The sequence below is a fragment of the Bos taurus genome, chromosome 9, assembly GCF_002263795.3.
Source record: "Bos taurus isolate L1 Dominette 01449 registration number 42190680 breed Hereford chromosome 9, ARS-UCD2.0, whole genome shotgun sequence".
NCBI lineage: Eukaryota > Metazoa > Chordata > Mammalia > Artiodactyla > Bovidae > Bos > Bos taurus.
Genome location: NC_037336.1, coordinates 88,655,638 through 89,809,070, shown reverse-complemented (window position 1 = coordinate 89,809,070; position 1,153,433 = coordinate 88,655,638). Strand labels below are relative to the sequence as shown.

At 40.1% G+C, this 1,153,433-nt stretch overlaps 4 protein-coding genes, 2 long non-coding RNA genes, 1 other non-coding gene and 2 pseudogenes across 29 annotated transcripts; 1 reads left to right on the top strand and 8 right to left on the bottom strand.

The window, feature by feature from the left end:
- Positions 1-87,462: 87,462 nt before the first annotated feature.
- On the bottom strand, positions 87,463-96,020 carry VIP (vasoactive intestinal peptide). Its single transcript, NM_173970.3, has 7 exons — positions 95,854-96,020; positions 94,529-94,643; positions 92,633-92,755; positions 91,604-91,708; positions 90,724-90,855; positions 89,815-89,903; positions 87,463-88,313 (listed from the first exon to the last, which is right to left on the bottom strand). The coding sequence occupies exons 2-6, from the start codon at positions 94,633-94,635 to the stop codon at positions 89,858-89,860; spliced, it is 513 nt and encodes a 170-aa protein (NP_776395.1). The 5' UTR covers positions 94,636-94,643; positions 95,854-96,020; the 3' UTR covers positions 87,463-88,313; positions 89,815-89,857.
- A 13,093-nt stretch (positions 96,021-109,113) lies between these two features.
- On the bottom strand, positions 109,114-123,059 carry LOC112448107 (mitotic checkpoint protein BUB3-like; annotated as a pseudogene).
- A 6,501-nt stretch (positions 123,060-129,560) lies between these two features.
- MYCT1 (MYC target 1) lies at positions 129,561-147,635 on the bottom strand. The gene is made up of 2 exons (XM_005228550.5): positions 147,450-147,635; positions 129,561-132,179 (listed from the first exon to the last, which is right to left on the bottom strand). The coding sequence occupies exons 1-2, from the start codon at positions 147,610-147,612 to the stop codon at positions 131,668-131,670; spliced, it is 675 nt and encodes a 224-aa protein (XP_005228607.4). The 5' UTR covers positions 147,613-147,635; the 3' UTR covers positions 129,561-131,667.
- Positions 147,636-190,365: 42,730 nt separating this feature from the next.
- SYNE1 (spectrin repeat containing nuclear envelope protein 1) lies at positions 190,366-693,671 on the top strand. 22 transcript variants are annotated; one of them, XM_024997066.2, is made up of 146 exons: positions 190,366-190,539; positions 200,534-200,823; positions 285,679-285,740; positions 307,276-307,371; positions 312,551-312,634; positions 319,029-319,121; positions 320,218-320,396; positions 323,736-323,932; positions 326,956-327,065; positions 330,640-330,690; positions 333,911-334,018; positions 337,083-337,220; positions 338,220-338,384; positions 353,285-353,397; positions 353,943-354,111; positions 360,315-360,411; positions 361,115-361,317; positions 363,170-363,334; positions 363,802-363,954; positions 364,983-365,126; positions 367,472-367,645; positions 370,552-370,710; positions 371,004-371,168; positions 372,855-372,989; positions 377,684-377,842; positions 378,023-378,231; positions 379,224-379,332; positions 381,408-381,572; positions 383,135-383,302; positions 384,741-384,911; positions 385,723-385,863; positions 389,652-389,812; positions 391,740-391,890; positions 395,012-395,239; positions 395,624-395,722; positions 397,556-397,743; positions 398,139-398,262; positions 400,468-400,634; positions 403,124-403,277; positions 405,442-406,070; positions 409,023-409,202; positions 411,231-411,381; positions 411,696-411,854; positions 413,179-413,361; positions 417,412-417,513; positions 419,768-419,971; positions 420,825-421,032; positions 421,842-421,954; positions 423,461-423,666; positions 424,661-424,816; positions 428,658-428,949; positions 429,982-430,154; positions 432,424-432,733; positions 435,124-435,288; positions 437,790-438,146; positions 442,963-443,099; positions 443,317-443,494; positions 444,324-444,506; positions 447,297-447,440; positions 447,741-447,896; positions 449,407-449,571; positions 451,186-451,358; positions 452,311-452,464; positions 454,916-455,059; positions 456,067-456,231; positions 460,333-460,650; positions 461,569-461,724; positions 461,879-462,049; positions 462,732-463,058; positions 464,484-464,636; positions 464,939-465,106; positions 469,065-469,241; positions 471,210-471,356; positions 475,647-475,772; positions 477,136-477,312; positions 478,349-478,614; positions 480,893-483,053; positions 484,435-484,772; positions 485,416-485,560; positions 486,228-486,446; positions 487,226-487,485; positions 488,917-489,082; positions 489,423-489,578; positions 493,962-494,114; positions 494,993-495,175; positions 495,913-496,050; positions 499,965-500,150; positions 501,712-501,834; positions 502,425-502,607; positions 505,007-505,150; positions 509,966-510,160; positions 511,240-511,380; positions 518,473-518,640; positions 518,921-519,082; positions 527,640-527,846; positions 529,364-529,537; positions 533,651-533,842; positions 540,920-541,054; positions 542,032-542,141; positions 547,772-547,928; positions 551,790-551,921; positions 552,099-552,254; positions 552,987-553,196; positions 559,280-559,405; positions 563,988-564,107; positions 565,644-565,844; positions 568,166-568,339; positions 569,206-569,337; positions 569,925-570,121; positions 570,811-570,943; positions 571,324-571,506; positions 573,086-573,235; positions 574,404-574,580; positions 575,027-575,182; positions 580,157-580,312; positions 583,589-583,759; positions 585,733-585,866; positions 586,488-586,692; positions 588,357-588,539; positions 589,087-589,233; positions 591,347-591,501; positions 592,235-592,382; positions 593,599-593,693; positions 597,491-597,725; positions 599,829-600,023; positions 604,288-604,413; positions 607,812-607,967; positions 619,959-620,117; positions 623,111-623,277; positions 642,609-642,771; positions 653,516-653,703; positions 654,604-654,754; positions 658,362-658,544; positions 658,802-658,939; positions 663,933-664,124; positions 665,047-665,380; positions 667,809-667,877; positions 669,632-669,774; positions 671,881-672,007; positions 672,754-672,965; positions 676,233-676,433; positions 677,858-677,986; positions 679,856-680,068; positions 682,714-682,806; positions 684,222-684,280; positions 692,691-693,671. In XM_024997066.2, the coding sequence occupies exons 2-146, from the start codon at positions 200,757-200,759 to the stop codon at positions 692,929-692,931; spliced, it is 26,505 nt and encodes an 8,834-aa protein (XP_024852834.1). In that variant the 5' UTR covers positions 190,366-190,539; positions 200,534-200,756; the 3' UTR covers positions 692,932-693,671. The 22 variants fall into 22 exon arrangements, with proteins under 22 accessions (XP_024852834.1, XP_024852835.1, XP_059745933.1 ...); XM_024997067.2 differs by lacking the exon at positions 190,366-190,539 and adding an exon at positions 190,793-191,047; XM_059889940.1 differs by lacking the exons at positions 190,366-190,539; positions 200,534-200,823 and adding an exon at positions 211,493-211,797 and having other exon boundaries at positions 527,652-527,846; positions 540,923-541,054.
- Positions 238,648-238,719, bottom strand: TRNAS-GGA (transfer RNA serine (anticodon GGA)). Its single transcript has one exon. It is a non-coding gene; the product is annotated as a tRNA-Ser (tRNA).
- Positions 522,047-522,638, bottom strand: LOC112448081 (ferritin light chain-like; annotated as a pseudogene).
- On the bottom strand, positions 652,295-669,571 carry LOC132346138 (uncharacterized). The gene is made up of 2 exons (XR_009495876.1): positions 669,144-669,571; positions 652,295-653,725 (listed from the first exon to the last, which is right to left on the bottom strand). It is a non-coding gene; the product is annotated as an uncharacterized lncRNA (long non-coding RNA).
- On the bottom strand, positions 679,911-685,162 carry LOC112448082 (uncharacterized). Its single transcript, XR_003036451.2, has 2 exons — positions 684,871-685,162; positions 679,911-680,103 (listed from the first exon to the last, which is right to left on the bottom strand). It is a non-coding gene; the product is annotated as an uncharacterized lncRNA (long non-coding RNA).
- A 16,435-nt stretch (positions 693,672-710,106) lies between the features above and the next one.
- Positions 710,107-1,126,006, bottom strand: ESR1 (estrogen receptor 1). 2 transcript variants are annotated; one of them, XM_024996420.2, is made up of 9 exons: positions 1,125,881-1,126,006; positions 1,003,706-1,004,230; positions 962,028-962,218; positions 924,351-924,467; positions 871,750-872,085; positions 786,346-786,484; positions 749,681-749,814; positions 719,573-719,756; positions 710,107-714,714 (listed from the first exon to the last, which is right to left on the bottom strand). In XM_024996420.2, the coding sequence occupies exons 2-9, from the start codon at positions 1,004,158-1,004,160 to the stop codon at positions 714,480-714,482; spliced, it is 1,791 nt and encodes a 596-aa protein (XP_024852188.1). In that variant the 5' UTR covers positions 1,004,161-1,004,230; positions 1,125,881-1,126,006; the 3' UTR covers positions 710,107-714,479.
- Between the last annotated feature and the right edge of the window lie 27,427 nt (positions 1,126,007-1,153,433).

The following is a 1,153,433-nucleotide window of genomic DNA, read 5'->3' as shown; positions in this document are numbered from 1 at the left end:
CCACTAATTATTTCATTTGTATGTTAAGGAAAAAAACAAGCATATCTCAGAATCTATTTACTAACTGACTTTTTGGTAGTTCTTATTAATTTCCTTATTTCCCCCATAAACTTTTGCATTAAATAATCTTTTTGATTCCCAGAATTTATCTTTTTTTAGTTATATTTGCCAGCCTTGAGGCACTCTCACTGACTCTCTTGTTCTTTCTCTGTCTCCTCTTTTAAATTTAATGAAATTGGAAGATATTTAATTACAGATATGTACTAGTCAACTTATACAGAGTTTTACTTATTCTATTATTGGTGGCAAGTAGGAGGCAATCATATACAGAGCACTTTCCACATGGGAAGACTAGACTTCAAGTTCCAAAATTTTCATGAGGATTAATTTGGTTACTCCGGAAAAAAAAAAAGTATAAATAGAATGGAACAGAAGTTAAAAGTGGGAGAGAGGAAGAAAGGAAGGAAACTTACGCTTCTGCATTAAGAAAAAGGCTGGACAGAAATATAACGCATGACTAATAAGGAGAGTAACAGAGGAATCCTGAGCTAATGAGAGCGATACGGAGGGGAAGGAGAGGTAAATTCTTTTGGGGAGCTTGACAACTAAATGAAAAGAATCTCAGCCACTATGGCCACTTTTGAACACACTTGATTTAGAAATGGTAATAGCTGTAATGACCCTTTAATTCTATCAGAGATATTTTGGGAGATTGTGAATTCTGTTTCTGCTAACATAGTAACCTATGCTAGGTAGGGTAGAAATACTTTAGACCCAAGAAGAGTCCCAGTGGAAGGTTGGTGTTTGTGCAACATGATGTGCAATAAGGATTAGATGTATTATGAGATTTCCCAAGAAAAAATACTGAACTGTGTAGCCATTTCCTTCTCCAGGGGATCTTCCCAACCCAGGGATCGAACCTGTATCTCCTGCATGTCCTGCATTGGTATGGAGATATTTTACCACTAGAGCCACCTGGGAAGCCATAAAAAAACTTAGGAATAAAGATAAGTCACCTAAGAAAGTTTCCGTGTACTGGATTTCCAAGTAAATTTTAACTTCGACTAGATTCAGAACTGTTCCTTGGATCTTTGGACGTTTACAAGGCATACCCATTATGCCTTCAAACCCAGCACTTTTTTATCCCCTCAAATGAAGGTTTATATATTGGTGATCTTTCATTATGAAATAGGAGTTAGAGTTCTTAGCCTGAGTCATCCTTCTAAAGAGGCAGCTGGTCTCTTTTACCAGCTGATATTACATATTAAATTGTCCCCCAAATATTTCATCAAAATGGCTTGCGGCACACACCCTACATTTACCTCATGTCCCTTTTGTGGCTCATTGTCAATTCACACAATGGGGAAGTCTGGGTGGCAGCTGCAAATTTTCTGGTTTTCAATACACACAGCATGTTTGTCAGCAATTACATCTTAGCCTCTTATTCTGCATTTGTATTCTCAGTACAGAGTACTGATGACAAATTCATTATTCCAATGATCTGGACTGGGTACTCCCTTCCCTATAATGCACACTGAAGTCCTTCCAATTCACAGATCATTCTAACCATCAGGAAGCAGAGATAAAGAAACTATAGCCTCCATACGTTTTGAAATTCTTTGTGGCTTCCCAAATCTTCTTCCTAAACAGAGCATTTTTTACCTTTAATTTCCAGATAAATTTACTACCTATATTCATTGCCTTCAAAGAGCACTTTTAACATGTTTCTATAGATACATTTAATGGTAGAAGAAAGTAAATACTCATCTATGGGAGACAGAACACAACATAAGATCATGGGAAGGTTGAAAACAATTTAATCCCAAATTTTAGCTTAAAACTATACTAACTTTATGTTCCAACAACAAAAAAAATAATTTTCCATGTCTTCACAATACTCAAATTACTGCCTAGAGGGTAAAATGATGGTACAAATCTTGTGGGAAATTTATGCCATGAATTTGAGGAGACCTTGGCACATCCTCTCATATGCCTGATCCCTGTGCATTCCAGATTTCTAAAGCAAGGGGAAAGATCCCTCACAAGGAATCAGGACTTATGTTTCTGACTCTTGTGACTCTATGGACTGTAGCCCGCCAGGCTCCTCTGTCCATGGGATTCTCCAGGCAAGAATGTTGGAGTGGGTTGCCATTTCCTTCTCCAGGGGATCTTCCCGACCCAGGAATCAAACCTGAGTCTCCTGCATTGCAGAAAGCAAGGGGAAAGATCCCTTACAAGGAGTCATGACTCATGTTGCCTCTCTATATACCCAATAAAATTCCTTTCCTTTTCTATTACCTTCTTGAAAAGCTGCTGCTGCTGCTGTCGCTTCAGTTGTGTCCGACTCTGTGCGACCCCATAGATGGCAGCCCACCAGGCTCCCCTGTCCCTGGGATTCTCCAGGCAAGAACACTGGAGTGGGTTGCCATTTCCTTCTCCAATGCGTGAAAGTGAAAAGTGAAAGTGAAGTCTCTCAGTCATGTCCGCCTCTTAGCGACCCCATGGACTGCAGCCCACCAGGCTCCTCCATCCATGGGATTTTCCAGGCAAGAGTACTGGAGTGGGGTGCCATTGCCTTCTCCTCTTGAAAAGCTAGCCTTTCTCAATTTGGAGGATATTTGCGACAACCTTGTAAGTTGTTTCTGGTGACCATCTATAGTCTTGTCCCCTAATGACCTTTTAAATTTCAAAATTCCAAATTAATAAAGTATGTAAATATATATTTAACATAGTTCCTAGGTATGGAGGCTTGAAAGTCAGATGATCCAGATTTGAAACATAGCTCCTTCATTTTCCTGATACATGAATTTGAGTTTCCTAATTAATCTTCAGTTTTCTCACCTATAAAATGGAGGAGAATATCACACCTACCTTTTAGGGTTATTGAAAAATTAAATGAAATCCTATATGCAAAATGCTTAGAATAGTGCCCGGAAATAGTACACAGGATCATTATTATTCCTAGATGAAAAAAAATTGGAAGAAGTTCTAACTACAAGAAACTTTTTAGTCATTTCCAAAAATTGCAACCACACATACTTGTTTTTAGAACTTTTCCATTAATAAATAGTCACTATGTCTTTCCAGATGTCCATCAATTCTGCAAAATGTTGGCACATCTTTCTATATAGCCATTTTCAAAAAAAAACCCAAAGCAACATGGTATTGTTGCCATACTCATAGTGAATTCCAAGACAGAAAGCAACATATGCAATGCATAAATTTATTCATTTCTTTCTTCATTCACTCATTCCATACCCATGACCAAGTACCCACAGCAGGTTGCTACATAAGTTGAGTACCACTGAAAGTCTATGTATGTGTCCATTTTATTACAACCAACATGGTAATCCCTGGTCTTGGGTTAGAACCTCCGTTTCTACTTTTGGGTACATTTATAAGAGCTAAGCGTTCAAGTCACAACACTGTACTGAATATTTAAGTCATGCTTTGCAAACTTGTCAGCCCTTGTGGCTCAGATGGTAAAGAATATGCCTGCAATGTAGGAAACAAATGTTGGACCCTGCATATGGAAGATCCTCTGGAGAAGGAAATGGCAACCCACTCCAGTATTCTTGCCTGGAGAATTCCATGGACACAGGAGCCTGGTGGGCTATAGTCCATGGGATCACAAAGAGTCAGACACAACTGAGTGACATTAACACTTGCACACTTAGCTGGACCTTTAGTATGCTGAACATTTTTTTCTCTAAGAGTCTGTCTGTTGACTTACCTCCACCGCTCTTCCTAACCTTCCTCTTTTTTAAGCCCTTCAACTCTACTATTATCCCTTTATTCCTTGCCAGTGATTTATCGAGATTTTATGAAGTTCAAGGTTATTTACAGTAAACAGTCTCAACAACCTCAAGCCTCTCCTCTCCTTCTCCAAACTGAGTGTATCTGAGTCCATCTTCTCCTCTCAGAGAAGCAGAGGACCCTGTTTGCAAAGGTTAATCCCTTTGCCTAAATTCTTGACCTATTCAAGTTCTTTGTTTCACCAGTTCCTGTGCTTTCTCCCTCTTACCTGGCTTCCTTCCTGGCAAAATCGAACCTTCTTCCCAAATCCTACTGGTCACTAAACCCGATTGCTGTTAGTATCTCAGTAGAAATTTCCTCTTCCAACATCAGTTCAGTTCAGTTCAGTCACTCAGTTGTGTCTGACTCTTTGCAACCCAACGAACCACAGCATGCCAGGCTTCCCTGCTCGTCACCAACTCCTGGAGTCTACCCAAACCCATGTCCATTGAGTCGGTGATGCCATCCAACCATCTCATCTTCTGTCATCTCCTTCTCCTCCTTCCCTCAATCTTTCCCAGAATCAGGGTCTTTTCAAATGAATCAGCTCTTCGCATCAGGTTGCCAAAGTATTGGAGTTTCAGCTTCAACATCAGTCCTTCCAATGAACACCTAGGACTGACCTCCTTTAGGATGGACTGGTTGGATTTCCTTGCAGTCCAAGGGACTCTCAAGAGTCTTCTCCAACACCACAGTTCAAAAGCATCAGTTCTTCTGCACTCAGCTCTCTTCACAGTCCAACTCTCACATCTATACATGACCACTGGAAAAACCATAGCCTTGACTAGACAGACCTTTGTTGGCAAAGTAAATGTCTCTGCTTTTTAATATGCTGTCTAGGTTGGTCATAACTTTCCTTCCAAGGAGTAAGCATATTTTTATTTCATGGCTGCAATCACCATCTGCAGTGATTTTGGAGCCCCCCAAAATAGAGTCTGACACTGTTTCCACTGTTTCCCCATCTATTTCCCACTAAGTGATGGGACCAGATGCCATGATCTTAGTTTTCTGAATGTTGAGCTTTAAGCCACATTTTTCACTCTCCTCTTTCACCATATGTTCCTCTTCCAATATAGCCATGTGTTTTCCACCAAAATGATCTAAATATGCAAGTAAAAGAAATTAGAATTATTTTCAAAACACATTTAGCTAGTAATTTCATTACTTAAGTCAATAATTTAGATTATTTTATAATAATTAGATTTAGTTACATGTAGATTTAGCTATACATCATGGGTAAAATGGCTTTCCTGGTGGCTCAGGTGGTAAAGAATCTGCCTATAATGCAGGAGACCCAGGTTCAATCCTCGGGTTAGGAAGATACACTGAGAAGGAAATGGCAACCCAATCCAATATTCTTGCCTGGAGAATCCCATGGACACAGGAGCCTAGCAGGCTACAGCCTATGGGATTGCAAATAGTCAGACATGACTGAATGACTAACATATGAGTAAAAATAAAATATTCTGGCTATAAATAATTTCAAAAATCATACAATATTTTCATAACAGTGGTCTGCATAGAAAATAAGGACCAGCTTATTAAGAAGTTTTCATGTTAATCTATTTACTGTGTACTTTCCTGGGATTTGCATGTGCTAGATATTGTAAAGGATTTATTTTTGTCCTTTAAGAGTTTACCTTTGAAAAATGCTATAAGCTCCTCAGTAGGCCAATGAACTACCATGGAGGAAGTACAAGAAATGGAATTACTTTATAGAGTTATAATTTTCCAGTACTTTAGGCAAGAAAAGAATTGATATTCGATTCTCCCAGGACTCCAGGGAGCAAAAAAAAAAAAAAAAAAGAGTGTAGAGATGCTGAGGCTACTTGCTTTTAAATATTTAAGTACTATAATCTCCAGGGGATACGAAATGACTCATTAAGTTGGATTTGTTTCAGTTAAATTGTGGTGATTAGATTTCTGAGTCTGTGAATAGCAACTACAGATCCATATATCTCTCTTTCTATTTCATTACTCATTGATAACTTTATTTGATGTTGCTTTGGAATTTATCTCATAAAATGCTATATGTTCTCACGTTGTGTTTTGCTCCTACCACTTGATTCGTGATAACATAGAAAAATGAAGAATCATAGAAAAAATTGTTCTCTCTTTAGGAACATTTCAAATCTACGGACTTTTGAGAGAGAGAAAATGATCATGTTTTAATAAAAACTCTGGTCTCCCATCCAGAATATGCAAAATATTTCTGGTTTCAAAAACATATCTCTAATCTGACAAAGCATAAAATGATAATTTTAGAAAATTAAATTAATAATATGTTAAAGGAATTCTGCTTGTCAGAATACCTGAAGAAAAAAGAAGAACTTTGAATATAAGATGTTTGAGATATAAAGTGACCTGGCAAATAAAGATATAACATGTAATATAAATTTATAAACCAAATAGGAAACCACTGAGTTGAATAATCTTTCTCAACTGTTAAAAGTATTACTTAATAGAGAAACGAGAACAAGTAGATAATGCCAAAAAAGAAAAAAAACCCAGAGGTTATGGAATAAAGGCATGTATACCATGGCAATATTTGTCTTTGCTTTTTATACAGAATGATCTAGAGTTTGAGAAGTGTTGCAAATCAAATATGATCGTGAACTAGAGAGAAAATCTTCAAGATTGACATAAAAAGATCTGCTGAACTCAAGGCCTTAGACATGGAGTTATTTTCTAAAACCACAAAAGCTGAGAGGGTGAAGAGTTTTGCAGGAAAGGCTGAGGGAAGGCTGACTGGTTTCCTTCATGTATTCTACCCTCTGTTTAAAAACAACTGGAAGAAAAATATATTTTCTATCTCTAAAAGAAAGATATTATAGTCTTTTATTTTTCTACCTTCAGAAGTTTTCATTTGCTAAGCATTGTAGTTTTCCCTATTGCAAACTGATTGACATTGGGATCACATGATTAAAATGGCACTGCAGAGAAGGCCATGGCACCCCACTCCAGTACTCTTGCCTGGAAAATCCCATGGACGGAGGAGCCTGATGGGCTGCAGTCCATGGGGTCGCACAGAGTTGGACACGACTGAGTGACTTCACTTTCACTTTTCACTTTCATGCACTGGAGAAGGAAATGGCAACCCACTCCAGTATTCTTGCCTGGACAATCCCAGGGACGGGGAAGCCTGGTGGGCAGCCTTCTAGGGGATTGCACAGAGTCGGACACAACAGAAGCGACTTAGCAGCAGCAGCAGCTTTTATAACCCAGACGTCAGCTGGTGCCCTCTTGTTGCTCTCAAAGTCAGGCATCTTCAGATTGTCTTTAGAAGTTCAAAGCCATTCTCTTATTAGCCTCAATTTCTCAGAGTTAGCCCTCTCTTCTGCACCAGACTCCCTCATGCACGTGGCTTGCCTTGTTTTGTTCATGTCAGCCCAGACATAGATCTTAATCTTTTTACATTTTTTCATAGGAAATCAATACATGTAAGGCCTTTTGTGAGGTTAACAGTCCTAACTGAAGATTTAATGATGACAGGAAGACATCGTGTCTGAGGGTGTGAAGTTTATCTCGAGTCTCTTTCCCATTTTGCCTTTTCTTCTTTTTTAAAAAATTTTATCAAAGTATGGTTTGTTTACAATAAAAGTTACAGGTGTACAATACAGTCATTCAAATTTTTAAAGGTTGTACTCCACTTATAGTTATTATATAATACTATCTATATTCCCTGTTTTATATATCTTTGTAGCTTATTTTATACATAGTAGTTTGTGCCTCTTAATAACCTACCTCTATGGCCCTTTATCCTTCCCTCTTTTGACTTGTAATCACCAGTTTGTTCTCTACATATGTGTATCTGGGTTTTTTTTTTTTTTTTATTCACTAATTTTGGGGTAATTCACATGTTTGGAGGTAATTAACTAGCCTCTATGTTTTTTCTCTAAGAACTCTATACTCTCCTCCCATAAGAAGGTGTAACAGGAACTGTACATAAACCCCAAGTCAAACTCAGGTTTATATCTCTTAACATTTATCTCCTACCACCAGGTGTAATTCTGACCTATGTTCCCAATTTGTTTGGGAATTAAACATGTCTAGTGACCAGTGATAAATAATCTGCTTGCAATGCAGGAGACTGGGCTCGATCCCTGGGCTGGAAAGATCCCCTGGAGAAGGAAATGGCTACCCACTCCAGTATTCTTGCCTGGAGAATTTTATGAACAGAGGAGCCTGACAGGCTACAGTACATAGAGTCTCAGAGTCAAACATGACTGAGAACTAACACTTTCACTTTCACTTAGACATATATAGTGGAAAGAGCGTAAGGATGTCCTTTCTGAAATATTTCTTTAATAGGTTATATCATAGACTCATCTTAGTTCTTGAATCAGGAACTTCTAGTTCTTTCTGCTTGTCTTAAATATTTTGTGTTTGTATGTCACAATTTATATCTTTCTCTTGCAATAAGTGCATCTCTGTTAAAATGAACAAGTGAGACCTGTCTAAACATTAAGAAGATCTCCACTTTATAATTGAGCAATCCAAGAAAAGTTGACAAAAAATCCAACTTTAGGTTTAGTTGCCATGGTCCAGAATTTACCTGAGGTTTACCATGCTTAATTCAGAAATGCTGACACTAACATTTTAGAATTTATGATAACCTTGCCTTCACTCAATAGTTAATTGACTATTTTGCCACTGAAATAGATTCTCAATCTAGGATTTTAAGGCTTTATATCTGTCACAGTGTCAACTCTCTTTCCCAGATATAATCATTTTTGTAATAAGGTGTTTTTTTCTTTTAAAATAAATTTTCTTTCGTCCTCCTAGGTACTTCATGACTAAGTCCCAACCTCCTCTACTAGAATAGATTTTAGACATTGAAGCATATAACTCAATTGTGCAATTTAGCATTGATCTCTGGGTTTTGTATGTCTCCAGTAGAATTGCTTAAACTACTTGACATTAAACTATGAAGCCATTCTGTCATTTTTTAGCAATTTCCTGAATAATTTCCAATTTCCAAGCCATTTATACACAGGAAACTGCTGATTAACAAAGGTTGTACCCAATGACGTCAGTAGCTTTTTATCTAATTATGAGCATCCCTTATTATCTTCAATTAAGTATACTGTGACCCTGAAACAACTTTGCATATTTGAAACTAAACTATGGAAAGATGCTAATAGGTATCAGAAGCATGACTCACCTGCCCAACAACTAAGAGTTAAGATTCTGTCAAAATCTCTGCTGCAGAGACATCTGTGGTTAGCAGTGGTTTCTATTTAATAAGAACTGAGGGAGGCTAATACTTTGGCCACATGATGCAAAGAATTGACTCCTTGGAAAAGACCCTGATGCTAGGAAAGATTCAAGGTAGGAGGTAAAGGGGATGACAGAAGATGAGATGGTTGGATGGCATCGCCAACTTGATAGACATGAGTTTGAGCAAGCTCCAGGAATTGGTGATGGACAGGGAGGCATGGCGTGCTGCAGTCCATGGGGTCACAAACAGTCGGACATGACTGAGTGACTGAACTGAATATATGTTGAAGGAAACATAAATGCAAGAGCGATTATTTGGCAACCACCATGATGGTAACTGTTTCAGGCAAGAAACTTCAGTGGAATCCCAAGCTGGAAGATATAAATTTGATAAGAAACAGGATACTTACATGGTCTTAAAGTGTCTCTTCCCTATGATACTTCTTAATTACGAAGTAAAAATAGTGACTTTACAGTGAAAAAACCTAACAGATGCCACCATAACCAGGAGATCAAGAGGAACAGTAATGTGGAAAACAGATAAAACTTCCACCCTGATGTGATGCACTAAATATACAATCTCACTTTTGTGGTATTGCTTCTCAAAAACACATAAATCTAATCATAAGGAAACATTAGAAAATCACGAAGTGGGCAAAATGCTTGATAATAAATGGCCTGTGTTATTAAGACAGAATGGTCATGAAAGACTAAGGAAAAGATCCCAGATCAAAGGAGACTGAAAATGCATGACAATTAAATTTTTTTATGACAATTAAATTTAAAGGTGAATCTTGGATTAGATTTTGCACACATGCAAAAATACATTTTATCTTTTTTATAAAGAACATTAATAAGAAAATTAGTGAAATTTGAATAAACCCTGTACATGATATCATAGTATTATATCCAAAATTAATTTCCTGATTTTTATCATTGTTAGGCAGTTATATAAGATAGTGTTTTTGCTTTAAGAGAAAACAAATTGAAGAACTGAAGTGTAAAGGGAAATCTCTCCACTCTTAAAAGGTTCTGAACAAATTTATATATGTACATTTTACATAAAATATAGAACATATATACAGAGAGAGCCTAAAGAAAACATGGTAAAATGCTAATTTTTGGAAATTTTAGTGAAGATATTATAGAAATCATTTTATGATTTTTTTCAACTTTTTAATAACTGTGAATGTTTTTTGAGTTTGTAAGAATTTCAAGCCTTACATAATCCAGTAAATTTTGCTTTTATTTCTAAGATTTATTAATCAACAGATTTTAGAGAAAAGTTAAGGAATTGAAATGGACAAAACTATGTTTCCAATTCTAGCTGAGCATGGACTAGTAATCTCCTTGTGTTTCAAATATATATAACTGGATTTTTAATATACACGCACTCATTTGTTTCATCGTACTTAATAACTTCACATAGCAAGCATAAGCTGAATCCTGCCTTGTTTTTAAAAGAAAATTGATGGCAAGAAACTGAATAGAGAATGAGTATAATCTCAAACAGCAATTCTTAATCTCAGTTTGGTAACGTACTAATACGGTGCGCTGCAAGTAGTTTATTTCCACAAATATATAGATGCTTACTCCTTGGAGGAAAGTTATGACCAACCTAGACAGCATATTAAAAAGCAGAGACATTACTTTGCCAACAAAGGTCCGTCTAGTCAAGGCTATGGTTTTTCCAGTGGTCATGTATGGATGTGAGAGTTGGACTATAAAGAAAGCTGAGCGCAGAAGTATTGATGCCTTTGAACTGTGGTGTTGGAGAAGACTCTTGAGAGTCCCTTGGACTGCAAGGAGATCCAACCAGTCCATCCTAAAGGAGATCAGTCCTGGGTGTTCATTGAAAGGACTGATGTTGAAGCTGAAACTCCAATACTTTGGCCACCTGATGCGAAGAGCTGACTCATTGGAAAAGACCCTGATGTTGGGAAAGATTGAGGGCAGGAGGAGAATGGGACAACAGAGGATGAGATGGTTGGATGGCATCACCAACTCAATGGACATGGGTTTGGGTGGACTCCGGGAGTTGGTGATGGACAGGGAGGCCTGGCAGGCTGTGGTTCATGGGGTAGCAGAGTTGGACACGACTGAATGACTGAACTGAACTGATAAGGTAAAACTTAATTTGATTATTTTTCTCTGTAGATTAGAGCACAGTTACCAGGGAGTGCTTCCCTGATAGCTCAGGCGGTAAAGAATCCGTCTACAATGCAGGAGACCTGGGTTCCATTCCTGGGTAGAGAAGGCCCCCTGGAGAAGGGAATGGCAACCCACTCCAGTATTCTTGCCTAGAGAATCCCACAGACAGAGGAGCCTGGTGGGCTAAGAGTGGGATGTGACTTAGTAACTGAGCATGAGTGCATGCGCCACTCTAGTGATAACACTGATATTTCTGTAAATGTTCCTGAGAGGCCAAGACACTGGAAATTGCATACAATCAGCAGCTGGTCCTCCAATCTGTGATTGATCTATAATTTATAAATCAATAAATATGGCATGTGTGAATCATTGTAGTACTTCATATCTGTGAGAATACTGGTTTTCATAAAAACTTAATAGCATGCATCGGACGGAGGAAGTGTGTCCCATATGTGAACATGGTTTGTCATGTATTTATGAAAAAGATATTTTAAAAATTTCTTGGTTAAAAATACAAATGATTTTTAAAACTATAACTTTGGTTTATAAATATGTCCATAATTTGAATAAGGTTTATGAGGGACATTTCAGTGTTTATAACTTATGTTATTATAAAGTGAGAAATTTATTTTTTATTTACAGATAAAATAATTTTCAGAATGAAAACATTTTAAAGATAATTTGACTACAACATTAACTAGAAGAGATTCTGGGTCATCTCAGTTAATATTCCTGTAATAATTGCAAACAAACTTTGATTTGATGAATACATTATTGCTGCAAAGCTCACACTTAGCTATTTTAAATTAAATGCCTTTGTTTGAATAGAATTGGCTTGGTCAATGGCTACATTACAATGAACTAGATTTCACATTCAAAAGTTAGGATAATCCCTTCAGAACCACAGAGATGATAAAAAAGTTGATTCGTCATCATCAATTATAAATATTGTTGTATAGATACATTTATGTATCAGTCCACTATTTTCCTACTATTTTGTTAGTCATGTTAGCAAACTAAGGTTTGGTTGCTTGCTGCTCACTGGTTGCAAAGGAAAGACGACTTTATTTGGGAAATGGGCAACCTGGAGAGATGACATTCTTATGTCCAAAAACCAACTCCGAAGATTCTGCTCCACTGTGAAAGTTTTAAAAGGGCGTATCAGTTGGGGAGGGGAGTCAGAGTTCTCGGTGGGCTTCCGGATGACTCAGCAGATAAATAATCTGCTTGCAATGCAGGAGACACAGGAGACTTGGGTTTGATCCCTGAGTCAGAAAGATCCCCTGGAGGAGGAAAATGGCAACCCACTCAGCGGAGTCCGATTCTTAGTGAGGCTAGGGACTCTAGCCAACCAAGCTCCTCCATCCATGGGGATTTTCTGGAGTGTGTTGCCATTTTCTTCTGTAGGGAATCTTCCCCACCCAGGGACCCATGTATCTTATGTTTCCTTCATTGCAGGTGGATTCTTTACCACTGGTGCTCCCGGGAAACCAAAGCAATCAGAGTCTTAATTATCTTCCACTGTGTGCTGACTTCCTCCTGATTGTTTGGTGGTGAGGTAATAGAGTGGTGCTCCAGGAATCCTGTGCTCAGCTCAAAATGACCATCCTCCACCTTGGTGAGGACCTCAGTCTCCGCAGGAGAACTCAAAGATGTTTGTATCTTCCTGGAGGAAGAACTGGGATCCTGTCCCAAGACTACACTATTATTTCTTAAGTGCTTCTCCTCTGAAGCATTCCCTCCCTTCCTGGATAAGCAATTGCTTGAATATGCCCTTTGGAGCTCTGGGAAGGTCAAGGAAGTTGAATGAAACTTATTTCCTACAAATAATAAATGGGAGAAGGTAAGGGAATGTGGGTCCTGAGGGCCCCAGAGGGTCCTGCTCGGTTTTATGACTGTGACTCTAGCTTCCTTGCATCTTTGCCTCAACCTTGTGCCCCTCTTCTCTCCTTGGGAACATTCTGCAGTTGCCTGCTGCTCCCTCATTTGCATTGCTGTCATTTTAAGTTCTCGTGCTTGAGTGCTGTGAAATTGATGTTGGTTAATGTTATAAACCTTTTACACAAATTTAATCCAAATAGTAGTCTGTTTTGAAAAGTGGTCCAGATTGGCTACTCACTTTCCGATTTTCTAAAATAATTGGAGGGGAGGGATGATTAGGGTCAAGTTTAAAACCTGGAGTTGGGGGTAGGGTGGGGATGGTTATCTAGTAGGAGTAGAGAATTATATACAAGTGGCTATTTCTAAACACCATTGTTTCTCTTGAATCAAATGAGCTTGTAGAAATCAGAGACTCTTAAAGCCAGAATTTCCCCTGATTCTATAAAGGGGAAGATTGAGTACTCTCACAACATCCTAATCACATACACCCTAAACATTGTTTATTGTAAATATATTTAGCTTCCTTCCATCACTTTAATACATATATTATGTGTTATTTATTTAACCTTTTAAATTTCTTATAATTTTTAAAGCATTTTATTTTACAGCATACTTGCTATCATGAATTATTATCACGACATTTGAAAGTACATTGTGCAATTAAAAAATGTTAACAACTCAGGGTGATAGGCAAAATATTTCCACTAATGTCATCTCTTTCAATATATTGTCTGTATTACTCACCAGCTGGGCAAATCTGAGTAAACAACTGAAATTTCTATTTCTTAGTTTTCTCACTATAAAATGAGGACATGATTAGTATCCACTTCTAGGGACCCACTGAGTGGACATGTGCAAAGTGCCCAGAACACTGCCTATTGTATAGCAAGTGCCCAAACCAGCAAGTGTTAACCATCATGCTTATCATTATTAATATGCATGGGGTTCTCCACTTGCAAGTACATTCGTCTTCTTTTGTCTAAATTGTTTCTCACGTTGAATAAATTGGGTCATTCTGAATTCAAAACAGAGCTCAATTACTGTATTAATCTTTTCACTTTGTGAAATGAATTAATGAAAGGGGTATCACAACTTACCAAAGAAATTTTTCTCTTTGTTATTGAAGACCAGTAAATTGGGGCTTCCCTGGTGGCTCAAACAGTAAAGAATCCACCTGCAATGCAGGAGACCAGGTTTAATCCCTGGGTGGGGAAGATCCCCTGGAGAAGGGGATGGCAACTCACTCCAATCTTCTTGCTTGGAGAATACCATGGACAGAGGAATATGGCAAGCAGAGTTGAGCATGACTAAGTGACTAACAACACACACATTTTCTAGAGTAGTAGGGTCCTACATATGACAAAAGATTTGTCTTATTAGGAAGTAAAAATAAGGAATATAGAGAGTCAAGATGTTCTTTTTGTATATTTTCCAGACAGGAATAGATAGGAAAGGCTAATTAAGTGATACTGAAAATACTCATTTAGATAGAGCAGGGACACAAAATCCTAGAGTTCTAAGTGGGTCTTCTCTGACTGGGAAAAAACATTTTATAGTTCTTCAGATTTGGAGATTGGATGAGATGATCTTGTCTTTAGGAAAATGATGGACAAAAATGAAACTTAAATTTGGAACAGCAGAATTCCACTCACTTAGTCATAGAAATTTGACTACCCTGAAAGGATCCTAGAAAATATATAGTTTTATACCCACATCATGTTTTGAGGTGTAATGCCAATCCACATAAGCCCATACCGCTTAGGGTAGACCTTGGTCTTAAAGCTGTGAGTTTTAGCATATCTAAGACTTGTCTTCCATATCAATACCTTTGGGACTGAAATTGTATCAAACTCATCAGCAGTGAACTTTGTTCCTGAATCTCACCTGAAAGACTATACATCTGTTATATAAAGCAAATGACTTAATGGACCATACCATTTCAGACTTATTGTTGTTGTTGTTTCAGAGACATTTTGTATATTTATCTTATCCTGATATCTCTTTGGATGAAGCAAATAGATAGCTAGTGGAAGGCTGCTGTGTAGCACAGGAAGCTCAGCTCTTTGCTCTGTGATGACCTAGATGGGTGGGAGGGAGGTCCAAGACGGAGGGGATATATGTATACATATAGCTGATTCACTTCATCATACAGGAGAAACTGGCACAATATTGTAAAGCAACCGTACCCCAATTAAAAAAATATTGAATATGTATATATCCTTCAACCCAGCAGTTTCACTCCTGGGATTCTGTACTAAATAAATAAAATCAGTAGTCCTTAAAAGAAAAGTTATGAATTTGAAGCAAAGGAATTATCTTATCTTTCTCAAAAAGAAATATCTGCATTTGGAAGAGTTATTAGAAGATCTTCTCTCTATCCTTGTGTTATTCTGCCTTTTCACAAACCAAGCATAGAAGGTAAGTTTTTCACCATAATAACAAAGGTAACTACTGTTATTAAGAGCTTCTTACACGTCTATGCACATTGTCTGCTTCGGTTCCTATAATAATCATACAAGTTAGAGATTGTTGTGCCCATTTTATAGAGGAAACAGCTTAGGAAAGTGGCATGACGTGCTCAAGGACACAGTTAGTAAACTGGACCCAGATACTTCTGACTCAAATTTCCATACATTTAATAACTATGCCATAATGCAAAATTTTTCCTTTTTCTAAAAGGCATTTAGAACTAATTTGTACACACAACTTTTTAAACTATTTTCTTCACTATTTCTACATGTAAAAAATCTTAATGACTTTTAGTCAGATTGTAAACTTCAAAATAGGAATTCACTCTGATATCTAAAGCCAAGAATTCCTTGTTATAATAATTTTTCTCATTGCTACAAGTAGATTATTGCTTGTCTTTTTAAATTATAGCTTTATTATTTAATATAGATTTAGAGTAAAAATATATGGAGATAGGTAAAAGGAATCTATTCAGTTCTAAGAACAGTATCTGTAAAGTGCAAAAATCAGAAAAAGTTTCTTTTAGCTTTTTCATGATTATCTATGAGGACTTGCAAAAACAAGACTTCCAGGAGAAAGATTAACTCTCCCTTTAGGAATGCTGACTCCAGGAAAGCGGGGAAGGTGGGGGGAGCCTACTACCTGTTTTTGGAGCTTGTGGGTAAGAATGAAGGAGACACAGGTGTTTGATTTTCATTTAAAGATTTCTGAGAATAGCACTTACCTGAAGGATTCATAAGAAGATGGCAAGAAGAGCCCCGCTCTATTGTGCCAGGGGAGAAGATGGAGGCAACCCCATCACTCCCTTGCAGGTCTCCACTGTCCTCAGACATGTGAAAGAGAACTTCAGGATTCCTGTATTCTTATATAGGAACATGAATTTAGGGGAGAAGACAGAACATGTCCCACCTTGGACATTTATGCACTAAGCAAGATAGAGGCTCAATGTGAGTGGGCCTAGCCATTGGTGGTGCTATAAGAAGAGTTTGTGTCTCACTGGGAAGTTTCTATAGATCCTCTAAGAATACCATCCATATGAGTAGTAGGGATGCTCCAAGGTGTGGATACCACCAGCAGCCAAAAAAATAGTTTGCACCAGAAGGAAACCCGGGTAACTTGATCGAGCCAACATGGTAACTTGATGGAGCCAACATGGGGCCAGAGTTGCCTCTTCATCACCAATACATGGCCAGGTTAGACAAATGTGAAGATTCTTTGGTTACCCCATTCTCCTTTCTACCATGGCCCCAGAAGAGTTAGATCCCCAAGAGAAAGAAGAAGGTGTGTAACTAATGGAAGTGCGAGTACCTCCACCCTCGTCCACCCCTATGCTATCCACTTCAAGGCCCTGGTAAAGAAGGATGGGAAGAAAGATCAGACTTTGTGTCATCCTCACACCTGTTTTCTCCTTGATCGGAAAGGGGAGTAACCTTCAATTGTTTGAAACTGAAACCTTAGACATGCCATGATGTCATGGAAAAAGGCTATTACACAGGATTTTGTTAAAGGCAGTGAATGGTGAAAAAGAAAATGTTCATGTTTATATCCTACTGAGCTATTGCCTCAGTAAACCAGGTACAGTCACATGAAATGCAAGTAGCATGGTGTGAATGATTTTACACTGCATTTAGATATTACTAGTAATCTTAGTTAATGATGTATATGCTAAATATTAAATTTAGCAAATTTAATTGATTCAGCCAATGCAATACAATTCAAAGTGTTAAGTAAGATGGAAGGCACAAGTTATATAAGATAAGGCATATCGCTTTCTTTTCAACCTGCTAGTTTTACAATCTGCTGGGAAAGATTGAGGGCAAGAGGAGAAGGGGGTGATAGAGAATGAGATGGTTGGTTGGCATCACCAATTCAGTGGACACAATGAGCACACTCAGGCAGATAGTGAAGGACAGGGAAGACTGGCCTACTGGAGCCCATGGGATCGCAAAGAGTCAGACGCGACTTAGTTACTAAACAACAACAACAAGGTAATATATAAGCACTTTTTGAGTTATACAACCAGACAGAAGTCAGTTAACAATACAAATTCAGCCAATATTCATATGAAACAATTTTTCAAATATTACATTTGTGTCACCTTAGGAAAAATTCAATGAATTTCTCATATTTTTTTCAGCTACCTCTTATAATTCTCTTTTGAGTCCATTTTTTGTGTGTTAGATCTGGTGATACCCTTCTGCTAAATCACTTCAGTCGTGTCCAACTCTGTGCGACCCCATAGATGGCAAACCACCTGGCTCCCCTGTCCCTGGGATTCTCCAGGCAAGAACACTGGAGTGGCTTGCCATTTCCTTCTCCAATGCATGAAAGTGAAAAATGAAAGTGAAGTCACTCAGTCATGTCTGACCCTCAGCGACGCCATGGACTGCAGCCTACCAGGCTCCTCCGTCCATGGGACTTTCCAGGCAAGAGTACTGGAGTGGGGTGCCATTGCCTTCTCCTGATACCCTTCTAGTTATCCCTATTAATAACGTGAGAGTGAACAGAATACCAGTGAAAACAATCAGTATTTGACAGCCTCTTCAAATAGAAAATTTTTCCATCAAGAGCCAAACTGAAAAGGTCAAAATCCTCCTGTTTATTGTTTCTAGAATTTAAACTTGAGACAAAAACTACTCTGATCAATCCTTGCTGATGTGACTATCTGCTTTCGTTGTCTTTTTCTCCAGAAGATGCCCTATTAGCCTTGTCCTGGATTTCCTTGATTCTGATGCTTTACCCAGACAACCTCTTACCACCTTTCACATGTCTTTCTAGTTACTACCCTCTCTCCCAATCAACCTAGACATCTTGTCTTGTTTGAAGCCAGAAATAGTGTCTACTCAGCCTTACTTGATTAAGTTTCTAGGCTTCACTCCTTCTTGGCGGGGACCATGTATAAGAACTTATTGATTTTTTAACAACCTTATAAAGGTATAATTGATATACAAAGAATCTTTATTGTTGTTCAGTTGCTAAGTCATGTCCGATTCTTTGCAACGCCATGAACTGCAGCACACCAGGCTTCCCTGAACTCCATTGTCTCCGGGAGTTTGCTCAAACTCATGTCCATTGAGTCGATGATGCCTTCCAACCATCTCATCCTTGTCGCCTGCTTCTGCCCTCAATCTTTCTAAGCATCAGGGTCTTTCCCAAAGAGTTGGTCTTTCACATCAGATGGCCAAAGTATTGGAGCATTAGCTTCAACGTTAGTCCTTCCAATGAATATTCACTGTTGATTTCCTTTAGGGTTGACTGATTTGATCTCTTGTCTGGAGAATCCCATGGACAGGGAAGCCTGGCAGGCTGTAGTCTGTGGGGTTGCAAAGAGTCAGACATGACTGAGCGACTAACACACACACACACACACACACACACAGGGTGAGAAGACAACAAGAGATCTCCTCTCTTAAATTTTGAAGCACACAATACTATATTGTTCTCTATAGGCTCTATGCTGTGAAGCAGATTTCTAGACGTTACTTACCTAGCATAACTGAAACTTCATACCTATTGAACAATTCTGTAATACTCTCAGTCCACAGACCCTGGCAGCCACTATTGTTTTCTGCTTCTATGCATTTGACTGTTTGAGTTATATAAGTGGAAAGCATGCAGCTTGTTCTTTCATGACTGGCTTGTTTCACTTAACACCCTCAACATCCATCCATGTTGCCACAGATGGCAGGATTTCCTTCCTTTTTAAGGCTGTGTGTGTGTATACAACATTTTATTTGTATATACATAAACCATTTTCTTTATCCATTCTGCCAACAGATACTTGGGTTGTTTCTATATTTTGGCTATTGTGAATATCACTGTAATGCATGCATACAACTCTTACAGATCCTGACTTCTGGAGACACAACCAGAAACAGGATTACTGGGTCACATGGTAGTTCTGCTTTTAATTTTTGATGAATCTCTGCACTGTTTCCCTTAAGTGTTATACCAGAGAGTGAAGGACAGGGAAGCCAGGCACACCACAGGCCACGGGGTCGTAAAGAGTCAGACACGATTCAGTGACTGAACAACAACAGTGTAAGAATCTCTTAACAATCTTACCAACACTTGTTATTTTGTCTATCGTTTGCTTTGTTTTGTTTTCCTAAGAATGGCTGTCCTATAAGTGTGATGTAATATTGTACTGTGGTTTTGATTGACATTTTCCTGGTAATGAATGACACTGAGTATTTTTCATATACTCTTGTACCATGTATATGTCTTCTTTGGAGACATGTCATTCAAGTTTAACTAGCAAAAATCCTACCCAGTTTTCCATCTGTGTAGGGCAAAAATCCAGTTCTTCCCTTCTGTGTCTTTCTTTCCTGTGCATCTCTATTTTTACTTACTGACACACTCACACAGGACACTTCACTTCTGACACTTCTAGTTATCAAATCTGAGGTGGTTTTCCCCCCACTCCAGGCAACTCTGTGGCACCCGCCTGGTGTCCTACAATTTGACTCAATTTCAATACTATAGACTTGGAGATAGTGTTAGATTCCACAGGTTAAGTTCTTAGTCCCACAAAACTGCTCCCACTCCATTTAAATGCATTTGTACGTAATAGAGTTCCAAGGTTACCCACAGCTTTTGTCTGATTTGGCTACAAATCAGAGCTTCCCATAACGCCCTCTTCTGGTTCAATTAATTTGCTAGAGCAACTCACAGAACTCACAGAAACTTACCTACATTTACTGATTTACTAGTTTATTATAAAGGATATGACAAAGGATATAGATGAAAAATATCACAACATCCTTTGTTTATTTTAAAAACTGAATTATTTGCTTTTCTGCTACTGAGTTGTAGAAGTTCAGTATTTTACATGAATAGAAAAAGAAGTCCACAATACATATAGAAACTCAAAAGACCCACAATAGCCAAAGTGATCTGCTGAAAGAACCTAACTAGAGGCATCATACTTCCTGACTTCAAATAAATTACAAAGCTGCAGTATGATACCAGCATGCTGCTGCTGCTAAGTCACTTCAGTCATGTGCGACTCTGTGTGACCCCATAGACGGCAGCCCACCAGGCTCCCCCATCCCTGGGATTCTCCAGGCAAGAACACTGGAGTGGGTTGCCATTTCCTTCTCCAATGCATGAAAGTGAAAAGTGAAAGTGAAGTCGCTCAAGTCATGTCTGACCCTCAGCGACCCCATGGACTGCAGCCTACCAGGTCTCTCCATCCATGGGGTTTTCCAGGCAGGAGTACTGGAGTGGGGTGCCATTGCCTTCTCCGTGATACCAGCATAAAGATAGATTATATGCGCCAATGGAATGCAATAACGATCCTAGATATAAACCCACAAACACAGTTAACTAATCATTGACAAAGGAGAAAAGAACACACACACAGGGCAGTCTCTTCAACAACCAGTGTTGGTTGAATATCCACCTGCAAAAAGGGGAAGGAAAGAGGAAAGGGAGGAAGGAAGAAAGACGGACCCCTTTTTTTCGTGTGTGTACATCATACACATAAGAACCCCATGAAAGTATGAAAGGGCAAAAAGATAGGACACTGAATGAAAGATGAACTCCTTAAGTCAATAGGTGCCCAATATGCTACTAGAGATCAGTGGAGAAATAACTCCAGAAAGAATGAAGAGATGGAACCAAACAACACACAGTTGTGGATGTGACTGGTGGTGGAAGTAAAGTCTGATGCTGTAAAGAGCAATATTGCATAGGAACCTGGAATGTTAGGTCCACGAATCAAGGCAAATTGGAAGTGGTCAAACAGGAGATGGCAAGAGTGAACGTTGACATTTTAGGAATCAGCAAACTAAAATGGACTGGAATGGGTGAATTTAACTCAGATGCATTATATCTACTACCGTGGGCAAGAATCCCTTAGAAGAAATGGAGTAGCCATCATAGTCAACAAAAAAGTCTGAAATGCAGTACTTGGATGCAATCTCAAAAACAACAGAATGATCTCCATTCGTTTCCAAGGCAAACCATTCAATATCACAGTAATCCAAGACTATGCCTTGACCAGTAATGCTGAATAAGCTGACGTTGAATGGTTCTATGAAGACCTACAAGACCTTCTAGAACTAACACCCAAAAGAGATGTCCTTTTCATAATAGGGGACTGGAATCAAAAGTAGGGAGTCAAGAGATACCTGGAGTAACAGGCAAATTTAGCCTTGGGGTACAGAATGAAGCAGGGCAAAGGCTAATAGAGTCCTGCCAAGAGAATGCACTGGTCATAGCAAACACCCTCTTCTCCAACAACACAAGAGAAGACTCTACACATGGACATCACCAGATGGTCAATACCAGAATCAGATTGATTATATTCTTTGCAGCCGAAGATGGAGAAGCTCTATACAGTCAGCAAAAAAGAAAAGACCAGGAGCTGACTGTGGCTCAGACCATGACCTCCTTATTGCCAAATTCAGACTTAAATTGAAGAAAGTAGGGAAAACCACTAGACCATTTAGGTATGACCTAAATCAAATCCCTTACAAATATACAGTGGAAGTGAGAAATAGATTCAAGAGATTAGATCTGATAGACAGACTGCCTGAAGAGCTATGGAATGAGGTGCGTGACATTGTATAGGAGACAGGGATCAGGACCATCCCCAAAGAAAAGAAATGCAAAAAGGCAAAATGGTTGTCTGAGGAGGACTTACAAATAGCTGTAAATAGAAGAGAAGTGAAGGGCAAAGGAGAAAAGGAAAGATATACCCATTTGAATGCAGAGTTCCAAAGAATAGCAAGGAGAGATAAGCAAGCCTTCCTCAGGGATCAATGCAAAGAAATAGAGGAAAGCAATAGAATGGGAACTGGAGAAGGAAATGGCAACCCACTCCAGTATTCTTGCCTGGAGAATCCCATGGACAGAGGAGCCTGGAGGGCTATAGTCCATGGGATTGCAAGAGTCGGACACGACTTAGTGACTAAACCAAACCAATAGAATGGGAAAGACTAGAGATCTCTTCAAGAAAATTAAAGATACCAAGGGAACATTTCATGCAAAGATGGCCACAAGGAAGGACAGGAATGGGATGCACCTAATGGAAGCAGAAGATATTAAGAAGAGGTGGCAGGAATACACAGAAGAACTGTAAAAAAAAGATCTTCATGACCCAGATAATCACAATGGTGTGATCACTCTCCTAGAGCCAGACATCCTGGAATGTGAAGTCAACTGGGCCTTACGAAGCATCACTATAAACAAAGCTAGTGGAGGTGATGGAATTCCAGTTGAGCTATTTCAAATCCTAAAAGATGATGCTGTGAAAGTGCTGCACACAATATGCCAGCAAACTTAGAAAACTCAGCAGTGGCCACAGGACTGGAAAAGGTCAGTTTTCATTCCAATCCCAAAGAAAGGCAATGCCAAAGAATGCTCAAACTACCGCACAATTGCACTCATCTTACACGCTAGTAAAGTAACGTGCAAAATTCTCCAAGCCAGGCTTCAACAATACATGAATTGTGAACTTCCAGATGTTCAAGCTGGATTTAGAAAAGGCAAAGGAACCAGATATCAAATTGCCAACATCTGCTGGATCATCAAAAAAAGCAAGAGAGTTCCAGAAAAACATCTATTTCTGCTTTATTGACTATGCCAAAGCCTTTGACTGTGTGGACCACAACAAACTGGCAAATTCTGAAAGAGATGGGAATACCAGACCACCTGACCTGCCTGTTGAGAAATCTATATGCAGGTCAGGAAGCAACAGTTAGAACTGTACAGGGAACAACAGACTGGTTCCAAATTGGGAAAGGAGTACGTCAAGCTGTATATTGTCACCCTGTTTATTTAACTTATATGCAGAGTACATCATGAGAAATGCTGGGCTGGATGAAGCACAAGCTGGAATCAAGATTGCCAGGAGAAATATCAATAACCTCAGATATGCAGATGACACCATCCTTATGGCAGAAAGTGAAGAGGAACTGAAGAGCCTCTTGATGAAAGTGAAAGAGGAGAGTGAAAAAGTTGGCTTAAAGCTCAACATTCAAAAAACTAAGATCATGGCATCCAATCCCATCACTTCATGGCAAATAGATGGGGAAACAGTGGAAACAGTGGGAGACTTTATATTTTGAGGTTCCAAAATCACTGCAGATGGTGACTGCAGCCATGAAATTAAAAGACACTTGCTCCTTGGAAGAAAAGTTTTGACCAACCTCAGTCACTCAGTTGGGTCCGACTCTTTGCAACCCCATGGACTGCAGCACGCCAGGCCCCCTGTCCATCACCAACTCCCAGAGTTTACTCAAACTCAAGTCCACTGAGTCAGTGATGCCATCCAACCATCTGTTGTCCCTTTTCCTCCTGCCTTCAACCTAGACAGCATATTAAAAAGCAGAAACATTACTTTGCCAACAAAAGTCCATCTAGTCAAAGCTATGGTTTTTCCAGTAGTCATGTATGGAGTTGGACTATAAAGAAAGCTGGGCACTGAAGAATTGATGCCTTTGAACTGTGGTGTTGGAGAAGACTCTTAGAGTTCCTTGGACTGCAAGGAGATTCAAGTAGTCCATCCTACAGGAAATCAGTCCTGAATATTCCTTGGAAGGGCAGATGCTGAAGCTGAAACCCCAATACTTTGGCCACCTGATGGGAAGAGCTGACTCATTTGAAAAGACCCTGATGCTGGGAAAGATTGAGGGCAGGAGGAGAAGGGGATGACAGAGGGTGAGATGGTTGGATGGCATCACCAACTCAGTGGACATGAGTTTGAGTGAACTCTGGGAGTTGGTGATGGATAGGGAGGCCTGTGCTGCTGCTGTCCATGAGGTCGCAGTGTCAGATAGGACTGAGCAATTGAACTGAACTGAACTGATATATCTGATAAAAGCTTAATTTCTAAAGTATAACCGCTCATTCTGAAACATCTCTCACACATACATATATACATATACACACCACAGAAAAACCTACAAAGTATTTCGAAATCATAGTCATCAATACAGTCTCATATTCACTTGATATAAACAACACTGTAGATTAGAAAATCATATCCAAAATGAAGGTATTATTATGTCCAGAAATTGTTATTTAACTCATTTGAGAACATTTTTAAGCTGACGTCAAGCACTGTAATATGATTTTCTTGATGGGAAGGTATAATATGGCAAGCAAAACACTTGAGAATGTTTAGGTATTTTCTCAAATATATTAACATGATGAGATAAAATTTAGTCCTCAAACTGGAAGAGAGCAGTTAAGGTAGCAGGCACTGGCCCGTAATCAAACTAAGGCTTGCTCATTAAATTGTGCTACAGATAACAATGCAAGTTGATGATGCCCAGCGATCCATGATTGTCCCAAATTGCTGTTACTTATGAAACAGAGCAGTAGCTTGAATATTTTCCAGACCAAAGAGAACTGCTTGCATAAGCACATATGCTTACAGGTGTTTGGTGGCTGTTTCTAACTATTTTTAAATGGATATTTTAATACACAGAGCAAACTTTGGATATTTTTTTCCTGCGAATTGACATTGTCAAGTACACCATCACTGACAAGATGGAAACCTGGACTATCATATACATGTGTATGCATGTATTTTGCATCACATTTCCATTGTGGTCATGTATCTCAGTGTAGTAGAATAGGTGTTAGTCACTCAGTCATGTTCGACTCTCTGCGAACCCATGCACTACAGCCCCCCAGGCTTCTCTGACCATGGGATTCTCCAGGCAAGAATACTGGAGTGGGTATTCAATACCAATTAGCAAATGGTACCGAGTTTTAATTCTCAGGATGTAGGTATACCTTAAACCAGTATTCTCCCCACCCTAGTAAAAAATCTTTACCATTCTAAAGAACTCACTAAACATGGGACATGCTGCCTTAAGAGGGATCTTCTCAGCACTTGAAATATTCCTGTATACCCTAAAAATCCACGTAGCTATGATGTTCAATTGCAATTTCAAGCACCAGGTGACGGTTAAGCATGTTTTGGCTGACTCTGAAGTCCCAGTGTTAAAAGCTTAGTCACAGAACACAGCAGCTAGGGGTCTGATTAACTAACCTGTGCCATGCTGGCAAAATTCAGTGTAAATGACAGCTTCTACAGGTTTGCTTGGAACTGGTTTCAAGAGTGCAGAAAAGCAGTCATATGAAACCATGGCTAGAGTGACAACTGGCCTCAGTCTTCAGATTTATATACAGCTGATATTTTCAACACTAGATCACCTGGACAGCAGATCAATCAACTGGTTAGGAGAAATTTCTCTAGCACATACAATATAGTGGACAATCTAGGGAATGGTTCTATGAAGTAGATTTGTGCTATGATTGATGCTCTAACTGATGATAGAGCCTATGAAATGATCATTGCCCTGGTTATATCTTTTTATATAAACTTACACCTCTCCTCAGGCTTCCCTGATAGCTCAGTTGGTAAAGACTCTGCCTGCAGTGCAGGAGACCCCAGTTTGATTCAGATTGGGAAGATCCACAGGAGAAGAGATAGGCTACCCACTCTAGTATTCTTGGGCTTCCCTTGTGGCTCAGCTGGTAAAGAATCCACCTGCAATGTGGGAGACCTGGGTTTGATCCTTGGGTTGGGAAGATCCTTTGGAGAAGGGAAAGGCTACCCACTCCAGTATTCTGGGCTGGAGAATTCCACAGAGTATATAGTCCATGGGGTTACAAAGAGTTGGACATGACTGAGCAACAGTCACACTTTCACACACCTCTCCTCAGGAGGCTTATTGTATCTATAAATTTCAGTTTTTTATGTAAACTTTTTATTTTATATTGAAATATAGCCAATTAACAATGTTATGATAGTTTCAGGTACATAGCAAAGCAACCCAGCCATTCATATACATGTATCCATTCTCCCCCATAGATTTCACCTTTTAAGTCATCATTTGATGAGTGGCTGAATCCCTCCACTTGACTGAAGCCATGGCAACAGGACTGCTGTTAGTTATCACTCTGCATTGTATATCTAGCACTTAGCAAAGTGTCAGGCACAGCACGAATGCTCAAACATTTACTGAATAAGTAAACTGAATGAATTTAAGTTTTCTGGGCTCCAGTTTCTTTGTATGTATAATAAAGAGAAAGGATTGTGGATTATTCCTTCATGATTCTTACCCTTCAGATGCTTAGCAACTATTTAGAGATAGAAGACATGTGAATGAAACTACTAGAGAAAAAAAAGATACAGTCAAAAGTCAAGTGATTTGGGAGAATAGCACTGAAACATGTACATTACCATATGTAAAACAGATGACCAATGCAAGTTGTATGAAGTGGGGCACCCAAAGCCAATGCTCTGGAACAACCCAGAGGGATAGGGTGGAGACAGAAGTGGGAGGGGCAATTCAGGATTGGGAAGACACATGTCTACCTATGCGGATTCATGTTGATGTATGGCAAAAAACATAACAATATTGTAAACTAATTATCTTCCAATTAAGATAAATTAAAAATTTTTTTAAAAGTCAAGTGTCTCAGGTTACTGACTTCAGAAAATTTTTTTAAATTATGTTAGAAAATAAGATTTTGTAATTTGTATAATGGAACAGATATGGGAAAATATTTCCAGGCTATCAGTAGAGAAATGACAAAAGCAAAGACAGAGGCAAAAATAAAGATGGAGCATGCTGGGGAATGTGAGGAATGTTTTCCATATTTGCATATTTGTTTGATTAAAATCTTAACTTCTTCTATTAATGTTTCTTTCTGTATGTAATTAAATGATGAAGTAAATGTCATAGCCCAGATCTCTGTGATTGGTTTCACCAGAATTACTTAATTGTATTTGCTGGCTCCTGGAAGTTCAGATTACAAACACCACATCTCAAACCTTGGGCAGATCAAATGACAATGCAGTACTCTCAGAAGAAAAAAGTGGCCACCTCCATCACTCTGTGTGGAGCAGATTGTGACAACAGAGGTGTTTGCCTCCTTTCAAAGATAAAGGGGAGAGCTATAAGTGCTTGAGAGTCCAAAAGGCCTGCAGATAGTAACAGTTTATAATAGTCTCTGAAATGCCCAGAAGGAGAATTCCAATTGCCTTAAATGATTAGAAGGGAGACTTGAAGCTGGGAAATTCAAAGGCTCTTTATAAAGCCATGGCCCTCAGATTTATTTAAGGATGTATGTGACCCCAGGCACACAATTGTACAAGTAGAGCATCCTTTTTGCTGGTCCACGAGAATATACAGCCACCTGCACAATGCTTTTGACTAACGCTACTGAAAGTAGAAAGGAGGAATCCAAGCGGGAATCAAAGCCAACTAAATACACACACAATAGCGAAGAAGGCTCCATTTGTGTAACATGGAGAGTGAAGTGAGGACTACTCCTTATTTTTAGTGTTTTTTTTTTTTTAAAAAGGAAAGTCAACAAAGTATTTTTCAACAAGTGAAAGCCCTTGTGTATGTTCCTTAGTTTTGACCAGAGGACTCAACAACAACAACAGGGTACACTTCAGAACAAATTTTAAACTAGAAATGATTAGAAAAGAAAGTACTTTTAGTGAACTTCACACTAATACATGAACACATTGAACAAGGGCTATAGCAGCTGAGAGCAGAAGGGTGACTGGCATCCCACCCTGAGTGACTGTGGCTTAACGTGGGCTTCGTAGAGTTACTGACATTTTGATGGTTGGAGACATGGGAGATGGAAAATGGAAAAGACACTGTGAACAAAGATGTGGATGCTGGATGTGGTGGTTTGTTTGGACTACAGAGAGTAGGACAACCTTTTGGGAATGGAAGATGCTTGAGAAAGGTGGAGGGAAAGAAAGATTGATTTAAAAAAAATAAAGATCATGAACAAAATGAGTAAATACCATAATTTAAAGTCTTCTTCAATATCTGTAGATGTTCTCATTTTTCCTAAATGCTAAGTTTTCCCATCATCTCTAATATCTTGGGGCCCAGTGATTTTCAATCTTGGATTACCTTAAGTTCAGTAATATATCTGACTGGCAAAAGCAGACTAATCATGGAGGCTGGCCTAGAGGATCAGAATCAGAAGAGGATTCTGAAAGCAATGCTCTTATTTTACCATCAAGCCCTCCTTCTCCAGTGGGAAAATCATGTTTGTTTTTAAGTATCATTTTTAGTATCTGCAAATGTCACATACAGACCTTTTGTTTTTACTTCTACAAACCGCACATAGTGTATATTGAGTTAGAAGCCCTTCCAGATTTAAGAGATCTATTTACCCTCCTGCAAAAATATCCTTCATGGATATATGGTATACACTCACCAAACGTCTATCTTCTAATGTAAATATATAAGACAGTGAGTTATTCTCTACATGCTTTTAATATTGATAAAGAAGGCAATTTTTTTCCCTGTAGCCACTTCTCTTAGAAGTGGCAATATGCACTGTGTCTTCAAACTGAATTTTGACAAATTTAAAAATTTAAATCACACTTTGATATAACATGACAATAACATTGAGTGTTGTTTTTAAGTTCTTTTAATTTTATTTAAGTTTCATGGATAAGTAAAGCATATACCTGTAATTTCACATTATGATGTGCCTTTTTCTATTTATATTTGTTTCTGTGCTGGTTTGTCTATATGCAGTTATAACCCACATACAATTTACCAACTTGCTCTTTCATTTAATGCTGTATTACAAATATTTTTCCATGTTTCTATGGTTTAAAAAATATCTATATTAATGTCAGTAATTAAACTTACTTCATGCACTTTCTAAATGCTTATTTTAAATCTTCCTCTTAGTCATCTTTAAGAATTGACTTTATTCAGTTCAGTTCAGTTCAGTCGCTCAGTCATGTCCGACTCTTTGTGACCCCATGAATCGCAGCACGCCAGGCCTCCCTGTCCATCACCAACTCCCGGAGTCCACCCAAACCCATGTCCATCAAGTCGGTGATGCCATCCAATCATCTCATCCTCTGTCATCCCCTTCTCCTCCTGCCTTCAATCTCTCCCAGCATCAGAGTCTTTTCAAATGAGTCAGCTCTTCGCATCAGGTGGCCAAAGTATTGAAGTTTCAGCTTCAACATCAGTCCTTCCAAGGAACACCCAAGACTGATCTCCTTTAAGATGGACTAGTTGGATATCCTTGCAGTCCAAGGGACTCTCAAGAGTCTTCTCCAACACCACAGTTCAAAAGCATCAATTCTTCAGTGCTCAGCTTTCTTTATAGTCCAACTCTCACATTCATACACGACCACTAGAAAAACCATAGCCTTGACTAGACGGACCTTTGTTGGCAAAGTAATGTCTCTGCTTTTGAATATGCTGTCTAGATTGGTCATAACTTTCCTTCCAAGGAGTAAGCATCTTTTAATTTCATGGCTACAGTCACCATCTGCAGTGATTTTGGAGCCCAGAAAAATAAAGTCAGCCACTGTTTCCACTGTTTCCCCATCTATTTGCCATGAAGTCATGGGACCAGATGCTATGATGTTAGTTTTCTGAATGTTGAGCTTTAAGCCAACTTTTTCACTCTCCTCTTTTACTTTCATCAAGAGGCTCTTTAGTTTTTCTTCACTTTCTGCCATAAGGGTGGTGTCGTCTGCATATCTGAGGTTATTGATATTTCTCCCAGCAATCTTGATTCCAGCTTGTGCTTCCTCCAGCACAGCATTTCTCATGATGTACTCTGCATATAATTTTTATTTATTTTTGTCTTCATAATGATTAAGTCAAATTCCATTTATTTTTCCAATGACATAATTGTATGTTTATATTTTATCTTTACATTGCTTTCTAATCTCTTCTAAAAAAGATAAGGTGTAAACTCAAAGTCATATGTCTGCTTTTAGTAGAGAAGTTAGTGTTGTCACTCAGTCATATCTGACTCTTTGAGACCTCATGGACTGTAGCCCACCAGGCTCCTCTGTCCATGGAATTCTCTAGGCAAGAATTCTGGAGTGGGTTGCCATTTCCTTCTCCTTGTCTTCTCTTAGGTTATTAGTTAAATTTCAGAATCTGAAACCCTAATTATTTTTATGTTTAAGAAAATTTTGTTTTATTATTTAAACATTTTATTCCAAAATTTTCTCTAGTTATTCAGTAATACATTTTCTGCTTCTAAGATCATTATTTTACTATTTGAAGCAATAACTATGCACTTTAGTGATTTTGTTCAATAATGAGGACATAATTTCAGTGGTTATCAAAGGCATCCATTTGTTTGTTTGTTTTTAACCTTGGTCCATATCATTTAGGTTTGGAATTTTGGATTAAATGTCTATGTATTTTAGAGAAGGAATTCTTGGGTTCCTATTGCTTTTCCATACCCAGAATACATTGCTGAGTCTCTTGGTTAAGATCTTTTTCCTTTTAGATACCAGACTGTGAACTAACATTGACATTTGCAATGAAGTCCAACAGGGTCATAATTTTAATGACCTTGAAAGTAAATTTCCTTTGCATGAAAGCTTGAAAAAAGTTTTTTTTAATCTTTAAAGTTTAAAAATTTCACCAGACTGTAAGTGCTGACTTCTTATGATTGATTTTTCTACAAAGTCAAAAGCACTTTGAATGTTCAATGTTGCTATTTTTTAGTTCACATTGTGACCTTGACTATAAAATCTTTTTCATATTCTGTTTTCTTTCTTGGTAATATTTCCCATTAGTTGCATTTTGGCAAAATTAATTGTGATCCCCTGTCACAGCTGTGATACTGTGCTTTATTTCCCTGTAAATGGATAACATTTTTGCTCTGGAATATTGCATTGTGTATACTGGACTTATTTCCAGGGCAAATATTAGTACTGTGGTTTTTCATCCTTCTTTCTTTCCTTTTCCCCCAGAATTGTTATATTATTGTAGACAATTTATTTCTCCTTGTTCATGTTTTATTGAAAAATATGACTTCTTCTTAGAGAAAAGGGCAGCGTGGGGCCTTTCTTCAAAATTCTCTTCTTTTGGTCAATTAATAACAGAATGTCCTTCCTTCCTATCCCCAAGTTCCTTCTCAGTGTCAGATTCTTTAGTGGTTCTTCTGGAGCATAAATTAATAAAATGATTCTAATGAAGAAAGAAGTTGAAAAGTATATCCCTTGAAATCAAGATTGAGAAACACACTTATTTACCTTCTACTGTTACTTATCACAAAGTACTTCTCCATGGTCTTACAGGTTGTTGTTGTTTGGTTACTAAGTCATGTCTGACTTTTTCCGACCCCTTGGACGGCAGCACACCTTGTTCTTCACTATCTCCCGGAGCTTGCTCAAGCTCACGTCCTTTGAGTTGGTGATGCTATCCGACCATCTCATCCTCTGCCACCCTCTTCTCTTTGGTAGAGGTCTTCCATGTGAACAGAGTAAATAGAGGAGTTGATTTTGACCAGCTAAATCACATAGCACTTCCAAATTCAGACACTGGAGATAATTTTGTATTAGAGGGTGCCTTCTAATTAAATTTTTTACTGCATACACTTGCATGTAACTTTATATAAATGGGCCTATACACCTGGTAGAAATGACTGTTGAGTTCAGTTCAGTTCAGTCGCTCAGTCGTGTGTGACTCTTTGCAACCCCATGGACTACAGCATGCCAGGCCTCCCTGCCCATCACCAACTCCTGGAGTTTACTCAAACTCATGTCCATTGAGTCAGTGATGTCATCCAACCGTCTCATCCTCTGTTGTCCCCTTCTCCTCCTGCCTTCAATCCCTCCCAGCATCAGGGTCTTTTCAAATGAGTCAGCTCTTCATATAAGGTGGCCAAAGTGTTGGAGTTTCAGCTTCAACATCAGTCCTACCAATGAACACTCAGGAGATAGCTAGGATGGACTGGTTGGATCTCCTTGCAGTCCAAGGGACTCTCAAGAGTCTTCTCCAACACCACAGTTCAAAAGCATCAACTCGTCAGTGCTCAGCTTTCTTCACAGGCCAACTCTCACATTCATGCATGACCACTGCAAAAACCATAGCCTTGACTAGACGGACCTTTGTCAACAAAGTAACATCTCTGCTTTTTAATATGCCGTCTAGGTTAGTCATAACTTTCCTTCCAAGGAGTAAGCGTCTTTTAATTTCATGGCTGCAATCACCATCTGCAGTGATTTTTGAGCCCAAGAAAATAAAGTCTGTCACCATTTCCACTGTTTCCCCATCTATTCGCCATGAAGTGATGGGACCAGACGCCATGATCTTAGTTTTCTGAATATTGAACTTTAAGCCAACGTTTTCAATAAGAGGCACATTAGTTCTTCTTTGCTTTCTGCCATAAGGGTGGTGTCATCAGCATATCTGAGGTTATTGATATTTCTCCCGGCAATCTTGACTCCAGCTTGTGCTTCTTGACTGTAGGTGGTCATAAATTTCTCCGTTTTCATTTGGCTCCCTCTTCCTTTTCTCCTTTCTGTGTCCCACCAACTTTATACTTCCCTGTACAAGTTTTCACTTTTCAATTTCATGCATTGGAGAAGGACATGGCAACCCACTCCAGTGTTCTTGCCTGGAGAATCCCAAGGATGGAGGAGCCTGGTGGGCTGCCGTCTATGGGGTCGCACAGAGTCGGACATGACTGAAGCGACTTAGCAGCAGTACAAGTTTTCATGGTGAAAACCTAGGACACATCCTTCTTTTAAAAAACAGGATGATGTTTTACACACTTATCTGCATCTTTATGCACTCAACACCTCCCAGTGGCAACCTAACCAAGTGGCATGATTTGTTCTTTTTTTGGCTACAAATATTCTACTACTGAGGGCAGGAATCCCTCAGAAGAAATGGAGTGGCCATCATGGTCAATAAGAGTCCGAAATGCAGTACTTGGATGCAATCTCAAAAACGACAGAATGATCTCTGTTCGTTTCTAAGGCAAACCATTCAGTATCACAGTAATCCAAATCTATGCCCCAACCAGTAATGCTGAAGAAGCTGAAGTTGAACAGTTCTATGAAGACCTACAAGACCTTTTAGAACTAACACCCAAAAAGGATGTCCTTTTCATTATAGGGGACTGGAATGCAAAAGTAGGAAGTCAAGAAACACCTGGAGTAACAGGCAAATTTGGCCTTGGAATACGGAATGAAGCAGGGCAAAGACTAATAGAGTTTTGCCAAGAAAATGCACTGGTCATAACAAACACCCTCATCCAACAACACAAGAGAAGACTCTATACATGGACATCACTAGATGGTCAACACTGAAATCAGATTGATTATATTCTTTGCAGCCAAAGATGGAGAAGCTGTATACAGTCAGCAAAAACAAGACCAGGAGCTGACTGTGGCTCAGACCATGAACTCCTTATTGCCAAATTCAGACTTAAATTGAAGAAAGTAGGGAAAACCACTAGACCATTCAGGTATGACGTAAATCAAATCCCTTATGATTATACAGTAGAAGTGAGAAATAGATTTAAAGGCCTAGATCTGATAGATAGAGTGCCTGATGAACTATGGAATGAGGTTCGTGACATTGTACAGGAGACAGGGATCAAGACCATTCCCATAGAAAAGAAATGCAAAAAAGCAAAATGGCTGTCTGGGGAGGCCTTACAAATAGCTGTGAAAAGAAGAGAAGCGAAAAGCAAAGGAGAAGAAGAAAGATACAAACATCTTTGGAATGCAGAGTTCCAAAGAATAGCAAGAAGAGATAAGAAAGCCTTCTTCAGCGATCAATGCAAAGAAATAGAGGAAAACAACAGAATGGGAAAGACTAGGGATCTCTTCAAGAAAATCAGAGATACCAAAGGAACATTTCATGCAAAGATGAGCTCGATAAAGGACAGAAATGGTATGGACCTAACAGAAGCAGAAGATATTAAGAAGAGGTGGCAAGAATACACAGAAGAAGTGTACAGAAAAGATCTTCACGACCCAGATAATCACGATGGTGTGACCACTGACCTAGAGCCAGACATCTTGGAATGTGAAGTCAAGTGGGCCTTAGAAAGCATCACTATGAACAAAGCTAGTGGAGGTGATGGAATTCCAGTTGAGCTATTCCAAATCCTGAAAGATGATGCTGTGAAAGTGCTGCACTCAATATGCCAGCAAATTTGGAAAACTCAGCAGTGGCCACAGGACTGGAAAAGGTCAGTTTTCATTCCAATCCCAAAGAAAGGCAATGCCAAAGAATGCTCAAACTACCGCACAATTGCACTCATCTCACATGCTAGTAAAGTAATGCTCAAAATTCTCCAAGCCAGGCGTCAGCAATATGTGAACCGTGAACTTCTTGATGTTCAAGCTGGTTTTAGAAAAGGCAGAGGAACCAGAGATTAAATTGCCAACATCTGCTGGATCATGGAAAAAGCAAGAGAGTTCCAGAAAAGCATCTATTTCTGCTTTATTGACTGGGCCAAAGCCTTTGACTGTGTGGATCACAATAAACTGGAAAATTCTGAAAGAGATGGGAATACCAGACCACCTGACCTGCCTCTTGAGAAATCTGTATGCAGGTCAGGAAGCAACAGTTAGAACTGGACATGGAACAACAGACTGGTTCCAAATAGGAAAAGGAGTTCATCAAGGCTGTATATTGTCACCCTGTTTATTTAACTTATATGCAGAGTACGTCATGAGAAACGCTGGACTGGAAGAAACACAAGCTGGAATCAAGATTGCCAGGAGAAATATCAATCACCTCAGATATGCAGATGACACCACCCTTATGGCAGAAAGTGAAGAGGAACTAAAAAGCCTCTTGATGAAGGTGAAAGTGGAGAGTGAAAAAGTTGGCTTAAAGCTCAACATTCAGAAAACGAAGATCATGGCATCTGGTCCCACCACTTCATGGGAAATAGATGGGGAAATAGTGGAAACAGTGTCAGACTTTATTTTTCTGGGCTCCAAAATCACTACAGATGGTGACTGCAGCCATGAAATTAAAAGACGCTTCCTCCTTGGAAGGAAAGTTATGACCAACCTAGATAGCATATTCAAAAGCAGAGACATTACTTTGCCAACAAAGGTCCGTCTAGTCAAGGCTATGGTTTTTCCTGTGGTCATGTATGGATGTGAGAGTTGGACTGTGAAGAAGGCTGAGCGCCGAAGAATTGATGCTTTTGAACTGTGGTGTTGGAGAAGACTTTTGAGAGTCCCTTGGACTGCAAGGAGATCCAGCCAGGCCATTCTGAAGGAGATCAGTCCCTGGGATTTCTTTGGAAGGAATGATGCTAAAGCTGAAACTCCAGGGCTTTGGCCACCTCATGCGAAGAGTTGACTCATTGGAAAAGACTCTGATGCTGGGAGGGATTGGGGGCAGGAGGAGAAGGGGACAACAGAGGATGAGATGGCTGGATGGCATCACTGGCTGGATGGCATCACTGACTCGATGGACGTGAGTCTCAGGGAACTCCGGGAGTTGGTGATGGACAGGGAGGCCTGGTGTGCTGCGATTCATGGGGTGGCAAAGAGTCAGACACAACTGAGCGACTGATCTAATCTGATCTGATTCTTGCCTGGGAAATCCCATAGACAGAGGAGCCTGGCATGCTACAGTCCATGGGGTTGCAAATGAGTCAGACACTATTTAACGACTAAACAACAGCAAACAAAACTCGTATAAATGGATTCCTTATATTTTTTTTGATCGGCATTTTATCTTGTTTTATAAATTTCTCCAACATTTGCGAGTGTATATAACATACATGTAATAATTTAAATAGCAACAGTAATAAAGACAAAATCTTTGTGTACCCATTAGCACCTTCAAAGCCCTCTCTGGCACCAACACTTCCTGATCACAGCATCCTCTCCCTCTGACCCCATCCAATCTCCAAGGTAACAACTATATTGGGGTTTTGTGTTAAGCACTCCCTTGTTTTTTTATTATTGTATCATACATATATGAATCCCTAAGCAATAGTTTAGTTTTGCTTACCTTTAAGTTTTCTATAAATAGAATTGCATGTATGCTTCTATGAGTTGCTTTTTCCGCCTCACCATTCTATTCGTGAGATTCATCCATTTTCATGCATGTGGCTTTGTTTATTTGTACTTGAATGATTTAATCCTCTGGCAATTATTTTCCTTTATGGTATGAGGTAGCGACAGAAGAGTAATTGCTTCCCACATTTATTAAATACTCCACCTACCGTTTTGACATTCTACCTTCATTATATATTTAGTTTGTGTATATTTGTCTTACTTTCTCAACTTTATTTCATCAATCCTTCTATTCTGTTATCAGTATTTCACCATTTTAAGTATGCTGCTCTGTGGTAAATTTCCATTATTCTCTTGAAAAATCTTAGATATGTAGGAATTTTAACCAAAAATAATAGTATTTTGAAATATCATTTTTGTTCTGTGTGGGGGAGCACATTTCTTTTATTTGGGAATCCATTTGTAAAATCAGTGTACAATTTACCTTGAAAACAAGAGTCAAATATGAATATTTGTTTTGAAAGTGAATCTCATATAAAAGTTAAATTTTCATTTAAAAGACTTTTATGGGCTTCTGTGGCATTTGTTTATGTGAAGTGTTACTCAACAAATAATGTACCCTTGTAATTAAATAATAACAAGGAGAGATCATGAATCTAAATGTGATTGAAGTGAACTATTGATAATAATGTCATGAAAAGGTTGAACATGATCTTTGTTGAGAGGTCTGCTTAGTGTCTATGTCTGGCTAACATCCAGTTCTTGCCAGTCATTGGCAATGTTTTTTTATCTGAGCTCATTTAAAAGCACTTCCAAGAGTCCAGACAATAAAGGCTAGATTGCTTAGATGCTATCTCTGTGGTACACAAAAATGAGTCACATTGGATGGTTTCACTCTAGAAAGGCAAGGGTATGTGTGTGCGTGTGCACACGTGTGTGTTTGTGCACACGTGTGTGTGTGTATGTGTTTGGTCATGTCTGAGTCTGCTACCCCATAGATTATAGTCCACCAGGCTTCTCTGTCCATGATATTCTCCAGGCAAGAATACTGGAGTGAGTATCATTCTCCTCTCCAGGGGATGTTCCTGAACCAGGGATCAAACCCAGGTCTCCTGCATTGTAGGCAGATTCTTTACCATCTGAACAACTCACTTACAACCCCAAATATTCAGCATTTTTATTTATTCATAGAAATCCATTTATTCTTCATCTTTCTTCTGGATACGTAGGGTATGTCGTTGGCTTTGACGTGAACATAAAATATACAGGTGAAAATGCATAGCAGGACATTAAATATGTGGGTCAGAAGATCCACAGAGATGTGTAGACCAGGGAATTAAACTGGGGAGTCATTGATTTACTAAAATTTAGTTTACAATAAGGCAGTTGATAACATCAACCAGAGAGAGGCTATAGAATTAAAATAGAAGAGTACAGCATGAAACTCTTCAAGAATATCAAGTTTAGGGTGTGGGTAGTAAAATAGAAACCAATAAAGGAAGCTAAGGAAAAGTTTTCAGAGAAAGAAATATGTGATGAAACCAAGATACAAGAATGCCAAATCTTCAAAATATAAAAATAATTGACTAAAAAAACAGCAGTTAGATTTGAAAATTAGTCAGTCATCTGCTAACTTATCACAAGGCATAGCAGTATGAGGATGTGAAGATAGCAGCTTGAACAGCATAGATGAATGAGTAGAAAGTAAGACATGAAAATATTGCTTTGCTTTCATGGAGGGGACTGGGGGAAGAAGAATGTGACATATAGTAATGTGTGAGGGAGATATGGAGGCAAGAAACACATTTTAAAGGAGTAGAATCTTGAGGAAACATGTAAACGGAATCAGACGGCATAGAGAGAGAGTGTTAACGACTAGTAGAAAAATACAGGACCACTGCTGGAGAAATGGAAGGCACAGTGTTCCATAGCACAGATAGTGAGATTTAAATATGAACAGGAGGAAACATATCTTCACTGTTGAGAATGATTGTGGCTTTAAAAAACATACAATGAGAAGAGCTGGAAGTTGACTACATTTCCCTGTAAAATTCAAAATAAAGTTCTCTGCTGAGACATATAAGGGTGGAGGTAAAATGGACCGCTTCACAATGGTGGTGTAGGTATTATCAGTCACTGAGGACTCTGTGAAAGGAGTTGGGAAGTAACTCAATTTGAGCCAATGATTGTAAATTATGAGATTCCACTTGCACAATCTCAGTGTGTTCTCCAATCATTTTTCATTCATATGAGTGTGGAAGCAGAACCGGTGGAGAGCAGGACTGGCCCAGAGATTGAAATTTGTAGACTAGACAAAGACGGATATCACAGAGATGAACGCATTGCTCAGAGGATGTCCAAGTGCCTGGACATAGGTTAAGTCTGGGGAGGAAGGTATGAAATGGGAAAGATAAGTTGCAGGAACACAGAGAACTGAACGGATAGTAAGGGTCCAGGCAACTGAAGAAGAGGAGAAATAAGAGGATAGGAAGTTTTCACTAAGAGAATGGAATATTGGAATTTAAATTTTCAGATGGTGATAACATGATGGTCATGTAAGAGACTGAGTTTATTAACCATAAGGTTGTTTGTAGTTAAAGAGATCAAGAAACTTAAACCATGTCTGTTTCTAGCAGGTTAGCATACTACATATTTCACTAACTCTCCTGCTGAAAGAAATAAACCAGAAAACTCAAATTACTGGATAAAGTATTTTTAAAAAATCATTTGAATACATAAATGAGCTGAAAAACAGTGGTAAATCTCCAAAGGTCAAAAACTAAGTGAAAAGGAAAGTCTGAGAGGTAAAATAAAATGGGGCAGTGAAGTAAGCTTTCCTGGAGGCCACATGCCAACATGGGTTAACGTGAATTTTGGATTCCATGAGTTATGAGACACAGAAATCTGGAGATTAAGCCCAAGAGCAATGAAAATTTATGAAATTCTAAGGAGAATCAGAAGAAGTTATATGTATTACATGTCACTATTATTGTTTTAGTCTGTAAGTCATGTTTGACTCTTTGCAACACCATGGGCTGTGACCCACCAGGCTCCTCTATCCATGGGATTTCCCAGGCAAGAATACTGGAGTGGGTTACCATTTCCTTCCCAACACAGGGATGGAACTCATGTATCCCCTGCATTGGCAGACAGATTCTTTATCATGAAGCCACCAGGGAAACCCCATATATACATGTATATGTGTGTGTATGTGTGTGTGTGTGTGTGTGTGTATTCTTACAAATAGCTGAGAAAAGAGAAGTGAAAGGCAAAGGAGAAAAGGAAAGATATACCCATTTGAATGTAGAGTTCCAAAGAGTAGCAAGGACAGATAAGAAAGCCATGTTTAGGGATCAATGCAAAGAAATGGAGGAAAACATTAGAATAGGAAAGACTAGAGATCTCTTCAAGAAAATTAGAGATACCAAGGGAAAATTTCATGCAAAGATGGGCACAAGGAAGGACAGAAATGGGATAGACCTAATGGAAGCAGAAGACATTAAGAAGAGGTGGCAAGAATAGTCAGAAGAACTATACAAAAAAGATCTTCACGACTCAGATAATCATGATGGTGTTATTACTTACCTAGAGCCAGACATCCTGGAATGTGATGTCAAGTGGGCCTTACAAAGCCTCACTACAAACAAAGCTAGTGGAGGTGATGGAATTCCAGTTGAGCTATTTCAAATCCTAAAATATGATGCTGTGAAAGTGTTGCACTCAATATGCCAGCAAATTTGGAAAACTCAGCAGTGGCCACAGGACTGGAAAAGGTCAGTTTTCATTCTAATCCCAAATAAAGGCAATGCCAAAGAATGCTCAAACTACCACACAATTGCACTCATCTCACACACTAGCAAAGTAATGCTTAAAATTCTCCAAGCTAGGCTTCAACAGTGTACTTCCAGATGTTCAAGCTGGATTTAGAAAAGTCAAAGGAACCAGAGATCAAATTGCCAACATCCACTGGGTCATAGAAAAAGCAAGAGAATTCCAGAAAAGCATCTACCTCTGCTTCATTGACTACACTAAAGCCTTTGACTGTGTGGATCACAACAAACTGTGGAAAGTTCTTCAAGAGATGGGAATACCAAACCACATTACCTGCCTCCTGAGAAACCTGTGTGCAGGTCAGGAAGCAACAGTTAGAACTGGACATGGAAAAACAGACTGGTTCCAAATTGGGAAAGGAGTACGTCAAAGCTATATATTGTCACCCTGCTTATTTAACTTATATGCAGAGTACATCATGCAAAATGCCAGGCTGGATGAAGCACAAGCTGGAATCAAGATTGCTGGGGAAAATATCAACAACCTCAGATACTCAGATGACACCACCTTATGGCAGAAAGCAAAGAAGAACTTAAGAGCCTCTTGATGAAAGTGAAAGAGGAGAGTGAAAAAATTGGCTTAAAGCTCAACATTCAGAAAACTGACATCATGGCATCTGGTCCCATCACTTCATGGGAAATAGATGGGGAAACAGTGGAAACAGTGACAGACTTTATTTTGGGGGCTCCAAAATCACCATAGATGGTGACTGCAGCCATGAAATTAAAAGACACTTGCTCCTTGGAAGGAAAGTTATGACCAACCTAGACAGCATATTAAAAAACAGAGACATTACTTTGCCAACAAAGGTCCATCTAGTCAAAGCTATGGTTTTTCCAGTAGTCACGTATGGATGTAAGAACTGGATCATAAGAAATCTGAGTGCTGAAGAACTGATGCTTTTGAACTGTGGTGTTGGAGAAGACTCTTGAGAGTCCCTTGGTCTGCAAGGAGGTCTAACCAGTCAGTCCTGAAGGAAATCAGTCCTGAATATTCATTGGAAGGACTGATGTTGAAGCTGTGACTCCAATACTTTGGCCACCTGATACGAAGAACTGACTCATTTGAAAAGACCCTGATGCTGGGAAAGATTGAAAGCAGGAGGAGAAGGGGTCAACAGAGGATGAGATGATTGGATAGCATCACCGAGTCGATGGATATGAGTTTCAGTAAGCTCTGGGAACTGGTGATGGACAAGGAAGCCTGGCATGCTGCAGTCCATAGGATCACAAAGACCTGGACACGACTGAGTGATTGAACTGAATTGATATATATATATATATATTTTATATAAGGACTATTCCAAGGACTGAACAGAAGATTTCTGTATTTTAAACAAGAAAACAAAAGAAAAACTCAGAAGCAAGAGACGGCAATAAATTTTCTACAAAGGGAAAGAATAAATTATCTTCAAAGGAATAACGACAAAACAATGGATAATTTCTTAACAGAAGAGTGTAAATCAGATGACAGTGAAGGAAATGCCAAACTCAGAAAAGTTAATTCTTCAGTAACTACTTCCAGATTTCACATAAGACAATTTTCTGTCTTTAAAATGCTTTTAAAGTACCATGTATAATGTTTTGGTTCAGTACTCATGATCATGATTTAAGTTTTATCAATAAGAAAGTTAAAAATGAAAGAAAAGACTTCTATCATCAATTTCATAGATCTAATTCACTGGCAGTAGCTCATAGGGCAATCAGAACTCAGTTTTCTCTTGGCTGTAATGAAATTTTAAATCTGCATATCAAGTCAATGTATAGCATTTTCCTCTAATGAATTAAAATTTTGCTTTTTCCATTGTGGTCTGTTGCAAGGGTCAAGTTGGCCTCTAATTAAGACTATTTTCCTTAGTGTTTTTTTTTTTTTTAATTTTATTTTTAAACTTTACATAATTGTGTTAGTTTTGCCAAATATCAAAATGAATCCGCCACAGGTATACATGTGTTCCCCATCCTGAACCCTCCTCCCTCCTCCCTCCCCATACCATCCCTCTGGGTCGTCCCAGTGCACTAGTGTTTTCTTATATTTATAATTGATGAACTAATTCAGTGTTGAAAGTGTTAGTCACATCAGTTGTGTCCAACTCTTTGTGACTCCATGGACTGTAGCCTGCCAGGCTTCTTTGTCTATGGAATTCTCTAGGCAAGATTACTAGAGTGAGTAGCCATACTAACTCAGGGATGGTATCAATTCCTTTGTTTTGGTCATCTGATGCACAGAGACAACTCACTGGACTAGTCCCTGATACTGGGAAAGATTGAGGGCAGAAGGAAAAGAGGGCATCAGAGAATGAGATGGCTGGACGGCATCACTGATTCAATGGACATGAACTTGGGCAAACTTCGGGAGATGGTGAGGGACAGGGAGGCTTGCTGTGCTGCAGTCCATGGGCTTGCAAAGAGTTGGACACGACTGGGCGACTGAAAAACAACAGAGCATTAAAAAGTGTTCAGACTTGGTGAATACACTTATTTAGAAAATAATCTCATGATTCTGCTATCAAATTAAGAGGTATTTTGTAAACTCTAAAAATTGAATAATTTCCATTGTAAATATTTTCAATTTAACCTAAAGAGATTAGAAAATAGTAGAAATCAAATTCTTTTTTCAAACTCTGCTGTAGCTTTAGATGTTTTTGTGTTATGATTGAATGGAAAAAATTAAAAGTGGTAATCCTCAGGTTAATGAGAAATAATGAATTAATTTATAAATAAGATGGAGAGAAAAATATTACCTATCCTACCTCATTAGAATTAAATCTTTGGTATCTACAATTCACTAAATAGTGCTCTTATTGTTGAAGTTACATCTTGATTTTCTGAGCCCCCCAAAGGATCGCTTATTCAAAATATTTCCTTCATAAACTTTAATGAAAATAAGCCAAGCAATAGAAAAATTTGTTTTTTTTTTAATTTTTGCTTTTCCATTTCATGTAAATTGAAGTTAAAATAGAAATAAATGAACTGAAAAGAAAATATTGACATAACCCTATCTATGACCCAGCTGTTCTTCTTTCCAGGTATTTCCTCCAAACATTTATTGATGTGTAACTGTGGTTTTTAGACAGTTGAAATAAGTGCATTTTTTGGTGTGTTTGTGTTGTGATATTATTACTCTGACACACAAACATTCATTATTATGCAAATAAATTAGTGTTTTTCTTTTTTTTCTACTGACTTTCAGAAATGTTAAGCTCATATATCAGTGTAAACAGCAGAGGTTGCATGGAACTGGTGGTTAAAAACATGGCTTCTGGAGACAGACTGCCTGAATTAAATCCTAGATCAGCCACTTGGGCAAGTTATTTAACTTTTGTGTCTGATTTAATTTATTGGTAAGATGGGTATGTTATGTCACCTTCTTCATAGGGTTATTATGAAAATTAAATGAGATGTAAAGTTTAAATTCCTGTAAATTTCTTAGATTAAAACTCATGTAAGTCTTCCCTGGTGTAAAGTAAGTAAAAGTATTAGACACTAATATTAATCAGCAGAGAAATGGACCTTTAAATAAAAAGCTGTAAAACATCTGTTGAAATTTTATTAAGGTGCTTGTTCTGACACTGTTTTCTTTCTACAAAAGAGATTGGAAAATAGTAGAAATCAAATTCTTTTATAAAACCATACTATATCTTAGAAAATAATTTCAAGTGTTATTGTTGAATTAAAAAAAACCTAATAATATGTGGTGATGTATTCTCTGTCTGACATCTGGAGAAGAAACAGTATGTATGTGATATTAAATTCACCACCGTCTCCTCCTGCTGAGAGAGACAAGAATAAATGAAACAGAACTTCAGGACTATGTTATTACAGAGTAAATGATCATCAATCAGGAAAGAATTGCTGCTTTAGGGAAAGTTCAGAGATGACCTATCTGGTCCCTTTCAGTCAGAAGATTCTAGGATTCTAATATTCCTTAAGACATGATCCTAGAGTGACTCAATGGCTTTAGGGACAAACATCATTCTCTGATTCACTGTAACCCTTTTGCTGTTTGCCAAACTGGCTGAGCAATTTGTGACTTATTTGTCAAATGAGAGCAGTAAGATTAGCAAAACAGATTCAGTTTGGAAATTATTCAAGCAAAAGAACAAAAAGGCATTCGGAGGAATAATTAAAAAGACAATTCACAGTGGCAGTATAAACTAGGCATTTTAGTGGTATGCTATTTGCGTATTTATATGAAAAAGGAATGATGTGGGTAGTAGAGCTCCTTTAAGTTCTTTCCATTCCTAAATGTCTATAGGTTTTTAGATAAACTGGCCGGGACTTGAACTGTATAGACTATGGACTCTTGCTAGGGAAGAAATACTCAGCATATGGTATAAATAAGAGAATGCAGGATTTACATTATTTCTTATTCCACTTTTGCCATTGATTGACTCTGTGACCAGGTACAAGTCACTGAACTTTCATTGATCTGTTTTCATAACTCAAGAATGGGCTACATAATGCTAATTTTCTTTCATTTCTAATTTAATCAATTTTTTAAAATCCATTCCTTTAAAGAATATTAGACACCTATGTTGCTAGCTAGCAACATACCAGACATGATGAATTACGTTGTGATTTATAAGGTATTGTTTCTACCTCAGTTAGGTTAAATTCAAGAGCAAGGCTTCCCTGGTGGCTCATTTGGTAAAGAATCCGCCTGCAGTGCAGGAGACCTGGATTCGATCCCTGAAGGGAACGGCTACCCACTCCAGTATGCTGGCCTGGAGAATTCCATGGACTGTAAAATCCATGGGGTCGCAAAGAGTCAGACACAACTGAGTGACTTTCACTTCCACTTTCAAGAGCAAAGACTGTCCAGAGAGACTAAGAACTAGTAATTTTAGAAATACGAAGACATGAGAGAATGGTGTCTTAGATTCCAAGGAAGTAGGAGATTTGAGAGAATATAGATTATTCAGTGTCATAAGCTGAAGAGTGGCTTGGAAGGTGAGGACGGATCTCCACTAAGAGGTTTGGACTGGATTTCACTTTGGGGCTGTTACTGGGAAATTAGCATAAGAATGATTGTAGTTAGTAAGAAGGGGCAAAACAATACTGGAAAGAGTTAAAGAATAAATGTTCTCAAAGAAAAAGAGAAGCTAGAGATGACTCTTCATAAAAATTAGCCATGTGGGGAGGGAGGAAGGTAAGGTTATTTAAGGAGGAGTTGGGGCTTCTTTGGAGCTTCTTTGGGGCTTCTTTAGGGCTTCCCTGGTGGCTCAGAGGTTAAAGCATCTGCCTGGAATGTGGGACACCCAGGTTCGATCCCTGGGTCAGGAAGATCCCCTGGGGAAGGAAATGGCAACCCACTCCAGTACTCTTGCCTGGAGAATCCCATAAAGGGAGAAGCCTGGTAGGCTATAGTCCATGGCGTTGCAAAGAGTCGGACACGACTGAGCGACTTCACTCACTCACTCTGGGGCTTCTTTGAAAGCCCTCATTCATAAAATGAATGATTCTATCATTTTACTTAATATTTCCAATTGTCAGTCAGTGATTGCTTCCCTCTTTGAGATTTTTACTACCTTTTTTTTTTTTTTTAACCAACAACTTAATGAAACAGAGGCATTTTTGTTTTTATATTGAACAATGTTAAAGAATTGTGTCATTGTTACACAATGAGACACACAGAGAAGTGTGACCATTTTCAAATGACTCTTCAGTAAAAGCATTCTAACAAATGGGACAATATTTGAGGGACCCCTACTTCACCAACTCACAAACGTGCTGAGACTCACAATTATCTACCCTCTGAATTTTCTTATTTTCATTCCCACAATTTTATTTCTCAAATTACACATTAATATATTAACAGATTTATATTGAGAATTTATTTGCTGACTACCAAGTGGGGAGGAAGTAAGTAGGTGAAATTATGAAAGTTCAAGGTGCTCATGTCTACCTCAGAAAATACATCTAAAAAGTCTGCAAGGGCTTCGGAATTTAAAGTATGTAAAACCACCATGTTCAAAAGTAGTATTTGTGTATGCGCAGTTGCCCAGTCATGTCTGACTCTTTGCAAACCATGGACTGCAACCTGCCAGGCTCCTCTGTTCATGAAATTTTCCAGGCAAAACACTGGAGTGGATTCAACCCAGGGATTGAATCTCTTGCATCTCTTGCATTGGCAGGCAGATTCTTTACCACTAGCTCCACCTGGAAAGCCCATGTTCAAAAAAAAGCATTATATTATTTAGCGATAGATTAAACGTCCACAAGCATTTAGGAAAAACAACCAGGAATAAAGATTGCAGCAAATATACGACTAAGAGAATAAATACAGCAGCTTTCAGAAAAAGAACCTCATTTCAGAAACAATGTCAGAGAAATGGAAGTGAAAGGCCCAACACATAATATCAAATTAGTATTCCATGGATGCTGTCCCTAGGGCTTCCCTGGTAGCTCAGTTGGTAAAGAATCCACCTGCAATGTAGGAGACCCCTGTTCATTTCCTGGGTCAGGAATATCCCCTGGGAGAAGGGATAGGCTACTCACTCCAGTATTCATGGACTTCCCTGGTGGCTCAGTTGGCAAAGAATCCCCCTGCAATGCGGGAGACCTGGTTCAGTCCCTGGGTTGGGAAGATCCCCTGGAGGAGGGCATGGAAACTTACTCTAGTATTCTTGTCTGGAGAATCCCCATTGACAGAGGAGCCTGGTGGGCTACAGTCCATGGGGTCGCAAAGAATTGGACACGACTGAGCGACTAAGCACACAGTACATGTGATGTCCCTGAGGGTGTTTAAGTGACAAGAGGCACATTCTGTATGGAAATGCAGCTGTTTGATATATGTTAATAATATCAAATATAATATGTTGTTGATTTTCTAAGATAATTGTGTGACAATTTGACCAGAGGGACAGTGGGATGATGAGCTGGTTTTCTCTGAGGATTAAATAGAAGTGGAATCAACACAGAGTAATAATAATTAACAAAAGCATCCTTCATGTACAAATGACAAGGGTTCCTCTTGGCACAGGGTATGTGGTGCAGGTTATAGACTCGCCGGCTCTCTCTCATTAAATTTAAGTGTCGCAGGCAGCACCTCTTGGGGAAAATGTTCCTCGGGGCTGTGGATAAGGAATCTTTCCTTCCTTGCAGAGCAGGGCAAATCCACGTACATATCTTCTGCATACAAGGGAGCATTTGTCTGGGTAAGTGGGCAAAGATGAACACTTTCATAAAATGATCATGTTCTCCAAATGATTTATTTCACATCTCCTCTTGAATTCTTAAGAAAGAAGAATATATATACTGTGTGTTTTTTAAACCAATTTCCCAATGTCATTTGCCAAGTTACCCTAGCAAACAAGTGACACACAACACAGTTGCTTGTGTCCTATTCTGATTTTTGACATTTAGATTTTTAAATCCAAGCTGCTGGTCTTAGACGGTGGCCTGGGTGGGCAACAGGTTAGCTATGTGCAGGCTCAATGAACAACATGCAAGAAAGTAAGCTCCCTAAGACCCTGTAAGTCCAGAGTGAATGCTCAATATAAATGCTTATCCTTTTTGAATCCTGTAGAGAATTGAAGGAATACAATAAGAATTTTCTGTCATTTCTGAATCATTTAAGCCTGAACCCAAATAATACCCCTTAGCTTGAGAATTCTTTTGAATAGGGATCCATCTAACATCTACAAAGGCATCATACTTTTGAGACAAGGGAAAGAATTCTTAGTTTGGGGGACAATATATTTTCTTGCCCCTGAAACATATTCTTGTTAGAGGAGACTAGAACTCACATCTGGATTCCTCTTTGATCAAATAGACACTACTGCTGAGCAGGATCCAGGCTCAAATCCCTGAGGAAATCTCAGAGGGGAGATTCTCTGGGCCAGTGGATGGTGGGTGGAGTGACACTCCTGTTTTCAGCACAAGGCAAACACAAGCCATTTCCCACAATAAGACATAACAAACATAACTGGCAGTCACATGACCACAGATCCTATCACAGAGTCACATGACCACAGATCATCTCAGAAAGTTCCCAGGAAATACTGTGGTCTCTCTGAAAGTGTCTAATTCTGCAGAGAAATCTTAAGAAACGTAGGCCTTTCAAGGCTAGCTGCTTATTAAGCAGGACTGAGAGTCTGCACCAAGCATTGGGTTCTTCCAGAGGTTAACAGCCATCTTATAAAAAAAATCCACTGAGAAACAAAAGCTCAAAAACTGTCCTTCAACCCCCACATCCACCTCCAGCTCCCATTTTCCAACTGTGATTCCAACATTCACATCCAAGCATCTTGAAGTTACAACTTGCTTTCACAAGTGCTGAGTATGTGGCCCTATTAGCAACTCTGAGTAAAACAGGCATGTCACTCTCATTGCCTAGCTTTATGCTAGACTTTTAAATCTACTACAAATCCTTTAAAATATATATATATTTTTTGGTGAAAACAGCATATGTTAAAATTTATTAACACAAATAGTTATGATAGGGTAAGAAAAAATTTGCATTTTTAAGGTCAAAGACCAAGAAGTATTATGAATTAAAACTTTGTTTATAAATAAATAAATAAATATTTTTTAATGAAAAAGATTAAAAAAAAAACTTTGTTGGAAATTCCCTGGCGGTCCAAGAGTTAGTGGTAAAGAACCTGTCTGCAATGTAAGAGATGAGAGTTCGATCCCTGGGCCAGGAAGATCCCCCAAAGAAAGGCACGGCAACCCACTCCAGTATTCTTGCCTGGAGAATCCCATGGCAGAGGAGCCTGGTGGGCTACAGTCTGTGGAGTCAGGGTTGCAAAGAATCAGGCATTACTGAAGCAACTTAGCACACACCAACAGTTAGGACTTTCACTGCTGAGGGCCCAGGTTAGGGGAACTAAGACCTTGCAAAACCAAAAACAGAACAGTTTGTTCCTTTAGAACCTAAATTCCTCTATTTTGAGACTCAATTTTTTTACCCTTATTTTTCACTTTGAACTGGGGAAGAAGAACCTCATAAAGGGTCATGCTTACATCTCTGTATTTCTGACTTAGCTGGAGCCTGAAAACTAGCACTCATCTATGAGGGAAGTCAGTTACTGCCAGATTAGTTCACTGACATTTGGGACAGGGATGGAGAATTTAAAATGGTTAACCTAACACATTATGAACAGAATCCTTGGAATGAGTCTTAAAGAGCAGAAATGTTATGGTGTTGAGTCAGAGTTTGGAGAAGAATAAAATTTCATAGTAACAGGTTATGGAATCACTTTTTTCATACAATTTTTCAAAGGTAATTGTGTCTAAAAGCTCCTCCCCACCCCCAACCCAGCCCACTTCATTACATTTCTATAAAAGTATTGATTGTGAAAATCACTCCTTGTACTTTTCTTTCAAACTTGTTCATTCCAGGATACTTTTATCAGAAAAAAAGCATATCTTCAATGATTTTTAAAATATGCATACATAGAGCTTTACAGTATGGTTTACACAAATTCAATTATATATATTATCTCTTTTTTCCAATTTAAAATATTGCCCAATATATTTAACATAGGTTCTCTATGTTGTAGTATACTGTATATGGATAAATTAATATTTAGATTTGGTTTGTGTGGGGCTTCCCAGGTAGCTCAATAGTAAAGAATCCTCCTGCCAATATGGGGGATGCAAGAGGCACGGGTTTGATTTCTGGGTTGGGAAGATCCTTGGAGGGGTAAACGGCAGCCCACTCCAGGATTCTCGCCTGGAAAATCCCACAGACAGAAGAGCCTGGTGGGCTACAGTTCATAGGGTTCCAAAGACCCTAAATAACTGGATGACTGAGTACACACACATAGGTTTGTGTATAAATATATAAATATAATGAACAATGTATAATGCACATTATGAGCAGTTTCAGGTATTTCTTTTTTTGAAGAGGAATTTTGACTTAATACTATTTTGACCTTACTTGCTAATTTGAAAAATAATCCTTAAGTAAGATAAGACGCTATTACGAATGTATCCTTGCAATTGGTTTATATACAGTGTCGGTATCAGTGCTACTTTCATAGGAGAGCTTACTCTCTGCTTCTATGCATTTCATTTTTTTATGTTCCAAGTACAAGTGAGATCAAGCAGGTTTTTTCTTTCTGTGTCTGGTTTATTTCACTTAACATAATGTGCTCCAATTCCATTCATATTTTTGCTACAGGCAGAATATTTGTCCTTGTTAAGGCTGAATAATATATCATTGAATATAAATATATATACTTCAATTTCTTTATCTATGTATCCATTGACAGACACTTAGGTGGAATGTCTCCCTTTGAGAAGTCAGGATCTTTGGAAAGAAGATGCTCTTCATTTTACAGCATAACAATGTTCATGTTGAGAGCCTTGAGGGGGCTATAAGGGTGGTAGAATCTATTAAAAAGGATTCACTAGGAGAAGAATTTCAACTCTATTCTATACTTATTTTAGTTATTAGTTAAGGCCTTCCCTGGTGGCTCAGACAATAAAGAATCTGCCTGTGATGCAGGAGACCCAGATTCCATCCCTGGGGCTGGGAAGACCCCTGGAGAAGGGAATGGTTACCCACTCCAGTATTCTTCCCTGGAAAAATGCCATGGACAGAGAAGCCTGGCGGGCTACAGTCCATGGGATTGCAAAGAGTCAGTTTTAAGTGACTGAAAATGAGATAGTCACATGCAGCACATTGACTAAGTATTTGGATTTGTTATTCTTTTCCAATTAAACACTATTCTCCACCCCCCTCCCATTTTATCCACCTTAAGTGTTCATTTAACAAGATGACAGTTGAAGACTCCCCAGTCTTTGAAATGTAGGTAAAGTTGCCTTGTCTTCTCTTCCGATTGCAATGTATTTCCTTTCAAAGTCCCAATTTCCCCTAAAATTTCTCCTAATTCTGCTGGAGTGTAAGTTGGTAACAGGTAAAATGTGCAGTGAACCAGGGCTTCACTCTCCCGCGCTGCTCAAATCAGTTTCAATTATGAGTCATCTCACCATCTCAGAAGTTCTGACCCTGTTGGGGCAATACATTGAATCAATTATGAAATTTGTCTTAATAATGCTACATATGACCCCTCCCTCCAAACTGTCCCCTGGACCATAAGAGATTGAACAGACATTCTAATAATCCAGTACAAGGTGGGGGGTAGTCAACATGCCAATACAACTTCAACACAGCCATTCAAGTTCCTAAAAGTCCTCTATTTGACCAACTCAAATTTCTGTTCTGCCTGCTGCTCTCTGAGTACTGCCCAGATTCATTAATTCTTTCTCTCGCTTACATTGCTTCTCTCTTTTTCTCTCTCTCCCAAGCTATCAACTAAAATCAAATCACTCTGTTACAAAACAGTTTGATCATTTTTCCCTTGACTCCTGGCAATGCCCGTGCCCTGGAGGTTTCATCTTTTCCCAAAACTGTTTAAAGCATTCTCCTCCACAAAGAAAAAAAAAATTCTTAGGCTAAACATTGAAGTTATAAAATTTTCACCAGCAAATCCTCTTTTCTCCTCTCTTTTCTTATTTAAAGATCAACTCTCTGGATAACATTCAAATTTTCCAAAATAAAATGGTGAGCATACAATTTCACATATCTTTGACTTTGTGAGTTGAATGGACTCTTGTGAGTAGTGAATGGATTGTTAGAAACAGCCAGTTCTAAACATTACCTTGTGAGATGCATGGCTGTTCGTTTCATTTGGATTTAGCAATATATATAGAATGGTAATTATATATGAAGAATTGGCTGAAACAATCTCACTATACATTCCTCATAAACTGCATATACACAGGATTTATTCCTTACTCAATATAGATGCAATGTTCTTGCCTGGAGAATCCCAGAGATAGGGGAGCTTGGTGGGCTGCCATCTATGGGGTCGCACAGTTGGACACGACTGAAATGACTTAGCAGCAGCAGCAATATAGATAGATGATATTTACCAAGCCTATTTTCAATTATGACTCTGCCTCATGGAAAGAGACAATTCTTCATACTCATATTATTTCCCCCAGTCTATGACTATTTTTTAAAATGAACTTCAGCTCATTGCTGCTTTGCAGTTCAAATTAGAACATTCATACAGACAAACCTATGAGAACTTTTCTTACCTTTATACATACAAAATGGCATTTTAATGTGAGTGTTTTGTTACCATTGATAAGCACTCAAGAAATATCCACTTGTGTTTTTCTGTTCAGTTATAATAAACTTCACTAGTGATTAAAAAGCTATGCAAGAAAGGACAGAGTATGAAAGCCAGAACACGGATAAAAGGGAGGAAGGGATAGTTGGGGAGTTTGGGAGCAACATGTACACATTGCTATATTTAGAATGGATAACCAACAAAGACCCACTGTATAGAAGGGTGAACTCTGCTCAATGCTGTGCAGCAGCCTGGATGGGAGGGCAGTTTGGGGTAGAGTGGATCCATGTATATGTATGGCTTAGTCCGTTTGCTATTCAAATGAAACTATCACAACATTGTTAATCAGCTGTACTCCATATAAAATAAAAAGGCTTTTTTAAAAAGCGCCAATAAAAAAGAGGGTGTGGCTATGAAAGATGACACAAAAGAAATGACTGAAATTATAGGAACAACTGGAGAAGAAAATGGCAACCTACTCCAGTATTCTTGCCTGGAGAATCCCATGGACAGAGAAGCCTGGTGGGCTACAATCCATGGGGTCACAAAAGAGTGGGACATGACTCAGTGGCTAAACAACAGCAACAGAGGCACAATGAAACAACTTGACCAAAGTAAATTTAAAAGCACAACTTGGAGAGGGTGGGAAGATTCGAGAGAATGGCATTGAGGCACGTATAATATCATGTGTGAAACGAGTCGCCAGTCCAGGTTCGATGCACGATACTGGATGCTTGGGGCTGGTGCACTGCGACGACCCAGAGGGATGGTATGGGGAGGGAGGAGGGAGGAGGGTTCAGGATGGGGAACACATGTATACCTGTGGCGGATTCATTTCGATATTTGGCAAAACTAATACAATTATGTAAAGTTTAAAAATAAAATAAAATTTAAATGTCAAAAAAAAATAAATAAAAGCACAACTTGGGGGAGGGCTGCTTGGGTTTGCCCTCTGACCAAAAGGTACTAAGCAGGGTTATTTGGGGCAGTTTAACTTATCCCTCAGTGGTTCAGTTCCTTCACCTCTAAAATAGGCACAAAAATAAGACCTTCCTTATAGATGAAGTAACACAAAATGTTAAGCACGGATTTGGAACAAAAAAGAGCTCAAAAATACTATTCTTCTGGTGCCAATAATAAAAATGTAGCTAGATTATATAAGTATGCAAGTTATGAAGTATAGTTTTGTTTTTTATTAAGAAGAATGCAATTAGCCACAGAATAACCCATGGTTTCACATAGCTGTCTCAGAAACCATAAAGTAAACACTATCATTGTTCAGATACCAAAGCCTTTGACTGTGTGGATTACAACAAACTGTGGAAAATTTCAAGAGATGGAAACACCAGACCACCTGACCTGCCTCCTGAGAAATCTGTATGCAGGTCAAGAAGCAACAGTTAGAACTGGGCATGGAGCAACAGACTGGTTCCAAATCAAAAAAGGAGTATGTCAAGGCTGTATATTGTCACCCTGCTTATTAAACTTATATGCAGAATACATCATGCAAAATGCCAGGCTGGATGAAGCACAAGCTGGAATCAAGATTGCTGGGAGAAATATCAATAACCTCAGATATGCAGATGACACTACCCTTATGGCAGAAAGCAAAGAACTAAAGAGTTTCTTGATAAAAGTGAAAGAGGAGAGTGAAGAAGTTGAGTTAAAGCTCAACACTCAGAAAACTAAGATCATGGCATCTGGTTCCATCACTCCATGATAAATAGATGGGGAAACAGTGGAAATGGTGACAGACTTTATTTTCTTGGGCTCCAAAATCACCATAGATGGTGATTGCAGCCATGAAATTCAAAGACACTTGCTCAATGGGAGAAAAGCTATGACCAACTTAGGCAGCATATTAAAAAGCAGAGACATTGCTTTGCCAATAAAGATCCATCTAGTCAAAGCCATGGTTTTTCCAGTAGTCATGTATGGATGTGAGAGTTGGACTATAAAGAAAGCTGAGTGCCAAAGAATTGATGCTTTTGAACTGTGGTGTTGGAGAAGACTCTTGAGAGTCCCTTGGACTGCAAGGAGATCAAACCAGTCTGTCTTAAAGGAAATCAGTCCTGAATATTCATTGGAAGGACTGATGCTGAAGCTGCAACTCCAATCCTTTGGCCACCTGATTCGAAGAACTGACTCATTTGAAAAGACCCTGATGCTGGGAAAGATTGAAGGCAGGAGGAGAAGGGGATGACAGAGGATGAGATGGTTGGATGGCATCACCAACTCAATGGCCCTGAGTTTGATTAAGCTCCATGAGTTGGTGATGGACAGGGAGGCCTGGTTGCAGTCCATGGGTTGCAGTCCATGGGGTTGCAAAGGGTCAGACATGACTGAGTGACTGAACTGAACTGATCATTGTTCAAATGAAGTAGCTGTTAACGGGAAACATTTTTAAAGTGTAGAAAAACATATAAGCCACAGAACATTGTACCAGAATAGAGCTCATATGCAATCTAACAGAGACATTAATTTCCCTGTGAAATTTAGCTTCCTTTATTGGTTAATTTGCTTCCTTGGCTGCCTTAGAAGAGAATCTCTCTCGGGAAAGACTGCTCTTATGGTTCCTGTCAACATGTGCAGGTGAGGTTCTGTGTCTTCTTTTGCAAGCCCATCACTGCCCAGTAGGGGCAGGTGGATATTCTACCAACCCTGGTTTCTTACCTGGTGCGCGTGGAAGGGCAGATCCACAGTAAGACAACCATTGATTATCCTGTGCAGTGTTTTCTTTAAGATCTCTGCGTTGTTTTCAATAAAAGGCTCAAGAGGAAACAGGAAAGTCAAGATCCTTAAGAGTAACCTCATCACAAGCCTCAAATCTCTGTTCTTCTCTGTTAGAGTGGAGCTTTGGTTTGGAAAAACAGTCTAGGTTCAGAATTAGGTCTTGGAAAATGTGTCTTTCTTCCAATGAAATCAAGTATCTGGTATCCAGCTCTGTGTGCTGCCTGTCTACAGGAGATGAGAGTTTCCATCATTGCATCTCAAGATGCTCCCAATGCTCATGTTTTTTTCTGTATTGATGCCCTCTTCAATGCATCAGTGGCATTTATTAAGAGCCATCCAGTTCTACAGCCTTGAGTTACTTCTCTCTTGAAGTTCTGAAATGCTAGAGACATTTGACCAACTAGTGTACAGCCTTCCATCTACTTCCTACCCCATTTAACCACTGGTGGAAGTGTTAGCAATCCCTCTGCTATAGCATGCTAGCACTCTCAAAGTCTGCCTTCCACCAGGAACAATGCCCTGACTGCCTTCTGGCCAGGAATTGGTCGGCCTCCAGATTTCATTCTTAGAGCTTGCTTCCCAGGTTCGCTTCTGATACCAGTTATCTTTGGTAGAGTTTCTTCAAATCAAACCTCGTGAGAGGGATTCCTATAAGGGTGATGTGCCAAGAGAGCTCTAGGGGAAGGTGGTGAGGAAAGCAGAATGGGAAGAAAGCTAAACAAGGTGGTCAGCTTGGCTGGAAATGGGCCTCATTCTACCTGCTCTCATGAGGGGCTCTAACACAGAAATGATAACCCAGCATTTGTTGCTCCTTAAGACAAAGAAGGTGGCTTTTTGTCTTCTTGGATCAATCAGTCATTAACCTCTGACCTCTATCAGAAGTCATTAACCTCTATCTCAGAGGTTAACCAGTCATTAACATCTGAAATACCAAAGGAACATTTCATGCAAAGATGGGCTGGACAAAGGACAGAAATGGTATGGACCTAACAGAAGCAGAAGATATTAAGAAGAGGTGGCAAGAATACACAGAAGAACTGTACAAAAAAGATCTTCATGACCAAGATAACCACGATGGTGTGATCACTCAGCGAGAGCCAGACATCCTGGATGTGAAGTCAAGTGGGCCTTAGGAAGCATCACTATGAACAAAGCTAGTTGGAGGTGATGGAATTCCAGTTGTGCTATCTCAAATCCTAAAAGATGATGCTGTGAAAGTGCTGCACTCAATATGCCAGCAAATTTGGAAAACTCAGCAGTGGCCACAGGACTGGAAAAGGTCAGTTTTCATACCAATCACAAAGAAAGGCAGTGATCAAACTACTGCATGATTGCCCTCATCTCACACGCTAGCAAAGTAATGCTCAAAATTCTCCAAGCCAGGCTTCAGCAGTACATGAACTGTGAACTTCCAGATGTTCAAGCTGGATTTAAAAAAGGCAAAGGAACCAGAGATCAAATTGCCAGCATCCGTTGGATCAGTGAGAAAACAAAAGATTTCCAGAAAAACATCTATATCTGCTTTATTGATTACACCAAAGCCTTAGACTGTATATCACAACAAACTTTGGAAAATTCTTCAAGAGATGAGAATACCAGGACACCTTACTTGCCTCCTGAGAAATCTTTATGCAGGTCAAAAAGCAACAGTTAGAATTGGATATGGAACAACAGACTGGTTCCAAATAGGGAAAGGAGTATGTCAAGGCTGTATATTGTCACCCTGCTTATTTAACTTTTATGCAGAGTACATCATGTGAAATGCTGGGATGGAAGCAAAAACTGGAATCAAGATTGCCAAGAGAAATATCAATAACCTTAGATACACAGATGACACCACCCTTATGGCAGAAAGTGAAGAGGAACTGAAGAGCCTCTTGATGAAAGTGCAAGAGGAGAGTGAAAAAGTTGGTTTAAAACTTAACATTTAGAAAACTAAGATCATAGCATCTGGTCCCATCACTTCATGGGAAATAGATGGGGAAGCAATGGAAACAGTGAGAGACTTTATTTTCTTGGGCTCCAAAATCGCTGTAGATGGTTACTGCAGCCATGAAATAAAAAGAGGCTTGCCCCTTGGGAGAAAAGCTATGACCAACCTAGACAGCATATTAGAAAGCAGAGACATTACTTTGCCAACAAAGGCCTATGTAGTAAAAGCTATGGTTTTTCCAGTAGTCATGTATGGATGTGAGGGTTGGACTATACAGAAAGCTGATTGCCTAAAATTTATGCTTTTGAACTGGGGTGTTGGAGAAGACTCTTAAAAGTCCCTTGGACTGCAAGGAAATCAAACCAGTCAGTGCTAAAAGAAATCAGTCCTGAATATTCATTGGAAGGACTGATGCTGAAACTGAAGCTCCAATACTTTGGCCACTTGATGCAAAGAAGTGGTTCATTGGAAAAGACCCTGATGCTGGGAAAGATTGAAGGCAGGAGGAGAAGGGGATGACAGAGGATGAGATGGTTGGATGGTATCACTGACTCGATGGGACATGAGTTTTAGCAAGCTCGGGGAGTTGGTGATGGACAGGGAAGCCTGCTGTGCTGCAGTCCATGGGGTCGCAAAGAGTTGGACATGACTGGACTGAACCTCTGACTTTCCTTTAAGAACTGGACTTTAAGAGGCAGCACCCATTCAACCAAGGGCAACTATCAGACAAAAGGTACAACTGTAAGGTCAGAAGTCAACCCTCACAGTGACTGGGCAGTGGGTGACTGTGGTGATCAGGGTGGGTCCTCGTAACATTGGTACCAATTCCGCATTGCCAACACCAGGCTACTTCAATCTTCGTTGGTTTCCCCCAGCTCATAATTCCCTCACACCTACAGTTTGTTCTTCGCAGGGGATTGAATTGGGGCATTTCAATATGCTTATCAATAATTTTATATACGATAATTTGTCTGCTCAACTCTGTCTTGGCACTTGAAAGGTAGGAGTTGATTTTTCTCATGCTTTAAGTCATGGTGTTGGACTCTTGCCTGAAAATAATGAGCACGAGGTGATTAATGGAGTTGCAGTTTATGGAGTATTCAGTTCAGTTCAGTTGCTCAGTCATGTCTGACTTTGCGACCCCATGAATCGCAGCACACCAGGCCTCCCTGTCCATCACCAGCTCACAGATTTCACTCAAACTCATGTCCATCGAGTCGGTGATGCCATCCAGCCATCTCATCCTCTGTCATCCCCTTCTCTTCCTGCCCTCAATCTCTCCCAGCATCAGGTCTTTTCCAATGAGTCAACTCTTCGCATCTATGGAGTATTACTTACTATTAATACTATACTTCTAAGTTTATAATAAATACTTTACTGGTCAAAGACCAACAGAAACTGAATGAAATTGAAAAAATTGAAAATTAAAAATCAATAGGAAAATAAGAATGAATAATGGAAATTCTCTACTGATGGTGAAAGTGAAAGTTGCTCAGTCATGTCCAACTCTGTGCAACCCCATGCATGGACTATACAGTCTATGGAATTCTCTAGGCCAGAATACTGGAGTGCATAGCCGTTCCCTTCTCCAGGGGATCTACCCAACCCCTGGAATGAACCCAGATCTCCCGCATTGCAGGCAGATTCTTTACCAGTTGAGCCACAAAGAACAATCAATAATTTCAGGCAGAAGTTAAAACGTTTGAACAAGTGACACAGAAAACCATCTGACGTTCTCCACTAGGCAAACTGTGAGAGATAAAGAATATGAGATTTTGTATTTTAAAAAAATCTAAAAGTATCATAAAGACTTCCCTGGTGGTCCAGTGGTTAAGAATTGGCTTTGCAAGGTGAGACACGGGTTGGATCTCTGATAGGTCCCACATGCCACTGCATAGATCCTTACAGCCACAGCTAAGACCTGACACAGCCAACTAGATAAAGAAACAAATATTAAACAAAAATAAACACACTGTACATTTAACAATTGCTTAAATTTGTGTAGTACAACAACCATAAAATGGATTGTTTTTCTTGCATGGAACAAAAGATAGGAAAGTAATCAGAAGTGATTAATTATACTTTTATAGAAAGCAAATAAACTGGATGATGATCTAGAATATACGAGGCAATTGGGATAGAGAATGCAATGTTCCAGACGACTCCGATTGACACACCTGGAAACTAAAAGGAGTGACTATTATTCAGTATCATAGAAGAGGAAAGATTCCAAATACAATCACGTAATTCATGAGTGTTTCCCTCCTGACCTTTTAAACAGCTAAATATTTCAGACAGTGACGCAAATATTCAGTGAGACTCAAATGCATTATTTAGGTGAGCAGGTGTTTGTTTCTGTAATCATTTCAAAACCTCTCAGTGTACGATCAAAGAAAACAAGTTTAGTTCACAAAGAACAGTTTTAATTACCGGGACCACAGTGTAATGACATAAACTTTTATTTAATTATTGTTTCTCCAAGGCCCAGCTCCCATGGATTCCTGTCTCAGTCCTCTAGACAAGAAATTTAAGTGAAAATAGCAAGTGTTATTTTCTTTAAGTATCTCTAAGATACTGGGCAAAGAAGCAGCACCCCTCTTAAATCCACATAGCAAACAGCACTGTCAGTAAAATTACACCCCTGTTGGCAAAGAACACAGCATAGCTTCAATAATGAAGGTCACAGGAGATCAGAGGAGCCATCTTTGACACATAAAGAGCTTAGCTGAGCAGTAGAGGTCAGCTTTAGGAGGCAGTGGGACCCATCACCCCCAAGGTACCACCTTCGAGGTACTTTGAAAGCATTGAGTGGTGAGCACATAGGAGATACTTCCCAGGGTTTCCACGAAAATGCTGGAGGCAAGATGCTGCACACAATCCTTAGAGACCCAGAGATCTCACAGGCAGAGGGCACACCATTTAGGGTTTTCTGCCTGGGAACTACACACAGCAGCTCATGTGATTCAACAGAAAAGAAACTCACTGGAGCAATCAGCACAGGGGTAGGGAGGGAGTGAGGGCCCCCATATTCAAGAGGGAAACAGGAGATCTGGGCAAGAACCAGGGTAGCTGTGGGCACCTGTAGATAGTCTGGTCTCAGACTTGCTGCCTGTATACTTTTCAGCTCTACCTTCAATCCTCTTCTCAATCTGTTAGTGATACAAATTCCAGGAAGCACAACTAATCAGTCTAACTTCAGTCACTTGCTCACTCTTTGGCTAAGGAACAGCCAAGTACCTTGACTGACAGACTGCATTTAGTAAGACAAAAAATAGACTGTATTCAATGGAGTAAAGATACTTCTCCCAAAGGGAAATCAGAGTGTTGTTCTAATATCAGGCATATTTCGGTATGTGGGAGAGGAAAGGTGTTAGAACCACTGACGTTTAGTTGATTATTAGTACACATAAATTGGCGTGGGAGACCAAAGGGGAAAATGATAGACTAGAGTCCTCAGTGACCAGTGTGGGAAAGGAGGTCAAGGTCAAAGAAAGAGGAGAGGGAGGGCAAAACAAATTGTGAGTGGAAGAAAAAGATGAACTAGAAACCAATTTTTGTAAGTTCCTGAACGCAAATGTGATATGTTTCAGGACAGAGACTATGTTTTATTTATATTTATTTTCACAGTTTACCACCCACCCCGCCAATTATATGGTAGATAGATGTTCCAAAAAGGTTTGCTGAATTAATGGTGAACAAGTGAGTAAGTGATTAAATATATGAGCAAATGGATAGACAGATGGATAAATTGAAGATTGGTGGAATAATAATGCTAATTTAGAGAAATTAAAGAATCTACCAATAGACACAGACAGGTATTAAGCTAGGTTGCTCCTGCTAGAACAGAGATTCAATACCTAAGGTAAGACCATTAGGTGAGTTTCAAGGCTTCTTATGACCCACAACTAAATTCCTAAAAATTCTGTAGGTTCAATTCTCTTCAATTCTGTGCATTCAGGGAGCACAGTTGGTCAGTCTCAAGCAACCTGTGTTGCAGAAGATTCGTGATTTTCATGCCACAACTTTGGGAAATGGCCCAAAACACACTTGAATCCTTTCATTTTCTAAAATCATCTATACTTAGTATCTAGCTACTCTGTTTGCTGTTTTCCCCAGGAGGTTTTCTAGAATGAGAGCTAGAATGACCATAGCAGTTCAGTTAAGTCCCTCGCTCGTGTCCCACTCTTTGCGACCCTATGGACTGCAGCACACCAGGCCTCCCTGTCCATCACCAAACTCATGTCCATTGAGTTGGTAATGCCATCCAACCATCTCATCTTCTGTAATCCTCTTCTCCTCCTGCCCCTAATCCCTCCCAGCATCAGAGTCTTTTCCAATGAGTCAACTCTTTGCATGAGGTGGCCCAAGTACTGGAGTTTCAGCTTTAGCATCATTCCTTCCAAAGGAATCCCAGGACTGATCTCCTTTAGAATGGACTGATTGGATCTCCTTGCAGTCCAAGGGACTCTCAAGAGTCTTCTCCAACACCACAGTTCAAAAGCATCAATTCTTCTGCACTCAGCTTTCTTTATAGTCCAACTCTCATATCCATACATGACCACTGGAAAAACCATAGCTTTGACTAGGCAGAACTTTGTTGGCAAAGTAATGTCTCTGCTTTTTAATATGCTGTCTATGATCAACCTAGCTTTTCTTCCAAGGAGCAAGTATCTTTTAATTTCATAGCTGCAGTTATCATCTGCAGTGATTTTAGAGTCCAAGTAAATAAAGTCTGTCACTGTTTCCACTTTTTCCCCATCTATTTGCCATGAAGTGATGGGACAGGATGCCATGATCTTAGTATTCTGAATGTTGAGTTTTAAACCAACTTTTCACCCTCCTCTTTCACTTTTATCAAGAGGCTGTAGTTCTTCTTTGCTTTCTGCCATAAGGGTGGTATCATCTGAATATCTGAGGTTATTGATATTTCTCCTGGCAATCTTGATTCCAGCTTGTGCTTCATCCAGCCCAGCATTTTGCATGATGTGCTCTGCATAGAAGTTAAATAAGCAGGGTGACAATATACAGCCTTGACTGATACTCCTTTCCCAATTTGAAACCAGTCTATGTTCCATGTCCAGTTCTAACTGTTGCTTCTTGACCTGCATACAGATTTCTCAGGAGGCAGGTGAGGTGGTTTGGTATTCCCACCTCTTGAAGAATTTTCCACAGATCACTGTTGTGGTTGATCCACACAGTCAAAGGCTTTGGCATAGTCAATAAAGCAGAAGCATTTGTTTTTCTGGAGCTCTCTTGCTTTTTCGATGAATGTTTTCAAATTGTACCTGAATCTTGATTGAAAGTGGGAAATAATAAGTTGATCCAACTCCACAGAAATCTTGGTAAAATTGCCACAACTCAGCAAGGATCATGATTATATATTAAAGGTTCTAGACTTCCTATTTCAGGAAAGGAAAAGGGAAAGACTGTGTTTCTCTGATGGCTTAGATGGTAAAGAATCTGCCTACAATTCAGGAGACCTGGGTTCAAACCCTGTATTGGGAAGATCCCCTGGAGGAGATCATGGCAACCCACTCCAGTATTCTTGCCTGGAAAATCCCATGGACAGAAGAGCCTGGTGGGCTACAGTGCATGGAGTCACAAAGAGTAAGCCAGCGCTGAGCTACTTTTCTCAGTAACCTAATCCCATGTAATCAAAACCTGGGGAGTGAGTTTATATGAGTTTTAGTCTTGGAGCAAAGTTTTGCTTGTTACCCTATGGACATTTTTATCTCCTCAGCTTGTGGTGCTTACTTAATATGATATTTTCAGACAGACCAGCTAGAAGTTTGGTATGTTTTCAACAGAATGTACATCTTTCACTTGTCTTCAGAAAATTTTTACATCTGACTTTTAAGTAAGGTTAAGGGGAATACTGTGAGCATTAAGATCACAGTTAACAAAAACGATAATGATAAAAAAGCTACCATTATTGCATGCCCATTATATATTAGGAGCTGTGTTAAGTGCTCTACATAAAGACTGAGGCTCAGCAAAACTCTTTCAGTTCTTGAGGCTCCTATGTTCCAAGCATCAGTCTGTAATCTAGAAAAGGTGACTGAATAATTGCTCGAAATATTTGTATTTCTTTGTATTATTGCATGCTTTGGTTCAGCACATGATATGGGTCACATGTATACCATTACAAGAACCTCACCATGCTTTTGAAAAATATAACTTGAAATCATCTTCTTGACATGAAGTAATGGACTAGGCTTAACATTTCAGTATTGGTAATCTGCCTTTTAGGAGTGTCAGAAAGCCAGATCATGTAGATGCAACAGGATGGAAGAGATGCCTCAGAGCCAAAGCAGAAAATGGAAACTAGAGGAGAATGTCTGACTGTGATTTATGCAAAAGTGCACATCCCCGGTTAGGAACTTAACTTTGCCACGTGTGTGATAATAATTTAGCCTTTTAAGGCTGACATTACTCTCTCTCTGATTATTTTTGTTGTTGTATGCTGTAGCATACAGGGAACTGTATGTATGTATAAGATTTGCATATTTGTGTGTATACAATCTGTGTCCCCTGCAGTGGAAGTTTTAACCACTGGACTGCCATGGAAGTCCCTCTATCTATTAGTGAGACATTTTGGAGAGGTTTTATAAGAGAGCAAAGCAAGTTGAATGGCATCCTGTTGCTAGAGAGACAGAGAAGTTGGTTCTAGGTGTGGATGCTCTGAACTGCACCTCTGGATAACAGATGAAGCCGCAGAACACGGGAGATCCTTTGTTATTGGGTCTTGGCATTCTTTGACCACAGTAAATCCTTAACAAATGGAGCGACAGCTATTAGTGCTGCTCACAGGCCTCTGTCTCATTTCCTCTTGGGCTGTGTTTGCTGACAATGTCTTCTGCAGCCACCTTGGACTTGTTTTCTTCTCCTTTTATTCCTCTTTCCCAGCCCTCCTCCAGCTCTGTTCTCAGAGCCTTTCCAGTGGTCCATGATTCGTCCTGGATTTCTGTCCTTTCTCACTGAGTCTTACTTGTCCTTCTGGTCTCAGCTCAAATATCACACACTGAGGGAATTCTTCTTTGCCACCGAGACTACGTGCAATCCCCCTGTTACAGATTCCCAGAGCACAATATGTCTTTATGGATGGAAATTGCCTTACTTATAACTTACATTTATATGCATGATTATCTCTTGTCTGTTTTCTCCCTGTACCTCAAGCCCATGTTCCCCATTCTCTACACAGGCTCAAGGCATAGGATAGGTATTTGAGGAAAAATTGTTCAGTGAATGAATGATCAATCACACATCTCTCAGAAGGGTGATTTCTTGGCTTCCCTTGTGGCTCAGATGGTAAAGAATCTGCCTGCAATGAGGGAGACCTGGATTTGATCCCTGGGTTGGGAAGATCCCCCGGAGAAGGGCATGACAACCCACTCCAATATTCTTACCTGGATAATTCCTACGGACAGAGGTGCCTGGTGGGCTACGGTCCATTGTGTCTCAAAGAATCGGACATGAATGAATGACTAAGCACAAGCACAGCACACAGAACAGTGAAGAGAAATGAAGAGACAGGAGGGCTTTATATAAGTTATTTGTGATTACTAACTGACTGAGACAACCTTAATGTTTTTTCAGTATGACTAAATTTCAGACAGATTTCTTCCTGACTGTGCACTCTAAAAGTCCCTTTCCTCAGTTTTCATTTCAAATTATCTGTGTTGCCTTCTGCCTCCACCACTTTAAAATGTAGACAGATCTTTTAGCCTCTGACCAGTTTTACAACCCAGGGATGGGTTTAAACCTAAAGCTTAATAAGGACCTGGGAGTCATTCCTTTGCAATGCCATCATGGAAGGACACAGTGCCTCCGTTTCCCAGTCTCAGTGGAAAAGTAGGAGCCGAACTTCGATGAGCATCTATTAGCAAACATAGATGGCCTACTCACATTGATCAATCTCCTGAAGTCCTGCAGTCTTTTTCCACCAGCTCACTTCAGTGCTCAAGAACTCTCTCACTTTATGTTTCAGCAGAGTTCAGTCTCTCTCCCCTATTGCCACGGTCTTAAATAAAGTCTCCCAGGCCTGTTTAATTCTATTTTGTGCAGTTTTTCTTTGACATGATACAATTGAGCATCAGTTTGGCAGTATCCGCGGCAGAAGATAATATTCTGTTTTGCACGCCAAAAGAATGAATGTGTGCCATTAGCTTTGTAGACTTTCTATGACCAAAGCTGAGAAGTTGGCCAAACTACCTTCCATCCACCCCTTAAACATGAAAGATCTTCAAATGCTAGGGTTGTTTAAAGGATGGCTCTGCTTATAAAAAGACAAACAAAAGACTAATTCACTAAATTTACATCTAAAAATACAATTTTCTGATTTTTAAAAGTGTTTTACTCTCTTAAATATTTTTGGGTTTAGCTATGTCCTACTACCTATGGCCTTTCCTTGTTCTCCAAATGCTCTTAGATTGCTTGGAATTTTAACATCTATAACTAATTTCACCGAAATGTTTAACTAAATGGGTCAATCACTTAGTCCATCTTAATGAAATGTTAAATTGCTTGTCTTCACTGGAGCATATTTTTCAAAATGGCTTGGTTAGCAGGACAAATCTAATGCTTGACTCATCCTTGTTAGATAACTGGATACTGGAAGTGCTTTTTAAAAATGGGAAGCCAGATCTTCCAAGAGAAGGACAAGTCATTTGGGAAAGTTTTACCTGTAGAAATTACGAAGTTTGGGCAGAGAACTGAAGCACTGGAGGTGGGCAACCAGACAGATCAGTGGAAGGGCTAAGTAGGTGGGTGGTTTGCATTAAAGAAATTTATTAATATGTGTATTTTGCTCCTTTCGTCCCTTCCCTTCCTTTCTTCCCTTCCTTTCTTCTTTCTTTTCTCTCACAAGAGTATTTACTGAACAACTATGCCAGATACTTTTCTAGGCCCTGGGGATACAAAGTGAGCAAAACAGATTAAACAAGAAACTCTACTATCATAAAGCTTACATTTTAATGTAACAATCCTTCTTTCTTTTCTAGAATCTGATTTCAGAGACAGAATCAAAGCTTTTCGTGGGTCTGACAATTCAATTTTCAGGAATGAGTTTAAACCCAGGATTTAATAAGGACCTGGGAACCCTTCCTTTGAAATGTAATCATGGAGGGAAACAGTGCCTCAATTTCCCAATCTCTGTAGAAAGGTAGGGGTCAAAAACACCAATATAGTATACTACGCATATATATGGAATTTAGAAAGATGGTAACAATAACCCTGTATCAGATCAGATCAGATCAGTCGCTCAGTCGTGTCCGACTCTTTGCGACCCCATGAATCTCAGCACGCCAGGCCTCCCTGTCCATCACCAACTCCTGGAGTTCACCGAGACTCACGTACATCAAGTCAGTGATGCCATCCAGCCATCTATCCTCTGTCATCCCCTTCTCCTCCTGCCCCCAATCCCTCCCAGCATCAGAGTCTTTTCCAATGAGTCAACTCTTCACATGAGGTGGCCAAAGTACTGGAGTTTCAGCTTTAGCATCATTCCTTCCAAAGAAATCCCAGGGCTGATCTCCTTCAGAATGGACTGGTTGAAAGCATCAATTCTTCGGTGCTCAGCCTTCTTCACAGTCCAACTCTCACATCCATATATGACCACAGGAAAAACCATAGCCTTGACTAGACGAACCTTTGTTGGCAAAGTAATGTCTCTGCTTTTGAATATGTTATCTAGGTTGGTCATAACTTTCCTTCCAAGGAGTAAGCATCTTTTAATTTCATGGCTGCAGTCACCATCTGCAGTGATTTTGAAGCCCCCCAAAATAAAGTCTGACACTTTTTCCACTGTTTCCCCATCTATTTCCCATGAAGTGATGGGACTGGATGCCATGATCTTCGTTTTCTGAATGTTGAGCTTTAAGCCAACTTTTTCACTCTCCACTTTCACTTTCATCAAGAGGCTTTTTAGTTCCTCTTTGCTTTCTGCCATAAGGGTGGTGTCATCTGCATATATGAGGTGATTGATATTTCTTCCGGCAATCTTGATTCCAGCTTGTGTTTCTTCCAGTCCAGCATTTCTCATGATGTACTCTGCATATAAGTTAAATAATCAGGGTGACAATATACAGCCTTGACGTACTCCTTTTCCTATTTTGAGGAGACAGGGATCAAGACCATCCCCATGGAAAAGAAATGCAAAAAAGCAAAATGGCTGTCTGGGGAGGCCTTACAAATAGCTGTGAAAAGAAGAGAAGCAAAAAGCAAAGGAGAAAAGGAAAGATATAAACATCTGAATGCAGAGTTTCGAAGAATAGCAAGAAGAGATAAGAAAGCCTTCTTCAGCAATCAGTGCAAAGAAATAGAAGAAAACAACAGAATGGGAAAGACTAGAGATCTCTTCAAGAAAATCAGAGATACCAAAGGAACATTTCATGCAAAGATGGACTTGATAAAGGACATAAATGGTATGGACCTAACAGAAGCAGAAGATATTAAGAAGACATGGCAAGAATACACAGAAGAACTGTACAAAAAAGATCTTCACGACCCAGATAATCACGATGGTGTGATCACTGACCTAGAGCCATACATCCTGGAATATGAAGTCAGGTGGGCCTTAGAAAGCATCACTACGAACAAAGCTAGTGGAGGTGATGGAATTCCAGTTGAGCTATTCCAAATCCTGAAAGATGATGCTGCAAAAGTGCTGCACTCAATATGCCAACAAATTTGGAAAACTCAGCAGTGGCCACAGGCCTGGAAAAGGTCAGTTTTCATTCCAATCCCAAAGAAAGGCAATGCCAAAGAATGCTCAAACTACCACACAATTGCACTCATCTCACACACTAGTAAAGTAATGCTCAAAATTCTCCAAGCCAGGCTTCAGCAATATGTAAACCGTGAACTTCCTGATGTTCAAGCTGGTTTTAGAAAAGGCAGAGGAACCAGAGATCAAATTGCCAACATCTGCTGGATCATGGAAAAAGCAAGAGAAAAACATCTATTTCTGCTTTATTGACTATACCAAAGCCTTTGACTGTGTGGATCACAATCAACTGTGGAAAATTCTGAAAGAGATGGGAATACCAGACCACCTGATCTGCCTCTTGAGAAATTTGTATGCAAGTCAGGAAGCAACAGTTAGAACTGGACATGGAACAACAGACTGGTTCGAAATAGGAAAAGGAGTACGTCAAGGCTGTATAACCCTGTATACGAGACAGCAAAAGAGACACCGATATATAGAACAGTCTTTTGGACTCTGTGGGAGAGGGAGAGGGTGGGATGATTTGGGAAAACGGCATTGAAACATGTATAATATCATGTGTGGGGCAAGTCGCCGGTCCAGGTTCGATGCATGGTGCTGGATGCTTGGGGCTGGTGCACTGGGACGACCTGGAGGGATGGTATGGGGCGGGGCGGGGAGGAGGGTTCAGGATGGGGAGCACATGTGTACCCGTGGCAGGTTCATTTTGATGTGTGGTGGAACCGGTACAATGTTGTAAAGTTGAAAAATAAAATAAAATTAAAAAAAAAAAGAAAGGTAGGAGTCTAGTGGATCTTCCCAACTCTAGGATTGAACCTGTGTCTCCTGTGTTTCCTGCACTGCAGGCAGATTCTTTCCTGCTGAGCCACTGGGAAGATTTAATTTAGTTCCAGACCAAATAAAAAACAAATGACATCAGTGTATCAGCTCAGTGCTGGGCCTGAAGACTTCCATTAAATTTCCGCAGATTTTATGTAAGCATTCATTATCACTCATGAAGACATAGCTCTAACTCCTAGGGATGAATTAAGAGATTATATTTAAAAATATGATAGTGTTTCAGATCATGGGATTTTAAGTAGAGTTCAAAATTATCCCTATTACATTCTGCCCTGTGACCCAGAAGAGAAAGATTGCCCCTACTAGGGCAACTCTACGAAGAACCTAACATTCAATTGCTTCACAATTTAAATTGTGGTTTCAGCTTGGCTTGTGCTACCCACTGAAAATCAAAACCATCCCAAGAGCATTCTATTTTCTTATCTTCTTGGACTCTGTACCATATCTCAATTGTACATGAATTACATGAAGCCTTCCTACAGTAAGTCAACTAAAATCACATAAGTTCCTAACATTAAATTTTTATGTTGGAAACATTATAATTGTTTGCTGGCATGGAGGGTGTATTGGAAATTTTAGTGAGTGCATTGCTAGGCATGAATGTGATAAACCAATTCCATGAGCATTTGAGAGTATAATTACTTATGATCTGCAATATTTATTCTCCTCGTAGGGATCATTATGTTTTCCTTTGTGAGCAACTTTATAAATTGTGTATCTGTAAAGGACCAAAGATATTCAAGTAAGTTTATACTTAATTCCATTCAAAATATCTATATCATATTCATTCTCAACTTTACAAAGATACAGATGAGGATTATGTGAAACTAATCACCAGCACAAAAAAAACATTAAGTATAAACATTTAAAAATAAGTTTGACTTCAAATGATACATGATAGTTTTCCAAGCATAAACTATAAAATATATATGTTACATAAAATGTGAAAATACTAACTTTTCTATAGGTAATTATTACTGCTATTCACTCACTAATTTGCTATTTATTTTTTTAAAATATTTTAGAATGTATTGATTTTGGGGCTAAGCACTGTGCATTCCCAAAAGAAATAATCTCTCCTTTTCAAACAAGGAAGATAACATAATTTGTACGCAGCCAGAAGAGTAGATTAATGAGTATATGTGGAATCTAGGAAAAAGGCACAGACGAACCTATTTGTAGGGCAGGAATTGAGATGCAAACATAGAGAATGGATGTGTGGACACATTGTGGGGGGAGAAGGGGCAAGATAATTTAGGAGATTGGCATTGATTCACGTGCACTCATATATAACATCGATGGCTCACGGGAACCTGCCGTATGGTGCAGGGAGCTGGCTTGGTGCTCCGTGATGACCTAGAGAGGTAGAAAAGGCGCAAGGGGAAGGGAGGCTCGGAGGGAGGGGATATATGTATGCATATAGCAGATTCACGTCATTGTACAGCAGAAACTAAAACATTGTAAAGCAACTGTACCCCGATTTTTTTAAGTAGATTTAAATATACAAGGATTCTAAGGAAGTAAAGTTAAAGAGTATCTGAACTTAATGTGTATCATTATTAGTTCTTTCCAGCTGAAACTATTACAAACAGTGCTGCTCTACATTCATGTACAAATGTGTAGCTGGACATGTATAAGAGTTTATTTTTATTGTCTTTTTTGTTCTAAGGCCTACAATATGAAGTTGAATAAAAACAATGATTTTGAACATCTCTAATATGTTCCTAATTTAAAAAGAGGTTATTCTAATGCTTTGCCATTGAGAATGATGTAGTGTAGGCTTGGGGTATATAACCTTCATCAAGTTATATGTTTCTATTTTGCTAAATTAAAAAAAATCATAAATAGGTACTGGAACTTATCAAATGTTTATAGTTGCCGCTTATATGGTTTTAGCTGCTTTAACTTGTCAATGTGGTGAATAGCATCCCTTAGGTTAATATTAAAACATTCTTACATTTCTGGGATAAACCCAGCTTAATTGATTTGTGTTATCTTCTTAAACACAAATAAATGTGTTTTGCTAGTATTTGGTTTGGGATTTTTCATCTGTATTCATGAATGACATGGCCTGTAGTGTTCCCTTTTCCGTGTGTGTTGTTTTTGTTTTTGCTTTTTTTTAAATCTAGTTTTGTTATCAAAAGCTATGACTTCACAGAATAAGTTTAATAGTGGATCATTTTTAAATTTTCTGGAAATTGGTTTAAGATTGGACTGATCTGTCTCTTGAAACTTTGATTGAATTCAAATATGTAAGACACTGGGTCTGGGGTTTCCTTTATGAAGTTATGTTTGTCTAACTCATCTGGGCCTGCCACAACAAATACCAGAGAACAGGTGGCTTAAACAACAGGAACGTATTTCATTACAGCTCTCTAGACTAGAAATCCAAATCAACTAGCCCACACGTCCAGCGAGCACCTGGCTTGACGTGACCTTCTTGCTGGGTCCTCACATGGCAGGGAAAGAGAGAGAGCAATCTTTCTGTATTTCTTCTTAAAAGGTCACTAATCCCATCATGAAGCCACCAAACCTCACAACCCCATGTAACCCCAGTTTCCTATGAAGGATCCCATCTCCAAATATCACCACACTGGGAACTAGGGCTTCAACATGAATTTGAATGTGACACACTCAGTCCACAGCAATGTTAACTTTTAAAAAAGTTATTTAATAGTTGCAAAGGTTATTTATTCTTCTAATCTTACCTAAGTATATTTTGATAAAATCATACTTTTGTAGAAGTGTGTCCATTGCACTTATAATTTCAAATTTATTGACATAGAAGTTGCTCTCCCTATTTTATTCTTTTATTTTTAATCACTTTTCTATACACAATTTCCCCTTTTCATGCCTAATATTTTGTATGTGACTTTGATCTTATTTCTTCTTTTCTGGATTAGCACAACTAGAGGTTTCTTAAAATTTCATTAATATTTTCAAATAACAAGAAAGATTACACAGCTCTTATAGTCCTTTATTATTTTCTTATTTTCTACTTTATTGACTTCTGCTACTGCCTTTATTTTTTTCCAATATAGTTTATTCTAAGGATATTTTTCAAACATTATGAATAAAACATAAAAGATTCATTGAAAGAGACATTAAGTAAATTTTCCTATCATTTTTATTGGTTTTCTTACTTTCACATGAATTTAGAAGAGAATAGAAAGATGATGACTCTCTCCTGGGTGAATACCTGTACTAGTTGTGAATTTCTTGCCTTTCAATTCCAAAAGCAGTGTGTATTGCTCTGCTTGAGATACTGGAGTTGGAGGGCACTGGAAGGAACACTGCAGAAGGAAGGTATTTTTTCCCTGGATGGGGTGTGGTTTCTTTCCTTTGGTCATTGCAGTGTTAGGCTAAGCCAGTATGATACCCAGTGGAGTTCACCCCCAGCCAGTTTCAGCAACATCCCCTGTGGGCATTTCCCAGCATTCCCAGTAGGTTACTTCCCAGGATTTCTTGTGGGCATTTCTCAGTGTCCCTGTGAATGACTTCTCAGTGAGTCCTGCATGTACTCCAGCCTGACTTCCAAGAAAGTGAACTTCCAAGTCAGAGGTTCATAAGCTTCACTTACAGCCGGCTAATCTGAGGTAACAAGTCAAACGTCTTGTATGTGAGAAGGTAGCCATTCCATTCAAACTGTTGAGATCACTCTAGGAACAGTGGGATCAGTTGATCTATGTCAGGGTACAGTAAGAATCTAGGCAGTAAGCTGTGATCCCCACAACTTTCCCATTCCCACAAACCCCTGCCCATCTGAGCCATGCCCAATTCCACCTCTTCTTGGCTATGAAGACCCAGAAATTTGGCTATAGTTTGTAGACTATGACCTTTTGAGTCAACAGATGTGGGAAATAGTTTACATAATCCAATACTCTCGAGAAGTGTCTCAGAGTATTAAGGACATGTAGAGAGACTAGCAGTGGCTCCGAGAATCCAATTATCACCACAATTTTCCCAAGCCCTTTAAATTTTCTAATTTCCCTTCTTGTTGGACCACAAGTTTTACGATTTTGTTGTTTTGTTTTGTTTTTTTAAGACTGTCATTAAATGTCTGAGAAGATCAACAAAGGAAAAGTTTTTATAGTAGCAATAGAAATAGAAACGCAGTTCTAAACATATAAAGTTAACTAATTTCTACTTTATTTCTTTGGAGTAGGGAATTTGGAATTTGTTTTGCCTCTGGTATGCTATGCTACTACTGAGAACACCGGGTTTTGACTATAATAAAGCATATATTTAGAACATTTAATATTCTATTCATTACATATATCTAATAACATTTCTTTATTTTAATTTTGGCTCTAGTAATAATTTATGAATTAAAATAATCTCATTAAAATGATTTAGAGCAGGATTAGCTCATATTGAATAATCTCAAATTCTGAAACTATTTTCTGTGCTCTGACTCACAGTTAGAATTGGGATTGGATTTCTTTTATCTGAAATGAATTATGTTTCACACATGAATCACTTTCACTAATAATTTTATTTTCCCTAAATCCTATTCTATGAAATCTTCACCAGCATTTTGAGCATAAGTGAGGAATAGCTAAAGAAATATGGGAAATGGAAGCACGGAATAGAGATCTATTTGTGCGGACTCTTGTAGCTGTGTTTCAGAAAAAAATAAACACTGAGAGTCAATATTCCCTGTGTTTTAGTTAAACTGAAACAGGAAGAGCTATTTCTGGTTCTGTTGGCCTGTGGGTAGAAATAGTTAGCAAAGAATCTTTGCAAGTTGTCGTGGGAGCAGGAGTAAATTGTTGACCAGAGTTGAAGGTCGGCTCTTGGGGCCATTCAACCTTCTTCTGAGCAGAAGTGCCAGCCTCGTGCTGGCAAATGGACCAGAGAAAGGTCACTGGGCCAAGAGAGACCAAATACAAGCCCTGAGCCAGGGAGCTCTTGAGCTTCAGAGCAGCCCTTGGGAAGAAGCCCTATGCAAACAGTCTCCCACCTTAGACCCCTCAGTGCTTGATTCCTGGAAAAGTTTATCTTGCTTCTCAGCTTGCCTGCAGAGGTAGATGTGCATGACAGTTCCTGAGCATTCATTTCAATATCCTGAAGCTAAAATTATTTTTAGGAATCCAGATGATATCCTCAGGACTCCTTGAGTCTGTGAGGTAAGCTGGACTCTGATCTTTCTTATAGGAACTCAAAACTTTAAAGTGGATATAGTGAAGTGTGCTTCATTGCTCAGTTGTGTCTGACTCTTTGCGACCTCACAGAGTGTAGCCCACCAGGCTACATTCCATGGGGACTCTCCAGGCAAGAACAGTGGCGTGGGTTGTCATGCCCTCCTCTTGGGGATCTTCCCAACCCAGAGATCAAACTCAGGTCTCCAGCATTGCAGGTGGATTCTTTACTGTCTGAGCCACAGGGAAGCCCAAATAATAAAGTAGGCAGTTTATTATTATTTATGCAGCAACCCCTGATTCACATGCTCAGTTTCAGTGTGGGCACTTAGGTTGCTCTGGTGTGAAGTTCACTATGATTCTATAACAGGCTCTGGCTCTTAGTTACATTCTGATACTCTTCTTTTTCATAGTCATAGACCAACGCTTCATTGTCAGACCCAAGAATGAGTTCCTGGGTGCCAATGAGGATGTATAGTGATATCAGAAGTTATAGAGAAGAGAGGTCCCTAAAACAGCCACCCAAACATGTGGACTAGTATTTACCCTGCTGGAAAACCAGGACATGTTATTTGCTAGTCACCCATCTCTTCAGAGTCATGTTTTCTTTCTCATAATATGGACTCAAGAAGTGGCATTAATCAGCAATTTTGCTAATCACAAACACATGAGTGATGACACTGACTTCCTGGTTTATTCAAGCTAATGTGTGGAAAGTGTTGGTCACCTGTCTTGATGAACATTATCCATTAAGACAAGTCTCTCTTATTTAGCCTCTGTCATGAGTACCCCACTGAGAGCCATGGGATGCTGCACAAATATGCTGCTTCTGCTCTACTGTTTGTTCAAATACATCTATTACCATCGATATGTGTGCATTACTCCCCAAAAGAAAGTGGGAAGCATGACATAAACGCGAATTTACCTTTTCACCTACGATTCATTAAATGAATATGATCCATGTAAAATTTGGGAAATAAGATACTCATATTTCACTTTAAAAAAACATTATGTAGTAGCATCATAATGCTTTAAAATAAGATTACTATAGTAACCCCTTCATGGAAGCCAACTTTTGCTATTACCTTTTATTTACCATTTTTCTTCTACTTTGCACGTATATATATATTTAATTTATCTATTTTAACTGGAGGATAATTTCTTTACAATGTTGTGTTGATACAGGTATATTTTCTTACCAGCTGCTTAACAGGAACTGAGATCTTAAAACAGGAATTTTCTCAGTTGTATTCATTGCCCTTATTTTCACTACCTGCACACAATTTCAAACTTACTCATCTCTGATAAATTCTCTTTTTTGAGAATATGTTTGCTCCTCCAAACCTCTATCCCATTCTCTACTCATCTATAAAGACACAGCTGAGGTTCTTCATCTATGTAAAGTGTCAAGGTAAGAAGGAAATGTCTTCCAGGTATAAATAAAAACTAAGAATAATGACATAGTTATTTCCCCAGGAGTAAATTATAACCTTATATGCAAATGCAACTTCTACCTTGAAGATGCTATGTTTTTTAACTGGAAAGATAAATAGAATATAAATTAGGAAATCTATTTTAATAAGTGTCACCTGTGTGTAAGGTCCAATGGAAAGAAAAACTAAGAGACAAAACGAAATCTTGGGAGAGCTTTGTTAATATTCTGTTACTGGAACAAATGAGATTAATGTGTAGGTAAGGCAAGCAGGAGGAGCTTCCCTGGTGCCTCAGCAGTAAAGAATCTGCAGGCAATCCAGAAGACGCAGGTTTGATCCCTGGGTGAGGAAGATCCCCTGGAGGAGGGCATGGCAACCCACTGCAATATTCTTGCCTGGAGAATACCATGGACAGAGAAAACTGGTGGGCCACACTCCATAGGGTCGCAAAGAGTCAGACACAACTGAAGCAATTGAGCACACACGCATGCTCGCAAGGCAAGCAGGAGAGCAAGATGCCCAAGTAAATGAATCCACAAGTCTATAGAGAACAGAAGGGCAAAGCGAAAAGGAACAAAATTATGAAACCAGGGCGAATTTCCAAGAAAGAAGAAAAAAAGAAAAAGCACAATTGTGTGGCAGAAAAATGAAAAATGTTAAAGTATAAAAGGAGATGAATCTTGCAAGCGACTTGCAATTACAGAAGGCAAAAGAGAAACACACAGGAAATGTTTTCTCTCTCACAGACAGGGAGAGAAAGCTGTTAACAAAGGACAGTCAAAAGGCAGATGCTTTTTATGTGTCTTTCCCTCTCTCTCCTTTTAAACAATTGCAGCTGCTATCGGTTAACCCGAGGGGGTACCATCTGAGTGTGGAGCATCAGACAAGAATAGGCAAATAAATAATTGGAGTGTCTTTTTCTAAAAGTTTAGTTCTACTAAAATTTGCAGCTCCAAATGTTCTCAGGAATTCATAGATATTATTATAGACATTTTAGTCCTTATGTCCTTGAGATATCCTGTTAGCATAGTTTCTAAAACCCAGAAACAGAATGTGCATGTTTGTGCTATTATTATTACTATAGAGTATTTTACATACAATAGTATGTAGTAATGTAACAGTAATTAATGTTATACTGTTTTAATATTGATAGTATAGTATATACTATGGTATATAGTAATATAAGGGCATCCCTGGTGGCTCAGCTGGTAAAGAATCTGCCTGCAATGCAGAAGACCTGGGTTTGATACCTGGGTTGGGAAGATACCCTGGAGAAGGGAAAGGCTACCCACTCTAGTATTCTGGCTTGGAGAATTCCATGGGCTTAATAGTCAATGGGGTTACAAAGAGTCAGACATGACTGAGTGGCTTTTGCTTTCACTTTCATAGTAATATAATAGTAATGTATACTTTTTTACATAAAAATTTATGGAAGAAAATAAGTAACCTTGCTTACTGCTGCTGCTACTGCTAAGTCACTTCAGTAGTGTCCAACTCTGTGCGACCCCATGAACTGCAGCACACCAGCCCTCCCTGTCCATCACCAACTCCCGGAGTCCACCCAAACCCATGTCCATTGAGTCTGTGATGCTATCCAACCATCTCATCCTCTGTCGTCCCTTTCTCCTCCTGCCCTCAATCTTTCCCAGCATCAGGGTCTTTTCAAATGAGTCAACCCTTCACATCAGATGGCCAAAGTATTAGAGTTTCAGCTTCAACATCAGTCCTTCCAATGAACACTCAGGACTGATCTCCTTTAGGATGGACTGGTTGGATCTAGACTATAGAGTCACTTTAACTCTTAAAGGGTTTTAGAAAACTAGATATTTGAAATTTATCATACCCAGAAATTATAATATAATATATATAAATGTATATATATGTTATAAACGTATGTCTGAATTGAGTTGCTGTGAGTGGATGAAGCTCTTTGAAGGCAGGTTTCTTTCCAGGCTGAGCTGAGCAGGATGCAACTCTGAGTGGCCCAGAAGAAACAAGACTTAATTCTGGGGCATCATCTCCCACATTAACCATCCTAGTTCTCCCCAGAAAGTTTTTATTTTCCATTTTTTTAAAGCGAAAAACCCACAAATTTTCTTCCTTCAAGGCATCTAGGTGTTTCAGTGTTCTGTAGCAAGTATACGTTGGAGTAGGAAATGGCATCCCACTCCAGTATTTTTGCCTGGGAAATTCCATGGACAGAGGAGCCTGGCGGGCTACTATCCATGGGGTTGCAAAGAGTCAGACATGACTGAGAATGCATGCATGCATGCATGCAGCAAGCGTGGGTGGTCAGCAATCCTGTGTATAAACCTCCTATATATGTGCATTGGTGCCAGTCCATGCACAATTTTGCCCTCAGTTGTAATGTTTCCAAATTTCTGAAGATATTAATCTTTCATGTGCAGGAAAGATCAACTAGAATTGGACAGGAATTCTTTAAGAAATTCCCAAATTGTAAGTTGTTTCTTATTTTTCAAAATATTTAGATATTTCTAAAATAATAATAAATAATCATAATAACAAAAGTGAAGATTTTTCTAGGATAAGATCACACTAAAAGTTTCAGAGGTTTTCTATAACAAAGACAGCATAATAATAAAGACACAGTTTGTTATTATTATATGCTGATACATTGTGACAAACTGATATGTTTCAATCATATTGAAGATTGGTTTTTTTCCTAATACAGACATTTGGTTATAGAAAACATTATAAGAAAGGCACTCCACAGTGTTTCCTGCTCTTGCTTTCAACTTGCCAATAATGGTGTTATGGACTCAATTATGTTCCCTAACCAGTCCTGGGTGTTCATTGGAAGGACTGATGCTGAGGCTGAAACTCCAATACTTTGGCCACCTCATGTTTTTAATTGTGCATTAGCAACATTAATTTATAAATGTAAGCCAGGACAAAAGTGAAAGTTTCTCTGCTCCCCAAGTCAGTCACCAGCTTCAAAGCCATGTTAAGGATTCCATGCAAAGACCAAGCACTGAATTCAGTGTTGTTTAATATACTGAAAGTCCTTTTTAAGTCAAGAGATAACTTCTTTAAAGATTGTCTTCTTAGAAACTTTTGCAATAAAAACTATTTGTATCATTTCAAGAGCAATAAACTGGTATGTTCAATGATAGGCATTTTCCACCCTGGCCTATCTTTTGAAACACAGCATAACCCAGAACCCCCAGAGATTTCAACTATATGTGACTACTCAGGAAAGTATTAGTTTGCAATAGTAAAGAACATGCAGGGAACAGAGAGAGAAGGAAGGGAAGGAACAATTGGAAAGTGAGAATTGAATAGAGAAATAAAATAACATAAGCTGCTTGGAATGGGACTAGTGATCGCTGATGAAATCCTTGTGACCTGTAGCAAGTTCTGTCCAAGTCCAGAAAGAGATCAAGTACCAAAGAGAGAGCTGGAATACCAAAGGGAAAAGGAAGGCAAAGGTGATGTGCTCAGATAAGGCCCATCTGAGACATTATCATATCATCCACGTGTTGAAGATGAGATAAGCAAGAGTACAGGGCAGTTCCAGGAACGTTTCAGCAAAGAACTAGCTGAGGCTGGATTGCAGGGCCAGGCTTCTGAAAGGCTAGAGATGAGGAAAATCTGAGTATGCACGAGGCACCAGCAGGGTGGGACCATAAAGGCAGACAGTGCTCCACCCTCGCGGAAAAGCTGCAGTTCAGCACGGCTGCTAAAACATAGAGGGGTCGGGTATCCTCCATGCTTCTTGAGCAAAAGAGAAGCAGAATATACCATGTCTGGAAAAGCCTCACTGGTGAGGTGAGCTCTCTGGCCTCTTACCTGTCTGGCCTCTGAGATCCTTTAGGAGGGCAGGGCAGCCTCTACAGAGATGGGACTGAGACTGCAGGGGCCTTTAAGGGAATCCATGTACTATGCATTGAATTTTGCCAATTTCAGTACTGGGTGCGAAAGAGTAAAATGAAGAAAGCATCTGAGGTCTAGTCCCTGCTCTGCCACTAAATAATTATGGTATATTGGAAAAGTCATTTAGTCTTTCTGGGGTCTTAAATAAGACCCATTAGAGGGTCAGTGTTTCAGAGGGTTTCTATAACAAAAAAACAACATAATAGTAATGACCCATTAGGGGACTGCATGGAATACTTCCACATGAGCTTCCAGGGCTAAGAGTCTGCTTCTCCTTTGTGTTTTAGCTCCCTTATCTAAAAAAAATGGGTTGAAGATACATGCCTTCTAGACTTGATATGATTTAACAATGTGAAGTCCTTAGAAAAGGCCCTGCTGTTAGCTATCTCTACCATTTCCTTTTGTTTCTCATTACTACCAGTCTAGCTCAAATCCTTATCATCTCTCTGTCGGATAACTTTAATGGGGCCTCCCCGATGGCGCTAGTGGTAACGAATCCACCTGCCAATGCAAGAGATGCAAGAGGCAAGAGTTCAATCACTGGGTCAGAAAGATCCCCTGGAGTAGGGAGTGGCAACCCACTCCAGTATTCTTGCCTGGAAAATTGCATGCAGAGAGGAACACGGAGAGTTACAGTCTATGGGGTTGCAAAGAGTCAGACATGACTGAGCACAATAACGATTATCTCCATACCATTTCCCCATTTGCAATGACTCCAACCAGGACTCAACAACTAGAGTGGAGCTTCTTAAAGACCAATCAAGGAGCCTCCTAAAATTCCATGCGTGGACCTGTAACACTCAGGGAATTCTCTGAATGCACACAAAGAGTGTGTATTTCTGAGAAAAGCTCTTTAACTTTTATTAAACTTTCAAAATAATTTCAAAACAAGAGAAGTTACCGCAATGACAAACCTACACACTGCAACTAGAGTATAGCCCTGGCTCATTGCAACCAGCAATGAGGACCCAATGCAACCGAAATAAATATAAAAATTTTTAAAGAAAATTATTTGACCTCTTTTTTTCCCCCACCAAGTTTCTCCTCTTTTCTTTGCTCCTCTATGCAGGAAAACAACTCTAGGAGTTATAGATATTCACGGTAGAGACCCTTCCTCCATATTCTCTTGGGCCCTTTCTGACCTGACTTTCACCTTCATCAGTGGACCAGGACTATTGTTGTGAAGGTCACTGGTGACAGTTCTCTAATAGCTTCTCATCTCATCCAAAATAAAAGCCAAAGTTTTGCAATGACCTATAGTGTCCTCTGTGGCCTGGTTCCTCGTAATGACTCTGTTTCTTCCATCCTCTCTTAACCATTCTGTCCACTTCTGCCAAATTGGCCTCCTGTCTGTTCCTCACTGTATTAGGATTGCTCTTCATGCCAGGGCTTTTGCACCTGGAATTCCCTCCTCTAGGAATCCTCAAACTACCACACAATTGCACTCATCTCACATGCTAGCAAAATAACGCTCAAAATTCTCCAAGCCAGACTTCAGCAATATGTGAACCGTGAACTTCCAGATGTTCAGGCTGGTTTTAGAAAAGGCAGAGGTACCAGAGAAATTGCCAACATCCGATGGATCATTGGAAAAGCAAGAGAGTTCCAGAAAAACATCTATTTCTGCTTTATTGACTATGCCAAAGCCTTTGACTGTATGGACCACAGCAAACTGTGGAAAAGTCTTAAAGATATGGGGATACCAGACCACCTGACTTGCCTCTTGAGAAATCTGTCTGCAGGTCAGGAAGCAACAGTTAGAACTGGACATGGAACAACAGACTGGTTCCAAATGGAAAAAGGAGTACGTCAAGGCTGTATATTGTCACCCTGCCTATTTAACTTATATGTGGAGTACAGCATGAGACACACTGGGCTGGAAGAAGCACAAGCTGGAATTAAGATTGCCGGGAGAAATATCAATCACCTCAGATATGCAGATGACACCACCCTTATGGCAGAAAATGAAGAAGAACTAAAGAGCCTCTTGATGAAAGTGAAAGAGGAGAGTGAAAAAGTTGGCTTAAAACTCAACATTCAGAAAACTAAGATCATAGCATCTGGTCCCATCAGTTCATGGGAAATAGATGGGGAAACAATGACAGACTTTATTTTGGGGGGCTCCAAAATCACAGCAGATGTTGATTGCAGCCATGAAATTAAAAGACCCTTACTCCTTGGAAGGAAAGTTATGACCAACCTAGACAGCGTATTAAAAAGCAGAGACATCACTTTGCCAACAAAGGTCTGTCTCGTCAATGCTATGGTTTTTCCAGTAGTCATATATGGATGTGAGAGATGGACTATAAAGAAAGCTGAGTGCCGAAGAATTGATGCTTTTGAACTGTGGTGTTGGAGAAGACTCTTGAGAGTCCCTTGGACTGCAAGGAGATCCAACCAGTCCATCCTAAAGGAGATCAGTCCTGAGTGTTCATTGGAAGGACTGATGTTGAAGCTGAAACTCCAATACTTTGGCCACCTGATGAAAATAACTGACTCATTTGAAAAGACCCTGATTCTGGGAAAGATTGAAGGCAGGAGGAGAAGGGGATGACAGAGGATGAAATGGTTGGATGGCATCACCGACTCAATGGACATGAGTTTGAGTAAGCTCCAGGAGTTGGTAATGGACAGGGAGACCTGGCGTGCTGTGGTCCATGGGGTCACTAAGAGTCGGACACGACTGAGCAACTGAACTGAACTGAACTGAGGATGATCTTCTCATAGAAACTCACAGCTGATTTCCTCACTTCTCTAAGTGTATCTCAAATTTACCTTTCTGTAAGAATTTCTCTGGGAATCTCAAGGGAAATTTTAAACTTCTTCTTGAACACTTCATATTCTCTTTCCTTGCATTACTTTTTTCTCCTCAGCATATATCATTTTCTAGCATAACATGTATTTTACTTATCTATTTGATTTATCAGATCTTTTGCTTAATAGAATGTAAGCTCCATGGGGGCAAGAATTTATGTCTGTTTTTTTCGCTGATAAATCATCAGAATCAAGAACAGTGGTGGGCACATAGCAGATTCCTTAGATATACTTGCTTAAGAAATCAATAAATGAATCTTATTTTACATAATAACGGCATTTAAATCTGTTAAGGGTGCTTTCTTCCTTGAACCATTTTCTTCACTTCTTTTCCAGAATTACTCTATTCTTTTTCCTATTTTACTAGTGTTACCGAAAGGTATGTGTGGATCCAGTTACTCCCCGCTCAAAAGCCAATAAATATGCCAGTTGGAGGGAAGGAAAGTTTGCTTATTTCAGATGCTGGCAATTGGTGGGGGAGGGTGGCAGATATCTGTTCAAAGGCTGACTCCCCCACAATGACAAGCAGGGAGTGAGAGCTTTAACAGACAGACTGGGGGAGAGGTTCTACATGCAGAAACAGCACAAGCATCTCTAAGTCATCTTTGAATTGATCATCAGTGGTCTTACCAGCATCAGCATGGCTGTTTTAGGTACAGCTAATCTTCACTGCGATTCATGGGGTTGCAAAGAGCTGGACATGACTGAGAGACTGAGCTGAACTGAACTGAATCTTCCCTCCCAGGATCCATTTGTTCCCATTTCTTTGCAGCCAGTTCTCGGAATGGTGGCAGCTCATGTCCTGGTATAGTCTGATCATCATGTAGTTAACTTCTCCACCTGGTGTATTAGTATCTATAAGACAGCTCTCAGGATATGGCTCAGAATATTATCCACAGCTCTCAAGAAAGGACTAAAGGTCCTTGACTATGCTTCATGACTACATTATTATTAATTACTCTCCTTTGACTGTTTTCCTTTGTTTCCACATTTCTCACTTCTCTGATTAAACTTATTCTTTGACTAAAGTTTTCCACAAACAAAAGACAGACAGGAGACATGGTCTGTGTGTGGTGGGGGCAAGAACCATATGGTCCGTTTCACTAGCTTTTCTTTTTAGCCCTTTTTACCCCATTTATTTCAAATCCTGAAAGATGATGCTGTGAAAGTGCTGCACTCAATATGCCAGCAAATTTGGAAAACTCAGCAGTGGCCACAGGACTGGAAAAGGTCAGTTTTCATTCCAATCCCAAAGAAAGGCAATGCCAAAGAATGCTCAAACTACCACACAATTGCACTCATCTCACACGCTAGTAAAGTAATGCTCAAAATTCTCCAAGCCAGGCTTCAACAATACGTGAACTGTGAACTTCCAGTTGTTCAAGCTGGTTTTAGAAAAGGCAGAGGAACCAGAGATCAAATTGCCAACATTTACTGGATCATCAAAAAAGCAAGAGAGTTCCAGAAAAACATCTATTTCTGCTTTATTGATTATGCCAAAGCCTTTGACTGTGTGGATCACAATAAACCGTGGAAAATTCTGAAAGAGATGGGAATACCAGACCACCTGACCTGCCTTTTGAGAAATTTGTATGTAGGTCAGTAAGCAACAGTTAGAACTGGACATGGAACAACAGACTGGTTCCAAATAGGAAAAGGAGTATGTCAAGCTGTATGTTGTCACCCTGCTTATTTAACTTATATGCAGAGTACATCATGAGAAATGCTGGGCTGGAAAAAGCACAAGCTGGAATCAAGATTGCCGGAAGAAATATCAATCACCTCATATATGCAGATGACACCACCCTTATGGCAGAAACTGAAGAGGAACTAAAAAGCTTCTTGATGAAAGTGAAAGAGGAGAGTGAAAAAGTTGGCTTAAAGCTCAACATTCAAAAAATGAAGATCATGGCATCTGGTCTCATCACTTCATGGGAAACAGATGGGGAAACAGTGGAAACAGCGTCAGACTTTGTTTTTCTGGGCTCCAAAATCACGCAGATGGTGATTTCAGCCATGAAATTAAAAGATGCTTACTCCTTGGAAGAAAAGTTATGACCAACCTAGATAGCATATTGAAAAGCAGAGACATTACTTTGCCAGCAAAGGTCCATCTAGTCAAGGCTATGGTTTTTCCAGTGGTCATGTATGGATATGAGAGTTGGACTGTGAAGAAAGCTGAGCGCTGAAGAATTGATGCTTTTGAACTGTGGTGTTGGAGAAGACTCTTGAGAGTCCCTTGGACTGCAAGGAGATCCAACCAGTCCATTCTGAAGGAGATCAGCCCTGGGATTTCTTTGGAAGGAATGATGCTAAAGCTCAAACTTCAGTACTTTGGCCACCTCATGTGAAGAGTTGACTCATTGGAAAAGACTCTGATGCTGGGAGGGATTGGGGGCAGGAGGAGAAGGGGACAACAGAGGATGAGATGGCTGGATGGCATCACTGACTCAGTGGACGTGAGTCTGAGTGAACTCCGAGAGTTGGTGATGGACAGGCAGGCCTGGCATGCTGCGATTCATGGGGTCGCAAAGAGTCAGACACGACTGAGAGACTGAACTGAACTGAACCCCATTTATTCCTCAATAACCCAAACTATTAATGTTGGCAAGTCTCAGTGCTATGGTTCAATTGTTGTGTGTTCAGTCATGTCTGACTGTGACCCCATGGACTGTAGCCTGCCAGGCTCCTCTGTCTATGAAATTCTCCAGGCAAGAATACTGGAGCTGGTTGCCATTTCCTACTCCAGGGGATCTTCCCAACCCAGGGATCGAACCCGCATATCCCACAGCTCCTGCAGTGGCAGGCAGAATCTTCACCACTGAGCCACCTGGGAAGCCCATGGGTTCAACTGTGTCCCCCAGATCCATATGTTGCAGTCCTAATCACCAGAGCCTCAGAAAGTGAACTTCCTCAGAGACTGGTTTTTATAGAAGTAGCCAAATTAAAGTGAGTTCATTGGGAAGGATTCTGATCCCATATGACTGGTGTCCTCATTAAAAAAAAAAAAAAAGGGGGGGAAATTTGAAGACACACAACACACAGGGAGAACCCCATGAGAAGATTAAGCCAGAGATTGAGGTAACACTTCCACAAGCAGAGACTGCCAGGAAACCACCAGAAGCCAGGAAAGAGGATTCAGTTCTCCATCACCGTGCTTAGAAGGAACCAACTCCACTAACAGCTTGACCCCTGACTTCTAACCTCCGGAAACAATACACTTCTGCTGCTTGAGGCTCCGTATGGGGTGCTTTGTGATGCCAGCCCCAGTGAATGAATACACTCAGGGGTTTCAGGTGTCGAGATTCTTCTCTAGCCACATTCAGTCCCTGGGTGATCTCACTTTTTGTGTCTTTAAATCCCATCTACACACTGAAGACTCTCAGTAATTTATCTCCAACCCAGTGTCTCCTCAACTCCTCACAGTTCTCCCCAACTCTACACAACATCAGATTTAACCCATCAAAACAGACCTCATCTTCCCCAGGAACCCCCTTACCCACAGTGTTCTTCATCTCACTTAATGAAAACCTCATCCTTCAAGTTGCTCAAGTCGTTTATCTTGGAATCATTCTGGACTTTTCTCTTTCATATCTTCCATTTATCAGCGAAAAGCTTGATTCTCCTTTTGAAATGTGTTCAGACCACTTCTCACCACCTGCACTACTGGTGCCCTGGTAGCCATATTGTCTCTCCCACGATTCATAGCAGCAGTCTCCTCATGTGTCTCCATCTTCCATCCTTAGCCCCCTTTCTCCCGCTTCCCAGTACAGCAGTCAGATTGATCGTGACAACATGCATTTCAGAAAATCCGAAATTCTGCATTGTCTCTTCCTCTCACTCCTCAAGCCCTTAACAGTGGCCTGTGAGGCCTCACAAGTTCTGTGCTGTGTGCTTAGTCGCTCAGTCATGTCCGACTCTTTCCCACCCCATGGACTGTACTCTCGCAGGCTCCTCTGTCCTTGGGGATTCTCCAGGCAAGAGTACTGGCGTAGGTTGCCATTCTCTCCTCCAGGAGATCTTCCCAACTCAGGGATCGAATCCAGGTCTCCCACATTGCAGGCAGATTCTTTACCGACTGAGCCACCAAGGAAGCATCACAAGTTCTAGTCCTTGGTAAAATCTTTGACCTTGTCTCCTCCTCAGTCCTTGTCCAGCTCATATTGTTTGGGGCATCCTGCCTTCCTTGCTGTTCAGATGTGCCAGACTATTCCCTCACTTGCTCTTGATCTTGCTTCTGCCTAGAACACTCATTTCCCAGATATCCTCCTGGTACACCACAGTCATTGATGTCTCTTGAAGGAATAGGGAGTCAATTGAGAAGGAATGGGGGTGTCTCTTGAAGGAATAGGGAGTCAATTGAGAATATTCATATTAATGAGGTAAAATCAAAACTCTTTAGGGAATTCCCTGGCAGCCCAGTGTTTAGGACTCCACGTTTTCACTGCCAAGGGCCTGGGTTTGATTCCTGGTCAGTGAACTAAGATCCCACATGCTGTGTGGCATGGCCAAGAAAATACATAAATAAAATAAAACTCTAGATTCACATTCAAACTGCACTTTAATGATGCCCAACTTTGATCTTTATAAGCTTCTTGTGTGCAAATAGTATCTAGAAGTTTTCTGTTTTCACTGCAGTGAGCGTTTTGCATAGATAAGTCACTTAACAAAGATCTATAATTTGTGAAATCAGATATGAAGGAAAGATACAGTTAGTCCAATTCATTTCAATTTGTATAAACTATTTTCCAATTACTAGTAATTCTAGACTAGTCTCTCCTCATGTAGCCATTTGTTCTAATTGTAGCAAATGAAACTGAGCAAGGTTTTGCCTGTAATGATGATGATTCTTCATTAATAGTTAGGAGCTACCTGATTCTACTTAACCTGATTTTCCTTGTCATTTCTTTAAGTCTTTTTGGTGAGAATTTAAGATGCGTAGCCTGGGATTTTAAAAAATCCCTGCATGGACCTATTCATTTTTTTAAATCATTTTTTTGGGTTTTTATAGTTATTGTTGTTGTTGCTGTTTAGTAGCTCAGTCATGTCTGACTCTTTGCAACCCCATGGACTATAACCCACCAGCTTCCCTGTCCACGGAATTCTCCAGGCAAGAATACTGGAGTGGATTGCCATGCCCTCCTCCAGGGAGGAGGACTTATAGTTTTAGAGTTTATAGAGTTATAGAGGAGGGATTTATAGTTATAGAACCTTGGTTTTTTCACTGAGCACATGATCTTCCAGAAAAAAAAAAAATTCCCAGCCTCTTTTGCAAATGACTCTGACTATAACACTGTGTTCTACTCAGGGAATGTTAATGTAAGATATCGGTTTAAGAGAGAATCAGCATGCACTCTTTTTTCCCTTTTCTTCAATGCCTCTTCATCCGTCCTGCTGCCTAAAATGCAAGTGTGATGGCTGGAACCCTAGCTGCAATTTTGGATAATGAGGAAAAGGGCTATGTCCTAGAAAATGAGGGGTGAGCTAGAAGGGGTTTAGCTTACTGAGGGACTCATGGAGCAGAACCATCATGCTAACCCTTGACATTTTACTTCTGGCCTTGTATTAGAAAGAAATTTCTCTCTTACTTAAGTCATAGTTATTTTAGAACACACTCAAAGTCAAATATAATTCTACCCTAAACATCACAAGAACTATTTAGTTCCTGGAACTTTGGAGCTACAACAAATTGCTGCAAAGAATCAAAACAGTATAAAGAATCAAAACAACAGAAAGTGCCTGCAATGATAATCAAAGGTCTTTATTTTCTATATTTAATTTCTTACAATCATTTTGGAAAAATAGTTGTTTCTCCAAATGTACTTTCACTGAATAAAGCTGATATGACCTAAGCATTATCTGAGAGACAATGGAAAAAATATTTATCACTGAAAAACAAGTGTTCTGTTCAGTTTACACATTACACATACTTAACACAAGCATAAAGGAAAAGTTCAGTGTCAGAAATAGAGGCCATTCTCCTTAACTGAAGCATTCAATCAGAAGAGTATTTGGCAATTAGACATTCAAATTTGAAAGATTTAAAAATCTCATTCAAAATGAATGCTGCCTAAGAACATGGAAACACACAACATTTTCTGAAAATCTTTTTTTAAAATAATTTTTTTATCTTTGCTTTTGGCATTCTCTTAAATACTCTGAAGTTTATTTAACACAGCATTCTATCTGCTCAACATTCAAATTTAGATGTGCTAATTATCAACTCCACTCTTCTGCATAGTTAAGTATGTCCTATAAATAAACACATCAATTTTGCTCGATTACTATCCTTCCAAAAAGCCTCATATAATTGGAATTAACCTAGTATTTACTTATCATTAAATATATTTTTATTAGAAAGGATACACAGCACATGAAATCACAGAATTCTCATGAGTTAAAGACAAATTTCAGAACTCACAAATAATATTTACAATGTAAACATCACAGTTATTACATCAGAGTAAAATAAATCACAACATTCACAACACAATGTATTTTATTTGGTTTTGATATTGAAGTAGTTTTCTTGAATTACTTATGTAGAACTCAAAATAAGATTACTTCACTTATTGTTTTCCTTCAAGAATTCTGAAAAAGAAAGAATTGGTGTTTTAAGCATAAAATCATTTTTATTTACAGCCTCTGACTTTCATTTACTGATCCACTCATTTAATAAATATTTATCTTTGCACTTGATCAGCAGCTTTTGAGAGGGGATCACATTTTGGAATATCAAGAGGAACTCTTCCAGAAGAACTTATTGTTGGGAAGGGAGCCGGAATGTGAAGGGGTTCTTTAACTAGTCATAAATAATTACTTATTTGTAATTTTCACAATTGGCTGACCAGCAAAACTTCCTGTTAAAAGAATTTGTCCAATGTCACCCATTCAAAATAGCAAAAAATGGAGGATGGAATCTCTTAAAGGGACAGAGTAATGAATCCTCTGTTATATTTCAGTGCCTATTGTATTTCTTAATTTAATGGAAAAGTCTTATTTGATAAACTTCTTTGAGAATCTGTATGTTACTCTCTTTTTTGAGCATTCGAGGAGTTTGTTTCTCTGAAATGTCTGTGCATGATGAGGAAAGGGTACCTGCAGCACCCTTGACCACATATCTCTCTTACAGGGATTTTTCATGCTACAGTAGCAGAGTTGAACAGATGTTACAGAAACTGTAGAATACACAAAACCAGAAGTTTGCCCTCAGAGTCCTTTAGAGAAAAATTGTGACAACTTGATATAGTGATGCTACGAAATTTCTTCAAAGATTTGCCAAGCATTATAAAAATATTTTATGAGCTACTGTAAACATTAATGTCACTCAGGAAAGAAATATGCCTTGTGTCCATGTTCACACAAAAACAATTTTGATGACAACCTTGTCAACTTAGCAAAGGGAAAAAAAAAATCTATTTGTGTTTTCTCTACTCCAAAAAGGTTTTACAGTGGATATTACTAGAGTCGTAGTATCTGCACTCACTTTATAGATAAAATAAGCTAAATTTGACTTTTACTCCATGAAGTTTATTATGTTTCAAGAACTACAATATCTGCTGTTCACCTGAAGCTATCACAACTTTGTTAATTGGCTATACCCCAATGTAAAATAAAAAGTTTTAAAAAAAAGAAATATAATGAGACCCAGGGTGTCTTGTTATTTTCACAGTAACAAGCCACACTTTAATTTGGTAGTATTTCCTTATACTTAAATGAGATGCTAACAGTCAATTGTGAGACTGGACTTTAATAACAGCAACATGGCTTTACTATCAAAGATAAAGCCAGTTTTTCTCAGTAGTATGATTCAGTCTCTTTTTTCAATATTTCTTCAAAATGACAGGAATGAGTCTGAGCAAGTAGGAGGTACTGAACTGTTTACTCATTGTGAACTGTCTCTTTCACGCTATCAGAACACTGTATGAATGGTTTCAAGCTCTACTAAGCTGTGATCCACTTAGGTAGAAGCGTCCTTCTTAGATAAGGTCTCACTGGAAGAACATTATGATGTTTTTTACCAAGTGAGTCCTACCTACTTAAATACTGAGATGATTCCTACTAGCATATAAGAACACACAGATATACTCACCACTGGGAAGTTGTCAGCAGCTTTGCTCCAAAGAGCTTTCTCATCATTTTTCTAACTCTTCAAGAAAGTCAGGAGACTCTCCTTCACTGCTGCAGACCAGAAAGAGAGAATTGTGCTTGTGAAGGCTCTTGGATGAGAAAGCTTCTAAAGAAAAGGTGAGGAATGGCCTAGACTGTACAAGGTACTCAGTTAAGTGCTCTGGGGGCTAAACACTTCTGTTTCAGGTGAGTCATTACCTTTGACTGGCTCTTCAGTCTTAAATTGTCTAAAAGCTTTCCTAAAGAATTATAATCTGGTGGGCAAAGAGATCCATCTTGCTTGATCTCACCCAAACAGAATTGTCTTGCATACTCCCCATCTAAATAAAAATTACTGGAATAAAAGAGAGAAAGGATCGTATTTCCTATAAATTGTGTTCCAATATTTACATACCATGGAAAGACAGGTTTTACTGAATCCGAGAAGACAAAATAATTCATGGTTTAATTTGGTAAAATACAGATAATTGAATTTTCAGGTAAAAAGGGAATTCCATGTGGTAACAAATTGCCAGTTAACTGTCCTTCACATGTTTTAAAAAGCAGCACTTTTGATAAAACCTTTTCTTAGACCCAGACTAGATGTCTCTACAGTCATCATTTTTAACCCTGGAGGCACATTAGCATCAACTGGGGAACTCAAAAAATACCAGTGTCCACAGCCACATGCCTAGGGACACTAATTTCCTGGCAATTGGTTTTGGGTTAGGGTCAGACATCAGTATTTTTTATATTCTCCAGGGTAATCTAATGTTAGCTAAGGTTGAGAATTACTGCTTCAAAGGTAGAGAGGGAGATATGTCTCCATATGCAACTACTATTTGGAAAGTCCGTTGTAATTTCCCATGTTAGCAAGTTCTCATTTCTTTACCTTCGCTTTCCATTTAGAATTGAGTTCAGGTATTTCTTCACAGCCATTTGTTTTCGAAGGCGTGTGTAGTTGTCAGTGAAGACAGCATCTGAGTGGCGTTTGATTGGTCCCTGGTCTTCTGAGATGCTATTGCTAAGAAACATGAGGATAAGGAAGTCAAACAATAATTTCTTGGAGTCAGATAAAAAGGAATTCCAACACCCAGCTCATTTTCTATCACCAAAAAACTGAAAGAAAAAAGCCTCTAAGCCTAAGGATGGGGGAGCATGGAATAATCCAATGTACTTTGACCTTCACTAGGGTGCCTTTAGACGTTCTGTCCTAACTGAGCAAATAATTTATAAAAAAAAATGAGGGACTAATTGAAATTGTGTTCTTCCATTGGAAGAAAGAGTTCTTTAAAAGTAAACACTTCTTAAAGACATGAATGAATTCTTCTTCATGAAGAGATGCCAATTTAAGTAATGCCATATAAAATTCAGTTATTAACCATTTAAAGACAAAATCTTCCAATGCTTAGCTTGAGCAGGAAGTAAAATACAAACGCTATAGCTAGTCTTACAATTTGCTTCAGTTTAGAATACATCTTATTTTGTTTTTACTGTGTCTAGTTCAGTTTGTTTGCCAATTTATAAATGATTATTATTTAAGAAAAATAAGTGTGTCTGGAGCCTATGAATATGATATTACTAGGAAACCTTATTTTCTTAATCTATGGGTCTAGTATATTTTATTGAAGCATATAAATTATTTTATAATGAAATTAAACATTATTGAGTTATCAGTTTTGAATAAAATAAATAAGTTGCTTACAGTGAAGATATAATTGTCTAATTTAATAACCATAACATGCTTTTTAATAGTAATAAATTCTCTTTACCTAACTCGTTTTCCAATAAGGGACTCAAGGTACTTTTTGGCAGAAAGTTGACCCAAGAGTCTACTATAGTCACTGGTAAAAACTCCATCAGCATGTCTGACATTTCTGAAACAAGGAAAAAATGATAGTCATTATTTTGTAAATAGTTAACTAAAAGATTATTTTGGCTCATTAAATAAAAAGGAAACATCAACTTATTTGATAGCTTCTCATTCACACTTAAGTCCAAAAGGAAGTTTCTAAACAACTGAATAAATAATATATTCTAGTGACTTATTTCCAGCCCCAAATTTTGAAAAATTGAAGAAGTTAGCTTTTTAAGGAACATATCTCAATATTAATGCTTCCTGATAGAATCTGTAAAACTAATTCTTTTCTAAAAAATATTGGTGGGAAGATATATTTATTTTCTATTTATTCATGGTGATTTATTTCTTCTACTCTGAATAAAGATATATGCAAGGGGAAATTATTTTGATTTTAGCAAACCTTATTATCCCTTTTGTTATTTCTTCTGCCAAAAGGTTGTAAACAAAATCTCTTAAGATAGACTCTAAAAATCTATAAACCAAATTTTCCATCCAAATGAATTATACTTCATGCTTTGCCTTCTGGATAGAGTTACTCTGTCTATACTGGAATGTTGCTCTGGACAATATTCTATGAAATGAATAGCTTTTATTATTAGACACCCTTTCTTTGCATAGAAGTGAAACTCTAGCCTTAGAACTTTTTCCATCATGGAATCTCAAATGTTGTAGTTTTACTACTGTTGACATAATTTCTGATGTTAAAAATGTATGCAACAGAATATAGGTGGATGACTTGCTTAGCTTGGCCTGTTACAATCTCTACAAGTACAAATCATGCAAGCATTAAGAGTTTCAATAAATCAGGCTGCATGAAGCCACGACATATGGAAACTCATAGAGCAATGCTATGAGAATAGCTTCATGGTGACACAAAAATAAAATGTTTAGGTTTCAAAAAAGTATTTGCTAAAATAAAACTCAGTAAAAATGAACTCACCTGGATACATCATAATAAGGTGTGTCATTTTCAGCCAGCGCATCTTGTAAAATGTCAGTGTCTGCTTTTAACGAAACTTGATCAGGTTCATTCGCTCCTTCAAATGGTATTCTGTCCCCCATCCTGGTAGGAAAGGGAACAGTAAAGTAAAATACAATCTTTTCTCAGAAGCTGGTGCTTACAGTTTTATAGTCATTTGAGATAAGATACTCAAAATCTTAGGAAATATCACCCACTCATAATATGTGGATGGCAAAATTGAATTAATGACTTCTATAGTTTATGAAAGTGTAAATAGGAAAATTCTTGTTTATTCTATAAAACAGATGCCATACAACTTTTACAAGCTGTATATAACAGAAGTTAGAGCTACTTAGTTCAGAATTTCAGAACATTAAGCAAAGTACACTTCCTTGGCAATAAGTAGCTTCACTTTGCAAAGTACACAGGTAGAAAGATCTTACACAAAATAGAAACTTTGGAAATTTCTTTATATTCAATATGAAAATTGCAAGCAATTCACATATTTCTTGACGGCCAATATCATGTGTCTCAACATTTCTCAAGATCTGAGTATTAACTATTTTTCTTTCTCTGAGTCCATAAATTTTATTTCAAAGATTCACTTTGGTGTGGTGCATTTCTATATATTGACCAAGTCCAAAGACTCTCTCTGTCTCTGAATAGTCATTCAAACTCAGTGAATTTTGTTTTCAATGTTATGTAATAGCACAATTTTAATGAAGGCTATCCAATGCTTTACTGGAAGGCCGAGAATAGTCCTGCCTATGCATGGACTATGTGGGTGCATGCACATTTTGAACACCAGCACACTGTTAAAATCATGCGTGTGCATGTTTTCACTGTTACCCTATTAAGACTGTGTTGGCTGCTGGGCACTTGTGTATCTTTGGGTGAGGCAGTTCTTGGTAGTCAGGAGCAAGCAGCCCTCTTTAAGAATGAAGTTTAGCAATTAATGTAAGCTTCAGCATTCTTGAGATTATTCATCTCATAACTATTCCGACAGACTAGTTCTATTTAATTATCAAAGCAACATACAATCTGACTTTAAGCAAATTTCACAGAAAACCACTAACAGCTAAGAGATTATTCATTCTATTGAGCATATGCCTACATTGAACAAAGAATTGGAAATGAGAAAATAAGCAAAGACATGTAAACTGGAAAGAAAAATAAAGCTAATGTAGTTTCCTTTTACTGTTTCCTTCTTTAGCATAAATTTATTTCAAATAAAGCTTTAGAGGTGAGTTGTATTATATGAATTTGAAATATGAAATGCAATGTAGAGAGCAGTAAAACGAAGAATTTGTGGTAAAAACTAAGTACCTTAAAATTCACTCATTGGGGAAGGGTAACTCAGTAGATTAATTATCTCACAATTTTTAACATTGACAAATTGATTCTGCCTAGATAGTCTGTCCAACATGATTTTATACATATTCCACTAATCAACTGTTCATGATTATTTGCTGATTGATCTTGAAAAATGAACTCAAATGAAGTGGGCAGCTAGACACATATTTTTCTATCAGAAACTGAACTGAACTGAGGTGACAGTGAGAACAGCTAATTACTCAACTGAAACTGGTTTGAATGAAAGGAAATCCAAGTCCTCTTTCTGCCTTGCTTGGAAATGTGATCCCTCTTACCTATAAAACTAGTCATCGACACTGTCTTTCTGGCCCTGAGAGTGAATTCCAAAACTCAGAACAATCATGTTGCCCTGAAGTTGAAAAAACTTGCTTAACAAGTCAACCAACAGATTTTAATAAAAATACATAGTTTACAAAATTGAGCTGTCTGAAATAACATATCAGAAATTCCCATTTACATGGAGGAAGAATGTTCAACTGTCTGAATTGAAAGAAAGCCTACCTCAGAGCCGAAGGTGCTCCAAAAAGAGGCCACGCCAAGGTCTGGGAGAAGAGCACGCTGAACAGCGTCAGGAACACAAGAAGCTGGGGCTTACTTCTTGTTTCCATTGCAGGACCTGGAAGGGGAGACAATCACAGCTCTAAGTTTTTCCAACCACAGCTCTGCCTGAAAGCTAACTCTGTGTGTCTAGCAGTAATTCCTGAGGACTCATGAAGAGTTTAGAAAAAGCAATTTACATCTTACAGGAAGTGTTTAACTGCAGTATGATTACTTTTTAAATTAAGAAGGTTTTTGGGTGTGTGAACAGTGCTTAGATAAAGATTAGGATCCTTTCAACTTCTGCCTCTCTCTCACTAGGCACAAGATTGAATGCAATACTTTTATAGTACTGGAAACAACCATAATGGCAATTTTCTTATAACAGAGTTGTAACATCCATGTTTAATATATTTTCTAACTATGAAGCAGCTTCAAGAAACTGACATTTCTTCTTCTACTCTAAGTTTTTAGTACCTGAGTAATGGAAAAGTGGAGTGTCACCTATTTAATAATTTGTGTATATAGGTACATGTATACCAATACATAGATACAGATCAGTAAAATTATTTTGTGTATACATTTTTCCTCTTTTAATTATAAATTTTACTGGGAGCTTAATCTCCTTAAGGAGTTTGGGTCTGAACAAACTAATTCAATTAATAGTGTAAATTAATACCAAAAAATCACTGAGGTTCATATTACCAGCAAAATAATTTCTGCCATAGGAGGAAAAATATAACAAATGCAAAGCTTGTATATTTTTACATCTAATTGACTTACACATTTCATTTGTAAATAGGGTGCAGATAGAAACTTCAGAGTTTGATGCCTGTTTCTTGTGCTGTTTGTAAGACTCACAGCATTTAAACGCAGAAGAAAATAAATGTTTTGTAAGTTCACATAATTAACAAATGAAATGGAAAGAACAGCATTAAGTAACAAGTTGAAACTTTCAATACATATGTACCCACTGAACTTTCAGTTAAAAATTTATAAACAAGCCAAAAAAAAAAACCCCTACTTGAAGGCATTATTTTAAAGTTGGCATTGAGTAAAAAAACAGAGTAAAGCATTTCCAACTAAAGAATTCAGAAAACCCATTCATATGTGAGAAGTTGAGGCATTTCTATACTTAACCAGATGACTTGAGAAACTTGCATTTTTATTGTTGTAAAGAAGGAACACTGTAAAGTTATTTTTCAAGAGAAATAAAAACTCAATATATCCCGAGAAAAGTTCCAGAGTAAGGGGGAGAAAAAAAGAAGAAAAGTAAAGTTTTCACTTACTTTGCCGAATAGTGTTCTTTGAGAGCTTTCTGTTGAGATTATGAGAGCTGTCTCAGGTGTTGAAGTCCTGGGAGTCGACAGTCTTCACGAGTTCTCTTGCCCTTACAGCTGAACCAGAACTTGGTGCTGGCTGAGGTTGGCTACTATTGCCAGCAACTGCTTCTCACTCTACCCTGACCAGCATTTCAAGCCCATCATTTTATAGGGCTTATGCGTTGGGCTGAGCAATCACACAGCTCTCGGAAAGACGTCACAGTAGTACTCTCATGGGATGAATAGGACTTGAAATTCTTATTAAATTGTCATTATGCTTGATTTATATAAATTTAGAGTGAGTAACTTCAAGATGTAAGATATAAAGAGGAAATTTACTTTTCTTTAAACAGAAAAGGGTACTGAGCTTCATGTGAAATATTTTAATCTCTAATTAGTAGTAATGAAATAAAAGACTGATTAGTATTATGCCCAGGGCCACTGGGAATGCCTTTAGAAAATAAGAATTTTATGTGTAGGAACAGATGCAGAAAGCAACAAATACTTAGGCTCATGGGCTTACCAATGTATAATTCTCCTTTATTACAAGTCATCAATTGCCCTAAAGCCTTTTTATTTTTATACTATTCATATAGACTCTGACTTAATCTTTTCTGAGATCTATCTTAATTGTAAAAGCACCAGAAATAGATTTCCATATTCTTTCTATTATTACATTTTCCTTATGTTGAGACTAATCCCTGGGTAAATTTTCAAAAAGCCTCTAAGACAGTGTGATATGGACACTATTGCATAGAATAGTAGCAGTACTGCTGTTTCATATTGGTAGAAAATGTCATCATTCCTAATGTATTTTCACATACATGATCTCAAATGATCCAAAAAAACTTAATAAATTATCATATTAGATAGCCTCAAAGGGTCATTTTTTTTCTTTCTTTTTAAAAGTCATGCTCATCAATTTTTTAAGTTCTTGCCCCATGTGGAATTTTATGTATCCCTGAACATATACCAACATCCATAGAGTTTATAACATTTCCAACTTATCACTTGACAGGTGATTTCAAAGAACTGGTTGGAAAGCCTTTATGGAGTACTTTGACAGATACTTAATTTCTATTTGTGGGTTTCTAATTCAAAGTAGCCTAGCATACATTCAATCAGAGTTTAAGGTAAAAAATACAGAAGCCTGAACAACTTCATGGACAACAAAGTAAAATGCTATCCTTCCTTTTACTTAAAAAAATGGCCGGGATATGTATTTTTACATTTTTCTTTGTAAGTTCCTGAGGGAAAGGGTAACAGCTCTTAAGCCCCCTTTCCTTCTACTTTATGATTTCAGTATCTATTTGCTTCATTCAAATCCAGTAAAAGAATATCCTGCTATGCTTCATCATATTTTCTAACCCAGTTACAAGAAAAATTAAATGAATTAAATTTCAAAATGTCTGGAAATTTGTTTCCCAGTTGACAGCTCTGACTTAAGCCAGAGTTCCTGTGGCTTAATTCCAGGAAATCTTTTTTTACCTGATGGTTACAAGCTAGAGGTTGACATTATTCTCATATGGAATCTTTTTATCTTTAGCTTTTCATCACCTAATTCCCAGGGAAGCAATTTTATTTAAGAACAGCAACAGCAAAATATGTTTATTGAGAGTCACAGGAAATCCAATGCTGAAGGTAAGCAGAAAAAAACTAAAAGTAAGACATAAAAGTTTGTTTATTACTTGGTCTAAGCGAGCACTTAGCATTCACACAGAGTACCCACAGTGGTTTTCCAATGGTGAAGACAGTCTCTCCAATTATAACAATAAATTATAATAATAAAACACAAAATAAAATTAATTCAACCTTAATACCTCTGAATAAAAGTAAACTAAATCAAAGAATTGCATTTTCTCCTATGAATTCAAACTAATAGAAAGCAGAACTGAATTTCAAAATGGGATCATAGCACCATCTGCAGGTTCATAAGTCTTAAATCACAGATTAGATTTTTTTTAAATGTGTGGTGTTTTTTTTTTTTTTTCCTCTCTCTTTTCTTGAAGGAAATAGATGTAAACCAGAGGTCTTTTATCCAGCTAAATTATGGAATTTTCCAGAAAAATAACCATGTGAAAAAATACTGTAGCTGAGTTTATCCTGAACACTTTGTTACTATAAAATTCAGTAAACACAAAACTATAAATACGAATTTACTGTTTAAGTCTGCTTTCCCCCCTCCTTTGGCATATCTTTCCACAATGTTCCCACATCTCTAGCAGAACTTATTTCCTACCTAAGACTTTTCATGAAAATGATATTATGAAAAGAACAACAGGCACACACAGACTCATTTCAGTGCCTGAAAGTACATTTTTAAAAGGCTGAAAAATATTCAAAGAAGAAAAATGCTTTGTTACATTTGAAAATTATATGAAACAAAATTTCAGTGCTCATCAATGAAGTTTTATTGGAACACGGAAATGCTTGTCAAATATGTATTATCTGAGGCTGCTTTTGTGGTACAGTGGCCAAGCTGCATAGTTGTGACAGAGACCGTATAGCCTGCAAGACCTAAAATGTTTACTATTTGACCCTTCACAAACAAGCTTTGTGGACATCTGGCCTAGAGCCTCCTGTTAAGGAAGATATTTAAGAAGTTGTGTTAAACTTAGCATTCTTAAATCCTTTACATTTCAGTAATTTTACTGGGAAATATATGCATGTGTATATATGTGTGTGTATATACATATATATATATATATATATATACTTTTAATATACATTATGGATAATATGGCTTCCCTGGTGGCTCAGATGGTAAAGAATCTGCCTGTAATGCAGGAGACCTGGGTTTGATCCCTGGATTGGAAAGATCCCCCGAGAAGGGAATAGTTATCCACTCCAGTATTTTGGCCTGGAGAATTCCATGGACAGAGGAGCCTGGCAGGCTACGGTCCATGGGTTGCAAAGAGTCACACACAACTGAGTGACTTTCACTTTCACTTTCTTGGATAATATGTTTGTATGTAAATGCATATGTGTTATATGCATAATATATGCATATATCGAATGCCTCCCTCTACTGAATACTCTCCAGTTGCCCCTTTGCATCTGTTCTCTGCTCTACTATCCTCTGTGGTCCTCTGGCTTCTGGTTGGACTTAGCCAAAGGGAGGCACTAGTAGAAAACTAAGGGACTGAAGATTAGAGAAAGAAATGTTCTGAATATTTATTCTCCATAAGCCATGGTTTGGAAGAGACTACATTCCTCTCTCAAGACCCAGAATCTGCACAGTGGCCCCTCTCCTGCAGCCCTACAGGTGCCAAAAGTTCAGGGGCTGAGGCTATTCCATGGGTCCTTTGCCACCTCATTAGTTCTCAACGTATTTACTAAATTCTCCTCAATCCTTATTAAACTCTAATATCTTCATGAAACTCTGTTCATCTAACCTTTGGAGAGAGCCATGTGTGTCCTGCTCAGACCGTATCTCAACATCACGCTTCAAAGAGTAACTGGAGACATTGAAATTTAGGATTCAATAGCTGCAGGAAATAAGATCTGTCACTGTTTCCACTTTTTCAGTGACATATTTTATTTCCTTGGACTCCAAAATCACTGCAGATGGTGAGTGCAGCCCCAAAGCTAAAAGATGCTTGCTCCTTGGAAAAAAAGCTATGACAAATCTAGACAGCATATTAAAAAGCAGAGACTTTTACTTGGTCAAAAAGGTCTGTATAGTCAAAGCTATGGTTTTTCCAGTAGTCATGTACAGATGTGAGAGTTGGACTATAAAGAAGACTGAGTGTCAAAGAATAGAGACTTTCAAACTGTGGTGCTAGAGAAGACTCTTGAGAGTCCCTGGATAGCAAGGAGATCAAACCAGTCAATCCGAAAAGAAATCAATCCTGACTATTCATCGGAAAGACTGACGCTGAAGCTGAAGCTCCAATACTTTGGCCACATGATGGAAAAGCTAACTCATTGGAAAAGACCCTGATGCTGGGTAAGATGGAGGGTCAGAGGATAAGTGGGCAACAGAGGATGAGATGGTTGGATGGGATCACTGACTCAATGGACATGAGTTTAAGCAAACTCCAGGAGATAGTGAAAGACACGGAAGCCTGGTGTGCTGCAGTCCATGGGGTCACAAAGAGTTGGATTATAACTGAGCAACTGAACAACAACAACAACAAAACTTTAGAAAGCTTTCTTGTTTTTAAAGTTCTAATATATTAAATTTAAGTTGAGAGAATCCTTGGAATAATCATTGTGGAAGCTCATAGAAAGGTCACTCTAGCCCTGAGCATGTCTGCCGGACTGGTGAACAATTAGTTTTTGAAGGTTGTGAAACAGAGATAAACAAGAAGCCCTTTCAGACCCTTGCTGTTACTCAGGTCCCTCCAGGAAAAGAGGCTGGATCTATTGTGACACGTATCAGGAAGAAAGGTCATTGTACTGCCAGAAGCCAAACACCAAACCCTGGTGGGGTCTCTGTGGTGAGCAGCGCAGTGGTCCTGGGAAGGACATCTGAGGCCATCACAGCCTCCACCTCCCAGGGCTCCTGGCGCCTGGTCCTCAGGAAATAGACTCTCACTGTCTAGGAAGCAGGAGATGTGGCTATTTGATAAACTTTATTTTTTAGTTAATCATCATTCTAATATCCTGTATCTGTAGTCATTTCTCTGTACTTCCCAGGCTGAGAGACTGATGTTCTAATTTCTGACTCATAAAACCATAATTTTTAGGTAAAAAGAATGTAAGATAGTGCTTTATCTTATCTGCCAGTTTGTTGTGAGAGATTGTCGGGCTTCGATATCCAAAAGAGGCATCAGTTTCTATTTCATTTAGGGACACAGAGTTGAAAAGCCAAACTCTGTTTCCTATCTTAGCTCTCAAGGGGAGCAAAGATCAGTGGAAAATAGAGACACTGAGTACATAATTATAAGGTTTATGAAAGGCAGAGCAGGTATTTCTGAGAGCATGATATCAAAGCATAGATTTATTGAGGGCATGTGCTTTGGCTTAAAAACTAATGGAGAAAAAGAGGGATAAATATTCCATGTATAAAAATAAAACAATAATACATTTTAGAAGAGCTGGAGGTAGGACATACATGAGAAATTGGTATGGAACTTCATCTTATGGAAAAGGAGCACCAGTAGGTAGGGGGATGATATGAGCTTCTATTTGCTTTGTCTGCTATAACAGATAACTTACTGGGTATAGAAAGACCAGAATGTCAGTCTGCTGAAACTAGTGTTCTAGTTCCAGAGGATACTAAAGCAGATTTCCTGTCCAAAGAAGAAAGGAAAAAAACAGAGTCCTTGGGATCTAATAAGGAGAGAAACTGCTCTAATCGTTTATAAAAATAAGAGTTAGAAATTGGATGCTGTCATCAGTTGTAGCTTCTTCTAAGAGATAGTAGGTTTCAAATGCATAAGGACTTCTGTCTTTACAAAGAGTCCCCCAAAGTCAATTCATCCAGAAATTGTAATTTAGAGTATAAAAAATGGCCAGGGTCTCTCAAAAATCTCCCTCTCAACATTGTTATGTGACATAATAGACATGAGTTTGCGCAAACACCAGGAGATAGCGAAGGACAGAGAAACCTGTCATGCTGCAGTCCATGGGGTCGGAAAGAGTTGGACACGACTTACTAACTGAACAACAAACAACTTTTGTTAATCCAAGTGGCATCAGTCAAATAGCTGGCTTAAGTTACTAAACTAATATGGATATGGAGAAGCTAAATGCTTTATAAAGCCAAATTGAGAAAAATACATCTTCAGATCAGATCAGTCCCTCAGTCATGTCCAACTCTTTGCAACCCCATGAATTGCAGCACGCCAGGCCTCCCTGTCCATCACCAACTCCCGGAGATCACTCAGACAAACGTCCATCGAGTCAGTGATGCCATCCAGCCATCTCATCCTCTGTCGTCCCCTTCTCCTCTTGCCCCCAATCCCTCCCAGCATCAGTCTTTTCCAATGAGTCAACTCTTCGCATGAGGTGGCCAAAGTACTGGAGTTTCAGCTTCAGCATCATTCCTTCCAAAGAAATCCCAGGACTGATCTCCTTCAGAATGGACTGGTTGGATCTCCTTGCAGTCCAAGGGACTCTCAAGAGTCTTCTCCATCACCACAGTTCAAAAGCATCAATTCTTCGGCGCTCAGCCTTCTTCACAGTCCAACTCTCATATCCATACATGACCACAGGAAAAACCATAGCCTTGACTAGACGAACATTTGTTGGCAGAGTAATATCTCTGCTTTTGAATATGCTATCTAGGTTGGTCATAACTTTCCTTCCAAGGAGGAAGCGTCTTTTAATTTCATGGCTGCAATCACCATCTGCAGTGATTTTGGAGCCCAGAAAAATAAAGTCTGACACTGTTTCCACTGTTTCCCCATCTATTTCCCATGAAGTGATGGGACTGGATGCCGTGATCTTCGTTTTCTGAATGTTGAGTTTTAAGCCAATTTTTTCACTCTCCACTTTCACTTTCATCAAGAGGCTTTTTAGTTCCTCTTCACTTTCTGCCATAAGGGTGGTGTCATCTGCATATCTGAGGTGATTGATATTTCTCCCTGCAATCTTGATTCCAGCTTGTGTTTCTTCCAGTCCAGCGTTTCCCATGATGTACTCTGCATATAAGTTAAATAAACAGGGTGACAATATACAGCCTTGACGTAGTCCTTTTCCTATTTAGAACCAGTCTGTTGGTTGGTTTCCTATTTGGAACCATGTCCAGTTCTAACTGTTGCTTCCTGACCTGCATACAAAGTTCTCAAGAGGCAGATCAGGTGGTCTGGTATTCCCATGTCTTTCAGAATTTTCCACAGTTTTTTGTGATCCACACAGTTAAAAGCTTTGGCATAGTCCATAAAGCAGAAATAGATGTTTTTCTGGAACTCTTTTGCTTTTCCCATGATCCAGCGGATGTTGGCAATGTGATTTCTGGTTCCTCTGCCTCTTCTAAAACCAGCTTGAACATCAGGAAGTTCACGGTTCACATTTTGCTGAAGCCTGGCTTGGAGAATTTTGAGCATTACTTTACTAGCGTGTGAGATGAGTGCAATTGTGCGGTAGTTTGAGCATTCTTTGGCATTGCCTTTCTTTGGGATTGGAATGAAAACTGACCTTTTCCAGTCCTGTGGCCACTGGTGAGTTTTCCAAATTTGCTGGCATATTGAGTGCAGCACTTTCACAGCATCATCTTTCAGGATTTGGAATAGCTCAGCTGGAATTCTATCACCTCCACTAGCTTTGTTCATAGTGATGCTTTCTAAGGCCCACTTGACTTCACATTCCAGGATGTCTGGCTCTATCTTAGCTTTGCCTAAATAGCTTTAATATTGCATATTTCCCTCATTCTTAGAAACCAATTTGGAGGACCTAGAAAATGTCAGTAGTTTGTAAAATAGTAATTAAATAAACAGCAAGATAAATAATTGGAATAAATTAAACAAGACAGTCACTAAATGTGGAGAATCTTAAACTAGAGAAATATCAAGTGTATCACAAAAACTATACAATATTAGATAGTCTAAAGGTAGTGCCTCTGAGTTGGAGGATAATTGCCTGCTTGCTTGTCTCCTTTTCTGGGGTAAGAGAGGTGAAAGTGAAGATGGTGGGTGGCTTATTAGAAAAGAAAGATATAGGAAATAGAAAATCTTTAAAAAACAATTTTTTTTAAGTCTCCTGACAGCCTTAACCTATAAAGAGCTTTTCAAAATTAACCTTGCATCCCTAAAACTTTTCTTCTAAAAAAGGTGTTTATGGCTAATGGAAAAATATATCTGTAAATCAAATATGACTAAATATGCTTTCATTTTTATATAAAGTACTAGCTTTTCAAAGATGAAGAATATTTGTCATTTTGTTCTTCCTTCCCAATAAGACACCTCACTCTGAAAATGATTTCCTCTGAGAGAAGCCCACTTGTTTAAAATGACTAAACTTCAGCTTCTTTTGAAGCAGAGTAGTTTACTTAAATGTCTCACACATTAGTGCAAAATGCTAAACACTTCATAAAATGGTAACTGAATTTGCCTCTTTCTTTCTTTCTTTCTCTCTTTTGTTTGTTTTTGGTTGCTCTGGGTCTTCATTATGGCGTGGGAGACTTTCTAGCTGTGGCATGCTATGGGACATGTAGAATCTTAGTTCCCTGACCAGGGATCAAACCAACATCCCCTGCATTGGAAGGTGGTGGATTCTCAGTCACTGGACCACCAGGGAAGTCCCTGCTTATTAGTTTCTTTTTGTTTTGTTTTGTTTTTTAAACATATACTGTGTAGTGGGCTTCCCTGGCATCTCAGACAGTAAAGAATCTGCCTGCAATGCGGGAGACCTGGGTTTGACCCCTGGGTTGGGAAGATTCCCCTGGAGGAGGGCATGGCAACCTATGCCAGTATTCTTGCCTGGAGAATCCCCATGGACAGAGGAGCCTGGCAGGCAACAGTCCATGAGGTCACAAAGAGTTGGACATGACTGAGCAATTAAGCACAACACAGCACATACAGTCTAATAGGAGACATTGTATTAAGTACAGTATCATTTGATCCAAACAATACTATGAGCTAAGTGTTATTTTCTCCATTTTCAGCAGGGAAAAGAAAATGCCATCTAGAGGAATTAATTGGCACAATATTGTCCTACTAATGAGTGGAGGACCTAGTATTTAAAAGATAGGAAGTCCATTAGTGACTAATGAAATCCTCAAAAACTCTAATGAAAACCCTGGAATTTGTCAAGGAATTTTCAAATATTTATGAAATAAAAATCACAAGATTAAGGAAAGAATGAAAAATATTTATAATCCCATTACACAATGACTATTTCCATTTCTTTCACGTTTTTATACATATATGTTTTTAGTTGTTGAATGTATAACAGTTGTTAAGTATATGTCTATATCTTAGTATTTTGCTATCCTTTCTTGATGCTTAGTCAGATGTTTTCATGATTTTACAAATTTTTATAACTTCATCATATTTTTATAATATTGCACTTTGTGGATATGGTGGCACTAGTGGTAAAGAATCCACCTGCCAATGCAGGAGATGCAAGAGATGCAGGTTTGATCCCTGAGTTGGGAAGATCTCCTGGAGGAGGAAATGGCAGCCACCTCCAGTATTCTTGTCTGGAAAATTCCATGGACGGGGCTATAGTCCATGGGGTCTCAGAGTCAGACACAACTAAGCAACTGGGCGTACACAGACATCCCCCTTAATACAGCATCTCTGGGAGGTGGGAGAGGTGGGTTCTTCCCAATATTTTCTTATATTCTCTTATAAAGAAAGACATGCTGGATATCTTCATGAACGTACATAGCTCTTTTGCTTTCCTTAAATAGCTTCCCTGGGATAAAACCCTGGAGTAGAATTGCTGTGTCAACTCTGGTGTAAACAGTCATACAGCTGGCTGGAGAAATTTGAAAGGATGAAGAATAAAACATTTACGTGGATGCTCTTAATTACATACAAATGCAACAATACTTAAACAGTAGCTGACTAACAGGAGATGTCCAGCTATTCTGCTAGCAGCTCTCAACTTCTCTCAGCTGTGCAACCGTAAATAGAATGATCACCATACAAATGCTCTTGAAGAACATGCTTGTGTGCTCAGTCGTGTCCAACTCTTCGTGACCCCATGGACTGTGGCTTGCCAGGCCCCTCTGTCCATGGAATTTTCCACACAAGAATACTGGAGTGGGTTGCTATTTGCTGCTCCAGGGGATTTTCCCTATTATCTTGTTCTTTAATAGTTGAATAGCATTTTGAGTGCAATAGATATGTTGCCCCTCATCTAGACACACACAGTGGAAAGGCATATTCTTTTAAAGTATTTGTCTCTTGTATCACGTCTCTCGTGTCTCCTGTATTGACAGGAGGGTTATTTTACCACTAGTGCCACCTGAGAAGTCCCATATATTTTGTATATTTTATGTATTAAGAAAAATATATTAGAATATGAAAGTGAAAGTGAAGTCATTTCCGACTCTTTGCAACCCCATGGACTGTAGCCTACCAGGCTCCTCTGTCCATAGGATTTTCCAGGCAATAGTATTGGAATGGATTGCCATTTCCTTCTCCAGGGGATCTTCCCAACCCAGGGATCGAACCCAGGTCTCCCACATTATAGACAGATGCTTTACCGTCTGAGCCACCAGGGAAGTCCATATTAGAATATACACACATATATTTATATACTTTCATACTATGCTTATATAATATATAAATTATATAAACATAATATATATTATTTATATTAAATATATATGAATTATATTTTATATTAAGAAAAATATTAAGACTATATTTATATAGCTTTAATATATATACAGTCTTAAGGTCTTGGCTAGATTACAAATATAAAAATTTATTATGCATCTTTTGTGTGTGAGTACAGCTTAAGATTTAATATATATTTTATATATAAATATACATAAATGAAAATATGTATTGACTATATATCTTTTATCAGGGTTCCCTGGTGGCTCAGAGAGTAAAAAGTCTGTCTGCAATGTGGGAGACCCAGATTCTGTCCCTGGGTTGGGAAGATCCCCTGGAGAAGGAAATGGCAACCCACTCCAGTATTCTTGCCTGGAAAATCCCATGGATGGAGGAGCCTAGCAGTCTATAGTTCATGGGGTTGAAAAGAGTCAGACATGACTGAGCGACTTCACTATCACTATATATCTTTACAACATACTTAATATATAAAATATATATGAAAATTTAAGTTGTATCCACACACAAAATACACAATAAATATTTATACTTATGATTGAAACAAGATCTTAGGAAACTTCTGGCCTGACTGGCTATTGCTAGAAACAAAACTTTTAATTTCTTTAAAGCTAACAATACCGTTCGGCAAGGTATCTCATTCATTTGCAGAAGAATACATTTTGCAAGCAATTTCCGTTAGTATATTGTTCCAGGAAACTGCATCACTCAAAGCCAGACTGCCTATGGGTGATTTATTCAACATTTCTTTTGTAATGTTCAAGATAAGCTCCTGATTACACTGGCTTTGAAAATATTCATGTTATGCTTATCAACACACTGACTGAACTTTTTTTCATTTCATTTGGACTATACGCAAAATTATTTTCTATAAAAATCTTTATCTTTCTTGAAAATACACTTGGCCTTACCTCTGAGCATATATGAAGCGGATTTCTCTTCCAATCAGTTCTAAATCAGCGCCTCAGATTTTATAAGGGGTCCAGTCAGTGGTGCTAGTGGCAAAGAATTCACTTGCCAATACAGGAGACATAAGAGGCATGAGTTCGATCCCTGGGTCAGGAAGATTCCCCTGAAGGAAAGACTGGCAATCCACTCCAGTATTCTTGCCTGGAGAATCCCATGGGCAGAGAACCCTGGCAGACTACAGTCTATATGGTTGCAAAGAGTCGGACACGACTGAAGCGACTTAGCATGCACGCACAAGTCTGCTCTATTGAACTGACTCATGGGACATATGTTTTCTTTTTTTAGGGGACATGCTGAATTTTTTTCATTCTGAGAAGTAGAGAGCACAATCTCCAAACCCATTATCATATATATTTTTGAAAAGCTTATTAATAAAAAGGTATCCATGGACTTCTTTGGTGGTCGAGTGGCTAAGAGTCTGCCTTCTAATGCAGGAAACATGGGTTTAATCCCTGGTCAGAGAACTAAGATCCCATATACTTCTGGGCAACTAAGCCCACACATCACAGCTACTGAGCCTGCATGCCTCAAGTTAGATTCAACCTATTCAAAAATAAGAAAATAAATAAATTTTTTTTTAAAGAAAAAGATATCCATAATGGATTTGCAGTTTCTTTACTTCTGTAAATCAGTGGTTCTCAGTCTTTCCTGGAGCAAAGATCCTTCTGATAAAAGTTACAAATCCTGTCCTCAGAAAAATGCATTAATGCCCACTCACACCTGCTTATGTACACAACTTACAGGATCCCTACAACTTTTCTTTTAATGTTTATTGATCAACTCCCTTTGGGCTTTTGAAACTGTTTAAAAAGATTTGTTCCAGATACTCCAACATCTCTCAAGATCTCTAAAGTGAAGTGAGTGAAGTCGCTCAGTCGTGTCCGACCCTCAGCGACGCCATGGACTGCAGCCTTCCAGGCTCCTCCATCCATGGGATTTTCCAGGCAAGAGTACTGGAGTGGGGTGCCATTGCCTTCCAAGATCTCTAAGATGCCATTTATCTGGATGATACTATGGCATTTCCCCTATGGTTTTATTTTAAGTGATTATTTTTTGTTATAAGGACAATTGCCTAAATTAAGATACATTCTCATAAAACTCTGCAGTAGCTATCCTAAGCATATTGCTTAAGGCTTTGTTCATTTCATCACATAGATCCTGTTTAGGATAAACTTCAAATCAGAAATTACTGTGCCTCTTCTTTGTGAATAATTTGCCTTTATTTTATGAGCACTCTGAATGATATGACTACTTATGTTTCTGTTTTTAAATGTTCATCTATAAAGCTAAAAACCAAATCCATGGCCCTTTGCTGATAAGTGTTTAGGATGTAAGGCTTTCTCATTTGAGCACTAATCTCATTACTGGCTCTATTTTACTTCTTTTTAGCCCTAACATTGTCATATACTTCTTATCTATGTTACCTTGTTTAAAACCTTTTATAAAAATTTTATGACAGTAGAAAGAAGGAAGAAAAAAGACAGAACAAAGGAAAATGTAGAAAAGTTTTCTTAAATTAACTGTTATGTCCCTTTATTTGCAATTTCCTTCAAAACATGCAATTAATCAAATATTTAATTCTGATTTATATTTTAGTTTTAAAAGGCTTTAGAAAATTTAGGGAAAAAACAAAAAAATGGTAATAAGATGTTGATTTACATGTTGCAAAATCTCAATTGCTAAAACATTTTTTAGTTAAGGAACATGTTTTAAATTTTTATTATTGAAACAATCAAATGTATAGATGAGTAGAGAAAATAGTATCATGAACACTCCTTTATATATCCATTGCCTAGATTTTAAAATTTTGTCATATTTGCTTCTTTAGTTTTCTTCTATTAAAAGTATTTTAGAGTCATTAACATACAAAGCACATAAAGACTTCATTCTACACAAAGTCAGTATGAAAAGACATACAGACAAGCTTTATGTCAGACAGAAAACAGAGAAATTCATACTAAATAATGTATCAAAAACAATGGCTCTAACACACCCAGGAGATACACATGTATCTGTAGGAAGCAGAAGAGTTTTCTGTAGAGAAACCAGTTTCAGGAGATGATTAGGTAGACTTAGGTTTTGTTCTTATATCTGTCACTTGGCAAATGAGAGACCATCTTCAGGACATCTTATGTCATCCATCTTATATATTGGAGATGATGCGATTGCAAATATAGTCTCGTCATTACTGAAGACAACTGATTCATGCTGAAGGGGTATCTATGGACCCGATGTATTTACAAATCCATCAGAACCACCCATGGCAAGTACATTGTTGATGTTGTTAAAACGAATGGCATTGACTGGATAAATCTGCTCGGTATTCTTTTCTTTCAGCCTTGGATACTTGAAAACAAGCTTCAACTGTACCTCAGGGCTCAGCAGGAGGTATTCAACAGCCACTCTTCAAAAGAGCTAAATACATAATTCTGCTTATTTGAAAATGCTCAAAGCAGTGAGCCTGGTACTTCGGGTTGGACATCTAGCACTGTCACATGGAATCCATGTTCTGGGAGCCCACGTTAATACTTTACTGCCCATCTTGCTCACAGTCAGCCATCTTCAGACAGAGAGAAGGTTCTAGCACTGCAAGGAGTTCTGGGGTTCCACAGATTAACTGTCTGATCCCAATGCCCAGTGACCACCACCGTCATTTCTGGACAGAATTCACTGCATCTGATGGGGAATCATGTGTTCCAACAAGATTTTCTTGATCAGTGTTGGAATCATGCATTTTCAGTCGAGGGTTTAGTCCTCCACTCAAAGTGTGTTTTGGATCGTTGAATGCGGGGAGCGAGCTCCGCCCGTGGCAAAGGTCATGAGGAAGGAGGCTTGGCATATGCAAAGGCGGGTTCGAGCCTCAGGAGTCCCCTTGGAAATTCTCGAGCATCTACCCCCAAAACCAGAGTCTGCCTACTTTCTGCTTTGTGCTCTCACCTACACCTCTGACTTTACGGGGGGCTGTCCCCCACTACCTCTCTCTGAAAAAAGAGTTAGCTTACAGCTCCAGTTAACAATTCCTGGGTGTGACAGTGTTTCAACCTACAAACTCCTTTGGAAGTCCTCTAGCCTGCCTGAATAGGTTTTTCCGGCCACATGTGATTGTTCAGAGCCTCCCAACTGTGAGAGGCAGGAGATGTTCTAAACTGTCTAAACACAGATTCCTTTGAGTAGTTAAAAGATTGATTAGAAATTGTATTGGTGGAGGGTTTTTCACTTATTGGGCCAATGTTTGCTGCTAAGTCTCCATACCCCTTACCTACTGTGTCCTTGGCAGTGTATTGATTGATATAATGGGTGTATAGAAATGGAAGTAGTAGCCTCAATGTTTGTAACCTTGGACCCTTGAGTTAATTCTTTTCTTGATTGAGCCCACCTCACCTTTGCCCTATAGGAATGCAACTCTATCCAATGCTTTTTGGAGGCTGGCGCCTGACTTTAGAATAATCACCTTTACAGAAAAATAAGTTGCTTAAAATGTTAACAGGCCTCCGGGCCAGAAGGTGATGTAAATCACCTAAACTTTTGCATATGATAAGTTTGCAGGAAGAAAGCCTGGCTTACTGCATGACTCTACCCCTTCCCCCTTTATCCTCTATGCATAACTTAAGGTATAAAAACTACTTTGGAAAATAAAGTGTGGGCCTTGTTCACCGAAACTTGGTCTCCTCATGTCGTTCTTTCTCTTACCTTCTGGCTGAATTATTCAGCCTCTTTTCTTCACTGAATTTTCCTACTGAGCTATCCTTATTTCAGCCTCTTTTCTCCACTGAATTTCCTCACTGAGCTATCCTCATTCTATTACTTTTTATATCCTTAATTAACGTTTAATTAAGCAGTTGTTTCCTGATCCTCGCCATCTCTCCTTCGAATACCCTGGATCAGCTGGGGCTGGACCCCAGCAGGTGGCGCCCGAGACAGGCTATTCGAAGGTAAGCTCCCAGCAATTAGGGTCATCAGCCCTATTGCCCCCCTTATCGGAACAGTCTGGGTTATCAGCCCTCTTGTTCCCCCTCGGAACAGTTTGGGTCATCAGCCCTACTGCTCCTCCCTCGGAACAGTTTGGGTCATCAGCCCTACTGCTCCTCCCTTGGAACAATCTGGATCATCAGCCCTATTGTTCTTCCAGTGTTCGGGACGGCTAGGACCCCACTCAGGGTGCCACGAACCCCCCTGTAGAATAGACAGGGCAAGAGGAGTGGGAAGTGTTGAAAGTGTTAAAGAGTTAGACTTAGAGAGAGAAAACGGTTTCTGAAGTTAAAAGGCCAAAGGAAAACCTGATCTTTTAAAAGCTAAAAGCTTTATCTTCTATTATACTTAATTTTCTGACATGGGTAACACTGAATCTAAGAATGGCAACTCTTTATACAAGTAATCTTGAAACTGTTAAAGAGCCTACTGTTAATTTAGATACTTGGGTGAAGGTAAAAAACAACTAAAAACTTATCCTATAAATATGATTAAAAATGTTCTGGACCCTCATCATGAGGCTGTGGGATAGCCTATGGGAGAGGCTATAGCAGTGGATGGTAGTGGGTCTCCACCTTCTGCGCAGATCATATTTTCTGCCCTTGACGAAGGAAAGGAGGGAGACTGTGCTCTACCTCCCGAGGAAGGAGAGGGCTTACAGGACGCAGCGGCCAGGCGCCCTGACGAGCCTCCTCCCCCTCTACACAAACCTTTAAAAATTTATCCAACAATTTCTGATTTAAGGCAACTACCCCACCTCCACTTGCATCTCCCAGGGCCTAGGAATCCCCCAGTTTACATCCAAAGCCTCCCAGAGCATTGCCTAAGGCTGGAAAAGATTTTTTTTAAAAATTCTTTTAAACAAAGGGGCTTTTAAAGAATACACAATATACAGAGCCCGCTCCTTGCAGAAAAACCCCTCAGGGGGGCCTCACCCAAGCAAAAAAAAAAAAAAAAGAGAGAGAGAAAAATAAAAAGAAAAAAGTGAAAAAGAAAAAATGAAAGAAAAATAATCGTAATAGAAAAGGATTCTACAAGTAAGAAGTGTTTCTCTTATGACCAAACAGAACGGTAAGGGGATTTAGCAACAGTATTAACCCCTGACGTGCTGGTTGCTCCGATTCCAATGGGAGTGGCTGGCCCCCTACCTGAAGGCATTGTAGGACTTGTGCTAGGGCGTAGCTCGCTTTCTTTTCAAGAAACTTCGGTGGTGTATGATGTAGTAGATTCTGATTATATTGGAGAAATTAAAGTTTTGATCTCGCCGCCTACCAAAACTGTGCAAATTAATAAAGGTCAAAGAATAACACAGTTTTTGCTTTTACCTTATCAGAAAGGAAAAACCTTGACTTCTCAAGCTAAGAGCCACAGAACGTTTAGATCTAGTGATCTAGCCTTTTGGGTACAGGACATTACAGCTTCTAGGCCTTTAAATTTTTTTTTTTTAATTCAAGAAAATAAAATGTCAGGGCTATTAGACACAGGAACAGACGTCTCTTAACATTTCCGGGAAAGACTGACCCAGCTCCTGGCCAACACATACTACTGAAAATGAGTTGGTGGGATTAGAGAAAGTGGTATGCAGGGTGGGAATGCTGTAGAGGAAAAGGTGAGGGAGAGTTTAAAACCTTGAAGAATAGTGAGTTCCCCATTGCTGGAAGTATTCAAGCAAAGATTAGATGGTTGCTTGTCATCTAAAAAGCTATAGACCAGATTTAGGTTACAAAACAATAACTGGAGAAGCTTATAAAGATGTTGTGTGACACCTCTTTACTTGCTTCTCATATTTAGGTCTGCCAAAAGTTTTAAAAACTGATAATGCCCCTTTGAAGCTGCGGAGAGATTGTTTACTAACTTTAAATGATTTCCAAAAATTATTAGGGGACATTAATTGGATACGCCACATTTAAAACTGACTACTGCAGATTTAAAGCCTTTATTTGATTGCTTTAAAAGCGATCCTAATTCCAGTTCTAAGAGATAGTTGACTAATGAGACAGAGTTGGCTCTTGTTAAAGTAGATGAGACTTTAAATGATCAGTTAATTAGGATTAATATTACCAAAAGATGAGATTAAATTATTCTTGCCATAAAACATACACCTACAGGGTGCTTGTGACAAAAAGGCCCATTGGTTCCATCTACCAGTGACCCCAAGAAAAATAGTTTTATCTTATCCCAGCTTGGTGGCACAATTAATTATAAAAGGAGGAAAAAAGAAGTGTGGAACTTTTTAGAAAAGAAGTAGCAAATATAATAATTTCACTCAATAAGGATCAACTGCAAGTCTTTTACAAAATAGTGATAATTGGCAAGTTGCCCTGATAGATTTCAGGGGTCAAATTTTGTTTCATTTGCCCTCAAGCCCCCACAGTAGTTAAAAGTTCAAAAATGTTAGATTGGCAGTTTGAGGATACCTGTGGAACTTTCCAACCCTATGTAGTTCCTACCCTCCCCTTTACCCTATGGGGGAGGGACGTGCTGTCTCAAATAGGAGATACTCAGAGAAGGGTTTTCTCAATTTCTTAGTTATCAACAGGAGGTACAATTAACAATACTTTATATATTGTTATAAATACATAATATAAATATATTTGCCTAATTAGAGTTTGCCTAATTAGGTATGGGTATAAATAAAGCATAACAAAGGTATACCTAATTCTATTTATAGATCTATACTTAATTAATTTGTATACAAATTAATATGTATACTATATATGCATATTATATATATACTCTATAATTAAATATATATTGCAGTAATATAATGTGTGTGTGGCTGATATTAATTGGCATGGATTGATGTGCTGTGATGATATATGTTCTATATACTGTATGATTATATTATATATGAGTGACATGTATTATTACAGTACCTTGGTTTGTGTTGGTTGGTATTAGCTGTGTACATGTTGTATTGCTGTAATATATATTAATTAATGTATTAATTGTAAAGATTAATTCAAGTATATTGATTATGTCAATAAGTTTATACTTGTTGCCATATATAAATACATATATAAATACATTTTGCATTTAGGTATATCTGTATATCAAAATGAGATAAGAAGGTTATACATTTATTATTTAAATTTATACAGAGACCTAAACTAAACATTAGATCTAAATTAACATATCTCTAAATTTATGTTGTTAAAATGTAAATTTAAAAATATTTTAAAAAATTAATTTGACAACTGCTTGACAATTCCTTTGCCATAAAACCCCCATAGGTGTAATTGGGGTGGCCAGACAAAAAATTGGTTTTATGGCAAAATGGCCCCCTAGAGTGGGTCCATCTTCCTGCTCAAACTAAAAAAGTAGTGGCTTCTTATCCAGGATTGACAGCTACTTTGATATTAAAGGAAAAAAGCGGAGCATTGAATTATTTGGTAAAGAGACATCAGAAATTGTAATTCCATATAATAAGGAACAACTTGATGCTCTTCTAGTGTTTGAAAATTGGCAGATTGCTACAGGAAACTATTCTGGTCAAATTTTTGCATCATTTACCTTCACATGTTTTGCTGAATTTTATATCCAGACATCCAGTTATTTTTCCTGTCACATGTAAACAATCTCCTATTCCAAATGCTCATATGGTTTTTACTGACGGGTCAGCAAACGGTAAAGCCTCCATAGTTACTAAAAATCACCAAAAGGTTTTAGAAACACAGGAAACTTCAGCTCAAAGAGCTGAAATAACAGCAGTCATAGAGGCTTTTGCTATGTTTGCAGATGAGGAATTTAACCTTTATTTGGATTCTCAGTATATTGTCAGGTTGTTTCCACATATTGAAACTGTGGTTTTGCCTGAAAATAAAACTACCATATTTCATTTGTTAACTAAATTACAGCAACAAATTTGGAAAAGAAATAAATATTTTTAATTGGACACATTTGGGCTCATTCCAGATTGCCCGGCCCTTAAAATGCCTTTAATGATTTGGCTGACTTGTTAACCAGAAATACAGTGGTACTGTGATTGAGGAGGCCAAAGCCTCTCACTTACTTCATCATCAATATGCTACTGCTTTAAGATATCAATTCCACATTCCCAGAGAGACTGCCCAAGAGATAGTGTATTCTTGCCTACACTGCCCCACTGTTTATGATAGTCTACCTATAGGAGTTAATCCTCACGGTCTCAAACCTAATGTACTCTGGCAAATGGATGTAACTCATGTCTCTTCATTTGGAAAACGGTCCTTTGTTCATGTAACTGTAGATACCTTTTCTCACGTTATTATTGCAAGTGCTCGTACAGGAGAGGCGGTTAAAGATGTGATACAACATCTCTTTACTTGTTTTTCATATTTGGGCCTGCCAAAAGCTTTGAAAACTGACAATGCTCCTGCTTAAACTTCTAAGTCTTTTCAGGAATTTTGTATTAAGTTTCAAATTAAACATAATACTGTCATCCCTTATAATCCCTAGGGACAGGCCATTGTTGAAAGAGCACATCAAACATTAAAAATCCAAATTCAAAAACTAAAAGAAGGGGAGTTTAAGTATAGTTCTCCCCATCAAATCTTTCAACATGGTCTTTTCATAATAAATATTTTAAATACAGATTTCAGCTGGAACTACTGCAATGCTTCGCCATTGGTGCCCAGAGCAATTGAATGCAAAACCATTAGTCAAATGGAAGGACCTCCTCTCAGGACAATGGAAGGGTCCTGACCCATTATTAACTAGCGGTGGAGGATGTGCTTGTATTTTTCCACAGGATGCAGATTCTCCAATTTAGATCCGGGACAGGCTGATTCGCCATGTTGCAGACCCCCAGACATCCAGTTCCCCCATTGCTTCGATCACAAAAGAGGAGCCTGCAGGAAGGGGAGGCAAGATAAACATCGAGATCCCAGTGAGACTGATGAGGCTGTTGCAGCGCGAACTCCAACCAGAAAATAATTCTACTTATTCTGTTTTGGCTTGTCTACCCTCTCCTTAAGTTTTTCTCTTTACCAAAGATTCTGGAAAACTTAATGTACATATGACTTTCACTGGTGGACCTAATATAGTAACTTGTGAACAATGTGTGCTTTCATCTTGTTTGACCCCTCAATATAATGTTTGCTCTTTTGTGGTGTTACAACGCCCACCCTATCTCATGATACCTGTGACAGTGACTAGCCACTGGTATGACAATTACGGCCTTGCCGTGTTACAACTACAAGATTTAATGCAACAATGGCGATTTGTGGGCTTACTTATTTTAGGAATATCAGCTTTGATAGCAGCAATTACTTCTGTTATTGCAGCAGCAATATCATTGACTCAACAAGTGCATACTGCCCAATATGTTGATACCATGTCTAAAAATGTTTCTCTAACTCTAGCAACACAGGAATCTATAGATAGGAAATTAGAGATGAGACTAGATGCCTTGGAAGAGGCAATAATGCATATTGGGACAGAGTTACAGGCTTTAAAAGTGAAAATGACTCTGTCATGCCACGCTGATTACCGATGGATATGCGTGACATCTTTAAAGGTAAACGAGACAGATGATGAATGGGAAAAAATCAAAAATCATATCTCAGGTGTTTGGAACAGCTCTGACATTGGCCTGGACTTAGGGAAACTTCATAATCAAATACAGACCCTGGAACACTCTCGACTGGATTTTACCACCACTGGAGCAGCTAATGACTTTTTTCACACTTTCTCTAACTTCATTTCAGGAAAAAACATTCTGTCTAATATCCTTGGATACATCGCTGCTGGTGCTTTAATTTTGCTTCTCATAATCATTCTTCCTTGTATTGTCAGGATTCTTCGGCAGAACATTCAGAAGCTCACGACTGAGCTGCATCTGGCTGTTTTAAGAAATAAAAAAGGGGGAGATGCAGGGAGCTAGCTCCACCCGTGGCAAAGGTCATGAGGAAGGAGGCTTGGCATACGCAAAGGCGGGTTCGAGCCTCAGGAGTCCCCTTGGAAATTCTCGAGCATCTACCCCCAAAACCAGAGTCTGCCTACTTTCTGCTTTGTGCTCTCACCTACACCTCTGACTTTATGGGGGGCTGTCCCCCACTACCTCTCTCTGAAAAAAGAGTTAGCTTACAGCTCCAGTTAACAATTCCTGGGTGTGACAGTGTTTCAACCTACAAACTCCTTTGGAAGTCCTCTAGCCTGCCTGAATAGGTTTTTCCGGCCACATGTGATTGTTCAGAGCCTCCCAACTGTGAGAGGCAAGAGATGTTCTAAACTGTCTAAACACAGATTCCTTTGAGTAGTTAAAAGATTGATTAGAAATTGTATTGGTGGAGGGTTTTTCACTTATTGGGCCAATGCTTGCTGCTAAGTCTCCATACCCCTTACCTACTGTGTCCTTGGCAGTGTATTGATTGATATAATGGGTGTATAGAAATGGAAGTAGTAGCCTCAATGTTTGTAACCTTGGACCCTTGAGTTAATTCTTTTCTTGATTGAGCCCACCTCATCTTTGCCCTATAGGAATGCAACTCTATCCAATGCTTTTTGGAGGCTGGCGCCTGACTTTAGAATAATCACCTTTACAGAAAAATAAGTTGCTTAAAATGTTAACAGGCCTCCGGGCCAGAAGGTGATGTAAATCACCTAAACTTTTGCATATGATAAGTTTGCAGGAAGAAAGCCTGGCTTACTGCATGACTCTACCCCTTCCCCCTTTATCCTCTATGCATAACTTAAGGTATAAAAACTACTTTGGAAAATAAAGTGTGGGCCTTGTTCACCGAAACTTGGTCTCCTCATGTCGTTCTTTCTCTTACCTTCTGGCTGAATTATTCAGCCTCTTTTCTTCACTGAATTTTCCTACTGAGCTATCCTTATTTCAGCCTCTTTTCTCCACTGAATTTCCTCACTGAGCTATCCTCATTCTATTACTTTTTATATCCTTAATTAACATTTAATTAAGCAGTTGTTTCCTGATCCTCGCCGATGCTGTGTCTCCTTCGAATACCCTGGATCAGCTGGGGCTGGACCCCGGCAGTTGAACACACATCCCAGACAGCCCTGGATGCTGGTACTTGAGCCGAACAACCGGAACATCGCAGAGATGCATCGTTGAATTCCGGGAGGAGATGAGCAGAAGCTGGTCCAGGGACTGAACTTCACCAAGGAGACATCATCCTTAGCGGGTGGTTCAGACTGAACTCATGGGCTTCTCTCAGAAGTGACTTCACCGCCATCTCCTCCCCACTTCCCTCAGACGTTACAGTTTTCACCTTTTAGCGTGCATCTCTGAAATGCAAACATCCGTTTCTACAAAATCACGATAACATTTTCACACCTATTAAAATTTACAATAATCTCCTAGTGTCACACTAAAACTAATGTCACCAAACGTGTGTGTGTGTATCCATGTGTTAGTCGCTCAGTCATGTCTGACTCTTTCTGACCCCATGGACTGTAGCCTGCCAGACTCCTGTGTCCATGGAATGCTCCAGACAAGAATACTGGAGTAGGTTGCCATTCCCTTCTCCAGGGGATCTTCCTGACCCAGGGATCGAACCCAGGTCTCCTGCATTGCAGACAGTTTCTTTATCTTCTGAGCCACCAGGGACATCCATATAGACTCTATATTCAAATTACCGAGTTATCCAAATACCTTTTATAACTGCCCCAAATTCTTAATATTAGTCTATATGAGGTAAGCTACTCAAAGTTCCTCTTCACTTCCATTTAACCATTTTGTTCTCCTCTAAATGCCAATATATCTGGGTATCTCTAAATGGTTAAGAAAAACAAAATGATGAAATTGATTGTATTGTGGTCCCATTCAACAATAAGAATTAGCTCAAGACTCTTTAAGTCATTAATAAAAATTATCCTCTAGGAAAATTTCAATTTTCAATATTACTACAAAATAAGATGTCATTTATTACGAATTTTCCAAAGGTTCTAAATATTAATTAAAATCGATTTGCATTGGCTTTTAAATATAGGCTAAATGTACCAAAAACCTTACTTATGTATAGCATTTTTAACTTTGGAAATAAAGAGAAACTTCTCTGTCAGTTTTTTTAACACTGCTAAATATTGTCAGCCCTTTAACATTTGATAATGCTCTCTGACTCCCTTTTAAAAAACCAGATTCGATGATAATAACTCATACTGTTCCTTGTATATTTTCTGTTCCTATTGAACATAGTCATACTCTTCATGCATTTTTAAAATGTTAGATATAAATTTTGTTTTAAAAATTTCTTTGAGGAACATTATCTCATAAGCGTTGCCTAATTTTATAAAGCAGCTGTAGATCAGGGATCTGGCCTGTGTTGTTTTATTTTTAAAAGCAAATTTCCAGTAAATGCAGTTTTCAGTTTACACTTATGAAGTAAAAATGTCAAGATGACTCAAAAACAATACGTTAAATTGCAAGTGAACTTTACAGATTTGATTTGGTAAAGATAGCACGAGATTCAGTGAGGCCAGACCCTGCATCTACAATACAACAGGCCTGAGTGAGCAGTCAGAGATCATTCAGGAAGATAACGTCAAAAGGCCAGACCCACACCGCTTATGCAAATACCTTCGGGGCGAATTAACCTAATAGGATGAAACATTTGCCTCAAAAAAAAAAAGATGTCAAAGCATGTGGGGAATGTTACTAAAGTGTCTCATCTAATGAGAAATTCAGAGAGGAAAAAAACAATGGAAAAGCACACACTTCAAGGTAGAACTCAGAATAAAAAAAAAAATCCCTGCACACAAGTCTCATCACCTACTTCCGCCACTGGATGGCTGTGCTTCCTTCCAGTGAGGTGAACAGAAGTATCTAAACATAAAGACTGAAATTATCTCAAGCAGCACCTTTGATCTTGATGTTGATTGCACAAGAACATCTCCTCATTCAAAGACCTTTGGGGAAAGGGATTGAACTATAGAATTCTATAGTTGTCCAGAAGAAATAGGTTAAATGAAATTGTGGATTTAGCAGGCAAGTTGGAGGACTGAAAGAGAACCTTGGGAAAATGGTCCAGATTTTGAAACTGCAATACAATGTGATGGTCTTTTAGCCAACAATTGGAATTGCATATTCTTTTTTTTTAATTTATTTTTTATTGTGGTGAAAGTTTCATAATGTTTTATACTAAAGAATCTGCCTGCAATGCAGAAGTCCCCAGTTTGATTCCTGGGAAAATCCTCTGGAGAAGGAATAGGCTGTCCACTCCAGTATTCTTGGACTTTCCTGATGACTCAGCTGGTAAAGAATCTGCCTGCAATGTGTGAGACCTGGGTTTGATCCCTGGGTTGGGAAGATCCCCTACAGGTGGGAAAGGCTACCCATTCCATTAGTCTGGCCTGGAGAATCCCATGGACTGTATAGTCAATGGGGTTGCAAAGAGTCAGACACGATTGAGTGACTTTCACTCACTCACTCCCTCAACTGTATTTAACTGCACAGTTCAGTGGAACTGCGTATATCCACACTGTGGTGCAGCTCTCACCATCATTCATCTCCTGAATTTTTCATTTCCTAAACTGAAACTCTGTTCCCATTCAACATTAACTCCCCATTCTGTTTTTTTTTTTTAATTTATTGATTTTAATTGAAGGCTAATTACTTCACAATCTTGTGGTGGTTTTTGCCATACGTTGACATGAATCATATGTCCCCCTGTCCTGAACCCCTCTCCCACCTCCCTCCCCATCCCATCCCTCTGGGTTGTCCCAGTGCACTGGCTTTGAGTGCCCTGCATCATGCATCGATCTTGGACTCGTCATCAGTTTCACACATGGTAACATACAGGTTTCAATGCTATTCTCTCAAATCATCCCACCCTTGCCTTCTCCCACAGAGTCCGAAAGTTTGTTCTTTAAATCTGTGTCTCTTTTGCTGTCTTGCATATAGGATCGTGGCTACCATCTTTCTAAATTCCATATATACATGACAATACACAGTATTGGTGTTTTTCTTTCTAACTTACTTCATTAGAAACAAACGCCACTCTGTTTCAACTCACAAGAGATTCATGGCTGAGAAAGGGTTGCCATTAAAATCAGCCAACTACTCCCAAAGGATGGTTAACTCTCACCTATCCTTTCATATCATAAGAAAAGCAGAGGCAGGGACATCACTACAGAATTTGGGTGAAGAAATGATAGGCTGTTTCTAATTTTTAGAACCTATGACCTTAGATTTTTACAGCACTATTGTCTAAATTCCAAGATAAGCAGAAGCATTTTTGAAGTGAATGGAATGAAGACCTCTGAAAATTTTCTCCTTCATAAAAACGAAGAGGACACTGATCAAAATTACGAACTTTTTCAATGCTCTGGAAATTGGGCTAAATACTTGCAACAACTCAAGGAGTATTTATTCAGGAAAAACAGCACAATCTTGGTAAGAACACTGAACTGTGTGGCATTTTTAACTTACCTACTCCCGTCTCCTTCTTGCCAGTTCTGTCGTAGCTTGAACATCAGCAGCCTCTGCAATCACACTAGCAATGAAGATCAATAGCCTAACAAGTCCCTGGAGAAGTCAAAGTGGGTTTTGTCAAAGAGTAATGGACATGAGTCTCAGTGAACTCCGGGAGTTGGTGATGGACAGGGAGGCCTGGTGTGCTGCGATTCATGGGGTCACAAGGAGTTGGACACGACTGAGCGACTGATCTGATCTGAAACAGAGCTAGACAGTAAAGTGGTAAAAGAAAATTTTATTCAGAAAAGCTATTAGCATAGGGGAGAAGAGACCTCACTGGAGAACTAGGCTCAACGCTGAATATAATAACGAATACTCACAATTTATAGTCAAGGAACAGTGTAGGATTCAGTGGGTGGAAAATTACTAAGAGGAAACATCACAGTTATGAGGGGAAACTGGCTAGATTGACCTATTGAGATTCTTAGTTAAGACAGGCCAGAAGACCAAACATTACCTGGGGGATGGTGGAGGAGGAGGAACCTGATTAGATACCAACAGTGATCGAATATCAAGAGTGGAGGAATATGGGTAAACTGCCTTAGCAGAAGTCTTGCTAAATTTGGACTATGCAGAGACAAAAACGGAAGCCCAAAAGTCAAAGTCTATTTGAGAAGAGCAGTGGGTGAAGCCTGAGTAGAATTTAGGCAAGGAGAGAATCTTTGTCCATTTAGAGTTCGACAAAACCCAATTTGACCTGACTGGCAGCTAACTCCCTGCCAGGGAAAAAGCCCATCTACAAGGCATACCTTTATATTGCCTCATTCAGAGCACACTTTACTCTAACCCTAGTGTTAGTGGCTCAGTCGTGTCTGACTCTCAGTGACCATATAGACAATAGACCACCAGGCTTCTCTGTTCATGTAATTCTCCAGGCAAGAATACTGGAGTGGATTGCCATTCCGTTCTCCAGGGGATCTTCCTGACCCAGGGATCGAACCCGGGTCTCCTGCATTGCAGGCAGATTCGTTACCAACTGAGCCACTAGGGAAGCTCAACCCTAACCCTAGCCCTAACCCTAACCACTGTCTAACCCTTTGCTTCAATTAGGGACCCCACTGAAGGACCATGCTAGTTCTGTCCATAAGACTAGCTGAGATTTGTATTGGAAAACCCACTCCTTTTCTTTCTACCGTCTCCTGCTTCCCTGGCTCATTTATATGTTTCCTGAGATCTCCCATTCCAAATTTTTCATACAGATCAGTATTTGAGTCTAATTTCCAATGATCTCAATTTAATTTGGAAGTATTAATGCCAGAAAGACAAGGAGTACTTGAAACAGTGAAATTATTAAGAAGGAAAGAGGGAATTAAACTAAAAGCACTAGTCAAATATTGATTTAAAGAGGGACATTTTCTCCACTTTTTTTTTTATAAGATCTATTTGATGTGGACCATTTTTTAAAGGTCCTTGCTGAATTTTTATAGTACTGCTTCTGTATTATGTTTTGTTTTTTTGGCCATGAAGCATATGAGATCTTAGCTTCCTGACCAGGGGTGGAACCTGCAACCTCTGCCTTGAGAGATGAAATCTTAACCACTGGACCACCATGGAAGTACCTTCATTTTGGTAAGCAGGGTGGAGGGCATAGGGACAGGTGGGATATGATAACTGCGAGTTATCATAAGGCCATGTAAAATGAAGAATGGTTCCTCTAAGAAAATTAGGTAAGCAAAAAGGGACACATATGTTAGCCAAGCAAGTGAAACACTTGTCCAGTACAGGTGGAACTCAAGACCACAAAATAAATCTCAGAAAGAGCTGGAAACCAGAGGACTAGAGAGCTGTGGGGAAAACAGGAAGGATTCCCGTTTTCTGTTGTCTTCCCACTTCAGTCATGTTTCTCTGGTAGTCTGCTTTCCTTTTTCTCCTTCCACTTTGTTTATTCACCCTGGTCAGATTTACACAGGCTTCCCAGGTGGCGCTAGTGGTAAAGAACCCGTCTGCCAATGCAAGAGACACAGGAGATGTGGGTTCAATCTCTGGGTTAGGAAGATCCCCTGGAGAAGGTAATGGCAACCCACTCTAGTGTTCTTGCCTGAAGAATCCCATGGACAGAGGAGCCTGGCAGGCTATAGTCCTTGGGGTCACATAGAATCAGACACGACTGAATAACCAACACTAACAGATTTATACTATCCGCTTCATCTTTTACTTCTCCATGACCTCTGATTCTAGGTCCTGCAATTTATTTTTAACCCCTAATACCTATTTTGCTGTAGGACACCAGGCTTTTCTGCTTGAGCATTTGCAGAACGTGACCTGTATCTGAGTTCAGAGATTTGGGTTTATTTTCCCAGTACAGTATACATAGTACAGTGTGCAGTGAGAATTTTAACTTTCACTCACTTCCTCTCTGACTGTAAATTCAAATCCCAGCTCATCTCCCTAGTTAAATGATGACTGAGGAACCTCTAGGTCAAGAGCACATTTTTAGTTCAGTGGAGATGTAAGTGGGCTTGGATTTGGGAAAGGGGCTTGTTTTTATGGACTTCCCTGATGGCTCAGAGAGTAAAGTGTCTGGTCTGCAATGCAGGATACCCGAGTTCGATCCCTGGGTCCGGAAGATCCCCTGGAGAAGGAAATGGCCACCCACTCCAGTACTATTGCCTGGAAAATCCCAGGGATGGAGGAGCCTGGTAGGCTACAGTCCATGGTGTCACAAAGAGTCAGACACAACTGAGCGACTTCACTTTCACTTTCTTGTTTTTATGCTGTCTAGTCAGTGGAGGCTTTGTTTTAATAATCATCAGGTCTTTGAGGAAGTAAATTACAACATAAAATTTTATAATAGCTAGGATTACTTTTCTAGGGCAAATGATTGTCTAATCCTCAAAGAGTATTTATATGGCCAAAGTCCACTCCAGAAAAGTAAATTTCAAGGCCATTTTAGCCATTTTTATATCTTTATTTTGCAAAAGACCTGATCCATTGTGCATTTTTTACTAAGGTATTATTTTTCTAAATTAAACAGTAGAACATTCAATCCATACTAAAGCTCTTACTCACAGTTCATAATTTGTCTTTTAATAGGGTTTAAGAGCATCCTCTACTCAGGTAATGTTTAATCTTTTTTTAATTTTCTTAAAAAAAAAGGTTTTCAGAGATTTCCACCTCCAGTCAAAATAGATAAAAGGCATAAGATTAATCTTCTGACAACAAACAAGCTATAAAATTGAGCATACTTGGCTACAGGCAGTTTTTAAATATATGAGGGAAGCCTGACAATCACTTCTATTTTTTTTGGAAGATGTATTGCAGAGCAGGAAGAAGGAATGCTAAGCACAGCACACTGGTCTCACTAAGTTGAGGACAGAGTTCATGGTTCAGGGGTGTCAAGGCAACTACAAGGCTCAGCACAGTTATTACACAGTAGGAACAAACTAGGTCAGAGATCTTTCTGACTTCAGGGTGGATGTGTGTGAGCTCAGTTGCTCAGTCTTGGCCAGCTCTTTGTGATCCCATGGACTATAGCCCACCACGTTCCTCTGTCCATGGGGCTTTCCAGGCAAGAATACTGGAGTGGGTTGCCGTTTCCTCTTCCAGGGGATCTTCTCGACACAGAGATTAAACCCCCATCTCCTGCAGCTCCTGCATTGTCAGGAGGATTCTTTAGTGCTGCACCACCGGGGAAGCCATAAATGCTGACTAGGCTAGCAAATAAACAAGTCATAGTATATGCATTCAATGGAATATTATTCATCTATTAAATAACGAATCCCTAAAAAAAGTAAAAAAAAATTAAAAATGAATCTTTGAAATATACAACAACATGGATAAATTTCAAATACTTACCTTGAAAGAAAGAAACCAGAGGCAAAATAGCACCTATTGTCTGATTTCATTTGTAGAGAACTTGGAGACAAATAAACCTAATCTATAATGATAGGAAGTACATCTAAGTATGTTTAAGTGTTGGTTGCTCAGTCATGTCTGACTCTTTATGATCCCATAGACTGTAGCCCACCAGGCTTTTCTGTTCATGGGATTTCCCAGGCAAGAATACTGGAGTGGGTTGCCATTCCCTTCTCCAGGGGATCTTCCCAACACAGGGATAGAATCCAGGTCTCCTGCATTGCAGGCTGATGCTTTACCATCTGAGCCACCAGGGAAGCCGACGTATGTTAAAAGGTGGTATTAGAAAATGAAGATTGATTGGGAAGGAGTATAAGAGAACATTTTGTGATGATGGAACTGTTATCTCTCTCTCTTTTTTTTTCTTCCTTTTGGCCAAGCCATGCATCATGTGGAACTTGAGCTTTCCGACAGACCAGGGATCAATCTGGTGCCCGCTACAGTGGAAACACAGAGCCCTAACCACTGACCTCCAGAGAATTCCCAGTGTTACGTATCCTGAATATTGTGACGATGATATGAGTGCCTGTGTTGTGTGTCTGCTTAGTTGCTCAGTTGTGTCCAGCTCTTTGTGACCCCATGGACTGTAGCCCACCAGGCTCCTCTGTCCATGGGGATTCTCCAGGCAAGAATACTGGAGTGGGTTGTCATGCCCTCCTCCAGGGAATCTTCCCAACCCAGGGAATCAAACTCAGGTCTCACACATTGCACGAAGAGTCTTTACCACCTGAGCCACCAGGGAAGCCTAAGAATGCTGGAGTGGGTAGCCTATCTCTTCTCCATCGGATCTTCCTGACCCAGGAATTGAACAGGGGTCTCTTGCATTACAGGCAGACTCTTTACCAGCTGAACTACCAGGTAAGCCCTTAACATGGGTATCTACCTATTTCAAAATGGATCAGATTCAGCACTTAAAATGCAATGAATCTAACTATATATGAATTAAATCTCATAAAGTTGACTCCAAGTATAAATTGTAAATAGCAAGATTTATTTTAAAAAATTTAACTTCAAAATCTAAAATAAATCTGATTACCCACTATCCAAACTCACTCAGAAAAATTATTTCCATGTAAATATTTTTTAAAATATTTTTCTATTTTTATTATACACCTTTATTTTAATGGTTACATTTATTATTCATTTTAAACTTATTTTAAGATACACGAGAGAGATGTTTTTCCCTTTCACCATCTAGTTTTCCCCAAAACATTTGTGAATCAGTTTTTTCATTTATTAGAAATTCTACCCTCAACTTAAGTAATTTTCCATACCTACTTTGTTCTATTTCTGTATCGTTTATTGTATTAAGTTGATTTGTACATTAATTTTCTTCCAAATTTTTTGTTGAATGATTACTTAAGCTTTAAGAGTATTTTAATATCTAACAGCCCAAATTCTTTCTCATTACTCTTCTTTGTCAGAGTCTTGATGACTTTGTCTCAAGTTTTATTTCCAACATGACTTCCATCTTCATCTAAGTTAAAATACAAACAAAAGCAGATACAAAAAGCAAAGCATAAACCCTTACAGAAGGATTCTGACTGAAATAGGTTGAATGTATAAATTAATTTAGGTATAAAATATCTTAAAATATTGAGGCTTCCTAGCTATAATTAAGGCATGTCCCTCACATATATTCAAATACTTCTTTATATCCCTCAGTGTGTTTTTAGTTTGCTTTATGAAGACATTTCTGGTAGTTTGCTATTAATACTTGCTACCTAAGTTTCAAGATAATTTATATCCTCATTGGGATTATAGTTTTTAATGTTATGAAGTGATACTCTTTATTCTATTCACATAACTTTTTCTGATGTTGATAATAGGTATACTGTATTATATTTTTGCCTTTACCTTTTGTGTATGTGTGTGTGCTGGGTCTTCATTTCAGCACCCTCTTCATTGTGGCATCCGTGGGCTCTCTCTAGCCTTGTGGCCGCAAAACTCTAAGCGTGGACTCAGTAGTTGAGCCACGTGGGCTTAGCTGCCCCAGAGCATGTGGGATCTCAGTTCCCCCATCAGGGACAGAAGCTGTGTCCCCTGCATTGGAAGGTAAATTCTTAACCACTGGACCACCAGGGAAGTCCCTGTCTTTACTTTCAGTTTTTCTGAATCACTTCATTTTAGGCAAGATTTACAATTGGCTTACAGATGGAATTTTTTGATCCAATTGAAGCTATTATTTTGTGTATTTATCTCATTTGTGTTAATTTTGAAAAGAATAGATTTTAATAATATTTATGTCGATTTATTAAATTCATTTTGTTGATATTTTATTTTAAATCTGATATCTGACACTTTCACTTTTCATTATTTCCTTTGTTTTCTATCATTTATCTGTTCTTTGCCTATTTTTCTAAAATAGATACTCTAATTTTACCAGCAGCTGCTAATAAAATTTCTCATAATACACTTATGCCCATATTTCTTAATTTATCAGCTTCAGAAATAAAGCAGTATATATTAAATTTCTGTTTTGTTAGAAACCTTTTCAGCGAGTGATTGTAGCCTAACTCAATTTGATCTATAGAAAAATGAGAATTTGCTAGAAAGCTATTATAGTATTCAGTTAAATCCAGGAAAGACTTCATTACTCTTGCCTTATGAAGGCAAGGAATGTGTCCAGCCTTCAGGAGCTACAAAAACTAAAGATTTCAGATCCGTTGACTATGCCATTTTTTAATTTCTCTCTGTGGATCAGTTTAATTTCTTTCCTATCACATGATAGGAAAAAAGCTTTTACATCTTACTTCTTACAATGTTAACCATCTAAGAGATACTGATCTCTCTCAGGACCCCTACCACAAAATCTTTTGCAAAGGACCACAGGATTGGTTTGATCAGATGCCTTCAAGACCAGTCAATGAGGTTACATTGGATGTGGTGATAGTTCCTGCTATAATCACATGGGTAGGTAGTCAGGGAAAGGAATTTGGTTTTCAGACTAGTAGAGAATTTGCCAGCCAAAAGAGCATGTCCTGCACTCTCACTATGAAAGATAGGCAATCTATCCCTTCTTTTGTTCCCGACACCCAGTAGCTAGTTAATTTTGGTAATTTCTAACTTGATTTTTTTTCTTTCTTATGTGTAAATCAGATACTATCTGCACTAAAATTAGACACTTTTGTAGCTCTGCAGTTGTTTCTTTTTCTTGTGATTTTCATGCATTACTAGGGTTCTTTTTCTTAATTTCAGAAAGTTTATTTCTAGTTGTTTCAAGACTAGGCAATATATACATTAGGCAAAATTCCAAATAAACCAATAAGACTGTCTACTGGTATCAGAGAACAGAGAGCCAGACATGGTGGGGAGGGAAGTGGAGATCAAAAGGGTGAAGCTTGTCAAAAAAGGCATAAACATCTAGTTGTGAAATAAACAAACCCTGGATATGTAATGTACCACATTGTGACTATAGTTAATTGTACCGTATTGTATATTTGAAAGTTGCTGAAAATAGATCATACACATTATAAAGATGGATATACCCAACCAGTCAATCCTAAAGGAAGTCAGTCCTGAATATTCATTGGAAGGACTGATGCTGAAGCTGAAACTCCAATACTTTGGCCACCTGATACGAAGAACCAACTCATTGGAAAAGACCCTGATGCTGGGAAAGTTAGAAGGGGAGTGGAGAAGGGGATGACAGAGATTGAGATGGTTGGATGACATTACTGACAGAATGGACAGGAGTTTGAGTAAGCTCCGGGAGTTGGTGATGGACAGGGAGGCCTGGTGTGCTGCTGTCCATGGGGTCACAAAGAGTCAGACACGACTGAGCGACTGAACTGAACTGAACTGAGAGTAGATCCTCAAAGTTCTCATCACAAGTAACTAAATGCGGCTGCAGATGTTAATTAGAGTGGACTATGGTGATCGTTTTGCAGTACATACATATATAAAATCCTTATGTTGTACACTTAAAACTAACATAATGTTAAAAGTAAATTATATCTCAAAAAGTTTATTCTCTAAAAAAATTAATTAAACAATTCTGGAATTGTTTATCTAGTAAGATAAGAATTTAAATTCATGTTTTTAACAACTTATTGTTCATCTATATTAATTCATTAAAAATTCTGTTTTTTTCTTTGTGATCATACCCCTTTTGTGTTACACATTATTAGATAAAACAAGGTTGTGTCTCTAAAATAGTTTATAAAGAATGATTTTTTTTCCCATTTTTTAAAGAATGATCTTGATTGAGTTAAAATACCAAATAAATAGGAAACAGTCACAGGCTATTCAATAAATAAACTGAATCAAAATTGACATCAGTTTAATTTTATTTCATAATCAACTAAATATTTCAAATAAAATAATTACATTAAGAAAAAGCCTCCAGTTTTTGTTTTAATTTCATGTTTTATACATTGTACATTTACAACATACTCATTTTGATTATTTCATAACTTGGTGAGGGAAGAGGTAATAATTCTTTCAGATGGTTAAATACACCAGAGGATTTCTGCTCTCATTTTCGTTATTTGAGAGAGATGAAGCAGTTTTTAGTCTCAACAAATTCTACACAAAAACCATATACTTTGCTTACCTCGCATATTAGACATTAAAAATGGCATACAAGCAAAGATAGAATTGAATGGCATCACTGACTCTATGGACATGATTTCCAGCAAACTCCAGGAGATAGTGAGGGACAGGGAGGCCTGGTATGCTGTAGTCCATGGGGTCCCACAGACTTGGACACAACTTAGCGACTGAACAGCAACAAGCACAGATCTCTTAAAATTTTATGTGGCTATAACTAAGTTTTTATAAAAAAAAAAAAACTTACAACAAATTTGCTATCTTTTGAGCTTTTTTTCTCTTTCCTTCCTTCCTTCCTCTATCCCTCCCTTCCCTCCTCCTTCCTCCTTTCAGGTATATTGCATTAGAAAGCATCTATTTATAGACATTTACTATAGACATCATTAAGTATAACTGTCCTTGAGGAACAGTGCAAAATGTAAGCTAAAAAAAAAAAATAAAGAAAATACTATACAGAATCTTTTATTGTGTAAATATCTATTACAGTATTGAGTCATATTCAGACACCATTAGCTGGGACTGCTGCATTGCAGAAACTATCATGAGATCATTTTTCTTCACAGAAAATCCCAGTGTTCAGAGAAGAAATAGCAACATAAGCTAAATATTCACTATATCAGAAACAAACTCCAGGTCTTTTGAGTAATAATTCTGGGAACTCATGTCCTTAAATGAAAAAGACCAGCCAGTCATCTCTGGCCACTGAAGCTCTCCCTTTAAAAGGGTGGCTTCTTGTGGAGATGGACTCCTTAAATAATTGTCTGCACCAAAGACCGGTTGGCACAGTTTCATCTGTACAAAGACTCTTCACAGAAGCTGAGGTTCCATAGAGAAGTAAATAAAAGATGATGACTGATGGGTCCATCCAGGAAGGAAGATTCTTCGTGGCTGTAACATCTAATTTGGATAAACAGACTTTCTCTCTACTAGCCCTCCTTTATTTGTCTTTGAAGTTACAGAAAATCCTTAGGTAACAAGCTTTCCCCATTGCTAGATTTAAATGTAAGAAATAAAGTTTATCCCTTAAGAAAAATGTAAACTCGGTACTAGAGTTTGTTTTTAGATCAAATGAATTGGATTTGCTATTGTTTTTATAACAATACAATGAAAACAGTAAAGAAAGGTCAAATCATCAAGTGAGTAAATCCAAGGATTTTGCCTCAGTGAAGAGGATAACTATTCTTGGGAAAAGAACAAAAGGAGTTGGGGGAAAAATAAGTGTCAGAATTGCACTATTCTGTAACACTCACTGAGTTCAGCTTCCTTTGCTTGATTTCCTCACTTGTCACAAATGAGTGAAATCAAGGAACTTTAGAATCTCCTATGTTCCATCATTTTATGTCCATAAAATCACTAAAAATCCAAGATTGTCAAATGATTCACTTGTCTTTCTAAAGAAAGTTAAATTAAAATCCCTTAAGACAGGAATTTTTTTAAGTTACACAGTCATTTTTCCCACCTTTATAGTCACATTGGACATTGAGTGAAGATTGTAAACCACAAAAATCCAAAGTTTTTGTTTTAGTCTAAAAGACATATATACTGTATCAGTTGATTCTTAGCCAAGAATCACTATCTTTCAAAATTCCCATGTTGAATACAAAATACATAAATATATAACTATTTGGAAAAATATTATTTTTTCGTGTGAGACAAAAAAAAAAAAGGAAATCTGTTTTACATTGTGATGTCCAAATTGTGTGTGCATATTTCAGCTTGGAAACTCATTAGGCATTTGGGCCATGTCCTCAAAATTCTGTTTTGCCTATTTGTAATTTCCCTTCAATACAAAACAAGAAAAGAAAAACAAAAACAGAAGCACCCTACTCAGGAGTCCGAGAAAGCCTTTATGATGGACTCATAGGCAGGTGGGGGTGGTGTTGAAACGCCAAGCCGAAGACTGTTACTGGACCAGTGGAAATCCGGACGGCCCAGGCTGTGGGAAGTGTTGATGCTGGAGGAGGTAGTGGATGAAGGGAAAGTCACCAGCTGACTCTCAGTTTCCACAGGAAGTGGTGGGCATTGCAGAAAGGGGTGGAAAGTTGAGCCCCTGAAGCTTGATTTTCTTGGAAAGGAATTGGCTTGTTCCAGGGAAGCTTGTCGCTGGAAAGTGAGGCTTGCCAAGCTGAGGTTGCTTCGACGTTCACAGCCACTGTGGCGGTAAAATCCATTTCTGTTGAGGCCGTGGGTATATGAAGATCTGGATCGCCGGCTTGAACTCCACTGCGAGATGGGGGCGCTGGCCCTTCTTCGAGACAGACAGACAGACAAAGCCCAAATAAATCCTCCGATTACAAGTACCGTTGCCACGGATACCGTGAAGGACATTATCACATCCTCTAAAACAAAGAAAACAAATAGGTAATATGATTTACAGATAGGTGTTCAACTAAATATACAGGCAAAATGCAAATGAGGACTATGGAATATTTGATTAACTTAGATTTTGCATTTGGGAGATAGAAGATGGTGTTGGGTGGGTATAAATAAATGAAGCCGATAGGCTTCCATTTATCAAAGAAAAACAATAAAGGATGTAAAATGACATCTTTTTAGCTGTAGCATTCCACATTGCTTACAATATTTTATTATCTTTAAGAAATTAGTAATTAAAAAGTCTCATATTTTGAAAAAAGTCTCTTCTTTATTTAGCTCATAAATTTTTATAGTTGCAAATATAATCCAAAGATTACTTCCTTTTGAATTACAGTAGTAACCAATGTGCCAAAAATCGATAAAGAATTTCATAGTCACATTGACTTTGTCTTTTCCTCTGTCTGCTTTCAAATCCCCCACCAGTGTATCCCACCCTGAAGGCTGCATGATGCCTCACATCCGTTCTCATTCTGAGACAGGAAGTGCTGGGCTAGAACCATCTGGGGGGCTGACTGATTTATGTCTTATTTCCAGAACTCCTGGACTGTCACCTTTATCTTTGACTCATTGATGACATGAGCTATACAGACTGCTGAGCTCTTTCTTGGTCCCCAAGCAGGTTCATGCTCTTATCGTGCCCTTGTGATCACGAAATTCCTATCCCCTGAACCTCCATAGAATCTCTGCTATATACCAGTATCCTCCAATTCACAGAACTTGTCCAGATTTCCTGTTGTAAGGAGGGAAAAATGCCTTTCCCAGATACCTTATTGCTTCTTTTTGTGAACTAAAAACATATTCTTGAATAAAACTGGGTAGCAGAGCCCTGCATTAACTGGAAAGACATGCTGAATATTAGAAGACCCCTCCACCCTTATCATCCACCACACACAGACACACACACCCATGATCTAACCCACAACCCATATTGATTTTCACACTATCCTAAAATCTGTTGTTCTCACGCAAATTCCATACATTTCAGTATATTTTCCCCTGATACCTGGATATAATTTTAGAATTTTCTATTTGGAAAACTCAGTATGTGCTGAATTTTAAATACAGTCAACCTACCAACTGAGTATGGTTCATGAAAAAAGACCAGCAGAAAATCCATCAAGCTGACCCCAGCCCAAGTTGCCCACCCACAGAATTGTGAGCTAAGTAAATGGGGTGGATTGTTACACAGAAAAAGCTAATTGATTCAGGGTTCCAAACTCAGCTCTATTCCTAACATTCTGTGTGATTTTTATAAAAATTTATTTAGACTCACTTATTTTATTACTTTCTTCAAATGAAGGAGTTAGATTTTATGATAACTAAAGTTCTCTCCAGTTTGTTAAGATAGTCTATGACAGTATGCACCAAATCTATAATATAGAAATAACAAAACAAGCCCATATTAATAATTAAAAAAGGATATTCATTGTTCCTTAATTTTTGGATCTATTTTAGCATCTTTCTATCTTATATTGTCATGTTTTTCTCCTGTAGAAAGACCATATTTGTTATGTCCAATGTTTACAGTTATCACAAATGCTTGTATCAAAATCTCTAAAGCAACTCTTTATGTCAAATCTAGGCAATGAATTCTTTATAACAGGAAGATGACTTCTGAAATACAAGATGATTTATGACAGATCTTCTAGACTCAGGATTGTTCTTCAAAATTGTCTCTCGTCTAATATTGAGTCATGGCCTTAAAGTGAAATCTCTTGAGAATGGAGTTTTATAGAGTTAGGCTTTATCTGGAAAAAGCAATAAGCACAGTCAGAACCTAAAATTAGCCTTATTAATAATACAGTGAAATTCCAAATTAACTTGTAACTATCAGTGCCCCCAAATATTTGGAACTCAAAAAGGGAATTATAGAAAATCTGGGCTGCCAACACAAAAAGGCCATGTAAATCAGGATTTTCCAAAGTTTCTTCTGAAAAACAATAGAGGACAACAAGATGACCAAATAAAAATATACAAAACCATGCCTTCAGCATAATTAGAAGACAACAAATATCCAAACTTCAATTTATCTAAAAAATAAATGATGGAAACTAGAAATCAATAAATTATCTCCTATACTTCCACCACGTTGTCATGGAGAAGAAGGGCAATTCTGGAAATACTATAAAAATAAAATGAAAAGGTATTTTGGTCCATGAGCATGCTGACCAGGAAAGGGACTTATAGGAATGGGAAGAGGCAGTCTTGGAAAGTAATCCTTGCCGTGAGGAAGAGTCCTATCACAAAAGGATCACGCATTTTATGATTCTACTCACAGGAAATGTCCAGAAGACACAAACTACATAGAAAGAAAGTAGATTGGTGATGGTCTAAGGCGAGGGGGTAAGTGGAAGGGAATAGGAGGGACCTCTAAGTAGGGACAGGGTTTCTTTTTGAAGGACAGAAGTGAAGGTGAAAGTTGCTCAGCTGTGTCCAACTCTTTGAGACCCCATGGACTATACAGTCCATGGAATTCTCCAGGTCAGAATTCTGGAGTGGGTAGCCTTTTGCTTCTCCAAGGGATCTTCCCAACCCAGGGATCGAACCCAGGTCTCCTGCATTGTAGGCAGATTCTTTACCAACTGAGCCACAGAGGAAGCCTAAGAATACTGGAGTGGGCAGCCTAGCCCTTCTCCATCAGGGAAGCGCTTTTTTGAAGGACAAAATCTTCTTAAATCTGATGCTGTGGTGGTCACACAACTCCTATAACAAAACCATTTAATTGTATGCTCTAATTGACTATATCTCAATAAAGTTGTTTAAAAAAAAGAAAGAAAAAGGTGCTTTTTGGAAACCACACAATGAAGGAGGAAGGAGGCAAGACTGAAGGGAAACTGGAGGATCCTTCAAAACAAAAGAAAATTTAAAACAAAGGACATGCAATTCCTCCCAACTCCACTCTCTAAAAATTAAAGTCAACCAGCAAAAAGCAACCAACCAAACACACACACACATGCACACATGCACACACAGTCAACCAGTAAAAACACCACATTTTGCTACCCTGAGGGAAGGATGAACCTAGAATGACTCTCAGGCTCTGGTGTGGGCAAATGGGGGTGGACAGGTGCTTACTAGTACCATTTGTCCAAATAGGGAAGTAATGTGAGACTGCAGAACTGGGGCTGGAACTGATAGTAGGAAGATGTTGAGTTTGCATGTCCCTGGAGTGTGTATTAGGGAATTCAGTGTTAAATAAATATGGAGTTTAAAAGGATGCAAAATTCGGAATCTTCATGCTGCAAGAGAGTTCAACTATCCAAGGAACGCACTTCTACTAAAAGAAACAAATGTGTTTATAGAAGAGAGTTGAGAACAAACTTCCAGGAAAACCAGAATTTAACAGGTGGCGGAGGTCAACACCGGGGAAACACAGAAGGGCTAATTAGGATGGCCCACAGAGATAAGAAAGGTTACTAGCACTGAATCAAAGTGAGAAGAGACTTTTAGGGAGAAGTGATTAGCAACCAGGAGCCCCAGAGAAATTTATCAATTCATTTGTTCACGTATAAAGCACCCACTAGATACCAAGTACTGCTAAGTACAGAGAGAGCTGGGAAGAAAATAGTCTGTAGCAGAGTTAACATTCTAGAAGACTTAAAGTAATAAAAAGGCCCTTTAGATGGGACAGTGAGTGGGTCATTGGCCACTTTACGCACAGTAGGTTGGGGGTCAGATGATGGAAGGCCCTGAGTACTTCTCCAAGAAATTCAACCTCTTCCCTGTGGGCAAAGAAGAGGCTTGAGCAGTTACCCATAGGAAGGATAAAGATGGAGCTGGTGTTGATATCTGCGGTAGACTGAAAACAAATAAGCAGGGAGGAGAGGGAAACAGTGATTCGAACATACAACAACAATGGCTTAATCTGGGAAGCTATAGTAAGAATAAGAAAGAATCTGATCGTGGGAGTCTCAAAGTGAAAAGAATATAAAAATTATTCCATAGTATCATACCATCTAATGTCCTAGAGATAAGACATTGAGCAGCATAATGGTGATAAACTGAGGCTTAGAAGCTCTTGCTCCTAAAATCTAAATAATAATGTTATTTTATAGTAGTAATTTGATAATCAGATCAAATTTTAATGTTTTAGAAATTCTATCATCTGCTTACTTTATATTTACTTGCCTTTGCCATTTTATGCAACAGTAGTTTATCAGAGAATAGATTTACTAGATAAAATTTTAATTTGTATTATAATCATTACATCTTTCCTTGAAGTTTTGTGTTGTTTATAATAGCTATCTAAATTCTGGATTTCACTGAAAAATGTTTTAATTGTTCTTGTAAGAGTACTAAGTAAAAATCATAAACTACTCAAATACTTCATAAAACCCAGTCCTTTGTCTTCTTCCAAATAAGTATGTGAATCCAGAAATTTTACTAAATTCGGTTCTTTTGTTAAGAAAAATACCTAATTTTACTATATTTCAGTGAGGTTTAGCAATCTTTGTTTTTGTGAGGTGTATTGCACATCATTTGAATAATTTATTGTGCATTATTAAGTGGTCAGTTGTCTCTGGAAGAGTTTATGCATTAAGTAGTTTATGCTCCAGAGGATCCATAAGTGGATTACCATGATAAACACTTTAATCAAAGACTATGAATAAAGTCACTCAGAAATTCTGTCCTTCTATTTAGAATAGATGAATGAGAGATATACTATGATTCATTTTAATGTTATTGTGTCTTTGAGTAGAAAAATAATGCATTAAGTTGAGACTTAGTTGGTAAACTGTAAGCTCCTTCTAAATATGAACTTCTATCATTCTAAGTTAGAAAGGTTTCACTAAAACTAAGATTAAGAAAATTTTGATGTTGGAATGAATACAGTTTACAAAATGCAACCCTATTTTTATTTCATTATTTTGGTAAACAGTAATATGCATTTCTAATTTGATTAATTTAATATAGGGTCTTGGACACTATTAAGTCTATTACATCCCTTAATTGTCAAACAACCTCAATTAGGGAAAAGCTCTTTATCTTTGGTGTGTTGTAAGAAAATATTAATCTGAAATGAAAAATTTGAAATGCATAAGATTGTATTGATTTAATGCCAGATTTGGTAGCCAGTTACAGATAAAAATACTTGGAGGAAATGTGGTAAAGCAGTATTATGTATTCTGCAATTACATTTCTGAATCAACAACCTCCACTGGAGAATTTTAAATATCAACAACTTCAGATATAGAATCAGAGATATAATGTTTCAACTAAAACGAACTCTTGCCTCAGCTCAAACTCTTAGTTTTTTTATATTGAAACAGAGTCGTGCTTTCGAATTGTGGTGCTGAAGAAGACTCTTGAGAGTCCCTTGGACAGCAAGGAGATCAAACCACTCAATCCTAAAGGAAATCAACCCTGAATATTCATTGGAAGGACTGATGCTTAAGCTGAAGCTCCAATAAATACTTTGGCCACCTGACATGAACAGCCAACTCACTGGAAAAGACCCTGATGCTGGGAAAGACTGAGGACAGGAGAAGGGAGTGACAAAGGATGAGATGGTTGGATGGCTTCACCAACTAAATGGACACGAGTTTGAGCAGATCTTGGGAGATGGTGAAGGACAGGGAAATCTGGTGTGCTGCAGTTCATGGGGTCACAAAGAGTCAGACATGACTTAGCAACTGAACAAGAAGATTTATGCTATAGATGTGTGTGTCTGTTAGTCGCTCAGCCGTGTCCGATTTTGTGATACCATGGACTATAGCCCACCAGACTCCTCTGTCCATGGGCTTCTCCAGGCAAGAATACTGGAGTGACTTCACATATCCTCCTCCAGGGGATCTTCCCAACCCAGGGATTAAACCCAGGTCTCCCACATTGCAAGCAAATTCTTTACCATCTGAGCCACCCACTGCACATAAATAAAATATTTATTTTATTTTAATAATTGAATATTGACAACCGACACCAGTCAGGGGACTGTTGCAGTCACTTAGGTATGACATAAAGTGAGAAAATAAATATTAAAGTCTGCAAAGTATTGGGTTGGCCAAAAAGTTCATTTGAGTTTTTCCATAAGATATTACAGAAAACCCAAGCAAACTTTTTGACCAAGCATGCTCTTGCTTTAGGGTCTAAACCTGTGTAACCACTAGAGTCTGACGGAGGATTCTGAATATCTCAGTATATAAGCATGTATAATAGATGAGATTAGACATACTTACTTTATTTCCACTAAATGAAGCTAAAATCTTAAAATCCCATAAAAGCATTTAAAGTTTACAAGAGTTCCTTTACATCGTCTCCGTGCATATGCCCTGTGAGCCCTTCCACCACAGCCTCTTCAGACAACGTGTTCTAAAAGATTAATCTATAGCCAAAATTAGCATAAACTTCATTTCAAGAAGAAATTAGAAACTTTGAAAATGTAAAATCAAGGGGAAACAATTTTACATCAAGTAACAACAATTATAATGCAACTAAAAAGAACAAATGATTGCTTTAAAAATGACAGATCTCCCTTTAAAGGAAAAAAGGAACAAACTCTAACATCAGTAAAGCATGGCATATAACTTAAGTGTTATCCTATTTTATAACTTATGTCTATATACCTACTAAGGGGCTGGCACATTGGTCCTCAAAGAACGACAGCTATTATTACTAATGGATGTATAGCTTTCCTGTGTCATTTGACTCTTCCTAGCCTAATAATAATGGTCACGATAGTGCCTTTCAATTCTAAGATTCTAATATTGAATCTGGTTTTCGATAAATCTAATCCGTACCTAAAATTCGGGCCACTACTATCAAAATTTACTAAACGTCACCACCTAGTGGCCTTGAGTTGAATTGTTCTAATATCTGAAAAGTGATTTTATCTTTGACAATAAAACATTGATCAATTCACAAAATCCTTTGCAATCTTAAGAATCATTAAGCTTAGCTATTAGACTGCTAGTAGACTGTGCTGTTCTTGGTACCCTAGAGAATATAGCAGGATTGTTCAGACAATAAGATTTTGGCAAAAATTGTTAATTTAAACAACAGCAAGCATTTCCTATGTGTATCTCATCTCCCAGAAAATCCTATTGGGTCTATTGTCAGAACATATCCAGAATTCAGCTTCTCATTATCTGCTCTGCTACCTTCCTGATCCAAGTCACCATCATCTGTGACTTGGACCATTACTATAGCCTTCTCTCTGGTTCCTGCTTCTCTCCTTGCTCAGTTCTCAGTACAGTAGCCAGAGTGAGCCTTCTAAAGTGTTAGTCAAATCACATCACTCTTTTGCTCTAAACCATTCACTTCTCCCAGAGTATAATAAAATGTAAACTCTCCCAAATCACCTTGAAGTTCCACCTTGATCTGTTCCCTGTCATCTGTCCTCCTTCCTATTCTTCCACTGGCTCATTCATCTCCATCCACACTGCCCTCTTCGCCATTCCTTAAACACATCATCTGTGCTCCTGATTTAGAGCCTTGTGCAAATTGTAACCTATTCCTGAAACTCTACTCAGCTGTTTACACGGGTGACTTCAGGTCTTCACCCACATGTCACCTTCTCATTGAGAGCTACCCTAACCACCCTATTTAAGGGTCATCCTGTCCCACCTCTGATGTCTAACTGCCCCCGTTGGTTTTCTTTTTTTCTTTCTAAGTTACTAGAAACTAGACTAACGGGATTGTGAGACAAATGAAAAATCTGGGAGATTTGGAAATAGATTTGGTCAAAAGAATAAAGCATAAGTCATACTATGAATATAATTATTCAACAGTACTGTTAGAGTAGTAGGTAAGTTAAACTATGTTCAAAAGGAACAGGGTAGACCAACAGTTAACCCTTGAATAACACAGGTTTGAACTGCACAGGTCCACTTATACATGGATATTTTTTCAATGAATACATACTAGTGATTTCCTCTGGGGATGATGTAAACAGGGTTGACTAAGAAGTGTCATTATCATTAGGGAACTTTTCAGGTTGGAGATAATGTTCTATATCTTTACTGGGCTTTGGGTTACTCAGGTGTGTATGTCTTTATCAAAATTCAGCAAATATTCAGTTATGATCCATGCACTTCATTTTTTGATCATTTACACATTTTATTGATGTACATTTGACTTTCAAAGAAAAAAAATAAAAATATTAAATTCTTGTTAATACTATAAATGCTAAATTAACCAGGGGGAAGCATACTGATATCTTCAATTTTCTTGGAAATATAAACTAAGATTGGTTGATAAAATGAATATTATAAAAATGTTAATAGTATAATCTAGGAGTAGGTATATGGATATTCACTGCAAAATTCTTCAATTTTTTTCTGTATATTTCTTTCATAATAAATATTAGAAAAGTATATGAGAGAAGGTCATAAACAACTTTAAGGCAACACATTTAGAAATTTAATTCAAATGGGAAAATTCCTACAAGACACAAACTGCCCTAAAGTAATCAAATGATCAGTAGGAAATCTGAATTATCCAATATTGTTAAACACACTGACTTTTCACTTAAAACCTTCTTATTAAAAATACTACAGATAATTACACTGGTGAATTCTTTCAAACATTTAAACAATAAACAATGCCACACTTACACAACTTTTTCCAAATAATAGAACCTTTTCACTTCCTAACCTGTTTTAGGAAACCTGCCTAACATTGATACCAGAATCTGACAAGGCTATTGTAAGAAAAGACTACTATAAGCAAATTTCTATCATTAACATAAATGCAGAAGTTCTAAAGTCAGGAACCTATTAAAAAATTACATTCTTCTAGGCTCTGCCTCATCCTACTGAGCCAATCTCTGAGCATGGAGTTCAGTGAGAGATGAATCATGAAACTTCTGTCTGTGGAACTGAGATACAGCAGTTTTAAAGACAAGAATTTATAAACCCTTGTCAATCAAACTTCCTAGGTAACTGATATAAAGCAAGTAATTATCAGGCTGTTAATATGAAATGTTGCATAGATGTCCAAGAGTTTTTAAAATACAAATTAAAAATACACATTTGAAACATAGTATTTGTTTACTATTTGGGAAGAGGGAATATAAAGAACATTGTTGGGGAGCATGCCCAGCCCATAAGCTTTCTCCCTCCTCAACCTCTCTGGAAACAACCTTTTTCCATCTTCTGGGGTAGATCCCTAAGTGACATATTTTTCTCAGGTTATGAAATAAAGTTTTCAGGTATTAACCAAGGTTTGCTGCCCTTGACAGCACTTGATTGCCCAAGAAATCAATTAACAATCCTCCATCTCTTCAGTTATCTTGGAGAGGATTAGGGCTGTTATCAAAGATGCACAGAAAAAAAAGAAAAAAACTGGTGCTCAGAATTACTAACAGGATTATTAAATACTTAGAATAGAAGATAGCCTTGAAAACAAATTGTTTTGCTCCAATCAGTAGACATTGTAAAAGACACAGGAGTGTTTTGGGTTTTCTGTTTGTTTGTTGCAATTTCAAAATACTGAGCGCCTAAAAGACTGAAGAACATACCTTTCATCTATTTCTGCTTTATTGACTATGCCAAAGCCTTTGACTGTGTGGATCACAATAAACTGTGGACAATTCTTCAAGAGATGGGAATACCAGGCCACCTGACCTGCCTCTTGAGAAATTTGCATGCAGGTCAGGAAGCAACAGTTAGAACTGGACATGGAACAACAGACTGGTTCCAAATAGGAAAAGGAGTTCGTCAAGGCTGTATATTGTCACCCTGCTTATTTAACTTGTATGCAGAGTACATCATGAAATACGCTGGACTGGAAGAAACACAAGCTGGAATCAAGATTGCTGGGAGAAATGTCAATCACCTCAGATATGCAGATGACACCACCCTTATGGCAGAAAGTGAAGAGGAACTAAAAAGCCTCTTGATGAAAGTGAAAGTGGAGAGTGAAAAAGTGGGCTTAAAGCGCAACATTCAGAAAACGAAGATCATGGCATCCGATCCCACCACTTCATGGGAAATAGATGGGGAAACGGTGGAAACAGTATCAGACTTTATTTTTCTGGGCTCCAAAATCACTGCAGATGGTGACTGCAGCCATGAAATTAAAAGACGCTTACTCCTTGGAAGGAAAGTTATGACCAACCTAGATAGTATATTCAAAAGCAGAGACATTACTTTGCCAACAAAGGTCCGTCTAGTCAAGGCTATGGTTTTTCCTGTGGTCATGTATGGATGTGAGAGTTGGACTGTGAAGAAGGCTGAGAGTCAAAGAATTGATGCTTTTGAAGTGTGGTGTTGGAGAAGACTCTTGAGAGTCCCTTGGACTGCAAGGAGATCCAACCAGTCCATTCTGAAGGAGATCAGCCCTGGGATTTCTTTGGAAGGAATGATGCTAAAGCTGAAACTCCAGTCCTTTGGCCACCTCATGCGAAGAGTTGACTCATTGGAAAAGACTCTGATGCTGGGAGGAACTGGGGGCAAGAGGAGAAGGGGACGACAGAGGATGAGATGGCTGGATGGCATCACTGACTGGATGGATGTGAGTCTCAGTGAACTCCAGGAGTTGGTGATGGACAGGGAGGCCTGGCGTGCTGCGATTCATGGGGTCGCAAAGAGTCGGACACGACTGATCTGACCTGATAATGAACAGTGCTGGAAAAATAAACTGTGGTCCATGAGTCATGCCCAGGTCAACTTGGGCTGCTGTTTAAATACCACAGACTGGGTGGCTTCAACAACAGACATTTATTTCTCACAGTTCTGGGAACCAGGATGCCCAGCATCCAGGTGCCAGCATGACCAGGTTCTGGTGAGAGCCCACACCCTCATCTCAGTGCTAGCACACAGATGGGAAAGAACAGTTATCTCTTTCTCCTCTTATAAAGCCATTAACCCCATCATGGGGGACCCACCTTCTAATTTGATCCCAATTACGCCTCAAAGGCCTTATCTCCAAATAACATTGCATTAGGGGGTTAAGGATTCAACACTGAATGGGGGAGGGGACTTAAATATTCAACCCCAACAAGTAAATTTTCAGAAGCAGTGTGAAGAGAAGTTTTGGAGACCGAAAAAGGGCTATGCATACATGTGACCAGTGAGAGTCCTGAATAAGGGGCCATTACTCCATTTCTGCCTGTGAATGAGCTACAGATTCATTTAGGGAATCCCAGAGAAATTGGTATCCATTTTCAACTTCTTGGGATCCAGATCGGAAAGATGATAAACCCCTCTGAGAAACTCTCGGTCCCTGAAAAGCAGAGTAGGGATGAGGAAGTATTGACTTAGTATATCCAGATCTAAGGGTCTTATATACAGCCCAAATGCCCTCAGGTCCAAGGTTACGGGAGAGCATTCAACATTGTTCTATGCCAGCTGAGACAGATGGAAAAGAGCCAATAGACCAGAAAGGAAAAATCGTGCCATTAGCAAATGTTGCACAGATCATCAGATTTTATGGTAATAATCTTCAGCAGTAAAGGCAAGAAAAAAGGGCAATGCCCCTAAAGCAGATGAGAAATATACATCAGTAGAGTCAACAGAGACCAGAACTTGACCAAGAACCAATAGCCCTCTCGTTCCAACACACTCGGTAGTGTAGAGTTCCCAGTCCTGTCTCATCCCCTTTCCATCTGTAGAGGAAAGTAAAGGGGGAAGTGGGGAAGCTTGAAGTAGCTAAATTAAAAATAATTAGGTTAAATCAGATCTCCTGCATTACAGAAAGATTCTTTACTTCTGAGCCACTAGGGAAGGTCAAGGTTAATCAGGTCTCTGTACATGGAATTCTCCAGGCAAACTTTTACAGTATACTATAATACTGGAGTGGGTAGCCATTCCCTTCTCCCGGCTAAACTTTTACAGTAACAGCCAAAACTACACAAATCTCTTTCAAGTCATTCAGTTCTCTGCAAACTCGGCTTGCGTATTTTTAACTTCTGTATATTTGCTGATAAGATTTTTTCCTGAATTTCCTGAAATTCTCCAACCATGCCATATTTATCTCACAAACACTAGGCACATTGTCTAATATATAAAGAGTGGTCAGTCAGTGCTTCTGAGTAAACTAATGAACTGGATAGATAAACAGATGAAAGAATGATTTAATAAGATACTGTAAGAAATATGAATGACTACAATGTTCTTCCTAGAATTGTCTCCCTATGTGAACCTTGTCTGATTTATAGAAACAGGTAAGGCCTCACTTTTTTTTTCTAAAAAGGATTTAGGGATCAGGTGGTTCAGACAGCAAAGAATCTGCCTGCAATGCAGAAGACCTGGATTCAATCCCTGGGTCAGGAAGATCCCCTGGAGAAGGGAATGGCTACCCACTCTAGTATTCTTGCCATGGTAAGAGGAGTCTGGCAGACTATAGTCCATGGCATCACAAAGAGTTGGACACAACTTAGGGACTAACACTTTCATTTTTCTAACTCATTCATTGCCATTTTACTGAATATCATCTTGTGTTATTCCATAGCAATATAGACATATGTTGTATACATATGTTTGCATATGTATGAGCACATAATCTCCTCCAAAAGTGTAATCTTCTTTAGGACAGATATAGATTTGATAAAGATTAAATCAGGTGAATAAAGGCAAATTCCTAAACCCATAAATTCTCTAATTTTTCACAATCCTAGCCAAAACCACACATGGTAAGGCAAGAAGTATAACCAAATAGTCTTATTTAGAACTATAAATACGAAAAAACTAACCAAGTTTAATGACACTTGTCTACAATTTCATTAAAGCAGAGTGCAGCAAACTTTAACAGGTTATGTTGCCTGTTGCTTTCATTGGTACTGTTTATAGGGAAGGGAAATGCATCAAAGAAGGCAAAAGTGGGAAATGCAAGTCTTCAGCTGTGTTGTCAGGCCAATTTTATCAATCGCCTTTGCATTAATTACTGTCATGTTTGTACAACATTTAGTAAATTTTATAGGTGATTATCAATAAAATGTAAACTATCATTATTGGTAATAACCTGGTATCTTTATCGAATTTTTCAATATTCTTTAAAGTAAACCAGGGAAATTACATTTGGAAAGCAATTTTTTATGCAGCCTTAGCATAAGTCTGGGAAATTTGTATGGTTTGATGTATAAGTTTTGCTTTTCTAAACTGTTCTTTCCCTATCTTCTGAATTCAAAATGCCAAAAAGCATTTTGGAAGCAATAGACAATGCATTGCACTGCACTTTACAGGATTTTCAAATAACATTTTTTGTGGAGACAGTGGACACGATAGATATCAATTTAGACAGAAAAGGGAGATAAAAATTTTAAAGGTCAACATTTATATTTTAGAAAATGTTTACATTTCATAGATCCACATTTTTGCATTTTACACTTAATATATATATATATATATATATTTTTTTTTTACCCCAGAAGAAATAATGGGATCTTCTATATATTTTCCCCACATCATCAAACATTATAATATTATATCTGCATAACATATCTGTTTAGCTTGGTTAATGCTTATCAATGTAACACTCCCTTTCCTGGTTTTCATTATATCCATCTATTTTCCATTGTATTCACCAAGTAAGATAAAGAAACACTCAGAACTATCTTTGGAACAATAAGTTTGAATTCTTTCTCAAGCATAGATTTCTATACTAAAAAAGTATTATCGTAAGATTGGCAAATTGCCTCTAAATATTTTGTTTTTCACTGGGGTCATTTTATGATTATGCTCCACATTTTAATCAGTGGATAATTATTTTTTCCCTTAAACATTTACATAGTCTTGAAAATTTGACTTTGATCTGAAAAAAACATTGATTTGGTAATTTTGCAGGAAGAATTACTTTTCAATAATTTATATATCATTTTTGCAATGATGAATTTAGTGTAAACACATTCTCACTATTTTTTAGCATCTGTTTGGTACATTCACTTTCTCTATAAAGGAGGACAGCAAACTGTATTGTAAGAAACCCATATTACTAACACTCTCACAATTCAGACTTGTCTTTTGGTGTAAAGTACAATAACATTACCAAAAGCCATTCTTTACAATATGCAAGTATAATTTACTTTCTTTTTCTTAATTCTTTGAGAATTACAATAGGATATCTACTAATATCTCTCATTTTCAGACATGAAATGAACATAAATGTTGATGGTAAAAAGAGAATTCATTCCCTCCATGAAAGTTTCTGTGATGGTGGAAAACCAGGTAGGTGGTTAGGGGCAGGCAGCACCCCTGCCCATCTTTCACCTGAGAGCTCCCCAAACATACTTTGGAATCACAGCAGAAAGTGTTAAATAGTTCCCGTGGGGAAGTGATCTCTTCACGAACTCCATTATCTCCTTTAAAATTTTTTTTCTGGATTTAACCCGACTTCTCCCTTTATTTTTTAAATTTCCCTAAACCCAAGTACCTGCAACAATTTCATGTCTCAGCCCTTCTTCCCTGAGTCTGCAGCCTTGGAAGTCTGCAGCCTTTTACATGCCTTGGAAGACATGGATTTTACCTCAGCTCCGTTCTGTTGCTGCTGATTGACTAGAAGTTGTGTCTGAACCCAGCCAAAAACTACTTTTGTACTGTTCCCTTTTTCCCTGTGATAAGCTTTCTTTATGGCTGGATGGCATCACTGACTCGATGAACATGAGTCTGAGTGAACTCCAGGAGTTGGTGATGGACAGGGAGGCCTCGCGTGCTGCGATTCATGGGGTCGCAAAGAGTTGGACACGACTGAGCGACTGAACTGAAGCTTTCTTTATAATGTTATTTGTGATGTTATTTCCACTTAACTTGTTCTGTTACAGTTTTTCCCTCTAATTTCATAATATGATTTTTTTTTATTTGATCATGTCATCACATTCCTTCAGTACATTTATTATTTAGATTCACTTTGGAAATTAAAGAGTATAACACTGACAAGGTAAGTTAAAATTAATCTCTGTAGAAATTCTTAGTTTCATTAAATAAGATACATAATCTGTATAACCATAAGACAAAACAATTTTCCAACAAAATCCACATTAGTATTTTCCAAACAGCAATGACTTTCATTTTTTTTCATTTTTATTCTTATTTTCTAATTATCATTTCCTATTATTTTTATTATTATTTTGTAAAACCAGCCAAAATCTTGTTGCCCAGATTCTACTTGAATGATTTCACAGCCCACATTACAGACATTTTACATGAACAAATCTTTTTGTACTAAATCTATGAAAACATTAGGTTGTCAATTTAGAGTAAGCAAAATGGCTCAGGGATTTCCAAGGTTTTAATCACCTCTAGGCAGTACATTTCTCCACATTCTAATTTTAAATTAAAAACAGCTAAAGAAAATCTTACCCCAAAAGTTTTCTGGCCATGGGCTCCCTAAACTTGTTGTGTTATTAGCCATAATATCCACAAAGAAGAGAAGAGAGAAGAAAAGCCAGTGTGTCCAGAAGAACTTTGAATCTGTGTCTTTGTAGTTCGGCAGGAGAAAAATAATTTTCACACAACCTCTCATATACTTGTGTTTGCATGAAAGGAAATAAATGTTTCATGTTTCCTGCTTTTATACTCAAATTAGCAACTGTTTTTCTTATCTTGGAATTCCACACAGTTCCTGAGACACAAAACAATTTCCTTCTCGTCATTTCCTCAGCTCAGTTGCTAAGTACCCACCTTTCCCCCCACCTCCAAACTGCTTTGGGGACATGAGACTCCTTTTCTGTCCTTTCCTCATCTCCTACTGACATGTGGAGGATGATTTTAAACTCTCAGCTACAACACTTTGGGTTAAATTTGTGTTGAATAAAGAAATAGACTGAAAAAAAATAAGACTGCCTTCCAATGTTTAAACACTATAATATAGTTTAAAAACTATATTTATATAGTAAGTTGGGAGTGGGGGGAACTCTTCAGAAATCCATAGTCTGTTCCAAAGCAATTAATTTTATCCAATACCTATTTTTTATAATTCTCACTTACTAAAATTCCAATTCTTTGGCTCTATTTTGCATATTGATTTTGAAAAGAGAATTCTTTTTTTCATAAATACCTCTAAAATGTAATCTATATTTAATTTTTTAATTTAAAGTGGCGTGTAAGTATGAGAAAAAAAAAACCTTTCTATATTGATGGGCCCTATTTAAAACCAATTAGGGGAAACCTAAATGTAAACATTTAATTACAACGGAATGTTAAGCATTACTTTGTGAGGAGTACGAGGATAACTATGTTTTTCTTCATGATGAAGTGATGACTTTGGTACTGTGTATGACGGTATGAAAATAATTGTACCAATTGGAGAAAGAATAAGACAGAAAGCAACATCAACAAAGAGAGGAGTTATGACAACACTGTGGCTATTCTGGATATCACTATCCAGAAAGTGGGTAAGTGGGCTTTGAGAAAGAATTACATGAGACATCTCAGGAAACATAAGTTAGTTAAAATTTCAAGAGTCTTCGCAAGTTTTACTACTTAGACTGGGTTCTCTGAGCATTGGGAAGGCATTGGAAGAAGGAATAACAGAGCCATACCACTTATAACCACTAAACTGTTAAGAATCTGGTTTCCTCCATCTTTGATCAACTCTAGCATTAACTCTTGTATAATTCTCATTCATCCCAATTGTCATCACAATATGATTTAGTGTGAAGCAATAATCATCTTCATGAAAACTGTCATATATTCCTAAGTAGCTCTAGGAAAATCTGAAAAACCATAATATGAAGTTGATCCCGTATAAATTTTTACAGTCCTGATTCTCTAAAATTAGGTTGTTTCTGCTCATCAAAACCAGTACAATATTGTAAAGTAATTAACCTCTGATTAAAATAAATAAATTTATATTTTAAAAAAAAAGTAACTGGAAAAAAAAATTTTATATATTTGCATCAGTTTTAAATGCATTTGAAATTAAAATATAGCCTAAAGGAGAATAATGGAATGTTATAGAAAATTTAGAGACTCCACTGTGCAAATATGAAAAGTCATCATCTCTATAATATTCTTGCTAAGGTTTATTTCCATATAATTGAATAAGTAAGATACTCATCTTTTTGCTTAGGAAAAACAAAAGAAAAGGGACTCACATTTTAATAGTTACCTTTACTTTTCAATATTTTTGACAGAATTTATAAAAACATAAAATTAAAAAATTATTTCTGGAAAAACATAATCAGGATGAAAATATGTTGAAATACTTCTGAATTCTAAATTCTTATGGGATTTGTCAATCGTTAGTTTTTTAAAGTATTTATTTATTTGATCTCTAGTTACAGCATGCAAACTCTTAATTGTGACATGTGTGATCTACTTCCCTGACCAGGGATTGAACCCAGGTCCCCCTGCATTGGGAGCATGTAGGCTTAGCCTTAGCCACTGGACCAGCAGGGAAGTCCCTTCATTATTTTTAAGTGCACATGTTGTATTATAGGCTACCTGATTCAATACACACTAATTACAAACATGGATATATTTTTGTAAAGAGTTATATAGACTGCATTTGATCTAAAACAACAAACCAGATGAGTGGAGTAGATGAGTCTGGTTTGGTGGAAATGCCTTCTGTGCGGAAGCTGGGCTCACTCCATCTCAAGGCTGGGATACAGTTTGAGACTTCCTTTCATTGTTTCATGTTTAATTATCTAGATTTTCTCCCAGTTTTCACTTTTGCAGATGTTCAGAAGCCAGTCAAAACTCTGAAGGAAAAAAAAAAAACTCTGAAGAAATTTATTTTCTAGCACTTTATGACCTAGGAATATTTTTCTTTTCTGTAAACAGATGTGTGTAACTTTTGCTCTTATCTGTGCATATAATTTGCCTCGTAAAAGATTCATATTTTTCTTGGCAGAGATCTACAGAAGTGAGTATTTATGTCTATGCCATTTTCAAATATCATGGCTTGTAATGACAAAACAGGAAATTGTTTTTTATCTATAAAAAAAATTGTTAAGTCTTTTCTTCTACTGTTCGTTATTTCAGAAGATCGGTCTTTAGATCTGGATTCCCCAGTAGTCATACAACACATTTGGAAGCCTGTTCTTCCTTACAGAGGTGGCTGAGACTGTAAAGAATGTGCCTGTAATGCAAGAAACACAGGAGTCACAGATTTGATCCCTGGGTGAGGACGATCCTCTGGAGAAGGAAATGGCACCCCACTCCAGTATTCTTGCCTGGAGAATTCCTTGGACAGAGGAGCCTGGTGGGCTACAGTCCATGGGGTTGCAAAGAGTCAGACATGACTGAGTATACACACTTATTATGCTGTATATGTATACACACATACAATGTTATTAAGAGCACAACAGGCTTAATAACAGGCTCATATTAAATATTTGTTTAATAAGGGAATGAAATAATTTCAAGGAATCCGAAGATGAAAGTGTTACTAAACCAGGCTTGTCTGATGTGCAGCAAGCCAAATGCACAGCAAAGGTTTTTTCAAGAGGCAGCCAAGCAAGTAGATGGGAAAACAAACTTCAAATCCACCTCCCCAAAGGTGAGGGGCTCGGGATATTTACAGGCAGAGTACAGAGTAGTCAGAGGTTCAGGGGAAGGTGACTGAAGGCAGGAAAAAGTGAAGTAATTGCTGCTCTCTACAAGTCTATCTACATTACCTAGGATGCAACATGTTCAGAAAATAGCAGCATTAATAACCCGAGGGTGGAGTTTTTGGCCCTCTGACGTTATCCATTGGACATTTACATAGGTCCAGTTGAATGGTGAGTGGTCTAGATTAACTTGAGCTGGGCTAGAACTAGTTCCAAGTTGCTGAAAAACAACTTAGGCAATCAGTATTCTGGCCCACACATTAGAGGTGTTACCCATCTGGGACGGTTAAAGGACTCTTGTGACATACTCTCTAAGAAGCTGTGTGAAGCTGGACGGTATACAGTTTGCAAGAACAATTAAGGTGAGGTTGGTTAGTGAAGGTAGGTTATAATTTACTGTTTATTAGACAAGCAAGTTACAGTTTAATGAATCTAATCCTCAGTTTCAAAAGTATTTTGGACATCCCAGTGGAAACCAGAAACAATGAAATAATATCTTCAAGAGATATTTCAAGAGAAAAAATAACCTGTGTACCCAAGCAACTGATATACTGTGAACCCATTTTTCAAAGATAGAATTAAACTACAGATAGTTTAAAACAGAAATTGAGTGGTTTTATTATTCTAAGAATTACCAAAGAATAAAGATCAGAAAGAAAGAAAATCATTCTAGAGAGCAAATTTGATATAAAAACTGGCAAATATGTGGGTCAACCCAAATGTTTATATTATGAAAATAATAACAATAAGTTCTAAATTATTGAATTATTGGGATAAAAATCAAGACAGAACTAAAAGTCTGTAGGAAAACATAGTCTCTAAGTAAAAGGTACAAAATGAGCTAAAATATTCAGATGACTCACTTGTCCAAAAAAGGCATAAAGATATTGATGACATAGTCTAAAGAAAAGAAAGAAACTCATTTTAACTTTAAATGTAGTATGAACTAAGAAAAATTCAGTTAGAATTATGAAGAAATACTAAAGCACACCCTTTATAATTCCTTTAAAACATTCCCTTTAGAAACAAGACGAATCTGATCACTATCAATATTTGCATTCAACATTGGACTGCACAGACTTGCCAATACCATAAGAAAAAGAAATATATGATGTAAGAGAACTGGAAAGATAGAAATGAAACTATATTTTTATATAGATTGTATGATTGTCTACATTACCACAAACTAAAAAACTAAAACTACAAAAGACAAGTTATTAATAGCAACAAAATGCAGAAAAGAAAAACAATTGTGAAAAATTTATATGAAAAATGATAGCATTTATTGAAGGATGTGAAGGAAAACTTTTAAAATGTGGTGATACAACATATTCATAGATGGAGTAATCAATACGGAAACGATGTTAATTTTCAACATACATGTATTTTTCAGACATGTTTTTTAATTCCTTAAAAATTCCTAAGGGCATTCTTTAATAAATATGGCAAATTTATTCTAAAATATATATGAAGGACCAAAGGGCTAAAAACAGCCAAGACACTTAAGAAGAAAAATTAGCTTAGGGGACATATAAAGATATTATGATAGACTTCCTCTGTGGTCCAGTGCTTAAGATTACCTTCCTCCTCCTTCTGCATTACAGGAGTTGTGGGTTTGATCTCTGGTCAGGGAAATCAGATCCCACATGCCATGGGGTGTGACCAGAATTTTAAATAAATAAATAATAGCTAATATTTTTTTAAAAGATACTGTGGCTCATTATAATGTGCTGTATTCAGTACAGTAAAATTTTGATTTGAGGGTAGAATGTTGTTGTGGTTGTTAGTAGCTCAGTCGTGTCAGGGTCTTTTCTAATGAGTCAGTTCTTCACATCAGGTGGCCTAAGTACTGGAGCTTCAGCTTCAGCATCAGTCCTTCCAATGAATATTCAGGACTGATTTCCTTCAGGATGGACTGGTTGGATCTCCTTGTAGCCCAAGGAACTCTCAAGAGTCTTCTCCAACACCACAGTTGAAAAGCATCAGTTCTTCAGTGTTCAGCCTTTCTTATGGTCCAACTGTCACATCCGTGCAGGAGTAGAATAGCCAACCAATTATGCAGAATAGAGAATTCAGAAATGGATCCTTGATGGATGACAGATCTTGGATCGATATAATCATTGTTAATATTGAAGGTCTTACAACCTAGACATATTTTAATAATAAAACTAATTTAACATGGCATGACTTGCTTTTATTGCAATAATACAGACTCCTGCAATTATCAGTGTTCATTCTTGAGCAATGCCCTCATTCAAAAACTCATTCTAAAACTTTTAGGATTGATGGCAAAAATTTACCTTAAATTTTAGAAACCAATTTCTTTCTTATTAAAACTAAAAATTTTCCTATTCTCCATGGCTCTCTAAACTTACATTTAATAAGTTGATATTCAAATTCCCAGTATGTTAGAAACCAGCAAAGAGGGGGAACAAATCATTGCAACATGCAAGTTGGATGAATCTTGAAGGAATCGCAAAGGAATAAGCACACACACACTCACACTCACACTCACACTCACACATACACACACTCACATACACATGAATGCATGTAAAACTGGGAACATCTAAATAAGATCAATGGATTGTATTAATGTTAATATCCTGATTATAATGCTCTACCATTGGGAAATACTTGGTAAAGTGTACATGGGATCCTTCTTTATGATTTCTTACAACTGCGTTTGAGTCTACAACGATCCAAAAAGAAGGGAAAAGAATTTCCAAACTTTGTGAAAGATTGAAATGAACTATGAAGTGGTTGCTAATGAAATAGGACAGAAATACTAGATGAGGCCTCCAGGAATCAAGTTTCTGTCTCATCAAACCTCAGAGAATCTTGGGATGCAAAAATGCTTGGTTTGAGTAAAAATACAAGAGATGTGGGAATCAAAATAAGTTGATTGACTGTAAATACATTTTTGCAGTTCAATACCAATTTCCCAACAAGTCCCCCAACCTAAGAATACCTGAAAACCAGATAAGCAGGTTCTACCACCTCCCAACTCCTACTCCACCACTACTCCCCTACTCCTCCATCCTGCAAAAAGGGCTGTTCTTTTCTAAAGTGATTCTATATAGTTTCTGGGGAAAACTAGAGCACCTAGTCTGGGAGTCTGTGTTCCAGAGCAAAGCTGATGAATTCTAGCATTTACAGGATTTCACAGAGCTACAGCCGTCTTGTCACCTAAAAACTGGGTTTACCCCTTGGTCAGGCCACAAGATATAACCAAGCCAAAGAGCAGGAAAAGGAAGGATTTATTACTTCCAGCAACTAAGGAGAACACAGGGGATCTTCCCTAAAGCAGTGTCTCCCTGAACAGCAAAACTGGGGAAATTTTGTGCTAATGGTACATGCATATTCATGAACAGGCTTGGACACTGAAGTTAGGAGGGCTAAAGCCAACATCATCCTCCCTTAGATGACAGCTGTTCTGGTGATTGAGTGCTTCAGATAAATCTTTATCATTGAGACATCTCTGGGAGCCTTTACAACTGATTCATTATCTTTGCTTTAGTTACTTCTCTTGTATGCTGCTGCTAAGCTGCTTAAGTCATGTCCGACTCTTTGCGACCCTATTGACTGTTGCCCGCCAGGCTCCTCTGTCCATGGGATTCTCCAGGCAAGAATACTGGAGTGGGTTGCCATTTCCTCCTCCAGGGGATCTCTCTGACCCAGGAATTAGGATGGAACCAGATCTCCTGTGTCTCCTGCATTGCAGGTGGATTCTTTACCTGCTGAGCCATTAAATAAGAGAATGGATATGAATGTAACTTCAAGAAATGTTGACAGGCTATGCAAAATTTGGTTAGTAAAAGAAAAACCTATAACTTTACAAAGTATGATATGCCATGTGCATTTGGCAAATAAAAATGCAAGATTTTATTAATAATAATATTGTTAAATCTGTTAATGTAACAAGGAAAAATCCCCTCTATTATACTGAGAGGATTTTAATGCCATAGTAATTTTTACAAAAAGGCTGACCACTAAAGAATTGATGCTTTCATACTGTGGTGCTGGAGACTCTTGAGAGTCCCTTGGACTGCAAGGAGATCAAGCCAGTCAATCCTAAAGGAAATCAACCCTGAATATTCACTGGAAGGACTGATGCTGGAGCTCCAAAATTTTGGCCACCGGATGCAAAGAGCTAACTCATTGGAAAAGACTCTGATCCTGGGAAAGATTGAAAGTAAAAGGGAACAGCAGAGAATGAAATGGTTAGATAGTGTCACCAACTCAATGGGCACGAATCTGAGCAGACTCTGTGAGATAACGGAGAACAGAGGAGCTGCGTGCTGCAGTCCATGGGGTCCCAAGTGGACATGATTTAGTGACCGAACAACCACCACATACTTAAACTTTGTTTGCTCTACACATTTATTTTACATGAAAATCAGTTGTCTGAGACCAAAAAGGTTTTATAATGGAATACTCAGAAAGCAAGAGAGCTTCAATTTTATCTTTCAAATCATTTTTAATCATAATTAGAAATTTAATTTCTTCTTGCTTATCATGCATAACAGATGTTTACCTCTCTTGTTTTTGCCTATTGATTTCTTTCTTTCATTTTTTTCCATTCTTTCCTAGGTCTCTGAAGTTGAATTTCCTTGTATATTAATTGAGGTGATTATAATATTCATCCTAGAACTGACAAGTGATTTAATGAAAGGCCTTGTTTAAAACGTTCAGATCCCAAGGTCAATATATGGTAACTATAATTAGTGCCTGACCTATACAAATTCTATTCTTAATGTCTTATAAAATGACTTGTATTAGAAAATCTCTAAGAACTATTCTAGTTCTTATTTTAGCTAATTTTATGGTGATAATTTCCTAATTATAGTGACTTATTATACTGAGTTCTCTGTCAGGCTATTTATCAAGGAGATAAAAAAGTTAAAATGAAACAGTAGTAGTGGACTTCAAGAGTACCAAAATAGGTCTTTGTGACCCCCATGGGATATAGCCCACCAGGCACCAGGCAAGAATACTGGAGTGGGTAGGCATTTCCTTCTCAAGGGGATTTCTAACGACTCAGTGATCGAACCCAGGTCTCCTGCATTACAGGCAGATTCTTTATCATCTGAGCCACCAGGGAAGCCTCAAATGGGTCTCCTCAATATCTAAATACACATTTTAGTAGAAATTATTTTATATACAGTGACAAAAAAATACATGTCTTGTAGAAATGGAAAACAATGGTAGTATTTTTTGGTGAATATTAAATCTTGAACATAATTTGCTGTTGTTTCTTACATGTGACAGTAGCATGATTTTATAATTTTGAATAATTTAAAATAAATTTTACTTGAAGATAATGTACTTACGCAAAAAAGGAGAAAGATAGTTGGTGTTATCCCACATGTGGGTAAAATACCTCTATCACATTTACCTGTTCCAGGAGAATTCATGACACATAGAAGCTTATGGCTAACCAGCTTGAATGAATTGTCCAGCAGAAAGTATTCTCAGCAGCATTCTCTACAAAATGTACTTTTTGGTTATAAATAAAGTGTGTCTAAGCTTTGAAATGGTGCTATTAAATTAAGAGAAATATAATACTCTAAATAACTATTATTTTTCCTCTGACATTTGCTTCCACCACCTCTTCCCCCTATCTTTTATAGGTCATGAAATTTTTGAAAACAAAAAGCGAGCTGGAACTGGAGTAGTTGTTTTTAAGTTTTATTAAAGGCTCATTTCCTCTTACTTGGTTCACACCCTAAGGGAAGAATTCCAGGGGAGGAAACAGTGGAGAAATGTCCTTGAAAAATCTATGTGTAATCAGTAGAATTGTATGTCCCTGAAAGTGATTTTTTTTAAATTATGCACAGCTTACATTAGTGGACAACAAATGCCTATACATTCAAAGTTCTCAATGCCCAGAGACTTTCATTTTGTAGCTGAGATTGTGTTATACACTCCCAAGTATAAACTTTTCCTTGAAACAACTCTGGTTTGCTCGTTACTATATCCCAAATTGGCCCTTATCAAAATAATTTCAGATGTATTATATGTAGGCAATGGATATACTCCACAAATATTATATAATCTCTTTTTAATAAAACATGGGAGTTCATTATTAAAGGAGCCTTTAGAGGATTACTTTTGGTGAGATAATGATTTATAATACAAAAAAATCAAACAATAAATGTTATTGTAAAAATAAGATGGATACATACTATATGGGTCCACATTACATCTTTACATAATTTTGTTTTTATGTACTACAAACAGATTTCCTTGTGTGTTTTGGTTTGTTAGGCAGATATATATATATATGTATATATATACATATATATATACGTACCCACACACATGCACAGATACATGTGTCAGGGAAGTCCCCAAGCAGATATGTTTTGTGAACAGCATCTCTTAAAAAATGTGTGTGAATAACATCTTACTCCCAATTCATTTTGAGATTTTCTTTAATGTTTTGATATATAAATTGCATGGCATAGAGATGATATCCACTGTGTAGGGTACATAACCTCAGCCTTTTTCAGCTTTAAATACTAAATGCATGAGTACAAAGCATAAAGAGAGCAAGAGATGATGCCATGGAGTAAAAAAAAGAGAAAAAAACCTGCCATGAATTAGTAGTGTTAAAGAAAACCTTTACATTACACATTGAAGTTAATTAAGTCTCAGTTAAAGACAAAAGTGTTAAGTTATTAACATTCATTGTAAAGAAGCTAGGCAAGAGCAAAGATGTATTGTGATGACATAGTATTGTTCTTAGGAATTAAAATTTAAACATAATTTCCACTAATACCCATGACCATGATTATAATCAAAGACTCTAATAATTTATTTTGCCCTTCTACAGTGATTTCAAAGTGGCTAAAAGGAACAGGAAGATCTAAAAGGGGGAAAACAATGCTGTAAAACTACTACAATAGGAAACAACTGTAGGAAAGCTTGTATATCCTATAGCTACCCTATCTAATGTGGTAGTCACATTTGGCTCTTTAAAACACATGAGAAATAAAGGAATAAAAAATTAAAAAAATAAATAAATAAAAATAAATAAAAACTAAAAAAAAAATAAAAGCAATCAAGAGCTCTGAAAAAATAAAAAAAAATAAAACTAAATATAAATGATTTAAGATTAAGTTATAAATTCGGCTTATCAGTTATACAAGCCACATTTCTTTGTTTAATTTTAATTTTTATATTGGATTATAATTGATTAACAGTGTTGAATGAGGTTCAGGTATACAGCAAAGTGATTCAGTTATAACATATGTGTATCCATTCTTTTTCAAACTACATTCCCATTTAGGTCATTACAGAACATTGAGCAGAGTTCTCTGTGTTATACAATAAGCCTTTGTTGGTTATCTCTTTTCAATATAGCAGTGTGTGTATGTTAACCCCAAACTCCTAGTCTATCTCCCCTCCAGTCACCCACCCCCGCTCTTAACCATAAATTCGTTACCTAAGTCCATGACTTAGTTAGTCTGTTAGTCTGTTTCTGTTTTGTAAATAAGTTCATTTGTATTCTTTTTTTTTTAATTTCACATATAAGCATATGATATTTGTCTTTCTCTGTCTATCTCACTTAGTATGATAATCTCCAGGTCCATCCATGTTGCTGGAAACGCCATTATTTCATTCTTTTCAGTGGCTGATATATACCAGTGGCTGGTATAGATATGTACCACATCTTCTTTATCCATTCATCTGTCAGTGGACATTTAGGTTGCTTCCATGTCTTGGCTATTGTAAACGGCTCTGTAATTAACAATGAGGTACATGTATCCTTTTGAACCATATTTTTCTCTGGATGTCTACCCAGATATTACTGGATCATAGGATAGGTTTATTTTTAATTTTTAAAGGAACCTCCATACTGTTCTCCATAGTGGCCACACCAGTTTACATTTCCACCAACAATGTTAGGAAGGTTCCCTTTTCTCGACAAACTCTCCAGCATTAATTGTTTGTAGACTTCTTGATGGTGGCTATTCTGACTGATGTTTTTTTAACACTGAGCTGCACGATTAATCCCTTGTCAGTTGCATCAGCATACTAGTCACATTTCACGTGCTCAAGCTACATGTGGCTAGCAGCTGCCATATTGGACACCATGGATATAGATGTCCATCATCACAGAAGGCTTTATTGGAGTGTGTTGGCCTACAGTTCAGAAGAAAGTTTCCATGAAACTTGTACTATTTTTAAATGTCTTTGAGGTTATTCAAGTTTTATAAAGAAGTGATGAGATAGAAATATGCTTCTACCATTTAGGTTCCTAAAAACCTAGTTTTAAAGATTATATAATCTCATGAGAAGAACACAAAACTTGGTGTCAGATAATTCTGAGTTCTAATATTACCTCTGCTGAGTGATCTTGGATATATTATTGTTACTGTTTGAACCTTTCATCCTTTATGTGCACAACATAACCTTATCGAGTAAAAAGTTTGAAAATATTAGAAATAATGTATGGAAAGTGATTAAACAGTACCTGACATATCAGTTCAGTTCAGTCGCTAAGTCGTGTCCAACTCTTTGCGACCCCATGTATTGAGTCGTCAGGCTTCCCCATCCATCACCAACTCCCAGAGTTTACTCAAACTCAAGTCCATTGAGTCAGTGATGCCATCCAGCCATCTCATCCTCTGTTGTCCCCTTCTTCCTCCTGCCCCCAATCCTTCCCAGCATCAGGGTCTTTTCTAATGAGTCAGTTCTTTGCATCAGGTGGTCAAAGCATTGGACTTTCAGCTTCAGCATCAGTCCTTCCAATGAATATCCAGTGAAGAGAAAAAGTTAAATTTTACATAACCTTCTCCTTCTGTCTCTGTAACTCAGCTTGCCCCTTGCAAAGTCTAGATCACTTAGGTCACATAATCTCAGAAAGTGGGGACTTGGAATACTAGGAACTGGAGTTTATCTCACTCACTCTTGTCCTGCTCTTTGCAATCATCTGGCCCCTGTGAACTTGCTTAATCATGGCTGTCTGTATAAAGGCCAGGCATCTCTCTCCCCATCTTGACTGCTGTTCCTGAGCACGCAAAAACCCTTAGTTTAAACCAGCCTATTAACACCTAGTGTTGCCCACTACAGTCTGTCTATAAAAACCCTGTAATACCTTTGTTCCAGGCTCAGAGCTTGGAGTGTTAACTCCTCTGGGCCCACCGGCATAATAAATCTGAGATCTCCAACTCTCTGAGTGTGTGCTTGGTGTCTAGAGTACTGGTTTCTGCAACATCAGGACTGATTTCCTTTAGGATGGACTGGTTGGATCTCCTTGCAGTCCAAAGGACTCTCAAGAGTCTTCTCCAACACCACAGTTCAAAAGCATCAATTCTTCTGTGCTCAGCTTTCTTTATAGTCCAATTCTCAAATCCATACATGACTACCGGAAAAACCATAGCTTTGATTAGATGGACCTTTGTTGGCAAAGTAATGTCTCTGCTTTTTAATAGGTTGTCTAAGTTGGTCATAACTTTTCTTCCAAGGAGTAAGCATCTTTTAATTTCATGGCTGAAGTCACTATCTGCAGTGATTTTGGAGCCCCCCAAAAAAGTCTCTCACTGTTTCCACTTTTCCCCATCTATTTGCTATGAAGTGATGAGGAGCAATGGCTGTGCTTTGCTGGAGCAGCCATGAAGAGATACCCTACGCCCAAGGTAAGAGAAACCCAAGTAAGATGGTAGGTATTGCAAGAGGGCATCAGAGGGCAAACACACTGAAATCATACTCACAGAAAACTAGTCAATCTAATCACAATAAGACCACAGCCTTGTCTAACTCAGTGAAACTAAGCCATGCCCATGGGGCAACCCACGGGCGGGTCATAGTGGAGAGATCTGACAGAATGTGGTCCACTGGAGAAGGGAATGGAAAACCACTTCAGTATTCTTGCCTTGAGAACCCCATGAACAGTATGAAAAGGCAAAATGATAGAGTACTGAAAGAGAAACCCCAGGTCAGTAGGTGCCCAATATGCTACTGGAGATCAGTGCAGAAATAACCCCAGAAAGAATGAAGGGATGGAGTCAAAGCAAAAAGAATACCCAGCTGTGGATGTGACTGGTGATAGAAGCAAGGTCCAATGCTGTAAAGAGCAATATTGCATAGGAACCTGGAATGTCAGGTCCATGAATCAAGGCAAATTGGGAGTGGTTAAACAAGAGATGGCAAGAGTCAACGTCAACATTCTAGGAATCGGTGAACTGAAATAGACTGAAATGGGTGAATTTAACTCAGATGACCATTATATCTACTACTGCGGGCAGGAATCCCTCAGAAGAAATGGAGTGGCCATCATGGTCAACAAAAGAGTCTGAAATGCAGTACTTGGATGCAATCTCAAAAACGACAGAATGATCTCTGTTCATTTCCAAGGCAAACCATTCAATATCACAGTAATCCAAGTCTATGCCCCAACCAGTAACGCTGAAGAAGCTGAAGTTGAACGGTTCTATGAAGACCTACAAGACCTTTTAGAACTAACACCCAAAAAGGATGTCCTTTTCATTATAGGGGACTGGAATGCAAAAGTAGGAAGTCAAGAAACACCTGGAGTAACAGGCAAATTTGGCCTTGGAATACGGAATGAAGCAGGGTAAAGACTAATAGAGTTTTGCCAAGAAAATGTACTGGTCATAACAAACACCCTCATCCAACAACACAAGAGAAGACTCTACACATGGACATCACCAGATGGTCATCACCGAAATCAGATTGATTATATTCTTTGCAGCCAAAGATGGAGAAGCTCTATACAGTCAGCAAAAACAAGACCAGGAGCTGACTGTGGCTCAGACCATGAACTCCTTATTGCCAAATTCAGACTTAAAGTGAAGAAAGTAGGGAAAACCACTAGACCATTCAGGTATGACCTAAATCAAATCCCTTATGATTATACAGTAGAAGTGAGAAATAGACTTAAGGGCCTAGATCTGATAGATAGAGTGCCTGATGAACTATGGAATGAGGTTCGTGACATTGTACAGGAGACAGGGATCAAGAACATCCCCATGGAAAAGAAATGCAAAAAAGCAAAATGGCTGTCTGGGGAGGCCTTACAAATAGCTGTGAAAAGAAGACAAGCAAAAAGCAAAGGAGAAAAGGAAAGATATAAACATCTGAATGCAGAGTTCCAAAGAATAGCAAGAAGAGATAAGAAAGCCTTCTTCAATGATCAATGCAAAGAAATAGAGGAAAACAGCAGAATGGGAAAGATTAAGGATCTCTTCAAGAAAATCAGAGATACCAAAGGAACATTTCATGCAAAGATGGGCTCGATAAAGGACATAAATGGTATGGACCTAACAAAAGCAGAAGATATTAAGAAGAGGTGGCAAGAATTCACAGAAGAACTGTACAAAAAAGATCTTCACGACCCAGATAATCACGATGGTGTGATCGCTGACCTAGAGCCAGACATTCTGGAATGTGAAGTCAAGTGGGCCTTAGAAAGCATCACTACAAACAAAGCTAGTGGAGGTGACGGAATTCCAGTTGAGCTATTCCAAATCCTGAAAGATGATGCTGTGAAAGTGCTGCACTCAATATGCCAGCAAATTTGGAAAACTCAGCGGTGGCCACAGGACTGGAAAAGGTCAGTTTTCATTCCAATCCCAAAGAAAGGCAATGCCAAATAATGCTCAAACTACCGCACAATTGCACTCATTTCACACGCTAGTAAAGTAATGCTCAAAATTCTCCAAGCCAGGCTTCAGCAATATGTGAACCGTGAACTTCCAGATGTTCAAGCTGGTTTTAGAAAAGGCAGAGGAACCAGAGATCAGATTGCCAACATCCACTGGATCATGGAAAAAGCAAAAGAGTTCCAGAAAAACATCTATTTCTGCTTTATTGACTATGCCAAAGCCTTTGACTGTGTGGATCACAATCAACTGTGGACAATTCTGAAAGAGATGGGAATACCAGACCACCTGATCTGCCTCTTGAGAAATTTGTATGCAGGTCAGGAAGCAACAGTTAGAACTGGACATAGAACAATAGACTGATTCCAAATAGGAAAAGGAGTTCGTCAAGGCTGTATATTGTCACCCTGCTTATTTAACTTATATGCGGAGTACATCATGAGAAACGCTGGGCTGGAAGAAACACAAGCTGGAATCAAGATTGCCGGGAGAAATATCAATAACCTCAGATATGCAGATGACACCACCCTTATGGCAGAAAGTGAAGAGGAACTAAAAAGCCTCTTGATGAAAGTGAAAGTGGAGAGTGAAAAAGTGGGCTTAAAACTCAGCATTCAGAAAACGAAGATCATGGCATCGGTCCCATCACTTCATGGGAAATAGATGGGGAAACAGTGGAAACAGTGTCAGACTTTATTTTTCTGGGCTCCAAAATCACTGCAGATGGTGACTGCAGCCATGAAATTAAAAGACGCTTACTCCTTGGAAGGAAAGTTATGACCAACCTAGATAGCATATTCAAAAGCAGAGACATTACTTTGCCAACAAAGGTTCGTCTAGTCAAGGCTATGGTTTTTCCTGTGGTCATGTATGGATGTGAGAGCTGGACTGTGAAGAAGGCTGAGCACTGAAGATGCTTTTGAACTGCGGTGTTGGAGAAGACTCTTGAGAGTCCCTTGGACTGCAAGGAGATCCAACCAGTCCATTCTGAAGGAGATCAGCCCTGGGATTTCTTTGGAAGGAATGATGCTAAAGCTGAAACTCCAGTACTTTGGCCACCTCATGCCAAGAGTTGACTCATTGGAAAAGACTCTGATGCTGGGAGGGATTGGGGGCAAGAGGAGAAGGGGACGACAGAGGATGAGATGGCTGGATGGCATCACTGACTGGATGGACGTGAGTCTGGGTGAACTCTGGGAGCTGGTGATGGACAGGGAGGCCTGGCGTGCTGCCATTCACGGGGTCGCAAAGAGTCGGACATGACTGAGCGACTGAACTGAACTGAACTGATGTACTCCTTTTCCTATTTGGAACCAGTCTGTTGTTCCATGTCCATTTCTAACTGTTGCTTCCTTACCTGCTTACAGATTTCTCAGAAGCAGTTCAGGTGGAATGGTATTCCCATCTTGTGAAGAATTTTCCACAGTTGTTGTGATCCACACAGTCAAAGGCTTTGGCATAGTCAATAAAACAGAAATAGATGTTTTTATGGAACTCTCTTGCCTATTCAATGATCCAGCAGATGCTGGCAATTTGATCTCTGGTTCTTCTGCCTTGTCTAAAACCAGCTTGAACATCTGGAAGTTCATGGTTCACATATTGTTGAAACCTGGCTTGGAGAATTTTGAGCATTACTTTACTAGCATGTGAGCTGAGTACAATTGCGTGGTAGTTTGAACATTCTTTGACATTGCTTTTCTTAGCGATTGGAATGAAAACTGACCTTTTCCAGTCCTGTGGCCACTGCTGAGTTTTCCAAATTTGCTGGCATATTGAGTTCAGCACTTTCAGCATCATCTTTTAGGATGTGAAATAGCTCAACTGGAATTCCATCACCTACACTAGCTTTGTTCATAACGATGCTTCCTAAGGCCCACTTGACTTCACATTCCAGGATGTCTGGCTCTAGGTGAGTGATCACACCATGATGATTATCTTGGTCATGAAGATCTTTTTTGTACAGTTCTTCTGTGTATTCTTGCCACCTCTTCTAATATCTTCTGCTTCTGTTAGGTCCATACCATTTCTGTCCTTTATCGAGCCCATCTGTGCTTGAAATGTTTCCTTGGTATCTCTAATTTTCTTGAAGAGATATCTAGTCTTTCCCATTCTATTGTTTTCCTCCATTTCTTTGCATTGATCACTGAGGAAGGCTTAGGGACTTAATTATGGTAGTTATCATTGTTTTCAATTAAGAATTGGGAAGAGAGCAAAGTTGTTAATAGTTATACACAAAAATCACACCTTTGAATAAAGTGTGAGGTTTTATTTGCTAGAAAAAGTGTCTTAAAAGGCCTCAGTTCATATCAAAATCTTCATACCAAAAATGTTTAGGTTCGTGGTAATCACAGGATAGGAGGGAAATGACCAAGCTAGGACAGGAAAATATATAAGCACAAAAGAATCAGTGAGTCAGGAAGAGGATAATGAGAATACGAACTGGTATGAAATGGAAAAAGGAGAGAGGGTAAACGAGAAAGGATACAGATATACCGGGTAGAAAAGGGAAAAATAGTTCCTCTTGGAAATGTACCAGAAAGGAGTGTGAAGCATGATGACATAATCATATAAGGAAGGAAAAATCATCTCTCACTACATGACTGGGAGGAAACAGCTTTTCTATAAAATTATTTTTCTTGTGCTAGAGAAGCCCATATATCTAAAAGATTCAAGAGAAAAAAAGTGGCAAAATTGGTGAAGAATATCTTCTCCTGGTGTCCTTTCAGCCTTAAACAAATCACTCTACACTGATGTGCTGCTGTTTTGTGAAAAACAAAATGCATTCGGTAAACTGATACTTAATCCCTCCAGATTCACTATGTAGTACATATGGAGAGTAGTTTAGCTCTGACAACCAAAATGTGCATCCTCTGAGATCCTTCATCAGAAAGAGGCAACCCAGAAAAGACACAAGTTCCAACTGCAAGAGGAGCATGCATGAAGACTAACACAGTAATGGAGAACAGAACTGTCACAGGTCACTATGGTCAAATGTTTTAAATAGAAAACAAACAAATCAAAAAGATAAAATATCACCACGAGGGAAAGATCTCAGGCATTGTCCATGTATTATTCCATGGGGATAACATTAAGTGCTTGAAATTAAGCAGGATTTTGGAAGAGGAAGCAAGTCACCTCTTTCATAGCATACTGGGGCTTAACAGCCAGAAGTAATAGAAATCAGATCAGATCAGATCAGTCGCTTAGTCATGTCCGACTCTTTGCGACCCTATGAATCGCAGAACGCCAGGCCTCCCTGTCCATCACCAACTCCCGGAGTTCACTGAGTAATAGAAATATGTTGGATAAAAAAAGAAACAAGGTGAGGAGCTTAGAAAATTGTGAGATAGCCCAGAGGCTTCAGACTCAGGAATCAATTTCCATTTGATTCTAAAAAGCCTAAAGTCAGACTATATAAGGCAATAATAAAACCTATTATTATTGTGTATATATACTGAATACCCAGATTGTACCATAAACAGTGCTAGGTATTGAAGATGCAGTGATGAACAAAACAATCACAACCCCAGGCCTTTGACACTTAAAAGCAGTCTGTGTCTAAAAGTAGGTAATTCTATTGGAATTCCTTGGTGGTCCAGTGGTCAGGACTTTGGGCTTCCACTGCTGGTGACCCAGGTTTGATCCTTGGTTAGGGAACTAAGATCCCATAAGTGGAGTTAAGATCCAAGCCAAGTGGCATGGTCAAAAAAAAAAAAAAAACTAAAAATAAATAATTGTCTTTCAGGTATATTTTACTTTGTTAGCTTAATAAATTCATATATTCATATTGATAAGGACATTAATTAGGAAAGTCAGCCATGTTAAGGTTCTATTGTGAAATCTATCCACCATCCGATTAAGTACTACAAATATGATATGAAAGTGAAGTTGCTCAGTTGTGTCCAACTCTTTGCGACCCCATGGACTGTCGCCTACCAGGCTCCTCAGTCCATGGAATTTTCCAGGCAACAGTACTGGAGTGGGTTGCCATTTCCTTCTCCAGGGGATCTTCCCATCCCAGGGATCAAATCCCAGTCTCCCACATTGCAGGCAGATGCTTTACTGTCTGAGCCATATACCTACAAAAATATACCTATGATGAAAAAATTTTCCTGTTCTTAAGTATTTACCCAAGAGTAAAGCAAAAAGCAAGGGAGAAAGGGAAAGATATAACCAACTGAATGCAGAATTCCAGAAAATAGCAGGGAGAGATAAGAAGGCCTTCTTTAGTGAAGAATGCCAAGAATTAGAAGAAAGCAATTGAAAGACTAGAGATCTCTTAAAGAAAACAAGCAGAAGAGATTAAGAAGAGGTGGCAAGAATACACGGAAATACTATACAAAAAAGGTCTTAATGACCCAGATAAGATTCTCCAGGCAAGAACACTGGAGTGGGTATCCAGGGCATCTTCCCAACACAGGGATCGAACCCAGGTCTCCTGCACTGCAGGCAGATTCTTTAATGTCTTAGCCACCAGGGAAGCAACATATTCATATACTAGCATGATAATTAGAAATATAAAGTAATAAATTATTGATAAAAGCAACAATATGAATGAATTGTAGAATCACTATGCTTTGTTTGCTTTGTAAAAGAAGCCAGGCACTAAAGGATGCATATCATATGATTTCATTTCTACAAAATTCTACAAGATGCCAACAAATTTGTAATAACTGAAAGTAAAACAGTGGTTGCCTGGGGAGGGAAAGATGGATTACCAAGGGACACAGGAGTTTGTAGGGCATAATTAAACTATTTTTTAACTTGATCATAAAAAATGTCTTTACATAGGCATTTGTCAAAAGCGATAAAAATGAACAGTTTAAATGTTTATCATATTTGGACAAAGTGTTAAAAAAATAAAAAATAAAACTAGAAATAAACAACACACAAGATATCAAAGTACCTGTCCATGTGACACTTTGAATACTCTCTCAAACAATGATTCTTTCAGAGAAAAAATCTTCGTGACAATTACAGAAATTGAGAAAAAAATAGTTTTTACAGAAACAAGTTGATAACGACCACTGGAGGTTAATCAGAGCATGAAGATTTTTCTCTGAAAATTGGAAACTCAGAGAAAATAACTATTTGTTTTGTGTTTCCTGAATGAACTATATATCTGGGTAACTCCAATTGAGCAAGCAAAGGCTTTCTTAAAGAAGAACCCCAGCTATGAAATGTAAAAGAAATGATCAAGTGTTTTTTTTTTTTAAAGCACCATTTTGCAATGCTTAGTGAAAAAATAAATGTCATCATTGAGTAAACCCATCAAAAGAGAGATTAAAATGAAATATTACTGTAAAAGTATCAGGTTTTGTCATCTGAGCCCACCAATCATTTTTCCCCCCAGGTTATTAGAATTAGGTTTTATTGGTAAAAGCAGAGAATTATCAAACCTTAAATACACGAGTGTAATTTTCCATCAAATAAAATGCAGCAGAGGCAGGTTGCCAGAGGTGATAGGATGGGCTTACAGCATCTGGTGTTTCCAACTTTTCTATTTTATTATTGTCAGTGCCAGCTTTCTGCCTGAAACCCCCACCAGTCATTTTTAACTTCACAAAAAGGACAGCCAGACATCATGTGTCTCCATACAGGAGGGGATGTCAAGCACACAACAGCACTAATGAAAAATTTGTAACCTGAAAGTGTTCCTGAACTTAATCAAAACTTTGGACCCAATTTCCACTTGCATGAACTACAACACTACAAAGAAGTAAAGAGATAAATCCAGGATGCCAGGCATGATGCAAGACAGTTGACCTAGTTTCGGTAAGAAATAATGGCAGGAGAAATCAAGAGGGAGGAGCAGGGCAGTTGCTCCAGATAGAAATCGACTTAAGCAATTCAATAATTAAATACATTGTGTAGATCGTGTTTGAATCCTGAGTCTAAAAAAGAGAAAAGGAAATCAGCGCAAGGGGCCCAGATTGGATCCTTGTGTGGGAAACGGTATCCCTCATGCAGAACTAATGATCCCACATGGAGGAACGAAGGTCCCACGTGCCACAGCTAAGACCCGCTGCAGCCAAGTAAATAAATAAAATATTTTTTAAAAATTTAAGAGATGGATACTGAAGTATGGAAGGATGAAACAATTCAATACCTAAGATTTGCTTTAAAATACTTTATCAAAGTCTTTTTAGACATGTTAAAAGTTTGGATAAAGCAAAATCTTAAAGATTCTTAAAATCAGGTGGTGGGTATATTGGGAGTTCCTTGCTTTTATATTTGTTTGAAATGTTTTCATAACAAAATGTATCAAACCACACATAGAATCTTGTTAATATAACATGAAAAGAAGCGTCTGGTTCAAGACAGCAAGTAGCGCACTTATTTGCCTCTCATCCATTTGGCACTCCAATGAAATTAAAAAATAAAGCATGAAAAAGGAATAACTACAAAATGAGACAGATAATAAGGGAGAGTATCTTTAGTATAAGAGAGATTCCAACACATTTCTGGAAGACTGAAGGGTGATGGATGGACTCAAACTGACTCAGGTTTTATCAGATTTCTCTTTTATGACCTCAGAGTCTACAAGAAACCAGTTTCAAAATTCTTTGGGAAAATGACATACAGAATGAACAAGTTTCTATAGGAAGAAAAATTTAGGTGTAATTTGGCAGAAACAGAATTCAAATGGCCAATGTGGATATTCAAAGCCTCTTAATTAATTTTCACACCCAAACCACTTTGCAAAGAGTTTAGACTGAAGGGGTTTCTTTGAGAAAGGGTCATATAAATTGACCACAGATGAAAACTGTGACTCTTTGCCTGAGGTTTCTTCAGAGACTCAAGGCTGTTTAGCAGGATTACTGGAGACAGGGGAATAGCCAGACCTTCCAGAAGCAATCGGATTCTGTCCTGATTCTGGGTGACCGCCAAATACCTAGTCCATTTTCAGATACGGGACTTGCGGAGTCTGTAATGGTCTTGTCCATGTCTGTCTTCTAGACTTGGGACAGGCATATGGTACTTCTCTCTCCTGTATATGTTCAAGACATTTCCTAATGACATATTTAAACCTACAAATATTATCTCATAGTTATTTTCTTAGTCCTAAAATGTCCAGTGGAAACAGATAAATTAATACCAGATAGATATTTTAACTCCCTGATGCATGGATAAAAGTTCATTCTGGAAGAAAAGGCAGACTGAAAACCCCTAGAACTGAATTGCTTCCCCTTCTCCTCCACCTTCCTCCAAGAGAGTGAACAATAGGCAATGTCACATACCTGAGGGATTGTCGAGGCAAGTGTCTCCATCAGAGACTTGAGAGATGAAAGGCTAGTGATTCTTCCATATCCTCATTTAACATATGAGCAAAAGCCAGATGGGTTACAGAGAATAACAGTAGATTACAGCAACTTTAATCAAACAGTGAAACCAATTACAGCTGCATTTCCAGATGTGGTATCTCTGCTGGAGCTGATAAAAAAGCCTTTTGGTACTTATGAAGTTACTGACCTGGCAATCATTCTTGTTTTCAAGGGAAATTGAAAGCAATTTGCATTTATATGCCAGAGGCCAAAGTATACTTTTTATTACTATTATTTCTTTGTTTTCCACATATAGGATCTTTAGTTGCAGCTTGTAAACTTAGTTGCCACATGTGGGATCTAGTTCCCTGACCAGGGATCAAACATGGGCCCCCCTGCATTGGGAGTGTGGAGTCTTAGCCTCTGGATTACCAGGGAAGTTCCCCAAAGTATACTTTTAATGGATTATATCCATTGTCCAGCTATCATAATGTAGTCCAGGGGAGCATCAATCATTTCAACATTCCACAGAATATCAGGAAGACCCATTACTCCCCTAATATTATTCTAATCTGCCTTGGTGAGCAGGAAGCTATAAGTAATCTAAATTCCCAAGTAATATGCACTAATTACGCACACAAGGCAGATAAATGTTCTAGATGTTCAAGAACTTGCCTCACTGGTAAAGTGTCTAGAAGCCCAGTGATAGGAGGCATATCAAAACATCTCTTCCAGAGAGAGATGCTGCTGCTTCTAGCCCAGCCTACCATGGGGCAGGTTGTACTATAGTGAGTCTCCTCGGTTATTTTGTTAAGCTAATGAATGAATTTAACGAGGGTGATGGGAATCTTGTTTCCTGTTGCTGGAGAGAGGATTTACATACCTGGGGAGACAGGACACGGAAATGAATGTGAGAGTGTTATCAGTGGGTAAGTGGCCTGGGGCAGCTATAACAAAATATCCCAAACTGGGGGTTTAAACAACAGACATTCATCCTCCCCCAGTTGAGAGGATCCCCTGGAGTAGGAAATAGCAATCCCCTCCAGTACTCTTGCCTGGAAAATTCCATGGACAGAGGAGCCTGGCAGGCTACAGTCCATGGGGTTGCAAAGGGTTGGACACAAAACTGAGTGGCTGAGCACTAGTACTAGTTCTGGAGAACAGAAGTCTGAGCTCAAGGTCAGTGTCCTGCTTCCTCAAGAGGCTCCAGGGGAGAATCCTTCCTGCCTCTTCTAGCTTCTGGGGGCTCCCAGTATCCCTAGGCTTGTGGCCACATCCCTCCAATCTCTGCCTCCATCTTCATGTGGCTTCTTTTCTGTGCCTGTGTCTCTCCTCTTCTGAGTGCAGGCTGAGGTTTTTGCATCTCCTGTAAGTGGGGGTGGAGATGCCATTCTCTGAGCCTCCCCCAAAGAAAACACTTGTTTCTGTGCTCAGAGCACCTCTGAGGGGTTGTAGTTTCCACATGGTGAGTTTCTCCAGTTCTGTGTGGACAGCAGAGGTGTCCCAGCATATAATGAAGTCCTCCATGAAGATAATGCCTAGTATGTCAAAATCAAGAATCGGCATTATAAACACATCATTTAAAGATACGGAGCTAAATACAAATTAAGTATGGCTGTAAGTGTTTCAACTTGATGGTTCTGGGGAGGGAAAAATAAAAGGAAGTAATACTTCAGAGGATTTGAATTTCTTTCTGTTTTGCTTTAAATAACAAGGGAGGAGATGTGCACCTTCAGATTGTAGGGTGATTTGGGAGGTTACCTTCAATGGAATCAGATATCCTGGCTAAATCATGTGCAGTATAAGAGTAATTATTTGGATTACTTTTTATAGATGCTTGACACAGCAAATTTTCTTTTAATAACTCAATATTCATTTACACATTTAGTTTTTAATTTGCTAAGTGTTAATAGGTTGGCGTATATTTTTGTGCAATTAGGAAAGTTAAAATTATTTGTAAGATTTATTATCAACGAAAGTGAAAATTAGTCTCACAGTCATGTCCTATTCTTTGCGATCCTAAGGACTGTAGTCTGCCAGGCTCCTCTGTCCATGGAATTCTCCAGGTAAGAATACTGGAGTGGATAGCCTTTCCCTTCTCCAGGGGATCTTCCCAACCCAGAGATCAAACCCAGGTATCCTGCATTGCAGGCAGATTCTTTACCAACTGAGCCACTAGGGAAGCCTGCTAAGTGAAAGTGAAAGTCGCTCAATCGCGTCAAACTCTTTGCAACCCCCTGGGCTATACAGTCCATGAAATTCTCCAGGCTAGAATACTGGAGTGGGTAGCCTTTCCCTTCTCCGGGGCATCTTCCCAACCCAAGGATTAAACCCAGATCTCCCGTATTGCAGGCGGATTTGTTGCCAGCTGAGCCACTGGGGAAGCCCAAGAATACTAGAGTGGGTAGCCTATGCCTTCTCCAGAGGATCTTCCCAACCCAGGTATCAAACCCAGGTCTCCTACACTGCAGGCAGATTCTTTACCAGCTGAGCTACCAGGGAAGCCTTATTATTAACAATAATTTCTAATTTAAATTCCTATATAATAGAGGTAGAAGTGGTTTGATTGCCTTAGAGATGAAGTTGAAGCTTATTTATTGATTTATTTTATCTTCAGCACCTGAAAAACAGTATATAAGCTAAGAAGTAGTTCCATCTGTCTACTGTGATCAGTGTTTTCTAAATATAACGAGAAGGTATTTTTACCCAGATGCAGCAGCTTTTTAGGTTTTGTTGTCTTGTTTCCATTTAGGGGCAGGGATTTCATCTTTCACTGTATTATCATGACATTTCTTTCCTAGAATTGCCTGTAGATTGTTCCATTTTGTGGACTTCAAATAGCAAAGTCAACAGAATATCTTATCAGCCATTTTTTGTAAGAAGAAATTACAGTAGTTTCTAAACTTGTCATATCAAAGCCAGCATTGATGTACCTGAACCAGTATTCAGGTCTTATGTCAGACACCAGAGGATAGTCGTTCTTCTCTCACATTGGCTCTGAACCTGGCTATGCGTCCAGACTTGCTGAATTTATGTAAAGCATTAATTTTCATGCCTTATCTTAGATCTAGAAAATCAAAATGTAGGAGGCTGGGAGTCCAATAAAACCCCATACTTTTAGTAAGATCCTAAGATTATTCAGATATAATAATATTTGGAAAACATTACTATTATATACATCTCAAAAACTTAGAAAAATACCTTCAAGGAAAATAATTTCCATTGTAATCTATTTTCTAACAACTTTTCACAAATTTTTCTAAGCTTTCATTCTTATAATATCCTGTCTGAGTTTCCTCATTTCTGACTTTGTACTAACCTATTCATATTTTGCCTGGAGAGTCCCATGGATGGAGGAGCCTGGTGGGCTGCAGTCCATGGGGTCGCTGAGAGTCGGACACAACTGAGCGACTTCACTTTCACTTTTCACTTTCGTGCATTGGAGAAGGAAATGGCAACCCACTCCACTGTTCTTGCCTGGAGAATCCCAGGGACGGCGGAGCCTGGTGGGCTGCCGTCTATGGGGTCGCACAGAGTCAGACACGACTGAAGTGACTTAGCAGCATTCATATTTCAGTCAGCATCACTTTGGAAAATTTAGCTCCAAAAGTACAATTTATACTTTATAAAAGAATGCTTCTTTATTTGCATTATGTTTCTCTCCTTTCAAATGATTTCTTTACATGGACACTATGATCACTTTACAAGCAATAGCTTGGACAGAATGATTCTCGAGGGCAGTAACTGAAAGCTAATAAGAAATGACAGCAGAGATGGAAGGGAAGAAGATTAACCAAGAAAAAGAGATGAACTTGTAAACAAGCAAAGCAATCAAGAAACAACTGCAATGCCTGAAAATGTAGGAAGAGGGGCAGGAAAGAGACAGGTAGAAGCGACATGAAGGATTTGTTTCCTGGCATTGTCAAGGAAGATTAACCTCATAGGGAATGTCAGAATTTCTGCTGCTGTAGTCAATTTGAGGAGATGGGAAGCAGAGAAAGATAATGGGGTGGAGGTGGTTTCTAGAGAAAATAACAGAAGGACAAAGTGAAAGAGGAAAATACACGTTTTAATATAAAGAGGCTGTGTTTTTGCTTAAGGACATTATCATTCTCCTTGTCACAGAGCCTCAACACTTGTGATTTATCATTGATTCCCCTCTCTTGGTCTCTATAGCCAATCAATTGCTTAGTCATTGTAGCCTTTATCTATGAAATGACTTTCCTATCCATCTTCTTTTCCTTTCCACTATGATTATTTTGGTTCAGATCCCAATTTCCTCCCACTTTTGAACTTCGGTGCTGGAGACGACTCTTGAGAGTCCTTTGGACAGCAAAGAAGTCAAGCTAGTCAATCTTAAAGGAAATCAATCTTGAATACTCATTGAAAGGACTGATGCTGAAGCATCAATATTTTGGGCACCTGATGCAAACAGCTGACTCACTGGAAAAAACCCTGATGCTGGGAAAGATTGAAGGCAGAAGTAACAGAGGATGAGATAGTTGGATGGCATCATTGATGTACTGGACATGAACTTGGGCAACTTTGGGAGATGGTGAGGGACAGGGAAGTCTGACATGCTGCAGTTTATGGGGTCATGAAGAGTTGGACACTACTTGAAGACTGAACAAACAGCAAGAAACTTACAACACTATTCTTCTCTCTGGAGAAGGAAGTGGCAACCCACTCCAGTGTTCTTGCCTGGAGAATCCCAGGGACGGGGGAGCCTGATGGGCCGCCATCTATGGGGTCGCACAGAGTCGGACACGACTGAAGTGACTTAGCATAGCATAGCATGGAAACCAGCCCTGCGGGCACATTAATCTTGGAAATGCGCTTCTGCTGTTTAAGCCATGCAGTCTGTGGTGTTTGGTTAATGCGTTTTAAACTGCAGCACTCATACTGTTACTCTCTTCCTCGCAAAGCGCTAATGACACCCCATAGGGATTTCTCACCTTGGTTTTCAAAGGCATTCTTCCTGGATTCACCTTTCACCGTCCCCTTGTTTCAATGAAGTATCATTCCTCACCATTTCTTCACAGGTCAAATAAGTTTTTACTTCCACAGCTTTCACAGTCTGTGCTCCTCTATGAGGAAATGTACCTCTTTTCTCCAATCTCAGTAACAGTCAGGGGTAGGAGGAACCCTACCCAGAGAAGTCCCAGGGAGCCACTTCCATGATATACATGATGACCAGACTGAGTGCACCAGCAGAAAGTCATGGGAACAGCAGCCAAAGCAGCAGAAGGACAAAAATCCTGTAGTTTATCCCTGACCTTCCAGTCCTGCTAACACTTGAGTCTTTGAGAGCGATAAGCCTCTGGTTTTTAACTTGCTTGGCTTCCAGTCATGACATCTGCTTTACTCTCCAGTTGGATTTATCCCAACATCAGCCCTGGCTCAGCAGAGACAATACAAAGAGCATTAGGACAAGAGCTCAATATCTAAGCATCACATTGGGTATAATGTTGCTCCAGCTCCAGCCTGGGTTGTCCTCGTGATGTGTTTGATTCTCTGTACCTAGATCTCTTTCAGAACCAATGAATTGCTTCCTTGTTTATGATGATCAAGTTACTGCCCAATACTCAGAGTCCTGTTGTTGTTTAGGTGCCCAGTCATGTCCGACTCTTTGCGACCCATGGACTGTAGCCCACCAGGCTCCTCTGTCCATGGGATTTTCCAGGCAAGAATCCTGGAGTGGGTTGCCATTTCCTTCTCCATCTCAGTCTATTGAAGCCAAAATGACCACAGTTCACATTTCTAGGCATCTCTCAAGCCTCTCTGCCTAAGCCTGTGTTGGTCACCTGGTGTAGACCTGCCAATTGCTTTTTCCCAGACATTCCGGCCTCACCTTAATTCACTTTCAATCTCATCCTGGATTAAGAAATTTTGCTATTCCATCCATCCCAATTGGCCCAGAGTTTTGCTTGTTTATTGTTCCAGGAGAATGGCCCGCTTTCAATTTCAGGCCTGTAAGAATTCATGTTTTTTACAGAATCCTTTGGAAACACTCTGCTGGTCTTTTTTTTTTTTTTTTTTTAATAATTTAATTTATTTTTGGCCGTGCTGGGTCTTTGTTGCTCTATGCAGGGCTTCTCTAGTTGCAGTAAGCGGGGCTGGGGGCTACTCTTTATAGCAGGGGGCTACTCTGCATTGTGGAGCACAGGCTCTAGGCACGTGGGCTTCCGTAGTTGCAGCACACAGGCTTGGTAGTTACAGCTCACAGACTCTAAAGTTAGGGCTCAGTAGTTGTGGGGCATGGGCTTATTTCCTCCACCACATGTGGAATCTTCCTGGACCAAGGATGGGCCCCATGTCCCCTTTGCTGGCAGGCAGATTCTCATCCACTGCACCACCAGGGAAGTCCCACACTCTGCTACTTTTAATGTCTTAATGACTTTTCTCTCATGAGCTATAGCCAGTCTGTGAATAAATTTCAAAATCTTTCCCTTCAAAATACATTCAGAATCTAATCACTTCTCACCACTCACACTGTCACCATGCTGATGCAGGCAACAACATCTCTCACTTCTTCTAATTCAATGGCCTCCTGATTGGTTTTTCTACTTTTGCCTTTGATAACACAGTAGCCAGAGTTTTCCTAAAATACAAGTTATATCATGCTATTCTTATACTCTGGTGGTTCGGACAGTAAAGAATCTGTCTGTAGTGCAAGAGACTTGGGTTCAATCCCTGGGTCAAGAAGATCCCCTGGAGAAGGGAATGGCAACCCACTCCAGCATTCTTGCTGGGAGAATTCCATGGACAGAGGAGGGCGGGGGGCTACAGTCCATGTGGTCCCAAAGAGTCAGACACGACTGAGCGACTAACACTTTCACTTTCATTCTTATGCTCAAACTCTCCAGTGAATTTCCACATTGCTCAGAGTAACAGCAAAATCCCTGAAATGACTAACCAGGACTAAAGGATCCTCCACTAAATGGAGGCTCGATCCTCCACCACAGCTCACTGTTTCTCTGGCCTCCTCTCCCATGGCTCTCCCTTTCATTCTCAGCACTCTGAAAACTCCAGCTTCCTACCTATCCCTGGAACAGAACAACAAGTTTTAACCTCGGGGCCTTTGCACTTGCTCTCTGCTCTCCTTGGCATGCTTTTCCCAGTTATGCAATCACTTCTTGATTCGCTTCTTTCAGGACTTTTCTCACAAGTTACACTTTTAGAGCTCTCTTTCTTGACCACCCTAACTAAAATTTCAGCCATTTTACTGAGTACAATTTTTATCTTTTCTATTTCATATTTTTCTCCATCATATTTATCATTATACAATACTGCATATATTTTTGTGCATATTTTTTGTCTCCTTCCCCATCTAGAAGATAACTGTTGTATGAAAGAAAAAACGCTTTCTGTTTTGTTCACTGCTCTAATCAGCACAAGGAACATTGCCTGGCCTGTACATAGTAGGCACTTAGTAAATATTAAAAGAAGGAATGTTCTGGGCCCTAACTGCTTATCTTCCCACATTTTGAGCCCTGCCTTTTCTGATCTTGCCTCTCATTCTATGCTCGTGTCCCTGTCACGCCACGTGAAGGCTGGAAAGAAATCTGACGGCCCTGCTATGCATTGCAATGCCTTGGCCACCTGAATTTCTTATGGCCAGTCTAGACAGAGATGGAAATATAATCCACTGGTCCAACAACCGTCACAGTAATAGTCACCCTGGGACACCTTGTAGCTCTGCCTGGAAAGGAAAATTAAATTTATATCCATTTGTAGGCCCTGTTGGTTGCCAGATTTATCTTAAACCGTAGGCAGAGGAATCACAAAACTGTGCTCAAAAAAAAATTCAGGGGCAAAAACTTCAGGATTTAACAGATCCTACTGTCAAAAGTTCTTCCTCTGTTTAATCTAAATATTTCATGCTAAAAGTAAATTCATTTCCTCTTATTTTATGTTCACAAAAGATAGGTAATAGAAGGTCTCTCTCATCCACATGATAATCTTTCATGTGCCAAATACTTTTGTCTAGAAAACCTTCCTAGAAGTCATGCAATATGTCTCAGTTCAGTTCAGTTCAGTCACTCAGGCGTGTTTGACTCTTTGCGACCCCATGAACCGCAGCACTAGAGGCCTCCCTGTCCATCATCAACTCCTGGAGCTTAGGCAAACTCATGTCCATCGAGTTGGTGATGCCATCCAACCATCTCATCCTCTGTCATCCCCTTTTCCTCCTACCTTAAATCCTTCCGAGCATCAGGGTCTTTTCCATTGAGTCAGTTCTTTGCATCGGATGGCCAAAGTATTGGAGTTTCAGCTTCAACATCAATCTTTCCAATGAACACTCAGGACTGATCTCCTTTAGGATGGACTGGTTGGATCTCCTCACAGTCCAAGGGACTCTCAAGAGCCTTCTCCTATACTACAGTTCAAAAGCATCAATTCTTCAGCTCTCAGCTTTCTTTATAGTCCAACTCTCACACCCATACATGACTACTGGAAAAAACATAGCCTTGACTAGATGGACCTTTGTTGACAAAGTAATGTCTCTGCTTTTTAATATGCTGTTTAGGTTGGTCATAACTTTCCTTCCAAGGAGTAAGCGTCTTTTAATTTCATGGCTGCAATCACCATCTACAGTGATTTTGAAGCCCAAAGAAATAAAGTCTCTCACTGTTTCCACTGTTTCCCCATCTATCTGCCATGAAGTAATGGGACCAGATGCCATGATCTTAGTTTTTTGGATGTTGAGCTTTAAGCTAACATTTCACTCTCCTCTTTCACTTTCATCAAGAGGCTCTTTAGTTCTGCTTCACTTTCTGCCATAGGGGTGGTGTCATCTGCATATCTGAGGTGATTGATATTTCTCCCAGCAATCTTGATTCCAGCTTGTGCTTCTTCCAGCCCAGCATTTCTCATGACGTACTCTGCATATAAGTTAAATAAGCAGGGTAACAATATACAGCCTTGACGTACTCCTTTTCCTATTTGGAACCAGTCTGTTGTTCCATGTCCAGTTCTAACTGTTGCTTCTTGGCGTGCATACAGGTTTCTCAAGAGGCATGTCAGGTGGTCTGGTATTCCCATCTCTTTCAGAATTTTCCACAGTTTATTGTGATCCACACAGTCAAAGGCTTTGGCATAATCAATAAAGCAGAAATAGATGTTTTTCTGGAACTCACTTGCTTTTTCCATGATACAGCAGATGCTGGCAATTTGATCTCTGGTTCTTCTGCCTTTTCTAAAACCAGCTTGAACATCTGGAAGTTCACGGTTCATGTATTGCTGAAGCCTGGCTTGGAGAATTTTGAGCATTACTTTACTAGCATGTGAGATGAGTGCAATTGTGCAGTAGTTTGAGCATTCTTTGGCATTGCCTGTCTTTGTGATTGGAATGAAAACTGACCTTTTCCAGTCCTGTGGCCACTGCTGAGTTTTCCAAATTTGCTGGCATATTGAGTGCAGCACTTTCACAGCATCATCTTTCAGGACTTGAAATAGCTCAACTGGAATTCCATCACCTGCACTAGCTTTCTTCTTAGTGATGCTTCCTAAGGCCAACTTGACTTTGCATTCCAGGATGTCTGGCTCTAGGTGAGTGATCACACCATTGTGATTATCTAGGTCGTGAAGATCTTTTTTGTACAGTTCTTCTGTGTATTCTTGCCACCTCTTCTTAATATCTTCTGCTTCTGTTAGGTCCATACCATTTCTGTCCTTTATTGTGCCCATCTTTGCATGAAATGTTCCCTTGGAATCTCTAATTTTCCTGAAGAGATCTCTAGTCTTTCCCATTCTATTGTTTTCCTCTATTTCTTTGCACTGATCACTGAGGAACGCTTTCTTATTTCTTCTTGCTATTCTTTGGAACTCTGCATTCAAATAAGTATATGTTTCCTTGTCTCCTTTGCTTTTGGCTTCTCTTCTTTCACAGCTATTTGTAAGGCCTCCTCTGATAGCCATTTTGCTTTTTTGCATTTCTTTTCCATGGGGATGGTCTTGATCTTTGTCTTCTGCACAGTGTCACGAACCTCCATCCACAGTTCATCAGGCACTCTATCTATCAGATCTAGTCCCTTAAATCTATTTCTCACTTCCACTGTATAATCATAAGGGGTTTGATTTAGGTCATACCTGAATGGTCTAGTGGTTTTCCCCACTTTCTTCAATTTAAGTCTGAATTTGGCAACAAGGAGTTCATGATCTGAGCCACAGTCAGCTCCTGGTCTTGTTTTTGCTGACTGCATAGAGCTTCTCCATCTTTGGCTGCAAAGAATATAATCAATCTGATTTCAATGTTGACCTTCTGGTGATATCCATGTGTAGAGTCTTCTCTTGTATATCTCATCAATTAGCTAATATTCTTTCTGTAGTTGTTGATACTATGATGACAATATGGGGGGGGGCGGGAAGTAGCTCAGTTGTGTCCAACTCTTTGTGACCCATGGACTATACAGTCCATGGAATTCTCCAGGCCTGGAGTGGGTAGACTTTTCCTCTCCAGGGTATCTTCCCAACCCAGGGATCAAACCTGGGTCTCCCTCATTGCGGGTGGATTCTTTACCAGCTGAACCACAAGGGAAGACCATGATGACAATAAATGCGATTAATTAGGAAAAGTAGTTGGTCCACCGGAGAAGGCAATGGCACCCCACTCCAGTACTCTTGCTTGGAAAATCCCACAGATGGAGGAGCCTGGAAGGCTGCAGTCTATGGGGTTGCTAAGAGACACGACTGAGCAACTTCACTTTCACTTTTCACTTTCATGCATTGGAGAAGGAAATGGCAACCCACTCCGGTGTTCTTGCCTGGAGAATCCCAGGGACGGCAGAGCTGGTCTGGTTTGGACAATGGGAAGCCCCAGCAGAAACAGGAAAACACAAGAATACTGGAGCCTTAGTTCCCCTTACTCCCTCTCCACTTCCTCTGAAGTTATGTGTGCTCCTAACCCCTCACTATTCCTTTCAACACACTGTCTTCCACAAGATCCTCCTTCCACGTTCCCTCCCCTCTTTCTTTGGCTTCAGGATCAGTAATGGCTCTGCGGTTGCTCTCCCCAAATTTCTGTGCGAGGCCTTACAGTTCTACTGCACAGCTTCATTATCTAGCCTTTTGAATTGAAAACAAAAACCAATATATCTCACCTCAAATTATCCTAATCTAATGTGTGACTTCTGATCCTCGTACGGACTCTGACAAATGCAGATATCTACAGTTTGTTCATGTAGACCACTGGCTTTGGGAAAATATTTTGTCATGTTTAATACCCAGTATGGGTCCTCATTGGTGAAATGAGAACATTTTATTCTTCTTGGCCACAGAAGTTGGTTGGGATGAGAATGTTAGGCATATAACCTAAGCCAGCCCATTTGGAGAAGGAAATGGCAACCCACTCCAGTGTTCTTGCCTGGAGAATCCCATGGACGGAGAAGCCTGGTAGGCTTCAGTCCATGGGGCCGCACAGAGTCGGACACGACTGAAGCGACTTAGCAGCAGCAGCAGCAGCCCATTTGGGGTGGGTTTTAGAAACTTGGCCTCAAACGTTTAGACAGACATAAGTGTGTTATTTTCTAATGGATGAACCAAGATGTATGTAGTCCAATATTTTGTTAGAGTTAGTCTACAACCCTCCGGGGGATCAGCCTTAGGGTGAAGACAACATGTGGGCAGCAGAAGAGAGGAAAAGAAACCAAATCCTTGATGGAAACTTTGGGTGAATCCTGAAACCCATTTTTCAGACTTTCAGGAGCTAGTAAATCTTCTTTATGGGTTTTGTCAGTTTCAGTTTGGTTTTCTGCTGCTTGCATCATAATGTGAAACATGATCACATGGAGACTTGATTTTGATGATTTCTCACAAATTTTTCAGTTGTAAATGGGCATGGATAGTGAAATAAACCAGGAAGAAGAAATTCACAAGTAATTCTCTCTGTTCCTTTCTCCAAGGCTCCTTGAAGTATTTCCAAGAAGCCAATAAAACTGTGTGTAACAGTGAGCTCATTCAGCCATTCTGGAACACTCTTTGTAGGAATCCAATTAAGAAGTTCTTCAATCCACATAATCTTTCCCCACTGCAAACCCATCTACAACCTGATGTCATTCCCGGCACAGTTATCTTGTAAACAAAAGCTCCATTCAAAACAGTGCTTAGGAAAGTCACTATCAACAGTGAGAAAGAATGGGGGCCGCCTATGAAATTATTTTTTAACGTATCCAGAAAATGTTAATACTTTTTTGAAAAAGAAGGGAATAAGGACAAAAATAGATGATCTTAATATAAGACATGGGGGTTTCCCTCATAACTCAGTTGGTAAAGAATCTGCCTGCAATGCAGATCTGGGTTCAATTCCTGGGTTGGGAAGATCCCCTGGAGAAGGAAACGGCAACCCACTCCAGTATTCTTGCCTGGAAAATCCCATGGACAGAGGAGCCTGGCGGGCTACAGTCCATGGGGTCACAAGAGTCAGACACGACTTAGCGATTAAACCATCACAGTATAAGACAAAGAAAAGACTCCAATATGACTAGACCTTGACAGAAACCCAAGGGAAATATGAAAAAAAAGCACAAAGTTGAAGTGAATTTATCAGGGGATTTCAGAGATGTCTACTTATCAGGAGCCATGGCAGGCATAAAACTATATATCCAAACAGAGCCAAACGTACAGTGACCAGAGTGCTTTGGAGTCGCACTTTTTGTTCTACTTCAAAAAAGAAAAGAAAAGATGGAATGGAGGGTTGAAAAGAAAGAAAATCAACATTTGAAACATGAGGTTATTCTGTGCTGATGGCCCACTGAAGACCTAGATACCCTGGAGGTTTGGGTAACAATTTTCCAAATGTAAACTGATAATATTGTAACAGTATAGTTGATGATTTGTAGAATTTCATAATGTATAGTGAGATTGATATATTATTCATTTATTTATTCTGCAAATACTTACTGAGCTACCTTTTATTCATCTGTTTTAAAAGCTAGGAATATAAGAGTTAATAGACAAAATTTATGCCTTTGTAGCAGTTAGACAGAAAATAAACTAGATAAGTAAGGGAATATACACACAATGTTGGTGTTAAGTGTTGGAAGAAAAAAATAAAGTGGAAAGAAGGATAGAAAGTTCAAGGTAGAGTGATAAATGTTTAAAATCTTACATGGAAAAGAAGTGACTAGTAAACCAGATAAGTTAGGTAACTCACAACAAGTTGGGGGAGAGAATTGGCCAACAGTGAGCACAGCCAACTCTTGAAAATAAAGAAAGAAATGGATAGTATTTAGAGTTCAAATGGTAATCAAGAGGGGTTTTTTTGTCTTTGTTTTTTTAGTATGAGATAAATAGCAGCATGTTTCCATATTGATGAGAAAGAACAAGTAAAGAAAAAAAAATGATTCTGGGAAGAGAGGAAAGTATTGTTGGCAATTGGATGGATTGAGTATGTAAGTGGAGGAAATGCATTATTGAGGAGCTTGAAGAACTCTTGTGTAACAATAGCAGAGAACTTTGAATATTATGTAAGTCACTGATGCAAATAGTGCAGATGTCAGTGGAAGCTATGGAAATTCTCTGGATTGCTTAAGATGTTCAAGAGAAAGAAGAAGAAATGTTGACAGTTGAAAACTTAGATGTGGGGAAGACTGTTGGAAGTCTGTGGAAATGGGAAATGCATGAAATTTGTATAGGGAAGTGGGAGAATGTGTTGATCAGAGAAGCAGAGTAGTCAGGGGTATGTGGTTCTGTGATCATAAATGCATAGAACAGTTAGTATGACTGGATTTTTCTCCAGCCATACTCAGCATTCTGAGTGCTGGCACCAAACAGGCAGAGGTGCATGGTTCAGCCAAGTGAGTAGGAGAAAATGAGAGGAAAGGCAGTTAAGGATAAATGGAAGGAAAATAAGAAATTGAAATTATTTTAAGAGGGATAAACATAAAAGGGGTGGACAACAAAAAAAAATGGTAGGATCAATAGTCACAAGCTACCACATACGACTAACTGGATGCTATTCATATTTGAAATATTATTTGTATATTTATTATAATAATTATCTGGCAGATGGTACTCAAATGTCTTGCTTTGTTTAAAAAGTGTCTTTTATGACATTTGTCATTTTCTTTCTAGTTTTTCAAGCAATATATGCTCATTTCTGATAACTGCATGCTAAGTTGCTTCACATCAACACTTTGTGACCCTATGGACTGTATTCCACCAGACTCCTCTGTCCATGGGATCCTCTGGGCAAGAATACTGGAGTGGGTTGCCATGTCCTCCTCCAGGAGATCTTCCTGACCCAGGGATCAAACCCATGTCTCTTACATCTCTGGCATTGACACGCAGGTTCTTTACCACTACTGCCACCTGGGAAGCCCTTCTGATAACAAAAACACATACAAAATAAAGTGAAAACAACAACAACAACAGTCACCCATAATCCCTACTCCTCACGTATAACCATAATTGGCATTTTGATTCATTGCTTCCCAGTGTTTACGTATTTATTTATTTATTTTTACTGTTTTAGATTTATTTTTATTTTTGGCTGCACTGGGTCGTTTTTCTACGTGTGCGCTTTCTCTAGCTGCGGTGAGTAGGGGCTACTCTCTGGTCGCGGTGCTTGGCTTCTCATTATGGTGCTTCTTTTGTTGCAGATCACAGGCTCTCGTGTGGACGGACTCAGCAGTTGTGGTGCATGGACTTACTTGCCCTGTGGCACGTGGAATCTTCCTAGAACAGGGATCAAACCCATGTCCCCTGCATCGGCAGGCTGATTCCTAGCCACTGAACCAGCAGGGAAGCCCTATATACTTTAAAAAAATTGAAATAAAATTATCTACAGCACTATGTAAGTTTCAGGTACACAGCATAATGATTCGATATTTCTATGCATTACAAAATGATCACTTCGATATGTTTAGTTACCCTATGCTGCTGCTGCTAAGTCGCTTCAGTCGTGTCCGACTCTGTGTGACCCCATAGACGGCAGCCCACCAGACTCCCCCGTCCCTGGGATTCTCCAGGCAAGAACACTGAAGTGGGTTGCCATTTCCTTCTCCAAGTTACCCTATTTGCTAAGTTTTGCTACCCCCCACAAAGATATTACAATAAAATTGACTATATGCCTCCAGCCGTACCTCTCATCCTTGTGACGCATTCATTTTGTAGCTGGAAGTCTGTACTTCTTAATCTCCTTCCCCTATTTTCGCTCATCCTCTAACCTCCCTTTCCTCTAGCAACCATTTGTTTGTTCTCTGTTGAGTCTACTCTGCTTTGCTATGTTTATTCCTTTGTTTCGGTATTTTAGGTTCTGCATACAAGTGAAATCATACAGCATTTGTTTTTCTTCGTCTGACTTATTTCACTTAGGTTAATACCTTCTAGGTCCATTCATGCTGTTTCTAATGGCAGGATTTCTTTCTTTTCTATGACTGAATAATCGTGTGTGTATGTATTTTATATTTACAAATATATATTTATATATTTATCTATCCACAGACACTTAGGTTGCTTCCATATCTTGGTTACTGTAAATCACGCTGCAAGTATCTTCTCTCATCCGGTAGACAAGCTTTTTGCTTTGTTGACAGTTTCCTTCCCTGTGCAAATGCTTTTTAGTTAAATGCAGCCCCATTTATTTTTGCTTTTGTTCCTCTTGCCTGAGGAGAGGTATCTTCAAAAATACGACGAAGGGAAATGTCAAAGAGCTTACTGCTTCTTTTTCTTTTAGAAGTTTTATGGTTTCGGGTCTTACATTTAGGTCTTCAACCCATTTTGAGTTTATTTTTGTATAGGATGTGCAAATGGCATTCCAGTTTGATTCTTTGGCATGTAACTGGCTCTAATAGTGTTTTGGTGGTCTCTTTAGGATTTTCTATCTATCGTATCATGTCATCTGCAGACAGTAATGGTATTACTTCTTACCAAATGGCCTATTATAACAGTCTACAAAAGAATGACCTGAAACATCTTGAGGAAGGCTCCCTCTCTAACACAAAGTCATCATAAGGACTGGCAGTGGCCTTATCAGGGGCAATAAGTCCTATTTAGCTGAGAAACTCCTGGAATTGAAGCAGAAAAATAAATGGGCTGAAAACAAAAGAGGAAGCAGTGAGAGAGTGGAGTGTTAACATTGAGATTATCAGTATCAAATGATTGTTATTATTGATAGTGACAAAATCAAGGCCATGATCATGGGAGTTAAAGCAGGGGAAAGACAACACTGGTTTAAGAAGAACAGCTCTTGAAGGAACAATGGGGAGAAAGTGACAAGCTTACACTGGGTAGATGTCATCTTAAAATTCATCAGATATGCTATTTTTTGTGTTCTTTTAAAAGAACAGTCTTAAAATTGTAGCTCTTGAAATTCTAAAATACTATCAATATGAGAGTTAACAGATTTAAAAGACTCAGTGTTTTAAACTGGAGTTCCTATGAGTTATAATTTAAATATAAGTTTGCTTTTCTTTCCGAGTCTGTGTTTGTACTGAATATTGTTTGTTGGAAAACAATCTTTGCTGTCCATTCTATGCACTCGCCCTGCATCTCAGAGGTTGCAAGTATGGGGATTACATTTCCCAGGCTCTTTCCTGGGGAAGGGTGGGGTGGATGAAACATACATTCTGCCCATGCTCTCACATGAGACTTGGAAGGCAAATGGAACGTGGAGAAATTGGCCCTCCAGCAGCTATGACAGTAGTTCTACAGTGACTGACACCAAGCTCCACCACCAGGAGTCAGAGCAGAGGCAGTTGTGATGCCGCTAGCCATTTGCTGCAGCACCTTGACCTCTAGGTGGCAGCAGTGAGTCACCGAGGTCTTTCATGGCAGGTGCAATGAAAGACAAAGCAAGAAGGAAATGGCAAGCCACTCTGGTACTCTTGCCTGGAAAATTCTATGGACAGAGGAGCCTGGTAGGCTACAGTCCATGGGATCACCAAGAGTCAGACATGACTGAGCAACTTCACCTCACCCAGCCTTAGCAAAAATTTTGAACAACTAAATCCCTTTTTCAAAACCTCAAGCTGCTTTGACTTTACTTTAATGAATCCTGGCTGACATACTATTTCATGCCATGCCATGGTCCAGACCTTCAAAGATGAGAATCTCAGACTGATTAGTTGACCTGCCTGGGTTCACATACAGGGATGAAGGATGATATGATTCCACTGCACAAAAGAATTCTAAAGAGACATCACAAGGAGGGGGGAAGAAGTTTACATTTGAAATTAAGGGCCTACTGAAGATAAGAATTTGGAGACCAATATGGCTACTGTTGTGGAATATTATAGTAGGAAAGAGAATTAGGAGAACTATGGGATGGGTCAGTTACTTCTGACAATGAAGACCATAAAGAAAAGAAAAAGATAAGTTTAGAAACTTTACAATCTTAGATCAAGGCATGGTCAGAGGCCAGGTAGCTTCTAGAACTCTTACCCTTGCAGTTATTACAATGCTGGAAGAGCAAAAAATCAGACAGACTTAAATTTGCTGCAGCTTGCAAATTTATAATGTAAAGTGAGTTCAAAACCTTGCTAGGCCTCTCAAGTGAAAGTGAAGGCCCTGTTGAGAACTGCAGAAGGGACATTTTGGCGGATTTGGTTGAATCCTAGTTCTTTGAACCCCACATCCTTCTGAGCTTTCCTTCAGGTAAACCCCTTCCTCCTTCCCTGTCTGACCTTCCCCTCTCCTTAGCAGACTCCACAGAGTCTAACTCTTAGACTAACTCCACAGAGGCAATTACCACTGAGGAGCTCCCTAAGCCAAGCAGACCATTACTGACGGCGTCAAGACAAGGCAAAGCCCCTTTACCTCTAAGAAGCAAGAGCCATTTTGTTTAGTGTTTCCCTGCACTGTGCATAGAAGTTTGTTTTGAAGGGACTTGAGACTAATGGAAGCAGGTGGAAGAAGAGGCCCGCTTACTGAATTTCACTTGTGCAGATCTCTGAAAGATGCACCTCTGGTAAGACCCTGGGTTGCTGCTTTCAATAAATTGACAACACATTTAATTGTGGTAAATCTTTGCCATGGTATTAACACAATTACATAAAAGGGAAAGGATAGCCATATAAAGGATTCACTGTTTATTTCATATGGCCATTGGGGTTTATTTTACAAATACAGGGAACACAGTGATGCGCCCATTGGGATAATGCTGAACTGAAACCAGTTGGCACTTTTTTGCTGTTCTTTTCCACCTCCTATTAATGCAGAGAAGAGATATAGTTGGTCCTGTTGCCATGATGCTTAGGAGTAAGATTCTGTGTAAACTTGGAGGGTCTGAAGAATAGACAGATGAAGAGGACAGACCTTGAGCTCCATGGAGGAGGAAATCAGGTTGCTATTCAGACTGCTGTCTCTCAGCCTGTGATGGCCCCATGGGTTCTATTTTGCTGCTCTCAGAAACTGGTGTTCTATTTGCAATCAGTTCAATCAGCCTGTTGTAAAGCAGAGTCGGTATTTTCTTTATTTGCCAACTTTAGAAACATCTAAATGTTTAGAATCATGGCAATAATAACTATAACTATAAAAATGACATTAGCTATACTGTACTTTCTGATCGCACCAGGCTCTGAACTATGAAATCTTGCCAATATTAGCTCATTTACTCCCCACAACAGCCCTATGAATGAGATACGCTGTTATAATCCTGATTATGAGTTTGTAAAATCTGAGCTTGTGAGAGCTTAAATTACTAGCTAAAATTCACACAGGTAGTTAATGACGGAGTTGAGACTTAAGCTTAGGCCTTTCTTGTTTCAAAATCCAAGACTTTATACTATTATGATTTCCTTCTGCCACAGACGACCTTATGTCTCACACTCTTTTTATCCATTAAACATCCCTTGAACCCATGCACTTTCACCACCACCATCACCGTAATGATGAGGGCTATGATCTTTTTAAAAGATTACTATACAACTTCCTAACTGGTCCACCTTTACGCATTTTGGCCCCACTTCTAATCTTTTCCATATTGTAGCCAAAGGAAAAGCTTCAAGACTTAAGTGTTATCACATTGCACCACTTTGAGCACTGTAAAGACTTCCCCTAATGATCCATCTCTTTGGGCTGGTTTTTAAGACGTCCACAATCTGCCCTTCGCTTTGTTTTGAGTCTCAGGGGGCCCATTTTCCACTGAAGCTCCTGTTCCCTCCCTTGCTTTCTCTTCTGCAGTCCCATGGGTTTTCACTTCTTCAAAAGCACCATGTGCTTTTCTTCCATGGATCCTTTGCCCTGGAGTGTTACTCTAGACCCCAGTCTATCTGCCTTCCTCTTAGTCCAAGTTTCTTTTCCTGCAGCTCACAGTTCAAAAGTCACTTCCTTAGCAAAGTCTTCCTGATCTTTAAACTAAATTGATTCCTTTCATTGGAGGCTCTCAAAGTATTTGCCTTCTTTTGGAAGCTGGGGTTTTATAATTATTTGCATGTTTTTTTGATCAATGTCTCTCTTCCTGATTATACTGGAAGCTCAGTGAAGGCAGGAGCCAGGTTTGGTTTTGTTCACCATTGTGGCTCCAACAGTTAGGACAATATTCAGGATATGGTAGGTGTTTGAACAATACAGTCGAATAATGAAGCTACAACACACTTCCCTGGGGTTTATGAAAAAAGACAAGCCTTTCCCAAAAGTCGATGATGTGCTTAAGTCCTTCGGTGGAGGATAAAAATGAGCTGAGAGTGGACATTCAGTTCATCAGGCGACCAATGCCAGCCAGAAAGCCCTAGGCTCCTGCCTGTCTGCTCCTGGGAGAAGAGCAGCTAAGTCTAGGGAAGGAGTTTCAGTTGGTGAGTGAGTTGGTTAGATGAAAGCACAGACTGCAAGGAAGAGCTCAGCTGCCCTCTCACCCTCTCCTCCTGAGTCACAGGTCTGCAGCTTGGATCTCAGTCCAGTCATATGCAGGCAGAGGGTGGTAACTGTATGACTAGGCTATGGTGGGTCACCTCGACAAGGTGTTCTAGGCAGCCATGTGGAGTGTCACCCTGAGGCAGAGGATATGTTCAGAGTGACCCCCAACACCACCCTCTCCAGGCCCAACTCCCTGACACAACCAGTTTCTGCAATTAGAGATTCATTCCTTGGTCTCTAAAATATGTAAACACAAGGAAACACATCAGATTAACTCACTAGATTCATTTCAGATATTATTATTTTGTTAGAATCCAGAAAGAAAGGCCTTTGAAGAAAATGCAAAGCTAAAGAGTGGCGTGTTGGCAGTGAGCTAGGGAAAGGCAGACGGCAGAGAAAAACTTTGTCCACTGAAAAGCTCCAGCCTCCCATTCTGCACACGTAGCTAATGGAAAAAACGATTTGTTCAGATTGAAAATTTGAGAGTAATTATTATTTTTAAGATTCTTGCAACATAGCTGTAATTATTTGTTGCCTGCAGTCCTCTTGGACCTGGGCTTCCTTGTTGGTAAAGAGAGGCTGTGTTTGACTTTGCTTGGAGACCATAAAACCACAACAAAATACATTCTTCAGGAGGCTACCCGGCAACCCCAGATCTCCTCGACACCTTGAGAAGGACTTGTGATGACAGACTCGCCGAGAGCGCGAGGGAAGAACCTGAAGGCAGTTCTCCAGCGTCATCTTGACGAATAACCAAGAAGAAATATCAAGAGGTCGGATGTCTCCTCCGGAAATCGAAGCTTTATAAACCACAAGAACAAAAGCCTATATACTCTGACCCGTCTCCTTAAATTGCATGCTGCGGAAGAGGTCAGCCGTTAGGATCTTTTTCGAAAGTTGATTGAAAAGGAGCCAGAGAAATGTCCCCAGTGAACCGCATCACTTCCTTCCTGGGACCATCAGCGAACCTCCCCAGCCTTTCAAGATAGGTTCTGCCCTGAAAGGTCAGCCGGGCGGTGGAAATCCCAGGCAAAAGTTAGCAGCTGGGGCAGAGCATCTCCTTCCCGGCGCTCTCGGCCATTTCTTTCCTCCTCGACCCCCCGGGAGGTGGACCTAGTGGAAAGGCTCCCCGAGGAAGAGAGCCGCGGAAAGCCTTTGCCGCTGCAGCAAGACGCTGGAGGCGGCCGAGCATCTCCAGGAGGTAGGGGAAGCCGGGGAGAGAGCCTGGGCGCCTGCCCCCAGCGGTGCCGGGGACCAGCGCATCCCGGGCGCCGGGCGCCGGGCGCGGGGAGGGGCGTGGCGGCGCACGGGCCGCGTCGGGAACCTCCCCGACCTTCCCTAGCCGAACCCCAGTGCGGGGGGGCGGTGTTGGGGGGTGGCGGGTCTTGGGGAGAGGCCTGAACCCCCCCTCCTCGGGTGCACCCGGAAGGAGGACCCGCTCGCCGAGGGAGGGCAGTCTCCGAGCGGCTGGGCGCAGGAGTGAGTGAGCGTGCGAGCGGCCCGGGAGCGCGGCGGCGGGCGATCCGCCACCGGCCCGGGAGCTGGCCCCCGGCGTGCTGTCCTCGGTCACCGGGGCCGCCCGGCGCCCCGCAAAGCCCCGCAGCCTCGCGCTCCGGCTCCCGCCACCGCCGCCGGCCCCCAGCGCGCCCGGCCGCCGCGGGTTCGCTCGCTGCGCTGCCCGGCACCTGGACGAGCCCGAGAGAGAGAAGGTAAGAGAGAGGCTTTGGGTGCCAGCCGAACAAATTGCAGACAGATTGTAAGCAAGTTTTCACTTGCAGGTTCGGGTCGTGCGTGCTTAACGGGAGGGAGAAGGTGGTGATGGTGGCGGTGGTGTGTGTACGTGTGTGGTACTCAGGGAGATACGGAGGTGGGGGGCGTACTGCCAGCATCTCCTACGTACATATCCCTATTAATATCCGCCCCCCAACCCCGACTTGACATTTCCGCTTGTGGCACTTCTCCCGGGGTCCAGAGACGCAGAAGCAAAAGGCAGCCGCCCTCTTGTTGCGATGGTCGGGGCTGCTGCTACTATCAGATGGGAGATGTAGGGCGTTGAACAAATTCCAGGAGCCTCCCTTCCTCCACTGACTATTTTAGGAAGGGCTGGGGGAGGGGACATGGGTAGTGCAGCCCCGGGGGCTTGAAGAACCAAGGAGGCCGGGGCTTCAGACTACTCCAGCTGTCGCCTTCGATGGCAGGCAGGCGGAGCCTACGCTAGAGGGCAAGATAACTTTCATCTCCTTTCCAGAAAGACACGTTTCAGACAGATTTTTTGCATCACTGCCAGAGGGAGTTCTGTGAAATGGTGGTTCGCCGAGTGGCAGGTGTATGGCAAAGGGCACGAAAATAATGTAAAATAAAGCAGCTAGTAGCCATCAGGGAAAGAAAGCCGGTTGAGAAACGGGGTTTGGAGGGCTGTCTGGGATAACAGATCTGAAGGGCTTCAAGTTCAGGCCCTTTTTCATAAATAGAGTCAGGTTCAGCAGGGGTGCCGGCTGAGGGGGGTGGACTGGAGGGGTGAGGGCGTTCGGGGCAGTGGGGAGACACCAGCTGTGAGGTTTAGCATCCCAGAATGTTCATTTCTGAGCTTTTCGGTTGGGGGTAGAAAACCTGTATGCATCTGAAATTTTTCTGTGCATGTTAAGAAAGTTCAAAATGAATGATTTTTTTTCCCTCCCTCTTCCTTAATGCTTGTCTATTTTTGTCTTCATCTGAGATCCACTTTTCCAAAGAAAGCATTTGTATGCAAGAGCCAGACTTGTGCAAGAGAAAGTATGATAATTTTCGACTAAGCAAAGGTTGTTAATATGACCCCCATCTGTATAAAATGCTGACTTAACCATGAGTCATGAGGATTCTTCTTGGAGAGGCTTGCTGTTCTCCATGAGGAAAAAGATTAATAGGATGGATAAAAAGTTCCTGACATCACCAGAAAGATGTCATAAAACAACATTGCTATTTTGTCTTGCATTTTTGAGTCTGTTTATTACTTTGTGGCAAATTGAGAACAAAAGTGCCCAATCAATGCTAACTGAATATATTTATTTCACACAGAAGATAAAAGCCACAGTCTCAGACTGACTCAGATAATAATATTGCTAGCCTTTGGAAATACTTGCTCAGTTATTACATTAGAGCTTCACTTTTATCTGTCTTAACTAATGATTTCTTCATAAAATGGTTTATTTCTTTTTTGTTGTAAGATTTTTTTTCCCCCACTTGATTCTTCTCTGCAAAGGAGTAAGGATTGGGAAAAGGTAGTTTGCTGTTTAAAAATGTTCAAGCATTGCTGTGTTTAGTGGGGAGGGTGCTGCTGTAGGACCTGATTTCTGATAATTATGCAGCTCACACAGCTACTTGGAGGTGAAGGGAGGTGTCACTGAAACCGGATGTGAGAAGCCCATGACTGGGCAAGGTTGGTGACAACTTCTCCTGCAGGGCAGGCGGCCCCAGCCTAGAGACTGCAGCCGCACCCTGTGGTCTGAACCCAAGACGCCTCTTTGAGGAAATCTGCTTATCTTCTCTTAAGTGAAGTGAGTGAAATCGCTCAGTCGTGTCCGACTCTTTGCAACCTCATGGACAGTAGCCTGCACCAGGCTCCTCGGTCCATGGGATTTTCTAGGCAAGAGTACTGGAGTGGGTTGCCATTTCCTTCTCCAGGGAATCTTCCTGACCCAGGGATTGAACCCAGGTCTCCCCCATTGTTAGACAGATGCTTTACCATCTGAGCCACCAGGGAAGTCCATATCTTCTCTTAAAAGTGTTAAATGTGTCCTTCCTTGTGGTCTAAACCAGTGAGAACTTTTGTTTGGCACAGAGTGCAGTCTAGACTCTAGCCAAGCTGGGGAGGAAGGGGAGCAGATATCTCTGGGCAGGATTTACACTCCAGGCGAACCGAAGAAAGTTCAATTACGATACAGTATCTGTCATGCACATTTGTTCTTCCAAGGACAGGACCAATTTTTGTTTGTTACCCTGTAACATTCATGAATTGTGGGTGCTTGGTCACGTCTGATTCTTTGCAACTTAATGGACTCCTCTGTCCATGGGATTCTCCAGGCAAGAATAGTGGAGTGGGTTGCCATTTCCTTCTCCAGAGATCTTCCCAACCCAGGGATCAAACCCACCTCTCCTGATATTGGCAGGTGGATTCTTTTGGGGGGAGGTGTAATGTTCATAACAGTGAATAATTACCAGCACTACACACTGATAGCCAGTACACAGATGTTGTAATATATTTGTAGTGACTACAGGATATCCCTCTTTTCCCCAGCCATTTAGCTGTCTTGGTATTCATTAATTAGTACCATAACTAAAGGATGCATAGAGAAAAACAATAATTAAATGTAAAATTAGACACTATGTGACTCACTCCGGCTAAGGACTGATAGAAGGGGGTGTTGAAATGTATTTATTAGGTTTCAAAATTTTTTAATAGTGGATTTTAACAGGAATGAAAGTGAAGTTGCTCAGTCGTGTGCAACTCTCTGCAACCCCATGGACTGTAGCCTACCAGGCTCCTCAGTCCATGGAATTTTCCAGGCAATAGTACTGAAGTGGACTGCCATTTCCTTCTCCAGGGGATCTTCCCAACCCAGGGATCGAACCCGGGTCTCCTGCGTTGTAGACAGACGCTTTACCGTCTGAGCCACCAGGGAAGTATTAACAGGAGTGCTGTTGTACATATTGAGACAGCTAATGAAGTGCTACATACAGATGTGAATCTGTGTATGTTTTATGGTCTCAGTTCATCTTCTTTGCCTAGAAATGAGCCATATCATTTCTGGTTGTTTCAGAGGTTGTAACTTTCTGCTGTAGTTTCCTAATACTTAAAAACTTGTTACATTTTCTAAAGATATAGTCTTGTGGCTTAGCAGTGTTTCTTCTAGTGTTGTTGTTCAGTCACCGTCGTGCTCGACTCTTTGGGACGCCATGAATTTCAGCAGGCCAGGCTCCCCTGTCCTTGTCTGTCTCCCCGAGTTTGATCAAATTCACATCCACTGAGTTGGTGATGCTATCTAGCCATCTCATCCTCTGCATACCCCCTTCTCTTTTTGCCTTTAATCTTTCCCAGCATCAGGGTCTTTTCTAATGAGCTGGCTTGTCTTATCAGATGGCCAAAGTATTGGAACTTCAGCTTCAGCATCAGTCCTTCCAGTGGATATTCAGGGATGATACGGAATTCTTTTTTAAGAGCACCAACAGGAGACTGCTTTAGCAGTCAGTTGTCCATTCTGCTTAGAATGGACAGAAAAGTCCATTCCACTCTGTTTGACTGGAAAAGTCAGGTTGTGATGATTCACTCCTGTGCTTTTCATAGGTCTCAGGGTTAAGAAGAGCCCATTGTTCAGACAGGAGGATCCCAGACAGTAGATCGTCTAAATTCCCTCTGCAGCCCACACGATAAATGCAGCAGATGGTATTGATTGGATGTTCTCTTTGCTCCCACAGTACCCTGCATTTTTCCATTACAATACATGACCTACTTTGTTATAATGCTGTTTATATCATCTTTCCCTCTGGTACACAAACTCTAAGGGGGCTTATCTATCTTGTTTACTGATGTTTACCCAGTAGCAGTGTGTCCTTTACATGTGAATTCTCAATGCATTTCTGTATGAAATAATCAATACAGGAATCTCACCTCTCTGCTAGGTGTAGTGGATGTTGCTTGCCACTTTGTAATCTTAGTTCCTTCTCTGGAGAGGATTTGGAGACGGTCTCAGGACTATTAATTGGTCCATGACCCATCAATGTCTCTCTAATTCTCTCTTCCAGTCCCTTTCCACCTCTTCCTCCTCTACCCGCTACAGTATATTGCACCCAATTAAAAACTGTTAATTACCCTGGGGGTAGTGAGCTCACTGATGGTGCCGGACCTTCCTCTAATGTTCTGGTTCTGTAGGTCATGCCCACATGGGCAGGAAGAGGCAGAATTAAGAGTCACTTCCATGTCTTTTTAGTCCAGAGTCTGTGCCTTTCTGCGGACCATCCTCCACATGTCAGGGGGTTGTTGAGGACATTGCTGAGAACCTCCCCACACAGAACCGGCTCAGAATCATCCTGATTGTCAGAACAAAGTGTTAGTCACTCAATTGTTCCCGACTCTATGCGATCCCATGGATTGTTTCCTCTGTCCCAGAAATTCTCCAGGCAAGAATACTGGATAGGTTGCCATTCTCTTCTCCAGGGGATCTTCCCAACCCAGAGACAGAACCCAGGTCTGCTGCCTTGCAGGCAGACTCTTTACAGTCAGCCACCAGGGAAGCCCAATCAGAGCAAAGCTAAGTTTAAACTCACATCTTCTAACCTCCCGAGCACATATCTTGTAAAACCTCCTTTTATGATCATTGTTTGATTCATTTGAAATTTCTTATCAAATTAAAGGGGCATATTTTCCTCTTTAAATTTAAGTATCAGTAAAAAGCAAGAATATCAGAATTTCACAAAGTAGGAAATAATGTGTGTACATGAATGATGAAAGCAAAATATTTAATCTCATGCCTAAAAAGGGAAGGATGTTGCATCAACATCTTTTACTGTAGGGAGGAACGAGTTTTCTGGGGGTTGCCCTGCAGAGGTAAAGTAATGTGAACATTGTTCAATAAAACAGAAATATGTTTTAGGGGCTAGGATGTGTTCAGGGATGTAGTTGATATCAATGGTTAGGATGTCAAAGCAATAATAGTTGTGATCTCTGTGCCTGCAAAAGGTTCACAGCCTGGTTAGAGGGAGATGAGACTCATTGGTGAGGGATATAAGATGAATCGCTCTTATCAGAGTGTGGATTGTTGATGCAGAAGAAATGGAGTTGCTGAAAGTGTGCTGCGTCTAGGTGTGGCTTCACACGCAGTGTGGGTCCTGGGTCCAGGAAGCCTTTGGGTTACATTAGCTGAGAGTGTGAAGGAGTCATCAAGAAACTGCTTAGCAAGAATGTGAGGGTATGAAAGGCAGAGTTTGGGGAAATAATAACTTGCACAGCCACTCTAGTGCTGAACTCAGCCCATGGCCCACACAGAATCTCAAGTCAGAACCCTGAGAGTCCTCAAGATCCCCTGAGGACCCCACTTCCCACTTCCCGTCTCCCCTCCCCCACCAATCAGCAAGTCCTGCATATCCTGCCTTCTTAAGATGTTTTGGATTTTACTCTCCATTCATTCACTATCCTGTACAGTCTCTCATATGTTTCAGCTGGGTCCCTAAGATGCTTTCCTAACTGATCTTCCTGGAGCTTTGTGTTGTTAACCTCAAATACACCCTTTAAAAATGTAGCTAGAATAATCTAAATTGCACATGATCACTTCCAGCTTAAAATCCCTCGGCGTTTCCTGTTGCCTCCTGGGGACTCAGAACCTACTTCTGAGCAGAACACTCAGCCATCTGGCTGCTCCCTCCTTCTCCAGCTTCAGCCCCAGAATGTCACCTGGTCGAGTCCCTCACTATCTGTCTGTTGGTCAAGCTGTTTCATGTGTCCATGCCTTTGCTCAAGTTATTCATTCTGCCTGGAATGCATCCCATGTTTTTCACCTGATTAACTCTAACACCTTTACCAGGCTCAGGGCAGAAGCTGTTCCCTCCCAGGACACTCTCAGAACCTGCAAATTGGTATACTGCCTATGCTTTATATCCCTTATTTCTGTATTTGCACTTAGCCATGATTTTTTGTTGAATTATCTTTTCTATATTCTAAGCTTCTCAAACAATAGGTTATGTGTTGTATTCATCCTGTTTATCTAGCACTGAACTCTGGCACTCAGAATGTATTAGTTATACTGTGGAAATAACACCAGGTACATGAACTAAAGATGGACTCAAACAGAGAAATTCTGAGCTTAATGTTGTTGTTCAGTTGCTAAGTCATGTCCAACTCTTTGTGACCCTACGAACTGCAGCATGCCAGGCTTCCTTGTCTTTCCCTATCTCCTGGAGTTTGCTCAAAGTAATGTCCATTGAATCAGTGATGCCATCCAACCATCTCATCCTCTGTCATCCCCTTCTCCTCTTGCTCTCAGTCTTTCCCAGCATCAGGGTCTTTTCCATTGAGTCAGTTCTTTGCATCAGGTGGCCAAAGTATTGGAGCTTCAACTTTAGCATCAGTCTTTCCAATGAATATTCAGAGTCGATTTCCTTTAGGATGGACTGGTTGGATCTCCTTGCAGTCCAAGGGACTCCCAAGAGTCTTCTCCAACACCACAGTTCAAAAGCATCAATTCTTCATCACTCAGCCTTCTTTATGGTCCAACTCTCACATGCCTACATGACTACCAGAGAAACCATAGCTTTGACTATATGGACCTTTGTTGGCAAAGTGATGTCTCTGCTTTTTAATACACTGTCTAGGTTTGTCATAGCTTTTCTTCCAAGGAGCAAGCGTCTTTTAATTTCATGGCTGCAGTCATGGTCCACTGTGATTTTGGAGCCCAGGAAAAGAAAGTCTGTCACTGTTTCCACTTTTTCCCCTTCTGTTTGTCAAGAAGTGATGGGACTGGATGCCATGATCTTAGTTTTTTGAATGTTGAGTTTTAAGCCAGCTTTTTCACTCTCCTCTTTCACCTCATCAAGAGGCTCTTTAGTTCCTCTTTGCTTTAAACTTTGCTTTGAGTTCAATGTGGTATCAAAATAAAGACAGAGACAGAAAGAGGGAGGGAGGGAGAGAGGGAACTATTTCAGTATTACTCCACTGAGAAGATGAACATGATTTAGAAGAGCTAGGAGCATGGTGATCTGTAAGGCAATGGCATGAAGAAATCCCTTTTAATTCTCTAATTCTTGATTGATGGTAGGGGCCTTGTCTTAATCATCTGTGAAATCCAGTGCTGAGCAGGGTCTGGCATTGGGTAGCTAAATTAAAATGAATTTCTTCCCTCATTTCTACCTAGTATATCTGTAGCTAGCTAGCTAGACTTCAGAAAGTTATGATCTTGTATTTGGAGAACCTTAATTTGTAACAGTTTAGGAAAGCCATTTGTAAGATCCTTCAGGCATTGCTCACTGTCCATCAGTCTTCAAATTAAGGTAGCTTTGGTATGTGGGCTTGTGGAATGCTTTTCCCTAGGACATGGAGGCTACTAATGGGCACACAGCTCCAGCAGGACTAAGATCTTGATGGATGAGGGCTGGCTGGTAGTAATTATTTCTTCTCTAAGAATCCCTGGGGGAGCTGCCCACACACAGGTACCTCTCTAGCTCAGAAGCTGTCAAATATTGGGTCCTACTTCCAGTATCTTTGCAAGTAGCCAAGAGAAATCTGTCTTTACCTTCTTACGAGGTAATGCTGTTCACTGCATCGCAGCCCCCGAACTTGTTAAGGGGCCAGTACACTCTTTCTGGCCCCAGAAATGTGCAAGGTAGCAGCAGGGTAGGGTGTTTTATATCCTTTTTAAGGTGGTAGTCTAAAAACGATGCTCTCAGCTTATTCATACAATTCAGCCAGGTACCAGTATATGCTAGTATTAATGCTATTTTAAAAATCTGTTGTAATCTGTAATTACAGTGTATTACTTAACCAATTCTTCATAAATATTGCTGGTTTTATGACCACACATTCATGTTATGATGTTTGATTGCCCTCATAGACTCTTCCTATTTTCTTGCTAAAAGTGGACTGCCCCACACAGAGGAACTGTTTTCTTTACAGTTTTGCTATTGCCCTTCTCCCCTGACTCACCCTATTTCCTTTCTTCACCTTCATCATCACAGCCCAGAGATGAGTATGAATTGTAAAAGTGTCATGCTCACATCGGCCCCCTTGGTTTGGCGTCTTGGTTAAATTTCTTTCTCTGTGTACATTTTTCACGCTCCTTCTCTTTCTGTCATTAATTGTCCTATTCATGGCAAGACCTCTTCTTCTGTCAACCCTAGGGTTAGGAAGGGAGTAGGAAATGGCAACCCACTCCAGTATTCTTACCTGGAAAATCCTGTGGACAGAGGAGCCTGGTGGGCTGCTGTCCATAGGGTCGCACGGAGTCAGACACGACTGAAGCGACTTAGCATGCATGCATGCGTTGGAGAAGGAAATGGCAACTTGCTCCAGTATTCTTGACTGGAAAATCCCAGGGACAAGGGAGCCTGGTGGGCTGCTGTCTCTGGGATCTCACAGAGTCGGACACGACTGACGCAACTTAGCAGCAGCAGCAACAGGGTGAGGAAATCCTTGTTCAAAGCACGTGTCTCAATGTCAAGATTTCATCAGCTGCTCTCCTACTTCTGTTTTGCTTCCCCAGTCCAACATGATGAATTAGACTTGACCAAAGCAGAGAATTCAGGAAGAGGTTAGAAGAAAAATGTCCTCTCTTGCTTAGCCCTCAACCCTACCACGGCCTTACAGTTTACTTTAGAATCTTTCTATGGGGAGGAAAAAACGAAATCAAACCCGTTTGTCTCTTTAAATGACAGAGTCTCAAACTCAACAGGGAGGCCTGGAGTGCTGCAGTTCACAGGGTCACAAAGAATCAGACAGGACTTAGCAATTGAACAGGAAATTTTATATTTATCCTGTTTCAGTTCATCAAATTTTAGGAGCTAAGATCTGATCTCATTCCTGAAAAGTGTACAGACAAAACAGAGCAGAGTAGGCGTGCAAAACCGGCTAAAACAACCCAGATAAGAGAACTTGTGAATATTGAGAAATGCTTGGTGTTTTGGGTAAAAGTACTTTTATTTTCATAGATTGGTGAAAAAAAGACTAGTTTAAAAAGAAAACATAGAAAAACGTGAACACTTCTCCTTTTAGCAGACAAATTTATTGTGTATGTTTCAAGTGTTTGTTTATTTTATCAAGCATCATGGGAATTTCTCACATTTGGCCTGTGCTATGCTGTGCTCAGTAGGGTTCAACTCTTTGAGACCCCATGGACTGTAGCTTGCCAGACTCCTCTGTTTGTGAAATTTTCCTGGCAAGAATACTGGAGTGGCTTGCCATTTCCTACTCCAGGGGATCGTCCCAACTCAGGGATTGAACCTGCGCCTCTTGCATCTCCTGCATTGGCAAGATTCTTTAGCCCCGAGCCACCTGGGAAGCCCTCATATTTGCCTACCACTTTATAGATTTTTAAGTATTTTTACATTAGTCATTTCACTTGGTAATGAATCATCTCTTCAAATTAAATAAGCATAGTTCTACTTTTTGCACTTGTGTGACCTATATTGATATTTTGAAAAATATTGAACCTTTTTTTTTTCTATTTGGTTTTCAGAATCCTGAGTTCATCCTGAGAAGACAGTCTTAAAGCAAGAGAAGAAAAAGAAGTGGTTGGATCTCTGGGAGATTTCCTCCCGGACTGCTGTGAGTGCCTGGGACTTGGCAATCGTCTGTCACTTGAAAGAACCGGAGAACTTCAAGTATGTTTTCTGGAGTGGTCTAGACACACCCGGCCAGACACAGAGTCTCCCGTGGTGGTTCCGCCCTCAGGGGCAGCCATGGCCGCCTCCAGGGCAGCCTCGCGGGCCCCTCGGGACATCGCCAACGTGATGCAGAGGCTGCAAGGTAAAAAAACCGCTTCGAGGGTTTTTTGTTTTATTTTATTAGAGGCTCTAAATTTGCAATACTGACTTATCTCAGATTCTTTCCAAATCTGCTTGCCTTTTTATTCAGTTTTATGAAACTACAGCAAGGGGATAACAATGATGGCTTTTATCCTAATGTTTTCAAACTAGTATCCACGCTATTTTAAGATGCCGTCTTCTTTAAGTAGAAAAAAAGACAAAGCTCCTGTTTTGGTTTTGTGTCTGGTTGAGCGTGACCTTAATGGCTCTTAATCCAGTGTCCATATGGGAATTCTGAGTTATAGGCAACCTATCCTTCAATAAGAGATGAAGACGCATCGACATGACAAGGCCCTGATAAGGATATCATGACAGTGGTGAGCAGATAACTGTGTGCCGTAGTCAAGTGGTTCCCTTATCCCAGGGAGAAAGCTCTTAGATATTTAGAAAGTCTGTCAGTAAAAAGAGACAAAGAGATCCAGAGGGGTCGTGTGATGAGATGAGGTCAGTGACTAGTAGCCTGGATGGACTGGAACCATGTCCCTTACCTGTGTTCTTCTCGGACAGCGAACTGTTTTATAGAAGAGAGTTAGCAGTGAAATGTTATGGAAGCTGATAGATGAATTTCTAATTCTGAATTTTCTTTAATACGTGTATTCCTGGAATCACAAAAAAAAATCATGGACGCATATATAAAAATATTGCTTCTTTGTCACAGTCATCTCTTCTCTCAGGCTTCACGTGGCTATTTTCAGGATATAAAAATATCCATACTTAGCACTGTTTTGCTCTAATCTTTGTCAAGGGAGCTTGAACATAATGCAGTAGCTTGGCTTTTAGGTTTCCTAGTGTCTCCAGCCAGTGAGCATGTGGCTTGGCACCATAGCCATCACATGAAGTGGGAAAGCCCGACTTTCCTTGCTTATAATGCATTTAATGTGCATTGTGGTTATTTCCAGTTGGGCACTTTTGACTTTCAAATACAGACTGAACTACTACATCTGGGTGTTCGTGACCTGGTACACGCTTCCAGTTATAGAAAATCAGGTGATCAGTGGAGCTGAATGTTCTTCTTGCCTGAACAGAGATCAGCAATCTGACTGAAGCAGTCAGATGCAGTTGTGTGGCCCCCACCCGCATTTGTCTGCCTGGGCTGATTTGTGCTGCGTCAGTGCAGGTGGTACTTGTTTCACATTGATTATTGAAAAATCCCACTTGTCCTGCTGGAAAGAACCTGGGTGCATGAAGGACTGATCATTGCTTAGTATGTGCAGAAACCTCCTCCACAGGCTTAAAAAACCTCCGATTGGGTCTGTCCAGTGCCAAGGATCTGCAGTTTAAGTTGTGTATCTTTTCTTGGGCGGATGGAACACTGAACTTGGAGTTCCAGTCCACTGTCTATGTTCGCCTGTGTGCAAAGGACTGAACCATTTTGTGCCTCAGTAACCTCAGCTTCAAAATGATGGATTGATAAGCAAAAGTGTGAGGAAGATAATTAGGTAATAAAGCAGATTATCCTTTGAGTGATTAAATGTGAAATTTCTCTGGATAAGATACATACTGACAACAGTGGAAAGTTGTAGACAGTAAATTTCAAAACACTTAATTCAGAATTAGATCATGGTCCTATGAACACGCTTCTCTTTATACTTACTTTGGTTTGAATGAAAGTTCTTTTATTAAGGTAGTGGTTGGGGATGAGAGGAGAGAAAAATACATGCCTCAGTGTTTTATTTTATTTACTTTTTGTAGTACAGCAACAAGAATGAACTTAGAGGGCATTATGCTAAGTGAAATAAATCACACAGAGAAAGACAAATGCTATAGGATATTACTTACATGTGGGATCTAAAAAAACTACAACAGACTATGAATATAACAAAAAAAAAGCAGACTCATAGATATAGAGAGCAAACTAGTGGATACCAGTGGGGAGAAGGCAGCGGGGAGGGGCAGTATAGGGCCAGGAGAGTAAAAGGTACAAACTTATGTATAAAATAAGTAATCTACAAGGATGTATTGTAGCCCACCTGGAAATTAGCCAGTGTTTTATGATAGCTATCGATGGAGTCGACAGTTGGCTGCCACGGGGGTCAGGGGCATGGCAGCAGTGGTCTTGGGAGGCGTGGTGTGTTGGCATAAGTCCTCTTGAAGGAGATCACCATTAGCCCTACCATAGAGTCTGCAGGGATTTCCCTGGTAGCTCAGATGGTAAAGCATCTGCCTGCAATGCAGGAGACCTGGGTTCGATCCCTGGGTCGGGAAGATCCCCTGGAAAAGGAAATGGCAACCCACTCCAGTATTCTTGCCTGGAGAATTGCATGGACAGGAGGGAGGAGCCAAGATGGCGGAGGAGTAGGACGGGGAGAACACTTTCTCCCCCACAAATTCATCAAAAGAGCATTTAAACGTTGAGTAAATTCCACAAAACAACTTCTGAATGCCGGCAGAGGACATCAGGCACCCAGAAAAGCAACCCAACTCTTCAAAAGGAGGTAGGAAAAAATATTAAAAACAAAAAAAAAGAGACAAAAGAGGGAGGGACGGAGTTCCGTCCCGGGAAGGGAATCTTAAAAAGAGAGAAGTTTCCAAACATCAGGAAACCTTCTCACTGCCGAATCTGTGCCGAGCTTTGGAAGCACAGAGGGCAACATAACAGGGAGAAAAAATAAATAAACAATTTAAAACTCGCAGATTGCGAGCCCTACGGTAACTCCCCCAGCAGAGAAGCAGCGCAGACGCCTGCATCCGCCATTAGCAAACCGGGGCTGCGCAGGGAGGCGCGGCGTGGGCTGCATCGCTGAGAGTAAGAATCTGGCCTGAATACCCTGAGCGCTATCTGAGCGAAATAATTTGGGCTAGCAAACCAGACTGTGGGATACCTATCACGCGAAAAGCCAGCCCTAACCTAAGACCGCCAGGCCTGCGCACGGAACAAAGGACTGAACAGAGATAGCCGGCTGCAGACCTTCCCCCTCCGGTGACAGGCAGCCAGAGCCGGAAGGGGGCAATCGCAGCCCCAGAGAGACATTATCTATAAAACTGTAAGCAGGCTTCTTTGCTAACTAAAACTTCTTGGGGGTCTGGACGGTCAATATCTGCCTGAGAAGGTGCGCCGGTTTTACATCCAGATAACCGAGTGGCGGGGAGGCGATAAGTCGCAGCATTGGCGCTCGCCTGGGAAGAGCAAATTGGCGCTCAGACCTGGGAAGAGCACAAAACGCAGGCCCAACTGAGTCTGCGCCTCTGAGGACTACCCGAGTGCCTGAACCTGAGCGGCTTGGACCTGGGAGGTGCATGCAGCCCAGGGCCAGCCTCGGATTGTTCCCGGCGGAACAACCTAGAGTCCGAGCAGTGTGGACAGGGAGGCTACACGCGCCGTGAGCAGGGGCAGACCCAGGGTGGCTGAGGCATTGCGAGCCCACGCCAGTGTTATTTGTTTGCAGCATCCTCCCTCCCCCCACAGCGCGACTGAACAATTAAGCCTAAAAAAAAAAAAAAAAAAAGTGTCCGCCACCGTGCCCTTTGAGTCAGGGCGGAAACCAGATACTGAAGAGACTAGCAAACAGAAGAAGATATAACAGAGGGAAACGCCTTGGAAGCTATAGGCAATAGATCAAAACCCTGTGGTTACTACGGACTACATAGGAAGGGGCCTATAGATCTTGAGAAATATAAATCTGACCAAGGAACTAGCCAAAAATGAACTGAACCCACAACACCCACAAAAAAAAAAAAAAAAAGTCCTAGATATATTTTTTATTATTTTTACGATCATTCTTTCTTTTTTTTTTTTTTTAATTAAAAAAAAATTTTTTTAAGTCCTCTATTGTTCCTTTAATTTTCACTTTTATAACCTATTACTTTGCAAAAAAAAAAAAAAAAAAGACCCTATTTTTTTCTTCTTCAGCAAACTTCATATATATATATTTTATAATTTTTTGACCTTGTTTTTTTTGTTTGTTTGTTTTTGTTTTTTTCTTCTTTTCTTTAACATTGTATTTTTGAAATTCCAAACTCTACTCTAGATTTTTAATTTTCGCTTTTTGGTATATGTTATCAATTTTGTACCTATAGTTTTTTTTATATAATTTCTGTGACTTTTTTTTTTTTTTTTCTTCTTCTCTGTTTCTTTCTCTTCTTCTTTTATATAACATTGTATATCTGAAATTCCAAACTTTACTCTAGATTTTTAATTTATGCTTTTTGGTATTTGATATCAATTTTGTACCTGTATTTTCCGTATAATTTTTGTGACATTGTTCGTATTTGTTTGTTTGTTTTCTCTCTTTATTTTTCTTCTTCTTTTTTTTTTTTTTAACATTGTATTTTTGAAATTCCAAACTCTACTCTAGATTTTTAATTTTCGCTTTCTGGTATTAGTTATCAATTTTGTACCTGTACTTTCTTTATAATTTTCGCGACCTTCTTTGTTTTTGTTTGTTCGTTCTTTCTCTCTTTCTTTTCCTTCTTCTGTTCTTTAACATCGTATTTTTGAAATTCCAAAATCTACTCTAGATTTTTAATTTTTGCTTTTATGTATTTGTTACCAATTTTGTACCTTTAAGGACCCAATCTTCAGGACCCATTTTTCACTAGGGAGTGAGATTACTGGCTTGACTACTCTCTCTCCCTTTGGACCCTCCTTTTTCTCCACCAGGTCGCCTGTGTCTCCTCCCTAACCCCTCTCTACTCTACCCAACTCTGTGAATTTCTGTGTGTTCCAGACGGTGGAGAACACTTAGGGAACTGATTACTGGCTGGATCTGTCTCCCTCCTTTTCATTCCCCCCTTTTATCCTTCTGGCCACCTCTGTTACCTTCCTCCTTCTTCTCTTCTCTGTATAACCCCGTGAACATCTCTGAGTGGTCCAGTTGTGGAGTGCACATAAGGAAGTGACTACTGGCTAGCCCACTCTCTCCACTATTGATTCACCTCATCTCATTTGGGTCACCTCTAACTCCCTCCTCCCTCTTCTCTTCTCCATGTAACCCTGTGAACCTCTCTGAGTGACCCTCACTGTAGAGAAACTTATCATCTTTAATGTAGATGTTTTATCAATGGTGCTGTATAGAAGGAGAAGTTTTGAAACTACTGTAAAAAATAAGACCGATAATCGGAAGCAGGAGACTTAAGTCCAAACCCTGACTCCAGGGAACTCCTGACTCCAAGGAACATTCATTCACAGGAGCTCATCAAATGCCTCCATACCGACACTGAAACCAAGCACCACACAAGGGCCAATAAGTTCCAGGGCAAGACATACCAAGCAAATTCTCCAGCAACAAAGGAACACAGCCCTGAGCTTCAAGATACAGGCTGCCCAAAGTCACCCCAAAACTATAGACATCTCATAACTCATTACTGGACATTTCATTGCACTCCAGAGAGAAGAAATACAGCTCCACCCACCAGAACACCGACACAAGCTTCCCTAACCAGGAAACCTTGACAAGCCACCTGTACAAACCCACACACAGCGAGGAAACACCACAATAAAGAGAACTCCACAAACTGCCAGAATACAGAAAGGACACCCCAAACTCAGCAATTTAAACAAGATGAAGAGACAGAGGAATACTCAGCAGATAAAGGAACAGGATAAATGCCCACCAAACCAAACAAGAGAGGAAGAGATAGGGAATCTACCTGATAAAGAATTCCGAATAATGATAGTGAAATTGATCCAAAATCTTGAAACTAAAATGGAATCACAGATAAATAGCCTGGAGACAAGGATTGAGAAGATGCAAGAAAGGTTTAACAAGGACCTAGAAGAAATAAAAAAGAGTCAATATATAATGAGTAATGCAATAAGTGAAATTAAAAACACTCTGGAGGCAACAAATAGTAGAATAACAGAGGCAGAAGACAGGATTAGTGAATTAGAAGATAGAATGGTAGAAATAAATGAATCAGAGAGGATAAAAGAAAAACGAATTAAATGAGGACAATCTCAGAGACCTCCAGGACAATATTAAACGCTACAACATTCGAATCATAGGGGTTCCAGAAGAAGAAGACAAAAAGAAAGACCATGAGAAAATACTTGAGGAGATAATAGTGGAAAACTTCCCTAAAATGGGGAAGGAAATAATCACCCAAGTCCAAGAAACCCAGAGAGTACCAAACAGGATAAACCCAAGGAGAAACACCCCAAGACACATATTAATCAAATTAACAAAGATCAAACACAAAGAACAAATATTAAAAGCAGCAAGGGAAAAACAACAAATAACACACAAGGGAATTCCCATAAGGATAACAGCTGATCTTTCAATAGAAACTCTTCAAGCCAGGAGGGAATGGCAAGACATACTTAAAATGATGAAAGAAAATAACCTACAGCCCAGATTATTGTACCCAGCAAGGATCTCATTCAAGTATGAAGGAGAAATCAAAAGCTTTTCAGACAAGCAAAAGCTGAGAGAATTCTGCACCACCAAACCAGCTCTCCAACAAATACTAAAGGATATTCTCTAGACAGGAAACACAAAAACGGTGTATAAACTCGAACCCAAAACAATAAAGTACATGGCAACGGGAACATACTTATCAGTAATTACCTTAAACGTAAATGGGTTGAATGCCCCAACCAAAAGACAAAGACTGGCTGAATGGATACAAAAACAAGACCCCTACATATGTTGTCTACAAGAGACCCACCTCAAAACAGGGGACACATACAGACTGAAAGTGAAGGGCTGGAAAAAGATTTTCCATGCAAATAGGGACCAAAAGAAAGCAGGAGTAGCAATACTCATATCAGATAAAATAGACTTTAAAACAAAGGCTGTGCAAAGAGACAAAGAAGGTCACTACATAATGATCAAAGGATCAATCCAAGAAGAAGATATAACAATTATAAATATATATGCACCCAACACGGGAGCACCACAGTACGTAAGACAAATGCTAACAAGTTTGAAAGGAGAAATTAACAATAACACAATAATAGTGGGAGACTTTAATACCCCACTTACACCTATGGATAGATCAACTAAACAGAAAATTAACAAGGAAACACAAACTTTAAACGATACAATAGACCAGTTAGACCTAATTGATATCTATAGGTCATTTCATCCCAAAACAATGAATTTCACCTTTTTCTCAAGCGCGCATGGAACCTTCTCCAGGATAGATCACATCCTGGGCCATAAAGCTAGCCTTGGTAAATTCAAAAAGATAGAAATCATTCCAAGCATTTTTTCTGACCACAATGCAGTAAGATTAGATCTCAATTACAGGAGAAAAACTATTAAAAATTCCAACATATGGAGGTTGAACAACACGCTGCTGAATAACCAACAAATCACAGAAGAAATCAAAAAAGAAATCAAAATTTGCATAGAAACGAATGAAAATGAAAACACAACAACCCAAAACCTGTGGGACACGGTAAAAGCAGTCCTAAGGGGAAAGTTCATAGCAATACAGGCACACCTCAAGAAACAAGAAAAAAGTCAAATAAATAACCTAACTCTACACCTAAAGCAACTAGAAAAGGAAGAAATGAAGAACCCCAGGGTTAGTAGAAGGAAAGAAATCTTAAAAATTAGAGCAGAAATAAATGCAAAAGAAACAAAAGAGACCATAGCAAAAATCAACAAAACCAAAAGCTGGTTCTTTGAAAGGATAAATAAAATTGACAAACCATTAGCCAGACTCATCAAGAAACAAAGGGAGAAAAATCAAATCAACAAAATTAGAAACGAAAATGGAGAGATCACAACAGACAACACAGAAATACAAAGGGTCATAAGAGACTACTATCAACAATTATATGCCAATAAAATGGACAACGTGGAAGAAATGGACAAATTCTTAGAAAAGTACAACTTTCCAAAACTGGACCAGGAAGAAATAGAAAATCTTAACAGACCCATCACAAGCACGGAAATTGAAACTGTAATCAAAAATCTTCCAGCAAACAAAAGCCCCGGTCCAGACGGCTTCACAGCTGAATTCTACCAAAAATTTAGAGAAGAGCTAACACCTCTCCTGCTCAAACTCTTCCAGAAGATTGCAGAGGAAGGTAAACTTCCAAACTCATTCTATGAGGCCACCATCACCCTAATACCAAAACCTGACAAAGATCCCACAAAAAAAGAAAACTACAGGCCAATATCACTGATGAACATAGATGCAAAAATCCTTAACAAAATTCTAGCAATCAGAATCCAACAACACATTAAAAAGATCATACACCATGATCAAGTGGGCTTTATCCCAGGGATGCAAGGATTCTTCAATATCCGCAAATCAATCAATGTAATACACCACATTAACAAATTGAAAAATAAAAACCATATGATTATCTCAATAGATGCAGAGAAAGCCTTTGACAAAATTCAACATCCATTTATGATAAAAACTCTCCAGAAAGCAGGAATAGAAGGAACATACCTCAACATAATAAAAGCTATATATGACAAACCCACTGCAAACATTATCCTCAATGGTGAAAAATTGAAAGCATTTCCTCTAAAGTCAGGAACAAGACAAGGGTGCCCACTTTCACCATTACTATTCAACATAGTTTTGGAAGTTTTGGCCACAGCAATCAGAGCAGAAAAAGAAATAAAAGGAATCCAAATTGGAAAAGAAGAAGTAAAACTCTCACTATTTGCAGATGACATGATCCTCTACATAGAAAACCCTAAAGAGTCCACCAGAAAATTACTAGAAATAATCAATGACTACAGTAAAGTTGCAGGATATAAAATCAACACACAGAAATCCCTTGCATTCCTATACACTAATAATGAGAAAACAGAGAGAGAAATTAAGGAAACAATTCCATTCACCATTGCAACAGAAAGAATAAAATACTTAGGAATATATCTACCTAAAGAAACTAAAGACCTATATATAGAAAACTATAAAACACTTTTGAAAGAAATCAAAGAGGACACTAATAGATGGAGAAATATACCATGTTCATGGATTGGAAGAATCAATATAGTGAAAATGAGTATACTACCCAAAGCAATTTATAGATTCAATGCAATCCCTATCAAGCTACCAACAGTATTCTTCACAGAGCTAGAAAAAATAATTTCACAATTTGTATGGAAATACAAAAAACCTCGAATAGCCAAAGCGATCTTGAGAAAGAAGAATGGAACTGGAGGAATCAACCTACCTGACTTCAGGCTCTACTACAAAGCCACAGTTATCAAGACAGTATGGTACTGGCACAAAGACAGAAATATTGATCAATGGAATAAAATAGAAAGCCCAGAGATAAATCCACGCACAAAAAATCTTCGACAAAGGAGGCAAGAATATACAATGGATTAAAGACAATCTCTTTAACAAGTGGTGCTGGGAAATCTGGTCAACCACTTGTAAAAGAATGAAACTGGACCACTTTCTAACACCATACACAAAAATAAACTCAAAATGGATTAAAGATCTAAACGTAAGACCAGAAACTATAAAACTCCTAGAGGAGAACATAGGCAAAACACTCTCCGACATACATCACAGCAGGATCCTCTATGACCCACCTCCCAGAATATTGGAAATAAAAGCAAAAATAAACAAATGGGACCTAATTAACCTTAAAAGCTTCTGCACATCAAAGGAAACTATTAGCAAGGTGAAAAGACAGCCTTCAGAATGGGAGAAAATAATAGCAAATGAAGCAACCGACAAACAACTAATCTCAAAAATATACAAGCAACTCCTACAGCTCAACTCCAGAAAAATAAACGACCCAATCAAAAAATGGGCCAAAGAACTAAATAGACATTTCTCCAAAGAAGACATACAGATGGCTAACAAACACATGAAAAGATGCTCAACATCACTCATTATCAGAGAAATGCAAATCAAAACCACTATGAGGTACCATTTCACACCAGTCAGAATGGCTGCGATCCAAAAGTCTACAAATAATAAATGCTGGAGAGGGTGTGGAGAAAAGGGAACCCTCTTACACTGTTGGTGGGAATGCAAACTAGTACAGCCACTATGGAGAACAGTGTGGAGATTCCTTAAAAAACTGGAAATAGAACTGCCTTATGATCCAGCAACCCCACTGCTGGGCATACACACTGAGGAAACCAGAAGGGAAAGAGACACGTGTACCCCAATGTTCATCGCAGCACTGTTTATAATAGCCAAGACATGGAAGCAACCTAGATGTCCATCAGCAGATGAATGGATAAGAAAGCTGTGGTACATATACACAATGGAGTATTACTCAGCCATTAAAAAGAATACATTTGAATCAGTTCTAATGAGGTGGATGAAACTGGAGCCTATTATACAGAGTGAAGTAAGCCAGAAGGAAAAACATAAATACAGTATTCTAACGCATATATATGGAATTTAGAAAGATGGTAACAATAACCCTGTGTATGAGACAGCAAAAGAGACACTGATGTATAGAACAGTCTTATGGACTCTGTGGGAGAGGGAGAGGGTGGGAAGATTTGGGAGAATGACATTGTAACATGTAAAATATCATGTAAGAAACGAGTTGCCAGTCCAGGTTCAATGCACGATACTGGATGCTTGGGGCTGGTGCACTGGGACGACCCAGAGGGATGGTATGGGGAGGGAGGAGGGAGGAGGGTTCAGGATGGGGAACACATGTATACCTGTGGTGGATTCATTTTGATGTTTGGCAAAACTAATACAATTATGTAAAGTTTAAAAATAAAATAAAATTAAAACCAAAAAAAAATAAAATAATAAAAAAAAAAAAGAATTGCATGGACAGAGGAGCCTGGTAGGCTATAGTCCATGGGATCGCAGAGTCGGACACTGAGCGACTTCACTTCAGAGTCTGCAGATTGCAGAACTGGACTGCCTCAGGCCAAACTACAGGGAGAGAGCACAGCCCCACCCAGCAGCAGAAAATTGGATTTATGGAGCATGGCCCTGCCCACCGGAGCAAGACCCAGTTTTCCCCACAGCCAGTCCCTCCCATCTGGAAGATGGAGTATCACCTTTAAAAATTGTGAGTCACTATATTATATACGTATAATATATAATATTGTATAGTGACTGTGCTTCACTAAAAATATTTAATTAAGGTAATGTTTAGGGGTGAGAGGAGAGAGAAGGGTACTGATGCCTCAGTGTTTTGTTTGTTCTTGTGGGTGGGGACCTAAGTGGTTTTTCTTGAGAGGTGAGTGAAGTATGGGAAAGTCCTGGAGCCCCACCCTCACCCCACCTTAGGCCTGTGATGATAAATGTCCTAATTCACATCTGAGTTTAGGGACCCCCACTTGCAAAAGGTGGACTGTTTTTACCTTGCTTAGCTCTCTCAAGATTGTTGTCAAGCTCAGTGAGATAACAGACAAAAAGTGCTTTTAAAACTGCGAACACTGTCACGTGACAAATTGTCCCAGTAGTCAGAAGAAAATTGGATGAGAAGATTGAGCCTAACGGTTTGTCACACATTGGGCTCATCATGCAAATTTGGGGAGGAATGTTAACTTTTTAATATATTCTATACTGTATAAAGCTAGTCATTTTATTACATAATGGACTGTACTTGCTGTATAATTTTTTTTCTTTGTAGTATAAGAGTTATAACATGTCTTAAGGGTACCTGACACATTTAGCACAGTAAATCTTACAATTCAGGAGAGAAAATTCCTTTGCACTAGGTATCATTAACTGTTAGCATCAAGTGCTTCATAAAATAGGTTAATTGGCGACAGGGAAATGTAAGGTCTGCTCAGCTACAAGATGCTACCCATCGAACCTGCATTAGTGGAAGCCAAATGGCAGAGGTGGAAAGAAAGTTGATCAGGAGGACTTCTCTGCTAACCTACGGATCTCCTGGGTTAATTCTGCTGATTCAGCCAGGGAGGTTTCCTCCTCAGCTTAGCTCTCACTATTTCCTACTGTTGCTCTGAGCCCAGAGAAGAGTCCGCCTCCTCTGATGGAGGAGACCCATCTTCTGCCAAGGGTATTGAGTAACTGTTCTTGCCTGTTAGAATCTCCAGACCAATGACCAAGATCCTAATAAACAAGGGGCCGCCATTATTGCCCAGATAATTAAGACAAATGAGTGAAATTTCTTTGAGGAAAAGTAAATTTCTATTGGGCTTCTCTGGTGTCTCAGATGGTAAAGCATCTGCCTGCAGTGTGGGGGGCCCTGGTTCAATCCCTGGGTTAGGAAGATCCCCTGGAGAAGAGAATGGCTACCCACTTCAATATTCTTGCCTGGAGAATCCCATGGGCAGAAGAGCCTGGCGGGCTGCAGTTCATGGGATTGCAAAGAGTGCGACACGACTCTTTTATTTCTATTAACTTAAATAGAATCAGAGTTACTATTAATATTTTCAAAGTTCAGTTCCATAAGAACATTCTTCTAGAATCCTCATTACTTTGCCTGGATAGATAATCCACATAACTAAGGGTTTTTTTTCCCCCCTTCTTGGATTTTATTGTCATATCAGCTCCATAAATAACGAATAAAAAGTGTGGAGATTTGAATAATGACACCTTGGCTTTTCTCTCTTACTTATTTAGTTTACATTTATAATTGTTGTCTGTTTTTTTTTGTCTTAGTTTTTGTTTCCAGTGCTAGGAAATTAAAGCACATGCACAGATTGTGACATAATAATTTATGCTCCTACTGTAGCAGTTCAATATTTCACCTTTGCCAATATTTGTGCTTGTTTGGGCTTAATGTTTTAGGCTGGGATCCTGAATTATGGATAAGCAGACAGACTGCAATGCAGAGTTTCATTTGCTGTTAAGAAAAATGAATGTTTATGTAACTTTCATCAATTTAAATATAAGCATTTTAATATTTAAATAAAAGAAAATAGTAGACACTGGCATAGTATAGGGCATTAAATTTTAATTGCGCATAATATGTACATACATTTTCTGCTCTTAAAAGACTTACTGTGTTGTTTAGTTGCTAAGTCATGTCTGACTCTTTGCAATCCCATGGACTGTGGCATGCCAGGTTCCTCTGTCCGTGGGATTTCCCAGGCAAGAATACTGGAGTGGGTTGCCATTTAGTTCTCCAGGGGATCTTCCTGACCCAGGGATTGAACCCATGTCTCCTGCATTGACAGGAGGATTCTTTACCACTGAACCTCCCGGGAAGCCTAAAGGCTGACCAAGGGAATCTGTTTAACAGGTGGCTCATGGAGTCACTTTAGTTTGTGGTGGTGGGTTAGTTGCTAAGTCATTTCTGACTCTTGTGACTGCATAGACTGTAGCCTGCCAGACTCCTCTGTCCATTGGATTCTCCAGGCAAGAATACTGGAGTTTTTTGCCATTTCCTTCTCCAGAGGATCTTCCCAATGCAGGAATCAAACCCGGGTCTCCTGCATCGCAGGCAGATTCTTTACCGACTGAGCTACAAGGGAAGCCCGATCTTCCCAACTCAGGGATTGAACCTGCGTCTCTTACATCTCTTGCATTGGCAGGAAGCTACTTTAGTTTATAATCACATCTGAAAAAGTAAATGTTGAACTGTTCAGATCATAAATTTCTTTAAGAGAGTGACAAGAGGTTAAGGCTTTTGTCATTTTCTCTAGGGCTTCTGCATAATGTTCGCTTTAAAAGGGTTTGTTGACTGACTTTTATCAATTACATAGTTTTCATTTGAAGATCATCTAGAAAGATTTTTATATAAAGTATCAGTGTTGATTATTTCAAGGCAGGATAGCATTCATGCAACTTGGAAGAGCAAGAGGTAAATGCCAGAGAAGACCAGATGGGCATGCTAGAGTGTCACATGGAGATCTATTAAAAAGAAGGATTCTTGATTGTAAGGTTAAACTTTGATTTTTTTTGGCCTATGCTGGGTCTTTTTTGTTGCGAGGGCTTTTCTCTAGTTTTGGAGAATGGGTGCTGCTCTCTTGTAAAGCACGGGGTTCTCATCGCAGTGGCCTCTCTTGTTGTACAGCACGGGCTCTAGTGTGCGTGGGTTTCAGTAGCTGCTGCCCACGGACTCAGTCGTTGCACTTCCTGGGGTCTGGAACACAAGCTCGATGGTTGTGGTGCACAGGCTTATTAGGTGCTCCACGAAATGTGGGATCTTTCCAGACCAGAGATCAAACCTCAAACCCATGTCTCCTGCATTGGCAGGTGGACTCCACCGCTGAGCCACAGGGAAGACCCTAAGCTTTGATTTTTAAACATTGTGAATAAATTCAAAGAGAAACAAATAAGAAAGGGAGTAAACACATACTCTTGGAGATGTAGCTCTGAAATTCACTAACTGTTCAAAAAACATAATCATGACCTTCCCCTAAAATTGTTTTTAGGAGCAATGTTAAACTTTTTTGGCTACATATAGTATTTCCTACAGATACTGTTTTTGTTCATTTTACTGTTAAAAATAAAAGACCTCAGACTTAAAAAAAGAAGATGACTGAAAAGTAGAATAACTTATTTTCTTTTGACAACATTAAACATTGGGTAGAGTGTAAAAGTTTGTCATCTTGTAACGATTCTGATTTTTTATAGTGCCTTGAAGATTAAGTTTTATACTTTGTTACTCTGACTTAATGACTCTTCTTATTAAAGTACAAAGTAGTGTCAAAGATCCATTTATCACATCTAGGTTGAACTTCTCCTTTTAATCTTTTTCTTCCTATAATATGGTAGCATCTCAAATTTAAATATAACGCAAAACTTGTCACAAAACAGGGATATATCGGAACATATTAGTTCAATAACTATTTGATGAATGAATAGATAAATCATGATCTCTAAATTAAAGAACTGAAAATGAAATTAGTCAAAACATATGTTAAAACAAAGGAAGAAACCATTTAAATTGGATCCTACTTTATTTGCCTCCTTTTAAAAAATCTTTTTTCTGAGTTTTAATCAGAATTGGGTTTTGACCATAAAATCATTTTAAGGACACATGTCCAGCCTGAGTGGGTGACTATATTGACTCCTCAGATATGTACATGGTTTTTGTAACTATAGTGCTTTAAACACATTTCTCCTTCCTAAAGGTATATTACACCCTCCTATTACTTTTAAATGTATCAAAGTGTTTACATTTGTATAATGCCCTGTCCTGAAAGCCTTTCCTTTTGCAGAGCCTTTTTATCCACTATGTATTATGGTGAAAGTGCCTGGGGCCTTCAGGATTTTTAAAGGCTTGTAAAAATATTGACTCTCAAATAGCAAAAGTAAACTGCTAAGTCAAAATTAGCAAGGATTTCAGTTCAGTTCAGTTCAGTCGCTGTCGTGTCCGACTCTTTGCAACTCATTGCAGCATGCCAGGCCTCCCTGTCCATCACCAACTCCCAGAGTTCACCTAAACTCATGTGCATCAAGTCAGTGATACCATCCAGCCATCTCATCCTCTGTCATCCCCTTCTCCTGCCCCCAATCCCTCCCAGCATCAGGGTCTTTTCCAATGAGTCAACTCTTCGTATGAGGTGGCCAAAGTATTGGAGTTCCAGCCTCAGCATCAGTCCTTCCAATGAACACGCAGGACTGATCTCCTTTAGAATGGACTGGTTGGATTTCCTTGCAGTCCAAGGGACTCGCAACACAGTCTTCTCCAACACCACAGTTCAAAAGCATCAATTCTTCGGCGCTCAGCTTTCTTCACAGTCCAACTCTCACATCCATACATGACCACTGGAAATGCTAAAATTATGTGAACTAGTCAAATGTAAATCCAGCCAATTCAAACATTATTTATGTATAAAGTGTATTTGACATGGGGTATGGGTGCACTTTCTTGCTATTGATACAGTGTGTGGCAGGCCTTTAAACATAAGGGTTTCTAAGGCTTACCAATAAAACATAAAATATTCCTACACTTTGCCTCCAAATTAATTCTCGTTAACATACTACTAATTTCGTTACATTCATGATGAAATTCTTCCTAGACTCTTGGTCTCCCTATCAAATCCCAACTTCTTGGCTTGGCATCCTATTCTAATTCCATCTTAACTGTCTGGCATTTGTCCCCTCTGAATCCCTACCTGGCCCCAGATGTCTGTCAGATGACACTAGCAGTGCTCTCAAGATGTATGATTTTTCTGTCTCCAGCTGGGACAGCGTTGGAAAAGACTACACTGAAAACTCCACTTATCTTCAAGGCCCAATCTAAATACAGTGTCCGCAATGAAGACCTTACTGCCAATACAATTGGAAACTCTCTCCCCTCTTTCTAAATACCTTGTTGCACTCTTATGTCCATTGTTGGTACTGCTTTGCATTATGGCACGTGTCGTGTCTAATCCACCCACTCAGAGGATAAATACCTTGAAGGCAGAAATTAGGTCAAATTCCTGCCAGTGCCTGATACGTTGATTAGCACAGAGCACTTCATAATATGGATGCTTCGTAAGTATTGTTTGAGAGCATATAATACGAATACTTAACATCATACTGATTTTCAATAGTGGAAGCAGGGCGACCTGGAGGGTCAACTCTCGTAAGTCAGAAGAGATAAGAATGGTTTCGCCTAGATATTAAACAGTGGATAGAGAAGTGGTGAAAATCTAGATATAGTTTGAAAGTAAAGCAGAAAGATTTTGCTGATGGATTGGAGGTAGTCTGTGAGAGAGAAGAGTGCAGGGTAGCCCCTTTGTTTTTCATTTGGAAATGAGGAAAGGCATAAGACTGTTGGGAAGAAGGCTGAGAAAGAACATCAAGAAAGTCACATGTAGTGTCTAATCCACCCACTCAGAGGACAAACCACCTTGAAGGCAGAAATTAGGTCAAATTCATGCCAGTGAATCAATCTAAAATAAAACATTTTAGATGGCTGGTGGACATTCAGGACAGTAATTGAATGTTGATGACTGTAGAGATCAAGAGTGAAGACACAGCTGGGAAAAAAACATTTGGAAATCATAGGCACCCATAGGTTTTAAAGCTGTGAGATGGGCTGATACCACCCAGGGAGCAAGAACAGATAGAAAAGAGGTTAGAGAAATAGAACATCCAGCATTGGGGGTTGAGGAAAGACCCACATATGAGACGGAGAGCTGCAGCCTACGTGATCAGAAGAAAGAAGACAGAAGCCTAAAGGAGAGAGTTCAAGGAGGGAGTGATCAACCGTGTTCTCACCATTAAAGTTCTTAGCATGTGCAGGATTCATTGTTTATAGAATATAAAAAGATTGTGTGTTTTTTATACATAAATATCGAGCCCGAGGTGGTGCAAGGACATATGCATACAGTTTCAAAATCTGTTCTGGAAGAATAAGAGAATGGTCCTGTGTGTTGCCCATAGTTGCTGCTGCTGCTGCTGCTAAGTTGCTTCAGTCGTGTCTGACTCTGTGCGACCCTATAAACGGCAGCCCACCAGGCTCTGCCGTCCCTGGGATTGTCCAGGCAAGAACACTGGAGTGGGTTGCCATTTCTTTTTCCAATGCATGAAAGTGAAAAGTGAAAGTGAAGTCAGGATACGAGCAATTCCTTAAGTATTAAGGAAATCTAATTCTGTATTGATGTTGAGCCCAATTAAAATTGCATCCTAAGGATAAAATAGCTCTCACTCAGACTCTAATCAGCTCTCCATCCTCGTGGAGTTGGCGGCCCTGCTGTAAACTGAAGGATTGTCCTCGTGAGAATGGTGCACCCACTGATGCCGTTTTGGATGCCTGTGTGTGACTCTTATGTCTCAGCACACCTCCTCCACTTCTAATCTCCACTTGCCTCCCTTGGCATTATCTTTCTAGATTCATTCCACATAACAAAACTAATAGCATTCCCCTCATGTTTTGGAGAAAGTCTTTATGGATTTGGTGTCATCTCTTTTCATTGCTTTGGTCATGGTTGAGTTAGCTCCTCTAGGACTTAATGAAAATATGATTTTAGGGGTGTTTGCATTATTTGAAACACTGTGATGGTTCTGGGATTTTCCACCAAGACTGAGGTGGTAGGTTGTTGTTATTTAGTTGCTAAGTCTTGCGGTCTTGCCCCACTTCCCCAAGGCAAAGGCAAAGAGAACTTGCATAGCTGTTTCATTCAATAGTGGTCTGTTGTTGTTATTTGATCACTAAGTCATGTCTAACTCTCTGCGACTCCGTGGACTGTAGCTCACCAGGCTCCTCTGTCCACGGGATTTTCCAGGCAAGAATACTGGAGTGGGTTGCCATTTCCTTCTCGAGGGGATCTTCCTGACTCAGGGATTGAACCGTTGTCTCCTGCTTGGCAGGCAACTTCTTTACCACTGAGCCACTTGGGAAGCCTTCCCCCAAACGCTGTAACTGAATTTGGGAAACCCATGTTTGCATTTAGAGAAATTCTTTCAGCACTGTGCTGGTAGCTATTTAACCCTTCCTGTGTCGAGTCAGACCTGGGGTCGTGTGTTGCCCTCTGTAAGAAAAGTTCAGATGTCCTTGAACTGAAAACTTTTATGAATGTATAATTTAGGTAATAGATACTGATAAAGGGAAAAATGCTAGACTTTAAATGTCATGTGATAAGTTCCTCGTATATCCTAAGAGCCTTACAAAAATAATTCACACACCCTAGGTTATTATTTTTCTCTTATATTTTCCTTCTAATTGGAGCTAATGGAAATGTTGACATATTTTTTTATGTTATTCACACCTAAATACATATTTCCTGATCTTTGCATGGCATTTTGTAATTTAATTAAGCAACTGTTAATCATAGGATTCAGTTAATCAAGCATTTATTTAGTTTAGAAGTTATATGTAAGAATCTATTTAGTTTTGCCGTGATTCTAAGGAAAGGCAAATAGTAATTTTCTGTTTGTCTTACTCAAATCAATGAATGTAAATAACAGGGAAATGAAGGAATTGACATCTGCCTCAAGCAGGGTCAAAGACAAATGTTTTATGCAATGTTTTTAATTCCTTGGATGTAGTGAAGTCTGCTTTAGTATTTTTTAAATGGTTTCTAGGGTAACCTGTGTTCTTTTTTCCCCCCATTGTTTGTAATGACCTCTTGGAGTAAAAACAACTTCCTTCCTCTACTGATATTAATCTCTCATGTTTAGTAAACATTGGTCTCCACCCATGTTTTTAAAAAATCATTCAGCTTCAACTATACAGTTGTTCTCCATTCTTTTGCTTCCCTTCTCCTCACATGTGTCACCAACATTGTTCACATGACATTTTGAATCTCTTTTATCTGTTTATTCTTTATTATACTGATGACTTGTTTTCAGGACTTATCTTGTGAGTTTTTTGTTGTTGTTACTGATGTTATTACTTTATGAGCCATGGTGTTCATGTTGCCAAGAATTACACTAATTACATACTCATGGTCAGATTTTCATCTTCTTTACTTCTTTGAGAGTTCTCAAAAATTATCTCATTTTATCCCATTGTGGTTGATATGAGCATTCATTGCTCTAGTATTGAACAGAATAATATAGAATTCTTACCCAGAAATCTGGGAGCTAAACTCCACTGTACCCTAGATATTTTGATGACAGACATCATTCAAAGTACAACTCCAAGTGGGTCTTTTGCCCTGTTTAAAAGCCTACAGTGACTTTGGACTTCCCTGGTGGTCCAGTGGTTAAGACTTTGCTTTCCAGTGCAGGGGCTGTGAGTTTGATCTTTGGTTAGGGAGCGAAGATCCCACGTGCCTCTGGGGCCAAAAAACCAGAACATAAACAGCGGAGGCAATGTTATAACAAATTCAGCAACGACTTAAAGAAATACTTGGTAAAAAAATACAGGTAAAAGCCTACACTTTATTATTCAAAATGGATCTCCATATGTGGCTCCTTTTCACTTCTCTTTGTTTCCACTCGCCATTGATGATGTCGTTTCCATCGCCCTGAACCACTTCTAGTTCTCCTCATGTACCTTCCATCTCACTTCCCTGTCTTTGCATGTTCTCTTTCTTTGTCTCTCTCTTCCCTTTTTCTTTTTTATTTATCTAGACTCTGCTCAGGCTCCATGATTCAGCTCACATGCTGTCTCCTCTGTGACACCTCTTCCAGTACCACCAGCCAAAGTGAAAGGACTCCTCCTTGTCCTCTACTTTCAATATGTTTCTGTTAAATTATCGATTATATCAGGCTGTCATGGTTTGTTTCTTTCTCTCTGTGTCCCATTAGAATAGTCCTGAGATTAGGGATCTTGTCTTAGTCAATTTTGGATCTCCAGCACTGACCATAAAACTTGACATGTAGTAAATCCTCAGTTGTTCATGCCTGCATTTAACAAATAGTTTTTGAGCATCTGCTATGTCCAAGTCCTCTGACAACAGATGTGAATATGATAACATGGGGGTCCTATCTTCATGGGGCTAGAGTCTACTGAAGTGACATGATAATTAACAAGGAATTTATAAACTGGGTGATAGATATGATGGGTGAGTATATGTTTGATAAAATAATGAATGACTAAATTAAATTTCCACAAAACGCTCAGATGTAATTAAGTATGTTGACCAGACTAGCAGACCATTTAACGGTCTGAATTATTTTCATGTAATCTTTTGCTCTGCATGTTGACAACACCTTATCCTTGCAAGCTCAGGTCCTTAGATTTATATAGAACTGGTGTGGTTGTTTCGAGAAGGGACCTAGCATTTATAGTTTGATGTACTTATTCTACAGATGAAATAACAGAGTTTTTTAAGCATGGACTGTGCTGTTGGAGAAGACTCTTGCGAGTCCCTTGGACTGCAAAGAGATCCAACCAGTCCATTCTAAAGGAGATCAGTCCTGGGTGTTCTTTGGAAGGAATGATGCTAAAGCTGAAACTCCAGTACTTTGGCCACCTCATGCGAAGAGTTAACTCATTGGAAAAGACCCTGATGCTGTGAGGGATTGGGGGCAGGAGGAGAAGGGGACGACAGAGGATGAGATGGCTGGATGGGATCACCGACTCAATGGACGTGAGTTTGAGTGAACTCTGGGAGTTGGTGATGGACAGGGAGGCCTGGCGTGGTGCAATTCATGGGGTCGCAAAGAATCGAACACGACTGAGTGACTGAACTGAACTGAACTGAAGCATGGAAAGGGTAAGCTAAGGTCATAAGTAGATATTTGAGCAACTCCAGTGTCTGAGAAAATTGAGGGGTAACCTGCTTTTCATACATTAGTGCATATTCCTTCAAGATTATTCTTTTGCATAGTTGCTAATGATCACTGCATCCTTATGGATAGGAGACAAGACTGGCTACTTAATTTTTGGTTTTGTTTTGGTCTATTATAAATAAAAATGTGGGACCCTCATTCAACAGTTATTAAGAATAGCTAATATGCAGCAGAGCTTTAAGCCACGTGTGGGGCCGTCTGAGTGCAGGACCCCAAAGAGTACTCAGTCCACCCCCATGAGGCCAGCACTGGTAGAAGACCGGACGTGGGACCCTGAGGATATTAGGGCCATTGCGAAGTAAAATTAAGAGGTGGAAGAGGGTCAAGAGAAGAGGAAAGAAAAAGTCAAAGACATCCTTTAGCTATCTCAAAATTGTATTTGGAACAGCCTATAAAAGGAGGACTCTTTCTCTCATCCTCATCTCAACTCTCCCTTGACCAGAACACCAAGCTGGTCCTTGAGCACGAGAGACAGTCAGTCAACTGATCTGTGAGTTAAACATACCGGGGTTAAACATAACTCACAGTTAAACATCTGTGAGTTAAACATACTTCCCATCACTTACAATCTTATCTTTCTGGGTTCAAAATAACTTATCAAAAAGATGATTCATGACCACTTAGTGAATTGATGCTTGCTGATATATTTCCTCAAAAGGAAAGATCGTTTTGGTTATTAATTATTTTAATATCCAGTTTTCTACCAGAAACATTTGGGTTGTACTGAATAACGATGAGAAACTAGCAATAAATTTCTTGTTTCTAGATATTTTCGTGCTAATTATATCCCTTTAATTTCTCTGTTCTACAGTTAGTAGCACTACAGTGAGATTTGTAAGAAATGGGATATAGAGTGTATAGAAAGATTTGGTGAAAATTTCTTGTCTCTTGACTTCATCTTATTCAGTAAAGTTGTGAAAATTCCCTAACGAGTGCATGGCTCTTGTGTTCACAAGTCAAAAGGCGTGAAAACATGTTGTTTGAAAGCATTGCCAAATTCATAGATCTCATGCAGTGAGAGTAAGATATTCTGAGATAATTTCATGTTCTGATGTTGTGATACTTCTTTATTTTCATAATTGTGGTGGGAAAATACCTATGTATAACTAGTGAATTTAATGAATTGGTGTAAAACATATCTAAATCAGACTGGAGACACATTGTAAACAAATAACACTCTTTTTTAAAAAATTATTTTCCATATTCTTTTCCATTATGGTTTATTGCAGGATACTGAATATAGTTCCTTGTGCTATACAGTAGGGCCTTGTCATTTATTCATTCTGTATACAATAGTTTGCATCTGCTAATCCCAAACTCCCAATCCATCCCTCCCCGACTCCCCTGGGAAACCATAAGTCTATTCTTTATATCTGTGAGTCTGTTTTTGTGTCATTAGGTACATTCATTTGTATCATAGTTTAGATTCCACACATAAGTGATATCATATGGTGCTTATCTTTCTCTTTGGGACTTAGTTCACTTAGAATGATGATCTCTAGGTCCATCCACGTTGCTGCAAATGGCATTATTTCATTCTTTTTTTATGGCTGAGTTTATTCCACTGTGTATTAATAATCCAAATGATGTTTCCTTTTGAGGAAATGTGTCAGCAAGCTTTAATTCACTAAGTGGCCATGAATCATTTTTTGATAAGCTGTTTTGAACCCAGAAAGATAAGATTGTAAGTGATGGGAAGGCTCCCAGGTCCCCAGTGTATTTAACCCTTACACCCATTATTTCTCCATTCATCTGTTGAGGGACATTTAGGTTGCTCCCATGTTTTGGCTGTTGTAAATAGTGCTGCTATGAATATAGGTGCGCATGTAATTTTTTTTCAAATTGTAGTTTTATCTAGATACATGCCCAGGAATGGGACTGCTGGATCATACGAGAGCTCTGTTTTTAGTTTTTTGAGGAAGCTCCATTTCCATAGTGGCTACACCAATTTACATTCCCACCAACAGTGTAGGAGGGTTCCTTTATCTCTACACCCTCCTCAGCATTTGTTATTTGTAGACTTTTTAATGATGGCTCTGCTGACCAGTGTGAATTGGTACCTCACTGTAGTTTTGATTTGTAATTCTCTAATAATAGTTAACGATGGACATCTTTTCATGTGCCAGGTGGCCATCTGTATGTCTTCTTTGGAGAAATGTCTATTTAGATCTTTTGCCCATTTACATATAGCACTTGTTAAGATTTTCTATTTGGTTTTATAATGTCTATTTTCTATGAAATACACGTGTCTCATCTTTGTGATAAAATGGCTCCTTTTCAAAATAATAGCTCACCACCTCAACAATAATCAGACAGACAAAAAAAGAATGGTATTTCTGATAAATTTTAAATCTTGTATATTTTCTTCTTTTGAAACTTTATAATTTTAGAAAGAATAGTTTCATGACAGCATTCAGTCTTGGTGATACTTTCTGAGTTTAACATGATGATAGCAATGACCACATAAGTATCTATAAATATTTGGAAGATGACCAGTTATATTAAAAATATCACTTTGTTTATTTAACATTGCCTATAAAAAAATCTTCATTTTTTAAAGATTTTCTAGGTGACACTCAAGATTGAAAGCTAAATATCCTGAAAGGGTTATAAAATTTTTGAGGGAAAAATCTTAAAAGATCTTGTCTACCTCTAATTTTTAAAGATAAGTAACTGAGATTCCTAAAGATTAAGTGATTTGTACAAAATCATGCATTTAGTTAAGACAAAATAGGACTTGAACCTTAGATTATCTGACTGTCTCCAGAATTATGAAATTTTATGAATTTTCTTCTCATGATAAAATCATATGACCCATTAATAAGCATTGTCTCTTTAGCTTTGTTCTGAGTTGAAAAGCAAAGCTGATATTTAGTGTGTGTTTACTTCACATAAAACCATGCACTTTATATTTACCTCTAATTAGAGCACTTTTTACAAATACTTGGTGCTGTTGGGGGCATAACTAATGTCTTTCTCAGCTTTGCAAAATATAGTAAATGTTCACCAAGCATCTGCTGAATGGATGTTACATTAGTAAATTCACCTCCTCTCCAGTGAGCCTTTGAAGAGAGAGACATAGAGTCAGAGGGACAGAAAGAGAGGTCTTTAGCTCATCACTTGATTTTAAACTATTGTTTCTATAAGGCTGTTGCAATAGATTCCTCTGTGGGTACTACTGACTTGAACTAGCAAATATTAACTATGGGCTGTAGTTTTGAAAGTAATGTTACTCTCAAGAATGCTTTTTCTTCTGAAAGCTTTGTCATACTAGTTGCTTTGCATTTGTGTGATCTTTTGTTTGTAAAATGCAGTAAAGGATGGCCATTCAGCAGATATTCCATTCCTATGGCAAACATAATTCAGTACTTCCTGTGTTCCAGATCCTGTGTTAAGCGTAGAGGATCTTACTGTGAAACTGACATCCGTATCCTGGCCCTTCCAGGATGCAAAGCTAGTGACCTGCTTGTAATCACAACTGGCACAAGTCACTCTGGACAGGGGGCAGAGCACCCCTTGGAGGTTGGTTGAGGTTCCTCCTGGGCTGATGCCAGGCATGGCCCCAGGAATCTCCCTAGCTACCGCGGTTCTTGTGCTCCGTCTTGGGTACTGGTCCTTCCTCATGTTAATTCTCATGCCAGGTTTTGGGAACTAGGCCACAGTCTGACAGAACTGCCAATGAGTGCCCCGTCTTGCCACGCTCCAGATGGAATGTTGGTTTGTGGAAAACAAACTGTGGCTCCTTCCCTCCAGGAACTGCCAAGTCACAGATGGGGAGGACGGAGGGGTGAAGGATGCTCGCTTCCTTCCCCACATGCATCTGCAGTGCATTTATGCCACAGACTTGTAACCTTGCCTTAGTCCTCATTCTACCAGGGAAAGCTGGCTGTGGTTCCATGTCCAAGACTTATAGGAATAGTAATTGTTAATCATTACTTTCCCGAACTTATGGGGAAGGTATGGACTAGTTGAATGGCATACTCTGCCCATTTTATTTAAAAAACCAAGCATTACTCTAAAGAATTCGTATAGCTCCAATAATGATCTAAGCTGCTGTTAAGTCACTTCAGTCGTGTCCGACTCTGTGCGACCCCTAAGACGGCAGCCCACCAGACTCCCCTGTCCCTGGGATTCTCCAGGCAAGAACACTGGAGTGGGTTGCCATTTCCTTCTCCAGTGCATGAAAGTGAAAAGTGAAAGTGAAGTCGCTCAGTCGTGTCCGACTCTGAGCGACCCCATAGACTGCAACCTACCAGGCCCTTCTGTCCATGGGATTTTCCAGGCAAGAGTACTGGAGTGGGGTGCCATTGCCTTCTCCAAGAATGATCTAAAATACTTTTTAAATAAGTAAAAAGCAAAAAAAAAAAAATAAGTAAAAAGCTCCAAGCCTTAATCGTAACTATAAAAATGTCTTTAAACATCTGCATTTAGAAAAGCAAAATTGTTCCTATGCTCCAAAGTATAAAGAAAGCCTTTCTACCCGTAAAGCTATGTGTGGTTCCAACCTGATGTTGGTTTTAATTGGCTTAGTTATTGATGCCTAAGAAAGGGAGTTTTACAAGGGAAAAATCCAATCAGCCTTAAGTTCAAACCACTGCATTCGCGTGTTGTAATGCAGTTCTTCTTGGCACTATTGTTTCATAACCAGCTACACATTAATGAGGGCTTTTATGTGTTTGTTAAAGATAAATATTTCCCGTTATCTCAAATGGCTTCTATGTGGGTCACATTATCAATGCCTTTACATTTCAAGAGCAATTAGTGCTTTGAAAATAGCCAGTGGCTTTTGTTTCTGGTTTGAGAGAGGAAACATGAGTCTATTTTTCAAAAACATCTTCACTGCTGGTTGGCTACTTAATAACTTATCATAGAAAAATGTGATGTCTAGAAAATACAGAGATCTTATCACTACTTTTTTAGCCACGTGAGCTGAAAGAAATAAGTCCAAGTGGAAAGCTAGTAAGATTGCTGTACTCTAAAAAAAAAATTCTTCATCAACTACAGTGATTGTTTTCAGCATTTTATCAGTGAGATTAAAACAAAAATTAGATAGGCCTATAATATTTTTCCAAAATTTAGATAGCTTAACTTTCTCAGATTATACAAATAATATGTTTGTTAAGATTCAACCAGCATAGAAAAATATAAATAACAAAGTGATAATATCTCCAATACACCCAGGTAGATGAGTAGATGCCTGATAGAAGATGACAGCTAGATGTGTCCAAGTGTTCTGGTAGGTCTCCTTCTAAATGTTTTTCAGTGCACACACCCTATAAATAACGACAAATGGCTAAACGCTATGAATACTCTTTATTCTTTGTAGTTTTTTTTTTTAATGGAGCAATATATTGTATATTTCTCCACACATCAATAAGTATATATCTACATTGACACTGAATAGCTAAATAATATTCCATTTTATTTTTTAATTTAAATTTATTTTTAATGGGAAGATGATTGCTCTACAAGACTGTGTTGGATCCTGCCGTACATCAGCATGCACCAACCATAGGTATACATCTGTCCCCTCCCTCTTGAACCTCTCTCCCACCTCCCACCAATATTCCATTTTAGATGTGTGCCATTGCTGGTTCAACTCATCCTCTGTTGGTGTCTCGCTTTTCACTATTGTAGGTAAGAATAATAATCCTTTAACATACGACGCTATTCTTTCTGTATTGGATTTTACTTTACAAAACATAGACTAGAGGCTTCCCTGGCGGTCCAATGGTTAAAACTCCACGCTTCCAATGCAGGAGACGTGGGTTTGATTCCTGGTCGGGGAGCTGAGATCCCGTATACCTGGCAGAACGAAAAAGAAGCATGGACTAAATGTGAGACAGTTTTATGCCTTTTAAGAATCAGTTGTATAATTATTTTAGTGAACAAGTTTTCCAAAGAATAAGATGGTAAAAATCTAATGATCATTATCAGTGAATTAAAGTTTGAATATAAGTTGGTGTAATACCCCATTACTGTGAAATATTTTCACATGATGTTCCCAAACATTTTTCTTCAGATATAATCAAACTGCCTAACCCAGAAGAAGAGTTTTGCTCTTCTGGTATCCGCATCTAACTTAAATGGGTGCTTCTGAAAGGAGATTTATGTCAGGAGCTGATGTATCCTTTCCTTTGATCAGACTGATTCCCATAAGGTGAAGGTCAGTGCCATCAGCAGCATTTTATTCAAAATAATACAAACGTGTGCAAAACAGCACTACCTGTCTTATAATAACACTGAACTTAGTCCCGATATTGCAGAATATAACCTTGAAACTAAGGATGCAGGGCAAAAAAAAAAAAAAAAAATCTCCAACTGAGGTAGTGGAGTTTTATTTTCCTTTTCCTTAAATCACCCAGACAACTGCTCAGCTCTCAGTTTTATGCTGTGAGTGGGAAGAAGAAGCTGTGAGAAGTCAGGAAAACGATCAGGGCCGAGATGCTTCAGTCTTGCCTTGTATTCCTTCCAGGGCTCATTTCACCTGCAGCGCAGTTCCTTTAGTCTGACACACACAGATCATCGTCCCCGGCTGGCCCCGGCCACTGCTTCTCCGTTCTGTCCTGTCTCACAATTGCTCCTGTTTTGTTCTTCAGCTCATGGTTAGTGGCCCCAAAAAGGGGTGCCTCTCTCTCCAAGTTAGCTCCTATGGTAGGACTCATTAAGCCTCTTCCTGGCCTCCCTCACTTCTCTATATCTATCTCTGAATAGTAGCTACTTAAAACTTGATAGATATTAACCAAAAAAAGGAAGCACCTCTGAATCTGGTTTCAGATTCAGAAACAAAATAAAGAAACAAAAAAAAATTTGTTTATTTATATTCTGTTTGTCCCAGAAAGAACTGAAAATAACAGAAGTGCGCACAACCAGTTGCAGTCTGTTTTTAAAGGAGGAAGCAAGTCACTGAGAGCCATGGAAAGTACTAATTAACATTGCCTTCCTTCTTCACTTCATGCAGAGCGTCCAAGTTTTTCTCCCGCTGAGGGTTGAAGGAGTCAGGCTGGTGGGAGTGGAGGGTGGAGATGATGCACTGAGTGTCTTATTTCCTGGTTGCTGAGCACCAGACTTTGGCATCAACTGAAGGAACATAATATGAGTGGACAATTGGGGGTCAGGACAACCCAGGACAAAGAACATCTGGATAAACAGAGTGGCTGGGGAACCCTGGGGGTGAATTTACAAAGCCTCTGTAGCCTTTTGCATACACCCTGTGACTGATTGTCAGGATGGAATCAGTAAGGAATATGTACCCCACCCACCTCCCTACCAGCCTCACTCTTTGTTTAGATATTCTCAATTGCCCAGAGCTTAGACCTCATCATATGAGCCGTTTCTCTCAGTGCTGTTTCATTTTTATCCCTACCGGAACTGTTGCTAAATCTAGTGACTTTAGGAGAAGGCAGTGGCAACCCACTCCAGTACTTTTGCCTGGCAAATCCCACGGACGGAGGAGCCTGGTAGGCTGCAGTCCATGGGGTCACGAAGAGTCGGACACGACTGAGAGACTTCACTTTCACTTTTCACTTTCACGCATTGGAGAAGGAAATGGCAACACACTCCAGTGTTCTTGCCTGGAGAATCCCAGGGATGGGGGAGCCTGGTGGGCTGCCGTCTATGGGGTCGTACAGAGTCAGACATGACTGAAGCGACTTAACAACAGCAGCAGCAGTGACTTTCAAATCATTTCAGATCATGACTTGTCATCTTGTCCACAGGGGTTCAGGGTGCCCTCAGCCTGTGGCCTGAAGGTCATTGTTACTCTTTAGGTATTCAGCAGAGCCAGATCCTACCAGGATCCTCTGTTCTTAGGAAAAGAAAAGCATCTGCATCCTTATCAAGCTGTGGTTTCTCATCTGCCTTAGGCTGATGTCTTTCATCTGCTTCACTTGCTCCTACCATTTGCTTCTCAGTGGCATTGCTTGTTGAAAGTTGACCTTAACATGTTGCTTCTTCTTTGGTTTACCTCAAATGTATTGATCAGCCCAAGGTTAAGGATGAATGCCCAATTTAGGTGAGCCTCGGTTTCTTCAATTAAGTTAATCCTGTACCCAGCTAGGTCTACTATTGTTCAAGGTTCTGACAACTAGCACTATCATCCATAAATTCTCTCAACTGTTAGCAGAGGCTTCTCTTCTTCCTATTTTTAAGCATATAACTGCCTGTTGAACTTCTACCAATGTTCCCACTTTTGGTATGAGTAAGTGCTTCCTTACTTGGTTCTAAATCATTAGAATATACCCTGTACTCAGTTGAATGAACGAAGCTTCCTCATGTCAGAATAACAGTGTTTTTCTCATTCTTAGGTTCTCTTTGGTGCCTCCTTAGATTTGGAAGGTGACCTTCCCCAAATATCTAATTTTAGGTTTGCAACTTGAAGGCAGTATAATTACAGTGTAAAGTGAAAGCATAGTTTCCATCAAGAAAAGAAGAAAATTATTTGTTCCTGCCCTCACTGGACATTTAGTTATGGATTGAAATCTCATTTTTAGCATAGCTACCTTTAAGTAAGAGCTTTTTAATTTCATGGTGCATAGATTCATACTCAGACTATCTGAGAACTTCACGATTACTTTTTTCCCTCATGAAATAAAGAGCTATCTAGAGAAAAACTTTTCTCCAGTGATTCCAATTCCATCCCATCTCTCAATTTCTTTGAGAAATTGAGAATTTAGACTGCCCGAGGTCAAGGCCAAGAAAAAAGGAAAAAACCGATCATGGTAGATAGAGTGTCATTAGTCAGCAGGAAAATGCAGAGACAGATTTTCAGCACATCTATTTGCTGCTTTAAAAAAATAAATAAATAAATAAAACCCAAAAAAACTATTGCCAGCACATAAACACTTCCACTACAAGGGAGAAAAGTCCACAGTTTCACTAATCCTAAAATTTTGCCTCTTATTTTTCAGAGAAGATAGAGGACACTGAAAAAAGGTTTCTGTTTGGGGGGTTTTTTGTTTTTGTTTTTAACTAGGAAACTAAAAGAAAAAAACAACAAAAAAAACCCACACAATTATTGCCATTTACTAGCCACTTGCATACAAATTTTTATTTGGATAGTACACTTTATTGTCCTGTGTCTAAAAGAAAACTATGCAAAGGTGAGATTTGTTTGGATGATCAGTCCCTTGTCACTGCAGTGGTGGCAGCTGCTCCTTGTAGCCTCTCGCCATCTGTTGTCTTGCTTTGTCATCTTTTCAAAGGTTTTTTTTTGCCACATCAGAGCTGTCCTTTTATGGTTCAACTCTTCACCTCTGTTCCTATATGCCAATTTCAGGGCTTGTCAACTGCTACTACACTTAATATAATGATCAGTCCCAACGTGACTGAGCTTTGCTGGCTCTTGCTGCTACTAAGACATTTCAAATAGTTGACTGAATCTTTTCAAGTCCCACATTATTTTGAGGTTCAATTCAAGTAGCGTTCTTCATTATCGCAGTAGTTCTTATGTGTCCACTTATGTTATCTTTTACTTTTAACCTACCAGATATCATTCCAGGTATTTAATACTCATCTGTTGACTTCTAGCATCTGACTAGAGTACCTGTGACTAACCTTCAAGGCTATAGAACAAATAGACAAGTTAATGCTTGTCATTGCTTTCTTAGGATGAGTAAGCAATAGAAGACCTATTGGTATGAATAAAATAATATCTGTGAATACACTTGACTCAAGTGAACCCGACAAATGGATTTTAATTCTTGCCCTAGACCAGCAGTAGAAACTCAGCTGTATAAATGATCAGTTTTATAATCAATAGTTTGAAGATTTTTACCGAAGGAATTAACCAAGCTTTTAGGCAATGTTTTTGCAGTTTATTCATCTTTATCTGCAAAGTAAGAGGGAAAACACTGATGTATCTGGCCACGGTAGATAATGTCTACAGCCCTGATTCCAAGATGCATATCTATTTTATGTTTAAAAATAAATTTACCTCTATATTCTTAATGGGAAAGCGTGTTCAATTCTAATGTCTGTTGGCTTACTAACATATCTAGAGCCTCCCAGAGAGGTGCATTTCAATGAGATCCACCATTTCATATTGACATTAAGAACATTAAGAACAAAGTTATTTTTAGTTCTTTGATCTGAAAGTGTTACCCATGTAGGATTGCTCAGTATGTCAAGAGAGGGAAGTGGGAGGCGTTCTGGAAAGGTGTGGATGTGCGATAACCTAATGCCATCAGATAAGAAGATCCAAATAGGATTTTAGAACAAATCCTTCCTCTGTGTTTCAAGCACTTATTAGAACAAGTCACAATGATGTTTTCTTTGGCAGGCTTGTAGAGCATTTATCAGCCAGTGGGTTCTCCACTCTAAAATTTATGATGCTTTGAGAGACTCACAAAAGCCTGTACTTAGAGCTTTAAATAAAGTCAAAATGATAGTTTTCCTGCCCTATGAATTTTCATTATTGAAATTATTAAAGGAGCAGTAAACTTTCCTGCTTTTTCCCACAGTTTCCAGCAAACTGTGTTGGTTCTTTATCTCATGTGATGGTTGAAAATCAAATCCCCTGTTTGTTCTCAGTTTGTTTTCTGAATAATGTGGACAACATAGATGAGGCCTCTGACCTCTTACAAAAGAGAATGACATCACTTAAAGTTACTAACTATTCTGCTTCTCTCTGGGACAACACATGTGAACAGCAACAAAACATCTGGGTTAGCAAGGAAGAGCAGCTAGATGAAGAACAGTACCATTACTTATGTCATAAAATATGTCAAAAACTGACCCTTGTTGGTCAGTGGAGCAGGACAAGCGATTCTGGACCAAAAAGTGTTGGTGCCTGGAAGCTGCTCTGGCCTAGGCGGATGTCGTGGAGTAAAGGAGGGGCATCTGTCTTTAAATAATGCGTTCACGAAAAAAAAAAAAAAACATGTTATGAGTATATGTGTACATATTATTGATGCTCTGTCTACCTGATTCTTTTTCTGCATAAAAATAATAGATTCATCTAGACTCTTACAGGCTGTTATTAGCTGTCAATAGTCATAAGTAATTGCTACATTGCCCCTTCCTCTTGTATTCTACAAGTAGTAAGCTTTCTTTTAACCTTGAAAATTAGGAGTATACCATGATGTTATTTTGAAAATCCTGAAGCTGAAACCGTATTTATTTCAGGAGATATTGCTAAGAGACCATGGGGCTTGTGGGGGGAAAAAAAAAAGGCAAATGTGAGTTAATTAATGTAATTATTTTAAAAAGAATGATTTTAATATTCTAATGTATGTATTCAGTTTCTGAGTTTGAGTTTCCAAACCTCAGCTTTTTATTCCCTAAGCCCCTGGAAACACTCTCTCTCTTACCTTGTTTAAGTACAATAAAAAGGAAGTGTATTTGCTACCACTTCATTAGCTCAGTGACTCTGCTACCAAATTAGTGGGAATTCATGGATCAATTCCTAGTCTCAAAGAAAAATGAATTAATATATATATGAAAGAATTGGGCTTCGCTGGTGACTCAAATGGTAAAGAACTCACCTGCCAATGCAGGAGACATAAGAGATGTGGGTTAGATCCCTGGGTCGGTCGGGAAGATCCCCTGGAGAAGGAAATGCAGCCCACTCCAGTATTCTTGCCTGGAGAATCCCATGGACAGCAGAGCCTGGCGGGCTACAGTCCACGGGGTTGCAGAGAGCTGAAACACAATGGGGCGGCTAACACACACAAAAGAACTGGGGCTTCTCAGGTGGTGCTAGTGATGAAGTATCTGCCTGCCAGTGCAGGAGGCCGCAAGAGATCTCCGGGTTTTATCCTTGGGTCAGGAAGGTCCCCTGGAGTAGGAAACGGCAACCTTCTCCAGTACTGCCTGCAAAAGTTACATGGACAGAAGAACCTTGTGGGCTACAGATCACAGGGTCCCAAAGAGTTGGACACGACTGAGCAACTGAGCACACACACAAACGTAAAAGAATCTTTATCATCTTCAAAGTAAATGATCCTCAATACCATAGTTGTCACAGGGACTATGAAAGAAAAAGGGAGTTTTTCTAAAGGAGGAAAAAACCTTCCATTTGACTGCGATGTGTACTACGTATTCAAGCATGTATTTTGATCTTTTTCTTATGAATATATTCATAATATTTACAGTGAAAGAAAGAATTCCTCACCTGTGGCTATTTTCTCATTAGACATACGCTCTACAATTGGATGATAGTCAATAATATGGTCTTTAGAGCTTATACTCACTCAGTCCTAGCATCACAGGTATCTGGACTGGGCAATCAGATCCAATTCAGCGAGTATTTATCTTGCACTTGCTAAAACACATTTCATAAGGTGTAAAGTTTGAGGCAAAAAGGAAAAGGCTTTACAGAGTTTTAGTTACTGTTAAGATACACATCTATTTGACATTTAAAGGTAAATTTGCCTACCTATGCTTGGTGGAAAAACATCATTTTGCAAAAAATTTAAATGTCTGTTGGTTTACTAAAAGATCATCCAGATTAGTGTATGAAAACAAAAATCCACCATTCCACATTCAATTTAAGAAAAGGCATCTAGGGGATTCCCTATCAGTCCAGTGGTTGGGACTCCACACTTTCACTGCAGAGGGCCTGGGTTCAATGCCTGGTTAGAGAACTAAGACCCCACAAGCTAGGCAGCATGACCAAAAAAGGAAAAAATTCCATATTATTAAATAAATATCTGTGATTTAGGAATATGGTAAGAATAGTTTTATTGAACTTTATTTCATCTACCAGTTTGACATCCACATTTCCTTGGGCATATGAAGCAGTCATGTTCCTGGCATAGATTTTGAGCAGTCTTTGCCTGTTCCTTTGTCTGCACCTTTATAGAGAACCAGTTTGTTATGAAATAAAGCAGTATTCCTGTATATTAGAAAGTCTGTAATGCCAACTTTACTTAAGGTTGTTAAATTCAACAGGAAGGGAAGATAATAAGAAGGAATATCTCTTTTCCAATTAATTTTTGAAAACTTTGTTTTATACATCCCATAGTTAAGATGATGTCCATGAAACAATCCTATAAAAAGCATGCTTCCTGTAGCCTTTCCTTTCACTCTGCTTACATTTGCCTTGAGTATAGTGGTGGTTTAATCATTAAGTCTTGTCTGACTCTTTGGGGTCTGGACTGTAGCCAGTCAGGCTCCTTTGTCCATGGGATTTTCCAGGCAGAATACTGGAGTGGGTTGACATTTCCTACTCCAGGGGATCTTCCTGACCCAGGAATCAAACCTACGGCTCATCTGTCTTGTGCTTTGTAGGTGGATTCTTTTCTCACTGAGCCACCGGGGAAACCCTTTGAGTATAAGTCAACAGTATTAACTTGCAGTATTAATACTTGCAGTTACCATATGTATTCTAGTTTAAATAATTAGAATTCTAGAAAGAGAATCAAGTTAAAACAATACTATAAGATTTTTAAAATGAGAAAACAATTGAAAAATATCCCATCATGCCAAGTTGGCCTTAGACAATTCATTCTTCTCTAGGGAAGTTCTAGCCAAAGAAGCACAGATCGAAGGGGGCCATCTTTTTTTTATTTTCTGGTTTTGATTGTCATTTGCTCCAGGTACACCTTTCACACCTTTTTGAGAGAGAAGTGCAAGGAATAGTGAAGAAGATCAACTTCAGCCTTCTCCCTGTGATGGTCTTGATTAGAGCACTGGGCTCAGCCTTCATCTCATTCCCATGTACAAATGTGTGTCAGGCCAACATCCCCGATTACTTACTTAGGACACAGGGTATTTGAAACGTGAAAGCATAGAATTTTAGAACTGGATGGGGCTGTAAAGAGCGTAGACCCAACAGCGGCATCTTTATAGATGAGGCAGCTGTGGCCTTGAAGTCTCAGGCTTGGTTGAAACCTCGACTCTGGGTTAGCAGCTGCCGTCACACCCTCTTTATTGAGTTTCCAGAGTTCCCTGTAGGGGCAGATAAAGAGCCAAGTAGATTTTCCCACAACAGCTCTGTTAACAGATTTCTGTTCCTGTGTTTCCAAATTCGAGAAAGAATATATAGTTTCTGGCAAGGCATTTTGGAATAGCTAGTGGCAGCATTTTTAAGTATTATGATAAAAAGAGATCAGTGATTGCTCATTTATTCATTCACTAACCATTTAATAAACTTATGCAACACTTTTTCAACTAGGGTTGCCAGCAAAGCCATGTGTAAGGGATAACATTTGATCAGAGACCCAAACAAGAGGGATGGAGTCTTGGAATGAGGACGGCATTCCAGGTCATATAAGCCCAAATATAAAGCACCATGGAACAAATGTGTTCAGTGTGTCTGGGATTTAGAAGATGAGGCATGAGGAATTCCCTTGCAGTTTAGTGGTCAAGACTCAGCACTTTCACTGCCATGGGCCTGGATTCGATCCCTGTTTAAGGAAATAAGTTCCTGCAAGCCATGTGGTGTGGCAAAAAATAAGAAAAAGAATTATGTCTAAAAAAAGAAAAAACTGAAAATTATATCCCACTATAAACATCTCCCATTGTGAAGATGGGGAGTAGGGGCAGATCATGGACAAAAGTCATCTCTATAGTCTTGAGTGGACGGTATTGATCTGGCAGAGCCAGGAGCATGGCAATGGCATATGAACTGGATTTGCACACAGGTGATAGTATTTTCAATAGGAATAAATAATAATTAAAAAAAGAAGAAGAGGTATGGAATCAAGTGCTGTGCCTTAGAACTGTTCACCGTGAGATGTTGGGAGATCCAGTGGAGAAGTCTATAAAGCAGTTTTACCAAACAGGCTGGAACTCGGGGGAGAATTCAAGGCTGGGGATGGATGTTGATGATTCAGGAGCATATGGATGATGTCTTGCTGGATGAGAGCTACTGAAAGAAGAATGTCAGGGGAGAATGAAGTGATCACTGCTCAGTTGGTCCTCTCCAATATTTGAAGTTCAGCCCCCTGCAGTGGGTGCACAGAGTCATGACCCCTGGACCACCAGGGAATTCCCATGTTTGCTAGGTTATATGTTGTGTGGCATCAGATGAAAAGAAGTTCCCTAAATGTTTCATAAATTTTATAAATTTTCAGGAGGAGACAGCGGTGGAAACTGGAAAGGCAAGTAAGGGGGGAAAAAACAACTAAACAATCAAGAGAAGAGGATGACTTGGAATTTAAGCCTGATAGAGTTTTAAGACTAGGAGGGTACCTAGCAATGCCTGTGTGCTGAGACATCATGTAATCTGAATGAATTGCTGGGCTTGGTAAGGTGTAGATGTGGCTCTGACAAGAGTGTTTTCATTGAATAAAAGTTTGACTGGATTAGGCTTGAGAGAGACTGAGAAGGAAGTGGAGGTTGATGTATTAAAAATTCCTTGGAAGAGTTTTGTTTTTTTTTTTAAGCACAAGACACTATGGAATTGATGGTAATAGATGGAGACATGACATCTAAAGGGGTATTTATGTAGTGACTCTTTTTTAGAGGATTTTCAGTAAATTTGCTATGGAATTCAGTAATGTAAAATAATAACTGTTTCTGCTCTCTATGTGTGTGTGTGTGTGTGTGTGTGTGTGTGTGTGTGTGTAGGCCATGCCAGGCAGCATGCAGGATCTTAGTTCTCTGACCAGGGATTGAACTCATGCCCTCTGCAGTGGATGCACAGAGTCCTAATCCCTGGACCACCAGGGAATTCCCGTGTTTGCTATGTTATATATTGTGTGGCATCAGACGAAAAGAAGTTCCCTAAATGTTTCATAGATTTATTTAATATCAGTGTTAAAATAAATTCTAAAGATAGAATAATCTAACCTCTTCCCAGACCAATATCCCTTCCTATAAGGCAACACATTGCATCTTTGTACAGACCAAAGAGTCCAAAACAAGTTCTTTATGTGTACCAAACAGAAATCTATTTTGTAACCTTTTGGATGTCCTAGTTTTATCCTTTTGGGCCACACCTTGTCCAGCTGCACCTGCTGAACCTGAGGTGACCCTGGTGTCCTTGGCATCTCTTTTACAGCCCCGCACTCCCATCCCCCATCCACTCTTTGCATAATATCATTTTAAATCCCTTCACCAGCCTGACAGCCAATCCTTTCTAATGGCCCAGGTCCCACATACAACGGGCATAACCATCAGATCTCCTCTATGGATCTTTGGCTCTTCTGAAAAATCCCTGTATTCAGTCACATAAGTCTCTCTGGAATCCAAATAAATAGGAATTGAACAGAATGGGAATGGGGGGAGGAAATGCGTGTGTTTCTGATCTGAAATGTTGGTTAAAAAAAAGTGAATGACAAGGTGAGTGGGTGCTTCTTGATGGGGAGTTTGGCTTATGGACCCAGCGCAGTTGCCTTCTGACCTTCGTGTTTGAGGAACCCTATGTTATATGTGCCGTGAACACATCCAGGTGCTCACAGAGCGATCAAATATAAGTTTCGCCACTCCAGAAGCAGGCGTTTCTAATCCCTGCTTAATAAAGAAGAAAATAAAGGCCCAGAAACTCTAGATAGATTGTTCAAAATCACGTGTTTTGCAAGTGGCAGCATTGACATTTAAATCAAAGTCTGTCCGGCTTCAGAGACTCTCTTAGACTTGACCTGAGTTCTTGGCAACGTGCTTGGATCATAGGCTTGGGGCACCTTGGATGTTTTCCTTTCTCTGTGGGTCTTCAAAGTGTATAATTTTTTTTTAATTTTTTAAAAAATTGAAGTATAGTTGATATACTATATGTGTTTCGTGTGTACAGGAAAGTGACTCAGATTCTTTTCCATTATACGTTGTTGAAGTAGAAGTGAAGTGAAGTCTCTCAGTCGTGTTGACTCTTTGCGATCGCTACCAGGCTCCTCCAGGCAAGAGTACTGGAGTGGGTTGCCATTTCCTTCTCCAGGGGATCTTCCCTACCCAGGGATCGAACCCAGGTCTCCTGCATTCCAGGCAGACGCTTTAACCTCTAAGCCACCAGGGAAGCCCCATTATACGTTATTACAAGATATTATATATAGTTCCCTGGGCTAAGCAGTAGATCTTGTTGCTTATCTGTTTTGTGTATAATAGTGTGTGTTTGTGAATCCCAGATTTCAAATTTATCCCACTCCCTTTCCTCTTGGTAACCATAAGTTTGTTTTCTGTCTGTGAGTCTATTTCTGTTTTGTAAATAAGTTTGTTTGTATCTTTTTTTTGATTCCACATATAAGTGATTAAGATGTGTCATTTCTTAGCATGTTTCATTATATTATACTTTTTATTATGGTATGCTCTTCATGATACTATTTTAATCAGATGTTTTATTTTCTAAGATATTACATTATATTATTCTGTTGACACCTTCTCTGGGTCCAACTCTATTCAAGGTAGAAGATGCTAAGACAGGGAAAACTCAGTCCCTGACCCTCAGAGGTTGATGAGTCTGTAGAAAAGATAACCCAAATACTTATATAAAGCAAAGCAGGGTGGATGATCGTGAAGAGAGGCACAAATGAGTGCTCTCGCCTCTAGAACTGTATGGGGGTGGGGCGGCCGTGATCAAGTGGGAGACCTTAACATTCTTCATGAAAAAGTTAGAATGTGAGCTGAGTTTGAAAGGATGAAGGAATGCGATTGTTCAGGGGGAGGTGGGGCGTAGCCACAGCTCGAGAACAGCGTGGACAGTGGGAAACCTTAAGATAAGCTAGGAGGCGTCTAGTGATTGAGCTGGAGGAAAAGACGCACATTAGAGATAAATGATAGACAGCTCATCAGCAGGAAAGACAGGACCATACTGGCAAAGGTATGACTGTTATGCACCTGGTAACAGGAAACCTTACAGGATTTATTTTTAAAAAAAGTTGTGACTGTAGTATGTATAGGAGGCTCATGACTTTTTGGATTTAGGACTTTTTTGTGTTGTGAAGAGAAGTTACATCTCTAATTATAGTGAAAGTGAAAGTGTTAGTTGCTCAGTCATGTCTGACTCTTAGTGGCCCTGTGGACTCCCACCAGGCTTCTCTGTCCATGGGATTCTCCAGACAAGAATTCTGGGGGTGGGTTGCCATTTCCTCCTCCAGGGGATTTTCCCGACCCAGGGATTGAACCCAGGTCTCCCACGTTGCAGGCAGATCCTTTACCGTTTGAGCCGCCATTTAACATGTCAGAATAGGTCATGTGCTATGACCTGTTTGGAACTGATGGATTTGCCCCATCAGTTTCTTGAGTTTTCTTGCAATCTTACATCTTGCTTGTTATATCTTCAGGTGACTATTTTAAAATGAACACAATTTGCAAATTTATTGGTGATAAAAAATAAAATTTATTAGTTCTCATTCCCACGTTAAGTGAAATATACTTTTGTATATAAAGACTGTAGGTTCAAACTAGCAAGCAAACTGTTTAAATATGAAAGTTGTGCAAGGGAAAAAATAATGGATTCAATTAAGATTTGCTAAGCCCTTTATTCTATTTTGAGTTAATGTTCCAGGTGAATAACTGTACTTCATGTTTAGTTAGGAAAACCACACTGGATTGTCACACTGGCCCTTTGCTGTCCCCCTGACATCCCTTAGGGTTGGGAACATGATTCTTGTTTGACTCAAAGCTGTCAAAAATTAATAGCAATCTGAATTGGTGGATAAAATGTTGACTGCAGACTTCTCCGACAAAAAGTCCCCCTTCAGTTCTATTTTTGCACCTTTCAAATTATAATTTATATCATGCACCTCTGTCTGTTTAGATCCATTTGATACCCAAATTCATTTCTGTGATTGATTTTCTAGTAAGAGGATGAAAAGTTTTCATATTAATGGGTTTTTATTTAAAGCCCGTAAAAGCTAAGAATTTGAAATCAGCTAGATTTATATTAAATTTCCTGATAGGAAATGGTTTTCTGAGATTACTAGTTGCCTTTTTTTAGAATACTAAAGCTATTAATAAACCATCTCTTTATTACATCTTCCTTCAATAACACCACAGAATGGCTATAAAATATTCCAAATATCTCTTAAAAAGGACTGAAATTGAAACATTTAAAAACTCTGGGCTTTCCCAGTTTTGCTTTCGCTGTCTATTAGAATAGCTGAGTAACTCTGTTTACTATGTGGCTGTAGAAGGATGTCGGCCGTCTCAGATGTTCTTAAAGGTGGCCACCCTTCCAGGGGCCCAGCTGGAGGAATCTTTCCAGGACAATGCCCCCCACCCTGCCCCAGGCCTATGTGGATGCAGAGTAGGGAGGGAGCTTGTTTAAAACTTGCCTGCGTATCTCCCCTGACCCCCCTAAAATTTACCAGAACTGCAGCAGGAGAAAGCCAAGGCCCGCATGTTGTCCAGGAGCTCGGCTGATACTCTGGTCTGTCTGCTATAACCCACTCTCCCCATCATCTGTAATGACCCCCTGAGAGGATGCTTTTTCCTTCCTCAAGTCTCATCTTGACCTTGCTTGCCCTCCAACCCTGTCAACCACTGGTCAGGATTCTTATTGGCGGTCCAATTTGTATCAACTCAGAGAATGAAGCCATAAAGCAATTCAAACAAGAGAACCTATAGAATAACTCCCGGTTTTCTGTGTGATACTATGCCATAGATAATTTCAATTTTAGAATATTTTATGTATTGTAAATAGTCATCATATATGGAAGTGATCTATTTAATCTGGTACAGTGGTGCTTATGCTAAGTCCCTTCAGTCGTGTCTGACTCTGCCACGCTATGGACTGTAGCCCGCCAGGCTTCTCTGTCCGTGGGCTTCTTCAGGTAAGACTACTTGAGTGGGCTGCCGTCTCCTCCTGCAGGGGATCTTCCCAACCCAGGGATCGAACCTGCATCTCTTATGTCTCTTGCATTGTCAGGCAGGTTCTTTACCACTAGCGCCACCAGTGGAAGACTCTTCAAGGAACAGATCATATGATACATTTCTTTGCTTTTATTTCTCAGTGCAGAGTCTCAACATAGCAGTTATTGAAAAGTTCCTGTGATTTGTATTGCTGAAACTGATGTTTTCTTCTCTGCTCTCTGCCTTTAGCACTCAATCTGGCTCGAAGCATCTGTATCTAGAGCAGTGGGTGGATAGTTGGAGTCACAGAGTCTTGACAGCCAACTAGACTGTTGTCTGTAGGTCGTTAAAGGATTAAAGTGAAGCATTTAAAAATTGTTGTGGCATTTGCATTTCCAGCCCATCCTAAAGGAGATCAGTCCTAAGTGTTCATTGGAAAGACTGATGTTGAAGCTGAAACTCCAATACTTTGGCCACCTGATGCAAAGAGCTGACTCATTTGAAAAGACCCTGATGCTGGGAAAGATTAAAGGCAGGAGGAGAAGGGGATGACAGAGGATGAGATGGTTGGATGGCATCACTGACTCAATGGACACGAGTTTGGGTAAACTCTGGGAGTTGGTGATGGACAGGGAAGCCTGGCGTGCTGTGGTCCATGGGGTCGCAAAGAGTCAGACACAACTGAGCGACTGAACTGAACTGAACTTGCATTTAAGATAGGCGACCAGTAAAATGTTGCTATCGTTGTTGTTGTTCAGTCACCCAGGCGTGTCCGACCCTTTGCAACCCCATGGACTGCAGCACACCATGCCTCTCTGTCTCTTGCCATCTCGCGAGGTTAGCCCAAGTTTACATCCATTGCATTGGTGATGCCATCCAGCCATCTCGTCCTCTGATGCCCTCTTTCCTTCTGCCTTCAATCTTTCCCAGCATCAGGGACTTTTCCAATGAGTCAGCTGTTCACACCAGATGACCAAAACACTGGAGCTTCAGCTTCAGCATCAGTCCTTCCAATGAGTATTCAGGGTTGATTTCCCTTAAGACTGACTGGTTGCTATCATTAGTCCTAAACAAAACAACACAGGCAAACCCAAATTAGTTTGCTTCTTTTATTCAGGGTAACTCTAAATTGCTGCAGTGTCCCCATAATCATAATTTATGGGAGCTGAGCTCCATGTGGCATAAAAGGAATTTCTTCCAGATGGTAAATCTAACCTAAAAAACATTTCTGTAATTGCTAATGGAGCCCTGGTAACTTAGCATCTTACACGTTGATTGAGAGAGGCGTTCTAATCTCTCACAGCAATATTGCCACAGCAGATCTTGTATGAGAGAGGATGTGGGGAGGAAAAAAGAAGAAGATATTAAACAAGAGGAACTTGCCCAAGGGATAAAGTTCCCTTTATGCTCCTTTCTGCCTGAATAGCTTACCCCTTAAAAGTAGCACCAGTTAGTACCTTTTGCATTATTTTTCAGGCATCCTCTGCTTTTCTGCCAGTCTTTATTTGGTGTAACTGAATTGGATCTTCTCTCATCCTGGTCTTTTGAAATGCTCCTTCTTTTCAATGATATCTATCACCATGAAAATTTGAAACAACCTAAATATCTTATAAAATATAGCCATTCAATGCAACATTGGGCAGCCTTGAGAATAATAGTGTAGGTGTTCTGGTAAAAGACTGTGAAGAAGGATTCTTTTTTATATCTCTCCCTGAGACTTATCAAAGGCAATAAAAAAGAATGTAAAACCGATGGGAAAAATGTTAACTTTAATAACCTTGAAAATACTAGTCATAATCCAACCCTACCCCCCACCCTCCAAAAATATCCACCAGAATAGTGACATTTGGATCATTGAGAAGGACTTTGAGAACCAACACACACTTATGCAGAGCTCAAGCAAGGCATGGGCCTCTTAAGAAGTAGGCATCGGGCTCCCTGGTGGTCTACTGGTTAAGAATCCACTTGCCAATGCAAAGGATAGGGGTTCAATCCCTGGTCCAGGAAGATTCTACCTACTGTGGAGCAACTAAGCCTGTCGGATGCAGCTGCTGAGCCCGGGTGCCTCGAGTTTATGCTCCACAACAAGAGAAGCCACTGCAATGAGAAGTCCAGGCACCACAACTGGAGAGTAATCCCCACTGAGAGAGCCAGAGAAAGCCTGTGCATAGCAAGAAGAAGCAGCACAGGCAAAAATGAATAAATCTTAAAAGTTTTTTTTAAAAGTAAGCATCTTTTATAAAAGTAAGTGATGAGGCCTTCCTGCTGGCTCAGTGGTGAATAATCCACTTGCCAGTGCAGGAGTCACAGATTCAATCCCAGGTCTGGGAAGATCCCACGTGCCGAGGAACAGCTACACCTGTGTGCTGCAACTACTGAGCTTGTGCTCTCGAGTCTGGGAGCTGCAACTCTTGAGCCCAGGTGTCGCAACTACTGAAGCTTGCACGACCCAGAGCCTGTGCTCTGCAACATGAGAAGCCTCCGCAATGAGAAGCCCACATACCGCAACTAAACAGTAGCCCCTGCTTGCTGCATTAGAGAGAAGACTGCGCGACAACGAAGACCCAGCGCAGCCATAAATAAATAAAATTGTCAATTAAAAACAGAAAAGAAATATCCGCACTTAGGCAACACACCTCCAAGTAAAGATGTGTTAAAACATCTAATCAGCAATTTTGCTTCTAGGATTTCATCCCCTGGATCTACACATACTTGTATGCAAAGCTATATTACAGAACTGATGATTATGGAATTTTTGCTATATATATATATCCTAATATATCCTAATATATACATTTATACATCCTAATTTCTCCCATAGGGAGCTCCTAATAAATAGTAAAATGTATCCATACCATGAAATATCATGAATCTATTTTAAAAATGAGGAAGATTTGTTTTGATGTAATGTGAAGTTGTGAAAGTGTATGTACTTTTATCCCCAAATTAATCTCTACATATGTTAAGAGTGTGTGAGCATATATAAATATTGAAAGAAAGTAAAAGTGTTAGTTGCTCAGTCGTGTCTTTTTACAGTCCCGTGGGCTATAGCCCTCTAGACTCCTCTGCTTATGGGATTCTTCAGGCAAGAATACTGGAGTGGGTAGCCATTCTCTTCTCCAGGGGATATTCCCAACCCAGGGACTGAACCTAGGTTTCCTGCATTGCAGGCAGATTCTTTACCATCTGAGCCACCAGGGAAGCCCATATAAATATTACATTGTGGTGGCACTAGTGGTAAAGAACCCACCTACCAATGTAAGAGACACAAGAGATGTGGGTTCAATACCTGGGTTGGGAAGATCCCCTTGAAGAGGGCATGGCAACCCATTCCAGTATTCTTGCCTGGAGAATCCCATGGACAGAGGAGCCTGGTGGGCTACAGTCCATTGGATCACAAAGAGTTGGATACAACTGAAGCAACTTAGCACCCATATTTAACAGTTTATTAAAATTGTGAGGCTAACCAAGAAGCTGTTAATATTCATTGGCATCAAGATAAATTAAGTAGAAAATGTTAGGTCAAGTATAATATGATTTTATCCATGGTCTCATTTTCCTTCCTCTCTCTCACTGCCTTTATTGAAACTTCGTACCAAGCACTGTTGTAAGTGCCTCATATGGGTAATCTTATTTAAATCTCACAACAACCTTAAAACCACCCAAAGAAAACTTTTATTAACACATTCCCAGTTTAGCCATGAGGATATTGAGGTATAATAGAATTTAATAATTTGCCCAAAATCTGAAAACTAGTGAATGCCAGAGCCAGAATTTGAAACCAGGCAGTCTGGCTTTAGAGCTTATGTTCATAACTCTTAGGCAGTCATGCTGTCCTATACACATGTACATCCATCACACAGCTTCACACAGAAAAAGCGGTTGGCAGAATGTAGCTTTAGGGCATTTTAATAGAGTGCTTTTATTTGTACTTCTGTATGTCAATTACACAGTCTGTGGCCATTATACGATTGTACTGTATTACTCCTGTTTGTTTGTTTGTTTGAATCAGGCCTAGTTCCCTATTATGTACTACAAAAAATCTAAAGCACACGGGCCTGCCTTGTCCTCTGGTGGAGAAATCTAGCGTGTTATCTGTGGGATTTTAAATTTATACTTTCACTGAGAAAATGGCTCTGTGGGCCTCCTGCTGGAACGTGATTCTCTCCTCTGCATCCTAGCTGTGCAACCTTGTACCAGTTACGTAACTTCTCTCTATCTTTGTTTGCTCCTGTATAATATGTGTATCATGAAAAGGATAGACTTCTTGATTTATTGTAAGGATTAAATGTTTATCAAGTGTCAACTGCCCAGAATAGCAATCAGCATGTTCAGTAAACATCAGCTATTGCATTAGATGGGCACTTATAGCAGTTAGGGAATTTCCTCAAGGTCATTCAACTAGTAATGGTAGAAAGTCCCTTGGACAGCAAGGAGATCAAACCAGTCGATCTTAAAGGAAATCAACCCTGAATATTTATTGGGAGGACTGATGCTGAAGCTGAAGCTCCAATACTTTGGCCACTGATGCAAAGAGACCACTCATTGGAAAAGACCCTGATGCTGGGAAAGATTGAGGGCGGGAGGAGAAGGGGGTGACAGAGGATGAGATGGTTGTATGGCATCATTGACTCAATGGACATGAGTTTGAGCAAACTCCAGGAGATGGTGAAGGACAGGGAAGCCTGGTGTGCTGCAGTCCATGGAGTCCCAAAGAGTCAGACACAGCTTAGCAACTGAACAACAAAGAAATGTCACAAGTCTCTATCTATGGCTTGGGGCCATGAGAAATAATGTCAGTTGTGATGGTCCTACAGACTCGTCCCCTCTAAACTTCCTTGATTCTAGGATATGACCATGAGACCATGATGTACTGGAAGCCCTGGCTCATTCTGGTTCTCTACTGAGGACCACTATTTAGAATTTAAGTACAGATAATTCATAATAAATGTTAATATATTCCTTTTTAGTGAAAAATAACTTTTAGATTGGTAAATGCGTTACTAGCATTCATGTGTAGTCACTCAGTCATGTCTGACTCTTTGTGACTCCTTGGATTGTAGCCCACCAAGCTCCTCAGTCCATGGGATTTCCCAGGCAAGAATACACGAGTAGCTTATCATTTCTTCATCTGGCAAGTCTTCCCAACCAGAGATCCAACCCACGTCTCCTGCATTGCAGACGGAGTCTTTATCCACTGAGCCACTGGGGCACGACTTATTTATTGTTATCAATAAAATAGTTATAAAATGTATGATAAGATTTGTAACACTTCAAAAGTCTTCTACTCTAATGAAAGTACTAATTAAATTTTTATAGCCCTCCATGATTTTGTCCATATTTATAGCAAAACAAATCTAGATACAATGATCTGGTTAAAAACATTTAAAATATTGAATGATTCCACCTCCCACAAAGTGTTTGGAAATAATGAAATACATTTGCACTGCAGAATTATGACTGTCAGCAAATGTTGAAAAGGCAGCAATATAAGTGGCCAGTCGTGTTTGAAGTGCAAAGAACCGATGTAGGCATACTTGTGCAGAAAGGAAAGTATAACCTTTGTATTTGGGGTTATTAAGTATTTATATGATGAGTCATAGTTTGTCAAGAAAAGAAGTATAATTTTCTAGCAATTAATAAATAAAAGTATCTTTTTAGACTGATTCCAACTTTAAATTACATTTTGTGCTATATGATTTATATTATTTATGAGTCAAGATAGCCATTTACATTTCAAAAGCCCTTTGAAGCTAGACATTAATAGAATAAATCATCGCAAGGTGATATAACATGATTTCCTTTTGAATTTCCTGCTGAGATAACTTCATATTTGCAGCTGTCAGGACCATCATAAATTATAAATTTGATCTTTCTTTTTAAATTTAGCAGTCTCTGTGTGTGTGTCTGTACACACACACACATATACACACGCAAAGATCTTTAAACACTTCTATGGAGTGAGCAGGGCTAGCTAATGTGGAAGAATAAGTTAGTGTTGATGTTATTAATACAAAGAAGGATGTGAGACCTACTATGAAAGTATTTAAGACAAGGGGCTACAGATTTTGAGAGAAAGGAAAGAGAATGCCCAGGTGTGGTATCATGGGAGAGCTTGCCTTTGAACTTGGAGCTGAAGAAGAGGAGTTTTACCAGGTGCAACAGAGAAGCTGGAGGTGTCCAAAGTGGCAGAGCCAACTTGAAAAAGATAGAGTCAGCAGGCAGCCAGAAAGACAAGCCCAGTCTGTATTCAGAAAGTGTGGAGCGGGTACAGATTGGCAGAAGGAAGCCGCAGTGCAGTGCAACCAGCTCTATGTGGGTTATTGGTGACCTGACCAGAAAGTAGGTTGAGGCCAGGTTGGAAAAAGCTTTGAGTCCTGGGATATGAAGTACGAACCCTGCTAAGCAGTGGTAACCCATTTTAAGGTGGCAGGGGAATGATGTTGTCAAGAGATATGCTCTGAAAAATTAATCTTGTGTTAGTGAGTAGTGTGACGCAGACAGCAAAGAGGGGGAATCAGGGAAGACTGGAAGAGATACATGAGAATCAGCTGCAGCATCTGTGCACATCTACACCCAGGCAGGGATTCTGATTCGGTGAGTCTGAAGTGGCCCTGTGGTCTTGATATCCACAGGGACCCCAAATGAGGCTTAGGCTGGTGGACACTGTGCCCTGTTAAGAAACATCGAGAGAAAGTGAGGAGGTGTTTGAACTACAAATGAAATAGGAGTGGCCTGCAGACAGAAGGAATGAAAGCTGTCAAAGGTGACTGAATTTGAGAACTGGGGCCGGGAGAGAGGCTTAGTTTTGGGACTCATCACGCCGTACCCGTTTACACGATCATCTCCTGCCCTGAAGTTGCCCTAGCTCCTCTTAAGACGCAGTGAGCACTCAGAAGTGTTTGTGGAATGGCACGATCCCTTGTAGGCTCAGAGATGCCTGCAGCGATCTAGCCTCTCTCGTGGAGGACCGACTGGGAATTCAGTCAGCTGGAGGCACTGGTTGAACATGGTCGCTCATGGAAGAGCCCTCTCAGACTCTCCCCGCCCTGTCCCTGTGTGCCCAAAAGTGCTACATCACTAGGCCCATCGGCAGCTAGCCAGGAATTCAATTCATCACGAGCGCCACTTGCGGGACAGTCTCAGGCAGGCAATTCTTTGCACCCTTGGGTTCACCCATCAGTGGCTCCTGAGGCCTCCTGGGACAGCTTTTCAAACACTTACTTTGTGACTGGCTTTGCAAGGGTAGATTTTAGTCAAGTTTACCAAGTGAAGAGAAACTGGTCAGTGAAGAAAGTGACACATTGTTTAAACAGCTAAGAGAAAAGTGACATAGATGTTAATGCATGCCCTGAGTTAGGTGCCAAATAGCCTTTCGCACATTCTGAATGCTACACACACGGACATCCTAGTTATCCGTGGCTCTGTAACAGGCTACAGAAGCTTCGTAGCAGAGAACATTATGCCCAGGCACTTGGTCGATTAGGAATTTGGACAGGCCTTGGGAGGGATGGCCAGTCTCTCCTTCACCATGTCTGGGTCTTCAGCCAGAAGACTTGAAACCTGGAGGTTGGACCCATCATGAAGCTCTCTGAGCACATCTGGCAGCTGGTTGGCTCTTGGCTGAGACTTTAGCTGGAGCACCTGCCTGTGGCTTCTGCATGTGGCCTGATCAACCTCTGAATATAGGGCCCGGGTTCCAAGGGCAGGAGAGAGAGAGAGAGCCAGGGAAAAACCTTTTTGCCTCTAAGACCCAGACTCAGAAGTCACAGGGCATCACTCCAGATACATCCTGTTTGTCACTGGATGTTTGTCCCTCCTCCAGGGGATCTTCCTGACCCAGGGATCGAACCCAGGTCTCCTGTATTTCAGGCAGATTCTTCACTGTCTAAGCCACCAGGGAAGCCCTCCTCTTTGTCAGAGCAGGTCCTATAGGCCCACCCACTGTCCCGGGGAGGAAAAGTACTCTTTATCTCCTCATGGAGTAGTAGTAGCAAGGTTCTGCAAGAGCATGGAGGATTAGAAATACTGTTGTCTTATTCAGAAGATGCAATCTTCCTCAAAATGGTGAAAAAAGGGAATATTCTTATGTTTCTAAATTTCAACTGATGGAGCCTATTTAGTGAGAAGCGGCCGTGAAGCATCGTTATATTTGTAGATTTACATTTCTCAGTTTTAGGTGTGTGCAGTCAAATGTCTTCTGAAACAAATCAGAATATTAAATAATACCCATTTCTAAAGACTTCAGAGGTTTTTAAGTGGATAACCTAGAAATAAAATGTGCCTCTTACTGTTTAAAAATGTTCGTGCAATTAGTAGTGACAGTGACATAAAATATTGTTTTATGAATAATACATACATTTTATAGAAGAGATCTATTCATACTGCTTAGAGGTCAAAATTATTCATTTTGAAAATTAGTCGGAAAGCAAGGCTATAGACTTCTCAGGGCTGAGCAGCCTCAAACCTTCAAAGTAGGTAACCATGAAATCAAAGTCAGAATATTGGAAGTGAAGACTAAAAACCTCTGGGACTTCCCTAACCATCCAGTGGTTAAGACACTGCCCTTCCACTGCAGAGGACATGGGTTCAATCCCTGGTTGGGAACCTAAAATTCCACATGCTGTGCACCATGGCCAGAGAAGGGAAATATGATAAAATAAGTATTAATAAAATGTTTGCTATGGTTTTGCTGCTGATGATAGCAAATAACTGTTTCTGCTGTCTATGTGTAATAGAAAGGATGACACTTTACAAATACACAGGCATACACAGACACACACATGTGTACCCACAGCCACACCAACCCTGTTTAACATTATAGTTAGTATATTCAGGGAAGGAAAATGCAAGAAGTAAAAGAAAAAGTGGGGCTTATTCCAAGAACTGTTTGTTTCAGTCGTTTGCTGTCTATGTGAGGCCTTCTAGTCTTCTTGTAAGTGGATACTGTACAGTGTTAAAAAATAAATAAGTTTTATATATATATATTGCCCTATTGCTTTGTAAAGCCAAAAAAAAAAAAAGCCACTCACATCTGTAAGAATGAGATGTGATACCAGTGACTGGAGTTCTTCACTCTAAAGCTGGTCTGAAAAATTGTCATAATGAAACATTTCAGTGTTAGAAAATGATTGTGATCTAAAATATCACAACCATATCATTTTTAGACTCAGCCATTTTCATGGATCTTAATGAATTTTCTTTACCAGCAGCAGCATACACCGCCTTTCTCAAAATGTGTGTGGCTGTGCCCATGTTTCTGCCTGCAGACATGGCATTCTAGCTTAGCTGTGTGACTTTTCTAACATTCTTTACAGCTCCCAAGAAAATCCTTCCTATTATTGAACATATACATTACCATATGTAAAATAGATAGCCAGTGGATATTTGATGTATGACTCAGGGAGCTCAAACCAGTACTTTGTGACAACCTAGAGAGGTGGGATGGGGTGGGAGGTGGGAAGGAGGTCCAAGAGGGAGGGGACATATGTATGGCTGATTCATGTTGATGAATGGCAGAAACCAACACAAATTGCAAAGCTGTTATCTTCCAATTAAAAATAAATACATGAAAGAAAAAATCCTTCCTATTGTTGAACCACTTGCAACAGGTTTTATTCTCAAAAAAAAAAAAAAAAAAAGAAAGCATTTCATTATCCCCTGTGATTGTGAATAGCCATCTTAGTCAAGTGAAAGTGAAAGTGAAGTCACTCAGTCTTGCCCGACTCTTTGTGACCCCGTGGACAGCAGCCTGCACCAAGCTCCTCCGTCCATGGGATTTCCTAGGCAAGAGTACTGGAGTGGGTTGCTGTTTTCTTCTCCAATCTTAGTCAATGCTTGATTTACTTTAAAGACAAGAGAATACTTTTTTAATGTATGGAAAGTGATGATTGACAGTTTAAAGCTGGCATTTTATGTATCCTCAATTTGTTTTTAAAAGCCCTTCTTGTATGAAAATGATTAGTATAAAACATATTTGCATTGCTCACAATCTGTTTGCCATAGATCTTTTGTTAATGCTCAATTATTAAGTTAAATTGTGTCTCCATTTCCTCTGCTTGCTTTGAGTGTTATCCATTAGTCTTTAATATAATTGGACTAAATAGGAATTAGATTTGGGGAATCCCAGAGACAAACCCAGATTTTCTCACTGATTATTTGACGGTCAGCTTTGGAAGACAATAAGATAATTTCTGCAGTTCCTCTAGTTCATTTCGATAGGAAGGTCAAGAATCTGACTATCTATTTTTATACCTGTTATGATCCAAAGTATCCAATCAAAGTTTTTTTTAGACATTTATTTAATTTTATTTATTCATTTGGCTGCACCAGAGCTTAGGTATGGCATGTGAGATCTAGTTCCCTGACTAGGGATTGAACCTGGGCCCCTCCGCATTGGAAACTTGGAGTTTTAGCCACTGGACCACCAGGGAGGTCCCTCTATTTGAAGTTTTGAAAGCCCTTTGGTCTGTTTGTCACTGTGTACTTGGAAATACCTGTGTTTTTTGGGGATAACCTCCATTTTGTAGTAATGATTCTTTAGTTAGCTCTGACAAATTTAAATACCTTTGAAGTTATTTTTATGGAGAAATGACTAGGTGTAGAAGCATGAGCATACTAAGTTACAAAGGATTAGTCATCAAGAACTTAGCATATAATGAACTCTTGGAAATTAATTGATTGAAACGAACAAAAATAACATAATCTATAGAAAAGTGTTGTCCTCTGCCTAACAGAACTCAAAAATCAAGACTAGTGTATGTGCTAATATTTCTGCCATTCAGTTCAGTTCAGTCGCTCAGTCGTGTCCGACTCTTTGTGACCCCATGAATCACAGCACGCCAGGCCTCCCTGTCCATCGCCAACTCCTGGAGTTCACCCAAACTCATGTCCATCAAGTCAGTGATGCTATCCAGCCATCTCATCCTCTGTCATCCCCTTCTCCTGCCCCCAATCCCTCCCAGCATCAGGGTCTTTTCCAATGAGTCAACTCTTCACATGAGGTGGCCAAAGTATTGGAGTTTCAGTTTCAGCATCAGTCCTTCCAAAGAACACCCAGGACTGATCTCCTTTAGAATGGACTGGTTGGATCTCCTTGCAGTCCAAGGGACTCTCAAGAGTCTTCTCCAACACCACAGTTCAAAAGCATCAATTCTTCAGTGCTCAGCTTTCTTCACAGTCCAGCTCTTACATCTATACATGACCACTGGCAAAACCATAGCCTTGACTAGACGGACATTTGTTGGCAAAGTAATGTCTCTGCTTTTTAATATGCTGTCTAGATTGGTCATAACTTTCCTTCCAAGGAGTAAGCGTGTTTTAATTTCATGGCTGCAGTCACCATCTGCAGTGATTTTGGAGCCCCAAAAAACAAAGTCTGACACTGTTTCCACTGTTTCCCCATCTATTTCTCATGAAGTGATGGGACCAGATGCCATGATCTTCATTTTCTGAATGTTGAGCCAACTTTTTCACTCTCCCCTTTCACTTTCATCAAGAGGCTTTTGAGTTCCTCTTCACTTTCTGCCATAAGGGTGGTGTCATCTGCATATCTGAGGTTATTGATATTTCTCCCGGCAATCTTGATTCCAGCTTGTGCTTCTTCCAGCCCAGCGTTTCTCATGATGTACTCTGCATATAAGTTAAATAAGCAGGGTGACAATATACAGCCTTGACGTACTCCTTTTCCTATTTGGAACCAGTCTGTTGTTCCATGTCCAGTTCTAACTGTTCCTTCCTGACCTGCATGTAGGTTTCTCTTAAATGCCTCCTAATCAGTTATTCTGTGTCTGTGGTGTGTGTGAGCTGGGGCACCCTAACTTGTGGCCTGATGTGGACCACCTGAGAATCCTCATATGCATAACAATTTTTATTTATTTTGGGTATTTCCTAAAGCTATAGAATAGAAATACATACTGCAAACTGCACACAGCAAGCAGACTAGATTTAACATTAGTGAAGAAAGATGGGTTGGTACACATTTAAAAAAGAAAGGAAAAAGAAATCACAGAAGGAACAATTACATAGCTGACTGACTGGCTACCAGAAAGGCATGCACAGGCATGTTTGTGGATTAGTCAAGGTCCACTTTGTTCTTATTTGGTGGATTATGCAAAAGTTGTTTCTCAGAACACTGCTGATAGTGCTGCAGGACTTATAAGAGAAATTTTGTCTAAACTGGGTATTTTTAAAGAGATTAAACTAACATCAGGTTGCTCACATTTAGGGTAATAATAATAATAATATTTACCATAGATTAAGTACTCATTGTATTCCAGGCACTTTGCTGTTTGATTTACTCACATGTTGCTCTCAGCCACCCTGTGAGGTAGTTGTTGCTACTTCCTCCATTTTAAAGCTAAGGAAACTGATGCCCAAATAGGTTAAGAAACTTGCTCTGGTCACACAGCTCATAAATGGTGGGAAACCTACGTGGTTCTGATTCGAAAGATCATGCTTGTTCCCATGACATTGGACTCTAAAAATGGAGAGACATTTTAGATCATGACTAATCTATGTGTGGTTATGTGCTCAGTCCTGGCCGACTCTGCAACCCCATGGACTGTAGCCTGCCAGGCTCCTCTGTCCGTGGGATTTCCCAGGCAAGAGTACTGGAGTGGGTTGCCATTTTCTCCTCCAGGGAATTCTGAACCTGTGTCTCCTGAGTCTCCTACATTGGCAGGCAGATTCTTTACCACTGAGCCACTTGGCATAAAATATCACTGCTCTCTTGACTATTACCGGCAATTAACATAATGACATAATTATACAGATATTTTAAGAATCTAATGCACTGGATTTTAAACTTCATTTGGATAAGAGTCACATGAGGAGTGTGGCTAAGCCTCACCTAAGCTGTTCTCAAGCAAGACTGAGAGCTTGGGGACACCACACATTTTTTTTGACACTCTCCAATATCATCAACAATTATACATATATATATATATGTGTGTATATATATATATGTATAATATATATATACATATATATATATGATATAGAAGATGTATGCAACTATGACATATATAAAACATAGTAGATTTGTCCCTCTTTTTCATTCTTCCCCTGTTTTGTGGCTCAGGTTGTAGTTATAAACTGGTATCCATGTCCACTTTCGCAGGTCATAATCAGGAGATTCTTGCATGCCTGGACCTTCTTGTCATTTGTTACTGAGAAGCTGTAACTGGTAAAGAGATGACTCAGAGCTTGAATAAATATTGTTAAAGTTTTACCTTGGTGTATGTGTGTAAATTTAAAATATATTCTGTGGTTCCGTTACAGGAAACAGAGCTTCAGTGCTAGTCTGAAAACGTGTTTGAAAATGAACCCATTCTGTTTCTTAGTAATAGAAGTTAGCCTTCTGGGATAAATATTATTTTAGGATAAGCGGGTACTATTATCACAATTAGTTTCCTAATCTTAATCAGTTTTTTTTTTTTTTTAATGATTGACCTGACTTTCAAACACATGTATTAGAGCACTAGGATAATGAGTTTTTATAGGTAAATCCTCAGCAAATTCATAAAGAGAAATTATTATTTGTGAAAATCCCAAGATTACATGCTTAACATTTTTTGAGAATGAGCTTTCTAAAAACTTCCCAAACATTTATTTTCATGTTCAAAATTGGACAATGATAGTTCAGGCCTATGCAAGGGAAGGGGAACTGTGAGAAATGGATTCCCACCTTTTTCATCCTCTCTCTCTAGTTTAGGTACCTAAAGCACCTCTAAGTGCCTCACCCTTAGAAAACTATTCCTGTCTTTTTCCCCATCCCTTATTTCTCATTGCCAGAGGCTACTGAGCAAGGTGTTGTCTAATTAGAGCAATTGACAGTGAGGTGTGAATGACAAAATGCCTACCCTTCCCAGGAGGTGTTTTCATCCCTGAAGTGTTTATTAGACCAAAGACATCCTCCTGCTTCAGAATCTGTGGCTGAGATAGGTTTCACTGGTGTACTTCCTGCCTACCCTAGGAAGCCAGGTGACCTGGAAGACATACAGAATCCAGTTAACACAAAACACCAATGAGCAAATATCATAGAATCAGTTTTAGTTTATAATTTTGGGCGTTTCATTACTTGATTCTCTTTACCTCTGCTCTGCTCCTTTTTTAAGTGAACTCCTCTACGCCTGACAGAAAGCGAGCTGTCCTTCAGTTTTCAGTTCAGTTGCTCAGTCGTGTCCGATTCTTTGTGACCCCATGGACTGCAGCATGCCAGGCTTCCCTGTCCATCACCAACTCCTGGATCTTGCTTAAGCTCATCTCCATCGAGTTGGTGGTGCCATCCAACCATCTCATCCTCTGTCATCCCCTTCTCCTCCCGCCTTCAATCTTTCCCAGCATCAGGGTCTTTTCCAGCGAGTCAGTTCTTTGCAACAGGTGGCCAAAGTATTGGAGTTTCAGCTTCAACGTCAGATCAGATCAGATCAGATCAGTTGCTCAGTCGTGTCCGACTCTTTGCGACCCCATGCATCGCAGCACGCCAGGCCTCCCTGTCCATCACCAACTCCCGGAGTTCACTGAGACTCACGTCCATCGAGTTAGTGATGCCATCCATCCATCTCATCCTCTGTCGTCCCCTTCTCCTCCTGCAGCCAATCCCTCCCAGCATCAGAGTCTTTTCCAATGAGTCAACTCTTCACATGAGGTGGCCAAAGTACTGGAGTTTCAGCTTTAGCATCATTCCTTCCAAAGAAATCCCAGGGCTGATCTCCTTCAGAATGGACTGGTTGGATCTCCCTGCAGTCCAAGGGACTCTCAAAAGTCTTCTACAACACCACAGTTCCAAAACATCAGTTCTTCAGCGCTCAGCTTTCTTTATAGTCCAACTCTCACATCCATACATGACTACCAGGTAAACCATAGCTTTGACTAGACGGACCTTTGTTGGCAAAGTAATGTCTCTGCTTTTTAATATGTTTAATATGCTTTGTAATAAGCTGTTCTTAGGGAAAGACTTTTCCTTCAGCTCATGTTTCTGACTGTAGAGGAAAGAGCTCTGGGGTATCAGTCAGTGAAGAGCATCATCTCTGACTCTCTGTGGCTAACTGGTTCTGTGACTCTGGGCAGGTCGCAGACATGAGCTAACTCATACACAGTGCTCGATTCGAGAATTCTTTTATTCTAGCAGTTCTCTCATTCTGTTTATTTGTTTTTAAGCCATTCCGGTCTGAGCAATTCCTCTTACAAAGGCATATGAAATAAATTGTTTTACAAGAAACAAGTCATCTGCAACTGAACTGAATTGTTCTAACAGCTAGGTAGATCACTGTGTGTTGTGGATATGTATAATTAATGGACCTCACCTTTAACCGGGAAATGAGAAGAAGGGATCATCAATTGACAAAATTGGCAAAAATATGAACAAACACTGGCTTGTAGAAATTTCATTTTATGTTAGTAAGTGTTAGTTGCTAATTCGTGTCTGACTCTTTGTGACCCCATGGACTATAGCCTGCCAGGCTCCTCTGTCCATAGAATTCTCCAGAGAATACTGGAGTGGGTAGCCATTCCCTTCTCCAGGGATTGAACCTGGGTCTCCTGTGTTGCAGGAAGATTCTTTACCATCTGAGCCACCAGGGAAGCCCCTTATGTTAGTAAAAATAGACCTTAATTGTTATATCTATTACAGTAAAATCCTAAGTATTGTAATGACAATGGAAATATCACTCAGACACTTTTAAAGAATGTTACTTAGGATGTAGACATTTTATTTTTAAAAATATCGATTTCTGTTTGCCTTCTCAGATGCTTAAAGCAAAAAGCCAGTCCGAGATTGTGATTTTGAAGGTACCCTCCGTCCCCATCCTGCCTTATTCAGGAAGTTACTGAGGAGAGTTTTGTGATTGTACCTACAAATATGATAGCCTTTCCCAAGGGCATTGTGAAAAATCTGTTATGAAGAAAAGCCTAGCATTGAATATTTTTTTCAAAAATCCATTAAAAATAACAAGTCAGTTGCACCTAGCAAGTAAGGAGGAAACAAATTTAAAAGTGAGTAGGATCACAGGTTATGTTTTCCTTTTTACATTATTTAAGAAAATAAAGCACTGATATTCTCTCTAGCAGAGAAAATACCCTTCTGTCATAGTAATTGGTCCAAGACAGATACGGATATAATCAGACAGTTGTGTGTCCAAGAACTGTTTCCCTTCTTCCCTCCTGTGGACACATCACAGTCCCAAATTTTGCAAATAAGTTAGATCACACTGTTTTTCATAAGAAGGGAACACACATGCTTCGTTCTTTTGTTAGAGTAAAAAAGTATATACATATGAAAATTAAATACATATTCTTCCCTTATACTGCAGCTCTTATGAAATGCCTCCAAAGGACTTTATGTGTACAGCGTTTAACCTCTGAGATGCTGCACACACACGTGTATATGATCCGTTCTTTAAGAAATCTCGGGCCTTTTTTGTTTCTTCATGATGTGTTTTTCTTTCTTCTTTTGGTTTGCTTTTCTAAAATGCCATTTCTAACCTGGAGTTTATTGCCCAGGCTATTAAAAAAGCAAAAATAGTAATGACTACTTTGTTTCCCATTCTTAAAGCAATCTCAGAAGACAAGAAAACACATTTCCATTAGTATCTTGGGTTAAGAGGAACCCCCAAACTGAAGACATTATAAGGTAACACTTGCTGGCTAAATTTACTGCAACTAGGTAGCTGAGATAAGGGCTTCCCAGGTGGCACTAGTGGTAAAGAACCCATCTGCCAGTGCAGAAGATGTAAGAGACACGGGTTTGAGTTTGATCCCTGGCTCAGGAAAATCCCCATTCCTGTATTCTTGCCTGGGAAATCCCATGATCAGAGGAGCCTGGTGGGCTACAGTCCATGTGTCACAAAGACTCAGACATGACTGAGCTTCTGAGCACATAGTTGAGATAAATTGTCAGTTGAAAAAAAGAAAAAACAAAAAAACTCTGTATTCCTACATGGGTCCAAAAAGTCCAGATTAAGAAGCAGATTAAAGAAACAATTTGATTTCTGAGTGAGACCCTTCGCGTCTCCTAGTTTACAAACCAAAGGGACGAAAATCCCCTTGTTCATCCCTTCCTGAGACTGGGCAGAGAGATCACACTCAAATCCCTCCAGATCCGGGCCTGATTGTGGGGAGGATCCTGGGAGGCTCTTATACTGCTGTGGGGAGGGAGTTGGTTTGTTTTCCTTTTTAGGGATGTGGGCACCACTGGCAAGGTTTCTTTCCTTGCTACTAGGGACTGAAATATCCTAGACAGTTCTTGATAAATGTGTAGTGTTACCAGATAGGGGGAGTCGAAGAGGGCCCTTCCTCGTGGGCCTTGGTTCTTGGTAAGGACATAAAAATGAATCTGAGGTCTTACCTGTAGCAAATCAAGTTTATTGAAGAAAGAACAGAAAGAACACCTCAAGGGAGTGGTGGGCCACGCCAAGAGAAGCGCTGGGCCCAGAATGTTTAGTACACAGGGCTTCAAGACAGGGCTTTTACATATTTGTCTACGTGAGTGTGGACTGAGGGTTTTCACGGACAGTTCCCAGTTATGTAACAATAGGCCCTATTGCGCATGTCTTTCCCATAATTCAGTCTGTTATAATCAGATGCATGCAGGTATAGAATATTTATGAACCCTTAATAGGCTCCTGGCTGCCTAAGGTCACTGAGGACACAGCTGTGCGTCACCAGCACATATGCAGGAGCTGGAGAAGTCCCTCTGGCTAGTTTGTATCCACTGTGCCTAGGACGCAGAATCTCTGTGGTTATTTTGTAATGTAGCTCTCATGAGCCACATTGGGGCATGTTTGGTATGGGGTTTAAGAGATCAGTTTGAATCTTTTTCCGGTAGGCCGCGCCTCTTTGCTGATGCCTAACTTCCTACCTAACAGCAGGAGGAAATGAATTCCATCTTTTTCAGTTGTCTCTGACTGAAGGAACAATTATAGTCTGCGAGTCTGACTTTCTGGTGGGAGCAGATGGAACACACCTGCCCATCCCGAACATGTTAGCCTTGAAGGAAGAAAAGGACCCGGGGCTATTTCTTTTACTGTGAGGAAACACTCAAGATTCAATATGGTGTCAATCCATTTCCTAGTGATGCTAAGGTTGGTTTCCCCAAGAGGTTCAAATTGACAACTTCATTCTTCCACAGTCTTGTTTTTCGTGGGCCCTCATGACTCCCTCATCTACTTGACCCCAAATGCACAGGTAACTAGCTCCCTGGTTAATCTGTTCTTATGAAAGGAGCTAAAAAAAAAATTATACACAGAGATGGAAGAGCAGACATTTGAAATCTGAGAGAGTCAACATTTTATAGGCAAGTATTCAAAAGATTTTTGAAAGCATAACAAAAAATATTTTAACATTTTAAAAAATCAAATACCTGCACAATACAGAGAAAGTAATAAATAATACTTGAATTTTTATTTCATTTAGTCTTGAGCAAGAGTGGCTAAAACTAGAAACTGCAAGACTGTATTTTCCACTTGCTGTGACTTCATGAAAATTTATTTAGTTATTGTTAACAACAAAATAATTGAAGAATTTAGTGGAGTTGTCAGACAGGGTCTAGACAACACTGAAGCAATTACTAGACTTACACTTTTTGTTTTTAAATTATTTCAGTAACAAAATGGTAAATCAGAAGAGTGAAAATTAATAGACTGAACTCACTAAAAACACATTTTGATGACAGGCTCAGATCACATTTGCCTCACTTATAAATTAATAAAGGGTTATTTATCTTTCAAAGTAGGGCTTCAAGCCATGTCTCCAATGGCTGCTTTATTAGCATAGAAAACAAAGTGAGCACAATCTTTGCTATCATCATAATGAGTTTTCTATTCCCAAATTGTTGAGCATAAGAATTTGCACTGCTAGGCTTACCTCTAAGAAGTTCCTTGAATTACGTGTGGCTCAAATACTGTCAGAGTATATGAGAATATTCTGGATGCAGCCTGTGTATATTCTTTCTTGTCTCCTATTATCATTCCTGACTTCTCTTACTAACCTACATTTCTATTATAGATATACAATTTAGTGTCATTTTTGATAGTGTAATTATTATTTTAAAAAACCTTGAATGTGATCTTTTCCCTTTTAGAAGTTATTTGTTTTTAAATTTTTATTTGACAATATGGCTATACTATGCCAAGCACTGTTTTGTATCCTTTGGGTACTGTGCTGGGGGCTTCCCAGGTGGTGCTAGTGGTAAAGAACCTGCCTGCCAATGCGGGAGAGATATGAGAGATCTGGTTCAATCCCTGCGTCGGGAAGTTCCCTGGAAGAGGACATGGCAACCAACCAGGTTGCTGATCTGATTCTATAGGTCTGGGTTACAGCTGGACTGTGTGTATTTCTAACAAGTTCCTAGGTGATGCTGCCTGGGAAAATCCCATGGATGGAGGAGCCTGGTACGGTGCAGTCCATGGGGTCGCTAAGAGTCAGACACGACTGAGTGACTTCACTTTGACTTTTCACTTTCATGCATTGGAGAAGGAAATGGCAACCCACTCCAGTGTTCTTGCCTGGAGAATCCCAGGGACGGGGGAGCCTGGTGGGGTGCCGTCTATGGGGTCGCACAGAGTTGAACACGACTGAAGCGACTTAGCATCAGCAGCAGCAGGTGATGCTGTGAAGGCACTTTGAGAACCACTGATCTCCCATAATACTGAGACTATGGGAAATAAATAGCTAATTTATTAATGTTGCTTAAGCTTTATTATAATAATTGAAAATATTAGCTTTCAAAAATAGGAGCTCTTTACAACTCAAGATCTTCCTGTTTAAAAATTACCCCTGGAATTCATGCTTATCTCACTGTTGTAATCTCCACTTTTCAAGTAATCGCAAACCTTATTTCACATAGTTTAAAAGCCACTTTGTGAATTGCTGGTTTATGTGAAGTCAAAGTTGCTCAGTTGTGTCGGACTCTTTGTGACCCCATGGACTATACAGTCCATAGAATTTCCAGGTCAGAATACTGGAGTGGGTAGCCTTTCCCTTCTCCAGGGGATCTTCCCAACATAGGGATTGAATCCAGGTCTCCTGCATTGCAGGCAGATTCTTTACCACCTGAGCCACAAGGGAAGCCCAAGAATAGCTGGTTCATATTTTTGCTTAACAGCGTAATAGGATTTAAAGTTTTTTTCCATTGATTTTATTTAAAATTTTTGCTATTATATTTTTGGCAAATATTTCCGCATATACTCTTTACTTTTAATTATGGTTATGCTTTCTCGAGTATCTAATTTTTGTTTTTATGCAATGAAATCTCTCCCTCTTCTTTTAGTCCTAGAATATCTTTACTTTTTTTAGATATTTAGACCTAGAATATCATTACTTTTGGGCCTAGAATATGTTTCTTCATTTGGTAAACATAGATATTGATAGGTAATTGTTATAGTTATTTTATTTTCTTTAATTCCCTAACCCATTTGTAAATTTCTGGGGGCAAAGTGAGGCTGTAAGTGGATTTTTCTGTTTAATTTGCCCTCGACTTTTCCCTTAACCTAAGTAATCATTCCTGAAGGCTAGGTCATTATTCTCATTTTCAAATGAGCCTAGAGTGTCTTTCAGGATTATGTATTCCATTCCATTCTGTGGTTTGTTCCTTATCTGGTATCACAATATTTTAATTAATTTAGCTATTTATTTTATTTTAATAATTGGTAAGATGAATCTTTTGGTTTCCTCATCAGTATGTTTCTTTTCTATAACCAAGGTTATCTTTGTAAAGGAGTCAGATCTCCCTCCTTTTTTTTTTGTTCCCAGAAAGCAGGAAGGAAGCTATTTCTTGACCATTCAGTAAAGACATCTAAAGTCTTGGATTTTGCAGAAATATCTATATATTCAAGGCGACTGTTATAATAACTGTTTGACACTGGGATAACAGGAGATTTCAGACTAAAGATCATGACCAATGAAAAAATATTCTTTTATTCTTCTCTGTTGCTTCTGCTTCGAGGAATGGTAAAAAGGGAGACAAAGAATTCAACAGAAGCATTCAAAGTACCTGTTGTATATACTTCACTAAGGCTTGTAGAACAATCCACTGATAAAGGTCCTCGGTATTAAAGAAAACCATGAGTTTCAGGACAACAAAAGAATGTACACTTTTATCTTATTATAAAAGAAAGGGAAAATCTGTTCCATTGATGAAGAGTTAACATTTTTGTTCCGTCGCTCAGTCGTGTCCGACTCTTTGCAGTCCCTTGAACTGCAGCACGCCAGGCTTCCCTGTCCTTCACTATCTCCCGGAGTTTGCTCAGATTCGTGTCCATGAACACGATGAACACAATGAAAAGGCAAAAAGAATTAGCATGGTTTGGTTAATATTTAAAATAATGTGTAGTAAACCACAGGTTACTTTACAGTGCCACAAAAATCCAAGAGATTGGTTTTCTACCACTGAGATTATAACCTTAGATGACGAAGAGTCTCTCTTATAGCTGCATTTGTTTGTGAAATTAATATTTGAGTCAGGCCAAGCTCTACGTGATGCAATGCTGTAAGGACACCTTGCTGAAAATGAGCCTGTGGTTTCTCTTCCTGCCTGATGTCCATTTGGCATCCACACTCTTGATAATTCCACTAAGCCTTATCCTAGAGTGTCATGAATTGGAAATGTACTGCCAAAAATGCTGTTTCAACCATGTTTTTAATATAATTTGAAAGGTGGTGGATTGGACTCAAATTACCTCTGAATCTATATTTTCCTGCTCTGTGTTCCTCTGACCCTTTCTCACCTCCTTCCTATCACAACTTCTTTATTGTTGCTATTTTTTAATGTGGATATTTTTTTTTTCTCCATGTTGATATTGTTTCTTCCTGAAAAGAAGTAAAATTGCCCTTGACAGTGCGAACTTACAATAGAAAGGAAGGTCATGCTCCTTGCTTGCTCCAGAGTGAGCAGAGGGAACACATTATTCTCAAACAAACCAGCATCTTTATCTTGCCCACAGCTTTGACTGTTGCTTTTTCCCTCTGTTAAATAATTTTTTAGAAATCTAAGCATAGTTGATATACAATATCATATAAGTTACAGGTGTACAATATAGTGATTCATAATTTTAAAGGTTGCACTACATTTATAGTTATTCTATAATATTGGCTATAATCCCTGTGTGGTACAATGTATCTTTGTAGCTCACTTTCTACCTAATAGTTTGTTCCTTTTACTCCCCTACTCCTATACTGACCCTCCCTCCTTCCCTCTCCCCTGTGTGTGTGTGTGTGCTGAGTTGCTTCAGTTGTGTCCAGCTCTTTGAGACCCCATGGACTGTAACCTGCTAGTCTCCTACTCTTTATCCATTTATTTTCAGATGGACCCTTAGGTTGTAGCAACTGAAGTGCCTTTTAGCTCTTATCTCAGTGGGCTTAGTGGTTAACTGTCTTTCCACCTGCACCGCAGATTCAAGCTTTTCGAGCAATAAACTAAATGGAGGTTACTATGTATGCATAATGTTCTTCCCCTTACATACATGCCCATGCACACAGACACAGCCATGCTGTTGGGAGGGGGAAATACTTTTACGGGATATGAAGGGGCTAAGTTTACAAGTTCTCCTTGGCTACCTTTGCCTCACCTTCACCTCCCAAATCACTAATATACCTAGTCATTGCCTTGCACGTAATTTGTGTACAATAAATCATGTGTGCAGTTAAATCATTACAGTGATTCTGTGGGGTTTGTGTTACTCTTTTTATCCCCATTTTACGTATGAGTCAGGACTTCCCTGGTGGCTCAGACAGTAAAGAATCTGCCTGCCATGCGAGAGGCCAGGATTCATTCCCTGGGTTGGGAAGATCCCCTGGAGAAGGGAATGGTCACCCATTCCAGTATTCTTGCCTGGAGAATTCCATGGATAGGGGAGCCTGGCAAGTTACAGTCCATGGGGTCACAAAGAGTCAGACACAACTGAGCAACTAACACACATAAGTCAACTGAGGCATAAATTGGCCGAGTCACCTTTTTAAGGTCTCACAGTAAATGTGGATGTTAGGATTCCAAATCAAGTCTGTTTCACTTCCAGAGTCCAAAGTTGACTTCTGGGGAAAATAATTAATCCATTTTGCCACTACTGAACTGCAAGGATTTTTTTTCTATAAGTCATGGAAATAGTCAGCATTCTATATAAACAAATTTTGGGGATTAAGTTTTATCTCACAGTAAACATTGCTTACTCTAAACAAGACAGAAACATGAAGACAGTGTTATTATTAATAATTTTGTAGTGTTGTTTAATGGGCATGAGTATGGCTGCAGCTGATTCTATTTTGCCTTGAAATCCTTGGCCAAAGAATTATTTTAATTTAGCCTGTAAAGCATATGTAGGAAGCATAACATGGAATTTTAAAAATACTCTTTGTGGATTCTTGCACTTATATATTGTATAGTTTTTTTTTTCTGGATTGGCTTTTTCTTTAACTGACATTTATGTAAGATAATGTAAAATCTCTCCAATATTATTTGCATATATATTTTTTTAAAAAACAGTGTGATTCCCTTGGTAATTGGCTATAAAGTATATTTATAATATAGTAATTATAACTTTTAATATGTGTCCCACAATGGCACTTGGGAAAAATCCAGCAAATTCAAAGAACAAATTAGAAATAAACCAGATTATATGCTGTGTAAATATGAATATGAGAAATTAAATGCCAGTGTATTATTGGTCTACAAATTTCTTTCTCTCAAATTCTGAAATTAAAACTTTACATATATATCTAAGGTTAAAACTGGGGACTTTGAATGCATTGAATGATTTTTTTTTTCAACATAAGAATGCCTGAATTCTAAACACAGGCTGAAAAAGGTGTCATTTTTTTCCTCTTGAAAATGCATCTGAAGCACTTTTTATTAATCAATGTGAAAACTGTCTTTGTTGAAATGTTGGCATTAGGGAGCGGTGCATTTGGTCAGTAAGCAGGGGGTGAGGCTAAAGAATGAGAGGAGAATAATATGCTTTTATAGAGGGGTTGCTATAGGGATACTTGAGGGGAGAGGTTCTGGGGGAGCTGGAAGTTCCCTTGGTGAAAGCTGTGTTTAGTTTAGATACTGATTGAATTAGGACAACTCCCAAAAGCCACCATAAAAGGTGGAATATGATAAAAACAACCTTCAAGACTCCTGGTGTGATAAAAGGTACTTTTTGTTGTTGTTGTCTTTCTGTGTGTGTGTGTGTGTATGTGTGTGCACGCTATCTTCTAATAATATTTCAGTCTGAATCCTTGGTAGAGAATATTGGGGTTATGTAAAGTAGATTTTAAAGCAACTCTAAATTAAGCATTGTTTTCTTCCTATCTTATCTGAACCTGAAAATCAAAGAAGTAAAATGAATACTACTGACTTATGCTCATGATTTTGGAAAACCTAAAACCATTATTTATAGTGAAAGCCTGAACTGTGCAATTTTTCTAGGAGTACTAAGATACAAGCCAAATTTTAAAATAGAAATATAGATGATTCATAGGTAAGTATTTTTATGCTTCTTGAAAGTTAAGACATCAGTGTCATAAGTGCCATTTATGACAGAGCTAAATATCTTTCTCAAATTCATGAACAAAAGTTATTCTTGAAGCCTTAATTTCAGGTCAAAAATTTGTCATAGTCTGTTATGACTTAATTTTTTTTTAACTTCCAGTTATTGTCTTTTAATTCTAAGTTTTAAAGTCCCTGACATTTCATGTTTTTATGTGAACCTAATGGAGTTTTTTCATCTTATTTTTAATTTTATTGTTTTCAGACTCCTTATAAAATATGAGGATGACTCAAAATTTCACCTCCTTTCCATTGTGTATAGATACTCGAGGATGATAACCAAATATGCGTCCAACTTTGCTTCTGGACTCCCAACAACTGTTCCTACGTGGTGACCCTCAAAAACACTCTTAGATAGCTGAGCCATTTTCCTTACTAGGAAACAAATGTAGATACAATGTCAAGTCTTATGCTAATACTTGGCTACATGAAATATACCAATTAATTGCTGTTTATAAGTGCTTTGGTGATTTCCAAACTTTTATATAAAACGTACCAGGATGTTTTATAGCTGATTGAAACTTGGGATCTGGTGCTTGGCTATATATAAAAACACCAAAATCTTAGACTTTATATACAGTTATCAAAACATACATTTCCTGTATTTATATCTTTACATTTCTAACAAATAACTTTTATTTAGTTCTGATTGCTCTGAGTTTCCTTGAAATAGTTCAGTTGAAATAGTAAACTTATTTAAATTTATACTAATTTAAAATACTGGATGGTGGGGTAGAAAAAGTGAACCGAAATCTCTTCTACTTTCCCCAAGAATATAATTAAAATAACCATATCAGAACATTGCAATAGCCTCTTTTTAAATTGGGAGAGTCTTTGTTCTGCTTATTGCCTCTTCCTGTGATTTCTCATCGGGTTCCCTCCTTACCTCCCTTCCCATCTGTGAATATATGGAAGTCAAGTCTTTCTCTTTTCTACATGTTTTAAACTCATTTACCTTCAGGTGATTTGAGATGTGGCTGGTTTAAGGAAATCTAGAGTAATGGATCTATGGGAAACTAGGAAATGTGAAGTCACACCTAAAAAATATTCAAATTAAAATGTTTTCTTAGAATGTTGCTGGTGAAAGAAAGCCCATTTTCAGCCCAGATTCTTGCCCACATGCCACTATTTGGCAACTTCTTTTTTTAAGAACTTGAAATATAATAAACTTACAATGTGTTAGTTTCAGGTATACAGAAAAGTGATTAAGATATATATACATATATGTATATTCTTTTTCAGATTCTTTTCCCCTATAGCTTATTATAAAATATTGATTATAGTTCCCTGTGCTATATAGCAAGTCCTTTTTGGTCATCTATATATAGTAGTCTATATATTTTAATCCCAAACTACTAATTTATCCCCCACCCCCACCTTTCCCCTTTGGTAACCATAAGTTTGTTTTCTATGTCTGTGAGTCTGTTTCTATTTTGTATACAAGTTCATTTGTATCACTTATTTTTTTAGATTCCACATATAAGTGACATCATATCACACTTGTCTTTATCTGGCTTACTTCACTGAGTGTGACAGGGAATCTTTAGGTTCATCCCTGCTGCTGCAAATGGCATTATTTCATTCTTCTTTATGGCTGAATAATATTCCATTATATGTATGTACCACATCTTCTTTACCCAGTCACGTGGTTCCTGGTCAGTGCTGGGTTTAAGAGCTGGGAGAGAGATTATCTGTGGAAGAAGAAATCAGACAGTTGGACAGTGATATGGAGCCAGACAGAGGGCAGGGCTAGTTGTTGGAGTTGTCTGGTCGGAGAAGTAGTAAAGGTACCTAGGCAGGCAGGCAGACTTAGAGGGGAGAAAGGCGGATCCAGCCTTGATTGGTTGGCTAGAGAAACCATTGGGATCACTGAGCAACCATTCAAACTGTTAGAAAAACAGACATCTGAGATGGTTTGGAGACCTCCATGTAATTGGCTGTCTCATGAGAGGTGTGGCCCTTTGCCAGTCTTTGCACGGTTCTCATTGCTGCCACACTGCTAATTCAGTCCTTAGAAAGGTTCGACAGTGGGACTTGGAAATGATGTTCATTTAGAGACAAATAGAGAAAGCAGCATCCCATAGCGATAAAGGGTTTGACTCTGGTGTCAAACAGATATGAAAGCAAATGCTGCCTCCCTCTGTATTCATTGTGTCTGCCATGAAACACAACTGACAGGAGCTTTATTCTCTTTGTTGTTTGAAAGCAGAGGTTCTGCAAACTTAGTAGCTAACAGTGTAGCTGATACATTAATAGCACAAGCTGGCAGGAGCAGCCCGGGCGCTGCTCTTCAGTTCTGGGGCCCTGATTCCCCCAGCTGCCCAGAGTGCTACCCACTGAAGGCTCAGTCCTCAGGAAGGATGTGTCCTCAGTCCCAGGGATTTGCCTCAACTGAGTTGTGCCCCTGCGCAGGGCAGCTCACACCCAGCCAACGGGTACAGGGTCGCGGCCCTTGCCTCCATGTAGGGCACCCCTGAAGCACTACCTCAGCTCTCTGCATCTCAGGTCAGCATCTCTCACTGCCCAATCCTGCTTCCCCCACACCTTCAAAATGTTGTTTTTGAGAGCACATCCCCCAAAGCACTTTCTACTGACAAAAATCCTTCTAGAGTCTGTTTTCCCTGTTATCCAGACCCTGATAAATGATGATATTGCAGCAGATACAAATATACAGATAGGGAAGGGAAATCATTTGTAGGATCAGGGTCTTTTCTAGTAAGCTGGCTCTTTGCATCAAGTGGTCAAAGTATTGGAACTTCAGCTTCAGTATCAGTCCTTCCAATGAATATTCACGGTTGATTTCCTTTAAGGTTGACTGGTTTGATCTCCTTGCAGTCCAAGGGACTCTCAAGAGTCTTTTCTAGCACCACAGTTCGAAAGCATCAATTCTTCCATGCTCAGCCTTCTTTATGGCCCATCTCTCACATGTGTACATGACTAAAGCCATAGCTTGCTATAAAAATAAACTTGAGGTTTTTTTTATATAGTGAGGTTGGGCTGACACCCAGAACCCGCTTGTGACACTCACCAGCTGCTGTCTCACGTAGACGCCCCTGCTGCTGGCAGGGTGGTCACAGGTTCCGTGATGGGGAATCTTCCTTTACGGTGAAGGTCACTGGTGTCACCCTGGTCCAGAAGCAACAGAAAGTTCCAGCACCATCTGGTGTTCTGTGTGTGACTTGAACACTGAATGCACGTCTTCCCAAGGGCTCATTGAATGTTATGTGGGGGCTGAATTTCTAGCATCTGCTCCTCAAACTCTGTGCTTTGATCTTCTTTTTCAATTTTACTCTTTTCAGCTCCTATTTTAAATCATTTCATCTCCTTTTCATATTTAGGGATTTTCACATTAAAATTGTGGGAGAAGGCAATGGCACCCCACTCCAGTACTGTTGCCTGGAAAATCCCTACAGAGGAGCCTGGTAGGCTGCACGGCTTCTTAAGAAGACGTGCAGTATAAAGTAGAAGATAAACACAGTTGTGTCAAATGTTTGTATCTGTGCTTGGCTTGAAAATAAAAGAAAAGGACAATTTAGATCACAGGATGAAAAGAGAATAAAGTTAGTAGTGTTTAAAATAAAAGTCCCAAAGTATGTGATTGTAACCCTAAACCCGTTTAAAATGAAGAGTAGTAATTTAATGGAAAACAAACAAGCAGACTTTGAAGGCACTATCTTGGGGAAAAGTCATATATATTTGGGAGAGCGATATGTTTTTTAAAAGCCTAGACTAAGTATTAGATGTAAAATATATGAACACTTCGGTCAACTACTACTATTCCCTACTCAGAATTAAAAACTGTGGTTTTTTTGAAACAGTAGTAGATATTTAATGTTAAAGTAAAGTGGAGAATCACAGGGACAGAGGAGCCTGGTGGGCTGCCGTCTATGGAGTCGCACAGAGTCAGACATGACTGATGCAACTTAGCCGCAGCAGCAGCAAAGTGTTTGTCTGAAGATAATACTTCAGGACATTTTTTAATATTCACTTTTCTCCTACTGTGCTGGTGTTGCTAAGTGCTCACAACAGGATACAATTTCAAAGTTATGGTAACGTTCTCCCAAAACCAGGAGACAGGCCCCTTTTTACAATGGGGAGTTCATCCAGGGCCAACTTGAAGGTCTTTTCACAGGTCCTGTGCTAATTGGAAATAAGGCTTCATTGTGATCACTTGTCCTTACTTTGCTTTGTCACTTTCCTTTATATTTCACTTATCAGGAAACATCTTAGATATAGAAGCAGAATTTTCCCATTAGTTGCAAACTGTAAGGACTGGCTTTTATTTTTTTCCACATTCATGTTGCCTTTAATTTCCTTCACTGTGGTCTTTTTTTATCCACTCGCATATTCCATGTCCCTGTTCTTACTTTGCGCTGCATGTACAGAACTTGGGCTATGATGTATTTCCTTTTGAATCTTGTCCTCCTTACTGGACCGTAAGGAACCACAGCGACATCCATCCTCTCTGATTGAACCCATAGTTGGTCAGAGGTGGATGCTGGTACACAAGAGGGGCATACTGACATTTATTAAATACATGAACCAAACAATCAGTGAATGGATCGAAATTAGGAGTCAGTCTTCCTAAACTCTGGCCATGCTTCTATAACTTTCTTACCCACATTCTAGGTTCTAGATTTCCGGCATATTTCTTAACCCCACCATGCTTCAATGCCTTAATTCCATCTGGACTAATGATACCTCCTCTGTCTGCATGGCCAGGCTACTTGTGTGAATTTAAATGAGAAGTATACGTGAAGACAAAAGTAAATTCAGGTTGTAAAAATATAAGGTATGTTTATTAATTTGCCATGTGATTATCTTCTTTTGCAATGTTTATACCCACAAACAGAGGAAAAATGGTAGAGAAAGGCACCAAATTTCTGCCAGAACTATTCACATTTATTGTCTTTGTTTGGAACTAGAAGATATTGAAAGAAGCCCCAGGACGGATGGCCATATGAACTTTGTTGTTTTCGATCTCTTATTATATCTACTGCTTATGTTCTCTTTAGTACTATCATTACTCCTCTGTAGGACACATCTCTATCATGGTACAGTCCTTTGTGCAGAAGTCTAAGCTTCGTTGTTTTCAAATTCAGAATCTTTTGGGGTTTAGAAATACAATCTGGTAGGCATGCTACTCGGTGTGTATCATCCCCAATCAGGGACAGTGACAGCACTTTGTAATCAGAGACATTAATATTTATGCAAAGAAAAGTATGAATTTTAACATTAAGTAGGATAAAGAAAGATTATAAACAGCCTTTCTCGATGGGTTTTTCTTCCCCACCAAGTGATTTTTACTAAAAAATATTTGAAACGGAGGCCTCTTTAAGGTTCAGAGCTGATGTATCTGTTACCTTCTCTCCATCACACCCCCATACATACCTAATTAAAATTCCTCATGATAAGAATGCATTTCCTTTCCCCATTGCTTGTCCTTAGAGACTAACCCACAGCCTTGGGCTACTTCCTGGCATACTGTCTGATCTAGGGGTCCTTAGAAAACTTATTTAACTGCCTCTCAAACAAATATATGAAAATTCTCTAAATATTTAAACGTTTTTCTAATTGCTGACTGACATATGCTATGAGTTTCCTTGCCTGACAGTGATAAAATTAAAATGTTATAATGAATGTTTCAGACTATATTTTTAACTAACAAAAACCAACTGAAGCTGAAAAATTACCTTCCTTTTTGTGTTATTTTCTACAATTCTGAAAAAAAAAAAACTTAAAAAGGTTTAGAAAAGTTAAATAAATCAAACACAATATCAGGATATATACACACCCACTCCCATCACGTATGACCAGATTTTCCAGATTTGAATGATAGTACTGCAGACATAGTAGGATATTGTATTCATATTGGAAAAATCATGTAATCCTTTTAGCAAATATGCTAGATTTACTGCATTCTGCCATTTCTTAAATATATCTCAGGCTTAATTTTTGTCTAAATAAATGTATAAACTGTGGGAATAACCCAATATGATCCTGACTTTTGGGTGTAGTTAATTAGACTATAATAATTCAATTGAAACCAATATAAAATTTTCAAATGTTCATATCACTTCATACACATAAATGCAAAGGACACAGCTTAGGCCAGTGATTCTCTGGGGTAATTTTTCCCCAGTAGAGTTTTGACAATGTGAAGATGTTTTTTATTGTCACAACTTGTTGGGTGGAGAGAGAGAGGAGTGCTCTTGGCAGCTAATGAGTAGAGCCAAAGGATGCTGCTAAACATCCTATAATACATGGGACAGCCTCTCAGAACAAGTACTTATCCTGCCCCAACTGTCAATAGTGAAGAGGCTGAGGAATTTCTAATTTGGGAACCAAGATAATTATATTTTTCTCATCCCTTGTGCCTTAGATTTAAACTCAGATGATACTAAATTTTGCAAATGTAACTTTAATAAAACTGGGCTCTTTTAATCTAGTCACTGCTTTTACATATATGTGACATACAGCTCCACTTCCAGAAATCTTCAGAGCAGTTTATCTTTACCAACATGTGCTCGAAAAAAATTGAAGCAGTGATTAGAGCACTCAGTATAAGCAAAGATCCTTAAAAATTCCCAGTACTCATCTTTTTCCTCAATCTCACTCTCTCATTAGCTCTCTTCTCCTCTCCTTCTCTGTCCCCTTTTGTCTATGCTGAACTTGTGTAGAGTAACTTTGGATGCCCTTGTTCCTTGCCACTTTTCTCTGCATGGCTCATCTGATCAGAAAACCAAAGACCCAGCAGATGGAGCCAATGAAGCAAGTCTAGAAGACAGAAGGGTCTTTTATTACAGAAGACAGAAGGGTCTTCTGAAGGAGGTGTGTGTGTGTGTGTGTGTATCTGTCACACAAGTAAATGCTTTTGCTATGTTAGAAACCACTCCAAAACTTTGAGGCTTGAACAGTCATAATTCATCATTTCTCATGATCTGTGGGTTGGCTGGTTAGTTTATAGTTTAAAAATGAATGGTTTTCTGAGGAGTGCATACATGAGACAATGTGCCAGGCAGTGGGTTACTTTCTAGGGATATAGTGATGGGGGAAATGCTTTCGTCCCAGGATGAATTTGTAAGCAGGTTTATTTGGGGGTGTGGGAAGGAGGAGTTAACAGATGCATCAACTCTGAAGCCTTAGATAGGTCTCAGTTTGCTGGTTTTACCTGGCCTGTGTTCATCTGCAGGGTTGGCCAAACTAGGAGGTCCAAGACGGCTTCACCCCACGTCTGGCAGTTGGTTCTGCTATTGGATAGGGCATTTCAGTTGTTCTCCACCTGGACTCTCATCCTGCCATATAGACCACTTGCTTTGCTTGGTGACTTTAGGACAGAGACACAAGACAGCTAAAATAAAACTATAAGACTTCTTAAGCCCTAGAATCATATGACATAAAGTCATTTATGCTGCATTAGTGATCAAAGTCAATACAATGCAAGATCAGATTCAAGGAGAGAGGAAATCAATTCTGCCCTTGAAGGGAGGAAGGACAAAGTCACATTGCAAAAGAGGATGTATTTTGGAACTGGAGACGTTTGTGTCCATAATTTAAAATCTGTGCTCTAGTCACTATGATTTATATTCTTTCTACATCAGAATGCACTCACCCCCTCTCAAGAAATAAAAAATGTCATCCAATTGTGTCAGTAAGCTCCAACTCCAGTGTCATGTGATCTTCATCTGGTCCAGACACAGGTGAGCCTCCTCAGATGCAATTCCTCTCAATCCCTAGGCCTGGAAACTAAAAAGAGAGGTTGCTGCTGCTGCTAAGTCACTTCAGTCATGTCCGACTCTGTGCGACCCCATAGATGGCAGCCCATCAGGCTCCCCCATCCCTGGGATTCTCCAGGCAAGAACATTGGAATGGGTTGCCATTTCCTTCTCCAATGCATGAAAGTGAAAAGTGAAAGTGAAGTTGCTCAGTCGTGTCTCTTAGCAACCCCATAGACTGCAGCCTTCCAGGCTCCTCCATCCGTGGGATTTTCCAGGCAAGAGTACCCGAGTGGGGTGCCATTTCCTTCTCTGAAAAGAGAGGTTACTGCTTCCCATTCATCCGACATGCAGTCTTGAGACAGGGAGGGACCATTGCAACAGATGCTTCTGTTCAGAAAAGGGAAGAATGGAAAGGAGATGGTAGTCATGCTCTGAAGTTGTCCTGAAATCCAGCCAGACACAGGTGGCCCGGTCCCTTTCATTCAAGAACAAGGGTCATTCCCTGTCTTTTTGATAAGAAGTGGCTTATGTTTGTGGCTGATAGTCTTCTCAGCTTCTTCTTAGCCATATAAATTTGTGGTTCCAAAATCTTCTCTTCATTTTGAATTAGCCGGTCCCTTTAGTTCCAACGGGTGGCATTTTTGCTTAACAGATTTGTTGGCTTTCCCTAAATCTGCTTGGAGTTTATCCTGTGCCCTCCAAACCCAAAGTCTGAATTAAACTTTGCATCACGGGCCACTGCAGTTGGCAGTGCCCTTAAGTTTCTCAGAAGCTGGTTTGTCTGGTTGGGATCATCAACCAAGCACTGCCTTAAATCTTTCCAAGTTCTTCACAATGGTCTTACAGTCACATTCTTGATTTACTGTTATCCTGAAGCTATTTTTTGCTTTGCAAATCTTTTTCCATGAGAGACTGACAATGACAGAACAATAATTTTTTCCACTGCACCATATCAAAGGCTTTCTATGTTTCCTCTAAATTCTGTTTGCAAACTTAATAATTTCTTCTTTGGTTCATCTCCCTTTCTTCCAGGACCTTATCGGTTCAGTTCAGTTGCTCAGTCACGTCTGATTCTTTGCGACCCCAGGACCTTATAATGTGCAGTTAAAAAAAGCCAGTTAACAGCTTTCTATAGGAAAATCCCCCTAGCCAGTTGCAAAAGTTCAAGTTACTTCCAATGACAGAATATAAATGCATAAAATATGTGTAGTTCTCCTTCCAGTCCCAGTTGGCAGTTTCCTCACTGTTCTTTCAGCCTTGACCAAGAGTCTCTTTGTGACCTTCAGCCTCCTTCCCCACCTCATCCCAAGGCCAAGGCCACATGTTTTAGATTTCTTTTAAAGCACCACTGACCTCCAGCAACAATTTCTGTTTCAATTAGCCTTTGCTAAACCACCATCGGGATTTAGAGAGTTAACGCAATAATACATATGGTTTCCGCTGGTCCCGTGGGTGGGCTAGGCATTTCCTCTGTTGACTGTGCCTGGAAACATTCACTTGGCTACGTTTAGCGGGAAAATCAGCAGGGGTGGCAAGTCCCCTTGTTCACGTGTCTGGCAGTTGGTTCTGGCTGTCACCCTGGGTGCTTTAGGTGTCCTCCAAGTGTCTTTGTTCCTCTAGGTTGCTGTATCACCACCAGGACAGAGTTCATAGAGAGCCATGATGGAGCTTCAAGACCTTTTAAAGCCCAGCCTCTGAAGTTGAATGAAATCACTTTAGCCATGTTATTGATCAAAGCAAGTCTGAAGGCCCAGCCTAGACTCTGTTGTTGTTGTTGAGTTGCTCGTGTCTGACTCTTTTGTGACACCGTGGACTGTAGCCCACCAGACTTCTCTGTTCATGGGATTTCCCAGGCAAGAATACTGGAATGCGTTGCCATTTCCTTCTCCAGGGGATCTTCTTGACCTAGGGATCAGTCCCACATCTCCTCATTGGTAGGTGGGTTCTTTACCACTGAGCCACCAGGGAAGCCCAGCCAGACTCGCTCAGGGTAGGGAAGCTTTCTCTCTATACTGATAGGAGGAACAGCAAAACCACGTTGCAAAGGGTGTGCTGACCAGAGTGGCAGGAATTTGTGGACATATTTGGTAATCAGCTATAGCCTGGTCATAGCAAACACCTTCGTCCAACAACACAAGAGAAGACTCTACACATGGACATCACCAGATGGTCAACACCATAATCAGATTGATTATATTCTTTGCAGCCAAAGATGGAGAAGCTCTATACAGTCAGCAAAAACAAGACCGGGAGCAGACTGTGGCTCAGATCATAAACTCCTTAATGCCAAATTCAGACTTAAATTGAAGAAAGTAGGGAAAACCACTAGACCATTCAGGTATGACCTAAATCAAATCCCTTATGATTATACAGTGGAAGTGAGAAATAGATTTAAAGGCCTAGATCTGATAGAAAGAGTGCCTGATGAACTATGGACAGAGGTTCGTGACATTGTACAGGAGACAGGGATCAAGACCATTCCCATGGAAAAGAAATGCAAAAAAGCAAAATGGCTGTCTGAGGAGGCCTTACAAGTAGCTGTGAAAAGAAGAGAAGCAAAAAGCAAAGGAGAAAAGGAAAGATATAAGCATTTGAATGCAGAGTTCAAAAAAATAGCAAGGAGAGATAGCAAAGCCTTCCTCAGCGATCAATGCAAAAAAACACAGGAGAATAGAATGGGAAAGACTAGAGATCTCTTCAAGAAAATTAGACACCAAGGGAACATTTCATGCAAAGATGGGCACAAGGAAGGACAGAAATGGGATGCACCTAATGGAAGCAGAAGATATTAAGAAGAGGTGGCAAGAATACACAGAAGAACTGTACAAAAAAGATCTTCCTGACCAAGATAATCACGATGGTGTGATCACTCACTTAGAGCCAGACATCCTGGAATGTAAAGTCAAGTGGGCCTTAGAACTACTAAGAACAAACTACAAACAAAGCTAGCGGAGGTGATGGAATTCCAGTTGAGCTATTTCAAATCCTGAAAGATGATGCTGTGAAAGTGCTGCACTCAATATGCCAGCAAATTTGGAAAACTCAGCAGTGGCCACAGGACTGGAAAAGGTCAGTTTTCATTCCAATCCCAAAGAAAGGCAATGCCAAAGAATGCTCAAACTACCGCACAATTGCACTCATCTCACACACTAGTAAAGTAATGCTCAAAATTCTTCAAGCCAGGCTTCAGCAATATGTGAACCATGAACTTCCTGATGTTCAAGCTGGTTTTAGGAAAGGCAGAAGAACCAGAGATCAAATTGCCAACATCTGCTGGATCATCAAAAAAGCAAGAGAGCTCCAGAAATACATCTATTTCTGCTTTATTGACTATGCCAAAGCCTTTGACTGTGTGGATCACAATAAACTGTGGAAAATTCTGAAAGAGATGGGAATACCAGACCACCTGACCTGCCTCTTGAGAAACCTGTATGCAGGTCAGGAAGCAACAGTTAGAACTGGACATGGAACAACAGACTGGTTCCAAATAGGAAAAGGAGTACATCAAGGCTGTATATTGTCACCCTGCTTATTTAACTTAATGCAGAGTACATCATGAGAAATGCTGGACTGGAAGAAGCACAAGCTGGAATCAAGATTGCCGGAAGAAATATCAATCACCTCAGATATGCAGATGACACCACCCTTATGGCAGAAAGTGAAGAGGAACTAAAGAGCCTCTTGATGAAAGTGAAAGAGGAGAGTGAAAAAGTTGGCTTAAAGCTCAACATTCAGAAAACGAAGATCATGGCATCCGGTCCTATTACTTCATGGGAAATAGATGGGGAAACAGTGGAAACAGTGTCAGACTTTATTTTTTGGGGCTCCAAAATCACTGCAGGTGGTGATTTCAGCCATGAGATTAAAAGACGCTTACTCCTTGGAAGGAAAGTTATGACCAGCCTAGACAGCATATTGAAAAGCAGAGACATTACTTTGTCAACAAAGGTCTGTCTAGTCAAGGCTATTGTTTTTCCTGTGGTCATGTATGGATGTGAGATTTGGACTGTGAAGAAAGCTGAGTGCCAAAGAATTGATGCTTTTGAACTGTGGTGTTGGAGAAGACTCTTGAAAGTCCCTTGGACTGCAAGGAGATCCAACCAGTCCATCCTAAAGGAAATCAGTCCTGAATATTCACTGGAAGGACTGATGCTGAAGCTGAAACTCTAATACTTTGGCCATCTCATGTGAAGAGTTGACTCATTGGGAAAGACCTTAATGTTGGGAGGGATTGGGGGCAGGAGGAGAAGGGGACAACAGAGGATGAGATGGCTGGATAGCATCAACGACTTGATGGACATGAGTTTGGGTGAACTCCGGGAGTTGGTGATGGACAGGGAGGCCTGGCATGCTGTGATTCATGGGGTCGCAAAGAGTTGGACACGACTGAGCAACTGAACTGAACTGATAGCGTGGTCCTGTAATTTTTTTCATGTGTAAGTGAAAGTGAAGTGAAAGTCACTCAGTCATGTCCAACTCTTTACGACCCATGGAGTATACAGTCTATGAAATTTTCCAGGTTAGAATACTGGAGTGTGTAGCCATTCCCGTCTCCAGTGGATCTTCCCAGGCAGGAATCGAACTGGGGTCTCCTGTATTTCAGGCAGATTCTTTCCCAGCTGAGCTACCAGGGAAGCCCCTTTTCATGTGTATGTTTAATTTAAAATCTAAACATTGGGTAATTTTAAACTTTTTCATTCTGTTGAAATATTGGATATAACTTAGACCCTACCCATATTATATAACAAAACTAGTGATAATTTTATTAACTATAAATCAATACTTTGGATCATGTAATTTTGATCCCAAAACAACTAAAATTTTAATTTAGATCACTGAATTGAGGCTTTTATTAAATGATTAATGGTTATGTTGCCATCATATCTTTTTGTTGTTTTTTCCTTTGTAGCCATATTGATTGTGTTGAGAAATTCAACCTGCTTATTTCTATTTATAAATTGCTTTCCAGCTTTGTTGAGGTGAATATATCTGCATCAGAAATGATGAAAAAACTTTATTAGTTGCGATTAGGAACAATATTATTTTAAATATTTGGTTTGTTTTAAATTAACATCTTTACTCTTAGGAGACTTAGACATCATTGTCCTTAAAGCATCCAAAGAGTATAATTAGAGTCTGCAAAAACTAAGCAAGTTAATCATAACTTATTACAAACTGTGAATGTATTAATATACGATACCCTAATGTTTTTGTCAGAGATGGCAGTGTCAGACTTAACAACTGTATCTATTCAAACAGTCTTTCTTCTTGGTATTTCTATATTAAAGATGACATTGATTAAGAATGGATATACCTAGAAATCCAGTATTTTGCTGTTTATGATTGTTCATAACTGTGATAAAAATGTTCATCTTTATGTGCATACCCATGAATGCAATGCTGTATATCTCAGAAATAAATTCTGATGGACAAATTTGTTATATATATTGAAATATGCTAATTTTAATTACTGTTAACATTTTAAAAGATACCATCTGTTAAGAGGATATTGGCATTTATGTTAATTTTTTTAAAATTTGGTAATGCTAGTTAACAGCTGCTGATGGTTGGGTTCTGTGTCACAGTTTTACATAACATATTTATATAGAATAAATTTATTAATATGGTAAAATGAAAATACAGTTAACATACTTCTAGGCAGCAAATTTTTCGTGATTGATTGCAAAGTCTCTCAGTAACCCAGGTCACCTTTTTCTGTGGTCTCTGAGCTTCCAGCTTCATGTGTAAGTCACTTAGGACAAACCATGGTTGTGAGAAATCAGCCAGTCTTTGTTACTATGACTCATCAGGAAAAAAGCTATTGACTATAGTCAGGTGACAGTTTCTGAATAGTCAGATGTAATCACCTTTGCTGCATTAGGCCCATGTCTGCATGTGTCATGATCTTGCCCTGAAACAGCCTAGTACTGAGGAAATATATAGATGGGGCCAAGAAATACAGAAATTGAATATCAGAGCTAGCTCTCTTTATTTTTCACTCATTTTTTAGAGAGGGATATTGCCGTGGGATTTGGGGATTATCACACATAACAACATTACCCAGGGCCGTGTGCAGCCAGCAGGTGTCCTAGGTAGACATCTCTCTAACTCCTGAGGACCAGCTGTTATTGAAACAGAGGCAGTGATGGAAGCCACAGGGTTGAAGGACCTAGAGAATTTTCATAACTAGTTTTGTGGGTTTTTTTTTAATCCTCACCGTGTGGCTTTTAGAAAGGAATCAAGTTCAAGCCCTAGGAGAGGGGATTTGGAGCTGCATCTGCTCAGTAACACTCACCTAGACCAAAAGTTGGTCCTGAATCAGAGCGCAGTGCATGTTCCTATCGGGGGGCACCCACCTCCTAACCTGGCTTCTCATCTCATCTCTCCTCTGTGCTGATGCTGCTATTCCATCCAGATATTTCATGATGCATTTGCAGTGGGCGTGAATTCTCATAATCTTCCCTCTCAAACCTGCTACTTTTATCTTCCCTCCTTCCTCCCTTCCCTCCCTCCCTTCTTTTTTCTTCTTATTTCAGAAACTTGTGGCGTCTGAAACTTGGCATTGCCACTGAGTGACCTTGCTGAAAATGCTTAACCTCTGTGTACTTTGGTTTTCTTTCTTTTTGGTTTTTGGTCACGTCAGCGGCTTGCAGACCTGTGCTCCCTGTCGTGGAAGTGTGGATTTTTAACCACTGGAGCATCAGGGAATTCCCCCAGTTTTCTTATTTGTAAAATGGACATTAAAGTAGTTCCTCTTGTAGATTTGTTATAAGAATTCAAAGAGTTAATAAATATTTATTACACAAGACATAATAATTAATTTAAATATAATATGATCTATAAATAGATAGGGAAACAAGTGCCTGATACATAGGAAGACTTAACCATTATTATTATTTGGGTTTGTTTCCGGTAGGTACTTGAAAGTTAAAAGTGCATGTTTAATGTGATTACAAATAGTGGTTTCTTTAAATTTTATGAATATATCCATATTTTCTCTAAATTTAAAGACTGCTTTGTATTTTCTTTATTCATTCAGTAGGATTTATATGTCACATTTGTGGGCATTGGGAACAAAGTTAATGTCCTCAGGGGTTTATATTCTACCAGGCAGTCCAGGATTCTGACCTGAAGCCCAGGAGAGGTCAGCTCCAGAGATGAAATCTACCTTTCTAGCTAGTTGAAATTACATTTCTTTGAGCATCACCTTTAAAAGGTAAGGAATTGAGGTGATATCTTTTTCATCTGTTTTCCTTACAACAATCAGTTTATAGCAAACAGTTGACACTCAATAGATATTGGTGTAGAGAATAGAATTCACCTTTTCCTTGAAAGCGGTTATGCCATTTCAATCATTTAAAAACTATTTTATCTATTTTATTTAGTATTTGGGGCTGCTTCAGGTCTTAGCTGCGGCATCTCTCATTGCAGCCCAAGGCCTCCAGAGCATGTGGGCTCTGTGATTGAGGTGCACGGGTTCAGTTGCCACTGGCATGGGGGATCCTAGTTCCCCAAGCAGGAAATGAACCCATGCCTCCTATATTGGAATGCAGACTCCCAACCAGTGGACCACCAGGGAAGTCCCCTGGCACTCATCTCCATATATCTCTAATTAAAAAGCCTTCTTGAAGCAGACCTGTTTTTATTTGTATATTATTTTCCCTTATTGCATAACAAGTTACCAAACTCAGCAGTTTAAAACGATGTTCATTTATTATCTCCAGATTCTTATGGGTCAGGAGTCTGTGCAGATAGCTGTGCCATCTGCTTATGGTCTCATGAGTCCGCAGTCAGGGTGCTAGGTGGGCCGCACTCTCGTCCGGAGCCTGAATAAGGAAGAATCCACTTTCAAACCCATCCAGAATTCATTTCCTTGTGTGTGATGGAGCTTCTTCTGGGCTCTTGGCTGGAGGCTGCCGCCCTCACCCACTACTTCCAGAGGCAGCCTGCAGTTCTCTGCTCCAGGACCCTCTCCAGGGATTGGTCACATCTTGGCTGTTTGGTTGTTTATGCCAAAAGGAGAGTCTCTCGCTCCAGTCAGCTCAGAAGGAGTCTTACATGAAGTAACACGTTCATGGGTGTGGCATGCCATCCCCTTTGCTGTCTTCTGTTGATTAGAAGCACTTCACAGGTTCTGGCTGCAGTTGTTCACACAAAGGTTATGGACTCTAGGATGTGGGAGTTCTTGGAGGTTACCCTATAGTATGTTCACCACACTCCCCATGGGATGGAGTCCCCGAAATGCTTCTATCTTGGTACATTACTGTACCCTTCACTATATACTTTCCTTTTCTTGTTTCTCTCCACCTCTAAATATTTACTTTTATTATAATTTTTTTTTCTATTTTGACTTGCCTACCTTTTTCTTCCAGTTTTATTGAGATATAATGGACATGAAGCGCCATACGAGTTTAAGGTGTAGAGTGTAATGATTTGACTTACACACACCATGAAATGATTATCACAGTAAGTTTAGTGAATATCCCTCATGTCATATAGATACAAAGTTAAAGAAATTGAAAAAAAATTTATTTTCCTTGTGATGAGAACTCTTAGGATTTATGGTCTTTAAACCACTTTCATATATAACATATAGCAGTGTCAATTGTATTTATCATGTTGTATATTACTGTAGTGCATTGTTCATTGCATTGTAGCAACAATAAAGTACTTAATTTATCTTTTAACTGGAAGTCACACCTTTTGACCACCTTCATACAGTTCCCCTCCTCCACCACCACTTCTGCTAACCACAAATCTGATTTCTTTGTCTATGACTTTGTAGTCATCTCACATGCTAGTAAAGTAATGCTTAAAATTCTCCAAGCCAGGCTTCAGCAATATGTGAACCATGAACTTCCTGATGTTCAAGCTGGTTTCAGAAAAGGCAGAGGAACCAGAGATCAAATTGCCAACATCCGCTGGATCATCAAAAAAGCAAGAGAGTTCCAGAAAAACATCTATTTCTGCTTTATTGACTATGCCAAAGCCTTTGACTGTGTGGATCACAATCAACTGTGGAAAATTCTGAAAGAGATGGGAATACCAGATCACCTGACCTGCCTCTTGAGAAATCTGTATGCAGATCAGGAAGCAACAGTTAGAACTGGACATGGAACAACAGACTGGTTCCAAATAGGAAAAGGAGTACATCAAGGCTGTATATTGTCACCCTGTTTATTTAACTTATATGCAGAGTACATCATGAGAAACGCTGGACTGGAAGAAATACAAGCTGGAATCAAGATTGCCGGGAGAAATATCAATCACCTCAGATATGCAGATGACACCACCCTTCTGGCAGAAAGTGAAGAGGAACTAAAAAGCCTCTTGATGAAGGTGAAAGTGGAGAGTGAAAAAGTTGGCTTAAAGCTCAACATTCAGAAAACAAAGATCATGGCATCCGGTCCCATCACTTCATGGGAAATAGATGGGGAAACAGTGGAAACAGTATCAGACTTGATTTTTCTGGGCTCCAGAATCACTGCAGATGGTGATTGCAGCCATGAAATTAAAAGACGCTTACTCCTTGGAAGGAAAGTTATGACCAACCTAGATAGCATGTTCAAAAGCAGAGACATTACTTTGCCAACAAAGGTCCGGCTAGTCAAGGCTATGGTTTTTCCTGTGGTCATGTATGGATGTGAGAGTTGGACTGTGAAGAAGGCTGAGCGCCAAAGAATTGATGCTTTTGAACTGTGGTGTTGGAGAAGACTCTTGAGAGTCCCCTGGACTGCAAGGAGATCCAACCAGTCCATTGTGAAGGAGATCAGCCCTGGGATTTCTTTGGAAGGAATGATGCTAAAGCTGAAACTCCAGTCCTTTGGCCACCTCATGCGAAGAGTTGACTCATTGGAAAAGACTCTGATGCAGGGAGGGATTGGGGGCAGGAGGAGAAGGAGACAACAGAGGATGAGATGGCTGGATGGCATCATCGACTCGATGGACGTGAGTTTGAGTGAACTCTGGGAGTTGGTGATGGACAGGGAGGCCTGGCGTGCTGAGATTCATGGGGTCGCAAAGAGTCGGACACGACTGATCGACTGATCTGATCTGATCTGATGGCTTTGTTTGTTTTTGAAGTATAGTTGAAAAGTATAAGTACTATGCTAGTTCCTGTTACACAACACAGTGATTCACTATTTTCATACATTTCGAAGTGATCACCACGATAAGTCTAGTTACCAACTGTCACCATACAAACATATTACATAGTAATTAACTATATTCCCCACCCTGTACATTTCATACCTGTGACTCATAATTTTGCAGCTGAAAGTTTGTACCTCTTAATCTCACTCTCCTGTTTCTTTCCTCCCCTCAATGCCTCTAAGCAATCACCTGTTTGTTCTCTGTCTCTATGATTTGTTTTTAATTCTTAGATTTCACATATAAGTAAATCATACACTATTTATCTTTTTCTTTCTCACTTATTTCATTTAGCATAATACCTTCTAGATTCATCCACATTGTTGCAAATGGCAAGAAATCATTCTTTTTAATGGCTGACTAATAAATATGGGTTTATACCACATCATGTTCTTTGTTTTTTATCCATTCATCTATTGATGAGCACTTAGCTTGTTTCCATAGCTTGGGTATTGTAAATGATGCTACAGTGAATATAAGGGTGCATATATCTTTTCCAAATAGTGATATTTTCTAAATATCCAGGAGCAGAATTGCTGGATTGTATGGTAGTTCTGTTTTTAAATTCTTTGAGGAATTTCTATATTGTTTTCCATAGTAGCTGCACTAATTTATATTCCTTCCAATAGTGCGTAGGGTTTCGTTTTCTCTACATCCTTGTTATTTTCTCCAATGCTTCTTATTTGTTGTTTTTTTGTAATAATAGGTGTGAGATAATATCTCATTGTGGTTTGATTTGCATTTCCCTGATAATTAGTGATGTTGAGCATCTTGTCACATACCTGTTGGCCATGCATATGTCTTCCTTGGAAAAAGATGTATTCAGATCCTCGGCCCACTTTTCAGCTGGATTTTTTTTTTTTGATGTTGAGTGATATGAGTTCTTTGTATATTTTGGATATTAACATCTTACGGGATACATCATTTGCAAATATCTTCTCCCATTCTGTAGGCAGCCTTTCTGTTTTGTTGATAGTTTCCTTCACTGTGTAAAAACTCTGCAGTTTGATATAGTCCCATTTGTTCGCTTTTGCTTTTGTTTCCCTTGCCTGAGAATGAGTATTAAAAATATGTTACTAAGACCAGTGCCAAAGAGCATACTGCCCATGTTGTCTTCTGGATATTTACCTTTAGAGTCATTGTGGTAGAGACCATGTCCTGTTTATCTGTCTGCATCCCATAGAAGTTAATTGGTCTCTGTGAATTTTTTTTTAACAGCTTATTGAGTTTAATTATTCAATGAGTTTTCAGTAAGTAAATGAAAATAAAGTGAGTGAAAAGTGAAGTCGCTCAGTCGTGTCCGACTCATTGTGACCCCGTGGACTATAGCCCACTAGGCTCCTCCATCCATGAGATTCTCCAGGCAAGAATACTGGAGTGGGTTGCCATTTCCTTCTCCAGGGGATCTTCCCGACCCAGGGACTGAACCCAGGTCTCCCGCATTGCAGGCAGACACTTTAACATCTGAGTAAACATATGGCTAAAATTTCACAAATTTTAAAGCATTTGCTGATGATTTTTTTTTAAAATAGTCAGATTCCTTAATATATTTGGAGCCTTATTGATTTTTCCTTCAAGATAATAATTGGCAAGATGAATTACAAGATAAAATAATCTATATATATTATTACAGATGATTAGGGCTTCCCTGATAGCTCAGTTGATAAAGAATCTGCCTTATATATAGCATATATATTATATATAATAATCATTTCTAGAATTGCGTGACTATGAATTTTTTCATGATACAACTTTCTGACTTGTTATCTAACCAGATAAATTCTTTTTCTTCTAGATGAGCAAGAGATAGTACAAAAACGTACTTTCACAAAATGGATCAACTCTCATCTGGCCAAGGTAAATAAAACTCCCCAGAGTTCTATGTTTATTTAGTTTGAGCCAATAAATCATTAAATTCACAGCATAAAATAGCACTACCACGATCATTGTCACTCTTAACTAGTCAGTGTTGGCAGTCCTATGAATTTGATTGTCACCTACATGTGGCATTTGCTAACCTTGCCTTTAGATAATCAACAGATAACCAGAGTAAAGAGCAGTTACTTCATGTCATTTCCATGAATCCTGATGGAATATTTCATCCACTTCTTTCTTCTGTACTAACCTGTGTGCCATACCAGAAGGAGAATTCATGCTAGATTTTTGTTTGTATTTGTTTCTATTTGGAACAGAAAGAAACAATGAGTGGTCTACCCTGAGCAGAGAATTTTATCTGAAGAGATTGTAATAGACTCCCGTCTCAAGTGCTTTTATAGAAAAGTAATTATGGGGTCAGGACACTACAAAGACTAATCATTCTGAGATTATGCCTACTGATGTTGGATGGTGTCAGGAGACTATGTATTCATTCATTGTGATTATTTTGAACATAAATACTAATGTAAAAGAAATTCGCAGGTAGGTACATTACAATAAAATTAATCTCTTATAATGTTGATGAACAACTGTGTGAACCAAAAAACATTGCATTTGTAAAAATAATGTCAATGATTTTCTGTGTTCAGTTAGAGGATCTTTGCTGAGGTGCTACCTGTAGTGTTCAAGGTATAATCCTATTAATATGAGCAATTTTTGACTGGGGACTTCCCCCAAAGCTTCTTTTATCGTTCAGAAGCAAAACACAACTAATTTCAGTGGTATGGTACACATTTACTGCTTACTGTATGTCTTTGCTAGGCTTTGGAGACAGGAAAGAAAATTGCAAAACACTTTCCCAGGCCTTGGGAATCTCACAGTCCAGCAAAAACTGGAGACTAGCATAACATGTCTAGATACAGGATTCAATAGGCTTGTCTTTTCTAGGATCTCTCTCCAAAAACCTCTTGGTAAGATGGGAATTCTCTGGCCCAGTGGCTGCACCCAGAACCTGCCCTGTGACAAGGCACTGAAGAACTTTGGGGCCCTTTTTCTCAGGCTTAGGAGGGTGCCATCTCTCCATGGCCATTACTTACACTAGAGACTGGTCATCTTTTGCAAAATTCTTGCTTTTCCAAACTAAAAATAGAGTTATTGTTTTTTCATATTGTGAAATGGTTATGTGCTCGTTGTAAATCATTTTGATAATAGTCCTTAGAAAAAAATGAAAGTAAGTGTTAGTCGTTCAGTCATGTCTGACTCTTTGCGACCCCATGGACTCCTGTCAGGCTTTTCTTTCCATGGATCCATGGACCCTTGTCAGGCTCTTCTATCCATGGAATTCTCCAGGTAAGAATACTGGAATGGGTAGCCATTCCCTTCTCCAGGGGACCTTCCCAACCCAGTGATCAAACCCGAGTCTCCTGCACTGCCAGTGAACTCTTTACCATCTGAGCTACCAGGGAAGCCCAATGAAAGTAAAAATCACCTTAAATCCCACAGTCCTGATGCAACCATTACTGAAGTATTGATCACTGTTTCCCTTCACATGGACATGCATAATTTCATGTAAATGCCTCTAGAGGATACTGTTCTGGATGCCTGACTTCACTCAGCACATCCTCCCATGTCAATAGATACAGAGTCATAGATACATTTTAATGGTTGAATAACATTTTTATTATAAATATAATAAAAGTATAATGGTTTTTATTATAGTATTTATATATATAGTATTTATATATATATAAATAAATATAATAAATAAATATAATAAAAGTATAATTACAAACTAGCTATAATAGTTGCCTATTAATGATCACTTAGGTTGTTGCCAATTGGTTAATATTATATAAAGTACCACACTAAAAGTCCTTGGCCATGTATATATCTGTACACTTGTGTTATTTTTTTCTACTTTCTAGAATAAATTTCTAGAAATAGGTGGATAGTCCACAAGTATACACATTTATGGGCTTCCCTGGTAGCTCAGCTGGTGGAGAATCTGCCTGCCATGCAGGAGACCCTTATTCAATTCCTGGATTGGGAAGATCCCCTGGAGAAGGGATGAGCTCCCCACTCTAGTAATCATGGGCATCCCTCATGGCTCAGACAGTAAAGAATCCGCCTGCAGTGTGGGAGAACTGGGTTTGATAACTGGGTTGGGAAGGTCCCTTGGAGAAGGGATGGGCTCCCCACTGCAGTATTCATGGGCATCCCTCGTGGCTCAGGTGGTAAAGAATCTGCCTGCAGTGTGGGAGAACTGGGTTCGATACCTGGGTTGGGAAGATCCCTCAGAGGAGGGCATGGCAACCCACTCCAATATTCTTACCTGGAGAATCTCCATGGACAGAGGAGCCTGGAGGGCCACAGTCCACGGTGTTGCAAAGAATCTGACATGACTGAGTAGAGCACAGCACATGCACATTTATAAATTTAATAAATAACCAAGAACTTATGAGAATGCCTCTTTCCTCACACTATTAGTCATCTTTAAGATTAGCAGTATTTTTAAATCTGAGTGGTGAAAAAGTTTTTAATTATTTTCATACTTATTTTTTAATGGAGTTGAATATCTTTGTGGGAGATTTTAAAGCAGAATTCCTGGGATATACTTATTTACATACTGAATTCTTAAAAAGAAGTTAAAATGAGAATGTGTGCCATGGCACACAGTATACAAAGGGCCTTTGCAGAGAGATAGTAGGCCAGGAGCTCATTTTCTACTTTACTTTTATCACCATTTTTTCATGGTTTCAAATTGCTTTGCATATTTTTGTGCTAAATGGGTATTGGAATACCAGTGTGTATCCTTTTCCATTCTTTTTCTTAGTCCTGCTAGGAGATCTTGCTCCCACTATTTCCTGTCTAAATATCTAAGTCCTGCCTTTAATGTTTAGTGCAAAGCTTTCTCATTCGTGAAGTCATTTCTGACCACGTGTGAAACAGTGAGGTGGGCCTCAGCAAATGCTCCAGAATATAAGTAGTTTCCCTGGCAACCATCTCCCAGCACCATCCCTGTGTCCTCTCTGCTATACCTGCCTCTGGTTTGGTAGAATCTGAAATCTCAGCACTCCTCCAGAACCTGCAGCAGGTGGAGAAGTTCAGTGTGTCTTAAGTGATTTAATACTATTTCATATCTCACCTTCCCAGCAATGCTGTGAAATCTCTAAGATGTGCTAATTATTGGAATTCACAGTGGAATATTACTTAGCCATAAAAAGAAACACATTTAGGTCATTGGTAGAGGGGTGGATGGACCTAGAGTATACAGGTTATACAGAATAAGTCAGAAAGAGAAAAATAAATATTATATATTAATGCGTGTATGTGGAATCTAGAAAAATGGTGCAGATGAACCCATTTGCAGGGCAGGAATAGAAATGCTGACAGAGGAGCCTGGTGGGCTGCAGTCCACGGGGTCACTAGGATTGGACACGGCTGAGCGACTTCACTTTCACTTTCATGCATTGGAGAAGGAGATGGCAACCCACTCCAGTATTCTTGCCTGGAGAATCCCAGGGATGGGGGAGCGTGGTGGGCTGCCATCTGTGGGGTCACACAGACTCGGACACGACTGAAGCGACTTAGTAGTAGTATAGAAAACAGACATGTGGACACGGGGAAGGGGCGGAGGGGTGGGGTGAACTGGGAGGTTGGAATTCGCACATATACACTATCACGTGTAAGTAAATAGCTGGTGGGAAGCCGCTGTAAAGCCCAGGGAGCTCAACTCGGTGCTCAGTGGTGACCTAGAGGGATGACGTGAGGGTGAGGTGGGAGGGAGGTTCAAGAAGGAGGGGACATATGTATACACATAGCTGATACACTTCGTTGTACAGCAGAAGCTAACACAACATTGTAAAGCAACTTACTCAAATTAAAAAAAGAAACCGCAATAGCTCTGGGCACAACACTAAGCACCGTTTGCTTAATAAAACAGCAACAGCAAAGAGTCATTATCTTTCCTTACTTTATGAGACTAGTAAAGACATCAATCACATGAGGAAAAATAACAATTAATTTCTGGCACTGTGCTAGGTGCTTAACCCAGGTTATTTTATAGTGAACTTCATCATACACCTGGTCGTTGGTGCTGCTGAGGTTTTAATGCAGATGTAAGCCTGAAATCCACTTGGTTTCCCTACTTTACACCATTTTATGTTGATGGTATCATTTGGAAATTGCTATCTCCACAACTGCTCCATTAGAAACTTACTGCCATAGAAATTTTGTTGTTGTTTTCTCCTCTGTACTTGTTATTTGTTTTCCTGTCTCTTGACAACTGAAACAGTGATGCCCATACTTGTTATCCAGAACTTATCTATAGTGACAGCATAGTATCTTGCCAAAACCACAACTTCTTTGGAAAATATTTTCCTTTTTCTGATTCACTCATAGTCGGAAAACATTTTGAAAATCAAATCTGACCCCATGACCCTGCTTTGACACTTCAGAGTTTTAGGAGGGCTGCAGAGTGCATGTTTACGTCTGTGACTGTCTTGGCAGCTGATCCCATGGTTGCTTGTTCACCCCTCTCTGTTGTCCCCACCCTCTGCTCACCTTTATCCCTATCTGAGTTTCCTCCTATCTGAGTTTCCTGTTCCAGGCTTGTTTCTTGCTCATTCTCCCTCCCACCCTGCTCCCATTCCTGTGTCACCTCCATCTCTCCCACCCTATCTCCTCCTCCATCGCACCTCCACCCAACTCCCTTCCATCTGTATCTCAATCCCCGGTCCCTGTTTTATCCCCATTTCCATCTCTATTTCTCTCTGTATCCCTTCTCTGTAAGAAAAATTATGCAACCTAGGCTTTACAGTATGGTTGAAATCACATTTACATATCCACCCAAATTTAAATGGAAGCACATTCTTCCCTCCCCAATGCCATGTGCTCACTTGCTTCTGAGACTAATGCCTTTCTTGCAACAGAAGCAAGATCAGGTTCATATCTTTGATCTGGCCTCTGGACATTGTAGGGCTTCCCTGGTGGCTCAGCCAGTAAAGAATCTGCCTGCAATGTGGGAGACCTGGGTTTGATCCTTGGGTTGGGAAGATCCCCTGGAGAAGAGAAAGGCTACCCACTCCAGTATTCTGGCCTGGAGAATTCCATGGACTGTATAGTCCTTGGGGTCGCAAAGAGTCGGACATGACTGAGCGACTTTCACTTTCACTTTCTTGACACTGTGTCACTTTGCCTGTTGTCTCTGTGACATTGTGTGATGCTGGAGTGTGTCTATCAGTCTGTCACCCCAGATGTGGACAACACGCACCTGTACAGACACACAGACACACACACCTTAGTTACCTGGGTTCCACAGAAGCATGTATTATGCCCAGAGTCTTATTAAGTCTCTTGGGAAAGCAGCTTCTTAGATTTTTGGTCCTCAGCTCCTACTTACCCTTTTGTTTCCCCCCTTATTTTATTTTTTAAAATTAGGGTATAGTTGCTTTACAGTGTTGTGCTAATTTCTGCTATACAATGAAGTGAATCAACCATATGTTTACATAGACCCTCCTCCCTTTGACTCTCCTCCCCCACTCCTCACAGCCCATCCGCCTAGGTCACAGAGCACTGGGCTGATCTCCCTTTGCTATATGGCAGGTTCCCATAGCTATCTGTTTTACCTTTTAATGATACACAGATATCTTCCCTAGCCTCTGGTTTTCAGTCATAGAGCAGGCCCCAAACCATACTTAGAATAAAAATGCTTCTCATTAGAGAAGGCACCACAGAGAGGCAATTTGATCTGCCTCGAGGTCTTTTCTTATCCTCTAGAGATTCAGGAGCCAACTTTTCTTCTTCCTTCTTGCTTATTAAATACCAAAGGCCAGTGGTTTGTCCTGTAACTGACAGTCTGCTCCAAGGATGGAGCCCTAATCGCTGTCAGCCTTGAAACGACCTGGTGTTTTGTAATTTGCTGGGTCAGATTGAGTCCGGTTTGGTGTACTGTTTGTGTTCATTTACTTTGTCCAGTAAATATGCAGACGGCTTAGACCCGCTGTTAGTCAACTGTGGCCATAGACTATGTGGCTTAAACCAGGAAAATGTATTTCTTGAAATTCTGGAGACTGGGAAGTTCAAGATCAGTGTGTTGACTGATTCAGTTCCCAGTTCTCTAAAAAATGAGAAAGGACAAAGATGCTAAATTGGCAGGAAAAAGAAAAGTTTCAACTTTTTTCTAGAATGCAAGTTGTAAATATTTTGCAGGATCTTTATTGCCTGAGAGATTGTATATAAGTCATGAGGATTTTTATGGATTTAAACTAGGATGGTAAACCATCTCACCCTAAAATCTGTGATAATGTCTTACTACTATAGTTCCTTCTTTAAAAGGCAAAGTTTCATAGTTTGTTTAAGCAAACTAAACAAAAATAAATAAAGCTTTTATTTTAAAGAACAATTTACAAGACTTCTTATTTAGAAAGCAAGCTTTGTGTGTCAATTATATTTCAGTAAATTGGAAAAAAACGATTGTATCTGTTTTCTCAAAATCTTTTTTGGAAATTGACCTTTTCCTAAAACAGGTGGTGACAGGTTTAAGAGCTGTAATGTTGAATTGAGAAGCAAGAAAATTTCCTCTTCTGTCCTATGGTCATTTAGTCTTGGCTACATGGGAGATGTTCAAAAGATGCTTCATGGACATGAATTTGAGGAGGCTTTTTATTTCAGTTTTGTTCTGGGCTGCTTTTCTCAGTTGCAAATAAGTAAAGTAATTACTGCTAATTAAATAAAAGAATAAACTCTTTCATGGATGACATTTTATTCGATTGCAACAATTCTTTATAAATATTTTGACAAGAGTATAAAGTGATAGGGTACAAATGAGAGAGCAATCTGTTTTCAAAAAACATGCTTTTCTCAAAACAAAACTTTTATTAAAAGTAAGAAAAAAAACCTGATAATTTTCAGTAGATTGTTCAAACTTGTGGATACAGTTATCAGTTTTTTAAAAATATTCGCTGTTTTCAAATTGAACACTTTATGCTTCTGTGATTATGCTAAGCATTGTGAGTCACAAATTGTCGATACAGTGTGATATAACATTAGCAAATGTTAGTGAATTCTGTTTATTTCATATACCTGGTAATTCCTTTCAGGAAGGGAGTTTCACATTTAAACATGGACCCTATAATTTTCTTCCTTTTTAAGAAGAAACCTGACTCTTTCTGTTCTGTCTGCTCTGTCAGTGAAAGAAGGTAGGGTATTTGTTTTTTAATTAGCCCAATATCAATCCATGTAATAGTTTTTCAAAGTTAGATCTTGATTCGGTGCTAGCTATCACCACTCATTGCTAAATATCTTTCTAAATTCCAGGGCCGCTGTTCATTGAAGTCTTATCCATGTGCCAGTTACTGTGCCTTTGCTACTTTATCTTTTATTTAAATCTCACATCAATAATCAAATATAAGTATTATTTTCACCACGTTATAGATTGTGAACCCAAAACTTAGAGTTAGTTAATAAGCTCAAGGTCATATAACAAGTAGGTGGAAAACTAGATTTCAGTCCCAGGACTACAAGGTTTGGGCACTAATCACTGTGTTATATGCCCATGCTTCATTTGATGAACAATTCATGTAGCAAATACTTTTCAAGCACCGCTTATGTGCTACAGATTGTGGGTACTATGGTAAACAAAGGCAATGGCACCCCACTCCAGTACTCTTGCCTGGAAAATCCCATGGATGGAGGAGCCTGGTAGGCTGCAGTCCACGGGGTCGCTAGGAGTTGGACACGACTGAGTGACTTCACTTTCACTTTTCAGTTTCATGCATTGGAGAAGGAAATGGCAACCCACTCCAGTGTTCTTGCCTGGAGAATCCCAGGGACAGGGGAGCCTGGTGGGCTGCTGTCTCTGGGGTCGCAGAGTCGGACACGACTGAAGCAACTTAGCAGCAGCAGCATGGTGAACAAAAACAGCTATAATCCATGCTATCATGGAACTGATGTGTAGCAGAAGAGACAGCAATTACAGATGTGTGTGTGTGTGTGTGTGTGTGTGTGTGTATGAGTGAAATCCCACGAGTGGGGAAGTCAAGGGTGTTAGGGAGCACAGGGCAATTGCAACCAACCACTCAAGTAACCTGATGGAGGGCCTTAGGTTTTCAGAGGAAGAAACATCTGGAACCTGAGAATTGTCTTGAGATTGGATAGGTAAAGGAGCTAATGTTTTCAAAAGTTTAGAGTAAGAAAGAGCTTGGTACAGTAAAGGAAATGGAGGAAGCTCAGAATACCTGCAAATACAGGTTTCAGAGATGGGCTGGCGACAGAGAGAACTGAAACTCAATCGAAGGTCAATCGTTAAACGGGTTCGGATGCTGTGTTATGGGCACTGGGACACATTAAAGAATCTTAGGAAAAAGAAATGATCACTCTGGGCTAAACCCCTCTCTCAGTCTCGTTCTCTCTGTCTTTCTCCCTCCCTCCCTCCTTTCTTCTCCCGCTCATCTCTCTCTCCCGCCCCCTCTCTCATTTCCCCACACCCTCTCATATAAACAAGTAAAAGTGAAGTTGGAGTGAACTTGCAGTAAGTCAGATGAGAGGTGAAGATAGGCTGGACTGAAACAGTGCTGGGGGGATGGAGAAAAGTAGATACATTGAAAAGTGTTATCCAGGGGTGGATTTGATACAATCGAGTCATTCCTGGGAAGGTTGGGGGAGAAGGAGTCAAGAATGACTTCTAAATTTCTGTCTTGAACAAATGATTAGGATCATTTACAAAGACAGAGAATATAAGAGACTTTGGGGAAAAGCTAATGGGTTCAACTACAGATGGAGAAATTAACTTGGTAGAGATGGACCCATTTGATTTGGCAATTTGGAAGTCATTAGCCATCACTGGGAGTGACCAAGTCATGGCATAAACCCAACTCTAGCAAATTGATGAGTAAACGAGAGGGGAAGATGTTAGGATCTGAGTGTGTATTACATGTTCAGGAGTATTAGCTAAAGTAGAACATAGGATCGGGTAAGAGCTGTTTCGATAAAGAGTGGTCCTAAGCGTGTGTTTATGGAAGGGAAAGCTCAAGAACTGGTGGAGAGGGATAGGCTGATAAAGAAAGAAGACAAGATTATTTTAAGACACAAGTGTCCTGAGGAGGCATGGTGGGGACAAAATCTGGAGCACAGGTAGAGGGTGGATATTTCCACAGAGATAAAGAATACTTCCACCAAAGTCCCCATCTCTGAGGCCAGAGTGGTGATGGGAAGGAGGGTGTGGATGTGCCCAAGTTTGAGATGGGGGAGAAAGAAGCACAGAGTGGGGTGGACTTGAATTTGAGGGGATTCCCACCTGAAGACTGCATGCAGGTTTTTTAGGTCTAACACAATAGTCTACCTTTCTGAGCAGATGAATTTATGAAAAACATTTTTTAAACTGACAGTTAAAATGTGCTATACAGAGTGAAGTAAGTCAGATAAAGAAAAACAGATACCGTGTATTAACGCATGTATACGGAATCTACAAAAATTGTACTGATGAACCTATTTGCGGAAGGGGAATAGAGACACAGATGCAGAGAACAGACTTTGGACACAGCGGGGGAAGGAGAGGATGGGAAGAATTGAGAGAGTAGCACTGAAGCATATACATTGTCATATACATATGCATTACCTTACATTACATGTACCTTATCGTATGAATTGGGAAGTTGCTGTATAGCAGGGAACTCGACTTGGTGGTCTGTGACAGCCTGGAAGGGCGGAATGGGATAGGGAGGAGGGGGAGGTTTAAAAGGGAAGGGGCGCATGTAAACTTACGGCTGATTCATGTTAATGTATGGCAGGAGCCAGCACAATATTGTAAAGCAGTTATCCTCCAATGAAAAAGAAATTTAAAAAAAGAACTAAATAAGTGTGTTCTTTCACATTTTAAAATGTATCTATCATGGTGAATTTCTAAATTTTAAGCAAGATTCAAAAGCTATTGTATAGTGTCACATTGGCCCCCAAAGATGCCAGTTTAAAGATGTGTTTTCCAAAAATATCTCCCCCGAAGTTTTACTTTTAATTAGAAAAAGATAGTATAAATAATCTTAAAATTAACATTGGCTACACTCTGTCATCAAATGGTTATAGTTTCACTTTTCTGTAAATTAGTCAAATGGAATAGAATATCTATATTTAAATACCTTGGATTCATTCTTTATAATATATGGCTTTGAAATAAATATATGGTTTGACACTAAGTCCTTTGGGAAAAAAGATAGGTCTGAAACAGCCATTGTTTCGTGTTTCTATAAAAGGAGCATCTCTTTCAGGATGCAGTAAACAACCCACTCCACGTCTGCCAGCCTTAGATCTAAGGGGCTGTGAAGGATAAGAACTGAACACTCTAAGTACCAACTCTCGGATGACCTCAGTCACGAGCATCTCCTTGCTTTTTAGATGAGCTGGGAAAAAAGCACCATTAACATTATTTACATTCTGTGTGAGTTTGCCATAACAAAGTGCAACCTACTGGGTACCTTCAAATGAGAAATTTATTATCTCACCGCCCTCAAGGTTAGGCAGCCATGCCACCCTCTGAGACTCTGGGCAGAATTCTTTGACTCTTCCTGGCCTCAGGTGGTGGCCTGGAGTATGCGGGATTCCTTAGTTTGCAGCTGCATTAGTCCAATCTTTGCCCCTGTGCCTGTGTGACTGTCCAAATTTCCCCTTTATATAAGGACATTGGTCATATCGGATTAGGACCCCTACCCGCCATGACCTCATTTTATCTTGATCACTTCTCTGAAGATCCCACTTCCAAGTAAAACCACATCCCCAGGTACCTGGGGTTTAGACTTCCATGTATCATGGAGGGAGCACACAGTTCAACCCATAATAGGTTCAATTAAGAGCACATTTTGAGACCAAGTCAAATACATGGACTCCTTTTAAAGGAACACTTTTGACATGCTTTCCATGCTTTTCAATAATCCATACTAGTAATGACTTTGATTGACATCCTCACAGACATAAAATATCACCTCAGTGGCTGCTTTTGTTCTTCTTCAGTTGTCTTTCCACCACTGGTATTAAAAGATAATATGGAAATGTTCAAAATTGAAATTTGATCCTTCGGTTTCTTGTACTCACTTTGGTGGGACTATTAATGAACTAAGATGAGATTAAAAAGACAAAGAGGAAAAAGTAAATGTAATAATACACCCCAGAAACAATTCTTTAGTTGATTTTGTAAAACTAGTTTGGTAATCCTAAACATACTAATGAATTGTTTCCAAATATGCAACTAAAAGATTAAAAAGAAAATTGTCATTTCAAAATAAATGGCATTTATTAAGAGTTGGATATGACTGAGCAACCAATGTTTTGGGCTTCCCTGGTGGCTCAGACAGTAAAGAATGTGTCCGCAATGTGGAAGCCCAGGGTTCTGTCCCTGGGTTGGGAAGATCCCCTGAAGAAGGGAATGGCAACCCACTCCAATATTCTTGCTTGGAGAATTCCATGGACAGAGGAGCCTGGAGGGCTACAGTCCATGGGATTGCAAAGCATCGGACATGACCGAGAAACTAACATTAACATTAATTTGTTAATAACAGAGATGTAGACATAGCAAAGTTTATGCAGATTGCCAAACGTTTTGATAATGTTTATCAAAGTTCCCTCTTTTAGAAATATTTTTTCTTAATACATTTATTCGATAAATATTTTAAAATGTTATTTGATATGCTTAGCGAGATTCTAGATACTGAGACTGCAACAGCGAACAAAACAAGAGGAGTAACCCTTTCACTGTGATGCTTTTATCACATTTGGGGAGAAGGACGGGAGAGAAAGAAAATAGGTCTTCTGTTGAGAATAGACTGAAGAAGACACAGGATGAAGGAAGGAGATAAGATAGGAGATTGTTCGGTCATTCGGGTGAGAGAGGACTGGCTTGGACCAAGGTCATTGCTGTGGAGGTGGTAAGAAATGGCTGGATTCTGGGTGAATTTTGAAAATAAAGTCAACAATTTGTTGATGAATCAGCTATGGAGTATGAACAGAGATGGGTAAAGGGTAAATCCAGCTTCATCCTGAATAAAACAAATAACTTGAGGAGTATGCTTCTTTTAAACTATATAATGAAAAAGAAAGATTACACATGAAAGTTGTTAAGAGCAGTTTTTCAAGCAGATTTAAAGTTGAGCCGGAGGGCAAAGTTACTGCCTTTGGGATATTTATTCCAAATCGAATTAAATAATTAAGGAAATGGAAATATTTATGCTATCTGTCATAGGAAGCAGTAAAGAATGGGAACCATCTTCTCATTTTTGCCAAACAGAGGTGGAAAATAATCACAATAGTACTGTTATAAAGGGAGAGAAGGATAAACAGATTATGCATAACTTTTTTTTAATTACTTCACTTTGTTTCTGGAGATATTGGTAATGTCTAATTAGATTTTCTGAATAAGATGACAGAACCTTTTAGATGTTGAATGAATTTTCTCTGGCTCTTGTCAGTGGTTATAATCACAGTTTTACTCATCTAGTCCAGCTGTTTCTGCATTTTTAGACAGTTTTGTGTGGTGGGCTTCTTGCCAACCATTGGGGGGTAACTTGCTCCGTATCTGCAGGTCAACCTCACTTCCCTTCCCACTCTCCTCTCTGTTCCTGTTGTTGAGTTTATTGTCCCTGCCCATCAGATAACCGGCAGAGCATGTGAACATGCTCAACTGGTCCTGGGATGGGATGTCTCCCCATGCCCTGTTTCTCAGCCTGTCATATAGCTCCCACCTGGAACTCATGTAAACCAGAGGCAGGAGTGATTCATCTCACTCGCTGTAGAAGTGAGAAGCCTTTGTGTAAACAGAAGTGTCGAGGTACACAGAATGCACCTTGAGATCCAGCCTTTGCTTGCAGACGTCTTTATATACTGCACAGAAGGCCATCTGGGGAATATCTCAGGCCATCATTACACATCATGGTCAGCAAGCCTGATCGTGCCCGGCAGCATGTGTGTTTCAACTGGAGCGAAGCATTATCTGTGCTCCAGACTTTTCGTTTAGGTCTTTTCCAGTTCAGTTTTATTGGTATCGCTAGATATGTAGAAATCACAAATTTTAAAGCCTGAGATATGTATTTAGGAGTTTAAAGTAAAATGCTATAAGTTTTATATTATTAAATGCACAGACATGGCCACAGGGGGACATGGTGTGAGTGGGGCTGATTTGTGTCTATTCCAATGTATATGTATACACATATGCCTCAGTATTTCTATACATTTCAAAATGGTCACTGCAATAATCTAGTTATTGTTACCATAAAAAGACATTATACAGTTATCGACTGTTTTCCTCACACTGTACATTTCACACCTATGACTCATTTATTTTGTAAATAGAAGTTTGTACCTCTTATGCTCCCTCACCTATTTTTCTCCTTCCAAAAACCCCCTTCCCTCTTACAGCCACCTGTTTGTTCTGTATATCTATGAATCTGTTTCTGTTTTGTTATGTTTGCTCATTTGTTTTTGTTTTTTTTTTAGATTTCACTTATAAATGAAATCATACAGTATCTGTCTTTCTCTGTCTGATTTATTTCACTCAACATAATACTCTCTGGATCCATCCATGTTGTCCTAATGGAAAAAAAAAATCATTATTTTTTATGGCTGAGTAATATTCCATTGTATATTTACCATATCTTAATTCATCTCTTGATGGGCACAAACTAGAATAAATAATTCTAAGATGTATATTGAAAGACAAAAGACTCTGAATAGTCCAAATAATCCTGAGAAAGAACAAAACTGGAGGCATCATGCTCTCTGATTTCAAACTATACTGCAAAGCTGCTGCTGCTGCTGCTGCTAAGCCGCTTCAGTCGTGTCTGACTCTGTGCGACCCCATAGACGGCAGCCCACCAGGCTCCGCTGTCCCTGGGATTCTCCAGGCAAGAACACTGGAGCAGGTTGCCATTGCCTTCTCCAATGCATGACAGTGAAAAGTGAAAGTGAAGTCGCTCAGTCGTGTCCGACTCTTAGCGACCCCATGGACTGCAGCCTACCAGGCTCCTCCGTCCATGGGATTTTCCAGGCAAGAGTACTGGAGTGGGGTGCCATTGCCTTCTACAGTAATCAAAACAGTATGGTACTGGCACAAAAACACACACATAGATTAATAGAACATAATAGACAGCCCATGAATTTGAGCAAACTCTGGGACACAGTGAAGGACAGGGGAGGCTGGCATGCTGCAAGAGTTGGACATGACCTAGCAATTGACACATACACACACACAGAGCCCATAAATGAATGCACATTTCTATAGGAAATTAAACTATGATAAAGGAGGTAAGGATATACAATGGAAGCATGACAGCTACTTCAATAAATAGTTTTGAGAAAACTGGACAGCTACATGCAACAAAATCAAATTGGACTACTTTCTCATGTCATACATGAAAATAAATCCAAAATGGATTAAAAGCCTAAATGTAAAACTTGAAATCATAAGATTTCTAGAAGAAAACATAGGCAATCCACTCACTGACATCATTCTTAGTAGGTTTTTTTTTTTTTTTTTTTTGCTATGTCTCCTTGGACAAGGGAGACAAAAGCAAAAATAAACAAATTGGACTATCAGTTCAGTTCAGTTCAGTCGCTCAGTCGTGTCCGACTCTGCGACCCCATGAATCTCAGCACGCCAGGCCTCCCTGTCCATCACCAACTCCCGGAGTTCACTCAGACTCAATGTCCGTCGAGTCAGTGATGCCATCCAGCCATCTCATCCTCTGTCGTCCCCTTCTCCTCCTGCCCCTAATTCCTCCCAGCATCAGAGTCTTTTCCAATGAGTCAACTCTTTGCATGATGTGGCCAAGGTACTGGAGTTTCAGCTTTAGCATCATTCCTTCCAAAGAAATCCCAGGGCTGATCTCCTTCAGAATGGACTGGTTGGATCTCCTTGCAGTCCAAGGGACTCTCAAGAGTCTTCTCCAACACCACAGTTCAAAAGCATCAATTCTTCGGCGCTCAGCCTTCTTCACAGTCCAACTCTCACATCCATACATGACCACAGGAAAAACCATAGCCTTGACTAGACGAACCTTTGTTGGCAAAGTAATGTCTCTGCTTTTGAATATGCTGTCTAGGTTGGTCATAACTTTCCTTCCAAGGAGTAAGTGTCTTAATTTCATGGCTGCAGTCACCATCTGCAGTGATTTTGGAGCCCAAAAAAATGAAGTCTGACACTGTTTCCACTGTTTCCCCATCTATTTCCCATGAAGTGATGGGACCGGATGCCATGATCTTCGTTTTCTGAATGTTGAGCTTTAAGCCAACTTTTTCACTCTCCTCTTTCACTTTCATCAAGAGGCTTTTGAGTTCCTCTTCACTTTCTGCCATAAGGGTGGTGTCATCTGCATATCTGAGGTTATTGATATTTCTCCTGGCAATCTTGATTCCAGCTTGTGTTACTTCCAGTCCAGCGTTTCTCATGATGTACTCTGCTTATAAGTTAAATATCAAACTAAAAATCTTTTGTATAGTGAAGGAAATGATCAACAAAGTGAAAAGATCAACTACTGAGTGGGAGAAGATACTTGCAAATGACATTTCTGAGACGGGATTAATATCCAAAATATACAAAGAACTCATACAACTCAATATCCAAAAAACAACATGATTGAAAAATGGGCAGAGGATCTGAATAGATGTTTCCCAAAGAAGACATGCACATTGCCAGCAAGCATGTGACAAAATGCTCAAGATTGCTAATCAAGGAAATGCAAATCAAAATCATGATGAAATATCACCTCATACCTGTCACGATGGCAATTATGATTTTTATATAGTTTTAAAAATGTGAGAATTCCTTAAATTTTCATTTCATAACAAGTAGTTATGCCTTTTTTCCTCAAAATTATTCTCATATTCCTTTTTCTCTTCAGTATTGCAACTTTCTGAAAGTGAAAGTCACTGAGTCATGTCTGACTCTGCAACCCCACGGACTATGCCATACATGGAATTCTCCAGGCCAGAATACTGGAATGGGTAGCCTTTCCCTTCTCCAGAGGATCTTCCCAACCCAGGGATTGAACCCAAGGCAATTTTCTAGGGACATAAAATCAACATGTGGCATAGCAAATATGATCTTCCTATATGAGTGAAAATATGAAAGTAATGGTCGATAAGGATTAAACATGTACTAGAAGGCAATGGCACCCCACTCCAGTACTCTTGCCTGGAGAGTCCCATGGATGGAGAAGCCTGGTAGGCTGCGGTCCATGGGGTCGCTATGAGTTGGACACGACTGAGCGACTTCACTTTCACTTTCCATTTTCATGCATTGGAGAAGGCAATGGCAACCCACTCCAGTGTTCTTGCCTGGAGAATCCCAGGGACAGCGGAGCCTGGTGGGCTGCCGGCTATGGGGTCGCACAGAGTCGGACACGACTGACGGGACAGCAGCAGCAGCAGCAGCACTTATAGGCTAGTAAACGATCACAAGTCATTCTCATATACACAGTGACAGAGAGTCGATTATTTTTCCCCAATATAGGAATGCTCAGTAAAAGTTATGCCAAAGATCCCTGTGTTCTCTCAGATCTCATAAAGTTGAAGGAGAAATATTTGGTTTCCTTTCTTTAAGTTCTAAGAGTAAAGGAATAGATCTCATTGTATGCATTAAAGGGGCCACAAAAATAAAGGAGGAGGAGGAAAAAATTAGAGAAAAATACTCTGTGAGGTCTGTTCCACTCATGAGTTAGCTACTGAGGGCACAGCCAGGATGTGCCTTTTCCCTGAGTTTCAGACACTTTAGGCAATCCTCTGACAGCCAAAACTTAGGGCTTAAGCCTAGTTTGAGGAGAGCTTCTAGAAGGGAGTAGCCACAGAAGCCAAGTACCTCTTTCTCTTTTTTTGTTTTCTCCATCTCCCTCTCCCCTCAGTCAGTACATTCCATTCTTTGAGATTCATCATGAATCTCAGATTCATCATGAGTATCTGTAGAGTATCTAAATGTGATTTCCAGAGCAAAGTGTATAGTATTTCCAATCACTATACAAAACTAAGAGCTTATTGTAATTTTATCTTAATAAAAAATAGATAGCTATGGTCTTAAAATGTGCCTGGTAGATTTCTGTCTAGTGCTTGAAACTGTACATTGTCAAGCCGTCGGAACAAACCACATTATCTCTATTTTCCATTAAGTCAGGCTCCAGTGAATTACCCTCATTTCTATCTCTTCTTTTTGGCCTCTAGCACCATGACCTGAATCCTACAAAGAAATCAGATTGATGCTGTTAATACTTATATATATGACAAGAGAGGCATTTTAGGTGAGAGGTTTCCTATTAAAAGATTGTTTCAAAAAGTAAATGCACTGTTGTCATGATAGTGAAGGTCCCCATTCACTATAGATAAATGGTACTTCATACAAAATGGGCGAGCAAAATTTTTCCAATAATTGCTAGGACTTCTTATTCTAGTATAATCTTTGGTAACGTCTTTTGATAAATAAAGTGATCTTACACAGCATGTACATTATGTAAAATTGGATAGAACTTGTAGAAATATGGAGATCATTTTCTGGGATTCATTTTTGTCAGCTCTTTGCAGTCAAAGGTTTGTTTGTTTCCTCTTTTACTGGTTGAGGTATTAAGTCAAGAATTTATTACATACTAGGTTCTATAATTCTGTGTATTGAAAATATAATAGTTGAATATTATGAATAACATAAACATTTTTATTTTAAAGAAAAATATTTTGTCCAGTTTCTAATTAGTCTGCTAGTAGTCATCAGACTGCATCTCTTTACTTTGTGTAAGAAGATACTGGTGAAAAAATTTTCAGAAGCGACTCATATTCCTATAGAAAAAGAACATTTTGCTTCATGTCCTTATTTTGCTTCATATTGTTCTCTCTCCAAGATTCCAAAAGGTAACTTGCAGATAAGCATCACATATCTCTGTTGAGATATCTATCTATCTATCTAACAAGAGGCACTGTTCTTGTTATTATGTATATAAACATATATTCAACTTCCTTGTCCTCCAGAAGTCCATGATCTGAATTCCTGAGGACACAGACTTGTGAATAACTAACTGTAATGTAGTTCGATTATTATAATCTGAACCATTCACTAACACAAAAGAAGTGATTTAATCCCAGTTGGAAAACTGGAAAAGATAATGTAAGACTGACTGTGTCATATAACTGACCAGGAATTTGCTAAATGGGAAAGTAGGAAAGTGAGAGTATTCTAGGTATCTATGTTCTTGAGATAAAAACCACCTGCCGTTTTTCTTTTTTTTTTTCCCCCATGTACAGGCTAGAAACTTCATTCATTTCTTCAACAAGTTTTTAATGAGTTCCTACTGTGAATAAAACACTCAGAAACAAGATGCTTCTATGCATTGCATTGTAGTCTTGGATTGCCAAGAACCTGGAGATAATTTTTCTTTACTCATCATATATGCACCTCATTTTGAGAACCATTAGTATGGACATAGGGCAAAGATCATTTTTTTAAGAAAACTTTGTTCATTCATTCATTCAGTCAGCCAGCAATATTTGTTTTGTGCCTGCCTTGTGCTCGACAGTGTTTAGTAGAGAACACTTACCTGGAAAGAAGGATTCAAGAATCATGTCTGTCCAGAAAATTTTTTAAACAACAGAGGAGTTGGGATTGGGTTTGGTGAATGGCCACAGTCAGGAAGAAAGGAGAGCGAGAGAGAAGTAGAAGAGGCCTGTGAACCAGGCAGGCTGATCAAAAGGGCTTGGGGAGAAGCAGCTCAAGGAGAGGCCAACAAGGCCTCAACCACCACCACTGCTGGTGCCAACAAGGCCCAGTGCGGTGGGATGAGGGGTCACTGATTGTTCAGAGGTCAGTGCTGGTCTGGAGGCTGCTTCTAGGAGTGGCAAAAGGGGCAGGGAGCATGTGGAGGACAGGTAGGGATGCAGGAGAACACAAATGAGGGGCAGAGGTGGGGTGAAGACAAAGTGTTCTTCAGGGACTTCCCTGGGGGTTCAGTGGTTAGGACTCCGCACATCTACTACAGAGGCCCGAGTTCAAATCCTGGTTGGGGAACTAAGATGTTACATGTCTCGTGACATGGCAAAAAAAGGAAATGTTCTTCAAAGTAACAGAAAGTGAAGTCGCTCAGTCGTGTCCGACTCTTTGCGACCCAATGGACTGTAGCCCACCAGGCTCCTCTATCCATGTAATTTTCTAGGCAAGAGTACTGGAGTGGGTTGCCATTGCCTTCTCCAGGGGATCTTCCCAATCCAGGGATTGAACCCAGGTCTCCCGCATTGCAGGTAGATGCATTACCGCCTGAGCCACCGCCTGTGTATGTTTAAAGGCATAATGGATGGATGCAATTTATCTTTTATTTTTGGTGTCCAACTTCTTGGAATCTTTATTATTTCATGAAAATTCCCTGCCTTGTTTAATTTTTAAAGTATGTTTGCAGTTAACACAATATATGAAAATCCCCATTTGTATTTGCTTGCAGAATGTATCATGTGTTTATTAACTTTTCCCCTCGTTATTTCACTGTTATTATTAGGATACAGATGGACATTTTAAAAGACAAATACATATTTTTAATGATGATATATTAGTTCAGTTCAGTTCAGTCACTCAGTCGTGTCCAACTCTTTGTGACCCCATGAACCGCAGCACGCCAGGCTTCCCTGTCCATCACCAACTCCACAATTTTGACTGTTATCATATTGAATATTTTTCATTAAGAAAGGCTCATTTTATTCCTAATAATTTTATTTAAGTGCTTAGCATATAAAGTCACTATTACGTTTTTGCTGTATAAATAGTAAGCAGTGTGAATAGTGGAACTTAAAAGACAAAGATTGACAATGAAAACTCTGTTATTTTTGAACATGTATTTCACAGCATGAGAACATAATGTATTCAGCTATTCATTTTATAAGAGAAAAATGCATTTAAAATTAGAATTGTACCATTCAGAGCCAGTAATTCATGCAGTCATAAGAGAAATATAAATGTGCCATTATCAGTGGGTAGAGAAAAAATCATGTTTCAATAAAACATTTGGTGATTAAATATCTCTGAAAAGATCTTTCCAGAAAAGAAAGAAAGACAGTTGACAGTCAGGTATACAGCATTAGGCTTTTAACATGATCAGGGAGAATTAGAAAATTACAGAGCATGAATCAGCTATAGACTTCTTTGAAATTCATCTTCTGTGAGAAATCTGAGGTCACCTAACTTCTGTTGACCATCAACCTTAAGCATCACTTTTTTGCTTCCTTCTGAGCCAAAAGATACCTTAATCCAAGATTTCATAAACTCTAGTATATGTGTATGTGCTAAATCACTTCAGTTGTGTCCAACTCTTTGCGACCCTGTGGACTGAAGCCCTCCAGACTCCTCTGTCCGTGAGATTCTCCAGGCAAGAATACTGGAATGAGTTGCCATGCCCTCCTTCAGGAGATCTTCTTGACTCGGGGATCAAACCTAGGTCTCCTGCATTGCAGGCAGATTCTTTACCATCTGAGCCATCAGGGAAGCCCAGGTATTATAACCTTTGTAAAATAATAAAAATTCCCTGTGAATTAAGTATGGGCTTATTTTTCCAGTAGTGGTGTAGATTTGCCCTGATCAGCCTGTACTCTTGAGCTTACAATCCTTTGGGTTCAGTGCCACACAGTGAGAGAGGATTTGCAGGATTTGCCAGCTTGTGAAACAGAACGGTTGTGTCCAGCTAACCCACAGGAGAGTCAATCTGCCACTCTGGCTGAGCTAACAGTGTCCCCCCAGCAGGTCCCTGAGCTAACGAGGTTACCTTGGAGAGAATGTTCGTAGAAACTTGGCACCTGCCTCAGTCCAGCAGTGTTCTCACTCAGGCAAGGAGGCTGCTCCAGTTTATCTGGGGTACCTCCTGTTCCCTGCTTACATCCTGTTTTAACCCCTCTCTTATCTTTTATGTTAATAGCACCCTCTTTTCCTCCTGTATCCCACACCATCTCTCTCTTGTCAACACTCCCTCTCTATGGACTTCCCATGGTGGTCCAGTGGTTAAGAATCCACCTGCCAATGCAGGGGAGACAGGTCTGATCCCTGGTGTTGGAAGATTCCATGTGGTGCAGAGCAGCTAAGCCCATGGGCCACAACTGCTGAAGCCCGAGCACCCTAGAGCCCTGCTCTACAACAAGAGAAGCCATCACAGTTAGAAGCCCAGCACCAGAACTAGAGAGTAGCCCCTGCTCGCCATAACTAGAAAAAGCCCATGGAGTAGCAACCAAGCTCTGGAGCAGCCAAAAATAAATAAAGAATGAAAGGAAGAAAATTTTAAAAAACACTCCCTTTCTAAACAACATTGGTATGTATATAAAAACCCAAACAGGAGGCTTTTTTAATGTTAAGTTTATCTCCAAAGGTCATTTTTCTCTTTGCTTCTATCAAAATTGTTTGCCAATCACATCCTTAATAAAGGACTTGGACATTTAGACACTTTTCACCAGATTTCACCGCAGTGAGTACCAAATGTCTGCCAAAAAGTGAGAGAAGCATTTTTTGCATTAACTCATTTTTTAAATTTTATAGCGGAAACCCCCAATGGTGGTAGATGATCTTTTTGAAGACATGAAAGATGGTGTGAAGCTACTTGCTCTGCTGGAAGTCCTGTCTGGGCAGAAACTGGTAAGGATGTTTTCTGTGACCAGATTTGTCAAATTATTCCCATTTGGAATTTGGGGAGTGTAGATTGGGGAGCGTAAAGGATGTTACCCATGTAAAAGTTTTTCTCTTTTGTAGTTGGTAATACATAGGAAACATTAGTCTATCGGTCACTTATGGGAGCAAGGAATAAATTTTCTTTCTTGTTCCCGGACACCTGTAGTGGCTTTAAAACATTATGTATAGTAGTAGCAACTTACAAGTAAAGGTAAAGAGCTTCATCAATAATCAGTTCCGGTTAACTGCGGCATCTGTACGGTATCCAGGAAGATAAGTTGGAAATTAATATCTAACACATTTTAAGTGCTTACTTTCCATTTGGAAAGGATTGTTGGTCCAGTTGTTTCCATAGTATTGAAAATTAAGCTTGAAAGCAACATGGCATTTTTCATCCATTGGTGGCCATTCTCCATCATCAGTCGTTTGTAATGGGAACAGCGTGTTCAGAACCATTTGATTTTATGTTCAGCAGAACTAGCAGAGTGAAAAACAAATTGCCACTGACCTATAAAATGTCTTTTTCTGCATTACTAAAATAATAAAATATTTAGTTCTTTCTGGCTTATGTTTTTTTTTTTTTTTTTCATTTTGGAATAGTAGAGAAGTAGTTTGCAAACATAAATTATTTATGTGACATTTCCCATAATTTTTAAAAGGAGCTCAGGAAATAATCTTCAGAATATTGTATAACACACTAGACATAGTGTCCAAAATTAGAGGTACTCATTTTTTCTTAATCTGTTGCATCTTTACAAAGAGCTGCTCGATCATCGTTTCTTGGATAATTGAGGTTTTTAAAGTGTTTTTGCCTGGTCATAAATTTCCAGTTAATTTCATGTAGGAGTCTTCAACATAGCTTTTATAAATGTAAGATAGTTGTTTGTTGAAAAATACAAACTGATGATTTTTGTGTAAGTCATTATCTACTTGCATTCATATTACAGCAGAGGCTTCTGGTGAGCCATCTCAGCTCACCTCTGATTTAGCCCCGGCAGACCCACACCCTCCATCAGCATCTCAGCTCAAGCTCTGGCAACACCTGTCTGAATTTCTGCCCCCAGGGCTTTTATCAAAGCCACAGATTGCACAAGGCAACCCCGAAGTGTGGGAAAGTTAATGGTTTCAAAGGGGATGGGAGTCTGTGAATAAAAACTCCAGCCTGCCATTTGTAGGAGGGACAATTTCAAGGCTTATTTCACACATCAGGGAGTGCTCCATTGGATCCTCAGCAGAGCTGAGCCCCAGTTGCCCACTGAGGAGACCCTCAACAGCACACCGAACTATTATAGATTATTGTTAATTAATTTTTCCTCCTTCCTTCTCTCACTCTCCATGCATCCTCACTCTTGCTACCTGGGATCATCTCAAACAAGACACATGTGACAATCCAATTTGGAATCAACAGATGTAATGCATGAGCTAAATAAGCTGGATTAGCATTAGGATGTGAGAGTCATTGAACTGAAACATTTACCTCTTGATGGTCAGGTGTAACTAGCCATCTTTATGTGTCCTCCTGAATTAAGCTATTTACTTATATGAAGGAAACTTCATTATAATTCAAACAAGATTTAAGAAGTGTCTCATTCAAAGTATCATTATAATTGTGCCACTCTACTTGGCCAACAGTATACAGAAACCTTGATGGGCATTAACTGCCAAGCTAAATGAATCTAGAGAAAGTATACATTTTGACATAATAATTCTACTTCTGTTTAAGTGCCCTGGTAAGTGCCATGGTAAGAATTTTAGAATCTTGAAGCTAGAAGCAATTTCAGAAAGAATCTCAGCGTTCTTATTTAACATAGAGGAAACTGGGACATAGAAATACAGTTTCTGGTTTAAATTTCAACATTCAAAAAAAGATCATAGCATCCAGTCTTATCACTTTATGGCAGATAGATGGGGAAAATGTGGAAACAGTGTCACATTTCCTTTTCCTGGACTCTAAAATCACTGCAGGCAGTGACTGCAGCCATGAAATTAAAAAGTCACTTGTTCCTTGGAACAATAGCTGTGACAAACCTTGACAGTGTATTAAAAAGCAGACACATCACTTTGACGACAAAGGTCCATCTAGTCAAAGCTATAGTTTTTCATGTATGGGTATGAGAGTTGGACAGTAAAGAAGGCTGAGTGCCGAACAATTGATGCTTTCAAACTGTGCTGCTAGAGAAGACTCTTGAGAGTCCCTTGGACTGCAAGGAGATCAAACCAGTCAATCCTAAAGGAAATCAACCCTGAATTTTCATTGGAAGGACTGTTGCAGAAGCTGAAGCTCCAATGCTTTGGCCACCTGATGCAAAGAGCCAAATTATTGGAAAAGACCCTGTTGTTGGGAAAGATTGAGAGCAAGAGGAGAAGGGGACAACAGAGGATGAGATGGTTGGATGGCACCCCTGACTCTATGGACATGAGTCTGAGCAAACTCTAGGAGATGATAGTGAGGGACAGGGAAGCCTGGCATGCTGCAGGTCATGGGGTTGCAAAGAGTCGGACATGACTTAGTGACTGAACAAAAACAAAATTAATTTATTTATTTATTTGGCTGTGCCATGCAGCATGCAGGATTTTAGATCCCAGACTAGGGATCAAATCCATGTCCCTGGCAGTAGAAGCGTGGTGTCTTAACCACTGGACTTCCAGGGAAGTCCCTTTCATTATTTATTTTTATTAAGCCCTTCAAAATTCTGAATTGCATAAAAGGAAATTACTCTGAAATTATAAATAAATCTTGGTGATCATTATTTAAATTTTGTACAGGTGGGCATTTTGATCCAAGACCACATTAAGATGAAAAGCATCATTTAAGGGGCTGAGTATCTGAGGCATTCTTGTAGAGCTTTCAAAAGGAGAATGTGAACAAAAGCATTTCCCTCCGGAGTGTTAGCAGAATTCAGGAACTCTATAATTATCTCATACGAAGAACTCTATTAAGAACTCTATACTTAACATCATGATTCAGATAGCCTAGGACTCTGGCTTTGACCATGATCTTCTGGGAAATGCAGCCAAATACTTTAATATTCTCTTATCATCAGCATCTCAATGTAAGAGAAAAATCTCAATATCTTAGTTTCTTTTAATAACCTACTGTGACTCTCTTATCTGTGATTTTATTTCAGGTACTAGGGAATTTAAGTTTTTTGGAATTATTATCCTTGGATTTCTCTACATCACTTAATTATTATTTTAGAACATTTACTCTTTGAATGGATCCATGATTATATATCTTTAATCACACATAAAGATAGGAATACTAAATTTAATTTTATACTCAGGTTTTTTTAAAGAATGTGAAGAATTGCCATTGAAAAATTTTAAATAGTAAAAGCAATATGAATAAAGCTTAAGGACTGCAGAGAAATTTATTTCTTATCTATTTTGTTAATCTTCTGTATAGTGCTTTTAAAGACTCCTTAACAGTCTGCATTCAAGAAGAGTCTAAAAAGCCACTTAAAAGTACACAGTGGGCATTCTTAGGAAATTGGGATCATCACCTGTGTCCATCAGATGACTTTGTTAAGCATCAATCGTATATTTATAGTAGAACTTGTGTAACTGGGTTTAGCATTATCTATTGACTGTCCAGCTAACATATCTGGAGTCGCTATTATGGATAAAGCACTGCCTTTTGCCCTCTAAGGAGAACAAAGATAAATGAGGTATGGTTGGTGCCCTCAAAGAGCTTGTAGCCTGGTAGGGAGGATCATTGTGTTAGTTAATGGCAGGTCAATTGTGTTAAAATTGATGCAAATATGAGATAGTTGCCATGGTGTAGGAAGGCAGGAGGATGAGATGAAGGGTTATGTTGAGGGATCTGGCATTCGTTCTTAATTTCTGGGTCCTGACTTGGCTTTAGTTGTAGGTTCCTAGATGCTTTTTATATTTTAAAAGATAATTAATTAAATAACTAAGTGGGCCATGCAAGAAAAGACTAAATTTTTTTTAAAAGTTAAGTATATTTTCTATTTAAATATTTGTTTAAAATCATATCATAGAAATCACCTGTTATGTTACTAACTGGAAATGAAAAGATACTTGGTTTTGAGCTCTAACTGGAAATTGTTTATAGAGTTTTGGTGTCACGGAGAAGAGACCAGTCTATCAGCTCTGCAATCATGGACTTTGTTATCTTCTCAGGCCCTGTAAATGTAATGCTACTAACTTCAATGAAATTATTTTGAGTTTTAAAATGAACAGTGTGGCACATAGAAGTCACTTATTATTTTATCATATTTATTAAACTATGTATTAATTTATTACATTTCGCTAAGTTAAATGCAAGTAACTTCGTATCCTTGTACCAGATCATACTGTTTTGTGCAGAACGTTTTCTTTCTCGCATCCCTTCTTTTTAACCTTGGCTCATATAAGGCATGTGGGCTTCCCAGGTGGCACTAGTGGTAAAGAGCCCGCCTGCCAGTGCAGGAGACACAAGAGACGTGGGCTCGATTCCTGGGTTGCGAAGATCCCCTAGAGTAGGAAATGGCAACTCAGTCCAGTATTCTTTCATGCAGAATCCCATGGACAGAGGAGCCTGGCAAGCTATAGTCCGCAGGGTTGCAAAGAGTCAGGCCTGACTGAGGTGACTTGGCATGCATGCATATGCACCAGGCATTTGGTTGTTCAAACCGAGAAACATCACTGTCAGTGACTTTCATGTTGATATAACTGAAAAAAAAAAATGTGAGTGACCAACAGTACTTTTCTCAAGACTTTATTTTTCAGAGCAGTTTTAGGTTTATGACAAAATTGAGAAGAAAGGAGAGAGATTTCCCATGTTTCTCCTGCCCCCTTACATGCACCAAGAGGACTTTTCATAAAAATGCTTCCTAACTTATAGGGGGAACAGTCTCAATAGACAGCATAGGAATTTTGTGAATTTCTAACCTTAGGCATACAGAAACCTTAAGGGTAAGTGCATTCATAAGCTGAGAATGAATGTTTTTTAATTATACACCTTCTAAGTGCTATGGGGATAATGCTCCTGTAGGTATTGGCTAACCTTTATAGAAATTGAGTAATGTTGGCTGTTCTCAAATATTCTTCAAGTATGTTTTGAATCCACTTAAATAGCTTTTTATAACCATCATTTGAATGTGTGCATTTTTATTTATTCTTGTCTTTCTCCCTTTCATAGCCATGTGAACAAGGGCGCCGGATGAAGAGAATTCATGCCGTGGCAAACATTGGCACAGCACTGAAGTTCCTTGAAGGAAGGAAGGTAAGAGAAACAGAGACAAAAGAAGAAGGCGTGGGCATACTAATATTTTCAATGTTGATTTTGGGGGTAGAAATACTGCATGCAATCTATATAACATAAAAGTGCGGTATTATTGTAAAATCATTTTAGACTTGCAGAAGTAGCAAAAAAAGGCACCGAGATGTCATGTCTGTACTTTGGTCAGCTTTCTCTGATGTGAAAAACTTATTTATATACATGGTATATATATATGTAGGGCTTCCCAGGTGTTGCATGAGTAAAGAATTGGCCTGCCAGTGCAAGAGAATCAAGAGATTCGGGTTCAATCCCTGGGTCAGGAAGATCCCCTGGAGGAGGAAATGGCAACCCACTCCAGTATTCTTGCCTGGAAAAATTCCATGGACAAGAAGAGCCTAGCAGGGACATGAAGAGTTCTTGGAGTCTCAAAGAGCCAAACGTGACTGAGCACACACACACGCAGCACATAGGAAACACTAGTCTATTGGTCACGTCTGCATTTGTATAATATGCATAACATATATGTAGCATATACGTGACAGTAAAGCTATCAAATAAGAAAATTAAAATTGATGTGATACTGTCAAGTAAAGCATACAAACTAATCTCACTTCATCATTTTTTCCTCCAGTGTCTTATTTCTATTCCGGGTACAATCCAGTAACACAGCTTGTGTTCAGCTCTGGCTCCTTTGTCTTTTCCATTCTACCACTTGTGTTTCTGTGTCTCTCATGATCTTGATGATAACTGCAAGGCAGTTATTTTTCAGAATGTCTCTCAGTTTGGTTTGTATGATATTTTCTCATGATTAGATTGAGATTATTCACTTTTGACAAGAATTCCAAGGAAATGATATATTCTTCTCAGTATATCATATTAGAAGGGACAGGATTCTATCATGGCTTATTGCTGGTGATCCTACCCTCAACTACTTGATAAAGTCACAGACTGAGTTTTTTTTATGGTAAACCCACTACTTTTCCATTTATAATTGAGAAATAACTTAGGGAAGATAATTGAGATTATGCTAATATTCTGCTTCTCCTCAAACTTTTGCTCACTGATTTTAGTATCAGCTGCCTTCAATAATACTTCCGTGCTGTTCACCTGATGATGATTTTGTTTTTCCCTCATTTCTTTTATACTTATTAATTGGAATTGTTAGGTAAGAAAAAGACAACCTTTCTTCTTCCCCATTTATTTATTCAATTGCTTATTTACTTCATTGTGGACTCATATATATTTATTTTATTCTATAGTTTTAATCCAATATGAGTACTATTATTGTTGTTGTTATTATTATTTTTTGCTCAAATTTTTCTACCTTTGGCCATTAGGAGTTCCTTCATGCTGACTCCTGTACTCTTTTGACATGGGCCCATTCTTTTATAAGCATTTCCTTATTTTCTAGAACTAAAGCTTTTCCAGGTTTATCTTATATTTCCCCTACCCCCGTCCTGGAATCAACCACTTCCTAATGCGGCTTTGTTCCTTTCGTTAATGAATAGCATTTAGAAATCAAGATTTAGGTGCCGTGTGTGCTCATTGCTACTGAGGTTTCATTGCCCCAGGCCCACATACAGATCTAGAGATATGTATGTTTACTGATCTGGGTATACACAGATATCTATGTTTCTCTTTCTGTCTCTCTCTGTTTAGTTTGTCCTGTTATAGGTGTGTGTAAACCATTACTTCAAACTGACACTTCTGATTTCAGTCCAACACCTCAAGATCCATTTCATGCTGATTCTTTTCTGTTTTCTCTTACAACGAGAAACCTGGCTCTCATCTACAATATATTCTTTTCTTTTTCACCCCTAATATATATACACAAAGTAGATTCAGAGCTACTTTTATTAACCCAAATTGTATAAATAACAGATCTGTATAATAACTAACTGGGTACTAACTGAAGAACAGTATTTGTGTACAGTTCTTTCCATCTTCGGCATTACAATATCCAGTCAAAAGACTGTTGTCCAAATTTCCTTAGATTACTTCTGTTCTCCACATCCCTTTCAGTGTGATTATGTTATTAATTTGTAATAGAATTATGTAATAGAGTTATGCTTCCCTAGTGGCTCGGCTGGTAAAGAATCCGCCTGCAATGTGGGAGACCTGGGTTCAATTCCTGGATTGGGAAAATCCCCTGGAGAAGGGAACAGCAATCCACTCCAGTATTCTGGCCTGGAGAATTCCATGGACTATATAGTCCACGGGGACACAAAGAGTCGGACATGACTGAGCAACTTCCACTTCACTAATAGAGTTATATTCCACTTTGGGTAACCACCACGCACATGCCATAGTTGACTTTTTTATTTTAGAGAATGAGACATTACTATGATTCAAGGTAAAAGTTATACTTAGAGAAGTGGCATTTCGTCCTCATCCCTACTTCTCCATACCCACTCCCCTTCCTTTCGCTTCTTTTCTCATCTCTTGTTCACCAGTCTCTCTAGTTTCTGATTTATCTTTTCTATATTTCTTTTGCGAGAATGAGCAGGTGTATTTTCATATACCACCTTCTTCCTTACATGAGGGTAGCATTCTAGAGATAAACCAATTGTACTTTACCATTTTCGTTTTCCATTATGCCGTGGAAATCGCTCAAATCAATTCATAGAGATCGTCCTCATTCATTTTCACAGCTACATACTATTCCATTGTCTGGATATGGCAGAGTTCATTCAACCACTCTTTTATGAATGAGCATTTAGCTTGTTTCTAGCATTTTTCAAACAGAATCAATGATGCTGTTAATAACTGTGCATAAGTACTTTCATATTATTGGAAGTGCATCTTCTGGGTAAATTTTTAGAAATATGATTGCTGGATCAAAACATAAGTGTATCCTTTGTTTTGTTAGGTGTTGACATATTTCCCTCCAAAAGGGTTGCACTACTCCTTTTAGATTTAGTCTTTTCTAACTTGTGGAAATTCAAGAAGTCTGTGTTTGGCAGTACCAAAATCAGCTTTATGAATGATATCCAGATACTTCTGGAAAAAAGAATAATTCAATTATTTACTTCTTTATGCACTAAATTAATTCATTTACTCCACAAGTGCATAACTGAATACTTTTGTAAAATAGGAACTCTGGAAAAATAAAAAATTAAAGAAAACTATATTCTGGCTCTTAAACAATCTGCATTTTGATGAGTCGATAGTGCAGTGAGTCAGGATAAAGCTCAGTCAGGTGTGCTGACTTCACGCCAAACAGAGAGTCTAGGCACTGCGATGTGATGTGCAAAAAAACAATCTTAGTTTCTTGTTGGAAACTTGCTGGAAACATTGTTTCCAGGTCACTCTAACATCATCCTAATGGAGTGTTTCTCTTCTTCCTTCTCTTGCTCAACGAGTTTTTCATGGAAAACTGGACGAAGCCTCAGTTAACGGAATAGTTAGAGTTTTCCAAATCATTCTGACGTCTATTTTACTGATATAACAATAGTGTCCTTCTTTGTTCTGGTGTATATTCATCGACAGGGCAAGCATGTCCGCTCTTCTCGTTCTGATGTATATTCTTTGACTAGAATGCGGAACAAAATTCTTTTTACTAATTAATGGCTTGGAGAAAAATGCAGTAGACCCTGGTTCGATTCCTGGGTCAGTGAAGATCCATTGGAGAAGGGATAGGCCACCCACTCCAGTATTCTTGGGCTCCCCTTGTGGCTCAGCAGACTAAAGAATCTGCCTACAATGTGGGAGACCTGGGTTCGATCCCTGGGTTGGGAAGATCCCCTGGAGAAAGGAAAGGCTACCTACTCCAATATTCTGGCCTGGAGAATTCCATGGACTACAGTCCATGGGGCTGCAGAGTCCAACGTGACTGAGCGACTTTCCCTTTCAATATGAAAGGCATAATTTATAAAGAAAACCAAAAAGTCTTATTTTCACAGAAAACTTCTTTGTACTATCTCCATTTTCACAGAACAAACCTAAGTAAATTTTAGAAAGTAGAGAATTCAGATTTTGAATATTATATTTGTTAAGGGCAAAAAGTAATACATTTGAGTATTAGGACAAAAATCCCAAGTATTTTTTGTCTCCACAAATCTCAAAACCTGTTTTAATTTTTATTTTTATTTATTTTTTTGTTTTAATTTTTAAAAATCTTCCTGAAATACATGGTTTGGGCTTCTTTTTCTTGTATTTATTTACCCCATTGGCTCACAAAATAATTGACTATGGGATAGAAGGAGTTTTTGAAAATTATTTGGTTCCCTCCCTCTTACTGTTTATTTTTGTTCTTTATAATTTAAGAACTTATATCTCAAACATATTTTCAAGAATTTTTCTTTAATGTTTATATTTGCTTTGTTCCCCATTTAGATTTTTTCTTTACATGATAAATTTTTTTAGTACTTGGGTTCTAGCTTGATTTACAGAATAACAAAGACACTCTTCAAGTTTTTTTTGAAGAAAACCCTACCGTTCTGTTTATTTTCCACTAGTTTACATAAAAAGGGATATGTTAGTATTTAATAAGACTTGTATGACTGAGGAATAGATTCATCACTACTTTCCATGAGTTTTTCTCCATTGAGGGGTCATTTGTGTGATTCATCCTTTCTGGTCTCTGGAATTCTTTAGTCTCTTTGGATGTCTCTCTGTTGCCTGTCCTACAATCTTAGATTATTAAGTTTATTGTACATTTCGTAGGATTTTTCAAGGTAGAGGAGGTAAAACAAACATAAAACCTGTGCTCCTCAAACCCATTATGGAACAGTTTTTAAGAGAAAAAAAATAATTTTGAAAAACATTCTTTCTTCACAAGTTGAGCAAAAGATCTTTAGATTCTATAGTAAGCTGAATATGTAAACGTCATAGTATAATTGGAACTGGGTTGAGGTAGGAAATACAACTTATATATTCAATTGCATTTTAAAAAGAATAATATGTAAGGAAAAAGAAAAAATTTGTCTTCTGTTAAATGCATTAATCTTGTGGTTATTAGCATATATTATAAATTTGTGGCCCACAGATACTAAAATGGATGTGGAGAAAATTCTGGAGAGGGTGTAAAACAAAACAATTAAAATGAATATAAGAGATTGCAATAGGTTCTGCCATAAAAGATTAAAGAAATATTATTTATAGTTTAATCTTTTATTATTATTAATACAATAAAAAAGTGTTACATATCTTATGTGCTAGGTTTTAAAGAAATAAACACCTACGCTTGTAATCTATGGGAATTCTCCTTTTTCTTTATTTTCTTTCTGAACTTGATGAATAAACTTCACTAGTGAAGCAAAATCCCATGGGTATGTCTCAAATTATTTACAGTGACTTTTGTGCTAGCCTTTACCTTACTCTTCTTATACCTAACTAATAACTTTAATTAGTCAAGAGTAAAATATTTGTGGGATATTTTTGCTTCTGATAATTTAAGAAGATAAACCATTTACAAACTCCTGAATTTTATCATTAATAGCACACCTTATGAAATCCTGCTGAGAATTATTGAACTGGAATCTAAGGAGTACTTTATTTTTTTCTAATTTGTTCAGTGGTTGTGAAGAGGACGAGGAGCAGTTGTCAGTTCTATTCTGTAGACTGACTAAGCTGGGCCTACCATACGAGTCCATTTTCCCGAGACTTAGGAAGTCACATTTCTCATAGTTGGGAAGTCATTAAAATGAATAAGTGAGGACAACTGTAAGCAGATTAATCCTAAATGCTTTTCGGTTGTCAGTGCCCCAAAGCAGGGAACTGAGCCCCACAATCACTTTCTGCTTTACTCTTTCTTGGCTTTCCTTTGTCTTTAAAATGTATTCTGCAAATTATGCTCTGCCTTCACCACCTACATTTTTTACCCACTCTGAACAAATAACGTGGATTTTGAAAGACTATTTATGTATATGTATCATCTTCTCCCTTTGTTTTTCATGTCAGTCCATGTACAGAGGATCACCGGTTAGTACAAATTTTAGAATTTTTAACTCCTGACTTTTATAGGTAAAAGAGAACATAAGTTTCATGCAATTTGGTAACAAACTTCAAAGTAAGTGCATCTTCTTAAAATACCCCTCACAGTTTCTTTTATATTCCAGTCAACCTCTGAATGTAAAGAATAACCCTTTTTTTTTTCCCTGTCTGGTATTTTGTTAGTAATTCCTTGCATGATGTCATATTTTTTTTTCAACTTCAAACTAGTTTTTGAAATTCATTCTGTAGTTGTGTTGATTGTGTGCACCTAATGAATGCTTGTGGAATTTCCACTGAAACCATATGCTTGTTTGATTTTTATGTCTCACCTTACTTACTCTTGTGTACCACTGCACAGGCATGACCAGATGTTGTTGATGCCTAATAAAGTGCTCCTTATTGCATAATGAAATGGTCTGTAATCTTCTAGTACATTACTAGTACACTTTTTCTTTTTGAACAGATTAAATTAGTCAACATTAACTCCACTGATATAGCTGATGGTCGACCCTCCATTGTTCTCGGATTGATGTGGACCATTATCCTGTATTTCCAGGTACTCTGCTTCATCTCCCTTTTCAGTTGATAGAATGTCATGGATGGAGATAGTGGTGCATTTCCGTAATGAAGATGCCCTCATTTTCCATACTTCTGTGGTTAATCCTCAAGTTACCAGAAATGTGACCTTCACATGTATATTATTTTTTTTGCGAGCAGGAAAAGGTCCTTTATCCTCTGTTAAAGTGTTATAGATGGAAGTCCCCGAAGAACTCTGGCCTAGATACCCAATCTGAAAAGTGGTCAGGACATGATGGAGATGAAATATTGGTGTAGAAAGACTTCAGGAAATTTTACTTTGTCCTCTGGAAGGAAGAGGTTCTATACTCCTTTTAAATATTGAAGGGAGAAATTAACGTGCTAATCTATCCAGGATAATTCTTTTAGCCAATAGGTTAGTTTTTAAAGAAAAATACTTTATTTTTTAGAGCAGTTTTAGGTTCACAGAAAAATTGAGCAAAGAGGACAGAGATTTCCCTTGTACCCCCTACACCCACAACATGCATAAATAGCCTCCGCCTTAACAAGCACCCCTCTTCAGAGTGGTGTAATACTTTTATACCACTATACAGAGGTTATACAACTCTACAGAGAATAGTTGCTTTATAATGTTGTGTTAGTTTTGCTGCACAATGAAGTGGATCAGCCATATGTATACATATGTCCCCTCCCTTTTGGGCTTTCCTCTCAGTCCCATATCCCGCCCATTCAGGTCATCACAGGACACCGAACTGAGCTCCCTGCACTACACAGCAGCCTCCCACTAGCTAGCTATTTTGCACTTAACATTGCATATACTTCAATCTAAAACAACAGAGTTCACTCTTGATGTGTACATTCTATGAGTCTGGAAAACCATTAGGTTTTGTTTTTATTCATTCATGCATGTATTTGACAACTGTTCATTACTGGGTCCAAGGTCCCATTTTAGATGTGGTAGGAAGTGGACAGAGGAGTAAGGCATCAGTCGTGTCCTTTAAGAGCCTACATGGTCAGGGGGTGTTAAGGATGTTAAGACCCATCAAGCTGGAAAAGTAAAACATCCGATGAGAGAACCGGGATAATGCTGATGTTTTGCTGACTTGCACACGCAGATCGAGGAGTTGACCAGCAACCTGCCTCAGCTGCAGGCTCTGTCCAGCAGCACGTCCTCCGTGGACAGCATGGTCAGCTCTGAGACCGCCAGCCCCCCGAGCAAACGGAAGGTGGCCACCAAGATCCAAGGAAACGCTAAGAAGGCGCTATTGAACTGGGTCCAGTACATAGTCACCAAGTAAGTTCCTAGCAGGGGTTTGTTTAAAGAAACCCTTGAAAAACTGAAGTTAGTTTATGACTGAGTACTCATTGCAGTGGTTGCAAAATTTGTGGAGACATATGAATGACTGGCTTGGCTTCAGGTCTCCTTTCATTCTCGTCTTGAGTTAAAATGTAGACAGAAAGCACCCCTGATACTCTAGAAAAATGCTCTAATAAAGCTAATTCCTTCTTCACTCGTGTGATGGGACCCGATTAAGTTGTTTAATCCCTACACTCTGATTAGCATGAGGACTAATTCTATTTAGGTCATTGTTTGGATTTTCTGCTGCTATTGAATAATCTTTCCACAAATAAATTAGAGGTTTAAACGTGATTATCTCTTCATGAGACTACTACATGCTATTCAGTAATATTATGAACTAAAGTCCACATTCTGAAATAATTATAATTTGTTTTTATGTCCTGAAACTTGCCAGCAATTTTATTTTTCAATGTTTCCTTTGATCTCATCTTTTGTCTGGAATGTAGATTTTTGTCAACTCCAGCTTATGGACTGGGAATTTGCTTCTAGTTTTGTTTGCCTCAGAGCATAATAAATTTACATGTGTGTGCATATATGTGATAATGTTGTTATTGTTTAGTCACTAAGTTATGTCCAGTTCTTTGGTGACCCTGTGGACTGTAGCCCGCCAGCCTCCTCTGTCCATGGGATTTCACAGTCAAGAATACTGGCATGAGTAGCTATTTCCTTCTCCAGGGATCAAACCTGCATCATCTGCATTGCAGGAAGATTCTTTTCTACTGAGCTACCAGGAAGGCCATATGCATTAATACTGGATATAAAATTCCTACTCTCACAAAGTACCTTCTGATAGCAGTTTCAGTAGAGTTTTTTCAATTGATCATACCAACATTTTGCAGTCAGATGTGGTCAGTAATAAGATCTATTCACATAGAAGTTGTGTTTTTGTAAGATTTTCCTAATGAAATATAAAGTTGACTCACTTTCTATTTTGCTTTTCATGCCTAAATCTAATCTGAATTTTATGCTCTACTTCTGGAAAATAGTTGTAAACAAGTACTTATCATTATGAAACACTGAGGCACTAAACATAGGGAGTTCTATTTTTAAAGCGTTTGAAAGCAAAAATAAGGAGCGAAAAAAATAAACATAGAGAAGATATAATTAGTGTTACTAGTTTATATAGTTTTGTTTAACTTTTCAAGTGTGTTGGTTGTTTTCTAATTGGGGGTATATTTTGATGATTCAAGTTGCAATCAAAAATATTTCTGAAAGCAAAGCTTTGGCTCTTGGGACTGTAGTAGGGATGAAATGGAAAGCCCTTCCTACATTGCTGGCGTGCTCTTTACATTCCATCCACAGTGGGCATCACTGATCTATTTTAAGCTTAATGGAGTAGGGAGAAGAGATGTCCTGAGTAGGAGAGGATGGTGATCACGTATATGATGTGACATATATCACGATGCTATCATGATAAAACTTTGCAGTAATGTCAGTATGATAGTCTGTTGTCTGTTGATCCACATGGCATTTAATTATGCAAGCTGAGTGTGTGCTGGCAAAACAAGATTTTAAGCGAACTCTTAAGTTTGCAGAGAAAAAAATTTAAGGGCATTTACCAACTTTTTAGGCTTCCCTGGTGGCTCAGAGTTTAAAGCGTCTGCCTGCAATGCAGGAGACCCGGGTTCGATCCCTGGGTCGGGAAGATCCCCTGGAGAAGGAAATGGCAACCCACTCCAGTATTCTTGTTTTGAGAATCCCATGGATGGAGGAGCCTGATGGGCTGCAGTCCACGGGGTCGCAAAGAGTCGAACACGACTGAGCGACTTCACTTTCACTTTCACTTTACCAACTTTTTATATTAATCAATGTTTCAGTAAGATATATGGTATTTTATAGTTTGTGGAAATTTTAAGAATATAGTAAATAAAAAGAATTGAGTGGTATTATTTCTGCTTTATTTTAGAAACAACTCTAATGAGGCTAATTTTCTAAAAAGAAATTACCAGAGTATTTATCTATTGAATGTTACCTAATTCACCGATCACCTTTAAACGCTCTGCTGCTAAGCTGTTAAGTCACTTCAGTCGTGTCCGACTCTGTGCGACCCCATAGACGGCAGCTCACCAGGCTCCCCCATCCCTGGGCTTCTCCAGGCAAGAACACTGGAGTGGGTTGCCATTTCCTTCTCCAATGCATGAAAGTGAAAAGTGAAAGTGAAGTTGCTCAGTCGTGTCCGACTCTTAGCAACTCCATGGACTGCAGCCTACCAGGCTCCTCCGCCCTCGGGATTTTCCAGGCAAGAGTACTGGAGTGGGGTGCCATTAAACGCTCTAGACTTAATCAAAAATGTTGTTCAAAGACATATGTGCAACACTTTTGAAACTGCCTTTATAGTTGATAAGTTACATGAAGAAAAAAAATTATTCATTGTGAACTTGCCTCGCTTCTGTTTTCAACAACAAAATATTACCACCAACTTGAATCTCTTCTTAATTATAGTAATTGGCTTTGAATTAAACCCACTATGAAAGAGCAAAGATTTGTCACCAGTGCTTTGCCCTCAAGGCAATTCTAAAAAGAAGAATTTAAAACACAGTTTGATCAAACAGTTTGACTGGTAGGGTAAATTAATCTTGCTGGTACTTGTGTGGAGTGTAGGCTTTTTTGTGGCTAATTTAGAGAGATGACCACATCCCTCTGCATTTTGTTCATTCTACCACATTTAATGTGGTTCAACCACATTATATTTGTCTGATATGATCTGTGCATTTAAACACAAGCTGCTTGTCATTGTCATTAGAAATGTGTTAGAGGCTTCTTAAAAAAATACACAGAGGTGAATTATTATCATTTGGGGTATTTTTAAAATGTTCCTTTTTTTTCCTTTGTTAGGTATTTTTTCTCTCAGTTGAAAAATGTGCTTTACATTGAGGCTTTCAAACGCCTGAAAGCTCTAATCCAGAAAAGTCTTAAGTATGGGACCAGAATTTCTACTTCTTAACTTGTTTCCGGTGAAGCAGTCCATGGGGTTGCAAAGAGTTGGACACGTTAGCGACTGAACACACACACATCTTGTTATCCGCTAAAAATTTTGATTATTTTTTTCAAAACCAGTTAACTGATATAGAGCTATATCAGAAATCAGAAAACTCTTAAATATGGAACCAGAATTTTCCACTAAAATTTTTGTTTTGCTTATTTTTCCTGAAGACCAGGTAACTGCTATCGCTGATCGTACATCACCCATTGTGGAGGAGGTTGGATTGAGTCTTTGAGGAAGCGTGCATTACCTGTTTAGAAAGTGACGTTATCATTTTTTTTTTTTTAAAGGCAGAGTGGAATAGAAGTAAAAGACTTCGGCCGGAGTTGGAGAAGTGGAGTGGCCTTTCATTCTGTCATCCACGCTATTCGGCCGGAGCTAGTGGACCTGGAGAAGGTGAAAGGAAGGCCTAACCGAGAAAACCTGGAGGAGGCTTTCACCATTGCTGAAACGGAGCTGGGGATCCCACGGCTCCTGGACCCTGAAGGCATGTAGAGGGATTCTGGCATTTGTGTCCCTCAACTCAGGAGGGCTGCATCCTAAACCCAGAAATGATAGATGCGTCCGAGAGCTCAGAAAACCTTGGAAAGTGAGAAGGAACGGTATCTTTCTGCACAGATTTTCTTTTGGAGAAATATGTGCCGCTGTTCTGGGGTCCAGCCCTGGTGGATCCAGGGAATTCAAAGGGGAGATGGCATCGGCGATCAGGAAACAACAGCTTATTTAAATGTTAATTAAAGATATAAAGAGTGGTTAAATAAGGATAGTTCAGTGAGAAAATTTAGTGGAGAAAAGAGGCTGAATAATTCAGCCAGAAGGTGAGAGAAAGAACGACATGGGGAGACCAAGCTTCGGTGAACAAGGCCCGCACTTTATTTTCCAAAGTAGTTTTTATACCTTAAGTTATGCGTAGAGGATAATGGGGGAAGGGGTAGAGTCATGCAGTAAGCCAGGCTTTCTTCCTGCAAACTTATCATATGCAAAAGTTTAGGTGATTTGCATCATCTTCTGGCCCGGAGGCCTGTTAACATTTTAAGACCCTTTCTTCAGAAAACTTATTTTTCTCTAAAGGTGAATAGTCAGGCGCCACCCTCCAAAAGCATTAGATAAAGTTGCATTTCTACAGAGCAAAGGTGTGGTGGGCTATAACAAGAAAGAGAATTAACTCAAGGGTCCAAGGTTACAAACGTTAAAGCTACTACTTACACCAATTATATTAATCAATACACTGCCAGGGACACAGCAGGTAAGGGATATGGAGACTTAGCAGCAAACATTGGCCCAACAAGTGAAAAACCCTTCACCAATACAATTTCTAATCAATCTTTTAACTACTCAAAGGAATCTGTGTTTAGAACATCTCATGCCTCTCACAGTTGGGAGGCTCTGAGCAATCACATGTGGCCGGAAAAACTTATTCAGGCAGGCTAGAGGACTTCCAAAGGAGTTTGTAGGTTGAAACACTGTCACACCAGGAATTAACTGGAGCTGTAAGTTAACTCTTTTTTCAGAGAGAGGTAGTTGGGGGCAGCCCCCTGTAAAGTCAGAGGTGTAGGTGAGAGCACAAAGCAGAAAGTAGGCAGACTCTGGTTTTAGGGGTAGGTGCTCGAGGATTTCCAGGGGGACTCCTGAGGCTCGATCCCGCCTTTGCGTGTGCCGAGCCTCCTTCCTCATGACCTTTGCCACGGGCGGAGCTCCTGCTCCCAGCACCGCTGCGTCCTTGTGTCCAGCTCTTTACGACCCTGTAGACTACAGCCCACCAGGCTCCTCTGTCCTTGGGACTTCCTGGGCATTCATACTGGAGTGGGTTGCCTTTCCCTTCTCCAGGGGATCTTCCTGACCCAGGGATCGAACTGAGGCCTCCTGCATTGGCAGGCGGATTCTTGATTTCAGAATGAATATTTCTGGCTCTCAAAACACCGTCTGCCTTCTTGGCTTCCATGTGATGATGGCCAGCATGGAGATCCCTTGTCATTTTCGTGACCCTGTTTCCCCTTCTTGCCTGCTCCCCTACCCAGTTTCACTAGGGTTGCCAAGGGCTTTCCACCTTGTTTCTGTACACACACACACACACACACACACACATGTGCCAAGCCACTAGTATCCAGGACACACCTCAGTTCAAGGGGAAAGACCACAAACATCCTAACCCTCAGCTTCAGAGAATACATCAGAGCTGAACTTTTTCCTATAGTGGAATAGGAGAAGGATATAAATGGTTCTTTCAGATTCACTAGACCAGAGGATCTTAATGTTTTCTTTGATGATCAGAAATTGAGTTTGCCCAAATGCAAGCCTAACCCAGATATAAAGTAATTATTTTCCTAATGAGAACTCCCCCCTCCCAAATTTTTAGCCAATTTGAATGTATAAACTTGTAGGAATATAGATTAAATAGACCAAATATCAATATCAATCAATAACGATTGTTTTATGATTTAGTCCCATGTATACTAAAAGCAGGTACTGTAGTAAATCATGTATTAAATGTTATTTTCTTTCCACTTTTACACTTTATGAAAGTTTTACTCTTCACATGCATTCTCCACATCAGTGATCTTATTATTTCTAAAATCCCCTTTGAATCATCTCATGAATTCCAGAATACATTATCTTTGTTTATTTTTAAGTCTTTTGAGTTGTACCACTTCTTAAATCCTACAATGATAATCCCTATAAATTATATTTCAAATCACAAGAAAGAATACAAAATATTAGGGAAGTTTTATATTTTGATTTTCATGGTTTCTGGTTGTTCAGTTTTTTTTTTGTTGTTATTGCTCTATAAGTGTATATATCGTATTTGAAATCTCCAAATGTATCCAATCTTACCCTGATTTTGTAATTATTAAATCTGTATAAATATCCTTGTTTGATTTTTACTGATATTTTAGATAAACATCTATATACTTAAAAATGACAGTGACTGAGATCTTTTCAGCTCTCAAATTAAGTACTTAAAGAGTACTTAATTGTTCAATGTACAGTGGCTTAGACAGAAGGCTTCACAATGGAGAAGCTGTGTAAGGACTTGGACATAAGGCATCTCCCTCTTTTCTGAAATAAATTAATGCGTGATCATGTATAGTATACAAACTATATAGTCATTTATTGTTCAGTGCTGTGCCTGTAACTTGTTTTACTACCCATTTAGTCTGATTCTGTAATGTACATATTATTGGTATTTTAGTAACTAGACAAAATCTATGCATAATTATATATATATATATCTCATATTTCTGATGAGTGTTGAAATGATTTAAACAAAACACATACTACTTTCCCAACAGCTCTTGGCTAAAATGTGTCAGCTTTCTGAGTCATAAAATTTCCACTGTATATTATCCAGACTAAACTGGTTTTCCCTCTCTCCATCTCTAAATAGTATTCTGTCTTTCTTCTGCATTTAGAACACTGTATTTTGGTATATTAGCTAGATTTCAAAGTTTATATTCTTAATATCTTTTAAAATGTTTATTAATTTCTCATATTTGGGTTTGATTTTTTTAGATGTTGACGTGGATAAACCAGATGAGAAGTCTATTATGACCTATGTGGCCCAGTTTCTGAAGCAGTATCCTGACATCCACAGTACAGGCTCTGATGGGCAAGAGAATGATGTAAGTATTTGGTTTTCTGTGAGCATTGATAACACACTAGATTGATATCACCCACACTTGGGAGGAAATTAGAGGGAAAAATTTATCTGATGTGTTGGCTGAATCAGAGAAAGCATTATTAATAATAACTGCTGGATGTATAATACATATAATATGAATTGAAATCTATGAAAGATAAGAGTGTTGAAAAACTTTATTTTAGCAATTTGACCACTGAATTATTTTTGTATCATCATATTATCTATGCATTTACATCCTGAGTTTCCTTCTTCTGTTCAATCTGATAAAACCCAATTTTGACTTTTAGATTTATTATGTAAGTTGCTTGGAGAAGGGAATGGCAACCCACTCCAGTATTCTTGCCTGGAGAGTTCCATGGGCAGAGGAGCCTGGTGGGCTACAGTCCATGGGATCGCAAAGAGTGGGACATGACTTAGTGACTAAACCACCACCACCATGTAAGTTGCTACTCATTGTAAACATATGGAAGTCAAGCAGACTTATGAAAGTTCTAATTATTCACTGTGCTTAGATTTTTCAGCCACTCAGTAGTTTGAATAACATATTTTTCATAGTACTCAAATGACATATATTTGTTGTCGTAAATAAAGAAAAACAAAAATTGGGGGGAAAAGGAAAAGAAAATTATTTGTACTTAACCTTCTGTAGAGAATCTATTCTTAAAAAAATTAATACTTTGGTGTGAGTGCCCTGTATATGTAGACATATAATATATTTAACAAAAATAGAATCCTGGGGCTTTCCTGGTAGCTCAGTGATAAAGAATCTGCCAGCCAATGCAAGGGACCAGGTTCAATCCCTGGTCTGAGGAGATCCCACATGTGACTTCCGTATGTTCACAATGAGTAGCAGCTTACCAGGTGGTGGTAAGCCCATGCGCCACCACTATCGAGTCTGCGCTGTAGAGTCTGGGAAACCGAAACTTCTGAGCCCTCACGCCACAACTACCGAAGCCGGGCTTCCCTAGAGCCTGTGCTCCGCAGCAAGAGACGTCACCACGATGAGAAGCCCACACACCGCCACCAGAGAGGAGTCCTACTCTCCACAGCTAAAGAAAAGCCCGCACGGCAGTGAAGACCCATTACAGTCAAAAACAAGTAAATAAATAAAATTTTAGAACATAGAATCATAGTACACATATAATTTTATTTCCTCAGTGATACAACACCTTTCTCATGCCATTCTCTCTAGAACTTCATAAAGGTGGACGGTAATTTATTCAATATTGATTGTTGAAAATTTCTGATTTTTTGCTATTATATAAATACTTCCATAAGAACTGTTCTACAACTCTTTCTTAAAGAGGAATTCCTAGACTAAAGAGCATGCAGAGTTTTGTCAAATCCTCTCAGGAGGATGTCTCATTTTACACTCTAGCCAGCACACCAGAATGCCTATATTCTGTCCTTAACAACAATGCATGTTACATTCTCCTATTTTTTAAAAGTACTCTATTAGGTTTTGGGGGTTTTTTTTGTTTTTAGAGAGAGAGGTGGATTTACTACTGAATTTAAAACTATTTATTAGGCAAAATGACATCAGGGAAAGTAATAAATGAACTTTCAAGACACGTTAAAAACAATCTCTCATCTTTACCATTCAGGTCTCAACTAGGATTTACTGTTCAAGTCTTAGCTAGGGTTTTCAGAGAGGTTTAAGATTATAATGAACAGAAACAAGGAAAACAAACAAACGAAAAAATGCACTGTGTTTCTTAGAAACAGATCTAAGGAAGGAAAAGATCAGAGGAACATACCCCAAAGTTTTCAAGTAGGAAAAGGTTTTGCAGTAATAGAAATCTTTGTAAAAGAATTAAATGAAACAGCAGTAACTGGTATTTCCTAGGTAACTTGGGTGAAGTTAATCTGGTATTTGATAGAACTATGTTAGTTATTTTAAAAACTGTGGTTTCAAGAAACTGTTTTCTTTGTTCCTTGCCAAGCTTGGAAGGAACAAATATTGATCACCAGAGTAACTTATTCTACAATAGGCAAAATAATGTTCCTAAGAAGCACCTCTAAACACGAAAGGCTCTCCTTGCAAACTCCAGTGTGGACTGAGTCGTGTGCGTGGTATTCATTTGGTGTTTTCTGAGTTTTGAGAATGTGATTGGGTATGGATGGTGCTCTGTGAATAAGAAGCTGTACGGAGGTCTATTAGAACTCCCTCACAGGGCCCAGAGAAAATCAGTTTTCCATCTGATTGTCATATCTAAAGTTCTTATATTGGCCAGTTGGATTTATTTCTGACCAGATGTCTAAGCTTGTACTGTTTTAATTTCTCTAACATTAATCATCTCTCCAGATCAGTAAACACAGTGGCTGGTAATGTCTGAGAAATAAAGGGAGATACTTATGTTAATGCTCATGAGCAAGGATTTAATGTAAAAATCCTCAGAGATTTGTAATACACTCCTGCTTTAAACTTGTTAATATACTTGACTAAAGAGCTTTATTGTTAAGCAATTAATCTCATTCTCTAGAAGAAAAATTCTGATTTTTCTTTTAAAAACTTCCATCTCTTTCCTAAAACAGAGATGCTTCAAGAGAGTTTCAAAAAATAATTTTGAGGAAAGCGTGTTATAAGTGTTACCCTTTTTAAAATGATGGGTAATGTAGAGTATGAACATCTAAATATGAATATTTTAAATAGAAAATCATTATTTTTTATGATGTATGACTTACTTTTGTTTAATGCAACTTAGTGGCCCTCTCATTCTGTCTAATGAACCTTGAAGATTTTATAGACTATACACATTAGGGTTGGTGTCACCCCTTGAAGTCCACATTACTTTTGTACTCAAGTTTTAGTAAATCGTTTTTAAAATTCATTTTAAAAAATACTGGCATCAACATATCTATCAGGCTTTCATTTTCCCTTCCTTTTGATTCTTATATCCCCTTTATGAATGTATTTAAATTAGTTATTTTATAGATACTATTTTAAATCTGATTTTCTGATTGGAAATAGTGCCATGTTTTTCTTACTTCAGTCAGTAAAATTGATAAAGAACTTTTTCCTTAAAAGTATTCCTTGGATAATTAGTGCTAAATTATTAATAAATGCAATAGACCCACTGGTTTATCGCTCTCATTTCTCAAACTTTCAATTATTTATTCACTCATTCCTTCCCCAATTTCAACAAATGTCACTGACTGTTTTCAGAATCACAGCTCAGTCTTAGTTGTGTAGGAATACACAGACGTATATCATGACAATACAGAGAAAAATGTGAATCCATATACCTTTTCTTTACATTGTTCTCCCTTCAAAATATTTACCATTTTAAGACATATGTATAATATATATATAGTCACATATGACTATTAAAAATTAAAGCAAAACCACCAAATGCCAGAATTCTTCATTGCCTCATTTGATTCAAACAGTTTGATACTATCAAAAGTTGTGAAAATGTCTTAAAATAACTATACCCTTCAAATTGTTGCCTATTTATTTATAGACAGATGCCTCTTCATTTTTTGTGTTTCCTATATAATTTTTGTCCATGATTTATGTTATTTTTCTATATGTTATCTTTTCATGTTGTTAGGAAATACTTCCAAGTTTCCCATCTTTTACAAATTCTATCCAAATTCTTAAGGTAAGATTTAAGTCATCTTGAATTAGTGACTTCTTTCAAACATTCTGCATTCTATATAGCTTGTTAGCCATCCCTTTGCATGTATTTATCTTTTTATATACATTTATTTTAATACCTTAATTCTGTTATTTTCTTTTCCTTTCTAGTAGAAAAATAATATGTGTATTCTTAAATATTAGTTACAATCTAAGCTACTCCCATGGACTTTCCCACTAATCTCTAATTATAAGATGGCATTAATTTCTTTTTAATAATAATAGCACTAACAAAAGGAAAAATTAAAATAACTATTATTTATTTATGTGTGACATGGAAAATAAAAATTAAGTTAAAGCTTTATTTTTTTCATTTTAAAGTATTAATAGGAAATAATTAATTGAAAAAGGTAAGTGTTCAATTAGCTTGTGACCCTGAGTTTCACCACAACCCTTCTGCTCAATATTGAGTAACATGGTGTAGTAAAGTTCATGGAACACGGTGAGTGCTCAAAAAATATTTGTGGAATTCATGATTAAGAATTCTTTCCCATATCCAAGTTACTTCCATTTTTTTACCTACGCCTGAAGTTAAAGATTTATCAACACAATAGACTTTGTGCCAACACTGGGATAAAAAAATTAGAAGTAAAAATTTTTATTTCCTGCTTCATGAAGCATGATTTTAAGTATATATAAGTACACTACCAAACATATAATGCATGCATCTGAGTGAGTGAGTGAGAGAGAAAAGCAAAAGTAGTGAGAATGCTAACAGTTTGGTTATTTGGCGCTTAGATGGTCTCTAGACAGATAGACCTCCATGTCTTTGAATGTGTGTGGGAGTTACCAATTGAAGAAAACCCACTAAACCAAATGAGTTTTGAAATCTAAATCTAAATGTTTCATTTTCCTTTAAAAGGAGAATGCTAAGTGTATACAGAGCTGCATCCTTTTTACCTTATTGCAATTTGCACTTCCACACCAGAAGAAAAAGTCATTTGTTGAACATACTCTAGTAAAGTTATTTTAAGAACATATTTTTTTTCTCTCAGATGATTTTGTGAAATAATTTCAATTGGTGAGGAAAAGCTTATGATGAGCCTGTCTTTGGAGAGTCAAAGTCCCATGCTCACTTTGGTGAGCTCCACCAGTGGTCATATTGGGCTCAGGTTCCTTGAAGGTAGAACAAGAGCTTTGTGTTCCTCTGAGCTCAGAAAATATGTCATTAGTGCTGTTGTGGGCATGAAAGTCAACCAATAACAGAACATGCGCCTTGATACCATTCCCTTGTTCATTCAGAAGAGCCATCATGGGAAGTGCGGAGACTTTGGAGTCCTCCTATTCCATTTTGTCCTCTAACTATGTTACCAATCAGTCATTTATTCCACAATTATCTATCAAGTGACACCAGGTGCCAGACTGCTATGTTAGTCTGGAGAAAAAAAGATACATATGTGGTTTGAAATGCTGGATGGAGGAGGGAGGTGAGACAATGAAATATAATGTATTTTGGGTGAATATTTGAGCTCAGGTTGTTGCAAGATCATAGAAAAATGTTCTCAACATGTGGTCCCTAAGCCAGTAGCATCAGGTTCACCTGGGAACTTGTAATAAATATACATTCTCAAGATACACTAAGCCAGAAAACCTGATGCTGTGCCCAGGCATCTCCTTCACAAGCTCTCCAGGTGATTCTGCTGCTGCTGCTAAGTCGCTTCAGTTGTGTCTGACTCTGTGTGACCCCATAGACGGCAGCCCACCAGGCTCCCCTGTCCCTGGGATTCTCCAGGCAAGAACACTGGAGTGGGTTGCCATTGCCTTCTCCAATACATGAAAGTAAAAAGTGAAAGTGAAGTTGCTCAGTTGTGTCTGACTCTTCGCAACCCCATGGACTGCAGCCCACCAGGCTCCTCCGCCCATGGGATTTTCCAGGCAAGAGTACTGGAGTGGGGTGCCATTGCCTTCTCCAGGTGATTCTAGTGTTCACTAAAGTTTGAGCACCACTGGCAAAAGAGAAACTCATAACTCAGACCCATGGATCAGAAAAAAGGTTCTTAGAGAAGGGTGCACCTGAGCTGAGCTCTGAGGAAGTCATCACCCAGGGGAAACTCTTCCAGGCAGAAGACGGTTGTCTTTGTAACGCCAGAAGAGAAAGAGGACACAGACCACGATAGTACTTGTGGCGACCTCTGCTCTGGAGGTGCTGACAAAGAATCTCTGATTCTCCTCAAAACCATGTAAAGGGGGTGCCATGACCACCCAGATGATGGTGCAACAGAAGAGAGGATTTTAAAGCATTGCATCTGAATTCACAGAGCTAATACACGTCAGGACCAGAGTCTGAAACCAGTTTCACCTGCCTCCGTAGCCAGCACTTTCTCCTCTGCCATTTCACCTGTCTGCAGACAGCCATTTCAACCTGTTATAGGGCTGTGATCATCAGATGAGATGTTGTAATGGAAAGTTAAGTGCCAAAAAGTCATGTTAAATGTGTCTGTGATTATTCTGGCATTCTTACCTGATAAGAAGTCTTAATGACAGTTTAGGATGTTTTCACTACATCAGTGCTAGAATAGCTCTTACTATTTGTGGAAACAAGTATGTAACTCTCCAGTTCTTTTTCATTTTTGAGATGTGAATGAATGAATTCATTCAGCAGATGATCTGGTACATATCATATAGGTTTCATGTTGCCAGGGTTTGGCAATGCCATATTGAGCAAGATAAATGTGCTTTCTGCCCTCATGGGGCTTATGGTATATTATCGCATAATGTTTTTAAACATAATGTACACAAGTAATCCAATGTTACTCTGACTGTAGTTCCTTTAATTCAGTCAAAATTAATCTTATCTTGATCAGTCCTCAGGGTTATCAGTGACCTTGGGTTAAGACGCAACCACAGATTTATTTCCACTCCCATTCCAAGCCACTGCTTTTTCTGAGTATTTTTGTGCTTAGCACATTTCCTCGGGAGCATATTTTCTTAATTAAATTAATGTTTCTTGAGAAGAACAACGGAGGTAGATAATTTCGGTATTCAGTATGATAATTAAGATTTTTTATAGAATTAATTTTTGCTTCTTATTCTCTGGAAAAGGTGAGGGCAGGGAAGGAGAAAGTTTTTCAGAGACATTTGGAGCTTATTAAATATTCAGTGTATCCTAGGATCAGTCAGGCATTAATCAGCAATTAAGTAAATGCACAGTTACTAATAAAATTGTAATGTCTTGTGGTTTCTAGAGAGAAGACAGGCTAATTTTGAAGGAGATGAAAGTTTGGATAGAACAATTTGAAAGAGATTTGACAAGGGCACAGATGACAGACTCAAGTTTGCAGGATAAATATCAGGTAATGTATGGAAGAGATATTTCACTTTTCTTAAAAGCCTTTCATGAGTAAGAGCCACATATGTCATTTAATCTATGTTTAATCTTTCAAGTGATGTTAATGAGAAATATCTTTTAAAAATAATATGCATTATCTTAAGTTTACATATAATTTTTTAATCATGTTTCTATGTAAATAGGTAGTTTTTAAAATTTAATGCATTTATATATTGTAATATGTTTGCCATTGTAACAATAATTAGCACCTCTAACATGTGACATTATTATCATTTACTTTTAGTGGGTGAGATGTTTAAGTTCCAGTCTCTTAGCAATTTTGATGATTGTAATGCAATACTATTGTCCATATTCACTTTACTGTGCATTTGGAACTAGGAATTATGTACCCTAAACTTTTCCAGTTTGTGTACTTAAATATCCACCCTGTCCCCTCCACCCTCTACCCCCTGGTAACCATCCTTTTGCTCTCTGTTTTTAGGAGTTTGACTTTTTAGATTCCATATATAAATGATATTATACAGTCTTTGTTTTTCTCTACCTTATCTTGCTTAGTGCAGCATCTTTAAGTTTCACCCATGTTGTCCCTTATGGCAGGCTGTCCGTTTTTCTCAGGGCTGAATAATATGCCATTATATATATACACCGCATCTTCTTTGCCAATTCTTCCGTCAATGGGCACTTAAATTGTTTCTATCAATTGACTGTGGTGACAATGCTGCAATAAACATGAGGGTGCGTGTCTATCTCTTTGATACGTTGTTTTCATTTGCTTCGGATATACACCCAGAGCTGGAGTTGGTAGTTTTAAATTGTATGTGTCACGTTATATAGAGTTGTGAGGCTTCATCACTTTCCCAGAACTCAGTCTTGTAGACGATCCAAAACACAAAAATCTGGCCATTGTTTTTATGTAACACATGACCTTACAGATGTTACCTCACAAGAAATTCCACCAAAATATGACTTCAGTGGCAAATTGAAATTTTCTGTAGGATAAGCTGAATTAAATAAAAATTGCAGCATGAAGAGTTGGCGTAGGTCCCTTAGTAAGATCAGTTTCTCCTGCTACCTGCCTCACTCAGCACTGCTGCGTTCAGGTTGAGTTCAGTGTTGCTGCTGTTGCGGTTGCTCTTTCTCCCAGTTTCATCACACTGTCATCAATTAGATTTCAGCTTCCAATTTCCACTTCCAAAATCCTTTAACAAGTTTTTTTTTTTTTTTTTCATTGAATTGTGACTTACTCTGCGTAGCACTGACATTTTCTCCTGCTTAAAATATCATTGCATTTCGGTGGCAGAACTATGGTATATTCTAATCTACAATGTATTTTGACAATTTTTGCTACAAAAAAAAAGGTGAATGATGTAAGAGATGTGAAACGGCAGATGATAAAAGATTTAGCTGTTGGAATTAGTGTGTGACTTTATATAATCATATCTATAAAGTGTGCCTGAATTTAGATGGATGGTTTCATCAATATTATATTTGATGGACTTGGAAATGCAATAAATACATTCTTATATATGTGTTCCTTTTGCTGAAGCTCATTATAATTTTTTTCCCTCAAAAGATAATTTTCTGGGAACATTAAAATGATTAAATCAGTAAATTGAGGCTATAAATACAAGAACAGAATGAATGTCCTTATTTAGTCCATTAGTGAGCTTCAGTTTTAGCATAAATTATCAAAAAATAAATTCCAAGTTATAAAGTTACCATGGTACAGAAGTTAATTTATAAGAGGAAATCTAAGTATCAGAAAAGTACAAAACAGAAGCATCCCTTTCAGATCAGTCTCTTAAATAGGGTTAGACCACATAGGGAACGTTTTCTTTCATTTGTATGTTTATTATGTAATCAGAATCTAATGTTTGTACTTATCAATTAATAGTGCATTTTCCAGTTTTTCTGTATGTAGAATTCTGTAGAATAAAATTTAAGACTGATTATATGTTTTGGTACTTTAAAATTGCCTTAAGTTATAGTGAATGGTAGGTAAAGTTTGTGGTAAATATGTATTCACCATCTCCCCCAAGTGTTCTTCATGTGAATTTACATGTTTGTGTACTTAGTGACTTAGAAGTTCTTTCAAATGTGCTATCTGTTAGATTCTATGGGGGCTATCCTCATGTTCCTTATTATTTTTAATGTTAAAGACATTAAATGCACATTCAGTGACATTTTCAATTCATATGTAGACTTTGAAACATATTTTAGAGTGGGTTAATGTAATGTACAGAGAAGGCGATGGCACCCCACTCCAGTACTCTTGCCTGGAAAATCCCATGGACGGAGGAGCCTGGTGGGCTGCAGTCCATGGGGTCGCGAAGAGTTGGACACAACTGAAGTGACTTAGCAGCAGCAGCAGTGTAATGTAAAATGTAGGGCTTTCATTAAAATCACTAACCTTTCTTAGGTTATATTAATATTAGACTTACAGTTAAGTCTACCTGTTACAAATTTATGTTAACCATACTGTGACAAAAGAAAGATACAATATTTAGTGTTTTAACATCATAAAATTAAAGCAAAAGGTTATTACATAAAGTAAACCTCTTTATACAAATTTACTTAAACATAAATTAGGATACCACTAATTCTGGTTTTTGTTGTTGTTGTTGTTGGATGTATACAATTTCTACTTGTAAACTGGTACTTTAAAGTAAAACAACAATTTTGATTATGAACATAGATTTATACTCTTGCAGGGACTGGCTTGTAGATTATTTACCTAGGAATGAGAAATCCTGGCCTTGAGTGCTGTCTCCACTACTTGTGTCTGCCAAGTCACCTCTGGGCTTATTGTGGTAGTAATAACAGGCTTGTCTAAGTTGTAGCATGATGGGAAGCCAGAGACGCTAATGTGCAGAAGGCACTGAGCAAGGGGCCAGGGTCATCATCAGGGCTAGATGAATGCTGGCTGTATCACGATTGTCATTATTATTATCAGCAACATTTACTGAACGTTATCCAAATATAAAGGATTGTTATTTAGGAAACATGGTTTCCTTTGCTTTTGCTTTTTTTGACTGACTGCCCTATTCTTGCTATTTTTCCTCTCTTAGTCATTTAAGCATTTCAGAGTTCAATATGAAATGAAGAGGAAACAGATTGAACACTTATTGCAACCGTTACATAGAGATGGTAAATTGTCACTTGACCAAGCATTGGTAAAACAGGCCTGGGATAGAGTGTCCTCCAGGGTAAGTCCTCTGAGAATTCATTTCATCAGGACTTAAGTTAGTTGGGAATACTTTCTATCATCTCTTTCTTCACAATGATGTTACACCAGGTCCTCATGCCTCTGTCTGTGGTTGGAGGTTTTACCAGTGGGATGGTCTTTGTCCTCTTGTCAAGTTTTCCTCTAAGTTAGTGGAAGTGCCTGTTTAACAACTCTTTCCCTGCTTAGCCTGTCTTATTGTAATATCACCATAGACAAGACAACCCACTGAAATCCTGAAAGACCACCTGGGTTACTTCTCCTTTTTTACAATTTAATCCTGGGTTTTTAGAAGTAACTCCCCAAGAATGAGGCCTCAACTTCTCCAAATTCCATAACCAGATTTCATCAACAGTCAATTATCTTCCTGTATTCACGTTTATTTTTATATTCTTTAATTTAAGCTTATCTGCTTACCTGGTCTTGAACTTGAAGGAACATCGCTCTGTAGCTTTCATTTTAATCTTTTGCAAACATTAAGTCCGAGATTTCAAAACCTCTGAAACTTCTATCCCTCATGGGAATATTTGCCTTATACTTATTCCATTTTCACTTTTATAATCCAACTTTTCCCATTAAGCTCTATGAAAGAATAAGTTAGATCCCAACCCATCCCCCCACCATTCCAATAAGCTGTGAAGCAGTACCTGAGAATCGGATAAGTGGGAGAAATGATGAAATCATTAGAGAATTACATTATTGTAGAAAGAATCCTAATTCTCATTTTCCTCCCGAGATGTCTAGATGACCCTGATTTTTCTGGACCTGTTCTCATTATGTGGGAGATTTTGAAGGAAAGTAGCTGTGTTCTGAACTTTTCAAAACATTAGATTAGGACACAGATATTTTCTTACTTGATATGTATTAAATTAACCCAAAATTAATAACTTACAGCATTTTGTAGGCTTTAAAATCATTTGGGGGAGTTTTAGGAATTGTCTTTTTCTGTGTTGAGACACTGTCCTTCTACTTTGTATTTCAGCTCTTCGATTGGCATATGCAACTTGACAAGTCTCTTCCTGCACCTCTGGGTACCATAGGGGCCTGGTTATACAGAGCAGAGGTGGCCCTAAGAGAGGAAATAACCATTCAGCAGGTTCATGAGGAAACAGCCAACACAATACAACGGAAACGTGAGCAACACAAGGTAAATACTCTGGCTGGAAAACCTTCCAGCGTAACGGTCCTAGTGTTACCAAATCAGGTTTGTTTGCCCATTACTCAGCGAGCCAAAGGCTGAGACACTAAGATTTGCAGCAGAGAAAGGGTTTATTCTCAAGGCAGCCAATTGAGGAGAGAGAGAACAAATTTCAGTCCATCTCCCTGAAGGTGAGGGGTTCTGAGTATTTATGGGATAAAGCTGAACATGGGAAAGGTCACTGGAGATAAGAAACGGGTGAGGTGATCCTAATTCTGTGCAGATGTAACTAAGCCACAGACCTCTTCATGGGCTCCATGTTCCGAAAATGTGGCATCAGTGTGATCAGAGGGTGGAGTTTAGGGCCCTCTGACATCAAAAGGTCACTATGCGGACACTCACCCATGGTCAGATGGAGGGTCAGTGGACCTAACCAGTCTTAACCAGCTGGAGCTCAAACTGGACACAGCTGACTCCAAGTTCCTAAATTCAGCTTGGCCAACATCTTTTTGTTAAGGTTGTGGGATAGTTGGAGGACCTACAAATATTATTAAAGCAAACCTGATCAGTGAAGGTAGCTTGCTGTTGATCAGTTGCTAAGTCGTGTCTGACTCTTTGTGACTCCACTGTCTACAGCACGCCAGGCTTCCCTGTCCTTCACCATTTCCTGGAGCTTGCTCAAACTCATGTCCATTGAATCAATGATGCCATCCAATCATCTTATCCTCTGTCACCCCCTTCTCTTACCCTCAATCTTTCCCAGTATCAGGATCTTTTCCAGTGAGTCAGCTCTTTGCATCAGGTGGTCAAGGTATTGGAGCTTCAGCAGGTTACAATTTATTATTTATTAACAGCTAACTGATAATACCCTTGTTTCACCAGTATAGTCTGGGACTTGTGCTGACTCAGGTCTCCCAGGCACCCATTCATTCTGGTTTGGAGATGTCCCCATTTTCCTAGAAATTCTTTGATTTGCATTTCCCTCTTCTGTACTTGTTATGACAATCCCAGTACATTCATTTCCCGAGTTGTTTTCCAGTAGCTCTGTGTTATTTTTTCATCTGCATTTACTTTTGTTATTTCTCATGCTGTATTGTTGTCTCTGAAAATATAAGGCCATAGACCGTGTGTATTTACATAATAGTGTAATTGGCCGTTGGCTCCAGACCTCGTTTCCTCCTCCATTCTCACAGGAAGGCAAACCAAGTCACCAAGTTCTTACGTCCTGGTGCTTAAGAAGTAAGGAGAGGGAGAGGGTGGGATGATTTGAGAGAATGGCATTGAAACATGTATAATATCATATATGAAATGAGTCACCAGTCCAGGTTTGATGCACGATACTGGATGCTTGGGGCTGGTGCACTGGGACGACCCAGAGGGATGGTATGGGGAGGGAGGAGGGAGAACAGGATACACGTGTTCAGGTTGGGGAACACATGTATACCTGTGGCGGATTCATGTTGATATATGGCAAAACCAATACAATATTGTAAGGTTAAAAAATAAAATAAAATTAAATTAAAAAAAAAGTGAGGATCAGGGTGGGGGGAGGGGTTACTAGTGGTCTTAGAAAGTGGTGGGATTAGGCCTTGATCTCTCAGCCATTTGCGACTATATTTTCTCATTGCATGTTTTGTGCTTTGCGTAAGTTCTAATACTCTTCCTCTGTGTCTTGTAATAGTACAGTCCTAACTTAAAATGCTGTGTTTTTCACTAACATCTCATTAATGCAACCCTGCATTTTGTGCAATTGAATTTGTGTATCTCATTTACTGAGTCATGGTGGGGGTTAACTGTATATGTGGAAGATAAACCAACAACCAGGTCTCACTTTGTTCTTCTCTCCTGGTTAAACAAGAAAAAGTGAAAGTGTTAGTTGCTCAGTCATGTCCAACTCTTTGCAACCCCATGGACTATAGCCCATCAGGCTCCTCTGTCCATGGAATTCTCTGGGCAGGAATATTGGAGTGGGTTTTCATTCCCTTCTCCAGGGGATTTCCTGAGCCAGTGATTGAACCCAGGTTTCCTGCATTGCAAGCAGATTCTTTACCATCTGATCCACCAGGTGACTTTTTGGTTAAAGCCAGCTCTCAGCCCAGCTCCTGCCTACGTTCATGCAGTTGACTGTGGTTGGAGATAAACACACCCCCAGGCACGCTGACTAACCCAAGTGGGCCTTTAATGCTCCCCGGCACTCCAAAGGCATTTTTGGACTCTCTTCCCTCTGCATTTCTGGGACAACTATTTTATACCTTTTCTCCTCAAACCTTCCACACCTCCTCCTTCATCCTTACTCTTAGCTGATGACACCACTTCCTATTTCTCTGAGAAAATAGAAGCAGTCAAAAAAGAATTTCCGCAAGCTCCCACGACCACATCAACCCACCTACACGCATCTGTGACCGAATACTCTGTCTCCTCTCCTGTTACTATGGATGAACCATCTGTGCTCTGAGCTAAGGCCAGCCCCTCCACGTGTACAGTGGATCCCATCCTCCCAGCTCTGTTCCGGAAGATAATTCCTGTAGTACTTTGCTTCTTTATTTTTTCTCTCTCTTTCTCTGCTGGATTTTTCCCACCCACATGAAATATAGTGTCATTATTCTTAATACCCTCTTTCTTAACTGTACCCTTCCTTTCAGCTATTGTCCATTAAAAAAAAAATTATTAGGGTATAGTTGCTTTACAATGTTGTGTTAGTTTCTGTACAGCAAAGTGGATCTGCTATACATATGCATGTATCCCCTCTTCTTTAGATTTCCTTCCCACTCGGGTCATCACAGACCAATGGATACAGTTCCCTGTGCTATACAGTAGGTTCTCATTAGCTATCAATCTTATGCAGAGACTCAATAGTGTATGTATGTCAATCACAATCTCCCAATTCATCCCATTCCTTCCCTTCCCCCTTGGTATCTATATGTTTGCTCTTTACATCTGTATCTCTATTTTCTGCTTTGTAGATAAGATCATCTATCCCAATTTTTTCAGATTCTACATATATGCATGAATATACGGTATTTGTTTTTCTCTTTTTGGCTTTCTTCACTCTGTATGGCAGTCTTTAGGTCCCTCTACATCTCTACAAATGACCCAGTTTTGTTCCTTTTCACAGCAGAGGCAGAGAGTAAATCCCATCGTATATATGCACTGCATCTTTATCGATTCCTCTGTTGATGAACATTCAGGTTGCTCCCATATCCTGGATAATGTATATAGTGAACTACTGTCCATTGTTTTCTTTCTTTTACAAAGTGAAGTTCTTTGAAAGTACTATCTGAAATCTCATCCTTTCTAGAACCCATTCCAATCGTGTTTTCCCTTGCCCATCTAGCCATGGCAGGTTCATGAGGGTGCTTTTTGTTCCTCACTCAGTGGTCAGTTTTCAGTCCTCATTTTACCTTTACTGGAAGCATTTTAGACTCTGAACTACTTTATCCATTTGGTTTCTTAATTTTTTTTTCCTGTTCTTTCCAGTGTTTTCAGTTAGCCCACATTTGGTCCAAAATGTCCATGAGTGTATTTGGTTCATGGAACAAATAGTTTAGGACAGGGCCAAATATCAAGGACCTTTTGATGTGGACCAAATGTCTCTATGGACATTTTGGATAGGACCAGATATGACCAATTATCAAGGACCTTTTGGCATAAACCAGATATTTTATGGTAATTTTGAACAGGACCATATGGTCCTAAAATGGTCTTTCCTTCTCTTTCAACAAATATTTATTGAACTCTTTCTATGTGTAAAGTAGTGTTCTAGGCATTTGTGATATACCCATAAGTAAAACAGACAAAACTTCTACCCTAATATAACTTGCCTTTTCATAGGAGGAGGCAATTAAGAAATAATAAATATGATAAATAAAGGCATTTTATATTAGAATAAAAGATAGAAGGACAAGGAAGGTAAGGTGGTGTTGCAATTTTAAGCAGGGGAGTCTGTGAAACCACACTGAAAAGAGAACCTCGAACATGCAAGTGTGTTCCTACTCAAAGGCCTTTGCCCTTGCCAACATTTCTGGAATGTTCTTGTCTCTTTGCCTGATATTTTCCAGGCATTCTTCCTCATCTCCTTGGGCCTTTACTGAAAGGTCACCTTTTAGTCAATCCTTTCTTGGCCACCTCTTTGAAAGGACAACATCCTTTTCCCATTCCCTATTCAGTTTTTCTCTTTAGCATTATCTTCATCTCAAATGCTAATTTCATTATTTATCTTATTTATTGCTTGATCTCCTACAGTGTAATCTCAACTCTGTAAGAGCAATGATTATTGTTTGTTTTTTACTCTTGTTAAAAAAAAAAGCCTCTAAAAATGGTTTTATAAATATTCAGTCTTTCAAAATTGTAATTGGGTCAATAATGCTAATCATACTTTCTGAGAATTTGTTCCTTGGACTAAGTTTTCAAAATTATTGACACAAAATTATTCAAAATATCCTTGTGCCTGTAGTGAAGCCTCCATTTTCCCCCAGTTTTATTTCTATGCACTTTGTCACATTCCTTAAATGCACTTTGAGCAGCCTTAATTTTCTCTGTTATATCCTAATGATCTTTTCCCATCTACTTTCTTACCAGAGAAATGACAGAATCACTCTTTTAACAGCAGCATTCTGGTGCTGTGTGAGGATATGGCTAGTCAAAGAGGGGAGAAGTGACAGAAACAATTTCAATGATCCAGGTAGAGTGGCTTGAACAAAGGTCATAGCTATATAGATGGTAAGAAATAGATTCTGAGTATATTTCAAGGGCAGAACAAAGAGAACTTTTAGCATTAGATATTGATTATGAAGGAAGGGGAGTCATAAATGACACTATGATTTTTCAACCAAGCAGTTGGAAAGGTGGAGTTTCCATCAGTTGAGATGGAAAGGCAATGAAGCAGGTTTGGGAGGAAAGATGGAGTTCAGTCTGGGGGAAGGTAAGTGTGAGACTGTTTCACGCCCCAGTAAATATGCGGAGTGGGTAGCGGGAGATAAGAGACAGGAGGGGGCCAAATAGTCAGAGTCCTTGATATATAAAGGGATGTTAAAAGCTTGGAGACTTAGATTAAATAAATAAGTACAGACAGAAAATTAGTCAAGAGCTGAGCCCTGAGGGAACCCAGTATTAAGTAAGCTTCAGTGCTTATACTTACTGTTGTTCAGTCACCAAGTCATGTCCGACTCTCTGTGACCACATAAACTGCAGCACGGCAGGCTTCCCTGTCCTTCACTATCTCCCAGAGTTTGCTCAAGCTCGTGTCCATTGGGTCAGTGATGCTATCCAACTGTCTTATCCTCTGTTGCCCCTATCTCCCCTTGCCCTCTATCTTTCCTAGCATCAGGGTCTTTTCCAGTAAATCAACTCTTCACATAAAGTGGCCAAAGTATGGGAGCTTCACTTACAGCATCAGTCCTTCCAATGAATATTCAGCATTGATATCCTTTAAGATTGACTACTTTGATTTCCTTGCAATCCAAGAGACTCTCAAAATTATTATCCAGCAACACAGATGGAAAGCATCAGTTCTTTGTTTCTCGGCCTTCTTGATGTTTCAGGTCTCACATCCACACATGAGTACTGAAAAACCCATAGATTTGACTATATGGACCTTTGTCAGTAAAGTGATATCTCTGCTTTTTAATACACTGTTTAGGTTTGTCATAGCTTTTCTTCCAACAAGCAAACATCTTTTAATTTCATGGCTGCAGTCACCATCTGCAGAAAAGAAAAGAAAGAAAACCTGTCGGTTTCCACTTTTCCCCATCTATTTGCTATGAAGTGATGGGAACTTAACAGTATCTAGATTAGCAATATAAAGAAGCATAGTGGGATGCTCTTCTGTGGGAATGATCTCTGTTCATTTCTAAGGCAAACCATTCAATATCAGTAATCCAAGTCTATGCCCTGACTGATAATGCTGAAGATGCTGAAGTTGAATGGTTCTGTGAAGACCTACAAGACCTTCTAGAACTAACACCCAAAAAGATGTCCTTTTCATTATAGGGGACTGGAATGCAAAAGTAGTAAGTCAAGAAATACCTGGAGTAATGTGCAAGTTTGGCCTTGGAGTACAGTATGAAGCAGGACAAAGGCTAACAGAGTTTTGCCAAGAGATTGCACTGGTCATAGCAAATACCCTCTTCCAACAACATATGAGAAGACTCTACACATGGACATCACCAGATGGTCAACACCATAATCAGATTGATTATATTCTTTACAGCCAAAGATGGAGAAACTCTATACAGTCAGCAAAAACAAGACCAGGAGCTGACTGTGGCTCAGATCATGAACCCCTTATTGCCAAATTCAGACTTAAATTGAAGAAAGTAGGGAAAACCACTAGATCATTCAGGTATGATCTAAATCAAATCCATTATGACTATACAGTGGAAGTGACAAATAGATTGAAGGATTAGATCTGATAGACAAGAGTACCTGAAGATCTATGGATGAAGGTTCATGATATTGTACAGGAGGCAGTGATCAAGACCATCCCCATGAAACAGAAATGCAAAAAGGCAAAATGCCTGTCTGAGGAGGCCTTACAAACAGCTATGAAAGAAGAAAAGCGAAAGACAAAGGAGAAAAGGGAAGATACACCCATTTGAATGCAGAGTTCCAAAGACTATCAAGGAGAGTTAAGAAAGCCTTTGTCAGCGATCAATGCAAAGAAATAGAGGAAAACAACAGAATGGGAAAGACTAGAGATCTCTTCAAGAAAATTAGAGATACCAAGGGAACATTTCATGCAAAGATGGGCACAATAAAGGACAGAAATGGTATGGACCTAACAGAAGCAGAAGATATTAAGAAGAGGTGGCAAGAATACACATACAAAAAAGATCTTCACGACACAGATAATCACGATTGTGTGATCACTCACCTAGAGCCAGACATCCTGGAATGTGAAGTCAAGTGGGCCTTAGAAAGCATCACTATGAACAAAGCTAGTGGAGGTGATGGAATTCCAGTTTAGCTATTTCCAGTCCTAAAAGATGATGCTGAAAGTTCTGCACTCAATATGCCAGCAAATTTGGAAAACTCAGCAGTTGGCCACAGGCCTGGAAAAGGTCAGTTTTCATTCCAATCCCAAAGAAAGGCAATGCCAAAGAATGCTCAAACTACCCCATAATTGCACTCATCTCACACAGTAGTTAAGTCATGCTCAAAATTCTCCAAGCCAGGCTTCAACAGTACATGAACCGTGAACTTCCACATGTTCAAGCTGGATTTATAAAAGGCAGAGGAACCAGAGATCAAATTGCCAACATCTGCTGGATCATAGAAAAAGCAAAAGAGTTCCAGAAAAACATCTACTTCTGCTTACTGACTATGCCAAATCTTTTGACTGTGTGGATCACAACAAACTGGAAAATTCTGAAAGAGATGGGAATAACAGATCACCTGACCTGCCTCCTGAGAAATCTGTATGCAGGTCAAGAAACAACAGTTAGAACTGGACATGGAACAACAGACTGGTTCCAAATCAGGAAAGGAGTACATCAAGGCTGTATATTGTCACCCTGCTTATTTAACTTATATGCAGAGTACATCATAAGAAACTCTGGGCTGGATGAAGCACAAGCTGGAATGAAGATTGCTGGGAGAAATATCAATAACCTTAGATATGCAGATGACATCACCCTTATGGCAGAAAGCAAAGAAGAACTAAAGAGCCTCTTGTTGAAAGTGAAAGAGGAGAGTGAAAAAGCTGGCTTAAAGCTCAACATTCAGAAAACCAAAGATCATGGCATCTGGTCCCATCACTTCATGGCAAATAGCTGGGGGAACAGTAGAAACAGTGACAGACTTTATTTTTTGGGCTCCAAAATCACTGCAGATGGTGACTACAGCCATGAAATTAAAAGATGCTTGCCCCTTGGAAGAAAAACTATGACCAACCTAGACAGCTTATTAAAAAGCAGAGACATTACTTTGCCAACAAATGTCTGTCTAGTCAAAGCTAATGGTTTTTCCAGTGGTCATGTATGGATGTGAGAGTTGAACTATAAAAAGAGCTGAGTGCTTTCTTTTTTTATTTATTCTGTGATTTGTTGGTTATTCAGCAGGGTGTTGTTCATCCTCCATATGTTGGAATTTTTAATAGTTTTTCTCCTGTAATTGAGATCTAATCTTACTGCATTGTGGTCATAAAAGATGCTTGGAATGATTTCTATTTTTTTGAATTTAGCAAGGCTAGCTTTATGGCCCAGGATGTGATCTATCCTGGAGAAGGTTCCACGTGTGCTTGAGAAAAAGGTGAAATTCACTGTTTTGGGATGAAATGTCCTATAGATATCAATTAGGTCTAACTGGTCTATTGCATCGTTTAACGTTTGTGTTTCCTTGTTAATTTTCTGTTTAGTTGATCTATCCATAGGTGTGAGTGGGTATTCTTCACAGAGCTAGAACAAATAATTTCACAATTTGTATGGAAATACAAAAAACCTCGAATAGCCAAAGCTATCTTGAGAAAGAAGAATGGAACTGGAGGAATCAACCTGCCTGACTTCAGGCTCTATTACAAAGCCACAGTTATCAAGACAGTATGGTACTGGAACAAAGACAGAAATATTGATCAATGGAACAAAATAGAAAGCCCAGAGATAAATCCACGCACATATGGACACCTTATCTTTGACAAAGGAGGCAAGAATATACAATGGATTAAAGACAACCTCTTTAACAAGTGGTGCTGGGAAAACTGGTCAACCACTTGTAAAAGAATGAAACTAGACCACTTTCTAACACCATACACAAAAATAAACTCAAAATGGATTAAAGATCTCAATGTAAGACCAGAAACTATAAAACTCCTAGAGGAGAACATAGGCAAAACACTCTCCGACATACATCACAGCAGGATCCTCTATGACCCACCTCCCAGAATATTGGAAATAAAAGCAAAAATAAACAAATGGGACCTAATTAAACTTAAAAGCTTCTGCACATCAAAGGAAACTATTAGCAAGGTGAAAAGGCAGCCTTCAGAATGGGAGAAAATAATAGCAAATGAAGCAACTGACAAACAACTAATCTCAAAAATATACAAGCAACTCCTACAGCTCAACTCCAGAAAAATAAATGACCCAATCAAAAAATGGGCCAAAGAACTAAATAGACATTTCTCCAAAGAAGACATACAGATGGCTAACAAACACATGAAAAGATGCTCAACATCACTCATTATCAGAGAAATGCAAATCAAAACCACTATGAGGTACCATTTCACGCCAGTCAGAATGGCTGCAATCCATAAGTCTACAAGCAATAAATGCTGGAGAGGGTGTGGAGAAAGGGAACTCTCTTGCACTGTTGGTGGGAATGCAAACTAGTACAGCCACTATGGAGAACAGTGTGGAGATTCCTTAAAAAACTGGAAATAGAACTGCCTTATGATCCAGCAATCCCACTGCTGGGCATACACACTGAGGAAACCAGAAGGGAAAGAGACACGTGTACCCCAATGTTCATCGCAGCACTGTTTATAATAGCCAGGACATGGAAGCAACCTAGATGCCCATCAGCAGATGAATGGATAAGAAAGCAGTGGTACATATACACAATGGAGTATTACTCAGCCATTAAAAAGAAAACATTTGAATCAGTTCTAATGAGGTGGATGAAACTGGAACCTATTATACAGAGTGAAGTAAGCCAGAAAGAAAAATACCAATACAGTATACTAATGCATATATATGGAATTTAGAAAGATGGAAACAATAACCCGGTGTACGAGACAGCAAAAGAGACACCGATGTATAGATCAGTCTTATGGACTCTGTGGGAGAGGGAGAGGGTGGGGAGATTTGGGAAAATAGCATTGAAACATGTATAATATCATGTATGAAACGAGTCGCCAGTCCAGGCTCAATGCACGGTACTGGATGCTTGGGGCTGGTGCACTGGGATGACCCAGAGGGAAGGGAGGGGAGGGAGGAGGGTGGAGGGTTCAGGATGGGGAACGCGGGTATACCTGTGGCAGATTCATTTCGATATTTGGCAAAACTAATACAATATTGTAAAGTTTAAAAATAAAAAAAAAATTTTAAAAAAAAAAGAGCTGAGTGCTGAAGAATTGATGCTTTTGAAGTGTGGTGTTGGAGAAGACTCTTGAGAGTCCCTTGGACTGCAAGGAGACCCAACCAGTCCATTCTAAAAGACATCAGCCCTCGGTGTTCTTTGGAAGGAATGACGCTAAAGCTGAAACTCCAGTACTTTGGCCACCTGATGGGAAGAACTGACTCATTTGAAAAGACCCTGATGCTTACTCCTTGGAAGAAATAGATAGCATATTGAAAAGCAGAGACATTACTTTGCCAACAAAGGTCCGTTTAGTCAAGGCTATGGTTTTTCCAGTGGTCACGTATGGATGCGAGAGTTGGACTATGAAGAAAGCTGAGCGCCAAAAAATTGATTTGACTCATTGGAAAAGACTCTGATGCTGGGAGGGATTGGGGGCAGGAGGAAAAGGGGATGACAGAGGATGAGATGGCTGGATGGCATCACTGACTCTATGGACATGAGTTTGAGTAAACTCCAGGAGATGGTGATGGACAGGGAGGCCTGGCGTGCTACAATTCATGGGGTCACAAAGAGTCGGACATGACTGAGCAACTGAACTGAACTGAACTGATGCTGGGAAAGGTTGAAGGCTGGAGGAGAAGGAGATAACAGAGGATGATATGGTTGGATGGCATCACTGACTCAATGGACATGAGTTTGAGTAAACTCTGGGAATTGGTGATGGACAGGGAGGCCTGGCGTGCTGCAGTCCATGGGGTCACAATGAGTCAGACACGACTGAGCAACTGAACTGAACTGAACTGCATGGGATGATCAAATTTTCAATAGATTTATGGGAAGTCTAGTTTTATTCAATAGATACTTGTTAGGATATACAATTAATTCTCAAACAAAATTCTAGGATATACAATTAATTTTAGAGCAAAATTGTTGGCTCTGATTTTTAATATGTTGTCTAGGTTTGTCATAGCTTTTCTTCCAAGTAGGAAGCATCTTTTAATTTCATGGCTGCAGTCACCATCCACAGTGATTTTGGAGCCCAAGAAAACAATAATTAATTAAGCAGTTAATAACTTGTAAAGACTTCTGTTCTGGAGTCTATTTGTCTGATATTGATGCACACATATGAGACTTCTTTTATTAGAATTTGCCTGGCTTGTTGTTTTCTGTTGTATTAATTTCAACCTATCCTTGTTCTTCGTGTTCAGGAACATCTCTTTTAAAAAGCAGATAGTTCTGTTTGTCTAATCTGACAATCTCTCACTTTCCATAAGCAAATATGTATTCCATTCACATTTATTTATTTTCAGCTTTTATTTTTTTATTTTTATTTTTTAATTTTATTTTTAAACTTTACATAATTGTATTAGTTTTGCCAAATATCAAAATGCATCCGCCACAGGTATACATGTGTTCCCCATCCTGAACCCTCCTCCCTCCTCCCTCCCCATACCCATCCCTCTGGGTCGTCCCAGTGCACTAGCCCCAAGCATCCAGTATCGTGCATCAAACCTGGACTGGCAACTCGTTTCTTACATGATATTTTACATGTTTCAATGCCATTCTCCCAAATCTTCCCACCCTCTCCCTCTCCCACAGAGTCCATAAGACTGTTCTATACATCAGTGTCTCTTTTGCTGTCTCGTACACCGGGTTATTGTTACCATCTTTCTAAATTCCATATATATGCGTTAGTATACTGTATTGATGTTTTTCCTTCTGGCTTACTTCACTCTGTATAATAGGCTCCAGTTTCATCCACCTCATTAGAACTGATTCAAATGTATTCTTTTTAATGGCTGAGTAATACTCCATTGTGTATATGTACCAAAAGTCTACAAATAATAAATGCTGGAGAGGGTGTGGAGAAAAGGGAACCCTCTTACACTGTTGGTGGGAATGCAAACTAGTACAGCCACTATGGAGAACAGTGTGGAGATTCCTTAAAAAACTGGAAATAGAACTGCCTTATGATCCATTCACATTTATTTATAATTACTGATATATCTGAATTTGTTTCTACCATTTCCTTCTATTTGTGCTACTTTTTCTTTCTTTTTTCCCCTGCATTCTTCCTGTTTATAAGTTGATGGAAGGAATTTTTAAAAAAATTTTTTAATTAGAGGAAAATTGCTTTAAAATGTTTGATTGAGGGGTTTTGTTGTCGTTGTTGATTTGCTTGCCTATTTTTCTTATACCATGTTTTCCCTCAAACTGTCTTCAAGTTATAAACTGTAGTTGTGTAACGTGATTGTCCTTGAAATTATACCATAGATACTTAATGAAATTGAAAATCAATGTCTTGACCTCCTTTTAATCCATATAAGGAATTAAGAACACTTTAACCGGGTCCTACTCTTCTAACTTGCAAACTGTTATTGTCAAGTGTTAAATTACTCACATTTTTCTAACACTGTGAATGTATTGTTTCTGCTGGTTCTCACTCATGGTAGCGTGTCTCCTGTGTTTGGCAATATTTGCATTCTTCCTTTTGTGTTTGCATTTGCTGTCAACCAGGGACACATCAGCTCTCTTCGAGGGTTCTGGCTAAATGTTGAGTTCTCACCTTCAATATTTCTCACATTATTCAAGTTCCAAGACTTGCACAGTGTTGATATTTGTCCAGGACAATCAGCTTTTTTATATATATATAAATTTATTTATTTTAATAGGAGGCTAATTACTTTACAATGTTGTATTGGTTTTGCCATACATCAACATGAATCTGCCACGGGTGTACATGTGTTCCCCAACCTGAACCCCTTCCACCTCCCTCCCCATACCATCCCTCTGGGTCATCCCAGTGCACCAGCTGTGGTACATATACACAATGGAGTATTACTCAGCCATTAAAAAGAATACATTTGAATCAGTTCTAATGAGGTGGACAATCAGCTTTTTCAATGATTTTGTTCATAGGTCTGTGATTCAGTTTTGGGTCATGTTTTACTGAAAATGGGAGACTTAAAGGTTTCACTTACTTCCTGTGAGCCCACTAGTGAACTAAAGTCATACGCTGTGCTCAGCATCTGGTTGCTTTGTAGTGAGACAGCCTTTCAGAGGACCCAGCAGCATTACAGCATCTGTATTCTTTTGTCACATGTAAAAATGTTTTTGTTTGTTTTGATTTCTTGTCAAGATTTTTTTCAAGTCATTAGATATAGAAAACTACAACAGGGAAAGCTTCTTGGAAGACAACTGGACATTTGGAAATTCCAATAGAGTCACAGACTCCCACCCATACATTAACATGTAGTCACACAGAACAAATAAGAGGTGGGAGTGGTGGTGGCTCTAAACTTGCCCTGAAGTCATTTGGGGGAGTTTTGGTCAAGATATAAGCTATAGAACTGTGTCTACAGGTTAAGAAGGAGGCAGACAAGTGATTGAAATACTCAAGGCAATAGCTACTCTAGGATGGTCCGCTGTTCTCTGTGATCAGCTCTGAGATGTCTGTGGTGCCCTCCCACTGGGAACAGGGAACTTGTGAATATCTGTGCCATTACCTACAGACTCAAAGCATCTCAGAAGGTGATAATAGCAAGTACATATCAAGATAGAAATAGTTTGGGGCTGGAATTTTTTTTTACAATGTAACAAATAACATCCTCTGAACGAAAAGAAAATTAATCCTTTATGTTAACAAACACATATGACTTTAGCATCTTAATTTATATATGAAAGCATTCATTTGTACCTATCAAGTGTCTTATGTTTTAGGCTGTTTTCTTGCTTCTATTTTCTCTGATTAATCTACTAAATCTTAGTGGGAAACACTATTAGTTAATTAATTTAAAAAATATATATATATGTTTTTATTTGGCACATCAGGTCTTAGTTGCAGCACGTAGGATCTTTGGTCTCTGGTGTGATATGCAGGACCTTTAGTTGTTGCAATAGGGATTTAGTTCTCTGACCAAAGATTGAACCCAGGCCCCCTGCATTGGGTGTGCAGAGTCTTAGCCACTGGACCAGCAGGGAAGTCCCAAAAGAGTGTTGATTTTTCTAATTCATTCTGGTAGGTTAACGTATCTTATTTTTTAGTGAGTGACAATCTGTTGGCTATTTACTCTGCTATTGAGAAACCACCTAAGCTCTAGAAAATATGGCATGAATCTGCTTTCACCTCTCTCCTTCTTTGCTTTTATGTGAGAAATTAGCTAGGAATTGTGAAGGACATGTGAATCTTCATATAAATATATCTTCTGACAATGAAAAACTCAGAAAACAAATCTAAATACATTATGAAAAGTTTTTGGAGTTCTGTACAATCTAGACAGAATCTTTATAAACATCACATTTACTCTTCCCACTGTGATATCTATGGGACATTCCCTGTGCTTGTTTGAAATCTTCTAACCATAAGAGTGTTTTCATAATATGTTGTAATGCAATTGATTTACTTTAAGATGGCAAGCAAGCATGACTTCAGGGTAGCCTGCACACACTCAGAATAAAATAGAGAATTTAACATTTTTAGTTTTACCTTTAAAGGGTTAAACTAGTTGTACCTAGTTTTAAGCTTTGGAAAACCAATAGATTCAAAATCAGGGAAAGAGAAAAATGCTAACATTTATCGTTTATAGCACTAACTACATCTTCCTTTGGACCATGTGCCTTTAAAATGTCTGAATGCATTGCTGTGCAAGTGTCATGTGTGTTTAAAAGATGCCATAATTATTAGCTACGGCTCTAGCACAGGGCCTTATGGACAAGCACCCAGGCTCCTGTACAAGGTAAAAGCCTGTGCTCTGCAGCAAGCCGCGTATGGCTGTGGCAGCACCATCAAATTGTTGAATACATTGACTCATCCGTGCAGGCTGAAAATTATGCTTCTTAGCTTCCTGTGAACATGTTTCTTCATTTTTTATTTTTTTAAAAAAATTGTATCTTAGGATCTGCTTCAAAACACAGATGCCCACAAAAGAGCATTCCATGAAATCTACCGGACCAGGTCTGTGAACGGGATCCCAGTGCCGCCTGATCAATTAGAGGACATGGCCGAGAGGTAAGAGAATGTCTAATTTTGAATGAAGTGTAGTTAAAAGGCTCGGTGGATGCTTTTTTTCCATGTCTTTTCTTTCTGAGTTAATTTTTTTTTTTGTACCTAGATGCTTGCATTTGGTACATAAAAACTGGGTTCCCATAGCATATGCTGAGAATGCCAACGTTCTAATACATGATTAGTTAAAAAGAGTAAACCAGCATGTACCCACAGCCTGAAAAATCACAGAAATGGTTTCTTCAGAGGCTGTATTTTTATTCAGTACTGTGAGGAACATTATGTAATATTGCAAAAACAGCTTCTAAAAGAAACAGATGAGAGCGATCTTGGCAGGAGAAAGAACTAAATCAAAGACTTCAATCAATCGTGATTTGCCTTTAAACCCAGAGCTAGAAACCAAACCAGCTTTCCTGAGAGTAATTGATCAGCCAGAGTTTAGAAGACCTTGTGCCTGCATTTTATTTAATACTGACGTGTAACAGGTTAAGTAAGCCCCATTCTGTTACTATTAGTTACATTCTGTAAATTCTCTGGTGTTTTGTTTCTAGGTTTCATTTTGTTTCCTCCACATCAGAGCTACACTTAATGAAAATGGAATTTCTAGAATTAAAGTACCGTCTGCTCTCACTGCTGGTTCTTGCAGAGTCAAAGCTGAAGTCTTGGATCATCAAGTATGGGGGGAGAGATTCAGTGGAGCTACTTCTGCAAAACTACATCGTAAGTCTCCCTGCGGCTCTGACAGAGGTCAGAGGTCCCCTGGGTTTAGTATCTAATACCTTCCAGTTTATTGGACATTGTTACTTTTATCTTGAATTTAAACCTTAAGTTACCAGTGTGTAAAATGGGTTTAGTGTAAATCTGTGAGCTTTTCACAGCAATCTGAAATATACACCTGTATTCTTTGGAGTATAAAATGTTTTGCAGCTTTAATCATGTTGAACCAATTTTGATGAGCTTTCTTGCTTAAAAAAAGAAAGTTTTTGTATTGCATACAACTGATTGTGAGCTCACTACTGAAGCTGACTTAAAATACTTAAACATTTTAAGCTTTCTAAAATCCAATCATGAGTAGTTTAGGACAATTCTCAATTGTTCAGTGGGAACTAATTTTTTTTTTTTTTTAGATTAGTTCAAGCATGCCTTGTTTATGGCCATGCTGTGAGTTTCATTACTTCCTGTGTGCGCCTAGGAAAAGTAAAATTTTGTCTGTGAGCCTGTAAGAACTTAATTTTTGAAGAGTATTTTCTACTTTGGGCTATCAGTATAGATAATCCTGTATGTACATAGACGAGTAGCCCTGCATTAATGAGGGAAGTAGGCCCTACTGTAGTTTCCATTTACATGTAATCAGAGAATTAGAATTATTAACAGGAGTTTATTTCTCTTCAAGATGCTCCTCAATTAATTAGCAACACAGATATGCTCACAAAATCAATAGAACATCTCAGTCCTTTGTTTCATTTGTATATATTTAGAAGTTCTAACCGATAAATTAATTCATTTAAAATATAAGCCCATTTCTAACCTGACTAGTCTCAGTGGTTCTGTTACCAACATGACTGAATATTTATTGAATCACATTTTTACTGAAGTATGCTAGAACCATAATATATTTTGCTACATTTTAATGTTATTTTCTACATGCTAAATGAATAACATGCATTTAAAAAAATTTAACAAGTTTGCAATAAAAATATTTCTCTAGATTTACTATAATTTTCTAGGAAACATTTGTCCAAAAATGTGAAATATGTGACAATATGTTGTTCCCTTATTCATTTTGAATGATTTTGGAAAGTAATGAGAAATCTGATTTTCTTTTTAACTTTGAGCATTTACATTAGTCCTACAAATATTAAATACAGATATACATGTATATTTTCTGGTTTAGTCATGTCAAATGATATACTCTGAGCTCAGTAGATAATTATTCAGGATCCATCTTTGTTCTCGCTATTTAAGGACAGCCGATTAGATTGAAATGCCTAATGAGACTGTTTCACCAGGTTAATGTTCCAACACAAAGATGTTAATAATTCTCGTTGAACTTCTCACATGAAGCATATGTAGCTAAAGAATTATGATTAATGATAAAAAATCAGTACTTTCTACCTACTTCATAAATAGACATTCACTGAGCTGATAATTTTAAACTGTTTTGTAATGTGACTCGCAAAATTATTTGTAAGATTGCTAATAACTTTATAAATATAGCGGGCTTTAATGAATACTTCCTGATATTCTTGTTCCCTGATGAAAGATATGTATTTATCACCTAAGCTATTCCAAAAGAGGTTTAAGATATTCATAGTTCAGTAGTTTTAATAATTAGAGGATGTTGGATATTTTCCACGTGCCAAGTGCTTTACATGTGTCATCTTCCATCTCAAAGATGACCCTATGGGCTCGGTGTTCTCACATTGTTTCATTGATGAAATGGGACTTTTGAATGTTCAAGTCTCATGCTCCAAGTGGCATAGTTAATAAGAAGTGGAATCTGGATTTGAATCCACATCTTTCTGCATCAAAAGCCTTTGTGTTTATGAATTTTATGAGAATTCCCAGGTGACACTAGTGGGAAAGAATGCGCCTGCCAATGCAAGAGACATCAGAGGTGTGGGTTCAAGCCCTGAGTCAGGAAGATCCCCTGGAGGAGGGCATGGCAACCCACTCTAGTATTCTTGCCCGGAGAATCCCACAGACAGAGGAGCCTGGTTGACTATAGTCCTTAGGGTCACAAAGAGTCAGACATGACTGAAGTGACTTAGCATGCACTGAACTTTACTTTCTAACAAATTAATTGGCTGGGAAAAAAATTGTTTTTAAAAGCTGGAAAGCCCAAATAATTGAAATGATATTCTGTAGCTCAGTGAACTAAAGAATGTCATTCACATAAACATCAGTTCCATTTAATGTTGGTCCGTAATTGACAACATTTAACATTTCCATGCTGAAGCCTGTTAGTTACTCTTATACTATAATAGGCAGCATGGTATTGAGGCAGGGTGTGGTTGGATTCTTGGGGAGATTTTTGGGACACACTGGATTATTCAATGTGGCCACCAGTGACATAGGATTGTGTTGGATCAGGACTCAGCTCCTCACTACCTATGTGACCTTATACATAACTTAATGTCTAGAAGACATACTCTTTTCCAAAATTTTAACAATAACAAGAATTCTTCTAAGGAACAAAGACTGACACTTCATTTTTTTCCTTCTATCTCACACGCCACAGAGCTTCTCTCATTCTTCTGGAGTTTTCGGGAAAATCATTCTCTTTAGAAGAGACTGTTTCAAAGTGCATGAAGATTTAAAAAAAAACAAAAAAAACATAAAATCAGTTTCTTAAATATAATCCTTTACTTGGTTTCTAAAAAAACATTATTGTAATGAGCCATATGCCGCTACATCATCAAATAAGCAAAGTAATATTTGGGATATAAGATTTTCATAGTTATCTTTTCCTTCATCTGAATTCTCAATTCTATTCTATTTATCTGCAAGAAAAAAAAGATACTTTTTTTAAGAGTTGGGAAACTAAAGAATGTGTTTCCTCCTTTAAAAGGTGCCTCTTTTAAGAGGCACTTAGGTACACAGCCCCTAAATGCTCAAAGAATTCTTAGAAAATATTAATACTTCACGAATGCTTGTTGACTAAATTAGGCCACAGGATCCTGGTAAGAGATTACATACTGTAATGTAAATAAGAAGATGATTGGTTTGGATCGTGATGTCAGAACTGTTCATGACATAACTGTGTTACTTAACACACGCTCCAATTTTATAGTGAAAGAAATGAGACAGTATTTCACTTTCACATAGAAGAAAAGCTCTTGGAAGTGTAGATAAAGTGAATGCAGCCTATGCAATATGAACATTTAGTCTAATATTTGTAATGATTTTATTAAAGTCAATAGGCAGTTCTAAAGAAAGTACTTCTCACATCTCAGTTGATTTTTTAAAACCTTAAATTGTCTGGTTTAGCTCTCTTTGAGTGAAATTCATGAGCTTTGTAGTTATTATATTTCTCTTTTCATAGTAGAAATTTACTCCCTTCCAATTCTTTGAATTTTGCAGCATAAAGAAATAGCTTCCTTTTCTTGAAGTGCCATCAACTTTAAAAGTCCTTTGACCAACACAGCTTATTTGTTGAACTTGATTTCCAAATGTAAGCTGTATTAAAAAAAATAATAAACTAACCCCATCACTGGTATTTTAAACACACATTTGTGCTTAATTTGGCATTCTTCTGAAGACTTGGTCTAGATGGCTCACAGCAAAAAAGGGAGTTAGCAGTCCTCCTGCTGAAGTGATTCTAATAGACAAAATAATTCATGTTACTAAGTGGAGTTACTCAGGACTCAGAAAGAAAGGGCAGAAGTAAGTGAAACAATTTTAAAACTAAAATAACAAATAAGGCTTCCTCCTCAAAAATTTATTATTTAGTTTTCCTCCTAGTTGTTCAGTAGCTAAGTCATGTCCAACTCTTTGCAACCCCATGGACTGCAGCATGCCAGGCTTCTCTGTCCTTCACTGTCTCCCAGAGCTTGCTTAAACTCATGTCCATTGAGTCGGTGATGCTATCTAACCATCTCATCCCCTGCTGCCCCCTTCTCCTCCTGCCTTCAGTCTTTCCCAGCATCAGGGTTTTTTCCCAGTTAATTGACTCTTTGCATCAGGTGGCTGAAGTGTTGGAGCTTCAACTTCAGCATCAGTCCTTCCAGTGAATATTCAGGGTTGATTTCCTTTAGGATTGACTGATGTGATCTCCTTGCAGTCCAAGGGATTCTCAAGAGTCTTTGAAAGCATTAATTTGTCACTGCTCAGCCTTCTTTATGGTCAAATTCTCACATCCGTACATGACTACTGGAAAGACTATAGCTTTGACCACATGACCTTTGTCAGCAAAGTGATGTCTTTGTCCTTAAGGAAAACTCAAAAGTACTTTAATGAATTTCTACATTTATAATATTCTTAAAACATTCTTCTCCCCACCCATACCAAAAATTAAACTGGAAATAACTTTTCTCTCTTGTTCATTTATAATGAATTTGTAAATCACTCTAGCAAAAGCATGTGTATGTTTTAATGTCCGATGTAGGCACTGCTTTCCATTTATTTGACACTTTGAGCAATTGTTTTCCCATTAGCTCCTTGAAATTGGGTCCAAACTAAATGGAGACTATTTTTTAAAACTTTGCTGAATATATTTGTTTCTTCAGTTTCTTACCAGGTCTTGAAAATTAGGTGTAATCATCCATGTTTGATGAAATCAGGACCTACTTATTTGTGAAATTATTCAAAGTTTAAATTCCATTAAATTACTCTTTCTCCATTTGGGGAGCAGGCAGAGGTTAAGGGAATAGGACATAAGGCTAAATAATGAGCTAACCAATTCTCAACAAAAACAAGAAAGCCTATTTCACTTATTGGGTAAGGTATTCATCAGGGAATCCCTCATTCCAGATAATTCGCAGCTTTATTCAATATACCCATGAAGAATAGTTACTATGTAGTAAATTCAAACATAAAATAGTATGAAATGTATTATATGTAACTTTTTAAATATAGTCGTGAAATGCTATAAATTTCTATGAATAAAATCTAGGGACGCCTATGAAATTGTTGTATGAATAGTTTTGCATCTGCTCACAAGCATTTTGCATCTCCACATTAAGCATTCATCAGCATCCTATTCAGAACTTCAGCTAGTTTTTGAAGACCAATTTTATATTCTATAGTAGTGACACAAAGTATTTTACTGAGTTTAAATCATAGGAACTAATTACAGTATTAAAAGGAATTAAGAAGCCTTTGGTAATATGTTGTTATCTATAATTGCTTTAATTTTCTACTTTTAGAAAAGTAGGAATAATTTTTGAAACAGGAATTATTTCATATTTCCTGGAGTTAGCAATAATAAAAATCACCTGTGTGTCTTCCATTAGTCTCCATTTGCTTATAGTAACTCTAATGCATACGTAAATTGCATACAGATGTTTTAGATATAAGGGCTCCCTGGTAGCTCAGCAGTAAAGAATCCACCTGCAATGCAGGAGACGTGGGTTCAGTCCCTGGGTTGGGAACATCCTCAGAGAAGGAAATGGCAGTCCACTCCAGGATTCTTGCCTGGAGAATCCCATGGACAGAGGAGCCTAGCGGGCTAGTCCACAGGGTTGCAAGAGTTGAACATGACTTAGCAACTAAACCACCACTGTATTAGATATAGATGTATCTTATCTTTAATTTTTCTGCTGAGGCTTCCCTGGTGGCTCAGAGGTCAAAAAGCATCTGCCTGCAATGCAGGAGACCCGGGTTCGATCCCTGGGTCGGGAAGATCCCCTGGAGAAGGATTAATAAAAATATGAGAAGATGGATAACATGGATAGGATGTATGATTATTTAGCAATTTTCTACTTGGAAATATTTTTGTATTTACTTTTTAAGAAAGTGTGCCTTGTGCCAGTTATTTATACTCTGAGATACCTCAGAATCATCATCCACCAGAATTATTGTTCAAAGAGCAACAGAATCCCACAGCTAAGACCCAGTGGGACACTTTCAAATGTTGTTCCAAATTTAGTGCTTTCTAAATGTTAGCCCCACATACTCTGGAGAAGCTTCTGTCTCTTCTAAAAACAAACCCTTGGGTGGAGAAGAAGTTTACACTTTTTCTCAATCTCAATATTTTCTCAATCTAGGGGTGAATTAGAAGCAAAAGTGGGGAATAAAGTTATATTCTCAGGAATAATCAGGTTATTTATTTATGGCAGTTGAATTAAGTCGATGTTTTGAAGAAAAGTGAGGTTGGTAAATTTGGGTAACATAGCCACATACCTGCACTGCAGAAGACTGAATTTGGCATGTCTGCATAAGCCTATATTAGTTATCACCTAACCATTCCCTCTTTTTTCTAGTCTTTTATAGAAAATAGCAAGTTCTTTGAACAATATGAAGTGACATACCAGATCTTGAAACAGACAGCAGAGATGTATGTCAAAGCTGATGGTTCAGGTAAAACACAGAATTTGTTGTAGTATTGAATACAGTAGAATTAGAACCTACGTGTATCTGTACGATTAAACCAGTTTTTCTCTGCAGAATCGTTGTGTGACCATGCCATTGGCCTGAAAAGTCATATTGGATTCAGTTCCCTTGACTTTGTGTTATGCCTTTCCTGTGTGTGTGTGTGTGTGTGTGTGTGATTTTCTAAGAGAAAGGAAAATAAGTTTTCACTTTCTAAATTGTAATGGTCAAACCTATTTTAAATTCCAATTGTTAAAGGCAAAATTGGACCAACCTGAATATTATAATAAAATGAATGAAAACTTAAGTTTGTGGAAAGACACAATTGTAAAATATGTCTGTTTCATTTTGCAGATATATTTCTCATATTTGCTGAAAATGAACTATAGCATTTATGATTGTACTATATATGTGTCTATCTGAATGCATATAAAATGCAAACAAATCTATGCCATCTATTACTAATATATACCATTTATCAGAAATTTTAAATATTCATTGTCTTTAATTTTTATAAATATCTATGAATAAGATATAAGGTATCCCCAACATTAGCTGAATGTGATTCTAACATTACATCTGTTAAATTTAAAATCCTAAGAAGAATCATGAATGCCCTCCAAATAGACCCTAGAAAAAAGGTGTGGTGGATTTAAAATATAAAACAGGGATTATAACTTATCTGTTTCAGTGGAAGAAGCTGAGAATGTGATGAAATTCATGAATGAAACCACTGCCCAGTGGAGGAACCTCTCCGTGGAAGTCAGGAGTGTGCGAAGCATGCTAGAGGAAGTCATCGCCAACTGGGACCGATATGGCAATACCGTGGCTAGTCTTCAGGCTTGGCTCGAGGATGCTGAAAAAATGCTAAATCAGTCAGAACATGCCAAAAAGGTAAGACTGCTACTTACAACTAACAAGCACAGGCGAATTTGGAAATAGGTGACTTTCACAGCAAACTTCTCTAGGGAGTGTTGTGTGTTTGCATACATATCACACAAATCCTGACTTTGCCTTAAACGCTGCACTTTCAGGTTAGTAAATTATTTTAGACCAAGAAATGTTCTGCTTTTAAAGCTTAACATTAAGACAGTATTGGACTTTTGCATTCAGAGAGCCGTAACTGATGGAGGGGCAGCCAAACCCAGTGGGCAGCAGAGGGCGCTATACGCACAATAAGGTCTATGACTTAAAGGGCGCAGCTTCTGGATTTCCTAATTTAAGAGAAGATGAAAACAACTTTGGGCTTCCCAGGAATTCACCTGCTAACGCAGGAGACGCAGGAGACCCGGGTTCGATCCCTGGGTCAGGAAGATCCTCTAGCGAAAGAAATGGCAACCCATTCCAGTATTCTTTCCTGGAAAATTCCATGGACAGAGGGGCCTGGTGGGCTACAGTCCATGGGGTCGGAAAGAGTTGGATAAGACTGAGCGACTGAATGCTGATCATTTAAAACAATTTTGGCTAACGTAGCCCTAAATCTGTGTGATGGCATTATACAGATTCAACAGATGGGTCACCACATGTTTGTCTCTCTGGAAGTTTGTTTTTGGATTTTATCCACTGTCATTCAAGGTCTTCTTCTGGGTAGGAGTGATTTTCTTTCCTCCAGTTACAGGTGTGTGCAAGAATTGCTGTCTTTAATATCACTTACATTAAAATATCACATGAAATGGACTGATTTCCGTATATATACTTCTCAATGGGAGTCTGGTATTTTCTCATGGAAAAACAACTTTTATGTAAAACATTAAAATGCCAGACCTCCATTGAGAGGTATAGCACTTATATTAGAATTACTGCTTGCCATTCAAGTTTGGTTCTTTGATTATTATGTTATACAAGCAGATGTATAATTTTTATATGTTTCCCATTCTATATTTCATATAGATTAAGTGCTTTCGTGTACCTGACCAACTGTAACCCACACAGATTTTGGCTTTTCTGATTAGACTGGCAGTGCCCTAGCAGATGTCATATGTGATAATTTCATCCAAGGGTGTTCTCACTGGTTTATGTAGGAAGTCCTCCCACACATGACTTGTGAAATTGATTTTGAATTATGGTGTTCTTGGTTTTCACCATGGTGCATATGTGTGTGTGTGCACACGCACACAATTTGAAATCCAGTGGAAGCTGCTCCATCATCAAATGTGTAACCCTAAATAAGGAAGGATGTCATTATATTATGTATTCTTGGCCCAGATAATGACTTTTTAAAAATTTTCCTTGAAGAGTTTATCTTCATGATTGTTAATTATCTTCATGGACTGTATTCAGATTTTAAAATTTGATTTTAATATTAAAAGTAATCAGTAAAATCTTTCTTGAGAAAGATATATATATATATATATATATATATTCCCTAAAGCTATATATTCCCTAAAATATTATACCTTTTATATGACTCTGGCACTGGTATTTACTAGCCTGAAGAATAGAGGCACAAGTCCCTTACATTCACAGAAATTCAGCTTTTTCATCTGCAAAATAGGAATAACAGAATGTGGTCATCATGTTGTTTTGTTTTCAGCAAAATATGTGGCACACATGTTCTTGTGAAAAGGCACAATTTCTAGTTCACATTTTTTAACTTAAAAATTTCCATTTTGAAAGAGAGTTAAAATTCACCTTAAAATTTGCACAAATTCTAGAACCAAGGGATTTCTCATGGTCTGGTTACTTTCATATCATCTACTAACCTTTGGTTTATGATTTACACGAGTGTGCATTGTTTCTTGTTTAGGATTTTTTCCGAAATTTGCCTCATTGGATACAGCAGCACACGGCCATGAATGATGCTGGCAATTTTTTAATCGAAACGTGTGATGAGATGGTTTCCCGTGATCTCAAACAGCAATTACTACTGCTAAATGGGCGATGGAGGGAGTTGTTTATGGAAGTCAAGCAAGTATGTTTTTCAAATATGTTTCTGCCTAGAACATGGATGGGTGTGTCATAAATGTCGTGATAAACAGTCTGTTTAGAGACTCTTTACTGTTATAGCATGGGCTTATTAAGGCAGAGTACAGATGTGTTTAGAACTGTTATGTTTCTATCTGGTCCTTTATTCTTTCCAATTTGTAATGGAGGAACATAAGAAATGTATAGTTTGATTAAGGATTATGTTGACATATGGAGCTTACTTACATGGAATGATTCATGCTTTAAATCATAATTCATTGCTTCTAGGCTAGTTCCTTTCTTCTTTTCACAGTAATTTGACTAACTTCAAGTATATCTAAAATAAGAATCAGGAATCAGAGTCTTTCCTACCACCTAAAAATTCCATATAGTATGTAGAAATGAAAGTTAAACAAGCTTCCTGAGTCTTGGCTTAATGGTTTTCTGTGTTGCCCCACTCCCTTTTCTGAACAGTATGCTCGAGCTGATGAGTTGGACAGAATGAAGAAAGAATACAACGATTGTGTTACTATCTTGTCTGATTTTGCAACTGAAGCCCATAGGAAACTTTCAGAGCCCTTAGAAGTCTCTTTTATGAATGTCAAGTTATTAATTCAAGACTTGGAGGTGAGCTGGTTTTCTGGAACATAAAGTGAAAAACCTATTCTATTGTGTAAAGAAAGATCAGTGAAGCTACTTAGGTCATTACAAGAACTGTTTCTGTGTCTCCTTGGCATCACTGTGACATGTATGCATATCCTGATTTCTGGTCTCATAAAAAAGCTATCTAAATTTTTTAAGATGTGTATTGACCATAGAGTAACTTCAAAATAGTTTTTTAATAGAAATTTTCATTTTCTACAACCGAATTATAAAGTACTAGGGAAAAACAGGTGTCTGGAGATACCTCTACATAAATGCCTCCAACAATAAAGGATTTACTAAATGAATTGTGCTATTTATATATTTTGAATACCCTGCAGCTCTCAAAAATGAAGCAGTGGAAGAATATTTAATGATATGGAAAGACTTTTCCAATATATCATTAAGTAAGAAAAGCAAAACAAAGCATCATCCTTTTTTTGTAAAAATAAAAATAGGTGTAAATACACACAGGAAAAATATTAATTTTGTTTAAGTAATTTTAGCAGAGCCTTGTGGTGGTAGGGGTGTTGGCTCTGGTGTGAGAAGACTATTAAGTTTTCATTATTATCTCTAATTTATAAATTTTTGCAATGTTACTTATTTTAAAGAAGTAAGTTGTTTCATTTTTAAAATCAGAATTGCCCCAAATTGTTAACATGTATTTACCTGATATAATGTTTACAGATTACATTAATATGTATCTTGAAAGTGTAAAGATTACTTCTGCTTATCTTTATGTTAACCTAAGGATTTATGGTGATATTTAAGGAAATTTATTTGTTAAATTCTATTCATTTTATGTATTTTCTTATATTTATTTCTATTTATTTTCTTATATCAATATATCATATATTAGTAATGAAGGAAAGTAATCATTGGACTCTCCAGAAGATTATTACAAGTATAGAGCTTTATTCAGTACATACTGATCTGTATCCATTTGTCAAATCTTGAAATTAAGAGTAAATGTATCATGTGTTAACATAGCTGTATTTCAATGATTCATGTAGGATATTGAACAGAGGGTGCCTGTGATGGATGCTCAGTATAAGATGATAACAAAGACAGCGCACCTCATTACCAAAGAGATCTCTCAAGAAGAAGCTAATGAAATGTTTGCAACCATGTCTGGGCTCAAAGAACAACTAACCAAGGTGGGAAAATATTTTTAAAGCATGAAACTCCATTCAGGACCAACATCACTTTCTGCTCGTCTTACTTTTCTGTCACTGAAGACAACTCATTCACTTGTTAGCAGATCCTGTGTTTATTTCTTATTGGGATTCTTCGTCTAGTAACTTTGTCGTGAGCTTTAAAAAATGAAACTATGGAGATGATAACTGAAGCCTTGCCTCTTTCATGTAGAGGGACTAGTACGTGTATTTTAATAGGAAGATAAGCCTCCTCTGGAAGATCAGAGGACCAGTGAGAAGTGATGAAATGGGACACAAGGGAGAAGAAGAGGAGGAGGAAGACATCATATATTTAAGTGAGAAAGAATTCCAGCATCCTCTTGTATTGGGGTGTATTGATATTGGACATACTTACACGGTCTTTATTACACCATTTCTTTTCACTTGCACAGCCACAAAATAGTGAAATTCTTCCCTCTTCATCTCACAGAGTTCACTTTGGACTTAGGATACATACATTTATGCCACTTCTGTGCAGGAAACTCAAAGAATATGAAATGACCCATAAGTCATTTCTATTCTATTGAGGGGTTCTCCTTAACAGCTTTGGAAGTTTCATTAGGATTTTTATCTATCTAAAGTTGCATTTTATAAAGATGATATTGTTCTCAAAGTCCATTTAAACTGGGTAATTAATACCTGGTTTTTTCCTTAAAAAAAAAAAAAGGAGTGATTATTTAAGTGAAGAGAAAATTTTGTAATGAAGAATTGGAAAACAAAGGGAAATAAGACAGAAAACCCTATTAATTAGAAAAGGAAATTTAGAAAGAGAAAGACCAATATGAAAATATGAAATCAACTGTGGAGAACTCATTTTAAAAAGGAATAAATGAGACAGGTAGAAATAGGAAGAATCAAGGCCATAGAAAGAAGAGAAAATTTTGTCAAACTGGTATATACTAGAATGGTAATTTTAAATCCTTTCAAATATTCAAGATTATTTATAAGGATTTGGTACAATTTGGAGTCAACATTATCAATTAGATAACCTTCAAGCAGCCTTTAGAGCTGTGTCTTGGGCTGGCACATCTCAGCCTAGCTTGGGTTTAGTGATTTAGGGCAACTTCTGAGAAAGCAAATTGCTCCTTTAGACACAGGTAAGTCATCACACTTTCTTAACTGCTGTTACATATAGCATCTTGGTAAGATTCCTTTTGTGTCCTGAGAAGATTTAGAATGTATACCAATTATTACACATGTCAGCAGATTCTCTTTATTTTGTTCAGTAATTTTAACAGAGTCCTGTGGCAACAGGACAGTGGCTTGCTTTCTATGAATTTCTCCTTCATTTGGTATATCCAAGAGCATGAGAATAATTACAAGGTAAAGAAAAAAATAAATGATCTACTAACAGATACTTAATTTCCTTTCCTTGGTTTCCAAAAGCATTGGGTTGACCAAAAAGTCCATTCGGGTTTTTTCATACCACCTTAGGGAAAATGCAAATGGTATTTTGGTCAACCCATAATACTTTGGGAGCAACTCTAAATAAAACGAGGGGGGCATGAAGTTCTTGCAAGATTGTGTGAGTTCCTGGATTCCAACAAATATGACAAAGCAGAAATTTGATGGAGATCTTCATCTTCAGGAGCTCATCATGAAGATAAAGACAATGCAGGTGTATGAATTAATAACATTAAAAAAAAAGAGAAGTAACAGATGAGAGCTGGGCCAATTCAGATGAGGGAGAACCAGCCTGAGAACCTTTGTGAATAAATTTGTATATGACAGGAGTGCTTGGTGTGAGTGGGATATCAATGGGGAAAGAGAGGCTAAGCATGGAGCTTGAAGGAGGTTAGGAGAGGCACAGGACCTCCCTGGGAGGAACGCATCAACAAGTTTGTAAGTTTGTCTAGAGTTAAGGGGTCAAGTAGTGGAGTTCTTAGAAATGAAGTTGGAAAGTCCAAGTCGGCTTAGATAATGGTCATTCACGACTGTCTTAGGTCAGATTTTGAGCCTAATGTGAAGATGGGTTGCAGAGTTCATAAAATGGAATTTGATGCCATCTGGCTCACTGACATAATTTACATGAGCAAGACCTATCCAAATGAGCAAATACATCCTATAGATGTATTTTCGTAAGAAAGCTCCGTAGCATTTACTTGTCTTAGTGGTACAATGGTAGTGCTTTTTTTACATCAAAATTTAACAATACACAGGAAATATCATTAAAGAGTATCTCTGGAGATCTGTAAGCACAAAACGACCTCATAATGAAGAAAACATTCCTGAGAGCTATGAATAGTGCCCTGAGCTTATGGTCTTTCATGGCCTTCGATGCAATTTGTGGCTTTGTTTTTTTAAAGGTCAAAGACTGTTACTCCCCACTCCTTTCTGAGTCTCAGCAGCTGTTGGTACCGTTGGAGGAATTAGAAAAGCAGATGACGGCCTTTTATGACTCACTTGGGAAAATCGATGAAATTATGACAGTTCTTGAACATGAGGCACAGTCTAGTCCTCTTTTTAAACAGAAACATCAGGTAAGGAAATTTTTCTTTCAGGAGACCTAGTTAATTGAATGCATAGGTAGTAACACTGAGGTGCATATAATGATAGAAATTCAGTGATAAGAGAAGAAAACTTTTAATAGAATAGTACTGGCAACTCAAAACAAAATCGCATGGCCAAAGATGAAAAGCCTATGCACTATAGATAGAATAAAAAATGTTATATCTCTCTATATATTTATATATAGGTATATTTACATAGGGGCTTCCCTGGTGGCTCAGTGGTAAAGAATCCATCTGCCAATGCAGAAGCCAAGGAGATGTGGGTTCGATCCCTGGGCTAGAAAGATCCCCTGGAGGAGGGCATGGCAACCCACTCCAGTATTCTTGCCTGGAGAATTCCGTGGATAGAGGAGCCTGGCAGACTACAATCCATGGGTCACAGAGGGTCAGACATGACTGAAGCGACTTAGGCATACCTGCATATTTATGTAGATAAAAATTGTATAGATAAATTTTAAATTGTATATATTTAGGTATGTACAGAAATAAATAATTGCATTCCATTTCTGTCCAGTGTCTATCATCTGCCTTATGGGATTTTTTCGCGGCTCTAGGATTAGACCGATCGACATGACCATAGCATTCTAGAAATGTATTTGGAGTGAGAATCATTCTTCTTTGTCTCAGTTTTAGCAAGCAAATCTGTATGCAGAACAGCCTCCTACTGAGTGTGACAGTTAATTGGCTTATTTATTTGGTTTATTATAAATGAACTTAAGCAACAGAGGGTGAAACTGATGGGCAAAAGGTTTGCCACTGTATTCATCAAAATAGACTCATGGAAGGAAGGCAGCATCACTTAGCAGAAAGAGCAGAGAACATCTGAAGTGAGTCAGACAGGTATTCAGATCTGATACAGCAAATTACAAAGCCTTGATTAGCTTTATTTTCTCACATTGAAAGGGGAGTGGTGGTACCTAAGTTGAGAACTTGCTGTAGAGATTACATTAAATATTCTATAATAGAACTAACACATTAGGGCACATACTCTATAACTGGTAGCAATTAACATTATTATTATTAGTAATGATAAATCACAGTGATGATGCCAATGCAGGAGATGCAAGAGACGTGGGTTTAATCCTTGATCCAGGAAGATTCCCCTGGAGATGGAAATGGCAACCCATTCCAGTGTTCTTGCCTGGAAAGTTACATGGACAGAGAAGCCTGGTGGGCTGCATTCCATGGGGTTGCAGAGTCGGACACGACTGAGCGACTGAGCACACACGCAATGATTATACCACCAAACCCTATTCTAATGGGTTCTCATTGGTTAAAGATTGTCTTTCATTTTGAAATCATAGTGCCATTTCATGTGTTCCCAAATTGCTATATGTCTCCATCAAATAATCCTTTCACAATTAAAATTGTGTTTACTATTTTTAATGATAAAATATGAGTAAGATTTTTCTAGGGCTTGCCTGATAGCTCACTTGGTAAAGAATCCACCTGTAATGCAGGAGACCCCGGTTTGATTCCTGGGTCAGGAAGATCTGCTGGAGAAGGGACAGGCTACCCACTCTGGTATTCTTGGGCTTCCCTGGTGGCTCACCTAGTAAAGAATCTATCTGCAATGTGGGAGACCTGGGTTTGATCCCTGGGTTGGGAAGATCCCCTGGAGAAGGGAAAGGCTACCCACTCCAGTATTCTGGCCTGGAGAATTCCATTGACTGTATAGACCACAGGGTCACAAAGAGTCAAATACAACTGCTCAACTTTCACTTTCACTTCAAGATTTTTCTAACATATGTTACTCTCTTACTTCCTAAATGTTCAAAATGAACAAGTATATCCTTACTCTGTCTTCCCCAAATAAAACAGAAATCTTGCTCTTAATATTTGCATCTACGTTACCCAAACTGGTATCCATATTACCAGTTTGAACTATTTCTTCAAAGTAATCAAGGATGCTGAAGTGCAAATGGTGTAGATTCAAGTCAAAAAAATGACTGCTTGCCATGGAGCTGAATAATTTCCATGCTGTCTAAGGCAGAAATTGCCAGGATCCCAGGATATAGTCAGGTGAAAAGGCCTATGAGTCACCATTGCTTCTCATCTGCAAATGCGTGACAACTGCCAAGTATTCCCAGGCCCACTAGTCTGCTGTCTTTTGTGTTAGAATCTGGGGTCCACTTGGTAACTCAGTTGGTAAAGAATCCACCTGTAATGCAAGAATCTGCCTACAATGCAGGAGACCTGGGTTGAGAAGATGCCTTGGAGAAGGAAATGGCAACCCACTCCAGTACTCTTGCCTGGGAAATCCCATGGACAGAGGAGCCTGGTAGGCTACAGTCCATGCAAGAGTCAGACATAATTTAGCAACTAATCCACCAACCAACCTGGGGTCCACCATTTTATTAATGAGGTTGATAGTTTGTGAACCTTAAGAATTCAAATGTTGTATATTTTAGAATATACAAATTATATATACTGCTTCAACTAACTCTGTAAAGTATAATATGCACTGGTATTAAATTTATTGAGGCAGATTATAGCCTTATATGTAGATTGATTTCATTATTGTTTTGTATAATAAATTATGGACCTGTTGGTTGGTAGAAGGAAGGCATGTACCAGGCAGATAACAATTTTGATGCTTTGTCATCCTCTTGATATTAATAAGGTAGGCATGAAATGTAAAAGATTTAAGAAACCTCAGCATGACATTTAAATGCCTTATATAAAAGGCACTGTGACTTCAGTGATTGCTTAAAATTGTGCTCTTCTGAAAAGCACCACCTCTCCATACTTTTGGTTTTACTTATTGCTGATTAAAAGCCTAAAAGCTATATAATGCTGTTAATGTTTTGTAATGGTTACTGTCATTCTTTCTTGCCCTTTTAAATACTATTGTTGTGAGTTCCCTTTTCTTGTAGGAACTGTTGGCTTGTCAAGAAAGCTGTAAGAAAGCCATGACTCAAATTGAGAAAGGCAGTCAGAGTGTTCAGAAGTTTGTGACCTTGAGCAACGTGTTAAAGCATTTTGACCAGACGAAGCTACAGAGAAAGATTGCAGATACGCATGTTGCTTTTCAGGTAGGTTCACTGCCTGCCTTAGAGACGGGGATGAGGAACATTCCAACAAGACTTTAATTACCCCATTTCACGTCTTCACTCTTGACAAACAGCTCATCTACTGAGGCTGGAAACCAATCATTTTACTTCTTCCTCTGTTATTAATTGATATTTAGAAGGATTGATTATTCTCATCATAATGACATATATTCCCTCCAAGTGTTTTTTGAAAGAAACAGTATACTTTAACAAATGACTTTTTCAACGACTAGAGATCAATATCCCATTATGATGATGATTATTTTTTAATCAAGAATATGGTAAAGAAAACTGGAGATTGGAAGAAACATGTGGAAACCAACAGCCGCTTGATGAAGAAGTTTGAGGAGTCTCGAGCTGAGTTGGAGAAGGTGCTCAGGGTCGCTCAGGAGGGCCTGGAGGAAAAGGGGGACCCGGAAGACCTGCTGAAGAGACACACCGTGAGTGCCTCCCACGTGGGCCCTTGAGGATGTGAGGACATGAGCAGGCCATCTTGGATGAAAACTAAAAAGAGCGTAATGTTCTAATACAGAGAAGGAGAGAGAGACCGGGAGAGAGAGACAGAGAGAGAGGGAAGAAAAAGAAAATGGAGGGGGAGGAGGAGGAAGGGAAGAAGGAAGGGGAGAAAGGGAGGGTAGAGGGGAAATGAGCCAGGAGAAGGAACTTGTTAGATAAAAGATCTGAAGAAATGACAGCAAAAAGAACCTCAGAAGCAGTTGATAAGCTGCCCTATAATTGCCCATTCTTGAGCCCCTGGAGTAGCAGATAACCATGGGAGAGATAATTCAGACTCTCCAAACTACTAATTCATTATTTAGCTGAAACACTCTTTCATGACCAACATATGCTTTCTAAGAAAGAAGTTTGGGGGGATGGCTAAGTCTTTGTGCTTATATCATAATTCTGCCATCTCACACATGGAATAGGTACCATGTCACTTGAAGTTTGATAGCTGATCTACAACTTGAGCCTGTATTGTGAAGCCATCTCCTTGTTAATCATACTCATTTAAATTATATCAGTATTGAGAATATGAGTAATCTCTTAAATGGTGTATGGAGATGATTCCCTCTGACAATATATACTTTTTTCCTGAAATTTCAGTGGATATTTATGCAAGCCACACTCTCAAATGATGAATGCAATGCATTTGTGATGCAGCTGATGGATTTAGGTTTGATGTCCATGACCATCCAACATCTCATTCAAATTTATACACCCCTACTCTGCTGTTCTTTCTTTTGAATCACTGTGGCTTCCCAGCATACATAATCCTAAGACTTTGTGAGATTTAGCCATGTATATTTGTGCAGGTGTTGTATTCATCTGCCCAGGCTACCATAAAAAAATAAAATAAAATAAAGACAGGTTGAGTGGCTTAAGCAATAGGAATTTATTTTCTTAGTTCTGAAAACTAAGTCTGAGATAAGGGTAGTAGCCTGGCTGGGTTCTGGTGAGGACTCTTCCTGATATGCAGTTGGTTACCTCACTGTGTCCTCACATGGCAGAGATAGGTAAAGGGGAAGATTTTCAATGTCTCACCTTGAAAAAGGTCATTAATTCCTTCATGGAAGGCCCACCCTCAGAGAGCATCACACCTCAGGTTAGGGCTTCAACATATGACTTTGATGGGATGGGACGGTGAAGAGGGGGCAACACAATTCAGTCCACAGTTTGTGTGCTTGGTGTGAATGCAGAAATGGCTCATAATGAACCAGCAAGGCCTGGAACACACTGCAGTGAGGGATTGTGAGGTTTAGTCCTGGCTTCCACTCCACTCTTCTGACTTTTACCAAAGAGGAACTAAAACTCTGTCCCTGTGGGATCAAGTTTTTAGGATCTCCCATTGACTTTCTAGAATATTCTATCAAATTTAAAAACTGGAAAGACTTTTTTCTAAAAAATAAAAAAGTCCTAGTTGAATTTCAGATTCAATGGCTTCTGATTCATCACTGTGGATAATTTTAGTCTGTTCCTGAAAACAAAATGGTAGTCACCCAGAAGGTTTGAAGAGGGCAGCAGCTGGCTAAGAGGCTTGTTTAGAAGTGTGACTACTTCACTGGTGTCTGATGCTGCCTTTTATTCTGCCTGACACTCATGACCACTCTGCCCCTTCTCCATGCCAGGAGTTTTTCAGTCAGCTGGACCAGAGGGTGCTCAATGCTTTCCTGAAAGCGTGTGATGAGCTCACTGACATTCTGCCTGAGCAGGAGCAGCGGGGCCTGCAGGAAGCCGTCAGAAAGCTCCACAAACAGTGGAAGGTGAGTTGGGACCACATGGGAAGGTCGTGTATCATGGACGAGGGAAGAGAACATGAGGGCGTGAGGGTTCAATGGTCAGAGAAATTTAGAAACCAGGGAAAGTTATCATAGCTTTTAATACCTTTCCCATGGAAAAGCTGAGCTTGAATAAAACAGGAATATGATAGAATTTTGCTTTTCCTGTGTTCTTAAAGATTTTTTTTAAATTTTCTTTTGTCTCTGCTTTTTAAAAATTTTTTAATATAAATGTATTTATTTTAATTGGAGGCTAATTACTTTACAATATTGTATTGGTTTTGCCATACATCGACATGAATCCACCATGGGTGTACACGCGTTCCCCATCCTGAACCCTCCCCGCCACCTCCCTCCCCATACCATCCCTCTGGGTCATCCCAGTGCACCAGCCCCAAGCATCCTGTATCATGCATCAAACCTAGACTGGCGATTCGTTTCACATATGATAACATATATGTTTCAATGCCATTCTCCCAAATCATCCCACCCTCACCCTCTCCCACAGAGTGCAAAAGACTGTTCTATACGTGTGTCTCTTTTGCTGTCTCGCATACAGGGTTGTCGTTACCATCTTTCTAAATTCCATATATATGCATTAGTATACCGTATTGGTGTTTTTCTTTCTGGCTTACTTCACTCTGTATAATAGGCTCCAGTTTCATCCACCTCATTAGAACTGATTCAAATGTATTCTTTTTAATGGCTGAGTAATACTCCATTGTGTATATGTACCACAGCTTTAAAGATTTTTTAAAATTTATTTTACGTGTGGTTGCACTGGATCTTCTTTGCTGCATGTGGGCTTTCCCAAGTTGCGGTGAGCAGGCGCTACTCTCTAGTTGGCAGTGCACGCACTTCTCACTGCAGCGGCTTCTCTTGTTGAAGTGCTCAGGCACTAGGGCCCTCTGGCTCAGTAATTGTGGCACACGAGCTTATTGCCTAGTGGCACAGGGGATCCTCTGGACCAGGGGTTGAACCCATATCCCCTGCATTGGCAGGCAAAGTCTTTAGCCACTGGACCACCACGGAAGTCCCGCTTTTCCTATTTTTAAGTATTATCAATGTCATTATATTACATAAGAGTATGCTTTCTTTTCCTGATTATTTTTGGGGATGGGAACATCAAGGCATTTAACTTTTTTAGCGACATTTCATAAACTCTTCCCATCTTAGTTATGTTAGATATGCTATTGAAATGACAAGAAATGTTTCTTACAATTTCAGTAGCATGGTGTATGAAATACATCATATATATATGAAATATATATTCTGTATTCATATTTCATATGAAAACATCATATATATACATTATGTATGAAAGTGTGAAAGTGTTTAGTTGCTCACTCGTGTCTGACTCTTGTGACCTCATGGACTGTAGCCCACCAGGCTCCTCTGTCCATGGAATTCTCCAGGCAAGAATACTGGAGTGGGTAGCCACTTCCTTCTCCAGGGGATCTTCCTGACCCAGGGATAGAACCCAGGTCTCCTGCATTGCAGGCAGATTCTTTACCATCTGAGCCACCATTGAAGTCCTATATATTATATATATTTGTATATAAAGTCTGCAATTATGTACTATATATAGATAGGTATATACATATATGGTCATGTATGGATGTGAGGGTTGGACTGTGAAGAAGGCTGAGCACCAAAGAATTGATGCTTTTGAACTGTGGTGTTGGAGAAGACTCTTGAGAGTCCCTTGGACTGCAAGGAGATCCAACCAGTCCATTCTGAAGGAGATCAGCCCTGGGATTTCTTTGGAAGGAATGATGCTAAAGCTGAAACTCCAGTACTTTGACCACTTCATGCGAAGAGTTGACTCATTGGAAAAGATTCTGATGCTGGGAGGGATTGGGGGCAAGAGGAGAAGGGGACGACAGAGGATGAGATGGGCTGGATGGCATCACTGACTCGATGGACGTGAGTCTCAGTGAACTCCGGGAGTTGATGATGGACAGGGAGGCCTGGCATGCTGCGATTCATGGGGTCGCAAAGAGTCGGACATGACTGAGCGACTGATCTGATCTGATCTGATATATACACATAGATGTGTGTGTATATATATATATATACACACACGTATATGTTGGAGGTTTTCAAGGATTTTGCCATCTGGCTTAGCTTGTTATTATCTGAAACATATAGATGAAAAGAATTTATTGGTTAAGGATTCAGTGATGAACAAACCATAATCCTTTCCCCCAGAGAGCTTAGAGTCCAGTAAGGGAGATAATTAGTTGCAAAATAATAAAAGTACAATATATAATAAGTTCCAAAAAGTGTAAGTAATACATTGATGAAAGCTTTGAAAGAGAGAAGTGGACCACTTGGACAGCAGACAAGAATAAGGCAGGTAATTAGTTTTGAGCTAGGGCCTTAAAAAGCGGCAGAGATCTGGGGGCGGCAGGGAGGAAGAAAGCGAGCTGGAGGGTGTGCCAGGGGCACGCAGGTTCCACTGGGCTCAGTGTGACTGGAGCGTCTTGTGTGGGCTTGTTGCGTGGAAGCCGACTTCAGAATCTGTATGTCAAGGGAAGCAGCTGTAGGTGACGGGACCCTTTGAAGGTGTCATCCTTGGGGCAGACTGGAGGAAGCTATGCTAGCAGCAGACTCACAAGTGATGCTCTAAGGAATTTCATGCTCTGGTGAATTTCATATGTGTTAGCTGAAGGAGTCATGAGATCCAGACTGGATCACTCTCCATCAGGTTGTGTCACTTTCTGGATTTTGTTTTCTAACCTCAGTAACATAGGCTAAAAATTTCAGCCCTTTGCATAAGAAAAACACAATTAAAGAAATACCTTTTAAAATAGATAACCAACAAGAACCTTCTATATAGTACAAGGTACTATAATCAACATTTTGTAATAACCCATAAGGGAAATAATCTGAACATATATATATGTGTATATATTTATATATATATGTATAATAATTGAATCACTTTGCTGTACACCTGACATTGTAAATCAGTTCAGTTCAGATCAGTCGCTCAGTAGTGTCCGACTCTTTGCGACCCCATGAATCGCAGCACGCCAGGCCTCCCTGTCCATCACCAACTCCCGGAGTTCACTCAGACTCATGTCCATCGAGTCAGTGATGCCATCCAGCCATCTCATCCTGTGTTGTCCCCTTCTCCTCTTGCCCCCAATCCCTCCCAGCATCAGAGTCTTTTCCAATGAGTCAACTCTTCACATGAGGTGGCCAAAGTACTGGAGCTTCAGCCTCAGCATCAGTCCTTCTAATGAACACCCAGGACTGACCTCCTTTAGGATGGACTGGTTGGATCTCCTTGCAGTCCAAAGGACTCTCAAGAGTCTTTTCCAACACCACAGTTCAAAAGCATCAATTCTTCGGTGCTCAGCCTTCTTCACAGTTCAACTCTCACATCCATACATAACCACAGGAAAAAACCATAGCCTTGACTAGACAGACCTTTGTTGGCAAAGTAATGTCTCTGCTTTTGAATATGCTATCTAGTTTGGTCATAACTTTCCATCCAAGGAGTAAGCGTCTTTTAATTTCATGGCTGCAGTCACCATCTGCAGTGATTTTGGAGCCCCAAAAAATAAAGTCTGACACTGTTTCCATTGTTTCCCCATATATTTCCCATGAAGTAAATCAGTTATGCTTCAATAAAAATAAAAAAGAAATACCTTTTTACTTGCTAAATTTGAATTTTTTAAAATAGATGCTTACAGAAATCCAAGCTTTTAAAGATGTCTTTGAGGTTTAACATTATGAAAAATGTACTGTGGAATAGAGACTAATTGAAGGCTGTATTTTATTTTACATAGACACACACACACATACATTCAACTCTCTGAGATATAATCTGTCCTAGTCTTTCCAAAGCCTTAACTCATTTCTCTCATCAGTTATTTCAGTGTTTTATGTTAATCTTTTAAATGCCATAGGAGACAAGTAGGCTAAAAATAAATTGTACAACTAAAGGGAATGATGAAGCTTATACTTGTATTAAAGAAGAATGTAAAACATTTCCCATTGTCAGGGTGCCATTGTTCGTGTGCTGGCTGGCTTGTGTTTTCTTAGTGTATGCTCCAAGGAAAAGAAGAGATGATAGGTGGTCAGAGCCATGGGCTGCTTAATCCTGGCTTTTTCAATAATAAAGTTTCCTTGCGCACCCCCTCAACCCCTGTGTAGTGAACATAATATCTGTCCTTCCTACAACATAGGGCTGTTGACAAAATTTAAAAGGACACGTGCCAGGGAGAGGGAATATGGAATCAGTATGTGATTTAGAATCAAATCCAGCTTTTGTACTTAACCTTGAGCCTCAAGGGTCTGATCTTTAAAATAGGAATATTAATACCGTATAGGGCTATTAAAGTTAAATAGGATAATCACTGTGGAAACACCCAACTCACAGCAGGCTGAAAAGCTTGGCTGTGGTCCTGGTACTTGGAAAAGTACAAAGCACAGAGTCTCAATGCTGATGATAAGGGATTAAGTCACATTTGTCCTAAGCTATCCAGGTGTCTCAGTGGTTAAGGATATGCCTGCCAATGCAGGAAAGGTCAGAGAGACAGGTTCAATCCCTGGGTTGGGAAGATCCCCTGGAAGAGGAACTATCTCATATTTTCTGCCACTTCAGTGGGAAAGGTACATGATCAGGAATGGTATCCTATTTTCCGGATTCTTCCTATGGCATGCAGGATCTTCAAGCAGAAGCTCCATATCATTTGCTTCACCTGAAGATTGAGGTGGAGAAGAACAGGTTCTTAGCTTCTGTGGAAGAGTGCAGAGCTGAGCTGGACCGAGAGACCAAGCTGGTGCCCCAGGAAGGCAGCGAAAAAATCATCAAAGAGCACAGGGTATGTCCCAGGGAGTCCCGGTGTCCCTTCAAGTATATCACTGATGCTTCCATTTGGGTCTGAAAACACTCAGTAGCTTATATACTTTATACTGCTAGACTAGATGGGAATCAGCCATGAAAATATGGCAGTATTGTGTGGATTCTCACAGAGATCATATAAATGTTTATTGCTCACTAGATCTTCTTCAGTGACAAGGGCCCTCACCATCTCTGTGAGAAAAGGTTACAGCTCATTGAAGAACTGTGTCTGAAACTTCCAGTCCGGGATGCAGTCCGGAACACACCTGAGACCTGTCACGTGACCCTCAAGGAGCTCAGAGCTGCTATTGACCGCACCTACGTGAAGCTGGTGGGAGACCCAGACAAGTGGAAGGATTACACGAGCAGGTAGTTGTGGGTGGCTCCCCCGAAGGACGTGGTCTCTCATAATTATTTTAATTCCGACATCGTTGCAAAACAAGTCATGAAATATGTTTCGTCTTACTCAATGAAGAAAATCAGATGGTATGGATTGTATACATGCTCTTGTACAAAAATGCTTCATTGAATTTAAAGAATGAGTTTCAGTTAGAAAACTGAAACGGGGCTTCCCTGGTCACTCAGCTGGCAAAGAATCTGCCTGCAATGCAGGAGACCCCATTTTGATTCCTGGGTCAGGAAGATCCCCTGGAGAAGGGATAGGCCACCCACTCCAGTATTCTTGGGCTTCCCTTGTGGTTCCGCTGGTAGAGAATCCACCTGCAATGTGGGAGACCTGGGTTCGATCCCTGGGTTGGGAAGATCCCCTGGAGAAGGGAACGGCTACCCACTCCAGTATTCTGGCCTGGAGAATTCCATGGACTATACAGTCCATGGAGTTGCAAAGAGTCAGCCACGACTGCCTTTCCCTTTCCCTTTCAGTCCGAAACAAGAGTGAAACACATTACTTCCAGGTGACCCAGATGTTGTCTCTTTGAATCAGAATTAGGCAATCTCTTTCACTCTGATTTCCTCATGTCCCCGCCAAAGGGACTTCTGCCTCTTTGGGTTTCTGTCTCTAGTGGAGACACATGAGGACAGACTTCAGGTGTACCTTCCTCACTTCCATGTGCCCAGACTCTGAGATGCATTTTCCTCCACCGCTGAGCTCCATCTGCTCTGCTTCCCCTTTGGTTCAAGTGACTGAGCCCAGGGGTAGCCTCTCCTGCCTTGAGCTTCATGTGGCAGGAACCATTGCTGGGAAATTTGTTAATCAGTTTGCTAATGAGTTGAAAGAAATGTGTTAACCCATTTTCTCATCAGTTGATTATCAAATGTCCATGCATAAACTCAAAATAGAAAATGTATTCTAACCCTGGGGATATTTTCTCCCTTTAATAAGAAAATATCTGTTATTTCAGAATTTCTGAGTTCTCCTCTTGGATATCTGCAAAGGAGACCCAGTTAAAGGGGATTAAGAATGAGACCATTGATACTGCTAATCAAGGAGAAGTTAAATGTGCTCTGGAGGTAAGTTCTGGGCCACTTTTTTTGTTACTAGAAAATAACTATTAATAAAAAAAATAACGGCAACAGTCCAACTGATGTCTTGTTTTCTTTCTATAAAACAATTGACTTCCTGAAAATTGTCTTAAAATAAGTCTCCCCCTGTTACTGTGGAGAGCTGTAGGTAGGGGTGTTCTCTATGGAATCATTGTTAGCTCTGAGATTTAGTCATGCTCAGTGGTGCTTCTAATGCCTCTTTAGCTAATGGGGAATCTTGCGAGGAAAATGGTATTCGTGGGCGTACAACACAGTGGAGATCAAGAACAGTCATGGAAAACAAGAACACTGCAGGTTTTTGTACATTTTCAGCCACTCAAAAGCTGGGTTACAGAAGATGAGAGAACTGGGCATGGTCTCTAAGCATCGTTTCTATGTCACTGGCATCCTGGGTTGGATCAGTCCCTGTGAGCGTGGGTACTGCCTGATAAACCTAGCCAGGGCGACAGAACCTCAGGCCTGAATCCAGTTTGCAGTCTGTGAATGGCACACAGCAACCCTCTCCCTCTTATCCTGGCTCTTGGCTTTGTAGACACATGCTGTTGTCGATGTTATTTATCTTTCGGTATTTCGAACCACTGCAAGTCACAGAGTTGTTCACGAGAATATGTTGTGTTGTTTAGTTGCTGAGTCGTGTCTGACTCTTTTGCGACCCCATGGACCTTAGACCACCAAGCTTCTATATCCATGGGATTTCCCAGGCAAGAATACTGGAGTGGGTTGCCATTTCCTTCTCCAAGGAATCTTCCCCACCCAGGAATTGAACCTGAGTCTCCTGCATTGGCAGGCAGGTTCTTTACTGCTGAGCCACCAGTGAAGCCCTGATAAGAATGCATTTCCCTTCTATTCCCATCCTCTGATTTTCATTTTTCCCTATTAAATTTATAATCCCTTGACATGCTAAAAGTACTCAACAATACCATGTCCGTCTGTAGACAGATGTCTATGTTTGCTCTTGGTTGCTGTTATAGTACCAAAAAGTTCACATCTCGGAATGAAGAAAGCATTTGCTTCTAAAACCAACTATTTCCTCTCTAGGTACTGGCCCTGTAAGACCCTCTTGTAGCAACACAAGCAGTCAGAGTCCACAGCTCTCAGCTACCCAAAGCAGGTGCAGGAGGGAGAGGCAGCCCCAGGCACCATTCCCCTGGTCCCCAGTCCTACAAATGCTGATGCCTAGGGTCTTTCTGGTATCATCTTAGCCAGTCAGTCTTCTCTTCCTGGTTTAGAGCTGAGCTCCTGTTTGTGCACCTTACTATCTGGGGTATTGACTTACAAAAACCAACCAAAGTAAAACATAAAATATGAGCTAATGAAGTTAAAATAAATCTTTGTGCTCAGCTGCTCAGTTGTGTCTGACTCTGTGGCGCCATGGACTGTATCCCACAGGGTTCTCTGTCTGTGGCACTTTTCAGGCAAGAATACTGGAGTGGGATGCCATTTCCTACTCCAGGGAGCCTTGCCGACCCAGGGATCAAACCCGCATCTCTTGTGTCTCCTGCACTGGCAAGTGGATTCTTTACCACTAATACCATAAATCTTTAGAGCATCCATAATAATATTCACCAAATAAATTCTTCAATAAAAGAAACCCACTAATTTAAAAAAGGACTCTGTCACTTTTTTTTTTTTTTCCAAAAAAATACACCGTTCATTCCAGCTCACAGAAAATAAGGTGAAAAAGTATATGTTATAATTTCCAGTTCTGGTGTCACATATTCTACAGTACTTTTGGAAGCATCTTTGTTGTGATCAAGGAAATATCTGTAAATATGTAGATAGTTACGGAGGGAATTTTTTGGTGTAAAGAACACTGATTTTACACATCGGGTTTTGGCATTGAGGAAACAGCTCCTTCTAGCATTCATAGACTTCGGTTAAAGACGTGAACAAAAAGTGAAATAAGTAGGCACTGTGTTGGTGAATGAATTTCTGGCTTCTCTGCCTCCGTGTTACAAACCTTCTTAGGTTGAGTTCTTTTGTGCTGGAAAGTTATGATTCACAGTTTTATTTTGCCCATCAAAAGTGTTCTTTCATTCCAGGAGATCAGAAGTGGTATTACCAAAAAAGGGGAGACTCTCAGCTGGCTGAAATCCAGGCTTAAAATTCTGATTGAAGTTTCTTCTGAGGATGAAGCCCAAAAGCAAGGAGATGAGCTGGCAAAATTATCTAGTTCTTTCAAGGCTCTCGGGACTTTGTTGTCAGAGGTAAGCTATTTATTCACACGCTAAACAGAAGCTCTGGCTGAAGAGTCTGGAAGGTTCCTTTGGGTTTCAGTTTAACAAATAATTTTATTTAAAATGTGTATTAATTGTTTAAACCAAATGGTTATAACAAACACTTATGTATATGAAGATTGGTGGGGAAGATGAGCAGAATCTTTGCTTTGGTAGTCTGTGCCATTACTGGATATGTTATTAATAGTTCAGGTTCACCGTCTATGTTTAAAGTGCAAAGCTTCTAAATCCATACTTTTACTAGAAGCATTATTTCATGGTCAGTTTCAGGTAAATTACAGAGGTTAAGAACCCAGGTTTGAGAGTCAGACAAGCCCACTGGTAGAGTTTAACTCTGATACCCCATTTCCTACTTAACCATGAGCTTAAAATGGATAAAAATACCCCAAAAGTTAACTTCAAGAATTGAATGCAATACTGTATGTAAAGCACTTAGTACAGTGCCTGAAGTGAAGTGAAAGTCACTCAGTCATGTCCGACTCTTTGCAACCCCATGGATTATATAGTCCCTGGAATTCTCCGGGCCAGAATACTGGAGTTTTGGGTAGCCTTTCCCTTCTCCAGGGGATCTTCCCAACCCAGGGATCGGACCCAGGTTTCCTGATTGCAGGCAGATTCCTTACCAGCTGAGCCACAAAGGAAGCCTGTACAGTGCCTGGAACAGAGTAAATAACTGATGCTGTACTGTGCTCGGTTATCTCCAACTCTTTGGGACCCCATGGACTGTAGCCCACCAGGTTCCTCTGTCCAGGGAATTTTCCAGACAAGAATACTTGAGTAGGTTTCCATTTCCTATTCCAAGGGATCTTCTTGTCCCAAGGATTGAAACTGCATCTCTTGCATCTCCTGCACTGTCAGGAGGATTCTTTTACCACTGAGCCACCTGGGAAGCCCAAGTAACTGATAGCTAATAATAGCAACACGTTCATGTTGAGCCAGCATGCTAGTAAAGTCTCTTTTAGGCAAGATCTACTCACTTTAAACTTCTTTATATACATTTCAATGTTTATAGTCCTTTGTATACTACACAAGACCATCTATTTCATTTCTAGTAAGGCCACATTTGGCTTCCCTGGTGGCTCAGCAGTAAAGAATCCTCCGGCAATGCAGAAGCTTCGGGAGATGAGGGTTTGATCCCCGAATCAGGAAGATTCCCTGGAGGAGGGCATGGCAACCCACTCCAGAATTCTTCTCTGGAAAATCCCATGTACAGTGGAGCCTGGCAGGGTACAGTCCATAGGGTCGCAGAGTTGGACACGACTGAAGCAACTTAGCATGCACGCACAAGGCCACATTTACCCTTAGCAATAATATTTTTACTGACCAAATTGTCCTACGAATCTGATGACTTTGTATTTGGGAAGATAATGTAAGAATGTAAAGTACAGCAAATAGGTATCAGGATTTCTTGAAATTGTTTATAAACTTGCATAGAAAAAATAATCATTTGGCTGACATAGTTCCCTGATTCTGAAAGATCTGAAATTCTCTATCCTAATCTAACAGTTTGATTGATTTTCATGAAAATCTAGGTTGAAAAGATGTTAAGCAACTTTGGAGACTGTGTCCAGTACAAAGAAATAGTCAAAAGTTCCCTGGAAGAGTTAATCACTGGCTCTAAAGAAGTCCAGGAAGAAGCCGAGAAGATCTTGGACACTGAAAATTTGTTTGAAGCACAACAACTACTCCTTCATCACCAGGTAGAATGCCTTTTTACTCTGGGGCATTTATGCAAAGTTGATTAGTTACTGAGAACCAGACAGATAAAGAGTAAGGCTCTCCACTGACTTGAGCGGGGAAGATGGGGAGCTTGGGAAGGAACTCAGTCAAATAGTTAAAAGAACTTGGCACTTCTGTTCTCTTTATTAAATAGTAAATATTTCAGAATATCTTGCAAGAAAAATTCTTAGCCAGTGTGATTTGATGATACCAAAATGCTCAAGGAATATTGTGGAAGGAAAATTGATTTAGCTATGAAAACTTTCATAAAACACTAAATTATCCTTTTCTTAATAGAGAAGGAAAGCATAAACAAACTGTCTCATATTTGAGATGACTATTTATTATGTTACAATCTTTGATCTTCAGTTTACAACTTTGAATACATCCTGCTTTGGGAAATTATAACTAACATGAAGTACCAGTCCTTTCTAAAGAGTGTGCTCCCACAAAGGATTAAAACTGAAGCTAAAGAAGCTCTGGTACATGTATTGATATTTAACAATTTTAATCAGCTTTACTTGTCAAATTCAACAGAAGTGAAAGTATGATTCAAATTAATCTAATGGCAGAATTTTAGCTAACTTAATGTATAGGAAAATGTTAAGTAGTTGTCTATGTAACAATATATCGAAATGGAAGTTGCATTGAAGTAGCTGTAAAAGAGCAGCCTTTAGACTTCAAAAAAGTGCTTAGTGCCATATTGTTCTCAATCTCTGGTGAAAGTGTTGTTTGGGTTTCAGTTTACTTTAAATCAGAGAAATATGAAATTATAGATATTCACAGTAATATGTTAATATTAAAACTCTTCATTTCTTGAACCAACTGCTTGGTTATATGGTGTGTTTACTCTGTGAAAATTCAAAGTTGTATTTTGAGATCTGTGTACCATTTTTGTACATCATACCTCAATAAAATATTTATTTTAAAACACATCTTTCCTCAGATATCTTAGCATATTAATAATACTGAATATACCTTGGGCTTAAATCTCTTCATATTAGCATTTGTAGAACATGATTGATTTTTAAAAATTGGAATTGGGGCTTTGTGTTTTTAGGCAGAATATAGTTCTTCAAGGAGAATTATGTCAAATGAATAGTTTTGCCAGATTCCATCTGGGGTATTGCACGAAATATTACATGTTATCTAAATCTGCACACAAAACACTCAGGCCAAATTAATTATGTTGTTTCCCATTAAAAAATATAAAATATTTATAAATAATGCCCATCTTTGACTATCACAGAGCCTTCATTACCATCTTAACTATCCATCTTACGTTTAAAATGCAGTTTAGGTTCCTGCTCAGGAGATTTTACCTTTCTGTACCTCCATTATAGCGTGGGTGTTTATGTCCCTACTTAGTTGCTTAAGAGAGTTAACATTTCTATCCATCTGTTGAACAAATGGTTCCAGCAAAAGACAAAGAGAATCAATGCAAAGAAGAAGGACGTGCAACAACAGATCACGCAGGCTCAGAAGGGAGAAGGTGGGCTGCCTGGGCGAGTCCAAGAGGAGCTGCAGAAGCTGGAGAGCACCCTGGACAGTGTGGAGCACAGTCGGGAGAAACAGGAGCGCCGCATCCAGGTAGGAGACCGGAAGTTACATTATAGGCTGCATTAACTTCCGGGTCATAAGTTACCTCTCCTACTAGCGGGAGCAAACATTTATTTTACCTGCCTCTGATGTGCCAACGTTCTGTTAAACACTTCCATGAGTGATCTCTTTTAATCATAGCATCAGCTTTGTGAGATGGGTACTGTAATTAACACATTTTTCAAGAGTGGATGCTTAAAAATAGAGAATTTGAGGCTCTTCCCTGAAAATCGATAATAAAGCTAGGGTTTGAATCCACTCTTGTCTGAATCCAGAAATTTGTTGCTGGATAATTTCACTTTTCTGGACAGTCCAACAGTCACATCTTTATGATTTGTTGTGCCCTTAACACATACAAGTTAATGTGTTCTTGGATTTTTACTTCCACCTATTGACTGCCCACTACTATTTCCGTGTCTCTTCTTTCTCCCTCCTTCCTTCTGTCTCTCCCTTCTCTCTTCTGTCTTCCCTTTATCCTTTATTTTCTTGAGACACATTGAAGAGTTTCTTTCCTTTGTCCCATACCTACATTAAGTAATATCCTTGGATTCATAGGGCTTTGTAGCAGATAGAAAATTTCGAGTCCTGGGCCACATATCCTTTTTGTAGGTGAACTGAGACTCAAGAAGGGAAATTCTTATAGAAGATGTAAGGATGATCTTTAGTCAGTGTAGTCGTTTGACAGTGGAACTGAGAGTTAACTGGAAGTTCACAGTCTAACAAATGAATGAAAATGTGACTGTATTTTGTGAGGCATTCTGATAATTCATAACATGATATATTGTTATTTTTTCAAATTCAGGTCACATTAAGAAAATGGGAGAGATTTGAAACAAACAAAGAGACAGTGGTCAGATACCTTTTTCAAACAGGTTCCAGCCATGAGCGCTTCTTGAGTTTTAGCAGTTTGGAAAGCTTATCTTCAGAATTGGAACAGACAAAGGTATATTGGCAAGACCATATAGTCCTTTGGTACCCTTAATTCCCATGAAAAGCTGTTTCTGCTTCATCATGTCATTAATTATTGTAATTATTCATTTAGTCAATTCTTATTCTTTGTGGTTCACTCTTCAATACATTGGTCAAGTCACTCTGGGGAATGAAAACATAAATAAGATTTAAACATCAAGATGTAAGAGAAAGTTTTCATTAAAGTGGAAAATTATTAGTTTCCTAGTAGATGGAGAAAGTTCTAAAACCTCTTTCTGAAGGCAGTGATATTTTTAACTGAACTTTGAGGGGCAGAGAAGATACAGAAAAGCAGAGTTTGGGGCAGAAAACCAGCATTCCTGTAACAGGAAACACCATAAAGTATTAAAGAGTGAGAAATGGGAATTCGCTGTTGTAAAGTACAAACAGAGAAGTGAAGTTTTAAAGGAAATTTGCACTGCATCACAAAGATTATTGAAGGTCTCTAGCATTACTCTCTACCCTTAAAGTTTTGTAAGAGTCACATGACCAGAAGAGCTGTACTTTAGGGAGATGAGTTTTTAATCTGGTGTAGAACTTTGAAAGGGTATAAGTCTGCAGTCATGGGTTCTAATTATAAAGTCATTCATTGCTTGTGTACATGAATAGGAACGTGAATTAGGGTAATGGGGATGGCAATGGATATATAAGGACAGATATAAAAGGAACAGAGCGAAAGAAGAGAGGATGATACCCAAGGTTCTAAGCCTGACAGAGATAATGGTAGCAAGACAGGAAATTGGGTTAGCTGTTAGTAGAAGAAGATGAACAAGTCACATTTACTATTTGCTGATCTAATTAGTTGATGGCTATCATTTTCTTTAATCACCAAAACAGTCCTTAGAGATAGGTACCATTATTAATCACATTGTATAAATGAGAAGATACAGGGTACAAAATTGTTACTGAATTTATCCTAGATCTTGGAATTACTAATTGGTGAGGCTGGGATTCAAGCTCAAGAGCTCTGAGTCTAGAGCCCATAACCTCATATATAACTATCATATTTTCATTAAAACTGATCTACTTTACTGGTTGTTTCTATATGCTGCTGCACACGCATATGACAGCTGGAATAATTGTTCTCTGTTTCTTTGTTTACTTGTTAATACAGCTTTCATACCTGTTGTAATCCTTGAGTGGCTATACTGAGGAACTTGAGGGTTTTCTGTCTGCCACGTGTTTATAGCAATGTCGTGTTTAGTCTTCATAACAAGGTTTTACTGATGAGGAAATGGGAATTCAGAGTTTTGTGGCTCAAACACCTAGGAGTTATATGGCTGAAGACCTAGCTGATGTCAGAATCCATTCTCTCCTGCTGCTTCCTGCCACCACTCATGTCTTCTTGGGATTTAGAGATAAAGCCTTATGAGAGTATTCTAGTTTTATTTAACTTGGTTTTTATCAGCATCCTTCTGTGCTCCGGATTCCTCTGCACTGTGCTTTCCCCATGTGTAGCTCCCACAGAATGCTCTTAGATTGAATGTGTATTTTTGTTGTTGTTCAGTTGCTAAGTCCTATCTGACTCTTTGAAACCCCATGGACTGCAGCATGCCAGTCTCCTCTGTCTTTTACTGTCTCCCAGAATTTGCTCAAATTTATGTCTACTGAGTTCATGATGTTGTCTAACCATCTCATCCTTTGCCACTCTCTTCTCCTTTTGCCTTCAATCTTTCCCAACATCATGGTCTTTTCCAATGAATTAGCTCTTTGCATCAGGTGGCCAAAATATTCAAGCTTCAGCTTCAGCATCAGTCCTTCCAATGAATATTCAGAGTTGATTTCCTTTAAGATTGACTGGTTTGATCTCCTTGCAGTCCAAGGGACTCTCAAAAGTCTTCAGCACCACAAGTTGAAAGCATCAATTCTTTGGAATGTATATAAGCATTTTCAAACATAACTCTGCCTTCTCCATTTTTTTCTGGGTTCTGAAAAACACCAGGAGGAAAAAACACTATTTTACACTTCTGATTTTATTCATGGGGTTCTGCTGTTATTCACAGTTTCACAGTTGAATCTGCAATGACTCTGAGTTCACATATAGTGATAGCATTTAATAATTTAATAAATGCTTATAACCACAGAATTTAATGTTGTGATAGTACATACTGTATTTTAGGATATTATAAATCTCTCTGTCATAAGGAAGCTGTACTTACTGATCTTTTATTCTTTCAAATTGCAGGGTACTTCTCTGAAGTAATGTTGATAATTTCTATGAGGACGTTAAATCTTTCAAACATGAAGATGCAATAGTATTATGTAGTAACTATCATATATTGCATTTTGTAATAATTCTGAGAGATGCTATGTAAGAAAAGGCAGCTATCATAAGTTTTATTTTACAAAATCATTTACATTACCTATTTAAGAGAGAGGAGTTTATGATCAAAATGTAAACCTTCTCTGATATAATCCAGGAGAAGAAATGAGATGCTAAGTTACTCAAAATTGTCTCTGGGATTACCTTTCCTAATTCAGTATTCAATACATTTACCTGGCAAAATTGAGACAACTAAAATTTACTGATACCTCAAATATATTAAGTTAATTTTTGAATTAAGGCGGTTCACTATTACTGAAAATCAGTGTGTGAACTTCATAAATGGTTTTGTCCTCAATTTTATGTGATGGACATTAAAAAAATGATAATAGGTGCCTGTCAGAGTGCCAGGTACTTAAAAATGAAGTTGCTAGTGAAATGCTAACAGTGACCTTAGTGAGAACAGTTTACTATCTGCATTTTATATAAAAGAGCCTGAAAAATAATTTGTCAAAGTCAAACAACTAGTAATTAGCAAATCCAGAATCCTAGTTCAGGTTTGACTGGTTCAAAATTTTTCTTCTTTCCCTTGTGTAGTATGTGGATATATGGTAGATAAGATTTAACAGCATCAAGATCAGTTTATAGCTCTTTTCAGAAAGCTAGTTAACAAAATGTTTCTTTAAAGATCAATGATACTCTGTAATGACCAAAATATTCTTCAGTTAAACAAACAAGTACTTATAGGCAGTGGTCTAGAGGTCTGTTATCTTTATGACTGAAAAAAAAAAAAAAGCAATCACTGTTGCTGCTGCTGCTGCTGCTGCTGCTAAGTCGCTTCAGTTGTGTCCAACTCTGTGCGACCCCATAGACATCAGCCCACCAGGCTCCCCCATCCCTGGGATTGTCCAGGCAAGAACACTGGAGTGGGTTGCCATTTCCTTCTCCAATGCATGAAAGTGAAAAGTGAAAGTAAAGTCGCTAAGTCATGTCTGACTCTTAGCGACCCCATGGACTGCAGCCCACCAGGCTCCTCCGCCCATGGGATTTTCCAGGCAAGAGTACTGGAGTGGGTTGCCATTGCCTTCTCCAGTCACTGTTGACCATGGCCTAACTAGCCTGCAATAAGCTGATATAGGCATGCACAAGTTAATTATTATCATGCAGCTAAGAATTTTAAACAGTAAACACAAACCAGGTGACCATTGAGTCAACGTTTTTTGGGGAATTGTTGGATAAATATGAAAGTCGTTCTCTAACTATGAAGGTCTGGTTGTGGTTTCACTTATATAAAAAGAAAATAATTTAACAAAATGTCTATTTTGGCCATAATGAAAATGTCTGTTTTATTGCTGAAAGTATCATATGCCATTATTCATACATGTTTGAATCTATCTATTCATCTCTCCATCTATTCTGGTGAGACTGTATGTTCAGTTTATTTGAGGGCAGAGTTTAATAGAAGAGGCTGCCTTTACAATTATAATATCTTTTTTTAGGAGTTTTCTAAACGAACAGAAGGTATTGCAGTCCAGGCTGAGAATCTTGTGAAGGAAGCTTCAGAGATCCCACTTGGGCCCAAGAATAAGCAGCTGCTTCAGCAGCAGGCCAAGTCAATCAAGGAGCAAGTTAAAAAATTAGAAGACACCCTTGAAGAAGAGTATGTGCTTGACAAGTCCTAGACTTTCTTCTCTGAGATTGTTTCATAACGCTCTTTCCTGTATATTGTATTCAAAACATTATTTTAAAATCAAAGTGTTTGTGTATTTCAGCATGTTTTGAGGAAGCAACTTGCAGTTCAAAAGAAAGCATCGGCAATAGAGAATCCAGCATCTATAAGTGAGGGACGTGGTTTTTGCATTGTAAACTGATTCTGTTCATGAGAAAGCCATATCTATAAAATTCAAGTGGCCTTCATACACTGGAAAGGAGAATCTCAAAAAAGAACCAATATTTAAAATAATTTTTTTTACTGTGTTATTCTGCTCTCACAAGTTAGAGGGAAGGGTAGATTTTTGGTTGTATAGATTCTAGGTCTAAACACATAGACCAAGCATCTCCAACTCCAAGAAGCTCACAGAGTTTACTTACAGTGCCTCAATATTCAAATTGTCACTGATTGTATGCGATTTCCAAAAATTAACTTCAAAAATATATTTTATTTTTAAAGATTTAATGTTTAAATATCTAAAAGAAATTATAGTTTGGCCTGTGGTATCCTGTTATGTACAAAACAGACACACACACAAATTTGGAGGGGATAAACATATGGCCAATAACCAAAATAATATGGCTTAACAGTTCTACTTGAAAGGTTATTTAGTGGCATATCACCAACACATATTGTTTTTAAGGTATAGGGCATAATTTCTAAGATGGGCTTTAAAATGCAAAATTTGTTTTTAATACTATGAATATCTTAATATTTTACATTTATCTAAACTTTAAAGTTTGTTAAATAATTTACTTAAAACAAATTGTGACTTAAAACTTTAAATATTATCTATTGGGTAGAAATAGTAAAACAGTTTATTAGAAAGGAAGCTACATCTATCTATATTAGAAATATCCTTTTGAATCTGTATTTCATTAAAAAGTTGCAATATATATAACTTGCATTACCTGTGCTGATGAGAACATAGGTATATCCAGGGTATACATTTGAGATTGCAATATTATTGAATTTGACAATCACTGATGCCATTGTATTTTCCTGATGTCTTCAAGTGCCTTTTGGTAAACAGGGAAATTCTTTTTTTTAACCCAAGGACTTAATAGTTGAATGATATCCTCTTATTCTAGTCTTTTTCTAAACTGAAAGCCATAATCTCTTGCTTAGATATGTATAATTACCACATGGTTATATATACATAATTAATATAAACTGGGAACCTATAGCTGGAATTTTATTCACTAGATTTATTACAAATAAAGCCCAAGTTGTCTAAAAGCAGTTAGGGTGCTCATGTACAAGAATTTATAAAGTCTTTTGGAATCAAGATCATCCAGACTCTAAGAATAGCTGAAATTGTGATAGATAGTAGATTGCAGGCTTCACTCTAATAATAGAAACAGTTCCTGCATGACAGCATGAGATTCAGACTACAAGCTCTATCTTGATTCATAGAGATGTATTTTAGAAAGATCTTTGAGTATAAAGCATCACTAAACATCTCTCCTCTAAGAGCAAAAGGACCGTATTGACAAAAGTGGGACTGTTAAAAACGTTACGTGCTCTGTAATCAAGGCGGGCAGTTTACTAACATAAGCCTTGGCAACTGCTTGTCACATGCAGTGTTTAACTAGATTATACCTGGATTCAAACCGTTTGAACCCAGCAGTATTTTCTTCAAAGCACAGTTCCGTTCGTAATACAGAGTAGTGCTACCTCATTCTCAGAGGAGACAGGAAGACTTGAGGACTGACTAATTCACATCAAAGGTGCATTTTTTTCCCCTGTTATAATAGTTTCAGCTTCGATGGGGTCACAGATGTCTTCACTATCCTTTCACTTGGTGATTTGAAGGGAGATGTATTTTTCTCTATTAAAATACTGCATTTTATTTACTTAATCTGGTTAATTTTAGTATTAAAACCATGGAAATGGTGAAAAACAAGTGGGATCATTTTGGCACTAACTTTGAGACCCTGTCCGTCTGGATAACTGAGAAAGAAAAAGAACTCAATGCCTTGGAGACGTCATCATCTGCCATGGATACACAAATCAACCAAATTAAGGTGACCTGCTCACAAGTTACATTTATAATCCATCTCTAGCTTTTCAGAGCACCTTTCTTATGTTTCGTCAAATGCTATCTGACCCCAGGACAAATCTTTCATTGCTATGTGACTCTATTAAAATTAAATTTACACAAAATGCTGAGCTAAGAGGTCTTGACTGATACTGGGCAATGCTTAATAGATGGAATTATGTATTAATACTGACTGACTTATGCATTCAAAGTCATTCTTGTGTGCAATATCATTAAAATGTTTTTATGGTTACATTATTCTTTTCCTTGATTTTGAATTAGCGCCATTAGAGTCCCCTGTTGATAGGTTTATATGCCATGAAATATATTCATCATCTACAACCTTACTACGTAAGAACAAGTCTAAATGTCTAGCTTAAGTATTGGTAGCATTTACCCTCACCAACCACAAAGAAGGGTTCAAGAAATTGCTTTCTTTAGGTGAAGCAATCAGATTCCATTGCTTTAACGCTGGCATTTATGACGCCTTTGGGGGCATGGACCAAGATGATCTGAATGCTGTCCCACAGTTCTCAGATAACCACGTGTATAAGCTATCATCATCCACTTCATTCAAATAGCGTACCAAAAAAAAAAAAAAAAGAGCTGAAAGAAATGAATTCTGAGTGTTCATTTCTCTTTCTTTTGTGCTATTTTTACACAACACATTTTCAAACTCCAGCCACTTCTTTTTCTGTCTCAGCTCATTTTTTTGGAATGGGAAAACCCTCTGCCATTTCATTCGATTAAATATAGTAAAATGAATAACAAGGTGAGGGAACGTTTCACATTATGACTCAGAAGAAGTCATTGCCATGTGCATGGTGGGAGGTGCAATATGGTTTAGCTAAGATTACATGCTGGACAGACTGCCTGTCAAACACCTTCTGCAGTCAAGGGCATATGGAGTTTGGTGTCTGCAGTCTAGCTTATGTCCTGCGTGATACACCAGGAAAAACAGATACCCAGCCATTAAAGAATATCCAAGAAATATGTTTAATTTTTAAAACTGTTTGTAAAGATGCCATTTAATCATTTCCACTAAATTCTAAGAAAACAAACAATAGTCCATTTAAATAGTTTCATCTCAAAATTTTTCTTTCAAAAAACTTTGACATAAACCCTTTTAACTAGTTTATCCTTTCTCTAAATTCACTTTTCTATTTTTGAAACCTTAATTCCACAACTTCTGAAATACATCAGTAATCAAAAGTATCACATTGTTACTCTTTAAGAAACAAAATAATCATGTATTTTAAAGTGTATAAGCATTCATTTGTGGATTGCCATGCTATCAAGCTAGAAATACATTTTAATATTCTGATATGGCACTTTGAAAACTATCTAAAAATGAATACGAATAACAGGAAAAAATATATTTGCTAGAAATAAGCAAAGATAGAGTTGAATTCATTGTACAGTGGAATCGTAAGTTCATGCTCTATTTCCAAACAGAAGACTGGCTTATAGGAAATATTCAAAATATGTTAACACCTGTCATAGTATTTTCACTTTAAAACAGTTTTAGGATTAAAATTAATAATGCATTTGCATGTTACCATGAAGATACCTATAATCTCATTTTTGTTCTTTATTACATGCTGTTCCAGATTGACTAATTTCTTATTCATTCCTAATTGATAACTCTAAAATTATAAGAACATTCAGTGGGTTCATCTTCCATCTTCTCTTCTTGGACTGGAATTTTTTCTGCCACAACCCAGCAGCATTATTATATAGTTAGCATCTATGAATTTGTTAATGGCATGTGTTATGCTGAAAACCAAAAATTTTGATCTTTACTAAGATTATTTCACTAAGGTGTTGGAAGAGCCTACTACAACTATTAGCACATAAAAAATTCAAAGTATATTTGTTGAATTTTTGAGTAACTTTTCCAGAAAAATCATCTTAAAAGACAGCAAAACAAAGATTGTATCAATGCTCAAACAACAAGCGTCCATTAGCTATATCACTTTAGTCACAAACATAAAAATACAAACAAATAAATGATGTATCCCTGGCACTAATCTGATGCCAGTTATTTCTGACTGTCTTCTCTAGACAGAAGTTATTCTTACTCTGTTGCTTCACCTGGACAGAAGTCATATATTTTTCTGGGATAACAGTATTTTCTATTTAAATTATTTGGGTTGAAACTTGTCAAATTATTTGGCTTTATTTTGATTGAATTATTTGGATTTTTTCTCAGAGAAATAGTTTTTCTCTTATACATAAGTAAACATCTATGTTTATAAGAAACTTCTGTCCCCAACACACACACACACATACACACACTGAGTTCTTTCGCAATTCTCAGTACTCTTTCTGTATTGGCTAATAGATAAAATGTCCTCCTGCCCCAAACAGAAATCATAGTCTGTAGGTTCTTGACTGTCAAGTCCCTAGCTAGTGAATAAAGCAGTGATTCCCAGAGTGGATTCCCTGGGTCAGCAGCAGTGTATCACCCCAGAAGTTGTACAGCTGCAAAGTGGGCCTCACCTTAGACCCAGTGAGTCTGAGTCCCTGAGGATGGGGCCAGGTGACCCTAATATATTCCGAATTTGGACATTATTGGCATAAAGATTAGTTGATAAACTTTAAAAGACTGGGTTGAAGCAGAAGCAGAAAAATTTTTTAGCTTGGTAAAATATGAAAAACTAAACTACATTCTAGGAAAATTAAATGTATGTCAATGTTAGCATTCCTATGAGTTTGGGAACATACTGCTTCCCAGGCCAATTGGTCAAAATTCTCAACTCACAGAATAAGAAAAGAACTTTCTGAATCTTCAAACAGACAGTAAGAGTTCCTGGGACACATTCCTGCTGCTTTCACTTCAATCAGGGTGGGTGTTTCTCCTTACTCTCCAGCCAGAGAGCGCGCCCACTGTCAGCGTGTGTCTTTCCGACTTTGTCTGCCTATCCTTTCCAAACTAGGTCAGGGAACCCATGGTGTGTGTTTGTAGCTGCTCTACAATGGCACAAATATGTTGCAATGCCAGTTAAGGAAAATTCTGCTGATTTTCTCTCTGCAGATGATTGTATCATTTCAGGAAGGCAAGCTTGCTCAGCCTACCTTGTCATTTTTCTTGTTTTAAATATTAGGTCATGATTAAGGAAATAGAAAGTGAGATCAGCAGCATTACAGGACTAGAAGAAGAAGCTCAGTCTTTTGCTCAGTTTGTTACCACTGGAGAATCTGCTCGCATCAAAGCCAAGTTAACACAAATAAGAAGATACTGGGAAGAGCTCCGAGAGCATGCACAGAGTCTGCAAGGAATAATCCTGGGACATTTATCTCAGCAGCAGAAGTTTGAAGAGAATCTTAAAAAGGTAAGAATTGGCCCATGCATGCTAAAGTTACCTATTTCACATTGCATTTTATAAATCACCCAGAAATAATGGAATGAGGGAAAAAGACACAATTTGCCAGTTCCTTACCAAGTTGTCAGTGATGCTTGAGTGTATAATTTGTATGTAACCTTTTTGGGGAGAATATAAAAATGTCATTATATATTGTGTTCAGAAAGATCTTATGGCTTAATTAGATTTCTTTCAAATAGTGGGATACATTGATTTGGGTTGTTTTTTTTTAATTTATTTTATCATCACATTGAAATTTATCCCCAAAAGATAAGCATGCTGTTTCCCCAGCAACCTTTTCTGCCTTGAAGTATGTCTTCCCCACCATATTTTCATATTTTACCAATGTTTTAGATCCAGCAGTCTGTGTCTGAATTTGAAGATAAACTTGCTGATCCAGTTAAAATATGTTCTTCAGCTACAGAAACATACAAAGTTCTCCAAGAACATATGGTAATAGCATGTTTCAACATTTCTTCTTATTTGTCTGCTCAGAAATGTGATGATTCCTGTTTGAAAAGAAAACAGTAAATATTTCTATGACAGTTAAATTTGAAAAAAAACTGTATATTACTTGAGAAATAATATGATCAAATATATTCACTTCATATACTACAAGAAATATAACTATACAAATAAGTTTTCATTAAAAATGTTTGTTAAAAAGTAGTCATTTAAGATATATTTTTCTCATAATTAAAACATGTAGCTTTTTCAGATTTATAGCTTTAATAAATCCTCTTACCTCTTGCCAACATTATAAAAAATGAAATGTACAGAAAAATATGCATATATTTGCATAGCAGATTTCAGATTTTAACCCAATACACTCAGATGTGCAAAGACTATGTACTCACTGATCTTTTCCTCAATGGCTAGCTTTTTTGGTCTGGTCCCTGAACTGGTAATCACTGTGAATGTGAAGTCGCTCAGTCATGTCTGACTCTTTGCAACCCCATGGGCTATAGCCTCCCAGGCTCCTCCATTCATGGGATTTCCCAGGCAAGAATACTGGAGTGGGTTGCCATTTCCTTCTCCAGGGGAATCTTCCCGACCCAGGGATCAAACCCAGGTCTCCTGCATTGCAGGCATTCTTTATGGTCTGAGCCACCGGGGAATCCCCCCACTGTGAGATATGTCGCAAAGCAACAGATGCTTCTGGCAGAATTTAGAGGACGGAGCAAAGCAAGGGGACATGGCAAAGAAATATTCGCAAGAAGCGTGCTCGTTAACACAAAAAATATGCTGCTGTTGTTCAGTCGCTAAGTACGTCTGACTCTTTGTGACCTCATGGACTGCAGCACCCCAGGCTCTTCTGTCCTTCACTGTCTCCCAGACTTTGCTCAAATTCATGTCCAACAAATATATATATGTGTGTATATATGTGTAGCACATTTATGTATACATACAGTCCTTATCATGTGTGCATGCATGAAAACATATATGTAAACGCAGAGAAGGGGATGCAGTAATAACAAACAGTTGACAAAAACACAGCTGGAATGGCAAGTGGAATTTATATCATTTGAATTTTTATGGTAAGAAGTACATTATTTTGTTACTTATACAATTTCTTAAGAAATAACCCCCAAATGAGGAAAAGTAGGAAAATCGGATTTGATGGAATTGTTTTAATAGATAACTAAATTAACAGTTGGAGTACCAGAGAGAATAATGCATTTTTTTTTTTTAACCATTTGGATTTCCTAAACCAAGTTGTTTTTCTCTGTCTTGACGTTTTGACCTATAAAATGGGGCTAATGAAAGCGCATACCTCTTAGGGTTCTTCTGAAGAGTAAATGAGTTAACGTACGTAATGTGCATAACACATCTGCCACATTCTCAGTTACCTTAATTGTTGTTATCATGGATTCTTGACGTCAGCTATGTCAGTCATAACTTCCCATAGATATTTTTAAAGAAAATTACAGCATGTTGCATGTACCTCTTAGTAAAGCAGGAATAGTGTTTTTAAATACTTGTGCTGTATCATGAACAACAATTTTCACATATTACCTAAATCCTTAAGGGAAAGTTAAAATTATCCCAACAGACAGGGACAATTTCTTATTTGGGGAATAGTTTCCAATCTCATCTTTGACTTCTGCATTTATGAAGTAATTGTCACTCTGTCTTGCTGTAAATCACACACAGAGACATTTTTTAGTACCACAACTGTTTATTGTGACATTGGGGAAATGTTTGGTGATAACCGGTCTCAAGGGAAAATATGGGTCTCCTTCCTTGATGCTGGGACTTTATTGCACTCTTTCGCCCTTGCGTCAGGATCTCTGTCAGGCCCTGGAATCGCTGACCAGCACGGTGGCTGCCCTGTCAGCCAGCGCTCGGAAGGTATCCAACAGAGACGCCTCCATCCAGGAGGCTGCAACCGTGCAACGGAGCTTTGAGGGTTTGCTGGGTCGGGCAAAGGAGAGACAGACAGAGCTGGAGAAGCTGCTGGCCCGCTGGCAGAGGTGAGCAGCCTTCCTTCTCCCGTTGGCAGCCAGGGTATCAATAGCTACTCTTTAGTGGAAAATTCTGAACTTTGAGGGATGAAAGCAATCATCCCACACGTAAAACTACTCAACTCATGTGCCTACCATGGGACGACACCGATCTTCATTCTAAGATGAAGTCCCCTAGTTGTGGAAAGGATGCATGTCTGTCTTTACACACAGCACAGATACAAGCACATGAGCAAGTTCATACGCAAATACAAAAGGAGGGGTTTTTGGACTTTCACACCCAGAAAAAATCAACCAACACTGTGGTATTTATCATAGTTACTGAACTCCCCGACTTCAGAAAGGTTTAGTTTTCAAGTATGATAATTTCACAAGACTTTGTTTCTTATCTCCACTTTCCATAGGTTAGAGAAAGAACTGTCGACCTTTCTGACTTGGTTAGAGCGGTGTGAAGCTATAGCCAGTTCACCAGAAGCCGACATTTCTGCAGACAGAGTCAAGGTGGAGAGTGAACTTCAGTCAATACAGGCAAGTTCAAGGAAGAGTGAGGAGAATGAAATGCTGTTTGTCATGGTTGCATTGTAAAAACAAAATCAAGAACCAAACCCTGTCTCCAACTTAGCTTCTTGTTTTTATTTCGTGATCCTGAAGAGAAGAACAGCCCTGACCTGAAGGACAAAGTCATGGTGAACTTTGTGATGACCAATTTCCACAGTATACTAGAAAATCCTGTAGCATAATGTCTGGCACTTGAATATAAATTATCTGGCAGGGGAGTTGAAGGAGAAGTGGGTGGAAACATAGATGAAACAAAGTTGATTCTCAGTGAGTAATTTTTTTTTGGCTGCACTGAACTGCATGTGGGATCTTAATTCCCCAGCCAGGGATCAAACTCAGGCCCCCTGCAATGGAAACACAGAGTCCTAACCAGGGAAATCCCTCAGTGAATAGTTTTTGAAGTTGGATAATAGCTATATTCTTTATACTTTTGTATTTGTATAAGTTTGGGATAAGTTTTAAAAAAAAAGAGAGAGAGAGAGAAGTAATACAATGTAGAAAGAAGTCACAGTAGTGATTATTTTCAAGCAAGACACCAAAAAGTGAATAACCAAAGTACAGGAAATAGGAAGACAAAGAATTCTAGCTTATTACATCTTTTAAGAAGCCAACTTTTTAAACTTTAAAGAATCTCTCAGTATTATGGAAACTACAGACAATGCTACTGATTTCTGGAGATTAATAACTTGCTTTAAGTGATGCTATCTGTGCCAGAAAATTCAACAAGCAAAATTGCTTCAACAAAGAGATTTATTGTGTAACAGATTTGCACCCCAACTTTCTCCCTTCCCCTTTTATAAAACACTTAAGAGGAAAATGGATTCTTTTACTTTTCGTAATTTCTCCTCTAAAAATTCCATCAGTGCACGTCTGTAGCTTCTGGTCCTATTCCCCCAACGTCAGATGTTCTCCTACTTTGACTTTGAGGGTTTCCCATGCTCTTGGTTCTCTTGCCTTTCTAGTTTATTAAACTCAGTTTATTAATGCAGGCAGTAGTTCTGCACTAATCTCTCCAAAAGTCCCTGTTCAGAAGTCTCTGGTGACTGTCCTGTCTGAGTAACCCACAATCCACAATCTGGTGTTTATCTTCTTACAATTAGAGTGTGGGGAAATCTAAGAGGGAAAGTCATTGCTCCTGTTCATAAAATTATCTGCCCATATCAAAATGTATTCTTACGTGTCTCTAAATGGAAAACAGGTCTATTCAAGTTAAAGACCTACAAAAGGGGCTGCAGGCCCACATACAGGAACTGTGTCAACTAAGCTGCTCCCTGCCCCAGTCTGAACCTTCCTTGTACGTTCCAACCTCCTGGCCTCGTGTCCTTCAACTTACTCAGATTCTGCTTTATTATCTTTCCTGGCTTCTGTAGACAGTCCTTCCTCTGATACCTTTAGCAATTTTTCTTTTATCGCACATGTGACCTCCCTACAAAGCGGAAAGAGCATCATCTGTGTGCCACGCTACAGCTGTCCATATAGTGCCTCCTGTTCTGTTGTATGAAAATAAAATGAAGAGCCTTTAGGCTCCCTGCTTTGGCCTAATGTCATCTCTAAACCCAGAGACTCACCGTGTTCCCAGTTCCTAGACTTGCACCTCTGTCACTGTTAGATATGCATTGTTTCTCCTCAGCAGTAGTTATTCTTTGATTCTTTTCACCTACTCAGTTTCTTTATTCTGAAAGAAATTCTACAGCTTCTAAATTTGCCTAACTTAATATAACTCAGACTGTTGGAAAACTAATTCGGGTTTCAGAAGCATTTTTAACATTGCATTAGAGGTTGTGCTGTGTGCTCAGTAGCTGAGTCACGTCCGATTCTTTGGGGCCCCATGGACTGTAGTCCTCTGTCCTTGGGATTTTCCAGGCAAGAATGCTGGAGTAGGTTGCCATATCCTTCTCCAAGGGATTTTTCCCAACCCGGGGATCGAACCCTTGTCTCTGGTGTCTCCTGCATTGGCACATAGATTCTTTACCCCTGAGCTACCTGGGAAGCCTTGCATTAGAGGTTAAGTGGATCCAATTCTAAATCAAGGGATAAAAACTCTTCTTAGCCTGGTCCTAATGACCTCCATTTTTCAAGAACACAAAGCCTTTGGACAACAACTACCTGTGTCATGTGGTCCTTCCTGGTCAGTCTTGTTAGGATGAAATCTGTAATCCATTCTTTTTTTCCCAGGTGCTGCAAAATGAAGTTGTGTCCCAGGCTTCCATCTATAGCAACCTATTGCAGCTAAAGGAATCCCTCTTCTCAGTGGCCTCCAAAGATGATGTGAAAATGATGAAACTACAATTGGACCAGTTGGATGAGAGATGGAGAGATTTGCCCCAGATAATCAGCAAAAGGTTGGGGTTCAAACAAACTTCTAGTATTGCTCATTTTTTTAAAACAGTGAGCATATAAATTAAGAAAGCTTAGTTTTGTTTACTTTTACTTAACCCCATTATTTGAGCATACAGAGAAGAAAACTAATCATAATTTATAAATCAAAGTGCTTAAAACTAGTATTTCAGATGACCCTCAATTCAAAATTTTAGTCTTGCAATCAAGGCAAATGATCAAATTAGTTGAACGATATTAAAGAGAGTAGGATTACTCATGTTTTAATTATTATTGCTCAAGTTGTTTATATATATAGGAAAAAAATGGTAAATAAAATTTTACCTCACATGATATTTCTCAACAGAGGATATGTATTTTTCCCATTCCATTCCAGTATTATAGAGAACAGGAAAATTATTATTATCAAATTAAAAGGAGACAACATGGATTAAATCTTAACTGACTGGATGGTTAACAATTGACATCTACATATTTCTAATATGCCAAAAAACAAGTTTTTGTCTTAAACTGGTATTGATTACCCATGTAATGTGGAAAAAAGCAGTTAACCTTTTTAGTCCATTTTTAATTTATTTTTTCAGCAAATATTTACTGAGTTTTAATGAGCAGCGCACTCTTCCATGTGCTGAGGTTGGCAATGTAAACAGAGTTCCGCTCTTTAACTCTGCGGAGCTTGTATTTGTTCTGTTGTCTATTCCTTCATATATTCAGTTAGCAAATGTTTATTGCGTACCTGTTGAGTATGAGACAACCTATCAGACACTGAAACCATAAAAATCAGTAAAACCTGAGGGCAAGTATTATAGATCAGCGTGGGAATAACAAGAAACCCAATGGGAGGGGAGCACAGGATATTGCAGAAGCCAAGAGAAGGGACATTTGAATGGGTTCATGAAAGGCTGACAGAAGGTTTTTGGTGCCAAACTCTTGAAAGATGAGTAACTTTCTACAAAATAGAGGAGGATCTGCCCTCCCCAGCCCTCCCAGAAGAAAAGTAAAAGGATTTTACAAATGATACAAATGTATGAAAGCATTCAAAATATACTCTATGCATGTAAAGATAACATGTAGAAGATTTTGTAAGGATTAAAGCATGAAAGTCTATTTAAAGAGTTGAACTTTGGATATGAGCCATCATAACAAGTATATTTTATTAAAGTGTTATTCTTTTTTAATATTAGTTAATTGCCTAATCTTGGTTGTGCTGGGTGTTCTTTGCTGCATGAAGGCTTTTCTCTAGTTGCAGTGAGCTAGGGCTACTCTCTAGATGCCGTGTGCAGTCTTCTCATTGCGGTGGCTTCTCTTATTGTGGCTCTTGGGCTCTTGAGCTCAGGCTCAGTTAATTGTGGTGCACAGATTTAGTTGCTTCACAGCAGATGGAATTATCTCGGACCAGGGATCAAAAGCATGTCCCCCGCATTGGCAGGCAAATTCTTATCCACTGTACCATTATGGAAGTCCTAAGGTTATCCTTAATGCCAGCCTTGGGCTCTGAAGTCAGATCGCCTATTGTTTGTTGACCTAATTCATTCATTACACAAGCAATGATTAATCCCTGATCCTATCCCAGGTACTTTTCTAGGTACTGAGTTTATAGCAGTAAGCAAAGCAAGACCTATGCCTTATTGGGTGAGGGGGAAGATAAATAGATCATTAATCAAAAGAATGAACAAGACCATTTCAAGTGGTGTTCAGTAATATGAAGACAACAAAATAGGATGACATGGGAGGGGCTGTAGATTGGGTGGCCAAGCAAAGCCTCTCAGGGGACTTGACATCAGATTAAGATCTGAATACTGTGTACAAAGCATGTTCGCGGTACTTTGGGGACAAAGCGTACAGGCAGAGGGAGCAAAAAAGGGCAGAGGCTCTTAGACAGTAATGAGCTGGGATACTGAGGAAACAGAGATGAGTGAAGCATGGGGCAGTGCTGTATCACATGAGGTCAGAGAAGTTGATTACCTGGGATCCCTTGCAGACCACAGTAAGGAGCCTTGGAGTTTTGCCTTCTTGTATGCAACAGGAAATTGCCCCCATGTTTAAGCTTGGCAGGGATGTTCTGATTATATTAAGATAATTTCTGGTTGTTACCTACAAAGTGGATAGTAGGGAGGCCATGGTGGCAGGAAGGAGGCTGGTGTGGGAGGCTGGTAGAGGCAAGAGATGAAGAGATTTAGGCCAGGGTGTAGAAATGGAGAGAAGAGCACAGAACATACTGTGACGGGGTGCTGGCAAGATCAACACAGATCAGACGTGGTAGTAAAGACAAGGGGATGAAGACTGACCCGTAGAATCATCTGGGTGGATGGTGAAGACGTCAACTGAGATGGGGAAAATTGGGAGAGAAATGGGGCTTGAGAAGTAGAAAACGTCAAGAGTTCTGGTCTGGCCATGTATGACAGCATTGCTTTTGCCCCTGATTAGAAACATGTCATTAATTTTTTCTGTCCAGATGCGGGGCATTTTAACATTAACACTTTTCTGTACATAGGATTAACTTCCTTCAGTCTGTGGTCGCCGAACACCAGCAATTTGATGAACTGCTGCTTTCCTTTTCTGTCTGGATTAAGCTGTTCCTCAGTGAATTACAAACTACTTCTGAGATAAGCATAATGGACCATCAAGCAGCTCTTACACGGCACAAGGTACAGTTTGTTAAGATTGAAGAAGAATTTATTCATAAAATAGAGTTCTTGAATTATAAAGGGATGCAACATTAAAGAACACTGGCAACAATTTAGCTTCTTATTAATATGCAAATGTTTTAATAATTGAGTATATGGTCCCAGGCAACATGTTATGCAGACAAATTAAACACATAAAGCCACTTCAGATAAAATAGGCAACCACCTTAAGAGACTGCTCCTTCAAAGTAGAGCAAATGATTTCTAGAGTGAATGATATGAGAATGTTCATTTTTAAGCTTCTACTTTGCTTTGTTACAGTCCTGAAAACTAATACTGAATTCTGATGCTTTAATGATAGAGTTTTTCTGAATTACCCTTTAGCTTGAAAGTTATTTAAAATTCATGATTTATTTTCCATGTAAAACAGCTGTTGAGGCATCAAAAAATAAAATATTTAATAAGATTCTGACCATCGAGCATTGGGATAGTTGGATATAAGCTATACAATAAGTTTATAACAACATTTAGTAATAAAACATTTAATATTTGTTGAGTGCTAACTCTATGGTCGGAGAAGGCAATGGCACCCCACTCCAGTATTCTTGCCTGGAGAATCCCAGGGACAGGGGAGCCTGGTGGGCTGCTGTCTGTGGGGTCGCACAGAGTCAGACACGACTGAAGCGACTTAGCAGCAGCGGCAGCAGCAGCAACTCTATGGTGGGTTTGCTAATTGGTTTTACCCGAAGGAAAAGTACTTTATCTTACCTTCCTGTTACAAGACAGGGGTGCTATCTTCCTCAATGATTTACATTTCAAAGAAATGGCTCCCCCAGTCCCTGAGAAAGATATTCTGAGTTGAAAAATTGGCCAGAGGCTTTAAAAATATTTATCTCACAAAGGGGCAGAGAGGGAATTTGTACATTTTCTAGTGTAAATGCTCAAAAAAGCCCTCGAAAGTTTAGTAGTCAAGCTAAGGAGAACAGGCCTTAATGTTCATCTATTCCTATACTCCTTCCCTATAAATTGTTGATATTAGCTTTTATTATAATTATAAATACTATAATTTGTATATAAGTATATTACTATTATATGTAAAATGTAAATATATGTGTTATATATAATAGAGCTTAGCTCTAATACATAAACATTATAATTTGCATATAAGTGAATTATTATAATATATAAAATGTAAATTTAAAGTGTTGGCCAAAAAGTTCATTATGAAAAAACCTGAATGAACTTTTTGGCCAACTTAATATAATATGAATCATAGATCATAGAGCTAATTCCATAAATTAGTAATTCTAAATAAAATCTAATGAATTAGTTCTAAAGTAGAGCTAATTCTGTAAATATTTTAGTTATATTCTGCATATACGTATAGGTAAATAGCTTCCCAGGTGGTGACAGTGGTAAAGAACCCACTTGCCAATGCAGGAGACCTAAAAGGCGTGGGTTCAATCCCTGGGTCAGGAAGACCCCATGGAAGAGGGCATGGCACCCACTCCAGTATTCTTGTCTGAAGAATCCCATGGACAGAGAAATCTGGCAGGCTACAGTCCATGGGGTCGCAAAGAGTCAGATACAGCTGAAGTGACTTAGCATGCAGCGTGCACATATAGTTTAAAAAAAATTGAAAATTTGGATGATTTTAAAAGTATATATGTATGATGTATTTATATGCACACACATATATATTTGTTGTTGTTTAGTCGCTAAGTCATGTAGGACTTTTTGTGACACCCATGGACTGTAGCCCACCAGGCTCCTCTGTTCATGGTATTTCCCAGGCAAGAATACTGGAGAGGTTTGACATTTCCTTCTCCAGGGGATCTTCCCTACTCTGGGATTGAACCCATGACTCCTGCATTGACAGGCAGATTCTTTACCACTGAACTACCTGGGAAATCCATATATAATTCCTTCTAACTGTTTCTATCCATGGAGTAATTATTTTCTGTGGAATGAATTATTTCCAAATGAGAGTTGTGTTTTATGTGAAATATATAGATAAACAAAACAGGAGAAATTTTAAGAATGTTTCTACAAGATTCACCGTAGTTGACCTTTAAGTACTGTGCCATCCGTTGCATTTAAAATGTATCTTGACATCACAAATTTGTATCTGTATGAGTCAAGCACACTGCATCTGGGAAGTTACTAACTCTCTCTGCTCTTTCAGGACCACGCGGCGGAAGTAGAGAGCAAAAAGGGAGAACTGCAGAGTCTGCAGGGTCACCTGGCAAAGCTGGGAGCCCTGGGCCGTGCCGAGGACCTTCATCTTCTCCAGGGCAAGGCGGAGGACTGCTTGCAGCTGTTTGAGGAGGCCAGCCAGGTCGTGGAGAGGCGACAGCATGCCCTGTCCCAGCTGGCCGAATTCCTACAGAGCCACGCCTCTCTGTCAGAGAGTCTCCACCAACTGAGGCAAACAGTGGAATCAACCCACAGTATGAATAAGAAACAGTCTGACTTATTAGAAAGGGACCTAAACGATGCTATTCGAAATGTGAAAACACTAGAATCTGCTGCCATCAGTCTCGACGGCCTTCTTACCAAAGCCCAGTACCATCTCAAAAGTGGAGGTTCTGAGCAGAGAACATCCTGCAGAGCCACCTCAGATCACCTCAGCGTGGAATTAGAGAGGATCCAGAACCTTCTGGGAACCAAGCAGAGTGAGGCAGATGCCCTGGCAGTATTGAAGAAAGCCTTCCGAGATCAGAAAGAGGAGCTGCTGAAAAGCATCGAGGACATTGAAGAAAGGACTGACAAAGAGAGGCTGAAAGATCTAACCCGGCAAGCACTTCAACAGAGGTGAATGGCAACTGCCTGGAAGTCGATTGCCAAGAGTTAATTCCTTTGCTTTTCGTTTGTTCTGGAATTAAATCTTGTGCAAAACTGTAATAGTACTATGTTTAGTTACTTGTTTTTAAAATATTTTGAGGGGACTTCCCTGGTGGTCCAGTGGTTAAGACTCCACACTTCCACTGCAGGGGACACAGATTTGATCCCTGGTCAGGGAACTGAGACTCCCACATGCCACAGGGCTTGTATATATGTGAATGAGTGAATGAAAGTCGCTCAGTCATGTCTGACTCTTTGCAACCCCCTGGACTATAGCCTGACAGGCTTCTCTGTCCATGGAATTTTTCAGGCAAGAATACTGGAGTGGGTAGCCGTTCCCTTCTCCAGAGGATCTTCCCAACCCAGGGATCGAACCCAGGTCTCTTGATTCGCATGCGGATTCTTTACTGGCTTAGCCACTGTAGGATAAAATTAATGACTATTTTAGCACTTAAGAAGTACTAAAATGTCTTTGTTTTCCTTAAAGACTTTCCTAAAATGGCAACCCACTCCAGTGTTCTTGCCTGGAGAATCCCAGGGACAGGGGAGCCTGGTGGACTGCCGTCTATGGGGTCGCACAGAGTTGGACACGACTGAAGTGACAGGAGCAGCAGCAGCAAGAGCTATATATAAGCCATTTTGAGATCTTATTTACAACAGAGTATATTGATCATATTATCTATTTTTAAGCAGTTTTTAGCTGATAGAAGAAGTGACCCATCTTCTTTAGCAAGAATGACAAGCTGAGGAGAAAGGAAGTGAAGTGGATTGGTATTTTGGTGGTAAAATACGAAGGAATTTTTCCCAGTGGCTTCTAGCCTATGAGAAAGTACTGGAGTGAATTCGTTGGTTGACAGTGAGTGAGAGGAAACTGTGGGTAGAAAATGCAGCAAGAAATGGAGAGGAAGCCTCTGGCACTTGGTAAGTGATACGCTGCCATTTGAGATTTATATTCGTTCACTTAAAGTGGAACCAATCAGCCTGGCAGAGTGGTTCTCCCCAACTACTTTTAACAGTTTGCTTATAAGTATGGAGAAGGCAGAGAAGTAGATTTAAGCAAAGCTGGTTGTTTTGTCAGGAAAGTTTAATAGAGAAGCTAAGAGGTCAAAGGTATTTTTTATAGTAAATTTTCTAAGTAATATTTTACTGTAGGCTTCCTTGCAATCCTATTTTCCCTTCTTACTAGAACTTCTCCCCACTCGTCTCAGCATCACTTTCTCTTCCATTTTTTCAGGGGGCAAAGAAACAGCAGGGATGAGTCATACCAAGACATCCATAATTGATAAGGATTAGACTGACCCTGTCAAGATCATTGCCATTTGCTTCCTTTTAACCAGAATCAAACATTAAGCTAAAGGCATTGGTTAGGTGATAATGACTACTGAGGTTGTATTCCTCATGGGCAATAAGCTATCTGACTAGTTTAACAACAAATTTACAAAAGGAAATAAGATTTGGAAAGGAAAAATGGCCTCCAGAGTAGGGATAGAAGGAAGAGCCATGTGTGACAAAGGAGCAAAGAATTCACCCAGGAAATGTGCAATAGGATTGGTGCTGCATGGCCCGCCCTAGCCTGCTCAGGCCAAGCTGACCAGGAGATCCTAAAATTGCTCAAGTTGCCCTCGGTTGGTTTCAAGGGCCACTTCAGTACACACAACGCTAAACTCACTGAAGTTGTACAGAGGCTACGGAAAATGTTGCCTGGACTAGATCATTTTTTAAATACCAGTCATACCATGCCTAGGTATTACTGGGTGACCTTGAACAATCGGCTGTCTTATGAAATGGAACTATTGATAATACCTGTTCCTAGCCACTTTGTTCACCCCACTCCAGTACTCTTGCCTGGAAAATCCCATGGATGGAGGAGGCTGGTAGGCTGCAGTCCATGAGGTCGCTAAGAGTCGGACACGACTGAGCAACTTCACTTTCACTTTTCACTTACCTGCATTGGAGAAGGAAATGGCAACCCGCTCCAGTGTTCTTGCCTGGAGAATCCCAGGGACGGGGGAGCCTGGTGGGCTGCCATCTATGGGGTCGCACAGAGTCGGACACGACTGAAGCGACTTAGCAGCAGCAGCAGCCACTTTGTTTGGGGAATTAAATGGGATAATGCACACAATCATCTCTATACCAAACTGCAAAAATTAAAAGAGTCAATGGCTGCCTCTATGTGGCCACTGTTTACAAATACTCAAATATTAAGGACCCAAAAAACCCTTTCTAGTTGTAATCTTTAAAAAAAAAAAAAGGTAAAATTTTAAAAACATACTTATTGTAGAGCTCAGTAAAACTTATTTTTATTTTGAGTGAAATGACTGTGATTTTTAAATATTACTTTAATATGAATCAAACCTCACAGCATGGAAGAATTTCTTACCAATGACCTTGTGATAAGTACTCAACTACTTTACTTCAAATGTTGGCCCTGGTCTTGAAATTCTTATATCATTAAAAGAAAATAGAAAATGAATACAAACTTAATAGAAGTTTGAAGGTCAATGGTAAAAATGACTTCAAATGTTTTCTAAGTTAAAGTCTGAATTATGCAAAATTAACTGTAAAAGCATCTTTATTCATTGATATACATAAATTGCTGTGTTAAAAGCTTTTCTAGCTATTGATATGCATGCTTTATTTATGGAAGTGAAAGTCACTCAGTTGTGTCCGACTCTTTGTAACTCCATGGACTTAGCCTGCGAGGCTCCTCTGTCCTTGGAATTCTCTAGACCAGAACGCTGGAGTGGGTAGCCTATCCCTTCTCCAGGGGATCTTCCCAACCCAGGGATCAAACCCAGGTCTCCCGCACTGCAAGCGGATTCTTTGCTGTCTGAGTCACCAGGGAAGCCCTTATTTAAAGAAAGGAAATAGTAGTTCAACACTTGTAGTAAACTAATAGTAAAATAACATTTTAATTTGCAGGTTGAGAGTCTTCAATCAGTTAGAAGATGAATTGAATTCTCATGAGCATGAATTATGTTGGTTGAAAGATAAAGCTAAGCAAATTGCTCAGAAAGATGTAGCCTTTGCACCTGAGGTTGACAAGGAGATAAACCGCTTAGAGGTCACCTGGAATGATACCAAAAAACTAATTCATGAAAAGTAAGTAAAAAACTTCTCAGTTTTTATTTCTAACTTCCTATTTATTGTGTGATTGGGCCACTGCCCATTGATTTGAATTGGTCTGATCAAGAGTTTAATATCTTTTGCCATCTTAGGTATTTGCTGTCTCTTTAATAACATTAAAAATTTAGTCCTACAGAATTTTATTGAGGACATTTTCTTGAGACAGCAATTACATGTGAAATTCGATACTTGGAAGTAAGAATTGTCAACATTTACAGGGTACCAGTAGGAGAGTCTTAACCACTGATTTTCTTTTTTTGTTTTGTTATATTTGTTTATAATTGAGGTATGATTTTCATACAGTAAAATTCACCCTAAGTGTATACCCTTAAACTATAGGAGTTTAACAAACTCATATAGTTGTATAAATATCACAACTATCAAATGGTAGGAGTTACAACACCTGAAATATGCCCACATGTCTCATTGTAATCAATCCCTTCCTCACTTCCAACCCCTGGCAACTGTTGATCAGATTTCTGTCTCTGTAGTGTCTTCTTTCTTAGAATCACACATAAATGGATTTTTTCCAGTTTGAATGATTATAAATAAAGCATCTCTAAACACTCATGCTCACTTTTCGTGTGTACATCAGTTTTTACTGCACTTGGTTAAATACCTTCTTTTATTTAGCACAAATACATTGTGATGTGTATCCATAAAGTGCATTCTTTTTTTTAACAGCTGAATGATATTCCATTTACTAAGTGTACTGAAGTTGATTTTTTCACCAGTTGATAGATATTTAGGATCTTCCCAGTTTGAATTACTACAAAAGCATCTGTAAATGTTTATTTTTTATGTGTACATAATTTTTTATTATACTATAGACTATTAAAGTAGACTTTAAAAAATATAATCCTGCTGCACAAACTTTATTCTGTGTTATTAAACATTCTCTAAATTGTGATTTGGTAGAGGTTGCATGGTATTCAATTACAAGAATGTATCACAATTTATTCAGTTATTGGCCCATTTTTAACTTTGGGGTTATTTCTAATTTTTCTCCTATTATAAATAATGGTTTAAAGAATAGAATTGAACCCAAATCTTAGTGCACACCTTTTTCTTTGGAAAAATACCTGGATTAAAAATTGTTTGCTCAAAGGCATTTTAGTCTTTTAAACAAAAACTATTTCATATTTTAGCCATTCTCAGGGGACTCATAGTCAATGAAAATTTGCATAATTTAAATGGAAAAGAAAATCTCATGTGAACTTTAATTATTGGGAAGTATTTTTTCTTTGTTTTGTGTTTTGTCTTTTTCTGTCGCAGGGAGGCAGGTGGGTTTTCTTCCCTACAACATATAACTATGAAGTAATTAAATCATAGAAAAACATTTTTTTAATTAGCAAATTTTTTTTTTTACTTTTTGGAATTATTTTATTGATGTCTGAGTTCCTTACTAGACTATAAGCTTTTTTCAAACCTAAATATTTTTATTTCGTACTGGGGCGTAGCAGATTAACAATGTTGTGATAGTTTCAGGTGAACAGTGTAGGGACTCAGCCGTACATACACATGTATCCATGCTCCCCCAAACCCCTTCCCATCCAGGCTGCCACACAACATCGAGTAGAGTCCCATGTGCTATAGTAGAGTTCCTTGCTGGTTATCGATTTTGAATATAGCAGCGTGTACATGACCTTCCCAGACACCCTAACTATCCCTTCCCCCAGCAACCTTAAATTTGTTTTCTGTGAGTTTCTTTCTGTTTTGTAAGTAAGTTCATTTGAAGAAAATTTTTTTAAATTTAGCAGACTTTGTTTTAATGGCTGTGGCTAATGGCTGTGTGGATTCTTCATTCGTGGAGAACATTTTGGACACTAGAGTTGTCAGACTGACCAGAATGCTTTTGGCCTCAGTTTAGTAAAAATATGGTTTTCCCTTCATTCCAGCACTTATCAGAATATAGCTATACAGTTATGTATCAGGTCAATCACAGGGAACTCTTCTCGATACTGATATGTGACTATAAATGATGTATTTTCTTAATTATTATAGCCAGGGTCAATGCTGTGGACTTATTGATTTAATGAGAGAGTATCAGAATTTGAAGTCAGCCATAACAAAAGTCCTAGAAAATGCCAGCAATGTGATTGCAACCAGAACTACTGTAAAAGATCAGGAAGACCTTAAGTGGGCTTTATCAAAGGTAATAATTCATAATATATTTATTTTTTAGAATTTTTAGTAGATTTGTTTTTTACTCATAATGCATTCTCTTTTCGACTCTTGAAAGTATATTTAGAGATAGCTAATTCATGCTGACAAGCTCAACCTTTATTTTTTATGAGTACTTATATCCTAGGATCCTAGCAATTCCAGAAAATTATATATTTTTTTCATTATTATCACTGGTTTCTGCATAAGGTCAACCACAAATTAAATTTCTTAAAGGCAAATGATTCTAAATTCTTGACTTATTACTGGCTGTTTTATTAACTAAGGAAACATTTATGTCCACAGCATGAAGCTGCCAAGAATGAAATGTGTAATAAACAGAAAGATTTGGATAACTTTACCAGTAAAGGAAAACAGTTGCTGTCTGAGCTGAAAAAAATTCACAGTGGTGATTTCATCGTGGTGAAAACAGACATGGAAAGCACAGTGGACAAATGGCTAGATGTAAGCTCATCCCCTCGATTCTATGAATAGTTTGCGTGTGTGGTCATTTCAGTCGTGTCCAGCTCTATGACCCTATGCGTTGTAGCCCGCCAGGCTCCTCTGGCCATGGGATTCACCAGGCAAGAATACTGGAGTGGGTTGCCATGCCTTCCTCCAGAGGATCTTCCCAACCCAGGGATTGAAGCCGGGACTCCTGCATTGCAGGCAGATTCTTTACTGCTGAGCCACCGGGGGAAGATGAATAATTTAAATATTTACATTTTTCAATCACATTTTTTGGGCAAAGGATTATTTAGAAATGTGACTTTCATTGTGAACTTTTAATACTAAATTCAAAATCATGCCCTAAAGGAAAATAGTTTACATAGAATTTATACATCGTTAAAAATTTATTTGTTTTGTTAAAACTTATTGGCAGATTTTCTAGAATTTCACATAATAGCTTCAATCATAACATATTAATAACTTTTTCTTTTACACACTCTGGGGTCATGGATAAAATAGAAGAATAATTTATAAACATCTTTCAGGATATTAAACCATAATAAAATAAAGTAATAAGACTGTGATTGTGCATGAAAAACACTGGAATTTACGTCCTTGGCTTTTAGTTCTTGCTGTCATTTGTTAGCCGTGTGCCTGTGCTATACGAGAAGATACTTGATTTCTCTGGAGCTCTACATCAATTTATACATGTTTTACATTGCTTTCCAGCACATAAATCCTGTGATTCTGTTACCCCTGCCCTGTTATTTTAGTATCTAGGTTCATAAGTTTAAGCTACAGTGGGTTCCCTCACTTAAGCTAAATTACTGAAGTTAGATATTGATATTTGCATATTATAATGAGATAATTTAGGGACTTGGGAAAACTTTATCTGCCTACACTTTTAAAAAATGGCATTCTTAGGACTTCCCTGGTGGTCCCAGGGTTAAGACTCTGCACTTCCAATACAAGGGGCATGGGTTTTATCACTATAGAGAACTGAGATCCTGTATGTAGCATGGCACGGCCAAAAAATAAAAAATAAAATAAAATGGCATTCTTAGTATGACAAGAATTGTTAAATTGTTAAACAGTAATACTTTAACCATGCAGTGGGTTGGTCTCTTATGTATTTACTTATTCTATAAATATATCCAAGTCTAATTATGCACATTTTTATATCTCAGCATTGAAAGTAACAACAACAACAACAAATTTTCATAAAACTTTGTTTTTCTGTCAGAATAGGAATGAAGCACAGGCATATTTATTACTTCAGTGACCAGAGAGTGTCTTAAAGCTTTGGATTTAATGATAAGGTCTTTCTTTTCTATCCCAGATATCAGAGAAGATTGAGGAGAACATGGACAGGTTGAGGGTGAGCCTGTCTATCTGGGATGACATACTTACAAGTAAAGATGAGATCGACGGATGGTCAAACCATTCTGTTCCACAGCTGACCGAAAGCATCAGCAACCTGAATGACAGCCTTAGAGCAGAAGAATTCCTGAAAGAATTTGAGGTAAAATGATTACAACCTTCCTATGTGAGCTCATGGTACATCATTGACCAGAATATGAAAAAAACTGTCTTTTGTAATCGCTTTCAGGACACCTACTATACTCAATATTTTGTAATAACCTATATGAGAAAGTAATCTTAAAAATAGATACATATGAATGTACAACTGAATCACTGCTGTACACTTGAAACTAACACGACATTGTAAATCAACTGTACTTCAATTTTTAAAAAAAGAAAACAGACCACTGGGGAGAAAAAGTTAATTCTTCCTTTCAAGACAGATATGAGTGTAATAAAACTGTTAATTATCATTTGCTGTTTCCTTGAATGTTGAATAGACTACTGATACGAGAGGGGTTTTCTTTTGTGTGTCTTTACCATTTCTTAATTGGGGCTCTTTTACTTAAAGTATTAATAGACTAGTAAAGATTCATAGAATCTATATTTTGTCCCATTCTTCTGAGATTATGGCACCTTCCTATCAGAGAATCAGATGGAAAGTGTTTGTAACCTAATAATATTTATTATGTATTCTTTCTTCATTCAAACAAAATGTTAACTGAACAGTCACCACGCCCCGATCACTTACGTTAGGTGCTAGATTCTTCCACTGGCTTTTCAGAAATAGAAGAAAAGTGGAGACTGGAGTGTCACAGGCTTCCACAGAAAGTAGGCTTCTAAAGTTCTGGTCATCAATTTAATAACTCATTTTATTCCCATTTCCTGCATTCATGTATTCATCCCTTCATCAGATTCCCAATGAGTGCCTAAAATATGACAGGCACTGTTTTAGACATTAAGAATTTACTACTAGAACAAAGTTACTGCCCTCACGGTATTCACAGTATTTGCATTACGACACATATCTTATGTAAACTGTCAAGAAGTAACTGGGCCATGATGAAAAATGAAGCAAAGTAAAAGGAAATAGAGTAATCAGAGGTAACCTGCCTCACAAAGCATGGGACTGACTGCGCCCTTGGTGAGAGAAGAGAAGTCCACATTCTGTCCTCAGGACTGCAGCCCAGGGCCTGGCACATGCTTGGACCTTGACAGACACATGAAAAGTGACTGCAGTCTGAATGAAATGTAGTTGAATCATCTGTATGTCCTAAGTTATCACCTGTCTTTGACCCCAAGAACATTTTATAGATTATCCCTATTTCTAAAACCAAACAAATAGAAGAAATGATTCAGACTAAAAGTACAGTTAGGAGAGGGATCGCACAGCCTGTTTAGGTGTTATCTTCGATGTTAAATTAACGCAACAGCTCAAACAGTGATGTGTGCTAGAGTACAGCTTGCACCAGCTCACAAAAGTCAACTGTTACATTTTCAGGAATTTTGCAAGCCAGTGCTAAACACAATCATTATTTAAAATTAAGATGTAGGGACTTCTCTGCTGGTCCAGTAGTTAAGGTTCTGCCTTGCAATGCAGGAGACATAGGTTTGATCCCTAATCGGAGAACTATTATAAGATCCCAAATGCTGCGGAGCAGCTAAGCCCAAGAGCCAGAACTACTGAGCCTGAGTGTTCTGGAGCCCATATGCTGCCACTGGTGAGCCTTCAGGCCACAACTAGAGAGTCCATGCACCGCAAGGAAGGATTCTACATGACGCAACAAAGATCCCATGTGCAGCAATTAAGGCGCCCGTGCTGCCAAGTAACTAAATATAAAAAAGTTAAATTGTAAATAGCTATATCAACCTCAGATACGCAGATGACACCACCTTTATGGCAGACAGTGAAGAACTAAAGAGCTTCTTCATGAAAGTGAAAGAGGAGAGTGAAAAAGTTGGCTTAAAACTCAGCATTCAGAAAACAAAGATCATAGCATCCGGTCCCATCACTTCATGGCAAATAGATGGGGAAACAATGGAAACAGTGAGAGACTTTCTTTTCTTGGGCTCCAAATTCACTGCAGATGGTGACTGCAGCCATGAAATTAACAGACACTTGCTCCTTGGAAGAAAAGTTATGACCAACCTAGACAGCATATTAAAAAGCAGAGATATTACTTTGCCAACAAAGGTCCATGTAGTCAAAGCTATGGTTTTTCCAGTAGTCATGTATGTACTATAAAGAAAGCTGAACACTGAAGAATTGATGCTTTTGAACTGTGGTGTTGGAGAAGACTCTTGAGAGTCCCTTGGACTGCAAGGAGATCCAACCAGTCCATCCTAAAGGAAATCAGTCCTGAATGTTCATTGGAAAGACTGATGCTGAAGCTGAAACTCCTATACTTTGGCCACCTGATGCAAAGAACTGACTCATTGCAAAAGACCCTGATGCTGGGAAAGATTGAGGGCAGGAGGAGAAGGGGACGACAGAAGATGAGATGCTTGGATGGCATCACCGACACGATGGACATGAGTTTAAGTAGGCTCCGGCAGTTGGTGATGGACAGGGAAGCCTGGCATGCTGCAGTCCATGGGGTCACGAAGAGTTAGACACAACTGAGCGACTGAACTGAACTGATATTAGTAAAGACACTGTATTAAAAATGAAAGCAATAAATTCGCAAAACTTATCACTTCCTCATTACTTTTCAGCAATTATCTCGGTTCTGAAGTAACTGACATTCATTGTATGATGAAAATACTGTAGAATATGTGCAACTACATGGTACTTCCAGCTCCTTGTGCTATGGCATCATGTTGTAGCTCAAAATGGTGGTAAATGCTATAAGTCAGGGCCAGTTGTTCAATGAGTCTGGAGGACGCTCCTGCTGCTCACCTCTGGGATACAGGGAGCCAGTGGGCGTCAGCCACATTCACAGCGTCAGATCTGGTCACTCACAGAGATCAGTTTTTTATGTTACTCTCTGTGGTGCACCAGTTAATAGGATTAGTGAACTGGATTCAGCTCGGTGCCTAACAGTTTCGTTGCTGCAGTGCAGGAAATGAAGGGGAGGTATGTGTGTGTGACCCCTTCATTGCCCAGGCTGCTCCTGGAGAAGGCCAGTGGGCCTGACAGGAAATTTCTTCCTGGGTGAAGAAACTGCTTTCTAGATTGAAGACATCAGGAGGTTTGTTAGTGTCTACAAAGCACCACAACACCACATTTCAGTTGAAAGGGACACTTTACTATATGTTCCTTCAGGGGTCCATTGCCTGGAGAATTCCATGGGGAGTGGCGCCTGACAGGCTACAGTCCATGGGATCGCAAAGAGTCGGACACGACTGAGCAGATAATACTTTCACTTTCGTGGGTCCAGATAAATAATGAAGTTTCCAAGCATCTAATTTGTTCCATGATCATCTCTGGTTATTCTTTCTTCTTCTTGTGTTAGTGTTGACGGGAGGAAAAAAAAGAAGGCAAAAGGCAAAATGTTAGATGTCAATTCCTAATTAACCTGAATTCTGTTTTAACACCCTTGAAATTTCTAATTGAAGCATTTCTTCAATTACTGTAGACTGTATTACATATATTATACGTATTATATTACATTATCGGAGAAGACAATGGCACCCCACTCCAGTACTCTTGCCTGGAAAATCCTATGGATGGAGGAGCCTGGTAGGCTGCAGTCCGTGGGGTCACTAAGAGTCGGACACGACTGAGCAACTTGATATATATGTAATACATACTATATTACATATAGTCTATAGTAATGAAGAGGCACTCCTGAAATGCTTCTCTAAGACTTAAATGCTGCCGTAGTAGCCAATGATATTAATGCTAATAAGCAGACAGTTAGTCTGCTGAAAATTCCCTCTGACTCAAGACTTTCGGTTAGTGTTTCATTTTTTCCAGAAGTTTTTATTTTCCCCAATAAAAGAGGGTGGGAAGAAAGTTCCGCATACTCCCTCACATTCCCAGTGAAAGTTAATGGTGATATTTTTCCACATTCACAAATAATGAGAATCCTCAGAAAATGGAGCAGAATTTTGGTTTTTGTTTTGTTTTTACCCTGGGTTAAAGTTGGGTCTTTTTGACAGAGTTAATGCTTGAAATCATGAAATGCCAAGTAAAACATGTCATTCGTTGTATGACATGTAATTAGTTGATAAGTTATGTTTTTCCCCTTTGTCTTTTACCTGGCAGTCTGAAGTTAAAAAGAAAGCTTTGAGATTAGAAGAACTTCATTCTAAAGTTAATGATCTTAAAGAATTAACTAAAAATCCAGAAACACCTCCAGACCTTCAGGTAAGCACTCCATCAAGTTTGTAATAACTCTATATGCTATTAATATAAATTCTAAAAAAAGTGCATGTATATGTGTGTGTACATTCTTATTGTTATCACTGTCATAATTCCAAGCAGACACATAGACCTTATCAGACATGAGAGTTAAAATATAGCATCTTTAGAATTCCTAGTGCTAGTTCCAACCCAAATATTATAATAAGATTAGTTCTTTTTTTCCTTACTAAATTTTGGAAGTCATAGCATTCAGCTTTCCTCAAGGACCATTTTAAGTCTAGACAGAAACAGAAACCATGTTTATGAATATTGATATCCTAATTCATATTTTTCTAATCCTTCTTACTGAATAATTGCATTTGGAGGGATTACCATCACAATGTCTCCCTTCATTCCTCAAGGCTCTTTAGATGGCATAAATCCACAGGTACTGGAGGCAGGCCAGGCAGACGGGGTTTGACCAGGAACCAGGGATGCTTCAGTGAGGGAGCTTGGGCACAGCCAGCACCAGTTCTCAGGGCCAGCGGTTCTAACTCATTACTCTAAGCTATTTGTTGCTGCTTTCATTTTCTCTACATTTTCTCTCTTCCTATATTGCCTTTCTCCTTTTTCTACTGTTTCTTACTAACCCATCAACCTTGTCTGACCACCTATACTTTTGCTCTGGCCCAAGACCGTTTTATCTATCAGTTAGTTATATCGGTGGATGATATACTTGTACCAGAAGGTTAGATGCTTCACCTGAAGCAAGAATAGGCAAAAGGGGTGCTGATAATCAGCAAAATTAAATCGGAGAGCTTGTTCCTATCAAGGGCATAAACGGACAACAGTTGGATTTTGGCAGAGTGAAGATGGAGGCAGGGTTTTGAGAGAGAGCTACTGTTGTGCTCTGTTTTCTCTCTTTCACACACACATGCACACACACACACTCCTACCCATGCCCATGGAGGAGATGTGGAGGTCCCTGCACCTTACCTCAAAATGGAAAGGATTTCACTGATACTGTCTGGAGAGCAGGACACGTGCCCTGTGCAGTTGGCAGACACAGGAGACTAGTATCTAATCCCTCACAAAAAACCTTAAGGGCGGGAGACAGGCTGGCTGACTGCTGATGTATTTGCCAAGGATACATGATTGTTTTGAGTGGCCTACATCTCAGAGTCATCTGGGGTGAAATGCCAGTGTGTGACCTCTGGCCCGGAAGTGAATGATGAAAGAGAAGAGCTTCAGTGTGGGCATCTCAGGGTCCTGCAGAGAATTTCTGCAGGCTTAAGAGGCTTTCTGGATGATGAGCAGGCCTCAGCAGCAGGGAGTTAGAGATCCCAAGGCTGCATAAGGAGGAAGTACAGAACCTGAGAGGAATGTGTTGCCTGTCTCTGGGGAACTTCAGCAGGAGGGGGCAGCAGTGAGGGGAGCCTCAGAAAGCCCCATATGAGGCCTGTGACAGGAGTGAATGTGAACTCACCCAGCCCAGAAAGCAGAGAGGCCAGCTCCCAGCGGTGGTCACCACTGTCCTGCCTGTCCCAGCCTGCAGGTGTCAAAGGCTGTTCAAAGTGGAGGAGTAGGGAAGAAAGACAAAAAAAGGCACCTGGCCCCCTTTTCCGCTGGAGGCTTCATGTTTGCAGCAGGTCTGAGCAGAGGATAAGAAAAAAATCTCTAAGTTTACCTTCAAAGTTTTGATTATTAAATCAGCCTGGATGTTCTCAGTGTGGAGTTGAAACTGCTTTGCAGTTGACCAGGATTATAAACCCTTTTATTGTTATGTGTGGGAAAGTCCAGGGCTTCCCAAAATCAGTCATCCAGGGAGGAGAGAAGAATTAACTTCAGTGAATATTTTAAACAGGAGAGGACATGGCTTCATGATAGAATCCCAAAGTGGTGTTTGTTCAAACTACCTCAGGGTGAAAAATATGTGTTTCCCTGGGAGAATGAAGAGCAGGTTTTTGGTCACCAACTTGGTAGCTCTGTGTAGGTCTAGTTCTGTTTTGAAATGAGATCTTGTGGATTTCCTGGAATCTCAGTCAAAACTTCCACTTTAAAAACCCAGTATTAACTATAATCCTCACTGTTTCCATTTCCCCATTACTCAAGATATTTGGCAACTTGAAACCACTGATTTTCCTCTTAAAAAAGTTGAATTAGCATCCTTGGTGAGGCTTCTGTGATTTTTACTGTTAAGCTGCGCATGAACGGAATCCCTACTGAACAAGGGCTCTGGTCTTTACAGATTTTAATGAAATCTCACTTTATGTTTTAGTTTATAGAAGCTGACTTAAGGCAGAAACTGGAGCATGCCAAAGAAATTACTGAAGAAGCAAAAGGAACCTTGAAAGAATTCACTGCTCAGAGTGCACAAGTGGAGAAGTTTATTAATGACACGGCAACCTGGCTGACAAAATTAGAAGAATCGTTGATGAACTGTGCCCAAACGGAGACTTGTGAAGGGCTGAAAAAAGTGAAGGTAAGTCATAAACTATCACTAAGTCTTTACCTTTCAATAGTAATATTAATTCTCCTGCTTTTCAGTGACTATAATATAAATGTAACCTCTGTTATGTTACCCATATTAGCACCAAACCAACTAATTCATGATATAGGAGACAGCAAAGTAACAGATGGAGAATTGAATGCAGGTGCTAAGAAACTAAACACGAATATTCTAAAAATGGAAAGCATGCATTGCTATAGGGCCTGCTCAAAGATTGTACTTGTTAACATATAATACATATTTTTTAGTAAAAAGGTGGGAGCCTATAGAAGAACTGTTTGAATTTCTACAAATTTTCAAACTTGAATGCCTAATAGTTTTTCATCACTTAATTATTTTTATTGGTCAGCATGACTGCTTTCGTACTGAGAAGGATCTATGTTTTAAAAATGGTTGAGAAAATGATATATGTAGTTTGTGCTCTTTTAGCATATTTTCTTACTGTTCTTGAGACTAAGGACATATACTTCTAAAATTTGCTACTGGTGCTTTTGGTATGGCCTGTGATCCTAAAACAAAGGCCAAGTAACCCAGGGAAAAATGTGAATGCAGGAGGCTGACTCTATTAATAGTTTCAAATCAACTAACTAAACCCAAGATTCTGGGCTGGAATCCACAGAAGATCTTTTCAGTTTGTTTTAAATCCTAGACTATAACCCAAATCCTACCTATCTCTCAACAGCTGTTTACAGGTGTAGACAAAATTGTATACATTATTGACTGGATTTCAACAACGACACTTTCCAAAAAACATTCCAGAGTGTGGTAGATGAGATATTTCTCTTGAATGTAATGAATATCCTTCATGGCATACTTTTATTCTTAGGACATACAAAAAGAACTTCAGAGTCAGCAAAGCAACATCAGTATGACCCAGGAAAATCTCAATAGCTTGTGCCGCAAGTACCACTCAGTGGAGCTGGGGAGCCTGGGCAGTGCGATGACGGGGCTGATAAAGAGACACGAGGCTGTGAGCCAGTCCTGCTCCAAGACACAGGCCAGCCTTCAGGATTCTCTGGAAAAACACTTCAATGGTGAGTTCCGACAGGCCCTAGCATGAGTAGTTTGTTTACAAGACATAGTCCAAACCAAATGCTGCCTAGAAACGGCCAGAAAACTTTCCACAAGAGTAGCATTTTAAATGTGTGTCTGCATTGAGATTTGAGCAAGAAAATTATTGTGGTTGGGCTCTCACTGTTGGCAGGATTCTTCTTCTTTATCCCTAAGAAAGTAGGAGTCTGCCATCTTGATGAATCTGAACTTCATGTGGATTTTCTAAGTAGAGCTCCTTTGTGTGGAAAATGACTCCCACTGCTCTGAGGAAATGACACAGTAAGCTTGGATATTAGGAGAGCCTATAAAACAGCAGGACTGTAATTCAGGGAACTGTTGGTCATTTATGTCCCTGATTGGCCTCCAGCACTGCTGTGCCTCTGCTTTGGTGTCGATGTGTGACGCTCTAAGTCAGCATGGCGGGCAGGGCAGATGGTTCCTCCCTTTGCCGTAGAAATGGCTTTAACACCTCAAGAGCACTGCTTACTCTTACATAGTCAGGCAATTATCTTTCTTCACCAAGAGAAAAAAAACACACAATGGGAAATCAAATATGTCAGGAACACAAATTTCTTTTCAGTCTCAGGTAATTTCTCAGTTCTACCATGAGACGTCACGGTTGTAGGTCATACTGTATTATATTCTATACTATTATTAATATTGTTTTCTTTCTGGAACGTGTTGTAAAGCAGGATGTAATGGGCTGATCACCAGAAGTAATTCATTGTGGTTATCCTGGAAGCTCTTTGAATGTTTTCTATGTGTTCCTTATTTTTGTTACTTTCCATAGAGTCTATGCAGTTATTCCAAGAATGGTTTTCTGGAATAAAGGCAGCAGCAAAGGAATCATCAGATAGAACTGGGGACAGCAAGGTTCTGGAGGCAAAGCTCCGTGATCTTCAGGTATGCAAGCTGGCACTACTTTTTCCTAAATTGCCTTCAAGTGCCTTCAGGTCAGACCTAAACCATCTATTTCCCCAAACCTTCTTTTCTTCTCACTTTTCTTCTTCCCTAACAGAATTAGATTTCTTGGGTCAAAAAGAGATAGGAAGTATGAAAAGTAAGTTGATAAAAATGTTAGAATTTCATTCATGTTGATGTAAGGCAGAAATCAAACCAATATTGTAAAGCAATTATCCCTTGATAATATATAAAATATTGAAATATGTTGAAAATATGTAAATTTTTTAAAAAGTTAAAATTTCAGAATTTCTAGATCCCATTCCTCTCTTTGTTAGTCTATTACTCATTCTTCGGCAGTCATTCAGAACTAAACCTAATTTTAGTTTTTATGGCAGTAAAAGCATAAATAATTGTATCTATTTTACATCATTGTCATGAAGAAGTTTTAAACAGAAGACATGGCTTGTGTTTTTTTTAATAACCTAGCATCTGAATTTGGAGCCAGGATATATTCAAATAAAAGCAATAGATATTGTAGGTTTTAAAGGTGTGACAGACAATGAAAAATGTATAAATTTTGGTAAGGGAGGGCCACTGTGCAGCAACATTAAGAATGATTGTCAGGAGCCTAAGTTCAAATTAAGTTTTGGCGAAGTTTTTCAAATGGTTAATTTGAGCAAAGCACTGTGTTAAGTATTATAAAAATATTTTTTTAAAAAATTAATGGGGGAAAACATTAATGAGAAATATAAGGATTTTGTGGCTTAATGGGTGATGTGATGGGAATTATGTAGATAACTCATTAGCAGCCAGGGAGGAAGATCATTATAATACAGGAAGCTGGTTTTGCTGGAGGCATGGTGAATTCAGATGTGGAGCTGGGTTCTTTAAAGCTTGAAATGCAGAGGATCTCCATGAAGCAAAGTCTGAGTGACAGTCACAAATACCTCTGTGGAGCTCAGAGTGGAGGCAAGACCAACATAGTGGTTCTGGACTTTTTTTGCTCAGTTGAAGCCATGCCCATGTATATGATCTTCCAAGGAAGAGGTGCATACCAAGAAAAGCAGGGATCTGAGCACAGGGTTTTGTGTGCAGTATGAGTCAGACAAGGAGGCAGGGTGGAGACAATTAACCAGTTGAAAGATGTCACATTAACCGTTTGAAGAAGTGGAGGCTGGACCAGGTTGAGATGGTGAGAATGGAGAGGGACTGACTGAGAGCAGACCTTGAGGAGAGCATCCTTCTTTCCAGCTCGATGTTGCTTGCAGTTGGTCCTCAGCGGTTCCAGTGACTGGCTGGCACCATCCTCCATTCTCAGTCTTGACTATATCCAATTATATACATCATACATCATTCTCACTGAAGCTTATTAAAAGCCTTCTTCCTTTGAGCTGTTTTTCTTCTCTTGCTTTACTTTCTCAGGTCAGAGTTGTAATTAATCCTCCTATGCAGTAGGATCTTTGAATAATAGCAAATGCTTTGTATTACCTTTGTTTCCCGAAACAGAACATTCTGGACTCGGTCAGTGATGGACAGAGCAAGCTTGATGCGGTGACCCGAGAAGGACAAACTTTGTATGCACATTTATCTAAACAAATTGTCAGTAGCATTCAGGAACAAGTTACAAAAGCTAATGAAGAGTTTCAGGCATTTCTGAAACAGTGCCTTAAAGACAGACAGGCGCTACAAGACTGTGCTTTGGAACTTGGGAGGTAAGTTTTTTCAACAGGTACAGATTTCATTATGCACGGACTATTTCTTCAGTGATTTAAAGTAAAGAGGCATTGGGAATAAACAAAAATATTTTTAAATTGTGAGTTTAAATTATAATGTTTTGACTTTAAGTACATGTTCATACTAGGACAATAACTGATTGCTCAAACTCTGATGGTATCATTTGGCTTTATTTTCTATACAGAAAAAGAAAAGAATTATATTCACTAATAATTATGAATGACATAAATGTATGTACTTTTTGTCTATTTGGTTAACTCTAGATATTAGAATTTTGACACCCGAATTTTTGATTATCCAAGTCCTTTCCTCACTGTGTCTACTTCAGTGAGGTTGGAATTATGGCAGAAAACACTTATTATATTTCTCTGAATCAAGATTCCAATCAGGAAGCTATATCAACAGGGCTGGATATAAAATTAGAAAAAGTATTCTGTTGCTAAGAAAGGAAAGATGTCAGTATAATCAAAATGCCTTTTTTTGGTTGGAGGTATTTGCCTGACTTTTGTCAAGGTTTCTTAGAGAATTTACAGTGTTTTTTTAAAACTTAAGAACCCTAGAGTCTTGTGCCATATTCAAATCCCCATAAGATACAAAGACCCAGAGATGACTTTCCTTCCTGTTCAAGGGCTTCCACGGCCCCATTTTTCCACTGGCCCCAATTCAGGGTCTTTGTAGTAAGATGTAAAGTTAAGTGCACACAGGCATGGAAATGTAATCTTAATTACCAGCTATAATTATCAAGATAGAGTGCTTCTTTTTCTGCTTGGATCTCAAGAAAAATGTCCAGAATTTGTCATTTTGTTACTGAAATAAGTGATTATTTGAATGGGATTATTGTCAAATTTTCTACTCTGCTTGAAAATCCATGAGATCTTAATTGCCATAGACATTGTTGACCTCAATATTATAATTTATTTATTATAATGAACATATAAGAATTTCTCTAACGTGTTTTGTTCTTTTCTTTAGCTTTGAAGATCAGCACAGAAAACTGAACTTATGGATCCATGAAATGGAAGAAAGATTAAGTACAGAAAACTTAGGAGAGAGCAAGCAACACATTCCTGAGAAGAAAAACGAAGTCCATAAAATTGAAATGTTTCTGGGAGAACTGTTGGTTGCAAGGTAGGATGCGGAAGTGGAATAGATGCTTTTCTTACTAGCAAATGTTTGCTTGTCTGGTTGGTTGGTTGTTGGCTGGTTAGATGGTTAGTTGGGGTGGTGATGTTTCTATACCTAGTACACAAATGATTGTATAGTGTTTCCATGGCAGTGTGGTGATCTGGAGAGAGTATTGGGTTGGAGGTAAAGAGCTGATCTCCATTGCAGTTATATCTCCCTTTGTTCAACAAATTGGACAGGCCACTCATTTCCTGTATTTCTTGATAATAGCTTTTAAACATTGAGAATAATAATAAATACATTTTCCTCCCAGAGGTTATTATAAGGATATAAGGTGATTATAAAAATACCCTTCATTTACAAAATAACACTATAGACCCCAATTTCCATATATTTCTCACACACTTCAGCCTCCAGGATTATTTCCAATCCACCATATCCTCATAATATTGTTAGTAAAGCAAAAAGTATTGTCATGAAGTCTGACTGCCCTAGAGATTCATTTTCTTCACTGCAGTATTTGTCTTCTCATTGCTTGTCAACTGAGCAAATGTTTCCGGCTCCTTCTCAGGCAGTTCTCTGGCCTGTGCTTTGGACTCCACTTTCATGGCTTTGCTCCCTCAATTCACACTACACCACTGGCATTTTCAATTGCTTCATTGAAATTGTTGCACTGGAAGATAGAACACTTTTCACTAGGGGAGGGAAGCTTGGCCCAAAACTCTGTCTGACCGTTGCTTTGGTCCTACCTCTGTGAACCTTTTGGAGAAGGCGATGGCACCCCACTCCAGTACTCTTGCCTGGAAAATCCCATGGACAGAAGAGCCTGGTAAGCTTCAGTCCATGGGGTCGCGAAGAGTTGGACACGACTGAGCGACTTCACTATTACTTTTCACTTTCATGCATTGGAGAAGGAAATGGCAACCCACTCCAGTGTTCTTGCCTGGAGAATCCCAGGGATGGCAGAGCTTGGTGGGCTGCCGTCTACGGGGTCGCACAGAGTCGGACACGACTGAAGTGACTTAGCAGCAGCTGTGAACCTTTACCGTGGGGCAAACACGTTGTTGATTTTGTTACTGAATTCAGGTTAAGCTGTTCATACTCAAGAATCTAAGAATGAGAGACAAGTGTTGAATAAAAGGAAAGATGGCTTTATTGAGGCACCTGGAAATTCTGGCAAGAAGGTGGACTCATGTCCCAAAGAACCAATCCCCACTGCTGATTAGAGAACAGATTTTAAAGGAAAACTTGAAGGGTGGGTAGGCAGAGACTACAAGCAGAACAAAACAGTTAGCTTTGAGAATCATCTTGAAACTGGTCATTTAGTGGTCTGGTCAGCATCATCTTGATTGTTTTAAGCACAGTTAATCTTCAGTTCTAAGGTCAGTTTGTTATCAGTACCTTGAAGTCAGTTCCTGGAATTGTGCAAGCCACATATTCAGTATTGCTCAAGATAGAGCATCTTATGTCATGACTAGTCTGGTCATCATGTGCTGTGCTTAGTTGTTCAGCCGTGTGCAACTCTGTGACCCCATGGACTGTAGCCCACCAGGCTCCTCTGTCCATGGGGATTCTCTAGGCAAGAATACTGGAGTGGGTTGCCATTTTCTTCTCCAGGGGATCTTCCCAGTGCAGAGATCAAACCCCGGTTTCCTGCACTGCAGGAGGATTCTTTCCATCTTAGCCACCAGGGAGGCCCAGGAATACTGGAGTGGGTAGCCTATTCCTTTGCCAGGGGAACTTCCCAGCCCAGGAAGCAAACTGGGGTCTCCTGCATCGCAGGCAGATTCTTTAACAGCTGAGCTACCCGGGCAGTTAGCTTTTTCCCTCTGGTGGCCATTTTAGTGTTTGCAAAACAACTCAAGAATGTGAATCAGACTTTGTTATTTATATCCTTCAGGGAGAAGCTAAATATTCTGTGACTGTTGTCCTAATTGTTAACCGTTTGAGCCTGCTTTTTTGCAACTCAGGGGAGACCTGGGAGACTACAGCTTTTCTACAAAGAAGAGACAAGGGACACAGAAGGGCTTTAGTATCTGGGAAGGCCTCACAGAGTCCTGCTCAATTTCAATTTTTTATAAATTGAACCTAATAGTGATTCAATTATAAATTGAAACTCACCCCAACCCAATGGTGAATTTAAATCTTGACTCTTGTCTAGGTACAATATAACACGGCCAGACCTATTTCTCTCCTCCTTTAAAACATTTGATATTCTTCTTGAGCTGTTACTCTGATATTCCAGGACCAGGTGCTTGGACGCTAGGTGCATTTGCTCCCATCTGCTTTCCACCTGGCAGCTTCTCTAGACAGTCCTAATGTGCTCCGCTGGTATCCCAGCTTCTCTAGCTGAGTCACCTGACTTCTTTCACTTGTTGGCCACTTGCTCTTCCCAGTCCTTTGGATTTTTTTTTCATCATAATATTCTGCAAGTACTTTGCATATCTTAGGGGAATGCCCTGTATTTTTAAAAAGAACCTCAGACTTAAGAATCATTGATTTTTATTGTCTATTAAGCAGTTCTTCTTGTGGTAACATGTGCTATCTGTCCTCTTGAATTATTGTTTAACTAAAGTCATTGTTTAAACCATCTTCATGTCTTACCTTCATGTCTCATGCAGATTACAAGTATCAGTTCAGTTCAGTCACTTAGTTGTGTCTGACTCTTTGCAACCCATGAACTGCAGCATGCCAGGCTTCCCTGTCCATCACCAACTCCCGGAGCTTACTCAAACTAGTGTCCACTGAGTCAGTGATGCCATCCAACCATCTCATCCTCTGTTGTCCCCTTCTCCTCCCACCTCCAATTTTTCCCAGTATTACAAGTATAAGAGATGTACTTTAAAGTATATGTAATGTTGTCTAAGTCTTATATATCTCATTGAAGCACACAGGATTCTGTTTAGATAATAGCTGCTCAAGCAAAAGAAAAAGACAAGGTAGGAAATGGGTTTCCTGTCCTTTTCTGACATTCACAACAGCTTGTGTGACAGCATCAACAGTCTCCCTTCTGATATCCCAGGCATTTCCTGAGAGATATGCTGATTCAGAAATCTGTAAAACAGCATAAAGCCGACCTAGCCATAGAAGATCATGTTTTCCCTTGACTTAATTAACATAACCTCAAACTGAGATGAGCAGAGTTCCCAAGATGCAACAAAGAAACCCATAAGTATTCATAAGATGGCCTTTTGAAAGAAGCTTTCTTTGGCACTTTATCTCTGCCAAACATTGTGCTGGATGCTGGGGATAGGAGATGAATGTAATTACCATGGCTTCTAGAAGGTGAAAGCCTTGTGGATGGAGACAGACAGGGTGTATGAGGTGAGAGAAAGGCGGAAAGAGGGCACCAGAAGGGGAGTCAGCATCATGCTTCCTGGGGATGTAAGGCCTGCACTGAGATTTGAAGGGCCTCTTAGAAAAGAAATTGAAGAGTGGTTATGAAGGAGGAGTCTCCGTGTGTATACAGCAGGGTGGAGTGCTTAGGGAATTTCAGGGAACTGTTTATGATTAGAGCATTAACTAGGAATGAAGAAAAGTCAGAGATCAGCCCGGAGAGACAGGCCTGGGCCATTTCCTGAAGTGAATCCCTGACAATACACAGGGCTGGGATCCAGGCATAGATAGCACAGACTGAATGAGATCCCTCGATGGGAAGTGACTGCATTCAGATAAACCACAGAGAGCCAGGTAGCCAGCCCTCTGAGGGCGCCCAGCACCATCACTGAAAGGCATGTCAGCTGTGCGCTCTGGTCTGGTGGCTGCTCCAATGTCAACAATCATGTGTCACTCCCCTGTGCTCCTGACAGAATTCATTTTCTTTTTTTTTCCCTGTTTTCTTTAGAGAGTCTCTGGACAAGCTGTCCCAGAGAGGGCAGCTTCTCAGTGAAGAAGGCCACGGTGCTGGGAAAGAAAGCCGCCTGTGTTCCCAGCTCCTCACAAGCTATCAGAACTTACTCCGGATGACCAAGGAGAAGCTCCGGAGCTGCCAGGTGGCCCTGCAGGAGCACGAAGCCCTGGAGGAGGCGCTGCAGAGCATGTGGTCCTGGGTGAAGGACATGCAGGACAGACTGGCCAGTGCAGAGAGCACTGTGGGGAGCAAAGACGCCTTGGAGAGACGGCTGTTACAAGTGCAGGTACGTGGGGCGCCAGCCTGAGGCCTTCCGAAGACTGTTGGATTAGACTCACAGGTTTTTGGGGTGTCCCTGGTGGCTCAGACTGTAAAGAATCTGCCTGCAATGCAAGAGACCTGGATTTAACCCCTGGGTGGGGAAGATCCCCTGGAGAAGGGAATGGCTACCCACTCCAGTAGTTTTGTCTGGGAAATCCCATGGATAGAGGAGCCTGGTGGGCTACAGTCTGTAGGGTCACAAAGAGTCGGACATGACTGAGTAATTAACACACACACACACACACATGCATACACACAGGTGTTTGAGTTAGGTCCTCATCGTTCAACTGTGAGCCTCCTCAGGATTACGTGGGCAAAATGAAGAAAATGGGCAAAAAAAGGATTTGGAGGGATTGTTTTTCTCTTCTGTCAAGGAATATTTTTGTTCTAATAGCTTTAAAATAATTTTTTTAAATTTTAGTAAACATTTTTAGCAAATATTATGAATACCTACTCTACTCCAAGCACCATGCAAGTTGATTGGAATACAGAGACAAAAATTAGTTCTTGCTTTCCAGAAGTCCCCAGTTAGTGGAAGAGATCACCCTGTAAATTATTACTTTCAGTACAGCCTGTGTGGAGGGGCCCTGATGAAGTACGGAGGAGGCCACAGACTAGCCTGCAGTCCGTGAAGTTTCCTTTGAAAGGCAGAAATTACCCAGGCAATAGAAATAGGGATCTGTCAAGTTTTGGACAAGAGTGTCTTCGTTTTCAAAATGACTTCTCTTTACTCTGATGCAAAATTCAATAAAGTTCCACTTCTAGGCTTGTGGTCCAGAGTTTTCCAAGAACTTAAATCAGAGTTGGTCTCTGACTTCCAGACTCCCAGACTTCTAATATTTAAGTAAGGTGTTATAGGGCCATAGGGTCCAGAGTTTGATATTGTTGTTGTTGCTCCATTTTAAGGTAAGGTATGCCTTAGCTTGATTCTCATGGGAAACAACACATCAGAAGGTTTTAGTAATCCTGCTGATGATTATTCATTCTTCCTTCACAGGAAATTCTCCTGATGAAAGGTGAAGGGGAAGTTAAATTGAACATGGCCATTGGCAAAGGGGAACAGGCCTTGAGAAGTAGCAACAAGGAGGGTCAGAAGGTGATCCAGACTCAGCTCCAGACCCTTAAAGACGTGTGGGCTAACATCGTGGACTCCTCCATCCATGCCCAGAGGTACAGAGCCCATTTTTAGTGTGTCTTTGCCTGAGTCAAACCCAGTGACTTAGTAAAATGATGGAGTAGAGCTGAAGGTATCCTGTAAGAGAGTTACCAAGCGTGTTCTTTTAGATGGTTGTATGGATGCCTGTCTCTGCCTGATTGAATTTTCTATAACTGCAATGGCTGGTTTTGTTTGCTTGCTTGCTTTGTGTGTGTGTGTGTGTGTGTGTGTGTGTGTGTAATATTTACATCTCCCATAACATCTCTCATGGATTCTGGCACACATGGGCTTAATCAGATACCGCCTCTAAATTCATCAAAGAAAGAATACGTCTTTAATAACTTTAACAACTTTAATAACTTTTTGCTTTTTAAGGAAAGTTAAGTCATTGGCAACTTTTGAGCTTACATACAAATCTTTTTCTCAACTGAAGTAATATCCCTAACAGTGGGCTTACAGAGATGTTGGGAGAGTATGTGATCACCCCACTCTATCCTGACATTTAGAGTAAGGCCAGGGGACCAACCTCCTGCTATGTGTGAACACCTTCACATGGGCAACAGCCAGACCACACGACCCCATTGCATCAGACGCTGATGAGAAAACAGAGAAGATTCTAATTGTTACACAAGGTTTTGTTGTTGTGTTATATTTATGATTCAAAGACTTTCATCTTCCTCCCTCTTCTCAGAGGATCTACAAATAATCTGACTGGCTGGTTGGACAAATGACTTTCAGCAGTATTATACTAACACATATTCCAGAAGTCACATTAAAGGTTATATGTACTGTTCAATCGCGGAAGAAGTGTGTGCTCAAAATGATCTTCATAAATAGATGAACAGAAGATTAGAGCTCATCACAAAACAAAATAACACTCCAGTTACTCACTGCAGTGTAAACAGTGAACCACAGTGACAGCTAAAAATGTGCTTTGTTTACTTTGCATATGGAGGGTAGGTGGTAACTCCACAGAGTCAGCAGGATTTTGAATCTTCATCACAACTCATAATGGTCAGCAAAGAAAAAAAAAATCAGATTCCATAGTTCTATTATTCTATAGATCAGACTGCTGGGGCATGAACTCAACTCCCCAATGCTTGGTAACAGGCCAGCTTCATAAAAGTGAATAGCAATACGGGTGAATATTTTCCGGATGTTAGAATAAGATGTTAAATACAGGAAGCGGATTTAAATCCTTGATTCTTCTCTTTCAGCAAGGAATTCACTTTGGAAACTGCATTTTGAGCCGTAGCAGTGCTCAAATTATTGTGCTAAAATAATGAAACAAAGTAGTTTTTGCTCTCTCGGGGCTCAAAAGCTAGGGTAGGATATATTCAAAAAAAAAAAATAAAACAACCAAGCCTCTGACTCAGATTGTGTTCCTAAGATGCTGTGGACTGTGGAAAAGAGTAGGGCTTGGATGGCTTCTGGAGAAGTGAGATGGATTTGGACTTTCCAGAAAATTATTTGCAGAAAGAATAGGGCTTTAAGGCATATATGATAAGGTATATATTGGTGCAAAGGGGAAATTTTGAGCAAAAGAAACAGTTTGGAAGTACATTCACCACAGATATAACTTCAGGGTCATAGAATTATATGCAAGGGAAAGTGGGAGGGGTCACTGAAGATGAGTTAGAATAGTTTGTAAAGCTAAATGTTGGAGGTATTTTAAAAATGCCAGTCTAGAGAGCCTTTTAGTTGACTATTGGGAGAGCTATTGACTTGACTATTAACTTCGGCGACTATATTTCTAATACTATTAGCACACTGAGCCTTCATCCCTTCACACATTCAACACAGAAGCGCTAAACATTATATATTATATCTGCAAGTGAAAAAATCAATCTAATTATGTCATTTACCCAAAAGAATACTTCACATTTTGAATTCCATTATCTTTAATAGGATAAACCAAATCCAAGAAAATACAGAATTAATGTATATTAAATAAAATTTAACTGGTGCCCCCTGGCTGATGTTTTGACAATGTAACATGTATATGTGTCTATTCATTTAGGGCAATTAGCATCTGGAAGACAAATCTCCAGATGCATATGCGACTAAGACATCTTCAAATTTGGGGATAAATTTATTTTTATTTGGAAGAAGCTGTGTTGTAGGTCAGAAGAGTAATGTTTTCCCCTTCACTTGAAAACACTGTTTTCATCACTTACAATACCATTCGGTAAAAGAGCTTACATGGGTGCAATGCCCTCATGGTTGGTTTTTAGTAGAGATGTGATGATAACTTACTTTTGTAATATGTGACATTGGTTCTAGCACTTTAGAATCTGTGATTAGCCAGTGGAATGACTATCTAGAGTGGAAAAACCAGTTGGAGCAGTGGATGGAATCGGTGGATCAAAAAGTAGAACATCCCTTGCAACCACAGCCTGGTCTGAAAGAGAAGTTTTCCCTCCTGGATCACTTTCAGTCCGTTGTATCAGAGGCGGAAGACCATGCCGGAGCCCTGCAGCGACTCACAGCAAAGGCCAGGGAGCTCTACCAGAAGACTGAGGATGAGGCTCTCACGGATACGGCTCAAGAGGAACTGAAAACACAGTTTAATGACATACTGACCGTTTCCAAGGTTAGTGCTTTATAGCAAAGGAAAAACGTCAAGGTTCAGGTAAAGAATACACTGTAGGTTAAATTTTAGGGGAATTGGTGTGGAGGTTGCAAGGGAGGCTGAAGAAGGAGGGGATATATATATATATAATATATGCATTATGTATATATGTACACGTTATGTGTATATATGTATATATACACACATATATATACAGCTTATTCACTTTGTTGTATAGCAGAAACCAACATAACATTGTAAAGCCATTATCCTCCAATTAAAAAATTTAAAAATAGAAATAAAAAATGAAACTATATCTTTAGTGAACAGGTATATTACATAAAGGGTCATTTCTCACCAATGGATGACTGTGAGTTTTTCTCTCTATGCAATTTTGGGATTATTGTTTATTTGTTCTTCATCCTTCTCCACTCAGAATGTTAATCAACCCATTTCTTTTCTTTGTAAGACTCTCTGAGACTCAGTTGTCAGTTTCGAGTTCTTTTGCTTTTGCTGCCACTTATATTTGTTACGTTAGGTGCAAGTCTATTTACCTCCCAGATTTAAGTCATGTACCAAGTATTCTATTTCTCATTTTAGTAAAACCCTCATTTTTCTGTTCTCCAAGAAATTGGCTCCTTCATGTAATATGAAGATTTTCTCTCAATTCTATCTCTGAATCATTACTTTCCTCCATGACTTTTCTATTGCATATATGTGAGAATGTTAAAGAAAATAAGGGAGAAGGTTTTTTCCTTCTCTTGGCTTCCTTTAGGGAACTCTTGTATTATTAGTACTACAGTTTTTAACATATGTGTTCAGTTCAGTTCAGTTCAGTCGCTCAGTCGTGTCTGGCTCTTTGCGACCCCATGAATTGCAGCACGCCAGGCCTCCCTGTCCATCACCAACTCCCAGAGTTCACTGAGACTCACGTCCATCGAGTCAGTGATGCCATCCAGCCATCTCATCCTCTGTCATCCCCTTCTCCTCCTGCCCCCAATCCCTCCCAGCATCAGAGTCTTTTCCAATGAATCAACTCTTCACATGAGGTGGCCAAAGTACTGGAGTTTCAGCTTCACCATCATTCCTTCCAAAGAAATCCCAGGGCTGATCTCCTTTAGAATGGACTGGTTGGATCTCCTTGCAGTCCAAGGGACTCTCAAGAGTCTTCTCCAACCCACAGTTTAAAAACATCAATTCTTCGGTGCTCAGCTTTCTTCACAGTCCAACTCTCACATCCATACATGACCACTGGAAAAACCATAGCCTTGACTAGACGGACCTTTGTTGGCAAAGTAATGTCTCTGCTTTTCAGTATGCTATCTAGGTTGGTCATAACTTTTCTTCCAAGGAGTAAGCGTCTTTTAATTTCATGGCTGCAATCACCATCTGCAGTGATTTTGGAGCCTAGAAAAATAAAGTCTGACACTGTTTCCACCGTTTCCCCATCTATTTCCCATGAAGTGATGGGACCAGATGCCATGATCTTCGTTTTCTGAATGTTGAGCTTTAAGCCAACTTTTTCACTCTCTTCTTTCACTCTCGTCAAGAGGCTTTTTAATTCCTCTTCACTTTCTGCCATAAGGGTGGTGTCATCTGCATATCTGAGGTTATTGATATTTCTCCCGGCAATCTTGATTCCAGCTTGTGCTTCTTCCAGCCCAAAGTTTCTCATGATGTACTCTGCATATAAGTTAAATAAGCAGGGTGACAATATACAGCCTTGACGTACTCTTTTTCCTATTTGGAACCAGTCTGTTGTTCCATGTCCAGTTCCAACTGTTGCTTCCTGACCTGCATATAGGTTTCTCAAGAGGCAGGTCAGTTGTTAGTTTATCTTAATTTTTATTTTGGTAATGATTAAGAGCTAAGACTTCAGTTAAAAAGACCTAGAAATTTGAATTCTGGCTTTGACGCTTTTTCGGATGTATGACTTTGGGCATGTTACTTAACTTCTGTAACCTCTAAAGGTCCTTTCTCATAATACAGTTTAATAATATTATCTATATCACATAGCTGTCATGAGGATTAAATGAACAAATTTATTTTAAGTGCTGAGCAGAATACTGTACACAAAGGCAACACAAATAATTTCTTGAACAATAAGAACAGTTATAATAATAGTAATAATTAAGTGGATTATTAGTGAGGGATGTTAGTCAACATTCATTAAGCATAGATTTTTATTCTAAGCTAGACCAAGTAAAACTTAAAGGAAAATGATTGCTTCTTCACAGTCTTTCAGTAGAATTAAGATTTGATTTTTTTCATTTTGAGATATTAGACATAGAGAAAATTCAAAAATAAGAAAAGAATCTTTTAAGATCATTAAGACACCTGCTGCCTTGTCTGAATAATGATTCGGGTTCTGAATAATGATTACTGTTAAAGTACTCTTCTTTCTCTACCAGGAGAAAATGAGGAAAGTAGAAGAGATTGTGAAAGACCATCTCATGTATTTAGACGCAGTCCAAGAATTCACGGATTGGCTCCATTCAGCAAAGGAAGAACTTCATCGGTGGTCAGATATGTCAGGAGATTCACCAGCCACCCAGAAAAAATTATCTAAAATTAAGGTCAGAAAATAGATGGATGGTATAACTGCATTGGTTCTTGGGTATCACATATCTGTGATGAAGATTCTGTGGATAAGATTATTTAAAATATTTTATTCCTGTTTTCTATTTGTTGGCATTTATTACCTTGTACCTCATGAATCAAAAATATAGGTAGGAGAAAAAAGGAAATTCAAAACATGGTACACTTGTGAGGAAAATGGACCACTGTCCATGGATGCTTCTGTGTGCAAATGTGCTTATTATTACTGTAGCATCAAGGCCTACAAAATATGCACCAGATTGGTGGGCTGACAAAACCAGATACCATTTTCTAGCACAGTGGAAGAAAAGTTTATAAAGTAACTTGGTTAAAAGTATTTGAATAATTCACTTGTTTTATTCTGCTTTCTTAGCCAACAGTATGACAACATAGTAGAAAACAGTAATTTTAAGGGCATTAAAATAGGTTCCTGTTTATAAGGTCTACTTTTAAAAAAAAAAGAAGTTCACATATCTGAGGGAGCTGGAACAAATATACTTCTATTTACTTGAATATTAAATTGCATTCATTTCCTCTATGTGGAAGTAATAGATTTTAATCTGAGAACCAGGAAATGGTGATATTTTCAATTGTTTAATTGTACATGAGGAAACATTGAAATACGTAGTATAAATGTGGTCAGGAATAGAAGACTGGGATTGTGTTCTGACACCTGGAAATCAGAACATAAAAATACTCGTTGATGACAGCAACAATAACTACATTTTGAAAGTTTACTCTTAAATGTTCAGAGAGTATTATCTTATTTAAATCTTACTACAACTGCACAGGTTTTAAATGAGATAACCCCAGAAAGCCACTTCTAAAATTCTTATTACCTGTGTGATTCCGTAAAATGCTTTGCTATATTCTTCACTAATATTTTGATTTGTTCTTCCATTCATTCACCCATTCATCCATTTATTCAATGAAGGTTGTACAACCCTCAAGGAACTTGACGTGTGGGAGGGAATGAGGGTGCACAAACTGATGCTTATAAAATCATACAGCAAATCTAACCCTAGCTCACGAGTTCAGGCTCTAGAATCGGACCCTGATGCTACACCTTATCCCTGCTGCTTTTCTTAGGGCAAGTTACTTGATGTCCTCAAGCCTCAACCTCTTTCTTTATCGGTAAAAATCAGAGTAACAATAGTACCTGCCTCACAGAGTCATTTTGAGGACTAAATTAGATCATGTGCCTAAAGGATTTTAGCAGTCCAGGAGCTAAGTCATAAATTTGTATTAAAATTAACAAAAATAATGGATACATAAATATATAAACATCAGAATAGATTCTGTAGAGAAATCTATTCTTAGCAAGAAATACCACTATTTTACCTAATTAGCAATACATAAGTTTATCTTGTTATCTTTTGGGGTATTTGTGTGCTTTAAGCCTAAAAGTTGCAGTTAAATTGTTGAATTTCTAGTGAGGTTCTCAAAAGTAAGAAGAATAGTAATAAATGAATGCTGTGTAAAGGTTGTTTTGAGCTTTCAGCTTATGTCTGTGAATGATTTATTTTAGTTACTATAAAAATATTTAGTTAACATGATGAAAGTGAAAGTAAAAGTGAAAGTTGCTCTGCTGCTGCTGCTAAGTCACTTCAGTCCTGTCCGACTCTGTGCGACCCCGTAGACAGCAGCCCACCAGGCTCCCCCGTCCCTGGGATTCTCCAGGCAAGAACTGGAGTGGGAAAGTCGCTCAGCTGTGTCCAGTTCTTTGGGACCCCATGGACTATACAGTTAATGGAAATCTCCAGGCCAGAAAACCGGAGTGGGTAGCTGTTTCCTTCTCCAGGGGATCTTCCCAACCCAGGGATCGAACCAAGGTGTCCTGGATTGCAGGTGGATTCTTTACCAACTGAGCTATCAGGGAAACCTGCATACTGAACTATTTCATACTTAAAATGTGTCATATGAAAATATTAACCTACTGAAGTATTTGAAATTGAGGAGGGCTTATTCTTTTGTTGTGATGAGTTAGCTTGATTCCTAGTGGAAGAGAAGTGTCGTTTAAGCCACCACCTCAGGGAAGAAGATGGAAATGGGGTAGAGACAAGAGCAGAGGACAGAACAAGAACAAGAACAAGGGCAATCCTTATTCACTTGTCTTGATGTCAACTTAGGGAAAAATAAGATTCACTCATTTATCTGAGTAATACACCACGGGCAAACATTCAAATCACTATCAAAATAGTTTCACATATTCCAACAACGCCGGATTTCAGGGTTCCCCTTTAGTCTGTTTCAGGATGTTGCAGATTCCTCAATTTACTTCACCACAAACCTTGACGCTCACAATGATAATTTTCTACTATAATAACTTAGGAGTGGGCGGATGAATTGAATCCGGTTCCTTGTGGCACACTTGCTAAAACTTCCTAGCAGGACAGGGTCCCCCTCTGTACACATTTGGAAACTTGAAGGCCAAGTGACTCAGAGCCTCCTCGGTTGCCATGGTGATATTCCATTACAGGAGCTGATGGATTCCAGAGAGATTGGTGCAAGCCGCCTAAGCAGAGTGGAGTCTCTGGCCCCTGCCGTGAAACGGAACACGACTGCCAGTGGCTGTGAGCTCTTGGACACGGAGATGCAGGCCCTGCGTGCGGACTGGAAGCAGTGGGAAGACAGCGTTTTCCAAACGCAGACCAGCTTGGAGAACCTGGTTAGCCAAATGGCCCTTTCGGAGCAGGAGTTCTCAGGCCAAGTGGCTCAGCTGGAGCAGGCCCTTGAACAGTTCAGTGCCCTCCTGACAAGCTGGACTCAGCAGTTAGCCCTCCTGGAAGGCAAGAACACAGATAAGGAGCTGGTGGAATGCTGGCAGAAGGGCCGGGTAAGCTGGCTTCCTGTGTCTGCTGGGGGGTTATGCTAAAATGTTTGTTTGCCTTTCTTTATTGCTAAACAACAACAACAAAAAATTCCTTGCTAACTAAAAACATGCAACATTCATACTTGGAAAAATAAGTATGAATCTAATTAAATTTGTAAAGCTGCTCCATTTCCTTTTTTCATAAGTCAAAGTACTGTAAAAATATAGACATAAGGGATAAAGAGGTTTTCTTTCTTTTTACCATAAGAAGCGTTTATTGATAGTGGGAATATTTTACTTTCATTCTTATGATGTAAGAGTTTGTAATGTTGTTTTCAGCTACTCAGTCTGAAAAAAGTGGCCTGTGGGTAGAGGCATAAATAGAGAGTCAGAGCTGTTTTCCTGCCAGGGAATTACTTCCAACAATTAAATGATTGAATTCATAGCTTTGAAAAAAATGTTTGGTAATCTCCTAAAATACAGCTAATAGTTTTCACCCTGATTAGCTCTTCTGTGTGTGGATTGACAGCTGTGTTTGAATTAATCCGTTAACAGAACTCCTAGTCATGCTCACCAGTTGCCTTGTGGACTTTTTTTTTTTTTAACTAATAGCTGTCCTTTCAGAATGTGAGGAAGGAAAGCATAAAAGGAAGAGTGAAAAATGGGCAGAAGCTTGAAATCTTCTTTCTTTCTTTAAACTTAAATAATATCTCAGAAAGCCTTTCGATATGTGCAGTTTTAGAGTGCTCTGAATCATGGATGTCCTTAAAAGGAAGTTTAGTAAACTTCTCTGTTTCTATTTATGTTATTGATTTCAAAATATCTCCAGCCAGTAAGAAAGTCTTGCAGTATTTCCAACACTGTCTTAAGTCAAGTATCTGAAACAAATATAGCACCCACAAAATAAAACTTCATAATCATCTCTTATACTATTTAATTTATAATGTTTCTAGGATTTTGTTTTCTCGCGTTTCCTATCCTTTAGGCTTAAGCTCCAGAATAAAGCACAGAAAGTTCTGTAAAACAGGGAGAAGGAAGTCAGTACGTTGTCCCATGTGGTCAATATTATTCACTCTGGTATAAAAAAATGAATTATTATGCTTTAGTTCTTTTGTGTTTCCTTTTCTTTCTCTTCCATTAATATGATGAATTATTTTTAAAAGAAAGATTTGGTTATATTTAAATCGAATTACTGTTTTGAGCTATCATTTTTTTATTCATACTACTAATGAAAGTAATAGGTGAAACCTATAAAAAAATGCACATGATAATGTAAAGAGAATATGGACTTTTTTTCTTGCTTTAGAAGTCCAGTTACCTTGAAGTTTGTTTAAACGAAGAGAAAAAGGTCATAATGTTTTCATGCAATACATACGTTGTTCTTTAAGTAACACTTGTGACAAACAGAAATAACTAAGGAATGCTGCACTTGTGATCCGTACAAAACACCAACATTTTGGGTTGTACATAATTTAAAGAAATATCCCAATCACTTTTCAAAATATTGTAGTAGCCAATACATAGAGACATGCCTTAGGTGGTCATAGGAATGTAATTCAGAAAATTAAGAAAAAAAAAAAAAAAAACATACTGGAACTACTGAATTTATTCAGAATCACTGAGCAAGAAAAACAACCTCGAACTTCCATACTGATTTTACATAACTTGTATATAGTACCTTGACTTAAATTCAAGAGAAAAAGTTAAGACTCTCCTCTTCTATTTTTGGTAGACAGGTGCATGGTAAACTAAGATAAAATTTCTTCCTGGATTTTACCTGAGAGTGGCCTTTTAAATTTTCTATTTAAAAGAGGACAGGTTTGGCACATTTATACTAATGTTAAAACATTATTAGCATTTCTTGGAATCTCAAGAAGACAATATAGATTATTATTTGTGCTGGTAATCCAAAATTGCCAGCCCTTCGCTTAAATCTCCTTCCAGATTTGGCTCCAAAGTTCATACTTTAGATGATAATACTATATCACCTCGCAATATTCAGATTTCCTTTTATTTTTAAAAATGATGTTTTAATATCAAAACAGATAACATTATGCTGTATACCTTAAACTTATACAGTGCTATATGTCAATTATATCCCAATAAAACCAGGAAAAAATAAAAGATAAAAACAGATAATAAATTTTCTCACCACACACAAAAATGGAAATGGTAATTATGTGATGGGATGGAGGTGTGAGCTAATGATCAAGTGATAATCATTTACAATATATAAATGTACCTTATCAACATGTTGTACACCTAAAATTTATACAATGTTGCTTATCGATTGCATTTCAATAAAGCTAAGAAAAGCTTTTAATTTTAAAAAATAATGATAATATTTCCATGACGATGGATGCATAGGACATTTTACAAAATAATGGATTTGCCAGGGTTCTTTGACATTGTTTTGCTGTTTGTTGGAGGCGGGGTTTGTCACTGTTGAAAATCACAGTAATAGACATAAAATTCCACAAGTGTTTATTCTCTATTCCACAATTAAATGATGAGACTCAAGAAATCTTTAAAAAATAAAAATGGATCATCTATAAACTATGTTAATCATGTTGCAAAGTATCTTATTCACTATGTTTGCAAAACTCATATTTTTTTTTAATTTCCAAGGTTATTAACCTTATAGATTTAACAATTTTATTAACCTATAGAACCTCTAAGGGGGAAAAAATACATTTTAAGACTTAACTGAAACAGAATTATACAACCTGATATTTATAAAATGAAAGACTGCCAAAATGCTTTAATTTATGTTAAGTTTAGTGTAGTCAAGTTGCTCAGTCATGTCCGACTCTTTGTGACCCCATGGACTGTAGCCTACAAGGCTTCTCTGTCCATGGAATTTTCCAGGCAAGAATACTAGAGTGCGTTGCCATTTCCTTCTCCAGGGGATCTTCCCAACATGGGGATAGAACCCAGGTCTCCCGCATTGCAGGTAGACGCTTTACCTTCTGAGCCACCAGGGGAGATGATTTTTTTTTTTTTTTTTTTAGTATAAGTTTTTAGTCAAAAGCTTTTCACTTTTCATATCATCTAATTTATAAATGACTGTTTTGAATCTCTGGTTCTTTTTACTTTTTTGGTATGTGGGAAATTTCTTTAGTTCTTATAACATTTTCCCTTAAATAAAAGGTTTAATGTGGTATAAAATAGTAGTTACTAGTGTTTGGAGTTTTGGAGAGAAACTTTCTAATTATTTGTGAATTTCATAAATAAAAACATCGTATACTCCTCTGAAGTCCAGCCACTAACCTAGAAAGAATTTTCAAACCAGGGGAACTTCATCCCTCCTCTGAGAATCACGGTCTAGGTGGAAAAGCCAAGAAGTTCAAGACTAGTGGGGACGCTGGCTGGTGATGAGTGCAGACACAGTGCTGTGTGTCCTCAAGATAATCCCCTAAGAGGTGGGACAGAGAGCAGAGAATCCTTAGAGGAGCCCTGATTTGAGCTGAGTGTTGAGGCTTGATTACAAATTGACCAGATGGGAAAGGTAGAGGAACAGTATCAAGATCCAGAATTACTAAGGAATGAGAAAACACAGGCAACAACTGGAGAATGGGATTCACAATCAGAGAACACTGTGCCATTCGAGAGTAGACGGGGCGCTGAGAGTCAAGAAGCAGAGGGAAAGAGAGCTGATTAAGAGTTAAGACATACAATAGATCAGACCTCGTTCATCTTGTGTGGAGTGAGAAGTTTTCTGATTCAGATCAGTGGGAGGACAGTGGTGCCATTTTCTAGGACGAGAAATACAACACAGACCTACTTTGTTGAGAGGCCTGGTTTTCCTACAAATCTAGGCCGTGTCTTGATAAATCTCTCTGAGAACAGTAATAGTAACAGCAACAGCTATTTGAGTAGTTACTCATCTTCTTGCCCCTCCTCTTTAATATTTTTTTTTAACTTGGAGATAATATTATCTACATAGTCCCACTTAAATAGCCTGCTGTCTTTACTAATTAGGCACTTGATGTGCCAGGAACTGTGCTAAGGATTTGACAGTGAAGATCTCACGTGTTCCTTGTGACAATGCTATAAGAAAACTCTGATTGCAAAGCACCTTGTGTAACTTAGTAGACCATGTGGTTTCAGAGGTGTCCTTGTCAAGTCCCAACACTTTGTTTTGGATTTCAGATTTACAATATTGTGATTAATCACGTCTCTCTCTCATCTATTAAATTGTGAGCTCTTCAAGTACAAAAATCACACCTTTAGTTGTTTTGAGAGTGCCAGAATCCAGCAAAATGATTGATAGATACCAGATATTTAGCAGATATTTGATGACTAGATGAATGAAACTATGAAAGGAATAAATTATTAGTTAAATTAGACCTCTGATATATAAGAAATTCTTAATGTAAAAGTTAACTGTATATATACTACATAAATTCAGTTGCTACATGTATTTTCTAATCCAAGGTTACTATTGCTTTGCTTTGAAATGATTTCTCTTCACCTTTAAACAGTATATACCCATGCACATCTTCCAATGGCATAGTCAGAATGTTTTTGAACAATTTAGGCTATTCTTGTTTTTCTGTTCCTCGTTCCACTTTAAGTTACTTGACCACTTGATCATTTGACTATCAGGCAACGCTGGATACTTGAGAACTTAGCTCTTCCTAGAAAAAGATGCAAAATAACCAAGTGCTATCATCTGCCAGTGGGAATCCTGAAAATAGGCCTCATCTCATTACTGAATCTACTGTGTTGGTTCTCCCTCCACTAATAATTTATTATGTGATTTATGCGTGTATCATACGAGGATGTGGAAATTGCCCAGTTTAAGCACCTGCTCCTCTGCCTGGTTATTTCCTGGTAGGAGATACTGGATGCTCTACAAAAAGCAGAGCCTCAGACGGAAAATCTCAAGTCTCAACTGAATGAACTTTGTCGATTTTCCAGAGACCTGAGTACATACAGCGGAAAAGTTTCTGGCTTGATTAAAGAGTATAATTGGTGAGCATAAACCTTATGGGCATTCAAAATATTTTTACACAAATAAGAAGTCAGAGGTTTGTTTAAGTTGTGAGTTCAGTAATAATATAAATTAATCTTTAAATATATTATCAAATGGTGTGAGTGTATATTAAGGGCTGTTGATTTTCTTGAACATTATTTTGATCTACTTTATCACTTTTTTTCTCCCGTTAAATGCTTCAAATCATGGTTCCAGTCTTTGTTTGCAAGCATCCAAGGGCTGTCAGAATAAAGAACAGATTTTACAGCAAAGATTTCTGAGAGCCTTCAAGGATTTCCAACAGTGGTTGGTTAATGCAAAGATCACAACTGCTAAGTGCTTTGACATACCTCAAAATATCAATGAAGTTTCAACGAGTCTTCAGAAAATACAGGTAAGAGTGTGATCAATTAATTCTAATAATGGTGCTGAAAATTCTCTAGTGGTCCAGTGGTTAGGACTCTGTGCTTCTACTACAGGGGACATGCATGGTTCAGTCCATGGTCAGGGAACCAAAACTCACAAGCCATATGGTCAAAAAAGAAAACATGTAATCACAGTGTCTCCAGGTGACTCAGAGGTGAAGAATCCACCTGCCAGTGCAGGAGACTCGGTTCAATCCCACAGTCAGGAAGATCCCCTAGAGGAGGTTTTTGGCAACCCACTTCAGTAGTCTTGCCTGGAGAATTCCATGGACAAAGGAGCCTGGTGGTTTACTGTCTGTGGGGTCCCAAAGAGTCGGACATGACTAAGTGACTGAGTATGCATCACTGACTTCTAGATCTTATTATAAGCCTCTTAAAGTTTTGCCTAAGAAACTCAGATTTCAGGTAAATCCCTGCTTGAAACAATTGATGCGTAAGTGAAAAGAAACTAGTCCATTCATCTAAATGCATGCTATTTTTATATATTAATAGGGATTTAGGAGATAATAAAAGCTCTTTGTATGTGAGAAACATTGTGCTTGAGCATGCTAGGCAGATTTTCTCATTAATTTTCACAATACCTATAACAGTTACATAAGATTATTATTAGATACAGTGCATACATAATACACTAATGCCTAAGAGTATTATTGTACAAATAGGGTAAAAGAATCTTAATCAATTAATATATGCAACAAAATTGTTTATTTCTTTTCTTTGATTTTGTTGAGAAATAAGTAGGAAATTCATGTATTTTAATGTATAGAGCTTTTTATTGTACCTAATCTCTTCTTTAAGGAATTTTTCTCAGAAAGTGAAAATGGACAGCACAAGCTAAACACGATGCTTTCTAAAGGAGAACTTTTGTGTACTCTGTTGACCAAAGAGAAAGCTAGCGGCATTCAGGCCAAAATTGCAACTGCAAAAGAAGATTGGAAAAATTTTCATTCGAATCTCCACCAAAAGGAATCAGCTCTGGAGGTATATGATAGCCAACCATGTGGACATGTTCTGTGTTGTTTGTTGTTGTTGTTAAAATCCAGTGTATTATATCCAGTACATCTAGATATCCTTGTCAGAGATTTTGGTCATCCCTCTCTGAATATGATTGGATAACTGGATAACTTTAAGAATCAGCTAGTTGAAGTGTGAGCCTCACTGAGGAATGTAATAGCTTCTTGCATGATAGAGGCAGTTATCACAGGCTTGCCTATGCACCAGCCCTTCAGGAACAACTGGTTTTAGTTTTAGGCAATATCATTTAATCTTTACTTGAAGTCCCTCATTTGTGAAAGTTGTTCTAGGAGAACTGAACAGAAATATCCATGCAAGGCTGCAAAATGCTATGGATGAGACAGTGTGTTATAACTAATGCAGATACCAAGTACTGAATAGTAGATTTTACGAGTTCAGTATGCAGAGAGACAAAACAATTTGATTTTACCTAGGGATAACATAACTTGAATTTATTATAATCATAATTACCCCACAATGCAATTATTTTTTTTTCTTGAAATAATCTGTTTTGTGTACCAACTCTTCTCTTAGAGGAAAGTTAAGCATCATGGCAAGTATTTTTTTCTTCCTTTTAAAATGTTTCCTAGCAGAAGAGTGCCTTAATTTAATTATGGCCATAATCAATGAAGGACGGAAAACTAATAATAGAGAATTAATATCTGGAAAGAGGAAATGCATGTTTCCTCAATTATTAACTAACCAGAGACCATTGTAGTTCTCGACTGTAATAGTGGCTATCGTTTCGTGGCAGGCATCCTCCATGTAATAGAGAGTAATAACTATTTTGCAGAGGCCCAGATGGCTCAAGTGGTAAAGAGTCTGCCTGCAGTGAAGAAGCGACAGGAGATATAGGTTCAATCCGTGGGTTGGGAAGATCCCTTGGAGAAGGAAATGGTAACCCACTCCAATATTCTTGCCTGTAAAATCCCATGGACAGAAGTGCCTGGTAGGCTACAGTCCATGGGGTTGCAAAGAGTTGGACACGGTTGAGCATCTGACACAGATTAGAGAACCATTTTGCAGTGCCTAGAAATTCACTGTCAACCCTGCAGGGATCATTAGTGCAGTGTGGCCTGAGCATCTCCTGTCAAAAGCAGTGCATATAGTATAGATAATGAGGTTACCTAATTCAAGAAATGTCCAGTAGGTCAGGGATTGCTTGCCTTCCTGCTTTTCTTATTTTTCTTCCTTCTTTCTTTCCTTCTCTTCTTCCTTCCTTTCTGCCTATCTCCTTTCCTTCCTTACTGTCTTCCTGCCTTTCTTCCTTCACTTATATTAAGAATACACACAATAACACACATAGTAACACTTATTATGTGCCGAGCACTATGTTAGGAATATGAAAGTGTTAACCTTTTCTTCTCCTTAGGGAGAAACAATATGAAAAGAGATGGTTGCAATAGAGGTATACTCAGGATGTGGGAATCACTCAGAGAAGGATGAAACTGACTCTGTGTGGAGAAATCAAGGAAGGTATCCAGAAAGGTGACATTCTAACTGAATCTGGAAACTAAGCATTCTTTGAATTTGCCGAGGCCACCGTGCATTTCAGTTAGAAGGGAGTGAATGTGCAGGGCCAGGGTGTTGTTAAGTGTCAACTGTTAGTAGGAGGCTTTGAGATGTTTGGCATTCAAGTGAAATGTGGGAAGAGCAACAAACGTAAGACCAACGATGAAGATTAGGACCTGATAGTAGGATGTCTTGCGTACTAAACCATTTGACCTTGACTCTTGGATAGGATTCCTTTTCTGAACCTCAGAACAGCACTTATTTTCTCGATTTTCCCAAGGATGCAACATGACCCATACCATTCTAGATGCATAGAAGAGACATTAGTTCATCGGTGGCGGTTTAGTCGCTAAGTTGTGTCCAACTCTTGTGATCCTGTGGACTGTAGCCTGTCAGGCTCCTCTGTCCATGGGATTCTCCAGGCAAGAATATTAGAGTGGGTTGCCATTTCCTTCTCCAGGGGATCTTTCCGACCCAGGAATCGGACCCGGGTCTCCTGCATTACAGGCAGATGATTTACCAACTGAGCTATGAGGGAAGTCCCTTTTAGTTCATTACACACAATGAATGTTTTAGGACACTAGGGCTTAATTCTAAGATTGAAAAAAGCTGAATGAAGAATCTACTGGTCTTTCAGAGACAAATATCTTAACTCTCTGGCCATAGTGTAGACCAGAATGGTAAATAGTAAGTAGCTGGAAGACCAGAGAAAGCTTTTCAAAATGGTCCAGATGAAAGAGACAAGGGCCTGAATTAAAGAATTGATAATGGATGAAGGATTTCTCTCTAAGAGAAAACATGGCAGGATTTGATAACTGATTTAACAAGGGGCTCGAGGAAGAAGAAGTTAAGTTTAAGTCTTTAGTTTCTCATTTGGAAGATAGCTTGAATGATGATGCCATTAGGGGAGTCTTGAATATGGTAGAAAAAGTGGTTGGGGAAGAGAGAAAAATTCATTCAGTTTAATAGATATTAAATTCGATGGGCCTGCAAGATAACCAGTGGGTAATGGCCAGGAAAATAACAGCGAACATAAGTGTGATGTTCAAGAGAGAGGCTAGAGCTGCCAAAACAGTGAAGGTGAACATTTATCAGGTGCTGTTGTAAGTGCCCGCTTAGCATGTATTAATGTGTTTAGTCTACATCACCACATTTCTATTTTATGAATGAGGAAATTAAAAGACTCTACACTTACTATTAACATTTTTTTTTTTTTGGTCCCTAACACTATCTAAAACCTCATAGAATCTAAAGATCCAAATGAAGGACTTTGAAGTAAGTGCTGAGCCTGTACAGGACTGGCTGAGTAAGACCGAGAAGATGGTTCATGAAAGCACCAATCGCCTGTATGATCTGCCAGCCAAGAGACGAGAACAGCAGAAGCTGCAGGTAATGAACCCCTGGCCGGTCTGATCCTCCTTCAGATCAGAGGCAGGGGGGCACCCTGAAGTTAGATGATGCTGTCTTGAGATTGGGTGCACCCTTTCCTGAGTTCAGAGCTCCGGCTTTCCTTTGAGGTGTAATTTGTCCGGTCCTGGAGCCCTACACTGTGTGTAGCTTGGAAATAATAACGCCTTTGGGCCACGTCTATTACTCTCCAGTGCTTGTTTCCGCGGTCTTGAGGCCAAAGCTTTGTCTGCTGTGTGCTCTTCCCCAGCCTCTTAATAGTGACTTGCTTGTGCTTTTCAGTCTGTCCTTGAGGAAATAAACTGCTACGAGCCTCAGCTCCGCAGGCTGAAAGAGAAAGCTCAGCAGCTGTGGGAGGGCCAGGCGGCCAGCAGGAGCTTTATGCACCGGGTGTCGCAGCTGTCTTCTCAGTATCTAGCGCTAAGCAATGTAACAAAGGTAACGCCTGCCATGTGCTGTGTGTGAGTGTGCGTCCTGGTGGCAGAGCTGGGGCCCGGGAGTCCCGGGGCCCCGGGGGCAGGGCTGAGGCGTGTAAGTGCTCTTCCTAGCCTTGCAACCCTGGCCAAACATGTGTGCTGCGTCATCTCAACGTGCTTGTCTGAAAACAGCAAGGGAGGTTTCAAACATCCAAGAGACTTTCTATCTCTATGGTTACACCAAGTATTCCCTTTAATCCTGAAATGGTTCCCAGAGCTCTTATTTTGAAGACTCAAAGCATAAATAGAAGGCAGACTTCAGCGTACTAGGTCTAAAGAGACACAGATTAAATTACTTTCCAAAAAACAGAAATTTGAAGCTGTTTTTAAGTTTTAGTGGACTCAACAAGAGTGACTTTTAAGGACAGTACTTTTTGTTTTCATTTGTCTCAATTATTTATATTTATTACATAGTCATCAAAGATGCGTTGATTGAGAGCTTCAGTTCAGATTCTGGAGCAGAGCTCAAAATTGGCAGTGATTCCCATCACAGAGGAAAGCTCTTTTCTAACAACTTAGAAAAAAAGTAAATGGGATCCGACAGTGACCTCACTTAGAGCATTCAGCAGACACATCCTGAATTGTGAAGGGCCAGACCACCTTGAATTTTATGGCCTTGTGACATTTGTTCCCTATATTTCTCTTTTGCATTTCAGATCTGAGAATGTAGGGAACCTGCTGGAACTTGGCTTCACCTGTTTGAGTGTGGGCTTACTCCTGGCCTGCTGTTTGCATCCCCAATAAAACATCATTGAGACAGTCATATAGTATTAGCCTGGGAGTGAAGAGACTATGTTTACACCTATCTTTGTTACTTTTTTTGTTTTTAGAAAATCTGGCATAAATTCAGAAAATCTAGAGTAAATTAAGACCATCTTTATATTGCTTTGTATTTATTTAGGTACCAAAAAATCAACAGATATTCAAATGCTTTATGTGCTAAAAATTAATATTCATAAAATCTTCATTGTGTTGGATGTTAGCTTTAATTAATAAATAAAACCATATTTATGGTCCCAATTTAGGGATATTACAAAATCTCAGATAATTGTTTTTTTTTGAATTGGCTATCATGTAGGTCATGTGGGTATGTGGTATTGACCCAAATATGATGATCTGAAAGCACAAACTACTTCAGTGGGTTTCCCAGACAAGGTGTGAGGAATAAATTAATGAAATTTCTGAAAAGTATCCCCAGTTGTCATAAAGAAGAGTAGCAAGTAAGTTGAGGGGCAGTAAATTGTCATTGTAATCTTTCTGCTTCTTGACCCAATTATTCTCATATTTTTACTCTTTAGAAAGCTATTTCCCATCTCACAGATTAATACAGCCTTTATCGTATCTATGCAGAGTACAAACCTATGGCTGATCACAGTTATTTGGACCAGGGGTTAGCTTTACAGTCTGCATAGCTGTAGGCTGTGAAGCCTCTATGGAAGGGACAGCTGGATGACGGTCTCTGTCACTTCTAGGAGAAAGTGTCAAGACTGGATAGGATTGTTGCGGAACACAATCAGTTCTCCCTGGGAATTAAAGACCTGCAGGACTGGATGATGGACACGGTCCACATGTTGGACTCTTACTGCCACCCGACCTCGGACAAGAGTGTGCTGGACAGCAGGATGCTCAAGCTGGAGGTGTGTCTTTTACAGGAAATGTCTCTGATTTACAGAATTTGTTTTTCTCAAAATTTCTCAACTCTCCATCTGCCTGGTGTGATAAGAAGCCCAAGAATGGGGACTTCTCTGCTGGTCCAGTGGTTAGGAATCTGCTTTGCGATGCAGAGGTCACTGGTTGGATTCCTAGTCAGGGAACTAAGATTCCACGTGCCGTGGAGCGTCTAAAGGCCCGCACACCACAACTAGAGAATATGTGTGCTGTAACGAAACAGTCCACATGCCGCAACTAAGACTCTATGCAGCCAAATAAATGAATATATAATAAAATATTAAAAAGAAAAAAAGAAGTCCAAGAATACTCTGCTGTTATGATCCTGTTGACACAGGGAGGCCTTGCCTAAGCATTCCTGAATCATTTGAGCCCAGATAGACTTGCCCAGCAATACTTTACAAAAAAAGAAATAACAACCCAAAGGTGGTTACGTGCTTGATATAGCCAGTGAATAGGCTAGTTTCAAATGATTTCAGACATATCTATTCTAAGAAGATACTTCAATGAAACATTTTATCAGAAATGTTTATCAGAAACATTTCCCATCTTGTTCAATTAACTTGCCTGCTTGTATCAGTTAGTCCATTCTTCTCCCGTCATAAGAAATTCGTTCAATATGAGTTTACGTTTGTAGTAAGGCAATCATTCTTCATTCATTCACCTGCCATTTATATGCTGAGTGTCTTCTAGGAGACTGGTGCTCTGTCTTGATACCAAGGGTTGAAAAATGAATAAAGTATGTCCTCAGGATTTTATAGTCTGAGGCTAGAGGCTGAGGCACAGGAGACAGTAATAGCAGATGGGGCATGCTGATGGAGCTGTGGGCACATAGAGGACCAGAGCTGGGCAAGGACAGATGGTGTTGAGAGTTGGAGCAGATTTCTCAGAAAACCTGAGACTTGAGGATGGAACCCAATGAGCAAAAGCTGAAGAAAGCCAATGGTGTGGTGTGTGAGTCGCTGCTAGCACTTCCTTTCTGCTGCGGCAGAAGCTGATGGCCAGGAGTGGCTGAAACTGAATCTGCAGAGATGGGCAAGCTCCAGATGAGGGAGAGAGATGAAGTTTTACCTTTTAGGTGATAAACACCAGTTTTATAACTTTGAATTCAAGCATCTTTATTATATAGAAAAAGAAGAGTGCTTGTGAAGAACTTGAAATGTATAAATTTAATATAGACTATGAATTTATCTATTTCTTTCAGTTTGTTGTATGAGAGACCTTAACATGCATAGAGCTCTTCATCCTGTGACCTTTGAGAATTTAGGAATCCTATTGTTGTCTATTTTTTGCTTATTAAAAAACAGTGAACTTAAACTTCAGTGGAAATCAGGGATTATTCATTCAGAGAATAATAAAGATCTGAAAGGCCAAGGCCACTTGGAGACCAGTGGGTGACTGGTAACTGGTTACTGGTTCCTGATACCACCAGCCAGTGACTCTCCTGGCCTCCTGATCAGCCCAAGAGATCCAGGGCTCAACACGACGGCAGGTCATCTGCTATCCACAGGGACTCTGAAATATTTAAAGCTAGCGATGTTAAACATACAGATGACAAAGGACTTCTGTATGGGCTTTTACAGGCTCTGTTATCAGTGAAACAGGAAAAAGAGATCCAGATGAAGATGATAGTGACCAGAGGAGAATCTGTCCTTCAGAACACCTCCCCGGAAGGCATCCCTGCCATTCAGCAGCAGCTGGCGAGTGTGAAGGATATGTGGGCGTCACTTTTGTCTGCAGCAATTCGTTGTAAAAGGTTAGTGAAGCCAAAGGGCTACTGCAAGTCATTGCTAAAATATCTATAGAATAGCTCAGTAACACACTGTACAGGGTTCCCCCTATCCTCTCTTTGCGTCTCTTTCACTCTCTCTATTGCCCTGCTCCCTTATTTTTTGCCTCCTTCCTTCCTTCATTCCCTCCTTCCCTTCTTTTCTTTTTTCTTCTTGGAAGAAAAGAAAGTGGCAGGTGCAACCTTGCATTTACGTTGACTGACAGTACTGTGTCTGTGTTTTTACGTAACTATAACTATATGTTTCTTCATGTTGGTGTTCACTGCTTAGAAAACCACAGGATAAATAAATGTTTAATCATGTGAAGATGTATTAGTTAAAACTAAACTGTTTCCTTGGGAAGTAGCCCCAGAACACACCAGTGGGTGGCGGGAAAGAGCCATGAGGAAAAGAGGGCAGTCCGTAAAGGGAGCTGAAATTTACTCCCCCAAAAGGCGCTGCGGGAGCCAGTGTAGACAGAGTGTCTCTGAAAATTACCCTTGGAGAAACCATGAGTCAGTTTCCTGTCTTTTATTCCTTTCTTGTTTCTCTCCTCTGATGGAATAAAATATTGATACTCTTATTTTCTTGAGTCTTGGCTCAAGAAAAGCCTTGCTTGGGGCATCTCTCCTTTTGCCTTCAGACCTCTTCCTGTGTCTCACATGACTTGGTTACTGACTCCAAGTTGTATGCCCTGTCCCACTTCTCCACCTGTCAGCCTGGGCTTCACCATCCTTTGCTTTTCAAAGTTGTGCTTTCCAGAGACCCAGGCTTGGATTTGATAAGCCGTGACCATTCAGTCCCCCTCAAGCCTGCCCTGACCTGATCTATGGGCTTCCTGCCGGGGAAGTGGACAGAGCAGACACGTGACAGAGATCAGACAGACTGCATGCAGACGGCTTCTCACTGTAGATTACTGACCTTTCAATTACCTTTCAGTCAACTTGAAGGAGCTCTTTCTAAGTGGACAAGTTACCAGGATGATGTTCGACAGTTTTGCAGTTGGATGGACGGCGTGGAGGCCAGCCTGAACGCGTCCGAGAGGCAGCACGCGGAACTGCGGGAGAAAACAGCAGCTCTCGGGAAGGCCAAGGTGGGGCTGGGTTCCACATTCCATTCGTCCTCTGCCTGTGCTTCGGAATTGCCACGGCTATACAGAAACATTCTGGAGAGGGAAATGGCAACCCACTCCAGTATTCTTGCCTGGAGAATCCCCATTGACAGAGGTGCCTGGGAGGCTACCGTCCATGGGGTCGCAAAGAGTCAGACACGACTGAGCAACTACACGCATACAAAACATGCCCATCTATAGGCTAGGGCCGTCCACACAGGCGAACTCTGTTGGGGGAGTTTACTGTAATTTCTAATGGCTTCTTAAACTGTTGTTTGTGGCTATTTCATTAGTGAGTGAAAATGTCCCTTTCCAGGAAAACTTCATAGACCTATGTTTTATGAACTATTTAAAGTTTGGCACCTTGTAATATGTTTTAATCAGGCTTCCCTAGTGACTCAGTGGTGAAGAATCCACCTGCCAAGGCAGGAGATGTATATTCAATCCCTGGGTTGGGAAGATCCCCTTGAGAAGAAGTGTCAACCCACTCCTGTATTCTTGCTTGGAAAATCCCATGGACAGATGAGCCTGGTGACCTACTCTCCATGGGGACGCAAAAGAGTCAGACATGACTTGGCAGCTAGACAACAACTACAAATAGCTTTTGATATCTTCATCCTTAGGAAGTAAAACTTTTTTTCTGTCACATCTTCCGTTTTTCACAGAAAACCTTAGCTCAACCCTTGTACCTAGCAACCCTGTACTTAACCTTCTGAATTAGTTCAGAAGCCCCGATCTTTGCTCTGAACCACCACCACTGGAGGCTTAATTAGTTCTTCTGTTCTCTGTCTTTCTCATCTCTTGATGAATTTTATAGACTCTATACTTACACTGCTCTCTCTCTCAGTGGATAAAGTTGCTCAATTTTCTTCTTATCCTATGCATGTGGCTCTCTGACACAGAACAAATGCTGAGTAAAGGTTAGCTGAATAACTAAATGGCCTTGCATGACCTATGCCAAGCCATTTAACATTTCTGGGTCTGCTGTTTGATCTGAAAATTCATATAATTATAATTATTGACTTCATAGTATTATGATGATGATTACTTAATTTATTACATCATTCATCTAGTCAACAAATACTTATGGAGAACTTGTTACACGCAGGCGTTGTGCTTGCTTCTAGGTAAATAAAACAGACCAAGGTTTCACTCTGGAGGTTGCACATGGACTCATTCGAGAATGACTGAATAAGTAAATGATTATAACTGGTGATGAGTGATATGAAGAAAACACTGCGAGTGATGAGAGAGAGTCATCGGGATTGGGTTGATAAGGACATCAAGGAGTCGGGGGTGGGGAGGGACAGGAAAGGCCTCTTGAAAGAGGAGATGGAGATGATGCCCTCAGGAATTCAGTGCAGAGAAATCAGGTTGGGGAGGAGGTGGGAAAGGAGGATTTCAGATGGGATAATCCGCATTCCGTAGTCCCTGGGGAGGAGAGAACCTGGTTTGGATAAAAGGGAACTGCAAGAAAGGCTGGCTGTTCCTGGAGCAGAGACTCAATGAGTGGGTGTCCAGGTGACGTGGTAGAAGTGGCAGGGACCAGATCCCATGCTGTTACAAGGATCCAAGCCTGTGGATTTCACACTGGATCCCCACAGCCTGGGGAAGATAATCAGTGTTTTGAACTGGAGAGCAAAATGATCCCCTTTAGAATCTTAAAGCCTTTTATCACTCAAGCTGCTGTGTGGAAGGTGGACAAAGGCACAGTGCAGGAACCGGGGGCAGGGAATCTGCCTAGCGGGTATTACAGACGTCCAAGGGAAAGACGATAGCAGCAGGGGCCAGGGGGCTTGCGGGAGACGGGAGGACACATGTCAGGACCTAGCGGGATATCACAGACGTCCAAGGGAAAGACGATAGCAGCAGGGGCCAGGGGGCTTGCGGGAGACGGGAGGACACATGTCAGGACCTAGCGGGATATCACAGACGTCCAAGGGAAAGACGATAGCAGCAGGGGCCAGGGGGCTTGCAGGAGGCGGGAGGACACATGTCAGGAGACAGTGAAGAGATAGAACCAGCAGGATCTCACCATGGATGGAGGGACAAAGGGTGACTCCAGTGTTCTCAAGTGACCAGCTGGGTGAGAACGGTAGCATTTACTGTTTGACAAGAAGACCGAGCAGAAGGAGGTTTGGTGGTGGCTGGGGATGGATGGGAATGGAGTAGTGTTCAGGAGCCAATTTTTGGACAAATTAAATTTGAGATTTCCAAGTCCACTCAGATAGAGTTCTGGGCCAGATATCAATTACACACACCATTCATATATCTATATAGAGATGGATGGTGGATAGAGTGTAGACTGACAGATAGATAACCTGAGATCACTTGTCAGCTATGCAGTTAAAATATACTAATTTTACAAGTTAACATCTATGTGATGATATATGCAGTAATTCCTTTATTTTTTTTTTTTTAAATGTTCTCTAGTTATTAAACGAGGAAGTGCTGAGTCACGGCAGCTTACTGGAGACCATTGAAGTGAAAGGGGCTGGCATGACGGAGCACTATGTCACCCAGTTAGAATTCCAGGACCTGCAGGAACGATATGGAGCCATCAGAGAGCGGACCAAGGTACGGCTCACCGTGTTCCACGCAGACCCACTGAAAGAGGGGTGTTTGGAGTTGTGCTTATTAAAGACTTATTAGTTTGGGGGAATGACAGGCTTGTGAAAGCAAATAGGACAAAAAAAGCAAAATGAATTTTAATACTTGGAGTACCCTACTGGCAAAGCAAACAAAAACCCTCAACTATTGTTAGTATATGAAAGTTATTGGAGGAAAATATTTCTCAACTAAAAAGTCCTCCAAATGTACCTATTGAAAAAAAATTGAGGAGAGCTTCATAAGGAAGAATCATAAATATTTTCATGTGTCTGGTGATGAAAACCTTCTAAAGCAGGAAAAATTGCCAATAATATTTATCATTCTTTGCTTAAATCTCACAAAGAAAATAAAAAGAACTTTTCAGAGCACAGCCTACTTTATGAGAGTACATGGAAAATTGAATCTACAGTGAATCCAAATTCTCACTCAAGGAACAATATGAAAACCTCAGTTTTCTTCATTAGCAAAAATGTATTTTTATGACGAATAAATTTAATTCATTTTTTTGAATATCCATTTTACATTTCGTAAGAATTCAAAGGTCAAGAAGTTAATTCAACGAAATGATCTTTAAGACCCCTTCTGGTGGCTCAGTTGGTAAAGAATCTGCCTGCATTGCAGGAGACCTGGGTTTGACTCCTGGTCGGGAAGATCTCCTGGTGAAGGAAATGGCAACCCACACCAGTAGTCTTGCCTGGAGAAGTCCATGGACAGTGGAGCCAGACAGGCTACAGTCATGGGATGGCAAAAAGTCAGAAATGACTGTGTGACTTTGACTTTCACTTTTTTACTCACATAATGTTTTTTTCTTTACATAAATCTTGACATTTTATTCTTCTAGGAAATGATTCATGTTTTAATGATTTAACAATCATGCTTTTCTAATATTCCAAAAGTGAATTCTTAACAGTCCGTGTAAACTGCAGACTGTAGTAATGTTTTCCCATCTTAATCATCTTAAATGCTAACAACAGGAAGCAGTAACCAAGTCGGAAAAACTAGTTCGCCTGCACCAAGAGTATCAGAGAGACTTGAAGGCATTTGAAGCTTGGCTTGAGAAAGAGCAAGATAAGCTTGATCAGTACTCAGTTCTTGAAGGTGATGCGCACACTCACGAGACGGCCCTGCGGGACCTTCAGGTAAAGTCTGCTTCATCGTAAAACAAAGGACTTTTCGTTCTGAATATGGAACCATTATTTTAAGTGAGAAGTCACTATGATCTTAAAGCCTATAAATAGCTGATATATATTAAGGGGCATCCTAGTAAGGTCTGATCTAGAGTGTTCTGGGACCTCAGTAGAGTATGCTAGTCGAAATCATTTGGTAGGTCGTTCAGACTGAGCAGGATTGGGACTTGAGAACTTTGTCCAGCTATAGGGTGGCCTCTGATAGGAATGGCTAGTGGTCTAATTTATGGTGTTAACAGGCCCACCTGCCTGTTTCTCCCTAAAGGACTAAATTAGATGTGGGACACAGCTGCAGGAGTCAACAGCATGTGACACTTCTCAAATTCAAATCGGTGGCACCATCGTAGGCCCTTTGGTTTTAACCCAAATCACCCACACTGCTGAGGATACAGGCCTAGAGTCAGGGACCTAGAAGAAGGAATTCAAGGAGGTAAGAAAAGTACCAGTACTTGGGCCAGCAGGCTGTGATTCAGGGCGAGATGGCAAACCTCATGGACTAAGTGGTCCTAACCCACTGATTTATTTGCTACTGCAGGTAAAGATAATTAAAATAGTACTCCTGCTTTCAAAAAACTTGCATTCTAAAGAAGTTCAGACCCATTGATGGATCATTACAAACAATATGATGAGGACAATAATAGAATGACTCTATTATTGGGGATCTTATGGAAGCATCAGAAAGAGCCCCTAATCTTACCTGCAGCAATAGGTAGCCAACAGGGTGTTCCCAAGAAGGGGAGACCAGACACATAGTAGAGAATGGAGAGAAAGGCCAACAAGACAGCTCCGTGTTGGAACTTAGCGCTGTCAGCCCTCACTGGAATTGGTTCAGGATTGGGCAAGATCTACCCACTGCTCGAACAAGGTGGAAAAGCAGGACTGAGATGGTCATTGACATATAACATTTCTGCCTATTTCAATGGCTCTCAGGGAGAATTGAATAATGGCAGGAGTGCAGGGTTGGGATTAGGAAGTTCAGACTCCGATTCACGGTGAGACCTGGTCCTGGATGACTTTGGGCAGAGAAGAGCTTCCCTGACTCAGTTTTCTCTACAGCATTGTTCTGAGGAAGGATTAAATGAGATGGGAGAAAAATCTTACTTGAACAGTAGTCCATTCGTGAAATAAATATATAGTAGAAGTTGGAAGGGATAAGGCAATGGCACCCCACTCCAGTACTCCTGCCTGGAAAATCCCATGGACAGAGGAGCCTGGTAGGCTACAGTCCGTGGAGTCTCGAAGAGTCGGACACGACTGAGAGACTTCTTTCACTTTTCACTTTCATGCATTGGAGAAGGAAATGGCAACCCACTCCAGTGTTCTTGCCTGGAGAACCTCAGGGACGGGGGAGCCTGGTGGGCTGCCATCTATGGGGTCACACAGAGTCGGACACGACTGAAGCGACTTAGCAGCAGCAGCAGCAGAAGTTGGAAGGCTCACAGTTTCATTAGCTTCTTTAAGGATCTCATCCATTTTATTTTTAATAGTAGCATATCCAGGTCTCTTAGGTTTAGCTGTTATAATTTATCTTAGCCAAATGGGCTTTCTTTTCTGTCTGTGACCTCTCCCAGCATTCACTGCAGACTTTCTTGGCAAGCAGATACCAAGCTCTCCAGACTTCTAGGGAGAAACTGGGCCAAGAAGTCACTTGTCATCAGCAGATATGTCTCCTGTTCCAGAAGAAAATATCTCACTTCAGTCAGTGTTATTCTGGCCCAAACCAAAACCGGACTCCAATCTCTCATTTCACCATGTATTAATTCTTACTGACACTGTCTTATTTTGAGTCACCACAAATTTTATAAAGGAAGGGAGACACTAGAGGCCAAAACAGGTGGTGCAGAACGGTGACATTCCACCTGCACGGCAGAACTCCTTCAGGGTCCTAATGTCCCACAGCTGGCTTAGTGATGGGGGGTCTGCCAGCAGTGCGGACCACATTTAAAATTACTTTGTATTTGGGCTTCCCAGGTGGCACTAGTGGTAAAAAGAACCCTCCTGCCAATGCAGGAGACATAAGAGACATGGGTTCAGTCCCTGAGTCAGGAAGATCCCCTAGAGAAGGAAATAGCAACCCACTCCAGTATTCTTGCCTGGAGAATTCCATGGATAGAGGAGCCTAGTGGGCTACAGTCCACCAGGCTCCTTTTGTAGTCACCGACAGTTTAATTTGGATCATAGTACATTGAGCTTTTAAAATATTGAGACCAGATTCTAAACTAGTACCTTTGGGGACTTCCCTGGTGGTCCAGTGGTTAAGACTCCACGCTTCCACTGCAGGGGCTATGGGTTTGATCCCTGGTCAGGGAACTAAGATCCCCCATGCTGCAGAGCACAGCCAAAAAATAAAACTAAATAAATTTAAAATATATATATTGAACCATATTTCCCCTCAGGTAAATCCTTGAAATGTGGGATATATAAGAATTTCTCTAATACAGTAGTGATTTGTAGAATACTGAAAACTGCTATAAAATAGGGAAAGGGTGGTATATTGAGATTAACTAGGGCACAGATCAGTATACTGTATCCCGGAACCTGTTCTTTAAATTGAAACATAGACACACCTGTTCATCTATGTAGCATCTATGGCTACTTTGATGCCACAGATGGCAAGATTACATAGTTAAGTAGCTTCAGCAGAGATTGTGGCTCATAAAGCCTAAAATATTTACTATCCAGCCCTTTACATAAAAAGTTTGTCAACTCCTGAATTAAGGAAAGAGATTGTATAAAATTAGCTTTTATTTTTTATAATTTTGAATAAAATTTGTGGTTATTTTGATTAATATTTTACCACATAAATTGCCCTTCTTTTCCAATTACAACATTTTTGTAGTGATATCATAGCTGAGGAAAGTGCATCTATAATCTGAACTACAGAAGATCACTATTTCTGTAGATAAAAATGGTCAGATATCAGCAATTTCATTAGTATTAAAGATTTTTAAAAATAATATTGTGTTCTAAATAAATGTGAGAGTGCTTTTAACACTCTTGGTGGGATTTGACCTGGCCCCTTTCAACCTTAGATGATCAGATCAAGTAACACAAGGATATAGTGTTTTGCTAACACCTTTAAGGTTATGATTTTTCTATCAAAAATAGCTGATGCTCTTAAAAACTTGGTTCATACAGAATTTGTAGGGTGCATTTCTGGGACTATGCTTTGATGGAGGGAAATACGTTTGTACCTAGAAGTGCCTGAGGGGTGGGGGCTTCCCAGGGGCTGCTAGTGGTAAAGAACCCTCCTGCCAGTGCAGGACACATAAGAGACATGAATTCCATTCCTGGGTTGGGAAGATCCCCTGAGAGAGGGCATTACAACCCACTCTAGTATTCTTGCCTGGAGAATCCCAAGGACAGAAGAGCCTGGTGGGCTGCAGTCTATGGGGTGGCAAAGAGTCAGACACCACTGAAGTGACTTAGCATGCATGCACATAACTGATGGGCAGGTGTGATAATTCAACCTTGCAGGTTTATATGCCCTGTACCCTCCAGGGCCAACTTCTCTTAACCATCACATTCCCTAGAACAGCTTCAACAAAGAATCCCTCCGTAGCAGAAAGAAGGTCTATTGTTCTTTTCTCAGCTAAAAGTGGAGCTCTGATCCCATTCAGTATCAAATTCAATGTCAAGCAAGAAGACTTAAGCTCTTTAAACAGATTAGGGGCCACAAAACTCCTAGGTTATTAGACTAAACAATAATCCTTTCATCACAGTGCTTTTGCCTCCAAGCTAAAAAGCCAGATTTCAGAGGTTGTTTCCAACATGATTGAGAAAAATACTTCTTGATATGTGTGTATCTGTGTGTGTGTGTGTGTGTGTGTGTATGTGTGTGTGTGCAGTTTGACTGTTTTAACTGGAAACATTTCAGAATCTCTCTTTGACTTGGGAAACAGGGTTCAGTGTTAGGTACACATTTTTTGTCAGAATCAGCTTGTTCTTTCCTACGTGAAGTTCAAAAGGGCGCAGTTGGCTTGAGTGAGACATAGTCACCTGTGTGGGTGTAAAATGTGAACAAGGTGTGACAGCCATGCCTTTCCCCTGCAGGAGCTCCAGGTGCGCTGCGCGGAGGGGCAGGCCCTGCTGAATTCAGCACTGCACACCAGAGAGGAGGTGATACCGTCAGGCATCCCACAGACAGAGGACCGGGCTCTAGAGTCCCTCCGGCAGGACTGGCAGGCTTACCAGCAGAGGCTGTCGGAGACCCGAACTCAGTTCAATAACGTGGTCAACAAATTGAGACTGGTGGAACAAAAGTTTCAGCAGGTAGATGAGTGGCTGAAAACAATGGAGGAGAAAGTGAGTCTCAGAACGGCACGTCAGTCTAGCCGAGCCGCCAAGGAGATGCAGTTACATCAGATGAAGGTACTATTGGTGTGAATTCCTGATGTTTGTCAAAGTAGCAGTTGCCTTGCATAGTTTGTCTCTTCAACTATTTAATACATTTTGGTCCAAGGTTTAGATTCTGCAGAATCTCTTGCTACTTGCAAGAAATTTGATATAAATTACAATGGAGTATTCTTCTGTGAGAAATTATTTATTAGAATCTTAAGGTAGTCTATTTTATTGATAATAGAATATAGTTTAATGAAGTATCGTATATTTTTCCCACACTTTATTACCTTGCTTGGTAAAGATACATGAATGCTAGTGTTGCAATAATTTAAGTTTATGGTTCTGTTTTGAAATTGCTCTAATGTACTACATTTTTAATGCAAATTCAGTGCACATGATCAAAATTACGCTTAGGTCTTTGGAATTCATTTTCCTTATTCATCTGTTTTAAAATTTATCTAAGAACAACAAAAGATATAAAAAATATGTGTAATACAGACAGAAAAGCATTCAAACTCGTGTGCAGTTTTATAATGTTATTATAATTTTTATGAAGGTTATACATGATGTGTTTTCAAAATTATATAGAAATCATTCATAGAAATCATTTTCTAGTAAGAATAAATCATAGAAATCATTTTCTAGTAAGAAGATACATATATATATATATATATATATATATTTGTCTCAGGGCTTCCCAGGTGGCTCAGTGGTACTGAATCTGCCTGCCAATGCAGGAGACATGGGTTCAATCCCTGGGTCGGGAAGATCCTTGGAGAAGGAAACGGCAACCCACTCCAGTATTCTTGCCTGGAAAATTCCATGAGGAGCCTGGCTGGCTACAGTCCATGGGGTCGTGACTTAGGGACTTAGGGGCTAAACAAAATATTTGTCTTACTTAAGAATCCCTCAGATTGAACTTTCCATTCCTATACGGTGTCATTTCAGAAGTGGCATGAAGAAATCACCGCATACAGAGATGAAGTTGAGGAAGTGGGAGCCAGAGCACAGGAGATCCTGGACGAGAGCCACGTGAGCAGCCGAATGGGCTGCCAGGCCACACAGCTGACGTCCAAATACCAAGCGCTGCTCCTCCAAGTGCTGGTGAGTGGGCCACCCTGGTTCATTGTAGGCCAGCAGACTTCACAACCCAGACATTCTTCCTTTCACTAACTTCCAGTGAAGACACATGTTCATCAAGAAAGGCACAGGTACAGGTCTTTAATTCACTTATTCCATGTTGTCTCTTCTTTCAAAGGAACAAATAAAATTCCTGGAAGAGGAGATCCAGAGTTTGGAGGAATCAGAGTTATCCTTAAGTTCCTATTCTGATTGGTACAGCTCTACTCATAAAAACTTCAAGAATGTGGCTGCCAAAATTGATAAAGTAGATAAAGCGATGATGGGGAAAAAGATGAAGATGCTGGAGGTAGGCATGCAAATATCAAAGTTGTCTGCCAACTGTTCATTCTTCTTTCACTGAGAGGTTCCCATTTCCCATTTAGAACTGGGAGCATGTATATTCATCCCTGCCCAGTATGGTTGGTGATCCCTGGTTCCTCATTTCATTCTAAATTCCAAGTTAAGATCATTTTAAGCCAAGATTGCCTTCCATTTACTTATGATGTGATGTTATCCCAATGACTTACACACGACTGTGCACGAAATTCTTAACTAAATTCCAGTTTGACACTAAATATTGAAAAAAAAAATCTCTTAACTCATGACACTGTGCCTTAGTCGTGTTTTAACTCAGAACTCTAGGAGCTCTGTTAAGGATGAGAAAAGCATCAAGTTCTTCCATAAGTCTCTGATTTGGAAATGATGTGTTAATCGAGATTTTAAAAGACCTATGTTGAAGTAAAGAGGCTTCTCTTTGCTGGTGGGCCAAATCTGATTATAAACTTCAAATCTGATTATAATCTTCCATCCTGATTGCTGGTGGGCCAAATCTGATTATAAACTTCAAAAACATATGGTAAGGGGAAATTGGTGAACTCAGGAATGGGACTTGCAAGGCTTTTCTTTAAAGGGAAAGCATAATGCCAACCAATTTGAATTTGTTTGTTTGTTTGTCTGTTTGTATTACATTTATTTCCATTCTTTCTCAGGGTTTGCTGAAAGACATGGAGAAAGGCCAGAGCTTGCTCAAATCAGCCCGAGAGAAAGGCGAGAGGGCTCTTAAATACTTGGAAGATGCTGAGGCAGAGACGTTAAGAAAAGAGATCCACGACCACGTGGAGCGGTTGAAGGAACTGACCAGCACTGTGCGGAAGGAGCACATGACCCTGGAGAAAGGCCTTCATTTGACGAAGGAATTTTCGGATAAATACAAAGCACTAACTCAGTGGATAGCAGAATACCGAGATATTCTACATGGTCCTGAAGAACCCAAAATGGAGTTATATGAGAAAAAAGCTCAGTTATCTAAATACAAGGTAGTGTGTTGTTACTGACAGATGCGTGAGGAGGTCACATAGGACTGAACTGGAGGCACGTGATTTCTGGTGTGTGTCAACCTTAGTGGGTACTGGGAGAGGTCCTTAGCATGCCTGTTCTACTGGTGAGGGGCGTGCAGATTTATAAGGAAGCTGCCTGCCAATGCAGGAGACATAAGCAGCACACATTCAGTCCCTGGGTCGGGAAGATCCCCTGGAGAAGGGCATGACAGCCCACTCTAGTAGTCTTGCCTGGAGAATCCCATAGACAGAGGAGCCTGACAGGCTACAGTCCATAGGGTCGCAAAGAGTTGGACACGACTGAAGCGACTAAGCACATACACTACACCAGACTTATTTGTCCATTCAGGTACTATGTTTGTCTGGTATTCAAAGGTTGTATCAGTGGATGGAGACCTATTCGGACAGTGTGATCCAGGTACATGGATCCTTCAGATAAACTTTCTGGCATCAGGATCTCACACCTGTAGATTTTCTCTGTTTTATCTAGAGTCTCTCCTTCATCTTTTGGTACCAAAAGCCTATAAGCACATCTATGGTAAATTCCAAATGAGACTTCATACTCCTAAGAAAATAAATTCTAATTAACCAACTGTAGGTAAAACATTTTAGAAATTAATTTTTGAAAAAATAAATGGTGATATAGATATTGCTATACATGCTGTAGATATAAACATTTCACCTGCTCAAATTTGTGAAACAATTATTAAAGCTTATACATGGGATAGTCTGCTTTTAAAATTTGACCCAAATTGTTTAGCAATGGTCTTTAAGAATTACAGTGTGATGCCTTACCTCAAAGCTTTTCCTGGTGGAAGCTTTTTCCTCCTCCAGCCAATATGTCTATTTCTGCCCTTGGTTTTTCTGCCAAGCCTGACAGTGTGTCTTTGAAAGTGTAATGTAAGAAGCACAACTGCTTCTCCTTTTTTTCTTCTCCCTGAGTTCTTGATATATTTAAATAGCACTTTAAGGCTGTCACAGCAACGTTGCAACTGGAATTTGTCTCCCAAACCTCACATCCAACTCAAGCTACAATTGAGTTTACGATTCAAAATCAAAAGATAACACTTCTCTCCCTTCATATAACATTAAGATTTATTTCTCTGCTGAAAGGAATGAGGTGGAAGCCAGCAATATGCATTATGCTAAATTCACCCAAATACAATTCTTTTCTATACTTTTCTCTGCATGTGTGAGGACTATTCGATGTGTTGCTTTTACTCTGAAAAAAACTGTATTAGCCATAAAAGTCATTTTCTCTTTATTATTTTACATTTATTGATTTATAAAATATATAGTAGATCTTTGTTTGAGATAATCATCTTATATATGGCAATGCATGTGTCTATATTCTCCTTGATCACATGAATGAGCTGGCTCTTGTTTTTTCCTTTGTAATTCAAGTCACTTCAACAAACAGTGCTGTCCCACGAACCATCAGTAAAATCGGTGAGAGAGAAAGGTGAAGCCCTCTTGGAGCTGGTGCAAGATGTTACTTTAAAGGACAAAATCGATCAGCTTCAAAGCGATTACCAGGATCTCTGCAGTGCAGCAAAGGTATGGAAAGATCAGAAGCAGAATAAAATTGTGGTGTTTGCCACAAAGGGAGTCCTGACTGCATTTTATCTGTCAGAAAATGTAGCACTGGTATGGATCAGTATTTTTCCTTTTCATTCAGGTGGGCATTTTTAAATGGCATAGCAACTCTGTGTGTGTGTGTGTGTGTTTTCTGTCCCTAGTAATTTTCTGATGTGTTAAGTCTACCTACTCTATGAGTTGCCCTGGGATTTTTAAAATGTTAAAGTTTTGAGTAGATTTTTGGCTGGAAAGTCACTTCTAACAGGCACCTGGCTTCACAGGAGCACGTCTGCAGTCTTGAGGCAAAAGTCAGAGACCACGAAGATTACAACAGTGAGCTCCAGGAAGTGGAAAAGTGGCTGCTGCAAATGTCAGGAAGGCTGGTGGCGCCCGACCTCATGGAGACAAGCAGCCTTGAGACAATTACCCAGCAACTGGCCCGCCACAAGGTAGGCTTGATCTCTAAGGAGCTGAAGAACACAGGGTGGCTTTGACAGGCGTGCTGTGTGTATGTTGGGGGGCGGGGGTGCCGGGGTCCAGCCCCGGTGGATCCAGGGGTTTCGAAGGGGAGACGGCGTCGGTGAGGATCAGGAAACAATTGCTTAATTAAACGTTAATTAAGGATATACAGAGTGGTTAAATAAGGATAGCTCAGTGAGGAAATTCAGTGGAGAAAAGAGGCTGAATAATTCAGCCAGAAGGTGAGAGAAAGAACGACATGGGGAGACCAAGTTTTGGTGAACAAAGCCTGCACTTTATTTTTCAAAGTAGTTTTTATACCTTAAATTATGCATAGAGGATAATGGGGGAAGGGGTAGAGTCATGCAGTAAGCCAGGCTTTCTTCCTGCAAACTTATCATATGCAAAAGTTTAGGTGATTTGCATCATCTTCTGGCCCAGAGGCCTGTTAACATTTTAAGACTCTTTCTTCAGAAAACTTATTTTTCTCTAAAGGTGATTAGTCAAGCGCCACCCTCCAAAAGCATTAGATAAAGTTGCATTCCTACAGAGCAAAGGTGTGATGGGCTATAACAAGACAAAGAATTAACTCAAGAGTCCAAGGTTACAAACACTGCCAGGGACACAGCAGGTAAGGGATGTGGAGACTTAGCAGCAAACATTGGCCCAACAAGTGAAAAACCCTTCACCAATACAATTTCTAATCAATCTTTTAACTGCTCAAAGGAATCTGTATTTAGACAGTTTAGAACATCTCATGCCTCTCACAGTTGGGAGGCTCTGAGCAATCACATGTGGCCGGAAAAACCTATTCAGGCAGGCTAGAGGACTTCCAAAGGAGTTTATAGGGTGAAACACTATCACACCCAGGAACTTTAGTAACTGGAGCTGTAAGTTAACTCTTTTTTTTCAGAGAGAGGTAGTGGGGGACAGCCCCCCTGTAAAGTCAGAGGTGTAGGTGAGAGCACAAAGCAGAAAGTAAGCAGACTCTGGTTTTGGGGGTAGATGCTCAAGAATTTCCAGGGGGACTCCTGAGGCTTGATCCCGCCTTTGCATATGCCAAGCCTCCTTCCTCATGACCTTTGCCATGGGCGGAGCTCCTGCTCCCTGCACGGGGGTAATCTCTGGATCATAATGACTGTACTTAAAGACTCAGGTCTGAGTCCCAAGAATGCCTGATAGTTGAGAACAGCTCAATTTAATATTTAAGTGACTGGACAACAGCTGAATCCTGGCATTCAACTTCTGAACACATTGTAGCATATTTCCCAGCTAATAGTTGTTTTTTTTTAATTTCAGAATATAATCTATATGGAGTAATTTATCAGATAAATTATCTTTATTCTAGAAAAGTACAGCCAAAGATAGGATACAGAAATAGTAGTCAAAGAGTCTAAATTCTAGCCAAAGTCTCTTCTTGCTAGTTAGGGGCACGTAGCCTGTCTGAGCCTCCTTTTTTTCTTCTGTAAAGGATGATAATGACATCAGTCCCGTTACATAGCCACTGTGGTCATCAGAGAAGATAACATATCTGAAAGTCTTTTGTAGACCACAAAGTACAGTACCTATATGGGATGTTCATATCTTTATTAATATGTATTTTTAGTAATCATATGTGCCAAATGACAGATATCATATGCTCACAACTTTATGAAGCTATTTTAGTAAGCTTAATGGGAAACTGAATTTTGGTTGTAATCTGGTCAACATCTACTATTGTGTCTTAGGAAAACCAGTTAACCATTCCAGGTTTCAAGATCGGTAGGAGAAAATTTTATTTAGCAAATGCGAACAGAAAAGTAATGACATGATATAGTGTATTTGGTACTGAGTAAATAGCCCCAGTGACCATATGATGTAGTGGTTCCATTCCAGCTTGAAGATGAATTGGTTCTTTTCAATATGGCATGTATAATAACTGTTAACCCAGCACCACTGAGGAAAAAAGTGGTGAACCCTGCACTGCTAGAGGACCATGGTTTCCCTTAGATATCGATGTGTCAGCCTAGGAAACTTTGTGTTGTAATGTGTCCCTAGTCACTAGCATTGTATTGCAGTAAGGAAGTTGGAACCTGACTTGAAAAAGTTGGGTCCTCCTCTCTAAGTCCCCTTCTCTGAGAAAGCTCACTAGAGAACACAGGCGGGCATAGCGTGTGAACCGGAGTCAGGCAGAGACGGGTCCAAAGCCAAGGCTCTGCCATTTACTACTTGTGTGACCTTGAACAAGTTTTATGATCTCTCTGTGCTTCAGCCTCCTCATCTGTAAAACAATAATAATGATAAATATTTATCAGGGCTTATATACAGTCCCTGGGCTATCAGATCTGATCAGATCAGATCCGTCGCTCAGTCGTGTCCAACTCTTTGTGACCCTATGAATCGCAGCGCGCCAGGCCTCCCTGTCCATCACCAACTCCCGGAGTTCACTGAGACTCACGTCCATCGAGTCAGTGATGCCATCCAGCCATCTCATCCTCTGTCGTCCCCTTCTCCTCCTGCCCCCAATCCCTCCCAGCATCAGAGTCTTTTCCAATGAGTCAACTCTTCACATGAGGTGGCCAAAGTACTGGAGCTTCAGCCTCAGCATCAGTCCTTCTAATGAACACCCAGGACTGACCTCCTTTAGGATGGACTGGTTGGATCTTCTTGCAGTCCAAGGGACTCTCAAGAGTCTTCTCCAACACCACAGTTCAAAAGCATCAATTCTTCGGCACTCAGCCTTCTTCACAGTCCAACTCTTACATCCATACATGACCACAGGAAAAACCATAGCCTTGACTAGATGGACCTTTGTTGGCAAAGTAATGTCTCTGCTTTTGAATATGCTATCTAGGTTGTTCATAAGTTTCCTTCCAAGGAGTAAGCGTCTTTTAATTTCATGGCTGCAGTCACCATCTGTAGTGATTTTGGAGCCTAGAAAAATAAAGTCTGACACTGTTTCCACTGTTTCCCCATCTATTTCCCATGAAGTGGTGGGACCAGATGCCATGATCTTCGTTTTCTGAATGTTGAGCTTTAAGCCAACTTTTTCACTCTCCACTCTCACTTTCATCAAGAGGCTTTTTAGTTCCTCTTCACTTTCTGCCATAAGGATGGTGTCATCTGCATATCTGAGGTTATTGATATTTCTCCCGGCAATCTTGACTCCAGCTTGTGCTTCTTCCAGTCCAGCGTTTCTCATGATGTACTCTGCAGAAAAGTCTGTTAAGTGGTAAATGTTTTTACTTTTATCAATATAAATATTAGATGTAAATTAGATCTTACACAGTTTAGACATTAAGCTATTATGTAAATCAGATATCATATTATTAGATAAATTAGACATTAGTTAATTAAATTAAAATATAATTAGGCTATTTTAGACATAAATTAGGGCTTCCCTGGTGGTTCAGACAGTAGAGAATCTTCCTACAATGCTGAAGAACTGGTTTTGATCCCTGGGTTGGGAAAAGCCCCTGGAGGAGGGCATGGCAACCCACTCCAGTATCTTGCCTAGAGAATCCCCATGGACAGAGGAGCTAGCGGGCTGCAAAGCGTCAGACATGACTGAGCGACTAAGCACAACACACAGGTATAATTTATACCAGAATTATAATTTTTAGAGTTAAAAAATGTATGCACATCTTTTTCACTGGTAATATTTCCGTGGAGCAGATCTCTAACTGAGGTCAGTCTTGTGAATTCACTCTTAAAGGTTACTTCATCATTCTGTGTAACTTAGTCCATTATTGGAGGAAACCTGAAAGTATACATTTTTTATTTAATTTGTTGATATGAAGACACCAAGACATTTATTTCATTGCATTGATACCAGGACAAATTGCAAAACTCTTTTAAAAACATATTAAACAGTGAGATAATTGATCTTAAACTTTCTGTTTGGTGAATAGAATATTTAAAGACTAAAAATGGAATAATGAGAACTGCGTATTTGTTTCATTTTTGAAGGCAATGATGGAAGAAATTGCTGGTTTTGAAGACCGTTTGAATGACCTTAAAACTAAAGGTGACAATTTGATCAGCCAATGTGCAGATCACCTTCAAGCGAAACTTAAACAAAATGTACACGCTCACCTGCAGGGCACGAAGGACAGTTACTCAGCCATCTGCAGTACAGCCCAGAGGGTAAGTGCTGCTGGAACATTCTAGAATGATGAAGAATTAAGGAGAAAGGCTGTGCAGGCTGAAGGTTTTTTAAAATAGTTTTTATGCTTCACCCTTTGGATGGATTTCCCAGTCTATGTGTACACAGAAATAAAATATTATATATTTGATTAATGTGATGAAGTAGTGAATTTCAGACATTTGGTTTTATGCAATCCCTTTATTCCATGAATTGATTATGAAAAAAAATTAATGTTTTTTGTTTTTATTTGCACACCATCAATACTTCTAATTTGCCATTTATTCTATAACACCAAAATAAGTTTGTTCTGTAAGTCTCACAATAATTATTTTCTTTTTAACCCTTTGTAACTGAGGTGCTACTCTAAGTCAGTATTTCTGTGTATTCATATAGAAATTGAGAAAAGAAGCAAGTACCAATTTTGAAGTATACTTCAGTGGGTATTCTTCCAATAAAATGGAATTATTAATGTTATAGATATAAGTCTAAGATACATAAGAATTGCCTTTTTTAACAGCAACTAAGTAAAATTAGTGGGTTACTTTTTATTATTCTAGAATTTATAAGTGACACTGAGAAAAGTCCACGTATTTTTGTTGCTGGGCTATTGAGTAAGAACTAGAAAAATGTAAGTGACACAGGGAAAATTATTTGTGTTCACTGTGCTAATTAAAAAATGTGGGATATTAGTTGATCCCTAGACTTGGAAAATTCACTTTCAAACTGTTTATTTTAAAAAAAAAGAGGGATAAAGGAATCTAACAATAACTACAGAAGATGACGAAGGGGGAAAGGGGAATGAGACAAGGAAAATGACAGCATGAAACTTCCTGGCGAGCTCATTCATTCACTCACTCAACAGAGATTTATTGAACACCGTCTTTGTAGCAGGCTTTTTTTGTGCATTAGGGATATAGCTCAATTTTTTTTTAAAGGTGGTGAATGTTTGAAAGACAAACATATTTCAGAAATAAAAGTTTAAAAAGCAGATGAAATTCTAAGAACAGAGTCAGAACCTTAAATTTAAGTTTGAAAAATGTTAAAACAAAATACCTTTTTCTTTTTAGTTCTGCTTAAAATAAAAATAAGGGATATTCCCAATAGCAGATAAAATGATTAATTTAATACATGAACAAGAAAAGCAGAATTCAGTTACTGCTTCTGTTGTCTCAATAACCAAAGAAAAGTCAGTCAACCTCATATTCTTTTCTTTCCTTTTTTTTTTTTTTTTTGATGAGTAACTTGCTGAAAAAACCATCATAGGTATATTTATGTTGGTTTCAAGGAAACATGTAAGTTTCTCAACATGTCTTTATGGATAAAATGAAAATTGTTTGGCTGGTTTAGGAACTATTAATTGAAATGACATATTAGAAAATGTTGGATTTTTCTGGATATATAATTTTGGATTATTCTGGGTTATTGTTGTCCTGGAATATTGCTTCTGAATGAAATGAGGGCATCAAACTCTTCCCTCCCCTGTGTTATAGTTTAGTTCCAATTTACCCTACCCCTAAAGAGGAAGCATTTCAGCTGAGAGATATTGATTATCTTTTCATAAACTGGCAGTTTATTGTTACTTTTAGTTCCTCATTTAAACAAAAAGGGCAATTTTATACAATCGGGAGAAGCTGAAAAAGCTTTTGGTTTAAGGTTTGACCAATTTACTTCAAAGATTCTATACATTTGAACACATTTCTACTGTTATATTAACCCTTCCCACCTTTCCTTTCCATAATCAGGATATTAGTGTTGTAATGCATGGGTTGAGAAGTTAGAAACTGGGGCATGGCCCACGTGCTTTGCAACGTTTTGGAACATATGCAAACTCTATCGATGTGTGTCCGATGTCAGGGAGCATGGCGAAGGGGGATCCATTTATGGTGGATTTGTTTCATTTGCTTCTACTGATATTTACAGTAATATAAAACAGCTCTCACAACTGCAGCTTGATCATTCTGTCTCAGGTGTACCAGAGTCTGGAACACGAACTTCAGAAGCACGTTAGTCGACAAGACACCCTTCAGCAGTGCCAGGCCTGGCTTTCTGCGGTTCAGCCAGATTTAAAGCCAGGCGCGAATCCTCCTCTTAGCAGGGCAGAAGCTGTCAAGCAGGTAGTTTGTGATTCCTGAAAGTTTATATTACACTGTGATTCATTCATTTGATGGAAACATGTTAAGTACTTGTTGTGTGCAAATTGTGCTAAATATCAAAATATAAATAAGATCTGAACTTGATCCTAGTCAAGTTCACATTCTAGCCAGGAAGATGAACACACAACAAAGGATCAGTCTGGTAGAATAAATAGAGCATGGGCACTGTGCCCAAAAGGTACCTACTCAGTAGGGTCACTATGGATAAACCATTGAATTTCTCTGTGCCTTAATGTCCTAAGTGATTATAGGACTGAAGGTTATGAAGAAATTCAAATGCCATGCCATAATGTACCCGATTTGCTAAGAGAAAAGCAAAATTAGCCTCTTCACCTTTTTTGGCACAGAACAAGTTGCTTGTTAAATAATTATCGAATGAATGCTGAATGAAATATTGTCATGTAAAGGATTCTGTGGCATATTAATTTGACATCTACATGCTTAAAATGTTGCTGCTGAGATTTCATCAGAATATTTGAGATATGTTTTTAAAACTTTTGAACTAAGCAACTTTTCTATGTGGTTCGAAGAAAATATTTCAAAGGTATTTAATTATAAAGGTTATTGCTGCCAGATATGAAATAATAGTAAAAATTCAATTTTTTACCTCAAACTGAGATTAAAATAATATGCTTGTTCATTTAGTCCACAAAGAGAATGTGTTCAGTTTATATCCCTCCAAAATATGCCTTTTGGCTTAAATAATTTACATTATTTAAGTCATGAAATGATTCACAGAAATGCACCTATTATACCTTGTAAAGAATAGAATCTGGACAAATCTGGACAGAATCTGGACAAACAAATCTAGACTTTCTTTGAATCAAGAAATGAATTAAAAATTGTCTGCATTCTGCCTTTTCATTAGATTGTGAGTTTCTTAGGCCATTTATTATCTTATGGCTGTTTGTTTCCAGTCTAGTTTATTCAGAACAATCCAGACCAAAGCTTGATTTTTCTCCTTTGTTCCCAAAAAAAGAATTGAAAGAGAGGGGGTAAAATAGTATTAATCCAATGAACCTTTCCTAGAACAGGAAGTTTCTACATCTCCCTGCATTAGCCATGATTGCAGGAAGACACTGATCCTTCTAGGGGCCCAGATTCAATGACTGTACAGTTTGGTTTTTGCTTCCTGCCCTTTCTGCACTATTTCTCAAAATAGGCTGCCCTCTTCAGAAAACAGCCAGAGAGAATGAGAGGTATTGGAAACACCAAATCAGCTGCTTCGATGGTCTGCAGTTGACTTTGGTCGTGATCCCAGACACACTGTGTACCCGCCAGGGCCTCCCACATGGTAAACACTCAATACATATGTAATGATAACGTAGCCCCCACCACCACTAGTCAATGACACTGATTGGATTCCATAAGAATGTCATCTGTTTTTATGAGGCATGACATGTGAATTTGGGAGAATAAGAAAAAGTCCTATCAGATTTGGCTTCCCAGGTAGCTCAAATGGTAAAGAATCTTCCTGCAGTGTGAGAGACCTGGGTTCAATCCCTGGGTTAGGAAGATCCCCTGAAGAAGGAAATGGCAACCCACTCCAGTATTCTTACCTGGAGAAATCCATGGACAGGGGAACCTGCCAGGCTAGGTTCTTTTCGTCCATGGGGTCGCAAAGAGTCAGACATGACTGAGCTACTAACACTTTCACTATCAGATTTGCCCTTGAAGTTGATTTTAGCAAAAATCTTCTGAAACTGTTTTGTCATTGATAATCAACAAGTTGCTTCCAATGCTTTTATAATCAGGCAAACTCCGTAAATTTTAAAATAAATTACTATTCTTTTTAAAGTAAATACATTTATAAAATAAAAATCCTGATATCTTGTTCTCTTCTTATATCCAAAAGCTGTTTGGGACAGATAATGTTCTCTGAGTCACAGGTACATGGTGGGGCGCTTTAGGTTAGCAGCTAATGATGCTAATGGGAAGTGAAATACCAGTCAATTTGTATAACAAATAAAACTTTAGGTGTTGCTTTTAACTTAATGGGAAATTGATCTATGCTTATTACATCTACATGAGAATGAGGTACCTGGGCAATCCACACAGCTCAGAGAAAAAGACACTAAGGTAAAGGTCAAAAAATTAGGCTGTCTTATTAACTATGATTTTGGAAAATCACCTAATGTTTCTGCAGGTCTACTTTATCCTATACAAATTGCAGTCTATACCTCCTTCCCCATTTATCACAAAGATGTAGTAAGAACCACTTATCACCACTTCTGCTATCCACCACCTTCCATCAGGCCATCATCAATTTTCATCTGACTCCTAAAGTAGCCTAAAAACTGGTTACCTACTTCCACTGCTCTTGTCACCCTTTACTCCATAGTAAGCATGATTTTTTTAAACCTGTCTTGGAACATTTCTCCAAATACCTTCCGGTCACATGTGTGCATGTTCAGTTGCTTCGATTGTGTCCAACTCTTTGAGACCCTGTGGACTGTAACCCACCAGGCTCCTCTGTCCATGGGATTCTCCAGGCAAGAATACTGGAGTAGGTTGTCTTGCCCTTCTCCAGGGGATCTTTCTGACCCAGGAAAGGGTACAAATATAAAACTATTTGAACTTACAACTCCTGCATTGGCAAGCAGATTCTTTACCCACTGAGCCACCTGGGAAGCCCACCTTTCAATCACACTTAGAATAAATTCCAAATTTCTTACTACAGTCAGTGAATACTTTGGTTGAATAATTTGTTTTCCAAAAATGAATATTTGCTAATAAGGAGGCCACTTTTCATAATTGCAGTTGAGATTAGACTGGTGGTTCTCAACCAAAAAGGAGAGGTGATTTTGTTGCCCAGGGGAAATTTAAAACAGTCTCTGAAGACAGTTTTGGTTGTCATAACTATGACTGGTGGGGATGTTCCTGGTATCAGCCAGGGATGCTGTTGAACATCTTGCCATGCACAGGACAGTCCCACAGCAAAGAATGATTTGTCTTCAGATGTCAATAGTGCCACAGTTGAGAAGGCATAAAAATATAAACTCTGCAAATTGGGATGTATGGTCAGTGTCCCCGTGAGGTCCTCCATGCTTTGGCCCTTGCCTATCTTTTAAACTCTGCTCCTACCTAGGTCCCTCTGCTTTAGCCTGGAGCTTTGCACTTGCTATTACCCATCACCCCCGACTGCCTGGAACGCTCTTACCCCATGGCATGACTTGCTCCCTCTACAACTCAAGGCTCTTTTTCAGAGAGGTCTTGGGGGTACATTCATCCCAAAGTAACAGTGCTTCTTCATTATATTAATACTTCCCTATCCTTACCTTGGCCACTTGATGTGGAAAGCTGACTCATTTGAAAAGACCCTGATGCTGGGAAAGATTGAGGGCAGGAGAAGGGGACGACAGAGGATGAGATGGTTGGATGGCATCACTGACACAATAGACATGGGTTTGGGTGGACTCCGGGAGTTGGTGATGGACAGGGAGGCCTGGTGTGCTGTGGTTCATGGGGTCACAGAGTCGGACATGACTGAGCGACTGAACTGAACTGAACTGGACTGAACCCTTACCTTACTCCATGGTGTTTATTTTATCACTACCAAACATTGCACTGCATATTTGTTTCTGTGTTTATGTATTATCTGTCTTTCTCGTGTAAGCTCCACTGGAGCAGCAGTTTTGTTTTGGAGACTGCTGTATGCTTAGCATCTGAAACAGAACCTGCAGGGCCTCTAAACATCTTCAAAGAAACACATTTCTCTGTGCTTCTGTGTGTAATTCAAGGATTCCCCTGGAGATGCCTTTCTTGGGCTTATGAAAAGGGAAAACACTGTGAATTTTCTGCAGAGAAAAAGAGCCCAGCCGTGTGCATTTTCACCAAACTCCAGTGAAACCTACAAATGCACAATAACCTTTTATGTCTACAGAATATGCAAAAACATGTTAAGAAAGAGACCAGAGTAGTCTATTGATTCTCTGAAATTGAAAACAAGCTAGAATGTAAACAGAGAATCTGAAACAATTGTGGATGTTTCTTGGGTGTTCCCCTTTCCCAGAACTTACAGACTAATTAGAATAAGAAATGGCTGGTGGACAAATGGCTCCCTGCCAGTGTGCTTTGAAAGCTTTCTTTTGAGTACTTAAATATATGCCATTTATAACAATGGTGAAAACACTGAGTATACCAAGATTATTTTTGAAATGTCAACAAAATACCGCAAATGTACAAATATTTGCTATCTAAATATAGCATGCCTCTCTTGCACTCTGATAATTTTTTTTTTTTTTTTTTGAGGTCAAACACTTCAGAGCTTTGCAGGAACAAGCAAGGACCTATCTAGATCTCCTTTGCTCCATGTGTGACCTGTCAAACTCTTCAGTGAAAACCACAGCAAAAGACATTCAACAAACAGAACAAATGGTAAAAAGTTAAAAAAAAAAAAAAGTGACATGGGCTATGTCTGTTTGATCATATTCTCTTGCTTGCACGTTGCTGCTGCTAAATTAGATGTGAAAAAAAATTCTCCTTGGATTATTCTTGCTATAATGCTCCTTCAGGCATTATAATAAGTATGTATTGAATTTCAACTGAGTCACAGAAAAATAGGCACACTGTGATACTGACGCCTCTGAATTAGAACTGAAATATTTAGTCCCACTGAACTGCTGAACATTTGTGCCTCTTTCCTCTTCTCTTTTCTCTTCAATTTGCATTCTTCTTTTTTCTGGTCATTTTGTTGTTGTTGTTCTTTTCCATCATTTTTCTTTAGGTCATACTTAGTGTGACCTAAAGAATGTATGAAAGGGACTTCATACATATGTATGAAGGGTCATACTTAGTATGAAAGGGACTCCTGACCCTTGCATTCTCTTAGGATAGCAAACATCTGTCAAGACCCTTCTAAGTCAGCGACAGTGGCTGAGGGTGGTGTTGATAAGGACCCTGAAGCTGTATTTGGGCTTTTTGGACAGGGTTGTGATGAACCAGCAGTACCTGTGCACAGCAGATAGATGGCTCCATAGAGGTCATGTGCCTTCTGCTGCTGCCTTAAATTCTGCAACTCAATGTGTTTGGATTAAAAAAAAAAAAAAAAAAGACCCGGTTTTGGTATTTAATTGATTAAATATTCCAGAAGAGTAAAATATTCTAAAGGAAAAAAGAAATTAAGGTAAATAACTATAATATAAATAATTAAAATAGCATTTTTTTTTACTTTTATATTTTACTATATTACTAGAGCAAGTATGTTTTTATATCTTTAAGAAAGATGATATAGCTTTTATATTTTTTACAGACATGGTTTATTGAAAAAAGTTGCATGATTTCAAAAACCAGTGAAGCAGATCTAAACATATATCCAAAACATTAATAACCCAGTGTTCTATAAGAGGTATCAGCTAATGTGCAATAGAGAACAATATAAGTCTTTTCTAGTTAACCCCAAGACCACATTGATGAGTCTGTCAAACAGATGTGTCTACTGCAATGCCCAATGTGAGAAACCATCAGGGCAGCTTCTGACCTAAATAATTGATAGAACTTCTAAAGCCTCACAGTATTGATTGAAATCATATGGCATAAGTCTTCGACGCTGAAAGTCTTTAGAAAACAGAAACATAAAATCTGTTTTTCTTGGAGCAAATAATTTGGGGGGGATTTATCACTGTGTGTGTGTGTTTGTGTGTGTACCCAAGTATTGGTCTGCGTACATGGACAGGCTGATTCACTGAACATAAATGTTTCTGCCTGTTGCCGCTGACTTTTGCCTCTGTGTTTTCTCCAGATTGAACAAAGGCTTGCCCAGGCACAGAACCTAACTCAGGGCTGGGAGGAGATCAAGCACATGAAGGCTGAGCTCTGGATTTACCTCCAGGATGCCGATCAGCAGCTGCAGAATATGAAGAGGAGGCACTCAGAACTGGAGCTAAACATCGCACAGAACATGGTGTCTCAAGTAAAGGTAGGAATTCACGTGTCTCCAGGGGAAACAGAGGCAACAGCATGGGTGTGTGTCAGCCAATCCTTACACATAGTTAAAAAATAAGACAGAATCAGAACCACTTTCATTTGGTACCAGACGAGTACAGATCAGAAAGTCAACATTCAGATATTTTTTTGGAGCTCCCATTGGCTACTTGCTTTGAAGGACATTCACTCTGTAGCTTGTTTATGAACAAAGCAACTATAGTTCAGCTGGCAGAACCAGAAGGCTGTATCATTAAACAAACACAGAGCCTTACTATTTATTAGCTTCTCATCACAAAAATTGCTAAAGCTGTAGGACTGTAAATGTATCAATTTATTAAATGTATATTTAGGCACTTCAGTGGTTAGGATTTGGTGCTTTCACTGCTGGGTCCTGGGTTTAGTCCCTGGTCAGGAAACTAAGATCTTACAAGCCACATTGCACAGCCAATAAATAAATGAATATAATATGTAATATATATGTATTAACATAGCGAACTTAAATGTAATAAAATATTTATATATTTAAAATGCAATAGAAAATTATTAAATTAACCTGAATGGAAATCGTACCAGACTTTTAACAAACTTTAAGATTTATATTTTCCCTGTGATAATCAGTAATTTATATTTTCTGCTGGAATGTTGTCTCCAGCAGAAGATATATCTCCTGGAGATAAATTAGATTTTTTTTGAAAACCATGGAACCTTAAAATTGTTTAGAAAACTAAGGATACACTTTAAGATAAAATGTTAACTTTTTCTCTTAGTGACTACAATATTGTTCCACATTTATCAGTTTTTCTTTTTACTTTCTGAAGTAACGCAAGAAGATACCACAGTTTCCCTTTGACTCTTATATACTTGGAAATATGTGTTTATGAGAAAGCGTGATGGCTTTCTCTTTGTCCCTCAGTATACATTCTTCAGTTACTTAAAGTGTTCAGAGGTATTGTATCTGTGCTTCAATCTGTATTTATTTGGGGAGTGGGTTATAATGTATTGTTTATTTTATTGTTGTTATCCTTTAGGATTTTGTTAAGAAGCTACAGTGCAAACAGGCATCGGTGAACACTATTACAGAGAAAGTGGATGAGTTGACCAAGAAGCAAGAGTCCCCTGAACACAAGGAAATAAGTCATTTAAATGACCAGTGGCTGGATCTGTGCCTTCAGTCCAACAATCTGTGCTTGCAAAGAGAAGAAGATCTCCAGAGAACACGAGATTACCATGACCGTATGAATGTTGTCGAAGGGTTCTTAGAAAAATTTACTACAGAATGGGATAACTTAGCCAGGTAACAGCGGTTCTCTAGTGGGTCACCAAAATGCTAAGCCAGAAATTCCTTAATTTCTATAAAAGTCAAAAGTATCTTTCTTACATTTTAAACATCCATTTTCTATCATGGATACATAAATCAAATTTAAATACTGATAAAACATTATTAAGAGTCTAGTGTGATCGTATGCACACAGAATCACGATTTTCCTCACCCAATATTACTTTAAGCAGTGGATAAAAGGAAAATGTTTGAAAACAGCACCAATTCTACCTGTGACCTCAAGGAATATTTCAGGGCTATTACACTTTGACTTTAAAGTACATCCCAAGAATATTTCTAGTTTTAATTACCTGATATGGGACTCTGTAAATTGAGGACACGAATCCTTCTTGAAAGAAGTTCCATAGGTTTCTTGCCAGTTCTGTGAAGTAACACATTCTGTGTAATTCAGTCTAGTTTTTTCTTGTACTTGTGGTATTCTAGAACTTAGTGAATAATCTGATGGCTCAGATGGTCAAAAGTCTGCCTGCAATACAGGAGACCTGGGTTTAATCCCTGGGCTGGGAAGATCCCCTGGAGAAGGAAATGGCTACCCACTCCAGTATTCTTGCCTGGGAAATCCACGGACAGAGGAGCCTGGAAAGCTGCAGTCTATAGAATCACAGAATCAGACATGACTAAGCGACTAACACTATTTGATTTTATAGCAACTGAACACCTCTTACTTTTCTTTGAAAAGGATTCCCTCACCACCCCCCACCCACATACACAGAGTCATATATAGAAATCTTTGTGTAATTCTGATCACTATGATTTATTAAAATCTGTACTTTTTCTGCCCAGATTTAGTAATTTGTAGCAATTAAAACTTAAAACATATTTTAGGTGTAATTCAATCTTGGGTTTTTTGTTTATGTGGTTTCTGTTTTAGGGGAAGTACACTACTTTCTGATGTGTTTACTTTTTCTTGATGCTCAACATTTTATTAGTCTTTGGGATAAATCCAGTGTCAGCAAAAGCCTGTATTTCAGACTGACAGTAGCACCTGGGTCTGGTTAACCCACAAACATGACAGACTTCATATGTCCATGGCAACCCACTCCAGTATTCTTGCCTGGAGAATCCCCATGGACAGAGGAGCCTGGCAGGCTACCGTCCATAGGGTTGCAAAGTGTCAGACAGAACTGGGTGACTAAGAGCAGTACAATATGTCTCAAATGGAAGTCATCATATACTCTCCCAACACTCTTCCTCATACTTCAGAACTAATATTGTTTTGTAAGTGAAAAAGATTCTAAGATTCAGTTTTTCTCATATGTGTCTTGTAGTCAACAGAATGAGAATTCTTTGCATTTCACACTTACTTTCAAAGCTTCTAATGATATATAAAAAATATCTGAGTTATACCAATGAGCAGCTGTTAGAGTCATTGTTTATAGCTTGCTGCTGCTGCTGCTGCTAAGTCGCCTCAGTCGTGTCCGATCCTGTGCGACCCCATAGACGGCAGCCCACCAGGCTCCCCCGTTCCTGGGATTCTCCAGGCAAGAACATTGGAGTGGGTTGCCATTTCCTTCTCCAATGCATGAAAGTGAAAAGTGAAAGTGAAAGTGAAGTCGTGTCCGACTCGACTATTCCCGACCCCATGGACTGCAGCCTACCAGGCTCCTCTGTCCATGGGATTCCACATGGCATATTGTCTACCACTGATTGCTGGAACTTCTCTCAGGAAAGCACAGAAATCACAGATCACTTAGTGCCTTTCAGTGCCATTGTCACGAATGCAGTAGATCAGTATTTCTCAGTATTTTGTGTTTCCACAAATCATCAAGGGGTCTTGTTACCATGCAAATGCTGTTCTGTTGATGAGAGCCAGAGGAAGAAGCTATAAGTACATGTCAGATGTGATGAGAGGGCAGCCGTAGCTAAAAGATGAAGAGCAGAAAAGTATCCAGGCAAACTATCTTGGTTCAACTTCTGCTATGGAAATATATGGGTCTTATATTCTATAATGGAGAAGGAAATGGCAACCCACTCCAGTATTCTTGCTTGGAGAATCCCATGAATAGGGGAGCCTTGTGGGCTACAGTCCATGGGGCCACAAAGAGTTGGACACAACTGAGTTACTAACACTATATTTCATAGTAACTACAGAATCTCTGTCAATAAGCCATGAATTGAGTAACTCTAAGCTAAGAACACCCACTTAAAGAAGATGGTAATGTGCAATTTAACATGATACAAACAAGCACAGATATGGACTAAAATTAACTTGACTTTATGTGCTTTAATATAGATCTGATGCAGAGAGTACAGCTGTTCACCTGGAAGCTTTGAAAAAGTTGGCCCTGGCATTGCAGGAGAGAAAGAAGGCCATTGAAGATCTGAAAGAGCAAAAGCAGAAAATGATAGAACATCTGAATTTAGATGACAAAGAATTAGTCAAAGAACAGACGAGTCACCTTGAACAACGCTGGTTTCAGCTAGAGGACCTCGTTAAAAGAAAAATCCAAGTGTCCATCACCAACCTGGAGGAGCTCAGTGTGGTTCGGTCCAGGTTTCAGGAGCTGATGGAGTGGGCAGAAGAGCAACAGCCCAACATCGCCGAGGCCCTTAAGCAGAGCCCCCCACCTGACATGGCTCAGAACCTGCTCATGGATCACCTTGCCATTTGCAGCGAACTGGAGGCCAAACAGATGCTCTTGAAGTCTCTCACGAAGGATGCTGACAGGGTGATGGCTGATCTTGGCCTCAAGGAGAGGCAGATAATCCAGAAGGCACTGTCTGATGCACAAAGACACGTGAGCAGTCTCAGCGACTTAGTGGGCCAAAGACGAAAGTACTTCAACAAGGCTTTGTCCGAGAAAACCCAGTTTCTCATGGCGGTGTTCCAGGCGACCAGCCAGATTCAGCAACACGAGCACAAGATAATGTTCCGTGAACATATCTGCCTGCTACCGGATGACGTGAGCAAACAGGTGAAAACATGTAAGAGTGCACAAGCCAGCCTCAAGACTTACCAAAACGAGGTCACTGGACTTTGGGCCCAGGGTCGCGAGTTAATGAAAGGAGTCACAGAGCAGGAAAAGAGTGAGATACTAGGGAAGCTCCAGGAATTGCAGAGCGTCTATGACACCGTTTTACAAAAGTGCAGCCATCGGCTACAAGAGCTGGAGAAAAATCTGGTTTCTAGGAAGCATTTTAAGGAAGATTTTGATAAAGCCTGTCACTGGCTCAAACAAGCAGATATCATTACTTTTCCTGAGATCAATCTAATGAATGAGACTGCTGAGCTGCACACACAGCTGGCCAAATACAAACACATTCTCGAACAGTCTCCAGAATATGAAAACCTCCTACTTTCCCTTCAGAGAACTGGACAGGCCATCCTGCCCACGCTGAATGAAGTGGACCATTCCTACCTCGACGAAAAGCTCCATGCACTGCCCCTGCAGTTTAATGTGATCGTTGACTTGGCTAAAGACAAGTTCTATAAAGTCCAAGAGGCGATGCTGGCTCGGAAAGAATACGCCTCCTTGATCGAGTTGACAAGCCAGTCTCTGCGTGACCTTGAAGACCAGTTCTCCAGGATGAGCCAAATCCCTGGCCACCTGAGCGTCGAAGAGGCTATGTCTCTTCAGGATGGCTGGCGAGCTCTGGGGGGCGAGGTGGCAGGCCTCACCAAAGCCGTGGATGAACTGAACCAGAAGAAAGAAAGTTTTCGCAGCACCGGGCAGCCATGGCAACCGGACAAGATGCCACAGCTCATCACCCTGTACCACAGGCTGAAGCGACAGACAGAACAGAGGGTGAGCTTCTTAGAAGACACCACCAGTGTTTACCAGGAACACGAGAAGATGTGCCTCCAGCTAGAGAAACAGCTAGAGGCTGTGAGGATGGAGCAGTCCAAGGTGAACGAGGAGACACTGCCCGCAGAGGAGAAGCTCAAAGTGTATCACTCCCTGGCCGGAAGCCTCCAGAACTCCGGAATTCTCCTAAAACGTGTCACCAGGCATCTCGAAGATCTCATTTCACATCTTGACCCCGCAGCTTACGAGAAAGCCAAGCATCAGCTCCAGGCCTGGCAGGAGGAGTTAAAACTGCTCACCTCTGCCATTGGCGCGACAGTGACGGAGTGTGAGAGCCGCATGGTGCAGAGTAGAGACTTGCAGACAGAGCTGAGCCGCTCCCTGGAGTGGCTGCGGAGCGTGGAGGCAGCCCTGAGTGGACCACTGTGCCTGGACCCGAACCTGCGGGACATCCAAGAGGAGATCAGAAAGGTCCAGATCCATCAGGAAGAGGTGCAGTCCAGCCTGAGGATAATGAATGCGCTGAGTAACAAGGAGAAGGAGAAATTCACGAGAGCCAAGGAGCTGATCTCCGCCGACTTACAGTGCACGCTGGCTGAGCTCTCAGAGCTGGATGGGGCCCTGCAGGAAGCTCTCCGCACCAGACAGGTGGGTGCCATGGGGCTTCTGCTCCATTTTTCTCACTTTGCTTCTTTGTAAACAGGTGTGGGGCTTCCCTGGCAGCTCACCTGGTAAAGAATCTGCCTGCAAGGCGGGAGACCTGGGTTTGATCCCTGGGTTGGGAAGATTCCCCTAGAGGAGGGCATGCCAACCCACTTCAGCATTCTTGCCTGGAGAATCCCCATGGACAGAGGAGCCTGGTGGGCTACAGTCCATGGGGCTGCAAAGAGTCAGGCATGAAGCGAGCAACTAACAACAGTAGCAAACAGGTGTGAGTTTTTATGTTCATGGTATTCATTTCAAGTGATTTCCATGTTAATATGACTTTCGTTTTAACACAGGAACACCTTGGTTCTCCCTCTCCTTTTGGAGAGGTAATAAATAATAAAGTGGGTGCTAAATTGCTTCAGTTATGTCCAACTCTGTACGACCCTACGGACCTTAGCCTGCCCAAAAGTTTACCTGCTTTAATACCTTGGCCCATTTCCCCCACATCTGTTCTCAGTCCTTCTGATTCTATGGAATTTCAACCAGCCAAAATATTCCAAGATGTGTATTTTTTTTTAATTCATTCATCTGTGGATGGACACTTAGGTTATTTCTATACCTTGACTATTGTAAATAGCTCTGGTATGAACATGAAAGTGCAGATTTCTCTTTGAGGTAATGATTTTGTTTTCTTTGGATAGATACCCAGGAGTGAGACTGCTGGATCATATTGGTGGTTGATTTCTTGAGGAGTTTCCACACTGTTTTCCATAGTGGTTATACCAGCTTACATTCCCACTGGTATTGTTATACTCCTTCCTACCTGAGGAACTGGGTCTTCCCAGGTGGCACAGAGGTGAAGAATCTGCCTGCCATTGCAAGGAGATGCTAGAGATGTGGGTTCACTCCCTGGATCGGGAAGATTCTGGAGGAGGAAATGGCAACCCACTCCAGTATTCTTGTCTGGAAAATTACATGTGCAGAAGAGCCTGGTGGGCTACAGTCCATGGGAGTGCAAAGAGTCAAATGTGACTGAGAACACACATCCTACCTAAGGCATTATTTCACTTTGGTGAATATTCATTCTGCCACATATTGCTAAGCATTATACTTTTTCTTTAGAGAGAGGACATTTCAGAACCATCATAAATTTCTGTTCTATGATCTTTCTTGTTTATTTTAACTGAGATGATAAAATTATAACAAGAAGAGCTGGAGGGAAAGCAGAGATTAATAAAAAACAAATGTCACCAGCTTATCAATTCACTTGCAGACATACCACCATGAGACTGAGATCTGAAAATAAATGGAATGTGTAAACTATTTTCGGGAAACACATGGCAAACGAGCGCTTATTGTGTTTGCTCTTGCTGTTTTTCAGACTACCTTGACTCAAATATACAGTCAGTGTCAAAGGTTCTATCAAGTGTTTCAAGCTGCTAACGACTGGCTTGAGGATGCTCATGAAATGTTACAACTGACAGGCAATGGCCTAGATGTGGAGAGTGCGGAGGAGAGTCTCAAAAGCCACATGGAATTTTTTAGTGCAGAGGATCAGTTCCACAGCAATCTGGAAGAGCTTCAAGGCCTGGTAGCCAACCTGGACCCACTCATCAAGCCGACTGGAAAAGAGGACCTAGCACAGAAAATGGCCTCCCTGGAAGAGAAGAGCCAGACGATAATGCAGGATTCACATGCCCAGTTAGAGCTCTTGCAGAGGTACAGAAATTACTTTGTTTTCTATACTCTAGTGAAATGGGTTTTCACATGGAAAATTTGAATCCATAAAGGATGTACATGGGCTTCCCTGGTGGCTCAAATGATAAAGAATCTGCCTGCAATGCAGGAGACCTGGGTTTGATCTCTGGGTCGGGAAGATCTCCTGGAGAAGGGAAGGGCTATGCACTCCAGTATTCTTGCCTAGAGAGTTCCATGGACAGAAAAGCCTGCTGGGCTACAGTCTGTGGGGTCGCAAAGAGTCAGAATGACTGAGTGACTAACACACTAAGGAGGTACACCAGGGTTTCACTGAAGGCTTAGATGGTAAGGAATCTGCCTGCAATGCAGGAGACTGGGGTTTGATCCCTGGGTTGGGAAGATCCTCCGGAGAAGGGAATGGTAACTCACTCCAGTATTCTTGCCTGGGAAATCCCACAGACAGAGGAGCCTGGTGGGTTACAGTCCATGGGGTCACAAAGAGTCAGACATGACTGAGCAACTAAGAAGGAGCAGGAGCCCAAGGATGTAGATTATCATGTAAATTCATTCTCTTGAGTATCCCTAGACATGTTGACCTCAGAGCTCTTGCATAGAAATGTGTGGTTTTAAGTTGTCTCTTGACTTTTGTTGGATTTTTTTCAAGATGTGCAGCTCAATGGCAGGATTATCAGAAAGCAAGGGAGGAGGTTATTGAATTGATGAATGAAGCTGAAAAGAAATTGTCTGAGTTTTCTTTATTGAAGACTTCTTCCAGTCACGAAGCAGAAGAAAAATGGTCAGAACATAAGGTTAGTTTGCTGCTGTTGTTTTTAATACTTTTGTCATTGTAGCTGTAACAGGTCTTTGCACTGTGGTAGTTCAAGAAACAAGGCAATAAATCCTCGTTCCCACGAGGGCTTCTTAAACAAAAAAAGGATGTGTTCAACCACATTTCAGAGCAATTTTAACTTAATTAAGTGCTGTCACTCATTTAGCATTCCACTGGAAAAGCATAGCTAGCTTTAAAAAGGTACATTCAGAGAAATTTGCTTCTGATAAGATGTGACACAGTAGATTTCAGTAAATACTTTCTGATGTAACTTAGATTACTTCAAATGAAATTCAAAAGTTAACAACTTGAGTTTCACTCATATATCACAGCAATATAAAGTTGAATGTGACATACTTAAATATTAAATTCTGTTCACTTATACTTTTGCTAATTTAAAAAAATGGGATAATGTCATTCAGATAGATAGCATGTCAACTTTTTAATAAGTATGCACTGTACTGCTTTAGAAAACTCATGCCTAACTCAATTACAAATTAAATGTAAAAGTAAGAATTAACAGAGGAAAATAAATGTATGTAGGAACATTTTCTTTTGCAGGTGATTTTGGACTTTACCAAAATCTGTTGAGTTTTTGAAAAAAATCATCTCTCCCTTCAACTTCTTTTCTCCTGTTCCCACTCCAGGCTTTAGTGTCAGTAATAAACTCTTTCCATGAGAAAATCGTGGCTTTAGAGGGTAAAGCTTCAGAACTGGAAAGAACCGGAAATGATGCCAGCAAAGCAGCCATAAGCAGGTCAACAACAGCTGTCTGGCAGCGTTGGACGCGGCTCCGCGCTGTGGCCCAGGACCAGGAGAAGTTACTGGAAGATGCAGTGGATGAGTGGACGAGCTTTAACAATAAGGTAATCACCATTACTGATGGGCTCAAAGTAGTGTCTCCTCACTGATGAGAATGTATCTTGAAAGCAATGTTTTGTCCCCTTTTTGAAATTGGCTTTATGAAAGTAAAAAGCCTTTTTAAAAAAATCTCTATCTCCATGACTTGAAAACCAAATCATGAAATAAAATACATAATGCAGTGTGCAATTCGGTCCCAAGTCCAGGCCCATTTATTTTAATAAGAAAGAAAGAAACCAAGCAATTGCATATTGAGAGGAGAGCAAGCCGATTTTGCCCCATTTGTGGGGTTCCTAGTGAAATTTTCTTTCCTGGCCCTGAAAAAGTGCAAAACACTTTGTCTTTCCATGAAATAAGGAAGAAATTTAACTCATTTCTCAAATCATATTTAATATCTTCTATTTTTTAAACAAGGTTCAGTGTTTTAAGCCACATCTTCCTTTGTGACTCAAAGGCACATATTCATGTTAACATAAATATTGAGAAGAGTCTTTCTCTTACCTGTTTAGTAAAAAATAAAATTAAACCCTTTTCTATGTTATGAAGTCCCTGATTGCCCTAACATTATTTTGAGATTAAATCTTGAAACCCAGAATAATAGAAGTGGTCTTTTCTTCCATGTTAAGAGAATTGTTCATGTTTTAGCTTCCCAAGGTTTAGAGTTGACACCATCGTCTCTACTGTGCATCAGTGTTTTAGTGTCAAATGTGGCATTTGTTGGAATAGTCCTCTCTTTTTCATTTTATTTACTTTTGAACTTCATAGTGTGTGCATTTGTCATCAGGTTAAAAAAGCCTCTGAAGTGATTGATCAGCTGCAAGATAAATTACCGGGAAGCTCAGCAGAGAAGGCCTCAAAAGCAGAACTCGTAACTCTTCTTGAATACCATGACACATTCATCCTGGAGCTGGAACGGCAACAGTTGGCCTTAGGGATGCTGCGGCAGCAAGCGCTGAGCATGCTCCAGGATGGAGTCACACCATCCCCTGGGGGAGAGCCACCCACGGTGCAGGAGATCACAGCCATGCAGGACCGGTGCCTGAAGTAACTATACACCTGCCCTCATTCTCTGTTTCTAAACGTGGCCATGACCCAAAGGGGCAAATGGAGTCTTGGGGGAGCTCCACCATGCCGCCTTAAAGACATGGGGATCTGTTCCTATCATCCTTGCTATCTAGCACATATCGAGTCATATTAGAAATGTAGTGATGAAGCACACAGATTCAATCTCTACCTTCAGGCAGTTTGCAGTCAAGCAGCAGAGGTAGACAGCTAAAGATACATTTAGGTGAAGTATTTAAAGGAAGCTAAGTGAAATCAAAGCAGAGGCAATTAACCTAGGAGAGGAGTCAAATCAGGCTTCCCCTCAGAAGGGATATTTAAGTTGAAAACTAAGCAGGTTTGAACCAGCCAATGAGGTAGGAGGAGAGTTCTGAAGACAAGGAAACAGCAAGTAAGCCAGCTTGGTAGTAAGCACTTTTAAGGAACTCTTGGGTTATGGGGTAATTCATGAGAGATGAAGCTTGAAAGGTTAACAGTTGGGAGATATTGAGATTTGGTTTTGATAAATCTTGATTACTCAGTGGCTAAATTGGATAACAGAGACATTAGAGCAAGGATGATACCAAAGTCCAGGTAAATAAGAGTTATTTACTGATACTGAATGTAGAGAAAGTTAATCTTAATGATATATAACCAGCTGGATTTACTTATTGGACCAAAGAGGAAATGTCACTGTATAGTTCAACTCCTGAATTGACTAATATTATGTGTGCTTAGTTGCTCAGTCATGTCTGACTCTTTGCGACACCATGGACAGCAGCTCACCAGGCTCCTCTGTCCGTGGGGATTCTCCAGGCAAGAAGACTGAAGGAGGTTGCCAGGCCCTAGTAATATATCACTCATATGTATCCCACATTCACCCCTTCAATTATAGATGAATTCAGGATAATCTGACTCCACTTATTCAGACTTTGCAACCAAATTATGTCAATTCAAATAAAGACTTATAATTTGGATGCTGAGCATTATTAGTCATACAATATCCAAAATTTGATTCTTTATTTAAAGGCTAGTCTCTAATAGGCACAAATATTCCAATTATACATTAATTTTTAGGGCTGATGATTCTGTACCATATAAGTAGATTTCCAAAGAGGAAATTTAAAAAAATCAGACGATCTCCAGGTTATTTTAGACAGGAAAATGGATTGCAGTGTAGTGGCATGGGAGTATGTCAGCTCTCCATTTTCCAGGAATAAATCATTCACTTCACATTAAGTGTATTCTTGTTGTATTTAAAGTCAGTTTAAATGTTACTGAAAATTATCTGGCAGTTTGGGGGAAGTGTCTTTACTTGGAAAAAAATAGAAGGTTTTACTTTTTAACGTCTGTTTTTGACAATATGATGTCATGTACTGGAGGTTTCCTTTCATTTCAATCCATGTCTGCTTTCTCCCCTTAATGTTTCTAAAGCATGCAGGAGAAAGTCAAGAAGAACGGGAAGATAGTAAAGCAAGAGCTCAAGGAACGAGAAGTGGTGGAGACACGCATCAGTTCAGTAAAATCTTGGGTTCAGGAAACGAAGGAATACTTGGGGAATCCAACAATAGAAATAGATGCTCAACTTGAAGAACTTAAGGTACAAAATTAATTCCCTAGACTCATCATTTAAAAAAACAGTGCTAATTTTAATCAGATATTCTTGTTTATATTCAATGAGATATTAAAGTGAAATCTTTTAGAAATGTTTTACGTGAAAGGCTCTTAGTGTTAGTTCATTGGACATTCTTTTGTTCCATGTAAAGTGGACATGCTTCTTATTTAGAGACTAAGGAAATGTTTGTTTTTTGTAAATGTGTTTCTCTAATTTTACACTTAATCCAATTTTGAGGAACCATACATATCCTTGTTTCTGTACGTGTAAAAATCAATTTCCTTATCTGGCTCCTAGAAATTTCCTATGTTGATATTTCCTTCAGATTCTCCTAACAGAAGCCATAAATCACCAACAGAATGTTGAAAAAATGGCTGAAGAACAGAAGAATAAGTACCTTGGTCTTTATACTATATTACCTTCTGAACTCTCCCTTCAGCTAGCTGAAGTGGCTTTGGACTTAGGAACTACCCATGATCAGGTAAACCTACAGTCAAGAAAGAGTAGCTTTCCATTCTTTATTGTCTCAGTACTCTTGTGTAACAGTGCAGGATTTTCAGTCATGTCTTCATGGAAACAGAGTTAAAAAACAGATCAGTATTAAACAATAATATTAAATTAAAGGTTTTATTCATAGGTGAGAAGCATATGAAATGATATTAAATGTAAACAATAACGTCAAACATTAAAGATAATTTTTATGATTTCCTTAACCTTTCCCCCCAAAAATAATTACTCAAAGAAACAAAGAAAGCAAGATATATTTCATGTATTCAACAAATATTTATTGAGTACCCAGAGTCTGCCAGGCACTCTTCTATTTGTTATTTTAGTTCAGTGGTTCAGCACGATGTAGTAGATGAAGATATTTGAATAAAAGGAAAACAGTTAAAAATAAAGTAGAATCAGGAATGAGATTTTTATCCAAAATTCATGCTGTAAGGTCCTGTATTTTATCTAGAGGAAGGTCTGTCAGTCTAACTTCCAAACAATCAAGGAAGGGAATGAAACATAATACATGTATATATATATATATATATATTTTTTTTTTTTTAAATCTTTTCTTTTTAAGGAAAGTGATACATAGCCATTCATAATACTTAGAACAGGGAGATTTTTATATTAGACCTCATAAGGAGGACACACTTCCATGTATTTCATGAAAATAGCTTCAGTAGCATCTGTATGCAAACATAATGGGTTTTAAGACCTTCTTGGTGGCCCAACGTTAAAGCAATTTAGTTAAAACTGGTCAGTAGAAAAAAGAGAAGACAGTTCTAAACTGCTACACAAAATGGAAAGTAGTATTGCACTATGGAAACTGTAACATCATGCAAGTGTGCTGCGCCTTTTGAACTTGCCAGTGTATGATGCAATGTGTTTAAAAATTCTCATCAAAATCCAATTCTATTGTATCATGCATTTGACCTAAATTAAAATGCTATTTTCTGTTTTAAATATTTAATTTACTTATTTGGTTTTTCTTCTTAGACTTTGGAGGGTTTGTCAGGAAGGATGACTTGTCAAGTTCAGATCTTAAAAAAAGAAGTTCAAATCTCATTTTTTTTAACCCCTCTGGATAAATTTCCCTATTATAAAATTATTCACATGCATTCCATTTATGTTAGCACTCAACTTAAAATAATGAAATTTTAAAAAAAGGTATTCATTTCTTGATATATTTCCTTGCTACTGAGGAGATTTTACTTTGGCCACATGATGTGAAGAGCCAACTCACTGGAAAGGACCCTGATGCTAGGAAAGATTGAGGGCAGAAAGAGAAGGGGGCGACAGAGGGTGAGATGGCTGAATGGCGTCACCAACTCGATGGACATGAGTTTGAGCAAGCTCCAGGAGATGGTGAATGACAGGGAACCTTGGCGTGATGCAGTCCTTGGGGTCACAAAGAGTCAGACAGGACTTCATAACTGAACAACAACCACAAAGGAGATCTGATTTGACAAAACATCTACTTCTGCCTCATTGACTATGCTAAAGCCTTTGACTGTGTGCATCACAACAAACTGGAGAATTCTTAAAAAGATGGGAATACCAGACCACCTTACCTGCCTTCTGAAAAATCTGTATTCAGGTCAAGAAGCAACAGTTAGAACTGGACAGAGAACAAAAACTTGTTCCGGATTGGGAAAGGAGTAGACTTGCTTATTTAACTTATATGCTGAGTACATCATGCGAAAGGGTAGGCTGGATGAAGCAGAAGCTGGAATCAAGATTGCTGGGAAAGACATCAATAACCTTAGATATGCAGATGGTACCACCCTTATGGCAGAAAGAGGAATTAAAGAGCCTCTTGATGAAGGTGAAAGAGGACAGTGAAAAAGCTGGCTTAAAACTCAACATTCAAAAAAACAAAGATCATGGAATCTGGTCCCATCATTTCATGGCAAATAGATGGGGAAAAAATAGAAACAGTGAGAGACTTTATTTTCTTGGGCTCCAAAATCACTGCAGATGGTGACTGCAACCATGAAATTAAAAGATGCTTGTTCCTTGGAAGAAAAGCTGAGAGAGTCAATTCTTAGGCAAACTGATAAGAAGTCTAGGGTCCTGGAGGAGGAGAAAGGGGCCTGGGGTTCTCAAGGAGGAGGAGGAAAAGACAAACTTAATTTTTTTTTCTCTACATTCCTTAGTCTTAGTCACATAAAATGTTTTTTTTTTTTCTTCTTCTTCTTTAAGCCTAGAACTGATGATTATACAACAAACAACTCAGTTTATTGTGTACTAGGGATTATACAACAATGTATCCTGCTTGAGGACAGTTTTTCCTTCCTGAAAACCTTCTGACTAATCCTGAAATCTTAAAATGTAAATTATGGGAGTGGGTCTAGTAGGATCTTTCTATTGTTAAGTTCTAATCCTGTTATACTAAAATTTAAATTGTGGGAGTGGGTCTGGTCAAGTTTTAAAACTTGAGGCATTTTTTTGATTTATTGTAATAACTGCAAGGAGATCCAACCAGTCCAACCTAAAGGAGATCAGTCCTGGGTGTTCATTGGAAGGACTGATGCTGAAGCTGAAACTCCAATACTTTGGCCACCTCATGCAAAGAGTTGACTCATTGGAAAAGACCCTGATGTTGGGAGGGATTGAGGGCAGGAGGAGAAGGGGATGAGAGAGGATGAGATGGCTGGATGGCATCACCGACTCGATGGACATGAGTTTGGGTAAACTCTGGGAGTTGGTGATGGACAGGGAGGCCTGGCATGCTGCGATTCATGGGCTCTCAAAGAGTCAGACATGACTAAGCAACTGAACTGAACTGAACTGAATAAGTAATTTAAAAAGTATATAACTCCCTTGCTAACACTAGTGAAGGGGGCATTCTCCGTCCCACTTCTGATGTCTATGTCCGAACCTTTCTCTGTCCCTTTTTACTTTAATAAAACTCCGCTACACAAAAGCTCTTGAGTGATCAAGCCTGGTCTCTGGTTCCGAAGTTAATTCTTCTTTGGAGATCAGGAATCCGATACTGTTCACTGTAAGCTATCAAAGCTATGACAACCTAGACAGGATATTAAAAAGCAGAGACATTATTTGCCAACAAAAGTCCATCTAGTCAAAGCTATGGTTTTTCCAGTAGTCATGTATGGATGTGAGAGTTAGACCATAAAGGAGGCTCAGCGCTGAAGAATCGATGCTTTTGTACTGTGGTGTTGGAGAAGACTCTTGAGAGTCCCTTGGACTGCAAGGAGTACCAACCTGTCCATCCTAAAGGAAATCAGTCCTGAATATTCATTGGAAACACTGATGCTGAAGCTAAAGCTCCAATACTTTGGCCACCTGAGGCGAAGAACTGATTCATTGGAAAAGAACCTGATTCTGAGAAAGATTGAAAGCCACGATGGAGGATGAGATGGTTGGATGGCATCACCAAGTCAATGGACATGAGTTTGAGCAGGCTTCAGGAGTTGGTGAAGGACAGGGAAGCCTGGCGTGCTGCAGTCCATGATGTTGCAAAAAATCAGACACGACTGAGTGACTGAACAACAACAATATATTACAAAATGAGCAGCACAGTAAATCTAGTTAGTATTCAAAACTACATATAGTTGTAAAATTTTTTCATGTGATGAAAACTTTTAAGAACTACTCGCTTAACAACCTTCAAGTATACAACATAGGAATGTTAACTACAATCCCCACGCTACTATATATTACATCCCCAGACTTAAAGATATTTTTAAAGGCCTTTCATTTATATAAAGGAAATATTTCTTTACCATCTTCTCTTCAACATTATGAGCAAAATATAAATGTTTGTAATCACATTAAATTAAAGCCATTGGAAATGTATAAATAATAGCTGTTATTTTTTCATTTTCCTTTCCACTGGATGTGCTCAGGGTCACACTATAAGATGGTAATTGGAAGTTAGAAAAAGAGTTAACAGGTCATTAACAGCTACTCATGAAAAGGTGCACAGACGAAAATATGTGTGCCTCCAGTTATCTGGAAGCGTTTTCCGTTTTATGAAGAAAAAGGCTTAGAAGAGTTTGTGTGTTTAGGATCACACAGTAAATGGAGAAGATAGAATTCAAACTCAGCTATCTACACTGCTATCTGTAAACATTTAATGAGTGAATCATTGTACATGTGTTGCTAGTTCCTTTGCTGAAATAGCAGCAGAAAGCGCAGTGAATACATAAAAATAGCAGGAAGTAAGGCTGCAAGGAACACCATGAGAGCTTGTAACTGCACATGGCTGGTTTGAGGAGGTACGTGGATACCAAAGCAGCACCGATGACCAATAATGCCTTTCGGCAACATCTGAAAATTGAAGTTATTAGTATTAATTATTCAGTTTTAACCATGATTGGTTTTCCTGTTTTTATTGATTGTTTAGATCCAGGACAAAGTAAAAGAAGTTGAACAGAGCAAGGCCATGAGTCAGGAATTCAGCCAGCAAATTCAGAAGATAGCCAGAGATCTCACAACTATTCTAACCAAGCTGAGAGCAAAGACAGATAATTTAGTTCAAGCTAAAACTGACCAAAAGGTAAGGAAGGGAAAGTGGAAATATAAGGGGTGCTATTCAATGCCTTAAAATATTTTGGGTGCATTAGTTTATTTTGAAGATATTAAAAAATAAATAAAACCTTTCTTATCAGGCTTCATCAAAACCAGACAATAAAGGCAGGCGGTTTATAGCTCAGTTTGTGAAGAATTTGCCTGCAATGCAGGAGACCCCAGTTCAATTCCTGGACTGGGAAGATTTCCTGGAGACCCTTCTGGAGTCTGGATAGGCTACCCCCTCCAGTATTCTTAGGCTTCTCTGGTGTCTCAGTCAGTAAAGAATCCACTTGGCAATGCAGGAGACTTGGGTTTGATCCCTGGGTTGGGAAGGTCCCCTGGGGGAGGGCATGGCAATCCACTCCAGTATTCCTGAAAGAGTTGGACATGACTGAGCGACTAAGCACAGCACAAAGAAATTTTATAAATATAATAGTATAATGTATTATCATAGTAAAACTGAATTCATAAATATGCATGTATATGTAGGTAAGAGGGAAGAGTGTCAAAGCCTAAATGATGGCTGAACTTAAGTACATATATACATTTCAAAATGAAGGATGTTCTTGGTACTTAAATCTGTGTTCTCACTCTGCCAATAAGTGAAGTGACTAATCCTTTTTGGGTGGGACAGAAGGAAAATTTTAGCTCTCTCAACCTCCTAGGAAATAAACACCAGTTACAAAACATCCTGCTCTTCCTTTCCAACCAAAGAAACAGAAATGAGCAGATCATAGTAGAATTTTTCTTTACAGTATTTGGCTTTTACAAAAATCATTTAAAATACAATCCTTCTGATTACAGAAAATCTGGGAAAATTTATTTTCAGTAGTCTAATGTGCTTTCTTTTTGATGACCATCCAGGTGCTAGGAGAAGAATTAGATGGCTGTCACTTAAAATTAATGGAACTGGATAAAGCAGTGCAAAAATTTTCTGAACAGAATGGCCAGCTAGGTAAACCACTGGCCAAGAAGATAGGAAAACTGACTGAACTTCACCAGCAGACCATCAGACAGGCTGAGAACCAGCTCTCCAAGCTCAATCAAGTATGCTCTCCAGACTGGCAATCAACATTCTCTATGGCCGAAATTCAATTTTCTGTTTTTTGCTTTTAAAAATAAGTGAAAAAATAATATCAACAATAAGAGTAATTTAAGTGTAGTTTATCTCATATCATGCCTGTATTCCTAAGATTTATTTATACATGTAAACCTGACTTCATATCAAACCATATTATAAATTCATTCACAAAGGTGTTCATATAAATGGACTTTTTTATGAATATATATATGTTTGTCTTTACTTAATCTTTACTGAATTGGTTCAGGTCACGCTTCATCATAATTGTGAGTATAGACTGAACTTTTGCAAATTGAGTATGTTGTTTTTCTGCAGTCAAATATGAGTTAAATCAGAATTTGCAACCAGTAAATTATGATATTGAAAGTTATAATCCTCACCTACCACCTCCTTACTCAGTGAAGGTAGAGTATGAAAAAGGGGAGAGAGAGCTATACAGAGTAATAAGAGATGAAAGTGGAGATTTTTTTTAAGACAGATTATTCAAGCATATTAGGAAATTGGACTTCATCCTAACATCACTGGGAAGTCTTTAATAGGTTTTCAATAAGGAAATTATTTTTCATGATACCTTTAGATATCATAGATATTATAATGATCAACTGCCAGGATTGTTGTATCCAAAGAGAAATAGAAGACTGATTTCTAGCTCAAGAAGCAGAGTATCCATTTTTTATCTGACTGGTAATGATTTATTTTTCAGGCAGCATCCCATCTAGAAGAATACAATGAAATACTTGAGTTAATTTTAAGGTGGATTGAGAAAACCAAAATCTTGGTACATGGAAAGATTGCATGGAATTCTGCAAGCCAGCTTCGAGAACAATACATTTCACATCAGGTAACTTTAGCAAAAATAGTTTTCAAAAGGTAACTAAGAGGGTAATTTGATTTAACTGGCTAGATTGACAGAAAATTTGGAAGAATGTGATGAAAAATTATTGAAGATGCCAAGAAAAATGAAAGCCAAGGTAGCTTTAACAACTTGTCCTGGGGATTGAAAAAAAAAAAAAAGCAGCTACCCATGAATAAGTAAATAAATATCCTCTATCACCTCTAAATTTTCCATTCCCCAAGACCAAAAATAATCATCCATGTAGTATCTTTTTTTTTTTTTTTGCAGCTTCTTTGAAACAATTTTACACAGGGATATGGTGGGAAATTCTACCCTTAGGAAGAGATGCAGGGACAGGTGGAAAGATCACAAGCTCTAGACTCAGACTGATGGGAAAACCAAGTCCTGCCACTTAGGGCTGTGTACTTTGGAGCAAACTACTTTGCCTTTCAGAATCCAGTCTTCTCATCAGTAAGATGGAGATGTAAATAATATGCATATTGCAGAGTTGTCACGAGGATCAAATGGTTTAACATATGTGCAATCATCAAGCACAACGCCTGGCACCTGTGGGCTCGGTCAGAGCCTGAATCTCATGCCTCCTCCTTCCAGCGCTTCCGCCTGGTCACAGGGAACTGACCTCCTGCAGGAAGTAGGGGCCAGCTGGAATAAGTCCACACCACATGGAGGCTGCATGACTTCACTTCCTCTGAAGTTTTCTCTTGGCCATATCATCCAGGAAATTATTTCATCTTTTTAAATTTAGGCTTGAGTTAGATATAGGTATCTTTTAGCCCAGTTATCAGGCCATCAAATACAAAATGGTCCTTGTTTAAGTTACATGGATATCCTCAAGTATGTTAGATTTTCTTTTTTGTTCTGATTTATGTATACTCTTGTCTTTTAAATACATCCTCTTTTCCATTTGTGTTGACAGAGTTCTAGATCAAAACCTCATTTTCCCCTTCTGGGAATGCTTTAACGGGCTCCTAATTAGTCTCCCTGTATTTATCATTCTTCTCTAATCAATCTTGCACTCTCCTCTCAAGAAGTCTTTCTTAAACAATTGCAGAGTTGTTCTGTTTGAGGATCTGCATTATGCATTAACAGACAAGACGTAAGTTACAACTGGTTGTAGACAATGGAAAAATACTCATTAGAGATCTAGAATGCAAACTTAAAGCATTTTCATTGTCAAGTTAACACCATTATTTAAAAGCTCATATTTAAGGAAGCGAGAGCTCTCAGACACTGTTGGTAACTTGGTAAAATCTCTTTGAAAAACAGTTGGAAAATGTATCATGCTCATCAAAACACTACTGCTCTGTAATCCAAAATGTAGGACATTTTTTATATGAGTATTAATAACTATACTGAAATTTTAAAGAAAACTTAAGTAATGTTAAAAAAGGTTTTCTGAATAAATTTTTGGATTTAATAAGATATAATGTAGACCATGAAGGTTTTAATTGACCATGAAGGTTTTCTTTTTAGTTTTTAAAAATAGCCTCTGTTCTCATTCATTTATTTATTTAATAAACGTTTATAGAGTGCTTTCCAAAGCTAGGAATTTTGTTAGGCATTGGAATACAAAGAATATTCCCTGCCTTGCCCCAGGGAGTTGATAATTGAAGGGAGAAAAGAGATAGAGGGGATTCCCAGGTGGTAAAGAATCCTCCTGCCAATGTGGGAGACCCAGGAGACACAGATTCACTCCCTGGGTTGGGAGGATCCCCTGGAATAGGAAATGACACCCAACTCTAGTATTCTTGCCTGGAAAATCTCATGGACAGAGGAGCCTGGTGGGCTACAGTCCAGCGGGCCGCAGAGAGACATGACTGAGTGACTAAGCACCAGGAGACAGGTTAGATTAAGGAAGGAAAGAAACTGGGCATCCCGGGTGGCACTAGTTGGAAAGAACCTACCTGCCAGTGCAGGAGATGCAAGAGATGTGGGCTCAATTGCTGGGTTGGGAAGATTACCTGGAGGAGGGCATGGCAACCCACTCCAGTATTCTTGCCTGGAGAATCCCATGAACAGCAGAGCCTGGCAAGCTACAGTCCTTGGGGGTCACAAAGAGTTGGACACGACTGAAACGACTTAGCAGAGAGCAGCACAAGGAAGGAAAAGGTGACTCTGAGCTGAGTCCTGAAAGACACACAGCCTAAAATGCTCTGGAAAATCCCAGCAGAAAGAGGGAGGGGTGCTCTGCTTGGTGCACTTAGGAGGGGCTTTGCTGAGAGCTGGAAAGAGGCCAGAGAGATAAGAGAAGACAAAGACAGGTCATGAGAGCCTATGGAGTTCTTGAACTTTCTCCTGAAGTCACTCTAAGCCTTTGACAGACATTCTGCAGGCAAGTGACAAGTTCAGACTTACAGTTTAAGACAGATGACTTAGAAGCCTGTGGAAGACAGATTGATGAAGATAAGACAACATAGACAGTGGTTTCAATAACCCAGTAGACAGTGACAAAGTCTCACTTAGGAGGCTGAGAGGACAAAAATCAAGGGGCTTTACCTAGCGAGAATTCTGGATTTGGAGGCTTCTGGATTTGGGTAAAAGAGAGAGGAGCCCAGGATGGTTGGCAGGTTTTTCTGACTTGGGCAGGTGGCTGGGTTGGGTGCATCAAGGGCACAGGGGGACAGAGGTCAGGTGTCGGTGGTGACCTCACACAGATGCTCAGGAGAGAACTCAGCCTATACACAATGTTCTAGGGAGTTCTAGCATGTCTGCCTGCCTTAAGAATTAATGAAAACTGCCTTGAGTTTATCCAAAAACAATGCACAGAAAATGTATGTGTTTTAATGCCAGGCGAAAAAGATAGGAAATTGTAGGTATCTTATGATCTCAATCACCTAAAATTATACCCAAATTGAACAGCAGTTATCCTTTACTTAAAGTCATCCCCAGGGTATGGGATTGCGGAATATTTTATCTTCTTTATTTTTCAATATTTTTAAAGCTTTATTATATATGCTATATAATATGTGTATATGATATTGCAAAAGAAAACAATGTACTTTACTTTTTAAAAAAGGGATCTATTGCGAAAGAGTAATGTCCCACCTCCCGTTTCTCCTCTTTACACATCGCATGCCCCAGGAACTGCATGTTTTGTGCCCACTCACCTCTGTGCCTTTGCTTATGCTGTCCCATCAGCATAAAAGGTCTTTCCTTTTCCTCTCCATCTGGACAAATACAGACATTCTCTGACTTAGCTCAGATGTGACTTTCCAGGAAGCCTTCTCCCAACCCTCGTACAGGTAATAGCACCTCTCATTTCCGGCATCCTTAACCCTTTCTTCTCTCTCACTCTACTCATACAATGCATATTATATGCTTATTATTCCACTCATATGATTGTTAGTCTCAATAGATGATGCTGCCCTGAATGCCAAGGGCTTTGTTTAATCCCAAATAGTTTCTACCCCTTTGTCTCACTTCAAGCATTTGAGTCTTATTTTCGTATCTTAGATCCATATATGCTTAGAGCTTAGCTATAGAATATGAGAGCTGAAAAGCAGCTCTTTAGTTGAATATGAGAAAAGAGAGGCCAGTGAGCTGATGAAGATAACCCAATGCCTTAGAGCATCACCACTGCTAGAATATTCCTGTCCTGAGTAGCTTGGGGTGGCAGACTGAGCACTAGCCTTATGGTTCAACACATATGGCCTCAACAGATTGTTTACAGCTCCTGAACTTTGATTTCTTTTTCTCTGCAAAGGGGGTGACAGGAAGTGGGAAGCGGGCACAGGGCTGTGAAGTTTAAACAGAATAAAATACACAACCTACACAGTGTGCACGGGGAAATGTAAATCAAATCTCCTTATCCCTTTCCCAATCTGATGGTCTTTATACCATACTGTAGATTACCTCTTTACCTACCTATCAATGTCCTGGATGTTGATAATTCACTCTAGACCATGCTAGAAGAATCTGAAGATATTCACAATGATCTGGAAGCAATGACCGAGAAATTACAGTACCTCGATAGTGTGTACCATACAGAAACAATGTCTCAGCAAGTGGCAGACCTGGGACGGGAGACTGAGGAGCTGCGACAGGTGATCAAAATTCGTTTACAGAGTCTCCACGATGCTGCCAAGGTAAAAAAAAGAAAAAAGATTATTTAAATGGAAAAGTCTATCATTATGGGCTTCCCAGGTGGCACAGTGGTAAAGAATTCTCCTGGCAATGCAGGAGACACAAGAGATGCAGTTTCGATCCCTGGGTTGGGAAGATTCCCTGGAATAAGAAGTGGCAACCCACTTCAGTATTCTTGCCTGGAAAATTCTATGGACAGAGGAGCCTGGCAGACTATAGTCCAGGAGGTCGCAAAGAGTCCGACATGACTGGGCGACTGAGCACACACATCATTAAAAACAACAATGGTACGTCCTTAGCAGTTCAGTGGTTAAGACTCTGTGCTGCCAATGCAAAGGACATGGGTTTGATCCCTGGCAGGGGAGACAAGATCCCCCTTGCTGTGGGGGGATGCTGTGACCATAAAATAAAATAAAATACATAGATACATTTTTAAAGTAAAAACAAATGGTGGCAGGAAGTGCAGGTAGATGCTCACCTCTAATGAGCCTTCTTGACTATGAATGTTACCCTCTTATGCCTGATGCATGGTGAGGTCACACAATACCATACGTTGGAGTTTGAAGCAGACAACAAGGAAGCAGATGGCTCATGTCCAAAAAACCCATAACGTCTCGAAGGGTTTCAGCAAAGCATTGTTAAGGCCAAATGAGGAAGGAGTTTTGAAGCATCTGTGATCAGCTCATGCACAATTCTCTGATTGGCTGATGGTGGGGTGACAGGGTGGTGGCTTAACCTTATCAGTCCTTAAGCCCCAGGACGCCTGGGGCTGTGTGCTCTTAGTCATCAAGTAGTTAACACCATCCATTTGGTGGGAGATTTTAACACCTGTAAAACAAGTCAGGGAATTTACATCAGATACTATTATCTGGGTACTTCAAAGAGGAGCTAAAATAGAGGGTATAAGGGGAAGGGTCTGCCCCAGAAGGCCCTATAGGGGGTCATGCTATTCCTGAATCTGAGGTTCTTGGATGTCTTGAGGCAGAAAGAATTCAGTGAGAGATAAAGTTATAGGTAAGAAGTGGATTTATTTAGAGAGAAACACACTACACAGAGCATGGGCCATCTTAGAAGGTGAGAGAGAGCCCTGAAATATTGTGGTTCATTTTTATGGGCTGGGAAGTTTCATAGGCTAATGAGTGGGAGGATTATTCCAATTATTTTGGGGGGAAAGAATGGGGATTTCCAGGAACTGGGCCACCACCCATTTTTTAACTTATGATTGACCTCAAAACTGTTCTGGTGCTGGTGCAGGTGTCATTTAGATGCTAGTGTATTACCTAGCATCTAGCTAGTTATGTCATTTAGATGCTAGTGTATTACCTAGCACACTAGCTGGGTGTGTGTGCTCAAGGGCTACTGGAAGTGAATCTTCTGCCATCTTGGACCTAGTTGGTTCGAATCAGTTTTTGTCATGTCCTATGGCTATGTCATTGTTTTAATGGTTGTACCCCTCCCCCTTCCCTCTTGTTTCACTGCCTGTTTACATGATAGTAGTCTCCACCTATGACTTTGGACTTCAAGTGCTTATATGTCAACATTGATGTCACTCTTACTCTGCAGGATATGAAAAAATTTGAAGCAGAGCTCAGAAACTTACAAGTTGCTTTGGAGCAAGCCCAGACAACCCTGACTTCTCCAGAAGTTGGACGTCTAAGTCTCAAGGAGCAACTCTCTCACCGACAGGCAAGCAAAAATAATTCAGGGGAAATGAGGGGGGAGCTATATTTTTGAAAAAGAAAGGATAGTTAGGAAAAGTGATTTCTAAACTTATTGTCTGAGCACTGTATGCAGTATTAAAAAAAAAATTCCTGGGAAAGTTTTTATAACTTTGGACAGACCTGTAATTTAGTTAATATCTCTTGCTTTTGAAATAAACTATTAAAATGTAAAATTTAAAAATATTTTAGAATATATCTTTTAAATGGGGAAAAAATTTTTTTTTTTTTCTTTTTGGCTGTTCTGGATCTTTGTTGTGGTGTGTGGGCCTCTCTTGTTATAGAGCACAGACTCCAGAGCACATGGGCTCAGGAGTTGAGGCACATGGGCTTCTCGAGTTGTGGCATGTGGGCACAGTTGCCCCCAGCATGTGGGATCCTGGTTCCCTGACCAGGGATCGAACATGAGTCCCCTGCATTGGAAGGTGGATTCTTAACCACTGGACCACCCAGGAAAAATGTATATTTTATACCTACATACACCTTATATAAATAAATTGATATCAAATTGTATAAGTATAGAATTTTAAAATTTAGAATGTGAACTTGCACTTTCAGCATTTGCTGTCTGAGATGGAGTCACTCAAGCCAAAAGTCCACGCAGTGCAGGTCCGTCAGAGTGCGCTCCGGATCCCCGAGGACGTGGTCGCCAGCCTGCCGCTCTGCCACGCGGCTCTGCACCTGCAGGAGGAGGCCAGCCGGCTCCAGCACACGGCCATCCAGCAGTGCAACATCATGCAGGCATGTGCAGCCGGGCCAGCCGGCCTCTGCAGGCGGTTCCCACACCGCCGGCAGAGCAGCAGCAAATGAGTCATGGGCTGCTTTTCTTAGCGCTTGCGTGGGCTCAGCCATCAGAACACATCCAGAGTGTTAACTCTGACAGCTTGTTGTGATTATATAAAATAGGGACACGAAATGCTATCATTTAGATCACCCACAAATGCCTGGGGCAAGCTCTATTAAAAATATCTTTTGGTGAAAACTATCTTTAAGCAGCATATATATATATATATATATATATCATGAAAAACAACTTGTAAAGGTTAATTTTATATTCAATCATATATTTTTGTTATTATTCATCTGAAAATCATTTAGAACTTTGTAATAAGATTTTACTGCTAAGGCATACTACAGAGTTTTTTTTGGTTTTTTTTTTCTTCATATTTCAGCTTATTCAGCTTATTTTATTGCCTGAGAAGTACACCCAGCTATAACTCTTAGTCCCTTCACCTAAGAGACCGATTATTTACTAGGAAGAAATGAAACTATCGCATATCGAAGAAATGAAACTATCTCATATCTGCTTTCGATTAGTATTTCACCTACTTTATCCAAAAATTGTATACATGCCCTCTCATTAAACCACTAATGGTCTATTTGGTCAACTCTTCTTGCATTATCTTATGATTTGTTAGACAGTAAATTGCTGAGTGTAGAAGTCACACTTTGTTGATTTTTTATATTGTATTGGAGTATAGTTGATTTACAATGTTGTGTTAGTTTTAGTTGTCTAGTAAAGTGAATCAGTTATACAATATCCACATGTTTTAGATTCCTTTTCCATGTAGGTCATTATAGAGTATTGAGTGGAGTTCCCTGTGCTATGCAGTAGGTCCTTGTGTGAAAGTGAAAGTGTTAGTTGCTCAGTCATGTCCAACTTTTGTGACCCCAGGGACTTTGGCCCAACAGGCTCCTCTGTCCATGGGATTCTACAGGCAATAATACTGGAGTGGGTAGCCATTCTCTTCTCCAGGGGATCTTCCTGACCCAGGAATCAAACCTGGGTCTCCTGCACTGAAGGGAGATTCTTACCATCTGAGCCACCAAGGAAGCCCCAGGTCCTTATTAGCTATCTATTTTATGCATGGGCTTCCCTGGTGACTCAGATGGTAACGAATCTGCAATCCCAGTCTCCCATTTTATCCCCCATCTTTCCCTCCTTCATAACCACAGGTTTATTTTCTATATTTGTGACTCTCTGCTTTGTGAATAAGTTCATTATTTGTACCATTTTTTTTTAGATTCTACATATAAGTGATCTCATATAATATTTGTTTTTGTCTGACTTACTTCATTCAGTATGACAACCTCTAGACAATCTCTACCTTTGTTGCTACAAATGACATACTTCATTCATTTTTTCTATCTCCTATTCCAGCACTTAGCTGAGTCCCTCACAGAATTTCCTTCACAGAAAAATGAAGTAATCATGTTTTTTGTACTACTTTTCTACCATGTTCTGGACCATAACATTGTCATCTTTAAGACAATAAAGAGAAGAAGGAGGATCTAACCACTTCAGTTCAGTTTGCTTCAGTCGCTCAGTTGTGTCTGACTCTTTGCCACCCCATGGACTGCAGCATGCCAGACTTCCCTGTCCATCACCAACTCCTGGAGCTTGCTCAAACTCATGTCCATCAAGTTGGTTGTGCCATCCAACCATCTCATCCTCTGTTGTTCCCTTCTCCTCCTGCCTTCAATCTTTCCCAGCTTCAGGGTCTTTTCCAGTGAGTCAGTTCTTCACATCAGGTGTCAAAGTATTTGGAGCTTCAGCTTCAGTTTCAGTCCGTCAGATGAATACTCAGGACTGATTTCCTTTGAGATTAACTGGTTTGATCTCCTTGCTGTCCAAGGGACTCTCAAGAGTCTTCTCCAGAACCACTATGTTCGGCCAAAGGTGGCTCAGACAGTAAAGTGTCTGCCTGCAACGCAGGAAACCCGGGTTCGATCCTGGGTTGGGAAGATCCTCTGGAGAAGGAAATGGCAGCCCACTCCAGTACTCTTGCCTGGAAAATTCCATGGACGGAGGAGCCTGGTAGGCTGCAGTCCATAGGGTCGCAAAGAGTCGGACACGACTGAGCAACTTCACTTTCAAGACTCTCAAGAGTCTTCTCCAGCACCACTATGTTCAGTCCATCAATAATCTTGACAAAATGTTTTAGAGAGAAGGCTCTGAAACATCAGTAGAAAACTGGGAATTTGAATCATCTAGGAATTTTCCCCATCATTTTTTTGCTCCCTTGACTCATGGGTAAATAGACATTAACACCAGAGTTTGTCAGAAGCAGCACAGAGGCACACACACAGTTATTGGTATCAACAGATAATCGTCTGTGCTTTTGTTTTTTCCTTCAAAGGAGGCTGTGGTGCAATATGAACAATATGAGCAAGAAATGCAGCACCTCCAGGAACTCATAGAAGGAGCTCACAGAGAGATTGAGGATAAGCCTGTGGCCACCAGCAACATCCAGGAACTGCAAGCCCAGATTTCTCGGCATGAGGTAAGACAAGCCAAGTTCAAGGGCAAGGCCCTGGCGTGATGAGAATATGTGATTGGTTTTTAGCATAACATGTTGGGGCATAACATGTTGGGTTCTTGGAGAGCTTCTTTGGCTGTCTTTGCATTTTGAGTGCTATTTTTGCTGATGTTCTCTAAGACCCAGTAGCATGAGTCCTCCACTTAATTCCAAAACCTCTTGATCCAACATTCATGACATGTCTGTCTCCACCATGACCCACTGACTGCTTCCATCAGAATTCTCACAATTCATACACCAAAACACACTATCCTCCCTGTCTTCTTTCTTTCTTTATTTATTCATTTGGCCTCTCCATGCTGCATATGGGATCTTAATTCCCCGACCAGAGATTGAACCTGTGTCTCCTGCACTGGAAGTGTGGAATCTTAACCACTGGACTGCCAGAGAAGTCCCTGTACTCCCTGTGTTTACAGATTATAAGGAACAGCAACGCTCAAAGCCTTGCTGCTTTGATGGCCCTCATTAAAAAGAAGGGATATTTCATGTTAAAGAGAAAATCATTGCTCTTTCACATATAGGTCATTTCACCTCCTTTTCCCAAAATCAGTGAAAGGCTCATATTGTTGGTTTTGATGATTACTGTGTTATGACTCAGCAGCTTTTTCATTTTCAGATATGCCTCCTTCCTTGTATCTTTGGCATACAAGGTCATAATGAATGACCTTGAGGACTTGAACACCTTTGTGCAAACCTGGTCTCAGAGGTCATATACCTCGAGTGTTTCAGTTCCTTCAGGAGAGCAGTGACTTTCCTTTCCTGACTTGTTAAATCCTGTATAGGTCACAATGACTCTTTCCTTGGTGGCTGATCATGAATTTTGGAAAGTTACTAGAGGAGGGTGTGTCTTCTTTCTCTGTGCCAAGGATAGACATTTAGCTTATCCTTCCATCTACTCTATTTAAACTGTGTTTTCATAAGAGCCCAAACCAAATATCATAGTAAGGTTCTCATAAGATTCAGTTGTTGAATTTTTAGCAATTGTTGTTAAATAATTGTTGGAAAATCTCACTCCCCCCGCCTTGGCAAATGCAGTTCTTTAACTTCTTGTCACAGCCAATGCATCACATTCATGTATGATTTATAAAATAATGTAAATAAATATCCTACCTCCATTTACTCCTACACTGTAGATAATCATCTATGTTAACTATTCATTTCTCTTCTGTCACTGGTTAAATGAAAAGATGTTTTGCAAATACGTGAAAACTATATATAAGGCATACATTAGACTTCATGCTAAGTCGCTTCAGTCGTGTCCGACTTTGTGCGACCTCATAGACAGCAGCCCACCAGGCTCCTCGGTCCATGGGATTTTCCAGGCAAGAGTACTGGAGTGGGGTGCCATTGCCTTCTCCATTAGACTTCATAATACACATTTATTCTGAAACTACTTTTAATCCCACATCATAAGATCCAGAATTTTGTTGCAACAACTTTTCAACCACAGCACAGAAAATACTTTTTTTTAATCTATCTGGAATGACAATAATTATCATTACTATAGATTTTTTGTTGTTTTATGTGTTTTAAGACAGTTTACAGTGTTTTCCAGATTATCTTTCATAAAAACCCGATGAGCTTAAGAATTTGTGTGGGTGTGAATTGTCTTCATTTTACTGATAAGAAAACAGAAATTAATTTTTTAGAATGACTTCTTAAGCTTCCAGATGTAGTAGCTGATAGAAAACAGATTCTAATCTGGTACATTTGGGGACTTCCCTGGTGGTCCAGTGGTTAAGACTCAGAGCTTCCACTGCAGGGGGTACAAGTTCAATTCCTGCTCAGGGAGCTAAGACTGAAAAAAAAAAAAGAATGATGGTGTAGGAGAATACATGACTTGCCAGCTCTCAGCAGAGTCAGCCATAGACTGTCCTCTGGCTCCTGTTCAATGATCTGTTCATTTTGTCGCGTCTTCTTCTCCCAGTTCTAAACATTAGTGCAGACCTGTGTTAGTCTTGGCATGTGATTTAGAGTGCATTTGCATGTTTATAATGACAGAGTCCTGCATCAGGCTCATTGTTTGTGTAAAACAAACACAGGAAGGAAAGTGCGGTGGAGGGCAGTCGGGGTGGAGGTGGGGGTGGGGGGAGTCGTTGGGGAAGCCCGATTTATAACAGGGAATTCTGGGAGAATGTTTTTTCCTGTTTTTTTATGTGTGTGTTTAATGGATTTTCATCTTGAGGTGAGGCTAGTTTCCATATACTTAACTTTAACTCATAAAGATGACTAATCATTTGTTTATTTCTAGGGAATTCACTTTTTTCCCTGTAATTTTTCAAATGTTACATTTAATTAAAAAAAAAAAAGTGATCCTGTCACTTTTAAAGCATAGGAAAGACTCTCAGAGCTGCTTTCCATGTGACACAGAAGGCATGCTCCTGGGCGCAGGTGGTTGCCCAGAGGGCACCTTCCCTCAGAGCAGCCACTGTACCCGAGTTCCCACTTGTACACTCATCCCTTGTCTTGATCTTCAGAAATACTCAGTTAAAACTACACATACATATGCTTCCTGAGTGTGGAGAACTCATTAACCCATCCATGCTCCATTTTAATTTAGCGAATTTGACCCCCAACCCACAAAGCTCCTGGGATACCGGCAGGTCTCTTTTTACAGAAGAAGGTTCTAGAGAACTATTTCTTCAAGGGAGTCTCATGGACTAATGATAAAAGGCAGATTTTCATAGGCCTAATAAATCAAAATCTTTTGGAGCCTAGATCAGAACTGCATTGCTAACAAGCAACTCAGATGAGTTTTATACCCAATAATTTGAGATTTAGAAAACGGGCATTTGCTATCAGTGTGCTAAGCAGGGTACTGCCATAGGCGACGTGACCATCCCTGTGGGCATGAATGGGGGAAGGACTGAGACTAACTCTGTTTCTCACAGAGTCCTCAATTTTACCGGATGGGCAGCCGTGGTATGAAGGCTCAGTGGAGTATATGAGGGAAATTTTCATGAATGCACAAAATTTTAGCTGAAAATATAGAATTCAAGGAGTCCAGTGAGCTGGCAGATGACTTCCAAACATGCATGTTTACTAGTTGTTATAGAGTATTCATATGTTAGGCACTAAAGCATATGTGATAAATAGCTATTTAAAAATCCTATTAGGGGAGTTTCTTGGCAGTCTGGTGGCTAGGCCTTGGTGGTTTCAATGCCATGGGCCCGGGTTCAATCCAGGGAACTAAGATCCATCAAGGTGTGTGACTAGGCCCCCCCAAAAAAAATCCTATTAGGTTTAACTAAGTATCTGCAACCCTGAAAGGTAAAGAAGTGATGATTTCTACTTTTTAAATCCTAGATTAAAAAATCCCTGTACTTTCTACTAGAAGTCAAGAGGACAGGCTGCTAGCTGAATTCTGCTGGATTGTTTTCCCTTACACCGACACAGTCGGTTTTGGTTGGGAGGGGAAACACAAAGTGACAACAATCACAAAATGGTGTGTTTGTGTGTTCATATACATATACACACAGAAGGCAATGGCACCCCACTCCAGTGCGCTTGCCCGGAAAATCCCATGGACAGAGGAGCCTGGTAGGTTACAGTCCATGGGGTCGCAAAGAGTCAGACACGACTGAGTGACTTCGCTTTTCATACATATACACATGTATATATATACACATGTATCATTTTGTTATTGTTATTTTGTTTCTGAACTTCAAGTTCAAAGCTGTAGTTTGAATGTCAGGTTCAAAGCTCTCCTTTGAGTGTATACACACACATTTTAAAGACTCACAAAATGTGTACTGTACAAACACTAAATGACAGCTTTTCAAGTGAAGAAGCCAAATAAAAGGAATAGAAAAAAAAGCAGAGATTTTGTACTTTGAGGATTAATATTTTTGTTAACATGAATGTAAAAAAAAAAAAAAGAATGCTTACATGTTCATTTTTTAATCTTTGAAGTAAAGAAAGTATAAATTTAACATTTTAGGATTACCATTTTAGATTATTTTAGAATTTTAATAGTATAGTATTTGTTTTTTAAGAGCTATGTGCTATTCAGAATACATTTTCAATTAGCTCCTTGTAAAAATTTTAAAACCTCAAAACAATTTTTTTGACTAACAAAGGAAATCAAAAGACATTATAATGGAACAGAACTTCAAGTTCAAAGCTCTAGTTTGAGGCATCAGAAACATTAGAGACATAATAGAGTACATGAGGGAAATTTTCATGAATGCACAAAATTTTCTTTGGGGAGGAAAATGCATCAAAAATAAGGATTTCCTAAGTAGTCTTTAGCTTATCTGCAAAAAACAACTCGCCAGGGTCACAGGCATTCAGGAGCAGTTTACTTTATGACTCGTCTGTCACAAATGACTGCTCTGTTTGACATATTCGAGATGGTAAGAACCCAGCATTGCATTTTTGGCAGTTTTAGTCATCACATGACCTAATTTCCATGGCATGAACCATCTGGCAATTTCAGATTCCTCAGGCATTTTAAAGAAAGTTGCCAGTCTTTAACGTTACCCAAATGCCAGGCCAGCCCTGAGCATCTCTGGGATTAGAATCCCTGCCGCCTGGCTCCGTGCCTCCCGCCGCGCGGTCCCCACCGCCCCTCCCGGCCCCGCCGAGCTGTGGTCTGGCTCGGGGCGCGCGGCAGGCAGGCTCCGCGCTCGCACCGTCCACATCCTGCCTCCCCGCCGCTCGGTCTGGCGCGGCTCTGTGATTTCATTGGCCAGCCCCGGAGGAAGATGAACGCTTCTAGCTCTGTTTCCTTCTGATGCTGCTGTGACACCCCAAGGCGGGGGGGAAATGTTTCCTCAGGAGCTGGCTCAGAAAATCAAGGGCTACCAAGAGCAGATCGCCTCTTTGAACTCCAAGTGCAAGATGCTGACCATGAAAGCCAAGCACGCCACCATGCTGCTGACGGTGACCGAGGTGGAGGGGCTGGCGGAGGGGACGGAGGACTTGGACGGGGAGCTCCTCCCCGCGACCTCGGCCCACCCCTCTGTGGTCATGGTGAGTAAGGGTCAAGGCCGGCTTGCCAGTGCGCTCTCTTCCTTCTGTCTCCTGGCTAGTGGCCTGAGCTCCTTTCAGGGGGCTTGGTATTAGAGATCTTGCAGATATGAACTGAGGAACAGTCCCCTTAACTCTCTGACTACATTTGGGCCGAGGCCAGTCTTTGACACTGTAAACAGTGGCAGTTGAAACGAAGCTGTTTGAGACTCCTTAATTACTTAATGTGCTGAAGGTCAGCCCTGCATTTGTTTATAATTTAGCAATAATGCTCAGAGGCTCTGAGCGTCAAAAAAATTCCTTTGCACAGTTTTCTAGTTTTCTGGGGGAATGGGAGAATCAGGCTACATATATTTGTGTGTGTATGTTTTTCCTGGTAATGTGCTGGGTGGCTAGGTGTGATTGCTTATTCTGTTGTATAAATGTTTCATAATATATCGAAGAAAAACTATTATTAGAAGAATAAGATAATAGAAAATCCAACAGTTATCTTTGGATTAAAATAAATTCCATTCATTTCTATCTGCAATGTTATTTCCCCCATCACTGTGCATCCTAAATGAGTTCATTATCCTCTTAATTCACTGTTTTCCAGCACTTATATTTTCACACATATGTACTGTGTCTTCGGTAGTATATAACCAAACCTGACCTCTTTTTGTGATATATTACTTTGGGTACATTTGTCTCACTAGAATAGTTGGAATTTGAAATACCTACAAAAGACCAAGCCTTAATTCATAGACCGTTCTTTCATTTGTATGCTTTGTGATTTTTAATCATTATTTATAAAGATACAGACAATCAAGAAAAGGAACATAAGTTAAAGAAATATTTAATTGGCAATGAAACTGCATAATGTGACATGTATCCCCTACCCACGTGTGTTTACAATGGTCCCTAGTGTCATAGTCACTTGAGGACAAAACTTTCAAATAGTAACACACAATTTGTAAATTGAGATCTCAGTAACTCTAACTTTTGTTGTATGGTTATCTCTGTTTTAACCCTTGCCTGGTCAGGTGTTTTGTTAATATAACTAACCGATTTTCGTGTCCTTTGGGTCACATTCTATGTGACAGATGACTGCAGGTCGCTGTCACACTTTGCTGTCACCTGTCACTGAGGAGTCTGGGGAGGAGGGAACCAACAGTGAGATCTCCTCTCCGCCTGCTTGCCGCTCCCCTTCACCTGTGGCTAATACAGATGCCTCTGTTAACCAGGTACTGCCCACTTGGCATCCCTCTAGCTCAGATATCTGAACGGATGCAGGACTCCATTCTCTGTTCTTATTAGACTGTGGGTATGGCTCGTAGACTTTGAGAATCACACCATTAGGTGTGACAGTTGCATAAACTGTGATTATCATGTGAGACCCATGCTGGCTTAACCTACCATCTCTCCTGGGCTACTGAGATGAGATGAGCAAAAATTAGGTCACAGAAACGAGAGCTGCAGAAGGGCCTGTTTTAAGGCATTATGGCTTTAGCATCTAACAGCTGTTTGTAATGGAGTACTGCATCCTAATAGAAAATGAAATGTTCATGTCACTTTTGTAAAATAACATGATTCTATTGCTGTTGTTAACATTCATTGAACAAAGTTTTGACACTTGCCAGCTCGGATTTTGAAGATGGAAAATTTATCTTCACCATATAATATAACAAAGACTTCTTCATTATTTACTAGTTGCCAACCAATTTAAAGGCCATCTGTCAGTATATACATTAGTGCCTAACTAGATCTGTGTTTTGAGTTTTCTTATCTGTCGATAACCTTAAGTTTTATTTTATATAAAATGGGGACAACAGCTTCTCATTATGAGGTGCCTTTTGAGTGTACATTCCATTAAATATAGATCATACTAAATTAAATATCTCAAAAATTTTCATGAAAAATATTGGATAGAAATCAAAAGGATGTTTTTATAATAATCAGAATTGTTTAATGCATATTGAATAATGCTTTCTCTTTTTTACTTTAGCCAAAGAACCAAAAAAAATTTTTTAATTGCTTTACTATGAAATTACTTGTGTTCAAAAAAGCTGAAATTTATTATCAAGGGAGAAGCATTGATCAGAGCAAATGTTCTATAAGCTATATTACAAACCAATCATTATTTTATTTTAAAGCAGAAGCATTCAAAATAGGATTTCTGTGATATAGAGAGCCCACCTCCCTCCAAACAAGGAAAATAAAGCAATGAAATCTTTCGATAAAACAATTCTCTTGGTAAAAATCTATGGAGCTCTAAGAAAAGTATCAGTTCATTCATTATCAGCTAGCTAGCTTGCTTGGCATGAAATCTTGTGCTAGGATCCAGAGATATAATAAAGGATGAAACAGCAGTGGCCCCTACTTTCAAGCACCTTATAGTTGAGTTAGAAAAGTGGCCATAAGTTGAATAATAACAAAAGTGTTAGGGGAAATTTTAAAAAAGGAGAAGTTCACAGTATTCTGGAGGATTTGGGAAACTGTTCTCCAAATTCTGATTTTAAAATATGAATTACTCATTCTTTGACGATGTGTTCTTCCCTGTGGCCGCAGATGTCATTAGAATCATAGAAATATGGCTAGAGTCAGCTTTTTATTGTGTAAGAAAATGTATCCTATACGATGGGTTTAATGTTCTTAAAGTTTCCAAGTTGAACAATGAACACTGACTGTTGGACTAACACTATGGAAAGAATATCCCTCTTCTAAAATAATAAATCTCAGTGCTGCATCTTATGAAGTGTCTTTCCTTGTACAGGTGAAAGTCTTCTGTAAATGATGTTGTATGCAAGCATTTTCATTACAGTTGCTTTAACTGTCAAGCTCAGTCAAATCTCCAAATTATGAGCAAAATTATGCTTTGTCTTAATCCCATGTTGACCCCCCCTCCCAGATCACAGGAAAACTTTGATTTAAATTTTAATATTAACCTGACATAGTATTGTATAAATTATATAAATTAGGGGAAAAAGATCTTTATTTCTTTCATGTCAGACAACTTTACTCCCAGGAAGTTGTTAGAAAGCAAAAGTGTTATGCTTGGTGTTATTCAAACAAATTGACCCCGTCATTCCAGCCACATGCAATTCTCATCGAGTGATGTAAGTCAGAGGAAAATGAACAAATACTGCAACATGGCCAGTGAGCCTGCATTTACAAAACTTTCTCTTGAAGCTGAGGAAAGTGTTTAGAATTCCCATAAGTTCCAGTTTGCAGACTCAAAACACCGCACAGAATGTACACAGCTGTTTCTAGGAAGGGCCAAATATAACTGCTTTATAAAATCGCAGCTGTTAAAAAAAAAAGACTGTGTGCTTGCTACTCTGTAAGTAGATCTCCATTATATAACTAACTGATCTCCCCACAGTCAGTGTGTTCTGTCTCTGACAGTAGTTATTAGCTGAAATGTGATAGTGGTTTAGTTTACTTGAGGAGAGAAATAATGAGACATCCCCAGACTTTGCTGCAGGATTCTTGATCCTATTAAAAGCAAGCCAAGACTTGGGCTCCTCCTCGGAAGAGTTGAGGAAAGTAGAAGTTTGAAAAGAGCAGTATTGTAGTAAGTAGAATCCCTGTCTCCAGTTTAAAAGCTGGGGATGGATCCCAGCTCTTCTGCTAAGCTGCATGTACCTGGAAAGTCCCTCATTTGTAATGGGAAGAAGTGCTACTTAATTCACCACATTGTGAAAGTTAAATGTGATATGGATTCTGAAAGCACATTTTAGCCTGGAAAAGGAATCAAATAGTAGTTTCCAAATTTAATTCCGTAGGAATCTGCTAGATAATAACTCCTTTAATGTAGACGCGTAACCAACAAGAGATATTTCTAGGGATGATTTCCTCACTATAACAAATATTTAGTAGTTACTTATAGAACTGATGAATTTATTTTATTAAATCTATGTAGTCCTCAAATAGATGCAAATTATTAATCTATAAAAGGTGATATTTTCAAATTATTTTAAGAAATTTGAGACACAGAAGCCAGAAAACAGATTTTTTTTTGTAACAAATTTATTTTATTTTATTCTTTTGGGCTTTCATTATTTATAATAGAGTATTTAAAATTTTTACATCAAAGCAACTATTTGCTTTTCCTTGTGGACACTCATAGTACTATTAATACCATCCATGTAAGCAAAATAATAGAGTTTAAAGAAGTCTTTTTAGAGAACGTCCCTGGTGGTCAGTGGTTAACATTCTGCATTTCCAATGTAGAAGATACGGGTTTGATTCCCGGTTGAGAAGGTTAGAAGATCTTAAATGCCATGCAGTGCAGCAAAAAAAAAAAAAAAAAAAAAGTGCTTTTACATATACAGTTTTTTTATGAATGTATATGTTATTGTTGTTTAGTTGCTAAGATATGTCTGGCTCTTCGTGACCGTATGGACTGTGGCCCACCAGGCTCCTCTGTCCATGGGATTCTCCACTGGAGTGGCTTGCCATTTCCTTCTCTAGGGAATCTTCCTGACCCAAGGGTTAAACCCAAGTCTCCTGCATTCCAGGTGGATTCTTTATCACTGAGCCACCAGGGAAGCCCAATGAATGTATATACCTGCCTGTTATTTGCCAAACACTCCATGGTATGCTCAGATTCAGACACTTGCACAGTTTTTAAGGAACTCACAGTCTGTGTGAGAGCAGGCACACGGTGACCATGGAGTGGGACAAGTGCTCTGAGGGTGGGAAGCAGAATGTGAAGGAAGGACGCAGGGTAAGTACCTAAACAAGGCTGGAGTTCAGTGGGTCGAGGACTCCCCCCTTTAGTTTTAAAGTAGTATAAGTCAGGTGCAGTTGGAGTGCTCTAGAGTGAGGAGAAGTCTTTCAGGCAGAAAGAAGCACATATAGGAAGTTTTTTCAGGCAGCAGGAAGGAAAACGGCCTAGCAAAGCAACTGCAAATAACATCAGAATAATGGGAGAAGCATAGATTTGGCGAAGGAGATTGGGGGAGAAATGAAGCTGAGGGGGATATAGGAAACACACCCTGATGCCACACGAAAGAATCTGAACTTTGTCCAGGAGCTAATAGTTAACCACTGAAGGAATTTAACTAGAAGCTCTGCACAGAAGTGAGCTTTAGAACAGATTCTTCAGTATCAGTGTAGACAGGAGGATGGTGATGGACAAATCTATAGCCAGGGAAGTGAGTGAGGGACAAAAGTTTACACACTCTGGTGTCTGGTCCAGTCATTCAGACTGATGACTGATCACCAGTCATTTACTGGTGATGTAAATGAAAGAAACAGCCGGGGGGCTGTGGGGCCCTGACAGAGCCTCCCCACGTGACCTAGGCAGCCTTTCCTCTCTTAGAATTACCGTGCGCATGTGAATGTGGAATCCTGTCTTACCTGGCTTCCGGTTTGCAGAGGAAGCCATGAATCAGGATTCTTACAAAAGCTCCCTTTCTGGTTGAAGAGAAATTCAAAACAATTTAAAACACTGTATAAGCCAAGCTAAATATATGCAGGCTAGAGGCAACCTTCAGGCTGACAGTTTGCAACCTGAGAGTTACGAAGTTATCGCTATAGCGTGAACTTGAACTTGAACCCAACCTGTGCTGTGGCAAAGGTGTAGAACTTCATCCTTACATGCGCAGTCGTGGTCAGGGAGAGAAGGAATGGAGAATAAATCCCAAGTGAGGTGATTAGAAAGATGGATAAAACTTCATCCATTCACTGAAAGATGGACAAAACGCCATTTTTCCTAAATCCATTTCTTATCCTCCGTGTGTTTTTTTTGGTTGGTTTGTTTGTTTTGTTTTTTCAAGTATTGAATTTGAAGAGACAAGGGGATCAACTTGTACAACTCATTATGTGAGTCTGGAGCTCATAAATATAGCAGTGTTTAAGAATGAGTGCACGAAACAAAAGAGAAAGACTGAATGACGAGAGAGGTCGGAGGAGAGCAGAGAGGGTAAAAGGAAAGTCTTTTCCAAGAAGGGATGATCAGTGGTACTGAATTCCAGTGAGAAACCAGGCAAGAGAAGATTCGAAAAATAATCATTTTATATCACAGAAAACAGCCACTGATGATTATGGCCAGAGCGCTTTTAGTGGCTCAGTTGGGTATTTAGAAGTGGACGGGTGAACATATTAAGTGTAAACTACCATCTTCAGGAACTGAATTATGAAGCAAAAGGGAGAAAATGATGGTTACAAATGTGTGTGCAAATTGTATTTGTGTGTAATGAGTCATTATGTTATGATTTGTAGAACTTTTAATATATGATACCCTAAAAGGAAAAAACCAAAGAAGGCTGTGTGTAGGTGTTTTCAGACGGAAAAGATTTATTTATATGCTAAGGGGAAAGTCAGTGGAGATGGAGTAGATATTAATGAACCAAAATCCTTGAGAAAGGGAAGGTGGATGAGGTTGTAGGGGCAGGTAAGAGGATTGTCTTTACTCAAGAGGACTAGAAAGAGTGAAATAGAGGTGAGTCTGAATATAGACAGACCTTTGAAAATTTGAGAAGTTGCAGAAATATCCCAGTTTGTGTGTGTGTGTACATGTGTGCACACACACATGCATTCTGTAAGGAAAAGTTGGATTGAGTCATAGTTGGGGTTTTCCAAGTGTTTGAAGCAGAACTTAAAGGGGCAAAGGAAACACAGCTGTTGGCAAGAGAATGGTTTGTATCACTTAGTCAGAAATATACTCAGGGTGAATCAGTTCAGTGATGACAGCCTGTCATGTTCAAGGAGGGCAAGTGGGCGAGGATGGATGGATATAAGGTTGTCAGGGATTTGAAAATACCAAGATGATCTGCTCGAGATGAGTGACAGGGTTAGGGATGAAAAGGAACCAGTCTCCATGCTCCAGTGTCATCAGTAAATGTGGAGGACTTACCTGGAGGCCTCAGCAATAAGAAGATGGTAGAGGGTCTCATGGCCACTTAGATATCACTTTATTTAATCCTCGAATCCACCCAGGGTTGTGCAGATGAGGGAGTCCATGCACAAGATGTGAGTGACTTGCTCCAATTCTATGGTGGTGGTGGTGGTTTAGTTGCTCAGTCCTGTCAGATTCTTGTGACCCCCTGGACTGTAGCCCACCAGGCTCCTCTGTCTATGGGATTCTCCAGGCAAGAATACTGGAGTGGGTTGCCATTTCCTTCTCCAGGGATCGTCCCAACTCAGGAATCGAACCTGGGTGTCCTGCATTGCAGGCAGATGATTTACTAACAGAGCTACGAGGATCCAGTTCTCTAGCTACTTAGAAGGTGAATTTCACCTGGGGTCTCAGGGGTCCTGACTCCTCCAGTGTCAGACTGCTGTCTGAACTCATTCTACTATATGACCTTGCTTCTGCCCTAGTATTGACCCCAAGACACCAGGCTCCTTCCTGCTGTTGCCTTGGTTTTTCCCAGGTATCTGGGGCCTTCAGTACTTTTTACCAAGACATCATCAAAAAGGCTCAGGTTTTTAATCTTAAACAGTACAACTGTGAAGTAGTGAAATTTATAATAGTATTTTCCACAATATAAACAGTACTCCCTTCAATTTCTATAAATATATAGATACACAACCATAAAAACAATTAAAAGCATATGAATTATGTATCTTGATATAGTAAATTCTATTATCAATACTAATAAAACATGTCATGTTACTTATTGCCCAAGATATAAAAAATTCAAAAGCCTCCTGTTTCAGCATCCGCTTTGTTTCTTGTGTTCTTCCAGGAATTGAATAGAAGAAAACCTCTTTATTATTTGTTTCTTAGAGTAGTTTTAGCCTCCCCATTATCTTTTCCCTTATTAAATATTAATATATTTATAATTTAAGTAATTTATATATTAACATGTTTAATTAAGACATATTTAAATAATGTATCCAACATATTTAAATTAATTTCTGTGAATAAAGAACTCAAATATTGAAAATCTGGCTATACCTGAAAAAAAACTTTTCAGAGATTTAAATGTGTTTAAATCAAAGGTTTTTAAAAGTTATTCAAAACTGATCAACATATTCATCAACATTTCAGGAAATACATCATTTAGATTCTCCTTTTTTTGTGGTTAATCAGTCTTGAAGTGTGTATACCAGTTAAATTCTTTGTATTTTAATTTTGCCAAATATAAAATAGGAATGAGTTTTGGTAACTTGAAATATTGGTAAATTGCTTTTTATATGAATCAACATTTGAAAGCAACAACAGTGTGCTTTGATATGACCTTCTTATCACAAGAGTTTACTAACTTTGATGGTTGTAGCCCCCGGGGCCAGGTATGAATCCTAAAACTTTCCTCTGCATGACAAGCACAGTGACCTAAGTTTTGTCCTCCTCTTGCATCTAACACTGTACCTTGCTCCCACAGGACATCGCTTATTACCAAGCCTTATCTCCTGAGAGGTTACAGACTGATGCTGCCAAGGTTCCCCCCAGCACGCTGCCACCCCAAGAGCTCTATGAACCGGGACTGGAGCCTTCCGCTACTGCGAAGCTGGATGATCTGCAGCGCTCTTGGGAAACCTTAAAGAATGTGGTAAGTCTGCCAGATGTGGGATTATTTAGCCCATGAGACAGAGGAGCCTGGCGGGCTGCAGTCCTAGGGTCGCAAAGAGTCGGACACAACTGTGCACACACGCAAGACACCAGATTTCCTTAGCGATTGTCTTATGAAATTAGTGCCTAATGCTTACACATCCCGTGTACAGTTGAATAGCCTCAGTTGGGTCACAGAGGTAAAGCAGTGAGGAAAGAAATGTCGTAATCTAGAAGATAAGGGGTGGGAAACATTTGGTAATATCCCTTTTCTTCTTTAGATCAGCGAGAAGCAGCGCACACTCTATGAAGCCTTGGAACGCCAGCAGAAGTACCAGGACTCCCTCCAGTCCATCTCCACGAAAATGGAGGCCATCGAGATGAAACTCAGTGAGAGTCTGGAGCAGGGCAGGAGTCCCGAGAGCCAGATGGCCGAACATCAGGTAAGAACAGCCATGACTTCAGCTTCCTGCTTGATCAAACTGGTGCACCCTTATTTATGACTGACTGCTCAAGCCGGTGCATAAGAGAGCAGGCTGGCATGTTTCACTGTATCAACTGTTACAGAGTCAGCAAGATTCCAAGTGGTGGTTTTGTTTCCATCATTGCTTCAGGAAGGGATCCAAGAGGGGAAGAAAGAAATTCAGGCGTTGGTGTTGCTTTTTCACATTTATTATTACATAAACTGGCTTTCCTTATTGTTGCCACATTATTTTTATTTCATTTTGAACTATTATCATAAGAATAAAAGGCACCCCACATCTACCCTCTCTGGGTATTGTTTTTTTTTTTTTTTTAAATTAAATTAATGAATTTATCCTTTTTGGCTGCACTGCCCAGCCTATGGGATCTCAGTTTCCTGACCAGGGGTCAAACCTGTGCCCCCTGCAGTGGAAGCACAGAGTCCTAACCACTGGACTTCTAGTGAGTTGTTTAAAGAAACTTAGCCAGTGTGTCCCTGGAGGAGGGCATGGCAATGCACTTCAGTACTCTTGCTGGAGAATCTTATGGACAGAGAAGCCTGGTGGGCTACAGTCTTTGGGTCACAAAGAGTCAGACATGACTGAGCAACTGAGTGTGTACCCGGTACCTTCTTATCACTTAGAATAGCTCTGAGACTTCAGCGGGCAAAGAAGCAGTTGAAGAAAAAGGGGGTTTCCAAGTTATAATCCTGTGGTTGTCCCAGACTTAAATCATTTATTAAAAGGTACACTGGGAAAAAAAGGAAAAAGATATATTGGATGATGCTTCAGTTTTAGGTGAGAAACAGAGATGAGATGATTACATTAACCTAGCTCAGATACTGTTAGAAATGCATCACTTTATAATGCATGCTAAGTGCATAGGTTATTAATGCTTTAGCAATATTATCAGATTACTATTAACACTTAACTGAGTCCAAGATACTGAGGGGTATCAGTATCTTTACAGTCACCTAAATATTCGATCACCACGGCGCAGGAAAATGCTGCCTGCCCTGACCAGATCTCAGAAGCATAAAACAACCCTATCAAAGGCAGAGGGAAACAGAGATACTTTTAGATGCTAATTTAGAGCTGTGAAAGCATGGTATGATATATGTGTCTATCAAATAAAGACTGGGAAATTTGTCAGCTCTAAGAATGAAACTGTGTACTCTGTCTTTACTTAACATCATTATAGTTTTGGAACCCACAGTAACCTTGGCATACATTGCCTGTTTATATGTATAGTCCAAGATAAAATTGTACTATTTTACAATAAAGGGCCTTGAAGTATTAACACAAAAGTGGAAACAATTCATCTAGAGACAGTATTGAGAAATAGTGGTTTCAGGTTTTTGACATTCTCATAGCTTCTTAAGATAGACATCAGAGTGTACAGGATCCATTTTTACAGGCCTTGTTTTGGTAAAATGACCGTCTGTGGGTCTTTCTGCTATCTTAAAATCACCCACAGTCCATTTGGCTTGGGGAGGGTGCTATAAAAATACGAAATTAAAACTAACCTTTGTTTGCTTGGATCAAGCCGATCACAAGGACTGTCAGGGACTTAGGTCTCTGTTACTACCATGCTGTGTTCCCTTGAGCACCACAGTCCTTTTAACTGATACCTCGGTTTTGTAATTGTCAACATCCACTTCATTGTCACCTGAGGGGCCTCTCTGGGTGGCCCCAGTGTGCTTCCCAGGGCTCTGTCTGCCCCTCACCTCTCCAACCCTTCACTGTACCTGTACTAGCCAGAGAACATCCATGCATTTGATTACAGCTTCTTTTAAGCAACCAAAAAGGATTAGGGAGTTTTCCAGGTGGCGCTAGTGGTAAAGAACCTGATTGACGTGAGAGACATGGATTTCATCCCTGGGTCAGGAAGATCCCTTGGAGGAGGGCACGGCAACCCGTTCTAGTATTCTTGCCTGGAGAATCCCATGGACAGAGGAGCCTGGAAGGAAGCAGTCCGTAGGGTTGCACAGAGTCAGACATGACTGAAGCAACTTATCATGCACGCACAAAAAAGATTGAGGAGAAGTTGTCCAAAGGCTTGATTAGAGTGAATCTAAGTGTCACAGGCTTAGTCAGCATCCCAGTTTACAAAATTTGACTCTCTCTACTTTCAGGTACTTTCTGATCACTGTGTTTGTTCAGGGCTCATCATTCTTGTGTTCCAGGTGACAGACCACAGCTCCCAAAGACCCTTCACTGGGTCCCACAGCACTTACTAACAGAAAGTAGGATCCTGGTGGTCTGCCTTGACCTTCCAGAGTTCAGAATTAAGATGCAAATTAACTCTCAATCACCAGCATCACCCTGCCTCTCAGGCATTAGTATGAAAACACACACAAACTGAATGTACAGAATTATTATTTTGTTTAAGGGATCTAATGGCGAAAACTCAAAATTGCACATTAATGCTAAGCATTATAAATTAGAAACTATCCTGTGACTTTTCTTGTCATTAAGGCCAACCACATGATTTTCATCCCTTTCTAAATTGAGAGTGGTGATGCTAACAATTATAGCACTGAGGAGATGTAATTCTAATTCAGTGCTTACCCATCATTTGAACTTAACAAGTATATTAATGCTCTAAGGAGAGGGAAGGAAATATAAATAATGTATAATTTCTTGTATCACCACAAATCTAACATTTTCCATCTGACCTACTTTTGCTAACTTTTGCTGTCTGTACCTAAATTCTGCAAATTCTGGGACAGTGCTGCCTACATGGAAAGCTAATGGTATCCTAATACCTAAATTGGTTTTTGGCTTCTGGAATGATACTTTAAAAATCCTAAGATATGATAGAATTACTCTAGGTTTTTTTTTTTTTTTTTTTTTTGATGCTGCAAAAACACTTTATCGTTTCCATTTGGTCCAAGGCTTGAGAGAGGGCTCCTGAGTGTTAAAAAGCTGCCTAGTGGCTGCAGAGAGGGGTTTCAGGCAGCCCTGACGTTACGGGGACTTCTCAATGGCCACTGGTCTCCAGAAGTTCCTAGTCGTGCTTGAGAGTGAGCCTTTCGAAGACGTATTTGCCCAACCCAGCCTGGGGACCAGCCAGCCTGCAGAAGTGGTCAGGTGGTCACCCGTGTTCTTGATGAGTTTCACCTCCTCATCTAGAAAGTGGTTCTCCAGCAAGTCACAGATGTGGGGGTCTGCACGGGCAGAACCCAGGCCATGCAGATCCCAAAGGGCCTGGCTCAGGTTCTTCTCTGTGAGAAGGGCAGCTTCCCTAGCATCCTGGGTTTTACCCCACTCATCTTGAGACGGCTTCCACACGTCCAGAAAGAGGTCACGGATGCCATACTGATTTTGCATTTTCAAGAGATGCTTTGCACCCTCGCCCTTCTCCTTGGCCAATTTGCAGAAAAAGGTGGCCCATACCCTCCAGAGCCACATCGTCACGGTCGAAATAGAAGCCCAGAGAAAGGGAGGTGTAGGAGACCCGCAGATGCATGTTAACCAGGCAGTTGACGGCGGCCTCCACCTCAGTGGAATAATTCTGACGAATCTGAGAGCTCATGGTTGATCGTTAATAAGGAGTTAAGCTCAGCAAATGGTGGCTGGTCCCGGTGATCGTGGACAGCTGAGTGGCTGATGCTAAAGGTTGCGACTGGAAAAAAGGTTGGAGGGTGGTCTGAGGCTGGGGAAAGGGACAACCCTGGATCTGTTCTGTCCAATCACTGTTGAAGCAAGAGACAGATCTATGGGACTGTTGAGCACACTTTGAGAATTACTCTTTTAAAATAAAGAATGTGGGTAAGAGGGGCCAATATGATTTTCGTACTTTCCAAAGGTTAATAAAAATACTTCAATTTTTTTCTTCTCCCCAACATGCTCTGGGAAGTAATGTTTCTTTAAAGAGCTATTCTAATTCCTATGATTTTCCTCTAAACACCTGTCTAAATCTACCGAATTTGGGTGGAGTCTTGTGCCTTTCCTGGTACCCTCTTGAAATTGAACAATAGGTTTAATTTGGAGACATCAGTGCAGTTCATGAGCTGACTTGTGGCTGTTCTGCGTGTTACGGGACCTTCATTATCATGGGCAGCTAACCCTTTGTGGGTGTATGTTATCTTTGCTACCCGAACCCAGTGGTAGTTTGGAGGCAGAGCTCTGAGGTTATTTTGGTTCTGTTTCTTTAATATATGTAACTTCTCAAAGTTTGAGATGGACTGAGCTGGTGTAGACAGTTATGAAAGTCACAATGAAATTCATGTTCTCCTTTCTTGTTGAACCAGACGTGCACTCCGTGTTCGCCCCAGAGTCAGTTTAGAAAAGCCCAAGGTACTTTAAGCCAGACTGGTCATACACATGCCCTCCTTGTAAACACAAGTTAGAAACACAAAGAGGAACATTTCATCTCCTCTCCTTAGTTTTGAGTCAGGTGCTGTAGGAAAGGAAGCAGCTGGCCACCAGTTGAAAAGAGTTACAGATCAAAGACATATTCAACTGCTGGATTTTTTTGTTTTTTAGATTGAAGTTCACATCACATGAAATTACCCATTTTAAAGTGTACAGTTCAATGACTTTTAGTTCTTTTACAAGGTTATACAATTGCCCCCCTCTATCTGGTTTCAAAACATTTACATCACCACAAAAGGAAATCCCATCTCCTGGTAAGTTTGCCTAGTGGGTCTTGAAGTTAAAACTTAACAACCTTCCCCAAAATATCCACTCTCCCTTGAGAGTAAACTGAAGCATGGACAGAGAGGCTTGACTCTAACAGTATGGGAATTAGCAGTTCTAGGATTCCTAATTCCTTTATCCCTTACTTCAGGACATTCGGATAGCTGCTTACAACATTGTGAGTTTGAAAAGGAAGTAGTTCACGTCAGTCTATACCTTATTGGTAAATCCACTGAGATTAAATGAGTGAGGAAGATTTTTTTTTTTTTCTGGTTGTTTTATGATTCAGATACCTGTTTTGTCTATAATGAATTGGAATTAATTCAACTAGATATGCAGAGTGCCTACTGTGTTCACAGCTGAAATAGACTTTTTCATGAACATATGATTTAGAGGGTGAAGTGAATTACCAGCACGTTATACATAACCCAGTGAGATGATTGTGTGTTACAGTGGTGGGAGGTAAATGAAAGGAGACTCTAACAGATCTGTTGGGAAAACAAGGATTTTGAAAGTTTGGAATAGTAACAGGAGTGGGTAGGAGGCACTATTAAACATGTGAGGAAAGGCATAGAATGAGAGAGTGAGAGTGGATGTGGTGTGCATTAGCAAAGGGGGCTCATCTTATACAGATAATCAGTGCAGAAAAAAGGACAATAGGTCAGACAAGTTATAGAGAAGCACTTAAAACAGACCAAATGATATGAATTTTATATTTTTGGCAATCAAATACCAAAAATGATTATAAAATAGGAGAAAATAACTTACTGGATGAAAAGCATTTTGAATGTATAACAAGCAATAATAGTCTGTAAACTTATTACAATCCTATGAAAATATCCTAGCAAGTTCTTTGGTAGAGATTGATAAGATAATTCTAAAATATATTGTAAATGTATGAAAAAATATATATTGAAAATGAAAAGAGTTAAGAACCACCAAGACAGCCTTGAAGAAGATGAATAAAATTGAAAAATGAGAGTGAGACATAAAACTATAATAATTATGAGAGTGTTATATTAGCAAAAACACCACATGAGTCAGTGGAACAGAACTAGAAGCCAGAAACCCCCTCACGCTACATGCCCGACTCTTTGTGACTCCATGGACAGTAGCCTACCAGGCTCCTCTGTCCAAGGAATTCTCCAGGCAAGAATACCTGAGTGGGCTGCCATTCCCTTCTTCAGGGGATTTTCCCGACCCAAGGATCAAAACCGGGCCTCCTGCATAGCAGGAAGATTCTTTACCATCTGAGCCACCAGGGAAGTCATCAGGGAAATGGATTAAAGCTGTGTGAGATACCACTAGAAAGGCTTAAATGGACAAGACCCTCAAACCAGGAGACAGTGGAATGCAATGCAACCCTGAAAAGGGTCATCTCCTTCTGCCTGCATAGTCACAATCGTGGAGGGTGTGAGAGAGGCCAGACACAGGACATCAGGAGTGACTCTATTTCTGGAGAGCTCAAAACCAGACAGAAGCATCTATGGCTTTGCAAGGCCGCCCCGTGGTAACCTCTGGAAAGCAGAAAGGCTGTAACAGGATGAAGTCCAAGGGGATTGTAGAGTCCTGAGAATGCTCACTTTCTCAGTCTGGGTGCAGGAGCATGAGGAGCTACAGTTTGTGAGAATTCACAGAACTGCACACTTACTGCCTGCACTTTTCTAGATGTATATACATACTTCAGTATCATAGTTTACTTAAACGGAGATTGGACATGATGACATCCTGATATTAGGGAAAAAAGAGGGTCTGTTTTTTGGTTTTAACATCTCTTGACAGCCCACTCTGAGGAGGCGCTTGGCTCACAGCGAAGTCTGCGGAAGAGATGGGAATCATGCAAGTAGGGGTATACTGCAAACTATGAAATATTGGCAACTATAAAATCAGTGATTCTTCACTTGGGTCATGATTGTCCCTCCTGTGGAGGGGCTTTTTTTTTTTTCTTAATGCATCATTGAAATCCCAAATAAGAATTTCTCCTGTCAAGATTCTAGCTAAGGACTTCCCTGGCATCCCAGTGGTTAGGACTCTGTGATTTCACTGCAGAGAGCACGGGTTCCATCCCTGGTTGGGGAAGCTGCATGGCACAGCCACAAAAATGGAAAAAAAAAAAAAAAAAAAACAAGAAAAGATTCCAGCTAAAGAGCAAATCATAAAATACAAAAAATGAGAAATACAGTGTATAATTGTGATGACTGTTAAACAGGAAATAAGATGCTATTCAAAGACAGCAATAGAGATTTGTTTTGTTTTGTTTTTGAATGAGTAGTCATGAAGGCAATGGCACCCCACTCCAGTACTCTTGCCTGGAAAATCCCATGGATGGAGGAGCCTGGTAGGCTGCAGTCCATGGGGTCGCGACGAGTCGGACCCAACCAAGTGACTTCACTTTCACTTTTCACTTTCCTGCATTGGAGAAGGAAGAGGCAACCCACTCCAGTGTTCTTGCCTGGAGCATCCCAGGGACGGGAGAGCCTGGTGGGCTGCTGTCTATGGGGTTGCACAGAGTCGGACATGACTGAAGCGACTTAGCAGCAGCAGCAGCAGCAGCAGTCATGAAAGGCCTCTCTGAAAATGAGACAGTTAACCTAAGGCTCCATGGAGGAAGAGACCCATCTCAGGAGAGTGAGGAGAAGAGCATTCCAAACCTTGAGGGAATAGGATGTGCAAAGGCCCTGAGGCAGAAAGCATTGGGGATCTTGGAGTGATTGAAGGCAGGGATGCAGTGAGCAAGAAGGAAGCCCGGTACCGGGGGCAGCCAGGTGTGAGAATGCATGAATACTGTAAGGAGTTTGGATTTTATTTCATAGGCAAGAAGCCACAAAGTATTGTAAAGCAAGGGAGTGAGAGGATCTGATTTATCTTTTTAAAGGGGTTTAAGCAGATACTCCACCCAGTAGATTATGAGAGCAATTCAGATAAGGAAATGGTTGTGACTTAGTTGGGAGCAGAGGAGACAAACAAGATGTTTTGGAGGTGAAGGCAGTTGTGTTGCAGGAAGGGGGACCCCTTCCAGAGTCTGAGAGTGGGCTCTTGTGTAACACAGAAATGAACTGCCCGAGGAAACACCAAGCAAATGCTTGGGAAGCGTGTGTTAGCCGGGCCATTCAGAGACAGAGGGATGCAAACTGGACTCCTTAAATTTCCCTCACCAGACCCACTCCTATTCTTTGCAAATGTCTCCGAGATAGATTCTTTAGGTAGTTAGGTCAGAGTTTTTTCCTGAGTCTTTTGGGCCTTGATTGTTCTCAACTCAAAATAATCTACATGCCAGAGACCTTTTGGAGTGGGAGATTTTGTTCTTCTACCTAAGTGTCTTGTAGTGGGAGAAAGGAATTAAAGCCTTGGCAATGGACAAGGCCTGGGAGAGATTGTGAAGAGAGAAAACAGGGTCTAGAAAGTAGCCTTGAGAAGCTTCAAATTTTAGACCTAGGGAGAGGAGAAAAGTAAGGGGAGGGCAACGGCGTAGAAGCAGGTGACAGATTCTTCCTGCCTGTATGATATGAGTTTGCGATTAAAATGTAGCCTTGTTCCAGACTCAGGGAAATTTGGAGTGGGAGGAGTCACGTTGAGGAAGAAAGTGATGAATTTTATTTTCAACACAGAATTGTGGACTCAATTAATTGCACATACCACCCCCCCGCGCCCCGTCAGATTACAGATGAGCCTGTTGAAAGCCGGGTTAATTGATTTGCCCAGATTAATTAACTTTAAGTTACTGATGCAGATGATCTTAAAGTCAGAAACTTCCTGACTTTCAGTCTGGCAATGTCATTTTGAAACTTAGGTTAGAAGGCCCCCTATTTGTTGGTTAAATGACTTCCAAGTGAGCTTGGCTAAGTGCCATGATTCCTCAGTGCAAAAAACTGCACACAGGAGTGTGATTCCACAGTCTTTCCCTCAGGCTCTGATGGATGAGATCCTCATGCTCCAAGAGGAGATCAGCGAGCTGCAGTCGGCCCTCGCAGACGAGCTGGTGTCTGAGTCCCCGGAGTCCGAGCCGGCAGAGCAGCTGGCCCTGCAGTCCACGCTCACCGTCTTGGCGGAGCGAATGTCCACCATCAAGATGAAGGCATCCGGGAAGCGGCAGCTTCTGGAGGTAACAGGCCACCCTGGGGGTGCCCCTTACGTCCAGATTAACTCCTGAGGTTGGGTTGACAAGTATGTCCAACTACTTACGATGACATGTCTGTTGTTTCCCACTCAAAAGAAGCTGGTATATTGTGTGTGCACGGCCTCGTGAACAGAGCCCTGAGTCAGTGTGGAGCCATGAATGTGTCTTTTCACCCGTTTCTGACTCATTTCAGGCCTGCAGAACTGAGGCAGTGGAGAGCCAGTACTGGGTAGACATGAGCTTTGTGGGGAATAATTGTAGAAGGTTTGCATAATAGTTTGCTATGTTTAAATAAGACCATTTTTATGAATAGCATTGCTAATGCTGTGAAAAATAAATCCTTAGTCACTGGAAGCCAATTCAAGCACGTTAATTCATGAGAATATTCTTGCAGTTCTGGTTCTCATGTTAACTTTAATACTCAATAGATAAATTTTAGTTACACTACCATACGTGTTAAAAATAAGTTATTTTCCTTTTGTTGTTGTTGTTCTCTTACCTTTCCTGGCTTTAAACATGTATGATGTTCATATTGTTGATCCTATGAAGTGTCTGTGTTCTTGTATCTCTAGGGTCTGGCAGCTTCTCTAGCACAAAATCAGTTATTGCTATCCACTTAACATTATTTTATTTAGCTGCAGATTATACCATAATTCAATGAACCTTTGTCCTATTGTTAGGGACACAGGATATTTCCAGTTTTATCTATTTTAAAGCTGATCAAATCATGTATCCATATATTTTCCTATTTTGGAGAAATTTTAAATCAATGTTTCTACTCTAATCTCTAAACAATTTAATAAAAATTGATTAAAAATAATGGATTCTTAATAAAATAACTTTTAAAATAAAATACTTTATAGTGTCTTAATAATTAACCTTTTAATTCATTGATATTGTCTCCAGTCACTCTGTGAAACCCATGTGGAGTTGTGAAATGAAGTGATTGGCTTGGATTTTTTAAAAAAATACGGATTATTTGCCATCAGTAAAGAATCCTCAGAGACCTATCCAAATTTTTTGAAGTTTTGCCTTTGCTCTAGAAAGCGACAGCACTGGGCCACTCCTTCCTGTAGGAGATCAGTTGCCTGAAACTGCATGGTTCTACCCTTTTCGATGCACCAAGTATGTTCTTCAGTTGCCATGGTCCCCACTACACCCTACAGTTACCCAAACTTTGAAGTCAAGTTACCTACTGTCTTACACCATTGACCAGTTTCTGTCATCCACATTATCTACCTTGTTCTGTAGGTGTATTATTTAAGAACAGTAACTCCAGGCATACAGTCATTGTAGGAGTTTTTAAAAAATACCAATCCTGAGGCTCACCTCCTGAAATTCTGATTTACCGGTCTGTACCGCGGTCTAAACACCGGGGATTGTTTTTGAAGTTTCACAGGTGGTTCTGGTGTGCAGTCAAGGCTGGGAACCATTGCTCTGTGTGTTGAGTCCTGGTGATTTTGCCTCGGATGACCTGTGTTCCATCCTACTTAATTCATCAGGAGAAACTCAACGATCAGCTGGAGGAACAGAGACAGGAACAAGCCCTGAACAGGTATCGCTGTGAAGCTGATCAGCTGGACCACTGGCTCTTGAGCACGAAGGCCACTCTGGACATTGCCCTGGGGTCACCCAAGGAGCCCATGGACATGGAGGCCCAGTTAGTGGACTGCCAGGTACAAAAATGGTCTCAAAGGAGTATGCCAACATCATTAGGCAGACTTTTCAAAAATGTATCTGTTATTGGCTGTGTCGAGTCTTAGTTGCAGCATGCAGAATCTTTCGTCGGGGAGTACAGGTTCTCTGGTTGTGGTGCATGGGGTCCGGAACATGTGGGCTGTGTAATTATAGCACATGGCCTTAGTTGCTCCTTAGCACGTGAGATTTTAATTCCCTGACCAGGGATCTCAGGGGGCTTCCCAAGTAGCTCAGTGGTAAAGAATCTGCCTGCCAATGCCTGAGCGACAGGAGATACAGGGTCGATCCCTAGGTTGGGAAGATCCCCTGGAGGAGAAAATGGCAACTCACTCCAGTATTCTTGCCAGGATAATCCCATGGACAGAGGAGCCTGGCGGGCTACAGTCCATGGGGTTGCAAAGAGTCAGACATGACTGAGTACACATGCACACACACTTGACCAGGGATCAAACCCACATCCCCTGCATTGCAAGGCTAATTCTTAACTGCTGGCCCACCAGGGAAGGTCCCACAAGACATTTTTTTTAACTACAGAAAAGTATAATGGTAACAAACTGGGGCATGGATATGTGATTTTTCACAATCCATATACTTTACATATTTAGGAGAAAAACAATATCTTATAAAAGCTTAAATTAAATCCAGATGTGGGCTTAGTCTTTTGAAAATTTTACCAACAGTATCTACTCTTTAGAAAATTTTCAGCTTCCTGAAGGACATTTTTGTAAAGATTTGGTGTTTTTCAGTCACTCAGTCGCGTCCGACACTTCGCGGCCCCATGGACTACAGCATGCCAGGTTTCCTGTCCTTCACCATCTCTCAGAGCCTGCTCGAACTCATGGCAGATTTATTTATTTATTTTTTTTAATTTTATTTTATTTTTGGAAACTTTACAATATTGTATTAGTTTTGCCAAATATCAAAATGAATCCGCCACAGGTATACATGTGTTCCCCATCCTGAACCCTCCTCCCTCCTCCCTCCCCATACCATCCCTCTGGGTCGTTCCAGTGCACCAGCCCCAAGCATCCAGTATCATGCATCGAACTTGGACTGGAAACTCGTTTCATACATGATATTATACATGTTTCAATGCCATTCTCCCAAATCTTCCCACCCTCTCCCTCTCCAACAGAGTCCATTTCGGTGGCTAATAAGGAATATAAGTACCTAATGCACAGAATTAGTATCAGTGACTGTGGATAAACAACAGAATAGGTGGGCCGTTGCAATTTTGGTTTTAATTCAGAAATATTATTTGGAAAACTTGGCAAAACTGTAGTTATAGGCAGCCAGACTCAACATGGGAAGGTTGTCTTCTGGGGCAGAGAATTTCCTTCCTCAACGTGCGGTCTTTAGCAATTAATGTAAGAGGTAATGACATCAAAGTTTTTACTGTAATATTATTTTCTTACCTCCTTATTATGGAAACATTCAAGCACACATATAAAGCATAGAGAATAGATGCTGAACTCCCATGTACCAGTCATTGACTTCAAAGAGTATCATCATAGTAGACTTTACACTACGGGTGGGTGAAGTTTGTTTTAAAAGCTTTTTCATTTAACCAGCAAGTCTCTAGAACAGTCTAATCTGCAAGGTTAAATATCAGTGTACATGACTTCATACATGTGGGACTGAAGGAAATATGCACAGCCATTAGTTATGAATGCCATCTCTTTTCTTAATACATAGTATATCATTCTGGTCATCCCTTATGATTGAGATTTTTTAATATTAATTATTATAATTTAGGTTTTTTAATTCTTTTTACAACTTATAATTTTAAACTTTTAAACTATTTTATTTATTTATTTGGCCATGCTGTGTCTTGGTTGCGCCATGTGGGATCTAGCTCCCGGATCAAGGATCAAACCTGGGCCCCCTGTGTTGGGAGCACAGAGTCTTAGCCCCTGGATCACCAGGGAAGTCTGTGGACAATTTATTTATGTGTCTTCAAAGCATTTCTGCCTTGATGGTAGAGAATAGAGAGCCATGTGCGACTGTTTTCTATTTCTTTTATCATCTTTTCTAAAGTTACTTTTCTGAAAAGAGACACGTATTTTTAGCATTGCCTTCTAGCACTTGAAATTACCACATGTACTAGCATTTCAAAATTATGTTTCATCATTACTCCCACCTCTTCCTTTTTGATATCTCTATTTTTATAGTTATACATAAGATGCATAGTTGAGATAATATATTTCAGGACTCTTACAAAGTATTGAAGTGGTACTTTGGCAATATTTTTCAAAACTCAGAGCCTGTGAAATCACACAAATGCATGACAGTTCCTCATGCAAATAAATCTGGCATCTGAGCCAGTAGTATAATCATAGCTGTGGCTATTATATGGAATTAGGGTCCTGTTATGACTTTTGGGGCCCAGGGTACTTTGTTTCCATGAACCTCTCTTCCTCTATAGAAATACTAAAAGTTATATTTGTATTTTGTAACTGCTTTGGGTACAAAGGCTAATATAATCCAGGGTGGTTTATCATGGGTGCATGATAAGTTGCTTCAGTCATGTCCCACTCTTTGCGACCCTGTGGACTGTAGCCCACCAGGCTCTTCTGTCCATGGGATTCTCCAGGCAAGAATACTGGAGGGAGTTGCCATGCCCTCCTCCAGGAGATCTTCCCGAAGCCTGAGGTGATATCATTACATATTAATTATTATCATCATCATTTTTTCCTCTGATTTTAAACGAAAGACATTTTCTTGGGCCCCTTGATGTGTTAGGGGCCTTCAGTTCTGTGATAGCCTTGCCTAATGGAAAAGGCAGTCCTGCACAGAATAATATTAGTTCCTCAAAAGTAATCCTCAAGAAATGATCCTTTAAGGCCCATTTCATGAAAAGTTTCACTCTTCCTTTTAGTTCTAGGTCTTGGGATCTCACTTATGTTCTTAGAAGCTGATGGTAGTGATTCTGATTTTGTACAATCTTTTCTTATTAATAAATAATTGAATATAAATTAGAAAGTACATTTCAAAGAGTTCAGACTTAAGGTATAGAAAAACAGAACAGTTTCTGTAGAAAATAATATGGTTGTTATTTGTTTTGGTTGACTTTTTTAGTTTTTCTGTTTTTTGGTTTTTGTTTTAAATCTTACTTGGGAAGTGGGGAGATTATTTTCACTTCTTTCCTGAATTTAGCCTCCATTTTAGGAAAAAAACCTCGTAACACTAGAAAGTGAATGTGAAATTCTTAGGAAAACTTTCAGAAATGTGAAGTTAAAAATGCGTTATATAAAAGATAAAAACAGGGGAACTTCCCTGGTGGTCCAGTGGTTGAGAGTCCACCCTTCCAATGGAGGGGGCACGTGTTCAGTCCCTGATTGAGTATCTAGGATCCCGCATGCCAGGGGACATGGCCAAAAAAAAAAGACAAAAATAATAAAAAGCAAGTAAAAGAGCACTAGTCTGGGACCACTCCCTTTCAAAACATTTTTCTTTGAAAAAAAAAACAGTCCTTATTAAATTGACACAGAGAGTCGATCATGTGATGTCTTCACTATTATTAGCCACAAGCATAATGTGTGTGCATGCGTTACATACATGCTCAGTCACTCAGTCGTGTCCAACTCTATGACCCCCTGGACTGTAGCCCTCAGGCTCTTGGCTCCCTGGGATTCTCCAGGCAAGAATACTGGAGTGGATTGCCATGTCCTCCTCCAGGGGGGTCTTCCCAAGCCAAGGACTGAACCTGGATCTCCTGCATTGGCAGGTGGATTCTTTTACCATGGAGCCACCTCTAACACTAAAATAATAGAACAGTCATAATGGGGTAATGCTAAGGCCTGGTCTTTTCTCCTTATCTGTTGGCTATATAAAATGTGCTTCCCATATGTTTTTTTTTTTTTTTTAATAATATCTAATCTTAAATAAGAGAAAAATTAGGAGGCTCAAAGAATTGTTAAAACCTATATACACTCTTGAAGGTTGTATGAAAACTAGGGGGAATAAAGACAAGCCTAGAGGCATGTTGTTTTGATGAAAGTCTTAATGAAGCAGTGGGTTTCTCTGTGAGACGCGGTCTTTGCAGAGGCGCCCAGGCTGTGTCAGTTTCAACTTCATTTCTGTTGTCCTAGAATATGCTGGTGGAAATAGAGCAGAAGGTGGTGGCCTTATCAGAGCTCTCGGTCCACAATGAAAACCTGCTGCTGGAGGGCAAGGCTCACACAAAGGACGAGGCCGAGCAGCTGGCGGTGAAGCTGAGAACCCTCAAGGGGAGCCTCCTGGAGCTGCAGAGGGCGCTGCAGGACAGGCAACTCCACATCCAGGTGAGGCTCCAGCCACGCCATGAGTGTGGCGCTACAGAGAGGCTCATCTTTGCACAAGACTGGTCTGCCCTCTGAGCACGGGACACATGAAGGGGATGGCTGGGAAACAGCACATACTTATGTACGTACCTGCTTCACACACATTCTGGCGTAGTTTTTTGTTTGTTTGTTTTTAATATTTATTCATTTGGCCGCTCTGGGTCTTAACTGTAGCACTCAGGATCTTCAGTCTTCGTTGGGATGTGTAGGGTCTTTAGTTGTGGCATGTGGAACCTAGTTCCCTGACCAGGCATCGAACCCAGGTCCCCTGAATCAGGTGCTCTGAGTCTCAGCCACTGGACCACCAGGGAAGTCCCTGGCATAGGTTTCCAAATAGGCTTTGTAAGAGTTGTTTGAATCCAGAGACCTGGAAATTGCAGCATAGGAAAAGAAAATGAAAATAATTACCAAATGCTAGCAGCTGTATCATTGAAAAGAAAATGTTTAAATATAGATTAAACATAGATTAAATCATAGATTAAGATACCCTGTGGCAGTGTTATATTTCTCCTTTATATCTCCTATGTTCTACTTTTCAGATAGACTATTTTATTTAGTGCCCACAAGTTTAGACTTGGCATGTATTCCAGGCGAATTGAACATTTTTACTATCATGCAGTGTCCTTCATGTTTCCTTATAGTGATTTAGAGCTTTTTTTTGTATAATATTTGCATGGTATATCTTTCACTTTTCTGTTGATTTAACCCTTTCTGAGTCCTTATTTTTTAGATTTGTTTCATATAAAGAACATTTAGGTGTATTTTGTTGGTTCTAAGCACATCTAATCAGAAAACCTCTGACTTTTAAAGAGCAGGTTTAATCTATTTAAATTCTTTGTGATTATTGATATGTTTGAAATTTTATTCTTGCTTTTTTTTTTCTATTTTGTCCTGCTCTTTCTATTCTTCTTTCTCCATTTTAACTTTTGCTTCTAGGTGGTTGAATGCTTTCCTTTGTTTTTTGTCTCTACTTTTTATCATGCCTACCTAATAAATTCTAAGTTATTATTTCATTCTTGTTCCAGATCAACATAAGAAACTCATAACACATTCACTCAGATTTCTCCCCATGCGCCTTGCATACTAGTAGTGTCTAATATTTTGATTTTGTTTGTTTTTCATCTCTACATATTAGAATTATTATCTTACACAAATATTAAGCAAATGTTTATTGCGAAGCTACTGTGTGCCAGCCACTATTCTATATGTTAGAGTGAAGGAGCAAGGGCAAAATCTATCTGTATATTTATATTTCTATATAGTCCATTTTCAGGGCTTCCCTGGTGGCTCAGACGGTAAAGCATTTGCCTGCAATGTGGGAGACCTGGGTTCGATTCCTGGGTTGGGAAGATCCCCTGGAGAAGGCAGTCCACTCCAGCACTCTTGCCTGGAAAATCCCATGGGGACGGAGGAGCCTGATAGGCTACAGTCCATGGGGTTGCAAAGAGTCAGACACGACTGAGTGACTTCACTTTCTATAGTCCATCTTCAAGAGATTATGTTTGGGGGAGACAGATAGTAATATAAAATTAAGGTGTGTTATTATATGCTAAGTTAGAAGATGATAAGAGCTGTAGGTGAAATAGTATAAGGCAGATAATAAAGAAAGTTGGGACTGGGTGGATTTGCAGGTTTAAACAGGGTGACCAGCGAAGCCTCCCTCATCTTACGTTTGAAGGAGTGAGCTGTGTAGACATGGAGGAAGAGAATTCCAGGCTTGGAGAGGGGGAAGCAAGGGCAGAGGCTCCCAGGTGGGCTCCTACCTGGTTTTTCAAGGAGCCTAGCAACTGGAGTGGAGTGAACAAGGTGAGAGGCTAGAGGGGTAACAAGGGCCTAGGCTGCAAAGGACCTTGTAGGCACCGTGTGAACTTTGGCTTTTTCTCTGGGGAAAATGAGAAACCACTGGAGTGTTTGGGGACAGAAGCGTGACAAGACCAGATATAACTACATGGGGGACCAGGGTGGAAGCTGAGAGACCGGTTAGGAGGTTAGAGGGGATGAGAACTTATCAGGTTGTGGATAATTAGGAAAATGAAAACTCTCGAGGAACAGAACTTGGGGAAGGAGAACTAATTAGGCCACCGGTTTCGTTTTGGACAGGCTAGGTTTAAGATGCCTATCCAGTGTCAGTCAGCTGTTGGGATTCAGCAGACAGATCTAGACTGAACTGTCAGCCTCTAGAGGTTCTCTGTTGTTGTTCGTGCCATAAGTCATGTCTTAGTCCCCCCACCAGGGATCGAACTCATACCCCTGCATTGGGAGCTCCGGGTCTTAACCCCTGGACTGAAGGGAAGTCCCTAGATGGTCTTTAAAGGCATGAGAGCCCATGAGATCACCAAGGGAGTGAGGAGAGATAAAGAGGAGCAAGCCCTGGGGCTTTCCAGTGTGAAAAGTTAGGAAGATGGGGAGGAACCCACAAAAAAAAGAGTAAGAAGGAAATACCAGTGAGGTGGGAAGAAGACCAAGATTTGGGTTTGGGAGACACTTGAGGGTAAGTGAGGTAAGATGAGACCTGGGAACTGACCACTGGATCTGGCAACACGCAGGTCTTCTATGACCCCAGCTACAACTATTTCAGTGAAATAGTGAGGGCAAAAATCACTCTGAAATGGAAGCGAGAATGGAGAGAGGAGTTAGAGAGGAAGAGGGCAGGAAACAGGGGTTTCGCTTTCATGGGAGCAAAGGAATGGAATAAGCTATAAGAAGCGGGTTAGAAGAAATTCATTCCATTTTAAGATCAGAAGAATAATGACATGTTTACAGGGAGACAGAAACAACTCAGTAGAGGAAAAATTGATGAAAAAGAAGTGAGACTGCAGCAAAAGTCTTCTTGTGTAGAAGGGAGAAAATAAGATCCAAGGGGCAGGGGAATGGTCTTGGAACCAGTGTCAGGAGGGAGGGGAGCAACTGTACTTGAGCAGAGATGCTGGCAGGGGACACAGCACAGACAGTATGGTGAGAGCTTAATGCACATTCACTGTGATTACTTCTACTTTCTCAGTGTAATGATTTTTTTCTGGATTAAACTATGTATTTTCAGTTATTTGCTAATCATATGATTATATGATCTGGAACATCAAACCTAGCCAACAGAAAACTATTAAAAGCAATGGAATATTTTAGTAAAAAAAAAATTATTAAAAAAATTAAAATGGAATTCATAACTTTCCTATATATAAATTAAAAGTTAGAGAAATAATATGCAATACATTTCCATCTAAAACATGAACAAAATATAAAATATATGAAATCTCAACACTTTAAAACCTGAGTGGTACCAAAACAAGTGGAAATATAGAGGTTTTATTTTTAGATAGGCGATTTCAAATTTTCCTCTGTTAAAACATGAATTAAAGTTATTCTCAATTAAAATACTAACTGTATGTTTTTGAAATGTGCCAGAATGATACCAGGTAAACCCGGAATAAGGGGTTTCCCCGGTGGCTCAGTGGTGAAGAATCCACCTGCCAATGTAGGAGACACAAGAGTTGTGGGCTTGATCCCTGTTGAGAAGATTCCCTGCAGTGGGAAATGGCTACCCACTCCAGTATCCTTGCCTGGAAAATTCCATGGGCAGAGGAACCTGGCAGGCTACGGTCCGTGGAGTCACAAAGAGTCGATACGACAGAGTGACTGAGCACACACACACACACGAATGCCGTGTATCAGCGAATAATCCACTCCAGCGAACCCCCTCCACCCTGGCCCAAAATTGTTTACTTCTCTATCAGTTCAGTCGCTCAGTCGAGTCCAACTCTTTGCAACCCCATGGACTGCAGCGTGTCAGGCTTCCCTGTCCATCACCGACTCCCAGAGCTTGCTCCAACTCATGTCCATCAAGTCGGTGATGCCATCCAACCATCTCATTCTCTGTTGTCCTTCTCTATGACACAGGCCTATAATACCTCTTGAATTACATGATATCTTCATTTGTAATAAATTTGTCATTTTCACACGTTATTGTTCATCCAAGGAGCAGAGAGTTCATCCTATATAAATAACAAAATGCTTTCTAAAGAAGTGTTTTATTTAATGTTTAGCATTCTCCAATCCTCACTAATCTTCCAAGGAATGTTCCTGGCAAAAATGGTTATTCTTCTAGTATTTCCAAAATAAACAGCTTACATAGCCCCACCCAAGCAGGAGCCTGGTGGAAAATAAAAGCCACCCTATTTCCTATTCCCTAGATAGGTCAGAAAACTGTTATCAGACCTCAGAGAGTGTAATTACCATTATTTTATTCCTTAGGTCAGTACCTTCGTATCTCAAGGGGAAAGAGAATGAAATTTGATCTATTCCTTAATCATTTTTTGCTTCCTGTGGTCCAAGGGTTAGGTTTCAAAACAGTGAAATCAACCAGAGAAAAATTCATTAACTGAGAAACCAAACCTAACCACAGAGAAAATACATACTAGTCATATGCTTTTGATGCTGCTAAATTTCCTTTTTTCTAAAGCTGTGGATTCAATTAGTCAAATAGGAGTCCCTTTCTTCGAACTTGTTTTAGAATCTAACTATGTGTCTATGCATGTAAATGTGGTTAAGCCTCCCTGTAGACCTGACATTTCAATTATTATTTTCCCAAGTACAATTGGTCTCTTTCCTTGGTATGAGGAATTTGAAATCAGAGCTCTCAGTCAACTGTAGTAAACCTGCAGAGAAGGGTGAGTTAGAGCCCTGAGAAGTTTCCACCGGAGTCTCCAGGCTGGGCTGTGAAAGCAAACCTTTACTGAAGGGCAAGGCAGAGAGGAATTCACAAAAGAGAGTCAGCAGGTCATGGCTAAGGCCACTGTTTTGTCACCGGGTCTCTGACTAGGGACAGCTTTCAGCTTATCCCACTGACTTCTTTGGGGTCATCCTCTACAGATTCCTTTTGACTTTTGTTTCATCCTTGCCTGGAAAAGCCAGCATATCTCAGAGCTTATTCTGGGTCAATGAAGCATCCTCAGATGGGAAAACTCTGCGTCACGCAGAAATGTGTGGGCTTCGATCCTGGAGGAATGCCCGACCACCCCAAACATCCCGCCTTCAGGAAAATCACTGCTTGCCTGAAAGAGGTGCTCCTGGGAGGGTGGGGAGCCTACTGAACACTTGTCATCTATTCTGAAGATCCTGCAAAATGCAGGTAGCATGTTTTAGACCAACGGCGCTACCATTGTTCTATCTGAAGCACATTCTTCTACTGGGGAGCTGGGTCATCTTCAAGGGAAGAAAGCACCTGTGAGCTGAGGTGGTTCAGAATCCGGGAAGGAACGAAGTATAAATATGAATGGTACCTGTAGGTTTCACTGTTGCCTTCACTGCGCCTCAAGTGCGGATACCAAATGATCTCAAACATTTTAGTTTCACCATGAGATTCTATTAAGTAAGACAGAGGGAAACAGACCCCATCTATTTCTCTGTAAGAGTTAGTGTAAAATTCTGGAAAGAAAAAGAAAGGAAGGGTCCCGTGGGCAGTCAGGCGGGGTTAGCTGTTGTGGCTGAACCCCATGCTGAGGTCAGATTTTTTTTTTTTTTTTTGGCAGAGAACAGAGGCCAGGGGGGCAGCGGTTCAGTAGGTGCCTCCATGGAAGCACCCCCAAGAACGTTCCCTTCCTATGTGCCTGCCCCCGGCCCCTCCCTGTGCTCCAGTCATACTTGCCCCTCCTCTGCTGTCCCTGAGACACCAAGTTTCTTGCCCCTCTGGCCTTTGCTCCAGTAGTTGCATAGGCCTAGAGGCCCCTACCCCGTCTTTCAGTCAGTCAATATCAGCGTTAATTGCTCAGTCATGTCTGATTCTTTGTGACCCCTGTAGACTGTAGCCCGCCAGACTCCTCTGTCCATGGGATTCTCCAAAAAAGAGTACTGGAGTGGGTTGCCATGCCCTCCTCCAGGGGATTTCTCAACCCAAGAATTGAACCCGGGTTTCCTGCATTGCAAGCAGATTCTTTACCATCTGAGCCAGCAGGGAAGCCCCCGTCTTTGGCAACACACAAAACAGCTGTCACCTCTGAAGATGCCTTGCTACCCAGCCTAAGAAACTGCCCCCTACACTTTCCACCCTGTTCTCTAGTTTCACATTCTTTGTCTTATCACCATCCCAGTTTATCTTGTCTATTTATTGTCTGTCATCCCAGCAGGGCCTTTGTCTGGCTTCTGAGCCAAATAAATCCCCTCCAATTCCCACCAGTGCCCCAAACAGTGCTTGACACACAGTGGGTGCTGATAAGCGCTTAGTGAATGCATCTTACGAACACGGTGTAATTTATCCTTTGGCATATAAATACATGTTAGTAGAAAGGTGCTCACTCAGAACTAATTCCATTCTAATACAAAATATTTTGTTTGTTGTTTAGTCCTGTCCAACTCTTTTGCAACTTATGGACCGTAGCCCACCAGGCTCCTCTGTCCATGAGATTGTCCAGGCAAGAATACCGGAGTGGGTTGCCATCTCCTTTTCTAGGGCATCTGCCTGACCTAGGGATTGATCCCACGTCTCCTACGTCTCTTGCATTGGCAGGCAGATTCTTTACCACTGAGCCACCAGGGAAGCCCATGCAGTATTTTAGGGCCTGTTAAATTCCATCAGAATAGTCTAGCAGGAATAATAAACCCCTGCCCAGGTAATAGGTAGTTACTTTGGCTTTCTCCTTTAGCCACACTCTGTCGAAGCCAGAGTGGCAACAGATGGCAGTGGAGTCTAGTCCTGGTGGGGATAGGAAAGGGAGTAAGACCTAGAGTTATATTCTTGTGGAAGAAATTCCAGAATAATGTCTGCTGACCACATCAGTCAGCTAAAAAGCCTAGCCTCGACATGGCAGTTCCCCCCCTCCCTTAATATTTCTGAGTATAATAATCTATTTATTGTTCTCCTTCCTGCAAATGCCATAATAAATTCCATGGGTTTTGTGTTACCATTTTTTTTTTTAAATGTGGTTTCACATCCAAATGGAGTCACTTTGGTTTTATTATTCAGACCACACTAAAGGAGCCATCACTCTGTTTTGGTTAAGATCTTCCTGTGGGTAGTATGACTCTTGATTTCTCCCTCATTAAAAGCAGGGGACAGCCCAGGAGAAGGAGGAGAGCGATGCTGACCTGGCTGCCACTCAGAGCCCCGGGGTTCAGGAATGGCTGGCTCAAGCTCGGAGCGCATGGACCCACCAGCGACAGAGCAGCCTCCAGCAACAAAAAGTAACGCACTTCCCGCCTCTTTTGCCTGCAGATCAGCCAAGCATGCACCTTGAGAGAAATGTTTTAGAAGGACAAGTTCCTTCTGTGCTGAAGACAGAGGGCCCTTGTATCTTCATTTTGGACAGAAGCAGAACCTGGCTGTTTCCATTTACTTGTGACCACTGGGAAAACTGGTCATTTTAAAGTCGGTTCTCTAAGAAAAGCTTAGTTTTAAAATAGTGTAACTCAATTATAATCTGCCCTCTATTTCTAGCTTGCCCCAATTTGAGTCTATTATATATAATAAAAGCCCCAAGAAGGCCTCTGAGAATTGGTAAATATGCAAAAAGTTGCATTTTTTAAAATGAAATTTGCTTTCAGCTCTCAAGTAGATGCCATCACAAAACAGGATTGCAAATTACTGCCTATGAAGCAAATGAGCTTTGATTACTCAAAGAATGACATCTTTTGATTACTCAAAGAATGACATCTCATTAGTACCTTCACTTTATGGATATGGCATATTAAAATATTTCTCAAAGAGTAGAGACGTTTTCACCAATAGTGAAAAAATAAAACTGAGTCCAGTGGTGATCCAGTTTATCAAGCAAGTGGGAAATTGAAGAGAGTTGTTGCTCTCTGTATCTCTTTCAGCTTGAACAGGGCAGTATTAGATTTTGAAAAGTGAAAGTGCATTTTGGACCACTTGGGGGCGCCATTGCCAAGCAAAATTTTCTTTTCTCTTTATTTTTACCAGCACCACCCCCCCCCCCCCACAAGATTATTTAGACATTATTTTATCAAAGCCAAAGAAAGCTACAGGGGACTTGGAGGCACCTCTGAACAGTTACCTAAGCCACACCTTTTATGAATGTGCTAACTTAAAAACATACTATTGTACCAAAGTTCTCTGAGGATTTTCTAGACATACAACTGTGTTTGGAGACAATAATCATAAAGTAACAAAGATGTTTTTATTTTTCCTTTTCCTTGAGCAGGAGTTGGAACAGGAATTGGCAGAGCAGAAGAGCCTCCTCCAGTCAGTAGCCAGCCTTGGAGAGGAAATTCTAACGCAACACTCAGCTGCAGAGACCTCTGGTGGTGTTGGGTATGTTTCTTTCATTCTTTGGGGGGTTTTTTTGTTAATTCACCAGTTTGTTTTATTTCTTAGATTCCACATTTAAGTGATATCATACAGTATTTGTCTTTCTCTGTCTGACTTATTTCACTAAGCATAATACCCTCCAAGTCTATCTGTATTGCTGCAAATAGAAGCATTTTTCATTCTTTTTTATGGCTGAGTAGTTTTCCGTGTGTGTGTGTGTGTGTGTGTGTGTGTGTGTGTGTACACACATCACATCTTCTTTAACTATTCATCTGTTAATGGACACTTAGGTTGCTTTATCTGAACATTAAGGTACATGTATATTTTTTAATTAGAATTTATTTTCTCCAAATATATACCCAGGAGTGGAATTGCTGAGTCTATTGCAGTTCTGTTTTTAGCTTTTTGAGAAACCTCCATATTGTTTTTCATAGTGGCTACACTAATTTACATTCCCCCCAACAGTGTCCATGATTCTCTTTTCTCCGCATCCTCAGCAACATTTGCTACGTATGGTCTTTTTGATGACGGCTCTTCCAACAGGTGTGAGGTGGTGCCTCACTGTGGTTTCGCTTTACATTTCTCTGATGACAGTCTGCTATTCTCTTCTTACTGCTGTTGTCCTGACATTTGAAAAATGGTCCAGTGGTTAGGACTCCAGCTCTTACTTCCAAGGGCCTGGGTTCAATCCCTGGTCAGGGAACTAAGATCTCACATACCCTGTGGACAAAACAATAATAAAAGTAAACATCTTCCTTAAAATTTTATTTTGAACATCTTTTGAAAAAATTTAATCATTTCATTTTTACTTGTAAATCTTGTATTTTGAACATTTAGTTGAGCAGCATAACTAGTAATTACAATGGCTGACTTCCTTTTCTTTTCTGTAGCATATCTGATCAGGGATGATGCTTATTTAATAGTACATTTTTGAAAGTCAAATAATAAATGCATTATAAAACTAGATTCATGATGTTTATGACTGAATGATTTTACCTAACTGCAAAACATTTTCCTTACAAGAGCTTATCTATCTTCCTCTAATATCATTCTGAAAAATAAATGTATGTGTCTTGTAAGTATCTTGACTTTTTTTTTTTTTTTTAATTTGATGGCACCATGAGGCTTGTGGGATCTTAGTTTCCCAACCAGGGATTGAATTTGGAAAGCCTGAGTGAAAAGCCTGGAGTCCTTTTCACTGGTCCACCAGGGAACTTTTCTTGATGATCTATTTCTATAATTTCTATATATAAAGTCATTGAGCTTTGAGCCCTGGTTTGGAGTGAGACTGAAAGTCTTACATGCAGGGAAGTAAAGTGTTGAAAGAAAATTTAAAGAAAGGGGAGAATTTTCAAGTTGAAGAGTCTGGTTTAAAAGGTAGGAAGGAAAAGAAACTGAAGCAGAGTGCAAGTGTGCCTGTGTTGAGGCAGGTCTGGGTTTTATTCTGGGTCTGCATGTGTCACCCTGGAAAAGGAACTCAACCCCGAGACTTCATTTGCTCACCAGTAGAATGAGACTAATAATTGACTGCCATCATCACAGAAAGGCTGTGAACACTGTGAAAGTCAATTGAAAAGATACATAGGAGAACTATCTTTAAAATCTAAAACATTAAAAAAAGTTTCAGCAAAACCTCTGTGTTCGTGCAGTATCAAAGGTTGAAATTTGGTAGTAGCATCCTTTGACAACCATCATGTCTCAAATAGCTTTAATCCCGTGGACTCCAGTGATCTCAGTTCTGAGCATTTGTTTGGAGGAAATGCATATTATAAAGGTGATTTTGGAAATACTATTTATAATACCATATAAAAAGACAGAAATTCCTATTAGTAAAAAAAAAAAAAGCCTAAGAAAATATTTTTGCCTATATAATCTTAACAAAAATTACGTAGCAATATCAATAACAGTTTGTGATATCAAGTAAAAAATGTGATATAAAATTGAGTGTATAGTATATGTATGGGTAAGACCCAGACTAGATGTAGATGATCAAAAGTAACTTTAGTAAGGTCAGCTTTGGGGAGAGTTTTCTTTCCTTTTCTTTTTTTTTTTTTAAATTTAATTAATGCTGACATAATGTTGCTGACATATGACAAAAGTGTTGACTATATATGTCTATACATCTAGGAAAGAGGAAGATATTCAAGGGGGGGAAAAGGAATAAAAAATATTGATAACAGCTAATAGATAATCAATTTAAAAGAATAGAGATGAATAAGATTATAACATCTATAATCAGGAACTCCATAAAAATAACCCTAATACTGTAAAAATTGTGTTAAAATATAATGGAATTTTAAAAATTCTTCTGTTATGGTCACGCTTAGAAATGCTGAGAAGACCATAGCATGTAGGAGGGAGGAGGGAGGAGGGTTCAGGATGGGGAACACATGTATACCTGTGGTGGATTCATTTTGATATTTGGCAAAATTAATACAATTTGTAAAGTTTAAAAATAAAATAAAATTAATTAAAAAAAAAAATCTAAAATGAGGAACTCTGTTTCTTCCATGGTCACTAAGTCGAGACTTGCTGCCACTCTGCCTTTCCTGTTTCTGCTTCTTCTAAGATGTTTACTCACCCCTCATGGTTTTCTGAATATTTTTACCAAACTCTATTTTTACAAAGAACCCGTCCACACGTTGCTTCCTCCTCATACGTAGAGTCATGAAAAGCAGCTGTAAGAACCTTCTGCAGCTTTCTTGCCATATTTTTTTTTTTCTTTCCTTGGCCTTTAGCTTTGGAAAGGGCCCAGATGAAAGACAAACAACTATAAATTGCTCTTTCAAATCTAAGACTATTTTAAAGAGAAATCTGCGGTTCAGTACTGGCTCTCTGTGTAAGATTTAGTCTAAAGACTGCTTATAAATTCTTTAATTTTTATGCAAATTCTTTAGAAAAATCTTTAAATCTAGTTGATTACAGTTCAGTCATGCCTTTCAAGCCTCGGGTAAATATACCAAGCAAACAAACAAACATAAATTGAATAATACCCAGAAGCTAAAAGAAAAACATGTATATATTTTTAAAAGAACAGAACAACATTTGTGGAGAAAAGAGTATATATTCAGCCTTCAACTTATTAGCTGATTTTCTAAGACTATCAACTGTGAATTGGTTTATGTAAAATCCCTTTGGGAGCGGCGTGACTTGCTTCATGGTTACCGATTCATTGAATAAAGAAATACTTTGTGATGTGGGACTTCCCTGGTGGCTCAGTTGGTAAAGAATCTGCCTGCAATGCAGGAGACCCAGGTTTGTTTCCTGGGTCGGGAAGATCCCCTGGAGAAGAGAATGGCAACCCACTCCAGTACTCTTGCCTGGAGAATCCCATGGGCAGAGGAGCCTGGTGGGCTACAGTCCACGGGGTCGCAAGAGTCGGACACAACTGAGCAAGTAAATCATCTCCACCACCACTTTGTGATGTACTGGAGACTTGAAGGGTACTGCCAAGAGTACTAAAGAAATTCAACTGGAAATTAATCAATAAAAATATCAAAGGAAAGGAAGGATATTTTCTATGAAAAGAGAGGCTTGTTCTAATTTAAAACTGATCTGCTTGTGGCATTTTATGTGTCAGTGATTGAATAGAAGACTATATAGATATCAAATATCCTCTGGTTTCAACTACTAAATTGTTATATAAACATGAATGAATTTAAAGTGTTACGATAGTCTACCATCTCAAAAGAACACAATAAAGAAATGTAATTTCAGAAGAATTTTTGAAAGTGATTTTTATTTAATTATTTATTTTTGGCTGTGATGGGTCTCTGTTGCTGCTTGGGCTTTCCTCTAGTTGCAGCGAGCAGGGGCTCCTCTCTAGTTTCTGTGCGTAGGCTTCTCACTGCGGTGGCTTCTCTCGTGGTTCCTGGGCTCTAGAGCAATAGTTGTGGCTCATGGGCTTAGTTGGCCCATGGGCTTAGTTAGTCCATGGGCTTAGTTAGTCCATGGGCTTAGTTGGCCCATGGGCTTAGTTAGTCCATGGGCTTAGTTAGTCCATGGGCTTAGTTGGCCCATGGGCTTAGTTAGTCCATGGCATGTGGGATCTTCCCAGACCAAGGATTGAACCCCCGTCTCCTGCATTGGCAGGCGGATTCTTTACCACTGAGCCACCAGGGAAAAGAATTTTAAAGCTTTTTTTATTTTAAAAGATTTTTATAAAGCAGCAAATCCAGAGACTAATATAACCAACAAAATTAGAAGTATCCGTTTTATTTTTTAACTTAGTATTACTTTTTTAGATCAATGCATGTTGATACATATAAATCTAGTTTTTTCATTTTAACTGCTTCAGAGTATTTTATCTTGTGATAATAACAACTCACCTGTTTTTTTCTTGATGGGCCTTTACACTATTGCCTTTTTTTTTTTTTTGCTTTTCCTGGCATTTTTTATTTTAATTTTTGATCATTTCCTGCGACCTGTTGGACCTTAGTTCCCCCCAGGGATGAAGCCTGCACCCCCTGTAGTGGAAGCACAGAGTCTTAACCACTGGAGTGCCAGGGAAGTCCTTACTAGTACTGCTGAACTTAACTTTCTCACATCTCTTTAAGTGTGTAGGTGAGAAAGATTCTCTAAGATACATCCTAGAAGTAGAACTCTTGCCTCATAGCCTTATAGATCCTTTTTTAAGGCTTTCCTCAACAAACTTACTTGAAGAAACCATTGCATTCAATACTTAATCTGAAATGAGTTGGCTTTGGTGTAGCGTGTAATATTCTGCCAATAAGGTTTTTATTTTTTTTCCTTCAACTGATCAAAAGTTTCCATCAAAATAACAATTACTCTCTAGCATAATACGGCTTTTGGATGACATGATTCTAGTTAGGACTTCAAAACCCCTACATACAAACTAGGACCTACTGAGTCTAGAGTCTCCCAGGTTCTTATCATTGCCATTACCATCAGCGTCAGGCCCCCCTGATTTAGTGGCTGTTTTTATCAGATAGGGTCAGAGGCATTATTCGTCTCTTCTCTAAATTTAATTTCCATACTTCTGTATGGTAAGTACGACCTTCATTTTAAAGATGAGACAGCTGGGGCTCTGAGAAATGAAGCAAATTGCTCAAAGTTACAGATCTAACATTCTGTAATGGAACCCTGATCTGTCTCACCTCCAAACCCACAGTCATCACAGAGGCCACACTGTTGCCTCTTTAAGGATGATACTGCCGTGCCTTCCTTCCACCTTCTGTGCTCCTGCTCCATGTCCTGAAACCTGGTCTGTAGTATTTTCTTTAGACTCAGGGTAAAAACTCTCAATAGACTAGGCAATATTGTTAGGGTTTTTAAATTTATGGGCTCTTTGTCAAAGGCTACTGCTCTGATCATATGCTATCATATCATATTCTAAAAGTTACAATTATTTTTATCTTTAATGCTGAGCTATTTTCAGTTTTTTTTTTAAATTTATTGTCCTTATGGTTCAATTTTAAGATCAGTAAGAATATACTTGTTTTACTATTAGTCTCAAGTTTTCCATTTTAATTTATATTTTTAAAGTGTAAGCCAACGTCTGAGATAACCTGGTTCCAATTGTAGAGGCCAGATCTAGTGCATGTAATAAATTACCTAGAACTTATTGCCTTTTTATGCACATTGTAAACTTAGATTATTTATTCTTCTAATAGCGAAAAACCTGATGTGTTATCCCAGGAGTTGGGGATGGAAGGGGAGAAATCACCTGCTGAAGACCAGATGAGAATGAAATGGGAAAGCCTACATCAAGAATTTAGCACCAAGCAGAAACTACTTCAGAATGTTCTGGAGCAGGAACAAGAGCAAATGGTACTGAACATTTTGCTTTTCCGTATTAACTAACAGAGAAGATTTGCAGCTTATGCTATGGGAATGAATGTAACTGCAGCAATCCATATTTCATTATCAGTTCAAAAAGAAGACAGAAAACAAACAACTCATCCTACACTCTTAACAAGCCTGTTTCACATATCCCTTTATAATTGTATATTTATATGTAGACATTTATGTGACTGCTAGATACTGTTCTCAGAGAAGATTAATATCTGATGACTCATTAGCAGAAACCATTAAATATCAATGCCCCGCCTCCGCTTTTGTTTCCCACAGCTTTGAAAACTAAGGATATACACATCCAGGCCAGAAGAAATGTTACAAATCTGTCAGTAAATTATCATGTTATCTTATTTTCCATTGCTACTTCCAGTATTTAATCATTTCAGAAGATCTTAATGGGAAACATACTGGGACCTCTGTGGAGCTAAAGGAAGGGAATTCAGAGTCAGTTACAGTGGTCACCGACCCTCTATAGGCCGGTTCCCAAGATGGGCGGGTCCTTGTGTGATGCTGGACTTGATTCCACCAAGCAAACCAAATCCAGTGGAATTAAGTATAGCAACACAAGGTTCCAGATAGATAACAGCTATTAGTTCACCCTAAGCAGAAGCCAGAGAACAGCAGAGAGTCAGAGGAATCCACCCGTTAAAAATCTAATAGGGGAAGGCTATGATGCTCACCACACCTGTGGTACAGTAAGGCGGTGAAGATAGAAGCCTTGTCCCAGATCCCAGGTCAGCTCTGCACTGGCCACTCCCCAGTGGTGGCATCATCAGAGTACATTCTAGGACCTTTACTGGCAATCTTGGGAGCTGCTGTTGTCACTGATCTGGCCAGGATTAGCTTAGGAGCTGGGAGAGACTGAGCTGGGGAGAGAAAGGCTATCAGTAGTTACAGAGCACCAGAAGAGGGGAAGGCAGGAGGTGATGAAGCAGGAACTCGGACAGGTGCACCTTGCTCCATTGACCTGCAGGGGGCCGGTCTAGAGGTCAGAATGTGTCCCCCACATCTGCTGGGAACCCTGTATAAATCCTACAGAGCCATTCATTTCTGTTTCCTTTTACAAAATTTTGGGCATTTCATACCTTCTCACTCCCTGTCCAGGAGTCTTCTTTGCTACCATCTACAGGAATGTCTTGCCTGGAGAATTCCATGTACAGAGGAACCTGATGGGCTACAGTCCATGGGGTCACAAAGAGTCAGACATGACTGAATGACTAACACCTTCACAGGAATGTCACCAGCTCTGGTCCTGGGGAGTAGGAAGCCCTCCCTTCCCAGAGGCCATTGTCCTAGAGACAGACTCCACCTGGCACACAGGTCCCTGTACCTTTTGCCTGGACTTGCTACCTCTCTTTGAAAGAACGCTTCTTCACACCCCCGATCAAACATTGCTCAGACTCATGGCTTGAGTTCCCAGTTTCTGATACAGTTCTCCTGGGCTTTACAGCGCTATGCATGTTGTAGGATTTCCCCTTTCCTTTGTTTATGAGGAACACTACAGTCCTGCATCTGGGACTGCAGCCTTTTCTGGTTTTTCTAAGTCAAGTAAAAGTGTTGGTCACTCAGTCGTGTCCAACTCTTTGTGACCCCATGGACTGCAGCCCACCAGGCGCCTCTGCACATGGGATTTTCCAGGCAAGAACACTGAAGTAGATTGTCGTAGCCTCCTCTAGAGGTCTTATGGACCTTGGAATTGAACCCATGTCTCCTGCATTGGCAGATAGGTTTTTTACCACTAGCACCAACTGGGAAGCCCAGAATAAAAACCGGGGACCCTGTGGCTGCGTGGGCTGGGAAATGAGACTGGGCATCCTGCATGGCAGGCAAGAATTCTATCACTGAACCACCCATACACCCAAATCTTGGGAAGATTAGAAGATTCCTCAGGGTCTCATGACTAAGAAGAGGCAGATCTGGGATGGGGACATAGGTGTGTTTAACTCCAAACTTCCTCCTTTCTCACATTACCTTGCTGGCAGTTTGTACACTGGATGGTGTAGTACTATTCTCAATTGTAAAAGCAGGCACTTTTATTTATTTACTTTTTCTGGCCTCATGTAGACTAGGTTGAAAGGCATCTCCCTCTCTCAGAGCATTGTTTCTTTGCTCACCTTCACTGCATTTAGCATCTCTGTGCAGAACACCCCACCTGGCTTCAGGATGAGGTATGACTTCCTGCTCCTAGGTACTGTAACACAACTAAGAAACTGTGTTCTACATTTCTGAAAAATTAAGCAGCCAGGGAGCCTCCATAAGCAGGGATTAAAAAGGAAACAAAATTTATTAAAAAGTGGGAAGCAGCTGTAGGGGTGATGTGGAATTTAAGACAGTGGATTACAGAGAGATGTTGGGTGGTGGGCATTCCAGCCACAGTGGGGAATGAAGCTGGTGTGTTTAGAGGATAATGAGTAATCAAGCTGAAAAGTAAGATGAGGATGCTGCTGCTGCTGCTAAGTCGCTTCAGTCATGTCCGACTCTGTGCGACCCCTTAGACGGCAACCCACCAGGCTTCTCTGTCCATGGGATTCTCCAGGCAAGAACACTGGAGTGGGTTGCCATTTCCTCCTCCAATGCATGAAAGTGAAAAGTCAAAGTGAAGTCGCTCAGTCGTGTCCGACTCTTAGCCACCCCATGGACTGCAGCCTACCATGATCCTCCGTCCATGGGATTTTCCAGGCAAGAGTACTGGAGTGGGTGCCATTGCCTTCTCCAAGATGAGGATGAGATGATCTAAAAAACTATAGGGCGCTGAGTTTGATTGGAAACATCATTTAAGAGTTTGAGTGCTAGGTCATAGCAGGGTCCTTACTGGGGAGACATTATGCTCTTTCGCTTCAGTTATGTCCAACTCTTTGTGACTCCATGGACTGTAGCCCACCACGCTCCTCTGTCCATGGGATTATCCTGGCAGGAGTACTGGAATGGGTAGTCATTCCCTTCTCCAGGGCATCTTCCCAACCCAGGGATCATCTGAGCCACCAGGGAAGCCACCTAGAGTTTAGGGGGGAAGTAAAGGAATCATGAGAGCCAAGGAATCAATCTAGTTACAGTACTTCGGGTGGATTCTTTTATCATGCATGTGTGCGTGCGTGCGTGCTGAGTCACTTCAGTTGTGTCTGACTGTTTATGACCCTATGGACGATAGCACACCAGGCTTCTCTTTCCAAGGAATTCTCCAGGCAATAATACTGGAGTGGGTTGCCATGCCCCTCTCCAGCGGATCTTCCTGACACAGGGATTGAACACAGCATCTTATGTCTACTGTACTGTCAAATGGGGTTTTTTTTAACCACTAGTGCCACCTGGAGAGCCCCTAGTTATCATAAGCAGTGTTAAAACCAGGGCTTCCCAGGTGGCTCAGTGCTAAAGAACCCACCGGCCAATGCAAGAGACCCAGGTTCGATCCCTGGGTCGAGAAGATCCCCTGGAGAAGAGAATGGCAACCCACTCCAGTATTCATGCCTGGAGAATCCGACAGACAGAGGAGTCTGGCAGGCTGCACTCCATCAGGTTGCAAAAGAGTCAGACACAACTGATCGACTAAAACAAGAAGTGTTAAAACCAAGATAAGTTGAGAGGAAGGCTATAATGAGAATTCAGGCAGTTTCCCCACTGTTTTCTTTCCTTTTTTGGTCCGTCACGGGAAACATTGCCACTGCTGAATCTGGTTGCCATGTTGAGTGGACATAGTGTGTTGGAGAGGTCGTCTTTCTCTAGCAGAGGTTTCCATAAACACAGTTGTTCCAGCATCTGTTGCAGTGTGCATGTCTAAATGAGAACACCTGGACAGAGTATGTCTGGTCCTAAAGAAGCTCTCCTGTCTGCCTCCAGCTCTACAGCAGGCCCAATCGGCTCCTGTCTGGCGTGCCACTGTACAAAGGCGACGGGCAGGCCCAGGATAAATCTGCGGTGACGTCTTTGCTGGATGGATTGAACCAGGTCTTCGAGGAGGTTTCATCCCAGGTGGGGCTGTGTGCTTGGTGTGTGGATCTGGGACCCCATGAGGTTCCTCATCCCCTGAGCTGAGCTGTTGAGACTGGAAAGGCAGAGCCCCTGGACCCCTGCATCTCATCCTGGTATCTTTCTTTGACTCCTCAAAATGCTCTATTGACTTCTTTGTCCTTCCCTTTTGTTTCTCAGGGTGGAGGGACAAAGAAGCAGAACATTGACTTGGAGCAGAAGTTGTATGATGGGGTCTCGGCCACCTCTACCTGGCTGGATGATGTAGAGGAACGGTTATTTGTTGCCACAGCCCTTTTACCAGAAGAGACAGAAACTTGCATCTTTAACCAAGAGGTAAGCGTGGCAGCTTGTGTCTGCAGGTATGTTACAAAGCACTTAAAATGCTGACATTGGATAATTAACGTTATGTATAAAGAAGGTGAAGCATAAAACAGTTCTACTAAGGTACAAATGTGTATTTCCAAGCAGCGTAGAGCAGAAAAGAATTGCCTAAGTAGAACAAGCTCTGAAAGATACTTAGTTTTTGTATTTTTGTTTTTTGATTCACGATTAAATTTTTTTACAGTGTTGTATTGGTTTTTGCCCTACAACAATGCAAATCAATCATAATTATACATATATCCCCTCCCTCATAGGCTTTGAATCTTTATCCTTTTTTTTGTGTATGTAGGAGGCGGAAAACACTGAAGAGTCTGTAGAAGCCTTGTTCTATATCGCAAATATTCTATGATATAGAAATATATGAATTATATATATAAATATATTTGAAAAACAGACTAAAAATAATAATTATGAATTTCTAAATAGCACTTTAGAAAACTCATATTTTCACCAAATATTAATATTATATTTTATTATTAGTGAATGATATAAAGTTTCTGAGAAAAATCTCTCCAGCAGTAACTTGCCTAATGTTTATAGAAGTGTATGAAAGTGGTCCCATCTTGCCTTGGATATAATTATCACTGAATAGTAAGAGAAATGTAATGGGCTGTCTTTGAAGAAATGATTCATATATAAATTCATAGATCTAAACATTGGCATGTACTTTCTTATCAATCCCAGACTCTTGCCAAAGATATTAAGGAAATGTCTGAAGAAATGGATAAGAACAAGAACTTGTTTTCCCAAGCCTTTCCGGAGAATGGTGATAACCGAGATGTTATTGAAGACACTTTGGGTTGTCTCTTGGGCAGGTTATCTTTGCTAGACTCAGTAGTAAATCAGCGATGTCATCAGATGAAGGAAAGACTTCAGCAGATACTAAATTTCCAGGTAAGGCATTATCAAGAGGTGTTTCACCATCTTCCAGCTACATTCAACAATAAACAGGATCTTACTGAGATATGATCTAGACCTACTTTTTTTCAAAGGTACAAAATGCATGACCATTCCAGAAAAACAATTCAAGGAATTCAAGATTGAATTCAAGGAACAGAAAACAAAATGTTTTATGCTTTTCATTGAGGAAACTAGCCAATCAGACTGAGGACTGAATAGAACTTTAAATTCAACCAGTAAAAACCATATTTCTGGCACATTATAGTGCTAATTTCCAGTTGATGTTCAGTTCTTTTCAGTTCAGTCATTCAGTCGTGTCTGACTCTTGGTGACCCCATGGATTGTAGCATGCCAGGCTTCCCTGTCCATCACCAACTCCCAGAGCTTATTCAAACTCATGTCCGTAGAGTTGGTGATGCCATCCAACCATCTCATAAGACCAAAGAAGCATACAGGAAGTGCTGTAACACAGAATCAACCCTAGATACATAATACCGGTGGGGGCCACTAAAAGTGGCCGTGCCCTGATTACTTCTATCTGTGTTAAAAATGCATTCTGTTACTTCCCAGTCTTCGCTCCATAGACCTACTGTCTTTTAGCCCCAGACTGGAGTTTCACTACCAACTGAGTAATTGTGTGCTTAAGCGACTTTTCTTAGGACTACGAACTTCAACAAATGCAAAAGCCACTGATAAACTTTAGGGTTGATTTTCATTTCTAATAAAAAACATCTTTGAGGAATAATCAAGGCTTAATTGAACTTTATTTTTAGCAAACATAGAAGATTTATAAAATAGATTTATGCAATACATGTATTTAGAGCCAAGCATTTGATGTTAAATTTTGATTTTCAGGAAAAAAAGTACTATAAAATGTCAAGTAAATCTACCATTAGCCAGGAACTGGAATTTTCTAGATATCCATCTAGAGGGACAAATTATCCCTGCCTTCCTGCAGTTTGCCTTCTTAAATCTGTAAACATTTGTAGGCATTTATGTATCATTATTCTATTCACAAAAAAATTTGCATGTGTATTACTGACATAATAATAGTATGATAGTTTTATCACCTGATGCAGTATAACCTTAGCTCCTTCTCTAACTTAACTGTCCTCAACTATTAAATCATGTCCATATTAACTGCCTTTTAGGGCTTTGTGTAGATAAAATGAGTTAAAATGTGTCAAATACTTTGCAAAGTATCTGAAACATAGTAAACACTCAGCATGTTTTATTACCATGTTGCTGTTAATAGTAGTACTTATGATACTAGATACAGATCTGAAACCAATGAAAAAGTTAAATATTTGTCCAAGTTTATCTGCTGCTAAGTCGCTTCAGTTGTGTTCGACTCTGTGTGACCCCATGGATGGCAGTCCACTGGGGTTACCCCCGTCCCTGAGATTCTCCAGGCAAGAACACTGGAGTGGGTTGCCATTTCCTTTTCCAATGCATGGAAGTGAAAAGTGAAAGTGAAGTCGCTCAGTTGTGTCCGACTCTTAGTGACCCCATGGACTGCAGCCTACCAGGCTCCTCCGTCCATGGGATTTTCCAGGCAAGAGTACTGGAGTGGGTTGCCATTGCCTCAAGTTTATCTAACCATTGAGAATTAAAACCAGGATTTGACTCAGAGATTATTTGTGTATTTTATATTGTTAGGGTGATGGCAAGGGAGATGGAGAAGAGAAAACCTAGTCAAGATATATTTGGAAGGCAAGATCAGTAGGGGAGCACTTGTTGATTGTTTGGATCTGGGGAACATGGGAAAGGGGGACAACTGAGGAACTCCAGGGTTGGGGGAGGGTGGGCACTGGCCAACAGTGAGGACAGGTGGAGCAGTGCTCTTGACCATTGGGCAGGACTGGGTTGCTGGCAGGACCACTGCTGGGGCAACCCTATCAGGTAGAATGAAGATACTCAGGTGAATCATCTCAAATCTGTGGCTTAGAAAAATGACCTACATTGGATCATTGCATCTGTATCCCTTGTGTTGTATAGTATACAGATAGGAAGGAACATTTCCCTTGGAATCTGAAAACCTGGCATTGATTCTTTGGGTACTTTGTCTTGAATGCAAGATCTGATTGCATGTACGTGTACACAGTGTATGTCTAAAATCAGCGAAACTGGTGTGCAACTTATAGAAACTTGTTTCATTATTCTAAAATTCCTCTTGCATAAAAGAACGCACTGAGTTTTAACAGCTTTCTAGTCTATTGGCCATGACTGAGGTGGGTTAAAAGTGCAAATGGATATATCCCTAGGGCCCATGTTTCCCTTTTTCAAATTGCATTCACTGTGTCTTTGGTACTTTTAAATAGTTCCTGGTAATCACAGACACAGTAAAAGATGAACTAAGTGAATACTCTGGAACTTATTTTGGGTAGAGGACCAAGAGAAGAACAAGTCATCTTGAAATTCTGTTTCAATCACCTTCTCCATTTTTCTTCTGCCAACGAGTTTCTACTTGTTGGTGGCCAGCTCACAAACAAACACTGGTGTTTCAAAATGTTTGTGCTCCAATTTAATTGGGAGAAAGACTTCGAATGTTAATATAATTAAAAGTCAAGTTGTGCGTGTGTGCTTAGATGCTAAGTCATGTCCAACTCTGAGACCCCATGGACTACAGCTCCTCAGTCCATGGAATTTTCCAGGCAAGAATAATGGAGTGGGTTGCTGTTTCCTTCTCCAGAGGATCCTCCCGATTTGAGGATCGAGTCCACATCCCCTTATTTGGCAGGCAGATTCTTTACCATTGAGCCACATGGGAAGCCAAAAGACCAGTCTCAAGTCATTTTATTTTACTTTGCACTGAGCACCTGATACACTATCACCATTCAGTGCTTATTGGAGCTGTAGCCTTGATTTCCCAGTTAACTTTTGAGCATTAGCTTTTGCAAGACTGCTAGTATTACCTTATACCCAACAGACAATCTGAAAGAATGGGTAGGTGTTATGTAGATATATGTTATCTACAAGTAATCACAGTTATTTATCACCTCTTATATATTTTAAAAGCTTTTTTGTGGACTTAAACCAAAATACATTTTCTGGACACTTTTATAAATGAATATTTCAAGTTAGTTAAAAAGAAAAATATGAAAAGAATTTCTTATTAAATGATCAGGGCAGTACAAATGCTTTTAAAATTCGAGACTTTCTTTGGATCTGTTTCTTAAACAGCTAGAAGGCTGCCTTTTCATGCTCTCCAAGTAATTCCAGTAACTGTAGGAAAACAATTGTGATGTCTATTATATGTGTAGTATATAGATACCTTAATTACCTGCTATATCACAATTGTAGGGCTTCCCAGGTGGCTCTGTGGTACAGAATCCCCCTACCAATGCAGGAGATGCAGGAGACCATGTTTGATCCTTGGTTCAGGAAGATCCCTTGGCATAGGAAATGGCAACCCATTCCAGTATTCTTGTCTGGAAAATTCCATGGAAAGAGGAGATTTGCAGGCTATAGTCCATGCGGCCACAAAGAGTTGAACATGACTGAGCAACTGAACACACATCACAAGTGTGGTATTAAGAAATGGTTAAAGCCTTTGGATTTTTATTTTTAATAAAATATGAACATCCATGTGGCTATAAGCACCTCTTAAAGTCTTTTATTTTTGTAAATAATTATTTTGTATTATAACACAAATTATTTTTCAATCTTAAATAGAATATGTTTATGATCAAACTATTCTATCCAGACAATTTGTTGTTGATTAGTCACTAATTCATGTCTGACTCTTTTCGACACCATCAACTGTAGCCCTCCAGGCTTCTTTGTCTGCAGCATTCCCCAGGCAAGAATACTGGAGTGGGTTGCCATTTCCTTCTCTTAAAGTCTTTTATTTAGCGACTTCCTTGGTGGTCCAGTGAACAAGACTCCAGACTCCCAATGTAGCAGGCATGGGTTCAGGGAACTAACATCCCACATACCACATAGCATGGCCAAAAAATAAATAAATAAGATAAAATAAGGTCTTTTATTTAGTAACCTTTAAATCAGCCCTGTTCTCTGCTTTACTGTCTGCTTGGCTAATCTCTTCTAGTAATTATTGCAGCTTTCAGAAATGTGAACTTTCTTCTCTGTTACCTGGAGGAAAATATGTTAGCAAGACAGAAAATATGCTCTTAAAAATGTGAAATTGATGTACAGATAATACAAACACCCTCTTCATTTCTTGACTCATGTTATTTGTACTTATCTTCTCATTTAGAGTAACTGAACTAATGTTTTTCTAACATGCATGTAGGTAACAGGAACTTGATTTCTTTTGAATCTGTTCAAGTGAATGAGAACATCTCTTCTTGTGCATGCAAACAGATAACTGTGTCATGGTTCTAATGGCCCATGTGAGCTGGCCCTCAACACTGCTGAATGACACAAGCATTACCATAACTCATAAGCACAACCCTTGTTTCTGGCAGCATTTCTTCAGTGCTTTTGTTACAGTTTCTCATTTAGTCTGCAGCTAGGCTTGCAGATAGGTTTGAGTGTTGGTTTGGGCTTCCCTGATAGCTCATCTGCCTTCAATGCATGAGACCCCAGTTCAATTCCTGGGTCAGGAAGGTCCGCTGGAGAAGGGACAGGCTGCCCACTTCAGTATTCTTGGACTTCCCTTGTGACTCAGCTGGTAAAGAATCTGCCTGCAATGCGGGAAACCTGGGTTCAATCCCTGGGTTGGGAAGATCCCCTGGAGAAGGGAAAGGCTACCCACTCCAGTATTCTGGCCTGGAGAATTCCATGGACTGTATGGTCTGTGGGGTCATGAAGAGTCAGACACTGAGCAGCTTTCACTTTGAGATAATTATTGCCTCTTAGGGGTGGGGGAGCCTGGTGGGCTGCCATCTATGGGGTTGCACAGAGTCAGACTTAGCAGGATAGTATAGCTTTTCTCCTCCATTGGAGAAGGAAATGGCAGCCCACTCCAGTTTTCTTGCCTGGAGAATCCCAGGGACGGGGGAGCCTGGTGGGCTGCCGTCTATGGGGTCACACAGAGTCGGACACGACTGAAGTGACTTAGCAGCATAGCTTTTCTCTAAATATCATGTTCAGTTTCTTTACTTTTCTTTCTTTTTTTTTTAAACTGCATAATTCACCTACTAATTTGCTTTAGCCTTGCATTTTGTATTGTAATGCTTCCATGTATCCTTAAAGACTTTCTTCCTTGGTGTGATTATCATTCTCCTGAGACAGAATTTTTGCATCTTGGTGACATATGCACATGCTGTCAGTTCCCAGTGGAGAAAATGTGATGAGCTGAACTTCACACTATGATGAGCAACCAGACCATCAGAGACATTTTTAACTAATAAAAAATAGAATATATTTGTTGATATTTCAGGAGAAAAATGTAAAAATGTATAATTCATATTTTTTCCAGTTTATTATTCCTTTTAGAACTGAGTGTCAAAATTCTGATAGTTACCTCCTTTCTGTACAAAGTTAACTCAAGATAAGCATATTTGGTCATTTAAATGAGTAATGTTTATGAATAGGCTTAGCTAAGAGCTTTTTGTGTTGTCTTTTCATATGTCTTTGGCCACTGTAAATAATGCATATTTTCTAAACTTTTGGATGGCTTTTAATAGGCTTGTGCAAATTCTTTGAAAATAGGAGGAAGAAGGAAGTGAGGGCAGAGAGGGAAGGAGAGGAAAAAGGAAAAACGGGATCATAATTATTCTTAAGAATAATATTTTTCCCCCAAACAAGAAAACATCTACATGTAGAGGTCTTTAGTGCAATGCTTCTGCTGCCATATTTCTGTTTAAATGTGCTCACTTATTACAGAAATAACAAGATTAAAGTTACCAGTATTATTTTTTATTTGTAAACTTTGTCTTCTTCATCTGTGTTGAGTTGGAAATGCTTTGTAAAATTCTTCAAAAGTCAGTTTCAGCACTTGTATAAATTGTTACCAGTTCCTTTTATCTTCCCATAAGATAATGTTGTTTCTTCTGGAAACAATTCAATTCCTACAGCTATATATTATTTCTGAGAATGTGTGTTATGTTTATAACCATTTTAAGTTTCCCATTACTCATATTAAGTCTTCCTATTGCTTTCCTCCTTAGAATGATCTGAAGGTGCTAGTTACATCACTGGCTGACCACAAATACATCATTCTGCAGAAGCTGGCGAAAATGTTTGAACAACCTGTGGCAGAGCAAATAGAGGTATTTACGGCTGCAGCTTTTTCCGTAAGAGCAAGCACAATGAGTGTATCTGGTTTACTGTGAAATTCTGTATAGCTGATGCAATATGATGACTTACTGTAGCATTTTTTGTTTGTCTTTGGTGTTGTTTTTAAGTACCAGGTTTACATCAGATTACACTGACTCTGCCACTTACTTCTGTGCAGCCAGGAAATGTGAGAGAGGAAAAGGTGTCAGTGACAGATGCTGACCTGAAGGCGTGTGAGACTAGATGTGAACCTCAGTGACTTTTGATAGGCAGTCAGACCATCCTGGTAGTGCTACAGATGAAGCGCTGTGGATATTTAGAAGATGGGTGGATTACCTCCAGCCAGCCGTAGGATCAAGGAGAAATTTTGTAAAGGGAAATTCGAACTGGACTTAGAAGTTTGGACACACAGAGATTGGGAAGAAAGATAGTCTAGCAAAGAGCAGAAGAACAGAGGCATAAATGTTAGATCATTCAGGACACTTTGGGAGAAAAGCAAGTGATCCTGTTTGGCTGACTTAACAATGAACCAAAGTGACTGAGGGGAAGTAAAAATGGGAAGAGAAAATCTGAGGCAACCTGTGGAGCCTATTGAATGTCAGAAAATTGGGGCTTGTTCCACGAATGAATGGTCAGCTTTATTGATTTCCTGCTTCATTGGTTAAAACAATAGGCACACACCACAATGTATGTATATTTACTTATTTATAAATCATAAGTGGGTACTGTGTCATAAAGTATACATGCAAATGATCATTTAAAATGCATGTGGTTGAATATAAATGAAAGACATAGTGTTTCTCTCTCAGACCTTCTTATTCATTTCTGAGTACTTACACCCACCTCAGAGACCACTGGCAGCGGAAAGTCACTTGGGATGTTTATAGGGTGAGGATGAGTGGCAGTGTCACCTCCTGCTTCCAGGTGGTTGGCATGGCAACTCCAGGGTCAGGAAGCAGGGTATCCTCCTGAGGCCTCCCATAGCTGCTCTGAGAAGGAATAAGAATTCAAACTGTCACAGTGGCAGTGAAAACAGGGAGGAGACAAGAAATGGCAAGGATGCCACAAAGAACATCCCATTTCACAAGCTAAGTCATTATGAAAACGTGTGTTTTAATAGAATGGCATACCTTAATTCTAGCAGACTGCTAATGGTTCTACGGGTAGGCCCTAGGAAATCCCCTGAAATAGAAATCACCATTTGTTCAATTAAATAATCAAGAAATATATTTTTATCTTTGGAATTTACATTGGTTATATCTGTCAATAGTAAAAGTGTTAATTGTGATCACACTATCATAAATACATACCATAGAAATCACCCCAAATATTTCTCTATAGGAGATCTCTCTTTTTCTCTTTCACCATTTAAAATAATGTGCAAAATTATGTCTGAATATGTATCTTTCTTTACCATAATTTCACCTGTTTTTCTTTTTAAAGAGATCCCTCATTTTTCCCAAATTGAAAAATAATTCATTCATGTCGTATCTCCTACTTGCTGCTGCTGCTGCTGCTAAGTCACTTCAGTCGTGTCCGACTCTGTGCGATCCCATAGTCGGCAGCCCACCAGGCTTCCCCGTCCCTGGGAACACTGGAGTAGGTTGCCATTTCCTTCTTCAATGCATGAAAGTGAAAAGTGAAAGTGAAGTGGCTCAGTCATGTCCAACTCTTAGCAACCCCATGGACTGCAGCCCACCAGGCTCCTCTGTCCATGCATTTTCCAGGCAAGAGTACTGGAGTAGGGTGCCAATGCCTTCTCCATCTCCTACTTGAAAGGATCTTAATTTTTATGTTTTGGCTTGTAATGTTACCTGATGTAAAAAACATTTGAGCAGCCCAAAGAATGCTTTGTTTTGAATTTCTAATGTGAAATTTAGGATAGGTATCATTACAAGTAACACCTGTACTATTGGCCAACATAACCAATGTCAATTTCAAAGATAAAAAATTACTCAGTTATTTCATTGAATAAATGGATTATTATTATAAAACTGTAAAAAGTGCTAATTCCATTCCTACCCTCCTTGGGTTGAGGAGGTAACAGTGGCAGATATGTTCGTGTTCTGAGTCATGTCATTCCAACCTAGAACAGACCTGTGTCTGAACCCGGGTGTGCAGCTGTCTCCTGGGATCTCCCTTTTACTGTCGTTCTGAGAATCCCCTTCACCTCTCCCTTCTGTTGGGTCTTGTCTTCCCTGAGTCCAAACCACGTCTTTCTCCTTATTGTCTTGCTTCCTTGTTTTATCAGTGTACATCCTTGCTAAGAATGGATGCATGCTAGATATATTTTTCAATTTTTCCATGTCTCAAAGTGTTCTAGTACTGTACTCACATACTATTGATAACTTGGCTCTTTATAGAATTCTTGGTGGACTCTTTAGAGTTTTGAGGCTTCTCCTGTATTGTTTCTTAGCTTCCAATGTTGGCTTGAGGAATGTAAAATTGTTCTGATTCCCAAAGGTCTCAGTGTTCTGAAATTTCATGATGACATGCCTTGGAGAGAGTCTGTTTTATCCTCTGGGCTGAGAACTCAGTGGGCTCTTTTGATGTGGCAACTTCATCCTTCCATTCTGAAACATTTTATGAGAGTACTGAAATATTTTGCATCCTTCTGTTTTATCTGTCTCCCTTTCTCAAAATCCTTTTAGGCACATGTTGGATGTTCTGGTCCAGTCTTCTAACTTTCTTATCAAAGGGATGTTTCGCTCCTTGTTTTTTCGTTCTGCTTTCGGAAGACATTTTCAGTTTCAGCTCCAAACTTTTCTATTGACTTTTTAATTTCTACTCTCATGCATTTCATCTTCCTAGAGCTCTTTTTGGTTCTCCAAATGATGTGTTCTTTGGTAGTAGTATCTTATTCTTTTTTAAATCGATGCATTGTCTTCTGTAATCTCTCTAGGTAAATTAATGATTTGGGAGTTGAAGATATTTTGGGAGACTTTAAGGTTTTTGTTTGTTTGTTTTTCCTGCATAATCTATTTTCCTCAAGGTTGCTTTTATTTGTTTGCTTATTTTAGTTTCTATCTTTCATGTTAGAGGCTTTTCTAGGATACATGAACATGCTGTCTCTTCACATTTAGGATGAGGGAGTAATCAGCTGAATGGGAGCTTCATGAATGGATGGGGCTTGATGATTTTGAGATTTATTGAAGGATGATCTATGTGGGCCATTTGTTGGAGAATCCTTGTCTCAGTTTTTTTTCGGATCTTTTCATTTTGTCCCACCCACCCTCTTCTGTCTGGAAAATAGAGACAAGGCTTCAGCACTCTAGGAGTTGCAGGAGATCCACATTCAGCAATCATTGGGCATTTGGTCACTTCATCCCCTTGTTTGCGGTCAAGGACTCAAGCGTCTGGTGCCCCTCAGTCCAGAGACTATCTGTCTTATTGGGTTGGCCAAAAAGTGCATTGTAATGGAAGTACCTGAACAAACTTTTCGAGCAATCCAATACCTTCTTCAGAAAATGGAAAGATCCAATGTGAAGTGAGGAAGAGGGTCTGAGAATCTGAGTATTCTTCAAACATCTTTCCACCAACCCACGAATTATATTTAGTACTCATCCTGCATTTCCCGGAGTTCCTGAGATTCCTTTTGCTTTAATCTGGTGATGAAGAACCCCTGCCAGCTTAGAATTCAGCTTTCTCAGATTCCCTAAGTCAATTCCCGTGTATCCTTCTGATTTTCAGCTTGCAAACTTTTGTTGGTATCATCTTCGTTCCTGTTTCCTTGCTCTTGTAGATTTACTGGGGGGGAAACACACCAGAAAACAAGCAAACAAAATATTGGCGACCCAGGAGATAGAAAATAGGACACATGTGTTTTATCTGCCATCTGGAGTCCCTGTTATTTTCCTCCTTCAAAGGCAGCTGAGGTTGCTTGTCTTCCAAAAGCCTTCCCTGACTGTTCCAGAATTCACTGCCTGCTCCCAAGTCCTCTCATAGGGAGAAGCAGAAGCAAGTTTAGTACCTAACTGTATTCAGCCTTGTTTCATTTTCTTCTCTTTCCTCCAGCTTCCTAAGCAGACTGGAAGCTCCTTGAAGGCCAGGTTGAGGTCTTGTCCTGCTTCAGTAGACCTCACTCTGGGAAGACAAGGGTCAGCTCTAGCGGTCACCTTCATGCTTTATTGCTTGTCCTTCTGCTTTACAATGAGTAAGCTCTCCCTGACCATGCTGTAATGTACTTTCCCTTTTCCTCACTGAATCTCTCTCCAAAGATGCTCAAAACTGCATTTCAGAAAAGCAGAACGTGATCCCCTAGAACATCTTAGGCAAATGCCCTTTTTCTAACTTTGTCTTAAAATCATGCTTCTTCTTCAGGTTGCTGTTCACCATTTCCCTTATTTGTTCAAGGAAGCCGTTGTTCTCTCAACCCTCCACATTAAGCCTTTCCAACCTCCTTACCTTGAAAACATTTGATCTGTAGTATAATAAATTGCCTTCTTCCCTTGTCTAGATAATAGAGCAACATCGTTTTTATGTTGCATGGGAAATGTTTTAGGTGGAGAAGGGAGGAACAAGTAAGAAGCCACGATAATCGTATTATGCATGGGAAATTGTTTATGGGAGTTTTAATGACAAGTCATAAATCCTCCATAGGCAATACAGCAGGCTGAAGATGGGCTAAAGGAATTAGATGCGGGAATCATTGAATTAAAAAGGCGTGCTGACAAGTTGCAGATTGAGCAGCCTTCCATGCAAGAACTCTCCAAACTCCAGGTACGGTTTTCTACTAATGGCATTCAGCTTCAATGGTACATCCTAATTGGAAGTCAAGAAAAAATAAAAACTATTTTCTCCATTTTCGTCAGGTTTTCTGTAAAGTTCATGTCATTTAGGCCCTAATTTTTCCCCAAGTAACTCTTAGAACATTTTCTAAAACATTTATCATAAATATTTAGTACAATAAAATAAATGGACACATTTTTAGATTGACTGAAGGGTAGTCTGTGTGGGCTATTTGTTGGAGAACTTTGTGTCAGATCTTTAGGTCTTTTCTTGTATTTTTCTTGTAGTCATATGCTTCTAAGATTTTTTTGTGTGTTATTATTATTCTGATTGTTAAGCACTTTGGTATAATTTATTTGTGGCCTATTGCTTTCTACTCCAGAAAATTTATTAATTGGCAATCTTAATAGGTATCTAGAAAACCCTGTATTGTACTGTAGCCAAAAACAGGTTTTAAGGAAAAAATATTTAAGCTGATACCTTTTAGAACGTGTATTTTCTCAAGTGTTCAAAATTATAGTTTATATTTCATACATGGTTGAATGGAAAAGAGACATTGTTTCAATTCCAGAACAACAAAAAATTAAGCTAGAAGGTAGCTGAAATCCAAACCAACTTCCCCAGCATCTTCCAGGAGAAGAGAATAACACTTTGAATTGGTGTTTTTAAATCTGGCACCTAGGCAGATAGCTGGTATCAGATTGGTAGGAAGATAATGAGATAGTAAAGCCAACAAAGTGTAGCATCTGATAACACAGGTAATTTATATTAAGAAAAAAATGTGCATGTATTAGTTTTTCTCCACTCTTGAGTCCAATACAGGGTCACAAATTCTTTTGAGAAAATAAAATACCTCTTATTTTAAAAGAACATTTTTATTTCAACTGTCTCATTCCATTATCTAAGATTTCATAATGTGATGAGCCCATGGCCCCCACTCTGTCCTTTTGAGATAGTTTTCCGACAGCACTCAAATGTCAGGTGTAAGAGTCAAGCGTCATAGCTGTAAATAGGCATTAAAGTTGAACTTTTCCAGATTGAGCCATTTTGGCTTACTCAACCTTAATATGATACATTAATCAGGTCCATATGGCTCAAATAAATTTTGTTTTTGGTGTATCATCGTCCACTAAAATGTCTTTCCAGTTAAATAGTTATTTATTTACTCCACCACATTTGGCAAAAAAACCCCACCAGAAAACATTGCCTTTTTAAGTTTTAAAGTCTTTCTGCTCACTTGAAACTGATGTTTCTGTAGCTCTTTATTTAAGGAATAGTCTCAGATCTGATTATTACTTAAGCAGACCCAATGTTAAGGATACTTTATTCAGTTACTTCAAAATTAGAAAATTTGAGAGTGTGATTAAAAATTAGAACTGCATTCTCCATGACATGTCCCTTAGCTGCAAGAACAGCTTTTCAGCATTTTAAACCTCCATCAATTATTGACATTCTGTGAGGACAGGTGTCAGATGTACCCCGTGTAGAGTGAGTTTAAATTGAACATGAGTTTTATCTGTTTCTTAGGACATGTATGATGAACTCATGATGACTATTGGCTCCCGGCGGAGCGGGCTGAACCAGAATCTTGCCCTCAAGAGTCAGTACGAAAGAGCCTTGCAGGATCTGGCCGACCTACTGGAAACAGGACGAGAGAAGACGGCAGGAGACCAGAAAATTATTGTGTCTTCCAAAGAGGAAATCCAACAACTACTTGATAAACATAAGGTTATATAAAAAAAAAAAAAACAAAAAACAGAAAATGTCCTTAAATACGTGCTCTTCTGGTTGCCATAGTCCTCATGAGTTTCCTCCTGGGCACAACAAGTGTTGTTACTACATAACCAAACTTGGTAGCCCTGAGATTGTTCCCCCAGTATGTACGATAACCAATCTCAGGTTAGACCCTGTTCCCTTCATAAAAGATGCTTAGTATGCGTGTGTGCCGTCATGTCCAACACTTTGTGACCCCATGGACCATAGACTGTCAGGCTCCTCTGTCCACGGAATGCCTGTTTAATTCAGAAACACAACTTGCATTATTAGTAACATTACAAAAATACAGGTTTTGCCACTTCAAAGACTCAACTTCCCAGACAGTGGAAATTTCTCATAGGGAAACTTTTAAAATTCCCTTGGATTATAGATGGTTAACATTCTACCTTTATGTAGCTCTTTGGTGACTTATAAAGGTAGATTTAGGTTTGGGGGTGGGGGCAGAGAACTTCACTTCGTGCTATTTTTCCCAGAGGTTTTTGTCCAGAACTTCGTGATTTATTAAAGCCTTATCATTTGGCTTTGAAAACAGTGCTTTAAAGTCAGCAGCTGGTTTTTCTCAAATCTTTGACCATAGCAATAAAATATCATCCTGAGTTATTCCAGAGGGGAAATTGGGATCAATGAGTATAAATAACAAAGAAATAAAGCTCAATAGATGAAGAACTCTAAAAGGATAGGCTGCCATTAAACGGATAGCCCTCCTGGCCAGAAGTCCGTCCAAGGCTGTCGGGGGAGACAGAGTTGTGAAACAAGTATCAGCTTTCTGCGAATGTTGGGCTAAGTGACCTCCAGGTTCTCTTCCAACTTGGAGATTCTATGATATCATAACTGTCCGTTAAAAATAATGGTTCTAGTTCCTCTTGACCAGACCATTTTCTGAGGGAGAGCTCTGCGTGAGTGGCTCAGAGTCTGAAAATGGGAAATTAAAACTACCTACCTCTTAGGGCTGTGATAAGGATTCAACAAGTTACTCACTGGAGTGTTTATATTGTCTAGCACATAGTACACACTCAGCATTAGCTGATGTTTTTAATTCCCAGTCGTAGTTCCATCCTTGGTGCTGGGAACAGGAAATGGGATAGCCCTCTCCTAACCTCTGGGGGAGCTTCCCAGGTGGCACTCATAAAGAACCTGCCTGCCAATACAGGAGGCATAAAGGATGTGAGTTTGATCCCTGGGTCGGGAAGATCCCCTGGAGGAGGGCATGGAAATCCACTCTAGTATTCTTGCCTGGAGAATCCGATGGACAGAGGAGCCTGGTGGGCTACGGTCCATAGGGTCACAAAGAGTCGGACACAACTGAAGTAATTTAGCACACATCCTCTGGGGACATTTCCGTATAGAAAGTAACATTTTGAAATGCATTTGTAGGGCTGTGCTGGAGAAGGCAATGTCAACCCACTCCAGTACTCTTGCTTGGAGAATCCCATGGGCGGAGGAGCCTGGTAGGCTGCAGTCCATGGGGTTGCTAAGAGTCAGACACGACTGACTGACTTCACTTTTCACTTTCATGTACTGGAGGAGGAAATGGCAACCCACTCCAGTGTTCTTGCCTGGAGAATCCCAGGGACGGTGGGGCCTGGTGGGCTGCCGTCTATGGAGTCGCACAGAGTCAGACACGACTGAAGCGACTTAGCAGCAGCAGCAGCAGCAGCAGCAGCAAGGCCTACAGCTCTACTGCGTGTAGGCATTTTATGAGGGAAATTTAAATATATTGATGCCAATCAGTGTGTGTCCAGTTAAGCTTGGCATTGAGTATAAAGTACAACAGATGCTCTGAGAATTCAAAAGAACAGAGCTCCAGCCCCACCCTGGAGGAAGGAAAGTTGTGACATTGTCAGGGGTGGGCACTGTAGGAAGCAGAATGTGAGCAGCGGCTGAAGGTGGGGGATAGGCACTGATGTGTCCCAGGGCCAAGGGAGGCCGGACTGTGTGGTGGCAGAAGCGAGTGTCCACCCAGGTGATATGGGGATTAGGAGCTGAGAGGGCCGATGAGTTTTTTAGCAGCTGCTCATGTGTGATGGGTTCTGTTTGGGGGCCAGAGTACCTGCAGCTCAGCATTGTGTAGGTGCTTTGAGTGAGGGGCCAGGAGAGGCCAGTCAGGAGACTAGAGCTCCCCTGTCCCTGCACACGGCTGTGGGTGCCTGGGTGAGTGGAGGCCAGCAGGGGAGGACCACTGTTGCCCAGGCAGCTTCCGGGTTTGAAGTGGTTTTTATCGTTAGGTAGTAAACGCACTAGTTGCTGACCCCTTTCTATCTGAAAAATTGCAGGAATACTTTCAGGGTCTGGAATCTCACATGATCTTGACCGAAACCCTCTTCAGAAAGATCATCAGCTTTGCAGTCCCACGGGAAACTCAGTTCCACACAGACCTGATGGCGCAGGCTTCCGCTGTGCTCAAAGGGGCTCACAAGAGGGGTGTGGAACTGGAGTACATCCTCGAGGTGAGACCCTCCCCTTCAGCACGCTCTGGCTGCATGGCAGACCCGGCAGGCGAGATGTCTTCATTCCTGCGATTTGTCTCTTATGACCTGGAGACATCACAGACTGGACATCATATGTTGTGTGTGCCCCTCGTGTTTCCTGTTTACATTTAGGTAAAGGCTATGCCTTTCTGTAAGTTCAGTCAGAAGAAGACTGATTCCAGAATGGGAACGGTAATATTTACAGTCTTGATAGACTTGCCTTTGGTATAAATTATTGAAGAAGACTTCACATGATTAAAAAAATTTTTTTTCCAGTTTTAAATAATTTTAGAATAAGTGATTTGAAATTTCTTCTTAATAGACTGTCTATACTGTATATTCATATTTCTTAACTGTCTGTGTCAGTTTTTTATCTGCACATGTGAAGTATTTAGTTCACTTACTCTGGGAAGTTAACAAGCTTGTTCCTTTCACTTAAGTCATTGGTTTATCCTCACTGCGGGGAAGGATGAAACCATGCATTTCAGATGCCCACTGTGTTCAGATGTGCTGCATGTATTATTCTATTTAAGCCTCACAATGGACAAGACTGTTAGTATCATCACCATTTCTTTTAATGTTGAAAGTGAGGTTCAGAGATGTGCAGTAATTTTCCCAGGTCTTACAGCTGCTTAGCTGCAGATGTGGGAGATGTGCACGGTGCTTTGCAGGGTGACTTTCTGATGACTTCCTTCAAAGCCATCTTTTGCTTCCCAGAGCAAAGCCCCAATGCAGGCACCTCTGACATGTCTTTGAAGGACTCCGTCAGGTGCGTGTGAGGACACAGAAAGGATGCTGTTCCTTAATGAGGGTCTTCAGCTCACACACTGATGTCGTGTTTCTAGACATGGTCCCAACTGGAGAAGGAGCACTGGGAGCTTAGCCGGCAGCTGGAGGTGGTGGAGAGCAGCACCCCAAGCGTGGGTTTGGTGGAGGAGAGCGAAGACAGGCTTATCGACCGGATCGCACTCTACCAGGTCAGCGTCCAGATGACAGTGTGGTGTAAGAAGTTGCCACATCGCTTTTTGAAGCTTTCCCATGGTTTTAACAGATCTACTCAAACTTTCAATCCAATATTTTGTTAAGTACTTTGACTTTCAGTGTTTGTTTCATAATAGAACATAAAAAGAGCTTTTTCTTTTTTTAAATGAGAGCCCCTTTTGGAAATGTAGCCTTCAGCAAGTGTTTTCCACTTGTTAGGCTGAAGTCTCACTGTCTTGAAATAATTACAGATGGTTGTTTTATGATAGAGAATCAAAAAGCCCCCCACCCTTTTTTCTTAAATTTAATGAGAGAGAGCTCTTTTTGAAAATTCATCCTCCACCAAGCATTACTTTGTATTTTTTTGTTGGTGTTACACTATTCTTAAAATAATGATATGTCAATAGTTTTAAGTACCCCCAAAGTTATATACTTAGATATAGAAACATCATGAAGTAGAAACTTCAGTGTAAATAGTTGAAATCTGACTAATGGGTAAGGGGAACATTATGGAGAAATTATAATCTTTAGGGTGAAAAATTGCATTATCTGAACTTTGACCCAGTATTTTCAATCATTTTAGCATTTGAAATCCAGCCTTAATGAATACCAGCCCAAATTATATCAGGTAATAGATGATGGAAAACGACTTCTGATATCTGTTAGCTGTTCAGATCTGGAAAGCCAGCTAAATCAACTTGGAGAGCACTGGTTAAGTGATACCAACAAAGTGTCTAAGGAACTTCACAGATTGGAAACAATATTGAAACACTGGACCAGGTAATACTTCGGCAAATTTTTAAATTACTGCTGCAGTGTTTATAAGGCTGTTGGGCCTCCGAGTTGAAAAAGATGTGGTCCCTCAAGGAACATACCACAGAGTTTGGAAAAGAAAGGCAAACAAAAAGCTTCCAATTAGATTCTTGCGTAATTGTATAAACATGTGCTTAAAAAAGGGTGAGGGAGGCAGGCATTATGCAATACGTCTAACCTTTGAGCTGTCATCTCCCCTGCCTATCGATGTACATGGGTGGTCACAGTAAATCTTAGAAGGAGAGAAGGAAGAGAGAGTGTGTTTTGAAAAGATAGAGTTTTCCTTGAGGGCAATAGAAGGTAGTCAAGAAAGGTGGAAGGTTGATTTTATATTATGAAATCCTTGTTTTTATGCCACCTTTATGTAAGAACTTTAACAATCATCTAATATTTTCTCAGTAGGTAGCCTCAGTGTGAAAGAGTAGGAGAAAGATATTTTTTTTATCTTTAGCTTAGAGATGGGAAAACTGAAATGGAGAGACTGACCTACTTAAGGTATGGATATGAAGAGAAGGGAATTTGAGAGTGTCAGCCCAAGGCATGATTCTCCCAAATCCTGACCTGTCTCCTTGTAAAATTAGCATTGGCGAATAACATAGGTTAGCACAAAGTCGGGATTGGATGTTTACCTAATAGACTTATTATTATCCTTACAGATATCAAAGTGAATCTGCAGATCTAATCCACTGGTTACAGTCTGCAAAAGACAGGCTGGAATTTTGGACTCAACAATCTGTGACAGTCCCACAAGAACTGGAAATGGTCCGTGATCACCTGAATGGCTTTCTGGTAAGCTTAAGAATCTAAAGCATTTGATTCAGTTTTACTGTTTTCAGGCCTTTAGGTAAAACCTGACTTAACACCAGTAAAAAAAGCAGCTGTCAATGGATGTAGTTAGTAAATCAAGCTATAGAGAACTTGTCATTGTTAACTCTGTGTGTTCATTAATTCTGCAAAATACTAAGCCTCCACATTGCCTCTTTAGAGTAGTGTCTAAGGGAGGTTGGCTTTCATTCAGGGCAAGGGTCTGTTGCTTTTATTTTCCTCAGAGTGCTTAATCGCTACTCTCCTTCAAAAAGGAAAGAAAAAACTTTATGTAATAAGTTAGCCTCTTTCCGTAAATGTAAGGTCTGGCTACTTCATCCTGATTTGACTGCTGGTACTTCTAGGAGTTTTCCAAAGAGGTGGATGCCAAGTCCACGCTAAAATCATCTGTTCTGAGCACTGGAAATCAGCTTCTTCGATTAAAGAAAGTGGACACAGCTGCCTTGCGTTCTGAGCTGTCCCACATTGATGGCCAGTGGAATGACCTGCTGACAAATATTCCAGCCGTACAGGAAAAGCTTCACCAGGTACAAAAATAATTATCAGTTGAATTGTTCATAACTGATGTAAGTGGTATTAGATGGAAAAGTACATTTATCTGCTTTTGCTCACAAATTTAAATCAGCTATATCTTGGACACCCTGTCTTTTATGTCTTCCCTTATATTGCATGTTAATATTGCTATACATAAAATAGATAATCAAAAAGAACCTATGGTATAAGACAGGGAACCTCACTCAATATTCTGTAATGACCTGTATGGAAAGAATCTAAAAAAGAGTGAATGTGTTATCTGTATAACTGACTCTGCTTTTTAGCCGAAGGTAACACAACATAGTAAATCAATGTGCCCCATGCCCCACAAAAAGAAAAGAGTAAATGATTCTACCAATGCCCAATCTATAAATTCCCTGTCTTCCAATGGCTTCTTTATTGTGTTGTGTGTGTTAGAATCCTTGTCTGTCCATGTTTAAATTATTTGTTTTCTCATATATAAAATGAGGGTGACTATGCCTCTCTCAAAAAGTAAGTAGTTACGAAGATTTAATAATAGTATATGTGAAAGTGAAAGTCGCTCAGTTGTGTCTGACTCTTTGCGACCCCATGGACTATACAGTCCATGGAATTCCTCCAGGCCAGAATACTGGAGTGGATAGCCGTTCCCTTCTTCAGGGATCGAACCCAGGTCTCCCGTACTGCAGGCAGATTCTTTACCAGCTGAGCCAGAAGGGAAGCCCAATAGTATACGTAAAAGACCTATAATCTTACCGACAATAGAGCTGACATGCAACAAATAGAATAAGGAAAAGTAAGCAGTTAACTTATCTGGAAATATGCTTCTTAGCCCTGACCTCCCAGCTATTTTATCTGTATCTCTCTTTGAGATTCATCACTATGTAAGCGGTGTGTTTCATATAAATGTCTCATCCCTCCTAATCAGCGGCTGAACATTTCTAGAGGGCAGGAAACAACTCACATTGACTTCTCTATCTTTCTGCACTGCCTAGAAGTCCATAAGTATTTTAAATGATTGCTTTTTGTCCCCCCAGTCCTTCTAAGTATTTGCATAAATGATTGACACGTTAAGGAAGATTCAGGATTCTAAGTATATTTTAGTGAAAGACGGAGGAAATTGGCTATACTCTTCGGAACAAATATCAGAGTGCCAAAAATCTAGAAAATGATAGTTTGTCGTGTGGTGGTATTTTTCTTTCTTCGTTGAACATTCCTGAGTCGTAATACACAGAGATTTTACAAGATAATTAATAAAATACATCTGTTGAATGTTTTGTAGTTACGTTTTTTAATACTCATAAAACTAGCTATAAAATAAGAAAAATATTTTCTTCTTGCTGGTGTTTTGATTAATTAGGTAGTGTTTATGCAGCGTTTATAGTATTCGATGTCAAGTGAACATAAGAGGACTTTTACTGTTCAGTGTTCGCCTGATGTTTAATTTCCAGCTTCTAACGAGGTTAATATCCAAAAATGTCATTAAGAAGTGTTATTCTGTTGGTACTTCAGTAGGAATTAATAGAATTTTAAGTTAACAGAAATCGGTTTGAATTTTAACATTGTGACTCGTTCTATCTCTGACGTGGGCAGCTCCAAATGGATAAACTACCTTCTCGCCACGCCATTTCCGAAGTCATGACTTGGATTTCTCTTATGGAAAGTGTTATTCAAAAGGATGAAGAGAATATTAAAAATTCCATCGGTTACAAGACAATTCATGAGTACCTTCAGAAATATAAGGTAATAAAACATTCTTGTTTGTTTCTGGCTTCTTGTGCTTTAGGACTGCTTTATTGGAAGAAACTCAAAAACTCAAGTTAGAGAAATCAGGTCTGAAAGCGTATGCTTCATACACAGTGACCAGAGAGGTTTCCAACAGTAAGAAAACTGCCTCCCTCGTTATAGGCATAGGAGCATTGTCTGGTATTAGGACAAAATTGTGAATAAGATTTTGTGTCATATTAAGAAGTCATAAAAATAAATACTATAATTTATATATATTATATAGTAGGATATGTAGTTTGTCCAATTCTACTTACTCTTCCTAAAAAATATCTATATTTATACTCAGGTTTTCCCTGATGGCCTAGATGGTAAAGAATCTGTCTGCAATGTAGGAGACCTGGGTTCAATCCCTGGGTCGGGAATATCCTTTGGAGAAGGGCATGGCAACCCATTTCAGTATTTTCACCTGGAGAATTCCATGGACAGAGGAGCCTGGTAGGCTACAGTCCATGGGGTCGCAAAACATCAGACACCACTGAGCAACTAACACACACACACATATTTATACTCAGTATATCTATATGTTCCAAATTTTCACAAATTTAAATTCTATATATTTATACACTCAAAATGTATAAATCAATTTATATTCAGTATATTCATATGTTACATATTTACATATATATTCAACTTCTGAAAATAATAGACATATTAATATATACAGACTGTGCCATTGGAACTAAAATCATGGAAGTGATAATATTCATCTTAAGCTTGCTTAAGGCTTTCTAACTCCTGGTAAAATATAAAAAAGTGAAAGTCACGTCCAACTCTTTGCAACCACATGGGCTATATGGTCCATGGAGTTCTCGGCCAGAATACTGGAGTGGGTAGCGTTTCCCTTCTCCAGGGGATCTTCCCAACCCAGGGATCAAACCCAGGTCTCCCGCATTGCAGGTGGATTCTTTACCAGCTGAGCCACAAGGGAAGCCCAAGAATACTGAAATAGGTAGCCTATCCCTTCTCCAGCGGATCTTTCCAACCCAGGAATTGAACCAGCGTCTCTTGCATTGCAGGTGGATTCTTTACCAACTGAGCTATCAAGGAAGCTGATATGTATAAAATCATATAAGAAATGTATACATATAACCTTATTTTCTTATTTTCTCCTCTCCCTTTTCAGGGTTTTCAGATCGACATTAACTGTAAGCAGCTGACTGTTGATTTTGTGAATCAGTCTGTGCTACAGATCAGCAGTCAGGATGTGGAAAGTAAACGCAGCGACAAGACTGATTTTGCTGAGCGACTTGGAGCAATGAATAAAAGCTGGCAAATCCTGCAGGGTCTGGTCACTGAGAAGGTGAGCCAAGCGTTCCTTGTTGTCTGTGTTTCATGAAAACTCCAAGAACAGGTATACTCGGTAGAGAAAACTCATTCCACAAAGTAGCATGGCTCCACTGGGCATAGGACTGCTTCTGAAGGGATAGATCCTGGAGGTTCTCATTTTAAGTGTTCTTCAACCTTGTTCATTTTTTTGTCCCTGTACTCTCTTCTCTTTGAATATTTCATATCATTTTCCTTTATTTAAGGTCTTAATATCTTTTTCCTTTGCTTCAAAGTTGACTTAAGTTCTTTACTTGTTTACCAATAATAGTCATTGATTTACACTCTTTAACATTCATTCTTAATCACAGATACAATGAACTTTTTTTTTTTTTTTTTAAGAATTCTTAATCTGGTGGAAATAGTGATCTACCAGTAATGGGATTCTAAAACAAAATTGCAAATTTTGTTATGTTTGTTCAGATTCAGTTGTTGGAAGGCTTATTGGAATCTTGGTCAGAATATGAAAATAACGTACAATGTCTGAAAACGTGGTTTGAAACCCAGGAAAAGAGACTGAAACAACAACATCGCATTGGAGACCAGGCTTCAGTTCAGAACGCAATGAAAGACTGTCAGGTAACTTGTCCGAGTGGCAGACAAGCACCCTTCACAGTTTGATGGCATATGGCAAATTTGCAAGTCATGACAATTGAGAGTTACATATTAAAAAATGCTGCATTTGGTAACAAATTTCTCTGATTACATGAATTATAATGTTTTGACACCTATTAGATTTTTTTCCACCTGTTTTTATAAATTTGAATTTATGAATAGAGAATGGTTCTAACCCCCCATACTGATCATTCGGGCTTGCCAGGTAGCACAATGGCAAAGAATCCACCTGCCAAGACAGGAGACACAAGAGACACAGATTTGATCCCTGGGTCGGAAGATTCCCCTGGAGTAGGAAGTAGCAACCCACTCTAGTTTTCTTGCTTGGAAAATTCCATGGACAAAGGAGCAGGGCAGGCTACAGTCCTTGGGGTCACAAAGAGTATCGGGTAGGACTGAAGCGACTGAGCACGCACACACACACCTCCTTAAGAAGCTCTTCTCTCAACTGTCTTTCCTGTATAAATGAAGTCAGCATTAGAGGCTTGATTGAATTCTGGCTCAACTCCAGTGAGCCAGTGCTTCCCAGGGGACAGTGTTGCCCCCCTACTGAGTCCCATCAGAAAGACCAGACAGCGCCTGCTTATTCCACAGTTAGTGATAAAGATGTTGGTTCAGGTGGAGTGGGTTAACTAAATGTTTTCCAGTGACTTGGGACTCCTTAATATTTCCTTAGGGGTTCTTGTTTATGTGAAAGAAACGTAAGCTATTACAGTTAATGCTGTAATTAAAAAACAATTCAGTAATTTATGTGTTACAGATTGGCTATGATGGTTCTCTCTAGTATTTCCTAAGGATAGTTGAAGACTAAACTGTGAAGCAATTCTACAGAAATGCTCCTTACCCCAAATGTGTTTTTCTATTTCAGCTTTCAAAAAGAAAGGCCTTTCCTAATGATCTTCCCTTGAAACAATGTTTTTTTTTTTTCAGGGGGTATATGTAAAGAGATATATTTAAGCTCTCAATCAAAGCCTTTTGGTTCAGAAAAGAGCACGGGCTTTTGTACTGGGCTGACAAGCTAATGAAGTGCAATTTTGAGGGTGCATGAAAATGGCAAAGGAAACTATCATGCAGAGAAATAGTTTGAAAAAAAAAAAAAACAGGAACTTCACATCGTTAGATGGGTGTGTAGGGACCTCCTTGGTGGTTCAGTGGTCCCACTGCAGGGGACACTGACTGGTTCAGTCCCTGGTCAAGGAACTAAAATCGCACGTACCTTGTGGCATGCCCCACACCCCCACTCACCCCGCTCCCTGCAAAATAAGGTGGTTGTGTAAAAGATGGAAGACCAGAAACAGGCATTAGCTAGTCTCATTGCCTTTCCAATTTTCCAGGGTCCAGTAGTGTTTTTAACTTAGGCTATCAATTCCAAAATGTACAAGGAAGCCAGAATTCCAGAATTCTACTTTGAAGAATGACTTCCTCAGCTAAAGTGTTTTTATTAAAACTAAAACATAATTTCAGAATGAATATGAGAAAGATGAGTGCTTCCCAGTTCCTGAGGAACTTGACTATGAAAAGACTGAAATTATAGGTTAGCTTTCCTTTTCCTTTATTTTTCCTTCTTCCTTCTCCTCGTTTATTTTTTTCTTGCTTGCTATTTTTTTGTTCTCCTTAATGTACTTTTCTTCTGCCATTTTCCATTTTCTTTTTATGTAATGTCTTCTGTTTAACAGAGAGAGAGAGGAGATTGCTAGATGGAAAATAAAGCAGAAACTTGACCAAGTTTTACTCCTTTTCCGACCCAAATTTTAGTCTCCCAGAGGGTCACACCAGGCAGTGTCAGAAAGAAAGCTTCATGTGTGGTTGAAAGGACTTCACTCCGATGCCAATTTATGATTTCAAATGAAAAGTCATTAAAAAAAATAAAATAGCAACAACAGAATTAAAGTAGCCCACAGTTATTTTGGGGTTTCACAGATAAATCACGATAGCCTAACTGGCAGGTTCCATTTGACAGCACCACAAACCATGGTGAAAATTTATTGTCATTCTTGAGAAATTGTTCCTCTGGACCAAAGTATAGAATTCAAGCCAGCATACTTACATTGGTGACTGGATTCAAGCTTTATTTTGTTTAAAAGGTCTTGGATATTTTTTTACTTTTCCAGGAGTAATTTATGAACTCAAACCAACCTAAAAACTGATATTTCTGAATTAACCCAAGTTAAGAATGATTTATTATAGCAAAAAATGTTAGTTTTGGCTTTTCTCTTCATTGATCAGAAACAGAATCATCTTTTAATTATTATTGGAGAGAAATGAAAACGTACCTTTGTTTTGCACAAAATATATATTTCATTCCTGTTTCTCTCCTGGGTTGTGCTTTTATGCCAACATAAATGTGCAGGACACTTTTGAGATGTGTTTCTAAGCAATGCATAATTTATTTAATATTGCTCACTTAAAAAACTAACATCTATGGATAAATGAGAATAAGTTTAATTCCAGTGGCTGAATTTTAGAATAATACTGAAGACATGTTGGAAGGATTATTTGGTTATGTAATCCTTTAGAGAAGCAGAGAAAAAAAATCCTTAAATAGTAAAGTTGATTATGTTTTCTTCAGTGTATATAGGACCTGTAACCCTACTAATCATTATGTTCATTCTCAGGTTAATTATCAAAGCTGTCAACAGACTGGCAAAACTATAAATCATAAATAAAGGACCAGTTATTAAAAACAAAAATTATCTCTTTAGGCTACTGACTGCAAGAACTTATAATTAATACATCAAGACAAAAATAGCTTCCTAATAATTAAGGAGAGATAAATAAATAAATTTGCACTGAAGCAAGGCAAAATACCAAATGGCTAAATAAAATAATACTCTTACATTTGCCTAGTTTTTAACAGCTTCAAAAGGATTTCATAGATATATTTATCCAATGTTATCTCTTTGAGGTGAGCCAAATGTATTATTATTCCTATTTTGTACATAAGGTCGAGGGCTTCCCAGGTGACACGGTGCTAAAGAATCCACCTGCCAGTGCAGGAGACGTAGGAGACTTAGGTTCAATCCCTGAGTCAGGAATATCCCCTGGAGGAGGGCATGGCAACCTGCTGTAGTATTCTTGCCTGAAAAATTCCATGGACAGGGGAGCCTGGTGGGCTACAGTCCATTGTGAGGTTGCAAAGAGCTGGACGTGACTGAGCAACCGAGCACACACACACAGACACACAGAGAGTGATGAAAGGATTGGACCACACAGAAACAAAAACCAAAGGGACACATTAAAGGAAAACAGAGAGCAGGACGTTACCCTGCCCGTACCCATACCAAGACTGATGGAGTGATCCATGTGTGGATCGTGACAGGGAGGTGGAAATCTTTTTCACAGAATTGAGACATTATCCAAGCTTAAAATATTTTTTGGTTTTCTTCATTCCGAGCCCCAAGGCCTACACATCTGCATACCTAGCTCTGGGGATGTACTTTTGAATATGATCATATAACCAGGTCTCCATATACTACAGCTGCTCACCTCACCCCAACATAGGTTTACACCTTCTCCTTGATTCCTGTCCAATGACCCACCTTCAGCACTGGGCTGGGAGTCAGTAGGCTCTGGGTTCTAACTCCGCTTCTGGCCTTTCTGTGACCTGAGACAGGTTGTATGACTTAAGTCTCTCTTGTTCATCCATAAAATGTTGATAGCAGTCTCAACCAGAGAAGGCAATGGCAACCCACTCCACTCTTGCCTGGAAAATCCCATGGATGGAGGAGCCTGGTAGGCTGCAGTCCATGGGGTCGCTAGTAGTCGGACAGGACTGAGCGACTTCACTTTCACGCATTGGAAAAGGTAATGGCAACCCGCTCCAGTGTTCTTGCCTGGAGAATCCCAGGGATGGGGGAGCCTGGTGGGCTGCCGTCTCTGGGGTCGCACAGAGTCGGACAGGACTGAAGCCACTTAGCAGCAGCAGCAGCAATCTCAACCTGTCTCAAGGTGCTTTCAAAATTTTCTAATGAATTTAAAACATGAGTTAGGATTATGGTTAAGTATGATCTCTATATCATCATCTCATTTTTTTTTTAGAACATTTCATGGTGGCGGTGGTGGTGATGTGTTAGTCGCTAAGTTGTGTCTGATTCTTGTGAACCCGTGGACTGTAGCCCACCAGGCTCCTCTGTTCATGAGACTTCGCAGGCAAGAATACTGGACTGGGTTGCCATTTCCTTCTCCAGGGGATCTTCCTGACCCAGGGACTGAACCAGGATCTCCTACACTGCAGGCAGTCTCCTACACTGTAGGCCGATTCTTTACCAATTGAGCTACCAGGAAAGCCCGGACATTTCATGCTGACCATTATAAATGCAAATCCTAAGGAAGATGAGGATTTGACTCATGAAAAAAAGCCCACACAACCTTTCTGAATCACTCGAATCAGAGTATTTTAGGGAGAAAGAGAGGTTAATGGAGACTCTGTTTTTTTTCATATGAAGAAACTGAGACCCTATGGAGGTTTCTCACTTGCACAAAGTGACTCAGCTTAATGGTCACAGAAGTGGGGCTAAATCCCAGATACTGGGGTCCAGAGCACCATTCTATTCCATTTCATTCCAGGGGCTAGGACTGTGAGACTTTTCCAATAGCAAGATAAATGAATTTAAGGATGTAAATCATGTTAAGCATTTGCAACATATATTTCTTTCCTTGTAGCTTGTTGAAAAAAGTCCCACATTGCCATTTCCTTATCTCTTATATCATCAAATTTTGTATTTTTTAAGTTACACTCACCTCTCATGGAATGAGAAGAGAATTTTTAAAATTTAAAGGTAGGAAGAAGTATCGTTCTGGCGAGCCTCTCCTGAGAACAATAAGCTTTTTGGATTAGTAAAAGGTTTTTTTGGATATGAGACTAGCATGGCTCAATTTCAGTGCACCCCAGAGTTCCATAATAGAATAATTTAAAATGATTATTTCTTCATCTTTCAGGATCTGGAAGACTTGATTAAAGCAAAAGAGAAAGAGGTAGAGAAAATTGAGCAGAATGGACTTGCTTTGGTTCAGAACAAGAAAGAAGAAGTCTCTGGCATTGTCAGGAGCACGCTTCAGGAGCTCAACCAAACTTGGGCAAATTTAGACCACATGGTAATGTTGCTTGTGGAGAGTTGGCTCCAAGACCGCACTTACCATCTTGTGTCCAAATGTGAATGTGACATGGGCTTTGATTTTCATAAAGTAACTGAAAAAATAATCGCTGAATCTAAACAGCATGTATTTATACTGTTAAGTCCACTTTGTTAACCTTTCAAAAAGAGTCTAGCTTCAGCTGTTTCCTATAATTAACAGTATTATGGACATTCCTTTCTCAATAATCTTATCTATTCGGGGTCTATCGATACCATTTAGGCACAGGTGATTCTCAAATGTGTATACTCAGGTTGAACTTCTCCCCTAAACTCAGTCAGACAGACACAGAGGGAAGTCCTCTATCAACATCTCCACTCACATGGCCAGTAGACATCTCAAACTTCCTGCGCGAATCAACTCCCATCAGTCCCCCTCAAACGCACACTTTTGCCGTCTCGGTTCATGACAGCTCTACCCTTCCAGCAGCATGGGCTGGAACCCTTGGAGTCGTTCATTCCTCTCTTTCTCTCAGACCCACTTCCAGTCCAGCAGCAATCTTGTCAGCCCCATTTCAGGATAGACTAGAAGCTGACCTCTGTCCCTGTCTGTGAAGCGAACAGCTAGGTCTAAGTCAGCTCTTCATCCCTCAGTTTCCTCATCTGTAAGATGAGTTAAGATTCCATCTACCTCAAAGGTTGTTACCAGGATAAAATGGGTAATGAATTTAAAACACTCAGTTAATATGTTTCCTAAATGGTGGTACTAAATATATTGATCTTTTATCACATATATATTATGTAAATAATATATATATACATATTATAATTATAAATATATATATATACATATAAATATAAGCTCAGATCATGAACTCCTTATTAGAAAATTCAGACTTAAATCGAAGAAAGTAGGGAAATCCATTAGACCATTCACGTGTGATCTAAATCAAATCCCTTATAATTATACAGTGGAAGTGACAAATAGATACAGGGATTAGATCTGATAGAGTGCCTGAAGAACTATGAATGGAGATTTGTCACATTGTACAGGAGGTGGTGACCAAAACCATCCCCAAGAAAAAAATATACAAAAAGGCAAAATGGTTGTCTGAGGAGGCCTTACAAATAGCTGAGAAAAGAAGAGAAGTGAAAGGCAAAGGAGAAAAGGAAAGACACACTCATCTGAATGCAGAGTTCCAAAGAATAGCAAAGAGAGATAAGAAAACCTTCCTCAGTGATCACTGCAAAGATATAGAGGAAAACAATACAATGGGGAAGACTAGAGATCTCTTTAAGAAAATTAGAGATACCAAGGGAGCATTTCATGCAAAGATGGGCATAATAAAGACAGAAACAGTATATACCCAACAGAAGCAGAAGATATTAAGACGAGAACTATACAAAGAATACACCTATACAAACCATACAAGAATACACTAAAGAACCATACAAAAAAGATCTTCATGACTCAGGTAACCATGATGGTGTGATCACTCACCTAGAGCCAGACATCCTAGAATGTGAATTCAAGTGGGCCTTAGGAGGCATCACTACAAACAAAGCTAGTGGAGGTGATGGAATTCCAGTTGAGCTATTTCAAATCCTAAAAGATGATGCGGTGAAAGTGCTGCACTCAATATGCCAGCAAATTTGGAAACCTCAGCAGTGGCCACAGGACTGGAAAAGGTCATTTTTCATTCCAATCCCAAAGAAAGGCAATGCCAAAGAATGTTCAAGCTACCACACAATTGCATTCATCTCACACACTAGCCAAGTAATGCTCAAAATTCTCCAAGTGAGGCTTCAACAGTACATGAACTGAGAAATTCCAGATGTTCAAGCTGGTTTTAGAAAAGGCAGAGGAACCAGAGGTCAAATTGCCAACATCCATTGGATCATCGAAAAAGCAAGAGAGTTCCAGAAAAACATCTGCTTTATTGACTACACCAAAGCCTTTGACTGTGCGGATCACTACAAACTGTGGAAAAGTCTTCAAGAGATGGGAATATCAGACCACCTTACGTGCCTCCTGAGAAATCTGTATTCAGGTCAAGAAGCAACAGTTAGAACCTGACATGAAACAACAGATTGGTTCCACATCGAAAAAGGAGGACGTCAAGTCTGTATATTGTCACCCTGCTTATTTAATTATGTGCAGAGTACATCATGCCAAAGTGTGGACTGGATGAAGCACAAGCTGGAATTGAGATTGCGGGGAGAAACATGAATAACCTCAGATATGCAGAAGACACCACCCTTATGGCAAAAAGTGAAGAGGAACTAAAGAGCCTCTTAATGAAAGTAAAAGAGGAGAGTGAAAAAGCTGGCTTAAAACTCAGCATTTAGAAAACAAAGATCATGTCATCCAGTCCATCATTTCATGGCAAATAGATTGGAAAACAGTGGAAACAGTGACAAGACTTTATTTCTTGGGCTCCAAAATCACTGCAGATGGTGACTGCAGCCATGAAATTAAAAAACACTTGCTCCTTGGAAGAAAACCTATGACCAACCGAGACGGCATATTAAAAAGCAGACACATTACTTTGCCAACAAAGGTCCATCTAGTCAAAGCTGTCATTTTTCCAATAATCCTGTATGGATGTGAAAGTTGGACCATAAAGAAAGCTGAGCACAAAAGAATTGATGCTTTTGAACTGTGGTGTTGGAGAAGACTCTTGAGAGTCCCTTGGACTGCAAGGAGATCAAACTGGTCAATCCTAAAGGAAATCAGTCCTGAATATTCATTGGAAGGACTGATGCTGAAGCTCCAATACTTTGGCCACCTGATGCAAAGAACTGACTCATTTGAAAAGACCCTGATGTTGGGTAAGATTGAAGGCAGGGGGAAAAGGTAATGACAGAGGATGAGGTGGTTGGATGACATCACCGACTCAATGGACTTGAGTTTAAGCAAGCTCCGGGAGTTGACGATAGACAGGGAAGCCTGGCGTGCTGCAGTCCATGGGGTTGCAAAGAGTCGGACACCACTGAGCAACTGAACTGAACTGATAATATAGGTCAAGGTTATATGAGTAACCTTTTAAGCATTTTAATTTAGACGATGTGATCACACGTATGAAAGGCTTAAATTTCAACATTGCTACATTTTTACTTTAAAAACCTATTTTATAACTTTTTGTTTTAATGTATAATTTTTTAAATTTGAGTTTACTTGCAATGCCTGAAACCCCAGTGAAGTTCTTAAATGTTAATGCCTTTTCCATCAAAGGAATATATATTTTATCATGTAAAATAGTATGCAATTATAAGAAGTCTCTGTCTCTTCTGAAAGGTTGGCCAACTCAAGATCCTGTTGAAATCCGTGCTTGACCAGTGGAGCCACCATAAAGTGGCATTTGATGAGATAAACAGTTGCCTCATGGAGTCCCGATACTCTCTTTCTCGATTCTGTCTACTCACTGGCTCTTTAGAAGCTGTGCAAGTTCAGGTGGACAATCTTCAGGTAAGGAGTGAATTGACCTCATCCTTAGCATTCTTTTTAATTAGAGAAAATTTTTTAAAAAAGTGAACAAATTCAAACATCGTGCTGGAATGTTGGTCTATATTGTTTGCATTTAATTATTTTCAAAATATTCAAAATTAATTTTACTTGCTTTATTTGTTACATAATCAAACTTGCCTGTGGATACCAGATTTTGGAATAGCTGGTATATAACTAAATGAGTTTTTAAATTATATAAATATCCTGATGGATGTATTTTATCAAATGACTTTATTCCTAAATCCATCTTCTGTATCTGTTATCACTGCCTTTTATGTCTTCCCTTTCTCTTTTTTTAATCCTGCTTTTCTAAACATATTCTAAGGGATTTAAAAGAACACAGAAAGAAAAATAGCAAAAGAGTAAAATTTTAAACCATTAAGTTATTTTCTTTGCATTCAGCAGAATGTCAGTGGTCTGTGCAACGCGTACACGTCATCCCCGTTTTCTAGCACTTGCTGCGTTGTTTCCTGTGTGTCTGTTATCATGTCCTTCATCCAGAAGGGCATGGCTGTTGTTGGACTTAAAGAGCACAATCTCACTCGGGCCACTGCCCTCAGTTGATTGCTACCCTCATCCCCTATGTTCCTGGGCACTGGGCACTCTTCACCTGCTACTGATCTTTCTCCCGGGGTGGATAGTGCAGCCAATGGCATGCGCATGGCAGGCCTAAGGGATGAGGGGTCAGCAAGAGCCCAGCATGGACCCTCCTTACCTCGGCTCACATCCCTCACTTGGCAATCAAAGTCTATATGTTGCTGATCTGAGGTGCAGACTTGCTGAGAGAATGCCCTTTTTTCAGGAGAGGCAGGAGGCAGGAAGGATAAAATGAGTTATATATAGTTATATGAAACCTTAAATAATTATTGTAAATACTAAAAATCATTACAACTTATTTTGAGACTAGTAAGTTTAAAAACACATTTTAAACCCTTGAGGAGAAATACCTTTTAATTTAGCCTACTCTGTGTTTCACCTCTTCTACCTTAAGATATGAAAGGACGCGGGGTCTATTCCTCATGTGTTTTGATTTGATGGCAGCCAGAAAGCAGTGTCAGGTAGGGGTGGATTTTTGCAGCCTGGTTTACCTGAGGAGTTTTACTAAGAACTGTATCTGTTACTTCAGCATTTCCTGGGAAATATCCTTCTTCACCGGTTCTTGGTAGAAGACTCCACCAAGCCTATAACCTTGGCGGTTATAGGCTTCCTTTGCAAGGAGGAACACTCAGAGCTAGAACTTAGATGGTACTCAGAAAAGCTATGGGGCTTCCTGGGCAGCTCAGTGGGTAAAGAATTTGCCTGCAATTCTGGTGACACAGGAGACTCGGGTTTGATCCTTGGGTGGAGAAGATCCCCTGGAGTAGGGCATGGCAACCCACTTCAGTATTCTTGCCTGGAGAATCCCACGGACAGAGGAACCTGCCGGACTACAGTCCACAGGGTCGCAAATAGTCAGACTGTCACGACAAAGCAACTGAGCATGCACGCGTGCAGAAAAGCTATGATATCTTAAACTGTCATTATCAGAAGTTTCTGACAGAGCAGCTCTCGGTAAGTGATAGAATATAGATCTGGATTTTTATCTTAAGCAGCAAAGAGAACCACGGTGTGCCAGGTTGCACACCCACCAGCCCCACGGCTTCCTCCTGGATGATGAACAGGGATTCCCTGTGTGAACTTTCCTGGCAGAATTACCCATCCCACTCCGAGGCTCAATTGTTAAGAGTCCCTCCTCACACCCACAAGAACAAACTCATTAAAAAGGAAAAATGATTATCTAAAGGAAACTTACGAAACATTGGGGCAAAAGTCACAGTTTATGTATTTGTGTGTGCATATTTTCATATTGTATGAAAGCAGCTATATTACTTCAAAATTTGATCATTAGCATTTTTAGACCCTGTCATGTCATCTGTGGCCTTTTCTTTGGGCAGAATCTTCAAGATGATCTAGAAAAACAGGAAAAGAGCTTGCAGAAATTTGGCTCTGTGACCAACCAACTTCTAAAAGAGTGTCACCCACCTGTGACAGAAACTCTTACTAATACACTAAAAGAAGTCAACATGAGGTATGGAATATGCTGGTTTTACACTGTTGCTCATTATTTATATCACAATCTAATTATAAATAATGATACAATTAAACCCTAGCATTTTGAACTTGAGCCTTATAGGCTCTATTCTATTAATGTTTTTATTTTCACAAAATGAATTTAAGGAGAAACAAATGTAGTGAAGATGGGGCTTCTCAGGTGACTCATTGGTAAAAAAAAAAAAAATCTGCCTATAGTATGGGAGACCTGGGTTCAATCCCTGGGTCAGGAAGATCCCTTGGAGAAGGAAATGGCAGCCCACTCCAGTATTCTTGCCTGGGAAATTACATGGACATAGGAGCCTGGCGGGCTATGACTGCACACACACACACACACACACACACACACACACACAAATGCAGTGAAGACATTTGGAAAGGAATTATAACTGCAGTATACCCCAAGATTGACCCCTTTTCTACTATCTACCCTTGAAATATGACTGTGAAATGTTACTTTTTATTACGTTAAATAGAAATGAGACATCTGCATTATTTCCATATTCACATGAACCAGGATCATGAAAAATAAAATAGCAAATAACAGCATTTGGTGAGAGGTGGGAATCAACCCATGAGTGTTGGCTGTCGTTTCCAGATGGAATAACTTGCTGGAAGAGATTGCCGAGCAGCTGCGTGCCAGCAAGGCCCTACTTCAGCTTTGGCAGAGATACAAGGACTACTTCAAACAGTGTGCTGCTACAGTTCAACAGCAGGAGGGACGAACCAACGAGTTCTTGAAGGCAGCCACCGACAAGGACATCGGTGATGACGAAGTTGCCACCTGGATCCAAGATTGCAATGTATGTTCAAGAACTATCGCGAGTTCTCAACTTGCCAGGCTTAGACTTCTCAAGTTTAACAGGGCGAGTGCTGCTGTGTGTAAGCTTTTGTTATGGCTCTATGTGGGACAGCTTTCCAAAAATAATTGTTTCAAATATCAGAGAGCCTGCTAGGTTTTCAGAACACAGTTGCATATGTATCAGAGTTAAAGAGATCCCCTCCCATTGCTTTCTTTTTTCCTAATGGAATTTTTTCATTTTTCCTAATGGAATACAGTCCATGTGAAAGACTTAAGAATCTCTGTTTTTACAGAGTTGGTCAATATAAGAAATGACAGTATGAAAAGTAATGTTACATCTTTTAAAAATCCACTGTTAAAAGATATAGTCCAGTTAGGGCCATTATCTCTTATGTAAGCCTCAACACAATAATTTCTTCTAAGAACTTAATGGTAAGAAGAAGTCTTTCTCTCCTGATTTATGAGGAGTATACTTCTTTTTAATAGCTTTTTAATATTTCTCTTTTTCACTGCAGCTGCCAATAACCTACTTAAAGTTTTCAGGAATTATTCTTCTCTTGTTTCACTTATCACATGCCTCTTACTGTTTGCCCCGTTTGTCTTTATTTTAATGAACTTATTTCAAAGACCTTCTTATAAACTTTCCCAAATCAGTTTATTAGAATTAGGCAGGTTATAAAAGACACATAAATAAAAGTTTAACTCGTTCTAAGGCCTTCACACAAAAAATGAATAATCCCTTGAAAGCTAGAGTTTAAGTTTTACCGTAAAGTTAATTCAGTGGTTTTTTTTTTTTTTTTCTTTCCACATAGCTCATCTTTATGAGATTTGTCATTTTCCATATTCAGTCCTCCTGAGTTGAGAGATACTTGTTTTACAGTCAAGGGCGCCAAATGATGGCTGTGAATTTTCTGATCTCTCTGTCAGGATTAAAGTTGCCCTTTGTTTTTCCCCTCTCACTGAAGTCCCCAGGCAGGCTCTGCTCTTTCCATCTATCTGTGAGTCATCAGCAACAGGTAGAAGAACCAGTCAGTTGTCATCCCTAAGTGGTAGATGGAACTGAAATAGGGAATTTCCACCAGCTTATAATTTGGAGTATATACAAGGGTCCCACAAAGCATGGAGGCAAGAGATGCTGCGGAAAAGGATGGAATCCACTCTTGCTGCTGCTCACAGAGCCGTGCCCAGGCTTCTGAGCCCACCGGCCAGGGGTGGGGTACTGTAACCACGGTGGTGTGACCACACATACAGCTTCCCCTTGTGTGTCTAATGTTAAGTCCTAGAAGGTAAAATGTAGCACTGGATTTTCAACTTGATATCAATTACATGAAGAGGCAAGGGGAAAGAAAAGAAAAACTGCCAAAATATTTCTAGTTATGGGCTATACTTGTAGATAATTTTTTTTCTTCTTTATGTAAGTTTTTCTGCATTTCCTCTATGTCTTATAAGGAACCTATGTGGCTTTTATAATCAAAATAGCACTTTTTTATGTTAATACACACGTTTTTAAAAATGGAATTCAATTTTTGATTTTTTCCCCCCTCTACAGGGGGAGGTTATTTAGTGTAATAATTGAACAAATAAGAATGAGTGTCTGTAATTGTTTACAATAATGAGTACACTTAACCTGTTGTTTCATGATGAGCATATTTTCGTCTTCTGTAGGACCTCCTCAAAGGATTGGGGCCGATTCAGGATTCTCTTGTAGTTCTTCATGAGCTGGGAGGGCAACTCAAGCAACAAGTGGACGCTTCGGCAGCATCAGCCATTCAATCCGATTGGCTCTCTTTGAGGCAACAATTACATGCTCTCGAACAGGCTCTCTGCAAACAGCAGACTGTGTTACAGGTACAGAGCTTATATTCAGCGGGTGTTATGAATTAGGCATCCTGTAAAACCTGGCCATAAATAGGAAAAGGAGAACTCTCATCATCAAACAATGCTTCCTTCAAGATCAAAAAATTTAAAAATAAACAAATTTAAAAGTTCCAGTGGGGTCAAGGAAAGCTGGGAGTCTTGCCCTGTTCTCTACCATGTAATTTTGCCCTAAAATCAGTGATTTTTTCCCTTGGTAAAATATGTTCAATTAATAAATGTTAAGTAACTTTAATGTTAACACTCATTTTACATAAGCTTTTGTAAGAATCAATATATCTCTCTTGATAATGTATTTTTAAAAACTTTAATTGGTTAATTAATGGTACATAGAAGTAATTCTAAGCTTTAGGAAAATTACATTAATATAAAGAAGAAAGTGTAAATCATGGCAACCTTGTCTTTTTAGAAATGACATCTGGAGAATGGCAATTTGATGCAAGAATATGAAAAATAATTTTAACATCCACTTGCCCTTTCACTAGATTTCTAAATACCAATTTTCTTTTGTGAAACAAAGGCTGGCGTTCTTGACTATGAAACCTTTACCAAGAGTTTAGAAGCTTTGGAGACCTGGATAGTAGAAGCTGAAGAAATATTACAAGGGCAGGACCCTAGCCACTCCTCTGACCTCTCGACCATCCAGGAAAGGATGGAGGAGCTGAAGGTAAGTGTGTTCAAATCCTCATCCCAGATCTAGCTTCTGCTGCTTCTTCTTTTTTTATTTTGGCCAAGCACATGCATTTTAATTGTTTAAAACTGTACTTCCTCTACCAGGGAATCGAGCCCATGCCCCCTACAGTGAAGTCACAGTCTTAATCACTGGTGTGCCAGGAAAGTCCCCCAGGTTTATATGCTCAGAATCTTAAGGGTAACTCAGAACTCCTGACATAGGCCTGCCGTTTGTTCCCAAGAGAATTCTTGCCAGCTCTGCTTTCCTTTTCTCTTGAGAGGAGTGATGTCTGTGACCACAGCCGATGTCATGGCCCGTGATGGGGGACCCCAGGAGCAGTGCTATGTCTATCTCACTCTTCTCCCTCCTCCCTCTTGTCCCTTCTCACACCTAGCCCATGACCTCCGTCCATGTTCTTCAACCTTTCATCGCTGCCTTCATCCGCTCCCAGTCAAGTTGCCAGTCTCTCAGGGGCCAAGACCAAGCTTCAACCTCCACGGGCCTCCTTGAGTCTCCCTCTCTCCCTCCAACCCATAATGCTACAATGGTCTTTTCCTTTTGCAGGGATTCACTTAATTATGAACTATATTAAAGTAAGTAAAATAATACAATAGACATGCCCATTTTTATTATTATATTATCCCTCTGCTTAAACCCTCTATGGGTTCCCATTGCTCTCAGGATAAAGATGTGGTGAAGTATCAAGACCAGAAATACCCAGCTTCCACCCTCTGAAGGAGCTCATCTTCACCACTGTCCCTGTCACTCTCCAGCCACTTGGGAGCTGCTGTTTCCCAGCGTCTCTGGGCAAGATGTGCCCTGGCTTCCTTCTTCCTGGAATTCATTCCTTATCCCCACCAACTCCGTGCCCACCAGAAGGAATCAGCTCCTGGTCCTTTTGTTCAATGGCACTCTCAGAAAGCCTCCCCTTCTGTCCATGACCAGGCTACCCAGCAACACACTGTCAGACCCACTGTTCTTTTTCTTCAGTTTCGTCGTATCTTCTAATGACGCTCATTCGATTAACTGACTACTGTTCTCTCCACTACCGGAATAGTGTCTTACACTCTGTGAGCACCGTGTCAGTTTTGTTCACTGCTGATACGTACCCGTGGAAATTCTGGCATCTAGCAGGTTGCTTTTGGCTTTGACAGTTGAAAAGGTTTATTCCCTCTCAGGGTGATGAGCCTTTTTTCAGAGCACATAAAGTGGAAACACTCACAGCCAAAGGTGGCCTGACCTTTTCTTCTTCCTATAGCCAGTTTCCTCGATGGAGTTAAGAATGCCCACAGGAAAAGGCAGGACAGGCAGCTTTGTCCTGTGTGTGGAGGGACAAAAGAGACCAGAAAGCATAAACTGCTTTCTCAGTTGAGTCTCACCAAGTTTGGGGCTGGGGTCAAGAAACTAAAGCTGAAGCTCTTGAGATGACACATGGTAATTTCAGAGCTTAAGTGAGTTTGTGTTGTATCCAGGGAGAACCCATCAAATGTTGCTTATCTGGCTCTCTCACGAGCTGGGTGGTCTTAAGCAATTTCCTTAAAGGGTCTGTGCCTCATATTTCTTGTTGTAAATCAGGAATAGTAGTGGTTCTTACCTTATGGAATTGTTTTGAGGATAAAATGAGTTATTATCTATAAAGCTCTTGCAACAGTGCTTGGTTTATAAGGGCTCAATAAATGTTAGCTATTACTGCTGTAACTATTATTATTATTATGAAATAATAGTGGAGCAGATTAACACAGATAAATGACATATAAAGGGTAGGAAATAAGTTTTTTCAGTCATCAACACAATTTTCATCCTTTATCAGTTCAAGCAAGTATTACTGCTGAGTAAATGAGGGAAGTAAATAACACATATAAACTACTAAGCGTTCAATAAAGGACAGCGAGTAGCCATGCAGCAATAGCAGCAGCAGCACTGAAAGCTGATGGGGAGGTGCCGTTTTGCTTTCTGTGCGACTCTGGAGATGGCAAGTGGGTGCCTAGAAACGCAGAGGAGACCAAAGACCAGCTTCTCCCAGAAATCAGAAGTTCACTGTCCACTCTGAAAGTCCTCTGCCTTTTCTGACCGTGGTGCTAAACCTACTTTTGCATCTTGCTTCCAGGGACAGATGCTGAAATTCAGTAGCATGGTCCCAGATTTAGACCGTCTGAATGAGCTTGGATACAGGCTGCCCCTGAACGATAAAGAAATCAAAAGGATGCAGAATCTCAATCGGCGCTGGTCTCTGATCTCCTCCCAGACTACGGAAAGATTCAGGTAGCGTAACCCAGAGATGTTTTGGCTACTCTGAAATATCTGTACAGATAGTTCATGATTTGTGTATATTTATACATTCTAGTGGAGAAGGCAATGGCACCCCACTCTAGTACTCTTGCCTGGAAAATCCCATGGACGGAGGAGCCTGGTAGGCTGCAGTCCATGGGGTCGATAAGAGTCGGACACGACTGAGCAACTTCACTTTCACTTTTCTCTTTCATGCATTGGAGAAGGAAATGGCAACCCACTCCAGTGTTCTTGCCTGGAGAATCCCAGGGACGGGGGAGCCTGGTGGGCTGCCGTCTATGGAGTCGCACAGAGTCAGGAACGACTGAAGCGATTTAGCATAGCATAGCATACATTCTAGGTCTTTCCAGTGATAACAAAATTTGAACTAAAAGTGGGCAACTCAAATTGTGATACGGCTTCTCATGTTGAATTTACTGAGGAATGTTTAATCTTGTTTTTATCAAAAAATAAAGCTTTTATATATGCTTTACCCTCTGAGCCACCAGGGAAGCCCTTTATATAAGAATATGTAAAAGATATATAATTTTATCATTAGAACATTTTTCTTCAGTTTTCCTTTTATGTTTTAAAACACTACCTCATGGGAGAGCTTTGTAGAGGTCAAATTAAAACTGGAGGCAGAGAATATTTAATCTAGTTTTATGTGCTACAGGCATAAGAAAAAAGCAGCAACATTGTCATTCTTTTTCTTTCGTTCTGTCAGTAAGTTACAGTCATTTTTGCTACAACATCAGACTTTCTTGGAAAAATGTGAAACATGGATGGAATTCCTAGTTCAAACGGAACAAAAGTTAGCAGTAGAGATTTCAGGCAATTATCAGCATCTTTTGGAGCAGCAGAGAGCACATGAGGTAAGTTATGCCAGTACTGTTTTGGCTGATAAAACAGTTAGGCCTTTGGAAGATGCTGAAAAAAATGCCATGTGGAAGAAAGACCTATACTGTGCGCCGAGTCTGCTCAAATGCATGCAGTGTTTTTGTCGTCTTTTTTAAGCTTGAAGTTTTGATATCTTAATCCCAAAAATGTGATTGGTTATAAGCATGGGACAGGCTTCAATATCCTGCAAGGTATCATGTCAGAATTATGGTAAGGTAATTTCCAAGTTGAGTTACAGACTACAATAATATTTCTGAGGCTAGTTGCTTAGAGATTACACTTTGGTCAAAAATCTCTAATAAATTAAAATTGTGAGTTCTTTAAAAAGCACATACATGTTTTATACTAGAAAATCAAGCTACCAAACATCTCCCAGTGTACTTCCTGATCAAATTGCATTATAATTCTTTCTCAAGAAACATCTAGAGTGAATTAGATCTGGAAAGCAAATTAATAAATTTGCTGTTAGTCTCTATTTTGCTGTTTTCTAGTGTAACTAAGTTGCTCCGTGTGTTTATGAAATACACACAAATGGAGATCCAGGATTCCTAGGGCAGAGAAAAGCTAAAAGCTGGAAACTTGCTAATGAGTATGGAGCTTTGGGAGGGGATTGTGAAAATAGTCTAAAATTGATTGTGGTGATAGTTGTATAACTGTAAATATGAGAAAAATTATTGCACACTTTAATCAGGTGAATTCTATCTCAATAAACCTGTTTAAAAAACAGTGAAAATTTGAAAGTCTTAGTGGTGAAACAATTTTATTGACTTAGCTAAATTGAAAAACAGTGAGTTTATTAAAAATGGTGGATTTTTTCCATTCTTCAACTTTTTAAAAGGTTTTAGAACTATTCTGTCTAAAAATGGACCATATTCTGCATATAAAATAAACCAGAATACAAATTATGTATTAACTAACTTTATTGGGTGATTTTGAAAGAAAGAAGGGAAACATAATTATACTTTTAGTCACAGTCTTAGTAAACAAAAACTAAACTGTATCTTTAAGTTTATCTTAACGGATAGTTTTTAAAATGTTCTTACCTTGCAGGATTTTTTATATTAATACAGCCTGATTCATCTGGAAGTGTTTTTCATAGTCTTGCTTAAACCAGAATTTTTGGAAAGTTTTTGGAGAACTGGTCAGTAAAATTAGGAACTCTAAATTATGTTTTTCTTTTTTAAATAACAGTTGTTTCAAGCAGAGATGTTCAGCCGTCAGCAGATTTTGCACTCAATCATTTTTGATGGACAGCACCTTCTAGAACAAGGTCAAGTTGATGACAGGTAGGATTTTGATATTGTATCATAAAGAAAGGTTCCAGTAAATTAGTCATTTTCTTTGAGCAGATTAGAGAACATATGCCTAAAGCAAGTGTCCCACAAAGGACCCTCAGTAATTAGAGGAAGGACTTGTCTGAACCACTGAAATGACTGAGTATTGAATCTTTTTAAAGAACCTCTGTTGTGTTATATGAAGGACATAGAGTAGTTGGAAGTCACCTAGCCAATCTTTGCTAGTGGTCTGGAGGAGGCTGGAATTAAAATAGATCAGAATGAATTGTGTCAGTGATGTGTCAACAGATGCTGGTAATATTCTCATACAGTTGCAGAAATTTTATTCCTCAGAGGAGCACAGAGGTCACTAGTCTATCTCTCTTACTTACAAATGAAAAATTGAGGCCCAGAAACGTGAACTCATTTGACCAAGGTCACATAACTAAGTAGCAACAGAATCAAGCCTAGCCCTCATGTACCTGGTTTTTACTCAGGAAAAGCCAGGTTTCCCTTACCATGATTTGGAAATGGTTTGCTACCTTAAGTCAGATTACACTCAGTCTGAAACCCTGCTTTCTCTTTATTGCTTAGCAAAGTATCTCTGTATTAAAAATGCAGAGTAAAATCTAGCCCCTTTTTAAATTTATGGTATGTGAATTGGCAGCTTCGTCTTGTGTTACCTTTCTTAGGAACAATATTTACTCTACCCAATCAATTTTCTATGATGATATTTGGAATACAAACCTCGTTTTTTTAATCACATTTGTATGTCTTTTCCATAATTAGGACCAGTTCAGTTCAGTTCACTTCAGGCGCTCAGTCATGTCTGACTCTTTGCAACCCCATGAATTGCAGCATGCCAGGCCTCCCTGTCCATCACCAACTCCTGGAGTTCACCCAAACTCTTGTCCATTGAGTCGGTGATGCCATCCAGCCATCTCATCCTCTGTCGTCCCCTTTTCCTCCTGCCCCTAATCGCTCCCAGCATCAGAGTCTTTTCCAATGAGTCAGCTCTTTGCATGAGGTGGCCAAAGTATTGGAGTTTCAGCTTTAGCATCAGTCCTTCCAAAGAACACCCAGGACTGATCTCCTTCAGAACAGACTGATTGGATCTCCTTGCAGTCCAACGGACTCTAAAGAGTCTAGTTGTGATTATAATTAACTTAGTTCCCCCCCGCCCCCACAAAATAGAAAATAAGTCATTATTTTGATTAAGAGTGTGTTGGTTTTTTTTTTTCATGTTTTGGAACCAATTTTAGTCTTAAGTGGATATTTCTTTGGAAGTACATGAAAGATTTTCATGGTTAAACTTGGAACAACAAAATTTGATGCCATATTTATTCTAGGGAAGCCAAACTTAAATGTGAGCTTAACTAAGAATTTAAGGCCTTTAGAATAAGACATATTCAAATGCAATCAACTTATCTTTTGCTTTATCCTCCCTTCTCTGTGACAATATTATAAAAGCTCACATCATTAAGTAAAATAAAATTTAAAATTCATGTGCAAGCCAACATCTATTAAATTTTAAATGTTAGCAGAGAAAAACACCAAGGAGATGAAAATATGAGGATTGGACCTGAGGATAATTTTGAACGTTGCCAGTGGGAAAAAAAAAATTCAGATGAGAGCATGTTGATAAATAAGAGAGGTCCTAGATTACCAATGTATTGTGTTTTAAAGGTTTGTTTATACGTTTGGTTTTGAGAGTTCAGGTTCAGCACTGAGCCCAGTGTCATGTTTTGAGTAGTTCCTCATGCTGTCAGATAGCTCCAGACAGCTTGGTTCTACAAAGTGAAGATGAGGCTCCAGAAAGACCCTGAATGCTAGCTGATAGGGAAACAGTATGTATGGTACTCTTACAGACCATCCTCAAGGCCTGGAGTTAGACATTGTCAGAGATGACAGATGCTTGCATCTTTTAAGGAAGTGTCATGAACCTAATTCATCATATTTGACCTTACAGATACATCCACCTATTCTGATACACTCACTGTTTGCAAACACTGATAGTTTAACTGTTATTACTTTTTAAATTCATCATATTTAGTTCTATTGCAAATAGATTATAAACATCAGAATTTTCCTTCAAAAACAGAAGCACTGAATAACACATTTGGTTACAAAATCAAAGTTTTTAGTGTGTGTGTTAGTTGCTCAGTCATGTCCAATTCTTTGTGACCCTGTGGACTGTAGCCCTCCAGGCTCCTCTGTCCATGAAGTTCTCCAGGCAAGAATACTGGAGTGCGTAGTCCGTTTTCCAGGGGATCATCCCTACCCAGAAATGGAACCCATGTCTCTTAAATCTCCTGCATTGGCTGGCGGGTTCTTTACTGTCTGAGCCATCAGGGAAACCAAAGTTTATAGTAGCCCTAGGTAATATATCAAGAATATAGGAGTCCAGAATAATAAATCTAATTCAGATTAGAACCCATCCGCAAGAGGAAAGAAAAGCAAAATGAGTAAAATAGAGAAAGAGCAAGTAATGTTACACTTTAGTACTAAAATATGTGACTAGCACTATTATCTACAAAGAAACCCAGTCTATTTGATACTGGACAAACCAGTTCTAGAGCCACAGTTGGCTGCTAAAGAAACATAATTTAAAAAAAAAAAAAAAAAACTACCAACATTTTTTAAAGTTAGGAAACACAGAGGTAGGAAGAAGCAACTGAAAGTTCTGAGATTAGTCAGCCTGATATTGAGGAAGCTTAAATAAGATTTAATGTCTCTAAGTATATGGACAACCTTTATTCAAAAATGATGATTAGATAGTTTACATTTTTCTAAGAACGGGTAGAGTGGGCTTAAAATGTAGAAGGGATGGTTTAGAATGTGAAATAATTTGCTAAAGATTAGGGCTGTCTATTGTGAGGGAAGAGTGAGAGTTTATGGAGTACAGTTTTTCAAGTATTTTTAAACAACATAATTTTATCTAAGTGGTTTATGATTCTAGCTAAAATAACGCAGTTCTGTTCATCCAAAGTGGTTTATAATTGTAGCTGGGGACAGAGGTTGTAAATAAGCTGGTCTCCTCACTTTCTCCTGCAGTGGCATACTTAAGATGCTGCCACGTGCTGCATACGTTGTGCTGGGCGTGTCCAGGGGGTCGTTTCCACTGAAGCTGCTGTCTTATGTTCTATCCCCTCTCATGCACTCAGAGTGAATGACAGTGACCTTACAGATATGTCCACCTGTTCTGACACACTGACTGTTTGCAAACTAATAAAGTGAAAGTGAAGTCACTCAGTTGTGTCTGACTCTTTGCAACCCCATGGACTGTAGCCTACCAGGCTCCTCCGTCCATGGGATTTTCCAGGCAAGAGTACTGAAGTGGGTAGCCATTTCCTTCTCCAGGAGATCTTCCCAACCCAGGGATTGAACCCAGGTCTCCTGTATTGTAGGCAGACGCTTTACCATCTGAGCCACCAGGAAAGTCCTGGTGGACTGATAGTTTAACTGCTTATTAATTTTTTAAATTACATTCGGTAGAGCTGACAGTAGATCACAGCATGATATATGAAGACCTCTATCCTAGATAGGGCTTCCCTGGTGGTTCAGATGGTAAAGAATCTGCCTTCCGTGTGAGAGGCCTGGGTTTGATCCCTGAGTCAGGAAGATCCCCTGGAGAAGGGAATGGCTACACACTCCAGTACTCTTGCCTGGAGAATTCCATGGACAGAGGAGCCTGGTGGGCTACAGTCCATGTGGTGGCAAAGAGCTGGACACGACTGAGCAGCTTACACTTTTACAACACTTTCATCAGGATAACAGTGGTTTTCCTTATGTAATTATTTCTTCACCAGGGATGAGTTCAACCTGAAATTGACCCTCCTCAGTAATCAGTGGCAGGGGGTGATCCGCCGGGCCCAGCAGAGGCGGGGCGTCATTGACAGCCAGATCCACCAGTGGCAGCGATACAGGGAGATGGCGGAAAAGCTCCGTAAATGGCTGGTGGAGGTGTCCTGTCTGCCCGTGAGTGGTCTGGGGACTGTCCAGATACCACTGCAGCAGGCAAGGGCCCTCTTTGATCAAGTGCAGGTAAGGTGCAAAGCAGGCTATTTTTAAACCTTTTCTGTGTGTTCACTGCATGCTTTACCCTAACCCCGGTTCTTCAGGATTCTAGAGTGACACTGGAATGACAACAAGCATTGTTCTCAAATGTCCACAGAAATATACAAAATGATCCATTACAGAGTCCATATTTAACAGTGAAAGTCCCAGCTTCTTCAAAGACTGCCTGCACTTCCCCCCCAACGCCCTCTCAGCAGCTCAGTGAGTCCCAGCGTGGATGGAAATGCAGTGGCAAGGACAGGAAAACCTGGCACTGATAATACATATTTTACTCATGAGCCGTTTAAACATGAACCTTAAATATTCCAGAAAAGGTGAAAGGATCAGCCCTGGGTGGGCTGTTTGTCCATTCCCCTTACTTTCACCACCTAGGAGTATGGAACTCCAGCCTTTTAAATAGAGACCTCCTCATCCTCTCATCGGTCCCTCCCAGTATATTTCGTGGGCTCCTCTTTCTTAAAGGTCATTCTCTGCTTCCTGTCTCCTCCTCGCTTCGCTGGGAAACCCCATCTCTACACATGGCTTCCACTGCTCCCTACCAGGAAAGAAGGGTCACTTTGGTTCTTCTGGTCACATTCACCTCCTGAGCCTCCAACTCATGCATCCAGCCACCTTTTAGCTTTATCTGCATCACAGACGTAATATACTTGGTGGGTTCCAATAGCATCTATGATCCCTGAACCAACCACTCTCTATCAGTCCACTCCATGTGTCCACACCAAGGGAAGGTCATCACTGGTCTATATCCATCAGCAACCCTAGAGTCCTTCCAGAGCTCTACTCTTTTTTCTCATGCTTCTTGCATTTTATATCCCTCAAGTCTTCATCCCCACTGCTACTGCCTTAGATTAGGTGGTCATGATTTCTTCCCTAAATAGGCAAGCGCTTCCTAACCTATCTTTGTTATTGTTGTTTAGTCTCTAAATCATGCTGACTCACTCTCTTGCAACTCCTGTACTGTGGTTCACCAGGCTCCTTTGTCCATAGAATTCTCTAGGCAAGAATACTGGAGTGGATTGCCGTTTCGTTCTCCAGGGGATCTTCCCGACCCAGGGATCAAACCTGCATCTCCTGCATTGGCAGGCACTTTCTTCACCACTGAACCACCAGAGAAACCCTAACGTGTCTTAGGGTATCTGATATATGACCTTCTTCCACTCCATTTTCTACCTGATGGCTTAATACTCTTCCATGAATCTCAGTCACTTTTACTATAAAAATCAGTCTTCTCTTCAAGGTCTGGTCTTGCCTTATCTAACACCACTCACTTATAGACATCCTACATTCTAGCCACTGACAACTGAGTCTAGTGTCCTGACTCCTCATAATTTATCCTGTTGAGTGAGTTTGCCCATCCTTATTTCTCTGTGCGGAAGGTGTTCTCTCCCTGACTCCTGGCCTCATCACACCAGATCCTTCTTCATCTGGTTGTATCCCTGTGTCTTTCAAGACTCATGAAGCTTTTGCCTCTTGAAAAAGCCTCGCTGTGCCCTCCAAGTGGGTCAGACATCCCTCTGTGTCTCTTTGCATTAGCCTCATAGAGAAGTCAACTTCATAGAGAAGTCACCCCACTCCAGTACTCTTGCCTGGAAAATACCAGGGACGGAGGACCCTGGTGGGCTGCAGTCCATGGGGTCGCTACGAGTCGGACATGACTCTAAGCGACTTCACTTTCACTTTTCACTTTCATGCATTGGAGAAGGAAATGGCAACCCACTCCAGTGTTCTTGCCCGGAGAATCCCAGGGACGGGGGAGCCTGGTGGGCTGCCGTCTATGGGGTCGCACAGAGTTAGACACGACTGAAGCAACTTAGCAGCAGCAGCAGCATAGAGAAGTCTTCCTGTTGCATCATGACTGTTTAAAAGTTGGCAACAGAAACTAAGCCCTGTCTGTGGAATTCTCATTTATTTATATGTTCCTTCACTTGGGCCCAAAGTATAGGGTCAGTAAAGCTTTGGGGGGAAAAGGCATGTTATGGATGTAGAAATTTAGGATTATTTAAAAACACTTATAACGGGGATATGGTGAAGAGAAGAATGAGAAAGTCAAAAATCTCCGGTTCCTTTCAGTTCAAAGAAAAAGTGTTCCTGCGGCAACAAGGCAGCTACATCCTCACCGTGGAGGCTGGCAAGCAGCTTCTGCTTTCGGCCGACAGCGGGGCTGAGGCCACCCTGCAGGCCGAACTCGCTGAGATCCAAGAGAAATGGAAGTCAGCAAGTGTGTGTCTGGAGGAGCAGAAGAAAAAACTGGCCGGCTTGCTGCAGGTAAGTTCGGCTCTTCCCTCCTGTGGGCCTCATGTGGCTTAAAATGCCCTTGTAATAGTTGCGCTGCTTCCTCAATGTCATTATCCTGTGACTCAAATAATGCTGATCATTACATCAGACCTTGCAGTGTTTTGTCCCCTGTGTCTCGTTTAAGACTTTGTCCTGTCTTGCCTCAACGGGAAAAGTTTCCCAATCTTCAGCAGTTTGTCTTTCAGGAAAATCCCCCAACAAAGTAGTTTTAAATCTAATAAGGCCGTCCAAGTGATGAACTCTTGATTCATGGTCAGTGCTAAGCCAGAAGCCATGAGATAACTTTATAAATCCATACAAGAATGCAAAGAGCAGATTCCACTCCCTAATCTAAGACTCTAAAGTGGTTTTCGAGATTGATATCTCTTCTTTTATTGCAAGGGAAAAACTATCCAAGAAGACACTCTTGATTTGATCTTAGCTTATTCAAGCAAGTTGCTGTAAGATAAAATCTCCAGGAGGTATATTAAGCCTGTAGTTGGATACAGACAGCATGCTGATCATACAGAAAGTTTAGGGGAATGTAGATTTATCAGACCTCCCACAATGTGCTTTTCTCCCTCACTTTCCAATTCTTTGCATAAAACACAATTAAATCAGCAGCTGAATGAAGGTATGGGGCTCTAAACTCAGATAAACCCAAGTTAAAACCATAAGAAACGAGGTAGCCTGGCAAACTCAACCTCTCAAAGCCTCAGTTTCCTAATTTGTAGAGTGGGTATGATCACATCTCTTTCATAAGGTATTCTGAAGATTTAATGAAATAATGAAAGTGAATTGTGTATCAAAATACTTGGTACATACTGAGTACTCAACAAATGATGGTAATTATTGTTGATATTATTAACATTTTGAAACCAAACATGACTAAATACCAAAGTTTAATATACATTGATAATCACCAGCACTTTAATGAGGTCATTTATTAAATTTGGCCTGTCTGTTTTTGGATCAAAGGTAATAATAATAAAGTTAATAAAACACATTTTGCTTTTTTTTCTCTGAATACTTAATGTTTGCACACTCATTTTTTTTTCTACTGAATCTTATTGAATAATATATTACCTTCTGTGCAGGAAGCAATGAATCAAAAATGCCACCCAACATATGTTAGAGAATCATTATTTGCACACACTGCAATTCATCAGTAATACAATATGCCTAATTCTTTTTTCTTCTTTTTTGGCTTTCAGGAAAGGATTAAAAACATTGTAAATCATTCTGTACAGAGCATGTTAATCATATATTTTTTCTTTATTTGTGATTGACTTTTGGACACATTTCTAAGACTGACTAAGATGAGATGTCTGAGTCATTTCATTTGCTTTGTCTGTTGTTCGTTGGCATATAAAATATCTGCTTTGATAAATGTTTGCAGACCATAACATTTAGTTACTTCCTTGTAATTCATTTAGTAAAACTCTTGGTTATAGCTTTAGAATCTAATCCATCTTTGGGAAGGGGAATCCCTATTCTCTTGTTAAAGTTGTATTTTTTATTTTTGGATCATACATTAGATCCTGTTTGCCTGGGAAGGAATTTATGGGGCTGAATTCTAATGTTTATACAGTCTCATTTTACTGTATCTTTTCACCACAGCCATGATGCTTACCTATTTTCGCTTTTAACTGAATGCTGAGTAAATACGCCAGAAACACAGTCATCATAGTTCTATGCCTGTGTGTTTACCACCTTCACAATTACCTCTTAACTCCGTTATAAAGGATGAAAGCTGACCTTTTCTCTTTTTAGATCAGTGAACATTCCTTGCCCACATGTTGAGAGATTTCAGCGTGTGAGATGATTTAATTGAGAATGTTGTTCAGCTTAAGCAGAAAGAGAGTCTGTTATCTGCCCTAACTGTGCTTAGCATTGATGAACAAAGCATAGCCTGGGAACACCAAGATATTTTAATAAAGGGGAATTGGAACAATTCTGTCCAAAAACAGACAGCTGGGACTTTGGGGTTTTGTTTTTGTTCTTTCTGGTGAATGGGAAGAAGGAATGTGGTTATATACTCTAGGAAGTTCCCTGAAGGAATTTTTTTTAAAAAATGAAAAGTTTGGGCCAAACTGTCAGTTCATTTAGAAACCAAAAGACATTATGAGCAAGGAGGTAAGGTGGCCATTATGTCTCAAAGAAGAGAGTTGAAATAGCAACTGTGTGTTGCTGTGGTGAAAATAAGGCATCAGGAGAAAAGATAGAAAGAACTCAGACAGGAAGAGACTGGTGATGAAAGATAGTCCAAAGAATAATGTGAAGAGAAATGTAGCAGGATTTGGCACTAGGCTGATGACTAAAAACAACTCAAGTTGTCTCTGCTGCTGCTGCTGCTAAGTCACTTCAGTCATGTCCGACTCTGTGTGACCCCATAGACGGCAGCCCACCAGGCTCTGCCGTCCATGGGATTCTCCAGGCAAGAACATTGGAGTGGGTTGCCATTTCCTTCTCCAATGCATGAAAGTGAAAAGTGAAAGTGAAGTCACTCAGTTGTATCCGACTCTTAGCGACCCCAAGGACTGCAGCCTACCAGGCTCCTCTGTCCATGGGATTTTCCAGGCAAGAGTACTGGAGTGCGGTGCCATTGCCTTCTCTGGAACTCAGTAATTTAAGTTGTGGGAGAGGGAGGGAAGGCCAGGAGTGTAGAGTATCAGACAAACTGAAGGAGATTTGTTGAGTTGAATTTAATTGGCACAGAGACCCCAGATGTGGGCTATTTGTAGATAGGGTGCTGTAAAGAATCAGGTCTCCATCATGGTTGCTCTCTCTCTCTTTTTTTTTACTTTTTTGTTTTCTTTTACTCTCCTTTTTTTAATTACCCAAGAAGTCATGTGTCTGAAAAAAAAATTCAGGTAAGAACTGAAGTACAGAGAGTAAAAAAAATTAAATGTTCCCTACATGACACTACCACTCAAATCCAAATCCTAGTATCTTTCCTAGAGGTAACCTTTGTTACCTTTGGTGTGTAGTATTTTGAAACACAACCACAGCATGTATGCTTTCTTTTGTCAGCACCTAGGAGAAGGCAATGGCACCCCACTCCAGTACCCTTGCCTGGAAAATCCCAAGGATGGGGGAGCCTGGTAGGCTGCAGTCCATGGGGTCACTAAGAGTCGGACATGAGTGAGCAACTTCACTTTCACTTTTCACTTTCATGCATTGGAGAAGGAAATGGCAACCCACTCCAGTATTCTTGCCTGGAGAATCCCAGGGACGGGGCAGCCTGGTGGGCTGCCGTCTATGGAGTCGCATAGAGTCGGACACAACTGATGCGACTCAGCAGCAGCAGCAACAGTAATCTACCACATTCCTTACCGCCATGTTCTTACCTGTTTTTTTTTAATTAATTAATTTATTTGGTTTCTCTGGGTCTTAGTTGCTGGATCTTCAATCTTTGTTGCAGCATGCGGATATTTAGCTGTGGCATGCAAGATCTAGTTCCTGACCAGGAATCAAACCTGGGCCCCTTGCATTGGGAGCATAGAGTCTTATCCCCTAGACCACCAGGGAAGTCCCAATACTCTACCTCTTTACCTGTTACATTCTCCTTCAGAGTACTGATCCGTACTGATATATAAGGTGTACATTTAAAATTGTTGAATTCAAAAAAAAATAAAAAATAAAATTGTTGAATTCTCTCTCTTGGTCTACTTTTTTTGCTTTAGTTCATACTGTTTATGTATTGAATTGAATCAGAGCCAGGTTTATATTACCTTTACATTTCATATCACTTCTCTTACCTAATATGTATTTTCACCCTGAAAGAGATTCCATATCCTCTTTTCTACCCCTTATAGTGTGTTGAGATAATAGAGACATGAGTGCAGTTATGGGTGGGCTTAGGAGAGAGGCAAAGTAGTGTGTTTATACTCTTACTTCCATAGACAGATTTGGATGCAAAAACATTTTCGAAAACTGATAATATTCTGTTTTTGTCCTTGACATCTCGACACCTCTTGTTCCCTTGCATTCTCCCACAGTTTTTGAGAGTTTGTGTTATTTCGGTTTTTGTAAGGAACACTGAGACATAATGCCTCACCTGCTTGAAGCCACGCAGATAATGAGAAAAGTTTAGAACTCAGCTCTTCTGTTACTGATGCCCATGGCTATGGATGTGGACGCCTTTGCAGTACTCATCAGTGTAACTTTAATCCATTGTCTGGGAGTTGAGAAGAGAGTTTTTCTTGTTTCCTAACTTCTTATTCCTTAAAATTTCTTTCTCTGGCCATTCTAGGACTGGGAAAAGTGTGAGAACGGAATAGCTGATTCTCTGGAGAAACTACGAACTTTCAAAAAGAGGCTTTCCCAGCCTCTCCCAGATCATCATGAAGAGCTCCATGCGGAGCAGATGTGCTGCAAGGTAAACCACTGGACTAAGCTTTTAACTGTCACCTACCTGTGCTTCTGGGCTTCCCTGGTGGCTCAGATGTTAAAGCATCTGCCTGCAATGCAGGAGACCAGGGTTCGATCCCTGATTTGGGAAGATGCCTTGGAGAAGCAAATGGCTACCCACTCCAGTATTCTTGCCTTGAGGGTTCCATGGACAGAGCCTGGCAGGCTATGATCCATGGGGCCACAAAGAGTTAGACACAACTGAGTGACTAACACTTCCACTTTCTTGTGCTTCTAGTGTGATGCCTTTGAAAGCATAATTCAGTTGAGCTTCTGTAATGGTCTACCTGTAGGTGCAAGTTTCTGGTATCTTGCATTAGGGCAGACAACTCTGGTGAAACTTGCTTATTGATTTATTGCAGTTGATGAAATTATAGACTAGTTTATGGATTACCATGAGTGAGTCAATGAAAATGTAAAACACAACATTAAAAGACAGTTAAAACATAGATTAAGAGCAATAAAGACAATCCTTCTAAACCGTCCACACTGGACAGTCATTCAGCAGAAGAGTCTAGTTCACATGTAGAAGAGTGAGGCTCAGCGACATGGAAATTCTGTAGACCGCGGTCCTTGGAGAAACACAACCTGCCCTCTAGGCTCTTTTCTGTTAGAAAAACCAGGAACTATATTAGCTGATTTCACTTACTGCATTGAGTCACACAGTCCTTTGTATCTTCAGGGCCCTATCAATTTAGAGATTGTGATCAACACCTCAAATGGCACTTGGAAGCCAATCAGTAGCTAAAACAGGCTGCTCCCTGCACGGGGCGCTCAGTGAGACCAACATGATTTAGCGTCTGTAGGATTTGTTCCATTCACTCCTGAGTAGCTAAGTCAAGTGCCAAGACAGCAGTTCTCTGCTGAGCAATATGCAGATCAAAATAAAGTTATCTTTAAAGATGCTTTTTCCCTCCAGTGAAACATGTCCTCATGTTCTCCAAGTCATTTGTAAATTACTGCACTGGAGTGACTTTGTTTAAAACTTCACACAGATATAAATGATTTAGAAGCCTTTAAGAAAGATTAATTAAAAAAAGAAAAAAGATTTCTTTTTGGCTGCACCAGATCTTAGTTGCAGCACACAGGATCTCTAGTTGAGGCATGTAGAATCTAGTTCCCTGACCAGGGATCGAACCCAGGTCCCCTGCTTTGAGAGCTCAGAGTCTTAGCCACTGGACCACCAGGGAGGTCCCAAGAAAGATTAATTTTTAGAGAAGTCCAGAAATCATTAAAAGAGTAGATATAAGAATTTTTCTTCAGTATTAAAATGTGAAGATGATCTTTGAAACTGAAAAGAGGCAGATTTAGGAAAAAGAAAGGTAGTGTACTTTATGTCATGGATGATAAGGGAGTGAAATATTATCTAGAGATGTAAAGTCAGTACTATGCAAAGATTAAAAAATATTTAAGTCTTTGACTGTGAATCTATGACAAATGATTAAAGAAAACTTTCAAGAGGCAGGAATGGGCGTTTAGTGGGCCCCTGTGTGCCCATAGCTGGCCAGTGTTATCTCCATTGGCGTGAACGCAAGCTCCTAAGGACAGTCTGTCATTTCCCTTCTGCAGATGTGGAAAACGAAGCAGCTAGAAATTTAATAACTTTTCAAAGTTGGTAATTATCAGAGTTTCCTGAATCCAAAGGCTATATTTTTATCACACAAACATCTAAAATGGAGTCCGTGAGTCTGTGATAGTTGGGCCCTGGTGCTGGTGTTTCTTTTTTAAACCCATACACCCAATCTGATATTTGAGTTTGGGGTGGAGTTGGAAATTGGTATAAAAAGAAGAAAATCTTTACAGTGATATGGCAGTTTAATATGACTACAGGTATAAACAGAAATGCTGCATATTTAATACTCCCGGATGGTTTGGTCTTTCAGCCAAACACTGTTACCATGGGACCTTGTGTCCCAAAATACACAGCAGTTACAAACATGCCCTGCTATTAAGTTTGGAGATTAGAAGGATGCATTTCGGTCCAGCTTCCTGCTACTCTCTCCCCCAAACCACCTTAGCAGCAAAACAAAGCAATTACCTAGAAAATTCTGGCTAAAACCTAGTTTGCTTAAATTGCCTGAGAAGTTAGCCTCAGACTATCGTTAATTGCCTTTGCCTTTGGAAACTTGTCTCCTGTTTAATGAGACAAAAGAGAAGGTAAAAGCCATGTGAAATATTCTATTCATGAACAAAATTAGCTGGAATCTAAAAACATCAACAGCTGGCAAAAAGCAAGAGCTATACAAGTTTTAAAACTAGTCATCTGTTCAAAGCATTGCAAAAACTGTTGAAAAAACATTCAAATATTATTATATGGATTTTTTTTTCCTGAAATTGTTCCCCGAAAGGACAAAATACGTATTTTACCAGTAGCTGAATGATCTCTTTTCTTCTGCAGTAAACATATTCAGCCCATTATTTTAAATCAAGTAATACCAGCAATACATCTTTTTAGCTACAATGTATCAATAAGTCTGTAGCAATTGATAGTGTTTGAAGATGAGAGTTAAATCTAGTAGTTTGGATTTTTAAAAAGTATTTCACAAACATGATCCGTCACTTGAGACAAAGGTAAAGGATTTTATTAAGCTGATTTAAAAATAAGTAAGATCACGATACTGGATGCTTGGGGCTGGTGCACTGGGACGACCCAGAGGGATGGTATGGGGAAGGAGGAGGGAGGAGGGTTCAGGATGGGGAACACATGTATACCTGTGGTGGATTCATTTCGATATTTGGCAAAACCAATACAATATTGTAAAGTTTAAAAAAAAAAAAAAAAGTAAGTAAGATCAATATGGTGATGAAACTTGAACTAGGAAAGACAATCAGAAGTGGTCAGTGAAGTGGAAAATAGATCTCCATTTCCAGTTAGGAAAGATTCTGCAAGCAACCTGGTACTATATCAGAAGAACCTGGCAAATTATCAGATTATGTAGGAAGAAAAGTGTTGAGTTGGCCAAAAAGTTCATTCAGGTTTTTTCATAACATCTGATGGAAAAACCTGAATGAACTTTTTGACCAACCCAATAGATAAACAGTTTGGGTGTTCAAATAGAATGGAATGGAAAGGCAGTGACATCAAGTGCCAGTGACAAGTCACTTTCATTGTGTCCAACTCTTTGCAACCCTATGGACTGTAGTCTGCCAGACTTCTCTGTCCCTGGGATTCTCCAGGCAAGAGTACAGGGTTGATGTGCCCTCCTCCAGGGGATTAAACCCAAGCCTCATATCTGCTGCATTCCCAGATGCCACCTGGAAGCCCAGAGACATTAAGAGGGATTTCAAATACACTTGAGAAATTGGTGATGATAGATGCCCATGAGTATTCAAGTTTTGTGCTTTTCTTTAAAAAAAAAAATCTAGGAATTGGAAAACACAGTTGGGAGCTGGACAGATGACTTGGCACAGCTGACACTGCTGAAGAAGGCTCTCTGTGCTTACATCAGTGCAGATGATATCTCCATCCTTAACGAACGCATGGAGCTTCTGCAGAGGCAGTGGGAAGAACTATGCCACCAGGTGAGACAAACTCTAGACACTCAGCATCCGCTCAGAAAGGCTGCAAACTAGAAGATGGTTTGAAATGTCTGTGGCTGTGTCCACATTTGGACCCGTCCCACTTGGACAGAGGAAAACTCTGGGCTTATTATGACAATGCTTCAAATTTAGACAATTATATCTTAACACTCTATTTTAAATGTATCCAAACTGGATTCTCTTGCTCTTTCTTTTACTGGCTGTCAAAATATTTTGAAAAGGAAGTACAGTTATGTGGTACATGGATGTGGTTTTGCTAGGTAGGTATTGGTGGTCCCTTTCATACTTACAACAGGTAAAAAAGCATGGTTTTATTTGCAGTTTTAGCTGATGCTATGAGTGGTTTGTATGTGTATGCATGCTCAGTCACTTCAGTCGTGTCCAACTCTTTGCAACCCCATGGATCGTGGTCCACCAGCCTCCTCTGTCCATGGGATTTTCCTGGCAAGAATACTGGAGTGGGTTTCCAGTATTGCCTCCAATATTGCCTTCTCCAGGCAATATTCCTGACCCAGAGATCAAACCCATATCTCCTGCATACAGGAAGGTTCTTTACTGCTGAGCAACTGGAGAAGCTCGGTTTTGTACATTTAACATTGGAAACAGTGTCAGACTTTATTTTGGGGGGCTCCAAAATCACTGCAGATGGTGACTGCAGCCATGAAATTAAAAGACGCTCACTCCTTGGAAGGAAAGTTATGACCAACCTAGATAGCATGTTCAAAAGCAGAGACATTACTTTGCCAACAAAGGTCCGTCTAGTCAAGGCTATGGTTTTTCCTGTGGTCATGTATGGATGTGAGAGTTGGACTGTGAAGAAGGCTGAGTGCCAAAGAATTGATGCTTTTGAACTGTGGTGTTGGAAAAGACTCTTGAGAGTCCCTTGGACTGCAAGGAGATCCAACCAGTCCATTCTGAAGGAGATCAGCCCTGGGATTTCTTTGGAAGGAATGATGCTAAAGCTGAAACTCCAGTACTTTGGCCACCTCATGTGAAGGGTTGACTCATTGGAAAAGACTCTGATGCTAGGAGGGATTGGGGGCAGGAGGAGAAGGGGACGACAGAGGATGAGATGGCTGGATGGCATCACTGACTCGATGGACGTGAGTCTGAGTGAACTCCAGGAGTTGGTGATAGACAGGGAGGCCTGGCGTGCTGCGATTCATGGGGTCGCAGAGTCGGACACGACTGAGCGACTGATCTGATCTGATCTGATTGCTCCTGATTTATGATAGTTGTTTCCTCACAATTCATGGGTATATGACATTTTTAGCCATACTTGACTCATTTAGTAAGTGCATTCAAAGTGCATGCAGGGTAAGTTACTTAAGTTGTGTCCAACTCTTTGCAACCCTATGGACTGTAGTTTACCAGGCTCCTCTGTCCATGGAGTTCTCCAGGCAAGAACACTGCAGTGGGCTGCCATGCCCTCCTCCAGGGGATCTTCCTGACCCAGGGATCGAACCTGCATGTTCTACATCATCTGCATTGGCAAGCGGGTTCTTTCCCACTAGTGCCCCTGGGAAGCCCACATTCTGTGTGCACAATACCTTAAAAGAGATCCCAGAATGGGTTTTGGTTTGGAAATGAAAGAGAAAGATTGGTGGAGTGACAAGGAGTGGACACTCAAGGCAAATAGGAATAATAGAGCCCATAAGTGAAGAATGGCTCTGACTTACGGCCTTGAGGTCATACATTTCAGGGAGTGGGAACCATGTCTGTAGGGTTCCTTACTGCACCTTCATTGCCTTGCCTGGCACAAAATAGGTTATGATGCATATTTGTTAAACGAATCAGTCACATTAATTATTGAGAATTTCACAAGCTAGAGTAGATGTCCCTACTGTGTAGTTTATCATTGAGCTGAGACTAAAATCCGTTAAAAAGAACTTATACAGTGAAGAGGAAAACCAGGTATAAGTAACACAATATACAAAAATGTAAGCAAACTAAGGACAGTGTGGATCGCAGAGAATAAAGGAAGTCCTTATTGAACTGAATAAATCTTGAATTGAGTGCTGAGATCCGAGTGGAAAAGACGGCTTGGTGTAGGGGGAAAAGTGGAGGTGTTAGACAAGTTTGGGGCTTGAAAAAGGTACAGGAATAGAGCAGAAAGAGAACCTGCTGTATTCCAACACTCCTGGCTGGAGAGAAGTAGCTGTGGGAAGGATGAACTGGAGAAAAATTCTGGAGCACACTTGGCAAATGCACACGCGCACACGTGTGTGTGAGTGTATGTGCTTTTAAAAGAAAGAATTGTAAGAGATGATTATCGTTAAGCATGTCAATGATTTGCATTCAAAATTCATTTAGTCACTTTTCCCAGGGTTGTACATTCTCATTGAACCCAGTGAGGAACTTAAATGGAGTGTGTTGATATTCGTCACACTTTATTCTTTTTTGAGTTTTCAATCCAGAATCTATACCATCTAGTAAATTAGTGTATACTTTTTAATGTAAAGATTGTATCATAGCATATATAAATAAAAGATATTTGGTGGATATAGTCATTCGAGAATGATCACAGCAATGTTAAGTTACCCTTGTGAGCTTTATTCATCCATTTTTCTTAAAACTGAGACAAGTCTAGCACTGCTTGCTGACTCAGTACTTTTTAGTAGATCATGTGAAATGAATTAGACTAGATCCATTTCTCTAGCTATTTGAGGTCTGTGAAGCTTTCAGAGAGAGAACACTTTAAATATCGGCTCCCATCACCTTCCCAAACCTACCATGAAATCCTCTACCCCAAGATCTTGCTCAGGCCATTCTTCTTGCCTAAACTTCCTGCCTAGAGTATTCATTCCTTCTTTTTTGATTTTCTAATCTATCCTCTTCTTTTGAATTCCAACACTCCTGTGATGCCACTGTTTGAGATGCTGAGACCTCTGTCTTTTCTCTGAACTCCCAACTACCTTTTCATCTATGCCATCGTGTGACAGCACACTGTTCCTTTGTTCCTCCCTTCTTCTCATTTTCTTTTTATGTTTGAAATTTGATTTGAAGACTCTGAAGCTCTTGAGGACAAACCTTTTCTTTGCATCTCCAGTACCTAGAACAGCTGAGTGTTCATTTATACTGTTGATTATCAGGATAGGATTTTAGGACATTTATTTTATTTCTTACGTTCCTCTAAATGTAGAATAATGACAAGGTTTCTGAATATTTTGGAGGGTGCGAAGATTATGAGTATGTAATACTTCTTGGCTTAGGAAGACCAGTACTATGTAGGAAAACCATCATGTATAGAGGATGCTCACTTCCAGTTACAAGCTGAGCAAGTTCCAGGGATTTAATGTCCAGCACGGGGACTATAGTCAACAGACCAGATTATATACTTTAAAGTTGCTAGCAGAGTATATCTTAAGTGTTCTCGGTTCAGTTCAGTTCAGTCGCTTAGTCGTTTCCAACTCTTTGCGACCCCATGAACCGCAGCATGCCAGGCCTCCCTGTCCATCACCAACTCCCGGAGTCTACCCAAACCCATGTCTATTGAGTCGGTGATGCCATCCAACCATCTTATCCTCTGTCATCCCCTTCTCTTCCTGCCTTCAATCTTTCCCAGCATCAGGGTCTTTTCAAATGAGTCAGCTCTTTGCATCAGGTGGCCAAAGTATTGGAGTTTCAGCTTCAACATCAGTCCTTCCAATGAATATTCAGACTGATTTCCTTTAAGATTTATATAATCTTAAAACATAAAACATAAAAGTTAGGTTGTAAAATTAACTTAACATAAAAGTTATGTTGTAAAATTACTCAGCAGACTTACATATAGCTAGGCAACAGTCTGTTTAAAAATACATTTTGAAAGTGCCTGTTGATCATATAACATTCTGTGAAGAGACTAATACCTTGCACCTGTGAGTAGACTAAGACAAGTAAAAAAAAAAAGAGGAAGCAGAAACAGTGTTTCTAGAAACCTTCTATATTGAACATCTTAAGGCCTGAAGCTGAAGCATGCCCTTCTCACATTGCTTCAGTCTAAAGAGTCCCTTGTAGCTCAGTCAATAAAGTGTCTACTTGCAATGCAGGAGACCCAGGTTTGATTCTTGGGTTGGGAAGATCCCCTGGAGAAGGAAGTGGCTACCCACTCCAGTATTCTTGCCTGGAGAATCCCATGGACAGAGGAGTCTGGCAGCCTAGAGTCTATGGGTTTGCAAGAATCAGACACGACTGAGTGGCTGAGCACAGCACACAAACAATTAAATCAGCAAAAGTTTAGTCATGTGTATTCATACCAAAGTTGCCAGGATATAGCCGGAAGGAGAAGTGTAGACCAGTTACTACTTCTTGAGTTAGTATTTCCGGAGAACTTCTGTCAAGCATGCAACCACAAAAGGAAATGAGCTTGTGCCTATGTCTCATTTTAAAAAGTTAAAAACTTAAGTGAAGCAAGGCATAATCCCCTTGTTAAAGACCAAGTAGTGTGTTCACATTCCAATGAAAGCAACTGGTGAGAAGTACGATCTGACTGGGGCTCCAGACGAGGAGGAGAGGGCCGCCCTGTGCGTGACCACTGCAGAGTTGAGGTAACGGAAAAGTGTCCTGCCTTCAAGTAGAGCCCCGGAAAGGACTCTTGTGCCTGTGGATAGTCATGGCTTCTGTTTGCTTTCATTCCTGCCTTGGTTTGTAGAGCTGTGTGTAATTCCAGCTGAGATTTAAATATATCATCATTGTCATTGCTTGGTGTTCTTTCAGATTGTCATGGTAAAAATATCTGAAGCAGAAGAGGATGTGTTTCCTGTTCAGCTGCCTCCCGCTCTGGAGGTTTTAGCTGGTGTTTGTCAGCTGTTGGCAGTGCAATGTGTTTAAACCCTTGAGAAAACACAAATATGTGCTAAACTGATAAATAAGTTGAGGGCTTCCACTGAGCTCAAAGGAAAAACCGAAAGGAAAATGCTGTCCCCATTATTAATGTAAATCTTTTGAAAAGCTTTTGGCACCAGTTTGTAACCAGTGTTTATGGCCTACCTGTTCCTTCTTTCAACTGCTATTCTGTCTAAGCAAGTAAAATGAAAATAACACTTGCATGGTGTGTGAAAAAACTAGAAACATGTATTCAAGCTGCTTCATGAATACATGCATGTCAAAGAGAAAAAAGTGTTAAAACGCAAATTTCGTATATAGTTGTACTACTAGTAGTAACAGTAGTTAAGTAGACTTAACTTTTGTTGGGCTTCTCTGAGGGCTCACGTGGTAAAGTATCCACCTGCAGTGCAGGAGACACTGGAGACTTGGGTTCAATCCCAGGATTGGGAAGATCCCCCAGAGGAGGGCATGGCAACCCACTCTAGTATTCTTGCTCGGAAAATCTCATGGACAGAGGAGCTTGGTGGTCTATGATCCATGGTGTTGCAAAGAATTGGACACGACTGAAGTGACTGAGCATTTAACTTTTGTTAGCTCTTTAAGATCTACTGGTCACTTTCTTGAATTATTTTCTTCTTTGAAGAATAGATTCTATTATGAGCCTCCAGTGTTCCAGTACATAAGACATTTCATATAGCAGACACATGTTTACTGCAAACCATAGACATTTAGTGAAATTTGGGACAAATGGAAGATTAATTTACAAACAGTAAAAGTAAAGCTTAAGAAAGATGAATAATCTTGCCCTGGTCATAATCTGTAGTAAGTGATAGAGATTGTTTTTGAATCTCATCTGCCTCTGGTATTTGATCATAACATTATATTGCAACATGTATCAAAAACTCAAGCTTTACTGGTCAACGTGGTCCTCAAATGTGTCTAACCTCCTCTCTCCCTGTCTCTGAAAAGAGGGTAGGTATTATCCTCTTTTAACCTAATAGCTACCTCTCAAAGAGGTAGATAATATTTTCTGTTGTGTGATTGTCTTCCCTGAAGTGTTGTTGCTAAAAGCCCTAGAATTTATTCTTGCCCATGGCCAGGATATGAGGGAAGACTCAGAGGCACTACACATAGCAGAGCTACACATCGTCTGAAGTCTGAAGGGCAGGGATTTCTAACTTTGTATGGAAAACAGTTCCTTTGGGCATTTTCAACCATGAAAATATAGTTTCAGCTTGGATAGCAGTCAAAGCAAAAATTGTAATATTAGTATGATTCTGATATTCTGTGAATGAAAAAGAAAGTTATATACACCAGAAAGTTCAAAATCTTAGCATTCCAGCAGATGGAAATACACTCTGCTGTCAGAGGTTGGGAGGAAAATGGTGCTGGAGGAATCGTGCTCTTCAGGACTGTCTTGGTAGAACTTGATATAGGTGAAATTTGTGTCTAAAACTTTTAATCTGTGTTTTCTTTTTTCCATTCCCATCAATACCCACAACAAGTAAATGCACTGTTGTTCTGCCTTGAGGAAAAATTAATGGTAAACTGAATTATACCAATGGGGAAATACTTAATAGATTCATACGTGTCACCTCTACCCAGAGAAATTTTTATTTTAAAATATCATGTTAACTCAAAAGAGTGAATTTCTAATGGTAACATTTCAAAAATTATGGCAGGTTGTGGGGTTTGCTCTCTAGGCAGATCACTAAGCTGGACCTGGCATGAATATCCTGGGCTTATAGTCTAATTCCCAACTTTTTTTTTTTTTTGAGAAAACTTCTTCAGTATCTTTGTTCAACTGTTTTTTAAATGGAAATATAGTTAATTTACAGTGTTGTGTTAGTTTCAGGTTTTCAGGACAGTGATTCAGAATATGTGTGTGTGTGTGTATGTGTGTGTGTGTGTGTATATATAATTTTAAGATTATTTTCCATTATCAGTTATTATAAGATTGAATATAGTTCTTTGTGCTATACAGTAGGGCATTGTCAGTTATCTATTTTATATATAGTAGTGTTTATATGTTAGTTCCCTGCCCTCAGTCACTGTTTCCTTTGGTAACCATAAGTTTCTTTTCTATGTCTGTTAATCTACTTTTGTTCTGTAAATAAAATCATTTATGTTATTTTTTTTTTAGATTCCACATATAAGTGGTATCATATAATATTTTCCTTTCTGTGACTTACTTCACTTAATATGATAATCTCTAAACCCATTCATGTTACTTCAAAGTCATTATTTGATTATCTTTTATGGCTAAGAATAATTCATCTGTTGATGAACACTTAGGTTGCTTCTATGTCTTGGCTATTCTAAATAGTGCTGCTTTGGACATAGGGGTACATTTATCTTTTCGAATTACATCTATGCCCAGAAGTAGAGTTGCAGGATCATACAGCAACTCGGTTTGTAGTTTTGAAAGAACCTCCATACTGTTCTCCATAGTGGCTACACCAATTTACATTCCCACCAGCAGTGTAGGAAGGATCCTTTTCCATGCTTTCTCTAGCATTTATTATTTGTGGACTTTCTGATGATAGTCATTCTGACAAGTATGAGTTGTTACTTCATTGCAGTTTTAATTTGCCTTTCTCTAACAATTAGTGATATGGAACATTTTTCATATGCCTGTCAGCCATCTGTATGTCTTCTGTAGAGAAATGTCTATTTAGATCTTCTGCTCATTTGTTGATTGAGTTTCTTTCTTTCTTTTTTTTTTTTAATTGAGCTGTGTGAGCTGGTCGTATATTTTGGAAATGAATCCCTTGTCAGTTGCCTTGTTTACAAATATTTTCTTCTGTTCTGTAGGTTGCCTTTTCATTTTGTTTATGGTTTTCTTTGCTGTGCAAAAGCTCCTAAGTTTAGTTAGGTCCCATTTGTTTATTTTTGTTTTTATTTCCATTACTCTATGAGATGGATCAAAAAAAATATTGCTGGAATTTATGTCAGTAAGTGTTCCACCTGTGTTTTCCTCCAGGTGTTTTTATAGTATTTAGTTTTGCATTTAGGTCTTTAATCCATTTTGAGTTGATTTTTGTAGACAGTGTTAGAGAAATGTTCTAATTTCATTCCATGTAGCTGCCCAATTTTCCCATCAACATTTATTGAAAAACTGTCTTTTCTCCACTGTATATGCTTGCCTCCTCTGTTGTAGATTAATTCACCATAGGTGCATGGGTTTATTTCTGGGCTTTCATTGAACCATGTGCCTGTTTTTGTGCCAGTACCATACTGTTTTCATTACTGTAGCTTTGTAGTATAGTCTGAAGTCAGACAGCCTGATTCTTTCAGCTTTGTTTTTCTTTCTCAAGATTTCTTTGACTGTTCAGTCTTTTGTGTTTCCATACAAATTTTGAAATTTTTTGTTCCTGCCATTGGTGATTTGATACAGATTACATTGACTCTGTCAATTGTGTTGAATAGTATGGTGATTTTAACAATATTGATTCTTCCAATCCAAGAACACAGTATTTTTTTTGCATCTCTTTGTATAGTCTTCAATCTCCATCAGCATCTTACAATTTTCAGAGTACAGATCTTTTGCTTCGTTATGAAGGTTTATTCCTAGGTATTTTATTCTTTTTCATGTAATTAGCTCCCATTCTTTTCTAAGAGACAGAATCAGAGATTTGGGGCTGTAAGGAACCTTGAATATTATTTACCTAATCAATAACAGAGCCAGCCCTCACGGAATTGCTAACTAGGAAGTGTGTAACACCTTAGAAATATTTTCACATTCATTTGAAAAAGAAAATTCATTAAATAATCATTGAAAAGTAAAATAAATCTATGGAAAAATGGCATATAGGTATTAAAGCAAAATGTAGCAAAATGTGAACAGTTTTAGTCTACGGAGTATGTCATAGCTGTTTACCACACAATTCCTTCAACTTTTCTGTATGTCTGATGTTTTTCATAATAAAATGTTAGTGTAAAAAGGAAAATTGAGAGGTAAGTGTTTAATGCAGTGAGATGAATGGCAGAAGTCTAGCATTATCAACTTGACTGTACGGAATGTCTGCAAAAGTGGATCATCTTCTTGCCACTCAAATAACATTGTATTTTACTAACATGCAGTTTAACTCAACTAGAAGCATTCCATAGTATCTTAGCCAGTACTGCAAAGACAAGAGTATTATGAAGTCAGAAAAGTTTAGAATTCTCAAAAGGATCATTCTAGTCCTAGAAATAAGAAAATAAATCCATTGTATCTACAATGCATAAGGAACAAAAAAAAGTCAGTAATAAAAAAAAAAAATTAAGAAATGGGCATGGAATTTGACCAGACAGTTCTCCAAAGAAGTCATACAAATGGTCAAGAATATGAAAAGATTCTCCATATCATTAGCCTTCAGGGAAATGCAAATCAAAACCACAGTGAAATATCGCTTTATATCCACTAGGATGCCTGTAATCCAAAAGACAGATAATAACAGATATTGGTGAGGATGTGAAGAAATTGGAGCCCTACTGAGAGTGGGAATATAAAATGGTGTAGGCATTTAGAAAACAATCTGTGGTGTTACTGTACAACTCAGCAAGTCTACTTCTGGGTATACACCCCCAAAGAAATGAAATTTATGTCCAGACAAACACTTGCACTCAAATGTTCATAGCAGTGTTATTCATAACAGCCCCAAAGCAGACACAACTCACATGTTCATTGGTAGATGAATTGAAAAATAAAATGTGCTATGTGCTGTGCTTTAGTCACTCAGTCGTGTCCAGCTCTTTGTGACACCATGGACTGTAGCCTGCCAGGCTCCTCTGTCCATGGAGATTCTCCAGACAAGAATACTGGAGTGGGTTGCCATGGCCTCCTCCAGGGGATCTTCCCAACCCATGGATCGAACCCAGGTCTCCTGCATTGCAGGCAGATTCTTTATCATCTGAGCAACAAGGGAATCCCCAAAAATGTGCTATCAGTTCAGTTCAGTTCAGTTCAGTCGCTCAGTCCTGTATGACTCTTAGCAACCCCATGAATCGCAGCACGCCAGGCCTCCCTGTCCATCACCAACCCCCGGAGTTCACCCAAATTCATGTCCATCGAGTTGGTAATGCCATCCAGCCATCTCATCCTCTGTCGTCCCCTTCTCCTCCTGCCCTCAATCCGTCCCAGCATCAGAGCCTTTTCCAATGAGTCAACTCTTCGCATGAGGTGGCCAAAGTACTGGAGTTTCAGCTTTAGCATCATTCCTTCCAAAGAACACCCAGGGCTGATCTCGTTTAGAATGGACTGGTTGGATCTCCTTGCAGTCCAAGGGACTCTCAAGAGTCTTCTCCAGCACCACAGTTCAAAAGCATCAATTCTTCGGCACTCAGCTTTCTTCACAGTCCAACTTTCACATCCATACATGACCACTGGAAGAACCAACCATAGCCTTGACTAGACAGACCTTTGTTGGCAAAGTCATGTCTCTGCTTTTGAATATGCTATCTAGGTTGGTCATAACTTTCCTTCCAAGGAATAAGCATCTTTTAATTTCATGGCTGCAGTCACCATCTGCAGTGATTTTGGAGCCCCCAAAAATAAAGTCTGACACTGTTTCCACTGTTTCCCCATCTATTTCCCATGAAGTGATGGGACCAGATGCCATGATCTTCATTTTCTGAATGTTGAGCTTGAAGCCAACTTTTTCACTCTCCTCTTTCACTTTCATCAAGAGGTTTTTAGTTCCTCTTCACTTTCTGCCATTAGGGTGGTGTCATCTGTATATCTGAGGTGATTGATATTTCTCCCGGCAATCTTGATTCCAGCTTGTGGTTCTTCCAGCCCAGCATTTCTCATGATGTACTCTGCATAGAAGTTAAATAAGCAGGGTGACAATATACAGCCTTGACGTACTCCTTTTCCTGTTTGGAACCAGTCTGTTGTTCCATGTCCAGTTCTAAGTATTGCTTCCTGACCTGCAAATAGGATTCTCAAGAGGTAGGTCAGGTGGTCTGGTATTCCCATCTCTTTCAAAATTCTCCACAGTTTTTTGTGATCCACAGTCAAAGGCTTTGGCATAGTCAAGAAAGCAGAAATAGATGTTTTTCTGGAACTCTCTTGCTTATTCGATGATCCAGCGGATGTTGGCAATTTGATCTCTGGTTCCTCTGCCTTTTCTAAAACCAGCTTGAACATCTGGAAGTTCATGGTTCACGTATTGCTGAAGCCTGGCTTGGAGAATTTCGAGCATTACTTTTCTAGTGTGTGAGATGAGTGCAATTGTGTGGTAGTTTGAGCGTTCTTTGGGATTGGAATGAAAACTGACCTTTTCCAGTCCTGTGGCCACTGCTGAGTTTTCCAAATTTGCTAGAAAGTAGATTAAGATTGGGAGGAAGATGCTGGGGTAGGCAAGGGAGTGAGTTATGATGGGTACGGAGCGGGGCAGGGGCCAGGTGTTGTACTGATGACAATCTTACAACATTGATTGTGCTGGTAGTTGTAAAACTCTGTTAATAAACGAAAAAACCACTGAGTTGTACACTTTATAAACAGACAAATTGTATGGTGTGGAAATTACATCTCAGTAAGGCTGTTATATGAAAAAGAAACAAGGATACATAAATAAAAAAGAAAACCAGCAGAGATATAAAAGAATTTGCTCAAAGTAAAGTGATCAGGATAGAGCTGATCAGGAACTGAGCTCTCCCACTGTGTCCCTTGGTCCACCCTCTTTAGACACCTGACGCTCAACTTTCCTTCCTTCCTTTCTTCCCTATTTTTCTTTCTTTTCCCTTTTCCTTCCTTCTTTTGTCTTTTCTTTTTTTCCTGCCCATCCCCTTTCCCCTTTTCTTGTTCTTTTCTTGTTTCTTGTTTATATATTTTTTTAGTTAAAGTACATTCAGTAATCCCGTATCATAGCTACAGAACCAACTATAGTGAGAAACTGGATTGTTCAGAACCTTTTATAAGAGAACGGGCATGTGGCTCTTGGGAGGGAAGTAGAGGATTCAGGGTCTCCCACTCATACTTAATAGCAAATCCTGGTTGTGAAACTCACTAGGCTAGAGCAGTGTCCTGGGCCTGAGCCTCCGGGAACAGTGGCCTAAAGAGATGCACGACCAGTGCTTGTCTTAGGCCACCCAACAAACTTTGTTTGCTTCTTCCCTCAGGCTATGAGTTCCACTCTGATTATCCTGTTGCGTTTTCTCCCACTTTGAACTTTTCAGCTCTCCTTAAGGCGACAGCAAGTAAGTGAGAGGCTGAACGAGTGGGCCGTCTTCAGTGAAAAGAACAAGGAGCTTTGCGAATGGCTGACTCAGATGGAAAGCAAGGTCTCTCAGAATGGAGACATTCTCATTGAAGAAATGATTGAGAAGCTCAGGAAGGTAACAGATGTGTGGCTACGTGTGTTTTACTCTTCTAGTGTTTAGGCGTTGGTACGAAGATGGCCTTACTCCTGGTTACTTTCCCGACAAAGGAGCACTCTGTTACAAACACTTCTTGACATAAAATTAATGTGCCTGGAAAGGCTTCTTTGACATATAAATTATATTGAATATTTTCAGTTTGTGATGAAATAGATTGTCTGCTGATAGATAACGCTCAGTTTTTGGATTTTATCTGCCTGTTCAGTAGGAATTATTTATGTGTATTAGTTTTCTTTGTTTTTAATCAGAGTATAATTGATTTATTGTTTGTTTTTAAAGAGGTAAAAATCACTAGAGAGGAACTAAAAGAAAAAATTCCTAGGATCCATTAAACTGGCATTTTCTCTATAAACCATGATTTATAGACAGTTACAGAAATGAGGACTTTTCTGGGCATTTTAGCTTCATATTAATTTCAAGGTATATATGATGATGAGAGTATATTTTTATGTTCAAATGCATCCAGAATGTTTTTAATGTCTATATAGGATTGGTCAGATTTAATAGCATTTTAAAAGGTTTTTGATGGTTCCAGTGGTGTTTCCACACTGCATTTGAACAATTAATCATTTAAATTTTATATTTCTCTTAAGCACATATTGCCATCTGAAATACAGTACATGTTCCTGATTTACTTGTTTGTTATCTGTCTACACTGGAAGCCCCAGTGGCCTGTAAGCTTTATGGGAACAGGAACTTCGTCAGTTTTGTTCACTGCTGTAGCTCCTGACTTCTCAGAAGTACTCAGCCATTATTTATTGAATAAATGGACAATAGCTTCACTCATTCTTAAAAAATATATAAATAAGTATTAGGAAAAATTCCCTTTGTCTATGAAGTTATTTATATTATATGTTGTCTTTCGGAATTGTATTTTTTTTTTCTCTATGGGTGTGCACAGGCACATATACAGAAAAACAAAAACTCTGAAGCCAAGATGTGATATTAATAACTTTATAGGTTTACACTTAAAAGTGCAAGTTCTAAGCATCAGCATTTCTATTGGATCCGAATAGCCCAATAGAACATCTTATGGAAAAACCCAAAAGAACTTTTTGATTAACCCAATGTATTTAATATTGTAAAGCTTTAAAATGTGGACTGAGACAATACATATTTCATTTAAGCATCTGTAACAGTTCTACCCTTTGCTGGTTTATGGGTGTCAGAGAACGTTCTATTAGACATGATTAATGTAATAGGTTTTATAGTGAAAGTTGCTATAGAATAAATTTTGACCAAGCGTATTTATACTCCAATTGATTTTATCATGAAATTTAAGATCCATGTTTTGGGGGGTATGGAAAAAACTGTCTCCTGAGCAAAATGCCAAGCGTAATTTAAAATTTAGAAAAACTGTACCTTGGCACACAGATGATTTTGTTATACTGTTTAGTAACCTTTAAAATATGGACTATACCATTTTGTATATATATATATAATTATGGACTCTAAAAACGTTTTCATGAGCTTGCACTATGTGGTGTCTCTTTTGTAAAGAAAAATAATAGTCTTGGTAATTTTTTCAACTTAGGATAAAGAAATTAATAAACAGACTGTAACTATGATGTGGGTACCTACTGGCCTTAACACTCAGCATTTTGCTTTAAAAACAACCTAGGCAGATTCTTTTACTATAAATACTGTTCTAGGGTTGGAGTAATTCCATTGAATTAAACGTTTCTCAGTAAAATAATCTCAAATTTGTAATGGCATATTGTAACTATTAATAAGCATTTATTTCATTGGTCTTTGACTCCCACAAGGTTGAAGTAACATAGAAAGGTGAGTGGGTGGGGTACTGAGTCTGAGGACAGCATTCAACCCTGAATAGAATGAAGTTTCACTGGCTCCTCCTGTTCTTTGGGGGCCCTTTTTACTGACTTGAAAAGGTAGCCCTGTTCCCAAGGTAATTTTAGAGCAATAGAAGGCTAAAATACCCATATCCTTATAATACCTGTGTTTGTATATTATTTTCATGAGAAAATATTTGCTGCCTGCCTAACAGAAGCTTAAACCAAAAATGAAAAAGTTGATTCTAAATTTTGGATGCTGTCACTATGGCAAGAAACTAAGAGGACCATTGGTCCAGAGGCTGGGGGGGAGGGAAGAGGGGACAGATAGGGGTCAAGAGGAGATGGCCTTTATCATCCCTTTAATCATACTGTTCAGTGGTCTATCTCAGTGACCTTACTGTAGACCATACTGAGAGCCTGTCCTTCTTACCTAAAACAGTCTTTCGGAGGAGCTCCTATAGAAACTGGGTAAATGAGGGAGATTTGAGACCCATTGATCCTCTAAGACTAAAGGTCATTATTCTTGAGACTTATGTCAATGATTTATGGGTTGTAAAATCAGCATTTTACACTGTATAGAAGATAGCTCCTTAAAATGAAAGTAGTAATCTTTTAAAACATTCTGCCAAGTAACAATTGACATTCACACACACGGGCACACACACATATATATTTAGATATACATACATGCAGACACATCTTATAAGCCTCTTGGCAGTTAACGTGTAGGAGGATTGATTCTAAATAGAACATGTGGTTGGTGATTACAGCAGTAAGGTATAACTTCCCAGCATTGAAATTCTTCAAGTTTTGTCTTTTGTTTCTATGTATATACTTACATTTTTTTAATGCCTATTTTAAGTAAAAAGAAAGCCTCCCCCTGCCCCTTAAGAACATCTATTCCCTTTAAAAAGATCTATATAAAAATTCAATCTGGACTTTGCCTATGTACTGAAAATCTGGACTTTGCCTAAATACTGAAAATAGCAGGTACCATTAATTCCTGTGTACTAGGACTCATATTCACATAGTGTTCCCTATGCCCAAACTATTTCCAAGCCGTAGAAAACTGTAATTACCCTGTTTCTAGTAGAGCTAGGCTGAATACATCAAGAACATGCTTTCTGACCTCTGTGATTGCTATTTATTACACAGGATTATCAAGAGGAAATTGCAATTGCCCAAGAGAACAAAATACAGCTCCAGCAAATGGGAGAACGGCTGGCTCGAGCCAGCCATGAAAGCAAAGCGTCTGAGATTGAGTACAAGCTTGGCAAGATCAATGACCGGTGGCAGCACCTTCTGGACCTCATGGCAGCCAGGTAAAAAGGACCCCTGTCAACAGGACACATGTGCAGAATCTCAGCACATTCAGGCCACCTTCCATTGCAGCTGCAAGTCATCCGATAAATCTCTGCGTTCCTCATCCCACCACCTTAGTTCATGCTTGTCTCATAAATGTCACTTTCATTAACTTTAAAATTCCCCTTCTTGCTCATAAATTCAGTGGTGTTTTCATTTCACTAAAAGAGAGAAAGTCATATCCAAACAAAATCTGTCCCCGAGGGAAGAGTCTTTATTCTGAGGCTTCATAGTACTCAACTTCCTATAAGAAAGAGAGTGAAACTGCTGACAAGTATCTGTGGAGGGTGTGTTTGTCTGAAGTGGCAAAAAATATATATACATATATGTATTATATTGTATTATATTATACATACAGTGTGTATTTATATGTTATATGTATTTATAAAATATATAAAATTATATTCCTACAATATTTCTTCTTAGTAAGATGTGGGAATGAAGCTAATTATTGTCACTTGCTTAGGTGTAAAAATAACCTGCTGCATTACTGTATTTTGTACTTAGCTTTAGTGATATCTGTAAGTGTCTGCTTCGTGTCTGAGAGGAATATTACATCAGTTTTTGTTGTGGAAATGTTACTGAAAGGACGAGGTGGGGTACAGCTGCTCACTGCTCAAAAGGCAATAAACAGGCCAGGTTGGTGAAGAGGAAAGTTTGCTTTATTTCAGATGCCGCCAACTTGGGGAGAGGGGTGGACATCTGTCCAAAGGCCAACTCCCCCCACCACCACCACACACACACATACACACACACACAGCAACCGGGGGGCAAGAGCTTTTATAGACAGAAGGAGGGGGCTACATGCAGAAACAGCACAGTCAGCTCTGACAGTCATCTTCAGATTGGTCATCGGTGGTCTGACCAGTGTCATTTTGATTGTTTTAGGTACAGTTAATCTTCAGTTCCAAGGTCCATTTGTTCCCATTTCTTTGTGGCCAGTTCTCAGAATTGTGACAACTCATGTTCTGGGTACAGTCTGGTCATCATGTAGTTAACTTTTCCACCTGGTGTTTTGGTATCTATAAGACAGCTCACAGGATATGGCTCAGAATATTATCTATAGCCCTTGAGAAAGGACTAAAGGTCCTTGACTATGCTTAATGACCACATTATTATTATTTAGTCTCCTCTGAGTGTTTTCCTTTGTTTCTATATTTCTTACTTCTCTGATTAAACTTATTCTTTGACTAAGGTTTTCCAAAGACGAAAGGCAGGCAGAGGACATGGGTGGGAGGTGGGGGGTGGAAGGACCATAGGGTTCTGCTCCATTTCAGAAGGCAGAGTTCCGCTGCTGCTGCTAAGTCATTTCAGTCGTGTCCGACTCTGTGCAACCCCATAGACGGCAGCCCACCAGGCTCCCCCATCCCTGGGATTCTCCAGGCAAGAACACTGGAGTGGGTTGCCATTTCCTTCTCCAATGCATGAAAAGTGAAAGTGAAGTCGCTCAGTCATGTCCGACTCTTCGTGACCCCATGGACTGCAGCCTACCAGGTTCCTCCGTCCATGGGATTTTCCAGGCAACCTCTTGAGTGGGGTGCCATTGCCTTCTCTGGAAGGCAGAGTGAGAGAAATATAAAAGTCCAAAAGAAAAAAAAAATCTGAGAAACTTTACTAGCAGTATAAAAATCTGATATGCCTGAATGAACTATTATGTTACTTGACATAAGGGTTATTTGTAAAGGGAAAAGCTGGATAGATGCTTGATTTGAAGTAAACTTTGCTTCGTGTGGGACTATAGCCTCCATGAGGGCAGGCGTCTTTGTCCGTTCTGTTCACTGGCTGTCACTAGCACCAAAAACAGTGCCTGAACACAGTTTGGACTCAGTAAATATTTGCAGGAATGTATGAATGAATATTTGAATGGACAGTCTTCTTTATAGCAGTTAGGAAAGTTAGAATGTCACAAATGCTTCTGATTCACAGTTGTTTTGGAGCCATCCCACAATACACTTTATAAAAAATCTGGATTATTTTCCCTAGCCATGAAGGTAGATGTGAAATAGTGCCTTTTGAATACTGTGCGCCCGTAAAGACTGCATATGGGCATGACAATTCCATATGTTGATTTTGAAAACATTTAGTTTAGGCTTTTTTCTATAAGGGAGTTCTCAAAAAGCGTCTAATTTATGAAGCAAATGAGGCTATAGTTTTAGTAATAATATAATAAAAAGGGAACAAGCGTTAACCAGGTTTTAAAATGTTAGACAGTAGGACTCTAATAGCTAACACTGAACCTTTAGCTTGTCCCAGTGACCATGCTACAGGCTTCATGTGCATCTTCTTGTGTGTTTACAGCATCCTTTGAGATGGGTATTATTGTTATACCCATTTTCCAGGTGTGGAATGCTGAGGCTCAGGCTTGCTCCTGGTCGTGCACATACTGAGTGGCAGAGTCTGCATTCTTTGACTCTGCAGCCCATGCCCTGCACAGTTCTGCCTGCCAAGTTTGTGACTTCTTTGTCCCTGTTCCAGAGAATGCAATTAAAAGGAAATTAGGTTGTTATTTATTTCTACAGGCTTTCCTGGTGCCTTAGTGATAAAGAACCCACCTGCCAATGTAGGAGACGTGAGTTCAATCCCTGGGTCAGGAAGATCCCTTGAAGAAGAAGTGGCAACCCACCCCAGTATTCTTGCCTGGGAAATCCCATGGACAGAGGAGCTTGACAGGCTACAGTCCACGGGGTCTCAAGAGTCAGACTGATTTAGTGGCTGAACAATGACAACAATTTATTTCTATAACCGAACTTTCTGGTTCTATTTGTAAAGGACTGATAGTGACCGTGAGAGATTTCGGGGATACAAAGACAGAGGCCCCTTTCTTCAAGTGGGCATATAGACATGCAAAGAAATCAAGTAAAATGACTCACTAAATGCCCTGATAAAAGTATATAAAGAGATGGAAACTTAACGGTTCAGCTTAAACTACTTGAAATATTTAGGCATATGTAGATTTTAGAACCTCAATACCATGTTTAGCCTCACTTCTCAGGCACTGATAACCAAACCTTGTTTCAGAGGGAAGATCTGAAGCCTTTGTGCTAAAAAATACCCTTCTTTGGGAAGCCACCTACTTGGTAAACATCCCTGGATTTTTTTTTGGTCGGATTATGACTCAAAGATTGATTTGCATTGCCATGTAATCCAGTTAAAGTAGTCAATATTCTTTTCCAATTTTTAGTGCTTCAATGCTGTGGAATATGGGGCTGCATGAAATCAAAAAAATTTTTAATATAATTTAATCACAAGCAATTAGTTTAGTGTATGCCCAGCTGTTAGCCAACATTGTATAAAATGAGCTAGGTGTTTACTCCTCAAAGTCATGCTTATTTATAACTTTTCTGTCTAGTTTTTGTTTGTTCATTTTTGTTTTTGGGGGTATTTTTGGCCACGTGATATGGCCTGTGGGATCTTAGTTCCCCTACCGGGAATTGAACGTTCACCCCTGCATTAGAAGGGAAGAGTCTTAACCACTGGAGTGCTTAGGAAGTCCTCTGTATAGTTTATTCAGTCAAGAATTTTTTAGATATTACTTAGTTTATTCTTCCAAAGACATATTAGTAAATTTGAATCAATTGAATACAGGCTTCCTAGGTGGCCCAGTAAAGTATCCGCCTGTGATGCAGGAGACTCAAGAGACGTGGGTTCAATCCCTGGGTTGGGAAGATCCCCTAGGGTAGGAAATGGCAACCCACTCCAGTATTCTTGCCTGGAGAACCTCATGGACAGAGGAGCCTGGTGGGCTGCAGTCCATGGGGTTGCTAAGAGTCGGGCATGACTGATACACAGATGTAATACATATTGTCCATTTCTAATTGTCTCGTTCCAACACGGACGGTATGACATACTGACTGTTGGTTTGTCCTGAGGTTTAATGCCACGCTGAATTCATAGTTCTTGGAGTATCTCCTAAATGGCTCTCAGCCATCACATTTGCTTTCTTTCCATTGTTTGGTTTACTGGCATTTCACTAGTGCACAGGCTAGATGCCCATCTCCCACACCCATCTTCAACTGTGACCTGCCAGTTGAAATACTAAGTTCCTATGATTCAGTCTCATTCTGTCCGCCTCCCTCTTCCAAAAAAATTTTTTAACATTGATTCATTAAAGCAGAACATAACTTGTCTTTTGATATTTTTATGTTGTTTTGGTGCTTTTTGGGGAATAGAGAAGTTGTTATTGAAGATGATCATATTTTCAGGTGAACAGCTTTCCAGCTAACAGGAAATGGGGGGAAGAAAAGAAAGAAAGAAGATTCATAGATAATAACCTGTTATGTACGAATAGAATCCATAACTTTGAGTCAGCTTCCTATTACTAATTGATTAGCTAGCTTAGACCACTCTAAGTGCACAGTAGATGTGTTTTGCATTGAATTTTTCGACTGTTACCAAGCATTGTCAGCTTTTTAAGATAACAAAAATTTTGCAGTTATTTTTAGGGCTCAATGGATAAGGTTCCAGTATGCTTTCTAGTCCTACTCAGTCCAATGTAACAGTGACTGGCTTACATGCTATTTAATGGCTATTTAAATGAGCTGAAATGGAATACAATTCATTTAGAATTTAATTTTAATTATGATCAGTTGCACAGGAACATTTCCAGTGCTCAGAAACCACACGAGGATAGTGGCTACCTTACTGGATACTGCAGACACAGAACATTTTCATCATCCTAGAAAGCTCTGTTGGTCAGTGCTAGCCTAGACAAAAGCATTTCTGAGCTTTCACCTTTAATTAAGAGTCAACATAATTAACAGTCATCAGTGTAACTGATAATTTCTGTAACACTGTCTTCAAGGAGTCTAGCTCTCATTTCTGAACCCTATGCAAAAACCCAAATGGCAGTTTTCCAGAGCCTGGACTGACAGAAAACATCCTGTAGCCTTAGTTGTTCAGAGCTTCTAATAAATAGAAAATGCTTTATTCAGTGTTTCCCATCTTGGTGTCTAGGAAGGTCAGATTCAAGTTGTTTACTCTGTTGTGATGACCTTTCTTTTTTTAGTTAACTGGACTCCCTAATAGAAAGATATTCTTCTTTCCCCACCAAACCTAAAATACTCATTACCAAAACAAAGCACACATTAGTTATGTGTTACTTTAATAATGAAATTGTTAGTCCCCCAACTCTTTGAGATCCTATGGACAGTTGCCCTCCAGGCTCCTCTGTCCATGGGATTTCTCAGGCAAGAATACTGGAGTGGCTTGCCATTTCCTATTTGAGGGGATCTTTCCAAGCTAGGGATCAAACCCAGGTCTCCTGCATTGCAGGCGGATTCTTTACCATCCGAGTTACCAGGGAATCCAGTAAAGTTATTATTTTAATAATAGCTTTATTGAGATATAATTCACATACCATACAACTTATCTGTCAAAAGTATTCAATTCAGTGATTTTTTTTCACAGAACTCTGCATTTTCCGTCATTGTTGTTGCTCAGTCACTAAGTTGTGTCCAACTCTTTGTGATCCCATGAACTGCAACACACCCGACAGTCCTTCACTATCTCCGAGTTTGTTCAAAATCACATCCGTTGAGTCCGTGATGCCATCCAACCATCTCATCCTCTGTTGCTCGCTTCTCCTTTTGCCGTCAATCTTTCCCAACATCAAGGTCTTTTCCAATGAATTGGCTCTTCGAATCAGGTAGCCAAAGGATTGAAGCTTCAACATCAGTCCTCCCAGTGAATATTCAGGGTTGATTTCATTTAGGATTGATTGGTTTGATTTCCTTGCTGTCGAAGGGACTCTCAAGAGTCTTCTCCAGCACCAAAGTTCCTAAGCATTAAATTCTTCAGCACTCAGCCTTCTTTACTGTCCAACTCTCACATATGTACATCACTACTGAAAAAAATCATAGCTCTGACTATATGGACCTTTGTTGGCAAAGTAATGTCTCTGCTTTTTAATAGGAAATCTAGGTTTGTCATAGCTTTCCTTCCAAGGAGAAAGTGTCTTTTAATTTCATGCCTGTAGTCACCACCAGCAGTGATTTTAGAGCCCAAGAAAATAAAATCTCTCAGTAGTTCCATCTTTTCCCTTTCTATTTGCCATGAAGTGATGAAACAAGGTGCCATTATCTTAGTTCTTTGAATGATGAGTTTTAAGCCATCTTTTTCACTTCCTCATTCACCCTCAACAAGAGTCTCTTGAGTTCCTTTTCACTTTCTGCCACTAGAGTGGTATCATCTGCATATCTGAGGTTGTTGATATTTCTCCTGGCAATCTTAATTCCATTTTGTGATTCATCCAGCCTAGCATTTCACATGATGTACTCTGCACATAAGTTAAATAAACAGGACAGCAATATACAGCCTTGTCGTACTCCTTTCCCAATTTTGAACCAGTCCATTGTTCCATGTCCAGTTTTAACTGTTGCTTTTTGACCTGCATACAGATTTCTCAGGAGACAGGTGAGGTGGTCTGGTATTCCCATCTCTTTAAGAATTTTCAACAGTTTGTTATGATCCACACCATTAAAGGCTTTAATGTAGTCGACGAAGCAGAAGTAAATGTTTTTCTAGAATTCCCCTGATTTCTCTATGATCCAGCAGATGTTGGCAATTTGACCTCTGTTTCCTCTGCCTTTTCTAAACCCAGCTTGTACATCTGGAAGTTCTCAGTTCACATAATGCTGAAGCCCAGCCTGAAGGATTTTGAGCATAAGCTTACTAGCATGTAAAATGAGCACAATTGTTCGGTAGTTAGAACATTCTTTGGCACTGCCATTCTTTGAGATTAGAATGCAGACTGACCTTTTCCAGTCCTGTGGCCACTCATTGCTGAGTTTTCCAAATTGTCTTACATGTCAAATGCAGCATTTTTACAGCATTCTATCTTAGAAGTTTAAGTAGCACAGCTGGAATTCCATCACCTCCACTAGCCTTGTTTGTAGTGATGCTTCCTAAGGCCCACTTGACTTCAGACTCCAGGATGTCTGGCTCTAGGTGAGTGACCACACCTTCATGGTTATCTGGGTCATTAAGATCATTTTTGTAAATTTATTCTGTGTATTCTTACCACCTCTTCTTAAGCTCTTTTGTTTTTGTTAGGTCCATACTGTTTCTGTCCTTTATTGTGCCCATCCGTGCATGAAATATTCCCTTGATACCTCCAATTTTCTAGAAGAGATCGCTAGTTTCCTTTTCTATTGTTTTCCTCTATTTCTTTGCACTGTTCATTTAAGAAGACCTTCTTATCTCTCCTTGCTGTTCTCTAGGACTCTGCATTCAGTTGGGTATATCTTTCCCTTTCTCCCTTACCTTTCGCTTCTCTTCTTTTTCAGCTATTTGTAAGGCCTCCACTTTGCTTTGCATTTCTTTTTCTTTGCAGTCATTTTGGTCACCTCCTTTACAATGTCACGAACCTCTGTCCATAGTTCTTCAGGCACTCTTTCTATCAGATCTCATCCCTTGAATCTATTTGTTGCCTCCACTGTATAATCATAAGGAATTTGATTTAGGTCATACCTGAATCACATAGTGGTTTTTCCTACTTTCTTCAATTTAAGCCTGAATTTTACAATAAGGAGCTGAGCCACAGTCAGCTCCGGGTCTTGTTCTTGCTGACTATATAGAATTTCTCCATCTTTAACTGCAAAGAATATAGTCAGTTTCATTTTGGTATTGACCATCTGGTGATGTCCACGTGTAGAGACGTCTCTTGTATTATTGGAAGAGGATGTTTGCTATGACCAATGTGTTCTCTTGACAAAACTCTTTGCCCTGCTTCATTTTGTACTCCAAGACCAAACTTGCCTGTTACTCCAGGTATCTTTGACTTCCTACTTTTGCATTCCAATCCCCTATGAAGAAAACGATGTTGTTTTTGGTGTCATTCTAGAAGGTCTTGTAGGTCTTCATAGAACCAGTCAACTTAAGCTTCTTCAGCATTTGTGTTTGGGGTACAGACTTGGATTACTTGTGGTACTGAATGATTTGCCTTGGAACCAAACTAAAATCGTTCTGTTGTTTTTGAGATTGCACCCAAGCACTGAATTTTGCACTCTTTTGTTGACTACGAGGGCCACATCATTTTTTCTAGGTGATTCCTGCCCATAGCAGAGAAGGCAATGGCACCCCACTCCAGTACTTTTGCCTGGAAAATTCCATGGACAGAGGAGCCTGGTAGGCTGCAGTCCATGGGGTCGCGACAAGTCGGACACGACTGAGCGACTTCACTTTCACTTTTCACTTTCCTGCATTGGAGAAGGAAATGGCAACCTACTCCAGTGTTCTTGCCTGGAGAATCCCAGGGATGGGGGAACCTGGTGCGCTGCCCGTCTATGGGGTCGCACAGAGCTGGACACGACTAAGCGACTTAGCAGCAGCAGCAGCTTGCCCATAGTAATAGATGTAATGGTCATCTGAATTAAATTCGCCTGTTCCCATCCATTTTAGTTTACTGATTCCTAAGATGTCGATGTTCACTCTTGCCATCTCCTGCTTGATCATGTCCACTTTATCATAATTCATGGATCTCAAAAACAGGAAAAACAAATACAATTTTTAAAAACTATGGTATGCCCCCTGTATACAAAAGTGTATGAAGTATTAATAGTTCCTCTGCATATTGCTACATGGCAGAAGCTGGCAAACTCTCTCAGGACTGGATTACTAAATGACTAATATTCAAGGCTTTGTGTGTTGAACAGCCTCTGACAAAGCCCTCTGCCAATAAATCCCAAAAGCAGCCTTAGGCAGTGTGTAGAGAAACACAGTAGATTTCAGTAACATCTTATTACCAAAACAGGTAGCCAGGCATAGTTTCCAGACACCCCTCTGGGGATATAAAAATGAAAAAGAAAATGATTCCCCAAACATAAGAGTGATAAAGCAAGGATACAGGGCTTCTCACCTGAGAGCCTCCCCTCTTCTGTTTCATCTTCCTGCTCTCTCTCTCTCTGGACCGGCCAGCTCCTAATTCTTCTTCATGTTCTTCCTTTTCTCCAGATTAGATCAAGCCCTTCTTATCTAGGCTTTCTGTATACAGTCCGTAGCAGTTCCCTTGTTTATAATAAATATCCCATTTTGAAGATTATTGAAAGTTTCTTTCTTCTGTTGAAATGTCAGTGTATCAAACTTGATGACCACAGTAACCCCAGAACCTAATGTAGTTCTATGTAGTTCTTTGCATATATAGTAGTCTCTCCAGTATTTTGCTGAGCTTCTCAGCCTGAGACACAGCATGTGAAAAGTACCCTACATACAGATAGTAATATAGCAGAGCCTGGGCTTGGGGCTTCACTTGCCTGAATTATAAAATGTTTCTGCTTCACCTGCACTGTGATATTTGATGAATTACTCATCCTCTCAGTACTTCAATTATATGGTGTAAAAGGCTATCAGGAGGATTAAATGAGGTGGTACCTGTAAACCACTTAGCACAGTGAAGCGCTCAGTCAATAAATGTCATCTCTCATCCTAGAGGGAGTTTAGAGGCTCATGGAGAATAAGGAGGGCTTTGCAAAGTTGAAGCAGCTGTCCCCACTAGGGATTTCAGTCCAGTGGGAGCTCTGCCCAAACTAGAAGAAGAAGAAAAAGAAAAAGTAATTCTTGGAATTTGTGGCTGGTATTACCTCATGGTGATCCATTCAGAAAAGTCAAGCCAGAATCAGAAATGCTTTGATGCAGCAAGCTCAGAAATGACACCATCCTAGTTGGTGGCTCAGAGGTTAAAGCGTCTGCCTACAATGTGGGAGACCCGGGTTCGATCCCTGGGTCGGGAAGATCCCCTGGAGAAGGAGATGGCAACGCACTCCAGTACCCTTGCCCGGAAAATCCCATGGACGGAGGAGCCTGGTAGGCTACAGTCCATGGGGTCGCAAAGAGTTGGACACGACTGAGCGACTTCACTTTCACTTAGTTTTAGTTCACCTTGCTCTGGCTGTGTGACCTAGGGCTTACTGTATAACCTCTCTGAGTCCCGGATTCCTCATTTTCAAAGTGTTCATTAAAAATAACTGCCACTTCTCCAGTGAGACAACACAGGGGAAAGGATCAGGTATACTATCATATACTATATGTGCCAATCTTATTCTTTTAGATCACTCCATAGTTTTATATAATGTGATTTATCTAATATTTTCCCTACGACGAAAATTTATATTATTGTCATTTTTTGCTACTACAATAACTGTGTCTGTAAAGCCTTGCCTTATATTTAGTTCATTGGAATAAATATATTGTGCTAAGAATAGTGAACATGGAAAAAAAAATAACCCATGGAAAAACGCAAATATAGTAAAAGGGAATTAATCAGTTTTTTTTAATGTTGCTAGTAATCAAGAAAAAGCAAATTTACCTTCTATTATTGAATTACAACCAATATTTTCCATCTTGATGAAAATAATATATCAGTGAAGTGATTTTTTTTTAAAGAATAAAAATATTATATCTTTAATAGCATTTTAAAAATAATTTTATTTTTAATGAAGTTTTCTGGATTTTTTTTTTAACGTAAAAATTCAGGTTTGTTTCTTTTATAGAGAAAATATATTACTATTTTTAAAGCAATCAACTCATATAACCAGAACCAAGTGCTTTGTTTTGTATTAGTTAAAATTCATCATATTGGCCTTAAAAAAAAGCTTAGCAAATGTTTATTGCCCATTTATTTATTCATAAGTCATTTGTGCGTATGTACTTTAAAATCCTCAAAGGATTTAAAGCAGGCAGCATTGGTCACATTTCTTTTTTTAATTATCAGTAATGAATCACTTGGGAGCTTATTTTCTTTAAAAGCTTAAATTATGAAGTTTATATAGAATCAGTGCAGAAAATTTAGAAATTCTTGCAATTCCAACCCCCCCCCAAGTTAACTGAAATTCCACAAAGCAAATGAACATATTTTTTTAATTACCTTAAAATGAACATGTTATTTTTGTCACTTTATATCATTATTTTTAAAAGGACAAAGTTTGAGGTAAGTGGAGAATAGTATTTCTTCATTCCTTTTCCTGCTCAAATTGTCTATTCAAAGGTGAAGACCATTCACTTTTCAGCAGAATTTCTTGCCCATCCCATCTTCCCAAACAACCCCCTAAACTCCTACTTACATCACTTAGCTGGCAAGCAAACTGAAGAAAAATAGAAGTTGCTCCTTTTTGCTACTACAGTTTGCTGTACTTGTGGCGGTTTTGCTTGTTTGTGTTTGGGTCATTTGTCTTTTCAAATATCTTTTCCAACTTAACAGACTGCTTGCTAGAAAAGGGGGAAGGTCCTTCCAGAATGGCGATGTGTCTGCAGCCAGTCTTATTTCTGCTCCCTTCTTTCTTTAGACCTGGAGCCTCCCCCTCCTTCCAGATTACCCTGAGCCTTTCCCCTTCTTACCCTCGTGGCCTACATTCCAGGAGATCAAGCCTGGCACATGTTAATGAATGTAGGTTTTATTTAGAAGCATGACCACTTGTCACTCACTGCTCAGTGTCATATTATCAGGCAGAGACTTACCAACATTTGTCTGGAGGGAGCATTTTCATACTTCCATACACAGACCAGGGAACCTTTCATCCCCGCGCAAGATTCAGCCTTTTGCTCTGCAAAGCTAACTTTTGCAAGTGGATACTTCATGGTGGTGGCGGAAGATTCTTGTGGCCCAAGGATGGCAGACGATGGCTGTGCGGATGCAGACCTCCCGGACTGTAACTGCAATGTCGCAAGGCAGGCACCTCCTTGAGTTTCTTCCCCTGGGCATAGCTTACTTGTTACGTGGGGGCGACAGGATGGATGCTGGAGTTTTAATCCATAATTGTTTTTGCCAGTGTGAAGTGGGGCTGACTGGTGTTAGGAGGTTGTTGGCCATGGACTCCCTAAGAGTTATTTGTTGGTTTTTCTTGTCCCTCTACTGGCCCGTGAAGCTAGATGGAAAGGTTAATGGGCTTTGTCATGGCTCGGCATCCAGTTGTCTCTGGATTAGAATCGTCACATGAGGGGTATGGTTACAGTAGAGAGTCTGAGACACAGGAACGGGATTCAGAAAAAAGGTCCAGTGGAAAGATCCTGTCAGTCCGTCATCTGTTATTTAAAGGACAGCTGCTGCTAAAACTAAAATTCAGTCATGGCCAGTTCACAGCTTTGTAACCAAAAGTGTTCCCTTTATGAAATAAAATAATCTCTCATGCTTCAGCAGCCTGGAGGGTTGTGTGTGTGAGAGAAAGTCGTTTGTCTTTAGGTATGTCAGTAGGTTTTGGTCACTGACTAGTATAAAGGTTTTCAAACATATGTGCAAATGGGGAAATGCGTGTCTAAAATGGTAATTTAGTGCATAATGTAGATATTTACCTAATGATTTTTATTCAGTTAGAATAACATTACATCAGGAATTTTCACTTTATTTTTCAACATTTTTTTGGTACCATAACATTCCCCATATAAACCCCTATTGATGAATAGAATTTATTAATGGTACTTTTGGTTCTGATATATTGAGCACATGAATTTTTTGTTGGTTTTGGTGTATGTATTTACTAAATTTGTCTGAAGGAAAGTAGTGAGGTATATATGAAATGTGTATGTATATATGCATGTATGTGTGTAGTCATGTGGCAATATTAAGAAGCCGTACAACTGGAATTGGTATTAGAACCCTTCTCAAGAAAGATCAAATACTCAGGAAGCACAGGAGACTCTGAAAGAGGAACCAGGTGCAGGGACTTACAGATAGACCAGGTTTGCTAAACTTACCCAGACAAATGACATCTGTAAACACTTATTTTGAATTATAATCCTGGATGCTACCAAAAAGAATGTTGCTCAAACTTCTTACAGTGATAGATAAATAAAACTATTGTTGATACTTTAGTCAAAGTTGCCTTTAAAGAAATAATGGGGAAAAAAAAAGTGGGACATTTCTCTGAAAAAAGAATGATCCCTGTCCCACCAATATCAACTTTAATAGCTCGAAGGTGATATATGGGGACTTTATCCCCCACCTCCTCTCAGCTCACATCAGCACCCCTTCCCCCCTCAACACTTGCACACACAATGTATTTTGCTCTTTGTGGTAAAGTGCACTTTTTTAAAAATGGGAAGGGAGACCCACTTAAGCGTTCACCCTCCCTGACTATACTAAGATTTACACATTCATTTGAAAGAGGAACTTGTCCTTAATGGACTATATGAACAAGCATTTCCATGTCACGATGCCCTTCACATACTGCACCAACTGCTCTGACTACTGGAACTCCTTCAATACTGTACAGGATTACTGATCTGTAAATTATTTGGCTACTGTAGGTAATATCCGGTGGAACAGTGTTTATTCATAGCCTTTGTGTCTTGGATCATTTTTGTAAGTGAATTTTGAACCAAGAAAATCAATTAATTTTTGTCCTTAACAAATATATCATTAGCAAATGATCTAGAAGAAAATTTAAGTATACATTTAATGTCAAATAAAATATGTTAACAAAATAAAAATATTTTAGTTAGAATACCAATTATTAATGTTTGCTTGTTTGCTTAGTCACTCATTCGTGTCCAATTCTTTGTGACTGGTTAGACAGTAGCCCACCAGACTCCTCTGTCCATGGGAATTTTCAGGCAAGAATACTAGAATGGGTTGCCATTTCCTTCTCCAGGGGATCTTCCTGACTCAAAGATTGAACCTGTATCTCCTGTGTCTTCCTGCATTTCAGGCAGATTCTTTACCCTCTGAGCCATCAGGGAAAGTAGATATTTAAATAGAACCCAGCTTTGTGCAAGGTACTGAGCTTAGTATGGCAGCCAAAAATGGAAAGAGAACACTCAGAGTGGAAATTCACAGTTCTAGCTTTCCAGAGAATTTCCCATGGGAAGGAAGAACATGGGCATAAATAACAACAGAGAGTTTGAACAAGAGTAAGAAGGAAGCAGGCCCAGAGTGAGGTACTCTCGAAGCCTTTCAGTTCAGTTCAGTCACTCAGTCGTGTCCGACTCTTTGCCACCCCATGAATCGCAGCACGCCAGGCCTCCCTGTCCATCACCAACTCGAAGCCTTTAGCTCCACACAAAAGCCTGATGCTGTTGTAAGTTTATTGTAAAGCCCCATCCCAAAGCATGGTCAGCATTCACATCCTACCAGATCTGAAGACAGGAAGCTGGTCCAGTGGGAGAGGTTCCTGGGAGGACATTCTTCACTGGGGTAAAACCAGGACAGACATCTCAGATCAATGAGCCACTCTTCAGTCCTATTCCAGTGGCTTTATTGGTTGTAGACTGTCCTTTCCATATGGGACACTGAGGCAGGATGGCCAAGGTCATGTTAAACCCCAAGCCTGTGCCATGATCATTGTTGGTAGGATATGCACCCTGAACTTTATACCCAGTAGCTTCTCTAACTGACCTTCAGGTGAATTTTGTCTGACGTACGAGAGAAATGTGAGTGGGTTGTGTGTAAAAGTCCTTGGGATTATTGTTCAAGGCTAATGTTTTCAAATGCTCTCAAGACAGGTACAAATTATACTTAGAAGGCTAATTAGAGAAAGTCTTATCTTGAATGGAATTATAAGTCATGAGAAATATATTGTAATGCAAGTTTTCTGTTCCCTATCAATTGAATATATTGCAGAATATGAATATAATTTTTAAATACACATTTTTTTAAACAATGTAAGGTAACATGCCTTTACACACTGAAAATGTTATTCAAACATAAGGGGTTTTATTATAATTAATGAAATATAGATACTGTCAAGAACTGAGCATAGTGAAAATCCTTTTAAGCATTCTAAAGGAAAAGTGAAGGTGTCATGACTAGATTTTCATTTGCAAGAGAAACATTGATTTACAGAAAATGTTAACAAAAGTGATGATATCTATTCTAAGCAATTAAAAGTGAATAAAAATTCTCAACATAGTTTGGTTATGAGAGTTTCTTCAGAAAGGTGGCTCCTGACTAGAGAAGCCTATCAGATTTATCTGGAGAGTCATGGAAGCGAGGAGGTGGGGAGAGAGTTAGCTTTGGCCTGTGTGGCAGGAAAACACCCTAAGTGACCAATGCTAGCTTGAGAATCTCTTCTTTACCATCTGGGAGTAATACGATAGAGAGATTTGGTCATTCTGAGTGAGGGTTATCCATCTTTGAGAACATTCTGTTGCAGATACCTACCTGAAACATATCACATCCCTAGATTTGTCGTTGTTGCTGTTCCTTTGTTCTGCTCGGCATACGGCATCTTAGCTTCCCAACCAGAGATCGAACTTGTGGCCCCTACAGTAGAATCAAGAGAATCTTAACCACTGTACTGCCAGAGAAATCCCTATCACATCTCTAGAGTTTTAAAAGACATACCGCTCTTGACATTTTTTCCAAGCAGATACTTCTTTGGTTGAGCCAGATTGACACCTTGGAAATGGAAGTATTTTGCTTATGGGCCATTTGTTTCTATTATAAGCAGTGTCGTAAGGTGACCACATTTCCTGAACAAAAAAGTCTACAATATATTTTTTAAAAAGCTTATGGTCTAAAAGCAAAATTGAATTTCAAATAAGGGCTGCATCAGAAATCATTGATCATGTGCTCCCCTTCCCCATCCCCTTTCTTTTCAGAGCATTCCATGTACATACATGCAGCCGTGTCAGCCCATCAACAGGGGCTCAATAATGGTTTTTTGCTGCTATTACTTGATATTAACAGAGTTAAAAAGTACTATCTGTGTTCCTCCCAAACTCCTGCTCACTCTGTCCTCACTGGGAAATTCCTTTCAAAACTCATTTATCTGTCCATGCCCTTTTCCCCTTAGCCCTGCTCCTATGCATCCTCGCTCCATCATCTATATTCATGTATCATTTTCTGCCTTTTTCTTCTGTCTTTGGCTCTTATCTCATGAGTTCCTTTTTCTCTGCCTAAAAACATTCTAAAGTGATTCCAGGCCTTCAACTGCATTAAACAGAACAAAAAATCAAATTTTTTCTTTTAGCCAGAGAATTCTACCTGTTTTGTACCATATTTACTCAACTCCCCTGCCTGCTTTCTTAAAATGATTAACAGTCCTCTTTTATCATAAGGTATTTCTGAAGCCAGATGCCGCCCGTGTTCTGGTTCCACGGTGCTTGCTAAACTACTCATCTGGGGCCAGCAGACCTCTTCTAAAGGCTCTTTTTAGGCCTCATCATGCTGTCCTGCTCTGCCTTTGACTAAGCAGACCTGTGGTTCCACAATTTAGCAACACCTAAGGCTTGCTTCTTAAAAATGGAAATTCCCTGGCCATATCTCCTAAGATTCTGGCTCCATAGGACAGTGTTGGGGTCTAGGGAGCTGCACTTTCATGAGGGAAACCAGGTGAACTCTAATGAAGAGGGCCTTTAGATCATATCCTGACCAACAGTTTCTTTTTTTAATTTTTTTTTTTTAATTTTAAGATAACTCTTAGTGACTCTAAAGTAATTTTGTAGCTAGTTTGTGTAACATAAAATTTGGAAACATGCAGACATATCCATTAAGCTGCACACTAATAAATATTTATCATCTTTTAAGATCACTTTACGTGGCACGCTGGGTTTCTAAACACCTGATAACCATGGCATGATACTGCTTTTTGTTTTTTAATTCTTTTTTTAATTAGTAAATTTACAATATTATGTTAGTTTCAAGTGTAAAGTGATTCACTTACATGTATATATGACACTACTTAAAAATTATTTCTAATTGAATGTACTTGATATACAACATTGTAATTCTAAGGTGTACAACGTGTTACTTTGATACATCGATAATTTATAATGTGGTGGCCGTTGTATTTGTCATATTTATCACAGTATGAAATTATAGTATGCTCTTGTTATTTATATTCATTTTACTATGCATTCAATCCATGTGGCTTATTACTGCTTGTGACAACTTTGTACCCTTAAGTACCATCAGTCTTATTCCCCAGTCCACAAGTTCTTTCTTGAAACTTTTCCTGCCTTTAGTTTTTTGCTACACTTACCTGCTTCACCTCCTTCCTTTCTAATTATTTTTTCTTTACCTATGATTCCTCCTCCTTTAACCTTTTAAAGTTCATTCTTCTTAGTCCATCCCCTTTCAGAATGAAACACATCCTTTCATTGAGCTTCAACTCTATGCCACAGTATGTAAATCAGTGCAATACATTCTGTTGTCTTTTCTGAACCTAAGAATTATTATTTCCAGACTCATCATATCCTAAACTTTGTGCCCCATTAATCCCTAGAGCTTGCTCCTCATCATGTATCCTCTGAGACACCAGCATCCATCTAATCATTCAATTGGAAGAGACATCATTTCTAGCTCCTTCTGTCTCACATCATGAGGATTTGTGAATTTAGCAATCCAGTCCTTGCCTCTAACCCCCGCTGTTTGAAAGTAGGCTTTTGACGTAAACCACTTCAATTACTTTATTTACTTCCTAAACGGACTCTTCCGACAGCCTTGCCTCAAACTTCTGCACTCAAAATCAGAACTGATCTTAACAGTCCACAAATAGATCTTGGAAAAAGTTCTTATTAATCTTTAAAACTACAGACAAATTCATTATCATGTCACTATGGGAGTCTTATAATCTTACTCTCATCCACCCATCAGTCTTGTATCTTAGCACATCTCATCTCTTTTCCTCTTCTTTCCCCCGTTCTTTCACCCCTAATCTCCTGGGTGCTGTGACACTCTTTGCCTTCAGAATCTCAAACTTTTCTTCTTTATGTTTCGGAAGCCAGAAGCATTCTGCTTGGCTTGTATCTGCCTCTCAAGATGCAGCTCACATATCATTTCTTCATTTTCTCTTTTTCATCAAAGTCTAAGCTCCTCAATGGCAAGGATGAAACTTTAATTGTCAGTGTTTATCTAGCACTATACATGTTTGTAGGAGGAATAAAGAAATGAACAAGTGGTGAATGAATGAATAATTACTGAACATGGCAAGACAGAATTGATCACTCCTTATGTATTAGCCAGAAACCTGGTTCGTTTCTTTTGTTTAATTCTTACCATATTGTTATATTGCATTGCTTCCATGCCAGATTTCTGATCAGATTGTACATTACATTAAGAAAATAATCAAATCATTTATTTTGTCTTTCTGGCACCTTACTTCTAAAGTGTTCACATGTTATTGTTAGAGAAATGGCAATCTTAAAGAAATGAGTTTTTACTCCTTCCTGGAAAGAATGGGAAAACAGCATTTTGTTATGGTTGTTTTTTAGGCATGCCATGTAGTGAATACTGGGCTTCTTGTGGCAAAGCCATAAAGAATCAGGTTCAATCCTTGGGTTGGGAATATCCCCTGGAGTAGGAAGTGGCAACCCACTCCAGTATTCTTGCCTGGAAAATTCCATGGACAGAGGAGCCTGCTGGGCTATAGTCCAAAGGGTCGCAAAGAGTCGGACACAATTGAGCACGCGTGCCATCACTGCCATGGTGAGTAGTGGACCGAATAAGGCTCTGAAGGTAGAAGACTGGATAACAGTAGATCTGGCACCTGCCTTCTGCCATTTGACAATCCAGTAGGCCCTTAGTTACCTTTGACATGATCTGGCATCATGAAAACTCAAATTGCATGCTATGCTAAGTCACTTCAGTCGTGTCCGACTCTGTGTGACCCCAGAGATGGCAGCACACCAGGCTCCCCCGTCCCTGGGATTCTCCAGGCAAGAACACTGGAGTGGGTTGCCATTTCCTTCTCCAGTGCATGAAAGTGAAAAATGAAAGTGAGGTCGCTCAGTCGTGTCCGACTCCTAGCGACCCCATGGACTGCAGCCCACCAGGCTCCTCCATCCATGGGATTTTCCAGGCAAGTGTACTGGAGTGGGGTGCCATTGCCTTCTTAAGTGTGTTTTCTTCTTTGAACTAAGTTTCTGCTACAGTGTTGCTGAAACACATCCCAGAGGAGCGGAAGTGATCGGAACCATGGAGATGTGATCTGTTTAGTGACAAATCATTGGAAATGTTAACTTTTTCTCCCAGTTATTCTTGGTAGAAGTATACATTATATTATTTGTGAAAGTATGTAGTATAGATTATATTATTGATGAAGTCACATGAGGTTTCTGTAACTGTTGTATCATTATAGTTGTGTTGAGGATAACCATGGCTAATATTCTTTTTAATGTTTCCCATGTACTGGCACCATCGTTATTCACCTAATTTGAATTTCATAAATACTGTGACTTCTTCTCTATTTTATAGACAAGCAAACAGAGACACAGAAGGGCTATGCCACCGCCCACAATCACACAGACAGTAGGTGGCTGAACCAGGCTGGACTCTGGGTTTAGACCCAGCTCTGGCTTCTGTTCCTGAGGGAAGCATGAGTGAGGCCTCTCCCTGAAGTTGACATCTCTCCTTTTCTGCCCACAGGGTAAAGAAGCTGAAGGAGACTCTGGTTGCAGTACAACAGCTGGATAAGAACATGAGCAGTCTGAGGACGTGGTTAGCCCACATCGAGTCAGAGCTGGCCAAACCCATTGTCTACGATTCCTGTGACTCAGAAGAAATACAGAAAAAGCTTAACGAGCAGCAGGTAAAGTGTAAAACAATAGAAGGAAAGAATCAATAGGTTCTTGAAAATTGGTCCTTCTGGGCAGAATAGAGACATGAGTGTGAGATGGTGAATTGGGATGGGAAATCTGGAAGAAGCTGGGCAGGATTGGTGAGAAAGGGGAGGCACTGGCTAGACAGGTGTTTGGGGCAAATACATTCCATCTCCTCACAGAATTGACTCTTTTTTAAAAAAAAAATATGTATTTACTTGTGCTGGGTCTTAGTTGCAGCATGTGGAACCTTTAGTTGTAACATGTGGGATCTAGTTCCCTGACCAGGGATCGAAGCCAGGCCCCCCTGCACACAGAGTTTTAGCCACTAGAAAACCAGGGAAGTCCTCACAAAGTTGACTCTTAAGTAGATCTACCATCATAGGGTTAATGTCAGCGGTCCTCCAAGAAGCCATCCTAAGGTGGAAGCTTGGGTTGAGCTGCAGTGATATATCCAGAACAGTGCTAACAGCTTTGTTTATTTATTTGTGAGTCATTAACCCGCAGCCATAGTCTTAGGAGCCCTTTTCTATGTTCTGCACACAGTGTTTTTGAGAGAGATCACAGTGCATGCTTATCGAGTTTCTAGAGTCTAAATAATTTAATTTTGCAAGGAGGATTGCATGACCTACAGACCACAGACTATAATGTCATCTTCACGTGTGCAGCAAACACAACACCATACCCAACCCAACAAAGCAAAAGAGGGTAACCCTGAAAAATACATGCAGAACGGATTTTCACTTCCCACTGTCCTTGCTGATTCTTATACAGCATAGTAGACTCCAGCTGTCAGTAATCAACGCCATACATCCCCCATAAGATGTATTGCTATTTCATGCTTTTAAATTATCTTTGAAAATTCTACCGATCTCAGTTATTTCCATTACATTAAGCCATTTTATTCAAGTTCCTTAATTTTACAAAATGTATAAATATACCTATTTCTTCAGTCCTATGAAATGTTTTATGTACTTTATAAACTATTTAAACCAAAGAGAATAGATATTAAAATACAGTTTTTAGGAGTTGGGGTTACTTTGATATTTAAATTAGCATTTCTTTTGTAAGAAATTGTTAGCAGGATATTTTTCACTTGTAAGATTAAAATCCTCTGAAGGACTCTAATGAGTAACCCTGGGGGTTGTGGTTTGCCTCAAGTTTTTCCCACATTTTCCTGGAGAACATGGTAATGATATAGACAAGTGATGCTAATGGCCAGTATTGTGATTTAGCAAATGTGAGAAAACCAAAACAGTATCTAGTTAAAAATGGTAAATTGATGACATGCATTTACAGTTCTACCTGTTACTAAAACCCCAATAAAGTGATAGCAAAGGGGATAAAAGGTCAAAACCCTAAACAGCAAAAAAAAAAACAGAAGATAATAGAGCTGACAGACATCCAAGAGAATTTGGAAGATGGATAGTAGATAAAATAGCGATGGTGCTAGCAGAATGGAGGAGGAAGACAGCTGCTTCCTGCTGCAGACGGAGTTCCCAGAAGTCTCGCTTGGGAAGTGGAACTATCAAGTCTGCAGGGCTTTAAAGGGAAGATTGCTCGAAGGTCAGAAAAAGGAGTGGTTCAGTGAGCAGATCCCGCCTAAGCCCAGCTAGTCAGGCAAACCAGAGGGACCTTTAATTTGATAATACAGGATGCCATCAGTGCTTGAACCACTCTATTAAAAATAGAGGGAATAAGTGGAAGACTGTACCAAATGGTCTGACTCCCACCACACTGCATCCGGTTAAGCCTGCAGCCAGGATTCGTGCAAGAGTTTCAAAATCCAATTCAGTTATGCTGTAAAAGCCCTCTCCCTCTCCCAAATAAAGTGGAAAGGAAGAAATGATCAAAGGAGTAAAGCAGGAAAAAAATTCCCAAAATGAAAACTAAACACTTCTAGAGCACAAACCCTACAAGCGCCCTGGAAAATTAACACAAAGCAAAGCTATTACAAAACTTCAGAAGATGGATAAAGAGATTTTAAGGTTTCCAAGATGAAAAAGTTTGATTTCTCCAAAACCATGATGGCAGCTAGTATACAATGGCAGAATGCCTTCTACAAGTTAGAAGATAGTTTATGATTTAGAATATTATATCTGCCACTTAATATATAAAATAGTTAGCCTTCTCTGCACACATTCACAAGAATCTAATGAAGGATATGCTACGTATAGTGAAATGAGAGGAAAAATAATATTCAGGAGAGAAAGAAGGAAATCCCCAGGGTGATGGTAAAGGAAAGTCCCAGATGACAGTGGTTCTGTCTTCTAGCAAGAACCTGTCCAGACAGGAGTAGGGAGTCTGTGCACCCTAAAAGGGACGTCTCCAAGGAAGAAAACAGCTGAACTAGGGGACCTGATGGACTTAACCATACTGGAAGGAGTTTTTTTTTTTTTTTTTTAATTATTTTGTATTGGGATATAGCTGATTAACAATGTGATAGTTTCAGATGAACAGCAAAGGGACTCAGCGATACTTATACATGTATTCACTCTCCCCGAAACTCCTCTCCCATCCAAGCTGCCACATAATATTGAGCAGAGTTTCCTGTGCTATCAGTAGGTCCTTGTTGGTTACCCATTTTAAATATAGTAGTATGTACATGTCCATCCCAAACTCCCTACCTCCATCTTCCCATCCTTCCCCCTGGCAACAAGGAATTCTTGGAAGGAGCTTTATTAGCACCATAAGAGAAAGAATGCAATGTAAATTAGCAATACAAATTCTAAAGAGAAAAAGAGAGCAAGGGAGAGAGAGAGAGAGATAGAGAGAGAAATGAAGAACTATTGATTTTAGAAAACAAAAAGTTGTGTAAGAAAAGAAATATAACCATAACGTATTTTGTAGTTCAAGTGTGAAAAATATTAAAGAACTGTAATCTTGCAAAGAAATGATTATTGCTTTAGCTATAAGAGGTGCTAAACCAATAATTGGAGCCTGGTGAGTCATGTAGAAGTTTATTCCTTCCCTACTGTAGACTCACTGATAATGTCTAACATTTAAAAATCAAGAAATACTAATATAAACATGTTACTTAGAAAAACAGAAATAAAAACCAGAAAACTGAGCTACAAGAGATGGAAATGGTTATTTCTGGTGAAGAATCTGATATGAAAAGGGCATTACTTAATTAAAGGATCAGTAGATTTTTAATATATTAATAAATGTTCATATAGACTTCTAAAGTTTAAAGGCAAAAAGATAAACAACTGTACACTAACAGTTAAAAGTAAAGACTTTCTGGATTCAGATATTGGCCTTACCACTTTTTTGTGTGACTTGGAGCAAAGCAATGAACTCTTTTAACCCTCAACTTCCTTACAGGTAGGATGCTAAGAATCAGAGTACATGACTCACAGTGTTATTACCGGTTAGCAAGAAAAGCACTTGGCACAATGTCCAGCACAAAGTGGGTGCTTAGCAGATTTTACTTTAATCATATCATATTTACTAGTTTCCTTTATGGAAAATATTTGACCATAGATTTTGTTTAAAAAAAAATGTATATATAGCATATTGGATCCATGCTTTAAAAAAACAGAAAAAGTACTCTGTCTCCAAAGGGGAAAAATTCTGACAAATATTTAAATGAACAGATTTTCTTCCATTTTCCTATGTGGAGTTTCTCTATGTCTGTCTTGCCAATGTACTTAATTCTTACTTAATTCTTACTGCCAATGTACTTACAAATTTAATTGGGCAGAAGTATATAAGGCTTGAGGTGGCTTCAGAGGATGTTTTGTCAGATTTCTCTGTGTTATAAGTGAAAAATAATGAATCCGGAGACACTGTGGGGCAATTGGAGACCGTTACCAATGGAAGTTAAAGCTGAGACTAAAATTGTGATCTGTGTTTGGTTTTTTATATAATTATAAAATCCCTCAAGCTTTATTTTTTAATGTTGATTTGAACAAAAACTTTTGAGCAGAAGCACATGGAGACTTTTCTCCAATAGTTACTGTGGGAACCTGGCCAAGCACCTGGAAGTAAATCTCACCAAACTATGGAGGGCCCCCATGACTGGGTCGATGAGAGGTGTCAACGCTGGGCTCCCAGCCATGTGTCAGAGTCTGGGTTTCACACGCCGGTGCTGGATTCCACTCTTGAATCTCTGCTCTGAGATAGACTCAAAAGCATATAGAGGAGTGATGTTATCAAGATGGTGGCCTAAGCCATTCCTGACTCAAGTCCCCATCACAAGAAGACCAACAAGCAACCATCCATAGACAGAGCACCCCTGTGAGAACCCCAGAACCCAGGCTGAGGCTGTGGCACCCCCTGGACCACAGAGACTGGGAAGGCCCACATTAGAAGATGACAGGAGTGGCTGCACTCTGCCCCCATCACCCTCCCCAGGCTGGCACAGCTCTGTACCAAGGGGACCGCCCAGGCCTGTGGTTTTTCCAGTGGAAAAAGAGAATGTCCCAGGTGGACGTCCAGCTTCCGCAGGACTGTGTGATGCTTCCCAGGAGGCCCAGTGGGGTCTCACTTCACAGGGAAGAAATCTGTAGGGCCCATCTTTAGGGAATCTGATAAGATGGAGAAGGCATGGGGGCTTACAGCACCCACACTCAGGTCTCGGTGGAACTGCATTCCTGCTTGCAGCTGCACCCAAAGAGAGATCCTAGCCAGCGCCTCTGCTCATCAGCAGAGCCCAACCAGTGGCCCTGTCTAGCCTGCAGACTCACTTGGCAGCTTTACCTGATTTGGGTCCCCAGACAACTGGCCTTGATCTTTCTCGGCCTAGGCAGGGAGGCAGATGCCCAGCCCCACCCAACAGCTGAACACTGTCTCCACCCGACCCCACCAGGAAGCCTGGCCAGAGAACCCAGGCAGCCATGGAGCCCATCCAACAGCCCTGCTTGGGGAGGAAGCCAAGCCAGTAGCCCTAACAACTGTTGGGCATAGCCTCTGGCCTTGCATAGCCAGGGAGCCTGAACAGTGACCCTGGACAGCCTCAGCCCAACCTACAATCCCTACTCAGTGGTGGAGTCCAACTGAGGGACTTGTCTGATTGCTCAACACAGCCTGAAACCTAGGCTATGGCCCCACCCAACAAGCCTTTCTTATCAAGAAAGCCTAGACAACAACCCAGCTTGACCATGAAACACAGTCTCTAGACCCACTCACTGTGGGATTCAGCTGGAGGGCTCTCGTAATCAGAGAGTCTGGCCAGTAATCTTGCCCAACAGGGGAGCACAGCCAGGGGCCTACCTGATGGCAAAGCCTTGTTTATGGGCCTGCCCAATTCCAAGGCCGCAGCTTTGCATCATCACAGAGCACAGCCTGAAGCCTCACCTGAACAGAGTCCCGCCAGCATCACCCTCCAGTCTGGGAGCACAGGCTGAGACCCCATCAAGAGCAATTGCAGAGACCAGCCTATAGCCCTGCCCAGTCATGAGTCCAACCAGTGACACTGCCCTGCCAGTAAACGTAGCTTGTGACCTCATACAATCAGAGCTGATGGTAGGGCCCAACCAGTAGCACACCCTGCCCCACCCCAACCTCAGAGCATGGAACATTTTCCAGGATAGATTATATGTTAGACCACAAAACAAGTCTCAATAAATTCAAGAAAGTGTAAATTATATCAAGTGTCTTTCCAACCACAATATGAGATTAGACATCCATGGCTGGTTCAGGTTGATGTATGGCAAAAACCACCACAATATTGTGAAGTAATTTCGCCTCCAATTAAAATTAATTAATTAAAAAATTAATCACAGGAAGAAAGCTAGAAAATTGACAAATACATGGAAATTAAACAACACACTCTTAACCAGTGGATCAAAGAAAAAATCAAAAGAGAAATTAAAAACATCTGGAGATAAAAAAGGAAACACAACACACCAAAACTTAAGGGATATAGCAAAAGCAGTTCTAGGAGAAAAGTTTATAGAGATAAACACCTCTATTAAGAAATAAAGATCTCAAATAAACAACCTAACTCAACTCAAGGAACTAGAAAAATAAATATAAGCTAAGCCCAAAGTTGACAGAAAAGAGGAAATAATAAAGAGTAGATCAGAAATAATGAAATAAAGAATAAAAAAACAATACAAAAGATTAACAAAACTGAGTTGGTTCTCTGGCACTATAAACAAAATTGACAACAAATTTTAGCTAGAATATCTGCTGAATCATTGAAAAAGCAAGAGAGTTTCAGAAAAACATCTATTTCTGCTTTATTGACTATGCCAAAGCCTTTGACTGTGTGGATCACAATAAACTGTGGAAAATACTGAAAGAGATGGGAATACCAGACCACCTGACCTGCCTCTTGAGAAACCTTTATGCAGGTCAGGAAGCAACAGTTAGAACTGGACATGGAACAACAGACTGGTTCCAAATAGGAAAAGGAGTACGTCAAGGCTGTATATTGTCACCCTGCTTATTTAACTCCTATGCAAAGTACATCATGAGAAATGCTGGGCTGGAAGAAGCACAAGCTGGAATCAAAATTGGCAGGAGAAATATCAATCACCTCAGGTATACAGATGACACCACCCTTATGGCAGAAAGTGAAGAGGAACTCAAAAGCCTCTTGATGAAAGTGAAAGAGGAGAGTGAAAAAGTTGGCTTAAAGCTCAACATTCAGAAAACGAAGATCATGGCATCTGGTCCCATCACTTCATTGGGAAATAGATGGGGAAACAGTGGAAACAGTGTCAGACTTTATTTTTCTGGGCTCCAAAATCACTGCAGATGGTGATTGCAGCCATGAAATTAAAAGATGCTCACTCCTTGGAAGGAAAGTTATAACCAACCTAGATAGCATATTAAAAAACAGATATATTACTTTGTCAACAAAGGTCCGTCTAGTCAAGGCTGTGGTTTTTCCAGTGGTGATGTATGGATGTGAGAGTTGGACTGTGAAGAAAGCTGAGCACCGAAGAATTGATACTTTTGAGCTGTGGTGCTGGAGAAGACTCTTGCGAGTCCCTTGGACTGCAAGAAGATCCAACCAGTCCATGCTAAAGGAAACCAGTCCCTGGTGTTCATTGGAAGGACTGATGCTGAGGCTGAAACTCCAATACTTTGGCCACCTCATGCAAAGAGTTGACTCATTGGAAAAGACCCTGATGCTGGGAGGGATTGAGGACAGGAGGAAAAGGGGACGACAGAGGATGAGATGGCTGGATGGCATCACTGACTCTATGCACATGGGTTTGAATAAACTCTGGGAGTTGGTGATGGACAGGGAGGCATGGTGTGCTGTGATACATGGGGTCACAAAGAGTCGGACACGACTGAGCGACTGAACTGAACTGAGCTGAACCAAGAAAAAAATATAGGGACCAAAATAAATTATTTTAAAAATTATAAATGAAATGGAAACGTTACAAGAAATATCAAAGATCATAAAAGACTACTATGAGCAGTTATAAGACAAAAAATTGGACAATCTAGGAAAAATGGCTAATTCCTAGAAGCATACAATCTACCAAGAATGGATCTTGAAGAAATAGAAAATCTGAACAGAGCAATAATGAATAAGGAGGTGGAATCAATAATCAAAAACCTCCCAACAAAGAAATGTCCAAGACTGGACATTTCTATGACCTGGTATCACAAGTGAAATCTACCAGACATTTACAGCCATTTCATCTCACTCTTTCAAAAAATTGAAGGGAAAAGAATGCTCTCAAACTCATTTTATGAGTCCAGCAAATACCAAAACCAGATAAGGACACCATAGGAAAACTATCAACCAATATGCCTGATGAATATAGATACAAAAACTCCCAATAAAGTACTGACAAACCAAATTCAGCAGCACTTTAAAAGATTATACACTGTAATTAAGTTGGATTCATTCCTAGAGTGCAAGAATGTTTCAACATATGCAAATCAGTAAATATAATACATTGCATTACTAAAATGAAATAAAAATTGTAGGATCATCACAATAGATGCAGGGAAACCACTGACAACATTCAAATGATAACGCTCAACAAACTGGGTATAGAGAGAATGGACGTCAGCATAATAAAGGGCATATGTGACATACCCAAAGCTAACATCATACTCAGGGATGAAAGGTGAAAACAAGACAAGGGTGCCCACTCTCACCAGTTCTATTCAACGTGGCACTGGAAAGCCTCGTCAGAGAAACTGGGCAAGAAAGGAAATAAAAGGCATCCAGATCAGAAAGGAGGGTGTAAAATTGTCTCTGTTTGCATGTGGCATGGTCTTACACATAGAAAAATCCTAAAGACTCCACCAGAAACCTTTTACAACTAATAAATTCAGGAAAGGTGTAGCATACAAATTCAACATACAGAAATCATTGTGTTTCCGAACACTTAACAATGAAGTATCTCTAAAATAAAGAGAAAAAGTCCATTTACAATGACATCAAAAACAATGAAATGCTTGAGGAATAAATTCAACTAAGGAGATGAAAGATATGTACTCTGACACTGTAAGACACTGATGAAAGACACTGAATAAGACACAAGCAAATGGAAAGATATCCCATGGATTGGAAGAATTAATATTGCTAAAATGTGCATACAAAGCTATCTGTAGATTAAATGCAATCCTTGTGAAGATTCCAATGGCACTTGTTACAGAAATAGGAAAAAAAAAATCAAGTTAATATCACAAAGCTTTTGTAATCAAAAAAGTATGGTACTGGCATTAAAAACAAACACACAGACCAATGGAACAGAATAGAGAGCCCAGAAATAAACCCACATGTGCAGTCCACTAATATTTGACTAATAAGGATACTCAATGGAGAAAAGATAGTTTCTTCAAAAAATTGTGTTGGGAAAACTGGATATTCACATGCAAAAGAGTTAAACTGGACCTCTATCTTACACGACATAGACAAATTAATTTGAAATGGATTAAAGGCTTAAATTTAAGACTTGCAACCCAGAGGAAGACATAGGGAAAAGGCTCCTTAACATTGGTCTTAGCGATGACTTTTGGAAGTTCAGCCAACAAAAGCAATAATGAAACAGGTAAGACTAAATCAAACTCTGAAGCTTCTGCACAGCAAAAGTCATGATCAACCAAATGCAAGGGCAACCTAGGAATGAGAGAAAATATTTTCGAACCACATATCTGATCAAGGGTTAGTATCTAAGATGCACAAGAAACTCATATATACACCTCAATAGCAAAAAAAAAAAAAAATTATCCAATTTAAAAATGAGCAAAGGACCTGAACAAGCATTTTTTAAAAGATTATAGTCAAATTGCCAACAGGTACATGTAAAGATCCTACTAATCATGGTAGAAATGCAAATAAAAAACACAGTGAGATATCACCTCACACCTGTTGGATGGCTATTATCAAAAGACAAGAGATTAAAAAGTACTGGCAAGGATTTAGAGAAAATGGAACCCTTAGGTACTGTTGGTGGGAATGTAAATTGGTGTAGCCACTATGGAAGAGAGTATAGATGTTCCTCAAAAAAGTAAAACTGGATCTACCATGTGTTCTAACGGTTCCACTTTTGGGGTATATATCTGAAGGAACTAAAATCACTATCTTGAAAAGATATCTCCACTCCTGTGTTTATTGCAGCATTGTTTACAAGTGAATGCATGTAAGCAACCTAAGTAGCCATCAACAGATTAATGTTTATCTTTCTTGTTTAAGGCACTGAATTTGCCCAGAGTTCTACCATATCAAGTCTTCCATTCTACCATATTAACTGCACAGAGTGTAACAAAATATACATTATTTTTCTGTTGAGCTTTTAACTCAATTTACTCTAAGTATTCCATTATTACAAAGGAGGCCGACTGGTGCAGTGTTTTGCTTGTCCTATTCATTCAGGTCCTCAAGGTATTTTCCTTTTCTCTTATACAGTTCTTGAATTTGCCTAATTTTTTTTCTCTTGATAATTCCTCAACTTATTCAGGTAACTGGGATTTATATTCTTGTATGTAGATTCTTCTTCCTGCTTTTCTCCTTAACACCAGATCCCAATGTCTTCTTCACAAACTGTAGCTTACTGTTGAATGCAATAATAGTGCCATTGATTAACTTTGGAAATTTCATAAACTAGGCACAAGAAAATAAGTTCAGTCAAATATTTCTATTTCACTAAACTGTTCTTTCAAATCTCTTGCACAACCGCTTTCAGTTATATAGGATTTATCACAGGAATTGCTGGCCCTAAAACATAAAATATTACAGAATTGAACTTTATCATCCTATTTCATATCTTCCTTCTGTCCTACATTTAAATTTGGTCATTGAGGAAGCTGCTGATAATGATGTCATACATGGTAGAAAACCAAGGTCCCTTAAACCATGGTACCTTTTAATGATGGTGGAATTAACTGTTTAAAACAGTTTGCAGATCCTTGGAGATCAAAGTGAGTGCCGGCTCTTAACAGGAGCACACGTACTCCTTTGATTGATCTATGGATTGGAATGGAAGTGATATATCTGTGAAGTAAAAACTGGGGCAAGATTCGTTGTTCAGCCACTAAAGAAGCTCATTTTACTCTGCACAGTTGATGTGGTCTTACTTGTTCAGTTGATATTTTGGCATGGCTCACATAGGCCAAATATTTCGAGACTCATTTTCTCATACTTTTGAGCTTGCAGTATTTCATAAAGGAAGTTGAAGAAGCTTCGTGCATTCAATGAAATGAAATACTTGTCAAGGTTTTGCCTAACCATTTCTGAGTCAGTGAATACTGCTGCAGTTTCTTCCCATTGGTAAACAAGTGTTTGAATAAAGCACATCTCCTTCCCCGCAGGAGCTTCAGAGAGACATCGAGAAACACAGCACAGGAGTGGCCTCTGTGCTCAACCTGTGCGAGGTACTTCTCCATGACTGTGATGCCTGCGCTACAGACGCCGAGTGCGATTCCATCCAGCAGGCTACGCGAAACCTGGACCGCCGATGGAGAAACATCTGTGCCATGTCCATGGAAAGGAGACTCAAGTAAGTGGGGATGTGCACACAGCTGAAACAGAGGAAGGACAAAAAAATCAATAAATAAATTTATCCAGGGTATCTGCTATTCACCATTTCCTTTTGGTTGCAATGTCCAAATATAGCCTCAGTTTCCCAAACTTGTCATCTACGTTCAGTTAGAAACATAAGTAGATATAAAGGTCACTTATAAATATAACAAGCCAAGTGACACCTGACCTAACAGTTTAAATAAAATTAGAAAAATTAAAACATGCCCTTGCTGAACAAGTATTATGTTATATAATCCGTGGTGTAAAAAAGTAACTTTCTTTCATTAAAAAGGAAATAATAAAACAAAAGGACTTCTCTTGAAGCCTTTTGAAATTCAAAGTGGTAAAAAATTAGTGATGTGTTAGAAAGTGACCACAATGACTTAAGGCACAGAATCTTCATGCTCTCTGGGGACCTCCTGAAAGCTTAATATTTGTCTTGCCGTCATTGGTTGATTTTGATGAGGGTGAATGATGTTCAATGAATTTTCATACCTTAGTTTTAGTCCAGGGAACCTCCGGATGAGTGTGCACTGAGAGCAGAGTGTTATACTTTTAAACTTCCTTGCACATATCCAGAACAGTTCATACCATGTGCTTATCAGATTCAGTTTGACTTGTTCCAAACCCAGAGCTGCAGGACGTGTGTTTAAACACACACACACACACACACACACTCACACAGCTGTTTCATTTCAGTCAAACAGTTGTTTCTTTTTCAGTCTGGGCGAATTTGACTCAAGGCACAGTTAGTTACTGCTTGGCACAGCAGCTGCTCGTTTTGGGCACTCTTAATCCTGGTTGCAGGCATCGGACAGGGCTCTGGAGCATAAACAGTCTCAAACAATCAGATTCTGTTCTTTCCTTTCTGTCTCAGAATTGAAGAGACATGGCGATTGTGGCAGAAGTTTCTGGATGACTTTTCTCATTTTGAAGATTGGCTCAAGATCTCAGAAAGGACAGCTGCCTTTCCCAGCTCTTCCGGGGTGCTCTATACAGTTGCCAAGGAGGAACTAAAGAAATTTGAGGTGATTTTCAATGCCAAATATTTCATCTTTATTTTGCTATGAGAGTAGCCAGCTGGTCTCTGGTGTCTCAAGACCCAAACAAACTGTTTGCCCACATACTATTTGTTCAGACAGCTAGGTGATGACTTTCTGGTCATCTTTCTTATTACATCATGATATGTAAAGAAGACAAAGGAAGTTTTTACTTTAAAATTATCAAGAATTACAAATAAAGTAGTAATGAAGGGAAACCTGTTAGAAAACAGGAATCGTGATTCCCCAAAAATGATCTTGGCATTCTTTTAACTTCACAGTGCTTTATAATCAAGTTTCTAAGACTCAAATATGATGCCATTCCATACTATAACAACTATAATATGTGTGTGTGTGTTCAATATATTTTCTTGATTTTTTTCACTTAACTGGACTGTGTGTGTATGTATACATATACATGTATATGTGTGTGTTTGTGTGTGTGTGTAAGTGCATGCTAAGTTGCTTTAGTCATGTCCAACTCTTTGCGACCCTATGGACTGTAGCCCACCAGTCTCCTCTTATCTTTTAATCATTGATAAATGGAATTGACTCCAGAATTGATCAAATATTTTAAATCATAAACCAACTGTAATTATAAATGAGGAACAGCACCATTGAGTCACTAAGATTTTTCAAATTTATAGAGAAAAATAGCAGCAGTATAATCATATTCATCAAGAAAGCAATCATTCAGTAACTGATTCTAGTTCCTTGCCTGTGTGGGCAGTCTCACATCTGCTCTATCACTGTGATAGGAAACCCCAGTTCTCAACTGCCTCTCATTTTCACCGAGGACTGGTCCCTAAAGTTGACCATTTTTTAATTTGAAGTTTCTTTGCCAGTCAATATCCATTGATTGGCAGTTGTGTTCTCATGTATATTAACCGTGAACAGTTCCGATGCATGTTATCTTACAAAAATCATTCTTGGTTGCCAAGTCTGCCCCAAGCTCCCTGAGATATTTTAAAATAAGACTAAAAATTCCAACCAAATTCAGCTGGATTCATTTTTACCTTGTAATAGCAATTAACCAGCCTTTTTTTTTTTTTTTTTTTTTTGAGACCTGTTATAGTGAATGTGAAGTTTGGTTTTTGTTCTTGTAGGGTTTAAAATCTAAGAGTCATAGATGGATAGCTACACACGCTATACAAGTGTTCAAATACTTGTGAAATAAACAAGAGTTACTCTGCTGTCTGAATATGGACCTATATATAACTATTCCACTAAATCTCGGGGGAAAAGAATTCCTATCTAAAAGGCTTTTCCTTAGTAAAATTCTAGTAAAAAGCCACAATAAACTCTGCAGTAGATTTCAGATTATCCTGGTGTGAACCAGTGCTAGTGGAAATATTCTTGTACTGCATCTTATTACTCACAGCTTCATAAAGGTTAAACCTTCTATAATCGGCTTCCACTACAAAGAAGATTATGTAAGATCTTTTATGATGCTATTTTAGACTCAAGACTTTATGACAAAGGTTAGCCATATAGTTAAGCTTATAATGCTATTTATATAACTAGCTATTCATATAATGCTGTATAAATATAGCATTATATATATATGCTATTTATAAATATAAATGCTATTTATACAACTAGCTAGATATAATGATTGATTTTATTATTTTCTTTGTAGTTAATTTTCTTAAGAGAAAAATAAATTACAAAAATGAAATTTTGAGGGCAATTTTTGCCTGTTCAATTTCACAAACATTGGGGACAGATCTAGGGGTGCTGGGGTCCCCACCTGTTATGCCCACCTTCACCTCAGTGAGAACATATATTCTGTGACTTCCAGTAATTGCAAAAGCTGAACTTTCCTTACTATTTCCTTTTCTGAGGAAATAATTTGAAGTTTTATAAAATAGATGGTTGAATTTACTCAGATGACGGCTCTTAAAACGACTCTCAGGAGGAAAGCCATCTCAGAGGCAGGAGTTTGGTAGCATGTAAACAGTGTGATAAGCCAAAGGAAGCAAAAGTTTGGGATTTCGATGAGTGCATTTCAATTAGTCACACAATTTTCTATCCAATGCCAGAATAAAAGTTGGTCATAAATCACACACCTAAGTTTGAAATGTAAAAGCTTCATTTTATTTTGGCCAAATGACTCTTATTGCTAGGGTTAGGCTATATTGCAGAGAAAAAGAAGTACTTTACCTGCAGAAACTGTAAGGTGTGCATGGGGTAACCTCCAAAGTACATAGACTCTACTCTGTAATACTCTGTAAGGTGTCACATCAGCTTTAAAATGTTTCATACAAACCAAATCATTCGTGGGCACAGCAAAAAAACAATAGAGTATGTTCGAAACTTTTTTCTTTGTAATGTTACCTTCTGTTTTACTAAGCTGTTCTTAAAAGTCAGTAATAGCTTGCAATTAAAAGACATTCAGACATTCTGCAAAAAGTAGTTTTATTTTTTTTTAAAGAGAACACCAGAATTGAGGCAATTTCTGGATTTCTTAGGAAATAACATATTTTATAAATAAAAGAAGCAGTTTTATGATAGATGTTTTTTTCTCAGTATTGACATCAGAAACTTGGAACATTTTAAACTCACGTTTCAGCATACATCCATATTTTTGTGGGCTTCCCTGGTGGCTCAGTAGTAAAGGACTCGCTTGCTAATGCAGGAACACAGGTTTAATCCCTCAGTTGGGAAGATCCATAGGAGAAGGAAATGGCAACCCACTCCTGTATTCTTGCCTGAGAAATCCCATGGACAGAGGAGCCTGGCGGACTATAGTCCATGAGGTCGCAAGAATAGGACATGACTTAGTGACTAAGCAACAACATATTTTTGTAATCAGTTTGCTTTATGGGAAAGTGTTCTTAGGCTATTATTTTAAAAGCTATATTACATATGTATATCATGTGTGTTATATATGTGACTGAGTGTGTGATAGGACTTCCCTGGTGGCTCAGACGGTAAAGCTTCTGCCTACAATGCGGGAGACCCGGGTTTGATCCCTGGGTGGGGAAGATCCTCTGGAGAAGGCAGTGGCAACCCACTCCAGTACTCTTGCCTGGGAAATCCCATGGGAGGACGCTGGTAGGCTACAGTCCATGGGGTCGTAAAGAGTCAGACACGACTGAGCCAGAGTGTGTGATAGTCGCTCAGCCGTGTCCAACTCTCTGTGACCCCATGGACTGAATGAAGCCCACCAGGCTCCTCTGTCCATGGAATTCTCCAGGCAAGAATACTGGAGTGGGCTGTCATTTGTATATGCATATATAGGTATGTGTGCACATTTCATATGCACGTATCATATGAATATGTGTATGTTCTACATGTGTATGTACATATTCTATATGTGTATCATATACGGATTTGTATTTATACAAATATTTATTACTGGTTGCCATTTTCTTTTGTATTTTTGTTTGATCAACTCCCTTTCTTAAGCCACATGGGTAACATGAGTTTTCTTTAACAAGGGAAAGTTTATGCTGGTTACCAAATGTCTTTTCCTGTTTGAGGGGAAGAGTTAACCTCCCAATCTGTCTAACATCACAACGGGACGCCCAGACACCCTTGCTGAGAGCACTCCTCAGATCTCCCTGGCTGATGTGCTTCTTTGTGGTCATAGGCTTTCCAGCGACAGGTCCATGAGAGCCTGACCCAGCTGGAGCTGATCAACAAGCAGTACCGCCGCCTGGCCAGAGAGAACCGCACGGACGCGGCCGGCAGCCTCAAACAGACGGTTCACAAAGGCAACCAGAGATGGGACAACCTGCAGAAGCGCGTCACCTCCATCCTGCGCAGACTCAAGGTCCATGCTGCGCCTCCTCTGTAGCTTAGAGGCCAGGAGGACAGAGTGGGGCCATTTGAGTAGAGTGTTAGGACATAATCTCAGTGACTTTGTAAGACGGGGATGACAAGACGGGTATCTAGCATATGATTTATTTGGTAAAACATTGTGGTGTTCTCTTTGCCCATTGAGGAAATGACTTCCCAGGAGGAGGCTGGAATTGGCAGTTCCATCTCAGCATGTCTGTGGCTTTTTCACTTGTGTTCTTTTCTCTCCAGCATTTCATTGGCCAGCGGGAGGAGTTCGAGACGGCACGGGACAGCATTCTGGTGTGGCTAACGGAGATGGATCTGCAGCTCACCAACATCGAGCACTTCTCTGAGTGTGATGTTCAAGCTAAAATAAAGCAGCTCAAGGTAATAGAATAACAGTGATTTTTTTTTTTTCAAATTGGTATGCAGAGAGTCTGAAGAGGAAATGATTTATAGATACTTCTGTGAAGAGCATACTAAAGAACTGTTCTTTTTTAAAACATTTATTTGGTTTTTAATTGAAAGATAATTGCTTTACAGAATTTTGTTGTTTTATGCTAAATATCAGTGTGAATCATCCATAGGTATACATATGTCCCTCTTGAACCTCCCTCCCAGCTCCCTCCCCACCCCACCCCTCTAGGTTGCTACAGAGACCCTGTTTGAGTTCCCTGAGTCATACAGCAAATTCCCATTGGCTATGTATTTTATATATGAGAATCTTTGCTTTTTTAAAACGTAGATCTTCTTGACTGAAAAGAAATTCAGAAAACAGAAAAATATTAAAAATGAAATAAAGAGCATTATCAGGAGATACAACTCCCCTTAACACGTAAACTTTAAGTATGAACTTGATCTGCAAGGCTGTCGTTTTCATTTTTGATGGTGGTTTTTTCTGTTGGTTTCAAGCACTTTCAGATAGTTTGACTCCCATGATCCAGACCAGTTCAACTTTCTTATATTGAAACTTCATTCCGCACAGACTGCATTCCTAGGTGCCAAATTAATGTTTAAGTATATTTGATATGTTTCATATATAATTAAAAACCAGTGGTTAGTTAAACATTTTACATCAGTTCAGTTCAGTCGCTCAGTCATGTCCGACTCTTTGCAACCCCATGGAATGAAGCACGGCAGGCTTCCCTGTCCATAACCAAATCCCGGAGCTTGCTCAAACTCATGTCCATTGACTCCGTGATGCCATCCAACCATCTCATCCTCTGTTATCCCCTTCTCCTGCCTTCAATCTTTCCCAGCATCAGGGTCTTTTCAAATGAATCAGTTCTTCACATCAAGTGGCCAAACTATTGGAGTTTCAGCTTCAGCGTCAGTCCTTCCAATGAATATTCAGGACTGATTTCCTTTAGGATTGACTGGTTGGATCTTCTTGCAGTCCAAGGGACTCTAAAGAGTCTTCGCCAACACCATAGTTCAAAAGCATCAATTCTTCGGTGCTCAGCTTTCTTTATAGTCCAACTCTCACATCCATACATGACTACTGGAAAAACCATAGCATTGACTAGATGGACCTTTGTTGGCAAAGTAATGTCTCTGCTTTTTAATATGATGTCTAGGCCGGTCATAGCTTTTCTTCCAAGGAGCAAGCGTCTTTTAATTTCATGGCTACATTCGCCATCTGCAGCAATTCTGGAGCCCAAGAAAAAAAAGTCTGTCACTGTTTCCACTGTTTCCCCATCTATTTGCCATGAAGTGATAGGACCGCCCTCTTTCAACAACACAAAAGACTCTACACATGGACATCACCAGATGGTCAACATCGAAATCAGATTGATTATATTCTTTGCAGCCAAAGATGGAGAAGCTCTATATCAGTCAGCAAAAACAAGACTGGGAGCTGACTGTGGCTCAGATCATGAACTCCTTTATTGCCAAATTCAGACTTAAATTGAAGAAAGTAGGGAAAACCACTAGACCATTCAGGTATGACCTAAATAAAATCCCTTCCAATTATACAGTGGAAGTGACAAATAGATTTAAGGACCTAGATCTGATAGACAGAGAACCTGTTGAACTATGGATGGAGGTTCATGACACTGTACAGGAGACAGGGATCAAGACCATCCCCATGGAAAAGAAATGGAAAAAAGCAAAATGGCTGTCTGAGGAGGCCTTACAAATAGCTGTGAAAAGAAGAGAAGTGAAAAGCAAAGGAGAAAAGGAAAGATATAAGCATCTGAATGCAGAGTTCCAAAGAATAGCAAGGAGAGATAAGAAAGCCTTCTTCAGGGATCAATGCAACGAAATACAGGAAAACAACAGAATGGGAAAGACTAGAGATCTCTTTAAGAAAATTAGAGATACCAAGGGAACATTTTGTGCAAAGATGGGCTCAATAAAGGACAGACATGGTATGGACCTAACAGAAGCAGAAGATATTAAGAAACATGGCAAGGATACACAGAACTGTACAAAAAACAGCTTCACAACCAAGATAATCACGATGGTGTGATCACTCACCTAGAACCAGACATTTTGGAATGTGAAGTCAAGTGGTCCTTAGAAAGCATCACTACTCAGAAAGCTAGTGGAGGTGATGGAATTCCAGTTGAGCTATTTCAAATCCTGAAAGATAATGCTGTGAAAGTGCTGCACTCAGCAGTGGACACAGGACTGGAAAATGTCAGTTTTCATTCCAATCCCAAAGAAAGGCAATGCCAAAGAATGCTCAAACTACCACACAATTGCACTCATCTCACACGCCAGTAAAGTAATGCTCAAAATTCTCCAAGCCAGGCACAATACGTGAACTGTGAACTTCCAGATGTTCAAGCTGATTTTAGAAAAGGCAGAGGAACCAGAGATCAAATTGCCAATATCCACTGGATCATCAAATAAGCAAGAGAGTTCCAGAAAAAAACATCTATTTCTGCTTCATTGAGTATGCCAAAGACTTTGACTATGTGGATAACAATAAACTGTGGAAATTCTTCAAGAGGTGGGAATACCAGACCACCTGACATACCTCTTGAGAAACCTATATGCAGGCCAGGAAGCAACAGTTAGAACTGGACATGGAACAACAGACTGGTTCCAAATAGGAAAAGGAGTACGTCAAGGCTGTATATTGTCACCCTGCTTATTTAACTTCTATGCAGAGTACATCATGAGAAACGCTGGGCTGGAAGAAGCACAAGCTGGACTCAAGATTTCCAGGAGAAATATCAGTCACTTCAGATATGCAGATGACACCACCCTTATGGCAGAAAGTGAAGAGGAGCTAAAAAGCCTCTTGATGAAAGTGAAAGAGGAGAGTGAAAAAGTTGGCTTAAAACTCAACATTCAGAAAACGAAGATCATGGCATCTGGTCCCATCACTTCATGGGAAATAGATGGGGAAACAGTGGAAACAGTGTCAGACTCCAAAATCACTGAAGATGGTGACTGCAGGCATGAAATTAAAAGTCTCACTCCTTGGAAGGCAAGTTATGACCAACCTAGATAGCATATTCAAAAGCAGAGACATTACTTTGCCAACAAAGGTCCGTCTGGTCAAGGCTATGGTTTTTCCAGTGGTCATGTATGGATGTGAGAGTTGGACTGTGAAGAAAGCTGAGCACCAAAGAATTGATGCTTTTGAGCTGTGGTGTTGGAGAAGACTCTTGAGAGTCCCTTGGACTGCAAGGAGATCCAACCAGTCCATTCTAAAGGAGATCAGTCCTGGGTGTTCTTTGGAAGGAATGATGCTGCAACTGAAACTCTAATACTTTGGCCACCTCATGCGAAGAGTTGACTCACTGGAAAAGACCCTGATGGTGGGAGGGATTGGGGGCAGGAGGAGAAGGCGACGACAGAGGATGAGATGGCTGGGATGGCATCACCGACTCAATGGATATGGGTTTGGGTGAACTCCGGGAGTTGGTGATGGACAGGGAGGCCTGGCGTGCTGCGATTCATGGGGTCGCAAAGAGTCAGACACGACTGAGCGACTGAACTGAACTGACTGATAGGACCAGATGCCATTATCTTAGTTTTTTGAATGTTGATTTTTAGGCCAGCTTTTTCACTCTCCTCTTTCACTAACTTTCACTAACCTGAAATATCAATAACTTCAGATACACTGATGATACCACCCTTATGGCATTAAGTGAAGAGTAACTAAAGAGCCTCTTGATAAAAGTGAAAAAGGAGAGTGAAGCATTTTACATGGGGAGGGTTATATATTAGATATGAGGATTCCCTCAAAGGAAGAATGTTTAATATCTTGAATAATATGCAATGAAGCTTATGAAATTTTCATCCCAAGATAAGAGAATAAGTAGACTTTTTTTATAAGAATAGTCATGTTGCCTTAGAGAAGGAAATGGCAACCCACTCCAGTATTCTTGCCTGGAAAATCCCATGGGCAGAGAGGCCTGGTTGGCTCCAGTGCATGAGGTCGCAAGAGTCAGACAGGACTTAACAACTAAACTACCACTCATGGTGCCTGTGACTTTAAAGTTGTCATAATAAAGCAAGGAAATTACCTTTACTCTAGATTCTCAGAATAAAAAAATCATAAAATAGCCCCAGTATTTTATTTAATAGACCAGCCTCTCCATCCTTCCCCTTCACCTCAACTCTCCCAAGTTGTTTCACAGGTAAAAATACCTATTTAAAAGCTTTAGCAGGAAATTTCTACCAAGTGGTAGTTGAATCTTTTCTATCTGGACTCTGGCAGGATCATAGCATTTATAACCGCCCTCTTTCTCCCTTGGCATTCTTTTTATTATTGGGAAATTTCAACTATTCCAGAGTTTATTCTTGTGTTGAATTAAAATTTATCCCTTGAAACATGTTCCCTGAGGCTTATCTGTTTTGAATCATATAAAATAAGTCTAAGGAATCCAGAATTACCTGTTTTTCAAATAATTACAGTTTTTCCTACTTATGTCCTGAAATAGTCAAATCATCTGAGAAGAATTTGTGATATTGTGATTTTGGATGGTTTTTCTTACTCATGTTTGACATCTTGGAAAATCTAAAATTTAAATATTGAATAGAATTCTTTAAAATGCTAAATTAACTCTGGTGGCTCTCTATTGCTTGCCATTACTTTTCATCAGGGACAGCCAGTGCTCTCAACTTTATGATGGGTTTGAATGTTTTTTCCTATGATTCTCTTACCCACACTGTCCATGGTGGTAAATTTTATTAGGCAAAGGCGCCTCTCTGGTCATGGAATTCTAACAATTCCATTTCTGCTTCCTGTTCTGATTTCAAAATTTTATAGCTTACTTTAGAAAGTAATAGCCTCTTGGCTTGTCTTTGTCTATGGTAAACTAAGTATCCCCTACATGGTTTTTCTTAATATGTATCTTAGAGTTACTTCATGTTTATGTGAGTCATGAAAAATTAACATGAGAGGTATGCTCCCTAGGCCTTCCAGCAGGAAATCTCATTGAACCACAATAAGATTGAACAGATAATCGCCCAAGGAGAACAGCTGATAGAAAAGAGTGAGCCCTTGGATGCGGCCGTCATTGAGGAAGAGCTGGATGAGCTCCGACGTTACTGTCAGGAGGTCTTTGGACGCGTGGAAAGATACCATAAGAAACTGATTCGCCTGCCTGTACGTGACACTGTTTTTTCATGGTCATGAAGTCTAAAGAGAATTAATAATGCGAGATCAAGTAGCATCGTTTAGTGGGTACTGGACTCTGGAGCCAGAGTGCTTCATATGGCTTGCCTTAGTTTCGTTAATGTAAACCTGGCTTAATAACTGTACCTATCTCATAGAAAGGATTGCTTTGGGCATGATATGAGTTCATATATAAATATATATATATTTATATATTTGTATTTATATATATATATATATACATACATGCATATAAAGAGCTTAGAAGAGTACTTGGCACATATCTTCCATGGAAGATCAAGAAGCTTCTAGAGGAAACAAGGGGATAAAGGTGAGCAGTGTTAAACAGTGGCCCAATTGATGTGGTTGTTTAGCTGAATTTATTTTTCTTTTCTTTTTCCCTAATTGCTACCATAATCATAGCTCATTGTCAAGATGTTATTATTAGAATATTTGTCATCTTCTGTGATAAAGTGTATTTTCTATCTGGAATACAAGGTGTAAAAGGCCCAGGGTTTTATGTAAAAAGCTAAGGTGTTATCAGTGATTCCCTTTGGCTCCTGACCTTTGCCATTCAGTACTTACTGTGTTGCAGGTTAGATACTAAGTTATCTTTATTTACAGTATCTTATTTAATCTTCTGTCAATTTTTTGAAGTAGGTCTTAATATTATCTCCATTTTACCAGCAATAAAATTGAGAATTTACTAGATTCACATATAAGGCATTTTGAAAAGTGCTCAGAAGATATTTATTTATTATTCGATGATAGGAAGTTTAAAATTAACCCTACTAAGACAGGGATGTGGTCCAGCTAGGCTTGCGTGCTGAACATTGATGAGAGGCAGAGCACAGAGTGGGGAGGGGACCAGCTGACCGCTGCAGTAACAGGGCTGTCTTGGCTGCGTTTCTAGCTCCCAGATGATGAGCACGACCTCTCTGACCGGGAGCTGGAACTGGATGAGGCTGGAACTCTGTCAGACCTCCACTGGCGGGACACCTCCACGGACGGCGTGCTCTCCCCGCAGCCTTCCTCCAACCCTTCCCTCTCACTCGCCCAACCCCTCCGGAGTGAGAGGTCTGGACGAGACACCCCCGCCAGTGTGGACTCCATCCCCCTGGAATGGGACCATGACTATGACCTCAGCCGTGACCTGGAGTCCGCCGTGTCCAGAACTCTGCCGTCTGAGGACGAAGAGGGTCCGGAAGATAAAGATTTCTACCTCAGGGGAGCTGTTGGCTTATCAGGTAGGAAAGAGCTCCTCCTATGCGTATGCTAGCTTGAAAGAAAATACGAAGGAATGGATACTGTCCTGAAAACCCATAGCTAAGCAGAATCATCTTCCTTCTCCCATCAAGGGAACTTGGACTCAATGGTGTAATTGGATATCTACATGGTTCACAAATGCAAAATTGATATGACCACTGATTTATCCCACATATGCTTACATTCTTACTACATGACTGGCGCTTTATAAGTACTGGAAATACACAGTTCCTTTTCTTTTCAAAGAGCTTACATTCTAGGGTGGTAGTGTGGTAGTGTGGAGGTGGTTCAGTCGCTAAGTCGTGTCCGACTCTTTTTGATCCCATGGACTGGAGCCCACCAGACTCCTCTGTCCGTGGGATTCTCCAGGCAAGAATACTGGAGTGGGTTGCCATTTCCTGCTCCAGGGGATTTCCCAATCCAGGGGTCGAATCTGCATCCCCTGTATTGCAGGCAAATTCTTTACTTCTGAGCTACCAAGGAAGCCCTAACACTCTAGGGTGGAACACAGACAAATAAGAAACACCTGTGTGAAATGTTTGGCACTGGAGTAGCAGGGTACACAAGGTGATGTGAAAACAGCCCAGGGGTGGCTGAGCCGGAGCTTTGGAGAAAGGCTTTAGAGAAGAGACCTGTGCTGAGACCTGCAGGATGAATAGAAGTCAGCCAGGAGGATGTGACAGTGTCCAGAGGAAGAAAGGAGAGGACACCCATCTCAGCTTTATGACCAGCCTCAGCACTTTCAGTCACCTGGAGTTTGTCTAGAATGACAGGGCTGTAGATTGAGAGGTGGAGAGTGAACAAAGAGGAGATGGAAGGGCGAACCAGGGCCTGGTCATACAGCAACCTGTTTATCATGAAAAGCAGTTTTACCGTGAAGACCCTAGACAGTCACAGCAGGGCTCTAAGGAGGGAGGCAATGTGATCTGATGTCTGTTTTCAAAGAACCTGTCTCAGCAATATCTAGAGAAGGGCACATTGAAAGAAAGTCCAGATGGAATCACTTTACAGTCCAGGACACAGATGTGGTTATGGCCTGAACTAAGGAAGCAGCGCTGGGAATAGATGAAAGCTATGAGAAATCATGAGACAGCTCCTGCGTGACTGATGGCTGATTGGATTGCGGCTGAAGTGATTTTTCTGGTGTGAACATCTTGGTAAAAGAAGCAGGTGGTCCTAGGCTCTGAGGACCACGAGTAGGAGAGAATGTTCTGGGTGGCTGTGGAGCCACCGGAGCAGGGCAGTGAGAGAGCAGGAGGCAGTGAGTTCCTCTGGGCACGTCCTGAACTTGAGATGCTGTGGCCTATCCCATAGGAAAAAGCCAGCAATGGATGGCTACATGGGTCAGGAACCAGAAATGTAGACTAGATAGTTATCCACATGTCAGTGGTCCCCAAGGAAAGAAAGGAGACCACACAGGAAGAGTGTACAAAGGGAATCAAGACATATGAAGCCTCAGGAAGCACATATAGTGAAGAGGTGGACAGAGAAAGAGGAGCATTTTAAGAAAGGTGAGTCGACATAGAGTAAATAACCAGAGGCCGATTTTTAGCCCTTATAAACGCATCTCACACATTCCCTAAAAGACAATTTCTGCTTTTTCTTTGTGTGATGGTTCACATTTGGATTCCCAAGAGGCTGATGCTGTACAAAAAGAAAATGATTTCTCTCGTTTCTATTTTGTTTTTACAGTACAGCCTAATAACTAAGCATTTTGCATCTAAAGCAGAAATACTCAGTATGCAGTCCCTCAGCCACACATGACAGCTGAGCACTGAAATGTGACTGTGCAGATGGATATTTGCTGCACCCAGTGCCCTTACAAAAACACACAGAATTCAAAGACTTAGCACAAAGCAAGTGTGTAAAATATTAATAATAGTACTTATGTTGATTACATGTTATACTTTAGATTCATTGATGAAGTAAAATTAAGTATTGAATGTATTTTCATCCCTTGACTTGTCATTGTGGCTCTTAGACTCTTTAAAACAATGTATGTTATTTCTGTTGGACAGCACCGCTCTAGAACCTGTATGGATTGCAATTCCAGTTATGCCGCTACTAGCTGTAGAAACTTGAATGAGTAACAATTCCCCTGGGCCTCAGTTTTTTTCATCAATAAAATGAGAATAACACTTCCACACACCCTGTAGGGTTTCTGTGAGGATAAACGAGTGCCCAGAACATCGCCTGGCTCATAAAACACTCTCCATCAATGAAAGCCTTTATTATGACTTATTTCAGGAACCCTTTGGTGGTCGGACTCAGACTTCCCTGTATGTTCAAGAATTATCGGCCCAGAATGATTAATTTCCTTTTTTCCCTCTAGGAAAGTTATTTTCTTGCCATCAGGGGATCCAGGTTTGCAGACCTTAGCTGTCAACTTAGACTGTGCTCTTTTTGCAGATGTAGTGATCCCTGAAAATCCCGAGGCCTATGTTAAACTCACAGAAAGTGCAATCAGAAATTCCTCTGGTAGGCACCAAAGCCAAAGCAGACCTCCCCTGCTCACCTGTAACCAGCCTTCTCCTCTCCGAGCACCTTTACCCGCCCTTTCACAGCTCTGTGCCACAAGCATGTTAAGGCAGAAACTTCTTCTCTGACTGCCGTCTCAGAAACAAAAACCCAAACCACTTGGTTGATCCACACCAAGAGTAAAACTTCAGTGAAAGTGAAAATGTTGGTCACTTAGTCATGTCCGACTCTTTGTGACCCCCTGGCCTATAGCCTGCCAGGCTCCTCTCTCCATGGAATTCTCCAAGCAAGAATACAGGAGTGGGTAGCCATTCCCTCCTCCAGGGGATCTTCCCTGGGTCTTCCCAGGGATTAAACCTGGGTCTCCCACATTGCCGGCAGATTCTTTACTGCCTAAGCCACCAGGGAAGCCCATAGCTCCAGTAATCAAGTGCGGTAAAATAACCATTCAACTTGTGAAATGGTAGTCACTCTCAGTAAGTATGAACTATGATGCCTATTAATGGCAGAAAATAGATGGAAACACTAGTCTTAGCATTGGTGCTCTAGCTCCCTGCTTGGTTGTAACAGCTCTGACTTTATGACTTCAAGGAGGAATTGCAGACCCATCACTGGCTGGGGAGTCAGGGCTCAGGGATTCTGTCCCAAGTTCACTAGCTTATAGGTGGGACCCCAGGCCCACTGTTTATCTTCCTGATCTCTGGGGGGCCCATAAAAGACAAAGGATGAGTCAGGTATTCAGCTCCAAAAAATTAGACTCTCGCTGTAGACGAACTGTAGTTCAGAGTCTGTAATCTGGAGGACAATGGAGAGAACAGGGTTGGACCCTGGTGATAGGGTGTTGACTCGTGAGATTATTAGTTTACACTTAACGTTTCTATAAAAAAACAAAAGGATGGAAAATAAAGTCTCATTGCTAAAATGGTGACTACCTGAGTGATTCCCAGTGAGACACTTCTTCCAGGTGTATTTAGAAGGCTTTCTTTCCAAAAGAGAATTAATAAAGCTTACTAATGTTTACTGTGCTTTCACCCTGCGCTAGCTTCACTCTGACGATCATATTCTTGTTGAGTTCAAAGGCTGTACCGCACACCACACACAAATTTCCAAAACAACGTCACGTCTCTCAAGGAGGTAAGCCAGGAGTTCTAAGCTCAGAGTGGGAGCACGCCTGGATGGAAATGCTAAAATTTTCACTTTCTCCTGGTTTTGTTTCAAGTTTCAGACAAAATGAAGTCATTGCTAGCGTGGCTCCTCCACACATACCTTTTCTCAGCTCACGTGAAGTTTTGCCTTAAGTGAAGGGTGCAGCCACTTGAGACTTCAGGGGCACCATCTTCTCCTGAGATGCAGAAAGGAAAATAAGATGGTGTGACTTTCTGTTTGATAAGTGACTGCAGAGGGAGCCTGAGACGTAACTGATAACTCCCAGTTATCGGGGAGCAGAAGGGACCACCTGAGGTTTTGAGAATGGCCCTCCCCAACTCATAGCGTGCAGTTTAAAAGGAAGCAGACTCACAGGCTGTGAGAACCTACTGTGTGGCCCCTGGGGCAGCACCCAGTCAGCTTGGACTCCTGGTCAAGCACATTCATCAGTCTAGTCATTTGAACTCCTAACCCACCAGCATGTCAGTACTAAATGTGCCTTATGATCACCCACACACATGCCATCTCTCTGCTGCCCTGCCTGTAGAATTTCTTAACCATCTCCTTGAATGTCAAGCTTATCGAGATTCTCATGGTTGACGCTGCAGGGGACCCTGGTGCCTTGGAGTCACAGATCCAACAGCTGGGCAAAGCCTTGGATGACAGCCGCTTTCAGATGCAGCAAACAGAGAATATCATCCACAGCAAAACGCCCACAGGACCAGAGCTAGACTCCGGCTACAGGGGCTACGTGAGTATCCGGGCCCTTCTTGATCCTCATACGTACCTGGTGATCACAGCTGTGTGACAAAGAACCATCTGTTTGTGGCATGAGGTCTGTGTCCGCTCTCCGCGTACCAAACTGCCCTTGAACTCATAGATGTGTGTGCAAAACAAAGCCCTGTTAGCAGGTTACCTTTGGTGCAAAAGTGGTCTGTGCTCAGCCCCCTGATCTACCTTAAGAACCAGCCTGTTCCTTTACACAGAGAACTGAAAGTGAAAGTGTTAGTCAGTCAGTCGGTAGTGTCAGACTCTTTTTTTTGACACTGTGGACTGTAGCCCGCCAGGCTCCTCTGTCCATGGGATTCTCCAGGCAAGAATACTGGAGTGGGTAGAAGATCCCTTCTCCAGGGGATCTTCCTGATCCAGGGGATTGAATCCAGATCTCTTGTGAAATCTTTCCACAGATTGCTTTGGCCCTGGAAGGTAACTAGGCATTCTTTCAAATTCAGTTAATGATTTTTCTGACCAAGGTTATGCTCGGAGCAGCTGGTATATTGCTGACATGGAATAGGTTTAGTTCTTTTCCTGGGTGTCTTTTGAGTCACTTGATGACCCTGGGATTTTTGTATTCTCTTGTTTGTTTTCTCATTCTGGGGAAAACAATTCTGACTAACAAGATTTGGAGAGAAGATGGCAAGAGATTGTGTGTATTACCAGTTCCATTTTTAAAGCTCTTTGTAAAGTATGTAATAGCTTTGCTCTGCTCAAGTTACTGACAGAATAACTTCCCAGAGAAATACTCAGAGAATTACCTGTGTTCTTACGCATACTTAAGCAAGAAGATTTGAAAGTAAATCTCTTCAAGGCCTTCTGTCATGTCTCTTCACACCCCTCGTAAAAGGCAAGAAAAATTAATTTCCCTAAGCCTAATGACAATTCACACGTACTGCTTTTTTGAAACCAGGGAAGAGAACCTTTTATGCTGACGTTAACATCCTCACAGTCACAGAAGAGTAATTAATTAATCATGAGTTTACTTCCTGTTCAATTTGGCCTCTTATCCTGACTTCTATTATAGTGAAACCTCCTTTTAAAAAATATAATACAGTTTCACAATGAGCGTGCTGAAATCAACTGAGATTATACTTAACACCAATCAAAAGCAATCAAAGTAACTTAAGAGCAACATGATTTGGTAAAGGCTTTGAAAGAAAACGTTATGATCACGTGTAACAGGCATGCCTTGAAATGATTTGTTGCTTTAGTCTTTGAATATGTGAATATTAAATATGGAGTTGGAAGCTTTTCTTTTGATGTCAGATTTATTCCCTTAGTATCTATTAAGCATTTCTTAGATTTTCTCATGAAACAGCTGGTGTTAATATTGTTTTATTCTTTTAAGCATTTTAATTACTTAATGCAAATAGATGCCCCTGTGAGATTTGTGGTAATATCACTGTTCCCACACTTCAGTTTAAGAAAAAGGGAGCAGCTTGCCAAAGACAATATGTTATATTGCCAGCTGGGAGCTCTGAGTGTTAAATCCCAGATCGATTTAGTCTGTTTTGATTCATAAATTTTAAAAGAAATTGGGAGGACTTGTGTAAAACCATGTGTGCCAAGTATATCTTCAAGGCATTGCTTTGTGTAAATATGAACATGTCACATGTTTTAGAAGCATGTTTTTGAACTTGACATTTTGTTTCCAGCAGAGCAGCTTACTCTTTTTTTTTTTGGCTGTGCGGGGTCTTCATTGCTGCACAGGCTTTTCTCTAGTTGTGGCAAACGGGGCTACTCTCTAGTTAGGGTGCAAGGGTTTCTCATTGCGGTGGCTTCTCTCATGGAGTACAGAGTCTAGAGCACGGGCTTACTTGTGATGCTTGAAGTTTAGTTGCTCCATAGCATGTGGGATCCTCCCAGATCAGAGATGAAACCCATGTCTCCTGAATTGGCAGGCAGATTCTTTACCACTGAGCCATCAGGGAAGCTAAGAGCAGCTTACTCTTTACAGAAAGGTAGCACTTAGCCACTGTCTCTTTTGAGGAACTCCAAAGATATTTTCCCCAGGATCTCTTGCACTCATGACAGCTTGAGAATTTTGTGACAAGGGAGCCTCTTTTCTGTGTCTAAACAGATGAAACTGCTGGGTGAATGCAGTGGCAGCATAGACTCAGTGAAAAGACTGGAGCACAAGCTGACCGAGGAAGAGGACCATTTTCCTGGCTTTGTTAACTTGAATAGCACTGAAACCCAAACAGCTGGTGAGTGTGTTGTGCTCTATTCAGGACAGAGTGAAATAGAAGATCTCAAAACACTCTGATGCCTCTGAGTTCCACTGTGTTGCTTACCTCAATCTATACTATTCTGTCCTGAGAACTTTACTTCAGGTTACAAGGATCTCTGGGGACAGAAAAAGAAGCTGAAAAATATCACAGTGGTTTTTCCCCATGTCCCATTTATTTTAAAGCATCATCTTTGAATCACTAGTCAGGAATCTTCTAGATATATGCCCAGTGCTCTCAGAGCTCTATTGCAGAAAGAAACCAAGAACTGAAAGTTATCTTCACCAACTTTATTGTTGTTGTTGTTTAATATCTCTGTATGTATTTATTTTGGCTACCCCAGGTCTTAGTTGCAGCATGCAGGATCTAGTTCCCTGACCAGGGATCGAACTCAGGCCACCCTGCATTGGGAACAGGGAGTCCTAGCCACTGGACCACCAGGGAAGTCCCGATGTTCACTCACTTTAATGCTATCACTTCATAAATCTCTTTACAGTGTTAAATCTTATGTAGCTGATTTTTTTCTTCCCCATCATTGTTAAAAATGCAGATAAGAAAAATACAGCCACTATCCTGTTACTTACAGCTGACAGCAATGGAAATGCCCAGTGGCATTACTTTCTTTTCTGTTTTAGAGTTAGCGCCCATGTCGGTTTCAAGCATTTCCTAAACATTCCATGTGGAGGAAAGCCCCTCACTCTCGTGTGCATGTCCTGTCTTGCCAGGCGTGATTGACCGCTGGGAACTCATCCAGGCAGAGGCCCTGAGCAAGGAGCTGAGGATGAAACAGAAGCCCCAGAGGAGGCAGCAGTTGGACTCAGATCTGAATAGCGTTCTGACCTGGCTTAGGGAGACGGAGGGCGACCTGGAACAGCTTCAGCGCCTACAGCTCAGCACCGACATCCAGTCCATCGCGCTCCAAATCCAGAAGCTGAAGGTAGCTGCTCTCGGCCTTTTCCATGGTGCCAGACAGAAAGCGGCCACGTGGAATGCCCGGTCAGATGAAAAACACCAGCCCTGGCTGTTACACACTGACATAGCAGTGGGCCAGTGGTTGGTGGAAGTGGACACAGATGTTTCTCCAGCCATCCCGAGTCAGAGTGTTCCTAGGAAGGCTTGGAAGAGTTGAGAGCTGGACTGAATTGCAGACCCAGCCCCATAAAAATGTGTATATGTTTTAGTCGCTCAGTCACATCCAACTCTTTGAGACCCCATGGACTGTAGCCCATAGGCTGCTCTGTCTGTGGAATTTTCCAGAAAAGAATACTGGAGTGGGTAGCCATTCCCTTCTCCAGGGGATTTTCCAGACCCAGGGATCCAATGCATGTCTCTTGCATTGCAAGCGGATTCTTTACCATCTGAGCCACCAGGGAAGCCCCTCATGAAAGTAATCATGATTTAATGACCAGTTAAAATTGCATAAAACCTCCAGGTACCTCTGGGACCTAGTTAACCTCTTTTAAGGCAAACACAGCTATGGCCAGGGCCCTACAAGTCTATCTAGAGCTGGAGAGGAAGCCTGTCCTAGATGGTATACATATGAGTTTGTAGAGACCTAAGGAAGCCACTTGTCACCCTGGAATCAGCAGAACTTCTGAACTAGGTTACCATAGTGGCAGAAGCAATTTTCAGTGTAATGAATCCAGCTAAACAAAACCTGCGGAGTAATCCTGCTACAACACCTGACATTTCCATTTGATTTTGACCTTGTTGGATGTAGTACAGAAGATAACCTTCTCTAACTCCCTCTCTAGATCGTAAAAATCCTCTTCAGCCCAGCTATTGAGATGCACTGAGATGCATGTGTGGAGACTTTTGTAAGCATACTGTGGATGGAGAGCTCAGTGTCCTCTTAATAGCTCTCTTGGTCCTGCCTTTTTGTTTGGAGAACGTCAAGCTGTGCTTTTCTTCAGATGTAGCTACTGGGCCCTCTAGACTCAAGGATTAAGCAAAACACACTGTCTTTGTGTCTCCCTGGTTTCTGTGTGTGCTGGTTTTCTTTGGGACTGATGTTTTTCTGCCTTGTTTTAGCTGTTATTTTGTTTTAAATTTTCAAACAGTGAAATGAGTCTTCCCGACCACTGCTCAGACTTCTTATAGAGTAGCCTCTGTACCAGCTCCATCAATTTCAAGATGAAGCATCAGATGGGAAATGCAATTTATATTCTCTGGATTACTTTTTTTTTTTTTTTTTAGAGTGCTTAAATTACTTGAGTGTCTCTCCAGGAAAATGTAAGGCAGTGTTGCATTGTAATCAGTTCCTTAAAAGGTTGATGAAGCAAACATTGGCCAGAATCTGAGGCCTAAGTGAGATCAGGGTGGAAAAGTTGAGACCTTGAAAGTCAGCCTATGTGATAAGAAAAAGCCACCCTCTTATCCATCCCTCCCCTATCTTTCCTATCTGTTTTCTGAGGATAAATATGTGGAATAACCTAGTACTTTCTACAATATTTGCAGATTTTTGTACTTTTTTGTGGTTGGTTCTATATCATGGCATATTAAGAATCCACTTAAAAGTGAAAATTAAGACAAGTTGGAAACATAACAAATGGTGAGAATTATAAGAAAATGTAGCCTGGGTCGATGTGATCTATAGGGTCATTGACTCTACTTTGATCTGGGAACATTTAAACAGTACCAAGATATTCAGTGATTAATGTATAAGCTTGTACTCAAGTTCTTGAAATTTAGTTCTAGATTTTGGGGAAATACACACAGTAACACATCAGTCACCTGTTTGTTTTTGTTCTGTTTTTTGTGAAACCAAGCTAAATTTGTTAGCTGATCAAATACTATTTATTCTCTTTATCATCTCAAAAAGTCTGGCCTGTGGCAGAGGCAGTGTTCTCAGGCTGTGGACCACTGACTGTCGGTGCCTGTGACGTCAGAATAGCTGGAGGCCAGGGCCTAGGAATCTGCTTTCTTACCAAGCGGTGCATTTCATACCTATGCGCACAACTTTGAGTAGCATTGTTTTCAGCAGCTAAGTCATGTCTGCTTCTTTACAGAAGCAGACCCCATGGACTGCAGCACTCCAGGCTTCCCCATCCTTCACTATTTCCCAGAGTTTGCTCAAACTCATGTCCATTGAGTCTATGATGCCATCCAGCCGTCTCATCCTCTGTCACCCTCTTCTCCTCCTGACCTTAATCCTTCTCCTCCTGCCCTTAATCCTTCTCAGTCTTTTCCAGTGAGTTGGCTCTTCACATCAGGTGGCCAAAGTATTGGAGCTTCAACTTCAGCATCAGTCCTTTTAATGAATATTCAGGGTTGATTTCTTTTAGGATTAACTGGTTTGATCTTCTTGCAGTCCAAGGGACTCTCAAGAGTCTTCTCCAGTACCACAATTTGAAAGCATCAGTTCTTTAGCACTCAGACTTCTTTGTGGTCCAACTCTCACATCCAAACAAGACTAACTGGAAAAACCACAGCTTTGACTATATGGACCTTTGTCAGGAAAGTGATATCTCTGCTTTTTAATATGTTGTCTAGGTTTGCTGTAGCTTTCCTTCCAAGGAGCAAGTGTCTTTTAATTTCATGGCTGCAGTCACTGTCCACAGTGATACTGGAGCCCAATGAGTAGCATTAGTCTACTGAAATTGAATTTGTACGCTGGAACTAAGAGCACATTTCCTGCTGCTCAGAACTGTTGGACGATGCTGTGTTTGGTTTGTTTTGGTTGGTTTGTTGTTGGACTCCCATGGTAGGGGCTGACTTCATCCTACTCTTTAGTTCACTGCCCAGGATCATCTTTGCTTCCTGAAAAGCTCCTTAATTTTATTTATCTATCCCTTTTCTCCCACTGTTTCTTAATCCCCATTCCTCAAACCCATAGCAACCATTCCAAAGTTTTAATCTTCTTTTTTCACATGTATTCCTGAAAAATGTGGATTTGTATGTGCACAATAAATTTTAAATTGCATAAGTGCTGTTTTGTAGCCTATAGCAATCTGTTTATGACTCTTTCACTTACAACTGTATTTTCTTAAGATCCGTTTATGTCAGTAAGTCTATATCTGATCCAATTCTTTTAGCTCCAGTGTGGTCCCCAGGGGTGTGTACCTTAGCCATCTTGCTATAAGGCCAGTGTTAATTAATGGATCTTTTTAATTTGGGTGAAGCATTTCCAGAGGTCTCAGACTATATCTCTTTAACGTTTTTATTGTTGTTTTCCTTGTTTGATTGTTCTCCTTTCTCTTTGCAGGAGCTCCAGAAAGCTGTGGACCAGCGCAAAGCCATCATCCTGTCCATCCATCTGTGCAGCTCCGAGTTCACTCAGCCTGGCCGGGAGGAGAGCCAGGATCTTCAGGACCGCTTGTCCCAGATGAACGGGCGGTGGGAACGCGTGTGCTCCCTGCTGGAGGAGTGGCGGGGTCTTCTCCAGGATGCGCTCATGCAGTGCCAGGTCTGTGGGGCTTTGGGCAGGCCACGTTCCAGAATCCAACACTTCCAGTGTGGCTGAGTCTGTAACTCAATTTATCAAGATCACTAGAGGGATGCAGTTACTTCCCAAAGTCAGTATTCATGTGAGGTAACTTTGTGCCCAGTTTTCATTTTACTGGAGAATGTGTACATATGACCCAGAGTTGAAAAACCCCATGTCCTTTAGAATTTGCAAGAGACTATTCCCATCAATTTATCTCAGCCTCACCATTCCTCCTTTGACTCATTCATGTATTCATTCAACAGATGTTTTCTGAGCACATTAGGAGACATCCAAGAGAGCATTACAAATGTCTACCCATTCATTCAGACCACAGTTACTTGCCCAGTGTTTACACACATGACAGACACTGCACTAAGCAGGCAGGAGATAGCCAAGCCTTTGCTTTTGTTGGGCAAGATGGACAACAAAAATGCAAATAAATGCTTAACCAAGCTACTTCCAGATATGATAAGGGTAACCGAATGAAAGCACTTTGGAATGGTGAGCAAGGAAGTCGTATGAATGTTTGAGCTGACACCGGAAGGATGTTGCCATGAAGGAGGTCAAGCAAGTGGCAAGTCTCAGAAGCAGGAAAGGGCTTAGCATCTTCAAGGACAGAAGGAGGCCAGAGGCCAGTGTGATCGGAGACAAATGGCCAAGAAAGATCCAGGAGGTGGTCAGGAGACAGATCATGCAGGGCTTTGTGGGCAGGGCCAGGAGTTTGGGTTATAATCTGAGCAGGATGAGAAGCCTGTATTCCAGGATTGTAGTTGCCCCCAAGAGTAATAGCTGCTTGAAGCAGGTACCCAAGCTGTGGCTTCCCCCATCTCTAGTTTAGCATCTCCCACCATGGAGATCTTCCATAACCATACCTTGATTAAATGAACACATGGATGTGTGGAGAGAAGGGATTGAATTTAGGCCTTCAAAGATGGAAAGATTTGGGGCCATCCCTGGTGGTCCAGTGGCTAAGACCCCGTGCTCCCAGTCCAGGGGTCCTGGGTTCAATCCCTAGTCAATGAGCTAGATCCCATATGCCACAACTAAGACCCAGCACAGCCAAATAATTATTTCTTTTTAATGTTGGAAAAATTTGAATACAGGAGGAAGAAAGAGGAAGAGAGTTCTTGTCTCCAATCTGTGTTAGAGCCCTAGGAACTCAGTATTTGATGCCAGTTTTCCTTATGTCTAATTTTTCCCTAGAGTAATAAATTAGATGTTTTTTGGTAAGAACTTGAACTCAGATAATTACAATAACTTCAGTGCCTTGCTTAGAAAGGAGTTGTGTATAAGATCTGAAAACCAATGGTAGGAATTGTAATGCATGGGTATTTAAGCTGTGAGAGAAAGAAAAATGTCTCATTCAAGACGATTTTATGCTCCATATTTTATTTTTTCCATAGGATTTTCATGAAATGAGTCACGGTTTGCTGCTTATGCTGGAGAACATCGACAGAAGGAAAAATGAAATTGTCCCCATTGATTCTAACCTTGATGCAGAAATACTTCAGGACCATCACAAACAGCTTAAGGTGAGATATGTGGGCTTGGACAGCCTCTGCTTATGTTATAGTTGGTTGTGCTTGTTTACCTTTTATGTTGTAGTCTCTTAGTCTTTTTTACCCCTCATGATTTCTCATCTCTGTGAAGCAAGCATGTGCATAGAAGATGGCATATGCTGGCTTTAGAATCTTGTTCTAAAGCCATTGCTCATCTAAAAATCTGTCTTCATCTTTGTTTTTTTTAAGCTAATTTTTTAATAGACTTTTGTAAAAAGTTTTTTTTCTGAGACATTTTTTTAAAGTCTTAATTGAATTTGTTACAATCTTGCTTTTGTTTAATGTTCTTGGTTTTTTGGCCACTAGGCATGTGGAATCTTAGCTCCCTGACCAGGAATCAAACCCACATCCCCTGCATTGGAAGGCAAAGTCTTAACTGTTGTACCACCAGGGAAGTCCTCAGATGGTCTTCATCTTAATTAGCCTCATTTTATCAAGGCAGTTCTATTCTTATTTACAATTTATTTCTAATTTAAACTTTATATATTGAATCTATGTCACAATACTATTTCGGATAACTGATAATAAAAGGACATTAAATCTATTAAAATAGAGAATCTATTAAAATAGAGACCATTAAGGATTCTTAAGAAGAATTAAGTATGTAGATTCAACTTCAGTATCAAGTTTTCTGAAATCTAAGACAAGGGAAACATGGTAAGTTAAACGATTTTCATTACCTGACAAAAAGGAAATATACTAGTTTTCAAGGAATAGGAAACTTTTTCTAGTACTAAATTCAAAAGGATATTTGCAAGATTTTTGTGTAGATTCTTATGCAAAGAACTTCGGACAATATAATGTGCCATATACTTAAGTGATTTTATGGAAGATAAGGAAGCATATTTGAGTTCCATTAGGAGAAAATAATTTGCACTTTGTCACTTTCTGTATTTTTAAAATGCTATTTCTTAACATTTAACACTCACAGTGACCTAACCAACAGAATTGGCAGCTTTTAGTTCAGTACTATAAAGGTCTTAGAAACCCAGAGGAAATAGCTATGCAGCTACATTTTCACCAGACTTTTGACCTCAGACATTAAGTTGTGAGTGATGAATCACCCGTATACCTTTTTTAAAAATCTCAAATAGATATCAGAGTATACCTCAACCAAGCTGAGTTTTTCTGCATTTATGTTAGTTTTACTTTTCTTTTTAAATGATTATTTTATGGATCATTTGCATAATACTTTATATTTTAAATAATTTGACATGCATTCACCAATATGCAGTGGTGAATATTGGTGACTTGAATAATATGCAGTATTATTCCAATAATACTGTGGACCAGGCAGGAATTAATATCACCATTTTACCTAAAGGAAATCAACCCTGAATACTCATTGGAAGGACTGATGATAAAGCTGAAGCTCAGATATTTTGGCCATCTGATTTGACGAGCCAACTGATTGGAAAAGAGACTGATGCTAGGAAAGACTGAGGGCAGGAGGAGAAGGGGGTGGCAGAAGATGAGACAGTTAGATAGCATCACAGACTCAACAGACGTGTATTTAAACAAACTCCAGGAGATAGTGAAGGACAGGGGGGGCATGTTGCAGTCCGTGAGGGTCACAAAGAGTTGAACTTAGTGACTGAAAAAAAAACCACCACCAAATGAGAAAACAGATCAGAAAGGTTCAAGGATTTTATAGGATGCTTTTTGGGAGAGGTAGGATTAGAACATATGTCCCTGATTCCCAAAGGTCATTGCTGCTATATCCTTCCTCGTGTGATGCTTAGGTATAATTGTCCACTGAGTTAAAGTGATGTCATCCTGCACATAGGCACTTTCTCCAAGTATCAGAAATTCTCAGAAAAATATTTTTTATTATATTCTTAGCAAATAAGACATGAGCTGTTGGAATCTCAACTCAAAGTGGCCTCACTGCAAGACATGTCTTGCCAACTGTTGGTGAATGCTGAAGGCACAGACTGTTTAGAAGCCAAAGAAAAAGTCCACGTGATTGGAAATCGACTCAAACTTCTCTTGAAGGAGGTCAGTCGTCATATCAAGGAGCTGGAGAAGTTATTAGACATGTCAAGCAGTCAGCAGGTAAGCTCTCAACAGACATCATTGTGTCGAATTTCCTGCAGGAGACCAAACAAGCACCATCTTTATCCATTTCAGAAAGACTCTGAATGGAGTACTTGTCAGAATAGAGTGTCTTTTCTTTCAATCACTGCTCTTACAAATCTGGCTCAAAATAAAAAAGCGACTCGAAAACTTTCGTTAACAGGACACTACTTTTGATTCTGTTACATCCGAAAATCCTCTTGTAACCATTACTGCTGACCCTGTTAGCACCACAATTGTGGCATTTTATTTTACCCAGTTTATTTAAGAATGCATGTGCTTTCAGTAACACAGCTACAGGAGGTCACAAGCCACTGGCACACATGAGTTTCGTATTCAGACCTTAGAAGGCATGAATTCTCCCGACATAGATGACAGTTAAGTCATAAGAAGTGTTCTCTACTAGCTTTTATTTATCTATTTACTTGTTTGTTTATCTCTTTATTTATTGGTAAATCTACTGCATCGTAGTAATATTGTTGGTTTTAAGAAATGCTTTTGCAGGTAAGACTTCAGACATTCACTTGTGAAATCCTGTCATGAACACACAAACACACTGTAGGCGAAAGAAATATCTACTCCCAGTAACAGCAGGTGCCAGAAACAGTACAGTTTCTCTGATGCTAAAAAGGGTGGCTGTTGGATGACCAATGTGCTGTCTCTCCAGCCTGAATATCCTGCAGCTCTAAGGCAGATTCCATCACCCACTTCATGTCAGTCCATTCCCGTCACTGAGAAATGATAAAGCTTCAGTTCAGTTCAGTCGCTCAGTTGTGTCCAACTCTTTGCGACCCCATGAATCGGAGCGCGCCAGGCCTCCCTGTCCATCACCAACTCCCGGAGTTCACTCAGACTCACTTCCATCGAGTCAGTGATGCCATCCAGCCATCTCATCCTCTGTCATCCCCTTCTTTGCCTGCCCCCAATCCCTCCCAGCATCAGGGTCTTTTCCAATGAGTCAATTCTTCTCATGAGGTGGCTAAAGTATTGGAGTTTCAGCTTCAGCATCAGTCCTTCCAATGAACACCCAGGACCAATCTCCTTTAGTATGGACTGGTTGGATCTCCTTGCAGTCCAAGGGACTCTCAAGAGTCTTCTCCAACACCACAGTTCAAAAGCATCAATTCTTTGGCACTCAGCTTTCTTCACAGTCCAACTCTCACATCCATACATGACCACTGGAAAAACCATAGCCTTGACTAGACAGACCTTTGTTGGCAAAGTAATGTCTCTGCTTTTTACTATGCTGTCTAGGTTGGTCATAACTTTCCTTCCAAGGAGTAAGCGTCTTTTAATTTCATGACTGCAGTCACCATCGGCAGTGATTTTGGAGCCCAAAAAAATAAAGTCTGACACTGTTTCCACTGTTTCCCCATCTATTTCCCAATGAAGTGATGGGACCAGATGCCATGATCTTCGTTTTCTGAATGTTGAGCTTTAAGCCAATTTTTTCCCTCTCCTCTTTCACTTTTCATCAAGAGGCTTTTTAGTTCCTCTTCACTTTCTGCCACAAGGGTGGTGTCATCTGCATACCTGAGGTGATTGATATTTCTCCCAGCAATCTTGATTCCAGCTTGTGCTTCTTCCAGCCCAGCATTTCTCATGATGTATTCTGCATATAAGTTAAATAAGTAGGGTGACAAATATACAGCCTTGACAGACTCCTTTTCCTATTTGGAACCAGTCTGTTCCATGTCCAGATCTAACTGTTGCTTCCTGACCTGCATATAGGTTTCTCAAGAGGCAGGTCAGGTGCTCTGATATTCCCATCTCTTTTAAAATTTTCCACAGTTTATTGTGATCCACACAGTCAAAGGCTTTGGCATAGTCAAGAAAGCAGAAATAGATGTTTTTCTGGAACTCTCTTGCTTTTTTGATGATCCAGCGGATGTTGGCAATTTGATCTCTGGTTCCTCTGCCTTTTCTAAAACCAGCTTGAACATCTGGAAGTTCACGGTTCATGTATTGCTGAAGCCTGGCTTGGAGAATTTTGAGCATTACTTTACTAGCGTGTGAGATGACAAAGCTTCAAGTGACCCAGTAATGACAGAGCTCTTAAATACCTAGCTATTAAAACATAGCTATTAAATAAATAAATACCTCTATTTTCTGGAAAGCCCAAACTACAACCAGGAAAGCCCAACACAGTAGAAGAATTAGGTTCTGCTTTTACTGCAACTGTCCGATTCTATTTTTTGTTTGTTTTTTAAACTGGGGTATAGTTGCTTTACAGTGTTGTTAGTTTCTGCTGTCCGACTAAATGAATCAGCTATACGCGTACATACATCCCCTCGTTCGGGGACCTCCCTCCCACTCTCCACCCCCACCCCACTCCTCTAGGTCACCACAGAGCGCTGAGCTGAGCTCCCTGTGCTATACGGCAGAGTCCCACTAGCTCTGTTTTACACATGGTCATGTATTTATGTCAATCCTAATCTCCCAGTTCATCCATTGTGGCCCCCACTCCCCGCCATGTCCACACATGTCTTCTCTACGTCTGCATTTCTATTCCTCCCCTTCTCTTTTTCCCAAAGATGGGGATGGGGTGGGAAATACTTTGCAGATCGCAAAGCCACCATGGCTCTGGGACGTGACATCATTAAGAGCATCTGTTTCTCACGTAGGATCTGTCTTCCTGGTCTTCTGCTGACGAACTGGACACCTCAGGATCTGTGAGTCCTACCTCGGGAAGAAGTACCCCAAACAGACAGAAAACGGTAACTTCCCACGGGTTACTTTCAGTTGGCCCAAGGGAGGGAACACGGGGGCGCGACGGCCTTTGTACCTGACGCAGGGTCCAAGGGCTCTCCCCTTGCAGAGCAGGGGTCCTCAGGCAGCGTGGGGTTGTCACTCTGTGACACGGAAGAGCTCCGTTTCCTCAGTCCTGCCTTGAACCCTCTCCACAAGCACTCAGGAGCGAAAAGAACAGTTCCGTTTTTCAGAAGAATCAGGGTTCAACGTTGCGGTTCATAAGCAGGGAGACAAATTATTTTTCTTGCTCCAAGGGCCATTTCTAATACAACGGTGCCCCTTGTCCCTTTGGCGGCCCCTCCCTTCAAACCACCACCGCCATAGTCCACCTCAGAAAGGTCGGCTCCACATAGAGGGGCGCCTCAGGCAGAGGTGGACAAAACCGAGCACCTCACGAGACCACTGAGTTTATAAGACCAACGGGGGTTCTGCTGACTCTCAAGCAGAGAATCTCCTGAAGGTGGTCTTGAAGGTTTTCTGTGACTGTATTGCCCCCAGAGTGGCACCAGCTCAAGAAAACTCACGCACAAGGCCTGTTATGGGGCTGTCTCCCTGGCACACAATGAGGAAGAAAAGACCAGTTTTGGCCCCTGCTACCCTCTCTACCTTGATTTCTCTGTGTAATTAGAGGCTCGTTTTTCGTTTTGTTTTTTTTCTTTTTTTTTTTTGGTCTGGCTTTATGATTATATTCATTTTGATTATCATTCCATTTCTTTACTTTTTAGAAATATTGATTTCATTTGTATTTTTTGTTATAAACACTTAAATTCTATGCTGATTAATGTTATTATCTTTTTAGAATTTTTTTTTTATTTTTACTACATTCACTAGTTTCCTGTAGATCCTAGTTTAAGAATGTGAAGGAATACTGGCTTTTCAAGTCAAATTTTAGCCTTTATTTGAGTATTTAACTTATTGAGTCTTCATCACTATACACAGAACAGTCTCACTTCATCATTATTTTTGACCTACCTGCCAAGAATTGTAATATTGTTCCAGTGTACTGGAAGATGAAAAAATATGTAAAGTATATTTGAAATCCGTAACGTAACATATTGCAGTTTATATTCATTGTAATTAAATATGCAGAGATCTTTCGGTGGTGTAGTCATTTATGTTTTTACCACAAAAGGGGGGGAAATGTACCCTCTGTGATATGCATGCCAAACCACCATCCATGTTTCTTCAGTGATGAGTAATATAGATGTTCATTGATTTTGCTTCTTCAACCAAAGAAAAGCCAGTTTCCTTGATTCGTGGGTACCGATCATTGCATTTGGTTTATATTTCCTTTGCTGCACTTTTAGTTTTCATCAGTAGCTCGTCTTTATTTGCCTGGACTGAACATTCTTCTTTCTTTACCCCTGTTCATTGCAAACAGCCACGAGGCAAATGTAGTCTCTCACAGCCTGGACCCTCTGTCAACAGTCCACATAGCAGGTACCTTATTCTCCTGGTTTCCACACTGTTCTAGAACTCCAAGAGGATGATGAAAATTGTCCATGATTTAGTCAGGCCTCTATTTGGTCTGCCTCAGGGTAGTTGAGAAACTACTCTTTTCAGTCCACACCCTTTCCTAATAAATTGAGAGAGAATTTTCTAAGTGGAAAGTACGAGAAAATCTCAGAGCGTAAAATATTTGGACCCTACCAAAATTTTGTTTAACTATACATAGGCCATCCAGTACTTTTCATCCAATGATGTTTATTCTGTGTCCTCATAAAGATTCAACGTCACTGATGGCACAGTGCCATTTGATTCATGGCAGAATTTTATCATCCTCTTTATTTCTAGATTTTACAATAAGATAGGTATAGATCAATGAATTATTTTACCATCCCCAGAACCCACAAATCTGAATAAAATCTACTAACACCCCCAGCTTTTTATTTTATTTTCGTGTTTTATCCAGATGGTGGGTTTTGGAGTCTCAACATGGCAAGTCCTAATCTGATATCACTTAAAATTTATAAGCACCTTCTCTTTTCTGCTTCTCCTAAAACTCCTCTTCAGCCAGCACACACACTTACCTTCCTGACACTCGGCCAGCTCTTTCCCTCCGGAAACGAGCAGTCAGTCTCCCCACCCCCGCCTGGGGACCTCCAGATAGCCTCCTCACAGCTGCCGCTCTGCTTTACGCCTGGCTTCCAACAGTCCCTGTCTCTGCAGTTACTGATGCTTTGCCTTCTTCATTGTCGGTGTGACGTCTGTGCCCCCGGCCCTTTCACTAATCAGTTCACATTTCCCCAGACAACTTTTTGAAAATACTGTCCGTGGAAGCTGACTCTTCATTCCAGTCGCCAGAAGTTCACTTTTAAAAGTGGTTTGTCTCACCACTGAGCTGGAATCTCAGTTCCTGGAAGGAGGGTGGGGGATGAGGAAGCACAAACAGGCCCTGAGTCAGAGTGTTAGCTTTCCAGCTGTGTGCTAAAGGGACCAGCCTTTGCTTCTGGTCGTTTTCAGTCAGCTGTGTAGTATAGAACAGATCATGATCTGCTTTCTGGTTTTAAGCTTCCCTTCACTATGTTTTGCTTTTTTTTTTTTTCTTTCCCTTTGGTTTGGTTTGATGACAGTTTTGTGGGGCTTTTTTTGGGGGGGGGGGTCTGTAACAAAATATCAATAATAAAACATGAATGGAGAAAAACTCATGGGGATTTTTGAAGATCACGATGGGCTTCTCCAGGTGTGCTGATGTTTTCTTAGCCCCCTATAAAAAAAGACATCATGTACTGTAGAGAGATCACTGTTTCATGAAGTCCATCTTCTCGCCACAAATTACTGATGTGTCATGGACAGAGACGGGGCGTCCTGTCCCCACAGTTCCTTTAAGGATACCAGAGACACACTCTGTAGTTGACGTAAATGATGGTGATGAGAAGGGGAAAAGCTCTTATGTTATTAGTAGTATCCATACTGGTAGCAACCACCCTTTGGTTCCCGATTTCCCCTGTTCTTTCAGACAGCCACCCGGCCTTATGAAATGTCAAAGGCCTCATTTCTCAGGGCAGCAAGGGCTTCGACACATTTCCTAATGGGGCTTTGCAGCTGGGGCAGCCACGTTCTCAGTGTGACATCCGCAAGGTGCCTTCAGCTCTGCTCTGTCCAGCACTGTTGATTAACATCTTTCTGAGCACACAGCACGGTGTCCACTTTGCTGCTTACAGGACCTGAAATACAAATGATCCTCACCTGAATGGCAAACGTTGGCAAACACCTTGGCAGGCGGATTGTGGTTGAACATTCTTGGATCCTTAACTCCTTGGCACCTCTCTTTGGGGTGCAGCCACGTGGACAATAACATGGAGAGTCTGCTGGGAAAGAATTAACTTCTCTCACAATCCAGGCTGTCACGGTGTTCCTTTACATTGGACTGGAGATTACCTCGCGTTTGATCTTGCACTGGCCCAGCAAACTTCAAAAGGTTATTGCCCAAGCACAAACAGTTGAGAACGTTGACCGCAGCCATCTGTGATGGGAAAATTTTAGGCGTGTATTCTTTCTGAGAGCAAAGAGGCTGACTTGAAAGAAGCTGGGTATTTGTTTGAAGGGAGGGTTCTTATATTCTTTTTGTGGTTTAAAGTCAGATATTAAGAATATCAGTTGTTTGCCTGCTGTATATTTCAGATTGATTCTAGAGCCATTGTCCTCTGTTCTCTTACATGATATTCTAGGGCTAACAATGGACTGATACCAGTGTTTACCATACACCTACTACATTTAGGCCCAGGACCCACAAAATTAATACAATATGGTTCGTGTCATAAAAGAATAGTGATATGTCAGAATCTAGGGATCCCCTAAATCAAGACTCGTTAATATTCAAAACATTTGAAAGCATACATTCCTAATAACTATTCAGAATTTTTGAGATTAAACATACTTAAGATGCATGGCTTTTTGAAGCCATGTTTATGATGGCCCAGCTGACACTTTTTCTCCAGTTTTGATGTGAAATTATCTAACCTGAGAGCCAATTAATGTTCAAAATTCTACTATAGATTAGTTGAAGTTCACACGTGGGAAGATTTTACTCCAATTTCCTGCAAGGCAAAGGAAAAACTCCTCCGTAGTCTGCATAGAGGGAAATGATGACTTCATTCCAAAGCTGAGAATTGTAACATGTAAATCTTCCCTGGGCCTCTTTAGTCTTTGGCACCTTCTACACAAAGAGCTGAGACAGAATAAGGGGCGAATGACTGGCTGAAACACTGAAACAGAGGGGAAAAAAAGACCTCATTTTAAAATGTGTTCGAGGGAGCATTTAAGCAGGCACAGTGGGGTTTTCACACGTACATGAGGGCCTCACTGTAAACACTTCAATTTCTTGTGGAATTTTTTTTGCAGGTCTGTTCTGTCCTCCTTTGGGGATTTATTTATTCAAAGCTCTCAAAGGCCTCAGCCTAAAACAACCTTGCCCCCGAGGTGGCCGGACACCCTGGCATAGGACATTTAGTTATAGGGCAGGCTCCACTGTGTTTCTTGTATATTTTGAGGTCTGCATTCCCAGTGTTTCCTGGGAACAACTAAGACACTTTGGAAAAATATATCACCTCTTTGAAAGTACTGCTATAAATCAGGGCTATTTCCCTGGAAGAAAAGGCTGAATCTAGCAATATCCCTGAGGGTGTGAGTCAGCACACCCTTGCTTTAATCATACAGATAAGATTGATAAGTTGATGACATTTATTTAGCATTTAGTGTATTCTAAGGACCATGCTAAGCGTTATATATCTGTTATCTCATTTCCTTATTTAATCCTCCCAACATGTTCATTCCCAATTTTATAGACAAGGATATCCGGAAATAGAGGCATGAAGATATAGAATTTGAAACCAGGTCTCTCTTACTTTGAATCCTAGCTTGTTAACCACTCCACCCAACTGCAGGCTCTTAATGGGTGTGTGTGTGGGTGTGTGCGTGCGTGTGCATATGTGCTCAGTCACTAAGTCATGTCCTACTCTTTGCAACCCCATGGACTCTATAGCCCACCAGCCTCCTCTGTCCATGGGATTTACCAGACAAGGATACCAGAGTGGGTTGCCATTTTCCTCTCTAAGGGATCTTCCCAATTCAGGGATTAAACCCGCATCTCCTGCATTGGCAGGCGATTCTTTACCAATGCACCACCTCCTGAGAGGCTTACTTGAAACAGCGGTTCCAGGGCTGGGGCTACCGTGGGCTGCCTGAGATAGCTTTGGACCAGCCAGGATATTCATTTTGGAATAAGGGGAGACAAACCCTAAGTTGATTCTGAAAATTTGTCTTCTGAACCACATACCCAGGGAATAAAGATCACTCACACAAGAACAGAAAAGATCACGGACAACCTGATATTTCCTCACAAAATTTTCTATTCCTCTGCTACCGGTGTTTGCTCACAAGTTACAAGATGAGTCGAAAGTGTCTTTTCATTTGTGTTTCAGTGACATATGCACAGAATTAACTCATTTTATTTCCTTGGTGATGTAAAATTTTTGAGATGAGTTGCACCCCACATGCACACTCACTCCTTAGGCTTCTCACAGCCCTTCTGAGACTTTCTTTGCTGTGGTGTGTTCATAGGCATGGGCTTCCCTAGTGGCTCAGCTAGTAAAAAATCTGCCTGCCATGCAGGAGACCTGGGTTCGATTCCTGGGTTGGGAGACTCCCCTGGAGAAGGGAAGGGCTACCCACTCCAGTATTCTGGCCTGGAGAATTCCATGGCCAGAGTGCCCACAACTACACATATTTTGGGAAAGAGATGAAACAATGCCTAGGCAGTTTTTTTACCCTCAAATTTGAATGAGTGAGGGGAGTAAGAAAAATTATAAAATAAATGTTTACTTGTAGAGAATAAGCATGTTTTTGCAGGACAAGGTTACCCGAAATATCTCCATTGATTAAGTTCCTTAAGCAAGCTTACACATTTAGTTTTTCCTCTGTCAACTCAGCCTCCACCACATCTGTTTGTAGAGTAAGGCCCTTGGAGAGGGATGAGTGAGAAATTTTTGTTCTTCCTCCTGTCAGATTCCCCAAGACTCTTGAAACTTAATTGAACTTAGATTAATAGATTAAATATTAAAAGTACTCACTTACTTGGTATCATTAACCTGCTAGTATTAATACTAGAAGGGACAGGTTCATCCTAAGGAGAGAGAACTTTGGGACTGTTGAAACCTTAGTAATTGCCCCACGCGGGCGGCATTGTTTTCAGTAGACCAACTGGACATTTCCAAGAGCAGTCAACTGCATGGAAAATCACTAAGCACTGTGTGTTCTCTTTGTCCCCATCTTAGCCCATTATTTCTACCCAGGCTGGCATTCTTCAACATTAGAAAGCTTGCACTAATTAAATGTTAATACAGAATGCTCTGATGCTGTTAAATGTGCCATGTCCTTCAGTAGACTACAGCATCTGAGCCTGTCATCCAAAGATGGTGACCTTGTCTTGCTTTTCTCAGGAGTGGACTAGTCAATGTGTAGCCCTTGTTTTGATCTCGATCTTTGGCTTAATTGTTCAAAGAAGCTAATAATTGACAAACAGGCTGTTCAGCTCTGTCAGTCAGATTCTTAATGATATGCATGAATCTGCCCATCACTAATGTCCTGAAGTGTCTCCTAAAGAAAAAAGTCAGTTTGAAATCTCCCTCATTTTATTCAGATACTGAATAAGAAAAACATGGAGCTCTCTTTTGTTTTTAAGTCATCAGATAGCTGACAGGTGGAGAGTGTTGTTCACCAGGGCCTATTTTCAGATCATTCAGTCCAGAGCTCATGGGTGACTGTCTCATCCTTCTCCAGACACTTTAAACCACTGAATTCATAAACTGTCAGAACCAAGAAGTTTTTAGGAGATTAATGCACTCTCATCTTTGCAAATGAGAAAACTGAAGGCCAGAGAGATTAAATTACTTGCCCACAGTTGTACAGCTGCCTCAAAATAGAATGTCCCTGTGTCCATATCCTGACTTGGTGGTCTCTGTAAAGCTGTGAGGCTTTATGATTAAAAGCATTTATTCTAGACATGAGGAAACCACTCATCTCCAAGTATTTTAAGATATTGCCTTCTTTGCCTCTACATGGGAGATAGCCCATGACGTAAATATGACCTGGATGGCCTTCATTCATGCCACCAAACAGCAAAATATTACAGAGACATGCTGTTGGAGCTCTTCCTTTTTTATATTTTTTACTTTTTGGCTGCACCTTAAGGCATGTGGAACCTTAGGTCCCTGACCAGTGATCGAACCTGTGTCCCCTGCATTGGAAGGCAGAGTCTTAACCACTGGATCACCAGGGAAGTCCATACAGCTCCTCCTTTAATTGTCAACTGGGGCACGTGATTTACTCTATTTATAAAGCCTAAGTTCTAAAAGTTAGAATACCAGAGTTGAAGTTTTCATTCTATGCCATGCTAGCTGTGTAACCTCGAGTGGGTTGCCTAACCTCTGTGCCTCCTTTACGTCGGCTATAAAATGAAGGTGGGACAGGAACACCAAGGACTGCTGTGGGGATGAAGTGAGAGACAAATGCTTCTGTTATCCAGCAGTTAGAAGAGTAAATGTGAACTTTTGTTAGTTATTTATCTACAAAATCAGAAGATGGATTACCTACTCTAAGGCTTTATCTCAGGACGAATATTTTACAGTTAGGTAGCTAGAGAAAGTTCTAATTAATAGATATGTGACAGACTTCTTTTATGCCCTGGGTCAGGAAGATCCCCTGGAGAAGGTAATGGCAAGCCGGTCCAGTGTTCTTGTGCCTGGGAAATCCCATGTACAAAGGGACTTGGTGGGCTACAGTCTATGGGGTCACAAAGAGCCAGAGGAGACTGAGCGTGCACGCACATAGCGCATCTTCACAAAACAGTGTTTCTGAGCATTGGTCCTAGCAGAGGGCAGTTAATCAATTTGACCACTAGATGGTGATTGAACTCTTGTGGCCTCCCAGTTGGTAACCTCTTTACATTCACCAATTACTGGAAGACATAAAGTGCATAAAACACGGAGCTTGCAAGTTGGAAGCCTGTCTAGTCTAATTTGAAGGATTTGAAGAAGAGGTTGTAGCATAGAGGTGAAGTCAGTTGTTCAAGGTTTGTAGACCGGAAAAGAACCCAGTCCCAATTTAGGCCAGGGGTCTGTTTTTTTCAATCACGCTCAGAGCTGCAATAGAAACCCAGGATAGTACACGGCTGTTCAGAGCTTCTACGGGCCCGGTCTAGACTGTTTGTTTCACATATTTCTTTGTGAATTTATTGAAAGAGTTTTGAGTAGTCCCTCTGTTCCCTTTTAAGGGGATTACTTCTGTTTTTTATCTTAACATTTTCTTTGGTGCCACTCCTCACTGATACCAGTGTAATCTGGCTTCCGAAATTAGTGGCTAATAAGGTAGCTCTGATAGCTCAGTTGGTAAAGAATCCGCCTGAGATGCAGGAGACCTCGGTTCAATTCCTGGGTCGAGATTTGCTGGATAAAGGATAGGCTACCCACTCCAGTGTTCTTGGGCTTCTCTTGTAGCTCAGCTGGCAAAGAATCTGCCTGCAATGAGGGAGACCTGGGTTCAATCCCTGGGTTGGGGAGATCCCCTAGAGAAGGGAAAGGTTATCCACTCCAGTATTCTGGCCTGGAGAATTCCATGGACTGTATAATCCCTGGGGTCTCAAAGAGTCGGACATGACTGAGCGACTTTCACTTTTCTTTTCAAGGTAGCTGGAGACTGTGTTTTCTCATGAGATAAGCATACAGAGTGACCAATACAGTGTTCATACCTGTATACCTCTCCTGTGGTCTCACAATCAATGCCCTTACCATCAAACCATTAGAGAATTCAGACTAGGTGTGGGGAATGAGTCTCCTTGGTACATCTGTTCTTTCTGCTTCTGCAATGTTGTGTGTGTGTGTGTACACAATTCCTCTTGTAAATAACATTGCTTTCCTCCTCTTCTGCACTAGTAACCAAAACATTAATGGATGCTTACAAAGAGTAAGCAGTACCCCCCACCCAGAGCCTATTTCCATATTCAGTGTTTCACAGGCAGTCTTTCTTATGAATTCTGAAGTTCATGCTTCATCTCTAATGCACTGTTTCAAAAGTAGATGGGGAAATTTAAGAAGATAGGAAAATGTGGAACATTGGGTCTAGAAGGAGCTTTCAAGGCACAGTCTATCTTCAGAAATAGTGTGTCTGTTTCCCAAATTCATGGAGCCAGTGACAGAAGGATCACCCTGGATTCAGTATCATTCAGCACCTGCGTTGTGTAGACTGACTCCACTGCCACACTTACTCTTACAGCCTTGGAATCTGCTAATATTAGGCCAGTCGCTGACTCAGTGCAAGATGAAACCAGGGTATACTCTAAGGTTAATTCAACTCCGTGGGTCTGTGCAAAACGACTGCAGCTGTCCTTGTCCTTGCTACACGGACTCTGGCACGTCCAGGACAGCTAGACGGGAGGAAGACCTTGTGTCATCCCGACAGCCACTAATTGTGCCTAATGTTGCTCTTGATATTCTTACACCAAAAATGTACTGCATCAAACATCTACATTTTAATTATCCCGGGTCTACTTAACTTATGCTGGTGGAGTGTGTGTAGAGCAATTATCTTTGTTGGAAAAGGTTTTGCCAAATCGAGGGGTGGAATTTGAACCCAGTTAGTTACCTTTAACCGACTAAATGTCTGCTTTCCATCAGTGCAGTTTCCAAACAACTCTTCATTTGGTGGTGGGTAGGTCACCTGGGTTTACTGCAGAAGGCTGGCAGCTAACTGCCAGGTTGGGTTGTGTTCAGCCTAACCAAAGGGGAGGAAGCATACAGCAGCATCCACCCAACACTGGGGATACTTGAGTTATTGATGTCGATTCTTCTCTCAGGTCCATAAGAGGTGGCTCCGATTCCTCCCTTTCTGAGCCTCGGCCAGCCCGGTCCGGCCGAGCCTTCCTGTTCAGAGTCCTCCGAGCGGCTCTTCCTCTTCAGCTCCTCCTGCTGCTTCTCATTGGGCTGGCCTGCCTAGTCCCCATGTCGGAGGAAGACTACAGTTGTGCCCTCTCCAACAATTTTGCCCGATCATTCCACCCCATGCTCAGATACACCAACGGCCCTCCTCCTCTCTGAACCAAGCAGATGCTTTCTGCAGATTGCTGTTGGTCGCCTAAGGAGGAATTTGGCCCAGGGCAATCCCAAAAGAGCAAAGAGAGGACGTGAGTCTTGGCGGACGCCCTCGGTACGGCAGCTGACGCCCACCTCCCCCTCCCATGTGTGCAAATCGCAGCTTCGGAGGCGACGGTAAATGGTGATGGGGGAGGGCACATAGAGGACAGAAGCTGGGAAGAAATTCTGGTTGAGCCTCAGCACTCAAGAGAGTCAAGATTTCCACCGCTCCCTGGACACATGAACTCTGGGCCCTTGGCCCATCCTGTGTGTGCCCAGGGACTTCCGGAGACCATCTGGGCAGCTTTCCCACAGTGCTGCTCCATCCGTTCAACAAGTGATGCTACCTGAGCACCATGTTGGCATCGAACAATCTACCAGCCAACCAGTGCTGAAGAGATTTGAAGATCCTGTAACATACAGTTTTTAAGAGCTTATATGGCAGCTTCCTTTTTACCTTGTTTTCTTTGGGGGCATGATGTTCTAACCTTGCATTAGAAGCACAAGCTGTAAATCTAAAAGGCACTTTTTTTTAAAGGTATAAAGAAACATTGGATGTAATAAATAAAAATCATGGAAGGCTTTATGTGAAAAAAAAGTTGAATGTTATAGTAAAAGAAATGATATTTATGTATGTACAGTTTGCTAAAGCCAAGTTTTGTTTGTATCAATTTATTTGCATTTATTACAGATACTATGAAATATTTTGTCTGTGCTTTTTTTTCCTTCCGAAAGAAATGACTCTGAATTTCCCTATTAAGCAGGCACTTCTAAGAATGCAACTTGCTGCTGCTGCTGCTAAGTCACTTCAGTCGTGTCCAACTCTGTGCGACCCCATAGACGGCAGCCCACCAGGCTTCCCCATCCCTGGGATTCTCCAGGCAAGAATACTGGAGTGGGTTGCCATTTCCTTCTCCAATGCATGAAAGTGAAGTCACTCAGTCATGTCCGACTCCTAGTGACCCTATGGACTGCAGCCTACCAGGCTCCTCCATCCATGGGATTTTCCAGGCAAGAATACTGGAGTGGGTTGCCATTGCCTTCTCCAGAATGCAACCTGAGTTATCTTTCTTTTGTAGAATAAATGAAGCTGAAACATAAGTGTATGTTAAAAAAAAAAAAAAGGAAAAAAGGATGAACAGAGGTAGTACATATTTAGACAGAACTCTGGATAACTTCTCCCTTCTCCTTCCACAGCCAGTCACATCTCCCAGCTGTCTCCCAGGTGCCTCCCAGCATCTTTCATACCTTTCCTATTCTCCTTTCTTTTCTGTTCTCCCTGCACAATTGGAGGAACCACCTGTAATCTCCTGACTGAGGCCCCTTCTCCATTCTATCCCAAGGTTTACCAAAAAAAACACGGGAATATCCCTGAAGCACACTTCCATTCAGACCCCTTCTTTGCTCCAGAATCTTGTTTTCATCATCTAGCGGAGGAAATATAATTTTAGTTTATCATTCAAGTCCTCAGATTTTATTCTGTCCATCTCATCTTGCCAACTCGTGGCTCTCATGGAGCTGTTTGGTGCTCGTGGTCATTTAATCCACCGTTGAGTAATGGAGGAAGATTTATTTAAAATCCAAGTTTCTGGCTTCTCTTGCAAGTGGAAAGCTCACATGTCCTGGACACATATTCCCACATGACAGTAATGGCTGGAGTGACATGACCACTTCCTTTGAAGAACAAGAGGAGACAGTTATTACACTTGCGCAAATGGCCTGTGAGCCTCCCTCATTACCTGTACCAGCCTAACTCCCACAGTTATTTAGTTTACAAATCCTGCTCTACACTGGGAATTTAAACCCGACTGAGGCACTCAGAATTACCTGGAATTTCCTTCCATAGTTTTCATATTGTTCATAGCCTGAGTGCCTTCTTACCTAGGGGTTCAGAGGTTTTTTTTAGGCTTTCTGACTTCTGGGCTCACAGCAGACCTTCTAATGAAGTCTCTGGGGGGTCCAGCCTGGGAGCTGACAGAAGCCTGAGATGGTTTTTAATCCTGTGAAGTGAAAGTCGCTCAGTCGTGTCCAACTACTTGCGAACCCATGGACTATGCAGTCCTTGGGGTTCTCCAGGCCAGAATACTGGAGTGGGTAGCCGTGCCCTGCTCCAGGGGATCTTCCCAACCCAGGGATTAAACCCAGGCCTCCTGCATTGCAGGCAGATTCTTTACCAGCTGAGCTATGAAAGAAGCCCATTTTTTTGTTGTTGTTGGTGGTGGTTTTTTTTTAAAGTCCTACTAACTGTTGAAAAGCACTCCTCTATACCATCTTAGCTCCAACTTTTTGTTCTCTCTACTCATTCTTTCCTGCCTCACAAGACTCGGCTCACAAGCCACCTCCCTGTTGCCTTTGCAGATCACTGTTAGACTGACTTCCCTGGACTGAACTTACCTCCCATGGTGTACTCCTGCTCTATATTGTCAAGTTATTCCTTCTTTCCTGCTTAGGGAACAGATCAGAGGTGAGATGTTCTTTTCTGAAGAAGACACACACCTGTGTGTCACGATTTCTGTCTTTCTGCTTCTGGGAAGGCTGTGAGCAGTGGTGGACACTGGAGTTGAAGGATGCTCTGTGCCCTCATCTGAGGTGGTTCCTCTTCAGTTGGGCTCTTCCCTCACTTCCCAGTCACCCCGGCTCCGGGTACCTGGAGGCCCTGGGCTGGTTTCTAGAGCAGTCTGGGCTTTGAAGAGACATGTGTCGCCAGCTATGGAAATCACCACACAAGGACGCATCAGTCATGGTGGAGGCCAGCCCAAGCCTTCAGAGTCACTTCTCCACATGGCAGTTAACTGACTTAACTACTCATTCCCCATCACCGAAGGGTCAGATACTAAATGTGGCTGGGAAAGTGATGTAGTTTGACTAAGACAAGTCTTCAAGTCCCATTTCTGCCTTTCTAAAACCCCTGTGAAACACTGAATGGAAGGCATCATGAGCATTTCTATTAAATATTTTCAAGACTTAGAGGAAAGGACATTGGAAAAGGACAGAAGTGGGAATCCCCTGTGAAAGTAAACTTTAAAACCATGAAGTGCTGTCTTCCCCCAGACGGCAACATGACCCGTCTAGCAAGGACCAAGCCAGCCACAGGTAAGACTAGGATTTCTGTCTAGAGCTCACGCGGTCTCCATGCCTAATGAAGGAGAGGACACAGGGTACCATTTGGAGCATCCTCGCCTGTCCCAGCAGCTTCCCTGGCAGCAGAGAGAGAGATGGTCACCAAAGGCTTTGTGGATGAGAAAGGGGCTTTGGAAGAATATTAAGGGACTAAAAGGACACTGTTGGCTGTTAAAGAGGCTCTGACTTCCAGAGTAGGGATTGTCCAGAGCCCTGCTGTGGCCCAGAGGCAGGGAGTCGTGTCCCCCCACCCAAGTGGTGAGTGAGGAAGGGCCTGGTGAAGAGATGAAGGGTAGGATTAATATCTTGGTAATGAAGTTTGCACAAATGGAAAATGTTAGAAAAACTGAGGGAAGAGAAAACCCATAAACCTAGGATGAAGAGGAGGAAAAATAAAGAGTTAGAAAGTAAAAGTAGTGACTCACTGAAAGGTTTTTGTGGAAACTGTGCCCAGGGAGCAGGAATGTTGCCTCCTGGAAATGGGGCGGCTCAGCTCCCCTTGTTTTTGTAAGAACTGAGAAGAGATGCCTTCAGAAGTCTTGGATGGGCAGTTCAGCAAGCTGAGGGCCGAGATTTACTGTCAAAAGACAGGTGGGGGCAGACAGATTTATAGCCTGTGCCCTAGGGCCAAATATTAAGAAATTAGAGCTACAAAACTTTATTGGCAAGCCACTTAAGAGATCATAAAGCAAAGAAAGGTGGAGGGAATAGATTTATGAGAGCCGATAGAAAAGACTAGAAAAGCAGGGTCTCTAGCTGCTCTGGATAGACCAGAGAGCAGTCCCAATAGCTGGGTTCCCTGCCCCCGCCCACCAGTCCACCATCACCAAATATGCCCCTAGGGAGTTAGACAGAAATAAAACTTTCTCAGAAGATATGCTGAATAGAACCCCAAATCCCCAGGCATAGCAACACACACTCACATCACAAGTATGTATTAAATGCCCGGTGTGGGTGGCAAAGATGCTTCAAACTCTTCCGGAGTCAAGTTGCAGCTGAGCCCTCATCCCTTCCTGTTTCATTACCCATTAAAATGCCATCCCTGGGCCTTTGACATACAAGAGCATCTGTATTTTCCTCCACTGATTCTGTCCTGAAATTTGGGATAAAGGATAAATGAGGACACTAGAAGGGAACCAAACAGAAGCAATCTCTAATTTGGAAGAGAAAAGGGAAATTAAGTCTGGTTCGGTCTGTCTTCAGGTTCTGGCATACAGTTTCCTCTCCTCTGTCATCTCTGTCTCCTGGGTGATGTTATAGAGCGGTATTTTTTGAAAGAGTCCATGGACGTGGAGGCAGCATGGTTTGCAAGCACACAGAGGCAATTTTCGGCTTAGTCCGATGCAGCACCAAGATGTTAATTTGGGTGGCGAGAGAAGGTGCTTCACCCAGCGTGGCCATTTCAATTTTAGATTTAATAATATATTGTGATAATTGTGACCGATTGTTGTACTTCAAGTAACCCAGAGATGATGAAACCTAAAAGGAATGACTTTTATTCTTCAGTTTCTGGCTACTCACTGACCTGCCCCTCAGAGTTTTAAAATATCCACCAGAAATCTATTTGGGACTATCACAGAGGGGCATAAACTCACGGAGAACCCTCCTCATTCAGATGAGCAAGTGAAGGAACTGGGAACATTGGTGGGGGCACTTCTGGGAGCCTGTTCTCTGCAGGGCAGCTGAAGGCTTCTCAGACAGAGGGGGAGTTCTATCTCCTATTGGGTAGAAGGTGGGAAGCAGAGGAATTCACTTGAACTCTGTTGTCAGGCAGGAGCATCTTGGAATGCTAAGAAAGTTGGAAAGTTGAAAATTGGCTAATGAAAAACAGGGCGATATGCCGTAACACAGGCCAAACAACGAGGAACATTTAATCTGGGGAACCAAGGATGCCAGTGGGACTTGGACATAATCTTTCTAAAATATGGTCATAGTAAAAGGACTCAGATGCAATTTTGTTTTCTCTTTTTTACCTGTTACCTAATACAGAAGCAGGATCATAATAGAATGTAGAAGGCCCAGTTGTATCAGGAGAAGAAAGTCCTGGGTCAGCTGCACAGATGCCTGCATCTGATGCCATAGGTGGTCTAGAAGAAATCCGAATCTCCCAGAGGAATCCTCACATCAGGGCCTCACAGATGCATGTTCCCAGCCCAAGCTTACATCCTGCTGGACACATTCTTGAGGCAGTGAGTGGTTGGACACAGAAAGTGAAGCTGCCAAACAGCTGCCGACACCGAGGACAGGTCCAGACCGTTACCCCAACCCCAAACCACTGGGCACAGCACACTCCCACCCCTGATTGCCATGCCTCCTTGTGGGGTTTACAGGTTGACCAGAAACAGTAGGGATGCATCATGCTATAAGCAGTCTGTCCAGGCCAGTGGTGTTTCCAGTGTGGTCCAGGTCAGCAAGACTTCCCTGTAGCTCAAATGGTAAAGAATCTGCCTGCAATGCAGGAGACCTGGGTTCAATCCCTGGGTCAGGAAGATCCCTGGAGAAGAGAATGGCAACTCACTCCAGTGTTCTTGCCAGGAGAATCCCATGGACAGAGAAGCCTGGTGGGCTACAATCCGTGGGGTTACAAAGAGTCGGACACGACTGACTGTTAAATGCCAGATCAGCAGCATCAGAGTCACCTGGAAACTTCTGCCCACTGTTGACTCTAGAGCTGGGCTTCCAAGCCACCACTGCCCTGGATTTCCTTGTCTTGGGACCCTTTAACTCTCGCCAGCTGCCACAACACCACGCTATGTAAACAACCTCTCCCACTGACTTGTAATGTCAACTTCATCCAATAATAGGTTTCTGTATAAAACTGGATTTTTTAATTCTGGACTCTGTCTTGTGATCTTGATCTACTTTTCCATTGCAGTCTTAATTATATTAGCAGTATGTAGTTAATTGTATTAGCAGCATATAGTTATATTCAGAGCAGTATATAGTATAACTGAATGTAGTAATAATGTATATATGCAACTATATTAAATATAAGATATATAATAATATTAATAATGATATAATAGTATAAATATTAATTCATTATTAAGTATAGTAGAATATACTAGTTTGTTATAAGTTTTAATACATCTTAGAATACATCCCATTTCTGTCTCTTTTTTATATGTATCTATTTTAAAGGCTGTTTTAAAAGAGCAACTATTTGAATGACAAAAGATTCTTTTGTTTTCCAAAGGAAAGTTTACTCTCTCCCTCTTAATCATCTCCCAGCTTGATGTGACTTTTCTATGTCTTTTGATTTTCTCATTCAAACAGCATACACATATGTTTTTTAAAACTGTCAGAGAGTGTTTTGCCTATGTTCTCCTCTAGGAGTTTTATAGTTTCTGGTCTTACGTTTAGATCTTTAAACCATTTTGAGTTGACCCACCTCCCAGAATATTGGAAATAAAAGCAAAAATAAACAAATGGGACCTAATTAACCTTAAAAGCTTCTGCACATCAAAGGAAACTATTAGCAAGGTGAAAAGACAGCCTTCAGAATGGGAGAAAATAATAGCAAATGAAGCAACTGACAAACAACTAATCTCAAAAATATACTAGCAACTCCTACAGCTCAACTCCAGAAAAATAAATGACCCAATCAAAAAATGGGCCAAAGAACTAAATAGACATTTCTCCAAAGAAGACATACAGAGGGCTAACAAACACATGAAAAGATGCTCAACGTCACTCATTATCAGAGAAATGCAAATCAAAACCACTATGAGGTACCATTTCACACCAGTCAGAATGGCTGCAATCCAAAAGTCTATAAATAATAAATGCTGGAGAGGGTGTGGAGAAAAGGGAACCCTCTTACACTGTTGGTGGGAATGCAAACTAGTACAGCCACTATGGAGAACAGTGTGGAGATTCCTTAAAAAACTGGAAATAGAACTGCCTTATGATCCAGCAATCCCACTGCTGGGCATACACACTGAGGAAACCAGAAGGGAAAGAGACACGTGTACCCCAATGTTCATTGCAGCACTGTTTATAATAGCCAGGACATGGAAGCAACCTAGATGCCCATCAGCAGATGAATGGATAAGAAAGCAGTGGTACATATACACAATGGAGTATTACTCAGCCATTAAAAAGAAAACATTTGAATCAGTTCTAATGAGGTGGATGAAACTGGAGCCTATTATACAGAATGAAGTAAGCCAGAAGGAAAAACACCAATACAGTATACTAACGCATATATATGGAATTTAGAAAGATGCTAACAATAACCCTGTGTACGAGACAGCAAAAGAGACACTGATGTATAGAACAGTCTTATGGACTCTGTGGGACAGGGAGAGGGTGGGAAGATTTGGGAGAATGGCATTGAAACATGTAAAATATCATGTATGAAACGAGATGCCAGTCCAGGTTCGATGCACAATACTGGATGCTTGGGGCTAGTGCACTGGGACGACCCAGAGGGATGGTATGGGGAGGGAGGAGGGAGGAGAGTTCAGGAGGGGGAACACATGTATACCTGTGGCGGATTCATTTTGATATTTGGCAAAACTAATACAATTATGTAAAGTTTAAAAATAAAATTAAAAAAAACTGGATCTATTTTTATTGTTCTGTGACTTGCATTTTTCATTTACCAATATTCCACAGACATATCAATACATATGTATCTATTTTCTCTGCACTGGACCTCTCAGAGTCTTTTTTTTCAACTGTTGTTTCCTTTCAGATTTTTGCTGTTTAACAATGCTGCGGTAATCATGCTTGCAGGTATATGCATCCTCTCTTTTGTATAATGCTGCTTTTATTTCCCCAAGATGTACTGTTCAAGGTGGAATTACTGAATCAAAAAGGTATGTATATTCTAAACTTTAATAAATTTTAATAAATTCTGCCAGATTATGTTCTGCAAAGTGGTAATGATTTTCAATCCCACCCAAATTAGAGAAGAGGACCCTTTTTAGAGATCCTCTCTAAATCTAGAGCGGTGTCTTCCAAATTATGGGAATTCACTCCAAATTATTAATGTTCAGAATCTGTTCAATTCAGTTCAGTTCAGTCACTCAGTCATGTCCGACTCTTTGAGACCCCATGAATTGCAGCACGCCAGGCCTCCCTGTCCATCACCAACTCCCGGAGTTCACTCAAACTCATGTCTGTCGAGTCGGTGATGCCATCCAGCCATCTCATCCTCTGTCGTCCCCTTCTTCGCCTGCCCCCAATTCCTCCCAGCATCAGAGTCTTTTCCAATGAGTCAACTCTTCGCATGAGGTGGCCAAAGTACTGGAGTTTCAGCTTTAGCATCATTCCTTCCAAAGAACACCCAGGACTGATCTCCTTTAGAATTAACTGGTTGGATCTCCTTGGAGTCCAAGGGACTCTCAACAGTCTTCTCCAACACCACAGTTCAAAAGCATCAATTCTTGTACACTATACTTTTTGAGGGAACTTTTACAATGTAGAACCCCAGGCATCACCCCAAACCAGTTAAATCATGGGTCTCCAGCTATCAGTGTCTGTCTGAAGCTCTCTGGGTGATTCCCTTGTGTAAACAAGTTCTGAAGATCTGGACTAGATGTTATCCGTTTTCTAAAATATTGCATGATTGAGGCAGCATTAGCTCTTTTCTTCTTTATTATTATTTCACTCTTCTTTTTTGGCAGTGCCCTGTGGCATGTGCAATCTTAGTTCTCCAACCAGGGACTGAACCCATGTTCCCTGTCTTGGTAATTCGAAGTCTTAACCATGGGATTGCCAGGGAAGTCTCAGCTTGCTGTTTGTAAAGTGTGCATTTTCATGACCAGGTTGTATGACCGACCATTGTTCCAGTTTATTCTCTGTTTCTCTGCTGCTTTTTTTAAAAAACTTTTTAATACTATTTCCAAGGAACTCTTTGCATATTAGAAAATTAGCCCTGTAATTCATATCATTTATACGTACAGTTCCTTCAGTCACACAGGAAGTATCAATTTTTATGTCATCAAATCTGACATGTTCTTCTTCCTTCCAAGATTCTGGCTATTGTATATTAAGATGGCCTTTTCCACTGTGAGATTATGCAGATTTTTGCATGTATTCTCTAAAAGTAGGTCTCTAATCTATCTGGAATTATTTTTGTAGTTGCTGTGAAGCAAAGAACCACTTTGTTATTTTCCAGATAAATAGATAATTGTCCCAGTGCCGGTCAGGAACAAGAACTAGTCTATTATCACTAGTTTTTAGCAACTAAACGTCAGTCAGCATGGGGTTTGTTGAATAAATTATAGCGCATACATAAAGTGTTGACTATAATGTAACTACTTTTTTCAATCAGATCAATCTATATTTGTTAGGGAAGATGTCTAAGCATTTATTATTATTTTTTAAATTTGTATTTATTTATTTTCGGCTGCACTGGGCCTTTGTGGGGCTTTCTGCAGTTGCGGAACAGGGCCTGCTTTCCAGTTGCGGTATGAAGCTTCTCACTGAGGTGGATTCTTTTGTTGCAGAGCACGGGCTCTAGGGCACGTGGGCTTCGGTAGCTACAGTGGGTGGGCTTAGATGCTTCCAGACATGTGGGACCTTTCCGGACCAGGGATTGAATCTGTGTTCTCTACATTGGCAGGCATATTCTTATCCTTTGGACCACCATGGAAGTCTTGTCATATATTCTTAAATTAAAAAAAAAAAAAAAAAAAGATATAGAATGGTTTCTTTAATATCCCCATTGAAAAATTTTTTTTAATTTTATATTTGAGTATATTTGATTAACAATGTTGTATAAGTTTCAGGTATACAGCAAACTGATTCAGTTATACATACACAGGTATCTATTCTTTTTCAAATTATTTTCCCAGTTAGGTTGTTACAGAATATTGAGTTCCCTGTTCTGTATAGTATATTCTTGTTGGTTGTCTATTTTAAATATAGCAGTGTGTACTCATCAGTCCCAAACTCCCAATCTAATCCCTACCCGCCCTTAACCCCTGAGGAGGGTGGTGCATAAATTCACTCTGTAAGTCTACAAGTCTATTTCTGTTTTGTAAATAAGTTCATTTGTATCATTCAGTTTTTCGATTCCACATACAAGCAATATCATATGATATTTGTCTTTTTCAGACTTACTTCACTTAGTATAATATCCAGGTCCTTCCATGTTACTACAGATGAACATGCCCCTACTTTAGTAGAAAGAGAACTGATAATTTTTAAAGGCAAGGGAAAAGTTTAGAAAGTTATATATAAAATTCAAAACTTAACATTGTGAATAGAGTCTTAGGGGAAGAAACAATTTTCAGCACATTATTTAACTTGTGACAAAGAGCGTGATTTGTTTTTGAGATTCAAAATTGCTGCACTAATAATAATTTTAAAAGACAAGAAAAAGATAATTCTGTTCTTTCATGATGAGACATTGATTTGCTTTTTAATTAAATTTTTTTTGATACGCCCAAAATAAATTGTGACAGGTCATGTATCAAAAGCGGCAGAATCTTAATGGTTGACTCCACTCCAGGTGGTCATCCTGGATTTATTCTTGGTTCCAGGACTCATGAGCAGAGGTGGTGCAAGCCCCTGATTTGAGATGAGGAGGCTCCCAGACCAGGAGACTTGCTGAATCCTCGGAGAAGAGCCTTCTCGGGAGAGATGTCCTCCAAATGGTACTCTTGTTCAGGACAAACCTCCACTTCCTAAATTTACTCCACCTGCAGAAGTCACCTTGCTTGCAGGTGAATCCATCTGGGGCAGCCTGATCACAGAAGGAATGGAGGCGGAAGCCCCGGAAGTCACAGGCAGCGTCTACCAGCGCAGGTGCCACGGATTCACCCTGCTCTCCTTGTTCCTTGCAATCTGCTCCTACTCTCCTGACAGATTCTGCCACTGAAAACCAGGTTTGAGTGAAGCTCAGCCCCTCGTCTTCTTCCCCCACCCCCATTGAGTCTGTGATCGGAATAAGAAATTGATAATAAAACACAAACCCCTTCCTAGAAAGGGTCTACCTGTAGCAGAGACTCCAGAGCCAAAATACCTGGGCTCAACCCACAGTTCAGCAGTTTCCTAGCCCTGTAACCTGAGGAAGTTACTTAACCTTTCTGTTCCTTAGTTTCTTCCTCTGTAAGATGGGATAATAATAGTACCCACTGCCTGGGGTTTGTTACGACGATTATCTACAGCAATGTAAGGGCTGCACACTGCAAGGCAAGTACTAAGGAACGATAATGCTGGACAGTTCATTGTTGTTTATTCCAGCTTCTAATTGATTTCAGAAATGGTTTTTGAGAAGAGCTTTCCATATTTTCTTCCCACACTCATTTTTAACCTTTTTTGGAAGGAGAAGGACTCTCAGGAACTTGAAAGCCCTGCTGATACCCGGGAATCAATAAGCAGGAAGATGAGCATCTCCTGGGTTTGCATTTCTGAGCTATCATCCCCACCCCTTCTGCCTCGCCAGGTGTAGTTCCCTCAGGACCTCACCTCCCCAGACTCTTGCCATCTTCCTAGCTGGATGGGGGTGAGGGGACCTGGACCCTGAAGATGCCTGACAAAGGTCACAACCTATAGACCAAGGCAAACTGGTTGGCCGCTTACAGGTTGTGGCCTGTTTTTGTAGACCCTTGACCTAAGAATGGGGGTCCATTTTTTTAACTTTTTTTTTTTTTGACCACACCACAAGTTCCCTGTGTTAGTTGCTTGAAGAGAGATCAAACCTATGCCCCCTGTATTGGAAGGGCGGAGTCTTAACCATTGGAGCACTAGGGAAGTCCTGGGTTTCATATTTTTTAAGGGTTGTAAAATGAAAAAAGACACATGAAAACTTTGCCAGCCTCATTAAGTAAGACACTTACTCTCTGGCTCTTTACAAAAAGAGTTTTGTTCCTTGAGACAAACCGTTGTGGTGGAGTTGTCAGTGAGAGGGCGGCACTAAAGCGCCACCCAGAGATTTTCAGACTCCTTCTCCTGACATGACTTCTCTGAAGGACGTCAACTCAGCTCAGCACTAGATCCCTCCCCTCAGTCTGGCTGCCCCTGGGGAATTCTGCTGAAACCACTTCCGTGGCAGCCATGAAGAAATCTTTCGTTTTCTCCCTCAAAATTTTTTTTGTTGGATTTTGTGGGGGGTGAGGTGGGGCCAGCGCTTTCATGTTCGTCTTTGGAATGAAAATGGCATCTTTGTTTCATGAGTAATAGGCACAGAGGGTTCTGCAAATCCTTTGGCCTCTCAGAAATTGCATGTTCAAAGTCCTAGTTGGGGCGCCTGCCAGGTCAACGGTCCTCACTGTTCCCTCAGCTGTGGGTGCCGACGTGAGAAATTGAGGCTTCAGGCCCCTCTGCAGAGCTTGTTTCTCAGGGCTGGGTACTTCCCGTTGGCAGAGAGAGTGCATACGTGGCTTCCCAGAGCTCAGCAGGGATGAAGTATGGGAAGTATGGTACCAGGATGGTGACATAGTTTAACAGGTGATAAACTTTGTGTGTTCAGCGTTTTTAGCTCCTCTTTATTGGCTCATTGAGCTCCTGGCATCGTTTCCCTGGGGACTGTACCAAGCAGTGTCTTCTTTTGATGGTCCTTGTGTTACCCAGAGGTCTATACTGCCCTGGAAACTGTTGTGAACTTGTGTCTCCAAGGTCACAGAGAGGTTGGGGCGGGGGGTCAGGGAATAAAGAGACTCACCTTTCAGAACACTTTATCTGAAACCGGACTCAGGATGTTTGTAAGGCTATTTCTTTTATCTTTCTGCCTCTAAGCAATCATAGAAAATAAATGGGGAGATCTCCATATAGCTTTAAACTCTGATACAGGCTCCCCTTCACTTTTTTAAACCAAGGCCAAGGCCAAGACTCAGCAGCTTTTCCCATAGGACTAAGCCTGGATTCACCTGCCTTTTCAGGGTCCAGGTCTTTATACTTCATGAACTCTGGTTCTGTGATCCTTGGCTAGAAGCAGTTGGTACCTGCTTCTACACTGCTAAGTACTGAAAACCGGTTTCTCTATCTGAACCTCCTGTGTTTTCATAAACTTGCTTTTCCTTACATACCGTTTTTTGTTTGGTTCGTTTTTTGCATTCTTTGGCTTGTAAGGATTGTTAAGGATTGTTTCTGAATATTTAATAATAAATTCAAAGATGAATGAATGGGTCATTAGCTCTAGATTTTAGTCCCATCTTCGTGAAGCATCTAGCAGCCCCAGGTTGGCACCTTCAGCCCTTCCCTTGTTTTGAACAAAGTGGCACCTTAGCCTGGTTGAGCCGCGGAGACCCACCTGCACCTGGTGTCCTCAAGGGCCTGGGAGGGCCCGCAGAGCAGCTCCCAGAGGCCACGGCATGATGCCCCCGATGACCATGTTGTCCCCTTGTCCCACCCTTCTCCCCTCCAGCCTGTGGTCTTGGGGCCCTGGGAGTTGACACATGGGTTTTCTGGTTGTAAATCTGGGAATACTCAGGAATCTAAGCCTGAATTCCTGCAGCCCATAAAATGTTTACCAGCTCACAAAGCTTTCATGGGCCTTCCCCACACTCATTGACTTCTCCGCAAGAAGGCATCTGCTGACAGGTTGTAGAGCTGCCTAGGGGCCTCTCGGAGAGTTGAGTCTGGAAGGCGCTCAGAACGCTGTCTGCCCTGGGGCCTTCTGGGAGACTGGCTCTCGACCAAGGGTCCAGAGCCAGCTGGCAGCTTTGGAGTCCCTTTGGAGTCCCTTCCTCCGCTCCTCTGGCCCCTTGAGGACATCCCACCCTGACTGAAAATCACTTTTTAAAATGTTTACTCTCAGTGTTTCCCTGCTCCAGTTTTTTTTTTGTTGTTGTTCTTTGTTCATTTTGTTTCCGTTCTTCTCCCCCCTCAATTTCATCTAGTTGGGATGAAAGCGCCTATTTTTGTCAGTTCTATGCAGAAACCAAGTGCCTAGCCCAGAGCCTGTGATCCCATTCCCAGGCTGTGAGCTAGAAGCTGCTCTGGGGACAGGAGAAGGGGATGAGCCTGGCCCAGGTACCGTCACCCTGAAACAGGGTTTGCTGCCAGTGAGGGTGCCTCTGCCTCCAACTTCAACGTCTCGGGTCATCAGCTAGATAGAGCCTTTCCTGGTGCCAAGGGACAGAGGAACATCACTCTTCAGCTCACCGGCAGAAAACGGGGGCAGGAAGGGTACCTGGATGACCTCAGAGACCAGGAACACTCACACTGAGTTCCGGGGGCATGAGCAGAAGAAATGATTGTCACACTGTCCTACTCAAGGGCCACCTATTAGTCGGAGAGGAGGACATGTCTTGCCAGAACTCGAAGGACAGGACATGAAGCATCCTGTCCAAAGTGCCATATTGCTAAGAGTCACATTTGCCTTAAAATTCCATGGGAATTTTTCTTTCTATTCATCAGATACAGAATAAGCAATGGAGGCCAGGAGGCAGTGGAATGATATAGTCAACATACTGGAAACAAAACTGATGACCAGGAATTCTACATTCAGAAAAATCATCTTTCAAATATGAAGGTGAAATAAATACATTGCCAGACAGTGAATTCATTACTAGTAGACTTGCCCTAGAAGAAATACTCTTAAGAATTCCTTCAGGCTGAGAAAAAATGATACCAGACATGTGACTCAAATCTGCGGGAAGAAATGAAGAGTGCTGAAAATGGTGAATATGTGGATTAATATTTTAAAAAGTGCTCAGTCATGTCTGACTCTTGCAATCCCATGAACTGTAGCCTACCAGGCTCCTCTATCCATGGGATTCTCCAGGCAAGAATACTGGAGTGGGTTGCTATTTCCTCCTCCAGGGGAACTTCCCGACCCAAAAATTGAACCCAGGTCTCCCACACTGCAGACAGATGCTTTACCAACTTAGCTACACGGGAAGCCCTTGGATTAATATTAGAAAGCCTATAAATATATATATTTTCTCATTTTTGTCTTAGCTTCTTTAAAAGATATAAAGTTGTACAAGCCAATAAATACAACATTACTGGGTTTATAATATCTAGATACATATGACAATAATAATATGAAGAAGGGAGAGAATGGAGCTACAGTATGTTGAAGCAAAGATTTTCATTTTATCAAATTTAAGTTAGTATTAATCTAAAATAGACTGTGAAAAGTTACAATGCATGCTATAAAAGCAACCACTAAGAAAATAACTTTAGAACAGTAAAAAAAAAAAAATCAACAGATAAATATAAATGATACCCTAACGATATTTATTTCACCAAAACAAAGGAAGGGCCAGTAAGGAGGAACAGAGCAATGAAAAAGACAGGAGACATAGTCAAAGCAATAACAAAGTGGTAAATGTAAATCTAAACCTGTCAATGGTCCCACTAAATGTAAACGCTCACAGAGCATAATAACAGTTACATAATTACGCCTAACATGTATTGAGAGCTTACTATGGGCAGGTCCTATACCAACACTTGAGACATTTCTCTCTTTTGATCTTCATAATAGCCCTGTCCTGAAGATTCACTGCAAGGACTGATGTTGAAGCCGAAGCTCCAATACTTCAGCCACCTGATGTGAAGAACGGACTCATTAGAAAAGACCCTGATGCTGGGAAAGATTGAAAGCAGGAGGGGAAGGGGATGACAGATGAGATGGTTGGATGGCATCACCAGCTTGATGGACATGAGTTTGAGCAAGCTCCGGGAGTTGATGATGGACAGAGAAGCCTTGTGTGCTGCAGTCCATGGGGTCGCAAAGAGTTGGACACAACTGAGCGACTGAACTGAACTGAATAGCCCTGTAGAATGGGTATTGTTCTTATTTATATTTTAGATATAAGGAAGCCAATGAAAATCAGGATTGAAGAACTTGCCCAGGGATGACAGAACACAAGCTTTTTGGAATCCAAATGACAAACAATGTGAAAAATTATACTCATCCTAATAAAGAGGTGAGCGCAGACACGCAGTTGGAGAAGATTCAGGAAAGGGGGAAGAAGCAATGCCAGCTGCTATCCTTTAGTGTTCTCTGTGAATTAACCCATGTAGTCTTCTCAGCAACACTTCCAGGCAAGTGGTACTATTGTCCGTCTTTACAGATGAAGAAGCTGAGGCACGGGGAAATTACCTTGCCCAAGTTGGCATCATAAATAGTAGAGCAAGGTTTCCAATGGACTAACCCAGCTGCAGACCCCGTGTGCATATCTCCCCAGTTCACCAGTTAAATCACAGAAACAATGGGGAAAAGAGAACATGCAGGTAGCTCTTCAAAGGGAAGAGAGTCCTGAAATGGAAACCAGAGGTGGGATGGGGTTGGGGTGAACCAGTCCTCTGCTTTGGGTGCATGATGGGGGCGAGGCTTCTGAACAATTATGTAAGTTTCAGATGCATTCACGCAGTGCTCAGTCACATCCAACTCTGTAGCCCCACGGATTGTAGCCCACCAGGCTCCTCTGTCCATGGGATTCTCCAGGCAAAAATACTGGAATGGGCTGCCATCTCCTTCTCCAGGGGATCTTCCCTACCCAGAGATCAAACCTGTAGCAGGCAAGTTCTCTACCACTAGCGCCACATGGGAACCCCCTCATAACTACTCTGAAGCCTTCTACTTCCCCACATGGAAGGGGTTGGGATTAGGCCTTAGAAAATAACTACCAGTTTTAAAAATTAATTTATTTATTTTAATTGGAGGCTAATTACTTTACAATATTGTAGTGGGTTTTGCCATACATTGACATGAATCAGCCATGGGTGTACATGTGTCAACATAGTTAAGAAAAAAAAGAACTACTATTTTCATGAGCATCTCATATAATCTTCACAATTGTCTGTGAATTAGGTGTTACTGTTATCACTTTGCTGATGAGGAAGCAGAGGCTCTGAAAATTCATGACCAATGGTCATAAAACTTGTATGTGCCGGAGCCAAGAAGTGCGGCCAGGTCTGCCTGACTCCAAGGACCACACGTTCCCTTCTGTGCCTGGGGTGGGAGGTCAGTGGGGGTTGGAGGGGAGCCTGGCATCAGACTGATCACCTGAATTCACTGCACTCTGATGATGCATGTCACCACTCTGATCTTGGGCAGCCAGCGCTAAACCACCAGCAAGAAGGGGGCTGACACAAAAACAAACAAAAGGCTTTCATTTAATTCTTTATTTGAACATCAAATAGGTAGAGAAAATTGTTTAAGGTGCTTGAGCATCCCACTGGATTCATTTTTTTTTAAGGTGCAAAAGAGGTTTACAAGTGTGTTTCATTAAACAAAGCGAAGCTGCAACAAAACAGAATCACATCAATAATAGTATGCATCGGCGTATTAATCCATCAAACACAATTTGGCATTTGAGCTTTTCCCCGAAAAAACAAGAGCTCTACACTGAAAAATACGTAGTGCACAAAAAGCGCTGTTTATAAACCGTGAGAGAACATAAACTGGCATAATGTCACTTATTAATTCAAGTCTCTATGACCAATGACCTCTCTGTGAATGCAAAGGGGTCTGTGCCTCAGGCACCTGTTCATGGGGCTGTATGTGGTTTCCAGGGTACACAGCTCTGTAAAAACACACTGAAGATGGGTTTGAAACATGGCAGCATTTACACATTTTAAAAGTTCAGGCACATTTGGATGCAAAAAAAAAAAAAAAAGAATAGAAATTTTTCTTGAATCTCTGAAAGACAGTGCAAACTTGAAGTGCCATAATAGAGGCAGCAGTTACTTAGAAAACAATTTTCAGTGACTTAGAAGGAGGCCACATTCACTTTAATCCAAATGGAAAGGAACTGCAGTTAAAAACAGAGAAATAACACTAATGAAAAGGTGGATGTGTGGGACGGCACTTAAAGTCATTTGCTCCAGTTGACAGTAAGTTTTCAGGGAGTTCACCCAGGAACTGTGCAGTGTCATCTGGGTCATCATCCCAAGACTTGAACCCAAGAGAATCACGGTTATCTCAGAAGCTACATATGACTCTACATGTGTTTCTAACAACTAGTTTCCGGAAGCAAATCTGCCTGTGAATATCAGACGTTAACTATGGTCCTAGTGATGACTCCCAGTACCCACAGTCCATCTCAGAGGTGGGGAGTGTGACTAGGAAGGGATTTGGGATTAGTTTCATGTAGGGATAGTCTAAACCAGTGGCCTAAACCAATAGCCATTTCAGCGTATAAAGATTTTAAAGCAAGAATATTGTAATGGGATCAGAAGTTGGATTATCAGTTAGCCCCTTATTTGTTCAGCCCTCAAAAGGCATGGGCTATGGCATGGTTAAACATAGTTGCAAGGTTAATAGGGAAATTGAATCAATGACTACACTTCCTCAAGGGCTGGGTTTTGCAACCTACCTAGGGTCTTCTCTTTGGATGAACTAACCTCTCTGATGGTTGCGTGACAGCATTACAGAATCATTACTGCAAGCCTGGAGCTAGGCAATGGCTAAAAGAAACACAGACCACTAGCTATTTCTTGGACTGTACTGCACATGCCTCTAGTTCTGCCCCGGAAATCAAGCTGCCGTTATAGGATCAGCTGTCACATACAGCTAGTTATTCGTGGTTAACAGAACACAAGTGAAATACTGAGTCCTGGTGCATGCCCCAAGTGCCAGTGCTGATCTGCCTCAGAATGCTTTCAGGACTCTTATCACGATATTTTTCATTCTTAAAATGCCCAAACCCATTTCCCCACTCTATTCTAACCCATCCACTCCCTCTCTGACCATGTCTTTCAAACTTTAAACTGTATCAGAGTAGGGGGGAAAAATACAGCATATTCCCTACATCCGAGTAACATCAGCTGCAAAGTATCAGCTCTCCATTAGTGGCACTTCATATAAGAACAAGAGATTTCTAAAATTACTTGAAACTCCCAGGCTAACATACCAACCATCTGGTGCTCTCTGCCCATTTCAAATGTAATAGTGTCTTTACATGAATACAAACATCTTATGTGAATAATGTAAAACCCTCCGCTGGATTATTGTTTGGATTTAGCTGGTATTACATCATCTAGAATCCTAGATTTTTTTTGTTTGTTTTTATTTTTTTAAAAGAAAATCTAAGTATAAACATTAAAAAGAACCCACTGACCCATTAGCTACTGTCCAAAAATATTACTACTTATATTTTGGTAAAGCAAAATTAGCTGCCCTGAATAATTTTCCTTTTCAGGCATAATCTCTGCTACATATGATTGTCTATCATTCAATATCCAACAATAGGCATCTGGATTAGTGCTATTTCATCTACTGTGGATATAAAAGTTGATATGAAAATGTGATCATCATTTAAATGAATAATCACCAGGCCTTAGGCATCAATGACTACATGACAAGGTAGTAATACAAAAAAAGTAAACATATTTTTTGTTGGCTTTGAATGTGTTAACCCAGTCAAATTAAATCCAAAACAGAATCACTACATTCAGTTGTCTGATAAACAAGCATTGCAATTTCAAAAAAATATATATTATACTATATAAGGTGCTTCTTAAACAAAAACAACAAAAGAATTATGTTCTAAACATTCTTACTGCAGACACATAAAATCGGCCCCAAATTTAGATGCACTTGTGAAAAAACTTTTTTTTTGGCCTTCCCAGGTTCCCGGCCCTTTGGTGATCACTTACTGGGTAATCAGATGAGTGAAATCCACTTTTGAAACAGGCATCCCAAGAGAAGCCCTAGAAGCTTGGCTGGGTTTGTTGACTAACCCATTGCCTATCAACAGGGTTTCGAGTTACAGACTATGTGGTCACCAGAGGAAACCAAACTTTCTTTATAGCTGAGAAGGGGAACTAATTCATAATTGCTTTAGAGAAGCAAAGACCCAGGGAAGTCTGCCCTGTGATTGGAGTGAGCTTTTCTTGTTTAGCCTATAGGTCCAATGGATTCCTTTGGCCCAATTCTAGTCTTTCTCTCTTGGCTTAGGAAGTTCAATGAAATAGAGTCTGGAGAAGTTTTGTTCCCCTCCCCCAACCCTCGAGGCTAAACCCTGATTTTTGCATGAGCTGCATACAACCAAGGGCAGGTGTGGTCTGACCAGGCCCCAGGCAGCCTGAGTTCAGAAAGCTCCAATCCTGACCCTCCTCCCCCAGGGAGCACTTGCCACCAACCAGGGTCACTGGGAGCACCGAAGGGAGGAGGAGGAGGACAGCCCTCCATGGACCCCAGGGCAGCCCCGTACTACACTGTGGGGTCAGCCTGTAGCACTCCTAAGTGGCTGCAGCCTGTGGCAGGGCCACCCTGAGCCTCACAGTTTTATCCAGTTTCTGCCCTGTTTACCTCTTTGGTCTCTAGCCCCTACGAGAATCATGCACGTTTACTATTAAGCCCAGTGCCCCGGGGCTAAACGTGTTACCAGAGTGCCTGCTCCTTTGCCCTTGGTCGCAGCCTGAAAGTGAAAGTGAAGTCGCTCAGTCGTGTCTGACTCTTTGCGACCCCATGGTCTGTGGCCTACCAGGCTCCTCAGTCTATGGGATTTTCCAGGCCGGATTTTCGCAGCCTAGGCACTAGGAATTCACCTTGAAAGCGACACACCAGAAGAGCCACGTAGAGCGCCCTCTGCTGGTAGGAGTGAGATCACACTAGAACAGGTCCTGAAGCCCATTTACTGCAAGTCCTGGGGTTGGAGGGGGGTGGGGAGGTGGGGGGGAAGCAGGGGGAGGTGAGGCTTTCTTTTATAAAATGAAAATGAAAACAAAAGACAAGTATCTATCTAAACTGGTGGATGTGGAGCTTATTTAACTGGGATCAACTTTGCTGCTTTCCATGGATCCATGGGAAGCCAGAATTAATTGGAACCCATGACGTATATATATTTAGTGCTCTCCATGGTAAAGCATTTAGCAAATTTGAAGGTGCAGTGTACTAAGCTGACAAAGTCTTGACAATTAGGGGCCTGCCTTCCCTGTGTGCATCTTGTATTCCTATAGGGGAAGTGGGTGGACAATCACTGAATATTCTGCTACAGCTATACAACAGAGCAAAAGCTTTAATAAAATGATATGGACCTATAGGAATACAAGAGGACATTATAATGAACCCTGGGCCTCGCTTTCTCCAAGTCAGCAATTAAAGGAGCCACTTTCAGTTCTTTCCTGTGGCTGATGCTCAGATCCATTAAAAAGTGCTTCACGTTCACGGAGGTGAAATGTCCACTCTCCAGGCCCGGGTCACAAATAGCTAAAGTGCACAGTCATCTGAACCCAGCTGGGAGACCGAGCTCAGTCATGAAGCGCTAGGTGAATCCTCGTGCTGAGTAAGGTAGCAAAGGCAGAGAGAGAGAGAGAACGGTAACAAAGAAATGAGCCCTGGAATCCCTTTGGCTGTTCCCAAAACAAGGCGTGCCACGTAGAACTGAGTGAGCGAATGAATGGCCATCCACATCAGAAAGCCCGTGGTGGGTGCATGCCAAGAGTGTGTGCAGGGGCAGAATTCGGCTAGAGTGATGCATGATGTGGGTAAAGTGCAACAGGGATTCTCAGAACCTTGGCGGGGAGCGGGGGAACTCTCAGACTGTGCTGGGGAAATTCTCTGCCTCCCCAGTGATGTAATATGTTTGCAAGGAATGCGATGAAGTGCAGCCAGTGGGGGCCAGCTGGCTCTGATTCACGTCCTCTGGAGGTGCGCTCCCAAAGTTGGCTGGGGCGTGCAGGCGGTGGGCATCCAGCATCTCCAGCAGCAGGTCGTAGAGAGGCACCACGTTCTTGCACTTCATGCTGTATAGATGCTCCATGCCTTTGTTGCTGCAGGAGGGGAGACACAGACAGGACCGCTCAGATCAGCCTCAGGCTCAGGACGGCTGAAACGCTGAGGAAGGGCAACTAAGAAAAGCCCAGGACACTGATATGCCAACCTTTCTTCCTGCTTCAAGAGCCAGTTTAGGGTTCACTACACAGGTGGCTTTCTCTCCTCTATCACCGCTACATCTAAAAGGAGAAGCTGTGTTTGTTGTTGTCATTTAGTCGCTAAGTCGTGTGACTCTTTGCAACCCCATGGACTGTAGCTTGCCAGGCTCCTCTGTCCATGGGATTTCTCAGGCAAGAATACTTGTTGCCTGAGACAAGTGGGTTGCCAGCCACCAAGCAGGAAAAAGGGTTTTTTAATGGGGGCGGGGTGGGCGCACATCGCTTGGCATGTGGGATCTTAGTACCCCGACCAGAGATTAAACCCAGGCCCCCTGCATTGGAACCATGGAGTCTTAAACACTAAGACTGCCAAGAAGGTCCAGGAAGGAACTTCTCAAATACGCAAAACAGTTCAAGAAATTCCCTTGCTCACAACTGTCCAGCTGCTTCTCATTTAACTCAGAATAAAATCTAAATTTCTGGCTGTGCTGTGCAAGGCTCGACTGACATGCCTTCCACCCACCTCTCAGACTTTGTCCCTCCTCCCTAACCCATACCTTGAGCCAGCCAAGTTTTCATGCTGCCCCTTAAAGGCACCAAGTTCTTTATGCTTAGACTCAGGGTACCTGCACTGGTTCTTCCCCGCCCCCGCCTGGAGGCACTTCTCCCAGATCTCTGGGTGTCACCCGTTCTGAGAGACCTGCCAAGACCCCAAGGGCAGGGGGCTCAAGGCCCTGCGGCTTTAGCCATCCTCTTTCAACCTCACTCCGTTTACCTGCCAGCGTGCATATCAACCTGAAACCCTTCTATGTATGTATTTATGAACATATGTATTTTTATTCTTTTTAAAACACCTTTACTTGTCTGCCTTGGGTCTTAGTTGCGGCATGCAGATCTTTGGTTCTGGTGTGCAGACTCTCTAGTTGTGGCACACGGGCTCAGTAGCTTCGCGGCATGAGGGATCTTAGTTCCCTGACTGGGATTCGAACCCTTGTCCCCTGCACTGCAAGGCAGATTCTTAACCACTGGACCACCAGGGAAGTCCCTGTATTTTAATTCTTGTTCCCTAAGCACAAGCACAGACACACAAGCACATACACACGCAGACCTAACACACACCGTGCAAGTTCCATGAGGGGTAGCAGTTTGTCCACCCTGTTAGGCCTAGGACAGTGGCAAGAACACGGTAGATCCTCGGAAAATACGGGATAGACAGGGAAATGCAGGCAAATGGCATTTCTCCTTTGACCACTCTCCCCTACTGTCCTGCTCCACCAGCCACACTTCTGCCTGTCTCCTCCACCACACCACCAGCAGGAGAAAAAAAAAAAAAAAAACCCCAAACACTATTATCTAGCTTGAAATTTCTTTGAAAAGAATCATGTATCGTAAGTAGGCAGACCAAGAGCCTCCTAAAAATTACTTGCATTTTCAGTCAGGGGAAAGTCAACCCTTCTTGGAGACGTGCCATGAAAACAATCAGGCTTCAGAGCAATTCGGGCCGTATAACAGCCACCAAAATTACATTTTTTAAGTGGGGTTCTGTGGGTTTGTTTTTTTTTTTTTTCTGGTTTGTTTGTTTTAATTTAAAATGCTGTTAAAGTTAAATGCCCCTGGATCTGACACTGTCTTTCTCTTGCAACCCGATGAATCACATTTACCGTGAGATGAAATCTGGTGTTAAATGCTCTGCATGACAGCATATGGTCGGGGCCAAGCTTAACACAACAGAGTTCTGTAATTTAGATTGGCTGTAATGAGGCACCACAATATTGTTGTCAGTGTTGGTGTGTGTGTGTGTGTGTGTGTGTGTGTGTGTGTGTGTGAGAGAGAGAGAGAGAGAGAGGGAGTCTGCAAGCCAGCTCAAAGCTTGCAACAGAACAGCAACTTCTCTTCAGCCCTTCACACAATTCAAACAGAAACTCCCACTGCCATTGCACTTGGCCACCTGTTGCCAGTAAAACTAGCAAGGCTTGTATATTCAGTGCAAATACACTTTGGTATTAACTAATGAGGCTTCCTGATGCTGACAAGCAGTTAATAGATCTGAAAATTCAGCAATTCCAACCACCACCACCAACAAAAAAATCCTTCATCTGTGATACACAGTTTCTCCATCGAATTCCTAGCTCAGAGTAAAGCTAATATATTTTCTTCAAGGGGAAGGCTACTTTCTCAGCCAGGAAATTTGGTAGAGGCTTATGTTATTCTGATCCATCCCCCTCTCCCCTCTGTGTAATATTCACCAAAAGAAATGAACGGGAAAGGACTGAAAATGTATACTCCAAATGCAGTATTCTCGGGGACCCCTGGGAACACAGACTGCAGTCACTTTGACAAGTGAGAGCCATCATTTTTGAATTTCAAATTCACGGGGAAAACCTCACGTAATTTGTCTGTTCCTTCATGAGTGACAACTCCTTCACTCAGTAATGAAGTTATGTGCATATACTGCATCTAAGACTTCATACATGGCACTGAGTGGGTTACAACAAAAGAAAGATACATTTATTTTCTCAAGAAGTGAACAACTTGTGGAGTTAGCTCCAGAAAAGGAGCCACCTGGGACTCTGATGGGATGAACTTCTCGCCACCTGACTCACAGTTTTTCAAGGTTTGAAGACCCCTTAAAAAATTCATCTCTTTCCAGACACTGAGAAATAGAATCTCTTTTTCATTCCTGGAAGCCTGAAGTAAGCCCAAGGTCATAGGGACGTCATCATGCAGGTGTATCATCACTTTATTGTTGTGGTCTTTCTGGAGTAAAGAATCTAATACTTTCTTCATCTGTTCCCTGAGGGATAAGTTCTGCTCAAGGGAACAGTACCCACTAAGTCCCTGGCCAGCCATTTAGAATAGAAACAAGGCCATTTTCGCCTTGTGGTGCAGAAAGCCTCTATTTCCTCTGCTATCAACCTTCCTTATCTCCTATAGAAAATATTTATTGAATAGTTACTCCGTGCCAAGCCCCATGCTTCGGGGTACTGGGTCCACAGAGTAAGCAAAACAGGTTGTGAGAACTGTCTCACAGAGTTTACATTTGTAGTCTAATGGTACTGAAAGATAATAAAATGGGCAATAACAATCTGGAAGAACAGGCTGTAAATCCCATCTACATGTTAAGGGTCAGGAGATGCTTCCTGCAGGGAATCGTATCTAAGCTACGATAGGCTAGCTTACTGTCCAGGAAGATTCACTCTCTGTGCCCTGTGTTCATGATCCTTGACTTTGGGTGTTATTCTATGACTTGCTCGCCCAATGGGATGTTCGTGGACATGGACTGAACTAAAAGATTAAAATGTGCTTCACCAAACTGACTCGCCCTCTGGTGCCTCTGCCATGAGTATGAGAAGAACATGTCCCAGCTCTCCTGTTGGTACAAGGAGGACAAAAGGCACTCGGGTTAGTCACCCAGCTGACCTTCAGGCCTGCAGCTTGGTGCAGAGCCTCCAGCTGTGCCCAGCTTCCATCACCTGACCTTCAGGTGTGTGAGTCCAGAGGAAGTAAAACAGCTGTGCAGCCAACCCGCAGCCTGCAGCACCTCCCCGTTGACTCAGAGAACAGCTGATCAGAGCCAGAGCCTAGACTCCCAGGAAGTCCTACAAGTAAGGCTACAATATAAGAGGGGCTTCCCAGGCGGCTCAGTGGTAAAGAATCTGCCTGCCAAGAAGGAGTCTTAGGTTTCATCCCTGGGCCAGGAAGATCTCCTAGAGAAGGCAATGGCACCCCAGTCCAGTATTCTTGCCTGGGAAATCCCATGGACTGAGGAGCCTGGTAGGCTGCAGTCCATGGGGTCGCTAAGAGTCGGACACAACTGAGTGACTTCACTTTCACTTTCATGCATTGGAGAAGGAAATGGCAACCCACTCCAGTATTCTTGCCTGGGAAATCTCATGGACAGAGGAGGCTGGTGGGCTACAGTCCCTGGAGTTGCAAAGAGTTGGAGACGACTTAACAACTAAAGAATAGTAGCAGCAGCAGCAGAGGATAAGAAGTAATGGAAGCAAAATAAATGGATTTATATTTTCATCTAAAAGCAATGGGAAGCCATTTCAAGGCTTTAAGTAGGAAAACAGTGCGATCAGATTTGGTATCAGAATGATCACACTGGCTCTACCGTGGAGAGTTGATCAGAAAGGCTGTTAACGGATCTGAAATTAAATCTGGAGAGATAGGTTAGGCAGCTGGGACAGACATCTAGGAGGAAATGATGGGGGCTCGGACTTGGATCATGGCAAAGGGGGCGACAAAAATGGTTTGAGAGGGCTAGAAGAGTCGAGGTTGACCATCCATGAGGGTTTGGACCCAGAGTGTCTCATTTAGAATTTACACCTGTAAGTAAGAAGAGTGTGACACAGGAGCTGTAACAGATGTGCCCAGTGCCTTCTGAGGACAAGTGTGCTCACAGACTGCCCATAACTGGCAGGGATAAAGTGAACAACCAAAGAACAACCCTTCCCCTGACCTGCACGCCGCACACTGTGCCCCCCGCGTAAGATGCTGCATGGGCTCCAAACTGAGCATGAGTTAGCGCTTCCCCTGCGAAGCCTTCTCTGACGCCCGCCCACACCCCAGACAGATTCGGGGCCTCTCTCCTCCATCCTCCCATGGTGTTCACGCTCGTCGTGGGCCCAGAACTGCCCCAAGTGTGTTATCTGTACGCAGGCGTCAGCCCTTCCTGGGCCTGCTGCCACACAGGGTTGGGGGCTGGATTCCCTTACATCTTTGCTGCGAGAGAAACCCAAGGAGGCCTCACCTCATGTGCCTGAAGTGAGAGAGGATGAGGAGGAGTTGGGCCAGACGCCGGTGCTGCTGCTGCAGAGTCAGGCCTGCTTTGGCCATCAGATGGATCAAGGTGTCTGTGATCTTGTCCAGGACGCGGTGGATGTGGTCCTTCTCTTCCAGAGACCTCAGAGTGCTGGACAGAAATGTGTACACTCCTGAATGTGCAGAGAAAGAGAGAGAGACTCAAAGCGGATAAGGGGTGATACTGAGACAGTGCCCCTCTGAAGCCCCCACCCTCCACGCCCAACCACTGAGAAGTGGAGGATCTGTTTGGTCCAGGCAACTATGCAAACTCCTCATGAATATACATGTCTGAGAGCATGTGTCTAGGAAACTCATGTCACCTCCTGTGTGTGAGCCAGTTTCCAGGGTTTGTCATCAAGATTTCCTAGAAAGGCTCTGCTTGCTTTGGGGCCGTGACAGTCATACCAGCCATCTCTTCTCTGACAGGCCTTTCGCCAGTGCTAACTATCCTGTTAACGCTGATGACAGCTCCAGGAAGGCAGCATTATCGCTCCATTTCACACGAAGAAACCAAAGTGCAAAAAAACTGTATTAACTTGTGGAGTGAACTCAACGGGACAGAGCAGAGTTGAGAATAACCCCAATGTGCCGACTCCACATCCAGTCTTATAATGGAAACTCTCAGAAGACACGTGACACCCTAGGTGAGATGCACAGAGTGAGTAAAAGGGATTTACTAAGTGATTGACAGGTAACATTTGCAGGTAGGACTTAATCTGCTGCTACACTTCAGGTCAGGCTTGGAGCCTTCGTACTTTTCAGGCTCAGCTGAAAGGTTTATGATAGGAAGGGCGAAAGGACCCTGGGAAGTGCTGTTTTTCATCGCCAAGTGCGCCCTCTTGCCTTTCTTCTGGTAGTAAACCCCTGCTCTTGGAGCCACAGGTAGTCTTCAGACTAAAATTAGACAATCGGGTCACTCGATTCCTTTGGATAGCATTAGCCTCGCACTGGAAAATCAGAGCTTTTTCTGAGCTTGTATATGGCTTCCTTGGTTAAGATGGTAAAGAATCAGCCTGCAATGTCGGAGACGTAGGTTTGATCCCTAGGTGGGGAAGATCCCCTGGAGAAGGGCATGGCAACCCACTCCAGTGGTCTTGCCTGGAGAATTCCATGGACTGAAGAGCCTGGTGGGCTACAGTCCACAGGGTTGCCAAGAGTTGGACGCAACTAAGCACAACAACAACAACAAATACGGAAGCTGTGGATGCAAATTCCTTCCTCTAGGGGGGAGGTGCTTGGAGGATGAGGATATGGGGCTTGTAAGTGCCACCTTCCCAGTAGGAGAGGCTCCCCCTGCTGAGTGGAGCCAAAAAACAACCGGCAGAGGTGATAGTTCCAGAGGTGATAGTTCCGTGGATGGGGGAGGGGGCGGGGAGGGAGGGGAGAAATCGCGGTTCCCCTCATAAGGTCCTCGTCCCTACTTCTTCCATCTGACCTTAAAGCTTCCATCATATCCTTTTAAACACACAGATCCATAAATTTCCTGTTTGCTTAAGACAGTGTGAGTTGGATTTCTGTGACTTGCAACTGAAAGAATCCAGACGCTTCAAGTTGGGAGTTCAGGAGACAAGGAAGGTGAGTGATAAGAGGTGAGAAGTATTGAAAGCAAACGGAAGGCAGGATGGAGCAGTCTTGTCTCGAGACTGCAGCGATGGATGCTCTATCAAGTGAGCACTGCAGAAGCCAACTTGTCCTGCTCAAAGCACAGCCCCTTGAAGGGAGCAGATGACGAAGGCAATGGCACCCCACTCCAATATTCTTGCCTGGAAAATCCCGTGGACAGAGGAGCCTGGTGGGCTGCAGTCCATGGGGTCGATAAGAGTCGGACACGACTGAGTGACTACACTTTCACTTTTCACTTTCATGCACTGGAGAAGGAAATGGCAACCCACTCCAGTGTTCTTGCCTGGAGAATCCCAGGGACGGGGGAGCCTGGTGGGCTGCCGTCTATGGGGTCGCACAGAGTCGGACACAACTGAAGTGACTTAGCATACATCTATTTAACAACATTATTTTCGGTCTTATTAGTCCACTGGCCCTCCCATAAATATATTTCTCCTTCTCCCCTCCCCCCATCCTCACTGGGTATTTTCAAGTTAAAGGCCCCCCAGTTTATGAATCCCCGACTCTGTGCTGGTGGCGCAGTGATGAGTTACTGCTCACGCCGCAGCCTGTAGGATGAAAATGGGGAAAACGCCCACACAGAGGAACTCATAGTAAACACAGTTGTAACTGCCCAGAATGGGAAACAGCTAATATTCAAAACAAATACAGCAACAACAAAACCAGAACGGCCAGGCTCCTGGCTTACAGGCTGTAGAATAATGTAGCTTTTGGTACCCGGAGGCGTTCTTGTCCAAAGGAAACAGAGCCCAGCATAAGTAAGCAGTGGACAGGCAGTGGGACGAGAAAGAAATTGCTGGATTACTTATGTTCCCTGTGGGCTTCTGATAGAGAAAGGTTGTGCTCATTAGAAAAAAGGGCACATGTCCAGTGCCTTGGGGTGGACCCGGAGGTAACGGGTGGCCAGGGAGGTGTGCACCAGTGGGTTGGGGGGCCCGGGACAGCCCCTGCTGAGCCCCACGGCCCTGCCTCTCCCTGCCCTTATGTCATCACACACACATTCTAGCCTGGTGTCTCTCAGAAGCCCTGCCGTCTGGCTGGAATATCCTGGGAACCTGCCCAGGCCACAGAGCTGACTGAATCCAACTTGGATGATGCATTTTCTACCAATTTCCTTTTTTTTTGTTGTTACCACCCAGGATGCTGGCCTCACTCACCAATCATCCCATTCTTGTTCAAGGAAACCACAGAACGGAGGAGCTTCCACGCCTCTGCACCTGCTCGTCCTGCTTGGGCACCCGGGGTGAGAGCGGCTGGTACAGAGCTGCGGACGTGTTGAGACCCCGCGTGGCACCCTCCCCTCGCCAGCGGAGGCCAGAGCCTCGGCACGCAGGCTCCTGGAAGTGCAGCCCACCTCCCACTGCTGGTTCCCCCTCCTGTACTCGTCCTCCCTCCAGCCTGCTCTCCCTGAGAAGTGTGCGTGCACTGTGCTAGGAGACAGGGATTCCAAGCCTTCTCTTAGGTGTTAATGTCGTAAGAGCAGCTACTGCCTGTGGAGGGTTGCTTTTCTTAACTGACTTTCCGGATACCTGCCATTCTCAGAACAAGCTTGTTTTTCTAGTCCTGCTTTGGCACCAACACAGCTTATCATCTCATCCTTGTCAGCAGATGCTTCCTAGCTGTGCGAATATACTTAGAAATAAACATACAGTCCTGCTGGAATGCCAATAATCGACAACAGCAGCCATCTTCTTTCTGGGCTTTTCTGGCAAGGAAAAAAAAAAAAAAAAAACAAGTGGTCCCAGTTTGTTATCTATTGCTCCTAAGGGGCCAGTGGAGAGAAACAACAGAAATCCTAATTCCCAGAAGGCTTCAGGTGCTCTGGCAAGAGCCAAACTAGGGCTTCTGGTACTTTTCTTACCCCAGGTGGTCCCTGCCACCCTGGACAGCTGTGCCACTGTTCCCAGCAGCACAGAGCCAGTGATCAGACAGTGCGGGCCTTCAGAAAGTCTTACAACAAGGCAGGCTTTTGCAACTCCCCAGGCTGCTCCAAATCCCCAAGATGGAAAAAACAATCTGTATGTCATTATCCAGGCTTGAAGCGCTGTTGGCAAATCCGAGCTTCTACGTATTCTGAATCCTGCGGCCAAACACTGGGAGTCTCGGGAAGACTCTATGGAGAAAAATCTGGTGGTAGAAAGGAAGGGGGAGCAGAAGCACCTGGACACCCGATAGAGAAGAGAGCTCAGCCTTTCTCTGGCTCTCACTGCCTCGAGCTTCTGCGCTCTCCTTCCTCCTCTTGCTCTGCTCAGACATTCTCTTCCTTCCTTCCTTCCTCTTTTCCACTCCGTCCCGCAGGAACACCCTTGTTGCCCCTTCATCACTTTCCCAGATGGTGCAGTCTTCTATTCGGGAAGCTGGAAGAATGCAGATATGGAGACGGCGGTGCACACCTGCACGTGGCTGTATCCAGAGGAAACACGAGCAGGACCCGGGGCCACATGCCCGGGCGCTGACCTCCACCGGGTGGGGGGCGCATCCAGCTGTTCTTGGAGAAGTGAGGAAGGAAGACGCTGATGCTTCAGAGCAAAGTCTTCAAGTAAGGCCACTTGTTTTTTCCTTTTCTTTTCCAGAAGGACGAATATGACAGTGGACCCTGGGAGGGTCCTTGTGTCCACAGCAGCTCGACCAGAAAAGCAAAGGGAACGGCTCAAAGGAAAAAAGAAACCCCCAGCTGTAAGTGGTCTAGACCTGAAAGCTGCTGCTCTGCTGGAATTAAAAAGGAACTTTTGGGGGGACTCAGCACATGAAGGACTCAGTGACTCCTCTGCAGATCAGACTCTTAGGTGTGCTGCTGCGCATGGCTCCCACAGTCAAACTGGTATGTTTGCTCTTAAGTGCCTTCTCAGTGGACAGTTTCACGAGTGCCACATTCGTTTTAGGCATCACGTCTGATGGCTGCTCCTCCTCCTGGCACTGTGGGTCCTGTGGTGGCTCGTGGTGGCTGAAGCTAGTTAGTGAGAAGGGCTGTGCTGGATATCCTACAATATGTGGGACAGTCCCACAGAATGAAGGACTTCTTTTCTCTTTCTTTTTTAAAGGGCAGATAATTTCATACTTAAAGTTAGAAATTCACTTCACCAAAATAGATACCATCCATCATTACAGATGCATTAACCATCAAAGATTTTGAGTTCCAGTTTCTTTGTGTGTGTGTATGTGAGTGTGTGTGTATGTTCTGTGGCAGAGTTTTCCTTTTTTAACATTTCTGATTAGAGGATAATTACTTTACACAACTGAGCACACACATGCACACATGCATAAAAGTGAAAGTGTTAGTCACTCAGACGTCTCCCACTCTCTGTGACCCCATGGACTATAGCCCACCAGGCTCCTCTGTCCATGGGATTCTCTAGGCAAGAATACTGGAGTGGGTTGCCATGCCCTCCTCCAGGGCATCTTCCTGACTCAGGAATTGGACCTATATCTCTTATGTCTCAGGCATTGGCAGGCAGTTTCTTTACCACTGGTGCCACCTGGGAAGCCCATGCATTATAAATACATGTAAGCATTTTACTACTTTATCAGTTTTTGTACTGTAGTCAAGCCTGGGCATCCGCATTGAAATATACAGCATTTTATTTTAAATTAGTTTAATATTATCCCTCCTTTATGACTATTTCGAAATTATCTGAAATTATATTTTTTAAAAAAGATATACATGTATAGACTATTATTTATTTCATTCTAGGCTAGTCAAAGGAATATGCATGTTTTATTGGACTGGTGTTGGTTCCTGGCAATTCCTTTTTTTTTTTTTTCCCTGCATTCAAGCTTAATTGTATATTTAATGGCTTTTTCCTTAAGCACAGTTTTATTTTATTTTTAAATTAATTTTTATTAGCATACAGTTGCTTTACAATGTTGTATTAGTTTCTGCTGTACAGCAAAGTGAAACAGATATACATACATCCCTTCTGTTTTGGGTTTCCTTCCCAGTTTCAGTCATCACAGAGCACTGCGCAGAGTTCCCTGTGCTATATAATAGGTTTTCATTTGAAGTTCCTGGCAATTCTAAGAGATTTATCTCCAGAGTTTGTGATTCCCAAGCATGGCTGTCTCTCAGTCTCTTCTGTGGGGTTTTCCAAGATGTGGCTGTTCAGGTTCCAGCCAAATCTGCTGACCAAAAGCTGGAATTTGAGCTCTTGTATCTGTGCTTCTTAAAAACTCCCCACTGAGGAGTCTGATGCCTAGCTAGGATTAAGAATCACATGATTACCATGATTTGCTCTTTTATGGCCACTACTATGTAAGCTCTTAGAAACACAGACTATATCTTCAGTGAAAAGTGTCTTATCCCAATGCTGAAACTACTTTGAGAATTTCCTTCCCAACTTCCTCGCCATGTTGTGGTCCCCTATGCTTCTTTCCCCTTTCTGGCTGGGTTGATTAGAATGGAGATAACTCTTAGGATGACCATGGAAGTCACCCAATTAATATTGCAGAGTCCTTGTACAACCACATGGAAGAAGGCTCTGGCACTAACCTATTCAAGCACCCAGTGATATTAAGTAAACAAGAACAAACCTTCATGTGTTTGCAACATTATACATTTTGGAGACTATTTGTTATAGTTGTTCTACTCTAAGGCAAGATGAGAAGTATTTTATGACTTACTGACTGTATCAATGAATAAACTGTATAAATCAGACAAAGTCCAAGTGATGCTTGGTACACCTCCTTTTGTTGCCATTTTCTGCATTCCTAAGGCCTTAGGTTGCATGAAACTGAAAGTGTTAGTCACTCAGTCAGGTCTGACTCTTTGCGATCCCGTGGACTGTAGCCCACCAGACTCCTTTGTCCATGGGATTCTCCAGGCAGGAATACTGGAGTGGGTTGCCATTTCCTTCTCTAGTGGATCTTCCCGACCCAGGAATCGAACCTGGGTCTCCTACATTGCAGGCAGATTCTTTACTGACTGAGCCACCAGGGAAGTCCTTAGGTTGCATAGTTATAAATTATAACAAAATGTGGCAATATAAATCATTTCTCTTCCCAAATGCCAATATTGCCACATTTTGTCATAGAAAGAATGATGTAGATTCTAGAACCACCTTATCATCTCCTGTCATGCTAACCATTCCTTCTGAATACTAACATAATTCATAGCAACCAATAAGTTCAAAGAATCAAGAGGGAAGCCCAGGATGTCAGAATGTTTAGTCATCATTCAAAGATGCTGCTCCCAACATTATTAAGGTTTCAAAGACTGCAGAGTACCATGCAGGAACTGACTTCTCATTTCATGAACTGAACAAAAAGAGTATTGCCTTGAGCAATATTTGTCTGGAGGCAGGAAACGTCCATCCTTCTAGCACTGTGTGATTATTTACTAAAAGGTGAAGAACTTTTCATAACTCCCAGTCCTTGAGCAAATGTTTACTATTACTCTAGTCTTTGTAAGATCACACACTCCTCCAATCATCGTCTAAGTGGTCTCATAGTGAGGTCTCACAGTGAAGATAAGTATTCTCGTCACAGCACAACAGGGACCACAGCAGTCCTTTCATTTTGGCATCGCTATAACACCCACAAGTAGTCCCGTGGCACAGATGACTATGAACTCATTCACGAATGATTCAGTGACATTTATCAATTTAGCGTAATTTTTAGTGAAATCTAATAGATATCCACTTATATGCCTTCAAGCTGACTCAAAGGACAAACCTCTAAATGATTTCAGGTGGTGAAACTGATGACTTGATTTAATTGACCTGAAAAGAAATCTCAAAAGTGTATTTAAAAAAAATTTTTTTAGGACTTTCCTGGTGGTCCAGTGGTTAAGAATTCACCATTGCAGGGAACATGGGTTCAATCCCTGATCCGGGAAGATCCTGCATGCCTCAGGGCAACTACACCTGTGCACCACAACAGTTGAGCCTATGCTCCAGAGCCCATGAGTCGTAACTACTGAGTCGATGTGCCGCAAGCGCTAAAGCCCTCGCCTAGAGCCTGTGCTCCTATGCACAGCAACGAAGACCTAGCACAGCCAAAATAAATACAATGTTAAAAGAAAAATAAAATAATTTTACTGGTATCCACGTGTCTCACTCCTATACATAAAATCACCGTCTTTACTTTTTGTAATAAATAGCCCCCTAGCTTTATACCTTTTAGGATGAAGCCATTATGAATCTATATTGCTGACCCAAGGATCAAAGCCCTGTCTCTTGCATTTCAGGCAGATTCTTTAGCATCTGAGCCATCAGGGAAGCCCTATGTTGCTTAGGGGCCTCCTTTTTGTTAGTTATGTCTGTAATATATGAAGAAACAGCCAGGTTTCTGATTTTCCTATTCCTCAGTCAATTACTACCTTTGTGAGATCAAGAAGAAGACAGTCAGAAGAGATAACTTGATGGAAAACGGGTGGCCTGTCTAATACAATGGAGTTTGTTCACCGGTTCCATGTGGAACTCCTAGTCCAGGTGAGCTGGCCTGGTCTCAAAAGGTCTTGAGGGTTTCTTTTTTTTTCCCCAGAAAACGTAGGTTAAAGCAGTCTGGATGGATTTGTTTCCCTGCATCTCACCTTTTCTCACTTGCCATTTCAAAGACAATGGAGCAATAGCACAGAGCTGGAAGCAGCTCTTTACACACATGGGGGCAGATTTATTTTCCAAAAATGATCACAATGATATCTCTCATCCAACATGGGTTTCCAGAATGTGATCTTGGCACTCCTGTCATGGAGATGTGTGAGTTATGCCCCTCCCTGGAGGCTGGGTGGACCCATGACTTGCTTGCAATCAATAGAATGGGATAGATGACAGTACCTGGCTTCCAAGGTACAATATGCTTGTCATATAAGGCATACAGCTTCTGCCTGTCAACTGACACTTGCTTCTGGAGCCCTCACTGCCTTCCTTGTAAGAGGCACAGTGCAACAGGCCACGAAGAAGCCAAGGCCACAGATAAGCACCACAGCTGACTGTTGGCTGATGCGCCAGCCAACAGCCAGCATCAGTAGGCAGTATGTGAGCAAAGACCTTTAAGATGTCTCTAGCCAATGACTATCAAATTACTGTTAGTGGATGACCCTCACCTGAGGCCCCAGACATGATGAAGAAGGAACAGTGCATGCCCTCTGTGCTCTATCCAAATCCATGATTGAGACAATCCAAACCCTTTTTTCTCTTCTCTTAGCCATTAAATTTTGAGGTGATTTATTCCACTGCAGCAGAGCACAGAGCACACCTGGGTGTCTGCACGAGACAGGCAAAGTAGAGACTAGACTCCTGATCTGGTACATCATGAAATGAGCCAGCATTTGAGTACTTCCGGCTCCACATGTGGAATCCTCCCAACTCCCGATGCCTCAACCCTGCCCTGAATCTCCACTCTGGTTAGTATAATGGTCAGGGCTTGAGCTCATCCTATCAGACGCTATGCACAGTTAACAAATTTCATAGGAGGTATTTACCCCTAACAACTGCCCAGCTGATGATCAAAATAAATGGATCTTCCCCTAATTGGCAACCTCATATATATCGGCACCCTACTTTCTTATCAGAGGAATTCCCAGGTGATGCTAGTGGTAAAGAATCCATCTACCAATGCAGGAGACATAAGAGACGTGGGTTCGATCCCTGGGTCAGGACGATCCTCTGGAGGAGAGCATGGCAAGAGAAGAGGACACTCAAATTCTCAGCTGCAGCATCCTTATCAGGTTGTAATAAATAGACCTTGTAGAGATTTGCCTAAAGGAGAGTTTTTACATTGAACAACTAGTCTATTTTATTTTATTTTTATTAAAAGCCGGTAGACCTTATAATGGAATGTGTTCTCTCTGCTTTGGCCCAGCGAAGAAGCTGAGAGCCAAATTTGTGGCCCACTCCTAGGAACTGTACAGATGGACTGCTGTGTGCTAATCTGACTCCTGAATTTATTATTTTCTTCACATTATTTCCCCTTTTTTCAGATTGTGTCAATTACTGCCTTCCTCATTTTGCATCACATGAAATTCAGTAGGCCATTTCAAATCCTTTGTGGAACAAAGGCAATACATAAACAAAATAAAGGACATGCCGCCCTCCTCTGTCAAAGCAATAAACAGGGTTAGTGTGAATACAAATGTTTATAAAACATCATTAAACATTCGTCTGACTTAACCGCAAAGCCAAAAAAAGGCGATATATGATCTAAGAATATACAGCACGTTGAATGCACATGTTCTTGTCATTCTGAGTTGAACAGCACTGTTTAAAAATCCTGTGATGATCTACGCTGGTCACTGTGAAGTGACACCTTCTTGTGTGATTGTAAAGGCCACCCCTTCTGGTTTGGGTTTGCATGTTTATCTTCAGAGCCACAGAGATGCAGATATATTCTCTCCCCTTTTCCTAGATAGAGAATGAAAATGGTGAAATGGCTGACACTTCTCACTGATTATTTTGAAAAAGATAATTACTGTCCAAAATTACTGTTTCAGAAAGATAAGTGGACATGTAGATGATACCTATTCTTCAGATGTATCAGTTCCATCATTTCAAGAGAGCTCTGCATTAGATGAAAATTGTGTTGAAAAAGTGTCTCATGACTGTGACAGGTCTGTCTCGTTTCTCCTTAACAGAGCCTTGTGAGAGGATGTATTACATCGTAAAAAAGGAGACACAGAATTCTAGAATTGTGGATTTAACTTAAGTTTCATGGTTTTTCGCACCATTTGGAGGAACAAAATCCTTTTAAAAGAGTGAGCTTCCTGTGAAACCTTCACATATAAACTGAATGAAGTCAAATCTCTCTGATTAAAGCAGAAGAAATGGGAAAGTGGAGACTAGAGGTTGGTCCCTCAGCCTCTCCCTCTCTGATTCATGCCCCGATCCTTTGATGACCGGAGGCTCCTTCTGACACACAGGGCTCGAGCAGAAGGTTTACAAACCACTGATCTCAGGACCATGAGAAGACAAGCCACAGACTGGAAGAAAATATTTGCAAAAGACACATCTACTAGAGGACTCTTAGCAAAACAAATAAGAACTTGAAACTCAAGAAAGAGAAAATCAATGACCCAATTAAAAACTGGGCAAAAGACCTGGACAGAGACCTCACCAAAGAAGAGATAGAAGATAGGCCAATAAAAAGATCCTTCACATCATATGTCAATTGTTGTTGCTGTCGTTCAGTCGCTCAGTTGTGTCCGCCACTTTGCAACCCCATGAACTGCAGCATGCCAGGCTTCCCTGTCCTTCACTATCTCCAAGAGGTTGCTCAAACTCATGTCCATTGAGTCGGTGACCCAGCATCAGGGTCTTTTCCAATGAGTCAGCTCTTCACATCAGGTAGAGAATTGATGAGAACAACAGGGAGATGCACCTACACACCTATTAGAAGGACCAAAATCTAAATGCCGACACAGCAAATGCTGGCGAGGATGCGGAGTAGCAGAAACTCTCACTCATGGCTGGAAGAGATGAAAAATGGTGTAGCCACTTTGGAAGACAATTTGGCCAATTTTTACTAAACATACTCTTTGTATATAAGCCATCAATCATGCTCCTTGATAGTTACCAAAATGAGTTGAACATTTATGTCTACACAAAACCTTCATGTGGACATTTATGGCACCATTACCCATAACTGCCAAAGCTTGGAAGCAAGATGTCCTATAGTAGGTAAGTGGATTTGAAAGTGAAGTCCCTCAGTCGTGTCCGACTCTTTGTGACCCCATGGACTGTAGTCTACCAGGCTCCTCCCTCCATGGGATTCTCCAGGCAAGAATACTGGAGTGGGTTGCCATTTCCTTCTCCAGGGGATCTTCCTGACCCAGGGATCGAACCTGCGTCTCCCACATTCCAGGCAGACACTTTAACCTCTGAGCCACCAGGGAAGGTAAGTGGATACACTGTGGTAAATCCAGACAATGGAAGATTATTCAGGGCTATAAAGAAATGAGCTATCAAGGCATCAAAAGACATGGAAGAATCTTAAATTCATATTACTACGTGTAAGAAGATAATCTGAAAAGACTACATAATGTATGATTCCAACTATATGACATTCTGCAAAAGATGAAACTAAGAAGATAGTAAAAGATATCAGTGGTTTATAGGAGTTATGGAAATGGGTGGGATGAATAGAGCACAGAGGATTTTTAGGGCAGAATGTCCTCAATGTCTTAAATATCATACAATATGGAGACCACTCCGTACATTACTGTACTGAAGGATACATGTCATTTTACATTTTTCAAAACCCACAGAATGCAGAACACCAAGCACATGCATGTGAAAGGGACCCTTAAATTAAACTACAAGCTTTAGGTGATAAAGGTATGTAAACATAAGTTTATCAATTCAAACAAATCATTGATACATCTCTGGTATGGGATTTTGATAGTGAAGGCAGCTGGGGGTGGGGTGGGGATGGGGTTACATGGGGAATCTGTACCTTCCCCCAGCTTTGCTATGAACCGAAAACTGCTCTAAAAAATAAATTTTACAAAAAAATATTTTTATTAATTTTTAAAATTGAAGTATAGTTGATTTATAATGTTATGCCAATCTCTGCTGCACAGCAAAGTGACTCAGGTAAACACATATAGACATTCTTTAAATAAAGAAATATTTTTATTAATTTTTAAAATTGAAGTATAGTTGATTTATAATGTTATGCCAATCTCTGCTGCACAGCAAAGTGACTCAGGTAAACACATATAGACATTCTTTAAATAAAGAAATATTTTTATTAATTTTTAAAATTGAAGTATAGTTGATTTACAATGTTATGCCAATCTCTGCTGCACAGCAAATTGACTCAGATAAACAAATATAGATGTTCTTTAAATATTTTTTTCTTTTCTTTCTATATTTTTTTCTTGGTCTGCACTGCACAGCATGTGGGATCTTAGTTCCCTGATCAGAGATGGAACCCATGACCTTTGTGTTAGAAGCGGGAAGTCTTAACCACTGGACGACCAAAAAGAAATTATTTTTAATGTAAAAAGGCCCCCTACTGATCCACTCATTATTTTACTTGCTGGGAAACAAAGGTTCAGAGAGCTGGGGCTGGTGGATGCTGCTGCTGGGGGGTTTTTCAGATAGAACATAAGGCTGGACTTGCCAGAGGTCACCCTGTGGGTATAAATGGCAAAGCTGGAACTAACACTCCAATACTCCTCATTCCCAGCCAGTGGTCAAAGGCCACACAAAGAATTTCCTAACTTCCAGTTTGTGAAAAACTGGAAATGACTGCCAACAACAGTCTCGCCTCCAGAGATACTTGAGAAAACTAACAATTCCCCTGGGATGATTTAGGAGCACTCCAGAATTTCAAAACATTAGGTGCAAGATGGCTGAGCAGAGGTGCTGATGGACTGAGGCCTCTGCCTCTTTAATTACGAATGTTTATCAAGATGTTACCAACGGTCACCTTTGTGTGGTGAAACGGATTACTTGGGAGATTATTTTTCTTGGTGGCTTTTCTGTATTTTCCAAGTTCCCTGCCTTGGGCATGCATGCCTTTCATAATCTGGTGAAAGAAAATGCTATTGCAAATACAAAATCAAAGTGTCTTTCACTTCCATTATTTCACAAGCTTTGCCAATGCCTGGACTGATGGGAGGGAAACCCAAGCTGATGAATGGATCTCCCAAGGACTAAGGAGCTTGCTGTAGAGACATTCCTTGTTACTATTTTCATAATATTTCTATCATCGGTAAGGCTGTTCATGTTTCTGAAACTTCTAAGTTTGCCATTTTGGCAGAAAATGGAACTAACAAATTTGTTACTAAAGCTTCTGAGAAAAATTTTCTTAGTTGGAAATACCTCCAACATGTCATCAGTAACCTGAGTTACTTATCTAAGTACAAAAAAAGATTAGCCTCAAAAGACTGGTAGCCCATCTTCCTCCAGGATTGGCAAGCTAAATTGCAAAGGAAGCAGAGCATTAAGGTCTTACTAGAAGGAGCTGAGTGCCTGGCTTTCACTGAGTGTGAAGGTTATATTCTCCCACTTAAAGAGTAACATCTGCTCTACCAAAATAAGTAAGAGCAGATGCTTCGCCATCTAGATGAAGATGAATTTTGCATTCTGGATTGAATTTATCAGTACTGTTGCTGCCAATTTTAAAGACTAAACAAATTGTTGCTGCCAGTGCCCCCTCCTGCAGTCATGCTTAGCTCCTTGGTCCAACAGCCCATTATCTGACTGCTTCCAGTTGTAAGAACTGGAGACTAGATTACACTTAGTCCTTGGGATCCATGAGATCAGACAGGGCATTCCTGGAACCAGCAGTTTCTTGATCACTAGAGAAGGGCACAGCTAGAGGGGCTTTCCTGGTGGCCTAGATGGTAAAGAAACTGCCTGCAATGCGGGAGACCTGGGTTTGATCCCTGGGTTGGGAAGATCCCCTGGAGGAGGGCATGGCAACCCACTCTGTATTCTTACTTGGAGAATCTCCATAGACAGAGGAGCCTGGCAGGCTACAGTCCATGGAGTTGCAAAGAGTCGGACACAACTGAGCAACTAAGCACAGAGCAGCCGCGGGGTCACATGGTAAGCTGTTCGTCCGAGCTGGTTATTGACAAGGAAAAGTCATGTCAATCACACAAACCCAGAACCCAGAGCACATGAAAGCTTTGGGAGACCAGGTTCTCCTTCCAGAGATGAGATTTTAAAGGGAGGTTAAACTTACAGCCATTCAACCTCTTGGCTCTCTGTTTGTAAATATCCCTCAATAAAAACAGTGGCAAAGGGATCAAAGACAGAAGGTAAGAAACTAAATGCCAGCCCTCTGTGCATCCTGACTGCCTGGAATAAGAGCAGTTCACCAGCACAGTGTCTGTGCAAGTCATAAAATTGAAAAATGATGTAACAAACAACTACATACATAATAGATTGTAAAATATGACCACATTCTCTGATACGATAAATTGCTTCAAAAGGAGTGAGCTTGGGGTGTTTGCAATATGACGTTTATAATATGCTCTGTGTAGAAACTCCTGCCTGGGGGTTTTCACAGCTGAGGGCAGTAGCTTGAGGGGAGCAAGCTGTCTACTGTCTTTGCTGTTCCAGGAGATACCCCACTTCTGTCTTCTGCATACATGATAAGGTTACATTTATATAAATGTGTAATTTAATAAAGCTTTCTGGGCAGTAGGCAATATGTATGAAAAGATTTAATGAACCTTATACTCTTCTACTAATGCCAAAGAAGCTGAATGGTTCTATGAAGATCTACAAGACCTTCCAGAACTAATATCAAAAAAGATGTCCTTTTCATCATAGAGGACTGGAATGCAAAAGTAGGAGGTCAAGAGGTACCTGGTATAACAGGGAAGTTTGGCCTTGGAGTACAAAATGAAGAAGGGAAGGCTAACAGAGTTTTGCCAAGAGAACACATTGGTCATAGTGAACACCCTCTTCCAACAACACAAGAGAAGACTCTACACATGGCCATCACCAGATGGTCAATACCGGAATCAGACTGGTCATGTTCTTTGTAGCCAAAGATGGAGAAGCTCTATACAGTCAGCCAAAACAAGATCTGGAGCTTTCTGTAGCTCAGATCTTGAACTCCTTATGGTCAAATTCAGACTTAAGTTGAAGAAAGTAGGGAAAACCACTAGACCATTCAGGTATGACCTAAATCAAATCCCTTCCAATTATACAGTGGCAGTGACAAATAGATACAAGGGATTATTAGATCTGAAAGACAGAGTGCCTGAAGAATTATGGACAGAGGTTCGTGACATTGTACAGGAGACAGGGATCAAGACCACCCCCAAGAAAAAGAAAGGCAAAAAGGCAAATGGATTGTCTGAGGAGGCCTTACAAATAGCCAAGAAAAGAAGAGAAGCTAAAGGCAAAGGAAAAAAGGAAAGATATACCTAGCCATCTGAATGCAGAGTTCCAAAGAATAGCAAGCAGACATAAGAAAGCCTTCCTCATCAATTAATGCAAAGAAATAGAGGAAAACAATAGAATGGGAAAGACTAGAGATCTCTTCAAGAAAATTAGAGATACCAAGGGAACGTGTCATGCAAAGATGGGCTCGATACAGGACAGAAATGGTATGGACCCAACAGAAGCAGAAGATATTAAGAAGAGGTGGCAAGAATACACAGAAGAACTATACAAAAAAGATCTTCATGACCCAGATAATCATAATCACCTAAAGCCAGACATCCTGGAATGTAATGTTAAGTAGGCCTTAGGAAGCATCACTACTCAGAAAGCTAGCAGAGGTGATGGAATTCCAGTTGAGCTCTTTCAAATCCTAAAAGATGATGCTGTGAAAGTGCTGCACTCAATATGCCAGCAAATTTGGAAAACTCAGCAGTGGCCACAGGACTGAAAAAGCTCAGTTTTCATTCCAATCCCAAAGAAAGGCAATGCCAAAGAATGCTCAAACTACCGCACAATTGCACTCATCTCACACGCTAGTAAAGTAATGCTCAAAATTCTCCAACCCAGGCTTCAACAAATACATGAACCATGAACTTCCAGATGTTCAAGCTGGATTTAGAAAAGGCAAAGGAACCAGAGATCAAATTGTCAACATCTGTTGGATCACAGAAAATGAAAGCAAGCTCTAGAAAAACATCTATTTCTGCTTTATTGACTATGCCAAAGCCTTTGACTATGTGGATCACAACAAACTGTGGAAAATTCTTAAAGCGATGGGAATATCAGACCACCTGACCTGCCTCAAGAAATCTTTATGCAGATCAAGAAGCAACAGTTAGAACCAGACATCATACAACAGACTAGTTCCAAATATGGAAAGGAGTACATCAAGGCTGTATATTGTCACCCTGCTTATTTAACTCATATGCAGAGTACATCATGTGAAATGCCAGGCTGGATGAAGCACAAGCTGGAATGAAGATTGCCGGGAGAAATATCAGTAACCTCAGATACGCAGATGACACCACCCTTATGGCAGAAAGTGAAGAAAAACTAAAGAGCCTCTTGATGAGAGTGAAAAAGCTGGCTTAAACTCAACATTCAAAATACTAAGATCATGGCATCTGGTCCCATCACTTCATGGCAAATATATGAGGAAACAGTGGAAACGGTGACAAATTTTACTTTCTTGGGCTCCAAAATCACTGCATATGGTGACCACAGCCATGAAACTAAAAGAAGCTTGCTCCTTGGAAGAAAAGCTATGACCAACCTAGACAGCATATTAAAAAGCAGAGACATTACTTTGCTAACAAAGGTCCATCTAGTCAAAACTAGGGTTTCTCCAGTAGTCATGTATTGTGAAAGTTGGACCATAAAGAAAGCTAAGCAGTGTAGAATTGATGCTTTTGACCTGTGGTGTTGCAGAAGACTCTTGAGAGTTCCTTGGACTACAAAGGAGATAAAACCAGTCATCCTGAAGAAAACCAGTCCTGAATATTCATTGGAAGGACTGATGCTGAAGCTGAAGTTCCTACACTTTGGCCATGGGGTGTGAAGAACTGACTCAATGGAAAAGACCCTGATGCTGGGAAAGACTGAAGGCAGAAGGATAAGGGGACAAGAGAGGAAGAGATGGCTGGATGGCATCACTGACTCGATGGACATGAGTTTGAGCAAGTTCTGGGAGTTGGTGATGGGCAGGGAAGCCTGGTGTGCTGCAGTCCATGGGCTTGCAAAGAGTCTGACACGCCTCAGTGGCTAAACTGAATTGAAGGGGTCTTCCTCACGTACGGATTGAACCTTCATTTCCTGCATTGGCAGGAAGGTTGTTTACCGCTTATCTACCAGAGAAACGCAAGCTAGTATATGTGTGGTGCTGTCACTTCAGTTGTGTCCGATTCTGTGCCTCTGTGCGACTGACCCTAAGGACTATAGCCTGCCAGGCTCCTCTGTCCATGAAATTCTCCAGGCAAAAATGCTGGAATGAGTTGCCATGCCCTCCTCCAAAGGATCTTCCCAACCCAGGAGTCGAAACCACATCTCTTACTTCTCCTGCATTGGCAGGCAGATTCTTTACCACTAGCGCCATCTGGGCAGACCCTAATATATAGTAGCTTATAAATCACTGAAAGTGAACGTGTTAGTCTCTCAGCCATGTATGACTCTTTGGGACCCTGTGGACTGTAGCCTGCCATGCTGCTCTGTCCATGGAATTCCCTAGGCAAGAATACTAGAGTTGGTTGCCATTTCCATCTCCAGGAGATCTCTGTCTTTATTTCATTAGAAGAAAAATGGAAAGAAAAGTAGATATAAAGTTAAAAACTCAGAGAAATTAGAACTGAGGCAACCCTCAAGCTACCCCAACATACAAAAGTAGCCATCCACTCCCTGCAGGAAAGAGTAACCATCCACTTCCTTCAGGAAAGAGTAGCCACCTACTCCCTGCAGGAAATCACTGAAGAAAGCTGAGGCTGATGCAGTGTTCAAGGACCAGGACTCCAAAGAAGAGCAGAGAGTTTGTTTTTCCATCTTTCTTTCAAATCAAGTGAAGCAGGTGGATGTAACCCATGCATGAACGTCAAGGCCCAGAGGTAGGTCTTCCAACTAAGTGTAGGGATGTCTGGTTTAGACTGAAAACTTTATAGTCTGGATTTCCATAGAAAGATTTAAGGAAACATGTATATTCCATTTTGGCTTTTACTTGTTCAGTGAGTAACATGTAGGGAAAGAAAACTCTACTAAAAAACAATACTGCATTTTCCTTCTGAGCTCAATAAATGAGTAGGGGTTTATTGTTGTTTCCTCATGGTTTCCCTCAGTTCAAGTGTTGACACACTTTTAGATTTACAGTTCAGTGTTCCAGGCATGAGGGCAGACAGAGGACACTTAAGGCCCTTCCAAATATAGGGCCTGAGTGTAATTCTCATCCTATGATTAGAACAGGGAGATCCTGAACACCAAAATCCCTGTACAGTATTAGGTTACATAATGTTTTCCCTATTAAAAGTAACAGACTATATTAGTAATGATGATATTAGCTCATGTTTTAAAGCTATCTTGTTATATCATAACAAACCTATAGGGTTAATAGGACTGTTTAGAATTTTTATGCCTTTTTAAAAATATTTATTTATTTGGCTGCACTGGGTCTTATTTGAAGCATGCTAACTCTCAGTTGCAGCATGTAGGATCTAGGTCTCTGACCAGGGGTCAAACCTGGGCCCTCTGCATTGGGAGTGCAGGGTCTTAGCCACTGGACCACCAGGGAAGCTCCTGGAATTATTATACATATTTTATAGTTGAGGCAACCAAGGAAGAGCAGTCCAGTGGCTTCATGTTAGTTTAATGACGCAGCCGGAAGTCCCCCCAACCCCATGCCTTTCTTCTGCCGCTAGCCAAGTCCAACTCAATCTAAAGCTGAAGCCTCCTTCTTAGGTAAGGACCCTGCTATCTGTGTCTGCATCACTCTGCTTCCTTTCATCATGACATCCCCTTATCTCCTGACATGGAAATGATCTGTTAACTGCCTGTGTCCCTGCCCAAACCAGCCTGTGAAAGACAGGCCCACAATTTCTGTCCCCAGTGCTAAGCACCCTTTTGAGCAGTTTTCCCTCATGGTTTGCAAACTGGTTCATTTTAAAATATACCAGAGAACCAGTTTAATTAGGTAACATTTTTTATCTATAGCAGTAGTTTTCAAACTAATTTCCACACACCTCTGAGAATTAAATGTGGATTCTCAAAGGTACTAAATTGCCTCTTAGCCTTTTAAAATTGTGTCCGATTAGAGACACCAAGGGAACATTTCATGAAAAGATGGGCACAATCAAGGAGAGAAACGGTATGGTCCTAACAGAAGTAGAAGATATTAAGAAGAGGTGACAAGAAAACACAGAAAAAATATACAAATGACCTAGATAAGCATGATGACGTGATCACTCACCTAGAGACAGACATCCTGGAATGTAAAGTCAAGTGGGCTTTAGTAAGCATCACTACAAACAAAGCTAATGGAAGTGATGGAATTCCAGTTGAGCTATTTCAAATCCTAAAAGATGATGCTGTGAAAGTGCTGCACTCAATATGCCAGCAAATTTGGAAAACTCAGCAGTGGCCACAGGACTGAAAAAGCTCAGTTTTCATTCCAATCCCAAAGACAGGCAATGCCAAAGAATGCTCAAACTACCGCACAATTGCACTCGTCTCACACACTAGCAAAGTAATGCTCAAAATTCTCCAAGCCAGGCTTCAACAGTACATGAACTGAGAACTTCCAGATGTTCAAGCTGGATTTAGAAAAGGCAGAGGAACCAGAGATCAAATTGCCAACATCCGTTGGATCATAGAAAAAGCAAAAGAATTCCAGAAAAACATCTATTTCTACAAATGCCAAAGCCTTTGACTGTGTGGATCACAACAAACTGTGGAAAATTCTTCAAGAGACAGGAATACCAGACCACCTTATGTGCCTCTGGAGAAATCTGTATACAGGTCAAGAAGCAACAGTTAGAACTGGACATAGACTGGTTCCAAATTGGGAGAGGAGTATGTTAAGATGTATATTGTCACCCTGCTTCTTTAACTTATACGCAGAATACATCATGCGAAATGCCGGGCTGGATGAAACACAAGCTGGAATCAAGATTGTCGGGAGAAATATCCATAACCTCAGATATGCAGATGACACCACCCTTATGGCAGAAAGTGAAGAGGAAGTGAGTCTCCTGATGAAAGTAAAAGAGGAGAGTGAAAAAGCTGGCTTGAAACTCAACATTTAAAAAAACTAAGATCGTGGCATCCGGTCCTATCACTTCATGGCAAATAGATGGAGAAAAAAAATGGAAAAAATGACAGACTATTTTCTTGGGCTCCAAAATCACTGCAGATGGTGACTGAGTCATGAAATTAAAAGACACTTGCTCCTTGGAAGAAAAGCTATGACCAACCTAGACAGCATATTAAAAAGCAGAGACATTACTTTGTCAACAAAGGTCCATCTAGTCAAAGCTAGGGCTTTTCCAGTAGTCATGTATTGATGTGAAAGTTGGACCATAAAGAAAGCTGAGTGCCAAAGAATTGATGCTTTTGAACTGTGGTGTTGCAGAAGACTCTTGAGAGTCCCTTGGACTGCAAGGAGATCAAACCAGTCAATCCTGAAGAAAATCAGTCCTGAATATTCATTGGAAGTACTGATGCTGAAGCTCCAACACTTTGGCCACAGGATGTGAAGAACTAACTCATTTGAAAAGACCCTGATGCTGAGAAAGATTGAATGCAGGAGGAGAAGGGGACAAGAGAGGATGAGATGGTTGGATGGCATCACCAACTCGATGGACATGAGTTTGAGCTTGCACCAGGCATTGGTGATGAATAGGGAAGCTTGGTATGCTGCAGTCCATTAGGTTGCAAAGAGTCAGACACAAATGAATGACTGAACTGAAGAACAACATGGTTACAGTTTTTGTATTTGGCGAGTCTACAAACTGACCTATGATGTGCCAGGCGGGCATAGTTTCAATAGTCACAGCACTCCCGTCTGTTCAGTTCAGTTCAGTCGCTCAGTCGTGTCCGACTCTTTGCGACCCCATGAATGGCAGCACGCCAGGCCTCCCTGTCCATCACCAACTCCCGGAGTTCACTCAGACTCACGTCCATCGAGTCAGTGATGCCATCCAGCTATCTCATCCTCTGTCGTCCCCTTCTCCTCCTGCCCCCAATCCCTCCCAGCATCAGAGTCTTTTTCAATGAGTCAACTCTTCGCATGAGGTGGCCAAAGTACTGGAGTTTCAGCTTTAGCATCATTCCTTCCAAAGAAAGCCCAGGGCTGACCTCCTTCAGAATGGACTGGTTGGATCTCCTTGCAGTCCAAGGGACTTTCAAGAGTCTTCTCTAACACTATAGTTCAAAGGCATCAATTCTTCAGCGCTCAGCCTTCTTCACAGTCCAACTCTCACATCCATACATGACCACAGGAAAAAACCATAGCCTTGACTAGACGAACCTTTGTTGGCAAAGTAATGTCTCTGCTTTTGAATATGCTATCTAGGTTGGACATAACTTTCCTTCCAAGGAGTAAGTGTCTTTTAATTTCATGGCTGTAGTCACCATCTGCAGTGATTTTGGAGCCCCCCAAAAATGAAGTCTGACACTGTTTCCACTGTTTCCCCATCTATTTCCCATGACGTGATGGGACCCGATGCCATGATCTTCGTTTTCTGAACGTTGATTTTTTTTTTGGTTTTATTTTTTTAATTTTTTATTATTTTCTAAATTTTATTTTATTTTTAAACTTTACATAATCGTATTAGTTTTGCCAAATATCAAAATGAATCCACCACAGGTATACATGTGTTCCCCATCCTGAACCCTCCTCCCTCCTCCCTCCCCATACCCTCCCTCTGGATCGTCCCAGTGCACCAGCTCCAAGCATCCAGTATCATGCATCGAACCTGGACTGGCATCTCGTTTCATACATGATATTTTACATGTTTCAATGCCATTCTCCCAAATCTTCCCACCCTCTCCCTCTCCCATAGAGTCCATAAGACTGTTCTTAAGCCAACTTTTTCACTCTCCACTTTCACTTTCATCAAGAGGCTTTTTAGTTCCTCTTCACTTTCTGCCATAAGGGTGGTATCATCTGCATATCTGAGGTGATTGATATTTCTCCCGGCAATCTTGATTCCAGCTTGTGTTTCTTCCAGTCCAGCGTTTCTCATGATGTTCTCTGCATAGAAGTTAAATAAGCAGGGTGACAATATACAGCCTTGACGTACTCCTTTTCCTATTTGGAACCAGTCTGTTGATCCATGTCTAGTTCTAACTGTTGCTTCCTGACCTGCATACAAATTTCTCAAGAGGCAGATCAGGTGGTCTGGTATTCCCATCTCTTTCAGTATTTTCCACAGTTTATTGTGATCCACACAGTCAAAGGCTTTGGCATAGTCAATAAAGCAGAAATAGATGTTTTTCTGGAACTCTCTTGCTTTTTCAATGATCCAGCGGATATTGGCAATTTGATCTCTGGTTCCTCTGCCTTTTCTAAAACCAGCCTGAACATCAGGAAGTTCACGGTTCACGTATTGCTGAAGCCTGGCTTGGAGAATTTTGAGCATTACTTTACTAGCATGTGAGATGAGTGCAATTGTGCAGTAGTTTGAGCAATCTTGGGCATTGCCTTTCTTTGGGATTGGAATGAAAACTGACCTTTTCCAGTCCTGTGGCCACTGCTGAGTTTTCCAAATTTGCTGGCATATTGAGTGCAGCACTTTCATAGCATCATCTTTCAGGATTTGAAAGAGCTCAATTGGAATTCCATCACCTCCACTAGCTTTGTTCATAGTGATGCTTTCTAAGGCCCACTTGACTTCACATTCCAGGATGTCTGGCTCTAGGTCGGTGATCACACCGTCGTGATTATCTGGGGCGTGAAGATCTCTTTTGTACAGTTCTTCTGTGTAGTCTTGCCATCTCTTCTTAATATCTTCTGCTTCTGTTAGGTCCATACCATTTCTGTCCTTTATTGTGCCCATCTTTGCATGAAATATTCCCTTGGTATCTCTAATTTTCTTGAAGAGATCTCTAGTCTTTCCCATTCTGTTGTTTTCCTCTATTTTTTTGCATTGATCACTGAAGAAGGCTTTCTTATCTTTTCTTGCTATTCTTTGGAACTCTGCATTCAGATGCTTATATCTTTCCTTTGCTCCTTTGCTTTTCGCTTCTCTTCTTTTCACAGCTATTTGTAAGGCCTCCGCAGACAGCCATTTTGCTTTTTTGCATTTCTTTTCCATGGGGATGGTCTTGATCCCTGTCTCCTGTACAATGTCACGAACCTCAGTCCATAGTTCATCAGGCACTCTATCTATCAGATCTAGGCCCTTAAATCTATTTCTCACTTCCACTGTATAATCATAAGGGATTTGATTTAGGTCATACCTGAATGGTCTAGTGGTTTTCCCTACTTTCTTCAATTTAAGTCTGAATTTGTTAGAATAATTCAATTTGTCTGAATAATGATACCTACCTGTCTGTTAGGTATCATTATATCCATTGTACAGATATGTCTCAGGGAAGTGGCTTATGAAATGGCATCCCTTATCTGCTAAGTGGCAGTGTTGCTTCTCTTGAATGACTGGCCTTTCTAAGACAAAGTCCATGGCACACCAAGTGTTCAAGAAATTAATGAAGGCAAGGACTTCCCTGGTGGTCCAGTGGATAAGACTCATGCTCGCAATGTAGGGGACCCAGGTTCCATCCCTGATCAGGGAACTAGATCCTACATGTTGCAACTAAGCATCTGCATGCTGAAGATCTTACAGGATGCAACTAAAGCCCTGTGTAGCCAAATAAATAAATAAAAATAAACAGTAAAAAAAAAAAAAAAGAAAGAAAGAAATTAACCGAGACCATGAGGCTTAAGGCCACACCAGAAGGTGGGAGCAAGGAAAGGCTCAAGAGTTGAATCTACTGCCAACAGAATCCATCAGCCAGCAAGAAGACAGTGAACAACTTAATAACTATAAAGAGCCATTTATCTCAAAATTACGACAAGACAATAGGCACGCTCCCTGGACAGGAAGTTTGGCATTACAAAGAACTCAAGAGACAATATAATCAAATCTTCTCCACTGTGGCAGCCATTGGCATACTGACAATGCATCTATATGAGATTCCAAGGCTTGTTCCTATCGGAGAACTTTAACAGTTAAAGAAATAATGATCCTTAATATTTACAGCCAGTATGTTTCTTAAGTGTCCTAATGTCTAATAATTAACAGAAGGAGTGCAAAGTATTCGGGTCTGGAAAGACGAAATATTCTGTGAGATGGGAGCCTGTTGTAATTAATCATGATTATAAATGCTTCTTTGAGCAGAGCGCAGCCTCTGGTGAACATACACAAAGCAAATGTCATCACCTTCAGCACCAGATGTTTCATCAAGTCATCAAGACGACAAGGTGTGCCACATTAACAAAGAGCTGAGTGACGCACAGGAGCTGGCACCATTTTTATGCTTATGCTTAACATATACGCACTTGTGTGATATTCCACACCCTTTTTTCTTTAGATGAACACCAAGATACACACTTTAGAGATGTTGTCATAATTCTTCCTTTTCGGCTTTTCACTTTCCTTTTATTTTTTGCTTTGGGTTTTAAGTCCCTATGGTTTTGGCTCTTTTCTGCTCTCTAATATTCCATCAATTGAAAGAGAAATGTCTGAAGATCAATTTTGGATGAACAGGTAATGAAGGGTATGTTTCTATAACAGGAGATTGTCCAGGAGTAACCAACAGGCCTGCCAAAGATACCACGGGGATCCAGCAGACACAGAATTGGAGTAACTAGAGTTAGTTCGTGCATCAGGAGAGGAAAAGAGATCCACTGTAACACAGAGAAGGCAGAGGAGCTGGAGTCAGGGGTCTGACAGGCTCTCCAGGGAGCCAGCTGGATAAAGTTACCAGGGAGAAAAGTAGGTGAGGCTCTTCAGAATTATTGAGACATATAAAGAATGGTGGTCAGAAGAAAGTTAAGAAAATGGATAGAAATAATTATTAAATTGAATTTGCAAGCCAAATCCAACATTTATCAGGGACTGTAGATTTATACATATTGAGCTTTGACTCTTGAATTTTTCCAAGTCTTGAAAAATTCCCTAAAAAGGTGGTGTTCTGAATGGGAGTGGGTTCTGAAAGCTTTGTGAGGATCACATATGTGGGGAGAGAGGATGCAAAGAAGCAGTCAACCGACACGGAATAGGGACACCACCGGTTTTCATTAAGGTTAGCCAAAATTAAATAACAATCCATTATTATCTATCAGACAAATCTTGCTCTAAATTTTCTCTAAATAAAATTAAATAGCACAAGTAACAAAGCCTCAGAACAGCTGCAAACTCTATTGTTATTACCCTCCTGTCCTTGCATATTTTTTTAAGCCCAGTGAGAGGGAGGCTTTTAAACTAAAAGCACTTCTGCATGCTAAGTCACTTCAGTCGTGTCTCTTTGCAATGCTATGTACTGTAGCCCACCAGGTGCCTCTATCCATGGGATTGTCTAGGCAACAATACTGGAGTGGTTGGCCAAGCCCTCCTCCAGGGGATCTTCCCAACCCAGCGATCGCATTCTTGTTTCTTATGTCTCCTGCATTGGCAGGTGGGTTCTTTACCACTGGTGCCACCTGGGAAGCCCCAAAGAACTTAATTATGTTGAAAAGAGGCATGAGCTGACTCCTTTTAAGTCGGAGATTCTCATAAGTGATGATGACAACTGTCACTGACTGAGGACCTACTATGTTCCAGGAAGTGCATTACACACTTTTTATTTATTTAGGCTATGCTGAGTCTTCGCTGCTGCACACGGGCTTCTCTAGTTGTGGCATGGACTTAGCTGCTCTGCAGCATGTAGAATCCTAGTTCCCCCACCAGGGATCGAACCTGTGTCCCCTGCATTGGAAGGTGGGCTCTCAACTACCAGACCACCAGGGAAGTCCCTGCATTACACACTTTATACACAGTTTCCCCTAGATCTCACAAAAACCTGAGGAGACAGACATTATTTTTCCCATTATCTAGATCTTTAATAAACTGAAAAGGATGACATGTTTCATCATGGTGGGCACAGGACAGGAAAAATGGAAACTTTTTAGGTCCCTCTGGTCACACCCAGCAAACAAGCATCTATTAAGTGACTTGACAGTATAATACTTATTGGCAGTTTACAGGCTCTGAGGAATACAAAAAGACATTAATGATTTATAGAGAAATTAGTACACATGCGTAAAGACTCCACCTGGGTTAAAAAAAAAACAACTGGAAAACCAAAAGCAAAAAACCATGTCATCCATTTTCATTTGGTGGTGGTGTAGTTGCTAAGTCCTGTCCAACTCTTGTGATCCCATAGACTGTGGCCCACCAGGCTCCTCTGTCCATGGGATTCTCCAGGCAAGAACATTGGAGTGGGTTGCCATTCCCTCCTCTAGGGGATCTTCCCAACCCAGGGAATCAAACCCCATCTACTGCATTGCAGGCAGATCCTTTACCAACTGAGCTACCAGAGAAGCCCTATACATCTTCGTATACTTGGTGTAAAGTTCACAGTGGGAATTCCATCACTGATGAGTTCTTAAATGAATGAATGAAATGACTGAATCAATGAATGAAATCAGCCAACCAACTGACTAAATGCTAGATGTGAGGTGTTAGCTCTAAGAACTAAAACAGTCTAGAGAAGAAAAACTCATTACGGACGGGGTCATAGCAAGATTTCCTGAATGAAGTAAGATCTGAACTGGGCTTGAAGAATTTGAAATACTGGAATTACAAAAAAGAACTAAAGTCCCACAGGATAGCAGGAATACTGTAAATGGGCCCAGAACCTCCTCCCCGATGTAGCTCCAGCTCCATCCTCCTCTTCCACTGCTGCTCCCTCAACAGCCTTTTACCCTGAGTTCATCTGCCCTATTTGCATTTGTCCTACCTTGAACCCTGTCCAGCTGGCTCTCAGAATCCCTTGACGCTAATACTGATTGGGCGAAGACATCTTCAGATTAACCAGAAAGGCCTCTGTCCTTTGGTGGAGAGTGGAAAAACTGCTTGTCCTGTGGATGACTGGAGACTTTTGCAAGCAAAGGAATAAATTCTTCTGTCGCAGAAATGATGAAAATCTCCCACTCCCAAATAGCTGTGAGGAGGCCTTCTCATGGAAACGTTGGCACCTGGGAGACCTTGTCAAGGCTTCCAGAAACACATTCCTAGCAGGTCCTCATAACAACCATTCAACTCCCCCTGTGCCTCTGTGCCAAAGTCAAGGCCAATGTAAACACACCCTTCTCAGACTTTAGTGACAGGGGCTCAACACGAAACGCCAGGTTTCTCTACACACTGAGGTTTTGTTTCCCAAGTATCAAGAAAGCATCTTCTAGCACAGTTGTCCTGAATCATTTCTAGCTTGCCTTCTGTCAGAGAGTCCAGGAATTAGCGTCACTTCGTAGTTTGTCTCACAACAGGTGAAGAATGGCCCCTGATCCGAGCTATGGCGTGGTTGGGTTTTAAGAAAAGCCCACACCTCCGGTAGTTGGAAAAAGGTGTTGATCGTGGTGACCCTAGTATCACTGATCACTGCTCTGAAAAAGGCCCGGAGCGCCACACCCCTGTGTTTTGCAGTCAAGTCCTTTTCGATTCTGTTTTTTTCAGGAACAATGTGAGACGTCGGGAGCTGTGCTCAGCAGGCAGATCCACTTTTCCAAAACAGAAATCACTCTGGGGGTGGAAAGAGTGATTTCACTTTTCCCAGGTTGAGAGACAGCTTCTGTTTTGCTACAGCCCATGAGCCAGCAGTACTGCTCTTGAGAGAAAAGATGAGCTACTGGCGTCTCAAAAAAAGACAACCATAAACTGTCACTGAGATGGTGCCTTGTTTCTCCAAAATAGCATTCCAGCCCTCCCGGTGCAAGGCAGCTCACAGAATATCCTGAGAAAGAGCTGAAGGAACAAGGATGGAGGCGGCAAGTTTAACTGGTGTCAGGAGGCAGCAGGTGAAGGTCCAAATTCTGTGGCAAGAAGTACTGTTTTTGAGATGCCAGTGCCAGTCTTTTCATAAAAGACTTTCTTGTGAGAGCTGAAAGTTTTTCCCTCTGGGATTTAAAAGACTCAGGCCTATAAATCCAATATTTTGATGGCAAAAGTTCCCCCTTTTCTATTATATAATATGAAAAAAAAATACACCCTCTCACAGGCACAGACCAGTAATGCAGGAAAATAAGATACACATCTGAAGGAAATATTTTTGATCATCAAGGTCAGAGCATCTACTATATGACTCTGGTTAATTTCACTTCCTGTCCAGGGTATTATTTCCTGGTAAAAGTAGGGAAAAAAGTCCCAGCACTTTATAGGCCTGCCTTCCCTGAAATTAACAGATTGTCCACACGAGAGCCGTCGGCGCGTGCCAGCCCTCCAGCGAAGAAGGAGCAGGTTCGGGACCTGGCACGGTGCAGCCGAGTGGCACTGCTCCCAGAACTCTCCTCCAATAAAGAGCCATTGTGGGCTCTGGACCCTTCAACCAACAGGACAAATGACTCAAATGAAAAGCACAATGCATGTGAGTGGAAACTGAAACTTGAATGCCGTGGTAATCACTTCCTTAGTAGAGACGCCATTATTTTTCACACAACTTCATCCTGCAATTCAGTCCTTGCCTAGTGTAACGGTACAGATTTCCATTTATCAGTTGATAAGGGAGAATGATTACTGTCAGAACCATTAAGCAATACAGGTTACAAGCACTGGTGGGGAGAAGTGGAAAATTGTCAGGGGAGGTGGGAAGGGATTGACATTCATCAGCAAAACACCTCAAAAGACAAGCAAGTGCCAATTCTCCCCAAATGGGGATCAACAAAGACTCTAGTTCAGCTACTGGGAAATTTGAGACCATATCGAAGGGTGTAAGAAGCTAAATCTAAAATCAGGTCCAGGGCTTCAAGGTAGCTGTGATTTCTGTGTGAGAATGAGGTCTCCAGCAGGAGGCAGGCCTGGGGCTAGGGGGCTAAGGTCAAGGTTAAGGGCATCTAAACTGTGCAGCTGACACCCCATTGTCAAGCATCAGGTGTTATAGGCTGGAGATCAAGTGCTTAGATTTGACTGCTGAAGAGGCTGGGACGAGTCAGGGTGCTAATTCAGGCTGAGCCATAGTTTCCATCTGGATGACCTGGAGTGACTCATTATGCAACAGCCAGCCTCACTAGCGAAAAAAAAAAAAAAAAAGGATGCCACTCTCAGCTAATATTTCTCAAATGAATAAATAGGAAAGGACAGTTGAATTGGATACCATGGATCAAATGAAAACCACTCTTTTAGCTGGACCAACATACCAAATTCCATGTTCCTTGGTTTTAGAATTAGGTTTTTCTATCTCTGAGTCAATGGTATTTTTCAGCTAATCAGTTTTGACCAGAAACACAGTCTGTCTCAAATAAGTCTCTTTCCTTATGATCTGAAGCTTGGAACTGGTCACAGTATCCTAACAGGGTCAACCACTCTACTTACTTTCTGACACATACAACTAACAACAGACTTATGTCCATATACATGTGTCACTTTAATAAAATATAAATAAATAAACTCATATCTGTGGAAGGATGCTACTATTTCAACAAGGCCACCTGATTCAATGTTGAATTTTTGCTTTCATTCATCTTATTTGATCAGCATGGTTTTGCCTCCATAAGTCATCTACAAAGAAGATGTGTCCATGCTCACCTGTGCCAGCCTCTTTGCGACCCCATGGACTCTAGCCCACTAGGCTCCTCTGTCCTTGGGATTTTCCAGACAATACTGGAGTGGATTGCCATTTCCCCCTCCAGGAGATCTTCCTGACAGAGGAATCAAAATTGCATCTCTTGCACCTCCTGCATTGGCAGGCAGATTTTTTATCCCTAGTGCCAAAAAGATAGCTAATTTAAATGTACATCAGTTGCTGTTTTCAATTTGTGATTATGCCTTTGTAATAGGTAGCTTGTATCTGGTTGAAAAATACAAATAAATGTTTCTTCCAGTAACTTGGCATTAAATTTTCCCATGTGATTCACTCACCAGAATTAAGCAAGATGATGGATTTGAGGCACACAAACTCTTCTCCCTGGAGATTCATCATACGGAACCGAGACGAAGTAGCCAGCAACATGTCAAAGATCTCCACCATGCCTTCCACACATTTTCCCTGGTTCCTATGAAAACACACACAGACAAAAATATTAAAGCACAAAAAAATTCCAGAAGACATGATAAGGTTCACATTCATAAAAATCTACTGATTCCAAATCTGTCACAAAAAACCACAGCCCATTCTCTTCATGGAGCATGAACATTCACTTGAATTCTAGAAGGCAAGATGGAAAAAGATTTTCCATCCATAAAAAGACTTCCATTTCAAATTCTTAGAAAAGATGTCTTATTCAGTCCCCAAATCTGTTATGTTAAATATGAAGTTCTTCAACCTATGGATAATTAAACATGATTTTAATTCAGGTAAAAACATTTTTTCTAATAAATATTTATCAATCGCCTATGATATTCTAGTTGTTGTGATAATAATAAGAATAAAAATAGGGCTTCTAATATCAATATGCTCATGACCTTGAGATAATACAATTTGTATTAATAAGTGTATTAAAATGATTTGGAGATACAGGACCAACTATGAAAACCATGAGCTGTAGCTGTGTGGAAACCATTAATGTTGCCTAGGATGACAGGTGAAGATGTCATTTATCTTTAATGAGTGGACATTGAGTGGACACTTTAAGAAAACGTAGGATCTCACTGGGTTGAGGTATGAAAGCATCAGTGGAAGAGCTCCCAAACGTGGAAAGGAGGAACAGTGTGAAAAAATCTGGAGGGAGGAGGAGACAGGGCAGTAGTCTAGGAAAGAAGATGAAAGACATCTTACATCATTATAAGAAGTTTAAGCATCTTCCCTGTACAACAAAGCTTTGGTGTCACGGATCTAACATTTGTAGTTGTAACTATTAAATAAGCAAACCCAAAGGGAAGTTCCCTGGCAGCCCAGACAGTAAAGTGTCTGCCTACAATGTGGGAGACCTGGGTTCGATCCCTGGGTCAGGAAGATCCTCTGGAGAAGGAGACGGCAACCCACTCCAATACTCTTGCCTGGAAAATCCTATGGATGGAGGAGCCTGGTGGGCTACAGTCCGTGGGGACGCAAAGAGTCAGACATGACTGACCGACTTCACTTTCATTTTTCACTTTCAAAGGTTCAAAACATGCAATATCTTCAAAAGAAAGTATTAGTATATTTTTCAATAGGATTGGTACAGAAACTAAATGCAGAGATGATACATCTGAAAGGAATGCATTCATCTAGTTATTCATTAACTGAATTGGGGGCATGATGAGCTTGGGGCATAGGAAGAAGCTAAGATATTTTATGCATATGCAAACCTATGTTTGTAACATATATAAAAATTTAAAACATGAACAGTTAACACCTTGTCCAGCACTTTATTTTGTTTTTAATGGATATACTTTAGAGTTCTTCATCAATTGTTTTTAACAGCGGCACAGTTTTTTCACCAAACAAAATGGTTTTATTTCTTTAATCAGTTTTTTGTTGTTTGACTTTTAGTTTGATTTCAAGTACTGTGCTGTTACAGACATTTCATGCAATGTCTATACTTATGTTTATGTCTAGACACATTCAAAATGACTTATTGAGGGCCCATTATATATGAGGCTTTGTGTTAACATTAGGGTACAGGGAGGAAAACCATGGACCTTGTTAATATAGAGATTGGGATGGAGGGGGTGAGATAAATTAGAAGTTTGGGATTAGCAGATACATACTACTATATATACAATAAAAACCCAGATCTTACTGTATAGCACAGTATAGTATAAAAACATTCAATATCCTGCAATAAACTATAATGGAAAATAATCTGAAAATGAATATATATGTGTATATATATAACTGGATCACTTGCTATACACCAGAAACTAATGCAATATTGTATATCAACTTTACTTCAATATAAATTTTAAATAAAGAGATTCAAAACAGAGTCAAGACAGACAAGGAAAAAGATGAGTGCAATACAGGGTATATTCCCCAGAAGACGTGTATTACATCGAATAACAGTCTCTCCGAATTTAACCCACACCAATATTGAAGCAATTGTCATGAAGTTCTCAGTTAAAGGTAAATGAGTTTTTATGTAAAGTACTTAAATGGCATGTAGCACACCATAGGGGCCATATTTAAGTCTTAGCTACAGACAATGATAAATAGGTAGAGTCATAGATATCAGGGTAGAGCCTGGCCTTTTTACCTGAAGTATCCAGTAAACAATTCCCAAAGTGCCTTCTGCTTTGTGGAAATCTGGGTGCGTGAGAGCTCGACATTAGCAGAGGGGAATCTTGAAAAGATATATTGCTCCACGGGAGGAATGAGCTGGTGTTACCCCAAAAGGTGAGTGGGCCTCAAGCCCAAGTGAGCCTTAAACCTAAAGTGGCCTTAATCTACAAGTGAGCTTTCCTGTCCTGTAGCTGATTTTTTTTTTTTTTCTTTCTAGTGAAAAAATAAACAAGGAGAGGGAGACATGTTTGGAGGCTAAACTTTAAAAATAACAACTCATAGCCAAAATAGAGAAATGTTCCTTTCTCAGTATAAAGTCTTTGTTTACTTAACAGACTGCACACGGGCAGGGGACGGCTTCTCAGTGTGGGAGGGAGCCTGTGTTTGCCTGCTGTGAGCAAAAGTTCAGTTCAGAAACGGAGATAGTGGAGTCTTAACAATCCTCTTTCCTTCTCATCCCCTTACAACAGTCTCCTACATTTTCTCATGAGGAGTTTGTTCTTCACTCTGCCAGTGAGAGTGTATTCTTTTCAGCCTCTTCTCATCGGATGCTATCCTGGCATTTCTAAGCAGCAGTTATTACCTGGCCACAGCACAATGCTGGCACTTCAGCACACTTTAGGACCAAGCCCTCAGCCATGGCGCACACCCACGACTCTCACTTCAGTTCTTAATGTGTATCTGTGTGTGTGTATTTGCACGTGTTTGCATGCACATGCACATTTTCTTTTAGAGGACATGGAGGGAGCATACACTAAATATAAATCACTGAGACAATTTGATAGAAGGACCCTGGGTCTAACCTTCCAAGCAAACAGAAGTGCTTCATGTGGGCTGGTGTGAGTGTCAACTCTGAGGCTCCTGGGGGAACATTCATTGCAGTGAAGCTGCAGTTTTCTAAGCCGTGCTCTAAGAGTCTGGAAAAACTTGACGTTGATGTCTCCATAAGAATGAACCCACTGTCTTTCAGTGGAAAAACTTCATTTGGTTTAAAAGCTTTAGCCAATCCTTTATTTGTGTAATAAATAAAAAGCATGTACTCTGAGAGCCCTGATGATATTTTCAGTGAATCACTAGAATGTCAGCTGCATGGAAATGACTGATTACATGGTATGTGAGGGTCTCCCATCGGCATTGCCACCAGGTGAAAAGGTTTGCTGAGTGAGCTAGTGAACAGCTGATTTCTCACCCTAAGATCAGGTACAAATCCACATGGATTTGGAAGGTTAACAGACGCTCGTCACCTGCCTGACACAAAGGTATCATTTACTATCCACGGAGGTCATGACACATTGGGGTCGGTGATTCATTTTCAAACCCTCACGACACACCCTGCACTAACTTTGAGGAGCCAATTAGACTAGCACAGTTAACTCAATATCAGAGGAACAGATGAGTCAATGGTGCAGCGATGGGGTGATTGCTAAGAATCTGGAGGTAACCTGACTACAATAAGACAGGATTAGTCGAAATCCCTGAGGTATGCCTAAGCCTGAGAGACATGTGGGCTTTTAAAGAACAAGATATATTTTTTTAAAGGAGCCCAGCTTCAGGCATAGATCACGAGTAGTTTACCAAGCAGACCAGCCCATGACTCCCACTTTGAGACACATCAGCCTGCAGTGACGAACTCTCCTCGTCACACAGTCTGCTGTTCAGAGCACCTCAGAATTGCCTTGATGGAAAACCTCATTCTTCTCCTTACCCTCTCCCAATGCAGTCCATGTGCACTTAAGTTATGGGGAAAGAAACAGGTTTGGAAAGCGCATTTGTTCATGGGAGGTTCTCCTCTACAGAAATGAATGCCCGTTTTATGGAAGCCCTTAAGTACGCATTCCTCCACAGGTGAAATAAAGAGCTCTAATGAGGATATACAGCTCAAACCTGCACTTGCATATCTTCAAAAGTAATCTTAAAATGTAAAGCTATCCCTTGGACTTTGTTGTTATTGTTGTTTAGTTGCTAAGTCATGTCTGACTCTTGTGCGACTCCTTGGACTGTAGCCCATCAGGCTCCTGTATCCATGGGATTTCTCAGGCAAGAACACTGGAATGGATTGGAATTTCCTTCTCCAAGGGTTATTCTCGACCCAGGGATTGAACCCTCGTCTTTTGCATTGGCAGGCAGATTCGTTACCACTGAGCCACTAGGGAAGCCCACCCTGTAGTCTCTCTGTATAAATGAACATTGATAGATGGAGACAGAAAACCCAGGAGATCAACATAAGACATTCAATTTAGCTATCCTGAAAAATTACAACATGGTTAGAAAAAGGCTACAAATTAAGATGCTGCTGAATATCAAAAGGTCCCCTAGTCAAGGCTATGGTTTTTCCAGTAGTCATGTATGGATATGAGAGTTGGACTGTGAAGAAAGCTGAGCGCTGAAGAATTGATGCTTTTGAACTGTGGTGTTGGAGAAAACTCTTGAGAGTCCCTTGGACTTCAAGGAGATCCAACCAGTCCATCTAAAGGAGATCAGTCCTGGGTGTTCTTTGGAATGAATGATGCTACAGCTGAAACTCCCATACTTTGGCCACCTCATGCGAAGAGCTGACTCACTGGAAAAGACTCTGATGCTGGGAGGGATTGGAGGCAGGAGGAGAAGGGGATGACAGAGGATGAGATGGTTGGATGGCATCACCAACTCAATGGACATGAGTTTGGGTGAACTCCAGGAGATGGTGATGGACAGGGAGGCCTGGCGTGCTGCAATTCATGGGGTCGCAAAGAGTCGGACACGACTGAGCAACTGAACTGAACTTATATATGTAGAATCTAGAAAGACGGCACAGATGAACCTACCTCTAGCACAGGAATAGAGATGCAGACGTAGAGAAGGAACATGTGGGCCTAGTAGGGGAAAGAGGGTGGGACGAACTGGGAGATTAGGGTTGACATGTATACATTATCACGTGTAAGATAGCTAGTGGGAACCTGCTGTAAAGCAAAGAGAGCTCAGCCTGGTGCTCTGTGATGACCTAGATGGGTGGGGGTGGTGGGGTAGGAGGGAGCTCCAACAGGGAGGGGATATATGTTCACTTCATTGTACAGCAGATGCTAACACAACATTGTAAAGCAATTATACTCCAATAACAAAATAAAGAGTTTCTGTATCTTTGATGCTACAAAATCTCTCAGCACATGCTCTGACATGCTATGACTCCATAAATATTTGTATGATCAAGAGGTTTGCATATACAACGCTTTGATGTATGGAACACAATACTGAAGATGGCAAATTGTAAGGTATCTTGAGAGATACAACATTTGAATGGCCATATCTTAAAGCTGATTACTTGAGAGGAAAGTGGCTAAGACTGTGGAATCTGACTGCCAGGTCCAAATCTTGAGACCATTATTTACCAATTATGTCACCTTGAACCAGTTACTTAAATTCTGTGTGCCTGAATGAGTATATACTCACAGTGGACTGTAGGTTGAATAAGAAATAGTAAGTCATTAATATATTATTGTTTGATATAGTGGTTGGTTTCTGAGGATCAATAATGAAATTGGCCCTGGAAGTGAGGTATAGATATAGAAATATTTACCCCCTTGATCTGAGAAGGCAATGGCACCCCACTCCAGTACTCTTGCTTGGAAAATCCCATGGACGGTGGAACCTGTTAGGCTGCAATCCATGGGGTTGCTAAGAGTCAGACACAACTGAGCGACTTCACTTTCACTTTTCACTTTCATGCATTAGAGAAGGAAATGGCAGCCCACTCCACTGTTCTTGCCTGGAGAATCCCAGGGACGGGGGAGCCTGGTGGGCTGCCGTCTATGGTGTCGCACAGAGTCGGACACGACTGAAGCGACTTAGCATAGCATAGCACCCCCTTGATACTGAGTAATAAGAAACAGATAGAGCAAGCTAGAGAGCCCTGTCAGCAAATTATCAGGTAAAACCATGGTCTGAAAGAACTTGGAAGGCAGACCACTCACCTGGAGAAGTGGATAGAAGGAGTCCAAGTAATGGTATATGGCTGTCCATACAAAAAAGAAGTGAACTCAGGCAAGAATGAAGTGGTTCTGAAGCAGAAACTGAAGGAAATGGGGAAATCCCAATGATAAACAGTCTTACAAATTTGGAAAAACCAAATGTTCCTGGCTATGAAATATTAAAGAGGCGAAGTCAAAAAGCATTCTGTATTTGGAAGGCCCTGTAAGACTTTTTGATTTACAAGGTTTAGATTTTAGAGTGTTTAAAGCACCTCAGGTGGTAAAGGGTGACATCAAGTGGGCCTTACCTCTTTGTCCAAGCCTGTGGTTTCAAATAGCCTCAAGGCTGTCACCAGTAAATCATGAGAGGCCAAAGGACAAAGAAGCAAATGAGAACATCAGACTTGAGAAATGTGTCGAGGAAAGACTTCGGGTGTGGTTACGAGCAGATGAAACTGACAAGGGCAAATGGAACAGAAGCCTACTCTTCTTCTTCTTTTTTTTAAGACAACTGTACTACCAAAGAAATCACAAGTCTGAACTAATAAACAAAAGCCTTTGATTGTTCAAGTCTCTAACCCTAAAATTTAGGCTGCTCAACACAATAGAAGTGCATTCCCGTCTCAGGTCATTGTCCAATGTAAGCATCTTCCTTGGTAAACGAACTTCCCATGCAGGGGCTCAGGATCCCTCTAACCTCTAGCTCTGCCCTGTAGAGGTCCTTGAAGTGCTCTTCATTCAGACAGGAGATGGAGAAAGGACTCAGGAAGACTCGGAATACGTGCCAACAGGATGTGCTATGAACAGGGCAGAGCACACTGGAAGGAGAAGCAGTCCCGCGCTCATTCAGCTGTAGCCAGTGTGGAGGATGGAAAGAAAGAACCTCCCAGAAGGTGAAGTCAGGGTTCTCGAAGAATGGAAAGTTCCTTCTCCCCAGATAGCAAATTTAGGAACTAATTAAAGAAACTCCTTGCTGGCTCCTCAGAGTAGAAACCTCCACATTCTGTCTAGTGGGCTTCCCAGGTGGCACTGGTGGTAAAGAACCATCTGCCAGTGCAGGAGGACCTAAGAGACATGGGCTTGATCAAAGGGTCAAGAAGATTCCCTGGAGGAGGGCATGGCAATCCACTCCAGTATTGCTGCCTGGAGAATCCCACGGACAGAGGAGCCTGGTACACTATAGCCCATAGCGTTACAAAGAGTCAGACACGACTGAAGTGACTTAGTATGCATACACATTCTATCCAGTACGATGTTATGACTGGTATGAAAGAGTATGTGACAAGAAAATCAAAATGGAGCCAGTATTGCTAAGAGACCAATGGAGCCAGGAGGCCACTAAGGAAGTGGAACTTGAGCACATCTCAGCCTGGATGGAACCTGACATTTGACTACTCACTGTCCTAAGGAAGATATCCAGAACCTTTGCCAGAAACTCAAAATGTTTATCAGATTCTTATTCTGAAGCAACTCATGACAGCCTATCCCTTAAAAATAAATACTTCTTTTCTTGTGACTTCTGCCTTTAGAAATTCCTGACTCTCTTCCCCAGAACGCTCTCCCCTTTATCTGAATCCGTATCTCCTGAATTGCAGTTCTTAAGATGTGAAATAAAGCTCTTGGTTTTTTGCAGTCTCGGTATCGACTATTGTCTGACAAATGACACAGGATATTCCTACTTCTTTGTTTCTCAATTGACTTTTAATTGCTGTTCTTTCGCCCCTACTGCACCGTGCGATAATGAATATATTTGTGGATCAAGGTTACCAAACCAGGATAAGCCATATCTGTGCTGGACAGAGGGGACCACACATTCCTGAGAAATCAGTGTGCAGGACTGACTTAGAACCAAGCACGTGGCTGGAGGCAGCTCTGAATTCTCTCTCTTGGAGAGGAACAGTGTGAATTTTGGGTATGGGGGAGTAGATATTTGGTGACCAGAAGTGAAAGATTGCTGAATTGATCACAACACATTTCCTTTCCCTCCTGGGCTTCCTCCTAGACATACAAACATTTCCCAATATTCCCTGGAAGTTAAAGTGGACATGGGACTGGGTTTTGGCTGGTGAAAAGTGTAGGGAAGCAACTGGGACCACTTCTGTGATAAAGTGGAGAGAAAAGAAACAGACATGCCTCTCCAGTCCCTGTCCCACCTACTGCCTGAATACAGAGCAGTCCACAGACCTAGTAGAGGGCAGAGCCTGAGGTTAGAAAGGCCCTGGGTCCTTGAGTTGGAAGGTCACCTGCCAAGGAAGATGCCTGCATTGATGGCAACCTGAGTAAGAAACAGATTTTCACTGTGTTGAACAGCAGACATTTTAGGGAGAACCGTGACAATATTTAGCCTCTACCCCATGACACAGAATAGATGCACAGATGCATCCTCTGTGCTCCAAGCCACTTGGGTCACAACAACTGACACACAAATACTTAGGATGCAAAGATGTGCTCTTCTGAGACACGGCGACTACTAATAACTGACCAAAGGGATATAAAGAGTGCATCTCTGTGACATCTTGCTTTAGCGAAACCAGATACGTCTAGCTGGTATCATTAGGAAAGAGGTTGATGAGTATGCAGCATAAGGGATGGAGAAATTTGAGGCTCCAGGGGCTGTATTCCTGGAGAGGGAGCCTCCAAAATATGATACTGCTGGTGACATCCACTCAAGGAGTGAAGAAACCAAATAACTGAAATGTAGAATCTTACAAGGACTTCCCAGGTGGCTCAGTGGTAGATAATCTGCCTGTCAAGCAGGAGACTTGGGTTTAATCCCTGGATCAGGAAGATCCCCTGGAGAAGGAAACGGCAACCCACTGCAGAAATCTTGCCTGGGAAATCCCATGGACAGAGGAGCCTAGTGGGCTAAAGTCCATGGAATCTCAAAGAATCAGACACTGCTTAGCAAACTAAACAACAACAAGAATCTTATGAACACTGAGATCAAGGTTCCTATCGTTATAACAAAGCCCAGTATTAAGTGACTGATTTAGAGTTGACCAAAGGTCTGAGTGTTTTGAAAAATTACCCAGGACTAATTTGTTTCTGACTCTTCAAAGACCTCCTTGGTTTGAAGGCTTTTCTTCTGAAAATGATTCTGAACAAAAGCAATGATCTGATGTCTGCAAGGATGTGCTGAACAAACTCACTAGAAGAAGAGAATCTCTCTCTCAGGGCTCAGCCACCCCTCTGTGCACCTGAGAACATGTAACCCACGTGGCTTTGGATCAAAGTCTGTGCTTTATATGTGAGTGTTCTTTACCTATCACAGGCTATATGTCAAGGCAAATAAGCTAAGAACACATAATGATAACTAGCAAAAATGTCATTCCTCTTAGAAAGGATAGTGTTTAGGCAGAGAAAGGAAAAGTGGAATACAATAAAAACCAATAGGGGAAATTTTAAGAATATGGCCAATACATCATCTTCTTAGAGTTACTCTGAGAAAACAAAGATAAAAACTATGTTCTATGACTCATTTGAAAGAACTGGATTTCAAGTGGTCCATTACCTTGAGGAGAGTTGCTATGAGACTGAAAGCCAGTGTTGTCTTCATGGGGAGGTGGAGGATTAAATGCATGGGACAATTTGGGAACATCCTAGAAACGTAAAGTTCTCAGAAGGCACATTGCAAGCAGACCTTCCTGAAGAAGCAGGAGAGGTTAACAGTAGGAAGAAGGTTTTCAGGACTCTGCTTTTCTCAGTTTCAATCCATATTAAGCTTTGCTGCTATTGCTGATTTCCTCAGAAACATACAGGATCTACTAAGAGAAGCCAGTCAACCTTGGTGCCCAGTAAGTGGACTTCCAACAAATTGGGAAAAATGCCAAAAGATTCTTTCAGCACAAGGAAGTCCACGCTCATTAAAATCAATGAGGCTTTCAAGCAGTGTCCAGAGGATACATTCAGCTCAAGAAAAAAATAATTCTTTAGGATTTCCCTTGTGGTCCAGTGGTTAAGAATCCACCTTCCAATGCAGGGGACGCAGGTTCGACCCCTGGTTGGGGAACTAAGATCCCATATGCTACGGAGAAACCAAGCCCATGAGCTCCGGAGCCCTTTGTGCCACAACAAAGATTCCATGTGCTGCAATTAAGATCCCATGCAGTCAAATAAATAAATATTTTTATTTTTTTTTCCTTTTATATACTTTTAATCAACTTTATTGAGTTATACTTAATACAAAATATAATTCAACAATTTAAAATGTACATTTCAATGATTTTAGACAAGTGCATATAATCATGAAACCATCACAACAATCACGAAACAGAATATTCCCGTTACTTAAGAGCTCTGTCATACTCTTTTGCACTCAAAACCATTGCTGTCAATTCTGGCATCTAAAAACCACTAATATATTCTGAGACATTATATTTTTGCCTTTTGCAGAAACACGAATAAATGGAATCATATAGCAGTCTTTTGTATCTAATTTATTTCACTTAGTATGATGATTTTGCGCTGAAGAATTGATGCTTTTGAATTGTGGTGTTGGAGAAGACTCTTGAGAGTCCCTTGGACTCCAAGGAGATCCAACCAGTCAATTCTAAAGGAGATCAGTCCTGGGTGTTCTTTGGAAGGACACTGAAACTCCAGTACTTTGGCCACCTCATGCGAAGAGTTGACCCTTTGGAAAAGACTCTGATGCTGGGAGGGATTGGGGGCAGGGGGAGAAGGGGACGACAGAGGATGAGATGGCTGGATGACATCACCAACTCGATGGACGTGAGTTTGAGTGAACTCTGGGAGTTGGTGATAGACAGGGAGGCCTGGCGTGCTGTGATTCATGGGGTTGCAAAGAGTCGGACACGACTGACCGACTGAACTGAACTGATGATGATTTTTGTATTTATCCACAATTTTTTATATCAATAGTGCACTCTTTGAAATTTGAAATTTGAAATCACTGTGACATACTACACATCCATTGTAATGAATTAGGTTTAACAAGATAGGCAGTACCAAATCTTGGAATGTTATAAGGATGTGGTAGAGCAGCCTGAACTCTTTTATGTTTTTGGAGGGATTACGGAATGGTTTCTTCAAAAGTTAAACATTCACCTACTGTATTGAACCTTCAGTTTTACCGTTAGCTGTTTGCCCAAGAGAGATTAAACATGTATGATCACACAAAGACTTATATTTATGTAGCCATTGTAGCATTATTCGTAACAGTCAAAACAGAAACAACTCAAATGTCTGTTACCTAGTTAATGGATAAACAAATTGTCATTTATACTTTCTCTCTCTCCTGAGAGAGAGAGAAATAAATATTTTTAAAAAGAGAAAAGTCATTGTCATTCAGAGACTTGCCTTGCTGAGACATTAACTCATTGATGACTGAAGTCTTAGAATGACTGGCCAGCCACACATATCTAACCATATATCCAATCTTTTACAGAAGGAAGACTCTACCCATGCTCCTCACCCCACTGCCCCCCCCCCCCCAACATCATGCCCTGACACAAGGCCAAGAGGACTCTCCTCTCCCTTCATTTCAGTCATTAAGGGGGGACTTCAGCCTCAAAAGAGTCACTGTGAGCCTTCCTCTAATCCTGGAAACAGAGTACAGATAATTGACATGCCTATTACTCACCCAGAAAGATCCAGACCCTTTCTATTCATACTGGTGCAAATGGTAGTCATGAAAATTACACAGGGAACATTTTAATGGCCTATCTGAAAGATGTGTCTGTATATTAGCGTCACACACTTAGTCATCTAATATCCAATTATCTTTATTAAGCCACCTCTCACACAGGAGTAAGACTCTATGGAATTCGTTGCTTATTTACTTTTCTCACATTAGTAGGTTGATAGTCAAAAGAGTTTTGAAGCCAAGAGATGTTTTCTAATAAACAGAAAAAGCCTTAACGTGCACTCTTTTCATATACTTTTGGGTACTAACATAGCAAGAAAGAAGGTTACACTTGGCTATTATAGGTGCTTCTGTCAGAATGTGTAAAACACACTTCTGGGTTTGAATGGTTTCCCAAAGGGAGATGGAATTCTGTACTTCTATAGATAATGATCCACTTGAGTTTGCTTGTTCAGTGTATACAGTTTAAGAGCTAAAGTAAGTTCCTAGAAGAAAATTCTCTAATGGTTGTGTCTATTCAAATATCCTATTGAAAAGAGAGTCGATCAATCTTTTAAATCTTTTAAGACGTCCACATCAAGTATGTAAAACATCGGGAAGAATTCCCTGGTTATCCACTTTTCATTTGGAACCGCTGTAATTACACAAAGAAGTTAGGTAGTTTTTCTTGCATGTACTTCAATGAACAGATTTATTTAATTGAAATGAAGGCAAACAAATTAACAGAGAACATGTGGTTTGTATGAGAGCAGGGTTTCTATTTTTGATAAACCAATAATTGTTTCTTTGTGTATGATAAACACTTCTTCATTAACTTGATTTTAGTTATACACTATTTTTTAAGTCTATTATATATGTCGGATTCAGTGCTAGGAACTCAAAGATCAAATGTATTCATTCCTTTATTAATTCAGTGAATATTTATTACATCAGAATCTACTATGCTCCGTGCACTGAGCTGAGTGTTGAGGGTTTAACAATAAGCGAAACATTGTGCTTCTGCAGTGTACAATTTAGTAAGGTAGACAGGTATTAAGTGCATACACACACACAACTACAACAGCAACAACAAAATAAAACTAGTAATTGCAATCAGTTCCAAGAAGGAAGAGTATAGGGTCTTATGAGAGAGCAACAAGAGGACTGACTGCCTTAACTCAGAGGAAAGGTGGGTCTCAGAGAAGACCTTTTTGAATAGGTAACACTTAATCTGAAACCTACAGAACTTGGAATTAGTCAGGAAAAACTTTGGGAAGAGTGAATCAAAGAGAGAGAAGTGTACATAGGTTTAGGAAGCGAAAACAAAGTGCTTGATGAGTTTGAGACACTAAAAAGAAGGTAAGCACTTTGGAATGCTGGACTCACTGTGATCTCAAGCACAGTGGTCCTGAGGAGACTAAAGAGGCAGCCATAGAAACAAGGCCTTCAGGCTTCGAGCGGGAGGGTGATCTTCAGCCCCAGGCCAAGAGAGGGCATTGCAGTTTTAAGAGAATTCCGAGGATAACTTAAGAGAAGAGTGTTTTTCAAAGACCAGACTCACGGGGGTATTATTTCCTCAAGTCGCTATGAAAAGAAAGTGAAAGTGTTATTGCTCAGCCATGTCTGATTCTTTATGACTCCACGGACTGTAGCCCACCAGTCTTCTCTTTCCATGGGATTTTCCAGGCAAGAATACTGGTGTGAGTAGCCATTCCCTTCTCCAGGGGAGCTTCCTGAGCCAGGGATCAAACCCAGGTCTCCTGCATTGCAGGCACAGTCTTTACCATCCAAGCCACCAGGGAAGCCCCAAGTCTCTATGAAGTGAAAGTGAAAGTTGCTCTACTGCTGCTACTGCTAAGTCGCTTCAGTCGTGTCCGACTCTGTGCGACCCCATAGACGGAAGTCCACCAGGCTCCCCGGTCCCTGGGATTCTCCAGGCAGGAACACTGGAGTGGGTTACCATTTCCTTCTCCAATGCATGAAAGTGAAAAGTGAAAGGGAAGTTGCTCAGTCCTGTCCGACTCTTAGCGACCCCATGGACTACAGCCTACCAGGCTCCTCCATCCATAGGATTTTCCAGGCAAGAGTACTGGAGTGGGGTGCCATTGCCTTCTCAATCATGTCTAATTCTTTGTGACCCCATGGGCTATACAGTCCATGGAATTCTCTAGGCCAGAATACTGGAGTGAGTAGCCTTTCCCTTCTCCCGGGGATCTTCCCAACCCTGGGATTGAACCCAGGTCTCCCACATTGCAGGTGGATTCCTTACTGGCTGAGCCACAAGGGAAGCCCAAGAATACTGGAGTGGGATGCCTATCCCTTCTCCAGCAGATCTTCCCGAGCCAGGAATCGAACCGAGGTCTCCTGAATTGCAGCAGATTCTTGGCAAGAAGAATATAAAATTCATATTTCTTATCCTCACCATTCTAATTGCAGCACACACACATACACAAAAAACCAAACCAAAATGCACCACCAAATGCTGCTTTATGGTGCAGAAATTAAATGCAACATAATCGGCCATTGAAATGTCCGAAGAAAAAGCAATTCCTTTCTTATCCTGTCTTTTACTCGCAACTCCTGGTTTACAAAACCAGTGCTCTAATCCCTGAGCTATAGGGCCTCGCCTTTCTTATATGGAAAACCTTAATCTGTTCACTATCCTTTAAGACAAATGACACATATTCAATACACAAGCCAAGAACTAAACTAATGACCTAGGAATTCTCATGGGGATTCTGGAGTCATTTCATTAGGATTTATCAAGCTCTTACTTAGATCCCAGGCACTCTGCAAGTTAGTCAAAGTCCCCACTTTCCAAGAGCTTCCATTCACATGGTAAAGGCAGATAAAGAGAAGTAAATAATGGGCAGGATAATTCCAACTGTGAGAAGTGCCTTCACAGGAACTAAACCAGGGAGCAGTGGGATAGTATAGCAGAGGGCCACCTCCAGCTAGCTTGTTCTCCAGGCGGTGACATCTGGACTGAGGCCCAAGTGACAAGATGTTTTGAGATAATCCAGACTCTAATTTTAGAAGAGAAAATTTTCAAGTGTTTTTCATCAGGATAAGAATTAAGGTAGTCATTTTAATGGTTGTTTTTAAGGCTAGGAAAAAGTATTCTGGCTTTACAACTCAATAAGGCAGATCTACACAGACCAAGCACTGTGCCAAATAATCCAAGAAACTGGAATTGAAAAAGGAGAATCAGAGGTGGCCAGAACACTGCCTTCCTCTTAGAAGTTCCAGTCTTTTTCACGCTAAAATTGAACCTACAACTGTTAGGAGAACAATGGTTTTCCCTGGTAGCCAGTTCACAAACTCAGCCCATGAACAGTCTACAGGAGGTGGCGGTGGTACTTCTTAGCCCACACTGGAACCAATCCTGTTTGATACAATTCATCTTTCTTTAATGTTGACAACTCACGTGGAGCTCTTTGGTTTACTTCATTTTAAAAATTTTATCTTTTCTTTTATTATGGATGATCTTTGCCTTGACTTCACCATATACTTTCTACTTTCTAACTTCATTTCATGTATTTCAATCTAAGGTTTAGCCAAATAAAAATACAGATAGAAAACATTAATTTGAAGAAGGGTAATGGACTGCAAGGAGATCCAACCAGTCCATTCTGAAGGAGATCAGCCCTGGGATTTCTTTGGAAGGAATGATGCTAAAGCTGAAACTCCAGTACTTTGGCCACCTCATGTGAAAAGGTGACTCATTGGAAAAGACTCTAATGCTGGGAGGGATTGGGGGCAGGAGGAGAAGGGGACGACAGAAGATGAGATGGCTGGATGGCATTGCTGACTCGATGGACGTGAGTCTCAGTGAACTCTGGGAGTTGGTGATGGACAGGGAGGCCTGGCGTGCTGCGATTCATGGGCTCACAAAGAGTAGGACACGACTGAGCAACTGCTCTGATCTGATCTGATCTGAATGGACCCTGAACTCATGTGGTTCAGTAGTAAAGAATCTGCCTGCCAAGGCAGGAGATGCAGGTTTGATCCCTGGCTTGAGAAGATCCCATGGAGAAGGAAATGGCAACTCAATCCTGTATTCTTGTCTGGGGAATCCCATGGACAGAGGAGCCTGGCAGGCTACAGTTCTTGGGTCACAAAGAGTCGGATGCAGCTGAGTGACTGAACAACAACAACAAATTGACACTGAGAGCTGTTTCCAGTGTGCTGGGATATGTATGCGTGGAGTTAAATGCTAGTTTTTGAAAAAACATTTTGGCCATGCCACGTGGCATATAGCATCTTAGTTCCTCCACCAGTGATTGAACCCATGCCCCTGGTAGTAGAAGCGCAGAGTCTTAACCACTGGACTACCAGGGAAGTCCTAATACTAACGCGCTCTTGATTGGAGTTGTTTTGTGTAGCTCTTACATATAGGTGCTGATTTCTTTTTGAAGTTTTCTTTTGATTACGCAGTAGGTAGCATTATATAACTAATGACAAGCACGGTACCAGAAAGAGTGGCCTTGTGTTTCTGGCCACCCTCTGGCAGTAGCTGGCTGTATAACCTTAGGCAAATGGTAACCCACTCCAATATTCTGGCCTGGGAAATCCCATGACAGAGGACCCTGGTAGGCCACAGTCCATGGGGTCACAAAGAGTCGGACATGACTGAGCGACTTCACTTTAAACAAAGAGGCTGGAGTGAATCAATAGTATTCAAACTTCTTATATGAAATACTATGTAGAACTTCAATTATAAGGCAGAACAAAGTGCATCTTCTTTGGAAGAACTCTAGGTGCCCTGGAGACCACATCTTCCTTCCTCCAAGGCAAATTCTTAGTTACCTCCTTGGAAAGACCCACAGAGGGCAATTTGAAAAGCAGTGCCCTAGGTCTTAAATGTTACTTCAGTTCCAAGTGCAAACAAGATAAGTCTCCAAAATCATACTTCACAGAATCAACCTTTTGTACACTTACTAACTTCTATGAGAAAGTAAAAGGGTTCACTCAGCCCTTTAATTATAATACTAAGCCTCACTTTTGGTGATGAAACGTCTTAAAATACAGCTACTCTTGGCGCCAATGAAGTCTCCTAGGTTGGACCACGTTGTAACTTACCTCAACTACGAGTCCTAACAATCACATTCTCACCATGTGATAAAAAACGTGGTCTAAAAACTTGGCATTCCCACCTTGAATCCTTATAAAACTCCATGGACGGCTTCCCTAAGTGGTCTAGCGGTTAAGAGTTTACCTTGCAACGCAGAGGTACCAGTTCAATCCCCGTTCCAGGAAGACACTACATGCTGCAGAGCAACTAAGCCCGTGAGCCACAACTACCAAAGCCCACGTGCCTAGAGCCCATGCTCTGCAACAAGAGAAGCCACTGCAATGAGGAACCCGTGTACGGCAGCTAGAGAGCAGTCCCCACTCACCACAACCAGAGAAAGCCCGAGTGCAGCAACCAAGACCCAGTGCAGCCAAAATAAACAAACAAGTAAATGAATAAATCTAAAAAAAAAAAAAAAATCAAAAACTCCATGGAAAGAAACTGAGGCACAGAGAAGTTAAGTGACTACCCAAAGTCACAGTTGGTGGGTGGTCAACCTGCAACCTAGCTCCAGAGCCTGGGCTCTCAAACAGCACACTGAATAGCAACCCCCCACCCCACCCCCGACCATCCCCTTCTCCAGTTAGGCTCACTTTTACATGCCTTTATCTCTGCTGCACCCCTGCCCACATCCAACCCTTCCCAGAGGGACCTCCCTTTCTGTGACTCCCCTCGAACCAATGTATCTGAACATGAGCCTGGAGAAGCTTCTGTTGCTCTGAAACTTCACGAATTCCTACAACTCTCTTTTCAACAGGTTCCAAAGGTTTGTTCAGTGTCAAGGACATCATGTCAGCTCTGGGACTAAGACTCGGGAGCTTGGCACCAAATTCGTGGACCGAAGGTTCCACTGCACTTCCATCTTCTTCCTGTTCCTGGGGAGTGAACCATGCATCTTCCTACAGCAACTATCCCTTCTGCTTCTCCATCTACCACTCCCCACTAGCGGTTCTCTCAAGATGAGTTCTGAACTAAGTGTATACCCATAGGCAGCACTTACCTCCTCTATGAGTGGGTAGCTGTTCCCTTCTCCAGGGGATCCAGGGGATTCTCCTAACTCAGGCTTCGGGGAGGTTTCTCACACTTTCCACCTATAGGCCAGTTTACATACCAGAAGGGACTCCCTGGGTTGCCTGCATTGCAGGCAGATTCTTTACCGGCTGAGCCACCAGGGAAGCCTCATTTGGCACTTAGCTACTTGTTACTGACTCATGTTAAGCCATATATATTCATGTAACTGTCCTACTACACCCCACACCTCTAATAGATTATACGCTATCAGAGGACAGGGTTGTATCTTATATTTCTAATTCCCAGGTAAATGTTGATCTTATTAATCTAGATCATTAATGGTAGAGTGAAAAAACATTCTGGCACCATATGATGCTACAGAAGACTCTTGAGAATCCCTTGGACAGCAAGGAGATCAAACCAGTCAATCCTAAAGGAAATCAACCCTGAAAATACATCGGAAAGCCTAATGCTGAAGCTGAAGCTCCAATACTTTGGCCACCTGATATGAAGAGTTGACTCACTGGAAAAGACCCTGATGCTAAGAAAGATTGAGGGCAAGAGGAGAAGGGGGTGACAGAAGATGAGATGGTTGGATGGAATCATCAACTCAATGGACATAAGTTTGAGCAAACTCCGGGAAATGGCGAAGGACAGGGAAGCCTGGCATGCTGCAGTTCGTGGGGTCACAAAGAATCAGACACGACTGAGCCACTGAACAACAACCAAAAAACACTGACGCTGGAGTAAGGAGTTTTGATTCCTGCCACTAGAGAGCCTTACAACAGTAAGTAGATACACTAACAGCTATAAACCTCATTTTCCCAGAGGAAAGGTGAACGTTATAATGCCTATCTTAATATCCTCAAAGAGCTATTTCAGGGATAATGAGAGAATGTGGAGGTTAGCACATTAGAAACCACAAGTATGACACACTGTAGAATTATAATTATTACTTAAAACATAACCTTATTTTCTAGAAGCATGGTTCTAAGGATTTTTTTTGAAGCATGCAATCTAGGAGATGGAAAGGTTATAGCTCATGAATGCTTATTAGAAACTGAAATAAAAATTAAGAATAATTCACAAAGTTTCATTAACAGCAAGGCACAACATCATCAGTGTGACCTCAAAGGCCAGATGAACCTATTCTACTCCAACCAGAGCAATGTGTGCTAGCATTCTCAGGAGAGAAATGAGAAATTATCTACATGTCCTTTACGGATAAGTGCGTCTTTCTCAGCATCCTTACCATAAAGGGCAAGGTTTTGTTTCTTATTCTGTTGTTCATTTGTTTTTATGATCCTTTCTTTTTTGCTGCCTCTCTCCCCTTATTAAATATTCCCAGGGCTGCAGAATATGTAGAAATTATATTTAGACAGAATAGCCTAAATCAGGCCAATGGCATTGCTCTAATTTACCAGAAACTTCTTGAAGAAACTAAAGTAGGGGTCTAAGTATCATTTCATCAGTGACTGGCACTACAACACATTGTTCTGGGAATAACTGGTCCACAAAACTGCAGCCCGTCTCGGGGCTTTTCAAAAACCATTTTCATCTTTTCTTTCCTGGCCTGGTGTATTCCCAAGGACTCCGTGCTGCACTCTGACCCCCAGGGCCTCAGTGATGGTTAAAATTGATTCTGAACCAAGGTAAACAGGGTTCCTCCCCATAGCCTGGAGAGCTCCAGTGGGCAGAAGCTAATGAAGCCCTAGAAGCAGGCTGCTTCTCTTCCACCCACCCTTTATAGAAGCTGCTTTTGAGTCTTATTGTGTTGTAATTACATACTATAGGAAATTCAACCATCATCTATTTCAAGGATTGAGCCCATGACTCTTACTAAAACATTTCAATTCCATTTTCTGAACATACATTTCTAAATGCATCTGTGAGGGTCCTTCACAAGGATTTCCATTTCACATTTCAGAAAACTGAAGAGTGGCGCAGGTTCCTGACTGAGCTGGTGATGGATGTAAAGGGGTGCTCATTCTGGGCTGTTAGGTTATTCTCTGTTTCCTGACTTCATTTTCAGCCTAATATTTGATTCAGACAACAGAATTTCGATCATATATGTTTGGTAAAACATATTGAAAAAATAAATACCCATTTCTCCAGCAACCCACCTTATTTTTATTTTCTTTTTAAAGTTGCTCATTTTAGAGAGATCAACATTGCAATATTTCTTCCAGCAATAGTAGTTTTTGTGCCCTGCTTAGACAGAACACTTAGGACTGTCCTTCTTGAGTTCTCAAGTTCACTCTCAAATCTGAAATAGATATTTTCCTACATTTTCCTAGAAAACTTTAAATGTTATCTCTCAATTAAATCCTTCATTCATCTGGAATTCTTTTGTTCACATGCTATGAAATCAAATCAGATTTCCTTCTTTTTTTTTTTCCTGTGTAAATGACCAATTGTCTCAGAACAATTAATGCTTTCTTGCTTTCCCTCCCAATCTCAATGCTCTATCTGATGTCAATTTTTCATAAATGTCAGTTTCTGAACACCCTTTTCCATTTCATTAGTCAGTGTGCTTATTTTCATGCCAGTACCACATTGTCTTAATTATAATAGCTTTATGACTTTGTAACTCAATTATTATAATTTTTAACCCAATCTCCCCCACCTTAATTCAGTCTTCAGAAACATTTAGCTATACTTGGTCTTTGACCTCTACCATATAAATTTTAGAAGTAACTTGAAATTTTGATTATAAATTCACTTAATTAATAACTTAGTTAATAATAATAATAATAATTTGTGGAGAACTGGTATATTTTCAATAATGGATCTTCCTAGCCATAAACATGGTATATTGTTTCAATGCTTTATGTTTTCAGTGTATTTCAACAGAATTTTCTAATTATGTCTATAAAACTCCTGAAATCTCTCAATGAAATTTATTCCAAAATACATTAAACATCCTATTATTACTGTAAAAAGTATATATAATTATATTAAATGCTTATATATATATCTATATAATTATTTTATATTTATTGCTGGTATATGCAAATTGACTTGGGTTTTTCATATTGATTAACTAAACTGTGGTGCTGGAGAAGACTTTTGAAAGTACCTCGGACTCCAGGGAGGTCAAATCAGTCAATCCTAAAGGAAATCAGTCCTGAATATTCATTGGAAGGACTGATGCTGAGGCTGAAGCTGCAATCCTTTGGCCCCAGGTGTGAAGAACTGACTCATTAGAAAAGATGCTGATGCTGGGAAAGATTGAAGGCAGGAGGAGAAGGGGATGACAGAGGATGAGATTGTTGGATGGCATCACTGACTCGATGGACATGAGTTTGAGCAAGCTCTGGGAGTCAGTGATGGACAGGGAAGCCTGATGTGCTGCAGTCCATAGGGTAACAAAGAGTTGGACAGGACTGAGTGACTGAACTGAACTAAACCTTCTTGTAAACATTCTGATGGGATTGAACAGCAGAAAGATAGCATGGGAAGTTCTTATCTAGGGATGTTTTAAACCAGATAAATCAAGTCTGTCTAAATTTCTCATGGCTAAACAAAAAATCTGGAATTTTCAATTTTATGTGAGGCAGCTACTAGAGAATAGAAGTTAATCTCATAGGCTTTCTATCTGCCTAACAAAATATAAAAACCGAGTAACCTGAAATCTAAATGACTTCTCCTGAGTGAACTTCTACCATGCATATAGCAATCATCTATTGCTCCAAAATTTACAACACATTTTAGAAAAGAAAAAGGGTCTTTTGAAAGCTCCATCTGATGGTTCAGAGTCCTTCTAATGAAGGATGATGATATGTTTGTTTAATCCCCATTTTTAACATGCATCTTTGCTGCTGCTGCTCTTGCGAAGTCACTTCAGTCATGTCCGACTCTGTGCGACCCCATAGACGGCAGCCCACCAGGCTCCCCCGTCCCTGGGATTCTCCAGGCAAGAACACTGGAGTGGGTTGCCGTTTCCTTCTCTGATGCATGAAAGTGAAAAGGGAAAGTGAAGTCGCTCAGTCGTATCTGACTCGTAGCGACCCCATGGACTGCAGCCCACCAGGCTCCTCTGTCCACGGGATTTTCCAGGCAAGAGTACCAGAGCGGGGTGCCATTGCCTTCTCCGTGTATCTTTGCTAGTTGTTACTAAAAACTTGGTGTGATTGAGATCTACGATTCATTGGGGTCTGCTTTGACAATTCAGCACATTTAGGTACTGGTATCCACAAAGCAGATGAAAACTATAGCCTAATCTTTAAGGATAAATTAAAACTACTGGAGACAATAATCAAAGCTTTGGAAGAGTTGCACATTTCAGAAACAGAAAATGCAGAAATGATAGGATCAGGCAACAGAAAAAAAATAAACAAGAACTGAGACATTTTGGAAATAAATTTTAAAATAAAAGAAAAACATTCAGAAAGATAGACTAAATTAAGGAGGGTATAACAGGAAATAGACACCATGGACAGCACAGTGAGGGGAATAAAGGATGGAAAGATAAAGAGTAAAAAAAAAGAATAAAAATATTTAGAATAAAGTCTTAATTATAGAGTACAGTAAAGGATCCCCATTGTATGTATAAATGAGCCCCTGAAAAAGCAATATAGCAAAAGTTACTCAAAACTATAAATCAAGAGTTGAGAAGTAAAATAAGATTTCAATCAATGTATTCAAAAAGACATACCATGTACCTGGGATAAGTAACTTAAAACGGTCAACACAGAGACCATTAAGAGGCTGTATCTTAATAAAACTTAATAAATATATCTTAATAAATACTACTGAAATTTAAGTCTATGAAAAAACAAACTTTATCTAAGCATTCAGATAAAAGTCCAAATCCCTAATAAAGGAAAGTAAGTCAGACTGCCACCCAACTTCTTGACAACAGCATTTCCACACAAAAAAAAATTAAGAAGAAATTATTTAAAAGTTACTTAAGAAAAATGTGAGTAAGTATATCAGAATCTATACATAATTAAGGCAAAACTAGAGCTCTGGGAAAATTCTTTGCATTAATTACCTATATTATGAAATGAAAATAAATGAGTTAAGTATCAACTCAAAGAGTTAGAGAAAGAATTACAAGGTTAACTGACTGGAAGCAAAAGGAAGGTCTCAGTAATCTAAAAATATAACTGAATTAGAAAGTAGAAAACCAGTAGAACTAATAAAAAAAAAAATAAGGGGAAAAGAATTGACAAAATGGGGAAACCACTAGCTGACCTAAGTTCTAAAAAAAGATAAATATACAAAATAAATTATAAGGTGGAAGTAACCATCAACCTAGAGAAAAAAATTTTCTAAATCATCAGAAACTACTTTGTCCAACTCAATGCAATAAATTTAAAAACCTTTTTGGAAAGCCATCCTTCCCTTGGAATCAGAGACTTTGGGCTCCTACCTCTAAAACAACTCTGCTTCAAACCCCAGGCTAGGATTCTTTTTCGCTTATAACTCTTAAAGCTGAGCATTTTAAGAAGTCTTTCCTCAACCTTTTGGATACTACTTTCTCCAATATTTTGCCTACTTGTCTCATGCATTCCACACTTTCAACTAAGGAGATGATTCAAATCTTTTATCTCCAGCTTTTAATCTCCATCTCTATTCTGAGCTCCAACTTTCTGAAGGACACAGCCTTCAGTATACCCTCCCTGTATCTTAAGTCCAACATATATAAGGAAAAATTCATCAGATTTCTCCAACACCTATTCTTTTTCAGTCTTATATCAACAGCTTGGCCACCCTTTCAATTCCTAGGACCACATATGTTGAAACTTGCTTCATTCCCCAAAATTCCCACCACACCCACACTAAATTAAGCTCTCCCTCAGGCTTTGCTCTCTTCAAAGGCTAAGAGGGACCAGGCACTGGCTCCACTTCACACAGTATTAAGTTTGTCCTATCAAACCTGGAGATGCAGAAGAGGCCCCTTTCTTATCAGGGATTTGAGTAACCTTTCCTTATTATCGCAACATGTCCGTGGCATCATATTTTCCAATGATGAAGTCATGATCGATCTTAGAATCTGTCCCAGTGGAGAGTGGTCAATATTGCTGCGGTGTTTGTCGCCAGTCATGTCTGACTCTTTGCGACCCCATCAGGCTTCTCTGTTCATGGGCTTCTCCAAGAGAGAAGACTGGAGTGGGTGTAGGCATTCCCTTCAGGGGAACTTCCCGACCCAGGGGTCGAACTAGGGTCTCCTGCATTGCAGGCAGATTTTTTTTTTTACCATCTGAACCACCAGGGAAGCCCACAATATATAGCAGATTAAGCAACTGATGCTCTACCGTGGCAAAAGACCAAAGAAAATACTGACAGTGAGCTTTTCATCTCTCTTGTGTTTGATAAAATAGAAACACAGGTAAAAATAATGAATAAGAATATAAAATGATTTAGAAGTGTCTCTTGAAGAATCACAAGAGAAATACAACCCTTAATCTTTGGATTAGGAGACCATAGGGAGAAGTCAATAATACCAAAGAAGAGACTGGAACTCAATTATAGATCATAAGGGCATATAACCATGACACCAATGATAAAAACAATTACAACTTTAAGAAATGGAAATAGGCATACTAACTTCATTTGCTTTGAAGTAAAATTCTAAATCCTTAGCCAGTCATAAAACTAAAAGCTGTAATCATAGAAAAATATCCTAGCAGTATTAATACCTTGTCATAAGTAATATTTCAAAAATGTGTAAATTGTGATTATCAAGCACAGAGACTTGACAAATCTCTGCTAAAACCACATGCTGCCCTCCTACCAGTCCCAAAGGACAAATATATGGAATGATCTTTTAGAGCTATCTATATTAGGATGCATTTTTAGGCAAGATAAATGTAAAATGAGTAGAGTTAAAATGGCATGGAAATGTCAAGAATGAATCAGTTTATAAATGTAAGTGCAAATCAGGGTTTGATTTTCCCCTTAGAATTCATAGTTGTTAGGCAGTGATAGAGGTACAACTGATACAACAGATAAACGGAGAATCATAAGAGATTACTGCGGATAATTACATGCCAACAAGTAGGACAATCTGGAAGAAATGGATAAACTCCTAGAAGTATACAGTGTACCAACATTGAATCATGAAGAAATAGTAAATCTGAGCAAATTAATTACTACTAAGGAGAATAAATCAGTAATCAAAAACATCCCAACAGAGGGATGGGACCAGATGGCTTCACTGGTGAATTCTACCAAGCATTTAAAGACACATCAATACCAAATTCTCACAAACTCTTTCAAAAAATATAAGAGGAGGGAATAATTCCAAATTCACTTTAGAAGACCAGTTTCATTCTGGTACCAAAACCAAAGACACTCAAGAAAAGAAAATTACAAGGCTAGATCTCTGATGAACAGAGATGCAAAAGTCCTCAGCAAAATGTTAGCAAACCAAGTTCAATAACATATTAAAAGAATCATATACCATGATCAAGTGCGATTTATTCCAGGGATGCAAGAACGGTTCAACATTCACAAAGCAAGATACTGGATGCTTGGGGCTGGTGCACAGGGATGACCCAGAGGGATGGTATGGGGAGGGAGGAGGGAGGAGGGTTCAGGATGGGGAACACGTGTATACCTGTGGCGGAGTCATGTTGATATATGGCAAAACCAATACAATATTGTAAAGTTAAAAAATAAAATAATAAAAAAATGAAGGACACAAATTACATGATCGTCTCAATAAATGCAGGAAAAGCTTTTGATAAAATTCAATATTCATTTATGATTAAACCTCTCAACAAAGTAGGTGCAGTATCTCAGCATAGTAAAGGCCACCCATAATAAGCCCACAGCTAAAATCATACCCAATGGTGAAAAAGTGGAAGCTTTTCCTCTAGGATCAGTAATAAGAAAAGGATGCTTTCGTCACTTTTATACAAGGTAGTATTGGAAGTCCTTGCCAGAGCAATTAGACAAGGAAAAGAAATAAAAAGGATTCAAATCAGGAAGGAAGAAGTAAGAATAACACTATTTTTAGATTACATGATAATCCCGAAGAATACTGGAGTGGGTAGCCATTCCTTTCTCCAGGGGATCTTCCTGACCCACGGGTCAAACCCGGGTCTCCCACACTGTAGGCAGATTCTTTATCATCTGAGCCACCAGGGAAGCCTGATATTATATTTAGAAGACCCTAAAGACCAAAAAACTGTTAGAATAAATGAATTCTGTAAAGTTGCAATCTTCAAACTCAATATATCAGTTGAGCTTCTATGTTGACCTAAACTATTTAGAAAGAGATATTAAGAAAATAATCCCATTTACAATTGCAACAAAAACAATAAAATATCTATGACTAAATTTAGCCAAGGAAGTGAAGGACTGAAAATTATGACACTGATGAATAAAACTGAAGATGACACAAATAAGTTGAAACGTATCCATGCTCATGGATTGGAAGAATTAATACTGTTAAAATGTCCATAATACCTAAAGCAATCCACAGATGCAATGAAATCCCTATAAAAGTTCCAATGGCATTTTTCACAGAAAGAGAACAAACAGTCCAAAAATTTGTATTGAACCACAAAAAAATCCCAAGCAGCCAAAACAATCTTAAGAAAGAACAAAGCTGGAGGCATCATGTTTCCTGATTTAAAACTATACTATAAACCCATAGTAACCAAGATAGTACAGTATTGGCATAAAAACAGACACATAGATGAAGGGAACGGAAGAGACAGTGCAGAAGCAAACCCACACGTATGCAGGCAATTAATCTGACAAAGGAGCCAACAACACACAATAGGAAAAGGACACTCTTTAATCAATGGTGTTAAGAAAACTGAACAACCACATGCTAAAGAATTAAACTGGACCACTACCTTATACCATACACAAAAATTAATTCAAAATGGATTAAAGACTTGAACATAAGACCTGAAAGTACAAACATAGGTGGTAAGCTCCTTGATATTGGTCTTGGCAATATTTTTTTTTGGATTTGACACCAGAGCAAAGGCAGCAAAAGCAAAACTAAACAAGAGAGACTGGGCCAACTTAAAAAGCTTTCATACAGCAATGAAAACCATTAACGAAATGAAAAAGCAACCTACCAAACAGCAGAAAATATTTGCATATCACATATCTGATATGGAGTTAATATCCAAAATGTGTAAACAACTCATACGATTCAATAGCAAAAAAACAAATCTGATTTAAAAATAGGAAGAAGATCTAAACAGACATTTTCTCAAAGAAGATATCCCTACATGTGTATGAAAAGGTGCTCAAACACCATGAACCGACAGGGAAATACAAATCAGAACCTGGAGCTACCATCTCACACCTGTCAGAACGGCTATTATCCAAAAGAGAAGGAATAACAAGTGTTGGTGAGGCTGTGGAGAAAAGAGAACCCTCTTGTGCACTGTTAGTGAGAATGTAAATTGGTGCAGCCACTATGGAACACAGGATGGAGTTTCCTCAGAAATTTAAAAATGGAACTACCATATGATCAACTAATTCCTCTTCTGGGCATTTATCCAAAGAAAATGAAAACACCACTTTGAAAAGATATATGCACCTCCATGTTCATTGTAGCATTATTTACAATAGCCAAAATACAGAAGTAACTACGTGTCCATCAATGGATGAACAGATAAAGAAAAAGTGTGTGTGTGTGTGTGTGTGTATATATATATATATATATATAAATATATATAATGAAATATTATTTAGCCACAAAAAGGAGGGAATCCAATTCCACCATTTGTGATAACATGGATGGACTTTGAGGGCATTATGCTAAATGAAATAAGTCAGACAGTGAGAGACACATCACAGTGGAATCTTATCTAAAAAAAAAAAAATCTGCCAAGCTCAACAATACAGAGAACAAATCGGTATTTGCCAGAAGTGGGGAGTGGGCAAATTGAGTGAAGACGGTAAAAGGTACAAACTTTTAGTTATAAGATAAATAAGTTCTGGGGATGGTAATGTACAGCATTCCATCCCTGAGCTTCCCTGATGGTTCAGATGTTAAAGAATCCGCCTGTAATATGGGAGACCTGGGTTCCATCCCTCGGTTGGAAAGATCCCTGGAGGAGGGCATGGCAACCCACTCCAGTATTCTTACCTGGAGAATCTCATGGACAGAAGAGCCACGTGGGCTACAGTCTATGGGGTCGCAAAGAGTCAGACACTACTGAGTGACTAAGCACAGCGATGTACAGTATGGTGACTATCGTTAATAAAACTTTATTGTATAGTTGAAAGTTGGTAAGAGAGTAGAACGTAAAATTTCTCATCATAGGAAAAAAACTGTAATTATTTGTGGTGATGGAATGTTAACTAGACTTATTATGGTGAACATTTTATAATATATACATATATCAAATCATATGTTGTATGCATATGCTATACAATGCAATGTCATGTCACTTATCTCTCAGTTGAAAAGAGAAAGTGATGAAGGAGGATAAACTAGACAGGGATGATGTGGGATGTGGTGGAGGTTTGCTTAAAACGTCTTGCTTTTGCTTGTATTCATTTGTACACCAATATTACTCCTCCACCAGACAGTGAATTCCTTGAGGCCAGATCTGCCTCTTACACATTTTTTCCATACCCTCCAGTGTCAGACAGAACCCTAGAGACATGGTCAAACTCAACAAGTATCTACTGAGTTGACTTAAACTGACTCCTAACTAACAGTTGAAGCTGTGTTATCTCTTTTTGTCACTGGATTTTAACTGCATTCATTCAAATAAATGAGGATCTTTTCAATGCCAACTATAGAAAGGCAGCTGAGATTAAAACAGATATGATAGGGGGATTACATGATTACCTCTAAGAAGCATGTGTGACTTAAATAACATCAAGATATTTTAGAACTAAACTGTCAAAAACATTATGCTGATCACATTTTAGATCAATCAGCAATGGTTAACTGTTAACAACATCTGGCAAATACAAAAACAATGTGGTAGGTAAACACATAAGAGAGGTCAAAGCAAGCCTCTTACACAGGATTAATTCTTTGGCTGGAATTTTGCCTTTTCCTCTGTAGCGATTTTATATTAAACAGATCTTTGCTCTTTTTAGGTTTATTCCTCTTGAGGAGTTAAAGACTTGTGGCTTAGCAGGCTTATAACACTGTTCTGTTCAAGTGCTTTTGTTTTTAAGGAGCAATCATGATTTGAATATTCTGTTTTTCACCTTTCTCCAGTAGAACCCCTACCATGTGCTCTCATGACTGAAGGTCCTGTTGGAAAAATTGATTTTTTCTAAAACTCCAATATGTGTGTTTGTTTAATATTTTTATTGATATAACTCACATATCACATAATTGACCCACCTAAAGTGTATAATGCAACTGAGATTTAGTCCAATAGATATTTTGATTCCTTTCTAATTTCTCTCTTCTTTTGGCCTCCATTTTTCTCTCTGCAGTTTACAGTTTCATATTTCCAGAGTTTGTCAGAATGCTACGCCAAAGACTTTTACAAGTCAACCTGGTGGCATCTGCTGTTGAGTAAATGAAGGACTCATAACTGGAAAGAACCAATGGATACAGAGCCAGAATATAAACCGGTAAAAACCCTTGCTCCCTGTATTCTCATATCATGAACAAACTACAATATAAAAGATAACCAGACACACTACTGTACAGATTAAAGAAGTTACATAAATGTTGGCTTCCTTTCTTTCTTCATCCAATTCTACAAGGTAGAGCAAAAAAAAAAAAAAAATTTATGAACTAAGTCCTTGAGATCTGAATGGGCCAAACAGGCATGCAAACCACTGCACACCTGGAAAGTTATGAGGGAATCCAGCAAAGCCACTGGAGTAACCAAAACCCTAACCCAGGACTCACTTTGCTGCTAAGTCGACCACTCCGCCATCCCCACCCACTTGCTACCTCTGCTACTACAACATCCCCCTTCAGTAGAGGACACATTTTTCAGAGAAGAGAAATCTTAAAACAGGAGTATAAAGACAGGTCCTCCTCTTTATACCCAAGAAACCTTTAAACAAATTACATTCTGAATTTATCAGCTTATTCCAGAACTTTCTTTTTTCACTCTTCCAAGTTAAAAAAAAAAAATCTGCAAAGCATTTACATCAAGTTTTACACAGGAAAAAATTTTAAAAGGCCAAAAAAAAAAAAAAAGTTGCTGGGAGCACTGTTTCATTTGCATGCTTTGTTTTCTGAAATATTGACAATAAATAACTCGAGCATGTTCTTGCTTCTAGAAATGGCTTGTTTTTCTATTTAAAATGAATTTATGGTCTGAAAACAGTCAGCTATTTAGTAGAAGAAGCAAAATATCCTCTCCCAGGGCAGCAACCTGTTTTTCTCTTAAGGAAGAGAACTTATTCCTATTCCATGCCTACAAGTCAAAGAACTTTCTGTTGTCCAGTATTATTTCCTACAGGCAGAGCCTCTTGATTCAGGAGTGATGGAAACAGCCAGATCAACAACCTTCTGGCCAGACACTTGGTAGAGAGAATATTCTGCTTGTCGGATTAAACTCTGCTTTTTAAATGGATGAATAGGGTTTTTTTTTTTTTTTTTCCCTGAGAGTGAATAGGAATTGAAAGAGAGTGCTTTGGCCTCCCTGAGAAATCCACAAATATTTCTCAGAATTTGTTAGCACGGATGGCGCCAGCAAAACAGAATTAGACAGTGCTCTGCAAACTGGATGGTCTTACTGAACTGGCAATTCACATTGTTTCCTCTAACATCACATCTGTCTTCCAGCGATAGTAAACTTTGCTCCTGCGAAAACAAAGAGATCCCACAAGGAATGACATATCTTGAAGCTTTTGCTTCTGTTTTTGGTCTCTATTTTTCCAGGTTGAGCGCTCAAACAGGACTCAATGAGGAGGCGCATTCCTAGTTGACACAGAGGACATATTTTGTGTTTTCTGGTGCCAAAACACACCAAAGGATTAGGTGCTAGAATGGAAAATGAGTTTTCTCCATTTCCTGATGACTTTCACAGGCGTTCTTATTATCTTTAACTCTCCTCTTGTAAAACACACACACACACACACACACACACACACACACAAAAGAGAGATTACTGGGTTCTCTATTAATACCTTATAATAAGCTTTATTTCTTAGTTTTCGCAGAAAGAGATGACTGCATTATGTGTTTGGAACTCACTCCTGCAGACTATGGGGGAAGAACTGGAAATTGTGGATAGGCTAAGCATGGCAAGGATAAAATTAGCCTTCGAGCATATGACTACCAGGAAAGTTACAAACTACCAGAATCAAGATATCATGGCCTGTCATCAGGAAGTAAATCAAGCAATAACTCTTTAAATGGATGCAAGACAGGAAATATGTCCTCTGCTCACAAACATGAGATGACAACCCAGCAGATTTTTATACTCCTATAATCACTAATGCCCACTTACCAGTGCTAACATTGGAGTAATACAAGGAAAGACCGGGGTACATTCTACCCTCTTGATAGCCTTGGAAAGCACAAATGCCTGGATTTGCAAAGAAGGTTTGAGAAAACAGGACATCAATACGATCTATGGCAGATAAATCCCTGTCTCCAGTTAGCAACATTGGTAATCCAAGGGTGACGAGACTCCCTGGGACTTCTGGCTTTCACTTGTCCCTGTGTCTGTGAAGATGTAAGCACCCAAGGAAGATTGACTTTGCAAAGGTGGTATCACCAAGCTTGAGAGAAAACAAAAATGATGAAGCTAACACTCATCTTAGCTGAAACTCCAGTACTTTGGCCACCTCATGCGAAGAGCTGACTCATTGGAAAAGACTCTGATGCTGGGAGGGATTAGGGGCAGGAGGAGAAGGGGACGACAGAGGAGGAGATGGCTGGATGGCATCACTGACTCAATGGATGTGAGTCTGAGTGAACTCCAGGAGTTGGTGATGGACAGGGAGGCCTGGCATGCTGCGATTCATGGGGTCGCAAAGAGTCGGGCATGACTGAGCGACTGAACTGAACTGAACTGAACACTCATCGCTTATCAGCTCTCGAACACTTGGTTTTGAAACTCATGGATTTCTACAGCTTGTTACCAAAAAGTGTTTACAATGTGCGAAAGGATTGGAAAAGGACAAAAGGGAGATCAGGATGACTGAGGCTAATCAGAGAGCTGAATGTTATCGGAGGGGTTGGGAGCCTGCAAGTCAAAAACATAAACAGTGTTCTCAGCTTTCACTCAAAAGCCATCTTCCAGATGTATAAAATTTCAAGTGAGTTACTGGTTACAATATTGTTTACTGTTATGACTATATCAATGTCATCAAAAGGAGTTATCTTCTAATACCAAGGGAATAATTTAATAATATTGAAATTTTTTTCATATTTAGGTACATGATAAATAGAAAAGTATAGAAACTTTTATACTATAGGCCATAATTTTTAACATATTTAGTACTAATTATTTATATAACTCATGAGGCTTCCCAGGGGGTGGCGCAGTGGTAAAGAATCCACCTGCCAATGTAGAAAACACAGGAGACTTAGATTCAATCCCTGGGTCAGGAAGATCTCCTGGAGTAGGAAATGACAACCTGCTCCAGTATTCTTGCCTGGAAAATTCCATGGACAGAGGAGCCTGGTGGGCTACAGTCCATGGGGTCTCAAAGAGTCTCAGTCACAACTGAGCAACTGAGCACATGTGCACATATAATTTATATTTACTTATATATTTTTCTAGTCACTAACATATATGTAAATGTATGTAGATCTTGAGGATTTTACTCGATAGTGGGTCTAGTGATGGAAGAAAAGTAAGATCCTTTTTTTATCCTCATTCAGAATTTAACAGGTCTGCGGAATAAAAGCAGAAGTGTAAGCATGAACCAAGTGCATTTAGTAATTTTAAAAATCCTCTCAAAACATATGTATCTTAATTTCTTCAAAGTCTAGGAGGGACTAAGCCAGGAATTGCTGAGTAGCTCTGAACAAGAGGTGAGCGAGTATGATGACGTGAACAGTCGAAACGACCATCAGAAGATGTGCTTTCTCCTGACTCTGACATGAGCCACCCGAGGGGCCTTGGCCAGTGAAATTAACAGATACTTATTGGGGATCATGAAGATTTTATTCACTGGAGGGAGCAAAAAAGACAAACAAGATCTGGTTCCTGCCCACAAGCAGTTCATGAGCTTGAAGAGAAGTTAAGACATATGATCACAACTTACAGGCAGAAGGAGAAGAAGAGGAGCAGAAATCAAACCTAGTGAGAACTTAAGACAAAGGAAAGGCTACTTTCTGGCTGAAGAGGAGAGACTCTAAAGGAAGGTTTCTCCAGAAGAGTGGCAACTAAAGAGAGCCTTAAAGAAGGTCCCAAGATTCTGACAATTCTAAAGGCCCAGGGCCTTTCAGAAGCAGTGGAAAAAAATACTTGAAGAGTGAAATTAAGTTCATGGCTCTCAGGCTGAAGTCAGGATCCAGGTGTTTTCAGCCTGGACAAGAGCTCACCTGGCTCACTTAAATCCCCAGAACTCCTTTTCGGACTCATAATCACTGGCTTTCCCCATTACGTCACTGGCCCGGCTCTGCAGATGTTCATGTCTATGACACTTGCAACAGGAATTCATGATTACCAAGGTAAAAAGTCTAGAGAGTACTTTCTAAAGAAGACAGAAAGCCAATGAAAGCTGAGTCAGGAAGCATCAGGATCGCAGCTGTGCCTTACAAAGAAGTGTCTGGCAGCCCTCTGGGAAGAGACTGAAGGAAAGAGGGCTGATGGCTGAGAAAGAGACACAGTGGTGGCCAGGCCACACTTCAGGGAGGGCTGATTTGGACCTGTGCTAGTGGAGGTATGGAGACAAAGGGGAGTGTGGATTTCAGAAACAGAGAAGGAAAGACTTGACAATTAACTGGATAATCTGGTGGGGGTTGGGGGAGTGGAATCCATGGTTAATTTGAACTTGACAACTTCAGTGTCTAGGTGAATGTTGATGCCACTAATAGAAAGCAATAAAGAATAGGAACAAGCTTATAAGGACGATTCAGGGAGAGTTCTTGTGAGTCTGAAGAGTTTAAAGGATATTGAAATGGGAAAATCTAGAGTAGTGGTTCTCAACCAGGGACAATTCTGTGCCTCCTCTCCTGCCGCACACAGGGGACATTTAGAAATGTCTAGATGGGCTTCCCAGGTGGCACAAGTGGCAAAGAAACCACCTGCCAGTGCAGGAGACATAAGAGACAAGGGTTCAATCCCTGGGTTGGGGAGAGCTCTTGACGAAGGAAACAAAAACCCACTCCAGTATTCTTGCCTGGGAAATCACAGGCAAGCCTGTAGGCTGTGGTCCGTGGGGTCCAAAGAGTCAGACACGACTGAGCAACTTAGCACGCATGCAGAGACATTTGGGGCTGTTATCTCCAGGGAAAGGAATGCTGCTATGACAGCAACTAGCAGGTCAAGTCCAGGGATGCGCCTAAACATCCTAAAACACACAGGATAGTTCCTCACAAGAGAGAACAATCCAACCAAAAATGTCAATAGTGCAGAAGCTGAGAAATCCTGGTCTAGAGGTGGTAGGAACTGCACATCTGGAAAGAGAAAGTAGGAGTGGAGAGAGATGAGAACTCTTAGTCACTCACACTGCAATCAGAGACAGGGGAGAAAATTAACCACAGTGAGAATATGCAGAAAAGAGAGATAAGCAGGTGCATGATAAAACTAGGCATATCACCTCATGGCAAAGTGAGTTCATTGGGATGAAGTGATGTCAAAAACACTTTCACACCTAAAATGCAACAATTGATGATTGCTTTTAGGAAGTGTGTACCCAAGAAGATAAACACGGACGAGGTAGTCACCATGAAATCATGAGGCAGATCACTTCAGTCATGAATGTCCCCCAAATCCTCAACCTTCAAGATACCTTCCAGTCTATAGCGGGGAAACATTATATGCGGTCTGTGATTTGCATTTGCAAATTTATTATCATTCAGTCACAGAACCACATGACTGTAACAGGTGAAAAAAAAAAAACTTTTTTAAGAGTAGAAGAAGAAGGAGGAAGAGGAGGAGGGAGAAAAGAAGGAAGAGAGAGGTGAAAAAATAAGGTAAGAGGAAAGCAAAGGAAGAAGGAGAAAAGAAGTGGAACGGAGACTTGAGAAGCGAAGAGAAGGGAAAGGAAAGAAAAGGAAGATGGGAGAAGTGAGAAGCACTGCAGAGACATCCTTTAAGGTAGACAGACACTGCATGAGGAGCTCTATGGAACAGGACCAGTGGCCATCCTCAGTCATTCCAAAAAATTGTGATATGGGATTATATTCAATGGAAAGAGCGAGTTGCTTCTTGAATAGCATCATCACTGTTTTTCAAAAGCTATAATAATACAAAATGATGAAATGGTAACCAATACTTATGCAATTCTCCAGAGTTAAATCAATGTTGCCAGAAGTCTGCTCCAGGAGGTTTGGCAGGTATAAGGAAGGAAGCCGGAGCATGACAGGAGATGGGAGGCAGTCTGGTTCCCCGAAAGGAAGGAAAGCACAGAGATGCATTGAGAGCAACCTGGCGACCTTGGACTGCTGAGCAGAGGCATACAAAGTCAGTAAGAAACTTTAGAAAATGGCTCTTTCCCATTCACATGTTTATGGCATCCATAAAGACAAGGTATACCTGGAAAGAAAAGGTCACAGCATCAGACCAAAGATGGCATCACTGATGAGGAGGGAATGTGAAGAACACGTGGCAACGTGTTATGCCAGAGCCAGACAGATCCTGAATTCCAATCCTGGCTCCACCATCAGCTCGTTCCATGCTTTCCCAAGTAACAGAATGTGTCTGAAACTTAGCTTCCTTTCTGGTAAAATGGGAGTGATAAGGCTTCCCAGGAGTGCCGTGATGATTACATGAGATTATGTTTGCAAAGCCGTCAGCACAGCAGTTGGTGCTGTGTAGGAACTCTGTCAGGGGTAGCTGCTGTTAAATAATGCCTAAATCCAATTACTCTAAGTAATGACTGCGTAAGAACAATATGACTCACATTCCGAGTCAACCCAAATAAAACACATAAAACAAGGTAGCACATTTGAAAACTGAATTCTCCGTTTTCAAATTTAAGCAAGTTAACTTTTATGAATTCATAAAACTGGAAGTGGCCTTTGGAACTATGATCAAATTTCCTCATTTAATGATGGAAAAATTGGAAGAGGAAATGAAAAGACTATTGTGGTTTGGATGTACATGAACCAAAAAAAGATTTTAATTACAGGAAAGTTACTCATCATTTTTTAATATAACACAAGGTGAAGATGGAGTTAGAAAATGACAGTTCATAATGTTATGTGCATGCGCGCTAAGTCACTTCAGTCGTGTCTGACTCTGTGCGACGCTATGGACTGCAGCCTACCAGGCTCCTCTGTCCATGAGATTCTCCAGGCAAGAATACTGGAGTGGGTTGCCATGCCATGCCATCTCCAGGGGGTCTTCCCAACCCAGGGATTGAACTCATGTCTGTTAGGCCTTCTGCACTTGTAGGCGGGTTCTTTACCTAGCAGCCCCTGAGAAGACCTCATAATGTTATAAATACAAGTAAATACATGTGTATACGTAAATCCATATATGTATATTATAAACACATATACAATATCCATATGTCTATGTTAGAAATGATAAAGCTAACCTGCAGAGGCATCAGGCAGACAGTTAACCTTAGCTATCTGCGAACTCAATTACCCTACCTCACTCGAATTCACCCATTTGTAAACATATCTGATAAAGTTCTTGGAAGTTTCATGGAATGCTGAATAAACAAGTATTCAGTATAAAACTGGTGATTCTCAGGGATGTACTTTCCCCAAGCTACAGCTAGGTCACTCACCTGTCCAGGAGAAGGTTAGGAGCAAATAGGAGCTTCCCTGGATGCTCCATGGAGCGCCAGACAAGACCAATCATGAGGATCTCTAGCCAGGCACATTCCAAAAGGTGGACTTGATCATGGAGGGCCAGATCCACAAATCCTGAAATGAGACAAGAAATCTCCCCTGACTCAAATGAAAAGGAATTGCTGGTGAAATGAATGCAACCAGGGATTTGAATGGTTAGGGTCTATTTTTCATAAGATGTTAAAACATAAACTAGAAGCACACTTAGGAAAATCAAACAACTATTTTTTAAGCATTGTATATCAATGAACATTAATGTGGCATTTTCTTAGTGTTACCTTTACAAAAATATACTAACTTATGTAACCAACCTAGATAGCATATTCAAAAGCAGAGACATTACTTTGCCAACAAAGGTTCGTCTAGTCAAGGCTATGGTTTTTCCTGTGGTCATGTATGGATGTGAGAGTTGGACTGTGAAGAAGGCTGAGCACTGAAGAATTGATGCTTTTGAACTGTGGTGTTGGAGAAGACTCTTGAGAGTCCCTTGGACTGCAAGGAGATCCAACCAGTCCATTCTGAAGGAGATCAGCCCTGGGATTTCTTTGGAAGGAATGATGCTAAAGCTGAAACTCCAGTACTTTGGCCACCTCATGCGAAGAGCTGACTCATTGGAAAAGACTCTGATGCTGGGAGGGATTAGGGGCAGGAGGAGAAGGGGACGACAGAGGATGAGATGGCTGGATGGCATCACTGACTCAATGGACGTGAGTCTCAGTGAAGTCCGGGAGTTGGTGATGGACAGGGAGGCCTGGCGTGCTGCGATTCATGGGGTCGCAAAGAGTCAGACACAACTGAGCAACTGATCTGATCTGATCTGATGTAACCCACTTAGCTTTCTATAAAGTTCTGAACTTAAATGGTATTTACATATGTATGCTTTTTACTTAGGCATTTCTAATAGCCTTATGTGATTATTATACTTCATTTCTGTTTTAGTTGAAGATATTTAGGTGTAAGAAATTTAAATTACTTGCACTAAACCAAATAGGTATTGAAGAACAGGCAGGACCAAAGTCACTCAATTTCTACTTCTTTGCTGCATCACTAAGTCATGCTCTTTTTTTCACACCATGTAAAAGAAAGACTAATAAAATAGCATATGTACATAAATCACTTGGGAGAGAAAGAATCAGATGAAAAAAAAAAAAGGAAATTCTGATTTCTTGTTTTCTAATGGCTTATTGGAGAGTAAACTTTTTCCAATCATCACTGACAATATGGTGGATGCCTACTAATAATGAGAAAAAGGAGGAGGAGGAGAAGGAGAAGAGGGAGAACGAAGAGGAAGATTAATTCATTGAACCTCCACTATGGGTTAGAAGCAATGCTAAGTACCACCACGCCAATTTTTAAAAGTATTTACTAATACAATAATTTCTAGAGATAGGAACCCACGGGGATACCATTTTACAGATAGGAAACAAACGTTCAGAGAGCTTAGATACCTGTTGAGGTCAGAGACAGGAATAGTCTCCAGAACCTTTGTCCTTGACCACAAGGGCCACCACATCTTGTGAGCTGCAAGTGATTATAGGCTTTGGATCAAGTGGCTAAATAAACCTAACCACACACATTAAGACATGCCAGAGTGAGTGACCGGGGCATTGCATAAACGAGATGTCCATAAAGTCTGCTGCTTTCCAAATCAGTTCCCTATGCTTTTGCCCGGGGACATCCCATCACATTTCTTTCCTCTCCCTCTCTGCCCTCAGCTCTTTTGTTCTCTCTCATCCATGAGACTGGGTCTAGGATTTCCATTTTTCTTTGTCTTCTTTATTCTTTTCTCACTAATATTATACTTCTATTAGTCATCTATGCTTGTATTTACTAAAAAGCCAAAGTGTAACTCATTTTCTTTAAGCAGCAGTATTGATGTTTTGCCTACTCAATGTTTCCTCTTGGGGATGTTAGTTAAAAGAATCAGCACTCAACAATTAACTCACCATTTCTTTCATACTTAAGTATTCTCTTTCATGAAATCCTTACCACTAAATAGATGATGCTCCATAGAGAAAAACCCAAACTAGAGAAAGACCCTCTAGCCACTATTCCATAACCAAGCCTCATAAATTTTATCTTTCAAATAACGATAAAATTCTTTTTCTCCAATCTATATGTCCACCACTACTCTATCTATTTAATTCCCAAGAGGCTCTCACCTTTTTGCCTGACTTCTTTAACTCAGCATGATTGTTTTGAGACTTCCCTATGTTGTTGAATATAGAAGCACTGTAGGTGACTCTTTTCGTTGCTGAATATTTCATTGCATGGATATAGCCAATCAGTAAATACAATTTTGTTATCTTTTCATTGGACATTTGGTTTGTTTACTTTGGGTTATTACAAATAAAACTGCCATGAGCAGTCTATGCGTAATTTTTTTGTATGAACGTATGCGTTCATTTCTTCTGGGTAAATATTAAATGCACTATGACTGGAGTATGTAGAAGGTATGGGATAGGTATATGTTTAACTTTTTAAGAAACTGTTAAACTGTTTTCAGAAGTGATTCTTCCATTTTACATCCCCAACAGCAGTGCATGTCCAACTCTGTGCAACCCTATGGACTGTAGTCTGTAGTCTGCCAGGTTCCTCTGTCCATGGGATTCTCCAGGCAAGAATACTGGAGTGGGTTGCCATGCCCTCCTCCAGGGGATCTTCCCAACCCAGGGATCGAACCCACATCTCTTAGGTTCCTTACCACTAGGGCCGCCTGGGAAGCCTCCCCGCTCCCCCTCCCCCTGCCCCCAGTCAATAGCAATAGATGAGAGTAAGTTACTCTACCTCTTTAGCCAGTAATTGATATGGGCAGTCTTTTTCATTTTAGTCATTCTAGTAGATATACAGAGGTTTCACACTGGCACTATGATTTGAATTATCATTTCCCTAAAAATTAATGATATTGCGCATCTTTTCATGTGCTTCTAACAGGTCATTATCTTATACTGTATTCACATTAATTATGCATATATCTGTAAATTCTGCTAGACCATGTACTCATTGGAAGCACAAAATGCATGATTCTATCAAATTATGCCTTTTTAAAGTCTCCATTTATTACCTTCTGCTACATCATTTCAGCCACGCCAAGTCCGATAACAGTGTAGCATTTACCAGAGAAAGAGTCTTCTCCCTGGAAAAAGTGGGTTTCACTCATTTATGATTTGTAACCAGAGAGAATATGGGCCTTTCTTGTTCATAAGAAAAACTAAAAGATTAAAAAACTGTGACTGGGTTTCAGGACTTTGGGGAACAAACCCCTACACCCTGCAATCTTGCACCCACAGTGTGCACTGGGTCAAAATAGACTAGCCTTGCTAGGAAGAAGCTCTGTCTGGGGCAGCAAGGAATGCTTCTTTTTATCAGTGAAGTCACTCAGTCGTGTCTGACATTTTGCAACCCCGTGGACAGTAGCCAACCAAGCTCCTCCGTCCACGGAATTTTCCAGACAAGAATACTGTTGGCTACTTTTTATCAGTACCCAACATTTAATGGGATAAATGAACTCTAGTGAGCAATGCTTAAAAGGAAAGCTCACATGGAAGTTTTAATTCTTCGAAAGTTCAGCCCAATCTTCTGGGTAAATTCTCGGAGTTTGTTTTTTTTTTTTAATTGAAGGATAATTCCTCTACAGAATTTTGTTGCTTCCTGTCAAACCTCAACATGAATCAGCCATAGGTATACATATATCCCCTCCCTTTTGAACCTCCATCCCACCTCCCTCCCCATCCCACCCCCTCTAGGTTGATACAGAGCCCCTGTTTGGGTTTCCTGAGCCATACAGCAAATTCCCATTGGCTATCTATTTTACATTAAAAAAAAAAAAATTACCCGGTAAATCCAACTCACTTTCAGAAATGTTAACATTCAAAAGGTATTTTCTCTTTTCTCATGACATTCCATAATTGACGTGGGGGAAAATAATCATGTGATAATGTCACCCATAATGAAACCCAACCCATGTTATTTGATACCCTCCATGAGCCCCCAGTAATCACACAGGATGAGATTTAGGGGCCATCTCACAAGAGAATGGGAGCCATTGAACCACTCAACTTTGGGAAACCAAAGGAGCATTTTCTGGTATCCAACCTTACAGATTAAACTGAACCATACTTTCTAATTCTCACATCAAAACTTCAGTGCTATTTAAGTCAGACAGTTTTAGTGGCCTTTGGGGAGCCTCAGAAGCTCACCATAATCATTTGTACCACAGAAGTCTGGTGATTATGAAATCTGTCTGAAGTATGTCTGCTAGTAATAGTGTTCAGCCTGAATCCAGCAGAATTGCTGGGTCCTTCTGTTGAAATGATGTAGATCTCTCAAAAAGAAATAGTTGATGTAATTATCTTTCCCAGCTGTGCATATTGCCTGCAGACAAGGGTTACTGTGTCTCTTGCAAAGGATCCTCTGCAAGTTCCAGGGGCAGGGTTGCAGGAAGTGTGCAAGGACTGTCAATTAACCTTCCCAATGAACGTGAGGGATTTCAAAGAGGGTTACTGGATGGAGTGTCTCCTTTCTTCCAATATACTGACCTCAATATTATTTTAACCACACAGAAGCTAAATGTTCTTTTGGTGTAGAGTAAATGTCCTTGAGTACTCTAAATTCATATCCAGTGAAGAAAAATAATGTTAATAAATCCCACACAAAATTGTACTGGGCCAACTTATCTAAAGGGGCTTCCCAGGTGGCTCAGGGGTAAAGAATCTGCCTGCCAATGCAGGAAATGCAGGTTCAGTTCCTGGGTTGGAAAAGACCCCCTGGAAAAGGAAATGGAAACCCACTCCAGTATTCTTGTCTGGGAAATCCCATGGACAGAGGAGACTGGTGGGCTATAGTCCATCAGGGCTCAAAAGAGTTGAACACGACTCAGCGACTAAACAACAACTATCTATAGACATCAAGTTTTGATCCTTTGGCTTGTTTTCCTTATAAAAGGAAGAATAATCTAATATGCAACTTCAGCGAAATCTCCTATCATAACTTAGAGACATCCAACAATGCCTTTTTTTAAAAGTAGTAGAATACCAAGAGCTTTACTGTCGCTTTTTTCAATTTCTTTATTTTGAATTGAAGGATAATTGCTTTAGAGTACTGCATTGGTTTCTATCCCTTTCTTGAACACTCGAAAGTGTTACCAATATGAATGCGAGCTTGTAGCATCTACGGGATATAAACAGAGGAGTCAGTGACAGAGCTCCTTACAGTTGACACTTATGATTCACACCCGTCACTTGGGGACCCTTATCTTAGTGACAGTGACAAGGGCCCCCTGGGGCTATGGAGTCCACACCAGTGGGACAGAATGCACGTGTCAAGAGTAATAACAATGGTTGATTGAGAGCAGGTGAAGTCATATGCAAGGAAATCTCATTTTATGAAATGAAATTTCAAAAGACAGTGAACAAGGGCCTTTTCCTCTAGTCTGCACTCACAGGTCTAGTTGTAGAGTACCCACAGATAGGATATACTGGAAACAGAAATGCCTCAAGTCCCGTTTTCCACTTGCTATGTGGACATAGATCTGATGAAGCTGAGGGAGCCTTCTTTCAGAGGAAAAAAAACTCTCTGTGTACAGTCAACCAGCTTATTATTTCCAGCCTCATCACCAAGTAAAGATATTCCTGCCTTCTTTCTTGGTTGCAAAGTAACTGTTCTTGCTCCAAGATTTTTAACTGAGTTTTGACTGTGAAAAGAGCTCGTGGCATGTCTCCCCCATCCCCTCCCTTGGGCTGCATAAGATCCTCTTCCCCACTCTGCTAAGGAGTGCCATACTATTTGCTTAATTTGCCTTGGCACACAAGAAACATTTAAAGCCTTACCCACTCTTACTGGGTGTGGCAAGACATTGAAAAGTGTGCTGAGAGCCTAAGGCAAAATGACTAATGTGATATGAATGCCGGTTAAGTTCTGCACTGCGGTTGTATAAAAGATAAACCAGCGTGGCTCTTCAGTAGAGGCATGAGAAAAAAGAAAAAAGAATGCTACAGTAATTATATTTCTTATTTCCATGGGATACACTCTATTTAGATGCAAAACAAAGTAGAATCTCCCCGAAAGAAAAAAGCAACTTTTTCCTGGGGAGCAGTTCTCTCCAAACTTGAAACCAGGTGGTTGGTTCCCTTAGTAAATCCACTGGAAAAAATATTAGTGTCCTGACCTTCAAAAAATTAATCATGTTCTCAGTCATATGATGACCCCAATGTTCTCCAAAATGTCAGTTATAAAATTGCCCATTGCATTCTTTCTGTATTGCCCTATCTCAATGAAAGAAGATTTAAATAATTCATCTCTTTTCCCCTTGATGCCAAAATAATATAAGGTTAAAAAGAAAGAAAGGAAGTAATGGAACATGAGACTGTAGCACAAAACAGCTCCACATTGAATAAAACAGGATTTCTGGGATAGAACAGATAATATCAGAAGAACCTAGATCCTAGGTCAAACCCTAAGCAGTCTTCACGTCCTTCATTTTGTAATTTTATTTTTCCTTTTCTCCAGAAGATAGTAACTTAATGCCACACTATGAATCATGTACCCCACGGTATCACTGACTATAATCTTCCCCCTCCAAATAAAATTTTGGTTTCTCTTTTATATGTGGCCTCATTATGGAAGGATTCATTAGAATTGTGATCCTCACCCTATATACTTTAAGATGTAAGCATTGAAAAATTCTTTTCAAAGAAAAGAGTTTAAGCCATTTAAGTAATGTCATGTACCACACTTACCAAATATGTACCACGGTTACAAAATAAGAGGTAATCGAGTATCACTTTGATACTGAATCACAGTGCAAGAAATGGGCCTCCTACCGAGCCTGCCCCACTTCCCATCCCATGTGTATTCTGGCTTTCCTCCTCTATAATAAAAACAAGGTGCCCAGGCCTATCTGGCACAATATCATGTATCCAAAGCCCTTATGCAAACACTGTCCTAAACATCCACCTTGCCAATACCAAGTGGCTGCTTTCCAGAGGTTATCCTTATCCTCAGGCCTGGTTATTAGTTATTTCCAAGTCACCTCCCAAGACGGGACTTTCTGGAAGTTATACCTCCTCAATGCTCTGCAACAGAATGAGGAGGACATAACTAATTAAGGGTATAAAGTGAAAAGTCACAGACCTAGCTTAAAATTCTTCCTTGGCGCACAGCCAGTTATTTAAGGTCTCTGAAAGCTCTTCCCAACTGTAAAATGACCACTGGGGGCTACTGTTAATATTAAGGAGTTAGCAGATGTTCCCGAGTACCACAGTTGCTTCTCAATGAACATTTGTTCTCTTCCCTACTTTATCCTGACATTCTGGAACTTCCAATCCAATAGAAGGGAAGACTGCTTTTGCAAAGCACCAAGAAAAGGGATAGGCTCTAAGATATTGTAGATTTAGAACTTTGAAATTCAACTGGGCACTTTGTGTACATCCTAAGTCATGCACATTGTGTTTTTTGTTTATTTTTTTCTGTTTATATGTAAAAAAAAAAACTAATAAAAAGAATAAAAGACTTCCTGGACATCAAATGGCTCTTATGAAACAATATTTTCATGATTTAAAAGTGGAGGGAACAAGAGCATGTGGATTATATTTCTCCTAAAATACATATGTGGAAAAAAATGGGGAAAAAAGCACGTTTGGGGTTTTGTTATATGAAAGCATTTCAAGATGTTTAGCAAATCCAGAATGCAGCTGTCTTTGTGCACCCCCAAAATAAATGGCTGATGATTTTCTATTGAACTCAGAAAACCACACTGCGCTGCCCCTTATTCACCTTGGGGTAGACAGAATGGATCTTACCCTGCGGTAACTGCCTGCCTTGGGAAATAAGTGGTGTTCTCAAGGCAATGCCAGGCAGTAAAAACCAGTGGGAAGTGAAGAATTGAATGTGACAAAGTTGATATTTTTTAAATATGTCACATTCAGCATAGTTGACAGCCAAATTAATTTGAGTAAAGATTAAAGAATTCAGTCCAGAGATTTTAGGGTAAACAAAGGTACTGCTTTTTCAAACTAGTGCATCCTTCAGACACCCCTTACTCAGATAGATTGCCATACATTGAAAGAATTAGAGATGATGCAAGTCGTGTGCACGCTCAGCCACTTCAGCAATATCTGACTCTTTGTGACCCCATGGACTGCAGCCCACCAGGCTCCTCTGTCCATGCATTCGCCAGGCAAGAATACTGGAGTGGGTTGACATTTCCTCCTGCAGGGGATCCTTCCGACCCAGGGATCGAACTGGCATCTCTTGCATTGCAGGCGGATTCTTTACCACTGAGCCACCAGGGAAGCCTGATGGAAGTCAAGGTATCTATATAAATCCATGAACTTTCCAATTTTGACTCTGCAGCCTGACAAGCGTTCTGTGTTTAAGCTAACATACATGATGAAGACACTATGACATAATTATTACTTCCTCCAGAACAGGACAACAGAGCTGAATGCATCTTACGCTGAGAATTCTTTTTATACGCACAGATTCAAAGCTTCTGTTTATGGTACCTCCAAAAGGAAAACAAACCGTGCTGTTTGTGGTTATTCTATTACACGTCTTCCCCATTTTTATCTAAGTGAAAGAGAACCCACAGAGAGCTCGCTTGGAAGGACCTGAGATATTTCCCAGAGGTCTCTCTTACAATGCACACATGAGGGAAAGGCTAAATGCAGAAGACTGTCTTTCCTCTGAAAATATCTTACATACAATGAGTAGATTACTCACTGAGACAGAATATCCAAAGACAATAATTATCCTTTTTTTTTTCATATTTTTAACAATAAGTAAGGTATGTGATGATAAGTTGTTCGTCAGGAGAAAAGAATTAATCTCACAACTATATCTGACTCTAGAAAGAAAAATAAGTCAAGACTTTCAGATATGAGGATTATACTTGGGGATCAAAAAAAAAAAAAACGTCCCTCAGAGAAAACAAAGCAGATGGCGGCTCTACCTTGTTACCAATCCCATCTGTATTATACTCGAAGCTTCGGTTCATGAAGAGATGGTTGTCATGACAATAAGCATTTGAGAAGAGTTCTGGAGAAGCTGATGGATTTAAGAGTGTCTCCTAGCTTCCCAATTTTCCCAACACACACAAAAATCCCATCCCCCGCATCCTCCAAGTAAACAATTCTATTACCTCTTGTATTGGCTACAAAACCATATCCTATAGTGATGCCATAAAATTTTGCACTCTCTCATATCGAAATCCTCCTCGGAGGGACAAAACAGCTTTTTACTCTGATACAGCACAGCTTGAAAGTAAACTGGTCTTTTATTTTTATTCAGCCAAGCAATTGTATTAACTACAGCTTAATTTTTTTTTTTTCCCTTCCAAGCTCAGAAAGAAATCAATTTCAGCTTAAATGAGAAAGGTGGAGGGGGCGGAGTCAAAGAAATTATTTTCCAGTTTCTGAGAGGAGATGGCAAACTAAAGAAGGAAAAAAATTAATAAACTATAAAGTACTTAAGACTGTCCTTTGACATGCTTGTCAAATGGACAGGAAGGGCAGCGCTGTGGAGCAATTCTGAGTTCCCTGACAAAGAGCACGGGCTGGCTGCGTTTAAAAGTCAACAAGCACTTGTACCTTGGAACATACATTTTTTTCCTGTCTACCTCGAAGCAGACCTACAGAAGCATTTCAAATACTACTGTCATCAGTCTGAGTTTTCCGGATAACCGTGGGCTCCCAGTAAACACTACAAATGTCATCAATACAAAGACTGAGAGGGAAGCAGACAATCTCCTTTTAAGGGCAAGGCCCCCAAACAAATGAAAAATGATGATTTCCTCCTACATCCACCCTGCTCAAATCCCTCAGTGAAACCCAAATTGACCCTGATCATTGTAGGGGGGTGTTTCCTCATACATATACACACGTACACACTTGATTTAAAAGCTAGAGGAACACCTGTTGTTGCCAATTACCCAAGGACATCTAGTTCTAGAATGAATGAATTAGGAGCAAAAAAAAAAGGCTTATTCTCCCTTTGCTTTAAGTTGGAAGGTTAGAATGGGAGTTTTGCAAGCCCAAATCTTCAAGAAGTAAAAGAACTGCTGAGTATCAATTCACAGGAGAATACCTCTGCTGAGAAATCAGAGGCCAAGGTCCAGGGCCCCATAACAAGAAGAGGCAGGGCTGCAAGTCTGGCGATGTGGAGGCCTGAGGGTCTCACAAGCATGTGGGGGTATTTATTTAGACAAGATTGCTCCCTCTCCTCCGGTCTTCTCAAAGTGCCCACAGCCCACATCTTTCCATTATCCTACACAAATTTCAGCCCCAGAGAGAACAAGCAACAAAAAGGGGAAAGAACGGATTTCAGTGTCTTCCACGCCATATCTGAAGTCAATGAACACTGACCTTAGCTACACCAGTGTTCAGAGAGGCCAAAAGGAGATAGAAAGTCAGAGACTATATTCCCTTCATCCACGGTGGATCCTATGGCAAGTGGCATAGCTGTTCTTGCCACTCCATTAAATAATCAGTCTATAAATAAAGTGGGTAACTAAGAAAACCTGAAAGAGAGATTCTCTAAATACCAGTTACCTTCAAAGCAAGAATGATTTCATGTTTATGCTAACTCAATACAGCCCATGGCTTGGTATTGGGTCTCATCAATAATGTTGACTGCCTAAGGTTTACAACAGGAACTACAATAGTATTTTCCAGTGAAAGTAAAGAGAAGCTGCATTGGTTTTCTAAGGCTGCAATTACACGGTTCCACAAACTGGGTGGCTTAAAATCAAAACACAGAAAACTAGAGTTCTGGAAACGAGAAATTGAAATCAAAGTTGCAGCAGGGCTGTGCTCCCTCTGAAGACTCTGGGGCAGCAGTGTTCCATGCCTTTCTCTCAGCTTCTGGTGTCGCTGGCAATCCTTAGCATTCCTTGGCCTGAAGACGGGTCACTTCCATCTTTCCCCCACCATCACATGGTTTTCTCTGTGTGTCTCTGTGTCTTTTTTCTTTTTATAAGGACACCAGTCTTATAAGATTAGGGTCCACATTAATCAAGTAGGACTCCATCCTAACTTTATTCCATCTGAAAATACTATTTTCAAATAAAGTCATATTGACAGGTGCTGGGGGTGAGGACTTTAGCATATCTTTTGGGGAAGATGCAGTTCAACCCACAGCAATAAGAAACTGTAATAGTTTACCTCTTACCTGGTTATGCTCAATATTCACCAAATATTTCTTGAGCGTCTCCAATATATATAAACCTGGCAGGAGGCTGGGTACTGTGGGTACAGAGATGGGACAATGTTCTCATTCTCAAAAAGCTCCTAGTCTACAGGGGAAGCAAAGAAAATGAACATGATAATAACAGCAGGTGCCGAGTACTAAAACATAGGAAAATATCTGAGACTCAGACACCTTAATCTCTGGAGGTTGGAGAGAAGGCTACTCCTTGGGCTACTGCATACACTTTCCCCTCCTCCCAGCACACTCTTCCAAGGACTTCAGTGCTCACAGCATCGAGATTAAGTTTTTATTCCTAGGGCTGCTCTTATCTGTGTGAATGCCTGTGCTCTTTAGCATCACTCACCAGAATGGAAACAGATCGAACACAGGGACTATGTCTTGATGACATTTTACCTGCAGTACTTCATGCAGTGTCTGTGAGAAAAGGCCCTTAATAAACATTTCTCCAATGAATCGGAGTGGGGTGGGGAGACAAGTCAATGAATGAGATAATGAGCGGAAGTGAATTGTCTTCCAGTAGTAGGGGTAGCAATCTGAAGGACTTCCTGTAAGAAGGTATCCAGTATCTCAGGGAAGAAGAAGGGGAACTAGTCTCTAGCAGGGAGAAGGAGATGACAAGGTGTCATGGTAGCAAAGGCAGGAGACTGAAATAATTGCTGTGGAATAGGCAGAAAGCAGAGCGGGAGGAATTGTGAGAGAAACAGAGACCGAGACAAAGGGAGAGAGAACGCGCTAAAGAGACAAGAAGAATACTTGGAGAATTTACCTGTTAGACCTTCCAATCTCTACAAATAAGTCTAAACATGATCATGGATTAAAATAGAAATGTATCAAGGCTTCTATTTAATAAGACTTTATAAGTAGTTTAGTAAGATGAAATAAAATGGCAAGATCAAAGCACACACAGAAACAGATTTCTTGCTATGAAGCATGTAAATTGGGATGATGTAGCTAATGAAAAGTCTTATTTCTTACGTTCTGTAGTTTTGCCTACAGAAAGAAAAATTAAACATTTGATTAATACCAAATAAAAAAAAAAATAGAAATGTATCTTTCCCTTTAATTGGGCAACTGTCCTTTTGAGTACAGTGTTGCTTATGTCTTAAAATGTCCATAAAATCTTTGCGCAAATCCAATTTTTAAGGAGCAAGAAGTGAAATTTAAATACCCAATCCAACCACTAAAAAAAAAAAAACAAACACCACAATAATGCACATTGCACATAGAGTATTTCTGGAGTACTTACAAGCATAAATTATTTACAGAAAAATGAATCTCTTCACTTTTTTGAACATCTACCATGTATCAGGCACAATATTAATGTTATGGACAAAAATTTTAATGTCTTGGTCTCTGACATCAAAGCTAAAAGGAAAGACGGTCCAATTTTTAAAAAGATTGCAATCACTACTATATATAAAATAGATAAACAATAAGGACTTAACTAGGAACTATATTCAATATCTTGTAACAATCTATAATGGAAAAGAATCTGAAAAAGAGTATATATATGCATAAATATTTATACATAAATATATGAATAAAACTGGATCACTTTGCTATTATACACCTGAAACTAATACAACTTTGTAAATTAACTATACCTCAATTATAAAATGGTTAAAAATAAAATACAAAAGTAATATCTAAGATCACATTAGAGGGCTGTCCAGGGTTCACTGGACGCAACAGGACTGGCAGCTAATCCGTAGTGGCAAGCCTTCCTCGTATTTCTGATTCAGGTCTTGATGGCATACTTGATAAAGGGGAGGCAAACCTACAGAGGCACTAGAGGGGGTGGAACATTCCTGGAAGTGTCCCTAGACCAGATAAGCCGGGGCACAGAGGAGAGGGCAGTGTGGTCAGAAACAGGGCTGGAGAAGGAAAACAGGGCCACATGGTTGCCACGGAGCTAAGGCTTCACTCTGGTGCAAAGAAGAGCCACGGGAGGATTTTAAAAATAAGAGTATTTTAAAAATAAAAATAAGGATTTTAAAAATAAGGGTTCACTGGACGCAACAGGACTGGCAGCTAATCCGTAGTGGCAAGCCTTCCTCGTATTTCTGATTCAGGTCTTGATGGCATACTTGATAAAGGGGAGGCAAACCTACAGAGGGACTAGAGGTGGTGGAACATTCCTGGAAGTGTCCCTAGACCAGATAAGCCGGGGCACAGAGGAGAGGGCGGTGTGGTCAGAAACGGGGCTGGAGAAGGAAGACAGGGCCACATGGTTGCCACGGAGCTTAGGCTTCACTCTGGTGCAAAGAAGAGCCACTGGAGGATTTTAAAAATAAGAGTCTTCCTCACTCGTTAAGACTTCATTCCACGAGAATGAACTGAAAGAGACCCACTGAGAAGATACTAAGGAAGGTGAATAAAACGAATTAGCAACTGAGATGAAAAGAGGGAGAGGAGGGGCCCAGCATCTCCGGAGGATCGAGATAGTGGAGTTGGCCCTCTGATGGGCAGACAGAAGGAAGAGGAGGTTCACAGGGGAAGGCAGTAAAGCGCCAGGTGGAACATACTTAGTCTAAGCTTCATAAGGCGCAACCATGTGGAAAAATCTACTGGTGGGCAGTCTCTCAGTCGTGTCTGACTCTTTGTGACCCCATGGACTATAGCCTGCCAGTCTCCTCTGTCCATGGGATTTCTCAGGCAAGAATCCTGGAGTGGGTTACCATTTCCTCCTCCAAGGGATCTTCCTGACCCAGGAATCGAACTCTGGTCTCCTGCATCTCCTGCCTTGCAGGTAGATTCTTTACTGCTGAGCCACCAGGAAAGGATCAAGTCTAGTGGATTGCTGAAATAAGAGTCTGAGGCTTAGAAGCCTGGTGCAGCCTGAAATCATAAATTTGGGTTTTATTAAAAAGTAGGTGAGAAGTGAAATCATGTGATTGATAGTATTGATTAGAAAGGATGTGCAGAGAAAAGGACACCAAGATGCCATGAAAAATGCCAGTGCATCAAAAAGATAGCTGTTTGTTCCCCTATATTGAAAACAATGACTTGATAACTTTAAAAAAGAAAATAAAAATCAGCATGGGACTGGCATATGCTTTCTTTTCTTTGTACTCACTATATCCAAAGTTGTTAAACAGATGTCCAGAAAGGGAAAAATAAACATCTGTTATTTACTGATTCTGGAAAAAAAAAAAAAAAACAACTCTGGCCATGCTTTTGACTTTTTCTCAAAATACTTTCAATAATACAAATTCGAAAACAGCATAAAATACACTGCTGCCTGGTCATGGCTGGCTGAGAGGCAATACTTCCATTCACTTTCTCACATTAGGAGATGAGCATGAAAAGATCACATGTGGTCTTTTTCTTTAATCCCAAGGGAATCCTGAGGGCAGACAGGACCCCAGCCTCAAGGAGCCACTGCAGCTGTGTTCTCCCTCCCCCAGGACCCTAGGAAAGTCCGCTTAGACTGCAAATGCAGTCCCGGCCTATGCAATCTTGTCACCTCATGCCTCCCAGCAGACCCGGCACCAGCTTCCTCTCTGGGGACAAGACAGATGGTCTGACCGCCACCAGCCTTGGAGCCATTCCCTGCTCATCCCAAAGGGGAGCAGGCAGAGCTGATGGGATGGTTTCTTTCTTACACACCTGGCAACCAAGGTATCAATCTGGAATGATGTTTGAGGAAAATGAAACTCGAAATTGCTTTGTCTATTTTGAATTCTTGGAACTAAACATATTTTGAACATAACTATTTCTTCTTCTTGTGGAGACTGTTGTTTAGTTGCTAAGTCATGTCCGACTCTTTTGTGACCCCACAGACTGCAGCCTGCCAGGCTCCTCTCTCTGTCCATGGGATTGAACCTGTGTCTCCTGCATTACAGGTGGATTCTTTACCACTGAGCCAGCTGGGAAGCACTTTTATGGAGATGTTGTCTTTATTTTTACAAATTAAAATTAAAGAGAATATCCATGCCCACTAAGTCTGGATTAGTCAGATGTCCAATCTATAACCCCCTGTCATAAACCCAAAGAAAGGATTTTTTTCCCTTTTTCTCTTCCTACCACCTATGAAGCAGTTAGGGTATCCTCTAGGTTATAATGGGCTAAAACTCTTCATCATATTTTCAACTGCTGTTGGTGTCAAGATCAGCTTCTCAAATCAGCCGCCAATACACAAAGAAGAGTTGAGCCAGAGTTGGACAAGAGCATGGAGTGGCTCTTTTGATTCCAAAAAATTGTGTTTATCATCATAAACATGGATAACACTCCACAAGGAAAATATAATCTGTCTTCAAGACTGTAAAATCTCTTGTTCTAACTGTTCCAGATGACAAAGAGAAAATCATGGGATCACTAAAAAATTCAAAACCACTCCTCCATACCTTTCCCTCCCCACCATACACAAACCAATGGCACATGAGCCAAATCAGAGGCAAGGTTTATGACTATTTCGTGAGGCAGAGGAGTAGAAAGGTTTTCTTGGATTCACAGCCATACAGATACCAACGCTGAAAACGACATACCATTCCGTCTCATGATGACAGACTAGTGATGGTCCTAAAAGAGAATGAGCTTATTCCAACTGCTAATTGGATCTGGTTTGCTCAGGCAATGCTAGAACGAAGAAAAGTATATGCAGAATTACTAATATTCTGCAGGATAATTTAATTATGTTTCGTATTTATACAAAGGAAAAAAATATCTGTTGGCTACTTTCTTAGAGGTCTGTGTGTTTCAATAGGACTTTTTACTTTTCCAAGGCAGAATTAGAACTATGAAGATGCAACGTGAGATGCGGGAGTGGGGGCAATAGGCTTTGTTGAGCTCAGCTTCGCCACTTCCCAGTGATGTGACTTTATGTGAATTATTTCATCCCTGATGCCTAGCATAATGTCTGCTTTTAATGTATTGTTTCAATAACTGAATTGCTCTGGGCTTCACTTAATTCACCTAGAAAATGAGAATGATACTATCCCTACAGTATGTTTTGGTTAAAACTAAAATATTTGACATTGTCTGGAAAATACTGGCCGTTGACAAATAAATAGTAGCTATCATTGCTTTGGTTCCTTTTGAATGATAAAAAATGTGCCACAAATATTATGACATATTTTCTTTTTACACCATGCCCATGCATTCCATCATCTAAATTTGTAGGTTGAAATACATTTATGACAAGATTCTTAAACATTTTGCTCAATTTAGAAGTCTGATGAAGTCCATGGACTCTTCTCAGAATAGAGTTCTAAATACATAAAAGAAGATATTTTAAAAATCACAAAATAAAACCTGTTATACTGAAATTGGGCTTCCCAAGTAGCTGGATGGTAAAGAATTTGCCTGCCAATGCAGGAGAAGTGGGTTTGATCCCTGGGTTAGGAAGCTCCCCTGGAGAAGGCAATGGCAACCCACTCCAGTATTCTTGCCTGGGAAATCCCATGGACAGAGGAGCCTGGCAGGCTACAGTCTGTGGAGTCACAAAAGAGTCAGACACGACTTAAGGACTCAACAACAAAACAATACTGACATTCAGTTCTTTTTAAGAACTCTGTGGGCCCATGGACCCTGGGTTAAGAACCCCTGGTAGGGGAGTGATTGCAGTGAGTCACTTCCCAGATACACAGAGGCTACTAATAATTTCAAGCACATCACATTACAGCAGGGAAGTTCTCTTTCTTCCTTCACTTTTCTTGGAATGCTCTCAAAACATTATTGAAGAGCAAGATTATAAACTATTGGAATGCTATGTGCATAAGAGACAAAGAGATAAGGAAACAAGTTATAATACAGATGTTGTTTAGTTGCTAAGTCATATCTGACTCTTTTGCAACCCCATGGACTATAGCCTAACAAGCTCCTCTGTCCATATGGATCTATTAAACACAAAAACAAACTGCTACTTAAAAGCATGTACAGGAATTGGCCTTAATGACTCACATTCAGTGACTTACTTTATATGATATTAATACTAAGGGAAACCATTTATACACTTACTTAACTAAAGAATGTCTGTGAAAAATTTATCAGGATTTGAAGAGTACAGGTAAATGACAGGTCTTAAAATAAAGAGGCAATTTAGTGAATTATAAAATGACTTTGAGATGTCAAAAAGCACATTCTATTTATTTTTAAGAGAGTAAAACTGACCATGAAGTTATACACAAAATAGGCAAAACCTCAAAAATACATGCTCTTCAACTTTCATATCTCTTATAGAGACATCTCAGATATGTGAGCTTTTCTCCAAATGTAACTGGCCAGCTGAGAATTGGCCAGGGGGACAGGACCACCCACTTGGTCATTAACTTTGCCACAACCATTGTAAGGGGTGGCCAGGACAAATGAGGTAAGAAATGGCCACCCAGTCCACTTTGAAGGACTTCTAATATTCTGTCCAAGGCATCTTAGATACCAATAAAATTCAAATTTTAGGACTAGAAACTGAGAGTGAGGCCAAATTATCTGAAACACATGCAGGTTGTGTGATAGGATTCTGCTTGAAATACATTGAGAATGTGAAGAATACCTAAACTTCAGAATGTGACCTGGCAGGAAGCAAACAGTTCTTAGTCATAAAAACATGAAGACATAAAAACAGTTCTCAGTATATGGAGAATTGATTATATTTGGCTAAGTAGACCAATGATGTTATGTTTATCTGAAGTTTGCAAAACTGTGGTGATTAATGACATGCCTTCAGAAAAATGTAACTGATTTTCATTTTACATCAGGTTTTTCATCCTTTCTGTCAGCCTTTGTCCAGTTCTAGAAGATACCACCCCTCTAATGTATGAACTTACTGGAGAGGAAGATACAGGCTCACTCATCTTTGTTTCCCCCAAAGAACCCAGAACAGTGCTTTTCACAAAACTAACATTCTAAAAGATTCTGAGTAAACGTTTGCAAGGGTCTTGTTGCTGTTGTTTGGTCACTAAGTCGTGTCCAACTCTTTGCAACCCCATGGACTGCAGCCTGCCAGGCTCCTCTGTCCATGGGATTTCCCAGGCAAGAATATTGGAGTGGGTTGCCATTTCCTTTTCTAGGAGATCTTCCCAACCCAGGGATGGAACTCACATCTTCTGCATTGGCAGGTTGATTCTTTACAACTGAACCACCGGGGAATTCCCCTTGCAAGGGTCTAGGAATCAATTAAAAACACAGTGCTGATTTTATTGGCAACTATAATATCCTAATGGTAGAGTCTCTTGGGCTAGGCCTCAATATCTTTGTGGCTATATGTAAATAGCATGCTTACACATATAATTTGCCTAGCCATTTACTACCTCCCTTTTGGAATGACTCAGAGAAATAACAACGAGAAAAAGAACACTCTTACCTACACAGAAAATATGAAAGCAATAATCTGAAAGCAAATACTCTTCCTAACAACAAAATCCTAGCAAATACCAAGGAGGGCTGGGATCCCCTCAGCACTTACAGAAGACTTCAGGAACACCTCCAAGTGCCCTTTTCCTCCCCCTGGCTTTCAGTGGCCTGTTTGTTAACCTTTTCAGGATGGTGGTAGCATTTCTAAAGTTTTCCCATTCCCTTTTCTTTTATTTCTATGTTTTTCTCTTCTGCTACCCCATCCAATGGACTTTTAGCAAAGTGAGCTTGATTTGAATTTTGAATTCTAACAAAAATTTCAAATCACTTTTGCCTTGCTAAAAGCACAGCCAGTGTCAAGAAGGGGGCAGACAGTGGAACGATAGTTTGTTGAGAAATAACTTAAATTCCTGGATCAATCAGCTTCCAGCAATCATAGGTATTCTGCACATTACTTCTCAGGGGACATTTTTCTTCTGATGCATCAGTATTAGAGCTTGTAATGGGTTATACTTGTCCATTTGAAGTTCTTACGAGCTACAGTGTTAACCCTCTGGGATACTTTATGTCCTCTGTCTCATTGTACAACACTGGGACTAAGACTGAAAAGAAGAAAACAACTTTTTTTTTTTTTTGGATCAGAGTGTAAAAGCATTCTAAGTTTCCTAAGGTTACTAACAAAAAACAATTGTCGAATTTGAGCACAACAGTTTGGGTTTACAGACATTTGATGTCTCAATATCTATTTCTTGAATGGGCTACCACAGATCTTTTCATTTACTGGTTGATTGGTAATTATATGTTAATTGAGTGGGCAAAAAAATAAATGAGTATATTATGAGAAAACTAAGGAACCAAATATATATTAACACTGATTGTCCCCCAAGAATGATCAAATCTAGTCCTATTAACTAAGATTGGGCAAAACAATCAACAGGGAGATGCTCTTCACGTTGTCTTCTTGTTTTATGTTACCATCTTGCTCTTCCTTCGGCCGGGACGAGGAAGGGCATTAGGTAGGGAGAAAAAGCGCCTGCTTATGGAAGATTATTTGTTCCATTTGGCTAGCTGGGATCAAGTATTAGAATAAATACCTTCGGATGGGCTGAAAACCTTCTTGTCACTCAAATCTCCTTCGTCTTTACTAAGGAGACAGTGGCTTCCCACCTGTTTAAGATGATTCAAAGGATCAGCTTCTCTGTGCTTTACTCCAACTGTGACACTTATGAGATTTGTTCACAAAAACCAATACAACAAATGTGATTCCCCCAAATATTCACTGACGATCTGTTATGTTCAAGGCATGTATTAGGGACTGAAATTAGTGCACTTTATTTTGCATATTGGGATAGACTCCAAAGTTCTAATTTTGCCTCTACAGACACGTTCATTATTCAACTGCTAGAAAGTAAATGATCTATAAAGAGTTATATATGTAACATGGTCTCTTAGGATCAAAATGAGGCACTGCAAGACTTGGTACCCAGTCCTGAGGCACAACCTACAAGCTTAAAGCATTTCGAGGAGAGGAAAAGCAATGGAGAAGGGGTGTACTCAGCGGAGGGGGTTGGTGCAGCCCATCAGATATGATGGAGACGTAAATGAAAATGTGAAGACGCAAATGAAGACAAAGGGGCAGAAGAAGCAACATGGAAACCACACAAGCAGAGACTCACGCCTGGGCATGAGAGTAACACATTTAGATGACAGAGAGGTGGCTGCTCTGGCTAAAGCAGAGGGTATGTGTTGAGAGAAGGAAGTATTTGTCCAGGGGAGTGTAGTCAAACTGAGAAGCATCTCAATACTGTGCAGAGAAATTTTAATGCAATTCTGTGGTAACCACTGTGGTAACCATGGCCAGCAGTCATGATGCCCTCATTTTTTATAGACAAGTACATTGGTTCAAGCATACCGTAAGGACTAATACGATGAGCTGTTTATGAGAAGATATTAATATGCTTGATAGGCAATGTCTTTCCCCAGAGGAAACTTCAGTAGAGTAGATAATATTCAGTGTGACACAGATGTGAGCACTTAAGAATGTGACCTCTAGAATATTGACTCATCAACTTCATAGTGGAGAAACTTTGAGAGAGCTACTTAACTTTTCCATGCCTCAGTTTCTTCATCTGAAAAGAAGAGAATAAAAAAAAAAAAAAAAGCCTCTTCCTCATAGCGTTGCCATGATGAGGAAACAAGCCAATAAATAGAAAGTGTTTAAATACTGTCCAGTGTCTGGTAATCATTCATTAAGTAGGAGCTTATTAATAGTCTTAGTACTCACTAGGATTCAAGGTGAGAGAATCAGTTTGCCATGCAAGTAATTTTGTTGCGAAGGTATTCAGTTTCCCCTACAATTCTTGCCAGTTAGGTGAAATAAATCCAATAAAGTAACAGTATGGATGATTCAGTTTGTGAAGGTTTGACCAAAAAAATTAAATTAAGAGCAAAATATATTTAGAATTTCAATGCTGAACTTCAAAATGCTCTCATCAAATAATAGACATACATTTGAAATCATAACCTTACAGCATTTCCCATTTGAAACTGTCTGTTAATTATGAGCTTATGCACCTAGAAGAGGTGTATACAATTCTGTTTTCTATCTCCTAGGCTCCTTCTGGCACATACTGCTACTGCTGCTGCTAAGTCACTTCAGTCGTGTCCGACTCTGTGCAACTCCATAGACGGCAGCCCACCAAGCTCCCCCGTCCCTGAGATTCTCCAGGCAAGAGCACTGGAGTGGGTTGCCATTTCCTTCTCCAATGCATGAAAGTGAAAAGTGAAAGTGAAGTCGTTCAGTCATGTCCGACTCCTAGCAACTCCATGGACTGCAGCCCACAAGGCTCCTCCATCCATGGGATTCTCCAGGCAAGAGCACTGGAGTGGGTTGCCATTGCCTTCTCTGGCACATAAGTGCTCAAAAAATCCTGGATGGATGGATGGATGATAGATGGTCAGAAGGAAGAAAGACAAGCAGTTAGGCTGATCAGTAGGGTAAGAGTTATTTCCTTTTCCAGCATGGGAAGTCAAAAATCCTTTGACAGACTCAAGAGTTAGGTATCTAGAGCAAACACCCCTGCTGCTAAGGGCTAATTTTCATGCAGATGTTGACCTTGAGAACACAGAAGGTGATGCATGAGCACACTGTAGCTTCCACTCGGAAGCACACAGATGTGTGCCCATCTGTGCCTTCTCTACTTGTGTATCCCCTCAACAAGACCCCATGCTGGAGTTTGTGAAATGCTGAGGGTATGTGAGGGCACGTGAAAGGCCTAAAGATTTCTTCTTAGCATCTGGGAAAATTACATTATTTAAATAGTATTTATAAAGATTCATTTTAAGTCAAGGTAAGAAACCTGCCTTGGAAAGTGGGGAAATTGATCCTTTCAATGATAAATTCTCAAATAAATGTACCCTAAGCAAAAAATGGGCAGGCTTAATGAATCTGTCTCTCTCCTGTTCTCTCTCTTGCCTCTTTCTCAATGAGCACCTCTCTCCTGGTTACAAAGATTTTTTTTAAATGTGATTTAGTAAGCTTTCCACTACTGGTCACAATGTACTTTACTGCATAAAGAGAAAACAAGAAAGCCTCTTTACTTATTTTGACATAGTTTCCTGGACTCACTTTTGATGGAGGGCTTTTGAAGCTGCTTGCTGTCGCACATGAGATAATAAGTGGGATGGTGTTTAAAACCCACAGGTCCTGGATCAGCAGCTTGAGGAGTGGTTTGGACTTTAGCGGGCTCTTGTGCTTTGCTTTCACTTTATTGGGAGGACTATTTTCCATCTTAATTTAACAACTTTTTATTGAGTATGTATGTGCCTAGGATTTCTTGTGGGCTTCCTAGGTTGCACTAGTAGTGAAGAATCCTCCTGCCAATGCAGGAGACATAGTGAGACATGGGTTTGATCCCTGGGTCTTGAAGATCCCCTAGAGGAGGGAATGGCAACCCACTTCAGTATTCTTGCCTGGAGAATCCCATGGACAGAGGAGCCTGGCAGGCTACAGTCCACAGGGTTACAAAGAGTCAAACACAACTGAAGCAACTTAGTGTGCGCACGTGTGCACACACACACACACACACACACAGGGTTTCTGGTGCTCACCAGGAAATAAAAAGAGGAGACCAGAGATTATATTTGGAGATTCATATATAAATATAAGCATATTCTTTACAACTATCTGAAGTTGGAGCCTTTAATTGTATTGTCCTCACAATTAAACCCAAGTAGCAAGCAAAGAAGGCTTCCCTGGTAGGTTAGCTGGTAAAGAATCCGCCTGCAATGCAGGAGACCCCAGTTCGATTCCTGGGTCAGGAAGATACGGAGAAGGGATAGGCTACCCACTCCAGTATCCTTAGGCTTCCCTGCTGGCCCAGACGGTAAAGAATCAGCCTGTAATGTGGGAGATCTGGGTTCGATCCCTGGGTTGGGAAGATCCCCTGGAGGAGGGCATGGCAATCCACTCTAGTATTCTTGCCTGGAGAATCCCCATGGACAGAAGAGTCTGGCAGGCTACAGTCCATGAGGTCACAAAGAGTCAGACAGGACAGAATGACCCAGCACAGCACAGTAAGCAAAGAAGATAGTCATTTATTTCGATTCTTCACATTATTTAGGGAAAGAATTACTATATGCATTTATGAGACACCCAAGTAACAAAGAAATAGATACTTAAAAGACAGATATGGTATAGTTTTTGTAATTAATACTAATAATCCAAGAGCCTATTAAAATGATAATGATATACAGGGGGGGACACATTCTTAAAAGTGCTGCCAACTGGAGGAATATAACATTAACCAACCAAACATTTTTCACAGATTTCCTGGAAGACAAATGACTGATGGGTGGGATGAGGTGAAGCAGGGTAACAGAAGCCTAGCAGAGATCTTAAATCCTTGGGCCACTGCTCACAACAAAGCCCACCAGTATTTAGGCTGAAGGATGAGAAACAATCTTCGAGGAAATGTAAGTGATCTTCCTGGAAAAGGTCAAGGTTTCCAGCATGAGAATCCTTCCCTATAAGGAAGATGGGCAGGCAGCAACTCTGACCTATCTTCTTCCTGAACTATCTTCTAGACAAAATAAACTCAAGAGCAGGCATATAACAAACACACACACACACACAAGCTCATGCGCACATACTTGTGCATGAAACAAAAATCGATGGGTGGAGAAAGGGGAAGGGAGAAGGGATAGAATAAATGACCTATATTCTTAATCTTCCAAAGCTGGAAGTCAGCACTCTGAGTTTGCTGGGAAAGACACAAGAAAATCATTTAAAATATGGCCATAACCACTGGGTTACAACCTGGGTTCGATCCTGGGTTGGGAAGATCCCCTAGAGAAAGAAATAACAAAGCACTCCAGTATTCTTGCCTGGAGAATTCCATGGACAGAGGAGCGTGGCAGGCTACAGTCCATGGGGTCCCAAAGAGACATGACTGAGCAATAGACATTTTTACTTTCATAGCTGCCAGGAGAACTGGTGGATTAATGAAGGAGTGAAGAAAAGGTAAGTAGGGACTCTTACATTTCTAAAATATAATACCCACATGCACTTTAATTTTTTGCCTTTTACATTATACCTAACAAGGTATTCAAAAATAGATTTTCTAAAAATAACTACTTAGCCCATGAAATGTGCAATTTATCTATTTTAAATCATTTTTAATCATAGAAACAATACTTGAAAATCATAGCCCCTCAGTGCTCAAATTATTACAACCAAGAGTGGACAACAGGTTCTGAATCTGACTGTCTGCTCAAGCATGGCTGGAGCTTAGCAACAGAGGTCAAAATTACTTTGTGTAAAAAACTTTGCATTTGCCAAAAAACTAAATAGACATTTCTCCAAAGAAGACATACAGATGGCTAACAAACACATGAAAAGATGCTCAACATCACTCATTATCAGAGAAATGCAAATCAAAACCACTATGAGGTACCATTTCACGCCAGTCAGAATGGCTGCGATCCAAAAGTCTACAAGCAATAAATGCTGGAGAGGGTGTGGAGAAAAGGGAACCCTCTTACACTGTTGGTGGGAATGCAAACTAGTACAGCCACTATGGAGAACAGTGTGGAGATTCCTTAAAAAACTGAAAATAGAACTGCCTTATGATCCAGCAATCCCACTGCTGGGCATACACACTGAGGAAACCAGAAGGGAAAGAGACACGTGTACCCCAATGTTCATCGCAGCACTGTTTATAATAGCCAGGACATGGAAGCAACCTAGATGCCCATCAGCAGATGAATGGATAAGAAAGCAGTGGTACATATACACAACGGAGTACTACTCAGCCATTAAAAAGAATTCATTTGAATCAGTTCTAATGAGGTGGATGAAACTGGAGCCTATTATACAGAGTGAAGTAAGCCAGAAAGAAAAACACCAATACGGTATACTAATGCATATATATGGAATTTAGAAAGATGGTAACAATAACCCTGTGTACGAGACAGCAAAAGAGACACTGATGTATAGAACAGTCTTATGGACTCTGTTGGAGAGGGAGAGGGTGGGAAGATTTGGGAGAATGGCATTGAAACATGTATAATATCATGTATGAAACGAGTTGCCAGTCCAGGTTCGATGCACGATACTGGATGCTTGGGGCTGGTGCACTGGGACGACCCAGAGGGATGGTATGGGGAGGGAGGAGGGAGGAGGGTTCAGGATGGGGAACACATGTATACCTGTGGCGGATTCATTTTTGATATTTTGCAAAACTAATACAATTTGTAAAGTTTAAAAATAAAATAAAATTAAAAAAAAAAAACTTTGCATTTGTACACATAGATGCTATAACTGCTGTCTTTAGCCTAGTTTTCAATGCCAAAATCAATTACCAAATTTGCTATTTCTAGTGTTTTGATTCCCAAATTGAATTCTACTTAGATATTTTAATTTCTCACAGTTGGTTTTGAATGTCATCTCAGCCCATTTCTCAGAAGATAAGAGAGCTCTATTACTGATGGGAAGTAGCCTTATTAAGGCTTATTAAGGGAGAAGGCAATGGCAACCCACTCCAGTACTCTTGCCTGGAAAATCCCATGGACGGGGGAGCCTGGTAGGCTGCTGTCTATGGGGTCCCACAGAGTTGGACACGACTGAAGTGACTTAGCAGTAGCAGCCTTATTAAAGACATCCAATGAGAAAATGGACATACGGATTAGATTTTAGAAAAAGCTTCCTGTAACCAGAAGGATTATGAGATACTGAAAAACATAATCAGGGATGCCATGGAAGTCTCCTTTACTGAATATTCTAAGGAGTAGACAATTATCTTGTAGAAAATAGTTTTTCTTGAGAATCTTTCTAGAATTACCAAGCTGTTTCTTGTCTGTTTTGCTGGTGTCTTTGTTTGTTTTGCCGAATGTTCAGGGAAAGTTGAAGACAAAGCAACAGGCAAAATCTACACAGTCAACTGGATAGAAATCTGCAAATTTGAGAGTTGGCTTGATCCATACTAAGGACTCAGAATTGCAAAATTAAGTAATGTGCTGAAGACTCTATGAGGGTCTTCACTAGCAGCAGAAATGATTCATCTGAATCTAAGTCATCTTCTGTTTGTTTCAGGGATAGGTCCAATATCCCAGACACAGCTAACAGAACAGCAACCACTCCCACCACTGCCCAGGTATTAAAAGAGCCAAAGACGGGAATGAGATTTAGCTCAACCCAACAGCTGACAGTTGAAATGCCAACAAGCAAACGACTACTAGAGCTAGATGCCACAGGAAACCTTCAGTACAGGCCATACCAATTACAAGCCATAATAAAACAACAACAAAACAGCTTTTTTCACTTGAAATGAATAAGCAAAGTAAATTTGCTTACAGCTCGAAAAAGTCCTATTCATAAGGATCCTTTGAAGGTGATAAGCTAGAAATCTGAGCTACAGAGGCTAGGCATTTTGGCACACCCAAAATGACACCCACATCTATCTCTCTGAAAAACAGGCCCAAGAATCATAGTTAATCTCTAAGCTCTTTAAGCTCAAGGGCCATGTCTAGCTAACTGAAGCCCCGACACCTAGCCCCTGCATCTCACATGATGTGTGTTCGATGACTTGCTGTTAAACGATTAAATGAGTCTACTGTTGCTACTTCACATGTTTCCAAGAGATCAGATGGAAGTGTTCTCCCTCCTCCTCTCTTCTTCGTAAGTTTCTATTGGGTTTTCAAGATCCACTTCACAGATTCCTTCCTTAACTCCCTAGAGCTCTTTGCTCATGCCTCTGCTATAGCACTCATCTTACTGAGTTGTCATGCTTGAACTACACTACCTGGTATGATATCCACTGGCCCCCTAAGGTTGTTGAGCACTTAAAACGTGGTTAGTGTGAATAAGGACCACAATTTTTAACTTAATCTTAATTGGACTCAATTTTAAAACTGATGCTCAATTCAGTTGGCAAAAACCTTTTATTTGGATCTACTTGGGTACGTAAATCTACTTTTTTCCACCCTAAAATTTATGAAATCTAAATACAGATTCAAATACCCTCAATGAAAAGTTAACATCCATGCTAAAAGTGTAAAATTCAAAGCATATTTCAAAGACAAAACAAAGAATGCAAACTAGCTGATTCATAATATTTTATACTAATGGCACGTTGAAAAGCTAATGCTTTGGACATACTGAATTAAATAAAGGGTTTCCCAGATGGTACTTGGAGAAGGCAATGGCAACCCACTCCGGTGCTCTTGTCTGGCAAACCCCATGGACAGAGGAGCCTGGTAGGCTGCAGTCCATGGGGTCACTAGGAGTCGGACACGACTGAGCAACTTCACTTTCACTTTTCACTTTCATGCATTGGAGAAGGAAATGGCAACCCACTCCAGTGTTCTTGCCTGGAGAATCCCAGGGACTGGGGAGCCTGGTGGGCTGCTGTCTCTGGGGTCGCACAGAGTCGGACACGACTGAAGCGACTTAGCAGCAGCAGCAGGTGGCACTAGTGGTAAAGAACCCATCTGCCAACACAGAAGACTCAATCCCTGGGTCAGGAAGATCCCCTGGAGGATGGCATGGCAACCGACTCCAGTATTCTTGTCTGGAGAACCCAATGGACAGAGGAGCCTGGTGGGCTATGATCCATGGGGTTGCAAAGAGTTGGACGTGACTGAATATTTTGGACATAGTGAATTAAATAAAAGATATTGTTAAAATTAATTTCACTGATGCCTCTTCACCTTTTTAATGTGGCTACTAGAAAAATTTAAGTTACATATGTGGCTTAGGTTACATTTCTATTGGATAAGCATTGCTCTAGACTATTCTATGAACACTTCCTAAATGCTTTTCACTAAGATAAGCATTTTATATGTAAAGCCTGTTTTACCAATAAGGAAACAGAGGCTCCTAAATAAAAGTCATGTAACATCCCCTGGAGCAAAGTTAGAGTGGGATTTGACCCAGGTCTCCACGGCTTCTGAGTTCCAGCCCTCACCTGCTCTTTGTTTCTGGTGTGTACATGGTCAATTCAGTTCAGTTCAGTCGCTCAGTTGTGTCCAACTCTTTGCGACCCCATGAACCACAACTCACCAGGCCTCCCTGTCCATCACCAACTCCCAGAGTCCACCCAAACCCATGTCCATTGAGTCAGTAATGCCACCAACCATCTCGTCCTTTGTCATCCCCTTCTCCTTCTGCCCTCAATCTTTCCCAGCGTCAGGGACTTTTCAAATAAGTCAGCTCTTCGCATCAGGTGGCCAAAGTATTGGAGTTTTAGCTTCACCATCAGTCCTTCCAATGAACACCCAGTACATGTTAGCCTGTCCATTAAGCTGGGAGGTCTTCTAGAGACCCTGCCTTAATCATATTTCTGTCTTCAATTTCTACACAGCGGGCAACCAGTGAACGCCTGTTGGCTGAATGAAACACAAAGTGAATGGATTAAATGGGATTATCTATGTAAATATATTAGTATCATGTGAAAAGAATCTCCATAATGTTAAACTCAAGTTTAACAATATATAGAGGATGAAGACACATCTGATTTGCCTGGAAACACTGAAGAACTTCTTAGTGTTGATGTTTACATTTGACCAAAGATATACAACCCTTCTGAGGAAAACATGGTCATTATGAACATGAAAGGTTGACCCTAATGCAGATGGATAAGCTTCTGAGAAGCCAAGTTGGGCAAAGGTCTGCCAAGAAAGCAAGAGATAGTAAATTTTCACACATCTGAATTTTTAAGGTCAATATAGTTGAACCTACTCAAGCTAGAGCAGCAATAACTTTATGTGAACAAAAGAACAATCTTATATTCTTAGGTTTATACTTCACAACAGACTTTTAAATAAACATTCAACACATATTTCTCAAGTTCATCCTGTTGGCCTTGATCTGTCACTAAGGAAAGTGTTACGTTTAAATGTAGTTTGTTTTACAAGGTAAAGCTCATGATCCAAAAGAAGAAGGATATATAGAAATTTTAGTCTTGATGTTTCCCTTAGATGAAAAGCCTCTGTAATACTATTTTCATTATTGTCGTTTACTCTGTAAAGAATTCAATCCAACCCTACAAAAACTGACCAAATACCTCCTGGGTGCTAGGTATTGATTATTAAGTGAACAAGGCCATGAATAAGAAACTCCTCCAGATCAATAGTTTTATCATTTCTTTCCATTCTTACCCACTCCTGAAAATTTGTCGTTACTTTAGGAACGGCAGTATGGAAGAAAAAATAAAACAAGTTTGTAAAGAAGCAAGGAAAGATAGAATACCTCTAAACCTTAAAATGCAATACAGAGTGAACAGGAAGAGTAGACCCTCGGTACAATTACAAATAGAAACTGCTCAGAACATCCAGTGCAGGACATGAGAGACCAAGCATAACCCTAGAGTTTATGGTCTGGTCATTCTTTCTAATCATTAGAAAATAAAATGAGTCTCCTACTAAGACACCTGCAGCCATTTTAAAACTTCAGATGGCTCCAGTTTGCAAAGCTCATCTATCTGAATTTCTTTTGGGCAAGATAACCTAGACATGTCAGATATTACCAACTGCTGGTCTAATTCTGCCCTTCATGACTATCCCAAAGAGAAAAGATCTCTATGATAATTGACTAGGCCAAATAGTTATCTGTTTTTTGTCACCTATCTAGCAAAATGCTTTAGGCTATTTAGACAAAAATGATTTTTGTCTCCTGTTTAAGAAAGAACATATATTCTTTCCTTCATTTTTTCTTCCCCTCCTCCAAGACAAGAAATTGTCCTTGACAAATGCCAGACACCGAAAATTATTCAAAGCATTATAGTGACACACCAAAGAGAGAAGAGACCAGGAAATTAATTGCAACAATTTCTTTTGAACACTCTAACAAGTAACTTGTGTGTAGGAGTGTCAAAATCCAAGAATGCAAAAGGGGAGGACTTTTAGAAGAAGAATACAAATTGGAATTTAGCTGACCATTTGAATTTATTTGCTTGTCTAATAAAATTAGCAAGCAATATATTCTAGGAAACCCATCACTTACTAACCAACCAAAGGGCTATTATTTTTCCTAAGAACCCTTCCAAAATGTGACAACCAAAAATTCACTGCTTGTCTCAATCTTTCAACTGAAGTGAAGTGAAGTCACTCAGTCGTGTCCGACTCTTTGCAACCCCATGGACTGTAGCCTACCAGGCTCCTCCATCCATGGGATTTTCCAGGCAAGAGTACTGGAGTGGGTTGCCATTTCCTTCTCCAGAGGATCTTCCCAACCCAGGGATCGAACCTGGGTCTCTCACACTGTAGGCAGATGCTTTACCGTCTGAGCCACCAGGGAAGTCCTCAATCTTTCAACTACTGACACGCAAATATTGAGTAAAATGGCTGTCATTAAAAAAATCATGTGCAATGAACTGGGCAAGAACATTATACAACTTGGGAAATCTGTCCTTCTGATTATTTTTACAGTTCTTAGATGACCCACTCTATTACCCAACAAAGGGATTCATTGGTGGCTCAGTGGTAAAGAATCTGCCTGCCAAAACAGGAGACATAGGTTTGATCCCTGGGTTGGGAAGATCCCCTGGAGAAAGAAATGGCAACCCACTCCAGTATTCTTGCCTGAAAAATCCCAAGGACAGAGGAACCTGGTGGGCTACCGTCCATGGGGTCACAAAGAGTCAGACAGGACTGAGCAATTAATCCTTTCTCATTATATCACAAAATATTTCTTACCAAAAAACCAGCAGCAAACAGAGATTCTGGATTATGCTTGTTGAAAGTACAGCCCTAAAAGCTCAGTAAGCTTTAATTCCACGTGCAATTTGGTATTTAGAAAGCAAATGTGTCCAAGATTTATGTTCCATTATTTAGAAATAAACCCAGATTAATCAAGAAATGCAATATTGCAAACAATACTGAAGAAGAGGAATATTCACTGTGGTTTAAACAGATTATTATCAAGAAGTTTGGAATTATTAATTAATTTAATTATCAGTTGCTCCTGAAAGGAGGTTTCACAATCTGCTTTCTTAATGTGAGTCACCATACAGGCTTGAAAATAAATTAAAATACTATTTTTCATGATGTTATTCCTTAGAAATGATAGTTTTATAAGACTAAAGTAAGAAGCACATAACTGAGTTATGATTATAAGCCTATTGCTTATTTTCTTGAATTTTAAAAACATGTCTAGTCATTCAGTTCAGTCCAGTTCAGTTGCTCAGTCGTGTCCAACTCTTTGTGACCACATGAATCGCAGCACGCCAGGCCTCCCTGTCCATCACCAACTTCCAGAGTTCACTCAAACGCATATCCATTGAGTCGGTGATGCCATCCAACCATCTCATCCTCTGTCGTCCCCTTCTCCTCCTGCCCTCAATCTCTCCCAGCATCAGGGTCTTTTCAAATGAGTCAGCTCTTCACATCAGGTGGCCAAAGTATTGGAGTTTCAGCTTCAACATTGTTAATAAAATCAAAAAAGAGAACTGACATATTTAATATCCATATTCTCAAAAATCATCTTAGGTTAAATAGCCAAGTTCAATCCTCCAAAATAACTTTGGTCTCTTCCTGTTTCAGAAGATGGGATTTTACTGCAAAAGTTGTGTGGCTACAGGCTGAGAGGTAGCCCTCCCAAAAATCCTATGCTTTAGTCCTGAGCGCAAGTCCTTCAGAGTATGACTACTTTGGGATATAATGCTTTTAAAGTGGTGATTAAGTTAAAATGGGGCCACTAGGATGGGACCTAATCCGATCTGACCCCTCTCCTTATAAGAAGAGGAAACCTGGACATAAAAGAGATACCAGGGACATGGGGTTCATAGACCACTTCAAATCCCATCATTCCAACTTAGATATTATTATGGTTCCATATTTTAGTTATACTTAACCTTCAAATTAGACATTATCATTGCTTAATTAGTCCATGCTTATTTTTATTTACTCAGATCAGATCAGATCAGTCGCTCAGTCGTGTCCAACTCTTTGCGACCCCATGAATCGCAGCACGCCAGGCCTCCCTGTCCATCACCAACTCCCGGAGTTCACTGAGATTCATGTCCAATGAGTCAGTGATGCCATACAGCCATCTCATCCTCTGTCGTCCCCTTCTCCTCTTGCCCCCAATCCCTCCCAGCATCAGAGTCTTTTCCAATGAGTCAACTCTTCTTAATATTTTATTTATGATTTCTTCTTGTATATCAAACATTCTTTCTAGAATTTTATTCCTTAAGGTGGCAAACTGTAGGTTTCTGAATCTGAAGATTAGTGATTTTAACATTTCTGGACACTTACCAGCCATTATATTTCTTGAATATTATATGTTTCCATTCCCTTCACTATCTCCTCTAATCATTGTTAGAATTTATTACACCTTCATATTCTGTTCTCCATGTCTCTTAAGTTGAAGTTCATACCTGTCATCTATTTATCTCCTTAAATTTCATTCCTGATCAACTATCTGAATGTATTTTTCAGTTCACTAAATGTCTACTATAGCCCTTCTACTGTTTAGCCCATCTAGCAATTATTTCTGGAGAAGGCAATGGCACCCCACTCCAGTACTCTTGCCTGGAAAATCCCGTGGACAGAGGAGCCTGGTAGGCTGCAATACATGGGGTCGCTAAGAGTCAGACACGACTGAGCGACTTCACTTTCACTTTTCACTTTCATGCATTGGAGAAGGAAATGGCAACCCACTCCAGTGTTCTTGCCTGGAGAATCCCAGGGACGGAGGAGCCTGGTGGGCTGTCATCTCTGGGGTCGCACAGAGTCGGACATGACTGAAGCGACTTAGCAGCAGCAGCAGCAATTATTTCACTATAATTATTATCTTTATTTCCAAAAGCTATTTTATTCTATTTTAAAATATGCATCATCATTTTTATAACTTCTTACTATTTGCAAATATTTTCAATGCCCCTTTACTTCTTAAACATATATCTTTTGTATTAACTGTCTAAATCTCCAACATTTGAAGTCTCTGAGTCCAATTCTATTGTCTGTCTTTCTTTTCCCCTGATGGCTTACTCATAGTGGTTTGTTTTTGGCAGGGGTGGGTGTTTGGTGATTTCTGAGTGTGGGTGCATATTCTTTGAAACATTTTAGTGGGAATTCTTTGAGGCCCAACTTGAAATTCCATTCCCCCATGAGGATTTGTGTTTCCTTTTCCCAGTGCCCTGTGGTCACTATCAACCTGGGTCCACATTAAAGAACACAGTCTGTTTGTGGTTCATCTGGACTATAGTCCTAGCTGAACACTCACATGAGGGCCAGCTTGTGGTTATCATTTCACAAGGAAGATATTTTCCTTTCCTCTATCCAGAACCATAGTTGTGCCAGGCAAGTTTTGTTACTGTTCTTTCTGCAGAGAGAGTTGTTTTCTCATGTATCATAATACTGTGTTAAAATGTCCATAGTATCCCCCAAACATCTAGAGAGTCAATGCAATTCCTATCAGTGTGCCAATGGCATTTTTTACAAAAACATAGCAAAGAATCCTAAAATTCACATGGAACCACAAAAGAGCCCAAGCAATCCCAAGATATAAGAGCAAAGTTGGAGGCATCATACTTCATGGTTTCAAACCATATTACAAATCTATGGTAATCAAAACGGTAGGGTACTGGCACGAAAACAGACATACAGACCAATGGAATAGCACTGGGAGCCAAGAAATGGATCTATGCATATATGTCAACTAAAATTGACAAGGGAGCCAAGAAAGGATGGTTCTTTGATTAATGGCTCTGGGAAACTGGATTGCCACGTGCAAAAGAATAAAACTGGACCCCTATCTTACACCACTCAGAAGAGTTAACTCAAATGGATTAAATAACATATATTTGTATATATACAAAAATATACCCATATATATGAATACTATTTAGCCAGAAAAAGGGAAAAAACCTACACATCCAACAAACTGGATGGATTTTGAAGGCATTACATTAAATGAAAAAAGTCAGGGAAAGACAAATACTGTATGATTTCACTTACACATGGAATCTGAAAAAGTTGAACTCAGAAACAGAGAATAGAATAATGGCTACCAGGGCTGAGGAGTAGAGGAAATCAAGAAATACTGGTCGAAGAATATTATTTTCCAGTTATAAGATGAATAAGTTCCAAGGAATCTAATGTACAGTATGCTGATTACAGTTAGCAATACTTGAAAGTTGCTAAGACAATAGATCTTAAATGTACTCGCCACAAAAATTGTAATTATGTAAGGCAACAAGTGTTAATTAACCTTATTGTGGTAATTATTTCACAATAGATACATGTATCAAGTCATCACATTATGTATTTTTAACTTACACTATGTTGTATGTCAATTATATCTTAATAAAGCTAGCGGAAAAGATGGGAAAGCTTTAGACTTTTTTGGAGCCATTTAAAAGGGTGGAAATTTCATTCACATAAAAATCACTTGGAACAGTTTCATAATTTTATATCTCAAATTATTGCCTTTTATTTTCCACTCAACTGTACATTTGAAAAGACAAACCTTTAGCTATTACTGTTGGAACTATTATTGTTGGAGTTATGCATGCAGAAATATGCAAAGAGTGCAGAAGGTACAAAATTAAAAGTGAAAACCTCCTAGTTCTATTCTTCAGAGATATTATATTTGATAATGTCCATTTCTAGTTCTCATGGTTATTCACGCTGCATCCATATTGTTTATTTACCTCAGAAAGGGCACACATTTTAAAAGCTTATTAAAAGCTTGAATTGTGTACAGAATGGTATTGCATATTGTGTTACTTTTACCAGGACCTATTGCCCCATCATAGCTTTTAGAAGCAGACTTTAATGACATTTTCAGCAGAGAGCTCTTAATGTAAATGTTACCTAACACACCTATGAAGAGCTTCACTGCAACCATTATCAAACAGACATTAAAATATCTATGTAAATTATATTTGAATAAATTTCACACTTTGTAAAAATCTAAAGAATCTTTTAAATTGATGTGGTGTTACATTTCAAGAAACAAATTTGCACTTTGGACCAGATTTATCAGAATTTATAGAGGCTATGTTGTGGCATAAATGAATGCATTATGAATGCATTATAAATGCTGAGGGAACAAAAAGAAAAAAAATCTGTGCTTGTGTGTGCTCAGTCACTCAGTTGTGTCTGACTCTTTGTGACCCCATGGACTGCAGCACGCCAGGCCTCCCTGTACATCACCAACTCCCGGAATTTACTCAAACTCATGTCCATTGAGTTGATGATGCCATCCAACCATCTCATCCTCTGTCATCACCTTCTTCTCCCGCCTTAAGAATACTGGAGTGGGGTGCTATTTCCTCCTCCAGGGGCTTCCAAACCCAGGGATCAAACCCACGTCTTCTACATTATATATGGATTCTTTACACTGAGCCATTGGGAAACCCCTCCCCCACCCCCCAAAAAATCTAAGAATGGGTAAATTCCCATTGGACATCCTGTTACCAGTTTATTATTCTGCAATAACTAGGAAAGCATTTGTTAACATTGTCTCCTCTTATTTTTCAATAAATAATAATAAAAAAATTTTTCAATCAGATCATGCTCTTCCAACTTTATGGTCATTAAAAGAAAGAATTCAGATAAGAGAAAAGAAAGGTTCTATAACTAATTATGGTGCCATAGTTAGCGGTCAATTAAATCAAGTCTCTGTGCAAACGTTAATTGTTTGCTTACTGTTGTGTTAAACTCCTCTCATCTATGAAAATGGAACTGGTTGATAAACTTATTATTTTATTTTGAAACTAACATAGACAGTAACTGAACTCGGCCAAGATTTCTTGTAAGCAGAACAGAACAGTATAGGTGAAAACAAAGTTATAATGCTATCAAATAGCAGGCAAGAAGCAGGCACTTCTGTACATTGTCTTTTTTCCCCATTTTTTTTTAAGACTGAAGTTTTTTCATTGTCCCTGGGTTGGGAAGATCCTCTGGAGAAGGAAATGGCAGCCTGCTCCAGTACTATTGCCTGGAAAATCCCATGGACAGAGGAGCCTGGTAGGCTACAGTCCATGGGGTCGCAAAGAGTTGGACACGACTGAGTGACTCCACTTAAAATTAAGTACAGCAGATTATCCTCTAGATTATCCTGGAAGGCCTTTGTCCACAATCAGCTAGGGACAAGAGCAAGGTCTTGACAGACGGCATTCTGTCTCAAGACTGCAACCCTCCCTGAGTTTCCACTATGCTGGCCTGTACTACAGGAGTTGCCAGCATCCACAATCCCAAAAGTTAATTATTTAAAAATAAGTATCACTCTGTATATAGGTAGATAGACGATGGATGTGCTTAGTCACTCAGTCTTGTCTGATTCTTTGCAACCCCATTGACTGTAGTAGGACAGACTCCTCTATCCATGGAATTCTCCAAGCAAAAATATTGGAGTGGGTTGCCATGCCCACTTCCAGGGGAACATCCCAACTCAGGGATTGAACCCAAGTCTTCCGTACTGCAGGCAGATTCTTTACCATCTGAGCCACCAGGGAAGCCCATGGATGATGGATCAGTTCAGTTCAGTTCAGTTCAGTCACTCAGTTGTGTCCGACTCTTTGCACGCCAGGCCTCCCTGTCCATCACCAACTCCCGGAGTTCACTCAAACTCACGTCCATCGAGTCAGTGATGCCATCCAGCCATCTCATCCTCTGTCGTCCCCTTCTCCTCCTGCCCCCAATCCCTCCCAGCATCAGAGTCTTTTCCAATGAGTCAACTCTTCGCATGAGGTGGCCAAAGTACTGGAGTTTCAGCTTTAGCATCATTCCTTCCAAAGAACACCCAGGTCTGATCTCCTTTAGAATGGACTGGTTAGATCTCCTTGTAGTTCAAGGGACTCTCAAGAGTCTTCTCCAACACCACAGTTCAAAAGCATCAATTACTCAGCGCTCAGCCTTCTTCACAGTCCAACTCTCACATCCATACATGACCACTGGAAAAACCATAGCCTTGACTAGACAGACCTTTGTTGGCAAAGTAATGTCTCTGGTTTTCAATATACTATCTAGGTTGGTCATAACTTTTCTTCCAAGGAGTAAGCGTCTTTTAATTTCATGGCTGCAATCACCATCTGCAGTGATTTTGGAGCCCGAAAAATAAAGTCTGACACTGTTTCCACTGTTTCCCCATCTATTTCCCATGAAGTGATGCTACCAGATGCCATGATCTTAGTTTTCTGAATGTTGAGCTTTAAGCCAACTTTTTCACTCTCCTCTTTCACTTTCATCAGGAGGCTTTTTAGTTCCTCTTCACTTTCTGCCATAAGGGTGGTGTCATCTGCATATCTGAGGTGATTGATATTTCTCCTGGCAATCTTGATTCCAGCTTGTGCTTCCTCCAGCCCAGCGTTTGTCATGATGTACTCTGCATATAAGTTAAATAAGCAAGGTGACAATATACAGCCTTGACATACTCCTTTTCCAATTTGGAACCAGTCTGTTGTTCCATGTCCAGTTCTAACTGTTGCTTCCTGACCTGCATATAGGTTTCTCAAGAGGCAGGTCAGGTGGTCTGGTATTCCCATCTCTTGAAGAATTTTCCACAGTATATTGTGATCCACACAGTCAAAGGCTTTGGCATAGTCAATAAAGCAGAAATAGATGTTTTTCTGGAACTCTCTTGCTTTTCCCATGATCCAGCAGATGTTGGCAATTTGATCTCTGGTTCCTCTGCCTTTTCTAAAACCAGCTTGAACATCTGGAAGTTCACGGTTCACATATTGCTGAAGCCTGGCTTGGAGAATTTTGAGCATTACTTTACTAGCGTGTGAGATGAGTGCAATTGTGCGGTAGTTTGAGCATTCTTTGGCATTGCCTTTCTTTGGGATTGGAAATAAAACTGATCTTTTCCAGTCCTGTGGCTACTGCTGAGCTTTCCAAATTTGCTGGCATATTGAGTGCAGCACTTTCACAGCATCATCTTTCAGGATTTGAAATAGCTTAATTGGAATTCCATCACCTCCACTAGCTTTGTTTGTAGTGATGCTTTCTAAGGCCCACTTGACTTCACATTCCAGAATGTCTGGCTCTGGGTGAGTAATCATACCATCGTGATTATCTTGGTCATGAAGACCTTTTTTGTACAGTTCTTCTGTGTATTCTTGTCACCTCTTCTTAATATCTTCTGCTTCTGTTAGGTCCATACCATTTCTGTCCTTTATCGAGCCCATCTTTGCATGAAATGTTCCCTTGGTATCTCTTTCTTGAAGAGATCTCTAGTCTTTCCCATTCTGTAGTTTTCCTCTATTTCTTTGCATTGATCGCTGAGGAAGGCTTTCTTATCTCTTCTTGCTATTCTTTGGAACTGTGCATTTAGATGCTTATATCTTTCCTTTTCTCCTTTGCTTTTTTGCTTCTCTTCTTTTCACAGCTATTTGTATGCCCTCCCCAGACAGCCATTTTGCTTTTTTGCATTTCTTTTCCATGGGGATGGTCTTGATCCCTGTCTCCTGTACAGTGTCATGAACCTCATTCCATAGTTCATCAGGCACTCTATCTATCAGATCTAGGCCCTTAAATCTATTTCTCACTTTCAGTGTATAATCATAAGGGATTTGATTTAGGTCATACCTGAATGGTCTAGTAGTAGACCTACTTTCTTCAATTTCAGGCTGAATTTGGCAATAAGGAGTTCATGATCTGAGCCACAGTCAGCTCCAGGTCTTCTTTTTGCTGACTGTATACAGCTTCTCCATCTTTGGCTGCAAAGAATATAATCTATCTGATATCAGTGTTGACCATCTGGTTATGTCTGTGTGTAGAATCTTCTCTTGTGTCGTTGGAAGAGGGTGTTTGCTATGACCAGTGTGTTCTCTTGGCAAAACTCTATTAGCCTTTGCCCTGCTTCATTCCATATTCCAAGGCCAAATTTGCCTGTTACTCCAGGTGTTTCTTGACTTCCTACTTTTGCATTCCAGTCCCCTATAATGAACAGGACATCTTTTTTGGGTGTTAGTTCTAAAAGGTCTTGTAGGTCTTCATAGAACCGTTCAACTTCAGCTTCTTCAGTGTTACTTGTTGGGGCATAGACTTGGATTACTGTGATATTGAATGGTTTGCCTTGGAAATGAACAGAGATCATTCTGTCATTTTTGAGATTGCATCCAAGTACTGCATTTTGGACTCTTTTGTTGATCATGATGGCTACTCCATTTCTTCTAAGGGATTCCTGCCCGCAGTAGTAGATATAATGGTCATCTGAGTTAAATTCACCATTCCAGTCCATTTTAGTTTGCTGATTCCTAGAATGTCGATGTTCACTCTTGCCATCTCCTGTTTGACCACTTTCAATTTGCTTTGATTCATGGACCTGACATTCCAGGTTCCTATGCAATATTGCTCTTTACAGCATTGGACCTTGCTTCTATCACCAGTCACATCCACAGCTGGGTATTGTTTTTGCTTTGGCTTCATCCCTTCATTCTTTCTAGAGTTATTTCTCCAGTCATCTCCTGTAGCATATAGGGCACCTACTGACCTAGGGAGTTCCTCTTTCAGTATCCCATCATTTTGCCTTTTCATACTGTTCATGCCAGGGGCAGCGGCTGGGAGGAGCCACCCCACACCCAAGGTCAGGGGCGGCAGCCGGAAGCAGCAACCCCACGTCCCAGGAACGGTGGCTGCACGGGCGCAGGAGGGCCGAGAGAAGCTATTCCACGTTCAAGGTCAGGAGGGGCGGCGGTGAGAAGATACCCCTCATCCAAGGTAAGGAGCAGCAGCTGCGCTTTGCTGGAGCAGCCGTGAAGAGATACCCCACGTCCAAAGTAAGAGAAACCCAAGTAAGACAGTAGGTGTTGCAAGAGGGCATCAGAGGGCAGACACACTGAAACCATAATCACAGAAAACTAGTCAACCTAATCACACTAGGACCACAGCCTTGTCTAACTCAGTGAAACTAAGCCATGCCCGTGGGCAACCAAAGATGAGCAGGTCATGGTGGGGAGGTCTGACAGAATGTGGTCCACTGGAGAAGGGAATGGCAAACCACTTCAGTATTCTTGCCTTGAGAACACCATGAACAGTACGAAAAGGCAAAATGATAGGATGATGGATACACAGATAGAAAGATACCTAAATCCTATTGGTTCATTTCTCTGGAGCTGCTGCTGCTGCTGCTCCTAAGTCGCTTCAGTCGTGTCCGACTCTGTGTGACCCCATAGACGGCAGCCCACCAGGCTTCCCTGTCCTTGGGATTCTCCAGGCAAGAACACTGGAGTGGGTTGCCATTTCCTTCTCCAATGCATGAAAGTGAAAAGTGAAAGTGAAGTCGCTCAGTCGTGTCCGACTCTAGCGACCCCATGGACTGCAGCCTACCAGGCTCCTCTGTCCATGGGATTTTCCAGGCAAGAGTACTGGAGTGGGGTGCCATCGCCCTCTCCGATTTCTCTGGAGACTCTTGACCAATACAATAAATTGATACGGACATTTGTTCCATAAAGAGCTGATAAGGGACCTGAGGAAAACTAAAGGGGGATTTACTAAGCACAATATTGTGAAGGATTTGCTTGGGTGGGAAAAGGTGTAGCATTTAAGATTATACCAACGCTTTTACTTTGTGTGTTTGTTTTTTTCCAGATGGAGAGATATGTACCATTCCATCCCTGTGAGTCAGGGCTTCCCTGATGGCTCAGATGGTAAAGAATCTGCCTGCAACGTAAGAGACTGGGTTCAATCTCTGGGTCGGGAAGATCCCCTGGAGAAGGAAATGGCAACCCACTCTAGTATTCTTGCCTGGAGAACTCCATGGACGGGGAAGCCTGGCAGGCGACAGTCCACAGGATCACACAGAGCTGGACATGACTAAAGCAATGTAGCATGCATGCATCCCCATGAGTCAGCTACTAACATCTGGCCAGAGGCTGGAGGAGGGATGGAGGCACTGGGAAAGAGAAGCCTCAGAACTGCATCAGCCAAGACAATCTTTAACAAGACATGGCTATCTGAGAATCACACATTTCAACTCCATAAAAACATAACTATATTTTGTGCCCTTGAACCTCGTTCTTTGCATTCCAGCCTCACTCTACACACCCTGCATCCACCCAGTCTAAGTGATCTAGGAAATGCTCTTTGAAAAAAGTTTAATCTTTCTCAACAGAGAAAAGGAGTGAAAGAATGCACAGTAGAAACAGAAACAGATGTAGAGGACAAACGTATGGACACCAAGAGGGGAAGAAGAGGGTGGGATGAACTGGGGGATTGGGACTGACATATCCTCTGGAAAAGGGCATGGCAACCCACTTCAGGATTCTTCCCTGGAGAATCCCATGGACAGAGGAGCCTGGCAGGTTACAGTCCATAGCATCTCACAGAGTAGGACACAACTAACGCTACTTAGCATGCATAGCATGGATACACACTGCTGCTGCTGCTGCTAAGTCGCTTCAGTCGTGTCCGACTCTGTGCAACCCCATAGATGGCAGCCCACCAGGCTCCCCCGTCCCTGGGATTCTCCATGCAAGAACATTGGAGTGGGTTGCCATTTCCTTCTCCAATGCATGAAAGTGAAAAGTGAAAGTGAAGTTGCTCAGTCGTGTCTGACACTACTATGCATAAAAGCAATAACTAATGAGAACCTACTATATAGCACAGGGGACTCTACTCAATGCTCCGTGGTGATCTAAATAGGAAGGAAATCCAAAAAAGAGGGGACATATGTATAGAGGGTTCACTTTGCTGTACAGCAGAAACTAACACAACATGGTAAAGCAACTATACTCCAATAAAATTTTTTTTAAAAAAAGAATGAATGGTACAGCTTTCCTTTACAGCAGAGAGGAGGCTAGATGCATAACCACAGACACCTAGAAAAGGTAAGTGCTCCAGGGCTGGGAGAGATCAAGGAGAAAATCAATGAAGACTGCTTTAGGTGTCAACACCCTGATAACCTTACAGTTCAAGAATTTCACAGCTTTTCTTAAAAACCTTTACTTGCTATTACACATTAAAAAAAAAAAAAGACTAAGATTGTTTTCTATGTCTGTGGGTCTGTTTCTGTTTTGCAAATAAGTCCATCTGTACAATTCTTTAGATTTCACATGTAAATGATATTGTATTTGTCTTTCTCTGCAGGGGAGGGTCGGTGGAGGGGGAGGCGGTAGGGGGAGGAAAGGGATAAATTGGGAGTATAGGATTAACAGATGCTTACTATTATATATAAAACAGATAACAAAGATTACTGATTAGCACAGGGAACTATATTCAATATCTTGTAATAAACTATAATGGAAAAGAATCCCCAAAAGAATACAGATAAATACATATTATAACCAAATCACTTTGCTGTACACTTGAAGCTAATATTTCAATAAAAAAGACTAAGAATTATCCGAATAACAGACTAGTAACTAACAATGGTACAGTGTTTACAGTTTATAAAACATTCACATACTTTCTTATCCTCCCAGGAGTCTCTAAGGTTAGAAGAACAATTTCTATTAGTGTTCCCCTTTTATTGGTGGGGAAACGAAGGCTCGGCCCTAACGTAATTTGCCACGGAACCCAGTTGGAATATAAACCCCATTTCCAACGGTTAAGTCCCATGCTTTTCCCTCTCAGTTTAGTATTATTGTTATTTGCATTCAGTTCAGTTCAGTTCAGTCACTCAGTCGTGTCCGACTCTCTGCAACCCCATGAATTGCAGCACGCCAGGCCTCCCTGTCCATCACCAACTCCCGGAGTTCACTCAGACTCACGTCCATTGAGTCAGTGATGCTATCCAGCCATCTCATCCTCTGTCATCCCCTTCTCCTCCTGCCCCCAATCCCTCCCAGCATCAGGGTCTTTTCCAATGAGTCAACTCTTCGCATGAGGTGGCCAAAGTACTGGAGTTTCAGCTTTAGCATCATTCCTTCCAAAGAAATCCCAGGGCTGATCTTCAGAATGGACTGGTTGGACCTCCTTGAAGTCCAAGGGACTCTCAAGAGTCTTCTCCAACACCACAGTTCAAAAGCATCAATTCTTCAGCGCTCAGCCTTCTTCACAGTCCAACTCTCACATCCATACATGACCACAGGAAAAACCATAGCCTTGATTAGACGGACCTTTGTTGGCAAAGTAATGTCTCTGCTTTTGAATATGCTAGATAGCTTTCCTTCCAAGGAGTAAGCGTCTTTTAATTTCATGGCTGCAATCACCATCTGCAGTGATTTTGGAGCCCAGAAAAATAAAGCCTGACACTGTTTCCACTGTTTCCCCATCTATTTCCCATGAAGTGATGGGACCAGATGCCATGATCTTCGTTTTCTGAGTGTTGAGCTTTAAGCCAACTTTTTGAGTCTCCACTTTCACTTTCATCAAGAGGCTTTTGAGTTCCTCTTCACTTTCTGCCATAAGGGTGGTGTCATCTGCATATCTGAGGTTATTAATATTTCTCCTGGCAATCTTGATTCTGGCTTGTGTTTCTTCCAGTCCAGTGTTTCTTATGATGTACTCTGCATAGAAGTTAAATAAGCAGGGTGACAATACACAGCCTTGACATACTCCTTTTCCTATTTGGAACCAGTCTGTTGTTCCATGTCCAGTTCTAACTGTTGCTTCCTGACCTGCATACAGATTCCTGCATTGATGCTCATGAATCCTGTAATCAGACCGCCTCTATCAACAGACTGGCGACATGTAACCCCTGGCAGGCACTCTGTGACTCAGTTTTCTTGGTTGTGAAAGCAAAAGCAAAGTCGCTCAGTCATGTCCAACTCTTTGCGACCCCATGGACTGTAGCATACCAAGCTCCTCTGTCCATGAGATTTCCCAGGCAAGAGTACTGGAATGGGTTGCCATTTCCTTCTCCAGAGGATCTTCCCAACCCAGGGATCGAACCCAGGTCTCCCACATTGTAGGCAGATGGTTTACCATTTGAGCCACCCAGGCTGCTTATTCTTGGCTGTAAATGAAGACAATAATAGTACTTGCTTTATAAATAATATGAAGCCTGTAAAGTGCTTCACAAAGTGCCTGCCACTAGCAAACACTCAATACGTGTGAGTCGGTATTATCTCAATGATGAAATTAGATAGTTGTGTCATCAATTTAGTTATTTCCTGCATGGTAAATTTTAGAAAAATGCAAAGAAATTTTAGAAAAATGCAAAGAACACAGACTCAAACATGGAAGCATCCCAGAAACACAGCACATTTCAAATCAGGGGTGAAAAAGCCACAACCCAGGCCGATCCCCTCATTTTCCCCAATCAAGTCGGATTTGACCAAGGGCATGCCCCTTGTCCACAGATTGTCTCGGTTGCTTTCCTGTCTGTGGCATAGTTGAGTGGGAGTGACAGAGACTGAACAGCCCACAAAGCTGAAAGCACTTATGATCTGGCCCTTTACAAGAAAAGTTTGCCAACTTCTGCTTTCATTCAATAATGAAAATTCAAACAAAACAAAGCAAGTAAATAACTCTGCTAGGTATCTGACAGGAAATAGAGGGAATTACAAAGATGGGAAGGGTCTATGAACCATCTGTGAATCTAGAAAGCCAGGTTTTCCTGTCCTGCCTCACCCTGGTCTCAGATGGTAAAGATTTTGTCTGCAATGCAGGAGACCCATGTTTGATCCCTGGGTTGGGAAGCTCCCCTGGAGAAGGAAATGGCAACCCACTCCAGTATTTTTGCCTGGAGAATTCCATGGACAGAGGAGCCTGGCGGGCTAACAGTCCATGGTGTTGCAAAGAGTCAGACACGACTGAGTGACTAACACTTTCTCTCCCCTGAAAACATTCACGGAGTGTTTACAGTACACGAAGCTTTACTTTCTACCAACAAGACACACTCATTGGCCCTCTGATGAACTTGTGTTTATTTCCAAAAGCATCTGGCAAATTGTGGTAACTTACACGACTTTCTTAACTCCAGCATCTAACACGATGCGTACCCAGGAAATGATGATATACATGGACAGCATAGTAACAGCTTTGGGCATCCCAAACTCTCAGTGCAGAAAGTCACCCGGGGAAAGTCCCCCTTTTTGGCCTCATAGTACGGTGAGCCAAGCTATCAAAATGGGAGTAGACTGAAAATCCAGCTATATTCTTTAGTTTGTTTACAATTCAGACAATAATAAACTAGTGCACACCCAAACACAGAACACAGTGGCTCTACTCTTTCCTACCAGCAGTGTATCCTTGGCAAGTTACTGAACTTCTCCAGGCCTGTTTCCTTTTCAGTAAAATGAAAATAAATACCTACTTCACCAAGTTGTCCTAAGGATTAAATGAGATTTTATTGTTGTTATTACTATCTATTTTTCCATGCATGCTCAGTCGCTTCAGTCATATCCGACTCTTTGTGACCCTATGAACTGTAGCCCTCCAGGCTCCTCTGTCCATGGAATTCTCCGGGCAAGAACACTGGAGTGTGTCACCATGCCCTCCTCCAGGGAATCTTTCTGATCCGGGGGTCGAACCCGGGTCTCTTGTGACTCCTATACTGCAGGCAGATTCTTTACCACTAGTGCCACATGTAGATTACTAGTAACAATTAAAAATTAGCTACAGACATTCTCCTCTGGATTAAAACCTCTACCATCCAGGACAAACAAATGATGCCAATTTAATATAAATCCATTCCACAATATCTACTGTTCATCTATGGTGTAAAAGGTAGTATGCTAGACACTATGGAGAGTACAAAAATGAATGAAATACACTGAGTCTGAAAGAAATAAAGCATATCCACTAAAAATTCTGATAAAATTCTATATTATAATAAAAATGTAAACAAACAACTAGATGGATAAAAGTTTTTTTTAATTGGGACAGGGGTGAGGAATGTCATGGAAAAAGTAGCATTTCAGCTTGTTTAGGAGCATCTTATGTGCACTTAATGGCTTCCCTGATGACTCAGTGGATAAAGAATCTGCCTGCCAATGCAGGAGACACAGGTTCGATCCCTGGATTGGGAAGATCCCCTGGAGAAGGAAATGACAACCCACTCCAGTATTCTTGCCTGAAAAATCCCAAGGACAGTGGAGCCTGGCGGGCTACAGTCTATGAGGTCACAAAGAGTCAGACAAGACTGATAGATTAAACATGCATGCACATGTGCACACTTGAAAGGGAGACGATGGTGTGGAAAAGATATAGGAAAAGGAAAAAGGAGTGAGTTCAGCAGGATAGGAAATCACCCTGCTGTGCAGAACAGAGAGCGTGGATGAGCCACTGCACAAGACTGACCACCTTGCTAAGTGTGACGTTTCATTTCTTCAAGTGCAGAGTTGCCTGGTCAGCCGTCCAGGGTTTCCCCATGTAATCAGTTACTAGCAATAAACTGTGAATGATTCTCTTTCAAATAAAAATTCAAGGAATTCCACAGCAGCCTGAGGTAACATCTTTCGTTATCTCAGCTCTGCTTTCTACAGTAGGAGAGAAAGAAGCCCACTTCAGCTAAGTTCCAAGGCTGGGATTGCTCCATCACTAGGCTTATCTTCAGGAGCCTAGAAAGAAGAAGCCCCAGAGGGATTTGGATCCTTACAGATTTGTGTCTGTTTCTATAAAATAGACATTTGTTCATGAGAGGGCTTCTCATTTATCAGTGTCCTTGGCCAGGCATGTTGTGATAGGAAGATGGAGGTGCAAGGGGCCGGTGGTGAAGAAGGCATAGAGCAGGGATAGCAACAGAAGAATGCACACCCTCATTAATCTCCATCCTGTGCCAGCTCTGTGCCCTTGATCCTCACTAACCTGAATGACTGAAGGCCAAGCATGTGGTAAGCCTGCACGGGATGAAAAGGGTATGGGACAGGGATGTCCTCTTTGCAAAGGGTCTCATCTGGTCATCATCAGAGCCATGAATTAGAAGGGCTTCTGTGGAGGCAAAGACAGAAATCATGGGAAGGAGAAGCAACTAGAAGGCAGAAGGTCAGCAGAGACTAGTGTAAGAGTCCAAGACTACGGGGACTGTGCCATAGCACTGTCTCCAGAAAGGAGGAGATCCACAAGGGTGACAATGAGTAAAGTAAAGTTAGGGAAAACTAGGCTATGTTTCAAAAGGCGAGTCAAGTGGGGAGGGAAAGGACCCCTTACGAAGAGGGATATAACAGGATTTGAGGAGTTGGAAGAGGCCATGAGTTTCATTGCATTTCATGAGTTCCAGCATCCTGAAATAAACTCTCTAAGGCTTTTGTGGCTCCCAGTGGACACAGGCTAAGCAAGTCAACCACAAATGCTTTCATGACTGTTTGGGGGAGTTGTCAGGTGCAAAACAAGAGGTAAGTGGGAGAGAAAGTCATTTCCTGATGACTTGTTACTCCTATTGTCCATACGGCTGGCTCGTGCACAATTCCTACCACACCACTGGCAGTGCAAATGGCGAAGTTACCACCATCAGCCACCCCTCAGTTGCCTGTGCCTCCTGGCAAGGTGAGATAAGAGGAGACATGGAGAAATGGTGGTGGTGGTGTGTGTGTGTGTGTTCACACTTGCATGTACACACTCTTTTGCAGGGACTCATGCCTGCTGTACACCTGAATGACTCATTTAGAAAAACATTCCAAAACATTTTGGAATATACAGAAGAACATCATTTCAGTCTGTTCCTTCCTTCCATAGGAAAATGAAAGATGATTTTTTAAATTACAGAATTATAAAGGTTTGAATCTGGACCCAAACACTAATAAGCTTTAATAGTAAAGTTCATGAATCTGTAAAAATGCAAAATCTTATTTAAAATAGATCAGAAGGGATTCCAGTTCAGGGGAAGGGACAGAGCCCTCTCTCCAAGGTCAGAAGCAGGTGAGAGGCACTGGAACAGAAATTAGAGCAGAGGTAATGCTTGCTCCTTGGAAGGAAAGTTATGACCAACCTAGACAGCATATTCAAAAGCAGAGACATTACTTTGCCAACAAAGGTCCGTCTAGTCAAGCCTATGGTTTTTCCTGTGGTCATGTATGGATGTGAGAGATGGACTATAAAAAAAGCTGAGGGCAGAAGAATTGATACTTTTGAACTGTGGTGTTGGAGAAGACTCTTGAGAGTCCCTTGGACTGCAAGGAGATCCAACCAGTCCATCCTAAAGGAGATCAGTCCTGGGTGTTCATTGGAAGAACTGATGTTGAAGCTGAAATTCCAATACTTTGGCCACCTGATGGGAAGAACTGACTCATTGGAAAAGACCTTGATGCTGGGAGGGATAGAGGGAAGGAGGTGAAGGGGAAGACAGAGGATGAGATGGTTGGATGGCATCACCGACTCAATGGACATGGGTTTGGGTGGGCTCTGGGAGTTGGTGATGGACAGGGAGGCCTGGCATGCTGTGGTTCATGGGGTCGCAAAGAGTCAGACACGATTGAGCGACTGAACTGAACTGAACTGAACACACCAGAGCTAATGGGGCTCTTGCTGAGAGCTAGAAGTTCACAAATGCTAAGCATCCTGGAGCAATTATCAGAATAGTTCATTAAGAACTGCATTCAGAACATCTTGGAAAACCATATTCTTCTTGCCTCTCACCCAATAAACCTGAGCCTTTAAGCCTCCACCCAAAGACTGAGCTCTGTTTGCTAAATATGTGGGTGATTTGTTTGAAGAACATTCCTGCCAGAGGTTTTGATACCAGAGAAAGACTAAGAAACTAGAGTATCAACTGTAGACAGGAAGAAGAAAAAATAAATCAAGCAGGCAGCTCTGCCCAGGACCATGCATGGAGGAAGTCTTCTCCAACTTGATATTTTTCCAGCCTGTCTCCCTGCTAGGTTCCCATCCATCAGCCTGAAGTATGCCTACAAGAGGAAATGCTCCATCCACTGACCCAGAACCAGATCAGCTTGCCCAGAATGGGGAGAGGTGCAGTGGGGGAACAGATTCCCACAACTGCAGTGAAGTCACTGACCAGCCGCCTGTTCCAACCTTGACTCCAACTAATAAATGGGAACACAACAAACAGACCACCATGGACCACCAGATGTTTGAGGAAAAGCAAGAGCAAAAAAAGAGAGGACCTAAGACAAACAGATGAAATTAATGAGGCATGAAAGAAATAAAATAGAGATGATTCTGGGAATAAAACAGTACTTTTAAAATTGACTTCTCTGTCCTCAGAGAGATCTGAAACAGGTTGCTTCATTCATAAAATGGGCGAAGACTACAGTGAAAAAGGAGTGCAGTGGACTGAATTCATCTCCCTTCATAGTCTCTGTTTTTCTCACCTCACTCTAAATAAGGGAATGCAAAGCAGTACTGACAATGAAGATTTGAGGGAGGAAAGCATCAAACGGAAGTCCACTAGTCCCAGTACAAAGAGTGATGATGGCGAGACAGAGAGAAAAAGAGAGAGAAGGATCTGGAGGGACACGATAACTTTTGGACATTGGTAGGGAAACTAATAAAATGCTTGCCCCATTATATCTGCACTCAGAGTGTACTCTTACTTACCTATGAATAAATCCTTTCCAGATATTGTGGGATATAAAAGCAGGTTTCAGGGAAAAGTAGAATACAAGCAACAAATTCTTAGAAATTAAAAATATAGTTAACCACAACTGAAATTAAAAATTCAAAGATAGATTTCTAATAAAATTGACATGACTAAAGATCTAACAGGTGGTATGCCAAGGTGAAAGAGTATTCTGAATGTAGTGTAAAAAGAAAACACAGATATTAAAAATATGAGATAACCTCCAAGACAGAATCCAATATCTATCAAAAAGGCATTCAAAAGAGAAGACAGACAGTAAGGGGAAGAAAAAAAAAAACATAATAGAAATTTTTTCCAAGTTGAAGATGAGACCTTATTTCAAAGACCTTTTGAAGATTTACAGAACTTAAACAAAAGAAATACTCATATCTAGAGAGAAAATTTTCATCATTCAGAGGATAAATAATAGTTTCCTAGAAGGAAAAGTCAAGTGATATAAAAGAAATGACTCAGACTGACATCCAAATTTCTCATTAGCAGCAACAGATTCTAAAACACACTTGGGCAGTATCTTCAAAGTTCTGAGGGAGAAATAATTTGAACCTAGCAAAGTGATAACAAACCTAAACAGCGTATTAAAAAGAAGAGACATCACTTTGCTGACAAAGCTCTGTATAGTCAAAGCTATGGTTTTTCTAGTAGTCATGTATGGATGTGAGAGTTGGGCCATAAAGAAAGCTGAGCACCAAAGAACTGATGCTTTCAAACTGTGGTGCTAGAGAAGACTCTTGAGAGTCCCTTGGACAGCAGGAGATCAAACTAGTCAATCCTGAAGAAAATCAACCCTGTATATTCATCAGAAGAACTGATGCTGAAGCTGAAGCTCCAATACTTTGGCCATCTGATGCAGAGAGTTGACTCACTGGAAAAGACCCTGATGCTGGGAAAGATTGAGGGCAGCAGGAAGAGAAGGGGATGACAGAGGATAAGATGGTTGGATAGCATCATCAACTCAACGGACAGGAGTTTGAGCAAGCTCTGGGAGATGGTGACGGACAGGGAAACCTGGCATGTTGCAGTCCGCAGGGTCACAAAGAGTTGGGCATGGCTTAGTGGCTAAACAACAACAACAAAGAAAGAAACAGCTTCCCTGGTGGCTCAGTGGTAAAACATCCACCTGTCAATGCAGGAGACATAGTAGACTCGGGTTCGGTCCCTGGGTTAGAAAGATCCCCTGGAAAGAAAATGGCAACCCACTCCAGTATTTTTGCCTGGGAAACCTCATGGACAGAGGAGCCGGGTTACAGTCCATGGAGTCGCAAAGAGTCACACCATGACTCAGTAACTAAACAGCAACAGAAACAAGAAAAAATAAACAAAGATATAAGTAAGCAATCAATTTACACACACACAAGTATATGAAGATATTAAAAGTCTTAAAAACTATAGCAGTTTAAAAAAATTTAGAGATACAGGCCACGGTTTGGAAAGACAGTCACAGTATATTAAGTGAAAAACAGCAAGTTGCAGATCAGATGGTACATGATCTCAACTGTATAAAAATTAATTAGGTGTGTATATGTGTGAAAATGCATAGAAAATATCTGGAGAGAGTTTCATAACACTATTTAACAATGTTTATCTACTGGAGAGTGGTTTTAGAAAAAACAACACATCTTTTGCTTCTTAATTTATAAACTTTTTCATCACTTAGATTTTCTTCAGCAGGCCAGTGTGTACCACATAATTAAGAAAATAGAGAATAGGATCTATTACTCCTAAACAAAGAAAGTTCTCCATATTAGTATGAAAATTACTACAACAGTGTATGATTTAATTGCTAGGTTAACATCAACCCAGTGATTGGCAAAACAACATTTATTTCTAAATGGATAGCATTGATTGCATGTTATCAAGAGTCCTAACAATTTCATAAGTAATGAGCTACTCTGTTTAGTATGAAAAAATTAAACTGTATCTGTAAAGTAGTTATCTTCTTTGCAGGGTATTTACACACTTTTTGTCTTATCACATAAAATTACTAGTTTAAATTGATATGTGTGTTCAGTATGTTCAGTTCAGTTCACTTCAGTCGCTCAGTCGTGTCCAACTCTTTGCGACCCCATGAATCACAGCACACCAGCCTCCCTGTTCATCACCAACTCCTGGAGTTCACTCAGACTCACATCCATCGAGTCAGTAATGCCATCCGGCTATCTCATCCTCTGTCGTCCCCTTCTCCTCCTGCCCCCAATCCCTCCCAGCATCAGAGTCTTTTCCAATGTTCAGAGTGTTAGAGGCTGCAAGCGAATGTATCTAACTCGCATTGCATCCCATAAGAACTAAAAATGTAGAATCCAGAATACAACACAAACGAACATACCTACAAAAGAGAAACAAATGCACAGATGTAGAGAATAGATTTGTGGTCCCCAGTGGGAGGGGGGTGAGGTAGGGAAGGATTGAGAGTTTGGGATTAGCAGATGCAAACTATTATATATGGGATGGATAAACAAGGTCCTATTATATAGCACAGGGAATTAAACTCCATAGCCTGTGACAAAGGATAATGGAAATGAATATGAAAAAGAATATCTATGTGTTTATTTATGTATAACTGAATCACTTTGCTATACAGCAGAAACTGTGTTACATTTGTAAATCAATCAAACATCAGTAAAATTTTTTAAGAAGAAATATTTCAATACTTTTGACCACCTGATGTGAAGAGCCGACTCATTGGAAAAGATCTTGATGCTGGGAAAGATTGAGGGCAAGAGAAGAGAGTGACAGAGAATGAGATGGTTGGGTGGAATTACCGACTCAATGGACACGAGTCCAAACATGATTTCGAGCAAACTCCAGGAGACGGTGAAGGACAGGAAACCCGGCGTGCTGCAGCCGTGGGGTTACAGAGAGTTGGACACAACTGAGCAACGAACGACAACAAATATTCTCTGTATCACTGTAGCTGGTGATGGCAGGGAAATGGCAAACCAGCAGAAACTTGTTTCTGATGTGTAGTTCCTGAGATGATGGTACCAAACTAAATATATGTATTGTTTCAATCCTTCCAACCCCTTCCAAACCTATAACAGGTATACTAGTACAGATGATAGAAGTTTTGAGAGACTGATTCAAACAAGGTTAATCAGCTATTCAGGAGCACAGATTGATTTTAATCCAGGACCTGTCTAACCAACAAGTTTGAATGCTTCACCACCGAACAACCAGCTTCAGACAGGCTGCTTCTGACCACCTCTGAAAGGACTGTTGTGCAAATACTATCAGTAAGTAGCTAAAAGCTTTGCCCAAATTCTCTGCTCAAATCTACGGATCATTTGTCCAGCTCCATTTTGATATGCTTCCCAATGTCACATGATTTTGTGATGACAGAGTTCGTCAATAATACAGATAGACAGTAAAATTATCTATGCTCATTTTTTTTTCCTGTTTAGAGGTAGAATAAGCTCTCCGCATATCTTCTCTTGCAGAAAATTGAAAATCATCATGTAGCTTCATTTAAAACCCTGTCCTTTGCCTGCTAATAATAAATCCTGTAGCCTCAAAGAGTCCCCTGGGTAAAACTTTACTGGTTTGATTTAGTAAAGACAATAAAGTTACATTAGTAGCTGCTTTTGAGCATGCATGCTGCAGAATTTTTATTTATCATAAATGTGAAGTGCTTTGTCTTAAGCATTGACTGGATTATTTCAGGGTTCTTGGCGTTAAAATGTTTTAGGCTTTTTCTTTTGCTTGTTTCAGGTTTCTTTTCTTCTGCCGAGAGGAGCAACCCCATGTTGAAGGAGCAGCGGCTGCGCAGGCGCAAGAGGGCCGAGAGGAGCTACTCCACATTTAAGGTCAGGAGGGACAGCTGTGAGATACCCCTCGTCCAAGGTAAGGAGCAGCGGCTGCACTTTGCTGGAGCAGCCGTGAAGAGATACCCCACATCCAAGGTAAGAAAAACCCAAGTAAGACGGTAGGTGTTGCAAGAGGGCATCAGAGGGCAGACACACTGAAAACATAATCACAGAAAACTAGCCAATCTGATCACATGGACCACAGCCTTGTCTAACTCAATGAAACTAAGCCATGCCATGTGGGGCCACCTAAGACGAGCGGGTCATGGTGGAGAGGTCTGACAGAATGTGGTCCACTGGAGAAGGGAATGATAACCCACTTCAGTATTCTTGCCTTGAGAACACCATGAACAGTATGAAAAGCCAAAATGATAGGATACTGAAAGAGGAACTCCCCAGGTCGATAGGTGCCCAATATGCTACAGGAGATCAGTGGAGAAATAACTCCAGAAAGAATGAAGGGATGGAGTCAAAGCAAAAACAATACCCAGTTGTGGATGTGACTGGTGATAGAAGCAAGGTCCGATGCTGTAAAGAGCAATACTACATAGGAACCTGGAATGTTAGGTCCATGAATCAAGGCAAATTGGAAGTGGTCAAACAAGAGATGGCGAGAGTGAACGTCGACATTCTAGGAATTAGCGAACTAAAATGGACTGGAATGAGTGAATTTAACTCAGATGACCGTTACATCTACTACTGTGGGCAGAAATCCCTTAGAAGAAATGGAGTAGCCATCATGGTCAACAAAAGAGTCCAAAATGCAGTACTTGGATGCAATCTCAAAAATGACAGAATGATCTCTGTTCGTTTCCAAGGCAAACCAGTCAATATCATGGTAATCCAAGCCTATGCCTCAACCAGTAACACTGAAGAAGCTCAAGTTGAACAGTTCTATGAAGACCTACAAGACCTTTTAGAACTAACACCCCAAAAAGATGTCCTATTCATCATAGGAGACTGGAATGCAAAAGTAGGAAGTCAAGAAACACCTGGAGTAACAGGTAAATTTAGCCTTGGAGTAAGAATGAAGCAGGGCAAAGGCTAATAGAGTTTTGCCAAGAGAACACACTGGTCATAGCAAACACCCTCTTCCAACAACACAAGGGAAGACTCTACACACAGACATCACCAGATGATCAACACCGAAATCAGATTGATTATATTCTTTGCAGCCAAAAATGGAGAAGCTCTATAAGGTCAGCAAAACAACAAGACCTGGAGCTGACTGTGGCTCAGATCATGAATTCCTTATTGCCAAATTCAGACTTAAATTGAAGAAAGTAGGGAAAACCACTAGACCATTCAGGTATGACCTAAATCAAATCCCTTATGACTACACAGTGGAAGTGAGAAATAGATTTAAGGGCCTAGATCTGATAGATAGAGTGCCTGATGAACTATGGAATGAGGTTCATGACATTGTACAGGAGACAGGGATCAAGACCATCCCCATGGAAAAGAAATGCAAAAAAGCAAAATGGTTGTCTGGGGAGGCCTTACAAATACCTGTGAAAAGATGAGAAGCGAAAAGGAAAGATATAAGCATCTGAATGCAGAGTTCCAAAGAATAGCAAGGAGAGATAAGAAAGCCTTCCTCAGCGATCAATGCAAAGAAATAGAGGAAAACAACAGAATGGGAAAGACTAGAGATCTCTTCAAGAAAATCAGAGATACCAAGGGAACATTTCATGTAAAGATGGGCTCAATAAAGGACAGAAATGGTATGGACCTAACAGAAGATATTAAGAAGAGATGGCAAGAATACACAGAAGAACTGTACAAAAAAGAGCTTCATGATCCAGATAATCACGATGGTGTGATCACTCACCTAGAGCCAGACATCTTGGAATGTGAAGTCAAGTGGGCCTTAGAAAGCATCACTACGAACAAAGATAGTGAAGGTGATGGAATTCCAGTTGAGCTATTTCAAATCCTGAAAGATGATGCTGTGAAAGTGCTGCACTCAATATGCCAGCAAATTTGGAAAACTCAGCAGTGGCCACAGGACTGGAAAAGGTCAGTTTTCATTCCAAGCCCAAAGAAAGGCAATGCCAAAGAATGCTCAAACTACCGCACAATTGCACTCATCTCACATGCTAGTAAAGTAATGCTCAAAATTCTCCAAGCCAGGCTTCAGCAATACATGAACTGTGAACTTCCAGATGTTCAAGCTGGTTTTAGAAAGGGCAGAGGAACCAGAGATCAAACTGCCAACATCTGCTGGATCATCGAAAAATCAAGAGAGTTCCAGAAAAACATCTATTTCTGCTTTATTGACTATGCCAAAGCCTTTGACTATATGGATCACAATAAACTGTGGAAAATTCTTCAAGAGATGGGAATACCAGACCACCTGACCTGCCTCTTGAGAAACCTGTGTGCAGGTCAGGAAGCAACAGTTAGAACTGGACACGGAACAACAGACTGGTTCCAAATAGGAAAAGGAGTACATCAAGGCTGTATATTGTCACCCTGCTTATTTAACTTATATGCAGAGTACATCATGAGAAACGCTGGGCTGGAAGAAGCATAAGCTGTAATCAAGATTGCCGGGAGAAATATCAATCACCTCAGATATGCAGATGACACCACCCTTATGGCAGAAAGTGAAGAGGAACTAAAAAGCCTCTTGATGAAAGTGAAAGAAGAGAGGGAAAAAGTTGGCTAAAAGCTCAACTTTCAGAAAACGAAGATCATGGCATCTGGTCCCATCACTTCATGGGAAATAGATGGGGAAACAGTGGAAACAGTGTCAGACTTTATTTTTTTGGGCTCCAAAATCACTGCAGATGGTGATTGCAGCCATGAAATTAAAAGACGCTTACTCCTTGGAAGAAAAGTTATGACCAACCTAGATAGCATATTGAAAAGCAGAGACATTACTTTGCCAACAAAGGTCCGTCTAGTCAAGGCTATGGTTTTTCCAGTGGTCATGTATGGATGTGAGAGTTGAACTATGAAGAAAGCTGAGTGCGAAAAATTGATGCTTTTGAGCTGTGGTGTTGGAGAAGACTCTTGAGAGTCTCTTGGACTGCAAGGAGATCCAACCAGTCCATCCTAAAGGAGATCAGTCCTGGGTGTTCTTTGGAAGGAATGATGCTAAAGCTGAAACTCCAGTACTTTGGCCACCTCATGCGAAGAGTTGACTCATTGGAAAAGACTCTGATGCTGGGAGGGATTGGGGGTTAGGAAGAGAAGGGGACGATAGAGGATGAGATGGCTGGATGGCATCACTGACTCAATGGATATGAGTTTAAGTGAACTCCGGGAGTTGGTGATGGACATGGAGGCCTGGCGTGCTACGATTCATGGGGTCGCAAAAAGTCAGACATGACTGAGCCACTGAACTGAAATGAAGGGAAAGAAAACTCAATCAGTTTAATTCTTGCTAGATTTCTATAGTACAAGATACTATTTGGAAAGTAATTTGATCAACTAAGAGCCCTACATTGCACCTGAAGATAGGTGCTAAAGGTTGCGATCACCTCAATGCAGGAAGAAGGATATCAGAGCAGCAAAGCCATTTCAAGAGGCTGTGGGGTGTCCTCACAGGGAACACAGTACGGATCTGGTATAAGCTGAGGTAGCCCACTTCGGTGTCAAGCAACCACAGAAATTCTGTTCCTGGAGTTTCCCAAGAGGGGGCCTCTCCCTCTCCTCTCTCCTGTTTGCAATTCCTTTCATCCCAGTTTCCATGAACTCACTCCAAGTGGCCTTCACCCCGAGCACTCTATAAAACTCCTGAGAAGACCACCAGTGACCTCCACGTTGCTAATTCCAATGACCAGTTATCGATTCTCTGCGTACTTGACCTAAGAGTGATATAATTGATCACTTCCTGTATTTTCTTCATTTGTCTTCAAGATGCCACAGAGGACTCCATCTCCATGTCCTTGGCCAGGTCCTTCCCTTCACTCTGACCTGCTGTCTGAGTGTCCCAAGGCCTTGGCCTTTGGTGTCCTTTTTTTTTCAACCTTGTTAAAATGATCTTTCTTTTCAACCTTGATGAATCTAGGCAACTAGTGGTAACCAAAACTATTAGGATGAAAGGCTGACAGGAAACTTAATAACAGACAAACTGTTAATATTAGAATTGCTGATTAATATTAACAGCTCTAAAAGTGATGTTTTCAGATCTTATCACCTCCTGATGCAATTTCATTCTTTTCTTATAAATAATACTGAACAAGAATCTAATCAAGCCTTAAAAGGTAACAGATAATGAAGAAAGTAGAGGAGATTATGCTAAATGTCATAGTAAAGATTCAGCTGACTGCCTCAAAACTGTAGAACACTTTACAGGATATATTTCCTGTTTTTGTTTTTGTTTTTGTTTTTCATAAATAAATGGTGAGGAAAAAATTAGAGGATCATACCGACCAAATGCATGGTTTGGACATTGGATCCTGACTGGAACAAAGCAACTGTAAAGGGACATTTTGGGGATGGCTGGCAAAAACTAGGAATTCAATATTAAAAAATTATCATTTTTGCCTGTTAAATATAGTTATGATATAGCACTCTACTTTTAAAAGTCTTTCCCTGGTAGAGATATACACTAAGGTGTTAATATTTATGGGTGCAAAAATATAAGATCTGAAGTTTTATTTTTGTTTTTTTTTTAAATACACATATATTCACAAGTGTATTGGAGGGAACCGTACCATTTTCTCCACTTTTTTTCAGATGTTGGAAAATTTCTAGATGTTAAGAAAAAGTGACATAATCTAACAATAGAGTAGATGCATAAGATGAAGATGAAAACGTTAGTCTCCTTCTCTGTTTGTATACTCACACTCTTGGTGACTTCAATCAGCTCTATGCTGAGGACTCATGACATTATATCAAGTCTAGAATCACTTCCAAACCCCAGGACATCTCTGCTTGAACTGTCTGAAAACACCTCAAAACTGAACCGATTTTTTTTCCCCAGAAAATGTCTACCTGTAGACTTCTCCATATCAGTTGCTGGAAACCCCACCTTCCAATTATTCAGGCCAAAATAACTGCACCCATTCTTGACACTGTTCTTTCTCTCACACTCTACAACCAGCCTGAGGAAAATCATGCCACCTCCTCCTTCTATCTCACTGTCTGCTCCCCTGTCTCCATTTCCTTTGCCCACTGTCACCTTCCACATATAGCTTGTTCACCCTGTTGGGCTTCTTCTGTCTCTCTACTAGACTGTAAGCAGCCCGAACAGTGCCGGGCCTGTAGCATACTCAACGACAATCGCTAAACGAACAAAATTATGAGTAAACTAGTAGTTGCCATTTCCAACCTTACTCTGGGTTCATTAGCATTTCTCCACATTTTAAAATGCAGGACTCCACTGGAACATCAGTAGACTTTGAAGACCTATCTGCATGCCTTCCCTAAGCACACACATTAATCTCTTTTTAGTGAGTGTCGATTTACAAAATGCTTAGTAATAAAAATATGCTCAGATCAATAATGTGTAGACCTCTGAGAGCTGCAGGTCTCTCAAAAGGTGGTTCCTAGACAGGAGTCACCCATGGCAAAGCACGGGCCATGACTCTCCTGAGACATGTTGGAGTACAGAGACTGAGAAAGGATGATTAGTGGGGTGGGGTGACAAAAGAAAAGAGGCTGTGACTGTTTAGCAAAAGAAACATTTTTTTTTTTAAGTCATGAGAAAAAATCAGCTTTTGAGTTTGCATTTGTTCATGAGTAGAAAAAGACGTATGCCACACCAGTGATTCCTAACAATGAAGAGTTTATACTTTCACAGATGACTAAGGGAGCTTTCACTACAGTTGATTAATGGGATGATTTAAACAAAGATGGAAGAACAAGCCAAGTTCTACCCCCGAAAAGGTGTGGTCTGAAGGGGGGCATTTCCTGCTGAAAATTTCTGTCCTGAGATGACCAGCTCATACACTGGGGGGTGTTTGCATTCATATAATTAGGTGAGTGGTTCTGGAGCCCAGGGAGATGCCCGTTTTGGCCCCTCCTCACCCTTCTCTCCACTCCATGCCACTCTACTTGCTAATGGCAGCACTCCTTGCAAATGCCTGAAATTTCTCTAACCATACACACACTCTACAAACACACACACACACATATGCAGGTGCAGAAACTTTGCCTCCTCCAATGGAAGAAGTAGAACTCTACTTCAAATGTATCATCTTTGAATCTCAAAGACAAGCAAAAGCAGAAGTGATGCAAAAACTAAAAACTTCAGATGCTGGCTCTCAGCCAGCACTGACGCTGAGTTCTGGGACTCAGCATCTGAGGGCTCAGCATCTTAAGCCCTCTGAGGACAAGGATGTAATATCCGTTCACTATTTGTGCTCAGAACATTCCCTCACATACAGGAAATCTTTCAAGAACCATTCTCTGGGGTAAATGTGAGTGTGTGTATTTTGAACTACTGCCCATATTTTAAAAAATATGCATAGAGTACAATCACAGGGGTACAGAATCCAGTAGTCAAATCATTTGAATGGTCAGAATTTCTCACCAGACCATAGAATGATCATCAATGCTCATGATGACCAGTTGCACTGTCCTGAAATACTTCAACATCCTGATTGACAAAATGAAGCAATGGCATTGAAGATATACTGTTAGGAATCGGATTTCCCAAAGCTCTACCACTTCTTAGCTTATGCTGCTTGGAAAAGCTATTTATCATCTTGATGCTTATATTTCTTTTTTTTTAACATGGCCACAATCATAGTATGTAACTGATAGGAATATTGTGGCAACAGTTTACCCAATGCTTAGGTAAACACTCAGTATTAGCTTTTCCTCAATATGGCTTTCATATGAATTTTGTTTTTTCACATTCTGATTCTTTTTTAAAATGATGATCTGTCTGTGTTACATATTCATGCTCAGCAAGTCAAAATATTCATTAAAGAGGATGTCCAATTCTCAAATTATATGAAGATAACTCATAATAGGGACTGCTGCTACTTGTCTACCAAATATCCACTCAACTCTTATTATTACTAACAGGACTCAGATTTTATTCCAGGCACAATGTGCGTAGCTTAAAGATTACATTTCCCAGTGTCTCTTGCAGGCAGATGGAGCCTAAGTTGCCATCAATATGATCTAAGAGGAAGGGCTGGGTAAGACTTCCAAGACCTCCTTAAAGGGAACTGTTTCAGTGAAGTGTGACATTACTGACTTTTCCCTCTCCCACTTGCCTATGGGGCTTCCCAGGTGGCATAAGTGGTAAAGAATCTGCCTGCCAATGCAGGAGATCCAAGAGACGTGTGGGCCTGGACAGAGGAGCCTAGAGGGCTAGTCCATTGTCACAGAGAGTCGGCACAACTGCAGCTGTGATGGTTGAAGCTCCAGTAGCCACACTGGACTAAGAGTTGACCTTGAATGGAAGCCCTGGGCTAGGCTAGACTAAAAAGAAAGTCAGAAAGAGTTGGGGTAATTTTGACTCTGGAGCTGCCATACTACTGGTAAAGAAGTCCAGATTTATTTTATGTGAGACAAAAATAAGCTTTGTGTATTAGGCCACTATTACCTGGAGGGTTTCTGTTATATTTGGTTGATTCTAATCTTAAAAAGAAAATTATATTTGAAAGGAATTTATTCTAAAATAGATACTATTTTTTTACCCCATAGTCTTTCCAATTTCATGTAAATAATTGCAATATTTCAAGCTTGTAGGATAATTTAACACATTTAAATGTAGCCAAAATCTCAGTTAATATTAACTCAGAAAAATTGGCAGAAGCTGATATAACTCAGGAATTTTTTTTTTTTTTTTGCTTAATTGTAACATGTAAAAACAAAACAAAGGCAAAGAAAAGTCAAATCTCAATTAGTTTTGATTATATTAATACAAACCCTCTTGATGATATCTATGTCTTAAATAGCAGAAGGGGGAGTAGAAGGTGTTTTTCTTTTAATCTAATAGTGACAAAATGGTACAACTTTTTAAAGCTATGTAATCACTTTTTTAGCCTATTCTAAGAATTTCATACAGGAAAGTATTCCAGAATGCTGTTTCCCTAATACTAAACTTTATTTACCTCTCTGTCCCTCAGTTTCCTCTCCTATAAAATGGGGACAATAAATCACACAGCTTTTAATATCAGTTAACTGCTTAGAACAGAGCCTGACACCTAGTTGGCTACTGTTGTGTAACAGGTAAACTGATAAAGTCAGCTCCACTTCTTCTTCATCTGGAAAATGGGCAAACCATAATAACTGCATTCACATTCCTCATGTGACAGCTAGAAGAGTGAAAGAGAAGCTCTTTGAAAGCAGGAATTTTGTCACTTTAGCTCTCTAGAATATTCCCACACCTAGAACATAAAGGAGGAACTCATTAAATCACTGTAAAACGAATAAAACTGTGCTCTTATTCTAGAAGACTCTATAAGAGCCTAATATATAAACTGTTCCAGTTCACTATTGCACTTCACTTCATTGGTTTATTAATTTATCTTTTTTACAAAGTGCTTGTATGATTATTTAAAAACCAAATGCAAAGTTATGAATAAGACAAATGATCTCTGAATTTAGTATCATTTTTCTCTATTACCTTTTTGCCATGCAATGCCTCTTTCCATTTCATGTTTCCTACAAAAAGTATTATACCTCTTCTTTTATTGTTGCCGAATATACTCAACATAAAATTTACCACTTACCTATGTTTACGTGTACCGTTTGGTGACATTAAATACACTGCTGTGCAACCATCACCACTACCCATCTTCAGAACCTACGTCTTTTATAAAAATGTAGCTTCTAGGATACCATAAGTTCCATTTACTATAATCAAGACAAATCAGAAAACGATTAACAAGGCTATTGTCCCATGTTACAGTTCTACAGTCATTTTTACACTAAAGATTCAACCAAAGTGGTCTGTTATTAGGACGGAAAAGTAAAAGACATTTAGGTAGATCATTCTGATTTCATGAGATTGTGTGTCACGTGTTTTGATACACATTTGTTTGACACTAATTGATTATATAGCTACACATTTGTAAACCTTTTAAATCTGAGATCTTTCATCATCAGTCTCAGTGGAGCCTATTACTCTCACAGATCCAATCTAAAGATAGCATTTTTCTGGATCATAGTTTGGGGAACTTCAGATCTACACAAGAAGGGTATACCTCTTCCAGTTTATACCTCTGGATTGTGCTTAGCAATAAACTAAAAAAAAAACAAAACTGATTATATCCCATTTCTGCCTCATCGATACAAGAAGAAAAACCCCTCCAGATACAACTTAAATGCATATATTCAAGGCCACATTTCAAGGTCTTGAACAATTTTTCAAGTTCATGGCATTTATCCACTAATTTTCAAAAACGCCTTTCAAATCACCTAAGCAAATTTAGCAAACATCTTGATCGGGTAAAAAAGAACCAAATGTTATTACATGACATGCTATTCTATGAAGATACACTTTTAATACCCTCCAGAGAAAGAAACTGCCCACCATTTTAGTAGATTTCAAGTTTATAAAATGACCACATGATAAACACATGCTGTACCATAAAGAGACAGCTCAGTTCACTCTAAAGAAGAGCACTGCTTCCATTTTATTAGATTTCATTTAGCAAACACACTTCTAATTTTTCATATTATTGTGCTAGGGGTTCTGCCAGGTACAACTAGGTGAAAAATCCTAGACCAAAACCACAAGGCCATTTGTTTTTTGAACTAAATCATGGTGAATTCGACTCAAGAATTTTTAAGCAGAAATTAGATTTTAACACATCAGCAACTGACTTCCAAAGGAGAATGTTCCTCAGAGAAGTACCCATATGAAGTTGAGCAACCTGCATGGAACAGTTGAGTAACCAAGGCAACAGAATCGAACCTCTAAGATTTCCGGGAACCAGGGGTTCCCAACAGGAACAGCTGATTTTGTCACTTATCCTTTTGTAGAAGATGAACTAACACTAAGCTGCTTGTGGTGGCTCAGGTGAGGTTAAAAATCAAATATAAATAAGCCCAAGATTGGATCAACCTTACTATTAATGTTAAAATACCACAAGTAGTAAAAGGACTTTACCACAGCACTTTTGTTAATTTCCACCCTCTGTGAAGACAGCTGAGTGCCGAAGAATTGACGCTTTTGAACTGTGGTGCTGGAGAAGACTCTTGAGAGTCCCTTGGACTTCGAGGAGATCCAACCAGTCCATCCTAAAGGAGATCAGTCCTGGGTGTTCTTTGGAAGGAATGATGCTAAAGCTGAAACTCCAGTACTTTGGCCACCTCATGAGAAGAGTTGACTCATTGGAAAAGACTCTGATGTGGGAGGGATTGGGGGCAGGAGGAGAAGGGGACGACAGAGGGTGAGATGGCTGGATGGCATCACCGACTCGATGGACGTGAGTTTGAGTGAACTCCGGGAGTTGGTGATGGACAGGGAGGCCTGGCATGCTGCGATTCATGGGATCGCAAAGAGTCGGACATGACTGAAGGACTGAACTAAACTGAACTGAACCCTCTGTGTAGCAGCAAGGTATAGAGCGAGCATCTATTTACCTAATGACTATGAATCACCTTAAGAGAACAGTTACACTGCCTTCTCTGGGAAATAAAGTATTTGATTAGAGAAAAGGAACACATTTCTTTATCTGCTGCTGCTTAGTCGTTCAGTCATGTCCGACTCTTTGCGATCCGATAAGACTGTAGCCTGCCAGGCTCCTGTGTTCATGGGATTCTCCAGGCAAGAATACTGAAGTGGGTTGCCATTTCCTTCTCTGGGGAATCTTCCCAACCCAGGGATTGAATCTGGGTCTGCTTGCATTGTAAGCAGATTCTTTACCCTCTGAGTCACCAGGGAAGCCCTCTACCTCCTTAGCAAATACCTCTGTCTATTCTTGATATTCAATTCAAACTCCCTACACCCACCAAACTTTCATTCTGGATTCCAGTAGTCCAGAGATCAGCATCAAGCTGTTTCATCCATGCCAAGACTCTGAAGGTCGTTTGTCGCATTAGGCATTACTGACAGTCGTTCATTCAGCCCCAAAGTTAAGAGGTCACTAGGCTTTACAACATGCTATAAATAAGTGCTAATATAATATCGCTAGATTAATACCAATACTTTCCAACCTACTGCAATGTTTAAGTACTTGCCATAGGCACTGGATTTATTTTCACGCTGGCAAGAGAAACGCTTAACATGAATGTTTGAGAGATATGGGTGTGAGGAGATAAGGAGAGAGAGAGAGAATAATTGTGTCCCAAATAATCTGGTTAGACTATAGTCTAACATAAAGACTGCAGCATAAATCTATTGATTAGAGCTCTCTGGTTCCCATGAAATAACAGAGTGGTGGCATGAAACAAATTTCAAATCTACTTATTGAGACATGCCTAGAAATTATTGGTTATATAGAGTTATGTCCTCTCACTGTTGGATGTGACTGTTGGGCTGCTCGACCATTCTGTGCCCTCTGTCGCATGGAGAGACCACTGGGGGAAAAGGGATGCCTTTCTGTCTGCCAGTGACTCTCAGTACTCCCATTCTATAGTAGATAGGCTATGAGTGGGTTCTGTTACATCCCAGGAGGCTCTCTCATACTCAACCCTTGGCTACATTCTCATAAACTGGATACTTTTGACCCTCCGAAAGGCCTGGCTCCAATACAAACGGGGGACCCCCCAAAAATGGCCTCTGAGTGGCACACTAGGTTTTTTCAAAAGAAGGAAAAGGACTCAGAATTTCCTTACGTTCTGTTGCCTCCCTGTCTCCTGTCCCTCTCTGTCCCTCTCCATCAGATTTCCTAGATGACCTCTATGTGACCTTTCATATCCACATGATCTCTAGGAAAGGATTCTGAGGTTCCCTTTGGTCCAGGTCTTTCTTCTTATTCAAAAGCCTGAAGGATCAAAAACTGTCCTAACATTCTAAAGAATCCCTTTCTAAGGAAGCTTATCTCTCAGGTGGAAAGGGAACCAAGCTTCCCCCACTCCTGAACATCCTAAAGAATTCCCTTCTGAGTACTCCTGTTTCTCAGGGCTGCCAAGGACCAAGCTTCCCCCAGTCCTGCAAATTCCCTTAACTCTTCAGACCTCACTTCCCACCACAGGGACAGTCCAAAATTTTTATCAGCTGAAATACCCCTGATATCAGAGTCAATTTGAGCATTATTTGGTCTATATTTTAGCTATAAAACTAAGACTACAGAAAGGAAAGATAACTTTTTGACACAGGATGGCCCTGATATTCTTTAGACTCTGGAGAAAACTGGTTAAAATGAAATTTCCTTTTCCTTGGAAACTATAAAACCGGTTCTTTTTGCATATGCATTTTAAAACAACTAGCTTGTTAACAACTAGGTTGGAGAAGGAAATGGCAACCCACTCCAGTATTCTTGCCTGGAGAATCCCAGGGATGGGGGAGCCCGGTGGGCTACCATCTATGGGATGGCACAGAGTCGGACACAACTGAAACAACTTAGCAGCAGCAGAGTTATGTAGGAAATAGGTGAATTCTTTTAATTCTACTCCCCTACTGCTTCCAAGATTCTCATCATTGCTGATGGCTCCACCTCCTTAGATTTCATTGGAGCCAATACTGATTTTTCTCCCCTTTTTGCAGTTTTCTAGTCTTCAATCCCCTAAAGAAAACTAACATCTTACATCACTGAGGTATAACTTCCACTGGGTAGTAGGGAAGTTGAAACTTTCGTTTGGCATGGTGATGCTCAGGGCACAGAGGCTAAGCCCACAGTGGCTCTAAAAACACCCCTGTTAGGAATGAAAAAGGGCAGGGAGCTTCCCAGGTGGCTCAGTAGTAAAGAATCTGCCTGCCAATGCAGGAGACATGGGTTCAATCCCTGGATTGGGAAGATCCCCTGGAGAAGGAAATGGCAGCCCACTCCAGTATTCTTGCCTGGGAACTCCCAAGGACAGAGGAGCCTGGAGGGCTACAGCGCATGGGGTCACAAAGAGGCAAACACGATTTAGCAACTGAACAACAGCAACAAAGGAATAAATGGATTCTGGGGTTCTAGATAGAGAACCGATTAAGCCAAAAGATAAGTGCTCTCAACCCAGGAAGTTACCGCATGTATCTTGGAGAAGACGTACTGTTTGAGGGTCTTTCTGAGAACACAGCAAATGATCAGAACACTGAGAAATCTCAATTTCTGAAGAAGCGTATTTCAACAAAAAGGAAAACACCTGTCTGTCAAAGGAAGGCTCACTTCACGTATCTGTACCTATAGCCGGTTTTATACAAGTGAGACACACTTCCTACAGTTAAAATATGATTAATTTAATATACATTCATTTTGCACATATACAACCCTTAAAGAACAAGTTCATGGCTTTAGCCAGTCAACCCAGATTGTAAAAATACTTTTCCTCTGACAAAGTTCCCTAGACAAAAAGAGACAGTGGCCAACAAAAACTTCAACTTTCCATTTAAAAGAGGAAATCCAACCATAGTATTAAATGAATGATCCAGCCTCAAATCTACTATTAGTTAAATAAGAATACAGTTTAAAAGCTCTTACTGTGCTTTAGACCCTGGGTGATTTAGTTGATATATATACATCTGACAAGGCACCCTGGACCATGGATTGGTTACCCTGTGATGGCACACTCGATCCGAGATTATGCTGGTTAAGCTAGTTTGAAGTTTCAGAAAGGAAGTAGAAGTTGAAACGTCCCTTTGGGGGGAAAATGAGCATAGAACTGAAACAGACAGAGGGAGACGCAGGTATTCAAGCAGAAGAAAAATAAAATGAATATACCGTGTGGAGCAGAAACTGGCAGGAAGTGTGAGGCAGGGAGATTGGGTTGGAAAGTAGAAATCAAACAAGATGAGAGAGAGCCAGTGGGTCTTCCCAAGGCTCTGTAAAAGATTAACCTGGGATCTGGCGCCCTGAGGCATAGTCTAATTCTGCATTTTAAATTTCAAGGGACACCATCACTTTTCTGTTAAAGCCATTATTAAGTTAGACAGTCAAGTCTACTGACAAATTTTTAATTGAATAGTTGTCTCCCCTGAAACACATATTCACCCAGAACCTATGAATGTGATCTTATTCAAAAATAGTCTTTGCAGATTTAATCAAGTAGGGTGAGATCACACTGGATTAGGGTGGGCCCAGGTGTCCTTATAAGAAGAGGGAAGCTTGGCTACAGACACACGAGAAGAACATCTTGTGACAATCGAGGGACAGAGATTGCAGAGAAGTACTGTAAACAAAGGGATGTCAAGGGTTGCCGGAAGCCTCTAGAAGCCAAGAAGATGCCAGGAAAGAGCTGCCCTGCCTTCAGAGAGAGCACAACACTGTTAACATCTTGATTTCAGACATGTGGCCTCTAGAACTGTGAGAGGATCAATTTCTAGCATTTTAAGCCGTCCAGTTTGTGAAACATTGTTATGGCAGCCATTGTGAAACTAACACAGGGAGTGGAGCATTTTGAAATGATGATTTATAGAAATTACTCTGGCAGGGCCGAGCAGGAGGAATTGAAGGGAGGAGAGGTTGGAATCAAAAACAGACCAGCTAGGAGGATATGATAGTAATTTGGGCTTGCAAAACAATGGGGATGCGGACCAGGGTGGTGACAGTGGAATGAAAACAGAGCCAAAATCTAGAGATGCTGAGGATGAAGAAGTGATAATCCACAGTGAAGAAGTACCAGACACAAAGAGGATTCAAAGTTAGATGGAGAAGAAGGCTGGAGCCCCTGGCAGAAATGGGGAGGATTAAGAGAAACAAATGAGTTTGTTACAAGGGCAGAAAGAGAAAACGACTAGTTTGATTTTAGATATATTGGTAGCAATGTGGGCATTTGAAAGTGGGAACTGAATATTTAGGTGTCCCAACCTCCAGAAAGAAATCTGGAATCATGAGCCTAAAAATTAATAGCTGAGGCTCTGAGGAGACTAGCTTTTCAAGTTGGTTAAAAGCAGCAAAGTGCTCAGGGCCCAGGACTGGAGAATCTGGGCAACACCTTCCCCAGAGAGAAGGGAAGCTTGGTGCAGCCTTCTTTTTCTCTCCTGGGAACAATTTTTCTGTCCTGTGAATATTAAATGATAATTCTATTGATTACCTCTTATCAGCAGTAATCTTTTCTAAATGTGTCACATCTCATGAACTTTTCCTCCTTATTTATAAAATCAATGGAATGTTACAAAATATATCTGCACAAGATACACAAATCACATTATATATTCAGCTAATATAAATTAAGCAAAATTTATAGCTTGTGAATAAGTCCTTTGTTTTTTTAATTTCAGAACTGGGGGAAAAACGATGAAACATGTAAACTAAGGGGTCATATCTATCACTCTACTTTAAAAGTGCTTAAAAAAATAAATAATAAAAGCTCTTTAACAAACAGTAAACTTGGAAGGTCAAGAAAAGAAGTCTTAACAATACTTCTGTAGGAGGTGGTTCAATGAATGGAATCGAAACAGCTGTGCGGCCACGTGTAGAAAAATGTTAGAGCACACCTCACAGTGTAAACCAGGACGAATTCAAATGGATCAAAGACATAAATGCAAAAAGGGAAACTACCAAAGGAACAGACGAAAACATTCTTTTGTTGGTTAAAAATTTTTACCAGGCATTTGCCAGGTAGGTGCACAGAACTGTTGAAGCTCTAAACCAACTTCAAGGTCAGAAGTTCAGGGAACCACTTGGACAGGCAAAGGAGAGAATCTACAGAGTAAATGATTAGCCAAGCCTCCATCAGATGAGCCCAACATCCTTTTAAATCAAAAAGTCCTTCTTTCTTTTGCCTTAAAAGTCAGGCCTTTTTTATTTTTATATCTGTTGGTGGGCTTCCCTAGTGGCTCAGTGGTAAAGAATCCACCGGCCTATGCAGGAGACATGGGCTCGATCCTTGGTCTGCAAAGATCCCACATGCCAAGGAGCGACTAAGCCCACGTACCGCAGCTACTGAGCCTGTGCTCTAGAGCCCGGGAGCCACAGCTACTGAAGTCCACTTGCCCTGGGGTCCTTGTTCCCTAACAAGAGGAGCCACCACAATGAGAAGCCTGTGGACGGCAAGTAGAGAGTAGCTCCCACTTGTCACAGCTAGAGAAAAAGCCCACGAGCAATGAAGACCTAGCACAGCCAAGAATCAATAAATGTTTGGTAATCAATTGCTAGGACTTTCATACAAACTATAAAATAACAACAGAAATGAGTCTGAAATCAAGGTGACAGGGCGCTGCTCTCTCAGAGGGCTCTAAAGGAGGGTCCTTTCTGACCTCATCTGCCTTTGGTGTTTACGGACAGTCTGTGGTTTTCCTTAGCCTGGAGATGCATCACTCCAATTACAAGGCCATCTTTTCTCTGTGAGCCTTCACATCACCTTCCCGCTCTGTGTGTCTCTCTCCCAAATTTCCTCTTTTTAAAAGTATTCAGGCTCACTCTAATGAACTCACTTGAATTTTATCTACCCTATAAGACCCTATTTCCAAATAAGAGCACATTCTGAGATAAAGGGGTTAGAATTTCCACACATATTTTGGGGAGATACAATTCCACCTGTTTCAACACATTTCAACAGCATTACATCTGTTTAGCACATATATATGTGTGTATGTGTGTGTGCTAAGTCACTTCAGTCTGCGACCCCACGGGCTGTAGCCTGCAAGGCAGCTCTGTCCAGGGAATTCTCCAGGTAAGAATACTGGAGTGCAGAGCCATTCCCTTCTCCAGGGCATCTTCCCAACCGTAGATACAAAAAAACCCTGACATTCTCCATGCCAAATTTCCCCCAGAAGTAGCAGAGCCAAAGGCCAACAGCTCCCCATAGGGTGGCTTGAGAACCCAGGGGTCCCAGCCCAGACTTCAATGAAACAGAACCCTGAGGAGGGCAGGGCAAAGAAGCCCAGATGGAGCGTTTTCCCCATATACTCTCAAGATGAGAAAAGGATTTTAAAGGTTTAACTGCATCTGGGCCAACAAGCTTCTATGGGGTTTCAAAGTTTCAAGCGAAAGAAAAAAATGAAGTAAGTAGCTGCTTTCCTTGGATTTCAACCAGAGCTTCCAGAGGAGCAGTGAAAGCCTGGGCAAGACTGACTTGGAAATGGAACACTCCAGTGAAAGCTCCCAGGGGGCTGCCACCGTTCCTGCGGGGGTTTCTAACCCAAATACTAAGGCTCTTATTATAGAAAGGCTGCAAAATCTAAACCACAAATCTTACCCTTAAACCTAAGTATCTGTTGCCTCTCTGGGACATCACCTATGCTTCCAAGTCACTTCCAAGTTATCATTCATCACTGTGCCACGCTGAAACAGGCTGAAAAACTAGGACAGCTTTAGAGTAGGGTCCACTGGTCTGATTACAGGTTGGGAATCAGAATACAGGGTAGGATTGCCAAGTCCCTGGAATCCACCTCCCAGAATAGAAACATGTCCCTTAAAGATGCTCCCAATTTCCAAACTGAGGTATTGTGCTCTCCTCTTGGCCATATCCATTTTAAGGTTTAAATTACACTCTCATGAAGTGAAACTACCTTGCTGCTGGCCAAGGAAGCCTGTTAAAGTCCTCAGCCTAAGCTCTGTCCATGCCTGTGGATACTGCTCTTGGCCCTCATATATACCCATGGCTGATTCATGTCAATGTATGGCAAAAATAACTACAATATTGTAAAGTAATTAGCCTCCAATGAAAATAAATACATTAATTTTTTTAAAAAGAAGGGTTGGGAATGAGACTCATGAAGGCAGCTGTGAGAGGACTGTCAGAACAGCAGGTGGTTTCTGAAGGAAGGAAAAAAAGAGTAACACCCTTACCTTAAAAATCGCATCGACTTTGTGGAAAAACTGAATTCTAACAGGGCTTAGAGATTTCTTAAAAATCAGGGGTTTCAAAGAGCATCATTCATTCATTCATTTATTAAGTCACTCAACAAGAATGTCCTGAGCTCAGTTCATTTCTAATTTGAGTGAGGAGGATGAGTTACAGTCCAGGAAGCTAATTACTAGACTCCTAGTAAACACAGGGGCAGACACAGCCTTGAGCCCTGGCACAGCTAAGACAAACTTGCACCCCCAGAGACAATATAAGAAGCTCCTGAGAAACCTGTGGTTGGGGCTCATGGGGGGTGTACCCAGAAAAAGTGAAGCTCTCCCCTCCCCCTGGGACCAAACAGAAGAAGAAAGGAATGCACAGCCAAATGATGGGGAGTCAGGGCTCAGAAGGAAGTGGGGACTCTCTAGTTATTGAGTAGAAAGGGCCTTGAGCAGGAAAGGAGGAGAAAAGTCATCTAGTTTGCCACTGAAAGAAAGAATAAGTGGGTAATGTAATATGTTTCCCATGAAATTGAGCTCAACTGTCGACATATGTCCTTTGTATTATTCTTCCTGGGCCAGCAGCTTCCTCATAACCCTCAGCATCCTCATAACCCTCCCAGATGTCCCTGTGGGTCAGTGAGACTGTCAGGCTTCTACTCATCAGCCTTTAAAAGGCAGTGAAGAGCCCAGGGCTAGATATTTGTCCAAATATCCACTAGACAGAACTAGAACATAAACATCAAGTATGAAATTGCCCTTCAGGTATTCAAAATTATAGTGAATTTTGGAAAATGTATAATTTTTTATAAGTCAAATGAATGGTTTCATGGTGCAAGTCAAGCTTCTGGGGGTAAAAATCAAATGTACTTGATTCACACTGAAACTAAGAATCAGCCAGTCAAAGATGCAAATGAGTGTGACACAGAAATTAAAAACAACCACTTTGCAGTCATACTTCTTTTCCTTTTTGACCTTCAGATAATGATGTTGCATTTGCTGACATTTCACCATGTATATGATAATAATAAATTGAGATTTAACAATCTCTTAAAACTAATTCTCCATCCACAGATAGATTATGTAAAGTGCTTCTTGCCTGCATATATGCTAAGTTGCTTCAGTCGGGTCCAACTCTTTGAGACCCTGTGGAGCGCACCCTGCCAGGCTCCTCTGTCCATGGGATTCTCCAGGCAACAATACTGGAGTGGGCTGCCATGCCCTCCTCCAGGGGATCTTCCCGACTCGGGATTGAACCCGCAACTCATTATGCTTCTTGCCTTGCACGTGGGTTCTTTACCACTAGCACCACCTGGGAAACCCAAGTGCTTCTTAAAGATTAACAAATTCACTGGAAACGATAAAGAGGAAAATCATTCTCTATAGTAAAAGCAGGTATGTAACATGTGTTATGAAAAAACATAACTTGCTGGAGTGCAGTAGGTAGGTAGGTTTTTATCATTCTCCTTGCTGCTGCTTTCTTAAATTGCAGAGAGGAAAAAAATTAATGTCATGATGTGATCTTTAGCTAGGTTAACTATAAGTACTTTACAGATAGGACCTTGATTATCATCCTTGCATGATGTATCATAATGCTCTTCATATCTTGAGTCTGAGTAGAGAGACATTGCAAGTCAAAAATATGCCCTAGATATTAAGATAAAGGGAAATTCAACTTAAAATCACCAACATTTGAAAATTCAGACAGTATTTTATTACTAAAGTATACTTCTAGAATAAAATAGTCCAATGAATTGACTGTTTTTTTAATTAAAATTCATCATGCAAAATGAAGTCAACGGGGGTATGGTCCAAGATGGAGATGTAGGAGACCCCTTGAACTCATAACCTCCCATGGACATATCTCCATTACACGCAGAGTGATTTCCCCTAAAAGAAATCCAGAAACTAGTTGAGTGATTCCTTCACTTTGGGTAAATGAAAAAATATTCACATTTAAATGGGTAGGAAAGACTGAGACATATTCTTACCATAAACACACTCAAAATTTGTACAGCACTGTACAATTAGGAGGGAACTCACCACTCCTAGCTTCTCCCTGAGGAGGGAAGGGTTGATCCTAATATCTAGCACCCCAGGGATATGCCCCCAAAACACACTGCTCTGAAAGCCAACAGGGCTTATATCTACCACACTCACAATACTAAAGCAAACAAATTGTTCTTAATGGGCTCACTAGGACTCACAATCTTCTCAGGGTCCAGTACAAAAGAAGCAAACAGATACATTCATCTCTGAGTTTTTCCTGAAAAAGGCCCATCTGCATACCTTAAGAGCTGCTATCTGAGAGTCAGGTTTCTAGTTTAGCACCATCTAGAGAATGACTGGGAGAAGGCAATGGCACCCCACTCCAGTACTTTTGCCTGGAAAATCCCATGGATGGAGGAGCCTGGAAGGCTGCAGTCCATGGGGTCGCTAGAGTTGGACGCGACTGAGCGACTTCCCTTTCACTTTTCACTTTCATGCATTGGAGAAGGAAATGGCAACCCACTCCAGTGTTCTTGCCTGGAGAATCCCAGGGATGGGGGAGCCTGTTGGGCTGTCGTCTCTGGGGTCGCATAGAGTTGGACACAACTGAAGTGACTTAGCAGCAGCAGCAGCAGAGAATAACTGATTCTCCCCCAGAAACCGGGAAGGCATTACATACCATCTCTGCATTCTCCTTGTAACCTGTTCCAAATCACTAATATATCTCTGGAAGGAGCTTGTACATATACTTGGTATGCTAGCTTTTGCAGATGCCACCTAAGGAAAACATAACTTTATCATCTGGCTGTAGTGTCCAGCAGAGCTTGCACTTATCAGCCCCACAGGTCTTTAGCAAACAAAGGGTTCTTAAGAGGTTATCCTTCCAAGGCTCAGCACAGAAGAAGCAAACAAAATCCCACCACTCAGTCTTCCCCTAAAAGAGATCTATTTGTATACGTTAAAAGCTGGGACCTGAAGGTCCAGCTCTAATCAGTTTGTATCTACATGCTCACCGAGATCCTTCCCTTTCAGATACTGACAGGTCTTGGCATACTCTCAACTACTGGGAGCCTCTAAAACAAAGAAGTCACCTTGGAAAAATCACAAAGGTCTGAGAGACAACCAAGAGCTCAGGCTGGGCTGATCAGTAAGGTTCATCTCCAACATGAGATCACTCTGTCAAGACTGGGAGAGGCAATTGTTTTATCTAAGGCAAAGAAACCAATGAAGGGAGTCAAGGAAAATGAAAAATCAGAGGAATATGTTCCAAACAAAAGAACAAGATAAAATCTCAGAAACAGACTTTAACTAAATGGAGATAAGTGATTTACCTAATAAAGAGTTGAAAGTTATGATCACAAACATGTGTACCAAGATCAGAAGAACAAGGCAAGAACAAAGTGAGAAATTCAACAAAAACACAGGAAATATAAGTACAAAACAGAAACCACAGTACAAAAGAATACACTATTAATAACTACAGTGAAAAATTCAATAGAAGGGTTCAATATCAGCTAGATCAAGCAGAAGAAAGGATCAGCAAATTAAAAAACAGGGTAGTGGAAGTCATCCAATCAGAAGAGTAAAAAAAAAAAACAAACATGAAAAAGAGTGAAGATGGTTTAAGGAATTTATATAAGGACAACATCAAGTAAACCAACATTCACATTACAGAAGTCTCAGAAAAAAAGGAAAGTGAAAAGAGTAGAAAGCTAAAGAAATAATCACTGAAAATTTCCCTAACCTGGAGAAAGAAACAGATATCCAGATCTGGGCTTCTCAAAGAGTTTCAAATAAGATGAGCCCAAGGAGACTCACAGCATGACACATTAAAATTAAAGTATTAAAAGTTAAAAACAAGGAGATAATCTTAAAAGAACCGAGAGAAAAAACAACTTGTTACATACAAGATAGGTAAGACTATCAGCAATATTTCAACAGAAACTTTACAGGGCATCATATATTCAGAGTGTTGAAGAAAAACTAGATCGAGGGCAAGAGAAGAAGGGAACGACAGAGGATGAGATGGTTGGATGGCATCACCGACTCAACGGACATGAGTTTGGGTAAACTACGGAGTTGGTGATGGACAGGGAGGCCTGGCGTGCTGCAGTTCATGGGGTCACAAAGAGTCAGACATGACTGAGCGACTGGACTGAACTGAACTGAAGAAAAAAAAAAGAACACCAACCAAGAATACTCTACCTAGCCATTTTCCTTCAGTATTGAAGGAGAGATCAAGAGTTTACCAGATAAGCAAAAATCGAAGGGACTCATCACTAGACTAGCCTTTAAAGAAACGTTAAAGGTATTCCTTAAATGAAAGGATGTTAATTAGTAACAGGAAAACATATCAAAGTATAAATCTAAGAAACAGATAAACAAGGACCTACTGCATAGCACAGGAAACTATATTCAACATAATAACCTATAATGGAAAAGAATCTGACAGATAGGATAGATATATACACATACACAACTGAATCACATTACACTGGAAACACTGTAAATCAACAATCCTTCAATTAATTATCCTTCAGTTAAAAAAAAAATATAAATCTCAATAATAAGGTAAATATAGAGTTAAATTCAGAATACTCCAAATGTGTAACCATGGTAGGTATTTACTAACTTTTAAATCTAGTATGAAAAATGGTAAAAAAGAAACACTATAACTTCAGTAATTTGCTAATGAATACACAAGGTAAAAATATATAAATTACAACACCAACCATAAAACTGAAGAAGAGTAAAAATATATAGCTTTGGAAGTTGTTAACAACTTAAAATAGGCTTATAAGTTGTTATATAAGTTTCATGGTAACTACAAAGCAAAAACCTGTACTAAATACACAAAAGATCATAAGAAAGAAACCTAAGCACACCATTAAAGAACATCACCAAGACACAAAGGAAAAGAGCACAAGAAGGAAAAAGAAACAGAGAAATTCAAAACAGTCAGAAAAAAATCAACAAAATGGTAATAAGTAAATGTCTGTCAATGATTCCTTTAAATGTAAGTGGACTACCTTTTCCAACGAAAAGACAGACAAAAGGCTGAATGGATCATAAAACAAGATCCAACTATATGCTACTTACAAGTTACTCTCTTCAGGTTTAAGGACACGCAGCTTGAAAGTGAAATGATAGGAAGATGATACGGCATACAAGCGGAAACCAAAAGGAAATGGGACAGCTACACTTATATCAGACAAATATTAATAGAATTCAAGCAAAAGACTTTACAGAGAGACAAAAAATCATTTTAAAATGACAAAGGGGTTAATCCAATAAGATGATATACAATAATATTTGCAAACATTTATGCAACCAACATAGGACCACCTAGACACATAAAACAAATATTAACAGACCTTAAGAAAGTGGGCAGCAATCCAATAACAGTAGGGGGCTTCAATACTCCACTTTAAACAAAGGATAGGTCACCCACACAGAAAATCAATAAGGAAAACACTGGACTTAAACTGTATAAACTGCATATTAGACCAGATGAACTTCTGGTAGCAGCAGAAAACATTTTTCTCAAGCACACATGGAACATTCTCCAGGATAAATCATATGTTAGACCACAAAACAAGACAATAAATTTAAGAAGACTGAAATATAAAGTATCTTTCCCAACCACAATGATATGAAACTAGAAATTAAGTACAAGAAGAAAACTGTAAAATTCACAAATATTTGGAAATTAAACAACATGCTTCTGAACCACAGATGAGTCAAAGAAAAATCAAAAAAGAAATAAAAAATACTTGGACACAAATAAAAATTGAAATAAAAACCAAAACTTACAAAATGCAGAAGGGCAGTCTAACAAGGAAGTTTACAGCTGCATTAGGAAAAAAAGAAAAGTGCTCATTACATTGAAGAAAAAAATGGTGCTCAAATTAACAACAAATTTAATACTGCAAGGAAGCAGAAAAGAAAAACAAACTAAGTCAAAAGTTAGTAGAAGGAAGGAAATAACAAAGATTAGATTGGAAATATGAAGTCAAGATTAAAAAGTCACCAGAATAGATCACTGAAACTAAGAGACAGTTTTCTTTTAAATATCTACAAAACAGACAAATTTTTAGCTAGACTTACCAAGAAAAAAAAAATCAGAAAAGGAAGAATATTATAACTGATATAACACAAATACAAAGGATCATAAGAAACTACTATGAATCGTTATATGCCAACAAGCTGGACAAACAGGAAAAAAGCTGATAAATTTCTGGAAATATACAAGCTACCAAGACTGAATCATGAAAACAGAAAATTCTAACGGACCATTACTAGTAAGGAGATAGAGTCAGTAATCAAAAACATACCAACAAAGACAAGCTCAGATTGCTTCACTGGTGAATTCTACCAAACACTTAAAGAAGAATTTCAAATTGTTTCAAAAAATGGAAGAAGAGAAAATATGCCCAAAATCATTTTATAAAGCCATAATTACCCTGATACCAAAACTAGACAAGGACACTACAAGAAAAGAAAATTACAGGCCAATATTCCTGATACACATAGATGCAAAAGCTCTCAACAAAACAGTAGCACACCAAATTCAACAACGTATTAAAAGAATCACACACCATGATCAAGTGGGACTTATTTCAGGGATAAAAAGGCGGTTCAACATCTGCAAATCAATCAATATAGAACATTAACAAAATGAAGAAGAAAAAGTATATGACCATATAAACAATAGAGAAAAAGCATTTGCAAAATTCAACATCCATTCCTAATAAAAACTCTCAATAAAATGGGTATAGAGAAAACATACCTCAACATAATAAAAGTCATATATAAAAAGTCCACAGCTAGTATCATGCCAAACAGTGAGAGACAGAAAGTTTTTCCGTCTAAAATCAGCAACAAGACAAAGGTATCCAGTCTCAAGACTCCTGATTAACATAGTACTTACTGGGAGTCCTAACATAGTAATTAGGCAAGAAAAGGAAATAAATGACATGCAAATTGAAAAAGGAAGAAATAAAATTGTCTCTATTTGCAAAACAACAAAAGCAAAAATAAACAAGTGAGACTTCATCAAATTAAGAAGCTGTTGCATAGCAAAGGAGCCCACCAACAAAACAGAGAGGCAGCCTACCAAATGGGAGAAAATATTTGCACATCATGTTATTGGACAAAAGGTTAATATCCAAAGTATATGAAGAACACATATATCTCAACAGCAAAGGAAAGAAAAAACCCAGTCTCATTAAAAAATGGGCAGAGGAACTGAATAGACCTTTTTTTCCAAAGAAGATATACAATTGCCAACGGATACATGAAAAGGTCCTCAAGCAGTCATCAGGGAAATGAAAATCAAAATCACAATGAGATATCACCTCATACCTATTACACTGGTTATCATCAAACAGATAGCAAATAATAAGTGTTGGTAAGGATCTGGAGATGAGGGAATCCTTGTAAACTGTTGGCGAGACTGTAATCTGGTGCAACCACTGTGGAAAACAGTGAAGAGATCCCTACTCCTGCCAAAATAAAACAGAACTACCATATGATCCTGCAATCCCAATTCTAAATATACATCCAAAGGGTTTGAAAACAGAATATCAAAATAAATATTTGTACTCTCGTGTATCCAAGATACAGAAACAAACTAAGTGACCATCAACAGATGAATGGAAAAAGATCTGATAAATCTGTATCTACAACGATATACAAGATGGAATGTTATTCAGCCACAAGAAAGAAAGAAATCCTGCAATTTGCGACAGTATGAACCTTGAGAGTATTATGATTAAAAACAAGCCAGTGAGAAAAAGATAAATATTGCATGGTATCACTTATACATGGAATCTAAAAACAAAAGTCAAATTCATAGAAAGAGAATATACAACTGGTTGCCAGGGTTTGGAGGATGAGACAAATAAAGACTGATAAGAGTATAACTTCTCAGCTATATGATGAAAAAAGTCTGAGGATCTAGTATAAAACACTGTACTGTATAACTGATTTGCTAAGAAAGAACTTAAGGGTCTCATTAGAGAAAGAAAAGGTAAATTGGTAAGGTGATGGATATTTAGTTAACTAGATGTAGGGAATTCTTTTACAATGTCTATCGAATGACTGTAACATATACTTAAATATTACATCTGTCAACTATACTCAATTAATGCTGAAAATTTTAAAAATGAAGTCACTTCACAATCTGTTACACTGATAGCCGTCTGAGGATATCCACATGTTCCATGCAGGTATCATAGAGCTAATTCCAGGTACCTCTACAATTGGCTTTCCTACTGCTCTTTATACTCAGGCAAAAAGTATATCTATATAAGGTAAATCTATATTAGATTAATATTATTGTTAATCTCAAACTATGACCATATAAACATAGTATTGTCTATATTAGATTTCAGATTTCTCGTGTGAGTTGGCTTTTTTTTTTAATGACAGATGGTATCTGGATGTAAAAAAACTTTTCAAAATGTGACTTTGTCAAATTCTCTGAAAAACTTGACAATCATCTTCAAAGATGATTCCAGAAGACTATTTTTCCCTCATTTTTCATCTTATCACCATAGCATATATATAATTTCATTTTCACCTTTATAATTCTTTTTTTTAAATCATCAAATAAAAAGACATAGTTTGGCCCAAGGACTTTGGAAACGTTCAGGTCTCCTAAACAAATCAAGTTATAAAGTGGTTTTTCTGTACTTCTCATTACCATAAATGTGTTTAGTTCTGGGGTTTAACAGTGGAATGGCTAAGCATGGACATATTTTCCTTCCCTTGGTTTCCATCTCCATTTTATTCCTAAATACAGAAGATTCTAAAACGTTATAAGAATCTGCCTGCAATGCGGGAGACCCGGGTTCAATCCCTGGGTTGGGAAGATCCCCTAGAGAAGGGAATAGAAATCCACTCCAATATTCTTGTCTGGAGAATTCCATAGACAGAGGAGCATGGTGGGTTACAGACCACGGGGTATCAAAGAGTTGGACACATCTGAGTGACTAACACTTTCACTTTCACAGATGATTATTGCCATGAATTCTTCATTCATTAGTAATGTGCATGCGTGCTATTGCTTCAGTCATGTCGGACTCTTTGCAACCCTAGGGATGGTTTCCCACCAGGCTCCTCTGTCCATGGGATTCTCAGGGCAAGAATACTGGTGTGAGTTACCATGCCCTTCTCCCACTGGTTTTGTATTTGAATTTTAATTCCCATTGTTTCTGGAACACATCCTTCTGACAGAATGTGGTCCAATGGAGAAGGGAATGGCAAACCACTTCAGTATTCTTGCCTTGAGAACCCCATGAACAGTATGAAAAGCCAAAATGATAGGATACTGAAAGAGGAACTCCCCAAGTCAGTAGGGGCCCAATATGCTACTGGAGATCAGTGGAGAAATAACCCCAGAAAGAATGAAGGGATGGAGTCAAAGCAAAAACAATACCCAGTAGAGGATGTGACTGGTGACAGAAGCAAGGTCCAATGCTGTAAAGAGCAATATTGCATAGGAACCTGGAATGTCAGGTCCATGAATCAAGGCAAATTGGAAGTGGTCAAACAAGAGATGGCAAGAGTGAACGTCGGCATTCTAGGAATCAGCGAACTGAAATGGACTGGAATGGGTGAATTTAACTCAGATGACCATTATATCTGCTACTGCGGGCAGGAATCCCTTAGAAGAAATGGAGTAGCCATCATGGTCAACAAAAGAGTCCAAAATGCAGTACTTGGATGCAATCTCAAAAACAACAGAATGATCTCTGTTCGTTTCCAAGGCAAACCATTCAATATCACAGTAATCCAAGTCTATGCCCCAATCAGTAACGCTGAAGAAGCTCAAGTTGAACGGTTCTATAAAGACCTACAAGACATTTTAGAACTAATACCCAAAAAAGATGTCCTTTTCATTATAGGGGACTGGAATGCAAAAGTAGGAAGTCAAGAAACACCTGGCTGCTGCTAAGTCACTTCAGGCGTGTCCGACTCTGCGACCCCATAGACGGCAGCCCATCAGGCTCGACCGTCCCTGGGATTCTCCAGGCAAGAACACTGGAGTGGTTTGCCATTTCCTTCTCCAAAGCATGAAAGCGAAAAGTCAAAGTGAAGTTGCTTAGTTGTTCCCAACTCTTAGCAACCCCATGGATTGGAGCCTACCAGGCTCCTCCGTCCATGGATTTTCCAGGCAAGAGTACTGGAGTGGGGTGCCATTGCCTTCTCCGAAGAAACATTGGAGTAACAGGCAAATTTGGTCTTGGAATACGGAATGAAGCAGGGCAAAGACTAATAGAGTTTTGCCAAGAAAATGCACTGGTCATAGCAAACACCCTCTTCCAACAACACAAGAGAAGACTCTACACACGGACATCATCAGACGGTCAACACCGAAATCAGATTGATTATCTTCTTTGCAGTCAAAGATGGAGAAGCTCTATACAGTCAACAAAAAGAAGACCTGGAGCTGACTGTGGCTCAGATCATGAACTCCTTATTGCCAAATTCAGACTTAAAGTGAAGAAAGTAGGGAAAACCACTAGACCATTCAGGTATGACCTAAATCAAATCCCTTATGACTATACACTGAAAGTGAGAAATAGATTTAAGGGCCTAGATCTGATAGATAGAGTGCCTGATGAACTATGGAATGAGGTTCGTGACATTGTACAGGAGACAGGGATCAAGACCATCCCCATGGAAAAGAAATGCAAAAAAGCAAAATGGCTGTCTGGGGAGGCCTTACAAATAGCTGTGAAAAAAAGAGAAGTGAAAGGCAAAGGAGAAAAGGAAAGATATAAGCATCTGAATGCAGAGTTCCAAAGAATAGCAAGAAGAGATAAGAAAGCCTTTCTCAGTGATCAATGCAAAGAAATAGAGGAAAACAACAGAATGGGAAAGACTAGAGATCTCCTCAAGAAAATTAGAGATACCAAGGGAACATTTCATGCAAAGATGGGCTCGATAAAGGACGGAAATGGTATGGACCCAACAGAAGCAGAAGATATTAAGAAGAGGCGGCAGGAATACAAAGAAGAACTGTACAAAAAAGATCTTCATGACCCAGATAATCACGATGGTGTGATCACTCACCTAGAGCCAGACATCCTGGAATGTGAAGTTGAGTGGGCCTTAGAAAGGGTCACTATGAACAAAGCTAGTGGAGGTGATGGAATTCCAGTTGAGCTCTTTAAAATCCTGAAAGATGATGCTGTGAAAGTGCTGCACTCAATATGCCAGCAAATTTGGAAAACTCAGCAGTGGCCACAGGACTGGAAAAGGTCAGTTTTCATTCCAAGCCCAAAGAAAGGCAATGCCAAAAAATGCTCAAACTATCGCACAATTGCACTCATCTCACACGCTAGTAAAGTAATGCTCAAAATTCTCCAAGCCAGGCTTCAGCAATACGTGAACTGTGAACTTCCTGATGTTCAGGCTGGTTTTAGAAAAGGCAGAGGAGCCAGAGATCAAATTGCCAACATCCACTGGATCATCGAAAAAGCAAGAGAGCTCCAGAAAAACATCTATTTCTGCTTTCTTGACTATGCCAAATCCTTTGACTATGTGGATCACAATAAACTGGAAAATACTGAAAGAGATGGGAATACCAGACCACCTGCCTCTTGAGAAACCTATATGCAGGTCAGGAAGCAACAGTTAGAACTGGACATGGAACAACAGACTAGTTCCAAATAGGAAAAGGAGTATGTCAAGGCTGTATATTGTCACCCTGCTTATTTAACTTCTATGCAGAGTACATCATGAGAAACACTGGACTGGAAGAAGCACAAGCCAGAATCAAGATTGCCAGGAGAAATATCAATCACCTCAGATATGCAGATGATACCACCCTTATGGAAGAAAGTGAAGAGGAACTAAAAATCTCTTGATGAAAGTGAAAGAGAAGAGTGAAAAAGTTGGCTTAAAGCTCAACTTTCAGAAAACGAAGATCATGGCATCTGGTCCCATCACTTCATGGGAAATAGGTGGGGAAACATTGTCAGACTTTATTTTTTTGGGCTCCAAAATCACTGCAGATGGTAACTGCAGCCATGAAATTAAAAGACGCTTACTCCTTAGAAGGAAAGTTATGACCAACCTAGATAACATATTACAAAGCAGAGACATTACTTTGCCAACAAAGGTCCATCTAGTCAAGGCTATGGTTTTTCCAGTAGTCATGTATGGATGTGAGAGTTGGATTGTGAAGAAAGTTGATTGCTGAAGAATTGATGCTTTTGAACTTTTTGTGGTGTTGGAGAAGACTCTTGAGAGTCCCTTGGACTGCAAGGAGATCCAACCAGTCCATTCTGAAGGAGATCAGCCCTGGGTGTTCTTTGGAAGGAATGATGCTAAAGCTGAAACTCCAGGATTTGGGCCACCTCATGCGAAGAGTTGACTCATTGGAAAAGACTCTGATGCTTGGAGTGATTGGGGACAGGAGGAGAAGGGGATGACAGAGGATGAGATGGCTGGATGGCATCAATGACTCGATGGACGTGAGTCTGAGTGAACTCCGTGAGTTGGTGATGGACAGGGAGGCCTGGCATGCTGCGCTTCATGGGGTCGCAAAGACTGAGTGACTGAACTGAACTGAACCCATTGTTTCAAGTGTCCTTCAAATTTTTAAATTTATAAAAATGTCAAGATGGAAATCTACTGCTAAGTATGAAAGATATATATTTGACTTCAGCAGTGCTCTGTAACTAACATTACCAAAACTCATTAGCAAAACTACAGGCTTATATACAACAATAAAACTTAAGAGCAACTCAGAGTTGGCTCTCAGGGATATGACCATTAGTTGTTTGTCTGTGTTCTTTTCCTGAAGTACCTTTCTACAAAATGAAAGCAATAATAAATATAAAGAGAAAACCAATAACCACATTACATTTAAATTCCAATATTTACTTTATGGATCTGCCTCACAAAGAAATATTAAGGTAGAGAAGTGCTCATTAAAACTCTTAATTCCAAACATGGCTGGGAGTCTTTATTTGCCAAATAAATTTGCCAAATCAAAATCTAAATATGCCTGTGAATCCCCATGTTTCCATGTAACCCCAACCTCTGCCACCTAAATAGATGCCTTCTATCCAGTTTGGATCACAACATTGCTGGCTCCTTATTCAAAGGATGAGATGCTTACATGTTAATAAATGCAAATCTAAGGCCAGATATATATTCACTTGGCCTATAATCTCTAAAATGTAAGTACAAAACTCATTTATTTTGTTTAATAAAAAAAAAACATGCTTCATAGATAATAAGTTCATGTACTAAAAGAAACCAGTCCATCCTAAAGGAGACCAGTCCTGGGTATTCATTGGAAGGACTGATGCTGAGGCTGAAACTCCAATACTTTGGCCACCTCATGCAAAGAGTTGACTCATTAGAAAAGACCCTGATGCTGGGAGGGATTGGGGGCAGGAAGAGAAGGGGATGACAGAGGATGAGATGGCTGGATGGCATCACCAACTCAATGAACATGAGTTTGAGTGAACTCTGGGAGTTGGTGATGGACATGGAGGCCTGGCGTGCTGTGATTCATAGGGTCGCAGAGTCGGACACGACTGAGTGACTGAACTGAACTGAACTGAACTGAACTAAAAGAAAACTCACAAGATAGTCACTATCTAAATTCATTACTTGTTTGATCTATATGCCCAGAAAAGAAGATTTAACTTCCTCTTGCCTTGATTCATCTATGTTAGCTCCTGAATGGATATTATGGGGTATGGAGGAGGTCATTTTTAGTCTTGTTTCCATAATAACTAGAGTTCTTCCGCCTGAACATAGAGCAACAGTCATGTTTTATAAGAACACCAGTTCTGAAAATATCAGCTGAAGAATCAAGTATAACTTCACCCACTGTTATCTTTCCACAAGCTCCCCTCAGGGATGAGAACCTAATTGATTTTTCTATTGCATTACCTTGTTCCTAAAATGTTAATAGATGGTTAAATGAATATTTGGCATTCAGTAAAAAAAAAAACAAACTTATTATTTCTTTAGCTCACAAATACCTGAAAATAAAATCTTGTAAAGCAAAATTGATGATTCACAATTTAGGTGTTTTGAACAAAAGTCCTCAACATTAAAATTTTATAGGACATAGATCATTTAGTGTTAAAATTTTCTGCCACAGTGAACATATAATATTAAATGCATTTATTATGTAGTGTTCACCCCAGATTTGTAGGGTGAATATTGATGGGTTAAAAAAATAATGTCAGATTAAAGACTTTAATCATCTAGATTTTTATTTCAAAACACTATTTCCTAATTTCCAGGAGAATTAAGAGTGTATAGTTACTGAAAATTAATCAGTTCTGATATAACCTTGAAATCAACTAGATAACAAGCTATTGTGTCCCACTATCTCTCCCATGGTACGTATGGCAACCTGTTCATGAATAGTGAATGGCTCTTCAAAATAAAAGTCAAGCTTGGTCTTCTTACCTGGCACCCTCTTTGCCCAGTTGATCATGTGTACCAGCTCCCTGTCTGCAAGGTTGGTCAGCAAGCCCATCATTGAAGCCTCACTGAAAGGTCTGGTAGGGTCATACTCAGAATAGATTATGGGGGGCTCAGCCTCCAGCAAGGCACTGATCATCTGGTCAGCTGTCAGGGACAACACCGGGCTGTTCTTCTTAGTGTGTTTAATCATGATGGGGCTTGGCCAAAGGTTGGCAGCTCTCATGTCTCCGGAGGGCACCGCTTCGTTCCTGCCCTCCCCATCATCTCTCTGGCGCTTGTGCTTCAACATTCTCCCTCCTCTTCGGTCTTTCCGTATTCCTGAGAACACACACACAAAAATAGCTTATTCTTTTGCTCATATAAACTTTCACATGAAAACCATTTTTAATGCTAACAGCCTTTTATTTTATTTAAGGAAATAGTTTGGGACACAGTTGTGCTTCTAAGTGTTTAACAACCAGCTGTCCACGAGAGGGAAAAAAAGGCTTTGATTTGTAGCATTCACCAATTTCCATGGTGTAACGACTCCCACCATGGCAAATTTCAAGCTTCTTGTCTGAGATCAAGCAGTGTACAAAACTCCTACAAATTTAACAATAGGCTTTTGTGAGCCAGTACAAGCTGCTCTTACAAACCATTGCAGGATGTGTGTGTGTGTGTGTGTGTGTGTGTAACAGATGCTATAAAAAAAGACAACATATTAATTAGCTACTCTTGAAATATGACATATTAAAGATTGCTCCTGCTATGAATATTCTTTCAACAGCAAATTTAAAAAGCATCTTTATAAAATATTTAATAAATGTCCTTATCACCCAAGTAGACCTCTTAATGGAAGACACTAAAGAGGAACGATTTATCCAAAATGTATCTGACAGTCTCAAGCCTCCACAGAGTCAGTCTTTTATTGAGTCAGTCTTTTACTGCTACTAAGCTGTACCTCATCACCTGAGTAATCAATCCAAGAGCCTCAACTTGTTGACTAGGTTCTAAGATGTCACAAATGTCTTTCTATTTTCCTAATATTAAAGTTTTAAAAGAGTTGAAAATAGTCTTCCCCCAAAGATTTACCAGCTGTGGTTCCCCCTAACTAATTAAAGGAGGAGAGAGACTCCAGAGATTCTTTGCGTCTTGGTTCAGCATCTTAACCTAGAAAACACCAGGCTGTAGTACTAAAATGCATCAGCAGAAACAAATATTTTAAAGGACAAAAGTGAACACAAGGGTCCATATTTTCAAAAACTCTTAACTCTCCAAAATAGACCAGAAAGCAACATTTCTTAGATTTGTATAAAAGAAATAATCATTTTGGTAAAAATCTAACACAATTATTTTTAATATTTAAGACATGAGAAGTAAAATTCTTTGTAACAGATCACCTGTCCTCTGATTCCAAAACAAATGAATAACTAATGTCAGAATTTTGCTCTATTTTGTTCTGTCAAGGAGTTTGGACAAATGTTCACTGGTGAGTTTTTACGCATAGCTTTTATTCTTGTAGATCTAGATTAGATATGTTACATGATATTAAAAATATAATGATGCCACAGACCCTTCCTTATTTGTTCAGTATCAAAATAAGCATTTCTCAGAACTCTTGGAATAAGTAACAATCATAAAAGATTATTATCACTAACATACACTGATCACTCACCATGTGCTTAAACACTTTACATGTATGCATTTTACAACTAATTTAGTCCTCACAATAACCTTGTAAGGTAAATGTCAGAAAACTGCTCCTTTAGAAAGATTCATGAACTGGTCCAAGACCATTCTCTATTAAGTATGATCCAAGATCCAAGCTTCTAAATGAAGTTTGTGTTTTTTCCCCAGTTACCAGAGTTTCAAAATTGTATCCCACACAGTTGACAAATTTAAGAACATCTACAAGTAAAATGGGCTTCCCTGGTGGCTCAGTGGTAAAGAATCCACCTGCCAATGCAGGAGACATGGGTTCAGTCTCTGGATCAGGAAGATCCCCTGGTGAAGGAAATGGCAACCCACTCCAGTATTCTTGCCTGGGAAATCCCATGGATAGAGGAGCTTGGAGGGCTACAGTCCATGGGGTTGCAAAAGAGTCAGACATCACTTAGTGACTAAACAAACAAAACAAAAAAGAAATAAAATAGGTCAAGTGAGAGTAATCATTGCATTTGGCCAGTTGCTGTCCTTGGTCAATTCTTTTCATCACTAGATGTGCTAGTGTGAGTATAATATCTGAATTAAGGAAGCGAAACACAGCCTACTCTCAGCGCATCAGAGCGCACCTGGACTATCACGCAGTGCTGGATGCTGCAGAGACAAGCAAAACAAACCCATTCAGAGTAACGAGGATGCTGAGGAGATGCGAAATCAGGTCACATGGAGAACCACTGAGGAACCAAGAGGGGTTAGCCAAAGAGAAAAAAAGACTTAGAGGAAACATGAGTGTCACCCTCACATGGGCTGTACCTTATAAAATGGCATTGTGGTCTGAATGTCTGTTTCCCCTCCAAATCCATATGTTGACATCTAATCCCCAGTGTGATGGTTTTCACACTTTGAATACCATCCCAAAGGTATGAGCCTTTGGGAGGTCATTAGGTCACGAGGGTAGAGCCTTTACGAATGGGATTAGTGCCCTTATATATAGAGGCCAGGGTGCCAACTTGCTCTCTCCACCCTGTAAGGGTATGAGAAGACAGCTGTCTACAAGCCAGAATGCAGGCACTCATCAGACACCAGACCTGCTGGCAAGCTTGGAGTTCCCGAGCTCCAGAACTGTGAGAAATGTCTGCTGTTTAAACCATGAAGTCTGTGATATTTCTATTCCGGCACCCTAAACTGACTAAGAGAGATGGGTTCAACTTGCTTTTTACGAGTCCCAAGAGTAAAATAGAAGAAATATGTGGAAATCATGAGAAGCCAGAGATCACTACAAAGACTCAACGCTGACAACAAAGATAGAATCTGCTGCCACAGGAAAGGATGTGCTGGATCACTGGAGGTTTCCAAGAATAGGCTAGACGAAGACTTTACAGGGTGTTACCAAAGGCATTCAGTTACCCAGTATTTGTACTACATGACTTTCAATGCACTTTCTCTCCTGAGAGTGTAGGACTCCACGATTTCCCTGTTAGAATGTAAGACCAGTGGCCTTGGATGAAAAACAGGAAAGGAAGATCAAAAGCAAAGAATTCCTAGAGATTCATATTTCTTAGAAACTTTGAGGTCAGACTTTTGAGAGGATGATGCTCATTGTTATTTACCTACTTTGGGTGGCAACTAGGGTGAAAAAATGCTTTGTTCTTCAATATTAGGCAGTAAATGCGTATAACTCAAATACTCTTTGACTTCCTCTCTATAACTTTAGAAAGAGAGAGAGAATGTAAACAGATAGAGAATGTAAACAGATGTAAACAATACAATCTTTTAATATCAGATCTACATGGAAAGATAAAGGCAAGTGATCTGAACAAAGAAGAAATAATTAAAGGTGATTTTGTTCACGCTAAGACGAAACAAAGTTACCTAAGTAATCAAGTTATGACTATACACATGCATTTTACTTTTTAAAAATGAAGTTGATGCTTTCTGTTATCATTGCAATTTATCTTCATTTTAAAATATTTCCAAGATAAAGACAAATAGACACAAGGTAAATTAAGGAAAACAAAACACAGTATTCCCCACACTTTAAAAGGTCCCAGCAGTCATACTACAGACAAATCTGTTTTCTAGAATAATTTTAAACTCAATTTAGCTTCTAAAAGTGACAGTTATTAAAAATTGCTTATCAAAGTATTCATTTTGTCAACATTTGTTCAATACTAACAATGTATATTCACAGATGCTGCAATGCTAAACAAAGGCAGATTATGTTATCCTCCATGAAGTTTTTGGCTTGGAGGGAGAAAGACATGAATCAAAAGTTCTATTATTTGTGGAATGAATGAATGAACTGCCCAAAACGCAATGGAAGAGAGGAAGTGAAGCTAAGAAGAGGAGACAAAGAAGGTATCTTTAGGAGACAATGTTACATTTGGGCCAATACATGAGATTTCCTTTCTTGGAGAAATTGAGAAGCAGACTCTTCAGATGGTTTAGGTATAGCACTATTACAGCAGTGAGCTGAACCACCACACCTCTTTGAGTCTCAAATATTTGATTCACATTGTTGAACACAAGTCAAAAATGACCACAGACTTGGTATGCAGAACAATTAAACACAACTGGAGAGGTGGAGATGAGAGCTGAATATTTATAAAATTATCAGAGTCAAATATGGTAAGGTAGATTCAGTTAGCATTGACAAATATTTTCTTAAATTTACCCCTAGATGCTCTATATTTTTCAAATGTCAAAGGCTCTATAAGATGTACAAACAGAGCAAAATTAGGAAGCTGTACATACTGTGTGCCTGACTACAAAGATCGGATCCCAGGGCACAAGTCAAAGAGGAAAGCCGCCGTGTCTACTTGGAAGCAGTAATGGTCATATTAGCTGTGACACGCCAGTGACAATAATGCATATTTACAGTAGTTTAAAAAATTTCAAACTGGAATTGAGTGCAATAGGTGAAAAATGGACAAATTTCCAGCTCTATTTTAACCTAGGTTAAATGAGAATTGCAGATCACAACCAATAATTACAACCTGTGTCACAATGGAATATACAGCCAGTTCCTAATTACATATAGCGACAGGGTATATGCGTGGCATGCATAACTGAAATCCAAATAAAGTTAAAAAACTCGTTCTATGTTCCCTACCAAGGATTTTTCCAGACAACATAGATTAATAAGTATTTTACTTAAGCTCATTTCCCTTGTCTAAGTTATTTCAACCATTTTGGTATTTTTAAAAAAGTTCACAAAGCAGAGAGGAAAAAAACCAACTAGCTTAGATCGTGCAAATATTAAACAAACTCCTTAACAGTTGAGATGTTTATTTGTAACAGATAGCACTTTGGCTTGTAGCACCATATAAGCAGATGTATTCAGCACCCCAAAATGTCACTTCCCAGAATGACTGAACAAAATATTTAGCAATGCAATACAGATGTCATGTTAACAGATTTGCTAGTGGACAAACATTATTAGATCTCAAGTTGTGTCACTGATTAGACAAGAGTTATATCACAGCAAATTTCTTTACATTCCTTTAAAAAATTTTTTAACTTGCAAAATTCAAGGATTACCTTCAGGCTTGAGATACAAACTCTCTTGTCCAGCAAGCCCACCATACATGTGAAATGCCACCACTTTGAACTGCATGCCCTTGGGTTAAGCCTTTCTTTAATATCTTTGTTGCACTGTTGTTAAGGATTTCAAAGCCAAGTATAAAACTTTCACATAGCAGTACTTAATGTGAATTTGAGTGATTCTAATCCACAAAGAAGCATTAATTGAAGAGAATTTATTAAACTAATAAGCACAGATCATTGGAATGAAAGGGAGAAAGATGATGCCCAGGGCACTCTCTAAGATCCCTAAGGATTTTAAGACTGCCCGGGCTTGGGGAAGTTCATCATAAGGCAGTGTAGGGGTAAAGTCCTGGCAGGGAGAAAAGGTCTGAAGACATATTCACTGCTTAAACAATTACGCCCTGGCCCTAAAATAAAAATGTCTGTCCTAATGTGTCTAACTAGGAGTTTTGAAAGGCTTACTTCTAATACTTTAGAGTTTACTCAATCACCCTTTTTTTTTTTCATTCTTTAAACTCTTTGGCTTGGCCATTATATCTCAGGAAAATGAATGCTATCTGAATATTCATTACTTAATTGAATTTATTAGGTCATTTGCTTCTAATGCATTCTGCTTTTTAAATTTTCTTTTCCTGAAATGATCTTTTTTCTCCTTAATACCTTCTGCCTCTACAAAAAGCTACTATAACTTCAGTAAAGCTATTTCTCCAATTTCCCAAGACTACTTTAATGTATTATTAAATATTTCAAGCATTTGCATAATCACCTTTCTTTTGTTTCTCAATAATTTCACATTATTCATGAGGTATTAAAAAGCCAGACAGAGAAACACGCTAAAAGCTTTCTAACTCAACATGTTGAAGAAAACAGAAGTGGTGATTAGTTAAGAATTAAATAATGTTAATAACTAATGAAACTTCAGCCAGAGAAACTCCCCTGCATCAATTTGAATGCTTTCCTTTCAAATACTAGGAATGAAGCCTGTAAAGTAGGCACTGTTAGAGTCCCCACTTAACAGAAGAAAGACATTTACAGTAACTATCATGCCCCAAAGTCATACCAAGGGCATCACAGAGATTTCAACCCAGGTGAATTATGCAATTACAGATTATTATTATCATAGCCTCTAAGTGTATCATTGATATATCACCATCAATGATACACTTCAGTTCAGTTCAGTCACTTAGTCATGTCTGACTCTTTTCGATCCCATGGACTGCAACAGACCAGGCTTACCTGTCCATCACCAACTCTCATGAACAGTATGAAAAGACAAAAAGATGATACACATAGAGGCTATGAATTATCTAGTTCATTTAAAGCTGCTTAATGCTATTTCTCTTCCTCTTTTAGTATCCAGCATATCACCCCTACCTGTATTTCCTCACATATCTAACAATGGGGAGAGATATCAGAGTCTCCCAGGCACTCCCTTGGTTCCCACTGCTCAACTGTGGGACTTACAAAGATGCATGCCAACAATGGAAGCAGCCCATTTTGCCTCCATTGACTGAGCTGGACGGTGACTTCTGTTACCCCCCTTCTCTCTGTCTTCACTGCCACCACCCTAGTTCATGCCTTTCTCCTTTTTTGCCTAGATTGATGCAGCAGCTTCTAAATTGTCTCCTTGCCTACCTTCAATCTCCCTTCCAATCAAATCAACTTTCAGTTAATTAATCTCCCTTACACACATACTATATCCTCTTATTGCCCATCGAAAGCTCTCAAAACCTCGAGTGGTTTAACTGTTCTCTGAAAACTCTTGGCAATTCTACGCAGGTATCAGAGGCAGTGTGGTTGGGCTTCTGGTTGTCCCACTCCCACCATCAGTCTAAAGCAGTTGCTTATATATATGTATGTATATATATATATATATATATATATTCGGAGAAGGCAATGGCACCCCACTCCAGTACTCTTGCCTGGAAAATCCCATGGGCAGAGGAGCCTGGTAGGCTTCAGTCCATGGGGTCATGAAGAATCGGACACGACTGAGCGACTTCGCTTTTCATTTTCGTGCACTGGAGAAGGAAATGGCAACCCACTCCAGTGTTCTTGCCTGGAGAATCCCAGGGATGGGGGAGCCTGGTGAGCTGCCGTCTATGGGGTCACACAGAGTCGGACACGACTGAAGCGACTTAGCAACAGCAACAGCATATATATATATTTGAGAAATAACTTATTTTTAAAGGAATTTACTGGTTGTATTTTAAATTTAAAAAGCCACTAACCTACGGAATAAAACCAAACATGACACTGACTCATGTATTTCCACAAATAATCCTAAAGCGCTTTTCCAAGCTCTCTTTACAAATCCCCCCACAAACTTTTTATTTTTTTAATGAAATAGGGTTGGGCCATGCCACTGTTATAATACTTTCCAATATCACCACCATGAGCAATTTCTACTCCTCTTACATTGGCCACCAAATCCCAAGTAAAAGCTCATTTCCTCCATAGTCAATCTTGGACCCTACCCCAGCCTACTGGCTCTAGCTCCTTCCTTCTTATAGTTTTTCTTTCCTTTGTCATTCATTGGATAACCATCATGTTTTAATTTCTGTGTTTGATTATACCTGAGTTCCCCCTCCCTGACTACGGCTTTGAATTTCTCTCTAGGTAGGAAGCTGGAGCAGCAGCAGGACTAATCTCATTTATTTCCCTTTCTCATGAAACACTGCCCCACACTGCCTGATATCTAAGGTTTAAAACATACATTATATGTTTCATATATCATATCCATTTTTTAAGATACTTCTTTAGGGAGGCAATAAGGTTAGAGCTGAAAAGCAAAGCAGATAAATCTACTGTTACAGTTGGAAACATCATTATCTCCTTGTCAGTAACTGATTAAGTATGCAGAAAATCAATATGAATGGAATTGACCTCAAAAAGACTATCAATCAACTTGATCTAATAGATATTTATAGAAGACTCCATCAACTAACAAATGAATACACATTATTCTCAAGCTCCAGTGGAATATTCACCAAGGCAGACTATATTCTGGGCCATAAAAATTTCCTTAATTGTTATAACTTTACTAACTAGAGTATGGAATTTATGTATAGCTCCTTTTACCTTTAAATGTTATAACAACTGTGAAACCACTGTTAGGCATATTGGAATTAATGAAGTAAATGAATGGCACAAGGTGAGAGCCAGGTTTCATACTGTTGGAGTAAGAAGTGGAAGGTAAGAGAAGTTTAGAATGATTCATGCTACAATTCATTAGAGTTGGAGACATCAGTGTGTATTCAATGGTGAACTTAATAGATACAGATGTTAAGCTGCATAAAAAACATAAATAAAATATTTATAAATAGGTGTATACACATGGGGCAGTATAAAAACATATATCTCCATACACTGTCAGCTTAGAGGCTCTAGAAATAACAATATTCCCAGGAACAGCAAGTACATCTATTGCCCAGATCTTGGTTCCCAATAAGAGAACCATGTCTCCATGGAAAAATGGCTTATTCTAGGTCTGGAGCAGGAAATATACAAAATGAGTCTGAACCATCTTGTAGTAACAGAGAAGGAAGAACTTGCTCAAAAATAAAGAAAAATTGCATAATGATGTATATGTCAAAAGAATACTTTTTTTAACTCATAAACTTGCCAGTGCCAAGGCTGGAACAATGTGAGAAGCAAAATAAATGAGGTGGATTACACCCCAAAGCGTAAACATCCATGAATCTACACTAACATAAGTACATGATTGAATAAATAAATTAATGGAGAATAGATGACTCCACTAATGTTAGTACTCTCTTTTTAAGTTATACCCTTAAGGCATAACCCACATTCTTTAAGTATGAGCTGCAGATAGGGACTTCCTTCCAAAGCAAAATGTTTGGAAAAGGTGAAGAAAATAATAACTTTACAGTATAGAAAGCCGACAAATCCTGCCTCGAGGCAGATGATCAGTGTCAACATTAACCGCGATAACCCATACTGATTGTGCGTGCCCTTGAAATGATGTGATGGCGAAGGCGTTTTACATCTGTGGTCTCCCTCCCCAAAACTCATTAACCCCAGTCTAACCATGAGAAAAGCATCAGACAAATCCAAATTGAGAGATATTCCACAAAATATCTGACCAGTGATCCTCAAAACAGGCAGGGTAATCAAAAACAAAGTCTCAGAACATGTCACAGCCAAGGACAGCCTAAGAAAGCACGAATACGAAATACAGTGTATCCTGATGGGAGCCCAGAACAGATGAAAAGTATTAGGTAATCACTTAGGAAATCTAAATAATTACAGACTTCAGCTAATGATAAAATATCCATGTTGTTTCTTCATGGTGATAAAAGTACTGTACAGTAACACAAGCCCTCAGTCAAAGAGGAAACGGGGTGTAGAGCATCTGAGCACTCCCTGTGCCATCTTTGCAGGCATTCTGTAAATTTACAACCGATCTAAAGTGAAAAGTTTAGTTTTTAAAAGTCAAGTGCAAAACCCTGAGCAAGAACAGTTTTTATATCATATGAAATTTAATTTTATACTTCCCCTTGATTGTCTGGAATAACGAGTCACTGCCATTCAGATTGCTATGTTAAAGGAGGACAGCTGAATCATCTTACCCAAGAGCTTGAGTCAAAGTATAATTCTGCATTCATGATAGCATTGTACATGCAAAAGACCATGGAGCTGATCAATAGGAAATTTTAAGGCTGTCAGATACACTGGCCTATAAATTAAAACTATGGTGGTATTGATCTGTGTTAATCTGTGTTAATGAGAGTAACTTATTGCCTAGCTTACGAATAAATTCCAGAATATCCAAAAATAAATAAATAAATAAATAAAACTACAAAGATTATATCTTTGCTGCTTAAAAAGTTTTCAGGATGCAGAATAAGCTTTGTAATTGGGCACATAAATTTAACACTGTTGTAGTTTTTATCTGTTTCTAAAATATACATAGGGCTTCCCAGGTGGTTCAGATGGTAAACAGTCTGCCTGCAATGCAGGAGGCCCAGGTTCAATCCTTGGGTTAGGAAGATGCCCTAGAGAAGGGAAGGGCAACCCACTCCAGTATTCTTCCCTGGAGAATTCCACAGACAGAGGAGCCTGGCAGGCTACAGTCCATGAGGTCGCAGAGAATTGGACATGACTGAGCCACTATGCTATGCTATGCTATGCTAAGTCACTTCAGGCCACTACACTTTCACTCTAAAGAGAGAGAGAGAGATGAGAGAGAGAGAGTGAGTTAGTTATGTTCAGTGTTAGCACAAGTTAAAATTCTAAGAGTCTCCTGTTAAAGACATATAACCCTCACAACAAAGCAGCAATGATGACTGAATTACAAACCACATGAAGGCAGAGACTGTATCTGTCATTAGAGATAATTATCTACTAGACTTCAATAGATGTGTTGGTGGAATACATAAATGAGTCTTGGCATGACCTAGAATCACATTGAATATGTTAAAAGCACAAGTTTGATATATTAAAACATCTTGGCCACCATCAGTTGTTGCAATTTTATTATAGCAGTTTTAAAAATAGGTCTTTCTATTAAGGCAACTTACTTTCTATAATCGATTTAAGTAACAAAAGTCTTAAATAAATTGCTAAATAAAACAAGTAAGTAGGGATCAGTCTAAGCTCATGACTTGATTCTTCTGTCTCCTCCCCACATTGTTTTTTTTTTTTTTCCATTATCTTATATAACTTTGGGATAACTCTGTCAGTAGTGGAGAGAGGGTTATGTACATGACTCAGACAAGATTGGTTAATTAGTTCAGTTTTCCTTGAAAGTAGTGAATTCCAACTTTCCCACTATACTATCGTCACCACCACCAGTTAACCTCAACTGTCCCAAGTGCTGTGCACCAACTCATTTTGTCCTTCTCTTCCAGACCAGGGGCCTATCAACTTAACAAACTGCAGTACTCAGGAGGAATCACAGTATCCCAAGGCGCTGTCTGCCAGCACCCAAATTCAAATAAACTGGCAAGTTCTACTAACAGTAGGCTCCTTTGGGGTGATTAACTATTGTGGGTTAATTGTCCTTGATGAGTAAACTTGTGCACAGATGAGCAGTGTTTCCTCCTGTGGGTGCAAAGAGCATATTTCCCCCCCTTTCCTTCTAAACTAGGACTCCACTTGTACCTGTTCTAATTATTTGATTTGCATAAGAGTAATCAGAGCCCACCATGGTGGTTAATCATGCTACCCCATCCCAGTCTTCACCCTTCTTCCCAGGTCCCATAGAGCGAGGTTCTTCTCTGCTATGACAGTAAGGACTCAGCAATGACGGAAGGGAGCAGCTGCAGCTCTACGATGGAAGAAAACTTAATTAATATGCTGTCAGCCCTGCCTGGTCATGCCTGCTCCATTGCAGAGTGTGTGCCCAGAAGTTTACAACAACACACGTTTTTGCCCTGTTAAGCTGGAGCTGTCTGCCTGAAAAGCACTTCACAAACACCAACGGTAGAAGTACCGTTCTTCTCTGCAATTACCATGTATTTACATTTACAATCTGGAAAACAAAACCCATACATGCTACTGTTTTTACAAGGAATCCTCCTGCAAAGCAAGTGGGGAGAGAGTATGTCTCCCTCTTCACCAAATCATCTTGGAAAACCATAACTGGCTTTGATATTTGACAATTTATCAAATTTACTTTGATGAAATTGAACTTAAAAATGGATTGCATTTTTCCTGCTCTGACATGTTGTAGAATTGATTTAAAAATGTCCCTTTTGGAAGCTGGAGTGACCAGAGAGGTAGCCCTCATATAAGAATTGCACTGTTTTGGAATTTTCCCAAAGGTCTAGGCAGAGAGTGCCAAGAAAGGGAAGTCAATCAAGGTTGCCATACGTTTCGTTGCACGTCAAATCATGCTGCCTTATCCAAGCCACAAAACCAAGTGTATGGAGCAAGTACCGATCACATGTGTTCTCAATGACATCCATTTTGACTTAAAAGCATAATGTTCACCCATAAAACTACTGTGTATTTTAATAAAAATGCAGCTAATAAAACCTTGTTTCTAGACAGACAGCTGTGGCAGGCTGTTCTATAAGAATCTGATTTATTAATAACAAAATTTATGGGGTGAGGAGAAAAGCAATACATATTTTTCTTGCCTGGCTTCGTTTCCCTGTAATATCTTAGTGATGAGTCTCCTGCTGGCAGGCATTCTGTAGCCAAGAGGAATAAATAAGACACCAAGGTTTAGCCTGTGAAGCTCTTTGCTTTTCTCCCATTTCTTAGCAGGGCTGCTACTCAGACCTGCAGTTTTCCTTCTTCAACTTGTAAAAAGAAACAATTTGTCTCCCCATCTCCCCCATAGGTGTCCTCTGTCTCATGCTGATCTGTGCAGAGCTGGGTACAAGTAGAGTTCCCGTTGTCTTTAATTTGGTCGTGGGGAAGTCTTCCCAGCCTCGCTTGAGTCACCACCACCCAATTACATTCTCTTGGACAAGAAGTGCTTGCCAGTGGGACAGTCATCTTACAACAATCCTACGATTGGATCAACAAACTAGTTCACCCTCACTGGTGATTTCACAAATCCTCCAGTGGGTGCATATCATATTTCCTGAGGCTAAAAAGGGTCTATTCCTTTCTATAAACTCATTTGTGAACTCTATCACCTTAAATATATTGGAAATCTTTGATACGCCAAACAGCCCAGAGCTGGGCAAACCAGGGGCTCAATAAATATATCGTTATCTCTTCTTGCTATTCTTTGGAACTCTGCATTCAAATGGATATTTCTTTCCTTTTCTCCTTTGCCTTTCACTTATCTCCTTTTCTCAGCTATTTTAAGGCCTCCTCAGACAACCATTTTGCCTTTTTGTATTTCTTTTTCTTGGGATGGTCTTGATCACTGCTTCCTATACAATGTCATGAACCTCCATCCATAGTTCATCAGGCACTCTATCAGATCTAATCCCTTGAATCTATTTGTCACTTCCACTGTATAATCATAAGGGATTTAACTTAGGTCATACCTGAATGGTCTAATGGTTTTCCCTACTTCCTTCCATTTAAGTCTGAATTTGGCAATAAGGAGTTCATGATCTGAGCCATAGCTCAGCTCCTGGTCTTGTTTTTGCCGACTGTATAGAGTTTCTCTATCTTTGGCTGCAAAGAATATAATCAATCTGATTTCAGTATTCACCATCTGGTAATGTCCATGTGTAGAGTCTACTATTGTGTTGTTGAAAGAGAGTATTTGCTATGACCAATGCATTCTTTTGGCAAAACTCTGTTAGCCTTTGCCCTGCTTCATCTGTACTCCAAGGCCAAATTTGCCTGTTACTCTAGGTATCTCTTGACTTTCTACTTTTGCATTCCAGTCCCTTATAATGAAAAGGACATCTTTTTAGGGTGTTAGTTCTAGAAGGTCTTATAGGTCTTCATAGAACTGTTCAACTTCAGCTTCTTCAGCATTACTGGTTGGGCATAGACTGGTGATGCCTTAGGAAGCATCACTATGAACAAAGCTAGTGGAGGCGATAGAATTCCAGTTGAGCTATTGCAAATCCTAAAATATGATGCTGTGAAAGTGCTGCACTCAACATGTCAGCAAATTTGGAAAACTCAGCAGTTTCCAGGACCGGAAAACATCAGTTTTCATTCCAATCCCAAAGAAAGGATGCCAAAGAATGCTCAAACCACCTCACAAAGTGAGCTCAAAATTGAGCTAGCAAAGTGATGCTCAAAATTCTCCAAGCCAGGCTTCAACAGTACGTGAACTGTGAACTTCCAGATGTTCAAGCTGGATTTAGAAAAGGCAGAGGAACCAGAGATCAAATTGCCAACATCCACTGGATCATGGGAAAAGCAAGAGAGTTCCAGAAAAACATTTACTTCTGCTTTATTGACTATGCCAAAGCCTTTGACTGTGTGGATCACAATAAACTGTGGAAAATTCTGAAAGAGATGGGAATACCAGACCACCTGACCTGCCTTTTGAGAAATCTGTATGCAGGTCAGGAAGCAACAGTTAGAACTGGACATGGAACAACAGACTGGTTCCAAATAGGAAAAGGAGTCCGTCAAGGCTGTATATTGTCACCCTGCTTATTTCACTTAAATGCAGAGCACATCATGAGAAATGCCAGAATGGATGAAGCACAAACTGGAATCAAGATTGCTGGGAGAAATATCAATCAATAACTCAGATATGCAGATGACATCACCCTTATGGCAGAAAGTGAAGAACTAAAGAGCCTCTTGATGAGGGTGAAAGAGAAGAGTGAAAAAGTTGGCATAAAACTCAACATTCATCACTTCACGGCAAATATATGGGGAAACAATGTTAACAGTAGCAGACTTAATTTTCTTGTGCTCCAAAATCACTGCAGATGATGACTGCAGCCATGAAATTAAAAGATGCTTGCTCCTTGGAAGGAAAGTTATGGCCAACCTAGACAGCATATTAAAAAGCAGAGACATTACTTTGCCAACAAAGGTCTGTATAGTCAAAGCTATGGTTTTTCCAGTAGTGATGTATGGATGTGAGAGTTGGACTATAAAGAAGGCTGAGCACCAAAGAATTGATGCTTTTGAACTGTGCTGTTGGAGAAGACTCTTGAGAGTCCCTTGGACAGCAAGGAAATCCAACCAGTCTATCCTAAAGGAAATCAGTCCTGAATATTCATTGGAAGGATTGATGCTGAAGCTCCAATACTTTGGCCACCTGATTCGAAGAACTGACTCATTTGAAAAGACGCTGATGCTGGGAACAATTGAAGGTGGGAGGAGAAGGGGACGACAGAGGATGCAATGGTTGGATGGCATCACCAACTCAATGGACATGAGTTTGAGTAAACTCCAGGAATTGATGATGGACAGAGAAGCCTGGTGTGCTGCAATCCATGGGGTTGCAAAGAGTCAGACTCGACTGAGTGATTGAACTGAACAAATATATCCTAAATGATGAATTTATTACTTAACCTGGTAGCTAACAGATAGCACTTGGGGTCCTTTCCTAAAATATTGATCTGAACAAGTACTAATGTTAGAGGAGGAGACAACAGAATTATCAGCAGCCTTAAGGATCACAAAATTCTACCACCACATTAATAGAGAGCTCAGCAAAAGGACATGAACTGGAACAAATTCCAGGAGATAGTGAAGGACAGAGGATCTTGGTGTCCTGCAGTCTATGAAGTCATAAAGAATTGGACACAACTTAGTGACTGAACAATAGCAAAAGGAAATATTTATTTCTTATCACTGGTATAACAGGAGCAATTCTTTCTCACCATACTTAAGCCAAAGGAGGTGCTTACTGCCCAAAGCCAGAAGTCTCTCTCTCTGAAACATGCCACAAGTTGAAAGCTTCTTAATGATAAGGACTGTACCTAGTTGTTTGTATTTCCCACCAGACTTAACTCTGTGCCTTGTAAATAAACTAGCTTTCCTAGGTAATGATCAATGAATGTCTCATGTACTGACCCGAACCAAAGCCTTTCAAAGAAGACAACGTTCCACTGAGGGTAGAAGCATCATCCCGGGTCAGGCTCTCCTCTATAGAATCTCCATTTTCCTTTTCTTAGACTGTATTTCAGTATTAGCAACTCTTCATTCAATCCACACTCCAGTACTCTTGCCTGGAAAATCCCCTGGGCAGAGGAACCTGGTAGGCTGCAGTCCATGGGGTCACAAAGAGTCAGACATGACTGAGCAACTTCACTTGCACTTTTCACTTTCATGCATTGGAGAAGGAAATGGCAACCCACTCCAGTGTTCTTGCCTGGAGAATCCCAGGGACAGGGGAGCCTGGTGGGCTGCTGTCTATGGGGTTGCACAGTCGGACATGACTAAAGTGACAGCAGCAGCAGCATTCAATCCAAACAAAGTAACAAATTTATTTTGCTGTGATTTATTCCTGAATATAAAATACTTTGCCCCATATGATTTGAATTCTATTATTTACTCTCACAAGCTCTTATCCACTTTTCAGGGGAAAAAATTAATGCATCTCGATGCAGGAAGTGTGTTCACATCTGTTTGCTTCACCAAATATCAACTGTATCCTTTGCTTTCAATTGCCAGAGCTGAAATTCTATTGAAAATATCTTAAGCAAGCTTGTTTATCAACTATCAAATGCTAAATATATGCTTCTCCAGAATACTTGTCCTTCAGTGGGAAGATACTTAGCAACCTGGCATAACTATTGGTTTCCTACATAACCTAGATTTTCACAGCTGGGAATAGAAGAAGAGAGAGAAAAAGAATGAAGTCCTCAGTTAGAATGCAAAAACTTAGTAGTTGGGATAGTAGAAGAAATTCCAAAATAAGCTGGCCAAAAGACTCTTAAACCCAGATAAGATACATGTGCAAACTTAAAAAAAAAAAAAAATCTGTACAAAGAGCTGAAGACTTGGATAATTCATCAAGCATGGTTAACAGAACCATCATAAATCTAACTTGTAGAACGAGGTCCATTTCATCATGTGATTCTTTGAAGTCCTGACACTCTGTGAGGACAGTTAGGCAGTTCCCTGGCCTTGTCCATATTTGTACTTGTATCATTTCTAAACACCAGTCCTTTTGCCCATGGTTAGCACAAATTAAAAGTTTTTATAAAGGATAAAGGGTTGAGCATCAGAATGAAGATTGTAGCCCAAATTGGGGAAAAAAAAAACCCTACTGCTGCAACTTCAGAGAAAAGTTCCCAGGCACTATTTGTAGCTCAAGATACTATAGGTAATCGGGATATATTTCAAAGGAAGATATAGGTGAAAAATTAATAGAAGATTTCCAAGCTTTCTCAGTAAGGAAAGGGCTTCTCCAGAAGCATATTGTCCCTTTTGGAGGGAACACAGGAGGACTTCTGCTCTTTCTCATGAAGGGTAGTGCCACACAGACAATCAACTTCATCAAATTCTTTGATTCTTGACAACTGATAAGTGTATACTTCTTTCAAGCTTACTCTACTTTTGGAAATGGTTATAGTATATGTGAATATATTTTTATTGTGATTCCAGAATTTTCAGTAAACAATCTGAAGTTATCCTATTTAAGCTGGCAGGGCTTTGATTCAGTTAAGAAAGAAGTTATCAAAATTGAACACGTGGACTTTTAGGTCTATCATGGGAATATCATGGCTAGGGCCTCCAGTCTTCCAGAAAAGGCTTACATAATCATTAAGTTCCTTGAAAGGAACTAAGGAAAGCTATGACAAAGCTAGATAGGGTATTAAAAAGTAGAGGTATCACTTAGCCGACAGAGGTATGTATAGTCAAAGCAATGGTTTTCCCTGTAGTCATGTACAGATGTGAGAGCTGGACCATAAAGAAGGTTGCACTCTGAAGAATTGATGCTTTAGAATTGTGGTGCTGGAGGAGATTAAATCAGTCAATCCTAAAGGAAATCAGTCCTGAATATTCATGGGAAGGATTGATGCTGAAGTTGAAGTTCCAATACTTTGGCCACCTGATGCAAAGAACCGACTCATTGGAAAAGACCCTGACTCTGGGAAAGATTAAAGACAGGAGGAGAAGGGAGCGACAGAGGATGATGATAGTTGGATAACATCACCAGTTCAATAGACATGAGTTTGAGCAAACTCCAGGAGATAGTGAAGGGAGAACAACAACAAACCATTAAGGTAGAACCAACAACAAACCATTAAGGTAGTGATGACTGCCTGTATGGTCTGACTAGAGAAAAAGTAGAAGAAATTGTTTCAAGTCAGGTGATAGACATGCTTCGTAACTTGAATAAGAGATACTTTTAAAACTAGAAAGAATATTTATTTGAGATTTGATCATATGGGATATTCCATCTAATACTTTCTTAAGAGCTGATACCAAGGCTTTAGCTGGTAGATGAAAGGGAGTGTAGCTACTCCTGTAGTACATTTACACAATGAAAGTGAAAGTGAAGTCGCTCAGTCGTGTCTGTTTGCAACCCCTTGGACTGTAGCCTACCAGGCTCCTCTGTCCATGGGATTTTCCAGGCAAGAATACTGGAGTGGGTTGCCATTTCCTTCTTCAGGAGATCTTCCCAACCCAGGGATTGAACCTGAGTCTCCTGCATTTTACGTAGAAGCTTTACCATCTGAGCCACCAGGGAAGTCATGACAATGAAATGGTTTTATCTAGGCTGAAGTTCACCTATCCTGATTTCGAAACAGAAGTGTCCATTTTCTGGAAGGAAGAGAATTATCATTACAGAGGGCAATTATACTATGTTCTCTAGAGGACATTTTACACAGCACTCAGATACACATTGGAGCATCTGAGATATTAATTCTGATTTTACAAATGAAAGAGCTCAGGGAGGTAACGAAGGCTTTACCCAAAGGCACACAATTAGGAACTGACAAAAAATTAGAACTCAAGACTGTTCATCTCAATGTCCATGTCCTTTTACTCACTATTGTTGTTATTTAGTCACTCAGTCATGTCCAACTCTTTGTGATCCCATGGACTGCAGCATGCCAGGCCTCTCTGTGCCTCATCATCTTCCAGAGCTCACTCAAACTCACGTCCATTGAATTGGTAATGCCATCCAACCATCTTGTCCTCTGTCATCCCCTTCTTCTCCTGCCTTCAACCTTTTCCAGCATTAGAGTCTCATTATACCATCTCCAATACTGCTATGATTTGTCAAATGTCATGATGATTTGTCTTATGGGCTTGTTGATTCAGTCCTCAGGATATGCAGATTCCGATTATTGTTTCTTGACAGAATATTCATTATGAGTTATTTTACTTTGACTTCATTGCATATTATGCAATAATATGAATATGCCAGAAAATTCTTTCATGATACACGATGATTTTTTAACTCATATTGGAAGATACACATCCAATATGATTAAGCAGGACAGAAAGTTAATTTTGGTCAATAAGCAGATGAATTTTCAATATGGCAATGTACATATGATGAAGTCCAAAGAAGGTTGAAGGGATTTTTTTAATTAAAAAAAAAGTATACACAAGGAAGGACAAAGGATAATCTGAGAAGCTCAAAGAAATTGTGAGCCCTGAATTGCAGAGAATGGAGCAAAGCAAAAAGTTCCTTAAAGTAGACAGGAAAAAAAGAGAGAAAATTGGCTCTTTGAAAATGATGAGGGAATTGAAGACAGGGATAAGGAAATGACAGTTATTTTTCCCATGATTTTAAAGTGAAGGAATAGAACACAGAGCTCCTGAAACTAAAGATTTTATTTTTTCACAGTGAAAGCACATAAAGACCACATGCAGCAGGAGAAAGAAAAATTTAAGTTTTGATGAAATATCCTAAATGGAAACAAGGAGAATAATGGGCAGATGGGGGGTTTCTAAAGATGCTACTTTGAAAATTACAAGATTATCACAACTTTTAAAAAGGAATCATTTTTGAACTAAGGACCTGATTGTTAAAAGAATTTTCTGGTAATTGAGTGATGCTTATAATTTTTAGCTCAGTAAGTGAAAAGAAGATCTGATATATGTTATTCTTATTCACAGTGTTACAATTTCTAAAATATCACACTGGAAGGACTCAGCCGTCTTTGAGAGAACAAAATTAAAACTGAAGATAAGTGGATAAAAATGGGAAAAAGAGATCACTTTGGTTACCAGGTCCTATCAGAAGAAGCTGTTCATAGGTATTCTAAGAGAATAAACTCCCTCGATTTATTACCTACATACTATCAGCTACTCATTACAATTATCAAATATAATAACCAGCTTATCCACCAAAAATATGAGTTAAACTGTTATTTTAATAATTCTTCTTTGTACCAGCAAATGTCATTATTTGAAATAGGGTGAAACTTAACAGAATGAACTTGTTAAAAATAAAGTGAATGCATCTCTGCGATCTTAATTATAATTACATAGTCATTTGCGATCATTTCCAAGAGTTCTTGGCAAAGACAAATGAGCATAATGAGCTCCATTAATGGACTGATGTGTTCTGTTTATATGCAAGGAAGGGACTTTTTGAAAGTGTCCGAAACAGCAGGAGGGTATACAAAGTGAAACACAAGATACTGGTGAAAATCTACACAATGGTGTGAATAGAAGCATCGGGTCATGAATAGGATTTCAAGTAATTTGAAATTGGGATTTCAAGTAATCCATCCCTAGATTTCACAAATGTCACAGTACAAGGCAGTGACTGGCACCATATTTTCCTTTGGTGGGATTAGAAACCTTGGGGCTATTTTCACCAGCTGTTAACCTTTTCCGTAAAACAATACAGATTTCAGAGGGGATAACTTCTGTGATTCAACTGTTTCTAAATGACACACGCAACAAAAACTGAGACAGCGATTAACTGAGATGCTGCTAAAAGCACTCTAACAAGGGAGATAAGTTAAACAAAGATAGGCTAAGCAACTGGAATCCCTGGTAGCTCACATGGTAAAGAGTCTGCCTGCAATGCAAGAGACACAGGTTCAATCCCTGGGTCAGGAAAATCCCCCGGAGAAAGAAGGGAATGGATACCCACTCCAGTATTCTTGGCTGGAGAAGTCCATGGACCGAAGAGCCTGGTGAGCCCATAGGGTCGCTAACAGTCAGACACGACCAAGTGACTAAAACTTCCAATTCCAAGGCTAAGCAAATCATATAAAATCAAACCAGTACTTCACTTAAATTAACTAAAACTCATTTCAACTGAATCTAAAAATTAAGGGATTCATAAACTAAGCTCCAAATGTAGTATAAGATCCAGCATCTACCAACCACCCAGAAAGGTTGGTGTTTCTATTGCATCGTATGCTCCCTCCTTCACTTCTCCAATCTGACATTTCCCAGTTGGTAACTTCACTCAGTGGACTTCTCTGTGATCATGGAAATGTTATGTTGCTGGGCTGGACAATATGGTAGCCACTAGCCAGTCATGAATGTGCCTGGTGCAACTGAGGAGTGGTATTTGTAATATTATTTAATTTTAATTCATCAAAGTTTAGATGGCCACAAGTGATTCATGGGTAACTATTGGGTTACGCAGTAAACACGTGTGCAAAAACTATGCAATATCTGATGGTGCTTAACAGTGCTAGAGGAAAACAAACAGCATGTATTAGAATCACGTGGGGAGTTTTGAAAACAATTCTGGTAGCCTCTCTCAGAGTGTCTCACCTAATTGGTTTGGAAAGAGGCAGTAGAAGCACAGATTGCTATCTCAAAATCAGAATGATACCTGTGCTTAAGGAAGAAGATGGTCCCAGGACTAGTTTGTGACACTGTATTCATTTAACACCACTTGTGGAGGCAGCTGTGACAGAGGCCCTTTCCAAGTCAGAGCAGGTTATAAAGTGAGATGAAACAATTTTAAAGCCTCTGATTGATTTTCAGATATTGTTAGAGGTTGCTATAAAGATACAGGAAATGAAACCTTGGAGAGATACAGACATGGGAAGAAACAGGAAAATTCACTGAGCATAAAAGAGCTATGAAACTTAAAATAAGTGAATCGGTTAATATTGAAGTGAAAGTCGCTCAGTCGTGTCCAATTATTTCAACCCCATGGACTATACAGTCCACAGAATTCTCCAGGCCAGATTACTGGAGTGGGTAGCCTATCCCTTCTCTAGAGGATCTTCCTGACCCAGGAATCAAACTGGGGTCTCCTGCATTGCAGGCAGATTATTTACCAACTGAGCTATAAGGGAATTGGTTAACAGAGTTATTGAAAAACCTATAAAGAAAAGCTTCCCATAACTATACTTTCCCTGTTACTCTTGTTATCAAAATATCTGAGTTTAGGATCCAGCAATATGGATCCTAAACAATATTCAATCATACTGTTTAGCCTCAGGACTAGTTTTGTCTGTAGGATATACTCTTGAGCAGAGAGCTGTGTATTTTTTTGACCACATATCTCTATTAGGAAAAAATATTTGAGCAAGCAGCCCTAATGGATGTATATATTTTAATTACAGAGACAGAGAAGATTCGGGTTCAATTCCTGGATCAGGAAGATCCCCTGGAGGAGGAAATAGCAACTGGCTCCAGTATTCTTGCCTGGGAAATCCCATGGACAGAGAAGCCTGGAGGGCTACAGTCCATGGGATCGCAGAGTTGGACACAACTGAGCAGGCAGGCACATACTACTGTACTAACATATTATGGGACTAAAACATACAAGCTGAAATAAAAGTTTCTTAATGAGACCAATTGGACACCAATGGAGAAGGAAATGGCAACCCACTCCAGTATTCTTTCCTGGAGAATCCCAGGGACAGAGAAGCCTGGTGGGCTGCCGTCTACGGGGTCGCACAGAGTCAGACACAACTGAAGCGACTAATGAGAACCAAAGAAAAACATTATTTTCTTCCTGTACTTGAATAGATTTGAGTTGTCTGCTCCAGAAAGAAACTACTTGGAAAACGACTATACCACTGGACAGGAATATTTGGAAATTGATGCATTAACTACCTATTGCTTATGATAAATACCAATATGATTTTTAATCACCATATTACAGAAAGACCAACTGTGGTACAATACAGGTCTAGAAAATGAATTCAATACCTTCTCTGTGCAGAATCTCCACAAGATGAATTTGATCACTATAGACAGATGAGTTTACAGTCTAAAAATTTTAAAAATGAATGCTACTTATTTGGGGTTGGGTGCACAGCCAAGGCCAAAGGGAAAGAACCATTTGGGCTTTGCCCTGCTCATTTATTTATAATTATCAGTTTGCTCTTCTAAGTATAGGGTTTGTTACTACTTACCCTAGCATCTAAATCTGCTCTGTCCAATCCAGCAGCCACTAGCTACATGTTGCCCTCTACACTGAACTTGAATTAAAAAGTTCCTCAGTCATGCTAGCAACATTTCAAGTACTCAACAGCTACATTCAGCTGTGTGCTAATGTGTTGCTCACTCAATTGTGTCTGACTCTTTGCAACCCCATGGACTGTAGCTCGCCAGGCTCCTCTGTCCATGGGATTTCCTAGGCAAAAATACTGGAAAGTGTAGCATTTCCTTCTCCAGGGGATCTTCCCAACCCAGGGATCAAACAGGGGTCTTCTGCATTGCAGGAAGATTCTTTATGGTCTGAGCCACCAGGGAAGCCCCTACGTGTAGCTAGTGACTACCAAAATGGACAGAACTGAACATTTCCATCTTTGCAGAAATTTATACCTGAACAGTCTGCATGAAATCCTTTGGGAACTATGTCAGAGATGAAAAGGATGTTACTGCCAATGGAACATTCTCTCCACCTAGTTTCTGCAGTCATGACACCTGGTCACAACCCCCTCTCTTGTCCTCTGTCTCCTCCTCCATAGCATCTCACAGCTGGATTTGTTTGTGGCCCACACCTACAGTTCAGTTTCTCCCTGGCCCCGAGCCAGCCACTGCAGGCAGAGACAGTGCGTCAGAACTTCTACCTGCCAGTCTGATGAAGCTTGTGGTGAAATCGGGCTCCCAGACACAGAGCAGCATATATTCCACATCCACATCCAAGACCTTAGAAGATAGGTGTATAGTTCACCAAACGTCCTCTATTCCTCACTTACATTACTCCCTGGTGGTTTGATTGATCACATTCTAGATGTCAGGCTTCTGCCCAAGCATTTCAGAAGCGAGCCTCAGCCCTGAACTCAGTGGTGGCTGGGGAACCATTTTTGCCACCTGCCAGCGCATCTTCCAGCATGGACCTTGGCCCTTACCTGCCATGGCTATCTTCCTTACAGGCAGAGACCTGACACCAGCTTATGCCATGACTCCATCTGAAAACATTCCTGGTGGCTGAACTCACTTTTCTTTGCTTCGCCCACTAAATACAGTGCCTGGACTGACATCCACTTCCTGAAACCTATGTAGCTTTCCTTACCCCTCCACTGTGCCCTGGCCCAAGGCACTCTAGGTCCTATCTTCCAGCCTCAGTTAGTCCTCTTCCCTGATCCCACAACCAGCTTCAACTTGTTCAGTTCAGTCGCTCAGTCGTGTCCAACTCTTTGCGACCCCATGAATCGCAGCATGCCAGGCCTCCCTGTCCATCACCAACTCCCGGACTTCACTCAGACTCACGTCTATTGAGTCGGTGATGCCATCCAGCCATCTCATCCTCTGTCGTCCCCTTCTCCTCCTGCCCCCAACCCCCCCTGCCCCCAGCATCAGAGTCTTTTCCAATGAGTCAACTCTTCGCATGAGGTGGCCAAAGTACTGGAGTCTCAGCTTTAGCATTATTCCTTCCAAAGGACACCCAGGGCTGATCTCCTTTAGAACGGACTGGTTGGATCTCCTTGCAGTCCAAGGGACTCTCAAGAGTGTTTTCCAACACCACAGCTCAAAAGCATCAATTTTTCGGCACTCAACTTTCTTCACAGTCCAACTCTCACATCCATACATGACCACTGGAAAAACCATAGCCTTGACTAGACGGACGGCAAAGTAATGTCTCTGCTTTTCAATATGCTGTCTAGGTTGGTCATAACTTTCCTTCCAAGGAGTAAGCGTCTTTTAATTTAATGGCTGCAATCACCATCTGCAATGATTTTGGAGCCCCCAAAAATAAAGTCTGACACTGTTTCCACTGTTTCCCCATCTATTTCCCATGAAGTGATGGGACCAGATGCCATGATCTTTGTTTTCTGAATGTAGAGCTTTAAGCCAACTTTTTCACTCTCCTTTTTCACTTTCATCAAGAAGCTTTTTAGTTCCTCTTCACTTTCTGCCATAAGGGTGGTGTCATCTGCATATCTGAGGTTATTGATACTTCTCCAGGCAATTTTGATTCCAGAAAGTAGGGAAGACCACTAGACCATTCAGGTATGACCTAAATCAAATCCCTTATGATTATACAGTGGAAGTGAGAAACAGATTTAAGGGACTAGATCTGATAGATAGAGTGCCTGATGAACTATGGATTGAGGTTCGTGACATTGTACAGGAGACAGGGATCAAGACCATCCCCATGGAAAAGAAATGCAAAAAAGAAAAATTGCTGTTTGAGGAGGCCTTACAAATAGCTGTGAAAAGAAGACAAGCAAAAAGCAAAGGAGAAAAGGAAAGATATAAGCATCTGAATGCAGAGTTCCAAAGAATAGCAAGAAGAGATAAAGCCTTCTTCAGCGATCAGTGCAAAGAAATAGAGGAAAACAACAGAATGGGAAAGACTAGAGATCTCTTCAAGAAAATTAGAGATACCAAGGGAACATTTCATGCAAAGATGGGCTCAATAAAGGACAGAAATGGTATGGACCTAACAGAAGCAGAAGATATTAAGAAGAGGTGGCAAGAATACACAGAAGAACTGTACAAAAAAGAGCTTCATGACCCAGAAAATCAAGATGGTGTGATCACTCACCTAGAGCCAGACATCCTGGAATGTGAAGTCAAGTGGGCCTTAGAAAGCATCATTACGAACAAAGCTAGTGGAGGTGATGGAATTCCAGTGGAGCTCTTTAAAATCCTGAAAGATGATGCTGTGCAAGTGCTGCACTCAATATGCCAGCAAATTTGGAAAACTCAGCAGTGGCCACAGGACTGGAAAAGGTCAGTTTTCATTCCAAGCCCAAAGAAAGGCAATGCCAAGGAATGCTCAAACTACCACATAATTGCATTTATCTCACATGCTAGTAAAGTAATGCTCAAAATTCTCCAAGCCAGGCTTCAGCAATACGTGAACCGTGAACTTCCAGATGTTCAAGCTGGTTTTAGAAAAGGCAGAGGAACCAGAGATCAAATTGCCAACATCTGCTGGATCATCGAAAAAGCAAGAGAGTTCCAGAAAAACATCTATTTCTGTTTTATTGACTACACCAAAGCCTTTGACTGTGTGGATCACAATAAACTGTGGAAAATTCTGAAAAAGATGGGAATACCAGACCACCTGACCTGCCTCTTGAGAAACCTATATGCAGGTCAGGAAGCAACAGTTAGAACTGGATATGGAACAACAGACTGGTTCCAAACACGAAAAGGAGTCCGTCAAGGCTGTATATTGTCACCCTGCTTATTTAACTTCTATGCAGAGTACATCATGAGAAACGCTGGGCTGGAAGAAGCTTCAAGTTGGAGACTCCCTAAATCATGAAGGGAAAGGCTACCCACTCCAGTATTCGGGCCTAGAGAATTCCATGGACTGTATAGTCCATGGGGTAGCAAAGAGTCGGACACAACTGAGGGACTTAAAAAAAACAATTATGACATGATTAATTAAAAAAAACCCACACTCCTCTGCTCCACTCTGAATGGCTAGCAGAGCCCTAAGGAGTCTGTGTCAAGGCATTGGAGCTTTCCCTTTGAGTTTCACCACCCCGTAATGGGATCGAGCCCATAACCTTGGCGTCATTAACACCAAGCTCTCCTCAGATAAGCTAACCCGTCTCTTAGGTTTCAGTGAAAGCTTAAGGTCACACAGATTGGGTTGCCTTTTTCCATTTTATTCTTTGCAGATGGGGTGAATTACCTTGACTGCAGAAGGTGCCCAAATAAACATATTTCAGCGTTGCAATATTTTAGAATGGGGTGTGCTGCTTAGCGAACGTGAAGCAAGCAGCCAGAATGAACTACCAGGTGTCAGTTACAAATCGCTCTGAAAGAAAACCCGATGCTACTGTGATGCCTTGCTGAGAAAAAGATAACTCTCAACATAAAATCATCAAACTGCCAGTAATTGCCTTAAGAAAACACATTCAAATAAAAGGATGGGGCACATGCTATTGTCTCAGAACAACTTTTCTCTCAATTGTTGGAAAGCTTTTATTGTTCACGAAACCTCTTTGTGTTGTTTACCTTCAAGAGGGATTGAAAACATTCTGATAAGGAATGGAAAAATTAACTTATTTCTCTACAGCTTTATGAAGTACCTCATGAGTGAATCACACCAGTCATTTGTGCTTCAGTTTTAGGCAAAGAGGGGGAAAGAGTAGGCAGTAGTGGATTTCATGTATTCTTTTCACTTGTAATAGTGGCTACCTTTGTAACCAAGAAGCATATTAATATACACATACAAAACAGCCATTGGTCATTGACATTTCAATATTATAATGCTGATGTTGAATGAATTCGTTCCATGATATTTCTGAGCTCGCTTAAAATATAGTTAAGTGTCTAATGGGGAATAAAATAATTAGAGTTGTGAAATTTAGCAACTAAAGACAATGATCATAATGTACACGGTTGTTATAGTAATACAGCTGGTCAACCTCATTCTTAAAAGAGCAAAAGAAACACATTTTAAAAATTGCTATGAAGAAAAAAAAATTTCCATGAAGAAAGCCTCTCAAATATTAAAGAAATGAAGGAGAAATAATATTCCACTAAACCTACATGAAGATATCAAAAGTTAAAATTATTTTATTTATAAATAATTCATGTGCATTGCTGAAAATAAGAAAGAGAAGAAAAAAGTAGAAAATAAAAACCTGCAAATTCCCTTACCCAAGGCTATTACTAGCTTCTTGTTGAGTACCCTTCCAGAATCATGTATTCATTCACTTATTTACTCTCCTTTTTATTGCTCAATATAAGCATAAGTAAAATAAAATACTTAAATATCATTTATAATCTGCTCTCTTCATGACACAGTCCACATCAATAAATATATTTTATTTTGTAATTCATACCATGTTCTTTTATGTGATATTATGATTTCTGAACCAACACTGCTGGATGATTTTAACTATAACAAAAATCAAAGAAAAAGAGCATACCTTTTAACTCAGCAATTTGAGTCCTAGGAATGAATCCTAAATAAATAATTATTGTGGGGTGCAAAGATTTATCAAGAAAGTTGTTTATAGTCTTGTTTAAAATTGCAAATGTGACACCACCCTTATGGCAGAAAGTGAAGAGGAACTAAAAAGCCTCTTGATGAAAGGAAAATGGAGAGTGAAAAAGTTGGCTTAAAGCTCAACATTTAGAAAACGAAGATCATGGCATCCAGTTCCATCACTTCATGGGAAATAGATGGGGAAACAGTGGAAACAGTGTCAGACTTTATTTTTTTGGGCTCCAAAATCACTGCAGATGATGACTGCAGCCATGAAATTAAAAGATGCTTACTCCTTGGAAGGAAACTTATGACCAACCTAGATAGCATATTCAAAAGCAGAGACATTACTTTGCCAACAAAGGTCCGTCTAGTCAAGGCTATGGTTTTTCCTGTGGTCTTGTATGGATGTGAGAGTTGGACTGTGAAGAAGGCTAAGCACCAAAGAATTGATGCTTTTGAAATGTGGTGTTGGAGAAGACTCTTGAGAGTCCCTTGGACTACAAGGAGATCCAACCAATCCATTCTGAAGGAGATCAGCCCTGGGATTTCTTTGGAAGGAATGATGCTAAAGCTGAGACTCCAGTACTTTGGCCACCTCATGCGAAGAGTTGACTCCTTGGAAAAGACTCTGATGCTGGGAGGGATTGGGGGCAGGAGGAAAAGGGGACGACAGAGGATGAGATGGCTGGATGGCATCACTGACTTGATGGACGTGAGTCTGGGTGAATTCGGGAGTTGGTGATGGAGGGAGGCCTGGCGTGCTGTGATTCATGGGTCACAAGAGTTGGATACGACTGAGCGACTGAACTGAACTGAACTGAGAAACAATGTAAACACCAATAATCAGGGAAATAATTAAATTATAGCATATCTACTTTGGAATATTAATGCAGAGACCCCAAAAATCTTATGTTGAAGGATACTTAATAACATGAGAAATCTTTACATGAATAAGCAATGCAACTCTGAATTTGTAAATTTTTTAAAAATTAATGTCTAAAACAATAAGATAAAGAAAAATGCTTAAAAAGATACATCTTTAAAATATAACTAGCATGAAATAGCTAGGAGTAAATTTTTTTAATATGTAAGATCTTTTGGAGAGAATTTTAAAATTTTATCAAAAATCATTTTAAAATATCTAAAATAAATGGAGAATTAATTATATGTCAATGGGTGAGAAGATTTCATAAAGATGTCAAAATTCCCTAAATTAATTCATAATTATGCAATTTCATTAAAAGTTGATTTTAAAATTCCTTTGGAAGCAAAAGTGGCCATAAATAGCCAAAACAGTTTTGAAGTAGAACAAAGTTTCTTCAAGAAGAATCAAAAAGTGAAAACAGTTATAAAGTTATAGTTATTAAAACTATCATTTTATTGACAAGCAGAGGAAAGAAATAGCAAAGAGAGCTCAGAATAGATTCTCAGAATCAGATTCTCAGAATCAGAGCAGGATCTTTATATAAAAAGGAAATAGTTTTACAAATCAATGGGGAAATAATGTATTATTCAGTTAGTAGCTCTGGGACAATGTGATTATCCAAATGCAAACAAAATAAAATTGTATTCTTTTGGCTTTTTGGAAATTTCTGAATTTTTTCCCCAAATATTTTTCATCCACAGTTGGTTGAATCTGTGGATGTGGAACCCACGATACAAAGTACTGACTGAATCTTATTCTTTTAATATTCTTAGTATGTTTGAAATTTATCTTACTAGAGCTTAAGTGTTTGGTTTGTCTTGTTATTTGTCTTTGTATCAGTGAAAGTGACAGTCACTCAGTTGTGTCCGACTCTTTGCGACCCCATGGACTATACAGTCCATGGAATTCCCCAGGCCAGAATGTCGGAGTGGGTAGCCTTTCCCTTCTCCAGGAGATCTTCCCAACCCAGGGATAGAACCCCGTCTCCCACATTGCAGGCAGATTCTTTACCAGCTGAGCCACCAGGGAAGCCCAGGAATAGTGGCGTGAGTAGCCTTTCCCTTCTCCAGGGGATCTTCCCGACCCAGGAATAGAACCTGGGTTTCCTGCATTGCAGACGAATTATTTATCAACTAGCTATCAGGGAAATCCATCTTTGTATCAGATGATTCTCTAAGTTTTCTCTTAATTTAAATAAATAAGTCACTGAGTACTTACTTCCCTACCTTCCCAGCGGCTTACATTTCAAAAATGTCAATTATCTGACAGACGTGGATGGGTACTTTTCTGACCCATTACCATTACTAAAAGCCAAAAACTGACATTGCTTTGGGAGTAAACAGCACATCCATTTGAAGGGAATCAGTTCCACATGTGCAACATTTAATTTTGGGAAGGGCTGGAGTAAATAAGTGGTGAACTGAAGCCCTGGAGCAAACATGGCTAAGTTATTCCAAAATCAATTATTATTAAGAAAAGGCTTAAAACTTATTTTTAAAGAAATCTTTCATTTAATGAATTGAAACCATATTGAGAAAGAGAAAGAGAGAGGGAGACAATAAAAATGTGCATAAATATAGTCTGGTTGTTTTTGTTTGTTTGTTTTAAATATAGTTAACATCTGCCTGCAAGAAAGAATACCTAGAAATCTCATTATGAAGCCAACATACTATAACTAATATTTTATAGAAAATTCCCATGTATAGCAAAATGTATACTTTGAATCCTCAAGGAACAAAATAATGAACATAAAAGTATTGGCTAAAGGAAAAACAGGGATTATCCAACAGTAAAGATGCTATACCTAGAACTTCTCAAGACAAATATCTATAAAAAGTTTCCTGGTGGCTCATCGGTAAAGAATTGGCTTGCAATGCAGAAGACATGGGTTCAACTCCTGGGTTGGGAAGATCCCCTGGAGAAGGAAATGACAATCCACTCCAATATTCTTGCCTGGGAATTCCCACGGACAGCGGAGCCTGGTGGCCTACAGTCTATGGGGTCACAACTTGGCAACTAAACAACAATAAAAAGTTTTAACAAGCAACAAAATAGTTCATACCTGTGATACTGAATACTACCAAAATAATCCCATAATGAGGAAATTGTAACTTAATAAACTTGTAAATGGCTTCTTTTTACTTCCTAAAAATTTATTTTCTTTGACTTAATCAATGTATAGTTTTATATATTTGTCATGATAATTTCAAATAAATAATATTTGGTGTCATTATTTTTACGCCTAAAATTACATAATAATTTTCCACAGGTCTGTGCACTAGGCAAAAAGAGAGAGAGAGAAAGAAGGGGAAGGAGAGGTCCTTATGATTAGTGGTGTTACTTCAGTCATGCCTAGGGATCTGAACAACAGACTAATGCCAAGAGAATGACTTATCTAAGCACTAAGATAAACCACCTCTCCTCCTTTTTCCATTATCATTAAACTCACCATCAATAACAACTATTTATAAGATGTCACTGTGCTACAAATGAAACAAGAATATGACAGTCTCTGCTTCCAGAAATTAAAAAGCCAACTGCATAGATATGCCTGTAATGCAGGAGACCAGGATTCGATTTCTGGGTTGGGAAGATCCCTTGGAGAAGGAAATGGCAACCCACTCCAGTGTTCTTGCCTGGAGAATCCCATGGATAGAGGAGCCTGGCAGGTTACAGTCTATGGGGTCACAAGAGTCAGACACAACTGAGTGACTAAGCACACACATAGATATGAGATGAACGTATTTTTGGCTCAACTCAACCTGGCACCTAGAAGATGAAATCTATATCCTATTCAATTAAGTGTTTAATAAACAAAGATACATTAAGTGCAGTGCCAGGCAGCTGGCTGGCTACTGGGGAACAGCACAATCAAAAAGGGTCCAAAGCTAAGGGGCATGGACAGTCTGCCACTCGGGAGAAGATTCCAAGACAGTATTGAGGCCAGGGCTGAGTGGTATGCATAACCATGGCTAAGTGACAGCAAAGTCTAGACATGATTCAAGCAATGAGAAATGATCAGTCAGATAAATGACCTAGTAGTCAAAAATCAAAGCTTTATGTCGATGGGATTACGCCAAAGAGTCAAAATGAAAGTGAGGAGGCAGAAGGTAGACAATGAAGTAAACATATGTTCAAGTCAAAGGCAGTGAGGCCAAGCAGCAGTCAAGTGCCAAGATGGCAGAACCCGGTCTCCTGCAGTTGGAACTGACTGCCCACCACTGTATTCAGCTTGTCCTTAGACTGGCAAGGTTCAAGATGTTCAGTACCTGGCTTAACACCAGAATTCTGACAGCAGATCACAGGTGGACGAACATAGAGCCTGTTAGAGGGAAGAAAGTCAGGAAGAGAAAAACAACTATCGTATAATAACATGAAATTAGAAAAATGGTACTGATGAATCTATTTGCAGGGCGGGAATAGAGATGCAGACATAGAGAACAGACTTATGGACACAGTAGGGGAAGGAGAGGATGGAACAAATTGGGAAAATAGCATTGAAATATATAAATTACTGTAAAACAGAAAGCCAGTGGGAAGTTGCTGTACAACACAAGGGGCTCAGCTCAGTGCTCTCTGATGACCAGAGGGGTGGGATGGAGGCGGGTGAGATGGAGACACAAAAGGAGGGGACATATGTATATTTATGGCTAATTCATATTTTTGTAAGGCAGAAACCAACACAGCATTGTAGAGCAATTATTCTCCAAGAAATACATCAAAATAAATTTTAAAAAATAGATGTGATTCAGAAGGTAACCCTTATGGCAGAAAGCTAAGAGGAACTAAAGAACCTCTTGATGAAAGTGAAAGAGGAGAGTGAAAAAGCTGGCTTAAAATTCAACATTCAAAAAACAAAGATCATGGCATCTGGTCCCATCACTTCAAGACAAACATATGGGGAAACAATGGAAACAGGGACAGACTTTATTTACTTGGGCTCCAGAATCACTAAAGATGGTGACTGCAGTCATGAAATTAAAAGATGCTTGCTCCTTGGAAGAAAAGCTATGACAAACCTAGACAGCATATTAAAAAGTAGAGACATGACTTTACCAACAAAGGTCTGTATAGTCAAAGCTATGGTTTTTCCAGTAGTCATGTATGGATGTGAGAGTTGGACCATAAAGAAAGCTGAGAGCCAAAGAACTGATGCTTTTTAACCGTGGTGTTGGAGAAGACTCTTGAGAGTCCCTTGGACTGCAAAGAGATCAAAGAAGTAATCCTAAAGGAAATCAGTCCTGAATATTCATTGGAAGGATTGATGCTGAAGCTGAAACTCCGATACTTTGGCCTCCTGATGCAAAGAACTGATTCATATGAAAAAACGCTGATGCTGGGAAAGATTGAGGGCAGGAGGAGAAGGGGATGACAAGAGGTTGAGATGGCTGGATGGCATCACCGACTTGATGGACATGAGTTTGAGCAAACTCCAGGAGTTGGTGCTGTAGTCCTTGGGGTCCACAAAGAGTTGGACGTGACTGAGTGACTGAACTGAACGGAGAAGATAAGAGCTGTGAATGCCAAGGTGGACAGGAGGTTAAATTAACAGGTTCCTTGGGCTGAGGCAACTACATTTTACATATCACTGATTTTCCAAAGTGAACTAAATACATAATAATTGATCACTAAATAATTCTTAATTATAATAGTATAGTGGAATTGCATTTTATATGGAGATTAGATTAAGTAGATAAGGCAAAAATTGAGTGTACTCTATCTTTTCAACTTCGTTTGAACATTCATTTTAAAATGGCTTTTTGGGAAAATAACATCTTTAGAACAAGGAAAACAATGTTTACAGTTTTCTTTTTGAACTCAAAATATTAACCATTACTTCCCAAGGTCATTAAAAGGGCCAAGTCTGGGAGAAATGCTACATATAAGAAAAGCTTATAATACAGAAACACCATGGCACAAACCATTCCTCTTTATTTCTCTTCCTCATTTGCTCCCCACCCCCTCCCCAAAGAGTGACTTTCAAAGCATCCAATAGGACGTAACATATGCACCTAGGATGGTCAACAGCATTTCTTACACTGACTTCACAGTTTGGACAGTGGACTTTGCTAGATGGCATCACCGGGAAAGCCCAGTTAGACAGAGTCCACACAGATACTCAGTGTTGCCTCATCTCTAGAGAACCTAGCACCTGCCAGAAGCCTGTTTCTCATCTTCAAATGCCCTCCAGTGTTCACAGGTAACCTGCATCCTTAAGTCACCTGTGCACAGTGGTCACTGGTCCAACCCAGAGGCGTAAGTGATTATATACTATACAATTAATAATTATAAATTGTTGCATTAATATTACTAACTTGTTGATAACTTTCAAACTCTACCATCAAAATCATTAAAGTCACTGAGTTTTCAGAGCAAAGACATGCTATTTCATGTCACATGTTTTTCAGAGGAAGTCAGCTTTATTCCAGCCTCTAGAAGATACTCTGCATTTAGAAGATACTCCAGTGGGAAGGGGAGGTCTATTATAAGTTAAGAGATCAGTTCAGTTCAGTCACTCAGTCAAGTCTGACTCTTTGTGACTGCATGGACTTCAGCATGCCAGGCTTTGAGGAATAAGTGTTAGAAAAGAATATCTTTAAGGTACATCTCTGAAAGTAACCAGGGAAAAAATCAGAAAACAGGACCACTGACCAAAGTGAATCAAGTAGAAATACTAACTGTCCTAAGCTATAAAATATTAAGGATGACATATAGGCAATGTATTACAACTTTATTAGGTTTTTTTGTTTTAGTGTTTGGACTCAATTGTGGCCTTAGTAGCCTATAACTTTAACATCTTCGGGCATTACAGTACATAGCACCTCATCTGATTAGGTAGCACAAGACTAGTCAACCTGTCAACACAGAGTAACCATTAGCATCACAGTTGTGGTCATTTGATGTTTTATAATAATGTCAGTCACAAATGTAAAGATACTCAGTATTTTGTGCGGTTCTCTGATGCAGCCGTGCAAGTTATTATTCAAGAAAAGTCTCCCTGACCAGGCCTAATTAATGACAGACACCAGCTGATGCCACTGTTACAGGTAAGTCAAAACTCTGCCTTCTATTTAGAAAGACAAAGGTAACAAGTCTAGGAAGAGTGATTTTCTCTTTTGGGTTAGGGTTAGGTTAACATCCCTACACCTCCACACACATCCCCCCTCTATAACTTGTACCATTATCCATCTGTTCAACATCCTGCTTTGACCCATTTGTATGCACCAAGTAAAAATGGTTTTTAAGGGTTTGCTCAGTGCAGGGCAAGGGGGTGAAAGAGTGGATAAGTGAACAAAGTGACAGAGGGAAAAAAGAAACATTCCAAACTCTTTCTATTTCATGGAATGGCCTTCACAACACCTCTCGGGCTGGAAAAAGAGGTTGATGTAAAGAATTTCATTCTGGTGAAGAAAGACTTGTGTGACTGAGTAAGGCAATTTTTTTGACTTAGCCCCACCCACTAACAGATTTTCCTAAAAATCTGTGGGATAATCAGAGAGGAAGCATATGCCTTCCTTTCCAGATGGGGGCAACGTGACTCCTTCCAGAAGGAAAGTTTACAACATTGACTCCAGAATTGGAAGCCGCCCCACCAGCCATCCTAAAACAGGCAGCTAGAGCAGCACACCCTGGAGCCTGTCAGGTCTCGAGCCCGATGTCTGAAGAGTGTTTTTGTCCATTTCCACTTCAGTGAGGATCAGCGGTGTCCGGTGGCGGCAGTCAGCATTCTATCCTTTGAGAACAGCAATTGGCTTCAGATTAATGTCCTTCTTGTTGACTCCAGGATCATGGCAGGTGTTCACCACTGCTGTCACGCTCGTAGAGAACTCAGGTGCCTCTTCAATGACCAGCCTGGGCGAGCCAACTTGGATTGTAATTCCCACACCTGCCAATTTGTCTAGGACATCCTGGAAATCTAAATTATGTCTTGAATTTGCTTGGGACAATGCAAGGCCCGCTCCATGACAAGTTGTTCTAAAGGTCTCAGTCATGGCCTGCTCAGTGCCAGTAAGAACACAGCTGCAGGCTCCCATGGTGCCACCAATGAGCACTGGTTGTCCAGTGAGCTGGTAATCAACTGCAGTGAGGGGATGGTGAGGAGGGAAGGCTTAGGTGGGCCCCTTCCTGTGTGCTAACAGAGTCCGCACCTTCCCATCCACTATATGTTGTTCTACTTTGGCAACATTGTGAGAAACATCATAGATCACATGTAGGTCCAAGTCATCAGGGGTTGCATTGAAGACCTTGACAAAAGCCTGACAGGTTAAGAAAGTCATGGAAGAGCAGTTGACCCAGGCATGGTTCTTAGTTCAGTTCAGTTGCTCAGTTGTGTCCAACTCTTTGCCCATGGACTGCAGCATGCCAGGCTTCCCTGTTCATCACCACCTCCCAGAGCTTTCTTAAACTCTTGTCCATTGAGTTGGTGATGCCATCCAGCCATCTCATCCTCCGTCATTCCCTTCTCTTCCTGCCTTCAATCTTTCCTAGCATCAGGGTCTTTTCTAAGGAGTCAGCTCTTCACACCAGGTGGCCAAAGTATTGGAGCTTCAGCGTCAGCATCAGTCTTTCCAATGAACACGCAGGACTGATTTTCTTTCTCAGCTGCTGCCATTGCCTTCAGATAGTCCTGACCCTTTGGGGAAGCAATTCGAGCACAAGCCAACTGATGATCATTGACTATAATCCTCTCTCTTCATAGCTTTTCCCATAGCTATGACAGCATCTGTGGCTTAGTGGCCCAAGCTTCTGCTTCCACTTTTGATCATCACACACATCTGTCTCTTATGGCTGATGCTCATTTTCTTAGCAACAGACTCACTGAAAATCTCAGCAACAAGTTGGATTTCTACATAGTGGTTGCCTGCTCCCAGAGTCCCCAACTGGGGAAGGCTTCTTTTCTTAGTCCTCGCTGAGACTTTATTGGGGTCAGCTTGCAGCATCCTTCTGTACTCGTCACAATGCTCCTTGTCCTCCGCCCAGGCATAGCCTTCTCTCAGGAATTAGTCTATACCCATCTCCAAGCCTTCCTCCAAGTCTTTGGCATTCATTGGGATGACACCTTTTGACCCCACCCCAACAGGACTGTGGTCAAAATAGCTTAGACGAGTTTCTCCTTCCCAGGCTGAACATCACTTTCGTCTAAATTGGTTCTCAGCAAGCAGACACCACAGTTAACGTCAAATCCAACACCATCTGGAGATACCACTGCTTCAGGGTCATTCATATTAAAGGCTGCCTTATTCCTAATAGCAAACCCATAAGCTGAATGGACATCAGGAAGACCAATGGATCGATGAACAATACCAGGCGGGGCAGCCACAGTGCCAATTTGTTTCATGGCTGGCAGAAAGGTACCAACACCACCATCTCGACAGGCATTCCTTAATTCTTCAAACATTAATTTTTCCAAAGCATCATTCACACAGCAAACTCCTTCAACCTGCATGTTGGGCATGAAGCCCTTCTTGATTCTCTAGCAGTTTTTATTGATCTTTTCTAAGAAGTGCAGCTCATCATTATAACAGCAACTCATGGTGGTGAAAACTCTGACTTTGAGTGTACTCTTAATACTGTTGCAACCAACTTATATGGAGGGCTCACTACAGGCCACATACAATAATAAAAGCTACAGATTAATTCTTGCACAACCATCTTAGGTAGGTATTATTATGGTCCGCTGAGGTCTGGAGAGGTTAAGTATCTCATTCATGGTCACTCATTTCCAGGCAGAGCTAAATTTTGAAGCCAGGGAGACTGATTTTAAAAGCTAAAGACATAAACATCATATATGAAAAATAAAAGCTAACTTTTGTGTACCAACTTTTACTTACCAAAATATAATTCATGCCTTTGATTCTTAGGAGAGCCTGATGACGCAGTTAATGGATTCATACAGGAATGTTTTCTGTGAGACTGGGACCCACAAAGAGATGGAAATAAATATAGGATGGACAGGACTTAGCTTGGCAATAGGACATATCCCCATGAACATCAGCCAGAAGTTGAAAACACAAAATACAAAAGGTCAGCCAGCAAACTTGAGCTTGATTCCTGGGAGTACAAAGTATAATAGATATCACTAAGGTTGGAACTGGTGGATAACTGAGACAGCAGGAATATTTAGGCCAACTTAAATTTCAGGTCTTTTGAGGGAAGGAAGAGGGTTGGTCACCTTTTAAGTGAAAGGTCTCTTTGCATCAAAAGGTTGCCTAGACACTGTGTTAAGCGATTGTGTTTTACCCTTGTGTCTCCAAACACCCCCACACGGTAAATGCTCAATAAAGGTTACCCTTATTTTAAATGATTTGGCAAGAAGTTTGGAGTTGGCCTGACATTTGTTATATAAAATTTTCAGTCCAGGTTCAATGCACGATACTGGATGCTTGGGGCTGGTGCACTGGGACGACCCAGAGGGATGGTATGGGGAAGGAGGAGGGAGGAGGGTTCAGGATGGGGAACACATGTATACCTGTGGTGGATTCATTTTGATATTTGGCAAAACTAATACAATTATGTAAAGTTTAAAAATAAAATAAAATTAATTAAAAAAATAAATAAAATATATAAAAAAAAATTTTCTAAGTAGGACTGCCAAAAATTTAATATAAAATAAATACAACAGTAACTAGTCTTAGCAAACTTTTAAAGATACAAACCCCTAAGTATAATTTTCATATTTCTCACTACTTTTATTTGCTCAATCAAGCTTAAACTAAACCATGTGTTGTCTCCAGATGTAATCAGAACCTTTCTTTCCACATGTCTCATCACTTTACCTTTAAATCTCTTTTAGGGTTGGCATATATTTTCAAGATTTCTAAGACATCTCATCTCGTGTGTGTTGGTTTATACCTACTAGATAATTTTCCAAGCCAAAATCACCAGACTCATTTGTCTGGTATCTAATCAGGAACTTCTCAAAACACTATCTTTTCAGCTTCTTCCTTTCTCTGTTCCACAAAGCAGGCACTGTAAAGTTTCACCAGCTCTTGGAACTCAAGTCTTAAGCATAACTTTGTTGTTGCTGTTTAGCTGCTTAGTCACGTCTGACTCTTTGTGACCCCATGGATTATAGCCCACCAGCCTCCTTTTCCATGGGATTTCTCAGCAAGAATACTGGAGTGAGTTGCCATTCTCTTCTCCAGGGGATCTGCCCAACCCAAGGACTGAACCCACCTCTGCATTGGCAGGCAGATTCTTTACCACCAGTGTCACCTGGGAAGCCCAACTACAATTAATACATCTCTAGAGATCAGTCCTGAGTGCTCTTTGGAAGGACTGATGTTGAAGCTGAAACTCCAGTACTTTGGCCACCTGATGCAAAGAGCTGACTTATTTGAAAAGACCCTGATGCTGGGGGAAAGATTGAGGGCAGGAGGAGAATGGGACGACAGAGGATGAGATGGTTGGATGGCATCACCGACTCAATGGACATGATTTGGGGTAAACTCCGGGAGTTGATGATGGACAGGAAGGCCTGGTGTGCTGCAGTCCGTGGGGTCACAGAGTCAGACATGACTGAGCGACTGAACTGAACTGAACTGAATACCAAAAAAATAGGTTAGTTATCTCCTCAAAGCCCTATCTATCTCAACAAACTTTATTCTTGATCTGTTTGATGTAGTGATGTTATAGCCATCTGCGCCTATCACTAGAACATCACACTCATTTTGATGACACTCTTCACTCTGAAGACATTCACTTTTCATGCTAATCAATGAAGAGAATAGCTTTGTCCATTCCAACCGGTTTTTCCAGTTGTTAGCTACTTTGAAAATTTAGCTTGAAATATAAATATTGATATGATAGCTACTTCCCAATATGTTCTTCATAATGGGACACTCGTATACATAACTTTAGCTTTAGATTCTGACTCTGTCTTCATAAAATATAAAATTTAAGATTCAAAAGATGCTCTAGGGACCACTCAGCGCTAAGCTCCTATTTTTCACAAGTGAAAATTGAGTTCAGAAAAATTAAATGATCTGCCCAAGAGTCCTTGAAAGAACCAGGTTCAGACTGGACCCTTACCCAGCCCTCCTTTTTACTTGGCAAAATTAACATTTTTTATACTAGAATAGTCTAAATATTTTTAAAAAGAAAACAGATGGGCTTTCAACAAATATTGCCGTTGTTATCTCAAAACAGTGAAAACCCTTGGCCTGAAGGAGAAAATGTCCTTTTAAAATTATATTAAGCAATAGGAAGTAATTAAATATTAAGTAATTCTTTTTCAAATAACCAGCACACTCTTCATATAAATTTATTTTGGTGCTTCTGTTGTGCAATTAAGCCAAATGTGTTAATATTTTTGTTGAAGAAGAACAGGATTTGGGGCCCACAGTAAGGTTTCCTAAGTCATAATTTTGGTCTGTGTGATATTAGTATCTTACTCATGCATGTGTCTTTTTTCATGATGCTCTAAGTCCTCTAGGTCAGCGAGGTAGTGCTAGACAATGAAAAGAGCCATGAACTAGGTGTCAGGAGTCTTGGCTCCAGTCTGAGCAGCTACCTAGCTGTGTAACTTGGATAAGAACAATGAGCTGAAAAACAAAGCGATGGACTAGGTGATCTTTAAGTTCTTTCAGCCCTAAGCACCATTTATTATCCTAATCACAATCACTGAAATAAAAAGTAAACACATGAACATTTATGAGGTTTTAGGTTTACAGAACTTAAAAAGTAGCAATTTATTCATACAATTACTGCCCCCAAAGTTCTGCATCTTGTAAGTTCTATCCACAGAAAGGGTCCTTACATCATCTCAAGAATGATTTGCTTTTGCAAAAGCAAATTATAGGAATATATAAGAATGACCCAGTTCTGGAATTTTTGTAAATATCTGTCAGCATGTCTTTGAATTATGTCTCATTCAAGGTGAGACCGGAGAAGGCAATGGCACCCCACTCCAGTACTTTTGCCTGGAAACTCCCATGGACGGAGAAGCCTGGTAGGCTGTAGTCCATGGGGTCGCTGGAGCCGGACACGACTGAGCGACTTCACTTTCACTTTTCACTTTCATGCACTGGAGAAGGAAATGGCAACCCACTCCAGTGTTCTTGCCTGGAGAATCCCAGGGACGGGAAGCCTGGTGGGCTGCCGTCTATGGGGTCACACAGAGTCAGACACGACTGAAGCGACTTAGCAGCAGCAGCAAGGTGAGACATGGTTATCCTTGAAAAGGTAAATGAAGATCCCTCTTTCTGTCCTTTAAAAACAAAAGTGAAAGTGTTAGTTGCTCAGTCTTGTCTGATTCTTTACAACCCCATGGATGATAGCCTGCCAGCCTCCTCTGTTCACAGAATTTTCCAGAGAGAACACTGGAGTGGGTTGCCATTTCCTTCTCCAGCAGATCTTGCTGACCCAGGGATTGAACCCAGGTCTCCTGCATTGCAGGCAGATTCGTTACCATCTGAGCTACGAGGGAAGTCCAAACCTAGATCTAAATGAATTAGTGAAATATGGCATATATAAAACAAGCCCCTATTTTTCCAGAATTACTGGCTCATATCTACTCCTGCGTTGTTTTTTTTTTTTTTTTCCCCTATTGTGTCCACTCATCATGTGTATGGGGTGTGAACACAAAATTGACATCTGCATTCAGCACCCCAGCACAGCTGTCAGCAATGCTAGATGAGGGTTCCTACACTGAGTATGGAAGAAGAATAAATGAACCATAGGTCCCTTCCAAGTGTAAGAGTTCGTGATTCTCTATTTTTGAGTCCAAAATCTGAAAAGTTCATATTTCTGGTTGTGATAAGATTACAAAAATGGTTCCAATTTTGTAGCCTTTGCCACACAACTCTGAAAGCCTCTCTCACGAAGCCAAAGACCCAGCCGTCTGACTGGCTTGGGGCCTTGGACATCAATGGATAATGCAAGCAAAAGCTTGGAATGGGCTTGCGGTCTGAGGCTTGTTCTCTTCCATGCCTCAGACCTACCATGAGGACATGCCCGGACAAGCCTGCTGGAGAATGGGAGACATGTGAAGCAAAACTGAGTCATTCCAGGTGCTCCAGCCAAAACAGCCAGCTGACCTCCAGACCTTGGAGGGAACCCAGCCAATGCCAGCATCTAGGCCATGTCCTTGACATGTGAGTAAGAGATGCTTCTTGTTGTACTGCCATTGAGGTACTGAGGTGAGGTTCTGCTTTGCAATAAAAGCTAACTCCTATACAGGTTTTAATTTCCAAGCATATGTTCTTAATTAGAAAAACAGGACTCCTGACACTCAACCTATTCACAGCTCAACACTTAACAATGCACTTTCGGTTGTGCTCGTTCACTCTAATAAGTCGTGTATGCTACAACTATTTCTTGATTGTCTATTAGATGCAGGCACTGACCTAAGTGTTTGAAATGTCATCAGTGAACAAACAAGCATGTTTGATTTGTTTGTAAGCTCCCATCTGGAGCCTGTTTTATAGAGACAGATATCAAATAATAAATCATCTGAAATTAATTATGTGATGTATTAAAAGGTGGAAATGCAGGATGGGGACGTGGGAAAACAGAGAGAACTGCAGGATGTGTGGATGAAACAAACTATCAATACAATGGGCAGGATAAATCTCACTGATAAATTGATAATGCAGCAGAATTTGAGAGAGGTTAGAGTTAGGTGCACAAACATTTGGGGGCATGGCATTCCAGGGAGAAGGAAAAATTAGAGTAAATGCTTCAAGACAGAAGTGCACCTGGCATTTAAGAATGTCCACAAGTTGGAGTGGAGGAAGCAGGATAGAGAGTAATAGGAAAAAAGGTGAAAGAAGTAAGAAGAGGGAGGAGACGGGGTCTTCTGGCCTCTGTAATGACATCAGCTGAGTGAACTGGGAAGCAATGCAAGGTTCTGAGAAGTGCTTGGATTATTTTCCATTTTTAACATATCTTTAGTGGGGGAGGGGGGGAGACTACAGGGAAGCAAGGAAAAAATCAAGTAGGACTTCAGCAATAAAGTGGGAGAAACATGATGTTATTTCAGACCAGAGTGGCAACGATAAAGGTGGGGAGAAGTGGTCAGAGTCCGAAAATATTTGAAGGCAGAGCCACCAGAACTTTCCGAATGTGAGGTATGGGAGAAAGAAAAGAGTTGAGGATAATTCAGTTTGGGGGGTCTGATCAATTCAAAAGATGAAATTATCAGCTAAGATGAGAAGGATCACAGATAAAGTACATTGGAGGATAAAGACAAGAAATTCAGGTTTGAACAAATTGAGTTTGAGATATTTATTAGACACCCAAGTGAGGAACACACATTAGAAACCATATATAGAAGTCATAAACTTGGGAGAAAGTCGGAGCTAAAGGTATAAACTGGACACGTGTGCATGCTGAGTCTCTTCAGTCGTGTCTGACTCTTCGACCTATGGCCTGAAACCCTCCAGGCTCCTCTCGCCATGGGATTCTCCAGGCAAGAATACTGGAGTGGGTGGCCATCCCCACCTCCAGGGAATCTTCCCAACCCAGGGATCTAACTTACGTCTTTTACATCTCCTGAATTGTCAGGCAGATTCTTTACCACTAGCACCACCTGGGAAGCCCATAAACTGGGCAGTCATCAGCATATACATGGTATTTAGAGCCATGGGACTAGGGAATACCAAAATGGAATGAGAACGAACAGAGAACAGAAGTGTTCCCTGGACTGAATCCTGGGCCACTCCAACATTGAGAATCAGGAAAGAAGATGAGAAACACTCAGAGAAGATCTAGAGAAAGAGACAAATCGGGTGGGTGGGGGGGAAGTACATTGTCCTGAGAGGTAAGTACAATCAGCACATTAAGGAGAAAATTATCTACTGTGTCCAATGCTGCTAATCTATCAAGCGGAGGACTAAGAATTGACTGCTGGATTTAACAAATTGAAAGTCATTGGTAACTCTGATGGAAGAAATCACTAATAAGTAAGGAAACAGTCTTTGAAATGAGATGATCCCATCATATTCTGCCAAATTTTTAAGAAAGTTGCTCAGCACATTAAAAGATCTGAAGGATGGACACCCTGGGCTGCCTGCTATATTGTTTCATTCACCTGAATTTATTCATCTCTAAGCCAGGCTTCAGCAGTACGTGTACCGTGAACTTCCAGACGTTCAAGCTGGTTTTAGAAAAGGCAGAGGAACCAGAGATCAAATTGCCAACATCCGCTGGATCATGGGAAAAGCAAGAGAGTTCCAGAAAAACATCTATTTCTGCTTTATTAACTATGCCAAAGCCTTTGACTGTGTGGATCACAATAAACTGTGGAAAATTCTGGAAGAGATGGGAATACCAGACCACCTGACCTGCCTCTTGAGAAATCTGTATGTAGGTCAGGAAGCAACAGTTAGAACTGGACATGGAACAACAGACTGGTTCCAAATAGGAAAAGGAGTCCGTCGAGGCTGTACATTGTCACCCTGCTTATTTAACTTATATGCAGAGTACATCATGAGAAACGCTGGGCTGGAAGAACCACAAGCTGGAATCAAGATTGCTGGGAGAAATATCAATAACTTTAGATATGCAGATGACACCACCCTTATGGCAGAAAGTGAAAAGGAACTAAAAAGCCTCTTGATGAAAGTGAAAGAGGAGAGTGAAAAAGTTGGCTTAAAGCTCAACATTCAGAAAACTAAGATCATGGCATCTGGTCCCATCACTTCATGGGAAATAGATGGGGAAACAGTGTCAGACTTTATTTCTGGGAGCTCTAAAATCACTGCAGATGGTGACTGCAGCCACGAAATTAAAAGACACTTACTCCTTGGAAGGAAAGTTATGACCAACCTAGATAGCATATTGAAAAGCAGAGACATTACTTTGCCAACAAAGGTCCATCTAGTCAAGGCTATGGTTTTTCCAATGGTCATGTTATGGATGTGAGAGTTAGACTGTGAAGAAAGCTGAGCGCCAAAGAACTGATGCTTTTAAACTGTGGTGTTGGAGAAGACTCTTGAGAGTCCCTTGGACTGCAAGGAGATCCAACCAGTCCATCCCAAAGGAGATCAGCCCTGGGTGTTCACTGGAAGGACTGATGCTGAAGCTGAAACTCCAATACTTTGGCCACCTGATGTGAAGAACTGACTCATTGGAAAAGACCCTGATGCTGGGAGGGATTGGGGGCAGGAGGAGAAGGGGATGACAGAGGATGAGATGGCTGGATGGCATCACTGACTTGATGGACATGAGTTTGAGTGAACTCTGGGAGTTGGTGATGGACAGGGAGGCCTGGCATGCTGTGATTCATGGGGTCACAAAGAGTCAGACATGACTGAGTGAGTGAACTGAACTTAACTGAAGGTCCTGTATGTGATTCAGTGTATGTCTTTGTTTGAAAACGAAAAATGATAATAAGGAAGAAGTTTTGCTTGAATTAATTATTCATAATATAAAATAGTAAAATATATTTTTAATATCATAAATATCTAAGTTGCTTCTTAAAACAACCAGAATCTCCTTAGTCAAGAGCAATTAGCTTTCCCTTAACATTTTTCTTAAATCAATTCCTAAACATGAATTCTCAACCCTGCCTTCTGAAAAAGCTTGGATTCACATGCAGCTACAGTTCTCACAAGAATTGCTGGACTATCCCTAGGGAGAAATTCACATTTACATTTTTAATTCAGTGATTTGGTTCTCTGGTCATTAACTTTAATAAACACTTGACTATTTTGGTAAAGAAAAATAGCCAGTATAGGATCAAAAGAAACCTAATTTTCTGGACTGGAAGCCCATCCTATCAATGAAACTAATTATAGTTACTCAGAACTATAATTATTAAGCTCAGAAAAACAGGAAACATTTTATTTTCCAGCTCTTCATTCAGCATCTCAGTTATTTGAAACACATAACATACATTTCTCCATCAATATTATTAGTATCTTATTTCCTCACTTTAAGACTGTACTGTTAGTTAAATTTATTTATTGTTTGGGAGTATTTCTCGAAATTAAACTGCAACATTGTCACCAAAGTAAACAGTTAGTGACAATTATCACTTCATCTTTAATTTCTTCTTAATATGTAAAAAGGAAGTACAACAGGATGGGCAGTGCATGAGTCCTGCACATCAATTAATTTCGGATGCCAATTTCCTCATCTGAAAAATGAAAACCCTTACACCAACACACTTCTGAGTCTATGTGAGGAATTTTAGCCAGTTTGTGTAAATCTATGGTATCATAAAATGATAAAAAAAAAAACAAATCCCACTCATGAAGATATACTCAGCATATGACACCAAAAAGTCAAAAAGAAAAAGCAGATGTAGCTTAGCCAGGGTTCTACTTTCTACAAAAGAATTAGATATTTATACCTAGTACTAGTGATAAAATTGCCATTCTCTTCCTCGCCACCCACCCCCCCCCAAAAAAAAAACACATCCATGATAGGGATTATTTTTAGGATGGAAGATACACAGGCATACTTCATCTTGCTATACTTTGAAGATACTGTATTTTTCACAAGTTAAAGACTTGTGGCAACAAAAGCAAGTCTATTAGTGCCATTTTTTCAACAGTATTTACTCACTTTCTGTCTCTGTGTTCCTTTTTAGTAATTTTCACAATATTTCAAGTTTTTTCTTTAATATTATATTCATCATGGTGAACTGTAATCAATGATCTGCGATGTTACTTTTATGGCTCACTAAAGACTCAGGTCAAATTGCCAACGTCCACTGGATAATAAAAAAGCAAGAGAGTTCTAGAAAAACATCTACTTCTGCTTTATTGACTATGCCAAAGCCTTTGACTGTGTGGAGCACAACAAACTGTGGAAAATTCTGAAAGAGATGGAAATACCAGACCACCAACCAGCCTCCTGAGAAATATGTATGCAGGTCAAGAAGCAACAGTTAGAACCGGACATGGAACAACAGACTGGTCCCCATTTAGGAAAGGAGTAGTTCAAGGCTGTATATTGTCACCTTGCTTATTTAACTTACATACAGAGTACATCATATGAAATGCTGGGCTGGATGAAGCACAAACTGGAATTAAGATTACTGGGAGAAATATCAATAACCTCAGATATGCAGATGACACCACCCTTATGGCAGAAAGTGAAGAGGAACTAAAAAGCCTCTTGATGAAAGTGAAAGAGGAGAGTGAAAAAGTTGGCTTAAAACTCAACATTCAGAAAACTAAGATCATGGCATCTGGTCCCATCACTTCATGGCAAATAGATGGGGAAACAACGGAAACAGTGAGAGATTTTTTTGGGGGGGGGGGGCTCCAAAATCACTGAAGATGGTGATTGCAGCCATGAAATTAAAAGATGCTTGCTCCTTGGAAGAAAAGCTACGACCAACCTAGACAGCATTAAAAAACAGAGACATTACTTTGCCAACAAAGGTCCATCTAGTCAAAGCTATGGTTTTTCTGATAGTCATATATGGATGTGAGAGTTGGACCATGAAGAAAGTTGAGCACTGAAGAATTGATGCTTTTGAACTGTGGTCTTGGAGAAGACTCCTGAGAGTCCCTTGGACCACCAGATCCAACCAGTCCATCCTAAAGGAAATCAGTCCTGAATATTCATTGGCAGGACTGATGCTGAAGCTGAAGCTCCAATACTTTGGCCACCTGATGCGAAGAAATGACTCATCGGAAAAGACCCTGAGCTGGGAAAGACTGAAGGCAGGAGAAGGAAATGACAGAGGATGAAACAGTTGGATAGCGTCAGCAATTCGATGGACATGAGTTTGAGCAAGCTCCGGGAATTGGTGATGGACACGGAAGCCTGGCGTGCTGCAGTCCATGGGGTCACAAAGAGTCAGACATGACTGAGTGACTGAACTGAACTGAACTGAAAGGCTCAGTGGATGGTTAGCTTTTTTTTTTTTTTTTCCTTCTTAGCACTAATGTATTTCTTAATTGGGCTTTCCAGGTGACTCAGTGGGTAAAGAATCTGCCTGCAATGCAGGAGACATGGAATAGACATCTTGGTCAGGAAGATCCCCTGGACAAAGAAATGGCAACCCACTCCAATATTCCTGCCTGGGAAATCCCAAGGATGAAGATGCCTGCCAGGCTACAGTCTACGGGGTTGCAGAAGAGTCAGACGCAACCTAGTAACTGCTGCTGCTGCTAAGTCGCTTCAGTTGTGCCCGACTCTGTTCGACCCCACAGATGGCAGCCCACCAGGCTCCACTGTCCCTGGGATTCTCCAGGCAAGAACACTGGAGTGGGTTGCCATTTCCTTCTCCAGTGCATGAAAGTGAAAAGTGAACTAGCTCAGTCCTGTCCGACTCTTAGCGACCCCATGGACTGCAGCCCACCAGGCTCCTCCATCCATGGGATTTTCCAGGCAAGAGTACTGGAGTGGGGTGCCATTGCCTTCTCCAACTTAGTAACCAGACAACAACAAACATTTCTTAACTAGGTATGCACATTATTTTAGACAAAATAGAGTACAGTGTAGTGTAGACATGTCTTTTACATGCACTGGGAAACCAAAAAAAATTTTTTTCTGTGATTCGCTTTATTGTGATATTTACCTCATCGTAGTGGTCTGGAACCAAGCCTGCAGAGTCTCCGAGGGCTGCCTGTAACCACTAACACTTGTGTGGTACTTTAATAAATACTTCACATAAATTGTGATCTTTACAAGAAACTTGTTAAGTACAAATTGTTTATTTTTATTTTACATCTGAGGATAATGAAACTCAATAAAAATGACTGTAACAGGATTGCTCAGCAAGTCTGAGGAGAAGCCAATATTTGGACCAAGAATTCCATCTCTGAAGTTTTCCCCTTTCATTAACCCAAGATAGAAATTCCACGTTCTTGGATAATAATATTCACTTTGGAAGTCAGATGGTCTGAGTAACACTCTGGGTTGAACTAAACCCAGTAGTGACTGGCCAAAGCTCTGAGCTTCCACTGACCAATGGTCTTCCATTCTCATCCTATCTTCCATCCTGGTCTTTAACTTGTCCTAAGGACTTTTATTTGTCACTTGATGAGCAAACGTCCTCTTTGTACAGTGAGGATACTGATGCAAGGGACTGGGTGTTTATTCATCTTTACACTCTCTGTAGTAGCTCACCCCTAAGCAGTCCTAAACTAATAACTATTTAAATGAACTATGCCATTAACTCATGGGGAAGGAAATTCTTGAATACTCACTTTGTGGCTTGTTTAGTGCTAGATCAGTAAACAGGACAGAGAGAGGAGCCCTCACCACTGTGGAGTTCATGGACAGATGTTGAACAATGAACAATAACAGTAATGAGAATTCAGGGAAGAGGTGTCTGCTATGAGAGGGAGAACACAAGGGGCTAATGTAGAGTGAGGCACCAGCGGAAAAAAAGAGTGAAAGTCGCTCAGTCGTGTCCAGCTCTTTGCCACCCCATGGACTATACAGTCCATGGAATTCTCCAGGCCAGAATACTGGAGTGGGTAGCCTTTCCCTACTCCAGGGGGGTCTTCCCAACCCAGGGATCGAATCCAGGTCTCCTGCATTGCAGGCGGATTCTTTACCAGCTGAGCCACAAGGGAAGCCCAAGGCAACAGAGAGGCTCTCCCTAAAGAACAGACGTTTAATCTGCCACTTAAGGTTGAAGAGGAGGGAGACAGATGAAAAGGAAAATGCAAGCTAGGCAGGAAAATGAGGAAACCAGCACTGGTACTAAGATGGGCAAGAGCATCCCCTAAAGCATGTCTTAAATCCTGCATCCGACTGAACCAATTTGCCTCAGGACCAAATCTAACAATGATGTTGGGATTTTCAGGGTACAGCAGTTATCATAAGAGATTAAAATAATTTCTTTGTGTAGATAAACCATGCACTCTTTTGGATCTCTAGAATGCTTTAATAAACACATTCAGCCTTGCTCTAAAAGTAAGGGGTAAGTTTGTGGTTCTCTCTCTTTTATCTGAAATGAAACATTTTGTTTCATATGTTGAGATTCAATATTATAATTGGTCTCTAGCCTGGTTCAGAAACTGGATTCTTGTGAAACCGGTAGGAAAACATTGTAAAGATTTATTTAGTCACAGCTGTTCTTTACAAGTAATTTCTGATTTTATAGTTGGTTATAACTGTACTTGCAGCTTTAAATTAAGTCTTTATTGGGTGGGATTTGGGGAGTTGTTACATAAGGTGTTATAAGGTTATGTGTGCTATCCCATAATTTAAATGTAATATAAATTACATTGCTTTATGGCAAGCACTATACACATAATTAAAATGAGATGTTCTCACAGCCTATAGTTTTACAATTTTAAAGCTTGCCATAAAACTTATACACGTGGATAAACCGCCAGAAAGACACATGTTTTCATTTTATGCAGATGGCTACTAACAACTGCTAAGGAATTTTATGGGAAATTGTTATGGACTGAATTGTGTGTCCTCAAAAAAATCAAATTGAAGCCTTAACCCTAGTACTTCAAAACAGTACTAAATTTGGATATAGGCTCTTTAAAGATGTAATAAAGATTAAAAGAGGCCCTAAGGATGGGGTCCTAATCCAACATGACTGGTGTCCTTCAAAGAAGAGAAAATACACACACACACACACACACCCCAGGGATGCACACGCAGAGAAGGCAGAAAGAGAAGGGGACCATCTTCAACTAAGGGGAAAGGTCTAGGGTGAAACTGAACCTCCCAACAGCTTCATCTTAGACTTCCAGTCTTCAGAGCCATGAGATATCAATTTCTACGTTTAAGCCACCAGTCTATAGATTTTGTTATAGCAGGCTCAGAAAACTAATATAGTAGCAGACTAACACAGGTATATATTTTGCAGCCATAAATATACATGTACAAGAATATGCATATGCACTTAGATTGGCTATGTGCAGTAATTATCCAAAGTCCCATTTGAAAACAGTGGGGAGATTTTTATTATGTCTTTGCATGTTAAATTTTTTGTTAGATTAAAAATGAGTATGAATAATTAATATTTATTCAGTCAGACTGTATCTGGATGTTAATTAGGAAAACAGAATTGTTTCTATGAAGTGGGGTCAATGTATGGGTACCCTCAAAGGAAAAAAAATGTCTTGGACCTATTTACAAGTTGATTATTCCAGCTTTTAGAGAGAATTTAAGAGGCTGGGCTTAATCTACCTGTAATTGCCAAAGAAGAATATCAAACTTGGACTCACTCTTTCAAATTAAACTTTTTACATGTAGCTGTTATATTCCTGTCACTTATCAAGTTACCTTAAGAAGCTTTTTGTGAGTTTAATTAAGCCTGACTAATTCTCCAACAGTACAAAGAAAGATGAATTCCTTAAATATTTAATCCCTTTATGACTCAAAGTGTCATTTTCTGAATGTGACTGTTAAATTCTTGGAATTAATTACCCTTTGAATTAAAGTTGCTTTTTCAGACTCTCAAGACATATAGTCATAGCTCACACAATGTGTAAATTCAACATTTCATCTGTTCATCAAGAGAATTTATTCCAAATGTTGTATTCAAAAATCTCAACCCAAAAAAAAAAAAAAAATCTCAACCCAGTAGGTTTATTTATGACCACTAACTAAGGAATCTTTGCCTATAAGCTCAATTATATAATCATCAAGCATGATTGCTGGTTTTTCCTCTGCCTCCCACTTTGTCCAAGTATTAATGAGTTAAAGGTTAGCTGCCCTCTATTTACAAATCACTAATCTTTGTCATGGCAACTTTGCTCTCCTTAACTAATCTCAAGCCTCCTCTCCAGAAAGCTTTTCCCCATTATGCTCAGCAGGCAGCACCATCATAGGTCTGTCTCTCTTCGCGCATGCTGTGCTAAGTCGCTCAGTCATGTCCGACTCTAAGACCCCATGGACTGTAGCCCGCCAGGCTCCTCTGTCCATGGGATTCTCCAGGTGAGAATACTGGAGTGGGTTGCCATTTCCTCCTTCAGGGGATCTTCCCCACCCAGGGATCGAACCCGTGTCTCTTACATCTCCTGTATTGGCAGGCGGGCTCTTTACCACCAGTGCCACCTACGAAGCCTTATATTACCCTAAAACACTGGCTGCGCCCATTCCTTTATTTACACATTTCCTCTTTGTTCTCTCCTGGTGTTCTGAAGGCTATTCAAGACTAAAAGTACTCTTCAAAAGTGGATTCCAAAGAATACAAGGAAATCAATGAGGAAACCCTATTTATGGAGCACCTAATACCCCCAGAACAAGACACTGGATTCCTGTACAAGAAAACTGGAAGACTGCATACATGAAGAGACAGAAAGCCATACATATACATACTCACAGCCAGAGAGACACAAGCACACGAGCACAAGTCCCAGCCACCTAGTGATGGTTAGTGCTTGGAAATCACTGCATTGTCCCCAGCACCACGCTAGACACTGAGATCATGGGAGCAGCTGGCTAACTCAGCTTCTAAAGGAGAAAGCTGCCCGTCAATTGAAATTCAAATTCCCTAAGGAATATGAAGGGATTGAAAGATTATAAATTAGCTCTTTAGCTTTTACATATACAAGTCTCAGTGAAGTGAAGGTGTCTTCCCAGATATCATGATCTAGCATTAACAATCTAAAACAGTAACTGAAAAATATTCCTAGAAAAACTCATTGAGCAGTTTTCCTTTTCTTCCACCACCACCTCCCACACATCTTGATTTTAAGCATCATTATGTATATTAAAAATATGAAACACAAAATGGCATGCTCACATTTCTAATTTTTTTAAGGAAATGTGTTATAAAATACTTTCATTGCAAAGAAAAATACGAATAGGAAAAAAATTAATTAGAAGAGAAATCACTCCATTCCCACAGTTACCAGAATGGAAACAGCCAGCAGTGGGTGATGCACAAGGACATCATGGCAGGTGGGAAGGTGGGTGCCCTGGGTCCAAGGTACCTACCGCCTTTCATCATGCCCACTTCATAGCACTTGCGTAGCCGGCAGGCCTGACAGCTCTTCCTCCTGTTTTTATCAATCGTGCACTGGTTGGTGGCCGGACACATGTAGTCATTATGTCCTATGAAAAGCAAGAGGACAGAATTAGTATTATTTCAGGAAATTTAGCTGGTCTGAATCTATAGGGAATCTACAGGGAAGCTGTCTAGAGGAGGTTTTCCATCATCACTTACTTGACTTTCCCTTGTTGCTACCTCAACCCACTGTCCTTTTTGTGTCCTTCTTGAAGTGTTAAAAAAAAAAAAAAAAAAAAACTCTCCTAGACTGAATTTCCGCCTCTCCCACTTGCTTCGAGAGTTCTTTGCAAAAATCCATTTTGGTTCACAAAGCCTATATTTGGGGGCATAATGTTTTATATATATTCACAAAGTTAAGCTTTCCTAGTAGATAAACAACAGTTTGTTTGGTTGGTTTCTTTGACGCAGGTCACTTATCAAAATTGTTGTCCCAATACAGTCATTAGAACTTCAGAGTTTCGAAATGCTCTTTCTTAAAATATAATTTAAAGATTCTTTAAGCAGCTCTCCAAATGCAGCACAAAACACCTAAATTTAAGTCAGGGATGGTAGACTGGGGCAGTGGCCAAGTTTATCCTTTAATAAATTTGTCCATCACTTACTAGCTGAAGGATGCTGAACAGGTTAGTTAACATCCCTAAATCACACTTCCCCGCTCTAATCTAGAAAACACAAAGGCACCCACTATATAACGTCATATACATTATAATGTAAGATACATACTATGAGAACACATGTCACAGTTAATTTTTAGCCCAGCGCCCTGGGTCTGGCAAACACTGAATGAATATTTAGTTGTTGTTGCTGCTGTTATTTCACTCTAAATCCTCTTTCTTTTCTCTCTTGTTTACTGAATCTCTCCCACTCAAAGGCTTCTTTCTCATTGGCTTTTATCACATCAGGCAGGTCTGTCCCACAAAAATGTTCCCCCTTAACCCACAACACTCGCCAACTTCTATCAGATATCCTGCCCCTCCTTCCAAGCTCAGCTCCTCACAGATGTCTACACCAGAGGTCTTCTTCCTCCTTTTGCTCCTGCCTGCCTCAGTCACATCAATCTGCTTTCCACTTTTGTCGCTCCACAAACGTAGCTTCCTAGAAACCATCCATGACTTCAGTGGCTGAGTTCAACAGCCACTTTCAGCCCACGCTTGACCCATCAGAAGCATCTGACAGCTCCTCCTTCCTCTTGAAACATGCTTCCCCCTGGGCTTTTGTAACAAAAAATGCTCCCAGCACTCTCTTTACCTCCCAGGCTGGGGCTTCCCAGACTTTGTAGACTTTCCCCCCTTATATTATTCCTCCTAATAATCCAGAGATACCTGGGGCTCAGCATGCAGACCTTTTCTCTTCCTGTGACCCTGAATTCTCCCACCAGAAAATTCTGCCCCACGTCTTTGGCTTCCATCGCCACTAAATGCAGATGACTCACAGACTTAAACTGCCATTCCAGTCCTCTTCTCTGAGTTTTGGGGAAAGATATCCAACTGGCCACATAAAGTTTCTGCTCTAAGATTTGGAAGTCACCTCCATTCCTCTACCCATCAAAAGAAGTCTGGTTGATAATATACAGAATATTAAATTTTACAAATCAAAAAGTATCATTAGCATAGTTTTATAAAGAAGTCCTTTTATATAAGTCTAAAATTCTTATGCCTCTTTGGAAAACAACCTGAATTTAGACTAAAAAGATGATATGTACAGTTTTAAAATGTTTTCCATTCACATAAAAGGTAAGTGTATATGTGACCTTCTAATTCAGATTCTCTGTTTTAAGTTTCTATTTTCTCATTTACTAAGGGCAAGCCAGAACATGTAGTGAAACTACAGACCTCTTTGTCCTTTATTTAATTTAAGGGTCAGTCCAATTAGAGTAGGGTGGAGTGGGGAATTGACAAGAGATACTGGTCTCATAAAACTTGGTTCTCTGTCTTTAGATATACATTATAAAAGCCATTGTATAAACAAGCTTCAGATTAAATTAACATGTGCATTCCTCTATTGCATAATATGAAACAACAAACTAGTCAACAGAGTTGAAATTTCTTAACTTCAGTAAAAGACCACACACTGTCTCAAATACCCACGCATAGTTATTTATCTTTAGAATCTTTCCTATTAACAGGGACAAATTGAAGAAATAATAGATCTAGAAATAAAATTTACCTGGGTAGATGTAAACTCTAACTAAAAGTTTAAAATATTAAAACTCTAATATTCTTCTGACACGTCAAAGAAACTCTTAGTGTTTCATCTCCTATGATGTTTGTGCAGGACATGTTGACTTATTTTAACTCTTAAAAATAAGTTTATATTAAGGCTTAGAAGTCAACAATCACTTGAATAAAAAAATTACTTTGATTCAGTTTCCCTCCCAAAAGCCAGATGTTTTGCAAGCCAGAAGATGGGAAAACTTGGGTTAGAAGTCACTTGGTTAAATCTTGTTTGGATTGGCCAGCCGTCATAGATGCGTATCTTTATAAAACCAAATGAAGTTCTTGAACTAACATGTTTAATAGACAAAACATGCTGGATTTGTACAATCAAATCCATTCCTTAACAAGAATTAAAATAGAGGCACAATAGAATCATGGTTGTAATGCCAACCTTTTGTGACAAAGCTGGGTTTTCTCCTGCCTAAACTACATTAAAATTTAGACTTGACAAATTGGCAACAAGAAACAATTAATAAGTATGTCTTTGATCTATACATTTAAAACAAAATTTTCTTAACCAAACACCATTAACCACTATTTGTCAGTCTTCAACTTACATCAGAAAAAAGAAAAACAAATAGCTAGAATAAATAATTTCACAATTTGTATGGAAATACAAAAAACCTTGAATAGCCAAAGCTATCTTGAGAAAGAAGAATGGAACTGGAGGAATCAATCTACCTGACTTCAGGCTCTACTACAAAGCCACAGTTATCAAGACAGTATGGTACTGGCACAAAGACAGAAATATAGATCAATGGAACAAAATAGAAAGCCCAGAGATAAATCCACGCACATATGGACACCTTATCTTTGACAAAGGAGGCAAAAATATACAATGGATTAAAGACAATCTCTTTAACAAGTGGTGCTGGGAAATCTGGTCAACCACTTGTAAAAGAATGAAACGAGAACACTTTCTAACACCATACACAAAAATAAACTCAAAATGGATTAAAGATCTAAACATAAGACCAGAAACTATAAAACTCCTAGAGGAGAATATAGGCAAAACACTCTCTGACATACATCACAGCAGGATCCTCTATGATCCACCTCCCAGAATACTGGAAATAAAAGCAAAAATAAACAAATGGGACCTAATTAACCTTAAAAGCTTCTGCACATCAAAGGAAACTATTAGCAAGGTGAAAAGGCAGCCTTCAGAATGGGAGAAAATAATAGCAAATGAAGCAACTGACAAACAACTAATCTCAAAAATATACAAGCAACTCCTACAGCTCAACTCCAGAAAAATAAATGACCCAATCAAAAAATGGGCCAAAGAACTAAATAGACATTTCTCCAAAGAAGACATACAGATGGCTAACAAACACATGAAAAGATGCTCAACATCACTCATTATCAGAGAAATGCAAATCAAAACCACTATGAGGTACCATTTCACGCCAGTCAGAATGGCTGTGATCCAAGTCTACAAGCAATAAATGCTGGAGAGGGTGTGGAGAAAAGGGAACCCTCTTACACTGTTGGTGGGAATGCAAACTAGTACAGCCACTATGGAGAACAGTGTGGAGATTCCTTAAAAAACTGGAAATAGAACTGCCTTATGATCCAGCAATCCCACTGCTGGGCATACACACTGAGGAAACCAGAAGGGAAAGAGACACGTGTACCCCAGTGTTCATCGCAGCACTGTTTATAATAGCCAGGACATGGAAGCAACCTAGATGCCCATCAGCAGATGAATGGATAAGAAAGCTGTGGTACATATACACAATGGAGTATTACTCAGCCATTAAAAAGAATACATTTGAATCAGTTCTAATGAGGTGGATGAAACTGGAGCCTATTATACAGAGTGAAGTAAGCCAGAAAGAAAAACACCAATACAGTATACTAACGCATATATATGGAATTTAGAAAGATGGTAACAATAACCCTGTGTACGAGACAGCAAAAGAGACACTGATGTATAGATCAGTCTTATGGACTCTGTTGGAGAGGGAGAGGGTGGGGAGATTTGGGAGAATAGCATTGAAACATGTATAATATCATGTATGAAACGAGTTGCCAGTCCAGGTTTGATGCACGATACTGGATGCTTGGGGCTTGTGCACTGGGATGACCCAGAGGGATGGTATGGGGAGGGAGAAGGGAGGAGGGTTCAGGATGGGGAACATATGTATACCTGTGAAGGATTCATTTCGATATTTGGCAAAACTAATACAGTATTGTAAAGTTTAAAAATAAAATTAAATTAAAAAAAATTTTTTTTGTTCCCTAGTGAGTATAATTTGGTCAAGGTTCTTAAAAGCAACTTATTTAAGTTTGTTTAAGAAGAAATTTCTGTTTAAAGGCTATTATCCGAGCCTGTGAAAATAATGCAAGAGAAAAATCTTACAGAAACCGAGTTCATTTAATACTCACACCAACTACATTAATGAAACATACAGTGTCTTTGCTGAAGAGACTGAAGAACTCTGTGTACCTATGACCAAATCAGCCCAAAAGTTCCTCTTGCACAGAATATGAAATGCAAGAGGACAAATCCATGATGTGAGCTGCAGGATTTAAGTCATAACCAGAAAACTTTAAATTACATATCAACTCTTATTTTATGATTTTTTAAAATAAATGAGCTCAATAAGATATATACAGTACTCTGGTGGAGAGGTGGGGGGCAATGCATTAAAATCAAGAAGACTCTGATGAGGTCAAGCAAAAACTCAAGTATGGAAGGTAGTGAAAGGTAAGAAATAAGGACTTAACATTTTTTATCTCACATATGAGCATTTAGCTAATTATTCATATTTTTAAGGCATGAAAATGAATTCTCAAATTAAAGACAATCTCCAGTCTTTAAGCAACAACAAATGCAAAAAAAGCCCAAATAAAGCTAATCCTATTTAAAAGCCTCATTGGAAGGTTCCAACAAAATAGTATTTCATTTTCAAAGTCCTGTTCTTTTACACCTGATTAATCCATAAATTTAGCTAACATCTATAAAGCTTAGTTAGCTTTAGAGTCTTTTCATTAAAGGCTTTCACTGGCTATTTGCGTAAAATTAACTAGCATTTATTAAAATCTGAAGTATCCAAGAGCCATACACAAATTAAGGTGCCAAATAAGATGCTAAAATCAGTATTTCTTTCTCCTTCTAAGAATCAACATGCACTTATACAGTTTCAAATTTGATAGGAATCACATAATGTTATACATGTATGGCCCAAAGGAAGCCTCTAACTTTTCATTTTATCAGTGAAAGATGGTATTTTTCTTGAGGTGTGCAGGTACAGAAAACATGTCAAAATACACTTTTGAGATTTTTCACTGGGAAAATAAGAGTTTGACCATGAATTTTCAAAGCACTGAATATAAACAAGCAACCACTTCGACCTGAGAGGGGGCCTCCAGGTACTGCCCCTCCTCACTTTGTTCATTTCACACTCATGCATGAGATCGTCTGATGAAACAGCCTGCTGCTGCTAAGTCGCTTCAGTTGTGTCCGACTCTGTGCGACCCCACAGATGGTAGCCCACCAGGCTCCCCCGTCCCTGGGATTCTCCAGGCAAGAACACTGGAGCGGGTTGCCATTTCCTTCTCCAATGCATGAAAGTGAAAAGTGAAAGTGAAGTCACTCAGTCGTGTCCGACTCATAGCGACCCCATGGACTGCAGCCTACCAGGCTCCTCCAACCATGGGATTTTCCGGGCAAGAGTACTGGAGTGGGGTGCCATCGCCTTCTCTGGATGAAACAGCCTAGTGACTAAGAAAACTGACCCATTTGGGTACTGACTGGGCTCCCTTGGTGGCTCAGACAGTAAAGAATGCGCCTGCAATGCAGGAGACTGGTATTATGACGCACCAGGCACTGTGTTATACATGGATTAGTTCATTCAATTCCCCAGCAACTCTATGAGGAAGGGATTATATTCATCTCCCTTTTACAGATGCAAAACTATGATAAACGTTATAAAGTCTGTTCAAAACCACACAGCAAGCAAGCAGCACAGACGGGTTTTGAAGCAAAGTATTCCTTATTCCAGAGATTGAACTCATGCATACGTGGAGAGCTCAACATCCCAAAAGGGCAAGATCTTCACTGGGGAACTGTATATCTACTTTCCAGAGGCAATAATGATCAGATTCTCTGCAGTTGGTGGAGCTCTGTGTGTTCTCCTTCTTAGGAAGCTCATGCATGAGAAAGTGAAAAGTGAGGAATTAACAGAACCAATGTTATTGTCTTCTATTTAACGTATCTGCAAAAAAAATACTGTGCAAGGCCAAACCAATATTGAATTCTTTTGGCAATAACATTTGACTTAGATGACTCGGATGAAAATGAATGGTCCAACTCCCTTGGACATGAGTGTACAGAGGAAGAGAAATCTAACCGTCCCTTACACGCCAAGGAAAATACTGACTTCCTGTATTATCCCCATCTACTCCAACCCTGACTCAGGACTGAAGCTTGATCTCTGCTTAGCAGTCTCCCACACACTCATTTACTGTGACCAAAGGAAAGAAGTGTTACAAGAGTTGCTGGGTAGCACTGAAGAATCAGTCCAAACATTGATGTTGTTGGGATCTACCAGCAAAGGGAAAAAGAAGACTGGCAGGGAATCTGTTGTCAAAATGAGAGTTCAAAAGAGTTTTTCATGAAAACAGGGGTGTATGATTTTCATTAAAAAATGAAGAATTTAAAACTATTCAAAGTTATACCAAGGGAAAAAAATCATACCAAAATATGCACTAATCATCTCTGAGTAGTAAAGTAGATGAAGCAGAGAGAAGAGTGAAGAGGTTTGAAATAGCTTTGCAAATTCTTAGGGCTAAAGAAGAGGAGGAAGAAGTCAAAGATACTCATGGTTTCTGCCAGTGTGTCTTGAAATCTATTCTAACTATGAATTAGAAAGAGGATCTGATTTTGGAGGCAGGTGGGAAACAGAGATATAGAACAATTTTAAACACACTGTATTTACGATTTCAGTAGCATACCAATAAACAACTACCAAGCAAGCTATAATAAATGCAGTACTGAAGCTTGGGAGGCAAGTCAAAAGGAAGCTGGAAGTTATGTGATCCAGAAATTCTACTTTCAGGTATGTGCCCAAAAGAAGTAAAAGCAGACTCAAAGAGATATTCGTACATCCATGTTCACAGAAGCATGATTCACTGCAATCGATGAGCAGAAGCAATCCAGAAGTCCATTAATAGACAAATGGATAAACAAAATGTGGTATATGCAGCACTCCTCCCACCATTTGCAGAGGGTAAGTTCCAAGAACCCCAGCGGGTGCCTGAACCACAGATAGTATATACACCATGCTTTTTTTTTTTTTACATACATTCAAATCTATGATAAAATTTAATTTATAAACTAGGCTCAGTATGAGAATATCCAAATTGCTAGCACCTATACCCTTGCTCTTCGGTACCATTATTAGGTTCAATTAGAGTTACTCGAATACAAGTACCACAGTACCTGGACAGTCAACCTGATATACCAGATGACTACTGAGCGACTAACAGTGGGATACACTAGATAAAGGGAAGATTCGCATCACTGAGCAGGACGAAGCTGGACAGCAAAAGAGTTCATCTCATTACTCATAACTACATACAACTTAAAACTTAGGAACTGTTTACTTCTGGAACTTTCTGTTTAATGTTTCCAGACCAAGGTTAACCACAGAGGTATCTGAAACCAAGGAAAGTAAAATTGCAGATAAGGAGGGACTACTAAACATAGAATGGAATCATGTTCAAGCTTAAAAAGGAAGACTTCCTTAATTTTTATTTTATATTGGAATATAGTTGATTTATAGTGTTGTTAGTTCGTGGTGTATAGCAAAGTTATTTAGGTACACATATATAAAATTATATTCCTTTTCAGATTCTTTTTCCATATTACAGAGAATTAAGTAGAGTTCCCTGTGCTATACAGCAGGTCCCTGCTGATTATCAATTTTATATATAGTAGTGTATATATGTTAATCCCAACCTCATACTCTATCCCTGCCTAACACCTTTCCCCTTTACTAACCATAAATTTGTTTTCTAAGTCTATAAGTCTGTTTCCATTTTGTAAATACATTCATCTGTATTATTTTTTTTAAGATTCTATATATAAGCAGTATCATATATTTGTCTTCCTCTATCTGACTTACTTCACTTAGTATGATAATCCCTAGGTACATCTATGTTGCTGCAAATGGCATTATTTCTTTTTATTTTATGGCCAAGTAATAGTTCATTGTTTATATGTACTACGTCTTTTTTACCCAATCATTTATTGGACATTTAGGTTGCTCCCATGTCCTGGCTATTGTAAATAGTGCTGCAATGAACATGGAAGTGTATGTCTCTTTTATGATTTTCTCTGGATATATGCCCAGGATTGGGATTGCTAGATCATATTGCAACTCTATTTTTAGTTTTTTTAAGAAACCTCCATATTGTTTTCCATAGTGGCTGCACAAATTTGCATTTCCACCACCAAGGTAGGAGAGTTTCTTTTTCTCCACACCCTCTCCAGCATTTACTGTTTGCAGGTTTTTGATGATGGCCATTCTGACAGGTGTCAGGTGATACCTCATTATAGTTTTGATTTGCATTTCTATAATTAACAATGTTGAGCATCTTTCCATGTACTTTTTGGCCATCTGTATGTTTTCTATGGAGAAAAGTCTATTTAGATCTTCCGCCTTTTTTTTTTTTTTTTTTTTTTCCGCTTGGGTTTTTTGTTCTTTTTGATATTGAGCTGCATGAGCTGTTTGTGTATTCTGGAAATTAATCCCTTGTCAGTTGCATCATTTGCATATATTTTCTCCCATTCTATGTGTTGTCTTTCCATTTTGTTTATGTTTTCCCTTGTTGTACAAAAGCTTTTAAGTTTAACTAGGTCCAATTTTTTGTTTTTATTTTATATTTTTATTTTCATTACTCTAGGAGGTAGATCCAAAAAGGTATTGCTGCAATTTACATCAAAGATTTCTGCTTATATTTTCCTCTAAGAGTTTTATAAAGTATCTGGCCTTATATTTAGATCTTTAATTCATTTTGAGTTTATCTTTGTGTACAGTGTTAGAGAATGTTCTAATTCTTTTACATGTGTCTGTCCAGTTTTTCCAGCACCATTTATTGAAGAGATTGTCTTTTCTCCATTGTATATTCCTGCCTCCTTTGTTGTAGACTAATTACCCATAGGTGTGTGGGTTTGCTTCTGGGCTTTCTAACCTATTCTATTGATCTATAAGCCTGTCATTATGCCAGTACCATAATGTTTTTCTTACTGTAGTTTTATAGTGTAGTCAGGGAGCCTGATTCCTCCAACTCTGCTTTTCTTTCTCAAAACTACTTTGGCTATTCTGGCTGTTTTGTGTTTCCATACAAATTTTAATATTTTTTTATTGTACACCTGAAAAAAAAAAGCTATTGGTAATTTGACAGTGATTATATTGAATCTGCACATTGCCTTGAGTAGTAGAGTCATTTTGACAATATTGATTCTTCCAAAGCAAGAACATGGCATATCTTTCCATCTGTTGTGTTATCTTCAATTTCTTTCATCAGGCTCTTACAGTTTTCAGAGTACAGGTCTTTTGTCTCCTTATGCAGATTTATTCCTAGGTATTTTTTTTTGATACAATGATAAATGGAACTGTTTCCTTAATTTCTCTTTCTGATATTTCTTTGTTAGTATACAGAAATTCAACATATCTCTGTGTACTAATTTTGTATCCTGCATTAATGAGCTCTAGTAGTTTTCTGCTAGCATCTTTAGGATTTTCAATGTATAGTATCATGTCATCTGCAAACAGTGACAATTTTACTTCTTATTTTCCAGTTTGGATCCCTTTTATTTTTCTTCTCTGACTGCAGTATTATTTATAATAGCCAAGATATGGATACAAGCTAAGTGCCCATTAATGGGTGAATGTATAAAGAAGAGGTGATGTATATATACAATGGAATATTACTCAGTCATAGAAAGATGAAATCTTGCCATTTGTGATAACATGTATAGACCTTGAGGGTATTATGCTAAGTGAAATAATTCAGACAGAAGTACAAATATCACCTGATCTCACCCATATGTGGAGTATATATCCATCCATTAATCAATTAAGCCAAACTAAACTAAAACAAGCACATAAATATACAGAATAGAGTCGTGGTTACCAGCAGGCAAGTGGGGAAGGGAGAAGGCAAAATGGGTACAAGGAGTCACCAGTTTGGTGGCAGATGGAAACTAAACTTCTGGTGATGAGAACATGCAGTGCGTATGGAAGCTGAAATGTAGTATTGTACACACGCAACGTATATCATGTTGCAGACCAACAAGATAAATAAATAAATGAGAAGTTGGAGGTGTAAAGAGCATCTACATGAGGCAAGCAGGGTAGGAAAAGGAATCAGAGTTGTGTATTTTTAGTTGGCCTTTTCAGATTTCCTTCTGCATGACTGGGGGCAGGACTAGTAGAACCAGCTGTGCTCCCCATGAACCAGGCGCTGTGCTAAGTGACTTCAGCCCTTTATCTCATCTAAGCGTCATAACTGGGGATGTAGGTAAGGCACTTCCCATGTAATAGAAGCAGAAGTTGAGACTCCAAAACACTGGATTACTTACTGAAAGTCACTCAGCTGGTAGCAGGAGGAACCCTGGCTGAAATTCAGGTCTGTGTCATTCACAAATCCTGGTTCCCCAAGTAACACCATAATAGGGTTGGAGAAATGGAAAAAATGCAAGAACTACTGAATCAGAATGCCTATTGTTACAATTGACACTGTAATAAAAATATAATTATCTAATGTAATCATGGTATTACTATTATGCCTTTGGGAGGGCATCTCAGAAGCAGCAATGAAATTAAATAAAATCTGTCATTCCTAATATTTCCACAGATAAAGCTATGCGAGCTTAATCACATGAAATGCATTCATTGATAGGTTATAACACATTACAAAAAAAAATATTTTTGGAAAACCTTTCAGCAGACTCCAGCATAAAATAAAGAGAGAAAGAGAAAGTAGGAAGTCAAGTGTTGAGGAAGTAAATAAAAAATTTACATTCTGTGAAAAAACAACTGAAGTATTGTGTTTGGAACTAAAGCTTGACTCAGATATTAAAGGGAATATTTAGTGATTTACAGCCAATGCAATGAGCCAAACAAAATGGAATAGAACTTGGCTGTCTCAGTGAACACATTCCTAAAAATCCAGTGAGGATATTCACTGTGCCATGATTTGAAAAATTTCACAAACAATATCTGTATGTAATGGCATGCAAATAAAAACAGTATGCCTTCATACGCATCCCCAAATTATATTTTTATAGCTAATGAATTCTAGTATATCTTATCAGTGATAAAAACCACCTGCAAATGCCATTTTACTTTTAATTTTTAATGAAAGTATTTTTAAATAAAAGCATTATTTATATCTCAGTTTAAAAGAAACAATTTTTTTTTGAAGAAACAATTTTTAAAGGAATTCTAAGATAGATAATTGTCCCGCAACGTTTCTTTTTCTAAATAAAGTAAGGGAAACTCTTCAATCTATTTGCCTTCGTCAGACCCCAACCTTCTAAAAATTTCGGCCAGGGTAGCAACACGACCCATCTCCTTGTCCAGCCTCGCGTATGATGTGCAAAACCACAATTGTTTTAAGCCCTTGGCACAGGATCAAACCAACAGCTGTAATAAATAAAAACATAATGAAATCAATAACCACCAGCTCACTGTCATAGTCCAGAGACAATGAACCACTTTCCAGAATGCCTCCTAGGGTTCAACACAAAAGCAAGTGTTGTTTCACAGCCCAGAGGAGGACCTTCTGAAATTGCTTCTCCTGGAACAACTGACAAGTATCAAATGAACAGGAGACCAGAGCGACAACTGAAGCAGAGAGTTCCATGCCAGGCTGCCTTCAGCTCACCTCTCCTCTACTTTTCTCTCCTCAGCAAGCCACAGGCCAAGCAATAAACTTAACCACCAGAAACTCACTAGGCTCTGTTCAACTGTTTCCAGAGAGTTCTTTGAGCTTTCTTTCTATTTGCATTCACTTAAAGTCCACACAATGGTGGCCAAAAGCAGTAGAAACAATTTCAAACTGTTCTGGTCTCAAGCTGAAGAGCAAGTAAAATAGACGAGCAATCAGAGCAAGAGGGTGAAACTCAGAGACCCTGAGCAGAGCTGTGCTTCTGGTCCTGGATGTCTTGTTGTTCAGTTGCTAAGTCGTGTCTGACTCTTTGCAATCCCATGAACTGCAGCACACCAGGCTTCCCTGTCATTAACTAACTCCAGGAGCTTGCTGAAACTCATGTCCATTGAGCCAAGTGATGCTATCCAATCATCTCGTCCTCTGTCACCCCCTTCTCCACTTGCCCTCAATCTTTCCCAGCATCAGGGATGTCTAGAACCACGAAAAAGTGCACTGTCCTACCCTCCTGTCCCTGGGTCATTGTGGTGCTTTAAGGAGAGAAAGGAAACACTGTGTACTAAGATCTGGTAGGCTGTGGAATAGGAATATCCTTCAAGCTGCCATATCTGAATGTTCCCTTGTAGACATCTGACCATCAAACTGCTAAAGAAGGAGTTTCATCCATCTTCAGGAGGCCTCCAAAATGATTGCCCAGGGGGAAGTTCCTCTCAGGCATCCTGGCAAACGTAATCAAAGAAGAAGCAGAAGCTTCTGAATCCATGGTCAGAGGTCTCTTCTAGCATGCTTTCACAGATGAATTCAATCATTTTTTTAAAAACTGAAGTCCAGTTCAAAAACATGGAAGTAAACCAAAAGACAATCTGTTGGACTTAGTCTTCTGTCTCAGATCGGATAACAATTTCTCCTAACAAACAGAAATAAATGGATGTTGCTTTTCATTCACTGTGTTGCCAGTGAACCTTTGCAGGATGGTTATTGGATAAAACAAAACACAACCTACGCGTAAGGAGAATTGTTTTGTACTGAACTGTACTTATTTGCACGGTAAATTTAACCCAAAATAGCACAGATAATCAATCTCATGCATTTTATGGTCCTCGTGATGGGGGAGTTTCTTCACCATATGCTTCAGGAGCCCTGCCGCCTGGCAAAGAGCTATGTGTACATTAGACACTCCATAAATGCATGAGTGGGAAGCAGAAGTGGTATTAAAATGCACATTGCCTGGGCATCCAGATAGTTAAAGTCTACTTGGTCATACTGTCCCAGAGGCAGCATTCTCTTAGACAAATCACCTCATTGTGCTTGTCAAGTTTTCTCATTTCTCAGGGGTCTATTTGCTGTCCATGCCCCATTGTGGCTGATGAGAATGAGAGAGCCTGGAAAAATAAATAATCTCCTTTCCCTCTGCTCTCCAGATCTAGCCTCAGGAAAGGAACTGGCATAGCTGTAGGGTATGAACAAGCTCTCTGATGTCCTGGCCTCAGATCCTCATCTGTATGATGAATGGGCCGAATGTGTTGATCGTGGGGGCCCATTCTAGTACTAAACTTTTTATTCTCTTTTGTCACTTTAATGAGGTATGCATTTCCTTGTCTAGCCTTCCCTGATGACTCAGATGGTAAAGAATTTGCCTGCAATGCGGGAGGCCTGGGTTTGATCCCTGGGTTGGGAAGATCCCCTGGAGAAGGAAATGGCAACCCACTGCAATATTTTCGCCTGGGAAATCCCATGGATAGAGGAGCCTGGGAGACTATAATCACAAAGAATTGGACACGACTGAGCAACTAACACTTTTCTTCTTCTACATTTCCTTGTCACCTGGCTTATTGAGGTTCTAGATTGAAGATTTTTTTTTTTTTTTTACAGCTTCCAAGAGTTGACCTCCACTGGTGGTCATGGAACTAAATGGAAGGAATATGAGCATATTTAGGGAATGTCAAAGTGTTAGGAGCACAGAACTCCTACTTGAGTCCCAGGCACCATGCTATCCTGGGTGAACCTGCCAACCCCTCTGGACCATCTGATACCCTCCCTCATGGCTTCTGTGAGGCCCAGAAAGATAATATATGCAAATGCTTGATCAATCATAAAACTCGGTGCCAGTGGAAGGCACTACTATGGACTAATACACAGCCATTCAAATAAAATGAAACTAGTACATAGTAAGGTGGACAAATCTCCAATATACCTTATGCAGTGAGGAAAACTAGGCACCAAATAATGTGAAGAGTAGAATACCGTTTATGTCAGCAAGGGGCTTCCCAGGCGGTGCAGTGGTTAAGAATCTGCCTGTCAATGCAAGAGGTGCAAGAGGTATGAGTTCGACCCCTGGGCCAGGAAGATCCCCTGGAGAAAGAAATGGCAACCCACTCCAGTATTCTTGCCTGCGAAATCCCATGGACAGAGGAGCCTGGTGGGCTACAGTCCATAGGGTCGCAAAGAGTCAGACACAGCTGAGCACAGACATATGTTACCAAAACATAGTATGTGAGTAAGTGTATGTCTACACACATTTAAGTAATTTTTGGAGGAAGCTGTTAACACAGTGTTTACCTATCAAGAAAGGAAGTATGGATTCTGGAATGGGACCAGAGGAAGACCTTAACTTTTCATCATACACCATGTACTGTGTAACATATACCTATGTGTATTTGTGTATTCATTGGTTTTTTTTTTTAATAATCAAAAAAGAAAAAATATTTTTTAAATATCTAACCAACATCAGCCTGGCGTCAACAATCTTCATTTCTTTTCTGGTTCTGCTACGATTTCCATCCAGTGGTTACTTCTCTCTACTCAGCAACTCATGCACCAAGCAATAAACTTAACCACCAGAACCTCACTAGGCAAGAGAAAACATCACATCTCTTTTATAAAGAATGGGGAAAAGGCTAATTGTGAGCTGCGTTTTGCTCTTTAGATGCTCCAGCAGAGAATGAGTAGCAGACGCCCAAACCGCAGGCAGACGCTCCTGTTTTGAAACCATCCTGAGTATCTGTCTCTTCTGCTCCTCCCTGGGGTTAGCACCCCTTGCTTTCTGCTGACACAAACCTTTATCCAGAAAGGGTTTGGGTTCCCTCCCCATATTGAGCATAGCGTCATCATTCACTTTTATCTTATGCCAGTAGGAAATAAGTAGGCACAGAGGGTGGTCCTCCCTGATGGCTCAGCGGTAAAGAATCTGCCTGCAATGCAGGAGACCTGGGTTTGATCCCTGGGTTGGGAGGATCCCCTGGAAAAGAAAAGGGAATGGCAACCTAACCCAGTATTCTTGCCTGGAAAACCCCATGGATAGAAGAGCCTGGTGAGCTACAGTCCATGGGGTTGCAAAGAGTCATAACTAATCACACACACAGGCACGCAGATAGAGGCTAGTAATACAGCTCCATTTTTCCCTGGCAAACAGGACTAACACCAGTCAACTCTACCTCGCTTTTCTTACCTGTTAACCTAGTGGGAAAAGAAGCCAGTGATGGTCAGTGACAATCCTCACCTTCAGAATCCCCTTTAGAGTCATTTCTTCCCTTGGGAGATGCACAAGAATACAGTGGCTAATATAACACAATGAGTTCTGCAGTCCCCTAGCTGGGTTCAATGCTGGTTTTGTTTCTTATACACCTCAGTTTCCTCATCTATAAACAAGAGTAATTTTAGTGTTGATTTCCTAGACTTTTGTGGAGGATTAAATGGGATGATGCGTGTGTTGTGTGTGCTAAGTCGCTCAGTCCTGTCTGACTCTTTGTGACTCCTTGGCCTGTAGCCCACCAGGCTCCTCTGCCCATGGATTCTCCAAGCAAGAATACTGGAGTGGGTTGCCACTTCCTACTCCAGGGAGAGATGATACATATGAAACCCTACAGAATTTGCCTGCAACACAGAAGACCCGGGTTCGACTCCTGGGTCGAGACGATCCCTTGGAGTAGGAAACGGAAACTTTGCCTGGAGAACTCCATGGACAGAGGAGCCTGGTGGGCCACAGTCCGTAGGGTTGCAAAGAGTTGGGCACTATTGAGCAACTAATACTTTGATATGAAACCCTAACATAAAGCCTGGTGCAGGGCAGGTACTCATTAAATATGAACCACCATTCTTATTAAAAACTCAGTCTCCAGACCAGGAGAGCTCAACTTTGTAGGGACAGCATATAAATGACAGTATCTTCAAACCAATTTGTAATAACCTATCATTTCCTAATAGTTAAAAAAAATCTTTTTCACCCTTAAGTAATTCTCTTCACATTATGTAGCATGATAGGCTACATTTAGGCAGTCAAGTGTAAATCATCCAGAATCCTTCATCCACTTCATCCTATCCAAAAGTTCACTTCAGCCAGCATAAGGCCAACTGTCAGAGCTGGAAACTATTCTAAGGCTTGAGAAAGCAACTGAAAATGTAAGAGAAATAGCTATTTAGTCGAGCCTCTTAACAAAACACATTCAAATACCTTTTTAAACAACCAAGAATTACAGTCTAACTGTCCAAGAATGCAGAAAAGTCATAACATGTCTCTGAAAAGAACTAAACTCAAAAGTAATTCACCTCTGGACTTGAAAGTGAACATGGCTGCCTCTTCTGTCCAAAAAGGTAAAGGACAAAAGTCATCTAGTTAGTAAGCCCCAAACTACTAAGCCAATCGGTACTCTGATTCCTGATTCTCTGATTCCTGAATTAGCCTCATGGCTTACAAATGAGAACATAGATGAAGGACTACATTTCATTTAACAGAAGATATTTCAAGAAGTGCTAGATTTAGTATAATCACTTTTTTTGAAATCTATTCTTTCTAACTGATTACTAATTTGGTGCCATACCAAATTCCCATTTTGAAGCAGCAATTATTAATACAAAGGTTACTGTGGATTTTTTTTTTTCCTACTTTAGTGCAAAATGGGGCTTCCTTGGTGGCTCAAGAGGTAAAAAAGTCTGGAATGTGGGAGATCCAGGTTCAATCCTTGGGTTGGAAAGATCCCCTGGAGAAGGAAATGACAACCCACTCCAGTGTTCTTGCCTGGGAAATCCCATGGACAGAGCAGCCTGGTGGGCTAAAGTCCAAGGGGTCACAAATAGTCAGACACAACTGAGCAACTGAACATTTTGACTTTAGAGCAAAATGCCTGTTTAGAGGCAGAACTCTTTGGGAATGTGCTCATAGAGGTTATATTCTTTGGTATCACTCTGAGGACATAGTAAGATTTTAAATGGACCATTCCAATTCAACAAATCATAAAAGAAAGTTGATCCCAATAATTTACACATCCAACAAGTATAAATTTGAAAAGTGTTTGCTTCCAATTCCATACTATAGCTTCGTTTCTCTGACCCTTCTGGAGCCACTGCTACATTGGCAGGTATGAGGCAGATAGCCCCATGATGGCTGCACCTGTAAAGATTTTCTTAAAAGAATGCTATTCCAACCTGCTCATTGGCCTTTTCTATAACAGTTCACCCTACTTAATTGGTCACCAAAACAAAGCCGATTTTGAAGGAACAATTTTCTACTAGTGGGAAATGAATCGACTACAACATCAATCTTTAAAACATTTTTTATTACACATGTAGAGATACTTATTAGAAAAATTAAAATATAGATTAGCAAAAAGATTAAAATGTAGTCATACAGATAGCCACTGCTAATATTTTGTGGTAAGTACTTCTAAAGTCTGTTAAGTACTTCTGTCCCTCTCTATATATGTGTGCATGTAAATATGTATATTTATGTATATACCTATGTGTATGTACATGAGAGCTTCCCTCGTGGCTCAGTCGGTAAAGAATCTGCCTGCAGTGCAGGAGATCTGGGTCTGATCCCTGGGTCGGGAAGATTCCTGGAAGGAAATGGCAACCCACACCAGTATTGTTAACCTGGGAAATCCTATGGACAGAGAAGCCTGGTGGGCTACAGTCCATGCGGTTGCACCAGTCAGACATGACTTAGTGACTAAGCCAGCCAGCCATGTGTATGGACATATGTATGTGAATACACACACATCACACACACAGACAAAAGGAAGTATTTACAAGAAAGCTCTGATGCCAAGACTTTATCCTGCCTTATATTCAGAAAAAGTGACTCACTAAGAAGCATGGCTGTCTATGGGGTCACACAGAGTCGGACACGACTGACGTGACAGCAGCAGCAGCAGCAAGAAGCATGGAGAAGGCAATGGCACCCCACTCCAGTACTCTTGCCTGGAGAATCCCATGGACGGAGGAGCCTGGTAGGCTGCAGTCCATGGGGTCGCTACAAGTTGGATACGACTGAGCGACTTCACTTTCACTTTTCACTTTCATGCATTGGAGAAGGAAATGGCAACCCACTCCAGTGTTCTTGCCTGGAGAATCCCAGGGACAGAGGAGCCTGTTGGGCTGCCGTCTCTGGAGTCGCACAGAGTCGGACACGACTGACTCAACTTAGCAGCAGCAGCAGCAGCAAGAAGCATTTAATGAATCATGAATGGTCCACAGGGCCCTTAGCAGTACTTGTATTTCTAGGAAAATGGATCCAAAATCAGGGATTGTGACTCTGATGCATTCACTTGGATCAGGAAGGAAATACAAAAGCAAGAAAAAGGAGCAGGGTACCTCAGTCCCAGGGCTGAGCTAGCAGCCAGTCTGCTCCTCCTGTCTTCACATGGATTGCAGAGTCAGGAAGGAACACAGCAAAGACAGGGGGCAGAGTTTGTTTGTTTGTTTTAAAGCCCATTTCTGGGATCTAAATTTACATATTAATATCATCTCATGTCTTTACATCAGTTGCACCAACAGTACTAATCTTATACAATACTATAAAGTATTGTATAGAAAGAATGGAGGAGTGAGGAATTGAAATCCTTTAAATGCCCTGTGCAAAACTGATAAAAGGTGACCAAATCATTTTTTTTTCTTCTCTAAGATCCGGTTTACTGTCACAATTTTAAAAATTAAAGGATACATCTTGGAAGTGGTTCACATCATAGGGAAGTTTATGCCAAGGCTTAGAAGTGAAAATCTTAAAAACACCCTTTCATAAACATCTCATTAAATTCAAACCAGGAGAAGATGGCGGAGGAGTAGGACGGGGAGAACACTTTCTCCCCCACAAATTCATCAAAAGAGCATTTAAACGTCGAGTAAATTCCACAAAACAACTTCTGAATGCCGGCAGAGGACATCAGGCACCCAGAAAAGCAACCCAACTCTTCGAAAGGAGAGAGAAGAAATACAGCTCCACCCACCAGAACACCGACACAAGCTTCCCTAACCAGGAAACCTTGACAAGCCACCTGTACAAACCCACACACAGCAAGGAAACACCACAATAAAGAGAACTCCACAAACTGCCAGAATACAGAAAGGACACCCCAAACTCAGCAATTTAAACAAGATGAAGAGACAGAAGAATACTCAGCAGATAAAGGAACAGGATAAATGCCCACCAAACCAAACAAAAGAGGAAGAGATAGGGAATCTACCCGATAAAGAATTCCGAATAATGATAGTGAAATTGATCCAAAATCTTGAAACTAAAATGGAATCACAGATAAATAGCCTGGAGACAAGGATTGAGAAGATGCAAGAAAGGTTTAACAAGGACCTAGAAGAAATAAAAAAGAGTCAATATATAATGAATAATGCAATAAGTGAAATTAAAAACACTCTGGAGGCAACAAATAGTAGAATAACAGAGGCAGAAGACAGGATTAGTGAATTAGAAGATAGAATGGTAGAAATAAATGAATCAGAAAGGATAAAAGAAAAACGAATTAAAAGAAATGAGGACAATCTCAGAGACCTCCAGGACAATATTAAACGCTACAACATTCGAATCATAGGGGTTCCAGAAGAAGAAGACAAAAAGAAAGACCATGAGAAAATACTTGAGGAGATAATAGTGGAAAACTTCCCTAAAATGGGGAAGGAAATAATCACCCAAGTCCAAGAAACCCAGAGAGTACCAAACAGGATAAACCCAAGGAGAAACACCCCAAGACACATATTAATCAAATTAACAAAGATCAAACACAAAGAACAAATATTAAAAGCAGCAAGGGAAAAACAACAAATAACACACAAGGGAATTCCCATAAGGATAACAGCTGATCTTTCAATAGAAACTCTTCAAGCCAGGAGGGAATGGCAAGACATACTTAAAATGATGAAAGAAAATAACCTACAGCCCAGATTATTGTACCCAGCAAGGATCTCATTCAAGTATGAAGGAGAAATCAAAAGCTTTTCAGACAAGCAAAAGCTGAGAGAATTCTGCACCACCAAACCAGCTCTCCAACAAATACTAAAGGATATTCTCTAGACAGGAACACAAAAACGGTGTATAAACTCGAACCCAAAACAATAAAGTAAATGGCAACGGGAACATACTTATCAGTAATTACCTTAAACGTAAATGGGTTGAATGCCCCAACCAAAAGACAAAGACTGGCTGAATGGATACAAAAACAAGACCCCTACATATGTTGTCTACAAGAGACCCACCTCAAAACAGGGGACACATACAGACTGAAAGTGAAGGGCTGGAAAAAGATTTTCCATGCAAATAGGGACCAAAAGAAAGCAGGAGTAGCAATACTCATATCAGATAAAATAGACTTTAAAACAAAGGCTGTGAAAAGAGACAAAGAAGGTCACTACATAATGATCAAAGGATCAATCCAAGAAGAAGATATAACAATTATAAATATATATGCACCCAACACGGGAGCACCACAGTACGTAAGACAAATGCTAACAAGTATGAAAGGAGAAATTAACAATAACACAATAATAGTGGGAGACTTTAATACCCCACTTACACCTATGGATAGATCAACTAAACAGAAAATTAACAAGGAAACACAAACTTTAAACGATACAATAGACCAGTTAGACCTAATTGATATCTATAGGTCATTTCATCCCAAAACAATGAATTTCACCTTTTTCTCAAGCGCACATGGAACCTTCTCCAGGATAGATCACATCCTGGGCCATAAAGCTAGCCTTGGTAAATTCAAAAAAATAGAAATCATTCCAAGCATTTTTTCTGGCCACAATGCAGTAAGATTAGATCTCAATTACAGGATAAAAACTATTAAAAATTCCAACATATGGAGGCTGAACAACACGCTGCTGAATAACCAACAAATCACAGAAGAAATCAAAAAAGAAATCAAAATTTGCATAGAAACGAATGAAAATGAAAACACAACAACCCAAAACCTGTGGGACACGGTAAAAGCAGTCCTAAGGGGAAAGTTCATAGCAATACAGGCACACCTCAAGAAACAAGAAAAAAGTCAAATAAATAACCTAACTCTACACCTAAAGCAACTAGAAAAGGAAGAAATGAAGAACCCCAGGGTTAGTAGAAGGAAAGAAATCTTAAAAATTAGAGCAGAAATAAATGCAAAACAAACAAAAGAGACCATAGCAAAAATCAACAAAACCAAAAGCTGGTTCTTTGAAAGGATAAATAAAATTGACAAACCATTAGCCAGACTCATCAAGAAACAAAGGGAGAAAAATCAAATCAACAAAATTAGAAACGAAAATGGAGAGATCACAACAGACAACACAGAAATACAAAGGATCATAAGAGACTACTATCAACAATTATATGCCAATAAAATGGACAACGTGGAAGAAATGGACAAATTCTTAGAAAAGTACAACTTTCCAAAACTGGACCAGGAAGAAATAGAAAATCTTAACAGACCCATCACAAGCATGGAAATTGAAACTGTAATCAAAAATCTTCCAGCAAACAAAAGCCCCGGTCCAGACGGCTTCACAGCTGAATTCTACCAAAAATTTAGAGAAGAGCTAACACCTATCCTGCTCAAACTCTTCCAGAAAATTGCAGAGGAAGGTAAACTTCCAAACTCATTCTATGAGGCCACCATCACCCTAATACCAAAACCTGACAAAGATCCCACAAAAAAGAAAACTACAGGCCAATATCACTGATGAACATAGATGCAAAAATCCTTAACAAAATTCTAGCAATCAGAATCCAACAACACATTAAAAAGATCATACACCATGATCAAGTGGGCTTTATCCCAGGGATGCAAGGATTCTTCAATATCCGCAAATCAATCAATGTAATACACCACATTAACAAATTGAAAAATAAAAACCATATGATTATCTCAATAGATGCAGAGAAAGCCTTTGACAAAATTCAACATCCATTTATGATAAAAACTCTCCAGAAAGCAGGAATAGAAAGAACATACCTCAACATAATAAAAGCTATATATGACAAACCCACTGCAAACATTATCCTCAATGGTGAAAAATTGAAAGCATTTCCTCTAAAGTCAGGAACAAGACAAGGGTGCCCACTTTCACCATTACTATTCAACATAGTTTTGGAAGTTTTGGCCACAGCAATCAGAGCAGAAAAAGAAATAAAAGGAATCCAAATTGGAAAAGAAGAAGTAAAACTCTCACTATTTGCAGATGACATGATCCTCTACATAGAAAACCCTAAAGAGTCCACCAGAAAATTACTAGAAATAATCAATGACTACAGTAAAGTTGCAGGATATAAAATCAACACACAGAAATCCCTTGCATTCCTATACACTAATAATGAGAAAACAGAAAGAGAAATTAAGGAAACAATTCCATTCACCATTGCAACAGAAAGAATAAAATACTTAGGAATATATCTACCTAAAGAAACTAAAGACCTATATATAGAAAACTATAAAACACTGGTGAAAGAAATCAAAGAGGACACTAATAGATGGAGAAATATACCATGTTCATGGATTGGAAGAATCAATATAGTGAAAATGAGTATACTACCCAAAGCAATTTATAGATTCAACGCAATCCCTATCAAGCTACCAACAGTATTCTTCACAGAGCTAGAACAAATAATTTCACAATTTGTATGGAAATACAAAAAACCTCGAATAGCCAAAGCGATCTTGAGAAAGAAGAATGGAACTGGAGGAATCAACCTACCTGACTTCAGGCTCTACTACAAAGCCACAGTTATCAAGACAGTATGGTACTGGCACAAAGACAGAAATATTGATCAATGGAATAAAATAGAAAGCCCAGAGATAAATCCACGCACATATGGACACCTTATCTTCGACAAAGGAGGCAAGAATATACAATGGATTAAAGACAATCTCTTTAACAAGTGGTGCTGGGAAATCTGGTCAACCACTTGTAAAAGAATGAAACTGGACCACTTTCTAACACCATACACAAAAATAAACTCAAAATGGATTAAAGATCTAAACGTAAGACCAGAAACTATAAAACTCCTAGAGGAGAACACAGGCAAAACACTCTCCGACATACATCACAGCAGGATCCTCTATGACCCACCTCCCAGAATATTGGAAATAAAAACAAAAATAAACAAATGGGACCTAATTAACCTTAAAAGCTTCTGCACATCAAAGGAAACTATTAGCAAGGTGAAAAGACAGCCTTCAGAATGGGAGAAAATAATAGCAAATGAAGCAACCGACAAACAACTAATCTCAAAAATATACAAGCAACTCCTACAGCTCAACTCCAGAAAAATAAACGACCCAATCAAAAAATGGGCCAAAGAACTAAATAGACATTTCTCCAAAAAAGACATACAGATGGCTAACAAACACATGAAAAGATGCTCAACATCACTCATTATCAGAGAAATGCAAATCAAAACCACTATGAGGTACCATTTCACACCAGTCAGAATGGCTGCGATCCAAAAGTCTACAAATAATAAATGCTGGAGAGGGTGTGGAGAAAAGGGAACCCTCTTACACTGTTGGTGGGAATGCAAACTAGTACAGCCACTATGGAGAACAGTGTGGAGATTCCTTAAAAAACTGGAAATAGAACTGCCTTATGATCCAGCAACCCCACTGCTGGGCATACACACTGAGGAAACCAGAAGGGAAAGAGACACGTGTACCCCAATGTTCATCGCAGCACTGTTTATAATAACCAGGACATGGAAGCAACCTAGATGTCCATCAGCAGATGAATGGATAAGAAAGCTGTAGTACATATACACAATGGAGTATTACTCAGCCATTAAAAAGAATACATTTGAATCAGTTCTAATGAGGTGGATGAAACTGGAGCCTATTATACAGAGTGAAGTAAGCCAGAAGGAAAAACATAAATACAGTATTCTAACGCATATATATGGAATTTAGAAAGATGGTAACAATAACCCTGTGTACGAGACAGCAAAAGAGACACTGATGTATAGAACAGTCTTATGGACTCTGTGGGAGAGGGAGAGGGTGGGAAGATTTGGGAGAATGACATTGTAACATGTAAAATATCATGTAAGAAACGAGTTGCCAGTCCAGGTTCGATGCACGATACTGGATGCTTGGGGCTAGTGCACTGGGACGACCCAGAGGGATGTTATGGGGAGGGAGGAGGGAGGAGGGTTCAGGATGGGGAACACATGTATACCTGTGGTGGATTCGTTTTGATGTTTGGCAGAACTGATACGATTATGTGGAGTTTAAAAATAAAATTAAATTAAAAAAAAAAAAAATTCAAACCAGGAAAAAACATAAAGAAGCTTTCAAGCATAAAAATTACAGAATCTAAGTTAAGCTTACTTAAATACATCTTAGCTTGGGACCAATTGTTTTCTTCTACATCAAATATCAAATGCATTTGCCTGTATAATAGCTACATTATATATTACTACAGAGGAACATCTTCAGATTTTTATTAACATCACTCCCATGTCCAACTTTAAAAGCAAACTGTAATAGCACATTATCCTGGAAATGAGTAAAGTATTATCAACTTCTGAATACATGCCAGACTTACTAGTAATGCCAGCTATACAGATATACACATGGGATATGTTTTTAAAACATGTTACAAATAATAAAAACCCATATGTATGAATGTGTGTGTATATATATATATATGCATATATATATATATAAATAACTGAATCAATCTACTGTACACCTGAATCTAATATAAAACTGTAAATCAATTACATTTCAATAAAAATTTTAAAAGTAAACTACAGATAAACTTCGAAAAAGTTTAAAAAATAAAAAGACTCATACTCCCCTAAAATATTATATAATGCTCCCCTAAAATATTATATAATGCTCTTTAGTATTAAATATGCAGACGTGAGCCATGCAATCACAATGTAAATCTATGAAGTAGAACTCAGCCTGATCCTCTGATGCAGAGGACGAATTTAAACACCAAAATGTTTTCAAGTTCACTCCAGTGCAAAGTGCCCATGCCTTCCTCTCAACTCAGAACCTTACCTTCTCAGATACCCCTTTATTTCTTTATACTGCTTTGAGGCATCTCCTGTGGCACTGAGTTTAATGCTTCTGTGGTTTAGTATGTATTATTATAATCTTTCCATTTTTGTACAAACTGAGTTTTTAATTGGATCTAGAGTCTATGGCATTTATACTTTTTAATTGGATCTAGAGTCTATGGCATTTATATTTTTGCATTTTGGGTTAAAATAAAATGGTCATTCAAGAAATACCTGTTGCATAAAAAATCTTGTTCTAAGTGTCTGAGCTCAAAGAGCTAGCCCTCTTGGGTGGAGCAGCTGTGAGAAACTTGGACAGGGAGGTCCGTAGGCTAAGAAAACATGAGCTAAGAAGAGTGCATTAAGGCAAAGCAAGAATTGAGTCTGCTTTGAGAGATGACACTTCTTAGAAGTCAGGTTGGGTGGCAAGAGAGGAGAGAATGGCTTGTACCAGATAACACAGGCAGAGGGAAAACAACTCCCACAAGGGGTTGGTGAAGACATCCACCAAATTAACTTGATAAGAAAGAGGCGAGTACGAAGAATTGCACATGATGAGGTCTGTCCAGAGAGCAGACACGGGGCTGGTCTGCAGGCACTGGTGTAGCAGGAAGAGTGATCAACATGCTAGCAATCAGAAAAATAAAACAGAGAGGAAAACCATCTCCAAGGTGACTGCAATCAACCATCGCGTCACTGGTTAGCACTGGTGGTAAGTGCACTTTTACATAATTTTCAAATGAAATCTCTCATTAGGAATTCTGCTGTGTCAAAGGGACAAAAGAATGATAAACTTTTGTTATCTTCAGTTCAGTCACTCAGTCGTGTGACTCTTTGCAACCTCATGGACTGCAGCACGCCAGGCTTCCCTGTCCATCACCAACTCCCAGAGCTTGCTCAGACTCAAGTGCATTGAGTCAGTGATGCCAACGAATTGTAATATCTTCTCTGGTGTATAAGGAAAATATTGTGAAATTCATTAAGTGAATTCAGTTCACTTAATGAAATGCAGTAAAGTGTATGCAGAATTCTTTTAAATCACTCTGCTTAAATTTGAATCACAAAAAGATGTATATTTATAAATGTAACCTAGCCACTCACTCCTGGGGGGCGATTTAAGAATTTCTTTACTCATTCACTCCACACTTTCTAATACATGATTTTCAAACTGCCAAATGAAGCAGATAAATATGTTTGTTTGGATAAAATTTAAAGTCTACATCCTCTTTCTCAAAGAAAAGAGAGAGAACAGTACCTATGGCAGAGAGAAATTATAACTTAATAACTAAATTGTTTACTTCTTTGTCCCTTTATTTATTAACAACTGGAAAAAATGAAGTCTCTTGTTATTGCAGCTAAAGGAAGACGAAAATGTGAAGAAAATAATAGAAATCCTTCCCCCACTATACTCTTTCTCAAGCAAAGCATTTCCTTTCTTCAAAAACATTAAATCTGCTCTAAAACTTACACATGAGCAGAGAATTAACATAATTGCAAGAAAAAGCTTTACAAAGTGGATGGCAGATCTATGAAATAGATTTTTCTTGAATGTTGTTATTTTTCAGTCAAAAAAGTCAGGCAAGCAGGTTATCGTATAACTTGTATACACAGTTCTGAAATGGCAAAGTACAATATAGAGATCAGAAATGAGCAGACTATATATCTCAAAGTATACTTTTCTCTGAATGAGCATGAGAGAATCAGGCCATTCTCTCTGAAAGGACCTGAAAGGAAATAGCGTTTTAAAGATGTCAACAGCAACTTTGTATGAAGGAGAGGGAAATTCAGGCAGCATTAGGCCATGGACTGCCATCAGTAGGAACTATAACAGCAGAGGTAGCACATAATTTTGAGGGCTAGTTAATGCCCTTTGAAAATGTACCTATTAATGGCTATCTATAATTTTAGTGTGAAATCATTGCCGCTCATAAACAAGGCTTTCTAATGGAATTGATGATAAGCTTAATCACTATATATGGGCATAAAGTCTACTCCTTTAATGGAAACAGTCAATGCCATGACCAGGACAGAACCATTTAGTAGGGAAATTGGAAATTTAATTTCAATCAGATGAACAAAAAGATGAAAAAGAATGCTTGAAGTGGTAGCATAAAAAACACTAGCGATTAAAAACATTTGGAACCTTCGCTTACCTTTCAAAGGCATTTGTTGCCATGGTTTTTAAAGACCTCTGAAAGCTTCAGCTGTGTCCACAAGAGCTGCCAAGAAATAGGGGTTCTATACTGATTTTATTTGTCAAATGCATTTTGTCTTAATTATCTCCAAGATAAAGATTTCTTGGCCGAAGGATATAAAAAAAAAAAAAAATCCAGTGTTATTTCACAGGTAGAAAGACTATGATTTTGCTTTTCTGAGCCAGTCTTCAAATGCATGCGTGCACTTGTGCACGCACCTCTAATTTTCATACTGTAGCATTTAAGAGTAACTAGCACTTAAAACTGGTAATAGGGATGGCATTCTCATTGAAGGAGGTTTTTAGGTCTTAAATTTTAGGGCTGTGCCTTCCTTTTTCTCTGTTCAGAACAAGGAGCCAAGCATCTGGCAAATTTATCCATAGCTGGAGGTAAGACTTTTAGAAAGTTTCACTATAAATGCTTTCATTTGAAAATTACATGATAACTCATATGTATACACACTAAAACTCTTTGGCCTTTTGGCCCCAGTAGTTTTAATTCTCTTGCAAAATCTGCATGTTTCTGGGTTTAAAAAAAAGATGTCTATGGACTCCCACAGTATTCATAATGTGGGGGAAAACTTGCTTTTTATTTGAACATCATAAAAATGCTTATATTTGTTCCTGCTGTTTACTATTTTTATAGCTAATGTTTTGGTACCAGCATATTCTCAAACTGGAAGATCCTGGAGAGCAGTATTTAGTCCTATTGGGCTAATTTGTGATTTTTCTACTTAGAAGGGCCTTGAACATAAACTTTTAATAATGAGAGTGTTTCTTATAAGGTTTTGGTAAGATCCAGGAACTCATATTATCCTGAGAATCAAGAGGGTGTTTCTGGAGTTGCTTCTTCATTATTAATGGACAACCGTGAGGAAGTATTTAAAACATTCATGTCATCAAGTTTCTTTAAAATTTATTGAGGAAATCGATTCCAACTCCCACCAGAAGAGATTACTGCTTCTGTCTCTGTAGCTGCTGGATAATTCTATCCGGATATCCAATTATCATGTCAAATTCAGTATGTCTGGAATGTAACTTTCTCTTGTTTAGTCACTAAGTCACACCCAACTGTTCTTGGGACCCCATGGACTGTAGCTCACCAGGTTCCTCTGTCCATGCGATTTCCCAGGCAAGAATACTGGAGTGGGTTGTATTTCCTTCTGCAGGGGATCTTCTCCACTGACGGATCGATCCCACATCTCCAGCATTGGCAGGCAGGTTCTTTACCACTGTGCCACGAGGGCTAGTTTTTTCTAATCAGCCTTCCTCTTCATCTTCCCAGTTCAGGTAATGACACCATCATTTTCCCTCTGTTTTTTAACTTGTTCAACTTCCTTCTTTTCCAGATATTTCATATTGAATCATCTTAAAATAAGGTTAATTCTTTCACTTATAATATTCTTCATGCTATTCCTTTTCCCATTTCACAATACCAACGTCGAGATTTAGTATGAAGTATGTCTAAGGTTTGTGAATAAGAGCCAAATTCATCCTCATGCTTTTTCAGTCGCTCCCTTCTCTGGTCCCTCCTATATGCCTTTGGCAGATAAATCTTAATTAAAGACTGTTTTGTCATCTCTCTCCCATGATTTAAAAAAATGGAATGGTTTTGTGTTTCCTAATCCTAACCTTCTTTTCATTCTTGTATTTATTCATTGAGTGACTCCTGTAATATGAAGTCTTGATTTGGATCTTGCTTTTGGGAGACTCACAGACAGAGAAAGACACACACACAAACATAAGCAGACCTTGGAGATTTTAAGGGCCAGGTTCCAGACTACTGCAATAAAGTGATCATCACAATAAAAGGAGTCACACAAATGCTTTTGTTTCCCAATACATATAAAAGTTATGTTTATACTATACTGTCATCTATTGTGTACAATAGTATTATGTCTAAAAAATGTACATGCCTCAGTTAAAAAATACTCTATTGTTAGAAAACGCTAACCGTCATCTGAGCCTTCAGCAAGTCACAGTCATTTTGCTGGTGGAGGGTCTTGCCTCAATGTTGATGGCTGATTACTGATCAGGGTAGTGGCTGCTGAAAGTGACAATTTCTTAAGACAACAAAGTTTGCAACATCGATTGAATTTTCCTTCATCTTGAACAATCAGAGGCCACTGCATGGTTATTAATTAGACTAATTTTAATAGTGTTGTGTCTCAGTTAATAGAGAGACCCAAGCAGAAGGGCAGAGAGTAGGGAACAGGTCATCACTGGAGCAGTCAGAACACATGACATTAATCAATTAAGTCAGTTATCATATATGGATTCAATTGATGATGCCCCCAAAATTACAATAGTAACATCTAAGGCCACTGATCACAGATCACTGTACAAACATAATAAGAATTTAAAAGTTTGAAATATTGTGAGAATTTCCAAAATGTAATAAAGCGAGATAAAGTGAGCAAATGCTGTTCAAAAAATGGCACAGATAAGACACTTGATGTAGGGTTGCCACAAACCTTCAATTTGTAAAAACACAGTATTTGCAAAGAGCACTAAATCAAAGTGCAATAAAACCTGATATGTCTGTACCTGCCATCCTAGGCAATGGGAACAAAATATAATCATCCCAGAGTATCCTTGGGAAATTGGTTACAGGACCCCTTCGGATACCAAAATCTGTTCAAGTGCCTTATATAAAATAGCCATAGCATTTGCATATATGCCACACAAATCCTCCAGTATTTTTTGAATCATCTCCAGATTACTTATCATACCCAATATAATGTAAATGCAAATAGTTGTAAATGCAATGTCAATACTAGGTAAATAGTTAGCTGGCACAAGAAAAATTCAAGTTTTGCTTTTTGGAACTTTCTGGAAATTTTCTTTACTATTTTCAATCTGGAGTTAGTTGAATCCACAGATACAAAGTGTTGACTATAATATGGAGGGTCATAGGAGAGACAGAACTTCTGCATTAACATCAGGGGTTTGATACAAACACTTTTGACAAAAAGAAATTGTACAGGTAGATCTGGAAAGAAAGTCCCAGCAAAGAAATGGGATGATTATGTTTGAGTAACAGCAAGTAGCCCAATCTAGACAGTCTATTTCAGAAGTAGAAATGGTGACTTTAAAACAACTAAAAATACAGGCTAGGGCAAGACTGTGGAAATCCTTGAATGCTTGGTTGTCAAAGGATTATTCTGTGGGCCCTGAAAGTCATTAGAGAATTCTGTGCAAAGTGTTGATATGATTAGTGATTTGCTAATGTTAATAGACTGTGAGTGTGCAGACAGGTTTAGAAGGAGGAAACCAAATGAAGTAAATGAGTTAAATGGAGAAGGCAGAAGAAAAAAATTAAATTACTGCAATGATCATGATGAAAGTTAATGGGGCAAACTCTGGGTAGTGGGAGCTGAATGGATAGACATTAAAGAGATAGACTCAACAGGATTACACAACGCCTCTGATGGGAACCATCAGGGAAGGAGTGCAAACTGAAAAGATGAGGATAACAAGCTCCATGCTTCCAAGTCTGGACACGTAGGGGACTGTTGAGGGAACTGATATAAAGGCGGTCAGAAGGAGCTAGTGTTGGGGACGCACAGGAGTCACGAAGTAGCAAGGTTGCTAACACAAAATTGTTAAAACAGCATTAAGTGTTACCTCACACTTCTGGAGGCTAACAGTCTGAAATCAAGGTGTCAGCAGAGCCATGCTCCTACTGAAACCTGCAAGAAAGAATTACTTGCCTTCTGGTATTTGCCAGCAATCCTTGATGATCCCATGGCTTGTAGATGCATCACTTCAATATCTCTCTCCATCATCTCTGTCCAAGTTTCCTCTTCCAATAAGAACACTAGTCCTCTTGAATTACAGCTCCACCCCACTCTAGTATGGTGGAGCCTCACCTTAACTAATTGTACCTGCAATGACCCTATTTCCAAATAAGGTGACATGCTGAGGTACTGGGGGCTTAGAACTTCAATATATCTTTTGCGGGGACACAATACAACCCATAACACAGCAGCCCTCAACCTTCTGACATCAGGACCATTTTGGTGAAAGACAGTTTTACCACGGACCAGGGGAGGGGGATATTTTCAGGATGATTCAAACCCATTACATTTATTGGGCATTTTATTTCTATTATTATTACATTGGGATGTATAATGAAATAATTATACAGCTCACCATAATGCAAAATCAGTGGGCTCCCTGAACTTTTTTCCTGAGCTCAGATGGTAATGTCAGCGATGGGAAGCGGCTGTTAATACAGATGAAGCTTGGCCGCTCACCCGCCACTCACCTCCTGCAGAGTGGAGTAGTACTGGTCCATAGCCCAGGGGTTGCGGACCCCTACCATAACAGATATATATGACAGTGCTTAGGAAGCTGGGCAGATACACGGATGAGAAGGAGAAAGGAACAGAGGCTGCAAACTCTGGGGAATGCCTGCATGTAGAGAGATGAAGAGGAAAAGCAAAGAGTCAGGGAGAAGACAAGAAGCCCTTGGTTCTTTCACAGTCGATTTACTCAATTTCCACTGTGCATTTCTTGGTTTATGCTATTTCACATTTCTGGAATTCTTCTCCAAACTTCTTAATGCCTATGAAAATCCTTCCATTCTTTTCAGGCCTATATCAAACATACCACTTGCATTAACACTTCTCTTGCTAACTTCTCTTAATCAAATAACTCCCTTTTCTGAGGTCTTCCTATAGGTTTTATCTGTCATTCTTTTGACTTCTTGCCATATTCTTTTATTTAACAGATGTGTGCTCAACATGACTATAGTCATGGGAGATATTGCAACAAACAAGGCCGGAAATCAGCTCTCACTGAGCTTCCATCCAAGTGTGGGCAGGAGTATTTGACCATGGCACCTGCTGCATGCATGTGTGCTCAGTTGCTAAGTCGTGTCCGACTCTTCTGTGACCCCATGTACTGCAGCCCGCCAGGCTCCTCTGAACATGGGGTTTCCCACGAAAGAATACTGGAGTGGGCAGCCATTCCCTTCTCCAGGGGATCTTCTTGATTTAGGATCGAACCCTCATCATCTCCATTGGCAGGTTGGTTCTTTACCACTGAGCCATCAGGGAAGCCTGGCACTTGTTGCAGACAGATAATCATCAATCAAGTGAATAAATTTTAAAGTTCATTAAGGGTTTAAGGACCTTAAAGAAAAGTACTTTAAAAACAAACAAAAAAAACACTGAAGGCAAAGATTTATAGGGTTATTTTTGGTGACATAATCAGGGGACACTTCTCTGAGAATACAATCTTGGACAGGAATTGAATGATAAGAAGCCAACCAAGTAGAGAGCTGAAAGCGAAGAAAAAAATAAAAGGGAACCGCTTGTGCTGAAGAAGGAACGCATGCGGTGTGTTGGGGGAAGAGAAGTATGGCCAACCTGGTTGGATTACAGTGATAGGGAGAGAAGTGAGCAGGGATACAACCATGCAGAGTACTTTAAGTCATGGAAAGGGATCTGGACTTTAACAGCAGTGAGCGTTTGAAGTACAAGAGCATGTGACCTGATTAACGCATCTGAAATATCTCTGCTGCTGTTGTGTGGAGACTAGACTGTGGAGGGGCAAGTGGGGAAATATGGAGACCAAAAATGCAGGAATTTTGTGTGAATGTACTGCCAGAACCAACTCTGAGCCATATCCCTGAAAGGACTCCAGAGATAAGACAGCTCTGTAACAAGAGAGCAGCCTCCACTTCTACCCCATCCTCTGGCCTTTTCTAGACAGGGGTGCACATGTCAAGACAGAAGGCAACTGGAAATGGGAAACTAAACATAAAAACTAAACTATCTTGGGCAAACAACAGTGAGCTCCTAAGGACAAAGGAACTAAGTTATCTTTTCACAGACTAGCTGAACAGGCCTGAGGTTCCGTGGAAAGTCAGTCTCTGCTCACCCCCGCTGCTGAGGGAGCTATCCAGGGTGCTGGACTCTCACCCTGAAGCTTTCTAAGGCCTGATGGGTCAGAATATCTGTTGTCCTTGTGGGACCCGCACTGTGTTGCAAATTGGTACCATGTCCTTCTGGCCTTAGCTAACCTTTAAGCCCCAATGTGTGCCTGGGCCATGTCCATTTGGTGTCATGTTAAGCATCTTCCATAGATCCCTTAGAAAGAAAAGAGAAAGTGGCAGCATAGCTAGGGGTGTATAATAGGTTTGAGCCTCCACTGTGCCTCATGACCATTTATAATATGGGCCTTTATAACATTTATTTGTAATACTATGACCAAGCAGCAAGTTCTGTGGAGTCCTTTTTCCTCCAAATAATATTCAGATGAAGTACCTGGTTGCTGAAAGTGACAGTGAAAGTGTTAGTCGCTCAGTCATGTCCAACTCTTTGTGACCCCATGGATTGCAGCCCACCAGGCTCCTCTGCACATAGATTCTCCAGGCAAGAATACTGGAGTGGGTTGCCATGCCCTTCTCCAGGGGATCTTCCTGACTTAGGGATCGAACCTGGGTCTTCCGCACTGCAGCCACCAGGGAAGCCCTAGTACCTGGCTGCTGAACCTATTTATATATATAATATATTTATTATTTATATATAAATAATATTTGTTATTCATATATTTATATATAATAATAGTTATTCATATTTATTTATATGTATTTAGTTTGTTTTATTTATTATTTAGTATATATATCTATATATACATATGAGTTTATACAACTCATCCAAGGGTCTCTGCCTACAATACATCTTAAGGAACACTGCCTCTCTACCTGCAATGATTAATAAATTCACAGAATATCCAATTTCACCCATCTCCTTTAAGTCATGTCCTTGACTTTGCTTTAAAAAAAAAAGTACGTTTGACTGGAAGCCATTACTAAATGTCTTGAGTGATCAAGCTCACACACTAAGTAGGGGATGAAACTCTGTATGTTTTCAAGTCAAACACTTTACCTCTTCAACTAAACACTTAGAACACTAGAGCAATCTGATGGATACTCATTTCTAGCTCTTTTCTTAAGTAAGAAGAAAAGCAGGGAGAGCTACAGCATCTTCAGAACTTTCTACCTGCATCATGTCAGACCCTTCACTGTCCTTAAATAGGCTTGAGGGCCAGTGTGATTTATAAAGAGTCATAGAAGTTCAGCAAAACTTTTTAGCTCCAAGTTAATAAGACTATGATGAGAAAGACTCTATTGCTCTGGTGTTTTCCTTTTACGTGCACAAACAAATCAAATAGATGGAAATGCCACAAAAAGTAAAAAGGAAGTAAATTGCTTTGTTTTTACACAGCCTAAGAATAAATGCATGGCCCAGGAATGCCTTTGTTTAATCAAATTGTATATTAATTTTGTTAATTTTTATTCATAGAACTCCCCAAACTCTATCTTATCTCCTAGTCTTTGCTCACATACTCAGTTCTATTTTCATATACTCATCCTGCCCTTCTTTTTGCTTACTTGCAAAATCCTCCAGACAATTTTAAAACAGGAAACATTCTTTGAGAGCCTGACTAAACCCCCACCAGGAATGAGTGAAGCTTGGACCCTATAAGGCCTGATTTCAACCTGTCTTGGTACTTATTATACTGTAATTTAATTGCTGGTTTATTTGTTCATCTCTTGTACTACCTTTAAGCTCTATGTGGATAAAGACTATGTCTTGCTTATAACTATATCTCCAGGACCTCACATAGTGCTTTGCCTAGTAGGGGCATTCGATAAACAAACTAATCCATTAGGGGACTTCATGACTTATAAGGTTCCCCCATCTTTAAGTCTTTTTTCTGTTTTCTGTTCTGATGCCTTGATGTCTACAGACAATACTAAGTGCAACATGGTGTTACACAGCACAATCCTAAATGCTGAACCTCTGTGATAAAAAGAACTATGTGAAAATGCTGTCACTGTTCCTTGGAGGAAGGTCATTTCTACCCTCAATCTCAGTCTTTTTACATCTATAACTGCCAATATTTTCCCTATATTCATGTATTGTTTTCCCTATCTGTATCATAGCATAGCTCTTTATACCGACTTTCTAATTCTCTCATGAGAACAAATACCTTTGCCTCCTCCCCAAATAAATTCTAAATTTTGTGGGATTATGGATTATGTCTTACACATATTTTTATTTCTCTCAGAACATCTAGCACAGGTACAGAGTAAGTTCTCAATAAACATGAACAGATAAAACATTAGATTTGGAAATCATCAATTTCTCTTTTCATACATTAAATCAGGAGTCAGCAAATTACGGCCCACAGGCCAGTTGTACTTAGTTACCTGTTTGTGTATATAAAGTTTTGTTGGCACACATCCATTTATTTATATAGCGCCTGTGACTTCTTGCCGCAATGCCAAAGGTGCACAGCTGCTACAGACTGCATGACCTGCAAAGCCGAAATAGTTCCTCTCTGGTTCTTTGCAGAAAACCTTTGCTGACCACTCTTCTAAATCATTTTTATAGATAAGAGAACTCAGTCTCAGATAAATGACTTGCCCAAGTTTGCGGTTGAACCTATCCACTAAATCTGCCTCTGTCAGATGATTTCTCCATGTCAGATTAAATGCCTGATAAAAAATATGATATCTTAGATTATATAAAAGTAAATAAAAAGGAGGACCACAAATGAAGATGGCTGTCAAAAGACCTTTAAGGATTTATACTAACTTAAACCAAAATACAGATATAATTTTCCTAAATGAAATAGTGTCTGCTAGTAAAAATTAAATAGTCTATGCTGATACGTATATTCATATAAAAATTTACTTGCATATATTATAAATTTTAGTAAAATGCTGACAAAAAAAGGTCCAAGCCTTACAGTAGATTTCTAAAAGATGTAGAAAGTAATAGCTGTCCAAAAAAAGTGCTTTGTAAATGGACCAAGTTGACCTCACACACTGCTCTATTAAGATATGAATAGCCTTTTAAAAAATCCATCCACTGGCAATGGAAGGAAAAATAAATAGTGTGTATCATTCCCCAGCTTTCACCCCACATTAGGGCAGTGAAGAGCTACTGCAAAAAGTCTGTGAGAATAGTGATTCATTCTCTATTCAAAAGTGTCTGCAATCAGTACCTCTTAATTTAGTAGAGTCCGGTTTTTAACAAGTTACTTCAGTCTCAGTTTCTATACAGGGAATCACATAAAAACTCCATCGGAAATATTCTTAGTGCTTATATACTAAACTTTGCTTAAGCCAAAAGGTAAAGGAATAAGAACAGAGAAAAATGGTCCAGTATTAAGACAAAAGATTAATCCAGCTAGACTGCTGTCAGACCTCTGTTCTTCTCAAAGGATCTTTCGTATAGATATTTTAGGTAGTAAAAATGATTGGTGGCCCACCCCCAGGGCATCCCCTATAGACAATATAGCAAAAGTATAGACACTCCTGGAGTAGAAATGAAATGTAGCTGGCAGTCTATCAGAGAAACTGCACTTGGAAAACGATATACAAGAAAAGGGTCAAAGCAGACACTGCGAATGAAATGAATGAAATGTTATGGGTGCATACTTAATAACTGTTTGGTACAAATAATACATCCCTTATTACTGAGTCTTCTCATTTTAGCAAAAGGTCATGTTCTCCATTGAGACAACAAAGAAGTGGAAGAAGAACAAGAGAAGAATGCGTTAAATTAGAATTGGTCTGGAGCACAGATCAGAACACAATGCTTATCTAGGCAAAGCCAAGTTGGAGAAATAACTATGTATGGATAATTAATATCACACGACATCACATAAGTCTAGCTGCCTACAACACACAAAGATCCACTTGCCATCCCCCAATCATGGCACAGACAACGGCTCAGAGAACCAGCTATTGAAATCCTCTTCCTGTAGAGTTGCTCAAGACTGTTGGGATCTTGCCAGATGGAGGAAGCATAATTACTCAGCCACAACTGCCCTGACATTTGCCAACTCCTTCTCCTGGGACCTTATCTCTTCTCCATGTTTCTACCATAGATGCTAGTGCACTCACTAGGTATTAGCGTTTCCTGATCATATGTCTTCCTCTGTTGCTTCCCCTCTTAGGATTAAAAAATGGGATGAGTTGTTTGCAACACACTATTACCTTGAATACTTCTCTTGAAGAAGGCCTTACAGCCCTCGCAAGACCAAACTCCGTAATGGTAGCCTGAGGCATAGTCATTGCACACTGCACAGTAGCGAGTCTCCTTGGCAGATTCCATGGCCATGCTTCCCTTGTCACTGGTACTGGCCAATCTCTCTCTGCCACCTTGGCGTCGATTATCTGAATTTGGCCTGGGGAAAAAAAATAGGAGAAAAAACAAAACAAAACAAAAAAAAACCCAGTGAATCCATTAACATTAGAAAAGTAAAACATGCACTATCCTCTAAAGAATAAGAGGCTTGGAAGATGTAGCAGATCCACTTTATTCTGACATTTTGAAATAATGAATCATAATGTAAGCTAATCTTTCATTACCTCTGCAACCGTCTGTTGCAGCAAAAGGTGTTTGCCTATTATATTAACCTTGAGGGGAAATTGTTTATTGCAAATCTGCTTAAAAAATGGACTGCCTACACCAGAATATATTATTCAGAAAATGACAAAATGAAATTAGCTGGTTTCTATTAGATTTATTCATTTTTTTAAGGGTTCACAATGAACTCAGAACCATTAGAGACCAATGCTCATTCCAATTCCAGACCATGCTAAGGGTCTTTAGAAAGTGGAGACAAAGCATAAAAAAGGGGAACATTTGAAACTCAGATGAACCAATGAGCCATGTAGAACAAGTGCAGAAAGATAATTCAGATTTTTATGTCACTGTTATCAGATAACCCTAGGTATCAGTTGTTTAGACTTGGCTATAACTTGAGCATACTAGTCAATGTTCAATATTCCTCTTCAAGAACATGCAGAATGAGAAGAACAGAAGAACACAAGAGATTACACCAGCCTTGAAAATTTTTAGGGAGGAAGCACATCTCAGAAAAGAAACTGAGAAAGTACAAACAAAAGTTCTGGGAGACCCAAGGAAATGGGGAAGCAAAAAGTTTAAAGAAGTAGAAAGCTTTAAAAAGGAGAGACTGATAAAGTGAAGTTGGATTTGACATGAAGAACACTTGGCAAGGAGTCTCAGTAGACAGTACAAGCCAACCCAGTGGCTGGAGAGTGGATGGAATGTAAGGAAATAAAAATAAATGAGGGCCATTTCTTTGAGAACTTGATGCAAACGCGAAGAGAAAGAGATAGGGTTGTCACTGAAGAATATAAAGATGAGAAAGGATTTTCTCCCTGGAGGGAACTTGAGAAGTCACGCAGATTGAATGGGCCAGCAGGCAGGGAATGGTGGGAGGTACAAGGAAGGGAAAAGAGAATAAAGTCAGGAAGAAAAGTAAAGCAGTCGGGATTAAAGACACAGGTAGAAGGAACAGCCTCACTGAAGATACCTTGAAGAAGATAGGGAGAAACGAGATCAGGAAAGGAGTAGATGAGACTAGGTTTGTATCGCTCATGGAGCCAAGTATAGGAGCAGAAATTACCCTGACCCCAGGATTTGCTGGGCATGCACAACAGAATAAAGGTAGAAGGCTGGGGAGCGTGTGGCCGGAGCCCAGCACAGTGCCTGGTATGTGGCTGGCACTCTATACTATCTTGAAATGAATGAACAGTTGTCCAGGGTATATAGGGGAAAAAAAGAAGTAGAAAACTATTTGAAGGAGAAATGGAATGAAGCCTATGACATTTAAAAAGAAAATAAGATGAGATAAAGTGAACTGAAGATAGAACTTCCAGGGTCTCTTGGTTAAGGAAACTCACACTTCCTGCTTTCCACTGACTGCCCAAATAACCAGACCACCCTGCCCATCACCATTCCTTCCTTTCACAAGCCTTGACCTTCCTTTTAGGGCTTCCCTGGTGACTCAGATGGTAAAGAATCTGGCCGCAATGTGGAAGACCCGGGTTCAAATCACAGGTTGGGAAGATCCCCTGGAGAAGGGAATGGCAACCCACTCCAGTACTCTTGCCTGGAAAATCCCATGGGCAGAGGAGCCTGGAAGGCTACTGTTCTTGGGGTCTCAAAGAGTCAGGCACAACTAAACTTAGCACGCATATCTTTCCTTTTAGTTCAAATTTTGCAGTCCTTCCCTGCTCTCCTCACTTATTAATACTGTCCACAATCTTGTGGCAGTGGTCCTCAAACTACATTTGCCATATTCACAAGACAACTAGCTCCTTGGGTTGAGTCAATTTTTTTCCATTCTAAATGACTTAGCTCTTGGGTTGGCAGCCACAAATAGGAGTTCTTTGTTTTTTAATATCCTCAGAAAGCACTGCCTGTAGTTCATTTCTTACCCATCTCTTTCCATTTCATCACCATGCCATCCACACCCCCCTACATAACCTCAAATCTTTTAACTGTTTATTTACTCACATCTCATGCACAAGTCAAGTCAGCAGATAGCAGTTGTGAATATTTCACTATAGAAGCTTAGCATCTAGAGAGGGAAGGGGTGGTTAGCAAGTGTGACATTCACAAACTTGGTGTCTTATACAGCTTTTTAAGTACTGAAAGTGAAAGTCACTCAGTCGTGTCCAACTCTTTGCTACCCCATGGACTATACTGTCCATGGAATTCTCCAGGCCAGAATACTGGAGTGGGTAGCCTTTCCCTTCTCCAGGGGATCTTCTCAGCCCAAGGATTGAATCCAGATCTCCTGCACTGCAGGCGGATTTTTACCAGCTGAGCCACAAAGGAAGCCCAACAATACTGGAATTGGTAGCCTATCCCTTCTCCAGCAGATCTTCCCAACCCAGGAATCAAACCGGGATCTCCCGCATTGCGGGCAGATTCTTTACCATCTGAGCTATGAGGGAAGTGCTTTAAGTATTAAGCCCTATATTAATAACTAGCTTAGCACCTAACACATAGGAAGCATTCAATACACATTTGATGAATGAATGAATGAATAGTATGTGCATGGACAGAAGTTCCAAGGTATTAAGTATCCTCCACCCATCCCTGCATAATAAGACACTGTATTTTTTTTTTAATAGCGGTAAGATACACATAACATAAAATCGATCATCTTAACCATTTTTAAATGTGCTATTCAGCAATAAGTATATTCACATTGGTGTACAACCAATCTCCAGAAATTTTCCATCTCACAAAACTGAAACTCTTTACCCATTAAACAACAACTCATTTCTTCTTCTCCAGCCCCTGGCAATCACCATTCTACATTCTGTCTCTATACATTGGATACTCTACATATTTCACATAAGCAGAATCACACAGTATTTGTCTTTTTGTGACTGGCTTATTTCACTTAGCATCATCTATGCATGAATTCCTCTCTTATCAGCTACCCCTAATCCCCATACACTGGAGGTAATATATCCTTGTTTTGGAATTCAATAGCCGGCCTTCATTTCTCTTCTGCTACTTACAACATTATCACTCCTTCAATTGTACATTCTCGTCTTCATTGCTGTCCACTAGGTTCCCTGTGTCTTATTCATCGTTGGAACTCTGAGTGTTCATAGCACAAAGCCTCTTCCAGAATAGGAACTCAATAAATATTGATAGCAAATGAATTAATCAATGGCTGAGTTGATAATATAACAATTTTCAAAACAATATAATAGGCTATGCATATACTGTTTTTAAGAATATTGGTAAAAGATGTAAGAGCAAAAGCCCATTTTTCCCAGACCCAGCACAGTGGTGTGCTGTCAGCAAAGTGCCTTTCATCTACACTTTATCTTTCAGATAGCCCTGGAGTACTGAAAATTCACTGTAGACATAGGGTGTGAGATCAGAAGGCTTCGGAGAAGATGAGGGGGATATTACATTGGCCACATCTCCTCTCCATTAAGCAACATTTTTATCCAATTGGGAAACTCATGTGAATAACACTGTCAGTCATCATTTGAGCTCAGCCCTGCTCTACAAAGACTCCCAAGCCAGGGTTTCATGAAAAAAAATAATAATAATATAATCCAGATCAAGTAAAAGGGCAAGTGAGGTCCTCTCACAGGCTGTGAAGCCCTGTCACACCTTAAAATGCAACAGTCAAGGCTGTTGAGTTAAACCAAGCTCATCTGGCCCAACTGCATCCAGATAGAGATCTGTGTCCTCAGAATGCAGATGAACTTGGCCAGGTAAACTGCAGTGGAAAGACACAGAGTGGGAGGTCTCCGGTCTGGACTCAGACCAAGACACAAGAGTGGGCCAGTCACCAACCCAAGGTGAGAACAGTCCCCAGGGATGAGCTTACTTACGGATCCTGGACTCATCTCTTCCCGCTGTCCTCTGCCTGGTCTTGCCCGACTGCAGCTATCACAGACCCAGAACTCTTAACCTCACACCTCACCGGTAGCAAGTGCTTCTATTACACTTAGGGCAATCTTTCTTCTTCTTCCTCTATCTGCCTTGGGCTTTTTTATTTCCATAGGACCAATATCAACTACTCTCTTTCATTTCAGTTCAGATCAGTCGCTCAGTCACGTCCAACTCTTTGTGACCCCATGAATTGCAGCACGCCATCACCAACTCCCGGAGTTCACTCAGACTCAACGTCCATCGAGTCAGTGATGTCATCCAGCCATCTCATCCTCTGTCGTCCCCTTCTCCTCCTGTCCCCAACCCCTGCCCCCCCCCCACCCAGCATCAGAGTCTTTTCCAATGAGTCAACTCTTTGCATGAGGTGGCCAAAGTACTGGAGTTTCAGCTTTAGCATCATTCCTTCCAAAGAAATCCCAGGGCTGATCTCCTTCAGAATGGACTGGTTTGATCTCCTTGCAGTCCAAGGGACTCTCAAGAGTCTTCTCCAACACCACAGTTCAAAGGCATCAATTCTTCAGTGCTCAGCTTTCTTCACAGTCCAACTCTCACATCCATACATGACCACTGGAAAAACCATAGCCTTGACTAGACGGACCTTTGTTGGCAAAGTAATGCCTCTGCTTTTCAATATGCTATCCAGGTTGGTCATAACTTTTCTTCTAAGGAGTAAGCGTCTTTTTATTTCATGGCTGCAGTCACCATCTGCAGTGATTTTGGAGCCCCAAAAAATAAAGTCTGACACTGTTTCCACTGTTTCCCCATCTATTTGCCATGAAGTGATGGGACCAGATGCCATGATCTTCGTTTTCTGAATGTTGAGCTTTAAGCCAACTTTTTCACTCTCCTCTTTCACTTTCATCAAGAGGCTTTTTTTAGTTCCTCTTCACTTTCTGCCATAAGGGTGGTGTCATCTGCATATCTGAGGTGATTGATATTTCTCCCGGTAATCTTGATTCCAGCTTGTGCTTCTTCCAGCCCAGCGTTTCTCATGATGTACTCTGCATATAAGTTAAATAAGTAGGATGACAACATACAGCCTTGATGTACTCCTTTTCCTATTTTGAACCAGTCTGTTGTTCCATGTCCAGTTCTAACTATTGCTTCCTGACCTACATACAGATTTCTCAAGAGGCAGGTCAGGTGGTCTGGTATTCCCATCTCTTTCAGAATTTTCGAGTTTGTGGTGATCCACACAGTCAAAGGCTTTGGCATAGTCAATAAAGCAGAAATAGATGTTTTTCTGGAACTCTCTAGCTTTTTCAATGATCCAACGGATGTTGGCAATATGATCTTTGGTTCCTCTGCCTTTCCTAAATCCAGCTTAAACATCTGGACGTTCACAGTTCACATACTGTTGAAGTCTGGCTTGGAGAAGTTTGAGCATTACTTTGCTAGTGTGTTAGATGAGTGCAATTGTGCAGTAGTTTGAGCATTCTTTGGCATTGCCTTTCTTTGGGATTGAAAAGAAAACTGACTTTTTCCAGTCTTGTGGCTGTTCTTTAGCTCTACAGAATACCTTTAAGGATTCTCTGAAAAGAAGTAGGGTAGATGCTTGAGTGAGACATGGAGGGATGTTTCGCATCAGTGACTTAACAAGTTGCAACTCTGATGCACATAAATGACTAAGGAGTGGAATAAAGTAATGGCAGGGGAAAAGCAGAAGCTGGAGAGCATCAGATAACAAAAGACACCACCACTGCAACTATGGAAACTGGGAACCCAACTGATTTAGATTTAGTTCCATTTTTATTACATCAGTTTGACAACCACATGTTGGGTTGGCTAAAAAGTTCAATTTTTTTTCCTTTAGCCAGCTCTAGATGTTTTCTTTAATATCATTTGAAACAATTTTGTTAGACAGTAATGCAACAGCTGTCATATCAGTGAGCATTTTTAAAAAATTTTATTAGAACTGATGAATTTGGGGGCAGCCATTTTAGATGAAAGAAAAAAAAGCAACATATTTGGCATACGTGTCTTTTGTTTTTACTTAAAAAACCAAAGGAAAGAAACGTTTTGGCCAACCTGATATTTCCAAATGGATGCCCCACTGATATTACATATTTGATATGATTTAAGAGAGATGTTGGAAGGCATTCATATTGGGGTCAGAGAGTGCACTTTCTTGGACCAAGTAAAAAACAGAGCCTAATAAAAAGAATTTGCCGGGAAGATTTTCATTAATCAAAGGAAAAGTTTGAAGCTCAATGTAATCAAATACCGTTGATTTTCCAACCATAAATCATGGTACCAGCCATCCAAAAGCTCTATTCCCCTGATTAGCCAAGCACTGAAAGAAAAAAATTTAAAGCCTTGGTTTCTAAAGGAAATATTTTTGCAAAGTTAAATTAAAGGAACCAACAAATACCCACTCTCTAGAAATGTGGGAGTAATTGAGTGCTAGTGGAATAACTTCGTGAGCTTCCCTCACCAAGTTCCCACTGTTGTGAGCCAAGTTCCCTGAACTTTCTTTTCATGGCATTTACCACAATTTCCAGCCCTATGTTTGAGTGATTATTGACAAATATATGCTCCCTGTGAAGGCCATGAAGGTCCATGAAGGTGGGGACCATGTCTCACTTGCTCCCAATTTTAACTGACACACAGTAGGTCCTTAATAAACATTTGCTAAATGTACCTCCTGCATCTAATCCATAATCAAATTTAGTCCATCGTTTCTGCAAAACACAAGGCCTATGCTTCTTTGCATTCTGGTTTTCATCATTCTCGCCTGAGAAAACAATACTCCATGTCTCAATTACTAGAATTTATGTCTGTCTCCTGCTAGTGGCTCAGAGATAAAAAAAAATTGCCTGCAATGAAGGAGACTGGAGCTCCATCCCTGGGTCGGGAAGATTCCCTGGAGAGGGAAATGGCAACTCACTCCAATATTCTTGCCTGGGAAATCCCATGGGTAGAGGATCCTGGCAGGCTACAGTTCATGGGGTCGCGAAGAGTCAGACATGCCTGGGCAACTAACAGTCTCAGTTTCAGTTTCCCATCATTCCTCAAACTCACCCTGCCAACCAATGTCCAAAGAACTGTCATAAAAGAAAACATTCATCTCTCAATGACTTCTCATTGCCTACACCCAGAAATAATTACCTTCTGGGGGCTCGTGGACCTGTTTGATCATCTAATGAAAATTCTGAAACTATCTAGAAAACACACACAAACAAATTCTCAAACTTCTACATATAATTTTAGGGGAGTCATAAACCAGCGAAATTCTAGTTAAAAAATCATCAGCAAATAAAATTAAGCCCAAATGCTTGAATTCCCTGCTCCAGTCAGTACTGATCTCTTTGTAGCTTCCTGAGCAAAATTTTATCAAACCCACCTCTGAGAGACTGCTCACACTATGCTCCCCACATAATCACTGCCTATCATATAGACATCTCAGCTATCAGATAAAACCAAGCTTCCTTCCCCACATTCCGTAAGGTTTATTTTATGTATCCCAACTCATATTGGCTTAGCTTTAAATTCTTACAGCAGGTAAAGTCTTCACCACTTCTCTGGACACCAACTTAGATCTCACTGGCGACTACTCCACCACTATTGATATTTACTATGCATTTCCTTCCCTCACCAGGCTCCTAAATGTCAATATTCCTTGAAGCTCTGCCTCCAGCCCTCACCTTCTCAGCTGACAGCTCTTTGTGGGTATCTCAGCCCTGTGTGTGGCCACACGAAACTGCCTTCTCATACTCTTCTCCTGGACAGCAGACCTAGATGCTAACGACCCACTCTGCAGCTCCTACTGATCTACCCAAAGAAACCTCAACCTTAATGTGTACAAAACTGAAGTCAGGATCTTTCCCCCAAAGGTTGCTCTTACCCTTGCATTCCCAGTCTTGGCCCCTGGGCTAGTAATCCACCTGAGGCATTCAAGCATACTGTTCCCTCTGCCTAGAACAGTCTCTTCCTCACCTGCTGAAGAACTCATATTCATCCTCCAGTTCAAAGTTTAAACTTAACTTCCTCCCCGGGGCTTTGCTGACCCTCATGAGCTAGGTTAGATGGACCCCAAACTCCCCCAATTATAGTAGAGGTCTTCACTTCCTATGATATTGTGATTTTTTAATAAGAAATATATATTTGGTCTGTGCAAGGCCACCGGGCTCCTAAAACCCCAAGTGATGAAAGCAACAAAGATGTCTCTTGTTATGTTAGTGAAGTGACTTTTGCACCCCACCTAAGGAGGGGGGTTGTTTGCTAGGGGAACCAGCCAAGCCTAGAGGGTTGGAACTTTCAGTTCTACCCACCTGATTCAGGGGGAAGGGGAGGGTCTGGAGGTTGTATATATCACCAGTGGCCAATGATTTAATCAGTTGTGTCTATGTAATGGAGCCTCCATAAAACCCCAAAAGAAGAGGGTTCAGAGCTTCTGGGTAAGTGAACACATGGAGATTTGGGGAGAGTGGGGCAGCTAGAGAGGCATGGGAGCTCTGTGCCCCTTCCCCATGTCTTGCCCTATGCATCGCTTCCTTCTAGCTATTGAGCTAGTGAGTCAAATGTTTATAATAAACCAGTAATTCAGCAAGCAAAAGGTCTCTCTCAGTTCTTGAGCCTTTCTAGCAAATTAATCAAACCCAAGCAGAAACTACGATTTAAAGCCAGTTGGTCAGAAACACAGGTGATAACCAGGGCTTGTTTCTGACCGGCATTTAAAGTGAGGGGATCTCATGAGATGGAGCCCTTAACCTATGGGATCTGATGTCACCTCCAGGGAACGAGTGTCAAAACTGAGTTCATGGCATCAGTGGTGTGCTAAAACACGCGCACATCCAGGGTGGAGTCAGAATCACACTTTTGAACTGTGGTGTTGGGAGTCCCTTGGACTGCAAGGAGATCCAACCAGTCCATCCTAAAGGAAATCAATCCTGAATATTCATTGGAAGGACTGATCCTGAAGCTGAAACTCCAATACTTTAGCCACCTGATGCGAAGAACTGACTCATTGGAAAAGACCCTGATGCTGGGAAAGATAGAAGGTGGGAGGAGAAGGGGACAACAGAGGATGAGATGGTTGGATGCCATCACCAACTCTATGGACATGAGTTTGAGTAAACTCCAGGAGTTGTTGATGGACAGGGAGGCCTGGTGTGCTGTAGTCCACAAGGTCGCAAAGAGTCGGACAAGACTGAGCAACTGAACTGAACTGAACTGATTCAAAACCCTCATGGCTTCCCACCACACTGAGAATAAAATTCAAAGGCCCAGCACCTTCTGTCCCCCAGCTGCACTCTCACTGACTCCTCACACTCCTTTTCTCACTCACCAAGTTCCAAGTCCTGAAATCACTGCTGCTCCACAAACACCAAGCGCATGCACGTCTCAGCACTCTTTTCCTGACATACTTCCTCTCTCCAGCAGGGTTTCTCACCTCAGAAAGCCTCTCCTGATCTAACATAAGCCTCCTATTACTGCTCACCCTAATGATGGTTTGGTTTTTCTTTACAGCTACCTAATACCAAACCGAATGCTAACATTAACATAATATGTGTCTTCCTTGAACATGAGCTTCCTTTCCCCAAAGCCTTGAAGACAGCCTGGCAAAGAAAGAATTGCTGAATGAACAAGTACATAAATAAATCATTGAGGCAATGGGCCAACACTTTTGTCGTGCTCTGTTTAATTATCTTTCTTACCCCATACACTGTAACGTCTTCCTTGGCAGAACTGCAGTGACCTCACTCTGTGTGGTTTCTCCCTGCTCACGTTCAGCACAGTCTGACACACAGGTAAGTGACTGACAAACATCTGTCATCTGAGTTAAGGTGCAGACACGGTGACTTTTCTGGAAAGTTTTCCCAACTTGCTGCCTGTAACCCCCACAACACAACCCTGTCCTCCATATCCTAGCAAGAGCAAAATGGACCTCGATTTGAAATCCATCACATCTCTTCAGCATCTATCATAAGGCTTCTTAACCTTCTTCCTCTGGGTGGACTCCAGGAAAACACCCTTATTTCCAGAAACACAGATTTTGCTTATAATCTTTGGGGTGTTCATGGGCATGCTGAAGTCCATGAAAAATGGAAGTGTTACTTGCTCAGTCTTGTCTTTGCCACCCATGGACTGAAGCCTGCCAGGCTCCTCTGTCTATGGAATTCTCCAGGCAAGAGTACTGAAGTGGGTTGCCATTCCCTTCTCCATGAGAATCTTTCTGATCCAGGGGTCGAACCCAGGTCTCCTGCATTGCATGGGGATTCTTTACCATCTGAGCCACCAATAGACTCACCAGTAAGTCCATGATCGGTCTTAAAAGACTTTAGACTAACAGTGCCCACCCCAGGTCTATGGGAGAAACGCAGGTTCCCGCAGGTTCCTTAGCATCAGCATCTGACTTGTCCAGTCTCCCTATTCCTCCCTGAGCTAATTTTAAGTGTCTCACTTCCCCAAACAGACTAGCACACATCTGAGCTTTTGTCCACACTGCTTCCTATCTTGGCCAAATAGCAAAAATATCCTTACTGAAAATTGCCCCTTCTCAGGTAGCAACCACTGAATTTCTCCATAGAATCAACATACACTCCTAGAGTATCACATCCATAACTATTCTGAAATCTTCCTCCTCATTATATGTATTCACTGTGAGTCTCCAGGAAAGAGATCCTAATTGTATCATCCTTGCTTCCTAGTTTCCAGCGTAGTAATGACAACTGCTGCTGCTGCTGCTGCTGCTAAGTCGCTTCAGTCGTGTCTGACTCTGTGCGACCCCATAGATGGCAGCCCACCAGGCTCCCCCATCCCTGGGATTCTCCAGGCAAGAACACTGAATTGGGTTGTCATTTCCTTCTCCAAGTAATGACAACTAATAATAAGCATTTGATAGCTGACTGTGAATAAATAGGATTACATGTTTCATATTATATGTCTTGCCTTCTCAACTAGGCTGTAAGCTTTTCAACAGTATGGAAACTATAAGTATTTTCTGTGCTGTGCTGTGCTTAGTCACTCAGTCATGTCCAGCTCTTTGCAACCCCATGGACTGTAGATCATCAGGCTCCTCTGTCCATGGGGATTCTCCAGGCAAGAATACTGGAGTGGGTTGCCATGCCCTCCTCCAGGGCATCTTCCCAACCCAGGGATTGAACACAGGTTTCCCACATTGCAAGTGGATTCTTTACCATCCGAGCCACCAGTGAAGCCCAAGAACACTGGAGTGGGTAGCCTATCCCTTCTCCAGGGGATCTTCCCAACCTAGGACCCAAACTGGGGTCTCCTGCATTGCAGGCAGATTCTTTACCAGTGGGAGCTACCAGGGAAGCCCAAGTATTTTCATCTCCACCTCCCAAAGCACTTGGTATGGTACTTTGCAAGAACGTATCTAACAAAATTTATTGGACAAATTGATCAGTAAAGAATTAAGAAAAATTATGCAAGAGACCGGAGAAGGCAATGGCACCCCACTCCAGTACTCTCGCCTGGAAAATCCCATGGACGGAGGAGCCTGGTAGGCTCCAGTCCATGGGGTCGCTAGAGTTGGACACGACTGAGCGACTTCACTTTCACTTTTCACTTTCATGCATTGGAGAAGGAAATGGCAACCCACTCCAGTGTTCTTGCCTGGAGAATCCCAGGGACGGGAAAGCCTGGTGGGCTGCCGTCTATGGGGTCACACAGAGTCGGACACAACTGAAGCGACTTAGCAGCAGCAGCAGCAGCAGCATGCAAGAGACACAGCTATTGCAGTACCAGAATGCTGTATCAAGAGAACAAGAAACCAAGTATTGATGCCTGTGTGTGCACCAACATACAAATCAATTAGAACATGGTTTCTTATGTACCTCTCTCTGCTTTAAATATCAGCACAAATGGGTATCAACTAGAGGTGGTTCATGCTTTTGGCCAGAACTTATGGGTATTTCTACTCTCTAAGCAATTTTATATTTGGATTTTAATATGATTTCCATTTCTTTTCCATGGCAGTACATATATGTTCTTGAAAAGAATAGACAAGTCGATGTAAAATGGTAGAGTCTAGAGAACAAAAACCCTGAATCTCATTTTTAGAAAAGCTAGAGTTAAATAAGTCCTAGGTCACATCTGGGCAGCCTAGTAAAATAGGGGGTAGTTATGTTCTAATAGACAAGTAAAGGAGCTTCTCAGGTGGCTCAGTGGTAAGGAACCTGCCTGCCAATCAGGAGCTACAAGAGACATGGGTTTGATCCCTAGAGAAGGAAAGGGCAGCCCACTCCAGTATTCTTGCCTGGGAAATCCCATGGACAGAGGAGCCTGGTGGGCTACAGTCCATGGGGTCACAAAGTGTTGGACACAACTGAGCAACTGACCACATACACACACCAGTTAAAAATTATTTTCTGATGACAAATATAGGTCTTTTCAACTCTGTCAGAAAAAGACTCTAGCTGATTTACACTGTTTATCTAAAAAGTTACTCTATCTCTTGCTGCATATTATCCATTTAATAAGTATAATTTTTATTTGTATTTGTTGTATCTTCTGGTTAATAGAGGCAGATAATGTCCTTCCCTAAACAGTACAAAAGAAAACTCCTTCTAAAAAATGACTAGAGATAAATGCAGTTCACTTCAACACTATGAAATTATCCAGGGAGAGAGTTATAGCTGCTATTTCAGCTTCAGCCAAAAGTTCAGACCACACCCTGGACTTCTGGAAAACCCAGTGTGACCCTTGGTCTAGCAAGACAAGAGGAGCTGGAGGAGTAGGCAAGCAAAATTTCACACAACATTGATAGTTATGGCAGGCACTATGTTAAGTGTTTTCATGGAATTAAATAGTTTGGCACTCAAAATTATCCCAAGCAATGCAATTATAACTGCAGTTGTTTTTAAAATGAGGTAACCAAGATACAGAGAGATTAGCTAGCTCAAGTCACCCAATCAGAAAAGGATGGTGTCAAGGACCCAGGCAGTCTGATCCCAGAGCCCCGCTCCCCAAAGAAAAGAGAATCCTTGAGAACTCCACCCCAACTCACCCAAGCCAACAGTGTCACAACTAGGAACAAAGTCATTACCTCATATCTCATCGCTAAACTCAAAAATAGCAATCCCATTAGAAATTGTCCACAATTATTTATTACAAGGCCAGTAACATTTTTTTAAGGGAAAATGCTAATTCAATTTGTAGTGCAAAGGTTGAGAACTCTGTTGAGTTCCATGAAAACAGAGCTAATGGAGCTGACAGTCATACAGAAGAACATCTTGACGAAAGTTTTAATATCTCCTAAAAACACAATTTCAGAAAATGCCTATTTGAACTCACGAACAAAGAAAAAGTGAGGTATTATTAGTGCTCATATACAAGAGTCCTGAAACTCTTTATGCACAAAGAATATTAGCATTTGCCATTCAAAACTTAAGTCTCTCTGTAAAATGTCAAGAGGTTTTCCCACTCACTTAAAAAAAATCTTCACCCCCACAATACAAGCAAGTGTTGATTTTCCACACTAATGGGAAACAAGAAACCTGGCATAAAATTCCCTGAAGAAAACCCATTTAGCCAATATGTTTTTATCTTTTATCAGTTACTAATGTGCCACCCATCGATGTGATCAGAGTTTCATCACCTCTCCCTTCTTTGCTTGTACGAACCAGTTGCAAGTGCTAATGAACAGTAAGGACGAGAAGTCCAAAGAAGAAGCAGGGAACGAGAAACTCGGGTGACACGAAGGAGGTAACTAAGGAGAGAGGTTTGACACCACACCTTCCTAAAACAAGGGCTTCCCTTGTGGCTCAGCTGGTAAAGAATCCACCTGCAATGCGGGAGACCTGGGTTCAATTCCTGGGTTGGGAAGATCCCCTGGAGAAGGGAAAGGCTACCCACTCCAGTATTCTGGCCTGGAGAATTCCATGGACTCTGTAGTCCATGGGGTCTCAAAGAGTTGGACAGGACTGAGCAACTTTCACTCCTTAAAACAAGTCTGACTCCCAGACTAATTTCCACAGAAGACAGGACACTACGTCAGCAGAGGACTAATCTACTCACAGGCAGAAACATTAAGAAATCCATCCATTCATTCATTCATTCATTCAATTGCACTGGGAAAGTGTCTACTTATTACCAGCCACAGAGTGTCCTAGGACATAGGACAGATTCAAAAGGAATAAGGAGAGAGGGATAGAAGGAAGAGAAGAAGGATAGGTTTTTTCCTAGGAAAGCAGACCTAGGACTTTTGGGAAAAGGACTCCAGGCACAAAACACCAAAAACAGTCCTGGAGCTCCACCACTGGCCTCTGGTTTGCTTCTGAATGTGATCCATACTCCATAAATTGTAAACTGATGACCCCATCCAAGAGCTAGAACAATACTATATCATCACATAAAAAGACCACACAAACACGTCTAGAGTTGCACATGGAAAGTTTTCCTTACAAAAATTATTTAGGAATCTGTATGTCATCTGCATGTCATTAGGGATCACAGAGCTGCAAATGTAATAAACTTCAATTAGGGAGGCAGGGTACTGTGGTGGAAAAATTCTACCCTGAGTCAGAACTCTCGGGTTCTAGATAAAAAGCTTCCAGTAACAGCTGCATGGCTTAAGCAAGTCCCCAGCCTCTTTGGGTCTCAGTTTCTTCTCTGTAAAATGAGAAGTCTCAACTGTGTTTTCTGAACTGCTTTCCAGCCTCTACGCTGGGTGACTATGTTTCCAACCAACAATAACATCTGTAAGCAGCTAGGATTTCTTTAGTGGGTCTCGCCAGTACACAGCCCATTTTTCAAAACTCTTTCCCAAGAGTAATAAAATGTGTAAAAGATAAGTTGGTAAGAGGCCCTAGCACTGTATTTAAGCCTGCTCAGTGCTCAGTCCCATGACCGATCAAAGATGACAAACACCCATTCTATCAGAGAGCTGACAGTGATGGCCATTGTGTGTCTAACTATAAAAGTGGCTTGCCCACAGAAATGTCACTTCTCACTAATATGAGGGATGAAAAAACAGGAAGGAAAAAAACTAGAGGGAAAAAAGACAAGAAATAGAGAAACAAAGAAACAGAGGGACATATTCAATACATCTGTATATTTGACATATTCTTATTTCACTGACCTCTATCAATGATTGAGGTGGGAACCTGGGTAGAAGAAAATATAAGTGAGCTATCAAGGACAACAGACCGGTTCCAAATAGGAAAAGGAGTCCGTCAAGGCTGTATACTGTCACCCTGCTTATTTAACTTCTATGCAGAGTACATCATGAGAAACGCTGGGCTGGAAGAAGCACAAGCTGGAATCAAGATTGCTGGGAGAAATGTCAATAACCTCAGATATGCAGATGACACCACCGTTATGGCAGAAAGTGAAGAGGAACTAAAGAGCCTCTTGAAGAAAGTGAAAGAGGAGAGGGAAAACGTTGGCTTAAAGTTCAACATTTCGAAAACTAAGATCATGGCATCCGGTCCCATCACTTCTTGCAAACAGATGGGGAAACAGTGGGAACAGTGGCTGACTTTAATTTTGGGGGCTCCAAAATCACTGCAGAAGGTGACTGCAGCCATGAAATTAAAAGACGCTTACTCCTTGGAAGGAAAGTTATGACCAACCTAGACAGCATATTAAAAAGCAGAGACATTATTTTGTCAACAAAGGTCCGTCTAGTCAAGGCTATGGTTTTTCCACTAGTCATGTATGGATTTGAGAGTTGGACTGTGAAGAAAGCTGAGCACAGAAGAATTGATGCTTTTGAACTGTAGGGTTGGAGAAGACTCTTGAGAGTCCCTTGGACTGCAAGGAGATCCAACCAGTCCATCCTAAAGGAGATCAGTCCTGGGTGTTCTTTGGAAGGACTGATGTTGAAGCTGAAACTCCAATCCTTTGGCCACCTGATGCGAAGAGCTGACTCATTTGAAAAGACCTTGATGCTGGGAAAGATTGAGGGCAGGAGGAGAAGGGGACAACAGAGGATGAGATGGTTGGATGGTATCACCAACTCAATGGACATGGGTTTGGTTAGGCTCTGAGAGTTGGTGATGGACAGGGAGGCCTGGCATGGTGCAGTTCATGGGGTCGCAAAGAGTCAGACACAACTGAGCAACTAAACTGAACTAAACTGATCAATGACAAAGGACACATAATTCATCTTCTGGGGCTCTGTTTAGATTAGCACGCATGGCTGGAGAGAGAGTTCCCAAGCAAATGAAACATCCTGGAATAGAAGACAATTCGGATATGGTTTAAAAAGAACAGAGGTTCTCTTGCACAGAACCTTCCTCAATGGCCAAATTGTCCAACATAATCAGTGACCAGAAATGTCAACACCTCTGGGTAGGGACTAAGAATTCACTTAGAAAGGGAAACTAGAAATAAATCTGCAGGGTTACTTTGATTTTTTCCAACCCACTCTACAGGAAGCTTCCCAGGTGGCACTAGAGATAAAGAACCCACCTGCCAATGCAGGTGAGAAACCCAGTTTTGTTCCTTGAATTGGGAAGATCCCCTGGAGTAGGGCATGGCAACCCACTCCAGTATTCTTGCCTGGAGAATCCCACAGACAGAAGAACATGGGGGGCTATAGTTCATAGGGTCAGAAAGAGTGGGACTCAACCGAATCAACTTAGCATGCCCACACTACAGGATGCAAGCTCAACGAGCAGTCTATTCCTTAGCTGTTGATATTTTGCTTACTTCTGAGAAGACGCAGTAGATCACTCTGAGGTGTAGCGGTGACAGCATTTGATGACAGTGTCATCCAAAGACACCAGGAGCGCATGGGACACTGACAGAGCCACAGACGACATAGGTCTCGTGGACAAACTCGGACGAGATTGGGCAGGTACACGGGAAACATCCCATCGAGAGCAGTGATTCTGTAACTTGCAGAGAGTTTGGGAGTTTTCAGATGCTGTTGTTACCTCTTTGACTGAGGGCAAAAGATGCAAAGTGCTCTCTGCAAAAGCTTGACCCCTGTCTCCAGACTCATCTCCTGCTGCTCCTTTGCCTACGCGCCAGGTACCGCCTACTTCAGCAGCCAACTGCGTGCACTTCCGAACCTGCCATGCCTCCACTCTTCTCATGCCTTTGCTCGTGTTGTTTTCTGCCAAGGATACCCTTGCCCAGCCCCTGCGAGCCAGAGGAACTCCTGATCGCATCCAGACTCACTTCTTCCCTCTGCTATCTCTACAGCTGGTATTCTCTCTGCCTCCATTTACACTGATCACAATTACAGCTCCAAGGTTTCACGCCTGTTAGACCTTTAAATCCTTGTAATGACATCCAGTACATAGGAGGCAGCCAATTAATCTTTTGATTTTCTTTAAATTCAATTCAATAACTCAGCTGAGTTATAATACATGGAACTACATCCATGACAGCTCTTTAAATAATTTAAAATACCATGAGAGATTAGGAAATCTGTCCAAATATATATCTGATTGCCCAAATTTATTCTAGAGAAGAAGAGATAATAGAGCAAAAGAAACTTCAAGTTTGGGTAAGTCATTCCCAGTTTACCAGGATTTTCTAAACCACCATTTAAGGGACTTTAGAATAAGTCACTTAACAAGTGAGCAATTCTGTGCTACTTTTCCACATTTGAAAATAGCAATACCAATATTTTCTCTAGCTGAAGAATTGATGGTATTGGATAATATTTACAAAAAGAAACTAAAAATCCTGAAGCCAGATGCTGATGTTAATCTTTAAAGGAAACCAGAATTGAAAGATACACGTACCCCAATGTTCATTGCAGCACTGTTTACAATAACTAGGACATGGGAGCAACCTAGATGTCCATCGGCAGATGAATGGATAAGAAAATCATGGTACACAGGCACAGTGGAATATTACTCAGCTATTAAAAAGAACACATTTGAGTCAGTTTTAATAAAGTGGATGAAACTGGAGCCTGTTATACAGAGTGAAGTCAGAAAGAAAAGCACCAATACAGTATATTAATGCATATATATATAGAATTTAGAAAGATGGTAACGATGACCCTATATGTGAGACAGCAAAAGAGACACAGATATAGAGAACAGACTTTTGGACTCTGTGGGAGAAGGCGAGGGTGGGATGATTTGAGAAAATAGCATTGAAACATGTATATTACCATTGTGAAATAGATCACCAGTCCAAGTTTGATGCATGAAACAGGACACTCAAAGCCAGTGCCCTGGGACCACCCAGAGGGATGGGATGGGGAGGGAGGTGAAGGGGGTTCGGGATGGGGACACATGTACACCCATGGCTGATTCGTGTCGATGTATGGCAAAAATCACCACAATATTGTAAAGTAATTAGCCTCTAATTAAAATAAATTAAGTTTTAAAAGACCTAGTTTGAAGTACACATATAGTAGCATTCCAATAAATGTATGACACTAAAAAGGATTTTAATTACTATCTAATCCTTGACTCCTCTCTCACAAGCTGCATCAAAGCTGTCAGGAAATCCTATCAGTTTGACTTTCAAAATATAAATCAATTCAAGTTCTTGATATTTAAAGAAATATTGTTAACTTTTAAATATGATAATCATAGTATAGTTGCATTTTTACAAAGCAGTCCCCATACTTTAGAAATGCATACAGAAATATTGACAAACTATATTATAATGGCCAAAGCTGGGTGATGAAAACATGAAGGGTCATTGTGCTTTTCCCTTTTTGTAAAGGTTTTAAAACAGTCACAATAAAAGCTCAGATTAGGTCATTCCACTCTTTGAAATCATCTGATGAATCTCCCACTCATTTGGAGGAAAAGCCAGCATCCCATCAGTGGCCTACAAAGGCCCTGTTCACTCTGAGACCTACACTCCTCTCCATCCTCACCTCCGACCTAGTACTCCACTTCATCATCCCAGGCTCCCTGTCTCATACACAGCAGGCACACTCCTGCCTCGGGGTCTTTTCACTGCTGTGACCTCAGCCTGAAATGCTCTTCCCTGAGATATTCTCCTGCTACCATTCCCTTGCCTATTTCAAATCTTGGCTTATGTGTTGCCTTCATATTGGAACCTTTCCTGGTCGGTCTGATTTGTTCACTGGCCTATTCCCAGTGCCTAGAATAATGCCTGGCATAGGGTAGAGGGCCAATAAATACTGACTGAATGAATGAATGGGCAAACTGAGTCAGCCATCCAGTGCACCCAGGTGGAGGTCCTACAGCATCACCAGAGTGAAGTAAGATATGTCAGACAGGCTACATTGGTGACTCTCGATCAGTATAGCAAACAGCGACTTAAATACTCCTTGGACCTATGGCCCAGCGTGGTGCTCAGGAAGTCATCAAAGTTAATAGAGCACAGCTGCCTAGAGCCTGGGTCTCAAGTACCCAGGAGATGGAGATGGGCCTTGCACTCCACCAAGCAGCTGGCCACTGACAGCGACTACCTGATCACGTGATGGACACCCTGGGCCTGCAGGCACCCCACACCTTCCAGAACATCCCAACACTCCTGAAGGCCAAACCTGAGGATTACAGACTGGTCACAAAGGGCCTGTCCTGTATCCTCACCACCACAGTGGCTTCCGTGCAGAGTTCAGACTACAGATCCCCAACACCTCCGGCTGAGAAGGTCAGGGCTGGGGCTCTAAGGTGACAACGACTCTCCAGAAGGGATCTGCTCTATACGTCTGCTCAGAATTAGGCAGAATTTGCTTTTTAAAGACTTGGTTCATTTGTATAATCAAATAACAGTCATAAATTAGAGGAATATTGTTTATCAGAGAAGAATTTTTGGATGATTTTTAGATGACCTGATCCTGAAAATTGAATTAAGAAACACTATGAGATGAAGAAAAAAGAAAACAGCTGCTCTGAAACTCCTGGGAAACATCAGTGCCTCAGGCCTCCCGGCACAGGCTGGTGTGTTCTAGCCTTTGCATTTGCAGTTTCCTCTCATTTCTAGACAGCAGCCTCTTGAGCTTCCTTCAGTTTCTAGACAGTACCCTCTGATGGCTTTTTCTAGAAGGTGCAGTCAGAAGCAATATGACATCTCTGGGGGAAGGGCTCAAATTCCCAGTTTCTACTCCACTTGCTCAATCTTCCTGCAAGACTTGGCATTGGTCAGAGGGAAGTCAATATTACACATCTTTACTACCCTTATAAGTGGTATTTATGACTCATACTATTTAGCTCTGAAATACTCTTGATTCTTCTGCCATAGTTCTGCAAAGTATAAGCATGCTATGAGGCAGAAACAATCAAATGAACCTTCCATTTATTCCCCTCCCATCCCCAGTGCTCTGCTCAAACCTGGCTCACATCCAGTTCGGGCAAAATCACTCAGCTGTTAGCCAGTGGCCTCAGCTGCCACCAGCTCAAGCAACAAGTTTCCCAAGCAGCTGAGAACCTTGCTCCAACTCTCCCCACTCCACCCCACCAACCCCAGCTATGCCTTGGCATGTGCCTCTGGGAGCTATTTAATGTCCTTGAGTTAGGGCAGAGTAAAAGAAAATGTTTCCAAAGGCTTGTGGCTTCTCACTCACACTTTGTTCCCCATGGTCTCACCCAAAAGACTTCAGAGGACTCCCCCATCCAGAAAATTACACACATACAATTATCCAGCCATACACAGAAGATGGCTAGATCACTTCCTCAATTCACTGCCTCCCAAGCATCTCTTTTTCCCCCCTTAGCCTTGATTTCTTTACAAGCCCCCTAGTATCCATGCATTTGGAGGTCCCCATGCCACATGCCATCCCGACAAGCTGGTTTGCAGCCATGCATTGAGGTCCCTCATGCAGCAAGCCACCACCACCAAGCTCAAGTTCTGCTAGTGAGTCAGCCACCCCAAAGTGCTAAAAAGTGAAGAAATGGAGAAGAAGGGAGTGCAGATATGTTTAATGCTCTATCTAGATAGAAGCTGTATTTTTTTCTTCTAAATCTTTGACACTCTGGAAAGAATTTCCAAGAATAATTTTTCTAATCCACTGTTTTCTGAAATCAATCATAATGCTGTAAAAACAAGAGAATTCCCTCCAAACAACCAAGAAAAGTTCACTCACTATATTACTCACAAAAGTTATCTAATCAATAATTCTGATGACAGATCTCTTTTTTAAAACTAGGTCCTTATCCTTGGTTTTCTCCTCATGAAGAATTATAATGCTGTAATACTGTATTGTAATATTTTCCCTTGTATTCTATCATTCTGAGTAACAGAATGAACAGCTATGTCATTCTGGGTTTACTGTAAACCTATGTCCTTAATTATGATCAAGAATGATGACAACTATTTAAATGTGCAGATTCCTCATCAGCCTGCCTCCTTTCCTGGTAGGAAAAGACAGGCAGACATCTGTGTACTAGTTGGAAGAGAGAGCCATAAAACATAACCTTGAGGCTTCAAAAATGAAACTCAGTAAACAGTGAGGCAACATGGCCAGGGCTGCCAGATTTACCCAATAAAAATGCAAGGCACCCAGTTAAGCTGAATTTCAGATCAACAACAAAGAATCTTTTAGTATAACATCATGTGGGACATAGTTATACTAAAAAAGTTTTTCTGTTTGTTATCTGAAATTCAAATTCACTTGAGCACCCTATATACACCGGACAATCCAAAATACAAAGCTTTTAAGAGCAGGCAGCAGAGATACACGAGTTTGGCAGCAATGACAGAGTTGAGTTCAGGACAGTGGGAAAGGTTACATCACAGGCTTAACCATGCTTTTCTTGTCAAGAGACAAAAGACTGCTTTAGACAAAATTAGGCAATTTTGAACATGTATTATAACTCTTGAGCCAATGGGATTTCACATTAAATTAATGCTCACTCATTTACTAAAATTATTTAGGAGTTCAAAAGACTAATGCACCATCCGATTCACGTGGATTAGGCCACCAAAGGGAAGCTCGCTCTGTGCTGAGCACGATCTCGCATCGCACCATGAGGTGTGGCCTCGCATTAATTGATCATTCTCACTTTCCCTCCGCCTACTGCTGTTCTCCTTCATGTAGATCCAATTAGAGAGTTTTAGCGTAGACCTTGAGAAGATTAAAATGATCATATTCTCGGGAGAAATATTGACTTAGAAACAGTCACCATTGACCTAATCACCCTTTGTATGTAGCATCCCCAGGCTGCGAGGAGCCACCAGAAATCAGAATGCAGGGCCAAAGCTCTCCACAAATCACTAGGGAAGCTTTGTCTTCAACTTCTCAGTCAAAGTCTTTTTGCCGTGAGGCTGCTGACAGCATTTTTACAAATGGAAGAAAATACATTGTGGTCTACAATTTTTTACAAAAGAGAGAAGAAAAATGGGAAAGGTAACCTCAAGAAGTCTATGGGAACTACTCTCACCTCAAGCTCTTCTTCTTTCACATGTATAAAAGTCATCCTTTCCATGAAAACAAAAAGTCATTGAATCTAATGTAAGTATAATTGACAATTTTAACAGTTCTTTAATTAATTTAAAAAATAAATTGAAAAAATATTATAGTTTTGTTTAGCTATAAATTGCAGCCTGAGAAATAGAAATTTCTACAGAATAAGTGGTTTCAAATTATCTTGGTTTAGTATAGTTATAACCCTCAGCCATGTCCTTCTCTTTAACACATTTATCAGGAACATTAATTATACTTGGGACATACAGTTCCATCAATAGCCATTCTTATTAATCTTACATTTCATTTCCTGGAACAATATTAACTACAGGGGGGAAAATTTAATAGTAAACAGTGTATAACCACATTGGGTTTAGCAATTAGTCCCAAAGAAGACACAAGATTTTCAACATGGGACCCTGTTATAAAGATTGTCTATTGTAACAAGGCTGCTGGATCAAGTGCAGATTGAATTATTTTTTAATTTTGCCAATACTGAGGTGAAATATCTATTATGAAATAATTCAAGTTCCATTTTCACTGTGGTAATTATGGAACAAAAATAGCATCCAACTGCTTTAGAAATCTGAAAGGAGTCAGCAGAAGTCTCCAGAGAAGTCCAGTAAGGTAATCTCGAACCTTTAAGCTCGGGAAAAAGAAAAATGGAAAACAAGAAAGGAAATCTTCCATCACAAAGTAACAAGATACGGTTGTCCCTTGACATTCATTGATTTGGGGGCACCTCCATGCTGACTCCCACCTAAAATCCATGAATGCTCAAGTCTCTCATATAAAATAGCATAGTATTTGCATGTAACCTATGCACATACTGGAGTGGGTTGTCATTCCCTTCTCCAGCAGATCTTCCTGACCTAGGGATCGAACTTTGGTCTCTTGAATTGTAGACAGATTCTTTATGGTCTGAGCTACCAAAGACCCTTAAATCATCTCTAGACTATATATAACACCTACTATAATAAACAGTTGTGAATACGATAAAATGCGAGGAAATAGTTACCTGTGCACAGCAAATCCAAGTTATGCTTTTGAGAACTTTCTGGACTTTTTTTCCCCCAATATGTTCCATGGGTGGTTAATTGGATTCAGAACCCGAGGATACAGAGGGCTGATTGTATAATTATTAGAACTGACAGGATGATCTAAATATAAAAGTCTCCCAGATTCTTAAAACTGTAGTGTCAAACCAAGATTAAAAATTCTCACAAGGACCAAGCACCAATTGAACTGATGGCCTGTCTAGCCAGGGATGGCTGGTACATTCACTTAAGCCATTGTTACAGTTTTGTCATGATCAGCATCAGGCATTCCTTCATTCTACTTTGCTTCAGTTTCTACTCTCCATGATGGAATTACAAGGAGTAGGGCATGGCCCTGAAGTCCTCAGTGAACAGAAGCTGGTCACACCTCCAGCGGTTAAGCATGAAGTGGTGGGCTGCAGGCAGAAGGCAGACATAGGTTCTCGCCTTGGCTCTGCCCACACTAACTGGGGAACTTAAGGGAAGTCACATCACATCTCTAGACTTGAATTTCCTCAACTGGAAAATAAAGAGGTGGGAATCCATCACACCTAAAATTCTTCCTAGATTTCAAATACTGTGATTCTATGATTCTAATTACATAAAGAGAGGACTGGACCAAATGAATACTATAATTTTGTCTGGATTTTAAATCCTTGGGTATGTTTCACGTGGAGAAATGCACAAGGTTGCTATCAGGAAGTGTTTGTGGGATTTTATTTAATGGTTCCTTCTGATATCAGAAGGGAAAATACTCCCCTACTAAATGGAAAAAATGTTTAAACACACTTTTAGCAAGCAGCATAAAAATAGTCATTTCCCATAAAACTAAAAGCAGCAGCTCTGGGACATAGTCTAAGATTAAAGCATTGTCACAACTAAATATAAAGACACAACAAATCAACTGCCAAGTAAATCAATCAGTGACAGAAGACATTCTGTCCATTTTTGTGCAAAATAGAACAGGTTAAAACTTGAGTTCCAAAATTCACCTTCTAGGTTTGGAATCCTTAATTCTCCTTTTGCTCAGCCCAGGTATTTCAGAGGTAAAAAACCTGCCTACCAATGCAGGAGATACCAGACACACAAGTTTGATCCTGAGATCGGGAAGATCCTCTAGGGGAGGAAACACCAACCCACTCCAGCATTCTCGCCTGGAGAATCCCAAAGACAAAGGAGCCTGGCAGACTACAGTCCAGAGGGTCACAAAATGTCAGACAGAACTGAGCAACTGAATTCATGTGCTCAGTCGTGTCTGACTCTGCAACCCCATGGATTGTAGCCCGCCAGGCTCCTTCGTCCATGAGATTCTCCATGCGAGAATGCTGGAGTGGGTTGCCTTTTCCTCCCCTAGAGGATCTTCCCAATCCAGGGATCAAACCCAGGTCTCCTGCATTGCAGGCGAATGCTTTACCCTCTGAGTTACTAGGGAAGCTAGTACATACAAACTTCTCCATTCTTGGCTGTGAGACCCTGGGCAATCACTTTCTTTCTCTTAGTTTCTTCTTCCATAAAATAGGAATAATAGCAGTATCAGCCTCTTATGGTTGGTATAAGGATTCAACAAGATCATCCATTAAAGCTTTCAGCAGGATGCCTAGTGCACTACAGTCAGAAAAATACTAGCCACTGGTGTAATTAAAGTTATTTCTCCTATTTTTAACAATTTACTTTTTGGTTCCTTCAAGAGTTTGCCTTTGTAAATTACTAAGCATTCATTCCATGCAAGGAACCAGGCTGGAACTCTAGGGAGGACCAGGCAACCAGACTCGGCATCTCTTCCCAGCCTCCCCCACCCTCTGTCATTGCCTAAACCCTCCCTCCTTCACACCTTCTTGGATCTCGTCCTCAGGAGACACGAGCCCTCCGTCTGGCCAAGTGCCCCTCCTCAGCACCTCTGGTGGTCCCTCCTCTACCACCATTCTTTCTCCACTGGTTTTTGGTCATCTGGTCACTTGTCATCTCCCCCACTTGACTGTGAGCAACTTAATGACAGATAACATGTCCAATTTCTGTAACTACCATAGGGATGAGTATACAGTTGACACTGGATAAAGCTTGCTGAGTGAGTGAATATACACATTAATTAATTTTATTCAATTACTCTAAATTAATCCATAAAATTTGCCTTGATTCATGGACCTGACATTCCAGGTTCCTAGGAAAATTGGAAGTGGTCAAACAGGAGATGGCAAGAGTGAACGTCGACATTCTAGGAATCAGCGAACTAAAATGGACTGAAATGGGTGAATTTAACTCAGATGACCATTATATCTACTACTATGGGCAGGAATCCCTTAGAAGAGATGGAGTAGCCATTATGGTCAACAAAAGAGTCCAAAACGCAGTACTTGAATGCAATCTCAAAAATGACAGAATGATCTCTGTTTGTTTCAAGGCAAACCACTCAATATCACAGTAATCCAAGCCTATGCCCCAACCAGTAATACTGAAGAAGCTCAAGTTGAACAGTTCTATGAAGACCTACAAGACCTTTTAGAACTAACACCCAAAAAAGATGTCCTGTTCATTATAGGGGAGTGGAATGCAAAAGTAGGAAGTCAAGAAACACCTGGAGTAACAGGAAAATTTGGCCTTGGAGTGTGGAATGAAGCAGGGCAAAAGGTAATAGAGTTTTGCCAAGAGAACACACTGGTCATAGCAAACGCCCTCTTCCAACAACACAACAGAAGACTCTACACATGGACGTCACCAGATGGTCAACACCGAAATCAGATTGATTATATTCTTTGCAGCCAAAGATGAAGAAGCCCTATACAGTCAGCAAAACCAAGACCGGAGCTGACTATGGCTCAGATCATGAACTCCTTATTGACAAATTCAGACTTAAAGTGAAGAAAGTTGGGAAAACCACTAGACCATTCAGGTATGACCTAAATCAAATCCCTTATGATTATACAGTGGAAGTGAGAAATAGATTTAAGGGACTAGATCTGATAGAGTGCCTGATGAACTATGGATGGAGGTTCGTGACATTGTACAGGAGACAGGGATCAAGACCATCCCCATGGAAAAGAAATGCAAAAAAGCAAAATGGCTGTCTGGGGAGGCCTTACAAATAGCTGTGAAAATAAGAGAAGTGAAAAGCAAAGGAGAAAAGGAAAGATATAAGCATCTGAGTGCAGAGTTCCAAACAATAGCAAGGAGAGATAAGAAAGCCTTCCTCAGCAATCAATGCAAAGAAATAGAGGAAAACAAAAGAATGGGAAAGACTAGAGATCTCCTCAAGAAAATTAGACATACCAAGGGAACATTTCATGCAAAGATGGGCTCGATGAAGGACAGAAATGGTATGGACCTAACAGAAGCAGAAGATATTAAGAAGAGGTGGCAAGAATACACAGAAGAACTGTACAAAAAAGAGCTTCATGATCCAGATAATCACAATGGTGTGATCACTCACCTAGAGCCGGATATCCTGGAATGTGAAGTCAAGTGGGCCTTAGAAAGCATCACTACGAACAAAGCTAGTGGAGGTGATAGAATTCCAATTGAGCTATTTCAAATCCTGAAAGATGATGCTGTGAAAGTGCTGCACTCAATATGACAGCAAATTTGGAAAACTCAGCAGTGGCCACAGGACTGGAAAAGGTCAGTTTTCATTCCAAGCCCAAAGAAAGGCAATGCCAAGGAATGCTCAAACTACCGCACAAATGCACTCATCTCACACACTAGTACAGTAATGCTCAAAATTCTCCAAGCCAGGCTTCAGCAATACGTGAACCGTGGACTTCCTGATGTTCAAGCTGGTTTTAGAAAAGGCAGAGGAACCAGAGATCAAATTGCCAACATCTGCTGGATCATGGAAAAAGCAAGAGAGTTCCAGAAAAACATCTATTTCTGCTTTATTGACTATGCCAAAGCCTTTGACTGTGTGGATCACAATAAACTGTGGAAAACTCTGAAAGAGATGGAAATACCAGACCACCTGACCTGCCCCTTGAGAAACCTATATGCAGGTCAGGAAGCAACAGTTAGAACTGGACGTGGAACAACAGACTGGTTCCAAATAGGAAAAGGAGTCCGTCAAGGCTGTATATTGTCACCCTGCTTATTTAACTTATATGCAGAGTACATCATGAGAAACAGTGGGCTGGATGAAGCACAAGCTGGAATCAAGATTGCTGGGAGAAATATCAATCACCTCAGATATGCAGATGAAAACACCCTTATGGCAGAAAGTGAAGAGGAACTCAAAAGCCTCTTGATGAAAGTGAAAGAGGAGAGTGAAAAAGTTGGCTTAAAGCTCAACATTCAGAAAACTAAGATCGTGGCATCTGGTCCCACCACTTCACGGGAAATAGATGGGGAAACAGTGGAAACAGTGGCTGACTTTATTTTTTTGGGCTCCAAAATCACTGCAGATGGTGATTGCAGCCATGAAATTAAAAGACACTTACTCCTTGGAAGGAAAGTTATGACCAACCTAAATAGCATATTGAAAAGCAGAGATATTACTTTGCCAACAAAGGTCCGTCTAGTCAAGGCTATGGTTTTTCCAGTGGTCATGTATGGATGTGAGAGTTGGACTCTGAAGAAAGCTGAGCACAGAAGAATTGATGCTTTTGAACTGTGATGTTGGAGAAGACTCTTGAGAGTCCCTTGGACTGCAAGGATATCCAACCAGTCCATCCTAAAGGAGATCAGTCCTGGGTGTTCATTGGAAGGACTGATGCTGAAGCTGAAACTCTAATACTTTGGCCACCTGATGTGAAGAACTGACTCGTTTGAAAAGACCCGGATGCTGGGAGGGATTGGGGGCAGGAGGAGAAGGGGAAAACAGAGGATGAGATGGATGGATCACATCACTGACTCAGTGGACATGAGTTTGAGTGAACTCCGGGAGTTGGTGATGGACAGGGAGGCCTGGCATGCTGTGTGATTCATGGGGTCACAAAGAGTCTGACACGACTGAGTGACTGAACTGAACTGAATCCATAAAATAACAAAACAATAATTTCATTTTAATAATGACTTAATACTACATGACTGAATATTATTGTCATTTGGGGGGGATATTTAACAGTTTTTTTGATCATCAAAAAAGCAAGAGAGTTCCAGAAAACATCTATTTCTGCTTTCTTGACTATGCCAAAGCCTTTGACTGTGTGGATCACCACAAACTGTGGAAAATCCTGAAAGAGATGGAAATACCAGACCACCTAACCTGCCTTCTGAGAAATCCGTATGCAGGTCAGGAAGCAACAGTTAGAACTGGACATGGAACAACAGACTGGTTCCAAATCAGGAGAGGAGTACATCAAAGCTGTATATTGTCACCCTGCTTATTTTACTTATATGCAGAGTACATTATGAGAACTGCTGGGCTGGATGAAGCACAAGCTGGAATCAAGACTGCCAGGAGAAATATCAATCACCTCAGATATGCAGATGACACCACCCTTATGGCAGAAAGTGAAGAGGAACTAAAGAGCCTCTTGATGAAAGTGAAAAAGGAAAGTAAAAAAGTTGGCTTAAAGCTCAACATTCAGAAAATGAAGATCATGGCATCTGGTCCCATCACCTAATGGCAAATAGAAGGGGAAACAGTGGAAACAGTGGCTGACTTATTTTAGGCAGCTCCAAAATCACTGCAGATGGTGATTGCAGTCATGAAATTCAAAGACGCTTACTCCTTGGAAGGAAGTTATGACCAACCTAGACAGCATATTAAAAAGCAGAGACATTACTTTGCTGACAAAGGTCCATCTAGTCCAGGCTATGGTTTTTCCAGGGGTCATGTATGGATGTGAGAGTTGGACTATAAAGAAAGCTTAGTTCTGAAGAATTGATGCTTTTGAACTGTGGTGTTGGAGAAGACTCTTGAGAGTCCCCTTGGACTGCAAGGAGATCCAATCAGTCCATCCTTGGGAAATTAGTCCTGAATATTCATTGGAAGGACTGATGCTGAAGCTGAAACTCCAATACTTTGTCCACCTGAGGTGAAGAACTGACTCATTTGAAAAGACCCTGATGCTCGGAAAGATTGAAGGCAGGAGGAGAAGGGGACAATAGAGGATGAGATGGTTGGATAGCATCACCGACTCAATGGACTTGAATTTGAGCCAGCCCTGGGAGTGGGTGATGGACAGTGAGGCCTGGCATGCTGCAGTCCATGGGGTCGCAAACAGTCGGATACGACTGAGTGACTGAGCTGAACTGAACTGAACAGTTTTGTTTTTTTTTTAATTGAAGGATAATCGCTTTACCATGTTGTGTTGATTTCTGCCATATAGTATTACTGTTATTAATAATTAATTCTGAAGTCTGAAATGTTAGTGGCTCAGTCATGTCTGGCTCTTTGCAACCCCATAGACTGTAGCCCACCAGGCTCCTCTGTCCATGAGCTTCTCCAGGTAAGAATGCTGGAGTGTGTTCCAATTTCCTTCTCCAGGGAATCTTCCTGACCCAGGGATTGAACCCAGTTCTCCTGCATTTCAGGCATATTCTTTGCTGCCTAAGGCACCAGGGAAGCCCCTATAATTAATTGGTAACAATTAAATAGATAGGGGAGACAAATCTATCCACGACTATAGTGAAAGGCATTCCATGGTTATTTCCATAATAGAGATACCCAAGAAGGTGCTCCACCTGCACAATAACACTGAAAGAATGCCAAGGGGGAAACTCATCTGGCAAAAGAGGCATTGGAACTGAGCTCTGACTTTTGTGTACCCGCAGTCTAACATAGGTGGGACAAGAAGAAAGAAAGGTACATGAGGGAGATGACTGAACAACAGAAGTGGGAAATGTGCCCGTTCAGACTTGGTTTTGAACAAGAGCTTCATGGAGTGGAGCTGAGCTGAGTGGAGTGGAGGAGATGAGTTGGAATCAAATGACAAGGTCTTTGAACGCTGCACTACAGAATATGCCTCTGTTCTGTGATGAGGAGAAGCTACTGAAGGCTTTGAAGCAGAGGAAGGACCCAATCAAATGCATACTTTGGGTAGGAAGCTCAGGTAAACTGGAAAATTTGAGTTTGTAAGCTCAAAATCTGCAAAACCTGGACAGAATTATTACAGCCATAACAGAGAGCTGGTTGAGTGCAGAGAAAGGAGAGAAGGACGTGAGAAGCATTGGAGAAGGAGCGTCTTTGTGTGTTTTCAAGACCTGCAAATGGATGCCTTGTACCACCTTTCTGTGAAATATACAGTTGTCCAACTTTAAAAACACCAGAACCTGTGAATGCTTCCACCAGCCACCTGACATCTTGGCTAGCATTTTCTAATGTCAAACACAGATGCCTTTGATGAGCGTTGGGCTTGTTATGGAAAAGCAACTTTGATCTCACTGATCTCAACTACTGAGCCTCAGACACAAAGAACCAGAGAGCCCTGGGCCTGTGGGCAGATGGTGCTTCATTATGTGGCACCTAGATCATCTTGTGGACATCAGAGGAGCCCTGTGCTCACTTCTAACCTGAGGATCTACAGGTATACATGTTTCTGTGATTTCAAAGGCTTGCTTTTAGCAGATTCCGGGCAGAGTCACACAGGGAAGATTGAGCAATAAGGGAACTTTACCAAGCTGAACCCAAACTGCTGATGTGCCAAGGTCAGGTGCCTGGATGCCCGTTTCCCTCATCAATGAATAAGTCTTCTAATTCTATCTACAGAAAGAATTCTGCAAACACTTCCCAACAGAAAGGAGTACACAGGGAGAGTTTTAATTAAGCCCTCCACATTAAAATGTTCGAGGAACTTTCCAAAAACATAACTGGAAATCTGGCGCAATCAATCAATTATCCTGATATTGATATTTAGAGGTTATATCAACAATGCTAGAGTCTGGGTGTGTGGCAACGATCAGAAGAACTGAAGAGAAGCGAACCCTACTGAGGGGAAGGTTCAAAGACTTCAGTTACCTTCAGCTGTCTAAACCTTTGACAAAAACCCAAATCATGCCCACTAATCGGCATAGGTACGTACACTTGACTCTTGAACCAACACGGGGATTGTGGGTGCCAATCGACTGCAATTTAATTAAAAATATTCCTAGTATAACTTATAGTCTGCCTCCATATCTGTGGTTCCTTCTGTATGCCTATTTCAGCATCTGTGGATTCAGCCAACAGAAGATTATGTAGCACCATAGAACTTAATACTGAAACCATCCACCTATGCATGAATATGAGCAGTTCAAACTTGTGTTGCTTGAGGGTCAACTGTATTTACATCCCTATTTTAGGTCATTTCCCAACTTCCTCTTCATATCCAGTGGCAAAAGCCTGCAGCCTCATACTCTTAGTGCAACTGCGTGCTTTATACATTATTTTGGAAAGATGAGGAGTAGAAATTAATGCTACTGTCATTTTTCTCTTTGGCATTCCTTTCTCTCTCTGCTTCTGAAACCCAAGTGGCTCAGTGAAATGGAGACTCGGAAAGCAGGCAGTCCTGGGTCTGAATAGTTCTCCTCAGGGTCAGAACACAGCCTGGGGCCGCTGTGATGGACAGGTCTAGGAAGATTAAATGTGATAAAGCTTTCAGAAATGCTGGGAGACCGTGACTCAGCGGACTACCCAAGAGGAAAGCCCATGGAGTTTTGCTGTTTTGTTTTGTTCTCTTAATTGCTTATTTGCGCTTCACTCCCAGAGCAGACATCAACACTGCTGAGATATGGCCCAGGTCTCTGTAGTTTTTTTAATCATCTGGGTGATTCTGAAATCATCCTTGATCCAAATGTGCAGCCGGGTTGAAAATCAACTTTTCTAGATACTCTGTACATTCTGGCTTCTATCCCTCTTTAGTCTCTCCATCCTTCTTTCCAGATCACAGAGAAAGCCTCTCCTTACCTTATACGTCATAGCTTTCCCATGTTTACCTGAGTTTCAACTACTTCCCTCTCTGGAATTGCTTCAGTCCAGAGTATTTTACGTCTTTCGCTCTTTTTTTTTTTTTTAATTGATTTACTTTTTTTTTTTTTTACTTGGGGTTTACTACAGCTGCTTGGTTTCATTTTGCTCACACAGTAGCTGGCATATACTAAGCATTTCGAAAAATCCTAGCTGCCTGTTTCCTTTAGGTTGGAAAAGTTTAACTTCTAATCGCAACAGGGTGTTAAATCTGGTCCCTTGAAGGCAAAACAAACACACATAGGGAAGTTACAAACACTCCAGACTCTTAAAGAGCTCTCATATTCACCTTCTTCTGTGTAGAGTAGTCAATTCTCCATCAGAGAAGTAATAAAAAATTGTGGCTGGCTATGTGCTGGGCATGTTGAAAGTCCTTGACATCTCTGAACTAGTTTAATCTTCCCAACTACCAAAAGATGTAGGGCCTATTTTGATTGGCATTTTACAGATGAGTAAACTGAGGCATGTGGAGTCAGAGATTACAACTAGACAGGGATTGAGAAGGTGCTTGTCTCCCAAACCAGTGCCTTCATCACTCTATTATATACAATCTTATTTCAGTTCTTGCAGTTACCTTCTATCAAGGCACTACAATCATTGAGTTAGTGGATACTGAATCATCACTCCTAGGGGAAATACAGGGTTAGGTTCTTGAGAGCCTCTAGTTGTAACATTTTCATCAACCAAACAATATACAGCCTTGGTTCGTCTCTGTGTGTGTTTCTGTTTAAAGACATCTTATTTAACATACATGGCTGGTTTGTCGACAATAAAATCATGGCCAACCGCACTATAACCCATGCTGAGCGAAGTTTATCTAACCTGTACTTTCTCCATAAGGCATGTCACAGCCTTCTTGCACTTAGGAATGCTAGACAGCACTTCAGCACTAGGCTTTCTAAAGAGCAAAATCACTAAATGAAAAGCACAAAAATGCAAACACACACAAAGTGGCAGTAAATAGACCTCAACCAGGACACTTGTTTACAGTCTGAGATCTGAAACAAGCGGGCAGAGCTCGCCTGGTTTGACCTCAGCGGGGAACGTGCATGTCGGATGACTCAAATTTTTCACTACTTTGTGCATGGCCCGTGCTGCTGCGAATGACCGAGAAAGTGCCCGAGAGTACTGACTGATTGGAAGGTGACAAAAAATGTCAGTGAGCAGGTGAATTTGTAAATGTGCAGTCCATGAATAATGGGAATCAATGAACTTGAAATGCCTGGTGAAGGAAAGGGAATTCTCAAACTCCTCACATTCTTCCAATCCCATCTAAAGATCTCTTCCTGACAGGCCTTTCTCCCTGCAAGAGGCCAGAGGGAATCAGGGTAACTGGTACTTCCCGCCTACCACGTTTCTAGGCACTTCATGTGCCATGCACTTTGCTAAGGGCTCAGAGAAATACTGTGATGAATAAGATCGGCTTTCTGTTCGGACCAGAGCTCAGGGGTTCTTCCCATTAGAAATCCAAGAAGCTTCTGGAGGCCTCTCAGGTTTTGTCAGATAACTGAAGAAAATATCTTCTCATTATAACTAAATTGAATCTTGCATTCAAATTAGAATGCAAGATTAGAATGCACTTCTCTCTCTGAAGTGCCTGAAATAGTCCAGCAGAAACAGGTCTTCAAAAAAAAAAAAAAGAAGTCAAACTAGCAGCTTCCCAGGTGGCTCAGTGGGTAAAGAACCCACCTGCAATGCATAAGACGCAAAAGACGTAGGTTCAATCCCTGGGTCAGAAAGATCCCTTGGAGAAGGAAATGGCAACCCACTCCAGTATCTTGCCTAGGAAATCCCATGGACAGAGGAGCCTGACGACTAAAGTCTATGGGGTCGCAAAGAACAGCTCAGCAACCAAAACAACAAAAACAGCCTTTAAAATCAAGTACTTTTCTGACAATGTTGTACAGCAAAATTTATGCCAAAAAAAAAAAAAACTAACACTTAAAAAAACATCAAGTAAAATGAATCATGGACGGATCTATGACTGTTAAAAAAAAAAAAAGAGTGTTTTTGTTGACAAGTGGGAAATTATAATCGGCTGTATATGGGTAGTGTAAGTTCATGTGGATATAGGCTTCTGAAATGTAGACCGCCAGAAGACAATAGCCAAGGCTGCACTTTCTGTCACCTCCTTGACAAATCCACATGCAGAAGACTGTGGCCCTGGGATTGCAGCCATCCATGTGGTAAGGCTCCTGGCTGCTCCGTGCTAACACTGATGTGTGAACTGCTAGGAATATAAACACACGTTTTATTCCATCTATGCCTCTGGTGAACTTACACACTTTGGAACAAGTGTGTAGTTAGCCAAATGAATGAATGAATGAATAAACTGCCGGAAGTGAAATTTTTGTCCTGAATTTTTGTTAAGCATCTCTCCTTAGAGACAAGAAAAAAAAATCATTTTTGAAACTATTACTGTTGTTAATGCCACTTTTAACGTCATGACTAGGTTATTAAGGCATATTCTTACACCACCGGCCTTCCTAAGCTAGGGAGGAATTCTGCTGAGCCCTGTTCCAAATTTTATTAAAATAACAGACGACACAGGTCAATAAAGAAATAACCAGAAAAGATGGAAGGAAAAATCTGGGACTACACAGATGGAGTGACTAAAACAGAAAAGAGAGAAAGAAAGCTGGATAGCGGAAAAGAAGCCAAGAAATGTTTAAAGGGAAGAACGTTAGAAAACAGAGCAAAGAAACAAAATAGGAGAAGGGACTATTAAAACAAAGATCAGTGGAGGAAAGAGAAAGGATGCCAATGCACAAATGGTTATTTCTAACATTATTTGGTTGCAGGGAATCAAAAGAGAATTATCTTTTACTTTCAGGGTCTTAAAAGAAATTCCAAGTCTTTATGTGAGAGAAGTGAGTCGTGAATTGATTTGCCAAGAAAACTGCCCAGGAAGTAGTGCCTCGCAGGCACACACGAGACAGGTGTTGTGTCCCTGCACCCACCACTGCTGGGGACAAGAGGAAAAGAGGGTGAGGGATGCAATCTAGACAGAACCTCAACTACAGAGCAGGAGCCTCTGGCCAGGCAGCTCTGTAGCTGCCAAGCTGAAGTTGCAACTCTGAACATGAAACCCTCAGGGGTCTCTGGCTCCTCTTGGAAGTGATACTTTGGGGGAACCCTCAAAAAGAAGGACCCCCATGTGAAACTTTTGAGGGCTCATTGGGAAATGTCTAGTTCTGAAATTTTCTTAATTAAGTTTCATTGAATGACTCTAATTTTCTCAAGCCTAAACCACCGGAGTTTCAGAAAGCAGAAAATGACAAGACGGAGTTGCCTACTACCCCCTGAAAGATGACACATTTGATTCAAGGAGATGTCATGGGAACATACTAAGGAGGCACTGTGTTCCCCTAAAAGGTTCAGGAGAGAAATAAAGAAAGAAAGCAATCCAGGCTTGTTTGGATTGTTCTTTTTGAATTTCTGTATGGCAATGAGAGGCACTTAATAGATTTAGGATATCCGTGTCATTGACAGTATTATTATGGAAAATTTTGACTATGTATCTAAATTATATCACCATAGAAATGAGCAAAGTACGTTAAAAATGTTTGATTTCTGTCTGGATAGATATCTCCAGGCTACATGATGGACATTCAGAAACACTGCCTACCCAAACTGACATCAGCACCTCATTGCTGCTAACCCACCGCCATCATCTTCACCATCCCCTCCTTCCTCTGCCAACACCACCGTCATCGTGGCTTCCACGTCACACCACCGTATCTATTAAGAACCTATTTAAGAATCTCAGAAGCTCAGTAAATTGAAACGATCGAACTAAACTTTGTATAAGATTTATTTTGCATAATATTAAACACCGATTTTGATTAAAATCCTAGTCTTCCTCATTAACCCAGGTGCAAAACAATGACTGACTACAGAATTGTGAAATAATTTTCTTCTAGCATTGAGATCTAAGTCACTGAGAGTTTACAATGGATTAGGCACTATTTTTTTTTAAAAAGTCTGCAGTATTTTGTTTAAGCTTTACAATCATCCTAAATGAAGAGAATTTGATTGTCTCGTTTTTTAAAAAAAGGGAGAAACTGAGGACTGGGCAATTTGGTTGAGCTCTCACAGGTGGCCCCCTGTCGAGCTGAGATTGGGTGCCTAGCAGTTGGAGTCCAGAGTCATTGCTCTTAGCTACTACACCTTACTAAATAAATCTTTTACTCAATCATTCTTGATGTCTGTGGAGTCAATCCTAGTGTTTCTGATTAAATTATCACTTTGTTAAAATAGATAAAATTTTGTCAATTGGGACCAAAATAGTTGCCTTTCTAGCCTTTGTATTTTTAACAGGGTCTAAACACATACACATAATTAAAACTGTTGTTGATTTATGTTAAACATCCCCCCCTCATAATGCCTACTAATATTCTCAAAGATGAGAACTTGGCAGTCGTTTCTTCTCTCATGAGGTCAAGAATATCATAAAGGTGTTTGCAGTCACCTCCAGCCCAGTTCAATCCTTAGATTTCAGATGACACTGTGAGAATATGTTTTAGAGATAGAGTATGGGAAGCTCAGACACACTTCTTAAAAACTGACTTTACAGGTTAACTCATCAGCAGAGTTTAAAATGTAAAATAAAACTACTCGATGATTTTGGTGGACTGCCTCCGTTTCATAAAATTCTCTACACTTTCACTTTAGCTGGTTTGTGTTCAAGTGGCTGAATTCTGGGGACTTACATAGCACTTTCTTTGGAGTATGAATTTTGGTTCTAAACAGTTACGGCAGTTTTCCTTTCTTCGATAAGCAAACTGGGACTTGGAATTAAACAAAATGAGTAATTTGCTTTTACCCATTCAATGTAACCTAGAGAAGAAGGGAACATACTTAGACCGCTGCCTTCTCTACTGGGTCCTTCTAAAGTTACATTAAAAATAATACTGAAGTCATTGGAAGGATTTAGATTTATTATTTTTTTGCTGAGTACACATTTTAGAAAAAATATAATTCATATACTTCCTTATATAAAACTATTTTCAAATAATCAGGGTTTTGACTTTTTAAAAAATGTATGTATAAGATAGATGTTCTTTATGAAAACCCAGACTGCAAACAAATGTTGCAGATGGTAATAAAGATTTTATTTAAATTTGGCTTCCACAGAAAATGAGTTTATATTATCATCAATCTATATTTGTAGTGAAACTCCTGACCATTTAAGTCAGTTCTTTCCTACAGTATTTTTTGAGCTTATAAAAGCACCAGAACAAATATTAACATGTGAATAAAATCGCTTGTATAGCTTATGCATTGCTTTTACATATACTAGCTCACTTGACAAAAGTACTACTATCTTACCCTTATTGAAAAGTTTGATATCTTTTATAGTTTTTCCTGTATCTACGGTTCTTGCCATGGTCAGTTTCTTACCCCTGTCTTTCATATCCTTAAAATTTATAAGAAACCAAAATGCTGAACCTGAATTTTCCTAAATTATGAATTTTACATCTTAAATACATTCACAAAAGCAATTCAGAGATCCAAATTAGCTGAGTGTGAGAAAGACTAGAATAAGTAACAATTATCTTTCAGGGGCTTTCTACCAAACAGGTACAAGCCACATAGAGTAGGTGAAAATGAAATGGGGTTTTAAGATGTGATCCTGTTTCAATCTAAAATATATTCATTCTTGAAGCAATATGTGGCTCCTTAAACTACTCATAGATCCACATAATCAGGTACACAGTAACAATTTAAATAACTGAAAAAAAAGTAAGACCAGGAAAAAAGGGTGCTAAGATATTACCTAACTACAAAGAAACAATTATTGAAAACTTGAAACTTAACCATTCAAACCTCTCTCTAGAAGTGAGCCTTGCTTAAAGTTGAAAAATAGTTTAAATGTTCACCGTTGCACAAACTAGGCACTGACAATATGCATACAGCCAGAAGACAAATTTCTAGGGCTTTGGCTTTGATGTAAAAGTTTGGATATTGGTCAATTTTTTGCAAAAGAGGGCAATATTTCACCTCTAAGAATACTGATAAGACTGAAACCAGCATGGAGTATTATATACCTCACTTGAATTTTTAAAACATAGTGGATATAATTAATTTTCTTCTTCAGTTTTATTCAAACCTTCTAAGATGTTTAAACATGCTAAGGAACCCAGGATAAGGTAACTCCCACTTGCCTTCATCATGAAATTTTAGCTAAGACATATTTTGCAGGTCACCGCTTGCCTATTTACAAATTCAGTCCCTTTCAATAACAATTTGTTGGGATATATAACCATCTTTCTCCCATTACTATATGCCCAGGGCAGTCTTATCTGTTACATTTCTTCATATGTAGATATGGCTGCATATTATGGCCAACAGAAGAAACCACCCGTAGCATCTTAATGATAAAATGATGTGAACTTCACATAAATTCTTTGAACATCCCAGTGGGACATTTAGCTGGACAATCCACACAATAGCATTTTACAAATGGAAAAGTTAAGAATAAACTTAAGTAATAAAGGGTAACCTAACTGACCTAAAGTCACCAGCTGATTTGTAAGCAAAAAATAAAATAGAAACAATCAAAACTGTTTTTTTGGTTTGTGTCTATAAAACAACCAGGCACTTACCTGGTTTCTACTGACCATAACATTTTAGGTCAGTAGCTTTCAAACTTCTTTACCTCAAACCAGAGTAAGAAATACATTTTAATCACAGCCAGCACACTTAAGCATGGATAATTAAAATAGTCAGGGAACAAAATCTGCTCTTATTAGACATTACCCACTTGAGTATTTTCTATTTTTTTTAATATTTCATTCCTTTAAAAAAATGTTCTAGACTCACTAAACTAATCTCATGATCCTCTGGATCATGACAAGCCATCTAAAAACACTTGCTTTTGGCCCCAAAACTTTTGATAACTATTGAAGAAAACTAAGGGTTCCTAAAAGAATCTAACCAGCTCTTTTCTTTTCACCCAGTCATTCAAACAGTAAAACTGAGAGGGGGAGAATATTACGTGACGTCTGTCTATTTAAAATAATTCTATTTCATAGAGTCTTCTTTTCCTCCATGGGTAATAAAAGGCAAAATTCAAACATCAAAAAAAGGATGTTATGGAAAATAAATGCCAAAGGAAAAAATTATTCTAAAAATGAATTTCCATCCAGAATCCCATACAGAGTTTTTTATCTTTATTATTTTTGAAAGTTCCCTTTTTCTTTTTTTAAAAGTACAAGAATATTATCTAATGCAAAAAGTTTAAGATGGGGCATATTATAGGGATATTATTTGCCACTGGGATGATGAACAATTTTGAATAAAATGTGATCCCCTCTTCATTTGACCATGCTCACTTTGTAATTACTGGCAAGGCAGTAAATAATCCACTGAGAAGCAGTCTCATTAGTGTCCATTGAAATTCAGTGGCATTAATTTGCAATAAAAGAACTGAAAATTAAATGGAAAAGAAAATAGTTTCTGGAGTCTACCAGGAGGTTATGGAACTCACATCATACCAATGCCTTCCTTCACATCAAGGAGTTTAAAAGGTGTGAATCAGACTTAATCGTTAGATTTTGTTCTAACACTTTAAAAAAAAACAAAAAAGCAGGCAGAATAAATTCTTTTTCATTTTCCATTTTAACCCTGAATTAAAACAAGTTAAATGAATTTGACAGACACCAACTTGTGAAAGTTTTGTTCATCCTAGTGAGTCTTCTAAGGAATAACTCAGGCTGGACCTGCCTGGCTGTGGGGTGTTCTAAAGTCTTTTGAGGAGCTAAAGGATGTGGGGTGTGCTCAGATAGCCCATGATCCCCCCTTCAAATTTTCTGGGGCCACCTGGCACCTTCCTCCTACTGCTTCTACTATAAATCTCTCTGGAAATAGAACACTGAATGGAAAATCATCCCAGCTTGCAATATAGAAGGGTCTGGGTTAAGGATGACAGGCAGGTCCAGACACCAGTGTACAATCAGGCAGTGCCTAACTCAGTGCCCAGCCACGTGGGTACCCTGAGGTCTCTCAAACCCACTCCAGGGCACCCCTGTCCAGCAGCACCTAGAGCACTGGTATTCCCCAGGACCACCTGCCTAAGCCCTTTTGGAGTCCACCAGGAAAAGAAGGGAGAAATTGTCAAAGGGAAAATGAGAGCAAGAAGGGAGAAGGAAAGTGTCATCTCTACGAAAAAGAAAAGAAAAAAAGAAAGAAAACGAAGACACAACATATTTGCCTCTAAGTCACGAAAGTGTCCCTGTGTGCCCTGAACCATCTGCTTCTTCCTCTGAAGGAAAAGCACAGAACCGGGCTGAACTCGGGCACAGCACTCCCGGGGGCATTCTGTGCCCCGTAGGCCAGAAATGAAACTTAGCTGGCAGGAAAGTATTTCAAAACACTCATGCTTCGATGTGGCATGTTTCAAACTCACAGGACACTTATAAATCTCGGGATGTCAGAAGTCTTCTGCCAGCACTGGGCTCTGACATGGACTCAGCCCGGAAACTCAGAAATCAGAAATCAGAAACTCCTTAAGACCCATCCAACTCTAGGGTCTTCCGAGGGGCGCGTTTCAGCCCCGCAGCCCTCCTAGGTGGGACGCGGGAAAGACTTGCGAGGAATCGCTCCCCGAGGAAATTACCTTTGCCACCACCATAGTCACCATTCTCAGAGCGTGCGTATTTCCAACCCGAAAGTCGAGCAGCAGGGAAATTTGGCACGCACAGTAAAACAAAATTGTTAAATACTACTACTAATATAAATAAATAACATTCTGAGCTCAGCGAGTCCCAAACACCTCCAGCCTTAAGTACCAAAGCGGGACCTTTTCTAGGGACTCAAAGCACCTTACGTGTATTGGCTCTGGGGTGGCCCCCTCCCCAACTAAAAAAACCTCTGCTTTGCACGGTTTTCCAATATTTGTTTAATTAGGAAGCACACGGGGTTTCAGATCTGCGTCTCAGGCAGACATGGGGGTGGGGGGGCGGTGGAGAAGGAAAAAAATTAAAAATTAAAAAAAATTTTTTTTTTTTTTTTTTTTTAAGCTTCTGGGCCAGAGAACTTGACTCTCGAGAACACGAGATGCAACCGAGATCCCAGGCCGGGCGGCGCGCTAGCCCTCGGGTCGCGCGGCCCCGGCTCGGGCTGCGGCTGCGGCCGGGCGCCCAGCCCCGCGGCCTGCGGGCCCCCCTCCCTCCGCGCCTCGCGGCCCCTCGCCCCCGCTCCCTCCCGCCGCCCGGCGCGCGGCGACCACCCCGACGGGGCGCGGCGGGCGGCGCGGGTTACCTGTAGTAGGCGGGAGGGCCGGCTTCGCGCACCGCATAGCCGCTCGACTCGTTCTCCAGGTAATAGGGCACCTGTTGGCCGTGCGGGTGCAGGAAGGGCGAGAGGGGCTGCGGAGGCGGGTGTAGCAGCACCAGCGGGCTCGGAGACACGCTGTTGAGCGGCGGGAAGGCCCCCAGGCCGTTGGCGCCGAACGCCGCCGCCTCGGACCCGGGGCCGTAGGGGAGGCCCGACTGGCCGTAGACGGGCGCGGAGGCGGGGGCCGCGGCGTTGAAGTCGTACGCGGCGCCCTCGGGGTAGTTGTACACGGCGGGCTTGCTGCTGTCCATGTACACCTCGCCCAGGGGCCGCTCCAGGGGGATCTTGAGCTGCGGGCGGTTCAGGGGCTCCAGCTCGTTGGCTTGGATCTGGTGCAGCAGGGCCATGCCGGACGCTTTGGTGTGCAGGGTCATGGTCATGATGAGCGGCCGCGGGCCGGCCGCAGACCGTCTCCCCCCGCGGCAGAGGGCTCAGCAGCCGGCCGGCCACCTGGAAGAAGAGCACAGCCCGCGGTTAGAGGCGGCGCAGCGCATGTCCCGCCGCGACGCGAGCGCCGGCTGGGCCCCAGCGAGCCGGCCCCGTCCCGAGGAGCGCGGCGGCGGCCGGAGGCGAGCAAGTGCAGCCCTGCGCGAGCGCGCTCTGCCAACTCGCGGGCTCGGGTCTCCAACTTTAAGTACCGCTCTCCCGAGCTCAAAGGCATGACAAAGGTGCTGGCCCCCGGCCAGGGGCTGCTGCCTGGCCCTGACGTTGCCTTCAACATCACTCCAGGCGCGCAACTCGTTTTGGAGCGATCCCAAAGAGCAGCTTCCCTGAACTTTACTTTACTTGCCGCTGCTGGATAGAGGCTGGATTTCACGGCAGGAGGGCGGGGGCGCCGAGGGATCTCCTAAAGGTGGCCCGGAGAAGACGGGTTTCAAACCAACTCGGAAGACTCATCCCGGGGCCAGCTTTCTCTAACGTGCTACCTTATGTGCCCCGTGCCAGGCTCCAATCTATCTCTGTTTGTCTCCCGTGCTGTTTGATTCACGCTCCTCGTTGGCTGGAAATACGTAGTGTGTACATAGAATGACCCTGGGGAGGACCACTCTGTAACTGAGATATGGCAGATAGAGTAGGGTGTGCGGTTGCCCGTGCAGACAGCTATATTTAGCAGCTGCAGAGACTGATCGCAGGCATCCGGGGAAAGAGGGCGGAGATTCAAGGTGTACGTATAGGAAGAGCCGAGTTTTGCCTTCAGGAGAGTGCTACCTGACCTCAGTTTCCCTCGTCTAAAAAATTCTCCCGAAGTGGTCGCCTCCAGCCGCGATCTTCCGAGATTCTCCCGGCCCGCTTTGTCTGTGTCGGACCACAGTACTGTACTTGTGTCCATTAGGAATTCTAATGTGAATGACGATTTACCAAAACCTTTCCGTTAGGAGGACATGGGTCTTCATGCTTTCCACGGACTATGCAACCAGAACTTCAGAAAACTGAATATGAAATGTGACCCTTCCATAAAAAAAAACAGAACCTCAGGTCATTAACCACATCTTTAGCAATTATGTTGTACTGATGATCTCAGCAACAAATTTTGAAAGTCAGTGATGCCTTTCTGTTCCTTTGGACTAGGATATGCAGATTCAAATATCCAGATTGAAAAAGAAACAGGAAAAAGTTTGGTACTGCATTAAAAGTTAAACCTGCTCAAGTACATTATATATGTATATATAATATATTAGAATAAATTATATAATATATAATGTGTGTATATATATAATGTATGTGTATAAATATATATTTAAAAATTATGGTAAATACATTGTGCACCTATAATCATGGACAGTTTATACTTTTTAATAAACTTCCTTGTCCCCAGTCTAATAAACTCTGATACAACCGCTACTTGGCTTTAATTGCTATCCCAAACACCTGACGGAATACCTGACAAAATTTCTGTGTCATATGTAAATGCCAAAGATGCCATCACTGACAGTAATATCTGGGGATATCTTTATACTAATAAGTACATGGTTACCTAATTCTTATAAGAACAGACAGAGCATTTGGGGATAATATGCAGATATAGCTGATTTACTATGAAGCCAAAACTGAGCTCAGCATCCATAAGTATAACTAGAATTATAAGCAAAGAAAGGGTTAAAAACACATTAGATGAATCACAGATATTTCTCTTTATGGCCAGCAACCATTACTTTCCAAAGCAATCTTTTTACAGATGACTTCGTTTCCGTAAATCACACTTTCAATTTTCAAACATCTTAAGAAAAAAAAAAAAAAAAACACCATGCACAAGCACTTCAGAGGACTCTGAAAAATCTGAACCTGCCGAATTCTATGCAAATTACACAAAGAACCCTACGGGTCCTGAAAGCAGAAGGAGATGCACACACAAACCCAGGGAAAACAGCAAATCCTTATCTCCCTGCTCGGATACAGACACTGGTCAGAAAGGTGAGTTGCTTTCTCAAAATGCTAAAGCTGCAAAGAGAAATCAAAACAGTCCTACCCTGCTGGATCAAGAGCGTCTTTCCAGAAATGTTCCATGGGCTTGTAGAAGTCAAGGGCTGAGACAGTTAGAAGGAAGGGAAGACTGCGCTCCCATGTGCCTGTGGCTCCGGGTGTGAGCAAGGCAGAGCGTGTGGGGATGTGTTTGCATGTGGGATGGCAGGGAATCGGGAAGCAGCCAGTAGGCAGGGCACTTGGCAGCCCCTCCCGGCAGACAGAGCAGCTGGGCTGCCGCACAGAGCTGGATGAATGGCAGTGGAGAGTAAGGAGAGGCTTGCTGTCTGCTCACGGGGAGCAGGGTGGCACACTCAAGTCAGCGTTATTGGATGGAACCAACACTCCCAAGCCTTTCTGCTCCTTCTACCTGAAGCCTAGCAAGTGTGCCACGCTTTCTGCTGCCATCCAAGGCAAGAGGGAAAGCAGGCTTGCTGGAAATCACAGGCTTATGGCTAAAATAGAATGCCAGTCAAAAGTGCGTGGATATCAAGTTTACAAAATGTGACACGGGTGGTTTTTCCTGAAGAATATAATTTAACAATAAAAGCCTTCTGGGATCCACTTGGATCAGATGCCTTGCTGGCCCCAGCCCTCCCTGTCCCTCCTCACCATCCCCCTGTCTCTGAACAGACACACTGTTGCCGTGCCTCCCATTGCACTAGGAAACCAGACTTTGGAATAAATGTTTTGGCATTCTAGGGATGTGTTTCCAACTGAAATGTAATATTCCTCCACCTCGTTAACCAAACCCACAAACCTTTCCACGAATAGCTCAGTTGACTGCTTTCAGTAAACATGAAAAAAATATATCATTAAAGTCCCAGAGTAGGAAGATAAGACAAAGGTAGGTACCTTTGTGTGGCACTGACTTTAGGCTTTCTGGTTGTAGAGGCATTGAGCATGGGTAGAGAGTCTATTTCCCAATGATGCCCACATAGAGCCTCCAGGTTCTCAACGTTTCAGTTGACCATGGTACTAACACACAGGGAAAGAGCTCCTAGTGGCCCTCACCCAGTGTCTAAGGACATGTGACGCCTACTGGAGCCTTTGTTGCCAGACATTAGTCACTGCCTTGGGTATTAAATGGTTCTAATCACAATGCCAGGAGTGGCCAGTCTCTCGCCCTGGTACCTCATGCAGTTAGGGAGAGATTTATGAGTGGCTCTTAAGACCAGTACAAAGGAAGAAGTAAAAAGTTATTTTTAAAAAAGTTACCAAAATGTTAATAATGTCATAATACAAATAGTATTTTGTGCTTTGAAAGTCCCAAAATATTGCAATATTAGAGCACAGAACCCTTTGTTGTCGATGGCTGTGAATATTAACTCCTCCTTTAGGCCAACCATGGCCATGCATGCACTAGTCCAGTCCAAAAAAAACCAAGAATGTGCAAAGAATGGAGAGGAAAGGGAAAGAAGGGGGAGGACAGAGAGGAAAAAAGGGAACGAAGAAAGAAAAGAGAGAAAGAGGGAGGAAAGAACTTTGCAACTGTTCTCCTTGAACATAGGAAGGATAAGAAGTCTCATTATCTCTTCACAGACTTTGATTATTCTACAACTAACCATCAAAGTTAGTCCCAGATGTCCGATAAAGTCAGTTTTCCAGAACACTCTCTTGCCCATATTCTCTTCCTATTCCTGGTAAGAATCATCACCCAGGCTTGATGATGGTGGGTGGGAAAGGACAGCGAACCTTGCCAGTTTTCTTCTAGTGCTTCTGGCAAACAACCTTGCAGCCTGGTTCCCTCCTCTCCCCTCCCCAGCTGCATAGGCTCACACTCCCATCCTTGACTTCCTGGCATTTGCTGGGGAATTAGGGTCAAGTCTATTTCTGTAGCTCCACCATCGAGAGCATCTCCAGACCACTTTGCCAACAGTCTCCTGGGCATTGCCTGCTCGTTGAAAATGTGAGTCATCATTCTCCCTTCCCCCAGACATGGGGCTCCTCTCCAACCCCCCAGTCTGTGACTAGCATCATTATCCCTGCAGTCGCCTAGGGCACTCCTGTAGGCTTTCTGTAGCCTTTGGCATGCCTGAGCATTCTAGCTTTGCCATTTATCCCTTCCCCCGACACTCCTGTGCCCTGCCTGCATTACCTCACCTGGCAAAACGATCTCCTAGGGACATCTGCCCCTGCACACTTCTTCCTAGATCTTGCTGCTTTATATTTTGTTGGTTTTTACAGTTTTGAGATCCATTTTCTCATGATCGGCTCCATTCTTCACCCAGATTACAGCTTCCTCCAGAGTTCAGGCCTTCCTTTCTTCCCATAATATCTTGTCTAGTGTATCTCCCCCTGATGTGTAACCTGTGCTTCAGTCAAAGTAAAAAACAAAAACAAAAAAACTTGAGGCTCCAAGCACTCAAAGCTTTCCTGATGACATCCCCTCTGCCTAGAACCCCGCTTTGCTGGCTTGTTGGGGAAGGTCTTTTTTAAAATTCAGCCTAAATGCTATCACAACAAAAGTACCTTCCTTTATTCTTTATTCAAAGGTAATTTCCTCTCCTCTGAACACCAGGGATATTTCTCATGCATGTGTTACATTCTTCCTTGTGTTAATATATAGATTATATATCCCCTCCTGCTCAGAAGTTCCTTGAGGACAAGGTCTGCAAAGAGTTATTTGGGTATTTTCTGAGTCCCTAGCACTGTGCCTAGTCATATTAGGTCACCAAATATTGGCTAATTTATTCATCCAGATACTTAAAAGGATAAAATAATATTATACTTATCTGGATAAACCCTCTCTAAAAGCTAACTTTCCATGTAATGTTCTACCATCTTCAAACTGTTTTTCCTAAATGATTATCTTGGTATACTCATACTGACTGAGGCCATAAAGTCAAAATTTAAATTCATACAATCTTGAGGATTAAGCCTGCAATTCTTGGCAGCATAATTCACGAAAAAGCTCTGAATTTTTAGTTCGTAACCAGATAATACTGTGACCAAACAAAGTTTCTTCTCTAGCTCCATTAAAAGCTTTTTACATTTACAAAAACATTATTCCTCCAACAGAAACATGAAAGAAACTAAATGTGGAAATATTTCCAAAATAACTTCCACTCCTAGAAATGGTTCCTTCAGTCTGAGATGTGGGGCTCCAGCTCTGTTCAAACTGATCATTATTTTGATGATAAAAATGCTCTGTTTGGGAGGTTTTTCTGCACATTTATTTGACACCATTTATTTTTTTCTAAAGTAGAAGAAAAAGAATTTCCTGTTAGGTTTCCACCTTTAAAAATGGTTCATACTATTTAAGGACTTTTTATTAGCTCCTAGATTTTTTTTTTCAACTGACATTTGATTTTTGTCTTATGAGGTAAATTTGATATGCAGGGAAATGCACATATCTTGTGTGTTCATTCTTGATGAGTTTGGACACGCGCACATGACAACCGTCTCCATGAAATCCTACGGTATTTCCATAACTCAGGAAATTTCACTTGACGCCTTGTTCAAGCCAACATGCAACCCCTCCAGGCAACCACTGCTATGATTGCTATCATCATAGATTTATTTTACCTTCTGGCCCAAAATGTGGACCGTGACCTCTTTCATACCGGAGCACATAATATACCCCGTTTCCATCCACTGGTACAACAGCGTGATGCCGGGCACACAGCATTGTAAGGGCATCAAGGTACATAGCTATCCTCTCAGTCAGACCCCTCTGCCTGGGATCAGCTCCCTCAAAACCCCAGAATTTTACTTACACTCTATTCAGGGACATTTTTAACTATAACAGGCTTTCCTTGATCAGGTGTTACATAAGCCTGCCAAGATACGAGTTAATGATGAGGAGCCAAATGAAATCAGGATTCTTTACCATGTTCTTAAACAGACCATCTACATTTTTTTTTAATTTAATAATTTTTAAGCCTAGAATCAAACCCCAAATCCTAATTCTCATGAAAGTCAGGACCTCAGATACAATTCCCTGTCTTTCTACCCAAAACTCAATGGGGTAGTTTGGATTTTTGGTTGTTAGGCAGAATGGCTACTCTTTATTGTGAATCAGTGAGTGGTTCAGATTTAATTCACCAGCTTAAAAAAATTTAGTAACTTTTCATGTTATATTTTTTTAGAAAACCGTTAATGTAATTTAACTATAAGACATGTAGCATAAGACAGTTAAGAAAGTACTTTCTCTATAAGTGCCATGAGTGATGAAAGAATTCCAATTATTCCAATTATTATTACACTGTGCCCTTCTCCCTCCCTTTATCTATTGTTTACTTGAGGAATCTCATTGCCAGAGTAGGGTATTACTTCTCTGTGGAGAGAAGTATTCAGATTGTGCCTAAATTCAAGTTGATTCAAATAGTATCATGCACTGTTAAGGATGACCTTTATAGACACACACACATACACACACACACACACACACATCAAGTAACCAACCAGAAACCTGGCAAAATTTCAGAACCAGCCTTAGTCAAGTGGTTTTTTAAAAGGGGGGGTGATTTTTGCATTTTGAATCTTTTCAGGTCTTTCTTCCTATTTTGTTACCACACTCATCCAGATAACCAGCTCCCTCAGGTCCCAGGATCCCAGGCTACCCATGGCTATAACCAGTGGACTCTCTCCCCCATCTCTCAAGACCCTCAATTACAATCCTACTGTCTCAAAGGAGCGATATATTTATTGAACATGCCAAAGAGTAACTCATTTATTCAGTTCACTCAAAAAATACTGATTACCTACTATTTATCAGGACCATTGCTAGATGTTGGGTCCTGTCTTGGACAGCTCAGGCTGCCGTAACAAAAGACCATAGACCTTATGGCTTAAACAATAGGAGTTAATTTTCGCACGGGGCTGGTCACCAGAAGTCCAATATCAGAATGCCACCTTCATCGAGTCTATTGAAGACCCACTTTCTGGCTTTCTGCCCTGGTGGGCAGAGCTCTCTCTTCTCAGAAAGCGACAGTCCTGTTGGATGAGGGTTCCACCCATGACCTCATTTAACCTTAATTACTCCCTGAAGATTCTGTCTCTAGATACCATCACAGGGGAGGTTAGGGTTTCACCATAGGAATGTAGGGAAGACAACATTAAGTCCACAGCCACCACCCAAACATAAACAACAAATGTCTGTGCCCTCAAAGAGCTTACTTCTAGGGCCTTTGTATTTAGTCCTGCAGTAACGGCCCCTCCTACTCAGCCTCCCGTAGGAGAATCCCTGCCTCTGTCCGCCCACAGTTGTTGATATTCCTCTGGGTTCAGCTCCAGGCCCCCTTGGCCCCTCTATTCTTCTCCCTTTCGAGGGTCTCCACCACTCCCAGAGTTCTAAGTTTCACCTGTACATTGAAGACTTTAAAATAGAAATCTCCAACCAAAAGGTCTCTGCTGGCCAGGAGCCATTCCAGATACCTCTTAGACATTTTTACTTGCATGTTCATTCATTCAATAAAGACTTCTTGAGCACCTACTATGTGCTTGCCATTAGCAGCTCACTTTGTTCAAAATTACTGTTTCTTTTCCCCAGACCTATTCCTCCCTCTGTTTCCTGTCTCAGCAGACAGCATTGCTATTCGTGTAATTGTGCAAGCCACAAACATCCAGCCTTCAGCCTTGACCTGCCTGTGTTTAATCTCTCACAAATCTTTTTTATTTCTGTCTCCTTGATCTCTTTTGAGTCAATTGCATTTTCTTGCTGTTATTATTTTCCGGCCACTATCTTCTCTCCCAAGATATGCCTCCAGACTTTTTCTACCACTGTCCATTCACCATACTATGGAAAGAGTAATCTATCTCAAGAGCAATGGGACTTGAATTATTATTCTCCTTTCTCCAGAGTTCTCTCCCACAGATATTGCGCTCCTGCCATACTGAATTATTTTCCAGTTTTTCAGACTCTCTCAACTCTGTCTGAATCTAAATATTCATATTTTTGATTCATTCTACCTGGAATCTTCCTCCTATTCCTTTTCATCTGACTTACTCCTATGCATCCTTTAAGTCTCCCTTCAGATATCACATCCACCAGGAAGCCTTCCTTGATTTTCTACCGTGTGCCTGACCGTGAATGCCCATTGCTCCCTAAAAATCCCTGGTCATTGCTCTTATCATGCTGTTGGAATTTCCTGTGTATTCCTCTGTATCCTCCCACTGACCTATAAATTTTTAAAAGGCACACAGGGACTGTCTTTTTCCAAATCATGAGCCCATTGCTTAGTAAATTTCTGATGAATATTTGGCCCCAATAAATATTATTTTAATAATGAATGTTTAAACCTCTCCCTGATATCACATTTGCTTTGCCAGCTCAATTCCTCAATAACTTAATTCCAAAGAACTGATTTTAAGGGCTAGAATTCAGAACTAGAGCTTAGAGAAGAATCTGGAAGAAGATTCATATTTTCTAGAACAACTCAGATTTCTTATCTTATACAAATAGGCTATTAGAATTAATGGCCCCTTTATGGGTTGTCAAGTCCAAACCTGAATTGTCTCCATAAAGAAAGATCATTTTTGTTGAATGTCTAGTCCAGAACACCTGAACTAGAATCTGGATCTCCAAATTTAGGGTGTATCACCCATCCTACCCCACCCCTATTCTCTTCATGTTGATAGTGCCTTCTTTCTTTTTATGTGGGCTGTGATCTGCATAATCAAATTAAGATGTAATTTAGTGGTTCAGTGGGCTATTCTTAGAGTCTTAAAATCTTCCAACTCTGGAAAACACAGCAAGATTGCTTCACATTCTCAAAACACTGATAAAGAAATGGGGAGAAGGGGTTTGAGAATGTAAGCTTAAAATATTGAAACAACTTGTGTTCAGAGAAATAACTTGCCTTGTGAAACATAAAGAAATGACTTCTCATGCATTACTCTTAGAATAGAGTTTATTAAGGTCTGACCCTGATACCTATTAATATATCTATCATTTGAATCAAACTGGAGAAAAACTGGAGCTGGAGAAAAACTTTATATCCTTTCTGTATCATGTAAATTGTACAAACTTGCAAATAGAGCATCCCTAACCTAAAAAATGCTTCACTGTATTTGACACATTCCAATTTCCAAGAGAATCTAATTTGAAAGACACTCAAGTACCTTTCCATTTTGCTGTCATACTCATCAGGGGAATTACATTATGATCCAAAAGTGCTCACCTTCCTAAAAACCAAAGCTTCTTAAAAGAACTGGAAAAATTGTTGGGTATAACATTATAAACACTGGATTCAGAAAAATATAGTGGCAAACTTTTCGTTGATTCTCAAATAAAGACATTATTTTTTGTGACACTTTCCAGCAACTTTTGTACATAAATGTGAAGAAAAAAATAATTCCACAAACTTCTATGCCAAATGCTAATGAACGGCTAAAATGTACAAATTATCTTTTTCTTCCCGTGTTCTCCATCCTGCCCTTCTCAATTTTCTGTCCTTAAAACATCTACCTCTTCCCTATCTACTATCAAGCCTGCCTCTTCTCTGAGACCAGCCCTAATCAACATAGATCACCCCAGTGAGACCCAGAATTTTAATCAGAATTCAGAAAAAAAAAAAAAAAATCCTGCCCAGTCATTCTTTTCTCTCCCACATGTGATGTGTGGCCTCAACTCCCTTGCCTCCCCTTTCAACAGTCCCAGTCACAACACTCCTTCAACACAAGCTTCTCAGACCTTGATTTGGAGCAGGGTGCCCAGAGTTCAAGTTGTACAACTGTCCACTCTCCCAACCCCATCTCTTCCAAATTCTAGCTTGTTCAAAGTCTTAACTTCAGCCTGTAGTTTACAGGAATGTATCTGATTGAACTAATTTCCACTCTCACTTCACATGCAGGTATTTGAATTTTTTTAAATGGTAAATCTTATTAAACTAGAGAAATCTCTACTTGTAGAATTGCAAAAGGGCCTGGGAGGAGCTATCTGTAAGTAAAGCATATCCTGCCCTTTTCTTTCTCAAGGATTTCAAAAATTCCAAACTATCTCTTGGTTAACCCCCAGGGTGCCTGAATGAACTGTTCTTCACATTCCAACAGGGATATGTCCTTATTCTCACCTGGATGGTCTTTGTTTTTGTGTAAGCAACTAATGATCTGTAATAAACAAGCCCACACAGTGCCTGGGAGCAAAGTTGTGGCTTTCATAGGATATGTTTCATTGCAGTTACTTCCCAAAGGAAAACTGAAGGTGAATCTATTGCAAACACCTAAAATTTACTCCCTCAGTACATTGAGATGCTAGAGGCAGAAGACCATAAAAAGCAATAAGGTCATTTTCTGAGTGCTTGTGTAAAACAAGGAAAAATTTAGGTCTAACAGTCCCTTTCCCATTGGTTTCTCTTTCATGTAAAATGTGATCTTTGACTCTGACGTGGTAATTTAGCTTTTTCAGAATGGGCGTAAGAAAAATTAAACTAAATATAGCTCTTGCTCATGAATCTGGACATGCTTATTCTTGAAAATAAATGCTGCATTCATTCAGATGAATGTTTCCCAATCAACCCAAATTCACCCTTCACTCTATACTTAACATACTTTTCCATCTCTGCCCACCAGCCCGATTACCATTTTGGGTAATCTAGCATTTGCTGACTGGTCAGTTGCAACTCCAGTTTCAAACTCTTCACATTGTTTAAAGAAGTTTTTGTAGAAACTCAACCAGAATCTCATGACTCTGAGCCTGTAGTTGCCTCACAATGGCTATAATAGCTTTGTGTATATTCTTGGAAGTTTCATCATCTGCCACCCCACACCCCTCCCCCGGCTTTGTCTGTATGTGGGGAGGAAAGAGGTTGGCAAAAGAAATCAGATTGCCTTAGCCTTTCTATAAGCTCGGCTGTTGGGGGGGTGGGGGTGGGGATTATTTCTGTTCACAGTGGGCTAGTGCAGCATGAGCTAATACTCAGTTTTGGAGACTTTTCTTTTGGATTGGTTTGACTACAATGAAGATATCCCAAAACAGCCTTTCTCTAGAGTTGATTTCTTTATTGATATCTTACTAGAAGCCTAAGGTAAAGCCTGATGACTGTTCATTGAGAATCTAGCATGTGCTTTACAGGTATTATTTTATTTAAAATTTGTTTTTCCTTCATTTTTGAGTACATAATGGAGTCAGTGTTTTAATCTTCAATAGATATTTCCATAACCATTTTGACAGAATCTCCTCCCACCCCTGTGTGCCACCTGCCAATTTCCCCTTTCTAGAGGCAACAGGTGTTACCTGTTTTTAAAAGACTCCTTCCAAAGATATTCCATACATATAGAACACACACATTTCCACATCCTTTTTTAAAAATAGTAACACATACTCCATTTTGTATCATGTTTGTTTTCATTAACAATATATCTCCCTGTTTTGCTATGTAAATATATCCCTCATTTTTATGGCTGCATAATATTCCATTGTTTAAAAGAATCATAATTTATTTTGCCAGTTCCCCATTCAGGGCAGTTAATTTGTCCCCAGTCTTTTGCAATTGTCAACAATGCTACAATTAATAATCTTGTACATAAGTCAATTCTTATAGGATTAATATGCACATTATTCATCTTAGCTTGTGTGTGCTTAGTTGCTAAGTCATGTACAACCTCTGGCAACTCCATGGACTGTACCCCACAAGCTCTTCTGTCCATGGGATTTCCCAGGCAAGAATACTGGAGCAGGCTGCTATTCCCCTCTCCAGGGGATCATCCCAACCCAGGAATAAAACCCACATCTCCAGAATTGGCAGGCAGATTCTTTACCACTGAGCCACCTGGGAAGCCTGGAAGCAACATTTTAGTAGGTGTTGCCTAAATGCCCTCTGTAGAAGTGGTTGAACTCCTACACCCTCACATATATGATGGATCTTTGAACTTGTGATATTTCTCAAAATATCTCTGTTCAGTTTTAATTTGTACTTTTTTTACTATGAGTGAGGATGAGCATCTTTTCATATGTTTTAGTCTGAATATTAGGTTGACCACTCAGAGGCTGAGTGAATTTGGACAAATTAAAGTTTTTGAGATCAAAGAATCGTTGCAAGATTAAATGCAATGATGTAGGAAATGCATGTTCTTCTTGCCAGCTTCCACCATTATTTTTCCAGTAGTTGACAATTACAGGGGCCCCAGAAATAAAAGCTAATGATGTATTAAAAGTAATAGAAAGCATGATAAAAGCCAGGGTCGTGGTACCAGAAGGTTTTAGATGAAATAAAGAGTTGTTGTTGCAGCCTTCCTTGCTTATTGCCATTCCAAAATGACAGTTTGCTTAGCACAACCTCATTGAAATTGGGCGCAAATCAGGACTGCTTCTCTGAGGATGAAAAATAACTCTGCATAGTGGCACCTTAGGTGTGGAATAGAGCATTAACACCAGAAGCAAGCTATGTAAACTTGAAAAACAGAGACTCACTTATGAATCCAGTGTGTTTGAGGAATGAATTGTTGAAATGCCAGTTTTAACTATTTTACAATGTTTTCAGACTCATTGCTAAAACTACCTTCTACGGCTCCCCCGGAGGCATTGTACAGACAAGTAAATACTCCTCATCAAATTTTAAACCTCTGTAAATAAGTGGTAGATTGTTGACAAAATCTTGGCTGCCATGACAGGAAAAGGACTGTGGCTTTCACAAAAATAAAAAGAAATATTTTGAAGTACTGTAAGTATCAGGTATGAAGATGCTTTGATATACAGCTAAAATGCTTGCGACTCAAATGGCAAATGTGTCCACAGTCTAATTTGAAATCCCTTTATGTACAGATTATCAATTAAGTTCAAACCACAAACCACCCATTTTTTAAACCATGTTTTAGTCTTGCCAGTTATGTTCTATCAATAAATACAACCAGTGAATCTGAAGAATGTGGGTACCAATAAAAGACAGGAATACATTGTGACCTTCAATGTATTTTTAATGGAAAAAAAAAGAGGTTTTATATTTATGACTAATTTTTCATTTTTGCAAAAGAAGCCAAATAGTTATTTTTACATTAGAAGAAAACTCTATTGCTATGTATTCATAAGCTTTCTGATCCATCACATAAATGTCAAAGGAGATTTGATATGACTTCTTTCCACAGTCAAATACATTCTATTCCCAATTTTTAGAAATCAATTAAAAGAAAATTAAACAACCTAGCATTAAAGATAACATTGTATTCCCCTAATATTTTTTAAATGTTTTTATCTCACAAGTACATGATCTAAAATTAACATCTGAACCAGATCTAATTCTTCATGGGGAGTAGGTAGGTGACCTGCTATTACAGGATTTGTCACTTTGAATTACACGTATTGTTTCTGTTTTGTGTTTCTTACTAGATGTTGAGAAGCTTGTGAGTCCTTTGCTTACCACCTGGCACATATTTGCTCCTCATTATATATATTGGAAAAGAATACATGAATGAATGAATTAATTAACTCAACCTTCAAAAAACTAGGTTCATGGGATCTGATCATGGCAAATAGGTGGGGAAGCAATGGAAACAGTGACAGACTTTATTTTCTTAGGCTCCAAAATCACTGTGATCAGTGACTGCATTCATGAAATTGAAAGATGCTTGCTCCTTGCAAGAAAAGCTATGACAAACCTAGACAGCAAAGACATTCCATCTACAGAGAAATGGATAAAGAAGATGTGGTACATACACACAATGCAGACTCAGCCATTAAAAAGCATGAAATAATGCTGTTTGCACCAACATGGATGTGTCTGGAGATTGTTATACTAAGTGAAGTAAGTCAGAGAAAGACAAATATCATATAATATCGCTTATTTGTGGATCCAAAAAAAAAAATGATGCGAATGAACTTATTTATAAAACACAAACTGACATACATAGAAAATGAATTTTTGGTTAGCAGGAATGAAGGGTTGGGGTGGGAAGAATAGACTGGGAGTTTGGGATTGACGCATACACACTAATAGATAATCAACAAGGAACTATTAAATAGCATATAGCACAGGGAGCTGCTTAATATTCTCTAATAACCTAAATAGAAAAAGAATTTGGAAAAGAATAGATATGTGTATAACTGAATCACTTTGCAGCACATTTGAAACTAACACAACATTGTAGATGAACTATATAGTCCAATATAAAGCAAAAATTTTTCTTATAAAAAAACAGAGACATCACTTTGCCGACAAGGGTTCACAGAGTCAAAGCTATGGTTTTTCCAGTAGTCATGTATGGATGGAGAAGGAAATAGCAACCCACTCCAGTTTTCTTGCCTGGAGAATCCCATGGACAGAGGAGCCTGGCGGGCTTCAGTCTTTGGATGGCAGGAGTCGAACACAACTGAGCAACTGAGCACATTTATGCATGTTGAGAGTTGGACCATAAAGAAGGCTGAGTGCCGAAGAATTGATGCTTTTAAACTGTGGTGTTGAATAAAACTCTTGAGAGTCCCTTGGATTGCAAGGAGATCAAATCAGAGATCAAACCTTAAAGAAATCAAGCCTGAATATTCATTTAAAGGACCGATGCTGAAGCTGAAGCTCCAATATTTTGGCCACCCGATGTCAAGAGCTGACTCAGTGGAAAAGACCCTAATGCTGGGAAAGATTGAAGACAGGAGGAAGAGGGAACAACAGAGGACGAGATGGTTGGATGGCATCACTGACTCAATGGACATGAGTTCAAGCAAACTCCAGGAGATGGTGAAGGACAGGGAAGCCTGATGTGCTGCAGTCCATGGGGTTGTGAAGAGTCAGACACAACTGAGTGACTGCATAACAACAACAAGCCTGTTGTTTTGAGTTATACAGCATTGTTGTTATTGTTCAGCTGCTAAGTTGTGTCTGACTCTTTGGGACTCTATGGACTGCAGCACGCCAGGCTTTCCTGTCCTTCACCATCTCCCAAAGTTTGCTCACACTTATGTCCATTGAGTTGATAATGCAATCCAACCATCTTGTCCTCTGTCACCCCCTTCTCCTCCTGCCTTCAATCGTTCCCAATCAGGGTCTTTTCCAATGAGTCAGCTCTTGACATCAGGTAGCCAAAGTATTGGAGCTTCAGCTTCAGCATCAGTCCTTCCAATCAATATTCAGGGTTGATTTTCCTTAGGATCGACTGGTTTGATCTCCTCGCAGTTCAAGGGACTCTCAAGAGTCTTCTCCAGTACCACAGTTCAAAAGCATCAATTCTTCGGCACTCAGCCTTTTTTGTGGCCCAACTCTCACATTTGTACATGACTGCAGAAAAAACCACAGCTTTGACTATATAGCATTGACCAGATGTTTATTACTATCTGAAATATGGAATATCTCTGCCTCAAGAAGTATAGGGTGAGAAGAGATGTTCTGATCGACAGATGCCCTGGGAACCACATGTCTTCAAGTGTCCCCACCCTGCCTTACAGCTCAGGAAAGGCTCTTTGTGGTAGCTGCACTGAGTCACCTCTGAGATCTTTGCATCTCAGCTCAGTCCACCATGGCCTTCTCTCAATGACCTTTAGGATATCTGTAACAATGTGGCCCAGTGACCCCAGGTCTACCACACTGCTGACAAAGTCAAGAGGAATGAACAGAATGCCTCTGAGGCCGCCCAGTACCGTATACACAGCAGCAGACCAGCTGGCTTTCTCTGTGCATAACCAGAAGCAACTGTTTTACTCAATCACCATAAATCCCCATGATCATAAATAGCAGTTATTATTAATGGTCCTTTTGGGAAATCTCATGATATCCAACTCTATACTGTCTTTCATTCGAGTCCAGAAACTCCAACTATAAGGCCAATTTTGCCAAACAATGTTAGATATTCCTTGAAGGTGGAGATTAAGTTCAGGAATCAAGTCAGGATGACACGATGGAGACTCCTGGTGGACAAAGTTTGACCTCATTAATTCAGTCTCTTTATTAACTGAATTAAGTGATTGGATGGTCAGTAGGAAAAAACCGCCCCATGTTCATTTGGTTAAATGTATCTGGTTTCCCTTGTAGTTCAGCTGGTAAAGAATCTGTCTGCATATGGGAGACCTGGGTTGGATCCCTGGATTGGGAAGATCCCCTGGAGAAGGAAAAGGCTACCCACTCCACTATTCTGGCCTGGAGAATTCCATGGACTGTATAGTCCCTGGGGTCGCAAAGAGTCGGACATGACTGAGCAACTTTCACTTTCAGTTTTCACTTTTATGCATATATCTACAAACAAAATGTTAAAATGGAGCTGTTTAGTCCCAGAGTTGAGCCAAGCTCCGTGAATAATAGATGGCTCAATCCAACAGCAAGTTTAAGTCACCAAGCAGTGTTTGGAAAAACAAAGCAGTTAGCAAAGAGGATTTTACTCTTTCCTATCACACATCAAGATATGAAAGGAGTCAAGAAAAGGGAGAATTTGGGGAGAAAGTGGTTTGCTGTGCCTCTCCCTAAACTGGAAGAGGCAGAATGTGTCCACCCTCATCTTAAGCCCAGGGACAGCAGCCTTAACACACCTTTAGAAGATTCAACAAACCACTTCCCTGCTGGTCCAGTGGTTAAGGCTTTGCTTTCCATTAGCGCCTGGTCAGGAAGCTAAGATGCTACATGCCTCCTGGCCCCCAAACCAAAACATAAAACAGAAGCAATATTGTAACCAATTCAACAAAGACTTTAAAAATGGCCCACATCAGAAAAACCTTTAAAAAAAAATAAAAAAGATTAGATAAGTATCTCTTGAGAACTGGCAGACACAATGGCCTCATGTGTCTGATCCACTGGAAATCTTAGGGACAAAAGACCTTGGCTCACTGCTCTGATAGCAAGCAAGGAAAGCGGGCTGTGTTGGGACTGGGCTGTGCTCCCAAAGTCTATGGAGGCAAAGGATGGAGCTAATATGGGCAACAGGCAGGAGAGAACCACTTGCAGCTTCAATTTGTATCTAGCCCACAAGAAATGCCTAAAGTGGAGAGGTAACCTCAGAAACAAGAGCAATGTTGATTCCCAAGGCTGAGGGGAAACATCTGTTACCAGCCAGAGAATGTGACCTTACCTGCATGGAGGGATCCACAGGTGAGAGGTCCCCAGAACTGGGGTACAGGGTGTTAATCAGAAGCACCATACACGAGCTTCAAACACCTGCCAGATCCAGAAATCACAACACCAGCTCACCACAGTACTTCCTGGCCCTTTCCTCTGCTTCTAACCCACCCCTCTCAACCCTGAAAGTGGGAGTGTTAGCTGCTCAGTCGTGTCTGACTCTTTGCAACCCCATGGACTTGTAGCCCACCAAGCTCTTCTGTCCATGGAATTCTCCAAGCAAGAATACTGGAGTGGGTTTCCAGTCCCTTCTCCAGGGGGTCTTCCCAACCCAGGGTTCAAACCTGGGTCTCCTGCATTGTGGGCAGATTCTTCACTATCTGAGCCACTAGGGAAGCCCTTCAATCCTCGAGAGATCAGAAATTCAACTGGCAAGCGGCACAAAGTAATGTAAGGAAGGAAAAAGAAGCCAACTGCCCTTTATCCCACTGCACATAGCAAACTTATTCGAACATGAACTGGGGAAAGACAGGAGATGGAATATTATGTGAAACTCATATGATTTGACATTCACATGGGAGTCTTTCTCAACAGTTAGCTAGAACCAAAGCATATCAAGTACCTCAACAGATTTACCATGACTTGTGTGTTCTTCCTTGCCAATTACAGTTAAGTAATTGATGAGGTTTTTCAAATACAAATATTGATATTAACAAAGTGAATAAATGAGAGCATGGGCAGTCTTAACCATCAGTTGAAAATTACCCCTGTAAAACACTATTCTCAGCAATATGTATATGTGTGTGTGTTTAGTCGCTCAGTCATATCCAGCTCTTTGCGACGCCATGGACTCTAGCCTGCCAGGCTCCTCCGTCCACTAAATTCTTCAGGCAAGAATACTAGAGTGGGTTGCCATTTCCTTCTCCAGGGGATCTTCCTGACCCAGGGATTGAACCCAGGTCTCCTGCATTGCAGGCAGATTCATCAGGGAAGCCCCTCACATGGGACTGGGTATATTAACTGGTGAGTAGTCGCACAGAGTCGGACACAACTGAAGTGACTCAGCAGCAGCAGCAGCAGCAGCAGCAGCAGCAGCAGAGGTCCTCTATTACTTGAAGTAATCAGAAAGTCTTGAGATTTGCTTCACATTTCATCCAAAGAAACAACTGGCCTACAAATTTGAAGTCACAGTGAATACTCTCTTATTCCATGAGACCTGCTTTTCAGCATAATGGTAACATTTATTTTCCTTTAAGGAACTGAAGCTTCTCATGCACTCTGCCCCGCACTGCTTTAATAAATACGAAAAAAAAAAAAGGCTCCCATAACAGTTGAGACTAACAAGAGTGAAATTTGCTGATCCAGGTAAGTCAACATATCTACTATTTCTTTTCAAGGACACACTTGATGCCTACCAGGATAAAATGTCTTAATAACTGTTCATATGTCAAATTACAGATTTTTAAAACAAGTCAACAAAAGGTTCTCTGAGAGCTTCAGTTTATACCCTTGAATAAAGAGGTTTAGCCCTTGTAAAATATCAAATGTCTCCTTCAGCAACATTTGTGTATATAAATGGTTGTTTGTTGTTGATGTTTTAAAAACAGAATTGGGAGAAAATGGGCATGTTCTTTCATTAACTGCTCTCTAAATCAAGTCCAGTGCGGATGAGATGAAGAAAGGTTGTATTCAGTTAAAAGAGCCCCAGACTCCTCCAGGTCTCAAGCTCCTGGGACCTCCACCCTCCAGCCCAGCTTCCTGACCTGCAGCTCACGTGGAACTGTGTCAAGGCCATGAAAGGCAACTTTTGGCTGCGCAGTGGATGGGAGAGTCAGGCGCATGGGGTTTGCAAAGAACATCTGACTTTGGAGATTGATCCTGGCTCCAGAGAATCAGGAACATTCTCTCAGGAAATGGACCACTCCCAGCCACTTCTCTGTAGCAGCTGTGCTCTGGACCAGTCTCGTGACTTTAATGATAAAACTAGGTCAAAATCAAGAGCATTGTAAGCAGGCTATAGGGACAAGCCAGGATGTAAGGGCTGGACAAGATCTTAGAGGTCACCTACGTTAATGCACCACAATCTCTTCCCTGCTGCCAACCCACATGAAGGAAGAGACTGAAAAGCTTGAATGTCTGTCCAATCCTAGGTTCTCTGCAACCCTTGTTGCACCAAGACTTTTCTCCAATATAAGAAGACTTGATGGCTGATTTGCATTGTTGTATAGCAAAAACCAACACAACATTGTAAAGCAATTTTCCTCCAATTAAAAAATAAAGTGCTATGCAACACACCACTCTAAAAAAAAAAAACTTGAGAATTAAAAGGACATTAATATGGGAATAACCTCTTCTTTGCACAAAACACATATACACTATTTGATAACAAAGGACCTGAATCACACCTCCCAATCAATCTCACTACACAGAATTTCACCCCAGTGCATTTCAGACTTGCTTGCCCATTATAACCTCTTCTTTGTATTGATTGGGAACTGAGTTCCTACAGGGTTAAGTCGCTTGCCCAGAGTGATAACCTAGAATCACAGTCTCATAACTCATTAAAAGTGGATGGAACTTGTGTTTCTTTTCATTTCCAAGAAAGCCAGTCCTTACCTATTGTTGTTGTTTAGTCACTCAGTCATGTCCAATTCTTCTGAGACCCCATGGACTGTAGCCTGCCAAGCTCCTCTGTGCATGGGATTTCACAGACAAGAATGCTGGAGTGGGTAGCCACTTCCTTCTCCAGGGGATCTTCCTGACCCAGGGATCGAACCAGTGTCTCCTGCTTAGCAGGTGAATTCTTTACCATTGAGCCACCAGGGAAGCCTGGTCCTTATCTGCAGCAGCCCTTTATTTTTTTCTGACAGCAGCCCTAGCAGTCCTGGGATCTTTCAAAACTTCCTTCTCAAGATTTCACCTCCTCAAACAAAACTCTCAGGGCATGTGAGGAAGGCATTTCGAGGAAAAACATTCTGCAATGTTAAGGGATCTTCCCAGGATTAACTGCATAATGTAAGAAGTGAACTCTTAAAACCCGTGATTCTCAAAGTGTGGTCCCCAAGGTAACCTCATCAATATCATCTAGGAATTTGTACAAATACAAATTCCTCTTCCTTCCTTACTTTTCCATCTCTTGGCTCAGACATCACCCACCCCCCATGAACACGCCAATTAAAATGCATCCTCCATTCCCTCTTCCCCATTCCAGCCTCTCACTGAACCATCATTAGGATGTTTTTCCACTCATTGTACTTTTCTGTCTCAGTCCCTGTTATGGTTGATCTTACTTGTCCACGTGTCTGTTAGTTACAGTTCCCAGTGATTGAATCTGACACTAGCCTAGGTGTTTCTGTGAAGGTATTCTGTAGGTATGATTAACATCTATAGTCAGGTGACTTAAAATTACCTTTCATCATGTGAGTAGGTCTCGCCCAATCAGTTGAAGGTCAAAAGAGCAAAAACTGGCGTTTCCTGGAGAAGAAATTCTACCTGAAGATAACAGCATTGACTCCTGTCTGAGTTTCCAGACTGCTAGCCTGCTCCATAAATTTAAGACTTTCTAGCCACCACAACTGTGTGAGCCAACTGATAAATATTACTGAAAATCTGTGCAAAAGGCATGGCTTTGGGATAGGAGACGTTTTTAAAAAGAGAGAGAGAGAGAGAAATGAGTATATGCCAAAGTTTTTTCATGGGAATGATAATATGTTAAAGGAACTTTAAAAAGCCCTAGCAACTGGAACCCAGTGAGGGAGGTGACAGTGGCCATATCACATAGCCCAAGAATAACCGTGTTGAGAGTGTTACCTTTATCCCAAGAGCCACAGGGTCACCACGGAGATTTAGAGAGAGGCCTGGGGAAGGTACTGCTTATCACATTGAGTCACATATTGCCTACCTCATCCTTGAAAACTTGTCATATGTTCTCTGATCTTAGCACATTAGAAAACAAACACTAATCTTTATATTATAAGCAATCAAAATTTTATTTGCTAGAGAATGGTATAAATGAGACCAGTTAAGGGGAAAAAATTTTTCTCCTATTACTGAAGTTGACTTAGTTCTTTGATAGAGTGTTTTTATATTTAAAAATATATCTTCCTCTGAAGTTGGAACAATTTGAGCAACAAAATAAGTAATGTAGTAGTGAATTATAACCCAAAACATAAAATAAATATCCATGAATCCATACTGATATACATGATTGAAAAAATAAATGGGGGAGAATAGACAAACTTCCCATGCTGAAGAATTTCCAATAATTTATATACATATCCTGCCCTCCAGAAGCAGAGGTTAACTCCCAACTCCCTAAGAATGAGTTGTGCATAGTGATTTTCTTCCCAAGAATACAGTATTGAAAAATGATAACTTTATAGTGAAGAAACCTGACAAAAACCACCTCAGCCTGATGGTCAAGGTCAATGTCAAGTCATAAGTAACATAAATGTTGATGGTATATACTCTTGATGAGATGTAAGGCGAATAACATCTCACCTCTGTGATCTTCTTTCCTCCAAAACCTGTAACCCCCCTTTAGGCATGATAAAAACACCAGAAAAATTCCAAATGAGGAACATTCTTACAAAATACCTGGCCAGTAAGCCCCCAAACTGTCAAGAATACCGAAACAAGGAAAATCTGAGAAACTCTCACAGCTAAGACATAACAACAAATGTAATATGGCAACCTGGATATTGAAATAGAGAGAGGATATTGGGAAACAATTATGAAAATTGTTATAAAGTATGGAGTTTAGTTAATAATAATGTATCAGTATTGCCTCTTTAACCATAGTAAATTGACCGTATTAATGTAAGATCTTACTAATAAAGGAACCTGAGCGTAGGGTATACAGGAAAGCCCTACTAGCTTATTCTGTGACTCAAAAACTGTTTAAATACACACACAGTCACAGATACCTTCTATAAAAAGTAAAACATGGAGATATGAAATTACTTTCTAAACAGACATGTACAGAATTGCTAACACCACTTTCTGTTTGGCAATTCTGGAATCATTCCATTTTGGTTGTTGTCTACACTCAGGGTTTACGAGGTTCTTGAAGCCCCAAGAGGGTTTCCTCTGCCTGATTGCCCTGCAAAGGCCAGTGGCATTTAAGAACTTGGCTCCTGGCAACAAAATGCCCTTCCTGTTCCAGCCAGAAAAACAACCAGCATCTCCCCAGGAAAGGGAGCAATGGGCAAGGAGCTGCCAGCTCCTTTGCAGAAACTGGCAGTATGTGCCTCTTCTTCCAGGCACACACAGCCTGGTGCAAAGGTGTTTCGGTTTGGGTTGCAGATGACGGCTGGATGTCAGCCACCCTCTGCTCTTTCCCCCAGCCCGCATCTTTGTGGTGGCCTTGGGGGACTCAGGGTGACACGTAGGCTGCTATTGGGTGACTAATGAAGGCCATGGCACTGGAGCAGAAGCCAGTTTACATGGTTTGTTACATGGTTTGTTAAAACCACTAGCTCAGAAATCTCAAGTGTCATACAAAATAAGATTAAATTTTATTTCAAATTTCAGTGAGTGGATATTGGGAGGAACATGGACAGGGTGGTGAAACTAGAGGCATATTGAAAATCCAGTTGACTTGGATTTACATTTAATAGTTTTCCACATTTGGTCAGGACTTAATTGTTCATTCACACATATACTTCTTGTGTTTAAATAATTAGATTACAGGAAGAGAGTCATAGCAGCTGGGTAGCTTGACTTCTAGAAGGCAAACAGAATAATAGAGAGTGGTGAAATTGGCAACTCCACACACTTAAATTCGTGTGTGCATTTCTAGAAGGAAATCTGGAAGTATTTATCAAGAGCTGTATATATATTTATACTTTACTTTAAAAATTATTTGTCTTAAGGAACTAATCTAAAATATGCACTACAATAACAAACAGATATTAAAAACTTATAAGTTGACTAAAAAAAGAAATCTGTTAATGAGGAGCTGGCTAAATAAATCATTATCCCTAAGTACAAAATTATAAATTGAATTATAATACTTTTCTTAAAAATAATTTGTTCAAAAATAGATTTGCAATCTTAATGTAAAATGAAGAAATTAGACTATAAAAATGCACATGATACTTGCCTCTTTATAATCTTTAATATTTTCTAAATTCATATTTCTACACAAACATATATTACTTTTATAATAAAAGGAAAACAGTGACTGATAAATTCCTTCCTTCCATTTTTTCATATCCTAAACAAGAAGGATGGAGAATTGATTTAAACTCCAGTTCCAACAGGTTGTTGACTGACCTTCAGTCAAGGAAATTTTGAAGTCCTCATTTTTAAAACAAAGGGTTTGAACACAATAATACAAGTCCTCAGTTTTTTTATGATTTACATGACTATAATATACATTTCTATAGCATATTACAGTTCTATAGCATATTACAGTTAATGATATAGCATATAATATCATTTATATAGCATATTACAATCTGCCCATGTGTATCTAATCTTTTAGGATTTTAGTTGTTATTATTTCTTCAATACTACTCACCTCTGCTTCAGACTCTCACAGAAAAGCAGAGTAACAATAAAATCAGTTATATCAGCTCCTCTTAAGAGTTCTGCTGTTTCCACTAAAATTTTATTTGGAAAATTAAATTCTATCCTGAATATGTATCTCTTGCACAATACTTTTTAAACAAATATTTGCCACCATTTATTAGAAAAACATTTTATTTTCTCCACTAAAATAAAAAAATCCTAAAGTTGTTCTGACCTGTCTACACAATTTGTGCAGATATCAATTAGTAAATATATGTTGAAATAGATGAAAACAAAGGACTGCAAACAAGGGAAAGACAGGGTATCGGAGGAAGAACATTCTCGACTGGGGACCAGCACGTCGGGGTTCTGGCGTAGTGACTGTGTGCCCGAGAGAAATCATTTCGGCTCTTGGGCTCTCAGTCTCTTCCTCTATAAATTTAAAATAATCTTCAAGGATTTGTTCACCTATATAATTCTACTTCAAAGGAAGTTTGAAAGAAAATGTCTAGCTTTAAAAGCAAAAATAAATTTAAGAATACAAAGACTTAGCTTTGCTAGTATTTGCTTCCTACAGCAATGACAAGCAAAATCTGAATATTTATGACCCACTTATATTTAAGAACTCTCTTATTAGATTTTGATTAAAAATCACATTAAAAAGTGAGACAGTATCCAGTTGGAAATGTCCACTGCACTATGATTATATACACAAAGTAGCAAAAACACTTTTAGGACTGTTAAGTGTTACATGCTGACCGGGGGGTCAGTGGTTTTGTCTCAAGATTTTGATGGCAAATGCCCTCCTGGAAGGCACTGGGTGGACTGAGCATGAACAGTAAATGGTACCAAATGCCAGCCTAATCATCTGACTTCTGCCCAAGTCTGGGCTTCCCCTTTTCAGAAGAACAGAAAACTTGAAAGTCCAGTGGCTTTCAATCCTGGCTACACCTTAGAATCATGACAGGAGATGTTTAATCATTTTCCTGGCCAGAACCCACCTCTTAGGAATGAAGTCAGAATCTTGGGGAGTCGCCTGTATGCATTGTCTTTAGAATCAGAGTGATTCCAATGTACTGCCAGTTGAGAATCACTGGGTTAAACAATGAATCGTATGAGGAAAAGGAAGGAATGAGAACTGTCAAAACTCAAAAAAGAAAAAGAATAGGTTTTTCTCAGCAATGTACTGGGTTGCACTGGTTGTGTTTGCTTTTTTATAAACTGTGCACAAAGAAAGGAAAAAAAAATGGGAACCTGCATGACAAAAAAAGTAGAATTCAAGAATGACAGTTGTCCATGAATGTTAGAGGAAAGTGGAAACTATTTTTAAAAATTAGACCAGGAATGAATCCTGTCTTGGGGAGCTGAATGCCAACACGTGGGTTTCCTGATTTTACATAATCTATGCTTAGTCACTCAGTCGTGTCCGACTCTTTGAGACCCTGTGGACTGTAGCCCACCAGGCTCCTCTGTCCATGGGGATTTTCCAGGCAAGAATACTGGAGTGGGTTGCCATGCCCTCCTCCAGGGAATCTTCTCAACCCAGGGATCAAACATGGGTCTCCTGCATTACAGGCAGACTTTACCATCTGAGGCACCAGGGAAGCCCTTTGCATAAGCTACTATGCATTTTAAGCAGACACGGTTGCCCATCACTCTGGCCTCTGTTTATCAGAGGGATTCCTGATCTTCACATGCCCATTCTCATATTAACACCATTCTGACCACAACCTCTTGCTCTTCACATCAGGGCTCGTTTCACCTCTTCTTCACAGTTTCCACACCTCTCATCCTCACCAACACCGTTAGTTGAGATAAAAGGGAAAAACAAACACAAAGCTCAGAGCTGCACATGATTTTCTCTGGGTTTTCATACCCCAAACTAGCTTCCCCACAAGCCTAGATTAACCTTTCTGAGATGCCACTCTCATCCTCAAAAAAAAAAAAAAAAAAAAAATTTATAACTGTTTTGCCTCTCATATAAAACCCAAATACTTACCTGCTAGCCCATCCATCATCCCGACTCCCTATTTCTCCCTGTATACAGTTTCTTCTCCAGCCAAGCCCACTCGGTGGTCAGAACACGTTTTCCCCTCCATCTGTGTAAGTGAGAACTCATTGCTGTTGCTCCTGCAGTTAATAGCCACCAGCACCCACAGCTCTATGGTTTGCCTTAGCTGCCAAATAATCCTGCCAGTCTGTTCATAGGAAGGACAAAGAACAGACAAGACTCTGTTTTGGTATTTCTCATCGTAAAATTGCTGCAGTAACCATTGGTATTGCCCCTACTAATCCTTTCCACCCTGAACTGAATTCCCAGGGCTCCTTTTCCTAATATTTCAGTAGGGGTTTCAACTACTTGTGCTGGCTTCTGTCAGCCAGGGCACTGCCTATTTCCCCAAACTAGTCTCCAGTCCTCCCCTATGTTCTCCAGGCATCCTACTAATAATGGATCTGATTCCTGCTGCCATATCCACTTTGACCCAGCTTCCTTCCTTGAATTTGCATCACCTGTTCGTCCCTGCCACCAAAGTCTAGAACCCTTCTGTGAAAGTTGCTCCGTCGTGTCTGACTCTTTGCGACCCCAGGGACTACACAGTCCATTTAATTCTCCAGGCCAGAATACTGGAGTGGGTAGCCTTTCCCTTCTGCAGAGGATCTTCCCAACCCAGGGATCGAATCCAGGTCTCCCAAACTGCAGGCGGATTCTTTACCAGCTGAGCCACAAGGGAAGGCCAGAGCCCCTCTACTTACAACGAAAAATGCCCATCCATCCCTTATCCTCTTCATTTGGCCTCCTTTTTGGAATTTAAGGGCCTTACATATCCTTTCTTAAGTGACTGACTCCCTGCCCCCACCCTTGCTCTCCAAATCATAAAAATTTAGCACATCTTCAGGGTGGACCAGATGCCTGGGACTGACTTCCCTTGGCCTGCCTAGTGCTGGTATCATTTGAGACTTTAAGCCAACAGGCCTTGAACATCCATCTCTTGCAGGAGATTTTGTTCCTCCCTTGCCAGGTGCTCTACGTTGTAACCTCCAGGGCTATTTTAACTTGCTAGCACTTTTCTCCACCGATAAGCAGTTCTGTTGTTTTCGGGTATGTCTGCTCTGTATGAGAGATTGCATTCTTTTTAATGTCTACTTTTTGTAGACATTGACTTTTCCTTTTACCTCTCCTGACACTTCAGGCCTTGTCCAGTGACAGAAATGGATGCCTAGAGAGTAGTCATGCAGGTAACATTTTGAGGTTTGACGTTCCCTGAAGTCAGTGGGATAACATTGGACTAGATGTTGGCTCAAGATCCACCCTAATTATTTCACTTATTTCCCTGTGTTAAGATGAAGGAAAAGTCAATTTAAATGACATTAAAATGAAGTCAGTGACAAACCAAGAAAAAAGCAGTTTGGGTCAATCTATAGTCATTTAATGGTTACCAGTGACTTCACTGAGGCTCAGGTTTTTTTCTACCCATCTAATCAGCTAACTATGTTAATGTACCAGTAAATGTCTAAAGAGACATTGGTTTATTTTGGTTACACCTGAAAATATTAAACACCTGAAAATATGTAGATAGGAAGACATTTTTCCTAAATACAGACAGACTCAACTGATCATCTCTAACCTCTATAATCATCACAGACTCCAAAGATGCTCCTTAGTGGTAAAAAGCAAAGACAATCCAGCCTTCCTAATACTGTGCAAACACTAAGCTGGGAGTCCATCACAAGCAGCCTACGGTTTTAGAAACTGAAGGAAGACCACCATGCAGTGCCGCCACTCCGCAGCCATGACCCCAGTGATCCAGAAACTATTACCAATTCTTGGCATATGATGCTTTATTCAGAGGCAGAGAAGCTCAAACAGCACAACTTAACTTCAAACAAAATGTCAGTTATTCATTATTGCAGAACAGCCCTTTGTTCTCACCATCCCCACCAACCCCGACTTCATTGTTTCCTCTGAGATGCTGTGCTTCTGAAAATGGCACCATTCGGAGTGACCAAAGCAACCTCACGGAAGTAAAACAAGAGCAAGTGAGTGGAAGTCTCTACCTCTTGATGCTAATAAATTTTACCGGCTAGTGAAATGGTTTCAACACAACGCCATTGCAACATGACCATGCAAAACTGACCAAACCTTTCCAGAAACTTACTTTAACTCCCTAATGACAATGTTCCTTATAATAGCCCTGCTTAATTCACTTATTCCAACTCCACAAATAGCTATTAGATACATGGAATTTTTCAGGCAAGAATATTGGAGGGAGTTGCCATTTCCACTCCAGGGTATCTTCCCAATCCAGGGATTGAACCCGTCTCCTGTATTTCCTGCATTGAAGGCAGATTCTTTACCCACTGAGCCATCCAATAAGATACCTACTTTGTGCAAAGCATTGTGTTTAAATCAGTTCCTCGTTCTTATTGTGGAAAGCTTTCTCTTTACCAGCGATGTTAGGTATGTTTATTTGAAAGCCATAACACCATATGGAGAATGGCGTGGCAACATACTCCAATATTCTTGCCTGGAGAATCCCATAGACAGAGGAGACTGGCAGGCTACAGTCCATAGGGTCGCACAGACTCAGACACAACTGAAGCAACTTAGCACACATGCACACATGACACCATAACACTACTGATAACAACCCCAAAATCAGCTCACCCTTTGGACTTGACCCAGGGATCAGTTTTCCAACTAGAACCTCCACAGCCCAATAATTTGCCAACAGAGAAAATAAGAGGTGGCTGTTGTTCAGTTGCCCAGTTGTGTCCAACTCTTTGCAACGCCATGGACTGCAGCACACCAGGCATCCCTGTAGCTTTTTTTAAAAGACAATTGGACTCTATCTGAAAACTCTGTTCTTGGCTTTACAAGCAAGATCTCCCCCTAAACCAGTGAAAAGGAGAAAATGCCTCACTTTCTGTTTGTGCAAGATCCATGAAGCAAGGAAACAACCCTAGCTTTCCAGAGTCACCTGGTTGCTGCCCAGTAGCGGCCTTCAAACATACTCTTGAGCAAAGGTAATTCATCTTCATCAAAAGACTTTCTGCTACTATAGAAGAATGAGAAAGGATTGTTCCAGAGAATGAGTGTCATCACAGGGGAGAAAGTATATTCGTTTTCCAGGCCCATCATAATGAAGCACCACAAACTGAGTGACTTTACAATCACTGGGCATTAAGACTGTCCATCTGATGAGAATACAAAGTTGGCAGTCATTGATTTACAAATCTGAATTTTCAAGTTGGCAGAACTGTTTTGAATCTTGCCTGTATGAAGATTATCATGGGGCAATCATCACTTTTCACCCTTTTGTCTCTCTGGCTTCATTGCTCTCCCAACTCCCTCAAAGGGGGCCTCTACTGTAAATCCCCTGAAAAGCAGATACTGTCTGTTAGGCAAATAGTTGGAGAATCGGCCACATATTTTGCTAAGTGAAGTGAAAGTGTTAGTCACTCAGTCATCTCCATGAACTGTAGCCCTCTAGGCTCTTCTGTCCATGGAATTCTGTAGTCAAGAATACTGGAGTGGGTAGCCATTCTCTTCTCCAAGGGATCTTCCCAACCCAGGTCTCCTCCATTGCAGGCAGATTCTTAACCATCTGAGCCACCAGGAAAGCCTGTATTTTGCTAAACCTGGTCTTTAAAAGTTAAAACCAAAAAGAGATCAGCCTCTAGCTTTCTGTTTGGTTGTTTGTTTTGCACATGGCCACACAAGATACAACCCATCCTTTCTATATCATGTAAAAGTTACTACAAAAGTTAATAACAACTAATTTGTCCTTATTAATCTGGGGTACAGTTAAGATTAGACTGGCGCATAAGCTCAAAGAGCCACTCTTCCATGATTTGTGGGTGCATGTCACAGTGCCCGGTACAACTAAGCAGTTGGGACTCCTACTGAGACTTTGCTTCCTGTTGCCCCACATCTCCCTTCTTGCTCCAGTCTGATAAAGCAGCAGTTACAAAATGGTTTCCCATTGACTCTGGTGCTGTGCACTGCCCTGTTGAACACCCACGTTCCTTGATTTACCTTCAAAAAAAATCTGCATGGAGGATTTGTCACTAACAAAACCAAAATGAGGAATTTAGGCTGGAGGTGGGAAGGTTGAGCTGTTCATTTAATTAGAAAGATTTACCTTCCTTTTAAAAGCAACCTCCTGAGAAAAGCAGGGGAGTTTTGATTTAGTAAGAGAAAATAATAGTCAAGCGGTATTGACAAATTAATTATTTAAACAAATTCCATTCCAAGTAATTTCTTACTCCCTGGAGTTTCTTTGTCAGTTGTTTTGGTTTTAATGACAACATAACACTTGCTCATTTTAAAAAATTCAAAAAATACAAAAGCAAATAAAGTAAAAAGTATAATGTAAAAAGTGAAAATCTTTCCTTATGTTTCCTCATCTCACTCCCCAGAGGTAATCACTCTCTAATTAAGCAAACCTCTGAACATATATACTTAAATGTTTTGTATAGAGTTGCTTGCTCAAAAAAATAGAGTTTATTCAACTTTTGCACTATGAGTTGCTTTTTCTCACTTTACAATATAGTCTGGATTTTCTTCATATCATTCCATGTTTCTTTTCAAAGAATGTCATTTTATTTTTTGATCAGTGGTGAAATAGCAACCAAAGGTGTAACTACGTGAACGTGGACAGCTAGCCTGCCACAAGAAATTCCAGCTTTATTTCTTTACAGGACTAAATTTTCAACAGGTTATACTGGGAAAAAGTGGAAACTTTAGAACAAAGCTGAGTGAATACTATTTCCTGGGCTGTTGTCAAAGGTGGGGGATTTCATTACTTCCAAATGCCCAATTTTTCTACTAAGAGAGGATAAATGCTTTCAATTACATGAATTCCCATCAGGCAGACAACAATAGCATGGACATGATTCTATAGCTCTTGAGCAATAAAAAGTATATCACAGATGGAGAATGGGACAAAGAGAAACAGCTCTGCCTCTGTAATAAGGTAGAGAGTGAGGATCATTACCTGCAAAATACTCCAAAGGTACATTAACTGAAAATTTTAAGCAAATAAGTTGTACACTATTTCTCAGTGATTTACAAGACTTCCGTAGAAAATTCTAGTATAATCCATGCTGCTTGTGCATATCTGGCATCTTTAACTGATCCAGATGCTTCCTTTGTATTTCTTCTTTTATTTTCCCCTTTAAACTTTTCCCCCTTTGATCTGAACACTTTTCCTTTTTTCTTTCTTTAAGCTCAGAGAAACAACTAAAATAGGCAAGTTAATCATCTTCAGATCTAATTTGAGGTGCAAAGAGACTTTTAGAGCTTTATCTCTCTAACCTTTTTTTGCCTCCCACTATGGTGAAATCTTGGATTTCCCCAGTGGCTCAGATGGTAAAGAGTCCATCTGCAATGCAGGAGACCTGGGTTTGATCCCCAGGTCAGGAAGATCCCTTGGAGAAGGGCATGGCTACCCACTCCAGCATTCTTGTCTGGAGAAATCCATGGAGAGAGAAACCTGGTGGGCTACAACCCATGGGGTGACCCAGAGTCAGACATGACTGAGCAACTAACACTTCCACTTTTCATGGCAGAATCTTTGTGAAAAAAATAGATTTGATCTAATTTATAATAGCAAAATTATATACTAACTAATCAATAATATAAAAAACACTGCCTGAGATGATCTATATTGGTTTAATTCTTCTTTGTTTTGTACATATTAATCTCATATCATCATCACTTCTTGGAAAGAACTGGTCAGTTTTAAAACTCTTCAGATAGTTTACTTTTAACATTTTTTACTTATCAATTATATTTCATCACATTTATATTAAATTAAATGTTATAGTTAAATGAAATATTAGTTACAGTTATCAATTATATTTAACAACTGGACTGTTATAATACAGTCAAAATTCTGCCTTTGTTAGTGATAATTAAATTTTTAATGCTGCATAATAAATATTTCCAGAGCATTATACTCTAATTTAATAAATAATTATAATGAAATTTCTTCCAAGCAAAACAGATTTTTTTTTCCATTTTAATTGCATTAACACTCTCATTTCAGCTCTTAGAAAAGGATAGCAAATGTGTAATATTTTATTACTTTGTCATTTAGTTGCTCAGTCGTGTCTTATTCTTTGTAACCCCATGGACTGTAAGCACACCAGGTTTCCCTGTACTTAACCATCTCCCAGAGCTTGTTCAAACTCATGTCCATTAAGTCCATGATGCTATTTCATTTTTATTACTTATAAAGGAAAAATTAAGACCATATCATGTTGAAGTCACTTTTCCTAGATCTACTAGAATGTCACCACACAATTTAGGTTCACAAACCATCAGAGTTTGTTGTTGAGGTAAAGAATTTCCATCTTAACTCAGCTATCATGCCCCTGTCCTTATACCCTTCTATTTTATCCAGGCACCTATCTTCAGTGTTTTTCTTTAAAACTTTTCATAGCCAATTATGCCACCATATCTTATTAAGATCTTATTTTTCTGTTGTTTGAAGAAGTCTTAAAAGCTCATTTTCTCTGAAGCCTATTGATTAATGGGAATGTAGACAAAAATAGCCAACTCCTCATTTGACATCTTCACATGTACATTTTATAGAAACCTTGTTACAAAAAAAAAAAGAAAAGAAACCTTGTTACAGACTGAATGTTCCTGAAAGTTCATCTTTTGAAGTCTTACCTGGCAATGTGATGACATTTGGAAGTGGGGCCTTTGGGAAGTTAAGGTCATAAGTGTGGTGTCCTCATGAAGGGATCAGTGCCCTTATAAGAAGAGGAAGAACACAGAGAGGTCATGTGAAGACAGAGAAAGTTGGTGGCCATCAGCAATCCAGGAAGAGGGCTTCACCAAGAACCAAATCTGCCAGAACCTTGACCTTGGACTTCCTGGTCTCCAGAACCATCCAACAAATGTCTGTGTTTAAGCCACCCAGTCTGTGGGATTTTGCTATAGGCACTCCTGAGGTGACAAAGACAAACCTCGAACTTGGCACATCCCGGACTGAATTCATAATCTACCTTCGGCCTACCTCAGTCTGTTTTCCCTTCAGGATTCTCTGTGTTTTCACATGCCCTCCCCCACTTTCAATTGTTTTCAAAGTAGAAACTCACAGTCCATTCAATCAGTCACCACGCCTGTCAATTATAGATCTAATCTACATGCTCCCCACTATTCCATTACTCACAATTTCAACTGCCATTATGACAACCCATGGAGAAATAAAGATAGTTCTGTTCAACAGTCTATGTTACCAACTATCCATTGATGAGGCTATTATTAGTATCAGGTTTACCAAGTGAAAGTCACTCAGTAGTGTCTGGCTCTTTGCGACCCCATGGGCTATACAGTCCATAGAATTCTCCAGGCCAGAGTACTGGAGTGGGTAGCTTTTCCCTTCCCTAGGGGATCTTCCCAACCAAGGGTTCAAACCCAGGTCTCCTGCATTGCAGGAGGATTCTTTACCAGCTGAGCCACCAGGAAAGACCAAGAATGCTGGAGCAGGTAGCCTAGCCCTTCTCCAGTGGATCTTTACAACCCAGGAATTGAACCAGGGTCTCCTGCATTGCAGGTGGATTCTTTACCTGCTGAAATACCCATAAATGCAGCTAAATGAATTAACTTGTAGGCTTAGACTGTTGGGCATTGTTCATTTAAATGTTGGGGAACGTCTACCCCAAACTAAGAGTTTAAGTCTGGGTAATTTGTGCTGAACTGTTCCTTCTGATAACAATTAGCTAGAGTTCAACCACCTCTTGGCAAAATACCTAGCCAAGACAAACAAATTTATACCACTAGTGCCCAAAACACAGGCTTGTCTCTACTTCCTGTAACAAGATGGAATGTGCCATCTGCATGGCAGTAAGGGGAAATGGCACCCCACTCCAGTATTCTTGCCTGGAGAATCCCATGGACAGAGGAACCTGGTAGGCTACAGTCCATGGGGTCACAAAGAGTTAGACACAACACTTAAACTTTTTTATTACTATAACTAGAGTGTTCAAGCATAAGCTTAAGAAGAAGTCAGTAGAATGCTGTCTGATACCACTGAAAATAGGAACTTATTGGTCCACTAGACTATAAATTTTGAAATACCAAAGACCCTGACTTGTTGCCCATTGCATCATTAGCAGTTAACACCAAGCATAGCATGTAATTGCAGTTTAGTAAATATTTTTTGAATGCATGCAAGCACAGCTCCATTGTCTCTTCATTTTATGGTTATATTGTGATGCAAACTCCAAAGGATCATTAATGATTCTAAATCAAGGTAATAGTTTGAATCATAATTATTTCTAGCAATGAAATCAAAAGCCATTGGAAAAAAATCAATGGGCATTGAGAATAGCTTTAAGTTTTCTGGACAAAATTTTCAAGTCAATAAATTCCACATAACATGGCAAATAGTGATTAATGTGTGTTTTCTTTGCAGTGAAAACTGCTGATGCCAAGTCAAAATCCTTTTCCTTCAGTTTAAAGGAGTCACAATTTAAATTATGTATTCCCCCACCCTTAGCACCAACAATCCCAGCTTCAGAGGTAGAGTCCAATTAATCCAAGCCAGTCCATTGGTTCAGGGGTGAGTTGCTTAAATTGAAGGGAACAACTGACATTCCATGCTTTTATAAAGAGTTTTTCTCTGTCCCCTTATTGAAGTGAATTTGAAAACATTATTCCATAGGCTTGTGACCTCAATTTTTTGGCCACTATGGAGAACAGTATGGAGTTTCCTTTAAAAACTAAATATAGAGTTACCATATGACCCTGCAATTCCACTCCTGGGAGTATAACTGGAGAAAAACATGATCCGAAAGGATACATGTACCCCAGTGTTCATTGCAGTACAGTTTACAACAGCCAAGACATAGAAGCAACCTAAACATCCATTGACAAAGGAATGGATAAAGAAGATGTGGTAACAGATACAGTGGAATATTGCTCAGCCATTAAAAAGAATGAAATAATGCTATTTGAAGCAACATGGATGGACCTAGACAGTGTTATTCTGAGTGAAGTAAGTCAGACAGAGAAGGAGAAATATTGTATGACATCCCTTATATGTAGAATCTAAAAAGAAATGATGGAAATGAACTTATTTTACAAAACAGAAAGAGACTCACAGACTTTTAAAATGAACTTATGATTGCCAGGGGAAACGGATAGTTTTAGGGAGTTTGGGAATGTACATATTGTACATGCTGCTATATTTTAAATGGATAACCAACAAGGACCTATTGTACAGCACAAGGTACTCTGCTCAATGTTTTGTGGTAGCCTGGATGGTAGAGGGATTTGGAGGAGAATGGATACATATATATGTATGGCTAAGTCCCTTCGCGGTCCACCTGAAGCTATCACTTTCTTATTTGGCTACACTCCAGTACAAAATAAAAAGTTCAAAAGAAAATAAAGATGGTATGATTTTGCATGGGTTTAAATTCTTTTTCCTTTAGTGTTGTTTATAGTTAAACTTATTTCGTTTATATGAGATCTACTATTGCAAATATATTGTATTTTTTTGCAAACAGATTTTAAAAACAATTTGAAGGTCAAACCATTTCCCTGAAACATTTTTAAGTTACTAGTAACTAGCTGATCACATCTTAGCTTCGAAATATAATTGGCTTTCATCAAAGGAACCCCCAGTAGGCTACAGAGTTCAATCAATATTCATCAATAGAAATTTATATCTTTATAATTCCTTTTGAAATAACACCTGAGAACAAGTATATTAAAACAGTCTTGAGCACTGCATCGAAGAAATAAACCTGAAACTTTTCAAGGGCATTTATTTTAATACATGTTTTGAACAGACAAATGATTTATATGAGGATCTAACCTTAATAAGGTTCACATAGCTTCAACTTGATTTTATTTTGCTTTGGAGCCTTGACAAATATATGAGGGTTTTTTAGTTAGGGATGTCTCTTTTCCTACGACACAGCACCTGATTTCTAAGGCAAATGACAGTCAGACTGGTTCCAACAAATCTAACACCTGGAGACATCAAAATGATCTTTTAAAATTATAGGAATCTTTACTCCACTTTAATCTCTTCATTACTGTAACCTCACTGTGTGTGTATGTGTATGTGTGTGAGTGTGTGTGTAAACACAGCGGGTACATGCACAGAGTCAGTCAAGACCAGTGATACTAAGGATCAGAATTACTTTAATAGTAATCATCACTTTCAGAACATGTTAAACGATTAAAATGGTAGTCATTTACTTTCAGGAAATGAAAGTAGATACTTCCTCCCAGAGGCTCCATTCAGTACTATAAGCTCTTGTTAGTAAACTAATTTGATCAGATCTTTTCTTCTGTGGTTCAAGAAAACATGCTTGGAGAGATGCCTCGTGCAAGTCAACTTGCAAGACCAAATTTTCCAATGACGTTTTGGAAAACCATTGACAATTTGGACATTCAAATCTACCCAAACGTGTAAGAGGATAGCAAGATAATAAAATGTTTCAGAATCTGCAGGATTGGGATGCAAATTAATAGACAGTATCCATGCATTAGGGGATATCCAGGTGACACTAGCAGTAAAGAACCTGCCTGCCAACATGGGTTCAGTCCCTGAGTCAGAAAGATCCCCTGGAGGAGAGCATGACAACCCACTGCAGTTTTCTCGCCTGGAGAATCCCAATGGACAGAAGACCCTGACAGGTTATATGGTCCACAGGGTCATAAAGAGTCAGCCATGACTGAAGCGACGTAGCATGCATGCACACACATCCGTACTTTAAAGCACAACAGTGTTCTCTTCTTAGCAAAAAGGGATCAAAATATGCAGAACTATATTCTTTCCACTTGGCTCAGAAACTCCTAGACTTATACTCTGATGTTAACTAAAATACCAGTGGCCAACCTGGCTTGCCACTACATAAAGTCCTTTAATAAACAGAAAAGCACAAGGCAAACGAAAGTTTGGACCTTTCTTCTTGGTTTTATAGGAATAAGGTCTAAACAATATTTTCACTTTGAAATTATTTCAGATTTTAAGTAAAATTTCACAAAAATATAAAATATTCCCATGTATGATTTACCTAGATTCCTCAAATGTTAACAATTTATCAGACTTACTTTTTCATCCTATCACCTATCTGCTATCATTCTGTCATCTGTCTACCTATCTACTTATTTATTCTTTTTTCCTGAGACATTTGGGAGCAAGTTGTCAACATCAGGATGTACATCCCCCCAAAAATGTTTATTTTATTTTACTTAACCACAGTACTCTGATCAAAATCAGTAAGAGGAGGCCCACAGGCATCACCAATCTGTTAAAGGGCTTCAAGACCTAAAATGGGCAGGACAGGACTGATCTCTGAGTCACCACGTGGTGAGGAGCCACAGGACAGCAGGTGGGGAATATTTGCATTAAAACTTGTGTGTGAGAGAAACAAGCCACCGAGATTTATGATGCTATTTGTTCAGCAATTATCCTATTCTGACTAACAGAAAGAATGAAATCCCAAATTTGGAAATTAATATGCATAGAAAGAGAGTTGAAGCCATGGGGCTGGACATGGTAAGTGAAGAATAAAAATGAAGAAGAAACTAAGTGCTGAACTTGGGTAATTATTACATTTTGAAAAAGATGAAAAACTGTTAAGGAAGCAGACGGAATAGGAGAAATGGAATAGTAGAAAGATAATCAGAAATATATGATGACATACATTATGTAAATGATACCATGTTTTAATTCCTCAGATGTCTTCATAGGGAATAAGTCTGTATATGTGGTCTCAGCTAAAAAGATAAGAAAGGTAACTATTTCAGCAGGTTTTCTGAACTATACCTAGAGATTTGCTAAATGACAGGTGTGGTACTTCTCCAAGTCTAGTTTCTTTACCCATAAAAAACTGCTACTCAGATTAAAGAAGGTAATATAAGCAAACACTTGCAAACGAATCTTTCACATCTTCCGACATGCACCTATCACTAAATAAAGTTGCCTTTTCCTGTCCTCTTGCTTTCTTCTCTATTCTACCATTTCACAGGCTATGTTAGAATTTGAGAATTAAAGAGCATATTTAAAAAATGATAAAAATTTTAATCAAAAGTATAGATATTACATGCATTATATTAGTTACACTACAGATATTCTACCTATAAAGCTAATTCAAACCATACTTTGATATTCTCTTTGAGAAATAGACCGAGTAATAATTACAGAAAATAGAGGCTATGATTTTTAAATGCCACTCAAAGAGAATCAAAAAACATACCACAACTTGCTGGGCTTTTGTACCAGGAGATTCTCATGAGCTATACAAAAATGCACACCAGTCCTTAGAAACTCAAGTTGAATGTCTCCAACCCCTCTTATCTCGTGGTCCATTATCACGAACACATTGTGAAAAGGAGGAGAGGGAGGCTAAAATGTTAAACCATGAACTTTAAACAGATATATATATAACTTTATCTAAATGGTATTTGTTAAGTTCTTTTAATAGTAGATGTGAATGTCTTCCATAGAAAAGAAATATGAAACGTATGCATTCCAAAAAAAAAAAAAAAATAGATTAACATTACCAACAGTCTGTAAAACAAAATCTACCTCTCGTCTGCTTAGAAAAGTCTTATTAAGCGGCACTTGGAACCACCATTTCTGAAATTTGATTTCAGAATGGATTTGAGCAAATGAAAGCATTTTGATAAAAGTCCCGTAATTGCATCGCTTTCTCCTTTCACCTTCAAGCTGCTTTTCTCTTTCCTCAGCTTGAGGAATGTGCAATTTTCTAGATTAGAGGCTAAGAGACTGTTTTCATAATCAGCAGCCATCTATGCAGAATGACAATAGAGCTGAAAAGAGTCTAACCTATGCCACCAAGGAATTTTCCAAAGAACTTACTCTTTCTATGAAAAATGCCAGAATCTGAGTGATAGGTCCTAGCAACTCCTCCCCCTTAGAGTTTCGGGAAGAAAGTGCTGCCATCTACAGGAAGTACGTGGAATTAAACCTTACAAAAAAGATGGAGAAAGTCTTTTGGCTTTTATAGCTGTAAACAGCTAAAAACGGCGGGGCGGGGCGGGGCGGGGCGGGGGGGCGAAAGCATAACAATGGAGAGTAATAAAACGTGCCCACTTTCCAATTCTTTTACTAAATATATTCTCCTCCTTTGCTGTCCAGTAGAGCAGCTTCTAGCCATTTGGGGCTAGGAAGCACTTGAAATGTAGCTGCTGTGACTTGAGGAACAAAGGGTGTTTTTGTTTTTGTTTTGTTTTTCATTTTAATTAACTCAAGTGACTTTAGTTCTAAAAATGACATTCAAGTCAATCATTGGAAAACTTTTAAGTATGCTTGTGACTACTTAGGTATATTAATCTACCTTTTCAACTGTGTAAATTTTAAGATATTTACATACAGGTAAAATATTTCTGATAAAAATTTAGCATTTGAATTGAGATGTGCTGTAAGTGAAAAACGCACACCAAATTTTGAAGACTTGGTACAAAGTAAAAGAATGTAATCTATCTCATTAATAATTTTTAGATCGATAACAGTTTGAAATTATGACATTTTAGAAATGTTAGATTAAAAGTGTCAAAGTTAATTTCATTGGTTTCTTTTTACTTTTTAGTTTGATAACTAGAAAATTTTAAGTGACACATATGACTCATTATACTGCTACTGCACAGCATTGTTCTGATTTACAGATGGAAATTTTTAAAAAAGTAAATGTGTTCAGAATTACATGAAATGCTGTATTTTAAAGTATTTTTAGGTCCTAAGTGTTTAATTCTTGTCTGGCCCTGAGATTAATAAAAAGCATGCAGTAGACACTGATACTTGTATGTATGAATAGAACACGACTTTGGGGGAATTTACCTAACATCACTTTCAATGACCCTCACTGTGAGTGATAAATATCTTAACATGGCAGACACTGTAGACTTTGATGAGTATAATTACAGAACCGTCTCTACCATGGTGAAAGAACTGATGACCGAAACCACACATTTTTAAAGAAATTTCAGTGAAGTTTGTCCTCTGTTCCATTTCTTCCATTAGCTGTCTCCTGTGTATACATTCCAAGCACTGGTCCACAGCAACCTTCTACTGTTCTTCCTTCTCACACGTGTAGGGCACAGACTGTTCTCCATGGTCCCTCTCTTTGTCCTTAGCTGGGAAGTAGTCCCCCGTAGCCTAACCCTATCCTTCATGGAGGATATCTTCTTCCCAGCCACAAAAATCATACCTCCCCTCTCTTTCTTTTCCATGCCCTATCTTTAACATGTTCTTCTGTTACTCGGAAGACAAAAACAAAACAACAGGTACATGATTCAGCTGGCGGATACCCACACAGAGATACGGAGCTCAATCTTCCTGATATGCAAAGCCTGTCCCATTTTAGTATTGAAAGTCTCACCTTGCTGGAAACCAGGTCGGTTGGTCACCCTACTTGCCAATCTGACCTGTTGACAGCAAAGCAAGAAAGAGGGAAGCGTCAGCTTTGTGCACCAGGAATACGCCACTGCCTGTGTTTCCTGCAGTTTCTCGCCTCTCCTTAACCATACAGTCACCTTTCTCCTTACCAGTCTCTTAACTGGCCTGATTTCTGTTAATCTTCCAGGCAATCACTTCTCTTCCAAATTCTTTACCTATTCCTCCAGGCTGAGGCAAATTGTTAACATTATATTTTAATCCTCTGTCTCATCCCCTGGGGCCCTCATAAGCTGTGAGCTGCTTGAAGTCAGAACCAAGATATGACATCCATTTGTGTCTTCTCTTCACCCTGTAGCCGAATTTGTGAGTGGATGAAGGTTGGTGTGTTTTAGAAAGGGACCTGAGCTTTGGGTAATTTATTTTTCTTGAATGTTTATTGGAGTATAGTTGATTTACAATGTTTTATTAGTTTCAGGTATACATCAAAGTGAATCCGTTATACATAAACATATATCCACTCTTTTTTTAGATTCTTTTCCCATATAGACCATTACAGAGTATTAAGGAGAGTTCCCCGTGCTCTACAGTATGTCTTTAATAGTTATCTATTTTATATACTGTGTATATGTCAGTCTCAATCATCCCATCTATCCCTTCACCTCCCCTACCCCTTGGTAACCATACATTTGTTTTCTAGATCTGTAACTTTATTTCCAGACATGGAACAACAGACTGGTTCCAAATTGGGAAAGGAGTACGTCAAGGGTGTATACTGTCACCCTGCTTATTTAATTTATCTGCAGAGTGCATCATGCAAAATTCTGGGCTGGTTGAAGCACAAGCTGGAATCAAGATTGCTGCAAGAAATATCAATAACCTCACATACACAGATGACACCACCCTTATAGCAGAAAAAGAAGAGGAACTGAAGAGCCTCTTGATGAAAGTGAAAGAGGAGAGTGAAAAAGGTGGCTGAAAACTCAACATTCAAAAAACAAAGATCATAGCATCCAGTCTTGTCACTTCATGGCAAATAGATATGGAAACACTGACAGACTTTATTTTCTTGGGCTCCAAAATCACTGCAGATGCTGACTGCAGCCATGAAATTAAAAGACGCTTGCTCCTTGGAAGAAAAGATATGACCAACCTAGACAGCATATTAGAAAGCAGAGACATTACTTTGCCAACAAAGGTCCATCTAGTCAAAGCTATGGCTTTTCCAGTAGTCATGCATGGATGTGAGAGTTGGACTATAGAGGAAGCTGAGCACCAAAGAATTGATGCTTTTGAACTGTGGTGATGGAGAAGACTCTTGAGAGTCCCTTGGACAGCAAGGAGATCAAACCAGTCAATCCTAAAGGAAATCAGTCCTGAATAGTCATTGGAAGGACTGATGTTGAAGATGAAACTCCAATACTTTGGCCAGCTGATGCGAAGAGCTGACTCATTTGAAAAGACACTGATGCTGAGAAAAATTGAAGGTGGGAGGAGAAGGGGATGACAGAGGATGAGATGGTTGGATGGCATCACCAACTCAATGGACATGAGTTTGAATAAGCTCCGGGAGTTGGTGATGGATAGGGAGGCCTGGCGTACTGCAGTCCATGGGGTCACAAAGAGTCAGATATGACCGAGCAACTGAACTGAACTGAACTGAACCAAAGTACTATATATAACACTTAAGGAAATAAATTGCTTTTAGAAATACACACAAAAATTAAATACATAAATAACTTATATGCTAAATATATGTTAATGTATTATTTTGTGATGTACTTTAACATATCCATTTTAATATAGTAAAATCAAATTTGCATACCTTTATATATAGCAACATTTCAAAATGTATTTAAATACATTTTAAACAGGTTTTAAAACACTAGATTATCAGTGCTCATTTTTGAGTGCTAATCTTTTCTATTCTCTTTTTTATTTTTTAAATTTTGAAAGTATGATAACACATTTACAGGAGACTTCAAAAATACAGAACTAAGTTACATATAGTTCCACAATATATTGCAATACTTTTTAAGTGGATAAATTAAGATTTTTAATTGGAGCTTTAATATTAAACCCTCAAAAATTAGTAGAATGAATAGACAGAAAAGTAGAGGGATACTAGACCTGAAAAGCACTATGAACCAATTCAACATAATAATATTTTTACAATTTTCACACAACAGCAGGATACAAATTCTATTCAAGTTCCAATACTCTATAAACCAGGAGACACTGGAACATATCCAGGGACATATAACATGATGCAAAAATTTCATGGTCTAAAGGTACTGAAATCATAAAGCATCTGTTCTATCACTGGAATTATGTTAGAAATCAATATCAAAAGTATTTGAAAATAACCCACATATTTTCAAGTGCAAATATAACATTTACCAAGAGAGATCTTTGACTTAGTCATTGTAAGCTTCAACAGAGTTAAAAGACTGAAAAACACAGAGAGTGATTGCAGAGAAGAAAGCATTTAAATGAGAAATTAATACCAAAATGAGAAACCAATATCAAACATATTTTTAAAACTCCATGTTATTTGGAAAGTAAATGTTGTTGAGTGCTAATTACGTAAATAACTTTAGCTGTATAAATCTCAAAACCCTGTGGAGTTAGTTTTATAATTATCCCAATTACATAGAAAACTGGCGCAAAGTACGGACATTAGTCCAAGGTCATAGAATTTGTAAATGGAAGAGCTGGGACTTGAGATTTATCACACTTTAAAAGCTATAGCCCATTTGCAACCACATGGATGGACCTAGAGATGATCATACTAAATGAAGTGGTATAAATAAATTTATTTATAAAACAGATATAGACTCACAGACATAGAAAACAAATTTACCAAAGGGAGAAAGAGGTGGGGGAGATAAATTAGGAGTTTGGGGTTAACATGTACACACTACTATATGTAAAACAGATAAACAACAACGACTTACTATATAGTACAGGGAACTGTATTAAATATCTTGTAATAACCTACAATGGAAAAAATCCAGAAAAAGAATACAAATATATAAAATATATACATGTATATGTATAACTGAATCACTTTGCTGTATACCTGAAACTAACACAACATTGTTAATCAATTATACTTTAATTTTAAAATGTTTATAAAAATTATTTTTAATAAATTGGTAGAATTCACCATTTTTTTAAAAAATGTGATAGCAACCCCCTGGATTGCAAAGAAAGATGTCCACATTACTCCGCAAAAATCAAGTAACATATCAGCAAAACTAACTTATAAAATAATGTATGAAAATCTATGCAGTCCAGTACTCTTGCCTGGAAAATCCCAGGGACAGAGGAGCCTGGTAGGCTGCAGTCCATGGGGTCTCTAAGAGTCGGATACGACTGAGCGACTTCACTTTCACTTTTCACTTTCATGCATTAGAGAAGGAAATGGCAACCCACTCCAGTGTTCTTGCCTGGAGAATTCCAGGGACGGGGAGCCTGGTGGGCTGCCATCTATGGGGTCACACAGAGTCAGACACGGCTGAAGTGACTTAGCAGCAGCAGCAGCATGCAGTCCAAAGCAATATTTCAGCAAACACCATGCTGTTTTGGCACAAGATGCACAACGTATGTCCCAATGGATTCTCCAAAGATAAATTAAAAAATGGTTATTTCTGGAGGAATAAACTCATCCATGGAAGAGTAAAGAATAGAGTCTTTATGACAGATTTATTTCTTATTCCTTTAAGTTAGAATTATAATCATTTTTGACTTGGAAGTCACCTTAGAAGTGGTTTTCAGCCTTGACTGCTCATTATAAGAAACTTGGGAACTTTAAAAACTAATAAGATTTGATTATCACCTGCAGAGATTGTAATTTAATTGGTCTGGGGTCCACTATTTGAAAATGACATTATGCTATCCACAGAACACCATAAAGACACCACCCCAAAAAAAAACAACAAAAAAAAACTGTTAAAACTAATAAATGAATTCAGTAATGTCATGGGATACAAAATCAATATAAAGAAACTTGTGGTGTTCCTGTACACTAATAATGAAATAATAAAAAGAGAAAAAATTTTAAAATCTCATTTACAATTGCATCAGAAAGAATAAAGTACCTGGAAATAAATCTAATCAAGGAGGGAAAAGATTTGTATACTAAAAATAAGAAGACTCTGATGAAAGAAATTAAAGAAGATATAAATAAATGGAAAGAAATTTCATTTTCATGGATTAGAAGAATTTATATTGTTAAAATGTCTATGCTACACAAAGAAATCTAGAAATTCAATGCAATTCCTATCAAAATTTCGAAGGTATGTTTCACAGAACTAAAACTAAAATTTATGTGGCACCTCAAATGATTTTGAATAGACAAAATAATATCTAGAAAAAACAAAGGTGAAGGTATCATATATCCTGATTTTTAACTATACTATACAGTTATAGTTGGGCTTCCCTGGTGACATAGTAATCAAAACAGTATAATGTTAGCACAAAACAGACTCATAGACTAATGGAACAGAATAGAGAGCCCAGAAATAAACCCACACGTATGTGGGCAATTGTTGTTGTTAAGTTGCTCAGTCATGTCCGACTCTTTGCAGTCCCATGGACTGCAGAATGCTAGGCTTCCCTGTCCTTCACCATCTCCTAGAGCTTGCTCAAACCCTTGTCCATTGAGTCAGTGATGCCAGCCAACCATCTCATCCTCTGTTGTCCCCTTCTCCTGGCCTTCAATCTTTCCCAGCATCAGGGTCTTTACCAATGGGTCAGCTCTTCACATCAGCTGGCCAAAGTATTGGAGCTTCAACTTCAGCATCAGTCCTTCCAATGAATATTCAGGACTGATTTCCTTCAGGATTGACTGGTTTCATCTCCTTGCTGTCCAAGGGACCCTCAAGAGTCTTCTCCAACATCACAGTTCAAAAGCATCAGTCCTTCAGTGCTCAGCCTTCTTCATGGTCCAACTCTCACATCCATACATGACTATTGGAAAAACCATAGCTTTGACTAGACAGACCTTTGTTAGCAAAGTAATGTCTCTGCTTTTTAATATGCTGTCTAGGTTGGTCATAGATTTTCTTCCAAGGAGCAAGCATCTTTTAATATGGACAATTAATTTACAATAAATGAATAAAGAATGTACAATAGAGAAAGAATACTCTCTTCAATTGCTGATGTTAGGAAGATTGGACTGCCACAAGCAAAGAGTCTGCCACAAGCAAACTAGACCACTATGTTGCACCATACACAAAATTAACTCAAAATGAATTAATGACTTTGAACCATAAACTTCCTCAATGAAAATACAGGAAAGAACCTCACTGGCATAAGTCCTGGTGATGTTTCATGGATCTGGCTCCATATGCAAAGGAAACAAAAGCAGGAAAAAAAAGTAGGGTTTACATCAAAGTAAAAAGCTTTTGCATAGCAAAGAACACCATCATCAAAGTAAAAAAGAAATGTACTAAATGAGAGAAAATATTTGAAACCCAAAGGAGGTTGATTTAAAGATGTAGAAGTTAGGCAATTAAAAGAATAGGACCCAGATTTAAAATACAGCAGTTCATTTTCCCTTTGCCACATGGAGCCAAAACATTCATCAATTCTAAATGAAGCAGGACTAGAATTAACATCAGGACTATGAAATTTGGGGGGGGGGGGCTGTGTATTAATTGTAGTCATGTATATTTGTGTAAAATCACTTATTTACATATTTATTTATAAAATCTTAACACGTGGCACCTTGTAGAAGGAAAATTTTCTTCACTTAAAAAAATAACTCAATGGCATATTGGGTTGTTTTGCTTTTTTAAATGCATAGACTCAAGCAAGACCAGGAAGCAGAAAACAAACCAAATGATGAGCTGGAATATTTTCATAAAATAACAATCCCAAACACAGTATTACAGAGGTTGGAATTGTTCTCAAGATGGAAATAAGGAGAAAAGAAGATAGGAAAGCTGAGAGCACCAGGAATGTTGAAGTCTGCATTGCTCAAGAACTTCTTAAGAAGAGGGATACTTAATATTCTATTCTATTTCAAGATGCTTGTTTATTGTGCTGTAAACTTTTTCTTTGGTAAAATCTGGCATTAACTACAAGGTCTTGCCTGGGTGGCCTTTTGTAGAAATCAAAGGAAGAGAATAAATTCTCCATCTGACTCTACTCAGTGGACAAGAGGTGCAGGAAGTACAATGATCTGCAGGGAATGAAGTAATTGAACAAGATTTCTGGGAATATGTGTCTGTTGAACACATAGGGAAATTAGTCTTTACAAACTGAGAGTTGTGCCAATCTTTCCTAGATGGTACATGGTGCGATGAACCCTGATCACAGCTTAGTTTACACATAGGCATATATGCTTCAGTTACAGCTTTTTGTAAACTCTACATGGCTTGACTTGTAGCATAGATTCAGACACATTTGATTAAACTTTTATTGATTTTATAATTTTCAGGTTTACACCAACCTTTTCCAGTTCTGATAAAGAAAGGTCCCAGAAGGACCCAGCATCCTAATGATGGGAGGAATGAGGTTGCACGTCACTGAGAAGGATCCTTGAGTAAGGACCATTCCTACCTAGGTATGTCACCTGATTCACATCATCAAAAACATTTACCAAGTGGAACCACATGTTGTGCCATTTTTATCAAAAATGGGTCCCAAGATATCCATTGTTTAGATCCAGCCACTGGGTGGTATTCTGCAGAGCAAAGCTCCATCGCTTGGTGCTCAGGCCTGGCCATGCCAAGGAAATATTTGAATATTTAAATACAATAAAAAGAATCTAACTTGTAAATAGATTTTTAATGTATTATATTAATAGAATCATACTATCTCATGCAATGGAAATCATAGGAATATTCTGGCTTTATTCTGAGTTTTCATTGTTGCTATTGTTACTCCAAAGTACATAATAATTTTTATTTTTCCATATGATCAAAAAATACAGAAAGGCTACTTTGAGAGGTAACCTTATGTTATTTTTTTTTCATTTTGAAAAATTACCTCTTTGTGATTTAATATTGAGAACAGCTGAGAAATTAGTATAGACAGCTTTTATAACGCCCAATTCTGCCAGTAGTTCAGTGTAAGACCTTGGGTGAGTCAACCCCTTCCCCCATCTTCCCTTTTCTTCCTCTATAATATAAAGGATTGGGCTAGACTTTCTCTTAAGCCCCCTGGAGCTTAAACATACTGTCATTTTATGATTCTGAATGAATGATTATTATTGTTTCTGTTCAATTATTATGGAATAATTTATGAAGAACAAACAGGTTGAAGACTACTAAAGAAATGCATAAAAAAGAACTGAAGAGATAAGACTGTTTTTGAGCTCCACTGATGAAAGAAGGCCCTGTGAGGCATATATAGTAATGAAAGTAGCTTGCTTCTTAGCATCTATTTTGCTACCTCTATCATGAAAACAAACCAGCCCATAACTAACAAAACTGTCCAAAAATTCCTGCCCTATTTTTATCATGCAGGTGTCTCGGCTTCTGCTGCTGCTGCTAAGTTGCTTCAGTCGTGTCCGACTCTGTGCGACTCCATAGATGGCAGCCTACCAGGCTCCCCAGTCCCTGGGATTCTCCAGGCATCTCTACAGAATGCTAAATAGCCAAGACATGAAACTACAAATAATTCACATAGCATGACCCCCTACTTTCATAGCAGCACTGTTTCCAATAGCCAAGAAATGGAAACAATCTAAATGGATAAAGAAGATGTAATATGTATATACAATGGAATATTACTCAGCCATAAAAAAGAATGAATTTGAGTCTGTTCTAGTGAGGTAGATGAGCCTAGAGCCTATGATACAGAGTGAATTAAGTCAGAAAGAGAAAAACTAATGTTGCATATTAATGCATATATATGAAATCTAGAAAAATAGTATCAGTGAACCCATTTGTAGGGAAGGAATAGAGATGAAGACATAGAGAACAGACTTGTGGCCTGTGGGGGAAGGAGAGAGTGAGACAAATGGAGAAAAATAGCATCAACATATATACACTACCATACGTGAAATAGATAGCTGGTGAAAAGTTGCTATATAACACAGGGAGCTCAGCCTGATGTTCTGTGATGACCTAGAGGGCTGGGATGAGGGGAGGGGAGGGAGGGGATATATGTATAATTATGGCTGATTCACTTTGTTATATGGCAGAAACCAATGACACATTGTAAAGCAGTTTCCCTCCAATTAAAAAATAAATTAAAAAAAAGAGAGATAAATGGGGGGGGGAAAGGATGTGGTACATATATACAAAAGAATACTGCTAAGCCATAAATAAGAATGAAATACTGCCATTTAAAGCAACATGAGGAACCTAGAGATTCTCACACTAAGTGAAGTAAGTCATAAAGAGAGAGACATGCCATATGATATCGTTTATATGTGGAATCTAAAACATGACTCAAATTAGCTGTCTATGAAACAGACTCACAGACATAGAGACAGACTTGTGGTTGCCAAGGGAGAAGATGGGTTGGGGAGAGATGGACTGAGAGTTTAGGATTAGCAGATGCCAGTTATTATATATAATAGAATGGATAAACAGCAAAGTCCTACTGTATAGCACAAAGAACTATATTCAATATCTCTGATAAACCAGAATAAAAAGAATATGAAAAATGTATATATAGGTATAAATGGATTCACTGTGCTATACGGCAGAAATTAATACAATATTATAAACCAACAATACTTTGGTAAAAGAAATTTTTTGAAGAAGAATTCACAGGGAGTGAACATTGAACTTCAAAACTCTCCATGATTTCAGAGATGGCATACAGCTTTATATTCCTAAGGTTTTATAAGCTTCCTTAAAGTTTATAAACTGCCTTGTTTCCAAATAGAATTGAGGGTAAAAACCACCCTACATCTAGCCCTAGAAGTGGCCTCTGTGTTTTGAAGCAGACTTTAATAGGTTCCTCAAGGTCAGACCATTGCCTTATTATAGGAAAGTTATTACAAGATGATGTCATTTCTGGCTTTCAGTTTGTCTAGAAAACTACCTACTTTCTCAGTTTAATACACCACACTCCAGCGTATCTCTTTTTTTGCTTCCTTAGTGTGGCACCTGATCTCAGAACCAAAACTTTCATCTTTGATCTAGTCAGACATAGAGAAACATGTGGGAGAAGACACAAACAAGAGAAGCTTCCAGATGAGAACTTCTCCTTCTGGGGAAACAGCAGCTTAGTGAGTTCTTGGTAATAACGTGAGCTCACTCTGTTCAAGAGTAACAACTTGAGTAGCTGACCTGAGGGCAGGATCCAAGGTTCTAGGCCAGCTTCACCCCCATCTGCTCTGACCACAGCACACTTCCTCCAGAGTCTCGGGGTCTTGCTTTCAACCATCTGGGTGCATTGAAGAAAGATGAGAAGCAAAGCAAGAGACAAGAGGGATGGAAACTTTTTAATATGTCCCTAAAAGCCTCTTTATAGAGATGAGTAATAAAAAAGATCGAGGCCAGCAAACATATTCAACCTTTCCACATTTTCTCTAAACAGTTGTAAAACTGAGAGTCTTCTAAGGTCAGAGTTAAAGTAATACAGCCATGTTTTTGTATTTTAAATGGTTTTTAGTGGAATGCTAAAATAGCCTCAGCACTAGTAAAAGGCCTAGTCAAGAGTCTTTTTGATTTGACTCAGGAGGAGAAAATAGGACCCACCAAATAGGGAGGTTAGATCACTTTGATGTGAACTCTTACCTTGAAGCCAAGTAGGCTCTGTGCATCTTCATCCACACACCCCCAACTTCTCCTCTAATCAAGGCACACTATACTGTGAGATCACTAGCTGATTCTGCCCAATAATAATTTATTATTCTTGATTCTTTCAAAACACATTAATTGAATGCCTACGATGTATCTGACACTGTGCTAAGTACTAGGGATACAGCAATGGACAGAACACGAAACCCTGCCCTCCCAGAACTTACAGTCTAGTGTAGGGAGACAGGAAAATAAATCAGTAAAGTACACAGTAGGTTTGAAGGTGATACAGAGAGAAAATAAAGTAAGGAGGAGAGTGCACTACATGCAGAAAAGAGGAGGAAGTCAGAGAGGGCCGCAGTGTCAAATAGGGTGGTCAGGGAAGGCCTTTCCCCAAGAGAAGTTTGGATAATGTCCTCAAGAAAATGAAGAGTGAGCCATGTGATTGAGGAAACAGCAAATGCCAAAGTTCTAGATCTTTCAAGGAATACTGACCTCAGTATGCCTGAAGGAGAATAAGCAAGAGTTAGAAGTCAAAGAGGTAAGGATGGATGGGACACAAATTTGGCTTTTACTAAGTGTAAATGGAAATTATTGGGAGCTTTTGAACAAAGCCATGACCTTATGTTACTTCTGTTTTAAGTTGTAGGACTGACAGATTATGAGCAGAAAAGAAAAAAGCAGGGAAATGAGTTACCAGGCTGCTCCAACACTCCAGATAAGAATGGTGGTAGATAGACCCAAGGCAGTGGGCATGAAAGTGATAGGAAGTGGTTATATTTCAGAAATGCTTTTATCCTAAACCCAAAAGGACATCAAGCCAGTCAATCCTAAAGGAAATTAACCCTGAATATTCACCGGAAGGACTGATGCTGAAGCTGAAGCGCCAGTATATTGGCCACCTGATGCAAAGAGCCAACTCATTGGAAATGACCCTGATGCTGGGAAAGATTGAAGGCAGGAGGAGAAGGGGGTGACAGAGGATGAAATGGTTGGATGGCATCACCGACTCAATGGACAAGAGTTTGAGTAAACTCTGGGAGATAGTGAAGGACAAGGAAGCCTGAAGTGTTGCCATTCATGGGATCGTAATGAGTTGGACACAACTGAGTGACTGAACAACAGCAACAGGATTCTCGGGTGTTTAGACTGAGAGCGTGGAAGAGGGGAGTTAAGTATTACTCCGTGATATTTGGCACAGGATCAGAAGGAAGAATTTGCTCTAAGTTAAGACAGGACACACTGTGAGATGAGTAGCCTTAGGTGTGTTTGTTTTTAGACATGATAAGTTTGAGCAACCTCTTAGGCATGCAGGTGGAGTGGTCAAGTAGGCAGGGACAAGTCTAGAGTTCAAGGGAAGAGAAGGTGATAGATGGTATTTAAAGCCATGACACCAAATGTGATTGACACCAAGAAGAGAAGTCCAAGGACCAGACCCTGGGGAGCTGCAACTTTGAGAGACTAGAAATTAGGAGCAACAAGCCAAGGATACTAAGAAAGAGCAGTCAGTTTAGAAGGAAAAAAATTTGGACAGTGGAGTATACTGGAGTGAAGGGAAGTCTCCAGATGAAGGGGATGATTAACTGGGTGAAGTTCCGCTGACAAGTCAAATAAATAAGGACTGAAAATGGATACTGGGTTTAGCAACTGTGCCAAGTCAGGTCAAGGAGGACTGAGTGCTGTTGTAATATGGCCACTAGCCTGAACAAAAGAAATCGATCAAGTTTTTGGCTTATTAATTAGACTTCAGGGGAAAAACCCTTATCATCTTCAGTGGCCCTTTGTTTCATAAATATTACTTAAGAAGGAGAGCTTTATTCTCTCTACAGTGACAGTCAGACTTAATCATAGAACTGCCTAGCTCACAATGGATGGTTTCATTTCACATGAAGTACAGATTTTTTTTTTTGCCTCCTAGACTTTGGAAATCACAGATGGCTTTCTTCCTTAATTGCCATTTTTTCCAAATCATACCTGGAATGAAACAAAATGTATATTTCCTTTGACTGTTTTGATTTGAGGGATTTTTTTTTTCCATTTTTCTCTTCTTCCAGGTAATTCTGAAGGTTTTCTGAAGGTTTGTGAGCATCTCAGATTTCTCCCCTTTCTCATCCCTTCCCAATCTCTGATTCCTCTGCACTATCAAAATCAATTTAATCTTGAGCATCATAAAATTCTGCATATTCTCAGAGCAGCAGATTGATGTCACTGACAGTATATGATAATTCAAAGAACAGGACAGCAAGAAGAAAGGCAGATGAGGGGAAAACGAATAAGAGCAAAAGAGAGAAGAAACTGGAGGAGGTGGGCTAAACTGACCACGTGCTTTCATTATTTCCCACAAAAACTGGTTAAACCAGAAACTGCAAGATTTAGAAATTCCATGTTGATAAAGTCCAACCACACATACACAAACTAAATAATTGCATACTTTTAAAAATAAACACTATGGCAATATCTAGGGCTTCCCAGGCAGCACTAGTGGTAAAGAACCCATCCGCCAATGCAGGAGACATGAGAGACGTGGGTTCAATCCCCAGGTCAGGAAGATCTGCTGGAGAAGGGTATGGCAGCGCATTCCAGTATTCTTGCCTGGAGAATCTCATGGACAGAGGAACCTGCCGGGCTCCAGTCCGTAGGCTCCAGAGTCGGACATGACTAAAGCGATTTAAACATGCATGCATGCATGACAATATCTATGCACCTCAAATAATGATATTGTTTGGCAACTAACATACAAATTCACTCAAATAATCGATTTTGAAAAACACTTCCTATTTGCATAATTTTTTCAAACTGATTTATGTAAAATTGCCTCATTCTCAGGGGTTGGCAGTACAAACCAAAATAATGAGTCTGTAGAATGGCACCCCCCTCCAGTACTCTTGCCTGGAAAATCCCATGGACGGAGGAGCCTAGTAGGCTGCAGACCATGGGGTCGCGAAGAGTCGGACACGACTGAGCGACTTCACTTTTTCCCTTTCATGCATTGGAGAAGGAAATGGCAACCCACTCCAGTGTTCTTGCCTGGAGAGTCCCAGGGACAGGGGAGCCTGGTGGGCCGCCGTCTGTGGGGTTGCACAGAGTCGGACACGACTGAAGCGACTTAGCAGTAGCAGTAGCAGGATCTTCTTGCCATGTTGCTGCTGCTGCTGCTGCTAAGTCGCTTCAGTCATGTCCGACTCTGTGTGACCCCATAGACGGCAGCTCACCAGGCTCCCCCTTCCCTGGTATTCTCCAGGCAAGAACACTGGAATGGGTTGCCATTTCCTTCTTGCCATGTTATTGCAATCCTAAATCTTAAAGCGCATCAGCAGTTGAAGATGTCAAGTAGTTAATGAGTATGTTACAAAGGTACAAGTTTAACATTCTCATTTATTCATTATGGTCAATCTCATAGTATGAGCAGCAAATAAAAGTTACCATGCCCTACATTAGATTTGATTACTTTGGTGTTCTTGGCACTGTCAAAAGAATTAAGAAAATAAAGGAAAGGTACACCCTCCAGTTGCAACGAATTAATTACTTTATTAGTCCATTAGTCTTACTAGAATCTAGCAGTTCCAGAAAATGCTGAACTCAACAGATGTTTTTTTCCTATGATACCCTTTAAAAAAGAGACAGCAGGGAAGCACACAGAAGAAACATTATACTGTTAGAACTTGCAGAAATATTTTCTGAATGTAAACAAACATTTTCAGGAAAAAAGGAGGGATATCAAATGTTCAAAGAAATAAATGCTGAAAACATTTTAAAGTACCATGTTTAAAATAGCTTTTTAATAGTATATTGTTGTCTTTTCCACTGCAGTGAATTTGACACCTTGAAAAGAAATTGAACATCTTTTTTTTTTTTCCTGTCTTTGCAATTTGAAACTGTTATTTTTATTATCCTGGTGACAATATTTTGGAAACATGCATGGGGGACCTGCAACAACATTATAAATTTCTAAGGAAACAATTGCAGTATTAATATGAAGAGGAAATTCAAAATTTGGAAGTAATCTTTAGGAAAACAATATTTTAAAGCAAAGCAGCTTGGAAAATATCATTATCTGTACATTTCCCTCTATATTCTAAATCAATAATAACATTTTTAGATTGCTTCCGTTTTGCCACTGCTGATTTTTCTTTATTCTCCCAGAGAGTAAGGTTTTTGTTATTAAAAAAATAAAGCTATATTAAGATTCAGCCTCTGGAGAGGCTGAATTCCTAGTAACTGCAGGTGTATGGCACTTACTGCTAATTGGATGTGGCTGCTTTTAGCAAATCTGGTAGCTGCTAAAAGCTACTGTTGCCGTAGTGCTGCCTCATCAACACCATCCCTCTCTCCTCTGCCAACGCTGCATATCGGCAAAATCTGCCTACCAAAATGTCGAGCCAACTCCTTCGTTTGAATGCATAGAGACAGAAATCATAAAGAGCCACCTACAAGGGTACTGCAAGAACATGTGAACCTCTTAATGCACATTACACATTCCTATTAAAACAGTATTACAGTAAATTATCTCCTTGTTATGATACGCTTTTTCAAGTCTCATGCCTTGTAGAGTGGGCTACAAAAGGAAATGCTATTAGTATTTTCTTAAGTATCTTCCCTCTAGTGTGCTGTACCAACTGGCTGGTAGACTTGAGTTCTGGAAAATATTGTGAAGTTATACCTGTGTCTCATATCATCGTTTGTATATACGTAGGATGCTTGCTCTGAGAAGACTAAAATTACTTTGTTAAATATTGAACCGCAGGTTCAAGAGGGAGGGGATATATGTATCAGTTCAGTTCAGTTGCTCAGTCGTGTCCGACTCTTTGCGACCCCATGAATCGAAGCACGCCAGGCCTCCCTGTCCATCACCAACTCCCGGAGTTCACTCAGACTCACGTCCATCGAGTCGGTGATGCCATCCAGCCATCTCATCCTCTGTAGTCCCCTTCTCCTCCTGCCCCCAATCCCTCCCAGCATCAGAGTCTTTTCCAATGAGTCAACTCTTTGCATGAGGTGGCCAAAGTACTGGAGTTTCAGCTTTAGCATCATTCCTTCCAAAGAATACCCAGGGCTGATCTCCTTCAGAATGGACTGGTTGGATCTCCTTGCAGTCCAAGGGACTCTCAAGAGTCTTCTCCAACACCACAGTTCAAAAGCATCAATTCTTCAGCACTCAGCTTTCTTCACAGTCCAACTCTCACATCCATACATGACTACTGCAAAAACCATAGCCTTGACTAGACAGACCTTTGTTGGCAAAGTAATGTCTCTGCTTTCGAATATGCTATCTAGGTTGGTCATAACTTTCCTTCCAAGGAGTAAGCGTCTTTTTTTTTTTTTTAAACTTTACATAATTGCACTAGTTTTTCCAAATATCAAAATGAATCCGCCACAGGCATACATGTGTTCCCCATCCTGAACCCTCCTCCCTCCTCCCTCCCCACACCATCCCTCTGGGTCGTCCCAGTGCACCAGCCCCAAGCATCCAGTATCGCGCATCGAACCTGGACTGGCAACTCGTTTCTTACATGATATTCTACATGTTTCAATGTCACTCTCCCAAATCTTCCCACCCTCTCCCTCTCCCACAGAGTCCATAAGACTGTTCTATACATCAGTGTCTCTTTTGCTATCTCGTACACCAGGTTATTGTTACCATCTTTCTAAATCCCATATATATGCGTTAGTATACTGTATTTATGTTTTTCCTTCTGGCTTACTTCACTCTGTATAATAGGCTCCAGTTTCATCCACCTCATTAGAACTGATTCAAATGTATTCTTTTTAATGGCTGAGTAATACTCCATTGTGTATATGTACCACAGCTTTCTTATCCATTCATCTGCTGATAGACATCTAGGTTGCTTCCATGTCCTGGCTATTATAAACAGTGCTGCGATGAACATTGGGGTACACGTGTCTCTTTCCCTTCTGGTTTCCTCAGTGTGTATGCCCAGCAGTGGAATTGCTGGATCATAAGGCAGTTCTATTTCCAGTTTTTTAAGGAATCTCCACACTGTTCTCCATAGTGGCTGTACTAGTTTGCATTCCCACCAACAGTGTAAGAGGGTTCCCTTTTCTCCACACCCTCTCCAGCATTTATTATTTGTAGACTTTTGGATCGCAGCCATTCTGACTGGTGTGAAATGGTACCTCATAGTGGTTTTGATTTGCATTTCTCTGATAATGAGTGATGTGAAAAATTGAAAGCATTTCCTCTAAAGTCAGGAACAAGACAAGGGTGCCCACTTTCACCATTACTATTCAACATAGTTTTGGAAGTTTTGGCCACAGCAATCAGAGCAGAAAAAGAAATAAAAGGAATCCAAATTGGAAAAGAAGAAGTAAAACTCTCACTATTTGCAGATGACATGATCCTCTACATAGAAAACCCTAAAGATTCCACCAGAAAATTACTAGAAATAATCAATGACTATAGTAAAGTTGCAGGATATAAAATCAACACACAGAAATCCCTTGCATTCCTATACACTAATAATGAGAAAACAGAGAGAGAAATTAAGGAAACAATTCCATTCACCATTGCAACGGAAAGAATAAAATACTTAGGAATATATCTACCTAAAAAAACTAAAGACCTATATATAGAAAACTATAAAACACTGGTGAAAGAAATCAAAGAGGACACTAATAGATGGAGAAATATACCATGTTCATGGATTGGAAGAATCAATATAGTGAAAATGAGTATACTACCCAAAGTAATTTATAGATTCAACGCAATCCCTATCAAGCTACCAACAGTATTCTTCACAGAGCTAGAACAAATAATTTCACAATTTGTATGGAAAAACCTCGAATAGCCAAAGCGATCTTGAGAAAGAAGAATGGAACTGGAGGAATCAACCAGCCTGACTTCAGGCTCTACTACAAAGCCACAGTTATCAAGACAGTATGGTACTGGCACAAAGACAGAAATATTGATAAATGGAATAAAATAGAAAGCCCAGAGATAAATCCACGCACATATGGACACCTTATCTTTGACAAAGGAGGCAAGAATATACAATGGATTAAAGACAATCTCTTTAACAAGTGGTGCTGGGAAATCTGGTCAACCACTTGTAAAAGAATGAAACTAGACCACTTTCTAACACCATACACAAAAATAAACTCAAAATGGATTAAAGATCTAAACCTAAGACCAGAAACTATAAAACTCCTAGAGGAGAACATAGGCAAAACACTCTCTGACATACATCACAGCAGGATCCTCTATGACCCACCTCCCAGAATATTGGAAATAAAAGCAAAAATAAACAAATGGGACCTAATTAACCTTAAAAGCTTCTGCACATCAAAGGAAACTATTAGCAAGGTGAAAAGACAGCCTTCAGAATGGGAGAAAATAATTGCAAATGAAGCAACTGACAAACAACTAATCTCAAAAATATACAAGCAACTCCTACAGCTCAACTCCAGAAAAATAAATGACCCAATCAAAAAATGGGCCAAAGAACTAAATAGACATTTCTCCAAAGAAGACATACAGAGTAAGCGTCTTTTAATTTCATGGCTGCAATCACCATCTGCAGTGATTTTGGAGCCCCCAAAAATAAAGTCTGACACTGTTCCAACTGTTTCCTCACCTATTTCCTATGAAGTGATGGGACCAGATGCCATGATCTTCGTTTTCTGAATGTTGAGCTTTAAGCCAACTCTTTCACTCTCCTCTTTCACTTTCATCAAGAGGCTTTTTAGTTCCTCTTCACTTTCTGCCATAAGGGTGATGTCATCTGCATATCTGAGGTGATTGATATTTCTCCCGGCAATCTTGATTCCAGCTTCTGCTTCTTCCAGCCCAGCGTTTCTCGTGATGTACTCTGCATACAAGTTAAATAAGCAGGGTGACAATATACAGCCTTGACGTACTCCTTTTCCTATTTGGAACCAGTCTGTTGTTCCATGTCCAGTTCTAACTGTTGCTTCCTGACCCGCATACAGATTTCTCAAGAGGCAGGTCAGGTGGTCTGGTATTCCCATCTCTTTCAGAATTGCCCACAGTTTATTGTGATCCACACAGTCAAAGGCGTTGGCATAGTCAATAAAGCAGAAATACATGTTTTTCTGGAACTCTCTTTTTTTTTCCATGATCCAGCGGATGTTGGCAATTTGATCTCTGGCTCCTCTGCCTTTTCTAAAACCAGCTTGAACATCTGGAAGTTCATGGTTCCTGTATTGCTGAAGCCTGGTTTAGAGAATTTTGAGCATTACTTTACTAGCGTGTGAGAGGAGTGCAATTGTGCGGTAGTTTGAGCATTCTTTGGCATTGCCTTTCTTTGGGCTTGGAATGAAAACTGACCTTTTCCAGTCCTGTGGCCACTGCTGAGTTTTCCACATTTGCTGGCATATTGAGTGTAGCACTTTCACAGCATCATCTTTCAGGATTTGGAATAGCTCAACTGGAATTCCACCACCTCCACCAGCTTTGTTTGTAGTGATGCTTTCTAAGGCCCACTTGACTTCACATTCCAGGATGTCTGGCTCTAGGTAAGTGGTCACACTATCATGATTATCTTGGTCGTGAAGATCTTTTTTGTACAGTTCTTCTGTGTATTCCTGCCACCTCTTCTTAATAATATATGTATACTTATGGCTATTTCACATTGTTTGACAGAAACCAACAGAACACTGTAAAGGAATTATCTTCCAATTAAAAATAAATTTTGAAAATTGGACCACATTTACCAGTACCACATAAATTTCCTGGGTTAAATATTAATGCTTTACATTTTTTTTCTAAATTTACATCTTCAGTACATTCTACCAGTTCTGCTATCCAATAATAATTTCATGAAACATCAAGGTCCGATAAAAATACCCTATGTACATCATCATTCTTTTATTCCAAGACTCTCTTTGTCTTACTGTCTACATTAGACACAGTCTATAGGGATAAACTGAGTTATTGGAAGTGAATAAGTGAAGAGAGAAAAATCCAGGAGTAGTGACTTTAAAATAATCAGACTTTAACTCTCAGATGGCCAGTATGATTTGGACCAAACACATACAAATATTACACAAATAAATATTATGCTTCTTCCTGCTTCATGCCTGGGACCCCATAGATCATGACTCACAAGAAATTCCAACCCTCTGCCTAAAGTAGTTAGCATCATCATTTCAAGCAAATTTGCCCACGGTCATATGGTGAAGTCAGGGTTAGCCAAAAATTGAGCTCACTAATGTTGACTCCTTGGTGGCTCAGATGGTAAAGAATCTGCCTGCAGTGTGGGAGACCCGGGCTCTATCCCTGGGTCGGGAAGATCCCCTGGAGAAGGAAATAGCAACCTATTCCAGTATTCTTACCTGGAGAATTCCATGGACAGAGGAGCCTGGCGAGCTACAGTCCATGGGGTCACAAAGAATCAGGTATGATGAATGACTAATAACTTTCATTGCTGACACCTAAGCAGATTATCCTGCTTCCTTAAAAACTTAATTGCCTATTGGACCTTGTTTTAAGTGTCTGAAGACTGGTATTGAGACCATTTATACTAATATATTGCAGTTCATCTAGATTGCCTGTTTCTACTGCAAATTTTTTTCTCCACTTGGGTTCGTTTTCCAGATTTCTTCTCAAAATTTCTTGGGTTCCTGGAACACATCTTGGTTCCATCCTGCCTAGAGGCAGGATGAACAGTTTGAACTCTGACTTTTGCTTTCCAACTGAGAGAATGTGATTTAAAAAAAAAAAAAAGTAGTCCTAAAATTTAGCCCTGATTTCCAGACCAGAGCTGACCTGCTTCAATGGCTTCTCAAATCCCATGTCTTCTAATCTGATGCCAAAATAAAGCACCTGTCAGAGAGGTCTTGCTTTTAGGGTTAGAGTTCCAAAGGAAGGGCTTCTACTTCAAGAAGGTAAGATGGTTGTCTCTTAACTCTGAGGGAAAAGCCCTTTGAAAAGCTTGGTAAAATTACAGCTGATCATGAAAAAAGTTTTCAGTGGAAACCCAGAAAAAGTTCTTCATCTGAGACATCTTTCTGCTAGTTCTAAAGGAAAATGACAAAATATCCCTTTTAAAATACCTAGAAGTAGAGCAAGTCCACCTATAAAACTGAAAGCTCTATGTTCATCAGGGTTATTAGAGAACATTGGCCCAAACCTGGGAAGGAGGTAAAGAGAAGAAACCCACAGCACCTTGCCCCCATCCCATCACTTTCTTCAATTAAAAAAATATTTTCACCACTTCATATTAGTTGTGATGGCTAAAATGCAGAAGATAGACAATAGCAAGTGTTGATCAGGATGTGGATAAATTGGAATCGTCATACAGTAGGAATGTAAAATTCTGCAACCATCTGGCAGTTCCTCAAAATGCTGAGCACAGAGCTGCCACATGACTCAGCAATTTCATTCTTAGGTACATACCCAGGAGAATCAAAAACATATACCCACACAAAAAGCTTGTACAAAAACATTCATAGTGGCATTATTTACAATAGCCAAAAAGTGGAAACCCAAACATCTATCAGCTGACAAGTAGAAAACCAAAATGTACTCTATCCATACAATGGAATATTATTTGTCAATATAAATAATGAAGTACTGATACATGCTATACCATGAATGACCCTTGGAAACATTATGGTAAGTGAAATAAGATACAAAAGATCAGATATTATACTGTTTCATTTATATAAAATGTCCAGAATAAAACTCCACAGAAAAATAAAGGAATTGAAAATGTGCTAAGATTAGATTGTGGATGTGCTAGGTGGTGCCATAAAACATGGAATATACTAAAAACTCCTGAACTGTATGTACTTTAAATGGGTGAATTTTATATTATGTGAAATACAATAAAAATTATGTGAAATATACATAAATTATATAAATATAATATAAATCTCTATAAAGCTGTGAAAAAAATTTTAACACATTATCACATACATTATCACATTGGATCTTCAAATGCATCCTCAGAAACAATGGCTATAAAGACCAGATGAGATACTGTATACAACAAAACACAGAAAAGAAAAACAGCAACTACTTTTAAAATGTAAAGTCTGTAGTCATGAATAGTAGTCTGGGTATTTACCACTCAGAAATATTTCTGTAGTAAAAGAAAAAAGTTACTAGGGGTTTGCCTCCCACAGCCCATCTGCCTGTTCAGTGATTCATTCATTAAAGACTCTTGCAGTCACCCAGAATATATCTGTGATGCGCTTGCTGACTCTCCTAGCACATCCACCATCTAAGAGCTTTCAGGGAACAAAATGTTCCATCCATCACTCTTTCAATTTATGCACTACTAATTGACTAAAAGGATTAGACCTTTGGTTGGTCTACATTTTACAGCCATTCAGTAAAGAGAAAAACTTTTTTTTATTTTTTGCAGATGACAACATTGATGCCTGAGATATGAGGAATGTTGAACAACCTAAGAATTTGTGGCCAATGCTAGAAAATCAATAGCAAAATCTGACATAGCACTTCCTCCATAACGCATAGATCTAGAAAGTTGCATATATTAATTCCAATAAATGTCACAACAACCCATTATTAACTGTAGTTCACACACGAGAATTCAAGGCTCTGAGTAGCTTGCTCAGTGTCACACAGCTCACAAGTGGGGCAGAGACTGGATCAGCACCAAACACTCAGACTCCAGAAACTGTGTCCTTGACCTAGTCTACCCACTCCTCATCTAAATACAGGTTTGATATAGAAAAGATCTGCCACATATTGTGCTTTCTCTAATAATGTTTTTAGTCAAAATAAAACTGAAAATCAAATTCATATAGTAACCCAAATTTGTACTTTTCATCACCTTGAGTCTTCCTCAACCAGATTCATGTACATCGAATGTAGCACTTGAGTTGAGTTACCATATCAGTTCAGTGTTTGTTATAAAACACAACACTGTATTGCTGGAGAAGACCATTGAGAGTCCCTTGGACTGCAAGGAGATCAAACCAGTCAATCCTGGAGAAAATCAACCCTGGATGTTCACTGGAAGGGGTGATACTGCAGCTGAAGCTCCAACACTTTGGCCACCTGATGTGAAGAGCCAACTCATTGGAAAAGATGCAGATGCTGGGAAAGATTGAGAGCAGGAGGAGAAGGGGACGACAGAGGATGAGATGGTTGGATGGCATCACTGACTCAATGGGCAGAATTTGAGCAAACTCCGGAAGACAGTGAAGGGAGGGAAGTCTGGCATGTTGCAGTCCATGGGGTCACAAAGAGTCAGACACGACATAGTGACTGAACAACAACAGTAAAACACAAAACCATCATGAACCATTTAATAATTGATTGGAATCTGTATATGGATAGTTGTTACGGGGACAATTTTTTTTAATTTAAAAAAATTAAATTTTTGGCCACACAGCGTAGCACGTGGAATCTCAGTTCTCCTACCAGGGATCGAATCCTCACCCCCTGCACTGGAAGTGTGGAGTCTTAACCACTGGACCACCAGGGAAGTACAGTGACAATTTTAAATTATCATCCTCTTTGTAGACTATGTCTACCATCATACAAATCTCACAAAGTTTAAAAGGCAAAAAATAAATCAATCAGACATTGCATCTATGTACTTCTCAAGAGAAAAGAAAGGGAGAGGGGATCATTGTTCCCTTTTCATCAAAATAATATATATTTTTTTAACTGAATAATGTGTTCTGGAGTAATAAAGAATTAGCCAATAGCCTATCAGCAAGAACAGCAATTGATCTACTTGTATTTGGAGGGCCACAAGTTTGATTAACTTCAGCACTTCCACTGTTTAAAAAAGAAAGCACAGGCAGGAATTCAAGTAGAATCAATAATTTGTTCATGATTATCCTAATGGAATATGTCTAAAAGGAAGCAAAATATATAGAATTAGTATATGATCCAGCAATCCCACTCTAGGTATGTATCCAAAAGAATTGAAAGCAGGGTCTCATAGAGATACTAGCATACCCATGTTCATACTTGCATTCCCCACAATAACCAAGAGATAGAAGCAACCCAAATATCTATAGACAGATAAGTGGTGCATTCACGCAGTACTCAATTACTGTCTTATGTCCTTTCTGTATTCCCAGTCTGTGAGACCTGAAGGAAAGAAATAAGGACTTATATTTCTTTGTATCTATAACACCCAGCACATTCATGCATTTACACAACAATATTGATTGAATGCCTACATCCTTGGCCCTGCTGCTGCTGCTGCTGCTGCTGCTAAGTTGCTTCAGTTGTGTCCGACTCTGTGCGACCCCATAGACGACAGCCCACCAGGCTCCCCCGTCCCTGGGATTCTCCAGGCAAGAACACTGGAGTGGGTTGCCATTTCCTTCTCCAATGCATGAAAGTGAAAAGTGAAAGTGAAGTCGCTCAGTCGTATCCGACTCTTTGCGACCCCATGGACTGCAGCCTACCAGGCTCCTCCACCCATGGGATTTTCCAGGCAAGAGTACTGGAGTGGCGTGCCATCGTCTTCTCCACATCCTTGGCCCTATTCTAGGTGTAATGATCACCAGCATACAACAAAGATACCGTCACTAAATACATGACTGGTGAACTTGATTATAATGATTCTATTAAACTGAATTGAACACACAGTCAGTCAGTTCAGTCACTCAGTCGTATCCGACTCTTTGCAACCCCATGAACTGCAGCACACCAGGCCTCCCTGTCCATCACCAACTCCTGGAGTCCACCCAAACCTATGTCCATTGAGTCGGTGGTGCCATCCAATCATCTCATCCTCTGTAGTTCCCTTCTCCTCCTGCCTTCAATCTTTCCCAGCATTAGGGTCTTTTCAAATGAGTCAGCCCTTTGCATCAGATGGCCAAAGTATTGGAGTTTCAGCTTCAACATCAGTCCTTCCAATGAACGACCAGGACTGATCTTTAGGATGGACTGGTTGGATCTCCTTGCAGTCCAAGGGACTCTCAAGAGTCTTCTCCAACACCACAGTTCAAAAGCATCAATTCTTTGGCACTCAGCTTTCTTTATAGTCCACCTCTCACATCCATACATGGCCACTGGAAAAATCATAGCCTTGACTAGACGGACCTTTGTTGACAAAATAATGTCTCTGCTTTTTAATATGCTGTCTAGGTTGGTCATAACTTTCCTTCCAAGGAGTACGTGTCTTTTAATTTAATGGCTGCAATCACCATCTGCAGTGATTTTGGAGCCCTGAAAAATAAAGTCTGACACTGTTTCCCCATCTATTTGCCATGAAGTGATGGGACCAGATGCCATGATCTTCGTTTTCTGAATGTTGAGCTTTAAGCCAACTTCTTCACTCTCCTCTTTCACTTTCATCAAGAGGCTCTGTACAGCAGGAACTACTCTAAGCATCACTATTATTGTCTCTAGTTTGTAAGTCAAGAAACTGAGGCACAGAGAAGTTAAACAATTTGCCCAAGATTACACAGTTAAGAACTGGCAGGGATAAGATGTCAATTTCCGCAGGCTTGTTCCAAAGTCAGTGCTTATAACTACTCTATCTGCTCAGCATGACTACTCAGCTAAGTTTAAGGGAAATGATATTAATAATACCCCGCATTTAGCCTGAATGGGGGAGCAGCGTAGAGAGAGAGCTATAATATGAAATGATAAGTGCTGTACCAGAGAGGTAAGTGTCAGAGCACAGAAGAGGATTCAATGAATTTTATTCTAAAAATGGGAAGGCTTTAGAGTGAGATACATTGAAGGTAAGCTTTGATAAAGGCCCCGGGAGGAAAAGGAGTAAGAAGAGAAAAAGGAAGAGAAAAAGGAAGAGAAAGGGACGAGGAGGAGGAAATGACTGTGATAATGGAAAGATTACCACCAGGGCACAGAGGAGAGAAAATTGACATGGCTGTGGATTGCTAGGGAACAGCGGTGAGCGACAGACCACCTCTCATGCCCCTATCAGAAATGGAACACTTTTCTCCCAATAAAGAGACCCGGCTCGCTGGAGGCAAACGCAGCCACAGCCAGGCAAATCCATAGCAGCAGCCGCATGCCTGCTGCCAGTGGCCTTTAGGGATGTGACAGGTGGTCAAAGTGGGCAGAGGAGAGGAAAGCCTTACCCGCTGCTGCACCTTGAGCCATATTCACCCACCTGAGAGCAGAACACAGACCTCGATATTTTCAAAATAAAGCCTAGGCTTTCAGGAAAAGACGTAGAAATGCTAAGTAAATGATTGAAGAGAAATTTTCAGGGTGAACCAAATTCTGAGTGTTTCGGCATCCAATTACAACCGTGTACAGTCCAGAAACAAGTTCCGGTGACACTTTGCTTCATTTTAAAAATAGAAAATTATCAAAATTTATTCCTTTATAACTAAGGAGGCCATACGAAATATGAAGAATGGTTGCTGGAGAATAAGAGGGAAGTTCAAGAGAGAGGTCAAGGCCGAGGTGAGAGCGTTTAGAGGTAGGCGACCATCTTATCAGCTCTGAGACAGTACAGGGGATTAGGGGCCTGGGGAGTGGCACAAATACACAGCCTGTCCATAAGAGGCAGAAAATAGATCTATCTTCAGAGAATATTTGTTTCAACAAGTACAAGGAGACCTAGTGAAACATGCATGCATGCTAATATTACTTCCATGGTGTCCAACTCTTTGCAATGCTATGGGCTGAAGCCTGCCAGTTTATTCTGTCCATGGGATTTCCCAGGCAAGAATACTAGATTGGGTTGCCATGCCCTTCTCCAGGGGATCTTCCCAACCCAGGGAAGGAACCCACGTCTTCTGCATCTCTGGCATTAAAGGCAGATTGTTTATTGCTGAGCTGCAGGGGAAGCCCAATCTAGTGATAATGTGGCCATAAATTTCAACTGACCTGTTAGATCTGCAGTGAGAGAACCAGCAAAGACTGTACCCAGGTCCACATCTTAAGGAGAACAGTGCTTTGCACCCAGCAGCTTCTCAACAATAATGTGTGAATGGAGAACGGAGAAAGCGGGGGTAAAGAGAGGGATGAAGGGAAAGAAGGAGAAAGGGAGGGAAGAGACAGCTAATGAGGACCACGTCATGGGGGATTATGGTAGATTGTTAACAGATGAAATGAAAGGATAAGGAGGAAAGGATTTCTGCCACAAGAAATTGAACTATGGTGCCTATAAAGATAGACGTTCAAAAATCAAGTCAGTGCATGAACAACAAGGTGAAATAAATAATTTACTTTAATCTGTGGCATGGCCATATTTTGATCTCATGGCCAATGAGATCAAAGAGGTTTGGGATTATAGTCTATAAGGACATCTTATCATTTGAGAATAAATGAAAGTGTCTCAGTGAAAAATCCTTGAGATACATCACATAGGGCAACACTGAAGACTTTTATAATCCTGACTCAGCTGACGAAACAGCTCTTACTCACTTTGTTTGACAATATGCAATTAAAACTGGACTGGGGATCCCTTCATGTTCATGAGAAGCAAGAAAGAAAAAGCTTCTACACAGAAGATAAATAGAAGATATCCTACCTAGCAAAATTACCCTAAAGAAAGAGACACTTCATGGTTGTGGACCTTTATCTTGAGAATAAAGGCTGACTGGCCTTAACAATAAGGTTACAAGATACAGGAAACATCAACAGTCATTCTGTTTATGTAAAACTTACATGCCAAGGACTTTGCTAAATGCTTTCCATGTTTTATCTCTCTGTGAAGACTCACTTTATCTCACAACGACTCTGTGAATAAGGTACAAGTATCTTTATCCTTATTTAAAAGGTTAAAAAAATTTAACAATTACCAAGATTGAGAAACCTGACTCCCAATCACCTAGTCCTCAGGTCAAGACAGTTAAGCCAGGACTCAGTGAAACCTCAGCTTACAAATAAGATAAAACATGAAATACTAGACGGGATTGAGGATAGAGAAAGCTCTACCAACAGTCTTTATTCTTTGATTTTGAAAATGGTGGGACATGTCTTGCTGCTCAAATAAGCTAGGAAATACCTGCTGAGTGCTGAAAGCAGTACTAATATTCCAACTTAACGGAGGTAGGAGGTAAATCAGGTTTCAACATTGCCCCAGGACCTTCTTCAGCCACCACCAACTCCCAAGTCAATATGAAGCTTATGTCATTTCATCTTAATCAACTCCAATTCAAATCAAGCCCACTTTGACCACAGACACTGAACTTTAGTTTCTGCACATATAAATTATTGTATAAGTGAGGCATATATAAAGTAAAACTAACCCATAAAAGACAAAAGTCCTCCAACAATATATGTTCATGGACCCATTCTAATTTATGATACTGTTTTTATGAAATACATGAAATTGGAGAACTGCTAGTTGAACACTATTTAAAAAAAAACAGATTCTGATAGATGTGCTATGTTCAAAACAATTGCTTCTCACATCTGCTATGATGATTATTATCCAAAAAGCCAGAAAATATCAAGTATTGGTGAGATACTGGAACCTTTAGTCACCATTGGTGGGATTGTAAAACGATGTAACTTCTGTAGAAAATAGAATGGTAGTTGTTCAAAAAAGTTAGATTTACTATATGATCTAGAAATCCTACTTCTGAGTACATATCCAAAGTAATTGAAAGCGGATCTCAAAGGGATATTTGCACACCCATGTTCATAGCAGCATTATTCACAATAGCCAAGAGGTAGAAGCAATCTGAGTATCCTTTCACATGCAATGGAATAAACAAAATGTAGTGTCCACAGAAAGAGAAGGCAATGGCACCCCACTCCAGTACTCTTGCCTGGAAAATCCCATGGGTGGAGGAGCCTGGTAGGCTCCAGTCCATGGGGTTGCTAAGAGTCGGGAACGACTAAGCGACTTCACTTTCACTTTTCACTTTCATGCATTGGAGAAGGAAATGGCAACCCACTCCAGTGTTCTTGCCTGGAGAATCCCAGGGGCGGTGGAGCCTGATGGGCTGCCATCTATGGGGTCGCACAGAGTCGGACACGACTGAAGCGACTTAGCAGCAGCCGCAGCAGCAGTGTCGACAGACAATGACATATTCAGTTCAGTTCAGTTCATTTCAGTCACTCAGTCATGTCTGACTCTCTGCGACCCCATGAATCCCAGCACGCCAGGCCTCCCTGTCCATCACCAACTTCCGGAGTTCACTCAGACTCACGGCCATGGAGTCAGTGATGCCATCCAGCCATCTCATCCTCTGTCGTCCCCTTCTCCTCCCGCCCCCAATCCCTCCCAGTATCAGAGTCTTTTCCAGTGAGTCAACTCTTCACATGAGGTGGCCAAAGTACTGGAGTTTCAGCTTTAGCATCATTCCTTCCAAAGAAATCCCCGGGCTGATCTCCTTCAGAATGGACTGGTTGGATCTCCTTGCAGTCCAAGGGACTCTCAAGAGTCTTCTCCAACACCACAATTCAAAGGCATCAATTCTTCGGCGCTCAGCCTTCTTCACAGTCCAACTCTCACATCCATACATGACCACAGGAAAAACCATAGCCTTGACTAGACGAACCTATGTTGGCAAAGTAATGTCTCTGCTTTTTAATATGCTATCTAGGTTGGTCATAACTTTCCTTCCAAGGAGTAAGAGTCTTTTAATTTCATGGCTGCAGTCACCATCTGCAATGATTTTGGAGCCCCCAAAAATAAAGTCTGACACTGTTTCCACTGTTTCCCCATCTATTTCCCATGAAGTGATGGGAACAGATGCCATGATCTTCATTTACTGAATGTTGAGCTTTAAGCCAACTTTTTCACTCTCCTCTTTCACTTTCATCAAGAGGCTTTTTAGTTCCTCTTCACTTTCTGCCATAAGGGTGGTATCATCTGCATATCTGAGGTGATTGATATTTCTCCTGGCAATCTTGATTCCAGCTTATGTTTCTTCCAGTCCAGCGTTTCTCATGATGTACTCTGAATATAAGTTAAATAAGCAGGGTGACAATACACAGCCTTGACGTACTCCTTTTCCTATTTGGAACCAGTCTGTTGTTCCATGTCCAGTTCTAACTGTTGCTTCCTGACCTGCATACAAATTTCTCAAGAGGCAGGTCAGGTGGTCTGGTATTCCCATCTCTTTCAGTATTTTCCACAGTTTATTGTGATTCACACAGTCAAAGGCTTTGGCATAGTCAATAAAGCAGAAATAGATGTTTTTCTGGAACTCTCTTGCTTTTTCCATGATCCAGCAGATGTTGGCAATTTGATCTCTGGTTCCTCTGCCTTTTCTAAAACCAGCTTGAACATCAGGAAGTTCACGGTTCACATATTGCTGAAGCCTGGCTTGGAGAATTTTGAGCATTACTTTACTAGTGTGTGAGATGAGTGCAATTGTGCGGTAGTTTGAGCATTCTTTAGCATTGCCTTTCTTTGGGACTGGAATGAAAACTGACATTTTCCAGTCCTGTGGCCACTGCTGAGTTTTCCACATTTGCTGGCATATTGAGTGCAGCACTTTCACAGCATCATCTTTCAGGATTTGGAATAGCTCAACTGGAATTCCATCACCTCCACTAGCTTTGTTCGTAATGATGCTTTCTAAGGCCCACTTGAGTTCACATTCCAGGATGTCTGGCTCTAGGTCAGTGATCACACCAGTGATTATCTGGGTCGTGAAGATCTTTTTTGTACAGTTCTTCTGTGTATTCTTGCCATCTCTTCTTAATATCTTCTGCTTCTGTTAGGTCCATACCATTTCTGTCCTTTATCGAGCCCATCTTTGCATGAAATGTTCCTTTGGTATCTCTGATTTTCTTAAAGAGATCCCTAGTCTTTCCCATTCTGTTGTTTTCCTCTGTTTCTTTGCATTGATCATTGAAGAAGGCTTTCTTATCTCTTCTTTCTATTCTTTGGAACTCTGCATTCATATGTTTATATCTTTCCTTTTCTCCTTTGCTTTTTGCTTCTCTTCTTTTCACAGCTATTTGTAAGGCCTCCCCAGAGAGCCATTTTGCTTTTTTCATTTCTTTTCCATGGGGATGGTCTTGATCCCTGTCTCTTGTACAATGTCACGAACCTCATTCCATAGTTCATCAGGCACTCTATCTATCAGATCTAGGCCCTTAAATCTATTTCTCACTTCCACTGTATAATCATAAGGGATTTGGTTTAGGTCATACCTGAATGGTCTAGTGGTTTTCCCTACTTTCTTCAATTTAAGTCTGAATTTGGCAATAAGGAGTTCATGATCTGAGCCACAGTCAGCTCCCGGTCTTGTTTTTGCTGACTGTATAGAGCTTCTCCATCTTTGGCTGCAAAGAATATAATCAGTCTGATTTCGGTGTTGACCATCTGGTGATGTCCATGTGTTGAGTCTTCTCTTGTGTTGTTGGAAGAGGGTGTTTGTTATGATCAGTGCATTCTCTTGGCAAAACTCTATTAGTTTTTGCCCTGCTTCTTTCCGTATTCCAAGGCCAAATTTGCCTGTTACTCCAGGTGTTTCTTGACTTCCTACTTTTGTATTCCAGTCCCCTATAATGAAAAGGACATATTTTCTGGGTGTTAGTTCTAAAAACTCTTGTAGGTCTTCATAGAACCGTTCAACTTCAGCTTCTTCAGTGTGACTGGTTGGGGCATAGACTTAGATTACTGTGATATTGAATGGTTTGCCTTGGAAACGAACAGAGATCATTCTGTCGTTTTTGAGATTGCATCCAAGTACTGCATTTTGGACTCTTTTGTTGACCATGATGGCCACTCCATTTCTTCTAAGGGATTCCTGCCCACAGTAGTAGATATAATGGTCATCTGAGTTCAATTCACCCATTCCAGTCCATTTTAGTTCCCTGATTCCTAGAATGTCGACATTCACTCTTGCCATCTCTTGTTTGACCACTTCCAATTTGCCTTGATTCATGGACCTGACATTCCAGTTCCTATGCAATATTGCTCTTTACAGCATCGGACCTTGCTTCTATCACCAGTCACATCCACAGCTGGGTATTGTTTTTGCTTTGGCTCCATCCCTTCATTCTTTCTGGAGTTATTTCTCCACTGATCTCCAGTAGCATATTGGGCACCTACTGACCTATTATGTGACCTCAGAAAAGATGGAAATTCTGTCACATGCTACTACACAGATGAACCTTGAAGGCATTATGCTAAGTGAAATAAACCAATCATAAAATTTAAAAACTGTATGAGTCTACTTACATTATGTGTCCAAAGGAGTCATATTCATAGAAACAGAAAGTAGAATGATAGTTGCCAAGGGTTGAGTGGAGGGGGGAAAGGTAAGTTGTTTAATGTGCACAGAGTTTCTGCTTTACAAGATGGTAAAATTTTAGAGATCTGCTTCACAACAATGTGAATGCCCTTAAAACCAGCAAACTGAACACTTAATAATTGTTAAGATGGTAAAAACTCACATATACATTATCATAAGGTAATCCTTCCATACCATTTGGAGTTTTTTTTCTTATAGCATTATCTTGCAGATTTTAAACAATACACCTAAAATATGGATTCTTTAAAAATAATAAAAAGGAATAAATTATTAGAAAATGATAAAATGAGTATATGTAGAAGAGAAAATAAATCTGTTTTGTGTTTATTAAGACAAAATTAGACAAAAGATTCAAGGAGAGACCTTAAAACTTTATTCAATAAAGAGTTTTATGAGAGCTGGCCAATGGAATGTGTTTTGTTAGGTGGTAAGTTTGGGGTCACTGATTCATTCAAGCATAGCAAGACCTTTATCAGTATTGCTCTGGGGCTTTTTTGCATTGACTGGAAATTTTTCCTCCATCACCTCTTAGGTCTTTCTAGTTCAAATCCTATGATACTATGTCAAAAGAATTCAAGTAAACCAAGGGACAGTGGGAGGTTTTGATCACCCAGGAAATTATTCACAAACAAAACCAAAAAGATTGATAGATTTGATTATATAAAAACAATTCTCTCTATCCACACCAAAACAAAAAACAAAACAAACTATAAAAAACCCATAATCATAAAATGAAACTGAAAGGCCAACAATGAAATGTGAAATAAAATTTGCATCATTTGGTGAAAATGGACTGGTAATCATATTACGCATGGAAGTTTTACAAATCATTAGCAATAACCAAAATAATAAAACTACAATAACAGAAGCCTCCAAAAATATTGACAGGCAATTGCAAAAGAAGAAATGCCTATAGACAATTTTTAAAATGTTAATATTTGCAGCTCTTTCCTTATAGTGCAATAGTATATAGACATTGAAAGTAGTAAGGCAGTTCTTCACTTACTAATATGGAAAAATCTCCAAGATATTATGCTAAGTGAAAAAAAAAACAAGGAAAAAAACAATGTGTAGGGTATGTGCTTCTGTCTGTGGAGGAAAACATAGGCACACATATATACGTACACATGTGTTTGCTCTCATGTTCGTTTCCTGGTGGTGGTTGTTGTTTAGTCACTAAGTCATGTCTGACTATTTGCGATCCCGTGGACTGTAGCCCGCCAGGCTCCTCTGTCCACGGAATTTCCCAGGCAAGAGTACTGAAGTGGATTGCCATTTCCTTCTCCAGGGCATCTTCCTGACCTTCCTGCGTCTCCAGGGTATCTTCCTGACCTTCCTGCGTCTCCAGCTTGGTAGGCAGATTCTATACTACTGAGCCACCTGCGAAGCCCCCCTTTCCTTATATGTGAGTAATAATTTTGGGGAGGCCACTCAAGAAAATGCTAGAGTGGCTGCCCCTTGAGAGGGTTACTGATGGATGTCTGGAAAGCAGGTGTTGTAGGTACACAATCTGCATAATAATCTTTGTTTCTTTAACACTTGAACCATGTATATTTGTTCAAGGGATAAATAATGTTTGTTCATTTTTGTACTTTCTGCAAATCAAAAAAATACACACTGAAATGAGAAATTTTCTTCTTTTTTTTTTTTTTTTGTCTATTAAATAAGAAGAATAGGGAGAATAATAGCCTAGAAGTATCCAGTGTCCAGGCAAATATGCTCTCTTGTTGGCTGCTAGGATTAATGTAATTTTAGACTATCTTTCTGGAGGGTAATTGACAATACAAATCAAGAAACTTAAAATGTTCCTATCCTGAGGTTTGGCAAAGACAACAGAGTAGAAAGACCCTAAGCTTACTTCCTCCCACAGGTACGTTGAAATTAAAAATACTTACAGAACAACTGCCTATGAGAATGACCTGAAGACTAGCAGAAAAGATTTTCTGCTACTAAAGATATAAGAAGGATCCACAATGAAATGGGTAGGAGGGGCAGAGTTGCAGAATAGTCAAGACCCACACCTCCAGCCATAAAAGGGGAAGATGATTACAATTGCAGAGGTTTGTCCCAAGAAGCAAGAGGTTAGAGCCAGACATTGGGCTCCCCAGCCCACAGGTCCACAGGTCCTACACTGGGAAGACAAGCCCCTAAATGACTGGCTTTGAGGCCAGTGGGACTTGAATATGGGAGAGCCAAGGGACTGTAGGAAAGAGAGACTCCATTCTGTAAGGACACACAAAAACCCTCACACACACACACACACACACACACACAAATTCTGTGTCCCAGTGCAGAGGCTAATTTGAAAGAAACTTGAGTCAGACCTACCTGCTTGTCTCAGAGAATATCCAGACAGTCAGGAGGTAACTGGGACTTCCCCTGGTGACACAGAAGCTGGAAGCAGCCATTTTGGGGGCTCATTCTACCGCGAGGACATTTGTACTAACAGCCACCATATTGGAGTCTTCCCTCTAGCACCGGGGGCTGCCCCTCCTCCCACCAGCAAGCCAACACCAGTCTTGCCCACCCACCCAGTCATGCCTGGACTCAGTCTTGCCCACCACCAGGCCAGTAACAGTCCTAGGATTTCCCAAGCCATGCAAACAGCCATGCTGGGACTCAGCCTCACTTACCAGCAGTCCAGCAGGCACCACATGATGTAGGGCCTGACAGCCAACAAGTGCTCCCACACTTGTGCTCCACACAAGGCAGCCCAACCACAACAGAAGGACCCCTGCAGTGCACACAGGGACACCCCTAGAGCATATAGCTTTGGTGACTAGAGGGATGTGTGCTGCTGAACCTGACAGGATGTCTCCTACATAAGACCATTTCCACGAAATCAGGTACTGTTAACTGACATACATATTACATAGAAATAAACACAGAGAATTAGTGTAAAGGAGGAGATAGAGGAATGTGTCCTAAACACAGGAATGAAACAAAAATTCAGAGAAGAACTAAGTGAAGTGGAAACAAGCAATCTACCCAATATATAATTTAAGGTACTAATCATAAAGATGCTCAACAAACTCAGGAGAATGAATGAATGCCATGAGAGGTTTAACCAAGAGTTAGAAAACACAGGGGGCTTCCCTGGGGGCTCAGTGGCAAAGACTCCACCTGCCAATGCAGGAGACTCAGGTTCAATCCCTGGGTCAGGAAGATCCCCAGGAGAAGGAAATGGCAACCCACTCCAATATTCTTGCCTGGGAAATCCCATGGACAGTGGAGCCTGGCAGGCTACAGTCTGCCTGGGGGTCTCCATGGGGGTCTCAAAAGAGCCAGACACGACTTGGTGACTAAACAACAAAGAAAATACAGAAAAGAACTGAACAGAGCTAAAAAAAAAATACATTAACTGAAATTAAAGATGCACAAGAAGAAGTCAGTAGTAAATTGGATGATACAAAAGAACAGATCAATGAACTGAAAGAGTACTGGAAATCACCCAAGCTTAAAAGCAAAAAGAATTTTTAAAAATGAGGATAGCTTAAGCGACCTCTGGGACAACATCAAGCATACTAATGTTCACATTTGTGTCCCACAAGGAGAAGAGAGAAAGGCTCAAAGACCTTACTGGAAGAAATAATAGCTATAAACTTCACTAACCTGGGAAAAGAAACAGACTTTATGTTCAGGAAGCACAAGGACTCCCAAAAAAGATGAACCCAAAGAGGACCATACCAAGATACATTATAATTAAAATGGCAAAATTAAATATAAAGAATCTTAAAAGCAGCAAGGGAAAAGCAACCAATCATATGAAAAGGAACTCCCATAAGACTATCAGCTGGCTTTGCAGCAAACATTGCGTCAGGGAGCAGTGGCACAATACATTCAAAGTGATAAAAGGAAAACATCTATTGCCAAGAATGCTCTACCCAACAAAGCTATCACTCAGATTTGAAAGAGGAATATAGAGTTTACAGACAAGCAAAAGCTAAAGCAGTTCAGTATGACTAAGCTAGCTTTATAAGAAATTTGCAATAGCTAGGACATGGAATTAACCTAGATGTCCATCAATAGATGAATGGATAAAGAAGTTATGGTACATATAAACCCTGGAATATTATGGCGGAATTGGGTAGGAAGTGGGAGGGACGTTTAAGAGGGAGGGGATATATGTATGCGTGTGACTGATTCATGTTGATATATGACAGAAAGTGAAAGTGTTAGTTGCTCACTTGTGTTTGACTCTTTGCCACCCCATGACTGTAGCCCACCAGGCTCCTCTGTCCATGGAATTCTCCAGGCAAAAATACTGGAGTGGGTTGCCATGCCCTTGTCCAGAGGATCTTCCTGACCCAGGGATCAAACCTGGGTCTCCCGCACTCTGGGCAGATTCTTTACTGTCTGAGCCATCAGGGAAGCCAGGGCAGAAACCAATACAATATTGTAAAGCAATTATCTTCCAGCTAAAAATAAACAGATGTTTTTAAAAAGAAAGTTAAAGGGACTTCTCTTAGAACAAAAAGACCACAAGTAGAATTGGGAAAATTAAGAAAGGGAAATATTCATTGATCAAGGCAACCATACAGTAAAAGTAATGGATTAATCTCTTATAAAGCTAGCAGGAAGGTTAAAAAGACAAAAATAGTAAAATCATCAATAAGTAGCTAAGGGAACACAAAACAAAAAGATGTAAATATTATGGCAAAAACATTAAATTTGGGATAGGCAGAGGAAAAAAGCAGAGTTGTTAGAATGTGTTCAAACTTGAGATCATCAATTTTTTAAAAAATCTTTATATGTATAGATGTTGTTTATATATGAACCTCATGGAAACCACAAACCTATAATAGATACACTCACAAAAAAACAGAAAGGGTCACTGAAGAAATAGCACAAATGTTTTTCATATGAAATTTAATTATGCAAATTATTATATAAGTTAAGTATATGTCTTTTAATAAGAAATTTAATTATGCAAATTATGTACTTACATAAAATGGAGCATTATGTAGCAAAATTTCACAGTCAAGAAGAATGATTTTTGACATGGAGAGGTATGGGTGGGGTACAAAACTGTATGTGCAAATAAACTCTTTTTTAAAGTTATATGCACATGAAAATTCAGAAAGCAAATGTAGCTCCGTCTTTTACCAGCTTTATTGAGATATAATTGACCACAATGTGCAAGTTCACTGTATACAGCATGATATTTCATACATGTTTCATACATGTATCTATAGCTAAGCTTTAATTGTTTCCATTCCCTGGTGGCTCAGATGGTAGAAAATCCTCCTGCCACGCCTGAGACCTGTGTTCAATCTCTAGGTCAAGAAGATCCCCTGGAGAAGGGAATGGCAACCCACTCCAGTATTCTTGCCTGGAGAATCCCGTGGACAGAGGAGCCTGGCGGGCAACAGTCTATGGGGTTACAGAGTCAGACTCAACTGAGTGACTTTCAGTCTCACCAGATCTATAAATGGTGGTGAAATGGGCAGTTTTTTCAAGCTTTTGAAGTTCTCCGCTTTAAACACAGATCAGTTGTTAGCAACGTGGGCTAATAATTAACTTCCCAGGATTCAGATGCCCAGTGTTACTTGTGTTGAGATTTTGAGCCTAACGTCTCTGTACTTCAGTGTCCTTCACTTTTCTGTCTATAAAATGGAGATAATAATAGTTACCACATCAAAACATTATTGGGACTTCAGTGAGCTAATCGAAGTGAACTGCTTTCTAAGCTTTTAATAGTGTTGTTTCTACTGGAAAGTGGAACATAATTTTAATATTATTTCTACTTTTAGAATTAGGGGGAAATCTTTCAAAAACTCATTCTGTATGATTTAGTATACATTTCAACTTTCACTTGATTACATGTTGCTGAGAATTATATATATATATATAAATTTGAGGGACAATGAATAAAAAATAATCAGAAAATTCTTGGAATGGAACAGACTACTATTAATTTGGCCTCCCCAATTTTAAAAGGTTAAAAGCTTTTCTATTATTCATATCCTTATAGAAAATCAACTCCCAAACAAATGAACCAGCAAAAACCAGCTCCCCACTAAGGCAGTGTTGTCGCCGAGGAGAAGGCCATCTAGTTTTGACACATGATTGTAGATTCACAAGCAAGTTATATTTTTCTGCTAAATTGGTGGGAGAGCAGGCTCAACAAAATATGCTCTAGGGATGCTCTGTGAGTGCTAGGAAGCAGCACAAAACTTTAACCAACCTGTGGGAGGCTGGTGATCAAGATGATCCTACTTAAATGAAAAATCCGTTGCTAGGATTCCAATGCCTCAGAAATCTGTGGGACACCGGGGGACTGATAAAATAGGCCTGGCAAAAAAGAATTAGAGACCACGAGCATCACAACACATTATGCTAAGAAACCTAGTCCAGAACTCTAAAAAAAAAAAAAAAAAATCCTGTAGATGTTACATTGGTTCTATTAGCTATCAGTAATCCCAAAAATAACACAATCATGGAAACTAGGATTCTCTCCTCTAAAGAAATAACCGCCAAAGGTGATAATGTGTCTGTTCACAGTCTGCCTTATACATTTTTATTTTAGGCAATTTTTGTTATATCCTCCCAAGGCCTATAGAACTAGACTTCAATTCAGTTTACACTTTTCTTTTTTTTTCATTTTTTTTAGGACTTGGCTTTGTCCCTAAACAAAGAGCAGCAAGCTGCCAAAAGTGCAGCAAAAAGCCCCAGACCTTCTCATCCAGCTTGAGGTCCTCCCCTGGCAGGGCAGGAGTGATAGACTGCTTCAGACACCAGGGGAGCGTCAAGCTGCAGGTGGGACTTGGTGAGCTAGAGGCAAGGCAATTCCTTTTCAGTTCTCATAGGTTAACCTTGTTATAGCAGCTGAGGTGGTCACAACTTGGCATCTGAAGTCGTTTCAGGGGAAAATGCCTTTCAGTGGCCCTCGGAGTCCTAGCTGCCACTCTGGACCACAAAGAAGATGGAACTTGACTTTGGATTGTGCCTACTTCTTTTTCTGCATCTCTCTTGTACGTGATCACCCCTCTCATAAGCAGTCAGGTTTCTTACATGGCCAACTGGCTGTCCAAGGAAGCCCAAGGAAATGCTTCATTATTTAAATACCAGTTTGTCTTTTTTAAAGTACACCCATGCTCCAAAATAACTTCTCAATCCTACAACCAATGAAAATTTGCATTTCTGCACTGATTTAAACTAGGGTGTTACAAGCAAAACAGTCTAACTGAAAAGTTCCATATTAAGTAGGAAACTAAACTGCCCTAAAGTTTTTAAAATAGAAGGGATAACCAGCTATCTCAAGTGAATATGTAATCAACAGAATGTGTGGAAGAAAATAATTGTGCAAGGTGGAAGAATCCAGAGGACAGAAGGATCATGAGTCCAAGAAAGCCAGGGTGAACACCCTCGCCCATACCTTGAGGGACACAGCTACACATGATCTGAGTGCTCTAGAATCTAACACAAGTAAGGAAGAAATCCTAAAACCTGGGGAAACAAAACTTGTCACATTGTTGACTTTTTTCTTACCTATTCAGTTCCTTTTTAATTTTCTTAATTTATTGAGTATATAATGTACGATGGTTAAGGGAAAGAATTCTGGAACTCACCAGAGGGGTCTTAAACTCCTATTTCTGCCACTTCCTAAAGGCAAAGTCTTTTCAACAATAAAATAGGGATAAGATGAACCTCATTATGATCACTGTGAAAGTTAAATCTAATTTATGTGAAGTGTGCCTGACACATAAATGTGCCTAATAAGTGGTAGATGAAGAGGATGACAATGATGACAATAATTAAGGTTATAGGGCAGCTACTATGTGTGTGACTCCAGGTACTGGAAATGGTGCCTATTCTTCATCATAAGTAGCAACAATTAAGCAAAGAGATCAACATGCTGCTGGCTAATTATGCCATGATGGTGCTATATATTTGATGTGAGTTCAAGGTGCATGATAGTGTGGTGACCAATAACATGGGTTCTTCCATTATACTCCTGGGTACAAGTCCTGGCTCCACTACTTGCTAACCATGTGATCTTGGACAAACTGTTTAGTCCCTTAAGGCCCCAACTTCCTCAACTGTAAAATGGGAGTATGACTAGAACCTCTATCACTGGGTTATTGTGAAGATTACAAGAATCGGTATGTATCAAGGACCTAGAACACCTCACAATATACAGTGTGCTTCAGAAGTGAATGTCATCTGCTATTTTTATCTAGGCTTTTCACAGGTCCAGAGGAGATGAGACTGCCAAGATGAAGGAATGAGAGAAACAAAGGGTGTCGTTCACAGGAGGAGGGAGGTGGACTGGAGCACAGGGCACGTGGGCAGACAGCCTTGGGAGATGGGGCTGGAACGTCAGACTCACAAGGTCAAAAACTTGTAGCTCTTCTCTTATCCAAAGGCAGTCATCCCTTTCAAATTCAGTATCATGTTTAATACTGTCCATCACAGGTCATGCTTAGAGTAGCCACAGTCTGCAAAATTGGGTCTGATGCCTTTTAAAAAAAAAAAATCCTTTTCCCAAAATATGCCCCCTGCTAACCCCCGTGAAAACCCAAGTCTTTTTTTATCATTGGAGTTAATTTTCTGGGTTAAGGCACTACGAAAAAATTCTCTTTAAATGCAAGAAGCAGACCGAAAAGATAACCAAATTGAATTAACACTCACTAGGGAGCCGTCTATGGGGTCGCACAGAGTCGGACACAACTGAAGCGACTTAGCAACAGCAGCAGCAGCAGCAGCAGCAGCATAAAAGCATGAGTTGTATATATCCTGTATAATTATCTACACACCAGAAAAATCAAGGGAGCCCTATTTACCCTTAAGAAAATCTTGAAAGTGAAAAATCCTTTTATTTTCATCAGAGACACAGCCAGGGTTTCTTGATCATAACCAGAATAACTTCAATTAGCAAATATAAGTAAGTTCTTACTTCTTTGGAATTTTATTGGCAAGGCTGTGAAACCACTTTTAACCTCTCTGACAAAAGGTATCACATACAATATGTAACAAGGAGATATCAGTTACTTTTTAAATTTAGGTTAATGATTCTTATATTTTTACAATGTAAATCAACTGCCTGATGAGACTGATTACCTATGAGCTTGACTGGCTGTTTAGAGTGACAATTATAATTGAAATAAAAATGTTATCTTAGAAAAGCATAGTTTTCTAAAACTCTGCTCTAAAATGTTACCATATATAAACATTTTCAGATTTTATCTTTCTAAAAAGAAATTGTGAAAAAGCTCAAAGTAAACAATCTGCAATGCAGGAGGCCCAGGCTCAATTCCTGGGTCTCGAAGCTCCCCTGAAGAAGGGAATGGCTACCCACTCCAGTGTTTTTGCCTGGAGGATCCCATGGACAGAGGAACCTGGGGGACTACGGTCCATGAGGTTGCAAAGAGTCGGACACGGCTGAGCGACTAACACTTTCGCTTTCAAAGTAAACAGCAGCCGGGTTGATAACACTGGTCTAATGATTGGATAAAGGGGGTGGTTCTCTCTCATTGCTCAAAATTCCACATAACCAGTCTGTTTCCTGTCTTCTAGTTCACAGAGGGCCCATTTCACTAGGACTGGTGATTTCTTTTTCCGATGAGTGGGAAAACAGCATCTTCCACAGATACCCACTATAGCCTATCAAAGCACAACTGTAGATTTAACTTCTATCCCATCCTTAAAGTTGCATGATGGCAGTGGTAATACAGACACCTTATGTTATCTCCCTGATAAAGGAAGAAGGAAGATGATGAAGATTATTAAAAGCCAAAGACCCTGCAAGTCGATCTCACAGTGATTACTGACTAGTATCCCATGTGTGCCTGTATTCAGTGTCCAGCTGTTTGCAACCCCATGGACTGTGGCCCGCCAGGCTCCTCTGTCCATGGGATTCTCCAGGCAAGAATACTGGAGTGGGTTGCCATTTCCTTCTGCAGGGGATCCTCCCAACCCAGGAGTCGAGCCTGTGTCTCCTGCGTCTTCTGCACTGGCAGGCAGGTTTTTTACCTCTGCGCCACCTGGGAAGCCCAGCATCCCATGAAGTCCAGCTAAAATATAGTCAGTATTCCATCATGGCTAAATCCTAACTGAGGCGCTGGTCCTGAGTAAACTCCCCGAGAGTTTATACAAAGACTGTGATGGTGGAGGCGGGTGGGGGGGAAGAGGGGGTGTTGTAGTGGACAGGGGGCAGGAATCACTGCCTCCAAGATGCAGAGACCTGACGACATCGCAAACCACCTCTGGTGTGACTCTGTGCTAGGCTGCCATGTGCATGCTGCCAAGAGCTGTTCCATTTCCACATGGTTCCAGGTGCCAGCCAAGCCCAATTCTTTCTTAAAAAAAAAAAAAAATTAAAAACCACATCTACACCCACAGTTGTGTCTGCTAATCAATTTCCCTGGAACAGAGAAAGAAGAAAAGGGGCACAAAGCAAAAATGTGCCCCTCGCTAATGGGTGACATGCAGGCACCCTTCTAGAGAAAAGAGGCAGGCAAAATGTCTTTCATTATTAGTTTTATACAGAGATTCTTCTATTTGTAGTTTGGCTAGACAGAGAAAATTGAATCTATTTAATTTAATGACCTATTAAAATTGTGTAAAAGTGGTCTCAGAGATAAAAGAAAAGATTAGGATGAACATTTCACCAGGGAAGACAAGTAGGAATGTTTTAAGTACCACACGTTATTCTAATAAACATCATATTATCACATGTCCGTGAAACACAGGGATCCTGGTTCCTATTGGTGAGGTCAAGTCATTCAATATGAGCTATTATTTCCTTGTAATCCACTAGACTGAACTCCAAATTGGAAGTGATTAGTTGTGGAGACACATATTTATTTGTTAATGATCCATGCAGTAAGTCCAAATCTAGATCAAGAAAGGCGAGAAATACCAAAAAGGAAGTAGTGATGATTTCAGATGATGTACATGAGACAGGCGCCAGCTACAGGACTTGAAGAAGCTGGAACTTGAGTCCCTCTGAGAAGGTAGACCTTGAGGACAGATCAGCTGTGGATGATTAAAGGCTGGATCAGAATAAAAGAAGATGATCAGAGAGAGCAGGACCTGGGAACAGGCCAGAACAGGCCAATAAAACAAGGAAGGGAGTTCCTGTCAAGAGTGATGAGCAGGTAAAATCTGAGAGGCAGAACAAGGAAAGAAGCAGGAGTCAGGGCAGAACCAGCAGATGGTTAGCATCAAGGCTCCAAGGGAGCAGGAAAAGAAGCTCCAGTGACAGAGTTGGGGACCAGCATGCCTGGCCCTGGCTCTAGGAAAAAGAACAGGGAGAAGGCAGGAGCCCAATGTCTGGGTCCTCAAAAACTCAGGATGTAAAAACTAGACTAGCAGGAAAGCAGAGGATCAAGAAGGAATTCATTACAAAGACACAGAAATAACCTAAATGTCTACTAACAGATAAGTGGATAAAGAAGTATAAATAGTATATATATATATATATATATATATACATACATACATACACACACACACACACACACACACACACACACACACACACACACACTGGAATATTACTCAGCCATTAAAAAGAATGAAATAGCGCCATTTTCAGCAACATGTATGCATCTACAGATTATTATACTAAATGAAGTAGCTCAGAAAGACAAAGACAAATGCCATATGATATCATTTATAAGTGGACTCTAAAATATAACACAAATGAACCCATCTATGAACAGAAACAAAAGCAGGGACACGGAGAATAGACTGACAGTTACCAAGAGGGTGTGGGGTGGGAGAGGATAGAAGTCAGAGTCTGAGATTAGCAGATGCAAACTGGTACATCTAGAATGAATAAACAACAAGGTTCTACTGTATGACACAGGGAACTATATTCAATATCCTTTATTCAATATGATAAACCATAATTGAAAAGAATATGAAATATATATATATGTAGAACCGTTACTTTGCTGTATAGCAGTATTAACACAGCAATATAATTCAACTATCAGTTCAGTTCAGTTTGGTCACTCAGTTGTGTCCGACTCTTTGCGACCCCATGAATCACAGCACGCTAGGCCTCCCTGTCCAACACCAACTCCCGGAGTTCACTCAAACTCACATCCATCGAGTTGGTGATGCCATCCAGCCATCTCATCCTCTGTTGTCCTCTTTTCCTCCTGCCCCCAATCCCTCCCAGCATCAGACTCTTTTCCAATGAGTCAACTCTTCGCATGAGGTGGCCAAAGTACTGGAGTTTCAGCTTTAGCATCATCCTTCCAAAGAAATGCCCTGGGCTGATCTCCTTCAGAATGGACTGGTTGGATCTCTTTGCAGTCCAAGGGACTCTCAAGAGTCTTCTCCAACACCACAGTTCAAAAGCATCAGTTCTTCGGTGCTCAGCCTTCTTCACAGTCCAACTCTTACATCCATACATGACCTCTGGAAAAACCATAGCCTTGACTAGACGGACCTTTGTTGGCAAAGTAATGTCTCTACTTTTGAATATGCTATTTAGGTTGGTCATAACTTTCCTTCCAAGGAGTAAGCGTCTTTTAATTTCATGGCTGCAATCACCATCTGCAGTGATTTTGGAGTCCAAAAAAATAAAGTCTGACACTGTTTCCCCATCTATTTGCCATGAAGTGATGGGACCAGATGCCATGATCGTTTTCTGAATGTTGAGCTTTAAGTCAACTTTTTCAGTCTCCTCTTTCACTTTCATCAATTCAACTATACCTCAATAAAAATAAATTTTAAAAGGATTTAAAAGATTTTAAATCTTCTAGTTTATAGAAAACTATTCAAATTGTAAATATTAAAGAGAGATTAAATGAGACCTAAATAAATGATTTGTTACTGTTCAGTCACTGAGTAGTATCCAGCTCTTTGCAACCCCATGGACTGCAGCACACCAGGCTTTCCTGTCCTTCAGTATCTTCTGAAGTTTGCTCAAACTCATGTCCATTGAATCAATGATGCCATCCAATGATCTTATCCTCTCTTGCCCCCAGTCTTTCCCAGCATCAGAGTCTTTTCCAATGAGTCAGCTCTTCACATCAGGTGGCCAAAGTATTGGAGCTTCAGCTTCAGCATCAGTCCTTCCAGTGAATACTCAGGGTTGATTTCCTTAAGTATTGATTGGTTTGATCTTCTTGCTGTGCAAGGGACTCTCAAGAGTCTTCTCTGACACCACAATTCAAAAGCATCAATTTTTCAGTGCTCAGCCTTCTTTAGATGTATCATTTTCATGAGTTGGAAGGTCCAGTATTGTAAATTACTTTTCTGCCCAAGTGAGTCAGATTTGGTTTCAGCTTCTTAAGACACAAGCACCCTGAAGGGTCCAGAAGGTTGGGATTGAGGGTGCCCCTCCCGCATATACCTGACTTCCTTGCCCTCTGTTCTTCAAATATACTGCAAGGGTTTCCACCTCTTTATTTTTACTCCACCCTTCCTTCGCCTGCTACCCAAATCCACTCCTCCAACACAGTTACATGCTTTCATAAGTTTCTCTTTATGCAACTCAATTTAAGTTCATTTCTCTTGCCTTGAATTCTATAATATTTTTGACATATAATTAGTCAATAATGCTTGCCAACTGTGTGTATTATGTAAATATTTGTTATTTTACTTTTCACAACTCATATCCCCAATTAGAACACTCACTCTAAGACAACAAATACTCATAATTTATATTTCTTTGCTTTTCTCTTTATAATGCCTTCCACATAGGAAATGCTCGATGCACATGTAAAACTGTGATTTGTTTTATACACGACATGTTGCCACAATTAGTGGATAAGAAATAGACAAGTAGAGGCAATAACCCAAGGTCTTAGAAATCTAAGATTTATATAACTTTTCCCCTGTTAATTGGAAAAGTATAATAAAGAGTAGTCTTGGGAGTCTTACCAACTCCCAAGAATTTACCCAGGAAACTAAGAACTAGAGACTTTACCCAGAAATTCTATAGTCCCAAATCAAAGGATATAACCATAAGGTTTCCTGGCAAAGCAAACAAAAAGACTCAAGACTTTTGAATAAATTCTGTGTTCTTGGAGTTTTATAATACTAGAGGGATCCAATTAAGCGTACCACCTCCACGTGACCCCAAAACACACGAATGGTGGTATAGCAATATTGTTCAGCAAAGAATTGTCATGGAGAAGAGCCTACAATTCCTTAATCAGTGGCCAGAAGTGGGAAATTGCCATAAATTTATGGCAGAAAGCCTTCCATGGGCTCACACACACAAAATGAAAGCTCATCCTTCTAAATCCTTCATTCTGAATATGATCCATTACGCAAATGCTCAGAATAACAATGATAAAGTTTGAGGCAAATGCGTAGGATGACAGCCAATGTGTTCTCTCATTTCGTTTGTTGACAACACAGAATAAAATACTTAAAATCAGAACATTTCGTTTTTAGCATAACAAAATAAATGCCTTCTCCTAGGTTTTATGGGATTCCTGGAAAATGGATTACAAAAACATCCATAGATTTGTTCCAGGTGTTACCACCCATAACAACTCTGGATTTAAATCTAAAGATGAGAAGGAGCCAGGTACAGAGACCAAGAGGAAACCAGTCCAAGCACTGATGCTGCTCAAACCAACCAGATTTTCTCTGCCTCACAAAGCTCTGTCTTACAGTTAGCTTGGCCACAAACATGCAACCATTCCTCTGGGCATAGAGTAGCTCAAGAAAGATACAAGACTTTATTCATCCTACATAGTTCTTCCAACAGAACTGGAGTATGTGTGTGCATGTGTGTGTATGTACTTATTTGTGTATTTGGGTGTCTATCTCTCATGTTACCAGTGTTGTCTGGTGTTCCTTGATTATCCAAGTCATATTCCTACATGTGCATCTCTAATCAGGTGGGACCTCACCATTTCATAGAAACTCAATGTCAGTTTCCAAGGGTCCTTTCTCTTGATGTCGGTTTCTGAGGGTCCTTTCTTTTAGACTGTTTCCTCAGAGACAGCTCCTACAAACTGTTGCCTGGATGGCACAAGCCTTGCTGTCAGTACTGAGATGCTAAGGGTGGAGGGTCTCACATTCAGTGTGACAGCCTTCACTCTATTTTCAGGAAGACTTTTACCTTCTCCACTAAACTGTAAATGATTCAGAAATTGGAAGGGCATCTGTGGCTCTCATTTCTCCTTTTGAAGATTTTCAGTGAGTTCTATTTTCAGCCCCATCCCAACCCTCATCTTCAGGGAGAATGGCTGCCTCCAAATCCCATCCCTTTCTGGGATTTCATGATTCGATGGACTTGCTTTTCAGCGGCTGCCCCTGGACAGGCTTGGTTGGTTACCAGTCATCTACCAGCTTTCGCATCCTAGAATTTCATGTATCACTCCAGCTTGCTGTTATCTCCTCTCTTGTAATCTTTGTTCTTATGGATTTGTGCCTTTTTCTCAGTCCTCTGTTGTCATTTTAGCAGTTTCTCAAGAAGTGGATTTTCTGAATTGAGCCAAAGACTCCTAGTTACATTTTATGTAATCTAAAGGGCTTCTCTCTGTCTAAACAGCTCCATATGCCCAACCTCATCCCCTTCCTAATCCATAGATCAAAAATGTATGACATTGGCAAGATGCAAAAAAGCACTTTTCAAAGAACTACATAGTTCTTTGTTTCCCAGATAACTCAGTGGTAAAGAATCCGCCTACCAATGCAAAAGATGCAGGAAATGTGGATTCGATCACTATGTTGGGAAGATCCCCTGGAGAAGGGAATGGCTACCCACTCCAGTATTCTTGCCTGGAGAATCCCATGGACAGAGGAGACTGGCAGGCTACAGTCCATGGGGTTGCAAAGAGTCAGACACGACTGAGTGACTGAGCATGCATACACGCATAGTTCTTTATCACCGAGAGCCTGGAACGATCTAACTTTTAACACTTTGTAGATGTTTCTACATTAGTGTGACATGTAGCTTATATTACTGCCACATTTATATGAGCTTTCCAGGGTAGAGAATGGCCTATAATAAATGTCATGCAACGTACATTGCTAAAAGTCCTAACACTCTGCCTCCCAAGCTTCCTTTACATCAACTATAAAGTGACATGTCACTCAGATAACGAATTCATTTTCAACAGGATTTTGGCTCAGTGGTTTCATGCAAAGATACACAATACCTGTAAGAGATATTACTGCTTTATGGAAAGGTGATGGGTTTAGAGAATTCTAGGTTTGCATTTCAATACAGCAAGACTCTGAAGTTGCTCAAGCCCAGAAAGGGATTTACAGACACTTGGGCGTGTTAGTGCTGGAGCTATTACTGGAGGAGGGTCTACAGTGCTTCATCTGAATGCACTTCCCTCTCAGCCATGCTCATTCAAATGTCCTCTCTCTTTTCCACCAAAGGCTTTCCCAACTCACAGAGCTTTGCTCTTTCTTCTGTCTTCATCCACATCTGTCTCTTTCTCTGCATCGTCCCTGCCTTCTCCTGAGGCCCGGTTCTTTCTAATCTAATCCTCCCTATATCTGGGGACTACTCAGTGGAAATCTTGGCTCTTTGGCATGTCACTTTCTTGTTTGAGAAGCCCTAATGACTGTCTGTCACCTACAGAGGAAGTCAACACGTCTTAGCAGGCAGGTCTGTCAAAGTTTCCACAGTCAGAGCCCATGTACTTGCTCCAGAACAAGCCCTCACTCCTCGCGGCCCTCCAAGCATCCTACACCCTCTGTGCTCACCCCAAAGCTACTCATCTCCTGCTCAAGAGCTGTCACCATCCTCTCAGATATACCCCTCCTCTGCCTCAGTTATTCCCAATTATTTCCCAAGGTCCTCACTATAATCAATCTCCCAAACAAGACTCTCCCAATGCCACCAGGGCAGGCCAATCTCTTAGGAAACAAATGTGTCACTGTCTTTTGGAAAGCAAATCAGACTTTGCCTGGAATTATACTTGACTAGTTTACATCTGTGACTCACTTCAAATAAAGTGAAACATCCCTGGCATATACAGCTAGCTCCTTGAAAACCTACCGCAGTGCCACGTACATTTATCTAACGAACACTCGTTGGAGGAATGAATCGCTTTTGAATAAGAGTGCATTCCTGTTATCATGGATACACCAAGAGCCCGTATTTCCAACTCTAAACCACTGAGTCTGCTGAACTGGGGTTCTATGAAGGAGGAGTCGGAATCCAGCATTTTCCACATTGACTTGTACTCGGAGCACTGGGCAGCCACCTAGGTCTGAGCAGAGACACTCAATGCATAGACGATAAACAAGTTAATAATCTGACTTCTTTTCCAAACATTTTAGCTTCATCATTTCCAAAGGGTTGGTATGTCTGTCCCAGTTTTGCTGCCGAAAATTCTGTTTTAAAATATCCACAGAACTTAAATGGCCCAATCTCTCCTGTCCCCTCAAGAATCTCACTCCATCAATTATCCACTCCCTCACGCTCATACTCCAGGTGGAGTGCTCTTTCTAGACTTGTATCTGATTTTTCTTAATTTGAGTTTTGGTAACCTCCTGGGTCATCACAAGCCCCCGAGTGATCAGCTTCCTCCCAGTCTGTCCACAGAACCCTGAGCTCCAGCTGTGATGAACCACTTGCCCCCTCATCATGCCAAATCCTACGCTGTTACTCAGACATGCTTCCTGTTGCCTCTTCTCTGGTATGTTACCCTGGTCCTCCTGCTGGACATGTGTGCATCTGTGCTCTCTTCTGTACTCTTATCAACCACTAGATTCTGACCTTATATTCTCCCTGAAAGCTACCAGTTGAGTCATGAAACTAGCTGAGTCACATTTCTAAACAATCATTAGGTCCTGTACTTCTACCCCCTCAAACATTAAAGAGAAATACAGAACAAAACTCAGTGATAACTGGAACATATTTTTATCTGAGCTGCTCTAGGAGAACACAGCTTTGGTTTTTCGTGACTCCCTTACAATTCTCTCTATTGGTAAATAAAAATGGAAGAGAAATTTACAAAACAAAGTTTACCTGGAGCTTTGTTGTTGCTGTTCAGTTGCTAAATTGTGTCTGACTCTTTGTGACCCCATGGACTGAAGCACTCCAGGCTTCTCTGTCCTTCACTAGCTCCTGGAATTTGCTCAAACTGATGTCCATCGAGTCAGTGATGCCAACCATCTCATCCTCTGTCGCCTCCTTCTCCTGCCTTCATTCTTTCCCAGCATCAGGATCTTTTCCAGTGAGTCAGCTCTTCACATCAGGTGGCCCAAGTACTGGAGCTTCAGCTTCAACATCAGTCCTTCCAATGAATACACAGGACTGATTTCCTTTACGGTTGACTAGTTGGATCTCCTTGCAGTCCAAGGAACTCTCAAGAGTCTTCTCCAACACCACAATTCAAAAGCATCAATTCTTTCTCAGCCTTCTTTATAGCTCAACTCTCACAACCATTCATGACTAATGAAAAAAGCTTTAACTATACAGACCTTTGTCAGCAAAGTGATGTCTCTGCTTTTTAATGTGCTGTCTAGGTTTATCATAGCTTTCTTCCAAAGAGCAAAGGTCTTTTAAATTTGTGCCTGCAGTCACTGTCCTCAGGGATTTTGGAGCCCAAGAAAATAAAACCTGTCACTGTTTCCACTTTCCCCCCATCTACTTGCCATGAAGTGATGGGACCAGATGCCATGATCTTCGTTTTTTGAATGTTGAGTTTTAAGCCAGATTTTCACTCTCCTCTTTCACCTTCATCAAGAGGAGCTCTGAGGAAATGTCAACCACCTAGCCATCTACTTGCTAACCAAGTTTTTACATGAAAGTACGTTTTATAGATAATGTGAAAATAAATTTAAGAAAGCTTTTCTTTAAATTTATCCAAAGCATTACTCTTTCCACTCCCCAGTTGAAAAGCAGTTTACCTACCCCATCCCCTCCTGCCTCCTTTGACCTTCTCTCCCCTAATGGGCTCCAAGCCCACTGGCCTCCGATGAAGAATGCTACTCCTCAAGGCTTATCACCAGCTCTTCCCTCTGCCTGGGAAGTTCTTCCCTGGATACTCGTTATCTTACTTCCTTATCTCATCCGTGTCTTTGTCCAAATGCTCCCTTCTCAGTGAAGTTTACCTTAACCAACTTGCCACATCCTGCCTCCACACCCACCTAGCCCCTCCACTCTCTACCTTCCTTTTTTGCTCTTTGCCAGAGTACTTTCCACCTCTGACGTCTATACCCACTTGTCAAGCTTATTGTTTATCATCTGCCTCCCTCTGCCATAAAATGTAAGCTCCATAAAAGCAAGATCTTTGTCTATGTTGCTCACTCCTGAAGCTGAGCTTCCAAAACACCGCCCTGCACAGTAGGAGCTCAATACTTACTGAATGCAAGATTGAATACTATAAACTGGATTGTCTGAGATTGTAGATAAAGGCAGAGCTTGATTAAAAGGAGGTGACACAGGGAAGAATGAAGAACTAGCAAGTTTAGGGTTCTTTTCTCTTTTTCCCACCTCATCCTGATTCAGGCTGCTTCTTCACCCTTCCAAAAGTGAGGAACAAGAAAAGAAGCTTGAAGATAAGGAAGAAGGGGGAAGCAAAATGGTAGAATGAGAAAGAGAAAAGGAAAAACTGCAAAGAGCACTCATCTGGAGAGAGGTGGAATGAAGTTGAAATCTTCCAACAAAATAGTGAGCCGCAATCCACCTTCCTCAGCTCTTCTCTTGTCCTGACGAGAACGAAACTGAAAGATATTTTTAAGGCCCAATAAAACCATGTGTTTTAAACAGACACTACTAACTGTCAGCAAGCAACAAAAACGTCTTTGGGGCACCATAACCTATTTTTCAGTCATTTAGATAGTAAAACCACTCCATCACCTCCACATTCAACCCACTGGCAAGGACAGATGAGGACTTTTTATCCCAGTCCTTGAATAATACTTCTCACTAGTATAATATATTAGTAATAGATAGAAACCTCATGAATGTTTTTTAAATGAGAAGCCTAATAATTGGAGAAGGAAATGGCAACCCATTCCAGTATTCTTGCCTGGAAAATCCTATAGACAGAGGAGCCTGGTGGGCTACAGTCCATGGGGTCGCAAAGAGTCAGACATGACTGAGCGACTAAGCAGCAACCTAATAATGCTCAGTTCTTTGCTCACCAAAAACAATCCAATATTTTTAATTACTCTGCTAGTACTCCATAAGCCCTTATTAAGTGCTGGTCTCTGTGTTAGGTGTTGTAGCAGTAAGACGATGAGATGTGACTTTTAGTTGCAATTCAAAGTTGTATTTCTCATCTTTTGAATAAAGAGATCAATATCATGCTTCCTCTCCAGATAGAACCCTCTGGAAAGAATTGGCCTCCTCTATACATCTTATTACTGATTCATAGAAGTGGAGATGTATCTTTGTATATTCTCACCACCACCAAGACATTTTTGTTGAATTTCATTTTCTCTTTTCATACTGTGAAACCAATACATTTTCATTTCTTCTGCAAATGCGGTGTTACAACATTTTGTTATGTTTTATAAAATTCATTCATTCACCAAATATTCAGAGTGCTTCTAGATACCTGTTAGATGCTACGGTTAAGATGGTGAATGATAAGGAAAATGTTTTCTTCAGTTCAATTCAGTTCAGTCGCTCAGTCGTGTCCGACTCTTTGCGACCCCATGAATCACAGTGTGCCAGGCCTCCCTGTCCATCACCAACTCCCGGAGTTCACTCAGACTCACGTCCATCAAGTCAGTGATGCCATCCAGCCATCTCATCCCCTTTCGTTCCCTTCTCCTCCTGCCCTCAATCCCTCCCAGCATCATAGTCTTTTCCAATGAGTCAACTCTTCGCATGAGGTGGCCAAAGTATTGGAATTTCAGCTTTAGCATCAGTCCTTCCAAAGAACACCCAGGGCTGATCTCCTTTAGAATGGACTGGTTGGATCTCCTTGCAGTCCAAGGGACTCTCAAGAGTCTTCTCCAACACCACACTTCAAATGCATCAATTCTTCGGAGCTCAGCTTTCTTAACAGTCCAACTCTCACATCCACACATGACCACAGGAAAACCATAGCCTTGACTAGATGGACCTTTGTTGGCAAAGTAATGTCTCTGCTTTTGAATATGCTATCTAGGTTGGTCACAACTTTCCTTCCAAGGAGTAAGCGTCTTTTAATTTCATGGCTGCAATCATCATCTACAGTGATTTTGGAGCCCCCAAAAATAAAGTCTGACACTGTTTCCACTGTTTCCCCATCTATTTCCCATGAAGTGATGGGACCAGATGCCATGATCTTCGTTTTCTGAATGTTGAGCTTTAAGCCAACTTTTTCAGTCTCCTCTTTCACTTTCATCAAGAGGCTCTTTAGTTCCTCTTTATTTTCTGCCATAAGGGTGGTGTCATCTGCATATCTGAAGTTATTGATATTTCTCCCAGAAATCTTGATTCCAGCTTGTAAAACTCTTTCTAACAAAGAGATTCTTTCCAAGACACTATTATTCCAATTCCTTTCAAAAAATAAATTTTATTGACTTCTTACCATTATGAAAATAACGCATGATTAACATGGAAAAGTTGGGAAATAAAAGTGGAAGAAGCTAAAATTATTCATCCTAGTCCACCAGGATCAACTAATGTCAATGGTTTGATACATTTCCTTCCAGTTTTATTCCTCTTACTGGATTACTTTTATTCTAAAAGTAAATATAACAAGAAAGATATGAGGCCAAACCTGTATAAAGAAATTAATCCTGTCAAAGAAACTAACACAAGATCTAAACAAATGTAAAGACCACAAAATCACTGAACATTAGAACACATATTTAAGTTAATTATAACCATAAAACCAGTATGCTTTGCTTTTATTTGATTATTTTAAATAAAATTCCTTTAAAATGCATATGGAACTATATATATATATATATATATATATATATATATATATATATAATTCTAGGTGTTGAAAACTAGACCAAATTAAGAAGAAGAAGAATATAGGGGAGAGGCTTTAACCTGCCAGATATTAAAACAAATTACACAAAGCAGTTATATACAAAGCAATCAAAGGCCTGGCAATAGATAAACAGAGAAAAAACTTTAAACAGATATTAGTATATGTGAAAATTTAATTTACTAGAGAAAAGACAGTTCACTGGCTATGTGGTGCTTAAACAATTGGCTATCCAGCTAAAAGAAAATACAGTTAGAACTGCAAGCTTTATAGAAAAATAAATTCCAGATGGGAAAATACTAAAATATTTAAAAATAGAAAAAATAGAATTTAGAATTTAAATTAGAAGAAAATTTAAGAAAATTGGTGGGAAGATCTTGTAAAGTAAGATAGGCAATCCAGATTCTGTAAAGAGAGAGAGATAAATGTGATATCAAAGATTTTTTGAAATTCTGTGGAGGAATAAAATTAAAAAATAAAATCAAAGAACAAATTGTTGAAGGGGAAAGATCTAACTAACATAATCTTCAAAATCTATAATATTCAAGAGGCTTTAAAAATTAATAAGTAAAAAAGCAACCATATAAGGGGCCAAGGATATACACAGGTAATTGATAGATAAGGATATCCATAGGAATCATAATAATATAAAAGATGCTCAACCTCATTAGAAAATTTAAATTAATAAGGCCTACTCCTTAGACTAGCAAAAATTAGAAAGTAGAGAAATAGGAGAGTTGGTGGAAATGTGAGGAAAATTATATCCTCAAACATTGCTAATAGGAATGTGATTTGCTGTTATATTTTTAGAAAATAATATGGGAAAACCCATTAAAATTTAAAAATACACATATCCTTTGAACCAGTAATTTTACTTCTGGGAATTAAACCATAAAAATAAAACCACCAAGAGCTAAGAATATGTGTCTATAGATATTTGTAGTAAAAACATTTTTTATGTGTTGAACACTATTCACAACAGAATGCCCATTAATAGCAGAATACCTGAGTAAATTTTAGCAAATTCGTACATCATACAACTATGGAAAAGAATAAGGGATCTTTCTCAGACTCAGAATTTCCAAGATGTATTTCAGAGTGAGAAAACCAAGACAGAGTAATACACACACACATACACACTCATGCATGTATAGCCTGACCCACATTTTAAGATAAGTAGGAACCATTCCCTTGTACAATAGTGTATATTATAGTGTGTGACCATGGAGAAATACATAGAACACACCAAGCTGTATTCACTGGTTTCTCTGAAGGAGTGTAGGCAAAGCAAAAAAGAAGGAAAAAAGGAAGAAGAAAGACAAAAAATAATAGAAGCTACACATGACAGAACAACAGAAGAAAATATAGGAAATAAAATTCTATCCATTATCTTAATAGAAACAATGAATAATAGGGTAAGTTTATGGACAGGGACCACGGGTGATGTGGCCGAATAGAATAATAATTTGATTTCTAGGTGGGATTAAGACAATTTTTGCTTGGAATTTTTAAGGAGAGTTTCTGAAATATAATATTTCAGAAGGAAATAAGAGAAATCTGGCAGTACCCTTTCAAGAACCTTAAAAGTAGCTTTGACTTTGGACACTATATTTTCACCTTTAGAAATTATTTTTAAGGAGAGAAATAGAGTTGTAGACAAAATGCTTGTTGCAACACCTGATTAATTTAATAAATTCTACAAGATAAAACATAATTTCAATTTGCAAAATCCATACTGTGCATATGTGTATATACATATGTGTGCAGATTTTGTATATATGCTATCGGATCAGATCAGTTGCTCAGTTGTGTCCAACTCTTTGCGACCCCATGAATCACAGCACGCCAGGCCTCCCTGTCCATCACCAACTCCCGGAGTTCACTCAGACTCACGTCCATCAGTTCGGTGATGCCATCCAGCCATCTCATCCTCTTTTGTCCCCTTCTCCTCCCGCCCTCAATCCCTCCCAGCATCAGAGTCCTTTCCAATAAGTCAACTCTTCACATGAGGTGGCCAAAGTACTGGAGTTTCAGCTTTAGCATCATTCCTTCCAAAGAACACCCAGGGCTGATCTCCTTTAGGATGGACTGATTGGATCTCCTTGCAGTCCAAGGGACTCTCAAGAGTCTTCTCCAACACCACACTTCAAAAGCATCAATTCTTCGGAGCTCAGCTTTCTTCACAGTCCAACTCACATCCATATATGACCACAGGAAAAACATAGACTTAACTAGACGAACCTTTATTGGCAAAGTAATGTCTCTGCTTTTGAATATGCTATCTAGGTTGGTCATAACTTTCCTTCCAAGGAGTAAGCATCTATTAATTTCATGGCTGCAGTCACCATCTGCAGTGATTTTGGAGCCCGAAAAATAAAGTGTGACACTGTTTCCACTGTTTCCCCATCTATTTCCCGTGAAGTGATGGGACTAGTTGCCATGATCTTCATATTCTGAATGTTGAGCTTTAAGCCAACTTTTTCACTATCCACTTTCACTTTCATCAAGAGGCTTTTTAGTTCCTCTTTATTTTCTGCCATAAGGGTGGTGTCATCTGCATATCTGAGGTGATTGATATTTCTCCTGGCAATCTTGATTTCAGCTTGTGTTTCTTCCAGTCCAGCGTTTCTCATGATGTACTCTGCATATAAGTTAAATAAGCAGTGTGACAATATACAGCCTTGATGTACTCCTTTTCCTATTTGGAACCAGTCTGTTGTTCCATGTCCAGTTCTAACTGTTGCTTCCTGACCTGCATACAAATTTCTCACAAATACTATACAAATATTTTAATCCAAATCCAAGATACAACATAATTTTAATCCATAAAAGATATACTTTCTGTATGTACATGTAATAAGTATGCTTTTTGCAAATGGAAATTTGTGTTATATTTTAGGGTTTTGTTAACATTATGTGGCTTCCCAGGCGGCCCTGGTGGTAAAGAACCTGCTTGCCAATGCAGGAAGACAAAACAGAGGCCGGCTCAATCCCTAGGTTGGGAAGATCCCCTGGAGGAGGGCACAGCAACCCACTCCAGTATTACTGCCTGGAGAATCCTATGGATAGAGGAGTCTGGCAGGCTAAAGTACCTAGGGTTGCACAGAGTCAAATGTAACTGAAGCAACTTAGCACACACACATTAGCCCAGCATCTCCTAGATTAACAATTTGTCCCTCAAATAGCATCTATAGGATTTGAGAATACTACACATGCTCAAATTTTGAGGATGAATCACACACATAGCCAGTGCCCAGAGATGCTACATAGAAAGCCTTCCTATGAAAACCAGCAAAGTCATTTTTTAATACTACCCTTACTGAACTTCTCACCTCTCTGCCTTTTGGCTAAGATAAAATGTAGTACGGGGGCTTCCCTGGTGGCTCAGTGGTAAAGAATCCACCTGCTGGAGCAGGAGCTGCAAGAGAGGTGGGTTCGATCTCCAAGGAGCCTGGTGGGCTACAGTCCATGGGGTCACAAAGAGTTGGACAGGACTGGGCACTAGTGAATAACATTCATAGTTTATTTCTTCAGATTTCCAGTTAGAGCAGATATCTCTAGTTCGATCTGAGCTCTCAAAATTGGAAACACTTCCTCTGTTCTTTCTCCATTGGTTTTCCTCCTGGGTAGAAAGATTTCAGCTGAATCGTAAGGGGAAGGCACTGGTGTTAAGACAAACAGGCCTGTAGCAAAGGGAGCTAGTGAGGTCTCATGGCACGGCAAGGACAACCAGTAACAGGTTTTCTGTTCTTATCCCAGAAAACCTTCCCTAACAGGCCAACAAGGTAAACATCAACCCAAGACACTGACAAAGATTCCAGGCTACATCTTGTCCCCATGGTCCAGTGGGATTGAAGAAAGATTAACAGAAACACAGGTGGATTTCTTTAAAATACACCAGCCAATCTCTTCCATTGCCAAAGCAATTGGAAGAACTGTGTTCGACATACTTGTGCTGAGCAAAATTCAAGAAACTCTTAAAAATCTTTTTAGTACTCAACTAGTAGCAAAATCCTCTTCGTGGATCACTGCCTTGTCATGGTAAAGAGGCTTGTGTAACTCAGCTGAAGCTATGAGCCATGCTGTGCAGGGCCACCCAAGATACACAGGTCATACTGGAGAGTTCTGACAAAGCGTGGTTCACTGGAGGAAGAAATGGCAAACCACTCCAGTATTCTTTCTGGGAGAACCCCATGAACAGTATGAAAAGGCAGAAAGATACGACACCAGAAGATGAGCCCCCTAGTCTGGAAGGTGTCCAGTATGCTACTGAGAAAGTGTGGAGGGCGATTGGTAATAGCTCCTGAAGGAATGAAGTGGCTGGGCCAAAGCAGAAACAGCGCTCAGTTGCAGAGTGTCTAGTGGTGAAAGTAAAGTCTGATGCTGTAAAGAAAAACGTTGCCTAGGAACCTGGAATGTTAGGTCCATGAATCAAGATAAATTGGATGTAGTCAAGCTGGAGATGGCAGGAGTGAACATCAACATCTTAGGAATCAGCTAATGGGATCACAGAGTTGGACACAACTTAACAACTGAACGACAAAGCACCAAACTATTTACACTTTTGTGTGCAATAGCATCACTACTTAAAAAAAAAAAAAAAGTGTTAGTCGCTCAGTCATGTCCAACTCTTTGCCACCCCATGGACTGAGCCCACAAGGCTCCTCTGTCCGTGGAATTCTCTAGGCAAGCATACGGGTGTGAGTAACCATTCATTTCTCCGGGGGAACTTAAATAGATGCCCAAACAATGGCTACATGTTTTAATGGGAAGAAAATGTGGAAATGAATATTTCCTCAGCTGATTCTAGCTCCCAGCATCTGGCTGTCTTTGGTATCATAGAACCCAAACTTCCATATGACTAAGATTTTCACTTCTTATGAGAACATGTTGCTGTTGTATACATATAGCTTCATACTGGATAGAAAATTCTAATCCATCTTGCTACTGTGTGTCAGGTCAACAATATGAATAGAAAACTACTATAATTAGCTGTGTAAGATTGTAATGTAGACAGGTCAAAATAAATTGAATGAACCAAATTGAATCTTTTAGACTTAACCAACCATAATCAAAGTGTATATTCAGGGCTCTTGTTAGCACATATCCAGACAGATAAATTAATAAAAGAAGTCCCTTCTCTTTGCTCCTGGCATAAAGCCAGGAATTACAATAAATGATACTAGAGTATATTTACTGGGTTGCAATTTACTTAGAGACAAGATTAAAGCCAAAAGATAGAGTCAAAACCAGGAGAAATCATAGCAAATAGATACCAGTAAGAATGAAATAGAGCAGAAAAGTAATTTGACCCAAATGGAGAGTGAAGAGAGGATAAAGGTAGCTTATTTGATAGTGAAAATGAGCACATATTGTTATATTGTATTCAATTCTTGGTTATTCATGTGTGATTTACCAATTTTTTGGATTATCCTTCCCTTTGCCAGTCTTCATACATGCATCTGAGTAATCTCCTGCCATCTTTAATTCATATGTGTCCAGGGAACCCCAAAATAATGTTTACCATTAACCTACTTCAAACTCACTTAGCAAAGCAAACTTGATGGTATGGCTGTGGTTTATTGACCAAAGACCCCCTTCACCTCTCTAGAAATCAAATCTGATGACACATGTTCACTCATGAGAGAGAAGTCAGAATGGGAATTGAACTTGGTAAATGAGGATACCAGTCAACTAATCCTCGCCTATTGTCTTTTTGCTAAGTTAAATTGACCCAGATACAATCAGTCAACTCCATTAAGTGTTATTTACAGGCAGGAAAGCATACTGATGGTTGATGAAAACCAGAAAAGTCACTGCCCAAAGTCTGTAAAGGCTCACACTCAGAGCTCTTGACTTGAGTGGATGGGTTCTAAACAGTAAAAAAAAAAAAAAAAAAAAAGGAATCATAAGAATTTGTTCCAGGCAATAGGGAAACAGATATTTTACAGTGCAAATTTGAGCTCCTCATTTCAGTGGATTATAAGGTTCTCAAGGGAAGGGACTTTTTAAAATACTGCCTCTGTACTTCCTTCAGTATTGAAGCCCTTTGCCTGCAAGCATCATCTGAAAATTCATGTTTATAGTGGCCAAGATCTGAAGTTACTTTTCCAAGTTCAAGTCTTGTTAATAACTGGGTGACCCTCAGCAAATCACTTGATTACTGAGTGAGCCCTCCCTAGAAATTGGGGGTAATGATACCCATTCCTAGAGATGTTGTAATGACTAAGTAAGGTATTCTCTGTAAGGTGCAAACACTATGATGGGCAGAAAAAGGGATCAATCCATGAATGGGTAGTATTGCTGTCAATATTACTATTACCTGATTGACTGACCCCAGGGATGAGCAAAGAAGATCATAAAAGAAACAATCCTTTAAAGAATTGATTATTTAAATTAGAGAGTTGGATCTTTAAGAAAAAGAAAGAAGACTTCCCTGGTGGTCCAATGGTTAGAAATTTGCCTGCCAATGCAGGGGACACAGATTCAATCTCTGGTCCAGGAAGATTCCACATACAGCAGAGCAACGAAGCCTGAGCACCACAACTACTGAAGCCCATATGCCTTAGAGCCTGTGGTCAGCAACGAGAGGCCACTGCAATGAGAAGCCGGAGCACTGCAGCTAGAGAAAACCCACACACAGCAACAAATACCCAGCACAGCCAAAAATAAAGAAAGAAAAATTTTAATTTCTAAAAATGAAAGAAACAATGGTAGCAGACAACCCCACGTGTGGGCACTACACTAACCTACTAACATATTTTATGCATTTTATTCTTAGGCTTTAGATTCTTTCAAGACCAACATTTACTGTTCATAAAGCCAAATAACTTTCAGAGAGGGAGAAACACTGATGCTCTGTGTTATTTACAACTAGAAAGGCAATAAAAATTGGGGAGGAGTGATTTTGGTGTTATTACCCAAGAGACACAAGATATAAGAATAACAAGCCCCAGGTTCATGGCCTGTAGAACCTCAGTGGTTTTGTTCAGACCTCTTTCATAGACCCAGCAAAAGCACACTCTCAGGACTTTTCAGGATAATCAGCTTCTGATCCAGGACCTCAAAGAGTGAAGAGAAATTCAAGATCATTCCGAGACTGACAAGTGTATAAAAACCCAACAGTTGAGGAAAGGAGTGTGTGTGTGTGTGTTAGTCACTAAGTCATGTCCAATTCTTTGCAACCCCATGGACTGTAGCTGTCCAGGCTTTTCTGTCCATGGAGTTCTCCAGGCAAGAATACTGGAGTGGGTTGCCATTTGCTTCTACAGGAGATCTTCCCAACCCAGGGACTGAACCCAGGTCTTCTGCATTGTGGGCAAATTCTTTAACATCTGAGCCACCAGGGAAGATCTGGAAAATTATGGGAGGGAAAGGAGTAATAGCCTTGAAAATTGTGTAGGAACCAAATACCCAATGGTTTGCATTAGCTCTACTTTCTTCAGTCCCAGCTGAGTAGAGGATTCATTTTTTGGTTAAAAACCTTTTTCTTTCTTCCTCCTCATTGTCTATCTCCTTGTTCTCCAAACTAGATGTCTGCACTAGGCTGGTGAGTAGCTATGAGCACTGTCTCATTGGAAGTAAGAGACTCCAGCTGTTCATCCTGTTCTCAGTTCTCTGATTCACATGAGAGTTCCTTCATAGGTGCTCAGACTCTTAATACAGGATTAGAACTAGAGCTGTCTAGAATTCCAAAGCCAGAGGAGGTTTTGCAGGGCTTCTAAATAGGCAGTGGACTTCCCAGGTGGGGCTAGTGGTAAAGAATCTGCCTGCCAATGCAGGTGATGCAAGAGACTCGGGTTTGATCCCTGGGTCAGGAAGATCCCCTGGAGGAGGAAATGGCACTCCACTATTCTTGCCAGGAGAATCCTATGGACAGAGGAGCCTGGAGAGCTACAGTCCATGAGGTCGCAGAAAGTTGACATAATTGAGTGTCTGAGCAGCAGCACCTAAACAGCCAGCCCCTTGCATTCAGGCTCGGTAGGTTCCATGGACCCAGGAACAATAATGCACCCCCACTCTCAGAAGACTGACCCGACCAGTCCCGCTGCACTTCTGAGGACAGTGGCCAAGCCTGGCATTGGTGATGTTAACATTTTGGTTAGTCACAAAATAAAGAAACCTTCATTTCCTATAAATAAAGAAACCATTTCCTATACAGCCGGTCTAATGGAAAATTTTCCTGAAATACGTCATTAAAGCAGGCCAGTTCTACAATGAAGAAGTGACCTCACTGAGTAGTTATATGCCAGTTTGATCCTTGGAGAAATCAGGGTTTACTCCACTGGCATCTCTAGCTGATTTTCAGACAAACCTAGGTTCTGCCCCCCAACCCTCCCTTGTAATTTGGGCAGGTTACATAAAAATAAATCTTCCAGTATTACTCCATTGACTCAGACTTCCTGTGGTTTTAAACATTTTGAAGGATAGCATGGTATTTACAGACCTGAAGAGCTTTAATCTTTCATATCACATGCTAGTACTGGATTAGAGTTCCAGAAAAACATCTATTTCTGCTTTATTGACTATGCCAAAGCCTTTGACTGTGTGGAACACAACAAACTGTGGAAAATTCTAGAAGAGATGGGAATACCAGACCATCTGACCAAGCTCTTGAGAAATCTGTATGCTGGTCAGGAAGCAATAGTTAGAACTGGACGTGGAACAACAGACTGGTTCCAAATAGGAAAAGGAGTACGTCAAGACTGTATATTATCACCCTGCTTGTTTAACGTCTATGCAGAGTACATCATGAGAAATGCAGGGCTGGAAGAAGCACAAGCTGGAATCAAGATTGCCAGGAGAAATATCAATCACCTCAGATATGCAGATGACACCACGCTTATGGCAGAAAATAAAGAGGAACTAAAGAGCCTCTTGATGAAAGTGAAAGAGGAGACTGAAAAAGTTGGCTTAAAGCTCAACATTCAGAACACTAAGACCATGGCATCTGGTCCCATCACTTCATGGGAAATAGATGGGGAAACAGTGGAAACAGTGTCAGACTTTACTTTTTGGGGCTCCAAAATCACTGCATATGGTGATTGCAGCCATGAAATTAAAAGACGCTTCCTCCTTGGAAGGTAAGTTATGACCAACCTAGATAGCATATTAAAAAGCAGAGACATTACTTTGCCAACAAGGTCCATTTAGTCAAGGCTATGGTTTTTCCAGTGGTCATGTATGGATGTGAGAGTTGGACTGTGAAGAAAGCTGAGCTCCGAAGAATTGATGCTTTTGAACTGTGGTGTTGGAGAAGACTCTTGAGAGTCCCTTGGACTGCAAGGAAATCCAACCAGTCCATCCTAAAGGAGATCTGTCCTGGGTGTTCATTGGAAGGACTGATGTTGAAGCTGAAGCTCCAATACTTTGGCCACCTCATGCGAAGAGTTGACTCATTGGAAAAGACCCTGATGCTGGGAGGGATTAGGGGAAGGAGAAGAAGGGGACGACAGAGGATGAGATTGTTGGATGGCATCGCCGACTCAATGGACATGAGTTTGAGTAAACTCCAGAAGTTGGTGTTGGACAGGGAGGCCTGGTGTGCTGCAGTCCATGGGGTTGCAAAAAGTCAGATGTGACTGAGCGACTGAACTGAACTGAACTGGATTCACAAACTGCTAAATAAATAGCCTCTCAGATTGGCTTCTAGGCAATGGTGGCAATTTGTATTTTCACTGTAATGTATGCACAGCTTTTCAAGAGTTTTGCTAACTAGTTTAGAAATGTTCCATGGAAAAAATGAGGAATGGACTGGAAAGCCAGTAATTTTCTCTTTTAAATTTTAAGAAAAAACAATGCAATTACTTGGTGATCACAAATAAAGTGAAATGGTTTCTTGTCCACCTAATATTAGCTTTTTTTCCCCTTATGAACTTGCCAATTGACAGTTTGAATAACTGTATTCAATAGAAAGGATTCTCAATGACTGAGAATATAAGAATCATGTCTCTGTTTTGAGGTAGGTAATTGAATAAATGAAGGTTATATTTGGAAGATGTTCTCCTATTTTAGGGTTAAGTTAAACACACACACTGACCCACAGACATGGAGAACAAAACTATGGTTACCAACAGGGAAAGGGTATGGTATAAATTAGGAGTTTCAGAGTATCATATACATACCACTATATATAAAACAGATAATCAATGAGGACCTACTGTATAACACAGGGAACTAAACTCAGTATTTTGTAATAACCTATAAGGGAAAAGAACCTGAAAAAGAATATATATATAATAGATGGTGAAACAGTGGAAACAGTGGCAGACTTTATTTTTTGGGGCGCCAAAATCACTGCAGATCGTGACTGCAGCCATGAAATTAATAGACGCTTACTCCTTGGAAGGAAAGTTATGACCAACCTAGACAGCATATTGAAAACCAGAGACATTACTTTGCCAACAAAGGTCCATCTAGTCAAGGCTATGGTTTTTCCAGTGGTCATGTATGGATGTGAGAGTTGGACTGTGAAGAAAGCTGAGTGCCGAAGAATTGATGCATTTGAAGCGTGGTGTTGGAGAAGACTCTTGAGAGTCCCTTGGACTGCAAGGAAATCCAACCAGTCCATTCTGAAGGAGATCAGCCCTGGGATTTCTTTGGAAGGAATGATGCTAAAGTTGAAACTCCAGGACTTTGGCCACCTCATGCGAAGAGTTGACTCATAGGAAAAGACTCTGATGCTGGGAGGGATTGGGGGCAGGAGGAGAAGGGGACAACAGAGGATGAGATGGCTGGATGGCATCACCGACTCAACGGATGTGAGTCTGAGTGAACTCCCGGAGTTGGTGATGGACAGGGAGGCCTGGCGTGCTGCGATTCATGGGGTCACAAAGAGTCGGACACGACTGAGCGACTGAACTGAACTGAACTGATGTATATATTTGCATGTATAACTGGATCATTCTCTATACACCTGAAACAACACAAAATTGTAAATGTTTTATCCTTCTATAAAACACTTAAGCACACACACATTTTGCTTCCTATTAGCACAAGTGGCAAAAGAAAAAGGAGGTTGTGAAATTCAAATAAGGAAATGTTCTTACTTACTAGTAGCTATGGTAGAGCTCTGAGGGGGAGAAGAGTAAAATAAAAGAGCTTTAAAAAAAAAAAGTTTGGGCTTTCTGTATGTGAAGTGGACTACTGAGCATTGTAGATACATTGGTTAACATCCCTGATCACACATAAAGAAACTTGGATCGCACGGTGCATACAGAGGATGTAGCTTACAGAGTGTATCCTGAACCTGGTCTCAAGAAACACATCAATTACCCTGATCAGTTACTGCTCCGCCCCTGGCAAAACACATTTGATAATCAGAGAAACTAAATGAAAAACCCTCCTTCAAACCGAATGGCTGAATTAGGTCTAACGTATTTACGGAAGAAGACAGGAGAGAAAAAAAAAAAGAAAGAAAACTAAAATATTCACATATGTCTCAGTGGTGATTCCAAATCCAGATTAATATCTACATCCTTTCTCAAAAAGAGCTTGCTAAGATGTGGTGCTACAATCCTAGACAATGAGAAGAAGTTTGTATGCTTAAGTCTCCTAGTTTGCATCCTCGTTTTGTTTCTAACGGTGAGGGAAAGGCTTGTGTGGGTGGTTTCTAGACATTTTCATAATTAAAAGTGGTTTGATTATTTGCATAAATTAAACAAGGTGGTTGAAGATAAAGCAGTCTCAATTATCAATAAGTTTTGGTGAATCGATGTTTCATGTAACTGTTCAGCTCAAAATTTCCTGGTCGTTGTTGTTCTTCAGTTGCTCAGTCGTGTCTGATTCTTTGCGACCCCAAGGACTGCAGTGTAGGACACCAGGCTTCCCTGTCCATCACCAACTCCTAGAGCTTGCTCAAACTCATGTCCATCGAGTCAGTGGTGCCATCCAACCATCTGCTGTCCTCTGTCATCCCCTTTTCCTCCTTCCTTCAATCTTTCCAGCATCAGGTTCTTTTCCAGTGAGTTGGCTCTTCACATCAGGTGGCCAAAGTGCTAGAGCTTCAGCTTCAGCATCAGTCCTTCCAATGAATATTCAGGGTTGGTTCTTTTAGGATTGACTGGTTTGATCTCCTTGCTGTTTAAGGGACCCTCAAGAGTCTTCTCCAACACCACAGTTCGAAAGTATCAATTCTTTGGTGCTCAGCCTTCTTTACAGACCAGCTCTCACATCTGCACATGACTCCCTGATCATAGTCTTTTACAAAGCTAAGGAAGGCATAAGATATTTACCATGGATGCCATGAGCAAGCAATCATGCGAAATTCATACACCACCACCCACCCTACCAACTCAGGTCCATAGGATGAATTCTGTTTTTGTAGATCAATTTTGCTATTAGAGCAAAAAATGCTGGCCCACAGCATCTCCAAACATGAGTTCACCAGAAGCTGATTTGAACCTCTGGTGGCTGTGTTATATGGGTATATCACAGAGATTCAGACATTGCTCTATGACAGGAAAAGCAGTCCCTACACAGAGTGAGTGAGAAATTTAACAATGCCACTTAATACACGCATTCATATTATTTACAAAACAACTTTCTTAATCCTTACTTCATGCAAAATTCTTCTTGAATTTTTACTTTATATAAGGTTTCCAATGGTCTCCCTAGCAGTACTTCAAGAATATTCCATGGGCAATTTTCACTGTGAATTTCAAACATCAGCCTGAGCTATTGAAAAAAGGCCCTGGGTTATTTTTTGGGTGTTTTTTTTTTCCCCCAAATGATGTATATGATGGCTTTCAAAGTACAAGACATGATAGAGTGAAAAAATATTAACTTCATAACTTGTTTTTCTCTCTGTAATACTAGCCTGACTGTGTTTTTTCTTAATTCTAAGCAACAGGGAATCTAATTTATGAACTTTTTCTCAATAAAAAAACAACAAATGGAAAGTTTAATGTGAATTAAGGAGTTTTCAAGATTAGCAGGTACACAATGACAGATTTATAGGGGTCAAGGAATGACAACTATATTTTAGGTCTAGGAAACATCTGCTCAGAGTAAGTAGTTTATGGTTTCCATTTCGAATAGAAGAAAAAAAATGACATTGATCTAAGACTTTGGTAGTTTTATTTTTTATCTTTTAACCAAAGATAATACAAACCCTATTCCAGTGGGTTTGTACTATTCCTTGATAAATTCTATGGACATCAAGGAGATACAGAAATTACCACATAAGGAAATGATAAAGGTAAGGGAGAATCAAAGTTTTCAATGGAAAGTTCGTAAGCCTATGCTGTAGGTGGAAAAGGTTAATTAAATATAACGTTCAATTAATCTAAAATGTATTCTCCATGTAAGACAATAGAGTGCTTGGGCTTCCTCAGTCACCTCGACATACTAATCTAAAATAGTAAAATCCCTGGGACTACTCAAAAATCAGCATGTCACAGATAGTAATTCAGATACAGAGAAATTTTGCACAAATATACAACAACCTTGGTAATGAATTCATCTTTTTTTTAACTCTAGTCTTTATACTCATTCTAGATAATTACATTAAGCCAGGAATTGGCTGTTATCCAGTGACTGTAGACTGTGGACACTGACCAAACTGTTTGACATTTTACCCCCTTCCCTTCTATTTTCAGTCCACATTTTCCCTCCATGGTGACTTTCTGGTTATGTATTATCTGGTTTTGGCAGTCTTTACTGCCCACTTCAGATAATTGCTCAACTCTCAACTTGGCTTCTTGCTGGGTAGGCTTGACCTAAGAGAATGGATGAAGAGAGAGCCAGCATTTTCCTTTGATCTCACAGAGCTCAGGATTCTATTATATAATCTGCCATAAATCCTGGCAACAGAGATTGACATCAACGTCCAACCTTCCCATAATATGACAGTCCTCATTGATTCATTATTAAATCCTGACATTTCTTAATTAACATGAACTCAGTACTTCAGTTCATCAGTGATAAGACTTTTTTTAAGTTGCCTTCTCAATATTTTTAAGGGTTTCCTTGATTAATTTTTCTCTTCTGCAATCTAAGCCTTAAATGCCAAATGTTCTAATTGGCTATCTGCCTCTAAGGTTTAAGCTCACAGATGTTTCCTTGTGGCCCTAGCAAATACCACTCCTCTGAGAATAAGTTTGATAAACAAAATTGGCAATAAATTTAGAACTGAAGAGCTGGATAAGAAATTTAAGGACAGCCCTTGTTAGTTACACTTTCATAAATCTACAAACTTGTCTAGAGTACTCAATTCTCAAATATCGGTGTTGGTGAATTCTAGAAATCCCATCAACAAATTGGAGCCTTAAGCAATCCAAAAACTTTCTTCAGCTTAACAGTATAAACCCCTTCCCCTACTGAGCTTTTCACCATGGCTGTTATCAAGTGGAAAATTGGTGCACTTCAGTTTTGCTTCTCTTCCAAGTGCCGAGGGAGGAGTCAAATGGACAGACTCCAGATGGTGAGAAGAAAGTGAAGCAAGGGCCCTGTGTAATCTGAACATAGATAATTTGTGAGCTGCTCTGAATGATTAATACTCAACTCTATTAATATTGCTTATGCAACATGAATGCCATAGTAAGCAGGAGACTTTGCTTTCTGCTTTTTCATTTCCTAGAAAACAACATTCTTCTACGAAACCTTTCCCTCACAAACTAAATTTGGAAATACCTCTTGGCTTGATTTGTGAAGCCTAAATAATCTGGAGGGGTAGGCCCACAGACCAATGTGAGCAATGTTCCTCATGCTGAATGTTATGATGTCACCCTGTCCCTGTACTTTTCTGCTTAAAATAAAATGCCCCAACATTGCCCACCAGGGAGCATCCTCAGAAGTAGAGTATTATCACTTGAGATTTATTGTAACTGAAATCAAATTATTTAGTGTGCTTGGCCTTCCCCCCGCCAACTCCCAACCCTGAACAAGTCTTTGCCTTTTCTTTTTTTTTTTTAATTGGTATCCTTGCCTCTGAGAGGAGCTACCCACATCCAAGGTCAGGGGTGGCGTGCGGGAGGAGCTACCCCATGCCCAAGGCCAGGGGCGGCAGCCGAGAGAAGCAACCCCACGTCCAAGGAGCGGTGGCTGCGCAGGTAAAGGAGGGCCTAGAGGAGCTATTCCATGTTCAAGGTCAGGAGGGGTGTCAGTGAGGAGATACCCCTCATTCAAGGTAAGGAGCAGCGGCTGTGCTTTGCTGGAGCAGCCGTGAAGAGATACCCCACATCCAAGGTAAGAGAAACCCAAGTAAGACTGTAGGTGTTGCAAGAGGGCATCACAGGGCAGACACACTGAAACCATAATCACAGAAAACTAGTCAACCTAATCACACTAGGACCACAGCCTTGTCTAACTCAATGAAACTAAGCCATGCCCTGTGGGGCCACCCAAGACAGGCAGGTCATGGTGGAGAGGTCTGACAGAATGAGGTCCACTGGAGAAGGGAATGGCAAACCACTTCAGTATTCTTGCCTTGAGAACCCCATGAACCGTATGAAAAGGCAAAATGATAGGATACTGAAGGAGGAAATCCCCAGGTCAGTAGGTGCCCAGTATGCTACTAGAGATCAATAGAGAAATAACTCCAGAAAGAATGAAGGGATGGAGCCAAAGCAAAAACAATACCCAGCTGTGGATGTGACTGGTGATAGAAGCAAGGTCCGATGCTGTAAAGAGCAATATTGCATAGGAACCTGGAATGTCAGGTCCATGAATCAGGACAAATTGGAAGTGGTCAAACAGGAGATGGCAAGAGTGAATGTCGACATTCCAGGAATCAGCAAACTAAAATGGACTGGAATGGGTGACTTTAACTCAGATGACCATTATATCTACTACTGCGGGCAGGAATCCCTTAGAAGAAATGGAGTAGCCATCATGGTCAACAAAAGAGTCCAAAATGCAGTACTTGGATGCAATCTCCAAAACGACAGAATGATCTCTGTTTGTTTCCAAGGCAAACCATTCAATATCACAGTAATCCAAGTCTATGCCCCAACCAGGAATGCTGAAGAAGTTGAAGTTGAAGGGTTCTATGAAGACCTACAAGACCTTTTAGAACTAACACCCAAAAAAGATGTCCTTTTCATTATAGGGGACTGGAATGCAAAAGTAGGAAGTCAAGAAACACCTGGAGTAACAGGCAAATTTGGCCTTGGAATACGGAATGAAGCAGGGCAAAGGCTAATAGAGTTTGGCCAAGAGAACGCACTGATCATAGCAAACACCCTCTTCCAACAACACAAGAGAAGACTCTACACATGGACATCACCAGATGGTCAACACTGAAATCAGATTGATTATATTCTTTGCAGCCAAAGATGGAGAAGCTCTATAAAGTCAGCAAAAACAAGACCGGGAGCTGACTGTGGCTCAGATCATGAACTCCTTATTGCCAAATTCAGACTTAAATTGAAGAAAGTGGGGAAAACCACTAGACCATTCAGGTATGACCTAAATCAAATCCCTTATGATTATACAGTGGAAGTGAGAAATAGATTTAAGGGCTTAGATCTGATAGATAGAGTGCCTGATGAACTATGGAATGAGGTTCGTGACATTGTACAGGAGACAGGATCAAGACCATCCCCATGGAAAAGAAATGCAAAAGAGTAAAATGGCTGTCTGGGGAGGCCTTACAAATAGCTGTGAAAAGAAGAGAAGTGAAAAGCAAAGAAGAAAAGGAAAGATATAAGCATCTGAATGCAGAGTTCCAAAGAATAGCAAGAAGAGATAAGAAAGCCTTCCTCAGCAATCAATGCAAAGAAATAGAGGAAAACAACAGAATGGGAAAGGCTAGAGATCTCCTCAAGAAAATTAGAGATACCAAGGGAATATTTCATACAAAGATGGGCTTGATAAAGGACAGAAATGGTATGGACCTAACAGAAGCAGAAGCTATTAAGAAGAGGTGGCAAGAATACACAGAAGAACTGTACAAAAAAGATCTTCACGACCAAGATAATCATGATGGTATGATCACTGACCTAGAGCCAGACATCCTGGAATGTGAACTCAAGTGGGCCTTAGAAAGCATCACTACAAACAAAGCTCGTGGAGGTGATGGAATTCCAGTTGAGCTATTTCAAATCCTGAAAGATGATGCTGTGAAAGTGCTGCACTCAATATGCCAGCAAATTTGGAAAACTCAGCAGTGGCCACAGGACTGGAAAAGGTCAGTTTTCATTCCAATCCCAAAGAAAGGCCATGCCAAAGAATGCTCAAACTACTGCACAATTGCACTCATCTAACACGCTAATAATGCTCAAAATTCTCCAAGCCAGGCTCAGGAATACGTGAACTGTGAACTTCCAGATGTTCAAGCTGGTTTTAGAAAAGGCAGAGGAACCAGAGATCAAATTGCCAACATCCACTGGATCATTGAAAAAACAAGAGAGTTCCAGAAAAAAAACATCTATTTCTGCTTTATTGACTATGCCAAAGCCTTTGACTGTGTGGATCACAATAAACTGTGGAAAATTCTGAAAGAGATGGGAATACCAGACCACCTGATCTGCCTCTTGAGAAACCTATATGCAGGTCAGGAAGCAACAGTTAGAACTGGACATGGAACAACAGACTGGTTCCAAATAGGAAAAGGAGTACGTCAAGGCTGTATATTGTCACCTTGCTTATTTAACTTATGTGTAGAGTACATCATGAGAAACACTGGGCTGGAGGAAGCATAAGCTGGAATCAAGATTGCCAGGAAAAATATCAATAACCTCAGATATGCAGATGACACCCCCTTATGGCAGAAAGTGAAGAGGAACTAAAGAGCCTCTTGATGAAAGTGAAAGAGGAGACTGAAAAAGTTGGCTTAAAGCTCAACATTCAGAACACTAAGATCATAGCATCTGGTCCCATCACTTCATGGCAAATAGATGGGGAAACAGTGGTAACAGTGTCAGACTTTATTTTGGGGGGCTCCAAAATCACTGCAGATGGTGATTGCAGCCATGAAATTAAAAGATGCTTACTCCTTGGAAGAAAAGTTATGACCAACCTAGATCAGATCAGATCAGTCGCTCAGTTGTGTCCGACTCTTTGTGACCCCATGAATCACAGCACCCCAGGCCTCTCTGTCCATCACCAACCCCCAGAGTTCACTCAGACTCACGTCCATCGAGTCAGTGATGCCATCCAGCCATCTCATCCTCTGTCGTCCCCTTCTCCGCCTGCCCTCAATCCCTCCCAGTATCAGAGTCTTTTCCAATGAGTCAGCTCTTCTCATGAGGTGGCCAAAGCACTGGAGTTTCAGCTTTAGTATCATTCCTTCCAAAGAAATCCCAGGGCTGATCTCCTTCAGAATGGACTGGTTGGATCTCCTTGCAGTCCAAGGGACTCTCAAGAGTCTTCTCCAACACCACAGTTCTCAATTCTTCAGCGCTCAGCCTTCTTCACACTCCAGCTCTCACATCCATACATGACCACAGGAAAAACCATAGCCTTGACTAGACGAACCTATGTTGGCAAAGTAATGTCTCTGCTTTTTAATATGCTATCTAGGTTGGTCATAACTTTCCTTCCAAGGAGTAAGCATCTTTTTATTTCATGGCTGCAATCACCATCTGCAGTGATTTTGGAGCCCCCCAAAATATAGTCTGACACTGTTTCCACTGTTTCCCCATCTATTTCCCATGAAGTGATGGGACCGGATGCCATGATCATTGTTTTCTGAATGTTGACCTTTAAGCCAACTTTTTCACTATCCACTTTCACTTTCATCAAGAGGCTTTTTAGTTCCTCCTCACTTTCTGCCATAAGGGTGGTGTCATCTGCATATCTGAGGTGATTGATATTTCTCCCAGCAATCTTGATTCCAGCTTGTGTTTCTTCTAGTCCAGCATTTCTCATGATGTACTCTACATATAAATAAATAAGCAGCGTGACAAATACAGCCTTGATGGACTCCTTTTCCTATTTGGAACCAGTCCTGTTGTTCCATGTCCAGTTCTAACTGTTGCTTCCTGACCTGCATACAAATTTCTCAAGAGGCAGATCAGCTGGTCTGGTATTTCCATCTCTTTCAGAATTTTCCACAGTTTATTGTGGTCCACACAGTCAAAGGCTTTGGCAGAGTCAATAAAGCAGAAATAGATGTTTTTTTTCTGGAACTCTCTTGTTTTTTCAATGATCCAGTGGATATTGGCAATTTGATCTCTGGTTCCTCTGCCTTTTCTAAAACCAGCCTGAACATCAGGAAGTTCACGGTTCACATATTGCTGAAGCCTGGCTTGGAGAATTTTGAGCATTACTTTACTAGCGTGTGAAATGAGTGCAATTGTGCAGTAGTTTGAGCATTCTTTGGCATTGCCTTTCTTTGGGCTTGGAATGAAAACTGACCTTTTCCAGTCCTGTGGCCACTGCTGAGTTTTCCAAATTTGCTGGCATATTGAGTGCAGCACTTTCACAGCATCATCTTTCAGGATTTGGAATAGCTCAACTGGAATTCTATCACCTCCACTAGCATATTCAAAAGCAGAAACATTACTTTGCCAACAAAGATCCATCTAATTAAGGCATGGTTTTTCCAGTGGTCATGTATGGATGTGGGAGTTGGATTGTGAAGAAAGCTGAGTGCCAAAGAAGTGATGCTTTTGAACTGTGGTATTGGAGAAGACTCTTGAGAGTCCCTTGGACTGCAAGGAGATCCAACCAGTCCATTCTAAAGGAGATCATTCCTGGGTATTCTTTGGAAGGAATGATGCTAAAGCTGAAACTCCAGTACTTCACCTCATGCGGAGAGTTGACTCATTGGAGAAGACTCTGATGCTTGGAGGGATTGGGGGCAGGAGGAAAAGAGGACAACAGAGGATGAGATGGCTGGATGGCATCACCAACTTGATAGACATGAGTTTGAGTGAACTCCGGGAGTTGGTGATGGACAGGGAGGCCTGGCGTGCTGTGATTCATGGGGTCAAAGAGTTGGACATGACTGAGAGACTGAACTGAACTGAACTGAGAGATCTGTTGTCTGACTTTACTTATCTGGGCTCAAAAATCACTGTAGATGGTGATTGCAGCCATGAAATTAAGATGCTTACTTCTTGGAAGGAAAGTTATGACCAACCTAGACAGCATATTAAAAAGCAAAGACATTACTTTGTCAACAAGGCCCATCTAGTCAAGGCTGTGGTTTTTCCAGTGGTTATGTATGGATGTGAGAGGTGGACTATAAAGAAAGTTGAGCGCTGAAAAATTGATGCTTTTGAACTGTGGTGCTGGAAAAGACTCTTGAAAGTCCCTTGGACTGCAAGGAGATCCAACCAGTCCATCCCAAAGCAGATCAGTCCTGGGTGTTAATTGGAAGGACTGATGCTGAAGCTGAAACTCCAATCCTTTGGCCAGCTGATGCAAAGAAGTGATTCATTTGAAAAGACCCTGATGCTGGGAAAGATTGAGGGCAGGAGGAGAAGGGGATGACAGAGGATGAGATGGTTGGATGGCATCACTGACTTAAGGAAGATGGGTTTGGGTGGACTCCGGGAGTTGGTGATGGACAGGGAGTCCTGGCATGCTGCGGTTCATGGGGTCGCAAAGAGTTGGACACGACTGAGTGACTGAACAAATGAACTGAACTGAGAGATCTATTGAACAACATCTATAGTTAACAACAGTTTTTTAATTAATTTCTTAGCTTTCTGTTTTGTATTGGGGTATAGCCAATTAACCATGCTGGGATAGTTTCAGGTGAACAGTGAAGGGATTCAGCCATACGTATGGATACGTGTGTATGTACGGCTAATCAATTTTTTTGAAGTAGAGTTGCTTTACCACATTGTGTTAGTTTCTACTGTACAGCAAAGTAAATCAGCCATATATATACATATATCCCTCCCTTTTGGGCTTCCTTCCATTTGTTAAGAAAATAGAGCTCATGTTAAGTGTTCTTACCACAATAAAATATTTTTTAAAAAACTATTCAGCATCTAGTACAAGGTACCTATTTAATAACTACAAACAAATTAAAACAGCCTTAATCTAATCTAATAGAATCATGTACTCTTCTAATTCTACATTTTGTTTAAATAAAATAATTGTACTAGAAAAATATTCCAAGTTAATAGCATTTTACACATATATGAGTAACACATATATATAACTTTTCAAGTTCTGTCACTTAATCTTCGTTGCATCACTAGGAGCATCTTTAATCAGTGTTTGGTAGTTGTTATGCCCATTTTACAGTTGGGAAAACAGAGCCTTGACCATGCGAGTTATTTGCTGAGATTATTCAGCACATCAGTGGCAGAGTTATATCTTCTGAATCCTAACCTACTTCTTTTATGCTAGTTATTTTGGGAACAAAAATATTCTTTACAACCATAAACAATCAAGACTTTTTAAATTGTGTCACACCTGTCTTGAACTGGGGCTTTCCTGGTAAAGAAACCGCCTACAATGCAGGAGACCCCCGTTTGATTCCTGGGTTGGGAAGATCCCCTGGAGAAGGGATAGGCTACCCACTCCAGTGTTCTGGCCTAGAGAATTCCATGGGATATACAGTCCATGGGGTCACAAAGAGTCAGACACAACTGAGTCACCTTCACTTTCACTTTTCACTTTCTCTTGAACTAGTTTAATCACCTCCAGAGTGACACGCTCACTCTTCATCTGAGAATTACAATTTACACAGCATTTTCCTAAGGTTAAGTTTTCATTTCATTCCAACCCTACTCTAGAGTATCTACACCATCAGTCCAGAAGTCTGACAGTTAACTCTCAATTACAAAATAATCTCACACCATTCCCCTGCACTCTTCTCATCCATGTTTCCACAAGCTGGCTAATGAGTCCTCAGATCTTTTATCCCCATGCTTTACTTATGTTCTTGTCTTTCCTTAAATCTTCCTAGGTAAACATTACCCATCTATTAGGGCCATGGGCAAATGTTACTTCCTATGTGAAACCATCTCTAACCATCTCCTCCCTCTCCACCCCTCCTTCCCATCACCCCTCCCCCAGAAATAGATTCCCTTCCTTGCTTCCACACCACATGTTGACTTTTCATGAAGCACTCATCACATTCTACTTCGCCATATTGTAATATGTGACATGATGGTCACTGTGTAATAATCACATATCCTACCGTGTGCCTTAGTGACCATAACTGATAGTGAACACCCCAGGATCAAGGAACAGGTCAGGCTCTATCACACACAGTTGTGCCCCCCAACACCCAGGGCAGGGCTTCCCAAGTGACTCAGTGGTGAAGAATCTGCTTGCCAACACAGAAGATGCAGGTTGGATCCCTGGACTGGGAATATCCCCTAGAGAAGGAAATAGCAACCCACTCCGGTATTCTTGCCTGGAGAATCCCCTTGGACAGAGAAGCCTGGCAGGCTACTGCCCACGGGGTAGCAAAGAGCCAGACACCACTGAGTAACTAAACAACAACATCCAGAGCATCCCAGTCCCCCCGCGGCGCTAGAGTGAGGCGGGCACAAACCCGTCATTGTACTTAAGACGCTTTCAGTCCGGTTGGGAGCAGAGACTCTGGACAGACGTTAATAAACCACAGCAGGGCCTTTGTAAATATTACTCATTCCTTAAATAAAATCAGGAAAAAAAAAAACTGAACAGTGTGTGTCAAATTGAACTATATTGGATTCTAAGTAATCTCTAAATATCCTTTAGTAAAATTTGGTGCAGGGAAGCCTGGGGCAGGGCAGGGGTAGAGACTTTGGGGAAGGGCTTTGTGTTTCTTGCTAAAAAGGTGCAGAGGCAGCAGTGTGTGTCCTTTAGTCTTGAGTGCCATCAATTTCACATGGTGACTGTAGAAACAAAAATAAGCAAAAAAAAAAAAAATGATGTAAGTAGAATTTTCAAAATTTCAAAGAAATCTATATTTGTCACATAGTTTTAAGGTGAAATATAGTCAAATGGATTGTCATATATGATGTGATCATCTCTTACTTTACAGCACATGGTTTTAAGGAAGTGAATGCTGACAGATGACTGGCTATAGTAAGTGTATGTTAGTCGCTCAGTCGTGTCCAGCTCCTTGCAACCCCATGGATTGTAGCCCACCAAGCTCCCCTGTCCATGGGATTATCCAGGCAAGAATACTGGAGTGGGTAGCCATTCCCTTCTCCAAGGGATCTTCCCGACCCAGGGATCGAATCCAGGTCTCCTGCACTGCAGACAGATTCTTTACTGTCTGAGCCACCAGGGAAGCCCCAATGGTAAGTAAAGATGAGAGTATAAAAGACAGCTTTCTGTGAGATAAACTCAAAGTTTCTTGTGGATTTCTTCGTGCCTTTTTCGAACTTCTGAAAAGGAAATACCCCGCTGAGACTATTTCTATGAACAGCAGAGGGAAGAAGGGTCTCAGAAATGTAGTTCATCCATTTGCAAAAGGGCTTTCAGGTCTTCTGAACCAATCTAGGGGAATAAGCGTGTTTAGAGAGCTCAGCTGCTGGTTATTTGGTCAGAGTACAGTTTGATGGGATCCGAGGAAAAAGAAGGAGAAGGCAATGCCAACCCACTCCAGTACTCTTGCCTGGAAAATCCCATGGATGGAGGAGCCTGGTAGGCTGCAGTCCATGTGGTCGAGAAGAGTCAGACACGACTGAGCGACTTCACTTTCACTTTTCACTTTCCTGCATTGGAGAAGGAAATGGCAACCCACTCCAGTGTTCTCGCCTGGAGAATCCCAGAGACAGCGGAGCCTGGTGGGCTGCCGTCTATGGGGTCGCACAGAGTCGGACAAAACTGAAGCAACTTAGCAGCAGCAGCAGAGAAAAAAGAAATGCCAAAACCCCACTGGCAATCTACTGTCCCAGCAAAGGACAGGGACCCAGACCAGGGGCCGTGAGTGCATAGACTTGTCCATTTCCCTAGGTGGTCCTTTTGTCAGGGCCTGTCTCTCCCCACTCATGACTGCCAGTTCCCACCCCAGGCTGTGCGTTGTCTTCACGGTAGTGAGAAAGGGAAGCTGGAGGGCTGTGCCTCCATCTGCATTCATTCGTAGCAGGAAACCTCAAAGAACTGAGAGTTGCTGATGACTATAAATAGAAGAGAGAAGCCAATTCAAGCTCCTGATGGCCGGGCTTAGTAAAATGAAGTGCCAGGTGTGCAGCTGAACCAGTGTTTGTGGTTTTTTACAACAGAACTGCGAGGGCAGCTCCTGGCCGCTTGTCTTCTCAGACAAGTCATAGAGCATCCCAAGGACTACTGGGATGCCCCAGGGACAGGATTACAGAGAGGGAGCTGGCTGACTCCCAGCCTGTCTGCCACTACCCCGCCAAAGCCCCACCCCTCTGCCTGCCCTACTTACAACCTTTCCCACCTGCCTCGGGGCCCAAGCCTCTCCGCCCACACCTCCACCACCGCACACACTCTCAGGCCTTTAGAGCACAAATGAACCCACCTTTCATCCCCATTTCATAGCATCACACAAGGGCCACTCTCACTCATGTGGTGACATGTAACTAAATCATTATTTATGCATTCTGCATCTAACACCTATGTTTCAAAAGGCTGAACTTTTTCCAAAGTTCTTTTACTTACATTATTCAATTTAATCCCCATGAAGAGCCATAAAGCTTCTATGAGTCAGATAATATTATTCCCAGTTTACAGATGAAGATACTGAGACCCTGAGGGTGTATGCTTTTATCTCTTTTTTTTTTTAATTTTTTCCATTTTTTTATTTTTTTAATTTTATAATATTGTATTGGTTTTGCCATGTATCAAAATGAATCTGCCACAGGTATACATGTGTTCCCCATCCTGAACCCTTCTCCCTCCCCATACCATTCCTCTGGGTCGTCCCAGTGCACCAGCCCCAAGCATCCAGTATGGTGCGTCGAACCTGGACTGGCGACTCATTTCATATATGATATTATACATGTTTCAATGCCATTCTCCCAAATCATCCCACCCTCTCCCTCTCCCACAGAGTCCAAAAGACTGTTCTCTTATCTCTTATCAGCCTAGATGCTCAGCTTGCTCCTCCAAGGCAAGGATCAATTCAGTTCAGTTCAGTCACTCAGTCGTGTCTGACTCTTTGTGACCCCATGGATTGTAGCACTCCAGGCCTCCCTGTCCATCACTAACCATGTCCATTGAGTCCGTGATGCCATCCAACCATCTCATCCTCTGTCATCCCCTTCTCCTCTCGCCTTCAATCTTTCCCAGCATCAGGGTCTTTTCCAATGAGTCAGCTCTTCGCATCAGGTGACCAAAGTATTGGAGTTTCAGCTTCAACATCAGTCCTTCCAATGAACATTCAGGACTGATTTCCTTTAGGATGGACTGGTTAGATCTCCTCGGCAAGGATCATATGGATCCAAAACTTTAGAGATGAGTGTTCTATCAAGGAATGGCTGGAAGTGGGGGCTTGGGAAACAGAGAAGCTTATCTTCAAGTCTTAGAACTGTCCTTTGTAAAGACATCTAACATTGGGCACATGACCTAAGTTTGCAAAGCCTTGGTGTCCTCATTTGTAAAACTGGAACCATACTGTTGTTTACCATGTGGAGTGGTTGTAAGGATTAAATGTGATCATGCTTATAAAAAGCTTGGTACAAAATCAGAGCTCCCTAAAAGGGAAATACTAATACGATTGCTGTTCCTACTGCCTCGTGGGCATTAAGTGTTTGTTATAGAGCCAGAGGGTGAAATCACCCCAGGTCTCTGGCATCACGTTGAATGAGAAATCAGGGTACAACTGTACACAAGTACAGACTCAGGCTTGGCCCAACCGCCAAACTGAACACTTCTCTGGACAGCAAAATGAATGGGAAGCATTTGTACCAAGTTTCATTCATCCTTGTCTCAGCAAGAATTTGCCCATTTTCTTTCCTACTCCTCTTATCACAAATGGATGTAACTACCCTTAGGGTCACAAAGGAGAAGTCATAATGGAGGGTAGGATGTTAGGGATTTCTGTACCTTCTCTTCCAATACTTTATGCTTATTACAGACACAGCAGCATTGCACCCATGGCAGGCTCAGCTGACTGCTTTTGTTCCTTTTTTTTCAGGTCAAGTTCCCTGTTTGGTCCAATGGATGCAAACTCCTAGTGGCTGTGATACTGACCATGAGGTTTCGTCATTTATTCCACCAACATTTACTATCAGGCAGTGTAACTAGGCTTGGAATAAAAATGACTTCATCCTATGGAGTTTCTAACATGTGAAGACTACAAGTGGTTTATTAAGTAGTTTAATCTCGTTTACTCCACACAATTAAATCCAGGGGCCACTCCTATTATCCCTACTTTACAGATGAGGAATTTGAGGCCAGAGGTTAAATCATACAACTAGAAAGTGATGGGCATGCTGGTTTGGACTCAGCCATCTCCTGTGGTTTTGAATCAAAATTGCTGAACATCTGAATCCTCACCAAAGAGGTCTGCTAGGGGAGACCCGAGCAGAAGCAGATGCTTTCCAGCAACATATTTTTAGGGGCAAATGGATAATGCAAGGATCTTCCTAGGTGGCGCTAGTGGTAAAGAATCTGTCTACCAATGCAGGAGATGTAAGAGATGCAGGTTCAATCCCTGGGCCAGGAAGACCCCCTGAGGAACGGCGTGGCAACCTACTCAAATATTCTTGCCTGGAGAATCCCACGGACAGAGGAGCCTGGTGGGCCACAGTCCATAGAGTCTCATAGAGTCGGACACAACTGAAGCGACTTAGCACGCACACAGGGATAATGCAAGCCTCTGCATTCTGACTCTGTCTCAGAGTGAGAAAGAAAAAAAATTTACACTCCTTAGAAAGAATGATAAACTCACTGATGTGCAAGGTTTTGTCAGGGTCCAGTGGGAACGATCCAGAGGAAGTCGACTGAATTTGTGCCTAGGAGGCAAGATCACCTTCCTCACCATCACCTTCATCAAAAGCCACCTGCTAAGACTTCCCTATAGCTCAAACGGTAAAGAATCTTCCTGCAGTGCAGGAGGCCAGGGTTCAGTCCCTGCCTTGGGAAGATCCTCTGGAGAAGGGTATGGCAATCCACTGCAGTATTCTTGCCTGGAGAATCCCACGGACAGAGGAGCCTGGCGGGCTACCATCCATGGGGGTCACAAAGACTGAGCAACTAACACATACAAGTACCTTGCTCTAAAACTAGCAGTTTATTACACTCTGTGCAGGGAGCCCAACACGGGGATTAAGGACAGACACAGCCATGATGGACATGAATGGGCAGGGCCATTTCTCAACCACTATGAGGGAAACTTATGCTATGAACATTTTACAACCAATATGGATGATCTACTCAGAGCTGGGTCACTCTCATTCTTGCCTTATCTTTGGCAATTATTTGCCTAATCTTTGTAGCCAACCTGCAGCCATGAACCAGTGCTGTTCTCTGTTTTGGGCAAACTAAAGCCTAGGTACCAGGCCCTGAGTCTCAGCGGTTGTACTGATCAACTGGACTAAATGAATATGGACAAATACTGAGCAAAGCCACAGAAAACCACATGAAAATGTTTAGCAGACCTGAAGTGCAAATATTTACATTGTACAGAGGTTGAGAGTGGGTGTTAGCAAAAAGGAAGAGAGTCGATAACTCTAAATCCTAAACTGAATGAAAGATACAGAGTTAATTGAAATGAAAGATAATTGTTTGACTCCGTTCTTGCTGCAAGTTTGAGAACATAAACTTTAATCCCTTTCCTCGACTGTCATTGCCATAAAATAAAACAAATACCTCCAAGAGTCTAAGAAATAATATCTGCTAGGAAATATGGCACTTACATGCATATTCAAAATTTTTGCTTTTTTTCCCTCCATGTTGTTGTCTCTGATGATTATGTTATTTTTATTCCTAATTTCTTTGAAACCTAATACCCTGTAAGTGTTATATCTAACCACTAGAATAGTATAGTCACATGCATTAAATCCTAGGGGGCAATCTTCATAGGATATTAACAAAATTGGAGCAAACATTTGCTTTGGAGAAAGAGGAAAGGATTATATAGAGTAGAAACAGGTTCTGAAGCCTACATCTCATAAGGATTCATCTAATTTCATTTCTTTTGTCTCTCAGTGTATTTTAAGATAAAATTCAAACACTGCAACCTCATATTCATAAGTTCACTTTCAACATTAATATATATATCATATATACATCATAGATGTGAAATAAACATATATATATATATATATATATATATATATATATACCTACATATGTATGTAAATATATGTGTGTATATATATAATATTCAAAACCAGGTGAGTTTCCTAGCAATCTTGTGCATGGAGTAACTTTGCAAGTCTGTTATATCTGGCCCAGAAAGCCAATAAAAATCTGGCATCTTTGAACAGAAATCAGTGCCATGATCCCAAGTCCTGATAAAGCTCAATACTTACATTAAGATTTTTTTTTTAATTATGTTGGCTACTATGGGCATGTCTGGGAGAGCGAAGACTGGTTACCCTCTTAACACAGCACAGAACTTAGAACGTAACACGCATTTCCTGAAACATGTGGCATGCCTTTAACCAAAATGAAAGTATGCTGCCCTGTCTTTTGTGACTGCCACATCATTATTTAAGTAGCACTCTGTGGTGCAGGGAGACACTTACGTACACGCCAACCCCCTGTAAAAAGTGCCCAGGAGTGTCTTCCACAGGAGAGCAAACTGAGGCAGAAAGACCCAAGAGAACTTGCCCTGAAATCACAGGCAATTTAAAGACAGGGTGGCTGACTTTTGGATTGCTAGATGGCGTAGCTTTTCAGAAAACTTGACTGCCTTCAGGAAACAAGTAATGGCTTATTCAGATTGCTTAGTTTCAACTCACAGAAGTTACGGCACCCAAAGATGACGAAAACAGGTAGCATGTTCACGCTAGCCCGTGATCAGTCCAATTAATAATTTTTGAAATTCTGCCACATTTCGATAATCCAAAACCTTCTAGCTAGAGCTGGATCAAATAAATAGGCGTTATCTGGAGCAAGCAGACAGCCTGTCAGTGAGTGCTAAGAAAAGGGTAGTCGAGTTGCCCTCTGACTCAGCTGAATATCATTTAAAAAGTGGATTTTCACTGTACCAAGTTTAGACTTAACATTTCAACGTCATACTAATACTTGCCAGAAACTTTGCAAAATATCCCTGGAGCATTAAGAGAAAAATGAACATCTTTTCACAGGAGAGGGAAGCTGTAAAGTTACATCACGTTTGTAAATAGTAGCACATATAACAAAAAGAAAAAGAGTATATATATACATATATACTGAGAAGAAGAAATAGGAGTACCTGCTTGAGGAGAAGAATGTCACTGAAAGACTGTCTTCGTATGCTATAGAAGGGCAAGGGAAAGGAACATTAACCTTTCGAGTCCGTTAGGGAACTTCTGAGCATGGAGCCCTTATTTTCAGTTTTGGTGAAATCCGTTCTGAGGCAGTAGACAAGAGGCTGTTATGACCATGAAATTAGGAAATGCAGAAACTCAAAACTAAAGAACTAGCACCACCATTTGACTAGGAGTGGAAAAGTCTTCTGTACAAAATAGAGGAGGGGGTGGCCTTTCTTTCTCCACACCAGGCCTAATTCTCACTGTCCTAGCACTTGGGTCAAGACAGACATTTCACAAGGGTATAAGTCATCTGTTAATCTGCCTGAATTTTTTTTTTTTTTAATGAATACCAGCTCACTTTCTCTTCACTACTAATAAAGGTTAAAGTCTAGACAGGCATTTTGGGTTGGAAAAATAATAATCAAGCATTCATTGGACACATAAATTTTGTTACAGCTCAGAACAGGAGTGAGGATGCATGTTCAGTGAGCGTTTTGGTAACTTTCTCATTCAACATTGGTTCGACAGCTCTGCACTACTGATCCCTGATCAGTTAGGTTCTTGACTTCAGTGTCCTGCTGAGGTTAGCTTCTCTCTGCCTCTGAAGCCGTTCCTCTGCCATCTGATCATCCCATGACCCATCTGGCTTTTCATCCAGCCATTTAAGGGTTTGAGGGGTTTTTTTTTCATTTACATATGTAATATGTATTTTAAAGGATCTTTTAAAAGCACATTAGCTTTTTCTATTCAAATCTGAAGGAGGCTGGTTTTCTGCAAGTGAGGATGGTGGAGGACAGGTAAGAGGAAAAGTCTGTCTTGTTCCTGGGCCTTCTAGAATCTCCAAGTGCATGTTGACATCTGTAGGGCAACCCATGCATCTCAAAATCAGCTTAGGAAAGAAAATCAAAATTCTCATAGTCCATGCTTTAAAACATTTTGAAATAAAGGCTCTTAATGGTCATCCTCATGTGGTTCAGTGGCAAAGAATCTGCCTGCTGATGCAGGAGTTTGATCCCTAGGTCAGGAAGATCCCCTGGAGAGGGAAATGGAAACCCATTCCAGTATTCTTACCTGGTAAATCCCATGGACAGAGGAGTCTGGTGGGCTACTATCCATGGGGTCACAAAAAATCAGACATGACTGAATACACACGCACATGCACACACAGGATTGCCTTCTATCTTCTCTATACTTGCGAGTTAGCTGGTAAAGTCATTTGAATATGCAAATTGTCTGAGATTAATTTCCACATAGAGCAGGACAGTTCAGTTCAGTCGCTCAGTCATGTCTGATTCTTTGTGACCCCATGGACTGCAGCACGCCAGGCTTCCCTGTCCATCACCAACTCCCAGAATTTACTCAAACTCATGTCCATCACGTCGGTGATGCCATTCAACCATCTCATCCTCTGTCGTCCCCTTCTCCTTCCACCTTCAATCTTTCCCAGCATCAGGGTCTTTTCAAATGACTCAGTTCTTCGCATCAGGTGGTCAAATTATTGGAGTTTCAGCTTCAGCATCAGTCCTTCCAATGAACACCCAGGACTGATCTCCTTTAGGATGGACTGGTTGGATCTCCTTGCAGTCCAAGGGACTCTCAAGAGTCTTCTCCAATACCACAGTTCAAAAGTATCAATTCTTCAGTGCTCAGCTTTCTTTATAGTCCAACTCTCACATCCATACATGACTACTGGAAAAAACATAGTTTTGACTAGACAGACCTTTGTCTGCAAAGCAATGTCTCTGCTTTTTAATATGTTGTATAGGTTGGTCATAGAGCAGGACATATTTTAGCTAATATGTGAAGTATTTCATTTTGACTAAAGAAACATAAAATGGCAACAAGATTCACTCACAAAAAGAACCATCATATATATTGATGCATTGTGGCAGTTTTATTAGCTTTTTATCATTTTTATTATGATTTGTGGCAAAAGGTAAATTATTTACTAAAATGTTTTGAAGACTTAGCGCATTCTGAAAGCAAAACATTTTTCTCTAAATTAATTAAATCTTTCAATTATTTGATTTGCCAGAATGTGTGAAGTACACTTTTCAATTAGCATTTAGCTTCCTGTCAAAATCAGTTGTGCACATCAATACAAAGAAGAAAATTATTTAGACCAATAATTCTCAAAATAAGACATCCAATGAACTCGGAACTGAAAAGTTATAGATTATTTTCTACACACTAGAAATATAAATGTATAATATACAATTCAGATAAAATAAAAATTGAATCAATCCTCCTTCAAAGACTATAATTGACATTTATTTGCAGCCCAACATGTGCTTTCTCAACTGGGAAAATAAAAGCTTTTACTATTTTGCCTTCCAAGTATGTACTAGAGGCCAACATTATTCTATGTACTTTCACAACAACTCCACAAGGTAAGTGCTATTGAAAACCCATTTTACAGATGAGGAAACCATGGGCTACCAAGATTAAGTACCTACCCCAACATTTCACAGCTGGAGTCACAGTTCAAACTCAGGTGGTGTGACTCAATCACCAAAAATTTAACACTCCACTACAGAATCAAAACCAGCACCCAGGAGCACACTTTGGGAACACACATTTTTTAACTTTTTATTCTGTATTGGAATATAGCCAATTAACAATATTGCAATAGTTTCAGGTATACAGCAAAGGGACTCAGCCATAGATATTAATGTATCCATTCTCTTTCAACCACCCCTTCCAACCAGGCTGCCATACCACATTGAGCAGAGTTCCCTGTACTGGCACAGTAGGCCCTTGCTGGTTATCTTTTAACTACAGCAGCATGTACATGCCCATCCCACCGTCTAACTATCTCATCCCCATCCTTCCCCCTGGCAACCATAAATTCAATCTCTTAAGTCTGTGAATCTGTTCTATTTTGTAAATAAGCTTATTTGTATCATTTCTTTCCAGATTTCACATATAAGGGATATCATACAATAGTTCTCCTTTTCTGTCTGACTTTCTTCACTCCGTATGACAATGTCTGGATCCATCCATGTAGGACACAAATGTTTTACATGTGTCATTGGAAGGAAAAGTTGAGAAGTTATCAGTGAATGGGTAAGATTATGTTTCTACAGATTGACATAGAAACAACAAAGTAAGTGAAGCAGTGTGAAACAATGTAATTGAAACAAACACAGTGCAAATTTAATCTCATAATTCAAACAGTAGTATCATACCTTTAAGTCTAATTCCCTCATTTTGTTAATGAAAAATAAAGCCTTTTATTTCATTGAAATCAAAGCACCCACAATATCTTTATTTTTTAAAAAATCAACACACACATTCTTTCATAGTGGCATGTTATTTATTCAGAAGCACAGAACAAGGAAATTCTAGAATCTTTCCAGGTTCCAAGTTTTTTTGTGTTTTTTTTTTTTTAGTACTTTTCTCATTCCAGAAGTGATCACTAACAGCCTGGTCTTCACAAGCAAAGTAAAGCAGAAAATTGATGCAATCTGTCTGGGTCATTCAAGCAAAATTTTGCTGTGTTCTGGCTGATTCAGGTTAAAATAAAACCCAAGTTTTTGATTTGGAGTGTTTCTGTCTGATGCCCTAGACGATAGCAGAGTTTGTGACTCAATTACACAGTTAATTGCCCAAATTATTTGTCCTTATTAGCAAAGATGTTTCCGCTGGGCACCACTTTAAATATGATTCCATCACATTTATGAAGGCAGCTCTGCATTTTGTTTGTGTCTTGAAAGCAATCACAGTTGAAACTCTGCTTGCCTTGAGATACCAGTCAGTGCCCGAGCACCCACTCACTCATCTCTCTCAGGAAAATTGCCCTGCACTCAGCTCCTGTTGCCTAGACAACCAAGTTGCAGCCATAGGACCCTCAGTCCCCACCTCAGATCAGAGCTAATTGGATAGGCATTTAACTCAGATAGGCAGGGACCAAGGACATGCCTAATATGAAAGGATGAACATAACCAATCACGTTCAAGCTCTCAGGAATGTGAATTTTGGAAATCTAGACTAAGCTATCGAGACACACAGGGAGGAAGAATGTCTTGGGGTAGACTGGAGGCCATCATAAGCAAAGGCTTTTTGGAAAGGAAGTTACATAAAGACAGAGAATGGCCAAGATCAACAAATACGGGGCTCTGGACCCATGAGCACATGGCAGGATACGGCCACAGCTGCGCTGGTCACTGGGCAGGTGTGAAGTCACACAAGTCTCCCATAACCCTATTACCAGGTATTTAAGGGAGTCTGTTCTTTGTCATCAAAAACTGTAACTAAAACACTCATCCTGCATCACAAGTGGTAGCTTGTAGCAGAAGTCACAATGCACAGCAGTCCTGTTTTCAACATGATAGCAGCAATATCTGGTGACTCTTCCCAGTGTTAGTTACTCCAACTGAAACTCTGTAGCCTGGAAGGCTGCAGTCCATGGGGTCGCTAAGAGTCGGACAGGACTGAGCGATTTGGCAGCGAAGGAAATGGCAGCCCACTCCAGTGTTCTTGCCTGGAGAATCCCAGGGACGGGGGAGCCTGGTGGGCTGCCGTCTATGGGGTCGCACAGAGTCAGACACGACTGAAGCGACTTAGCAGCAGCAGCAGTTGAAGCTTACAGGGATAAAGATAGTCTCTTTCTTTAAAAAAAAAAAAAAAAGAAAGGACTAACTTCCTTCAGATAACAAAGATGTTAGGCAGAAAATATGTATACAAAAAGATAGCAATTCAATTAAACCTTACACTTCATCTATAGAAAGGCCTTTAAAACCTCCCTGCATAAATCACATGCTTCTTCTTTATACAGAAAAAGATATATAGCAAGACACAAACATCCCACATGAAGAAATAATTATTGAAAAGACTTCTGCTAGAAGAATCAATGGGTTTTCATACTGATAAGGATGACAAAGGGAGTAACATCTGAAGGATACCATGATTTAAAGCAGTAAAGCTCTGGTGGTCTAGTGGTTAAGAATCTGCCTCCGAAGGCAGGGGACACAGGTTTGATCCCTGGTTTGGGAAGATCCCACATGCCTCAGAGCATCTTAGCCCATGCGCGGCAACTGCTGAGCCCACGCTCTGAACTACTAAGCCCGCACTCCACCACCACTGACGCCTGCACGCCCTAGAGCCTTGCACCCAAACAAGAGAAGCCACCGTAATGAGAAGTCTGCACACCCCAGTTAGAGAGTAGTCCCTGCTCTCTGCAGCTAGAGAAAGTCTTCGCCCAATAACGAAGACTCAATGCAGCAAAAAATAAATACATCTTTACAAGTAAATAAAAAATAAAGTGGCAAAGCTAGTCACTCTGCTGAGAGAAGAAAATCTGTGATTCTCCTCATTCCCACGAGACCCTGAGCCTCCCCTCTTTTCCCAAAACTCCAGTCGCTAACCACTGCCCAACTCCATCTATCTCAGTTGCTGGTTCCACAAACTCACACACTCTTCCCCTTGGTGGGAAGCAAGGTCTGAACCAGGATTTGGATGGTGGGCCCTTCCAGGAGTTGATTTTCATGGACTATTAGGAGAACCTGTAGGGGGAAGAAAGAATTCCACAAATGGCACCCAAAGCCAAGGAGCAAGTGCCAGAGAAAAACAATTTTTAAATACAGAGCAGATTTTTGTCACTAAGTTCGTCAACTTCAGTGAAAGAACAGCGGAAGCAAAACAGAACAAAGGGAAGCCTTGATTCCTAAACCAGATGACCATCAGGAGTGAGCAGCTCTCCCAAACTAAGGATTCGGGCCACTTAGCAGCAAGTGAACCCTGCCCTCCTTGGCATCTCTGGCAGACAGTGGTGGCTTTAGCAGGCTTGCAGTGACTCTCAACACCTGGGGCAAGTTCAACAGCATCTGCTTACTCACCTGGGGACACAGGAAGGAAGAATTTGAAAGGCCTTCAGGTTGTAAAAGAAAAAAAGAGTTGATGGAGAGCAGAGTGAGACAGTGTTGCTTTTTGCCGTTTTCATCATTTCTTTCCTGGACTGGTTTATTCTAGATCAGCTATGGACTACAAGAACTTCAAACTCTATCTCCCAAATACCCCTAGCCTCCCTCCCTTCTGTCTCCTTCTCCATGTTATTACTCAAGATTTCTTCCACTCTGAGCTGGACAAATGCAATGGCATCCTATCTCTTCTGACTGCCTCCAGCCTCTCCTATTTCTAATCCATTGAATACTCCTTCACCAGATTACCTTCCTCACTAACCATCACCATCATGCAAATTAAGTTGCAAATCACTCCCCATCTCCCTGTTACTCAGGTGCCAGCGCACCTCTCCAGACTCAAGCTCAGATCAGGCGGCCTCATTCCCTGCTCCCCGGGAATGACCTCCTCCCCATCTGGGCTAGCTATGATCTCATCACATCTTCAAAGTTCATCTCAAAGGACACCTTCTCCATGGAGCCCTCCCTGACTGCCCACCATTGCCCTGTTCTCACCCACTTCTGCATCCCCGCTGTGTATTTCCTGCACTTTCCCCCTCCAGGAACAGGTCCAGAGGAAGCACCTCCTGTGTGCCAGGCAAGGATGGATAGACAGAACCTTGAGGAGTTTGTGTCTAGAAGGAACAGACACTTCAACAGATGAACTGTAAGACAACATGATAACTGATGCATCAGAACTGAAATACACTCTCACTGAACACTAGATAAGACTCTCAGAGAAATGAAATTCAGTCTGGTCCTTCCTACCACTGCTTGATTGCAGTCAATTGCAGGTTACCTGAGAATGTGTCTTCTCCACCTAGATCCATGGCAGTAATTCACACAGCACCAGACACATTTTTTTTTCACTCAAGTGAATTTCAACTAGAGTAGAAGAGACATAAAGGTATGTTTATCCTCATTTCCCCAACCCTCCATCATCCCCAGTGACCTAGGAGACCTACATTCACCTTGCTCTCCAAGCAGCAGAAACCATACAGCTTAACTATGCACAGGGGTACCGAGTAGTCTCAACTCCCAAGGACATGCCTGTTGGGGTTTGGAAAGCTTCCTCTACAATATAAAAATCTGTACTAGAAACTATTTTCCCTCAAGGCCTAATACCTTTAAGGTCTTTGAAGTAAGGACAGGAAGCAAAAAATAAAACATAGAAACCAACGAACAAAACTAGATAATTACATCAGAGATAAGACATAGCATATTTAAATTACCTAGTTTTGGCATTAAGTAAAATGAGAGGATAATAGACAATAAGACAACATTTAGATTACTAGGTCACTGTTAAGTGTGAAATGTGCTTAAAATGGATATTAATATGAATATATTGTGTTACCATCAGTTGGACAATGAATGTGTTTAATCATTTTCTCCATAATCAAGTTTTGTTTGACCACTATATAGCAAGTTTTTCTCTTATAAAATCATCTAGCCTTTTCTAGTTTGCTTACTCCACTTTTCAAAGCAAAGATCCACATGGATGGTTCCAGGGAACTTGGAATCCTCTGAAATCACAGCCAACCTTTTAGCTACATCAACACATGTTGATGAGAGTTTAGACAGTCTAGAAACTTTCGTGTGATTCTTTCTCTGCTCAAGGTTATGTGGCAGGCTGGATGGGAGGGGAGTTCGAGGGAGCGTGGATCCATGTCCATGTATGGCTGAGTCCCTTTGCTGTTCACCTGAAGCCATGGCAACATTGTTAATCAGCTATATCCCAATACAACATAAAAAGTTTTAAAAAAAGGAAAACAGAAACTTCATGTGATTCTTTATGAAGCCTAACAAGATTAAGAACTACTAAAGGCATGGACTTATTGTAAATTGTAACATGCTGTCAACTATGTTTCCTTGAAAAGTTTAACATTGCAGGTAAGATTAGTTTTCAAAACTAACATCTTTTACCAAATTAGTAAAGTTTTATAGTTTGTATCCTTCTTCCAAACTAAATGGAAAGGGTCACTTCTCACTGTTTAACAATTTACTTGTACAAGTCCAAAGAGATCTTGATTTTTAAAACCTAGGATCCATCCTGGTAATTACCAAGTAGTAACACGGAGCTGCTCCTGGCATTCAGGATGAACCCTGGGAGATCAAGGTTGAATAATAACCCAGCAGGTAAATAGTTTTTTCCTATAAAGGCGGGACAGAAAATTGCTATGGATGTAAGCGTTTGTAACTGGGTTTTTAATCTTTCCTTTTTTTCCCTGTGCTTTTGTGGTGTTTCTTAGGAGATGTGTGTGAGGAGCGAGGGTAGATTTCCAGCTACAAACACCGCCCTGGGCACCTCATGGGGAGCCCGTCTTCCAGAGTCACCACAGGAGGGTCTTTGTTTATTGAAACATTTAAAAGGTGTTTTGGTGGAATTCCCACTCCAAGGAGGAGCCCGGGAGGGAGAATCAGCCCCCACCAAGCTGTGGGTCACCACTAAACCAGCCGAAGCAGCGGAGCCCTCAGACGCTCTCAGCAGAGGAAGCCGCCCGTCCCAAAGAGTTTGTGTCCTATTTATTCAGGCAAAGAGAGGATATTCATTTCAACCAGTGAGGGAAATGTTAGGTTATGTAACCCTGGGGATGAAGAAAATGAGGCTTCTTTTTTTTTTTTTTTTTTTCCTGGAGAAAAGTGTTGCGAAATAGTCCAGAAACAGCCTTCGGTTTCCACGGTCACTCCTGCCCCCCAGAAGCTTCTATATCACAAGATCAACAGTCAGAGCGCTGGGCTCTGGGGTTAGGACTAGGGTTAGGGGAAGCCAGAGGAGAACTGGTGGACCCAGGACCCTCCCCCTACCTACAGCTGCCCCCTCCCCCGTCAGAGCTCATCAGGGCCGTGGGAACCTCTGACCACAGACCTTCAGCAGTCATTCCAGAACTGCCACGGTCCAATCATCCGGAAGCATTTTTCCCACCTTCTCATACCCTGATGCAACCTTAGAAAGAATCATTATTTATGGATCTGCTGCACAGAGTCAGCCTGAAGTATCATTGCTGCTGCTGCTGCTGCTGCTGCTGCTAAGTTGCTTCAGTCGGGTCCGATTCTGTGCGACCCCATAGATGGCAGCCCACCAGGCTCCTCCCTCCCTGGGATTCTCCAGGCAAGAACACTGGAGTGGGTTGCCATTTCCTTCTCCGAAGTATCATTAAGAATTATTAAAAGGGATGCGTCACTAAGCCTGAGGTTGACCAACGTACCAAAACTCCAGGCTGGTGAGGGCCAGGAATGGTTTGCAGAAGGAAGAAGTAAGAAATGTGAGGTGTCAGCCAGGAGATGGGTCCGGAGAGGAAGGGACAGAGGGAGTGTGAGCGAGGTGGACCCCCGCTGGCTGATGGAGCGGAGACAAGGAAGTGACCAGCAGCTGACCCAAGCAGCTGGCAGAGCCCCAGGTGGGCAGGACAGGTGCAGAGTCACACAATAGGCCATGGAGCCTCAGGTTACCAGGACGTGGGAAGCTCCACCCCTGGGGAGACTAAGGAAGAAGGCCAAGACTCAGCCACAAAGCACGGCAAAGCTAGTCATTTGGGCAGAATTTGAGAGATTAGTTAGGAAACCCATTGATTTTTTTTCCATCTAATAATTATTTACTGAGCACCTGTAGCATGCTAGGAATTGTTCTAGGTGTTGGGAACATAGTATTTAGTAAACAAAATAGACCAAAATCCCTGACCTCATGGAGTTTATGTTCTAGAGAAAGAAGAAGAGGCAAACAATAAACCAATAATTAAAAATGTGTGTGTGTGTGTGTGTTTGTGTGTATGTATGCTGTCACTCCAGTTGTGTTTGACTCTGTGCGACCCTGTGGCCTGTAGCCGGCCAGGCTCCTCTGTCCATGGGATTCTCCAGGCAAGAATGCTGGAGTGGGTTGCCCTGCCCTTCTCCAATAAGTAAAATATGTGTGTGTTTAGTTGCTCAGTCATGTCCAGCTCTTTGTGAGCTTGTGGACTGTAGCCCCCCAAGCTCCTCTGTCCAGGCAAGAATACTGGAGTGGGTTGTCATTCCCTTCTCCAGGGGAATCTTTCTGACCCGGGGATCGAACCCACATCTCCTGCATTGGCAGGTGGATTCTCTACCACTGAGCCACCTGGGAAGCCCAATAAAGAAAATAGAGTAGGTCAAACACTGCCAAGTGTAAAGGTAAAGATTAAGCAGGGAGGGGGGACAAGGAGTATAAGAGCAAGGTTGACCTTTAAGCATGGCAATCAGACAGGTGACCTTTGAGATGACATTGAGCAACCGCCCGAAGATGGTGAGGGATGAGCATCTTGAGTCTGCCACAGCCCGAGCGCTAGCAAGTGCAAGGTCAGGAATGTCCCAGGCACGTCTGGGGAACAGGGTGGAGCGAGAGAGGCTGAAATGGTGCCCACAGGGGTAGAAGGAGAAGGAAAGGTGGCAGGGGGAACAGGAGCTCCACGTTGTAAAGGACCATCCGAAGGGGACTGGCTTCCTCTGGAGATCTTTGGGCAGAAGTGACATGATCTGACTCCAGTTTTAAAAGACCCTACCGTACCTGATTAGTATAGATCTGTGGGGTGAGTGGGGTGGTAGGAGAAGACAGGAGGGGCAGAAACCAGGGAGGAGGCCACCCCCAGAGTCCAGGTGAGAAGCCAGAGTGCTTCCACCAGGGCGATGATGGTAAGAGGGCCAAGTAGTTACATTCTGGGTGAACTTGAAAGGTACAACATGTTTGCTAATACATGGTACAACATGTTTGCTGATGTCCAAGGAGTGAGAGAAAGAAGGGAGGCCAGAACGACCCCAAGGGTTTGGTCTCCAGAACCCTAGTATGGAGCAGCCATTTACTCAGACAAGGAAGACCCTGGTAGGCCCAGGTTGGGGGGAAGAGAGGGCTCTAGAGTCCAGTTTTAGACATGTTAAGTTTGAGGTGCCAATTTAGACAGTCAATCCTTGGAAGAAAAGCCATGACAAATGTAGACAGAGTATTTTAAAAAGCAGAGACATCACTTTGCAGACAAAGGTCTGTATAGTAAAGGCTATGGTTTTTTCAGCAGTCATGTATGGATGTGAGAATTGGACCATAAAGAAAGCTAAGTGCCAAAGAACTGATGCTTCCAAAACCATGGTGCTGCATAAGACTCTTGAGAGTCCCTTGGACAGCAAGGAGCTCAAACCAGTCAATTCTAAAGGAAATCAGTCCTGAATGTTTATTGGAAAGACTGATGCTGAAGCTGAAGCCCCAATCTTTGGCCACCTGAAATGAAGAGCTGACTCATTGGAAAAGACTCTGATGCTGGGAAAGATTAAGGCAGGAGGAGAAGGGGGAGACAGAGGATGAGATGGTTGAGTGGCATCACCAACTCAATGGATATGAGTTTGAGCAAACTCCAGGAAATAGTGAAGTAATGGGAAGCCTGGTGTGCTGCAGTTCACAGGCTCACAAAGAGTCAGACACGACTTAGCTGCTGAACAACAAAAACAACAAATGGATATGTTGACAACTGAGGTCAGTAGAAAGCGCTTGGATGAAGATATAAGTAGGGGCGCCTCAGTGCACAGATGGTATTTAAGACTTCTGGAACACAGTGGCTGCAGGTTGGTGACAGTGGGCCCCGGCATCTCTCCTCTTCATTTAGCTTCCCAAAGTCCCAGCCTCCCTATTCTCAGTTGCCTATAATCTCCCTGTTATGTCTTCAGCTGAGTTTGCTTTCCTTACTCCTGGCTGTTACCTCCCTCTTCATCCTAAATGTATTTATTTGCTTTTCATGAACCCCATGCCCTCAGAGGGCTCTTTTTTAGATATGACAGGCCAGCAGATATAAACTAAATTAATAGGTCTAAATGTCTGGAAATTATCTTTCAAGCGAATGCGAATTCTTTTTAATAGGGAACTTTAGGCCATGTCAGAAGTCCCATTTGGGACACGCGGCATCCTTTGAATTGCATACAGGAAGACAGCTGGCTCCAAGGATGAAGGTACTGCCCTTGAGACACAAAACAGACATTTCATCCACTCTTAAAAACAATCTTTCTGCAACTAGATCAGGACCTTTGAAATATATATATTTCCAACCGCAGTTTAAGTAAAGGCAATCCATACTATTTTATACTATTTCATTCAGCATTTTCATAGCATCCTAAATGCTCCAGAAATTCAAATGGAGAAAAGCTTATTATTTTGAAAGCTGGGAAGAACCAGATAGCATGGGAACAGTGCCAGAAGAAGAGGCCTATCGAGAGTTGGAAAAAAAATCACAAATGTGTGTCGGCCCAGACAGGTGTCTGGTGCCAGGCTGATATGCCTTGCCTGGAGACACTTCTAAGAAGCATTTTTCCATTGGTTACTGGTAGTTTGCAAACTTGACTGTCAACTAAGGAGTCTTTACAAATGTCTATGCCTAAACCACACCCTCAGATGTTCTCATTTCTGAGAAAAACCAGAGCATCATTTTTTTTAAATCTCCAGGTGAATTCAATATGCTACAAGAGTATCAAACCCCTTTGCTGTTCAGTAGCTAAATCGTGTCCAACTCTTTGCAACCCCATGGATTGCAGCATGCCAGGCTTCCCTGTCTTCCACCATCTCCCAGAGCTTGCTCAAACTCATGTCCGCTGAGTCAGTGATGCCATCCAACTATCTCATCCTCAGTCACCCCCTTCTCATCCTGCCCTCAATCTTTCACAGCATCAGGGTCTTTTCCAATGAGTCAGTTCTTCACATGAGGTGGACGAAGGATTGGAGCTTTAGCTTCAATCTTTCCAATGAATATTCAGGGTTGATTTCCTTTAGGATTGATTCCTCTGGATTAGATTAATCTGTTGTCACCATTTCTATACATCTGTCCCAATCGAAACCATTCCTGTGTCTCACACACATACAATCAAACCAGACCATGACATCGCTCTTTCCTCCCATTACTATTTTTGTACTTTACTTCCTGTTTCTTTCATTACATTGGCTTTAGCCTATTTTTTTTTTTTTTTTACAAGTTTGCTATGTTGAACAGTAGTTTCCCTGGTGGCTCAGACGGTAAAGCGTCTGTCTACGATGCGGGAGATCCCGGTTCGATCCCTGGGTCGGGAAGATCCACTGGAGAAGGAAATGGCAATCCACTCCAGTACTGTTGCCTGGAAAATCCTATGGACAGAGGAGCCTGGAAGGCTACAGTCCATGGGGTCACTAAGAGTCGGACACGACTGAGCGACTTCACCTCATGTTGAACAGTACTGCTTAAGCGAACGTGTGAACTTTCATTAGTCGAAAAGAATAACTGCTGGGCAACCGTTCCAATGCCTGAAAAAAGAAAACTAAAACAATACAATATTCCAAGTTTATGCCAAGACTTCCTCCCTTTGCAAACTATGCTGCAGAAATTACATGGCGCACCCCGTTCCCAGAGCAAGAGCAATTCTCTTATTGACAATGTGGGTAAGGAAGTAAACAAAAAAAGCCATGCTCATTTCAAGCCACTGAGAAACACAGGCCAAAAGAAAAATAAAATCAATCAATCCTTGCCAAGTGGAAAAGAACAAACCAGCAGGGACTGAAGTTCTATATTCAGCTTTCAAAAGAGTATTTCGAACAATAGAGAACAAATACTGGGTAATCACTCCGAAGATTTACAGACAACGAGACAGAATAGTGCAAACCCAGTGGATCCCACAGGGCGTGTGTTTACTCTCCCAGGAAAAGCTGGACACCCTGAAGTTCATTAATGGAGTGCTCCGCGTGTCTTTACCCATTCACAGCAGCCTCTCGGAGAACCACTGGACTGTCAGTTATAGTCCCTGTTCTTTAAAACAACTTTTGGAACCACTGTCAGCAAGCAGTCAAATTCCCATTTTACAGAAAGCAAGACAAAGGCAGGATCTGATCAAACTGAGTGGCAGTTAAGCTGCCTCCAGCACAGTTAAGAGTGGGAGGTGCCCGTTTCTGATGGTTTCTTGGTGTCATCACACACCAAAAAATTTCCATCCATTTTCCCAAGAAAATCAGTGCCTATCATTCCATGTTCTCACTCAAATGTTCCTGTTTCTCCAGGAGCTCTTTCCTGCACTCTCCCCTGGTCTTTCTCCACACTCTGTCTCCAATTCCAGCCTCCATCTTCATTTCCCAACTGCCTTTTGTGGTTCAAACTCTGTTATAATTAGCTCTAAGGGACGATCCAAAAGGCTTTTCTTCTGCTAGGGTTTTGGTGAAGAGATGTGTCTTGAGATAAGCAGCCATCTGCTAGGGCTTAGTAATATTCTTTACTGACTAGCGGTTGCCCTGGAGAGGCAGCTTCCCTGGGTGGTAAGGGATCGATGCGGAGAGGGTGCAGATAAGGGGTCTCCAGAACGCCTTCCCACAAGGAGTGCTAAATGCAGTATGCGAGGGTGCCAAGTCGGGACGGGAATGGTGCCCATGTGTTGGCTCTGTTAATTAGCACCATTTGAAGATAATTATGACAAGACCACACAGGGAGAGCATGATGTTTCAAGTAGAGTAGACCATTAAGTAAACAGGAGTATGGAACTCTGTTGCCTGGGTGGTTGTGAAAAATCTTCCAAAAGATGGACAGAAGGATGCTGAGGGCTTCCATTCTCTGGAGTAACCAAAAGGAAAAGCCTAAGCAAAACTGCACTGCCACGCTCTGATCACTCCCAAATTGCCCCAGATGCATTCAACATACTTTAGATTTTGTTAATAAAACAAAAACTTTAATTACCATTTCAGTTCCAGAAAGGTACGTGGCTGGTGCCTCCATATCTCAGTCCATTAAGAGCCACTGCCCTTGAAAGACCAGGCAGGACCAAGCGGGGACCTGTGCCGAGAAGGTGCTGGAAGCACTGTGGGGGAGCAGGCTGGCTTCCCACTGGCACCTCTGTCTACCCACCCACTCTCACCCTCTTATTTCACCTGCTCCCTTGGCTTTCACCACCCAGTTCTTGACTTACATCAGTCCTATTTCAATCCCTGTTTCCCTGAATTCTGACCTCTGTGGCATTTCTAATTCCCTTGCTTGCCTCCCTTCCTCTTAGGCACGGTCAAAACTTTGATTCTGTGTTCTAACCCTTTGCCACCTTCACCTGCGCCTTGGGCTTCTGGACCTCAGCCAGCTCTCTGCTGCCCCCATCTGGTCCACAGCAGCATATGCAGATGGTAATCTGACAAACTGGCCCTTAAATCCAACACGTCAATTTCTGACACCAACTCGAAATTTTTTCATTTTATATCGCCATAACCTGACTTAATGTATGGGCTCCAAGAAGTTCGCTCAGTCATGTCTGACTCTGGTGACCCCCTGGACTGTAGCCCACCAGGCTCCTCTGTCCAGGGAATTGTCCAGACAAGAATAGTGGAGTGGGTAGCCATTGCCTTCTCCAGCAGATCTTCTTGACTCAGGGATCAAACCCAGGTCTCCTGTATTTCAGGAAGATGCTTTACAATCTGAGTTACTAGAGAATCATATATTTAATGAACAAGTTATGTTAAATGAGTAACTGAGCCACTTCAGGGGAAGTGTTCTATTTTTTAAGGTAACTGCTGAATGGTAGTAACATGTTGAAAACCTTGAAAAGTCCAGCCTAAAATGATGACTTTCCTCAAATCATGAGGACACACCATATAAAATGGAGAGTAATTCCAAAAAGTGACATTTATGTAACATTGGATTTTTCTTCCCTTGTGCTTCAAATTTCCTATGATTATAATAAACAGGGTGGGAAGAAGAAAGAAAAGAAGGAGGAAGAAAGACTCTTGGTTTGTGAAGCAGCTCAGAAACTTGTTAGAATAACTTGCAGCATCTGAAGCCACTGACTTAACCATGCAGCCATTCACAACCAAAGGAACAGCAGGAGCATAAACAGGTGTTCACCCACACATCACCAGCACGTTGGCTGGAGTCATGTAGGTGTTGTACTGGAGTTGTACTGGAGTCACAGTAGACTTTCAAGTATTTGTTGAATAGATCAATGAATGCATATGTAAGTAGCAGCACTTTGTAATCCATACCTTCACTTAGTAAACTCTGTTTGTTAATTTATATCGCCGGGAAATGACAGGACTACTTGCCATATGCACAAATGCACGACAGTTACATGCACCACGCTCCTTCATCTTACAGCCTTAGTTACTCCTACCTTCACCTTCTATATTACAGTCAAAAATGGACCCAGGGCTTAAAAGCTTTTGCACAGAGAAGGATACCATCAATAAAATGGAAAGAAAATCTACTGAATGGGAGAAAATATTTGAAAATGATATGACTGAATATTCATTGGAAGGACTGATGCTGAAGCTGAAGCTCCAATACTTTAGCCACATAATGCAAAGAGCCAACTCACTGGAAAAGATCCTGATGCTTGGAAAGATTGAAGGCAGGAGGAGAGGATGAGATGGTTGGAAGGCATCACAGACTCAATGGACATAAGCTTGAGCAAGCTCCAGGAGATGGTGAAGGACAGGGAAGCCTGGCATGTTGCAGTCCATGGGGTTGCAAAGAGTCGGACACAACTGAGTGACTGAACAACAATGATAACTGATAAAGGGTTAATATCCAACACATATAAGCAGTTCATACAACTCAACAAACAAATCAAACAATTCAATTAAAACATGAGTAGAAGACCCGAACAGACATTTTTCCAAAGAGGAAATACAGGTGGCCAACAGGCACATGAAAAGATTCCCAACATCATTTACCATCAGGGAAATGCAGATCAAAACCATTATGAGATTATCACCTCACACCTGTCAGAATGATTATCATCAAAAAGAATATAATTAACAGATGTTGGCAAGAATGTAGAGAAAAGGGAACCCTCTTACATTGTTGATGGGAATGTAAATTGGCACAGCCACTGTGGAAAACAGTATGGAGGTTTCTCAAAAAGATAAAACTGGAATCACGATATGACCCATCAGTTTCCCTCCTGAAATAAAACAAAAACACTAATTTGAAAATATATGTGTACCCCAATGTTCAACGCAGCATTATTTACAATTGTCAAGATATGGAAGCAACCTAAGCATTCATCAACAGATGAACGGATAAAGAAGACAATGGAACACTACTGGGCCATGAAAAAACAAAATTTCGCCATTTATGACAACATGGATGGATTTGGAGGTTATTATGCTGTGAAATAAACCAGGCAGAGAGAGACCAATACTGTATGATTGTACCTACACGTGGAATCTAAAAGATACAACAAACTAGTCTACATAACATGAAAGAAACAGGCTCACAGATGCAGAGAGAACACTAGTGGTTACCAGTGAGACGAGGGAAGAGGGGAGAAATATAGGGGTAGAGGATTAAGAGGTACAAATTACTATGTATAAAATAAGTTCAAGGAAACATTGTGCAACAGGGAGAATATAGTCAATATTTTATAATAACTACAAATGGAAAGTGGAAGTCGCTCAGTTGTGTCCGACTTTTTGTGACCCCATGGACTATACAGTCTGTGGAATTCTCCAGGCCAAAATATTGGAGTGGGTAGCCTTTCCCTTCTCCAGGGGATCTTCCCAACCCAGGGATCCAACCCAGGTCTCCCACATTGCAGGTGGATTCTTTACCAGCTGAGCCACAAGGGAAGCCCAACAATACAGGAGTGAGTAGCCTATCCCTTCTCCAGGGGATCTTCCCAAACCAGGAATCACACCAGGGTCTCCTGCATTGCAGGTAGATTCTTTAGCAACTGAGCTATCAGGGAAGCCCTACTGTAAATGGAGTATAACCTTTAAATTTGTGAACCACTTTATTGTACACTTGTAACTTATGTGATGTTATACACTATACTTCAATTATTAAAAAATGGGCCTAGGAGTAGGAAAAGTATTTATTTTTATAAATCACCAAAACATTTCAAAGAAAGTGGTTTCAGAAGACAGTGGCTCAGAAGATAGTGATCTAAAAAGATATCTCTACATTTCCTGTTCTTTATAAAGCATAGTATTTCTCAATGGAAGTCGAATGCAGTCTTATTACTATTGCCTTTGACAGGTCCTGCACCAATGTCTGGAAGGTATTTAATGGGGCTGGTAAGTCTGATGACCTTAGACAAGAACAGAACTGCAACTTAGATTCAATAGAAAATTATTCATTATCTTTTGTAACAGAGAAAAAGCATTTGGCTTTAATTAACATCCAAATTAAGTGATAGGTCTTTTAAATGGCAAAAAGTAACATGAAATTTTTTGTAGTTTATTTTGATAGACTCAAGATTGAGTCTGTATGTCTTAGGAAGATAAACCCAAAGGCCCAGTACAACATGATGGGAGCAGAGCTGCCTATGCTAGTTTGAAAAAGCAATGTTAATACCATGGCATTTTAATTATTTATGGGAAAACTGACCAAAAAAGACAGAGATTTTATGAAATATAAATAGTATGCTTTATAAAGGATGTACAACAGTCGGTAGACTGAAGGGCTCAAACAATGTAATAGCTAAATACATAAAGCAAAAGTTCTTTAGAAGTGTAAGAACTTGATTAAAATGCAGTTATAGTGGAAGATGTCAATAGATCTCTAGTAGGAGAAAATCAGTGTTACATTCAATTATCTACATTTGATAGTGACATAGAGACCCTGAGATTCAACTGCAGAGTATTTTCCCATCAACCATTTATAAAACTTAATTATGAACTTAGGCACAAAGAATGCGCTAAAAAAATTTTTTCAGAAAACGTGTAGGTCTACAGGAGAAGTAATCTGGTAATAATCCAATAAAATTGGAATATAAAAGATAAAGTTTTTACTTAAAAATTAAGATATATAAGGGCTTCCCTTGTGGCTCAGCTGGTAAAGAATTTGCCCTCAATGCCGGAGGCCTGGGTTCAAACCCTGGGTTGGGAAGATCCCCTGGAGAAGGGAAAGGCTACCCACTCCAGAATTCTGGCCTGGAGAATTCCATGGATTATACTGTCCGTGGTGTTGCAAAGAGTCGGACATTACTGAGCGAATTTCATTTTCACTTTTTAAGATATATAAGCTTAACTAACCTTTAGAATTGAGGAAATCAAAGATGATGCTCAAACTATCTTGACGACAATGCAAAAGATGCTTCAGACCAAAACCTATGGGCCACAAAAAAGCTGACTTAAATGAAGTTTTTTTATATATCATATATAATGATAAATTCTATATAAGTTATATATAATTATAAGGATATCTATATAATTGTATCTTACATTTATAATTATCTGTATAATTATATCTATATTATATAGACATCGTTATAATTATATATGTGATTTTATATTATATATAATCATACATAATAACATAATACATACAACGTATCAGTATGAAAACATATATCATTATATATTATATATATATACAAATATACAATTTAATGCTCATTTTAAGAAATCAGAAAAGAGCAAAATAAATCCAAAAATTTAAGATAAATCAGAACCTGAAGTTAAGGAAGGACCAAAAAAAAATGAAAAGAATAAATAAATCTAAAAGCTGTTTATTTGCAAAGACCAATAAAATAGATAAAGTTCTTGTAAACCTGATACAGAAGAAAAAAGAGAGAGAGAAAGAATTAAATATATCAAACTAGCAATGAGAAAATAGTAGTGTTTAAAAGAATTACACATACAAACCTAAAACAATACAAAAAATGTCCTGGCAGGCCTTCCTAGAAAAAATCTGAATTACTAAAATTGACCCAAGAAATTGTGGGAAAGTTGAGTAGGCAAATTATCACACAGTGGGGCTGAGGGGCTTCGCTGGTGGCTCAGTGGTAAACAACCCATCTGCCAATGCAGGAACTCCAGGGTTCAATCCCCGGTCCAGGAAAAATCCTATTATGCCGAAGGGCCACTAAGTCTGTGCACCACAACTGCGGAAGGCCCTATAGCCCACTCTCCACACGACAACAAGAGAAGCCACTGAAATGAGAAGCCCACGCATGGCAACAGAGAGTAACCCCCTGTCTCTGCACCTGGAGAAAGCCTGCGCGCAGCAAGGAAGAGCCAGCACAGACAGGAAAAAAAGAAAAAGAAAATGAGATTACGATCCTACAGGATCACCACTGATTCCTGTGTAACACATAAAGGAAACATGAATTCATTCCCTTAATGCCCTAGTCAGCTCCCCACTCCTCACAGGCCAGAGGCATGGAGTTGGGGTCTGGTGGGACCAGAGGCAGCAAACACTCCTCCCACATTCCCACCTTTATTTGATGGCACCAAAGCAGAAGTGAAACTTGAAGCCAGGCCACCACGAGGAGCAGCCGGAAAGCCTGCCTGACCACTTTTGGGAAAATACAGCTAGTTGGTGGAGCAGAGTGGTTAAGACAGCAGGTGCAGCAGTTGGGCCTGGGATTGGCTCCACTCAAAGCCTCCATTTTCTCATCCATAAAATGGGACTAATAGAGGTGCCCACTTCAGGGGTTACTGTGTTGATGAGATGAGCAGTAAAGACATGCAAAGATTTACCACCATGCCAAGCACATGGCATGTTCAGAAAGTGTTAACTATTATTTTGTAGAAACCTACAAAAGTAAATACACAAATAAAAGAGAGCAAAAAGTAACAAGAGAACAGCTGCCATCAGGAGCAAGAACTTCTGGACTCCCCTGGTGGTGCAGTGGATAAGACTCCACCTGCCAATGCAGGGGACACAGGTTCTATCCCTGGTCCGAGAAGATGCCCCATGCCAGCGGGCAACTAAACCTATGCACAACTGCTGAAGCCCACTCACCCTAGAGCCCGTGCTCCGCAACAAGAGAAGCCACTGCAATGAGAAGCCCACACCAGCAGTAAGACAGTAGCCCCAGCTCTCTGCAACTAGAAAGCCCGCTCGCAGCAGTGAAGACCCAGGACAGCCAAAAATAAATGAAAATTTAAAAGAGCAAGGACTTCTAACTCCTGATCACCTTGTGCTGGGAATTCTCCAAGAACTTTCTCCCATTCCCTCAGATCAGATCAGATCAGTCGCTCAGTCGTGTCCGACTCTTTGCGACCCCATGAATTGCAGCACGCCAGGCCTCCCTGTCCATCACCAACTCCCGGAGTTCACTGAGACTCACGTCCATCGAGTCCCATTCCCTGGGGGCACAGCTATACCATATCTTCTTCTCTTGTCTCTGCTCCACTTCCTCCTTGATCCCTTTAACATATTCCTCTGAGATCTATTTTGAGTTCCATCCCACCTCACTTTCTACATGTTATTTCATTACATCTTTTTCTGTGAAAAAGGTAAAAGATAGGTAAGATGAGCCATTTCCTCAACTCCTTCCTCTCCAATATGTATGTTCTTCACCTAGACGTGCCTCCCATTTTTCTCACCTATTAGAGAAAGAACCATTGGTTCATTCAACAAACATTTCATTGAGCTCCTACTGTGTGCCAGCAGCAAAGGACCCTATGCTGACGGAGCAGAAGCGGTCTCTGCCCCAGTGAAGCTTGTGTGCCAGTGGAGAGAGGCGGACAAGAGATAAACAAGAGAACATCAAGTGGTAATAAATGCAGTGAGACATGGATATGTGGGTATTGGAATGGACACTGGCTGCTTTGGGTTGGATGGTCAAGGGAGGCCTTGATGAATTTAAAGTGAGAGCTGGGTGCTACAAAGAAGCCAGCCAAGAAAGGGGTCTGAAAACAGAGCACTGCGGGAAGAGAGACTTGCTGGAGCAAAGATCCAGGTGAGCACAGCCTGGGCAGGGGTGAAATAATGCAAGAAACATACAGTCATCTCTCGGATTTGGGAGAGACGGATTTCAGGACCTCCATGAACACCAAAATCCTCGGATGCTCAAGTCTTTTACATAAAATGGTGCATACAGAGTGAAGTAAGTTAGACAGAGGAAAACAAATACTGTATATTAACTCATATATGTGGAATCTAGAAAAATGGCATAGATCAACCTATTTACAAAGCAGAAATAGAGACACAGACATAAAGAACAAATGTACAGACACCAAGAGAGGAAGGGGGTGTGAAGGGAATAATGGATTGGGAGACCGGGACTGACATATATCCACCACTATGCATAACGTAGATAACTAATGAGAACCGACTGTACAGCACAGGGAACTCTACTCAGGGCTCTCTGGTGACCCAGTTGGGAAGGAAATCCAAAAAAGAGGGCATCTATGTATATGTATAGCTGATTCACTTTGCTGCACAGTAGAAACTAAGACAACAGTGTAAAGAAACTCTACTCCAATTAAAAATAAACAAAATGTTCAGTTCAGTCACTCAGTTGTGTCCGACTCTTTGCAATCCCATGGACTGCAGCGCACCAGGCCTCCCTGTCCATCACCAACTCCCAAAATTTACTCAAACTCATGTCCATTGAGTCGGTGATGCCATCCAACCATCTCATCCTCTGTCATCTCCTTCTCCTCCTGCCTTCAATCTTTCCCAGCATCAGGGTCTTTTCAAATGAGTCAGTTCTTCCCATCAGGTGGACAAAGTATTGAAGTTTCAGCTTCAACATCAGTTCTTCCAATGAACATCCAGGACTGATCTCCTTTAGGATGGACTGGTTGGATCTCCTTGCAGTCCAAGGGACTCTCAAGAGTCTTCTCCAACACCACAGTTTGAAAGCATCAGTTCTTCAGCACTCAGCTTTCTTCACAGTCCAACTCTCACATCCATACATGATGACTGGGAAAACCATAGCCTTGACTAGATGGACCTTTGTTGGCAATGTCTCTGCTTTTCAATATGCTCTCTAGGTTGGTCATAACTTTTCTTTCAAGGAGTAAGCGACTTTTAATTTCATGGCTGCAGTCACCATCTGCAGTGATTTTAGAGCCACCAAAAATAGTCTGCCACTGTTTCCACTATTTCCCCATCTATTTGCCATGAAATGATGGGACTAGATGCCATGATCTTTATTTTCTGAATGTTGAGCTTTAAGCCAACTTTTTCACTCTCCACTTTCACTTTCATCAAGAGGATCTTTAGTTCTTCTTCGCTTTCTGCCATAAGGGTGGTGCCATCTGCATATCTGAGGTGATTGATATTTCTCCCGGCAATCTTGATTCCAGCTTGTGCTTCTTCCAGCCCTGCATTTCTCATGATGTACTCTGCATAGAAGTTAAACAAGCAGGGTGACAATATACAGCCTTGACGGACTCCTTTCCTTATTTGGAACCAGTCTGTTGTTCCATGTCCAGTTCTAACTGCTGCTTCCTGACCTGCATACAGATTTCTCAAGAGGCAGGTCAGGCGGTCTGGTATTCCCATCTCTTGAAGAATTTTCCACAGTTTGTGGTGATCCACACAGTCCAGTGCTTTGGCATAGAGTCAATAAAGCAGAAATAGATGTTTTTCTGGAACTCTCTTGCTTTTTTGATAATCCAATGGATGTTGACAATTTGATCTCTGGTTCCCCTGCCTTTTGTAAAACCAGCTTTCACATCTGGAAGTACACATCCTCCTGTATATTTTAAATCATCTCCAGGTTACCTAATGCAATGTAAATAGTTGCCAGTGCAGGGAAAATTCAAGTTTTGCTTTTTGGAGATTTCTGGAAACTTTTGGAAAGCATTTTGGATATGCAGTTGGTTGAATCTATAGATACAGAACCTGTGGACATGAAGGGCTGGGTGTAAAAGACAATAGAGACAATAGGAAGTATAGCTAGAAAGGTAGATAGGAGCCAGTTCACGAGGGCTGTGGAGGTCCAGGAAAAGAGCCTAGATTTTATTCCAAGTGCAAAGCAAGGCCAAGTGCAAAGCAAGGCCATTTTTTTCCTCCTGCAATACTGAGTGCCCCCCACCCCGCCGCACACCCTCCTCAATGCACTTGATCCATAGCCTCTGGTCTAAGTTTACCTTCAGTTTCTTTCATTTGTTCCCTCTCTCATATGCCCTTTCCCTCAACTTGACACATTCTTTAAAATCTCCCATGAACTAAAAGAAATAAACTTCCCTGGATTCCCTCCTCACTCCAACCAGTCTCATTTGTATCCATTTTCACTACACCACTATAAAACCTCCTAAAGATGTCAAACACACACAAGACTTATGATGCCTGGCTCTGTTCTCAGAGCCTTAACTTTATTAACTCTTTTAACCCTCACAACAACCCTATCAGTGATTATCTGGTGATGCCCATTTTACAGATGAAGAAACTGAGGCGGGGGTAGTTAATAACTTGCCCAAGGTCAGCCCACTAACAAGTGGCAATCCCAAGATTCCCACTCAAACATTTGGTGCCCGAATCTTCCCTCTTAATCTGAGCTCGGTACCCCTGGGGCTTGCTCCTTGAAGCAAATTTTTGTCTCCTCGGGTCCCTCAAGCAATTTTTTTCAAGGCTGTCACTGTCCCTTTTTCCTCTACCTTCCTAAATTTCTGTCATCTTCATAGTGTTGAAAAACTTCTCTGTGGTGGGACTCACTCCTCCCATGTCTCCTCTCCCCTCCTCTCCCTTCCTGGGAACATTAGCCCATCTCCAGAAATTAGCACCACACCCAGATCTCAGGACGGCAGCTTCCCCACTGATGTAAGCCCTCCAGGAAGCTTCCCACCTCCCATACAACTTCCCTACCACTGCTGTGAATGTCTCTAGAGTGCAGCTGTTATCAACACCCTGCTCAGAGATCTGCTCTGGCTCCTATAGACCTGAGGGGTCTTGGAGCATGTCAAGGAGGAAACTGCAGTGGGCCTGGCCTGCTCGGTGGAGACTGGATGGAGGGGACAAGTGATCCCAGAGCGGTGGCCCTTTTGTCGTACTCATGTACTAGGAACACGATCGCTGCTTCCACAGGATGGGGGGAGCACGTAGTTTTCGCCATAGAAGTAGTTGACACTCTTAAAAATTATCCCATAGATGCTCTTAAAGTATCATGATGGCCAGAAGATGTACCTGTCTTTGCCCCCAGGCCAGCTGTGCAACTTCTTTTCTTCATTGAAAAGCTGAAAAAAAGAGGGCCCATATTTGGGATCTCCTGGGAAAGGGACTTTATTTTTTGTAATATCTCCAAATCTCGGGCTTAATTTTTTTCCAGTGCAGTTTTTCTTCCCCACTGCAGCTTTAAATCAATTTCAGAATGCCAGTTACTTATGGCAGACCCCTTTCAACAATTTTCTATGAAGAGCCCACAGAAAGACACTGAAATTAGCCAATTTCTTCTGATGACTATAGTTGTACTAATGGAATTTTTTCAATAATTTCTTAGTTTTTCAATGCAATTCTTTAGACCCTGACAAAGTAAAATGTAATTTTTAAGTGATACAAGGAAATACAGCAGGAAATAACCGTCCAAGAGATTTAGGAGAATTGAAATAAAATAACCTAAATGATTTGAGAACTAAAATGGGGAAAAATTCTTGTCTCTGTCTCTTTGGAGTAATCATTTGAGATAATATCCCTACATCCCTAAAAGAAGATACGGGTAAGAATGAAATCATTTCTTAATATGCCATTCTGTTTTAGAAAATGTGATAAAACATTTTATGTTAGCCATGCAAGATGATTTAGAAATCATTTATTCTTGAAGTATTTGAAACCTTTTAAGTCTTGGCATGGGAAAAGGGAGGGTAGCTCTGTTTTTAAAAAGGAGAAGAAAGAGAATCAGGAAAGGATGAAAAGAATAGCGCTGGCCAGGACTGTTACCACGAGGATGCTCATCCCTCTCTCTGGGGCCAGCCAGCTTCACCCCCTTCCCAGCCCCTTCACCTTCAGCTAGGGCATCAGGGGACTTGTTCCGTATCTGCCAAAGTCAGAGTTCAGCCTGAAAGTAAAATATCAGTGTTTACTCTCAGTAAGCTCCGAGTGGCCCAAGAAAGGAAAGGGGAGACGAAAGGGCAGCGATGAGCAGGCTTGTGTGCAGAAGACAGAGGAGGCCACGCAGACAGCAGCCAAAAGCCGCCCCTCCTCCCACCTCCCGGACCACGGAGGGGGGCTTTCGCTGGTCCAGTGGCATCCAAGTTCCGAGTTCACAATCCTCTCCCCGCATTGTCTCTTTAAAACAAAAAGCTCTCCAAGGCCAGATTTAATGATGAAATTAACAATGATTTATGTTTCATGACAGACGCTTCTAAAAAACAAACCACTTAAAAAAAATCAGTGGACTGGATGGAGCTTAGGTTCAAGTCCAATTCCCTGTTACCCTGCTATTTCTCTGACCCAACCCACCTCATTTTCTTGTTTAATGGAGGAGGCTCCCAGCCAGGAAAATAAGAGCATGAAAGCGACCGCGCAGGACACAGCTGCGAGCAAGGAAGAATATTAATTCTGCTCATTCTGAACTACACCCCCTCCCACAAAGAATTTCGGGTGTTCACAAAGCTCGCTCTGATTTTTATCACTGCTATTTCTGTTCATAATAATAATAGCAATACAAGAAAAACATATTTTGAGGACTACAAGTTTTTGGCAGTTAGATTTGGCATGTCTTCTACCTAATCTATAATTGAAAGCAATAACTTGGAAAATACTTAGGTTTAGTTGTTCAGTCATGTCCGACTCTTTGCGACCCCATGGACTGTAGCCCATCAAGCTCCTCTATTGCTTTGTAAACCCATGATAAAAGGATTATGAGTGTTATCATTGTTTCTCCTAAGACCATCTTCAAGGCAACTCTGTCTTCCTTTCCTATTTCCTTCTAAGTTTAGCAGTGAGAGAGTTTTGTTGAGGGAAAGAAAGGGTTCAAAGGCAGAAAAAAAAGACATCAGATTTCTCTTTACTGACTTTAAGCAACCACACTGATCAGTCTCACACGTGGAAAAAATGGAAAATAAAACTTTACACACAGGATAGGGAGATTTAGACTGTTTTTCAAACTTTAAGAAAACGGTGCAGTCCGGGTTGAAAAAAATAATTTTACTGTTTTTGCCAGGCAGGTGCTGTGTGTATGGACTTGTTTGGGTTCTCCATCACTGACCTTTATCAGATGGGCTAAAGAGCTGGGTGTTTGGCAGGTCACACCGGCAAAGATAAATCTGTACCTGGTATTTTTCTGCCTAAAGAAAAACTACCTTCTCGTGTTATCTGAAACATTATCCTTATCATACCTGATACATTTTTAATACTTATTTCTTTGGTAATCCTTTTTTAAATATGTTATTGGGTTTACTAGTAGATCATTTAGAAACTAAGTCAGTATCAGTATTAAGTTCTCTAAATTAATTTATTTGAAAATACGGTAATGGCGTCCTGGTTTAATGTTTTCTCTGGGAAGTCTGACCTCCCAGTAATCCGTAAAAGCAGTGTTCACTTCCATCTGGTGGTAACAGTTTTCAGCGTGTTCTACAGTCTAAGTATGGTTTTCTCTGTGGGATCTACATCTCAACACTTCTTTTTCTTTTGAAGTATGGTTGATTTACAACGTCCGTCGTATTAGTTTCTGGCGTACAGCATAGTGATTCAGTTATACATATATGCAGGTTCTTTTTCATATTCTTTTCCATTATGGTTTATTACAGGATATATTGCTGCTAAGTCGCTTCAGTCGTGTCCGACTCTGTGTGACCCCATAGACGGCAGCCCACCAGGCTCCCCCGTCCCTGGGATTCTCCAGGCAAGAACACTGGAGTGGGTTGCCATTTCCTTCTCCAATGCATGAAAGTGAAAAGTGAAAGTGAAGTTGCTCAGTCGTGCCCGACTCTTAGCGACCCCATGGACTGCAGCCTACCAGGCTCCTCCGTCCATGGGATTTTCCAGGCAAGAGTACTGGAGTGGGGTGCCATTGC

Excerpts from the sequence above, each read along its gene's own strand:
- MYCT1 (XM_005228550.5), bottom strand. The coding sequence starts at position 147,612 with ATGAGAGGTTGTGTGAAAATTATTTTTCTCCTGCCGAACTACAAAGAC. Across the intron at positions 132,180-147,449 it reads ATGGCCAGAAAACTTTTGGG|AGGATGTGATAATGTCCTTC; the intron begins GTAAGATTTTCT and ends TCTTTGTTTTAG.
- ESR1 (XM_024996420.2), bottom strand. The coding sequence starts at position 1,004,160 with ATGACCATGACCCTGCACACCAAAGCGTCCGGCATGGCCCTGCTGCAC. Across the intron at positions 962,219-1,003,705 it reads GGCCCTCCCGCCTACTACAG|GCCAAATTCAGATAATCGAC; the intron begins GTAACCCGCGCC and ends TTTTTTCCCCAG. Across the intron at positions 714,715-719,572 it reads TCTCACTTCAGGCACATGAG|CAACAAAGGCATGGAGCATC; the intron begins GTGAGGCCTCCT and ends CCCCTCCTGCAG.
- SYNE1 (XM_059889937.1), top strand. The coding sequence starts at position 211,581 with ATGGGATCGCAGAGTCGGACACTGAGCGACTTCACTTCAGAGTCTGCA. Across the intron at positions 511,381-518,472 it reads CAGATGCCTCTGTTAACCAG|GACATCGCTTATTACCAAGC; the intron begins GTACTGCCCACT and ends TTGCTCCCACAG. Across the intron at positions 676,434-677,857 it reads ATGCGCTCATGCAGTGCCAG|GATTTTCATGAAATGAGTCA; the intron begins GTCTGTGGGGCT and ends TTTTTTCCATAG.
- VIP (NM_173970.3), bottom strand. The coding sequence starts at position 94,635 with ATGGAAACAAGAAGTAAGCCCCAGCTTCTTGTGTTCCTGACGCTGTTC. Across the intron at positions 92,756-94,528 it reads GGAGCACCTTCGGCTCTGAG|GATGGGGGACAGAATACCAT; the intron begins GTAGGCTTTCTT and ends CTTTCCTACCAG. Across the intron at positions 89,904-90,723 it reads ATTCTAAATGGAAAGCGAAG|CAGTGAAGGAGAGTCTCCTG; the intron begins GTAAAGAAATGA and ends TCTGGTCTGCAG.